The 1,153,433-nt window shown below is 36.8% G+C and overlaps 22 protein-coding genes, 1 long non-coding RNA gene and 18 other non-coding genes across 81 annotated transcripts; 22 read left to right on the forward strand and 19 right to left on the reverse strand.

Annotated features, from left to right (window-relative positions):
- The first annotated feature begins 2,524 nt into the window (after positions 1–2,524).
- On the forward strand, positions 2,525–31,433 carry LOC131425396 (serine/threonine-protein kinase OSR1). Of its 3 annotated transcripts, XM_058587264.1 has the most exons (3): positions 2,525–2,965; positions 20,228–20,266; positions 28,834–31,433. In XM_058587264.1, exon 3 carries the CDS (start codon positions 29,030–29,032, stop codon positions 30,608–30,610), a length of 1,581 nt encoding a protein of 526 aa, XP_058443247.1. In that variant the 5' UTR covers positions 2,525–2,965; positions 20,228–20,266; positions 28,834–29,029; the 3' UTR covers positions 30,611–31,433. The 3 variants fall into 3 exon arrangements, with proteins under 3 accessions (XP_058443247.1, XP_058443248.1, XP_058443246.1); XM_058587265.1 differs by lacking the exon at positions 20,228–20,266 and having other exon boundaries at positions 2,525–2,969; XM_058587263.1 differs by lacking the exon at positions 20,228–20,266.
- A 20,017-nt stretch (positions 31,434–51,450) lies between these two features.
- Positions 51,451–70,141, forward strand: LOC131427487 (uncharacterized). Its single transcript, XM_058590722.1, has 5 exons — positions 51,451–51,556; positions 51,813–51,934; positions 51,991–52,555; positions 69,481–69,803; positions 69,894–70,141. The coding sequence occupies exons 1-5, from the start codon at positions 51,451–51,453 to the stop codon at positions 70,026–70,028; spliced, it is 1,251 nt and encodes a 416-aa protein (XP_058446705.1). The 3' UTR covers positions 70,029–70,141.
- An 8,529-nt stretch (positions 70,142–78,670) lies between these two features.
- On the forward strand, positions 78,671–625,113 carry LOC131425397 (RING finger protein 17). Of its 5 annotated transcripts, none has more exons than XM_058587266.1 (10): positions 78,671–79,054; positions 79,115–79,770; positions 615,940–616,143; positions 616,224–616,865; positions 616,938–617,629; positions 617,704–618,197; positions 618,248–619,053; positions 619,136–619,561; positions 623,152–623,931; positions 623,989–625,113. In XM_058587266.1, exons 1-10 carry the CDS (start codon positions 78,949–78,951, stop codon positions 624,958–624,960), a joined length of 5,778 nt encoding a protein of 1,925 aa, XP_058443249.1. In that variant the 5' UTR covers positions 78,671–78,948; the 3' UTR covers positions 624,961–625,113. The 5 variants fall into 5 exon arrangements, with proteins under 5 accessions (XP_058443249.1, XP_058443250.1, XP_058443253.1 ...); XM_058587267.1 differs by lacking the exons at positions 78,671–79,054; positions 79,115–79,770 and adding exons at positions 151,082–151,241; positions 158,699–158,749; XM_058587270.1 differs by lacking the exons at positions 78,671–79,054; positions 79,115–79,770 and adding an exon at positions 404,693–404,773.
- Positions 79,962–290,582, reverse strand: LOC131425398 (uncharacterized). The gene is made up of 7 exons (XM_058587272.1): positions 290,409–290,582; positions 289,641–289,774; positions 92,406–92,770; positions 86,648–87,175; positions 84,989–86,590; positions 81,392–81,534; positions 79,962–81,331 (listed from the first exon to the last, which is right to left on the reverse strand). Exons 2-7 carry the CDS (start codon positions 289,660–289,662, stop codon positions 80,746–80,748), a joined length of 3,246 nt encoding a protein of 1,081 aa, XP_058443255.1. The 5' UTR covers positions 289,663–289,774; positions 290,409–290,582; the 3' UTR covers positions 79,962–80,745.
- On the reverse strand, positions 99,192–99,274 carry Trnal-cag (transfer RNA leucine (anticodon CAG)). The gene has a single exon. It is a non-coding gene; the product is annotated as a tRNA-Leu (tRNA).
- Positions 116,269–116,340, forward strand: Trnap-agg (transfer RNA proline (anticodon AGG)). Its single transcript has one exon. It is a non-coding gene; the product is annotated as a tRNA-Pro (tRNA).
- Trnat-ugu (transfer RNA threonine (anticodon UGU)) lies at positions 117,634–117,706 on the forward strand. The gene has a single exon. It is a non-coding gene; the product is annotated as a tRNA-Thr (tRNA).
- Positions 119,346–119,418, forward strand: Trnat-ugu (transfer RNA threonine (anticodon UGU)). The gene has a single exon. It is a non-coding gene; the product is annotated as a tRNA-Thr (tRNA).
- Positions 131,404–131,475, forward strand: Trnat-cgu (transfer RNA threonine (anticodon CGU)). The gene has a single exon. It is a non-coding gene; the product is annotated as a tRNA-Thr (tRNA).
- Trnas-cga (transfer RNA serine (anticodon CGA)) lies at positions 149,960–150,041 on the forward strand. Its single transcript has one exon. It is a non-coding gene; the product is annotated as a tRNA-Ser (tRNA).
- On the forward strand, positions 159,843–159,916 carry Trnai-aau (transfer RNA isoleucine (anticodon AAU)). Its single transcript has one exon. It is a non-coding gene; the product is annotated as a tRNA-Ile (tRNA).
- Positions 189,539–189,611, forward strand: Trnav-uac (transfer RNA valine (anticodon UAC)). The gene has a single exon. It is a non-coding gene; the product is annotated as a tRNA-Val (tRNA).
- On the forward strand, positions 214,258–214,330 carry Trnar-ucg (transfer RNA arginine (anticodon UCG)). Its single transcript has one exon. It is a non-coding gene; the product is annotated as a tRNA-Arg (tRNA).
- Positions 307,046–307,119, reverse strand: Trnai-aau (transfer RNA isoleucine (anticodon AAU)). The gene has a single exon. It is a non-coding gene; the product is annotated as a tRNA-Ile (tRNA).
- On the reverse strand, positions 312,358–312,431 carry Trnai-aau (transfer RNA isoleucine (anticodon AAU)). Its single transcript has one exon. It is a non-coding gene; the product is annotated as a tRNA-Ile (tRNA).
- Positions 313,082–313,153, forward strand: Trnap-cgg (transfer RNA proline (anticodon CGG)). The gene has a single exon. It is a non-coding gene; the product is annotated as a tRNA-Pro (tRNA).
- Positions 342,734–344,140, reverse strand: LOC131425401 (uncharacterized). Its single transcript, XR_009228987.1, has 3 exons — positions 343,986–344,140; positions 343,665–343,926; positions 342,734–343,606 (listed from the first exon to the last, which is right to left on the reverse strand). It is a non-coding gene; the product is annotated as an uncharacterized LOC131425401 (long non-coding RNA).
- LOC131425400 (uncharacterized) lies at positions 382,338–383,184 on the forward strand. Its single transcript, XM_058587274.1, has one exon. It carries the CDS (start codon positions 382,395–382,397, stop codon positions 382,728–382,730), a length of 336 nt encoding a protein of 111 aa, XP_058443257.1. The 5' UTR covers positions 382,338–382,394; the 3' UTR covers positions 382,731–383,184.
- Trnap-agg (transfer RNA proline (anticodon AGG)) lies at positions 414,998–415,069 on the reverse strand. Its single transcript has one exon. It is a non-coding gene; the product is annotated as a tRNA-Pro (tRNA).
- On the forward strand, positions 436,170–436,252 carry Trnal-cag (transfer RNA leucine (anticodon CAG)). The gene has a single exon. It is a non-coding gene; the product is annotated as a tRNA-Leu (tRNA).
- Trnal-cag (transfer RNA leucine (anticodon CAG)) lies at positions 475,354–475,436 on the forward strand. Its single transcript has one exon. It is a non-coding gene; the product is annotated as a tRNA-Leu (tRNA).
- Trnap-agg (transfer RNA proline (anticodon AGG)) lies at positions 476,444–476,515 on the forward strand. Its single transcript has one exon. It is a non-coding gene; the product is annotated as a tRNA-Pro (tRNA).
- LOC131425399 (uncharacterized) lies at positions 485,016–599,208 on the reverse strand. Its single transcript, XM_058587273.1, has 5 exons — positions 599,157–599,208; positions 598,104–598,476; positions 491,090–491,284; positions 486,456–486,566; positions 485,016–486,383 (listed from the first exon to the last, which is right to left on the reverse strand). The coding sequence occupies exons 2-5, from the start codon at positions 598,165–598,167 to the stop codon at positions 486,154–486,156; spliced, it is 600 nt and encodes a 199-aa protein (XP_058443256.1). The 5' UTR covers positions 598,168–598,476; positions 599,157–599,208; the 3' UTR covers positions 485,016–486,153.
- Positions 486,865–486,937, forward strand: Trnav-cac (transfer RNA valine (anticodon CAC)). Its single transcript has one exon. It is a non-coding gene; the product is annotated as a tRNA-Val (tRNA).
- On the reverse strand, positions 612,640–612,712 carry Trnar-ucg (transfer RNA arginine (anticodon UCG)). The gene has a single exon. It is a non-coding gene; the product is annotated as a tRNA-Arg (tRNA).
- A 5,632-nt stretch (positions 625,114–630,745) lies between the features above and the next one.
- On the reverse strand, positions 630,746–644,966 carry LOC131425402 (uncharacterized). 3 transcript variants are annotated; one of them, XM_058587276.1, is made up of 5 exons: positions 644,857–644,966; positions 639,867–642,516; positions 638,615–639,796; positions 634,574–634,821; positions 630,746–634,510 (listed from the first exon to the last, which is right to left on the reverse strand). In XM_058587276.1, the coding sequence occupies exons 2-5, from the start codon at positions 642,351–642,353 to the stop codon at positions 632,890–632,892; spliced, it is 5,538 nt and encodes a 1,845-aa protein (XP_058443259.1). In that variant the 5' UTR covers positions 642,354–642,516; positions 644,857–644,966; the 3' UTR covers positions 630,746–632,889. The 3 variants fall into 3 exon arrangements, with proteins under 3 accessions (XP_058443259.1, XP_058443260.1, XP_058443258.1); XM_058587277.1 differs by lacking the exon at positions 644,857–644,966 and adding an exon at positions 644,140–644,158; XM_058587275.1 differs by lacking the exon at positions 644,857–644,966 and adding an exon at positions 643,191–643,866.
- A 5,816-nt stretch (positions 644,967–650,782) lies between these two features.
- Positions 650,783–652,697, forward strand: LOC131425403 (cleavage stimulation factor subunit 2 tau variant). The gene is made up of 3 exons (XM_058587278.1): positions 650,783–650,989; positions 651,047–651,125; positions 651,182–652,697. Exons 1-3 carry the CDS (start codon positions 650,932–650,934, stop codon positions 652,278–652,280), a joined length of 1,236 nt encoding a protein of 411 aa, XP_058443261.1. The 5' UTR covers positions 650,783–650,931; the 3' UTR covers positions 652,281–652,697.
- A 10,390-nt stretch (positions 652,698–663,087) lies between these two features.
- On the reverse strand, positions 663,088–664,943 carry LOC131425405 (uncharacterized). Of its 2 annotated transcripts, none has more exons than XM_058587280.1 (3): positions 664,805–664,943; positions 664,560–664,707; positions 663,088–664,283 (listed from the first exon to the last, which is right to left on the reverse strand). In XM_058587280.1, the coding sequence occupies exon 3, from the start codon at positions 664,281–664,283 to the stop codon at positions 663,408–663,410; it is 876 nt and encodes a 291-aa protein (XP_058443263.1). In that variant the 5' UTR covers positions 664,560–664,707; positions 664,805–664,943; the 3' UTR covers positions 663,088–663,407. The 2 variants fall into 2 exon arrangements, with proteins under 2 accessions (XP_058443263.1, XP_058443262.1); XM_058587279.1 differs by having other exon boundaries at positions 664,560–664,760; positions 664,821–664,935.
- A 12,383-nt stretch (positions 664,944–677,326) lies between these two features.
- On the forward strand, positions 677,327–685,487 carry LOC131425406 (WD repeat-containing protein 44). Of its 2 annotated transcripts, XM_058587281.1 has the most exons (9): positions 677,327–677,583; positions 677,869–678,025; positions 678,702–678,791; positions 679,229–679,379; positions 679,449–679,715; positions 681,812–683,875; positions 683,939–684,153; positions 684,383–684,514; positions 684,600–685,487. In XM_058587281.1, exons 1-9 carry the CDS (start codon positions 677,480–677,482, stop codon positions 684,759–684,761), a joined length of 3,342 nt encoding a protein of 1,113 aa, XP_058443264.1. In that variant the 5' UTR covers positions 677,327–677,479; the 3' UTR covers positions 684,762–685,487. The 2 variants fall into 2 exon arrangements, with proteins under 2 accessions (XP_058443264.1, XP_058443266.1); XM_058587283.1 differs by lacking the exon at positions 678,702–678,791.
- Positions 685,488–688,556: 3,069 nt separating this feature from the next.
- LOC131425407 (beta-mannosidase-like) lies at positions 688,557–700,235 on the reverse strand. Of its 2 annotated transcripts, none has more exons than XM_058587285.1 (7): positions 700,076–700,235; positions 691,615–691,753; positions 691,236–691,540; positions 690,802–691,166; positions 690,345–690,733; positions 689,816–690,289; positions 688,557–689,740 (listed from the first exon to the last, which is right to left on the reverse strand). In XM_058587285.1, exons 2-7 carry the CDS (start codon positions 691,724–691,726, stop codon positions 688,662–688,664), a joined length of 2,724 nt encoding a protein of 907 aa, XP_058443268.1. In that variant the 5' UTR covers positions 691,727–691,753; positions 700,076–700,235; the 3' UTR covers positions 688,557–688,661. The 2 variants fall into 2 exon arrangements, with proteins under 2 accessions (XP_058443268.1, XP_058443267.1); XM_058587284.1 differs by having other exon boundaries at positions 700,094–700,234.
- A 4,181-nt stretch (positions 700,236–704,416) lies between these two features.
- On the reverse strand, positions 704,417–721,886 carry LOC131425408 (beta-mannosidase-like). 4 transcript variants are annotated; one of them, XM_058587287.1, is made up of 8 exons: positions 721,604–721,886; positions 712,093–712,168; positions 707,389–707,564; positions 707,017–707,330; positions 706,592–706,956; positions 706,139–706,527; positions 705,600–706,073; positions 704,417–705,532 (listed from the first exon to the last, which is right to left on the reverse strand). In XM_058587287.1, the coding sequence occupies exons 3-8, from the start codon at positions 707,522–707,524 to the stop codon at positions 704,454–704,456; spliced, it is 2,757 nt and encodes a 918-aa protein (XP_058443270.1). In that variant the 5' UTR covers positions 707,525–707,564; positions 712,093–712,168; positions 721,604–721,886; the 3' UTR covers positions 704,417–704,453. The 4 variants fall into 4 exon arrangements, with proteins under 4 accessions (XP_058443270.1, XP_058443269.1, XP_058443272.1 ...); XM_058587286.1 differs by lacking the exon at positions 712,093–712,168 and having other exon boundaries at positions 721,604–721,885; XM_058587289.1 differs by lacking the exon at positions 712,093–712,168 and having other exon boundaries at positions 707,026–707,330; positions 721,604–721,884.
- A 12,243-nt stretch (positions 721,887–734,129) lies between these two features.
- On the reverse strand, positions 734,130–793,231 carry LOC131425410 (progestin and adipoQ receptor family member 3). Of its 13 annotated transcripts, XR_009228988.1 has the most exons (8): positions 793,096–793,209; positions 778,565–779,048; positions 744,610–745,098; positions 744,397–744,549; positions 744,145–744,333; positions 743,580–743,751; positions 736,133–736,303; positions 734,130–734,602 (listed from the first exon to the last, which is right to left on the reverse strand). XR_009228988.1 is itself a non-coding variant. In XM_058587297.1 (7 exons), exons 2-7 carry the CDS (start codon positions 778,730–778,732, stop codon positions 736,233–736,235), a joined length of 1,242 nt encoding a protein of 413 aa, XP_058443280.1. In that variant the 5' UTR covers positions 778,733–778,805; positions 793,143–793,231; the 3' UTR covers positions 734,130–736,232. The 13 variants fall into 13 exon arrangements, 12 of the variants coding, with proteins under 12 accessions (XP_058443280.1, XP_058443279.1, XP_058443276.1 ...); XM_058587297.1 differs by having other exon boundaries at positions 734,130–736,303; positions 778,565–778,805; positions 793,143–793,231; XM_058587296.1 differs by having other exon boundaries at positions 734,130–736,303; positions 778,565–778,805; positions 793,096–793,226.
- A 9,891-nt stretch (positions 793,232–803,122) lies between these two features.
- On the reverse strand, positions 803,123–841,513 carry LOC131425412 (ubiquitin-conjugating enzyme E2-17 kDa). Of its 4 annotated transcripts, none has more exons than XM_058587304.1 (6): positions 841,379–841,513; positions 840,172–840,430; positions 833,887–833,950; positions 823,456–823,487; positions 804,339–804,522; positions 803,123–803,869 (listed from the first exon to the last, which is right to left on the reverse strand). In XM_058587304.1, exons 2-6 carry the CDS (start codon positions 840,193–840,195, stop codon positions 803,730–803,732), a joined length of 444 nt encoding a protein of 147 aa, XP_058443287.1. In that variant the 5' UTR covers positions 840,196–840,430; positions 841,379–841,513; the 3' UTR covers positions 803,123–803,729. The 4 variants fall into 4 exon arrangements, with proteins under 4 accessions (XP_058443287.1, XP_058443288.1, XP_058443289.1 ...); XM_058587305.1 differs by having other exon boundaries at positions 841,297–841,443; XM_058587306.1 differs by lacking the exon at positions 841,379–841,513 and adding an exon at positions 840,669–841,040.
- Positions 841,514–847,616: 6,103 nt separating this feature from the next.
- LOC131425413 (DNA primase large subunit) lies at positions 847,617–849,550 on the forward strand. The gene is made up of 2 exons (XM_058587307.1): positions 847,617–848,150; positions 848,205–849,550. Exons 1-2 carry the CDS (start codon positions 847,765–847,767, stop codon positions 849,508–849,510), a joined length of 1,692 nt encoding a protein of 563 aa, XP_058443290.1. The 5' UTR covers positions 847,617–847,764; the 3' UTR covers positions 849,511–849,550.
- Positions 849,551–849,839: 289 nt separating this feature from the next.
- On the reverse strand, positions 849,840–851,868 carry LOC131425414 (2',5'-phosphodiesterase 12). The gene is made up of 2 exons (XM_058587308.1): positions 850,663–851,868; positions 849,840–850,607 (listed from the first exon to the last, which is right to left on the reverse strand). The coding sequence occupies exons 1-2, from the start codon at positions 851,853–851,855 to the stop codon at positions 849,923–849,925; spliced, it is 1,878 nt and encodes a 625-aa protein (XP_058443291.1). The 5' UTR covers positions 851,856–851,868; the 3' UTR covers positions 849,840–849,922.
- A 3,056-nt stretch (positions 851,869–854,924) lies between these two features.
- Positions 854,925–920,620, forward strand: LOC131425415 (beta-1,4-mannosyltransferase egh). Of its 4 annotated transcripts, none has more exons than XM_058587309.1 (3): positions 854,925–855,542; positions 912,135–913,288; positions 918,720–920,620. In XM_058587309.1, exons 2-3 carry the CDS (start codon positions 912,485–912,487, stop codon positions 919,290–919,292), a joined length of 1,377 nt encoding a protein of 458 aa, XP_058443292.1. In that variant the 5' UTR covers positions 854,925–855,542; positions 912,135–912,484; the 3' UTR covers positions 919,293–920,620. The 4 variants fall into 4 exon arrangements, with proteins under 4 accessions (XP_058443292.1, XP_058443293.1, XP_058443294.1 ...); XM_058587310.1 differs by lacking the exon at positions 854,925–855,542 and adding an exon at positions 906,803–907,107; XM_058587311.1 differs by lacking the exon at positions 854,925–855,542 and adding an exon at positions 907,226–907,375.
- Positions 920,621–943,214: 22,594 nt separating this feature from the next.
- LOC131425417 (fl(2)d-associated complex component-like) lies at positions 943,215–954,506 on the reverse strand. Of its 4 annotated transcripts, XM_058587314.1 has the most exons (7): positions 954,372–954,500; positions 954,045–954,312; positions 952,376–953,996; positions 950,992–952,313; positions 945,010–945,327; positions 944,286–944,583; positions 943,215–944,207 (listed from the first exon to the last, which is right to left on the reverse strand). In XM_058587314.1, the coding sequence occupies exons 2-7, from the start codon at positions 954,213–954,215 to the stop codon at positions 943,489–943,491; spliced, it is 4,449 nt and encodes a 1,482-aa protein (XP_058443297.1). In that variant the 5' UTR covers positions 954,216–954,312; positions 954,372–954,500; the 3' UTR covers positions 943,215–943,488. The 4 variants fall into 4 exon arrangements, with proteins under 4 accessions (XP_058443297.1, XP_058443299.1, XP_058443296.1 ...); XM_058587316.1 differs by having other exon boundaries at positions 952,376–953,984; positions 954,045–954,506; XM_058587313.1 differs by having other exon boundaries at positions 954,045–954,506.
- Positions 954,507–964,059: 9,553 nt separating this feature from the next.
- LOC131440341 (RING-box protein 1A) lies at positions 964,060–965,240 on the forward strand. The gene is made up of 5 exons (XM_058611562.1): positions 964,060–964,186; positions 964,270–964,390; positions 964,453–964,480; positions 964,712–964,833; positions 964,901–965,240. The coding sequence occupies exons 2-5, from the start codon at positions 964,310–964,312 to the stop codon at positions 964,997–964,999; spliced, it is 330 nt and encodes a 109-aa protein (XP_058467545.1). The 5' UTR covers positions 964,060–964,186; positions 964,270–964,309; the 3' UTR covers positions 965,000–965,240.
- A 4,840-nt stretch (positions 965,241–970,080) lies between these two features.
- Positions 970,081–1,001,886, reverse strand: LOC131425418 (proton channel OtopLc-like). 4 transcript variants are annotated; one of them, XM_058587320.1, is made up of 6 exons: positions 1,001,625–1,001,886; positions 1,001,083–1,001,296; positions 972,143–972,601; positions 971,864–972,081; positions 971,414–971,803; positions 970,081–971,354 (listed from the first exon to the last, which is right to left on the reverse strand). In XM_058587320.1, the coding sequence occupies exons 2-6, from the start codon at positions 1,001,151–1,001,153 to the stop codon at positions 970,300–970,302; spliced, it is 2,193 nt and encodes a 730-aa protein (XP_058443303.1). In that variant the 5' UTR covers positions 1,001,154–1,001,296; positions 1,001,625–1,001,886; the 3' UTR covers positions 970,081–970,299. The 4 variants fall into 4 exon arrangements, with proteins under 4 accessions (XP_058443303.1, XP_058443302.1, XP_058443301.1 ...); XM_058587319.1 differs by having other exon boundaries at positions 1,001,083–1,001,886; XM_058587318.1 differs by lacking the exons at positions 1,001,083–1,001,296; positions 1,001,625–1,001,886 and adding an exon at positions 982,754–983,333.
- A 30,544-nt stretch (positions 1,001,887–1,032,430) lies between these two features.
- On the reverse strand, positions 1,032,431–1,056,913 carry LOC131425419 (proton channel OtopLc-like). 3 transcript variants are annotated; one of them, XM_058587322.1, is made up of 6 exons: positions 1,056,731–1,056,913; positions 1,046,883–1,047,230; positions 1,046,601–1,046,821; positions 1,046,107–1,046,250; positions 1,045,380–1,045,655; positions 1,032,431–1,033,709 (listed from the first exon to the last, which is right to left on the reverse strand). In XM_058587322.1, the coding sequence occupies exons 1-6, from the start codon at positions 1,056,844–1,056,846 to the stop codon at positions 1,032,685–1,032,687; spliced, it is 2,130 nt and encodes a 709-aa protein (XP_058443305.1). In that variant the 5' UTR covers positions 1,056,847–1,056,913; the 3' UTR covers positions 1,032,431–1,032,684. The 3 variants fall into 3 exon arrangements, with proteins under 3 accessions (XP_058443305.1, XP_058443306.1, XP_058443307.1); XM_058587323.1 differs by lacking the exon at positions 1,056,731–1,056,913 and adding an exon at positions 1,047,308–1,047,428; XM_058587324.1 differs by lacking the exon at positions 1,056,731–1,056,913 and adding an exon at positions 1,047,289–1,047,364.
- A 43,984-nt stretch (positions 1,056,914–1,100,897) lies between these two features.
- Positions 1,100,898–1,102,766, reverse strand: LOC131440343 (argininosuccinate synthase). The gene has a single exon (XM_058611576.1). The coding sequence runs from the start codon at positions 1,102,748–1,102,750 to the stop codon at positions 1,101,515–1,101,517; it is 1,236 nt and encodes a 411-aa protein (XP_058467559.1). The 5' UTR covers positions 1,102,751–1,102,766; the 3' UTR covers positions 1,100,898–1,101,514.
- Positions 1,102,767–1,153,433: the final 50,667 nt, after the last annotated feature.

Consider the following 1,153,433-nt stretch of genomic DNA (forward strand, 5'->3'; position numbering starts at 1 on the left):
AAATCTGTGTAAATTTTAAATTTGCAACAACATTTGGAAACAAGAAGCTCAATACCCAAGTAACCATTCGAATCCTTATGGCTTCGAGTATAATTTATAGGAGTGTTGTAATTGAATTTTCAATCACCACCTGTTTTATGACAACTATAATAAGTGTCTCTTTTGACAAGTAATATCATAGTTTTTAAAGCTTCTATAAAACCCTTTACCTAGACTAACAACTGGACAGAAAATAAAACAATTTGTACTAGAATAGAACCATGCAAATGCTCTTAATATTGCTTTCCAACATTTTCTTTAAAACATTATTGTCAGATAAATTCATTCATAAATCTAGTTTTGTGTGTGTGCGTGTTCATTGGATGACAGTTTCACTCAGAGCAAAGTTGAGGGTTCTAAATTACATTTATGACACATTTGTTTGTCTGGCATCTCTGTTCCAAACCCTAATTTTACCATTATACACGCAGAGGAATTGAGCTTGTTTAAAATAACAAAACAGTAAATTTTAAAATATGATTTCTGTTGGTTTCAAGCTAGAATATGATTGTTTTTAACCAATTTCTCCCTTCTACATCAACAATTATATCTATTTGATTTTAAAACAAATTATCATCCTGGCTAACGAAAAACTGGTTTGTTTCGGCAGATTTTATCGTTGAAATAAATCAGCCATTTATTACATGTCAACAAAAGTTGAGTTGAAGTTATTGGTAACGTATTTGTTGATTCAATCGTGTTTTACACATCAAGAAAAAATTGGATCTTTTTATCTCTGATCTTATTTGTGTAATTTATTAATGGAATTACCCGTATCAGTTTTCTGGTTTATAAGAAAAAAAACAGAGAATTTTTCTCTCGTGGATAATCAAAAAAGTTTGCACTTGTTTTAGAAGGAAAATTTTAGTGTTTCTTTCGTTGGATAATTCAAAATATTACTAAACTTGCATTACATTACATAGCACGTTTTTTAAAGAAAATATTTGATGCAGGAATTCTAGTTTGACCAGATTAATGGAGCACCGAATCATTAATAGTGACGTGTGAAAAATTTGATCGTCCCACGACAAAAGGGCCCAACAGCTATTGAAAGCAATTATAATTTTGAAATGGATAAAAATCGAAATAAAATTAGTTTAAAACATTGCCTTGAAAATTAATTTGAAAGAAATCTCTATTTAAGAATAATGACAAACAAAAATGTATGATTTCAACAAACAAAATCGTATGTTGAACATTAATTATTTTTGGTTTGAATCTTATCGTTCATTTCAACTGCCAAGTTTATAAATTCAAAGAACTAATAATATTATCTTTATCTAAAGCTAGTTTATTTTAAACTTATTTGAAAGTTAAATTTACCATGAAATTGTTTGTCAAGAAATTGACAGGAACGCGCAAGTAAAATATTTGTTATTTTTAACAAAATATTTCTTGAAACAAACTAATACACTGAGCAAAATCAAGCATCCCATTTTGTAGTTTCAAGCAACAATATTTGCAATTTCAAATCAGATTTTTATTTGTCACTATTTCAAAAAAAATAAATCGTTGCGGGAAACCAAAATTTAGTTATTTTTAGAATATTTTTCTCTGCGTGTATTTCATAGCATGAAATATGAAAACTCGAAACTGAAAATTAAAGTTTTTATTATGCGCTGTCGAGGCCGTTCATTTTTAATGAAAACTAACATTAGGGCTTACATTAGCCATATGGTCGAGAACGGTAAGTGGCTACGCTCGAATTCGGTTCTTCAGTGCTTAGAAGAGTTCTAATTGAACTGCTATTGCTACTTAGCAACTCAATTCAAACCGCTGATCAGACGCAAAGTTTACACTATTTATGTTGATGGCTCAAACTAATGATTGTCGTTGAAACCGAAACTGTATAGCGGCCCTTAAACGAGAATTATTAATGACATTTTTAATGAGTACTATAGTAACGACGTTCCAAATTTGTATAGCGGCTTTCTACACGAGAATTATTGTTGTCATTTTTAATGATGACTAAGTAATGATGTATTTCAAATTTGATAGAAAACTCGTCATTACTGCACCATACACGTTCATTAAAATATTATTTTTTAGTAATGACATTTTTAATGACTCGTGTAAGGGCCACTTATGGAAAAATCATCATTACTGCCCTTACACGATCATTAAAAATGATATTACTTTTTAGTAATGACCCATTCAATGATCGTGTAAGGAAAATGGATCTTTGACCAGAGACGAAGAAAATTAAGTGAGCTGACAAGTCATTCAAATGTATGCAAAATTAGGGCCATTAGATTCAGAAAATAAAATGGATTTCAAAACAACTTCTTTCATACCAGTTGAATTGATATAACTCAACACGAACTACATTTGAAAATCGAGATTAAGTTTGGAACGTAATAAATTTCAGGCCCATCGAGCAGTATTTCAGAAACTGAGTGCGTTCAATGCGCGCAAACTCCGGTTGCCGCGAGTGAGCTAACATCGCGCTCGCATCGTTCTTTTCTGACACGAGAAACGTCAATCGGCTTTGACTGACACCGCACGGGAACGAAAAAATAACAAAACGTCGTCAAGCAGCAGTGAGTAGGAAAAAAACAAGAAAAACACGAATCATCGTCATTATTCAGTGCCACGAAAAGCTGAGAAAATTGTGTGCTCTCGCAAACATCGAACTTTTTCTGCGGTTCGAAGAAACTACCAATCGCTATGAAATTTTCGTACCAATAGTTTTGCATCGGTCGCGAAAAGTCTGGAAAAATTCGGACTACGTGTTGAACGGGTTGTGATTTGGTGAAAAATAGTGGTTCACGTTGCTAAACACTGTGAAAATCCAGATATTTTAATCTAATCCACGTTCGGAACGGTATCGATTTCGCCAGAAGTGCTTCACCCATAAACCTGATTTGAAGGATTAGAAACCGTCCGGTGCCCGTCACAAGCCAAAAGTGGAACGGAATTAGTGCATGTAGGTACCTGTCCATTTGAAAAAATTACATAATTTATTAAGACTTCATCACTTGCTCCGTCTATTCCGGGTGATGAAATTAAGCGACATTGGGTGGAAAAAAAGCGGAATACATAAAACGGGAATGTTCTTACTGCCCCCTCAAAAGAATCCCATACAAGTTCTATACTAAATTTGTATGCATATCACCGGTTTCCACTGTGCCTCCTCTAGCCGTGTCCACTGTGGCGTCTCGCTGTGTATGGATGAAAAATGCTATCCCAGTCAAGATGCTAAAAAGTTTCAGAAAGATCTGCCAAACACACCAATTTGTAGCAGGTTTTGGAAACATATGTGGTTAGGTTTGCAGACACCTGTCAAAATGCATTTTAGAAACAGTCGTGTAGTGGGAAATACTGATAACACAAATATTTTTATTGTTGGCTGTCTACAAAGATCCTTCCACTTGAACGGATTTACAACCAAACACAAGAATGAACTCGATTCTCGTACCACTGTGACTTCAAACAGGCTGATCTACTGCTTATTGGTGCTCCCTTGGTGCTGATGAGCTAAATGCAGCGTGCTCCCGTCGATGCTCGATGGTCTTGTACAGGTCAATATTAGTGTCATTACTTGGCAATTTTGTTTTCTTGATCGAAATTGAAACTGCATTCTTCGATCGCTTCTGCTTCTTTTTCTCTAAGATGAGCTGTGCCTAGAAGACGGCTTCAACGTTACTTTGTTCGGCACGATGCTGGAACAGCCGCAGTGTCGAAATTTTGTTAACACCTTCGGGATCATGCACGATTTGTTGGGGATGTGAACCATTTCACGGATTATTATTACTTTTAGTTAAAATCTGACATTTAAGTACTTAATTATTTAGAGTTATTTTGCACTGTAAATTAATGAATAGAATTAAAAAAAAAATATTACACATTTTGAGGAAGTTTCATGCTTGACGGATAGTTTGAAAACTAATTACAAAGAAACTATGCAATCACAACCCGCTTGCGAGAAATTCTGACTGAAACCAGGTTGGATTCCGAAAGCTGTCAAAATAGTGCAGTCAAGATTGTGTCATTTTGTTTTGCTGTTTGGCTTCAGTTGATTTCCGTCAAAGAAGTTATTCCAACCAAAAGTTAATTCAGAAAAAATGAATGTCCCAAATTCAAAACCTAAATATGGTTCGGATGCATTTCAATGTTCTCTCGAGGTCCGAATTTTGACTAATCAAAAACAACATAATCGTCTCTCTGTTCTGGTAAAGCTACTTTCGGCACTGAATTAAACTTTCTGACAGCTCATTTACAACCATCATTGCGGAACCTTCTTAAGAAGATTAATTAATTTTCATCATGAAATACTTAACCTCATTTATTCAGACGATCAGTCAATTTCCGTCAACGGGATGTCACCGTCCGTCAAGATTGGTTTGATACATTCATTACATCCACACGTGTCGGACGTACAAAAGTTTCGTGACGAAGTTGTGTAAATTTCTCCAGTAGCATTGCACACAACTAAATTTGACATTCCACGATGGTGACGGTCCCCTTTTTGGAAACTACCCCAACAAAATCATAAAGCAGTTGGCGTTTCTCGTTTTTTCCTCTGTAATGTAAAATTATTCGTCATCTGAAAAGATGTTAAGAAATTTCCCCTAGCAATGCAGTAAAGAGCATGTATTTCCTGTCAACAACCCTGAATGTACAGACGCTTGTAACTGTATCAATGACTGTTTGCAATTTCTGAAAACCACCTGATGGAAAACGAACAAAAAATTCCATTGAGTTTGTTGGTACGCGATGGTGTCAAAAACACAGCTACTCATGAATAACAAACATAACAACTAGCAACAAAAACGAGTCATGCCAGTTCTATTCGGTATTGCTGTCTTATCTCTGCGTTTGTTCGTTCGCGTTGCCCATTCTGCAACAGGTGCAACGTCATGAGTACACAAACCCAGTCACCAATACCAATACCAACATCCACCGGCACCAACCACCATGTGGCACTTCTCTTATCACTAGACAAAAATGCCGCCCTGTAGCAATTTACGGGCTTCTTATTACTATTATGGTATTATTTGTTCGATAGAGTACCTACCGATCAATGAAACATGGACTCTAGGGATACTTCTAAGTTGTGATTTTACCAGATAACCATTGCCTCATCTCCTAAACTATCAATCCATGTAAATTTAAACCATTTGTGCGAGGTTATTTGGGGGTTTGATTATAAATATTAGTACTCTCTACATTTCATCTTATCAGTTCATACTACTAAAAAAAGTAAGATAAGGTTGTTTGACTGCGTTCAATTTTGGTCCGACAAAGGTCGTGCGCACAATTATGTGAGAATATTTTCAAACTCTATCTGAATATCTATTGCACAAGTCTGTAAATCCGAAAAAAAATGTCTGCAGGTTTTCAGTTCTCTATAATATATGAAACATCAAACTGGCTTTGCGAGAAAAACAAACGGCGTGGCCATTTCAAAAGTCTGCGAAAAACTCAATTTTGAAACATTTTCAACAAAAAATGTCTGCAGCACTCACATAAAATCTGCATACCTGGCATCTCTGCTCTCGCGAGAAAGCGATTACATGTCAAAATTATGAATGAAACCATGCGATGACGTTGGTAGACTGAAATCACTTCACACTTAGAATAAAATATATCTACTGCCAATGCTATGAATTTTAAGACTAACAAATTGAAGAATCCAAACAACTCTTTTGCGATCGCTGCGCTGCCCGAGTGGGGAGTTTTGAACTAAGCGATGGTGATAATTTTCAGATTTTGCTTGAAGATTCGAACAAAATGCAGGGTTTTTACCTTTTTTCATATATATATAATGGCGTTTTCGTTTTTAATTTGCACTACACCGGTGCAGTGCTACACTAAGGCATGAATAAACGAACAAAAATGACGAAAACATAAACAGTAACCATTGACTACAATAAACGATTCCATTGCACAGAGCTACACCAATCTTTTAATGAGTGCTACACCAGTGGTATCGGTGCAGAAAAAGTGTAGCACTGGTGTAGTGCAATTGGTAAAAACGAACGGTTTCAGTGCAGCTTTCGCTACACCAGTGTAGTGCAATTTAAAAACGAAAACGACATAAAAAATAGGTATAGAATTCGCTCAAACTTTCGAAAAATTTTCCGAGGCCCGGAGGGCCGAATGTCATATACCAATCGATTCAGCTCGACGAACTGAGCAAATGTCTGTGTGTGTGTGTGTGTGTGTGTGTGTGTGTGTGTGTGTATGTGTGTGTGTCTGTATGTGTGTTGTCAACTAAGAGGTCGAGATCTCAGAGATGGCTGGACCGATTTTGATCAAACTAGTCGCAAATGAAAGGTCTCCCCGTCACCCAGAACGCTATTGAATGGTTTTGAGATCGGATGTTTACTTTTTGAGTTATACGAAGTCTTATGTCAAAATTTTCAGTTTTTTGACAGTATCTGTCACATTTGACCTTGAAAACAGAATATGTTTCCAGACTTAGATTTCGCTCGGTAATACCTAACCAACAAGCCATAGATTGTTAAAATCCGTCCATTTTTAACGGAGATATCGATATTTTAGTGTAAGCCTTATTCCAGTAGAAGGAATTTTGAGCGCTGTATGAAAAAGCAATGCTTGGGAGCAACATGAAACACGATTTTTTATACTGTTACATATAATTGTTTCTAAGTACCAAAAAGACTGTGTACAGCATCCTTTTTTATGACAATTCGCCTCGGACCAATTTTAACACGGTTCATTTTTGGCAACATAGTCTTTCGAATATGGCATATGTAAACCAGATGATACCAGCATTATCGAGTTGGAAGTAATTCCATAATTATATTGATTTAAACTATTTACAGCAATAAATGCTGGAAGAACATGACTTCCATATACCATACGACTCAGTTCGTCGAGATCAGCAAATGCGTGTGTGACAAATAATTTCACTCAATTTTCTCGGAGATGGTTAAACCGTTTTCTACAAACTCAGATTCATATGAAAAGTCGTATACTCCCAAACAAGGTTCCTGAATTACGTTTGGATCCGACTTCTGATTGCGGAACCACAGGATGATATGTGAAACGAAATTAAAATAATGCAAATAATTTTTCTCGTAGATGGCTGAACCGATATAAGATTCAAATGAAATCTAAGAATCATCTATGATTCAAATGAGAGGACTTAAAATCCTATAAAACCTCTTACTTTTTAGTCAGATTCGACTTCTGGTTTAGAAAATGCAGGGTGATTAGTATAAAAATGTCCATTTCACATAAATTAATCAGGTTTATCGGGTTTGCAGATTTGGATAGTCGATTACCAAATAAATTTATTTTAGTTTGAGCGGTATTCGTTTTTGGATTCGGAATGTACCCTCAAATTTTAATTCGCACTACAATTTCTCAAAGATGTCTACACACTCCTCAGGTGAATTTAACTGATTTCGGCTACACCGATTTTAGAATTCCGTTTCCAGTATCGAATCGATTCTCAAAGCTCAATCATTTTCTCAAAAAAAGACCAAATCGAACTTCAAAAACAAATATTGCATGACTTAAGGACCCATACAAAATCGGTGAATTTTATCCGATTGTGGAATTACAGATGATGAGTTTATAAATTTCATGTAAATTGTTTGGCGTAATAATTTATGGCCATTCGAATCATTTTGGGCTATGCTAATTCCTGAATACCGGCTCTGGAAGTACCATAAATAATGACGAAAAACTCTGAAGTGGAACTTACTTCGACATCTCATGGAATGTTCAATCGATTGTCACACTCTAAGATTGAAATTCGATATGTTTTGCAGTTTCGGCATTACAGGGTAATGAGTGATTAAAATCTCAATTTGCCGTTTAAAACGACGATAATTAAAATAATGTCATGAGAACTAAAACACCGAAGAATATCCATGCAAAAACACATGCGTATTGATAAAAAAAAGGTATCATCTCACTGCTAGGTGGATTAATCACGTTTTTTTCTTATGAATCGAAAACTAACATACAAAAACGTGTGAAAATTTGGTAAAAAATCGATCATTAATGATTCAGTAACTTTCCGTGGTATGTTTGATTGATATTTATGGAGAAATCGTAACAAATTCGAAGAAGTGAGGTTGGGTTCTCTTTTCATATCTGGGAAAAGCTTTGTTTTTATGGTTGGATTTTGAGATTAAGGTGAAATGTACACGGAACGACCGAAATTAGCTCTGCGCCTAATTCGTATTACTGTTTTTGAATTAGTTGATTTTAACAACAAAATTTCCAAAATAACTATAAAATTAGTTAAAATTGAGAATTTATTTGCTGAAAAAACTCTTATTTTTAGAGAATGTGTTTAGTTGGCGAATATTCTGGACACAAACCAGCAATATTTCAATCCAACACGAAATTCTCATTGACAACTAATTTTGTTTTTAAAATCAGAAAATTTGTTTCTATTTATCCATCACCAGTTTTCGGTGAGAGAGTCGATTTCGCGAAATCGAATGAAGAAAACAGCGTTTTAGAAGAGAAATTTCTAAAAAAGTTTATGTTTCGTTTACGTCTTTTTATCCATTACAACATCGTATTTATACCTACCAATATAGAAAAGACAACCGCGACTGAAATTTTTTTCGGTAGTAGTGTGCCATCTAGTGGCTAGTAGTCATTACGGTGTTAGCGTTATTTCGGCGACAGAGCGCCATATAGCTGCAAATTGCAGAGACCAATTCAACCATTTATGTTGGTTGAAAACAACGTTTTATTTCTCTAATTCAACTGAAAAATTAGTTGAATGGATATGAAGTGTGCCTTAGCTAAGAAATGACAATTGGTGAATTCAACTAAAAAAATAGCCATTTCAATAAATATTTTATTATTATCAAGGAAATTAGAACTAAGAAATCTAAATTAGCAAAAGTAAGACTTTTTTAGTTGTCTCAAAAAATAACTAACTAAAATCAGAAAATCAACTAATTTTTTCGTCAAAATGCTGATATCGGTCTTTCCGTGTAGCGGAATGCGAAAATCGCGTTTTTGATCAATTATTCAAAAACTAGACCGATTTTCGAAAAACCAAAAACACTTAAGTTTTCGAAATCAAATTTATCATAACTAAGTATTATTAGAATTTTGAAATTTTGCTTTGCTGAGCCGTAATTGGTTTTTGAAACGTATAAACGGTCACTGTTCCGTCCCACGGGGATGATTTTAGAACTGAAAAGTAGTGTTTGTTGCAGAATTTCACAAAGAATCTGAAAATGCAACTCAAAATTATAAAATTCTATCTAAAACAACCGAAAATTGAAAAAGTTTACATAAACTTTCCTTTTTTATTGCTTGCGCGCTGCGGTTTCGTATTGAGGTGGTGTGAGAAATGCACGGTGGGCACGGTGGCATTATATCGTGAGCAAAAATTACATATCAAATAATGTCGCGAATTTATTCAGTATTGGGTTTTGTGTTGAAATAAAAACGAGTTGAATACAATAAAATGGGTATTGTAAGAAATCGTTTATTTTCTAAGTAGCTGTCATTTATAATGCTAATAATGTCCAATTCTGTTGAGTTCAATGCATTGATGTTGCTGAATCAATAAAGCTTGGCTGTGTAATATCGTAAAACAGGTATTATTTTAGATTGTAGATATAAATATAAAATATAAATTGGTTTTTAATTATTACGAATACAATGAATCAACGCTTGATTTTGCTTTCAAAATCGATTGAATAATAAGAAACTACGAAATAACTTTATATTCAATTTCGTGCCCCAAATATGTGCTCGAGAAGAGATTCACTAAATAATTTTAACTGCATGGTATGATGAACTATTAGTTATAATTGGAATGTATTCCAATAATGTAATCTAAGAAATTATTAAACTATTGATGATTTCTGGTACCAGAGGCTGTTTGGTCTTCGGTTCGTTATCGTTGAAACAGACATTTCTAGACTCATCATGCTATATAATTCCGAAAGTCGCTTCCGAAAAAAAGTTAATGGTGAATACTTTTACGTAAATTCTATCTCATCGGCGGGAAGGGCCTGGTGAACTACTGGCAAAGGTATCGAAAATACTTGAATGTTCTCTTGTCTTCAATCGTTCTTTTGAAAGAGAATCCATGCTTGCTACTAAACTCAGGCATATACATGGTTAGCAAGTTGGTCAATACATATACATATAACCTCATGTTAATCATTCATAATTACTCATGATTTATAGTTCTAGTGTAAGAGTAATCACTAACAATAACGATTGAATTAGCATATATTCAAAGTGTAAAGAATTCAAAAATCCATTACGTCCAGTCTTTTTTACAAGCCAATATAACGAGAGGTAACCCACTGCGCTCAATCATTGAAAAAAGTTCTTGTTTCTATGTGTCCGTTGTTCTTGGTACGCTTTGTGCGACGGTTCGTTCAACTGAAGCGGATAAAATTTTGCGCGCATTTTATGACGCTACATTTCACCTTAATTGATGAATCATGATCAAAAGTTTTATGACTAGTCTAAGGTTGAGGTTTTGCCATCTGCATACTTTCAAACTCAAGTAAATTGAAAAATTCGTCAAAAATTTTTCTAAATACCACACTGATTGGATTGTTCAATATGGCATGAACTTTTTGCTTACACACTAATATTAGTACAAATGCTATTAGGCTTTCTCACAGCTCACTTACAACCACAAATGCAAACATGCATTAAACACGATTCAGGCGATCAACCAACTTCAGTCGACCTCAAGATTAATTCATTTATTTAGCCGAATATTACTCACTTACCCGACATCAAAATGTTCCGTGAACTTGACGTTGTGTCCCTTCACATGAATTGAGCAAGTGACAGTTACTCTTTGTTCACTTTCTCTTCCGATTATTGTAACGTGATTATAGAATTTGTCGAAGGTTTCGGGTATCATTTTATACAAAGAGTTTAGTGTTGACATTTGTTGAACATTTGTTGACAGCAGTACCTCAAGGTACCAGTGATAAAACGTGAATTTTACCGAAAAAATCACTGGCCGGGATTTGAACAGCTGATGTCGGTAATCCAATTTAAGTGTGTAGATATTTATTGACCCGCACTTATTCTCAAATGGTAAATGAGCATTTTTTTGACTTTCGTTTTTGCTAACTTAAAACAATATTTTCCACTGTCATTAAAGCAGTTCGATTGCACAAACTTTTCAAAATCAAAATGAAAATTTATCCTGGCATCACTGAAGTGAACGACATGTCAGCAGTTTTCCAAAGAAGGGCGAATCTAACATTGATAGCAAATGGAGAAAAACATCGATGAATGTTGCGACTTTGGTTTCAAATCCTATTTAGAAATTATCGTATATTCTCAGATAAATTTTTGATTAGCCGATGAATTGTTGGTTTATCTTTAAAAGGCATGCAAATTTTACCACTTTCCTTCTATATCCACTGAAGAAATCAACATAAAAAGAGTTTCGGTCTTTTTCGATTTGTTTACTTTTGTGCTTCCAGTGTGAATTATGAAGTCACGCTCTTACGCAATTTTCGTGCAATTGGCTGTTTTCAGCGACTAAAACAAATCTGCGGGTAATTTTATCGTCTCGCTTACTATTTCCAGTGGTGGAAGGTTCAGAAACCATCTAGAATAAAGAAAAGATACAGTTATAAGATAGTTTATAGTTCTTTGTTTTATTGAGATTACGATTTTTATTCAATCCGAATTTTTAGACAAAGTTGTAGCATTTATTGGTAGGAGAGAGAAACTCGATCTGTTCACTCTTGTAAGATTCATCCTTCTTTGAAAAACAGCTGATGTGTTTTTTGTACTTATATTGTTGCGCGAAAAAAAAAATTCGCTGTCAAAATTTTAAGCGCAAGAGTTTAAAAATTCACAGCATTTGCAATAACATTTGAGAATAAAAACGATCTGCATTTTTGCAGATATCTAAAAATAACTCAAAGTTCAAGTTTTCTAAAAAGGTATGGTATAAACGAGCATTATTGTAAAATTCAGTGCCAAAATAAGACGCGCAAAATTCCAAACACATGAATTGAACACAGCGTTCGATCGATTTAGTGGGCTTACGACCAGAGCTAATGAAAATCATTTTATTGACTCAAAATAGAGGAAAATGACGAGAAATAAATGTCACTCTCAGCTCCGCTTGTAAATTATGGGAACAAGATCCATGTTCAGTAAACGACTTAAGAGGAACAGTAGTTTCAAAATTGCGCTCTTTCTTTCATTTACCCATTCAGTCATTTTCGGTTGTCAGTGAAAATCGTATCCCGATATTCAACCGAATCTTTGAGAATATTGATAATGACCAGTGCTTGGAAAATGAATGAACTCAATAAAAGTAAGCATCATTCATTCGCTTCATGGTTCATTAATGCACCAGCAGCTGAACCATTCGTCAGACACTTCTAGGCAGACGGAGTTGGTTCACATTGGTATGTATTAGTGAATCAAAGCTCTTCTGTACTTGGAAGGTAAGCGTATAGAAGTATTACTCGTTGCTCATTCTCTTTTGCATTAGTGAGCGAAGCAACGAGAGAGTATTGTCGGTTCTTCATCGTCGGCTGTGCATACATGAATCTCTTCATGTGGTTACTATAGTCCAACGAGTGAGCAGTGAAATCGTTTAGCACAGATGAAGCTTACTTCTTCTTCTTCACTCTGTTTGGCCATTGCTTACAGTTAAGATCTCATAAACATGAACATTAATCATAGCTACTGGTAGTAAAAAATGATGTGGAAAATCTATTCTACAGCAGTGTGAAACCTTCTAAATTTAATTTTTTTTATGCTTAAATACATTAATGATTTAAATTATTTTTACATTCGAATTCAACAGTATTCTTTGATGATGAATGGTTCACCAACGATAGTGTGCTTGAATCACTTATACTACCGAGGAATTGTTTGAACGAGTTGCCTATTTTTGAGAGAAAAGAGAATACTGCATACTATTTTTCAGGAAGGTTCAATACTATTAAACGTAATAGGGCACGCTCGTCGGCAAGTATGTATGGAATGGTTCGTTCTCCAATCTGTTTGCTCGTGTATATTTTCAGCATCGAAGCCGGTAACTCAGTCTGTTGGTATGAGTGCTATAGCTGCGCTGAACGCTTTTGTTGCTCGTCCCTCGCATTGATGAATGAATGGTGAAAGCACTGATAATGACAGAAAACGATTCACAATGATTTTTGTAGTTTTCGGTTTCCAAAAAGGTTCTGGAGTATAATTACTTCGATTTATCATATTTTAGACACTCTTTATAGTCTAAATCTGTGATTCAAGATTTTCAATATATAGATGGAAGAATGAGAATTGAAATTCTACTGATTCTCCCTGCAAACGTTAGTTTGGTTTCTTCTTGTCGTAGAGAAACGAGTGACATTGACAATTATACTCGCTTTTGTTTCAATTAGAGACGAAAATGCTTCGTCGTTGTGCATGTTGTTTAAGACGGTCAATTTGATATTTAAATAATGTGAAATATGCTTGCTATGGTTGACTGATTACCTATACATCTATATAATTCCTTGCCAAATCTTTAATACTCAGAAACATGGGAGTTGCTATGGACAATACGAGTAGTAAAAATTTGGCAATTCATTACAATACATTACAACTTTATGAGTTGACGAATCCGATCAGTTATTGTGAATATCATAAAATGCTATTATTTAATATTCTTATGAATTAAGAGTCAAACAGTCAAAACTAAGTAGATTCTAAGAAATTTGATTTTATTGTATCCTCTTATTTTTAATTTATGACAAACTTTACTATACGTTTCATATACGATGATTTACCAATTATGTTACGACACTTACCAAAAGGTACCCCTGGAAATACAAAAATACAAATATTTTGCGTTATAAATTGAGAATATTTAGTTTCATCTGATTTTTTACATGTTATACATAAAACGTCGCCATCATTTTAATATTTTATTATTTTATATTTTTCAAATTTTTGGCAAGATTCGACAAAACAGAATTTTCCTTTATGTTTGTTTACTTTTTTATAATAAAGAGGTATAGAATAGAATTTTTTTTTGTCGTGGTGTGGAAAAGCATGTCCGTTTTATTGGTATTCACGTCATCCAGTTATGTTTCTGACATTACCCAACCGTTTTTTTATTTGGTAAGCAGTTTTGATTGGAGAATAAATTCGTGATCTCTCATCAAACGACAAACGATTTTTATCTCTTGTTGAAAAACTGATCTGCCAGGTTTAGCCAGCTACCAATAGTTCTAACATTTTCGATCAGTAGTTATTCTGAATGTTTCGAGGAATCAATTCTTGTTGAGTGGTGTGTATGTACCCAATATAAGAATCAGGATCGAATCTAAATCTGAATTTCAGTGCAGTTGCGTGTTGACGCCAGGCTCAGAACTAGCTTCTAATCGGAGATATTAGGTTATTTCCTCAAAAAACTGTTCTCTACAAAAATAAGTTTACGCAAAATCTATGTTTATTTACCATAAGAACATTGTTGAACGGAAACGATTTCGTGAGCAAAACAAAAAAAAAAGAATTATCGTAAAATCTGTGAAACACAGATTAATCTGTGAATCTGGCATCTCTGCTTCAAATAAACGATTTGAGTTCTTGCGTTCGAGCTTGCATACAATTACCTATTGTGGTTTCTATGCCCGGTGAAGAATGAACGACGACCCTAGTGAAAAATGAATGGCCAATACGTTTCCTGATGAAAACAAAACAATATGTAAGAGCAATTCACACGTGGCATCAGGCGAATATCACCGGTATGGAACGGTTACGGTACTAAAGCATTAATTGTACGCAATTCTTATGGAGGCACACAACGTCAAGTTCACGAACATTTTGACGTCCTGTACGTGAGTAATAGCCGGTTTAAACAAATTATTAAATTAATCTTGACGTGGACCGAAGTTGATTAATCGTCTGAATCATGTTTAATGCTGCCGTTTCCTGATGAAAACAAACCAATCTCATTTGCATTTGTGGTTGAAAGTGAGCTGTCAGAAAGCCTAATATTTGTATCATGTCGTATTGCTTGATACCGAAACTGACAGTTACGATTTTTCCAATTTGAAATATTTGGTTCCACACGGAATTCATATCGCAACGTATTGTTCTATGTGTCCAGAAGCCCGAATAAAAGTGATAGTAAACTTATATCAAACTAATAGCTCATTTTACTATGGTTGCTTATTTAGGCATCACTTTATCATTGAAATAGCTAAATAATGCTTTAATTTGGTATTTTTGGTCTGCTCATGCGGTTGACAATTTTAAGTATTCTGTTTAGCTATTTCAGCTCCTCATTCAACCTCACCTAAGCTCTTTTGCTAGTCGGAAACAAGGGCATAATAAGGTATGCTTTAACTATTTTCTTCTGATCGGGAGGACTCCATTTAAGCTCCAAATGGACGAATATAGACAACTTTTCCGCACATGCTGCACTTCCCACATGATTACCATAGAAAGCAACACAATCAATCAATTTGCTACGTTCGTGTTTTCACAGGGAACCCCCATAATCAGTACCAAGTTTCGCCACATAAATTATCTCATAGTTAAACATGATAAATTATCAATCCACCGAACTAGTTAGGGAACATATTTTAGTTTATTGAATATATAAAATAAAAACTAGTCCAGCTTGGTGGATGGTGTGTTTAATATAAGTGCTGTATTAACGTAGGACTATTTGTATGTGTCATTATTGATAAGCAAATATGAGGAAAAAAACCGTTGGAGCCATTAAACATGAAACATAAATGTGAACCATTCCACTTTTGGATATTTATTCTACTGAGATTTTGACGAGAGATTACATTACAAAAAAAAATTGGATTTCGATGAGTTGAAAAAATCTATTTCGTCAAATTTTACACAGTTACTGAAAACCGTAAAAGTAATCAATAAAGCCCTCAGGTGTTGCATCCACATCATCACATTATGAAAAAAACGTTGTCCCACGTTAAAGTCACTAAAATTCCCTCTGGCTATCTCTATCATTACCGGCTTAAACCGATGCCAACCACTAGTCGGTGCGCGGTTCGCACAAACGCTACCAGGTTTGTTTATCTTATTACGAACTAGTCTGTCAACGAGTACACCGACGGCGGTAGTATGGTTAGGTGTAAACATTTGCATGCAAGAATGGTGCTCCGTGTGAGCTCCCTGAGCGTCTGCCGCCGGTCTGACTTTAAAACACTACTACTCTACCGCACGGGCAACGCGGAAAAAAGTTACGCAATACCGTCGAGCTGTGAAACGAGTTCATTTCTCTAGAGTCTTAATAGGAATATTTTAAGCAACACCAAGGTAGTTGGTACTAAACTGGTTACTGGTACGAAATGGCTTCTGTTTACGTTCAGGTTTACTTGCGATCCTTACTTGCTTACTCACCTAGGTTAGTGATTCTCCAACTCATTACGGTGTCGATTTCCGCAAAAGAAAACTGTTGTGCTTTCGACCGCACGCCAGACGCTTATTACACATAAAACCCCTAAATGATCACTATATGTTGAGGGCCAGCAAATTACTATTTCGTTCGGTCGCTCCGGTAAAATTGATTAAATTGTGATACTCAATTAATGTAAACATAACGTAAAAACCTGTGTTAATCCACCTAGTGGTGTCATGATGCCTACCTATCTCATGTTACTTAAGGGTTTACGAAAAAAAACTTTTCATAGAATCTTTAATTAAAAAAGTTAATTTTGATATAGAATAGTATAACCTTTTCAATTTGTAAACAGTTTTGAGCCAAATTCGCGCTTAAACGACGGTCTGAAAGTGCAAGCACTTATCACCTTGTAAACCTGGAACCATTAGTCAGATCCGCATAAAAGTTAGCTCCAGTTCCGTTTGATTGGCCATAAACTAACAAGGACCACACACTGGAATAGTTGACAGCACTGTTCCGAAGAGTTTTAATATTATTTGCATTGTCATTGTACCTTCCAATGTTATAATCGAAATTCGGATCCAGATGAATGAAACTCGAATGTAATTGAAGTTCTGAGAGATAAGTTTGGGAAAATCGTCCTCACCAACTCTGAGAAATTTTGAGTCTCGTTTTAGAGTTATTTCTCACTATTTCTGGTGCACAAGATACATACATACACACATACAGGCATTTACTGATTTCGACGAACTGTTTCGAAAATCCATTTTCACAGTGATTGGATTACCTTTCTATATGACAAAGAAAAAAAGACATTTCAATGAGTTAGTAGCTGTGTAGTGATCGTATATCTTAGTTTCATTAAAATGTTGTAAATTTACAGGATGGATGTTGTGAATCAAATTATTTTACCAATAGATCTATCACAATACACGTCATTTAAATGGTAGTAATTCCCTAGGACAGGACCTGACAATTCTCGGTTGATTTTCCAGAAGGCCGTAACAGCAAATGACAGTTTCTCTTTGTTTACTTTCTCTTCTATTAATTACCAAGCGGTTTACACGTTTATCACTTAACTCTTTGCATAGAATGATGCTCGGATCGTTCGACTTCCAAACAGAACTGTGAAATCCAAGAAAATCTTTTTAGATCACATCACAATAATCGAAAGAAAGAGTGAACAAAGAGAAACTGTCACTTGCTGTTACGGCCTTCTGGAAAATCAACCGAGAATTGTTAATCCACTTCTAGGACCAGTTTCGGACCAGCTCGTGATTGGTTGAAATTGACATAAGCAAGTACAAGTTGTTGAAATCAATATCACTGCAGGGTGGTAGAAAAAGTGTTGTTAGTATCGTCGGTAACAATGTAGCTTGATATTGGATATTTTATTTTTCGGATCATCTTTTCAAAATTATTAATTTCAATAGGATTTAAGTTCAATTGGTTTTTAAGTCCTGTCAATGTGAAAAGCATACGATTACATTTAACAATCACTGGATGATACAAAGAGAAAGCCTGAAATCACGAAGTGTGATATGGACGAGAATATTGATTATGTTGGTTGAGAATAGCACCGAATCTTTGGATACTTCTTTATGTTATTATTTTTCTCAAATAGAATATGTTGAATACTTTAGTTAATAAGGCTGCAAAAATTAATTATTCAAAATTGAGTGTTTTAGAAAAATTTTATTAAGCTGCTTCAACTAAACGTTTTCTTCAAAACAAACATCTGATCAAAATGAATCCAGAGCAATATTTTTGACCGATATAACATTTGTCTAAGTGTTTTCAAATGATAAATAATCGCATGATATAAGGGGAGGAAGTTTTCAGAATGAATAATTATCTCTACTAGACAGTGATCGCGAGGCATTTATTATTTACAGCAAAGAGCAACCGGAATAAGAAGAGAAATATTTTTCTAGAAAAAGAAGCCAGTTGTCTGGTCCTGTCCTAGGTAATTCCAAGCATTTAACCACTTTCTCAAACGACATCTAACGCAATAATTCTAATTGCATGCAATTGGGAAATTTTTCTATTCAATTCGAGACAAACGGTGTCTACCCAGTGAGTTTTGCCAACCGCGTTGGTCCGATTATCGAACCGATTGAGAATGATATCGGCGCGATCGTAGCGTTACTAATAATTCTGCACCATTAATCGGATCAACCCAAAAAAACTGTTTTAATCCATCTAGTGGTGTAATGATGCCTTTCTCATATCAATCATATTATCATACATAATACTGTGCTATTCTATTCAAAATGTTTCTCGTCAATTCATTAAAGAAACCAAGGAATTGTTTGTGCATTAACTAGTATAAACTTCAGAACGAAACACGAGAAAGAGAAGTGAGTTCCACTACTGTAGGAAATTCCGACACCAGAACCCGAGTAATCAAGTCATCAAGTAACAAGACGTACAAAACCCTACTAGTTTTTATTCAAATTTTGAATATTTTATACGCTTTTGACATCGTACATTAAACTACGGTTTAAATTTTTGTTGTATCCAACAACATGCAGAAATTTTTGGTATGACCTATTATCTCACACTAGGATTGGGAATATTGGGAAATTGGGGTCGAATTTCATATACCATTCGATTGAGCTCGACAAACTGAGTAAATGTATGTGTGTATGTGTTGTTCAATTTTCACCATCTTAGATTCAACTGAAAGGTGTTCAGATGCCATAAAAATATCCCGATTTTCATTCAGATCCAACTTCCAGTTACGGAAATAGAGTTCATAGAGTAAAAATGTCAATATCAAGAGTTTTTTTCATAAGTAACCACGTGATGATCATTACGGTTCTAACATTACAAGGTGATACGTTTTAAAAATGTCAAACCGTCATAGAAAATCGTGAAATATCTTCTAAGTTGTGCTCGAAACTGTTCCAATTTGTAGCTCATGTTGGTTAATGGCCATACGAACTATTTTTAGTTATACTGGACCTGTGGTTTATTTCAAACCGCCATTCCAACTGAAGGTGCAAAGAATTTGGGAAATTCTTTTAACTTGGGTTAAAAACTGTTTCAGTTTTATTTCATATTACCTGATGGTTTAATGATCCGAATTTCACTATACCGTTACCCAGCTTTCTGAGTCCGGGTTGGTGATTCAATGCATAGGGCGCTGATCTTACAAGTCAGTTGTCGCATGATCGAGCCACGACTTGGAAGCATTCTTAGTGTCAGTAAGATCGTGGTAAGGGTCATGCAATGATTATTCTTTACGCTAAGAATCGGCTGCGAAGTCTGTTGAAACAGAAAGACCGAATCCCACAAAAGGAATGTAATGTCAAGACTTTTAAATGGCTACAGTCGAATAACTTTTACAAAGATGGTAAAATTTTCGAAAAAAAAAATATGAAAATTATTTTTTTTTACTTAAGAGAACCAATCTTACAAAAAATGATCAGTTGGTAGGGAAAATAATCATCTATTTCGGGACAAAATCAAAACGGTGTTTTCTTGTAAATCGATTTGAAATGTTTCAAATAGATTTTTTTACATAGTAGAACTCGATAAGGGCTTTTTTAAAATGTTTCTGTAACAATTCGAATAGTTTTTAAAAAATTAAGAATACAACACACTTTTTCTTCAAATATAGATATTTGAAAAATGTTGATAAAAAAATATTAGCCCTTTTCAAAAGACATTCCAGATTCCAGAATTTTATATCGCGGATCCCTTTAGAACTTTTAGTTCTCCGCGGGCTCCTAAGTTCAAAATTAATTTTGTGCTCTGAAAATATATTTACACTCTATTTCTAAAATTATACTGTATCATTGGAAATTGACACACTTTTTTTTCTTTTTTTTTCTATATAAAAATCGGCACCTTGGACCGAAGTGTTTTACACTCATTTGTCTCGACACTTCAATTTTAAGCGTAAGTCTCTTCAAATCTTATTCAAATGGAATCATATTAAATTCTTTTGGTAATACGCTTAAATTCTACACACCAAACAACAGATAATGTTTAGCATTTAGTATTCAATTTGCTTGACGCTTGACGTCGAATTGTTATGCATGTGCATATGAACTGCTGAAAAAGCTTAGATTTTAACAGATTCATTCACTGAGGTCTCTTTTTACGCGAAGTATACGGACCGCGTAAAAAAAATCTGCGTAACTTCGGAAATTCCCGAAAAAAACCTCAAAATTAAAAAAAAATTTCGATGCCAAATATCTTAGAAATGCATGAAACATCCCGATCTGGTGTTTTTTTTTTAATCGACTTTGGGACTAAAAACCGCTTAACTTCAGAAAACCGCATAGGAAAAAAACGCAAAATGGAAGAAATTTATGTTTGATACCAAATGTCTTAGAAATGCATGAAACGTAACTGCGGAAATCTGCGTAAAAAATCGCGTAAAGAAAACGGATAAAAAAACCACGTAAAAAAGACCTCAGTGTGCCTAATTCTCATAATTTTCATGTGAGGTGCATAGGAATTTGAAATTGAAATGTCATCATTTAGATATTGGGTTCCTAATAATTTGCTGCATATAGTTTATGAAAGTTTATTCATTTACATATTTAATATTATTTTTTTTTTATTTTTTTATTTTTTTTTTTTAAATAACTATTTATTGGAATATGAGTTAAAATTAAATTATTAAGATTTAAATTGGGTGTTCAGCCACAAGTGGTGACTTTTCAGCCCTGTTAAATATATATATGATTTGGTTATTACCATGAAGACATCATTTGCTTCTGCAATTCTGAGATTTTTGTGTAGGGAAAATTCTAAACCTACTTGTATTGTGTAATGGGGAAAAGGAACTTATATACTAACTTACTAACTAATACAGAGAGCGAATCGATTCAATTGAAGATTGCATCGATTTTTGTCGGAATTTGCTTATAATATTATGTGACATTACATCTAATGGTTCTATATTTGTGAGTCTGTGTAACTCATTTGTACTAAACCAGGGAGGACGCTTCAGAATCATTTTCAGAATTTTATTCTGAATCCTTTGAAGCGTTTTCTTCCTGGTGGAACAACAGCTTGACCAAATTGGTACCGCATAAAGCATGGCTGGTCTGAAAATTTGTTTATAAATTAACAATTTGTTTTTTAGACAGAGCTTAGAATTTCTGTTTATAAGAGGATATAAACATTTAATATATTTATTACACTTTGCCTGGATTCCTTCAATGTGATCCTTGAAAGTGAGTTTTTTGTCATACGTTAAACCTAAGTATTTAGCTTGATCAGACCATGTCAATTCCAAGCCATTCAATTTGAGAATGTGATTATTGTTTGGTTTAAGAAAAGAAGCTCTTGGCTTGTGAGGAAAGATAATTAATTGCGTTTTTGCTGCATTTGGTTTAATTTTCCATTTTGACAGATAATCACTGAAAATATTTAAACTTCTTTGTAGGCGACTGCAGATCACTCTTAGATTTCTACCTGTGGCTAACAGACTTGTGTCGTCACAGAATAGCGATTTCTGACAACCAACGGGTAGATTTGGAAGATCAGAAGTGAAAATATTATACAAGATTGGAGCTACACTCGAACCCTGCGGAACACCGGCTCGTACGGGTAGCAATTCAGATTTACAATTCTGATAGCTAACCTGAAGAGTACGATCAGTTAAATAATTTTGAATCATTTTGATCAAATAAATAGGAAACTGGAAATCAGACATTTTTGCTATTAAACCTTTGTGCCAAACACTGTCGAATGCTTTTTCTATGTCTAGAAAAGCAACTCCAGTGGATAACCCAGAAGATTTATTTGATTTTATCATGTTCGTTACTCTGACAAGTTGATGAGTAGTTGAATGTTCATGACGAAATCCAAACTGCTCTGGTAAAAAAATTGAATTCTCATTTATATGAGTCATCATTCTTAACAAGATAATTTTTTCAAAAAGTTTACTGATAGAAGAAAGTAAACTAATTGGGCGATAACTTGATGTTTCTGCTGGGTTTTTATCAGGTTTTAGGATAGGAATTACTTTAGCGTTTTTCCATCTTTTTGGGAAGTAAGCTAATGAAAAACACTTGTTGAAAATTTTAACCAGGAGTCTCAAGGCAACATCGGGAAGATTTTTAATAAGAATATTAAAAATTCCATCATTACCAGGAGCCTTCATGTTTTTGAGTTTCCTAATAATTGATTTAATTTCATCAAAATTCGTCTCAATAATGTCATCGTGTGATAACACTTGGGTTGAAATATGATCATACTTCAGTGAGACTTCATTTTCAATAGGACTCACAACGTTCAAATTAAAATTGTGGACACTCTCGAACTGCTGAGCAAGTTTTTGAGCTTTTTCGCCATTTGTAAGAAGTATTTGATTTCCTTCCTTGAGAGCAGGAATAGGTTTCTGAGGTTTCTTAAGAACCTTAGAAAGTTTCCAGAAAGGTTTAGAATATGGTTTAATTTGTTCAACTTCTTTAGCGAAATTTTCATTTCGCAAAAGAGTAAATCTATGTTTAATTTCTTTTTGTAAATCCTTAACTATGTTTTTCATAGCAGGATCACGAGAACGTTGATATTGTCGTCGACGAACATTCTTCAACCGAATGAGCAGTTGAAGATTGTCATCGATGATAGGAGAATTTAATTTAGTTTGAGCTTTGGGAACTGAAAGATTTCTAGCTTCGATAATATAATGATTCAAATTATCAATTGCTGTGTCGATATCCGCAGAATTTTCTAAAATAGTTTCATGATCCACATGATTTTCAATGTGAGATCTGTAATCCAACCAATTTGCTCTATGATAGTTGAAAATAGAACTAATTGGATTAATTATAGCTTCGTTGGAAAGTCTGAATGTTACAGGAAGATGATCTGAGTCAAAATCAGCATGAGTAATCGGTTCACTACAAATGTGACTTTGATCTGTTAGAACCAGATCAATTGTAGACGGGTTTTTCACTGAAGAGAAACAAGTAGGATTACTGGGATGAAGAACTGTAAAGTAACCAGCTGAGAGTTGATTATGAAGTATTTTACCATTACTGTTATTTTGCCTACAATTCCACTGGACATGCTTAGCATTTAAGTCCCCTATTACGAAAAATTTCGATCGATATCTTGTAAGTTTTTGCAAATCGCCTTTAAAGAAATTTAATTGTTCGCCGGTGCATTGGAATGGCAAATATGCTCCAGCGATGAAATAAATTCCATGAATGGTTTCAACTTCGATTCTCAAGCTTTCAATAACTTTAGTATTGAAAGAAGGTAAAATTCGATGTTTAATTTGCCGTTGGACAAAAATGGCAACTCCACCACCAATTCCAGTAAACCTGTCAAATCGATGAACCACATAATGTGGATTACTTTTCAATTCTACATTTGGTTTAAGAAAAGTTTCTGTCACAATGGCAATATGAATTTTGTGAACTTTGAGAAAATTATAAAATTCATCTTCACTCGATTTCAAAGATCGAGCATTCCAATTTAAAATATTCAAATAATTATTTAACATCACTGTTAAATTTTAAATTCATTATAATATTATTTGCAAATTTCCATCCGATTTGAAATGCTTCAAAAAGTGATGAAGTCGAATTCATTTGGATGATCATTTGAAAAAGTTGATCTTGTAGGTAGATCATTTTATTTTCAGTTATATCGCCTAAATCGACTTCATTTAAAGAAGCGAATGGCATTGAAGGAATATTTGTAGGTAGACTGCCATTAGAAGAAGATGATTTGGCCGGTCTACCTATTAATAAATTGTTTTCGTTAGAAGAAGAACTGCAAGGCGGTCCTGTGTTTTGATTATTTACATTAGAAGAAATAGGAGATAGATTTCTACCTAATATACCAGCATAAGTGAAATTAGAAGAAGATGATGACGAGGTCGATCTACCTGTCAATAAATTGTTTTCGTTAGAAGACGAATTGGCAGGTGCCTTAGAAGAATTTTCAGGTATGTTCTGTAAATTTAAGGTCGTTGATTTGACTTGTTGTCTAAGCGAACGAGCGTTTAAAATTTTTTCCCTGACAGGACATTTCAAATAATTGGATTTATGATTTCCATTGCAATTTGAACATGAAAATTTATCAGTGGTTTCATTCATTGGACAAGCGTCTTTCGAATGCGATTTACCACAATTCAAACACCGTATATCCATATGACAATTTTTGGTTCCATGACCGAAGCCTTGGCAACGACGACATTGCGTTAAGTTTGCAATACGATTATGCCGTTTATAATGTTCCCAATGAATTTTAATGTGGGAAATGAAACGTACTTTTTCTAAAGTTTTCAAATTGTTTACATCACTTCGATTGAAGTGTATTAGGTAAAGTTCATGGGAAATTCCAGAGCGTGGTTTAGAAGTACCATTCACTCTTTTTTTCATAAGTATTACTTGGGAAGGGGCAAAACCAAGCAATTCTTTTAGTTCATTTTTAATTTCATCAATACTTTGATCATTTGATAATCCTTTCAAGACAGCCTTGAAGGGTCTGTCTGATTTTATATCATATGAATAAAATTTATGAAGTTTTTCGGACAAATATCGAATAAGACGTTCGTAATCTTCCAATCCATCCACCAAGACTCGACATTCTCCTCTTCGTCCGATTTGAAATGAGACTTTTACTTCCGGGAGAAAAGTAGAAAGCTCAGTACGGAATGCTTTGAAGTCGGAAATCATCACCGTCACTGGTGGCATAGATTGATGTTTCTTCCCAGAACGACAAGCGTCCATTTTGGGAATTTTTGAAGAATTTTCTTCTATGTCGCTACAATCGGATTCAGGAAGAATCTCGTAAATATTGTTAGACGGCATAGGATCAACGGTAGGGAAATCCGTCCGTTGTCTTTTATTTTTACATTCAGATTCTATAAGATCGTGAATGTTATTAGAAAAATGTTGAATAACGGATTGTGATTTATTCCGTATTGAATTATTTTTAGCCTTAGGCTTGTTGCCTTTCCGGTTGGACGCAGGCATTTTTGAAATTAATGAAATTTTAAATTAAATTAACTAGGCTAAATTAGTCTTCGATTAGACTCCTAGCTAGCCTTAAAAAAGGCTGATTAATTTCTTAGTCACTCTAATATCACTCTTTGTATCACTTAGTCACTCTAATATCACTCTTTGTATCACTTAGTCACTTAGTTAGTGATTCAGGTAGCCTTGAAAAAGACTGAAGCCTTGAATCAATGAAACTCTAGGTAGCCAGAAAAAAATTCCAGGAGCCAAGAGCTATACGCGTGCGGTGCGAACGACTGTTCAACACCGACTGTACATATTTAATATAATTTTATGATTTTAATGTCTTTTCGTTGTCACCGACTTACACCATCACCTTGAAAGAATTGGACGGTTTTGTTTATATTATCCTTCAAGTTCAAGTATCAACTGATAGTTTATCCTTTTCTGCTTATATTCATGCATGGCGAAAGAGGTGAAAATAAACAAAAAGAATCAGTCACTTGCTGGTACGATGTTTCGAAAAGGCACCGATAGCTTAATGAATATACTTACTGTGTTGATTTTCTAAGATATGTGATAGAAAACCAGACTCAATCACTTCCATGAAGATTCTTGCAGTCATTTTATTCGAAACTTTTTTATTCTATGCTTGACATTTAGCATTGTAGCCTGGCCCGTACCCAGGATCTCATTTCGGAAGGGGCCCACAGATAAAAATAAAATGTTACTGAAGATCGCTTAAGTACATAACTGTCGGTGCGCCTTTTACCGGCGTTTTTAACAGACACTTTAATCTATTCCACTGGAAGTATCATTATTACATTTCTTAACGGCTACTGTCATGCCATTTCAGTCGCACATGAGCGATTTCGGCCTTCAATTGCTTTATTAATACATGCTAATACTTGCATTGAGGTAGTCCTTCTAAAGTATACTATGACAATCCCAGAAAACCGACATCATGATATTTCCGACCCATTGAGTTTCCCTTCCAGGCACTCGTGCCGCTTGGAAGCATGACTTCAGTTCATTATCGGGTAATCATTTTGTTCTCTAGCGTATAGTAATGGATTCAGCCAAACATGTACTCGAAGAGCACTTGCGTTCGTCTTTTCAATTCTAAATAAGTATGTGCGGAATCCAGCGGCAAGATAAATTTGTCATCTGCAGAATCTTGCCCAACTATGGTAATCCCGCACACATTCTCTTCCGGTCATCCAGTACAATTCGGTGTTATTGTTTATTTTGCCCCGGATTAAACCTCCATTTTATTCAGTTTTGACACGTAACAGACATTTGTTTTTGTTTCTGTTTCTAATTTCAGGAGGGGCCAATGCTAGGTACGTGCCTGATTTTAGCAATTGTCGGGGAATATGAGGATTATTGAGAAAACATGTATACATCAATACAGCGACACTTCAAACTGACATGTTATGACATTGATCTATGTCATAAAGCTACATACTTTAATCCTATGTTCGAAGCATTCGATAACAACATATCCACACTTAAGGTCTGAGGCCAGTGTGTTTTAGGCTGTTTTAGAGGGCTTTTTTCATGCTTTCTTTCTGAGTTTCTCAGAAACGGTGACGAATATAAAAAAAACCCAACTGATAATCTCTTAGAAAATTAGTTAGATTATTCTATGAAAATTTCAGAATGATTCATTGACTTTAGCGGTCGGGAAAATCTTTTTTCTGAAGGAAGAATTGCATAGCTGAAAACGGCTACTTTCAACTTGTTCATTGAATATCTCGCCTTCGAAGGTATGCATCAAAAATCTATCCTGACAATGTCTAGATAATTTAATTTAGATGCGATTAGTGCATAAAAACACAAGTGTTGGCGCGATAAAAATGAAGTGAATGATATTTTTGTCAGGATAGATTTTTTATCCATGCTTTTGAAGGTGAGATATTCAATGAATAAGCTAAAAGACAGCGTTTTCAGTTATGCAATTATTCCTTCAGAAGAAAGACTTTCCCGACCGCTAAAGTCGATGAATCATTCTGAAATTTTCACAGAATAATCTAAACTAATTTTCTAAGAGATTGTCGGTTAGGTTTTTTGATATTCGTCACTGAACACACACCTACCTCAGAACTTAAAATTATAATGTACTGAGAAATGACACTGAGCCTTCTGACGACACACTTAACATTCATGCGCTAAACTTTTGAACCAAAATAGAAGCGTACTTAATATCCGAGTGAATCTAGAACTTGAAATATATTTAGAGAAACTCATTTTAGAAAAAGTGTCGATTTTTAGCAGTGTATACGAGTAAAACGCAGTTGGGGTTGCCAGTTTTTTTGTTTTGTTATAATTTCCAGATTTGAATTTTAAAACTGACATAAATTATGCATCTAGAATTCGAGCACTTCTGAACATGCCCTAAACTCTGAACATTTCTCGATGAACATTTGAAAAGGTCCTAAAATCAAATGACAGTTTCTTTTTGTTTACTTGCTCTATCAATTGTTGTGGCATTTTCAGCGTAGTTCTGGCCCGCAAATAATTCTCGGATATCACACTAAAGTTTAGTTTCGTCTGGGCAGCAAAGAGAAGGATGAGTTTCACTTCTAAATGTGGTACCGCAACTTTGCTTTGCATTCACACCCATAATACTAGTCATTAGTTGCATTCACACATCACAATCACATATAATGAAGCCCCCACAGCCGATAGTTCAAAACCTATATTTGTATGAATGAATCATCAGCTTCCAGCTACTGCTACTTACTGCTGCTGTATGTAGAAGTCATTACCCCCTCAAATCTTGATAGAAATGAAACGTCGTACATTCAGACTCAGACCGTTCTGGCTTCGATCCGGATGCCCCCAATACTAATGTGTGTATTCATTGGAATGCGCGCGTCGTGGGTTGTTCATTGACGAAAACGGTCACGCATGTTCATTAGTTCTAACACGCGAAAAAATTTGGCTCGATCGGGACCCGCCATCGTCAGTCAGGCCGCCGTCACGGTGGTAGCGAGAACGAGAGTGTAGTGAGCACGAGAGAAAGAAGAACCGAACATTGAGTGTCTGTGTTGTGTTTAATGGTTTTCTTTTTTCGTTAAATTTAATCGGTTTGCGCGGGGGGGCAGCAAGCTCGGTCTAATGATTTACCATAGCAGTACCAGTTCCGTGGATGGAAATTTATGTAGGCAAAGGTACCCTGCTAATTAAATGCTTCAAAAGAAATGTAAACACACGGGAAAGTTGTTTTTTTTTATTGTGCTGTTCTTTTCGCTCTCGTAATTCTCGCTCTCTACCTCTCTGTCGTCCCCGTCGAGGCCGCCGTCATCGCACGCGGACCATTTGCGTAACCGCACGCGCGCGCGAGTGGTTTTTTTTGGCCCGCAGAATAATTAAAGCGACTAAACAAATATGGAACATGTTGCTTATTTTTTGGTCGATATCAAACTGATTTTTGTTTTCTTCTTTCTCTCTTTCTTTTCCGCTCACTTGCTCGCTCACTCGCTCGCTCACTCTTCAATGGACCAAACACTTTTATCAACCATGGATGGCCAGAACGTCGTCGTCGTTGCAGCCGTTATCGTCATCAGCAGTAGTGACACTGCCTCGACGCTTGCGCACTCACGGAGAAGGCGGACTCACTCCTCAGCTTAGCTTAGTTCGGTTCAGTCGACCGTCGCGATCGCACCCAGACGGACGTGTGGTCTGTGTTTAGTAGTTTGCAAAGTCTAGCCTTTAGCCTTTGGCCGAAATGGCTGCCAACAACAGTGGAACGGTTTCGATGTCGGCATCGACTGCTAGTCTGGCGCCGGCACCGGCACCACCCACCAATACACCCTGGCCCAATAGCAAGGATGACTACGAGCTGCGGGAGGTGATAGGGGTGGGTGCCACAGCCGTAGTTCACGGTGCCTTTTGTCTGCCGCGTAGCGAAAAATGTGCCATCAAACGGATCAATCTGGAGAAATGGAATACATCGATGGACGAGCTGCTGAAGGAAATCCAGGCGATGAGCAGCTGCAACCACGAGAATGTGGTCACGTACCACACCAGTTTCGTGGTAAAGGAGGAACTGTGGCTTGTGTTGCGACTCCTGGAAGGTGGCAGTTTGCTGGACATCATTAAGCATCGGATGAAGTCCGTCAACTGTAAGCATGGGGTTTTCGACGAATCCACGATCGCCACCGTGCTGAAGGAGGTACTGAAAGGATTGGAATATTTTCATAGCAATGGCCAAATTCATCGTGATATCAAAGCAGGTAACATTTTGCTAGGAGACGATGGAACAGTACAGATCGCGGATTTCGGTGTCAGTGCGTGGCTGGCAACCGGACGAGATTTGTCACGGCAAAAGGTTCGACATACGTTCGTAGGCACACCGTGTTGGATGGCCCCGGAAGTTATGGAACAAGATCATGGCTATGACTTCAAAGCTGACATCTGGTCATTCGGCATTACGGCGATAGAGATGGCCACCGGTACCGCTCCCTACCACAAGTATCCACCGATGAAGGTGCTGATGTTGACTCTCCAGAACGATCCGCCTTCGATCGATACCGGTGCGGATGAAAAAGATCAGTACAAAGCCTACGGGAAAACGTTCCGCAAGATGATTGTCGAGTGTCTCCAGAAGGAACCATCGAAACGTCCCACAGCCAGTGAACTGCTGAAGCATGCCTTTTTTAAAAAAGCGAAAGACCGAAAATACCTTACCCAAACCCTACTGGCGACCGGTCCGTCGATGGCTACTCGGGTACATAAAGCTGCCAAGCGACAACCGGGTGCTTCCGGACGGTTACATCGAACCGTCACCGGTGAATGGGTGTGGTCATCCGAAGAGGAAGACAATGGTAAGCAATCTTCCGACTCGGACTCCGAGGAACGACCGATGAACCGTCTCGACCGAATGGATTCATCTGCATCGGAAACGGAAGAAACATCCGAGCATTCCGAAGCAACGGTAACAGCACCGACTGGATCGGAACGTACCACTACAGACGTTACCAACACCCTCGCCGGTCTCAGCATGGACGATCTACCGCCAATCAATCTAGTACTACGGATGCGTAACGCCAACCGTGAGCTGAACGACATCCGATTTGAGTTCGCCGTCGGTAAGGACTCGGCGGAAGGGATCGCCTCGGAACTAGTTGGAGCCGGGCTTGTCGATGGTCGCGATATCGTCGTTATGGCAGCCAACTTGCAGAAACTGATCGACAATCGAAGCACATTGAAAACGGTCACGTTTCAATTGAACTCCGGTTACGGATCCAGTGAGCAACCGGACGAGAAATCGCTTATCGGTTTCGCCCAGATTTCCATCACGGACTAACTTAAGTGACTGTGTGTTTGTTTGTTCGGGTGCATGTGAGTGGCAGTGAAAGTGCAGTTGTCCGCTTGCTGTGCGTGTGAATGCGCTGGTGCGTTCGTGAAAGCCAACAAAAGAAAACATTCTATTGGAAGATTTTCCTTGTGTTTCGATTTCTTACATAGTTTTAAAACGAAAAAAACAATAAACAATAGCAAGTTATTTAGGATTTAGTGATACCTATATATATATATAAATATTAGCGATGAGAAAAGTTAAACGGCATCAAAATATATCGCTTCGCTAACTCTAGTACTACGTTCGCCACCAGACGGATAGATTCGAAATAGACACCGAGGAGAGTGCTTTGACCGCTTTTCCCTGTAACGACAGCTGGCAGAATGTCAGGGGTCACCCGCATCGCATGCAGGCGCCAAAATTTTTTAGTGATACAGCACTAGCAGTAGCAGCCTTTCGAAAGCAACCTTTGAAAGTTATGAGAAAAAAAAAATGAACGAGAAAACATTCAAACCTGATCAAAACTAGTATGTTTTACTTAGACGACCAGCAGAGCAGAGAAGATAATTTATATTTTATCAGCGTTTAACTTTTACTAGAGTGAAGCATAGGCAACAAAGTTGTACCTTAGATAATATAAACAAGGATACCAACAGCGAGAACGGAGGGAAATCCCTCCTAGTAGTAACTGTTTTGAGCGATAGATATCGCCTGACCTCTCTTCTCGTTTTTGAAAACATTAGAAATCAATATAATAAACTATGCAGCTGAGAGGTACATATAAATTGAAACAGCAACAAATTAATAAAGCAACATCCACAATGATAAATGTTTGTTTGTTTGAAGAAGTTTTATCACCGTCGGAAATGCCCCCTCCGTACTCGGCGATTGGGTATATCTGTCCGATTGGCTAGTGTCGAGATTGGTTTGACTGTCCATAGACAAGAGTGGCATGCGAGAAAGTTTTCAGTTTTCAACTGCTCGTTCCATTCTCTCTCTCTCTCTCTATGTTTACATCGTACATCGGTTGCCACTGGGATGGGTAGCGAATTGAAGGAAGATAAAAAAAACCCACCCAGCACATTGACGCAGTTCGGCAGAAAGTTCATGAATATTTACGCCGAATAGCAACAAGCAGTAAGTAGACGGTGGACCGGTCAGATAGTAATATCTACCCGATGTGACGGTTGTTTTGCGGCCATTTGATGACAGGAAACTCTGGAATTTGGCGATGTGCTTCCTTTATGAAGATTTAATGCTAATTAAGTGTGTAGCGTGTCGCTATGAGCTGGAAAGATGGTGTGTATTTTAGAACTACGATCGCTGTGCCGGATAGTATTAAACAGTATTGTGAAATATAAAGATTACTCGAAATAAATCGCTCATGGTACAGAAATAGTTGCCAATTATAGAACCGTTAATTTTAATGGCAGTGTGCTATCTTTAATTGCTGCGATTCTCTCTCAGTCGTCCTTTTAAAGTTTACAATTTTAGCTAGAACGAAAATCACCTAATTGCGACAGCAAATCGCGCATTTACCATTAAAGTGATCATTATGGTCCGTGGTCACAAAAAAAATTAGCAGGAAACAATTCGACGTGAACATTTCAAAAGGGCCTTAAAAGAATTGACAGATTCTCCATGTTTACTTTCTCTTTCGATTATATCTGCGTTATTACGCAAATGTTCGTTACATGTATGATACTATTACAAAGCTGGAGATAATTTCTTTCATTCTATATGCAAATTTGGTAAGTGGACGTGAAAATTTAGGTGTTATTAACAGAAGAGAAAGTAAACAAAGAGAATCTCTCATTGGTTTATGTGCCCTTATGAAATGTTTACGTCGAATTGTTTACGCTTTTATTATTGGCCTCAGAGATTTGAAGTCTTCGGTACATTAGTTCTACTTAATAAACTGCGTTTTTCGACCATAGTGGTTTAAGGGGGGTCCTAAAACAAACTATGAATTAAAAAATTATTTCAAAATCTGGATGAGATAGAACACTGCATCCTTCCACAATAATTTAGTATAATCAATTTAAGGCAACTTTGTCGAAGATATTGGTTGTGTATCTTTAACCGTTTTTATATTAGAACGGTTAACATATCCTTAGTTAGGGTGCTTCTTAAAAAAACAGTTTTTATTCATTAACTTTTTCATTTGAATTTTCTCAATAAAGTAATGTTCTCAGAAATTCAGGAGCCTAAAAAGACGCAACTTTTAGTGGAAGAAGATTTTTTTAAACCACCTGGTTCAATAGTTATGTAAGATTTTAACAATAAAATACGCCTTTTTAAATAAGTTTCTAAAAATGAGGCAATGCGAAAAAAAATGTTTGATTGCATTTGATAGCTTGTACTTTTTTATACAATATGGAAAACAGTTATTTTTCTATCTCATTCAAATCAAAACTTCATGCAAGTATTTTTGTACGTTATCATATAACATCTAGCTTAGTAATATATTAAGGAGTGTTAGAAAAAGGAATTGATAGTGTATTTTCATAACAAATATTTAAAATCTTTTCTTTGGACATTTGTGGTACGTAACAGTTCGGTTGGAAAGTTCGTATCGTTTAATAGAAACACACATTTTTTTGCCAAAATTCGTTTTTATTATTCAACATAATTGCCATCAGAGGCGATACAGCGATTATAGCGATCTTCCAACTTTTCGATACCATTTTTGTAGTACGATTTGTCCTTTGCCTCAAAATAGGCCTCAGTTTCAGCGATTACCTCTCCATTGCTTCTAAATTTTTTACCAGCGAGCATTCTCTTGAGGTCTAAGAACATGAAAAAGTCACTGGGGGCCAAATCTGGAGAATACGGTGGATGAGGTAGCAATTCGAAGTTCAATTCGTTCAATTTCAGCATGGTTTTCATCGACTTGTGACATTGTGATTGTGAGCTCACGCGGCACCCATTTTGCACAAAGCTTTCTCATATCCAAATATTCGTGAATAATATGTCCAACACGTTCCTTTGATATCTTTAGGGTGTCAGCTATCTCGATCAACTTCACTTTACGGTCATTGAAAATCATTTTGTGGATTTTTTTCACGTTTTCATCGGTAACAGCCTTTTTTGGACGTCCACTGCGTTCATCGTCTTCGGTGCTCATATGATCAGTACGAAATTTTGCAAACCACTTACGAATTGTTGCTTCGCCCGGTGCAGAGTGTGGATAACACTCATCAAGCCATTTTTTGGTATCGGCGGCACTTTTTTTCATCAAAAAGTAGTGTTTCATCAACACACGAAATTCCTTTTTTTCCATTTTTTTTCACAATAACAAAAGTAGCTTTACTCAAAATGCAATATCTCACAAACTAATAATCAGACAGCTGTCAAATTTATACACGTATCTTTTGAAGGTTGGTACTAACTGAAAATGGTATGGATTTAATTTTAGTGGCGCCCTCTCATAGAAACGATACGAACTTTTCAGCCGATCTGTTATAGTAAGATGTACCTTTTAAACTTTTTATCTTTCTCATGAAGAAAGGTTTTACAATCACTGTGAAAACTGATTTCTGAACAGAGGTCCGTAAAGCCGAAAATCATATACCAATCAAAAGTGTTTGTGTTTGTCACATTTTTGCGCACGAATTTTTTTCGGAGATGGTTTAACTGATGTTTACAAACTCAGTTTCAATGGGGATCTCAGAGAAATCTCCTAATTTTCATTCAATGTATATGCAATTACATGGTGAAAAGCGTCAACAAATCAATTTCCTAGTGTTTCTTATAAGTGGTAATGCAAAGGAAGGGGATTTTCCTAAACTACTTAGCCGCTTTGGGTTTCACACGAACATAACATAATCACACACACTACGCTGAATGAACATCATTTGACAGATAACGGTGTTATTGTAAATTTAAGCATCGGTATATGTTCAACAAAAACTTGATTCATCATGAAGTTGTGATGTGATCTTGTAAAACTTAATTCGTTTCTTTTCACCGCATTCAATCTCAAACGAATGAACACGCTTTAACAATTCAGTAGTACTGTCACGTGTTTTTCTCGCGCAAAACGGAACTTTTAACGACTTTTTCGTAGTTGAGCCCATGGTATAAAAGCAGGGTTGATAACCATGTTAAAATTTACTTTTCTTTACGTTTCGTCTTAGACTCGTCAGTGCAGAGCAGTTCAACTTGAACTCCATAATGTAAATTTAAACAGTTCAACTTGAACCGTTAAGCAGACATAAAGTTAATGCTACTTGCAAAACACTTAATAATCGGCACCGAAGTGCCATGTCTTTGCTGACGCGCCGAACGGAAACGTGATTTTCGGCTAATACTGGCCGAATCAGGTATGGTCATTCGGTGTCAATTAATAAGTGTTTTGCAAATAGCATTAACTTTACGTCTGCATAGCGGTTCAAGTTGAACTGGTTAAGTTTGCATTAAGTAGTTCAATTTGAACTGTTCTGCACTGACGAGTCTAAGACGAAACGTAAGGAAAAGTGAAAACGGTTATGTGCCCTAAGCACAAACTTAGGTTAACCCCTAAATGACCTGTTCAAATAAAATATTCTTCACTATCATGCTATATGATAACGTACAAAAATACTTGCATGAAATTTTGATTTGAATGAGATAGAAAAATAACTGTTTTCCAATTTTTTCTCATATTATATAAAAAATTACAAGCTATCAAATGCAATCAAAATTTTTTTTCGGATTGCCCCATTTTTAGAAACTTACTTAAAAAGGCGTATTTTATTGTTAAAATCTTACATAACTATTGAACCAGGTAGTATAAAAAAAATCTTCTTCCACTAAAAGTTTCGTCTTTCTAGCCTCCTGAATTTCTTAGAACATTACTTTATTGAGAAAATTCAAATGAAAAAGTTATTGAATAAAAATTGTTTTTAAGAAGCACCCTAACTAAGGATATGTTAACCGTTCTAATATAAAAACGGTTAAAGATACACAACCAATATCTTCGACAAAGTTGCCTTAAATTGATTATTCTAAATTGTTGTGGAAGGATGCATTGTTCTATCTCATCCAGATTTTGAAATAATTTTTTAATTCATAGTTTGGTTTAGGACCACCCTAAAACCACTATGACCGAAAAACGCAGTTTATTAAGGGGAACTGAGGCCAATAATAAAAGTGTAAACAATTGTTTCCTGCTAATTTTGCTTCCTGGACCACTGTGCAATGTATGTAAACAATACACGACAATTTTTTAATAAATCTCCGAGTAGGATTAACACCTCTGATGCATTGCTCGCCCGGTAACAATTTTGTTTGAAGAAATATAGAGATCTTGCAATGGAAGATAGTTTCGTATTTAACGTTACAACCATACCATACAAAAATTGTAATTTAGTACCGAATGCTGGAAACGGATTCGAATGCTGATTGGTTAAATTAAATTGTTCGAGATTTATTTTGAATTGATTTGCTAGTTAAAGATCCAGAAGGTCAACGAAACAGATACGCATTGTTTTATCTGAGTTATCTCATCGCACTTGTATACGCAAAAAATCCTGTTTGTTAAAAAAAACAGAACGATTAGTTCAAACCAAAAAATAGTTGTTTCAAACCGAGATATCGCAGATTAAAATAAAATATGCTTATGGCAAGTGACCGGAAAAAAGTCGGGAATTTAGTTTCATCGGGAAAATGTCGAGAATTTTAGGCTACCGGGAAAAATATAACTAGCCCAAATATGAGTAACAGTTGTTAACATCATGATTTTTTTCAACAAATGAAAAGTAGGTGACTATACTATATATTCAGTAAAAGTGTTGAAACAACTTATTGTCCCATACAGGTGCTATGTTGAACAATCCATTAGAAATTGGGCCAATACCTCATATCTCGTCCAACTATTTCTAAGGGTTTAACAGCAGTTTTATATCCACTAGTAAGCATCAAAGCTTTCTTAGTTGTTATCAATAACAGCACAATGAAAGTTCATTTTGAAAAAGAAGCATAATTTGGAAAATTCTGTTGGATTTTTATTCAGTTTTAGAGTAAGTATTCAACACACTTGCAAAATTGATAGCAAAGCCTCTAGGTAACATCGGGAAAATTTTTAACAAAATTAATAAAAATTCTTAGGAGCCTCTATATTTTTTAGTTTGCTCATGATTACCCTTATACCATCATAATTTGTCTCAGCTCAGTAATGTCATCTTGAAACAATAATTGTGTTATGCCAGACCCTGTCAGCTTGGAACGAAATCAATCTTCAGTTCAGCAACGCCATTGTACGGCATCACATTCAACATATTGGGCCGTATGAATAAAATGTAGTGAAGTCTGTTGTTTGTAGTATCTTCTCAAAAACAAAGTCCACGGAGTATAACGCGGTTTGGTATGAATAAAAAACAAGTTCGAACATGTAGTTAATGGCTACTTCCGAATTTAAGCATTTACTGCATACCGCATCGACACAGAACCGGAAAAGCTGGCATAAGCATGCACAAAGCAAGAAACGTACTTACATCTGTAAAAATGCCACTTTTTTTAATTTCTGTACTTCACTTATTTAATATATATGAAAATAGCACCACCGCGCACAAACAGCTTATGTACATGCTCTAGAAGCACCGAATGAAAACAGCAACCGTCCTGTGCTCCTCTCGATAAATTGCACCAAACATAAGAACGAGTGCGAATAGCAGTGGGTGAAACCCTTTCGTTCGCACAGTTTATACTACTTTCTTTGTATACGGAATAAACATGTGTTTTTCGGTACCGAAAGTTATCCAAAGGACATCAGCTGCTACTCTATCTCGTTCACATTTCAATCAACCATATGTTGATTGACAGTTTTTTTTGCTTTTGTCCTGTTTCGCACGTTTCTGAACTCTGAGCTGAATTCAATTCTTTGTGATTTGAATTTTCCAATATTGACCATGAGTTTAACTCGTTGCAATGAACTGCATGTTGGCCATGGGTTCTACCCGTCGCAACAGTTTCTCTTATAATTATTCAATATTGACCATATCCTGCAATATACTTCATGTTGGTCATGGGCTTAACCCGACGCAACAGTTATTCTTTTTTTTTCTTTTAATATTGACCATGGACTAAACTCGGTTCAATGAACTTTATGTTGGCCATGAGCTTAACCCGACGCAACAATCTGTTTTCGTCGTGAATACGGCTTACTTTACTATGGGGCGCCTTTTCAAAATTTACCCTCTGAGAGAGTGATAAGTTTTTGATCGTGAATATACATGCCATCGGAAATATGATCACAATTTTATGATAAAATTTTCAGCTGTGTGACATAATCTCAAATAATTCAAAATTGAACTTTTCTGAAATGTTTGCTATAAAAGAGTATCAAAGAGGATAATTCATAAGGCGCGTTTGCCTTTTTCGTATTTTGAAAGCTCATAGCTCAATGATCTGTAGAAGGATTTATATAATCTAACTACCAATAGAATCGAAATTTTTCAACTTAAACGTGTATAGCAACAGCATTGAAGTATTTCAATAGTACACTATTGAAAAACCTGTCTCATTTGACCCATGTCAACACCAGCCAATCAGAGCGCGTTCTGAGGAAGAGAACAAAATATTTGCTGCTGTACAACATATCGTTCGAGAAAAATGTTCCGAACAGTGTTTACTATCGTAGTGAGTTCCACAATTTGGTCCTTCTGAAAGGCAGGAATGAATCCCATACAGCATCCTGATAGTTTCTTCAAATGAAATGCAAATCCGTAATGAAATAATCGAAATTAAAATTCTACATTTTCCTTTTTTTATAGCCGTTAGGACCGCCCATTAGTGAAAAAGCTACAAACGAAATCACGTAAAAAGAAACCTCTTAACAAAAATTGGATCAGTTTGGATTCTATCGCCACTGCGAGCAGATGCATTTTGTGTCGTTTGCAAAGCTACTTTCGCTTCCGACAAGAGCAATTACGTCACAGCTGCCAGTTGTTTGCATTGGTGGACAACGGTGAAGAGCATCACACAAAATCAGCCGTTCTAATGGCTCTAAAAGTTTTCTAAAGAACTATTAGGATTTGTTGTTCGCAAATCGAAGGTAAATATCCTCAGTTTAGTGCAAATCTAGAACAGTTTGATTAGATTTGTGCACTTTTCGCTGTGTGAAATTCACAGTAAACGAGATCAAGTGAAGCCCTCTTTGTTTTTGCGAAAAATGTGAAAAAGGGGAATGTTTGCATAATTCATACAATTAATCAACTAATTGATATTCGGAAGTGTTAAGGAATATGTCAGTTGTTTTCGTATTCACGACATCCAGTTATGTCTCTGACATTACCCATCCGCCTTTTTTTTTGTTTAATATTCAACATTGACCATGAGCTTTACTCGGTGCAATGTACTCCATGTTGGTTATTTGCTGGTTTTTGCTGATTATTTTTAATTTTATTTACCATGAGCTGAACTTGGCTTACTCATTGCGCACTTCTGGCAACACTTGAAAAAAAGCTTACCATCGTTCGTTCTTTTTCCGGCTTTCTCGTCGTTTGTAAATTGTCTTAATCATACTTACGATGAAAATGAATTTGAGATTCTCCAGTTCAGTTTATCATGGCAGGATCGCCACTTATATTCCAGACACTCGTTCGTGGCCTCTGACTCAACGCAAGCCACCGTTCTTCCGCACTGTCACCCACTGCTACACGCTAACCCAATCATACTCAATGTGGATATCACATAATGCAGGATACCACAGATATCTTGTTAATAGCGGCCCTTACACGAGTCATTAAAAATGTCATTACTAAAAAATAATATCATTTTAATGAACGTGTAATGCTGCACTAATGACGAGATTTCTTACAAATTTGAAATACATCATTACTTAGTCATCATTTAAAATGACATTTTTAATGCTCGTGTAAGGGCCGCTAATATGATGTCTTTGGTTATGCTCATGTTTCTGTGAGATGGCAATAGGACTCACAAATTCGGAAAAGTTAACGACTTTGATCTTATCCACCGTTTGCAGGAAGTATTTGAGTTCTTTCTTTGAGAGCTGAAACTGGTTTTTGAGGACCGGTATGTATAGAATCTTAAAAAGATTTAGAATATGGATTGATTTGTTCAGTGAATTTACCGTCCCAAAATTCAACGGTATTAACCGATCGAAGCGCCGTCTGCATATCTATGTCGGTATTATCAGATTTCTAGGAAATGTGTGAAAATTTACAAGTGTTATTCAGGCTGAAAATATGAAATTGGTCTGCAACAAACCCATACGCGAGTGTTTATTTTATTTTTTTATTGCAACTACGGGTGATCTACTTCAGCTCAGTTCACAAATATCCATCTCCCGTGACTCTTGTCAAACCCTGTCAGCTTGGCGCGAAATCAATCTTCAGTTCAGCAACGCCATCGCACGGCATCACATTCAACATATCATGTCAATTGTATGGGTGCGCAGTGCTGCTATTTTGGCGCGCACGAATTTGACATTTCTCTCCCCTACTTCTATGTACGAGATTCGATGCGGGCTCGCCTGAGGGTGCCATGTTCGCAAAAAAGGACGTTGCCAATGATTTGTTCGGGAGATGTGAGTGCTGGATATCTTGTTAATATGATGTCTTTGCTCTTGTGGAGTGCGCAGTAGTATATACGGCCTCAAGTAACAACAAGTGTTGGTTCCCTTCCTATTCCTTAGACGATCTACGTTCGGGCCTGGCCGGTGTCGGTAGTTCTGGGATTGCCAGGATGATTTTCCAGTCCCAGGTCTGATCATCTAGACATTCTCTGTACAATTTCAGCTAATCCCGTTCAGTAACGGAGTAGCAATCAGGGGTGGTCGCTCAAGCTCAAGCTGATAGGACATTGTTAAAATTTAGTTTTATGTTTTCCATCACGATCAGAGCGTGATTTTTCTCGGTTAATTTTTCAAAAGGGCGTATAAGCAAGTGACAGTTTCTCTTTGTTTACTTTCTCTTCTATTAATTTCCAAGCGGTTTCCACGTTTATCACTCAACTCTTTGACTGAAATGATACCCGAAACTTTCGACTTTCAAACTTAGTGATAAAAAAAATTCTTTTTAATCACATCACAATAATCGAAAGAGAGAGTGATTAAAGAGAAACTGTCATTTGCTTATACGCCCTTTGAAAAATTAACCGAGAAATCATCTGAAGGTATCGTTAATTGAACAGACTTGTTTGCAAGCTAATTACTACAATTCAAACAATGGCATATGATAAATTGTTGTATTATGGTCGAAGCCCTGACAATGACGATATTGTGTTAAGTTCGCTGTGCCATAATGTCGATCAAAATTTTCCCATTTTCCGCATTCACTTCCGAAAGGAACGCAGAGAGCTATGTACAAAATGCTTTGAAATTGCAGGCATAGATTGTTGTTGGTTTTCCAAAGTGGCGAGCGTCCATTTTTAGGGATTGTTGCTCATTATTGATTCATTTTCCACACAGATAACAGACATACAGACTCGAACTAAATTTTTCAAAATCCAGTGTATGGAATGTATCGAAAATAAGCTATCCACAAATTTTTCTGTCAAATTATGATTCAAACTAAAAATTGATCCTTTATTGTACGAGGTTAAACTTAAGCATAATGAAAACCGGATGAAATTAAGGTTATACCTTCATGAATTTTCGAACTTTTGATCGAACGCTCTTCATCAAGTTCCGGTCAAATGTTGCATCGCATTTTTTGGACGCTTGGGCCCAAATTTTTTTGAACTCCTGCATGTTCCCAGCTGCCTTACCAATCTTCTTTAAGACCCTCATCACGTTTGCCCAGTAACGTTCGATGGGTCGAAGCTAAGGGCAATTTGGTGGATTGATATTTTCCTCAACGAAATTTATACCCTTTTCCGCAAGCCAATTGAGAGTGGTTTTGGCATAGTGAGCCGACGCTAAATCCGGCCAAATCAGTGAATGTGTACTATGCTTCTTATATAAAGGCAGAAATCTCTTCTGGAGACATTCATATCGATAGATTTCTGCATTTATAGTTCCGGTAGTGTTAAAAATTGTTGACTTCAAACCACAGGAACATATTGCTTGCCATACCAGTACCTTTCGACCGAATTTCTCAACTTGAATGGACCTGTCCGCATCGCTCACATCCTCCCCAACGACGCCAGTAAAGTATTGTGGACCTGGAAGGGTTTTTGAGTCCTCCTTTACATAAGTCTCATCGTCCATCAAAACGCATGCATCCGGACACTGCATAAGACGCGAATCCAATTTCCGGGCCCTTGTTGCTGCTCGCTTCTTCTGTTCTTCACTTTGTTTCGGGATTTTCTGTTTTAGGTGATTTCGTCTCTTGATACGCTAGATCATTCCTTTGAATTCCAAACCAGTTCGCTAATTTACGCATAGTAATACCCTTCTCACTTAGTCATGTGTCCAGAACCTTAATTTTCATTTTCTTTCAAATATGCGACATTTTAAAAACGCAGAATTTCAACCACACAAACATGTGACAAACGAAAGCTGACAGTCAAACGCACAGCATGCTGTTATCTGAGCATAAAAAACCATCACAAATACATGCGTACAACAGAAAGCTTATTTTCGATACACTCCTTAAATTTCAAATTTGCTATACGTTGAAAACACTCACTAGTCTCGGGTTGGTGGTTCAATGCTTAGGGCACTGGTCTTACAAACCAGTTATCGTATGTTCGAGCTCCGACCTGGAAGGATTCATAGTATCAATAGGATCGTAGCACCAGCCATGCAATGGTTCTGTACACTCTGAATCGGCTGCGAAGTCTGTTGATACAGAAGGTCAAATTCCACTACAGGAATGTAATACCAAGGCTTTGATTTGCTTGGAAACACTACTGCCACCTACTCGACTATTCGCAGCGATCTTACAAAACGTTCCGGAACGATAACAAAATACTCCTTCCTGTTATAGAAATATTCTAACTACAACAATTTTAAACATTTGTCACACGATTTCTCTAAGTGTTAAAGGCAACTTTTTTCCATGTCGCATAAATCACACGAGAATTCGATCGGAATAAAACAAAAACAAACTTGTCCTTTTCACCAACAGCAAAACAATCTATCGTGAAGTGAATGTTACACCCAAAATTGTGGCTCAGTGGAAGCTGGATGCCGTGGTGACACCTCGTGTCGATCGTGAGAAATGCAATTGATTTCATTTGCACTAAACTTTTCAGGACATCAAATAAACTTTATCTAGCTTCCCAGGTAAATACTTAAGAAAGCGTTTGTGATCTTCGAATCTATCTACCAAGACTTGCCATGTTTGTATTCATCGGATTTGACATGCGACATTCACTTCCGGATGGAACGAAAAAAGCCGAATGCTGTGAAGTCGGAGAACATCACATTCATAGGAGGCATAGATGATTGTTTTTTCCCCCTGAAAAAAACAACAAGCGTACAACAGTTTGTGCACATTTGGGGGTTTTGATTACACAGTAACAGTGTTGTGCAAAAAGCACATTTTCCATTTTCTCCACGATTCGCTTTCGGCTCGTCAGCTTTGTCACGTTTTATTTTGAACTGCCATTGTTCTCTACCAGGTCAATATGAACAGCGCAGCACTGATGAGCCGATGGTAAAGAAAATCAAGGTTTTTTTCTAGTCGCTACAATCTGATTCTGTAAGGATTTCGTAAATGTTGTTAGAAGTAGTTGGTTTTACGGGAAGATAGTATTAATTTATTTATAACCTAAGGTATACGGATGATTTCGAATGTAAATTAGTAAATAGATGGGCATTTCTTGTGTAAATTACTTCAGTTAGTATGTTTGAACTAAATAAAGAAGGAGATAAAGGAAGAAAATATTGTCCAAACACACCGATCCACCGTCATTTCCAGCTAGCGGACCGGGTGTATCTCAGACACAAACAAGCGCGGATGAAAAAACTGTAAACAGGAATCGCGCAAAATAAATTCCTAAATTCACTGCAACCTGGGCTCGCCTCGGCAAGAAATAGCAAAATGACAGTTGCAGATCGTGATTTCCTCCCACATAACTAATTAGAACAGATTTTTTTTTCAATGCTCGTGTCAAACCAAATTTCAACCCGCAGCTGCGATACGGTTCATCAATAATGCAAGCATGTAGCGCGTCCATGTTCGTATCCCAGGACAGTATTCACTAATATGGTCCATCGACGTTGGAACGAATTTTAAATAGTGCCACGTCAAAAACCAAATCGAGCAAAAGACACAGCATATCCGCTGACGACTGGTTCTCTTTTAGATCCGCAGATGATCAAATGCCATCCATAGGACCATTTGCACCTCGATTTCACTCACCTCCACCATTAATTACCGTGCCGTAGTAGGCGCTTGGTACTGCACCGGTTGTTTGTAGTTCAATTAAGGAACTGAGTTGGTTTGTCATGCCGAAAAAAAAAATTTGGCAGCGTAAATAGCAACAAGGAAAAAGTGTTACGGTTGGTGTGTACTGTAGGCAAAGGATTTTCACTCCATTGTCATGGTCGAGCAGAGCTCGTCTCAAATTGTAAACAACCACGCGTCGCACAGACTATGTCGCACTGTTTACACGGCTCGGTTGTGTACCGAATGCAGGCGCCTGCTTTCCGGCACTGACGCAAATTCAACCACGATGACACTGTACAAACATGATTTAGCAAGGATTAATTCATAAACAAATATATTCCAAAAAATGCAGTTTCTATGACTTTCTAGGGAACATACAATAGCCATGAATCTTTATATATTTTTCGGTAATTTTTCTGACAGCCTTCGGAATGAAGAAACCGATAGATAAATAACGTGAAATTACGATTTCGCAGTCCATTTCTTCAACCGCACCGATCTGTTTGCTGAGAAGGAATTGCGTAAGCGGTGAAATAGCGTAAACCTTGCATCCCAGATGCAACCCATTATCCGAACCAGTACAAGACCAATGAGCGGGATATGACGGTACGATGATTTTGGTGCACAAGTAGACGCCTATATTTTTGGCAAAATTCACAAATGATTTAACCTTTCCGACTGCGAGGCCACTAAAACTGTCGGTGTATAATTTTTCATTTTCGCATCTTTGCTCGTTTCCATCTGCTCCACCCGTCAACCAGACGGACGAACAGACGAACTGTACACGGTCCTCTCGTAAAACTTGGGGGTGTGGTAGAAAACATTTTACAGCTTGTACTATTAACTTTTATTTAATTTTAATTAAGACTGTCCGACGGTGATTTACTGCGAAGAATATTGCAAACGAAAAGTGTTCGAAACATCTGCAAGTAGATTCCGACTGGGATTTCAATTCGAACGGAACACTCGAGCTAATGAATTCCATCTTGCTAATATGCTTTGATTTGATGTGCATCGGTTTTCAAGTGTAATTTTTGACATGTATATCTTAATCTTTTCGAAAACAAAAATGATTGATTATGATCAGATTAAAATTTGAGATAAAAATGTCCTCTGAAAAAGAAGGGATTAAGTGCTCACAGCTTCCTAATGCATGCCTCCCATTGATCTCGACCGGAGTCCATCGCTTTCGAAAAATCGGAGGAAACAAGCCAATGAAACTAGGATTGTTTGTGTAGGAACACAGAAATTTCAAAAGTTATAGACTCTTAGAAATTACCGATAATTTTGCAGTCGGTGTTGAACAGTCGTTCGCACCGCACGCGTATAGCTCTTGGCTCCTGGAATTTTTTTCTGGCTACCTAGAGTTTCATTGATTCAAGGCTTCAGTCTTTTTCAAGGCTACCTGAATCACTAACTAAGTGACTAAGTGATATTAGAGTGACTAAGTGATACAAAGAGTGATATTAGAGTGACTAAGAAATTAATCAGCCTTTTTTAAGGCTAGCTAGGAGTCTAATCGAAGACTAATTTAGCCTAGTTAATTTAATTTAAAATTTCATTAATTTCAAAAATGCCTGCGTCCAACCGGAAAGGCAACAAGCCTAAGGCTAAAAATAATTCAATACGGAATAAATCACAATCCGTTATTCAACATTTTTCTAATAACATTCACGATCTTATAGAATCTGAATGTAAAAATAAAAGACAACGGACGGATTTCCCTTCCGTTGATCCTATGCCGTCTAACAATATTTACGAGATTCTTCCTGAATCCGATTGTAGCGACATAGAAGAAAATTCTTCAAAAATTCCCAAAATGGACGCTTGTCGTTCTGGGAAGAAACATCAATCTATGCCACCAGTGACGGTGATGATTTCCGACTTCAAAGCATTCCGTACTGAGCTTTCTACTTTTCTCCCGGAAGTAAAAGTCTCATTTCAAATCGGACGAAGAGGAGAATGTCGAGTCTTGGTGGATGGATTGGAAGATTACGAACGTCTTATTCGATACTTGTCCGAAAAACTTCATAAATTTTATTCATATGATATAAAATCAGACAGACCCTTCAAGGCTGTCTTGAAAGGATTATCAAATGATCAAAGTATTGATGAAATTAAAAATGAAATAAAAGAATTGCTTGGTTTTGCCCCTTCCCAAGTAATACTTATGAAAAAAAGAGCGAATGGTACTTCTAAACCACTCTCTGGAATTTCCCATGAACTTTACCTAATACACTTCAATCGAAGTGATGTAAACAATTTGAAAACTTTAGAAAAAGTACGTTTCATTTCCCACATTAAAATTCATTGGGAACATTATAAACGGCATAATCGTATTGCAAACTTAACGCAATGTCGTCGTTGCCAAGGCTTCGGCCATGGAACCAAAAATTGTCATATGGATATACGGTGTTTGAATTGTGGTGAATCGCATTCGAAAGACGTTTGTCCAATGAATGAAACCACTGATAAATTTTCATGTTCAAATTGCAATGGAAATCATAAATCCAATTATTTGAAATGTCCTGTCAGGGAAAAAATTTTAAACGCTCGTTCGCTTAGACAACAAGTCAAATCAACGACCTTAAATTTACAGAACATACCTGAAAATTCTTCTAAGGCACCTGCCAATTCGTCTTCTAACGAAAACAATTTATTGACAGGTAGATCGACCTCGTCATCATCTTCTTCTAATGTCAGTTATGCTGGTATATTAGGTAGAAATCTATCTCCTATTTCTTCTAATGTAAATAATCAAAACACAGGACCGCCTTGCAGTTCTTCTTCTAACGAAAACAATTTATTAATAGGTAGACCGGCCAAATCATCTTCTTCTAATGGCAGTCTACCTACAAATATTCCTTCAATGCCATTCGCTTCTTTAAATGAAGTCGATTTAGGCGATATAACTGAAAATAAAATGATCTACCTACAAGATCAACTTTTTCAAATGATCATCCAAATGAATTCGACTTCATCACTTTTTGAAGCATTTCAAATCGGATGGAAATTTGCAAATAATATTATAATGAATTTAAAATTTAACAGTGATGTTAAATAATTATTTGAATATTTTAAATTGGAATGCTCGATCTTTGAAATCGAGTGAAGATGAATTTTATAATTTTCTCAAAGTTCACAAAATTCATATTGCCATTGTGACAGAAACTTTTCTTAAACCAAATGTAAAATTGAAAAGTAATCCACATTATGTGGTTCATCGATTTGACAGGTTTACTGGAATTGGTGGTGGAGTTGCCATTTTTGTCCAACGGCAAATTAAACATCGAATTTTACCTTCTTTCAATACTAAAGTTATTGAAAGCTTGGGAATCGAAGTTGAAACCATTCATGGAATTTATTTCATCGCTGGAGCATATTTGCCATTCCAATGCACCGGCGAACAATTAAATTTCTTTAAAGGCGATTTGCAAAAACTTACAAGATATCGATCGAAATTTTTCGTAATAGGGGACTTAAATGCTAAGCATGTCCAGTGGAATTGTAGGCAAAATAACAGTAATGGTAAAATACTTCATAATCAACTCTCAGCTGGTTACTTTACAGTTCTTCATCCCAGTAATCCTACTTGTTTCTCTTCCGTGAAAAACCCGTCTACAATTGATCTGGTTCTAACAGATCAAAGTCACATTTGTAGTGAACCGATTACTCATGCTGATTTTGACTCAGATCATCTTCCTGTAACATTCAGACTTTCCAACGAAGCTATAATTAATCCAATTAGTTCTATTTTCAACTATCATAGAGCTAATTGGTTGGATTACAGATCTCACATTGAAAATCATGTGGATCATGAAACTATTTTAGAAAATTCTGCGGACATCGACACAGCAATTGATAATTTGAATCATTATATTATCGAAGCTAGAAATCTTTCAGTTCCCAAAGCTCAAACTAAATTAAATTCTCCTATCATCGATGACAATCTTCAACTGCTCATTCGGTTGAAGAATGTTCGTCGACGACAATATCAACGTTCTCGTGATCCTGCTATGAAAAACATAGTTAAGGATTTACAAAAGGAAATTAAACATAGATTTACTCTTTTGCGAAATGAAAATTTCGCTAAAGAAGTTGAACAAATTAAACCATATTCTAAACCTTTCTGGAAACTTTCTAAGGTTCTTAAGAAACCTCAGAAACCAATTCCTGCTCTCAAGGAAGGAAATCAAATACTTCTTACAAATGGTGAAAAAGCTCAAAAGCTAGCTCAGCAGTTCGAGAGTGTCCACAATTTTAATTTAAACGTTGTGAGTCCTATTGAATATGAAGTCTCACTGAAGCATGATCATATTTCAACCCAAGTGTTATCACACGATGACATTATTGAGACGAATTTTGATGAAATTAAATCAATTATTAGGAAACTCAAAAACATGAAGGCTCCTGGTAATGATGGAATTTTTAATATTCTTATTAAAAATCTTCCCGATGTTGCCTTGAGACTCCTGGTTAAAATTTTCAACAAGTGTTTTTCATTAGCTTACTTCCCAAAAAGATGGAAAAACGCTAAAGTAATTCCTATCCTAAAACCTGATAAAAACCCAGCAGAAACATCAAGTTATCGCCCAATTAGCTTACTTTCTTCTATCAGTAAACTTTTTGAAAAAATTATCTTGTTAAGAATGATGACTCATATAAATGAGAATTCAATTTTTTTACCAGAGCAGTTTGGATTTCGTCATGAACATTCAACTACTCATCAACTTGTCAGAGTAACGAACATGATAAAATCAAATAAATCTTCTGGGTTATCCACTGGAGTTGCTCTTCTAGACATAGAAAAAGCATTCGACAGTGTTTGGCACAAAGGTTTAATAGCAAAAATGTCTGATTTCCAGTTTCCTATTTATTTGATCAAAATGATTCAAAATTATTTAACTGATCGTACTCTTCAGGTTAGCTATCAGAATTGTAAATCTGAATTGCTACCCGTACGAGCCGGTGTTCCGCAGGGTTCGAGTGTAGCTCCAATCTTGTATAATATTTTCACTTCTGATCTTCCAAATCTACCCGTTGGTTGTCAGAAATCGCTATTCTGTGACGACACAAGTCTGTTAGCCACAGGTAGAAATCTAAGAGTGATCTGCAGTCGCCTACAAAGAAGTTTAAATATTTTCAGTGATTATCTGTCAAAATGGAAAATTAAACCAAATGCAGCAAAAACGCAATTAATTATCTTTCCTCACAAGCCAAGAGCTTCTTTTCTTAAACCAAACAATAATCACATTCTCAAATTGAATGGCTTGGAATTGACATGGTCTGATCAAGCTAAATACTTAGGTTTAACGTATGACAAAAAGCTCACTTTCAAGGATCACATTGAAGGAATCCAGGCAAAGTGTAATAAATATATTAAATGTTTATATCCTCTTATAAACAGAAATTCTAAGCTCTGTCTAAAAAACAAATTGTTAATTTATAAACAAATTTTCAGACCAGCCATGCTTTATGCGGTACCAATTTGGTCAAGCTGTTGTTCCACCAGGAAGAAAACGCTTCAAAGGATTCAGAATAAAATTCTGAAAATGATTCTGAAGCGTCCTCCCTGGTTTAGTACAAATGAGTTACACAGACTCACAAATATAGAACCATTAGATGTAATGTCACATAATATTATAAGCAAATTCCGACAAAAATCGATGCAATCTTCAATTGAATCGATTCGCTCTCTGTATTAGTTAGTAAGTTAGTATATAAGTTCCTTTTCCCCATTACACAATACAAGTAGGTTTAGAATTTTCCCTACACAAAAATCTCAGAATTGCGGAAGCAAATGATGTCTTCATGGTAATAACCAAATCATATATATATAACAGGGCTGAAAAGTCACCACTTGTGGCTGAACACCCAATTTAAATCTTAATAATTTAATTTTAACTCATATTCCAATAAATAGTTATTTAAAAAAAAAAAAAAAAAAAAAACCGATAATTTTGCCGACATTCTGGCAGATTTTCAGAGTTTTTGAAGACATTACGAAAATGTTGCAGATATTGAAAATTGTCTTCAATTGGTTTGTTTGCATTTTCAAGTACACGTATTTAAATTGGAATGATCTAGTAGATGAAGCACGATCGGTGTTGAACAGTCGTTGACACGGGCACCGTACACGAATAGTTCTTTATTCCTGAAAAATTGTGAATTGTGCATGGTTTCATATCTTTACTTTCAGAATTGTAACGGTGCACCTATACTAAAGTACAACGTATTCAAAGTAAAGCCTTGGTATTTCATTCCTGTAGTGGAATTTGACCTTCTGTTTCAACAGATTTCGCAGCCAATTCAGAGTGCACAGAACCATTGCATGGCTGGTGCTACGATTCTACTAACACTACGAATCCGTCCAGGTCGGGGCTCGAACATACGACAACTGGTTTGTAAGACCAGCCCCCTATGTATTGAACCGCCAGCCCGGGACGACGAATTCACGACACACTTATTCTAACACACATATCAATATGACAGGGCAATAGATAATAGATAATAGACAGGGTAAAAAAATGGTTTTTGTATAGTGAATTTGAACACATATTCAATATAATTTGGGTAGTTACAATGTATTGATTGTAAAAACTGTTATATGAGCCTGAAAAAATTTGCAGTGTACAGTATGCGTCAGAATATTTTGAGACTCTCACTAATACTACCTTACCGCTCATGTCACTCAACCTAGTTTTACAAAATTTTACTCCAGGTGTCAGTTGTTGTTTACAAACAGATTGGTATATTTGAATTTGTTTTTAAGGAAATTTTTTTGAAAGTTGTACAATAAGGTTGACATCCCCAGATTACTTCACGCCCAGAAGTCAGTTTCAGATATCATGGTTCTTGTAAAATGTTCAAGGTGTACTGTATTTCATGTCAAGGCTTCAGTTGGACTCCCAACAATATCAATAAAACCTGAAAGTGATCGGAAGGGATCTGTGAGAACGCCAGAGCATGAGAAAAATGGCAAAGTAGACTAATGTATCAGAAACAACGGTAAGAAGAGTTGTGATGGTAATGGTGTTTGGATTGGTTACTTCCGATGGGCAACAAATGGACCCCGTTTTTATCCAAGAAGGCTTGAAAGTGAAAACAGATGTGTACTTAGGAATTCTCAAGAATCATGTTTTGCCTTGGATTACATCTACCTACGGCAAGGATGCAAATACTGTGTTCCAGCAAGACGGTGCCTCTGCCTATACGTCCGCGAAAACACAAATGTGGTTGAGAGACAACATGCCTCAATTCTAGTCCAAAGAGATGTGGCCACCTAGTTTGCCTGACTCAAATCGTCTGGAATTCAGTGTAATATTGAAGCACGTGTATGTGAACATCTTCACTCGAATTTGATCTCTCTACGGACCTCCATAACAAAGCATTGTGTAAAATGTCATCAGATTATATTGCCAAGGTCTGCGAAAGCTTCAGGCGTGGCCTAGAAGCGGTCATAAATGCAAATGGCTACGTGAAAATAGGGTGAGAAATATTCACATAACTATGATGTGATTATTTTTTTGAGTGTTCGACAAATTTATCCAGCAATTTTCGAGGATGGATGCAATCCCCATGATTGCGAATTACCAAATGCAGTTTCAAATCTTCGGTGTAGATCAGTTTGCATCCATTACCAAGCAGCAAGGCGGTATCGTTGAAAAAGGTGCGAACAAAAGGGGTCCCATATAACTACCTTGTGGAACTTCTAATTTGTTCGTAAATGGGGATGAAACTGAGGCTCCCAACTGAACTCGTAGGATTCTATCACATAAATAGGAACTGAACCCATCAATGAGCTTGTGTGATGCATCGGTGTACACTTCCTGGCATAAATTTCGTACAAAATTGGATTGGACCCTTGCTTGAAAACCAAAGCTCTAGACCCATCTTCTTGGCCCGTCGGATTGTTATTCCGAGAGTTTGTGGATTTGCCAAAAAACTCAAATCGTCGTTTGCTTCTCCCTCGCTCGGAGAGCTAAAAAATAATCCTGCTTCCGTGCGCTGTTTCGTGGACGGTGGAAACCTTCGGGTACCACCAGAGGCGAGTATTTTTGTATTAACTCAACTATCGCTTCACTAAATGATCCCGTGTTGCAGAGTGATGAACGAAATGAATATAAAATATGGGTATACTACCAGAACGTTCGTGGTTTAAGGACCAAAATCGACGAGCTTTTCCTGGCAGTGTGTGACTGCAACTATGATATCATCATTCTTACCGAGACCGGGCTCGACGATCGGATCAATTCCCAACAGTTATTTGGAAATGCATTCAACGTTTTCCGCTGCGACCGCAGCTTAGCAAACAGTGTCAAATCAAAATTTGGCGGTGTTTTAGTTGCTGTTTCTCAAAAATATGCCAGCACTGTTGTACAAACGGTGAATGGTCGTTGCCTCGAACAAGTGTGTGTATGTGCTACCGTGCGGGACCGAAAGATATTTCTGTGCGGTGTGTATATCCCTCCCGATAAAAGCCAGCAAGTTGGTGTGATCGATGAGCACATTTCTACTGTTTCGGAGCTGTGCAGCAAAAGTTCCGCAAGTGATATTGTTTTTGTGTGCGGTGATTTCTACCAGCCACGGATAACGTGGGGTCATGGATCAGACGAAACACAATCTCCTTCCTCTCTTCTACCCGCTGCCAGTACGACACTGATAGATGGTATGGATTATTTAAATTTATATCAAAGGAATCGCCATAAAAATCATCTCGGACGAACGCTCGATCTGATCTTCTGTTCGTTAGAGAGCCAATTGGTAGTTGATCGTTGTGTTGCCCCACTACTACCCGTGGACCTTCACCATTCGCCTTTAGCTGTTTCATTGCCCGTTGATTGTGAAAGCGTTTCATGTGATACCCAGCTTATTGTCGAATCAATGCCATTGAACTACCGAAAAATTGATTTTACTGCCTTTCAAGCATATTTGCAGGATGTTAATTGGTCTGTTTTGTATGAAATCGATAACGTGAATGAGATGTCTTCGCTATTCTGTGATGTTTTGTTTCAATGGCTCAGTTCTAATCTTCCATTAGCAAAACGACCCATTGCTACTTCTTGGACTACAGCGTACTTACGTAAACTCAAGCGGGATCGTAATGCCTGGCAACGCAAACATCGTCGTTTTCATAATGCTGAGACACAAAGAATGTTCAAATACTCCAGTGAAAGTTATCGTAAATTGAACGCGCGGCTATACAAAGATTATGTCATGCGAGTTCAAACTGACCTTCGACGGAACCCCAAGAAGTTCTGGACATTTGTCAACTCAAAGCGAAAATGTTCATCAATTCCTCCAAATGTTTGTCTCGATGGCGTGGAGTCTAACTCAACAATGGATTCGTGCGAGCTGTTCGCAACATTTTTCGCTTCGGTATTTGCTGAAAATACTGCTTCCGACGCCGAAGCTGATGTCGCTGCTAAGGACGTTCCTGAAAATTTAGTGCGTATGGATACGTTTATAATTACTCCTGAAATGATTATTGCCGCTGCGAAGAAACTGAAAAAATCGTATTCAGCAGGACCTGATGGAATACCCGCTGCAGTTTACACTAATTGTACAGCTGCTTTAGCTGAGCCTCTGTGCATTATTTTCAACAAATCTTTCGAGCAAGGCATTTTTCCTGAGATTTGGAAGCAATCCTTCATGCTCCCTGTATTCAAGAGTGGTGACCGTCGTAATGTAAGAAACTATCGAGGCATAACAAGTTTATCTGCTGCTTCAAAGCTTTTTGAAATAATTGTAAGCAATGAGATGCTCTTTCGCACTAAACATTATATCTCAACTGAACAACATGGGTTTATGCCTGGACACTCGGTCAGCACAAATCTATTAGTTTTCACTTCGACCTGCATTTCGCGTATGGAGGAAAAGGTACAAATCGATGCGGTATACACGGATCTAAAAGCAGCGTTTGACCGAATAGACCACCGAATACTCCTTCGAAAGATGTCGCGATTAGGTGGAACTCAAAAGTTCATTGATTGGTTATACTCTTACTTGTGTGGTAGAGTTTTACGAATAAAATTGGGCTCGAGCGTTTCATCTCAGTTTACGAATGTGTCAGGAGTACCTCAAGGCAGCAATATGGGTCCGCTTCTGTTCTCTTTGTTTTTCAATGATGCTATTTTGCTGCTCAGTAACGGCTGCAGATTAGTTTACGCTGATGATTTGAAATTGTACCATGTAATTCGATCTATTGACGACTGTGTCCGGCTCCAACAGCTCCTCGATACATTTGTTGCTTGGTGCAAAAGAAACTGGCTGATTATCAGTACTGCGAAATGTCAGGTCATAACGTTCCACCGAATACAGAATCCATTGCATTTTGATTATCAAATTGACGGACAAACGCTCCAAAGAGTTGATCATGTTAACGACCTTGGTGTTTTGTTGGATGCCAAACTTACATTCAACCTACATCGCGCATTCGTAACCGAATGTTCGAAGTGAGCACACGCGTTTTTTTAACAATCGACATCGGTAAGACGAAGGTGCCTATCACAGCAGAGGCTGTAGTATAGGCATTAAATAAAAGTGATAAAAAGTAGCATCCCCGCAAGTGAGTTCTGTCTGTGCACCGGTTTTGTATCGGTATCGACAGTAGACGCTATTGTGCTATCCTCGGGCAGCAGTTATTTCTATTGTTTGCTACCCGCATCGCAGCTGCCAAATCCTGAGTCAAGGTCACGCTGAAGCACAACGAAGGAGTGAAGGAGCAACTCACCTAACAGCTTACCGTGACATACTGTTAAGTATTTTCTCAAACTTTTTCTTTCAACTTTTACTATTCATATATTTTCTTTTCATTTTATTTCTTTCTTTCTCATTTCAAGTGCGGGAGACTTCTTTACTCCCGCACTTTAAATATGAATATTGATGACAGTGGGGGTGTCTCGGAGGAGGGCGAAGCTGAACGAATGAACGAAGAACATTTAGAGGCTGAGTTTGCTTCCGAGATGCCATCTACCCCTCCTATACCATCTCCCCCTCCGATACCATCTCCCTCTCCAATGCCATCTCCCTCTCCGATGCCTCCATCTCCCTCTAAGATATTGCCTGCTCGCCAAAAAGTTTACCAAGACGATGGCTCGGGGGGTCCGTGGGTGGTATACTTCCGGCCCAAATTAAAGTCTCTCAGAGTTTTAAATATTGCTCGGGACCTGGAAAAACATTACTCGGCAATAAAAACAATAGATAAGGTTTCGCCAAACAAGTTACGCGTTGTTGTGTCCGACCTGAAGCAAGCAAACGAGATTGCTACCAGCGAGTTGTTCACGAAGGAGTACCGCGTGTACGTCCCGTCTCATGTGGTGGAGATCGACGGTGTGGTCCGTGACGAAAGTCTGACAATCGAAGATCTGATGAAGGACGGGGTAGGCCGTTTCAAAAACCCCGACCTTCAACCAGTGAAAATTTTGGAGTGCAAGCAATTGCACTCCAAATCGATAGATGGTAAATTTTACCAATCGGACTCATTTCGCGTGACTTTTGCCGGATCTGCACTTCCAAATTATTTGGTAGTGAGTGGAGTTCGTCTACCTGTTCGGCTGTATGTACCGCGGGTAATGCATTGTACAAGCTGCAAACAGCTAGGTCATACGGCAACCTATTGTTGCAACAAACTGCGATGCGGCAAATGCGGAGAGGCCCATGAGGACGATCTCTGCAAAAGAGCAGTGGAAAAGTGTTGCTACTGCGGGGAGAATCCTCATGATCTTTCGGTGTGCCCTACGTACATACAGCGTGCGGAGAAATTGAAGCGATCCGTGAAAGAAAGTTCCAAACGTTCTTATGCGGAAATCTTAAAAAGAACCACTCCATCGACCCCTGAGAACCCGTTTGCAATCTTGCCAGTTGAAGAGGATACCTCTGACGACCCAGGCGAAGGACCTTCCTACATACAGGTTGAAGGAAGCAGGAAAAGACAAAATCTGGCTTCTCCCAAGCTTCCTCGTAAAGGCCTCAGACTGTCCTCTTCGTCACAAAAGAACCAAACGGAAACAAAAAGTGCTGACTCAAAACCGAAGCAAACACCTCCTGGGTTCAAAAAACTTAGCGATGATAAGGAGTACCCAGCACTTCCTGGGGCATCAAAAAACCCGAATGACCCCAAAGCACAACCAGAAAATCCAACAAACGCTGGATTATTGAAATTTTCTGATATCGTGGACTGGATATTAACAGCCTTCAATATTACTGATCCTCTGAAAAGCTTCCTAACTGCTCTACTGCCAACAGTAAGGACATTTTTAAAACAGTTGACTGAACAATGGCCCCTCCTTGCAGCGATCGTATCTTTTGATGGATAATTTACCACTGAGAATCGAAGATATGATCATTGTGCTTCAGTGGAATTGCAGAAGTATCATCCCAAAACTTGATTCTTTCAAACACTTAATACATACTCATAATTGCGATGTATTCTCCTTGAGTGAAACTTGGCTTACTTCTAACATCAACCTCGACTTCCATAATTTTAACATAATCCGCCTGGACCGAGAAGACTCTTATGGAGGGGTACTTTTAGGGATTAAAAAGTGCTATTCATTTTATCGTATTAACCTCCCCTCGACACCGGGAATTGAAGTTGTTGCTTGCCAAATTAATATTAAAGGCAAAGATCTATGTATAGCTTCTATCTACATTCCTCCCAGAGTCTCGATAGGGCATCGTCGGCTTGCAGACATCATAGAACTTCTTCCTTCACCGCGGCTGGTTTTAGGGGACTTTAACTCGCATGGTACAGGATGGGGCTGCTTATATGATGATAATCGTTCTTCGTTAATCCAAGATCTGTGTGACAACTTCAATTTGACAATTCTAAACACGGGAGAAATGACACGGAACCCTAGACCGCCAGCACAACCAAGTGCGCTGGATTTATCCCTTTGCTCGACTTCGCTACAGTTAGATTGCAAGTGGAAGGTAATCTGTGATCCTCACGGTAGCGATCACTTGCCGATCATAGTTTCTATCACCAACCGTGGAAGACCATCGGAAACAATCAATGTTTCGTACGATTTCACACGAAACATTGATTGGAAACGTTACACGAGCTCGATGTCTGAGAAACTAGAAACATCACAGGAGCTTCCTCCGGAGGAAGAGTATACATTTTTGGCTGACTTGATTCTTGACACCGCAATTCAAGCTCAGACGAAACGAGTACCTAGCGCGCAAACTAGTATGCGTTCTCCCAACCCATGGTGGGACAAAGAGTGCTCAGAGCTGAAAACGAAAAAAGCTTCAGCCTTCATCTCGTTTAGAAGGAACGGAACTCCAGATAATTATCGGAAATACGCGGCGTTAGAATTTCAAATGAAAAGTCTGATTAAAGCTAAGAAACGCGGTTACTGACGAAGGTTTGTTGACGGATTAACGAGAGAAACAGCAATGAGCACTCTTTGGAATACGGCCCGTCGCATGCGCAATCGAAATCACGCGAACGAAAGCGAGGAATATTCTAACCGCTGGATATTTGATTTCGCTAAGAAAGTATGTCCTGATTCTGTTCCGGAACAGAAGATATCCCGCGTCGCGACATTGAATACAAACGAAACACCGTTTTCGATGGTAGAGTTCTCACTTGCGCTCTTGTCGTGTAACAATAGAGCCCCGGGGTTAGACAGAATTAAATTCAACTTGTTGAAAAATCTGCCCGACTCTGCCAAAAGGCGCTTGTTGAATTTATTCAACAAGTTCCTCGAGGGTAATATTGTCCCACACGAATGGAGAGAAGTGAGAGTTATTACTATTCAAAAACCTGGAAAACCAGCCTCCGATCACAATTCGTATCGGCCGATTGCTATGCTTTCCTGTATTCGGAAATTGTTGGAGAAAATGATTCTCTTCCGTCTAGACAATTGGGTCGAAACAAATGGATTGCTTTCAGGTACACAATTTGGGTTCCGCAGGGGCAAAGGAACGAACGATTGTCTAGCGTTGCTCTCAACAGAAATTCAAATGGCATTTGCTCGTAAAGAACAAATGGCATCAGTTTTCCTCGACATCAAGGGGGCATTCGATTCAGTTTCCATTAACGTTCTATCTGAGAAGTTGCATCAGCATGGTCTTTCACCAGTTTTGAACAACTTTTTATATAATCTATTGTCCGAGAAACACATGCATTTTGAGCATGGTGATTTGACGACAAAGCGATTCAGTTACATGGGTCTTCCTCAGGGCTCATGCTTAAGCCCCCTTTTATACAACTTTTACGTAAATAACATTGATGAATGTATCAACACATTATGCACGCTAAGACAACTTGCCGACGACAGTGTTGTGTCTATTATAGGACCCAAAGCTGCCGATCTCCAAGGACCATTGCAAGATACCCTCGACAACTTGTCGACATGGGCTTTTCAAATGGGTATCGAGTTCTCTACGGAGAAAACTGAGCTGGTTGTATTTTCAAGGAAGCGAGAACCTGCGCAATTACAGCTTCAACTAGGGGGTGAAACCATAGCTCAGGTTTTCACATTTAAATATCTCGGGGTCTGGTTCGATTCCGAAGGTACCTGGGGATGTCACATTAGGTATTTGAAACGAAAATGCCTACAGAGAATCAATTTCCTTCGTACAATAACCGGAACTTGGTGGGGCTCTCACCCAGGAGACCTGATCAGGTTGTACAAAACGACGATATTGTCAGTAATGGAATATGGATGTTTCTGTTTCCGCTCCGCTACGAATATTCATTTCATTAAACTGGAAAGAATTCAGTATCGTTGTTTACGTATTGCCTTGGGTTGCATGCAATCAACCCATACGATGAGTCTTGAAGTGCTGGCGGGCGTCTTACCGTTGAAAAACAGGTTCTGGGATCTCTCATATCGACTGCTAATCCGATGCGACATTTTGAATCCGATGGTGATAGAAAACTTTGAAAAGCTCGTCGAGCTTAATTCACAAACCCGTTTTATGTCCTTGTATTTTGACTACATGGCTCAGAATATAAATCCTTCTTCGTTTGTTCCCAATCGTGTTCATTTTGTGGATACTTCTAATTCTACTGTGTTTTTCGACACATCCATGAAAGAAGAAATTCGTGGAATCCCGGATCCTGTACGCCCTCAAGAGATCCCAAAAATTTTTAATAATAAATTTAAAGAAGTCGACTGTAATAAAATGTTTTACACTGACGGATCATATCTAGACGGGTCCACTGGCTTCGGTATATTCAATGTAAATTTCACCGCTTCCTATAAACTCAGTGATCCAGCTTCAGTTTACGTCGCAGAACTAGCTGCAATTCAGTATACCCTTGAGATCATTGACACTCTGCCCACAGATCACTACTTCATTGTATCGGACAGTCTCAGTTCCATTGAGGCTCTCCGTTCAGTGAAGCCTGGAAAGCACTCACCGTATTTCCTGGGGAAAATACGGGAACAATTGAGTGCTTTGTCTGCAAAATCATACCAGATTACCTTGGTTTGGGTCCCCTCACATGTTTCCATACGGGGCAATGAGAGGGCGGACTCGTTAGCCAAGGTGGGCGCACTAGAAGGTGATATCTATGAAAGACCAATCTGCTTCAATGAATTTTTCAGTTGCTGTCGTCAGAAAACTCTAGCTAGCTGGCAGAATACATGGAATAGTGGAACTCTGGGACGATGGTTACACTCAATAATCCCACAGGTATCGACGAAAGCTTGGTTCCGGGGGTTAGACGTGAGCCGAGACTTTATTCGTGTAATGTCAAGGCTCATGTCTAATCATTATATGTTCAGCGCGCATCTCCGTCGTGTGGGGCTCGCTGAGAGTGGTGTCTGCGTTTGCGGTGAGGGTTATCATGACATCGAACATGTTGTTTGGACATGTGTCGAGTATTGTGATGCCAGGTCCCAACTCATAGGTTCCCTTCGGGCCCGAGGTATACCACCCTTCGTACCAGTCCGCGACGTCTTGGCAACTCGAAATCTTCCTTATATGACTCTCATCTATAACTTCTTGAAAACTATCAATGCTCAAATTTAGTGCTCTCCCTATCTCTTTCTCGTCTACAGCTCTACCGCACTCTTCTTTACGTTGCTGGAAGTATGGCCTGTGTAAACGATGCTTCGGAGCATGCACCTGCCTTGAACTCACTGAGTTGCTGGAAGCTACCCAAAAACGTCACATCAACGTCAGAACACACCAACGAAGCATCCCAATCCAGAATAATCTCTTCATTGCTACAAGCTGAAAAACATGAAGATTCATCGAACGCAAAATGTGTCTAAAAGATGTATGCCACAAACCAATGATGTATTCAAATTTCAATTCAATACTGTGTAGGTCCCACCCTCCTTATGTCCCCTTACTAACTGGGGAGTATGCCGCCCCGTAATACGGCATCCCTTTCTCTCTCCCTAACAACAAGACAATCGGCCACGTTAAGCTAAAGCAAATGAGCCTAATAAAAATTTTATTTGAAAAAAAAAACCTACATCGCTCAACTTTGATTTCAAAAGCAACACGGCAACTGGGTTTTATTGCCAAAATCGGACGTGTTTTCAAAGATCCCCATTGCTTGAAGGCATTATACTGTTCATTGGTTCGACCGCTACTTGAGAATGCTAGTTTAGTTTGGAGCCCGTATCAGATTGTTTGGAACTTACGGATTGAACGTGTTCACAAATAATTTGTCCGACTGGCTCTAAGAAATCTTCCCTGGCAAAACCCGCTTGACCTTCCACCGTACCCCGATCGCTGTCGTCTGATAGGTCTTGATTCATTGGAACGGCGCAGGAAAATTCAACAAGCTGTGTTTGTGGCAAAACTAATCAATGGCGATATCGACTCACCGCAACTTTTGTCTCTACTTGATTTCCGTGCCACGCAACGATTGCTGCGTTCTACTAGTCTACTTCAACCGAGCTATCATCGAACGACGTTCGGATTCCATGAACCGATAACTACATGTATAAGAACATTTTCCACTGTTGAAAATCTTTTCGATTTTAATGAACCGACACATTAGTTTATTCAGAAAGTGTTACAATCGAATATTTTATAACTTGACTGATATATTCATTAAGACTTATTATATTGTCAGATGAATAAATGGAATAAATAAATAAATAAATAAATCCATACTGATCGGTTGATCTTTGTACGAGAGAGAACAACAGAGCTAATAAATATTTCTAAGGGATTCATCAAAAAACTTTTGATTGAATTTTGAATAAAAACAAAAGAGTTCATTAGTACAAAAAATAGCAAAACATTTTCAATTTGTAAACAAAGTTGAGTCAGAATTAAGAGATTATTTTACGTTTTCGCATCCTTCCACTTAAACGACGATTTGAAAGTTCCATTCCTTATCACCTTGTAATTCCGGAACCGGATATTTGCATATGACCATAATACCTCACATTTGAATCTAAGTTAATGAAAATCGGCTTAGTCATGTCTGTGAAATCGAAGTGAGCTCCATATGGGAATATTATACAACTATTTCCCGTACTTCCGGAACCGGAAACTGGGGACCGGAATAATCAAAATAGATTCGAGTTTCCATAACCTAACAAGCCCCACACACTGGAATAGTTTTTAGCACTACCCGAAGAGTTTTTATGTTATTTGCATCGTCACTTTGAAAGACGTTATGAAAAATTTTCAACATTCATCACTAAATCATCAAAATAAAGAATCACTCTGATACCGCACCTCAATGAACCTGGAATACCCCGATCGAATGTGATAGATGACTAACCTGCACTAAACCTTATGCAATGGAACAATTTATTGGGATTGGTATCATCGTATCCGGATTTGGGATCGGAATAATTTATACTTGTATCCTATGCATATTTGCTGTTCCATTTCGGCATTAATCTTTACGATTGGCTACTTCTAAACAAATCTAAACCAAAGAAACGAAACATATCTCTTGGGACTCATTTTTGAATCTCGCTTATCAATCTGTTTTCTATTTACAGTTCCCACATATTACAGAACTGTATAGAAATAACTTTTTGAAAAACAACAACCAACAGATGCAGTCCTGAAACATACTCAATTTTAATTTCAATGACTAAGCAATATCATCTTACTTCTATCTATAAACGACTGACCAGTCATCTGACTCTACCAGTAATCGTGACACCACGAAGTAGATAACAATGAACAGTTTTTTTACTGAAGGATGATAGATTTATTATCAATGATTGCTGTTACGTCTTTTTACTCATCCACTGGTACTAGAAGAAGATGAGTAAAATCACCATCAGAACCCAAGTTGAACGCGCTGTCGGGACTCGGGTGTGTATATTTTCACTTCGAATGAAGGCCTGTCCGGTATATGTGAGATAAAAATAGCTGCAGAAATTTTAGACATTTGCATTTTGTTTTAATGCGCTTTGGTTTCAACTGTGCTGTCGCAACGATGATGATCATTCGAAAAGATAACATTAACTCCTTACTTTTTTTTATGGCGGAGGATCAAACAAATTGTTAATTTAAGGAAAATTTGATTGTTTCCGAACTAACGTCAAACACGACTCAGATGCCATCTCCGATGTTGTTAAAGTATCTATCATGGTTTGAGCGTTTAACTGGATTAGGCGCTGCCCTAGAAAGCACTAACAGGTGATGAGTGAGCAGTAGGGTGGGACAAAAATTGATATCAGCTCCACCAAACTTTTCGTGTTCCTTTTGGGTCCCATAAACATTATGCAAAATTTTAGCTCGATCGGAGAAACTATATTTTCGCGCCCGAGGTTTCAAGTTTGTATGAATTTAGTATGGAGAAATTCACTTTTAACAAAAAAAAACGGCTGGAGATCATCCTACGAAAATATTACTGAAAATATGCACTGATTTTTAGAGTTTATAGATTGATCTCCAGCCGATTTTTTTGTTAAAAGTGAATTTCTCCATACTAAATCCCATACAAACTTGAAACCTCGGGCGCGAAAATATAGTTTCTCCGATCGAGCTAAAATTTTGCATAATGTTTATGGGACCCAAAAGGAACACGAAAAGTTTGGTGGAGCGAGAAAATAAACCTTTTCATCCTTTTCCCATACAACCTTGTCCCACCCTAGTAAGCAGTCTTTCAACTCGTTGCACAGTGGGTCTAGACAGTTTCCCAGTTTATCAAAATAATATGAAAAGAATCTGAATGGGAACCGAAAACAGAAGGCGTGCGCGTCGGACGGAAAAATATTTCGTTTCCATTAGTTTTTCGAAAATTATCTATTGTTCGTAATCATAGAAAATGTAATAAATGAAGTCGGTTAAACGTCTGTGGCAAGTAGTGTAGAATTTTTACTCATTTTTCGTATAGAGAGGCGTGTTTCTCAAAAAACATTCCAAAACCTATGTTCTATTCATCTAGAGTCTGTTATTGGTAGTCTGAACATTGGCCCGGATCGACGGTTCAGACTATAAGGCGCAGATCTAACAAGTCTGATGTCGTATGTTTCAATCCTGACTTGGAAGGATTTTTGGTGTCCGAAGGATCGTAGCCCTGCAACAGTCCTGTACACTTATGAATCGGCTGCGAAGTCTGTTGACACAGAAGATCAAGTTTCGCATCGGAATGTAGTGCCATGACTTTACTTTTCTAGCGCTAAGTATTCCCTAAAAATACCGCTCGTGAAAAATTCTGGTAGCCGGCAGAAACCTGGCAAGATTTCGTCAACTGACAAAATTTTGCAGACGAAATTGCGTCATTATTTCACCACGGCACCTCTTGCAAATTCGCTCTTTTTTCATTTTTTCTGATCGCCTTCATTGGATATTTGTCAATCATGCATTTACATCCAAAAATAAAAACGAGTCTTGGACCCAGGTAAATGAGATGAAAGTATGGGTATATTGAGAGATGAAGCTTTGCATGTTTTTGGCCTTCATATATATTTCTTATGAAAAGAATACATAAAATCAAAGGCACTAAAAATGTAGAAACGATTCAAAACAGTTCTGCCAGTTTTGCATGGCAAGAATCCGGTAGAAGCGTTAATAACCGCTAGGCAAAATTATCAGCCGGAAATTTGTGTTGCCAGACTCTAGCAGAATGCCGGCGAAAAATTCTGACAGACATAGTCCGTCATCCATTTTACATACAACCCGCATAATCGAAATGACGGAATGAGCAATGAAATTTTTATTGGAATCGGAAGATGATGACTGCTCGTTTTTTGGTGCTTAATCTACCTGACATATTCGCTCATTTTATGAATGTGTTAGTGTAAAATTAAGCGACTTACCCCATTTCACCACAGACTAACAGACAGGACACTCTAATTGGATTCTTTAATCATCTTAACGGCCATTTCGAATATTCCTTTAGTTGGGACAGTACTCGCATATGTCATGAAGGCCCCCACGTCACCCTATTAAAACATCTGTCTGTCTTCTAGACTGTGTTCATTTTTCACATTTACCAACAGAGTTGCCATTCATACAGAATTTTATTTAATGTACTGATTTGTTTACGTCTATGCGAATTTCATGCAGGATATAGATTTAGGGTAACAACGGTATTTTGGCCACTTCATATATTTTTGCCACCTGTTCAACTTTATGGATTTAATCGATGGGCCAAAATAAAATCAATACTGAAGTGGACCAAAATACCTCTGTTACCCTAATACATAAATCCCAAACTAAATACATAAAGACTGTCCCAGAAAGTATGGACGCACTTTGATTTCGCTGTAAATAATTCACAAGTGTTAGATATTCAAATTTTATTCGATATACTGATAATATTAGACTACAACAACAGAATATTATTCTCAACATTTGCTACTTAGCCATTGTAGACTAGCTGGCGCACCTTCTTGCGAACGTTCCTCATTGAATTCCGTACAGACTTCTTGGCGACAAGTTATGACACCTTTTTCCAATCTTTTTGAATGGTTTCGGCTGCCGAGACATGTTTCCTAAGATGTGCCTTCGTTAATGCCCAAAATTCCTGAATTGGTCGAAAGGGGGGGGTGGGGGGTTAATTTGGTGGGTTCATGTCTTTTGGGACGAAAGTGACATTTTTGGTAGTATACCATTCTACCGTTGATTTCGAGTAGTGGCAAGAAGCAAGATCTGGCCAGAAGACAACAGGATCCTTGTGGCTTCGAATCATGGGTAGAAGTCGTTTTTGTAAAGATTCCTTGATGTATATTTCGCTGTTCATTGAAGTAGTGGTGATGAAGGGTTTCGAAATCTTACCGCAGCTACAAATTGCTCGTTAGACCATAGCTTTCGTACAAAATTTTTCGACTTCAATCGATGTCTCGGACTGGTTCCGGCAAGGATTTGTAATCGAGTTTCACGTAGGTTTCTTCGTCCATGATTATGCAGTTCAAATTTCCAGCAAGAATCCTATTGTACAGCTTTCGAACCCTCGGCCTGATCGATGCTTCTTGTTTCGGACTACGTTTTGGTTGTCTCTGCTTCTTATAGGTTCGAGGATTCAAACGTTCTTTGGCACGAAGAACATTTGACTTCGAAGTGCCCACTTTTTTGGCCACATCCCGAACTGGAACCTCCTTCTTTTGCTCGAAGGCCTTCAGTATCATTTGTCCAACTGAGGGTTAGCAGAACCTTTTTTCGACCCGTTTTCGGTTTATCCTCAAAGGTGTTATCCTCACCGAACTTCCTGATTGCATTTCGCGCGGCTTTTTCACTTACTCCTTCCATTTTTGCTATCTTTCTCAGTGACAGTCCACGTTCTGTGCACCATTTGTACACAATTTTTCGACGTTGTTCTGCTGAAAGTCCACAGATTTCGAAACAAACTAATGAAAACGAATAAATAACTGCACAAGTGGTTAAAGAAGAGTGTAAACAACAGGACGCAGCCATAAAAATTGACAGATTCTGAACCATTGCGAAATGGCAGCGGTTTTTGGTTGCGTCCATATTTTCTGGGACAGTCTTTAATTGTGCCTACTTCTCATCCTCCAACGCAATACAAAATCGAACCCGTTTTGTTACAATATTTACTTGCTTCTGGTCTATCGCCACTTTATTTCGGGTGAAAATTACCAACACGATCAAAAATAGATGAAGATCAAAACTGGCAGATCAAAAATAGATGAACAACGTTGAGAAAAATAAATGGTTACCTTCCAACATCGCTAAAGAAGTTAAATATATTATCAACGTAGTCCGATAATTTATTGTGACGATTCATTTTCAAATATTATGTTATAATCAGGCCATCCTGCAAGCAGCTGATCGGTGTTGACAAACGAGGGGGAACCAACTTGTAAAAAAACTTTCCCATAGCACAAGGGGTGTACAGATAGTAAATAGTTCGCGCAGTACAATATAGGTGGAACTAGTGCATCACGAAAAATTATTTTTATAAGAATTTACTCATGCTGTCATGTCTGTTAGTCTGTGAATTCACTACACGCAAGCTAGAGGAATGGATGATGCTGACTAAGGTAGGCCTATTTGTTAATTTCCAGCGAATTTCAATAGTTTACGCTGGAATTCTAAGAAGAACTTGTTATTTACTAGTTCTGTTCATCCGAAAAACTTGAAGATTTAAATTTATTCCGATATATAATGTTTTTATTTAAAAATAAACTAAAAATCAGCACGAAAACGTGCAAAATCGGGAAAGAATAAGAAGAAAACGAATTGACAATTTAGACCGCATCTTCTCACTCAATTCCGACAGATGTCCAAATCAACCGGCTGTAGGCGAAATTCATTTGGAATCGGTTGTGGCACTGGAGTTGGAATTAATTCGGAATTCATTTTGATTTCCACATGGAATTCCGAATGAAAACTTCTTGCCGATTCCACCAGGATTACGCTTTCTCAGAAAAAAAAACATCCAATGGAAGTCCATCGTTGCATATGATTCTGACATGAAATTATGCATTTTTTCGTGTAATATTACAACCTTTAGAGCGACACCAACACATTTGTGATAATACATACATGATCCAAAAGCATATATGGCATCCAAAAGCGTGAATGTAGACCGAAATATGGTAATTACGTTCTTTATGGTGGTCTCAGATGGCTGTGTACCATAAAATTCACGAAGTTTTAATTGAACACTGAATTTAAAAATATTCATAATGATTTGCCAAATAATACTAAGTATAGACGTCCTTTTGCACTGTCAAAACAACTCTCTGACAATAGAGTAATCCCTATTGAACAAAACAAACACCCTGTATATTAGAGTGCATCTGAGTTGTGACTTCTAATTTTTCAAACAATATGTTTGTTTTATTTTTTTAAATTTATAATTTCACTTCTAGGCAGATTGATGAAAACTACAATTATGTTAAATCACACTGTCTCCAGCAAAATTTCGTTTGAAGACATTAAAAAAACAAACAAAAATCCAAAATCTCCAATTCGGAAGCACCAGTACCGGGATAACTTCCCTTGTCGGGCAATTCGCAGTCGGGTAGACTACATATGACGTTGGATCAGACCGGGTTGTGTCGTGACGTTGCACTAATCCTCAACCGAAACCATTCGACATCGGTATCCTAGGGAATCGACATTCCCTAGAGAGAAGTGAAAACTGATTCGAATTGTATATGACATTAGGTTCAAAAGTCGAGTTTCACAATGGTTCTGATTCAATGAGCACGTGTGTAGTTCAATCAGAAATTGTAATTTCTTTTATGTGAATTTTACGATACCATAATTATTTAGGTCCCAATTGAAATATAAATGGTTGTTTCTTTGAACGATTTTTTTAATGAGGAACACTGCCTTCAGTCACATACCCAGAGGGGGGAGGTGGGGGGGAAGGGCCCTGACCCCTCCCGAAATCAAAACCATATAAGTATTTAGAATGTCTCAGATATGTGTTACAGAAATAACAAGACAGTAAACGTAATGAAATGTATTACAATATCAGTTCCAGTGGAAAAGTTTAAAGTGTATGTTAAAAACAGCCGTAAAAGTCACACCGAGAATTAGGTATATAAACAATCTTCAGTAACATTTTTGTTTTAATCTTTGGGCCCCAACCGAAATGAAATCCTGGGTACGGGCCTGACTGCCTTAGTTCTAAGATGTCCAGGGCAACATACATAAATGGTTGGTTGTAAATCTAGAAAGCAGTATGTAGAAAAAACTATAAAATTTACATGATATGTAAATCAATAATGATGTTAGTAATAACTTTAAAATATGCGAAATTGAAACTGTAAATTGATTTATATGGTGTAAATTGCAAAACAAATAGCTGTGGAATAATAAACTTGAATAAGATTAGAATATGTCCAAAGAGACAGTGGCAGTTTCACTTTGTTAACTTACTTTTTCATTTATTGCGGCATATTCCTGTATTTTCATTGTAAATAGATCGACATTTGATGATTTTAGTCATTATTCTACGTAAAGAGCTAGAGAGAAGGGTTGCCAGTAGTACCTTTAATATCGGAAGAAAAATAATAAACAAAGAAAAACTATTCTTTTCATTCAGCAATTTTTCAAATATTACAAGATTACAACAGTATTTTCACTGAGTATGGTATCTCTATTAAAAGTATGAATAAAAGTTCGATTGCCCGATAACGTTATGCTGGTTGCTTCGCGGTGATCACATAATCATTGGTCATAAATTGTACCTGATGAGAATTTATCCCTCGATTCGTCGCCGGTCGTTTACCACGATGTCACGTACGTTGGAAAGAAGGAGACGTGAAGCTATTCGATCGATGCAATTTACTATCTAAACTTGCAACGTGTTTTAGATGTTTGGCACAAAGTAAGTAATATTTGATGGTGTCATCACTGCACTTTCAATGTCTGAAAGTTTCGAATCGTGAGCTTGCCCTTCCGTTTTTTTCTTATGGAAGCTGTACCAAATCTGTTCTATTCAAAATACTCAAACGCGACTAAACAACGACGAAACAAAAATAAATCTACCGTACTCCTTGAAATCCTTTTATGTTACATTAACCGGCCATGGTCAATCGGTAGAACCAAATACCGGTGCACAAACACCGTTGGAAAATTAAATTATGTTCACAAAAATATTTCAGCATGAGTCCGATCGCTTCTTTCGGCTTTCAATAAAAAATCGCCAACTACATATTTGCAAGCAAAATCAACATCCCGCATCGATCTGAATTTGCAATCGCCACCACCAACTGTTGCTAGGCATGAAATCGTGACGAAGAGAATGAATGCACAGTGACACAAAACCAATCACTCTGCTCACGAGACTCCAGACGTCCAGCGGTCACATGTACGACAAAGGAAATTAGAAGCTTCTGCCAGTATGCGATTATAAACTGCCCTGATTAGTAGTTGAAATCGTGATGTCGTCGAATATTTCACGGATCGTTAGTTTCCATCCAGTCTGATTCACTGATGCGTTCACCCGACAATCCAGGGAGGCGCGAATGTGTGCAATTAATTGCACTGATTGATGCTGCCTGGTCTTCTTGGGAAATATATGCAATCAACTGCGAATTGCCCATTAATAATGTCATTATTGATGCTTCATTGATTTCACCGTCTCAGTTCTTTATTGACTTGTTGATCTACCATACATGGATGCTACGCTAGGAAGCCGAGTACAAATTTTCTTTCAAATTACTTTTTATAATTAAGTTACGGTACTCTCCTGTATGTCATTTTTGTTTTTCGCTTTGACAGTTCCAACAACAACAATGGCCGACTATTTCGAGGAGCTCGGCTGTGAACCGATCAGTACTGAGCAAACCGAACATCATCAGCTGATGTTGATGGTGCGGTTTTTGCAGCAGAACGGTTTCTTTTCCGATGATTTCAGCACGGATTCGCTACCACCGCCCGCATCCAAACAGCTGGTAGCAAACCTTCCGGAGAAGCAGATCTTCAAAGATGACGAACGCTGTACAATCTGCATCAAACCGAACGAAGAAGTGAATGAGATTTTTCTTGTATTACCGTGCAAGCACAATTTTCACAAGTCCTGCATTATGCCGTGGTTGGAAAAGGTAACCTAGTTTGACTTTGAATGAAATACTAAAAACTGTCACTTGAAATATTTTAATTTTAAATTTTTTTGTTTATTATTTTCTCAACAGACCAACAGCTGTCCATTGTGCCGGTATGAGTTGAAGACCGATGATGAAAGCTATGAAGAACAGAAAAAATTTCGCGAACGTGCTGCCCGCCGAGAGCAGGACATCGAAGAACTACACAATTCTATGTATGGTTAGCTATCATTAGAATTACATATTCAGGAAAATTTCGATCGTATTACTGCAATAGGTTTCTTTGATGGTGTTGGTAAAGAATCTATTTTGGAATTACACATTGAATATCTGTTTTATTGAACTAGTTGCTTTTTATCCGAAAAATTCCAAAGAGACTGATTGATATGATAATAAGGTAACGTTCCACCATTCATCTTTTATACTAAAATAAAAAATAGTGTAAGATCTATCCCTGTTCGAGGCATTGGCTCGAAGGGTAGGATTACTTATAATCTTAAATTGAAAAACAGTAAACCTAACGAACGAAATACAATGGGCCAAAAAATCACAATCGCAGTTCACTTCAAGCAATGTCGTATTCGAGTTTCGCTTCAAGAACCTGAAACAATGCTCAAGGAACAAATGCACCTTAATATAAGGCAGGTGCAATGGCTTCAACTGAATAAAACTAATGGTTCAATAAGCAGTGCAAAGCAATTGAACTCGTTAAAAGAACAACATGAAAAAAATTAAAACTTACAAACTAGTCGTGATTTTATGCGTAGAACAATATCACAGTGAAAAGGAATGTTTCCACCAAAACGGAATTATGGAAGATTACTCCCAAGTAACACATTTAGTTGCAGTAACCGATTCGCAACAAACAATATGACTACATTGTCGTCACAGTTTGTTAGGAATAAGCTTCCTCAACCAACAAAATGTGAAAACAGGTTTTACTAGGATTTTACCCGGTATTCTGAATAGCGCACGTTTATTGCGAATGCACTTAAAATGACTGTATCTTCTTATGTGACTTTTGGTCAGGACTCGTGACTTCTTTGTAAACCACTGGTTACTTAAAATTTTAAAAATATTTAAATAATCAAAATTGTAGAGTTGTACCTAAATCACTGTATCCTAATTGTGGCCGTGAGCCGGGGGTACTGAAGAAATCAAATTCGTGTTATGTATTAAAAAAATAAAACAAAAAAGACTAATAAACTGCACTGTGCAAGTCACCTACAACAATCAGCGACTACTATTAATGTCATTAGAATGCTGTTCTCTATTGTATGTCCTGCGAAAACCTGAACGATAGGCCTTCTATATCCAAGAACAATCAATCTACTTCTTAATCTGTCAACCCCAAATTTGCTGAGACAGAATAAAACATTAACGGTTCATTCATGTTACGTCTGCTTCCGCTAATTCCTGAAAAAAATATCAGAAAACGCCCTCTACCGTGTTCCCATCAACAACAGCCACGCCGAAGTAATGGACGAGGCTGTGAATAATGAACCATTACCTCTCCCCTTAACTCTTTATATAGCAACGAGAGCTGCCAACTATTCGACACTATAGAACCAAACACAAAAACAAACCTCTGTATGAAAACTGAATTGTCGATATTTTAAGAGATCATATCTGTTTTACTGTATCAAGTACAAAAGTCGGTATAAATACTTACAAATCGGTATAGTGGGCAGTGTTGAAACCAAGATCCAGTTAGCAAAAAAAATTTTGTTTTTAAAGTGCTATTCACACTAGGCCGTGACATATACGGAACAGGAATGGACCGGATCCCGTCCGGGTTACGCTTCAAATTTGTTTAATGCAGCTCCATGTGAATATTCTCACTAGACCGTGTCGTACACGTGTCTGTATCGACACACGTCCGAAGCACGGTCAAAGCATGCGTTGACTCAAAGTTCTTATTGGCAGGGACTGGAATTGTCACATGCTTCCATCCAAAGCTCCAAGACACAGCGAGAAAATCCACAAAAATCGTTAGCAATCTTCTTCCACATATCTTCTGTCGGTTTCGACATTGCATCGTCGATTTTTTTTTCGGTAATTACACGACATATCTCGTGAACAATCTGGTAGAGAGCCTCAAGTCTGTAACTAAATGCTATGGTTTTTTGCGTGTATCCTGTTGCTAAATAACTGAAATCATGAGACGAACACTAACTATAAGCCATCTCAATGATCGTTATACAATTTTTCTTGGAGTTTTCTGGACATTTACAAAGAAATTTTGTTAACAAATCAATAAAAATACCTTAAACAAACTGCCAGCCTCTCTCGGGAGTCACTGCTAATCGGAATGTAGTATCATGCTTTTTAAGACACGGATGATTTACTCAACAACGAGTTGAAACAGGCTTCTGACATTCGGAAATATTCCTTCGCCAAAGCTCGTGCATCCAGATATTCTTTCTTTTGTTTTTGTTTTTAAACTGCTGACTTCGCCATTTAGAGCAATTGCCATTATGGCCAATTCTTCGTTGGAAAAATGTGCCATTTTCGTGAGGAACAGAAGCACATCAAATGCAACGGTTGTGTATGTTACTAATAGCAACGGTAGCGATACGGAAAGTACACGGTATGATGAGAATTTATTACAAATAAATCCCGGCACGTTGCGGTCCCGTTCCGGATACGTCACGGCCTAGTGTGGATAGCGCTTAATCGTAACTACCCAAAACCAAAGACATCATATTAACAAGATATACAGCTCTCACATTTCCCGAACAAATCATTGGTAACATCCTTTTTTGCGAGCATGTCGCCCTCAGGTGAGTCCGCATTGGATCTCATACATAGAAATAGGGGAGAGAAATGTCAAATTCGTGCGCGCCAAAATAGCAGGGCTACGCTCCCATACAATTGACATGATATGTTGAATGTGATGTCGTGCGATGGCGTTGCTGAACTGAAGATTGATTTCGCTCCAAGCTGACAGGGTCTGCCAAAACGTATAACGTGAAGCTTTATTTGTGAAACAAACGAGATAAAATTCCGAGTTAATATTTCCTAAACTATGTTCGACAGCTGTATTTTTCAATCCGAAATTCGCATCCATAAGAACAATAGTTTTATAGAACAAGAAGTTTCTATGTATATTTAACGCTCCTTTGATTTTTTGGCATTAGTTGCAATCAGAGCTAATAAAAGTCATTTTCATTGACACAAAATTGACGAAAATGATGAGAAATTAATGTCACTATCAGCTTCGCTTGAAAACTATGAGAACGAAATCCATATCCAGTCAATGACATAAGCGGAATAGTAGTTTCAAAATTGTGTTCTTTCTTTCATTTGCCCTTCCAGCCATTTGCGGTTTTCAGTGAAAACCCTAGTATGCAGTGTCGGTATTCAACTGAAGCTTTGAGAATCGAAAATGACAGAAAAAGATTTCACAATGACTTTTACCTGTTGATGCTTGAATTTGTAGTAGTTTTGGTTTCCAAAAAGGTTCTGAGATGAAATTACTTCGATTTGTCTATTTTAGTCACTATTCATAGCCAAGCGTCACAGATTTTCAATACATCAATGAAATAATGAGAATTAAAGTTTTGCTTATGCTCCCTGCAGACGTTAGCTTGGGTTCGTATTGTCATAGAGGAAAGAATGACTTTGGCAATTATACTCTCTCATTTTTTCAATGAGACACGAAAATGCTTCGTCTCTCTTCGTTCGTTCTGGTGTCAATCATTTACGAATGAGACAGTAAAATATTGAAAATGAGATTGTTGGAATGGTTTCTTTCATTGAGAATGCGAGACAATTTTAAGCTCTGGTTGCAATGAACCTACTACCCGCTCACAACTACAAATGCACATTCGCCATTTTGAAATTAGTTTATTTCCATCACGAAACACATACCATCAAGCAGTTTCAGATACATTTCAAACGATAAGCTTCCGTCAACGTTAACGGAATTTCTATAGAGCTATACTTTTGTGGCAAATCATTGAAGAGAAAACTGCCTAGAATTCAAAACCACTGGGGTACTTCGTGATGAAAACAAACATATGAAGACGAACACGAGTAAAGGTCCTAAGCACAAATGAGAGTTTCTCTTTGTTTACTTTCTCTTTCGATTATTACGGTTCTGTCGGTAATCCCTCTCCCAAACTCTTTGCATAGAATAACGACTGAACCCATCGATTTTCGATCTGTAGTTAAGAAATTGTTGGAAAATACAGGAATATGCCGTAATAATTGAAAGAGTAAGTAAACAAAGAGAATCTGTCATTTGCACTTGGGACCTTTTCCAATGTTCATCGAGATATGTTATTCGACTAAAGTACGATTCACACGTTATGTCAGGTGATCGTTAAAATGGTTAAAATGTTAAAATGGCAATAGAAGGGAACTATTTGTAACATTTATTAACAGGCTGCATCAACCTTTAGAAACGTTTTTACGTTCGGAAAGTGTATACGTTTCAATAACTGCTTGAGTGTAGGTATTTAGCAATGAAAACAACCACATTTCAAAATGGCGACTTAGCATTTGTGGTTATAAATAAAATGTCAGAAAGCCTGATTATAACAAGAACTCTGATGTAAACAACAGTTTTATTCGAAACATTATCGTAAATTTCATACACGATCCGATGTTCGAATTTACGGAGGATTTCTTCAGAAAAGCAATGTGAGTTCGATCATCGGACGGATAGTGCACGAAAGCTTATGATTGCATTTCGATCAAGACCCACATCGGACCGATTGAACACCATATCGGACCGATCGTTGCGCTGCAATCGGGTCACCAATTGCAATTCTGCATTCTATACCCGTTCCCATCGTCGTGCCTCCTGCTTTGGTATCTAGTCACTCTTCTGCACTAGCGATACACAATTTCGTAAATCTTGTTCGAAACGCAACTCTCTTTGTTTACTTTCTTTTTCAATGATTACGGAATTCCTATATTTTTCAAGTATTTCTTCAGTGCTGATTAAAAGATGATGTAGTATATTATGTTAAATTATCATCTCGTTATCTACATCGAAAAATACAGGAATATTCCGTAATAATTGAAATAGAAAGAATCTGTCATTTGCATCTAGGACCAGGGTTTCGAACGGAGCTGATGAGTGACACAAAACATCTAACAGTCAAACCACATAAATGGCAGCAGTCGCAGATTGTACTTCGCCGTGACTGTAGCGCATGAAAACTGGCATGGGTCTCATGACTTTCTCTCTAGTGGACTCTAATCGGTAGCTATTCTACTCTCTTCAATCTGAGAATGGTTAGCTCCAATAGTTTCTCCTTCCAAACTTTCGAGAGACAGTCGCCAACAAAGCTCAACGTTGAAATTGATTGATTTTTATCTCAATATTTAAGACATAAATATCATGAAAACCTATTTATGCATGAGAATTACTTAACACTGCTCAAAACTTACATTGAACCGGTGTTGAAAACACTGTCATTCACACTCAAGTTATCGCCACAGATTAATCACAGATATGACAGTCTAGTTATGATAATGTCATGACATTTTCAGCTCGTGACATTCTCCAATTTTCGCTCCCTTGTTAACGACCTATTCTCGAAATTTTCGATCAAAACAATCACTTAGATATAGTGTCATATGATTTATCCACGACCCGCCAAACATTTTTCTTATAGGGTGTACTATAGAGATGGTCGGGTATCGGGTATTTTACCCGAAACCCGACCCGTACCCGTACCCGACGGGTTTTTGGTCGGGTACGGGTAAAAATTTTTATTTTCAATCGGGTACGGGTCGGGTACGGGTAAAAAAAATTTACTGCTTACTCGGGTACGGGTCGGGTCGGGTAAAAAAATGTACTACTCACTCGGGTACGGGTCGGGTACGGGTAAATTTTTTTTCCTGATCGATTACCCGACCATTTGTACTTCACATAAATATGTTTACACATTGACGAGAATTTTTTATTGCAAAACAGTTGTTCCGAAAAATAAACAATTTGATTCAAGGGGTTTTGACATTCGCGCCTAGAACCAGACCTAAAAACTGACATCTTTTTCAAGAGAAAAACATTTCTTTTCTTCATTTAAAAAAAAAACGATCAATCATAGTTACGCGAAAAGTTATGTGACTATTTTCCACCCTACTTTTTTATAGCATATTTAATAAGACACACTGCCTTAGCTCTAAGATGTTGCGGTCAGACCATACTTTTCACGTAGGTTTTAATGAACTGCCATTTTAAAGCTGTTTAATGCACAATCCAGTAAAAATTACTTGATTAATATATAAAATGTAGTGTAGTACTCATATCACATTCAGATACCAGAAAACTGCTATTTTAAATATTGGTTGGAGATTTTCAAAATTTACATATAAATCATTAGGATTCTAACCATAAAAACATGAACATTTATTTCAGAAAATCTGCATAGAAGCTCTTCTTATTCTTCACTTCTGGGTGGTGTCACCTCACTTGAAATGACACCGATTGATGGCACAGCAAGTTGAGCTATATTGCCAGTTCGATGTCAACATTTCATAAGGGCACATAAACCAATGATCTCCTTAATTTTCACGTGTACCTACAAAGTATTCGTGTAGAATGAAAGATAATATCTCCATGTTTCCAACATTACCAAATATGTAACGAACGTTTTTGTATAATAACGCAGATATAGTCGAAAGAGAAAGTAAACAAAGAAAATCTGTCAATTGTTTTTAGGCCCTTTTGAAATGTTGACGTCGAGTTAATTTACGTTTCTTTTCACTGAAAATCTCGATGCGTGACAGTCGCAAAAGTACGGGTGAAAATCTTTTCACGCGAAATGCTCAAATTTTCACCGTGTTCACTCGTTGAGGGTTCCAAGGGAGGTGGAACAGAAGTTCAATGGCTGTAAAAACCACCAGCTCCCGTTAACATCGTTGGTGTGGGTTTGTGAGGCTTACAAAACGGGCATATTTGACAGATTAATTTAAATCAAAATCATAATTCATTTTGCTTTGTAGTAAAAAAAATGTAACCAAAAAAAAATTTCTCACAAATGTTCAAACTACTTACACTTGAAGGACTCACAGTTCAACATTTTCAAAATTGAATTTTTCACACCGGGAATACACGTGAATTATTTGATGTTTGGTCAATTCACGTAAACGAACCGATGACACTCTATTAATTTTAGGGGATGTTCGTGATTTTTCAAGTGATTCTAATGTGAATTTTTATTTGTGTGTCAAGATAATGAGCACGCTTACTTGTGGTTCTAAAGAATTGGATCAAAAGTCGCACTGTTTCGTAAAAACCATACCTACCCAAAATTGAATACAACGGGTATTACGACATTTTGGATAAATATGCTTCTCGAAAAATTTGAGTAGATATTACTCCCTTTTGTTGACATTTGTAAATGAGTATAAAGTACCAAAGACATAGGAAATCTATTCATGCTTCACAGTGTATTTATATGTTTAAATGTAAACAAGCATTTTAATGTATTTTACTTACAAACTAGAGCCTGATACGCTCTATCTAGCTCGCTATATAAAACACTTTATTTTTTCCATCCTGAATTTTGGTAAACTTTTTACTACTCATTCGGGTCGGGTACGGGTACAGGTAATTTTTAATCGGGTACGGGTCGGGTACGGGTAAAATTTTTTATTTTTTATCGGGTACGGGTCGGGTACGGGTAATTTTTTTTTATTATTGATCGGGTACGGGTCGGGTACGGGTAATTTTTTAAATTTTTAATCGGGTACGGGTCGGGTACGGGTAATTTTTTTTGCTGATCACTCGGGTACGGGTCGGGTTCGGGTATAAGAATTTCTATACCCGACCATCTCTAGTGTACTAGGTATCAAAACATGATACCAGTGCTTCCAGAGTTTTTAAATTGGATAAATATTGAACAGTACATCATCGCATACCGGGTTGGCGGCTCAATGCATAGAGCACTGGTCTTACAAACCAGTTGTCGTATGTTCGAGCCCCGACCTGGAAGGATTCGCAGTGTCAGTAGGATCATAGCACCAGCCGTACAATGGCTCTGTACACTTTGAATTGGCTGCGAAGTCTGTTGAAACAGAAGGTCAAATTCCACTACAGGAATGTAATATCAAGACTTTTTATAGTATATCATCCAGACACTATTGAATTAATAAGAATTTTGTATGAGCTTTTGCTTCCTTCATAAGGCAATACTTGTGTCAACACAAATAATACATATTGTAATAGAAACTTCTTAAAACTGATACAAAATCGTAGAGAACTATGTATAGGGTTCATTAGTTCGTTTTTGGATCTCTTACAGGCGTCAATGGCTTTGTTAAGCACTCAAAACATGTCGTTTTCTCGGGTTACTACACCGATTTTCACATTGATATTAATTTTGTCTCTTTTAGAGGTCGCTATAGGAAAACCTTCTATCAACTAAAGCGGCCCTCATACGAGATAATATGTTTTTCAACGCAAAAAGTATTGAAAAAATGTTTGATCGTGTACGGGAAACTTCATCGGAATGACGAAAATATTGTCAAAATATCAAAACTGCTTATCAATTCAACAATACTTTCTCTCCAGAGAGGAGTTTGTTTAATATGTGCAATAAACTCTCCTCTAAATGTTTCAATATACAGTTGCAATATTATAGGATTTTTTCTCTTTTTTAACGAAGAATAAGGCGTCAAACTAAAAATCAATCAAGTAAATCGCGAAAGAAAAATTTAACAAAGAGAAACTGTCATTTGCAGTTAGGCATTTACTCCGCGATACTCCCACATCGTTTCTTAAAATTCAACGAAATTGAATAAGAAATATTTATATATAGAACGGCAACCCTGCGAAAAAGCGAATGTTTACAGAATGGTCGGTGCTGTCTGACATACGTCCTCTCTTTCCCTCTATTGCACAACGATCCGCAACATTCCGCTTGTTCCTTCTAGTTTGCCGGTAACCTTCGTGTTGTTTGAAACGTTTTTGTTTTTGCTGTTGGTTCAAACAAAGTATTTCGTGATTTCGAATATTCGTTTGTTTCGGGGACTAATCGGACGCCGGAATTTTCACGTTCCGAAGAAATTTTAACCTTATTGTTTGGGAATAATCGTACTGTGAAGTGAACTATCGATAGTTGTGAATTACAAACGGCGTGTTTTCGCGAGTGAAGAACGTAAACAAACCGAATAGGAAGGCGCAATGTCTTTCGAAAACGTGCAAAACCTACTCCGATCGGATCAAAGCTTGACCTGGCGAACGCCGCCGAAATGTCCTAAATGTCATCAGCTCTACACTTCCTGTTACGGTAAGACAGCGTTTCCTGAACATTGTGTACTGTTTTACTAACAATTTGCTATTGTTTCAGTTAAACAAGGCGTTTCTCGGCGTGCATTCATCCTGAAATGTGATCATTTAATGTGTGAACGATGCATTATGGATCAATGCCACGGTCCCAATCGTTCCGTGGTATGCCGCATTTGCAATATCAAAACAATTCTGGATCCAAAACGTCGGATGATGGATCAACTGCAGCACAGTTATCAAATGCTGGGATTCCTGTACCAGCGACAACATGAGGTCTCACGTCTGTCAGCCACTCTTCCAGATTCTTCCTCTTTCGATAATAACGCTGATCAAGATGACGAACCTGACAAAGAGTGCTTTGAGTGCAATCTATCCCGAACACGCCACTACTGTCAAGAATGCGACACACCGCTCTGTCGCGATTGCTTCGAGAAGATCCATCGTGTCGGAAAGGTACTTTCGAAGCACAAGTTTTGTTCGCTTACAGCCAAAAAGTGGATCCAGGAGGACACAAGCATCTGTGACGAACACAAACTAACGACGGTGCTGCTTTGCACCACCTGTGAGAAGCTGATTTGCACCGCTTGCCGAAAGGGCACCCATGCGGTGCACTTCTGCATCGAAGTGGTTGACATTAACAAGGAGGCTCAGCCACGGTTGAAGAAGTTATTGCTAGATCTACAGCAGGCGTACGCAATCAACGAGCAAGGAAAACAGGTGAGTTTTAATGAAATTGTGCCTGAAGATGCGTCCGCCACGGTGGTAGCATACATTCGGGCTGTAAAAAACTGCTCGAAATTTTGCAGAATTAAGTATCGAGTTGAGTGTGGTATTGGAAAATAGTTATGGATAGCCATAAACTTCGATTTTCCGGATCATTTCTGTTACTATAATGAATAGGAAAAAAATAGTTTTTGAATAATTCGTATTTATTATCCTTAAAAATGTACATTTTAGGTTATTTATTATATATCCAGTACATCATAACCGATATTAATATGGCTCGAGCACTGGTTGTTCTGCATACTACCTTGCCATACACTTGATTTCATAATTTGAAACCTCAGTCCCTTCCTGCTGTTTGTTGACTATATTATTTGCATAGAGCTTCAACAAAGTTCAGTTTATTTCGTTCAAACGTGAAATCTGTTATTCTAATCGCTTACACGCTGCCACGCATTCATTCAAAATTTATGTGCTAATCGTATAGAAATAAAGGTAACTGATTATCTCGGAGATTCTTTCTGTTGTCGTTCGATCGATTGATCTGCGTACTGCTGAACGCAACAGGTGGTAACGAATCTCTCTGCCATAATTTAAGAACGATTTGATACAGAGTAGAACAAATTGGTAAGCTTATGTAGAACGTTTGTGAGAAAAAACAAATGACTGCGAACGAAACGAAATTATTTCACTACCTAGGCTTCACACGGCTTCAACGCGCAAACTCCTATCATGGTGGTACATCAACTGTACTGTTATAATCTCAAAATCTTATTTTTTCTCATATAATTATGGTTGCTCTTCCCTAAAAACCTAGCTCAAAATCTCTGGATATGTGCAAATTCTCGTACTAGGAGAATTTTCCAGAAACCGATACAACCAGTTTAACTTAATTAAATAGCAGAAAAAAATCGAGTCTACTGAAAGCGCTATTCACAGAAAATCGTTGTTGTTCCGAAGGAATGACCACTACTTTCGTCGTTTCTCCACGTAACCGTGAGCTGGTGTTAGATGGCCACTGGTGCCGTCATGTTTCACCTCGATTCGAGCTTCTCGTTGGCTGTGTATGACCCCTGCACCGTAAGGTCGCATCGATTCTGGACTCTGAGGAGCCACATAGTGAGGCATGCCATCTATCACTACAGAACTCAATGCAGTGACGGAAGCTTTCTCGCTATCAATCGCGTCGTCTTCTGCTCCTGTCGAGCTGCTCGGAGCACTCGGCGCTGTCACCACTATGGGCAAACTGCCTCCGCCGGATTCCTCAGACAAATCATCTCCGGCTTTACCTGTTCGTTCGAAGTCCGCGTTTATGTCCTCCAGCGTTACGGGAGTTGAAACAGAAGCTGAACCGGCAGTGGTTTCAATGGAGTTTTCCGTGACGTACTGAATCGGATGCGGCTGATTTTGGTTGTAGCGATCGTCATTGTCCTCCAGTTTGTTGCCGTTCAGTTCGTCATTTTCATTTTCCAGTGACGGTTGGACTACCGGTTTTCCTTTGGCTCGCTGTTTCTTCATTTTGTCTTCCATTTCTTGAAACTTGATGGCAAGGTACCTACGGAAATAAAACTGTTTAGCGTACGATCTAGCGACGGATGTTACCTTTCAATGTTACTTATCGACTAGCGGTCCACTGTAATCCTCCGGGAACTTCGGAGTGAATGGCAGAATGTATTTGTACAGTCTCTCGTTTAGCACGTACAGCTGCGCGGTTGTCGAACACTTGACGTTAAACCACCAATCACAAGTCAGTGCAACCTGGAGATAAATGGGAAACGTTAGTTTATCAGAAGCTTTCGAAATTCACTCAAATCAAGCAAAAACTTAAATTACGGAAATTTAGTAGCAAAATATAGCGCGATATGCTCTAAACACACCGTTGGTACCGAGTTGTTTATAGAACGAGACAGATGGCGTTAAAAAGCGAGCTTCGTTCGACTACCAAAGCTGTCGTAGCACCAATGTTCTGGCATCAAGTGACAAAATGCGTGATTTGACAACAACCGATTTTCGCAAACTGAGGTACAAATAAAAGGTCTTGAAATTCTTTAAAAAGTCCCCGTTGAAGTTGATCCAAATCCGACTTCCGGTTCTAATATTGCAACGCGATAAGTGGAAAATTTTCAATTTCATGAGTATTTTTTCACATGTGATGGCAAAACGAGGTGCAATTTTTTTTATGAAACTTGCTGATAAATCCATCTAGTTGGCAGATCTTGTTAGTTGGTGAATATATAAACCTACTAGTCCCCGGTTTCCGGTTCCGAAATCATGGATATTAGTGGAGAGAAAAATTCACAAAACGGAATTCCCGTCGATTTCTCAGCAACGGTTAAACCGATTTTTACAAATCTTGATTCAAATTAAAGCTCTCATTGTCTTGAAAGATAGTGTGCAATTTCATCTAGATCCGACTTCTGATTCCGAAATTATAAGGCGATGAGTGTCAAAACTTTCAAACCGTCATTCAGAATGACGATGCAAAACCGGTACGTGTTGTTACGGAAGAAGAAAAAACACTGTCTTGCGAATGAAACACGCATCGTGCTTAAATTGATAATAATAACAAAAATAAAAATCCAATCACAATACATGTTTCATTATACTGCTTGAAAAGTATTACTAACAGGAACACAGGTTTTCGTTTGGTTTCGTTTTCGTTTAATTGACTCAATTAAATGTTTTTCACTGAACTTATTATGTTGGTTAATAAAATTTACAACACAGATAAATACGAAATTTTCAAAGCAGATTATAACTATTTGAACTTACAAAACCCGGCTATTTGATGTCCGCAAAAAATTTTACGACTCTGACGGTCTCCGAGTGGCTGCTCTGGAAATAGATTGTCAAAAAGTCCGTCGGAACTTGCATAGATTTCTAATGAAATGTTAATGAGAAAGACATCAATACACCACTAGATGAATAAAAACACGTTTTTGACTCTATATAGAAAAGTAGAAGAATTGCTGGAAAAACCGACTATCGTACGGAGCCTCGGAGACTCATAGTGTTAAATATAAATCGACTCAGCTCGACAAGATCGGAAAAATTTTGTGTGTGTACGTATGTGCACTTTGTAACGAATTTTTTAACACACAATTTTTTCAGAGATGACTTAGTAATGGGCCATTGATCAAGTTCGAAGATCAAACGACTGCGACTTCGGGTTCCGGAGATATGATGGTATAAGTGACCTCACCGACAAAACGCATTGTTTTTCTACCGCGCAAACTTCTCGGAGATGGCTAAACCGATTTTAACTAACCTTGTTCCATTTTAATGCTATCATTAGGCCATTAATCAAGTTCGACGATGGGGACGGCTCTATCGTGATGGGTAAGTCGATGCCTTTCACGCAGCCCGCCTGGGTTCGATTCCCAATCCCGCACATAGGGTCAGAAAGTTTTCCTGGCCCGAAGAGGTGAATGACCGACCACCTTAAGGTTAAAACCTCTATAATCGAAACAAACAAACAAACAACAAGTTCGAAGATCCAAATGGCTGTGACATTTGGTTCCGGAGATATGATTATAAGTGACCTAACCGACATAACACATTGTTTTTACCGCTCTTATATATAAAAGGGTGCCAATATTACCTCTAATTTCATGAAACGCAAGTGTTCAAAAGTTTAAGCACCTCTAAAAAAGTCCGCATGCAAAATTTGAGCTAAATCGGATATGGGTAAGAGGTGCTGCCGACGGTTAAGGTTTCAAAATTTTCGATTTTGAAAAATCACCATGGGGGGAGTACATGAAATTTTCGAAATTGAACTTTTTTCTATGCCAAAAGTCTTAAAATTGCATGAAACGTCGAGATTTAATGTTATCGAAAAACAACTTTTTTTAAAATATCGAATTTTGAGAAACCCAGAAAGTCGAATTAAAAAAAAAATTCGATATAACACTAAATCTCGACGTTTCATGCAGTTCTAAGATTTTTGGCATCAAAAAAATTATAATACTACCAAATTTCATCCGGATACGACTTCCGGTTCCGGAGTTACAAACCGATAGGTATAAAAATTCCGTTTCCAGCGGCGTGTTTTTATACATGACACGGAAAATTATGAACATGAACTTAGCTAGGCACCTCTCGTCGATGATAACGCAAATAGGTTAATAACTTGTTGCTAATTAGTGCCGGAAATTTTGAATTTGTTGCTCAATTTATTTTTTATTTTTTTGAGTACTTCGCTAAGTTCATATGAAGTTAGCGAAGCCCCTCTCCCAAAAATGTTCCAAAACATATCGAATCCCAGTAAATAATTTGTTGCTAATTTGTTGGCCAATTAGTTACGGTAATTTTGAATTACCACAAATTAGCCACAAAGTTTTCACTGGGCTTCGATTTGTTTTTAAGCATTGTTGGGAGAGAGGTTTCGCTAACTTTATATAAACTTAGCGAAGTACTAAAAAAAAAATTGAGCAACAAATTCAAAATTTACGTAACTAATTAGTAACAAACTATTCACTGGGCCTCGATTTGTGGGAATTCAAAATGATCGTAGCTAATTGGCAAAAAATTAGCAACAAATTATTCACTGGGCTTAAATTTATTTTAAAGCAAATTTGGCAAGGGGGCTTCGCTAATTTTATATTAACTTAGCGAAGTACTAAAAAAATTGAACAACAAATTCAAAATTACTATAATTATCATCTTGTGATTCTCTCTTGGTAAATTCCACACAGCAGGCAGCGAGATCATATACGACAATGTTGTATACAATGTAGAGGAATGTCGAGCCGCTCTCTGCCAAATTATCGGCAATCTTCAAACACTGGTTATTTATCAAGGGGAACGTGCAATTTGAGCCAATTTGTTCTGATTCCTGATTCAGTCGATGCTTCAAAGAAAATTATCTCTCCGTTATTGGCCGACGTTTCGAAGGAATCGGTTTTCATCTTCCGGGCAAAACGGTAGAGATAGTTATGCCAGGAAGGAAGCTAAGAAGTTTTAATTCTCGTATTGGAACTGGATATGAGAAATTTACGCGAAAAGAGATGTGTAGTGCATACTCATGTCGTGACACAGCGTTTGATACAACATGATTAGGAAGCATTATAAAATTGAATCATTTTTTTCGCATTGGGAACAGCGTAGACCGTAGACATCAGATCGATCCTATCCTATCAAAAGCCGAAATATCAATCAATAAAGCAGAACAAATTAATATCCGGAAACGTACACAAATCCAAAGAAAACTCACCTGACTGAAAATGGTTCCGTTGGGACACAGGAAGGAAGCCTTGCCGCCGTTCAGATCACAATAGTGCCACACCTGACAGTTGGTCTCCGGATCACCGAAGAAACCCTTGTAGCGTTGTTCCTTGCAGCTGAAGCTCGTTTCAGGAATTTTAGACAAATTCGGATAATCAACGCCAGGTCGTCCGGAATTCGGTCCGGGAGGTGATTTGCCCAGTTCCGGATGCAGCGGCATTACATGGCCAGTAGTTGTAGAATCATCGTAATCGTCATTTTCATCGTTCGGTTTACTCGGTCGGACTTCCGTTCGGTAGTCGTAGTCTTGGTCGGGGTATGTCTGCGAGGGTGGCTTGTGGATTTGCTGTGTGGCTTTTAAATTGTTAAGAATTTTGACCAGCGTTCGAATCGAGTTGTCGATGTTGTCTGGGGTTAACGTTTTTGGCAGGTGATTACTGTCCTGTAGTTTCTTAAGCAAATCGGCCAGTGAGGTCGAACCGGAAGCGCTAGCCGTTTCCAGGATGCTACTCGGGGTGACCGGTCGTGGTTTGTGATGTTGATAGACCGGCCGAGGCTTCAGATCTTGGGACGCTAGCACTAGTCTTGTGGTTTTCGAAGGATCAGAAGCGGGAATGTAGTTGGGCTGGGTCGACGAATAGTAACTCTGTTTGACGTAGGATTTGTAGTCGGAGTAGTGATCGTAGTAGCTTGGACTTGGAGAACGGATCTCCGACGGGTTGGTATTCTCAGTCAGATGTTGTCGCAAGGAGGGAGCTTTCGTGGAACCGCGACTGTGCTTGTGAGTTGGTTTCTGGCGAACGGAGAATTTGGGACGTACGGTTGTCGAATAGGACGACGGTGGAGCAGGGGTACTGCTGGGCTGGGTGTTGTATTTAATCGAACCAGGATGTGGACGAGGTGTTGAGTATTGCACTGGAAGTGGGATCGCGCGTGGAGTTGTGTAATCCAACTTAATCGGTATCGGGGCATGGTCAGGTGATTTCGGAACCGGTTTGTACTCATCCAAATCGTCGTGGTAGGTTGGTATGGGTTTCGGAGACGGCTTATACACTTCCGGTTCGTCGTGGTAGACAGGAATGGGCTTCGGAGAATGTTTGTAGAATTCGGGTCCTTCCAAGTAGCTTGATTTGAGTAAGTTGAGCTGTGATTTCGATGCTGGCTTATAAATTTCCTGCTCGTTGAGATAGATGGGTTTAGCAACAGTTACGGGTTTGGGAACCGGTTTGAAAACGTCGGGATCCTGCAGATAGCTCGGTTTTTCCTTGTAAGTTTCGTAGTGACTAGATCCCGAAGAGGGTCTAAGAGGTTTCTCGTGATAGTACAACTGGTTGGGTTCTGGAGAAGGTTTCACAAGTACGTAGGTAGACTTTGGATGGGTGTAAGTAGTTGGAGGTGGTGGTCTCGGATCTTGTCTTGTGTCTTCTTCTTCTTCGTCTTCGCTGTCATCACCAACCTGTGATTGTTGATGGCCGGCAGATGATGATGATGATGGACTGTTGTGGGTTATGGGCGTGAATTGACCAGGTAATTTATTTGATGGTAGAAACGGATTGATATGGTATTTTTCGTAGACGGCAGTTGGTTGATACTGAAATGGTAGAACAAAGTAGAAGTTAATCTATTCATCATACTTACAATTACTTACTTTCGAAGGGCTTCTGGTATCGTAGTTGGACGAAGCTGGTGTTACGACAATTAGGTTCAAACCAACTCCGGAGGAACTTCCCGAGCCGGGACCTTCGGATAAGGCAGTTGGTTTTGGTTTCGATGGCTGTATTTCAACGGCGTATAGCTTTGAGGGTGGTTGTGAATACTGCGGTAACTGAGCTCTGCTGCCGTACAGACCAGCTGAATTCTGCTCGCGAACTCCGGAGTACGACGGTGGTTGTGAGGACGGTTGCGGTGGAAGTTGCGGACGATGCGAGTATTCATATTTCCCCGGATAATTGTTTATCAGGACAGTCTTGATGGGTCCCGGGGAGTGTGAAGGACTTTGATAGCGCGATGGTTGATGATTCTGTGGTTGATAGGACTGATAGAGAAGTGGTGGATCACCACCAAGCCCTGTTCCGCTTTGTTGTGGTTGACGCTGGTGCTGCTGAAGTGACATGATTGGCAGTTTTGCGCTGGTATAATGATGCGGCTGAGATTGCTCCTGGGGACGGTGAGGTCGCTGCAAGTATGACACATTATTAAACACAGCCAAAATCGATTACAGTTACTAGTGGACAGGTAGTTTTTGTTTGTATTTAATTTAAGAAAAAAAATCAATCAACAACCAACCAACCAGTCGACCCCTTTTTCTAAAACTAAAATCAATTTTCAGACGAAATTACATCCGCCTCCCGTTGGTTTCGCAAAATCGTGTTATCAGCAGCACTTCCTTTGTGTGATTCAAGTATGTTTTTATGCTTCGCCGCGCCGATACCCTACTCGACAGCACTAATCTGAAGCAAATTAAAGACCTCTTGACGTTAATTAGACACCTGAGTGTGAATTACAATCCGCACATACATCCGCCACCCTACGGCGGGTGGAAATCAATGGCACTCTCACTTTTGGATACTGTGGTTGTCGAGTCTGCTTTGTTTGTACCCCGAGCGGTGCTGCTCAAGAGGACAGCTTCAAACTGTAAATTGCAATCAAACTCAAGCACACTTCCACTAGAAATGGGCTCCCCCACGTTTTGAAATCCAACACGATTTAGATGGAGCGAGGACTTAAATGGAGCTAATCGCAATCAGAATGAAACTGTACCGCTTATTTATCCTTCATAATCGGTACCACTTTTTGTCGGTTCCTTTAGTTGTACGATCTGGGTGGGATTCGAGTTTTATTGCTTGGTATTGGAGCCCAATAAGGAGAGGTTTTTAGTGGGTGGTCCCAATTAGTGATCAGTAGATTTATGATAGTTTCGGATTTGGCCCCTTAATAAATCATGCAATTGTGTAGTGCACTATAAAAAGGGTTGCCAGCTGAACAGCTCTGTTGTGCCGGCGAAAAACAATTGGACTTAAGACTTAAGAAAATAATGCTGATTTGGATAGATTTTACAATAAAGGTGATGAAAATTATTGACATGTCACGTTGCTCGAATATGTTTTGTAGAGGCAGGACAGCAAAAAGATCCTGTAAATAGTCCTGCCAATTGAAATAGTCCAAAAGTGGTGAAACACAACTTGGTACCCTCTCAGATTTGAATGAAACTCTCTAGACATGTCGACTTTGTCCCAAAATGTCACTTTGCATATTTTGTTTTTTTTTTCTAAAATTGATCTAGACTGTCTGAAAACGGCTAAACTTTTTTTTGCGAATGGTTACTATCAAAAAATGACAAATCCTGCAGAACAGTATTATCCTACTGATTTTTACAAAATCAGTTTAATTTTCCAATAAAAATACTCAAAACATTCCTTTTCGAGTCCTACACTCAAAAAAAAAATTATTTAAAAAACTTAAAATTTTAATTTTATATGGAAAACTCACTTTTGATTTTGATAAAATGTTGTCGCAAGATAGGTGATTTAGTTCCCTACGAACCGTCCACTCATTGCAAGAGTGACACTATTTCTTGCCCAAACTGATTTTTTTCATCCAGTGTCAATTCCCCTATATTTTCAGAAAGTATCAGTGATGAATAAGAAAAAGAGTTTAGTAAAAAAACTTGTTTCCCTTAAAAATATTCATATTAAAATATATGAAAGATTGGCAAGGGACATAATTATATGTTGTTGGAACCAAATTTCATTTAAATGAAGAAAGGTATTTTTATGTAATTTGACATCAAATTTTTATGATCGTTTTACCTTTTTGCCTTTCTCATATAGAAAATGAGGCCCGGAGTGCCGAGTGTCATATACCATTCGACTCAGTTCGTCGAGTACGCAAAATATCTGTATGTGTGTATGTATGTATGTAACATTTTTTTGCACTCACTTTTCTCGGAGATGGCTGAATCGATTTTCACAAACTTAGATTTAAATTAAAGGTCTTGTAACCCCACACAAAGTTTCTGAATTTTATTCGAATCCGACTTCCGGCTCCGGAATGACAGAGTCATATGTGCAAAAAAGTGAGAATAAGTGCACTTACTTTTCTCATAGACGGCTGAACCGATTCTTACAAACTTGTATTAAAATGAAAGGTACAATTGTCCTATACAAAGTTCCTGAATTTTATTTTGATCTGGCTTCCGGTTCCGGAGTTACAATGTAATTAGTGAAAAAAATCTTGTTTCAAATTACTTTCACATTTTTCTCAGAGATGGCGTGACCAAATTCAAAAAACTTAGATTCAAATACGGTTCCAGTATTATAGTGTGAGGGTTGTTAAAAATTAGAAGATTATAGACATAGATTAAAAAATGAATCCCAATCACGTTTTCGAACCAACTTCGGTTTCTAGATTCGGGTTCCTAGATTCTGGTTTCGGGAGTACCTATTTTCGTTTCCTCAGAGATGGCCTAACCGACGACTGTTTCACTCTGCAGGTTATACTAGTTTATGGACAAATCTGTGTGTGTGTGTGTGTGTGTGGGGGGGGGGGGGTTGTTGTCAACAAAGAGGTCGAGATCTCAGAGATGGCTGGACCGATTTTGATCGAACTAGTCGCAAATGAAAGGTCTCCCCGTCGCCCTGATCGCTATTGAATGGTTTCGAGATCGGATTTTTACTTTTTGAGTTATACGAGGTTGTATGTTAAAATTTTCAATATTTTTTTTACAATTTCTGTCACAATTGTCCTTGTAAATAAAATATGTTTGGAGATTTAGATTTTACACGATAATAGCTCTCCAACAAGCCATAGTTTGTTGAAATCCATTTATTTTTAACGGATATATCAATATTTTTGTGTAAGCGACTTTTCCCTCTATTTTAGCAGTACAAGTTTTGAGCGCTGTATGATAAAGCGATGCTTGGGGTTAACGTGAAACACGATTTTTAATACTGTTACATGCAATTGTTTCTAAGTACCAAAAATACTGTGTACAGCATCCTTTTTCATGACATTTTGCCTCAGATTGATTTCAGCACGGCTCGTTTTTGAGCAATTCCATGCGGAATCGGATGACTGTTGGCACGAACCCCTTTCGATTTGCATGAAACTTTGCATGTGTGTTCATTATAGCAAATGAAGTATTTTTCCCTGGTCTAGAGAGGGTTTTTTTTTACTCAAGACTAGTTTATGTTAAGGGCGTATGTGTTTTTAGCCACATTATTTTCAAACAATTGTAACTAGAAATCTGCAGCTTCTACAAAAAATATGTCTAAGAAGAAGTTGTAGGTAATCGATTCAATTTTCTAAAAAATATACACTGATAAAATATATCTTCCGATTTTTCATGAAATCATAACGAACATCATGCAAAATCATCCCTTTTAATAGCTCCAAATGTTATCTAAAGAACTATATAGATTGCGTCTTGGCCAATGGAAAATTAAAACCATAAGCTTTGTGCAATTGTCGCAGTGCCAAATTTGCAACAGTGTTTAGCATCGTTTATATCCAAACAGTGTTTAATATCTTGAAGAATTACACAATTTGGCCCTATCTGAATACCAGAAATTCATCCCGTACAGCATTTTTATAGTTTTTTTCACTGAAATATTCAAATCCGAAATGAAATAATCGACATCAAAATACTATATGCTGCTATTTAGAACCATAATAATATATTCAAATAATTAGGCGAAAGTTTACTTTCACTATACTGTATACGGCCCATTTTACAACCAGTTGTAGTTTGTAGTAGGACTTTCTGCTGATTTGCTATATAAAATGCATAGCACCGACTCAGAGGCTATTGATTTCAAATTTGGCTGCCGTCAACGTGTTGTCGAACTCAACTAGTCTCTCTCCATCACGAACGCCTTCATGGAAGGTTCTTTTCAGAAATACCATTATTTTATCATAAAGAACTATACTGGTTATTTCGTAATATTTGTGTGGGAGAATGTTTAATGTAACTAATCTGTACTTCAATTCAGGTACATCGTTTCAAATTCTAGTAGTAAAAAGGGGGAAAGCTTGCACAATTCACACAATCGATCAACTAATTGATATTAGGAGGTCTAAAGAGAGAGTGTCAATTGTATTCGTATTCACGACATCCAGTTATGTCTGACATTACACACCTCTTTTTTCTCGTAGATGGCTGAACCCGTCTAAGATTCAAATGAAAGGTCTTAAGATCCTGTAAAATATCTTGCTTCTTAGTCAGATTCGACTTCCGGCTTAGGAGATACAGGGTGATTAGTATAAAAATGTCCATTTCACATAAATTAATCGGGTTTGCTGACTTGGATAGTCGCCAACCAAATCAACTTATTTCAGGTTTACTCGATTCGGAAAGTACCCGAAAATTTAATTCGCGCTACGATTCCTCAAAGATACACTGATTTTCAAAAATGTTGAATCAACTGTAAAGCTCCTCAGGAGAATTGACCTGACTTCGGCTACACCGATTTTCGTATTCCAGTTCCGGTATCGAATCGTTTTTCAAAGCTCAGTCGTTTTCTCAAAACAGGCCAAATCGAATTTTATAAACAAAAATTCAAATTAAAAGACTTATGGTTCCGACTTCCGATTCTGAAATTACAGGGTGATGAGTTTATAAAATTCAAACCGTCATATAAGATGACAACACCAAAAAGCTTCTAAGTTGGAGCCAAAACTATTGCAATTTATTCGTCATAATAATGTATGGCCATACGAACCGTTTTTGGTTATGCTGGTTCCTGAATAACGGTTCTGGAAGTACCGTAAATAATGACGAAAAACTCTAAAGTGAAACTTCGACATCTCATGGAATGTTCAATCGTTTGTCACACGTTCAGATTCAAATTCAATCCGATTTGCAGTTCCGACATTACAGGGTAATGAATGATTAAAACCTCAAACTGCCGCTTAAAACGACGTTCATTAAAATAATGTCAAGAGAACTAAAACACCGAAGAATACTCATGCAAAAGCACATTCAGATTGATTAAAAAGGTATCAGGTATTGTAACGTACGACTGATTTTTCAAAAACGAGTTATAAATAAAAACGCGATGAGCGACACTTCAGAACAGAAAACTAATAAACGAAAATATTTGCTTTATGCTAAAAGCCAAGTTATGACAGCTAAATATTTAGCTTTATGCTACTAGCAAATCACCCAATGCCTTCTCTGCATCCTTCACAAAGAAAACGATAGCTACTAAACTGTCTAATTTTAACTGTGAATTAATTCTCGACATCATTCACAGAATCCCGCGAATACAAGAATTTCGTCGCATCAAATACTTCATCAACAGCTCCTCTCTACTTATGTCCCTGAAGAACCAAATTATAACGTACAAAACAATAGATAACTATCACCTACCAGTCGCGGCAATTGACAACTGACGAATGCTACTTACGATGGGCATATAATTGTACGCCTGATTGATTGGCAGACTAAAGTCACCGTTGGATGACGGAATGTAAAATGTCATGTACGGAATTAACCGTCGATTCCGGTCTGCCGTTTGATTACTGAGAAGCACTGCATTATCCACCCGGGAAGTAAGACGTGGCGGCGGTGGTCCTTTTGATCCTGTTCCGTGTCGGCCTCCTCCTCCTTCTCCTCCCACACCTCCTCGACCAAGGAAAGGCAATCGACCAGCTCCTTTCGGAGCAGCATAGCGCTGGAGACCGTAGCTACCGCCACCACCCCCATAATGGTGGTGATTGTTGTCCGGCGAAATGGATATGGAGTCCACTAACGCAATCACGGTGGTTAGCACTGAAAGTAAAACGAAACGAAAGGAGACGTTTATATATGAAAGTTATTCTAACTGAATTAAAAATGATCGTTCAATCCAAAACCAGGCGAAAGATTCGTCAGTCCCGATGTTGGGCAACAAACAAAACACAACTGAGTAAACTTTTACTCTGTTCAAAAACGGTGCGCTTAAACAAACTACTCGTGACTTGGGATTTTATTGTTCTGTCGGCGCTTAAATTTACAATATAATTGGGAGAGGGATTGGGGCGGTCGACGAAAGTTTGTGAACATTAAAACACGGACACTATTCATTCTCCTCAAACATTTGGGAAGCAGGAGCAGCGCCACTAGCAGTTAGCTTGGTTTCATGTATGTTTCATAAAACAAACTTTGAAACTAAACTTGCCGAACAATGTTGTGTGGCAGAGGAACTGCAGTCATTGGAAAGGGCAAAACTCACCCATTAGATATATGTATTCATATTAACTGTTGGTCAAAACGCTTTTGTTGTAAAACACTTTACGAAAGATACGAGTATTTTTCTAATTATGGCTTTGATGAGGAAAGTTAGGTTATCAGTACCGATTCATAGTAATATCGATCTCTGGTACTATATAATTTTATCACTAACTTAGAAGAAAAACAAAACCGAAATTCCACAACTAAAAAAATTTAAACTTCAACAAAAAAAGTAGAAAATCTAACGTCACCCAGGAGCAATAATTGCATTTTTCTAAACCTACTGGGAAACAAGATCTTCAACGAATGTGGAAGTCTTAAATTCCGACAAAAGAATCTGTCTACGCAAAGGCTATCGTTCATATCATACCAGCAATCGGCTAAACCTGACACTGAAACAAAACCCATTGGGTCATTCACCAAAACACTAGCTTGTAAGTTATATGGAGAGATTCTCTACGAAACGATTAGTTCCTGGGATTTGCAAAACTCTGGACAGCCGGATGCCAGAAGATCGGGTAAATCATTCATTTTGTCTTTTTGGCTATGCCTATAGAAAGGATATAGAATTACTGGATAAAAATCTTCTGTTGGGTTGTGGATCATGTTCGTTCGATTCCGGAGATTTGATCGTAAAAGTAATGTAATTGACAAACCACGCTTTTCTCTTACCGCTCATTTTTTCCGGAGATTAAAGAACCGATTTTAACAGCCTTAGACTCATTTGAAAGCTTCGATTAGATTATTGATCAGGTTCAAAGATCATATGACTAACACTTCCGGTTCTACTGATAATCGTATAAGTGACGTAACCGACAAAAATCGTTTTTTTCTAACCGCGCTTGTTTTTTTTTTTTTTCATTTTTAGCCAATAATTAAGCTCAAATGTATTATTGCTGATACATTCGGTTTCTGGAAGGTGACCGAATATATTTGCATATTTTTTGTAAACTACCAACTTGCATTTGTTTCAGTGAACTACCCGAATCAATCTGAATGGAAAAATAAGTTTTAATGAGACTATTTGAATGACAAAAGAAAGGCATTATCAAACCACTACGTGTATTGGGAATAGTTTTTTTTTTCGTTTGCTTTATGATAAATAAGCGTATCGACCGATTAAGTCTTTAATAGAACAAAAATTAAATGTATACTACATGGAATGAAAAGTCCCGGATCTCTCACATAGAAGACGTGAACAGTTTCGAACCATATATATTTTTTATTGAGAACAAACCTCTAAATGGCCCAATACCAAATTTCATGCCAATCTATCCACTAGTCTTTGAAGAACAGCTGATCGTGTTAAATTGAATGATTTGCGGTACGGATTGGTTCACCATCCCCCGTGTTCTCCAGACCTGGCTCCCAGCGACTATTATCTGTTTTCAAACCTGAAAAGGTTTCTTATTTTAAAAAAAAAGCTTAAGCTTGTTTTCAAAAAGCTTAGGTTTTTTATTTTTCAAAAAGCTTAAAAATGTTAGAGGACCGATGGGTTGAGTGTATCGCTCTAGATGGAGATTATACTGAAGAATAAAATTGTTTTCACGGTAAAAAATTGACTGTTTTCTTGGTTAGGCCCGGAACTTCTCATTCCATGTAGTAGTGCGCTGTAAAACCATATTGAAACCCGCTTTCAAACCAATATTTTCAATAGTCAAATGGTTATTCATTGCGAACTGAACGATATTTATTTGCCTTACGATCTTCTCCAGAAAATTATGAACACAAAACTAAGCATTAGGGGAAAGTATTATAAAGCGTCCCTACTGGTCAAAGCGTCCCCCTTTATTTTTTCCAGTATTCAAGACTTTTCTAAACAAAAGTTTTATCACTAACACTATCTTTTCGTAATATCTTTCTGCTATGCAAGTTTGGCAGTTGTCGTTTGCTGGAAAATGTGAAAAAAAACTGACAAAATCATAAGGCAGCTTTTCGATGTATAGTTTTGCTTCGACTAAACAAGCATTTTAACCGGACAAAACATCTAATGGTCGATTGCTACTTAGTAATTAACTTTTAGCAGTGCTAATGTCTTTATTTGCAGTATAAAAACCCAGAGAAACAAAGCCATTTCTTTGATATACGAGTTTTCTCATAACAGTCACTCTACGGATATTATGCCCCACCTTCGATTCAAGGTTATTTTAAAAATTTATAACGGTTACTGAAGCAAAATGTAGCTTTGGGAAAATCAAAAATGTTGATTTTTAATTGTATTTAATTTATTATGCAATTGATTTCTGATGCAAAGAATATCTTCTTTATCTGTTTTTCTTCTATATCGACATTTCAAGGGTCATATTGCACACTCATATCAATTTTGTCCTGAAAATTTTTTCTATGACATATTTAGCAAACTGAGAAGATTCGAATAGTCACCCTGAAAATAAATATAAATTTAATATTGCCTAACCATCAACTACAGCCCATGTAAAAAAGGTTATGTTTGCTACCACTAACATCAACACCAATACTAAAAACTATAAAAAAATAATACGAAATATTATCATAACGACGACAACAGCAACAAACAAAAACAACAGAGAAATTACAGAAAAAGTGACCGAATCGGGATCAATTTACTCCGGTTCGGCGGTCAAAGTTTAACAATTTTCAATTTTCAAAAATCACCAAGGACCCCGAAGGTGAAATCTCCGAGATCGTTTTTTTATGCCAAATGTCTTAGAATTACATGAAACATCAAGATCTAGTGTCATGTTGAATTTTTTTTTTTAAATCGACTGGCTTTTAGAATATTTTTGCGATTCGCAATCTTCATAGAATTGCATGAAACGTTAAAATTTAGTGTCATCTCGACAAAAAAAAATTTTTTCTGAAGAAATTGACACTGGGATCTCGTAATTTGGTAGCTTTCAGAAACCGAAAATTTTTTTAATTTCAAAAATTTGAATTGCATGAAAATGGAGATCTGTGTTATTCTGATAAAAAAAAATTTTTTGAACAAAATGGGTTGGGATTTAGAAAATTTTGGAGATTTCCGAAATCTAATTGTGTTATACCGAATGCCATTACAATTGCATGAAGCATTGAGATCTGATGTTATCTCGACGTTTCAGGCAATTCTACGTTATTTGGCTTCATAATTAAATGTTCGATATCGGAAACCTCGAAAATTTTCGAAAAGGAACTGAGAATCGGTATATCTGATTTTTTTTTGCTACAAAGACGTCCACAGTACAAGTATTATAAGGCTGTTTCAAAGAAATTCATTCATTTTTTCATCCTTATGTATTAAAAATACGATTTTTTCCTATTCATTACGTTTCGTTTTCGACTAGACAGTGCAGAGTAGTTCAAATTGAACTACTTACTGAAAAAACTTAAACAGTTCCATTTGAACCGCTAAGCAGACGTAAAGTTAACGCTATTTGCGAAACACTTTTATATTGTACCGGAGCGCAATGTCTTCTCTGATGTCCCAAGCGAAACGAATAGGCGACTGAACTGGCCGACCACAGATTTTGATTATTTAGGGGTTTGCACTCTGCTCTGCTCTGCACTGACGAGTCGAAGACGAAACGTAAAGAATGGTGAAATCGGTTATGTGCTCAAAGCACAAAAACGGCTTCTTGCCAAACCCCTAAATAACAATTTTTTTACTAATTACCCTGTGATTCCGGGATTCGAGGTCTGAAGACCTTTCATTTGAATTAAATTTCGAGAAATTTCAGTGCACATATTTTTTATGTGAGTCCGGAATCGGAATTCTCAAAGATAGCCTAATCGATGTTCACAAACTTGTTTCGTTTTTCATTTATTCCACTCGCTTGGTGCCAGTGTTTTGCCCTGAAAGTCAATCAATAAAACGGTTTTGTAAAGTTTGGTTTGCACTCTTACTGCTCGGAAAAGAAAACGGGTGATAAATAGTTGCCCGCGAAATGTCCCGAAAGTGCATTTTTGTTCGTGCAGTGCAAATCAACGAAACACAGTACACCTGTTTGGATTGCTCGACTGCACGAAAAAGGCACGAATCGAGCAAAACACTCCATACGAGAAAGTCATTGTTACAACAATAGATGGATTAAAAGGCAGTTTTCCATAATATAAAAGGTGATTTTTTTGCTGGTATCTTTTTGGCAACACTGTTTTTGACAGATCACGCGTGAATCGTGTCTTTTGTCATTGTCGAACCTGTTTAGCTAGATCTATAATTTCATCATAAATCGTCAATCATGAATGGGCGCTGGCAAAGTTAGTAGAAGATCCATTTTTTTATCGACAAATTGTGTTCAGTGACGAAGCTCATTTCTGGTTGAATAGATAAGTCAACAATCAAAATTGCCGCATCTGGAGTGAAGACTAGCCAGAAGCATTACAACACACCAAAAAAATTTGAATAATACAGGTGACTTAATTCCTCATACGATGTAATTCATAAAAACCTAATTTGTCAAATGACGGAAAATTTAATTTGTAATGAATTAATGTTAGATTAGCATAAATTTTACTGGTTTCGACTGTAACTTGCATTCTACTAGCAGGTGCGACTGTATGAATTTAAATGCACCTTTTACCAACCAAGCAGATGTATGCTTCTGTGGCTCAGTCGATTAACAGACGTACTTACTATCCAATGATTGTCGGTTCAAGCCGCGTCGGGGTTGCTATCAGTATTCTTCTTTTATTTCAACGAATTATGTCATGGAGTTTTAGACCCAATATTAAATGTTCTTCCACGTGAATTTGCGTGAACTGCGACGCTCCATTTATGTGCATCTTATAACATGTAAAATCACAGGGATTTTTTTATGTGTGAAGAGCTACCAATGAATCCCTAAAAAGTCACTGTTTGCTGTGGATTATGGGTCGGTGGCATTATGTCGTGAAATCAATATTTCATCAATTGTGTTTATTTTTGAAAATCAAATCCTATGCCTCTTATAAAAATCACCCTTTATTCTCTTCTGGAACTTTTCTCCTATTTAGTTCCGTTGAAATAAGGTCAGCCAAAGATTGTTGCAGATTGCACAATGTGGAATAACATGTAACTCCCAAACAAATTTCTCACAAAGATCATTCTACAACTTTAATTTGTTTTGATGAATACTAACTCTAAACTTTTTTTCTTTGTTTTTTTCATGTAAAAATGCACCCTTTTGTAGTGAGTAGACGAAATGTCACACTTTCAACCTTTTGACTATGACTAACACTCCAAAATCTTGCGATCTCTACTGGAGCTAATTTGAAAAATACACAACACAGTAAATTTGAAAAGTAAACCAAACCGTAGTGTAAAAAATGTGACATAATTTTATTATAGTAGAATTTGAACTCGGAACGCTTGATACATTCTCATAAGTACTTGAAGTGTCATATCACTGAATGGGAACCGCTTTGCCTAGTATCCGTTCACCGAATGGGTTATTTCATCGACACATATATGAAAGGCAGCTTCAAATTGATGCATTTTTTCATTGTGCATCAAATAAATCTGCACACCTACTTATTTCAAAGACATGTTTGTAGTTGTTAATAAGGCCTCGCAACGAGTCTAGCAACGAGTCAAAATTTTGCTCGCGCATCGTGAAAATTCAAACTATTCGCACTTTAACTCTCACCAATAAATTGCATACTTGTGTAAATAAATTGAAATGTGCAATTTAAATTTCTATTTATGTATACATAAAACGTAAACAAAAATACGAATTTTGTAAATCAAATATCAAGAAGATCATACATTTTTAAAGCACATTTTCTTACTACGAATTACCAGAAAAGAGTTTTTAGAATGGAAAGTCAAACTCTTTTGATAGTGATGTTATATTCTGAATTTTCAAAACAATAGACTTGAATCAAGGTTATTATTAATTTATTTATTTTTTGGATGATTCTAACACCGGTGCAACAGTTGATATAAATTCAATGTTTGCTTTATAAACAACCATTAAACAAACAAAATGAAAAACTTGCACATCTGATCTAAATGTTATATGGTCATAAATAAAATAGGAAATCCTGTCAGAAGTGGGATTCGAACCCACGCCTTCAGAGAAGACTACGACCTGAACGTAGCGCCTTAGACCGCTCGGCCATCCTGACTTTCTTCGTTCCGGTGTCCGAGAGTGCCTGGACGCGATCGCCGGTTTACGCACGGCGTAGAAGTCCGCTTTCTAACTCTATCGGACCACCTCCACCCAGTGGTCGTCGTTCTGTATCTCTCACAGAAGCGTAAAATTTCGACGCGGTGCCGGCCCACTCGCGCTTTTTCGCGTGCTGTGAGTTATGATTTGCAGCTTGAAGGAAAAGATAACTGATTTGAAACCATGCTACTTGCACGATATAAATAAACTAGACTGTACTAAGTTAGGCTATCGTTAATCTCGCACCAGTACCCGATCAGCAAGTAATTACAAGTTTAAAACAAAACACAGTTCGTAGGTTATTTTCCGTCGGATTCAAACTATGATTCATCTAACCGCAGAATGTTCGGCCATTTTTTCTCACTTTCTGGACTCCGGATGGTGCTTTTAAAATTGACTTGGAGGGGACTATTCGGAGGCGATAAGCGATAAGCGCTTTTCCCGACAAGTCGTCTCGGAACTGCCCTCGAAGATACGAAGATCCTGACATCCATGCTACAAAGTCATTCGATGTAGTTTTCAGGATCCTACAGAAGTCCCAGTATTTCGGCAATATCTCATTTGGTTTTCACAGTCATGGCTTGCGGCTTAATCAACTTTCGCTGCTGATCTGTGCAGTAATAAAGGGTGATTTTTTAAGAGCTTGAGAACTTTTTTAAACAATAAAACGCATAAAATTTGCAAAATCTCATCGGTTCTTTATTTTAAACGTTAGATTGGTACATGACATTTACTTTTTGAAGATAATTTCATTTAAATGTTGACCGCGGCTGCGTCTTAGGTGGTCCATTCGGAAAGTCCAATTTTGGGCAACTTTTTCGAGCATTTCGGCCGGAATAGCCCGAATTTCTTCGGAAATGTTGTCTTCCAAAGCTGTAATAGTTACTGGCTTATTTCTGTAGACTTTAGACTTGACGTAGCCCCACAAAAAATAGTCTAAAGGCGTCAAATCGCATGATCTTGGTGGCCAACTTACCGGTCCATTTCTTGAGATGAATTGTTCTCCGAAGTTTTCCCTCAAAATGGCCATAGAATCGCGAGCTGTGTGGCATGTAGCGCCATCTTGTTGAAACCACATGTCAACCAAGTTCAGTTCTTCCATTTTTGGCAACAAAAAGTTTGTTAGCATCGAACGATAGCGATCGCCATTCACTGTAACGTTGCGTCCAACAGCATCTTTGAAAAAATACGGTCCAATGATTCCACCAGCGTACAAACCACACCAAACAGTGCATTTTTCGGGATGCATGGGCAGTTCTTGAACGGCTTCTGGTTGCTCTTCACTCCAAATGCGGCAATTTTGCTTATTTACGTAGCCATTCAACCAGAAATGAGCCTCATCGCTGAACAAAATTTGTCGATAAAAAAGCGGATTTTCCGAATGGACCACCTAAGACGCAGCCGCGGTCAACATTTAAATGAAATTATCTTCAAAAAGTAAATGTCATGTACCAATCTAACGTTTAAAATAAAGAACCGATGAGATTTTGCAAATTTTATGCGTTTTATTGTTTAAAAAAGTTCTCAAGCTCTTAAAAAATCACCCTGTAGTTACGGCTTAAAATATGCTAATAATCTTATATTGATGTCACTCTTATTGTTATACTTCTTGGAGAACTATTCCTTATCTGTGAAAAAATTCAGATAGCTACAGGCGAATGCCATATGATAACACAATAAAAATGGGTCCTGTGTTCGTCGTGACCGTCACAATAAAGAAAAATGAGTTACTGAAGTGGATCTACTTTGGACAGCACAGTCAAAAAATAGGAAGGCTCTGTAATCACTGTGGAAAACGACTTTTGAGTGTGTGTGTGTGTGTGTGTGTGTGTGTGTGTGTGTGTGTGTGTGTGTGTGTGTGTGTGTGTGTGTGTGTGTGTGTGTGTGTGTGTGTGTGTGTGTGTGTGTGTGTGTGTGTGTGTGTGTGTGTAACAACTTTGTAACATCTTTCTGCACCTATTGTCAACAAACTTAGATGCAAATCAAAGGTCTTTTGATTCTATACAAATTATCTGAATTTTAGCCGGATCCGACTTCCAATTCTGGGCTGAATATGCTTTTCTCGGAGATGTTTTCAAAAAATTTGTTTCAAATGAAAAAGCGTATGATTCTTTAGAATTACAGGGAATTTCAGAATAACAAGTACAAACATTTCAATTTCGAAAGTATTTTTAAGTGGCCCTGCAAAAAGCAGCGGATTCTTCAAAATTGATCAGTTAAATATTCTAATTTACAAATCTTGATCTTGTCAACAAACTCATTTGGAAAATATCAGATCCTGGTTTCTTTTTTCGGGAGCACCGGAAATTGTTATTAAATCCTCCAAAATGGCACTTACTTCAATAAATCAAAGATGGTTCGATCGATTTTCACCAACCAATTGCTAAATAATTTTATCGAGATCCGACTTCCGATTCCGGATTTATAAGGTGAAGAATGTTAACCTCCATTTAGGTGACGATTGAGAAAAAACTTAGTAAATTGTGGCTTTACAGTGAGCTGTGTAACTTGGCTTGAAAACTTAAAAAGAATCTTTATACTAAACTGAGTAACTATCGTGAAGACATCAAACAACTCAGATCAACCGTCATAGCACATTAAAAGAAAGTCAAATCATATTACGACCACTAGCAGCAGTAGTGCTAGATATAATAAGGAAAGAGCCATTGTTCGAAACTTGTGACAATTTGCCTTTAATAACTTTTTCTACAAATGGATTGTAATGTGATCTTAAATGGTTTTCTTCCTCGTTGAATTCCGTACAAAAATAACACATGCACTGATTTTTCGGGTTTATAGATTGATCTCCAACCGATTTTTTTTGTTAAAATTCGAATCCCCATACTAAATTTCATACAAAATTTGAACCTCGGGTGCGAAAACATAGTTTCACTGATCGAGCTAAAATTTTGCATAGTTTTTTATGGAACCCAGAAAGAACACGGAACGTGTGGTGGAGCGATTATTACTTATCAAAAGATGCATTGATAATAGCTGTCATAAAACAGGTAGTCTTTGCTGAAATCAATTACAAACTCCTTATGAAATAGAATTGAAATCTAAAAGCCGCCATTGCACATTACAAGTAAGTTGACAATTTTCCCTTTAGAAAAATCCCAGAATTGTTCTCTTTGTTTACTTTCTCTTTCGATTATTGAGAAATATTCCTGCTTTTTTCGGTAATTTCTTCAGTGCAGATTAAAAGATAATTTATTATTATCGGTAAATAACTGGAGAAAAGGATTGCTAAGAGTACCGTAATTCAACTTCTACTACTGGAATAAGGGGAAAGGTCGTTTACACAAAAATATCGACAACTGCGTTGAAAATGGACGGATTTTAACAATCTATGGCTTGTTGAATATCTATTACTGGTGGAATCTAACTCTAGGAACATATTTTGTTTTCAAGGCCAATTGTGACAGATATTGTCAAAAAACTGAAAATTTTTGACATAAAACTTCGTAACACTAAAAAAAAGTAAACATCCGATCTCAAAAACATTCAATAGCGTTCAGAGTGACGGGGAGACCTTTCATTTGCGACTAGTTTGATCAAAATCGGTCCAGTCATCTCAGAGACTTCTTTGTTGGCAACCTTTGGGTCTCGGAAAATTTTACCAAAGTTGGAGCGAATTCTATACCTATTTTTTATATTTATAAAAACCTGTTTTAATCCACCTAGTGGTGTAATGATACCTTTCTCATATCTCATTGTCCATAAACAAGTATAATCTACAAAGTGAAACAGTACTCAGGTCGGTTATGCCATCTCTGAGGTAAGGAAAAGTGCTGTAATTCCTAAACCGGAATCTGGGAACCGGTATAAGCGAAGTTGGTTCGAAAAAATCGACTGGAATCCATTTTGGAGTCTATGGCTACAATCTTTGGTCGTTCATCAAAAACCTAAGAACAAGGAAAGCCAAAATACTTTGTGGCCGTCTACTAACAATGACTACCGATTGGAAAATTGTTGAGGTAAGTTTAAAAACTATTTACTTTTTATTTTCGGTGCTTCCGGAATCAGAAAATGAGAACCAGAATGTTGTCTATTGACAATGGCTACCGATTGGAATAGTTTTGAGGCAAATTAAGATTTTTTTTACGTGTTTGTTTCACCGCTTCAAGTGATCCAATTTTTAAAACACTTTACCATATAATTCCGGAACCGGAAGTCGGATCCGGATGAAATTTGGAAGTTTTATACGGGACAATGAGACCTTTAATTTGAATCTTAGTTTGTTGAAATCGGTCACGCCGCCTCTGAGAAAAGTAAGGAAGTGATTAGAAATATTTTTTTCGCTAATCACCCTGTAACTCCGGATCCGGAAGTCGGATCAATATAAAATTCAGGAACTTTGTATAGGACAATTATACTTTGCTTTTGAATCTAAGTTTGTGAGAATCGGTTTAGCCGTCTCTGAGAAAGTGTACTTTTTTTCATTTTTTTGCTCATATCACCCTGTAATTCCGAAACCAGAAGTTGGATTCGAATAAAATTCAGGAACTTTGTGTGGGGTTACAAGACCTTTCATTTTAATCTAAGTTCATGAAAATCGGTTCAGCCATCTCCGAGAAAAGTTGGTGCAAACACATGTTACATACATACATACACACACATAACACATGGATCAATAAGTCCCGAGACTAACAATGGAAACAACATTTTTTTGCAAAATTTTTTTTTATTCATCAACATAATCACCTTTTAGGGTGATACAATGGTTCCAACGTTTTTCCAATTTTTCAATACCATGTTTATAAAAAAAATTATCTTTCGCTTCAAAATAAGCTTCAGTTTCAGCGATGACCTCCTCATTTGAGCCAAATCTTTTTCCCTGGAGCATTTTTTTTAAGATCAGCAAAGAGCCAGTAGTCACTGGGGGCTAAATCTGGCGAGTATGGGGGGTGGGGAAGCAGATCAAAGCCCAATCATCGACTCGTTGCTGTTTTTGTTCCATCGAAAGCAATCGCGGCACCCACTTGGAAAAAACCTTTTTCATGCTCAATTTTTCATGAAGGATAGTAAATACACTTCCATATGATATCTGTGTCATCTCAGCAATCTCACGGAGCATCACTTTACGATCTTTCATTATAATTTTTGTCACTTCACTCACATTTTCCGGTGTAACGGCTTCCACAGGTCTACCAGAGCGTTCCGCGTCATTTGTGTCGGTACGACTACGTTTAAACTCGGCGAACCACCAACAAATCGTTGCTTTTGAAGGACAAGAGTCCGGATAACATTTTTCAATCCATTGTTTCGCTTGCATGGTGTTTTTACCCATTAAAAAACAATATTTTATCAAAACACGAAACTCGTTTTTTTTCCATTTTTTAAACAAACTACAAAACGACTTTACTCCAACCTCGATAACTCAGCTGTTTCTGATCGGATCGACTTAAAATTTTGACCCGTTTCAAGCAAAGGTTAGTACTCTAGAAAAACGTGGTTACTGGTTCACTACGAGCGCCATCTTTGCTTTAGTCTCGGGACTTATTGATCCATGTGTTACTCACACACATACACACATACAGACATTTTACGTACTCGAAGAACTGAGTCGAATGATATATGACACTCGGCTCTCCGGGCCTCGGTTCAAAAGACGGTTTTCACAGTGATTGCATAACCTTTCTAGATGAGAAAGGCAAAAAAGGTAAAAAGTTGATGGCATTTGAATTGCTACTTGGGTACCGAAACTCGAAAACAAACGGTGAACAGGTTAAACGTTAGTCACCAAAGCATTTCTGATCATCTACACGTCAAGGGAAAGATTCAGAGAAGAAGGAAAAATGGGTTGCTCATAAGCGGAATGATAGACAGCAGAGAAAGTGAAAACGGTGAGCGAAATGTTGGTGATAAATGTTTTACCCAGTGGCGTCTCGTGACTAAATTGCCTAGTTGTGCACTGCTTATGTGGTATGATAGCAGATGTAACAGTTCGTTGTAAGTGAAAACTAAAGATTGAGGAATGGAGATTAGCTTGTGTTTTTCAATACAATGATATAACAATATACTTGCGGATGAGATTTTTTACTAAACAAACAAATCTCAGAGCTGAGCTGAGTAATTCTTTCACTTCTTGAATCTGTGCAGTAACTCATGTGCACGGAAAAGACACTAACACAGCGACAACAGATACTTGAAATTTTATGTCTGATGTATATGAGATGCGTGTTAATACACGAATGTTCATCGAATAAATTCCAAAAAAATAATTGAATTTGGATGGGGTTGGGAACGCAGTTCATTCCTTCAATTCGACCGGTTGTGCAGTGCACGAGGTGCACATGAGGACGAGACGCCACTGTGTTTACCCGTTATGTTGTCAACTGAACATAGATTTCGTTTTCACAATTTGTAAACAAATTTTTTGTCCGTCATATTTGTCTGTTTTTTTTAGCAAAAATTATTGTTCGTCATTTTTGTCTGTTTCAAATAAAATAAAGTGACCTAATGCCTAATCAATACAAAGTATCAACATATCCCTAATTATTTAAAATCGCTATTCATAATACTAAAATCAGTTCTTGTTCGCATCTCATCGGACGTAGTTGAAAATTACTTACGTCGAGACGACAGAAACAAAAACAATACAGTGTAGTGAACAATAGAGTGTGCGAAATGGATGGCATTCGCTTCAGTTAACAACGAGGTGCATACCGTTGAGTGTGACAATATCAAATACAAAAACCCTGTGTACATGGGGGACATTGCCATAGAAGTATACGTGCATGACCTTCCCCCGCAGGCTAGCGATCAGTTCGTTCGGGACAATATGTCGCAGTACGGTGAAGTTCTTTTCATCGAAAGATAAGTATGGCGGAATTTTTCCCCCGGTATCCGGAATGGCGTGCGAGTGCAATTCCATCTTACATCATTTGTGGTCAAGGTGGGATACATCCGTGTAAAACACTGATTACCTATGACAATCAGCTGCTTACATGTCAGTTTTGTGAACAACCTGCACACTACGGTAAACCTTGCACTGAAACTGCGAAAAGAACATCTTCAACTAAAGATAGCAATTTACTTTCTAAAGTGCTCACAACATTTTTTTTTTCGGTTGTTTGTTGTCTTATTATTACTATGTCCTTCATTTCAGACTAGCTTTAACTCATAGTGCGCGTTTACGGGAAAGCCTATTGTCTGCATTTCATTTCATCCAGTTCCTCATCTACAAACTATTTTCGTTGCGGACTCTAGACTCTCCAATCTAGAATTTATTGTGCTGGTCTCCAACAATAGCTAAGTTTTGACATTCATTTTGCGTAATTTGCGGTTTAACTAACTATGGTTTTAATGAACCGTTTTCGAGTACACGGGTGAAAATCCATTGCCGGTACCATGATTAAAAATCATGAAAGCATGTCTATCATGAATAATAGGTCATGATTTCATGAGCAAAATTATTGGTATCATGCACAATAACACATCTTTCATGAAAATTTGCATGGTATCAATCATTTTGCTTATGAAATTTCATGTGTTGATTCACATGCACTTTGATTCTAGCCTGATGCCCTGGAGTTTCAACGAAGAAATTATGGCAGAACACCATTATCAAGACTAAACTTGGTTGGTGTTAAAAGAACCATTTCCTCCCGCGAATATGAAAACGTTTTGACAGGGGTTTAAATAAAATTAATTGAAAGTGTAGAAATGAAGCATTTTACATCAAGCTGATTTCCCCAAGTCAAACAATGCTAAAAGCTGAAAGACACAAATCCGTTGCTTCTCCAAATTTCCATCAATAGCCAAAAGCCGTAGTCCTTCTAGTCCTGTATGATGTACCTACCTAATCTACCGCAAATACGGCTACGAGCAGGAAGCAGGAGGATGGAAAACAGAACACGACCAACGACATACGAGTATTATTCGAAGCTTAGCTTGTCTGCGGTATTGATTTCAGCTATTATGATGGTCCTGGCAGCGGAAGAAAATGCTTCAGATGGATGGATTACCCTTCTGATGGTTACTGTCTAGTTTTGAAACTTGACTACAAAGAGAACCGGAGTGCAGTGCACGGAAATTGAAGAATTAGTAGTGTTATTTTATTACAATCGAGAAACATTCCGTTTTAACCGTTGATGATGATGATGCCACGTCGGTTCATTCCATTCATTCCTTCTGCCGTTCCTTGTTATACCGGTCCGTTAGCTGTCGGATTTGGCGGCCACGGATAGCCAACGGAGAACAGAAATCAAATGTGGCATATTTACACACTTAGGATACCCGCGTGATCTACGCGCTCCGGAAGCAAACACGGCGAGCGACGGAGACTGATTCTAGAATCCCGACTACCGTGTGGTACCTTCGGCCAATGTTTGTGTACCCAAATACGGCTGGAACGCGACAGCAGTTAATGTGCGGCAGCGGTTTCGCTAGCCAGAATACGGCTTTTATATCAATAATTCAACGTAGCTGGAGGATTCATTCTCAACTTGCGGGTCGCTTGTGTCCTGATGATGTATGTGATAGTAATGGCAAATTTTGTGCTGATTTATTGGAAGTGCTGTCACAGGCAAAGGCATGTACGTTTCTTGATAGGTTTTGAAAGAAAATCCTAAATCCTAAATTATTTCGCGCTCGGTGGCAAAGCAAAAAGTCGAACCAAACAGTCGAAACGCAGTCGTAGCGAATGTCGTCGAATGTCGGATGCCTGGAGTAAGACAACCAGGAAAAGGTTATACCATTAAAATCAACTTCAACGGCCATAATTCACCGGGACAAACAACTACCGCCGGACGCTTAGCAATGAATCTTGATTACCCCGGAAAATCCTTGCACGCGCAATGCATTGCCAGTGCATTGATTCGGACAGTGCCGGTAGCACAAATACTTAATTTTCCTGTCGAACTCTGACATGGTCACCGCGGTAATAACCGATTGGTGATGTATTTCATTATCGGACGTTTTTTTTTGTTGTTTTGCTCATTTTCAGTTTGTCCAACGATAATCAGGACGGATGTACGCAAGGAGTGGCTCAGCATTATCTTTCGTCTCTATCTGTATTTTCCTGCCCGAACCGAGCGAATTCATTTACCCGAACGCCAATGAATTATGAAGAAAATTATTTATGAATGCAAGTCCGATAAATAATGCAACGTTAATTATTTATACTCTCAGTGAATTCATTATAAATGGTTCATAATGGAAGTTTAATGAAAAGGATGCACCACGGTGCAACTGTGAGGTTGATTTTTATTTTCAAATTGAAAGAACAGATAACATTCTCAATGTGCGGTTAGTTCACTTTTTGTAGTTTAGTTGAAAAAGTGGGTGATGTTTTTTTTTTTTTAAATTTAGAAATCATCTAGTAAAAACATACCAAGCATTAATATCTCTCAATTTTTTGTTGTTTTGCAACTTGAATTTTTCACCATTTCATAACTCTTATTCAACACTTAAATTTGTAAGCTAAATAGCTTATAACCGAAAAATTACTACTTATTCTTATTTATATAACAATTCACGAGTTCTGAACCAATGAAATGTTTCGTCTTTCGATTCCGCAAGACGAAATTGAAATTTCCCATCGAAAAATATCCGAATATTTTGAACCGGATCCTAAATATGTGACCGAACGTTGTCATGATGAAAAAAAAACGATCTCCGATCTTATATTATGACTGTTTTACCTTCAATATCCGCTTCAGATGAATTGGTTGGGTACGATATAATGATTCTGTAATGCTTTGTTGACTAGGAAGCCGAAAATGATCCTTTCTACGTGAATTTTCCGTTTTATTTCGATTTGACCAGTTCACTATGCTTGTTGTAGACATTTTTTTTGCGTTTATGACTATCGTAGTAAAGTCACTATTCGCCACCACTGCCGATACGATGCATGAAAGACTACACAGTTCGAAAAAAATCTTGTAATTTTACATCTTGAAAGATGCACATAATTTTTTTCTCCATAAATACGTTTATTTCTTAAGGCAGTTTACATAAGTGTTATTACTTTTACATAAAATTCGTATCCTAATATAATTCTAAAATAGTTACAACGATTTAAATTTATTAAAACATATTCCTCTTATTACTTAAATATCATCTTAGGTAATTGGCCATTAATTATGGAATCTACTCGGAAATATTATTTGGACCAAACGATTAACTTCTATAAATTATAAAATAAGTTGTTATTTTCAGACATTTTGTTGATAATTTCATAAAGTATTTCGAGTTTGTTTGTATCATTACATAATTTCTATTCTAATTTAGCTATTGGTTGAACTCATGGTCGCAGCTGGAATCAGAACTAAGTCTTAAAAGGGGCCTTTATTGAATTGAAACTCGGACTACGGACGGATTCAAGGTAAACTATCCAATGTCCCAGTTCGAGACATTCTTGCTTGTCGTGACCTTCCATACATGAAACTTCTTTATCATTTCATAAAGATAATTGAAGTTTCAAACAAACAAACTCGAAATACTTTATGAAATTATCAACAAAATGTCTGAAAATAACAGCTTATTTTATAATTTATAGAAGTTAATCGTTTGGTCCAAATAATATTTCCGAGTAGATTCCATAATTAATGGCGAATTACCTAAGATGATATTTAAGTAATAAGAGGAATATATTTTAATAAATTTAAATCGTTGTAACTATTTTAGAATTATATTAGGATAAGAATTTTATGTAAAATTGATGCTACGGTGAAGAAAAACTTATGTAAACTGCCTTAAGAAATAAACGTATTTATGGGAAAAAAATTTATGTGCATCTTTCAAGATGTAAAATTACAAGATTTTTTACGAACTGTGTAGTCCTTCATGCATCGTATCGGCAGTGTTGGCGAATAGTGACTACTTTACTACGATAGTCATGGACGCAAAAAAATGTCAACAACAAGCATAGTGAACTGGTTAAATCGAAATAAAACGAACATTTAACGTAGAAAGGATCATTAACGTAGAAAGGATCATTTTCGGAATTTATTAGTTGAGACCTGACATCACAAACGACATGATCAAAATCTCGATAACCTTCGCCACAAGCACAATGATTAGTCTCGGAGAGCCCAATTCGAAGGAGATGTGCGTCTAACGTGTAGTGATTGGACATGAGTCTGGACATCATACGAATGAAATCCCTACTCACATCCAGTCCCCTGAACCATGCCTTTGTCGATATTTTCGGAATAATTGAGTGCATCCACCGACCCAGATCATCTTTATCCCAAGAAGCTTGCCAGCTGGCAAGTGTTCTTTGGCGAGACGAGCTATAGAATTCGTTGAAAGCAATCGGTCTCTCATAAATTTCACCTTCAATAGCACCACGTTTGGCTAAAATATCGGCTTTTTCATTGCCAGGAATGGAGCAATGAACCGGGACCCAGACTATAGTGATTAGATAATTATTGTTCAATATGTCGTTCAGGCACTGTTTTATTTTGCCCAGGAAAAACGGTTCCTTCTTGCCAGTCATGTTTGAGCGAATGGCTTCAGTTGCACTCAGACTATCTGTGAAGAGGAAATAATGGTTTGTAGATAATGTGACGATTACACTCAAACTATAATGAACTTCTGCTAACTTTGCTATATAAACAAATGCAGGTTCATGAAGCCTAAATGAAGCCGAAACATACCAAACCCAGTAGCCTCTTCAATTCGTGATCCGTCCGTGTAAAACATTGTCTCAGAGTCAATATGCCTGAACTTAATTGTAAATATTTTTGGGATTTCCATCGAGCGTAGGTGTTTCGGGATTCCACGCACTTCGCGCTCCATGGATGTGTCGAAAAATAAAGTTGAGTCAGGGACATTTAGGAGGCTGTCGCGGATAAGAATATATCTTGAAGGGTCGATTTCCTGTGACATATGGTTAAAATATACTGTCATGAATCTTGTTTGAGATTAAATCTCAACTAGCCTTTTGAAGTTACTAATAACCAGGGGATTCAGTACCTCACATCTTATTAGCAGTCGTGATGAAAGCTACCAAAAGCGATCTTTCAATGAAAGAACTCCCGCCAGAACTTCAAGACTCATTGTATGTGTCGAATGCATGCAGCCTAAGGCAATTCGCAAACAACGATACTGAATTCGCTCAAGTTGGATAATATGAGAGTTTGCAGCGGAACGAAAGCAAACGCATCCATATTCCATCACTGAAAGTATCGTTGTCTGATACAATTTTATTAGATCTTGAGGATGAGCACCCCACCAAGACCCTGTTATTTTTCGAAGAAAATTTACTCTTTGTTGGCATTTTGTTATCAGAAACCTAATGTGTCCTCCCCACGTGCATTTAGAATCGAACCACACCCCGAGGTATTTAAAAGTTAAAACCTGTTGGATCATTCTTCCCATCATATGGAGCTGAAGCTGCGCGGGATCATGCTTTCTTGAAAAGACCACTAACTCTGTTTTCTCCGCAGAGAATTCGATACCAAGATGAACAGCCCAAACGGACAAGTTATCTAAGGTATCTTGCAATGGTTTTTGCAGATCAATAGCTTTGGGTCCAGTAACTGAAACCACGTCATCATCTGCCAGTTGTCTTAGTATACATGGGGTTACTAGACAGCTGTCAATGTCATTCACGTAAAAATTATAGAGGAGCGGACTGAGACATGAGCCTTGCGGAAGGCCCATGTAACTCATTCTGAATGTTGCCAAATCGCCATGTGAAAAATACATGAATTTATCTGACAAAAGGTTGTGCAAATAATTATTTATAACCGCTGGAAGTTCATGTTGGTGCTTGTCTGAAAGAACATCAATGGAAACTGAATCAAATGCTCCTTTTATGTCCAAAAATACAGATGCCATTTGTTGTTTTTGAGCGAAGGCAATTTGGATGTCAGACGAAAGTAATGCAAGGCAATCATTCGTCCCTTTATTTCTACGGAAACCAGTATGTATGAGTATCTGACAACAAGCCGTTCGTCTCGACCCAAGTGTCGAGACGTCGTAGAATAATTTTTTCGAATGATTTTCTGATACAGGACAACATTGCAATGGGTCTATATAAGTTGTGATTGGAAGCTGGTTTACCCAGCTTTTGAATGGCGTAACTTTCACTTGCCTCCAGTCAGGTGGAACAATGTTTTGCTCAAGAAACTTGTTGAACAATTCCAACAAACGTCTTTTTCGAGGTCGGGCAGATTCTTCACCAAGTTGAATTTAATTCTGTCCAACCCAGGAGCGTTATTGTTACAAGACAAAAGTCCTATGGAAAATTCCATCATTGAAAAGGGGCTATTAATAAAACCAGTATTTGAAGGAGATTCCCGAGTAATGCTCTGCGTAGGAACAGAATCTGGGCAAACTTTCCTAGCAAAGTTAAATATCCATCGGTTTAAGTATTCCTCACTCTCATTGCCCACGTCACGATTCCTCGTTCGTCTGGCCGTGTTCCAAAGAGTTCTCATTGAGGTTTCTCTTGACAAATCTTCGAGATGATGATTGGTAAATGATCGATGATTGGTAAATGATCGCTACCATGTAAATCAGCAAATACTTTCCAGGTGCAATCTAATCGAATTGAAGTCGAGCGAAGAGATAAATCTAATGCACTCGGACGTGCAGGAGGTCTTGGAATCCGTGTCATGCTACCCATATATAATACCGTCATGCTAAAATTGTCACAAATGTTTTGTATTAAAGATGATATGTTATCATTGTAAACGGAACCCCACATAATACCGTGCGAATTGAAATCCCCCAGAATCAATCGGGGAGCAGGAAGGGCTTCAACCATTTCATTAGGCTGTCGCTGTCCAACTTGAGATGCACATAAATGGAGCGTCGTATTTCACACAAATTTATATTCAAGAACAGGTAAAATGGTGTGATTTGAAAATTACGTTCCTTGAAATCGAATGAAATATAAAAAAAAGGTAAAAACACAAGATCGAAAGCAGAAGCGCGACTTGCACCGAGCAACATTAGATCCCAAAACACCCCAGTTATTCAACTGAGTCTCAAAAGCACATATCTGCTTAAAGAGTAATTTATACATATCCAATCCATACGGAGCCTGTAAAATTCTGTACGAACGGAATATTGCGTCATTTGACAAATTTAGTAGTTATGAATTGTAGCGTTTGTAGAATTATGTCACTTTCCATGCCACTCAAGCAACATTTTGGACATCAGTACGAAACATCAGTCAGCTAGTATGGAACGCAATATTCCAACTTTTGAATGAGCCACATTGCATTCAGGCGCAAGTCAATTTCATGTTGTTTTCCGCGCAATTTCTCATTCTCAAAATAAAAAATACAACCGATTTATTCGTTTCCAAAAAAATAGAACCACCTATCAAAAGTAAATACTGCAGCATCAGCTAGAAAAGTTTAGCGTATAAAAGAAAAAAAACCGTTATGTCCGCAACAGAAGCTTACTAGACTCAAAATTTGCTTCTTCCGTTGGATTTCCTTTCAAAATATTCTTGATACTGTTGCAAATGCGGACTGGCACAGTGGACTTCGAAAAAGCAAAATGGTGTGAATATAAAAAATAGTTATGGAATTCGCTCAAACTTTGGAAAACTTTTTCGAGACTCGGGGGGGGGCGAGTTTCATACACCAATCGATTCAGCTCGACAAACTGAGCAAATGTCCGTGTGTGCAAAATAAAGAGGCGTGAATCTCTGAGATGATAATTTTGATCAAACTAGTTGCAAATGAACGGTCTTCCTGGAAGTACGTATGCTGTTGTTTTTGTCTTCTAATGATTACATCCGAGTTATACAAACTGTTATATTGAATGAAAAAAGTTACTAGGGTGGTCCTCATTTATATTTAAATCTGAAATCTAACTTGCTTAATTGAACTCAAACATGATTTTGTTGTGCAATGAAGTTGTAGAAAATTTTATTTTGAGCAACTTTGCTGAAAAAAGTAACTCTCTAGTTTTTAATTTGATCGAGTTACATAAATTTTCCCGAGTAAAAGTAGGGTGGCTCCTGAAAAATCACTTTTTTTTGTTCTAACTTTTTTGTGAAACGTTTTGCGCAAAAGTTGTCTTGAGAAGAGTTGTTGAATTAATCATTGCGCACAATTTTCTTCAACCAAGCTTTTCATATGAGCTACCAGTAAAAAGTTATGATTGTTTATTCATCAAAAACTAGTCAAGCTTCAAATATCAATATTCATTAGATGCCAGATCGATAAAAATGTATCCTATGCGGTTCCTGAAAAGGCATAATATGAGTAAAACTTTAAGAGAAAATTTGAAGGGTGTTATTTCTTTAACTTGTTTAAATTAGTTTTAAGAATACCTTAAAAAAAATTCAAAAACATTGCATAACTCTTAAACGCCTCAACGTATAAACATACTTCCTTCAGCAAAATAATAGTATCAAATTAGTTCTACAAGTGTTCCATACATTGTCCTTTTGAGAAATGAGACACACAAATACTACAGCCGAAAATAGATTTTTTGTAAGTCAAAGCACTTCCTGAAACCCAAGAAAATCATTAGTTTGTTAAAATGAGTAGAAAGTATTTATTCGACCCAACACTCATTGTGCGTCGTTTTCCGGTTTTTACAGGCTATTCAGTACACAAGTGGATGAGAAAGATGGGCCAGTGTCATAGGCGTCTTGGCACGATGTGGATAAAAACATTTGCATTTTACTAACTTGCACCAGCTTGTTGGAATGGTTGTCGAGATCATGAAAATTTCTGTTCATAGATTTATCATGGCCAACTAATTCAGAATAACCATATTACACAGTATCTCTTATCCTCAGTTGCTCAAACTCAATTGGAGTAGTTATTTTGGTAATGAATGAATTAAAATTGTTCGGTATTATATTTTCGGCTGTAGTTTTCGTGTGTCTCATTTCTCGAAAGGACAATGTATGGAACACTTGTAGAACTAATTTGATACTATTATTTTACTGAAGGAAGTATGTTGATACGTTAAGGCGCTTAAGAGTTGTGCAATGTTTTTGAATTTTTTGAAGGTATTTTTAAAACTAATTTAAATAAATTAAAGAAATAACACCCTTCCAATTTTCTCTTAAACATTTACTTATATTATACCCTTTCAGGAACCGCATAGGATACATTTTCATCGATCCGGCATCTAATGAATATTGATATTTGAAGCTTGACTAGTTTTTGATGAAAAAACAATCATAACTTTTTACTGGTAGCTCATATAAAAAAGCTTGGTTGAGCAAAATTGTGCGCAATGATTAGTTCAACAACTCTTCTCAAGACAACTTATCCGTAAAACGTTTCACAAAAAAGTTAGAACAAAAAAAGTGATTTATCAGGAGCCACCCTAATTTTATTCGGGAACATTTATGTAACTCGATCAAATGAAAAGCTAGAAAGGTACTTTTTCAGCAAAGTTGCTCAAAATAAAATTTTCTGCAACTTCATTGTACAACAAAATCATGTTTGAGTTCAATTAAGCAAGTTAGATTTCAGATTTCAATATAAATTAGGACCACCCTAGTAACTTTTTTCATCAAAAGGAGCGCCATTTGATTACAAACAACTTTTGTGAAGAAACCAACTACATAAAACTAATATTTAATAGTGAAAATATTTTTGTCACGCTAATTTCCCGTTTCGGACCACTGTGCATTGATGAATTGAATCCATAGCGAATGCTACTAGTATGTCATAAAAGTTTAATGGCAAAACTCAATGATGGTTTTTCGTTACTTCGATTTTAGAATAATTGGCAAAGTGCGAAATGTTATGTCACAAAAGTCAATCGCCTTCAGTAGATATTAACGGTGCTAATATTTTAAGTTTGACTGACCGTAAGTAGAAAAATGTTCGCAAGATAAGTCTTATCAACCACTATGACATGGTGTTCGGAAACATCCTCCAGCAAGTTTCAAATAAGTTATTATAATCTTATGTACTGATGAACAATGGTCGAATGTACTACTTGATAATTTTACACATTTAGTCGAATCTCAACATTTGTCCAGTGCACACTGGTGAAACCGAAACAGCATCGGGCTCGTTGGTCTAGGGGTATGATTTTCGCTTAGGGTGCGAGAGGTCCCGGGTTCAAATCCCGGACGAGCCCACAACGATAGTTTTTTACTGCTCATGGTGTGAGATGCTTGGAAAAAATGATCAGTTAATTTTTTTCATCCAATCGTTTAGTTCAAATGTGGAGTTTTTTTATAACTAACATAACTAATATATCTTTCAAAAAACTAGAACAAATTCATGAATGCAACCGCCAGAGACCCTTCACAATATTATTCACGATGCTGTGGCTCTGTCTCCGTGTCAGATCCCTTTAGATTCGCGTGCTTTGCAACCATCCATCGTACCACCAGTGTGGTTTCCGAAAATGGTTATTGCCACTGTTGTGTTGCAATAACCATTAAGCGATAATCATTATTATTATTTTATATGTCGAACCAAATCCGCGAAACTGTAAGAAAGACCGCATGTGTTTCTGGTTCAGGCCGCCCCCAACCACCGGCAGTCACGCGGAGAGGGTCAACCCTCGATGCCATTATTATCTACCGTTTCAACTGTTGAAAAGAAAGGGAAAAACAGCGCAAAAAAAGGTAAGCACGAGCAGTGCCCGAGAACAATTTAATTAATTCTGCCCGGATTGCCCCAGGCCAACACCAAACAAAAGTACCAGCAGAACGAACGGCGGGTGTCGTACACAAACAGCCCTCCGATCGTGCGGGTCCGGAATTTTTTTTTGCATTGTATCCAAATGCTGTCTACGACTTTGCTTCTCGTAATGTATTCATTCGTTACCACGTGGACCCCTTCGAAGAATGAGACCTATAGGTCTGTTTTCAATAGGAGGTCAACTCGATGCTGGCAGAGAGACCTGTGTTGTGAAAAGATCGAAGGCTGCCGCTACCGCCGCCGGTGTCGCACTGAAGACCACACGAGAACCCCTCATGGCTAAGGGATTCCGGTAGGATAATAGGCGGAGGAGATCTGCTGGCAGCTGGCAGGGTTCAGTCACACGATCTCTCAGCAATGGTGGCGGTGGAAGAGCAGTTAGGCAAAAACAAAATTGCAAACCGTACGCTACGCGTGTGAGACGGCTAAAGTCTTGCATGTACACATTTATTTGCTAATGATGGCATTAGTTAAAACTGGAAAAATGCTCCCCACGCAAATCAGTCTTTAGTCTTCAAACGAACGGCATATTGTGTTAAAATCGTGGAACTAAAACGAAGGTAGAATACCAGATGCTCTAATTGCCATTCTATACTAGCTACGGATGAGTCATTCGAACAACAACAGGCGCTAAAAGTTCCTTGGTTTTTAGGTTTCCTTGGTTAAAAGTGTTGGTGATTGCTAACGAATCGATCCATTCCTGTACGGTCTAATTTTATCCGCCTCTTTAGCTCAGATGGCAGAGCGCTGGTCTTGTAAACCAGCGGTCGTGAGTTCGATTCTCACAGGAGGCAGTGAATATTTTGCTGTTTGTTTTGCGATCCATCTATTTAATTCCAATTTCTCTAAAGAACTGAATCATGCATATATTTTGATTATAATAGCGAAAGGAGAGGGGGAGGTGTGATTGTTTTGGTGATTATAGCGAGGAGTAATGACTCTATCGTAACCCTGACAAAAGCCATTCCATTTGAATTCAAAAGTCATTTTTTGTATTTCTTGATTTGGTTTAAATGTTGCATAAGAATTTCCATAACCAAAAAGGACGATTCGCAAATTTAGCTCAATTACTCAAATTTAGCTTGACTTAGTTTTAAGAAGATTCTACGCAAAACCAAAAAGTGATAGCCTAATGGGTTTGTTATAACTATTGACATATATTGTTTTGTATATTTGCAGCTTCAATATTAGCTTATTTGTGCCTATGCTAAATATCGATAAATATTTTTTTTGAGAATTTGTAATACCTTGAAAATAACCGTTCAGTTTGTTGAGGTTGATGATAAAAGGTGTTGATCTCGTGTTCATCCAGCTCTTCATGACAGAAGTCATCCTGCGTTTTCTTCGAATGTGAAGAAACAGAAAAATTTCGATCGAAATCAATCTTTGGTAAAGCGAACGGTGCACAAAATAAATTCACAAACGGTTCAATTGCTGATGCGTACAGTAACTTTCTCTACGGCATTATCAGACTGCACAAAGTTTAATTAGGTGTACGAGTTTAGTTTCCATATTTTGAATTCATAACCGTATATAGAAAACATAGACGGAGTGCTACGCCCAGTGTTGGAAAAACCAAAATTTCGAAAATAGCGACTGAAATTTTTCACAAGTGATTTTTATACAAAAAGAGCATTGATCCGAAAACTCACTGCAGAAAAGTTCAGTACTGATTTTTTTGCAAACGCGATTCTCACTGAAACTGTTTTCACATGACAAAAAATTAGTTTTGAAAAGTTCACTTGCAAACATTCTGCTCGATGATATTTAAGAAAAAAGTTCGCATGTTGAATATATCTGATAAAAGTCACGAACAGAAAATTTTTGGGGAAAAAACTTTCATAGCCGTTATATCTCAACCCTTTGCAGAATACATGATGACTAAATTCGGCGATGGACAAAAATTGAACACCTTGAACATGTTCAGTATGTGTAGAGTGGTTGATGAATGAATCAATAGTGGTGATGTATTTGAAATTTATTCGACACTACCGTAGTAATATCATTAAAAAAACAACGATCATGTCATTAACAAAAACAGCAAGCGCTGTGATTAAAAATAGTTAGAATGATAATTAACATTAATAAAAACAATCACAAACCATGTTACGCAACTGATTAAACATCATTAGCTTGAATAACGTACGCAGAAGTAACAGGAGCACAGACCACCGCTATGCCAATTCAAACACTCCATTTAAACACTGTGCCTACTGTGTGCTTGAGACATGTTGACAAAGCTGCGCTCCTGTTACTTCTATGAATCAAATGTTTTCGGAAATAACTGCTCTAATTGCCATTCTATACTAGCTACGGATGAGTCATTCGAACAACAACAGGCGCTAAAAGTTCCTTGGTTTTTAGGTTTCCTTGGTTAAAAGTGTTGGTGATTGCTAACGAATCGATCCATTCCTGTACGGTCTAATTTTATCCGCCTCTTTAGCTCAGATGGCAGAGCGCTGGTCTTGTAAACCAGCGGTCGTGAGTTCGATTCTCACAGGAGGCAGTGAATATTTTGCTGTTTGTTTTGCGATCCATCTATTTAATTCCAATTTCTCTAAAGAACTGAATCATGCATATATTTTGATTATAATAGCGAAAGGAGAGGGGGAGGTGTGATTGTTTTGGTGATTATAGCGAGGAGTAATGACTCTATCGTAACCCTGAAAAAAGCCATTCCATTTGAATTCAAAAGTCATTTTTTGTATTTCTTGATTTGGTTTAAATGTTGCATAAGAATTTCCATAACCAAAAAGGACGATTCGCAAATTTAGCTCAATTACTCAAATTTAGCTTGACTTAGTTTTAAGAAGATTCTACGCAAAACCAAAAAGTGATAGCCTAATGGGTTTGTTATAACTATTGACATATATTGTTTTGTATATTTGCAGCTTCAATATTAGCTTATTTGTGCCTATGCTAAATATCGATAAATATTTTTTTTGAGAATTTGTAATACCTTGAAAATAACCGTTCAGTTTGTTGAGGTTGATGATAAAAGGTGTTGATCTCGTGTTCATCCAGCTCTTCATGACAGAAGTCATCCTGCGTTTTCTTCGAATGTGAAGAAACAGAAAAATTTCGATCGAAATCAATCTTTGGTAAAGCGAACGGTGCACAAAATAAATTCACAAACGGTTCAATTGCTGATGCGTACAGTAACTTTCTCTACGGCATTATCAGACTGCACAAAGTTTAATTAGGTGTACGAGTTTAGTTTCCATATTTTGAATTCATAACCGTATATAGAAAACATAGACGGAGTGCTACGCCCAGTGTTGGAAAAACCAAAATTTCGAAAATAGCGACTGAAATTTTTCACAAGTGATTTTTATACAAAAAGAGCATTGATCCGAAAACTCACTGCAGAAAAGTTCAGTACTGATTTTTTTGCAAACGCGATTCTCACTGAAACTGTTTTCACATGACAAAAAATTAGTTTTGAAAAGTTCACTTGCAAACATTCTGCTCGATGATATTTAAGAAAAAAGTTCGCATGTTGAATATATCTGATAAAAGTCACGAACAGAAAATTTTTGGGGAAAAAACTTTCATAGCCGTTATATCTCAACCTTTTGCAGAATACATGATGACTAAATTCGGCGATGGACAAAAATTGAACACCTTGAACATGTTCAGTATGTGTAGAGTGGTTGATGAATGAATCAATAGTGGTGATGTATTTGAAATTTATTCGACACTACCGTAGTAATATCATTAAAAAAACAACGATCATGTCATTAACAAAAACAGCAAGCGCTGTGATTAAAAATAGTTAGAATGATAATTAACATTAATAAAAACAATCACAAACCATGTTACGCAACTGATTAAACATCATTAGCTTGAATAACGTACGCAGAAGTAACAGGAGCACAGACCACCGCTATGCCAATTCAAACACTCCATTTAAACACTGTGCCTACTGTGTGCTTGAGACATGTTGACAAAGCTGCGCTCCTGTTACTTCTATGAATCAAATGTTTTCGGAAATAACTGAGGCTATATAAAAAACATATACGCTGTATGAAAAAAAAAGTTTTTTACTTTCTTTTGAAAATTCCGTTGGATGCTAATAAAAGTTAAAATTTAATTTTCTCAGAAAAAAAGTATTTGTGGTTTGTTTCATTATTCTGTATGTTGTAGATGACAACTGATGAAGTCTATTGCACTATAAGTAATTATGAAGAAATAATTTTGTAAAATTTTTGAAATAAATTTTTCAAATATTTTACGATCCGATTTTATTAAAATACGCAACTTGAACAGGTTATTCGGCGATATTTTGTTAAATACTAAGAAACGATTTTAAAGCAGTTAAAAAACTGAATATATAGATTGTCGATTTCGGATGTATTTTGTGAGAGCTTGTACGCACTCTTTTGAATATGGCTCTGTGGTTTATGCTTATGGTAATTGAAAACAAATTGCTGTCTCAGTTGCAGTGTCAAAGCGATTTCATTGATGAAGTTATGGACAGATTTGTTCGACGTGCAGCGTGTTACATCTGTCGTATTATTTGTGATTTATTTTACTATCTTTAAAGCTCGAAAATCACTTCACTCCTGTTTTACTTAGAAAAGCTGAACTAAATCATTTATATTTTTGTGTAAAAATCACTTTTGAATATTGTTCATTTATCTGTTGTTTGGTATTTCCATACTTTTTCGTAGTCACATAGGAAAAGAAAAAAATTTACTACTTATTACTTTCACTTTCACAGTCTGATTTGGCTAGTTTGATTGGACGTTCACGTTCCATAACTAGTCTTGTATCCATGTGTTCCGTTGCTCTTTTCAAGTCATCGTTTGATCCTTTGCCATGCCATGTTGCGAAAAAAATGCCATTAAAAAACTACATCATTTACACCTATATATTGATGTGTATAAAATCGACTTCTGAACAGTTTGTGTGAAACGTTATTCCTCTTCGGTTCGAAATTTAATTCAGATCTGAATACCGCATTTCATTTATTATCCAGAATCGGTTTATTTACATTTCGCGAACCGGATTTTTCGTCAACTTAAAATTTCATTTTAAGGTTTTGAAGGCATAATCATTTTCTCAGTCTGACCCTCTGTTCAAAAAGTATATTTATTTACGCGTTATACTATAACATCCATGCAGTGGCGTCTCGTCACAAAATTTTCGGGATGTGCACTGCTTATGTGGTATGAAATCAGATGCTATACTTGAAAACTAGAGACTGCTACTGTTTTTCAATATAATGAAATAACGATATGCTTTTGAATGAGAATTTTTTATTAATTTTTTTTTGTTATGATACAATAGAAGAATTCGGGACGCTGCACGTCGAACAAATCTATTTTAACTGCCATAAGCATAAGCCACTGAACCATCTCCTGCATAGGTGTGCATACAAGCTCTCACAGGGCCGAACGTGCCAGAGAGAACAACACATTTCAGAGCTGAGCTGAGTAATTCCTCCTCTTTTTGAATCTGTGCAGTAACTCATGTGCACGGAAAAGACACTAACACAGCGACAAAGGCGACCTGCAATTTTAAGTTGGATGTATATGAAATGTGTGTAAATTTACACACTTTCATAAATAGGGAATCGAAAAAATAATTTAAGGCGGATGCGAATGCAGTTAATTCCTTCAATTTGACCGGTTGTGCAGTGCACGAGGTGCAGGTGAGGACAAGACCCCACTGCATCCATGGATTATCTACTGTTCCAGTAAAATTTGCTTTAAAGTTAAAAAGACTCGAAAATGGAGTTGCATTAGGCAAAATTTTGCTGTGAACGAAAATTTTAAAAAATTGCCCTGTTTTGAAAAGCTGTAACTTTGTTGTCCCTTATTTTTCTATTATTGCAAAAAATTTTTTCAAAATGCGTTGTTTAGAAGAAAAAAATAAATGATTTTTGAGTTTAATTGTCGAATGGAAATTTATTTTCCAGTGTTTTATATTTTACATAGCCCTTATAATTACCCGGAACTTTGCTAAAGATATTAGATCAATCGGACCAATCGTTTCTGAAATATTTTTTTTTTGATTTTGCGGTGTTTTTGTTCAGTCCCTTTCTTAAATTTAGGCTGAGGCGTCTTTGATATATTAAACCATTTGTTTTTCACGGATGGAGTGGAGAGAGCAATCTGACTGAATCTCAAGATTTTCAAACGAGCGATTGTAAAATTGGAAAAATGCCCAAAAATAATTTCAGTTGTAACTTCTGTAAATTGACACCAATCAAATTAAAAACAGATGTGGATTTTAAGCTTAGATTAAAATAATTTTTTAAGAATTTTAAGAGCAGTTTTTTAGTTTGAATTTTTCTGTTATTTTTTCAATTATCAATAAAAGGATTTAATGTGGTTAAGTGCCTAATTTTCATCAAGAACTTGAATTCTTGAAAATAACTGAAAATGGTTTATTTGCTTGTTTGGGGAGCATGGATAAGCCGGAAGAGGATGAAATATGAAAATCTCTCTCTCCAGCAGGCATAAAACCTCCTTATCTTATGTATCAACAGATTACAGTGACCCAACAGTACATTTAGACTTAACACTAGCAATTGAAACTGACAATTAAAGGTAAACATCTAACCCTATAACTCTATAATTAATTGATGACACCAAGCATTACAGAGCACGATAGTGTTCTTACTTGAAAAGCGAGAGAGAAGTAATTGTTTTTGAGGGTGTAGTGAGAGAGCGTGAGCGAGTGACTGAGTTAAAACTGGTATGTAGATCTAATTAGTGATCGAAAAGATGGTGGAAGACGGAGGAAATGGAGGAAGGGACGAACGGGTTAGTTTCGGTGAGCGAATTTGATTAGTTCCAATGGAAATGATTTTATCGCATTTTGAGAGAGAGAGAGAGAGAGAGAGAGAGAGAGAGAGAGAGAGAGAGAGAGAGAGAGAGAGAGAGAGAGAGAGAGGAGAAAATCAAATCCCTGAGAGCAACTGTTAAATAAACGACACATACTAAAAACCGGTTCATTATATCCGTAGTTGGTTTTAGCACCAGGGATTCGTAAAAACGAAGACTGCGACGATTGGATGTCGAAATTGACCAATCGTAGGAGATCAGAGCATCAATATGTGATTGTATTAGATCAGCGATGATAACTCCTAAGTCCTTCACACACGATTAACGTTTAAGATCATTTTGTGAAAGATTGTAGTCATATCTAGTTATTGAGTACCTGTAGGAAAATGATATGACGCAACATTTAGAGGCGTTTAATACCATCCTTTCGGAGTCTTCGAGGTCTAGTTCTTTAATCAGATGGTAGCGTTTAAAGTCGTCCGCAAACGATAGTTTGAAACATTTCAGTAAGAAGTTCAGATCATTGAGATAGAGTAAAAATATAAACGGTTCTAAATGACTTCCTTGAGATACTCCAGAACTAACTGCAAACGGTGATGTTGTACAGTTTCCTATATTTACCGACATCTCACGACCGGTAAAATATGAATGCATCCAATCCAGTAAACTGCCACCAAAGCCAAGTCTGTCAAGTTTAGCAATTGTTATTTGATGATTCATTTTATCAAATGCCGCCAAAAAATCAGTGTAGATAGCGTCCACTTGTAGACTCGTTTGAATAGATCGGATGATAAAAGATGCGTAAGATACTAGGTTTGTGGATGTTAACCGCTTAGGCATAAATCCGTGTTGATTTTCAGATATATAGCTGTTGCACTTTTGAGTTATGAAGTCGAGAACGATGATTTAAGTTTTATGTTTTTTAATTTTTTTCAGAAGGTAGATTTTTTTGGAACACCTAATCGATTTTTTAACACATTGTTTTCGGAACCATTTTTTCTGTCAATAACAGTTTTCCAGTTACAACAATTTGAAGAAATGTTCCACTAAAAATACGCTCCCCTGTTTTACACATCAGTCTAAAGTCAAATTGGTCTATATATCCGTGTAAAATAAACGGCTTGTCTTACTGAAGGTGTGTGTGAAGTTGCATCAAAATCAGAGCAAGTCGATCATGATATTGCCACTTTCTCTGCTGTAAAGGGGTTAATACCTTCCGGCTTGAGAAAAGAAACCCAATCTTTCGCTTACTATAAGAAATGTAAATTATTTCAATGAATTAAAAAGCTTCGAATTGAACATGCTTTGTTGTGTTTGTAAAATTTGTTTTATCGTTTATGTGGAATATGGTAGATTATACGGTCCCACCACAAAACGCTTTTTATTTTGTAGTCTTCTGCGATGAGCATGATATCTAAAAAACTAATGAATCAATTATTTTCAAGTTTTTAGGTGTAGCTCCTAATTGCTATGGCAGGTTCGCGAGCGAAGGGTTTAGCGAAACAAAAATTGGCAAAGTTTTTTTTTCCTAAAAAATCAATATTTAATTATTAATTTTCCTTGGTGCCGATGAATCCGGTTGAGTTCTGAAAACGGTGTATGTTTTCGTTCTCTTTACGTTCTTCCTTACACGCTATACGAAATTGGACAAACCACGCTGTGTGTTTCGTTCGCGAAGGTGGTATTGTTTTCTTCTTCTATACAAGCACGGCTTGAAGTCGAATCTGGATGAAGTTGCCCAATATCCTTCAAGACAATGAGAGCTTTCATTTGAATCCGTGTCACTTTCATTGACCCGTTGCAAAGAAGTCGGAAGTTTTTGGAGGTTATCTTCACTATTCTCGGTGCTTTCGGAACCGGAAATCGGGTACTAGTAGGCCCAAAGTAGGTTTATATATCCACCGACTAACAAGATCTGCTAGCTGGATGAATTTACTAGTAAGTTTTATTAAAATTTGCACCTCATTTCGCCATCACTTGTGAAAAAAAACTGATGAAATTTAAAAATTTTCCCTAATCGCGCTGTTATACCGATCCGGATAAATTTGCACATATTACCTTGTAATTCCGGAAGTCGGATAGAGTTGAAATTTAATGGCAGACTATGGGACCATAAGACCTTTCATTTCTATCTAAGTTTATGAAAATCGGTTCAGCCATCTCTTAGAAATGTGAGTGCCTATGTTTTCATTTTTTTGGTGCATCACACCCTGTAATTTCGGAACCGGAAGTCGGGACGGGATAAAATGCTATAACAGCCTATGGACCCAGAAGTCCTTTTAGTTGAATTTGAGTTTGTGAATTTCGGTCCAACCATCTCTGAGAATATTGAGTGCCATTATTTGTCCACTATTTCCCGTACTTCCGGAACGGTAAATTTGGAACGCTTAACTATATAACATAAAACCGAAGTACTTGCAAAAGAACTAATAGAGTGTTTTTGATGTAAAAAAGTTTAACAAATCGATTCCATATAGTTTCAATGACAGCAGTTAACTCATTGTACCGTTTTACCCCATTTCTTTTCTAGTTATAATATTCAGTTGGAATATGATCTACAATCCAAAAGCAGATCCAATACGATCTATCAGTATTGATTCATATTACGTAGAAGACATCTGTGATTCAATTAAATACAATGCGAGTGACAGTACTATCCTGTTTAACCCGTTTTACCCAAATTTCTTTCATAAGTTGTATCTGTATATTAATTGCGGTAGATGAAAATCGTTTGATGTTACGATGAAAAACCTAAAAATAAGATTACAAATAGATTCGATGACCGCACGAATCATGTTGTACCGTTTTACCCCATGAAGCAGTTGTACACTCTAAGTGCGCATTGTTGTTGTGGTTCTTCAACACGATTGGAAACACGTGCCCATGTGTGCTTGGTGCCGGTGAATTCGGTTGTGTTTTGAAAACGGTATAAGTTTTCGTTCTACCGTACACACTATATGGATTTAAACAAAGTACGCTGTGTGTATCGTTCGCGAAGGCGGTATTGTTTCCTTCTTCCATACCAGCACGTACCAATGCGTTTATTTATTTTTGATTTTTACAAAATTTATAGGAAAAGATATGCCCAATACTATAAAAAAAAATTCTAAGCGGAACTCGATGGAACTTTTTTTAGGCCATTTCAAAGTTAGTTTCAGTTAATGAATTATAACAACCGCCTTAAAACTAGTTTTCTAATCATAACTTGTTTCAAGTTATTTTTTTACATATTTTGTATTTTGCATATTGGAATAATTGTGGAAAATATAAAATCCCATAATTTTGTAAAAGGTAATGCATAGGTTTATTCTTTTCTGAAAAAGTTATACATCATTTTACCTATTTTTACCTAGGAAACCTTGTACCGAAGCGAAATATGCAACTTAATGCAGCAAACTTTTACAATACTTATAGGAAAATATATTCCTAATCCAATTTATTTTCCAATGAGAATATCCTGAGTACTATTCGTGTGACTCATTTTCACTATGGCCGTGCTGAAACCATGCATGATTAAGAAACGGAGGGAGTCACGCGTCTGCTATTTCTGTAACTCACTTTTGCAGTGAGCGTAGAGATGGGCATTTCGTTCCTGAGCTATTCCAGTGAATCGAATTTTTAAAAAGAGCTGATAGCACACAGCTCTTTTCAAAAGAACCGCAGCTCACCAGTTCACCGCACTGGCAAGCAGGGATGCCAGGTTCACAGATTAATCTGTGTTCCACAGATTTTCAACCTTTTGCACATATTTAAAAAATGGCACAGATTTTCACAGATTTCAGAAAATGGTCACAGATTTACACAGATTCTGAAATCGATCACAGATTTTTGAAATTGATCACAGTTTAACACCAAAAATTATAGAGCGTTAGGAAATAGTGAGACCTTTTTTTTGATTACCAAAATGATTCCGATTAGTTATTATGGAAACGGGGAAACGTACACAGACAGGTTTTTGGCTTGATCACAGATTTTTTAAAAAATGACCTCACGTCCCTGCTGGTAAGGTGGAAACAGGCTACAAGCTGAACGGATTTTCGGCTCTTGAAGAGCGAGTTAAAAATGAGAAGAAATGTGTGCATGAGCTTTTGTTCGTTTTTCCAAATGTGTATTTATCCTTCTTTAACAGATTGAATGAGCCGTTGTCAATAAGAAATCTTACCTCTCACTCAGTAGGCTAAGGTACATTCAGGGATCCACTTTTGCAGATATTCTCAAATATGACAAAATAATAATTCGCAAACAAGTTAGTTCGCATAGCATTGTTCTTTGTGCATCAATGATTTCGATCATGCATATGAAGAAAAAACGGCCCTCAAAACAAACCTTCAGTTCAATTTAATTGAGCTGATGAGCTACACATTGAATCGATTCCCTTTAGTGAGCTGATCGGTTCGGAGCCGCTCACCGGTATGAGCTGCTTCGCCCATCTCTAAGTGAGCGTCGCACGATCAATATATCATCTTAAAAAACGTGTTGCTTCGCGATAACTTAATTTATTTACACGTTTAAAAATGAAATCTCTTCGTAAAGGTTTGTACTTTTGCAATACTTTTCCATATTTTGAAAGGAAAACATTTCTCCATTTTTTTAATATGTGTTGAGCTTTTGATAATTTTTCGGATTTTCAAATTTAAAACCCACTTTGAAAAGGCCTAAAAAAATTGCATCGAGTTCCACTTAGATTTTTTATAATATTGTTAATTGTCAAAAAGTAAACAAAATAAAAATCCCAACAATTTGCTTAAGTTTAGCGTGCAAGCATAAGCATGTTTATGCTTTTTTACGCGCACTTTGTAGTAGATACTTAGGTAATAGAGGTAGATTCTACGTAGATTAATCCAAAAAACTTGTTTTTTAAATGATGTGAATATATCTCAAAAAATAATGTTTCTACACTATTTATATCTTCAGCAAAAATACTTCAAATGTTTTTTTCTTCAAAATAAGATTGAGAAAAAAAAATTTCTTTAAAAAAATTATTTTTATTCGAAATTGGTGCTACCCTCTTAACAAAAATTAAAGTGCCACTTTCAAAAGAAGCGTAATATAATCTTGTAAAACTTCTTCGAAGACACGTTAGCTCTTAAAAATCAGTGAAAGTCAGTACAGACTTTTGACCGTCTTTTTCCAGTTTTGGACCACTGTGTGACGGTTTGAAAGTTTTGACACTCAGCGCCATATAATTTCGGAGCCAGAAGTAAGATCTGGATGAAATTGCACAGTATTTTAGGACAATGAGAGCTTTCATTTGATTTATGAAAATCGGTTTAACCGTTACAGAGAAGTCGGAAGTTTTTGGAGTTTTTCTTCACTAACAAGATTCAAGCGGTCATTGAATCTATTTGCAATCTTATTTTTAGGTCTTTCTTCGCGATATCAATCGATTTTCATCTACCGCAACCAGCCTGCTTTCAAAATACGAAACAAAGTTCACCCAGAGATACAACTTATGACATAAATTGGGGTAAAGAGGGTTAAACGGACTAGTACTGTCATTCCCATTATGTGTACATGGATCACTGAAGTTTTCTACGTAATATGGATCAATAACATAAAATTATAATTGTGGGAAAATTGGGGTAAAACGATGTAGTATGAAGCATGCGATCATGGAGACTATTTGTTTAATTATTTTTTGAGGTAATATGCGAAACATAGAACTGTCTTGTTTAACCATAATTGGTCCAAACACCAATCAGTAGAAATTTTTTACTGTAAATTCATGGAAGAAGATGACTTGGGGTAAAACAGAATACAGTTATTTGCGGTCAATCTTATTAAAAACAATCCATTTATCTAACTTATGAATATGTTATGGATATTTTCCGATAGGTCGAATTCATTTTTTTTTTCAGAGTTTTACAGTTAGTTTTCGAAGTAAGGTCAGAAAAAAGAGAAATTGAAGCAAAACTAACTATCATAAATCAATTCTAGGAAAAAATGTGTATAAGAAATACTAACTTTGAAAATATTTGTTTAGGATTTTATAAAATTATTGAGCAAAGTCGCGTTTTTGATCGTTTTTTCCCCACTGTGCACTGGGTTAGAGAATGTACGTTATAATTTTTATTTCATGTTCCCAATCTTTCAGTTTTTAAGCTGTTGTTGTTTTTTTTTCGTCTAAATTCTATTTATCCTGAAGCGTTAGTTGCATTTTTTTCCAATCCACCAAATTTCAAATAATGAGCCTCATCTGGCTCGTGTGATATTAATTAGATTGCTGTTTAAACAGAACACGGCCACGGCCGGACGAACAGAAAACTGTTCTCTCATTTCACGCTTCGATTGTCATAGCTGCTGCTGCTCTTGTTTGAATTCGAAACAAAAAGTTGGCCAGCCAGCTGAGAATGCAAAAATGTCGGAAATGTCGCTTCGAAAAAGAAACACAACAGCCGAAAACAATAGCCACACCGCGCACAGTTGATCGAAATGTAAAATTTAAAACACATTCGTATGAAACCATAATGACAATAAGCGGTATCGAATAGAGTAGGCACGGGCGAAAAAGTCACCCTCAATTGCGGATCTGACCCGAAAATCCGGAACAAAACCCACCACCGAACGGGGCGGATACGGAGGCGAGCTGAGCTGTTGTGGCAAAAGGAAAATCGGAGGACGTCGAGCAGGTGTATAAATCACATAATTAAATTATTTATGCTGACACGAGTTTACATGACATTTTTTTCATAATTCGTGTTCCACCAGTCAGTCGAGTGCAGTGACGGTGCAGGGCTAGCAAAAAAGGCTAATGTGTGTGTATGGGAATGAGTTTTAGTGTTGTTTTTTTCACCTTCTCGTGGTGGCGCCATTGTTGTTTAGTTTGCTAAAACCGGAACCATGAGAATTATTGCAGCTAGTTTATGTTTTATTAGTTGACACCCGTCGTTGACGTCGTTCCGTTCCTGTATGCGGCACTTTGAATTTGAAAACGTGAAGGAACAAAAGCTGCTTTTGTAAAATGCTAAACTGGTTTTTAATATAGATAATAATCGACCGTTTTAGACGGAGTGCTGGTCGGGTAAACTGTGGAAGGCACTAGCAAACGTGTGTGCGTTGTTTCGTTGCGAGAAAGTAAACTATCATAAACAAAAGCAAACATGCACATTTCCGTTGTAATTCGTTGCATCAAATGCATTTATTGCGGATATTTTAGATGCATTGCTGATGAGCGGTTTATTTGCCTTCCATAACAATAGCAAATCGCTGATTCCGGTCGTGATATGTTTTTTGATTATTCAAATAAATTCCGGAGTGTTTCGTTTTGCTATGCAGACGTGTCTAAAACGTTTCTAAAGTATATGTTTGGAAACGTGAATTTGGCATCACACTTCATGCTGCGAAGCTTAACTCAATTGGACGAATTCCACGATGTTTGACACATGCACAATCAACCAATCTGCGCCGATCAAGCCCTACCTGGCCATTGCCCGATTTATGGGTGTTCTAGCATTTCGCTAATTCAACCGCAAATAAATCAGTACTCAAACGATAAAATTAGATTTTCCAAACTTGTACACTGAGTGGAACCAAAACATTGAAACCTCCTTCCTTCACTACAGTTCAACAGCAGAGCCGCACCTATGAGATAGATAAATAGATAAATCATAGACGAATCTGGAGAAAACGGAAACGGACCGAGAATGCATAACGTAACGCTCCAATCGTTGTATTCTATGTACCCTTCACCCGTCCGCGCCTCTTTAGCTCAGTGGTAGAGCGCTGGTCTCGTAAACCAGCGGTCGTGAGTTCAATCCTCACAGGAGGCAGGCCAGAGGTGGGTCTCGCTATTTTTTTATAATGCCTAGGTCAGCTCTGCTTTGTTATACTAATTTTTCAAATTATATCTGTTATCTGAACTTCCTGAACCTAACCCTATTTAACTAACACCTATCAAAGAGATAGCAATTTTACGAAATTTACGCTGAGATGAAATGCATTCATAGTATGACGGTATGATCAAATTGGAAAATTACACTAATTTTGTTCTGTTGGCTTTAAGCAGAGTAGGGCAAAATGGGGTAAACTATGACGAACAACGCACTCTTTGCACAACAGTGGTTCAAAGCCCAACTTTACATTTCTATTTAATATCTTCAGCGAAGCTGTTGAGAATTAAAAGACTTATTTAATGTGATTATTCTCCTTAGAAGTGAGATTAAAAATATTTTTTTGCTGATTATGCTCGACGAAATAGTAGAAAATATAAACCGCCCTAAAAAAGAAAGAATTTCCTTTTGGATTCCCCTTATAAAAACCTATTTCGTTTTGATACTAACATAATAGTGACAGACAGATACCGGTATTTCGAATGCTATTTGCGTTCATCCTCAGTGTCTTAAAAGTCTGTAAATAAATAGTTTTTTCATAGTGGAATCTTTTTTAAGACGGTCTAGTTTCATTCCACTAACCGCTCGAAAACCAAACTTTGATAGTTTCAAACTAATTTGCAAAAAAAAATATAACCGTAATTCAAATAAAATTCAAAATAGTTGGTATTTTATAGTTCGTCATTGTATACATCGTTGATTTCGGCAGTCACCAAACATGGCAAAGTTAAAGATGTGTTTTACTATTTTTAACGCTCAAACTTTCGAAAACTTTTCCGAGGCTCGCAAGGCCGAGTTTCGTATACCAATCGATTCAGCTCGACAAACAACATAAAAAGGCGCGGATCTCCGAGTTGGCTGAACCGATTTTGATTAAACTAGTTCCAAATGAAAGGCTTACCTGGAAGTATGTACGCTATTGTTTTAGTTTTTGGATCTGTTGATTACTTTCCGAGTTAAACAAACTGTTATGTCAAAATTTGCAGTTTTGGCCTTTTTCAAATAGAAAGTTTATGCGATCATTGTGAAAACCGACTTTACACCCGATGCCGTGTGTCATATACCATTCGACACAGCCCGTCGAAATCACAAAATGTATGTATGTGTGTGTGTGTGTGTGTGTGTGTGTGTGTGTGTGTGTGTGTGTGTGTGTGTGTGTGTGTGTGTGTGTGTGTGTGTGTGTGTGTGTGTGTGTGTGTGTGTGTGTGTGTGTGTGTGTGTGTGTGTGTGTGTGACAAATAATGTCACTCGATTTTCTCAGAGATGGCTGAACCGATTTTCACAAACTCAGATTCAAATGAAAGATCTTATGGTCCTATAGTCTATTATGAAATTTTATCCCGATCCGTCTTCTGGTTCCGGAATTACAGGTGGGCATTTTTTCATAAATTGTGACTATTTTTTCCTTTTTTGATACATATCACTATCGAAAAAGGAAAAAAAATAGTCACAATTTATGAAAAAATGCCCCCTCAATTTTCTCGGAAATTTCTGGACGATTTTCACATCTTAAGAAGCAAATAAAAGGTCTTGAAATTATTTAAAAAGTCCCCGAAAAGTTGATTCAGAGCTGACTTATTCCGTTAGTTAGTGAATATATAAAACTACTTTGGGACTACTAGTCCCCGGTTTTCGCTGCCGGAACTTCGATTTCTTAGCAACGGTTAAACCGATTTTCACGAATCATGATTCAAATTAAAGCTCTCATTGCCTCGAAATACACTGTGCAATTTCATCCAGACCTGACTTCGTGAAAATGGTTTGAATGGCTACTGGTTTCAACAGGATGGTGCAACATGCCATACAGCTCGACCAAAAATCGATTTTTTACGACCAGACTTTTCTTTGTGGGGCTTTTTGAAATCCATGGTTTACGCTGATAAGCCAAGAACCATAGCTCAACTCAAAGACAAGATAAGACGCGAAACCGCCGCCATATCGATCCATACATTGACCAAAACGATAGAAAACACCGAAAAAAGGTCACATTTTATAGTCAAGACCAAAGTCCACCATGAGGAACTTTTTGTACTTGGGATCGAGTGAAGCGTGCCTGGCTGGGAAACAGTTCCGATTTTGTTCAGCACACTGCAAAATACCCGGAAAATGTAACTATATGGGAGTGTTTCTTAGAGTGATAAACGAAGAATTTGTCCTTTTATTGCCAAAGGTGCACTTTGTAACTGGAAAAATTGTGGTTTTAAAATAGAAATGCTGAAAGTATTTTGTGATATGAATTTTGATGTTCTGACATTGCAAATATTGCTAGGTAATTCCTTAACTAAGCCTAATATTCTCTGTTCGCATTTTTTATGACTTAACAATTATGACAACTTTTCGGATGCATTGAAAAAAAATGTAGAAAAAATAACCCTCCCAATGCGCAGTGATAATGCGAAAAGCAGCACACCGATGACGACTCACTAATCCGGTCCCTTCCCCGCTATTCCTGTCCAACTGAAACGAACATAAAATGCAAATGACAACGATGCCACGAATTGAATTGTTTCCTTCATGAATAGATTATCGAATTAGCCATTTTTCCGCACCAGAGTTTGACCGCAGTGGAGACAGCTATTCTTTCCGGAAAACTTCCCACCCCGGACCACCCATCGCATCGTTTTTCGTTGGGACACGATACAAGCAAAAAGTCTTCTTTTGTGTCAATCCCATTATCGGAGAGTGTGTTATCCTTTGCTTATTCCTTGGCTTTGTTAGCTGTAAAAATTTGCACTCTTTTCGGGTTGAGTGCAGATCTTTTTTATTCCCATCAAGAAAGAAAAATTCTAGCTTCTTGCACGCTAATAGGGTTGGGTAATAGTTTGTTTATTATTTCACGTCGTAAGGAATTTTAAATCTTATCTCAATATCAAACGATAGAAGAAATATCAAGCAATGATGCACGAATTTTGTGCAGTAATTGAAAGAAATAGCTGAGGAACAATGAAATGTTTTGCCATGGTTATTAGAAGACCTCAGTAAATATACGTCTTCAATTACAACAAGATGTTGTTTTCTTTGTCTGAGTCTTTCTTTTGTCTTATTCACTTTTCCACTATTTCCAAATATATCTAAATATATTCCGATATCGACTCTATTTTTTTCACAGCAGACAAGATCCGTCCATCCTCCACCTATTAAGGCTCGTACAATGCTTTTAAAAGTTAATTAACATAAAACTTTATGAATTTCACGCGAACAGTGCACCAGTTCCGTGCTGGGGGTGCATTTTCGCTACGGTTATCGCATACAGTTTTTTTCATATATTTGACGATGCACTTCGACTTTTCAGTATTTTTTGCACTATTAGCTAACTACTACGGTCCGAAGGGGATACTTTTGGGCTGTTTTAATTTCCATAACTTCTTTCTCCGCACGTTGTCCGCGATTTAGTAGAAATAAAGATGACGGAAAGATTTTTCGTGTTCAGCAGATTTAATGAAATTATTCAAGTGTGAAAGAAAATCTACAACACAATATGTAATTAATTGCCCCTGAGGTTGAATAGCTTTTGTCCTAACGAAAAGTGTTTCTTTCGCATCGCTGGACGATAATTTTTTTTTTCTACGAATAAAAGTTTTGCTCTAGAACGAAACAAGAATATGACGACGAGTTATTTTAACTACGCTGATGTCCTTCGGCTTGGTTGAGGTTTTTCGAACAAAGAAGTTCGTTTCAGCATAAATTAAGGTGATAAGACGTCGGGAAACGATTGTTCCTGATTTATTTTTTATCTTATGCTTGCAACATATCTCACGAATTCAGTCGTTGCTCTTTGTGAATACTCTGTGTTTGTAATTGTTGAGCATCACCATTTAGTGTTTATTTTACGTTCATATATTAGAACACACTAGTATTTCAATTTAACTCTATAGTCCCAAATAAATTATAGAAGAACTTATTAAAACAATGTTGTAGTAGTTAGAAGTTAGTTATGAAGCAGACTCATCGATAGCAATATGCCATCCTTGGGCGTGTAATAATCTAGAAATGCGAATAATATACTCAATGGAATCACACGGAACTATTCACACTATCAATTTCATTTAGTGTTGAGGAATTATACGACATTACACGACTTATTTTTTGCTATCTGGACCGAACATTTTCTCGGCCTTATTCATAATTTTTCATTCGTATATTTGGATTATTTTCGCTTCAAAATTTTGCAAGAAACGCTAAAAAAACATATCTCAGCCCTGAAGTAGAATTGACGAAATCGGTAATGTTTCTCAACCAAGCATGCTTCGTTCGCACCTTCACCCGAAAAATGCTATGTTCAGCAATTTAAGATCAAAATTTCAGTAAAATGAGATAACCACAAAGAACTCAAAATTCAAGTTCTCTCAAATGTTTGGTATGAACGAGCATTAAGGTGAAATTCAGTGGCAAACTAAGGCGCGCACAGTTTCAACCGCATGAATTGAACGAATCATCGCACAAAGCATATCGTTCCAAGCCGACACATAGAAATACGGAATATATTCAGTGATTGTGTGTAGTGGGCTTACGACACATTTTGTTCGCTAGTAAAGGCGCTAACTATGTGTAATTATAAACCATGAGTGTTTTCATTTGACTAATATAAGGGAGATACATTTGTGCATGCTGTTTAAAACGGCCGAATTACTTATTCAACTAATAACCAAAATGCTCTTAGTTTTATTTCAAAATTATCCATGAAATATCTGTCACAATTGACATGATAAAGCGATCTTTGGATACAAAGTTAAACACGGTTATTAAAACTGTTGTATGCGATTATTTCCAAGCAGACTACATACTGCACTCTTTTTCATGACATTTTACCACGTTTCGATTTTGGCACGGTTCGTTTTTGGCAACACAATCGTTCAAATTGCAGTATTTTCGAATTCTTCCCAGTTTTATAATCAGACCGACTCAAGTACTTACACCTATTATTGCAGTAAGAACAAAATATCATGCATTTGTTTTTACTTTCAATTTTGCAATGGTTTTTCGATATACAACTTTTTTCGTACGCTTCTTCAAAAAAAATATTATTAATAACCTAACAAAGCCTAACCAAAATTGTTTAATCGTATAAAAAAGAAAAGCAAAAAACTACAAGGCACTGCAAACGTTCATTCTGAATATTTAGGTAACAATTGTATTGTATTCCAAATAAACTTTAAAAAATCGGGTGGGTTATGACGGAGACATAACCGGATTGACGTGAATACAAATAACAATGGCTCGCTGAAACTCAAATTGTGCCCTAGCACGATATCAATAGATCAAATGTGGGCTATATAAAATATATATGGTAATAATAAGAGCAACTTCAGCAGCTAGGAGTTCTACATGGAAGATCTATAATAGAACAGAAACTGGAACAAACGTATACCCAGCAAGCCGTTCTAGTTTTATTTGTTCGACCAGTTCTTCTGTCAAATTTAAAACTGGTCTACGAAGCCGTTCTATTGTTTGTATATTTAAAACACGAGTAAAACACTGCTGGGACTGCCAGTTTTTCTTGTTATAAAATCCAGATTTAAATTTTGTAACCGACATAAATTAAGCATCTATCAGAATCAGAACAAATTGGCTCAAATGGCACGTTCCCCTTGATATTTGGAGATTTGTGCCTTGCCATCAATTTGTTTTTAACATCATTTTCCCGATATATAAGAGATAGGATTGAAAGGAAATGGTAAGGGTTGGACTAGGAGGATGGGAAAATTGACGACACAAAAACACATAAAAGCAGAAAGAAATTCTGCACCCCTAAGGGATGCCAAACAATCTGCTGAGGATCACATTTAGTGGAAGCAGAAGTAAATTCTGAACCTCTACGAGGTCCCGAACAGTCTGCTGTTAATAAAACCTCCAACCCCCGAGGGGATTTAGAGATCTTACAAAAGCGACACCATTCTGCACTCCCGGAAGAATGCAGAACGATTCGCAGTATGTACGAGCAGAAGTAAATTCGGTACCCCCTAGAGGATGCCAAACAATCTGCTAAACCCTATTTAAGGTGAATACAGAAGGGATTCATTCACTCCAGGAAGAACGATGAACCCTTCCGACTATAGCTCCTTACCACATTGGGTGAGAAACGAGAGAATATCCTTCAATTTTAGCTCCGCATACACAGTCTCAACCATGTATGGAAAACCAAAAACCCGGATACGTAACTGCGTCAATGCGGGACAGTTACATATCAGATGATATGAAGTACCATAATCGCATTCACACAAATCACACGAATAATACTCAGCACATTGAATAGTAGCAATGTGATAATTGAGTTTGCAATGTCCAGTCAGAGCTCTGACCAGAATACTGCAATGATGCTTGGAGAGATGCAGTAGACACTTTCACATTTTGAGATTTAAATCTGGTAGAAATGCTTTTGTCTGAGCGCAAGTTTGCAAGCTGCGAAAGTGGTAAAGCTGGTTCAGGACCAACGAAATCATTCGTTGCACCAGCTCTAGCCAACTCATCAGCCCATTCATTTCCAGTAATACCAGGATGGCCGGGTACCCATAAGAAGTAAACAGCATTTGAAATGCTGAGGTCTTAAATTTGAGTTCGACATGCGATCACTAGATTCGACCGTGAGTCATTCGAACTGAGTGCTTTTAAGGCTGCCTGACTGTCGGAACAAAAATAAATTCGTTTACCACAGATCCTCTGCTGAAGTGCCGATTGTACTCCACACAGAATCGCGTAGATTTCTGCTTGGAACACAGTACAGTATCTACCAAGTGAATGAGACTGTTCCAGCCTCATTTCACGACAGTAGACACCAGCACCAGCACGACCATTCAACAGAGAACCGTCCGTATAACAAACTATGTGTTCATCAAGTTGTCGTTCCAGACAACCAGACAACCATTCCTCACGAAGAGGATAGCTCACATGGAATGTTTTGAAAGGAAAACTGCATGTGAGAGTTAGGTCACTAGGAGCGAGTAAATACTCATCCCACGGGAGCATTTGAGACCACAAGCGAGTGTGGCTGGTAGCATAATCTAATGGGTTACTGTTCCAAAGCCCTGTAACCTTAAGACGGTATGCACAAGATAATGCTTCTTGTTTTAGGAACACATGAAGTGGTTTAATGCACAGTAGCGCCTCTAGAGCAGCAGTAGGAGTTGTCGTGAATGCACCTGTCATCGCCATTAGGACCATCCTATGGAGATGATTTAGCTTTGACTGAACTGTCGCGACTTCTCCTTTCTGCCACCATACAAGACATCCATATGCTAAAATTGGTCTAACAATAGTTGTGTAGATCCAATGAATATATCTGGGTTTGAGTCCCCATGATTTTCCAAAAGCTCGCCTGCATTGGCCGAAAGCCATGCAAGCTCTTTTAATCCTGAAATCAATGTGAGCGGACCAATTCAGTTTTGAGTCAAGAATAGCCCCGACGTATTTAACTTGATCGACCACAGTAACCTCTGAACCGAAGAACTGTAACGGACGAGCTCCTGTGATTATCCTACGATGAGTGAAAAGCACCATTGATGTTTTGCCCGGATTTACAGATAATCCAACCTGACAACACCATTGTTCAACAGATCGCAGGGCTTGTTGCATTAAATCAAAGAGAGTGTTAATGCTTAAACCGGTCATCAATATATGATAATCGTCGGCAAAACCATAAGTCGGAAATCCAAGGTTATTAAGTTTCCTTAACAAACCGTCAGCGATTAGGTTCCATAAAAGTGGGGATAGTACACCACCTTGAGGACACCCACAGACACTCAGCTTTTTAATCTCTGCTTGCCGAAGCGATGAACAAAGAAGTCGATTTCTAAGCATTGCGTGTATCCAATTTGTGATACTTGAAGGTATGCCATGACCACGGGCTGCTTCCAGAATTGAATTGAAAGACACGTTATCAAAGGCACCTTCAATATCTAGGAAAACTCCCAAGCAAGATTGCTTTATTGAGAAAGCCTTTTCAATGTTGTACACAACATCATGTAACAGGGTTGTAATGGACTTTCCACGCTGGTAAGCATGTTGCATTCCATGTAGCGGATGCACGCCCAGACTAACATTCCTGATATAGTGATCGACTATGCGTTCCACTGTTTTAAGAAGAAATGAGCTAAGACTGATAGGCCTGAAACTCTTCCCTTCCTCATAAGTGTCGCGACCGCCTTTGGGAATAAATTTGACAATTATTTCCTGCCAGGCTCTTGGAATATATCCTGTCGCAAGACTAAAAGTAAGTATTTTCTTCAAAACATGTTTGAAATGTTCATACCCTTTCTGCAGTAACACTGGGAAAACTCCATCCTTTCCAGGAGATTTGTACGGAGCAAAACTCTCCACTGCCCATTTGACCGATTCAATCGTCACAACGCTTCGAGCAAGGGCCCAAGAATCGTAACTACCTGAAAAAGTCTCGGGAAGAGCTGTCGGTGATGGATCCATACAACCTGGAAAGTGAGTGTTAAAAAGATAGTGAAGTACATCACCTTCATCAGACAAGTGTTCACCATCTGAAGTTCTTAAGAAACTGACATTAAAGTCCTTAGACTTCGAAAGTAACTTATTTAATCTACTAGCCTCGTTGAGACTAGAGACATTTGTGCAGAGGCTTTTCCAACCACTTCGCTCAGACGATCGAAGAGCATTTTTGTAAGCCCTTCGAGCCGACACCAATGCCTCCGACCCATCTCTGCGTCGGTGGTTCCAAGCTCTTCTGCATAGTTTCCTTAGTCTAGCTAGTTCAGCATTCCACCAAGGAGTTCCTCTAGTAGCTCGCACACTCCGAAGTGGACAAGCCTCTTCATATGCTGCAACTATGAGTGAATTTGTCTCGTCGACAACATTTTCCAAATCAATTGGGTTTCAATTGTTGGTTGGTACCCGTAAAATCTAATCGCCAAGCCCTCTTCATAGAGGTCCCAGTTTGTAGATTTGGGATTACGATATGTGATAATATCAAATTTAACGTTTGAATGATCAAAGAATATGTACCTATGATCAGACAACGAAGGTTCGAGCTCATCGGAGACGAGCCAATTCACCAACTCATGCGCAATTCTATCAGAGCAGAGAGTTACGTCCAAAACCTCCTCTCTTCCAGATCTCGCAAAAGTTGGACGGTTTCCTGCATTGACTATGTGCAGGTTTGTACTGCTCACAAATTCCATCATATCAGAGCCTCTCGAATTTATATCTGGGCTGCCCCAAATGATATGATGAGCATTTATGTCACTGCCGATTACAAGCGGTAAATCACTTTTGCAACAGTATGATACAACCTTTTTGAAGTCATCGCTTGGCGAAGGTTGGTTATGCGGCAAATATGCCGAACAATAGACATATTTTCTGTCTATGCCATCAATAGTCATATCATCTGTGACAGCACAAATATCCCGAGTTGTGAGCTCCGATATGAGAGAAACATCGAGAGCACTATTTGCAAGTATGCATGCTCGAGGCATTTCACGTGGATTAGTCATACCGGTCTTGTTGAAGGCAAAAAAGACTGGGTTTAACAATTTTCCAACGTAGAAGTTTCCCTTTTGGAAATATGGTTCTTGAACCAAAGCTATAGAAGCTTTACCTTCTAGCAGAAGTCTGGATAGATTTATAGTTGCTGTACGTTTATGCTGGAGATTGATTTGTGCCACTCTAACCATTATCAATTAGAGTAATGAACACCCCATCTCCAGCACTTATCGTACAACAACTAGAAGAAACCAAATATATTGGCTTATAATCGCCTATAGCGAACCATGTAAGGATTTTTTTTAAATGTTTTAATCATTTAAATCCCACGAGTTGCGAAGAAAGAAGTCGTCCACTGTGCCAGAGCTTCGCTTAACACAGTAAGCGAAAACCCCAAGATATTCCGTTCACGACTGCATTGTTTAACCTCCTGCAGCCATTCAGTCATCGGCACGGAAATACACCTTGACTTAGGAGATCCTATTTTTGTGGCCTTTTACGACATGGAACAGGAAACCAGTGGATCAATTCTTGGTAAAAAATAATTCCGCCGGATGCCACACGGCTTACCTGTTTGGTGGACTTATACCACCGGTACAGGTGGACCGTAGCGTTATTCTTAGCCGGTTGGGAAACCGCTACCGACACTACACGGCTATCTAGGCTGCTCAGAGAGGGAAGTTGACATTGATGGTCAACTTCCATGGATGGCCGAGCAGCCATAACTGGTCTACGATGCCGTTCTATTGTTTGTATATTTGAAACACGAGTAAAACACTGCTGGGACTGCCAGTTTTTCTTGTTATAAAATCCAGATTTAAATTTTGTAACTGACATAAATTATGCATCTAGAACAAGAACACTACTGAATATGCTCTAAGTCCAATATCACAAATGATAACATAAAACGAAAGTATAGGAAATATTAGGAATAATTCTTTACAATAACGCATGCGCTATTCAATTTAATAAACAATTAAACTAGAGTTACAAAGCAGTGGAAATATTCAGAGAAGAATATTATTCCTTGTATTTAGAACCTAGAATCGCGACCTCTACAATTAATATAATTTTAATCATGTTTTGCATTTTTATTGTCATCGCAATCGGTCGCTTCTTATACAGAACTTTGTAATTATTTTATAAGTCTAATATGATTAAAATGATCGCTTGGTGGATGTTAGCATCCGTCAGCTCTCATACATTAAAATTCGAAAAACTATACTTTTATTTCGAAATATACAGATTTTTATTTTTAATACTTGGCATCGCTGTCCCGGCTCCATATAAAAAGAGATTCAAAGATTTTATCGTTGATTCGAAACGACACCGTTACTAATATAAAGATGTGTTCCACATTAATACTATTATTTTCGCATTGCGTGTAAACGTTGCCCGTCGTAATTGAATGTGTTAATGACAGCGCAAACTTTTTCAACTTCCATTTTTAAGAATCCGGTACTTTTGGTTAGAAATAGAGCAAATTCAAACAAAGATTGCCATGACCTACGAGTGATCTGCATTCAGGCAGAACTGAGATCTCTCTTAGTGTGTCCACTCGATAAACTCTTCCGCAATTTGACTCATTGTAATTTCCAAATTAGATGAAACAATCGATCATAGACGGAAACAGTAGGTGCATTTGGAACTCACAATGAATTCCGTCTCAAATTCCGTTCGACTTAACTGAGCGGCGGTGTTTTCAAACACAGCGCTCCCATAAAGCTCTGACGACTTCCACTACTGCACATTAGCATCGCAAATCGCCGTTTAGAACGTTTTTTGCAAAAAGTTTCTTTGCACAATTCTATATCTCGCTTCATTCCTACAGGGTCAGTAGGCCTTTGGTGTGGTTTTGCCATTCGATGTTTTGCTCTTCCTCATGTCTTGCTTCGACAACCACTGCACAGAAAATATTGGGAAAAAGTTGAATATTCATCTTTTATACCGATACATTTGTACAGTAGCAGAGATTTTGTTTTTTTCCTCAGAATGCGTTCTGATTGACTGCTGCTGACATGGGTCAAATAGTACGTCATTGAAAAACTGTTTGTCTGTTTTCAATAACGTACTATTGAAACACTTCAATGTTGTTACAATACATGTTTAAGTTGGAAAAAGTCGAATTTATAAATCCTTCTACAAATCATTGAGCTATGAGCTTTCAAAATGCGAGAAAGGCAAACACGCGTCATGAGTTTTCCTCTTCGATACTCATTGATACCAAATATTTCAGAAAATTAAAATTTTGAATTATTTGAGATTATGTCATACAACTGAGAATTTTATCATAAATTTATGATCATATTTCCGATGGCATGTAGCAAAAATTATGTTGATTCGTTAGCTACAACAATAGATATTTACGATCAAAAAATTATTACTCGCCTAGAGGATTAATTTTGAAAAGGCGTAGTAAGTCGTATCACGACAAAAACTGAAACATTGCAGAAAACGCAGCGTGTTTTCTGTTGAAGCTGTTTGATTTTGATAAATAGAAATTTATTAATTTTTTTATCATTTAGAACTTTAAAACTCAATTGAAAACGATTGACACAATTGAACATTTATAGAATATTCAAATGCGGGATAGTAAAAAAAAGATATCATCTCACTACTAGATGGATTAAGAATGTTTTTGATATGAGCTTATTTGGTCTTGTTTTAGCGAAATCGCACTCAATAAGGAACGATACAAGTTTTTTATTTGCAGTCATTTGCAACTAAAAACATAAACAGAATTATCTAAAACCCGACAACGCTATCTTTTGAATAAAACTTTTTTTTTAAAGTATGGTAATTATAATCCCATTGCAGAAGTTATCTGTTCTGGTTTCACCTTTTTACTGGTTTTACGGATGTTTACTTTTTGAGTTATACGAAGTTCCATCTAACAATTTTCAGTTTGTTGGCAATATCTGTCATAATAGTCCTCGTAATCAAACTATGTGTTGAGACTTAGATCTCATTCAATAATAGCTATTAAAAAACAACATTACTTCCATTTTCAACGGAGATATCGATATTTTTGCTCAAGTCAGTTTTGTTCCTACACTAGTAGAAAGATAATGCGATGGTTGGGAGCAAAGTGAAATACGATTATGCAATGGTGTATGCAATTGTTTCTATTATTCATGACATTTTGCATCGTTTCGATTTTAGCTTGGTTTGGTTTCATTTTTATATCGAAATAAATTGTTTACAGCAATGGTATCGATATAAACTGTTTACTTCTTACACCAATATACCAATTGAATTAGTTCGTCGATTTCAGCAAATGTGTGTGGCAAAAAATTTCACTCAATTTTATCGGAGATGCCATAGCCGATTTTCTTCATATAAGATTCGAATGAGATGTTTTAGGATTCCCTAAATACTTCTTGTTTTCAATCAGATTCTACTTCTGGTTCCGGAGATACAGGGTTATTAGTGTTAAAATTTTAATTTCACGTATATCAATCGGGATTGCAGATTATAAAAGTCGATGACCAAATAAACTTATTTGTGTTTTACCAGTTTTCTGTTTTCGATCCTGGAAAATACCTCAAAAATTTATTTTGAATGCTTTACAATTTCTAAAAGATGACAACATGGATTTTCTAAAATTTCAAATCAAATAAAATGTTCTACAATCCCTTATGTGAATTTAACTGACTTCTGCTGCAAAGATTTCCGAATCCCGGTACCGAAAGCTTCGTGAATAGCTCAATCGTTTTCTCAAAGAAGACCACATCAAATTTCATAAACAAAAATACTAGTCATTCAATGATTCTGTACGCTAAGAATCATCTGCAAAGTCTTTTGAAACATAAAGGCCAAATTCTGGGAAAGGAATTTAATGCATAGGCTTTGCTTTTTGGTCCTTGAATTCCAGTTCAGGTAGTACCAGGCCCGTACCTAGGATTTTATTTCGGGAGGGACCAGCTGACTTCAGCAGATCCGGAAGCAAAGGAAAAAGCAGTGAAAAACCTGTTTTAATCCACCTAGTGGCGTAATGATGCCTTTCTCATTTACATATAATATTGTGGTATTCTATTCAAAAATTTTCTCTTCGATTTTTGAAAGAAACCAAGTGATTGTTTATGCATAACATACAGAATAAAACAGTGCTTTGATTGCGTAAGCCATCCTTAAGAGAACGACACTTCCGGCACCGGAACCCGAGAACCGGTACAATCGAAGTCGGTTCGTACGGCCACCAACTAACATGACACACAAACTCTTCTAGTACGCACCCTATAACTCAGGATTCGGAAGTCGAATCCGGATGAAATTCAGGAATTTCGTATAGGATCGGAAGACCTTTCATTTGAATCTAAGTTTGTGGAAATCGGTCAAACCATCGCTGAGAAAAGTGAGCGAGATCCATTTTGGTATATATGACCACTATTTCCGGTGCTTCCGGAACCGGATACCGGGAACCAGGATAGCCGGAATCGGTTTGTTTAGTTGCCTACTGATAATGACTATCGATTTGTGTAGTTTTGAGACCAGTTTAGAAATTTTTTTACGTTTTTTGTTTCGCCGGTTTAAGTGACGGTGTACAATATTGAACACACTTTACCCTATAATTCCGGAACCGGAAGTCGGTTCCGGATGAAATTCAGAAATTTCATATGGGACCGGAAGACCTTTCATTTGAATCTAAGTTTGTGGAAATCGGTCAAACCATCGCTGAGAAAAGTGAGTGAGATCCATTTTGGTATATATGACCACTATTTCCGGTATTTCCGGAACCGGATACCGGGAACCAGGATAGCCGGAATCGGTTTGTTTAGTTGCCTACTGATAATGACTATCAATTTGTGTAGTTTTGAGACCAGTTTAGAAATTTTTTTACGTTTTTTGTTTCGCCGGTTTAAGTGACGGTGTACAATATTGGACACACTTTACTCTATAATTCCGGAACCGGACGTCGGATCCGGATGAAATTCAGGAATTCCGTATGGCACCGGAAGACCTTTCATTTGAATCTAAGCTTGTGGAAATCGGTCAAACCATCGCTGAGAAAAGTGAGTGAGATCCATTTTGGTATATATGACCACTATTTTCGGTACTTCCGGAACCGGATACCGGGAACCAGGATAGCCGGAATCGGTTTGTTTAGTTGCCTACTGATAATGACTATCGATTTGTGTAGTTTTGAGACCAGTTTAGAATTTTTTTTACGTCTTTTGTTTCGCCGGTTTAAGTGACGATGTACAATATTGAACACACTTTACCCTATAATTCCGGTACCGGAAGTCGGATCCGGATGAAATTCAGGAATTCCGTATGGGACCGAAAGACCTTTCATTTGAATCTAAGTTTGTGGAAATCGGTCAAACCATCGCTGAGAAAAGTGAGTGAGATCCATTTTGGTATATATGACCACTATTTCCGGTACTTCCGGAACCGGATACCGGGAACCAGGGTAGCCGGAATCGGTTTGTTTAGTTGCCTACTGATAATGACTATCGATTTGTGTAATTTTGAGACCAGTTTAGAAAATTTTTAACGTTTTTTGTTTCGCCGGTTTAAGTGACGGTGTACAATATTGAACACACTTTACCCTATAATTCCGGAACCGGAAGTCGGTTCCGGATGAAATTCAGGAATTCCATATGGGACCGGAAGACCTTTCATTTGAATCTAAGTTTGTGGAAATCGGTCAAACCATCGCTGAGAAAAGTGTGTGAGATCCATTTTGGTATATATGACCACTATTTCCGGTACTTCCGGAACCGGATACCTGGAACCAGGGTAGCCGGAATCGGTTTGTTTAGTTGCCTACTGATAATGACTATCGATTTGTGTAATTTTGAGACCAGTTTAGAAAATTTTTTACGTTTTTTGTTTCGCCGGTTTAAGTGACGGTGTACAATATTGAACACACTTTACCCTATAATTCCGGAACCGGAAGTCGGTTCCGGATGAAATTCAGGAATTCCATATGGGACCGGAAGACCTTTCATTTGAATCTAAGTTTGTGGAAATCGGTCAAACCATCGCTGAGAAAAGTGAGTGAGATCCATTTTGGTATATATGACCACTATTTCCGGTACTTCCGGAACCGGATACCGGGAACCAGGATAGCCGGAATCGGTTTGTTTAGTTGCCTACTGATAATGACTATCGATTCGTGTAGTTTTGAGACCAGTTTAGAAAAATTTTTACGTGTTTTGTTTCGCCGGTTTATGTGACGGTGTACAATATTGAACACACTTTACCCTATAATTCCGGAACCGGAAGTCGGATCCGGATGAAATTCAGGAATTCCGTATGGGACCACGAGACCCTTCATTTGAATCCTAGTTTGTCAAAATCGGTTCAGCCATCTCCGAGAAAACCTAGTGAGATTATTTGACACATACACACACACACATACACACACACACACACACACACACACACACACACACACACACACACACACACACACACACACACACACACACACACACACACACACACACACACACAGACATTGCTCAGCTCGATGAACTGAGTCGAATGGTATATGACACTTGGCCCTCCGGGCCAATTTTCACTGGTCGGTTTTTCAAGTGATTGCATAACCTTTCTATATGAGAAAGGCAAAAACAGCGAAATGGAACTCATATTGATTTGTCTGGCATTGCTTGGCCTATTACATGAACTTATATTCAAATGTTATTATTCCATACGACATTCAATTTAATCGAAACCCAACTTCTGGTCCGGAAATACAGTGATGTGTGTTGAAACTTTCAAATCGTTAGATTTCCCTGAGAAGACTAGGCTGATTTTCATGATGATAGGATGGATTCAGATCAAAAGTTTCATCGTATAACAGAATTTTTAGTGCTCAAAATCACAAACTGTTATATACGTTTATAAGCTCGCGATCGAGAATGATACTCACGTTTTTAGCAGACAGAACTTTTCCATTTGGGAGTGTTATTAGTGAGCATTTGAATAAAATTGATGTCTGTGCCCAAGATCAGGTTACTATATTACAGTTTCATTACAGTTCAAGACTTTATAATAATGCGATAGACTTTGCAAGGTGATCCGATGTAGCTCCCTTACTGCGATTCGTGGAGAACGGAAAACATCTTACAAATTTGTAGTTTATATTAATTGCTGACCATACAAACTTACTTTGGCTATACTGGTTTCGGCTTTTTGTCCATTTCGGGTAATCATTCCTTTCTCTGGTGTATAACAATGGATCCAACCAAACATGTATTTGAAGTGAGCATGCGTTCTTCTTTTTAGTTTTAAATAAGTGCGGGATCCAGCGGCAGGATATCTTTTTCATTTCCAAAATCTTTCCGATAATCCAGTACAATGTTATGTATTATTATTATTGTCGTTTTTTGCCTTGATTTTAACCTCCATTTTATGTAGTTTTAAAACTGTCAGTGGTAATGCAATTTTGACCATCATGAAACTTCTAAAACCACTATCTCACAGAGTAATCTGCAGGATGAACACCCCTATAACATTCATTAAACTTTTTTTTGTTTTCATTTTTCATTTCGGGAGGAGCCCCTCTAGGTACGTGCCTGGGTAGTACCGTAAATAATGACCAAAAACCCTCACCAAAATGATCAAAAACCCAGTGGGACACAACGTGGACATCTCATGAAATTCTTAATCGATTTTCACACGTTTAGATTCACAGAATAAATTTTATGGTTTCATACAATTTTTCTTTTCAATCCGCCTTGCAATACCGAATTTACAGGATCATCCATGATTGAAATTTAAACAAAAATTTTAAACGATGATCATCAAAATAAGTTCATGAAACTTGAACACACCGAAGAATATTCAAGAGTTTTAGAGAATTATCCATCACTCCTCAGATTTTTTCCTTTTTTTCACGCATGTTCAACTTCAAACTTCCATCGGTTCAAATTTGTACACAATACGCTCTTGAAAATCAATTTACCTACTTCTCCATCCTGATTATGTTTCATCAAATTTGTTTTGTTGTTCGACCATGAAGAGTTTTCTCTAAAATCCAACTAATTCGTCAATGTTGATGATGAAGTACCGTGTTTTATGAGTCAAAACAAATATGTACGACAAAAAGACAACGGATTATTTTTGTTTGATGCTGAACTCACTGACTGACGAAACCAATATCAAACGGTGTCATTGACAGTTATAGCATTATAAACATCTTTCGTTTACATTATTCTACAAACAATTCTATAATTTATTAGTTGATAAAGCGATAACGATTAAACGTTTAGCATCAACTTAATTAATCGTACCGGACAAGGCGAGCAATCGTTTTCAAAGACCGAGATTTTTTCTCCCATCAGACTAAAATATTGACGTGAAGGTTAATTACGTGCTTCTTTTCTTAATGGCTGGTTGGCTACAGCCTAAAACCCCGTTGTCACACAGTTAGACTGCCAACTTGGTGAACTATGAACTACGCGGTTCGTTTGTTCGGTTAAAATTTTATTCCAATCCAATTTAATGTTGATTTATTCATGTTTCGGGTTGGCATGTCTGCAGAGGAACTTGTTGAAAAGCTACCATTACAGCTGGTTAACTCGAGATTCCGATCTTCCAATCGTGCTTGGGTTTTAAACCATGAAACCAATTATTCCGAGAATTTTAATGGTGTTTCTAAGTCCATTGTTTTCTCCAGCTGTGGCATTGTAAATCAATCACTGTAAAAGTGATGGTAATATTTTGACATCGATCACGATTTGTTTGAAAAGTTTCAAGTGTGCCTTCCGATCAGAGTGCAGTAGACACGATCGTCGCCATTGGAGGGAATGGATGTTCAGGATTCGTACTCTACTAGAGTGTTAGAACAACTGATAGAAATGGATTTATTTTCAATGCGGCTCAATAATGAAATTGAATAAAAATACGAACACATAAAAATTAAAACAAAGCTAATCAAACAAATATTTTTTTCATATTTGACATATCATGACCTATGATGTCAATAGAACTAACTGACTTTGGAAATATAATGCAAGAGATAGTTGTAGCAGTCGTGGCCGAGTGGTTAAGGCGTCTGACTCGAAATCAGATTCCCTCTGGGAGCGTAGGTTCGAATCCTACCGGCTGCGCAAGTTTTTTTTATGACCAGATCCAGCCGTACTAACTGACACAATGAAGTACGATTTAGACAATGCATCTTCTTCCGTCACCATTCACCGTCTAAATTAGTTGTATTCTTATGGACGTAAACGTCACGGTAACGGAACTAAAGCTAATTTTGATGGACGCTGACGTTAATCGACCATCTGAATCGTCCTACTTCAAAAACTAATTGTGTGTCAGTGATCTATAAGTCACAAACCAAATTGGTGGTACATAGAGAGATACTTAACTACGATAAGTACGGTTTTATGGGTGGTGAAACAGTACTAAAGTGGTGGCGACCATCAGCTCGCCACTCTCATTACACGCTTTATCGGTTTTCCCATGTTTATTTGTCTGGGGGTTTTTATCGTTTGTTTATCCGTTATTTTGTCTTACGCGCCATTCGCTTAGTGCAGCCTATACCTACCCCAAGCCCACAGGTGAATTGCGGGTTGGTCAACCGGGGACTGTGAAACCGACCGTTTATGGATTTTTGAGGTGAATATTTTCCGACAAGTCTGTCGTTTGTCTTGATTTTGCGTCCACCATGTGGTTGTTGTTGTTGTTGTTGACCTTCGGGAATTGTGCGGGCCATGGCAGCAAAACACTGGGGCAGTAGCGCTTATTAGCGGTGACACGCTCAAGTTCAGGGGAAGGCGGTTGTCTTTTGTATTATTGAGCATTATTTTCCCAGCATATACTGGTACCTGGTGCTTCGTGCGAAGCTTAGACACATTACTGACAGGTGATCTTGTCGTCAGTTGAAGTGAGATCTTTATTTCTGGGGATCTATTTAAACATGGAAAGTCATTGTCCATATAATTTACAATATCAAGTTTTTCCTTTTCATTGCACGGAATCATCAGTGATCTCTACTTGGAATTAGTTTCCACAAAACGTAGTATAGTAAAAATATATTGTGTTGGGAAACACACAAAATTGTAAATTTAAGAAAGTATGTTAATTAAAATTTATGCATTCCCAGACTTTAAATCAGGATTTTCTTTGGATCGAAATCAGGTTCGCAGCAGGTCGACATAATCGAAATCTGATTGTAGATGTATGAAGAATTATTTTTCATCGGCATGTACGAAAAGCTCGGCAAAACCGAGGCTATCAAAAGTATTGGTTGCATCGAAACCTTGAAACGCAAACATCGCGTTTCCAACAACAATTTTAAATTGGTAAGTATTTTATACCAGAAGAAAAAAGAATTAAATAAATAAAATTGGTTATGTGGAGTTGAGGTGTCAGATCACTTTGAAAAAAAAACGTCTCTTTGGGAATCCCAACCGTAAACCTAGTTGAATGCTATTAACTGCGAAAAATCTTACGTTTCAATGGTTTTGTTAAATTCATTCAACAAAGATAATTATAGTAAGACATGATCAGATGTAGAGATAGATGAGTAAAACCGTAAAGCTACGATCATCTTAGACAGTTTATCTGTCATAGTTTATCGACCACCGACAAGAAAAGAGTTGGAATCACTGGGAGTACGATGCGGTGCCTAAGTGTTGCCCTAGAAGAAGTCTAATCACAATGTGTATCAAACAACTTATAGAGAAGTGATTGATCGAAACTGCGTGATAGTGCAGCTGTGACAAGTGTGTGTTGATAAGTGAAAAGTGTTATTTATTGAATATTGCTGATTCGCGACACTAAAAAATGCTCAAGCGACGGAAACTGCGAATTTACGGCACAAAATTAAACGATGTCAAACGATCGAAGCGCCATCTGCATATCACTGTCGGTGTTATCAGATTTAGATGGAATGTGTAAAATTTACAAGTAAATTGTGTGATTCAAACTGAAAATCTATAATTGGTCTGCAGCAAACCCATCCACGAGTGTTTATTTTATTTTATTTTTTCAGTAGTGGTGTGTCATTTCGTGTTGTTTACAGCAATGCGAATAAAAGAAGCAGTATGCTGATGAGACCGTTCCTTAAAGATATTTCTTTTTATTTACAATCTTGTTATAGGGTAAGGGCTCCCTATTTCATCTCATTTGTAAGGACGTCGCCTTCAAACCTCGATTTAGCTACTAGAATCACTATAACTATTTCATATTACTGCTTCATTCGCCTTGCTCCACATTGAGATTTGATTCACATTCCTTGGAAATTAAAATAATGTTCATAAAACAGCAAAAAACACTTATGAAATGTTCACTACTCTGCTCCTAATTTCATCTCAATGGATTTTTATCCATCCTATCGTAGATCCTTTATTCATCCTATAAATTAGCAATGGCGACAGCAATTAAAACGAAATATTCCACTATTACACTCTCAGGTTCAAAATGTCAGAATTCTTCTTAAAAACGGCCTAATGCCAACTATGAAACAATATACGATATTTTTAGAACCAGTTTGAAAACATTTAAACGTTTTAAAAATTTTCAGTCGTTTCCGTTACCTTTCGCTTTAAATTTAAAATTTTACTGAAAAGTTAAATAGGTGAACTTTAAATAAAAACAAAACTGTGATTGTTACTATTTATTCATTAGCCCTTCTTAAAACAAAGTGTAGAGCCAGAGATGCCATTTATACAGATTTATATGTATTGTATAGATTTTTGCGTTCGCATACTGGTTTAAATCAAAGTACCGATTTTGTAAAGATTTCCTAAATTTAATACAGATTTGTACAGGTTCATAGAAAGAAAGAAGTAAAAAATTAGACTTTTCTCTCTGAGTATCTATTAGTATTTGATAGCGGTGATTCTTTCAAAGTTTATTAATCAACGGACAAATCACATGTTAAAGTGGAAATCTTTTATGTAGATAATTGATTATGAACTCTGACAAACATTTATATAAAAATTTGGAACCAATTTGAACTATTTGAAGCCAGATATTTTCATAGAATATGTATTACGTTGCATAGAAAGTCTGTATCTGGTCTATCTGTTTTCACTAATAAAATGATGTTAACAGATTTTATTAGTGAAAACAGATTTAACGTCATTTTATTAGTGAAAACAGATAGACCAGATATAGAGTTTCTATGCAACGTAATACATATTTTCTATGAAAATATCTGGCATCTCTGTGCACAGCCGATGAAACACACACACACTTCACAGCGTTATGTTGACGTATAGCGGAATGAAACCAGTGCTACTAGATTTGCCACAATGGTTATTTCATTAGTATTTAACATGCTCTTCCTGGTAATATTCGAAGCCAAAACAGTTTTATTGAAATATTAATATCAATAATATAATTAAACTAATGTCACGGATACCAAAAAACATGCTTTTTGATGAGATTTTGAAGAAGAAAAACAATTTTTGTTTTGTAACATTATGAGATAACTTGGCAACTTTGCGAAACCAAATGAGATGAAAACAAAGCGCAATCAAGTGAACTAAGTGAAAAACTTTTATCTCATATTTTTAAAGACTTTTATTGCTTGTCGGGTAGTTTTTGAAGTATTAAATCGTTAATTAAACAAGTAACAAGTGAACATTACTAATTATGAAGTCATCCAGCATTCAATGGTAGTGTAATTGTGCGAAAAAGTGATCATGTTTTGAGACGAATCAATTAGTAGATATTCAGAAACATGACGAACTGTAAATCTTGAGACGAAAATGTGTCCTAAATTGAAAAGTGAGTTTATTTGAAATGAAAAAAAAACGATAACCGAAGAACTTAAAACCATTTCTTTCAATAGGAAAGTGTGACAATAGCTTTTATAATCGTTTTAAAACATTTCACAGTTTGGTTCAGGTAGGTTTTAAAATATTATTCATGTTCAAAGTAATGAGGTGAATGGATGAGATGGAAATAGGAGCTCAGATGAAATAGGGAGCCGTTACCCTATTTCTTTTCTTTTCGGGGAACGTTTGATTTTTTTTTTCTTCGGATTAAACGATAAGTTTAAGATGCGCGCGTGAAGTTTATAATCAGATTTTTTTTTGCGACTGTGCTTAACAAGAACGTATGTATTTAGACTGCAAGAAGGATCCATTTGGTATTTTTTTAATTTTATCTTGGTTAGAGGGTAAATATCGACATTACTTCGTATCGCGTAAGACGTTGTTGTTCGATTGATAACGATCGAGTGATATCTTGCCAGTATTGCGGCAAGATATCACTCGATATAAATTTATAGTGAACCTTCCGACAGCCGGCTGTCCGGAGTTTCAGGAGTTTCGGAAGAAGTTTCGTATTTTAGTAGGAAGCAGCACATATTAATACAAACCGCGATATAATTACAACGTATTCTCGGTAGCCGGCTACCCAGAGTAATAAACACATAATAATATCATAAATAATAAGTAGATCACACTATCCATCAAGATAAATCCTAATCATTTCCTCGCCCCACAAACACCACTTAACATTCCTTCCCTTCCCATATTGACCTGCATTGGCGTGTCCATCTATGTTATTGATCAGTCCATGTTCTAAGTCAGTTTGGGTTGCACGTTTAGCATGATCTACGACTTCCCAAGTTGCTACTGGGTGGTTTCTACGTATGAGCAGACAGAACTTCGAAGAAATGCTACTGCTCATATCTCCATGCCTAACATAAATTGACACATATTTACGCAAATGTTCAAATGAAAGGCCCGAGTCCTATAAAACTCCCGATTATCATCCGAATCCGACTCCCGGATCTGGCAATGGGTGTTTAAAATTTTATACCGTCGTTTAAGCGGAATGCGCGCGTCGTGTTTTTGATAAATTATTCAAAAACTAAACAGAATTACGAAATATCAAAAACAATTATTTTTTTAATTGCATTTATCACAACTATGTATTCTCAGAATTTTGAAATGTTGGCTTTGTCGAGCTGTAATTGATTTCCGAAATGTATAAACATTCACTGTTCCGGGGATGATTTTAGAACTGAAAAATAGTGTCTGAAGCAAAATTGCACAAAGGTAACTCAAAATTATAAAGCTTTAGCCGAAATAACCGAAATTTTCAAAAGTTTTAAGTGAATTTTATAAACATTTTCTGTATTATTCACGCGCTGCTGTTTCGTATGGTGGTGGCGTGAGAAATGCACGGTGGGTTCGGTGGCGTTATTATGGTGAGCAAAAATTACATATAAAATAATGACACGAGTTTATGCAACATTGGGTTTTGTATTGAAATAATAACGAGTCGTTAAATAAGTCAATAAGTCTAAGTTTTTCAAGCCAACAAAACGTGTGGTAGGCCCACTGCGCTCAATCACTGAAAATATTCCTTGTTTCTATGTGTCGGTTTTGTCTGTTATACTTTGTGCGATGATTCGTTCAAATCAAGCGGTTAAAATTTTGCGCGCATTTTTTGAGACTACATTTCACCTTAAAGCGGTGAAGTAAAAATTATACCAACAATTTCTAAACTGAGCTAAAACGTATTCAAATCGGTAGTCCTTGTCAGTAGAAGGTTTAACCTTCTAAGGTGGGTGTATTATGACATAACTAAATGACGTGAATACGAATAAAATGTATCGTTCAGGTTTTTTTTATGTTTAGGAATCTGAATTCCTCTCCTGGAATCGAATTTTGGAACCGAATGGTAGAACCGAATTCTGAAACTCAATTTTGATTCCGAATTCTGATCCTGAACTCAGAAACTGAATTTAAAAACAATTCTGGACTATTGAACTGATCACTGAAGCTGTGTTATGGAACAGAAATTCGAGATAAGGTTTCTGATTGGACACTAAATTCTGCACCTGAATACAAGCACTAAACTCTTGACCTGGATTCTGGTTTGCAACTGATTTTTAGTTGCAGAACTTCGGTTCAGGATTCAATTTTCAAATTCGGTTTAAGAAATCAGCTCCGAAATTCTGTGCTAGAATCCAAATCAGGAATTCAGTTAAAAAATCTTCAGAATCGAGTTACTGAATTCAGTTACACTCCTAGAACTGTGGAACCAAATTTTAGAGCTGCATTCTGAGATAGTGTTCTGCTCTGTCCTTGTATTCCGGACGATTAACTGAAATTTAGATCTGAAATATGTAAATGAAAAAGAAAATATGTTCTTGAATTCTGAAACTGAATTTCAGAGCTGAACTTGGATTCTGTTCTGAACTGAATGCGTCATCTACGCAGGCTAGATTGAATGAAGCATCAAAATTTTACTTTGTTCATTGTTTCCAAAAGTTTGAGGACTCTAAATGTTTGAGTTGTTTATGGTTATCTCATACTGATGAAAGTTTTGTCATAAATTGCTGACCGTATTGATGATAGCATGGAGAATGAATTATGTTGATGCGTTTAGTACAACAGACGATATTCACATTTAAGTTCTACCCATTCTTCATTCTATGACGGTTTAAAATTAAAAAATAACTCATCATCTCACAAATTCCTGAACCGGTAGTCGGACTCGGATGAAATTCACCAAATTTGATATGGTACTATAAGTCTTTTTTTTTAATTTGAATTTATGACAACTGGTTTCGTCGTTTCTGAGGCAATGACGTGATTTCCATTTTGGAGTTTTTCTCCACTATTTCTGCTAACTGCGGTACTGAAAACCAGTTACCGGTATTACTGATATGAGTTTATTAGCCAATTCGGAGGATCTGCTACACATCACATGGTCACTTATGAAAAAATATTCTTAAAATCTACATTCGATCTTACACTAATCGTCCTGGAGATCCGGAACAGGAAATTGAATATGAATAAAAGTTAGGAATTTTTAATAGAGTCTTAAGTCCATTTATTTGAATTTAAGATGATGGAAACCGATGAGCTAATCTTGGAAAATAGTTAGTTAGTTAGTGATATTATTTTCATTTTCTAGATGCATATTACCCTGTAACTCCGAAATCAGAAGTCGGATCCAGATGAAACTCAGTAACTTTGTATGGGACGTATAAGACTTCATTTGAAATTTTTGAAAATAGGCTTAGCCATCTCTGAGAAAATTGAGTAACATTATTTGTCACTCACACACGCGCATCCATACACACACATTTTGCGATCTTAGCGAACTGATTCGAACTCGGCTTTCTGGCCTCGAATCAAAAGTTGGTTTTCACAATTTTTTCGAGTGTACATAATTTTAGCACATGATTTTAAAGATCATTACCTACTTTCTCTTATGGAAAAAATATTGAAAACCAGTGTAATTCTTAAAACACAAAAACGCTTGAAATTTTTATATATCACTTTATTATCGCAGAGAGCCCAAAATACTGCCAATGAAAAAATGCGTTTCAACTGTCAATGATAAAAATGAGATGAAGTTGAAACCAAATCTGGTGAGTATGGCGGATGAAGCAAAGATTCCCATCTGAGTTCAGATGTGATGTTTTTGCCCGCTGTCGCTGTGTGTGCTGTTCCAGGTTGGCGGTTCAATGCATAGGACGCTGGTCTTTTACAAGCCAGTTGTCGTATGTTCGAGCCCCGACCTGGAAGGATTCTTAGCGTCAGTGTAGGATCCATAGTACTAGCCATGCAATGATTCTGTACACTAAGAATCGGCTGCGAAGTCTGTTGAAACAGAAAGGCCCAAATTCCACAAAAGGAATTGTAATGCCAAGACTTTTTTTGCGCTGTGTGTGCGGGAGTAGTCGTGCTGCAAAATGTGTCTGGTCATCATTTGCAATAGGTTTGATTCAATTCCATCATTTGCTTTCGGTAGCGGTCAGTATTTATATTATTTAGAAAAGCCATTAGGATTAGCAGTTTTTCCCAGGTGAACGACCAACATGGTTAAAGCCGGGGTAAAATAAACGATATAAAAACAATCAAAAAAGGATTAGCAGTTGAAATCGATGGTTGGTCATGGTCAACCCATAATTTACTGGACCTAGGATTATCAAAATAAATTCATTTTTCATCTCCCGTTACAATCCGGTGTGGAAAACTCTTTGTTTTATACCTAGAAAGCAAAATTTTGCTCGACATTTATCGGTTTTTCTTCTATCTGTTATTCAGTTCATGAGGAACCCATTCCTTGAATCTTTTCCATGACGTTTAATCTCTTCAAGATATGTTTTTGAGTTTGGGTATTGTCGTCGTCAGATAATTCTTGCAATTCGGCATCTTAAATTTTTTCAAGTTGACCTGTGCGTCCACACGTGACCTGACTTTCCACACAAAAATCCCCACCCATAAACGAGCAGACATGTGCAGATGAGACCACCAAAAAATATTAAATATTGTTAGAAATTTAGTCCCTCTTCCGAAAAATGTTTTATTTTACAAAGGCTTACAGTAAGCACTCTCCAAGGCGAACCGCTACACTGGAATCACGGAAACAGTCGGAACGATATTTTTAAATCGCTATATCTTCGTTGGTACTAAACCGATTTGGATAATTTTGGCATATTTTTTGACTGTTTAAACTAATATAGACTAATACTGACTAGGATTTAGGCATTGGTCAATTTTGTAAAGTGAAAATGTTGGAAAAAGTAAAAATATTTACAAAAAATTATTGCTGTGTGAAAAAATTTAAAAATCCAGAAAATAAGAGGCCTCGACTAATGCGATTGATATAATTGGGGGATCCCGGCCTAAATATCGTGTGGCTTCTCCACGGTTTATTTTTTTAATTTTAATATGTTTTAATTTCGGAATTCCCTCCACGTTCACAAATTTTTATTCATAGCTTAGTATGGTTCAAGTAATAGACAATTTTTACATTAATTTCTTTTTTCTTCTTCCAGGTATGTGAGCTTCGATTTCATAACCACGCATATCATTATCAACAAAACAAGGTAAATGTTCGCATGTCTTCGAGCAAACTACGTCGTGCAGAAGAGTACTATGAAACGAAAAATCAATGACATTTGCCATAAACCTGAACAACTAACCAAACCGCAAAATTTCGGGAAAAAATGGCGTTACCACTTGCGAAAATCCACATCCACATCAATGGTAATTGCATTCCGAAAGGTGCCAGAAGCAACTTCCATTCCAGAATGGACGCGTTTTTATCCTACGCAATTGTTTTTTGCTCCTTCCATCCTGTCTGGCTATAGAAAACGATTCTGTTTTTAGTCGAAGGCTTTTGGAGCTTTCCGTGACATGTTTCTCTTATGTATCTTGATTGGTGACATTTTTTTTTTGAAAATACTTTTGAACCGGATTTTCGATTGAACTGTGACCGCTCGGATATGCACTGTTGCTTTTGGTCAACGCTCAACTCAAAAACTACTCCCACTCGGTTTATGAGTCGTGATACGCATAGTAATTGTCTAAAAAAATAACAATTTCATTTTTTGATCATATTTTGGAGGAATAATCAAATTATATTGATATTTCGCAGGATAGAAGTGGTACTACGATTCCTTTCTCCCTTAGTTTTACAGTTCAGAAACGTGTTGCGAGAGCACTTAATAAAGCCGTCTGGAACAATGTCCAATGAAAAATAAATCCGACCGGTCGATTTACACGTTAAGTTCATAAAACCGCAATTAACAGTCAATTCAGGAAATAAGGAAAATTTCGCACCCTTTCAAAAGCGGCAATAGATTACAAAGCACTGGTTCAGTAGAAAAAAAAATACATTCGTTGATAATTAAATACATTGCGATACAGTATATGTCCGCACATGTCAATACATTTTATTGCTTCTATTTATTCTTGCTATGTTGCACAATCCTGTGCTAGGATGAAACAAAACATCAATTTGAATGTATACGTTATAACTTTCCGTTTGATAATTTTGTTTTTCATAGAACATAGCATCCGAATAATGATGCTGAATTTCACTATAAGTGACTTACTCACATTGACAGTTGGCCCTTGAAACTTTCTTGTTTGAATGATCACAATCTAATCAGCTTTTTCAAACCGATTAGCCAAGATGGCTCCGTAGCTCAGTTGGTTAGAGCGTCGTGCTAATAACGCGAAGGTCGTGAGTTCGATCCTCTCTGGAGCCAAACTTTTTTTTGTTGAAGTACTTCAGTCAGTAATGAAGAATCACTTATGTCGTTTTCGTTTTTAAATTGCACTATACTGGTGTAGCAAAAGCCGTTCGTTTTTATCAACACCAGTGCTACACTTTTTCTGCACCGATACCACTGGTGTAGCACTCATATAAAGTTTGGTGTAGCTCTGTGCAATGGAATCGTTTATTGTAGTCAATGGTTACTGTTTATGTTTTCGTCATTTTTGTTCGTTTATTCATGCCTCAGTGTAGCACTGCACCGGTGTAGTGCAAATTAAAAACGAAAACGCCATTAATCGTGAAGGATGTAATAAAAATATCAAACTCATTCAGAGACAGGATTTACCCAATTGAATAAAGTTTATGTGTCAAATTTCATTACTGCATCAATGAATTATTCGATTCAGTGTATGTTGGATATTTATTTACATCGAATCTACCTCTATTGGCTAATTACCTATTGGTGTAAGCAATAAAATTTCATGATTTAATCAATTTTAACAGATTATATGTTTAATGCTTTTTGTGACAAAAATGTGTTTTTTTGGAAAGACCTATTGATGCTTGTTCTCAATAAAGATGTGAAAATAGATGGGATAAAACGCACTTCTTTATTACTATTTTTCTGCAGAATCATCATGAAATTTTGGTATGAAATTGTACATATCTAGAAAATTAGATAATTATTATCTGTTATTTTTTGTGTTCGTTCCATAATTTTCTTCAGTTATAAAAATGTCCTTGATTATGCAACCAGTGCATTTATACAAACAGTGTCAATCCTTCGATGATGTTTTTTCATTTCAATTAAATAATCTTCAGAGTTATAGTTTCAACTTGAATGGGGATACATTTATCAAAATGTCTGAGAAAAAGTTTTTAGGAATTCGTATACAGAATAATGTACAAGTTATCAAATAATTCATAATAGTAAATATTCGTTCATCTTGGAAGTTGTCCTTTCATGAAAAGACTACAACTTTTTTAAATTCTAAAGAAATTAGGATTTGGATTAGACGCCATTGTTTGGATGAATTTTGACCCGTTGAAGGCCGGCAGTGTTGGGCTAGTCGTAGCTGTCGGGGGGCTGGATTTACAAAAAATCTATTGACTAGCAGTACGATCGACGACTTTAATTCAAATCGTTTCAATATGAAGACCTCAATTGACATGTAGATACGTGTCAATTTAGGTCTTCTGAGACCGACCTATTTTACCATTAAAAATGACTCCTTACAGTTGATTTAACACAGTGCTGAAACATGTGTGACACATATTTGAATCATATAGTAGTACAAGTTAGTCATTTTACGAATTAGGGCTTGTTCGAGACAACATCTGGACACCCCTAAATGCGTATATCTCTGGAAATCTTTCGATACACGTTTGACAACAGTCAGGAAGGGGGCACTAAAACGAATCTCAGGAACCACCAAAAGGACGCGAAGAGGATGCAAATATTGCAGAAGAGACCAGATCTTTCGGTACGTATTGTGGCTAGAGAAAAAATATCGTGCATACTCCCAAGCATCGGTATCATTTTGGTATCAGACTTTGAGCAGCTTACCAGAATATCTTTATACTGCCATACAATGGAACGGTACAAAAGAGCACGACGAAAAAGGTCAAGTTTTCTGAAAATATTTGGTTTGGCAAGCAATATGCAGCTGTGGCCGAGCGAGCCAAATTTCATCACTACCGGAACGGAAAACAAAGAAAAATACCCCATTTTTACTATTTATACGCAGTCATAATGCTTTCTCGCTATTCTGGGCTGAATTGGCATATTGTCTCTGTGCCAAAGATGTTTCGGAATGGTTTAAAGCGAATAGAGTCCATGTTATACCGAAAGAAACGAATCCACCTAACTGCCCGGAGTGATAGAGGCCTCTGGTGAAGAGAGAACGTTCTCAATATAAACAACAAGCTACAACTAACCCTTCAAAACTATAAAAAGAAATCGAAAATCTTGGATAAAAGCAGCTAAATCAGTTGCAGACATGTTCAAAGTCATCTTCCGCTAGGTAATGTTAACGTGAGAAAGTTTACTTGCATAAATCGAACATCCTTGTTGCATACCTGTAATTGTGAAAAAAACAAAGAACACATTTAGAACAAGCTAGAATATGGTAGATTTCAGGATTTTATTGTTTATTGCTTATAAACTAATCTAATAGTAGCTTTCAAACGAGTCTAAGTCTTCCAAAATCTCCGAGAAACTTTGGTGCATTGTAAAATTTCAGTGCACTGAGATTTGTCAGTTACGTCACGTAAAAGATTACATCTCACGAACCGGAAATGCTCGTCAGAACCCTTCCAAATTTGATTGACATTGATAGCCTTCAAATAAGCCTAAGTTTATCGAAATTCGTTGAGTCATCTTCGAGAAAATACTGCTGATAAAAAATGTGCAGTTAGTCACTTATATCTTCGGAACCAGAAATCACAACCGTTTGATTTTCAAACTTTATCCACAATTCAATATTACACATAAAAAATATGAACTTTACATAACTACAATCGATACAATTCAGAACTCTTAACTTGTCAAATGACGCAATATTCCATTCGTACAAAATTGTACAGGCTTCGAGTGTAATTTATACTTGGCTACCTAGTGCCGTTGTATGGATTTATATGAATCAATCACTCATTATCTACATTACATCATTGTCGAGTTCTTCTATAAGCTTTCCAAAATTAGGTCGTTATCTACTCAAACTTTTACTTGATCGTAAAAAATGGGTAGCGTTCTTTGTTATGGCATAACACTTTGGGTAAACTTACATTTACCTAAATTTTGAGGTCGTCTCTCGTTACCTGAAATTGGGGTGATGCACTTTAATTGATTTTGGGTAGGTTTTGACCTAAAATTAGGTAGCGGCTGGTAAGAGTGTAGAAAGGTGCTTCTGAGGCTCAGTCGATTAAATGGCGTGCTTTGTGATTTGATGTTTCTTGGTTCAAGTCGCGCTGTTGCTATAGATCTTTTGTTAATTATTTCATCCGATTTCAAGCCATGTAATTTTCAAATCATACAATATTACATGTTTCTGAATATAAATTTGTGTGTTTGCTGCTCCATTTATGTGCATCTTATGAGATGTAAAATCACAAGATTATTTCGAACTGTGTGTAGCTTTCAAACTAGCCCAAGCTTGTTAAAATCGGCTCAGCCATATTCGAGAAAAAACAACGCGTTTGTCAGTTTATTTCACCTCTACCATTACACACTTAGAGAAAATACATCTCTATAGATGGGCATCAAAGAAGCGGTAAAAAAAACAACACGTTTTGTTGGTTACGTCACTTATACTATTATATCTTCTGAACCGGAACGTTAACGAGCATCGTTTCGAAGGTTTATTCCTTCATCGTCAGGGCATCTATAAATTTACATACATTAATTAGTCACAAAATAGTTTCACAAGTTACAATATACAGAATTTTACTAAAAATTCTATTTTTTATTTTTCGTCCAGTAGGGTGCAAAAAAATAACAAATGCGGAAACTACTAATCTACAGTGAAAAACATAAAATGAGATATACGAACACATTTGTTTATGTTATTTTAATTTGAAATAATTAATTTAGTCAAAACTTATACAACCACTTCCCACGCACATCGCTTCAGATTCAGTCTAATATATGTATGTAAATTTATAGTTATCCTGAAGATGGAGGAATAAACCTTGAAAATGTTGGCCGTTAATGTGAAATAAACATGTTAAAAGCAACAAATGGCCCGAAAAAGCCATCTTTCAATTCAATCAACAAAATCGGTCGTACCCATTTCTCAGTAAAATCAATCATTTTATTTTCGAACTCGAAATCCAAAATTCAATTGCAGCTTTCAAACGATCATAGACCTGTAGAAATCGGCTCTACCACAGTCCTAGGGTTGTTTGGACGCTTCTCATTTGATTGTTAATAACTTTTTCAAAAAACTCGCGAAACTCGGACAACCAGCCCTAACCTCCCCTACTCAAAAATAGAATTCAACAGACAAAAATTATCACTAAGAGTTCATTCTAAGTCGGACATTTTTGAAACTCCCAGGGAATAAACAAACACATTTTAGTTATATTTTAGCGAAGTTAGTTTATTCAATCTCCTCTGCTAAATTAGATGCCCGCATCTTAGAATTAATGCATAAGAGTTGTATTCCTTCGTTTTTCTTTTTTTTCTTGAACAGTTTTACCACACTGAATACGGTCGAATTGTTGAATTGTCCAACTGTTTCGTCCACATCCATAATTTTTTGTCAAAGCACTTCTTGCTAGTAAGCCATTTCGATAACCACCTGATAGGATGTGGTGAAAAACTACACTCTAAATTAGTTATTTTAATAAAAAAAACTACACTCTAAACTAGTTTTGATTAAAATTTGATAAATTTTTCTGTATTCAATATAAAGAAAAATTACACTCTGAACTAGTTTTATACAAAATTTCATCAATTTTATTCCATGTAATAGAAAGCCATACTAAAAAAACTGTTACATTTTCTTCGAGTACATTCTTTATTGTCGAAGACTCCAAATCAATCGGACTTTAAAGTAAGACTAGTTTCGATATGGTGAACCAGAGCTTAAAATTGTTACGCATTCTCAATGAAAGAATCCAATCCAACAGCCAGAAATTTAGTATTAGTATCAGTATTTTACTGTCTCATTCGTAAATGACCGACAACAGAACAAACGAAGAGAGACGAAGCAATTTCGTTTATCATTGAAAAAATGAGAGAAAATAATTGCCAACGTCACTCTTTCCTCTATGACAAGACGGAACCAAACAAACGTCTTCAGGGAGCATCAGCAGAATTTCAATTCTCATTCTTTCATTGATGTATTGAAAATCTGTGACGCTTGGCTACGAATAGTGACTGAAATATGACAAATCGAAGTAATTACATCCCAGAACCTCTTTGGAAACCAATACTACTACAAATTCGAGCACCAACAGGTAAAAGTTATTGTGAAACCTTTTTCTATCATTTTCGATTCTCACAGCTTCGGTTGAATATCGACACTGCGTACTATGGGATTTTCACTGAAAACTGCAAATGACTGAAAGGGCAAATGAAAGAAAAAACACAATTTTGAAATGGACATGAATTTCGTTCTCATAGTTTGCGAGCGAAGCTGAGAGTGACAGTAATTTCTCGTCATTTTCGTCTATTTTGAGTCAAAGAAAATGACTTTTCTTAGCTCTGTGGTGAACTATTGACGAAAATGGTGCTTTTCGGTCATGTAGAATACTTATGAAAAATTTCAGCCAAATAGTGATAAAATGTAAAACTCATAGTTCAATTTGAACTGCTATGCCACTGATGGGAGCAGGTCATTTCGCCGAAAGTCGTTTCGCCGAACGACATTTCGCCGAAAGGGTTTATTATTTTGTTTTTTTCTTAATCAATTCCAATTACGATATTGAGAGCAATGAATAATACGGTGAAATGACCCTTTCGGCGAAACGGCTTTTGGTGAAATGGTTTTTAGCGAAATAACCCTGATCCGCCACTGATATTGATGAAAAAAGCCGTAAGAAATGACTATTGATTCATATTATCACGTACTACTTTCTCCAAGCAGGTATCGAAATTTTGTCTCACGTTGATGCACGATCCCGACGACAAACAAATTTAGAAAGACACAAAACATGCATACCCAAGTAACGCATTCACGCTGTCTGTCTGGAGGCAACTTTGATTTTCACCAAACAATTTCTCCTGCTGCCAGGTAGCAAAATGACACACGGGTTCAAAAACATTCTATGGTGCGCAAACGGGGGGAACCCCGGTGATCCCCGGTGCATCCGAGTGTCGGGAGCAATGCTTTGATTGTTCCGCGCGATTCGGCAGCGCACAAATTGACGCTGATGAGGTTATTCCGTTGCTCCAGGATTCGACCGTGTGTGGCGGAACGTGTCGTTGTTGTCTTCCGGATTCGACGGGAACGAACCGAACGAGAACGTGTGCTTCTAGCCAACCCTTTTAGTATTTTTCCTCCATAGACAACGGAGAGAATAATCCAAATTTGGAGCCGATGTGATGCACCAGGGAGTTGCACGGTAGTATGTGTGTGTGTGTGTGTGTGTGTGTGTGTGTGTGTGTGTTTTTTTACCTCAATGCTCGGAATGCCTCTGCAACCTAAAACAATTGCTTTGATTCCGCTCCCGGCTTGCGTGTCCTTTTCTTCATACGAAACGGCAGAAACGGATGAATCAACTGGAACAAAACCCCAAATAAGACATCTTCAAACGTCTGGAACTATTCTAACAGCCATGTGCGTGTTCACTAACCGCATTTGTTGGTTTTCCCAGTAGGGTCGCGGATTTTACGAATCGGATGCTTCATTTGCATACATATCCACAAAAAGACAAGCATGTTCTTCATCGCTCCTCGGTTGCATCCGTTAGACACCGCAACACAATTGCGGACAATTGTAGAAGGATTCGGAATTGGCCCACAGCATTTACACAAACAAATCTTAGAGTGCAGTGTTCCGTTGCGAATGTGGTTAAGAGTGTATGTCTATGGCAACTATAAACATTCGGTTATAGACACTCTCATCTTCTTGCTCATCAACAATGCTTTAATCAAATACAGATGTGACACTCATCAGGATCACGTACGTAAAACAGAACCAGCTACTTTCTATAGATTGGAATTGGATTTGATTGAAGACACGAAGAATCTTGGCACTCGGGAACGAACTTATATATATATCCTTTCTAACCGTTCTCAGCTTTGCCAGCCCTCGTTCGCCAGCGGAATTAGATCAAATACCGATGGCGGTTGGGTAAAGTTGTTCTCATTGAAACAGTGAGGGTAAAACATCACCACCGATTGTCAGTGTCTTGTTTCGAAGCCCTCAATCGTTTTGCAGCACATGGACCGGTATTTCTTGTTTTCCTTCGATGCCGGCTCGGCGGCGGTGCTTTGAGCAGTCGTTACCAATGCCGGTGGTTTATGTGGATACCTGCAAATAGTTAGAGCGCACTAACCTGTCATACTTCTCCATCTCTCGCTTAACAAATTCCACCCTTCTCCGAAGCAAAAAAAACACATTAGACACACGAGCACAAAATGTTCCGTCAACACCAATTTGTTGCATTTAGCGTGAAAGTCATATAAAGCTTTTCTTTTTGTGCGTTTATTGATATAATAATTATATTCTTTATGGGGATAATCATTATTAAGTCATTATTTTTTACAGTAATAGCTCTATGAAATGCAATATCCTTGGGTTCTGGAAACGATGTGCATTTTCCGGGTGACGGAACGAAGAGGAAATAAATTTGCAATGTTGGGACGAGTAAAAAAATGAAAGTTTTGTTATACGTCAAAATTTACTTTTCACTATTTCATCAACATCATTTAACTTGACCTTTTTAATTCTTCTTATTTATAACGCATAATGAGAACTAGAGGAACCAAAAGATTTTCACGAACTTAGAAATGAAATTCCAAACCAAAGGCTTTATGATCGTATGCAGAGTTCCTAATTTTTTTTTCCGGATCCGACTTCCGGTTCCGGAGATACGGGGTATTATGCATGTAAAATCTCAAACCGTCGCATGGAGCAACAAAGTAAAATTGTCATTAAATTTCTAATTGGACTCAAACCCGCTAAGTCACGCCTTGGAATGGAATGGAAAGTCCCGTACCTCTCACAGAAAAGACGTGAATAGTCTCAAACCGTGTATATTTTTGGCCTAATGGCAAAAATCTATCCACTAGTGTTTGAATAACAGCTGATCGTGTCAATCGAGTTCTAGTTTTCATCAAGCTATGGAAAAAAGACGAGTTTCGTGTCCTGATTAAACAGCAACGGTGAAATTGAATGATTTGCTGTACGGATTGGTCCACCATCCCCCGTAGTCTCCAGACCTGGCCCCCAGCGACTATTATCTTTTCCCAAACTTGAAAGGGTTTCTCCAGGGAAAGAAATTTTCGTCGAATGCTGAGGTCATTGCAGAAACGGAAGTCAATTTTGAAGGCCTTGCTAATCTTGTTCGATGTGGAACACATCTTTATTTTCTATATAGGGGGGCAAAACTCAAAGAAAAATACACGTAGAAATGTGGTCAGGTTTTAAACACTTACAGCTCAGTCTATGTGGTATCAATTATCAATATTATTTCATTATTTGATTGGAAATATTTCTAAGTTTCGATTTGAATGCACCAAGCCACGTATTCTCAATTATATATGATTTTTGATTAGTAGCGAGCAGTGTCCTATTTTGTCTGCTAAAAATCTCCGGCATACCGGATTTCCATGCCCTAGACGACGGTTTTGAAGGAGTAGGCGATATATCAAAGGGAAAGCATCGCTCTGTTTGGTCAATCGATGCAAAAGCGAAGCTGTTGGAAGTACGTGAATCTATAAATAGAAGCGAAATTATAGCGAATGTTTCAGTCCTACGCGTAGCATGCTAGAGGTGGGTTGTTGCTAGACAACAAGACAAAAAGTGCCATAAAACGATTTGAAGCTTTAATTGGTATCTTGTGTCATGCAAGCTCGGATGAAATTATATTTATATTTATATAAGATGAACTTGATTGATAATGAGATAAAGTTTATCGCTTCAGCCGAAATCGCAGAAAGGTAGAGAAACAACGCTATAAAAATAACTGCTTGCATGCAAAACTTGAACACAAGCTTGGTCAAGAGAAGTTTAAATAACGAAATCCGTATCACAAGTATGTAAAAAGATATAATTGCATACATTTGGGATATGGGTGTAATTTCGGCGGCTATGAAACAAATACAAATCAAGACAAACAATGTTCGGTGTTGGTTCCTTATCAAGATCAATCTAAGCAGACTCTCGTGGACCGGTTGGCCAAGAAAGTTTTGATATTTTCGGTTACAAGTTTGACTACATCACATAAAATCTAATAAAGCTACCGCTTATTTGGCAGCCTTTTTGAGCTGATTTTATTTCTCTCTCATGTTTCGTTGCGTTACTACGGAACTGGAGCAGAACACAATGGCGCCGCCATCTTCACAAAAATAACATTCACTTCATTTTTATCGCGACAACATATATGTTTTTATGCACTAATCGCATCTAAATTAAATTATCTAGACATTGTCAGGATAGATTTTTGATCCATGCTTTTGAAGGCGAGATATTTAATGAACAAGTTGAATCATTCTAAAATTTCCACAGAATAATCTAAACTAATTTTCTAAAAGATTATCAGTCGGGTTTTTTGATATTCGTCACCGTTTCTGAGAAAATCAGATTTGAAGCGTGCAAATAGCCCTCTAAAACGCTCTAAAACACACTGGCCTCAGCCCTTAAGGGAAAAAAGTTGTTGAAATGAGCTTTTATCATAGTAGGATTTGCACATTTCGTATTGTTATCAAATCACGAGGTATATTTTTGTGAATGAGTTCTCGGAGGAACGGTTTGGCAGCTAGAGAATTAAGTTTACTTTTTTATTGATTCAAACCACTGTGCGCATCTCCACGAGTACCACTGGATAGGAGATGTATTAATAGGGTGGGAGAAGATCCGGGACATGTTTTGGTGCACAATGTGAAACAATTATGTTGATTTGGTAGTTTATCGTATAACTACCAAAATTCGTAAATCTTCAAACAGTCGGCTGTGAAGAGATCTGCCACATCATTCATTTGTAAATTTGTAAATTTTTCCATTATACTTTATACGAAAAATAAATTTATTATTCATAATGTATCGATGTTATGTTTAACGAAGGAATGGTTTTTTTCACTAAACAACAAAATTTTAAAAAATCTGGTAACTGAAATTGGGAAAGGATAAACATCTGCAATTGCCGCCTTTTACGACATGGACGCAGGAACCCAGTGAATCTATTCTTGGCTAAGTTTTTTTGTTACCGCATTCCACACGGCCTCTACACAGAAATTAATAATGAAATTTACATGACATGTAAATTAATATTAATATGGAATAGACATGGGTTGAATCGAAAGTTTGATTGAAAACCATCATCGATGCAAAGCTGTATCTTTCAATTAACGCATAGTTTTGCGATTAAATTTTATTGAAACGTGCAAAATTGTAAAGTAACTTTATGTTTAGTTGTCTGCTCCAAATATGTGCATGAAAATAGATGTTAATTCACATAATATTTTCATCTGTGTAGGTTGGTCCTGCCCTGAGATAGATAATAAGGACTATCATTCTCCCAGTGTATCCCAGCCCTTAAAACTTTTCCGTTTTATTCCAAGAGTATAAGAAGTATTATTTTGAACCACATCATAATATACAGGAATCTGAGTGATATGATAAAGGCATCATTACACCACAGGTTTTTACAAGTGAGCAAGCAAAATGAAGGGGAAGTCATAAAACTGGTTAGTAGATTAATCAAACAAACTCATTTCGGAAATTCCGGCTCCCAGCTTGCGATTCCAGAAATACCGCAAATAGTGATTGAAAACTCCAACAAAACGGAACAATCTTCAATTTCTTAGGGATAGTTAAACCGATTTTCACAAACTTATGGTCGAATGAAAGGTGTTGTAGTACAATAGGTTCCTAAGCAACTGTACCCTAAAACTATAGACTGTACTAATCCGTCTTCTGGTCCCAGATTTATAGTGATAAAGTTTAAAATTCTTCATTTTAAATGATATTGATATTGAATACGGAAAAATCCAATCTAATATGTGGGTCTTGTTATTTTATGGACTTGCAAATCTACTTGGTCTACTGGAAATAGTTTTCAAAAATTCTAAAATGGAGTTTCCATCAACTTCTCATAAAGCTTGACTCTTTTACTATCTAAATATACTGTTAGTTTCATAGTAACGTGCCTAGTTGTCGGACCTGTTGACAGTAGTTTGTTTTGAGATGTTCCTTTCTTCAGTGGTGAAAAATTTTCAGGATGCAAGATTTGGAAATTATTTTTGGATAACCACTTTGAAAATCTAACGTGATCGGATTCAAAAATCGCGAAATCGACGAACTTGGCTTAATCAAAGCACCGTCCAAAGAATTCGTCGGCAATAGTGTTGCTCTTTCCGGACCAGTAAGCAACTAAACAGGATACTGAAACAGAATCGAGTTGCCAAAAGACGTGACCGGAAGTGGAAGAATAGGGTTCTTACGAAATACGAAGGGTGCATCTCTCTGTACGATGTATCGTAAGTGTTCTATAAAATTCCTTAAACTGGTTGAGGTAATGTCTCTAGAAGGTTCAAATTCATTTTTGTCGATAAAATTGAAAGATGATCTGGTAATGTAAAGACTGTCCCAGAAAATATGGACGCAACCAAAAACCGCTGCCATTTCGCAATGGTTCAGAATCTGTCAATTTTTATGGCTGCGTCCTGTTGTTTACACTCTTCTCTAACCACTTGTGCAGTTGTTTATTCGTTTTCATTAGTTTGTTTCCAAATGCCTGGACTTTCAGCAAAACATCGTCGAAAAATTGTGTACAAATAGTGCACAGAATGCGGACTGTCACTGAGAAAGGTAGCAAAAATGGAAGGAGTAAGTGAAAAAGCCGTGCGAAATGCAATCAGGAAGTTCGGTGAGGATAACACTTTTGAGGATAAATCGGAAACGGGTCGAAAAAAGGTCCTGCTAACCCTCAGTTGGATAAACGTATACTGAAGGCGTTTGAGCAAAAGAAGTAGGTTGCAGTTCGGGATGTGGCCAAAAAAGTGGGCACTTCGAAGTCAAGTGTTCTTCGTGCTAAAGAACTTTTGAATCTTCGAACCTATAAGAAACAGAAACAACCAAAACGTAGTCCGAAACAAGAAGCATCGATCAGGCCGAGGGTTCGAAAGCTGTACAATACGATTCTTGCTGGGAATTTGAACTGCATAATCATGGACGACGAAACCTACGTGAAACTCGATTACAAATCCTTGCCGCGACCACAATGCGAGAAGGGCAGGTGTTAAACCAGTCCGAGACATCGATTGAAGCCAAAAAATTTGGTAAAAACGCTATGGTCTGGCAAGCAATTTGTAGCTGCGGTAAGATTTCGAAACCCTTCATCACCACTGCTTCAATGAACAGCGAAATATACATCAAGGAATGTTTACAAAAACGACTTCATGATTCGAAGCCACAAGGATCTTGTTGTCTTCTGGCCAGATCTTGCTTCTTGCTACTACTCGAAATCAACGGTAGAATGGTATACTACCAAAAATGTCACTTTCGTCCCAAAAGACATGAATCCACCAAATTGCCCACAACTTGAGGAATTTTAGGCATTAACGAAGGCACATCTTAGGAAACATGTCTCGGCAGCCGAAACCATTCAACAGTTCGAAAAAGATTGGAAAAAAGTGTCAAAACTTGTCGCCAAGAAGTCTGTACGAAAATTAATGAGGAACGTTCGCAAGAAGGTGCGCCAGCTAGTCTACAATGGCTAAGTAGCAAATGTTGAGAATAATATTCTGTTGTTGTAGTCTAATATTATCAGTATATCGAATAAAATTTGAATATCTAACACTTGTGAATTATTTACAGCGAAATCAAAGTGCGTCCATAATTTCTGGGACAGTCTTTATTTGCAGCTACGGATTAAACAAAGGGATGGATTTTTTCGAAAAACGATTCCGTCATTTGAGAAATGTTTGGAAATTGCCAAACACAAGCAGAATAAGAGTGAAAAGATGATTCGGGATGTGACAGCGATGGCGATACGATTGGTTATCCAAAAGCGGGTCAATAATATGATGAGTGGTTTTCGAAGAAAATAACCGTTTTTATTTTGATTTTTACTTATTACCGATGGTAATCGATACACCACTAGGAAGATTAAAACAGGATTTTAGTCTTGAAACAAAGCTACTGACAAGAACTTTCCGCACAATAGTAGTTATTCTAGCAAATATAAAGCAATAAGATTCTATTCGTTTTTTTTTTCTATACATGCCTAATGCAATTTGGAATCACTATAGCTTGGTTCATTTAATATCAGGACGAACTGCTAAATTTCACATTGCCCCTGGTAGTCAGATGTGGTTGTGCTTCAACAGTAGATTATTCGGGAGTCTAATCTCTTTCAACAGTAAAATGTTGTCACGATGAATATCAATCCAAATAAGTATATAAGGATCTAAAATATCAAACTTTTCTAACAAGTGTCCAAATGAGAAACAGTTTTGATAATTCAGAGGGGATTTAGAAACTAGCACGGATTTAAAAAAAGAAGGAATTCATTCACTCCAGAAAGAACGATGAACTCCTCTGACTATTGCCCCTTACCATATTGGGTGAGAAACGATAGAATATCTTTCAATTTTAGCTCACCATACACAGATTCAACCATGTTTGGAGAACCAAAAACCCGGATGCGTAGTTGCTTCAATTCGGGCCAGTTACATATCAAATGCTACAAAATACGCAATAACACTTACACAAATCACAAAAATAATACTCAGCACGCTGAATAATAGCCATGTGATGATTGAGTTTGCAATGTTCAGTCAGAGCTCTGACCAGATTCCTGCTTGGAAAATGCAATACAAACACTACACGACTATCTAGGCAGCTCAGAAAAAGAACATTGACATTGAAGATCAATTTCCATTGATGGCTGAGCAGCCCGGAAATTAGGTTGCTGATGTCAACAAATGTTTATTTGTGCTGATATATCAGTATAACGAGAAAGTTCGGTAGTTCAGCTGTGCTAAAATCTTCAAAAGTTGAAAAAAGTACCGACTGAAGTTTAGTGTGCATGTTCACTCACGTTGTAAATCTACCTGGATCAAGCTTTAGAATATCGAGTTCAATTATTCTGACTAAAGAATGCTAAAGAAATACCAAGTGCTGTATCCTCAAACAGCGGATAAATATTGTTCGTGAAATTTAATTAGAACAATAAAAAACACAAAAAGACAAAGAACAATAAAAAAGAAAAAAGACAGTTCCAACAAATGCACCGTCCGTAGAAACACTTTTGCAATGGTCGACTATCCCAACTACAAGCATCGAAACTGGAAAATTAAACATTGTAGAATGGCCACAACATGTTAATTTTTTTTTTCACGAAATACACAGGATGCATCCAATCAGCCGACAAAAAGGATGTGAATATGAAATTTGGACGCAAAAATTTGATATGATCATGTAAAGTGTTGTGATTAAAAAAATTCTGACTTAATAGGCGATTTGTAAATGTAGACAAAACACTCAAATATGCATTTCGAATGAGTCTATACAAGAAAGAGTACCTCTGTTCATTTAAACACACAAAGGTCTTGTGAAGTTTTGGCAATATTTGGCTAGTTACAGCCAATGGTCTACGACTACAGTCGATAGCAGAATCTTGAATCGCCCCGTAATTTCAGTTTGCAGTCTGGCCATCGTTTTTTAACTTGTCGCTCTTTTTAAATAAATGAGCAAAGATAAATCTTTTATACCAATTTCTGCCAAAAAAAACGTGCTTAATCTACCTAGCAGTGAGATGATACCTTTTTTTATCAATCCGCATGTGTTTTTTTCATGAATATTCTTTTCATGACATTATTTTAATGACCGTCGTTTTAAGCTGCAATTTGACATTTTAATCACTCATTACTCTATCTAAAAAGGTTACAATCGATTAAACGTTTCATGATATGTCGAAGTGAGTTCCACTTTAGAATTTACGGTAATTTAAGGTACTTCCAGAGCCGGTATTCAGGAACCAGCATAAACCAAACCGATTCGTATGGCCATATGACGAATAAATTGCAATAGTTTTGAGTCCAACTTTCAAGCTTTTCGGGATTATCATCTTCTATATCGGCTTGAATTTTAAAAATTCATCCTCCTGTAATTCCAAAATCGGAAGTCAGCATTGAATAAAATTAATTCATTTTGTGTGGGACTATAAGTTTATTTTAATTTGAATTTTTTTCTGAAATTCGATTTGGCTTTATTTGAGAAAACGATTGAGCTTTGAGAAACGATTCGATACTGGAGCCGGAATTCGAAAATCGGTGTAGCCGAAGTCAGACAAATTCACCTGATTAGTTTACATTTGTTTCAATATGTTTAAAAATCAGTATAGACATCTTTGAGAAATCGTAGTACGAGTTAAATTGTTGGGTGCCTTCCGAATCGAAAACTGAATACCACTAAAACTGAAATAAGTTTATTTGATTGTCGACTATTCAAATCAGCAAATCTTAGATGATTCTTAGATATCATTTGAATCTTAGATCGGTTCAGCCATCTACGAGGAAAATAAGTTACACAATTTTAATTTCGTTTCACATATCATCCTGTAGTTCCGGAACCAGAAGTCGGATCCAAACATAATTCAGGAACCTTTTTCAGGAGCATACGAATTTTCATATGAATCTGAGTTTGTAGAAAACGGTTGAGTCATCTTCGAAAATAAGGTAAAAATATGAGTGAAATTATTTGTCACATACGCATTTGCTGATCTCGACGAACTGATTCAAATGGTATATGGGTGTTTTGTTCTTCCAGCATTTATTGCTGTAAGCAGTTTAAATCAATATAGTTATGAAATTGTTCAGAATTCGGAAGTATTGCCATCTTTCCAATATGTCATATTCGAACGATTATGTTGCCAAAAACGAACCGTGCTAAAATTGGTCCGAGGCAAAATGTCATGAAAAATAATGCTGTTCACAGTCTTTTAGGTACTTAGAAACTATTGTATGTAACAGTATAAAAAATCGTGTTTTACGTTGCTGCCAAGCCTTTCTTTGCCATACAGCGCTCAGAACTTCTACTGCTAGAATATGGGGGAAAAGTCGCTTACACAAAAAATTCGATATCTCCGTTAAAAATGGACGGATTTTAACAATCTATGGCTTGTTGGATAGCTATTACCGTGCGGAATCTAAGTCTGAAAACATATTCTGTTTTCAAGGTCAATTGTGACAGATACTGTCAAAAAACTGAAAATTTTGACATAAAACTTCGTATAACTCAAAAAGTAAACATCCGATCTCAAAACCATTCAATAGCGTTCTGGGTGATGGGGAGACCTTTCATTTGCGACTAGTTTGATCAAAATCGGTCCAGCCATCTCTGAGATCTCGACCTCTTAGTTGACAACACACATACAGACACACACACATACACACACACACACACACACACACACACACACACAGACATTTGCTCAGTTCGTCGAGCTGAATCGATTGGTATATGACATTCGGCCCTCCGGGCCTCGGAAAATTTTTCGAAAGTTTGAGCGAATTCTATACCTATTTTTTATATATATAAAAAAAGGTAAAAAGAAGTGAATACATAAATTGACGTCACTTTCTAAATATTCCTAATCCGTTGATCATATATGCAATCCCCAACAAAATTGGCAATAATTTGTTCTGTGAAAATCGACTATGAAGTGTACAAAGAAATGTACTTTGACTTTGATGAGGTATTGCTATAGAAAATAGAGGCAACAAGAAAATCAGGTCTCGGCATAAATCATGGAAAGATACAGAAATGTTTCCGAATGCTCTATTATTAGTAATAATAGTGACTTACACACCCTACATTACATTTCAAGCCCTAGAGACACTTAGCGAGTAGATTACGGTATAATGCCGATTAGAAACGCTTTAGACGAACAATTGGAACAAACTTCAGAAGGAAAATGTCTATTGTTCTTCGTTCTCCATGGACATGGCATCGATTTGCTTAGTAGGTTAACGAGAAATGGTTTAACGTTAATGGGTTTCCGATCGAAAGGCGTTGCTGGTCGGTCTAAGTACTTGGTAATGGTGGCCACCAGGCGTAATTTTGTACAACATTTCTGGTCAGCAAATTGCACAAAGCTCCTTTTTGTGCTAATAATAACCGTGTCGTGCCACATCTTCCACACTGGGTAAATAAATACAATAACGATGATGATAGTGCTTATGGCAGAGTGGCACATCGTGGCTAACCGTAGCAAGTCCAAACTCTGCACCAGAGCCAATATGGTCATCATTCGATGGGTTCTGATTTTAATTCAATCTGTTTCCCATATTTCACCATTTGCATATTTGTGGATTCACGCCGAATTCCAGCTAAAACGATTGAACTGTAGAGCCATAGTTCGGGCGACCCCCGAAGAGCTTATTTACACTATCACACTTTGTCTGAAACCTAAATCTATCCCTCAGTCGAAGCCGTGGAACGTGAACTGGCTGACAATGAGTAAATGATTTGAAAACAGTATCGTATTGTGGCAAACCCACCCGGGTGTCGGTAGTGTGGAATGTGAAATTCGGTTCGGTTTCCGCAATCTACATTTCGTGCCAGAGACCTTCTTCTCCTGTCGCAGCACACCGAATGCAACGACTGCGTGCGGTTGATGGGTATGATCGTCCTGGCCAGCCGTTCGATCAGGTCCGAGTACAGAAGGATACCGATTGGAACAGTGCCTGCTCCAACCGCATCTGAATAGGGGAATCATTTTCAATAGATTGAAAAAGGTTTCAAAATAATATTAATATCTAGTTCTAGGTTTACAAATACATATGATTTGGCAAGCGATTCGCACTTGTTCTGATTACATGTTCAGATATTTTTAGGGTTTAATCTGCTGCACTAATTTGTAGATTCAAATATTTTGATCACTATTCTAAAGCCTTTCCGAGCTTGAATCTGGGGACTGGTATAATGGAACTCGGTTCGTTTATCCAGTTCAACTGCAAATTGAAGCAGTTATGAGCTCAATCGAGAAGAATTATTATGCTTTTAAATGATGGTATGAAATTTCAATCCCTCTCTACCCTCTATTCCGGATCAAAAACAAAAATTTGCTCCATTTGAATATAAGGATGTGAAAATCTGGTCAGCATTCTATGAGATGTCGAAGTGAATTGTATTTTGGAGTTCTGATCACTCTTTCCAGTACTTCCGGAAACGGAACCCAAAATGTTTTGTTTAGCTATCAACAAACATGACCTACACATTGAAATATAGTTGAGCCCAAATCTGAAGATTATTGACAGTATTTCGTATCGTCATCTTTCGAGTTTTTCAATTCCAGAACCAGAAGTCGGATCAAGATAAAACTTTACAGTCTTCTATGGGATTGTAAGACATTTCGTTTGAATCTAGCTTTATGAAAATCGACCTAGTCAAAGCTGATAAATCAGAATTTGTTTCATTTTAGTTTTTTTTATCTCAATTTCGGAACCGGAAACAAGGTACGAGTTACGAACTTTTTAAACGTGCTTTCGAGAAAAACGCATTTAATGTATATTGTCTTCGAAATCGAAGGGAACAATTTAGGAGCGCGTAGGGTACTACACTTTGGAAAAATAATATTTTTCTTTGTATTTTGTTATAATAAAAACATTTCAAGAATGTTTTGTCATATTTTCAAGTCAATCGTAACAGAACTCCTGGGCTTGTGCGCCTAAGTTCTTGCCTCTTCGCAGAATGAGATAAAAAAGATAAAAGCATGTAACTCCCAAAGTTTTGTTACGATAGGCTTGAAAATTTGACAAAATATCGTTGAAACGTTTTACTATGATTAATTACGAATGAAAAATAAATGATTTCTGAAAGTGTTAGACCCAAACCCGTCCTTAAGGGCTGAGGCCAATGTGTTTTAGAGTGATTTAGAGGGCTATTTTCACGCTTCAAATCTGATTTTCTCAGAAACGGTGACGAATATCAAAAAACCCAACTGACATTCTCTTAAAAAAATTTGTTTAGATTATTCTGTGAAAATTTCAGAATGATTCATTGACTTTAGCGGTCGGGAAATTTTTTTTCTGAAAGAAGAATTGCATAGCTGAAAACGCCGTCTTTCAACTTATTCATTGAATATCTTGTCTTCAAAAGCATGGATCAAAAATTTATCCTGACAATTTAGATGCGATTAGTGCATAAAAACATAGGTGTTGTCGCGATAAAAATGAAGTGAATTTTTGGGAAGGTAAGTCGATTTCTATGGCAGCGTCATTTTTTCTACCATAATTCCCTGGTAACGTAACGAAACATGAGAGAGAAATAAAAACGGCGTTACTTTACTGGATTTTATGTGATGTAGTCAAACTTGTAACCGAAAATATCAAAATTTCCTTGGCCACCCGGCCCATCGAGAGTCATTTTGCACATATGCGAGAGCACATGGAGAGAAATGTAATACGCAGAGCGAGCCACGTGGATATACGCGACCTACTGGCCTCAGCCCTTAAATTGACATTTCTATACTAATCACTCAATATCTCTCCGGTACCGAAAGTTGAATATGAATAAAAATCAGAAATTCTTTATGGAATCTCAATACCTTTTAATTTCATATACATTTAACCAGAAGTCAAATGTAAATGAAATTCAGAAACTTAGTATGGGATGATTAGACCTTTCTTTGAATCTAAGTGAGTGACATTATTTGTCACACACACGCAGACATTTTGCAATCTGGATGATCTGAATCGAATGGTAATGTTGTGTATTTTTTTCGAATTACGTATTAATTGTAAATAATAGATTTAAGATACTATATTCAAAGTGGTTGCCGTCGAAAGCTAGAATTGTTTCTTCCATATTTCTTCCAATTTTCCACATCTTCTAGTGAAGAGCTTACTCAGTAAGTGCCCGAAACATCGATGAAAGCAAATGATAGACTGAAAGGGTAAAGTCTAGGGAGTATGACGCGTGGGGCATGGTGCCCATCTGAGCTCTAAAAGGTGTTTGAGTATCTCGTAGATCCCACGTAGACTCTCGACGATCCCACAATTCCGGAGCGATCGGGTTTTGCAGTTGTTGGTGGCCAGAGCTGCTAAAGTGCAGAAATTTGGGATTCTCAAATTGATTTATTTTTCATCTTTTGTCATGATTCGAAGGACAAAACTCTTTGTTTCATACCAAGAAAGAAAAATTTTGTTTGACTTTTTCCACTGTCTATCTCAACTCATGAGGAATCCATTTTCCCACCTTCGGAATCTTTCCCTTGACGCATACACGATCAGAATCGGTTTGGCGGCTAACGTTTAATCTTTACACCATTTGTCTTCGATCAACAATTCGTATAATTCGGCATATTCGAATATTTTGGGTTGATCTGTTCGTTGTCGGGCTTTCACGCTGAAATTTCAACTTTCAAATCGTTGAAACTAACGTTTACAAATCGTGACCGATAGAGCATGTTTTCCGTAAGCTTTAACAAGAATTCAACAGCACTTTTTTTGCAAAACAAAGTAATGATTCAACAATTTCCGCAAATTCCCCTAACTTGACAACGATTTGAACTTCACTATATGTACATGATTCAAATGTTACTGAAAAATGATGGAATGATTTTAACGGCAAAGACATTTCTTTAAAAAAAATGACACACCTGGTATATTGGCAAAACAAACAACGGGATTACTTATGAACAACATCCTTTTACTTATATTACTGTTCGTCTTCAATCCATCAGCGCATTAGCAGTGTATGTTGCACTGCTACCGCCACCTAACTGTTCGACATACTACTGTAGGAAAAAAGTAGTAAGAGTTTTGAACTATATTGCACACGGAAACCTTATTCGTCGAATTTTTTTTTCTTGCTTGGTATGACTGTCAGTGACATCTGTGCCAAGTGACACGTCAAAATATTCATTAGTGTTTAGTATACGTCTGTCTTTCTGAAGTTTTAAAAGTGCAATCGGTGATTTTTGCAATGAGTAAAACGATTCAACAAAGAAGTTCTACTAAATTTTGTGTGCGGAGTCAAATTTCTGGTGTCGGATCGTTGGGGCCGGGGGGATTACTTTGAGGGAGACAAAATAGAATCTTAGTACCCATATAGAGGTTTTGGTAACGCCTGTACTCAGTGTGCATGACTAATGTATTATTTTAACGATTCGTCTTCGACTAATCAGTGCCCGATTTTTAAATTTTCACGTATTTTCAATGAAATAGTACAATCCAATAGTCTCATATTCGTTTCTTACTGTCTCATGCCTAAATGATCGCTTTCAAATAAACGAAGGAAGAGGAAGCATTTGTGTCTGTTGCTTCAATAAAAGAGAGTATCAATTCTAACGTTACTTGTTCTCCTACGACAAGGCGAAACCACAATATCGTCTGTAGGGTGATTCAGTTTCTTTTTCGATTGAATGAAAACCCATGAAGTTTGGGAATGAAGAGAGTCTAGAATAATTCAAAAGTTCATATAAAATACACCGCAACTCAAATGGAAAATCTGGGAAATTATGAAAACAGAACTTCGCAGCCATCCAATAACAATTAGAACAGAGCTGAAATTGAAAATATTTTTGGAAAAAATAAGAAAAGCACTGGGAAAGTCAGTTATTCAATTGATGTGTGTGTTTGATCTATTTAAAGCCCCACTGTCTGACAGTGGTTTACAGAAAAAAGATGTTTCCATATGTTTTGATTATACATCCAAATAATTTTAGTCCAGGACTCAGGGAAATTTTAAACTCAATCGGATTCCGATGACCCATTTCGTATACAGAGCAAATCATGTTCCGAGGACACCGTTCCATCGACCAGCCTCGCCTTAATGAAATGTTTGCATCAAATGGATTCAAACACTACAGAAAGACTTTCGATCCTAGTTTCGTATAAATAGTTACCATTTTCAGATCTTATCAATACTCCAGTTTGCATAGGGTCATAGTATGATATTGCACACAATTTTTTTTCCTACAGACGCTCCTACATAAAACACTAATAATAATTTTTATTATAATAGAAAAACTATGTATACCCGAACAGTTACTGTTACTCATAAGACGTATTGGTTAATTTACAAAATTTTACAAAAGGTTTCTATAAAATCAAGTTGAAAAAAGACTGGATGAATTAACATAAATTTAAGACCACATTAAGATGTTCAAACTTACATCAGCAGCATGATTCGAATATCCAGTCCAGAATAAATATGTGTGTGTGAACCATTTTTATCGAAAACACCCTTCAAGTACCAATTGAAGTAAATAACAGCTCTAAATTACTAACAGTTAGCAAACAGCTCGAATAATTGAATAGAAAACTTTGGGAAACACTTTTCTTGACAGCTTTTAGCAGGACGCAAAGTAAAGGCAGAACCAGAAAATGACGACTGACGAAATAAAAATTACGAAAAATGCCCGATTGAATACTATTCCGTTGCTTGTTCGACTGCCGACAGTCTGTATGGTTCCTAGGATTTAATTTCGTACGTAAATTACTAATCAATCTTTCCTCCAACAATCTAAAACCCATTCTATTCTCCTGATGGGTAACTATGTGTAAGATCTTATTGTGCCTGCCTCGCTGTCGATTTTACTAAATCAATGTTATAAAATCACACGGTTGATCGATTGAATCTCTATTTAGCTTTTAATTTGTTTTGTTTCTATAATAGACACGTTTTAACCTTAAGGTATTTTTCCTTTTCGAGCCAGAAAAACTTTCTGGTCTTATGGGCGGGGGTTGAGAATAGAACCCAGGCGGACTGCGCTGAAGGTATCGACTAACCCATCACGCTATACCCGTCCCCTGCTTTTCATTTAGATTATTCAGAACAGAGCAAAAATCTAGTTTCTTTTCGTTTCTATTTTACACTGTAAAATCACGTAAAATTATTGCAAAAGACCAAATGAAATAGATTTTTGCAGTTGTTTTTTTTTTGTAGAACAGTTTAGTAACCACTTTGGATGAGCTTATAAAAACTTTATGTCATAACGAAAAACTACAAGGGTGCCCTATAGGGCTGTTCGAACTGTTGACGTAGGACTACATAACTATTGTTAAAATCATTGTTAATTTTTGTTGTAAATATTATGCAGCAGTTTTTTTTGTGTTTCGCATAGATTTATTCGTATCTATGCAAAATACTTTCGAAAATAGTTTCTTGAGAATTTTTGATGCCATGAAAAGGACCATTTACTCTGTTGTTGTTGGGGATGAGAGGAACTAATAAAGATCATCAATCATTTTTCTGGAATGAAAATAATCGGCAGAATTCCAAGGAAAATGATTATCTATCAGGCGAGCGGCGCACAAAATAAATCCACTTGATGACTTGTACTGCAACTTTCTCCACGGCGTTAACGAGCCGCACAAAGTGCAAATCAATTTAATGCTGATCTGGATATGTGAAGGGGCTCTGTTTGAATGATCTAAACTACTCGAAATACAAAGTGAACTTATGTTTACAAAATTGTCTGTTAAGGAAAACCACAAAAATGACGTTGAAATCAAGGAAATCTAGACATTGATCGTTATTAATTGAAACATATAGCTTCATCTATTCGAATCCCTTGGTAGAACAATTTTCTATAGTAACTGTAATGATATCAAAAATCTATATACAACTGTTTGAGCTGTAAATGATCAAAATCTGAATACTCTTTCTACTATTTTTATTTCCGAATTTTGAGTTTTCATCTCTATATAGAAAACAAAAGCGGTCCCACGCCGAAAATAATATTACTCAGCAGTTGTCCAGAGTATTCAGTCCATTTCGGCCCTCTCTAAAAAGATATCCCGAAGAATAAAAAACACGCCATTCCTTGAAACAAACTCGAAAAAAAAACAATTTTAGTACCTTCAGACAGTCGGATCAAAGGATAGTTCACAACCAGTTTGTCGGTTTCCAACAGCTCATCTGTTTCGACGACTGGGAATCCCCGTTTTGGTCGATGGCAACCCCCGGCATACGTTTCTGACGTGTCGTTTCACCATAAACAGGCTTAGAAAGTCCCCAACCGGACGCGCCAAACACCGACCAAGGATGATGGTGTCGGTGGAAAAACTGAATGCACTCTTCCTCTTCCTGGACTGGACTAGTGCAAATCCGTAATACGTGCAGTACTGTCGGAATGCAAGCAGCCTCTTCGGATACCTTCTTCTGGTGCATTCCGCGCGAACAGGCGGATTTTGCAATAAACAAACAATAAACAAAAAGCCTACTGGAAAGTTAGGCCTGTAGGTTTTTTTGTGTGTGCGTGGTTCATGTCCTAGATAGAGCAAGCTGTTAGTGTTCTGCCTCGTGAGAGCACGTAATTGGCATATAAGGGTATATCCAAGGGGGTTATTAATTGTCACGAAATGCAACAACGCAATCAACAAATGCACACACCGATGCTCTATCATGGCTTCTCGTACCGAGCTGCAGTTGGGATTCCATTAGATCATTGGACAGGTACTAGATTGGTCTGAATGGAAATAAAATTATATCTCTTTGATTTCGTTTTACCATGTTGCAAACAGCCTCACCTGACAATCGGATTTTGAAATGATAGAATCTACAAGAACGTGGTACAGTTCCTGGACTTCTCACCTTAGATAACAACACTCCACTGGCCATTTACTTCCTTCAATCGTTATGTGTCGATGCCTAAGGGGAAGCCGTTCTATCAGCTTCCAAATAATCGAAAAATATTCACCGTTCCAGATCAATTGATTTCGGCTAGGATTTGTGGTTCGATACTGTGGCTTCACCGGACCGAGCATGAAAATTTATGCGCATCGACACACTTACATTCGCAACGTTATCGTAGTTATCTAGTCGAAGGGACGAACAACATGTGAATTCGGCAAATGTTTACAAATCCCGTAATTGTGCTTCCGCTCTCGATGAAACAATGGGGCTGGGGGGCAGAAGGATGAAGCATGGGCATGGTGGGTAAAGATAATTTTTGGTCTATTCGAGCGTTGATTGAGTTCGACTGTAGAAGGAGTTAAAATTTAACTCAAACAGTCATGCGATTTTGTAAACTTTGTTGTCATTCGTTTCGACAATCGATTTGGGGATGCAATGTTGACTACATCAATCAATGCAGTTTATGCCGATCAGGCTTTCGATGGATTACGATTGTGGATGCATGGATAATAGAATACAGGCTTAGGAAAGTATTAAAAAAAACAGGGATTGGTACTGATTTAATTTCTTGAACATGGCCCGATTGTTTTTTTTATTTGAGTAAGGAAAGCCCACCGGAATTAATATTATTTTTTAAATTTCTGTCAGTCAGAAAACCTCAGTTTTAAATCAACAAATTTTTAACTCAAAATTGATCAATAAATGACAATTGCCAGCAGAATTACATTAAACACAAAATTACGATTGTAAATCAACTCTACAGTTTACAGGTAAACTGATAGATGACTGTTGTTCTGGCAGAAGGTAATCTCGAAAGGGGAAAAGAACGAAAATTACCGAAAATTTGTGTCAAGATTCATCAATTGCAGAAGTCCGGGGACCATGGTCTCTTTAAAGATCTGTTGGATGTTCTTTGTCCATCAGTATTGCCACTACCTGCACTGATTGACAAACTTGAAAAACGTCAACAAATCGACGCTGTGTATTTTGATTTTTCAAAAGCATTCGACCGTGTTCCTCGTCGGTTTACTTGAGGCGAAGTGGATTCCCTGATTGATTAACCAATTGGATTCTATCGTATCTCTCGGGTCGTAATGCCTCCGTACGAATCGGATCTGTACTATCGGGTTAATTTCACGTTACCTTGGATGTACCCCAAGGGAGCCATCTTGGACCACTTCTTTTCGTATTATTCGTGAACGATCTTTTCAGTGAATTGTTATCATTTAAAGTAATGTATGCTAACGATCTCAAAATTTATCGCATCATTACAAGCCTTGTGGATCCCTGTAGATTGTTGGGCTCCGTATCACAATGTAGACATCGATCGGATCGAAAGGGTGTCGTCTTCGGTTCATCAGTGCATTAGCAGTTTATGTTGAACTGCTAACGCCACCTTACGGTTCAACATAAGCCGGTAAACAGACGTAAAGTTAATGCTTAAGTTCGTTCTCTCGGCACTTTAGGGAAGACATGATACTTCGGTGCAAAGAGTATTTTCTTCAAATAGCAGCTAACAGTGAGTCGTTAGCAGTTAACCATAAACTGCTAATGCACTGTTAAACCGAAGGCAAAGCGTAGAAAACTGTTACACAAAATAGTTTCGACACATTCAATGTCCATTTGATGGTGAGATGTCTGAAGGCTCGACTCAGCTCGTCGAGTATGCAAAATGTCTGTGTGTTTGTAACAAAAATGTAACTGATTTTCTCAAAGATGGTTGAACCCATTTCCACGCATTTATATTTAAACGAATGGTCTTATGGTCCTATAGTCTGCTGTTGAATTTTACTCGGATTGAACATACGGTTCGAGAGGTAAAATATACAAAAAAAATGAGAAGTTAAGGTAGCGCTTCCCCGTGGTCAGGTCGAAGCGAGACAACTCACTGCTTCCTCTTGCTTTGTCGCCGAATTTTCACCCTAAATTGCAAATTTCTCCAATACTAACCCGATTCACGAAAAATCAAAAACATACGATTGTAGATAAATTATTTTACTATGCATTTGGCGAAAAATATCAGTTAGAAAGCTTTTCTTTCGCGAGATTTCGTGCGAGTTTTGTTGAACATTTTGTTTTCTTTTTCCTTTTCTCGCTATAAACAACTCGCATATGTAGGGATGTGCTACGTTTTCAACAAAGCGTCAAAGCTAGTAACGATGAACATCATTACTGATTTCTGGTTCTACTGAAACATGAATAGAAATTATTTTACAAAGTAGTAACACTTACTTACATTTTCTATTCATCTATATTCAACGTTTACGCAGAGAGCGGACAACGAAAACAAAAGAAATGTTGTTAGCGGCGTCTACCGCATGTGGCATTTTGCACACCCCAATGCATGCGTTGACATTGTGTGCGTGCGAAAGAATAAGGAAAAACTCATTTATTTTTATAACCCGCACGAAATCTTTCGATAAAAACGTTTATCAGGCACAATTTATATACGAATCGATGGAAAAATTAATTATCTAGAATCGTATGTTCTTGGAATTTCCGTTTTCTTCCCCGTTTTCTCACAATTTTGGGTAAAGTGCGTGAAACCCTAGGATAGGCAGCGAACTCCCGTGACCACGGCGAAGCGCTACCTTAACTCGATTTCCTCAAAATCGCATAACCGATTTTCTTCAACTTAGGTTCAGCCTGTAGCCTTATAGCCTGATATTTAATTTCATTCTGATCCGACTTCCGGTTCAGAAGTAGCGGAGTGAAAAGTGCACTTGATTTCTCAAAGACCGCAAAACAAATTTTCACAAGCTTAGGTTTAAATGAAAGGTATTACTATTCCATAGAAACCTATCAAATTTCATCCGGATACAATTTTCGGTTCCGGAAATACGAGCTGATTAGTATAAAAAAAATTCATACATTACACTGAAAAATCGAACAAAATACTTTCAACTAGCCGTATAATTCTTCAATTGAACAGGTTTGGTTAATTGATGACCAAATACACTGATTTTGGGCAAGGATGGCTTTTATCGTATCAAAGAATGCTCTCTCTTCATTCTTTACACGAATGAATCAGTGCCATCAAAAGGAGACTAATATCATCGCAACAAACAAACACCCGGCATGGCTCATTTAACATAGAATAGACACCAGTGCGAGAGCGAATTTTTTTCGATGACATTTCTGAGAATCAAAGGTTAGCACGCTGCTGTGGGGATCCTCTCTGAAGCAACAAACGGTCGCTTATTCTCGTTTCGCGAATCGATTCTGTATGGGCAGTGGATAATTGCGATAGAATCATTTTACTATTGCCGCTTATTCTAACTATGTGCATATAACCTTTGTATAAGTTGTGTCTATGAAAATGTATGTGAATGCTCCACACAAGGGTTTTGAAATATTGCAACCTAGTATGAGAAACATCAAGTTGAACCATCGATTCGATTTTCTGCGATAATTGTCAACTTGCGATCCTCTCTTGGGAAATTCCACACAGCAACGATCATTATCAGACTGTATTTTTTTTCAAGGGCCGTGAAATACTCAGAGTATAAAGTGGAGCGAAGAAATGTAGAAAAATTCTCTCGCGGTTCATGCATTGAATGACTCGAGTTCTTATAGGATCTTCTACCGGATTGAAAATGTATACAATATAGAGAGCAATATAGCAGCTTCTGTCAAATTTTCGGCAATCACCAACACTGATTTTGGGTATATCGGATCATTGTTTCAGGTTCCGGAAGTGCCGTCATTCAGAGCGATAATGAAAAAAAAATGGAAATATTCTTCTAAACTTGGCTCCAAATTTCAGCAATGTCGGTGCCCAGTTCCGGAAATCCCTGAATTGGTTGCCAAAAATTGAAAAGCGGAACTCTCTTCATTTTCTCAGAGGTGGCTGAGTAGATTTTCGCAAATTTAGACTCAAATGATATGTTTTATGGTCTCATATACTGCTTTTGGCTTGTGTTCGGATGCGACTTCCGGTTCCGGAATAACAAAAATTTGCAAAATGCTAAATGTGTATACAATTTATACTGCCATGAATAGCGAAAATGCAAAAAAAAACGAAGAATTCCTTCTTGCTGAAACAAACTTTTTTATTCTTATTCAAGATTCAAATTTTAAAAAAAAAATTTAAGGATCTATTTGTAATATTTATTAAATTATGAGGCTTTGGTTGTTCGATCGATAGCATGTAGAATTCACAGAAAATAAAATGAAAATATTCATAGTTTCAAGTAATTGCCTTGAGGTAACCCTCGACTCTTCCGTGATGTTCTAGGCGCCGCTTCGGGGTAGAGTCACCGAAATCAAGCTTAGGTCTACTTTAAATTCTATACGTTAAAGTTGATTGCTTAGGCATGGCATAATGCTGACTTAATTATTATCATAATTATGTTGTAGTGTACAAGTTCCATGTGGCTTCATAAATAGATCTATCGAATTACGATGATTTTTATTTGGGTTGTGAATCAATTCGCGAATACCGCGTGCGCTTCCTCCATTGTCAAGAATAACCATGCTCGAGAGCATGTTTGTTTTTTTGGCATCTCGAAACAAGTAAAAATCTTGCGAAAAAGTGCAATTTTCAGATTTTTTATACAATCCATTTTGCGTAAATTGTTATTTTTTATTATCAGTTAAAGAAAACATTCCAAAATAGAGTAAGAATATTTTGCCAATCGAAGTAAGTTTTTCCCGAGATTATTGTGACGCTCTCTGTATTGCAATGATTGTTTTACTCGTTATTATTATTAAATGTCGAATTTTAACCAAAAGTTCGCGAAATGATCAACAGCCTTAATAATCAAATTCTTGTAAAATATTCACGACACTTCATGGGACGAACATGATAATGTATCATCAGTACAGGTATTCATTTGAAATTAAATTTAGTGTCAAACATTTCAACTGCTGTGATAAAGTACGATTTTTAAAACTCATCATTTACTAAAAGCACGAATTATTTTCTCAGATCAAGGAACCATTACTATCGCAACACAAATCAAAAGAATAACTAGAGTAAATCCCATTTGAAATCGATTTATCAACTTTATCGAATAAAACAATTCAAACGCCGCAATAAGCAAACTCCACTGTTTTCCTTTATGCAGTGTGTTTCTTACATTGCCTTCACACAGCTCAGGTTTATGAATTCCATTAACTACATTTATTTTCTAAAACAATGGTAAAAGAAGATATTCCGAATAATCAACGGTTATCTTGATACTCATGCTAGTAATAAATACAAGGTTAATGTTGAAAGGAAGGCAGAGATACTGCTGGTTACTTCAGGTTAGACGAACCTCAGTTGAAACATTTCAAGATTAGCATTACCATCTTTATTAGCTGATTCAAGATAGTAGTCTGTAGCGTTCAAAGACGACTGCCAATCATCGGGTTCCATAGTGTAGCGGTTATCACGTCTGCTTTACACGCAGAAGGTCTCCAGTTCGATCCTGGATGGAACCAAGTTCTTTTTTTTTGTGATAATAATTGTGATCCGCAATGGTTGAAGGAGTGATGTAATGAGTTTTGAAGAAGACCTTTTGATTTGGTCAGATTTTTTAATCAAGTGAGATAATTCGAGAATGTATGCTCGGTTTCACCATGAAATTTTGAAATGACTCCTCAAGATTGGATACCACTAAATCCAGTTGAAGTAGTTTTGACCATACCGGTGAGATCGTTCCAAGTTAAATAAATACTTTTTCAACATATGCTTTTTATAAACATTTTTTCATACATTCAGGGGTTTTTGGTTTGCATAAAAAAGTACGTATTCCGTTTCGATTTTTTCTCGTTTCGCCTTCGGCTCATCATTACTTAAAGCGGTTCAAATTGAACCGCCATCTCTGTCTAACAGCAGACTCAAAGTTCACACAATTTATATCATTCACGCTCGTTCAATGTTACTCTAAAGTGAGTACAATTTCACTCACTTTCGTTAAAAGTGGAACTACTCTATAGTGAGCAAAGCTTGTTTACTCACTTTTGAGTAAATATGGTATTTGTCAAATTCTGAGTAACATTTACTCAGTGCTACAAATGGTAAAATTAGCTCGAGTGAGTAAATATTACTCAATATCAAGCGAATTGAATAAGGGATTCGAATAAGGAATGCTTTGCTGACTTACTTCCAACGAATGAAGGAAGCCGTTACCTGTTCATCGCTCATTGGAAAGGATCCGTCTGCCTTCCTCCGTTCCACCTCCGACAGAGGGAAAAGTTCCGCCTTCCGACAAAGGGAAAAGTTCAGTGCACGTAAATTTTCACACAACGTTTTCAAAGCTCTGTGAGTAAAACTTGTTGTCAATTTAGAAACTGAGTCGAAGTTACTCATTCTTATAAATCAATATTACTCACTTTTTGACATTTGAACCAAATAAGCAAAAGTGAGTACAAATGACTCACTTGAGAGTAACATTGAATGAGCGTGTTCTTTAAGGATATTACACTAGATACCATATCCTACAACAAATGTAGTTCAAAAATTCAAATTGGCTCTATGCTAAAATCGTACCACACATAAGCAAAACAGTAATCAAGATGAAAAATTGTTAAAAATTTTATCACTTTTAAGTGATGGTTTAAATTAAAATGTTAATGTAAACCATACATTTCTGTATGGTTTACATTTTAATGTAAACCATACAGAAATGTAGAAAATGAGAAAACAATAAATTTCACACACATAGAAGCCATATCTATTTGATGTCTCGGGCGAAAACGAGTGACGAATGACTACTGGCCGCCGCAAAACATTTTGCTTGATTTCTTCGCGTCTGCTTAGCGGTTCAAATTGAACTGTTAGGCGGAGATGGCGGTTCAATCTGAACTGCTTTAAGCACTGATGAGCAGAAGGCGAAACGCGAAGAAATCGAATTTTTTTTTGTTATATATGATTTACAAAAATAATTGAGGAGATTTTCTCAATCGAACTTGTCGTGTTCAGTTGGTATCATTTCGAAATTTCTTTTGAATCATCAGTTAAATTATAATCTTCCCAATCAATTCTTTCACCATAGCTATAAACGACGGTATTGGTAGTATAAGTTGTGACAGTTTAAATTTATTCCTAGTGATACTCTCAAAATGAAATTTATCTGTGGAAAGTTTGTGCGCTACTACAGATTGTATTAAGGTAGGCATTGTAGATCTTTAATAGGAAATCTAAAATTTTACTTCAGATAACAAATATACAAGCTTATTAATTAACACATTTCGAGTTAAGTAATTCGATTCGTTAAATAATTACAAGTTAATAAATCACAGTCTTATCGTTTGCCAAGGTGGAATCGCTGACTCCATACTCGCCCAAAGTCTGATAAGTCGTAGCCCTTGCGTAAAGTAAGTGAATTTCATTTCGTAACCTTAACGCTTCCCTGTGAACGATGGAGATACGGGCAAATGGTAATGGTGGATACTATGCTGGTGAGATGTCCATTCTAAGTTGAAATGGTATCGTTATAATAAAAAAAAATGAATAAAATCTACACTTCTACACTTGAATCATTTACGTCATACAAAATTTATGTTTTTTATTCAGGTCCATGAATGCTATACATCAATAATCAACATTATAGCTCCTTTAACCATTGTTACTCCACGATGTGTCATGCTAATTTCAACGAATTGAGTTTTGGTTAAGATTTTAAGAATAGTGCGGTGAAAAATTATTGGTAAAATCTGTCAATCATCTTCGAAGATATTAATTTTGTTATATTCGTTTTTTGAGGTCGTTCGCTGGAGTGTATTTTGAATACATATTTTCATATAATTGTTAGGAACAATTCTATAGAAGCACAGGGTGTATTGTACAATTATTATCGGATGAAGTAACTAGCAACAATTTCGACATTTCATAAACTTTGAAGAAATTGGTTGACAAAACCATACAATAATTCAGCACTTACAAGTTCCTATCTCACATAATTCCACGAGTCTTCGAGAAAAAATAGTCAGAACTGTGCGCTAGTACAAAAATGAGAGAATGCGAATATGGTTGCGTTCTTAACCCCATCTATATCAAGATTGAATAAAAAATTTATTCAAATAGGTCAAAAGGTACGATTTATCGTTAACTTTCTAAAGCTACTATGTAAAACTGCTTTATTTCAATCGTTACAGAAAGTTCAAAGGCATAAGATAAAATTTATTCACTTCGAAATTTTATCAATCGAATTCTACTTTTTGTATCCTAGAAATTTACAATTTGTTTGGTCATATTTCGGAAACGGGATGTGCATCAATAAAGCAAAAGAATTAAGAAATTGCATATATTTGGAGGAAGCAATTGAATGGAAAGTTATCCTAAAGTTCTTCAAAAAACATAGAGTTTTTGAAATATACAGATTTTTGATTCAACTGATGTACGTTTGCTAGTCCTATCGATTTATTTGTCGTGTAAATTTCATTACTTTTTTCTGTGTAGGTAAGGTGGGAATGAAAAATGTATGATAAATTTATTTTCTTTAACCAAATTTAACTCCTGAATACCTGCACTTACACTCGATACACTTATTCTTATGTATTTACTTTCACTTTTTTAATCCCACCCGAAAAACAATTTTTCGACAGGCTGGAAAAATACTCCTCTGCGACGTCGATGGTCTCTCGATTAGGTAGTTCACGAAATGTATGCCATGACAACCTCAGAAAACCAATACCACGATCTTTCCAATCCATTAAACCTCCCTAGGTCGATTGTAACCTCGTGTGTCGGTTCCAGTTCAGGGTTCGAAAAAGAGACGAATACGACTCCAGACTGATTTTAAAGTAAAAGCAAAGTCCTGGCATTACATTCCTTGTGTGGAATTTGGTCTTTCTGTTTCAACAGACTTCGCAGCCGATTCTTAGTGTACAGAATTATTGCATGGCTAATACTACGGATCCTACTGACACTACGAATTCGTCCTGGTCGGGGCTTGAACATACGACAACTGGCTTGTAAGACCAGCGCCTTTAAAGTAAGGTGAATGTATTTTTGCATAAATTTTTTTTTCAGATCCTTGTTACTCAAAAAAGAAATAAGGTCGAAAAAAATCGATCGGGTTGTCTAAGAAAAACTATGAAAAAGTTGAATGCTTTTTAAAAAACTAGAAAATAGATCGAAAAATGGGAATGAGTATAGCGTGACGGGTAAGTCAATGCCTTTCGCGTAGCCCACCTGGGTTCGATTCTCAACCCCGCACAAAAGAAATGAATTTACTCATAGTGATCTCTCTTCCACAAGTAATCGTTCTCGAGATATTTTGACATAAAACTTGAAGAACTCAGTTTCAAATTTGAAGTTAAAAGAAATTTACCAGGTGTGCCAGGTAAAAATGCTGATTTTTTTTTATTTTGCAAGAGATGGCTCTGCAAGTTCACCGTCGAGGTACATTTAGATTAACGAGAGTTAAAAGTTAGTCGTCAAGCTATTTCTGATCGTCTATACGTCATTGGTAAAATGGGAAAATGGGTTCCTCATAGGCGGAATGATAGACAGAAGGAAGAGTGAAATAAGGCGAGTGAAATTTGTCTTTCTTAGCATGAGGCAAAGAATGTTCTGTGTCGGATCGCGACTATTGATGAGGTTGATCTCAACGGTAGAGAATGAGTCGACTCTGGGCAACAATCGACCTTACTTGCAAAATCTAACCGCTTCGGAAAGAAAGCGATGCGGTGCTTTTGTTGGAATCAAAGAAGTGTTTTGTACCATGAGGTTCTCAAATCAGAAGAAACAATAAATACTAAACACTTCCGACAGCAAATGATAAACTTGAGTCAAACATTGCTTGAAAAACCACCAGCTCCACAAGTCATGAGAAAATCAAATTGCAACACGACAACGTACCGTACGCAAAGCGAAAGCGATGAGAACTTTGGGCTCGCCCGTCATACTACCCAGACATGGCCCTTTACAACTATAATTTGTTTACATCGATGTCTTACGCACTTGCATAACAGAACTTTCTCAGATGTGGAAAATGCCTTCAGGACTGGATGACGATGGTTCAAAAGATTAACAATTGATTCGACGTGCTATTCGTGAGATGGTGGAAATATGAAATTCCGTGAAAAGAACCGCGCAACAAAACATCGTGACTTCGGAAATCCGCGTAAAACAATCGCAAATCTGGAGAAATTTATTTTGATGCCATATGCATAAGAAATGCATGAAACGGTGTAGTCTCAGAAAATAATGTTTGAAAAAATTCGACTTCGGAACTTTGAAATTTTGAAACTTACGATATCGAAAATTATTTTTGGAGCCAAATCTCTTGGAAATGCATGAAACGTCGAGATCTGATGAAGTTTAAAAGAAATGTTTTGATCAAAATCGACTTTAGGACCGCGTAACTCTATAAATGCGCATAGAAAAAAAATACAAAACATTTTTTTAATGCCATTTGTCTTAGCAATGCATGAAACATTTTCTAAGTGTCAGAGAGGTGACTTAAAAAAATTCCAGATAACACCAGACAAAGCAACAAAACTGTATAGCTTTGGAAATTCGCGTAGATACCGCATAGCTTCGGAAATCTGTGTAAAAAAAGACCTCAGTGTAATGCCTAATTTTCGAAGGCAACTACTTTGAATAAAGTACCTTGAACTTATTATTAACATTCCTTCGCATGTTACATACGACCTCCAGTGACAGCGAATGTTGAACTAATTTTCCTCTCTATTCCTCAATTGATCATCACTCAAATCTAGCTGAGTAGGAGTTGTATATTGAAATTGATTTTGTTTTGTGGTGCAGTGCCAACCAAAAGTTTTCAGTATAGACATTGTACTTAGGGTCAAACAAATAATTTTCAAAAAGTATTTATATTGTGTCTGCTTATCGGTTCTTGTTGAACCACGTGGTGGCATTAGCAGCTCAATATAAATAGTTAATGCTCTGATGAGTTGGAGGCGAAACGCAAAACAAAAGAAAAACAGTTATGTGCGCTTAGCACAAACCATTTCGCTTGAGACACCAAAAACCTACCAAAAGTGGTCGCTTAGGGACAATAACTTGAACTAACAGTACAGTGCCAAACACGAATTATTACAAATTTCAAATTGCCACTAACCAATTCTATACTTTTTTTTACTAATTTACGCATTCTGGAAGAGTTTTCAATGCATTAACACGGTTGCATAAAGAGGTACTAAACAATGCTTCAGCACACTTGCAATTCAAATATAACATCATTCCAAGTCAAGATAAATGATCTTGAAATCATCTTCCACCAAATAAATAAAAAATAATTCATATTAAATTAAAGCAGAAACCAAACGGAACTCGCATCTCAATTGCAATCCCGTGCTCGAAAATGGTCCAATCGTTTGTTCAAATAGCAAAGCTGTGCATCCTTGGGCAATACTCGTCATCATCTATCAGTCACGAGAGTAATCGCAACCTCATTTTTTTCCTTCTTCCACGATTAAATTGTAGGTAGCAGCACGTGATACTGAGCTTCCTTTTGCTTTGATATGTTGCACACAACGGAATTGATTGATGGATAAAACGATTGATTGATTGATTGCTTGGTTGGTTGGTTGGTTAGATGCCGAGATGAGTCGCCGTGAGGAATGACTAGGGAGGCTTAGGGAGAAAGGAAATCCGAACAACATAATAAGTTGATAGCAATCTCGCCTCGAATGGACTTGAAATCATCATCGCAGAATGGACGCGTCCACTCATTCAGCAATACCCACAATGGCGATTTTGATCCTCTTCGATGAATAAGTGGCTGCATTCGACCTATTAAATAACGCCTGGAGGATGAATGAAATTGACAGGTGCGGAATTTCTGACGTGTTGAAAATGTGCTACTGACATCCTAGTGGTGTTTCGTAAATCGGATGAATCAATGGTTAATTGTTGTTTTGTTCAGTGAGTGGATCCTTTTTTCCAATTTCAAGAGCAGAATTAAGCTTTCCATCCCCCGAAGGTCAACAGTTCATTATACTTTTGATTTCCTAGTCGCCCGGTGGCAAAACTGAAGTAATTATTTTCCGATGTGCCAGGAATTAGGTTGTTGAAAGCAATTATTTTCATCGAAGGCTGACAAATTTAATTGGTTCTGTTCCGAGCTAATTGAAATAGATTAAAACTAAATAAATCGCACTTTTCCCTGCCAATTATCATTCACATACTAGCCGGAGGGCCCCCAGCTCGGTTCGCACTAATGCAATAATAAATGTGAAAATCTCGACTGCGAGTTCGAGTACACCCGGGTAGGAAAAAGTTTGTGGCTTTTTCAAGAGCTGCAACGGTAATTGATGACTGACTCTTTTCAACACTATTGTAATCATTCGTTCGTTCGTTGGTGTTTCCACGGAGAAGGATGGGAACGAGAAGCTGGACCGGTTGAAACGGTTCGTTCCGAATGATTATTATAAATTGAATAAGCGATTATTAGTGGATTTTTCAAAACATGGATAAACATGTCATTATCTTTAAACCTGGGTGGTAAATGAAAAATCCGCTCGCTTCGCCGCATTTCTAGGGCTGCAGCCATCGGACGATGGTTTTGTGGGGGCCCGTTTTGGGTTTATTCACAGATTTATAGATAAGAATCGGTGTTGGCAAGCGGGTGGCAGTTGAGTTTTGTAATTACGAAAAATAGAGAGTGAAATTCATTCGCCGAAGGCGTTATGTAATGGTGTTTGTGAAATACAAATTTAACATAATAACCGGTTTGCGCGTTTTTCCATAACCTCTGACCAAACTGAAATGTCCTCTTTTAGCAACTCAATTTTGTTTGATTACATTGGGTACCAAATCGACTAGCTGACCAATGAAAGTACTTTAAACGCTTAAACTATATCCGGTACTATGTTTACTGACAATAAAAACCAGTTGGAGCATGTGCGGATTACAGAAGTGACAACGGCCTGCGGATTATCTACCATGTCATGCTGAAGCAATTTGAATATTTATTTGATGAACTGGGAAGAACCTTTGGCTGTTAGGTTAAATACCCCAAGGCAATCACTTCGAACCTTTTTCATGTTTACTCTATTTGAGTGATTGTCAATCATCAGCCGGAGATTTTAGATTATTCCATATTCCCTGCAGAAACAGTTGGATATATTTTTCAATTGGAGTGATTTCAATAGAATGGTATTAAACGCATCCAAATGATTTAAACTTACTTTTACGTGCAAACGCTCAACCGTTGTATCAACTACACTATCTCCCAAACCAAAAAATATCAAGCAAGAATTGGCCGTCAAGGACTTGGGAGTGCTGTCGGATTTCAAACTTAATTTCAAGGCACACTTCAAACATATTATATCAAAGGTTTTCTAGGGGCTTAGTTCCACAAAGGATTTTTAAAACATTTCGGCCGTTCTATTTATTGTTGAACACTCATCTGTCGCCTGAACTTCTAAGTTTTCTTTAACGCTACAAAGTTTTAAGATTTCATAAACCCTCCAAACTTATTGATCTTGATAATGGATAACACCGTTCGCTGAGATCTCTCTATTCTTAGATTAAAATGAATTTCTTGAATTGTTACGGATACTGAGTCTAGTTGTTCATTTTCATAATTTCCGATCTCATCGAATTCTGAAAGCACAATCCGCTCGCACTAATAACGTTTGCATTAAAAAAACGATTTTTTTCGGATGGTGATAAAAAACCTGTTTTAATCCACCTAGTGGTGCAATAATGCCTTTCTCATATCACTTTTACCATCATAAATATTGCTATCGAGTTCTAAAAACAACTGTTCATTGAATAGAAAAAGGAAAGTTTGTTCGAACGTAATCTAGAAAAATCTACGAATCAAAACATCCTATAGCTCCGGAACTGAAAGTATTTTCTACAACGAATTTAGGGATTCTTCACGAAACCATAAGCCTTTTCCTATAGAATAAGTTTGTGAGAATCGATTTGGTCATTTAGAAGAAAAGTAAGGTATATCCTTTTTGATCACTATATCCAATGCTTCCGAAAACTAATTTCGAGGACCGTCCTAGCTGAAGTTAGTTCGTATCACCAGCAACAAATATGACCGACAAATAAGAACGGTTTTGAATCTAATTGAAACAAAAATTTTCCATCTTTTGCTTCGTGGCTTTAGGTAGCGGTATAAAATTGTTAACGCCTAACCCAGTAGTTCCGGAATCGGAAGTCAGATCCAGATGAAAATCAGGAATTTATTTAAGACTACTTAAGCCTTGAAAATCTCATGAGAATCGGCCAAACCATCATTGAGAAAACAGTCAGAGTTTCATAGGTATTTAAACAGTATTTTAAACACTCCCGAAATCTGAATTCGGGAACCAGGACAGTCGGAATTGGTTTGGTAGACCGTCTATTAACAATGAACTTAACTATCGCTATCGTGAAAATTTTCCACTCTAGTACGTAAACCAAAGTAGTATTCTGGAAATTTTCTAAAATTTTTTAATAATTTTAGTACCTTTCGTTCGAATCTCAGTTTGTGAAAATCGGTCAAGCCATATCCGAGAAAATCGAGTACATATTTTATACTTAGTTTTCACTAATTACCCTATAACTCCGGAACCGGAAGTCAGATCCAAATGATGCTCAATAGCAGGCTATGGGACTATAAGACTTTTTATTTGAATCTAAGTTTGTGAAAATCGGTTCATCCATTCCGAGAAAAGTGAGTGCATATTTTTGTTGCATACATACACACACAGGCAGTTTATCGAACTAAATCGAATGGTATATAACATTCGGCCCTCGATTGAAAAGTCGGGTTTCACAGTGATTGCATAACCATGACATTCGACTCTTCGGGCTTCGGATAAAAAGTCGGTTTTCACAGTGATTGTATAACCTTTCTATATGATAAAGGCAAAAAGCTAAGACAGATAATTGCTTTGCGAGCGGCTTTCCGGTAGTGAACCGGAACATTCCCCATGGCGGACTTCGTCTTTATTCGTTTTATTTATCACTTCCTCCTGAGTTTTCGCCACGAAATTGTTGAAGTAGATCTTACGATTCAGGTTGGCCCAGAAATTCTCGATGAGACGCAGCTGGGAGACGTTAGGCGAGTTCACCGACTTGGATGCCACAGCGATATTCAGCCGCTCCATCTTCTCCAACGATCGCTTCGAGTGGTGGCCCGGAGCCAGATCCGGCCAGAGCACCGCGTCTTCGTCCTTATGGTATTTCTGATGAACGACGCAACTTCGTACGTACTATAAATTTCCCCGTTCACGGCCAGTCCGGAGCGATAGAAAAGTAGCTTTGACATCACTTCCTCGGTGATTTTCAAACACAACAGTTTGTAAAATGTATTTCCCCTCGGAGCTTACGATCACTACCGCCACATCGCGATTCGCTGGGGAAATCGAGTTGACCATCTTATTCAGCCGCTGCCGCTGTGTCATTACCTGCAGCCCCGAAGCCAGTGGACGCGACTTCCGCTTCCTTACATGTATGTTCATGTTCGTCAGGTACTTTTTCACTGTTTGGCCGATTGCACCCCGGCAAAGTGCACTCAACGATGTAGCCATTTTACCCTCGTTCTTTTTCATCTTCAGCTGCTTGGAAGTTCTTGTCGCTCGGGGTCGTAGGTCGTCCGGGATCTGGCTCTGATTGTTGTCTAATGGTGCCAATATGTTGTAGATCCCGAAACGGGCGCACCCGACGTCCACAAATATCCGTTTTGGACACTGCAGGGTGCCGTTCTTTAAACGCGCACACTTCTGAACGGAGTTGCTTCACTGGGTTTTCCATCACGGTTAGAGTTCGTTTAGTAGAGTTGTCAAATTTTGTCTGCTGACTAATGGATTACTACTATTAGTTCTGACTCTAACTGCGTCCAATAGCATAGAATAGATGTAATGATACAAACATACTCGAAATAGTTTATGAAACTATCAACAAAATGTATAAAAATAACAGCTTATAAATCGTTTGTTTCAAATAACATTCTTGAGTAGATTTAATTATTATACTTAATATGATATTAAAAAATTACAGGAATAAGTTTTATTTAATTGAAATCGTTGTGACTATATTAGAATTATATTAGGTTGAAAATTTTATGTAAAAGCGATGCAACAGTGGAGTCAAATTTATATAAACTGCCTTCAGAAATAAACGTATTCATGGGAAAAAATGGATTGGTTAGATTGATGCTGCATGGGTAGTTTCGTCAGTGTGGGTGAAGATAAACCCATGAAAAACTGGAAATTTTTATCCATTTTTTTTTCTATGCAAACGTTAATGGATATAACGTGTGTTCAGTGATGTTCCTGTTTTTTTTTTTTCACCAGTCTCGTAACACGGCGTGTTTCTAAACTCAATTGCAAGTAGATTTCCTAACCACCAAGGCTTAAGTGTTAAGGTTTAGCTATAGGATTCGTTTTAATACTCAGTAACAAGTCTACGATAACTGTTTATCTGTATCTGTTGGTATTCTGTTGATATTTTATTCTTGCTGAAGAAGGAGATTGTGGATTACAGCTTCAACAAGGTTTTCCATGTTCTCAAATGAAAAATCCTCCTAATAAACCTAGTGGGATGATCATTCTTTTTTCTTGTCAATCAAAAAATCGTATTATAACATACTATTTTTATTACGATAATTTCTGACAAAAAGAGTAAGAAAAATGCGATTTGTCACTTACGTCACGTAAACGATTATATCTCTGGAACCGGAAAGATCTGCCATTTGATCTTCGAACATAGTTAATGATCGAATAGCAGCTTTCAAATATGCCTAGAATTCTTGAAACCGCTTCAGCCACCTCCGAAAAAATTTAGGTATTATGTTGGTTACGCCACTTATACCGTTATATCTCCGGATCTGGAAGTGATCGCTAATTTATTTTCGAACTTTATTCACAATTTAAAAGTAGCTTTCAAACGAGTCTAAGCTTGTTGAAATCGCTCAGCCATCTCAGAGGAAATCGAGTGAGAGAGAAAAAAACGCCATTTGTCGCTTAGGTCACTAAATACGATTACATCTCCGGAACCGAAAGTATCTGCAATTTGATCCTCGAACTTGACCCAACAAATTAAGAGTAGCTTTCGAACGAGCCAAAAATTGTTAAAATCTTGATTTGAACTCGACTCACAACTCACGAGTAGTTTTCGTGGTGAGCCTAAGTTTGTTAAAATCGGTTCAGCCTTTACCGAGAAAATTGAGCGGGAAGAGAATCTTTTAAAGGTGTTGGTTCTGGGGTTCAGGAAATGGAAAATGTTATCCACTTTAGTCTACATACTTAGTCTTTAGAGGCTAGGGGAGAAGGTGGAAGATTAATGAATCTTTACAAGCGAAACAAAGGGACCAAAAACATCAAATTTGGATCTATATGGTTTATTGCAATCTCCGTGAAAGGTAACTTTGTTGAGCCATTTTTTAAATGAAACAACGAAAGTAAAGAACATCTCAGAAAGCAACCCGATTCAACAGGTCTTCTCACATGTGCACATGAGCATTTCCTTTCGTTCACCTGGTAAGGATTTTTAGGATTTATTCATATTTTCACTTCTACAATTTCATTTCATAAAGGTTGCAGTCTGTTTGCTCGTTGAATACTGCCAACAATTGTAAAGTAAAAACTATTTATGCCCATTTTCTCATTTTGACCCTCAGTGCGAAGAGCAATATTAGTTGTGCGCTTTGAAACACTAATCAATTCATTCGTCAATGGCTTATTTGCTGAGAAAATTCTTTTCGAAAAAATAAACAATAAAATTGATGAGCTTTGTTACAATGCATACTTTGTACCCCACTTTATACCGTTCAAAATTGCCATATATCAGAAGAAAAAAAAAACTACGAAGTAACAGATTATCTGCTCCTTCTGCAAAATTAGCTCTTAGGTTAACACAAGTCGAAAAACATTTGAAACCGCTCATAACGTGGAGTTTTTCAAGAAATTTTATAATTAAAGCGCTACAACTCGAAAACGGTAGCCTTTAGCAAAATTTAGTTGCAAACATTTTTGTTTTAAATTTGCGTTTTGAATTTCTTTCAAAATTTCAATATTTAACAACTTTCAGAAATCCACCTCAAAAAAAGGTTTAACTTTTTTTTCATCTTGGCGCACATGATAAAAAATTAAGAAACTTAGTTTTAAGTCTGAATCAGATGTGACGAGCATTATGATTCCATTACTTAGGATGTTCTGGTGGTCGACCTCGACCTCATTTGGCAACCAACGAGGGTTGAGTTTGGATCTGTCTCGGTCCCGTTTAGATTAACTGTGCGTAAAATTTCAACCGCATGGATTGAACGAATCAGTGGGCTACGACACGTTTTGTTCGCTAGTAAAACAATGAGTATTAGTATTAAAGATGACTTACACTTAACTATCGGGTGTCAATTGAAAAATCAAAACCAGCAGCGTAACCTTTTTCTGTAGTAGTTTAGAAAAGCTCAGTCATTTTTTTACGGATTTATATAATTTAATTACCAACGTCATTTTGGGTATTTTTTAGTATTTTAATAACACACAATTGAAAAATCGGTTTCGATCGAACAATTTTTTCACGAGCCAATTACAGCATGTCATAATGTAGTCATCCTCTTGATTCCTCTAACTCGGCCATCGTTGCTTCACACCTCGCATTTCATTCTGTAGTCGTTCTGCTTCGATCGGTATGGGGAGGCTTTGCGTCAATAGCGCACCGTTCTGTAAAGTGTGAACTGAGTAAAATTACATAGCAATCTATGGGACCATACAATCTTTTCTTCGAATCTAAATTTGTGAATATAAATTGAATTGTCTTCGGAAGAGAATTTGCAGTTTTTAATTACTATCGGTATGGTACTTTCGAAACCGAAAACCGGAAACCGATATGACCAAAACCGAATTTGGTTAGCAATCAACTAACAAGAACTACAAATTAGAAGATTTTTAAGTTTCATTTTGCATGGTCACACACTCTTGAAATTGAACCCTGTAACTCCGGAATCGAAAGTCGGTTCTGAATAAAATGCAGGACCTTTCTATGGAATCTGGATATTGTTTCAAATATCTGCATATGGGCATTTTGGAACGGGTTCGACTAGTAACTCCTAAATATTGATAATTTCTGCACTACTTAAACCAAAATGGCTGTAAATTCTTACAATATTGCTATTTTTAGAACGGGTATGACTAATATATGTCAAAATGATTTGGTCACAAGGTTAGGTTTTAATCAATTTTCAAATCCAAGATGGCGTCAATCTGGATTGTCAAGTAGGTTTTGGAACTTAATATTGTACAAATATTGGTTAATGTTACATGATTTTTTAAAGTAAATTGCTGGAAAAAAATCTGCATCTACTAGTTCCAGTTCCAAGTTTCCAATTTGTGTATGTTCCGTCTTAGACTCAACAGTGCATAGCAGTTCAAATTGAATGCTTAATACAAAACTCGGCGGCTCAATTTCAACCACTAAGCAGACGTAATTTTTTGTTTAGCACCAAAAAGCCATGTCTAATCTGACGTACCGAACGATAACGGATTTTCGACATTAACTATCCGATTTAGGTTTGGTCATTCATTTGGTTCTGCAAATAGCAGAAACTTTACGTCTGCTTAGTGGTTCAAATTGAACTGCCGAGTTTTGCATTAGGCAGTTCAATTTGAACTGCTATAAACTTATGAGTCTAAGACGAAACGTAAACAAAATTCAAAACGGTTGTGTCCGAAGCATAAAATTAGGCTAACCCTTGAATGTCCAAGTTTCCAGTTGATATCGTGCTTTATTAGTGTACAGTATCATTTTCCGCGAGCAAATGTTTTTCATTTCCATGTCAATTCGGTTATGTCTCTGACATTACCCACCCGCCTTTTTCTTCATTGTTTGCAATTTTCCAAAAGTAGCACATCTGAAATCACAATAACTAACAGTCTACTGAACCAAATATCATTATATTTTAACAGATATTGAACGCTAATGGAATTTTTAACTAGTGACGTCATCTGTCTGTCATATTGGGAACTTATTGACAGACGTTTTAAGTATTTGCTTATTAACGTTCGGGATATCAGTAAAGACATGGTGCTTCGACACAATTTTATAAATGTGTTTTTGAGTAGAACACCGAGTAGAACTGGTGTCTTTTTAGTGATTTTATTGAACTGATAAGGGGCATTAGAAGTTCAAAATGAAATGACATGCATTGACATGTCCAGGACAAAATGTAAAAAAAACGAAATATAAATAAAAGTTTTTTTACAAAAATCATTTTTTAATTATTTTATAAAATCAGTCAGCTCAAAAAGGAAGTTCTCTGTGTTCCATTTAAACTCGTGTCCCTTGGCTAAAGAAGCAGCCCTCGCACACAAGTCAAGGTTGAAATCAAATTAATAAAAGCAATCGGACGTGAGCAAAATTCATATCTCCGAAGGGAAGCCACCGTCGACACCATCACTGCTGACGAGTCCATATGGCTACAATCCTTTTTCCCATTTCTCCTGCAGATCAGGTAGCTACTATTTTTTAATGAATGACAACACACGACCCGGACCGGGAACGACAAAAAAAGCCCGTGCCGTGCAGGAACATAAATTCAATAAGCCAATCTATCCACATTTCTTTGCCGTAGCGCCAAACTTCACAGCTTTCATGTGCATTCCATTAGTCATTAGTCTTGGATTCGGCCCGCAATACGAAATCCTGAGAGAATCGACCTGTGGACGACGACCCCCTTGAACAAGGTTGGGAGAAATATGAAAAAAAAAAACGTAAACGAAATGGAATGAAAAGGCGAAGCACACTTCCATGTTTTATTCAAATATTTGATTTTTCAAAATGAAATTAATCAAACTGTAAAAAGGCGAAAAGCGAGCGAAATTTCGAGACGACTCCCACCCTTTCGCCACAGCAGGACCAGCAACTGGCGGAGAATCTTGCTGCCTGCCTCCAGGACCTGGTTGACCTGGTGCAGCACACGGACGGAGAAATCAGAAACTTATTAAACTAAAATTTGTATGCATGAGTTTGCATGCATTCGAAATTACAGCAGGGAATTGAAAATCCATGTTGTGACAAACCGGGAGGCACTTGTCGCCAGTCGGCATACAGTCGGCGGCAGAACAGAAAGCTTCAGAAAGGTAGCAGCGGTGTAGCACACAGAACTCCAGCCCGTGCTTTTGATGCCAAGATGCTATATATTTTTATTTGCTTCCCTCCTGCACTCCGTTTGCTTTTTTTCAGTTTCTTATGTCTGCTTGCTGTCATCATCATCATCATCATCATCCACACCCAAAAGAGGACAATTGCCGATGCACTCTGGGATGTTTAAATAACTGTTTGGGCTCTGGACGCGATCCCACATCTATTCGGAAGCGAAGGAAAATCGAGGAAGCGAAGGAAAATTTCTCGGTCAGGATTCTTATTGGGGACGGGAATGAACAGCATCCATTATTCGTTATTAGAAAGGCAATTGAACTATGGGAGAATGTTTTCGTTTGTATAATGAGAAGGCATAGGGGGTGGAGAGTTGAGTTTTTTCCTATTGACAAATCTCACGCTCAATGTGCTACGTTCGAGAGCCCGAATTTCTTCGAAGCTCTGATTCGGAGAGAATTGCGTCAAGGTGATGGTTTCTCATGTCATCAGTTAAATATTTTTTAAATAGATGTGATTAGAAGAGTGAGTTTGCATTTTATAAATTCGTCCCGCATTCATCGGATTGAAGATCGAAACCCTTTCAAAATATTAGGTGAACAAATAGTTGATGCAGGTCATCGTTAGCCATTATTTCGGTCTGTCTTTCTGGCAACGGATGATTTCATGACAAGGTATAAATCCAATTTTTGATTTCTCCATAGTAACACGATTGCTAGTTTGATAAAACTGCCATTGTATCATCGATTGAAACTAATGGTAGTCAGATGGAGCAATGTCTGAATAATACGGCGGGTAAATCTTCCACTTCAGTGTTTTCACTTTTGCGATTTTTTGGTCTAAATATCGTATTTTTCTCAGTTTTGCTGTCTACCCGGGGAAATGTCCAAACATTCTTCATAACTTTGGAATGTCTCAATGAACGTATTTTGCTCCGCCAGTTACGATTCGGTGTTGAAATCCTTTCCAATTTTCCCAAACACAGAAATGCCATTAAACTTCTCTTGATTTCAAGCCTTTTGCAATGGCTCTGTCAATTTCTGTTGCGTTTGGAACGTATCTTGATCGAGTAATGCTTCCTTTTTATTTAAAAAAAATCATTTCCATGTTCATTAGGGTGGGACAAAATTTTAATATCAGTTCCACCAAACTTTTTGTGGTACTTTTGGGTCCCATAAGAATTATGCAAAATTTTAGCTTGATCGGTGGAACTTTATTTTCGCGCCCGAAATTTAAAGTTTGTATGGGATTTAGTATGGAAAAACTGATTTTTAACAATTAAATCGGCTGGAGATCACCCTATAAACTCAAAAAATCAGTACATGTGTAATTTTCATAAGAAATTTAACTAAAAATAATATTTTCGAAGATCGCAAACCAATTCGGCATTTGTAGAAAAAGGTATTAAAGGAGAATCGATACCAACTCCAAACCATGGCGCATAATTCAATCTATCTGGCACCACTGCTGCTAGTGGTCGTAATGTGATGTGACTTTCTTTTAATGCTATAACGGTTGACCGGAGTTAACACATGACTAAAGGCCCGAGACTAAAGCAGAGATGGCGCTCGTAGTAAACCAGTAACCACGTCTTTCTAGAGTACTAACCTTTGCTTGAAACGGGTCAAAATTTTAAGTCGATCCGACCAGAAACAGCTGAGTTATCGAGGTTGGAGTAAAGTCGTTTTGTAGTTTGTTTAAAAAATGGAAAAAAAACCGAGTTTCGTGTTTTGATAAAACATTGTTTTTTAATGGGTAAAAACACCGTGCAAGCGAAACAATGGATTGAAAAATGTTATCCGGACTCTTGTCCATCAAAAGCAACGATTTGTCGGTGGTTCGCCGAGTTTAAACGTGGTCGAACCGACTCAAATGACGCGGAACGCTCGGGTAGACCTGTGGAAGCCGTTACACCAGAAAATGTAAGTGAAGTGACAAAAATTATAATGAAAGATCGTAAAGTGAAGCTCCGTGAGATTGCTGAGATGACAGAGATATCATATGGAAGTGTATTTACTATCCTTCATGAAAAATTGAGCATGAAAAAGGTTTTTTCCAAGTGGGTGCCGCGATTGCTTTCGATGGAACAAAAACAGCCTGCCACAAGTCGATGAAAACAATGGCGAAATTGAACGAATTGGGCTTTGATCTGCTTCCCCACCCCCCATACTCGCCAGATTTAGCCCTCAGTGACTACTGGCTCTTTTCTGATCTTAAAAAATGCTCCAGAGAAAAGGATTTGGCTCAATTGAGGAGGTCATCGGTGAAACTGAAGCGAAAGATAATTTTTTTTATAAACATGGTATTGAAAAATTGGAAAAACGTTGGAACCATTGTATCACCCTAAAAGGTGATTATGTTGATGAATAAAAAAAAAATTTGCAAAAAAAAATGTTGTTTCCATTGTTAGTCTCGGGACTTATTGATCCATGTGTTATTTGATGTCTTCGTGATAGTTACTCAGCTTAGTATGAAGCTTCTTTTTAAATGACAAACGTTACTGTAAAGGGACAAAAAATCATGTAAATTATTTGTGAGGCATACCACTTACTTTACTATGTGGTGCCTTTTCAAAATTTACCCAATACAAGAATAGGTAGAACTTAATCACACAGAAAAAATTTATGAATTTTACAGGTGACATAATTCTACAAACGATAAAATTCATAACTACTTAACTTCTCAAGCGACGCAATATTCCATTCGTACAGAAATTTACTGGTTTCGAGTATAATTTGCACTCGGTTAGCAAGTGAGACTGTATAAATTCATATGCACGATTTACCAGCCAAGCGGATATGTGCTTCTGTGGCTCAGTCGACTAACTGGTGAGCTTTGTGATCTGATGCTTTTTAGTTCAAGTCGCGTTGTTGCTGTCGATCTTTTGATTTTTATTCCATTCATTTTAAAGCCATGTAATTTTCAAAACACACAATTTTACATGTTCTGGAATTTGAATTTGTGTGAAATATGACGCTCCATTTATGTGCGTCTGATAAGATGTAAAATCACAAGAATTTTTCGAACTGTGCACGAATAATTTTTTCTGCATATTTTAGAAAATATGGCCAGCAATTTATATTAAATGTTTAGTAGTATAAGACAACTACAAATAACTTGAAATTGAAGTTTTCTTAAATGTTTGCACAAAGCATTTCGTGCAAAACCATAGAAATACGGAATATTTTCAGTGGTTAAGTGTAGTGGGCTTACAACTTATGTTTCGTAGCTAGTATGACATACGCTAACTATTATCAATTTATAATTAAAGTGTCAAGCCAAAACTTAAATTGTTCATTGCTACAGATGGCATGATGACAATACTTTTACTAGCTGATTCCAACTATGTATCATTTTAAAAGAGCTGAATAATATTCGAACAAGATCTTTTTTATATGGATTTACAAGTGGTTTGTAAGATGTTTACTAAAAATATCTAGTTTATAAGTACATAGTATATAAATGAATAACATTTTACCTTTTCTCATGACTGTTGAAGGAATTTAGGATACTTTTTGTCCACGCTTGGCGAGTGGATTATCGGTCCACACTACATTTTTAATTCTCGTGTGCACCGTCTTATAGTTACATAATTATAATTACTGTTACAATTCTGCAAGTGACGCATTGAAAATTTGCAAAATTCATACAACTAGTACCGTGCAATAATCCATATTCGGATGTGTGGAAAAATCATGCTAGATTTATTCGTATTCACGTCATCCAGTTATGTCTCTGACATTACCCTCTCGCCTTCCTTTTGATTGCTTAAAATAGCATCGTCCATATCTTCTAAACAGTATGATATAGAGAGTTTATGTCTTCGGAAAAGTTGTTTGATTAGAGTTTATCTAAATCATTATCGAAGGCATCAACAACCTATTTCTTTAAATTAAAAAGTTAGATTTTTTGTGCCTTTACATGACTTGTTTAGAACATGACTTGTCACTTAAAGAGAATATTCAGCTAAGAAACCTTCGTGGAGACATCAAACAACTCAGATAAACCGTTACAGCATGTTAAAAGAAAGTCAAATCATATTACGATCATTAGCAGTATTGGTGCTAGATATATTAAGGTAGCATGTCATATATGCCATATTTTTTCAGTTAGCTCAGTTCTAATGATATGAGTCTTGAAGTTCTGGCGGGAGTTCTTCCATTAAAAGATCGATTTTGGGAGCTTTCATCACGCCTGCTAATAAGATGTGATGTGCTGAATCCCATGGTAATTAATAATTTCGAACGACTAGTCGAGCTTCGATCTCAAACAAAATTCATGACAGTATATTTTAACCATATGTCACAGGAAATCAACCCTTCAAGATATATTCCTATCCGTGTCAGCCTCCTAAATGTACCTGACTCAACTTTATTTTTCGACACATCCATGCAGCGCGAAGTGCGTGGAATCCCGGACCACCTACGCTCTATGGAAATCCCAAAAATATTTTCAAGTAAGTTCAGGCATATTAACTCTGAGAAAATGTTTTACACGGACGGATCGCGAATGGAAGAAGCGACAGGGTTTGGTATGTTCAACAATAATGTTTCGGCCTCATTCAAGCTTCTAGAACCTGCATCTGTTTATATAGCAGAGTTAGCAGCAGTTCATTATAGCTTGAATGTAATCGTCACATTATCTCCAAACCATTATTTCCTCTTCACAGATAGTCTGAGTGCAATTGAAGCCATTCGCTCAAACGCTGCTGGCAAAAATGAACCGTTTTTCTTGGGTAAAATAAAACAGTGTCTGAACGACATATTGAATAATAATTATCTAATCACAATAGTTTGGGTTCCGGCTCATTGCTCCATTCCAGGCAATGAAAGAGCCGATATTTTAGCCAAACGTGGTGCTATTGAGGGTGAAATTTATGAGAGACCGATTGCTTTCAACGAATTCTATAGCGCGTCTCGCCAAAGAACACTTGCCAGCTGGCAAGCTTCTTGGGATAAAGATGATCTGGGTCGGTGGATGCACTCAATTATTCCTAAAATATCGACAAAGGCATGGTTCAGGGGACTGGATGTGAGTAGAGATTTCATTCGTGTGATGTCCAGACTCATGTCCAATCACTACACGTTAGATGCACATCTCCTTCGAATTGGACTTTCCGAGACTAATCATTGTGCTTGCGGCGAAGGTTACCGCGATATTGACCATGTTGTTTGGACATGCGTGGAGTTTCGTGATGTCAGATCTCAACTAATAAATTCCTTGCGTACCCAAGGTAGACTATCCAATGTCCCAGTTCGCGACATTCTTGCTTGTCGTGACCTTCCATACATGAAACTTCTTTATCATTTCATTAAATCCATTGGAGTTCCAATTTAAATTTTATTTTATGTTAAACTGTTTTCTCTTCCATGAGTTCAACCAATAGCCAACTATAGGATATTGAATATAAGTGGTGAACTGATACAAACAATCCTGAAATAGTTAAAAGATCATGTACAAAATAAATGTATTTTATTTAATGTAATTTAAAATAGCAACTCGCTTGATAAAAACAGTGTTTAGATTAACTAATGAGTACCAACATACTAATATGATATTCGAAATGTATTAGGTTTAAACTACTATGTATTGTGGATGCCACGGCGAAGAAAAACTTATGTATATTGCCTATGAAATAAACGTATTTATGAAAAAAAAAAAAAAAAGTACTAATGATAGTCGATACGGTCGAAAGCTTTGCTACAGTTGAGTCAAAGAGTTTCTATATGGTTTCCATTTAGAACGAAAGTGACCAGTTCTAGCAAATTTGTTGTGATTGAGTGACGCTTTAAAAATCCATGCTCTTTGTTTGCTACACATTTTTTTAGTTTGCAAAAAAATTTTTGTTTTAATTTTTTTTCAACAATATTGCATCTTGAACAAAAATAAACAATATTGCATTCATTTACTTTTACGTTTCGTTTTAGATTCATTAGTGCTGTAGCAGTTCATGTTGAATTTCTGGTGCACTTAACAGTTTAACATGAACTACTAAAATCAAATAAATGAACATAGTTTATGTGCACCTAAGTACAAAACGGTTAATAGTAACCAAAGCACCGATATGGATATTGCATTGCTTGCACCGTAGTTCAAATTCGGTCGCATTTTCGTTGGACTTGGTTACCATTTCAAATTGTTTTTATACTGTTGGGATAAATCTAAAATCAACACCTTCGTATTGAACTGCTCAATTTCGTTCGGAAAGAAATTCGAGTAAAACGATGTACGTATAGGCCGTATTTATTCTCTAACACAGGCATAGATTTCCATTGTTAATAATATGGGAATGAATGCAAGAATGTGTATAAATCAAACCTATTTTGAACACAAAACCATGTGAACACAGTTGCATGTGATATATGCATTCGTGGACTCCATAATTTCACTTATTTTTAACTAATAATGATCTTATTGTCTCATAGGCTGGTGTTAAATTTTATTTGGATCCGACTTTCGATGACGGAATTACATATTGCTTTGTTCGATTTCGTACACGATGTATAAAGAAAACGAAAACCGACACCAAAACTCGGTTTCGAAAACACAACAGATTCCATCGGCACCGAGAACACATGACCACGTCATTTCAACCGTATTCAAGAATCCAGAACTGCGGTGCAGGCACGAATATATGTTACTGGAATTTGATTTTGGTAGAACACGGTGCAGTGGTCGAGAAAAATCATAGCCACTTTGAGGGTAATGTGGCAGAAAGAATGATAGAATTTCAAACAATTGAAGGTCATTTGAGAAGACGTGCTTCAATTCGTTGAAATTCTTTCATTTAATGCTTCTCGATATATATGAAATTTCAACAGTCCGAACTCTTTGAAATTTACTTTGGCTGAACCAATTGAATTTCGATTCAAGTAACTATCTTATATCTCATTGAATGTGGTTGATTTTTATCCGGATCCGACTTCCGGTTTCGACAGTACAGGATGATGGAAGTTAAAAATTGTCCAACCGTCATATAACTGACGACACAAATAAATATGAAATTTTCAAAACAGATTTTTAAACTATTGGAACCTCTAGGTCTTGCTTATTGATGGCCGTTAAAACTCACTCACTAGGAGGATTAGAACAGTTATTTTTTTGTGTTTTTAATAGGGTATGTATCGGGTTCAGTTTGAAAAATTTACTTACCAACAATCTCTAACGAACACACATCTTGCAAACTCGACAAACAGGCACGAATGGTTTATGACACACGGTTTTCCGTACCTTCATTTTCACAGCGACTGTAACCTTTCTATAAGTAAGTTCGCGTCAAAAACCGCATTTAAAAATGGCTTTGCTTCGGAAACTTCCATTAAAAACCGCATAGCTTTGAAAATTCACAGAAATACCTACATGACTCGAAATATTTGGAGGATTTGTGTAGAGAATTCAAAAACTTTTATCACAAAAATTTGCATGGATACGTATAACTTCGAAAAATTGTACAAAATAATTTCGAGAGAATGTTTCATTCATCATGAAACAACTTACAGTAGATCTGTTTTCAAAAACAAAAGAATGAAAGCGTGAGTGGGTTGAAAAGGACAAAATTTGAAACCATATATAAAAATACTTTCATCTCTTTTCATGTAAATTCAGAAAAAAGCAAAAAGAAAGCATGCTTTGAGTGCTTCCAAAGATGAATTTAAACTAACTGAGATAAAATTTGAACTCATCATTCATCAGTAGAATATTCAAATTAGTATTTCTGTAAAAAAAATCGTATGAAAATTATATTGATTGCACATTTGCCATTCAATTTCTTAGGGATCAATCAATCAATCAAATAATTTCCAATTTGTTATGCAGTATTTGGACATTTCTTCTTAATTTCTAATCAAACTACTTGAGTTTAGTTTACTTTAAAAAATATGACGATTTGCGCTATTTTTTATAGTGCATTTCCTCATTCCCGAGTGGAAAAAATTGTTGTGTGCTTACGCGAACATTAATTAACACTGATTATGCGGATTTGGTAGAGACGGATTTTTAATGATATTCCAAACGTGCTCCCTGTTCGATGTACCAGTGTGTGGAGGGTCCCTTGGGGCCACATTGGTCGCCGAATACGGCAATCTTAATTCTCTGATATTGTAGCAATTAACTTGAGCTATATTTCATCGAACGAACCCATTAATTCACCACACGATCGATCGGAAGGTAAATATTATCTAACGACACACAAGCTCGGTGGTTTTGGTTTGAATGGAAAAATTTGCTTGTCTGGTTCGATGCATGCATCATCCGGAATAGTCGTGTGATTTTCACCAAAGTTAAGCCCATTAAATTAAGCCCTGAAACACGGATGACACCAGATTGCAAAGCGAAGTCGTACGGGATTTTGTCGGTTCGTGACCGGAGGCTCGTCTCGCAGTGTGGTCTAGTTTTAGGTTATATTCAGTGCTCATAGAATTGAACCGTTAGATAATAATTTGCGCTTTTTAGCTGTATCTTTGATCTGTCTAAGTCGAACGGAAATGGTTGTCGGGTTCTCTGCTTGAATTGTTTTTTTTTTTTGCATTCCCAGCAACTAATCTTCATAATATGAATTCTCAGCCAAATCCGAATTATTTGTACGCAGATTTATCTAGAATCTTCACACATAACACGTGCGGTGTTTTCCATCACATTATTTGTAGTCAAAAGAAAACGATAACAATAATTATTTTACGCTTCGATTTAAATTCTTCTCAACTCCGAGACACACAATTCCAGCTGCGAGAATCATCCGAGCCGATCCGAAGAACAAATTGAATTTTCTCAGCTCTGCTGTCGATCTATATTGCCTTCCCTTCCTAACCCGAGTAGCTTCACACACAACTCATGTGTCCCTATCATTTGTGTACCTTTGGAAACAGTTGTCACAAAAAAAGCTTCTCTGATGTAATGGGCATCGTAGTCAGAGTTAGCTACCTGCATACTATACTGTTCTCTTGTTTCCTTCCAAACGCTCCCACCACTAGCATCTCCAATAGACGGTGTGTATGTATGGATGGATGCATGTATGAACTCCGTTATGCAGTGGATCTAAAAATAAATCCGATTGCTTTCGGTCCAGTCATCTGTAACACCGGCCGTGTGGCCTAATGGAGAAGGCGTCGGACTTCGGATCCGAAGATTGCAGGTTCGAGTCCTGTCACGGTCGCTTAATTTTTTTTCAACGTAGCTTAGCAGAAAACTTCATGTCAATTGATAATATTTTATTCGTAACCTGCCTTTAATATTAGTAGCAAACTTTTTTTGACTCTTCGTTATAAGCGGCCCTCCTCACAATCAATCATTCTGTTTCAATGCAAACAAGTCATCGAGAATTGGTAGCAATGTTGGGTTGCTATAATTCAAATGTCATTTTAGTCATTCTAACCCGATTTCCTTAGTGGATGTTTGTACAGTGATATTTTTAATTAAGGTACTAGTTTACTTGTCTTGCTTTGCTAACCCAGAAACCGAGCGAACGCTTTCAGCGGATCTTAGGTTGATGATTTTAACTTTTGGATATTTCGATATTTATTCTTTATCGAGCAGTTAAATTTGACTAAAGCTTCGAACTATTTATAAATTCGATAGATAGTTATTTGGATTTATTTTGCAATGAAAATGAAATAATAACATGTTTGTAATACAGAAAGGAACTTCGAAAGTAATTTGCTTCTATTGACAATATATTCTTACTTACTGTTGATATAGTTTTTCGATGGATACCACAGGAATAAAAAACTCAGAAATGAACTGCTGAAAGTAAAAATCGAATAATTGCAACTAAATTTGGAAGATCAGTTTATGTATTTCAAAAGTCAAAAATCGGATAAAAACCGGACACGGATTTTTCAATACAAGAATCGTTTACAAACATCTTTTTTTTTGCAAGAAGCTGACAAAAACTTAACCAGCTCATTCAAAATAAATATTTTCATCGAGTTTTTTCATACAAAGTTTTCAACGACAGCCACTTTAGACGAGCCTTGTTTGTTACGGCAACCTGATCTATGCTGCGTTCCACAGTTAAAACATAATATACGCAAAAAGCGAATAAAAATGTATTTCAGTCAAAACTGGTTGAGTTTTTACCCGGTTTTTGCATTCAAAGTTTTTTTGTCCGGTTCTGGCAAAATAGAAGTTTTGAACGAATCTTGCATTAAAAAATCCGTGGCCGGTTTTTTTTCTCTCAACCTTTTTATCCAGTTTTTGCACGGGTTTTCCAAGTTAAGTGGCACTTATCCGATTATTGCTTTTAGTCGTTTCAAATGATTTAATCAAATGATCTTAAATCCAGCAGGGTTATTTTTGACGAAAAAAATAACCACTAAAATGTCAGATTTAATCAAAACTTTGAATTACTCGTAAAACTGTTCACAGTTTAAGTTGTCGGGGAAAACGCGAATCCTATATAAGTTTGTTGATCGAACCATGTTTTACGTTAAAGTTAATTAACGTAATTGAATGTTTTGAAATAGTTTGTTTTCTATACAGAAGTTAATTAAGTGACAATATTGTAGAATTTAACACCTATGTCATTGTGACAATACCTTCCTGAAATATTTATTTGTAAGCTACAGTTTTATCTTTCGAATACTGATCGATTTACAGCTGATAAGCTTTCAGATTGCTGATATAAAACTGGAAAAAAATCCCAGTGCCCAAATATGCTATTTTACTGTCAAACATGGTGGAATCTATTTGTCATATGCACTAGGTTACACTAGATTTCTTGTTTGCATAGTTAATAAAACAGATAAAAGTGGAACGAGAAATGATATAATTGATTTTTGCCTGACATTTGAACAGATGAGAACATTTGATAAAAAGGTAATCTAAAAAGATAATCTGTATAACACTTCTATTGCGTTTTATATCTACTATCAAAAACCAACAAGATATCAGAAAATATGCCCTTGGCATCGTAGAACTAATGTAGTGTGCCTTAATAAACATATCTTTAAAAAAGATAACGGAAAAGGCTAGGAAAATGAATTCGTAGAAGCGAAAATTTGTGAAGAAGTTACTATAGAGACGGAATTTGAGTCTGTATCTTTTCCTATGAATGTTTTTTACAGTGGCTGCAAGTAATTGATTCAGGAAGTATTGAAATTTAAATTAGACATTGTTCGTTATGCCTTGAAATTTTTTACTGCTAATTATCGAAAATATCGACATGAACATTTAAAATGGGTCTGAACGTCAATGACAGGTTTTAACGTTTACCTACTTAGTATTTGCAAAATGTTCACGGCGATATATAGTTTATTATAGCTCTGAATTTTCAAAACCTGGCCACCGTTTGTCCGTTTTATTTTCCAAATTTTGAATTAGCTCTTTTATAAAGACGTAGTCTTACGTCAAAATGAAAATAACTTTAACCTTTGAACAAGTCGTGTAATTATTTAAATGAGCAGGTCTGATTTCTAGACTCTGCTTAGTCAATAACCTAAAAACAATTATTTTGGGAATCGAGTATACAGGATCTCAGTTCCCGTTTTCGGAATGATCCCATAGAATGCTACAGAATTTCATTTGGACATCGTGAATGAAAGCAAAAATCTGTTCAAAATTGTTTCAATTCACAATCTATGTACTGAAAAGTGTGGAAAAAACTGAATTTACATCGTTTTCTCAGTCATGGCAAACAAGTTTTTATCCTTCAAACCTCTAGAATATTATGTACTGTACAAAATAGAGTTCTTCTTTGGGAAATTGAGCATTTCTCGATAATGTAATTTACACGTTATCAAATGTATTGCTTCGGTATTTTGCTTCTTCAATCATCATCATTGTATAATTATAATTATTATTCTGATTGTATTCTTTCATTTAATCGTCGTCTTTTTATGTCGTCCAAAAGCAGATCAATATTTTTTTCTCAACGCTCAAATAATCCGTGAAGTTCGAGTTGTGAGAATACTCTGATTTATTCATTTATTTATTTATTAGGCCGTAGTTTTCTCCTATCCGAGAAAATCGTTTTGCAAATTGATCTATTTGTTTGTTATTCTTTAATTTTTGTATTATTACTGCATGTGATTAAATATATTAAACGTTCTCGATAGCTGGCTACTGAGATAAATTAACACATATTCAGTCTAGAAGTAAGTTTCCAGTGTTTTTCCCCATAAATTTCTTGAAGTATTTAGTAATATTATACTTTTTCACTGCTTCCTGGCAAATTATAAATCTCGAAGCAAACACGAAAAACTTTCATCTGTATAACTCCAGAAAGAATACAAAATTCTCTCTTCCGAATTGAAATGTATTTCGGTAAGAGTGTTCTGCATTGATCGAATCAAATGGCTGTCGGATAGTACCATGTCTGGACTACAAGGCGGGAGCAGAGACTATTATCTGCTATTATTCAAATATTTATCATGCACTCGCTTGGCAGAACCGATTTTCACAAACAAATGAAAGGTCTCATGATTCCATAGACTGCTATTGAATTTTATCCCGATCTGACTTCCACTTCCGAAATTATAAGGTAATATGTGCAAATCTGTGAGAAAATGCACACTCAATTTTCTTGGAAATTTCCTAACCGATTTCTACAAACTAGGATGCAAATAAAGGGTCTTGGAATTCTTTGAATAGTTAATCCAGATACGATCTTCGGTTCCGGTATTACAGTGCGATAAGTGAAAAATTGTCATTTTAATGAGTATTTTTTCACAAGTGTATTTTTTCATTTATATACTCATCTATTTATCCACTCACTCATTGATTAAAACTTGATTTTTTTTATTCACATATTATTCCAAACACGTTACGAAAAGATGAGGAGGTTTTTGTGCCTTTTTGAGAGTGTACTGGTATAACAGTCAGCTCAAGGGGGCTTTTCCCTGCTCCAATAAATGGACATAAATTTTGTTGTAAATTATTTTAATTCTTTAGTTTTTAAATATTTTAAAGGGCCCCTTAAAAGGAATCGTACATTACGTCACTGGGTGCTCTTGCTTTGTAACAATAGTTTATTGCCTTCTTCGCTTGTAATACCCGTTAATTGAAATACCCTCAGCTTGTTAACATCGAGTTGTAGTCTTTTGTTTTGTTGTAAAGTTTTTAATTTTTTCCAAGCTGAGGTTTGTATATGTCCGTTACTAGGGGGCTCCGAACGTGAGCTCTTTGATGTGGGGGAGTGTGGAGGGCCATTAATAAAAGTGATGGCTATTGTGCAAATTTTTATGATACTTACTGGTAAATTCATCTAGTTGACAGACCTTGTTTTGTAGTGGATATATAAATCTACTAGTCCCCGATTTCCGCTTCCGAAAGCACGGAACTCACTTCGATTTCTCAGCAACGGTTAAAGAGATTTTCACAAATCATGATTCAAATTAAAGCTCTCATTGCCTTAAAAGATACTAAGCAAATTTCATCCAGATCCGACTTCCGGTTCCGAAGTCGATACGTGCTGGTATGGAAAAACAAAACACCACCGCCTTTCGAACGATGCACACAGCGTGCTTTGTTCAATTTTGTATAGCGTGCAGGGTTGTCACATTTAAATCTATATTAACTTGACATAACTAAATTACAAATTGAAAATGTTGTGGTAGTTAATACCCAAAAGTTTGATAACAAATTCTTATCCCTTAATTGCATAATTTTTCAAAAACAGCCGGAATTATTTTTTCTTCGATAGAACCCGGAAAAATACAAAAAAAATCCCCCGACGTAATTACCCCTTCAGGGATGAAAAAACTGTCTGTCCCATATATGGGACATTGTGCATTAAATTATTTGAAAATCACGAAAATCAAAAGTTTATTTTTTTAATTAATAGTATGGTAAATTACTAAACAACAAAAAAAAGTTATTTCATAAGTATAAAGCGCTCCTGTTTTTTTTTGAAAATAGCAGAAATCAGCTGTGTACGAAATACTCGTTTTGTGTCCGGTAGATGCCGCTAACTTCTCTCGATATGAAGGGAGTTCCATGAAATTGTTTTTGTGAGTTGAAGATGCGTCCCAAATATGGGACATCATGCAATCGGTGAAAAATATACATTACAACGCTTTGTAGAATTTTTTGGAATGTGTGTCCCATATTAGAAATAACCTTTTTTTAATCCACAATGTTTCATATATGTATTTAGGACTTCAAAATTAAAACTTAGAGAGTGTCTGGAAAACTGTAAAATTTTCAGTTCGCTTTTAATATGAATAGTATAGATTTGACATCTGTTGAAAACGGACACTGTAATGCATAGAGGAATGACTTCAAACAAGTATCGAAAGTCAAGGACGCATATCTCATATCTAGAATGATTGCAGTAGATAATTAAGTTCCTTAAAAGCTTTGAACAAATTAACAACAAATAGAATTATTGTTGGTATCCAAACCAATTTGATCGCCGAATGAAGTTCCATTGAGAGTCCATTCCGTAATCTGACTGAGACCGCTAAGCGGGAATAACTCGGGTAATTCGGTCTCCACCAATCGCATCTTCGGATTATGCAAGTTCAAATCGATACCCAAACCGCACAATGAAACACCGGTGCTCGCCATTCAATTACACACTTGATCGAAGCAATTCACTTCACTGTCAAAAGCCTCTTGGCGAGCTACGCGTCAAGTGGTCGTAATATCGTTGCCTACGGTTACCGTTGACCTGCGCTGGCCCTGGTGGATGAGTACAAACCATTCATTCGTAATGTATATATTTTTTTTCGGTTTTTTTTTCTGTTCTGTTTACCAATCGCCGCAGTGTATCAATGTCGAATAGATGTGCGAAAAAACAACAAACTTGTGCTCAAGTGTACTTTGATGTGAAATAGTGATTTTGGACAATCGCAACCGTCGTTTTTCGGTCATTAGCATGCCGAAACTTTGAAGCTAGTGAGAGGTCGTCAACGAATCGACGAGAACTACAGAATTTGAAACATAAACTTTACTACTTCCATGATTCTTTATTCTCAGTAATTCTAAACAGAAACATCTACCCAAGAAAGTAGAAACTTTTACACCAGAAGGTGAAGTGAAATTCATGCTTCGCACCAAACCCAGATCATCGACGGTACTTTCATTTTTTTTGTTGCCCAGCTTTCGGATCTAATAAAACTTTTTTTGAAGTGCCCCACCAGCATAAATACTTTCATCCGTTTGTCCAGATTACATTATAGTTATCACCAAAAGAGAGAAAGAAAGAGAAAGAGACCGCACGTTGCTGTTCAAATTTTTGCCCCACTTCGGAACTAAATGGACTGACGCGTGCGACCTCTCGGGCCAGGATCGGAATAATTTACCGACTCGCTTGTCCGGCGGATTACACTTGTCCGAGGGTTTACTCACGGTAGCCGGAACCCCCCCAAAGTGCTTATCGCTGATTATCAACCATTCTCATGCGTTCATTTAAGATCTTAATGGAGCACTACGCGGCCAGTTGCGTAGTCAATGTGGGTCAAGAGTAATGGTTTTGAACAGCCAATAATTGAATATACAACTAAGATACGGAATCAGCTACTAATCTCCTGATCAGATGTGCTTGAGTGCAATCTGTTAAGAAATGATATTCTTTGTGCGTCAGTATTGGAACCAACTGTAATGTTCTGATTTTTACTTCATTTATTTTATTTGGGGTAAAAGATCTTTAATTTTGAGAGAGTTACTCTGTACTTGCGTTGTGCTATCTGAGTATGTTACAAATTTTACCTTATTATTCTCATTTTTAGTGTATACAACTAACTATAGATCTAATTTATAGAAATTTAACAATGCGTAGGAAATGCGCATTACTTTTTCTAAGTAACCATAAATCGTCATAAAATCATTACTGAATGCAAAAAAAATCTTGCAAAGCCTCAGTGAATGCATTTTCTTTTGTAAAGGGAAGTAGTGAAATGGAAATTTTGTTTATGATTCTATGCGAATCAGAGCGTTTTTAAAGGGAAGCTAGCGAAAATTCTTCCATGACTTATGTCCCTAAGTTCTATCTGCTGTTAAATTGTAGGCAATAGAAAACGATTGGTCAAGAACTCCAATGTAACAAGTCACTATATTGACATGACATAAAACCACGATGAATTTACACTGCGTCTTTTGTGTAAACAAGACAGGAAAGAGGAAATCACCACATATGAATAAAAAGTATTTGATATTTTTTTTTAAATAGGAATCAACATATGATTATTCGTGTAATTTAAAAATTTAAACCGTGTTTTCGTCATTGTGTCCCAATCTTTATCAGCTGTTATTCCGACTTCAAGAGTTTGAAATTCCGCATATTTCAAATATTAGTGAAGAGTTAATATAGAGTGTCAGTTCCCATGTATATTGTTCCGTTCTAGATCAAGTATAAATAGATAGTGATTATTACAGTAATATTTTCAATTTTGGAAGTTATTTGTATAAGTGTTATGTTGTTTCTCTTCTCGAATAACAAACGATTTCTACGAAGCCAATTTTTACTTTTTACTTACCTCAAAAATACCACTGTTTAATTGGTAGGTCTATCTTTCTGTCAATAGGCTTATACATTTCGATGAATTTGTGAAAATCAGTTGTGTTCAATTAATGGAGTGTAAAAATGATGGCTATTTTCAAAAAATCCAAAACTCTAACTAGAAAATATGACTCAGTTGGAATAATTGTAATGAGTTAAAGAAAGAGTCAAAGGATATTTACTCTTGTCCAATACTGCCAGAATAAAATAAGCGAATCTAATAAGCATCAGCCTTGATACAATATAGAATATAGAGGCCTGAAATTATAATTCTGATTGCCATATTTTAGTTCACCCTTACTTAAATTGGTAGAACTGTTCTAAAATTTTCAGGAGAAGGTTAGAAAGTTAGAGTTCTATATCTGAGTAAAACTTGTTCATTGCTAACCCAAGTAATGCAAAGTCTTGGCATTACATTTTTTTTCGAAGAATTTGACCTTTCTGTTTCAACACTTGGTAACATGTGTATTATTTTCCATACGTATGTGAATATTTTTATTAATACTTGACAAATGTTTGGTTGTAAAGTCGTTTGTTGGAAATTATCCATTTTATAATTAACTTAAATATCTAAAGAGAAGATAATTTCAAGGGGAAAAAATCTAACCTTTTTATTCCCAGATTTATGCTAGGTGAACATAAAATCAATTTAAAGAAAAGAGTTTTCAGGGCTAAACCGAACACTTTTTGGAGATAGAAAAAAAAAACAAAATACAATATTTCTGGAATTAGACTATAGAGCTTCACACAAAAATTAAGAACGAATACAATGCGGTGTCAAACATCAAGATACCTAACCAACATTTCGTGAGATTGACATCTCAACTTCCAGCTAACTGACATCTGTCTATCAATCAAGTTTTTTGGTCTATCCCCAGTATCTCCTAATATTTTTTTGAGTTTTTGGGGAACCCCTAACTCTCTCACTCCTTCTCTGTACACGCGTCTGGTACAAGCGATAAGGTCAAACAAAATTATTTGGCTAAGATTAAATTATAGCGGAGTCTCCTCAAAAACCAAAAGTTCGGAGGTTAGCGAAACTTTGCTGTTTTAGCTTGAAATGAACGATTTTCTAAACCGGTTCGTGATAAATGGTAGGTAAAATTTTTGAGATCGCATTATTCGGCTGTGTTATAGGAATCAAGAGGATGACAACATTGTGGCATGATGTGATTGGCTCGTGAAAACATAGGTCGATTTTTAAATAGTGTACTATTGAAACGCTAAAATGACGTTGGTAATTTAATTATATAAATCCATCAGCAAATGCGACTAGTTTTTTTTTTCAATTGACACCTGACCCCGTATAGATAATAGTAAACCATTTCTAATGCCATGGTTCATGGTTTATAACCTGTTTTACTAGCGAACAAAACGTGTTATTAAGCCCACTGATTCGTTCAATTCATGCGGTTTAAATTTTTCGAGCCTTATTTTGGCACTGAATTTCACTTTAATGCTCGTTCATACCAAACGTTTTGGAAGATTTCAATTTTTAGTTATTTTTTAAGATATCTCATACTTCTGAAAATTTTATCATAAAATTACTGAACATATTTCTAGTTAACCTAAACGGTCCCGAGACAGACCTCAGCTCAACCCTCGTTGGTTGCCAAATGAGAACATCCTAAGTAATGGAATCATAATGCTCGTCACATCTGATTCAGATTTCGAACTAAGTTTCTTCATTTTTTTATCATTGTGTAATTAAACATTCATTCGAAATCTGAGACATAAGAATAAAATGTATTGCACTGTGGGCCAAGATGAAAAACAAAGTTAAATATGTTTTGAGGTGGATTTCTGAAAGTTGTTAAATATAGAAATTTAAAAAAAATTAAATTAAAAATCTTCCAGTTATGAGCGTCTTCGAATATTTTTCTACTTTTGTTTACCTAAGAGCTAATTTTCCAGAAGGAGCAGATAATCTGTTTATTCAAAGTTTGTATTTTTTATATGTAGCGACATAACAAAAACGCGTGGATTGTATTCAACGTTCTTTATTCAACTAACTTTTTATGTAGAAGAAGGAAACGGAAATGTATGAATGTATATTAGTAATATTCAATAAAAATTATTTTTTGACAGACGTGTTGCCAGATTCTTTGACGACTGAACAATATCGTTTATTTATACTCGGCTTTAATCTAGTTACGGTCGCTCGTCGGGTGTTCTTATTTCTTCTGTTATATGGCAATTATTCACCTATTTGCGTTATCATCGGCGAGAGGTTCATGCTCATGAGACTGAGACTAATCGAAAAAGACAAATCATACGAAAAAGTGATGCTGTTTTTCTAAAACAATATTTTTTTTTTGTCCGGACTAAATTTTTTTTCAGTGGTTTTTTTATCGAAAACTAAAACAAAGAATCCAATAGTTATAATCTTCTCAGAATCCAATGAAACTTAATTTTTGAGAATATTTTAGCTACTAAGTGAACACCAATCGAGAGTTCCTTTTGTTAATAGTTCGTAAATTAAATAAATTCTACATTGTTTTCTTGGTTGAAGCATGCTATTTTTTATTATTTCCATTCAAGGTAAACATTTTTTAATTCATTTTCTGAATTAGAGTAGTTTGTTACCTCTACCTTATAATATCAATAGTTCAGTTGATATATTCTCGTTGGGTTGTGTTTCCACAATCGTGAGCAACACTTATTTCTTTAGCTATTCATATGAATGTGCCACCAATAGCATCACAGAGACCTCATCCGAGGGACACATACTAGAAAAGTTTTTCTTATGTTTGTATTGTTCTGCTACTCCATCAGACATAAAACAAACTTTAGAAAAGTTTCATAAAATCTATTTATTTTTCGGTGAACAACTAAACAACTGTATCGCGAGTCATTCTAATTCTGATATGATAATGGAGCTGGTCCCTGTCAATATAGTCATAAGTTCCATAGTTTTATTAATTTTCTCAACGAGGTCCAGAACAAATTCTCCAGCAAGCAAAATAATGGTTTCCAAGTCACAGGGAACAGTGTACTGCCATTGTGCAACGATAATTTTGGATTTCGATAGAAAAACATTAATAAAAATAAGTTTGGACAAGAAAAAGTATTTTGAAGACAGATTTAGACTTTCACTGGTTCAGTTTTGCTTAAAAGACACTGAATGAAATATTTTCAATGTTGAGCTTGAAAACCCCATCTTGCTTGCAATGTTAGAACGGTTGGTAATGATCTATTTTGAGGATAAATTTCATGAAAATAGAAAATAATGTTTTTGTTTATAGTAAATCGACTTCAAATTTTTGAATCAATGTTTTTTTTTACATTTTATTAATTTGATTTTATGGATAATTTTATAATTCTTTGAAAAACACCTCTTAGGCACCATTTGGCTACGACAACGTACATTTGTTCTTTTTGATAATCAACCCTGAGTCGAATTGTTCTCTTAATCCGTGCAAAACAACCGATTTGCGACACTAAAGATGTGTGCAAAGTTTCATTCAAACTAAAGTAATTCGATCCTTATGTTGACACCTTTTCTGCTATTTATTCCTGAAAATGCTCATCTGTAGAGTGATAGAATAATTATGCAAATCGTAAAATACCAGTTTGTACAACACGAATCGCAAAAAGATAGTAACTTTGAAATTTAGGAGATTTAAAATTTATCATGCTTCCATTGAGCATAGTTGCCATTCGGATTTATGGCCTACGAACACGAATGGATGCTATCATGGGATTTATTTTGATAGTCCATTCAGTTTCCGCAATAACTTCCCAGAATAACAAATTTGTAGCTCCTAAATGACAGAAAATCTCGCATAATGATGCTGTTACAATCGGTTAGAATTTAAATTATCTGCCAGTTTTCCCCGGAAACCTGTGTTCCATTCCCGTCAAAGTGTCTTATTCTACCTCAAAAACTGGGTCGATGAGGTATAACCGTTCGGTTTGGAAATAAATTAACGGTTCCCTGCTAGTTCCAGTCGTCGCTTTGACAGAAATTAGACTTGTATAATAAGCACCATAATGGTTAAAAACAATTTTTTTTTCGCAGAACGATGATGGAAGAAGAAAGACAAGTGCCGGAGAAAAAATTAAAACCCACCGTTGGTCATTGCGTCGTCTTCCAACAACCAACCAGCGTTAGAAAGAGATTTTATAGATACTACCATAGTATCACTGTGGGTGGGAACGTGAAGTGCGGCTGACAGGTTCCCGCATTGTACACCGACAATGTGGCACTCACGGGCCAAAGATATGACGTCTGGAAACTGATGACCGAGAGAAACCGTGGCTTAGATCGCCGATCCACAACAGATAACTTGGTTGGATTTTTTTTCTCCACGTCAAGTCACTTCCGGATGACGGACGGACAGACGGACGGATAGGAATTGGGCCAGAGCGAAATAGATTATATCGCAAATCAAACCTGTTGTCCGACACATCGCACACTGATTGTTGGTCAGTCAGGCGGGGTTGATGAATTGGGAAAGGAAACAAGTTTTTTTTTGTGTATTGTGTGTTGATTTAGGAGTACGAAGATCTTATCTTGAAAGATGGCAAATTATGGAAAATAGGTCAGCAGTTGAGTGTACCGTTTATTGTTATTGACTATTATTTATCGGAATATGAATTTATTCTACATTGTTAAAATCTAAGTTAAGTTACAATTGTCAAAAGGACATCATTTGTTCCGCAATTCTGTGCTTTTTTTGAAGGGAAAATTGTAAACCTTCTTGTAATGTATAACGGGGGAAATGAACTTATAAATTAACTTACTAATTAAGACTAACAGAGAACCGATTTAATTTTAAATTGCATCGATTTTTGTCTAAATTTACCTATAACACTATGTGAGAGTACATCTAATAATTGAATATTTTTTAGTCTGTGTAATTCAGGAAAGACGTTTCAAAATCATTTTTAAAACTTTATTCCTTAATTTATTTCAAATTGGAAATTCGAATTTTTTGCTGGTAAATCTTTGTGCCAAACACTGCCGAATGTGTTTTTCAAAGGGTGATTTTTTTTTGCTTGTACCTTTTTGGTAACACTGTTTTTGACAGACCACGCGTGAATCGTGTCTTGTGTCATCGTCAAACTTGTTCAGTTTGGTCTATAATTTAAACAAGAATCGATTTACAACGTCTAACATTTGGTTAAATTGGGCGCTGGTAAAGTTGGATGAAGGTCGCCGAAGCTCATTTCTGCTTGAATGGATACGTCAACAAGCAAAATTGCCGCATCTGGAGTGAAGACCAGCCAGGAGCATTGCAAGAGCTACCAATGCATCCCAAAAAAGTCACTGTTTGATTTCGATTATGGGCCGGTGTTTTTGCCCAAAATGGAAAAATTGGACATGCCTGACATGTGGTTTTCACATCTCACACGGCACGCGAATCATTGACCAAATTAAGAGCCGCCTTTGGTGAACAGCTTATCTCACTTTTTAGCCCGGGTTGGTGGTTCAATGCATAGGACGCTGGTCTTACAAGCCAGTTGTCGTATGTTCGAGCCCCGACCTGAAAGGATTCTTAGTGTCAGTAGGATCCATAGTACTAGCCATGCAATGATTCTGTACGCTAAGAATCGGTTGCGAAGTCTGTTGAAACAGAAAGGCCAAATTCCACGAAAGGAATGTAATGCCAAGACTTTGCTTTCCCTAAGGAGTGTATCGAAAATAAGCTATCCACATACATTTGTGTTGTACGCATGTATTTGTGATGGTTTTTTATGATCAGATCACAGCATGCTATGCGTTTGGCTGTCAGCTTTCGTTTGTTTACTTGTTTGTGCGGTTGAAATTCTGCGTTTTCGAAATGTTGCGCATTGAAAAGGAAGTAAAAATTAAGGTTCTGGCATGGCTAAGTGAGAAGGGAATACTATGCGAAAATTGGCGAAGCGGTTTGGAATTCATCATGCCGGTGTTAAAACAATTGTAAGTTTGGGGAACACTTTTCTTTGGATGAGCTACCAGGAAGAGGCAGAAAACCCGGTTCTTCCAACCCGAAACTGGACCAGAAAGTGGTATCTCTAATCACGAAGAACAAATCAATTTCAATACGTGATTTGGCGGAATGATCCAGCGTATCAAGAGGCGAAATCACCAAAAGACCTACAAGAAGCAGAAAAACTCGAAAAAATGTGTAGAACAGAAGAAACAAGGGCCCGGAAATTGTATTAGCGTCTTTTGCAGTTTCCGGATGCATGCGTTTTGATGGACGATGAGACTTCTGTAAAAGAGGATTCAAAAACCCTTCCAGGTCCACAATACTTTACTGTCATCGTTGGGGAGGATGTGAGCGATGCGGACAGGCCGATTCAAGTGGAGAAATTCGGTCGAAAGGTACTGGTATGGCAAGTAATATGTTCCTTTTTTCAATTTTTAGTTTGAATAAAATATCGTTTTATATCAAAATTCGAAAGAAAAATTTGTGGATAGCTTATTTTCGATACACTCCTTATTCCTTTGATCCTTCTCTTTCCATCGGGAAAATGATGAGAAGCCACGGTAAGGCACAAATCTTCAAATAACTAGAGGAACGTGCCATTCGAACTAATTAGCTCTGATTCCTGATTTCAGGTCAGTGTCGGGTTCAGGAAAAAAATTGGTGATCTCGAATCGGATATGGGTAAAGATTTTCAGATTTTATCGCGTACGGGTTGGATTTAGGTTTGAAATTATTGTCGGGTTCGGAGCGAGTACGGGTACAGAATTTTTTTCTTGATCGGTTACGAGTCGGGTTCGGGTTTAAGAAATTTCATGCCCGATCATCTCTAGTATTCGTAAAGCGATGCCTCCAAAAACGTGTACTTCCAGTTCTAAGGTCACTCATGGATCCTGAACCTTTCTGGCCGGATTTAGCATCGTGCCATTACTCGAAAGATGTGTTGGAGTGTTACAAGGCTAATGAAGATAACTTCGTGTCGAAGAACTTCAATCCCCCAAATGCACTGGTACCGCGACCAATCACTAAAAAAAATCCACACGTTAACCTTATGTGAAAAAACACGTAGATTCCAAAAATGGCTTTGTCATCGGAGTTTACGTGATCTTCTTAACAACCAGCGGATCATGATTGAATATGAAATGAACCATATGTCAGAATTATTGCTGTTGTCACATATATTTTATGTGTCACACACTTACTTGAATTCATTTTGTCATGTTCATTTTGTGCTCGCAATATGGCGTCAGTTGAAAAACCTAGAACAAACAACATGGGCCAAATCCCTTTTGACCCTTCTACGGTATTTATCACAGTGATTTTAGGGTAAATAATTGCTCATTGATTTTATCGACAGCTATGAAGTCTAGCTAATTTTTATTATACTTTCAGATCTAATATTAGTACCAAGCAGAAGTATAATTTATAAGCGAATGTACAATTTAGTGAGTTTACTAAATGGTTCTGCGAACCCAATCCTCAACAACTTGTTTGCATGACCAATTGGCATTACGCGAATTCTGTGCTCCAAAAATACGAAATTGAAACACAATTCAATTTTGTTTTTTTTTCTACAGCGGAGTTCAAAAGGCAAAACCTCTAGATTGTGTTCCAGCACATCAATCACATCTTGAACTACTAGTTCCAGTTGAATGCATTCCATAAGGGGAACAATGTTTGCTTCAGTTTAGCTGCTCCGGAGAAAGGATTTAGAACAATGCATTTTTCGCAACCCGGGTAGAAGTGATTTGCAAACCAATACCAAATTCTGTCATTAAAATCAAACATCTCAATGGTAGAAATTAACATTATTTAGTTTGAAATAAGAGTTAAAATATCAAAAATCATAACAAAGCCTGCATGAGAAAATAACAACAAAATAAAAAATTCTGTCATTGTAATATCAAACCAAGAACAAAATATTTATAGAAGATGAATTTGTTCATTATTTTATATTCTAGCATTAAGAATAGAGTAATATCTTAAGTATTTCTCTTATCTGATTCTGATGCAGTTTATTAAATGGTATTTTATTTGAAGATAAAACTACTGGGTCAATTTACTTAATGAAATTGAAATAGCTCATCAATAACTAAATAAGATATTATAACTAATTTTGATGTTGAACAGATATTGTACAATGTCTTGATCCCTTGATGAAATATCACGAAAATATCAAGTATCACTCTGACAACACAGAGACATCAAGCCAAGATATGATGGTAAAATTTGTTATTATTTTGACCTTTGTTTGCTATTTACACCTACCCGGGAAGTGATTCAACAGAAACGAATTTAAAAGTAAAATTTTCAGAATATCTGCGTGCGAACAAAATTTATCGCAATGTTATGTCCAACAGACTATGTAATCTATTAGTTTTTAATACCAATATACATTATTAAGATTCAATATAGAACTTTATAGTAACAATTACATGAAAATAATGTAAAAGTAAGTTCAGATAAAATAAATTTTACAGTACAATTTAAATGAACTTTGTATAAATTTCACAAAAGTATTCTATAGAATCTACGAAAAAAGTGACGTAGATATTACGGGATACAAATGTGGACTAAGAGTTCATGAGTTCATTCTGTGCTATCTATACTTCACATAAGTATTACACGTATCTATTTGGTACAACATTCGTTAGGTAAGCCATGTGATTAACGATCTCACTAATGTGAACCGCACACGAAAAGGTACCAGTTGTTACATTTGTTTTTCGTTTGGTGCTGTATAATTACACCATTACAGCACTTTAATTACCATACCAATTTCGGTGCATTCCAAGGCGATAACAATCTTGCATTAATTTGGCTAGGCGTGAAAATGTTCATTCTATTGACAACCGGGGTCAACCCATTTCCTTCCGAGGTACGAGTTCCGAATTCGAACTCCACTGGCCCGTCGTAACATGTGATAATTACATAATTCGACCGTCCGAAATTACCAGTGCACCGCCGCTTCCCTTCTCACTGCAGCTACCAGAGGCGTTGCGCCGTGTCGAATGCCCTCTTTTACTTGGTCACCTAGAGAATAGGCCCCGGCCAGCTAGTCGTAATAAGTTCCGTGCGCGGCATCAAAATAAAGAAATTACGAATGTCTGGTAGCCAGATTGACTTTTATTTCTTTCTCGCAACTTGAACAAACTACATCAATTTGTTTCGCCGTCAGCCGCGTTCAGTTTGTTGGCTCGACATCAGTCGAGTGGTCTACGGAAGCGTGACCTCCTAGTCTATCATCGGATCGCCGCCGAACGGTGCGGGAAAGCTGCAAATTGCGCTTGAAAATGCAAATTTCCAAGATTTCCTCACTACCGCGCAAGATTCGATTTTGTTTGCTGTCCGCGTGCCACCTGTTACCATTCGTAGAAACGGGCAGGGGGTTTGTTGTTGCTCCTGACTCTGCGACGGTGGAACGTGCCAAGGTTCAAGAAAGTACATTTTAAAAACGTTCAGGTGCTCAACATGCGTGACGAATGTGCATTTTCTCGGCGCTACTACGTTTGTTCCCCGGTCGTCGGCTATCTTCGCACTCACAGGAAAAGAGGTTCCGCGATTGGACAGGAAAGTAAAAACAGGAAAATCATCAATCAATCTGTAAGTAGCAGAAACTTTACGTCTGCTTAGCGGTTCAAATTGAACTGCCGAGTTTAGCACTAAGCAGTTCAATTTGAACTGCTCTGCACTGATGAGTCAAAGACGAAACGTAAAAATAATGAAAACGGTTATGTGCCCTAGCACAAAATTTGGCTAACCCCTAAATGACCATACCTGCATCGGCCAGAAAAGTCGAAAACACGTTTTCGTTCGGCACGTCAGAAAAGATATTGCACTTCGTTGCAAAACAAAAAGTGTTCTGTAAGTAGCAGAAACTTTACGTCTGCTTAGCGGTTCAAATTGAACTGCCGAGTTTAGCACTAAGCAGTTCAATTTGAACTGCTCTGCACTGATGAGTCAAAGACGAAACGTAAAAATAATGAAAACGGTTATGTGCCCTAGCACAAAATTTGGCTAACCCCTAAATGACCATACCTGCATCGGCCAGAAAAGTCGAAAACACGTTTTCGTTCGGCACGTCAGAAAAGATATTGCACTTCGTTGCAAAACAAAAAGTGTTCTGTAAGTAGCAGAAACTTTACGTCTGCTTAGCGGTTCAAATTGAACTGCCGAGTTTAGCACTAAGCAGTTCAATTTGAACTGCTCTGCACTGATGAGTCAAAGACGAAACGTAAAAATAATAAAAAAAAAAAAAAATAATAAAGGAAAATCAAGTTGATTTACGAGTACGCCGAGGATGTGTTACGACGAGACGAGACTTGAACGAATTCCGCTGCAATATCTTAATCAACGGTTGCAGCTTTGCTATTTACAGGGCTTGCAATCTGGCAGAAATCAGACATGACCTCTGCCACATTCACGATTTCAGATGGTCGAAATGATCGTTTTGTTTCTCTGCGTTTTTTGTTTTTTTTTTGGCGCATAATTGTGAAGAATGAGAAGTAGCCGATCCATCAATGAATCCCGTCCCGTGATGGTGAAAGTGCACTTTGTGCCAATAATTCACCTTCAAAATATCATGCCTGATGAAGAAAGAAAAAAAACTTATGGGCTACTGTCAGTCAAAGCCACTTTCGATTACCCTTATATTTGCAACAGCAATCATTCATTTCGTTGAGGGGCAATTTTCTGATACTTTTTGAAATCGAAAAATTTTCAATTGGTTGGTGAGGTTGCATGCATTAGTTGGTAGCGGGATCCTAGGTCCTACCTATAAAAGAGAGATAGAGAAAGAAAAAAAGAGATCAGGTTAATTTTGTATATTTACATATGATTATTGGTTGATTTGAACAAGTAAATAATGCTTTGTTTTTCTTTATTTGCAGGTATTGTGCCATACGCTAAATTACGCAATAAGGTATTGTTACTATAATTGATCAACAAATTGCTTATTATTGATGAACGAGTGCATTATATATTTTTGTGTTTAGAACACATAACCATTTCTATTTACTTTACGTTTCGTCCTCGACTCGTCAGTACATAGCAGTTTATGTTAAACTGTTATGCCACATAGCAGTTCAGTGTAAACCGCTAAGCAGACGTAAAGTGCCTGCTACTAGCAATACACTTTCTTAGATTTGCACCGTAAAACTAGTTTAGAGTGTTGTGTTTACACGAACAAAATTTCGTCAGAATCTGTCAAGCGGTTGTCGAGATGGCTTTCAAGGCATGGTCGTACAATTCTGGCCAATCCCACAGGTAAATCCCAAATCAATTAGGAAGCAAAAATGTGAGATGTAAAATTGTTCAATGAGACCCAGACGACTCAGCGACTGTGTAAAACAGCAAAGAAACGCAACCTCGTAAACACAAGGAAGTCGAGAAATTATTTCAAGCGCAATTCGAACTATTCGATTCGGAACGTGACTAAGAAGATCAATTCTTTCGTCTGGTTTGACCAGCGATAAATCGGGATAGACTTTATGTCTTCAAGGCAAGGAAGACGTCTAACAGAACCAGTGAACAGAACACGTTGGTCAAAATTCTGTACCAGAAAGCTGTACCTCGAGTATTTTTTTTTCTTGGCATTACATTCCTGTTGTGGAATTTGGCCTTTCTGTTTCAACAGACTTCGAGGCCGATTCTTAGCGTACAGAAACATTGCATGGCTAGTACTATGAATCCTACTGACACTAAGAATCCTTCCAGGTCGGGGCTCGAACATACGACAACTGGCTTGTAAGACCAGCGTCCTATACATTGAATCGCCAACCCGGGACGTATCGCGAGTATATGTTACAGTAAAAATGCACAATAAGATGTATACCAAGATACTCCTGTGATCCGCCTGAGTTTTCATCCGCAATAAAAAAAATCGACAAATTTTTCCAAGTAGTGCTTAACGTGGCAGGCGATCTGAGGGTGTAGTAAATTATGCCAGCTGTACATAACGATCATCGGCCAAATATAAAAAGAAGAATGCCTCGGAAAGCGCGTATCGCCCTTCCTCCGGTCCCACAAAGGTGACACTCTATTTTGGTCGGAACTGGCATCATGCCACTAAGCAAAACCGATAATGGAGCAGTACGAAGTAAACGATTTTATTTTTGTGCCAAAGGAGGCAATAGATTCTAGGCTCTTCCGAAACGACAAGAATTTGAAGGAATAGTGGATGATGTGTACGAAATATTACGGATGTTTTGCACATGGTTTGATGGGTAGCGTTAAGTCCAAGGTGCGCGCATGTAGCCTAGGAGAGGAGGTTTGATAAACCAATTTTACAAAAAAAACATCGCTTATATATTTTTATTCATCCCCTAGGAGTGTTAAAAAATTCAAATCTAAATGCGTTTTCGTTAAAAAAATTTATTGAGTAAAGTTTTTTTTTGAAGTCATTCACAACACATATACAGCCCTAAAACATAATTGATAAAGATAACAGATTTTATAATATTCGACATATTTGAAAGCAAAATTTTGCCTTCAATACTACTTGTGTTAGAGAATGAAGGTACAAATATGCTGATTTTAGAGAGCAAAAATGCCGGAATAGAAGATGGTCTATGAGAAGCTCAGCAGATAATCTGGAAGAGGTCGCGTTGGCTTTAGGGAGACCTCGCACTCGCTGGTTTTGTGCAATTTCAGAGAACGCTCTCTACCAACTCGCCACACGATTCAATCAGTGCCATCAAAGAGAGACGGATTTCATCTCAGCAACAAAAAACCGGCATGGTTCATTTAACATAGAATGTACTCCAGTGCGAGAGCGAATTTCTCTCGATGACCCGTCTGAGCATCACGGGTTAGCACGCTGCTGTGGGGATTCTTTCTGAAGCAACAAACTGTCGTTTATTCTCGTTTTGCAATCCGGTTCTATAAGGGCAGTGGATAATTGCGATAGAATAATTTTACTATTGCCGCTTATTCTAACTCTGTACACATAACCTTTGTATAAGTTGTGTCTACGAAAATGTCTGTGAATGCTCCACACCAGCGTTTTGAAATATTGTAATCTAGTATGATAATCATCAAGTCGAATCATCGATTCGATTTTCTGCGATAATTGTCAACTTGAGATTCTCTCTTGGTAAATTCCACACAGCGCCGATCAATGCCAGACTGTATATATTTTGTTAAGGGCCGTGAAATACTCATAGTATGAAGTGGAGCGAAGAAATGTAGAGAAATTTCAGCGAGTTCTTGTAGCATCTTCTACCGGATTGAAAATGTAGTATACAATGTAGAGAAATATCGAGCAGCTTTCTGGAAAATTCACGGCAACACTGAGTGGAAGTACAAGTCTAGGAGCAAGTATCCTATAATTCGAATTAAAAAAACCTATTCCTAATCCACCTAGTGGTGTAATAATGCCTTTTCTCGTGTCATTCACACAGTATTAGTAGAACAATTTTTGTTTATTAGAATGAATTCTAACACGGAATTGATTCATATTGATTCGGGTAGATTACTAAAGGATGATTCACCTGACGAACCTGATCAATAATCGGTTTAGCCATCTCCAAGTGAGTTTAAGCGTGAAATAAGCGCGGTTTGTTGATTACTACAATTATACAATCATATCTCCGGAACCAGAAGTGTCAGCCGTTTTATCTTCGAACTTGATTCGTACTCCTATGGTAGCTTTCAAACGACCCTAAATTTGTTGAAATCGGTTCAGCCATCTTCGCGAAAAGTGAGTGTATAGAGAAACAAGGGGCGGTCTGTCGGTTACGTCACTTCTACCATTACATCTTCGGAACGGGAAGTGTCAGCCATTTGATTACAATTTTATCCACAGCTCAAAAGCAACATTTTTGCTGACAAAAAACCCTTCTTAATCCTCCTAGTGTTGTGGTAATGCCTTTATCTTGCCATTTAAATAGTCTCATTAAAACATTTGTAAGATTCTATCCTCGGCCATCAGTATTGTGAGCTTATCAAAGAATCTAATAGTAGCTTTCAAACGAGCCCAAGTCTTTCAAAAACGATTCTTTCATTTCCGAAAAATTTTGTTGCATTGAAAAACACTGGCATTTGTCGGTTACGTCACATGTAAGATTACATCTATCAAATCGGATATGTTCCCCTTAACCTTTGCAAATTTGATTGACATTGTTAGCTTTGAAATAAGCCAAAGTTTATCGAAAATCGTTGAATCATCTTCGAGAAAACTCAACCGATATGTGCGGTTTAGTCGGTTACGTCACTTATACTATCATATCTCCGGGATCAGAAGTGTCAGCCACTGTATCTTCGAATTTTATCCACAATTCAAGAGTAGCTTTGAAATGTGTGTTCAAATCGGCTCAGCCATCACTGAGAAAATCTAGCGATAAAGAACAACTTTCCGATCTCTTCGAGCAGCAAAATAGTATCTTCGACGAAATGACCCTAACCTCTTAAAACTCATTCGGTGAATTGACCTATCCGACAAATGTTTTTTTTTTTTGCAAAGTCGTAAACTGTCACGACGTCCTGTAGTGGGTAGCATATTGCTCAAGCTCAATCAAGCTTGTCTGGTGCTAGAAAAACTTATGAGTATTAGTGTCATGGAAATTTTTTAAATTTTTTCAATAAATAATTTCTGACACTAATTTGAGCTTATTTTTGACATCAGTTAATTCACATACTGGGCATCATTTCTCATACCAATCGCTTGACATTTGTGTTGCCTATTTGTATGAGAAGTGTGATTTTATTCCAAAAAATAATTTCTTAATACACTTCGTGGAATTTTCATAGATCTTGAAAATTCACCATAGCTTCCCCTATCATCTAAAAAAAAAATTTAGCCCTAATATCATCTCAAAAAAAAAAAATTCTTGACAAAAATCGACTTTCTGAGACTTGAGATTTTTTCTAAGTCCCATAAAGTCGTTTTTTTTCAAAAGATTTTTTTTTCGAGATGACACTTAATCTCGACTTTTCATGCACCCCTTACCCATATTCGATTTAGCTCAAATTTTGCATGGAGACTTTTTTCAAGGTGCTTAAACTTTTGAGCTCTACCGCTTTACGAAATTAGAGGTGATCTCAAAATATTGGTACCCTTATATACATTAGAGCGGTTAAAAACAATGTGTTTTGTCGATTACATCACTTATACCATCATATCTCCGGAACCAAAAGTCACAGCCAGAATTTGATTAATAGCCCAATAGTAGCTCCAAACGAGCCTAAGCTCGGTTTAGCCATGCGCAGTAAAAAAAATACAAGGATCAGTCCCATGGGGTTGTTCGAGCCATTGATGTGGAACAAGGCAACCAAAATTTCTAATGATCTACAATCAAACAGTTCAATCAATCGTCACACTTTTGAATCCGCAACTGCACGAGAGTCTGCTTAGATTGGTCTTGATTAGAAACCAACACCGAACATTGTTTGTTTTATAGCCGACGAAATAACACCAATATCCCAAATGTATGCAATTATATCTTTGTACATACTTGCGATACGATTTTGATATTTTAGCTTCTCTTCGTCAAACTTGTGTTCAAGTTTTGTATGCAAGCAGTTATTTTTATAGCGTTAAGTTTCTCTACCATTCTGAGATTTCGGTTGAAGCGATAAACTTTTTCTCATTATCAATCGAGTTCTTCTTACATAAATTAGAAATTAATCTTATACACTCAAAATTTACCCTGGGTAGTTGTCAATTTTTCAGGCGAAACGATATAACATGGAATTTCATTCGAGCTTGCATAACACAAGATCAGAGCATACCAATTAAACCTTCGTTTTATGGCAGTTTTTGTCTTGCTGTCTAGCAGCAACCTACCTCTAGCATGCTACGCGTAGGACTGAAACGTTGGTTATAATTTTGCTTCTATTTATAGATTCGCGTGCTTCCAACAGCTTCGCTTTTGCATCGATTGACCAATCAGAGCGATGCTTTCCCTTTGATATATCGTTTACTCCTTCAAAACTGTCGTCTATGGCAGGGAAATCCGATATGCCGGAGATTTTTAGCAGACAAAATAGGACACTGCTCGCTATTAATCAAATATCATTTATAATTGAAAATACGTGGCTTGGTACATTCAAATCGAATCGTAGAAATATTTCCAATCAAATAATAAAATAATATTAATAATTGATACAAAATATACTGAGCTGTAAGTGTTTAAAACCTGACCACATGTCTACCTGTATTTTTCCTTAAGTTTCTGATTTGCACCCCTATATAGAAAATAAAGATGTGTTCCACATAAAAAAAACAACGCGTTTTGTTGGTTACGTCACTTATACCATCATATCTCCGGAACCAGTAGTCGTCAGTTATTTCATTTTCGAATTCGTTCAATGGCCCATTACTAGCTCTCAAACGAACCTAAGCTTGTTAAAATCGGTTAAGCCATCTATGAGAAAATCGCGCGTTAAAAAAATCGTTAAAAGGTACACACATACATACACACACAGACATTTTCCGATCTCGTCGAGCTGAGTCGATTGGAATATAACACTATGGGTCTCCGAGACTCCTTTCGATAGTCGGTTTTCCAACAATTCTAATACCTTCTATAGAGAAAGGTAAAATATCTGCGCAGGCAAACGACAGGATTGAACGAATTGAACTGCTCTGCTACAAATGTAGAGGGGATAAGGAAGGTAAAGAAAACTGGCTTGGTACTCAGTACTAAGCAATGTAATCGTCAAGGATTCGTCCCGTTCGATGGTTTCAAATGATAAAGTTTTCCGAAACTTTCATTCATTCATTCAAATGTCAAACAGCTTCACTTCAAGTTTCCATACCAGGGGGGGGGCGTCGATAAACCGATTTTAATAAACCGACTCCGAGTACGCACTTTACAAGTCAAGCACACGAAAGTGGCTTCCTTCTGCTTCTGACACGCGACACATGGTGGTCCAACTTATCGTTCCACTGTGACAAAACCACCTGGGATAGGATGAGATGTAGAACAGGCAACTGTCAGGCAGCTAGCTTGCTTGTTGTTTCTATGGCAAATCTCAGTCGAGAAAATATGGTAAATGGGTTTGTTTGTTTTTTTTTTGTGATAAACTTCTTCTCTTCGGGGTGGGCTGCGATTTGAGAGAGCAGTTCGATGATATGGTTTTGATCTGGAATCGATGATTGTATCAACGGAAACGGAAATGATGACGGATATAATCATGTCTTCTCAGTAGACGTTGTTTGAGGTCGATATAGGTTAATGCTAGACCAATGATATGTTTGTTAGCAGTTATTCCCAGCGTTTGGGAGTTTTGGGAACCGTTTCCGAAGATAATTTAGTATCAAACAGGTCAATGACAGTTGGAGGAAAAATGTCGTACCGTGCCCAACAAATAACAGGTTGTTTCCAGAGATTTGGACATGAAATTCTAGTGCTATAACTAATTCATATTCGGAATCGACTCAAGTGAATGTACTAGCAATAAGAACATAGGTTCTACTCTGTTACTTGTTACGATGGGAACATATGTTTACCGTAGCATAGTTAGGAACTAGTTGCTGGTTGTACATGATAATAATGCAAATCAGGATCCGTTTTACGTTGGTGTTCAGTTGTGGCAAGAGACGAACTCAGAACCGGTAGTCTTGGAATTCTGGAACCAATAACCCAGCATGAGAACATGTTATAGAAATTATCTCTTGTGTGATTACGATAATCACAATAATAAACATCACAAGAAACGGAGCCCGGAATGGATCTGTCGGTACCGATGGATGGCCAGGAAAATAAACACATGCCGGCCACGTTCGACACTAAATTTACTTTCGTGGTCTCTTGTTTAGTAACGAATGAAATATTAAATAATAACTATGATAAAACGAAATCTGAAAGTGTTTTGACGCCCTCTACTAATGCTGCTGCTGCTGTTTCTACCGCCAAGGCAACACATCGAATGGAGGTGTTTTATTTGCACACACTCGTAGCGTTGGCAGTGGCAGGAAACCGACAGATTTTTCTCATCCATAACTCATTCCATGCATACTTTGCACTTTGGCCGATAGATAGTTCTCACGCTGTGGATTGGTTGCAAAAAAAAACTTGCCGTTGCTAGCGACCGTGCAGTTAGTTTTTGATGCATTGCATACATGGAAACTGCTATTAGCTTTCAGCGTAAAACAATTGCGTGGATGGAAGCTGGTAGAAGAATTTACTCTCGTCCGGGGCGGCATATCACGGTTACGGTATTAACGTTCCGTGCAATAATTCCGGAACATTTCCAATCTGGGTCCAGGTAAACTGGGGATTTTACTGTCGAACTTATGTCGTGCTTGATTGGCTCGATGGACAGTCATAACTTTGATCGAAATCAATTCATCTGCTGTTCAACTATAGGAAATCCGTAACTCAACGGTAATCAAGCTTCCCATCCCGTCCATCAAGCAAATCGTAAATTTGCAAATCATTTCCCCACGAATCCCACCGGTGACTATCCGCAAGTGAAAGATCGCAACCGCCTGCGTCTGTGTCTGATCAGTCGATGCGGACGATGATTACTGAGACTAGGAAGACCACAAGTCCAGTACCCGACGTCTTCTCTCATGTTTCGAACGGCGGAACTGAACGCGCATTCATTACTCCAAACACCGCCGCTGCTTTCTATGATTATCAACTAAATTGCATCCAACTAAACAACCAACCAACCAACCGGTAGCCACATCGGCACGATCAGATCACAATCGATTTGGTCTCATCGTCGGGCTAAGACCGAGCGGATCGTTATTATTATCCTCTAAAACCATAATTCAAATCCCATCAGGAAAACCGTGGGCACGCGCGCCCACATACCAACTGCAATCGGTGCAGCGGAAAAACCATTTCCAGTGCACCTGCGAATGATTAGTTGTTTACAGATTATAGTGTTCGATTATAATCTACGGTGATTTGGCAAGCGTTCGGTTTTCTTTCACTGAACCATGGAAAACATGATTTCCAGTATTTTGTTTTATTTAAAAGATATTTTTATTCAGGCCTATTTGGGGAAGAAGAGTTTCCATTTCCCTCCTGTGAGGATTGAGGGGCACTTTGTTCGTGGCTCGTCTCGTCATCCATTGCCGCAGCGGTGGTATTGTTGTTGATTTCCGTCTTGAGTTCGTTGCTAGTTGCTGTAGATGCGCCTTGTTGTACATTGGTTGCAGTTGCTGATTGGTTGGAGGGTAAGTTGTTAACCGCAGCTGGTGTACTTTGTTCTATAAGGGATACTGATGGTTTCGTTGAAGGAGATGCTTCATTGTTGTTGGTGGCTGTCACAGATGTACTGGGGTTGCTTGGGGTTGGTGCCAAGGAAGCACCGTTGTCCTTTGGTGTAGTTGTCTCCTTATCCAGTTTATCACATGGCTTACCGTAGTGAACAGCGAGAAAAAGAGTAAAAATTAACATGATGGGTTTCCATCGTGGTAGCGATGAATGGAGCGCTACTGAACGCCGCTTACAACCTAGGCTAAACAGCCAACACGCTGTGACTCTGGGCACATAAGCAATAGTTCGCACAAACCTTCCATTCCGATAATCAACTAGCCGTATAGAGATAAAGGAAAAAAACATCCATGCAGTGAAGAACTCATTGTGTGTGAGAATGCCGTCGCAAGTAGAAAGTGACAACTTCTGGTAACTTTTCTTTTACCGGTTCGGATAGTAAATGGTAAAAGACCTTTATCACTACTTTCCGACATACCAGAGACTTGGGTGATTCGCATTGTTCAGATGCCTAAGCCCAACTCCTCTGGTAGAAGGTAAAAGTTAAGTTACTAGAAGATTTCTGTTTGCTTAAATGACCCTCTGTCACGTCTCACTTTTCCGTTCTATATTTTCACATCCTTGCTCTCCCTTGAGTACTATCATTCTATAATTTTTATTGCCTGTTTCTACAAAAAAAAATGATCTCTGGCTAGGAGAATATCGCAAAAAGAAAAAAGAAATATTGACTACTAAACTTAGTCGTTAAAAAAGAAAAAGTAGTGAACAGCTTTTTGGCAATATTGACATGTGGCCATCTGATTGTCTTAGGTAACAAGTGATTTTCACGGGATTGTTGTATCCTAACCGAAAGTCATAAAAGAAGGTATAGGCGACGACATGACCAGGCACTCCGAAGAAAAATCTGAACAAAAAGTGTTCGTGAGTGATTGACCGCCAGTTACCATAAATATAGCGATTCCTCGATAATCATGAAAATAATCTTCTTGAACAACACTGTTTAAGTTGCTATGAATTGGTTACCAAGGAGCGCTATAATAAAAAAAAACAAATCATTTGAGAAAGTTGTGAAACTTTTATATAAATTTAAATTTTGTTTCAACGTTCTTTTTAGATTTGCACCGACCACAATGTACAATAACCAAATCTAGTACTAGAAGTAGTGTTGCGACAGAAAGGCGTCATCCCATATCAACCACAGCTACCCATCAGCTCTATCTGCAGTGTAGTCATCTAACTCATCCATGATGATGGTCTTTCTTTTTAGAAATATCCAGTCGAGTTTCCGAATCACATCACTTTTGCTTAACATACTGTCAACCAACCCGGAAGTTAGTGCCAGTCTTCACGAAATGAAAATGAGAATTCAATGTTAAATTGTATCCGACACTCTTCACATTCGACTACTTCAACAAGTTCCAGCAGCCTTACGGTAGACAGTCTGTTTTCTGTTTGAGACACAAATAATCAAATTATTTGAAGGAGACCTGTTTTCACTGAAGGCTTTCGATGTGCACTTCAAAACCTATAATTTCGAACAGATCTAATATACTGAGAAATTTGATTCCCGTGCTGTTCAAGTGCCTTTTATATTCATCAAAGTATACAGGCACTTTGCGAAGACCTTCACTGAGAGTAGAAGTAGAGGAGTTTCCAAAATATGACAGCGCATTGTTTCACAACATGTATGCTGATTAGCAACGAGGGTTGAACGATTTGGAACAAGTGGCGAATTGAAATGGTTTTACTTTCATATATGCTTTCAATACTAATTTCTGATAATCGGACTGATGAAAAGTTTCGCAATGACGGATTGAATGACTGCAAAACTTTAAAAACTCCATTTAAAAACTCAAAAAAAAAAACACCATTTAAAAATTCATTTACATAGCAGATAGTCATTATAGATCTAAATATGGTTACGTTGAACTATTTAACAAACATCCATGAATATTGAATTGTCTGGAAGTCATTTTTAATATGTTCGAGCACCAGCAAGCCTTAACGAAGACCTCTATCCGATTAAACTAAATGATAATTCCACTCGAGGCAGTTTGTTTTGTTTACATTTCTCAAGTCTTCAATATGCAGTAACCAAGGTTATGGTAACTGTTATTTAAAATCAATAATCTATCAACTTGTGTTGCCAGTTTCAATAGTTATTCAGGCGATTTCGTTTTGACATTACCAGTTTCTGAGGGGTTGTTAAATTTGCGATACATTTTCGATAGACGAGTGGCAGGTCGTGCCGTCGGTATAAGCCTCTTCAGGCGCATGCGTAACAAACGTACGCCATTTAGAATACCGAGAAAAAAGTTCTTCCACTTTTCTTTATCGATAGAGAGAATCTCTCTGTATTGGGACATAGTTTTGCGAATATAAGGATCGATGACGCTTGGGTAAGATCATGCACACGCACTTCTATAGCCAGTCACGTACCCAGAGGACTAGATGTAAGCAACATTATTTGTCTTATTGCATTGAAGTAAATGCACACGTTTAATGTCAAGATGCATTTGCTCTTTAAGCAAACTTTCAAGTTCTCGTATCGAAGGTCGAATTTTGCACTACCTGAAGTGAACAATAATTGTATTCTTTCGTACCGGCGGTAGCTTTTGTTCGTTTGGTTCACTCATTTCGAAATCGTTCTATTGTTCGCTACACAATACTGTACTTGGTGTCTTCCGTCCCGAACGTAAGCGGTTTTGTTTTATCGACTGACTTGGATGAGATGTGAAAGCGAACTGATTTCCAGCATTTTGTCTTCTTCCGTAGTCGAATGAAACGTAAAGTTTTTTTTAAATGACTATCAACAAATAAGTGAAAATAACAAGCATATTCACTGTGAAGTCAATATGAAGGATCTTTAGTTTTGACGTAGGACTACGTCTATGTTTATTATGCTCATCTGGGTGCATTTTCAAAATTTCACAACACGAAAGTGTAACGAAATAACTCAAAATTTGTTTTCTGAATAACTTTTTCCCTGTTTGCGTATTTTCTCTAACTTTTTCACGAAACGAATGGAAAAAGATGTAAGATTATTTGTAATACCACGTTTATTGCGAAAACATTGTTGAAATAGTGAAAAAATAGTTCCAAACACGAAACATCAAAATCAAACGAATAGTCCCTGTTGCATGTTTACTAGCTTTAGTCTACGATAATCCGTAGTCCGTGAACGGAGACACATCGGGTGCGCAGTGGAACTACACACGGCATTATTCCACTGGTGTGAATATTCATCCGTGAGCATATCTGCTACTGGACATTCGCAGTTTAGTTTCAAACAAAAGTGATTGCATCATCTAGCTTCTGGTCGTTTGCATCGGAGGAAAAGTAAACGAAAAGTGGACAAGGATGGGGAACATTATACAAAATCAGCCGTTCTGATGGCTCTAAATGTTATCTAAAGAACTATTAAGGTTACTTTCCCTGCAAATCAAAGGTAAAAATCATTAGTTTAGTGCAAATCTAGAATAATTCGATTAGATTCGTTCATTCACTCGAGAGAAAGGTTCCGAACAGTGTTGAAATATCGTAGAGAATTCTACAATTGAGCCCTTCTGAGTGCCATTTTGATAATTTTTTTCAATGATGTTTGTAAATCCAAAATGAAATAATCGACATCAAAATTTTATATTTTGCTATTTTTGTAGCCGTTGGGATCGCCCATTTGTGAAAACGCTACAAACGAAATTACGTAAAAAGAAATCTCCTAACCAAAATTGGTTTAGTTTGGAATTAGTCGGAAGTGCAAACAAATGTGTTGCGGTTCTTACGCAAAGCCAGTTTCGGTTCAAACAAGAACGATCTGCGTCATACAGCTTCTGGTCGTTTGCATCGGAGGAAAAGAAAACGAAAAGTGGACAACGATGAGGAACATGGGGGGTTATCTAAAGAGCTATTAATATTACTTTTCTTGCAAATCGATGGTAAAAATCGACTATTAATTTAATTTGATAGATTGTGCACTTTTCGCTGTGCGAAGACCAAACGGATGCAAATAAAGCCAGTATACGGCATATGAAAATACCACATTGTGAAAGCCTGAAATGAATCCCGCGATTACATCATTCAGCTGCTGGTCGTTTGCGTACGAGTAACAGAAAAATACTTTTTGTTTTTTTTTGTAGCCGTTAGAGCCGCTCTTTTCACTTTTGATCTATTATGTTAATTTTCCGTTCCGTTCGTAGTGCGGCTTTCGCTTCAAACAAATGCGAAAAATTTATCAAAGTATGAACACAACGGAGAGAATACAGATACAAATCGATATTTCTAAGAGCTGTAGAGCACGCATAAATTGATGTGTCTTCATGTGATCAGTGCGTACCGTACGGTATCTGGGGACGCAGCCTGCGCGGTGGCGTGCATGATCCCTATTGGACGGCTCATCTAGGAGGACGCGGAGTGCTACGATATGCGGAGGGACAGGAACGCCCGTAGGACTGCCAACGCAGCCTCCCTACGCGAGTGGCAAAGGAAATGGGACAGCTCAATCAAGGGCAGGTGGACACATTGGCTCATTCCAAGAGTCTCCGGATGGATCGATAGATCCCACGGCTAAGTAAACTTTGGCCTGACGCAGTTCCTCACAGGTCACGGTTGTTTTAGGTGGCTCCTCCACAGGTTCGGCCACGCGGCATCTCCTGCTTGTCCTGGCTGTCCAAATGAGCTTGAAACGGCAGAACACGTCCTGTTTGCCTGTCCCCGCTTTTCGACACAAAGGAATGGCTTACTGGATGTATGCGGCAGAGAAACTTCCTCCCAGATCGCGGGCATCTTGCAGCGGAATTGGAGCGCAGAACAACAGGCAGCCGCGACCGCCGGCCGCTAAAGAGGGATCAGCGAACAAACGACGGTTCGGGAGTTTTTCCGTTTTCGGGGAACTCTCCGTCGGTGTAGTCTAAATCCTCCGCTGGGGATTAGACGTGTAGATTGCGACGTAGCTCCGGTATGGATCGTCGGGGCGCCAGTGAACCGGAAGTCATCCTCCAACCGGAATCATTGGAGCGATCCAGGCATCCTGTCGATCGATCCGTTCACGGGTATCGGAAGCGACGGTTACGGGAGAACTTTCTTCGCCGGGGAACTCTTTGTCGGTGTAGGCTAGATCCTTCGCCGGGGACTAGCCGAGTAGAAGTCACAGCATCGAAGTCGTCGGGGCGCCAGTGAACTGGAAGCCACGCTCCAACCACAATCACAGGATCGACCTCGGCATCCTGCCGTTCGAACCGTTCACGGATTTCGGGAGCGTCGGTCCCGGGGAAACTTCCATCGTCGGGGAACTTTTTCGTCTTTGAAGGCTAGATCAATCGTCGAAGATTAGCCGAGTAGTTCGTGACGTAGACCAGCCCTGGGTCGTCGAGGCGCCAGTGAACCGGAAGCTAAGCTTCAACCGGAATCGCCGTACCGACCTTGACATCCTCCTGGTCGATCCCCTGTAGCGAAATGAGTGGCTCAAAATCGAGAGATAAATGGTCCAAAAGTAGGAGAGAACGACGCAGACGTCCATGACGATGCATAAGTCCGGGAAGGGTGCTTTGAGCACCGATAGCCTTCCACCCTGAAGTAATACCTAACGGTAGTTCCGGGGAGGTAGGGTTGGAGATCCAAGGTTTTTTAGTTGGTAGTTCCAATTATACAGTGGTAGTCCTGTGGAGTGTCCCACACTCTGTGCATAAATGCATTTCACCTTGTAAACAAAAGAGCCATAAATGATAGTGTTATAATCCGCAATTACGTTCAAATCAATTAGTTCCAAACCATTTTCAGTGTCTCTGCATAGGCTTTAAGCAAAGAGTTAATTGGATTTCCTCATATACATTAATTTGGTTTTATAAAATCGATGTTCAATCAGAACTTCTAACTTCATGGGTGCCACGACTCGGTGCGGAACTTTAGCGCTGTAGGGAATAACACATAAGCATGTGGCAGATTTACTTTTAAAAAGTGATCTGTCCCTTGTCGACAGCAGTCCTACGTCAATCTCGCGGTTATGTCCCTAACATTACCTACTACAAGTTTGTCCAACACTGCCAACTGCTGAATGATGACGATCTTATATGGATGAAACGACAATTCTTCCTTGACCGTTCGATGGAAAGAACGGTAAGAAATTTGAAGAGCAGCCGCATGGTTTTTACCCGAACGTGTGGGATTCTTCACAATCAAACTCGTACAACATTCTCAGGTGTCCGGATGTGGCCCGGTGGTTTTATTATGGTCACATAACCTGTTTTTGCGATTTTTTCATCCACAGCCTCACAGTAAAGACTGTCCCAGAAAGTATGGACGCACTTCGATTTCGCTGTAAATAATTCACAAGTGTTAGATATTCAAATTTTATTCGATATACTGATAATTAAGACTACAACAACAGAATATTATTCTCAACATTTGCTACTTAGCCATTGTAGACTAGCTGGCGCACCTTTTTGCGAACGTTCCTCCTTAATTTCCGTACAGACTTATTGGCGGCAAGTTTTGACACTTTTTTCCAATCTTTTTCGAACTGTTGAATGGTTTCGGTTGCCGAGACATGTTTTCTAAGATGTGCCTTCGTTAATGCCCAAAATTCCTCAATTGGTCGAAGTTGTGGGCAATTTGGTGGATTCATGTATTTTGGGACAAAAGTGACATTTTTGGTGGTATACCATTCTACCGTTGATTTCGAGTAGTGGCAAGAAGCAAGATCCGACCAGAAGACAACAGGATTCTTGTGGCTTCGAATCATAAGTAGAAGTTGTTTTTGTAAACATTCCTTGATGTATATTTCGCTGTTCATTGAAGCAGTGGTGATGAATGCTTTCGAAATCTTACCGCAGCTACAAATTGCTTGCCACACCATAGCTTTCTTACCAAATTTTTCGACTTCAGTCGATGTCTCAGACTGGTTTAACACTTGCCCTTCTCGCACCGTATAATATTGTGGTCCCGACAAAGATTTGTAATCGATTTTCACGTAAGTTTCGTCGTCCATGATTATGCAATTCAAATTTCCAGCAAGAATCGTATTGTACAGCTTTCGAACCCTCGGCCTGATCGATGCTCCTTGTTTCGGACTACGTTTTGGTTGTTTCTGTTTCTTATAGGTTCGAAGATTCAAACGTTCTTTAGCACGAAGAACATTTGACTTTGAAGTGCCCACTTTTTTGGCCACATCCCGAACTGAAACCTCCTTCTTTTGCTCGAACGCCTTCAGTATACGTTTATCCAACTGAGGGTTAGCAGGACCTTTTTTAAACCCGTTTTCGGTTTATCCTCAAAGGTGTTATCCTCACCGAACTTTCTGGCTGCATTTCGCACGGCTTTTTCACTTACTCCTTCCATTTTTGTTATCTTTCTCAGTGACAGTCCGCGTTCTGTGCACCATTTGTACACAATTTTTCGACGTTGTTCTGCTGAAAGTCCACGCATTTCGAAACAAACTAATGAAAACGAATAAACAACTGCACAAGTGGTTAGAGAAGAGTGTAAACAACAGGACGCAGCCATAAAAATTGACAGATTCTGAACCATTGTAAATGGCAACGGTTTTTGGTTGCGTCCACACTATCCGGGATAGTCTTTATTACACAGAAGCACCGGCATTTTCAGCCTTAATTCAAAATAGTTTTTTAAAACTCACGAATAGATGTAACTTACGACTAATTCTTCAATAAACGAGTTGTAAATAAAAAAGCGGCGAGTGACACTTCAGTGCTCCGTGATGAAAACTTACTTGACGAAAATAAATCCTCATTCTTCTACTTTTCGGTGCCGTGTTCGGTTTCTTCCTTCCTGTTTGTTTCCAGTGTAACTGGAGAATAAAATGTGTCAGCATTAGCTATTTTCACCAAATAACAATAATATATCGTATTTTGAAGATTTCTACGGACATGTTCGAATGCGACCGTTTACTTGAGATGCAGTAAACATTAAGGACGAAACTGTTGAATTCGATCATTTCATTATAAATAGGAGATAATTCCGCTTCGTAGTGTGACACTCTGACTGATCGTTCTTCCGCTTGTTCGTTTGCGTTTTTTTTTTGCTGTCAGGTTATGTGACAGGTTTCGATTTTCGCTATGAGTACTACTTTTTTTACACATCGGCTCTTGTTTTGAAGCTCTTACTGTAACCATTTGACCGAAACTTTGCCGGCGCAGACACTACACGATTAGCTGATTTCAAGCAAAGTTCTCGCGAAGCCACACTTCAATAATGATTTTTCAATGTCTTTCTAAATTCTCCTAATTCTGTCGGAATCATTGAAATTTTACCTTTTAATTGTTCATTTACATTACTCGAGTTGTTTCGATGTTTACAATCGATGTTGAATAAATTGTTTACCGGCACGATTATTGAGCCATCCATCGAACGCACAGATGATGAAAATTTAGTTGAAATTTTCATTGAAATCAGTGATACATATTATTGTGCATGATCGGAAACACCTACGCAAAGTCCATTTGAAATGCAATCAATGTTAACAACTGGGCAAAATCAACGCCGCCTGAAACATTGCGATTCTCAGTTCCAAACGTACGAAACAGTCTGCAGTCTGCGTGATCATAACTAATTTGCTAACGCGTTTAACACACACTCACATCGGACTAATCAACAAATTGCGCTCGGTGATGATTGAAATTGAAAAACATTATTAGACACATGTTCGACCGGCGGCAACATGACCAGCTCTTGGCTGGCCCAGTTTCGGCTATTTTCATCGAGTATCCCACATCCCCGCCACAGACAATAACGCTGAAAAGTGCGGGTGCATCGCGGCGCTCTTCAGCAATTGTAAAGCCGAACCCCGGTGCACCGCTCGTTATTACCTAATGTTGTGGTGGTGGCGGCAGCGGTGGTGGCGGTGGCAGGGTTTCTGTTTTCGTCTCCACGCTCGGTAGGAATCGAAAAACGAAATGCGCAAAGTTAGTTTTCATTAATAGATAGTGAATGTGGTGAACAACGAAAATTGAAATTAATTTGACTGATTATCTGCATGGAAATTCGGTTTGGGAAGATCTGTCCTTGGACCGTGACGGTTTGTCGACAGTGCTTCGAAAGGTAGTTTTTGACTGGTCGACTCTATTGCGTAGCTTGATGAAATTATAATTATTAGATGTTGCATTTTCAACCACTATAAACATTAAAATGTAAATGCAAGTTTAAATTAGCTTATTCGGAATCATGTTTCAATTGAGCGATCGTCACCGAAACAGGCTCTAACAAACTACTTTTGATTCCGCCTAGTCAACGGATACGAGACACGACATAGTTTTAAAAAGTTCAGAAACACACTACAGGGTTCATAACTTTTAATGTCCTTCCTGGTCGAGGCGAGTCCACTAACATTTCCCGGTTCCTTATCTGATTTTGCTTTTCATAATGTCTTTGTCATCTGGATAAGGTTTACGAAACATCCAACACAATAAGCACTGGATTCGTTACCGGCTTCGGCCGTCTCACCACAAACACAACTCGTTGTCGGCTTCCGTTTGATGACATTGAAAATTCTGAACGATGGGAACCGACAAACTGAGTTTGTTTCTTCTGTGGGTTGGGCTTATTACGGCAATTGAAGAGGTTCCGCGAAGCTTGAACATTTTTTGAAACCAGTGACCTTCATGTTTAACAGTTTACGACAGTTTGTAGGAACATACTGTCGAACGCAGGTGATTCTTTTTTTTTTTGTTTCAACAGTTGATTGTCGTTGACTGAATTGACTCTTCACAGTTTTTGAAAAATACTGGATGAAATAAAGATTGTACTTGAAAAAATGCAACACTTTCTATTGCTTGGGTAAAAAATGATATAATTTAGGGCAAAACTAATTTAGAAAAAAAAACTTCGGAATCTGTAAAGTGGTAAAGAGTTTCCGCAAAAAATTATGAGCCCGGTCGTGGAAATTCCAGGCCATTCTCACAAGTAGATCGCTAAATAATTGGGACCGTGTGAGGTAAAATCGATCAAGGAGATCCAGACGACACCGCGGCGAACCGGTAGCGGAGCAACAGCGAAAAACTGAAATCCTGTGAATGCAAGAATGATGAGATATTATTTTAAGCAGAATCCGAATCTTTCGATCCGTCTTGTTCGTCCAGCAGACAATAAAACGGGGCGGACTTTATATCTTCAAGTTAAGGATGAAAAATATCGACAAATTTGCCAAGAAGTACTTGGTGTGGCAGGCGACCTGTATATCCGGCAAATTCAGCATACCGTGCATAAAAAACCGACTCTATCAACGACCAAATATATAAAAACGAATGCCCCTAGAAGCGCTTGCTGCTGTTCCTCCGGTTTCACGAAGGTGACACTCAACTTTGGCTGGATCTAGCATCATGCCATGACACGAAACCGGTGATTTGTTTGGTATGAAGTCAACGATTTATTTTTGTGCTTAAAGAGGCACATTCGCCAAACTCGCAGAACATCACCCAACAGAAAAATTTTGGGCGATAATGAATGGAAAGCTCCGGAAAACACGAAAGGTCTTCAACAACGACAGGCATTTGAAAAAAGAGTGAATGAAACTGTGTCAGGAAAATGGTGGAACAGTACCGGCGCCGGCCAGGCCCGAACGTAGGTCGACTAAGGAATGGGAAGGGATGTTAGTGTTACTAGAGGCCGCATATACTACTGCGCACTTCACAAGTGTCACGAAAGAAGGATATTTGTTAGTATAAATTTCAGTAATGCATTCGCACGCTACTTAATATGTATCGGGTTTATAGTAGTATTCGCGCTCGACTTAGTATGTTCCGATTTCAAGATGCTCGGGTGTACCACAAAACTCGTTTTGTCTAAATTCTATTCAGCGGTAAATTTATTTTTCGTTAGGGTAAAGTATTATAATATGCCCCTTTTGAGAAAACATTGAGATTGCAATATGCCTGAGGAACATAATTTTCAATGATTCCGGTAAAAGGTATGAGAATTGATACAAACACATTTCCCAAAACTACCACATTCTCAGTTTTTCGCATGCCGTAGACATAATGTACCAGCAGCCGTATAATATGTCTCACTACAAATCAGTGATATGCCACACAACAAGAGACGTTATGTCCCACAACAATGATGCACTATGCCTCTTGAAATGTCGATATAGAAGAAAAGCAGCAGTAGGATTATTTCCTTAGGAAATTATTTACGTAATCAACTAATAGCACTCGGGAAACAACATTTTCGATCCTCCCAACGCTACATTTTGTTTTAATAATCGCATACTGCTGAATCGAGAGTGAGACATAAGGTCCGTAGAGTAACTGTTTTTAGAACATTCGTATATCAAAGAAACGGCTTTGTTTCTCTGCATGTTTATACCGTAGATAGAGTGCTAAAATTAGTTACTAAGTAGCAATCGATCATTAGACGTTTTATACGGATTAAGTGCTTATTTAGTCGAAGCAAAGCCTTACATCGAAAAGCTGACTAATGATATTTTCAGTTTTTTTAAAATATTTTTCAGCAAACAGACGACAAATCTGCCAAACTTGCATAGCAGAAAGATCCTACGAAAAGATAGTGTTAGTGATAAAACTTTTGTGTAGAAAAGTCTTGGTTGCTTAGAAAAAGGAAGGGTCGCGTTTTGGCCAGTAGGAGCGTTTTACAATACTTTCCCATACTACTATACTACACACACCTATCAAGTCGGGGTCCAAACATACGAAAACTGGTTTGTAAGACCAGCGCCAGTAACAAAAAAACACTTTGCTTCACATTGCAGAATGAGATACCTATATTAGAGAGTAACTGGATGCGTGAAAGTATATGCTACTGAGCAGACCGGTTTCCTTACTTGGTAAATTTCTTGTACTCTCAGTCTCAGTTAACACATGAACTAAGCATTCCATGACAATGCAATGAAATGAAGGGTTCGCTCTCGTTAGTACTGTACAATAATGAAAAACTTTTGCTACAAGACGCGAAGCAAGGTCTTACAGGCAATGTTTATGGTGTTTTTTCAGTGTAGGTTTACAGAAATCATTTTTGAACACAATGTTTACACTACAAGACCAATTTTGATCACATTTTAAAAAAACATTTCATACATTGTATATCATAAATTTTGCATTTGAGCCCATTTTCAAAACGATCAATTTCTTTCTTGGTAGTTTACACTGCGTATATAGCCTAGAACACTAAAAGCAATGTTCTTTAAATTTAAATTCATCTGTACTAAAAGTTATGAATCTAGTTTTCTCATAGGCATCTGCAATATGAGAACCATTCATCAAATGCTAACCTCATGGACGCACATATTCATGAACAAATGTACGAACGAAACAGCTTTCCTTGCTTGGGTTGCACTGTTAATTTTACCCGAAATACGAATGAGTGTGAACAGCACAGAGGGTAAAACACTTTTGTTAATATTCGTTGCTTCAATTTGCAAGCCCTGCTATAGATTGGCCAGCAACTAAAGACAATTTGAAAATTTTGAGCAAAACATGTCGAAGAAGTTATACGGTTTTTGCATCGTCCTTGTAAGTAAAGGATTGATATTTTATAAACACTTCATCCTGTATCTCCTGAGCCAGAAACCGGATTTTAACAAATTCAATAAAAACCTATGGGATCATAAGATCTTTCATTTGAGTCCAAGTTTAAGAAAACCAATTCACTAATCTCCGAGAAAAGTGAGTGCATATTGCACACATGTACAAAGAGAGAGAGAGAGAGAGAGAGAGGGGGGGGGGGGAGGGGGAGGGGGAGAGAAGAAATATTTTCTGACTTCAGCGGACTGAGTCGAATGATATATGATACTCGATTCAAAAATCAGTTTGTAGGAACGTCAATCAAGAGCAAATAAACAAATTTTTAAAGGGCGGGTAGGGTCCAGTGCAGTAAAACTTCATTCAATTCAATTGAAACTGAATGTAGAACACATTGACGATCTCTCTAATGCAGTAAACTTCACTCTCTGACACACACAATGTTTGCTGACGGCCCGACCGGGCAGCATTCAGTTCATCACTCGTTACTCTTCAATCGAGGCTCAGTTTAACCACCGTCAGTTGATCTGTTGAAGTAAAATATCTCTTTCAATAGTGTGGCCTTCAAATGAGGTACATGTAAACATTTGAATTGGTTCAAGATAACAGATGAAAGACAAACCAGATAGCTGAAATATCAATCACAAAATACACATAAATTAATTGTTTCCTCCTTCAGTTTTCATTTTTATTACTTTACTCCATTTATAATTCTATTCGTTCGAACTTGCTTACTACCAAGAGCGAAGGCAATGAAGGAGCTACACTCGAAACTTAGCAAACAAAACTTCAAATGACTGACGATGAATTCCGGGAGCTTCACTTGAAAATGGCAGCAAAAGTCAAATGAATTAGTAGGGATATTCTGACGGTCAGTGGCCATAAATCTCATTTTTATCTTATGTTATTCGATTGAAAATGAAATTTTACCGCACTGGTAGGGTCTAACACTTTTGAAAAATCTTTTTTTTTTTTGTTAGTATTTTTTTATAGTAAAACATATCAAAAATGTTTTGTCAAATATTCAAGCCTGTCGGAACAAAAGTCTGGAAGTTATGGGCGTTCATCTTTTCTTATCTCATACTAGGAAGAGACAAGAGCTCAGCGCAAAGACCCACGAGTTATGCTTGGATTGACTTGAAAATTTGACAAAACATTCTGTTTTATTACAAAGAAACTTAGGCTTTCCATGGAAAATCGCAGTTTAACATTAAAACAACTTTAAAAACTCTGTTTTAACACTCCAAATACCAAGCCTCAAAAAAAGTTGGAACGGTAACTTTGAGCTGTCATAGCTCAGCTGTTTTTCAACGAATCTCAATAAATGTTACACCCTCGAATTTTGTGAAGTTTGTAGATTGATTCCAATACTTTGTAGCAGACGATTGGCAAAGGAAAACCAATGAAAATTTGATTTTTCCCGTTCCAAGTTTTTTTCACGCGCCTAATATGCCCTATCTGCTTTCCAATTTTCTTTCCTTTGGCATAAACGTCGCATAGAAAATATTGAATACTTCAACTTTACCGAGTCATAACTTTGTTGTTAGTCAACCGATCTTCAAAATTTGTTCACCATTGGAAAGGTACTACTTCCACAAATACAATGCACTGAAAAAAACTAAAAATAGAGTTGTCTACCCAAAGTTATAATGAAAACTGTAGATAGATGACCTAAGAAAAGATGAGACTTTTTACTATGATCGTAAATATCTCGAAATTCGAAGCGATGACCTATATATTTTTATACATCATTCGATTGCTAGTCATACCAGCTACAATTTTTGCTCAACTACGTTTCCTGCACAATCAAAAGAAAACATTAAACAATCGATGATTTTATAAATATATATATGAATTTTTCATTTTTTTCACATGTTTTTATATAACTCAAAAATTAAAGTGATGACATGTACATTTTTTTGATTCAGAATATTGGAATCATTACCAGAAACAATGTATTGATGATCAAAATTATATATCCGTTCAAAGAATCTCAAGAAATTTGGTACAAATACAGAGAATTTCTATTATTGGGAAAATTTTGCCAAAAAAAACAAATCAAAACTTTGAAATATTATGACATATATTTTTTTATTATTCTAGTTGGAAATTTATTATGAACAAAATTTACAAAAAAAAACTGAAACTTGGATTTCACTGAAAATCTTAAAAATTTTGGTAAATACGCCTAAACTCTAAAAATAATAATGTTTTTGTATTGGACAAAAGATCTAAACAATTTTTATGCACAACCCAAACGGAATTGTTAACTACTAAAATTAGGTTTTTTTGTTCTAGGTTTTCCGTAAAATCTCAGAAAATCGGTAGAAGGTCGGAAATTTCAAAATTTCTGATATATATTGCGTATAACGTTTCTGCAAATCAAAGTGAAAATATTGGAATCCGTTTTGATTTCATCTGTTTCAAAGAGACGTAGAATTTGTTTCTATTAATAAAATAAATTTTGTGACAACATGAAAATTTTAAATTATTTCAATGGCTTTGTACAAAAAGAAATAGAACGTAAATTTATACGAATTCCATATACTAACCCATGGCCAAAGAAACCAACTAAAATTAAAAAAAAATATTGCTTGATTTTTGTTTTACGCCTCTCGCACCTGCAGGGATCACCTTAATAATAAGAGCCACCCTAATACCATGTACATCGACATATGGTTTATCTTCACTGATCATTTGTTTTGAAGACATCATAGCTCTAAAGTATAAGGTTAAGCCACAAAGCCCCCTAAATTGTGGATCCGGACCACTGTGCAATGCAATTTAACTCGGAAATTTTAAAATTTCCGATCTTTTATCTATTTTTTGAGATTCTACGGCAAACCTACAACAAAACCAGAAATTGAAGTAGTTATCAAATGCGTTTGTGTTGTGCATAAAAATTGTTTAGATCGTTTGTCCAATACAAAAATATTTTAAGAGTTAAGTTTTAGGTTATTTACTAAAAATTTTAAAATTTTCAGTGAAATCCAAGTTTTAGTTTTTTTTGTAAATTTTGTTTATATTAAATTTCCAATTAAAATAATACAAAAATATATGTCATAAAATTTAAAAGTTTTGATTTCATGTTGTTTGGCAAAATTTCCCAATAACACAAATTCCCTGTATTTGTACCAAATTTCTTGAGATTCTGTGAACGGATATATAGTTTTGATCATCAATACATTGTTTCTGGTAATGATTTCAATATTTTGAATCAAAAAAATGTACATGTCATCGCTTTAATTTTCGAGTTATATACAAAAATGTGAAAAAAATGAAAAATTCATATATATTTATAAATTCATCGATTTCTCAATGTTTTCTTCTGATTGTGTAGGAATGGTAATTGAGCGAAAATTGTAGCTGGTATCACTAGCAATCGAATGATGTATAAAAATATATAGGTCATCGCTTTGAATTTCGAGATATTTACGATCATAGTAAAAAGTCTCATCTTTTCTTAGGTCATCTATCTACAGTTTTCATTATAACTTTGGGTAGATAACCCTATTTTTCGTTTTTTTCTGTGCATTTTATTTCTGGAAGTATTACCTTTCCAATGGTGAACAAATTTTGAAGATCGGTTGACTAACAACAAAGTTATGACTCGGTAAAGTTGAAGTTCTCAATATCCGATTCGCGATGCAGGTGCCGCATGAATGCAGATAGGGCACGTTTTGAGCTCGAAAAAAAATTTGGAACGGGAAAAATCTGATTTTCATTAGTTTTTCCTAAAAGATTGTCAATAATGATATACTTAAAATAATCTACAAACTTCACAAAATTCGAGGGTGAAAAATTTATCGAAATTGGTCAAGTAACAACTGAGCTATGGTAGCTCAAAGTTACCGTTCCAACTTTTTTTGAGGCTTGGTGCTTCGCGTAACTTTTTTAGGCTTGGTATTAGGAGTGTTAAGTCACCTAGTGGTGATATGAACCCTTTTACATATCAATCAAACTCTCATATCCTGTGGTATTCTTCATAATTATTTTCTTCGATACTCAAACGAATAGCCGGAATCGGTCTGTTTGGCCGTTCACTGATAATGGCTGCAGGTTGTAGTAGTTTTAAGCCAGTGTTTACGTATTTTGTTTCGCTCCTTTAAGTGATGGTATAAAATATTTAACACACTTTATCCTATGATTCCGGAACCGGAAGTTGGATCCAAATAAAATTCAGAAATTTTGTATGCGACCATACCGTCATTCATTTGAATTTTAGTTTGTACAAATCGGTCACGCCATTTCTGAGAAAAGCGAGTAGGTAATTTGAAATTGGAATTTTCACACTAACCACTCTGTAATTCCGGAACCGGAAGTCGGATCAATTTGGAACACCATAAAACCTTTCATTTGAATCTGAGTTTGTGAAAATCGGTTCAGTAGTCTCCGAGAAAAGTTAGTACTCGTATTTTCTTTTTTTTTTTTTTTGTACATTTTACCCCATAATTCCGGAACCGAAAGTCAGATCGCAACAAAATTCAGAAATTTTTAATGGAACCACAAGACCTTCTATTTCAATCTAAGTTTGTGAAAATCGGTTCTGCCATTTCCGACAAGAGTTGGTGAACTTATTTTCATATTTTTTAATTTTACCCCTTAATTCTGGAACCGGAAGTCGGATTCAGATAAAATTCAAGAACTTTGAACGGGATCACAAGACCTTTCATTTGAAACTTAGCTTGTGAAATTCGGTTCAGCCATCTCCGAGAAAAGTTAGTGAAAAAAACATTTCATACGCACATACACACAGACATTTTGCATACTAGACGAACTGAGTCGAATTGCTCTCTCGGCTCTCCGGGCCTCAGCTCAAAAGTCGGTTTTTACAGTGATCGCATAACCTTTCTATAAGAGAAATGCAAAACATGGCTCTGTAAATGAATTTTTTATACCTATCAGTCTGTAATGTCGGAACCGGAAGTCTTCTCTGGTTGAAATTTGGTAGAGTTTATGGAGTTGTAAGACGTTTCATTTGAACCTAAGCTGGTGAAAATTGGTTGAGAGGTCTCTGAAATAATCGATTGCACGTTTTTAGCTCATTTTGCACATTTTACTCCGTAGCTCCCGAACTGAAAGTCCGATCCGGATAAAATTCAATAGCCAATAGGACCAAGAGACCATTTCATGCGGGCCTCGTTTTAAAAAGTTGATTTTCACAGTGATTCCATTACCTTTCTATATCTATATGAGAATGGCAAAACCATCAAAAATAAAAAAAATATCAAATAAAAACGTAGATGTCTAGAAACATATTTCCACACTTAGAAAAAATAGTGTAAATTTTTGTCTTCATAAATGCACAAAAACAGAAACGTCGTAATTTACTTAATTATACAATTCAAAATATGTAAAGATAAGTTATATCTTTAACTTCACAGTTCATTCAGCTGAAGTTTACATCGTTACAGACACAAACCTGATTTTTACATGTTAATAGATGTAATATTGTGTCATCACCGAAAAAATTACCGCATGCTTGAATTAACACAGAAAGAAAAGATGAATCTTACACAACATGTAAACCGATAGTACTATGAAATAGACATCAGTTGAAACGAAAATATAATTTAAAATCATGTTTGATGTAAAATTACATTGAGATTCATTTAGTTTTTCATTGAACAAGACTGTATATTAACAAACCGCTAAGTTTTGTAATGTAACTTTCCATTCAATTACCTGCTTCAAATATGTGCATGAAAATAAATGTAAATTCACAAAATATTTTTATCTGTGTACATTTCTTTCAAAAGTATGCTACCACTATCTTACTTGGATTTTTTGATTTCTGATAATTTTGCGCGGAGATACAGTGGACACTGTAAATGATTTCTAAAATTTCTAAAACGCGTCCTAGAAAATACTTCTTCACTGACTTATTTCTCTATATTTTTCCACGAAAAAGTTACAAAATGCAACGTTGCAAATATTCTTCGTATAACTAATGCATTCATCGATCTTCGCCGCGAATATGCCTCTATTACTTACGAGACGGGCGAACAACGTTGAACTATTCACTGCACGAAAGAGAGAAGGGTGAAAATGAATAAGCAATAATCGTAGAGAACCCAAATATACTAATACATTCTCCGCTGCTGGTATACATCGTGCATGTTCTTTTATACATTCGCTTGTCATTCGTTCATTTACTCTGCTCTTCGAATTGATTCGAATAGCGTCACTGCGATGATCGTTGGATTCCATTCTTCGCGAAGAATTTTTCATCTAATAAATTCATTATATCTCGTGAGGTAGCAGCAATGGGAGAGTGCTGGGATATGGTTCATCACATACACATAAGACTATGGTAATAATGCAGGGGAAAACGTCTTAATTTGCTTGTTTCACAGACAGCACGAACGATCATCGCGAATTAGGTTTTGACGATGATCGCTGTATGAATATTCGTTCCATATTTGCGTCATTCGGGAGTATGTTCAATGCGAATAACAACTGCAAGGAATAGATCTTCGTGGGAACAACGAAGTAGCGTCGGCTTCGTTCGCACCCGAATATACGGACAAGTCCGAATACCAGAACGATTATCGAACGAAGGTGAAGGGAAGCGAACGATGATCATTGGCGTTCGTTGCATTTTTGATATTCGAGCAACATTGCGAAATGTTGCTTGAATGATCCATTTCCATTGCACTGAATTTATTTTCTGGAACGATAGCCCTAAAAATTCTCGAAAATAATTTTTTTTCTCATCCATTAGGCCCTATCCCCCTTAAATTTTTACAAATGCATGAGATTTTTTCTGAATTGGATTCTTCATTACTACCAGATTGAAAAAATAGGCGATACAAGTTTGTCAATAAGTTCAAGTTTCTTGGAGCGCTTACTTCGTTAGTCGACGGTTGAAAAGATAATTTTCGACCGCTAGCAAGTGTTTCTACAGCCTTCGTAGCCCGCTAAAACTCGCTGAGAGTTCACACTATCCTGTACAACTGTAAAAACGTGGATGCTGAAGAAAATATGTTTTCGAAGTGAATTTGAACGAAAATTAACACGATCATTGATTAAGATCGAAACTTCCTAAGCCCGTGAAAGTAAGAATTTTTTGAAAACATTCGTTGATGTGAACATATTAGCTAATAGTTCATGTAGTTACGAAGATTTTGCTCTTCGAACCACAACTACTAATTGCACCTCAAATCAAGTACTTTTCAGAAAAATACAAAACGCTTCTAATTGTCCAGGGAAGGTCTCCGAGTGATTTGGTCTGAATGATGCGACAGAGACACTTTTTTTTGCAACACTTTGCAACAGCTAGTGGTTTTTTCAACTAGGGTTTTTTTCTAATAAATTTATTTTGACCACGAAATTAATTGATTGTACACTAGATCTCGTTTTTACTCTCTTCTTTGAGGGAGAGAGTATTCAGGAGTTAAAGGGGGGTATTGGTTCACTAGTCTCGTCGTCGTCCATTGATTCATCGGCGCAGTTGTTGGTAAAAGCATCGTTACGGGAACTCCCTGTTTTGAACCGGTGAAGAAGTATATTGATTGTCTTTGGAATTACATGTCCGCGTCGTCTGGAGAACGTTGGTCCAAAATTGAGTGTTCTAAAAATCTATAACTCGGTCAGTTTTGTTCTAACATTTTTCGATTTCGTTTGTATTTTGACACTTTTTCTACAAGTAGCATTCCGCGGTAACATCGACTCCGGTAAACTGTTCTCGATTATGCAGTACAGTTTCTCTTTCTCGAAGATGACGGCCAGCCAGCGATTGAATTGCGTCGTCTACGAACAATTGAATTCAATCGAGAAGCACTTTGTTCCGTTGGCGCTAGTTTTTAAATCACCGCACAATAAAAAATCACCGCCGCATTAACACTAATTAAAATTCCCCGAATAACACCATCGCCTCACAAGAAACGAAAAAGAAAAACCCACCACCGATTCGATGATCTTAAGTGACCCGTGTCATGTTCGGTGCAGTTTTTGTTTCCCGCTTCTTTGATGCGGACAATTCAGCCATTCGTGCGTACCAGGCGTCGATTTTTCAACGTGGACCTCTCATTATATGGGCCTTAGTAGCAGTAGTGACGCTGCAACCTTTCACCGCGACGATCGAATTTTGGACTTGAAGTTACTACGGCAGTCAATCGAGATTGTTACGGTTTCTAATTTGTGTGTAAGCCGTAATGAACAAATTTGGACTTGACGTTCAAGGGATTCCGCCGAGGCGGTGGGCCATCAATTAGGACCGAATGTCAATCAAAAAATAAAAACTTGCGACCTACTTTTGCTTCGGTCTCAAGGTTTTTCCTGCTGGCTGTTGCATAAACTGGCGTGAAATATGATACACATCGAATCGAATCGATTCGAGTGTAGTTAAGTAATCGTGATACTTAGGAATGCACTTGTGAGGAAATTTAGATCTGTCGGACAGTGATTCGAATCAATGTGGCGTAGTTCTAAAATATTCTTAAGAACTTGCTTCAAACATTGAACTTTTTTCCTGACTTCAACTAACCTTATTAAATTTCAATATTACTGAAGTACTTCTAGAGAAACAACCGACTTAATCCGTTTCATCTGGTTTCCCATGATGACTTCCCTATTTTGGGTAATTAAAGACCCAATCACGATGAAAAAAAAATTTCCTCTACCTTTTTGTTTGTTTTTCATGCTCGCAGATTTTGCTGCAAGTTATCCGGCTTATGCCTGCTTTAATCGGTGCACTTCACAATTTCAAGTTTACCCACCAAAGAAAAGACCCCATGATTTCCTATGACTACAGCCAATTTATTATGACCTAACCTAACAGCAGGCGGTTCATGTGGGCCCAGACCGTGGCAGTGTTAAGGCATTGAGGGTTGGAAGGCAATAAAGGGGAGAGATCGAGTGTGTATTTTTTTCTCAGACCGCCGTATTAGCCGTGCCAAGATAACCGCGCATTATCGCATATGCATTCAGGGGAGGCCTGATTTTAGTCGGCTGCCAGAAGGAAGCAAAAGTTTGTTTGTTTACTTTTCACGAGCAAACGCGAGTGAAGCATTAAAAGGCGATGGAATTGGTGCCAATCACGTGGATGGGATGGGAGCTGCTAAGTGTTGAATCAAGTTAAAATTCAAAGTCGACGAGATTTTGTTTTGGCTTAATAAATCATATCTTGCCCACTCTAGGAGCTAGTAACAGCACCTATTCGTGTCCATTGTTTATTTTTTTTTTGAGGTTGATAGATCTGTTAGAGGAATACTTGATCGATGAATATTATAATAAATTATAAGACAAAAAACCCTTCTTAATCCACCTAGTGGTGTGATAATGCCTTTCTCTTCTTTCATAACAGTCTCATGAAAATATGTTTCACACTTTTATTAAATAAATTTGGATACTAATTTTTACACCAATTGATTCAGATTGATTCGAGTAGTTCACAAAAGTATGCTTCAGTGTTTATGTCACACAGTCAGCATCATTTTTCCAAACTAGTGCTTGACATTTGCGTTGCCTATTTGTAAAGGGTGATTTTTTAAGAGCTTGAGAACTTTTTTAAACAATAAAACGCATAAAATTTGCAAAATCTCATCGGTTCTTTATTTTAAACGTTAGATTGGTACATGACATTTACTTTTTGAAGATAATTTCATTTAAATGTTGACCGCGGCTGCGTCTTAGGTGGTCCATTCGGAAAATCCGCTTTTTTATCGACAAATTTTGTTCAGCGATGAGGCTCATTTCTGGTTGAATGGCTACGTAAATAAGCAAAATTGCCGCATTTGGAGTGAAGAGCAACCAGAAGCCGTTCAAGAACTGCCCATGCATCCCGAAAAATGCACTGTTTGGTGTGGTTTGTACGCTGGTGGAATCATTGGACCGTATTTTTTCAAAGATGCTGTTGGACGCAACGTTACAGTGAATGGCGATCGCTATCGTTCGATGCTAACAAACTTTTTGTTGCCAAAAATGGAAGAACTGAACTTGGTTGACATGTGGTTTCAACAAGATGGCGCTACATGCCACACAGCTCGCGATTCTATGGCCATTTTGAGGGAAAACTTCGGAGAACAATTCATCTCAAGAAATGGACCGGTAAGTTGGCCACCAAGGTCATGCGATTTGACGCCTTTAGACTATTTTTTGTGGGGCTACGTCAAGTCTAAAGTCTACAGAAATAAGCCAGTAACTATTCCAGCTTTGGAAGACAACATTTCCGAAGAAATTCGGGCTATTCCGGCCGAAATGCTCGAAAAAGTTGCCCAAAATTGGACTTTCCGAATGGACCACCTAAGACGCAGCCGCGGTCAACATTTAAATGAAATTATCTTCAAAAAGTAAATGTCATGTACCAATCTAACGTTTAAAATAAAGAACCGATGAGATTTTGCAAATTTTATGCGTTTTATTGTTTAAAAAAGTTCTCAAGCTCTTAAAAAATCACCCTTTATGAGAACAGTGATGCTAATCTAAAAAAAGCCTTCTTAGTCCACTTAGTGAAATTTTCATATATCTTGAAAAATCACCATAGGGGGGAGTACATGAAATTTTCGAAATCGAAAAAAAATTTTTGATGCCAAAAGGTTTAGAATTGCATGAAACGTCGAGATTTAGTGTCATCTCGAAAAAAAAATTTTTTTGAAAAAATCGACTTTTTGGGACTTAGAAAAAATATGAAAGTAGCTTTAAAACGAGCCCAAGTTTGTTAAAATCGGATCAGCCATCTCTGAGAAAATTGAGCGCGTTCAAATACAACGCTTTTTGTCGGTTACGTCACTTATACAATCCTATCTCCGGAACCAAAAGTCACAGCCAGGCTTCCCAAATGTACCGCCGCGCGACATTATTATTGAGGCTGTCTTGCCACTCTTTCCATGACAGCCTTGTGATAGGTTTCATCACGACAGCCCTTAGACAAATAGTTCTGTACAGCCAACGTTGCCGTCATTCACTTCGTTCGACAGTTCATTCCATCTCAAGACATTTTGTCATGGTCCAGGACAGCCGAAGAAGCATGAAGTTCTCGCTATTGCGACAGTAAACTTCGGGTATCAGTCACTGCGTTGTTTCTGTCGAGAGCAAAATATTACTCTCCCTTGACCAGGTCTGCGACAGTAGCCGGTGCGGTTCAAATTTGTTGCTCTTGGTTTGCTATGAAGATTCGAGGCAAGCATGTGGGTTTTAGTTTTGCCTTTGGTGATTGCTTTGCGCAGCGGTTGATCATTGCGCATAGCAATCACCGTTGGTAGGGCATTGATAACAATATAATTGATAATTAATAATATACGAAACGGATTGAAGAACGGACTTTGGTTTTAATGAATAGTTAATTTTTATATTTTGGTCGATCTTCTATGAATCGATCGATCAATGGAATTCTATAGAAAGAAAAGTTTGTTTTCAAGAAATTATATTCATAATTAAAGATCTGAGTTCGGCGTGCTCGTTTCAGGCAGTTTACGTTCGGTTTGTCGGCTGTAGCATTCATAGTGTAGGCGCGTACTGAAGTGCGTGGAGCATTATTTCCATCCTCTTTATCTCTTCCTTCAGGATATCAAAGGCGCGATCGTTTCTTATACAAAAGTGTATAAGTCAATTGAATCAGATTTTAGATGTAAACGGTGAATGAATGTTTGTAGCAAAAGATATATTCAAATTGAAGATTCTGTATTCGATACTAGTTAGCGTGATTCTGAATAGCATTCAACTTTGCAGTCGACTTGTACGTCTACGGGACTATTGCATGGTCAGTGCTGCAATACTACGGACACTAAGAATCTTTCCAAGTCAGAACTGAAACATACAAAATCTGGCTCGTTAAGTTCGTTATATGTACATTGAACCACCAATCGAATAAAAACCTTGAGTGCAAAATTTGGAGTCGGAATTAGCAATGCAAAAATCATTTAGGAACTTATTTGCAGGTACCGTACAACAAAGCTTTGAATGCAAAAACTGAATGAAAAATTCCGGTTCTTCCAAAAAACATGTTTCCAAGTGTGGAATGCAGCATGGTTGCCCGTAACAGATTCGAATGTTTATTTCGGTTTATTTAAAAAAAAAGTTTTAGTTCACCAAGTTATTTAATAATGTCTTTCTTGAGTAATATGGTCTCAAGCTTTCCAGACATATCAAGTTATCTTCTATATATGAACAGTATAGTGTTTCTATTAACTTGGAATATATTCCAAAATACATATGTGCTGATAATCTGGAATTCATTTTCTTCCTGTTATGCATTGAATTATCTTATCTCTAGAAACGGCATATTAACTATTATATTATTTTGGTCATAGCTACCAGAAGTTCGCGACTTTTACACACGTTGAAACTGTCACATGTTCGACGTTTGGAAGCATTGGGAAAATCGAAAAGACTCCCATCCAGAAATTTCGGAAGTTGCTTTAACCCTCATGACTGTGCCTGCAACGCAAGTTTCTGTTGAAAGAGCGTTTAGCGCTCTGGCGTTAGTATTGTCGTCAGCTTGGACAAAATTGTCCGTACAAAACCTGTCGAACATTTTAATAGTAAAATTAAACCATGACCTACTCCATCATATTATTCCACACATGTACAATTGGAAAGACTACAAATCGATGGGAAAAAATGAATAAAAAATTATTTTCATTAATTTAGAGCTAAAATCTTATCATTTACGGTTTCAAAATCACTATAGATTCATCGTATTGAATTTCATTGCCGGTTCTGGTTGGGAAATTTGGGGAGTACGATTACCTATAAAATACACTTATATTTCCAAAAATGGTAAGTAACAAAAACTACCTAAACATGAATTCAAGCTCAATTTGGTTTTGAAGAATCTTATATCTGTCATTGGAATTATAAAAATTTCATAGTGTCTCTATACATAGATTTTGATTTTGTCATAAAAAAAGGTTTTGAAATTACTTGAAAATCCGACTAGTGAAAGTTGACATTCGACTAAGATAAGCTAAGCAATTCCTCCGTGTGTATGTATGTGTATTGTATGTGTCAAACAACGTCACTCAATTTCTCAGGCATGACTGCACCTATTGAATTTAATTCGGATCCGACTTCCGCAGTTACAAATCTAAGAATGTCGAAAATTTTCTACCGTCTAATTGTCTAAGTAGCTTGTGTCCGCATTTAAAAAAATTAAACGTTTGGAACTTTAAATATTGTAAATGAATAGTGAAACATTCTGAGAGCCGAGTTCATTGCATATATTTAGCAGTTTTCTTTCTGAAAAGAAATTATGTTAAAAAAAATGAAAAATGATATATTGAAAAATTTAGGTGTGATTCCCCGGTGAACGACCACAATTAAGTTTGAAAGCTATTTGTATAGTAATAATAATAATAATAATAATGGTCGTCAAATGGTGAGATAACTAAGTCCTCACAAGTCCCTATCTCATGCCTCCCCGAGCGTCTATGATGACATTTGGTCAATAGAACGGCGTCGACTGGGTGCTATCGCCTTCTGCGTTAGTAGCAGAATGAGAGGGTGCGAAACGGCTTGCAGGTTGAAGCCCATCCTAAAGTGCAGTGTTTATCATAGTATATTACAACATATAATTCTGTTGTTTATTACATCATGTATTATTATTATTATTATTATTATTATTATTATTATTATTATTATTATTATTATTATTATTATTATTATTGTTATTATTATTATTATTATTATTGTTTTTATTATTATTATTATTATTATTATTATTATTATTATTATTATTATTATTATTATTATTATTATTAGAAGAGCGTAACTTACACTGCGACATTAACTGTTATATTGTATCATAGCATATTATTTCACATATTATCGTCTTACACTATTTTATGTTATTATATACTATGTTGTATAGTATTATACTGCATTGCATTATATCATATTATATTGTATTATATTATATTATATTTTATTATATTATATTGTATTCTATTATATTATGTTATATTGTATTGCATTATGTTGTATTATATTATATTATATTATAGGCTTTATTATGAGTAGTACTACGTACCTCTGCGCAAAATATAAATTTGTTTTCCTTATAAGTTATCATTTTTAAAGTAAATTTTAACTAAATATCAAGGTCGTCACAAGGTGAGCTTGGTGCTCACTGGTTCCTGTTTCATGCCTACACGTGTATCTGTGGTGACAATTGGTCGATGGAATGCGTTGATGGCAGAATGAGAGGATGAGAAATGACATATAAATTGAAGTAATATAATATCATAGCATATCGCAACATATCATTTTATTCATGCTATTATTTATTATATAATTCATTGTACTAAATTATGTTGTTTTTTATTATTATTTTCATTATTATATTTATTGTTATTATTATTAATTTGTCATCAATAATAATAACATATATTATTTTTATAGATGTGGATATTATTATTGTTATTAGAAGAGAAATATTCTACTTCCTGCAGTATTGCGAAGATAGAAGAGCATAACTGACACTCTACATTAACTGTTATTTTATATATTGATTTATAATATATTATATTGTATGACATTGTATTATATTATATTAAATTAAAATATATTATACTATATTATGTTATATTATATTATTTTGTAGTATTTAAGTATTATTATTATTATTATTAGTATTATTATTATTATTATTATTATTATTATTATTATTATTATTATTATTATTATTATTATTATTATTATTATTATTATTTTTATTACTATTAATATTATTAATAATATTATTAATAGTATTTCTATTGTTTCTATAAGTATTATTTTTATGATTATTATTATTATTATTACTATTGTTACCATTATTATAATCTTTATCATTATCAGCTACATTTTCATTTCCATACTAAACATTTCACTTTACACATATATTATTAAATTGTATCATATTATATTACGTCATATTTTGTGGTATTATATTATATTACATTGTACTATATTATACTATATTATGGTACAATGTTTGGTATTGTTTTATATAGTATTGTAATACATTTTTTTAATACACAATTATAAGTGTATTATATTGCATTGTGATGTATTACATTTTTATATTTTATGCATAATAATATTTTGTAATATTCAGTGTCGTATAGTGACCAAACTATATTATAATATATTATGGTATATTTTACTATATTATGTCACATAACATTATGATACTATTATATTCATCATAAAATATTATAGTAGACTATAATACACTGTACCATACGATTTTGCACCGTTTTATACTATATTGTGTTTTATTGTATTATACTGCCGGAAATTATATTTAAGTGTATTATGTTACATTATATAATACTATGCTCAAGTACATTGTAAGGGAAGAGGGATGGGAGTGCATCAGGGTATCTTACAAGTGAATGACTGGATGAAGGAGTGAAATGTCAACCCGATTCACAGGGGAAAGCTGTGTGTTTTCCCCAGAAGGTCTGAAATGAGTAAGACGCACCCTTCTAACAAACAAACCATCAGGCAGGTTTAAGCTGGTACAGCGAATTCTTTTATTATATGGCCGGATGTTATTGCTGGAAGGCGCCGGGTCCTCAAAACCCATTTTGGCCTTCTTAACAGCAGTAATATGAAAGTTATCTGATAATCAAATTCGGATCTACTGTAAGTCTACCTGCATCCACTGGTAATGCCTTGAACTGATGGTGGCTTCACACATACATACATACATAATAATAATAATAATAATAATAATAATAATAATAATAATAATAATAATAATAATAATAATAATAATAATAATAATAATAATAATAATAATAATAATAATAATAATAATAATAATAATAATAATAATAATAATAATAATAATAATAATAATAATAATAATAATAATAATAATAATAATAATAATAATAATGATAATAATAATAATAATAATAATAATAATAATAATAATAATAATAATAATAATAATAATACTCAGCACGTTGAATAGTAGCTATGTGATAATTGAGTTTGCAATGTCCAGTCAGAGCTCTGGCCAGAATACTGCAATGATGCTTGGAAAAATACAGTAGACACTTTGACATTTTCAGATTTAAATCTGGTAGAAATGCTTTTGTCTGAGCGCAAGTTTGCAAGCTGCGCCAGTAGCTGGCATGTTTGGATGCAGCCCAAGAACGAATCTTGTGCTTTATCCAACTAGTTGAAAGTGGTAAAGCTGGTTCAGGACCAACGAAATCATTCGTTAATAATAATAATAATAATAATAATAATAATAATAATAATAATAATAATAATAATAATAATAATAATAATAATAATAATAATAATAATAATAATAATAATAATAATAATAATAATAATAATAATAATAATAATAATAATAATAATAATAATAATAATAATAATAATAATAATATTGTGACTGTCATTTCCGATCCTAAAAAATTCATTGGTTTAGTTATCCTAGGAGAAACAGAAAAATCAAAACGTCGTTATTCAGAATAAGGGTGCATAAGATATTTTCGAAGTATTATCAATGAATGCTAGTGTATCTGTTTCTTTAGGAATAAGAAGTAAGCACTAAGGATGAATACTTCAGTAATTCAGATATATGAGCCGTTACACAAAACTCTGTGTTTATCTTTTAATATTCGTTAGTTATTAAAATTCATTGCCTTCGCCGACAGTATATATAAATCTAAAACAATTTCTTTATTTCACAATGGTAATGTAATGAAACCCTAAAATTTCCTGCAAAGGTAATCCCAACAACGCAATCGTATGTACTAGTACCGTTTCATTGAGGCAACCGAAATAGTGCGAGCGCACTATGAACCACAGCTCGTCTCCAGAAACAGCCGGTTTATTGCTTCAAGAGACATTGATGAGACAGCCGGCTTGCGACAGCCCTTCGTAACAGTAATTCCCTAAAAATCAAAGGATGTCTTCGATTTTCTAAGGCTGTCCCCGTAACATTTTATGCGAATGAGCGAACAGAAAGAAACAGGATACAAACAGCCCGTTCGGTTTGACTACTCTCCGGATAGAATACTCTCATCAAACTGGTGAGTAGAAACTGTCTCAGTGACAGCATTCATTTAGGCATGCGAGCGCTGTTGCCATTACAGTTCGGCATATGCTTCACACATATTGTAGACTGGGCTTTCGACTTTGCACTCAGACAGTTCATGCTATCTCGTGGCGGATGTCATTGAAAAGCAGTACTGCTGGGAAGCCTGGTCACAGCCATTTGATCTTCGAACTTGATCAATGGTCCGATAGTAGCTTTCAAACGAGCTAAAGTTTGTTAAAATCGGTTCAGCCATCTCTGAGAAAATTGAGCGCGTTCAAATACAACGCTTTTTGTCGGTTACGTCACTTATAGAATCATATCTCCGGTACCAAAAGTCACAGCCATTTGATCTTCGAACTTGATCAATGGCCCGACAGTAGCTTTCAAACAAGCCCAAGTTTGTTCAAATCGGTTCAGCCATCTCTGAGAAAATTGAGCGCGTTCAAATATCTTTGAAAAGTGCACACACACATACACACACACACACACACACACACACACACACACACACACACACACACACACACACACACACACACACACACACACACACACACACACACACACAGACAGACATTTTCCTATCTCGACGAACTGAGTCGAATGGTATATAACACTATGGGTCTCCGAGGCTCCGTTCGAAAGTCGATTTTTCCAGCAATTCTAATACCTTCCTATAGAGGAAGCCAAAACTGTTTTCCCTCGCTTTCGCTTTCAAACGTCATCGATTTCGCCCTACGATGTATGGAACTTAAGTTTAATTTTCATGAAGACAACAGGAGCAATTGTTCATAGAAACGAAGAAGGCACTGATATGACAATATGCAGGTTGGCAAGTAACCGGAAAAATCTTGAAAACCGGGAAAAACCGGGAATTTGGTTTCACCGAGAAAAACCGGGAAAAAGTCGGGAATTTTAGTGCAAATCCGGGAAAAAAATTACTAACCCTATTCTTAGAAACGAGTTTTAGCATCATGATTTTCCTGATCCAATAAGTGAAAATTTGAAGACAATATTCAATTCTGTATTTGAGTGAGAAGTTCAGTAAAAGTTTTGAATTGTATCGTATTGTCCCACACAGGTTTTATGGCGCACAATCCATTGGAGATGGAGGCAACATCCCATGTTTCATTTAACGATGTTTATTTAAGAATAATAGTTCTCCATTCTTCTCAATAGAAATGGAAGTAATTGAATTCTTTGAGGATGTTTATAAATTAGTTGCGTTTTTAGGAATGTTTACTGGTTTGAGGACTCTGGTTGAAGTAACATACACTCGTGACCTTTGATAACGTATACAAAAGAGAATGATTATTGGTAGAAATACATGCGAAAAGCACTGACTATTATTGAATCTGTAATCGCGCCTATTTAAAAAAACATCATTCCACAAAATTCTTTGCAAATTTTTGAAATTTGTGAGTTTTATGAAGCCCAAAAAAATTAAAGATGGGCGAACGTTTCAGCAAATGGTCGAGATGGCCGAATTTTCACCTTGATAAAACTAAGATTTACTAGAAGACGGTTCTAGCCAATGTTTCCTTCTGTGGACAAAATTTCGATTTTATGCATTTCGATTTTATGCTTTTTGATCTCGAGTGATACAAGTTGCTATTTCAACATTTTGCACTCAAGGATATTGATGTCAGATGGAAGATATCGTATTCTTCAATAATATGGTAACAAATTTTGTGTATGATAAAAATCGAATTCTTAAAGCAAAATTTACACGACATGCTTATGAAGCGAAGTCTGGCAATAAAAGAAACGAAGAAGTTCTGGGATTCCATTCGTGGTGATAAGAAAGTGTTCTAATAGTTTGTTGGTTCCACTATCCAACATTTTCAATTGTTCTTTGCGTTCTGGAATTTTTCCTGAAATATGGAAGAAATTCTATGTGAACAAGGGTATAGTATCCAACTACCGTGGAATTATTGGTTTGTGCGCTGCATCGAAGCTGTTTGAAATTATAGTTCTTAGATTTTATAACACATAGTTGCTCTGACTACATATCAGAGACTCAGCTTGGATCCATGCCAAAGCATTCAACTTCCCCTGCTGCGTTCGACGAAATCAATCATCACATAACGATCTCCAAGTTAAGTAGACTGGGATTAAACGTATTTTTTTTTAATTGGCTTCGATCATATCTAACTGGTAATGAAATGATCGTGAAAATAGGAGCCTGTACAACCTCATCATGTGCTGTTACATCTGGAGTTTCTCAAGGAAGTCACCTTGGACCGTTCATAATTTTATTGTATCTCAACGATCTAAATTTGTCGATCAAGTGTATGAAACTATCGTTCGCCGATGACTTTCGTATTTCATATTTCAAAATGGTTTAAATGCCACTAAATGCTCCGTCGTCTCTTTTTGTAGCAAAAAGTGTTATTTGGAAATCGTTCCTCATGTTGTTGTCTCATTTGATTCAGTTGCTATAGAAGCACTAGATTCAAGTAAATGTATCGTTTGGATGATTGTAATGTATTGATGCAAAAGATGAGGAGGTTTTATGCCTGCTGGAGAACAAGTTTGACAGAAACCACCTTCAGTGGGCTTTTCCCTGATCCAAATAAAAGAATAAAAGATGAGGAGGAAATGAAAGACATTAAGAGTAAAACCCGACAACAGAAGAAGGCGCTATTATAATTTAAACTGAATTTAAAAAGAGTGAATCAGAACATCCTGACGTGGTCTACCTTAAAATTCTTCTTACCAAGATGGAGCAAAAAGATGTCGAAGCAAAAAAAAAATATCTTCGATGAAATCTGTTTAACTTCTTTCAAAATCACAATTGTAAGCATTTTTATTTTTACTGTAACATTTTTCGTACATCAGAGAATATTAATTAAGGATCAAGAGTAAACCAAGTTAACTTGTTTTAGTTATTTGTGTATTACATACATTTTATTCAGTACGTATGTCATAGATTGATATATGCAGTGCAACGAGTTTATTAAAGTGACTTGCAGGATTGAGTTTCAAACAATCTTTTTTTAGGCCATCGTCCAAGTACCATGTGCGCGGGTGGTTTTAGGAAATTTTTGATGGAAATTTTGAAAAATTTGACAAAACCAAAAACATACAGACCTTTGAAATACTTTTATCTATCTACAGGGTAAAAGAGGCAGGAAAATTCGGAGGATTTACCGAGTCTTATCAAAAATAGCACTGAAAAAATGAGCTTTTTTTGTAATTTTTCACAATTATTTGAAAAAATAATTCGATGGAATGATATTTTTTTTTTCAAAAAAACCTTATGCTGGCATCAAGGATCACATTTGGAAACATTTTTGGAAAACCTTTTCACGCTTTTCATGGAAAATCAACGAATTTCATATAACCGATTTCGTGGAAATTTTTGAAATTCGTGGATTTTCTATGAAAAGCGTTAAAAAGGTTTTCCAAAAATGTGTCCGAATGTAATCTTTGTATCCATCATAAGGTTTATTTGAAAAAAAAAATTTATGTCATCGCATTATTTTTCCAGATAATTGTAAAAGATCACAAAAACACTCATTTTTCTGAGCTATTTTTGATAAGATTCGGAAAATCCTCCGAATTTTCCAGCCATTTTCACCCTGTAGATAGATAAAAATATTCCAAAGGTCTGTATGTTTTTGGTTTTCTCAAATTTTTCAAAATTTCCATCGAAAATTTCCTAAAACCACCCGCGCGCATGGTACTTGGACGATGGCCTTAACAATAATTTATTCTCAAATGAATGTTAAGCCTGACATTTTGGTTGAAATATCAGTTTTGATCAATTTTTCACCAACGTTTGATGCAAAATTGCTTACATTTTATGAATGTAGATTTTAATTCTCTAATAAAAAAGTTAGCAACACTGCTTCAATGCATTTGTGTTAGATTGCGCTACACAAAATTAACAAAACTAAATATTTTCTGTTACAATAGCAGTTCTCCGGAAAAATAAATAGTTTCACGATAACCTTTGATACCCATTGCCTTTCGCGTGTTAAATTTAAAGTTCCTATTTTGCGGGTTTACTTATAGAAAGTACGTAAATCGTTATATCCCAATAATTTCCGCAAGAGGGAATCAATATAGGAATGACTAATCAAATTTGTTAGTTGAAGTAAGCTGAAACTGAAATATTTTTTCTCGAGCAGTTTTAAGGAAAACGGAAGAGTTTTAGAGATTTTCGCTTTTCTTGAAATGCAATTTTAAGCACAATGAAATGATTGGTTTATTTTTCAATCATATGGAAGATTTATTGATTAAAATCAGGAAAAAAAAGCGCAGGAGTTTGTTTCTACGCACACATTGGAAACAGTCTTACTCCTTAAGTATGTTCTAAAAACCGGGAATTTTTTATCTCGTGCACCGGGAAAACCGGGAAAAAACGGGATACTGAAATCGGCAATTTACTTGCCACCCTTAATATGTGACAATGGATGAAATATGGATTCATCATTTCACTCCGGAATCAAAACGATCGTCACCTGAGTGGACAGCAACTGGTGAACCTCGTCCAAAGCGCCCGAAAGCACAACAATGGCCTCGGTATTTTGGAGTGTGCGTGATGTAATATTTATCGACTATTTTGAAAAAGGAAATACCATAGACAGTGAATATAATATAGCGTTCTGAAGGCTGAAAATACAAAGAAACGACCGTATATGGCAAAGAAAATAATTGTTTCATCAAGACAACCCACCGTGTCAATCAAAACAATGACTAAACTACATGTTTTGAATTTTCACCATCCACCGCATTCGCCAGATTTGGCTCCCAACGACTACTGGCTGTTCGCAGACCTGAAAAAACTGCTCGCTGGTAAGAAATTTCGCACGAATAAAGAGGTTATCGCTGAAACTGAGGCCCACTTTGAGGCAAAAGATAAATCGTTCTACAAAAGTGGCATTGAAATGTTAGAGCGGCGCTGGAATGATTGCGTTGCTCTTGATGGAGATTACGTTGACGATCAAAATTAGTTTTAAACCAAACAAATCGTGTACTCTTTGTTAGGTCCGGGACTTTTTTTTGTTATGTGCAAGTTTAAACATATAACCGTTTTTCTTTACTTTTCGAAAATGTAAATCGTATATACGATTTAGAGAATTGAGAAGAGCGATGGCTGACATTTGGCTTTCGGAATAAGTTTATTTAGACTCATGTGACACTGGAAGGATTGCATTAAATAATCACATTAGTCGAGCTGATATATGTTTTTTCAGCTTAGTGCTTATAGACTCATTTGTTCCGAAAACTTGAGCTATTTCCGAACTTGCAAATCGCTTGCCAAACCAGCAGAATCGAATTTTTTTATTATTAAACTATTTATCTATTTATCTTTTAAACTTATGTTAGCAGGGCACCAGAAAAACGAACCAATATGAGCTCAGGTTTTGCCAATGAAAAGTTTCAAATTCAAAGTTGTTTTACATTACTATTAAGTTTCTCACAAATAAATCCCGGCTTTTAGTTACTTTTATTGAAATTTTCGCATTTGACTGATATTAGCATTCTTTCTTCCTAAGCCGGTCAAAGTATACAGAAACGAATTATTTTTTTCACGTGCCCACGAATCTGTTATAATTTAGTCTATTGCTTCGCCAAACAATCCACCTCAGTTGAGTTAGATTCGGAGAAGGTCCTACACTAAAGCGTGGCAGTAAATATTGCAACCTATTCAAATATAGCGACTGGTAACAGAAACACACGAGAGCGTAATGAATTCATTGGTGCCGCAATTATTTGATTTACTCGAGCCTCCGCAACGATGATGAATGAGCTGCTGCTGCTGCTGTTCCACCTCCGCGCGACGAATTGCTGTCTCCGTCGCTGGTCGAACTCGAGTAGTAGAGAAAAAAATTCTTAGCAAACTTGCTCAAATTGAAAACCGAAATTGGTTTCCACATGTCTCCTCGTTCCCAACTGTCGGCCGCAGTATGCGCATTATAAGGGGTAATGTTGAAATTGAACGCGCACCTGATTGTAAGAGATGCGAGAGCCAGCCCCGGGGTCCGTCTATGGCACCAAGCAGTTGCTGGCGATTTCGCTGCGATGCCCGCCACGGTAGGCTTTCACAAACCGGCGGACGATCAATTAGCCGAAAGCGATTGCGGTTGCCGGCCACTACGACGGCAGTGCCTAATCTGAAAGGTAACCAAAATAGTTTTCTAGTAACAGTGGAGGTCTATTATTTAATTACCCGTGCTCTTGATCTCCTCAACGAGAAGTGCACTGTCATGCCCGTGTGAAACATGGTTCCTAGGCACGTGTTATTGTTAGAGGCGGAAATCTGGGTCTCGCGGTTTGAAGAATTAAATTTGATATTCAAGTTGTTTTTCCTGTTTGTTTACGAGCACGGCGAAGGAAGGTTACACATAACGACGAGTCGCCATAGATGATGACCCCAAGTCACCCCAAATGCAAACCGAAGCTTTCACCCAAATGCAAGTTAAGTTTTCCGATCTTGTTAAAATTTCTAAATAATTATATTTGGAAATAATCTTATGACATCGATCGTAGAAAATATCGATATACAATTTGCGTTAGTTATGAATAAATTGATGGAAATAAATTGCAGAATTTCGTTTCCGGTATTGCAAGGTGATGAGTGTTTAAAGTTATATATGCCAAATGCATTGGCTAGTCCAATTTGTAGGTCCTGTAAGTTGATCGCCATACGAACCGATTTCGACTTTACAGGTCCCCGGGATTCGGTTCCGGAGGTAATGGTCAATAACTATGGAATGAAACTCATTCCATTCTCTTGTTTTCCTTGAAGAGACAAATGAATTTTTTTATGGAATGAAACTCATTTCATTCTCTTGTTTTCCTTGAAGAGACAAATGAATTTTTTTAAGAATATTACAGCGTTATATATGAAAGTTTTAGTGATGTGAGAAAGTTATCACAGTACCAAATGAGCTTCTCTGATCCTATAAGCGAGTAACCACAAAGCTAAAACCCCTCTAAAAATAGTTTAGAGTGTTATGTTGAAAATGATTATCGAAATTTCTTACTAACAAGAAGTGATTCGAAAAAAATTAGGATGCGATCGTTATAAATACAAACCAGTCCCACAAGTGGATTTCGGAACAGCTGGGAATCGACAACTCGACCGTGTCTCGTGTTCTAGAAACGTGCGTTCAAGAAACCACCAGATGATTCAGTGGCCAGCTAGCAACGTTTTTTCTTTCCGTTTCTGCTAAGAAATCCACCCCGTGAAACGGAAGAGAAATCGGAACCATTCAGTTCGGGACGTGGCCTAGTAGATAAATTTGTCCGTCTTATTCGTTCAGACCAAGCTAACCAAACCGATAAACAGAATACGGAGGCCAAATCCAGCACCAGGAAACGAGTGGTTGGTGCAGCCGAAATGCATCATAATAGACAACGAGACGTACATTCAAGAAGACGTAGATCCCCGTCCTAAAGTTTTTCGTGAGATCTTTGACAAATTTTATCTAGATGTACTTGATGTGACAGGCGATCTGTGAGTGTGGCAAATGCAGTAAGCCGTTCTCAACAACTGGCACCAAAAACTGAAAAAAATATATAAAGAAGAATGCCTCCAGAAGCACCTGATGCCTTTTCCCGTGTCCAATGAAGGCGGTACTCTATTTTGGCTGGATTTGACATAGTGACACGAAGTCAACGATGTTTTTTGTGCCAAAGTAGAAAAAATCCGTCATTTTCGCCTAATAGAAAAAGGGAAAACTCCGGAAAAAACGTCTTTCAAAATGACAACGATTTGAAAAAAAGATTGGATAAAAGTGTGTTCGAAAAATGGCGAAAGTGTTGATAAGATTTTTAATGGGTAGCATTGCATTGAATATGCCAACCTTAACAAATAAAATTCCCATTATTTGTTTATTTACTAACTGTGACTTTTCAAAATTATTCGACCTAAAATGAAGTTTTGGTGGTCAATTTTGTCTGACGCATTTTATTTTTTGAGTACAGTTTTAAAAAGTAGTTTACAAATGGTCGTCAAAAGGGAGTGCTCGCAAGTTCCTATCTCATGTCACCCCGTGTGTCAATGCTGACATCTGGTCGTTCGACTAGGTGCAATCGCCTTCTGCGTCAGTAGCAAAATGAGAGGATGCGAATTGGTTATTCATTACATTCATTTGAAATACGAAAATCATGGAAAATTCTTTCAAGTAGGTCAAGTATTTCGCCTAGTAAGATTAAAAATTTTATTTATTTATACAAAACTGAAGAACATAAACTAAATTCGCGTCGATTGCCTACCAATTACAAGGGATCGAAAGTCTTACTGTAATGTTTGAATCTATTTGATATAAACATTTCATTTAGGCGGGGCTGGTCGATGAAACGGTGACCTCAGAACACGATTTTCTCATTATACGAAATGGGTTGTCGGAATTCGATTGAGTCAACAACTCCCTGAGTCCTGGACAAAAGTTATTTGCATGTATAAACAAAACACATGGAAATATCATTTTTCTGAAAACCGCTGCCAGGCAGTGGAGCTTGGGATATGTTAAACTATGTTAATATACTGTTTTGTTACAAATCCAATGATAGTGAGTAAAGCCATATGTCCATAAATTATGGGTTATGGGCTATTTGAATTGGTAATTGTTCCGTTCATTCAATTATACTCACAATGTGTACTTTTGAAGTCAAATATGCAATTTCTTAAACCAGAATCCAACCAGTACCTGAGGATAATTTTTTTTCAAAAATCTGTACCCGATAAAAAATAAAAATCTAGCCGTATCCAACCCGAACCCAACTTTTTCCTGGTCCCGAACTTGACACGAGCAAATTTTTAAACCCGAACTCGACTCGACCCGAATCCGATAAACATTTTTTCGGAGCGGGAACTCGACCAGCTCCCATCAGCTTCGAATTTGGACCGCGTTTCGGATGCACTTGTAGAAGTTTGTGACGAAAAACACTGGGAGTTCAACAGCAAGCAATTTCCAAACACCTACGAACCATGCCGGTAAGACAGAAATGAGTGATTTTGCTCTACGACAATACATCATCGGACAAGTCGAACAGCGTTCGCAACACGCTGGGTAATCTGCAGTATAAAGTGCTTAACCATGCAGCTTACTCACCAGACCTGGCCCAATCCAACTAGTCGTTTTTGCCTCGTTGGGCTACGCGCTTTCTGGACAGTGCTTCGATTCAGTGCAGCGGTTCAACACCAAATGCAGTCAATTCCACTAGATATCAACATATTGCCAGAAAATTGGAGAAAGGATACGATGGAAAATACTTAGACAAAAAATAAAATGTTTCATTAATTTATTAGTGGTAGGCCATGTAATTCACAAAATGCTTTCGATTGCGTGTAGCTTAAAAAATAAATCTAAAAACTGTAACCGGGTTCAAAAATTAATTTTTGTTTTCTTATCAAAATCGTTGTCTCTAATTCATTTTGAAAATACCAGTTTTAATTCACCTTGTGATGTAATGATGCCTTTTTCATATCAATAATACTATCATATATAATACGGCTATATTCTCAAAATTATTTTCTTCGATTCTTGAAAGAATAATGTTGATGCTGGAGAGAGAGAGAGAGAGAGAGAGAGAGAGAGAGAGATTGCCAAATTTCATCTCCATCGGGCTTTTCCCTGCTCCCAAAATAAACAAATAATAATTGAAATCGGTTTGTTTGACCGACTACTGATCAAAAATTATCAATTGGAGTAGATTTGAAGTCGATTTAGAAATTTTTTGATCATTTAGGGGTTAGCCAAATTTTGTGCTAGGGCATATAACCGTTTTTATTATTTTTACGTTTCGTCTTTGACTCATCAGTGCAGAGCAGTTCAAATTGAACTGCTTAGTGCTAAACTCGGCAGTTCAATTTGAACCGCTAAGCAGACGTAAAGTTTAAGCTACTCACAGAACACTTTTTGTTTTGCAACGGAGTGCAATGTCTTTTCTGACGTGCCGTATGAAAACGTGTTTTCGACTATTTCTGGCCGATGCAGGTTTGGTCATTTAGGGGTTAGCCAAATTTGGTGCATAAAAATTGTTTAGATCTTTTGTGCAATACAAAAATTTAATTATTTCCAGAGTTTAGGTGTATTTACCAGAATTTTAAGACTGTCAGTGAAACAATTAGAATTCCCTTTGGGGGCAGATTTTACATGCTTATCCTGCTATAGCCTTTATCGAAATTGGTCAAGTAACAACTGAACTATGATAACTAAAAGTAACCGTTCCAACTTTTTTTGAGGCTTGGTGCTCCGCGTAACTTCAAAATCTTAACACGCAGTTTCCGGTCGACAGTTCCACTCCGACGATTCTTCAGGCTTCCGAACCGAATCCGTTTGATATGGCGCCATACAGTATTTCTGGGCAATTTCAGCTGTTTAGCTAGCCTAGATGCAGACCACAATGGATTTTCCAAATAACTATGCAAAATTTGTCCCTTCTTTCGGCTTCCATGTTGATTGTTTACAAAGTACAGTCGATTTTCGAAATGTCAAAAATCATACGTGAGGCTGACAAAATTCCCGACACGTGGGCATCAAGAACTTCCAAATGCGTCCACCAGGAGCGCCACAATATGAGCAAAAGTTTGTTCCAATTGCTTGTTGCGACTAATTGCTGAGAGGAATTTTTTCTAAAGCTTGAACGAATTCTGTACCTTTTTTATATTTATAAAAAAGTAGAAATTGAGAACGGATTGTCCGTGTCAAATTATTTCACCCTTGTTTGACTGTATTACTGAAACATGAAAGCTTTACTGTTCTAACATATTTACGCTCAATGCCTATCGTCTAAAGGTGAGGTAATTAAATGCTCGTAAATTCTTATCGCATGCCGCTCTCATGTGTAATAATATAATGACATTTGGCAGAAGTAATGATATAATGACATATTCTTAGTAAAATATCGGATTGTCCAACAGACTTTCAAAGTATTCGAAATACTTGCTTCGCAGAAGTACATTTCATTATGAAACACTTATGTGTGAAATGATGAAACGAAGTGGGTATGATTGCAGAAGATGAAATTCAATATTTCTCGAGCACTCGTATTATACTCCCCAACATCATCAACCATCGTCGAAAGCACCGATTTGCTGGCATCATATACCACCCGAAAATAGCTGCTAGTTCCCATGTCCCAACGAAGTGAGAAAATCGCACGTTCCGCCCATCCTCCATCATCCTTGCACAAACAAACAGACATAATCGCAAAGTGGTTTTATGGTCGCATTGGAAACCGTCTGCCGAAAAGAGCTCCACAGTCTGCTGATTTTCACAGCTCTTAATATTAGTTCCACCCGGATCGCTAATAACGCATCAGATTTAAAATTAAATCGACTGTTCCATCGCACTGTAGTAGTAGTACAACAACAACAAGACTGCAGCATTAGCAGCAATGGTGCGAACCTGAAATGGGTGGTATTATCCGGCCACCAGAAGCAGCAACAGTCGCGACCGGCGGGGCTCACCGCCAATGACTTGTACATACATAACTAAATAGGCGATTAGCGTTCAACGGAATTATGCACCCAGTTCTTTAGCTAATTCATGGCCATTTGTTGTCGGTCGCTTATCTTTGGTATGAAAGAAATAACATCTCGCATTTTTTTTCGGTTCATGTTTAGTTTACTGCTAAATTAGTTCACTGTTAAAAAGATCGCAAAAGAAAACAAGTGAATAGGTGTTTACTTTTTTCATTCCTAACTAGACAAACGAAACGAAAAAGAAAACACCATAAACAAACTAGAAATCCAAGTTTTAATAGAAAAAAAACTTGGCCCGCAATTATTCCCGCTTCGACATTCGATCTGATCGATTTGTTCCAGTTTCACCGATCGATTGCTCGGTAATCGTTTGGTTTCGCCGGGAGCAGCTTTTACATTCGGCCGCCGTTGGTTTCCAAGTTCCGGAGACCTGTGGTTAGGAGCCTCAAAATAAAAGCCAAATACCCTGAGCCGGATACAATCTAATGAAAAACGCTACTGCGCGCTATCATCTCATCTACGATTGTTGTTTGTTGAACGATCGATTGATCGCATCAGAAAATAGCGGTCGGAAGGTTTTCTAGCCAGGCCGGAAGGAAAGAAAGGAACCGGCCACCAGCGTCTGCTGTGCCGCGAATTTATTAACACTTTACTAATCGAAATTTATTTCTCTCTGTTTCTTTGCAGGTAAGCGCCAACTTTTTTTCGTTGTTGTTGTTGTGATGCAAACATTGGACACACCAGCCGGGCCAGGCAGCCTTTTATTTTAATGCACACAACACTGCCAACATAACAAACGGTGATTCAATGGTAAATTCCACAATGGTTTGATTTGCAGAAAAGTTTTACTTTTGACGGTGGCATGCGCGATAAGCGGCAGATAAAAATAGTGCTCTTTTCAATCACGTATTTCGTTTGTTGCGTTGTCCGGCGGATCTGTGACCGGTTCGTTACGGGAACTGTGGCAAATGCCAGCGTAATACAAATCGATTATTGCAAATGCGATGCACAGAAAATTGGTTGCGTTGATAGTGATACCGCGACGGGGGTCACGAAGAAAAAAATGTTGTTCATTTTTCGGATCTTTTTCTTGAAGTGAGGCAAATGATAATTGCTTTCGTTTTTTATTTTTTTTAAATCTCAATATTGAAAAAGGTAGTGAAATAAAATGTGTGAAAAATTATTCTGAAGATCCAGATCGAGATCGGCAAGCTTCGATAACTTCAGCTATAACCTCTTCATTCGTGTGAAATTTCTCACCGGCGAGCCAGTAGTCGCTGGGAGCCAAATCTGGAGAATAAGGTGGATGTAGGAGCAAGTTCAATTTATGTAGTTTTGCCATTGTTTCTGATTGACTTGTGACACGGGGCGCTGTCTCGATGGAACACATTTTTTTCTCTTTGCCATATGCGGTCGTTTCTTTGCAATTTCAGCCTTCATAACGCTAGTGAATATTCACTGTCAACGGTATTTCCTTTCTCAAGATAATCGATAAATATTACACCACGCACATTCCAAAATACCGAGGCTTTGTTCGAGGTTCACCAGTTGCTGTCTTCTCAGATGACGATCATTTTGATTCCAAAGTGAAGTGGTGAATCCATGTTTCATCCATTGTCACATATCGACGGAAACATTTCGGTTTGTTACGTTTAAACATGACCAAATACTGCTCAGAATCATCAACATGTTCTAGTTTTTGATCAACAGTGAGCAAACGCGGAACAAAGCACTTTGAACAGAGCTTTCGCATAGTCAAATGATCATGCAATATAAAGCCAACATGCTCTTTTGACATCTTTACGATGTCAGCTAACTCACGCAACTTCACTTTTCGATCATTCAAAACGATTCTGTGGATTTTTTATGTTTCCTGGTGTTACTACCTCACACCGGCGGTCCACTGCGTTCTGCATAATCGGTGTCTCTACGACCATGTTTGAAATCAGCAAACCAACGTTCTATTGTTGTTTCTGATGGAGCAGAGTCTCCATAACACTTTTTAAGCCATTGCTTCGCTTGAACGGTATTTTTTCCCATTAAGAAGCAGTGTAAAATTTAAACCCGGAATTTTGTTGATCCATTGTTCTGAATATGACAAAAGTTGCGTCACTCTTAGCACAATAATTCACAAACTAATGAATAGAATATCATGAAATTTTAACAGCTGTCTTTTAAAAGTTTGTATTAACTGAAAAAAGGTGACTGCAATAAAACTAGAGCCATATATGTGTTAGGTCCGGGACCTATCAGCCCATGCCCGATCAGATGGTAATAACAGAATTGTAACACCAGTTGTTTATTTAAGAAATATTTTGTAACGAATTTTGAAATATTTTTGGCTGGTAAGCTGTTAAAATAACAAAAATCATAACAAAACAGACTCTAGCGGGAACAAAATCGTATCAGATTTTGAAACGTTTGTATCACAATCATTATTGAATTTGATATAACTACAGAAGTCCGAGAGCAGAAATTTATAACAATCGTTGTAATAAACTAGATAGCAAATTTAACACATAAAAACTATATCACAGCCAACTTTTAGCATCGTTTCAATCCAAAATTGTTGAATGATTTTTTTTATTAAATGAATATTATATTAAGTGATCTGGTTTCTTCTTTTAGTTCTTTGAAATTCTGATCATTATATTTCGATTAATGAGCTTTATCATGAGTCTTACAAATTAAAATAAAACATCATAACTGATTTTGTTGTTATATTGTTATCATAAGTTTTCACTTTCAACTATTTTCATTTGTTAAATATCTCAAAATAACACGAATTGTTATACATATCAACTGTTGTTATACTTGTGTTATGAATTTGTTATGTGCGTCTGATCGGGTGTGTTATATCCCAGATTTACAATATGACCTACCGGGCATTTGCAATTTTATGTATCGTATCGTAAACATTCCGAAAAGTAGTACCGGATGCAATAAAATATGAGCCATTTAATATATGGACACAAAAAACTGATTAAAAATTACGAACAAATTATTCCGATTTGGTTTTGGTGACTCCACTGTAGTGCTCAATCAGACCAAAATCTTATCTGTCCATTCTGTATGAAAAAAATGCTTTTTTCCTGCTTGCACATTCGTCAATCACTTGTCTTGTTTGTCTAGAAACTCTTGCCAGGTCTCAAGCTTTTTTCCAGATTTTCGGTAAAACGGATTCTAGTTTATTAGGGGCCATAACCAATGACTTTATCACTTTTATTGTTGAAAAGTTTCGTATAAATTGAGAATGTTAAATTTTGGAAAACGATTTTTTTCTTTCAGTGCGGGATTTCGGCTGGACCCATTTCTTGTAAATTAGTACTCGGAGTTGGCAGCACCCTCTCAGATTTCAATGAATCTTTCTAAACATGTAGACTTGGTCACAAAAATTGACTTTGCATACTTTGTTTTTCCAAAATGTATCTAAACAGAATTTTGAGCAGTGCCAAACTTTTTTTTATCTTTTTTTTCGAATAGCTATAGTCGAAAAATGGCACATCCTACAAAATGATCATTATTTTTATGTGCCCTAGCACAAAATAAGGTTAATCTCTAAATTACAAAAATGTGTTGAATGAGTAATTTTCACAAAATAATCAAATTTTTTAATACAAATATTGAAAAATCTCCCAATCAACTCCTATACTGATGAAAATCGTTCTAAAAATGTGAAATCGACTGAAAACACCCGTTCATATTGCAATATGTAGGGATGGGCGTGTTTAAGGGAATAACGTTTTATTTAACTAAAACTTATTCTTATCCAGTACCAATACTTTTTTGCAAATATACCTTTTGCAAGTATCTAAAAACTAGTGATAGACTATTCTGTTAAATCTCACATATTAGGTTTCATTGGATTCTTGGATAATTATGAATCTCAGTTTAGTTTTCGATTGAAATACACTAAGATCTCTTTTTACGCGTTTGTTTTTCACGCGGTATTTTTACACTCGGTTTTTTCACACGGATTCCGGAAATAATGCGGTTTTTATTTGTACCATATTTGAAATTGGCGCTGTTTTTAGACACGGCGGGTACCACTGCATCTCCACGAGTATCACGGGAGAGGAATTGTGTTAATTTTTAATTTATTTTTAATTTATTTTCATTTCGATTGTAATTTGTTTTAGTTCAAGGAAAAATATTACTGCTATTTTTGGCCTTTGGCCTTGAGTACAAGATGTGCTTTTTTCGGCGTTTTCCATCGTTTTAGCCAATATATCGGTCGATATGGCGGCGATTTCACGTCGTATGTTGTCTTTGAGTGGAGCTGCGGATCTTGGCTTATCAGTGTATACCTTGGATTTCAAATAGCCCAACAAAGAAAAGTCTAGTGGCATGAAATCATGTGATCTAGGGGGCCAGTCAATATCACTGTTTTTCGATATGACTCGTCCGGGGAACAATGGTCGTAACAAATCGATTGTTAGCCGAGCTGTATGGCATGTTGCACCGTCCTGTTGAAACCAGTAGCCATTCAAACCATTTTCACGAAAAATCATGATGGAGATGAATTTTCTGATATGTTGATTTTTCTCCAAAAATTCTGAAGTTCCAACGCGGTATGTCGATCTGACAATTCTGTCAGAAGTTATTGGATTGCCCGATGCTTTCACTTTATTATTAATATTATAATAATAATATTCTTATTAATATCTTCCAAGGTAGTTGCATATATTGATTAGTACCTTCCAGTTGCCGATCGATGTAAAAAATATGCACTCAATTTGTTCAAGTATACCTAGGCCGATTTTCATCAACTTAGAAGATTCGTTTTTCTTGGGCAAAATAAAACAATGCCTGAACGACATATTAAATAATAATTATCAAATCACTATAGTCTTGGTCCCGGCTCATTGCTCCATTCCAGGCAATGGAAGAGCCGATATTTTAGCCAAACGTGGTGCTATTGAGGGTGAAATTTATGAGCGATCGATTGCTTTCAACGAATTCTATAGCGCGTCTCGCCTAAGAACACTTACCAGCTGGAAAGCTTCTTGGGATAGAGATGATCTAGGTCGATAGATGCCACTCAATTATTCCTAAAATATCGACAAAGGCATGGTTGAAGGGGCTGGATGTAAGTAGGGATTTCATTCGTGTGATGTCCAGACTCATGTCCAATCACTACACGTTATATGCACATCTCCTTCGAATTGGACTTTCCGAGACTAATCATTGTGCTTGTGGCTAAGGCTATCGAGATATTGATCATGTCGTTTGGACATGCGTGGAGTATCGTGATGTCAGATCTCAACTAATAAATTCTTTGCGTACTCAAAGTAGACTATCCAATGTCCCAGTTCGAGACATTATTGCTTGTCGTGACCTTCCTTGCATGAAACTTCTTTATCATTTCATTAAATCCATTGGAGTTCCAATTTAATAATTGACCCTTTTAAGACTTAGTTCTGACTCCAACTGCGGCCATTAGTTCATCCAATAGCTAAATTTGAATAGAAAAGATGAAATGATACAAACAAACTCGAAATAGTTTATAAAATTATTTTAACGGTTAATCGTTTGGTTCAAATAATATTCTTGAGAAGATTTTATAATAAATGACGAAATACCTAATAGACGATATTTATCGATATCTAAAAAATAAGAGGAATATGTTTTATTAAATTAAAATCGTTCCGACTATATTGAAATTATATTAGGATAAGAATTCTATGTAGAAATGATTCTACGGCGAAGAAGAACTTGTAAACTGCCTTAAAAAATAAACGTATTTATGAAAAAAATACTTAAAAGTTGAAATGAATTATGATCTCATGAAAAATAAATATATTTAATTAGGATCACAAAATCATGATAATGTACAAAAATTTTTCTCGAAGATGGGTCAAGTGAGTTTCCCAAACTTCGATTCACATGAAAGATCTCACGGTCCTATAGGTAGCTATAGAATTTGATCCCTACCCGCTCCAGTAGTAAAGGATGTTGTTGTCTTCATAACCACCCCTGGTTAGTTTGGAGGGTTCATATATTTTGGTCCAACATTGATTATGTTGGCTTTATACCACTCCGACACCCTTCGGACGTACTGGCAAGACGCTAAATCACGCCAAAACTGAATTGATCCCTTGTGCTTCCTTATGAATGGCAAGAAACGTTTCTTGGGGTGCAGTTCCGCATCGTTTTTCCGGAGTGATGAAGGAAGCGCTTATTTCCCCAGAACATCCTTGTGAACACAAAACTTATTCTTAACAACGTCTGGGAAGATGACTACAGTGATTCATTTTGTCATCCATGACGATTCCACGTGATTTAGTGAGTCATTTCGTGTAAAATAACCGAGCGCGGGTTTTCGCAGTGATGTTTGACCATTCTCTTCGGTTTAGGGTTTTTTACACGTTGTAAACCATGTGCACTTCAGGACTTTCTGCACTAAACCGACTGACATTTTGGACTTTCTAGCGAGATCTTGAACTAACAATTTTTTTACGGTTCTTGAACGGCTGTACCACTTTACTGGTCATTTTACTATCCATTGCATCACTTTTACGACCATTACATAGCTTCCTTCGAACACTCAGGCACTTCTTGAAGGTCATTATTACACAGCACACAGCTGAATTTGCAATTTCATGATCTGAATCGAAGCCTGTTTGAGTAGTCAATTCACTACAAATGTGCTAGAACCAGGTTAATTGTAGAAGTAGTTCTCGTAGAATATAAACTAGTTGGGCTATTTGGAAATAAAACAGGCATTCTGCATTTTTTGATAATTTTTCTGGTTACTCCACAAGAGATGCTTAGCATGTGCATATCGTTTATTGACTAGCCGGTAGCAAAGTTTTATCCTGGCGTGGCAACTGGACGGTTTTGCTAAATATTAGGTATATGTACAGGTAAAGATTTTAAAAGGACATTATCAATAATTAGATTCATGGTTTCCATCACAATCACAGCATGAACATTTATCTGAGAGTTTCGTTCATTGAACCGACTTGTTTGCAAGCAAATTACCACAATTTTTTTACAGCGTTTGCAAATATAATAATTTGTTTTACCGTTTATAATTTTAGAATCGAACTGAAATTCCACTTTTACTTGCTGAAGGAATGACGAAAGCTCAGTACGAAATGCATTGAAATTGCAGCCATAGATTGTTTTTCAGAGCGACAAGCGTCTATTTTAGGAATTTTAGAAGACTTTTTCTGTGTTTCTAAAATTCGTTTTGTATATCGTATATGTTGTTAGATCGAATCAATTTTCTGGAAGGGACTTTTTTCCTTATGGATTAATTTTAAACCTTAGGTACAACGGAAAATAATAAAAACAGTCTCGTGCGCTCAGCCTAGATGACTAAAATAATGCGTTTTTCTTTTCCTATATGCACTTATAATAATGAATATTTCCTTTTTATATATCGAGAACTACGTGGAAAGAACGATTTTTTGACATGGCATTTCTTTTCGAAGTATCAATTAAAGGATTATTTAAAAAATACTCAACAGATGCGACTTAGGCCTGTTCTAAAAACTGGAAATTTTCATCTCGCCAATCGGGAAAAACCGGAAAATCCTATCCACTTGCTACCCTGCTTTTTTCGAAACCTCTTATTTGAGAAACATTTGATTTCTGTACATTCTGGAAGCACTTGAAACACTGTAAAACTTTTTTTTGATTAATTTGGAATTGTGGTACAACATTATAATCAAGATTAACAATAAATGATTAATACAATTTTGAAATATTTCATATAAAATTCATCCATTTGATATCAAGTTGGGCAAGAATTCTTTCCAAAAGATTAAAAATTTGTTTTGTATCCTTAACTGAAAAGTTGAAGCTTACGAGCTCAATCTCTCGAATCTTTGTTCGAAAGTGGCTTTTCTCGCATTCTCTATTATTCATTCTAAAGTCCATTTTATTCGGAATACGATTCAAATTCGAAACTGTTGTAAATTTACTTTGAAAAGAGGTTCTCGTGCTTTGAAATTCATGAAGATCAACAACAAGCTTACCGTTCGTTCTTAAAATGGATGAAATAATAATCTCACCTATAAACACTGTCGCAAACATCGTCACCTGTAAGTCCAGTCCGTTGACGCACTGTCCTCTTTTTCACTGCAGCTTTCACTATTCCGAGATGTCAACAACAAACTGCACACCTAGATATCCCGATTCACTACAACTAACAAACAAACAAACACCTAATTAAATATCTTTGCTAGCAATAACCATTCATTCCTTTGACGGATACTTAATCAACCGAACAAACCGCAACCCACACAAAAGTGATTGATTTAATGATCGCGGAGTGATTATTCCGTAAACACTTCGGCACACACCGTCTCGCGCGCTACCATTCACAATTTCCTGTCTCGCACTTAGCACGATGCACGGCTACACAATTCAACACTTCTCGATGGACGTGGTGAGATAGATCCCTTCTGCAACTTCAGCGTGCCGAACTCGAATGGCGGAAGATTGCTCCACGCATCCTCAATTCTTGCCACTGCGCGCCACAACTTGGTAACTTAGTTTCGCACGCACTTGCAAATACGAGAGTGCTGCGCACAGAGGCTGCAACAGCAGATAAAAAAAAATCCACAAGAAATAACTGCAACCTTACACACCATCAATCCACCGACCCGTATGGGAAGACCTTGATTCCGACAGCCACAGCTACGACCGCGATCAGGCGCACTTTTGTAGTGCAGTAGCGCGCAATTGCGCAAAAATCATTTCTGTCCGGTGCCGTGGACCGACCAAAACACTGATCTGGACTTAGACTCAGGAAATATAAAAACACAAACAATACCAACCGGTAGAAACGAAGCGAAACTTCCCGGACAAGTTCTGACTCGATCGTTGTAACCCGAACCTCTTCTGGTCACCGTTTGTGACTTACTGCCCGGCCCGGAATGGCTAAAGCCTTTCGATGCCTATCGGACGCCTCGAGGTGACTCTCGGAGTGAGGCTCGATGCGATGCGACCACGCTGTCTTTGCCAAAACACTCGAACATAATTCCGCCGAACAACGTCAGATCGCCGCTTGTTTCGCGAGAGAGAGAAAAAGATAGAGAGCGAGTGGTCGCGATCGAGGAGCTCAGCTGCAGGTTCGCAGTTAACGGTACACCTCTCGCTGTTTGTGGGTTTTGTGTTGGGCTCTGGTTCAGCAGGTCTGCCGGCTTCTCCAGCAGCAGCAGCAGCTGTTGGATCGAGCGGCACTGATCTTGTTTCTTCCGGAGAAAAAAAAACGTATGTGGGGGAGGCTGCAGTTTTTTGCCTTTCAAGAGTGAGAGTGGTTTCGGTGGATATAAAAAAAAAAGCTTCGTTAGATTGACGTGCGGAAGAATTGCACGCGATGACAGGTGAAGTGGAATGCGTCCGCATCTTCGGAGTGGAGCTGGATCGGTAATATTCTTTCAATTGAAGGCTGGAGCTGGAGTGTGTGCGAACACCAGCATAGCAGCATGGAAGAAGTCATTATTACGGGAGATGGTTATTATGAAACTGCTGGCATTGAAAATGTTTGTTATTCTTTTTTTTTATTTAGGTATAATGGTCGGAGTTCCCTACACGATGACGGGAAGTTTGTGGTTAGAGCAATAACCACATAGACGTCAGGAAAAGTTGTTGCAGAAAGCGGATCAAAGTATGTTATTATACAGTTAATTATCTTCCAGCATGACTCGGACTAGCGGCTGTGCATGGATTTTCGCTGGCCCTGTGACTGAAATTTTTAAAAACCGGTTGCAAAAATACCGCACGCTTCCGAGTCGGCCCAACATTCGTTCGCCTCTTGGCACCGATTTATTTTTTTTTTTGTTTTATTCTCGAGCGAACTTTTTCCCGCTGACAGTGTTTTGTACCTATTTAGGGAGAAAAAGATTCCCGTTACGTAGTCTGTATTTTAATCAACTTTTCGAAATCGATTCGATATTTCAGTATCCAGCGTCGAGCGTTCTACTTTAAAAGTCATGTTATTTTGAATTGCAAATCGAAAGCTTCATTAATTTGTTCGTGCTTGCGTCAGGTTGTGTTTAGAGATGTATTTTTTAATTTTAATAAACAAATAAGTCGATGAATTGACAAAAAATTATCGAGTAATTAAAGGGTGTTTTCTTAAGAGCTTGCTGGTTTGGAATTTAAATTAAACAAATACCAAATTATGAAAAAGACAATTTTTTTTTCATTCGGTGTGTAATTTCTTGGTATTTAACATATTAATATAATTTCGGGTATAAGACCGTCACGACTATTTTTCAAAAAAGTCATTCTGGAGGTCCAATCTTTTTAAGCATTTCAATGCGTATTTCAGCAATGACACGTTGAATATTGGTTTCCAAAGCATCAATCGTTGCAGGTTTATCCACCTAAACCAATGACTTTACGTTTTCCCACAAAAAATAATCGAGTGGCGTCAAATCACACTAACGCGGAGGCCAATTCACTTGTCTATTTCCATAATGTTGCCGTTGAAATGTTCTTTCAATAAGTCGACTGTTTCGACCGCAGTATGACAAGTGGCACCATCCTGTTGAAACCACATTTCGTACGCATCCATATTTGAAGATTTGGCCCCAAACATTCATTGATCATGGTTCTGTATCGATTTCCTTTCACGGTAACCCATCGTCCTTCCTCATGTTTAAAGAATTAAGGAACGATGATTCCACCAGCCCATAGACCACACCAAACAGTACATTTATCGGTATGCATCGGTGACTCTTGAACAGTGTGTTGATTATCTTTGCTCCAAATGTGGCAATTTTACTTGTTGACGTATCCATTCAACCTAAAATACGACTCATCACTGAAGAGAATTATGCGCTTTAAACAGTTTTAACTGAAATCTGATGATTTTCCAAACAATACTGAGTACAGACGTTACTTTACACTGTCAAAATAGCTTTCAGACAATAGAATAATCTCTATTGAAAAAGCAAACCTACTCAAAAACACTAGTTATAAGCTATTAGCAGTAGAAAAAGTAATTGAAATATTTGATCAATAAGAATAAATTATTCCGAAGTGGTATAAAGAAACTTGGCGATCAATGTGGTGTTTTGCCTATCTCATAGAGAAAGGCTATGCAATCCTTGTAAAACCCAAAATTTCAACCGAGACCCGGAGAGTTTTTCCGGAGATTATTCAACTGATTTTCGCAAACTTAATATCAAATTTTTTTAAACTGTATCATTTTTTTACTTATTGTAGTTATTGATTTAATATTATTGTCCGGGAAAATGTGCGAAAACTTTCAACCGACACTGTATTTGTATTACTTTGTTGCATCACAACGAATACGGTAACCATTATTTAACATTAATTCCATTATCATGGAAATTATTATTTAACTTTGTCTTGTAGTCTGTCATTGTCACATTTTGTTACGGTGACCAGTTGGCGACCAAAAACCGTCAATGCGAACACGTCGTAAGAGTTAGATTACCGAAAAATTACGTCGGAACTTATTGTAACTTAGTATTATGAGATGTGAATGCGTAACATTATTTTGACTTCATTGTCACTATCATAAAACGACTTACTTCGACATGTATGTCATGCGACCATTATGCAGCATCTGTTTCATTTTATTTTTTAAGAACAAGTTACAGGTGCTACTTGGGATGCTATAAAACACAGTAAGCTTATCTCGAGACTTACTAAAAATATCCGCTGTGTATCCCACTGAATCCGAACCAAAAACATGAACGCAAGCGTGCTTAGGAAGCGTGTTTAACCATGCTGACGCGAAATCGAATAGAGTTTTGGTTAACTGTTGATAAAAACTGGACAAATTTTTCGCAAAAGAGAATAGAATTAATGTCCGGCAATGGACTGACGCCAGTACGAATGCATCGTAGAGACTCAAATTTTCGAAAAGAAATCATCAAAAGAGAGTAATACATATTATAAAATCCGGTGAATTCCGAAACCACTGTAAAGCGATTTCACCTGAAGAGGTTTTGTTTATTTTTGTTTTTGCATAACAATGCGCTAGCACACAAAAAAATCACAATCACACATAGGTTGAAGGCTGTTTCACCGAAAAATATTTGCCTGATAGATACACCTAAGTAAATGCTTTGATGCTTAGTAGCTAATGAAGTCAACAAGTTTTCTTGAGAACTCCGTTCTGAGGATCAATAATCAAGCATTATTAAAGAGAGTAGTCTTTTAGGATAAAACGCAGGGAAATGAATTTATTTGTTATTTTAAATATGCGATTATCACGAAGTACAAGTGTAAGTCAACAAAGCGGGCGTTAACGCTATCGTCTTTCGTTTGTCTTTATTTTAAATCAATTCGAATTACGATATTAAGACGGTTGGAGGATTCGGGGAATTACCCTTTCGTCGAAATGACTTTCGGCGAAACGGTTTCGGCGAAATGACCTTGACTCCTCGATTTGGTTCACTGAGACTATATTCTGTTTCCAAATTCCTAAAATATTAAAAAAAAAGTTCAGCTTACGTGAGTTGCATCAAATTAGAAGAGATGTATTTTAACACAATATCTGGTACATCACTTTCCCGACGGGAATAAAAAGTTTGGAAAATCGCTGAAATAAGTTTATCAACCGAAAATGAAAAAGAAAAAAATTATAAACGTTTTTCACTTTTTATTGATGTGCTAAATCTTCAAATAACTACCGTTTTGTTGAATTTGAAGGTAATCCGTTTCCCGTACATCCAATCGATACCAGAATCTACTTCTTATGCGTATTACTTTGGATAATATTATTTGTATCACGTAATAATTTTTCTAATATTAAAGAATGCTAGTCATAAAAAAATACTTCCTAAGATTATTAAGCAATACCGTGGGTAAAGAGTGTATCGAAAATAAACTATCCACATACATTTATGTTGTACGCATGTATTTGTGATGTTTTTTATCACAGTATGCTGTGCGTTTGGCTGTCAGCTTCCGTTTGTTTACTTGTTTGTGCGGTTGAAATTCTGCGTTTTCAAAATGTTGCGTATTGAAAAGGAAGTGAAAATTAAGGTTCTGGACACATGGCTAAGTGAGAAGGGTATTACTGTGCGAAAATTGGCGAAGCGGTATCTCTAATCATGAAGAACAAATCAATGTCAATGCGTAATTTGGCCAAAAAATCAGGAACGAGTGTCGGAATGATCCAGCGTATCAAGAGGCGAAATCACCTGAAGACCTAAAAGAAGCAGAAAATCTCGGAACAAGGTGTAGAACAGAAGAAACGAGCAGCAACAAGGGCCCGGAAATTTTTTTACGTCTTTTGCAGTGTCCGGATGCATGCGTTTTGATGGACGATGAGACTTATGTAAAGGAGGACTCAAAAATCCATCCAGGTCCACAATACTTTACTGTCATCATTGGGGAGGATGTGAATGATGCGGACAGGTTGGTTACAAGTGGAGAAATTCGGTCGAAATGTACTGGTATGGCAAGCAATAAGTTCCTATGGTTTGAAGTCAACCGTTTTTACACTACCGGAACTATAAATGCAGAAATCTATCGATCTGAGTGTCTCCAGAAGAGATTTCTGCTTTTATATAAGAAGCATAGTACACCTCCACTGTTTTGCTCGGATTTAGCGTCGGCTCTCTCAATTGGCTTGCGGATAAGGGTATAAACTTCGTTGAGAAAAATATCAATCCACCAAATTGCCCTCAGCTTCGACCCATCGAACGTTACTGGGCAATCGGGAAGAGGGTCTTCAAGAAGACTGGTAAGGCAGCTTGGAACATGCAGGAATTGGAAAAAATTTGGGCTCAAGCGTCCAAAAATGCGATGCAACACTTGTCCGGAACTTGATGAAGAGCATTCGATCAAAAGTTCGAAAATTCGTGAAGAAATAACTTAAATTTTATCCGGATTTCATTATGCTAAAGTTTAACCTCGTACAATAAAGGATCAATTTTTAGTTTGAACAAAATCTCGATTTTCATCATAATTTGAAAGAAAAATTTGTAGATAGCTCATTTTCGATACACTCCTTAGTCCAAACCGCACCGCGTACATCACATATCTCACAACAAAGTGAATTTTAGTATTATGCGCATCAACTTTATCTACTCAATATATTCTCTAAAGTATTCCTAGTATTAAATGAAAAAATACAGACCATGAAACGTACACCACGTTCTACGTAAAAAATGGGTACTGCTAGAGTAACGAAAGAAATATTTTAACTATGACGTTCACTACTCATTGATTAGTGCGGTTAGTTACAAATGCTTGATTTTTAGATCAATCTTCTAACAAATCGATTAACATGAAAAGTAGCAGAAATTTTACCACTAATATTAAATTAACACCATACGAATTCTGATAAAATTAGGCTTTTAACGCAAAATAAATATTTTGTATAGAAACATTGACCAAAAAGACATCTTTCAATAAATGATAAAAATACATTTAATTGAAAACTGTATATACTAAGGTTATCAATCGAAAACAATACAATAACCATTGCATTTTTTACTAAAATTGGATCAAAGCTATAAATTCCTTCCAAAGTTTTGACATTTTATTATAGTCCCTATTATAGCCCCTGAAGAAGATAATAAATTTTCGAAACGTTGGAAAAGTTTTTTAAACTTCGTTTCAAATTTAGATAAAACTTGCTCGCTGGAAACATAAAATCCATTATTCAATGTTTCGTACAATCTGTCGCTCCTGTCTTTCTCAAGTTTGCTGGGGATTCCAGTCTTCTCATTGGCCTATTCTTTTTCAGTCCTGGAATAACTCTCATATTTCATTTAGCTTCAATGAGTGTACAATGTAACTTCTTAATCTGCCATATCAGTGCGATCGTATTAGAAATACCTAGTATATTTTTAAAAGTATAGTGACAGAAGCATGCGACACATGGCTCAAGAGTGATAAAGCAACCAAATTAGTTATCAAACCTAGACTAATAGCGTTGCATGTTACTTTCATATGAACAAACACTGGATTCGGCTACCAGTTGTGGTATATTATCAGGACCAAGCCTTGCCCGGCTACTAAATTAAAAAATCCGGGCGTTTGGTTAGGAAGTCCGTATAGTTCAGGCCTTATCGAAACTTCGATTATCTCTGCTATGTTGTTAACATTTGTTACTACAGACCTGCCTATCCGAGCTGCATCTACAACATCAACAATCTCTGGAAGAAATTATTCGAAACCAAAATTAAACTGTTGAATAAGTCGAACCAATTTTTATGATATATGTTCTATCGGCTTAACTTATGATACATAATCCTGCCATGCGAAAAATTCCGCCTCTTTCCTTAATTGATTACCATTTTTAAAACCCTATAACTCGCAACGGAATGCACCAAACAAAACACAAAAGAAGAATTTGTTCAGTGCAAAATATCACGCTGACAACATATACAAAGTCTAAATAGAAAATTGGTTAATCAATACCTTTACGAGAAGCATTCTGTTAAATTTAATAGCTAGTTAGCGTGATAAAACTAACCGTTGGCTATCGCATATTATTGCGCGCCTGCAAGCTACACGTCGTCTATTTTAATCGATTTCTATCTCGATTTGATCGATTTTACTCATTTCAATCACTTCTAGCGGCACTCTTGCTCGTGAGTGCCACAGTGGTTCTCTTTCGTCCCGCTACCAAGTTCTCTGGCACATCGATCTTATGTGAAGCAAAAACATTCTCTTCTCTACCGGCAGCATCTCAAGCAAGCTCGTTTTCTCACGTCGTCGGTAAACTTTTTGTTGGCGAACCGTATTCATTTTTTGTATCGTGTTCCGCGTTGTTTACCTTTTCCCTGCTCACAGCTCAGCGCACGGCATATGTTGGTTGACGAGAAGCGGGAAACTCCGATCGCCTACTGCTTTTCGTTAGACGAGCCTATTTTTTTGTGCCCTAAGCGTTTAATCGTATTAATATGAATAATAGCCGTATGTGAGAACATTCCACTCACTCTCAGGATCGCAGATGGTGAGATGTTTGTTTTTTTAGTACTGTCTACCTACTCGCAGCTAGCGCACCGGTTGTTGTGGTAGGTCAAGACTCCAAACAACTTACTGCCGGGGTACCCTTTTTTGGCTAAACTGGAGCCACTTGGCTTGTTCACCGAGACTTCTTTGTTGGTTGAAACTCGAAATATCACCATTATGGGTGCATGTTTTATGATGATCGGGGTCGGTAACTATTTGTGGGTGTTTTTTTTCATGATCATATCTTTTGTTGGTAGCATCCATTCAATGTGCTTCATACCTTTTCCGTAGTTCGTCTAGAAGAGCCAAGAGCCAGTGACCTAAAAAAGTTGCACTCCTATTAAATGCATTGCTTCGGTGCAGTTGTGCAATTGGAAAATGCTTTCCCAAACGACGCATCTGAGCTGGTGCATAATCATAGTTGTGTTGGCTATGTGATACGCAACCAGGAGGCACGATCACCTTTCCATGGGAGGTTCAGTTTATTACGAACCGTAGGAGTGAGTGTGCGACCAGAGGCAAATGAAATTGAAAGTTGAAGATTTCAACTTACTGGTTTTACGAAAACCTGAAAACTAAGAGGAAAAGTTGTTGCCGGCTGACCAGTGCACCACAGAAAAAAACAGTGCTTAGCTGAATGCCAATGATGGGGAAAGTCTATCAGCAGGATTCGCGTTCTTCGTTTTCTGATAGACAGGCTTGTATGTAGGCTTACTCCAAACAGCTTTATTGGTTTCACCCAACTTTAAGATAACGACCAGTTTCTTTTAATTTTATTTCAATTTATTTTATTTTATTTTTTTAAATCTTACAACCAACTTTATAATCCAAATGAACGGATTTGTCAGTTTATAGTATTCAGACACGAAGAAAATGTCGAAAAGGCGACTGAAACACTACCATTTTTTCCTTTTATACTTCGATTATTAAAGATTATACAATATATTGCTTGAAGTCCATTTTTTTCAGCGTGGTTTTGTTAGATCAAGTCAATTTTGCACCAAGCCAGTATCGTACTAACCTGTATCATTACTGCTACATGACAGTGGTGCAATTGACTACTATTCCTTCATTATAAAAAGGGAATCGATAATAATGCACCGACTGCTTCTCGATAATATAAGACTGCAAATCTAAACGGTGTATTATTATCAACGCCCTTTTTACAATGAAGAAATAGTAGTCAATTGCACTACTGTCATGTAACAATAATGATACAGGTTAGACCGGTCCTAGCTTGGTGCAAAATTAACTTGATCTAACAAAACCACGCTAAAAAAATTGGAAGCAACATATTGTATAATCTTTCCTATGTAAAGGGTGATTTTTTAAGAGCTTGAGAACTTTTTTAAACAATAAAACGCATAAAATTTGCAAAATCTCATCGGTTCTTTATTTTAAACGTTAGATTGGTACATGACATTTACTTTTTGAAGATAATTTCATTTAAATGTTGACCGCGGCTGCGTCTTAGGTGGTCCATTCGGAAAATCCGCTTTTTTATCGACAAATTTTGTTCAGCGATGAGGCTCATTTCTGGTTGGATGGCTACGTAAATAAGCAAAGTTGCCGCATTTGGAGTGAAGAGCAACCAGAAGCCGTTCAAGAACTGCCCATGCATCCCGAAAAATGCACTGTTTGGTGTGGTTTGTACGCTGGTGGAATCATTGGACCGTATTTTTTCAAAGATGCTGTTGGACGCAACGTTACAGTGAATGGCGATCGCTATCGTTCGATGCTAACAAACTTTTTGTTGCCAAAAATGGAAGAACTGAACTTGGTTGACATGTGGTTTCAACAAGATGGCGCTACATGCCACACAGCTCGCGATTCTATGGCCATTTTGAGGGAAAACTTCGGAGAACAATTCATCTCAAGAAATGGACCGGTAAGTTGGCCACCAAGATCATGCGATTTGACGCCTTTAGATTATTTTTGTGGGGCTACGTCAAGTCTAAAGTCTACAGAAATAAGCCAGTAACTATTCCAGCTTTGGAAGACAACATTTCCGAAGAAATTCGGGCTATTCCGGCCGAAATGCTCGAAAAAGTTGCCCAAAATTGGACTTTCCGAATGGACCACCTAAGACGCAGCCGCGGTCAACATTTAAATGAAATTATCTTCAAAAAGTAAATGTCATGTACCAATCTAACGTTTAAAATAAAGAACCGATGAGATTTTGCAAATTTTATGCGTTTTATTGTTTAAAAAAGTTCTCAAGCTCTTAAAAAATCACCCTTTATAAAAGGAAAAAATGGTAGTTCTTAACAAACTGCTGTAGAGAAAACCGAATGACCGTAAATATTCCAAAATGTTCTATTATTTCATTCACTCACAAACGTTCTATTATTGAATTCGACTACAGGATCTAATAAACCATTTATAGACGAGAATCATGTATTAAAGACTTGGGAGTTATCCTGGTTTCGAAAATAAATTACATGCAGCACATTGAATATACTATCAATAAAGTCTCGATGCTGTTAGGATTCATCTTTCGAGTAACGAAAGACATAAAAAATATCCATTGCCAGAAAGCATTATATTGTACTTTGGTCCGTTTTACACTAGAATATGTAGCTGTTGTTTGGTCACCCTACTATCAAAACGACATTCAACGCATAGAAGAGAGATCCCCTAAATCTTTCAAGTGACGAAGATCGTTGTAAGCTCATGGATCTTTATCTACTGTCCGTTCGTATAAATGTGTTCAAGGCAGGTTTCCTTGCTGATCTTCTCCAATTGATTGCTCGAAGCTGCTAGTTTTTGATATTCGTCGTCGTTGTGTTCGAGCTCATCATTTTCTACGCATTCCTTCCGCTAGAACCAACTATGGTCACGAGTCATTTGTGAGTATGAGTCGACTGTTTAATAGCTGCTCATGTCATGTTCATATGATATTATCAGGAAATAGTTTTCTCGAACACTATCTATTTCAAAATATATCGTTAATTCTAAGATTTAGCTATTTCGTTATAGTATTCAATAACATAAAATTTATCATTTGGATATTCTGTAATTTTTTGGTACAAAAGATGAGGAAGTTTTATGCCTACTGGAGACATAATGACATATTGATAATAATTTATCTCCAGTGGGCTTTTCCCTGCTTCAAAAATAAAGACATAAAGTCGGTTCGATACTGATTCTTGCTTTCTGAGAGTGCTTTTCTTAAATGCGAATGTACACATTGACGAGTGAAGATCTTATGAAAACCGCGAACTTATGTATACGAAACTGTCGTCTCTGCTAAGGAAAACCATGATAATGATATTGAAAACAGGTGAACTTTGACATTGTTCGTTATGAATTGTAGTTTGTCTAACCAATAATTATCGAAAGTACATCATTTTATCTACTTGAATCGATGCGTAAAACATTCTGGCGAAGGGGTTGCCATTGAGATTTGACTGTAATTAAACTTCATGGCGCCCGAGGCACAGCTGAACAGGCTCGGTTCTTCTATTCATTCAAGTTTATTCTTCGTGTGTTTCACTTTTAGGATAGTTTAATTGATAAAACGATTTCCCCGGATAGGAGCTACCTAACCGGTTCGAGTCCCGTCTATGCGGTAGCTTTTTCTCGGCTTTCATTTCATAGTTCTATTCACATGTCATTTTTCTAAACTGCTTTACTTTTTTACTGACGAAACTTGAAACTAGCTCTACGTCCTAACAAGACTAAAACAAATCGTACCCGTACCACTATTTGTACGCTTTTGGTTTCCGTATTTTGAAAATTCAGTTTTTGAGTTTCACGCACTTAAAACAAGTATCCTGATTAATAGGACATCGTGTGAACAACAAGATGACTTTTAATATTTTTAGTTTATAAATTTTTTTGTTCTTCTCCTCCAACTTGTAACTACAGATAATTCAAAATTTTCTGAGGGAGACGGGATCGGGATTATCTTGAGTATACACTAAAGTCTATCTTTTATCCTTTTAAGCAGTTTTCCATGCAAATTTTCAAGGTTATGCGTTTTTTTGCGATTTTTTTTAACTATGCGAACATTCATGCGAATTTTTAAAGTTATGCGGTTTTTTTGTTTCGTCTTAGAAATGAACGAAACATTCTTAAACTCTATTGAACCCAGCAAAACAACATTCGCTTTAAAAGAAAATAAATTCAATTTAATATCATTTTAAAATTAATTTTATTGTTTGTTATGACGTGAGCCTAGTTTGACTATTAAGGGCTGAGACCAGTAGGTCGCGTAAAACCACGTGGCTCGCTGTGCGTATTTCATTTCTCTCCATGCTCTCTCGCAAATGTGCAAAATGACTCTCGATGTGGCCGACTGGCCAAGAAAGTTTTGATATTTTCGGGTACAAGTTTGACTACATCACATAAAATCTAAGAAAGCTGCCGCTTGTTTGGCAGCCTTCTTGAATCGATTTTATTTCTCTCTCATGTTTCGTTACGTTACCAGGGAACTAAAATGGCGCCGACATAGAATTCGACTCACCTTCCAAAACTTACACTTCATTTTCATCGCGACAACATATATGTTTTTATGCACTAATCGCATCTAAATTAAATTATCTAGACATTGTCAGGATAGATTTTTTATCCATGCTCTTAAAGGCGAGTTATTCAATGAACAAGTTGAAAGTCAAACAATCATTCTGAAATTTTCACAGAATAATCTAAACTATCTGGATTTTTTATATTCGTCGCCGTTTCTGAGAAAATCAGATTTGAAGCGTGAAAATATCCCTTTAAAACGCCCTAAAACACACTGGCCTCAGCCCTTAAGGTGAAATGTAGTTCCGGCCATAACTGGTCATCCCTAAGTACACGATTTTTCAGGCCGATTTCAAAAGTTATACGGGCTTAGAAATGCATGAATCTTCGAGGTCTAGTGTTATCTCAAAAAAAAATTATATTCGAATTTAAAAAAAATGTTTTTTCAAGATAACACCAAATCTCGACATTTCACGAATTTCCTAAACATTAGAAAAATGTTTCCCCTTAGTTTTGCGGATTTTTAAAAAAATGTTCACAAGTTTTTTAGGCCAATTTTCAAAGTTATGAGGTTTTTGCCTTTCTCATTAAAAAGGCTATGCAATCACTGTGAAAACCGACTTTTTAATCGAATGTCATATACAATTCGATTCACTTCGACAAACTGTGTGTGTGTGCGTGTGTGTGTGTGTGTGTGTGTGTGTGTGTGTGTGTGTGTGTGTGTGTGTGTGTGTGTGTGTGTGTGTGTGTGTGTGTGTGTGTGTAAGTGTGCGTGTGACACATATATTTTGTGTGTTTGTGTTACAAAATAAATTTTACAAACTACGATTCAAATGAAAGTTCTTAAAATTCCCTAAAAAAAATTTAGAACATTTTATCCGGATCCGACTTCCGTTTCCAGAGCTGAATTGTGTAAAGTGGAAAACTACCAATTTCATGAGTATTTTTCCACAAACGATGGTCAAATATAGTTACAAATCCCATAAAACTGTCTGATAAATTCTTTTAGTTTGCAAAAGTTGTTAGTTTGTGATCATATAAACATATTTCTGCACTACTGGTCCTCCCTTTTCCTGTTCCGGAAGCTCGAAAAGTAGTGAAGAAAAACTACAAAAGTAGAACTCACTTCGATTTCTCAGAGACACTCGAGCCGATTATCACAAATCTTGGTTTAAATTAAAACTCACATTGTCTCAAAAGCTCAAATTTCATCCGGATCCGACTTCTGGTTCCGCAGTTACAGGGTGATGAGTGTCAAAGCATTCAAACTGGCATATAGAATTTGCAATACAATACCGTGTAATGTGGAAAAAGAAAACACAACACGAACGATGCGTGCTTCGTTCTATTTCGTACACGCTATGAAGAAAACGAAACGGTTATGAATGTCTGCTACTGGCTTTTGACTTTGGTAAAAACAGTGCTGCGGTTGATAAAAATATTAGTTATTTTATAATAAGTGCGATCGCAAGAATAAAAGAATGTCAATGAATTGAAATTTATTTGAAAAAATAATGCCGTGCCGGTGATGTAGTGATGTCAATAATAATAATAATAATAATAATAATAATAATAATAATAATAATAATAATAATAATAATAATAATAATAATAATAATAATCCTACTACATGTTTTTGCTGCTGGTTCATGCTGTTTAGCTCGACTTACATATGTAAAAGTAACAGAAACGCAGGTTCGCTTCGTTTGTTAGATTCCGTTTAATTGGTTCAATCGAAATAGAGCATGAAATAGAAAGTCTAGGTTTAACTAAGCTCAAAACTGTTCCAATTTGTAGCTGGCAAACGAACCAACTTCGGCTATTCCGGTCATCTGTATCCGATTTCGAAAGTATTGGAAACAATGATCATAAACTGCAAAAAGGATGCACTCACTTTTCTTACAGATTCGATTTTCACGAACTTATAGTTTCAAAAGAAACGTCTTACGGATTCATACGGAATTCCTAAATTGTTATTACTTCCGGTTCCGGAACTAGAGAGCAAACAAAATTTGTATATTTGGTTAGATTAAGTCTGAACAAACTTTCCTATTTCTATTCAATGAACAGTTGTTTTTCAGAATTTCACAGTAATATTTATGATGTTATGAGTAATATGAGAATGGCATCATTACACCACTAGGTGGATTAAAACAGGTTTGATGTGAATTCTCAGTTATGCGAATTTTCAAAGATCAGCAGATTCATTGTTTTGTTTTAGAAAGGCACGAAACTCTGAGATCTTGATTTTTTCGACATTGCTCCAAATTTTGACGTTTCATGAATTCTTAACAAATCTAGTAACAAAAAAACTTCCATAGTTTTTTTTTATGCGAATTTGCAAAGTTATTCGGTTTTTCATGTGAACTTTCGAAGTCATGCGGATTTCAATGTGATTTTTAGACGGCACAGGAGAAAAAGGATTTGAGTTCATTTCTATAACATGAAAATGTCCAACAAACTGTTTGCACAACTTTCTTTTTTAGATTTTTCAAAAAAAAAAATTATCTACCTTTAAAAAAATGAATGCTATTTATCACCTTAAACTGATTGATAGAAATCAACTTCCTGTTAAATAATGTTGGTAGCCGGCTACCAGAGATGTCTATCTCCTCTGTGTGACGAAGAGCAAGCAAAATTTTTCCCCTCGCACTGACAACTTCAACGAGAGCTATTCTCTTTCACATTTATACACCACTGTTGTGTAAGTGTGCACGCATCATGAGTGCGTTTGTTTATTTCCTTTTACCTCTTCCACTGAATCGCACCAAAGTGCTAGAGCATTAGCTAATAAATTCTCTGAGGTGGATGCAGATACTTTCACAGAGGTGTACACGCCGGTGAGCACTCTGCTGTATGGTTTTCGTAGATGAAGCGTGGACACGCAAAATCAGCAAAATTAAACAATTTATCGTAAAATTTTCGGTTTTCCTTGCAAATTTTTCATAGCAAGGCCAGATCTACTCTCTATTAATTAAAGTTCACAGAAGTGTTCGCTCACAATCACGCGCCAGTGGTCACTTGGGTGTATTTAGACAAGAGCGCGTGTGAGCGATTCATGCGAAGAGAATGTGTTTCACTCGCGCCAGCTGCTTTAACCACAAGCACACACTCAAATGCTGTCTATTCGACACTGAGAAGAAGTGCGCTTTTCTCTTTGTGCGGTGCTTCGTTTTTTTCATCCTCGGTGTGGCAGAAATCTGACTCTAGCGTTTATCACTCTGGTGAAATGCCATCTCTGCCGGCTACACAGATCAAGCAATTTAGCAAAGTTGGAATAATAGAAAATCGAGTCGTGTGCGAAATAGTATAATGTTTTCCTAGTGCTTTATTAAACTGATTTAATGAATAATCAATTGACATGACCATTATCATTCAAATAAAACTTTTGGAACATTTCAACCTGTCGCATTGTATATTTTCATATAGATGTTTCTCTGATTACAATGTTAGGATATCCGTTAGCGGTCTGTATGTAAATATAACACTGTCATAATCAGGCATTAGGCCGTGCTTACTGGTTACCGGTTACCGTCTGAAGTAGATCTGCATTTGGTCGTAATTTTGACGGAGTACCGGGAGTACACGCACCATCTAGACTATTACTAAGTGTCTCTTCGTTCAACAAGCACTTTTCCAATACACTATCAGTCTTATTTTTCCATAAATTGCTCTCAAGTTTTGTAGTTTTCATATAATTAATCTATTGTCGGGTTATCGTTTTAGTATTGCTTCAATTTAAATCGTCCTTAGTATTACTCGATAGTCGACTACACAGACCACCCGATACAGCCAATCAATCTATATTTTTCTTATGTAATATATGGCGGAAATAATCAAAAACAAAGACGCGTGCTCGACGTGTACTATCTTTTGTTTAGTAACTCTGGAAATGATAAAACATGTAGACATTCATTGCACTCAACGTCTTTTATCTTACGTTTAGGTTTTAATTGACAGGTAAATTAAGTTCAAAACAAATGAAAACAGTGAATCAATGTATTTCTAAATCCACCTGTTCCATTAGTCAAAGTGAGATTTGCTATCTCTAGTCAATTCATTGACTTGAAGGGTAAGACAAAAATTGATGCACTCGCTTCGATTTTTCGCGTGCCTCTTACGGCAGTATTGTACATTTGTCGAACTAACTTTTCTAGGATATATTATCCGATTTATCACAATGCGTCAATTGCAAGTTAAGTAATCCACAAAATAACATCGATGCTCTACTAATGAAATGACTATTGGTACGATAACCCTACATAATTTACACCATTGTTGATAAAATATTTTTCAAAAATATCAAATAATTCAGCTAGTTATAATTTGTCAGGTTCGCTCGAATGAACCGTTTCTCAAAGATATTCTGGTTAAAAAAATGCAATTCTTCCAAGTTCTTAATAGCCTGTGTTTTCCTTAGATCAAGTAATAACCGATTAATGAAAAATCGAACGTATTTCATGCGATCTGTTTACGTACGATCCACTTCGGTTCAAGGTTTGGTGAACGTTCCCATAAGTTCTAGTAAAGTTACTTGCAGTTTTCTTGTAGAACATTATGATTTATTCCGGTGGTAACAGCAGCGTTGCTGCACCAATCGATTCCTAGTTAAACAGAAACTTGTATCCGCGTACAGCAAACTTTACAATCCATTCCCCGTTACTACAAATCAAACTCCAGGAGTCCCACTTAACAACATTGACATTCACTTTCGATTTCTACATTTTGCGTTTGCTTCTTTTTTGTTTGCTTTGTTCGTTCGTGGTGCACTTGTTCGATTGTAAATGATGAATTGCATGGCAATGGCAAGTGCTGTCATGGGGGCGTTTGTCACCAAGTTTGTTCCGTACCTAACATGGCATGAGTCAAAAATGCGTTTGATTGTCTGTTTTGTAAGTTGTGCTCTTTGAAAAACCTACAGAATTTTGTATTTTAGTATTTTTTTAATTGTGCAAGTTAAATTCGACTTTGAAGTGTTTCATCATTAAAAAAAATAATTAGTCATAATTAATATGAAACACAAGTATTTATTGAAAATAAGTCTAAAAAAGAATGGCTCCAGAGAGGATCGAACTCACGACCTTCGCGTTATTAGCACGACGCTCTAACCAACTGAGCTATGGAGCCATGTTGATCTCGAGGATCTAAAAAGCTATCATGTTCGCAAGCATTTAACCAAAAAATCGCATTGTCTGAATAGTACCAGGAGATCAGCAAATTTAGAATAGAACGCATTCTTGAGGAAGAGTTGACAATCACGACTTCGACGCGCTTCCTCAGGTTCCTAATGAACTATAAGCAGCCCTTACACGAGACAATATTATTGTCAATACAAGGAGTATTGACAATACTTTTGATCGTGTAATGGAAACTTCATTGGATTGACGAAAATATGGTCAAAAAATCAAAACTGCTCATCAATCCGACAATACTTTTTCTCCAGAGAGGAAACTGTCAAATATGTACAATGGACTCTTCTCTCAATGTTTCAATGTTCAGTTGCAATATTTGAAGCTTCAAACGCTTAATTATTTCGAAAAATGCGGACTCAAGTTACCAAGTCAATTGGATTGACGGTATTGACAATAATTTGGATTGACAATAATATTGTCACGTGTAAGGGCTGCTATAAATTTCACCAACTTTGTTGCTTCGTCACATGTGAGAATTCAAAAAATGGAATATTTTATTTTGTTTCAGCTGTTTTGACTCGAAGTGAGAGTGCCGCAAATGTAAATATGTCACAATTCATAACGTCGTTTTCGCTTGATGCCAAACATAACGTTGTTGAACTAAAAAGCGAGTCAGTTTCGAGAACCTGGTTTTTATACCAGGGTTGCTGAAGCCCGAGTTGCTAAACGCGAATCGAACACAGTTTCGTGAAAAGTGTTTGTTTGATAAAACTACCCTGGGTCAGTTTCAGTTTTCTAAAGCGAAAACGACATAAAGTTTTGATTCGTCAAATGAATTTGTAACCCTCCTCGACTACGACTACTAAATTCAAATTTTGTTGTTCGTTTTTACAGTTTTGATATGTATTCTTACACAAAAAATGTAAAATTATTCCATTTTACCAACTTCGGTAAAACATTCACCAGTTATCGGTAATTCACACGATAGCTGTGCTGAAAAGTTGTTTCCTTTTTAGTAGCGCATTTTGTAAACAATGAAGTGTCATCGCATCTGTACTATTCAGTAAAAATTTCACCGGTTTTCAGAAGTAGGTAAATCAACACGGAAAAATGTGTAAACAGTGCTGAGCTTCAGTGACTTTCTTCTGAAAGTCTCTTTTCGGGGAAAAGAAAGTCTGTTAAATCGCGCCATTTTGTTATTTAAAAAAACTTTGAGTACTTTTCGGTGTTTTATATACATCAAACTTCAGTATTAAGTGATTAAGCAGTCAATAAATTTTGACAGTTCATTGTTGCGATAATTTTTTTCAAATCATTCAGTAAAATGAACTTTTACTTAACTGTTTACTGACTGTTCAGCTGTTCGGAAGTCAGTAAAATTATTGCCGACTACAGTAAAAAATCATAGCGTGTATGGAACAGATGAGGGTAAATGTTTTTTTCTCCTTTTTCTCAACAAACCTGCAATGATTATTGCTATTTCCAAAAGATTAGTAAGGATGGACTTCATTCGTCTAGGTAATCTGAAATAAACGGAAATTCATATGAGACTAATATGCAAGTAGTAGGGGTAGAGCAGTTCAGCAGGAGTGCTTCCTAATTTTCTCGACAGTGATCAATTTAACAAGTTAATTATTTTATATATTGAACGACGCTACTGTTTTACCGTCTATTGGCGAGTTATACCGATGCTTTATATGAAGCGAATGTATAAAATTCAATTCAGAGCTCCTGATACCTTCAAGACAAAATAAATTATATGTTAGAAAAAAATAAAAGATGAAGTGTGAAGATTCAACTGTGGAAAATTTTCAACACATCATGATACGTAAGAAACTACGAACTGTAAATCAACCCAATTGCAATAATGTGTCATCCATGATGCTCAGCTATGTCTCGTTCAGAAGACATACAGTTACACGATTTTTTTTCTAAGTTTGTAAAAAATGCTACTATATGGTGGTTCTTGTTTTTCGATCTATCTATAACATATTTGTAAAGAAAACTAAACTAAACATATTTTTATTTCTATTCTATCTATATTTGTGCTTAAACGACGAAAACGAGTTTTCTAAAAATGTGTTAAACATAAGATAAACAAATAAATTGATTTTGACTGGTCTTTTGAATATTTATGTTTTAGGAATCCCGATAATCATAGCAAATAGTAAATAAATACGTTTGATTGAAATTAGGATCGTTCAAATGTTCGTTAATTGTAAAACACTTTCAACAGTCTAAAATCTCCTAAAAATTGTGTTATGATTTGCTTGGGACAAGCTTTCTGTTATATTTCTAAATAGCAGGGGAATACTTGAAACGGTAACAGCTAGAGTCCGCCTCTGCTGTGGTCGACTTTAGAAAGTCGTAGCTCAACCGGTTGAGTGAAATAAACAACTGTACCAGTATAAATGAAACACTTAAACATCAGATTGAATTATCGTAAAGGTTGATTATGGTTATAGTAAACCGTGACCAAATAACGGAAGTTTGTAGTAGCGCTGGGGTAGAAATCTACCCCACGAGAGTGTTCTAGAGCTAAATGTCTAAAATTTCTTTGAAATTGTCTTTTACAGATTCTACTGGTCCGTTTTCTTTTGGTATGCCTTACTAGAAAGATTATGCAATCACTGTTAAAACCGACTTTAGAACACAGGCCACAAACTTAGATTCAAATTCAAATTTTAAAAAGGAGAAAAAACGTAAAAAAATCTAAATCGGCCTCAAAACTACTCTCATTAATAGTTTTCATCAGTAGACGGCCAAACAAATCGATTTCGGTTATTTTTTCAAGAATCAAAGAAAAAGAATACCACAGTACATTATATATGATAGTATGATTAATATGAGAAAGCATCATTACACCACTAGGTGGATTAAAACAAGTTTTTTTTTAACTTTTAGCTATCAAACATGATCAATTGACAATAAAAAATGCATAATGTTTCAAATTTTTATTTCACGCTGAAGTATTTTTTATGCGAGGTATACGTAACACATAACCTCGAAATTTCGAATTAAAAAATCACATTACTGAAAATTTACATAATAACGCATAATCCACGTCGTACATTTTTTTAATGCCAGTTGTCTCAGAAATCCGGGAATCGTTGGAATATGGTATGATATAAAATAAATTAAAATTCGACTCTGGAACTCGAAAATACCAGATCTCTACGTTTAAAGTTGATTGAAGACACTTGGCATAAAAAAAAATCAGGTTCGATTTCAAATGTAAATTCCAAGCTTATCAATACAAAAAAATTAGGCCTTTAGGCCCAAAGTCAGTATTTTTGAAATACCATTTTTTCCTGATAGCACAAATTCTCGAAGATACATGCATTTCTTAGAGATTGGAGATCAAAAACATGTTCGAAACAAATTCGCATAGAAAAAACTCGTATTTTTCTTCCGTTCATTTGAACAGAGATAGCCGATCTCACTCTAACCAATGGTTCTTAGTATTTTAGATGAATGGTGAAATTGAGATGATTAAGTGTACCGGTATCTGGTCAAGAGGGTATCTAATTCATAAAGCCATGAGACGATACCTTTCTAAACTTTTTGAAATTTTCGTAAATTAATATATTTTTTTAATTAATAATAATTTTCATTGACGGATTTTAATATGATGTGTCCATAGATCTCATGTTACCACAATAAAATATTTCCAACTGAATCCATACAGATATTTAAATTCTGCCTTATTGCATCCTTCATACTTATTATTTGTAACTAGTGGAGGATTTTTCTTTGGTTTCCCTACAGCTTTAATTAACACGAAACATTGGAACTAGATAGAAATTACTCAAAGGTAAAACATCGCTGCTGTTAGTTATATATTGAATACTATATTTTTGCGTATGTTTTTGAACATTTTTAAAAGTAAAATGTTTTGTTTATTGTAAATAGAGAAATTTAATACGATTACTGTATACAGTATAGAAAGTTGTTTCAAAATTCACAGCATGCTATAAAAAATGTAGAATTTTTTCAAACCTATATATTTCTCGATCATTTATAAGTTGTACGAAATTCTGTTCCTCGATCAATTGTAGTTGTAGACAGTTACAATCGATCTATCTATAAAGATAAGTCATAGTCTGAAAATTCCGACACATTTCTAGTATACCTTGATGATACCATGGCATAATTGAACAATTATGTTGCCAAAAACATGCAAAGTGGTACTATACACAATTTCTTAAGTAATTTGAAATAATTACGTAGAACAACATTGAAATTGTGTCTAATTTAGCTTTCAAATATTGCAATATCATGCAAATTAGTAGATGTTTCGGAAGGCTGGATGACCATTCATTTGAGATAGTCGTTCGGTCGAAATCGGTTCAGCCATTTCTGAGATGGAAAAAATCCTACTGACTTAAATAGCTAAACACTAAGTCATTAAGTCAGTCTATTATTGCTATTTCGGTAAATTGTGCTGAAAACCTGGAACGGACGGAGCACACAAAAACAAATTTTCACATATTTGTATTCATAGAGTAAATTTATTTATGAGTGATTTTCACTATTACAAATAAATCTATTATTCTGATCAGAGTATTATCGATATTTTTCACAAAACTACTTGAAAAATGGAATGACACCTCAAAGATCCAATATATTACAGGATTCACCAAAATTCAATAGTTCTTATACGTGGGACTAAGCTGACGAAACCCCTTCAATAAATATAATGTTCTACAGATTGGTGTACGAGTTCGAGTTAAGCCCTAATTACTCATCAAATCAAACTTACCGTGTATGTACAATTGTACATACTATCTCTTCTTTTATATCATTCCACGTCAATTTTAAAATCGTAAATAGGTTACAATAGATTTAAAAATAATGTTTGCAAAAGAAAAGTTTTCACTGAATTGGTGAAATGAAAAAGTAATATTAGTAATCATAATCAGTATATTTTCTAAGTGAAATAATGGCCTGCAAAGTGATGTTACTATTAATACCGAGCTTTTCGGATAATCTATCATACATAAAATGTCCTTGCTTAGCAGTTATTTTAGACTCCAGCATGTGAGCAAGTAAACATTGTATTCAATTGAGAAGAACACACTTAGGTGAAGATATCGATGTAGATTTTGCATATACTTCAAAAAGCAAGTCTCGATTAGTTTATGCTTTCAATGAAAATAGTGAAACGGTGATTTTTGTTGTGAAATATTAAAACCTGTCTATTAAGAGTGAAATGGATGCATAAAAAAATAACTGGCTCCAGAGAGGATCGAACTCACGACCTTCGCGTTATTAGCACGACGCTCTAACCAACTGAGCTATGGAGCCGTTGTTTCGTCTCAGGGAACTAAAAGCTAACATATTACTTTTCGGCGTACAAAGAATTCCCATTTCATGTGGATACTATTTTCAGTAATTGATTAATTTCATCGGCATAACCGCTCATGCCTCATTAGCCGTCACACGAAGCAATTTTCAATTCTTTGCGCTCGCCAGCAGCTCTCACTGCGGCAGCCACTGTGTCTTCAACGAAAGCTCAACCCCCTTTCGGTGTGTGATATAGCGTCTGCTAGTTAGTTACACTGAGCTTCCAGGAGCAGCAGCAGCAGCAGCAAGCAAAACCCGAAATCACTTCCCCCTTTTTCCGAAATAGCACTTTTTACAATCCCGTCCGTCAGCTGTTCACTAAGGCAAACGCCACACCCCTGAAGTGTGGCTTCTTCCTCTTCGATTCCGTTTGCTGTCGGGATGGACGGTCTTTCTCGTAGTTCGGCGAACCACGTCATGGCTGTGCGCATGCGTTGCCTACATTCAGTTCGGGTTGTTTGTGTTGTTTTGCTTCATTCGGGTTATGTGGGAACGGCGCTCGGTTATGTGTGTGAGAATGTGTTCCATAGTGAGAAATAGTTTTATTTTCAGCTCGAGAGAAGGAGAAATACAGTGCTCTTGTGTAGCATTTGTGGACGCACTACACAAGCGGCTCGTTGGTCTAGGGGTATGATTCTCGCTTCGGGTGCGAGAGGTCCCGGGTTCAATTCCCGGACGAGCCCGAGTGTGTTCTTTTTTTTGCATTTATTTCTAAACGTTTTTAATTTTAAAATGAACCTAACACGAGTCAAACACTATTGTTTTATGCTCGATATGTTTGCAATACTATTGATGATCGGGTGAAAAATATTTCCAATTGAAGTGAAACCAAAATCCAGCTGATGGGTTTCCTTTGTCTGATGATTTTCTATTGATCATGTAATAAGTAACGTTGTAATAAGGAGAAAATGGCATGTTGTAAATTGTCCATAATTCATGCGAGTTGTGTGGGCTCCCTTTTGTGTCTATAATTTATGCAAGTTGTGTGGACTCCTTGGAATTTTACAACTGAACCAATATATTCAATTTAAATGGCAAAATTTACCGTCACTTCGTACTCTGTATCGTTACTCAAATGGCTGTAGGATTTTTTTATATTTCTTCGCCTTATAATTCTGAAGTTTTTATGAAATTTTATAACAGTATTGAATCATGAGACCTTTTATTGGAATCTAATGTCGTTTTTGTTTTTAAATTGCACTACACCGGTGTAACGAAAGCTGCACTTAAACCGTTCGTTTTCACCAATTGCACTACACCAGTGCTACACTTTTTCTACACCGATACCACTGGTGTAGCATTCATCAAAAGTTTAGTGTAGCTCTGTGCAATGGAATCGTTTATGTAGTCAATGGTTACTGTTTATGTTTTCGTCATTTTTGTTCGTTTATTCATGCCTCAGTGTATCACTGCACCGGTGTAGTGCAAGTTAAAAACGAAAACGCCATAAGTTAGTGAAAAGTTTCATTTGTGAGTTTTCAATAACTTTTTCCAGTAGTCCCTGGGACCGGAAACCGAGAACCGGTATTGCCAAAATGAGTTTGTTTGGCCTTAAACAATCAAGATCTTTAAATTAGAACAATTTTCTAACAAATTTCTAAGTATCCACTTCTTCTTGGCGCTTGAGAAAATAACGGTTCCAACCCACCTAGTGGTGCTATGATGCCTTTATGATGATTGCCACTCAGTTTGATGCCATATTCATTTGAGATTTTTTGACTATTATTTCCGGTATCGGAATAGCCAAGTAAATTTGTATGGCCATAAGCTAATCAGACATATATATTACACTGAGTTTTTTTTATGCGGTCTTTTTTATGCGAATTTTCAGAGTTATGCGAAGTTCCAGAGTTATGCGGTTTTTATGCGAATTTTCAGAGTTATGCGGTTTCCCTTCTGCGTTTTTTTTTATTCGAAGTTTCAGAGTTATGCGGTTTTTTTATGCGAGTTTGCAGAGTTATGCGGTTTTTTTATGCGGTACGTAAATTCGCATAAAAAAGACTTAGTGTAAATCAGTTTCAAAGATTTTTCTTCGTTTTAAATTATGGCTTCAGATTTTTTAAACTTTCTACCTCATAATTTTGGAGCCAGAAGACGGATTCCTTAAAAATTAAATAATAATCTATGAAACTTTGAAACCCTTGAGTTTTTTGAGTTTTTGTTCATCACTTTTGGTACTTAAGGAATTGTAAACTGGTGACCGGTATAGTCAAAGTCTTTTCGTTAAACCATTAACTAGCAAGGTTGAAATAGTATCTAACACTATTTCGCAGAGTTTTTACATTTGGTATCTCCTTAGAGAAAGTTTGATATTTTTGAAATTTTTCACCCTTTGACTCCCGAACCGGAAGATAAAGATTCGTAGTATCCTATATGACTTTTTATTTGAGTCTTAGTGTGTGGAGATCGGTTCAACCATTCTTGAGAAACCAAAATGAGCTCCATTTTTTACCATTATTTTCGGAATTGGAAACTCGGAAGTGTTATAGCCAAAATCGTTTCGTTTCACTATCAACTAATAATATTGACATACTGAAAAGTGCTGCCCGGCGGTTAGGTTTTGAAAATTTTCGATCTTGAAAAATCACCTTACGGGGGATTATATAAGATTTCCGAAAACGATTTTTTCTTTAATACTGAAAGTCTTAGAATTTCATGAAACGTCGAGATTTAGTTTCATAAAAAAATTTTTTTTCTGTATTGACATCCTGGGATTGTGTGATTTTTCCTAATTCCTAGAAAGTCGATTTATTTCCTAAATTCGACTTTTTTTTTAATGGAAAACACGATCACTGAAGGATTCAAAGTCATTTTTTTATGTATGAAGTATGAAATAGGGAGATGAAACATCAGTAGAAATATGGCTTTTCGATACAAAAGGTGTTCTTTGAATAGCATTAATTTTACGCCTGCTTAGTAGCTCATGTTTTTTTGTTTGGTTTCCAATCTGAAGACTTGAGATTAAGCTCAATGTAAGTTTGAATACAGACACAGTCCACCGTACAGTTTACGAAAACCAATTGATTCATGATCCTATTTTTACCATACATTACAGCGTGGCTTCAAGACAAGTTGAGAAATTCCCGCCGACAGAAGTTGTCCAATTAAACGTGAACATGAAGGTTTTCGCCGTTCGAAGTCATCTGTTTGGACCGCTCGTAGCACTGTAACAATTTTGCTTATTATATTTGGTTAGGTGCATGCATGTTCGACGGGGGCTGACGAGATTTCGCAGCTCGATCACTTCAAGGTTGAAAGGATTTCGGTACCTTTCTACCTATCATCAGAAAACTTTCAGCACATCATTATTGCAAATCGATTGCTACGATTTTCCTACAGTGTTAAGAAACTCTGACGCGTGTGGAACTGTATGTCGGCTGCTGGTGGAGAGAACTGTGTGTGTTGTTTTTTTTTCAAACACCTCCTACTCATGTGCGAACGACTCCATCCATGCTGGCGAACGATTCAGAAGCGAGAAAATCGAAACTGAATTGCGCGTGTTAGGAATCTGGTTGTTTATTGTGTAATTCAATATTGGACGGTCTTATGCGCTGTTGCTTTTACCTGTACTCGGCTGGAAGTTTGTGCATAGATTTTTGCAATGCATCCATCAGTCCCTCAGTGCACTGAATGAAGGGGGAGTGAATGCACGGCAGCTCGGAACGATTGTGTTAGAATCATTGGAATGAATTTTCCCCGTGTCTTCAATTTAGATTGATCAAAGAAATAGTAAAGTAATTTTTGAACCGTCAACGGCATGGTTGTAACGCGCCGACCGAGTGTGGTTAGTAGTTATTAATTTGTAACTTGCCTCGAAGTTGATAATTGCAGTTGAGTTGGTTGGTTGCTCACTCGGAAGATAAACGCTCACAGTAAAAGGTCTTTTCATTGCCTATGAAAAATGCAAGTCTGGTATTTTACCTTGGAATTACATTTCGATGTAGATCTTGACATTCTGTTTTTGCAGCCAATTCCTACTCTACGTGATAATTACAGGCCTAGCGCTATGATTATATTGACACTAAAAATCCGTCTAGTGTTTCTAATAAACATGTAATTTAAAAATTCTTGCTAGCAACAAACAAAAAAGTAGGTGGGTAATGTCAGCGCCATAACCGGAGTGACGTAAATGCAGTTAGAAGTAGTTATTAAAATGTTTCATTGCGAACCAATATCAACCGTAATTCTGTTAAACTTTATCATCACAAGATTGGCTTGTTACTATTTGGATGAATTTGGCTTAAAACTGTACATTTAGTTTCAATCAGAAGGAATCAGAGGTGAGAGAAATTCCCAAATTTCATCTCCAATGGGCTTTTCCCTGCTCATCAAAATAAAATAAAATAAAGAAAAAAAAAACTTCAAAAAAAAATATTGTATCTCAGAAACAGTTTGTACGATTGATTGACTGATTCTGGCTTCGGCAATATTTTAGGACTATATGGAAAACTAAACACAGTAAAGCCTTCGGCTAATCAGTGATAGAGTAGTTCAAATCGAACTGACCTCGCAGTTCAATTCAAGGCGGCACTCTATTAAACGGTAGGGAATATGATCCATTTCCATTATTTTACTGTACAGAAACCGGAGCAGGTAGAAAATTGCTTTTGAAGCATCTGTCGATGTACGTTTGAGAATAATAAAAAAAAACTGTCTTCACTATTATCGGTGTTTTCGGAAGCGGAAAGCGGACTAGTAGACCCAAAGTAGTTTTATATATTCACTTACTAACAAGATCTGCCAATTAGATGAATTTAGGAGCAAATTCTTTAAACAACTTTAAACTATTCACCTCGTTTCGCCATCGCTTGTGAAAAAAATACTCATGAAATCGAAAATTTTCACTAATCGCACTGTAGTACCTGAACCGGAAGTCAAATCCGAATCAACTTTTCGGAGACATTTTAAAGAATTTTATGACCTTTCATTTGCTTCTTAGTTTGTGAAAATCGGTTGAGAAATTTCCGAGAAAATTGAATTAGCATGTTTTCATAAGTTTGCACATATTACCTCGTAATTCCGGAACCGGAAGTCGGATCGAAATGAAATTCAGGAAAATTTTATGAGGCTATAAGACCTTTCATTTAAATGAAAATCGGTTCAGCAATCACTGAGAAACGTGTGTGACTGTTTTGTTGCTTTTTTTTGGTGCATATCACCCTGTAATTCCGGAACCGGAAGTCGGATCGGGATAAAATTTAATAGCAGTCTATGGGACTGTGAGACCTTTTATTTGAATCTGAGTTTGTAAAATCGGTTCAGTAATTCCTGAGAAAATTGAGTGAAATTATTTGTCATTCACACACACACACACACACACACACACACACACACACACACACACACACACACACACACACACACACACACACACACACACACACACACACACACACACACACACACACACACACACACGCACACACACACCCACACATTTTGTGATCTCGACAAACTGAGTCGAATGGTATATGACACTCTGCCCTACGGGCCTCGGTTGTAAAGTCGGTTTTCACAGCGATTGCATAATCTTTCTATGTATATGAGAAAGGCAATATTAAAGCTATTCAAAATGGCGAACATATCGGACATCTCCCGAGACTGACTTCCCGTTTACATAATATCATTCGAGGTTGAACCCTGATTCATCAAAATAATGTATCAAATTGATCAGGATACTTCCCTAGGCTTTGGATGATGAGCTACAGGGTGCGTACCCCCGCTTGGTGGATGGGGGTGGGAGTCAATTTACACTTCGCGTATTTACAAAGTCTGACCATACCGAGATCGATCGTTAGCTTATAAATTTAAAAGATGAAAATTATTGTGTTGTCTGAATCGATCACGGAGTGGACAGGACTAATAATGCTTGAAATTGACAATAGGTCATTAGGTGGTTTCGAGCATTATTATGCCTGGAATTGGTCACCAATTTGAATTATTTTGATCCAGTTGGGATGAATATTAATATATCATATTCGTCCTGAGCTTGGTGAATTTAATTCTAAAAGGAGGACTATTGTTATCAGGAATAGGAGTAAATTGATATCCTATGAACCGTTTAAGAACTTTCAAACCTTTCCGATCCGGCTCGGTATCGGTAATGTTTACAAATTGCAATGATGACGAAACTGATTAATCAAGTGTGAATACACTCTCATATCGGGAAAGGTTTGAATGTACTTAGATTTCTCAAACTTGGACACAGATGTCACCTTCTAACTAAGAGTGTGAGATGTGTGTTTCTGGAAGAGAGCGGTTCACGTGGACCATTTCATCCAATCACACCTAGTATTTCTTCACGAAATACATGTAGTTCTTGTTTCCTGGATGCGTGCTCAACACTAGAAGGCCCAACACTTAGTTTAGACCTAGACTGCTCAAAGGCAGTCAGAATGATGGAAAGAGAGAAAGTCAATAATATAAACTGTGACAGAATAAATAAAAGCTAGTGCAGTATTCCTAAGTGCATATATCGTTAAATAAAGAATTAAAAAAGTTCACAGAATTTCACGCGGTCCTTCCATTGTTTACATATTGTGACTTTCCTGGGCAATCTAGTGTTAAATGCGCATCCTTACATTATATAATTTAACAAGCTTACTAACACCTAATTTTCTTTTATTCTTATCACGAGAAAATATCAAAATAAAAGATTATAGACAAAAACGATATGGATATACTAGGATGCTACAGGAATACCAAAAGGAAATTGAAAACAAATCAAGAGCCCCAGTGAAACGACGAAACATTGGTATGTTATTGTAATAAATCTTTTGATGACATATTAACTTTTGGTAAGTCACAATATTTCTATTTTTATTATTACTTTTATTATTATCATTATTATTATTGTTGTTGTTATTGTAATATTATAAATATTTATTTCTTTATTCTTGATAAATTATCACATTGAGATATTAACAGGTTTCTCCGGCATAATAAAAAAGCGATGCAATGGGGAAAAGGAAATGTAACGTAACTTCGACAAAGATAGAATTAATCAGAGCAGATTAGAATGGATAGTGTTAGTAGATCAAACATATCTACATCTGTTTAGGAACTTTAAAGTAATAATCGTTTGTACCGCTTCAGACATATAAGACTATTTAGGAAAGCAGGGACAAGACCGAAGCGGATACAATGCGAAATTTGCAAAGTTTCATCGACGAGGACATTTAAGACACAGAAGCAGCTGGTAGGATGACAAAATACGAATACGACAGAGACGCACGACTCAATGATTGACTGGTTACAGGGTGAAGCACACACTTCCTGCTCAAGTGACAAATTCTCTGGCGAACTTGCAATAGAAGATACTCGTATCTTTCGTTGCAAATTGATAGCCGCAAAGGAATCTGTCGCTTGGGTTACATGCTGGAGGATTTCCTCCTTCGTTACTAGTGTTCATTTGGGCACCATAGCCTAGTTCGTCTGGTATGGAAAGTGTGGATCGTTGTAACCACCCCCCTCGGCCAGAGCAGCCCATAAAGGGAAAAAAAAAAAAAAAAAAAAAAATTGATCAGGATACTTGTCTCAAGTGCGTGATCCTCAGATACTATGTGAATGTTCAATACTTAACTACTTTTAATATGCACGAAAAATTTTGTTTTAATATTTTAATTTTAATAAAACCAATAAGAATACACCTTGTTTTTCTTGCACATATGTTTGTATGTTATATGCACATATTATTTGTTTAGTTTTTTTTCATCTGTGTTTTAACGGCTGAAAAAAGGTTTCTGGATGAAGCTTTGATAATCAATGAACTAATGAACTGAGAATTTTCAATAAAAAAGATGTACGACAAAGTTTTGCTAAATGCTATTTTAAAGTTTTGAAATAAAATTTCCTGAAAATATCCAACTCTATTGTTTCTGAACGTTTGTCTAATCCTGTTAAATCAGGAGTAAAGTTTCCAGAAAGAGTAGCCGATTTTTTACTTCTATAGTGGTATTAATTCTGTGGTATGGTAATTGTTTATTGTATAAGGTTGGGTAAAATAATACATTGTAACAAATGTTATAAGTAGTAACAAATGCTATGATTAGTGATTTTAAATCTTTTGAAAACAAAAATCGTTCGCAAGGACAAAACTAAATAGGACTATTCGCCAATTAAGGCAGTTCGTTTCGCCAATCACAAACATCTCGACACGAATGGCGAATTCTATTGCTGAGATGATTTCCTTCAGCAAATACTAGCTCTGCATTTTGTCCATTTTTAATTAATGACTAACGGGAAAACAGATTGGTAGTAAACTGTCGAAAAGGCAGAAATTTAAATTTGAGAAAAAATTACCTCAAAGACCATTCGAACCCAATGTGTTTCTCATGCAGTGTAGTTTGATTGACAAAATTACATAATCGGAAAAGTAACGGCCGTCTATGTGGTATTTTTCGCTCTACTGGATAAACAATAGTGCTTCGCCTTAACAAACAAAACAAATCGTTAAGTCGGATCCAATACTTTTTGTAAGATTTCGGTAGCATTTTAATAATAGTATATATGATAAACATTTAGAAAGGTGAACATGTCGAAATACTTGCCAAGTGAAGGGCATTTGCGGGAAGCGTTGATTCATTAATTTGTTTTCAAAAAGGTTCTGCTGAATCCCATCAAATCTCGTTGAAGCTAACTAAGAAAATTCTATATCGGTAGCGACTTGGTAACGTTGGTTTGAACTATTTAAATAAGTGAATTTCAGTGTAAAAGACAAAGAACAGGTCAACCCAAAAAAAGTGATGAAGCCCATTTGCAAGGTTGTTGAACGAAGGTAATACCCAAATTCAAAAACAAATCGCAGGGTTAAATGTTAGTCTTCAAAACATTTTTTGATTGTCTACATGCCAAGGCGAAGATTCAGATGGTGGGAAACTGAGTTCCCGGTGAGCTGAATAATAGCGGAAAAGGTGGAATATACTTTTTCAGCATGAAACAGAGGTTTTCCTGCACCGGATCTTGATAGGAGATAGGAAATGGATTTATTCGAAGAATCTCAAGCACAAAAAATCATGGGTTGATCCTAGCCAACCATCGACATCAAATGCTAAACCTAATCGCTACAGAAAGAAAACGGTGCTCAAATGCTCTCAAAGCGAGGAAACTGTAAATACCGATCGCTACCGACAGAAAATGTTGGAATTGAATCAAGCATTACTCGACAAATGACCAGGTTACCATAATACATAAGACATGAGAAAGTCATTTGCAGTACAACAAAGTTCCAAAAGCGGTCAAATGGGAACTTGTGCCCTATCCGCCACACTTCCCAGGCTTGGTTCCTTCCGACTATCATTTGTTTTCATTGATGTCTCACGCGTTTGCTGAGTAGCCATTTAATAGTTATGAAGATGTAGGGAAAATGGTTTTACGATTAGATCGCTTCTGAAAGATGAATAACTACGCATAACATGCATAACTACGTAGGTAAAACATTTTGTATTTCTTTTTGAAAAAAATCCCGTATTATTAGCTGGCGAACCTGGCACCCCTCCGAAGGCTTACACAAAAAGGTTTCACGATGAAAATTCGTCAAAATGAGTTTTGACGAATTTTTTTCCAACGTGATGTGAAAAAACTGCACTCCGCTTAATTTTACATACTGATTACACTTACTGTTTGATTTTTATATTTACTTTCCAAATTGAAAATTTGAAAACGGTATCGAAGCAAGAGGAGCAACGCGAAAACTATTTGTTGCCGAAATTATTGAATGTGGGCAAATAAAATGTCAACTGCCGACAGTACTGAATCTGGAGGCATGCTAATGGAAAGAACAAAAGTGGTAGTAATTTTCATACACATTAAACTGTCGAAGTAACCAAAGAAATATCTCGTTTGGCAGGCCATTTGTTTTTGTAGCTTGAAGAGCGACAATTACATAGCAACCGAGACCATTAACCCGAAAATGGTATGCAGTAATACAAAAGATAAGACAAGTAAGACAAAAAAAACTCTGTTGGCTTTTCTCAAGTAATCGCGCTGTTTTGGTCCGATTTGGCATCTTTCCATAACGGAAAAATTAGAAGTAGGTAATGTCAGAGAAATAACCGCGAGATTGAAGTAGGAATGCTATCGACGTTCTTTTCTCCAGAATGTCGTTTCACCGACAGTCGGTTGATCAGAAAGTCGTTTCATCAGAAAATCGTTTCACCAGAAAATCTTTTCACCAGAAATTCTTTTCTCCAGAAAGTCGTTTCGCCAGAAAGCCGTTTCACCTTCAGTCGCTCCACTAGAAAGTCGTTTCATCGGAAAGTCGTGTCACCAGAAATTCTTTTCTCCAGAAAATCGGGTGCAGATCATTTAAAAAATCACATTTATTTTGGTACATTGTTCTTCTAATAAATCATCCATTTCAAGTAAAATCTCCTTAATTCTTTGTAAAATACTTTGGATCCTGAAAAGAACCGAAGGTTATCATTTCTCCAACTTTCAACACAATTGATAATTGTTTTCACGAGCAAAATTATGAACAAAATGGTTGTCTCTCGTTTGGCGAGCGGAGCACAAAGTAAATCTGCCACTTGCTTGTGTGCCCTTCCCTACAGCGCTAACGGTCCGCACCGAGTCGTGGCACATAATCTGATTGAAAATTGATTTTATAAAATCAAATTAATGTATATGAGGAAATCCAATCAACTCTTTACTTGGTTCTATGTGGAGACACTGAAAATGGTTATGAACTAAATTATTTGACCATAATGGCGGATTATAACGGAATCATTTATGGCCCTTAGAAATGTTGATTTGTATTATTTACGGTGTGTTCATACTTTGATGAACTTTCCGCACTCGTTTTAAGCGAAAGTCGCGCTGCGAACGATGCACATATTAGATCAAAAGTTCAAAAGAGCAGTTCTAACGGCTACGAAAATACCAATGTCTAGAATTTTAAGGTTGACTACTTCATTTCGGTCTATCATTTTTCAATTTTTGGGCCGATTTTATGAATTTTTTCTGTTACTCGCACGCAAACGACCAGCAACGGAATGATGTAATCGCGGGAATTCATTTCAGGCTTTTAGAAGTTGGTATTTTCTACGATATTGAACGCTGTTCGGACAATTTTTCTTGAATGCGAAGCTGCCAAATGTTGACTTTATTTGCAATCGTTTGGTGGGAATTTCGCTCTGCGAAAATTGCACAAAGGTAATCGAATTGCTCTAGATTTGCACTAAACTGATTATTTTTACCTTCGATTTGCAAAGATGTAATCTGCAGAGCATTTCAGCGGCGGATTTCGTTAAATGTTCTTCATCGTTGTCCACTTTTCGTTGTATTTTTCTCCAATGCAAACGATCAGCAGCTGGATGACGCAATCGCTCTTGTTCAAAGCGAAGTTCACGCTGTGCCCGTCCAACAGTAGATATGCTCACAGAAGAACTAGTTGTTGTTTTTCTGCGTTTAGGCTTAGGAAACGGAACTTCATATCCGCCATTGACTGAAGCACCAGTTGAATGATGTCGGGTGTAGTCTCGATGTATTTCCGTTCATGGATTATCATAGACTGAAGTTAGCAAACGTCCAACAGGGTCTATTAGATAGATTCGGTGGTTTTGATGTTTCGTGTTTGGACCTATTTTGTCAATATTTAAATAATGTTCACGGGATAAACGGGGTATTAACAACAATCTTACATCGTCTCCCTTCGTTGCATGAAAGCTTTAAAATACTCCAACAGGGGAAAAGTCATTAAGAAATCAAATCTGGAGCAGAGTTGCCATTTTAAAATATGTGTTTCAACTTGAAAAATCTGTGTATCATCTGTGTTGCATATTTTGGATCATAATCTGTGAAAATCTGTGAAAAACATTTGGAAAATGTGCCAGTTTTATGAAAAATTCATAAAAATCTGTGAATTCTGATAAAATTTGTGTTCTGTGACATTGAAGAATCTGTGTGGCAAAATAGGCAAACAAATCTTTGGTTTTACAGAAAAATCTGTGAGTTACCATTCTGATCTGGAGTAATTTCGTTTCAATATCGTGTTGTGAAATTTTGAAAATGCAGGTGAGCATAGTGAAGAAAGACGTAGTCCTACGTCAAAAAAACAAAATGGAGTGGTATACCGTGAACTCTGACTTGTTAGCGTTGATTAAATGTAACGAGCTCGCATGTGCGTTTTGACACTTGCATTCTGGTAGCAACCTAAGGTTGCTGTCAGAGTGCAACCGTCATGACGCTTGCGAGCTAATACCATTTGATCAAAGCAAACCTGTCAGAGTAAATACGATGCGGTAACAGTACAACGCATTGAATCGCATCGCTTTGCGCCGCCTTCAGCGCTCACTCTGACATCAACCTAAGGGTGCTGCCAGAGTGCACGCGTCTCGCGAAGCGTCAAGACGCACAGATAAGCCAGATGCATTTGGTCAAAGTAAACCTGTCAGATTGAGCGCGATGCGATAGCAACCTGAACCAAAATGGCCTTCCAAGCACAGTTGAATTCCCAAAGAGACTGTCCTACATTTAATGGATGGAGTCAAACAAATATTCGTATTCGTTAAAAAGAAAGAGTAATGAATATATTGTCATTATTCAGCGTTAGTTTGCAGATTATTACTGTAGTTGTTGCGTGATTTAATTGGAATTAGCACCATGTCGTTATTCGTTTGTTGAAGTAGTTTGTCTTATGTCGTCCGAAGTAAAAAAATAATTATTTCTTTTGCAAAAGTACTCATCAAATTATAGTTCATGCAAACGTCTGTCAATTGTGCTGTCATTCTATTTCAATGGAACCCACTACTAACACATACCGTAGATGGAAAAGTAGATCATTCGATCGGATGGATTGCCGCTGACTCGACACGAAATCAGCGCACATTCTAACCGGATCAAACGGCTTTGATCTATTCTTACCTCGATCCAATTTCCATTCAGTTCACCGCAAACGGGTCAATACTTAATTGCACTTCAAAACCGATCAAAGGAATGGATTAGAAGCTGTTTTGTGTATTGAATTGAGGCGCACGACTTCGACTCTCTCTCTCTCTCGCTCGCTCATTCCATCCTACGAGTGACCACTGCAACCGATTATTCGACGAGTTACACTTACACTTCTGGCCAAGGTCGTGGTGCGACTGAAGACAGTTGTTGGCGCACGCCGGCTGCCCACGATGTTGAACCTGGCAGTGTAGAATGCGCGATGTGAACCGAATAGCTTAATTAAAGCGCGCACTGAAAAGAAAAACAATCGTGAGCCAAGCCGTTACTCTCGGGTGAACTCTCGGAGCATTTCGGTGGCGGCCGCAGATCTTGGCATTTTGATGTTCTGCATGTACGCGGTGTGGTGGAATAAATTTGGTTTTGGTGGAGATTTCCGCTTACCTCTCGGGGAGTGTCAGCACGCGAGCGGAACTGCACCTAAGAGCGCGCGTGTAATTAAGTTGTATCGGTGGCTTCGCCCGTTTGCGCTGGGAATGTTCTCCGCCCGGTGAACAATAGTCCGGAAGACACACGATGCAAAAGTTTTTTTTTCGGAACGCTAAACACCTTAGTCAGATGCTTCCAGTGAGTCTGCTAGTAGTAGACGAATTACAGATTCATCCAGAATACGAGTGGTACATAATGGGATTATTGATAGAGGGATTTCCAATATGAGATATGAGTCGGTTTCCCATGGGTCAACATTCACACGAACCTAAAAATTGACCTCTACTATTCAACAAGTTGTTATTTAAAATTTACAAAAATATGTATAAGTGGTAATACGTATACCAACATGTTAAAAGAATGTCCTATTACAATTAGTTAACAGAAGTTGTTTAATTTTGATGAGAAAATAATGTCCCATTTATTCACTCAACCGACCGCAAAGATCAATTCGCACGATGTCTATCCAACAAAAGAAATTACAAGAAAATTGCATCTATTACCGGTAATAAAGCAAAATGAACGGCTCATTGATTTGTGTCCAACACTCAATCAAACAAAGAGCTTCGCTTTCATGGTAGTTTTTATTAGCTGCAGTATATCTACCGTTTTAATATGCCGACGAAAAGAGAAAAAGCTTCAAATCGCCAATAACTCGCCATATTTACTTCCGAATAATCTATAGTAGGAAGTTTTCATACCAAGCTTAGATCATGGAATAATAGGCAAAATTACTGCGACATTAAAATCTTTCATAATCATGGTGATTGCTACTTTGTGTTGCCTTCGAATAGTCCAACTCGGTTTTCTTCGAATAGTCCAACTTGGTAAGGAGTATTTGTTTGTATTTATTTTTGATGTTTTTTATGGTCAGATCACAGCATGCTGTGCGTTTGGCTGTCAGCTTTCGTTTCTTTACTCGTTTGTGCGGTTGAAATTCTGCGTTTTCAAAATGTCACGTATTGAAAAGGAAGTGAAAATTGAGGTTCTGGGCACATGGCTAAGTAAGAAAGGTATTACTATGCGAAAATTGTCGAAGCGGTTTGGAATTCATCATGCTAGAGTTGAAACCATCATTAACAAGTTTGGGAAACGTTATTCTTTGGATGAGCTATGTTATTTCAAACCCCTCGTCGAAGCTGAACACCTATGAAATAGAGATATGTCAAAAAACAGGATAGCAAGTGAAATCAAGCGGAAGCAAATTCTAAAGGTGGAACTTATAAGAGCAGTTCGTATTAAAAATAGACTTCAGTAAAAAGTTAGATTAAAATTCTATTATTGTAACTTGGTGATCTCACATGAACTCTTAAAACTAATCTTAGCACGCAGTTATATTGGCTTAACTTAAGTATGCATCAATTACAAAACTTTAACCTGAATTCATTATGAACTATGAATTAAATTGTAATAGGTATCAAGTGAACTGTAACACCCTGACGCCACACTATAAGGCATTTAAACATATATATTTATATACTTATCGGATAAAAGGTAATATATAACTGAATACGAATATTTGAGTAGCTCAAACCTAACCTAATTATAGTTGCTCTACGTGGAATAGAAGGCAACAATACGCTACACCTGCTAAAGGCACTAAACGTAAGATTGATAAACATTTGGTATATCTGTACTGAAATCAATAATTTTAGGAATTTTATAATCCTCGCTCATAAAGATTATTAAATCGGAAAAGCCGCCTTTTATTACCACATTATAAAATTCGTTTAATTTCTAAACGATCGAGCTTACAAAAATGCCGGCCAAGAAAAACGGAAAGATGGAGAAGCCAGCCCTGCTACCATCGAATGTGAGTTGCAATAAATGCAACTCTCCAGACAACAGCAAGATGGTTCAGTGCGACGATTGCAACGAATGGTATCACTATGATTGTGTACACGTAGACGATGAGATTGCTAACCACGACTGGTCCTGTGACGAATGCGTAACGAAAAAGACCAAGCCAATAAGATCATCGACACCAGTTTCCCCTAACAAGCGGGAACCTACGGTCACTATAGTAGACGATTCAATCATGCTCGCGCAAAAAACGACCACATCTGATGCTGGAAGCACAAACGTACCGTCAAACGCAAATGCGGAAAAAGCAGAAAATGAAAAACTCCGACAAGAAATACAACAGCTACGCTACATGTTTAGTGTACAGCGGAAAGAGTTTGATCATCACGTAAAGTTATTAGAAGAGCAAAAAAATACATCGATTAAGCAGCAGCAATTAACATTCGAAGAGCTATGGACCCAACGCGAGAACCAGTTCAAAAAAAAGGTTGTACCCCTAAAACCGAATCCTGACTGCATGTCCGCTCCTAAGGCAACAACTTCACAGGAAAGTGCGAAATCTAATGTATCTTCAAAACGTTCTTCTAAGTACTGGCGCCTATGTGCTCTAAAAGAGAAGCAAGCACTAGAGATGAAGCACCTTGAAGAACAACTGGCTCTAAGAGAAGAATCTGGCAGCGAAAATGAATTCGCCGAAGACGAGAAAAATTCCTATGAACAAAAGGTTGAAAGTTGGTTAACAAACAATCAATCTCACGTTGATACACCAGTAGCATCAACAAGCTATTGTACAGATGTACTCTCTGTCACCTCGAATAAACAGTTCAGCAGTACCAATAGATCAGCCGTCAAATCTTCAAAGCAAATCTGTTCGCTTACAAAGGATCAACTAGCAGCACGTCAAGCCATATCGAAAGATTTACCGACCTTCTCAGGGCATCCCGAGGACTGGCCCTTATTCGTGGCTACTTTCGATACTAGCACCGCAATGTGTGGATATAGTAACGAAGAGAATATGTTTCGTTTAAGACGATGTTTGCGAGATAAAGCCCTTGATGCCACGCGAAGCTTATTATTACACCCAGCTAATGTCGAAAGTGTTATTTCTACACTTAGAACATTGTTTGGGAGGCTAAACCTCATAATTGGAGCAATGATCCAGAAAATTAGAGATTTGCCACCACCAAAAATTGAAAAGCTTAACACCATGATTAATTACGGTGTGTCAGTCCAAAACTTATGTGCAACTATACAGGCCTGTGAGCTTGACGACTATTACTACAATGTAACATTACTTCAAGAACTAGAAGAAAAACTCCCACCTACAATTAAGCTTAACTGGGCATTGGTTCGCAAATCCTTGAAACGCGTTAAATTAACCGATTTCAATGACTGGTTAAAAACTATCGTTGAAGCGGCATGCGAAGTCACAACGCCGGATATGAATGACGGATACATCGCTAAATCGGAAAAAAAGAAAAACGAAGGTTTTCTCAATGTACATTCGGAGAGTTTTCCGGAGAACACGAACGAACCAGTAGCCATAGCATGTGTAGTATGCAAAAAAGAATGCGAAACTGTAGACAATTGTAAACGATTCCTGGATATGAACGTTGATATGCGATGGAAGGTGTTAAGAGCATGCAAACTTTGCCGTCGATGCTTAAAAAGGTACTTCACGTCATGCGACGCCAATGATCCGTGCGGACAAAATGGTTGTACGTTCCTTCACCATAAATTATTGCATAACGATAACAAGCACAAAGGCACAAATTTCACGCCATCATCTTCAGCTGCACATATTGAACATTGTAATATCCACCGTAGCGGTGTAGGATCCGTTTTCTTTCGCTATGTCCCCGTAATTATACATGGGATGGGTAAAACGATCTCTACATATGCCTTCTTAGATGATGGGTCATCATCCACATTAATGGAACAAAAACTCTACGACGAACTAGGATTAGACGGTACCTCTCAGCCACTTTGCCTAAATTGGACTAGTGGAATCAATAGGTACGAAAGGAATTCGGTGAAATTTTCTGCTGATATATCAAGCACGCACAACCCACACAAACGATATCGTTTATCTGATGTACATACAGTAGCAGAGCTCAAATTACCAGAACAAACAATGTCAATCGAGAACCTAACACAAATATATTCACATCTGAAAGACCTTCCATTAGAATCATACTCCAAAATTGCGCCAAAAATACTAATAGGAATGAACAATTGTCGCCTCGGACATGTGTTGGACAGTAAAGAAGGCAGTGAAAATGAACCATCGGCCGCTAAGACCCGACTAGGGTGGATAGTATACGGCCCATGTTCCAGCGCATTATGTCGAAATACAGATGGTAATACCCTCCAACATTCGTATCATATTTGTGCATGCAATCGGCGGGACGATGACTATCTCCACTCTTCTGTCAAAGAATATTTTGAGCTAGAAAGTATGGGCATCGTTTCACCCCAGAAAATATTGCGATCGAAAAATGGTGAACGTGCAAGGCAGCTTCTTGAACATTGCACCACCCTAAAAAACGGGAGATATGAGAGCGGACTTTTGTGGAGATACGATCATGTCCAGCTACCAAACTCTAAAGTAATGGCACTCACTAGAACTAAATGTCTCGAGAAACGAATGATGCGAGAACCAGAACTCGCTCGTGCACTCAAATCGCTAATTACTGATTACGAGAAAAAGGGTTACATACGAAAACTAACCTCTGAAGAACTGAAAATACGTCGCAGCCGAGTTTGGTACCTACCAGTTTTTCCAATTATAAACCCGAACAAACCCGGTAAAATCCGGATTGTCTGGGATGCCGCGGCTGAAGTTCGCGGAATATCTCTGAACTCACAGCTTTTGAAAGGCCCAGATCTATTAAACTCTTTGGTTTCGGTATTATATAAATTTCGAGAATACAAAATTGCAATAACAGGAGATATTCGTGAAATGTTTCATCAAGTATTGATGAATGAAAACGACCAGCATTGCCAAAGATTTTTGTGGCCCGCCGACGATGCCGGAAAAGAACCACAAGAGTACATGATGAAAGTACTGAGCTTTGGAGCAACTTGTTCACCAGCAACAACTGAATACTGCATGAACCTTAATGCACAGCGATTTATTAACGATCTCCCAGAAGCAGTTGAAGCAATTTCGAAACAGCACTATGTAGATGATATGTTGGCGAGCGTAGAGCAAGATGAACAGGCAGTTAAACTGGCCAGAGACGTTCATTATATTCACTCCCAAGCAGGCTTCGAAATTAGGAATTGGCACTCAAACTCCGACTACGTTCGAAAACAACTGAGCGCCGAAGGCTGCAACGAAACGAGACTCAGTCTACACTCAGAAACTACTCTCGAAAAGATACTAGGAATGTGGTGGGATATGAAATCAGATTGCTTTATATTTAAGCTCTCGCCACGGCACGATGATCAACTTCTCACGGGACAAAAAAATCCTACGAAACGCGAGCTTCTTCGAACGTTAATGACAATCTTCGACCCATTGGGATTGATTGCCAACTTCCTTATGTTCCTAAAAGTGCTTCTACAAGAGGTATGGCGATCGGGTATCGGATGGGACGAAACAATAAGCGGAAATCTGTTAGATAAATGGAATATATGGCTCCGAGTTCTCCCAGACGTTCAAAATGTTACTGTGCCTAGATGTTATCGTAAAGTTACTTCTGCATCCGATGCTACCACGAATATTGAGCTTCACACCTTTGTAGATGCGAGCGAAAAAGGCTACGCTGCGGTGTCATATTTTAGATTCGAAGAGGGTGATGAAATAGAATGCGCATTCGCAGGAGCGAAAACTCGAGTGGCGCCAATTAAATTTGTAACTATACCACGACTCGAACTACAGGCAGCCGTTTTGGGATCACGGCTGGCTAAAAGTATTGCGGAGCATCACAAACGACCGATCAGAAAACGATACTACTACACAGACTCAAAAGATGTTATGCATTGGCTGAACTCTGACCATCGTAGATACAGCCAATTTGTGGCCACTCGCGTCAGTGAGATACTCGATACTACTACTACAAATGAATGGCACTGGATTTCGACAAAGCTTAACGTGGCCGACGAAGGCACGAAGTGGCAAAAGCTTCCTGATCTCTCACCAAGTGGTCGCTGGTTCAAGAGTCCAGACTTTATGTGGACGGCTAAAGTAAATTGGCCACTGCAAAGTTCCAGCTTTGGATCGACGAACGAAGAGCTTCGTCCTAGTATTCTTTACCACATGATTCACGCCCCAGTAATTGCGTGGGAACGTTTCTCGAACTGGAATCGACTGTTGCGCTCGGTAGCATGGATGCAGAGATATATCATGAATCTTCAACGAAAGGTAAAAAGTGAGCAACTTCAGTACGGACTCTTATCAAATGATGAACTAATGAGAGCCGAGATGTGTATTTATCGCTTAGCTCAAGAAGAAATATTCTCCGATGATTATAGATCTATTTCCCTCTCTGCACAAACCGTGGAAAAAAAACAATGTGTGCAAAAGGGTGCATTACGTGAATTACGTCCTGTAGTGGATGAATATAAAGTTTTGCGTATTCCTGGTAGAATAGACGAATGCAATCTAGTCGGCGAATTTGTAAAGCGACCAATACTTTTACCTAGACAGCACTATGTCACAGACCTAATAATACATGCCTTCCACAGACTTTTCCATCATCAAAATCATCAAACCGTTCTAAACGAACTGAAACAGAAATACCATATTCCCAAAGTACGTATACAGTACGATCGCGTGAGACGGAATTGCCAGCTGTGCAAAATACGCAATGCAAGACCACAGCCACCAATGATGGGTAATCTTCCGGTAGCTAGGTTAGCAGCCTACGTTCGACCGTTTTCGTATGTAGGGATAGATTATTTTGGACCATATCAAGTACTAATAGGTCGACGAGTAGAGAAACTATGGGGTGTATTAATAACTTGTCTCACCGTGCGTGCTATCCACATCGAAATTGCTCATACTCTTACGACGGATTCCTGTATTCTGGCTATTCGAAATTTTATGTCGAGAAGAGGGGTGCCACTCGAAATTTATAGTGATCGTGGGACGAACTTCATCGGTGCCGATCGAGAGCTCAAAGAAATTTTGAAAACAATTGACCAGAATAGAATGGTAGAAACCTTCACGACATGTGCAACGCGCTGGAGATTCAATCCACCAGCCTCCCCACATATGGGAGGAAGTTGGGAACGGCTCGTTCAGTCAGTCAAAAGAGGGCTTGCGCAAATTAAACCGCAGAGACTACCGACGGATGAGTTACTGAGAAACATGCTGCTGGAAATCGAATCGGTTATAAATTCTAGACCATTAACATACGTTGCTGCCGACAATGAAGCCGCTCCCGTTCTAACACCAAACCATTTTCTCTTGGGATCCTCAAACGGCATGAAACCGTTTACATTATACGACGACAGCGCAAACGCTCTACGCAAAACATGGAAGATGTCTCAAGTTTACGCGAACATATTCTGGAAGCGCTGGCTTACAGAATATCTTCCCACCATCACACGACGAACAAAATGGTTCCAGCCAGTTAAACCTATTCAGACCGGCGACATCGTTATTATTGTTGACCCGGATCTACCGAGAAACTGCTGGCCGAAGGGCAAAGTAGTATCCGTTTCACAATCAAAAGACGGACAAGTACGAAGTGCAACGGTTCAAACCGCTGGAGGAATGATGGTACGACCCGCAGTAAAGATTGCTGTCCTAGACGTCGGAACACTTTAGAGTAGACTGGGTGTAAAACCTCAGTATACTGGGGGGGAGTGTTATTTCAAACCCCTCGTCGAAGCTGAACACCTATGAAATAGAGATATGTCAAAAAACAGGATAGCAAGTGAAATCAAGCGGAAGCAAATTCTAAAGGTGGAACTTATAAGAGCAGTTCGTATTAAAAATAGACTTCAGTAAAAAGTTAGATTAAAATTCTATTATTGTAACTTGGTGATCTCACATGAACTCTTAAAACTAATCTTAGCACGCAGTTATATTGGCTTAACTTAAGTATGCATCAATTACAAAACTTTAACCTGAATTCATTATGAACTATGAATTAAATTGTAATAGGTATCAAGTGAACTGTAACACCCTGACGCCACACTATAAGGCATTTAAACATATATATTTATATACTTATCGGATAAAAGGTAATATATAACTGAATACGAATATTTGAGTAGCTCAAACCTAACCTAATTATAGTTGCTCTACGTGGAATAGAAGGCAACAATACGCTACACCTGCTAAAGGCACTAAACGTAAGATTGATAAACATTTGGTATATCTGTACTGAAATCAATAATTTTAGGAATTTTATAATCCTCGCTCATAAAGATTATTAAATCGGAAAAGCCGCCTTTTATTACCACAAGCTACCAGGAAGAGGCAGAAAACCCGGTTCTTTCAAGCCGAAACTGGTCCAGAAAGTGTTTTCTCTAATCATGAAGAACAAATCAATGTCAACACGTAATTTGGCAAAACAAGCAGGAACGAGTGTTGGAATGATCGAGCGTATCAAAAGGCGAAATCGCCTGACTACCCACAAGAAGCAGAAAATCTCGAAACAAAGTGTAGAACAGAAGAAGCGAGCAGCAACAAGGGCCCGGAAATTGTATTCGCGTCTTTTGCAGTGTCCTGATGCTTGCGTTTTTATGGATGATGAGGCTTATGTAAAGGAAGACTCAAAAACCCGTCCAGGGCCACAATACTTTACTGTCGTCGTTGGGGAGGATGTGAGCGATGCGGACAGGTCGATTCAAGTGGAGAAATTCGGTCGAAAGGTACTGGTATGGCAAGCAATATGTTCCTGTGGTTTGAAGTCAACCATTTTTTACACTACCGAAACTATAAATGCAGAAATCTATCGATCTGAGTGTCTCCAGAAGTAATTGCTGCCTTTATATAAGAACTCCACTGTTTTGGCCGGATTTAGCGTCGGCGTACTATGCTAAAACCACTCTCAATTGGCTTGCGGAAAAGGGTATAAATTTCGTTGAGAAAAATATCAATCCACCAAATTGCCCTCAGCTTCGACCCATCGAACGTTACTGGTCAATCGTGAAGAGGGTCTTCAAGAAGACTGGTAAGGCAGCTGGGAACATGAGTTCAAAAAATTTGGGCTCAAGCGTCCAAAAAATGCGCTTGTCCGGAACTTGATGAAGAGCGTTCGATCAAAATTTCGAAAATTCGTGAAGTTTAACTTCGTACATTAAAGGATTAGTTTTTAGTTTGAATAAAATATCGTTTTTTATCATAATTTGAAACTTTTGGATAGCTTATTATAATTTGAAACTTTTGGATAGCTTATTTTCGATGCACTCCTTACTTTCCACCTACAATCGATCTGATCGTGATTTATTAAAATAGTTTTATTTACTAATATCTATGCAATAAATAAATTTCCATCTAGCAAAAGAGTTTGAATATCTAAAATTATTACCCGCATTAGCAGAGTAATGTTAAATTGAACAGTGACAGTGACTAATTCGATAATGTATTTGAACGAGCTTTGAGAAACGATTCGATACTGGAGCCGGAATTCTAAAATCGGTATGGTCGAAGTCAAATAAATTCACCTGAGTAGCTGTATAGTTTACATTTGTTTCAAAATATTTGAAAACCAGTGTAGACATCTTTGAGAAATCATAGCACGAATTAAATTCTTAGGTGCCTTCTGAATCGATTCGAATACCACTAAAACTAAAGAATCTGCTAACCCGATAAACCTGATTAATTTATGTGAAATAGACATTTTTATACTAATCACCCTGTATCTCCGAAACCGGAAGTTGGATCTGACTGAAGAGCAAGATGTTTTATAGAATCTTGAAACTTTTCATTTGAATCTTAGATCGGTTCAGCCATTTACGAGAAGAATGAGTTACACAATTTTGATTTCGTTTCACATATCATCCTGTAGTTCCGGAACCCGAGGTCGGAACCAAATATAATGCAGGAACTTTGCTTGGGAGCATACGACTTTTCGTATGAATCTGAAATTGTAGAAAAGAAATTTTCCGAGAAAATTGAGTGAAATTATTTGTCACACACGCATTTACTGATCTCGACGAACTGATTAGATTGGTATATGGCTGTTATGTTCTTCCAGCATTAATTGCTGTAAGAAGATTAAATCAATATAATTATGAAATTGCTTTCAACTCGAAAATTTTGCCATCATTTGGTTTACATATGGCATATTCGAACGATTATGTTGCCAGAAACGAACCGTGCTAAAATCGGTCCGAGGCTAAATGTCATGAAAAAGGATGTTGTACACAGTCTTTTTGGTACTTAGAAACAATTGTGTGTAAAAGTATTAAAAAATCGTGTTTCACGTTGCTCCCAAGCATTGCTTTGTCATACAGCGCTCAAAACTCCTACTGCTGGAATAGGGGAAAAAGTTGTTGACACAAAAATTTCGATGTCTCCGTTAAAAATGGCCGGATTTCAACAATCTATGGCTTGTTGGATAGCTATTACCGTGCGGAATCTAAGTCTGAAAATATATTCTGTTTTCAAGGTCAATTGTGACAGATACTGAAAATTTTGACATAAAACTTCGTATAACTCAAAAAGTAAACATCCGATCTCAAAACCATTCAACAGCGTTTTGGGTGACGGGGAGACCTTTCATTTGCGACTAGTTTGATCAAAATCGGTCCAGCCATCTCTGAGATCTCGACCTCTTAGTTGACAACACACATACAGACACACACCCACAAGGACATTTGCTCAGTTCGTCGGTCTGAATCGTTTGGTATATAACACTCGGCCCTCCGGCGACCTCGGAAAAAATTTCTAAAGTTTGAGCGAATTCTATACCTATTTTTTATACGAGGTCTGCCTAAAAAGTTCCCGGAATTTTTTAATTGCGCGCGTCTGGAGAGTCCGGTGGTCAAATTTTTTTTTATTGTGTTGGTACATATGTCCCTAATGTATGGTGAAATATTCAGCTGTATTCATTGTTTACATTCTGTCTTGTAGTGGCTGGTGTAGACGTGTTTTTTTGAGCTCGGCGATTTTTGTTAGTTTAAACAATGGAAGAATTGAAGAGTCAAAGAATTTGTATTAAATTTTGCGTGAAAAATGAAATATAGTGTAACCAAGTGTGCGAAATGTTACAGAGAGCCTACGGTGAGTCTGCTATGAAAAAAAAAGTGGCATATCAATTGGCTCATGCCATCATATTTTTTGGATAAAAACAAGACTTTAATCATGCCCCAACCTCCTTATTCACCAGATATCGCTCCGTGTGATTTTTTCCTGTTCCCAAAGTTGAAGAGACCCATGAAAGGACAGCGTTTTTCTTCGATTGAAGAGATAAAGGCAGAATCGCTGAGAGTGCTACAGAGCATTACAAAAAGTGACTATCAGGGGTGTTTCGAAGACGCTGGCATAAGTGTATTATATCTAGGGGGGATTACTTTGAAGGGGACCATATAGATGTAGACGAATAAATAAATATTTTTTTAGAAAAATGAGAATTCCGGGTACTTTTTGAATAGACCTCGTATATATAAAAAAGGTAAAACGGTAAATGAGTTTGCACATTTTATAATAATAACAATAATAATAATAATAATAATAATAATAATAATAATAATAATAATAATAATAATAATAATAATAATAATAATAATAATAATAATAATAATAATAATAATAATAATAATAATAATAATAATAATAATAATAATAACAATAATATTACTATTATTAATATTATCATTATTATTATTTTTTATAAATACAAAATTCGAACTTTACATGCATTTTCCTAAAAGATTCACGAAAACTCTTGAAACTTTTGAAGGGGCTGCCAAAATTTGCTCAGAATTTATCCAACATAAATGGAAATTATATAACCGATGAAACGTATAACAATAGCAAAACAGATTATTGTACCAAATTGAATCATTATTTTATCATTCAAATACTAAATTAATAGTAAAAAAACAATGATAGTAAAACGAATTATTATTTTGGTATAAGTTTGCTATTATCGGGTTATCATTTTTAGTTGTTTCAATTAAAATTCAAGATCTTCGTGTTGACGAAATTCTAGAAGGTATTTTTAAATTTATTTGCACTGGTTTTCTAGAATAGTAACTTATCAACGGATTAGAGATTTGGTTTCGGAGATATAACGGTATAAGTGACATAACCGACAAAAAGTGTTGATTTTAAACTCTCGATTTTCTCAGAGATGGTTCAGTAAATTCTAGCACACCTAGTCTAATTTGAAAGCTGCTATTGAATTGTAGATCAAGTTCAAATATCAAGGGTTCTGGGATTTCTGGTTCTGAAGATATCATAGTATAAATTACGTAACCGACTATCCGCACATTTTTCATTGGCTAAACGAATTTCGATGAACTCATGCTTATTTAAAAGTTAACAATGTCATTCAAATGTGGAAGGGTTATGGCGAGCATTGTTAATGTCATACCTGGCTTCTATCTTTTCGGTCATTCGCCGGTTATAACGAGCATTTTCGGTTCGAAAGATGTAATCTTACATGTGACGTAACCGACAAATCCCAGTTTTCACATTTTTTTTGGAAATGAAAGAATCGATTTCGAAAGACTTGTTTAAAAGCTACTATTAAATTATTTGATAAGCTCACAAGACCAAAGCCGACGATAGAATCTTACAAAAGTTTGGAAGAGATTATTTAAATGACATAAGAGAAAGGCTTTATCAAACCATTAGGTGGATTAAGAAGTGTTTTTTTGTTTTACTGAAATATAGAGAAAAATATTCAAAGTTTGGTAGTCGGAAGGGGTCAAGTCTGACGAATACCGCTGATGGGGTAGTATATCCCAGTCAAGTGCTTTGATTATATACTGAAGAGGTTTTTCTTCGTGTTCAGGTGCATTGTCATGCAACTAAATTATTTTACCTTGTATTTTGGCTCATTTTGGTCATTTTTCGAACAATTCATAGTTGAAATTGAACATTTGTTGTCTGTAGCGATTAGTATTAACAGTTCCATCAAGTTTTAGAAGCTCATGGTACATCAAACTTTCCACCAAACACAAAGCATTGCGTTCCTGCTGAATCGATCTGGTTAGAAGTCAATGTTGATGGTTGTTCCATATTAACCCATCATTTTTTCCGTTTAGGATTCTTAAAATAAACCATAATTATTTTTTTCATCATTCAGGGGCTAGAATAATTTTGTGCTTGGGGCGCATAACCGTTTTGAATTTTGTTCACGTTTCGTCTTAGACTTAGAGACGGTCTTTTAAAGTCGAAAATCCGATTTCATTCGGCACGTGAGTTTAGACATGGGACTTCAGTGCTAAACAAAAAGTGTTCTGCAAATAACAGAAACTTTATGTCTGCTTAGCGGTTCAAATTGAACTGCCGAGTTTTACATTAGGCAGATCAATTTAAACTGGTATGCACTGATGAGTCTAAGACGAAACGTAAACAAAATTAATTTTTCATCGTCAGTAACAATTCGATGCAAAACTAATTTTCCTTCCTAACGTTGAAGCAAAATTTAGTAAGTGTTTTTTTCGGTTTTCCATTGCATTCATGTGGCGCTCATTTTCCACATAGTTTTTGAACAATCAGAAATTCTTCGTTATGCAAAATCTTCATCCAATATTGCTTGCAATTCGCTTGAAGTTGTTTGTTTAATGACTTGATGTATATTAAATATATTTGGCAGAACGAAACAAAAACAATATTAAGGCTCGTTCATACCAAATGTTCATTACTGACACCTGGTAGTGCAAATAAGTTCAATACTAATACGGGACTGTGTATAAATATTAATATCACTGAACGCAATTATGAATGAAGGCGGGCTGACGTGAGACAAAATACAAGAATCGTGTTATGGACTGTTTCTCGTTTGATTGGCAACTGCTAATTTATTTATTTCAATTGAAAGAAATATCGGGATTAATTATTTTTTTGCGAATTATTTGTGGTTTTAGATATATCTCCGACCTTCAAATATATGATTGGTTTATAACTCGAATGAGAAGAATTTTAATAAACATTATTGCTTCCCGGGTGAGGTGAGCGGTACACAACATAAATTAACAAAAAAAAGTTCACTGATGGTGTATACGCAAGTTAGTTTAATTTGTACTCCACTTGAAGGGTACAGATCTGGCATCCGAGGTAAACGCAATTAACAGTGTTGGACATCAAAGAACATGCACGATTATTTTTATTCGTATTCACGTCAACAGGTTATGTCTTTGACATTAGCCGCTCTATTTTTGTATCTGGTATAAAACACAGCAGAGTAAAAACGAACAAACCAACATTACTTGCAGCAGACGCGAACATGCGTAGAAATTCGATGAACCACACTAATATTTTTCCCATTACTGCTTACTATCTGTCCGAATAAGTTCTTTTATCACTGCACTCCGAGTGATCGGTTTTGGCGGTCTTCTGACAACAGAGTGTTCAGGAAACTCTACTTTTGGTGAAGTTTTGTAGCGATAGAAAAAACAAAAGTGACAGATTAAAATCGAACGAAAAAAGCGAAATTTTTGGCATTGACAATATTACGGTGTCAGGCACTAAACGTTTCCATAAGCAGAAAACTATTGACTGGAAAGCCATTGAAGATAACGAATCGGCAATTGTATTAGAAGACATTCGATGCAACTAAATCGGACACTGAAAATTTCCTAATTTGGCAAGCGATTTTCAGCTGTAGATGGAAAACTTTGAATTTATCTACTCGAAGCTTTGGTTAATTTTGACAATGACGAGAATTTCTTCATTGGAGTTTTGACAAAAGGGAAGGGTGTTCTCAATTTAGCACGATTATAAAATATTAGGTAATTGTTTGGTGGGAGCTGAAAAGTACTAGAAAGATGACTGACATGAAGAAATAGTGGAATGAAGAAACTTATTAATTTAAGAGTGTTTAAAAGAGGATGCCAGATATAAAAAATGCGTCATTTTATCAAGGACATATCTGATCAAAATGTTTAAATTAAGATGGGTTTGCGCTTAGAAATCTTCTTGCAGCGCGAACCTCTCAGCCGGCGAAAGTAACGATTTCCGCAGACATTATTTACTGTACGCGCTGGTAGGCACATGAATACTGAATCTAAACAGCTTCTGAAAAGCTGCACTAGTGGTGTTCGAATAGATATTCACAAAATTCTACGTGCTACGACTTGTCGATTTCGAAACATAAGCGTAAGGCCCTTAATTTTCAACATCAACATCAACAGACTTTATGTGTCTACTATGATAAAATTTTCAAGGCCTGTCTCGAGCCAAATGCAATGGTCCGAAAATCATAAACTTGTGCCGGCATGGCAAGCTTCGTTTTATTTTTATGAAACTTGAAGTAAACTTTCAACGACAAGCAACATCAAACCAAAGATAAATAATAAAGACATGTATGTGCCTACAAAAATTTAAAAAAAATCTGGTTCGTACCCGGTACTTTCTAAAATGACCGCACTCACCGCTTGGGGGAGCGCGAGAGTTATTGTGTTGTAAACAGTTCAAGTTGAAGTGTGCCATGAGTGAAACGAAATCAAATGTCAACAATTCACTCATTTCGATACTGTGTATCGCGTTACTGTGTAATCTCCGTTTCAATATTTGAACTTCCTAAGGTAATCGAATTTGACAAATAAAAGCAATTACCAACTACATTTGATCTGTATATCCTTAGCTGCTTCCAGATTGGCATATTTGGTAAACGTTCAGGACGGCGCTTGACGACAATGGTAAGGTCTTCAATCTGCTGCCCAACGACATTGACTGGCCAGTTAGGTAAAGTTTTTAGCTAAATGAATTATGGAAAAACACCAAGTTCGCTTTCTGAAGGTAGCTGATTTGGTCATAGGGTGAAATATCGAGACAAGGTACTATACAAGATCGTAAAAGGGATTTGATGATCAACATTGTTTAGTTTAGGAAAAATGAGAGAGAAAAATGCACGAAGAAAGTTCAGTTAAGACTTCGAGTAAACTACGGGGCTCACTGGCTCTTTTTTTTGAGATCATCGACGAAGAGAAATCCGAATCTCCAAATGGAATGAAAATATGCAGCTCGAAGCAAATGTTCAAAGTTCTCTTTGATTATATTCACAATGATGCGAATTCTGTGATATACGGACTGCTCATGTTGTAACGACATAGGTGGTCACCAACAGAGCCTATGGAACCACCATGAAACGAACTAATTCTCTTAACTCCGAAAATATTCCTCTCATAGCAGATGGAAAACTTTTGAATACAAATCTGGACTTTTTTTTATAAATAAAGTATATAGACTAGAATTAAACAATTTTTTTCGATCCGAAACTAACATCCAAACTAAAACAATTTTATTAATTAGAAAAAAAAAAAAAGAAAGCTTATTTTGACATGCGGATCTGGTCCTTCGGCTGTCAACAGTCGGGCAAACGGCTGACGGCGATGACTTCATCAGAACCGAAATCAGAACGAAATTCAGGCGGACACAGTTGTATCATTTGAGGCGTGTCCCTTGTTGCATGAGGCAGCCAGGCACTAGAATGCCTACCATGCTGACATTTTAATGTCTCTCCTTACGTCGCACTCGAATCAAGTTCTGAAGTCAAAGTCTGCTGTTAAAATTATAGAATCAAAATGTTTGTCGGGTGAGAAGAAACTTTCAATAAATATCATATCACACTTTACGAACCTCTTGCAACAATTATATGGATCGAAAAGTTGAACAATTGACCGAAAAACATAAGCTACGGTTTTCCATTCCAGAAGCATTTCATAAGAACGAGGTTTGCTTATTTCTTTGAAATATTCGTACCATTGATTAACATTTTCCACATAATTTATGTAATCTGCTCTGACTTTTTCGTGGTACATGGCAGAATGTCACAAACCTGGAAGTTGAATCATAAACAAATATATAGACTAGACACTGGTGATCTTTTTTTGATGCACATCACGGTCCTCCGTAAAACTGGCAACAATGACGTTAAACTGGCACCGCTGCTGAGTTCCTATACTTACAATTCACATGTCAAACTATTTGAACACTATTTCAAATTGCATGTATAAGGTCAGCAAATACCTGGCGATGATGAAAGTGTTTGTATTTATGCTGTTCAATTGGATAATTGTGTTAATCTGCATGGGAGTAGCAAATTCGGCTGTTTAACGACAAGTTTTCCTTCTTCGTTTGGCATTTTGCATTTAGAAAAACTTCGATCTTTTTCATACAACGCATTTGCCACTACGACCAGGTAGTAGCTAGGCCATGATATCCGGATAACTTTCTGAGAGCAGCTCAACTGAACGAGGAAAACCAAGGCTTTTCCTGATGAAGAAGGTATTCTTCAAGTGATCATTCGAACATTACATGTATGATGTGAGAGCGACAACAGTAAATAACATACTATACGGCAAATTTTGATAAACGGAAGTTGATTCAAATTCAGTTTTTTAACATCTACTACATACTATACTGAATCTTAGTTTTTTCGCAAGCTGAAGATTTTCATACAAAGTGCAACAATTTAATTGAAGTGCAGCCATGTTCACAAAAGTATTCTGCGGAGAAATTTGGCAATCGAATAAACTATAATAACCATTGTAGATATTTATATGAATCTTTGGAAAGAGATTGCGAATAACTAAGAGTTAGAAAACAAAAGCTGATATAAATACATTTCACCCCTTTCGATTATTAACATACTATTCTAAACAACAAATCAAAAATGCTGCTTTTGTATACAGATATGCCATGTTCAAGATCGGTCATATTTGATCATTTCGGTATGGTGTGAAATAGACCCAATACATTTTGTTCATCGCATCAATTTTGTATTTTTTTATTGGTAATAATATTAATAATAAGACCACTGGAGGCAATATACAAAACATCGGAGCTAGATCGTACTAGAAGCCGCAGCGATGAAGACGAACTGTAATATATATTTTAATTAACAAAAGAAACTAACATTAATATTAATAAAAACTTACTACTGATGAAATTGATTTAAATATTTCCATATTATTAGTCATGTGCAGAGCCGCGGGAAACATCTCCTACGCCTCTGAGGATAAGGCAAATGGACCGTGGCCCGATACATTGGACTTACACTTAGTCACGTTCGTAAATGACCATATCTTCCTGCAACCTGATGTGTTCTAGAGCATCTTGTCGGTTTGAAAAATTATGTATTTTCATGAAAACACGCAACCCCCATTCATAAATCAGAACTGAGCTAAAAAATTCGCTATGCTGAAAAAAATTGTTTAAATCTAGCTATCAAATCCATCTTAAACAAGTTCTTAACCTACCATTCCAAATTCTTGTTCTGGAAGCAGTTTTTGTTCCAGATAAATAATCATTCTTAACTTATGATTCTCGTCTAAGATATTGGATAGTTCATTCCAACTCGTTAATTCCATTATTTTGGAAAGGTATCTACCGTATTTTTTGTACTTAATAAAAATGTGCCGCAGTTCATTCTCAAAATCAGTGAACGTACTTAAAATGTATTCAAGAGATAAGTGAAGACAATCTCTGAAAAAAATCCTCATTATATTCAAGAAATTGTTTTTAAGAATAACCCAATCACCTTTGCTCGGCCCGAATCGTATTTCGCGGTGGGAATTTAGCTACAAAATTTTCCAGCATTGTCACACATTTTTCCATCTCGATTTGTTCATAATCCTTTTCAACGAGTTTTGGAGCATTTTCACATGATGAGCTAGGACCACCAATAAGTTCCTTTGTACTACTTGGGATTACAACGTCATTTTTTTCTGTATTTTGAATTGGCTGGACTGAATCAGATTCTTGATTTAGCCGGGTTCGTTTTATTTTATAATTTGTTCGCCTATATTTTTCCATCTTGCCTGTTTTATTAACCTGTTGCTTGCTTTCAATACCCATCCTGCGGGCTTTTCCATTCTTTTTCAAACTGGTGTTGCGATTTTTCTTGTTGATTTTGTTTTTTATTTTCAAAAGTTGTCCTTTAATTAGAGTGTTTATAAGGCAGTCAGTAAATCTTTCGAAACAAGTGGGGCAAATATACGACTCATAGTCACAGTAATCAACATATTCAGTTAATCTGTTCTTCACTCCTGATCTACTTTCGGTAAAAAAATTGTAGAATTTTTCTTTGAAAGCTATTAATAGAAGGGTACCGATCTCAATTGCTGCATTATTAGGATATTTGAATCCGTTTGCATGAAGATGATGTTTCAATCTACAGAACGAATAACGATTTTGCAGGATCTGCAATACTCCGTGTTTCAGAACCATTCGTTCACGACACCTTCTATGTTTTAGTTTTGTCACTGCATATCCAACAACATATACGAGAGCATTCATCTCGGCTATATTTGGAAATTGGACTTTATCAAAATCTATTGATTGAAAATAACGCAATGAACAATTTTCCGTATCGATTGCCAGTGGATCTTGTTCCGACTCTTTTACGTTATCAACTAAAGTAACAATCTCATCATATTCACAGTTCGTATTTGTAGTAGCATCCAAACATCTAGCAACACTACTGTATTTTAAAGCAGCTGCAAATTGGTAGCAGTTTGGTGTATCATTGAACCCACAACTGCGTCGAATACTTGAAAACTCATTTTCCAACGCATCTTGACAAATGAAATTGGTTCGAATGAAGGGTACCCCATATTTGGTATTCAGAATAGTCCATAGCTCTCGGATCGCTTGTATATTATGTACATATCCACTCAAACATGGAGGATGCCGTTGTATTGATGTTAACGAATCATTCGCTTCCTGTACTGCCTGAAATATCGAATGAATAAATGCCAAACAAAAAATTGTTCACACTATATTACAACAGAAGGATCAAAACAAGTCGCTGGAACGAACATCATGGTCTTGAAAATGTCCTCCATGTTGTTTAAGAACTCCCAATGATTGCTATTTCCTTTAATTGAGGCTCTCAACGGCTGCAAACATTGTGGTATTATCAAAACATGGAAATCAAGTGCTTCGTGTATGTACTGATTCAGATAGACAGATTCGTTATAGATTTATTTTAGAGATTATGCGTGTAAAAATTTTATGGGGAATCATTGTGTAATATATTTTTATCGACGATGTTTATAAAACTAAATTCAATTTTCTTGCTGTAATTGCGATCAGCTTACAACATGAAGAATTACAAATACTTGCCTTGAGTTTATCTGATTCATTACGTGAATTGAATACGTCAAACAAGTTGTCGAAAATTTCAATAAATTCGGCGGTATCATTTGCTTCAGCTCTCAGATTCTCTAACTGTACATGCAATTTTATAGCGTTTGCGGTTGTTCTGCTCAAAGTACGAGTAGCATTTTTTACACTCATTTTTGAAAACGGTGGCAAGAAAACAGCTTTTCTAGTTAACTTTGGAACCAACCGAGGTACGTTTTGTACATCTAGAGAGAATAGTTCGCGTATATATCGGAAAGAAGCAATCTTATTCTTATAAAGAACGTTTTTGGAGAATAGATTATTTCGCATTGATTTAATCAAATGCGGACTGTCATAAAATAGCACTACTGGATTTCCATCAACAAAAAACATTGGGTTTTTTGTATTCACCCCTAACACCTCTGCCGTTTGAATATTGGTTGCGTGTTGGTCCATTATAACTGTGATTGGAATGAAACCTGCAGTTGATAGATGTTTTACAGCTTCAACGATTACTCTAGCTTGACAACTACTGCCAAGTGTTGAATTAGCTAGAAAATAACCAAAAACCTGGAATATTTTAAAAACACACTTTGAATTATATTTTCGGAGTTATTAACAAACTCACCTGCTTGTATTTTGAGCATACCCCTCTAGCCATAATAGTGATGGCTTCATTTGCCAAATTAAAGATGTTGTTGTTTTCGAATGTTTTTACCTCTCCGTCATCAGGCAGACCATGGAATCGATCTGTCTTTGCATGATATTCTAGAGTAGGTTTTACTGACATACCATCGATTAGAATAGAAACTATTCTGTCAACCGTACTCATAGATTTCGCAGACACAGCCATTCGTCTTAAAATTTGTTCATTAAATCCTGGTGTTAGCCCAATATTCTGTTGCCACCTTGACACTGTTCGAGGATTTGGTAGACAAATGACTTCCGCCAGCCGTAATGATTTATATCCTGTTGCAGATCTTATCTTTTGTCGTGTTGCTAGGGGTTTGATATGATGGTAACGCCTAGCATATTTGTTCTTCATTGAGTTTTCGATTGATTCCAATAAAATAGGATTTTGTTGTACATATCTCAACACATTCATTTCATATTTCGTAAACTTCTGTTTCGCCTTCAATTGTGTCCGTAGCTCATGAATTTTATGATTTTTAGAAACCAGCGAATTTTTTCGTCTCTTACACAAAAGGCGAAGGCTTCTAAGCTGTTTCTTTTCGCATCTCAATGCTGTTTGAAGTCTAGAAACTTTAATTTTTTCTTCTTCATATAAGTGATGCAGCGAAAAGTTCGTCGTATCTGAATCTGTAAAAGTTCATGTTTTGAAGTAAATAGCAGAAAATAGATTCAAACGTGATTGGAAAATTTTACTGATTGCATTCAAACGTGATTGGAACGTTTCACTGATTGCACAGACGCAAATCTTAAATTCCAATCAAAATGTGCTATTATTAACATAACACTCGTCCAATCATAATCCAACAAAGGGTGTAGCTGGGTTTGCATATAAAAGCTGTCCCAAACATAAATTAAATTAATATAAACTATAAAAATGTTCAAACTTTTCGAGTTGTTTTTATTCGTACTTATAATTTTGGTACCACTCTAGATTGTACATTAATAATAAATCATTTATGAGTACATTACGCTGTATTATTCTCACATTTAAAAAAAAGTGGATCAGTATTATATCAGACTTTCAAAATATTAAATCAATCGAAAAACCATGCGTCTCCATCAAATTATCATAAGATGGAGACGCATGGTATTTAATTAGGAAATCATACACATCATCATACATACTCGCCTTCAAAACTAAATACGATGCGTTTCCATCTACAACTTAAGTTCAGGTCTTGGGTATTGAAGTAATTAATAATAATGAAAGAAATTCATTCCTGATGTTATTTACACACATTTTTTTTTCATTTTACATTTATTGTATTCAAATCAAATAAATCAACCAATACATTGTAGTCAACACTGTATCTCACATTTTTGCTATATTTAGTGAAAGCTCTGAAAAACATTAAAAATATAGTTCTTTTGCAGAAAAAAGTATTCTCAGATATCTAACGCAAAATCAAGAAAAATTAGAAGCCAAGCGAAATCCAAATAAACTGTTCGTCGACGTTCTGTATCCCATGCTATGAATAGCCAAGTGGCCTGAAATTGCTCAACAAGACAATTAAACTCAAACGGCTTAAGCCATTGAAGACGCACATTGAAATATGAGGGAGGAAATTATATGGTCTGGTGCAGTTTTTCATGAGGTGGTGTAGGAAGCCTCGTGAAAATCGACGGGAAAATTATGACAGTTTCTAACTTCAACTTTTTGCGGGATAATGTGAAGGTTTCGTTGATCCAGGCGAGACTATAATATAAATTCGGCTTTCAGCAGAACAGCGAGAATTTTGGATCGATTTTAAAAAGAACAGGCTTTACTAATGAAGACTAGTAGCTACTAACAGTTCTAAGAAATAATATGAAACCAGATAGAAATCTAACATTTCTAACTAAAGCCTTGTTCGAAAGATCGCTCAACCAGCGGGTGATAGATTAATGTCATAAGTGTAGAAGATTATGTGATGTATTTGGACTAAAATCAATCCGTTGTTAACATTCGTTAACATTACTCACGTTACAGAATGGCTATTGACGGGTAGACATGAAAAATATTTCCCCAAAGAGAGTATTGCAACATGACTGCATTTTTTCGTCCTTCGGTACACATGTTCATAAACTAATTTTGTTCGATCCGCTTTGATTCTCTTTAAATTCTGGTCGGAGTACGTACGTATATGTACGATGCATGATTGCATGATTCTTTTTCGTTGTTTCAATCTCCAAGGCAAGCACAAGAGATGCATAAACCACTAGTATTAAATACTCTGCGTTTCCTTCTAAGAAAACTTCAGTGAAGACGCGAGGTTGTTTGTTAATTTTTGTCTTTATAGTATCCTAATCTCCAAGGCACAATGTGTTTATGAATCCTCCATTATTTCAGACGGATGGTAACTCAAATAAAAACTATAATTTAGAAAGTTCATGCCGAATCATACCTGTTTGGAAGTCTGAAAAATGCGACTGATTAATCATATTCCAGAATCGAATTAAAAAATAAATGGTATGTAATGCTTTGACGGACTCAGTAAAATTGTTTTGAAACTTGAACTAAATCGTTACATACCAGTCACCTTGTTAGATCCAAACTCGGTAGGGATAGCGTCTGGTTTCAAGCTACATTGGATTGAATATATTAATAATTAATTCAAATAATAATAATACTATTACCCTTTTGCAGTATTCGATTGATCATTGAAAAATGAAGGCATGAAATGCCTCGAACATATCCGCCGATGCTTCATGTTTGAGTTTTTTCCTTCCGCTTCGTCGAATCCACAAAATCGAATCCATTCTTCAAGACTAGGAAAAAGCGCATTTTAAATATTATTCAAATACTAAAGAATACAAGAATATAAAAAAAATAAAGTATATTACCGTTCGGTTTCCTTTGGGAATTGGAACAAAGAAACAGTCGGAGATTTTCTTCGACAGTTTTTCAGCACGCAAAGCTTCCCCATCTTTCAAAACAAACAATTTGTTACCATTAGCGACAACGATAACATTTGTTTATTTTCACTCACGGCATACTCCCAATCGAAATGATGTCAATGCAATCATTCTTGCGCGCCACCAAGTGGTGAGTGCAGTCATTTTATAAGGTACCGAAAGAACTCTACAATGAATCGAAATTATTTCAGTTTTTCTTCGGCAGTCTCATGTCTTATTATTTGTCTTTGGTTGAATCCTGAGCCTTCCGATGTTCTTCAGCGCTAAAGAGACTGATTGTATGTAGCTTTACTACAAACGGAAAAAGGATGTATTCAAACTTTCATTTAACTGCTATAATGCGCATCGGATGTAAATCGTCCGCTTGTGGTTAATGTAAATAAACGCAAAATGAACTTTAAATAATTGAAATAAAATATAAAATCTCAATGTTTACCAATAAGTTAACGAATCGAAAGAGTTCTCACGGTTTGACATTTGCATTATGAATATGATGATGGGAACTCAGCAGTGCAACCAATTTATCACCATTGGTGCCAGTTTCACGGAGGACCGTAGATGTGTGCCAAAAAAAGATCGTGACTGTCATGTCTGGAAATTCGTTTGTGATCAAACTTTCCTACGTTTTCCGTTTATTAAAGGAGAAAGTGATATTGTGATGTGGGTATCTTAAAGCAACAACACCAAGATTCATTAGTTCTAACATCTACGGTCTGCTAGGAAGAATTCCGGACGAAATAGTTGAACGTCTTACCGTTGCATTTGAGCAGCAACGCACATACGAATCAGCAATTTTATGAGGCTAGGAGTCTGTATTCATAAATCAATGATAAGAATTTAGTAAAATCCTAGCTAGCATCATGTGGCTCAGTGATGCGAATTGAAGCAGGGCAATCATTAACTCGGTTGATGTAGTGCCCAACCCAGACAACACGTGCTGGATGTGCGTAACATGCTTCGCACTGGTTGGTAGTTCCGCCACCCCGGCAGTAGCAGCAGCAGAATTCCGATTAGTGATTTCCGATTTCCGTACGGCAGCAACAAGAAGGAAACAATTAGTTTTAAATTGGGTTGTAAATTTGGATCGATGGGGAGCCTCCCGGTGTACGGAAGGAATAACTCGATGGGTGGCGCTTCTAGACGACCCAGTGTGTGGTTTTAAACCTGCCCGGCAGGAAACTGTTGTCGAGTTGAGATGGGACAGATATGCCTCTCTCTCTCTCTCTCTCGCTCTCTCTGCTGAATGCCGACGGAAGGTTTTAATGATACGGGTAGGAATATAACCTTCGCTAATATTTGTGGACTTGAGATTTATGCAATCTTCTATTTTACAATCGGAGACCAGTCCCTCTGATTGTTTTATCATGAATATTTCTTGTTGCTACTAGTCTTAAGGTATTAACATTCGATTCGAACATCTTGTTTAGTCATGAAGAGAATCAAATATACTTCAAGTCCGATTACAAACCTAGAATTGCATGATTCCATCCATGTGTCGATCTAAATATGAACAAACTATACTTACACCAGTCATCAAGCATAGGCATATTCTCCTTATCGCCCTTTCACAATGTAAAAGTAATGCTTATGTCGGCTGTTATTAGGTTCGCTACTCTGCGTAACCGATCGACACGAAAACAGGAGCGTCTCTATTTACGGGCACATTGGGCTTGTTTAAAGGGCTTCCGGAACGATCATTCATAGTACGATATGAAAACTACATCTTTCGAACATCGTTTATTTTCGAATATCAGGAAACAGATTCAAAGTTACCAATATTTGAAAATCGCGAGCTTCAAAATATGCAATACCCGAAGTTACTTACATAGTATCGAAATACGTATCCTTTGTTACACCAAATGATGACAACAAATTTTAATTGTGAATAAATTCGACTAACTGCTCTAGCTAAAAATTACTCCCCATACATAGTTCAATCTGTAATTGCTAAAATTGAAGTATATTCTATCATTTCTCACCTACTGCAGTAAGTAGCTATAATCAGAGGCAAGGGTGCGAAAATTTGACATTTTTTTATACTGTTGTCAAGCATAAGACAGTCACTGACAACGATACGCGCAGCTGCTACGTTAAACAGTAGCCAACACGAAATGACACGAGAGCTTGGCGCAATCATGAGAGCCACGAAAAAGAAGGAGGTTTCAGTTCGCGATGTAGCCAAAAAAGTGGGCACTTCGAAGTCAAATGTTCTTCGTGCTAAATAACGTTTGAATATTCGAACCTATAAGAAGTAGAAACAATCAAAACGTAGTCCGAAACAAGAAGCATCGATCAGGCCGAGGCACAGTGGTTCGAATCAATAAAAACGTGGACATAAATCAGTAGCTGCCAAACCGTTCTTTTAATGCATATAGTTGCTTTTAAGAAATTATTTACAATTATATACCGCGTAATTTGATTCTGTCTCTAATTGTTCATGGCCTACTTTGACAAAAAATATAACCATAATTTTTTTTTCTGAAGAGATAGATTTTTTTTTCTTCTTCAGAACTATTGAAAATAATTTACTTTGTCAAATATACCAAAAGTCTAGGTCGCACCGTTTCGGATATGCAAAGTGTTTTTATGGCAACCCCCTTAAAATCAGTTTTTTATCCGCAACTTGTTTCGAGTTATTTTTTATGCTTACTTTCTTTGGAATAATCGAAGAAATAAAAAATCCCATATTTTTGTTGAAGGTAGTGCATAGGTTTGTTGTTTCCTGGCAAAGTTATACAACATTTTACCTTTTTTTACCTATGATAAAACCTTACACCGAAGCGAAATATGCAACTTTATGCAGCTGATTTTTACAAAATTTATAGGAAAAGATATGCCCAATACTACAAAAATAAAACTAAATGGAACTCGATGGAACTTTTTTTAGGCCTTTTTCAAAGTTAGTTTTAGTTATTGAATTATGACAACCCTCTTAAAACTAGTTTTCTAATCATAACTTGTTTCAAGTTATTTTTTAATCCTTACTTTGTTTGGAATAGTTGTAGAAAATATAAAATCCCATAATTTTGTAGAAGTTAATGCATAGGTTTATTCTTTTCTGGAAAAGTTATACATCATTTTATCTATTTTTACCTGGGAAACCTTACAATACTTATAGGAAAATATATTCCTAATCCAATTTATTTTCCAATGAGAATATCCTGAGTACTATTCGTGTGACTCATTTCCACTGAAACCATGAATGGTTAGGAAACGGAGGGCGTCACGCGTCTTCTATTCCTGTAACTCACTTTTGCACTTTCGCTCCTGAGCTATTCCAGTGAATCGAATCTTTAAAGTGACTTGATAGCTCCCAGCTCTATTTAAAAGAACCGCAGCTCACCAGTTCACCGCACTGGTAAGCAGGGATGCCATGTTCACAGATTAATTTGTGTTTCACAGATTTTCAACCTTTTGCACAGATTAAAAAAAAAATTTTCAAAGATTTCTGAAAATGGTCACAGATTTACACAGATTCTGAAATCGATCACAGATTTTTAAAATTGATCACAGTTTAGCACCAAAAATTACAGAGCGGTAAGAAATAGTGAGTCCTTATAAATGAAGAGAAATGTTTGCATGAGCTCTTGTCAGTTCTTCAAAATGTGCATCTATCCTTCTTTAACAGATTGCATGATTGTCAATAAGAAATCTTACCTCTCATTCAGTAGGCTAAGGTACATTCAGGGATGTCACTTTTGCAGATATTCTCAAATGTGACATAATAATAATTCGCAGACAAGTTAGTTCGCATAGAATTGTTCTTTGTGCATCATTTCGATCATGCATATGAAAGAGAAACGGAGTAAGAAAAACGGCGCTCAAAACAAACCTTCAGTTCAATCTAAATGAGCTGATGAGCTGATACATTTCATCGATTCCCTTTAGCTCCGCTCACCGGTATGAGCTGTTTTGCACATCTCTAAGTGAGCGTCGCACGATCAACATATCTTGTTGCTTCGCGTTAACTCAATTTATTTACACGTTTAAAAATAAAATCTCTTCGTAAAGGTTAGTACTTTTACAATACTTTTTCATATTTTGTTTGGAAAACTTTTTTTCCATTTTTATAATATGCTTTGAACTTTTGATAATTTTTCGGATTTTCAATATTTAAAACTAACTTTGAAAAGGCCTAAACAATTGCATCGAGTTCCACTTAGATTTTTTCTAATATTGTTAATTGTCAAAAAGTAAACAGAACAAAAATCACAGCAATTTGCTTAAGTTGCGCGTGCAAGCATGAGCTTCCTTGTTTATGCGTGTTTACGCGCACTTTGTAGTAGATACTTAGGTAATAGAGGGAGATTCTACGTAGATAAATCCAAAAATCTTTACCTCAAAAAATAATTTTTTATATTATTTATATCTTCGGCAAAAATACTTCAAATGTTTTTTTCTTCAAAATGAGATAGAAAAGAAACAGTTATTTTTATTCGAAATTGGTACTACCACCTTTAACAAAAATTAAGGTGCAACTTTCAAAAGAAACGTAATATAATCTTGTAAAATTTCTTCTAAGACACGTTACCTCTTGAAAATCAGAGAAAGTCAGTACGGACCTTTGATCGTCTTTTTCCAGTTTTGGACCACTGTGCGAAGGTTCGAAAGCTGTACAATACGATTTTTGCTGGAAATTTGAACTGCATAATCATGGACGACGAAACCTACGTGAAACTCGATTACAAATCATTGCCGGGACCACAATATTATACGGTGCGAGAAGGGCAAGTGTTAAACCATTCCGAGACATCGATTGAAGTCGAAAAATTTGGTAAGAAAGTTATGGTCTGGCAAGCAATTTGTAGCTGCGGTAAGATTTCGAAACCCTTTATCACCACTGCTTCAATGAACAACGAAATATACATCAAGGAATGTTTACAAAAACGACTTCTACCCATGATTCGAAGCCACAAGGATCCTGTTGTCTTCTGGCCAGATCTTGCTTCTTGCCACTACTCGAAATCAACTGTAGAATGGTATTATGTACGGAATTTAATGAGGAACGTTCGCAAGAAGGTGCGCCAGCTAGTCTACAATGGCTAAATAGCAAATGTTGAGAATAATATTCTGTTGTTGTAGTCTAATATTATCAGTGTATCGAATAAAATTTGAATATCTAACACTTGTGAATTATATACAGCGAAATCAAATACTTTCTGGGACAGTCTTTAAATTCTGGGTAATTCGGATAATCCATTTTTAAGAGAAAAAATCGATCTTGCTGGCAGCATACTCCCAATAACCACCTCGGAGTAGTGGCAGTTGGTTAAACCACCCCAAAAGATGACTTTCCCCATATTCTTACGGATGAACAACGACAATACACGCTTTTCAGTTATTCTTCGATGTAGACTTGGGATGTCATCAACAAGGATATGACGAATTGTTCCGTTTGTGGTCTACAACTGCAAATCGCTTGAAGAGAAGAAAATTTTAAAAATGATTTCCTCTTAATAGAAATGTTTTCTTCTCAACAAATTCAGCAGCTGAGCTCCGGTCAGAGTATTTCTTGAAGAAAAAGAAAAGTGGAAAGAAATTTCGCCTGTTTTCTCAATTTGGAACTCCCGTCAAATTCAAGAAGAAATTTTTTGACACTGGAAAAGGAATAAAGAAAATTGTTTTTTCTACTACTTTTTTGCCAGAGAAATTCTGAACGACAATTTTTTTTAGTGATACAATTCAACAAATTTATTTTAAAAAAAAATTACCTAGGAACGAAAGTATTAAACTAATTTTGACGGATGCTGACGTCCGGTGATTGTGACGGAAGTAGACGGAATGTCTGAAACGTACATAATTACTGCAGCAGACAGGTATCTGTTGGGAGAATTTGTACACATTTCCTGTTTTGGGTCACATCTTTTTTTTGGTTGACTACCGAACTCGAAATAGATCCGATTGTTCGCCAACACGACCTTTTTTGAACAAACTTTATTTGTATTCGTATTTGTATTTTTAGTTATAAGGAAAAGAAAATCTTAAAATATTCTTCTCTTTGCAAAATTATCTTTTCTTTTATACGAAAAGTGAAAAAATCAAGCGAACCGAAGCGAGCAAAGAAAGAATGCGGTTTAACGATTTTAATTAAAATTTTCTTGGCTATGGTACAACCATTTCTTTTGTAGATTTGTACAAATAGTGAATTCTTTTCGTGAAAATGTTGCAGAGAAATTTATTTTCTTTTTCTTCGCCGGGTATAAATAAACGCTATAATTTTTTTTCTTCTAATGTCAAAAAAAGTTCTACTTAAATTTAGGAATAAGAATACCAAATTAGGAACACAGGCGAATTTTCTTTACAATGATCTTTTCATTCAAGAAATTTTAGGCCGGTATTCGGCTGTAAGTGTGCACAAAATTTTTTCTTCAAAGTTTCATTTGACGTTATTCCTACTTTGATGACGTCATCTACTTTGATGAAACTTACATCAATAGTTCTGTAAAGAAGTGTAAACCACTGTCGAAGATAATGCCAAGGCTTAACACACCACAGTCCAACAATTACAATGCCAAAAAGGAACCGTGCTAAAAAATCGAGTCAAAATACCATACTGAAGAGTACTGTATTTAATCTTTCGACCACTATTGAAAACTGTGTCTAATTTTGATTGCAAGCTTCATTTCAACGTAATTCGTTCAAACCCCCTATTTTCGGGATATGGCGGAAGAATCGAATACACAAAACTGTCTATATCTAGTTGTAGTCAAAATCGATCCAACCATCCACGCCTCTTTATATTGTACATGCATTCAGGGCCTCGGAAAAGTTTTCCTAAGTTTGAACGAATTCTAAATCTAATTCTTATATTTATAAATAAAGTGAAAAGGTTAGAATACTCGTACGTAAGTTTTGTACAAATCCACACATGTTACATGTTTCTGATTAGGCATTCGGTATGTATTTGTCGTTGAAAACGTGTAGAATAATCTACAGGGTATTCTACATGTCCCCTCTGCGGATTTAACATTTTAACTTCATAGTGATCGTCTAGATCTAGACTACGTACGAATAAGTTTTGAAGGCTATCCCATACTAAAGTAAGAAAGATGATCGTCTAATTAAGTCTAGTATTGCAATTTCATTTCTAATGTAATGTCTTACTCTGTTTAACAAAGATTCATAAACGCGAAAAGAGTTAATATTATGAGTCATCTGCTTCTCACAGCAATACTAATCCCTTTTTCAAAACTTTCTCAAAGTTACACAAATCATGTCAAATCTTTACACTTTAGGTAGCTGGTATCAGGAGCTTCGATTGAACGGCCCTGCATTTTTCAATCTACTCCTGCTGGTTGTAGTTTATGAAAGTGCAATCCAACTGAATTACCATTGTTGATATCTATTCGAGATAGTTAGCCAAGAACCACGCTTATTTGCTTCGCGTTAGTATCTGCTAGTCCGATCTCGACCGTGTAGGCAAAGGTACAATCGAAACTTATTATTAAACGTGCTTTCCTCCGATACCCAGGACTTGTTAATCGAAATTTCCATATCGCTCCGGTCTCTAGTGAAACCCGTTGCGATTCCGCTCCGGCAGTCACTTCTAGAGGCATACCGCGTATTCTGAAGCCATGAGTAGATTCCAAATGTCACGCCACAAATTACAATCTACGCCACGCCACACAGATCAGAATGGCTGCCGTTCGAACAGGCACACTTACTTGGCGACAGCTAACATGCCACGGCTGCTCGGCCAAGCTGCTAGACGACGACATTCAACACGAGACCATAGTCTAGCGATGATAAGAAGGAACGGTTCCTGGGAAAAGGTTATTCGACTCGACTAGCGACCGTGTTGCGAAATTACTCTCTGTGGTAATTAAATTCGCTGCCTGTTGCTAAGAATATTTACGTCGTTTCCTTCTGATTGATTTGGGGTTTGGCATGGGAATTTGATCATCAGAATGTTCTAGTTGAAAATTATTCAGAATAGTGTGTCAATTTATTACAATATGACCAAAACAGTAAGGGAATATAACAGAATTTTAGTTTCTTAGATGTTTCGAGGATTTATCATACTAATGTTAACAATGCCATATTTGACGGCCTGAACAAAAATTCACAATATTTATTTCTATTTCAGAATACTATGGTAGATTCTGTTTTGCTTACTTATAATTTATAAGCCGTTAGTGTATGTTGGCAATCTGTGTTGGTAAACTATACTTCTTCTTGTGGTTCAAATTTACTTTCAATATACTTAACCCCTTAATGCACAAGGGAAATATGTTTCCCCTCTATAAAATCGTTATAGATTCTTCAACTACTATTAAATCGATGTTTTTTACTGAATGTTAAAGAAAACTTATTTCCTAGGCGACAAATGTGTTTCTGAACGAATAAGTAAAAAGAACTATCAATCTTTATTGCACTAAAAAAGTTTGTGCAAAATGACGTATAGAAAATAGAACACATAATAAATGTGTTATGTGCAACGTCCACAAGTACATGAAATCGTTTCGTAAAATGTCATAACTATCTATTTATTTCACTATCCTGATAATGAAAGCAATCAAAGCAATGAATTAAATTACTATATAATGAACCCAACTCTTCCTTTATTTATTTCTAAGAATCATAGGGAGAAATATTTCCCATGAAATTATAGGAAACTGATGCACCCTGCTATGTTTTTCTGGTGATATTCTCTTAATTTACACGCCCAATAGCTAAAATGTTGTCTTGTACTGACATATTTCGTCCTGCACATCTTATGGTCGTGAAAGGGTTAACAATAATCATTCGCAAAATCATAAAGTTACTATTTACTTATCCATTTTGTCTATATAGATCAAGCAGCAGATACCTAAAATTCGAATAATAATATAGTGGAAGCTAATAAACTTCAGGAAGGTAAATTTCGACTCGCCAAATTTTTGCACATTTGTTGATCAAATTAGTCTTTGGGTCTTTGGGTGTTCCACGATTCATCTACGCATCATTAGCAGTTCAAATTGAAACACCACTGCCACCTAGCAGTTGCAGGAGATTTGTAGTGGAATTCACCATTTGAATAAATTTGTTCTAGTTTTATTTTCGACCCATCATTCTAATTTTAACTGTTTATTATTTAATTTTTAATCTTTATTTTTCATCTTACTCTCTTTCATGTTTTACATTTACACTTATCTTTTCACTTTTGAAATTTAACTTTCCGTTGTTCTTTTTACGTTCTTCTATCGTTTTTACCGTTTTCAGTGTAAACCTTTCTAATTTCACAGTTTTTTTCAAACTTTTATTTATTCACTTTTCGCTTTTCGAGTCTTCCTTTCACTTTTGTTTTCTTTTTTCGAATATCTTGTATCACTCCTTCTTTGTTACATTTTTTTCTAGCGAGTAGTAACTTCCCTCTCACGATTTATCCTCAACTCTTCTCGCCTTGATTCTTTTTCCATTTTTACTTTTTATGTTTTACTGCTATTGTACTTGTCAATTCTCACTTTGAATTTTCATTTTTCGTTATTTACTGTAAACTAATTACTTTTCATTTATCACTTATCTCTGGTAACTTTTCGCTAGATACTTGTTACATTTTACTTATTTCTTTTTTTTGTTTTGCTAATCTTTTTCCATTTGTTTACCATTCTATATTACAATGTCAGTTCTTACATTTTTTTATTTTACATTTTACTTATTCAATCTCTACGTTTTATTCTTCAATTTACATGTAACACGTTTAATTTTATACTTGTATGTCACGACCTGGTAGGATTCTTAATGGCATTAGGACCGTAATACCAGCCATGGTGCAATGGTTGTGTACGCTATTGATCAGCTGTAAAGTCTGCGCAAACAGAAAACCAAATTCCACCGAAGGAATGAAATGCCACGGCTTTGCTTAAAATCGCTTTTCATGTTGCATTACTATCATCTCGCACTTATTTATCTTTTTTTTTCTTTTCACTTTTCACTATTTACTTATCATTTCTTATGTTTTTATTTATGTTTCTTTTACTTTTCACTTTTCACTCTAATTTTTCACTTTTGGCTATTTGTTATGTACGTTTAATTTTTACTAATTATTTTTCATTTTTCATTCGTCACTTCACACGTTATACTGCGCAGTTTCCACTATTTCCTTTACACTCTTCATTTTTACTTCTCTTTTTCTATTTTCCTTTTCTTTTCTCGCTTTTCACTTTGCAGCTGTCACTTTCAACTTATTATACGAACTATTAACCCCTAATTCGTAACATTTGATAATTTTTCATTTGCCTAAATTTAATTCATTTAGCTTCATTTAAAAATCGGTGGTTTTGTACTTACTCCAAATTTTGCTTGTTGTAGTCACTCACATTACTTTTTGCCTTTCTCTATAGAAAGGTAATTGAATTACCGGAGAAACCGACTTTTAAACAGAACTCCAGACACCCATTGTGTTGTATACCATTCGACTCAGCTCGGTGAGATCGGAAAATGTATCTGTGTGTATGTGTATAAGTGACGTAACCGACAAAACGCGTTTTTTACCGCTCAATTTTCTCAGAGATGCTCGAATGGACATAAAGAGAACCAAGGCACGTTTGAAAGCTACTATTAGAGCATTGATCTAGATCGAAGATCAAATGGCTGTCACTTCTGGCTCCAGAGATATAATGGATGATGATCGAAAGTCAAACGCTTGCCACTTGCGATGCTGAAGATTTAATAGTATAAATGGCGTAACCGACTAACCGCACATTTTTCATCGGCTGAATTTTCTGAGGAATGACTCAACGAGTTTCTCTAAACTTAGGCTTTTTTGAAATAAAAAGCTAACAGTGTCATCCAAATCCGGATGGGTTATGGGGAACATTTCCGGTTCGAGAGATGTAATCTTATATGTGAACTGAATACTAATGACCGAGGATAAAATCTTACAAATGTTTTATTCACACCATTATGTGGAATAAGAATAGAGTTTTTATAAGCTAGTTGCAGATTGATTGGCTTAACTTAGAACTCCATCGCTTTTATTGATATCTTGAATAATTAGTTTTTGATTTTTTTTCTTTCAGGTAAGCAGGACAATTCATCAAGTACGACGTATGTGAGTAACTTTTTTAAAAGTCATACTGTTTTCTAATCACATTATCAATGAGCCGGAACAAAAAGTAAAAAGATCGAAAAACGAGTTTGTGTAAGCAAATAAAAAAATCTTGCAGTTACAAACTTCGAATGTGGATTTGCTTATCGGCGTTTCAGTTAGTTCTGGATTGAAATGACTATTTTTGTTTTGAAAGTCTTACGTTTCGCCACCCTTGGTTCGCGTCTTCTTCAGGAGAACTGTATTTAACTATTACACGTTACAAAATGTACAATTACAATGGGCTTAGATAAATAAGTTCGCCAAAAACGTTGTTGAATAAAAAATATTCAATTTGACCCAGGAACCGAAAAACAGAAAAGTCGATTTTCCAACAAAAAGAAAAGTGGGTAATGTTAGAAACATAACCGAATCATGATAATACGAATAAAATGGATGGTTCAATTTCTTTGACGTTAAAGAATCTGAACTCTGGACTTGGAATTCTGGAGCTGAATTTGGAACCGAATACTGAAACTCAATTTTGGTGTTATATTCTAGAACTGAATAATAAATATATATAGTAGAACTGATCACTGAATCTGTGTTCTGGAACTGAATTCGAGACAAGGATTCTGGTTCGGGACTGAACACCGAAATCTGGACCAGGCTGCTGATTTCCAGCACAATTCCGGTCCAGGATTTAGTTTTCAAATTCGGATCCAGAACTCAGCTCCGAAACTCAGTTCTAGAGTCTTGATCCGGAATAAAGTTCGAAAATTTTCAGAATACTGAATCAATTAAATTTCTAGGATTCTGGAACTGAATTATGAATCTAGATCCGAATTCCGGTCCTGAATTTTGGTCTGTGGTTCAGAACTCAGTTTCAGAATTCTGGTTCTAGAATCAAGTTCTGTAATTCGGTTCCAGTTCTAGAGCTCTGGAACTCGATTCTGGCCCTGGATTCTGGACGAGGTATTGACTTTTAGAGCTGGATTTAGAAAAAAATAATCTGGTCTTGGATTCTAAAACTTAATTAGAACTGAACTCTAGAAATAAATTCAGGAGCTGGATTCTGATCTGAGCTTAACTAGTTAACTACACAATGAATGTTGTATCAAATTATGATCTTCTTCACTTATCAAATATATTAAATAACTTTAATTTCGAGTTATTTGTGGCCATTTCGTACTACTGGAAATTATATACCGGAACGGCTGATCTTATCTCCGATGACTAAGAGAAAAAATATGTTTATACGTTAAATAAAACAAGAGATATTTACGATCACAAACTTATCATTTAAACATATGATAAACAGTGAAGCAAGACGCGATTACGTCAAAAAGAACCGAGAAACAAAATGGGATAATTTTCTAATTAGAATTTATTATAATGTAAATCTTCACTAAACTGATTATATTCACTTCCGATTTGCATATATCAACAGATAGGTAATTCTAATAGTTCTTTAGATAACATTTGCTGTCATTAGAAGGGTTGATTTTGTGTAATGTTCCCCGTCGTTGGTCACAATTCGTTGTATTTTACTCTATTGCAAACGACTAGCAGCAGGAAGACGCAATAGCTCTTGTTTGAAGCGAAACTGACTCTGCGAACGCCTCGCAGCAGAGTTGCTCACAGTGCCGATTGATTCCATACTGAACCAATTTTGGGTTAAAAGTTTTCTTTTTACGTGATTTCTTCTGTAGCTTTTTCACAAATAGGTAATCCAAACGGTTGATCTACGATAACAAACACTGGATTTGCTCGCACTCGTTTAATGCGAATTTCGCACTGCTAAAAGTGCACAAAAATAATCAAATTATTCTAGATTTACACAAAATAGATGATTTTTATCTCCGATTTGCAGAAGTAAACCTTTATAGTTCATTAGATAACATTTAAAACCATTAGAAGGGCTGATTTTGTGTAATATTCACCATCGTTGTACAAGAAAGGCACCATGAGTTTTCTTCTTTGATATTCGTTGATACCAAATATTATCCAGGAAACTTAAATTTTGAATTATTTGTTATTATTTTTTTCCATAAATACGTTTATTTCTTAAGGTAATTTACATAAGTTTTTCTTCGCCATAGCATCACTTTTACATAGAATTCATATCCTAATATAATACTAATATAGTCACAACGATTTGAGTTTAATAAAACATATTCCTCTTATTTTTTTAAATTTCATCCGATTAACTGCTATAAATTATGAAATAAGCTGAAATGTTTATACATTTTGTTATTGATTTCATAACCTATTTCGAGTTTGTTTTTATCAGCACATCATTTTTATTAAAAGTTTAGCTATTGGATGAACTAATGGACGCAGTAGGAGTCAGAACTAAGACTCAAAATGGTCAATTATTAAATTGAAACTTCAATTGTCTTTATGAAATGATAAAGTTTCATGTAAGAAAGGTCACGACAAGCAAGAATGTCTCGAACTGGGACATTGGATGGTCTACCTTGGGTACGCAAAGAATTTATAAGTTGAGATCTGACATCACGATACTCCACGCATGTCCAAACGACATGATCAATATCGCGATAAGCTTCGCCACAAGCACAATGATTAGTCTCGGAAAGTCCAATTCGAAGAAGGTGTGCATCTAACGTGTAGTGATTGGACATGAGTCTGGACATCACACGAAGTCCCTACTCACATCCAGTCCTCTGAACCATGTTTTTGTCGACATTTAAGGGATAATTGAGTGTATCCACCGACCCAGATAATCTTTGTCCCAAGAAGCTTGATATCATAAATTTCACATTCAATAGCACCACGTTTGGCTAAACTATCGGCTCTTTCATTACCTGGAATGGAGCAATGAACCAAACTATTGTGATATGATAATTATTACTCAATATGTCGTTCAGTCACTGTTTTCTTTTGTCCAAGAAAAACAGTTCATTTTTGCCAACAGCGTTTAAACGAATGACCTCAATTGCGCTCAGACTATCTGTGAAGAGAAAATAATGGTTTGGAGATAATGTGTCGATTACACTCAAACTATAATGAACTTCTGCTAACTTTGCTATATAAACAAATGCAGGTTCTTGAAGCCTAAATGAAGCCGAAACATTATTGTTGAATCTACCAAACCCAGTAGCCTCTTCAATTCGTGATCCGTCCGTGTAAAACATTGTCTCAGAGTCAATATGCCTGAACTTACTTGTAAATATTTTTGGGATTTCCATCGAGCGTAGGTGTTTCGGGATTCCACGCACTTCGCGCTGCATGGATGTGTCGAAAAATAAAGTTGAGTCAGGGACATTTAGGAGGCTGACACGGATAGGAATATATCTTGAAGGGTCGATTTCCTGTGACATATGGTTAAAATATACTGTCATGAATCTTGTTTGAACAAACAAGTGTTGAGATCCAAGTGTAGAGACGTCGAAGAATAATTTTTTCGAACAATTTTCTGATGAGTTGTGATTGGAAGCTAGTTTCCCCGGCTTTTGAATGGCAAAACCTTTACTTGCCTCCAGTCAGGTGGAACAATAATTTGCTCAAAAAATTTGTTGAACAATTCCAACAAACGTCTTTTTGCGAGGTCGGACAGATTCTTCACCAAGTTGAATTTAATTCTGTCCAACCCAGGAGCGTTATTGTTACAAGACGTGAGTGCTATGGAAAATTCCATCATTGAAAAAGGGCTATCAATGGAACCATTATTTGGAGCAAACTTTCGAATAATGCTCTGCGTAGGAACAGAATCTGGACAAACTTTCCTCGCAAAATCAAATATCCATCGGTTCGAGTATTCCTCACTTTCATTTCCTACGTTACGATTCCTCATTTGTCTGGCCGTATTCCAAAGAGCGCTCAGTGAGGTTTCTCTTGACAAACCTTCGACAAAATGCCTCCAATAGTTGCATTTCTTGGTTTCTAGAATCAAAAATTTTTCGAAATTCTGAGGAGTTCCTCCTGCTCGTTTTAAAAACGTCTTGAAAGCATTTTGTTTCGCGAGTTTAGCATCTGAGCACTCTTTGTCCCATCTCGGGTTTGGAGGCCTTCTGTTGAACGATGGACCAAGAAATCATTTGGTTTGGGCTAGTTCCTCTAGAATCGAACAAACGGGAAAGTCATATTCTTCAAGTGGGGAGCTCATATTTGTAATTATGTCATACATCTGAAAATGTTATCATAAATTGATGATCATATTTTCAATGGCGTGTAGCAAAAATTATGTTGATACGTTAGATACAACAATAGATATTTACGATCAAAAACTCATCACTCTCTCAGAGAGTAAATTTTGAAAAGGCACCCCATAGTTAAGTAAGTCATATTCACGACAAAAATAGTTAATAGTTTCAATCATAGAACTCAGGGTTTATTATATATGCACAATTCCCATCCGTATTTTTCTCAAACAACAAATTTGATATTCATGTCTTATGTCGAAATGTTGCTTATGTATGCGGAATGGTTGTAATACGGTATAATAATCACGACCATAGTCTACTGATGCATTAAATACTGCACCAATCAACACGAAAATTGTAGTTGCGAAAAACAAACAAAAGTTTCGTATATTTTGCATTCCAAACTCATCAATCTCAGTTCCCGTCCGGAGCATCTGTTCGAAATGACAAAGGAGATTTGTTTACTTGTGGTTCCGTCCCGAAACTTTTCCACTGAATTGATCTAGTTATTGTCGCCGCTAGTTTGATAACACTAGGCGGGACGAAGCATCGACGTTCACCGAAGAAATGCAAAGCAAAGCAACTCTGCACCAAAATCTATTTCCATATGAAAGCATAATGAAGCACGTCCTTACCACCGAAACAAGTGCTTCATCTGTGGATGCCGCAGTGCTGTGTGAATCTATAGAACGAACGTATTAGATTGTGCACGGTGTTGTCATGTCATTGTCGCCATTGTTCTTACCAAAAGAAGGCGGAGAGGCGCGTTTTTCCGACTGCTGCTGCTGCGGCAAAGGTAAAAACAGACACAAACTGGAGGGACTTGCTCTAATGATAATTCGCAAATGATGCATCTTTCTACGACTAAAGGAGGATCCCGAAATCATAGCGGCATGGATGCGATATTCCACCGTCACCGACGAAGCTACATCAAACGAGAAGCCCCGCATCGATTCCCGTGATAAACACCTCAAGCAAATGACCGAGAGCCCAGATCCAACAATCGGATACGAGTTCGATTCGATCAGACAGGAGAAATAACAAAATCATTTGTCTGCCATCCGGAAGGCATACCGACGAACACTGCCTGCGCCGTTCCGTTCCCTGATCCTACTAGCTAGGGTGAAGGCCTCTGACAACAAATAGTAAGGTGAACAAATGTAAGCAGAAGAAGAACCCACGACCGTCATTAACAGCTAGTATTAGTAGTAGCAGCAGCAGCAAGCAAAGGCTTTTCGTCGACTTTGTGGTTGGTCAGACTTCACTCCGGGCAACGGACGAGGTTATCGAATTGAACAAACCAAATCTAATCTACACCCGGGCAGAGAAATGCCATGGACGCCAGGACGGTTCGAAGTGTTTTTCTCCGATTTACCGATGGTGGAAAAGACGGAATGATAACATTACCAACTATCGTTCGAGTTTGTACTGCTCGAAAAAGGGGGAATTGAGACTGGACATGGACACGGAAAAAGTTGCGTGCTCGGAAAAGTGGTTGGTATGGTGTGTGACAAAAAATGCCCCCCCTTTCTTCCAGTGTGTTTTCAATACTGGGTCGAATTTGTTCGATTTTCTGCTATTCGTGTCGTGCAAATGCGATAATACAGGGTCCGGCACTCGAAGTGTAACCAATTAAAAAGGCCATAAATTCAGTTTGGAAAATTACTTTTACTTAATTCAAAGTACAAAATGTGTAAAACTAATACAAAATTCAGAATCAATTCACTTTTGCTCGATATGACCACCTTTTGCCTTGACTTGATGACTTGAGAGAGCGAAGGAGTTGCTTCGTTTGGCCGAAAGCGGTCAATTTCCGAACATTGTATTTTCTGACGAGAAAATTTTTCCAATTGAGCAATTCGTAAACTCTCAAAACGATAGGGTTTACTTGACCGACCGTTCATACGAGAATTTGAGTCATCGATTGGCCACCAGGAGGCAGCATCCGCAACAGATAATGGTTTGGGCCGCTGTAACCGCAGATGGGCGCTCTCCAATCGTTTTCATCGAGCCTGGCGTCAAGGTAAATGCGACATATTATCGGGAAAGTATTCTGGAGGTTGCTTTGAAGCCGTGGGCAGACAAACATTTCGGTGACAGACCATGGACGTTTCAGCAGGACTCGGCACCGTCTCACAAAGCTCGAGTGAACCAAGAATGGCTGAAAAACAACGTTCCGAACTTCATCACGTCCACACAGTGGCTCTCGAATTCAACAGATGCTAATCCAATGGATTATTCTCTTTGGGCCATTTTGGAGAGCAAAGTCCGAACTAAAAGATACACCAGTCTCGAGGCGCTGAAAAAAGTTATTGTCCGCGAGTGGGCCAAAATACCTGCAAGTCACATTCGGCCAAACGAAGCAACTCCTTCGCTCTCTCAAGTCATCAAGTCAAGGCAAAAGGTGGTCATATCGGGCAAAAGTGAATTGATTCTGAATTTTGTATTATTTTTACACATTTTGTACTTTGAATTAAGTAAAAGTAATTTTCCAAACTGAATTTATGGCCTTTTTAATTGGTTACACTTCGAGTGCCGGACCCTGTAGGTTTGCACTCACATGCCTGGTGTATGTCGTCGGGGTCCACGCCAACTTCACGTGGCACATTGGCACCAAGGCGGGAATCGTTCTCTAATCGTTACACATGTTGATGATGGAGGTTTACCGGATGGCACAGACAGAGTACAGAGCAGTCCAGAGGATTCAATTGTCAATTTCCTTGGCCGCAGAGTGAACGATATGTCCGCTCCAGAGATGCAACCTTTCGGTGGGTACCGCCGTCCCGCATGAACTCACACTTTTCGGAACAAGTGTCGGAAAATGGATCGGTTGTAAGTTTCTCCGGCGGATCGGTTGGTGGTCCGACTTGAGGGATGGGGTGTCGATTTCAAATAATGAATAGCTTTCCTGTACCGATCGAAGGCCGTGGTACGATTGCGGAAGTCTTTTGGGCCCGTCGGTAGATCGAGGCCATTTGTGAACGTAGGCCATTTCACTGTTTTTCTCGGTTGTTTGGGAAGAAGGGTATCGCTGCGATTTCAGCGGGAGGCATGTGCATGGGAACAATACAAATATGGTGTTGGACAGACAAAAAAAAAGCGGAGCTCGGTTAATGATTGTTCCACTTATGAAGGAATTGAAGGCAGCACCATAAATCTTTTTCGCGCTCGCAAAATTACCTTAATTGCGTCACAATCCACTGTCGGAACCCGGCAGATTCGATGAATGCCGTACTGTAAGAAATTGTGTTTATGTAGGGCTTCATTTACGAGATCAGTGTTTGCATCGTGTTTTTATGTCTGCCGAGCGACTCTTCTGCACTTGTGACATAACTGTTAATTACTCGATGCAAAGTGATACGATGTGTGTTTTACTATTAACAGGAGCTAATCAGAAGTGAAGGTAGTCGCTTATTGAAGTCCGTGGATCTTTGTGCAAAATTGTTTTTTTTTCAATCTATATTGGTTTTTCTATAATTTGACGTCAAACCAAGCAGGTAGATATATTTAATATCATTTGCTATCAACGACTGGTGTTTTATTCATTTTTTAAGACGTAGAGCCGTCTGAACTAGTTTTAAATATGATCAGTATCTAACGGGGAAACAGACTGAAAAATTGACATGCCAATGCAACTATGTAATGAAAACCGTGAAAATGTGAAACTCCTAACCGGGGAGATTGTTTTGCCAATTAAACTACTCTGCATATGAAAACACAAGGGAAAGTTCAATTGACTAGAAGTACCAAACATGCTCTGCTGTACTTGGTTACCAAAGCATTCACTCACGGTCCTATATCTATGGAAACAAATTCAACAGAAAACAAACACACATCGCATTACAAGTTTAGTTCAGCGGAGCAGAATAATAATTTGGAAGCAGTTAAAAAAGTCTACTGGAGCTGAAATCCACAATCTCTCTAGCAGGCATAAAACCTTTCAATCTTTTATAACAATGTTGCGAAACTGCGTTTGTTTGATCAGAAAATAACATAACTTAGAAATTGGAACGGTTTTACGTCAAATTTAGGAAAACAATCACTTTTATTGCATCGTCATTCTAAATGACGGTATGCAATTTTAAACACACTTCACCTGTACCCTTTTACCTGAGCCTTTTACTTGAGCCTAAGTTTGTGAAAATTTGTAAAGGCATTTCTGAGAAAACGGAGTAAGTTCGGCTCAAGTGGCACGTTACCCTAGTTATTTGGAGATTTCCGCCTTGCCTGTCCATCTCCTCAATTTCTTGATGGGAAGGGAACGATAAAAGGAACATGGAAGGGAATTGTGAAGTGGGTGAGGTGGGAAAACAGCACAAAACATAAAGAAACAAATTGTTCTGCATCCCTGAAAGGATGCTGAAAGATCTGCAGGTGCCAAAATGCACAGTTAATAAAACGCCCAACCCCCGAGAGGATCTAGAGATTTTACAAAAGCGACACCATTCTGCATTCTCGGAAGAATGCAAAACGATTCGCAGTATGTACGAGCAGAAGTAAATTCGGCACCCTATAAAGGATGTTAAACAATCTCCTAAAAACTATTTAAGGTCAATACAGAAAGGATTCATTCACTCCAGGAAAAACGATGAACCTCTCTGACTATAGCTCCTTACCATATTGGGTGAGAAACGATATAATATCCTTTAATTTTAGCTCCGCATACACAGATTCAACCATGTATGGAGAACCAAAAACCCGGATAGGTAGTTGCGTCAATGCGGGACAGTTACATGAAGTACCGTTATCGCATTCACACGAATGATACTCAGCACGCTGAATAGTAGCCATGTGATAATTTAGCAATAGACACTTTGACATTTTCAGATTTAAATCTGGTAAAAATGCTTTTGTCTAAGCGTAAGTTTGCAAACTGGGTCAGTAGCTGGCATGTTTGGATGCAGCCCAAGAACGAATTTTGTGATTTATCCAACTAGTTGAAAGTGGTAAAGCTGGTTCAGGACCAACGAAATCATTCGTTGCACCAGCTCTAGCCAACTCATCAGCCCATTCATTTCCAGTAGTACCAGAATGGTACCCATAAGAAGTAAACAGCATTTGAAAAACTGATGTCTTCAATTTGAGTTCGACATGCGATCACTAGATTCGATTCGTGAATCATCCGAACCGAGTGCTTGTAAAGATGCCTGACTGTCGGAACAAAAATAAATTCGTTTACCACAGATTCTCTGCTGAAGTGCCGATTGTATTCCGCAACGAATCGCGTAGATTTCTGCTTGGAACATAGTACAGTAAATGTAAATGAGACTGCTCTAGCCTCATTTCACAACAGTAGACACCAGCACGACCGTCCGTATAACCATTCCTCACGAATAGGATAGCTCACATTGACTGTTTTGAAAGGAAAACTGCATGTGAGAGTTAGGTCACTAGGAGCGAGTAAATACTCATCCCAGGTAACCATTTGAGACCACAAGCGAGTGTGGCTAGTAGCATAGTCTATAGGGTTACTGTTCCAAAGCCCTGTAACCTTAAGACGAAATGCACAAGATAATGCTTCTTGTTTTAGGAACACATGTAACGCCTCTAGAGCAGCAGTGGGAGTTGTCGTGAATGCTCCTGACATCGCCATTAGGACCATCCTTTGAAGATGATTTAGCTTTGACTGAACTGTCGCAACTTCTCCTGCCACCATACAAGACATCCATATGCTAAAATTGGTCTAACAACAGTTGCGTAGATCCAATGAATGTATCTGGGTTTTATTTCCCATGATTTTCCAAGTGAGTATTGATGCGGTTGTATGCGGTTAAATGAAATACCTTATTCCGTGAAATTATTGAACACTTCAAAGCGTTAGAAGGCAATATAAATTGCAAAAATATATCTTACTATGCCAAAATTTTTCTATATTTTTCTTGTGTGTGTTTAACCTATCCCAAGCCTCACCATCTGGCAACGGTTTACAGAAAAGGATGTTTTCATGTGTTTTGTTTATACCTGCAAATAATTTTAATCCAGGACTCAGGGAGATGTTAGGTCAATCGAATTCCGATGACCCATTTCGTATACAGAGCAAATCGTGTTCCGAGGTCATCGTTCCAACAACCAGCCCCGTCTAAATGAAATGTTTGCATCAAATGGTTTCAAAACTTACGAAAGACTTTCGATTACTTGCAATTGGCAAGCAATCGACGCGTGATTTGGTTAATGTTCTTCAGTTTGTTATGAATAATAAACATTTTCTAATCTTACTAATATTCGAGTTTGTATTGATTGTTTCATTTCGTACCTGCAGTCTCCCGGACCAGCCAAATACACCATTGGAACATATTATGGTATTGCACACTTCTGATTATTTCTGTTAAAGACTTATATCACGTATTTTGCTTTATGCGTCAAAATATATAAGGATGATATGCAAAATGTTAACTTATGAATTTATTAAAAAGATGGGTTTTTGGTCAAGTGTTGCTTTACAACGGTTCAAAGGAATAGGTGCCCTGAAGTTGAAAGGATATTCCTTCGAAACGTCGGCCTTTAACGTAAAATAAATATTTTGTAAAGCAACACTTGACCAAAAAGCCATCATTTTAATAAATTACAACAAAGTGGTCGTACCGTCTTGATAATTAATTTATGAATTGCAAGGAATGCTGCAGACGGTGTTTGCATGAAAACAAGTTGACAATTTAAAGTCATATTAAGCAATAGAACGTCAAGGGAAAATACTTGACCTATTTGAAGGATTTTCATTGATTTTGATTCTGATTTGGGGGTCTGATTCAGCTACCAAAAAAGAAGGCGATTCATATTTTATATTTAAGTTTCGTAAGTTTTCGTTTTTAGGGGCATTGCACTGCGCTCAGCGATGTGTGTCTTAATTTTTCTCGAATGGGCTCAAATCTTGGTACATCCTACTGGAACAATTTTGCTTTTTGTCTTTCTCATATAGAATAGTGATTGTATACACTGCAAAAACTGACTTTTGAACCGAGGCCCGGAGGGCCAAATGTCATATATCAGGTGTACAACTTTGCTTCCACCGTTTTCCGATAGGTGGCTGTACCGGCTGAGGCTGATCAAAATACATAGATGATAATGCCTTTAAAGTGAGTGTGTACAGTGCCTAACGAATTGTCATCGCCGTTTCAGTGACAGTTGTTCTTGTTTTTGTATTATTCACGCTCGAAAATGTCTGTTTATGTGCCCAATTCTCGCCATTTGCGGGAATTTTTACTTTTCTGTTACAATTCGAAAAAAAATGCAGCTGAAGCGTATCGAATACTCTCAGAAACTTACGGTGATGCTGCTCTGAGTAAAAGAACGTGTCGGGAGTGGTTTCAACGTTTTGAAAATGGTGATTTCGATGTCGAAGACAAACATGGTGGTGGAAGAGAAAAAACCTTCAAAGACGAACAACTAGAAGCATTGCTTGATGAAGATTCGTGCCAAACCCAAGAAAAGCTTGCCGAATCGTTGAGACTGAGTCAGAAAGCCATTTCAAAACGTCTCAAGGCCCTGGGTATGATTCAGAATGAAGGAAACTGGGTGCCGTACGAGTTGAAACCGAGTGACATCGAGCGCCGTCTGTTTGTATGTGAGCAACTGCTTCAAAGACAAAATCGTAAGGTTTTAACATCGAATCGTAACCGGTGATGAAAAGTGGGTTTGATACGGTAATCCTAGACGCAGAAAACCATGGGGAAAGCCCGGGCATGCTACTTCGTCGAAGGCAAAACCGAATATTTACGGCGCCAAGGATATGATTTGTATTTGGTGGGATCAGCTGGGTGTGATTTACTACGAGCTCTTAAAACCGGGTGAAACCATCCCAGGAGATCGCTACCGAACGCAACTGATGCGCCTTAGTCGCACGCTAAAAGAAAAGCGGCCACAATATCAAGAGCGACATGACAAAGTCATCCTCCAACACGACAATGCTCGGCCTCACGTCGCAAAAGTGGTCAAAAAGTACCTGGAAACGCTGAAATGGGAAGTCTTGCCTCACCCGCCGTACTCCCCAGATGTCGCCCCTTTTGACTTCCACCTATTCCGTTCGATGGTACACAGCCTGGCAGATCAACATTTTCATTCCTTCGAAGAGTTGGAAAAATGGATTGCTTCATGGAAAGCGTCAAAAGAGGACTCCTTTTTTCGAGCCGGGATCCGAAAATTTCCGGAAAGATGGGAGAAAGCGACGGACAATACTTTGAATAATACATCTGTAAGCACTTTTTCGCAATAAAGCTTTTAATTTTGGAAAAAACGGCGGAAACAAAGTTATATATCATTCGACTCAGACTCAGACTCAGCAAAGTTATGATATCATTCGACTCAGCTCGACGAACTGAGCAAATGTCTGTGCGTGTGTGTGTGTGTGTGTGTGTGTGTGTATGTGTGTGTGTGTGTGTGTGTGTGTGTGTGTGTGTGTGTGTGTGTGTGTGTGTGTGTGTGTGTGTGTGTGTGTGTGTGTGTGTGTGTGTGTGTGTGTGTGTGTGTGTGTGTGTGTGTGTGTGTGTGTGTGTTGTGTGTGTGTGTGTGTGTGTGTGTGTGTGTGTGTGTGTGTGTGTGTGTGTGTGTGTGTGTGCGTGTGCGTGTGTGTGTGTGCGTGACAAATATTGTCACTCACTTTTCTCGAAGATGGCTTGACCGATTTTAACAAACTTAGATTCAAATGAAAGGTCTCATAGCCCCATACAAAGTTCCTGAATTTCATTTTGATCCGACTTCCGGTTCCGTAGCTACAGGGTGATATGTACAAAAAATGTGAACAAAATGTCACTCACTTTTTTTCGAGATAGCTGAACCGATTTTCACAAACTTAGATTAAAATGAAAGGTCTCATAGCCCCATGCAAAGTTCCTGAATTTCATTAGCATCCGACCTTCGGTTCCGGAATTACAGGGGATATGCACCAAAAAGGGGGAAATAATGTGAAAAAATGTCACTCACTTTTCTCGGAGATGGCTTATCCGATTTCCACAAACTTAGATTCAAATGAAAGATCTCATGGTCCCATACATAGTTCCTAAATTTCATTTGAATCCGATTTCCGGTTCCGGAATTACAGGGTGATATGCACCAAATATGTGAAAATAATGTCACTCACTTTTCTTGGAGATTACTAAACCGATTTTCACAATCTTAGATTTAAATGAAAGGTCTCATAGTCGCTTACAAAATTCCGGAATATGATTTGGATCCGACTTTCGCTTCCGGAATTACAGGGTGATATGCACCAAAAATGGGAAAATAATGCATTAAAAATGTGAAAATAACGTCACTCACTTTTCTCGGAGATGGCTAAATCGATTTTCACAAACTTAGATTTAAATGAAAGGTCTCACGGTCCTATACGAAGTTCCTGAATATCATTTGGATCCAAATTCTGATTCCGGAAATACAGAGTGAAATGCATAAAAAATGTGAAAGTTATACATAAAAAATGTGATAAGAGTCATTCACATTACTCTGGGATGGTTAAACGGATTTTAACAAACTTTGATTCAAATGAAAGGTCTTATGGTCCCATACAAAGCTCCGAAATATCATGCGGATCCGACTTCCGGTTCAGTAATTACAGGGTTATATATACCAGAAATGTGAAAATAATGTCACTCGTTTTTTAGATTAGCATAACTGTTCTCATACAAATAGGCAACGCAAATGTCAAGCACTAGTTTGGAAAAATGATGCTGACTGTGTGACATAAAGACTGAAGTATGCTTTTGTGAACTACTTTAATCAATCTGAATCAATTGGTGTCAAAATTAGTGTAAGAAATTATTTAATAAAAGTATGAAATATATTTTCATGAGACTGTTATGAAAGTAGAGAAAGGCATTATCACACCACTAGGTGGATTAAGAAGGGTTTTTTTGATACAATCACATTACTGATTACAAGGTACTCTTCCAATTTTTTTGCGTTGACTAATTCTACATCATTTCTAAGAGAATAAGTCTCGAGGAACGCAACCGAGAAGCTGGTAGAAAATAGGCAAAGATTTTTTAAATGTTTATTTGGCAGTAAGGACAGTGACTTTACGCCTGTTTAACGATTTACGTTGAACTGCCAGGAGGCGTAACAGCTGAACATACATTGTTATGCACTGACGACGAGTCGAAGGTGAAACGTGAAGCTAATGCGATTTTTTCAAACATTTTTTTATGTCAAACTTGTTATTGAAATCAACACGTGATGTTTTTACAGATGAAGAAGCCACAGCTTCTGGTGCCCAATTGGAACAATCCGGCCAAAGGCATTTCATTCATTAACTGTACAATGTTCCGGATAGCTAGTTCCAACTCAGTATGTTAGAAGGATAGTGATTAACATTTACGAACCGTTTCCAAAATGTATCGCAGAGACTGCGCCCGGAAAAACGCAGATGCTCGATAGTTAGTTCAGATTGAAAGTCGTCAATGATTGAAATAATTTTCGAAAATTGCGTACTTACCATGAGTGTGAATTCAAACATATCCCGTGAATAATTTTGAGTATACTTTTGCTGGAACAGAATCTAGCTCGCAATCTTCGATGGCTTACGTGTTATTATTTTTATTAGTAGGGCTATTGTATGAATAGTCATCTTATTAGTAGAGTCGCAATATTATTTTTCCGATTACTCGATTTCCGATCAACGAATTATGATAAAAACAGGCTTCTACTCTAAGAAGCAATACCGCAAAAAATAGTTTGAAAATTGCTCAATACTGCTGTTATAGCGACGCGAACACTCAAAGGGAGTGCACCTGCTTTTATCTTACCATTAAAGTCAATCTATCGAACAGAGACAGCAAATCTAACTTTAGCTACTGGAGCCCCTACTATATTTGTCTCTTTTTATCGCAGTCAACAAAAGTTTCGGTTCCTTTCCGGAACAATAAAATCCTTCGATAAATTTTCATCCATTGATAGTACATTATCAGTGGTTGAAAACAGAAACATAAGTCCGTCTCCGAAACTAGCTCCTCACTTCAGTAGGTTTACGTCAACCAGCTCTGAAAGATGTCACACTATCCAAATCAGCAGGGACATTTATCGAGCGGGCGGCAGGTGCCGAAAAATGAACGCGAGATTCCTCAGCGCGGTGATCCTCATCGACCACAGGGAAACACTGGACAGCTTCTACCTCCGGGTGCAGTGCTTCCACCGGGGTACCGTCCACCACCACATATGAGACCACCGGAGCCGGTTTATCAGGATGCTACACATTATACATTATACGATCCGCCACCACCAAACCAGGGAGGTTCACAACGAGGAAACCGTTAGGAGAAAAACTAATGTGTTGTGATATTATTGAGGCCTTTTGTTAACTAAATTAGGTATCCTTTAAAAACAGTGTTGGAATGTTTTGATTTAGTCAGTTCAAATATAAAGTTCAGAAATATTCTAAAAAAAACCGTCATCAATTTTACGTTTCATCTCGGACTAATCAGTGCAAGATAAACTGTCAAGCAAACGTAAAGTTAATGCTATTTGTATTATTGTCTTGTGTTCATATATTGGTTTTCAAATATCTTTTTTTGAAATCGTTTCCAGTTTATCTATTGTCAGATAAGCAATGTTCTTAGAAATCGTTGTGAAATGTGTCAATTTCCTGATAACATGTTATCAATGAGAGGACTCAAATTAAATGCGCAGAAATATATTCGCTGTATGAATCGGTGGTAGTGTGAACCTGCTTAGATTCAGATGGCAGCCTATAGGGTTGCCCGAACTATTGACGTGGGACTACAAACCTATTATCAAAATCAATTTCAATAGAACTAATCAACAAGGATGGCTTTTATCGTATCAAAGAACGCTCACCAGCAACTCTTCACACGATTCAATCAGTGTCATCAAAGAGAGACCGATATCATCGCAACAACAAAAACCCGGCATGACTCATTTAACATAGAATAGACACCAGTGCGAGAGCGAATTTCTCTCGATGACATTTCTGTGAATCAAAGGTTAGCACGCTACTGTGGGGATCCTCTCTGAAGCAACAAACGGTCGCTTATTCTCGTTTCGCGATCCGATTCTGCATGGGTCGTGGATAATTGCGATAGAATCATTTTACTATTGCCGCTTATTCTAACTATGTGTATATAACCTTTGTATAAGTTGTGTCTATGAAAATGTCTGTGAATGCTCCACACAAGGGTTTTGAAATATTGCAGCCTAGTATGAGAATCGTCAAGTCGAATCATCGAGTAGATAATTGTCAACTTGCGATTCTCTCTTGGGAAATTCCATACAGCAACGATCATTATCAGACTGTAATTTTTTTAAGGGTCGTGAAATGCTCAGAGTATGAAGTGGAGCGAAGAAATGTAGAAAAATTATCTCGCGGTTCATGCATTGAGAGACTCGAGTTCTTATAGCATCTTCTACCGGATTGAAAATGTTGTATACAATATAGATAGCAATATAGCAGCTTCTGTCAAATTTTCGGCAATCATCAACATTGCTAATCAATGTTAATGTTTTTGACTAATATTTGGCAGCTCTTTTGAGATATATTTGTTTCTTTATATGCGGAATATTTCTACTGTCAGCTGCCGTTCCCAGTCGAACTGTCCCATATACATAGTAAATCTCATAGGAGATGGGACAATTATGCGTATAACATCATTGTTGGTTTAGGTTCCGCGGAATCGCGTAGCGGAATCGCTACACCAAAAAATTTCGATAATGAAATCAGGAATGTTTTAGACAAAGTCAGGAAGGTTCACAATTTTCATGAAATTGTTTGAAAATGTGTTTTGCCTTTCTCATATAGAAAGGTTATGCAATCACTGTGAAAACTGACATTTGAACCGAGGCCCGTAGGGCCGAGTGTCATATACCATTCGACTCAGTTCGTCGTGTACGCAAAATGTCTGTATGTGTGTGTATGTGCGTATGTGTGTATGTTACGTTTTTTTGCACTAACTTTTCTCGGAGATGGCTGAACCGATTTTCACAAACTTAGATTCTAATGAAAGGTCTTGTGGTCCCATACAAAATTTCTGAATATTATTTGATTCCGACTTCCGGTTCCGGAATTATGGGGTACAATGTGCAAAAAATTGTGAAAATAAGTGCACTAACTTTTCTCAGAGATGGCTGAACCGATTTTCACAAACTTTGATTCAAATGAAAGGTCTTGAGGTCCCATAAAAAATTCCTGAATATTATTTGGATTCGACTTCCGGTTCGGGAGTTATAAGGTAAAATGTGCCAAAAAAAAATGTGTTCTAACTTTTCTCAGTTTTTATCAGTAGACGGAGAAACAAACCGATTTCGGTTATTCTTTTAAGAATCGAAGAAAATTATTTTGAAGAATAGCACAGTATTATATACGATAGTATGATTGATATGAGAAAGGCATCATTACACCACTAGGTGGATTAAAACAGGTTTTTTGCATTAAAAACTACTTAAAAAATTCGAAACATGTTTTGTCATATTTTCGATTCATTAAACATTTCTAGTAACAAATGAATAAATAATGTTTTGGACACGTTGATGTGCTTCAGTTTCATATATTTCATAAATATGGAAAACCATAATATTTTAGTTTTTCTAAGAAAAATAACAATAAACAATGCGTCTCTATTAAAGTTACCATCTAATATGGCTTCAGTGGAACCGCATGGTTGATTGTTAATTTTTTTTTCGAAATTACCTATTCTTAATTCAGCTAGTGGTGTGATGATGTCTGTCTCTTTCATCGAAACAATCTTATTGAAATATTGTCTACCTTTTTAATAAGATAATTATTACTGACACTTATTTCGACTCATTTTGACACCAATTTGTTCAGATTGATTCTTATGTCATATATTTTGAAACATTTCTCGGACCAAAAGTATTAACAATAATATATTAGGAAGTAGGTCACTACTTGAAATATTTTTACGGATGAAAAAATTATATTTTGTCTATTACGTCACTTTATCGATTATATCTTCAAAACTAGAAATGTGTGCCGTATGATATTCGAAATCGATCCTTAGCCCAATTTAAGTCTTGAACGACCTTAAAATTTTTGATATCGGTTAACCCAAGACACAAGACATAAGTTTTGATGCGGTAACGAGTTTTGACGTTAGCGTCACTTTTGCCATTATACCACTGGAACCGTAAGTGACAGCCATTCGAACTTAAGCTCTGTTGAATTGCATGTTTCATATTCAATATTCCAAGAACGGTTACTTCTATGTGAAAGCTAATTATAAGCAAATTTAATGTTCTTGAGCAATGAAAAAGTTGCACCTCAAGTAGAGTTTGAGCTTTTAGCGGTTTATGTTAAACTGCTATAAAAACTGTTATGCACTCACGAGTCGAAGAGGAAATGTAAAGAAAATTATATAAAATAATAGAATAATATTTCATTGTTTGAATAACAAACCACTTAATTTTGTCAGAGATGGCTGAACCGATTTTCACAAACTTAAGTTCAAACGAAAGGTCTTATGGTCCCATAGCTTTGCTAATGAATTTAATCTTTATCCGACATCCGGTTCCGGAATTACAAGGTGTTATGTGCAAATCTATGAGAACATGCGCACTCATTTTTCTCGGAAATTTCTTCACCGATGTTTACAAACTAAGATGCAAATGAAAGGACTTGAATGTCTACAAAAAGTCCCCGAAAAGTTGATCCAGATCCGACTTCCGGTTCCGGTATTACACCGCGATAAGTGAAAATTTTCATGAGTATTTTTTTACAAGTGATGGCGAAACGAGGTGCAAATTTTTATAAAACTTACTGGTAAATTCATCTAAGTGGCAGACCTTGTTAGTTAGTGAATGTATAAATCTACTTTGGGATTACTTGTGCCCAGTTTCCGCTTCCGAACGCACCCGTAATAGTGAAAAAAAGCTCCAAAAAATGGAACTCACTTTGATTTCTCAGCAACGGTTTAACCGATTTTCACAATTCGTAGTTCAAATTAAAGCTCTCTTTGTCTTTAAATATACTGTTCAATTTCATCCAGATTCGACTTCCGGTTCCAAAATTATAATGATGCAAAACCGGTACGCATCGGTACGTGCTGGTACGGAAGAAGAAAATGCCACCGCCTGGCACGTGGTTTGTTGAATTTTGTATAGCGTTCAGGGTTACCACATTTAAATCTATATTAACTTGACATAACTGTTTATAAATTGAAAAGGTTATGGTAGTTTATACCCAAAGAAAGTTTTTGATTTTATTCAAGTTCAGAATCTTCTAGCGATGTTTTTGAAAATATAAGTAATATGAGAAACGCATGATTGCACCACTAGGTGGATTGAAAAGGTTTTTTAATTTAATTTAAATTTTGAGTTAGTTTTGTATTTCTTGAAGAATTGTTGGACTTTTTTCTTGGTGTGTAATTTTTCAAGTGTTCGTTTGATTTTTTAGAACTTCCTCCAAGACTCCATTTTTGTTCAATTAATATTTTTCGATTCACAGTGATTACAAGAAAAACGGTACAATTCTACATAATTCTGAGTTCTTTAAATTACATATCTTACAGTATCTCGAGAACCGCCACGGCTAGAGGAAAGATTAAATTTTTTTAATCATTTCTAGTGTTTTCATAATTTTTCATCAGAAACTTGAAGTTTTACCATTACTTTCAAATTGTTTTTAGCGGTAATTTCGATTTAAAAAGGCACCAATCTAGTTAACATCAGAAGTTGGTTATTATCACAAATTAGTTTAATATTGTTGGTGTTTCGTTTCGGGTTTCAACTCGTCACAGCATAACAGTTCATGCTGAACGGTTTTTTCGCCTAGTAGTTCTACATAAACCGCTAAACAGACTTTGGGTTCTAAGTAAACATAAGCATTAAGCAATAACACTAAGCAGGTATTAAAAAGCATAAATGTCATATTGTATCCTGGGTTGCCATGGGCATTGCTTTGTAATTGCTTAAAATTAGGATGATTTAAATAATTGATGCTGGATTTGGATCGCGGTGAGTAATTCTGGGTGATGCATTCTGCATTATTCACAAGCAAGCCCTGGTATTTCAATTCGAAACCAATGATTGGGTGCTTCATAAGTCTGGACAAGATCCCTGCATCAAATATTTTTTGTGATGTTATGCCATTTTCAAGAATATGATTAATTATCAATACATACGCTTGAATTGTTGAACCTCCCCTAGGAATTGAAAGAACTTATACTAAAAAAACGGGCACAAACTTTTTACGCGGCTCTGGTTTATTCACGTGGGAAAAAATTGCTCTGGTTTATATGAAATAAAACTAATACGGTTAATTTAATTTCAAGAATTAATATTAGTTGTGTCATTACACAAATAAGATCTTAGATAAATTGAACCAAATTTTGCCTTGATATAAATGTACAGCAGGATTGAATCAACATGGACTTTTCCGATAACATCAACTCAATTTTGGTTGACAGGTAATAAATAGTTAGTTCATTTCCACAATAAAATCAGCCGAAACAAATGTTTTTTTTTCGTGTGACAAGAAAAAAAATTTAGATTCAAATCGAACAGAAAACATTATTTATTTTGAAGGGATAGTTCAAAACAATCATATTCCAGCTAAAAATCATCATAATTCAAATGTTTATACTTACAGTTATTTCGAACATGCTCCATTTCTCTACGTGCTGCTGGTGAAGCACAACTTTAGAAAAACAAAATGAAATGAAATTATCATTTTTTTTTGTTTAACCGCCCCTAACTACTACCTAATACTACTCTACTGAGAAAAAGAGATTTAAATTAAACATATTTCACTGTACAGCAGTTTACTTGCAGTTATTAAAGCTGTTTTCGGTCTTACCATTTTTACATTCGCACACTGTGTTTTATAACATTTCTTGTACCGAAATCAAGCGATTAATCTCTTCATTATTACAGCACTTTTTGTAGCTATATATCAGCATTACAGTAGCATGTTGAACCAATGAACATGTTTCGGAATACACTGGCCGTTTCAGATGGTGGTCATTTGGGACCTAATCTATTTTTGTACTAGGGTACAGAGCCAATTTAGTTAGCTTTACGTCTCGTCTTCGACTCGTCAGTGCATAACAGTTTATGTCGAACTGCTATGCCACCTAGTAGCTCAGCATCAACTGCTTAGTGATTTAAGGTGAACTGCTAGGCGGCATGACAGTTCGAACATACCCATGCGGTACCAAACTCCTCTAAATAAGTTTATTATTGGTTTAGAGTGTTTAATCTTGGTCATATTTTTTTTTCAATTAACGATTTCCGAGTTACAATAATTTGAAAAAAGTGTCAGCAAAATATGCATTCGTTCTTTTTAAAAAATCAATCTGGAATCGAATCGGTCTCTCACGTAGAATATTTTATATACCAAGTTTCTTAGATTAAACGTCTTGATGTCATGCTTCGGTAATTCGGAGGATAGTGATTAACATTTACGAACCATTTCAAAGTGTCGCTAAGATAGCAGCGGAAGAATCGCACATGGTCAAAAATTAATACATAACGGAAGATACGGAAAAAAATTCAGAATTGGAGGTTTGCTTCCATTGCGCACTTACCATAAGTGTGAGTTGAAAGATATGCCGTGAACAACTTTGAGTATGCTTTGGCTGAACCAGAATCTAGCTCGCAGTCTTCAATGGCTCACGTATTATTAATAGTATTCGACTCATTGTTTTCGCAGTCAACTGAACTAACAAAAAAATCACCCATATCATTTGGTATCTATGAAAAACAATAAATCCCTTCGATAAAAGTTCATCCATTGGTAGTATCTTATCAGTGGCTATAAATGGAAGCTAAACAACGTCTCAGGAAGTAACTCCCCTCAGTTGGTTTACATCAACCCGCACCGAAAGATGTCTTACTATCCAAATCACCAGGGACACTTCCCGCACGGTCAGCAGCTGCCGCACAACCCACACGAGGGCCCGATTTCACACACCGTCTTCCCACCGGACATGAACCCCAATTATCCCCATCGACCACTGGGGAACGCTGGGCACTTCCTGCCCCCGGGAGGTGTTCATCCGCCAGGGCACTATCCACCGCCACATCTGATGCCACCGTCGCTAGATTGTCCCCACTATCCGCCTCACTATCCACCGGGACACTATCCGCCGTACTATCCACCGCACCAACAGGCGGTTGCCTACGGAGGTGCACAGCAAGGAAACCCTGAGGAGAAAAAATAATGTGGTGTGAAATTAACGGTGTCTAATTTGTGAAATTTGTTGGTGAACAAGGTACTTTTTGTGGACGAAATTGTGTGGGTTTTTTGAAATTATGTGTGTCGAAATGTTATCTAAATCCATTTAGAAAGTTCCAGAACATTTTGGAGCAACGATATCTATCTTCGATTTCTATTTATTTCTAAAATCCTTTCTAGTTTAGTAGTAGACAAGTGATGACTAAGAAAAATGATTACAAATATACCGATTTCCTGATAACACGTTATCAGTGAGAGGTTTTGAAATACAGTACACACAACGAAATCTACACGTCTTGTAAATCAGTGATGAAGTGAACAGTGAATCATTGCAAATCACCATGGGTGTAAAATTGAATTGTGATGCATTGATTTTTCAATTAGTAAGACTGTAATTTTGAGTTCAAGTTTAAAACTGAAATATAAAGATTTTTTTTCAATATTTGTTTTTTAAGGTACAATGTTAGAGTGTAAATTTGCAGGTGACGCAATATCACTTACGAAACAATTTATATGAACGTAATTCGTAAAATGACTGAATTTTACTGGAATGATTTGCATACACCTATGTCCAACCTACTCCTCTTTTCGAGCAAACGTGTAAACTTACACGCTTCAGTATTTATAAATATACTAGCTGACCCGTCGAACTTCGTTTCGTCTGAAATTATGTTTTTGAATCTATCTTTTCGAACAGCAGAACTGTCAAACGTTATTATTTCACTGATTACTTGGCCTACAATAAACGAATTACGACAAATTCATATTTAACATATTAACCTCGGCCCAAAGGTCATCAAAAATAATTGTGAACATGTTAAAAGCTTTTGTTACGCAAAAATGAAACAAATGCACCGATCGACATCTCATCCGTTGAGTCAGTGCATTGAACAGAGATGGTAGGTCTCTCTCAAACTAATGGTTTCGACATGAAGCGTGGAGCAGAATTGATCAGGATAAATACATTAAATTGATGATTCTGCAAATTTCCAAAAGCTGCCTTCGCGACTTGTTTGTCATTGCAAGTTAAGGCTTAATTGTAGACTGAAGACGTTTAAAAATTTAATAGTAAATCCTTGGGATTATCGGATAAAATTGTTTGGAGCGATTTTCCACCAACTGCTTCACCGCTAGTCTGATGATATTACTTAGTCGTGTTTGATGAATGTTCGTAGCATGACAATTACAGGATTAATTTTCAATTAACAATTTACCAATAAAATTAAACATTCTTCTGTCCATTCTTGTGTCCATTAACTTTTACATGAACACTGAATTCGTTTAATGATTGTATCAATAGTTGTCTCATTAGTCGAGTCACCACATCATTTTGCTTAGTACTCGATCTACAATTAACGAATGGTTGAGTTCGGTCCTGTTGAACCATATCAGACAAAATTATATGAAAAATGTGCAATTTTTCTGTTCTGGCGGAGTGAACATGAGGAGTGACTATACCAGTATTCTTCTTATCGTTCAAGCCAATGAATAAAACGTTTCTCCTCCACATTTACATTTGGTAATTGGTCAAGTAATGCAATGTTCTGAAAATGGAATGATTTGGCTTAAGCAGTTTACAAATGTAATGAATAGCATCCTAAGCAGTCCGCTTTGAAGTAACCCATCCTTGAAAATGTACCCGACTAAATGAACTGTAGCATGCTAAATGAAAAAATCTCTATATTTTACCTCATTATTTCAACAGCAGAATCCTATCTTTGATTCGTATGATAAATCGTTCTATAATTTGATTTATTCCAATCAAGCCCTCGATGGCCAACATTATTCATCTAACTGTTTACATGGCATACAATTAATCTACTGGTAAACGATATCAGAATGTTTTATCCTGCTTACGGTATAGCAAGAACAGTCATATGCGTTCCACGATTAAGTCATTTGGCAAGCAATAATTTTGGTATCCAATTAAGCAAGTGGCTCGAAATGATGGATCGCATGGATCAAACATGCAAGTCTCCACCCAAAACTGCTCGTTGCGCGCCAAACGATTTCCCAATGATCTAGTATTCTTTTCTTCAACAGCGAAATACTGAGCATTTTGTTACGCGCCAAACATCAATCAATCTAGCAATCATTGGCGACTTTTTCAGTGGAAAATTCCATTGTCCATACAAAATAACTTTATTGGTTTTTCCCACTTTTCCGGTAAGTTTTCCTAATTTTTTTGATGTACGAACCCGGTGGGGGTAAAAACTGATCAAACAAAAAAAAGCATCTCAATCCGTCCATCCGTTTTTACGTGATGCGATTACAAAGAATGATCTCTGCATTTTTATATATATAGATGTCAGAATACAATATGCTTGTGTTCGGTCAACTGTAAAAATCCATTTTCCAGCACCTTTCTTTCAGAAACACTAAGGGCGCGTTGGTCCTCTGCAAACATAGTCCAGGTCTTGTGGCCATAGAGTATCGTTGTCGTCGGTTACCAGTAGGCTCAAATAGACGAACTCGTCAACCATCTCAGTATCGTTGCCGTCTATCAATATTCGTGTTTGGAGGTATAGTGTTTCTTCTTCAGAGCCCCTTCCTTTCGTGTATTTTGTTTTCGACACGCTTATAGTCAGTGCGATACGTCTAGCTTCGACTTTCAGTCCGATGTATGTTTTCATCATCTTCTCAAGGTTACGTGTCACAATATCTACGTCGTCAGCCAAGCCGAAAAGCTATACGGACTTTTTAAATATCGTACCACTAGAGTCGATCCTCATTCTTCGAATTTCACCTTCCAAAACAATATTAAATAAGAGGCAAGGCAGTCCTTCACATTGCCGAAGCCCTCTATTAGCTATACGAAAACAAAGGGCCTGCTGTTCTTCTCACCTAATGGGACTAATCTCCATTACGATGGCAATCTTTGGTAGAAGATTCCTAAATGATCTCGTGGAACGTATACCCAAGTAACAATTTTTGTTACGCTAGCTTGTTTGTGACTAGTTTGCAACCAGATATTTGAGTGATTGTTACTAACATCTAACCAGTTGCATGACTCAAAAAGCGCAGTTTCTACTAGTTTTTAAATCGGCTAAAAATAAGTTGTCGTTACGTTGTAATGCCATACTGAAATAACTTATCTTTTCATAACTTGAAAATAACTTGTTTTCAAGTAAACTAGTTGAAACTTAGTCACCAGCGACATTATAAACATTGAATGAATCCAGAATACTTTTCTATCATCAATAAAAAGCAGAAGAGTACTTTAAATCACAAGCTTGATACAAGGTACAAATTTCACAACGATTTTAAAACTGTCGAGCGGAATGAAATTTTACTCAACTGTTTTTTATGCGCCTTCAATCAAAATCTATTTATAAAGATATAAAAAATAAACAACAAAATAATGCTATGTTCAGAATGCTCAAAATTATTCCAAGTAGTGTGATTTCTCATCATTTTAAATTCATATATCATGAGAATTATAGAATTATCACAATCGATGTTCAATTCCTATATTATTTTCTTCGTGTTTATGACAGTGCATAGACCAAAAATGACTATTCTGCCTTTCACAATTTTCGGCAAAAAGTAGTTTTGAAAAAAGTAATATCCTGGTTTTATTTATGTTTCATACACTTCTTGAGACTCCATATTGTGTTCGCCATATTCAAGCCAACAAAGATTGTTTTGTTTGCATTTTCGTTATCATAACGTTGGGAAAACCTACCGATAACTATCTGAATCAATGAAGAAATTATATGTTATAATCTTATAATATTTAAGTTATTACTACATCAATTCACAGTAACGATTTACATATACGCTTACGTATTTATAATGGTTCCGCAACAGAAAATAAACCTTTTTTCAACTAGCAGCTAAAAGCATAGTTGTGATTAAAGATATGTTAGAATCAAGTAACGATAACTTACAAATGATAGTTAGTTCAATGTTTACGTTATAAAGAAACACTGCTGTCACCTTGTTTTAACCAGTATAACATAAAAAACATGTTCGTGCTCTTGTCGCAACACAGTTGGTTTAAGCGGTATCAAAACTAGTTACGGGTTGCTACTATTGAAGTCAAATAAACTTATTTTCAACTAGTAGCTAGAAGCATTGTTGTGATTAAAGATATGTTTGGATTAAGTAACGATAGCTTATAAATTGTATTTTATTCAATACGACACAAAGATGTTATTATTAGAAAGCTAAATAACTATTTCGTAACTAGTTATGTTATGATGAAACATTGCTGTCACCATGTTTTAACCAGTATAACATAAAAAACATATTCGTGCTCTTGTTGCAACATAGTTTAGACTTTGCCGTATTAGAACTAGTTGCGGATTGCTACTTGGGTAGGGGATCAGGGTAATTTCGCCGAAAACCGTTTCGTCAAGTCAATTCACCGAAAGGGTTATTTCGCTGATTGTCATTTCGCCGAAAGGGTCATTTCGCCGAATGTCATTTTGCCGAAGGCCATTTCGCCGAAAGGGTCATTTCACTGAATGATAATGTTTACTCCCGTTTTGTTGAACTACAATCGTACTTCTGAAATAATTCAGAAAGACTTAAATGATTCAATAATTTTCTTTTTTTTTCATAATCTTCCGAACGAAATTTCCAATAAAACTTGTTGACTTTATTAGAGTACACTGGGGTCTCTTTTTACGCGGTTTTTTATCCGGTTTCTTTTTACGCGGATTTCCGAAGTTACGCGGTTTTTTTTACGCGGATTTCCGAAGTTACACGTTTTTTTACGCGGATTTCCAAAATTACGCGGTTTTTTTTCGGCATCAAAAATTTTTTTTCGATTTTGAAGGACTCAAAATTTTTCTATGTCCCAAAGTAGATTTTTGCAAAAAAAAATTTTTTGAGATTACACCAGATCTGGACGTTTCATGCATTTCTAAGATATTTGGCATAATTTTTTTTTCTTTAGTTTGGAGGTTTTTTTTACGCGGATTTCCGAAGTTACGCGGTTTTTTTTACGCGGATTTTCGAAGTTATGCAGATTTCCGAAGTTACGCAGATTTCCGAAGTTACGCGGTTTTTTTTGCGCGGTATTTTTTACGCGGTACGTATCCCCCGTGAAAAAGAGACCTCAGTTTATCTACTTGGTAATTGTTTGTAGTATTTCCCGATAACTGAGTGCAAATGAAAAACATATCGAATGCGTTGTGCTCGTGTGCTATCCGACCTCGCTACTGCTCGTTCGCGTTCCGACCTAACTGAAGTAAAGAAACCTACCTTTGAATAGACCGGGCAAACGAGACGGTTACTGGTTTGTATACAAGAGGCCGCCGCTTCAGATGGTGAAATGACCTCTTCGGCGAAACGACGTTCGGCAAAATAACCCATTCGGCGAAATGATTTTGCTCCTTTTTTAACACGAAGTACCACAGAACCACGTAGCCACTTTTTAATCCTTCATACAGTGGCTTATTCATCGTAGTACATTGACTCCATTGGTGAAGTACCTTTTCAACATGTTTCGATAGTAAAGGTAGGTTGATTGTTTCGTATGTGATAAGAACAGCGCTTGTTTCACCACCTCTGTAAATCGCTTGCCAGATTAAGTACTTTTTTGCGAATTCCGATAATTTTTTTTCTTTCGATAAACTTCCGAAACAACGGTATTTGGTAAGCAACATCGTGTAAAGTTTTGTGAAAAATGATTAATGGAGAGTAGCGTTTATGTCCCTTAGCACAAAAATTGCTCAATCCTTTGACGCAATCTTTCGAGTACTTGGCGGTAGTAGACTTGATTTACGGTTTGCCTCGACGGAAACTCAGTCAGTCCGCTCCTCGACTGGTCTAACGCTCCGCGACTAATCTTTCAAACTCAAACGCCTCTCCTTAAACTCTGTATGCTTTCGAAATTCCTGGACAACGTATGGTTCCAAAGCTGTTTCACCCAACCTTGCAGAAATAGAAAAAACATCCTGACAATTTTTGGTTTTTAATTTTGATTTCCGATTTATTCCGACCTAAAGCATTTATCAAAATTTCGAGGCACATTCTTGACTTCCTCTATTGAAAGGATATAAAATTGCTGGAGACTGACTTTTGATCAGAGCCTCGGAGACCCTACTGATATATGCCATTTGACCTACCACGAAAATATCGGAAAATGACTGTGGGCATGCATGTGTGTGTACTTTTCAAAGATTTTTCTTCTCTCAAGAGAGATGGTTGAACCAATTTCAACAGCAAAATTGATCAATTTCTAAGATCAAACGGCAAACATTTCCGATTGCAGATATATTATGATATAAGTACCAACAAACCACACTTTTTTCACCGGTCTTATTTTTTCCGAGGTTGTTCAACGATTTTAGATAAACTTAGGTTTATTTAAAAGCAGTGTTGCCGAAACTTTGACAGAAGCGGCTATATTGCTATCTATATTGTATACAACATTTCTGTATGAAATGTTCAAAACGACGAATGTAACAATGAGAGATTCTCTTTGTTTACTTTCTTTTTGGATTATTACGGTACTCTTAGCAATCCTTCACTCCAATTATTTACCGATAATAACAACTAAAGCTATTATCTTTTAATTCGCACTGAAGAAAATACCGAAAAAAGTAGGAATGTTTCGCAATAATCGAAGGAGAAAGTAAACAAAAAGAATCTTTCACTGTTACATTCGTCGTTTTGAACATTTCATACAGATTTTCAATCCGGTAGAAAATGCTACAAGAAATCGTGTCTCTCAATGCATGAACCGTGAGAGAATTTTCCTACATTCCTTCGTTCCACTTCATACTCTGAGTATTTCACGGCCCTAAAAAAATTTACAGTCTGATAATGATCGTTACTTACCTTACCTAACAGCTATAGGCCTTGGGTGTCCTTGGCTGTATCAAGCATACGTCTCCACATAACTCGGTCCATGGCTGCTCGTCGCCAGCCACTCAAGGCACCTTGCTCGCTGCGCTCCTCTTCTTCTTCTTGTACCAGTCGGATTAGATTCAAGAACCATTTTGACTGGGCTGTCGTCCGACATTCTTATGACATGCCCAGCCCAAGGTAGACGTCCGATTTTAGCTGTCCGTACGATAGGTGGTTTCTCCTAGCAGCTGTTGCAATTCGTGATTCATACGCCGTCTCCACGTTCCGTCTCCCATCTGCACTCCGCCATAGGTGGTCCTCAGTACCTTTCTTTCGAAAACACTGAGGGCGCGTTGGTCCTCTGCCAGCATAGTCCAGATCTCGTGGCCTTAGAGAACAACCGGTCTAATGAGCGTTTTTTAGATGGTCAATTTCGTGCGGTGGCGTACTTTTCTCGATCGAAGGATTTTCCTGAGTCTAAAGTACGCACGATTCCCTGCCAAAATACGTCAATGAATTTCTATGCTGGTGTCATTATCGGCGGTCACCAGTGAGCCCAAACACACGAACTCGTCAACCACCTCGATATCGTCACCGTCTATCAATATTCGTGGTGGGAGGCGTAGTGTTTCTTCTCTAGAGCCTCTTCCTCTCATGTATTTTGTTTTTGACGCATTTATGGCCAGTCCGATACGCCTAGCGTCAGCTTTCAGTCCGATGTAGGTTTCCGTCATCTTCTCAATATCAATATCGTCAGCGAAGCCAAAACATTGTACGGACTTTCGGAAGATCGTGCCACTAGTGTCGATCCTCGCTCTTCGAATCACACCTTCCAGGGCAATATTGAACAAGAAACAAGAAAGACGATCACCGGCCCTTGATCTTCAATACGCACATTCTATCACTGATTGGCTGCCACCCAATCACGCGCTGGTGCATTTTGCCCAACACTACAAATCCCGTTCCTAGAACGTTGGTTGTGCCACAGCTCTGGTAGAAGGTAGCCGCTCGATGCCCACTTTTCCACACCTTCTGTCCCGTCCAACAAAGTTCCTGCAGTGCTACAACATCAAAGCCGCGGATTTGAAGCTCATCGTGCAGCATTCGGTCGTATCCTGGGAAGCCAAGCGATTTGCAGTTCCATGTGCCAAGCTTCCAATCGTAGTCCTTTGTTCGTTGCGTAGGTCTTTGCCGATTATTCCGAGTCGTATTTCCTTCTTGATCGTACGTAACATATGTTTTCCGGGCGGCTTGTTAGGCCTGCACCAACCTCCTGTCTCGCCGGAGGGCCACCGTGTCAGCACTGTTTAAAGTCCCACACTGACACAAGGACGGTAATCAGCCGCTCCTAACATGAAGAACAGACGCTGTTACGAGCCGCCCCAACATGGGGAACAGACGCTCGGGTAGGCTCGCTCTCTGTAAAGAGAAGGAAAGCCCCCCCCCCCCCCTTCCCTGTCAGCATACGACCAAGGTCCCACCGGGGTTGGTTAGCCGATCTTTCCAATGGTTGCTCGTACCCCAGCCGGCACCGCGGGGAGGTAGGGATAGGAGTTACTGGACAAGAGGCTAAGAACCACATTGGGGCCTGAATTGCGCATTGTCCAGTCGTTTACCAACCGGTAATAATAAAATGATTCTATCTAGCCATGCCGGGTTTTTGTTTTTGCGATGTATCCGTATCTCTTTGATGGCACTGATTGAATCGTGTGAAGAGTTGCTAGCGAGCGTTCTTTGATACGATAAAAGCCATCCTTGTTTAAAAGCTATTATGAGGTCATTGATCAAGTTCAGAAGGGTTTTGGTGAACATTCCAAGTTCGGGAGATTTTTTAGATGCCGTAACCTAAAAATCGGTGTTTTTAGTACGCAAAATTTTATCCAAGATGCCTGAAACAATTTCGTTAATCTTTGATACGTTTGAAAGGTAGTAGTACTGAGCGCACCATAGTTTGAGTAAGATTCTACAGATAAAAAAGATATCCGCTGGATGCCACAGATGCTTGCTCAGGACTAAAAGACGAACGCGAGCACACTTCAGAAGCATGTTTGGCTATGCTGATGAGTTCAAGGTTCAGTTGAACTTTTGTTGTAGGTTGAAACCTGGATCAATTATTACACGCCAGAGTGTGTGTTTTATACTTTCTGAACCTGACATCGAGAGCCACCGCAATTTTTACATGGATCATTGTGCTCTCATCAACCAACATACTCTGTAAAATAGATGAATATTTCTTCAGTGGTTCTTCGTTTTAGATTCACTGATTGATAACATCGGGTAACATAGAGTATACAAAAACGGTCATGTGGCCTATGCTCAAAAATTGGTTAACCCCTAAATAACTATGCATTATTCTGTTTTTTCCGGAACCAGAAGTCGGAATTTAATAGAAATCTATGATTCTATATGAAACCATTCTTGTTAAAATCGTCTTAGTTCTCTTTGAAAAATCTTCGTGAGCTCTGCTTTAAAGTTTTTGAACGCAACTTATAAGATTTGTTTGAAAAATATTCAGCAAATTTTTCCAACCAGAAGAGCTCACTGAATAGTTTCAAAGTATTCGCACCTTCTTACGCTGTCACTAGTTTTTATAATACTGCGTTTTTTAAGTACGTTGTAATCCGTTCCAATTCAGTTAGTATGTTTGTGAATAACAATTACAGTACATTGTGACAGTACCATCAATGAGCACGTTTATATACGAAATTAATCCAAAGCGATCGCAGTCACCCGCAGTCCTTGAACTTCGCCATCTTCCGCGTATCTGATCCCGGCACAACCAAAACCGCTGAAGTGAAACACGCTTAGGCGGTTTTACTTTCGAATGAACTAAAAATTGCGCCCAGTTTCTACTCGCTGCAGTTATTTAAACGCACCTCTGACCGACGATTGGATGGCGGTTGCCAGAAGACTAGCGGCTCAAAGAAACCGACCAGATATCGATCGTGCTGGGTGTGTTGGAACTCGCTCAAACCATTACCTCGGGCTCGTAATGCGTGTTTGAACTTGACCGTATCCTCAGGAGGCCGATAATATTTTTGATCACGGGCTGGGTGGATGACCGGTACCTGGAGAATACAATTTCGTAAAACTTTTACCAACTCAATGAACAATTATCCTCTACGTCAGTTACCAACATATCTTTACTTTCTGCTCCGCGGATCAAAATGCCATATGCAAAACTTGCAACTATCCGCAGTTGTGCAAGTTATCAACCACTGTGTCCAATTTGTGCAACGTCTGAAACACCGACGGACGACGACGGACCTTCGAAGATCGGATAGAAGCAAAAGCGATGCTAGAATGAGGCAAGTGTTCGTTAAAAAAACACGTACCTATTATACAATAAACCAACACTTAACAGGTCGTCAAGTATTCTTAAACGGGCAGTTGCAAAGAATTAATCCAATTTGTTTGTGCCGTTTTTTCCCTCCCGAGCTCGGTACTTCATTGCTAGTGTAGCTTCAAAGTACTTATACTGTGGCGTATGAAATTACCCTTTAATCAGTGTTGCTAGACCTATTTGGAAAAGGATTTTTTTTGCAAACTTTCCCTACCTGCTCTGCTCAGTCCATAATTTCTATCAGTACAACATATAATTTATTTTACCCCGGCTTTAACCTTTTTGTCGTTCACCGGGGAAACAACAATATTCTCAATAATTATAATAGTTAGGTAAGTGTACAAAAGTTAAATTCGATTGGGAGAGTACAATGATATTCTCTCAACCGAATTTAACTTTTGTAGACTTATCTAACTCATAATATTTACTTATCCTATGATTCGTATAATGTTATCATTTACTACAGACTTTTCGATCAAATGGTGGGTAGGGTCTAACACTTTTGAAAAATCTTTTTTTGATTCTGTATTTATCAGTTATCATCTCTTATCTCATACTGCGAAGAGACAAAGGCTCGGTGCCAAGTTTCTGAGAAAGACAGATAAGGATATGGATACGAAGCCGAAGACAACAAAGTTGCTTCAGGGTATGTATTTTATGAGATGTTTCTCTCGAAAACGCGATTTTATAGTCCGTGCTCATCGTCGCTTAAAAATATCTAAGTAAAGACTGTCCCAGAAATTATGGACGCACTTTGATTTCGCTGTAAATAATTCACAAGTGTTAGATATTCAAATTTTATTCGATATACTGATAATATTAGACTACAACAACAGAATATTATTCTCAACATTTGCTACTTAGCCATTGTAGACTAGCTGGCGCACCTTCTTGCGAACGTTCCTCATTAAATTCCGTACAGACTTCTTGGCGACAAGTTTTGACACTTTTTTCCAATCTTGTTCGAACTGTTGAAAGGTTTCGGCTGCCGAGACATGTTTCCTAAGATGTGCCTTCGTTAATACCCAAAATTCCTCAATTGGTCGAAGTTGTGGGCAATTTGGTGGATTCATGTCTTTTAGGACGAAAGTGACATTTTTGGTAGTATACCATTCTACCGTTGTTTTCGAGTAGTGGTTAGAAGCAAGATCTGGCCAGAAGATAACAGGATCCTTGTGGCTTCGAATCATGGGTAGAAGTCGTTTTTGTAAACATTCCTTGATGTATATTTCGCTGTTCATTGAAGCAGTGGTGATGAAGGGTTTCGAAATCTTACCGCAGCTACAAATTGCTTGCCAGACCATAACATTCTTACATAATTTTTCGACTTCAATCGATGTCTCGGACTGGTTTAAAACTTGCCCTTCTCGCACCGTATAATATTGTGGTCCCGGCAAGGATTTGTAATCGAGTTTCACGTAGGTTTCATCGTCCATGATTATGCAGTTCAAATTTCCAGCAAGAATCGTATTGTACAGCTTTCGAACCCTCGGCCTGATCGATGCTTCTTGTTTCGGACTACGTTTTGGTTGTTTCTGCTTCTTATAGGTTCGAAGATTCAAACGTTCTTTAGCACAAAGAACATTTGACTTCGAAGTGCCCACTTTTTTGACCACATCCCGAACTGAAACCTCCTTCTTTTGCTCGAACGCCTTCAGTATACGTTTATCCAACTGAGGGTTAGCAGGACCTTTTTTCGACCCGTTTTCGGTTTATCCTCAAAGGTGTTATCCTCACCGAACTTCCTGATTGCATTTCGCACCGCTCTTTTTTCCTGCTATTATTGCTATCTTTCTCAGTGACAGTCCGCGTTCTGTGCACTATTTGTACACGATTTTTCGACGTTGTTGCTGAAAGTCCACGCATTTCGAAACAAACTAATGAAAACGAATAAACAACTGCACAAGTGGTTAGAGAAGAGTGTAAACAACAGGACGCAGCCATAAAAATTGACAGATTTTGAACCATTGCGAAATGGCAGTGGTTTTTGGTTGTGTCCACACTTTCTGGGACAGTCTTTAATTTTTTTTAAATTTTGTACTTTCACTTTTTCTGCTTATAAAATACCCAGTCCTAACGCTTTCTATTTTTTTCTTTGAGAAGGTTTTACAGCTACAAAATGGTGTCTTTTTTCGCAAAAAAATTTTAGTTGTGACTTCTAACAATCACCAAAGGTTCTAGAATTTGTGTCATTATTCCTTTCTCTTTCATCGAAACAGTCTCATTAAAATATGTTTTGCCTTTTTATTAAGATAATTTCTGATACTGATTTAGACTTTTTTTTGACATCAATTTATTCAGATTGAATCGAGTAGTTAACAAAAGCATGCTTCAGCGTTTGTGTCACACATTTCGTTACTTTTCTAAAACCAAGCGTATCACCAATCCAATTCTTCCGAAATCGGATTCAGATAAACGGAATAGCCGAAGTTGGTTCGCTTGCTACCAACAAATATGACCTACAAATTGGAACAGTTTTGAGCGTAGTTAAACCTATACTTACTATCTCATGCTCTATTTCGATTACACCAATTAAACGAAATCTAACAAACGAAACGAACCTGCGTTTCTGTTACTTCTGCATATGTAAGTCAAGCTAAACAGCGTGAATCAGCAGCATAAAACATGTAGTAAGATTATTAACATCACTACACAACGTGTACGAAATAGAACAAAGCACGCTTTGTTCGTTTTGTGTTTTCTTCTGTAGCTTTAAAGACAGTATGAACTTTAATTCAAACCAAGATTTGTGAAAATCGATTCAAGCATCGCAGAGAAATCGAAGTGAATTTAGTTTTAGGAGTTTTTCTTCTCCACTTTCGGTGCTCTCGGAACAGGAAAAGAGGGGAGCAGTAGTGCCGAATTATGTTTTCATGCCTGCAAATTAGAAGAATTTATCAGACAGTTTTATGGAATTTGTACCTGTTTTTAACCATCATTCGTGGAAAAATACTAATAAAATTGGTGATTTTCCACTTATCACGCTTTAGTTCCGGATCCAGATAAAATGTTCTACAAATTTTCAAGACCTTTCATTTGAATCTTAGTTTGCGAAAATCGGTTGAGTTGTTCCACAGATAATTGAGTGTAAACTTTTTCTCAAATTTTCACATATTACCATATAACTCCGGAACCGGAAGCCACATTCAAATGAAATTCAATAGCAAACTATGGGAACATAATACCTTTTATTTGAATCTTAGTTTGTGAAAATCGGTTCAGCCATCTCTGAAAAAAGTGAGTGCATATTTTTTCGTTTTTTTGGTACATATCATCCTATATCTCCGGAACCGGAAGTCGGATCGGAATGAAATTCAATAGCAGGCTATGGGATTATGAGACCTTTCATTTGAATCTTTGTTTGTGAAAATCGGTTCAGCCATCTCTGAGAAAAGAGAGTGCATATTTTTGTTACATACACACACACACACACACACACACACACAGACATTTGCTCAGTTCGTCGAATGGTATGAGTTATATGAGTAAGACATAAAAAAACAATAGGTGGATTAAAACAGATTTTGTATACCAATATTGAGTCGAAGGTTCACTCAATTCCATTTTTAGAATTGCACTCAAGTAGCAGACAAAATTTCGGCAACACTGGTTTCAATGTCCAACGAGGTGTATAGCACTCGGGCTTCTGTTTCACTATGACGAGCTGTCGATTGTGATGAAAAATGAAGCGACCAGTTGCGAGTTGAATGAAAAAAAAATCCAACCTAATTGAAATTTAATTGAAATATGAGAATGCATCTTGCTTCGGCAAGAAGTGAAAAGATAGCCCCGACCGTTTCACAGTTCGTTCGACAGTAGAGTCGATGGATTTATTACATCATCCATCGACGACGTCACTTGGGAGATGTAGTTCTTCGATGTGTTACTGGTTACTTAGGTTAGAAATTGCAATCACGTCCAGTCGGTGGTAAGGTCTCACTGGTCGAAACAAAGCACCCACAGTAATAGCACCTACACCGTATACGGTCTAATTTACCTCCGAAATGCGTCGACCAGCAATAACCTAATTACTAGCCTTGTCGGCTGTCCTTTGCGGTCTTGACTGTGTGTGGTCCATCGCAACCAGCTAGGTTCACATGAAATCGAAATCTATTCATATATAACCACGGTGCCATAATTACTAACTTTGATCAGCTACCACGTAATTATTCCTACATATGGCCAGTAATTTCCTGAGGACCAACCAAGCGCATAGGAGAAAAAAATGGCACCCACCTAGACCTCGACATTTACGACAAAGGCTCCACCTTTGGTGTGTAGTGTAGTAATTTCACTAACGCCTGTTCAGTTCTAATATGATTAACATGTCACACAAATACACCTCGGGTTCTCGCGGATCGTGCATACATAAGTACCTCTGTCCAAGGTTTTGCCAATTTTTTTTTCAGCTGAAAAAATGAAACTGCAATTTGGTTTTCGATCGAGCACGCAAATGACAGCTACTAGAGCTCCAAGGTAGTTGTGCTCGTTACGGTGGTTGGACAATGATTGCTTTCAGCTACTGGTAAAGTTGATGCGACATTCCAGAAGGACATAACTCGATTAAAATCGCCGTGTTCGATGGTGACAATTTAATTGTTCATGTTTATTCAATGATGTTTTCGTTTTTGTTTTTCATGCTCACGCCGAGTCAATCAAGAATCATCCATGCGTAGAGCATTTTGATGGATTGCACCCAACCTATACCGAATTAACATAATTTATTAATACCTTGGACAGTAACAATACATTGAAAATACATATTATCTTTTTGTGACACACAGCAGGTTCATGAAATATTGTTAAATTGGTTTCAAAAACGTTGTCAAAACTGTCCTTCGTTATGCTTCATAATGTTAATTTTTATAAAGGCCGTTTTACCTTTTTTACCTTTTTTTTATATATATAAAAAATAGGTATAGAATTCACTCAAACTTTCGAAAATTTTTCCGAGGCCCGGAGGGCCGAATGTCATATACCAATCGATTCAGCTCGACGAACTGAGCAAATGTCTGTGTGTGTGTGTGTGTGTGTGTGTGTGTGTGTGTGTGTGTGTGTGTGTGTGTGTGTGTGTGAGTATGTGTGTGTGTCTGTATGTGTGTTGTCAACTAAGAGGTCGAGATCTCAGAGATGGCTGAACCGATTTTGATCAAACTAGTCGCAAATGAAAGGTCTCCCCGTCACCCAGAACGCTATTGAATGGTTTTGGGATTGGATGTTTACTTTTTGAGTTATACGAAGTTTTATGTCAAAATTTTCAGTTTTTTTACGTTATCTGTCACATTTGACCTTGAAAACAGAATATGTTTCCAGACTTAGATTTCGCTCGGTAATACCTATCCAACAAGCCATAGATTGTTAAAATCCGTCCATTTTTAACGGAGATATCGATATTTTTGTGTAAGCCTTATTCCAGTAGAAGGAATTTTTAGCGCTGTATGAAAAAGCAATGCTTGGGAGCAACATGAAACACGATTTTTTATACCGTTACATATAATTGTTTCTAAGTACCAAAAAGACTGTGTACAGCATCCTATTTTATGACAATTTGCCTCGGACCAATTTTAGCACGGTTCATTTTTGGCAACATAATCTTTCGAATATGGCAGATGTGAACCAGATGATACCAGCATTATCGAGTTGGAAGTAATTCCATAATTATATTGATTTAAACTATTTACAGCAATAAATGCTGGAAGAACATGACTTCCATATACCATACGACTCAGTTCGTCGAGATCAGCAAATGCGTGTGTGACAAATAATTTCACTCAATTTTCTCGAAGATGGTTAAACCGTTTTCTACAAACTCAGATTCATATGAAAAGTCGTATACTCCCAAACAAGGTTCCTGAATTACGTTTGGATCCGACTTCTGATTGCGGAACCACAGGATGATATGTGAAACGAAATTAAAATAATGCAATTAATTTTTCTCGTAGATGGCTGAACCGATCTAAGATTCAAATGAAATCTAAGAATCATCTATGATTCAAATGAGAGGTCTTAAAATCCTATAAAACCCTTTACTTTTTAGTCAGATCCGACTTCTGGTTTAGAAAATGCAGGGTAATTAGTATAAAAATGTCCATTTCACATAAATTAATCAGGTTTATCGTTTGCAGATTTGGATAGTCGATTACCAAATAAATTTATTTCAGTTTGAGCGGTATTCGTTTTTGGGTTCGGAATGTACTCCCAAATTTTAATTCGCACTACAATTTCTCAAAGATGTCTACACACTGCTCAGGTGAATTTAACTGATTTCGGCTACACCGATTTTAGAATTCCGGTTTCAGTATCGAATCGTTTCTCAAAGCTCAATCATTTTCTCAAAAAGGCCAAATCTAACTTCAAAAACAAAAATTCTGATTGAAGGACTCAAGGTCCCATATAAAATTGGTGAATTTTATCCGATTCTGGAATTACCTGAATTTCTGAATACCGGCTCTGAAAGTACCATAAATAATGACGAAAAACTCTAAAGTGGAACTTACTTCGACATCTCATGGAATGTTCAATCGAATGTCACACGTTAGGATTCAAATTTGATCCGATTTGCAGCTTCGACATTACAGGGTTATGAGTGATTAAAATCTCAATTTGCCTTTTAAAACGACGATAACTAAAAAAATGTCATGAGAACTAAAAAACACCTGAAAATATCCATGCAAAAAACACATGCGGATTGATAAAAAAGGTATCATCTCACTGCTAGGTGGATTAATTTCGTTTTTATATATATAAAAAATAGGTATAGAATTCGCTCAAACTTTCGAAAAATTTTCCGAGGCCCGGAGGGCCGAATGTCATATACCAATCGATTCAGCTCGACGAACTGAGCAAATGTCTCTCTGTGTGTGTGTGTGTGTGTGTGTGTGTGTGTGTGTATGTGTGTGTGTCTGTATGTGTGTTGTCAACTAAGAGGTCGAGATCTCAGAGATGGCTGGACCGATTTTGATCAAACTAGTCGCAAATGAAAGGTCTCCCCGTCACCCAGAACGCTATTGAATGGTTTTGAGATCGGATGTTTACTTTTTGAGTTATACGAAGTTTTATGTCAAAATTTTCAGTTTTTTGACAGTATCTGTCACATTTGACCTTGAAAACAGAATATGTTTCCAGACTTAGATTTCGCTCGGTAATACCTATCCAACAAGCCATAGATTGTTAAAATCCGTCCATTTTTAACGGAGATATCGATATTTTTGTGTAAGCTTTATTCCAGTAGAAGGAATTTTGAGCGCTGTATGAAAAAGCAATGCTTGGGAGCAACATGAAACACGATTTTTTATACTGTTACATATAATTGTTTCTAAGTACCAAAAAGACTCACTCAATTTCACTCAATTTTCTCGGAGATGGTTAAACCGTTTTCTACAAACTCAGATTCATATGAAAAGTCGTATGCTCCCAAACAAGGTTTATGAATTACGTTTGGATCCGACTTCTGATTGCGGAACCACAGGATGATATGTGAAACGAAATTAAAATAATGCAATTAATTTTTCTCGTAGATGGCTGAACCGATTTAAGATTCAAATGAAATCTAAGAATCATCTATGATTCAAATGAGAGGTCTTAAAATTCTATAAAACCTCTTACTTTTTAGTCAGATCCGACTTCTGGTTTAGGAGATACAGGGTGATTAGTATAAAAATGTCCATTTCACATAAATTAATCAGGTTTATCGGGTTTGCAGATTTGGATAGTCGATTACCAAATAAATTTATTTCAGTTTGAGCGGTATTCGTTTTTGGATTCGGAATGTACCCCCAAATTTTAATTCGCACTACAATTTCTCAAAGATGTCTACACACTGCTCAGGTGAATTTAACTGATTTCGGCTACACCGATTTTAGAATTCCGGCTACACCGATTTTAGAATCGATTCTCAAAGCTCAATCATTTTCTCAAAAAAGACCAAATCGAACTTCAAAACAAATATTACAGGACTTAAGGTCCCAACAAAATTGGTGAATTTTATCCGATTCTGGAATTACAGATGATGAGTTTATAAATTTCATGTAAATATTTTGGCGTAATAATTTATGGCCATTCGAATCATTTTGGGCTATGCTAATTCCTGAATACCGGCTCTGAAAGTACCATAAATAATGACGAAAAACTCTAAAGTGGAACTTACTTCGACATCTCATGGAATGTTCAATCGATTGTCGCACGCTAAGATTGAAATTCGATATGTTTTGCAGTTTCGGCATTACAGGGTAATGAGTGATTAAAATCTCAATTTGCCGTTTAAAACGACGATAATTAAAATAATGTCATGAGAACTAAAACACCTAAGAATATCCATGCAAAAACACATGCGTATTGATAAAAAAAGGTATCATCTCACTGCTAGGTGGATTAATCACGTTTTTTTGTTAAAGCGATCGCAAAAATCATTTTTCTAATACCGTTTTCGTTTTTGAACCTAGACGCGGGCTACTCTGACTCCGAGTAAAACGAACACGTGGTACGCGCCCTAAACAACAACTCATGAAAAAAAGATAAAATAAACAAACTCGGCTGGATGCGTGGTGCGACCCGAGAAAATTTTCAGAGCGAAACTACGCCGATTGGAGTCAGATCTAGAGCGGCCTCAGGTTGCTAAAACAAACATATCAAACGTTGTTTGGGCGACTCTGGGTCAGCTTTCGGGCTGCTCTGATCAATAAACGAAAACGGTATAAATAATACTATGTTCACACTATGAGTTAAAACATGTTATAACTCCGATTTCATGTTTTAAGCGAAATAACATGTTTTACTTTTGCGTTATTTCATATTCATAAACGTCACATTAAAACATGTTTTCCCGAAATAACATGATATAATTGTCAGTAAAGCACAACCCTGCTAGCATTTTGCTTTACTTTTCGGCTATGTCAATTGACAAGCTGCTCAACAACAGCAGTTTTCCATCAAAGTACCCATGAAATCATAATAAAACAAAACTGAAAACTGGTACCAACGTTGCCAGGTATACCGATTTCTCGGTATTTATACAGATTTTTGACCTCTATATCACAATACAGATATGTTCTCCCAAAATACCGATAATTCACGGATCACACAGATAAGTACCGATTTTGGTTTTTAGCTTGAATAGACATAAGAAAATGTTTTCGTGGGACCTTTTTTTTGGCTCACCTTTTCTACTACTTATGTAGAAGAGATATTGATACCGATATGATACAGATAGATTTTTGCGCCGACTACATATTTTTGGAAAAATGACCTGGCAACGCAGATAGGTACAATCATTTTTCTTAGTGTGAACAGTGCGGTTTTAACTTTATATTACTATCGTTAAAACATGTTATAACCTTTATGAATAATTCTTATCTTTGGAACCAACTTTTCTTTTTATAAGGTCATATGATAGATTCATAGTTTTGGTTTTAATTAATAATATAGAGAAAATGGCATACTGTGATTTTGTTTAAAGTTCGATCCACTTAATATTGGAATAAACAGTTTATTTTCTTATAGCACTCCTATCGTCCGGCTCCGTTGAGGAAACTGACTTCTGAACTGTCCTGGTCAAAGTTGTGTACAATTCAATGAGATTTGACAAAAACTCACTCGCGGTTGGTGAACTTGACGACATTGCAAACATCATCGGATTCAATCCAGATACAGTCTGTTACATACTTTTGAATATTGTTTTATTAGATCAACAACTTGCATACAAATATACAGAATTGAATTTATTGAGATTCAATAAAATTGTAACAGATGGAAGCCGAAAGAAGGAAATTAATGTTACACATCCACAACCCATTGCGGTCGGGTTTTAACATAATTGAATACATTCGTTGATTGGTGTCACTCCAACAAGATGGTATTAAACGCCTTTAAATGCTCCGTCATATCATTTTCCCGCAGGCACTCAGTAATAAGGTATGACTACAATCTTTCGCAAAATGTTCTTAAGCGTGAATCGTTCGTGAAAGATTTAGGAGTTATTCTTGATGATAAACTTAATTTTAAGAATCACATTGACTACGTGATTTCGAAGGCATCGAAACTCTTAGGCTTCATATTACGAATTACCAAAAATTTCGCTAACATACATATTCCAGTCATATTCCGTCGGCGGCACTCCTTCGAAACCTGTAAATCATTAAGATTAACATTATTGGCATCAAGTTTCCTTACGATGTAGGTCGAAAGCCGGATTGTGGCCAAAAGTCCATTTGCAACCCAACCCGGAAAGTGAAAACGATGAACTGATAACGGGTCCAGCTTCTCGTTCAAGCCAACACTCATACACGCATCCACCACTGATTCACTCATATGTTTTGCTACCTTCTTGCTACGGAGAAGGAAATCTTACTAATTCTACTGATTGCAAGAAGAACTTCTCCCATTTCTCACTTTTCAAATCTTCAAGTGATAAATCTCGGGAGAACGAGCTGATGAAAAGATTTATTAAAATAGCTTACTCCTCCTCCTCTTCCTCCTTCTCCTCCGACCGAAGGAGGCGATAGAAATGGTGGGTCCAGAGCAGGTTCCGTAAAATCTATCTTACCATCATTGCACTACTTGCTAAGTCACTCCATCCAGCACTTGGGCAGCTTTGGGTTGCTGGGACGACTCGGGTGCAAAACGTACTGCATTGGAAACAGTTGTGCCCGGTGCACGGCATGTAAGATTGCCATTGGTCTATAAATATACTGTGACCAGATAAGGCGAAAAACGGAGTGTGTGAAGGGAGAGGATAGGGAAAGGAAGTTAGTCCAAAGTCATTAGGGAATTTACCAACGAAAGGCACCGATTGCATCAGTTGGCGTGCGGAAGCTGACCTACCGCACCGGATTGGTATTTCTGAGTCAAGTTGTTTGGTTGGCCACTTGTTGAACTTTGACTTATTGACTTAATATTTGTCTTCATTCGAAGAGATTGATGAACAAACTTGACATTGATGCTGTTTTCACTGGTAGGACGTATTTGTTTGTCGGTCGATACGTCTTGGTTTCAGCAAAGAAATGATACATGCTAGAGTAAAGCTGTTGTGTGTTTGCATTTGCCAATTATCATCGAGTATTCATTCAAACACTTTTCAAAAACTTTGCTTGAATATTTCGTCCAAATAAAAATTCATTTCAAAATTGAGCACAAAAACTATTATGAACAGCAGACAGTTTCGTAGTGTATAACAAATATTTAACTGAAATAATTAAAATGACGCACATCTCATTTAATTATTTATATTCTAATCAACAGATTAACTATATTTTCATTTTCTTTGCGCGACTCGCCAAAGAACACTTGCCAGCTGGCAAGCTCCTTGGGATAGAGAGGATCTGGGACGGTGGATGCACTCAATTATTCTTAAAATATCGACAAAGGCATGGTTCAGGGGACTGGATGTGAGTAGGGATTTCATTCGTGTGATGTCCAGATTCATGTCCAATCACTACACGTTAGATGCACACCTTCTTCGAATTGGACTTTCCGAAACTAATCATTGTGCTTGTGGCGAAGGTTATCGCGATATTGATCATGTCGTTTGGACATGCGTGGAGTTGTCAGATCTCAACTATTAAATTCATTCGTATCCGAGCAGTCGTCCGCGATACACTTGTTGTTTTTTCGCTCCGTATCGGGACGGTATCGATTACAAAACCTCGAGTGCGAAGGTGTTTCCCTAGCAAGGGCTGGAGGAAACATTTTTTTGTTCTCTTAGATCCAGTGGTTGATCGAGTGATAAACACCGGCAGCAGACAGTGGTATACACACTTGCTTGCGACCATTTCTACCTGTCGCTTCAATAGCATCGGCACCAGCAGTGAGTGACTGGATCATCAAGGTCACGCGAGAGAAATAATCCAAGCAAAGGACCAACTCACCCATCAGCTCAACAAACCATACCGGTGAAGTAGTTTTTTCATTTTATATTTCAACTTTTTTCCTACTTCTCACTATCCTATCTATTTTTTCTATTTTCCTTGATAGTGTGGGAGACTTTGTTTCTCCTGCACAGAAAATATGTCTTCCGATGAGGGGAACCTCGGGGAAGATGATGATAAACCTAGAGATGAGGAACGTTTGGATGAATATCCTGATAGTGATACATCTGAAATGGATATCCCCGCTCCCCCTCTGGGAAAACCACCAATCCGTCAGAAGGTCTATCAGGATGACGGATCGGATGGCCCGTGGGTAGTTTACTTCCGGCCCATAGCTAAATCCCTCAGAGTCCTCAATATTTCTCGAGATCTGACTAAACACTACTCGGCAGTAAAACACATAGACAAAGTATCTCCGAACAAACTGCGCGTTGTCGTGACTGATCTAAAACAAGCAAACGACATTGCTACCAATGAGATTTTCACGAGGGAATATCGCGTCTACGTACCTTCTCGGATGGTGGAGATCGACGGTGTGGTCCACGAAGAAAGTTTAACTGTCGAAGATCTGATGAAGGATGGGATTGGCCGCTTCAAAAATCCCGACCTTCAACCAGTGAAGATATTGGAGTGCAAGCAATTGCACTCTAAATCGACACAAGATGGAAAGTATCATCCATCAAACTCTTTTCGTGTGACCTTCGCCGGTTCTGCACTTCCGAATTACGTTGTAGTGGGAGGGGTTCGTCTACCTGTTCGGTTGTATGTACCGAAAGTAATGCACTGCTCAAACTGCAAACAGATGGGACATACGGCTCAAGTCTGTTGTAACAAACCACGATGTGGTAAATGTGGTGAGGGACACAGAGATGACTCCTGCAGGAAGTCAATCGAAAAGTGTATTTACTGTGGTGAGAATCCGCATGCTCTTTTTGAGTGCTCTAAATATAAACAACGCGAGGAAAAGCTCAAGCGAACCGTGAAGGAGCACTCCAAACGATCTTACGCGGAAATCCTCAAACGAGCTACTCCACATATCTCTGACAACCCATTCGCTTTTTTGTCGACTGACGCTGATGTTTTAAATGACCCCGACGAAGGACCTTCTTCTGTTCAGCTAGGAACAAACAGGAAACGACCAATTATGTCCTCTCCTAAGCTTCCTCGCAAAGGTCTTAAAATACTAGAAACTAAAATATTAAAACGGAACCAAAACAACAATGTCACAGAGCCGAAGCCAATACCTCCTGGATTTCGAAAATCGAATTACAACCAGGAATTTCCAGCACTTCCAGGGACACTAAAAAACCCAAGTGATCCCAAAACACAACCAGAAAACCCGACAAACGTTGGATTACTGAAACTCTCTGATATCGTGGACTGGATATTAACAGCATTCAATATAACTGATCCTCTTAAAAGTATTCTAACGGCTTTATTACCAACAGTAAGAACATTTTTAAAACAGTTGACTGAACAATGGCCCCTCCTTACAGCGATCGTATCTATCGATGGCTGAAATACCTACAGAAATCGAGAATATGATCACTATACTCCAGTGGAATTGCAGAAGTATCATCCCAAAATTAGATTCTTTCAAATTTTTGATAAATTCGCGTAACTGCGACGTATTTTCATTGTGTGAAACATGGCTCACTTCAAATATAAACTTTGACTTCCACAATTTCAACATTATACGCCTGGATCGAGGAGACTCCTATGGAGGGGTTCTTTTAGGGATCAAAAAGTGCTATTCATTTTATCGAATTAACCTCCCCTTGATCCCGGGCATTGAAGTTGTTGCTTGCCAAATCAGAATTAGAGGCAAAGATCTTTGTATAGCTTCTATCTACATACCTCCCAGAGTCTCGATAGGGCATCGACGACTTGCAGACATCATGGAGCTTCTTCCCACTCCGCGGTTAGTTTTAGGAGACTTTAACTCGCATGGTACGGGGTGGGGCTGCCTATATGATGATAACCGTTCTTCGTTAATTTATGATCTGTGCGACAACTTCAATATGACAATTTTAAATACGGGTGAAATGACACGCAATCCAAGACCGCCAGCCCGCTCTAGTGCGCTGGACTTATCCCTTTGCTCGACATCACTACAGCTAGATTGCAAGTGGAAGGTAATCCCTGATCCCCACGGTAGTGATCACTTGCCGATTTTGGTTTCAATATCCACTGGTGCACAAACACCGACATCAGTCGATATGACATATGATCTCACGAAAAACATCGACTGGAATTCCTACTCGATCGCGGTATCCCAAGCTCTTGAAACGAAACAACCAGATTCGCTTGAAGAAGAATACAAATCCCTAGCTGACTTGATCCTCAACGCCGCGATTCAAGCCCAGACCAAACGAGTACCCAAAACTACAATCACTACGCGACCTTCAACCCCATGGTGGGATAAAGAGTGCTCGGAAATATATAAAACAAAATCATCCGCGTATAAAAAATTCGGGAACAGTGGCAAGCGCGAAGACTACGAAAAATATGCATCATTAGAAAAGACCATGAAAAATCTGATTAAAGCAAAAAAAAAGGTTACTGGCGTCGGTTCGTCAATGGCCTATCTAGGGAAACATCGATGACCACTCTGTGGAATACAGCCCGTCGTATGAGAAATGCAACCACTAATAACGAATCCGTAGAATATTCAAATCGCTGGATATTTGACTTCGCCAAGAAAGTTTGCCCGGATTTTGTTCGGGAATCGAATACCTATCGCGTCGCGTCCTCTCTATACACTGAAAACGATACCCCCTTTACGATGACGGAGTTCTCTCTTGCCCTCTTATCGTGCAACAACAATGCCCCCGGGCGTGATAAAATTAAATTCAATTTGCTTAAAAATCTTCCCAATATCGCGAAAAAACGTCTGTTGAACTTGTTCAACAAGTTCGTCGAACAGAACTTTGTTCCTCAAGACTGGAGACAAGTGAGGGTTATCGCTATTCAGAAACCGGACAAACCAGCCTCCAACCACAACTCGTATCGGCCGATTGCAATGCTTTCCTGTATTCGGAAACTGCTGGAAAAAATGATTCTGTTTCGTCTCGATGAATGGATGGAAACAAGTGGCTTGCTTTCAGATACACAATTTGGCTTCCGTAAAGGCAAAGGAACGAACGATTGCCTTGCGCTGCTTTCTACAGAAATTCAAATGGCATTCGCTCACAAGAAGCAAATGGCATCAGTATTCTTGGACATAAAGGGGGCTTTTGATTCAGTTTCCATAAAAATTCTCTCGGAGAAGCTGCACAAGCATGGTCTTTCCCCACTTTTCAACAATTTTTTGCACAACTTATTATCGGAAAAGCACATGTTTTTTACACATGAAGACTTGACGACCTCACGAATTAGTTACATGGGCCTTCCCCAGGGCTCATGCCTCAGCCCCCTTCTTTATAACTTTTACGTCAATGACATCGATGAATGTCTTGAAAATTCTTGCACGTTAAGGCAACTTGCAGATGATGGCGTGGTGTCTATTATAGGATCCAAGTCTACCGACCTGCAAGGACCATTACAAACTACCTTAGACACTTTGTCTACATGGGCTCTAAAGCTGGGTATCGAATTCTCCACGGAGAAAACTGAGTTGGTAGTATTTTCCAGGAAGCGTGAACCTGCACAACTACAGCTTCAACTAATGGGTCAAACCATAGCTCAGGCCTTCACATTCAAATACCTCGGAGTCTGGTTCGATTCCAAAGGTACCTGGGGATGTCACATTAGGTATCTGAAACGAAAATGCCAAAAAAGAATCAACTTTCTACGTACAGTGACCGGGACTTGGTGGGGAGCTCACCCAACAGATCTTATAAGGCTGTACCAAACAACGATATTGTCAGTGATGGAGTATGGATGTTTCTGTTTCCGTTCAGCCGCGAAAATACACTTTATCAAGCTGGAGAGAGTCCAGTATCGTTGCTTGCGTATAGCCTTGGGTTGTATGCAGTCGACTCATACGGGGAGTCTCGAGGTACTGGCGGGAATTCTCCCGTTGAAAAACCGTTTGTGGGATCTCTCATATCGACAACTCATTCGATGTAGCGTCTTAAACCCGTTGGTTATCGATAACTTTGAACGGCTAGTCGAGCTTAATTCTCAGACCCGATTTATGACATTGTACTTTGATTTCATGTCACGTAACAATAATTCTTCTTCCTACAATCCTCACAGTGTTCGTTTCTATGATACTTCTAATTCTACGGTGTTTTTCGACACATCCATGAAAGAAGATATTTATGGAATCCCGGATCACGTATGCCCTCAAGTGATCCCAAATATTTTTAATGACAAATTTAGAGAAGTCGACTGTAATAAAATGTTTTACACTGACGGATCACATCTCGACGGGTCCACTGGCTTCGGTATTTTTAATGAAAATTTCACCGCCTCCTATAAACTCAGTGATCCGGCTTCAGTTTACGTCGCAGAACTAGCTGCAATTCAGTATACCCTTGAGATCATTGAAACTTTGCCCACAGACCACTACTTCATTGTATCGGACAGTCTCAGCTCTATCGAGGCTCTTCGCTCAGTGAAGCCTGGAAAGTACTCGCCGTATTTCCTGGGGAAAATACGGGAACAACTGAGTGCTTTATCTGAAAAATCATACCGGATTACCTTGGTTTGGGTCCCATCACATTGTTCCGTAAGGGGTAATGAGATGGCGGACTCACTGGCCAAGGTGGGCGCATTACAAGGTGAAACCTATGAAAGACCAATCTGCTTCAATGAATTTTTCAGTCGTTCTCGTCAAGAGGCACTCGTCAGCTGGCAAACCTCCTGGAATGATGGATATCTAGGACGGTGGTTACATTCCATTATACCGCAGGTATCGACGAAAGCTTGGTTCCGAGGGTTGGATGTGAACCGGGACTTTATTCGCACAATGTCAAGACTTATGTCCAACCACTCTTTGCTCAAAGCGCATCTTCATCGTGTTGGCCTTAGTGAGAGTAATCTTTGCGTTTGCGGAGACGGTTATCATGACATCGAGCATGTTGTTTGGGTGTGCTCCGAGTATTGCGACGTCAGACTCCAGCTAATTGATTCCCTTCGGGCCCAAGGTAGACCACCTTATGTTCCAGTCCGTGACGTTTTGGCAACCAGAGATCTCCTTTACATGACCTACCTCTATAACTTCCTCAAAGCTATAAACGTGCAAATCTAGTTCCCTCTCTTTCTCTTTCTTTCTTCTACAGTGGTCCTACCCCAAACGAACTAAACACTGGTCAAGCTGAATTGCTGGAAACCATCCATAAATGACACACCAACATCAAAGTACACCAACAAAGCATCCGAGTTTAGTATAGTCTCTTCCTCGTTACAATCTGGAGAACGTCGAGAACCCGGAAATGCAAAGTGTGTTTAAAAGATGCAAGCTATTAATGAATGATTTGTAATATCAAAATATGTTCAAAATCAATACAGTATAGGTCCCACCCTCCTGACACTCCTTTACTAACTCTAGGGGAGCAGGTCGCCCCATAATACGGCTTCCACTTTTTTCCACCTAACAACAAGACAATCGGCCACGTTAAGCTAACGCAAATGAGCCCAATAAAAATTTTATTATAAAAAAAAAAAAAAACAACGTCAATGACTCCACCAAAAGCAGCGCAGAAAATAAATCATCAAACCACACCCTTTGAAAAAAAAAAAAAAAACTATTAAATTCCTTGCGTACCCAAGGTAGACTATCCAATGTCCCAATTCGAGACATTCTTGCTTGTCGTGACCTTTCTTACATGAAACTTCTTTACCATTTCATAAAGACAATTGAAGTTTCAATTTAATAATTTACCCTTTTGAGGATTAGTTCTGATTCCTACTGCGTCCATTAGTTCATCCAATAACAAAATTTTAATAAAAATGATGTGCAAATAATGTTCTTAAGTAGATTTAATAATAAATAACGAAATACCTAATATGATATTTAAAAAATAAGAAGAATATAGAAAATAAGCTATCCACAATTTTTTTTTTCAAATTATGATAAAAGACAATATTTTATTCAAACTAAAAATTGATCCTTTAGTGTACGAGGTTAAACTTGAGCATAATGAAAACCGGATAAAATTTAAGTTATTCCTTCATAAATTTTCGAACTTTTGATTGAACGCTCTTCATCAAGTTCCGGACAAGTGTTCCATCGCATTTTTTGGACGCTTGAGCCCAAGTTTTTTTGAATTCCTGCATGTTTCCAGCTGCCTTACCAGTCTTCTTGAAGACCCTCTTCACGATTGCCCAGTAACGTTCGATGGGTCGAAGCTGAGGGTAAATTGGTGGTTTGATATTTTTCTCAACGAAATTTATACTCTTTTCCGCAAGCCAATTGAGAGTGATTTTGGCATAGTGAGCCGACGCTAAATCCGGCCAAAACAGTGGAGGTGTACTATGCTTCTTATATAAATGCAGCAATCACTTCTGGAGACACTCAGATCGATAGATTTCTGCATTTATAGTTCCGGTAGTGTAAAAAATGGTTGACTTCAAACCACGGGAATATATTGCTTGCCATACCAGTACCTTTCGACCGAATATCTCCACTTAAATCGACCTGTCCGCATCGCTCACATCCTCCATAACGACGACAGTTAAGTATTGTGGACCTGGAAGGGTTTTTGAGTCATAAGTCTCATCGTCCATCAAAAGGCATGCATCCGGACACTGCAAAAGACGCGAATACAATTTCCGGGCCCTTGTTGCTGCTCGCTTCTTCTGTTCTACACTTTGTTTTGAGATTTTCTGCTTTTTGTAGGTCTTCAGGTGATCTCGCCTCTTGATACACTGGATCATTCCGACACTGTTTTCGTTTTTTTTGCCAAATCACGTATTGACATTGATTTGTTCTTCATGATTAGAGATACCACTTTCTGGTCAAGTTTCGGGGTGGGAGAACCGCGTTTTCTGCCTCATCCTGGTAGGTCATCCAAAGAATAGTGTTTCTTGAACTTATTAATGATGGTTTTAATACTGGCATGATGAATTCCTAACCGCTTCGCCACTTTTCGCATAGTAATACCCTTCTCACTTAGCCATGTGTCCAGATCCTTAATTTTCAATTCCTTTTCAATACGCGACATTTTGAAAACGCAGAATTTCAACCGCACAAACAAGTAAACAAACGAAAGCTGATAGCCAAACGCATAGCATGCTGTGATCTGAGCATAAAAAACCATCACAAATACATGCGTACAACACAAGTGTATGCGGCTAGCTTATTTTCGATACACTCCTTAGAGCTGGTGTATCTTGTTCTAAATTGGTTTTGTTGATGAGAGTCCTTCATTACTGTTGATGACTGTTTCAGAAGTACTTGGGTTGCTTGGGGCCGGTGTAGAAAGAGTACCCTTGTCCATGGGTGTGAATGACTTCTTGTGCAATTTCTCGCAAGACTTACCGCAGTGGAGAGATTTTCATCAAGATTGATATGTGACCAGCTGATGGTCGTAGGTGACCAGCGATTTATATGAAATCATTGTGCCCTGATCGCATGCCACATAAGACGGAATTGGAAGCGCATTCGTAACATACGTACGCAAATTCGGCAAGTTCTAAGGAGGGTAGTGACTGTTATTAAATGTAGGAAAAACATGAAACCAACTTATTTTATGTGGTACCAAAACCCCTAAATAACTACGATCTGTTGACGAATACCGTCACGTAGTTTCGTTTTCTGTCGGTACGTTAGTAAAGACATGGCACTTCGGTGCAAAAAATGTTTTAAAAATAGTATTAAGTAATCTATAAGTGTCGCTATCGACACTACTTTGATCAGCTGTTTATGTTGAACCGTTAGGTGGTGTTAGTAGTTCAACATAAACTGCTGATGCACTAATGAGATAAAGGCGAAACGTAAAAAGTGTAAAAAGAAAAAAAAGGGAAAAAATGAAGCCAATATTTCAGCAACTGGAATAATTATTGGAAATTTCGTAGTGATATTCTATGATCACACTTTCCTCTAGAATCCCCACAATTCCTTTCCCCAATGTTTCACATTTTTAACTAATTTACTACAATTTGGAGCTCCAATAAAACGAAGCGAGTCAACCTGTCCCACATACATTTGAGCAGGTAAGCACAAGTAAGCACGAACAATTTTCCTAGGAAAGAATTTTCTCGTACTGCGACATGGTTTTCCGAACATATTCATCGTTTGCGGATAAGTGTAGATCATGCAAATGTATTTCTAAATTACAATCCTTCACACAAACTCTTGTAATTGATGTCCTGCTATAGAAGTGAACGTGGATAACACTATTCGTTTTATTTAGTTGCAGTTTTTACCTATCTCTACAGAAAAATAATAGAATTGCTGGAGAAATCGAGAAATTTTGATCGCAGCTCCGAAGACCCATAGTGTTATATATCATTTGACTCAGATCGACAAGATCGGAAAACGTGTGTGTATGTGTGCACCTATCGACTATATTTTAAACTGCACAATTGTTGAACCGATTTCAACAAGCTTCGGCTCGCTACTATTGAATCATTAATCGAAGATCAAATGGCTGTCACTATAATAGTGTAAGTGACGCAATAAAGTCAACACCAAAATTAACTTACTAACGTACTAACTTACTAACTTACTAACTTATTAACCTACCAACTTACTAACTTATTAATTTACCAACCTATTGACTATTCAATTACTAAATCTAATTAAGGTGCGGGTAAGGTCTTTTGTTTCTTTTTTCTTTGTGTTTTCTCATAGCCAAACATTTCAAGAATGTTTTTTTTTAATTTTTAGGACTCTGGAAGTTATGGGCTATCTTTTTTACTGCGAAAAGGCAAGAACTAGGTGCACAGACTCAACAGCTCTGCTTCGATTGATTTGAAAATTTGACAAAACATTCTTAAAATTAATATTTTTACGTTTCGTCATCAGCGCAATGCAGTTCAAATTGAACTGTTTAATACAAAAGTTCGGCAGTTCAATTTGAACCGCTAAGCAGACGTAAGCTATTTGCAGAACAGTTCTTTTATTTGCAACGGAGTGCATTGTCTTTACTGACGTGCCGGACGAAAACGTGTTTCCGCCTTTTTATGGCCGATGCAAATTTGGTCACATTTAGGGGTTAGTCAAATTTTGTGCTAGAGCTCTTAACCGTTTTTAATTTTTCTACGTTTCGTCTTTGACTCAGTTCAGCATTGAACAGTTCAATTTGAGCTGCTCAGCATTGATGAGTCAAAGACGCAACGTAAAAATATTAAAAACGGTTATGTACCCTAGCACCAAATTTACTAATCCCTAAATGGTTCTTGAAATGTTTTGTTATAACAAAATACAAAGGAAAAATATAATTTTTTGAAAGTCCCGTCCCGTCCCCCTGTTTCCTTCGATTTTTTGTACAATAAAGTTTCGATTTTAGAGACAATAAACTTTAAACTCGAAAGCACGTTTAAAAAGTCCGTGTCCATTTCATTCAAAAACTTCTGCACCATTTTTCTTTCAAATTGTGTACTCGCTTTCTATATATAAAATACCCAACAGTTACTAAATGGCGGATGTTTTCGAGAAAAATCGCAATTTTGGTTTTAATCGGTCACTTTAAATTTTAAAAATATATAACCAAAACGTTCTAGACTCCAGAAAAACATCTACTTTAACTATGTTGCTCTGATTTTTGGACTTCGGATAATTCTTAGCAGTGGACACCGTAAATCATGATTTCTAAAACGCGTCTTCGAAAAACTTTTTCACCGACTTATTTCTCAACATTTTTCCACGAAAAATTACAAAATATTGTTCGAATAAAGCTGTGTATAATGCAAAACATTTAAATTTATTATTTTGAACGATAGTTTCGCGAAGGTGGAGTTTTTTTCATCCGTTAGACTACTCAATAACCTGGTTTTAAACCATCCAGTAAATCCCATTCAACTTCAAAATTTGATTAATCAGGAAACTTGCAAACCAAAACAAAAGCTGAAGCTTTATAAAAACCAAATATGATTTGATACCCTCACACTTCACATTTTATTTTCATGTTGCTTTAAATCGCCTAATTTATCATTTGTAGTTAATATGTTTTGTCTCTTCTGTGAAAAAAATATAACTCTATTATATTATATATAACAGCTAATATTATTCGACCAAAACAAAGTACTTCAACCAGTCGCAACCGGTATTCTTTTCTGTTGAATGGAAATTAGAGTTTTTTTCTCTGCAAAAAGGAAACGATGGTTTGTATACAAACCGCCAAAAAACATACTTGTGGGCTCGTCCGGGATTTGAACCCGGGACCTCTCGCACCCTAAGCGAAAATCATACCCCTAGACCAACGAGCCCGTTGAATGACCGCGCCGTCGATGGTGTGGTCATTGGTAGGAAGCGATTTTTGGATATTTTTTCTTTTCGCGTTCGCATAAGTCGGTTGCGTTGGCATGACAGCGTTGCCTGTGTCGTTTTACTCGATTGCTCGTGTGGTTGCTGCTTCGGTGGAAGAAAGAGAAAACCACCTATCACCGAGTAAATTGATGCGTTCTCTGTAGTCAGTTGAAGATGATGAGGAATAATAAAAATCGCACCATGGAATTCAATATTAATGTTTCTGGTTATGCTGACGCAATATAAATGTTCGACACGACAGTGGCTCGAGACAACAGAATGTTAGACTATGAATCGTGGGCTTACTTAACTTCCCGGTCAAACTGGAGCCCTGTTTCTGAATCATGAGCATTTGATACGATTTCATGGTGTGCGAGCAGGCAAATGGAACCGAACAAATAAATGCGATTAATAGATCTAGCAAATTAGATTAGGGAATTTCAGCAATGACGTGAATCGAACATATGGTTTGAATTTTACATTGAAAGTATTCAGTTTAAGACGTAACAAAATAAACGGATGTTGTCTACAAATGTACAATTTTCCTACCGTCTACAGTCTTATTCCAGTTTGTCTTTTGATCAATTCAGTCCTATTAACTGCAATAAGAGCTTTGTAAAGCGTCATCGTCACGAAAACCCGGTCAATGCCAATGAATGAAACAATACTAATCACGCCTTCACTTCCTGCTCCTAATAGATCAATCATGAACATGCCCCAAGCTTAGTTACTTCATTTTTTAACTCAAACCGTGCGTCCATTGTCCGCAATATTATCTCAATGAAATCCGGACTATTTCTGTCCGAACCAAACCGGGAGCCTTGCAGTAACATTGCATCAGCTAATTCATTGCCTTAACTGCAGGGCGGCTGTAGTGGTTGCTGCTGCACTGGTACATTTGTTCGAGTTTCCCCGAAGGCGCTTTATCTTTTCAATTACTTCGAACCCGTCGGTAAATGTAAGCATGTCAACGGAATGAAATTAAAGCCTCCAATACCCACAAACCCTTTGTGTATGCCATTTCCAGTTGGATTCTATAACTACACACTAATCTATCATCATCATCATCACGACACCCCGTCTGGCTACCGTCGAATAGTTTATGACCAGTGACTAAGACCTGGGTTGGACTTTGTTGGATTAATAACTTCTACAGATTTGCTCGACCGCACTCGAAGAGGTTGAGGGATACTTCCATGTGTACTGGATTTTATCGATGATTCGCCTTTTCACTTTCATGAAACATGATTCACTTATTATAAGGATTCGCCGTTTGTTTTTTACGCGCTCCCAGTGATTGGCTCTGTTGATGTTTACGCAGTAGAGGTAATTAAATCAGGAACGACTAGCTCGAATTTGGGTGAAACTTTGCACTTGTCTTCAGAATGGCAAACATTCAACTTTTCACAGATAGAGTGAATGATTCGACTCAAGACTGATTTTTGAAAATGGCGAATTATATCGTCGTAATTCGAAAACTTTTACTTATAAAAGTGAATGGAGTACAGTGAGAAGTCGGGTAAAGAGCAAATGTCACTTTCTGGGTAAAGTAACAAAGTATAGTTGTCATGCAATACTAACATCGATTTGTACCGATCGTAAACAAATCTTTTTCGTATAACGACTCGTGCAGACGTATTTTTGTGCTCTTTGGAATTTATTAAAGTTTCAAGTGATATTAAAATTTCGTTTTAAAGATTTTTCCACATGATTATTTTTACTGTTTTTGATTAGAAGTACGCTAAAAGCATCCTTTAAGGAACGCGAAAGTACTTCTTGTAATACATACAATGTCAAAATATGACGCTCAAATGTGTGTGAGTGGTGGGGTTGTGGGAATTTTTGTATGAGGTAAAGTTGAGAATCTGAAATACTGTTCAAATCAGCCTATAATAATTAAACTGCTGCTCGTGTTAGAACAGCGTGAAACTTCCAGTTCTGAAATAATCTCGAAAAAAGTCGGAAATCCGCGTAGAAAAATAACCGCAAAACTGAAGAATTTTTTTTATGCCGAATGTCTTAGAAATGCATGAAATGTTGAGATCTGGTGTAATCCAGAAACAAAAATTTAAATCGAAAATTTTCTAAGTGTAAGAGAGTTGACTTTAAAAAATTCGGTATAACATTGGCTCGCAACGCATGTCTAAGACAAAACAAGAAAACCTGAAACGTCACTTCGGAAATCTGCGTAACAAAACCGCGTAGCTTCCGAAACCCGCGTAAAAAAATCCGTATAAAGAACCGCGTAAAATTACAATGTACTGCAGTTTCGGTTTCAGAGCTCAGTTTTAGATTCCAAGTTTCAAAGTTTGAGACTCAAGGTTAAGAATGCAGTTCCAGAATTCAGATGCAAAATTCAATTCCAAAATCAGAATTCATTTTTTGATCCAGAATTTGGAATTTAGCAGTGGCGTCTCGTCCTCATATGCATCTCGTGCACTACACAACCGGTAAAATTCAGTGGAATTGTTTTTTTAAGATTCTCAATTTATTCGATGAAAGCAGATTGGATGATACCGAATATAAAATTATGAGCGATTTTATCCACAGCAATTCCAGTTAGTTCTATGTTCGATGGGTTTAGAATTCAGTTCCATATCCAAAGCTCAGTTCTAGTATCAAAGTTCTGCATTCAATTCCAGAATCCAGGTCCAGAATTCAGTTTCAGGATCCAGTTCAGTATTCAATTTCCAGAACCCAAGGCCAGAATTCAATTCCAGAATCCAGAGTCGGAATTCAGTTCCAGGCTCAGAATTTAGTTCCAAGATTCATAACTCAGGTCCCGAATCAAGCTGCAGGATTCAATTCCAGATTCAGAACTCAGTTCCAGAATCCCAGAAACAAGCTACAGAATCTTGGTCCAGAATCCAACAATGCGCGTTCGAGGAATATGACATCAGCACTATGAAAGAAACATCGTAATAGTGATTTTATTCATCAGTTCATTTCAGAACCAGTAAACTTATTCAAAAGAGCTACTGCGATATTTATTCCCGTTGCAGGTTATGTATTGGCTCGTCAGTCTTATCTAATAAATAACTCCTATATTTTCTTTTCTTTAAAAGTTTCGGACCTTATCGGACCATTCTCAAAGACACAGTCTTAATAAGTTTTCGCTAAACTTATAGTGGTCATAATACATCTACAATGTGTTTTGCGAACGTTCAAACCATTAGTCGCAATTCTAACCGAAACGTTAGTAGAAGTGAAACTATAGGAGTTCTTCATTATATAAGACTGACAAGCCAATACATACTCTACAAATATTTGAAGCTGGCGATAGTGATATTATATTTCCGCTGCAACAAGGGAATTTCAGTAATACAAAAACTACAGTAAATCAGTGATTCAAAGGGGCTGAGCTCTACTATGAAGTTGATAGAACCTCTCATATTTCTTCGAAAAGAACCTGCCTAAATTATGCGAGAAAAAAAAACTTGAAGTAGGTAATGTCAGTGACATAACCGTGAGATTGACGCGGGACTACTGACGAGTTGAATAAAAAGACGGGTGAGTAATGTCACAGTCATAACTGGAGGACGTGAATACGAATACAAATGACAATCGTTCGTATTAGTTGATTGTGTGAATTTTTATTGCTACGCTTCCAGAATTGTGACGGTGCAGTTAAACTAAAGATTGACTCATGAGCGACAAATATTTTCTACTACACAATTAAATAACGCCGAACAAATGATAGTAAAAAATAGCTACATATTGAATTTTTGTGTAAATTATTTTATCAGTCGCTGTTTTTTTTTTATTATGGCCGGTATCATTATTCGTGAAATAGCCGATGGCCGATATGATGGAGAGAGTGTGCCAAAATTGGACCTTGCTCATGGGCCATCAAAGTGTTTGAGTTTTTTTTAAACTCAAATCCTATGCCTCACCCTGTATAAGCTAATATTTTGGCACGCTATTTGAATTGATGTATGGAAGCGATCAATAAGTTTGGACCACTCAAAGATCAACTGAATGGCGAATCTCTCCAGTACATTTTGGCGGTAAAATTTAACTTCAAGGATGTTCGGATGGGAATCGCAGTAAGCGAGAAAGTAGTTCTCTTAAAAAATCATCCTTTAGTTTCACTCTTTTGACGTAGATGGCAGTCTACGCACTGGATGTGTCTCAGTTCATGGATTAACTTAGACCGAAGCTAGCAAGCGTCCAACAAGGGTAGATTTATAGGTTAGGTTGATTTTTATGTTTGGTGTCTATTTTCACTATTTAAACAAGATTTACGCAATAAACGTGATATTCCCAACAATCTTACACTTTCTTCCATTGGTTTAGAGAAGGAATTGAAGAATACATCGAAACAGGGAAACAGTTATTAAGACATCAAATCTGGAAACAAAAAGACATAGTCCTACGCCAAGAAAATACCTAAAATAGATCTATTGAGTCCCTGCTTCCATGTCGATAGAGGCGACCATTGCAGGAGTCTCTTTTTTCCTTCGGTAATCGGTGTTTTTTCAACATTGCACAGCTTGTTTTTCTATTCTACAAAATTATCTTCTCATTTAACAAACTTTTTTTTTCAAAAGTATTTTTTTATAAAAATTATGCACAATTATTTTTTATCTAGCTACTGAGAAAAGTTGGATTTGATAATTTTTCCTTCTTCAATGTGGTTTATAGTACTTTAAGATTATAAATTGAATAATATAATTCAAACCAACTAATATAACGAACTCACCGGTTTTCGTGGTGAGTAGTAATAATATAGTTGAAATAATCAATAAGTGAGACGCATTGACCTTTGTGTAGTGTCATAAAATGATTTGATATAACGTATAGAATAATTAATCTACGTACTTTAACTATAATGCATCATCAGTTTTATCAAAGTCCTATTCAATTGTTAATACTGTAGTGAGTTTCGATTAGAAATATTTTGGGAAGATTCTATTCGTTCCTCGATAGCATTTAAAGTTTCACTTCAGTTACTACGAATAAGAACTGTGATTCAAGACTGGATTTCAGTATCTGGAATTCAAGATTCCTGGATTTCAGTATCCGACATTGTTGACACATTCACTCGGGAAGTCCATGAGTTTTGTGATTCTTCCGAACATCTTGAAACCGGAAAATACTAAGTCGCGCGAATACTACTATTACTAAAATTTATATCGATTCGTATAAATAAACCTATATTAATAATATATCGATTCGTCAAGAAGACAATGCTGCGTGTTTTGTTGGATTAGAAGCTGCTGAAACCGAGTGAAAAAGATTGAAAATCAATACTTCAAATAACAAATTATTGATTCCGGCCAAGCAATTCAGTTGCATCGATTAGAATACGGCCCCAGACAGAGGGGGTAAAATATAGGTGTTTGTGAGAAACACTCGACCGTCTCACACACAGAAACAGAATGCAAATGAAGGAGCTCGGATGGGAAGTGGTATCACATGCGGCTTACTCGCCAGACTTAGCCCCCTTAAATTATCACCTATTTGTGTCGATGGGATACAGCACTCAGTGAGAAGCACTTCCATAACTTTAAAAAAAAAAGTCAAACGAGATTGATGACTCCAAGAATTATTTATGAATCCACAAATTTCCTTTAAGATGGGAAAAATTTTGAGTTAGTTAATACCATGAATGAAGAAATTTTTAATTTTTCTTTTCAAATAAGCGTTTGACATTGTGTTTTTTCCGCTTACTAATTATACATTAGGTATATATAACTGCTATCAATTTCGTGGAAACTCAGCACGCTCGTGTCATACGTGTACATATTTTTAAAAATTGCAAGTAAACACGAGCCATCGATCTCTCTAGGCGCCAAACGAGTAAGTACAACGATATACCGTAGTAACAACAATCGAATGACAACATCAGAGTTCCTGTTTACAAGCGGTGAATCGCTTATCTCATCAGGCTATCATTTGCCTCATGGTTTTAGCATAAACTCGTGGAAGCGTCGCAAATGCACTGGATCTTCCATAGATATCACCACCGTGTGGAATTTTTCCAATTTTTGTTTTTTTTTATTGTGACTCATATTTCTTTTACTCAAAAGAACATGCCGTTCGGTTTGGTCACCGTAGCTGCATTTACGGTCGTCACTCATTCTGAAATATGCTTCTTAGCCGCTTTCGTCGCGAAAAGACATGAGTTGCATATCGCATATCTTCACCGTCGGCCGGGAGAGAGTGTGATTGCAGGGCAATAAAGAAAGAGAATGGGCACTTTCGTTTTTTTTCGAGCTTTTTTTTTCTTCTAATTTACTCTGTGGCAGTGCCGAGTGCTACATGCCACCGCGCTCGGTCGTTGTGTCAAGCAGTTGTTGGTTCGCTTACCTAATGATCGAATTATAACCGTCCGGGAGCTCGGATCGAAGCATTGCTTTCTTTCGACCGACCACTCGCACTGCACCTGCAACTGATCGGTTTGAGTATGTAGGATGCAAACGAATGAGCACAGCCACCTATTTATTCCGTTACTTATTCGTGGACATGATTGAACAAAGCTCAAGAAATCAAAAAGAAAACATGCAAGCTTGCTTGCATGTGATTACGGGTGTGGAGACACACAACCGCGCATAATTACTGGGTTGCCTCTGTTCAAGTGATATCTCGGGTAGCCCTCGATCGGTGGAAACTGTACAAAATGGACTTCCGATGTTACCACGCTGGAAATTGAGTTGACGAAAGAAATCGTTTTACTTTTGTTGCTCGTTAATTTTTGTATCACACTTTAAGCCGACTATTCGTATCTTTCTCCGGTGCCTTCATTTACCTCATCGTCCCTCCTTTTTTAATTACGTTTACAGTGATTTGGGTATGTTGATAACAAAGAAAGTTACACATCTGTTCCTCTCATAGAAACAGGAAGCATTGAAAAATAGTAAGTCGAAAAATAGCTCATCGTCGACGTTGAAGTACAACTACATCAGACAATTCCGTCTTATGTGACATTTGATCAGCACGGGAGATATCCTTGTTAATCGTTTGTAACCTACGAGTACCTGATAACTACGTGTCAATCCAAACTACGAGAAAAAAGTCATATTTAATCAAAAACAATAATAACTGTTCAGCACCATCATCAAACGAATCCAGTTCTTCTGGTCTAACAAAAAATGATGAAATCACCAAACAACCTTCATCTGCTCAAGCATCGAATGCAACCATTGTGCAAAAAGGCTAACTCACCACATCGACTCCAACTAGAGAAGGGGGAATTCGTTCGCTAACGGTTCAAAAGAACTAGTTCTTTTGAAAGAATGAACGAGCTATAGTTCTTTTTTCGAGAACGGTAGGTCCTCAGTTCAAAGTCGAGGGATCTTTCTTTTGTTTTTTTTTTAGTTCGCTCAACCTTTTTTCAAGAACGGTACTAATAAGAAAGTTTCATCACGAAACCTCAGTTCTGCTTCGAGGGACCTTTATTTGCTCGCTTAAGCTTACAAAACTAAATTTTGGTTTAGTCTTTGAACAAACAAACCAACGATGAACAGAACGAACGAACGGCTCTGGAGAACTAGTTCTTTCAACAGAACTTTGCATCACTCAACGGTTCTTTGAAATGAACTGTTTTGCCCATCTCTAACTCCAACGTTCCAAAACGACGACTCCGACCAACGAACGACAACGACCAACTCTTACTGGATAGGAATTGGAGCACCTCTTCTCTGAGAAACCGAGTAACAAAATGATTTCTTCAAGAAATGAAAAGCGGGTGAGTAATGTCACTGTCATAACTGGAGGGCGTGCAAGCGAATAAAAATGACAATTGGTCGTATTAGTTGATTGTGTGAGTTTCGCAACTTTTACTGCTTCGCTTTCAGAATTGTTACGGTGCATTTAAACTAAAAATTGAATTATTGGCGACAAACATTTTTCTACCACACAATCAAATAACGCGGAACAAATAAGAGTATATAAATAACATACTGTAAACATGCAGAATTCTGATGTCGTTTGTTTAGTTTCGGATTTGCATATTTCAGTAAAAGAAACAATCATAATGTTTCATGGGACTCATTTCTGGTATTCAGTAGAGCCAAATTGTGGAATTCTCTACAATATTAAACACTGTTCGGAGCATTTTTCACGAGCGCGAGGCAGTCAAATACTGGCTTTATTCGCACTCGTTTGGTGCGAATTTTGCACAGCGAAAAGTGCTCAAAACTAATCAAATTATTCTAGATTCTAGATAGCACTTAGTTGGTAATTTTTTTCTTCGATTTGCAAAAAGTACATGTATAGTATTTTAGATAACATTAGAAGGCTGATTTTGCATAATGCTCCCCATTTTGTATTGTAAGGAGTGTATCGAAAAAAAACTATCCACTTACATTTATGTTGTACGCATGTATTTGTGATGGTTTTTATGCTCAGATCACAGCATACTGTGCGTTTGGCTGTCAGCTTTCGTTTGTTTACTTGTTTGTGCGGTTGAAATTCTGCGTTTTCAAAATGTCGCGTATTGAAAAGGAAGTGAAAATTAAGGTTCTGGACACATGGCTAAGGGGGTGAGAAGGGTATTACTATGCGAAAATTCGCGAAGTGGTTTGGAATTCATCATGCCATTATGCCATAATTAATAAGTTTGGAGAACACTATTCTTTGGATGAGCCACCAGGAAGAGACAGAAAACCCGGATCTTCCAACCCGCAACTGGACCAGAAAGTGGTATCTCTAATCATAAAGAACAAATCAACGTCAATACGTTATTTGGCCAAAAAAGCAGGATCTAGTGTCGTAATGATCCAGCGTATCAAGAGGCGAAATCACCTGAAGACCCATAAGAAGCAGAAAATCTCGAAACGAAGTGTAGAACAGAAGAAGCGAGCAGCAACAAGGGCCCGGAAATTGTATTCGCGTCTTTTGCAGTGTCCGGATGCATGCGTTTTAATGGATGATGAGACTTATGTAAAGGATGACTCAAAAACCCTTCCAGGGCCACAATACTTTACTGTCGTCGTTGGGGAGGATGTGAGCGATGCGGACAGGTCGATTCAAGTGGAGAAATTCGGTCGAAAAGTATGGCAAGCAATATGTTCCTGTGGTTTGAAGTCAACCATTTTTTACACTACCGGAACAATAAAGGCAGAAATCTATCGATTAGAGTGTCTCCAGAAGAGATTGTTGCCTTTATATAAGAAGCATAGTACACCTCCACTTTTCCACGGATTTAGCGTCGGCTCACTATGCCAAAACCACTCTCAATTGGCTTGCGAAAAAGGGTATAAATTTCGTTGAGAAAAATATCAATCCACCAAATTGCCCTCAGCTTCGACCCATCGAACGTTACTGGGCAATCGTGAAGAGGGTCTTCAAGAAGACTGGTAAGACAGTTGGGAACATGCAGAAGTTCAAAAAAATTTGCGATGCAACACTTGTCCGGAACTTGATTAGGAGCGTTCGATCAAAAGTTTGAAAATTCGTGAAAGAATAACTTAAATTTCATCCGGTTTTCATTATGCTCAAGTTTAACCTCTTTCAATAAAGCATCAATTTTTAGTTTGAATAAAATATCGTTTTTTATTATAATTGGGAAGAAAAATTTGTGAATAGCTTATTTTTGATAGACTCCTTATTTTGCTCCAATGCAAACGATCAGCAGCAGGATGAAGCAATCGCTCTTGTTTGAAGCAAAACTGGCTCTGTAAACGATCAACAGTAGAGCTATTCACAGTGCCGATTGATTCCATACTGAACCAATTTTAATCAAGGGCCTTCTTTTTACGTGGTTTCATTTGTAGCTTTTTCACCAATGGTCGGTCCCAACGGCCACAAAAATAGCAACATATAAAATTTTGGTCCGATTATTTATTTTCGGATTTGCATATTTCAGTGAAAGAAAATGAAATTAAAATACTGTACGGGATTTATTTCTGACATTCAGAAGAGCCAAATTGTGGAACTCTCTACGATATTAAACATTGTTCGGAGCATTTTCCTCAAACGCGAAACATTCAAATGCTGGCTTTATTTGCACTCGTTTGGGGCGAATTTCGCGGTGCGAAAAGTGCACAAAGTAAATCTAACTATTCTAGATTTGCACTAAATTGATAATTTTCATCTTCGATATGCAAAGAAGCAATTTTTATAGTTCTTTAAATAATATTTTTAGCCATTAGAAAGGCTGATTTAGCATAATGTTCCCAATCGTTATCCACTTTGTCTTTTAATTCGCACTAATGCAAACGACCATTAGCAGGATGATAATCGATCTTCTTTGAAACGAAACTGTTCCTACTGAACTGAATTCGTGATACTTGAACAGGAACTGAACTCTGGACCTGAACCAACCGGAATGATCGACTTACTTTACTTTCTGCTCAGTCAACTGCAAGTTGCAACTGCAAATAGATCAAGGTATAACCTTTTGTATCCACCCAGGTACGAGAAAGGCGTTATGAGTTTTCTTCTTTGATAAGTACTAGTTGACAGGCATGTCCAAACACTGCACTGCACTGCGTGCTTCATATAACCACCGCCACCGCGTGTATTGAGAATGCCATTGCGTGCCAGTGCACAAAGAGAAACACGAAACGCAATATCCTAAGCCACGGTGCTCGTGGCGCTGTTTTATTTTCGGCACTGGTGTTTCAAGCTTCGGCATACACCGAAACCGCGTATTTTCAGTTTCGTTAAACACCGGAGCCGAGTGTTTTCAATTTCGCGAAGGCACCGAAGAGCACCCATGCGTTGGTTATACTGTCAATCAATTGAATTCAATCAGACGCGTATTGATGAAAAAAGAATTAATCATTCAAACGCATTTTTCGTCATACCGTGGCGCTATAGGTGCTTATAGTACAAGCAACGTATGTGGCAAAATCGGAAACACTCGGCTTCGGTGTTTGCCGAAGTCAGGAACACTCGACTTCAGTGCTGCCCGAAAATCCAAGCACCGGTGTTTGACAATTACACGACCACCGCTACGAGTGCTTTTTCTACTGCGTTCGGTGTGTGTTTTTCAACACGGGCACGAAGCGTAGCATTCAATACTCCTGGTGGTGTGCTCACGAGTGAAGGTGAGTACCGTGCAGAACGGATCCGTGTTTTTGCCATGCCTGCTAGTTGATACCAAACATTTCAGAGAAGTTTAATTTCGAATTATTTGAGATTATGTCATACAACTGAAAATTTTTTCGAAAGTCATTATATTTCCGATGACATGTAGCAAAAATTATGTTGATACGTTAGATACAAAAAGAGATATTTTTGCCATTAAAAATTTATCACTCTCTTAGAGGGTAAATGTCGGAAAGGTGCTCCATAGTAAAGTAAGTTGAATCCACGATCAAAAACAAATACCTTTAGCTAAAGAGAAAGATAGATATGCTCCCTTTGTTCAATTCATTGGTCCCTTGAATACGATAGTAATGGGCTTATTCGATTAGATATTTTCTTTACTAATACTCACACATGGATTAAAAAGTTCCAGGACTGAAACACAGATGGCGGTTTCGACTAAATTTTCCTGAGTACAAATCTTCATACTTACATGTCAAAATTTCTTGACGTCCTAATGTTTGGCCCATGAGCTTTAGTGATTTAAGTGACGCTAGTCAAGATGCAATAATAGCATCCCTGGGAAGACTATAAGCCGCTTCATTATTTTTATTTTTTTCATGATCCCTTGGTCCACTTTCCACTGTGAAGCTCGGATTTCAGTATTCAATATGTTGTTTTAATTCGGTTAGCTTGTTCACATTAGAATAATCAACTATTGAAATCAATTCCTTAGATTGATTCTTCTGCATATGGACTACGCGATTGAGTCCAACACTACCATAAAACGGCGGATAGATAATGAACCGTCTCAGAATGAACAACCTCTCTTCAGGTGTAGGAAACCAATTATCTACCCATTATAGTTCTCAATTCAATAGACAAAATATTTGCTAGAATGAATGGGGATTGTCTCTTGACTGAAAATCAAACACAACGAGCAGCACAACGAACGACGTGCATTCAAAATATAATTATAGTAATTACAAGCAACAATAATCTTCTAATCATAGGATTTCGCATTAAAATTAATCGCGAAACGGTTGCCGTTGCGGCGGCTCGAGCGTGAAATAGAATTGCGCTTCCAAACCACCTGGTCCGTCAGCTGGATTCCATGTGCTGGTCATATCATCAGGATGATCAGAAATAGTTGAATGGTCGTCGTTGTTTTTATTTGGTGTGTTTTGTTGGTGTTCCAATCACGCCTTGCAAGTACCTACAATAAAGACATTAGCACCTCCTTCTTGTCCGGCGGACAACGTGCAGAGCCCGGTGGTTTTGCCGGGTTCAGTGTGTATTGTTTCTGGAGAATGCAAAGCAAATAACTAGCAGGCGTACATCCTAACAACCCAGGTGGAATAATGCGGAATTGATGATGAATCGCGGCTATTGTGCTAAATTGAGTGGATAATTATATGAGAGTCGGTGTCCCGCATAAATAATACTTGGCTTGGGGTATCCCAGGATGTTCGACTGCCTTCCATTCGATTGAAGTAGGAAAGCGATGGAAATGATTACGATTACGACTGAGGAGGAAATGCTTGATCAAAATTAATTGAAGATTTTTTTGTGTGAAATCTGGAGTATAAGTCGGAACATTGTGTTCAAGGGATTGAAAACATACTTTCCTATGTAAACATGAGGCATGTTCTGTACGTTGTGCAGGTAGAAAATATAAGAATAAATTTTCGAAGACTTTGCGAAGCTCGAGTATTTGACGATGAAAATGTTCGTCTAATGAGACTCGCGAATTTACCTGTTTTGTAATATCGAACTCAACAAGTAATAATCGGACGGCGCAATATTTATGGAATATGAGGGGATGGAGTAAGCTTTTTCAAGCGCTAAACAGGTAGGTTTTGACAGGGAGTGATTCCAGAAATGAATAGCAAGTCATCAGACTTCACGTAGTCTGTTATGAATAAAACCTCGTACAGATTTTAAATGTGACAAGCCATTCATTATTCACAGATGTGAAGACCAATCCTGATTTTTGAAAAAAGGCAGGTTTTTTCGAAATGTTGTAGATCAAAAACTGTAAATTGTACACAAATCATCTTCAAGAGGAAGTTGTCAATTGGAAACTCTAAAACAAATATCCACTAAAAAACCTGTTTTAATCCATTTAGAGGTGTAATGATGTCTTTCTCATATTACTTATATTTTCATGGATATCCTTAAGGATTTTGTCTCGAAATTTCATTCCAAACTTGAATAAAAACTAAAAAGTTTATAACTAGCTTAAATATAATAAACAAATGAATAAATAAAACAACACATAGACTGAAAAGTCCCGGGCCTAACACATAGATGGTGCTAGTTTTATTGCAGTCACCTTTTTTGCAGTTAATACTAAACTTTAGAAGACAGCTGTTACAATTTCATGATATTCTATTCATTAGTTTGTGAGTTATTGTGCTAAAAGTGACGCTACTTTTGTTATTTTCAGAACAAAAGATCAAAACCAATGTCGTGTTTTAATTTTATACTGCTGCTTGATGGGAAAAAATACCGTTCAAGCGAACCAATGCACAGTGGGGAAAAAACGATCAAAAACGCGACTTTGCTTAATAATTTCATAAAAACATAAGCAAATATTTTCAAAATGAGTATTTCTTATGCAAATTTTTCTGTAGAATCGATTTATGATAGTTAGAAGATCCGCAAAATTCACTATCATGCCCGTTTTGCTCCAATTCCTCTTTTTTCTTACTTTACTTTGAAAACTAACTGTGAAACTCAGGAAAAAATTCAATTCAACCAATCGGAAGGTATTCCTGACATGCTCATAAGTTAGATAAATGGATTGTTTTTAATAAGATTGACCGTAAACAACTGTATTCTGTTTTACCCCCAGTCATCTTCTTCCATGAATTTACAGAAAAAAATGTTCTACTGATCGGTGTTTGGACCAATTTTGGTTCAACAAGACAGTTCTATGTTTCGCATATTACCTCAAATAATAATTCACAGATAGTGTTCATGATCGCATGCTACGTGCTACATCGTTTTACCCCAATTTTCCCACTAATATAATTTTATTTTGAATTCAGATTTAAAATCCCGAAGCAGATCCAATATGACCTACCAATATTGGTTCATATTACGTGCAAAACATCTGTTATCCAATTCAACACAAAGGAAAGACAGAACTAGCCTCTTTAACCCGTTTTACCCCAATTTATTTTATAAGTCGTATTTCTGGTTAAACTTTCTTTCGCATACCGAAAGCAGGCTGATTGCGGTTGATGAAAAATTGGGGTAAAACGGTATAACAAGATTCGTGCGGTTATTGAATTAATTTGTAATACTATTTTCAGGTCTTTCTTCGTAATATCAATCGATTTTCATCAACCGCAATCAGCCTGCTTTCGGTATGCGAAAGAAAGTTTAACCAGAAATACGACTTATGAAATAAATTGGGGTAAAACGGTATAGCAAGATTCGTGCGGTCATTGAATTCATTTGTAATCCTATTTTTAGGGCTTTCTTTGTAATATCTATCGATTTTCATCAACCGTAATCAGCCTGCTTTCGGTATGCGAAAGAAAGTTTAACCAGAAATACGACTTATGAAATAAATTGGGGTAAAACGGTATAGCAAGATTCGTGCGGTCATTGAATTAATTTGTAATCCTATTTTTAGGGCTTTCTTTGTAATATCTATCGATTTTCATCAACCGTAATCAGCCTGCTTTCGGTATGCGAAAGAAAGTTTAACCAGAAATACGACTTATGAAATAAATTGGGGTAAAACGGTATAGCAAGATTCGTGCGGTCATTGAATTCATTTGTAATCCTATTTTCAGGTCTTTCTTCGTAATATCAATCGATTTTCTTCAACCGCAATCAGCCTGCTTTCGGTATGCGAGAGAAAGTTTAACCAGAAATACGACTTTTGATATAAATTGGGGTAAAACGGGTTAAACGGACTAGTACTGTTATTCCCATTGTGTTTTATTGGATCACAGATATTTTGCACGTATTATGAATCAATATTGATAGATCGCATTGGATCTGCTTTTGGATTGTAGATCATAATTCAACTGAATAGTATAACTAGAAAAGAAATGGGGTAAAACGGTGCAACGAGTTTTCTGCTGTCAATAAAACTATATGCAATCGATTTGTTAGACTTTTTTACATCGGAAACTCTCTATTCGCTCTTCTGCAAGTTCTTCGGTTTCATGTTATATAGTTAAGCTTGAATACAATGCAGTATCAAAAAGGAACTTGGGGTAAAATGAACATGATAGCGTTTCGTGCGGTCCTTCTAAATACATGGAATCGATTTTACTGACCATTTTACACCAAAAAAGTGCTTTGTGGTCAGCTGTATCATGCCTCCAAAAAAATCGTCGCGTTTTTGGTCCATTTTTCCCCACTGTGCAATGGCTTGAAATGTGTAATGGTGACTTCGCTCCATCAGACACAACAATATGATTTGACTATGAGAAAGCTCTGTTACAAGTGGGTGTCGCGTTTGCTCACTGACGACCAAAAACGTGAACGTGTTGATGATTCTGAGCAGTGTTTGGCCGCGTTTAAACAAACCGGAATTTTTGCGTCGATATGTGTCAATGGATGAAACAGGGATTCATCACTTCACTCCGGAAGCAAAACAATCGTCATCTGAGTGGACAACAACTGGTAAACCTCGTCCAAAGCACCCGAAAGTACAACAATCGGCTGGAAAGGTTGTGGCCTCGTTATTTTGGGATGTGCGTGGTATAATATTTATCGAATATTTTGAGAAAGGAAATGCCGTTGACGATATTGACGCATATGGCAAAGGAAATAATTTTATTTCATTAATACAACGCACCGTGTCCCACGTCAATCAAAACAATGGCAAAACTACATGAATTGAACTTCTAAACGCTCGTACATTCACCGTATTCGCCAGATTTGGCTCCCGGCGACTACAGGCTGTTCGTTTACTTGGAAAAAAATGCTTGTCGGTAAGAAATTTCGCACGAATGAAGAGATTATCGTTGAAACTGAGGCCTATTTTGAGGCAAAAGATAAATCGTTTTACAAAAATGGTGTTGAAATGTTAGAGCGGCGATGGAACGATTGCGTTGCTCTTGATGGAAGTTACGTTGATGAATAAAGTTAATATTGAACCAAAAAATCGTGTTCTCTTTTCTAGGCCCGAGACTTTTCAGCCCATGTGCTAAAATCGGTAACTCCATCTCTAAGCAAAAAGGAGTGACATTAGTCAAACACACGTACATGCATTGCTCATCTCGACGAACTGAATTTGATGGTCGATTTTATGAGATATGAGCCATATGAGAAAGGCAAAAAACGGGCGTTCTGTCGGTTACGTCACTTATGCCATTATATCTCCAGAGCCAGAAGTGTCGTTCAGTTAAACTTCGAACTTGATCAATGACCCAATAGTAAATGGCCCTAAGTATATTGAAATCGGTTCAGCCATGCCCGAGGAAATTGAACGGAAAGAAGAACATGCATTTTGTCGATTACGTCACTTATTAAATTATATCTCAGGAACCCAAGAGACAGCCATTTGAACTCCGAACTTGAGTAATGATTCGATAGTAGCTTTCAAACGAGCTTGAGCTGGTTGAAATCGGTTTGGGTAAAAAATGTTGAATGCGTTTTCCAGAAGCTTGGAAATAAAAAAGTTAAAAAAGCTTCTCTCTTTTTTTGGCAACACTTTTATTGAAACCAACATTTGACTATTTATTTTGTATTTGTGTTAAGACACTAATAACTGTCTCGAACTTTCCTTTTCAGCTTGCCGTTTTTCTTTAAATCGTTGTAACTCGACTACTATTAATTCTACAAAAAATATTGTCTAAGTAGAAATAGTCCGAAATCAAGTAGTCGCAAAAGAAAAAAAATTTACACCTAAAAATGTTGAATTGAAAAATTAGTCGAATTTTTTAAAATTTTATTTTGAACTTGTTAAAGTTTGTTATTTGACGTTAATTTTATTAGTATCTTTTTGTATATGAAAAAGTTACAGCTAGAAAATTTATAACAAAAAGCTGTTATTTAAATACTAGAACATGAAGATTGAAATTAACAAACTTACTCATAGTCACGTTTCGCTTAGAAGTAACCGTTCGCGAGATATGAGGACATGAAATTCGAAGAACTCGGGTTTACGTTTGGCAGTAGTTCCAAACGAAAAATACATTTACCACCAATCTAAGTATTTCGAATAATATTTCTTGAGAACGCTTACTTCTAGGAAAACAGTTTCTATGAGCAAGTGTATTGCTTTGGATCATATTCTAGTATTTAAATGACTTTTTCATCAAAAACTTGATTTGCAAATGCCTTCCAATTGTTTCAGCTGTAGCATCCCTATTTTCAACTGTAGCATCCCTAGACATTGATCAAACTAGCGTCAAATATAGGTTTTAATAACAGTTACAAAATGCAATTTGGGGAAAATAGAAAGATGCGTTGTTATTTTTATTTGGTTTTGAAAAAGTGTTCAAATTATTCTCCATTGTATATAATTTTCGGTATACATAGTTTTCGAATTACAACGATTTAAAGATAAACGGGACAATTCAACAAAAAACTGATTTATTTGAATTACAATATCTCGAGAACGGTGATAGTTTTCTTAAATTGTTTTATCTGCAAATTCTTCATTTTCAACTAATCAAATTGACGTCAAATGCTGTTTTTAACAACAGGGATAAAAGTATGTTTAAAGTGTCCCATTGATTTCCTAAAACTTCGACTACAATCATTCCCCAATGTACAAATAACATTTTTTCGATTAAAAATGTATGCGAAAAAATGTATTCGCTCTTCTTGAGTCGAGTCGGTGTCTTAATCCAAGAAAAAAAAATGATTTGCGACATTGCTGACGTGTAAAAAGTTCCAGTTCAAAGTTAAAATAACTGTTTTTTAAGCAAAGAAAGTCAACAGATGACATTTTTCCGTACAATTTCTGGAGCTGTCGTTGCGCTTCTTTTGACAACTTTTGTATACGAATGGGAGATGTGAATCAACTCTTTCCGCAAATAACGATTGTCACAGAATTTAGCATTTTCACTATAGCAAAAATTGCAAAAATACACAATGCCTAAGATTGGTTTATGATATTGGGAGTACAGAATAACTCGGTCCGTTTTCGAAAGATGGTTCTGGCTGTTATGAATATTGAATAGTAACAGCTGATGTCGAGTCAAACGTAAGAGGAACTTGCAGTATCATTGGAAGTGACTCAACAAACAGTTTGAGTCGATAAGAACGGCTGGAATACAAGCAAAGACATGATACAGTTATTCTTCTGCATGACAACGCTCCGTTTCATGCCGCAAAAGTCGTGACAAAATATTTAAAAACGCTCAAGTGGGACATTTTGCCGCATCCGCCGTATTATCTTGACATTGCTCCTTCTGATTACTGGTTGTTCCGACGGATGCAGCACGATCTGGCAGATAATCGATTTACTTCTTTTGTAGAAATCGAAAATTGGCTTCAAACTTGGATCACCGCAAAAGACGAAACATTTTTTCGAGATGAAATTCGAAAATCGTCTAAGAGATGAGAAAAAGTACACAGGGGTCTTTTTTACGCTGTTTTCTATGTGGTTTCTTTTTACGCGGATTTCCGAAGTTACGCGGTTTTTTTTCGTTTTGTCTTAGAAATGCATGAAACTTCGAGATCTGGTGCTATCCTGAATTTTTTTTAAGTCAATCCTTTAACACAGAAAATTTTCGATTAAAAAAAAGGTTCTGATTACACCAGATCTCGACGTTTCATGCATTTCTAAGACATTCGTCATAAAAAAACCGATTATGGAAATCTCAAAATTTTTCAAGTCCCAAAGTCGATTTTCACTTAAAAAATTCTTTTTGGAGATTACACCAGATCTGAACGTTTCATGCATTTCTAAGATATTTGGCATCAACAAAAAATTTTTCTTTAGTTTTGAGGTTTTTTTACGTGGATTTCCGAAGTTACGCGATTTTTTACGCGAATCTCCGAAGTTACGTGGTTTTTTTACGCAGATTTCCGAAGTTACACGGTTTTTTACGCGGTAGGTGTCCCCCGCGTAAAAAGAGACCTCAGTGTAGTAACTAACGATGGACGATACTTTGATTAATCTTTAAAATCTTTATATTTTGAATTAAATGCATTTTTAAACCCAAAAAACGGACCGCATTAATTTACACTCCCAATGTTTTGAATAAGTCTATGTAGTCTAGCTGGTATTGCTGAACCTCGATGTAGACTAGCTGGTCTACTGAAGAACAGGCTTATTTCCAGACTCATATAGAAAATAACTCCACAGTGGTCGGCAATTGAATTGATACGTAGAAATGAGCAGAAAAATTGTTCAAAACAAAAATATTTTATTTCAAAGCTATTCAATTTCACCAAAAACAGATAACTTTTTCAAAACTAATTTGTTCGCACTTTGAGTTGAACCACTTACCGTTGACGATCGATTAAACAGACATTTTATCTCGGCTTCCGCTAAATGTCGCTTCTGGAATATTTTAGAGCAGACTACTACAGACAGCCCCTGTGATCTCGAAATGAACCTAGGAAAATAGTCAGCTTTTCAGAGTTTGAGTTGCTTCGTTCTGTGAACTTTCATCGAGTTCTGTTGGAAAACCCTAAACTTTGGAACCAAAATGATGACGTGCGCAAGGGTCGACGACGTACAGCAAGATTCCGATATGTGTTTTGGTAGATTTTCACACCATCAGGAACATCACGGATGATTCTGCCCCAAACCATCATCAATACTGGTTTCTATTGTCTGGTAGTCGTCTTCTAGTCGGCATATGTTCGGGATTTTTTTGGCTACCATACTGTACCATTAAAATGATTCACGAACTGATGTACGGTGAAGAGTTTCTCGTCGGAGAACAGGATAATCCTTCAAAACTCCGCCCGCGGCCGTCCTTAGCAGTACCATCGTTTCTTGTTTCTTTCTGCCTCACCGAAAGATCTTGAATTCTCTGGATCTTGTTGGGCTTGGTCTTAAGATAATCTCTCTGAATCCAACGGAGACTTCTATTTGAAATGTTGAGATCATTCGCCAATTTAGTGGCACTAAGTTGAATATTTCTCCTAATATTTAACTCACACAAACAGCACACAAACAATGACCTTTTCCAACCTGAAACAAGACCCAGGAAAATACTCGATTACTGACATCCAAAACGCAATGTACGAGGGGTCGTCCAATCCAGTTTCGCGGGCAACGTAATATTGACTGGTGAAGTAATGTAGCAGTTTAATTGCCGGACCTGTTGAATAAATAATTTAAATTATGTATATTAATGCTAATTTAAAGACTGGCTTCAAGCTCTCCTTCCTGAAATTATCGGACACCGGTTGAGATCAAACAACACCTGAACGAATTGCGCTCTTTATTATCAAAGAGCTGGGGGTGAGACGAAAACAAAAATAACAACAAACTGAAAAATCTGATACGCAGCAGATGCTGGTAACAGTTAGCACAGGAGAAAACATTCACTTCCTGATTGATTTTCTTAGACATGGATGCCCACCCGTGGAACCTGTTGAAGCGAATAAAGTTTTTTTTGCTGTTAAGGTTCGGGCTAGTGTTGGTCGTTGTTGGGTGCGAATGGATGCACCTAGTTTTTATTCCATATTTTCCGACACCGTCCCTAACTCGCCATCCAATAACCTCTTACCCTTGGATGGCGTTCGGTCAGGCGGAAGTCAATTGAACCAGCGTGGTGGAAAATCTGTTTTGATTGCCAATCAAAAGAAAAGCTTGTTTTTCTTGACTCCTGCCGACTAGACCTGCCAGCTTGGAACTCGGAAGTGCAAAGGGAAGAAGTTTTTCATTGAAAATCACGTTTTGTTATTAATCAAAAGCTGCGTGCATTTCAGTTGTTGTTTGCCATACTGACGTACTTTTTTTTCTTCTTGCTTTCTTTACAGGTAAGACTTACTGAGTGGGCGAACTCGTCGTAAGAGAATTCTAGCGAGTAGTAAGTAGAAAGTCATATTGATTCAGAATAGATATATCCTTCCACCGGTTAGAATGTAGTTCACGTGTTCAGATGAAAATCGGTGAGTAAAAGCATGAAAACGGTCAGAAGAGTCAGGATGGCCGAGTGGTCTAAGGCGCTACGTTCAGGTCGTAGTCTTCTCTGAAGGCGTGGGTTCGAATCCCACTTCTGACAATACTTATTTTGTGGAATTCATTCGATACCAAAGATTCACATAATTTTCACAAACTCTCTCTAAGCTTCAAACTCACTCGACTTAAAAGTGGTGTGTGTTTTAATTACAGACTGTTTTAATTATAGAACAAAATGTGAAATGGTGTTTCGCACAAAGTTCGTTAAGGGGCGGGGCGGGGAGGACATTATATGTAAATACTTTTTGGAAGCATTCATTTTTGTTTCGCGTCGGTTTCGATTCAGAAAATTCAACTACTTCAAATATACCCATTTAAGTATTTTCCTGTTCCCAAACTCTGATAAATAATTCAGATGCCTAGCTCGGCTTCATAATTTTTTTTCAGTTTAAAAGTTCAAAAACCCAGTGTTAGCTTCGGAAATAAAATACTTACTATGTAGAAACTAAATAATATCATAACCAGTTCATGATTTTTGCCTTGTTGTTTTTTAATTCTTTTTCGATAAAAAAAATTGCTGGAATCGCTGGAATTGCAAATTTGAAAAATAGGCAAACACTATCTAGGATTCTAAAGATATTTTTAGGAAGTTAGAACCTTCAGTTACTAATATAACATCGCCAAGTGCGTTCAAGAAGTATTCATAACAATATTTATAGTAAAAAATTTTTTTTGCAGACTTCCGTTTCCGTTAGTAAATAGAGATTGCTGTTCACTCCAAGCGCCACCGGTGATTTGTTTGCTATGTTTGATGCCTGTTATTAAGGTCGTATTATGGTCGTACGTGAAGTCCACAACAGATTGGTATTTCCGAAAAGACTTTATGAAAATTTCTAACGCTGATCCATATCTACGGATTTCTGCTTTCTTTGCGGATTTACTTCTTAGAACTTATGTATTTTGGTTTATTTCTTTCTTTTAAATTAAAGAAAAATATTTTTCCCTGGTTTTTCTTATCATAAATCTACTAATATCTACTTTTTGACAAACTGAATTTACCACTTAGAAATATGTAGTACATGACGAACGATTTTCTTATACTGTATTTTCCGGGTATATTTCGGGTATAGTATCTAAGGGCTTACGCTGAAAGAAAGTTCAAGACTCCAGTATGCAGTAAGACCCGTCGATAATTCAATTCATTTTTGAAGTAATACTTTCGAATCAAGTTAAATGTGGAAAATCCCATAACAAATCATCGAGATACAAGCGATTAGATCCGAAAAATCTATCGCCGATAGTTCTGGATTGGCCTGCTAGTTCACGTAGCAAGCGAACGCGGTGTGTAGCAGACGGAAAAAGACATCCACACACACACACACACACACACACACACACACACACACACACACACACACACACACACACACACACACACACACACACACACACACACACACACACACACACACACACACACACACACACACACACACACACACACACACACACACACACACACACACACACACACACACACACACACACACACACACACACACACACACACACACACACACACACACACACACACACACACACACACACACACACACAAACGCAACTATCAAGCGAGCGATTCAATATAACTCAGTTCTGACATCCACTCACTACACAAGCTACATGTTTCCTTTTATAGATTCCTCTTTCTGCCAAATTTCATACTACGCAGAATGATGCGGTATTTTTTTATGCATGACGCAAAGGCTTCCAACAGCAAACGATGCAGAGTCTACTAGATGAAATTATAGATATACACGGTCGAAACCGTCGTCCGTGCACGAAAAATCAAAGAATGACATCATTTTCGTCCGCTGTGATTGACTAATGAAACTATAGGTCAATTCAAACCAATTTTTTAATGGTGTACTATTGAAATACTGAAATCACGTTTCCATAAAAGTTCAAGTTAAAAGTTTTCGAATCGATTGGTAGTTAAATGATATGAATCCATCCACAGGTCACTGAGCTATTGGCGTTCAAAATTATAACAAACAAAAATTAGAGGGTTGTATGCAAGACACGACCGATCACGATTACATTAAAAATGAAATAATTCTAAGGTACCCATAATAAATACAAAAATAAAGATGATGATGAATGCACTAAAAGTCACAAATTACAAACTTGATCTACTTTTAGTGTTCACATTTTTAGCGAATGATCAAAATGATAATTAGATTCTTTCAGAACAATTGATTCTACTCTATTTTGATGCCTTCAACAAATTTTTACATTTGAAAATTTTTGCCAATTATGATGATTTCAAAGTTACTTGAAGATCAATTTTGGATACGAACAACCTCAATATATAAATCTGGTCAAATGAAACGATGTTATATCATCATAATTTTCAAAGACAGAGAACGTACAATTTTAATCAGTTTATAAACGGCGATTAGAGAAGATTTTAAATATTTTGATCGAAAAATGTGAATGTGAAAAATTTGCTTAACCGTCAACCAATAAACTCAGTAATAGTGTAATTTTAATGATCCTTCGTTAAAAAGCATCGATAATCATCGGAAAGTGTCTGGAAATATAATGGCAGCAATACAAGGAAGAAAATATGTGACACAGTCCGCAGAACATATTTTGTTACTTTAATTGATTTTCACTTTTGCATATTAAGGAACCAATGCATACGCAACCAAATTCCTTAATTTTGTTCATATTGTAACTTGATTTTATTAATACATGAACGAACATTGTCATTGTTACAACGCATGTAGTGATAAGACACTTGTTGTTTTGATGTAAATGATAATTTAACTGAAACTGGCGGTAACCCGAGTTTAGTAAGGAAGGAAACTGGCGGTAACCTAAGTTTAGTTAAATGATACATGTAAAATCGCAGATCACACAGAAAGAAATAATGAAATTTACACGAGATGTAAATCAATAGTAACATGGAATATACATGGGTTGAATCGAAATTCTGATTGAAAACCTTCATCGATGCAAAACTAAATTAAATTGCATTGAATTTTCAATGAATAAAACTGTATCTTCTAATTAACGTTTATTTTGCGATTAAATTGTATTGAAACGTACAGAATTGTAAAGTAATTTTATGTTTAATTACCTGCTCCAAATATGTGCATGAAAATATATGTAAATTCACAAAATATTTTTATCTGTGTCTTGAGTTTATCTCTAATACTCTATTTTATTGCATCTGATATTTCTATACATGTGAGTCTGTGAAACTTATTTGTATTAAGTTCCAAATCTTTTGAAGCGTTTTCTTCCTGGTGAGACAACAGCTTGTTCAAATCGATACTGCATAACGATTTGCATTCCATTGTCTTTGCTACACTTAGTCTGGATCCCTTCTATAAGATTCTTGGAAGCAAGATTAGACCAAAATATTATGATTTATAAGACTGAATCAATTTCTAGCTATTCAATTAGGTTACACGATTATAATAATAGGGTCTGAGGGGTTATGCTGAGAGATAGTTTTTTTGTATTTAGCCACATTTAATGAAAAAGAATTATCTATTATTATCATCATAACACAACTTTATACTGAATTTATTTGCGCGCCACCGTGTTGTTCGTATGTACATGGAAATTGCAGTATGCAAACTACCCGTTGACAAATTAAAACATTTTTAAACTTTTTCGAAACAAGTTAAATGAGGAAAATTTATCAAAAAATCACAGAGATACAAGCGCATCAAATTAGGTTCGAAAAATCTATCGCCGATAATTCTAAGTTGGCCTGCTAGTTACCGGGGAATCAAGATAAACCATGGGTAAACTAAAGCAGAAATGTATTCGAGCATATATTTATAGATTCCCTTTTGTGCTATAGTTCATACTGCGCAAATCGGACGAGAGTTTGACATCATTCACTGAGACTGTCATTGGCTCGTGAAAACATAGGTCAATTCAATCCAATGCAATTGAAATACTTAAATGACGTTACCGCATAAGTTTAAGTTAAATGTTTTCGAATCGATTGGTAGTTAAAGTATATAAATTCATCAACAAATGACTGAGTTCTAAGCATTCAAAATTATGACAGAAAAAGGTTACGCGGTTATTTTTGCATTTTTTTTAATTGACACCCAGCCTCGTACAGTAAGTTAGCAAAAGCGACAATCCAACGAGCGAACGTATATACAATCTAGTCATCACATCACTGGACGAGCTACTTGTTTCATTCACAATCAAGCATCAACTGAAATCAAGAAATGATTTGCAGAGTATATGTATGAATTCCTCTTCGAAATACGCAGAATGATGCGGTATTTGTATGCATGACGCAAAGCCTCCTATGCCGAACAAGAAAATGACGTCAATTTGGTCAGCTGGGATTGGTGGATGAAAACATAGATCAATTCTAACCATTTTTTCAATAGTATGTTATTGAAATACTGAAACGACGTTGCCATATATGTTCAAGCTAAAAGTTTCCGAATCGATTGGTTGTTAAATTATATCAATCCATCAACAAATGACTGAGTTATTAACGTCAAAATTACGACGAAAAAAGGTTTTTGAAACTTTTAATTGACACTCGGCCCCGTATAGCGAAGAGTAAGGCATTTTAATGCTAAAAACTTTCATTAAGACAATTACACTTCGAATTGCTTCCTTATCCACCATGTAGTCCAAATCTGACTCCCAGTGACTACTAGCTATTCGCTGAAACGAATTCTTCTATAAGCATAACTTCGAGAAGTTAGCGAGAAGCGTTGAAATTATTGTATTGCTCTTAAAGCAGATTGCATTGATGAATAAAATCGATTTTTGTCAAAAAATGGTTTTCTTAGCTAGTCATACGACTTAACGAGTGAAGTTGTTTCCATCTTTGTTGCTTTTCCAGGCGTTGGGTCTGTGTTTGGATGGAGCTGACGCACATTGTTTACATTCGATGCAGATGATGGATGTTTTTTTTGTCGTTGTTGTTGTTAGGCCAAAATACAGGGGTTGCTCGAAGCTGATGTAGAGGAAGTACCGCTATCCTTAGGTGGAGATGTTTTCTTGCTCAGTTTCTTTTAAGGCTAACTATAGTGAAGAGGTTTTACAGGTAGTCAACTGATGGTCGTAAATGACAAGTGATTTACACAGAATTCTTGTGTCCTGACCGAAAGCCACAAGATTGTGGCTGAGGCTTCTTAATACGCATTGGTAATAAACCTACGCCATCTAAGATATCGAGGGAAAAGTTTTGACGTGAACACGTAATACTTTACTATGAGGCGCTTTTTCAAAATTCGAATTCTTGATCTAGATTTCAAAACAAAATTTTTCAACTGTATTTTGAGCCTGTTCTATATTTCGAAGTTAAATCAATTGTTAACATTAGATAAATTCTGTAAATCGATTCTTTTTAGAACCATTCAAATATTCCCAAAGGATTATGCGATGCGAAGTTTTTCTCTACTGAATATGTAAATCCACAAAAAAATTGTTATGTTTTACTCTCATTTGCTCCGTGTTATTTAATTGTATGGTAAAATAAGTTTGTCGTAAATAAGTCGTACTTCAGTATAGATGAACCGTTACATTTCTGGAATCGAACCAGTAAATGTTGTCAAATTCACACATTCAACTGATACTAACGATTATCTATATTCGGAAGTGTGAAAAAAGAATGTCAGTTTAATTCGTACTCTTTTTCGACTTTTGATTTCGATGGAAAAAATGAGTGTCACGGGTTCTCGAATATACAAATCGTTAGCGTTTGAGGGCACTTCAAATACATCCATGTTAATAGTATCATCTTCCATATATAGGGCGTATTTTTAAAGCTTGCTGATATGAAATTTAAATAAAACACATGCAAAATTATGAAATGGCGATTTTTTTGTTATTTGGTAGATAATTTCTTGGCATTTAACATTTGAATATGATTTCGTCCATATGGCCGCCACGACTATTTTTCACAAAGTTCATTCTGGAGGTCCAATTTTTGACCACTTTTCAAGTATTTGAGGAGCAATGACACGTTGAATATTGGTTTCCAAAATATCAACCGTTGCTGATATCCCCACAAAAAATAATCGAGTGGCGTCAGATCACATGAACGCGGAGGCCAATTCACCGAAATAATGTTGTCGTTTAAATGTTCTTTCAATAAGTCGATCGTTTCGGTCGCAGTATGACAAGTGGCACCATCCTGTCCACATTTTGTCCACATCCATATCTTGAAGATAAGGCAACACAAATTCATGGTTCATTACTATTCACAGTAACGCGTCGTCCTTTCTCATTTTTGAAGAAATAAGGACCGATGATTCCACCAGCTTATAAACCGCACCAAACATTATCTTTGTTCCAAATACGGTAATTTTTCTTGTTGACGTATGCATTCAACCAAAAATGCGCCTCATAACTGAAGAGAATTTTGCTCTAAAAACAGTTTTAATTGAACACTGATTTTGAAAACAAATTTCCACGATTTGGAAGCGTTGTTCTGGAGTTAACCTATTCATGATGATGATTTGCCAAACAATACTGAGTAGAGACGCCACTTTACACTTTCAACACAACTGCCAGACAATAGAGTAATCCCTATTGAAAAAAAATAAACCTCCTTGAAAAACATCCATAACATTGGTTTATTGTACCTGATATGTTTTAGCTGAAGAAAACGCACCGAGCTATGTTTGCTTCGTAGGCAAAGTTTCAATTTCTTGTAACGATGGCCGAATGTGAATCCATCTTAAGTTAACAGTGACGCTTTTTTTCGTATTGGCGGCGGCACCTTTCGTTCTTTTATTTGGTACACTTATTTCGAAATCGTCTCATTGTTCACATACTGTATTATTCTTATTTTATGGACTGTCTTGGACGGGGTATGAAAGCAAACTGAAGGTTGTTTATGGCCCTTTGAAGAAAAATGTAGTAAACTCGAACTTTTTTTTCTAATTCTGGACCTCTGTTGGTTAACCTGAGCGGCCATTTTGTTCCACCACTTCTTCATCTTTGTCGCAGTTTGAGTAACCTTTCTACTCTTCTTCAACTTCTGTTTGATAATTGTCAATTGTTTCTCAATTGGGCATTAAATGGATTCCGTCTTCTAGATATCACTGTAGCACTTCTCCGCAGTACACTGAAGTCTTTTTTTATGCGAATTTACGTACCGCTTAAAAAATCCGCATAACTCTGGAAATTTGCATAAAAGAAAACCGCATAACTTTGAAACTTCGCATAAAAAAACCGCAGAAAGGAAACCGCATAACTCTGAAAATACGCATAAAAAAACCGCATAACTCTGAAACTTCGCATAAAAAAACCGCATAACTCTGAAGATTCGCATAAAAAAAATCGCGTAAAAAACCGCATAAAAAGACCGCATAAAAAAAGACCTCAGTGTACTGATAAATAACCAAATCAGGTCCAATGCGGGCTGTAATGTACCGAAAAATACAATATTTCTGACACTTCTTCTTGTATATTAGGAAATACATAGACTTGTTTGTCTCGAAAAACTGGGTTTTTCGTCCGCAGCTGCGTACGTGTCGTCATCCATAAGGATGCATTCTTCGTATTTGATAAGAAACACACTATACAACTTCCGGGTTCGTCTTTTGGCGCCTAAAATTTTAGTGTCCTTCTTCCATCGAATGTATCTTTTTCGAAACAATATGAATTGTAACGACATTTGCGACACTGAAAGAGAAAATATTTCGGGACAAGTTGCTGTCAAACCAGATGCAGATCCGACAACTAGAAGCGTCACAAATAAAATAAACAGTGTGTCCAGATATTGAATGACTTAAGCTCTAGTGCATCTCGTTTGTATCAAAATCGGAATTAGCCTTTTCTAGTTTACACAGTCTGATCATTTTCCGAACCTAAACATGCACCATTCAGTCAATCCGGTACTTTAAACAGTTCCTTTTCAGACCATCATACAAGATTTCCGAAGCGTACACTCACATAATTTGCACCGTCTAATCCTTTTGTGGGGGAATGCTAGAAAAATGATGAATGCCTCTGTGAAGTGGAGAATGTTTTCCTGTCAAAACGGATTCATCGCTCTTTGCGTTTGGTCGGTGTGTGATGCTTTCGCAAACGCTTCGGGGTGTTGTTTTTAACAGCTTGCAGAAGAGATTTCCCTACACCGCGCTCCGGTCCGGTTGTGTTTGGTTCATTCTTTCGAAGCAGCCTGGTTGCGATGCGGATGGATGTTAGTTTTTCCAACCCGCTCATGCAAGACACCACCACCACCACGGCCAACAGTTTGGCCGCATGAATTTCTCGTTGCCTGACAAGATCCCGTCACACCGCATGTCAGTTTGTCAGCATCAGCACCGTTCAGTGCCCTATGCTCAAGTTGCATCAATTTGTTTCGGGACGAGGATGAGCAGGTGGTGGTAGGTCAGTTCTGGGATCACGGATAACACAAAGAAGATAAGCTCCCATACCTTCTCGAATCGTTTTCCAACCGGGGAAATGCGGTTGCAGCAGCACATGCCAGTTTTCAGTTTTCCAACCTTCCGCCTGGAAATCTTCGGTCTCCGCGGTCAGGCGGAGAAAAGCGATGAAACGAAAACACGGTTTAGAAAACTAGCAGCATCAACGTCAGCACAAGTGATGATGATGATGATGATGATGATGCTTATTGAAACGTTTTTCCGCTCACACACTTGATATACAGGGTGATTTTTTAAGAGCTTGAGAACTTTTTTAAACAATAAAACGCATAAAATTTGCAAAATCTCATCGGTTCTTTATTTTAAACGTTAGATTGGTACATGACATTTACTTTTTGAAGATAATTTCATTTAAATGTTGACCGCGGCTGCGTCTTAGGTGGTCCATTCGGAAAGTCCAATTTTGGGCAACTTTTTCGAGCATTTCGGCCGGAATAGCCCGAATTTCTTCGGAAATGTTGTCTTCCAAAGCTGGAATAGTTACTGGCTTATTTCTGTAGACTTTAGACTTGACGTAGCCCCACAAAAAATAGTCTAAAGGCGTTAAATCGCATGATCTTGGTGGCCAACTTACCGGTCCATTTCTTGAGATGAATTGTTCTCCGAAGTTTTCCCTCAAAATGGCCATAGAATCGCGAGCTGTGTGGCATGTAGCGCCATCTTGTTGAAACCACATGTCAACCAAGTTCAGTTCTTCCATTTTTGGCAACAAAAAGTTTGTTAGCATCGAACGATAGCGATCGCCATTCACTGTAACGTTGCGTCCAACAGCATCTTTGAAAAAATACGGTCCAATGATTCCACCAGCGTACAAACCACACCAAACAGTGCATTTTTCGGGATGCATGGGCAGTTCTTGAACGGCTTCTGGTTGCTCTTCACTCCAAATGCGGCAATTTTGCTTATTTACGTAGCCATTCAACCAGAAATGAGCCTCATCGCTGAACAAAATTTGTCGATAAAAAAGCGGATTTTCTGCCAACTTTTCTAGGGCCCATTCACTGATTTGCAAGCGTTGCTCGTTAGTAAGTCTATTCATGATGAAATGTCAGAGCATACTGAGCAAATAATAATGCATGAAAATCATAACCTCAAAAAATCTGAGCAAATACTAATGCATGAAAATCCTAACCTCAAAAAAATCACCTTTTATGTGGCCGGAATATACATGAACTTTTGGCCTCCGATACCGGACTGTAGTCACAATTTAGTTTGTTTGCTGGATAAAATTAATATTACTCGAAATGAACCGCTCAAGCATAACAATGCGGATTTCATCGCATTAAGTGAAACTTATTTTTATTGTCCCTTCGTGTATCCATGAAGCAACTATTCTAAGGTCAGTAAGTTTTATCAATAACTTTATGACAGGATTATTTCTGTTCACGATCAAATTTTAATCCGCCATTTTCATCACCGTCAATTTACCAGATTACAGGGTTCGTTCACGCTGCCACAACACCTAAAACTTACTGCAAAAATTTACCTAACCTACCCTTCCGTGGCTTCCTCAGTCCCAAAGTCGCCGTCTCCAAAAGCAGTCAAACATTCGAAATCTCGACCAGTCCCGCCCGGTCATGCCGAGACTATTTTGGCCTGCCTGAGTTGCCCTCAGCCAAGCCGCACTCGCATATTTGTGGTTTAGAAGTTAGCCGCTTTCTCTCCGCATCGCAGTCGGTCGGTGGTCCGGCCAGAACTGGGTAACGCAAATTTTCGGGAAATATCCGTTTTCTCTTAAAAACAACCACCTCGGGCCCAGGTCGGTGCATTGAGTAGTGGCAAACAGCACAGTTCACGAAGTGATTCTGATTGTTTATGATGTGCTGTTGGAATATCGAAGCCATAGAATTTCTGCTCCCGGTAGAAGAGCGAAGGTGCCTGCCTTTGTATGGTATTTTCACACACGCACACATGATTTTTATTCTATCCGAGCTGGAGGAAGAGCCAAGGGTTAGAGTTCGGGATCGAGATTTTCGACGTCGGATGAAGGTTGGCTGATGTAGCATCGGTCGGCATCATTGGTTAGTAGTTCAGAGGTGAAAGTTTTACGATTTCCTGCTGGCACTGGCACTGGTTGCAAGTCACTAGATTAGATGGAAATAGTACTGGTGGAGGTGAAGGTGGAACAGAACCGAACAGAGAATGCAGAAAATTTCAATGCGCACCATCATCGGAGGAATGCCAACGTTGCAAAGGTTGAGGGATCCAGATTCCGAACAAAGTTGATATTATTTTCAAATCATTGATTTCTAATTGGTGGTGGCACTTTGGCAGATACGACGGGCTGAATAAAAGACGAATGTTTGTGGGCTCGAGGCTTTCCGGTGAAGTTTTCCTTTGTACGGTTGTACGGAATTTGATTGAACTTTGCATCAGCACACCGGGATGCTGATTCTTGGATTGGTTTGTGGTTGGAGTAAAATGCGATTTTCCCTGAAACCATAAGCAATTTTAGTAATTAAACTTTCCAAACTATAAACCTGGTTCCACTTTGCAGAATTTGCATCTGGAAGGTACACTTGCACAACATTTCACTAGAACAGATTTCTGCTGCCATGATCATTAGCTGCCCGTTACTCATTATGTGTCACAAACGGAACCGATTTATGTTCGTTGGTAAAAAGACCGCGACTTTTTCACTGCGGCAACGGTTTGTTTTTATGGTCAGCAACAGTTTTACCTTTGATTTTTTCCACCCCCACCCGGATAAAATTATTTCTCGTCATGGAGCGTTTTTTTTGTTGTTGTTGCGTTCTTTTCCTTCATTCTGCATCAAAGCATTAGCAGCCAGAGGAAAGCACGTCCATCGCTGCTGGCGAAAAATGGAAAGGAAAAAAAAAGTTGTTCACAACTCACACGAACACATGAATAGGAAGTGGAAAATCTCTGCATTTGATTGCACATTTATTGAAATAGATTAATTTTCCACCGGTGCACCGTCGCGCGTTGACGTGGTCGGCGTCCTTCCCGGCTTCTACGTGTCCAGCCAGGACGAGCGATGGGATGGGTTCCGTATGGTTGCCCGAGGTAAGTTTTCTATCCCAACTCTGAAATAGTGATGAAATCAGCAGTAAAAAAAGCCTGATGAAAGGCTATCATCAGCAAGGATTTTTTTTAACTCGATTCCATATCGCAGTCGAAGTTGTGCGGTGGAAATTCTGGTTTTATCTTTTCAACAAATTGATACAACGTATTCAGGATGCTTTCGAAAACAAATGGCAGGGGGCACTAGTTGACAAGCTAACCGTTAGAAAATAGATGCTGTTCGTTTATTTTCACAACACCGAACCGAAGTTGAGTGTCATAAATAAAAGCAAAATATAGATAAACTCAACATTTTACTGTGCATAATTCACATTCACAAACTAGTATATCTCCATCCACAAGTTCTCCATGTTATCGAGGCCACTTCCAATGGCAATCAGTTTTTATTGTCATCAATGGTATAAATGAAATATGTTGACTCCACCACGATAAATTTGTTGCACAGTTCCTTTCACCTTCCACCAGGATTCTGGTACTGCTTAAAATTATTATTTGTTCGAGCAAGGATGTATCACCCTGGTCGAAACGTCTGCGAAGATTTTGCATTTTCACTAAAGGCTGACTAAATGTACAGTTTAAACGAACATGGAATCAGAGCGCCGCTCCACCGCTTCTTCGAAATCGTTGCATTGAAATTGCCCGACATTTTTCAATTAGTCGAAATTCCGGGTAATTTGGAGGATTCTTTAGTTTAGGAACTGAATCGATCTTGTTGGCAGTAATCCACTCTAGAATACCGTTTGAGTAGTGGCAACTAGCCAAATCGACCCAAAAGATGACTTTACCCCGAAGCTTGCGGATGAATGAAAATACACTGGGGTCTTTTTCTACGCGGTTTCTTCTTACGCGGATTTCCGAAGCAACGCGGTTTTTTCACGCGGATTTCTCAAGTTACACAGTTTTCTTGTTTTGTCTTAGAAATGCATGAAACTTCGAGTTCGGATGCTATCCCGATTTTTTTTTAAGTCAACTCTTAGGCACGTAGAAAAATTTCGATTTAAAAAAAATGTTCAGATTCATGTTCAGCTACTTTTGACTTGAAATGATGTGGTAGTCCTTTCTCTAATTCTTTAGATGCTTTCGCTATTTCAGCGACGTGCTCTTTGAAACAGATGTCTAGAGTTCTCTTTGTTTGTCCAATATATATTTTATCACAATGAGAACACGAGATTTTGTATACCCCAATTTTTTTCAAATTATCCGTAGGATCTTTTGTAGAACCTAGTAAATTTTTCAATTGACAGTTCATGCTGCTGAATACTAAATCTAAACCAAATTTATTTAGTTTTGATTTCAAAGGATGTGCAATTTTTGGATTGAAGTCCACCGATACTCTTTTTAAATTTTCCAATGGGGGAGGCAGAGTTGTAAGTGATTGTTTTTTCAACAATCTTAATTTTTTGTCGAGGATTGTTTGGATTGAACGCTCCGGATCCATTGAGGTTTCCAATTTCGAAAATAAAGTTGTTCTCTTTTATTGCAGCATCTCTCTTAAGGGGTAAGGTCGGCATTCTGTGAATCATATGGTGGAAAGTTGCCATTTTGTGTTGGTGGGGATGATTAGAAGTATTTGGTATGACCCGATCTGTGTTGGTTGGCTTCCTGTATATCTCGAAATTTAAGGTTTTTTCCTCTCTGATAATGAGGATATTTAAGAAAGGTAAACTGTTGTCTTTCTCCTCCTCATATGTGAATTTAAATTTTTTATGTAAGTTATTAATCATTTGTAAGAAAGTTGATAAATCATTGCGTTTGATGATACAGAATATATCATCAACGTATCTCCACCAGCGATTAGGTAATAATCCCTGGTTTTTCAAAAGTTCTACAAGATTTGCCATAAACAATTCGCATAAAAACGGGGAGAGCGGATTACCCATTGGTGTCCCTTGTAACTGTTTATAAAATCCACCTCCGAATTTGAAGTAATTTACGTCCATACAAAGCCGAGTTAGGTTCAGATATGACCTTACTTTGCTTTTTCATGAACTGTTACTATGTTGTTGAAGTAACCAATCTTCCAATAGCTTGAACTTGACCTTCACCGGGACACTTGGGAATAAGGCGGTTACATCGAATGATACCATTATTTCGTCTTCTTCGATTTCACCAGAGTTTTGAAGTTGAGTCGTAAATTCTTGTGTGTTGAGGGCTGATCTACTGGAAAAATTGTTTGGCATAGAATTCAGATTACAAAAGATCTCGACGTTTCATACATTTCTAAGACCTTCGGCATCGAAAAAAAAATCGATTTAGGAAGTCTCAAAATTTGGCTAAGTCTAAGTTTTTTCTATTACACCAGATCTGGACGCATTTCTAAGACATTTGGCATAAAAAAATATTTTTTCTTCGTTTTGCGTTTTTTTTTTTCTACGCGGATTTTCAACGTTACGTGGTCTTAAGTCCCAAAGATTACACCAGATCTGGACGTTTCATTCATTTCTAATATATTTGGCATTCAAAAAAATTATCCTCTATTTTTGAGGTTTGTTTTTTTACGCGGATTTCCGAAGCAACGCAGTTTTTTTACGCGAAATTCCGAAGTTACGCGGGTCCTCAGTGTACACGCTTTGTCAGGAAAGCTGCTAAACATCGAGGTTGACTGGTGTTTTTCGTAGGAGAGACCGAAGCTTTGTGGAAATTGAAAAAAAAGGTGGGTGGATAATGTCACAGACATAACCGGAGGACGTGAATACGAATAAAACTAACATGCTTGTTTCACACTTTCGAACACACCGTAACCTTCATCTACGAACTAAACGAGGGTTCGTAAATCGTGTAATGGATGTGAAAACCATATCTTTCATTGGATATTTTCGAAACGAATGTGAAGAGTAAGTGCAAGAAAATTATATTTGAGGTCGTTTTAAAATCCAAAATGGCGGCGTGCGGTATATTGATATTCCTTAAAAACCCTTACAATTTGGATATTTTCGAAACGGATTTGATGTGTAGGTACCGATGTTTGAGGTCGATCCGAAATCGAAGATGGCAACTTCCTGTTTATTGATTATTTATGAGTAAGGGTTTTCAAGAAATGTCGATATACCGGAAGACACCACATTGAATTTAGAAACGAGCTCAATCAATGGTATCCTATCTATTTCGAAAATACCCTTATTTTATGGGGAGGGGGGAAGAGGTAAGGAATAAACAGTTTCGGAAAATCGTTTTTTTTTTACATTTTCTTGTAGTTTAACATAGACATTGGCCCGCATCGAGCCGGGTCGGGTGTATGATGGTTTTGTGTGTGCCCAAATTTCCCAGTTGACTTTTTGAGAAAAAATATTTAAACGGGTTTTTCTGAAAACCAATTTTTCGAAGTCCGTGAAAATCTACTGAATTGATTCTTTTCAAACTTGGAACATATTTTCTTGGTATAAAATGTCTCCCCCCATGTATTTGAAATTTTTTCATTTTCATATTATGGTAGATTTTCACCTCAAAATTGGCGGAAATTTAGCGTAAGATCGCGTTTTTTTCTGTTTAAATATGCCACGAACTGTTAAAAAAAATCAAAATAGTAACTTGAGAACGACGGAGAGGGGAGAAATAACTCGAACTTCAAGTAAATTTGAGAACAATTTTGATTTCAGATAATTCTACGTCGAGTTATCGTGTTCACCGCGCAACGTGATTCTCAAAAGAGGTTTTGGGTAATGCTCTGTTGCCGCCTTATTTTTCAATATTAATATACGGAAATCAAACTAAATATTCTTGAAATAATGCTTTATAATGTACAAAAAAGATTGAGTAAATTTGCTTAAGCTGTTTCTCCGTGAAAAATTACAAAAAAAAAAGTGTATTTTGATTCAAATTATCCCTTACTCCCCCCTTAAGGGTTTTCAAGGAATAATGGTAATTCGAATTCAAAACGACATCAAACATCGTTTTCCGGCATCTGTTCATTAAGCCCCTTCCAAAAATACCCATATTGTAAAGGTTTTCAAGCAACATCGATAAACCGGAAGTCGCCAGTTTGGATTTCGGAACAACCTCAAACATTGTTTTCTTGCATTTACTCATCAAATCCGTTCCAAAAGTCGCCATCTTGGATATCGAAACGACTCCAAACATAATTTTTTGGCTTCTAACAATCAAATCTAAATCTGAAAATGCCAATATTGTAAAGATTTCCAAGGAATTTCGATAAACCGAAAGTCACCATCTTGGATTTCGGAAGAAACTCAAATATCGTTTTCTGATATCTACTCACCATATCCGTTCCGAAAATTTTCTGAAAATAAACCGGAAGTCGCCATCTTAGATTTCGAAACAACCTCAAACATTGTTTTCCGGTACCTACACATCAAATCTGTTTCGAAAATATCTATATTGCAAGTGTTTTCAAGAAATATCAATAAACCGAAAGTCGCGATCTTGGATTACCATCATTTGCCTTATACATTATTTTTCGGAATCTACTCTATAAACCCGTTCCAAAAATGCTCACATTGTATTGTTTTTTTTTGCATTCGTAAAAAAAGATTATGTTATTTGGGATGTGGTTCGTAAAAAAGAGTTACGTAAAAAGAGGTAACGTAAAAAAGTGTTTGTAAACGGAGGGTTGGGTGTATCGATAGTTGATTTATGCATACTTATTGATGACAAACATATTCTACCTCACAAATGTCGTAAAACAAATGAGAGTAAAAAACGTGCTTATCAGTCCGCATGTGTGTTTTGCATGAATATTTTTCGGTGTTTTTAGTTATAATTGTTATAAATGACAGTTTAAAATTTCAATCACTCATTACCCTGCAAGTCATATCGAAAGAAGAATTTTGTTTTCATAAATACCTTTATTTCATAAGGCCATATACATAAGTTTTTCTTCGTCGTAGCATCCACAATACATAGTACTTTAAAACTAATACATTTAAAATATCATATTAGTATGTCGAACTTCATCAGTTAATCTAAACAATGTTTTTATCAAGCGATTTGGTGTTAAAAATTCCATTAAATAAAAAAACATTTATTTTGTACATGATTTTATAACTATTTCAGGTTTGTTTGCATCAGCAAAAAAAAATGTTTGAAAGCATAAAATTATCCCTTTGAATCTAAGGAATGTATCGAAAATAAGCTATCCACATTTTTTTTTTCAAATTAAGATAAAAAACGATATTTTATTCCAACTAAAAACTTATCCTTTATTGTACGAGGTTGAACTTGAGCATAATGAAATTGAGCCAATTGAGAGTGGTTTTGGCATAGTGAGCCGACGCTAAATCCGGCCGAAACAGTGAATGTGTACTATGCTTCTTATATAAAGGCAGCAATCTCTTCTGAAGACACTCAGGTCGATAGATTTCTGCATTTATTGTTCCGGTAGTGTAAAAAATGGTTGACCTTAAACCACAGGAACATATTGCTTGCCATACCAGTACCTTTCGACCGAATTTCTCCACTTGAATCGACCTGTCCGCATCACTCACATCCTCCATAACGACGACAGTTGAGTATTGTGGACCTGGAAGGGTTTTTGAGTCCTCCTTTACATAAGTCTCATCATCCATCAAAAGGCATGCATCCGGGCATTGCAAATGACTCGCTTCTTCTGTTCTACACTTTGTTTCGAGGTTTTCTGCTTCTTGTAGGTCTTCAGGTGATTTCGCCTCTTATACGCTAGATAATTCCGACGTTCGTTCCTGCTTTTTTGGTCAAATCACGTATTGACATTGATTTGTTCTTCATGATTAGAGATACCACTTGTTGGTCCAGTTTCGGGTTGGAAGAACCGGGTTTTCTGCCTGTTTCTGGTAGCTCATCCAAAGAATAGTGTTCCCCAAACTTTTTAATGATGGTTTTAACACTGGAATGATGAATTCCAAACCGTTTCGCCAATTTTCGCATAGTAATACTCTTCTCACTTAGCCATGTGTCCAGAACCTTAATTTTCACTTCCTTTTCAATACGCGACATTTTGAAAACGCAGAATTTCAACCGCACAAACAAGTAAACAAACGAAAGCTGACAGCCAAACGAACAGTATGCTGTGATCTGAGCATAAAAAACCATCACAAATACATGCGTACAACACAAATGTATGTGGATAGCTTATTTTCGATACACTCCTTAAATGGGTGACAATAGATGAGGCATTCCATGAGATGTCGAAATGAGTTCCACTTTAAAGTTTTTGGTCATTATTTATGGTACTTCCAGCACTGGTATTTAGGAACTAGCTTAACCCAATTATGAGTTAATATGACGAATAAATTGAAATAGTGTTTAGCCCAACATTGAAAATCATTTGATATCGTCATCTTCAATAACGGTTTGTATTTTAAAAACTCATCACCCTGCTGCTCTATTCCCGATACTTTCGGAACCGGAATTCGAAAATTGGTGTAGCCGAAGTCAGTTAAATTCACCTAAGGGATTGTACACAATTTCATTTGGTTCGAAATTTCTGAAAATCAGTGTAGCCATCTTTGAGATCATAGTCCGCTACAAATAAAAAATTTTGGGTACCTTTCGGGATCGAAAACCGAATACCGGTAACACTGAAATAAATTTATTTGGTCATCGCCTATCAAAATCAGCAAACCCGATAAACTTGATGAATTTATGTGAAATTGGAATTTAATACTAATCACTTCGTATTTCCTGAAGTCGGATCTGATAAAAAAATAATAAGTTTTCGTGGGATCTTAGGACCTTTCATTTGAATCTAAGATGGAAAAAATCGGTTCAGCCATCTACGAGAAAAATGAATGACATTATTTTAATTTCGTTACACATATCAACCTATATTTCCGAAAACAGAAGTCGAATCCAAATGAAATTTAGGAACCTTGTTTGGGAGCATAGGACTTTTTTCTCCGAGAAAAAGAGTGAAATTTTTTTGTCACACCCACATTTGCTGACTAACTGATTCGAATGGTATATAGTTGTAAAAACTTATGTTCTTCCAGCAATTACTGTTGTAAACAAATTGAATCAACATAAATATGAAATTATTTTGAAATCAAAAGTACTGCCGTCTTCCTAATACAAATGCAATAGTCGAACGATTATGTTGCCAAAAACGAAATGTCATGAAAAAGGGTGATGTACGTGGTTTTTGAGGCAGGGCCGGTGAATGAGATGGGTACGGTGGGTAGTACTATCCACCCGAAAATTCCAAAGGTGGGTAATTACCCACCTAAAGTTTCAAGTGAAAAACAATGGTAACATTAGTATTGTTTATACAATGATGAAATATTTCTTCTTAAAGGGAAAGTCCAGCACTCAGCAATGAGTTGAGAAGTGTTACTCGCATAATCGGATTCATTGAAAACAAAGATTTCTGTCATCCGGATGAACGCAAAATCAAAGCCCGTGAGATTAGGTGTGCTGAGATGGTTAGCACATCAACAGAATATGCTTGTTCGATCTTACGCGAAAATCTGGGCATCAAAATGGTCTTTACCAAATGGATCCAGAGAGCTGTTCGGCACTGCTTAGTCGCAATAGAAAAGATTTCTTGAGTTGGCATGAAACAATGAACGAAACATGGGTCCAAAATTTTTCGGCGGGGTCATATCCGCATTCAGGCGGAGAAAGTCATCCGAAAACGCAACGAAAGTTCTTCGATTCTCGAGTATAATTAACCAAATTGAACGAATTGGGCACCGATCTGTCTCCTCACTCACCATATTCTCAATAACCGAACCTCCAGCAACCACTTGTCCTTTTCTGATCTGAAAAAGATACTCCCGAGAAAAATTGTTGGCTCGAATGAGAGAGTCGTCGTTGCAACTGAATCCTATTTTGAAACCATGGACAATTCATCCAATAACTAAGGTATCTCAAAGTTAGAAAATAAAACTAGAACGATTGCATTGCATTTAAAGGTGATTATGTTGATTAATAAAAATAAAACTTTGCACATGAATTGTGATGTTCCTAGTTAGTTCCTGGACTTTTAATAATAATACGGTAATATCGAACCGCACAGAGTGCAAGTCGATTCGATACTGAGTCTTGATTTGTGTGAGTGATTTTCTTAAATGCGAGCGCGCTCATTGGAAAGCAGAAATCTTCTGGAAACCGTGAACTTGTGTATACGAATCTGTCGTATCTGTTAGCGGAAACCATGACAATGGTTTAGGGAACAACGAACATTAGACATGGTTCCTTATTAATTGAAGTTTCTATATCCATATAATATCAATACCAATGCATTTCCAAGTGGTCCCATACGTAATTCCTGAATTTCATCCGGATCCGGAAATATAGGGTAAAGTGTATTAAAAATTTTATATCATCACTGAAAAGGGCGAAAAACCGTAAAAAGTTTTCTAAATCGACCTCAAATCTTCTCCAATTGACAGTTTTTATCAGTAGACGGTCAAACAAACCTATTTCGGTTATTCTTTTAAGAATCGAAGAGAATTATTTTTAAGAATATAACAGTATAATATAAGATAGTATAATTGATATGAGAAAGGCATCATTACACCACTAGGTAGATTAAAACAGGTTTTTTATTTTTATTTTTACGTTTCGCATTCAGCTCATCAGTGCATTAGCAGATTATGTTGATCTGCTAATGCCACGTCGCGGATCAACATAATCCGGACTTATGCTAGCTCAAATGAACCTTGTCACGTCTCAGCTTACTGTTGTATATCTTCACATCCTTACTCTACCTTGAGTACTAGCATTCTATAATTTTTAATTCATTTATTATTTCGAGTTGCAATAAAAATATTCTTATTATACAAGTTCTTCGTTATTTCCATGTTTTCTTAAATTAAAAAATAACGTAACTAACGTAAAAGTAACTTATATATCGGTGGGCTTAGTGTTTGTGGAACGATTGACGTAAAAATTAACACATGTCATCTGAAGGTTGCTACTTTCGAAAAATAAGGTTTGTTTGACATCACAAATGTCATCTTTGAGTCAGTCCCGGGACTCTTTAAACAATGTGTTATGTGATTTGTTTCGTGCGCCACTCGATACGCACGAGACACATTCTGATCGAAAATCAGCTGTTTCTTCGTATTCGAGAAAATTCTCGGTGGTTTCGATAATGGGTTGGCGGTTCAATGCATAGGGCGCTGGTCTTACAAGCCAGTTGTCGTATGTTCGAGTCTCCCCCCGACCTGGAAGGATTCTCATGGCGTTTTGCATTGAAAAATACTGGTGCCAGAGTTGCCAGTTTATTTTTTCAAAAATCTGTCTCTGATTCAAAAATTTATCTAGATTTGTTTGGATCTACTATATAGGGGAAAGTGTTATAAAGCGCTCCTGCTGGCCAAAACGCCCTGCTTCCTTTTTTAATTAATCAAGACTTTTCTAAACAAAAGTTTTATCTCTAATGTTATTTTTTCGTAAGATCTGTCTGGTATGCAAGTTTGGCAGTTGTGGTTTGCTGGAAAATATGAAAAAACTAATAATATCATTAGATAGCTTTTCGATGTAAGGTTTTGCTTCGACTAAACAAGCATTTTAATCGTGTAAAACGTCTAATGGCTGGTTGCAACTTAGTAATTAACTTTCAGCAGTGCTAATGTCTCTATCTACAGTATAAATATCTAGAGAAACAAAGCCATTTCTTTGATATACGAATTTTCTCATAACAATCACTCTATGGACATTATGCCCCACCTTCGATTCAACAGTATGCTTCGAGTTAAAATATTGTTTAAAAGATTTATAATGGTTATTAAAACAAAAAGGAGCGTTGGGAGGATAAAAAATATTGGTTTCCAATTGTAATTGATTGATTATGCAATTGATTTCTGATGCAAAGAATATCTTCTTTATCTGCTTTTCTTCTATACCGACATTTCAAGGGGCATATTGCATCATTGTTGTGGAGCATACCACTGATTTGTTGTGAGGCATATTATACGGTTGCTGGGGCATTATGTCAACGGCAAGCGAAAAAACTGAGAATGTGGTCGTTTTGGAAAATGTGTTTGTATCAATCAATTCTAATCACTTCTTCCGAAATCATTGAAAATTATGTTCCTCTGACGTATTGCAAAGAAATACATACATTCTCGAAGCAAATATATCAGTACATTTAGAAATATCTCAATGTTTTCTTAAGGGGGGCATATTATAACACTTTACCCTACAAAGAAATTTTGACCGTGCTTCATTTTCAGCGAGCAAAAAAAAAGGTCTCACCACCTATCGTATAGAGGCCAAAACCCATAAAGAACTGGGAAATCTGACAAAATCTGGGAAAATCTGGCAAAAGATCTGGTTAGTTAGAGTGTCTGACGAAGCGAGGAAAATCTGGCGAGAACGCCAACAGAAATGTAATACCAAGGCATTACTTTTGGATTGTGAAGTACTGGATGAACGAATTTAGCACCTTCCATCAGTGATTTTGAAACTAGTTATGTAGTCCTACGTCAACAACTCGAACAACCCCACAGTAGTTTTAGGTCGTGTTCGATCTTTAAATGCGCAATGCGTTTCAAGACAAAATACCAAAAACGCTTCAGATTTCGAATTTTCGCGTCTCATGCAAAGTTACACTAAAACAAAATCAAAAATCGACCTTTCCCTTTTAAAGGATAAATATAATTTTTACTTATACAATATTACTTCGAAATGGTGGGTCGTTCCCCCCGGTACGAAAAATTACCCACCTGGGATTAACATGTTTCACCGGCCCTGCTTTGAGGTGCTTAGAAACAATTGCATACAACACTATTGTAAATCGTGTTTCATTTTGCTCTCAAACATCGCTTTTATCGAGGTGCGCAAAAACACTTCTTCTTCTGGTATAGGGGAAAAAGTCGCTTATGCAAAATATCGATATCTCCGAAAAAATTAACGGATTCCAACAATCTACGACTTGTTGGATAGCAATTATGGAGTGGAATCTAAGTCTCAAAACATATTTTGTTTAAACGGTCAATTGTGACAGATATTGTCAAAAATGAAAACTTTGACATAAACCTTTGTATAACTCGAAAGTTAAACATGTGATATTAAAAACATTCAATAGCGTTCAGGCCGACAAGAAGACCTTCTATTTTCGACTAGTTTGATCAAAATCGGTCCAGTCATTCCTGAAATCTCGACCTATTTGTTAACATAACACATACAGACACAGAGACACATACACATACGGACATTTGCTCAGTTTGTCGAGCTCATTCTTTTCGTATATGAAACTTAGTCCTCGGAAAATTTCTCTAAAGTTTGATCGAATCATATACCTATTTTTTATATTTATAAAAGAAAGTAAGAGGTAAAATTGCATATATATTAAAAAGGCAAATTCGCAAAAATAAGTCGCACAAAACAAATCGTTTAAAACAATCGCATAAAAAGAGATTTGAATGTATAACATTACTTATATTTGTTTCCACATCCGAGGAAAATCATGACAAGGGATTAAATAGTAATTTGAAGGGATAAAAAGGATTTTTTTGTTCCCTCAAATTTATGCTAGGTGCACATAACCACATAACCACAGAGTTAAATGGCAACAAAACAAACAAAAAATAGAACTCCGACACATTCATATCTGCACAATATTCTCAGTAAAATCAGTAAAAAAGTAAAATGCCAAGTCAGGCCAAACTAAAAGAGTAGATGTGAACCAGTCACTTTCCATCACGGCAACGCTCGGCCAACTTTAGTCACAAACTGTTCGGATAGTAGTGGATGAGAAACTCAGTCCCAACAAACTCGGATTGGCAATATCTGACTACCATTTGATTCGATCGACGCAGAATGTTCTCATTCAGTGAAAAGAATCAAACATTCCCATTCCCTTTTTTTGGTTGGGAATAAAATATATAACCAATTTCTCACTCTAATGAGATAAATTTTGGAAAAACCCAAAAGTGTTGCGATGGAAACTTATAGGAAATATTACAGTTAAGCTATTATGGCGCGTCAAGAAAATTCTTTTGAGTCAAGCTAATTTTCAGTTAATTAAATTTTTCGTTGTTGAGGGTACTTGCATTTCAAGTAAACTCTCCAATGCTGAGACCGACCGTTTTGAATGAGAAGAAAACTGATGAGAAGAACCCACCCCGGACTCGAGCGGTGTGATAATGATTGTATCCGTTTCCGTAGCCGTCGATGGGAACTCAGGTATGCATGGAAAACACAAAACCAAGCAGGTGTGACTTCCACGATCCGGTTTTGATTAATATTATTGTGTTTGCCATGTGTTCCTAAAGAAGTTAATTAGAAAAGTTCTGCCACGCTCATCAGCGGGCGCCGTCATTCACCCGGTTGGCAGCGACTGGCGAAAGGCAAATTTTTATATTCAATGAATCTAGTTGTGAAGTTGCAACATATTCCCATGAAAAGTTTTCGCATCTAGGTGAGGTTGCACGGAGAGGAAAGTATGCTGCTTTTTTCACAATTTTGTTAGGTGTAAATTTCTATATTTGAATTGTTCGTAAAGTTTTGTGAAAAGTACAGGAAAAGTTGAAGGGAAATTTTCTTAGTGTTCCCTGAATTTGATAATAATCTAGTTCAACTAAAAAAAACGGTACAATACGAGCAGTTCATAATTTTTCCTCGTGTACAGACAGCTACGTTGATGACATTCATACTGTGTGGTTTAAGTTCATAATTAGGTTCATGCATCTCGGGGACAACCGCACGGGAAAAGATGAAAAAGCTGTAGTACGAATGCGTAGGTCGAAAAGACCCTTGGGACAACAATAGCAAAAATCATGCTTGGCCCCATATGCAATTCACGACTGTAATGAGATGATGCCGGTACGCAAATGAGAGCTTCATGTGCAGCACTGTACTGAAATGAGTTTTACGAGATGCAGTTCTGCAGAAGCGTTTGATGTGTCAGTCGATTCTGGGTGAACAGGGACAGTTCAGGACATATCACGACATCAATAAATACTTGATAGTCTAAAACAATTTTGGGCATAATTGAAAAATACTCAAGTTTTAGAAATAACTTTAATTTTACAATTTCTTCGTTGGACTCTTAGTATCAGGTGTTGGAATTAAGTCGCACCCAAGTAGAAAATATTGTTCTGATATTGTATTTCGAAAATCGTGACTGAAATTTTTCACAAGTGATTTTCAGATAAAAAAAATCATCGATCAAAAAACTAGCTGAAGAAAAACTCTCTACTGATTCTTTGCAAATGCGATTCTCACTAAAACTGATATCACATGGCATTTTTCAAATGTTCACTAGCGAACATTCTCCTCGATGATTTTTGGGAAATAAATTTTCATAGCCGTCATATCTCAACCCTTAGCAGAATGCATGATGGATAAATTCACGGATGATCAAAACTGAACCTTTCAGTGCGCGAAACGTGATTGAAATGAAAAAAAAGCTGAATTTTTAGCTCTCGCAAATTCATGAATATTGCAGTGGAATTCTGAAAACAACTGTTCATTAAATAGTATGGCGCTTTAGGTGGCGGTACCGAATTTTTAACGCTTAACCCAGTAGTTCCGGAAACAGAAATCGGATCCAGATGAAATTCAGTAACATTATATGGAACTATAAGTCCTTCCTACTTGAACCTCAGTTCGTGAAAATCGGTCAAACCATCTCTGAGAAACAGACTAAGTTTTATTTTGCTGTTTTCGAACACTGTTTTCGGTGCTTCCGGAATCAGAAATCGGGAACCAGGATAATCGGAATTAATTTGATAGGCCGTCCACTAACAATGACTAACGATTGGTCACTAACAATGACTAACGATAACGTGGCCGGGTGTCTATTAAAAATTAGAGAACTAGCCGCGTTGGATTTTTGTCATAATTTTGAACTTTAATAACTCAGTGATCTGTGGATGGATTTGTATAATTTAACCACCAATCGATTCGGAAACTTTCAACTTAAATTTGTATGGTATCGTTATTTCAGTATTTCGATAGTACACCATTGAAAAATTGGTTGGAACTGACCTATGTTTTCATTCGCCAATCACAGTGGACCGAAATGATGTCATTCCTTGGCCGACGATAGCCTCTGCTTCGTTTATCATAGGGAGGCTTTGCGTCATGCATAAAAAATACCGCATCATTCCGCGTAGTATGAAATTTGACACAAAGAGGAATCTATAAATATATGCCATTTTACCATTTCAGTCGCTGCTGGTTGCCTGTAAAGGAAACACATATCTTTTGTAGTGAGTGAATGTCAGATCTAATTTAAAACCTTCTCGTCGAACCCATTCTAAAATACACATATGTAGAGATTTGAACCTTTCCATACGAGAAGAGAAAAAATCCCGTGAAAAAATATTTTATTCTGAATATTGTTTATACGTAGAGACAAATTCATTGATATCACTACACCACCGCACCGGCCCGGTATTACTGCACTCCCGGCTGTAAAATTACATATACATCGCGAAGCACGAAATTCCGATGCTTGTTTTCTTTTCAAATAAATTTTAATTCATTGTTTTTCTTTTATTCTTTCGGTCGAACTAATCATAAAATACTTAATATTTTTCCCCATCGCAGCGCCGTGTTTTGCCAAAATCGTATACCAGTAGCAAACATTCGTAACCGTTTCGTTTTCTTTCTAGTAATCACAAACAAAGCGAAGTTGTATGCATCGTTCGTAAAGGCGTGTTGTGTTGCGTACCGGTTTTGTATTGTCATTTTATATGGCGGACACTCGTCGTTCTGTAATTGCGGAACCGGATGAAATTCTACAGTAGCTTTGGAGACAATGCGAGCTTTAATTCAAATTAGGATTTGTGAAAATCGGTTCAAATATCGCTATTAAATAGAAGTGAGTTCTACTTTTGGAAATTTTTTTAACAGGAAATGGGAGCCCACAAACTAACATGTTCTGCAAACTAGAAGAATTTATCAGCCAGCTTTATGGGATTTGTACCTGTTATTACCATCATTTGTGAAAAAATACTCCTGAAATTGAAAATTTTCCACTTTTCGCACGTTAGTTCGAAAACCGAAAGACGAATTCGGATGAAATGTTCCAGATTTAAAAAAAAAACTATAAAACCTCTTCATTTGAATCTTAGTTTGTGCAAATCGGTTACGCCATTTCCGAGATAATTGCATACTCATTTTTTCTTGATTTCCACATATTGCCCTGTAACTCCGGAACCGAAGGTCGGATCCAATTGAACTTCAATATCAGGCTATGAGATTGTAAGACTTTTCATTTGAATCTGAGTTTGTTAAAATCGATTCAGTCATCTCTAAAAAAGCTCATTTGAATCTTAGTTTGTGCAAATCGGTTACGCCATTTCCGAGATAATTGCATACTCATTTTTTCTTGATTTCCACATATTGCCCTGTAACTCCGGAACCGAAGGTCGGATCCAATTCGTTTCATTTGAATCTAAGTTTATGAAAAACAACGGTTCAGCTATCTCTAAAAAAAAGTAGTGCATATTATTTCCATTCTGTTGGTGCATATCACCTCATATCTCCGGAACCGGAAGTTGGATCTGAATGAAATTCAATAGAAGGCTATGGGACAAGTAGACCATCTCCGAAAAAAGTGAGTGCATATACATATACAAACTCAGCATCGAAATATCATCGGACACTCTTCTCCCTTTCGATTGTCTCTTCAGTGACATTTCTGTAGGTGGAAATTCGTCATCAAAGTTTCGCTGACTCAAAAATTCACTTGTGAACAACGAGCCTCAGAATTTTGTGTATGCTTGTTTCTTGAAAGAAATGTCGGAAGTGATTTTTTCAGTCACTGAGTTGCTTTTAGAAAATCTACCGTGCGCAGGAAGGGAGAGGGGAGAGGGTTATCGTGGTTTCAACCTTCCCAAGGAGGATTTTCTATCGTTAAGTTCCATGAACAATAGAGTACTTATTATATAAAAATTCAAATAACTTGACAATTCATAACTCGTTCTCAAAATTTGTTTTACAGTGTCAATATTGTGGATGACCGGAAATTTTCAGATAGAGACAAAAAAACCAGTCGACGTTTGACTATTTCCTCAAATGTTTGTAAATTATATTCTCGAAATTGGATTGTTTGTATATTATATTCTCGAAATTTTCGAAACATTGGGTCTTACGTTGTCATGAAGTAAAATGACTTTGTTGTGACGGTTGCTTTTCGTGCAATGCTCTGTTCGAACGCATCATCTGTCCCTTGGAAACGTCACCAGTGTTGGTTTCATCCAGCTGGAGCAGCTCATAATAATTAACTTGAAAAGCACCAAAGGGATTGAACGGAAATTTTCTGGTATTTTCTCCCTTGGTGCTTTTGGAGAATTGATGACTATCGAATTTCATAAACCAGCCAAATCGAAAAAATATAATCTGACGTTTCATGCATTTATAAAGATCTGTCTTTAAAGCTATTTGGTCGATTTCGTAAATTTTATATCCCTCCTTTGGTAATAGTTCATATCCCTTCTTTGGTAATTTCCCGATATCGGAAAACATTGACTACCACCATTCGGGTCCCCTTTCTACGATCCAATTTGACTCAAATTTCATTTTTTGAGGCTCCAAAGCTTTCGGTCACTACAGGTTTGTGAAATTCAATGGTCGATAGATTAGGATTTACTGGTTCATTTTTTGTTGGTTCCTGTCATTTCTAACCGATCGTAAAATGCCCGTGAAAAACAGAGATTGTGTACCAGTACCATTTACTGTCCACTCTAGAGTTCCTCAAGGCAACCATTTAGAACCGTTCGTATTTTTACTCTATCTCAACGATTTTAACTGTTCAATATATTGTCTCAAAGGACAAAAGGGAAATAGATGCGCAATCGCATCGAACTTTAGCGTCACTATAACAGATGTATTGCACATTTAACACATCACTCAATAAGTCGTGTGACTAGCTAAGATAAACACTTTTTTTCCAAAAATTCATTTTTTTAATAAACGTAATCTCCTTCAAGAGCAACCCGATCAGATGGTAATAGCAGAATTATAACAACTGAAATAATTTATTTCAGAAATATTTTGCAACAAATTTTTTAATATTTTCGGCTGGTAAGGTGTTAAAATAACAAAAATCATAACAAAAAAGACTCTAGAGGGAACAAAATCGTAACAGATTTTGAAAAGTTTGTATCACAATTATTATTGAATTTGATATAACTACAGAAGTCCGAAAGTAGAAATTTATAACAATAGTTGTAATAAATTAGATAACAAATTTAACACAGAAAAACTATATTACAGCCAGCTTTTAGCATCGTTTCAATCCAAAATTGTTGAATGATTTCTTTCATTAAATGAGTAATTTATTTAGTGATCTAGTTTCTTCTTTTAGTTCTTTGAAATTCTGATCATTATATTTCGATATGAAGCAACGGAAGCACTCATTTTTCCAATTAATGAACATTATCATGAGTCTTGCAAATGAAAATAAAACATCATACTTGTTTTTGTTATTATATTGTTATCATAAGTTTTATTGTTCAACTGTTTTCATTTGTGAAATATCTCAAAATAGCACTAATTATTATACATATCAACTGTTGATATACTTGTGTTATGATTTTCTTATGTGCATCTGATCGAGAATATAATCATTTCTTCAATCATTTTTCCTCAAAATTGGTGAGGAAACAATTCGAAGTGTAATTCGTTCAGTTTAAACCATCGTTGTCATCGACTTGTGAATCGGTGTATTGTCTTGGTGATACAGTTTTGTTTTCTTTGACATATCAGATCGGTCATTTAGGGGTTAGCCAAATTTTGTGCTAGGGCACATAACTGTTTTTATTACTTTTTTACGTTTCGTCTTTGACTCATCAGTGCAGAGCAGTTTAAATTGAACTGCTTAGTGCTAAACTCGGCAGTTCAATTTGAACCGCTAAGCAGACGTAAAGTTTCTGCTACTTACAGAACACTTTTTGTTTTGCGACGGAGTGCAATGTCTTTTCTGACGTGCCGAACGAAAACGTGTTTTCGACTATCTCTGGCCGATGCAGGTTTGGTCATTTAGGGGTTAGTCAAATTTTGTGCTAGGGTACATAACCGTTTTTATTTTTTAGTAGCAGAAATTTTACGTCTGCTTAGCGGTTCAAATTGAACTGCCGAGTTTAGCACTAAGCAGTTCAATTTGAACTGCTCTGCACTGATGAGTCAAAAACGAAACGTAAAAAATAATATCAGCTCGGTTTCTTTGATTTTCAAACGATCGAAAAACGCTATGTAGTATTCGCTATTGATTGTTTTTCCTTTCTCAAGATAGTTGATGAAGATTATACCATGTGCATCCCAATATACTGTCTCAGCTGTCTGTTATGGCTTTGGACGTTTCGTACGTGGTCCGACTACAGTCTACTGAGATGATGATCGTTTGGATTCTTTTCGGCCTCAGCTATCTCACTCAATTTCTAGATTTTTTTATGGTTTTTGGAGTAACCACCTCAATTTGACGACCAGAACGTTCACCATTATCGGTTTCTGAACGACCACGTTTAAATTCAGGTAACCAATGACAAATGCTTCCTTTCGATGGAGCAAAGTCCGAATTACACCTTCAAAGTCAGTTCAGTATTTTTTTCATAAAGAAGCAACGGTACATTAACACTCGGAAATGTTTTAAATCCATTGTTTTTGAAATGACAAATGTAGCTTCACTTTCCCTGACTAATCGAATTGTCATGAAATTTCACACATATGGTCTTTTGCAAGTTGGTACTTCATAAACACCATATGGATTTGACAATGCTAGCGCCATCTGTGTGTCAGTTTCACGACTTATTGAGAGGTGTGTTATTTTTCTTTTTCGTTGATTGTGAACCGAGTAATATGCAAATTAGTGTGTTGATGTTTCGAGTGAAGAGGTTGATGATAGCCGCCATTTTGAACTCCTGTATTGGAAAATAATAAATAAATTTGACAATTTAAGCAGGAAGTTCTTGTGCCGATTCGTTCTCCAACAAAAAAATGTCTAATTCGGATGTATTTTCAACCAAATCTGAAGCACCTCCCCTTAAATGACCAATCAGAACGTCATTTGTCAAAATCAGTTACCTCGAACCAGATTGTGTTGTGAGCAATAAGAATTTTTCAAAATGAGCCAATTTACACAGCAATTGCGGCTCCCGCATTTAACGTGCTAATTTAAGGAATTACAAACCTTTCTTTGCTTTGGTGTCTATTTCTTTTTTTTTCGGCGACCGAATTCCGCTGCTGCCGTAATGCATTTGATTGCTGCAATGGAGAAAGTGCCCGTCCGTCCGTCCGTCCGTCAACCGATGGAACGTCGTCCGTCGCTGCACTTCTCTATGATGTTTGAGTCCACTTGTCTTTATCGATGCAGTCGTTTTTCTTTCTTTATTTTCTTCTTTCTTTGTGAATAGACTCAACTTTCGGTGCATTTTGACATATTCCCAATTTCGTTGTTCTCGTTGGCATGACTCACTTTCGTTCGTGTTAAAAAAATTCACCCTCATTAGACTAATTTCCTAGCGCTGTTTTCTCCGCTGGGAAAACCCATCTTCCGAAGTGAAATGCTAATTCTCGTTTGCTCTTGCTTTTTTTCTTCTTCTTTTTCTTCTTCTTTCACTGCATAATGTTTCATTCCCTGAGAGTGATAAAAAGTGATTTCGTCATATTTCTTTTTCTACTGTTGGATCTTGACAGGTTCTCTTTGTTCAGGAAAGTTCCATCAGTATTTTTTCGAGTCGATTGAGAGGTTCTAAATTTTATTTCCAAACACACTTTCGTCCTAATGCAGTGATTTAATTCGATTCCAAAACTCGAGCAATAGACATGGGCCATCAGGGACGAGAATCTCAATTAAAGAAATCTACCGAATGTTGGTGTTGGAGGTCGGGGAAAATCGGAACTGAAAAGTGTATTCTATCTAATTCGATCGCCTGATGCTGCTGACAAGCGAACGGAAGAGTTAGTGGTCGGCAGTCTGTTCCTCCGGAATTGTGATTGGAAAAATATTATTTAAACATTTTCTTTCGTCTGCTTCCCTGCGGGGACCTTCTGGCCGAAAGAGAATAAGAAGAAGAGCCTCTTCGGTTTGAACCAGTGATTGAACAATAACACAATCTCAAGTAAAGTGTGAATGAAGCTGCCACGCTGTCCAGGAACCAATCGAATGTGCTCGGAATAAATAAGTTCAATAAACTTAAAGTGCGAAATCTTGTTGTAGTTAGACAACGGTTTCCAGTCATGAGGGATGACCGTAGGTTTTCCTCTATGCGGCCGTCCGATCATCTGCATTAACGTAATTATTTTGATTGCAAGTATTTGCTTGTATTATTTTCATTTGTTACGACCGGTGCAATTCTGGTCGGATACATCTGTCTGGAACACAGAATACGAATCCCTGTTGAATTGGATGCTTGAAATCGAAGACAACAAAACAAGTTCAATGTGAAGGGTTAGAAATTTGATTGATTACAGAAAACGCACCAAATACTTCCCGTTACTCGTCGAAAAATCTTTCGAGTTTCGCAGTTTTTTTAGTTTTCCAACTGCATTCTGTTTCTGAAATAAATAGAAAAGTTTGCAAAACCTTTACTAACTGTTCAGTAGGAGACTCAAATTATGAATCACCCTATAATCCAGCAGTAATTATTTGAAATAATATTTTTTAATCATAAACACAATAAAACTAAACTTGTTGTTAATTTACAGAGAACATGTAAGCCATACCGAATGTATAATGCTGTGATATTTTTTAAAGTAATATTTCTTTTACTCTTGAACGAAAACGAAAAAGTTTACTTGAGAATCATCTAGTATAACTAACGCTCGTATATTTTTGTTTTTTGATAAAAACAGTACATTTGGCGTAAGAATCAAGAAAACACAGTACATCGACTTTGAATAAAAAGTGCATTTTACGGTATGCATTTTTCTAAAAATAGTGAATAAAAAACAAAAGCAAATAAATTCGATCTGCATCTTACGAGGGAAACAGATTGAAAAAATGACATGCGAATACAACTATGTAATGAAAACCAAGAGAAAACCACCGAAGAGACGGAACTCGAACACGTCGTTAGCTAATATCCGTGTGAATCGTTTTGCCAATTAAACTGTCCTGCATGTGAAACACCCGAACAAACAGTCTAATTGAACAAAAGAACCGAACATGTTCAGTTGTCCTCGGGCGCCACGGTGTTCATTTGTAGTCATTTCTCTATAGCAACCTCTCCGCCAGTTGTTTTAGCCCTGCATTAGTCGTGTGTTTTCGTGTGTTTCCCATGCAGGGTAGCTTAATTGGCTAAACGATATCCCCGGATATGAGCCTAGCTACGGGTTCGGATCCCGTCTCTGCGGTAGTGTTTTTGCGGTTTTCATAACACGGTTGTATTCGTATATCATTTTTCAAATCGGTTTTTCTCGTTAGATACTGATCAAATGTTAAACTAGTTCAATACGGCTCTACGCCTTAAAAAGACAAATCGTCAAAAGCAAATAATTATCAAATGATTTATATTCAGATTCTCTTTTTTTTATTTCCCTTTTAGGGCGTTTTTAAGTTCGACAAAAACTAAAAAAATGCACGAATTATTCATCAAACATTTTTTGACAAGCGTATAATTGTTCTTGGTTGAGACATTTTTCTTTTTTTTCAATCATCAAAATTTCGCTAAATTGTTGTGACGCTCTCTGAACAGGAATGAATAATGAAAAAAATCACATTTGCTACGTGTTGTCACTGTTCACTTTTCTGACGTTTTGTACTACCACAAATAAAAATTCGATGCGTTAAAGATTTAAAATTCTGTATTAATTTTTAGTGTAAAAAATACAGTACATTTCAGTGTAAAAATACAGTACAAATTGAAATACAGTACATTTAAGGGGATTACACCACTGTAGACAAAAAGAAAAGGACTTTTCAGGGAATTATTATTTCGGGATCCAAAAAATGGAGTATTCCGAATTTTGTATAAAGCACTTTTTAATATGCATATTTAAGTACAAAAAAATTATCAGTTTTAAAAATTGAAAAACAAAATGGCGGCTTGGTGGCATTTCCGCGAAAGTGCTGTATTTTTGACGGCCGGAAACATAAGTCAAGTAAATCTTTACCAATCGATTCAAAAATTTTACAAAATATTCTCGATAGTTATCTCCACAGAGGTACGTAGAGGTTTTTGAAAATTGTGAAAGAATATTGTGCAGTTGTGCGAACACCATATTTGACAAAACAACAAAGTTTCATTCGTTTTGTGTTTTTTTTTTTCAAACGGAATTTTCGAGTTATGCGGTTTTATAATGCGATTTTTGAAAGTTCTGCGGTTTTTTTTTTCACACAAATTTGCGGTTTCATGCGATTTTTTAAAGCGGTTCATCCCGAAGTTGATATTCATAAAAAAAAAACATAATACCAGATCTCCAAGTTTCATGGATTTTTTTTCCTTACTTTTGCAATTTTTTATGGATTTTTCGAAATTATGTGATTTTTAGTGCGATTTTCCAAAGTTAGTCCCAAAGCTAATATTTTATAAAAGCAAAATTTAAGACCAGATCTCAACGTTTCATGAATTTTATTTCTTTTGTGTTGCGTCTTTTCAATAGGAATTTTCGAAGTTATGCGGTTTTTTAAAGCGATATTTTTCAAAGTTATGCGGTTTTTAATGCCATTCTTTTCTCCCCCGTTTGAAAAGGACTTGAATGTCTGTTAATAGATCTTGCTAGTGTCCTGGATTTCCTTATTTATCCACTTAACACCAAACTTATGTTCAAGTTTTGCTGGCATGCAATTATAATAACATCATCAAGTTTCGCTTACGCAATTCGATTTTTTGTATGCATTCCTAGAATTTTCGAAGTTATGCATTTTTTTTTGAAAATATCACCGAAATCTCGATGTTTCTAAGACATCTGACGAACCCGGTGAACGATCGCAACTGTGTTAAAGCCGGGTATAAAAAAATAATTAAAAAAAAGACATCTGACATCATTTATTTTTCACTTTTTTTTTGTCAATTTTTGTATTAATGCGATTTTTGTTAAAATTTCGGTTTTTGCGTAGTTGAAATTGATTTTGATTTAATTTTTAAAATTTCTTTTATTTTTTACGTTTCGTCTTTGACTCATGAGTGCAGAGCAGTTCAAATTGAACTGCTTAGTGCTAAACTCGGCAGTTCAATTTAAACCGCTAAGCAGACGTAAAGTTTCTGCTATTTACAGAACACTTTTTGTTTTGCAACGGAGTGCAATGTCTTTTCTGAAGTGCCGAACGAAAACGTGTTTTCGACTATTTCTGGTCGATGCAGGTTTGGTTATTTAGGGGTTAGTCATATTTTGTGCTAGGGCACATAACCGTTTTTATTATTTTTACGTTTCATCTTTGACTCATCACTCATTATTTTTAGTTTTTTCGTTCAACTATTCCAAAATATCGTCTTTTTGCATCTAAAAAGTCACGTCTAAGGCTTAAGGCCGGTTTCCTCCCAAATTGTGTTTTTTTTTCAATATTGTTCGAACAATATTTAAAAATTATACTTTTTTCAGATAAAAGTACATATATTAACTTCACAAAAAAACAATTCTTTTTATTTTTTCAATATGGTGGATTTGAAAACAGCAACTCGAACTTGTTCGATTTTTTGGTGAGTGTCACCATATTTTCGAAACCAATTATCGAAAAACAAGCAGCAAAACAGTTCCATATTCTGCATGGAATTGGCTACGGTCGGAACTAGAATGAAAAAATTTAACCGGGAAAAAACAAAATGGTGACCATTTTTCGATTTTTGACAATTTTCCGGAACTTTATATTGTTAATAACTTTTTTAAATGACAATGAATATTTTTGGTTGTAGTTCCGACCATGGAGAAACATCAAACGAGTAAAATGCGTTCTGGTTCGTGTTGATACGTGCAATAGTTTTAGAATACGAGTGACACCCTGTTGAAAAATATTAGTTTCGAGAAAAAGTCGCACAATGTTTTTATTCGCGACTAACTATGCCTGGTCGCACATCGTCTCTCCCCCTTTTCTACCAACTTCTCGGTTGCGTGTATCCTCGAAAATAATTCTATATCATTTCTTCAAATATTTTCTAGCAAATTACGGAACATTTTTTTTAATTTTTTGAAATTTTTTTTGGATTCTCGCATTCTCAATGAAATAACTCAATCCAACAGTATCATATTCGTTTTTAAGCGTCTCATTCGTAAATGATCGTCTCTAAAACAAACGAATGGAGACGAAACATTTTCGTCTCTCATTGCAACAAAAGAGAGTATCAATGTCAAAGTCACTCGTCCTCTACGACTAGAAGAAACCAGAATAACGTCTGCAGGGAAAATCAGTCGAATTTCAATTCTCATTCATTCATCAATATAATGCAAATTTGGGATGTTTGGCTATAGAGAGTGTCTAAAATATAATGACCCTTATTATCGGTATCACTACACGGTGAAAATCGAGTGAAGTGAGTTTAGGTCCTCAGTACGGAAGTCGCTTCAAAGGCAAAAGTAATTATTTGGATGAACTTGATGTCATAATAAACATCACGCCACCAACATTTTGTTAAAACAATTCGTTTTTTCCACCACAGTGATCACTTCACTATACGTGATACTGGTAATAGGTGGAGACAAGTGAAGTGACATGTAAGTGAAGTGAATGTGAAAGTGGAAGTGAGAACGGTAATAAGGTCCAATATATCGAAGTAATTACACCCCAGAACCTCTTTAAAAATTGACACTACTACAGATTCGAACACCAACAAATCATTTTCTGTTATTATCGATTTTCGAAGCTTCAGTTCACAGCATACGATATTCACTAAAAACCAAAAGTGTCTGGAAGGGTAAATGAAAGGGTTTCTCAAAAGTCTTCGTTCGATAACGAGTAAAGCTGCTCATTGAAACGTTTTAAAATATCCTCGTCGCTTGTCCTCCATTTCTATAGCGATTCGTCAGCAATGCTATAAATGAAAATTTTTCGGTAAGATAATTTTAGGTACTTTTACTGCTTTAATCGCTTTTGATAACTTAAAATTAATTCTTAACTAAGTTTCGATTGTCTATTGCAAATCGTCTGTAATAATTTGTAATTTGCGAAAAATTTTCCAAACCTCCTTTCGATGGATGATACAGATTTTGATGCTTATTTAAACTTCAGAAATATCCGGGAGTCGGTATTGTTGGTTCACCAGCTACTATTTTCGAAAGAATGTTTCAGTCCACCTGTTAATGCAATGATGTCTGTCACATAAATATGACTTTTATTATAGGATCCTTTGGAAAATTCTATTTAACTCATTAAACAGTTATTTAAAGTTTATATAATATTCTTGATATCACAGAATAATTGAATAACATTTTCATGAATTCGTGTATTGCAGATTAAATGTGAGTCTGCAATATAAAAATTTGTTGTTTCCAAACTTTAAACGCGTTTTAAACCATTTTGTTAGGGTAGATTTTAAAAAATTTTCAGAATGTCTTGAAGTTTTTACTGACTGATAGCTGAAAGTTTTATTATTATTAATATTATTATTATTATCATACTACCATTTCATTTTTTTGTTTTAGATAACTGATTCGAGCCGAATCATGCCTACAATTCGATATTTCAATTTGATGCGACAACTTCCAACGCTCTTAATGACTATAAGCCTTCGAATCACACGATTGGGAAAATTTGCTAGTATATTAAAAGCGCCAACCTTCCAAATAACATCAAACTTATTCTACTTTTTGAATTACTTCACCTAACAGAATTTCCAAAAAAAAAAGCGTTCGAAATACCACTTTCACACAAGTGAACTCCTTGAACAGTAATTTTAAATTAATATGACTCAGTTACGGGCATCAAAAACCAAAGGCGTCAATAGCAAGCAAATATTTTCAGATTTTACTCTTTTGCGTTGTGTTACGAATGTGGCAAATAGAACTTCAGTCAATTACCAATCGTCAAGGCCTACTAACCGAATCAGTTGTGTCACTTTATTACGATGCTACCCTTTTGTTGCGTCGAGAATCAAAATTAATTTAATAGGAATTGTCTATCCAAAACTTTAGAATCCTAAATCGGACATTTAAAAAAATCAATGCTCCATATACTACCATTGAAATCTTAGTTTGGGTACTGACTAAAATGAGAACTTTAGTTTGGATCCTATTTCATTTGAATCAAAGCTTATGGGAATCGGCCCTTCCATGACCAGTAAAATTAGGAGTACATTTTTACTCTTTCACTCACACATATACCCATGCACATTCAATATTTTTCGGATCTCAACAAACCGAATAGAATTGGATATAATACCTTGCCCTCCGTCTCCGGATTTCAGTATTAAAAATAGGAGAAATTGTCGGATTTGAAGAAATGCGAGAACCGATCCATGCTGTGTAGTGAATCGTTCAATTTATAATTATTTCCGAGCATGTTTTAACTTCACTTTACGCACTTCAGGATAAACTTTGATTTTCAGGAACATATTTTCTTTGTCAATGTCAATCCCGTTATTGAAATTTTGAGGAAAGTTCCTAGGAAAAATATTTGCACTTATTTTATGCTTTATTTCCAATGAGAAATGGAATGTATAGGAACATAACGAGAAAAAGATAAAGATATACCACAATTTTAATCTAATCCGTTTTAATCACTAATCAACTTTTAAATTAAATGGTCTTATAATCAAATATGTTTACGTTTCGTCTTTGACTCATCAGTGCATAGCAGTAAAAAATATTTTATCGGTTTTTTTGTTCTTAAAACATGAAAAAAAATTCTTTTCAAATTGTATCAAACAAAGGTGTTTGCTTTGTGATTAGCTTTGAGTGTCAAATATTTCAAGCATGTTAATATTTCTGTGAAATGAACGAATGTTTTGAAGATGATTTGATAAATTCTATATTGGGGAACTTTACTAAAAGTTGCAATTGAATGTCTAAAATTCGAATTCTCATTTTTATGAATTGATTCCAACTTTTATTGGATAAATGTAAATCGAAATTTTCCCATCCATTTTGAAACAGATAGTCTTTTGTAATGATTAAAAAATGAATAAAGTTGGCCTAAAAACAGGTGACAGAGAGTCAAAGTAAGCGTTCCCTTAACTACGCTCTTCTTAAAACCTTTTTTCGCACGTAGACACCGCTTTTGCAGACCAGATCACATATTAAAATTTTAAAACGAGGATCAAAAATATTTTGTTTTTATCAATGGTTGATTTCAGATGATTTAATAGTGGTATATGCACGAGGTTCCTAATTGAACTCACAATTGTTATATAAACTTTCGTTCAATAAGCTGCTTTTTTCATTTGAAAATGTAGTTTATCTATTACAGAAGAACCGTAAAAATTTTTTGTTGTGAAAAACAAAAATCAGAACATTGAAATAATAATAATCATCCGTTAAGTGATTTCACAACTGCCAAATCATTTATCAAAATCAAATGCACATCCCTAGAACACACACCATCGGCTTCTCATCCCATTCCACAGAGACAGAAATAAACTTGCTAGTGCTATTTTTAGCTCATGCAGCATTTTTCTTTTTTCCTACATTTGCGAGAGAATTAACGAGTACCTACATGTGCAGCTCAATTTTGTACCCGCGTGAAAAGATGCCCAGAAACAAATCATCTAATAAATATAAATAAATTTCAAAATTATGCTTCCGATAAAACATAAAGAATTACTTCGTTGGTTGCAGCAAATCACAATTGAGACTTTCTGAATAGTCGTAGTGAATAATAAAGGGCTAGAACATATCAAGCAGTGACTGTAACATCTCTCAATGCACATTAAAAATAATGAGAAATCATATTTATGAAGACGTTGCCACTGAAGTATGATGTTAAGATCTCTGTAACAGACAAGTCAGGATGGCCGAGTGGTCTAAGGCGCTACGTTCAGGTCGTAGTCTTCTCTGAAGGCGTGGGTTCGAATCCCACTTCTGACAATGTATTTTTTATCTTGCATCATGATCAAATTTTTTAATACTTTAGTAAGAATACTATTGTAACAAGAAGACTCCGTGTCTATTGACGGATTATTAGTGAAGCTCATCAAGCTGATAAAAATCACTATTTTAATTCAGATATTAAAGATGCTTTGCTTTTAGTTTACAAATCATAGACTCAAAGGGTAAGAACAAAATGTTCGCTTCGTTGAATAAGAATGATATTACTAGAACTGGGAGATTTTGGAACAGATTTCAACGCTATCTGATGATTGTAGACTGAATAATCTGTAAAATAATGTGATGAAATCGAATGTTTAGCTCTTTTTTGGCACAGAAACCCTATACTAACTCGAATTTTAGATTCTAATTCCAACTGTAATAACAACACGTCTACAATATAGTGTTCTTCTGTCGATTATCAAATCAAAGCACATGTAAATGGCTGTGAATGTCGGTTATAAATTGTCATTTCATTGTAGATGTGTTCAATTTAAGAGGTGGCTAAATTCTTGAACGAAAGTTGATTGTGATATTCCAGGCGCATCCTATTTTCGATTGTTCATGAGTATAGAGTAAGCAGTTATCGATGCAAATTTAACGCTGTACAATAAGCCTGGCTAGCTTGTATCAACTTTACAGGTATAAGACATGTCAGTACTAGCAAATCATAAATAATATCGCCGTAAGATAGACATTTAAAGCAAAGTAATACGCCTGTAAGTCGACCATTCGCATAGATTAGTGTAGTAATAGACTTCCATTATTTTGTTTACATCCCACCACCACGTAGCATAGCGGGCTTTGGCGGCATGGAACTATACCAACACTATAAAATAGTAGGAGAAAAACGAGAACAGTAAAAATGAGAGAATCTCGCTGATGCTCCTCAGATTGAATTTGCTACTCTGCGCATGCGTTGTTATAAATATATAGTATCATAGTGTATGACAGTAAACTTTGCTCTCGCCAAATTCGTTGTGCTATTTTGATCTGTTCTCTCAACGGGCTCGTTGGTCTAGGGGTATGATTTTCGCTTAGGGTGCGAGAGGTCCCGGGTTCAAATCCCGGACGAGCCCACACTTGATTTTTTTTTGTCTTTTTGCTTCGTCAATTGGTTGTAAATTGCCGTAATGCCGCTAAATCAGTACTAGATAGAAATAGTGCGAGAACTTTTTTTGCGAAATAAAAATACATAATTTTTGGTAGATTGGATTGCCAAATTGTTTATCAAATGGGTTATTTGATTCACGATAGCTTACAGATTATCGTGAATGTAAGAGTTGTAGAGTCGTCTAATGAATCTTGAAACCGGTACACAACCTTTAAGGTGCCGAGGAATGAACTGTTGTTCAAAGTTTAGAACACTTACAAGTAGATTTTTTTGGCCACATGGTTTTTCATTGTAAAAAAATGTTGAGAGACCGAGACGTTCAAAAGTTGGCGAGTGTTCAGCGCGAACTTCTGCCAAAAACACATTCCGGAGGAGGGACTATAACTCTGAAAATTTTTGATATAATTTAATAATTCAACTTTTGACTTTACTCTTCAGTTGTACTACCAACAAAATGTGTTTAATTTTTCAACTACAATTTACCTAAAACCCTGAGAAAGGACCAACCTGAGTACCCTTTTAACCCCCACTTTTGTAGAATATATAACTATTCAACCCAAGTGTAAACTTTGCCAAACTCCATACGCACTTACACTTATAAATCTTTTATTTTAAAGTTACAATTTTCTTTAGATTTATTTGAATCGTCTAGCAATATACATGAATATTTTTATCAACTGTTCATTGTCAACAATTCATCTAATACGCTTGTAAAGAACAATCTGGATATAAACATCATAAGATGTTACTATGAATTATCTACTTCAACTAATCGGGACTAACATGAAAAACAACATTTATGGTGCAAAATAATATTTTTCATCAACTTCCAAGTGCAATACAATCGTTCCGCCGTTTTTCTAACTTGACATGCTTTTAGAGTTATTTGTTTTTATTTTTTTTAAATAGACTTCAATTGGAGCAATAACTTTCTCGTTCGAGCCTAATCATTTTCCGCTGGAACATCTTTTTGAGGCTTTTGAGGCAAATAGCCAGTAGTCGCTTTTGAGGCACACGACCAGTATTCGCTGAGGGCAACATCAGGAGAATGTGGTGCAGATAGAAGCTAAGTTCGTTCAATTTGGCCATTGTTTTCGACTTGTGGCACGGTCCATTGTCTTGGTGAAAGATGTTTTTTTTATATTAAATGTTTATATCCTCTTATAAACAGAAATTCTAAGCTCTGTCTAAAAAACAAATTGTTAATTTATAAACAAATTTTCAGACCAGCCATGCTTTATGCGGTACCAATTTGGTCAAGCTGTTGTTCCACCAGGAAGAAAACGCTTCAAAGGATTCAGAATAAAATTCTGAAAATGATTCTGAAGCGTCCTCCCTGGTTTAGTACAAATGAGTTACACAGACTCACAAATATAGAACCATTAGATGTAATGTCACATAATATTATAAGTAAATTCCGACAAAAATCGATGCAATCTTCAATTGAATCGATTCGCTCTCTGTATTAGTTAGTAAGTTAGTATATAAGTTCCTTTTCCCCATTACACAATACAAGTAGGTTTAGAATTTTCCCTACACAAAAATCTCAGAATTGCGGAAGCAAATGATGTCTTCATGGTAATAACCAAATCATATATATATTTAACAGGGCTGAAAAGTCACCACTTGTGGCTGAACACCCAATTTAAATCTTAATAATTTAATTTTAACTCATATTCCAATAAATAGTTATTTAAAAAAAAAAAAAAAAAAAAAAAAGATGTTTTTTTTTTCTTTGTTTGCCGCTTTTTAAGATTTTGCACTTTATATGCATGAAAAGTTCAATAAAATAGTCACTATTGATGGTTTTTCTCTTTTCAAGACAGTCGATACATCGAGCATCCAAGAAAAAACAGATGCCCTGATTTTTTCAGCTGCATGTTTCGTTTTCCGATTATTCGGACCTGCCACCACTTCGCTAACTGATTCGAATCCGGAGTAAAATTATGGATCCATGTTTTGTCTACTGTCACATACAGATGCAAGAAATTCATTTTTTGGTCCTAAAATAGTGCTAAGTAGCGCGTTCACCGGACGCGACATTCTTTGGGAAAAGTCTTTTTTCATGTCAAGATTTTCGTGTAAAATCATCAAAATACCTTTCAGTTGATGTGCTAATCATCTAAGCAATCTTACGAACTTTGATTTTGCTATCATCTATCTCGATTTTCAAAACTTGCTTTATATTTTCCGGATTTATGGAATTCAGCATGATCACATTTAAAATCATAATATCTTCGGCTAATTGTTGTTTTTGATGGAACAGAGTGCGGGTAACTCATGGTAAGCAATTGTTGGGCAATGTTTCATTCGTTTTATTCCGTTTTTCACAAATGTAAAAGTGACGTCAATCATACGTCAGTAGATTTTTTTGTTTGTGATCCGATTGACGTGAAAATTTTACACATGTCAAATCTAGAAAATTTTATAATGATAGTTTGACATTACAAACGTAATTTCTGCGTCAGTCCCAGAATTTTTTAACGATGTGTCTAAAGTTTTTTGATGTGGAACACATCTTTATTTTGTATATAGGGGTGCAAATTAGAAACTCAAGCAAAAATACACGTAGAAATGTGGTCAGGTTTTAAATACTTACAGCTCAGTATATTTTGTATCAATTATTAATATTATTTCATTATTTGATTGGAAATATTTCTACGATTCGATTTGAATGTATCAAGCCACATATTTTCAATTATAACTTATTTAAATTTTGATTAGTAGCGAGCAGTGTCCTATTTTGTCTGCTAAAAATCTCCGGCATATTGGATTTCCCTTCCATAAACGACGGTTTTGAAGGAGTAAGCGATATATCAAAGAAAAAGCATCGCTCTGATTGGTCAATCGATGCGAAAGCGAAGCAAATCTATAAATAGAAGCAAAATTAAAGCTAACGTTTCAGTCCTACGCGTAGCATGCTAGAGGTAGGTTGTAGCTAGATAGCAAGACAAAAAGTGCCATAAAACGATTTGAAGCTTTAATTGGTATGCTCTGATCTTGTGTCATGCAAGTTCGGATGAAATTCCATGTAATGTCGTTTCGCCTGAGAAATTGACATCTACCCCAGGGTAAATTTTGAGTGCTTAAGGTTAATTTCTAATTTATATAAGATGAACTCGATTGATAATGATAAAAAGTTTATCGCTTCAACCGGAATAGTAGAATGGTAGAGAAACTTAACGCTATAAAAATAATTTCTTGCATACAAAACTTGAACACAAGCTTAGCGAAGAAAAGCTTTAATATCAAAATCGTATCGCAGGTATGTACAAAGATATAATTGCATACATTTGGGATATTGGTGTAATTTCGTCGGCTATAAAACAAACAATGTTCAGTGTTGGTTCCTAATCAAGATCAATCTAGGCAGATTCTCGTGCAATTGCGGAAAAGTGTAACGATTTATTGAACTGTTTGATTGTAGATCATTAGATATTTTGGTTGCCTTGTTCCACATCAATGGCTCGAACAACCCCATGGGGCTGATCCTTGTAGTTTTTTTTATCAAATTTATCTGGCTGCTCTGTTCAGTATGTAATACTATAATAAACAAAAATATTTGTAACAAGCCACAATTTCAATTTGGCATTTGGATTGGAGTTGGTATTAGCATGCAAATCATTGAGATTTTTTGTTGGCATAGAACCTCGTCTTTGTTTTTTCTTTAACACCTACCATCACTAACATCACCGAATTAAACGGTGTTTTTAGGGTATACAAAAATCTTTAGGAGTTATTAACGAAAGTATATTTCAAATAGATATAAATAAGTAGTATATATGTGGGACACAGAAGAAAGCCGGCCGCCTAAATATACCAAACAAACATTAACAGATAAAATGATACCCGAAACTTTCAACTTTCAAACAAAATAAAATGAAAGTAAACAAAGAGAAACTATCACTTGCTCTTACGGCCTTCTGAAAAATCAACCGAGAGTTGTGATCTTCTCCGCCGACCAGTTTCAACAACCCCTTTAAATCTTTGGTAATTTGTTGGTTTAATGATGATAATAGTTTCATACTTCAAATTAAATTTGTTATGGATGGTGAGCAAGGTTTATTCAATGAAGTTTATAACAAATTCAATTTTAATGTGTCTTAGAATTTACCTCAAGGTAAACGTAATTCAGGATGTAATTTAACAACTACCAAAAAAAAGTCTTCAAGTCATTATCTTATGCTCTACTGGAGATGAGCTCACTATAATATTCCTATAACTGCGAAAAAACCCTGATTATAAGATATTTCATATCCAACAAACATTTGACTTTTAACAAGACTTTAACGAATTCTATTTTTATTTTTCAGGTAATTTTCGAAATTTCACCAATGAAAAATGATAATCTGTAGGTAGGTTAAACAAGTAGGAGAGAAACTCGATGCGCACAATTGGAACGACTCTGGGTCCAAAGTATGTATATTCTAAATCAACTTAATAACTAAAACAGTATTTCAATAACGAACTGCATTTTAATGGCGAAACGTGCATTTGTATTTCTGTATGTACACCTATTTCTGTAAAAACAACAGTCTGTTCTCTTTAATGATAATCATCGGAATGTTATTTAAAATATGCATAAGATAATTTTCAAACATTACAGCAAATTTTCAGATTATTTGATCAAATTGATATTTTGATGAACCTGAAAAAATAAATTTTCCAATATGGCAAAAAGGGTTCATACAACGCAATGATTTATATTATCTAAACTAGCTGAATTACCCGGCGTCGCTCAAAAATGTTTCTTGAAGGCAAGGCCGCAGAAAATTCTAGAAATTGTTCTGCCTATTGAAATACTCTGCAGGTAGAGAAACTTAGACGGCAGTCCGATTGAACTATACTCCGTACATGTTCAGATTGCGCACGGCCAGTGTCCCATCTCGAATCTCACAATAATCACAATTTTCACGGTATCCTCGTCATATCGGGTCAGGTTTATGTTGATATGTTTTATGGACGCCTTTTCAAAGTTTACCTTCAGAGAGAGTTATAAGTTTTTGATCGTGAACATCTCTTGTTGTATCTAACGTATCAGCATAATTTTTATTACATGCTATCTAAAATTTGATCATAATTTTATGATAAAAATTTTAGTTGTATAACTTAATATCAAATAATTCAAAACTACAATTTTCTGAAATGTTTTGTATCAACCAGCATTAAAGAGTAAAACTCATGACACGTGTTTGCCTTTCTCGTTTTTTGAAAGCTCATAGCTCAGTGATATGTAGATCACTTGGCACCAAGGATGGCTTTTATCGTATCAAAGAACGTTCAATGGCAACTCTTTAATGATTGAATCAGTGCCATCAAAGAGAGACGGAAATCATCGCAACAACAAAAACCCGGCATGGCTCATTTAACATAGAATCGACACCAGTGCGAGAGTGAATTTCTCTCGATGACATTTCTGAGAATCAAAGGTTAGCACGCTGCTGTGGGGAACCTCTTTGAAGCAACAAACGGTCGTTTATTCTCGTTTCGCGATCCGATTCTATACAGGCAGTTGATAATAGCGATAGAATCATTTTACTATTGCCGCTTATTCTAACTATGTGCATATAACCTTTGTATAAGTTGTGTCTATGAAAATGTATGTGAACGCTCCACACAAGGGTTTTGAAATATTGCAACCTAGTATGAGAATCATCAAGTTGAATCATCGACTCGATTTTCTGCGATAATTGTCAACTTGCGATTCTCTCTCGGGAAATTCCACACAGCAACAATCATTATCAGACTGTAAATTTTTTAAGGGCGTGAAATACTCTGAGTATTAACTGGAGCGAAGAAATGTAGCAAAATTCTCTCACGGTTCATGCATTGAGAGACTCGAGTTCATGTAGCATCTTCTGCCGGATTGAAAATGTTGTATACAATATAGATAGCAATATAGCAGCTTCTGTCAAATTTTCGGCAATCACCAACACTGCTTGGCACTAGCCAATCAGAACGCGTTCTGAGGAAAAGATCAAGATATCTGCAGTTGTATAACTGCATCGGTATAAAAGATAAACACTCCACTTTTTCTCATCATTTTCTCAGTAACGGTTGTCGAAGCGAGACATACGGGAGATCAACATCTAAGACCTCACACTTTTGAGATGAAGTGAGCGCCGAAAAGAAGAATTGTGCCGAAGAACAGTCGCACCCGCAGCAAAACCACACCAAAAGCTTGATCATAGTTGTGGGAGATTTCAATATAGTTGCCTCAAAACAAGATAATATTAAATTCATTGATTTCATGGGCAAGTATATGAAGTTGAATATGACATCTACTCCTTTACAAGCTACTACGCTTGGATGCACATGCATTGATCCCGTATTTACTAGAAATATCAATGTAGAAACTCGTAGATATATTTCATACCTTTCATATCATAGGCCTATTGTATCATTGATCAACCCAGAGAATTAAGTATTCTACATTGGAAGATTATAAACGGTTTCGAACGCTATACCTACGCCAATCATATCAGTATCTCATTCCCGGACAACAAGTCAGCTTGGAAATAGATGACGGAAATCAGTGACATCCATCGGAATTCGAATTCAACTCGTCACTCTCCAACACAAACGCCTCCATAAAAGGTTTTTTTTAGAACCGCAATTATTTCATTATAAAGAACTATAAAAATTACTACGTAATATTTAATTGAATGTCAGAATGTTTGATATAACTTATCCGTCGTTTAGTGTAGATGCATCGTTTCATATTGTAATAGTGAAGAAGAGGAATGCTTGCACAATTCACACTATCAATCAACTAACTGGTATTCGGAAGTGTGAAGGAAGCGTGCCGATTTTGTTCGTATTAACGACATCCAGTTATGTCTCTAACATTACCCACTCTTCTTTTTAACCCCAGGCATTCTGTTTTTCTAGGACGGCCCGGGCATTTTTTAAAGTATATGAATTAACAGGACTAAACTAGTCTTGGAGAGACTACCAGTTTGAAGAAGTCTAAGGAAAGACCTATTTCCAGATAGCCTTAAAAAAGATTGGTTTAGTGGTAGTCATGAAAATATAAAATAATGAATTGAGTTAATAGTCTTAAAAATATCCGAAAACATTTTTACAGTTAGTCTTTAAAAAGTTTGTCAGATAAATAGCATTTAAAGCTGAATTAGGCAGCCTTGAAAAAGACTCTTAAAATCGAAGCAACTCTAGTCAGATTTTTTTTTGAGCGAGTCAAGAGCTATTCGTGTGTGGGGCTGTACTATTCTAAACCTTTTGATCGAAAATGAATCAGCTGGGAAAGAAATAACACGATTTGAAGTTACTGATTATTGCGAAAATGATCAATTAAGTTATTTTCATACGAAAAATCATAAGAGTCGAACTGAAATGTGTATTAAGTTCAGTGCGGTAAAATTTAATTTTCAATCCATTAATATCAGATGAAAATGAAATTAATGGCTACTGACTGTCAGCATATCGGTACAAATTCATTTGACATTTTCTCCCATTTTCAAGTGAAGCTCCCAGAATTCATCGTCAGTTGAATAATCGTTCCTAATTATTTGAAGTTTTGTTTGCTCAGTTTCAAATGACAAGTAGTCTAGCTGCTTCATTGTCTTCGCTGTTGGTAGTAAGCAAGCTCGATTGAATAGAATTACAAAAGGAGTAAAGTATTGAAAATGAAAACTGAAGAAGTAAAATATTAATTTATGTGTATTCTGTAATTGATATTTCTGCTATCTGGTTTGTCTTTCATCTATTATCTCGAACCAATTCGAATGTTTACATGAGCCTCATGTGAAGGCCGCTCTCACACTATCGAAAGAGATATTTGGTTACTTGAACTGAGCTTTGATTTGAAGAGAATCGTTTGAAGAACCGAATGCTGCCCGATCGGTGCGTCAGCGAACGTTGTGTGTGTCAGAGTGTAAAGCTTACTGCAGTAGAGATATCGGCCCTTATTACCGGTGTCACTACACGGTGAAAATCAAGTGAAGTGACTGTGACCCTTATTATGGGTATCACTTCACGGTGGAAATCAAGTGAAGTGAATGTAGGTCCTTATTACGAAAGTCGCTTTAGAGTCAAAAGTAAATACTTGGATGATCTCGATGTCATTATTACCATCACGCCACCAACATTTTGTTGAAAAAATTAGTTTTTTCCACTACAGTGATCACTTCACTATGCGTGATATTGGTAATAGGTAAAATAAAGTGAAGTGACATGTAAGTGAAGTGAATGTGAAAGTGGAAGTGAGAACGGTAATAAGGGCCATCGTCAGTGTGTTTCACTTTCGGTTTCAATTGAATTGAATGAAGTTTTACTACACTGATTAAAGATTATAAACTTGAATTTTTTAACAGCTTTTTTTTTTTGCTAAAAAGAATTCGTCTTAACGTAAAAAGTCATCATCAATGTTGGCTAAACTAACCTCTTAATGTCTGAACGGCATAAGAACTGGAAGGTATTTCGGATTTCTTGACATTCCAAACATGTTTAAATATAATTTTTATTGGACATATTCTTACAAGATATTTCCATGCACTCTGAAAACCCTCAATCTCACCGCGATCATTATAACGTTTCTGGTTTCCTGTTAGCAAATATTGTCAGTTTGTTGTCGTTTGAATTAAATTCTCATCGATTTCTCCTAATTTTTGTTTGTACAGTTCCGAGGTAATTATGCAATGCTTGGCAATTTTCGATATTTTCCTTCAAACTTTCTTAGCGCAATCCAAAGCTTGTTAACATAAGTTACAAAAGCCTATCTATTTACATTTATCGTAGATACGTCGAGACAACCGTTAAGTAGTCTCAACTTTATGTGAATGCGCCTTCCCTCGATCAGTTTGAGGGAATGGTCACTTTTTGTTCTGGAGATTTATTCAAGAGTTACAAAAATCGGAATCCCCAAACGTTGATGGTTAGATTGTCCCTACAGCAGCAACACGAGCAGTAATTTATGCTCTGTTCCTCACAACATATGTTTGCTCGACACACACATAGAATTCTTTCAAACGGGTTCACTTATAAGTACTCATAACATTCTTCATACGTTCAAACTTTCCGGCGTTCAGGTTGTATCGTAGTTGTTTGAAAATTAGTTTCATTTACAGTTTCCGACTTTCGCTCGGAACGGGAGAAGGAAGAGGCAGTATTAGGTTTGGGGGAAAGTAGGGAAAATTTCATATTTGCTTTGATTTAATTTAAATTCAAATGTGATGCCCTTCTGCTCACCGTTGAGCGAAGGTACGTAGAGAATACTGCTATGTGTTGTACTGGAGAAAAAACTTTTCAGTTGAACACCGAAAAAGTGATTCAACTCTCGGAACTTGGATTTGCACAACATACGTATCTAGACCTTCCCATCTTAACGTGGTTTAAAATATTTAATATAAAACAATTGTATGAAATGCTTCCGCACTCGCCTCTCGCTCATTATGCCTCTGGTGACATTCTGGGAAAGTTGAATTGGTTGAGTTTGGACAAGAAAAAAGCCACGCTTGCTTGATGATATGGGGAAAACTTCACTCGATTCGCATTCACTCGTTCCACATAAAAAACTGGTCTTCCGGTCTTGCACAAGGATACCGGAAAAAACAGCCGGATAGCGGTGGTGTGTTCTCTAGAACCTCATTTGAGAAAAATATCCTCCACCAGCTGCTTCGTTATGACTCGATGTTTCCGCGTTGGATTCACCTTCGGACGCTGGTAGAGCCTAGCATTGATGGCATATAATCGCGGAGACAGATCGCAGCGGACATTAAACCACCAGTCGCACACGAATACCGCTTGAGAAAATTGTGTCCCATTCGGACAGAGGAACGTTGCCTGCCGGCCGTCGATGTCGCAGTAGTGCCAACCTAAAACAGGAAACGAACATGCATTTCAAAACGACGATGCTTGTCGATGTATCTGAAATTTATCATATTTACCTTGACATCTTGTTTCCATGTCCGCGAAAAATCCCGGATAGTCTTGTTCATCGCAGTAGAAGTTGGTGTACGGCACAGCAGCCAGAATGGGATAATCCGTTCCCGGACGACCTGAAAGATGTAAATGCGGTTATGAGATACATAAATACACTTTCGAACCAAATCAGTGTTTGGTTGTTTGTTCAAACAATAATTGAGGTACAATCAAATGATGAAATAAAAATATCGAACACAATTCACTTGTCAAAAAACTAGCTGAGAATCCTTCATGTTATTTGTTTCTATTATTAGGTTGGAATGATAAGCGACTTATTTGCTACAGCCTGTACACTCACACACAAATCATTCAAATCATCTCGAATCATCCCTCGCAGAGCCTATTCATGTATTGTTCACCCTTACTCATCAAGTTTTCGTAGTGTAGTGGTTATCACGTCTGCTTCACACGCAGAAGGTCCCCGGTTCGAACCCGGGCGGAAACAGTTTCTTTTTTTTTCGGGTTGAGGTGAACTTTTATAGTTGGTTTTCTTTCTGGATCTCGCGTTAGTTGGCGGTTTTTGATTATTATTTTGTCAATTTCCTCCTCAGTTTTGATGTATTTTACAATTTAATTTTCAAACACCATCGACCGAACGTGCTGCTCATTTTTTCGTTGATTGATATTTATTTCCATGCATTGTCCACCGCCATAATTTGTCTACAAGGTGTCGATGTCGATGTCGATGTTTGGTCATCGTAGAAAGGGCTGTTTTGGATAAAAAATGAGGCTCTACTTTCATTTGTGTAGCTATGCACCGTTTTGCATTGGCGTGTCCGGATGCAGTTTTGGTGCCCATTAGGAGATGAATAAATAATGTCACTACCTGGTGTGAGCTTTCGCTAATGGACATAGAACGGGATTTTTCGGTATTCCATTGTCTTTTATGTTTCATTTTTGGATCAACGCTTCTATGTAGTCTTTTGGTGTGTGAAAGGTTCCGGTAATGTAAAAAGTAGGGTGCGTTTTGTGGTTCATCGATGAGTGAATTTAAATGTATTACTATCGTATGCGAATAACAGTAGGATGTATATCGTTAGTGAAAATCAGGACTTGGAGTTGTCTGGGATGTCATGATGATGGACTAGGATATTTATGGATTTTGATTATATTTGCATTGCTAGGAAAATTTTCGAGGAAATAAAAAATGTTATTTATACTATTTTTACGAGCGACATTTTATTAGTTGGTTCTGAAAAAAATTATTGCCTTTCTCTATAGAAATAGAAATATATATAGTGATGCTAGAAAAAATTACATAGTCTTAGCACGGAGATCTCACACACAGTTAAACCTTAATTTTGAGCTCGGCGAAAAAAGATGCCGTAAATGAATGGCGAAGCGATATTTTACTGGAATTCCGGCAAAGATTGCTTTTTCCAAAATACTGGGTTTATTATTTCAGATTTTTTGGCAAATCAAAATGGTGTACGGTTTTGTGAATTACCATGTTTACCTGAAATTGGTCGTTTTACCGAAAGAAAACTATGAAATGAAAGTGCTTTACAAGAATTTTTTTCTTCTGAAAATTTTTTTTTTATATGTTGAATTCAATAAATCTATGGCAACGAGTTTGAACTGGAGTGTTTATTCTATATTCGAAACTTCTTTTAAGTAATTGATTAAAATGTCGGCAGTAATTCACATGCAAGAACACCGATAATTTCGGTAATTTCTTTCCAAAAGCGACGAAGACGACTGAAAAACTCAGCAGTTTTAATGTTTGCCGAGCTCTCAAATTTTGTCGAGATTTAAGAAAAAATCCAAGTATGTAGTGTTATATACCATTCGATTAAAATTGACGAGATCGTTACTTCTGATTCTGGAGATATAATGGTATTAGTGACGTAACCTAAAGGAAGCTATATTTCCTTCCAGCTCAATTTTTTCGGATATGACTGAACCGATTTCAATAAACTTTGGTTCGTTTGAGAGCTACTATTGGATCAAGGCACAGTGGTCCCAATCATGTAAAACCACGCGTTTTTTTTTATTTGCGTTTCAGGGGTTAATTTTGGAGCTTTCATGTCTTCAGAAGAATTTCTGTTTGAAATAGTCCGCTTCTTTTAATATAATCAAAGTTGTCATTAATACACCTACAAGTGAGTTGAAAAAAATATTTTGCATGCAATACGAGATAGGGTGTTTATATATTTGGAAAAGTTGTAGATCATATTGAAACAAAAAAAACATGCCGAAGACATGAATACTTTAAAATGCATTGGTGTCGAGATATGATGCATTGTTTATTGGACACCTCCAAGATCAAGTTTTTCCATCATAACTTTTTCAATGAATTTTTAGAATTTTCGTATGTTTTACAATTATATACCAATTATCAAAATGCATATTTTTTATAATTGGTGTATATTGTAAAATTCACAAACTAAAAAGTTTTTAAACAATTTAATTACAAAATACTACATATTCACTTATCAATATCTCGAAAATGTGGAACCAATTTTAACAAAGTTTGAAAGAATGATCAAAACACTATTAGAAAAATTAGTAGTTACAACTTAAATTCACTTAAATTGATATGAAAACACACTTTTTAAAAAGCATGTTCTAACATTACCTAATAAGTATGTATCTCGACACCAATGCATTTTAAAGTGTTCATGTCTTCGGCATGTTTTCTTGTTTCAATACGATCTACAACTTTTCCAAAGACTTAAATACTCTATCTCGTATCGTATGCAAACTAATTTTTTTAACTCACTTGTAGGGACAACTTTGATTATATTAAAAGAAGAGGACTATTTCATACAGAAATTCTTCTGAAGACATGAAAGCTTCAAAATTAAACCCTGAAACGCAAATAAAAAAACGCGTGTTTTGAAATGTTTGGGACCACTGTGCATTGGTCGAATTCGAAGCTCAAATGGCGGATATTTTCGGTTCCGGTCATATTGTGGTATAAGTGACGTAACCAACTATTTTTTTTCTATTGGCTCAATTTTCTCGGCGACGGCCGAACGAATTTTCATAAAGTTAGGCTTATTTGAAAGCTACTATGAACTAATTGATCAAGGTAAAAATGTTAAGGTATTTCCATTTCGGGAAGTGATAAAGCGAGAAATCGCGGTTCTTTTCAATACACTAAAGTTTCTTGGTAAGGCCCGAATCGATTTTGAAAAACGTGTTTGTAAGCTACTAAACGGTGATTTTTTGCTGGTATCTTTTTGTCAACACTATTTTTGACAGATCACGCGTGAATCGTGTCTTGTGTCATTGTCAAACTTGCTCAATTTGGTCTATTCTTTAATCGTAAATCGTCGTTTGGTCTATAATTTAATCATGATGCGCCTATTTATCGAAAAATTGTGGTCAGCGACGATGCTCATTTCTGGTTGAATAGATACGTCAACAAGCAAATTTGTCGCATCTGGAGTGAAGACCAGCCAGAAGCATTGCAAGAACTACCTCACTGTTTGGTGGGGATTTTGGTACGTTGGCATTATTCGTGAAATACCGGCCGATATGTGTGTGCCAAGAGACGTTGTGTGTGTCAGAGTGTGAAGTTTACTGCAGTAGAGAGATCGTCAGTGTGCTTCACATTCAGTTTCAATGGAATTGAATGAAGTTTTACTACACTGACTACTTCATACTAGGGGAGACCGTGGTGAAAATGGCCACCTTTGGTCTTGTGCAGAAAATAGTGCGGAAGATCATATTTTCTCTCGGAATGCTATACACTGTTCGTTACAAATGGCGTGCAATTTGGCTCGGAATGCACCAAACTCAAAATCGAAAATTTCAAAATAGGTGGGGCGAAATTGGTCAGTTTGACTCAGGAAACAATAAGACATGACCAAATATTGTGCATAAATAAAATTTTTTGGCCTTATTTATATCTTACAACTGTCTCGTACATTAAAAATATCATTTCATCTTGAAATTACTGATTTTTTTAAAATAAATATGAAAAATGATGAGAAAAAAATATGTGAAATAAAATGGAACTGTCTCTCACCAAAGATAAAATGAATAAAAAAAACATGTCATTCATTTACTTTAAATTATATTTCAACCAAAGATCAGGCTTGTGTTGTGTAAGCCTAAATTATTAAACTAGTAGCACGTTTTAAATTCAATTGTGCACGCAAATTTGATAAACTGGTTACCCTGAACATATAAATTCGACCGAATTAGTAGGTGCAGCTCGATCATGAGTGTTGGTGTCCTACACTGCAATGGGAAACAAGGTATCACACCACCAAAGCTATCCACTGGGAGCTACACCTATTTTTTAAAATCTCTTCAGGTTTAAGATTATACATGACCTTGTTTTATTATTTATATACGAGATAAAAATACTAACTACTCTTGTGATAGAGTATATTGATCCTATAAAATAAACTAAATATTTTTTTTTTCAGAACAAGATCTAGGACTCCATAACATTTACTTATATGACTTAAAAATTATCTTGAATTGTATACAGTCTGCATTTTCGTGATATTGGGCATAAATCTATGGCATACGTACTAAATAAAAACTACGCAAAACACAAATTACTTACACCAGTATAATACTTGGTTTACATTTGATCCTTAACGATCAGAAGTAATCTTAGAATGTGCTATCTACTTACCGGGGATTGATTTTCCCAGCTCCAGGTACTCCTGCACGGACGGACTGAGGAAACCGGGCGGTATTACCGGAGAATCATCCGTTTGCGACTCCCCGTGGTCCAAGTTTTGGCTTGGTTCGGCATCAACCCGCGTAGGCAGCACCGACACTCGTGGTTTGCGACCACGTTTTATCCGCACATTGTCCTCGCGGCCATCTGCAAAAATAAAGTGAACAGAACAAAAAAATTAATTGATCATTCGTAGTGAATCCTCAGCCCTCCCATTCCCATGACCTTTCTTTTGCGCAACAGTTTTTTAATGTCATCGTTTGGTTTTCTTTCCTTCTACAAATATCAAAACAGTCGATGACTTGTTCAGATACAGGCACATCGTTGCGCATCTTCTTTTATCTTTCTTGGCCATGAGAGATCAGAGGGGTTAGGATGCGAGAAATGCTAATTTGGACAAAGCCACATTCCATATTTCACTAGTGGTTGGATCTTTGGATGATAAAAAAAAACTACGCGAAGGTTTCATCCCATCGATTTTGATGCCCCGTTCGGTTCAGTAAGAAATTACCTTGTCAAAGTTGTTTATTTTGTTTTGTTTTTACCAATGTGAATGTGAAATGGGTCAATGAGCTGTCATGAAGGAGAAGCGGTTGTGTTATGTTTTTTTTTAAATTTATAACATTTGGTAGAATGTGTTAATCATTAAAATATCAACTAAGAACCATGAAAGTTAATAGGCATATAAACTTTGACTGAAAATTTGCTAACAACATCGCTAATTTTGGGTCTAAGAAATCTGCAGTACCCTAAGCGGTAAAGCTAATCTTCAGTATCAATGATCTGAAGATATGCAAGTTTTTTCTCAACCTTTTTTTTGACATTCAATATAATTCAAGATTCTTGAGAGAATATAAGGTTTACCAGGTGTGCCAGGTAATAATGCGAGATTTTTTCAAGAGATGTCTCTGTAAGCAGGAAGTAGTAGGCTTTGCGTTATTTTTTTGCTGTTACATCAAGTTCCAAAAACCTTTTCCGTTTTGTCAATTTCAACTTACATTCGTCGAAATTTTTCTAAGCTTCTAAATCCACTTAGAAAATTTTTTATTTAAAAACAGTTTTTTTATCTCACCAGATCTTGACGTTTCATGCATTTCTAAGACATTTGGCGTCAAAAAAAAGTCATTTCACGATTTTTTTTCTACATGGATTTTCGAAGTTACGCGGTCTCAAATTCTCTAGGTCCCAAAGTCGATTTTAAAAAAAATTCTTGAGATTACACCAGATCTGGATGTTTCATGCATTTCTAAGGCATTTGGTATCAAACAAAAATTGCGTTTTTTTCTACGTGGATTTCTTAAATCTAAAATTCCCAGTAGATTTTCCAAAAAAAAAATTTTTTTTGAGATTACACCAAATGTCAACATTTCATGCAGCCAAGACATTCGGCATCAAGAAACATCAATTTCGGAAATCTGACATTTTTTTCAAGCCACAAAGTTGATTTTTTTTCAAACATATTTTTCTTGGGTTTACACAAGATGTGGACTTTTCGTGCATTTTAAATATATTTAGCATCAAAAAATTTGAACTGCTATGCACTGATGAGTAAAAGAAGAATGAAAACATATCAAAAAATAGTTTTGCGGTTTTTGTTATGGAATTGCTGAAGTTACGCGTTTTTTTTTAGCGGTACGTATCCCCCGCGTAAAAAGAGACCTTAGTAATACCATAACACAAAAACAAATGCTGGAGCAGTTAAACGTTAGTCGCTGTGCCATTTTTTTTCATCTACATGTCATGGAGAGGATTCAGAAGGTGGAAAATAGGTTCCGAGCTGAATGATAGAAGCAGGCAAAGTGAGAAACGGTGAGCGTAATTTTGCTTTCTCGGCATTAACGGGAGATGCTAAATGGATTTTTTTGAGAATACCAAGAGCAGAAAATCGTGGTTCGAGCCTGTCCAACCATTAGCGTCAACCTAATCACTTTGAATACGTCGCTCTACATTCGAAAAGAATACGACGCTCTACATCAAAAGGTATTCTATACTACCAGCTCTTCAAATCAGAAGAAACTGTAAATACGAATAGCTACCGATAGCAAATGACACAGCAAAAGCGGTCAGAAACATCACTTTTGAACTGAGATGGGAACTTTTGCCCGACCGGCAACACACCTCAGACTTGGCCCCTTCCGACTAGCATTTGTTTCCTTCGATTGTTCCATTAAAATAATTCACGTCATTTTATTGATCTAGCACACATATGGTTCAGAGAAATTTCAAAAATTAACAGTAGAAAAAGTATCAAAATCAGAAAAGACTTTTTTTCAATTTGATCGAAACTTGGCACACGTTTTTAGAAATCATTCCGTGCAAAGGATGGAGAGACTGATTCGATTCAAGACTGATTTTTAAAAAGGGGGTTCTTCAAATCGTGCTAACTCGGAAACTGTAAATATTATCAAAAAGGTGCCAAGAAGAAGTTTTAGGAAATCGATTCGGAACTCTTAAGAAAATATACACTGCAAAAAAAGTTTCATATTTTTTCTAGAATTAAACAACCAATCAAGAACCTGAAATTATGAAAATAGACGCTCTTTAGGATTTTTTTTAAATAATTTTTTCTAAACCTTAACTTGAAACCCATATTTTGGTGAAAATTGTAATAATTTGATAAATGACGAAGTTACTGTTGAAACAATTTACCAACATTTGCGAAAGTTCAGCTTTTTTTTATTTAATAAAAACTAGTTATTTAGACACTTGAATATAATTCTACAGATTGAAAGAAATGAATTTGTTCATAACGACATTTCTTTTAGAAGCAATCGTTCTCGAAATATTCAGACTTGAAAGTAAAAAATCTCGGATTTTTTTCTGATTTGCGTTGTTTAAAAAAATCAAGCGTCACTATATCCACAATATAAAAGAAAAATAAAATAAGGGTGATCTAGTGTTCTAAACCTTTTCGTTATATGCAATGTACCAAAGTCTTATTTAATTTAACAGAACACGCGATCGGAGACCTGGGAGCTTTGAAGCGTAAGGCTGATTTGAATACCACCTTAACACGTCGCCTGGTAGATGAAAATCATGTTAGCCAATTTCGATAAACGTAATCTTACTGAAAAACATTCAGAACTACTTTTCGAGGAATGATCAGGTAACAATTCATCCGTTTGAAATGTTTTATAGCGAATTAGAAGAGCTAAATCATTTATTATAGAGAAACAAAAGAATTAAGCTACTGCGATTAGAGTGTTTATTTCACACTTTTTTTAAAGGTAGAATTCAAATCCAGAAAGCAGTATTTATGTCAAACGCAGTTACCTCACAGTAAGGAAAATTTTTGCTAGCCTGTTTAAATTTTAATTTATGTATAACATAATAACTCTATAATAAATGATTTAGTTCTTATGATTCTCTACCAAACATTTCAAACGGATGAATTGTTGCCTGATCGTTGTCGGAAAAAAAAATTTTTTTTTAATTTTTTTATCGAGATCCCATGATTCGAAATTGGCTAACATTATTTTCATCTGTCAGGTAAAAAGCCAAGGTGGTATTTAAATCAGTCTTACGATACAAAGCTCCCATCTTTCCGATTACATGTTCTGTTAAACTGAATAATACTTTGGTATATTGCGTATAAGGAGAAGGTTTAAAACACTTAAGAAAAATCATATTTTACTCATTTGGGGTTTTATGCCTGGCAGTGACGAAATAGTACAGATTTTTTTTAATATTGTGGAATTTAATGGAATTCATTTTCTTTTAAAGCGACGCTTGACTTGTTTTGTTTAAAGGGCCCAAATCAACAAGATCCCGAATTTTTTCTTACTTTCACGTCTAAATATCTCGAGAATGGCTACTTCTTGGGGAAAGGTCGTTTTTGAGCAAATTTATTTCTTTTAATCTGTTGAATTGTATTTTGGTGTCTAAATGACTATTTTTTATCATAAATTTGATGATTATTGGTAAATTGTTTCGCCGTAACTTCGTCATTTTTCAATTCTAACCAAATTTGTCTCGGGTTGGCGGTTCAATGCATAGGGCACTGGTCTTACAAACCAGTTGTCGTATGTTCGAGCCCCGACCTGGAAGGATTCGTAGTGTCAGTAGGATCGTAGCACCAGCCATGCAATGGTTTCTGTACACTCCGAATCGGGTTGAAACAGAAGGTCAAATTCCACTACAGGAATGTAATACCAAGGCTTTGCCCAAAATGTGGGCTTCAAGTTGAGGTTTAAATTAAAATTATTTAAAAAACGTGTTAAATCCACCTTTTTTTATTAATCCGCATGTGTTTTTTGCATGAATATTCTTCGGTGTTAAAGTTTTCATGACATTTTTTTAATGACCGTAGCTTTAAGCGACAATTTGAGATTTTAATCATTCATTACTCTGTAATGTCGAAACTGCAAATCGGATCGAATTTGAATCTAGAAGTGTGATAATCGATCAAACATGCCATGATATGTAAGTTCCACTTTAGAGTTTACGGTAATTTAAGGTACTTCCAGAGCCGGTATTCAGGAACCAGCATAATCCAAACCGATTCGCATGGCTATATGACGCATAAATTACAACAGTTTTGAGTCCAACTTTGAAGCTTTTCGGGATTGTCATCTTCTATATCGGTTTGAATTTTAAAAATTCATCATCATGTAATTCGAGAACCGGAAGTCATAATTGGATAAAATAATTAATTTTTGCATGTATGTATAAAATTAATTAATTTTTTTTTATATAAGTTTGTTTAAGTTTGAATTTTTGTTTCTGAAATTTGATTAGGCTTTCTTTGAGAAAACGATTGAGCTTTGAGAAACGATTCGATACTGGAACCGGAATTCGAAATTCGGTGTAGCCGAAGTCAGACAAATTCACCTGAGTAGCTGTATAGTTTACATTTGTTTCAAAATATTTTAAAATCAGTGAAGACATCTTTGAGAAATCATAGCACGAATTAAATTTTTAGGTGCCTTCTGAATCGACAACTGAATACCACTAAAACTGAAAAAAGTTAATTTTTTTATCGACTATCCAAATCTGCTTACCCGATAAACCTGATTAATTTATGTGGAATAGACATTTTCATACCAATCACCCTATATCCCCGAAACCGGAAGTTAGATCTGACTGAAAAGCAAAATGTTTTATAGAATCTTGAAACTTTTCATTTGAATCTTAGATGATTCTTAGATTTCATTTGAATCTTAGATCGGTTCAGCCGAATCAGTTCAGAGAAGAATGAGTTACACAATTTTGATTTCGTTTCACATATCATCCTGTAGTTCCGGAACCAGAGGTCGGAACCAAACATAATGCAGGAACTTTGTTTGGGAGCATACGATTTTTCGTATGAATCTGAATTTGTAGGAAAGAAATTTTCCGAGAAAATTGAGTGAAATTATTTGTCACACACGCATTTGCTGATCTCGACGAACTGATTCGAATGGTATATGGATGTTATGTTCTTCCAGCATTTATTGCTGTAAGTAGTTTAAAACAATATAATTAAAAAAAAATCTGCCATCATCTGGTTTATATATTTCATATTCGAACGATTATGTTGCCAAAAACGAGCCGTGCTAAAATCGGTCCGAGGCAAATTGTCATGAAAAAGGATGCTGTGCACAGTCTTTTTGGTACTTAGAAACAATTGTATGTAACAGAATAGAAAATCGTGTTTTCCGTTGCTCCCAAGCATTGCTTTGTCATACAGCGCTCAAAACTCCTACTGCTGGAATAGGGGGAAAAGTCGTTTACACAAAAATTTTCTGAGATCTCGACCTCTTAGTTGACAACACACATACAGACACACACACATACACACACACACACAGACATTTGCTCAGTTCGTCGAGCTGAATCGATTGGTATATGTCATTCGGCCCTCCGGAAAAATTTTCGAAAGTTTGAGCGAATTCTATACCTATTTTTTATATATATAAAAAAGGTAAAAAAAGGCGTTTTTTTTAATTCTAGTTTTTCGATTAGTTTTCTATCTTTTTGTAAAGCATTCAACTTATTTTACGGTGTTTATTTATTTAAGTGTACCCGATCGATTTCCTACAACTTCTTCCTGGAGACCATTTTTGTACAATTTACAGTTTTCGATTTATCACGATTTGAAGAAAGTGCATGAAAAAAAACATACGCCCTTTTTAAAAATCAGTCTTGAGGCGAATTAATCTCTCCATTCGTGCAAAACAAATGGTTTGCCGTTCAAAAAATGTGTGCCAAGTTTCCGTCAAGTTCTGATTCTGATCGATTCTGATTCTGTTACTTTTTCTGCTGTTAATTTCTGGAATTGTTCTCCTTTCTTTTATGAAATGATGCCTTCAAACTTCGGTCTGTACTGCAATTATTTTGAATGCTACCCCCTACTTGAGGAAACATATTAGAACTGGTTGTGAGTACATTTTGTGAAAATCATCGTATCTGGTGAAAATTGTGATTTGTTTTTGACGTACGACTACGACATTCTTTACTATGCTCACCTGGGTGCATTTTATGCGTTTTTTGTTTTCTTAATAACTTTTTGCATGTTTGAGTATTTTCTCTAAGTCTTTTACGAAACAAACGGAAAAAGATGTAGGATTGTTGTTAATACCACGTTTAGTCGAAAATCATCAGTTTAGTGCAAATCTAGAATAATTTGATTAGCTGTGTGCGAATTTTGCTGTGCGAAACTCGTACCAAACGAGCGCAAATAAAGCTGGCATTTGGCTGCTTCGCGTTCGGGAAAAATGTTCGAAAAGTTTTCAATATCGTAGAGAATTCCACAATTTGGCCCTTCTGAAAGCCGGAAATGAATCCTGTATAACATTTTCATAGTTTCTTTCACTCAAATATTGAGATGTATGGAATATGTATATACATATATGACTACGCTTGTACGACTTGTGTTACGATTATATTTATGTAATGGTTTATTTTAGGTCAAGACTCAAACTTGTCAATGTCTTTGACAGGCGGAATACAAACGTAACCATCCGTAACAAAATAGTCCTTTCCTAAACTCTAAGGCCACTAACGGTCCTTCTAAGGACTCCAAAAGTAACTTAAAGAAATTATTTTGGAAACAGTCTTGAACTGCCACTGTAATTCCTAGAGTACAAACGCAATCTTTCGAAACTGAATGGTCCTTTTCAAGTCCTAAACGGTCAAACGGTATACAATCAGTTAATATCTATACACATCTATACTTACAGTCCTATGTCAATCTCGCGGCTATGTCTCTGACATTCCCTGCACCAAGTTTTATTCATAAAACTTTTATATCGGTTTATTCGCGCTTCGGCTTAACAAAAAACAAAATTTAACAAAATAAAGAATTTTTTTATTGCTGGATCTCGTTGTCATCTTCTTTCTTGCTGAAAAAGGCGTTTTAATTGCTATCCGGCGAATGAAGAAGGAACAGTGGTTCGCTATTCACGCTTCCGTCCATTGGTTCGGTGTCACTGTTGTTGGCGGAATCATCGTCCAAGCGTTGGGTGCGTTGTTAGCTGCAGCTGGCGCACTTTTTCCTACATAGGGTAAAACTGGTTTTGTTGAGGAGCAAGCTTCATTGCTGCTTATGGCTGTCTCCGATGTACTGTTTTTTTTGGGTTAATGTTGTCCTTTGGTGCAGTTTTTCACATGGCTTACCATAGTGAACAGAGTTTTGGCAATATTGACATGTGGCCATCTGATTGTCATAGGTAACAAGTGATTTGCACGGAACCCTTGTAGCTTGGCCGAGATTCACATAAGAAGGTATAGCCTTCTTCAAGCGCATGCGTAGCAAACGTACGCCATTTAGAATATCGGAGAAAAAGTTCTTCCACTTTTCTTTTTCGATGGAAATAATCTCTCCGTACTACAACATAGTTTTGCGAATATAGGAATCGCAGACGCTTAAGGGTAGATCATGAACACGCACATCTATAGCACTATCTTCCATATGTTGTAATTGATGTTTTCATGCTCCACATAGTGCACGTTGTTATCGTCTTTAGCGAATTGAATTGTGTCCAACTCTTTATAAAACTGGATAATAACAACATTATTTGTCTTGTTGCATTGAAGAAAATGCACACATTTAATATCAAGATGCATTTGCTTCTCAAGGCCATCGTCCAGATACCATGCGCGCGGGTGGTTTAAGGATATTTTCGATGGAAATTTAGAAAAATTTGCCAATACCAACATACATACAGACCTTTGAAAAGCTTTTATTTAACTTCAGGGCAAAAATGGTTGAAAAATTCGGAGGGTTTTCCAAGTCTTATCAAAAATTGCTTTGAAAAATGAGTGTTTTTGTGATCTTTCACAATTATCTGGAAAAATAATACGATGAGATAAATTTTTTTTTCAAATAAACCGTATTATGGCTACAAACATTACATTCGGACACATTTTTGGAAAACTTTTTCACGCTTCTCATAGAAAATCAACGAATTTCAAAAATTTCAACGAAATCGGTTTTATGAAATTCGTTGATTTTCCATGAAAAGCGTGAAAAAGTTTTCCAACACCGTGAATTAAAAAATTAGGTAACAAAACTAAAACCACGATTATGTTTTAAATTGTGGGAAATGAAATTGAAGACCTTTTTAAATTCTAAGTAAAACCAAAATTTATCTGATCAAAAATCATCTATTTCAAAATTCATTATAATATCTACAATAAATGTGTGATATGAAAAGATAATACTGACTATTTTTATTTACAGTGAATTTAAAAATTTGCTTATTTCCACCCCTGATTATTATGAATAAAAAAAATTCATACCATCGAATAATTTTTTCAAATAATTGTGAAAGATCACAAAAAAACTCATTTTTTTAGAGCTATTTTTGATAAGACTCGGAAAATCCTCCGAATCTTTCAGCCATTTTTGCCCTGCAGATAAATAAAAGCTTTTCAAAGGTCTGTTTTTTTTTGGATTTGACAATTTTTTCAAAATTTCCATCGAAAATTTCCTTAAACCACCCGCGCGCATGATACTTGGACGATGGCCTTAAGGGGGATTTAAATGATGAAAAAAACATAATGTTTGCGATTTTTTTCAGAACTATCGTTCAACAAAATAAACTCAAACATTGTGCATGATACAAAGCATCATTCGAACAACATCTTTTCGTGGAAAAATATTGAGAAATAAGTCGGTGAAGAGGTATTTTTGAGAACGCTTCTTAAATATCATGATTTACGGTGTTCACTGTATTTCAGCGCAGAATAATCAGAAGTCAACAAAGCAAAGCAGCATAGATAAAGTAGATGTTTTTATAGACCCCAACGTTTCTGTTTGATTTTTTATAATTTTTTTTTAATTTTTGTGGTTGTAAAGCCAAAACTAGGATTATTTACGAAAAAATGCGCCATTTTGTAGTTGTAAAACCTCCCCAAAGTAACAAACAACAAAAAATAAAACGTTGGGGTCTGGTATTTTACATGCAGTAGTTTCTGAATGACGATGGACACGGACTTTCAAAACCTGCTTTCGAGAAAAACACGTTTCAAGTTTTTTGTCTATAAAATCGAAGGAAACAATTTATTACTCAAGGGAGCCCGTTGGGTCTAACATTCTCAAAAATCCATATTTGTATTTTGTTATAATGAAATAATTCAAAAATGTTTTGTCAAGTTTTTAAGTCAATCGAAGCAGAAATCTTGGGCCTGTGTGACAAGCTCTTTCTTCTTCTTATTATGAGATAAGCAAAGATAAAGGCCCATAACTTGCTTAGTTTAGTTCCGATAGGCTAGAAAATTTCACAGAATATTCTTGAAATGTTTTACCATAAGAAAATACAAAGTAAAAAATAAATGATTTTTCAAAAGAGTTAAACACTACCTGCCCCTTACGAAAACCTTCAAGTTCTTGTATCAAAGGTCGAATTTTGCACTGCCTGAAGTCAACAATAATTGTATTGTTTCGTAGTGGCGGCGGTAGCTTTTGTTCGCATTGGTCACTCATTTAGAGATCGTTCTATTGTTCACTAGACTATACTGCACTTGGTTTCTTTCGTCCCGAAGCGGTAAGCGGTTTTGTTTTATCGACTGATTTGGATGAGATGTGAAAGCGAACTGACAATGTATATTGACAAAAGCATATCGAAAATAAATTTGATTTGGACAATTTGCAAATTTAGTCAATGCCCACTGCCATCACTTTCGTGTGGCTCATCTCGTTTCTCGAGTGTTCGGATTTTAGGCATGAGTGATGTTCATGCTTTCAGGGATCATTCCAAATCCAATATCTTCTGCCCAAATTCGCGAGTATTAGTCATGGTTCACCACCACTTTTTTTTTTTCATATTTTCATACTTGTAGTCATTTTCAATTGAGTGTAAATAAATATAATGATCAAATGGTGAGCTTGCCGGAGATGTTAAACGCACGACATCAATCGGATGTCGTGAGATTAGGAATCGAAACATCGCTTGGTTCCCATTGCAAGGTGCTGAACACAACCTGATTCACACAGTTGACGTGACAGCATGGGATATACGTATATAATAATGTGTGCTAATTTCTGCAAATTAAGCCTTCATCATAGTTTGTAGCTCTACCACGAATTATTGGTATGAACCCTTTGCACTTGAAACATTTGATGCATCTCCGATTTGAGGCTATGGAAATTGCAACAGCAAGAGTTGTAATTAATCAGACTCGGCCAGGAGTGTGATGAAAGCGTAGACATAGAGAAGCATAGATCTCGCTCATTAAGCGAGAAAGATGTACTAAGATGTAATAGATGTTGGTTTGGTCAGTATAGTCTTTTTTGTATGCAGACGCTGTCGTAAATTTCAGAAGGATTTCATTTATTCGATTTTTTTTTGTACATAAACTCAGAACCTTGTCTTGGTATAAGCCTGTAAGCATTGTTTCGGTGGTCTACCAGCATTCAAAAAAAAAAGATCATTAACTTCATGAAACGAAATCAGTTTAATGAGTCACCGGATCGAACAATCGACTCAAAGTGTATGTCCATTCAGCACGACTCACAGCAGGTTTATTCTCATCAATCAAATAAGAGCAAATCAGAAAAAAACGCAACGATTTACAAATTGCTTTCAGCGGATTTGACGTTCTGAAGAAAAATGGGAGGGGTTTTAATGAAGTTGGAGTCCTACCAGTTCAAACCACAGAACCGTTTTGAACGGAACTGAACGTACATCGACTGGTCCGTATGCCACTGGGGGTAAGTAAAAGGTCCAAGGTTATAGCGCAGTGGAGATGCAGCGATCGGTGAGGAGGTACATGCTTTATGACGTCACCGCTCCCCGCTCGTTAATGTTACCTTGCCTGAAACAGTCAGCTCCCCGGTATATGTACATGCATGCATATAACGGAGGACGGAAGGGCACGACTAGCTGCTCGTCGTTGTATAGTCGCAGTCATGGGACTTGGGTGGCGTGTGAACCTCGTGGTCTTGTGGTAGATCACGAACTTTTATGCTTGATGAATTCTGTTTTTTTTTGTGTGTGCTCAGCTCCAGCTCGGTTGGGCCTGCTCATGAATGATCGTTTTTTTTTTCCTCTGCGTCGCATACAACGACCCGGTGCCGTTTGTACTATCTGAAAATTGTTAATCGGTAGGTGTTTACATTCGATGAATGGGTTTGCCTGCCTGTAGCTTTAGTTTTGCACTGCAATACCACCATTGACTGCGGTAAATGTGACCGGGCCAACGTTGGAATTGTACCCACGTTCAAGCTTCAATTTAAATTCAAAAGAAAGACCGAATCGAATGTTGTTATGGTCCGAAACTGGTGTACCCTATGGATCACCCTATATCGAAATAAATATTGTTTAGAACTAATACTTCTAAGTTCTTAATATCACTACATAGAACAGACCCTTGCAACAAATCCATTATATATATTTTTATATATATTTTAGTTTGTTATTCTTTTGATTTATATATTCACAATAGTGAAAAGTTGAAAACAATCTTTGAATTGTTCTATTTTTCGGAAACCTCATATTAACACATATTAATGAATCCGTTTATTGCTGACCATCAAAACATTCTCGTACATATGCAAAGTTGGTATAGAATTAACCTGAAGTTAACGGCTCCAGCAACCCACCGTTAGGAGGCGTATGTATTATTACCTATTTTACTATTCGTTGATATACCTGTCACAAACACAATGCCACACGGTTACCTTATATCGATATTCAGAACACCATAAACAACAACAACTGCTCACAAACACACCTGATCTAGAACTTTTTCTACTCTATTTGCGGTCGGTGTCCTCCCGCAAGTTTAACGCATTTGTCAACCTCACGAGATTGTCTCGGAGAGTAAGGGAGGGTAAAATCAAGAGTTGATATTTTTCGATATCAAACTTAAACGTTTAGTTTGAGTGCTGTTGTTTTTACTAAATTATGTGATATGCGATAAAAAAATGAAGAAATGTGCATTAAGTTTCAACTGAGAATAAAAAGAGTTGAAATAGATACGAACGGACGGGTCCCGAACGGAAGTTGGTTTGAGGTTTGGAATATGGGGCCCAAATACATCCCGAATTCTCTCCCCGGAATGTTCGGTCTTCTCGGCATCTATGCATGTATCAGGGCCATTCCCCCGGGATCCGAGGTTGTGATCTTCTCGGACTTCCTGGCGGCTCGCGGCCATGACCAGGAACGCCGTTCGGGGGCGGTATATGAAATTTTCGAAATAGAAAAAATAATTTTGATGCCAAAAGGCTTAGAATTGCATGAAAAGTCCAGATTTAGTGTCATCTCAAAAAAATTTTTTTTTGAAAAAATCAACTTTCTGGGATATTCTGGGAATTTTGATATTTTTTCTAAGTCCCAAGTTTTAAAAGTTTCGGCATAAAAAAAAATCGATTTTGGAAATTTCATGGTGCTTTTTCAAGGTCGAAAATTTTCAAACCTTAACCGCCGGGCAGCACCTTTTACGCATGTCCGATTTAGCTCAAATTTTGCATGAAGACATTTTTCGAGGTGCTTAAACTTTCGAGCGCTAGCGCTTTACGAAATTAGAAGTGATCCCAAAATATTGGCACTCTTATATGTATAAGAGCGGTAAAAATCAACGCGTTTTGTCGGTTACGTCACTTATACCATCATATCTCCGGAACAAAAAGTCACAGCCGTTTGATCTTTGAACTTGATCAATGGCCCGACAGTAGCATAGGTTTGTACAAATCGGTTCAGTCATCTCTGAAAAAATTGAGCGCGTATAAATATCTTCGAAAAGTGCACACACATACATTTTCCGATCTCGTCGAACTGAGTCGAATGGTATATAACACTATGGGTCTCCGAGGCTCCGTTCAAAAGTCGGTTTTTCCAGCAATTTTAATACCTTTCTATAGGGAAAGGCAAAAGTTCTTGTAAAGTATCCTTGATCCCTTTTTCTCCAGATGCGGGTCAATGTTTTTTTTCTGAAGTTTGATGTACTCGCGTGGTGTTTAGTACATACTTTGGCCTACATGACATAGCATGCTGAGCAAGGTCGGGACACTCCCACAGCGATCGATTGAAAAGTCTTTTTGCGACATTTACGCGTGGGACAAATCACGAATACGCTGTCACTTAATCATGGTGCAACAGTCAAACAAAGTAAATCGTTTTCTTTTATAAATAGCCTACCATGGTATGAATTATAGCTTACGAGCATGCATAAAAAAACAAGGTTTTTTTTATGAATAGGTGAAACGGGATTTATATTTGTACTATGGTGTAAACATTGTCAGGAATAACACTAACCTCATCTTGATTTGTAAACTGTATTTGACGTTATCATATTTGACGTAGGGCACATTGTCATAATCGTATGTGAATTGCAATTGTTAATGCAAATAGTGTCTGATTTCTAAATTCATTCAGGAGGGTAGAGTCTAACACTTTTGAAAAATCATTTTCTTATAGTAAAACATTTAGGCAATGTTTTGTCAAATTTTCAAGCCTATCTGAACAAAACTCTGGAAATTATTGGCCTTTATCTTTTCTTATCTCATATTGCGTAGAGGCAAGAACTCGGTGCGCAGGCTCAAGTGTTCTGCTTCGACTTGAAAGCTTAACAAAACAAAATGTTTTATTATAACAATATTAAAAAAAAAAAGATTTTTCGAACGTGTTAGGCTCTACCTGCGCCCTAGAAAAATAAATAGTTTCCTTCAATTTCATAGACAAACTTTACACGAGGTTTTCTCGAAAGAACTTTTTAAAAGTCCGTGTCCATCACCATATAAAAACTACTTCGCCAATTTTCAAATTTTGCACACACTTTCTACATATAAAATACCCAACTTCAACGTTTTTCTTTTTGTTTTATTGCTACTTTGGGGTAATTTTACAGCATCGACATGGCGGATTCTTTCATGGAAATTCGCAGTTTCAATTTTAAACAACCACCAAGAATTTAAAAAAATCAAAGAAATATCAAATAAAAACGTAGGGGTCGAGACAAACAACTGGACACCGCAAATCATGTTTTTTTAAACGCGTCCTCGAAAATACTTCTTCACCGGTATAATCCTCAATGTTTTTCCACGAAAAAATACTAACTGTTGCTCGAATGATGCTTTGTTTTATGCAAAATATTTGAATTCATTTTTTGAAACGATAAGTCCAATTTGATTTATTTACTCATCAATGATTTGAAATCCAGTTCGCTTTCACATCTCATCCAAATCAGTCGCTAAAACAAAACCGCTTACGTTCGGGACGGAAGAAACCAAGTACAGTATTGTGTAGTGAACAATAGAACGATCTCGAAATGAGTGAACCAAACGAACAAAAGCTACCCTACCGCCACTGCGAAAGAATACAATTATTGTTGACTTCAGGCTAGGCAAAATTCGACCTTCGATACGAGAACTTGAAGGTGTGCTTAAGGAGCAAATGGATCTTGACATTAAACGTGTGCATTTACCTCAATGCAATAAGACAAATAATGTTGTTTACATCCAGTTCTATAAAGAGTTGGATGCTATTAAATTCACAAAAGACAATAACAATGTGCACTATGTGAAGCACGAAAGTACAACATTCCGGTATATATGGAAGATAGTGCTATAAAAGTGCGTGTGCATGATCTTCCCTCAAGCGTCATCGATCCTTATATTCGCAAAACTATGTCCCAATACGGAGAGATTCACTCTATTGAAAAAGAAAAGTGGATGAACTTTTTCCCCGGTATTCTAAATGGCGTACGTTTGTTACGCATGCGCTTGAAAAGGCCTATACCTTCTTATGTGACCATCAGTATCCCCTATATAACAAAGTACACCAACTGCAGTTAACAACACATCCAACGCCTGTGAAAGAAGTAACGATTGTTCCGTCAATAACAGTGATGCCGAACCAATGGACGGGAGCGTGAATAGTGAACCACTGCTCCCCCTTTGTTCGCTAGATAACAGCGAAAGCGCCTATCCTCCAAAGAAAAAAATACTAGATCCAGCAAAGAATTTTTTTTTATTGTAAAACGGAAGCATTAAGCTTAAGTGCAAAAGAGCCAAATAAAAAAAACTCACAAAAATTGTTGAACTATTGTTTATTGACTTCTTCGCTGTTGTGATAGCTTACCAAATCGGAGCAAAATTTTACAGGTCCATTGTGAACTTCAATGTATGGAAGAATGCGCTTTGTCAAGCACATCTGCTTACATATTTGGGAATCCATCGTTTTGGAGCATTAGGCTTTAAACTTGCACCTGGACTGACTCCACGAACCATCGTCATCTCGAATTTTTGTCCGCTGCTCGTAATCCATCTTCACGAACGTTTTGTCGTCCATGAGGATGCATCTATCGTATTTCGAAAGTATCCCATTGTACAATTTCCGAGCACGTGCTCTAATCATTAGATAACACATGGGCTGAAACGTTCCGGTCCTAACACATAGATGGTGCTAGTTTTATTGCAGTCATTTTTTTTAGTTTATGTTAACCTTTAAAAGATAGCTGTTAAAATTGCATGATATTGTATTAATTAGTGTGTGAGTTATTGTGCTAAGAGTGACACTACTGTTGTTATTTTCAGAACAATGGATCAAAAACAATTTCGTGTTTTAATTTTACACTGCTTCTTGATAGGAAAAAATACCGTTCAAGCGTAGCTATGGCTCGAAAAGTGTTATGCAGATTCCACTCCATCAGAAACATCAATAAAACGTTTGTTTGCTGACTTCAAACGTGACTGTAGAGACACCAATGATGCAGAACGCAGTGGACGTTCAAATGAGGCCAGAAAACATAAAAAAATACGTAAAATTGTTTTGAATGATCGAACAATGAAGTTGTGTGAGTTAGCTGACATCGCAAAGATACCAAAAGAATATGTGACAATGGATGAAACATGGAATCATCACTTCATTCCGGAATCAAAACGATCGCCATCTGAGTGGACAGCAACTGGTGAACCTCGTCCAAAGCGGCTGGAAAGGTTATGACCTCGGTATTATGGGTTGTGCGTGGTGTGATATTTATCGACTATCTTGAGCAAGGAAATACCATTACCAGTGAATATTATATAGCGTTATTGGAGCATTATGAAGGCTGAAATTACCAAAAAATGATCGCGAATGGCAAAGAAAAAAAATTGTTTCATCAAGACAGCGAACCGTGTCACAAGTCAATCACAACAATGGCAAAACTACATAAATTGAACTTCGAATTGTTCCCACATCCGCCGTATTCACCAGATTTGGCTCCCAGCGACTACTGGCTGTTCGCAGACTTGAAAAATATGTTCGCCGATAAGAAATTATTGCTGAAACTGAGGCCTATTGTGAGGCAAAAGATAAATCGTTCTACAAAAGTGGTATTGAAAGGTTAGAGCGGCGCTGGAATGATTGCGTTGCTCTTGATGGAGATTACGTTGATGAATAAAATTGAAACTCAAAATTAAACCAAAAAATCGTGTTCTCTTTGTTAGGCCCGAACTTTTCAGCCCATATGTTACTGTTTTAATGCCTTGATTGATAAATAAACTAAGCGCAAAATCCTTTTACCAGACCAAATCTTTCAGACTGTTTTTCGGCTGGCAAGAATTTTTTGGCGATATCGAAATCCGGCAGCTTTGAGTTTACTGTAATCGTATTACATATTCAATCATTCCCTTCTCTTAAACTTCCAGTCTTTCCTTGTAACACTCGATGTGCTATAGAGGGTTACCTATCATTCCTTTCATTTTTTTCTTAAGTAATCTACTAGACAAGATCATTTTCTAGTATAAATCAGTTCGCGTAATGTTGAAGAAATTAGATTGTCATATAATTTTTGGCAAGCATTCACTGGTATGAAATGTACGTTATCTAAAAGCTTTTTATATGTTAAGCATTCCCATCACTAACATTTTAAAAATTAAAAAAAGAATACGATAGCTAATGTTAAACTGAACGAACTTTCCAATTAAACATCATCATCATAATCAGATAATCGAACGGATTAATGGGCATCTATCGAGCGCCATTATACCCCACATAGGTGGTAATTTAATTCCTGCAAACCTTGTAAAGAGCCCACCGACACGATTACATACAGTACAGGTAGATAGAGTGCAGGCGTCACCGGTGGCATGCGCGAAGGTGATCTGGCTTCTACCCTCTAGGCTAGACTAGACTCGATGAATGATGATGCGATCGGATGATGTTTGTTGTTGTAGAATGGTTACATTAATCATTGAACATTCTAGATACAATCATTTTGTAACAAAAGTTAGGAACCAACAAAACAATTACATAGTAAAATGTGCATAATCAGCGCCCTAATTCTTCGATTTAAAGTTTGCCGATAGAACGGTTCATATTTAAATACCACGAAATCTTCGATTTATAACAAATTCGACAATTTTTAAAACCTTCGAGTTTTATTTTGTGAAATGTATTGTTTGAATTTCATACTTGAGTAAGATGTAATTTGGGTGATGAGTTTGGATTAAAGAGACTTTACCCATAAGACTGACAGGAATTCGAATAAGTATAAAAATAACTGAATATTATGATAGTATCAATTTTTTTATGTACAATGCCGAGTAGCAATTTTTTGCATGAGCAGTTAGGTATTGACGCTATTAGAAATGAGTACCGAACTAGCGTGTGACCGTCGACGTTTCGTGTAGATGATGATGATGCCCGTAAATCGTTGACGAGTCGGTCCTGAAGACGGTTTCGACCGGACACACCAGCCGGCGGCGGCATGCTGCGAGGTTGAACGAAAACCGGACACCACCGCCCACTCGTCGTCGTCCGGAGGCTCGCTGTCAGGCAGTCGTCTGTCTGAGTGAACATGATGAAACACCGGAAGGTTCGGTCAGTCGGTTGACATATTTGGAAGCACGACTGGAAGGATTCATTAAACATTACACAAAACGATTTTGCCATCAGCAGCCGGCCGCATGGGATGGCAGAACGATGACGTGTCTGTGGTTGCTAAATAAACGACGGAACGAAGGCCCTCTTCTGCCAGAGCTTCGTCGATGAGAGAGGAAGAAGCTGTGTTTGCGCGTCGACTGCATGAAGTGACCGGTTTTTGTTGGTTGTAAATATGGTAACATGTGTGTGACGATACGATGGTAGACCGCACACACTTTAGCCGGAGCGAATGATGTTCCAATTTGAAAGGATTCGATGGTTCTAAACGCGGCATCGTTTCAATTTTGGCAATAGCTAGAAGAAGAATCATTCGTCCTTTGTCAGCATGTGTGAATGTTCTGGTTTTGCTTGTGAGGATGTTCTGGTTTTGGGTTCTGAGACAAGATGTATCGTGAAATTTTGAGGAATAAACTGGCTTTTCCGAGCGGAAAAAGTGATTTGCACTTCAGCTAGCGAGCCGAGAAGAATGTGTTTCCTCTTTCGGTAGATCAACATAATGCCAGCTTTTAGTAGGAAATTAGAGAATTAGCCAACCGGTCAGTTCACTAAACCGTAAATAAAGAACTACAAAACGGACAGGATTCGACGGTCTATTTTTTTGTTTATATTCCTAGATAAAACGTAGATAAGCTGTGAAATAATATTAATTTTTGGTGTATTATTGGTTTATAAATGTTTGTAAAACAGTTGAAAACCGATTTCTGCCCGGAATGTTATTTTTTGTTCGCTTTGGTGTTGTATTACACTGATGGAAATAAGGAAATTAGATTATTATTATTATTATTATTTTTAGTTTGAATTGAACTCCTTAATGCAAAACTCGGCAGTTAAGTTTGAACCGCTACGCAGACGTAAAGTTTCTGCTATTTGCAGAACACTTGTTTGTTTTGCATCGAAATGCAATACTGACGTGCCGAACGAAAACGTGTTTTCGACTATTTTTGGCCGATGCTATGCACTGATGAGTCAAAGACGAAACGTAAACATATTGAAAACGGTTATGTGCCCTAGCACATTTGGCTAAACCCTGAATGATCTTTGTTTTTGTTTGTTCGGCCGAATTGCAATGTTAGATGAAAATAATTCATGTCTCGGATGGTGTGAAAGTAATACGTCGTCTAATAAATCTGACAGGCAGATGGCGTTACTAACTAATAATACCTCTAGCGTTCAATCTGTCGAGCGTGTTAGGCATTGTGCTTTCAGTGACGCTACTTTTGGAAAATTAGACATATTGAAGGAGAACTTCGTATGTTGACCGTAAAGATATCAAAAGGAAATGTATTCACAATTTTGCTTGAGCAATTGAATATGAAAAAAAGATCAAAATAAACTTATCGTTACGACGGCTCCATGGATTGAAAATCGGTATGCTACCATATCCACCATATACTCCAGTTTTAGTCCCCAGCGAATATTTTCTGCTCAAAGATTAAAGAAAAAGGAACTCGCTGGAAATATATTCGCATCGAATGATAAGGTCATCACTGATATTTAAGCTTTTTTGGAGCCAAGGAGAAATTGTGGTATAAACCCAGGTAACCAGTAAGCACTAATAATGGCATCAAAATAGCCTTTTATGAGCACCAAAAATGCTTACAGCTCTATATCAGCAATCTGACAGCTCACCTGTTGTAAATCAATCAGAATTCAGTTTTCAGAATGCACACCAGTCATACATAAGCATTATCTATGAATAGCCGTATATGTTGCCAAAGTTGACCTTTATTCATTCTCAAGTGCGATTGAAATGCCAATTAGTGATTATTTGCTATCATTATGCGGCAATAGTACGTGCTTATTGGTTACCGGGGAAGTACTATAAAAGTACACCGTGATGCAAACTGTATTGATCTTTAAGCAGAATACATTTATGAATAAATTAATTAGGGCGAATTATTCGACCAGAAATCTGTATCAGAATTCTAATTAAATTGTAGCTCATATTTACTTAACGAGAAATTCCAAAATCTTATTCCTAGAAAGAATACCTTTTTTCCCAAATTTTATTCTTTTAATATATTGTTTCTTATTTTTATTATATTCAAATTTTGCGTGGAGTAAAAGTATTTTTCGGAAAAATCTCTTTTTCATGATCTTGTCACTTGTCGAACAGTTAAAGCCTGTATCAATTCAATGAGGTAGAAACAGGTGGGGCAAACATAACTCTTTTGTGTTAGTGAAATTATCTTTGCTTCAGCAAACCACATAAAGTTAAAAGTCAGGTGTTTGCTTTCGTCACACCGTTCGAACTAGTTGGCATTGAATCAAAGCATTTTTATTTTCCATGCATGTCGTCATACGGAACTATTTACAATGTTTTTGTTACCAACGCAAGCAAGCCATTTCTATATGAGTAATAATGTGTGAATTGCACGAGACGGAAGCAACACTCATTCTACGAAAAACAACTCAAGGAGCGACCGACAAACATCTGCTTTTTCCTTGACCACTTTTTTCGTATGGTAAATTACTAAAATAAACCTAAAAATAAAATTAAGAATCTTGATTTCGTGCAACATTTTAACCAGTTATTACAATCATAAGTTGGCGTTGATTTCATTAGTGTCTTTTTCAAAACTGAAGAAATTACAGCTGAAACAATTTATTGCTCATGAAAAAAAGTCTGTACTGTATAGTATGATCTACAAATCAATATCAAAAGAAGAAGAATTTATAGTAGATATTCAGAAATCATTTAGGGGGTTTTGATACCAGTTTGTGCATCTTACTTTTTCAATTTGTTTTAAGTTATGTATTTTTTTCTCTTCTCATATAGAAAGGCTATTCAGTCACTGTGAAAACCTACCGGCTGAGTTTCATATACCATTCGACTCAGTTCGTCGAGTACGCAAAATGTCTGTCTGTGTCTGTGTATGTATGTATGTATGGAACAAATATCCACACAAACTTTGACTCAAATGAAAGATCTATCGATCCCATACCCTGCTATTTAATTTCACCCGGATCGAAGGTCAGGTTCGTGAGTAACGAGGTTTTTATCTGAATGCAAAAAAAAGAAAAAAAGTTTCTCGATTTTCTTAAAGACCGCCTAATCGATTTTCTTCAACTTAGATTCAAATGAAATGTAGTTTATAGGCTCATAGCTTGCTATTGAATTTCAACCTGATCCGACTTTCGTTGACTTCCGGAGTAACGGGGTAAAATGTGTAAAAAAAGTGCATTCGATTATCTCAAAAATCGCTCAACCAATGTTCACAAGCTTAGGTTCAAGGTTTTACAATCCTATAGAACTCTATCAAATTTTATCCGGAAACGATTCCATTCTTGAAGTGCGACATGACACTGAAAAATCGAGCAAATTACTTTCAAATAGCCGTATAATTCTCAAATTGAACAGGTTTGGTTAGTTGATGACCAAATACATTGTTTTTGGGTATACTGGATCTTCGTTCCTGGTTCTAAAAGTACAAAAAAACACTTTTTCGCCTTTTCCGGCCATTCGACTACAAAACTAACTCTCAGCTCTAACGGCTACAAAACTAACATCGTGTAGAATTTTGAGGTTAATTACTTCAATTCGAATTATCATTTTTTCATTTTTCGGGCCGATTCGAAGTGTGTTTTTTCTGTTGCCACTTTTCGGAGAATTTTTACTCGTACGCAAACGACCAGCAACGTAATGATGTAATCGCGGGCTCATTTCAGGCCTTCATAAAGTGATATTTTCTGCGATATTGAACGCTGGCATTTTTCTTGAATGCGAAACAGCCAAATGCTTGCTTTATTTGCACTCGTTTGAAGCGAATTTCGCACTGCGAAAAGTGCACAAAGCTAATCAAATTATTCTAGATTTGCACTAAACTGATGATTTCTACCTTCGATTTTCAAAGAAAGTAATCTTAATAGATAACATTTATAGACATTAGAAGGGCTTTTTTTGTATAGTGTTTCCCATCGTTGTCCACTTTTTGATTTGTTTCTCTCAAATGCAAACGATTCAACCCACTCGCTGGATGACGCAATCGCTCTTGTTTGAAGCAAAACTCACACTGCGAATGTTCAACAGCAGATATGCTCACAAAAGAACTAGTTATTGTTTTTCTGTGTTTAGGCTTGAGGAACGGAACCTCATATTCGTTATTGACTGAATCACCAGTTGAATAATACCGGATGTCTTTATATTGTCTTGACGTAGATGGAGGCCTGCGCACTCGATGTGTTTCCTTTCATGGATTATCATAGACTGAAGCTAGCAAACGTGCACCAGACTCTATTTACAGATTCGATTAATATTAATGTTTCGTGTTTGGACCTATTTTTTCACTCTAAATGATGTTTTCGTTGTAAACGTGGCATTAACAACAATCCTACATCCTTTTCCATTCGTTTCGTGAAAGAATTAGAGTGAATACTCAAACAAGGAAAAAGGTTGATAAGAAATCAAATCTGGAGTAATTTCGTTAAACTTTCGTGTTGTAAAATTTTGAAAATGCACCCATAATTCCGGATCTGAAAATCGGATCCGGATGAAATTCCGGAATTCCGTATTGGTATACGAGATCTTTTATTTGAATTTAAGTTTGTCAAAATCGGATCAGCCAACTCTGAGAAAACCGAGTGAGATTATTTGACACATACACCCACATACTCAGCTCGACGAACTGAGCCGAATGGTATATGGCACTTGGTCCTACGGGCTAATTTTCATTATTCGATTTTTAAATGATTGCATGATGATGAGAAAGGCAAAAAAGAAACAAAATCTTCTAAATTTGGCTCCAAATTGTTTCAGTTTGTAGGTTGTATTAGTTACTGGTCAAACGAACCGATTTCAGCTATGCCGGTTTCTAGCTCCCGATTCCGGAAGTCCCGGAAATAGTGGTCAACAGCTCAAAAACGAAACTCTTCATTATCTCAGGAACGGCTGAGTAGATTCTCACAAAATTAGACTCAAAAGAATGGTATTATGGTCTCATATAATGCTTTTGACTTTTAAGGAGTGTATCGAAAAGTAGTTAGCAACATTGATTATTGACTAAAAAAGCGAAAAAAACATATTTTGGTATCAGTTTTCGATATATCGTAGAATAATTACATTTTTATGCATTTCACTGGTTATGTTGAAGAAAATCCTAGTTTCTGTGAAACGCTTACACTTTGGACTTGACATTCTTCATTAAATTCTGCACAGTTACTTTTGTGACTTTCCTGGTGGCAGCTGTCCAGTTTTTTTTTAACTCCTGCATGTTTTGGGACACTGTACCATCCTTCCGAAAGTGCCGCTTGACAATTGCCCAATAACTTTCAATTGGTCGAAGATCCGAGCAGTTCGGTGGGTTGATGTCCTTTTCCACGAATTGTACATTATTTTTTGACAACCACTGTAGAACTGAGTTGGCGTAGTGGGCTGAAGCCAAATCCGGCCAGAAGAGAGGAGGAGCCTTATGCTTTCTGTACAGTGGCAGCATTCTCTTCTTCAAACATTCTTCCTCGTACACCTTGGCGTTAATTGTGCCCTTCGTGAAGAAAATCGACGACCGCAAACCACAGGTACAAGTTGCTTGTCAGACCAACACCTCCTGCCCAAACTTTTCCATCGCCACCGTGGTGTCAGCGTCGTCCAGGTACACCGATTTCGTATAATATTGCGGTCCGGGCAGCGCTCGAGAGTCTTCCTTGGCGTAGGTTTCGTAGTCGATCAGGATGCATCCGTTTTTATTCTGTAGAATCCGGTTATACATTTTTCGCGCTCTTGTTTTGGCCTGAACTTGTTGTACCAGGGACTTTTTCGGCACCCTCTGTTTCTTGTACTTTTTCAGAGAGCTCCGAACTCCGTTGAATAATCCCGATGCTGGTGTTGAACTGCTTGGCCAAATCCCGCGTCGACGCCGATGGGTTTTTCCTGATGTACTCAACCACTTTTAGGTCCGGGCCGGGCTAGCTAGGACCCGTTTTCCTACCGGATCGGGGCAAATCCTTCATGGAAATGGTCTTACCGAACTTCTCGATAGTATTTTTGACACTGGTGTGGTGCACTTTCACCCGTTTTGCAATTTCGTTGTACGTGACACCACTTACTGAGCACCTGAGATTTTTTTTTTCGCGTTTCCGGATCAATTCGACTCATCATTGAAACGATAAACCGTACCGAAACCAATCGATTGCGCAGCTGTTATTGACATGTAAACAAACATGTTACCGCAAAACACGCTGCAAAAAATAAGCCATTTCAGAGTAATAACTGTTTGAATGTTGCTAACTACTTATCGATACACTCCTTATTCGGATGCGACTTCCGGTTCCGGAACAACAGGGTGAAGTACGTTTAAAACTTATACCTTAATGTAGAGCAAAAATGTAAAATAAAACGAGGAATTCCTATAAAATTTACTCAAAACTTGTATAAACTGGTAAGATTATTCTAGTGTGTGCTCAAACAAACTTTTTTCGCTCTTATTCAAGATTCAAATAATTTTTTTTTTAAGATTCTCTTGGTAATATTCATGAAAACATGAGTTATATGAGAAAGGTATCAATACACAACTAGATGTATTAACACTAGATTGCCCAAGTTAGTCATTTTGACGATTCCAATTAGAGAAACAATATGTACACAATGACACTATTGCCTAAAATTCTGTGGCTTTTTGTAGAACATAACTTGTTATATGAAATAATATAAAACTTATGGCAAATTTCAAAATTAATTTATTTACATATTAGTCTGTTCTATCATAGTTGTTTTTAACATTCTTTATATCAGTCATTTTGACAGCTTTTGAGCAATTTGGGTATGTAGTACATTCCCGGCTTTCTAGTGTTAAAACAAGTTTCTTGAATGTACAGCGCAAATCAAACGTAGTAAAAATTTCAATTAAAAAAATATGCTTGAAGTATTAACCGATTTTAATGGTGAGGATTTCTATGCACCCTTACTTGTGGCTACCAAAAATTGGGTCAAAAGTCACCCAAATAGAATACACATATTGACAGTGATTCTCGCTTAGAGCATCGGTATCCGGAGTATCCGCGTGGTATCATTCTTTTTAATTTATACATCATAAGTTCATATAAAACAGATATAAGACCAGCAAGTAATTTGCGTATAAAGCAGATAGAAGACTTAGGTGAAAAAATTGGGGTAAAACGGTATAGCAAGATTCGTGCGGTCATTTAATTAATTTGTAATCCTATTTTTAGGGCTTTTTTCGTAATATCAATTGATTTTCATCAACCGCAATCAGCCTGCTTTCGGTATGCGAAAGAAAGTTTAACCAGAAATACGACTTATGAAATAAATTGGGGTAAAACGGGTTAAATAGGCTAGTACTGTCTTTCCTTTGTGTTGAATTGGATAACAGATGTTTTGCACGTAATATGAACCAATATTGGTAGGTCATATTGGATCTGCTTCGGGATTTTAAATCTGAATTCAACATAAAATTATATTAGTGGGAAAATTGGGGTAAAACGATGTAGCACGTAGCATGCGATCATGAACATCATCTGTGAATTATTATTCGAGGTTATATGCGAAACATAGAACTGTCTTGTTGAACCAAAATTGGTCCAAACACCGATCAGTAAAACATTTTTTTCTGTAAATTCATGGAAAAAGATGACTGGGGGTAAAACAGAATACAGTTGTTTGCGGTCAATCTTATTAAAAACAATCCATTCATCTAACTTATGAGCATGTCAGGAATACCTTCCGATTGGTTGAATTGAATTTTTTCCTGAGTTTCACAGTTAGTTTTCAAAGTAAAGTCAGAAAAAAGAGGAATTGGAGCAAAACGGGCATAATAGTGAATTTTGCGGATCTTCTAACTATCATAAATCGATTCTACAGAAAAATTTGCATAAGAAATACTCATTTTGAAAATATTTGCTTATGTTTTTATGAAATTATTAAGCAAAGTCGCGTTTTTGATCGTTTTTTCCCCACTGTGCGCTGGTAGATATTGATGGACCTAAAATGTGTTTTAACTACTTCGAAACGCTTGGACTATTAATCAAGCCTAGAGAGATCGCAATCTAAGTGGTGTCGTTCCGAAACACGTGGATTAGAATGCGCACGTGTATCCGTTCAAAATATACGCAAGTGATGTTAAGACGACTTGAACGATTTCAACACACATAATATTAGCCAGATTCGAAGATGAGAGCAACCACGCGTGAAAAAAAATGCGTATAATTTTTTTTATCACGACCTTGTTTGTTACGTTCCCGGCTCCGGAGTTTCTAGCTGTCACTGTAGTACCAACACCAATCGCGAGTTGTTTAGCTAGCGGTTTGAAGTACGGTTTTAACCGAGTAGAAGGTCAAACAACCCTCGGCTACTGTCGGTGTCCGATGGGGTCAATCGCACCCACTGTTTTGTTATGTTATATCTCGTTATCCCTTCTATACTGGAAACTACTTCCTCCTATACGACTGAACATACACGTCTGTACCGTACGGTAAAGGTGCTCATGGAGAGAACGTTGGTTGAGTAGGGAAGTAGAACACTTCCGTAAGCAAGTTTCATGTCAGGTACGAAATGAGAATTGCGTCCGGGAAGATGTTTTATGGCGGCGATTTTTGAATTAATGTAATCAATAAGCGATGACGGCAGTTTGTCTTCGGGCAAACCTGTATTCGGAGATCATCAAAGATGTGGTTCCGGGATCACCGTTGAGAAGATTCACTATTGCTAAATGTCAAGCTCATCTTTTTGGGGGGTTATGAAACAAGATGAGTCTACTGATCAGCTTGATCCATCGGACATTTTCCCTGACAGTATGCGGAATTCAATGGTGGGATTTTAAAAGCGAAACCTTGAAAATTAATCAACACTGAAATCGTTCGTCAAAACATAATTCGTCCTATCATCGAAGGAACATTCGAACTCAGCAGTCATAAATAGAAACCCAATCACTGTTTAAGTCTAATGATATTCAACGATTTCCAACAGAGCTAACGATCGTATGAATCAATCATTGTTGTGTGCGGTGACTGCACTAATAAAATCCTAATAGTCAAATCGTCAAAGGTAATAAAATAACAAAATAAATACGAAACCGTAAAAGGCCAGTTCCTCAACGCAACGCAGATTCGATCCTGAGCAACCCTGCATGTGTGTACCTTAGCAACTGAGTAACTAATGACGACGGAAATAAAACTAGAACAACGACCAATCTCACATAGCCCCCCAGTGCACACCGATCTCTAAGCTGCCATGAATGCCCACGATGAACGCGAGCATTCACTGAAGAAGGAAGAAGATGCCTTCTTCGTGGCCAACCATGAAAATGAGTACTATGTTCGGCACTAATTGAGCACTAATTGGGATCTATGTGGGTTGTAAATCACTCCGAAAGAGCGCGTCAATGTTTGGCGTAGCAGTGCCTATTTCGCGCTCTTGGTTGCGATCAGCCAATCGAACTCGATCATGTATGCAGAAGGCGCCGTTTGAGTGTCGCTTCCAAAACGAGCATTGACAGATGATCATCGCCGGTTGTGCCATGGTGTCCGTCATGTCACTTGGATGACGGACCGGTTGGCTAGCTGTTGGCTGCAGCATCATCGTGACATTGAAATATCCATACCGATTGAGTGCAAAAGAAGAAGGGAAACCTCGTTTGCTGACGATGCCACCGCGGTGTCCTAGAGTTCACCGAATGCGGGAAGCAAACAATTTCAACTAGGTAACTACAATGTGTTCACGGCAGATGGTTTCTGTTTTAGGTTACGAACTTTGTCACGGTGAATTCGACAGGACATTGATGGGATAACGGTAACATAACAGTATTGCTATTGTGCAGAAGCATTAGTCAAGATAATCAAGTAAATATGACATGGGATGTGCTGAGATATTTTCTAAAGTAATTGAAAATTTGGCATCTCAAACTGTAGAATGCTCCGTTTATTTTATGAAGACTATACTCTCCTGAAATCCTACCACACATTAATAAATAATAAACCAGTGATCTGATAATCAATACACAAATGATTCACAGAAACACCCCCAGCGGGCAAAAGTTAAGCAATTAATCTATCAAGGCTTGATTTATTAAGTACTCAATAGTTTCACATAGCACATCAGTCGTTTTTACGGAGATACTGGCTAACAGTTTAGCCACATGCATTTTACACTAAAAAATCAAAGATGGGTGGACGTTTCAGCAATTGGTCGAGCTGGCTGAATTGGTGAAATTTCACCTTGAAAAAACCAAAACTTATTAGAAGGCGGTTCTAGCAAATGTTTTTTTTTTAGTGGACGAAATTTCGATTTTATGCTCTTCGATCTCGAGTGATACAAATTGCTATTTTAACAGTGCTGTTACCAGGAATTACAAAAACTTTTCGATATATGTGATTGCGTTTCCCAATTCCAATTTCGATTTCCGAAATAAGATTTTCGCACTCAAAGATATTGATATCTGATGGAAGATATCGACTCAGTGAAAACATATTCAATAATGCAAAGAACGTAATAAATGAAATGCTATTCCTCAATAATCTGGTCTCAAATTTTGTGTATGATAAAAATCGCATTCATAAAGCAAAATTTGAACGACAGGCTTGTATCGAAGCTGTTTGAAATTATAGTTCTGCATTTCATAACACATAGTTGCTCTGACTACATGTCTGATACCCAGAATGGATTCATGCCAAAGCGTTCAACTTCCCCAAATTTAGTAACCTACACTCACTTCATCATGCATTCTTTACAATCACGACTACAAGTAGATTCTATCTACACTGATTTCTCCGCTGCGTTCGACAATATCAATTATCACATAACAATCTCAAAGCTAAGTAGACTGGGATTGAACGGATCATTTATGAATTGGCTGATCATGAAATGATAGTAAAAATAGAAGCCTGCACAACCTCACCATTTGCTGTTACCTCTGAAGTTCCTCAAGGAAGTCAACTTTGACCGTTCATAATTTTACTGTATCTCAACGATCTTAATTTTTCGATCAAGTGTATGAAACTATCGTTCGCCGATGACTTTCATATTTCATATTTCAAAATGGTTTTAAATGACACTAAATGCTCCGTCATCTCTTTTAGTCGCAAAAAGTCTGTACTCAAGCGGATCATTTATGAATTGGCTGATCATGAAATGATAGTAAAAATAGAAGCCTGCACAACCTCACCATTTGCTGTTACCTCTGAAGTTCCTCAAGGAAGTCAACTTTGACCGTTCATAATTTTACTGTATCTCAACGATCTTAATTTTTCGATCAAGTGTATGAAACTATCGTTCGCCGATGACTTTCATATTTCATATTTCAAAAAGGTTTTAAATGACACTAAATGCTCCGTCATCTCTTTTAGTCGCAAAAAGTCTGTACTCAAGCTCGACTATAATATACCACAAACTGTTCTCGAACGCGCATAGTCTATTAAACAAGTGTTCTTTTGGATTCCAAATAATATTTTAATGAGCACATTGTCATGTTCATTTAGCACAGCCCGGTAGCCATGTGGTATCAAACCACCTAAATGATGAAAAAATGTTTTAATTTTATTAATATTATATTCAACCGATAAACTTGTCCCAGCGATTTTCCAACTTTATCATCCCTTCCAAGAAGTAAGTTTCCGGATAGAAAAAAAGTCTATTTTCAATGTGTTGTTTGATACGGATAGTTTAAAATTTGGTTGAAACAGTTATTTTGAGTGATAGTGCAGATGTGGCAAGTATGTGTTTAGTAGTGAGAGTGCTATTTAGGCCGTGGACCATCGCGCGAATCATTTTGGCTTTTGGTTGAAGTTTGACAGTCGAGCAGTTATTTCCTATCGAGTAGTTAAATTTAACTGTGACTGCGGCCCATTTCAAAGTTTGATGGATTGAAAGTTGTTTGGGTTCATTTTGCACTGAAAATAAAATGATATCAGGTGGTTTATCAATTGCAATACAGCGAACGCAAGATAAACTAACTTCGTTTGACAATGTATTGAATGTTTTTATAGTGGCATTTTCTTTGGCTGAAAATATGAAAAGAAATTACATATAGTCTGCAAAATTCTTCGTGGCGTCGATGATCTTCGAAGCCGTTCATTAATGAGCGATCTACCGTAAATAGGAAACAGATAATGGTTAGAGGAAGATAAATCGGGCATATAAAATTGATGAGGAAAGAATTGTTGATTTTAGTCTACTACTTTACTCTGGTGTGCTGGCGCATTGTCTTACAAAGAAACTATTCTAATGAGACAAAAAAAAACAGATTTAAACGTAAAGTATTCCATGACAATGTTCCAGATGTCTTCCTAGGCCGCCCCGAAGCCCTAGTGTCAGCTTTAGTTCATTATCGATCAAACGACACCAAAAGTCTGCTTCGGCATGACCAAACACGCTTGTAAAATGCGCTTGCGCGAAAAATTTTGCTTATTTGCCTGAATATGAATGCACTTCAAGTCACAAAAATCTGTTTTCTTTGTAATTGCAGTGATAAGGGCTTTCGCAGGCTTAGAAGTCACAATTTCTAGAGTTCATCATCCAAATTAAGTACTGATCATAAGATTGATGTTTATATTTTAAAACAAAGCTGCTGGTTTCCCTTGGATCAACTGTAACAAAAACCGGCTTTTATAATTCTAACATTTTTATGAGTCACTTGAAGTTATGATTCCGGTTTCAATGAAAATTAATTTCAATTTTGCAATTTAGGTCTTTACATTAAAAGGAAGAGAATTTAGTTTTTCTGAAACTACTTAATGTGGCTTTGAGGTTTTTTTGATTATGCATCTAAATTATAAAAATTGATATTCAACATGAAAACTTTGAATTCGCGGAAAATTTTGCCATTGATTCATTTTATAACACATGGACATAGACTGAGAAAGCTGCATTCATCCGATAAAAAAGAGTAGAACTTTACAAAATTTCATTGACTTACAATCCGCTAGCTTGAAATAACAAATTTTCAGGAATATCATTTTTACCTTAGCTTGAGATGTTACTTTCGCTGATTCGCAAGGAGAGGTGTTCTCTTTGGATTTGATACTTTATCAATTTATAAAGTAATTTGTTAAACAATATCTTTCAAGTTTCAATAATCCTAGTATATTGTATTGTTCTTAAATTCGACAAATCTCGATGCGTATTATACTTCATTTTCACTGCATTCTATACATTTTTTCACACTTTTCAAGATTTCAAGAAAATCTTCAATTTTCAAATCTATCAAAAATTCTATGTCAGGTTTTGCGTGCATTTCTCTTGTCGTTCATATAAAATTTTAGGTTAATTTTTTAAGTATATTCAATAAGTTGTGGAAAGATTTAAACGATACGCAAAAGTGTACTTAAACACTTACCTCGGTTACATTTCCATCATCAAGAAAACACTGCGACTGAACAAGAGTTCAGTTTCTCGGTTGCGACACTTATTCGATTAAATCTCTGGATCCGGAAGTGCTCACCATGACCAATTTACACTTGATCCGTGGTTACACTATATATTTCAAACGTGCCGTAAAATTGTATAAATCGGTTGAGTCATCAGTGAGACATGTGACTTGTCGGTTACGTCTCTTATGCGAACCATTTGACCGTGATCTGTGACCATATCATAGCTTTCAAACGAGCCAAAGTCGTATATGGTCTTTGAATTGATCAGGTTTACCTTGGATTTCAAATAGCCCCACAAAAAAATCTGGTGGCGTCAAATCGGATAATTCCGGCAGTCAGTTAAAATCGTCGTTTTTCGATTTGACTGGTCCGGGAAACAATAGCCGTAAAAAAATCGATTATTTGTCGAGTCGTATGGCATGTTGCACCGTCCTATTGTAACCAGAAGTTATTCAAACCAGTTTCACGAACAATGAACATCATCAAATCATTAAGCATGGCTCTAATAACGATTGCCATTGACAGGTTTCGTTGCTCCATCATCATCTTGGAAAAAGTAGAGACCAATCTGCTTATCCGCACAAACACCATACCAAACTGTAACCTTTTGATCCTATTGATTTTTTAGCGTGAATAGTTCAAATAATAACCTACATCAAACAATAGGGGGTCGATTCCTAGACCTCGTCGACTCCCATAGTCAGTTTAAGTTTACATCGACCCCCGCAACAAGGTTTTCGACCCCGAAGGGGTCTATATCGACCACTTTGGGAACTCCTGGTATAGAGGTTGTTCCTTAATTAATTGAAGGTTTTTAGTGGCATTGAACCGACAATTTTGCTTATCCATTTAATATTTTGCATCCGTTTAACGTGAAATGTGCTTCGTCTGAAACTTGATTTTTCAGCGCGTTCTTTTAATGTATACTGTTTCATGGTAAAATTGTCTTGGAATGACGCTTCCAACGCGGTATGTCATTAGTCGATCTGACAAGTGACAACGAGCCAAATCCTACCAAAACTTTATAGAACCCTCTTTTTCTTTTACGAATGGTAGTGTGTGATTTTTCAGGTACTCTCTTTTGTAGAGTTTTGAGTTCATAGACTAATTTGAAATTACATGCAGTAACGAATTTATATATTTTGAGGATATTTCCTCCGACTGTCACCACAAAGTTTTTCCCGTTAGTAAAAAATCCATCTTCAGTTACATATCGTCTTTCATAAGTATAATTTTGTTTGCATTCTTTCTATAGAACAACTGAGCTTGTGTTTTGGTTTTAATTAGGTAACGTTATTGAAACGATCTTAGACTAATCGAGTTTTCTAAACATTCCGAAATATAGTTTACCTCCTACATAGTACGTAGGAGATTCATTTGAAATATTTCGGAACAACTCAAAAATTTTCCTCAATCGCCTGATTTGAGAATATTCCATCAACGGCACTGGTAAACAGCAATTTATGAAAAATATCTACATTTGGGATATTTCAAATATTCTATTATATCGTTTTTTTTTATTATTATATCGTTTAATTCAAATATTCTAATATCACAATTCCGAAGAACCGAAGCAGCCTAACTTTTCTGAAAAGACACTTTGTCTGATGTTGATCTTATCTCAAAAAATGTGCCAATAGTGGTTTTTATCCGATGCCTTTCTCACATAACTTATATTGTCATAAAGATTACTGTGATATTCTTAAAAAAACATTTGAATTTTTATTCAAGAAGGTTTGTTCCGGCGAAAAGTAGTATAGCCTACACATTCAAACAATTTTAAGCCAAATTTAGTAGGATTTTTTCCTTTTTTGTATCGTCGGCCTGAATGACGGTTTAAACATTTATACACATTTCTCTTTGTAACTCCGGTAGCGGAAATCGAATCTGTATAAGAATAAAAAACACCCTGAGTCAATAACGTTTTATTTGATCCTGAATCGGTGAAATCGGTTCTGCTATCTCTGAGAAAATGAAGTAAATTCCATTTTGGAGTTTCTGACCGGTACTTCTGGACCTGAGAAGCGGCATAGTCGAAGTTAGCTCATTTGAGACAAATTCAGTAGATTTTTCCTTTTGTTCGCATCGTGGCTCTAAATGATGGTTTGATAATTGAAACGCATCTCACCCTGTAACTCCGGAACCGAAAGTCGGTTCCGGATGAATATCACTAGCTGTGTTTGGCACCATAAGACCTTGGATTTCCATCTCTAAAAAAATGAAGTGAATTTCGTTTTCGAATTTTTGACTAGTATTTCCGGTACTTTCGAAACCGGGAACTGCAATCCGATATATCTGAAATCAATTTTTTTGGACACGAACTATCATGACTTACACAATAAAATTAAAGACTAGTTCGAAGGATTTTAATAATTTTTTTTTAATCATGTAATTCCGGGAGCGGAAGGCGTATCCAAATAATTAGATAGCGTTCTATGGGATTGTAAGGCCTTTTATTTGAATATATGTTTGTTTAAATCCGTGTGGACCATCTCTGAGAAAATTGAGTGTATATTTTTTGCAGTTTTTGCACATAACGCTTTGTTATTCCGAAACTGGAAGTCGGTTTCGGATAAAATTCATTAGCGTTCTATGAGAAAGTGAGGCCTTTCATTTTGATCTAAATTTGTAAAGGTCAGTTCAGCCATCTCTGAGAAAGTTATGTGCATAATTTTGCACATACACACACAAACATTTTGTGATGTCGACGAACTGATTCGAATGGTACACACGGCCCTCCGAATGTGCAAATAGATGAAAAATTGCATTGTAGTTATATACAAAATTTCACGAACATACAAAATAAGTTCCTTTTCCGACAATCAATACTTATTATAATTCTATACACTCTTAGCGTGAATCATTGAAATTTGGAAAGTTTTACTTAAAAAACAAACTAGTAATATCAAATGTTTCTCGTGTGTCCGAATTTTGGTGTGTACACTAAATGAAAGTGAAATTACTGCATTCTGTATCACAAAACCATCTCGAATGTTGGCTTAATGCGATAGTGTGACGAAAATGACAGCTACCATTCCAAATAACACCGTTCAGATCAGGCCGTTTTTTTTTGCATGATTAAAAGCATGTTCTCGACAGAGCATGTTCACAGCTTAATGACCGACTGGAAACGATTCGAGTAGAACCGAAATGCAGCACTTTTTTTTCTTCTCTTCACTCACAATAACAAGGTTTCTTCTATCTGCAATAATCACTCGTGTACAATCTAATTCATCCCACTCACGCCACAACCGCCGTTCCCAGCAGCTGAGCCAGATCTAGCAAACAGACAAAAGTGCCAGTAAATACTCGCACTTCCAAGGCAAGGTAATCATCATCGATCGGCACTTGTTCTGAAACGGAGCTCGACGGATAAAAAGTCACCCGTGTCGCTCTCGGTACTCCTTCACGGATGTTCGGAACAAGTGGATCTCGCGAAGCTGTGTGACTGTGTCAAGAAATAGACGAACCGCTAATCTGAGCCGGATTTAGCAGAATTTGAAAGGCGAAAGGAATGATCATTTTTTATGGTCCAACTGCGGGGGATGGTTTTCGATGATGGATGATAGCCGCTGCCGAAGATGATGTTGCGATGACGGCGACGACAATGAGCCACAGAATTGATCGTAAAAATTTGTTTTATTGCAACTTGTTCAAATGATAATTTCTGATGTCGTCGATTTTAATCCAAATGTTATTTTGTGTGAAAATTTTTGCTAAACCATTTGTCAAAAATGTTTCGACAATCGTTTATTTTTGCTTCATTCCATCTTTCGACACAGAACAAAACGAATTGGGTTTGGAAAAAAAATCAAGGATGTCCATGACCGACAGTACCTTTGTGATATACCGCACTGAGATCGTTCTCGAATCGTTAAAGTCAACCAATGTAAACACGTGCGATATTTCTTAGTTTGGAAAGAATCACCTAATTATATTAAATATGAAACACAAGCGCCAATCAATAAGAAAAGGTTAAACTTGCCAACAGAACGGAACCCCTGACTATGTGGTTATGCGGGCTCAAGCTAATTTGCATTAATTTACAGCTTCACGGAGCTCCGGTAAAAAAAATGGAGCATACTGACAGCGAAATAGTTTAGTAATAACGGTCTTTTTGTTTGAAACCATGTAATAAAATAATTAATCCATAATTATGGTTGTACTTCGGTACCAGCTTCACTTCTTTACCTCCCAATAAGCCTCCTCGGGGGTAAGAAAAAAAATCGAAGCTACTCCTCCTAACCTAGTCACTGGTGAGTCTTTTGTTGTTCATGAATAAACAGACGGTTCAGTTTGTTCACGTCCAAATCGCCCGTCCTATGCCTATACGTAGGTTCATATTACTGGTACCTAGTTGGAAGAACCGGCGGTTGTTTAGGGCACGAGCCTGTGGAAAATGTTATATCGCTCGTAAACGCTCGGTAACGTTCGATACTTACTTGACCATGATCTTTAGGCAGAACGTCGAAGTATCATCAAGAGACGGTAGAGATCCGAACCTGGTATCATTCTTATAAAAGTACGATGTTAGGATAAAACTACCGCCAGCTGTGTCTCACTAAATGTTACTCTCTATTAAAAAAAGTTAAAATAACAGATGCTATTGTTGTTATATGCACAGTACAAAAAAAAATATGTGTCTCGATAAATACCATGTAAGGAATGTTGAAAATTGTCTTAAAATTTTTAGCTCTGTTTATACTCACATATCAGCTCCATGTGGAAAATTGATATAAAAATGTTTAACTGTTTGCCTTTCTCATGTAGAATGGCCACTGTGAAAACCGACTTTTGAACGTAGGTCAGTTTCACTCACCACTCACCAGTCAGTTTTCAGGTTCTCAGAGATGGCGTGACCGATTTTCACAAACTCGGCTTCAAATGAAAGTTTTTATGGTCCCATAGATCGCTATTGAATTTTATTCCGATCCGACTTCTGGTTCCGGAATCACAAAGCAATATGTGCAAATCTATGATAAAATGGGCACTTAACTTCCTCGGAAATTTCTCATCCGATTTTTACAAACTAAGATACTAACAAAAGGTCTTGAAATTCTTTAAAAAGTCCCCGAAAAAATGATCCAGATCCGACTTTCGGTTCCGGTATTACAGCACGATAAGTGGAAAATTTTCAATTTCATGAGTATTTTTTCAAAAGTGATGGCGAAACGAGGTGCGATTTTTTTTATAAAACTCACTAATAAACTCAACTAGTTGACATACCTTGTTAGTTAGTGAATGTATAAATCTGCTTTGAGACTACTAGTCCCCGGTGTCCGCTTCCAAATAATAGTGAAGAAAAGCTCCAAAAAACGGAACTCACTTCGAATTTTCAGCACAAATTAAACCGATTTTTACAAATCATGATTCAAATTAGAGCTCTCGTCTCAAAAGATACTGTGAAATTTCATCCAGATCCGACTTCCGGTTCCGAAATTATATGGCGATAAGTATCAAAACTTTCAAACTGTCATACAAAATGATGCAAAACCGGTACGCATCGGTACGTGCTGGTACGGAAGGAGAAAACACCACCCCCTAACACATCGCGTACATAGCGTGCGGCAACCAACATTTAAATTTATATTAACTTGACATAGCTGTTCACAAATTGAAAAGGTTATGGTAGTCTATGCCCAAAGAAAGTCGTTGATTTTATTCAAGTTTGCTACAGAACTACAGAGCTACTTTTGCTAAAAATATTTATAATAATCGCTACACCACGCATATTTCAATGCCATTTCAATGTATTTTGTACAGTACACTGCGGACTTCTTGTGGGTTCTTATTGGGCAATTTTTTATGCCGATTTCCGACACTACGCGTGTTTTATACACAGACATCGTAAGTTACGCGGTATTTTACACGAATTTCCGAAGTTACGCGGCCGTCTCGGCGAAAACCATTTCGCCGAATGGATTATTTTGCCAAAAGGGTTGTTTAACCAAATTTATTGTTTAACATAATTAATTGTACAGAATATAAATATCGCTCAATACGACCGTAGGAGTATTTTTGTGTTGTATTCGAATCTATCGGTATCTTAAATAGTAACAACTATTCCACTGCTCGACGTCTCGATTACTGGTTTTGAACTTTACCAAGGGAAATATTCCAAAATTGTAGGGGAAAGTAGGAAATCTTTCGGATCCCGGAACCTATAAAACTTTGTCAAGGGACGGGTAGAGTCTAACAGATCGGCTGAAAAGTTCGTATCGTTTCTATGAGAGGGCGCCACTAGAATTAAATCCATACCATTTTCAGTTAGTACCAACCTTCAAAAGATACGTGTATAAATTTGACAGCTGTCTGATTATTAGTTTGTGAGATATTGCATTTTGAGTGAAACTATCTTTGTTATTGTGGAAAAAAGGGAAAAAAGGAATTTCGTGTGTTGATGAAACACTACTTTTTGATGAAAAAAAGTGCCGCCGATACCAAAAAACGGCTTGATGAGTGTTATCCAGCCTCTGCACCGGGCGAAGCAACAATTCGTAAGTGGTTTGCAAAGCACCGAAGACGATGAACGCAGTGGACGTCCAAAAGAGGCTGTTACGGATGAAAACGTGAAAAAAATCCACAAAATGATTTTCAATGACCGTAAAGTGAAGTTGATCGAGATAGCTGACACCCTAAAGATATCAAAGAAACGTGTTGGACATATTATTCACGAATATTTGGATATGAGAAAGCTTTGTGCAAAATGGGTGCCGCGTGAACTCACAATCACAATGTCACAAGTCGATGAAAACCATGCTGAAATTGAACGAATTGGGCTTCGAATTGCTCCCTCATCCACCGTATTCTCCAGATTTGGCCCCCAGTGACTTTTTCCTGTTCTCAGACCTCAAGAGAATGCCCGCTGGTAAAAAATTTAGAAGCAATGAAGAGGTAATCGCTGAAACTGAGGCCTATTTTGAGGCAAAGGACAAATCGTACTACAAAAATGGTATCGAAAAGTTGGAAGATCGCTATAATCGCTGTATCGCCTCTGATGGCAATTATGTTGAATAATAAAAACGAATTTTGGCAAAAAATGTGTGTTTCTATTAAACGATACGAACTTTTCAGCCGAACTGTTACCACTTTTGAAAAATCATCTATTTTTTCTTTGTATTTGTATTTTCTTATACTAAAACATTTCAAGAATGTTTTGTCAAATTTGTGAGCCTATCGGAACAAAACTATAGGACTTCTGATAATTCTGCGTTGAGATACAGTGGTCATCTCAAATCACGACTTATAAAACGCGTCCTCGACAATACTTCTTCACCGACTTATTTCTCAATATTCATTCACGAAAAAATTACAGAATTGTTCGAATGATGCTTTGTATTATTTGAAATATTTTTTTGAAAGATAGCTAAAAAAATCGCAAAAATTGTGTTTTTTCTCATTCGTTAGAACCGAAGTTAAAAATAATCTACGAAATGACTGCTGTTGCGCTCTAAATGAGACTGATTTTGATTGCCTATTTTAATGTTCTGCTTTTTGATTTTATATTCGTTTTCTAATTTGGGGCTCCACAATTTGTTAAATGATTGACACGACACCCGGTGAACGACCACGATAGGTTAAAGCCGGGTATAAATAAATGATATACAATACAATGATTGACACATGTGAACAATTATATTATTTTTTCACTTACTTAGTGTACATACAAATTACCTGTAATAGAAAAGTAAAAGAAAGTATTAGTTAAAATAATAAAACTAGTAAAAGTTTATTGAAATATGAAAGAGACGAAATCTTTTGAATAACAGTATGAATCTGTTAGATGTTTAAGATTCTGATATGGTATATATGAAATTTCATGATAGATGTTGCCAGAATAATACTAATTTCAGTCCCCCTTCTATAGTCTGTTGTTTTGTCTAGTTTTTGCCTGTCCTTTTTATGACAAATGCCGAATACATTTCATCATCATGAATCATGGAACCTACGTTACATTAGATTACTAATCATAGCCAAGATTTTCATATTATAAGAGACTCGTCACGAAGAGAATTACAAAAAAATCAGACCCATTACCCATGACGTAAAACAAAGCATGGCGTATTTTTGTGAGTAAAAATTTCATAACACATCGATTAACATTTAAATGTGAGCTTTCTGTCTACTTTGATGATAAATTCAGTTAAATTCGCTATGGAATTACTGTCATGACATATTTTTACATGTTCTGAGATGTAAATTTAGATCAATTGCGATGCTCTTTTTATGTTCTTCTATCGAAACGTAAAATTGCATGACTTTTTCGTGCTGTGTGGTTTTCCAAACGAGACACTTTCCCGCATTCTTTTCTACCCTCTGGTTACGTACCAAAATTATACGTTCCGATGTAGATACCCCTCAAATTACTTATATTCATTCTTTTACATGTCAATTTATGTGAATGTTGACGCTTCTTTTATATACATTTCTTGAGCTATAATGATCATGTAACTGATCTGTTTGTTCTGTGTATAATTAAAGAGCTGCGATATGTGATTTAGTTGTTAAAGCAATTCAACGAACCATTCTTTTATTGACCAACTTTCCATGTAGAACAAGTACTCAACCTTCACTACCATCGGTTGAAGAAGCAGCAGCACTCGTCCAAGGTGAATCGTACCTATTAAGGTCCTCGGGCACAAAGTTGTCATCGTCACCATTGCCATCATCTTCATCATCATCATCATCATCTGCATCATCGTTTTCATCCGTAATCGAGAGAAAAAAGTACCATGACATGCTACAAATTGACAAACATAAATTTACATCTCGTTACGTATTGCTCGCCATGTTGGCTGGTTCCGAAGACAAACCGAGACAAGCACGCGTAGAAGACTTTTGACTTACATGCATAGAAAAAAGCAAGCATGCCAGTGGAAAATGAAGTTGATACAGGTTGCCCCTGTCAACACCATAACCAACGTTCTGACGGATGTTTCCAAACCGTGTTTCGATGTGTATTCGAGAACACGGTGAAAAATAATGGTTTTACCTTTGAACTAATTTTGATTCACTTTAACAACTGTTTCTTGGATTTTTCTCCCTGTGGCTTACTTGGGAACGAATCGCAATCAACAAGAAAAACATTTTCGCTGTGCGCTAGATTGCGGATGATTCTTGACAGCTTTTTTGCCGTCTTTTCATTCTGCTGCTCGGTTACAGGTTACTACTCGTGACTTGTTCTTCCAGAGGCCTATACCTACGAACGATCAGTATTGGATATGAAACAGCACGAGCAATCACCTTGAATGGATGTAAAGTAATTCCACGAACGGAACTTATCACATGTTGATGGAACAGTATTTTGGTTTGCTCGTGTAGAATTCTTCTGCCGCAAGCAATAAGTCTACTCGCAGCTGCATCTGACTGAGGAGACGAAGCGAATCGGATCGTTACCTGATTGCGGGATTCACGAGACGAGAACGTATCAGCATTAGGAGGCTTTTTGTTGGAATGGGAATTGCGTGACTTTTAGTTTATCTTAGAGAGTAAAGTTTTGCAATAATAACACGTTTTTTTTTCATTTTGTATTACAGGTAAGCCGACTAAATCCATACATTCTAAGACTGTTTTCAACCAACCGTAAGTTCACTCCACGATTATGTTTAATTATTCTTAAACGATAATAAATTTCGCTCATTATTTCCGAAATACTGGCTCCGTTTAACCAACGTTATTTGAGAGTAAAATTCAATATTTAATCAGCATAGAACCTTGCATACTTGTATTAGTTTAAGCACATTGTCGTGCATACAGCGGTTCTCTGGACTGTTAGTTCGAAGCAAATGCAACGTTGCAAATCGCTCCTGTACGCATTTGACATAGTTAATATTTATATTCGCCAAACTTTTCCTCCAAGAAACGATTTGGTTAATATTTGATCATTACCTACAGTATGAGAAATTGGAGGTTATCTTGTGTTGTTTATGTACCGAACCATTTGACGAAAACATTGTCGTAAAAGAGAAAGAGTTTGTTCGGAAATCCAAACGTATAAGGTGAAACATATAGAATTACGAAACTTCAACATATATCAATTGAGTTCTTTTTGCATACAGAAATAAAAGGATCAACTTTTCACAAGCTGCACTAAATACTTTTATGTATTTAGGGGGTTTCTGGATTTTGCAGCAAAGCACATGTTTTGTTGTAACTTTTTTTGCCTTTCGCCTTCGGCTCGTCAGTGCTTAAAGCAGTTCAAATTGAACTGCCATCTCCGCCTAGCAGTTCAATTTAAACCGCTAAACAGACGCAAAGCTTACACTACTTATGTAACACTTTTTGAATACTACACCGAGGTGCAATTTATTTTCTGACGTCTAGGGTGTAAACGAGTGACGACACAGAGTTTGAACATTTAGGAGTATTTTGGTTTGTGCAAAAAAGCACATATTTAAATTTATTGAAATTGGCATGCTAGGCGGAGATGGCAGTTCAATTTGAACTGCTTTAAGCACTCACAAGCCGAACGCAAAACGCAAAGAAAGTACTTTTGTGTATCCACAGTAACCTCTGGATCAAATGACTTGGGCTATGAAGACACATCGGAATATTGATTGAACTAATATTGAAAAAGTGAGGTATTAAATATAGGATATAAATGCTCTGAATTGTATTACGGACTTTAAGAATTTAACACCTAAACGCTCGGATAGGGATTTTCAACTAATTTATTTTTTCAAAAATTCATAACTCTTGATACAGTTGATCAATTTTGATGCGTCCAGTGTCAAAAAAAACAGATTATCTTCTAGTCCATGCTGACTCATTCGGTAGCGGTCCAAAAACAGTTATTCCAGATCACGTTGAGGTATGTCTGTTCTGTCGTTCTGGCCCTCCCCCACGACCTCAATACACTTGTGTCAACGTTTTTTTTCCAAACTTCGAGACAGTTGTTAAATTCAATTTCCGGAATAGCCTAATTCAATGCGAGTAGTGATTCACGTTTGATGTCTTTACTTGACTCAAAACAGTTTCCCTGGAGCGGTCATGTGAGTTTACTGAATAGGCAGAAGTCACACGGAGCTAAATCAGGTGAATACAGTGGTTGCGGAACGATATTGCTTGACTTTTTGGCGAAAAAATTACGAAGAATCAATGAGTGATTTTTGAAACAATAGCCCAAATGATCTTTCAAAGTGTTTTTTTTATCCTTCCGTTATTACAACGATCTCAGTAAGGTCTCTGACTGTTAATCGTCGATTCTCGAGCATTAAATCCTTGATTTTATTTACGTGTTCATCATCAGTTGATGTTGATGGTCGTCCTGGGCGAGGTTCGTCGTCAACGCGTTCTCGGCCCTCTTTGAATAACTTGTGCCAATCAAAAACACTTGCTCGCGACATATAATTATCACCGAAGTCCTTTTTAAACATTCTGAACGTTTCTGCACCAGAAATTTGATTCCACAAACAACATTTAATGGAACTTCTTTGTTGAATAATGTCACTCATTAGAATCGCCGATTTCACTTTTATTACTTCAGCAAAACAGACGTATAATAAACACTATTGAATATTTTGACGTGACACTTTGCACAGATGTCACTGACAGTCATACCAACCTAGAAAAAAAAATATTTCGTCGAATAAGGTTTCCTCGCGAAATATAATTCAAAAGTCTTACCCGTTCGGCCTTTTGGCTACCTGGGCAGCCATGGCCACCAGACGGCTACCAAAATTGATGCCAGCCATATTTTGCCCGTTGACAGCGTTTAGTCAGCCGCCTGGCAGCCATGCCCATGCGGGTATTACTTTTTACCACAGTAGTATTCCGATTAGGATGTAACTTTGTTTCACCTTCAGTATTTTCGCTTCAGAAAGGAAACTGTCAAATATGTGCATGTTACTGTTATCTGTTTCAAGGTTCAATTGCAATACTAAAGACGTCAAAAGCTTGATTTTGTTTTAAATGCGAAAGGAAGATACCATGCTAATTAAATTGACGTTATTGGCAGTAATGTTTGTTCGTTTAAGGGCAGCTTATCATTTCAATTTGGTGCATGAAGGAATACAATGTATATCTTGATCCTCTTTGTACAAAGTATGCTGCAAACTGTTATGTTAATTGATCACAATAACCACTGTAGAAAATGTAGCATAAACTTTTAATTTTCACTCCAACCACTAAATCTAAAAAACAGTCAGAACGATATTTTCAAATGACTGTATCGTCGTTGAGACTGAACCGATTTGGTTAATTTAGCTATCAGTGAGTTTTTTGGAATGTTAAGATTAATGTAGACTAATACTGACTTGGGATTAAGCATTGATTAATTTTGTAGAACTGAAAATGTCGGAGCAAGTACCCAGTATGTAACCGATTTTCACAAGCTCAGATTAAAATGAAAGGTCTCTCGGTCCCATTACCTGCAGTTGAATTTCACCCGGATCGTACTTCCGGTTCGAGAGTAACGGGACAAATATGCAAAAAAGTGCACTCGGTTTTCTCAAAGACCGCTCAACCGATTTTCACAAGCTCAAACTTTATATGAAAAGTCTTACAATCCTACATAAACCTACCGAATTTCGTCCAGATACGAATTTTGGTTCCGAAACCACAGGCTGATAAGTATAAAAAATTCATTTTTAGGAGCGTGTTTTTATACATGACACGAAAAAAATCAAGCCAAGTACAACCAAATAGCCGCAAAATTCTTAAATTATATCAATTAAGGTAGCGCTTCGCCGTGGTCAGGTGAAGTTCGCTGCCTATCCCGGGGTTTCACGCACTTTACCCAAAATTGCGAGAAAACGGGGCAGAAAACGGGACAGAAAACGGAAATTTCAAGAAAATACGATTCTAGATAATTAGTTTTTCTATAGATTCGTATATAAATTGTACCTGATATTAGTTTTTATCGAAAGATTTCGTGCGAGTTGTAAAAATAAATGAGTTTTTCTTTCGCACGCACGAGTTGTCAATAGCGAGAAAAGGAAAAAAAAAACAACATGTTTAACAAACCCGCACGAAATCTCGCGAAAGATATGCTTTCTAGCTGATATTTTTCGCCAAATGCATAGTAAAATCATTTATCTACAATCAATTTTTCAATTTTCGTGAATCGGGTTAGTATTGGAAGGAAGCATTGAGTTGTCTCGCTTCGACCTGACCACGGCGAAGCGCTACCTTAATAAGGTATACCGGATCATCCTTCCTGGTTTTGGAAGTATCGGGAAAGTGGTCGTGAGATACAAACCACTACAACTTCTGAGAAACAGGTACACAGAAAGAAAAGATGAAACTTACACGACATGTAAACCAATCGTACTATTAAACAAACATCAGTTGAAACGAAAATCTGATTTAAAACTGATTCTGTATATTTACAAATCGCTTAGTTTTGTAATGTAACATTCCATTCAATTACATGTTCCAAATATGTACATGAAAATAAATGTAAATTCACAAAATATTTTTATCTGTGTAGACCGATCTTCGCCAACTCAGGGTCTACGTCTATAAAATTATAGTGCTTTTGACTTTTGTTCGGATCTGATTTCCTGTTCCGGAAAAACTGGGTGAGATGTGCTTAAAGTTTTAGTCGTCGTTTTGAGCGAAAATGCTAAAAACGAAAATTCTATTTCTATTGACTTGTGTCAAAAATGTTAAAAGTTAAAAAGGTTATGTTACTTTATGCCCAAACAAACAATTACAATTAAAGTGCAAAAAATAATTGCGAAAGGTTATTTAGCACCAATCGCGAATCCAAATAAAGCATCAACAGCAATGCCAAAAAGTGTACGAACATAATAATCGCTATGCTCACCGATTTTCGGGCAGTAGATTAAGTCCAATGGTTTGTTGCAGAAATAAATGTCAGAATTACACACTAACCGCAATCATATTTAAATACCGCACTGGTGAGGGCCAAGCATTCTGCATTTTTGCCAATTGGCAGCCTAGACCCTTACTGTTTTTGATTTGTCTCCAGTGGCCATATTTCGCGGCGAGTTAGGATGTTCAAGAAATAAAAAGGCCCTGATGCATCGCTCGGCACAATTCATGGCCAATAACGCACAAGAGGTGCTATTCAATGTGCTTACACTTTTCAAACTATGGCAATCACCTTAAGCGAGGGGGTCCGAAGATGAATGCTATGGGATGCCTTAATTGAAAAACGATCTACAAGAGTAACGCGGGCACAGTGGACTGCGGGATGGGATCATTGTGTTCCGTTCGCGTGATGCATCTTACCTTTTTCTGCTGGTTCTGTGGTTCTTCCCAAAATAGGAACTAGGCAAAGTGCGAACAGAAAAAATAAAAACTGTGACCCATAGAGGATAGCGACAAAGACATTTAGATCTTGAAATCCGACCAAAGTCGTGATGACATTGTCAGGAGTGATGGGAAAAAATTGCCCAGTTCGTGTTGGTGAATGTTTCGTTTGGACAATCCACGGGGCTCCAAGAATAGAAGGGGCGATCCCTTCGGGATTGTTTGGCCTTTGGTTGCCAATATCACGCACGATTTGAACGAATCTATTTTCAAGTCCCGAGTTGATGTTGATGAATCACCCATCGGACACAATGCTCACAATGTGGTTAAGGGTTTCCATTACGGGTGACAAAATCGGTATGCCTTTCAAAACTGATCGAGCAGAAACCATCACAATGTCAGAATAATTTCCGAGTCAATCAATTTCGGTCGTCCAATTACTACTGGACTGGTTCTTTCTCTTACCACGAACACATTAACCTGTGGGGAAACTCCGTTTTTAATGCATTTCTAATTATGACAGATCATGAGTGCCAAATTGAGCAATTGTTCCGTCCGCTGCAGAAGGCGGCTGCCGGGACCGGCAGCCAATCACGGTCTTGTTATTCTGAGCTCGGCAGCAACTAGATCTACATAGCGTTCAACGAATGGTAGAGCAAATCTTACCCAATTACCCAGGGGCTAAACGTGACACAAGACCGACCCAATAACAAAACGCAAGTTCTGGGCCGTTATTTCGCAACCGTAAAATGAAACTGGTCCAATTGGTGCTAGACACAAATCTGGCCAGTCAGTCGAGAACATTGTTTCGCCGGAGCGGCCAAAAAACGCGAGGAAACCAATGGGGCCACACGGGTGCGTGCCAAATCTATTAAGAAGTGAACATATAGACGTTTCAGTTCCAATTTTATGTGGAGCAATAATCGAACAACATACGAACGAGAGTGGTGAATAGGTTAGGTTAAGTGCCGTTCCATTTGTACAGGATCCAGGCACTCCAAGCTAACCGAGTGGTACGTGGTAGCATAAATACAACACAATACACATTTCGAACCGAGTAACAACACGCCTTCCCGTAATCGAACGGTCCAGATCAGGGACAAACCCCATGAGTTCGTTGTTGTTGTTGTCGTCGTTGTAAGCACTGCCGCCGTTTACGAGGCCGTTGGAGGTGCTTTTTAGTGGTCAGTCTTTGCGGTACGTTAATGAGAGTGAAATGACTGGCAAACACCTATCGTTTTGCGGTGTAACACGCAGACACGAAGTCAGCGTTAGGGTCATCTGATTTTTAGGAACACTGAATTGATGTGTGGTGCAATGGTTGACTGGGTTCTGAAAAACAAAAACTTTAATGTTTTAATTCAGTGGTTTAAAATCATAATAGTTTTCCGCGAACCCTCTCGTTTAAAATTTATTTTGTGTGGTGGAAATACATTTACACTTTTTTTGAAAAATTACATAGTATCATCGGAAAGTGATACACAAGTTTGCGAAAACGACAACACTAACATTATGTTGCTCTAAAACTGTTATTGCATTGAATTTGAGGCAACACAACAATTAGTACTGCTAGAAACAATTGGTGGCATGAAAAAGTTTTTCGTGAAACTTCCCGGATCCACTATAGCTATTTTTATCCATAGATGAGTGCAAAACCAAATCAAATTGTTTGACAGGAATTGCATATGTTGTAGAGTGACAGTATATCTCATATTTTAAAACAATCAATTGAGTAATCTATTTTCTCAAAGTGTATCATACAAATGATATAATATGAGTATTGGCACATTTATTTTGAGTCACAATAACATAATTATATCCCATTTTTCACATTTTGATGTGATGCTGTTTCTATGAGGTCAAAGCGAAACTATTTTTCTTTATACACTAAAACCTCAATTTACGCAAACTAAATTTCCGCGACTTTTCTACGCGTTTTATTTGAAATTACGCGATTTTCCATTGTTTTTTTGCATGATGAAAGACATTTTTATTTATACGTATACAAAACAATTCAACATGCTTCAGTAAATTGAATTTTATGAAATGTACATTATGGAATTGTTTGGTTTCATACACTCTTAAAAAATGAAATTTACGCTTGACGTAAATTCAAACATGCCCTAATTTCTTCGGTGATGACACAATATTACATCTACTAACATGTAAAAATAAACTTCGCGTCTATATCGATGTAAGCTTAAGCTACATTAACTGTGAAGTTACTTATATGACTTATCTTTACATGTTTTGAATCGTGAATGTAAGTGAATCGCGACGCTCCATTTATGTGCATCTATAAAGATGTAAACTTTCCTTAGTGGGTAGTTAAGATTGGGGGCATCCATGCAAAACTTACATAGTAACTGGATATTATATTTCGGAGCTGTGCTGTAATATACAAAACTACAATATAGTTAAACTTTAATATTATTTTCATAGATAATCGAGTTTGAAATTTTGTCGCTTGTCTTGGATTACAAAACATCTTATTTTTATGGCTATGCTCGCGAAGAAGTATAATATCTCGCGATACTCTTTCTATTAGTAATTTCCACGTTGGAGTAGAATCTCCAATCCTAGCCCTGTTTGCTGCAAGGAAAGCCTGCAAACAGGTAGTAGTTGCTGGTAGGATATTTTGGGATTTCTCTTCATAGTCATAAAACATATTCAATATTGATTATAACTAATCAACATTGATCTTTTATTTTTCGTTAATTTTACTTTTTATACTTAAGGTCTTTTCTCCTATTCTTGCTTATTCTCTAGTTTACATATTCATATGGCGGTAGGGAAAGTAATAGTACATAAGCGTTAGCCAATCACGTTGCTCGCGAGGCCATGTTTTAAGACTGAGGGACAGCGCGAGAGTAGAGTGTGAGAATCAGAAATGAGTATTTTGACGTGCGTTTAATTTGTTCTAAAGAGCGAGTGAGTGCCTGTCGTGAGTGTACGGGCGTACTTGACCCAGATCGTTGAGTTACTGTCGTACGGTACTTTGTCTGTTATGATTTGAATAGCGTGTTTGGTAGGAGCCCAAACCATTGTATCTCTTTCATGTCCGTATTTATTTTGTTTTGTCGAAAAGGTTGTTTACAAGTGGTAAGTGATACATGCTTTCAGAGATGTTTGAAAAGTGTCAGCGTTTTAGGTTGTCTGTTTAATTTCAATGAGCGGGTATAGTTCTGGATGTTTTTAAATGTTTCGATAAGGGTGGTCTTTGATGCGTGGCAACGTTATCTTAGATTGCGCGACGTGGAGTAGTCATGTTACTCTATCATGCGATTCGCCATGGTAGTGAGCGACTTGTGGCAAGGTGCACTGTTTTCTGTTTTATGTACAGGGTCCGGCACTCGAAGTGTAACCAATTAAAAAGGCCATAAATTCAGTTTGGAAAATTACTTTTACTTAATTCAAAGTACAAAATGTGTAAAAATAATACAAAATTCAGAATCAATTCACTTTTGCTCGATATGACCACCTTTTGCCTTGACTTGATGACTTGAGAGAGCGAAGGAGTTGCTTCGTTTGGCCGAAAGCGGTAATTTTCGAACATTGTATTTTCTGACGAGAAAATTTTTCCAATTGAGCAATTCGTAAACTCTCAAAACGATAGGATTTACTTGACCGACCGTTCATACGAGAATTTGATTCATCGATTGGCTACCAGGAGGCAGCACCCGCAACAGATAATGGTTTGGGCCGCTGTAACCGCAGATGGGCGCTCTCCAATCGTTTTCATCGAGCCTGGCGTCAAGGTAAATGCGACATATTATCGGGAAAGTATTCTGGAGGTTGCTTTGAAGCCGTGGCAGACAAACATTTCGGTGGCAGACCATGGACGTTTCAGCAGGACTCGGCACCGTCTCACAAAGCTCGAGTGAACCAAGAATGGCTGAAAAACAACGTTCCGAACTTCATCACGTCCACACAATGGCTCTCGAATTCACCAGATGCGAATTCAATGGATTATTCTCTTTGGGCCATTTTGGAGAGCAAAGTCCGAACTAAAAGATACACCAGTCTCGAGGCGCTGAAAAAAATTATTGTCCGCGAGTGGGCCAAAATACCTGCAAGTCACATTCGGCCAAACGAAGCAACTCCTTCGCTCTCTCAAGTCATCAAGTCAAGGCAAAAGGTGGTCATATCGAGCAAAAGTGAATTGATTCTGAATTTGGTATTATTTTTACACATTTTGTACTTTGAATTAAGTAAAAGTAATTTTCTAAACTGAATTTATGGCCTTTTTAATTGGTTACACTTCGAGTGCCGGACCCTGTACAATCGATTTTTCATCGTTTTTTGTTCTTCAAACGCATTGGCTAATGTAACATTCGCTCTTGATGGTCTCAACTATTTTACCTATTTCAAAGTATTTGATGAATAAATTGCCATGGACATAATCTTACCGGTTTTCTTTTGCATTTTTGGCCACTCTGGACAGTTCTCACCGACTAAAGTCAATTCGCCTGACGACCGCTTTGACTCCGGTAGGTAATAATGGATCCATGTTTCGTCCATTGTCATATATCGACGTAAAAAAATCCGGTTTATTTCGGCGAAACAGTTTCAAACAGCGCTGGGAATCAACGACACGTTGTCATTTTCGGTCCACCGTGAGCAAACCCAGCGGTGCTCGCTTCATCATAGATAAATGCTCTTGCAAAATAGAGCACACAATGCCATATAATAACTTTAAGATGATTTTACGTAATTTTGATATTCGGCTTTCAAAAACTATTTAGTGGACTTTTCTAACGGTTTCCGGTGTAATTACCTGATTTGACCGTCCGGGACGATTAGCATATTGAGTGTCAGCACGAGCACGTATGAATTCAGCATAAAAATGGTTGTTTTTGATAGAGGATAGTCCTCGTAGTACTTTTCAAGTCATTGTTATACTGGCACTGTGTTTTTTTATCAAATAGCAATGATAAAAAACTCACGAAATCTTCCCACTTAAATTACTGTACCTCGTGGGTCAAACATCCTCGTGGGTCATGCCTTAAAATTTAAACAGATATCTTTCGAAGTTTATGAACAATAATTACGGAAATTTTATTAGCAAAGTCATCTATGTATGTTCCGGGATTTATTGATCCTGGTGTTATTTATATTCGACGAGCATTATTGATTCTTACCAAATTCAATCAAACTTCGTACACAGATCGCATTCTTGTCAACATTTTTCGTTGACACTTTTTACGTCATAAACCTCTTTGTGACTCTTTTATCTTTATGGTTTTATTTTTTGGATGTTTGTATTGTAGTTAAGGCTTGTTTGCGAAATAATCTGTACAACCCTAAATACGTATATCTCGTATGTAAATACTTCTTCAACGTGTGAAATGTTTCGCAGACTGATGAACTTGTGTCTGTTCATTTAATTTGAATTTAATTTTAGTGATACTACAAGCTTTTATATCGAAGATGGCGTCGAAAAAAGAGCAAGAGCGAAAAGCAATCGTGTGCGATTGCAATAAAAATCCGGTTCTGTTAGTAAGAAATCTTGCATAAAAGCTAAGCGATAAACAAAATATGACGGCTAAAATCCGGGCTCGTAAGTTGCATTGCGAATATTTGACAAGAGTTTCCTTCATGCTAATGGACGATGAAACTTATGTGCTGGAAGACTTTAAGTAGATTCACGGAATGTTTTTTGAATCTGCCATGTAACGGAATTGCGTAGAGAAGTATTTCCGGACGACTAAAAAGGCTAAGTTTCCTAAAAAGTATTTAGTTTGGCAGGCAATATGCAGCTGTGCTCGAGCAAGCCAAAGCTTCATTACCACTGGAAAGATAAACAACCAAATGTATTGCGAATAATACCTAAAGAAGCGATTGTTACTATTCCTATGCAGTCGTGACGCTCACTCGCTGTTATGGCTGGATTTAGCATCTTCTCACTACGCCAAAGATCAAGCTAGAGCCGTTAGTAGACTTATTTGAACACTTTCACTGTTTTGTACCATTAGATTATATTATATTAATTTTATTTAACCTCACTGCACCTTCAAAAAAGCCACTGAACTTTCACAAAAGTATAACTAACGTTATTATACAGATACGCATATTTGTTATCGTTCATTTCAAATATCTATATAGGCCATACTTTACTGTAGCTTCAGCATATACACAATCTTCAATCAATTACAATTTTTATCTAGTGGATTTTTTTAATGATACTTTGTAATTAAAGTGCATAATAAATGTATATATGTCATAACACTTGTACAATTCAATGTCTTACATTATGTCCATTTTTTATTCCACGATTCTCTTGCATTTGAGTAGAATATTACGACAGTCAACAGTAACTCACGCCGGAGATTCAATGTTGGATACCAGCGCTCCCCTGCAGGTATCACATCTGTCTAGGTTTATTTGTTTTGACCTCTGTATCTATTCTATGTCAACGAAGTTTACAGATCTTAGCGAGCAGAACCATTACATGAATAGTGCTAAGATCATATCAACTCTAGAAAAAATTCACTGAACAACACTATAATTTTTATTTATTTATTCGTAACAGGGAAAATCCCACTGAAGTGAGTATCTGTCAAACTTGCTCTTCAATAGGAATAAAACAACCTCATCTTTTGCATCAACATATTGCAATCATCCGAATGATACATTTTCCTTAAACATAAAGTAACGTCATTTTAGTGCTTCTATAGTAACTAACTAATTAGGCAGTAACTATCGAAACTATTAAAACAGTTGTTGAATATGCTGACTGTTGTCACAACCCCATTCGATTTGCATGAAACTTTGCATGTGTGTTCGATATAGCAAATGAAGTATTTTTCACTGGTCTATGTGGGCTTATGTGTTTTTAGTCACATTATTTTCAACAACAATTATAACTAGAAATCAATAGCTTCTACAAAAAATACGTCTAAGAAGTTTTAGGTAATCAATTGAACTTTCTGAGAAAATATACACTGAAATAAAAATTTTCCGATTTTTCGTAAACTCAAAAATAAAATTTATTTTTCCAAATTCTCAATTATTTTACCGTACGATTTTTTTAAATTTTATATCACAAAAAACGTCAAGTTACAAGGAAACCAATAAATGTTTTAGAAAGTTTATAAAGTTTCCGAGGTAAAACGAATTTTCGAAAAACGATGTTCTTATAGGAATAAATGTATCTGAGCAATAAAGTATTATTCTCCAAACTACGTTCAAGGAAAAAGCTCATAGGGGGCTACTTCCTAAATGCTGCCATTTTCGAGATATATGAGGAACTAAATCATGCCCTTTTTCATCTGGGTTCTCCATCGCCAAATTTATTATTTTTGTAATTCTCATGAAATTTTTAAATAAATTATTCTTTGATATCAAGACGACACGAGCACCTGATTTCGAGACATTTTGAAAACATTATCGAAAAAAATTACTGGTTTATAAAAATACACACCTTTATAAATTAGGTGCGGTTTACCACACAGAAAGAAAAGATGAAACTTACACGACATGTAAACCAATTGTACTATTAAACAGACATCAGTTGAATCGAAAATCTGATTTAAAACCACGATTGATGTAAAATTACATTGAAATGCATTTAGTTTTTCATCGAACAAGGCTGTATATTTACAAATCGCTTAGTTTTGTAATGTAACATTCCATTCAATTACCTGCTCCAAATATGTGCATGAAAATAAATGTAAATTCACAAAATATTTTTATCTGTGCATAAGCTATACCAGATAGAAGATATAATTTGCGAAAAATAATAAGACAATTGTCATTTTGCAAACCAACTCTATTATCTCCCATCGGTACCTATACTCATTATAGTTTTCATGTTTTGAATGTCTTAATAATAATAGACCATTAACCTTCCGGAATTGGTTGACTCACTATCGGGAGCCAGGATCTGGCGGAATGCAATATTTGGGCTGATTAAACGAAATCTGATTCTTTCTCATCCGAAATGTGGTGGTAAAGGTCGTATTCTTACGTTCAAAAAGTGAAGAAAGTGACTGGTGAAGCGAAGGCCTGTCAAGGAAATAAAAACCTCAAACAAGAACGAAAAATAAGATACCGGTTCAAAACAAGAGCGCAAATGCTGTACGAAAAATTGCTGATAGAATTTGACAACGTGATGATTAGTTAGAATGCGTTACAACGTAGCGATGTCGACGATCATTTCAAGGTTAAACAATTCTCTTTGTTCTCTAGGAAGTACATGGTTTGACAGGTTATTTGTAATTGCGGTTTTAAGAGCGATATCTTTAAAATTACAGATACGATTAAACAAAATTGGTTGGAATTGAGTTTTGTGGTAATTTTGTTGCCATTCGACAATTCTGTGCCTGTCGATTGCAAGTTCCAACAAGACGCGCATCTTTCCGAACATTAGTTGATCGAGCTTATAAGGAAAGGTAGACAGGTCAAAGCAGTGTAGATTGGATTAGCAACGTAGTTTACATGGTATTTTTGAACAATCAGTCCCGTGGAAGTAGTGCCGTCATAGTATGCTGATATAGATCTCAAATCTAGGTTCAATACGCTATTCACCTCCGAGGAACCTGTAAGCTAATGTAACTTAGAAGATTTCACTACACAGAACAAATAAATAAATTGAAACGACATGTGAACCAAAAGTAATATAAAATATACATCGTTTGAATGAAAACTTCAATTCAAAACCACCATTGATGAAAACTGAATTGGAATGCATTGAATTTTCAAACATGTGTTAAACCAGTCCGAGACATCGATTGAAGTCGAAAAATTTGGTAAAAACGCTATGGTCTGGCAAGCAATTTGTAGCTGCGGTAAGATTTCGAAACTCTTCATCACCACTGCTTCAATGAACAGCAAAATATATATCAAGGAATGTATACAAAAACGACTTCTACCCATGATTCGAAACCACAAGAATCCTGTTGTCTTCTGGCCAGATCTTGCTTCTTGCCACTACTCGAAATCAACGGCAGAATGGTATACTACCAAAAATGTGACATTCGTCCCAAAAGACATGAATCCACCAAATTGCCCACAACTTCGACCAATTGAGGAATTTTTTGCATTAACGAAGGCACATCTTAGGAAACATGTCTCGGCAGCCGAAACCATTCAACAGTTCGAAAAAGATTGGAAAAAAGTGTCAAAACTTGTCGCCAAGAAGTCAGCACGGAATTTAATGAGGAACGTTCGCAAGAAGGTGCGCCAGCTAGTCTACAATGGCTAAGTAGCAGAAGTTGAGAATAATATTCTGTTGTTGTAGTCTAATATTATCAGTATATTGAATATAATTTGAATATCTAACACTTGTAAATTATTAATTGCGAAATCAAAGTGCGTTCATACTTTCTGGGACAGTCTTTACTTTAATCAGTTTGAAAAACAAATTAAGGCTTCAAAAATAAAGATCTATGAAGCAGTATTATTTTCAAATTCGTGTTTCAAAAATGTGCATGAAAATTTCCACACCGTTTTCATGTGTGTGTGTGTGTTAGAAACTGGTCACCTTGGATTTGAAACTATGATTTCTAATATTAATTTCCTTCTTGTGTGATCCACCATTCTTCTAATTTTCGCACGGAAATAAGGGAGCCCCCCGAATACTCTACTGTTTCGACATGATGCAGGTAAAATACAGAATATTTTTAGTATTATTATTTCGGTACATTGCAGTGCTATCCGTTCACAAGTAAAACAAAATGTAACACTCGTTGCGTCTACTGGTTCAAAATGTAAGAACGAAAATGTGGCTTTGACAAGTGTAGTGGGGCTTATTCGATGCCAAAATGTGCACCATTCTAGAAGTATAGCAGCACACGTCTGGCTGGCGTCTTGTTTTTTTATCGTCTCCGTTCGCATTAGATTCGGGTCACTTGAAGAAAGGAACCTCGCGGGGTTGATCCGGTCGCCGTTCGAAGAGACTGCCAAGAGCTGGTGAAGGTTAGGAGATCACCTGTGAAAGTAAGGTTTCTAACGCATGAAATAAAGTGCAAATCATGATTCGATCTTGTGTTTTTTTTTGGTTTGTAAATTTTGTATCTAGGTCCGATTATTGCTACGGCCATGATATGGTGCCAAGGTCAGCAGTTACTTCAAATTGTCTACAAACATGGGAAGGGTTTGAAGTAACCTTTGCTGACAAAGATCGTACTTCTTTACGATCGGCGGAGATTATCGGGTCGAAGAGCCAGCCAGCATTTGAACTTTTCATCGATGTTCACTCCACCTAGATTTGCGAATGTCAACACAGGCATGAAGTATATAGGCTGAAAAAAAGGCGTGTGCTTGCCACATGCAGACCTAAAGTCTAGCAACAACAATCGTCAATCACGGACACTGCACTCCTTCAGAAGTTCTACCATACAAACGCCTGATCTGTTCGTGAAACGTGGTGATTGTTGCTGTTGCACGATCCAAATCTGATCTTATTACCATCGACTAAAACTACAGGCTTTGTAATTCACTGCCTGCAGTACGCTTGTTTGCATGTTTTTCGAACCGGGATATAGCAATTATTGATCGAATTCAACCGTAGATTGCCTGTAAGATCCGTTGATAGTTCTGAAATTGCTGTCATTTAAGGTCTGTACTTACAGCAGAGTTCAAATTGAAAGACTTTTCCTCTGGCAACCGGTTTTGAATTTGGCTCTTAATTGTATGTTTTCAGGTATCACCTCCATCGCCATTTACTCCGCCCGCGTCGTTGCGATTTCGACTCCAGATTGGCCGCTCAGTTCGTTTCTAGATTTCTTACGTACATACAAATCAGCACAATACAAAGGTGTTAAATGCAGGGCAATTCAATCTAAATATTTTTATTGGCGCTCGTGACGAAGGCGGAGGGAACGAGAGGTGAATATTTGATTTTTCAGGGGAACTCAAAACACCGACGAAAATGAGGTATAATTTACATTGAATGGTAGAAGGTATAAAAGAGATGTCTAACATAAGATTGCTCTATGATTACGTTTTGTAAAGTAGCAAAGCTGCTGCCGAAGGCAATTTAGCTTGGGTGAAACTGATTTGAACGCCAACACAGCTCACTATTAGTGCGATGTCATAAATTGGCGTTTCAATGAAATATTGTGCTCTATCAAATATAAGCAAACAGAACGATTTGACTTGTGTTTTTTATAATACGCAAAGCATGTTATAATGTTAATAATAGTGCACGGTGAATGTTTTCTAGAAAATGCTGGACATTTTGTGATATGCTTGGCTATGTTCAAAACAATTTTCGACTGGCTTGAAACGAAGAACTTGGCTGATTTCGAAAACAAAAAGTTTAATTTGGCGTGAACAACTTTAAAGAGCAGAAACTCGCAATTGAAGAATTATAGCTGCAAAAAGAAATGGAGATGAATAAAGATTGGAAATTCGAAAGCGGAGAAATCAATCAGAAACCTATTTTAAACGACCTAGTGATGTAATGTCATTCTCATAATGGCCAATATGAGTATTTGATGCAAATTTATTTTCAGATTTTTCGACACTATTTCCAGTACCAGAATGGTCATGGGCAATTTCATACGAAATCGAAGGTCGAGTTTTTTGTATTTTTGATTTGTCTCAAATTTTGCATATGTATTCTTTATGATCAAAAGAGACAATTTGAATCATAAGTTTGCCATTTATACTCTAGACTTACTTTTGAGAAGGGACTAATCAAACATTCCTTGAAAATTTTCAATAATATGTACCCAGAAACGGAGGGTCCGATCGATTTGGTATCTTCTGCAATTTTTTAGGTAGCACTATGTGAAAAAATTAGTGCTGTTGAAAAATTTATCTTGTTTTTTTTTTTATTTCCAAAAATAATATTGGCATTTTTGATTTTTTATTATTTTGATATGTTGTACCTGACGTTCAAAATAAAACGCTGCCCAATTTTTAGAACGAAGAAAAAATATTTGAATTAGTTACACATCTTCAAAATAATGTAAATTATTGAAAATCAAGAAAATTGCTTATTTTTATATATTTTTCAACAAAATTTTATGAAAGAGTGCTAGATTTCCAATGAAGAAGAATCTATTTTAAATTTTGCTATTTGTTACCGTTCTCGAGATACAGCGAATTCAATAAAAAATCGTAAAATTTTTATATTTGCAACGATTTTTGAATGGTTATTTAAATTTTACCCAAAGTTTTTTTTACACGGACTTTCAAAGTTACGCAGTTTTTTTTACACGGATTACCGAAGTTACGCGATTTTTTTCACGCGAATTTTCAAAGTTCTCCGATTTTCTTGTTTTGTTTTAGAAGATCTGGTTATCCCGATTTTTTTAAAGTCAACTCTCTAACACTTTCACACACTGACTTTAATTTTTTTTCAAATAAATAAGTTTTTTGATTACACCAGTTTTGCAGTTTTTTTTTCTACGCGGATTTCTGAAGTTATGTGGTCTCAAATTCTCTAAGTCATTTTTTAAGTCAATTTTTTTTAATTTCACCACCACCAACGTTGATCATGCATCCAGACTTATACCGTTTTCGTTTATTGATCAGAGCAGCCCGAGAGCTGTCTAGAGTTACCCAAACAACTTTTGATGTGTTTGTTTCAGAAACCTGGGGTCACTCTAGATCGGACTCCAATCACGTCTGAAAATTTTCTCCGGTCGCACCACGCATCCATGCGAGTTTGTTTATTTTTTCTTTTTTATATGAGTTGTTATTTAGAGCGCGTACAACGTGTTCGTTTAACTCGGAGTCATAGTCGCCCGCATGTAGGTTCAAAAACGAAAAAATTATTAGAAAAATTGACATAAAAAATATTGTTTTCAGTTTGGCGATTTTTTGCTACGTGTATTTTTGAAGCTACTTTTTCGACTTTGGGACTAGAGAGACCGCCTCTAGTCCCAAAGTCGAAAAAATAGCAAAAACTTTTACGTTTACACCAGATCTGAACGTTTCCTTCAGATATTCGACATAAAAAAATCATTAGTTTTGCGTTTTTTTACGTGAATCACCGAAGTTACGCGGTTTTTACGCGGATTTCTAAAGTTATGCGGTTTTTTTCGGTTTTTACACAACCACGTTGGCTAGGCATTGGTCGGCTAGTTTCATCATCCTCGTAAAATTGCATAAAAGTGTCCCTAATATTTTCATCTAGTTAACTGGCTGCCCTCGATCCAAGAGTAGAATGCACACCACTCTCATGCGATCATATTTTTTTTTCGGCTGTCCATGACTTAGGCAATACAGTTAAGAATTAAAATTGTTCAGCCCTTGTCGTACCTTCATTGGAAAGCTTTACTTTGAGCTGCTCAATTATTTCATACAATTCGTTAATTCTTTCTTCATCAAAAAACTTCTTCTGTTGCAATGAAATATTGTGCTCTGTCACACTTCTTTGTTTAGACCAAACATATGTCTTCTATTGCTTTTTTTTATCTCCTGATATTTCTCCATAATATATTTAACATAACTAATTTTTGTTTTGTCAATTGGGACGACGGCAATAGTCGAGAATGATTCATTGAAAATATTAATATTAACTTTTTGGATGTATTCTGGAACGTTTGAGAGCGTTGTCTTTATTGATGTTGCTGACGTCGCTTCTAATGTTTCCTGACAGAGAACAATCATGTTGGAGTTTGTTGAGTCTATGTGTGTTGTTGTTGGTGTTTGTATTGTTTCCTGACTCTGAACATCCATACAAGCATGTTCCTCTTCACTACTCGATAAATTATCGCTACTAGATAGAGCAATTCGTTTATTCAACTCAAAACGACATGAATCGCAAATTTGAATTTTTTTGTTAGGCAGATTTTTTTCAACAAATCCTAGTTAAGCTATTTTGGTAATATTATTTCCCGTGAGATTTCGGCAATTTTTGAACCAATTTTTAGAAAACACGTTCACGCAATCGCTGTAGAAGAAGCTATTCATTTTGTACTGCATTCTTCAATTCTCAGTTATTTCTTATTTTATTATTCCTGTTTATTCGCAATACCAGATTGTTTTATATACAAACATGAGTACCTTCAACAACCAATAGGAACATTTTTGTAATTTTGAATTTTAAGTGTTATTTTTATTATACAAAATCAGCAAATCAATTTTCAACAGTATTATATATTCTATGTAATTACCTAAACCATTTCAGAAAACACCAAATCGATCGGACCCACCGTTTCTGGGATATATATTATTGAAAATTTTCAAGGGATTATTTCTTAGTCCCTTCTCAAAGTAAGGCTAGAGTTAAAATGGCAAACTTATGATGCAAATTGTTTCGTCTGGTCATAAATAACGCTTATGCAAAATTTGAGCCAAATAAAAATAATACAAAATTTAAATTTAAAACAAAAATCTTATTCGCGATCAAATTACTCTCATGTAAATTTGTATAGCCATCAGCTAACAAGACCAATACGTTGGATCAGTTTCAACGATTTTTACGTATTTTGCATCGTCATTTTAAATTAATACTGGAAATTTTGAACACTCTCCGCCCTGTAATTCCGGAACTAGAAGTCGGATCTGGATAACATTACGTAGCAACCTAAGAGGCCGTGAGTTTTAACCCAAGTTTTAGAAAATTAGTTTCATTATCCCACAGAAATTGAAGTGAGTTCCGCTTTTTTTTGAGTTCTTAGCCATCGGGGTTCGGTGTTGCCAAATCGATTTGTTTGACCATCAACTGATAAGATCTATATATTGAAATAGTGCGGTCAAGATCAATTAAAAATTCCAAACCGCTGTATCTCAAGAACGGTAGTATATAGCAAAATTTTTATCAGCATCTTTTTAGCGTTAAATAAAATTTTTTATGGATTTAAAAAATTACATTATTCTGAAAATATTTAACATCTTCCAATATTATTTCTTTATTCTAAAAATTTTACAGAATTTTATTTTGTACTTCAGCTACAACATATCAGAATATAAAAACAAATCAAAAATACGAATTTCAACGGGTATAGCGTGATGGGTTAGTCGATGCCTTCACGCAGTCAGAATTGTTTACATAGTCCTAAAACATTAAAGAAGATACCAAATCGATCGGACCCACCGTTTCTGGGATATATATTATTGAACGTTTTCAAGGGATTATTCCTTAGTCCCAGTTTGAATTTTTTAACTCTCTAAACTTATCTATGTAACCTGAAATCGGATCCGGATATAAATTTACAGCAGTCCAAATTTGCAAAAATCGATTCTGCGGTGTCTGACAAAATCGAAAGCACTTTTTTGCATTATTTTGCGCATTTTTCTCCGTTAATCTGGATCCGGAAGTTGGACTAGGATAAAATTCCATAACATGCTATGGGATGATAGGACCTTTCATTTGAATCATAGTATGAGACAATTTTTTCCGGGGGTTTCCGAGAAAATCCGTTTTTTTATTTTTTTTTCAAAATTTTCTGGAACCAGAAGTCGGGTGCGACTAAAATTCAATAGTACGCAATGGGATTACGAGACCTCTAAGAGAATCGAGTGCACGTTTGTGTTACATTCATACATACATACATGAAAATGATACGGATGAGTTATCAATGAGACGGATTCTGGTGTGTTTTCTGTCAAATAATTCAATCCAATACTTTTTTCATTGAATCTTATGCTCAGGTTTGATGTTCTCAATGTTTGAAAGTTTGTTTAAGTTTTTTCTCTACGTTTCGTCTTGTTCAATATTGGTATCGAGAACGAATTCCTGATCTCATTTTCGCTTAGGTCACAAAGCCACTACTCCTATGTTTGATGAGTCGCCGTGCTTTCGTCAAGTAGATGAAGCAAGTAGTAGTCGTTTTGTTTAATAGCATACTATTTTCATGAATAATATATATAATATTGAAATGATCATATAAGTTGGAATGTTATAAATTGTAAAACAACCATCAGTCAATCAGCTCCAGGATAGGTATTTATATTCTCTATTAAGCGTTCACTAGCAAAAGAAAACGTTGAAGTACATGAGTAATGAGTACGAAAAATTGAAAAAAATCGAAAATCAGTTGAAAAGTTTTTAGGTAAAACGTTCACCGATTCTTCAAAAAACTGTATCCGCGTTTAAAATTTTGCTCGCCACGCGCACGCCGAATCATTAAACTTCATCTATTACGATTTCGAAGATTACTTAGAATAAAAAAACCAGTGATTTTTATAGCAATAAATTTCCGAAAGCTTACTTGGTGCCCGTTTTTGAAATTAGTTTTGTGATAACTAAAACGATCGCTAGGTAATTCGCATTACGCGTTTTGCAATCTTCAATGCGCTTTCATAAAAAACACACCGCAACCATATATTGAATTTATATGAACTCATCGCCATGTAATAATAAAGCCATTCAGATCAGCGGGTGGCCCTTCGGGTAGTATGGCGCAAGGAGCCCTAATTATGTTTCCACTAATTGTAAATTTATTCAATGTGGCAGCTTCTTTTGCTTTTTGCCTTTCAGATAAAAAACGCACTGGATATCTGTTTGGTTTTATTGCCGATCGTCGTTGGAACGGTTGCATAATGAGCAGTATATCCTTTCGCGATGCTGGATGCTGCATTTGAATTTCTAATTATTGAGTATGTGAAGGATGTTGTTCCACCAGCATTTCGACACAGATGCGGTCAGTATATCGGTATTATTGAGGGGGCAATTCGAGCCATGAGATCATTCACGCGGTTTCAGTAAATTACAAACTAACCAGGCCGGCGTCGAAAGCCAACAACTTATTCCAAAATAAGGTTCATTCAGACACGGCTCTTAAGACTTTTCCACTTGGTGTTCGGCTTCGGCGTTGGAGTCATATGTAACAAACAGGTAATTGCAAGAAGATTAAAGTTACCTCTAAACGGTGCTCGATTAGCTATAAAATTAAAATCTACACGAAATTGTTGGTTGTTTAAAATGATTAAAATCTGATTCAATCCATCGCAAAAGGCCGTCGGGGTAGTTGCTTATTAATGACTTCTAATAATATAACAATAATTACTCATGCAGATAATTCGGACGGATACAGGTTAAACGGTTTATAAACTAATTACACACCTCTCACATGTTCGATTTAGATATTTCTATTATGGCTAATTAGGTCAATACAGAATGTTTTGTTTTAGGTAACAATTAAATATGTTGTTTAAATCCAATATATCTAGTCAGAAGCTTGTTGTTTGTTTGTCCACACTAAGCTGTTTCAGTTCACGTAATGATTTATTACAATTTGAAATCCATTATTTCTACGTTAATCTTCAAAACGTTATTCAACATTTATCGAGTTGTTCGATTTGGATCAAATATGTACAAATTTGTTCTACAGTTTATCGCTTTTTTACGGTAGCTTCATAATGTTTCTCTCATCGGAAAACTCTTGTAATTTATTTTTAAGTACTTTCTTGATGCAACCTTTTTATCATTAATAAAATTTGGCTACCCAAATCTTGCCATGCAAAAAATGTAATCGTTCGGTTCCAAATCCGGAGTATACGGTGGATGCAAACCAAACTTCTCTACCAAGACTTCAAAGTTTCTTAGTTAGGGCGTTGTCCTGGTAGAATTCGACACTTCTTCTGTTGGTTAATTCTAAAGGTTACTGGTCAGTTGCTCGTTTAAAGCTAGCACTCCAACTTTGGACAATAGAGATCAGGATTTGTTGGTCATATGGAATCTCATAATAAAAGCTCACTCTCCAGTCCAAGAAAATGCATCGCAGATACCACCTGGCCGTTAGTCCTGGTTTGATCAAAGTTTGAGTCGATTCGCCGTGGTTTGACTACGATCGTTAGCGCAATGTTTGACACATATCACATTCCCCATCACCATTCTTTCAAGGAATGGGTCAACGATGGTGCGCAGATGGTAATGCATTAACCCGGCCTTCTTAAATCATGTATTTGTGAAGTAAGCAATTTCTAAACACACATGTCTTCTACTCATTGTATCTTTCTTTCTTTTTTTTCGATTATAATGAGGTTTAAAATTTGTCAAGTAGTCCACTATATGCTAACCGAAATTTGATCGAATTTCGTTGAAAGTTAAACGTATTTGCCTCTTACAATAGGTGTATAAAAAAGTTCGTGTCGCTTTCTAACGAAGCGTAACTTGATTTTCATTCTAGTGATTGACCTTTCCAAATATGCGTTTGAAAAGCTCACAGTTCACACAAATGGGAAGTTCTACCCCACCCGCTGTATAACCCAGACATTGCTCCTTCTGATTGCTATTTATTCTGTCATTCGGAGGTTTGGAACCTCTTGGGTTCCGGTTTGTGCTAAAGTGAACATGACCAGTTTGAATCATTTACATTTCGCATTCAGCTCATCAGTGCATTAGCAGATTATGTTGATCTACTAATGCCACCTCGCGGACCAACATAATCCGCTTCTGGTCGATGCAGCACTTCTTCAATTATGATGAAGTCAAAACATGAATCGATTCACGGATAGCGGCCAAACTGGTCGAAATTTAAAAACCCTTAATCCGCCTAGTGGTGTGATAATACTTTTCTCTTGCTATTTAAATAGTCTCGTTGAAATATTTGTTTGATTCTTTCCTAGGATATTAGTATTGTGAGCTTATCAAATAACGAAATCTCTGAGAAATTGTGTTGCATCGGCTAAACCTTTTCTGAGAAAATTGAGGGGTAAAAATACAACGCGTTTTGTCTCTTTAGTCACTTATACCATTATATCTACGGCACCGGAAATGCCAGTCATTTGATCCTTTCACTTGATCTACAAATCCAATAAGAAATAAATAAATAAATAAATCAATAGTAGCTTTAAAAAGTGCCTGATTTGAAAAAATCGGCTAAGCAATCTCGGAGATAATTGAGCTGTTAAAATACAACGCGTTTAGTCGGTTATGTCACTTCTACCATTATATCTACGGAGCTGCCAGTTATTTGATCTTTGCACTTGATCAAGCGAGCTTAGGTTTGTTAAAATCGACTCAGCCATCTCTGAGAAAATTTAGCGATAAATTACGAGTTTTGTCACTTACGTCACTTATACCATAATATCTCAGGAACAGAAAGTAACAGCCTTTTGATCTTCGAACTTGAGTCATAACTCAATAGTGGCTTTCAAACGAGCCCAGGCTTGTTGAAATCGGTTCGGCCATCTCTGAGAAAATGGATCAGTGAAAAAACAACGCACTTCGTCGGTCACATCACTTATACTATTATATCTCCAGCACCAGAAGTGATAGCCATTCGATCTTGAAACTTGATCAATGATCCAAAAGTAGCTTTCAAACGAACCAAAGCTTGTTGGAATCGGTTCAGCCATCTCCGAGAAAAATGCGCGGTCATTTTTTTTTTGGAAAACATAAACACACAGACATTTTCCGATCTCACCGAGCTGAGTCGAATGGTGTATAACACGATGGGTCTCGGAGGCTCCATTCGAAAGTCAGTTTTTCCAGCAATTCTATTACCCTTCCATAAAAAAGGGCAAAAAAGAGTCCAGAGGTTAGAGTCATTTCGCCAAAAGGATCATTTCGTCGAAAGCCATTTCGCTGATTTCTTCAACTGTCATAATATCGTAATTGGAATTAATTCAAGATAATGGCAAATGAAAGATGATAGTGTTTACGCCCGTTTTGCTGATTTACAATCGCACTTCTGGAATATCTTATATTTAAAATAACGGATAAAGTCATTTTCCTGTCTTTAATTTTTTTTGGATTCTGAATTCGCATAAATTGTGCTTATGCGATTCAGAATAATCCGAGTTCGTATCCCGTGGCATATTCTGGTTCGAATATGAATTCATACCTATATGCAGAAAGATATCCCGACATATGTCCTGTGTGAAAATCGGTAGCCATCCAGTCGCTTCATTACGTACAGTTTCAATAGTACCTTCCATTTACGAGAATCCATCATCGGCAGTTGGATTAACGTCAATTTGCACAACAATTTTCCTCCCGATCCATTTGCCGTCCATCCGAAGCGGCAGTTCACAATCAGATGAGAAATCAGTGCAGAATTATAAATCTACCTGTTTCGATTCTTCGCACGTAGAATTTATTGGGTCAATAATTGGTAAATATTCATAATTTTAATGACGAGCCGTCCCCGGGTCTCCGTCTCCGGTCGGATCGAAACCCGGTACTTGGCGGACGTGTTATTATTCCGAAAGGTTTGTCTTTTTTTTTCGAGCTAGATGGCATAGAGGGGTGCTATAGAGTTGCTTCAAGGGATTAGCGGGAGCTATTTGCGAACCGCCATGTTTCCAGTGATTCGCTGGTTGGATAATGGCAATCATAATAATAATAATAATAACAATAATCACAAAGTGGATAGTACGGATTTTGACCGGTTAGTGCTTTCTGGTTGGAAAACGTGAGATGCTTACGAATTTCGTGTCGGTGGATTTTAATGGGGTCAGAATCAGTTCTATAAATATGTCTCAATTTAATGTTTAAAAAAACGGGTAGTTATTGAATGATGTTTTCAATTTACAATATCTAAAATCGTTAGTTAACATTATATTTGAAAAAATATCAATCTTACAATTGTTTGCATTCGAAAAATTTTTTCTGGTCAAGTCTTTATAATATTGCACACAAATTATTCAATGATTTCATTATACAAATATATCATATTTTGTTCTATGAATTATTCATATACGATCCTCCCATCAATACGGTTCGGATCTTGGTCATATTTTGCAGTACACATCCTCAATGACTTTGTCGACGTTGAAAAAAAATAGAATAATTACAATTAAAAGTGAAACCAAATTTTTTTGGCTGATATACGAAACCTGATCAGTAATAATTCCATGGATTTATATTTTTAAATATTGTAAAGTGTATCCCCATATTGAAAACAAATATTTCAATGCCCCTCGTTAAAATGAACCCGATCCCCTATATTCAATAAAATTATCTAATTTATTGTCGATTTGATTTTGTAGCATTGGAAGAGACCTTTATAAATGTGGATAAACTCGGATAGGATGTGATTCAAAATGGCATTGAAAAATACCCATTTTAAAGTACGATTTTGAAATAGGGTAAAGAATAAAAAAATACAACGCTGAATATTAGAATGGTGATTATTTGTGGAGTATTCTCTGGATGGAGGGTGCCACAGGGGCGAGACTGAGAATTTATCTATGTAGCGACCGTGCAAGGTTGAAAATGTACGGAGATTCTATTCAATTAGGTTGAGTTTAACCCACATTCAGAGTAATTGAACTGGCAAAAAGATTTATTCAGATTAAATCGGAGAATTGTATTTCATTTTGCAAATTTTCGTATCTGCTATTTTATTTTTACAATTTTCGTTGGGTACTGACTGAAGATATGCATTTTTAATAATGTCGATCCAAGCATATGCCACAGAAGCCAATCGAAGCATAACGATTCTTCCTATGACTGGGCCATCTTAAGAATGGTCCCGTGTCGCACCTATTTATGAGTAGGCATTTCTCTAATCATTATATCTTATTATATCTTAAAAAGTGGTGAAGTGATATTATGTACATTCGAAGTCAAACTTGAAATTTCTTACTCGTTTGTTTGAGGGGGCGTTTGTTCGTGGTTCGTCTCGTCATCCATTGCCGTGGTATTGTTGTTGATTTCGTTGCTAGTTGCTGTAAATGCGCTTTGTTGTACATTGTTTGCAGTTGCTGGTTGGTTGGATGGTAAGCTGTTAACTGCAGCTGGTGTACTTTGTTCTATAGGGGTTACGTTGGATGGTTTCGTTGAAGGGGATATTTCCCTGTTGTTGGTGACTGTCACAGGTGTACTGGGGTTGCTTGGGGTTGATGTGAAGGAAGCACCGTTGTTCTTTGGTATAGTTGTCTCCTTGTCCGGTTTATCACATGACTTACCGTAGTGAACAGCTTTTTGGCAATATTGACATGTGGCCATCTGATTGTCATAGGTAACAAGTGATTTGCACGGTATTCTTGTATCCTGACCGAATGTCACATAAGAAGGTATAGGCCTCCTCAAGCGCATGCGTAACAAACGAACGCCATTTAGAATACCGGGGAAAAATTCTTCCACTTTTCTTTTTCGATAGAGAGAATCTCCCCGTATTGGGACATAATATGGCGAATATAAGGATCGATGACGCTTGAGGGAAGATCATGCACACGCACTTCTATAGCACTATCTTCCATATATACTGGAATGTTGTACTTGATATTTTCATGCTCCACATAGTGCACATTACTATTGTCTTTAGCGAATTGAATTGCATCCAACTCTTTATAGAACTAGATATAAACAACATTGTTGGTCTTATTGCATTGAAGTAAATGCACACGTTTGATGTCAAGATGCATATGCTCCCTAAGCAAACCTTCAAGTTTTCGTATCGAAGGTCGAATTTTCCACTGTCTGAAGTCAACAATAATTGTATTCTTTCGTACCGGCGGTAGCTTTTGTTCGTTTGGTTCACTCATTTTCGAGGTCTATTGTTCACTACACAATACTGTACTTGGTTTCTTCTGTCCCCAACGTAAGCGGTTTTGTTTTATTGACTGACTTGGATGAGATGTAAACCCGAACTGAGCTTTGCTATTTTATCTGAATATATTATTCAACTTTTTGCATTTTTGTTTAAATTTTGTGTTCTTTGTGCTATTTGTGCTATAAGTGTTTTAGGCGATATTTGTGCTATTTGTGTTCTTGTGCGATTTGTGGTATTTGTGCTGTTCGTGCTACTTTGCTGTTGTGCAACTTCTTATGTTTATGCTATTTGATTTATTTGCGGCTTTTGTGTTTTTTGTGGTAATTTGATGTTTATTCTGTTTGTGTTGTTTGTGTCGTTTGTGCTATTTTTGTTTTTGTACTACTTGTGTTTTTGTGATATTTGTGTTATTTGAACTGTTTGTGCTATTTGCTTTGTTTGTACTAATTGGGTAATTTGGGCTGTTTGTATCATTTATTCCAATTGTTATAAGTTCTTTTTTCTCTATTTGTGTCATTCAATTTGTTCTAATTTTTATATGTATCCATGTTGTTCTATTTGTTTTAAGTTGTTCTATTTATTTTATTTGTTCTATTTGTTCTATTCGTTTTATTAGTTTTATTTTTTCTATTTATTTTATTTGATCTATTTGTTCTATTTGTTCTATTTGTTATATTGGTTCTATTTGTTCTATTTGTTCTATTGGTTCTATTTGTTCTATTTGTTCTATTTGTTCTATTTGTTCTATTTGTTCTATTTGTTCTATTTGTTCTATTTGTTCTATTTGTTCTATTTGTTCTATTTGTTCTATTTGTTCTATTTGTTCTATTTGTTCTATTTGTTCTATTTGTTCTATTTTTTCTATTTGTTCTATTTGTTCTATTTGTTCTATTTGTTCTATTTGTTCTATTTGTTCTATTTGTTCTATTTGTTCTATTTGTTCTATTTGTTCTATTTGTTCTATTTGTTCTATTTGTTCTATTTGTTCTATTTGTTCTATTTGTTCTATTTGTTCTATTTGTTCTATTTGTTCTATTTGTTCTATTTGTTCTATTTGTTCTATTTGTTCTATTTGTTCTATTTGTTCTATTTGTTCTATTTGTTCTATTTGTTCTATTTGTTCTATTTGTTCTATTTGTTCTATTTGTTCTATTTGTTCTATTTGTTCTATTTGTTCTATTTGTTCTATTTGTTCTATTTGTTCTATTTGTTCTATTTGTTCTATTTGTTCTATTTGTTCTATTTGTTCTATTTGTTCTATTTGTTCTATTTGTTCTATTTGTTCTATTTGTTCTATTTGTTCTATTTGTTCTATTTGTTCTATTTGTTCTATTTGTTTTATTTGTTTTATTTGTTTTATTTGTTCTATTTGTTCTATTTGTTCTATTTGTTCTATTTGTTCTATTTGTTCTATTTGTTCTATTTGTTTTATTTGTTCTGTTTGTTCTATTTATTCTATTTGTTCTATTTGTACATTTGTTCTATTTGTTCTATTTGTTCTATTTGTTCTATTTGTTCTATTCGTTCTATTTGTTCTATTTATTATATTTGTTCTATTTGTTCTATACGTTCTATTTGTTCTATTTGTTCTATTTTTGTGTTTGTGCTATTTATACTCTTTGTGTTTTTGGGTCAACGGGAATCGAAAAAATGTTCGATTTCGGATGTCACAAATTTATGCTAGGTTCCCGAGAGGAAATTTTTTCAAACAAATTTTTGACGAGAATAACACCAAATCTCGATGTTTCATGATATTTTACACGGTCTCTTTTTGTGAGGTACGTATCCCCCGCGTAAAAAAGACTTTAGTGCATTTGATAAGTTCACAATTCTCGTGGAGAACACTATTTGTGTCGAAGATAAAATCACACCAAGATATCGATTAAGAAAAGGTTTTATAGTGTTGTAGTTTCCTTTGTTTTGGATATTTTTGCTAACAACGTATTTGCGTTACTTTTGTTCATTTTCGCCAATGTTGTTATTTTGAGATTTGTAATTGTATTTCCATAGTTTTTTAATATATTTTTGATATATTTTTCTTTCTTTATATTCAGTTCAGTGCAAGCAGCATTTGCCAGGGATTTGGAAACTTTGTGAATATTATTTCTATTTGCGCTCATTTTTGCGATTGTTTTGATGTTAATTTTGTAGAAAATGTTCTTCGAAAAGCGTTTTATTTCCATCATCGTTCTAAAATTGTGACACAAAAAATATACAATAAGTTCAGTGTACCAATATCAAGCTTCTAATACCAATAATTTTAGGCCTAGGTCGTGATCGGTCATCCATTAACAATTTCCTAGCTGCAAGGTTGTTTCCTAACTTCAAACCAAAGCGTTTTTTAAGGCATTATGTTCAATTTTGTGATTAGTGTGCGGTTGAACAAATAAGTTTTGTTACAACAGAGTACAACGTCTTCAATCGTTTGTCTCCTTTTATGTGATTGAACTCTATTTCACGCCGTTCGAAAATACCGGCAAAAGATGATGTTGCATTTTCGGTTGACCTTTTACAGCAATTTAAATCTTCCGATGTTTGAATTAGATCCCTATCTGACAGTTTGTTGTGGGTTGAGGAATGAATATAACCGTATAATTGATACCTACCCATTTTCGTTTATTTACAGGTACGAGGCAACATTGATTCTCTTGACACCTTGAGTGGGTGAGTGAGTATATAACCGAAAACTAGGAGTTTGATGTTAGAAAAGGGCAGCACATAGTTCATCATCATTAGTGTCCAATCTTTCATGAGACAAAAATATCCAGCGTTCGCCAGAGACGAAGTCGGTTAGCTATAGGTTATCCAGTCAGCAGATCTACCGAGCGGTAACAGATGCAATTATCTACCAAATAACGTAACGACTACTGTCGTTCAGGCGTATTGCGAAATAACCGCGGAGAGAAAACCGCGTTGGTTCGTGTGAACTTTTGAAACGTTTAGCGCTAAATGTCTACCGCAAAAATTAAGCCGTAAGTTGCAATCACCGATGTCAAAGGGGACCTCTCGTATAAAATCATACATTCGTCAATGCTTAAGGACGGCAATCAATCACACCCAAAGTCGTGATTTGTCAAGATTAGCGTTGAAGCTTTTCCGTGTATCATAGCTAGGAAGAGCAGCCTGGAATTCCTATGTGGAATTCGATCGTGATGAGAGCGAACTAATCTTCGGAATGGAGCATTATTGTCATAAAAACTTGTAACATCTTTTTGTTGAAGTTGTTGTTGCCCAAGAATTTAAATAATTAAATGCTTTGATGCTCAAACTTGAAGTTGTAGAAGATTCGTTAATTCACTTCAGTTGTCTCATTAAATTATGAAACGAATAATGACTACAACACAAAAAGCAAATTGTAATTACTGTATGTGATTTGCAACAAACTCTATACCAATATTATATTTAATTTGAGCAATTTGAATGCTTTCTCTCGTCAAACCAGAAACACAGAAAAACAAATTTATGTTTGTTGATTCAAATGGAGAGGGCTAAAGTGTTATGCATCTACCATCCAATTCGATGGCAGCCCCGAACACCTGATTACTTGAACAGAGTAACATTTGTAACTTCTATTCGAACAATGTACTCCCTCATAATTGTATTTTAACGTTGCTATGCAGGCAATCTAACTCAACACGAATTTTACCTGACGCGCCTTCAAAGTTTCATTATTGGCACATTTTCTAGGATGACGATTATGCTATAAGAGACTCATATATTTTCAATTATTGAGTGGAATTTTAGGATCTTTTACAAACACTGTACAAATTTATTTTCTTTTTTTTTTGTGGAACTAATTTTTTAAGATGACGTTGATTATAATTTAGATTCGGAATTTGGTTCGGTTCGGTTGAGGTTGTTCTGAATGCTAGAGGAATGAATCAACAGGCTACAAAATGCTGTTTCTCATCCTAATATCACATTTTTCAATATGGTTATTCGAAAATAATCACATCTCCTTACATATTGGAATCGGAACAGATAATTTTCATTGATTCAAACCTTATACTGGGTGCTGCAGAAAGAATTTTCCTCATACGAAAATTTACTTTTCGCTTGATGAAATGATTTCGTAAATTATTTGGAAAGTTTCTTTTTTTCTTGCATTTTGACAATTCTCACCTAGTGAAACACATCGTTAGATCGCCCTTAAATGCTAGCGTGAATTTTGCAACGCGACGTTTACTAACACTATTAAATTTTTATGTTCTGTGGGATTTTATTCCCTACATGGCAAAGTTAAGCTTGCAACGTCAGTATAATCGAAGTACACAATAATACACGAGATTAAATACAGCACAGAACTTTCTCTGTCTATAAGATTTAACCTGGAGCGGAACATTATGCCTAAAGCCGTTTCACCGAATGTATCTTTTCGCAGAGAGGATAACTTTTTAACCAAATATGGTAGAAAAAATTATCAAGAAAGTTGTTTGATTTTATTTTCCTGTAAACGATTCACTAAATTTGAGATAATTTGTTTACTAACTTTCTGAGTACTACAGAAGTATTTATTTCTAGTTGCTTCAATTTAACCTTGTAGATACAACGCATAGTGGTCCCAATTGAGGATGTCGATCGATTAATCTAATAATAGATTTATAATTTATTTATATTAGTTTGAAAGTAATATTTGAATATTTAACTAATCGAATAATCCGAAAAAACTCAACACTAATAATCAAATAATTAATCGAATAATTTTTTTTTTATTTTTTTATTTTTTTTTAAATAACTATTCATTGGAATATGAGTTAAAATTAAATTATTAAGATTTAAATTGGGTGTTCAGCCACAAGTGGTGACTTTTCAGCCCTGTTATATATATATATATATATATATATATATATATATATATATATATATATATATATATATATATATATATATATATATATATATATATATATATATATATATATATATATATATATATATATATATATATATATATATATATATATATATATATATATATATATATATATATATATATATATATATATATATATATATATATGATTTGGTTATTACCATGAAGACATTATTTGCTTCCGCAATTCTGAGATTATTGTGTAGGGAAAATTCTAAACCTACTTGTTTTGTGTAATGGGGAAAAGGAACTTATATACTAACTTACTAACTAATACAGAGAGCGAATCGATTCAATTGAAGATTGCATCGATTTTTGTCGGAATTTGCTTATAATATTATGTGACATTACATCTAATGGTTCTATATTTGTGAGTCTGTGTAACTCATTTGTGCTAAACCAGGGAGGACGCTTCAAAATCATTTTCAGAATTTTATTCTGAATCCTTTGAAGCGTTTTCTTCCTGGTGGAACAACAACTTGACCAAATTGGTACCGCATAAAGCATGGCTGGTCTGAAAATTTGTTTATAAATTAACAGTTTGTTTTTTAGACAGAGCTTAGAATTTCTGTTTATAAGAGGATATAAACATTTAATATATTTATTACACTTTGCCTGGATTCCTTCAATGTGATCCTTGAAAGTGAGTTTTTTGTCATACGTTAAACCTAAGTATTTAGCTTGATCAGACCATGTCAATTCCAAGCCATTCAATTTAAGAATGTGATTATTGTTTGGTTTAAGAAAAGAAGCTCTTGGCTTGTGAGGAAAGATAATTAATTGCGTTTTTGCTGCATTTGGTTTAATTTTCCATTTTGACAGATAATCACTGAAAATATTTAAACTTCTTTGTAGGCGACTGCAGATCACTCTTAGATTTCTACCTGTGGCTAACAGACTTGTGTCGTCACAGAATAGCGATTTCTGACAACCAACGGGTAGATTTGGAAGATCAGAAGTGAAAATATTATACAAGATTGGAGCTACACTCGAACCCTGCGGAACACCGGCTCGTACGGGTAGCATTTCAGATTTACAATTCTGATAGCTAACCTGAAGAGTACGATCAGTTAAATAATTTTGAATCATTTTGATCAAATAAATAGGAAACTGGAAATCGGACATTTTTGCTATTAAACCTTTGTGCCAAACACTGTCGAATGCTTTTTCTATGTCTAGAAGAGCAACTCCAGTGGATAACCCAGAAGATTTATTTGATTTTAGCATGTTCGTTACTCTGACAAGCTGATGAGTAGTTGAATGTTCATGACGAAATCCAAACTGCTCTGGTAAAAGATTGAATTCTCATTTATATGAGTCATCATTCTCAACAAGATAGTTTTTTTTCAAAAAGTTTACTGATAGAAGAAAGTAAGCTAATTGGGCGATAACTTGATGTTTCTGCTGGGTTTTTATCAGGTTTTAGGATAGGAATTACTTTAGCGTTTTTCCATCTTTTTGGGAAGTAAGCTAATGAAAAACACTTGTTGAAAATTTTAACCAGGAGTTTCAAGGCAACATCGGGAAGATTTTTAATAAGAATATTAAAAATTCCATCATTACCAGGAGCCTTCATGTTTTTGAGTTTCCTAATAATTGATTTAATTTCATCAAAATTCGTCTCAATAATGTCATCGTGTGATAACACTTTGGTTGAAATATGATCATATTTCAGTGAAACTTCATTTTCAATAGGACTCACAACGTTTAAATTAAAATTGTGAACACTCTCGAACTGCTGAGCAAGTTTTTGAGCTTTTTCACCATTTGTAAGAAGTATTTGATTTCCTTCCTTGAGAGCAGGAATTGGTTTCTGAGGTTTCTTAAGAACCTTAGAAAGTTTCCAGAAAGGTTTAGAATATGGTTTAATTTGTTCAACTTCTTTAGCGAAATTTTCATTTCGCAAAAGAGTAAATCTATGTTTAATTTCTTTTTGTAAATCCTTAACTATGTTTTTCATAGCAGGATCACGAGAACGTTGATATTGTCGTCGACGAACATTCTTCAACCGAATGAGCAGTTGAAGATTGTCATCGATGATAGGAGAATTTAATTTAGTTTGAGCTTTGGGAACTGAAAGATTTCTAGCTTCGATAATATAATGATTCAAATTGTCAATTGCTGTGTCGATGTCCGCAGAATTTTCTAAAATAGTTTCATGATCCACATGATTTTCAATGTGAGATCTGTAATCCAACCAATTAGCTCTATGATAGTTGAAAATAGAACTAATTGGATTAATTATAGCTTCGTTGGAAAATCTGAAAGTTACTGGAAGATGATCTGAGTCAAAGTCAGCATGAGTAATCGGTTCACTACAAATGTGACTTTGATCTGTTAGAACCAGATCAATTGTAGACGGGTTTTTCACGGAAGAGAAACAAGTAGGATTACTGGGATGAAGAACTGTGAAGTAACCAGCTGAGAGTTGATTATGAAGTATTTTACCATTACTGTTATTTTGCCTACAATTCCACTGGACATGCTTAGCATTTAAGTCCCCTATTACGAAAAATTTCGATCGATATCTTGTAAGTTTTTGCAAATCGCCTTTAAAGAAATTTAATTGTTCGCCGGTGCATTGGAATGGCAAATATGCTCCAGCGATGAAATAAATTCCATGAATGGTTTCAACTTCGATTCCCAAGCTTTCAATAACTTTAGTATTGAAAGAAGGTAAAATTCGATGTTTAATTTGCCGTTGGACAAAAATGGCAACTCCACCACCCATTCCAGTAAACCTGTCAAATCGATGAACCACATAATGTGGATTACTTTTCAATTTTACATTTGGTTTAAGAAAAGTTTCTGTCACAATGGCAATATGAATTTTGTGAACTTTGAGAAAATTATAAAATTCATCTTCACTCGATTTCAAAGATCGAGCATTCCAATTTAAAATATTCAAATAATTATTTAACATCACTGTTAAATTTTAAATTCATTATAATATTATTTGCAAATTTCCATCCGATTTGAAATGCTTCAAAAAGTGATGAAGTTGAATTCATTTGGATGATCATTTGAAAAAGTTGATCTTGTAGGTAGATCATTTTATTTTCAGTTATATCGCCTAAATCGACTTCATTTAAAGAAGCGAATGGCATTGAAGGAATATTTGTAGGTAGACTGCCATTAGAAGAAGATGATTTGGCCGGTCTACCTATTAATAAATTGTTTTCGTTAGAAGAAGAACTGCAAGGCGGTCCTGTGTTTTGATTATTTACATTAGAAGAAATAGGTGATAGATTTCTACCTAATATACCAGCATAACTGACATTAGAAGAAGATGATGACGAGGTCGATCTACCTGTCAATAAATTGTTTTCGTTAGAAGACGAATTGGCAGGCGTACCTGTTTTTTGTTTCGAAGAAATCAGTGCCGAATTAGGCGTGGCATTTGTAACGGTTTTCTGATTTTCAGGTATGTTCTGTAAATTTAAGGTCGTTGATTTGACTTGTTGTCGAAGCGAACGAGCGTTTAAAATTTTTTCCCTGACAGGACATTTCAAATAATTGGATTTATGATTTCCATTGCAATTTGAACATGAAAATTTATCAGTGGTTTCATTCGTTGGACAATCGTCTTTCGAATGCGATTTACCACAATTCAAACACCGTATATCCATATGACAATTTTTGGTTCCATGACCGAAGCCTTGGCAACGACGACATTGCGTTAAGTTTGCAATACGATTATGCCGTTTATAATGTTCCCAATGAATTTTAATGTGGGAAATGAAACGTACCTTTTCTAAAGTTTTCAAATTGTTTACATCACTTCGATTGAAGTGTATTAGGTAAAGTTCATGGGAAATTCCAGAGCGTGGTTTAGAAGTACCATTCGCTCTTTTTTTCATAAGTATTACTTGGGAAGGGGCAAAACCAAGCAATTCTTTTAGTTCATTTTTAATTTCATCAATACTTTGATCATTTGATAATCCTTTCAAGACAGCCTTGAAGGGTCTGTCTGATTTTATATCATATGAATAAAATTTATGAAGTTTCTCGGACAAATATCGAATAAGACGTTCGTAATCTTCCAATCCATCCACCAAGACTCGACATTCTCGTCCGATTTGAAATGAGACTTTTACTGCCGGGAGAAAAGTAGAAAGCTCAGTACGGAATGCTTTGAAGTCGGAAATCATCACCGTCACTGGTGGCATAGATTGATGTTTCTTCCCAGAACGACAAGCGTCCATTTTGGGAATTTTTGAAGAATTTTCTTCTATGTCGCTACAATCGGATTCAGGAAGAATCTCGTAAATATTGTTAGACGGCATAGAATCAACGGAAGGGAAATCCGTCCGTTGTCTTTTATTTTTACATTCAGATTCTATAAGATCGTGAATGTTATTAGAAAAATGTTGAATAACGGATTGTGATTTATTCCGTATTGAATTATTTTTAGCCTTAGGCTTGTTGCCTTTCCGGTTGGACGCAGGCATTTTTGAAATTATTGAAATTTTAAATTAAATTAACTAGGCTAAATTAGTCTTCGATTAGACTCCTAGCTAGCCTTAAAAAAGGCTGATTAATTTCTTAGTCACTCTAATATCACTCTTTGTATCACTTAGTCACTCTAATATCACTCTTTGTATCACTTAGTCACTTAGTTAGTGATTCAGGTAGCCTTGAAAAAGACTGAAGCCTTGAATCAATGAAACTCTAGGTAGCCAGAAAAAAATTCCAGGAGCCAAGAGCTATACGCGTGCGGTGCGAACGACTGTTCAACACCGACTGAATCGAATAATTTTATATTACACTCGATTATAGAATAATCAAGTAATTCTAAAAATTCGACATCCCTAGTCTCAATCATATCAAAATGTGCATTTTTTGGACTTCAGAGGTTGATTTTGGATCTCCAATCTCTTCAGAATAATTTCCTTTTAGAGCAGTCGTACGATATAATCAAATTTGTCATTAATCCACCTAGAAGTGAGTTAGAAAAATATTTTGCAGACATTGCGTGATAGAAAATTCGTGCACGGAGAACTCCCAGATCACAAAATTACAATATTACAATTGTTGTTTCACGCCCTTGTTGTTTCAACTAAAATATTGTTGATTTATCTAATGAATCCATTGATTTTTGTTATAATTATTCAGGTGAACAAAATTGTTGTTTTCGAATGCTGTCAGTTAACTGAGAACGAAGACAGCAAAACGCAAAACAAAAATCCTGTTCCCTACACCAGAATAGTTTCATGCTGAAAATTTTAAATGACAGTTGCCGTTTCATGTAAGTGAAAGTATACAGAAGAACACAAGAATTAAATGCACAACAAGTTGTCCATGTACTGAATAGATATTACTACAGTATAAAAGCTTTAATTCAATCTGCGAGTAATGTATTTTCGGACAGTTCATGTCAATCGCATTAAAAACGCTTAACGCTTAAAAATTGCTGCCAAAGTGAAGTGATAGTATTTGTATTTTCTCGAAAGTGCATCTCTTACATTAGGCTTATTAGCAACATTATTGTAGACTAAATTGGAAATGCTCTTCCAGCGAACCATTCTGTAAGTGGATTAAAGAATTTTACTGGTATTAAAGCTAGAAGCAACTGCTTTGGCAAAATTTCGTTGTTCAAATTGTTTCAAACCGTAATGTAGTGTTTCGAACCAAAATATCGTAGATTCAAACAAAATATGCTTAACTGAAACTAGAGCTTAGTCAATCAAATGGTCAATTGGTTCAAAAATAAACTATGGTCACAATATCAACAAAAATATTCATTGGAATTACCCGGAGTTTTTTTTCTTTTGAAATGTTTTTTCTGCGTGTTCCATTTTTAAGAAAAAACTTTTCAAAAAAAATCAACCAACTACAGTTTCTAGGCTCCCGAATGTAAATTTTATTCAATTACATTTCATTGCGACATATTCCGAAGAGACTACTAATGGAAAAAAATATTTATTGCAACAGGCGTTCTACGTTCAAATAACTGGATAATTGGTTGAAACAACTGATACATTTTTTTGCTTCCATGCATATATGGATCACTGATCATTAGGAAGAAGTTTCTCCTATCAGTTTTTCTTTACAATGTCTTTTATAAAACGAACTCTGGAAATTGATGTTTTTAACACTCATGTAACTCCAGAATCGGATTCTACAACGGTGAAAATCGGTCAGTCATGTTTAAGAAAAGTGATTGCCCATTTTGTTCCTTTTTTGCGCATATCACTCAGTAATTCAGAGTGTTGAATCCGGATAAAATTCTAGAGCAGGTTATGAGAGTACAAGACTTCCATTTCAGTCAGAGTTTTTGAAAATCCGAGCAAATAAATGTGTTCATTTCATTTTTTTTGTTTTGTTACTCCGTAATCGGAAACCGGATCCGGACAAAACTCAATAGTAGACCAAAAGTCCTCTCGTGGTTTAGCCTTTCCCGATAAAATTGACTGCATATTTTTGTCACATACACACACATACACAAACGGACATTTTTTTACGCGGATTTCCGAAGTTACCCGTTTTTTTACGTGTATTTTCGAGCTTATCCGATTTTCTTGTTTTATCTTAGAAATGCACGAAACGTTGAGATCTGGTGCTATCCCGATATTTAACTCTTTTTAAAGTCAACTCTAACAATTTTTTTAGATTCCTCAGTGTTGCGATTTTTTTCTACGCGGATTTCCGAAGTTACGCGGTCTCAAATCCCAAAGTCCCAAAGTTGTTTTTCTGTTTTCTTGTTTTTCTTTTAAAAAAATTGTTTCGCGATTACACCATATCTAAACCTTTCATGAATTTCTAAGACATTTGCTACCAATAAAAAAGTTTAAATCTCAAAATGTTTCCTAGTTGATTCAGAAAAAAAAATTTCAGGGTTACACCAGATCTTGACGTTTCATGCATTCTAAGCTATTATGCATAAAAAAAAAATCGTTAGTTTTGCGTTTTTTACGCGATTTTCCAAAGTTCCGCGGATTTCTGAAATTACGAAGTTTTTTTGTGCGGTTTTTTACGCTGTACGTAAAAAGAGACCTCAATTCCAAAACTTGCATTATTGTACCAACCGATTAAATTCTTGCTGTCCGATCTCGCTGCTGCGCGTTAATCTTTGAGCAAACATAGACGAGTTGGAGATGGCAATAGTCTCTCATGAGATAAATCCAAGTTTACAATTGTCATCAATTGCCAGAGAAAATGTTTTGTGTTTGGCAAGACCAGAGTCACGTGGTTTATTTTGATTTATTCAACCTTGGTAAACGGTCAATATAAAAGGCTCTCAACAATGATGGAACAGTTTGACGTGGACGTTTCTGAGATATCTGGCATAAAAAAATTTCGTTTTCAGAAATTCGAACGGAAAAGGCCTGAGTATTATTAGGCAAAATAAACGCCTCCTACGCAGGTCTCCTCGAATTATTTCTCAACCCTTACACACGAAGGTAAAAGACTTCAGAAACAGTACACACGAAGGTAAAAGACTTCAGTGTTGGGAAAATCAATGATCAGAGTTCATTTCACTATCACTCGGAAAAAAAATCAGTTCAAGAGATTTTCTAAAAAAAAACTAAATGACTGAAAAAATCACTTTCGATATTTTCATTCATGAAACAAGCATCCACAAAACTCTGAGCATCGAAGTTCACAAGTGATTTTTTTTTATCAGCGAAACTTGATGACGAATTTTCACCCAAAGAAATATCGCTAAAAAGATAATCGAGAGGGAAGGGAGAAGAGTGATACTTCGATGCTATATTTCCACTACACTTCAGTTCGATACCAAAGTGATTCGTGCAATTATTATATTTTCATCAATAAAAAATTCTCTACTGAATAAATTCGCAACTGAGAAATAAAGACTGCAATATTTTCGATGCACGTAGGGTGGTTAATATGATCATACATATTTTTGCCACATTCCAAATAGTGATTATAGCGACGAATGTTTTTTTTTAATTCTGCTGGCTGATTACACTGCACTATTTAGATTAAACCCAACAAAACGCTATTTAGCATGAATTTGATTCATATAAGTAACAGGAGCGCAGCATGATAACATGCTTCGTGATCGGTTTTATTATCATTACAACAAAAAAGCACTTGCTGCTTTCATTAATGATGTAGTGCCGAATAAATTTCAAATACATCACTACTATTGATCCACTTATCAACCACCCTACATTGAATATTTTCAGAAAGGTTCATTTTTTGTTCATCGGTGAATTTATTCATCATATATTCTGCAAAGTGTTGAGATACAACGGCTATGAAAATTCATTTCCCACAAATCTTCTGTTCGAGAATCATATCAGATATATTCAATGTGCGAACTTTTTTCTTAAATATAATCCAGCAGAATGTTCGCTAGTGAACTTTTCACAACTGATTATTTTGCCATGCGAAATCAGTTTCAGTGAACGTTGCCAAAAAATTAGTACTAAACTTTTCTGCAGTGAGTTTTATGATCGATGATTTTTTGTCTATCCTTGAAAAGACAACTGAAATCTTCATTAAATAAAGGCCTTATAAACTCTAATAGAATGTCAGTACACATTCTCATCAAATCGCCCACACAAAATCAACCCGTAAGCGAGATCATCACCCAGCGCATGCAAAAGACCGTACGGAACGGTTTGTATCAATCTCCATCCGCCAGCCCCCGGTGTCGAATCTTCGTTGTATAGAACACATCGAAGTTTTTGTTGAATCTCGTGGTTGAATTTTTCTATGGCGCTAAAAGACAGCGTAGCCATTTTTCCCATGGAAAATCAATTGTACTGGCTTTTGAAGCGCATGGCTTATAGCGATACCAGTCGGGACGTGGAACCATCATACATATTATAGTCTTTCATTGCCGCAGCATATGAAGGTGCCAGACTGGTGGAGGTGCTTCCGCAAGCCACAAGCAGTGCAAAGGCGTGATTCAGAAGCGATGGGAAAAGGTCAATTCAGTATGACCTTACCTGTGTGTAATGTAAGAACTGAAGCATCATAACTTAAAACTATTCCGCATCCACGAAGAAAACCTAAAATAAAAGGTTTGTATTTGAATGCCTGGAATGTATTAATAATGTTTTTTTTTCAACTGACCGCTACTTCATTCCGTAATCAGAAAAAAATAATTATCATCTAGCCATCATCAATCTGTACTGTAGTGAAAAAAGTTGAGGTTGAAATTAAATAAATCATCGCCTGACACAGACTGACATCGCAACCGATAATGTGGCACCACACAATTACCAATGGTAGAAACGTGAACCGCCAGAGTTCACAACCCCCGTTTTTTTTAATTGGAATGGGGAATTAAAAGCGACTTGCTTGGGTTCGGATGAGATCCAATTTGAATTGTTCCTCAAATAAAATGTCGCAAAATACTCCGACAAATCGACGCATAACTGGTGGCTTCGTCATAACCAAAAATCACCTCCAGCCGTACAAATGACGGGTGCCAAGCGGTTGAGGTGACAGTTTCAATTGAATATTAACCGGCGGTATTTATGCGCTGATGTTATCCTGACATGCCCTCTGATAATAGCAGCTCGCGAATGCGAAATTAAACTGAACGCGGTAAAATATTCGGACGTGGCCAAGCCAGTAGCCGGTTCTAATTAGGATCCGATCGTCATCGTGCCATCGAGGCATACAGTTCGAATTTCAGCAGAGACCATCATTGGGAAGAAGCTCTGGTAAGCCGTGACCCAATGTAGTCAAGCGTAGGTTTTGCAGAAACATTCACGTTAGATGAGACACGCAGTTCAATGGCAGAGACAGGATTCGTTTGACATGGAACTCGCGGTTAACCGATCTTTTAGAGGCTATTCAAAATACACAGTGAAACGTGAGTTTAATCATAAAAAAAAATATTCCGCAACCGCTGAAAGTAGATTGATTCAAATGCGACGTTTTATCATCGACGTTAGTTCAATCAATCCTAATCGGTCTCGATGTTTTTCATCAGATGGAAAACTGTTTAGCTTGTTTCCCGTGCGTTTTCCTACGGACACAAGAGGAGCCTAAATCGCCAAATATGTAGGTCTATGGCGTAATCTGCGTCATCTCGGTGTCCGGGACCAGTATTCTGTGATTGCCCGGGCAGGCCTTGGACGATTCACTCGCGATATCCGCGGTTTGCAAATAACGCCTGGTAATCATATTGTATAAACATTTCCCTCTTATTATATTAATTTGCATGTTTGATACGATTTCGCGTCATTATTGGCTGGCAGCAATGGTACAATAACAAGCGAGTGACAGTTTCGGATTGAATTCGACCCGTCGTTTATCTGTCATTTATCGATGCTGTGATTGTTGCTGGAGGTGCTGCTGCTGCTGCTGCCGCCGTTGTTGCGATTGGGATTATTTTCAATTCATCACAATTACAAAATTCAAACGCTTTTGAAATGGTAATTTGTCTCCACTGCGCGCTGAATCACGATGTATGGTGCATGCAATGGATGACAAATTTCGGGACGACGCGTTGCTGGTAAATTGTTCCGAAACGTGTGCTAGTTTGACTCTAGTTGCGACAAGTTTGCCGCGGAAGTGACGGTTTCTGTTTGGTAAATATTTTGCGGGAAAAAAATACCATAATCGGAACTGTGTTGTGTGTTTGGATCGTGCCTCATCATCGGAGTCATTTATTGATTCAATGTGATGGATTTGGAGCGTTTTTACCGCCAACACATACTAATGTTGGCATTTGTCGTTTTACTACTTAGCCTCTTGCGGAAAAAAATGATAACTGGCAGGGAACATGATGTTTAAAACACGGCCAACAGAGGAATTAAAACAAATATTTTTATTCATTGTTCACCAGAAATTGAAAAATAATCAAAATAGTTCCATCGACAAAATTCGGGGAGCGGGTCATTTTGCCGAAAAAGTCATTTCGTCTAAAGGGTTAATTCGCCGAAAGGCCCATTTCACCGAAAGCGTAACTTCGAATACATAACATAATTCATTAGAAAACTGCAAATTCTGGTTATTCATAAAAATATCTATTCGTTTTCATATCTCCTAGATAATTGATGTGGCCGAGTCACATAACCGAAGCCAAGATGGCTCGGCGGCACAAAGTCGGAATAACCATAATCATTTGTCTTTATTTTAAAATCGATATATTTAAGCGATATTAAGACTAATGAAGAACTCAGCGAAATTACCCTTTCGGCGAAATGACATTCGTTGTTTGGTTCTTTCAGTGAGATTGCATTCGGCGAAACAGCTTTCGGCGAAACGGTTTTCGACGAAATAACCCTGATCCAAAAATTTGTATTATTTTCGTGTAATCCGGGTTGGGTGCTCAAAAACAAGATGCAGGCCTCGAGAGACTTAGTGTCAGTAAAGTTATGGGATTCTTAGTGACACATCTACGTGCCATCTACGCCAAGACAGTGAAACTACACCCGGCTTTATTCAACTGGGGCTTCAGTCAACGGCGAATATGATGCTTCGTTCCTCAAGCCCAAACGCAGAAAAACTACAATTAGTTTTTCTGTGAGCATATCTGCTGTTGGACATTCGCCAGTGTGAGTTTCGTTTCAAACAAAAGTGATTGCATCATCTTGCTGGTAGTCGTTTGCATTGGAGAAAAAGAACACGAAAAGTGGACAACGATGGAGAACATTATACAAAATCAGCCGTTCTAATGGCTTTAAATTTTATCTAAATTGGGATATGGGAGAGAATTTCACAATATGGCGCATTTAGGGACAAGAAATGAATGACAGTTTCATATCGACAATTTTTCATGAAGCAATTTTCCAAAAAAAGTTTTGAAAACCTAATATGGGCGGAACTTGAAGCAGTTAGTTTGAAATATATAAGAAATGTAGCTAATCGTGTTGTTTTATCTTTCTATAAGACGGGTGAAAGCTTGAACATGTTTCAATACATGCAGGTAAAATACGACGCGGAAAAGATCATTTGCATAATTGGTCAAGGTCCGCCATGTCAATTGCGGAGCGCGTTAAGCGTCACAAAAAATACAAACATAATCTTTTAAAGCCATATGGTCCTTTTCAATACTACAAATTTTAAACGGTCAAACGGTATCAAATCAATTGCTATCTATACACATGTCGAATGCAGTCCTACGTTAATCTCTCGGTTATGTCTCTGAGATTACCTACTTTTTAACAAAAGGACAAGGTCCGTTACGGAATGTAGCACGTTTTACTATTGATGTATGTTTACTTAACAACATGGCCGACTGTTTTGAGTCATGTAATATAGAAACGTAAATATAAGTACTAAACCCACCCAGATAACCAGAAATCGTATCAGGTAGAAAAAAATTACATTTTCTAAAATCCATTTGAGTTTTCGCATATGACAACTTATTATGATAAATGACACAAACACGTAAATTAACTCACTTCATACGTGACATGATACGAATTTTGGCAAGATTATGTGATAATTATAATAGCGATAAACATTGTAATTAATTGTATTGTTGTTTGACCAACTGGTTTTCGTAGCGGATCAGCGATTTACATGGATACATTGTTTTCTGTCCGAAGACCACTTGAGAAGGAACCGATTTCTTTAAGCGTATATACAAGACATGTGGAGCTTTCGGATAATGTGGTAAACGAGATTTACACTTTTCTTTTGATGCAAAAAAATGTTACTGCGACTAGCATCTTTGACTGTGAACATCTATCGTAAATTTCGACACTCGTTGGTAATATCCACGTACTTAGATTCAAATGAAAATTCTGATGAATTTTATTCTAATTTGACATCAGATTTCAAATTACAGAATAATAAATGAAATAGAATCTCATAACTTGACTTGACTTAGACTTGGATTTAAATGAAAAGTCGTATGATCACGTCGGAATCCTATTGAACTTAATCCGCATCCTGTTAATCGTCTTTCTCCATAGCTCGATGAAAACTAGAACTCGTCTGACTCGATCAGCTGTTATTCAAAAACTAGTGGAGAGATTGTAAAGAAATTTTGTATTGGGCCATCTACAGGCTTGTTCTCAACAAAAATAAACACGGTTCGAAACTATTCACGTCTTTTCTGTGTGATGCCCGGGACTTTTCATTCCACGTAATACTGACAACGATTTCTCATAGAGGAAGATGGGATAAAACGTACCCCCGAGGCATAATGCACTTTTTGCTTTCCTCAAAAGTTACCAATTTTTTCACTGAAATTTTAATGAAATTGAAAGCCCGCCATAAGAACAGATTACTATGAAATTTTGGTAGCGACGGTTCAATCATATCTGGAAAAATTAAAAAAAAAACAATTATGTCTCTGTTATAAGTAATTTTTGATGTTCCATAGTAATTTTCTAGGGCGAGGAAGACGATTTTAATTATGTAACCAGTGAACTTCTTTGCCAATCATTCGGGTTTCTAAAATTAGTTCTAATACAGACGATGTGTTTGCAATTTTCCACTGTTTGCAATTTTCCACGTCAAATTTATCGTCTCATATTTTTGGGAGCAAACTGACCCGAATTGTGTGAGGCAAAATGCTTCGCTTAAAAAAATTATCCATAAGTTATCAATTTAATGAATAATAGTGAACAATTTTTCACCTGGCAAATATTTCGTCAACGAAAAGTCTAAAGCTTTCTTTAAATAAGAAGAAGAAGAAGCTTTATGAGGGTGCATATTGCCCCGTTGTCATGAGCTTTAATCCGTTGTTTTGATAGATGTTTACCCGTTGTTTAAGATCATGTTCAGATAATCGTCACTTCCCGTAATTTGAAATGTATATTTTTCATGTTTTCCACGATCGGGCGTCATGCCCCGCATAAGGAGTGTATCGAAAAGTAGTTAGCAACATTGATTATTGAATAAAAAAGCGAAAAAAAAACATATTTTGACATCAGCATTCGATATATTATAGAAAAATAACATTTTTCTGCATTTCACTGATTATATTGAAGAAAATCCTAGTTTCTGTGAAACGCTCGCACTTTGGACTTGACATTCTTCATTAAATTCTGCACAGTTACTTTTGTGGAAAGCTGTGGTAGCTGTCCAATTTTTTTAACTCCTGCATGTTTTGGGACACTGTACCTTCCTTCCGAAAGTGCCGCTACCTTTCAATTGGCCGAAGATCCGGGCAATTCGGTGGGTTGATGTCCTTTTCCACGAATTGTACATTATTTTTTGACAACCACTGTAGAACGGAGTTGGCGTAGTGGGCTGAAGCCAAATCCGGCCAGAAGAGAGGAGGAGCTTTCTGTACAGTGACAGCATTCTCTTCTTCAAACATTCTTCCTCGTATACCTTGGCGTTAATTGTGCCCTTCGTGAAGAAAATTCACGACCACAAACTACAGGTACAAATTGCTTGCCAGACCTTCTGCCCAAACTTTTCCATCGCCACCGTGGTGTCAGCGTCGTCCAGGTCCTGGTACACCGATTTCGTATAATATTGCGGTCCGGGCAGCGCTCGAGAGTCTTCCTTGGCGTAGGTTTCGTCGTCGATCAGGATGCATCCGTTTTTATTCTGTAGAATTCGGTTAAACAGTTTTCGCGCTCTTGTTTTGGCCTGAACTGGCTGTACTAGTGACTTTTTCGGCACCTTCTGTTTTTGTACGTTTTCAGGGAGTTCCGAACTTTGATCCGTTGAATCATCCCGATGCTGGTGTTGAACTGCTTGGCCAAATCCCGCGTCGACGCCGATGGGTTTTTCCTGATGTACTCAACCACTTTTAAATCCCGGCCGGGCTGGCTGGGACCCGTTTTCCTACCGGATCGGGGCAAATCCTTTATGGAAAGGGTCTTACCGAACTTCTCGATAATATTTTTGACACTGGTGTGGTGCACTTTGACCCGTTTTGCAATTTCGTTGTACGTGACACCACTTTCTGACCACCAAGTGTGCAGAATTTTCTTTCGCATTTCCGGATCAATTCGACTCATCATTGAAACGATTAACCGTACCGAAACCAATCGATTGCGCAGCTGTTTTTGACATGTAAACAAACATGTCACCGCAAAACACGCTGCAAAAAATTAAGCCATTTCAGAGTAATAACTGTTTGAATGTTGCTAACTTCTTATCGATACACTCCTTATATTTCAACAGACAATCTTTAAGGGTTTTGGAAAATAAGATATTTCATGTATTTTTCAATGCATGCAGTGAGTATTTGTACGAAATTTTGAGAAATAATGATTAAGGAAGATAGTCATGAATGAAACACTTCCGTGTTATTCTCTATAGTTAAGATATAGCTACATTTCCTTAAATAATAATGAGGAAGGCATCAATTTCAACTGAACTGATTTACACTGCCTTTGGATCGTTTGAAAGCTAATATTGGCTCATTGATCTAGTTTGAAAATCGAATGGCAGGCATTTCAGACATGTATTAGTGACAACTCATTTATTTTTGTATATAACTAAACCGATTTCGACAATTTTATGCTTGTTTGAAAACTACTATGGGACCATTGATCAAGTTCATAAGGCTCATGACGAACATTCCTGCTTCCGAAGATATAATCGTAGTAGTGACGTAACCGACAAAACGGCACATTTTTTTATTTTTTTTCCAGAGAAATAATCGTATAAGTGACTTAACAAACAAAGCTTGTGGCTCAATGATTGCTCAACCGGCTTAAAAATCTTTAGCTCTCTCAGAAAGTACAGTCTGTGGTGTATTTAGTACAAATAATTTAAAAAGGGACACTTCCGGTTCCGTAGATATACCAATAAAGGACGCAACCGAAAAACTGCACTATATTCTATCCACACAATTTTCTCGAAGATGGATCGATCTATTTCGACATACTTAGGGTGAAACAGCAAAGGGTCAATGATGAAGATCAAATCTATTATTGCTCGTACTTCCGCTATCGGTAATGTTATCAAATGAGTGACGTAAGTACAATTTACCAAGAGGTACCCCTGAAAATACAAAAAAATACGAATATTTTGCGTTATAAATTGAAAGTATTTGGTTTCATTTGATGTTTTAACATGTTATACGTCGGTCGTCGCCATCATTGTACTCATGAAAAATGCAATTATTCCCAATTTTTGGTTAAATTCGACATAAATGTATTTCTACTATGTTTGTTTATCTTTTTTACAATAAATCTATTTATTCGTATTTTTCTCATCCAGTTATGTCTCTGATATTACCCACCCATATTTTTTTCAATCGCGGTAATCTCAAGGATGATCAACTTGCTAAGTTTAACTAGGGAATTCCAAAATCGCGTCATCTGTTTTCAAGAAAAGATAAGCTTGCTATCTTTGATACTTTGCCATAAAATGTCAGTTGTTAAAGATATCCAAGAGGCGAAGAGATACAATAAATCTGTATCAAATGTATTTACCGGGTGAACGATAGAATGGGTCATATGAACAAATTTACGAGGTGGGCGAATGTTGTAGGTTCGATATGGCAAGTTCAGCCACTGAGGTGTATTTTTTCGCAAATTTTAACTTTCGCAATTTCAATCGTTTATCTATTTTGAATATAAACTATAAGCTGTTGACAGCTTCACGTCATAGCAACAAAAACATTTTTTTTTTCGATTGGTTAGCTGAATTTCAAAGCAGATTATTTTCTAAAATTTTAAAACTGATTATAAGACCACGTATACATTCATTAAATGAAAACGTCATCAGAATTCACGGGACTTGTACTTTTGCTTGTTGGATTTTTTGGTTTCCTATGTTGTACCAAGGATTTTTTTTAATAACTTATGCTTTTTCTTTAACATGTATTTTATGCATTACGAGCTCATTCGTATCATCATTTTGTGAATCCTAATCATCGATCGGCGTATGTCTAGAGAATGAGATAGTAAAGAGGATGAAATTCTTTTGTTCATATTCATGGCTTCGATTTTCTAGGCCTGCCTTCATCGTCTCACTTGAAAACTAAATTATCTACTAAATATTTATCATATTAAAGTTTCCTTAATAAGGAAATTTATAATTGGGTAACAATCCACGAAGGTAGGGAAATTGGTGCTGAAAAATTATCACAACAGATTTTAATTGTTTTACAATCCAATCATTTGATAAATTACGTATTTATAAACTGCGTCATAGATGGCAATAATTTCATGTAAAATTTCCTTATTTTTGCTGTGTAGATAAATTGACAATCAAAATCCCGAATTCGAGCAATTACTGTTTGCCGATCTACACAGAGCCGGCAAAACTGAGATAAGCCAGTAGCAAGAAATCTATTTACTGCTTCGATTTTCAAACTTCATCATGTAGTAAACACTACAGTTTGTAGTATGTTCGAAAGTTATTGTGCTTGTAAAGCTTCTTCGAAGTAGGATTTATTTGTCAGTATTATTATCGCACCCACCATACTTCCTAAATTTTGTCCGTCGGACTATCACCTTTTTGTATCAATGGATACTCGAAGAAGTCAAAAAATGACTCGTCGAATGTTTTTCTTCGAAAGAAAATTACTTTTTTAGGATGATATCCATAGTTTTCCTGGAATATAGGCGAAATGTACAGAATCCAAAGGTCAAAATTTACCAAATCGGAAAGACGAAATGGAATATAAAACAGGAAAGCTATCGAATTACAAAACGACCGGTATCAAATATATTTTTAGTTTTTCTTTGTACCAGTTACGGTGGGTACTGATATCTTATTCAGCAAGAGTAAAGTTGTAAAAAAATTATACAAACAAAATGAAAGATACCGTATGACCTTTTAGTTGCCCGGAGACTAATTTACGATGCATTTTTACGAAGGTGCTAAGGCGCAAATATGTTATGCAAACTTATGGCAGAATCATTTGAAAATGATCTCTGACGTGAGCAGCACGCTAGTTTTGGCGTACGGCCGTTAGCCCCAGTGCGGTACAGGAAAGGGGTGTGTGCACTTTGTCCGCCGTCATGTGTTATTATGACCACCTCATAAGTCTGTACGACTGTATCATTACCTACTACCTTCTACTCTATATCTGTGAATCGAGTGCCGCGTGAGGCCGGGACCACGCCGCAGTTGTTGGCTGTTAACACACAAAGCACCCTCTTTAAATCTCGAGTGACAACAAGCTTGTTGTTGCAATTTTTAGTGTTGCAAGATATGTTATTAGCAGTTTCTTTCTCCAAATGAAAGTGAGATCTGGTTTCAGAAAGAGTCGGCGACGAAATTATGGGTTCCCTCCGATTGCACTAATTCAAGTCTTTTGTGTAGACTTTGTCAGTCAGTCTTGGTTGGGTTGGTTCCTTCGGCGTATCAAGATGAGTTGGGATTGGAATGACCCCAAGCTAAGTAAACTCACCTTCAATTATACCACTGATGATTGGCATAACTCGAAGATGATGAAAATGTTTCACAATTTATTTTCTCATCTCTAATTAAAGAATAGCCTTCCATAAGTCAAATTAGCCATTGCAAAAGCATCCTAGTCTTAGAAAGCACTTTTCAAATTTGCTGAACCGTGTCCGCAAGTTGATGCCGGCTTTAGGTGCACATCAGAGGGCATGTTAAGAGTTGTTTTAGCAATCGATAAACACTTCTGGCTGCTCGACAAACCGCAGCTAAGCTCAGCTTTATGGAGATGCATCGAAATGCTTAGTATTTGCAACCTTTTGCAATTGCCAATGTGTCAAGCTGTGTTTTTATCCTGCCTTCGCGTCGTCCAATGACTTACTGACTAAGTGCATGACTGCCTAACTGACTGACTGACTGACTAACTCTTGGTCTGCTAAAGCATCGAAACCATCGTCATTATTCCACGACTTTCGTATTTGGAAAAGATCGCACTCCACTGGCCGGCGTGCACTGGATGGATGACTCTCAAACAGAAGCTTGTTCAGGGTAATGGAGTTGCGATGGGTTGATGGAATGCGTTGATGTCGGCATGCCAGTAACTGAGTATGATTATAATTGTATTTTTATTATTACCTCCCATTCGGTCACAAATTAACATATTTAAAGGTTTCGTACACCTAGGCATTTTTATTACACTTCACATTCATACTCTTTGCATGGGCATGCCGAAAGAAGTGAAAAAGGCAAAAAGAGTTTGATCCGTGAAAGGGTCATGAAGCGGGGGTGATTGGTGTTGGATGAGCAACGATTTATACACAGAGATGGATTCAATTTATTTTAAAATGTTATGGGAGAGTTTTCTAACTAATATGCTAGTTCTGCAGAGCAATGTTTTTTTGTGCGTCAAAAGAAAACGATCCTATTAGTGATCATCCAAAACTCAGCACTAAAATTAATATAATATTAGTTTGGTCCTAATTACAGCCCTTGGAAGAGGTGATCTTGGCTCCATATAATTAATATTACTTGCAAACGGAGACATGCTAAAATTGACAGGAAGGAATGATATACCATCAGCATGGAAGTATCGCTAATTCAGGTCATAAATCGGGTTATTAACTTCATATACTTATATAAGTCTTTATAAGATATTTTTTATTTTGCACATAACGGATTTTAAATTGTGGTAAGTTAATTTTAAGCTTCTCGTACCCCCCAAATACCATGTCATTTAAAAAATCGTTCGAGAAAATCTTGCCCAGGTCGAATCTTCATTTGAGAACACTAACTTACTTATTTGAAAATCTGCACAACTAACTACATAATAAACAAAATCATGATTTTTTAAAATTTGTTCGCAAACTAAAATTAATTTACTGATGTTATCAGAAGCTTATTTCTCCGAAAGCTGTTTCGCTGAAACCCAGCGGCGGTCTTTTGCATACAAAGCTGAAAGCGTTTCGTTTTCTTGACTAACTTGAAGTATGGTATTTTGTTTCGAACGACATCACCCGAACGATATGTTCTGTTTGCTCAAGCATTTAAAAATTCAAATGAAGGATTATCAGTCAACAAAACAGGCCGTTGTAATTTCGAAGTTTAAAATCGATTTAAATAAGATTTTAAGATACATAGATAGATGACTAACAAAAATGATCATCTTTCGTTGAAATGAACATCATTGGATTCATTGAACACGCTCCTCTATCAAATTTTTTTTAAAAAAACAATCAACTTCAGTTCGCTTCCACACCTCATCCAAGTCAGTCGATAAAACAAAACCGCTTACGTTCGGGACGGAAGAAACCAAGTGCAGTATTGTGTAGTTAACAATAGAACGATCTCGAAATGAGTTAATCAAACGAACAAAAGTTACCGCCACTACGAAAGAATACAATAATTGTTGACTTCAGGCTGGGCAAAATTCGACCTTCGATACGAGAACTTGAAGGTTTGCTTAAGGAGCAAATGGATCTTGACATTAAACGTGTGCATTTACCTCAATACAATAAGACAAATAATGTTGTTTACATCCAATTTTATAAAGAGTTGGATGCTATTCAATTCGCAAAAGACAATAACAATGTGCACTATGTGGAGCACGAAATTATTAAGTACAACATTCCAGTATATATGGAAGATAGTGCTATAGAAGGCGTGTGCATGATCTTCCCTCGAGCGTCATCGATCCTTATATTCACAAAACCATCTCACAATACGGAGAGATTCACTCTATTGAAAAAGAAAAGTGGAAGAACTTTTTCCCCGGTATTCTAAATAGCGTACGTTTGTTACGCATGCGCTTGAAGAGGCCTATACCTTCTTATGTGACTTTCGGTCAGGATACAAAAATGTGACTTTAAGTCAGGATACAAAATGTAAGCCAATCGGCCACGTACGCGAGAAGGCATGAATAGAAATTTTTTATTTAAAAAAAACAATCAACTTCATAAGCTTCCTGCACACCGCTGAATAGTAAACAGTTGTGTGAATTGGAAAAGGGTTACTACTACACAAACCTTCTAACACACAAATAAATAAGGCGAGACAAATGAGTGTTATCAAAATTCGTCCGCAGAACTGCACACGGTGCAAATTAAATGTACAATGGAAGAAAATATCACATTTATCGATTTTAGGTTCTTGAGGCATGCGTAAAGTTAATGCTTTTTTTAATACACTGATGAGCACCGGAATGTTTCGTTCTTTCGGCACGCCATGAAAAACATTGCACTTCGGTGCAATTAAGTGTCAAGTGCACTTTGTACAAATTGGTTACCAACCATGTACGAAAACCTCTGAATGTTTGTAAAAAAAGGAAAGCCACATATGAGTGAAATATGTATGCAAAAGAGTTTTCGATAGGGTACATTTTTATAGAATTAGAGCGTCTCGAAGAACTTTGAGTGCGTTTTTTAAACCAACTACAAGAATAGGGGTTAGATCAACCCCTGAACTGATGATTTCAAATTTATTAAAATTTATGAATTATACCTAATTAGAGAGAAATCTGTAAAAAAGGAGCTACGTTTTGAACATTTTTTTTACCTTTTCAAATTCATTCTGAAAGGTCAATTTCGTACCAATAGATCATTGGATTTCTCTCTAATTAGGTATAATTTATGAATTATAATAAATTTGAAATCATCAGTTCACCACAAGAGACTGAAGACTTGAAATTCTAAGACGATGTTTCGCATGCAGAGGCACCATTTTGCAATAGAATTTCAGTTTATACAATGTATTTGTTTGTCCTTTGATACTAACATCAATGTAATTTGCCGATGCACTGATGAGTTGAAGACGAAACGTAAAACTATATAAAAAAACATCAACACTTACATAAATAATAAACAAATTTGACAATCAAAACTGAAAGTTGTTGAATTGATTCCATGTTGGACATATTAGAATGCATGAATGTAAAACTTTCGTTTTATACGCGTCAAGTTGTGCAATGCTTGAGAGCAAAATATGAATACTAGATTATTAATAAAATCGTTTTGTGTGGAAGTTTTAATGAGCCTACTTTATCCATGTGCTTCTCTATTTCGTACCACATACTCAATTAGGTATAGCTGTCTGCATACTTATTTTCTTTTCCCGGTATATAAATTGAACCACTATACAGCCGCATTATATTTTCCAATGTTTCTATTTAGCCCCGGTTTCAACAGTGAGTCAAAACCACTTCGTCGAATAATGTAATTATCTAAAATCATATTTGCAATTGATTTCAAAAACAAGAAATTAAAGGTATCAACATGACTGAGATACTTTTACTGTTTACCGATCGTAAGCGAAAAACTTACTAATGCGTCTTCGCTGCATTGCTTTTATTCGTGGGCTGCTGCCTAACTAAGGCATAGAAACCTATTGTCCTTCTAACGACAGTTCGACAAGTAGATAGCGCTGTAGTTCAAAATACATAGAAATATTTATTCTCCAGTGAATTATCATTTATTTGTGGTTGAAATTCGAATGATCAAAGAATATTCTTCTAGAATAGAGGAAAAATATTGTTTTCTTTTAATCAGAATTTCAATCAATTTCACTTAATGTTTCGTTTAAAGATAATTATCTCATTTTTTCGCATTCGGAATGGCCTACAGATTGACAGATTGGTGATTTTTCTTTTTGTCTCTGTACTGAAATAATAGGTCTGGTCGTTTATTCCACACAGTAGTCGTTTAAACCTTTAATTTCGATTAAGAAAATTGATAACATAACCTCGCTTTGCATCAATATCTATATATAGTTCAGTATTAAATAAGTTGAAGATTTACTTTACACTTAAAAGTTTTACGAATGCAAAAGTTTTACCCATTCCAAAAGATTGTTTAAGGAAATATTGCATTGGTTGTAATTATTCCCGCAATTCATACTGGATTCTTATACTTACACATAATCGTTTTCTTGATTCATAAAATAAAACATAGAAAGCGCTGAGTTGTTTTGAGTTTTGCGTTTGAAAGACAACATCTTTACACTAGAATTTTAGTTTCAGTGTCATGAATGAGGTTGATAAATAACTTTAAAAAACCATGCTCTGCATTACATTTTTTTAGTTATATAATAAATTCGTCGAAACAGGCTTCCGTGTAATGACTTTAGACTAAGTCATTCATTCCAAAATTCATTATAATATCTTCAATAAATATGTGATATGAAAAGATAATACTGACATTTTTTTACTGTGAATCAAAAAATTTGTTTATTTCCACCCCTGGTTTATTCCCTTTTGAACAATATGAGTTAATATGGGTACTGTTACCTAACCTGAAGTCTCTCTTTTGATAGTAAAAAAAAAAGATTATTATGAATATAACATTACGAACCGTGACGCATGACTTGGTCACGCTGAATCACTTCGAGTTGAAAAATATATTACCTATTGACACATTCATAAACATTTGTTGGGTCATCGGTTCCACAATCTGCGAGGCGATCTGATTGATTGATTGATTGGCATTGTCAGGGCGAACCAAGCCCTAGGGGACCAGGGCGTGTACGATTTCGGCGGTTGGCATTTGCGATTTTTGCGCCATTGTTGCTACTAGCAGCTCAAGACTCAACATTGTCAATTACTTTCACGCGTTTTCGTCTAAGTCTAAGACATGCAGCGCTCGCTAAGGCAGTCTCAGTCGCGGTGGTCAGTGTGGAAGGAGTTCAGTAGTTCTCAAAGTGTTTTTTCACCGCACGGCCACCAGATCATGTCCCGCTTTGAGCACAGCAGTCGCCTGATCTGCACAAAAGGTGCTCGGAAGGGGCCGAATTGGCGCACCGGGGTGGATGCTGAATTCAGCACCTCGTTCTTTTCCAAGTAAGTCGTACCTATTAATAATCATAGGAGGTTGTCGTCAGTTCTACAATATGGATAATTGAAATTTCACATTCGTTTGGTCGATTTAATTGAATGTTTGAATAATTTGGTGTATTTTAAATATTTTCCAACAACTCGTTCGGTTGTCGAGGCAATTCACAACATACTTGCATCAGTAGTTAAACTACGTATAATTATATGAATAAGGAATTGGTCTCTCATCTACATCCACTTTCGACTATTGGAACTATTGCATGATTGAATAGTTTTTTTTTTTCAATTATAGAGGCTTTAACATTAATGCCATTCACCTCTTCGGGCCAGAAAAACTTTCTGACCCTATGTGCGGGGTTGGGAATCGAACCCAGGTGGGCTGCGTGAAAAGCATCGACTTACCCATCACGCTACACCCGTTCCCAATGATTGAATAGTGATTTCATTTGTGAATATATTTTCTCATTATTATCTATTCATATAGTTGAAAGTACCTGCTTTTTTTTCTTTTACAAAGCTTCTCAAAATAGTCTGATTGAAATCTGAAAATTATTTATCCTTTTTATTGTATCTTCAATAAAAAATAACAGTCTTTATGATAGCTAGGAATAACAAGTTCAATTCAAGACTCGTACGCCAAAGGTTTGTATTCCATATCAAGTCAAAGATATTTTCTTTCTCGATATTTTATTTTTTCATATAAAAGTTAGAATATTATACAAGACATAGTGGATCCTCTAAGCTCTAGTTTTTGGTAAGTCGTCGATCAAAGATTTTTAGTATGGATTTTCAAAGTTTTATCACTTTGAAGCACGTCTATGCAGCGATTGAAAGTACAGAAAAAATACTTGTACCAATTATATATGTATAAATGTAGTTAGAAGCCTCCATCAGCTTTAACAGTGCATGCTTGTATGCAGATGAAATTCAGAAAATTTGTGAAGGACCATTGATTTAAATCTAAGTTTGTACAAATCGGTCACGCCATCTAGTATACATATTTTGAATTTTTTGCACATTTTACCCCGTAACTCCGAAACTGGAAGTCATATGCCTCACATCACAGAGAACAGACATCCAAGTAGAGATTTCAATTTGGGTAAGAAATTTAACGATTGTTTCAAAAGGCGATAATCCAGTAACAATTCTCCTGTAGAGGGCTCTTCGAATAGCCCAGTAATATCTTATGAGCTCTTGCGTTCGAGCTTTCATACAATGGTAATTCATGCGTGCAAAGTCGTACGCAACGGTGATTTTTAACGGATTTTTGCTTGTATGCATTACACTGCACTTTGAAAAAGTTTGTACTAGCTTGGAAAAAGTTTGTACTAGCTGTTCTCTGTGCTCACATGAAGCGATTTTTGTGTTTGATTTAAAAAGACCAGATGCTGACAAATAAGAGTAATAATGACTAAAATCAACGATGTTTGACTCCAATTTCTTCCCCATTCACCTTATGCACCTGAAAGGATTCTCTCGGATTATCATCTGTTGTACCTGTTATACCTACAAAAGGTGGCTCATCAATATCAGTAATATGTTTGCAAAATATTACTTCAGAAAAAAATACTTTCCGATCAAAAAGTTGGAAAATTGCTGGAAAAATGTATCAACCTGAAAGGAAATTGAATAAAATAGAAAAAAGTCTCTTTTTATTTCTCCCATGAGAATTACTCCTCACCCTATCTCACCATAAAGAATTTGTTATTAACAGTTTGATCCCTTTCCTAAAGTACGAGTATATTAAAATAGTACATAGAGTCTTCTGTGGCGTACTATTATTCATTATTTGTTATCTTAAGGGCTGAGGACAGTACCGTAAAGTGGTAGGTTTTTTGCTATTTTCCTGTTTCAAATTTAATTTTTCTTGGAAACGGTGCAGAATATAGAAAAACCCACCTGACAATGTCTTCGAAATTTAGTTGAGAATATTCTGTGAAATTTTCAGAATGATTCATTAAGTTAAGCGGTCGTGTTGTATTTTTTCTGACTGAAGAACTGCTGAAAATTGGAACGCTCGGAAATGCATACCTCTACTTGTTCATCGAATATTTCGGCTTTGAAGGCTTGTATCATAAATCTATCGTGACAAAGTCTAGATAATTTAGTTTAGATGCGATTAGTATATAAAAACATATATGTTATCGCGATAAAAATAAAGTCTTGTATTTTTCTGTGAAACAAAGTCAGTTTCAATGCATCCGTCATTTTTTTCGCTTTGGTTTCCTGATAGCATTCTGAAAAAGGAGACGTTTCATTGTATATAAACAATTTTTTTGTTTCGCATTCAATTTTTGTGAAAGTTGAATATTTTTTCATTGTTCATTGGAATCCATGTAATGTCCAACCCATACGATAGATTTATGTGATAAAACTTCTCATCAAAATAATAAAATGTATGCTGGCAACCCGGTACAGTTTGCTCATATACGAGAGAGTACAAGAGAAATACGATGCGCAAAGGGAATTGAGCGAGCCACGTGGTCGATTCAAAACTCAACACGCGGCCCTCTGTCCTCAGACCTTAAATGTGATGTAAAAAAATGTATAGAGTATATAATCAAAAATATGTTGTATTGTAAGTTAAATGCATCATCTGAGCAAATTTTAAATCAGTTTTTTAAAGGAAAAATCCAATAACCCAAGGTAGGATAACATAGTAGTAATACTACTCAATTATTTATTATTTTTGTGTGGAATATAAATAGTTTCTTTGAAATTTCATAATTTGTCACTCAATGAAGATTCCTCTTCATACGAGGTGGCAAAAGAAATAATGTTTTGTATAAATACACCAATTATTTTTGTACGATTATTTTCTTGTACAAGATAAATTCGAAAAATAAAGACCTTTTTGTCATAAAGAAATCATTACTATTTGAAATAGGTTCATCTTTATATTTAGTTTCCTACAAGTCTACTTTACTTTTCTTCATAATCGCTATTACCTTCTAAGTATTTTTTCGTGCCGTTGACTCAATCTACTTAACTAATTTGCATAGAATCTCACCGCCTGCGATTTGAACCAGTAGATTGACCCGTTCCCAACTAATAAACAGTAGTGTGTCCAGCGTGAGGAACCAGGGTTCCAATCTTCAACCAATGATCAGATCGCAATGTTTGGTCCACCACTCCGCTCTTCGTCGAGTGAACATTAATTCGTCCATTTTTAACCAAATCACCACACCACATTGTCTAACCTTTCCTTCACTTATCACAATAGATTCTTAAAAAACGGCATGACTTTTGATCGATTTCAGCAGTCGAGCAACAAAAAATTACTATAGGACGATCCCTACATCTCGTAGGAGTAACAATTATCGCGGACATTGTTTACTGTGCGCACAGATAGATAAATGATTGCTGAATCGAAACATCATCTGAAAGAGCTACATGAGTAGTGCGCAAACAGACCAAACTTAAACATGTTGTGATTTATCGATTTGGAAATATGAACGAATGGCTCTTACTATTCGAATATGCCTTCATGCGGAATGAAAGCTATCGATAATCGGAAGAATACTGCTTTATCACAAAATCGCCCGAAATTTTGTGTTCAAATTCTCAGTTCATTTTGGTTCAGTAACTTTGAAACCGTTATTGATTTATCTAAGTTGTTTTATATATCTACGCAAAATATATTTTACCGTCACAATATTTTATTTAATGCTGTTGTTACTTGTAGTTATTTAAATAAAAGATTAAAATTTTTGAATTCACATGATAATTATGAACGGACATTTATTTTTCAGACAGTTTAAAAATTTTCAAGCAGTTTTGCTAGCAGATTTTTGACTGTTTTTAATATTCCGCTTACACTATTTTCAAATGCAATGTTTGTCGGTGAGATCAATGTTAAAAATTCTCTCTGGATCACATTTGAAGCAATAACACCAGGAATCATAGTCGCTATATCAATCTTTGCGACAAAAACCCAAAATTACACTCATATATGAAAGAAACGTTTCGCTTAAATTACACAAGAACAAAAGATAAAATAGTTCATAATATCATGATTGTGATTATTATTCATGCTACATTTTTATAACATAAACGCAATCCATGTTATCGAAGTCATGATCAATTATGCTAACTTTTAAAACCGAATCGTTTACCCGTTGCATCCGTACATAACACATAAAATGAATGTCACACCTTCTACCTACACACCTAGAAAAAATCGCGCAAATTCACGTCTTCTGAGACCGACATACACTCTTACCAGCCGCTACCTAATTTTGGGTCAAAACCTACCCAAAATTTTAGGTAACGAGTGATGAGCTCAAAATTTAGGTAAATGCAACTTTACCCGAAATGTTACGCCATAACAACCCATTTTTTGCGATCAAGTCAAAGTTTGAGTAGATAACGACCTAATTTTGGGTAGTCTGCTTTAACAGTAATGTATGTTCGACACATATGTAAATCATTCTTGTAAAATTAAGTCATTTTACGAATAATGTTCTTATGATTTGAGGCATGTGCGGATTTACGCCACCGGAAAATTTAAGAATTTTTTACTGTGTAGTGATTGAAATGTGAAATTAACATTGGAAATATGGTGAAATCAGGACCGATATGCCTCGATGTGGACGGAATAATATGTTGCTCTTTTTCAGTCTGGTTTGGTGGGGGGGGGGAGTCAAGGGTGACTTACAAAGTGCCTCAGATAACGGAAAAATATTATAAAAACTTAGCTAAACGTTAAAAATATATATGATATCTTCGAAAAATAAAGCAAATAATTGAAGCTGAAGAATCTTGCAATATTTTTTTTACCTAGTTAGGGGTTCGTAAAAACAAGCAACCTGGATAGATTGGTACTAAATGTCAATCATTTTCTAAAATTTTTAAAATAAAAAAATACATAGACTCAATACCAAACCCTTTCTCCTCGTCGTACACTACCAATAAGGTCTACGTGGTCTATGAATGACCTCTTACTATACTGTTTGGGTTATTCTTCGAATTTTAAAGTCCCAATTGAATAAAGTTATGATAAAAATTCTGATTTGACAAAAACATCTTTCATAATGAAATGTTCTTACTGTAAGGCGAAGGATTGCCTCGCATACAGATTACAGGTGCGCGGCATAGTTCACGGTGGCACCAAGTGAGTTGACATTTGCGGTTGCCTCGAAGGGCGTAGATAATTTTCCGTTACTATACCTTCCATAAAACCGGCCGAGTTTGTGCGTCTGCACCGCACTCCAAGGATGATGGTTGGCACTGGCTGTGTTTAGAAAATTGTGTCATTACCGATGTAGGATGTAAATCAGTGTCAATAATCATTGTTCATTGATCGCATCCACTCTGTGTATGAAAATGGCACCATTCAATGAAATTGAAACGAGATTGAAATGGTCCAAAAGTCGGTGGCAACCGGTAGCTACCAAACAATGGATGTGACTGCATCACTTACCATTGACTTACGAAGGCTTCAACAGGTTGCTGACGAACAAAGTCGATCGAGTGTTTCTGATACTGTCAAAATATGGCTAAAACTCGTTTAAAAAAGGAAACAATTAAACCGAGGCACGTTGTCATTCGTTATTGATGAAAAAGTGTCTTTTCAGTAATTATGACATTTATCTACCAAAACGAGCATTTCGGTCATAATTTCAAGATAGCTGACGAATAGCAATCGTCGATCATTCAATTGAAAACGCCTGACATCTTCGACTGATGCGGATCTTGTTTTTATCTTGATCTTGAGATAGAGGAAGTCGGATACTTAACAACGACAAAAATCTCACGCTTGGAGCAGACAGGATTGAATTGATCACACTGGTAAATACTACATTGGAATATTTTGCGTGCAATTTTTATGTATATATTTTTTAACCTAAGCTGGGTTGATTATCATAACAATAGCTTGAGAAAATGAAGAATGTTTAATAGGTTTAAGAATTTTCAATGCATTGCCTTGATCCTCACGAACATACTAAGAGATTAATCTTTTGGTCTAATTGTTTCTTGTTAAGTATTTTAATACTACATGTTGTTGTTGAAGATACCGTTTCCGAGTGAATTTGGTATAAACTAAATATGTGTAAAAATCCGCATACTTAATGAAATTCTCACGGTTTTGGAACTTGGTCTTTATAGCGAACGCATCAAATGAAACACTCAAATACTTTAACAAGACCGCGATTCGTCGATGAAAACGAATGAAAACCGGTAGGAATTAGTAAGTCTGGTTTGTGCCAAATGATTTAGAACTTTCCAGTAGAATACTTCCCACGTGTCCATTCTGAATTCTAATCTTTTCTCATGCAGCGAATAATTCAAATTGATATTCTGTAACTACATAATGCCTCGACGGTTTTCTGTCATACCCAGCGTGCAAACTTGTGTATATTTTTAGATTGTTCCATTTTCATGTTGTTCAATTAATCTACCGGACTTCTGAACTCGTTCGCAATCAACAACGTCCAATTGTTCGATAAGATTGCTTTAGTTTGTGAATCGTATTTCTCCAGAAATATTGGAAAATTCACATATTTGATTTCTCTTTCAGTTTTCTATATTCCTTATTAATTTCGTTCAAAGTTATCTTTCTTGAAACACAGAACGCTTTTAAACAGTTGAAAAGGCTGGATTGTTTAATTCCAAAATATTTGTTTTTCAATATATATCTCCTTCGTTTTCCGAGCTTGGGATATACGAAAGCAAAGCAAAGTCTTGGTATTACATTCCTTTTGTGGAATTTGATTGTAATGTTTCAACAGACTTCGCAGCCGATTATTTTTTCAATACATTTATTTTGTATGGCTCAGGACTAAACTAGACTAAACGAGTCGGGTTATCTCATATATTTTATGTATAAATGAAATCGCTACTGTATTTTTCGTGCTGGGTCTCTTCGATACTTTTTACCATCCAACGAGGCTTGCGGAGCTATTGGTCAACTGGTCGCGCATTCGTCCATTAATTCATTTTCGCGGCTGCTGTTTTCGTCGTTGTTGTAGGGGAGATCGGGACTAGTCCGGACACGGGATTAAACCGGACAGATTAAATATCTTTTAAACCAGCAATTATTTCGATCCAAGAATTGACTTTGTAAACGCGTTTTCAAATGACATCAGTTAGCTGGGTGACACTAAGTCAATTCAGTTTGGCGTCAATCGTGTTTGTGTCAAAAAGTGTTATGTCATTTATCAGAAAACTCACTGCAGAAAAGTTCAGTACAGATTTTTTGCCAACGCAATTCTCACTGAAACTGATTCGCATGGCAAAAAATCAGTTGTGAAAAGTTCACTAGCGACCATTCTGCTCGATGATATTCAAGAAAAAGGTTCGCACATTGAATATATCTGATATGATTCTCGTACAGAAGATTTTTGGGAAATGAATTTCCATACCCTTTGCAGAAGAGAGGATGAATGAAATCGCGTGTCTGAGAGCCGATCTGTCAGAACTTAAATTCTCTTGAAATCGCTATCGAGTATCTCGTTTGACAGCCACTTTCACCGTATCGATTACAGTTAACGAAGATTTTAGTCAGTCTGTCAAGGCCATTTGACATGACTGACAAATTGCAACTCTGATCTCAAAGCATGTTATGCAGCTGATTAAAATATATTAGTCATGCCATACCATTTAGCTTGAACAACGTACGCAGAAGTAACAGGAACGCAGACTACTGCTATGCCGATTCAAACGCGCCATTCGAACACTGCGCCTACTGTTTATTCGTGACTCTATGACTTCTATGAATCAAATGAATCAAATTCATGCTAAATAGCGTTCTATTCGGTTTAATCTGAATAGTACAGTATAATCCGCCAGCTGGAAAAACAGTCTTTCGTCGCTATAATCAGTATTTGGAATGTTGCAAAAATATGTTTGTTCATATTAACCACCCTACGTGCAGTATATTGCAGTCATCATTTCTCAGTTACGCTTCTGTTGCGAAATTATTCAGTAGAGATTTTTTTATTGATGAAAATATAATAATTAAATTTTTCACGAATCACTTCGGTGTCGAACTAAAGCGTAGTGGAAATTTCGCTGACTCAAAAAATCACTTGTGAACTTCGAGGTTTAGAGTTCTGTGGATGCTTGTTTCATAAATGAAAATATCGGAAGTAGTTTTTTCAGTCACTGAGCTTCAGATCATGATTTTCGCAACACTACTTGGGTGTATATGTGTTATCTGATTTCTCGGTAGATTTTTGAAGTGGGTAGGTTTTTTACAGTGCTGGCATGTGGCCAGTTGGTTCTTGTGATCAGCGATTTGTAATTAACCGCCACACCTGAGTATACTGCCCCCTTCCTTTATAGGAATTCATTATTTTTCAACAGTAACACTATCATTTCGTAGGATCTTCCTGCTATGCGAGTTTAATCGGATTTTTTTAACAGCTGTAGTACTAAAACTTAGTCTTATTACATAACAATATGATCACAAATGAGTAGTGCTTTGAACAATCCATTTTTCTGGATCGGTAAAAGATGTAAATATTATCTGTGTTTATGCCAAACATTTGAGCTCCACCTAAAAGAATAATATACCAAATGAAGACAGTATCTCCTTTGTCCGAGTATTTCATTCATTATTCCATTAATAGAAGTAGACATAAAACACTGTCAATCATTCTTGTAAAATTCGATCATTAGACGAAATACATTTCTGTCCTGTAGATTTTCGTTACCTGTAAATTCAATCATTTTTTACTGTGTAAAGGCTGTTAACAAGCTCACAAATATTTCATCTATTTTTTTTAACGAAATAAATTAAAAAAGTCTGCATGATTTTAATTTTTGTATCAGAGTAGAGGTCATATTGAAGTGTGTAGTACGTTATTAAACAAACACAGAGTAAAAAAAATTTTCAAATTAACACGACTACCGTATCAAACTGCGAAAGCAGGTTGAATCAATATAAATGATGGAAGAGTGTGATGTAAATGTCAGAGACGAAAGTGACCACCTGCAGAGTAAATGTCGTATATCATGCAAACAAACTACTAGCTGTGCGATTCTGTGAAGCAGTGGTCCACTTGATTAGGTACTTCTCAATGATAATATTTTTCATTATGCTGTTGATTTTCTGTAAGTGAATGAAATCCATGCTTGTGTGTTAAAGAAGATAACTTGTTCAGTAGTTTCAGGATATCTCTTAACCATCATCATATGACTAAAACAACAAAAAGGAAAGGATTTAATAAGTAGATCGCATCTCCTTTAGATCAAAGCATTGTATTCGAACTGTCACATTGACACAGTGAGAATTGTGCATACTTTTTCATAAAATTAGAATATTTGGATCTGACATCGTTCAAGTTGTCGCAAAGTTGTTTTTGACGTACAGAGAAGCCCAGTTCTACACTGGTGGTGATTTACGGCTAAATTTTATATTCAAGTAATCTTGTTTTAACATTACTAGTATTGTGCACTTAGTTTTCTGTGTATAGGTTTTAATATACAGCAATTCCATGAGAAACTGATATACGATCTCTTAGAATTTCGTAATATTTGGAAGGAATCGTTCTCCATCGAAAAATATTTTTTAATTTGTCATTAGGGTGACCACTTCCTTGTTAGGGTAAATAATAAAATCGATTATTTCGACTTTCTTCAAAAAATGCATTTTTCTTTTAAATCATAACTTATGAATCACTCGGCTGATTCTTCTTTTTGGATATGTTGTCATAAAATGCCCATAGTTTTTAAGAAAAATATGCGAATATTGTAAATTGTATTGTAAAGTTGAAGCTTTGTGTTTAAAAAAGTCCATTGTATAATTTTTTAACGGTTTTCATGGTTTGCGACCAATGGGCAATATGTCATTTTATTTTTTTCTGAAAACTGAAACATTTTTACATAACATATTAAAAAATTTGCGAATTATGTTTTTTTTATTTGAGTTTTTGAGAGAAAACTTTAAACTTTTAAAAAAATTTAACTCGAAAACGAAAAAACATGCATCGCCAATTTTTGGATATGTTATGTAAAAATGTTTCATCTTTCAGAAAAAAATACAATAAATGACATAGTGTACATTGGTCACAAACCATGAAAACTGTTTAAAAGTTATACAATTGACTTTTTCGAACACAAAACTTCAAATTTTCAATATTGGCATATTTTTCCTAAAAATTATACGCTTTTATTGACAACAACCATAAATTAGAATAATCGGCCGAGTGGGTAAAAATAATGCCATGTTATCCTGTTAAACTTCAAGTCGAATTTTTGGTATCAGAAACAAATGGCTCAAAAGATTGCGCAAAAAATTCTTTTTTGTTTAAACAGTAATTTTACTCTATTATTAATTAAATCTCCAACTTTTCCATTTTTTTCACCCGAATCACCATATTAAAATATCGTTTATATCATAACGAATTTGATTGACAACTGCATGATCGATTGCAGACGAGAGTCGCGTAATATTCACCTATAATTAGCAGATATCCAAATACGATGATCAGCACGGCAAGGGACGATCGATGATAAAGCATTTTTTGCGTGTTGATGCCGTCTCTTCGAGCTTTTCACTGGTTCAATCAAGATTCGCTTACACGCGAACAGTGACGAAGCCGTGCTGAAAGTCCTAGAAGGCTCCTACGGACACGGGCAGATGTATTGAACTCGCGGTCTGCCGATGGTAATGCTGCTGGTGATAATTATGAAGTCACTGTGTTTTTGTTATCTCTTGATTTTTTTTTGCTCAAGGAATGTACAACTTTTAATGGGCACTCACGACACACTTTTAAACGGCACTATCATACCATACGTAGAAAAAAAACATAACACTTTGTATGCATTTGCTAGACAAAAAAGAAAAGGAATAAGATGGTAAATATAAGATGATATTTCACTGCACGACACTAAATGACATAAAAAAAGAAGATCCTCTTCAGCCAGTTTGAGTTGTTATTGTTGCTGATGTTGTTGAAATAATACACCGACGATCTTTCTCCTTGACTAAACCCGTGGCTCCCACTCTTTGTAAATACTAAAAGCAGCCGGTCTCCTCTTCGTTGATTTATGAGCCCGTCAATGCTTGGGTTAGCAACCCTCTCTTCACAGGAGAATACCTGTAAATTGATTAAACGATTGCGCCAACGCTGCGCACATGCTTCTCTGCCTTGATACCAACACCGAAGAGACTATTTCGAAATCGCTTGGAGAACTTTAACACCGGTGCGGCAGGAGTTATGTAAAATAAATGGTAATCTTCACTGCCTGAAGATGAGCCACGATCACGCTAAAAAATAAACTACCGACTGCAATCGCGATGCTTCGATCGTTTCCTCAATGCAGAAAAGCTACTGTTGCAAAAATCATTAAAAGTCAAAGTTGAATGCTTTCACCGTTTTTCTTTTTCTTATTTGTTTTTCTTTCAACACATCAGCTGGTCCCGAAGACTGGTCTGTTTGCTCATCCCCGAATGGGATATTTGTTTACGGCACTCCGAAACGGCAAAGACAGACGATAGACAACGAACCTTTTTTTCACGCAGAACGTCTTAATCCGAGCAATCGACGCATACTGACTGAATTGAAATACCGCAAACGGCTTGCAGCAAAGTCAACACCGAAAAAAAACCCTACTGCAAAGTATCTCCCCTTCTGCTTCGTTTAGTTGCGCGAGACGATCACGCGAGAGATTCGTTCAATATCCCAACTCCTTAACGTCGCAGCACTATCCGTGGCACGAGATCGTGTTGGGACTGAGAGCCTGCTATTGCCTCTCTGGGGAGTCCGCAGTTGGTTTCCTTCTGAACACTCAATTCCATTATGTAGATGTCACACGAATTGTTCTACGCGAATTGACGGAACTGAAAACGGAGATTTGTTTGACTAAAAAGCTACATGTTCTGAACTCTCCGTAACTGATTTAAATGGCAAAATCATGAAGGTAATAATGAATATTGTCAAAATAAATAAAGAATATTGCTTCTAGAACAGGTTTACTCTAATACCGAAACCTGTTTACGTTGTTTAAACTGTTGTAATCCTAGTTTGAAAACTTTCAGATAAAATGTTTAATTTTTTAATAATTTTTTTTCGTTCAAATACTATCAATGCACTTGAATTTTGTAATATATCTGTTAGTTAACTAACGAATGATTAATTTGTCACATTTTACTGACCCATTCTCGTTCTCTACAAAATTAAGTGAAGGTAATTTTTCCAACATTTTCAAAAATTTTAAATATTCAAACTAAAACTGGGACCAATAAGTCCGAGGTCTGACAGACACATTTCGTCGCTAAATAAAAATTCTTCTAGCGTTCAATGAAGACATCCTTCAGATGTCATCTGTCAAAATTTCATGTCATTCGGTTTTGCAGTTTGTTATTCATTGTGCTTTCCGTGACGCTGCTTTTGGCAAACTAGAAACAATGATGAGAAAGCATGAATTTTGTGTGTTGGTCAAACATTATTTTGTAATGAAAAAAAATCTGTGAAAGCAAAGAAATGTCTTGATAAGCATTATCCGGGGTTAGCTCTAAGCCAATCTATCATCATCGACTGGTATTGTGAAGATAAAGAAAGGAAAGGTGTTTTCACAATTTCGCATGAAATCTCGAATATGAAAAAAAAATTAAAGTTTGTGCCGTGTCACAATTCGATCGTTACGATGACTAAATTATATGCATTGATTGAAATTTGCATTGCTACCACATCCACTATATTCGCTGGATTTAATTCCCAGTGACTATTTTTTGTTATCAGATTCACAAAAGCGGCTTGATGGAAAGAGATTTCCATCAAATGATTTGGTTATCGCTGAAACTGAGACGTTTTTGAAGATATGGAAAAACTTTAGTATGAAATTGGTGTATAAATCAATAGTTGGGGTTTGAGCGGTTAGTGGAATGAAACTGAACCCTTTTTGGAAAAAAATGAAAGTTTCCTTAAATTCCACTACGAAGAATTTTTAACTATTTCGTTATAATACTAACGTAACAATTGTGTCGTTCAAGACCAACTTTCTGTTGATACTTAATGGAATAGAATCCATTTCTGTTATTGCCGTACATAGTATAGATCATTGAGTAATAGATAACGTAATTCCAACGGTAAAAGTAAACAGTGTAATTCATAGTAACACATGGGCTAAAAAGTCCCGGCATATAGATACACATAGATGGCGCTAGTTTTATTGCAGTCACCTTTTTTGTGGTGAGTGACGCTACTTTTGTTATTTTCAGAACAATGGATCCATTTCGTGTTTTAATTTTACACTGCTTCTTGATGGGAAAAATTACCGTTCAAGCAAAGCAATGACTTGCAAAGTGTTACGGAGACTGTGATCCATCAGAAACAACAATATAATTTGACAATGAAAAAGCGCTGTTTAAAGTGGGTGCCGCGTTTGCTCACTGCTCACTAGAACGTGTTGATGATTCTGAGCAGTGTTTGGCCATGTTTAAACGTAACAAACCGAAATTTTTCCGTCGATATGTGACAATGGATGAAACATGAATTCAGCACTTCACTCCGGAAGCAAAACTATCGTCATCTGAGTGGACAACAATTGGTGAACCCCGTCCAAAGTGGCTGGAAAGGTTATAGCCTTGGTATTTTGGGATGTGCGTGGTGTGATATTTATCGACTATCTTGAGAAAGGAAATACCATTTACAGTTAATATTATTGGAGCGTAAATTACAAAGAAACGACCGCATATGACAAAGAACAATTTTTTTTTCATCAAGACAACGCACCGTGCCACAAGTCAATCAAAATAATGGCAAAACTACATGAATTGAACTTCGAATTGCTCTCACATCTACCGTATTCGCCAGATTTGGCTCCCAACGACTACTGGCTTTTCGCAGAACTGAAAAAAATGCTCGCCGGTAAGAAATTTCGCACGAATGAAGAGGTTTTCGCTGAGACTGAGGCCTCTTTTATGGAAAAAGATAAATCGTTCAACAAAAGTGGTATTGAAATGTTAGAGCGGCGCTGGAATAATTGCGTTGCTCTTGATGGAGATAGTTATTTTGAACCAAAAAAATCGTGTTCTCTTTGTTAGGCCCGGGACTTTTCAGCTCATGTGTTATAACGTAGAATCAGTCGAATTGTTCACGACAAAATCTGAACACCCCTACACGCGTTTATCTTTGGAAATATTTCACCAACGAGTCAAACATTTCGCAGACTGATGAACGTATGTCTGTTCATTGTGTAAAATCAATTTTTGGTGATAGCACAAGCTTTTAGATCGATGATGACGTCAGAACAAAAGCAACTGTGAAATGCGGATCTGTCAGTAAGAACACTTGCATAAAAACTTGGTTTTCATGCAGGCACTGCCATAACGTTCTTAAATCTTTTGATACACGTTTGATAACTGCCAAGAAGACTAGGAGCGGAACAAAAACGAATTTCAGAAACGCCCAGATGGACACGAAGGCGAAGCAAATATTGCAGAAAAGATCAGATCTTTCGGTGCGTACTAGAGCTAGAAAAATAAAAATGTCTCCAACTTTCGTGCATACTTTCAAGCACCGCACAGTGGTTCAAAACCGCAATTTCACGCTCTTAATTTATAACTTATAGGAACGTGGTTTTTGAGGTACAGTATCTTCAGCAAAATTTATTTATTTATTTCGTCAAGCAAATGTGGAGTACATATAAATGGTTTACAATGTTTACTTAGATACTACGCATTATTTCTACGACTAAGCTGTAATTTCATTTCATTTTTGGACATACTAAGGTCAATGCATTATACGATTGATTGGGCTATATTTTGCATAATTTGTTCTAGTGTTTCTTTCTAAAAATAATTTCCTGGTTCGTAATTGACGGCTAGGTGTATAAAAATTTAGTTGCGATAATAAAGAAGGTGATTGAATGCGTTGAGAAATAATGTCGCTGATAAAATACAGCATTGCAAGGTCGCGGCGTTCTTTAAGTGTTTGAATATTGATGAGCATGCAGCGTGCTTCATATGATGGTAGAGGATAAAGGAAGATTTCCATGCTTTAGGAAAAGTACATTTATTAAGTGATAAGTTAAAAAGTAGTTGTAGTGGTAGTGTAAATTCTTCAGCAAGATTTTCTTTAAATATTGGTGGTATACTGTCAGGTCCAGGCCCTTTCGAGGCGTCTAAGTTTTTCAGTGATGTCGAAATGTCATGTTCTGATAGATAGTTTACATAAATGGAGTTGGAAAATGCAGGTATGAAAGAGAAATATTCACGGTCACGGTCAGTTTCTGAATAAGATGTATATACTTCTTGAAAAAAATTCGTAAATTGATTGCAGATTTCTGTACTATTTTTCCCTACATGTTCGTCGAGATGCATTTGAGATGGAAAATTGTTGCTTTTTAGTTTAGTTTTTGTGGAGTTAAAAAAGTTCTTAGGACAAGTCTTTATTCGTTTTCAATTTTGCGGTTATATTATTCATGTGCTGTGTTAATGGCTATTTTGAGTTGATTGCATAGGTTTGAGTAATTTTGAAGATGAGCATCACTTTTTTCTTGTTTGTAAGTTTTGTGTGCTTTTTGTTTCCTATTTTTCAAATGTTTTAGTTGTGAATTGAACCATACAGATAATTTGCTGTTATGATTTTTTCTTCTTCTTTTTATAGGCAAAGTTTCGGTTAATATCTTGTTTATAATGTGATAGAATTTGTTTACTTCGACGATCAAAAACTACACAACCTTCTCAAACATACTATGCTGCTATCATTACAATTTAATGAAATAGAGTCATTTTTCATGTATTTTTTACAAAATTTCAACTTGTCTATCATCAAAAGGCGCAGTAAAATGCAGATGAGATTATTTACATATTAAACTACTTCAAAAGAACTTTCATACCGTGGTTGAATTATTCGTCTGCGATCGTCTACAGGCGAGATATGTTCTTTTGAAATATTCTTGTCCTTGGCATTTGCAATGATAAGGTTCACTTCATGTCAGATCAGATTTCAGTATATATTCATTATGCCACCAAAATATGATTTTTTTATCATTGAAGAGAGGGGGGGGGGGGGGCTGTAGGTGTCAAAAAATCAAAATTCAAAATGATTTTCCAAAAGTGTTAGACCCTACCCGTCCCTTAACCATAATCAATCCGTACGATAATTTTATCTGAAGGTTAGTCTTTCATTTACACTGGTGCATTATTTTTATTTTACTCAACCCGTTGTACTCCACGAGAGCGCTTACGTTAGTGTTTTGTTGGGAGCGAAAAATACGAAAATTATATTATACCTTTATTGTCAGCAAAATATCTAAACATAGTAAACGAGAAAAATGTAGAGGACATTGTTAACTACAACATTGCTGGACTATAGCAATGTCTATCTTGTATGTAGAAGTAATCATTTAGTAAAAAATACAAGATACATTCCTTACACTGGAATATGTTATAATCATTATACCATACTACACCAATGTTTTATAGCTTGCTAGACATTAATATTTTTCACGTTTCGTCTTTGACTCATCAGTACAGAGCAGTTCAAATTGAAATGCTTAATGCTAAACTCGGCCGTTCAATTTGAACTGCTCCGTACTCATGAGTCAAAGACGAAACGAAAACAAATATTAAAAACGTTTATTCGCCCTTGCACAAAATTTGGCTAATCCCTAAATGAATAATAAAAATAATTCAAGACACGATTTCTCATCCTCTGCAACTCACCTTTCCATCTTTTGCATGCGTAATATATTTTTGTTGCTCGCAAATAAATCGGAACACAGTTTTTAACTGATTAGGGAAACATTGACCATTTTACCAAAAACAGTTTCAAAACCTTCACAATGCCACAAACATATCCAAAATCGGTTGTGAAATACAAGAGTTATAGTAAAATGAAGGCAAAAAGGGAATTTTGGTGCATTTCGGGACTTGTTTTACAAAAAAAACTATATTTCATAGAAAAATTTACAAAACTCAAATATTATTATGGAGATTTATTTGTGATGGGTTTTGAAATAAAACTTTACCGTTTATTTGTAAATACGATGAAATTCAGTCATTTTAGAGCGTAGCCATAAAGAAAAAGTCACGAGAGCGAGCGAGAGGTTAAGAACCTTAGACAGTTTCCAGAAAGGTTTGAAATATGGTTAAACTTGTTCAATTTCTAAAGTGAAATTTTCATTTCGCCGAAAAATAGACCTATGTTTAATTTCTTTTTGTAAATCCTTAACTATGGATTTCATAGCAGGATCGCGAGAACGTTGATTTTGTCTTCGACGAACCTTTTTTCAAACTAATCAGCAACTGAAGATTGTCATCGATTATAGGAGAACTGAGTTTAGTTTGAGCTTTGGGGACTGCAAAATGCTTAGCTTCAATCATGTAATGATTCAAGTGGTCTATTGCTGTTTATATATCTGCGGAATTTTCTAAAACAATTTCTTCATTCATAAGCTTTTCGATGGTTGATCTGTATTCAACCCAATCATAGAGCTAGATAGTTGAATATAGAACTTATTGGTTAATTAATTGCTTCATTGAAAATTCTGAAAGTAACAGAAAGATGATCTGAGTCAAAGTTTGCATGAGTAATCAGTTCACTACGAATGTGACTTTGAACTGTTATAACCAGAACTGTTATATTATATTATCAATTGTAGGAACAAGTTGGACTGTTGGGAGATAGGACTGAAAAATAATCATCAGAAAGTTGATTATGAAGTTTTCTTTCATTCTTATCATTTTTCCCAAAATTCTACTTTGTTCTGCATTTAGGTCCCCTATTATGAAACATTTAGATCGAAATCTTATAAATTTTTACAAATCCCTTTAAAAGCAAATTTATTTGTTCACCAGCGCATTGGAATGGCAAATATGCTCCAACGATAAAATAGATTCCATAAGATGTTTCTATTTCGTTTCGCAAGCTTTCAATAAATTAAGTATTTAATAAAAGGGTAAAATTCGATGTTTGATTTGCCGTTGGATAAAAATAGAACTACACCCTCACCACAACCTATAACCGTACGAGAAATAACATGAAAGGAAAAACATAATTTACCAGATTAGGCTATTTTTAAAAGCTCGAAGGAATAAGAAAAAATTTTCTTGAAAAATTAAGAATAAATATAAATACTTTGTTGAACGAAGTGTAGTAAAACAGTGTTCTGATAGCCGAAAGTAGAAAAAGAGGAGCTCCAGCAATTGTGTCCTTTTACGACATGGATTTGTTCTTGGCTACAGATCGACGTCGTCGTCAGGTTCCACACGGCCTCGAAGTAGGTCCGGAGAAAGATGAAAGGTACTAACAATCTCATATTGGACCCCAGCCCCTTCTAAAAAAAGTGCAATTATATTCCATATAAATACCCTCTAACAAATTCTGATCAATGTCTTAAGAACAATTTACGTATTGCAGAATAGATATTTTGGTCGGTCATACTTTATTTGGTAACCAAGTATTCAGAATAACATCCAGAAAATAATTTTTATGCGTCCTGTCTGATTCAGTACAAATGAATTGCACAAACTCGCTTATATAAACCAATTTCTACGATTTACCCTTTGCGTAGTTACAAAGAATGTTGTTAATACTCTTCTTTTCAATTTACAAACATTACATTGTAACTATCTTTTTCTACAATAATCAATGAACTGTTGAAGTAAAATTTGCCATCACATGAGTGCACGAGTCTCTTCATTTGAAAGGGCTTCAGTATTCAGAAACTTTCCTAATAATTCGTTTATCTGATACGAGCCCTTATACCAGTTTCCCTGTATGAAGCCATTCATTCGTTCAATCTGCCCGATGTTTGTGCCCATTTCACTACTTATGTAAGTCGGTATGCAATGCTTAGAAACTGAGCAAAACGTTCCTACAGCAACAACAACAACGCGCGCTTATTTACACTGCCAAGGGATTCGTGTTGCAGTCACTCTCCAAGCTATCATTCCCACATACTGCCCGAGCATGGAGACATCTATTACAGAGCATAAAAGATCACCGATTGAGCCTGGTTTGTGATCGTCCCAGTCATTCGGTGGGTACTCATTTCAACCACCAACCAGCCTTCAGACCCTTTGGGCCTGGGTTAAACATAGCACAACTCGCCTAGAGAATGTTGTCAATGCTTAGAATGGAGTCTTTTTGATACGGAAAAGTCAACGTTGGGATTTGTGCTCAGGCTTCGAGATCGCAGCGGTGTGTCTGTGAGAATGTAAATCATTCAACGGCGAGTTTGCCTTTCAACAAACGACGGTAGGTCGTGATACTATTTGGTTTATAAGTGCGCGCGAAGCCTTGCGATTTCAACTGTTGTTTCTGGGATATTTTTGTTCGCCGTCGTTCTTTTTTTTTGTAGCTTTTATGATCGAGTACTGCTGCGCCGATGGACTCCGAACTGAACGCTTATTGATTCCTTTAAGAAGCCAGACAATCAACCGAGCCGTTTGGTGGAAGAGATCACCTTTCCCGAACCTTGGCTTTCAAGAGGTTCCCTAACACCTTCGCTGCACGAATCAAATATAAAAAGGTCAAGGTATGCAGCATCCGACATTATGGCGTAATGCGAAGATTAGAACATTGAAAAGATCTGAAAGCTTGACTAAATTGCTATGCTGGTGTGCAAAATGTATTAGAATAAACTTTTGTAATATGATTGACATTTATTTTTCCTCATGTCGACTTGAAGGCTGGATAAATATGAAGTCTATCGCAGAACATTGAATTAGATGAGTCATTTCATGATTTTCGCTTCGAGTATTTGTCATCATAGTTATGTAATTCAACCATATCAAAAACTTCGCTAAATGTATGTAACATAAATTTAAAACTTAACACTGATTCGGTACAATCACATTTGACGATATTCTCATATTAGATGAATCATAGATTGTTAAACGTCTAAAAAAACATTCCTATACCACCTGGGAATTTCGTCTGTCATTAATTTAGATTCGCACGTGTGCATTCTTCGAGTGTTTTGAATCGTTTGTCACTGTCCAATCATTTTGTCATTCTATTTGTCTATCTGGAGTCATACATTATATATGCTGGAATTTAATGTCAAAACTTGTCACAGGGCGAACATTGTTAGTATGGAGTGGATATAATTTGTACTCATCCATGCAGCTACTGCATGGACGAATAATTAAACAGTAAAGGAATAGTGCAATAATAAGAACATTACATTTCTTAGACCTGTGCGGTTGACTTTTTTGAACCTATATCTCATATCTCATCGTTAAACACTTAGCGACTGATTTACAAGCTGGTTTCATATGCTTTTGACAGGATCAATAAACAAACAATGCTTGCAATGTTAGACTTGATTTTGATGGGTAGAAGCAGCCTGACAATTCTATTTTACTCTTAGAGTATCACAGCGATGGCGAATTTATTTAGGGTGGGCCATTTAAAATGAAAGCATCGGGAAACCCAATAATTTTTGACAGAATTGTCAGATCAACTAATGACATACTGTCACCCAGTCAGATCATGTCGAGATGGCTTCTTATGATTCGTAATGGTTTCTAAGCGTAAGTCGTGAACCAGAAAACAACGAAGTACAATCTAGTATCACCATAAAATAGTTCAATGGAACAAAATTTGCAGGGGAAAGTTGAGTGGAACAAAATTTGCAGGGGGAAGTAGGAAATTTCGAACCTTTGGGTTACTCCAATCATTAGTCTTATCTGTCACTATCCGACATTGATCTTCTGCCATCGTATTATTTCTGCTTCATCACATTTTTTCATTACAGTCGAGTTGTCGAGTTTGTGCTTTGTGCAATAATCAAATAATTTTTGTGCTCCCAAAAATTTTTTTGTGATTTAAAAACCAAAGTAAAACAAAATAAAATTCACAATCTAAAAAAATTGTTTGCATGACATTTGGTTCTTTGATTCATGGGCGGCTATTTTGTAGAACATAGCTTTGGAGGAATGGCGAACAACTAGGTATTTTTATGCTATGTATTTCTTGTGCTCCTAAATATTTTGTCGTGCGAAATAATAATAAATTATTGACAAAACAATTGTTTCGTGATTAGTGTCAAGCTTTTTATAATTCTTTGTTTGGTAATTTATCGCCAATATGCCGTGTTATGTTGGAAAACGTGATCAATCGGAAACTATTTTTCATTAAAATCTTTTGATTTTTCATTACGAAGTCATAAATGAACGTTTAACATGACTATTTGTTCAAATTGGCTCAATTTTTCACAGTGGTGCGTTTTTATGTGGTAAATGATGGCTTGACCTCGCAGAAAAGTTCGTAATGGGTTAGATCTAGAGATGGGCAATTCGTTCTCGAATGGTTCAGAAGATTTAGTTCTTGTAGAAGAATCAGTGGATAGAAGTTCTTTATTAAAAAACGGTAATTATCAAAAGAAATAGAGGTTATTGAATTTTATAAGAGAGTATATTGCTCAACTGCATTTTTCGAAAGGGTCACAGTTTTTATGAATAAAGTTTATTTTGTATATGGGGCATTCCACACAAAATAAGCCACCCAAAATTTTTTAGTTCATCTATTTTTTTCGGTAAAGAACTCGAAAATATTCGACACGTATTTTTTATTTCAATATGGTACGTGGAATTTTCGAAATAAAATTTTTTGAAATTTCGCGTTTTCAAAAAAGAGCCTTTTTTCAGCAGCCTATACTGAAAAATCTAATAAAGATACAAAAATTTTCCTTAGCTTTCAAATAAGCAATTCCATAAAACAACCTTCACAGTTAATTTCATGAAAAAAGTTAAAAATACATAAACAAATAAAAATATTTCAAACTTGGGCCCTATTTTTCTCTTTTTTTTTTAGTTGAAAAAAGACGTCTTAGGGATTTAACTCAATCTTGGCAAAGTTTCAGAGTGGAAAGAATAATACTTTCGGAGCAGTGAATTTTTCAATCACGACCCGCAGGCGCGGAGTTTATTAAAAATCATGAATATTCATATTTTACAGAAACAAGAATTTTCACCTGAAATAATAATTAAAGTCAAACAATTTTACACGGTGCACACAAAACATCGAATTTCTCAAGAAGGAAAGAAGAAACCCGACGCAACGAATGTTTTTGATTTTTGAACTCATTTTTACACCGCGATCTTATCTGAAACATTGCTGACAATAAACTGTCAGAGTTAGGATTCGATCAGTGGCGCAACATGTATCGACAAGTTAAGCCCGTATTCGAGCGAGTTGCGCTGCGGTACACTCCGCTCCTGCGAGTCGTGATTGAAAAATTCACTGCTCTGAAAGTATTAATCTTTCCACTCTGAAACTTTGCCAAGATTGAATTAAATTCCTAATGCTTCTTTTTTCAACTAAAAAAAGAAAAAAAATAAGTCCCAAGTTTGAATTTTTTTATTTGTTTATTAATTTTTAACTTTTTTTATGAAATTAACTTTAAAGGTTGATTTATGAAATTGCTTATTTGAAAGCTGAGGAAAAGACGCACATTTCAAGTCTTGGACAAATTTTTGTATCTTTATTAGATTGTACAGTATAGGCTGTTGAGAAAAGGCTCTTATTTGTAAACGCGAAACTTCAAAAAATCATATCTCGAAAATTCCACGTACCATATTGAAATAAAAAAATAATTGTCGAACATTTTCGAGTTCTTTACCGAAAAAAATAGTTAGATGAAAGAAAAATTGGGTGGCTGATTTTGCGCCCATATATTCGCGGCCTTTGAAATAGTTTATAAAAGTTTTATGCAAAAAAGTCATTGCACTTATTACTATTGAACATGTTTGGAAACTTTGCTATCATATTGGAAATTTTCTTAGAAACGAACGAACAGTTCAAGAGGACTAGTTCTTTCGATAGAAATATCAAGTTCTGAACGATTCTTTGAAACGTACTGTTTTGTCCATCTCTAGTTAGATTCCACTATAAACAGAACATGAAATCGAAGCGAAGAAAAATCAATTTAAAAAATGTGCAAATTCCTAAAAACTAACTTAGTATATATTTTTAGAAACTGAATTACCTAGAACTGTCTTGAAACTATTACAATTTATAGGTTGGATTTGCCTTAAGTTGAAAGCCGTATAAACTTTTTTCGGCAATAGCCGTTCCGTAAACACATAAATAGGCGATCAATTTTTTTTATTGGTTACTTAGGTACTTCACTTTTCGTCTTCCATTCGCCATAAGTTTCTACTACGTGCAGAGCAGTTTTTTTTAAATTTAGTTCTGAAATGCAATGTCCTAACTGATGTGCCGAATGGGTGAATCTAGCATAGATTACTCATTTGAATGGAAATAAAAATTTACCTCACTACAAAGATAAAAATGTTTTGTGAATTTACATCAGTTTTCATGCACATATTTTGGATCTGGAAATTGAATGGAAAGTTACTTTACAGTTCTTCATTTTTCAATATATATTGAAAGCAAAACAAAGCGTTTTTTTAAATATCCAATCCAGTTAATTGAAAAATAATACATTCCAATTTAATTTTACATCGTTCATGGTTTTTATTCAGATATTCGATTTAACTGATATCTATTTATTAGTACTATTGATTTAGATGCCGTGTAAAATTAATTTTTTTTCTCTGTAGGTGGACAATTAGAAATAATTAGAAATATTATAACGCATCCACTTTTCGTAAGCAGTGACCGCATTATGTCAGGATTGATTTTCATGTAGTAGTAGCTTCAATTGCACGTCTTCAATTTTTTCCGATCTTCACAGAAAGAAAAGATGAAACTTACACGACATGTAAACCAATTGTACTATTAAACAGACATCAGTTGAATCGAAAATCTGATTTAAAACCACGATTGATGTAAAATTACATTGAAATGCATTTAGTTTTTCATCGAACAAGGCTGTATATTTACAAATCGCTTAGTTTTGTAATGTAACATCCCATTCAATTACCTGCTCCAAATATGTGCATGAAAATAAATGTAAATTCACAAAATATTTTTATCTGTGTTTTGTAGTGCTCCATGCAACACTATTTTCAAGTCGTTCGAATCATGTTAATTTGCCAATATATAAACTACGTATACTCTACGGTTGCGTTCGCGAAAGAACTTTCTCATCTTTTTTCGCAAAATTGCTTCCATGTCACAATTAGTCAAGAATTGAAATGCACAAATCTTCAGATAATTATGTTCCGATTCCTGAATACTTTTCCTTCTCCTTTGCAGTATCTTATATTTGAAATTAAGTTAGGATCAGTCCATCCATCTCTAGGAATAGAGATATTAGATCCTTTTGACCACACAAAAAGGAATAATGAAATTTACAGAACATGTAAATCAATAGTGACATGGAACAGACATGGGTTGAATCAAAAGTTTGATTGAAAACCATCATCGATGCAAAATTAAATTGGATTGCATTAAACTTTCATTGAATAGAATTTTATCTTTCAATTGGCGCTTACTTTCGAAATTAAATTATATTGAAACCTACATACCTAGAAACTTTATGTTTAACTGCCTACTATAAATATGTGCATGAAAATAGATATAAATTCACAAAATATTTTTATCCCTGCACTGCCTGATTTTCTTAGCCCCAAGTATCAAGGAACTATAATTTATGTCAGTTTTAAAATTTAAATCTGGAAAATATAACAAGAAACACTGGCAGCTGCTGGTGTTTTACTAGTGTTTCAAAAATACAAAAAAAAATAGAACGGCAGCGTATACCAGTTTTAAATTTTACAGTAGAGCTGTTCGAATAAATAAACTAGAACGGCTGGCTGGGGATACGTTTGTTTCAGTTTTAGTTCTATTATAGATCGCCCATATAAAACTTCCAGTTGCTGAATTTGCTCTTAGTATTTGTTCATGTATTGACGGCATGTTGACAAATGTATGCCTTTTTGACATCTGATTTTTATTTTAATGTTCAAATTTGTTATTTCATATCAACAAAAAGTAATAAATCTATTTTCTCACATCCATCAAATACAATATATGGAACAGATTTATTTGGTGTCAACTATGATAAAAAGTTTCAATCTTACTTAATATGTAATAATAAAATTATCAAAAGAAAAAAAAATTATTCATCGACCGTGACAGGACTCGAACCTGCAATCTTCGGATCCGAAGTCCGACGCCTTCTCCATTAGGCCACACGGCCAATTCGATGGTGGGGATAGCAGAATGTACTATTTGAATCACTTTCTGAATGTATAATGATACATCACTTAAGCGTAATGAAGTAGCGGAAGTGTATTTCATCGTAGGTATTCAACACACAAGTAAAAAGAAGGCGCAGGCACATAAACGACTTCCAGTCGTCATAAGATTATACGGAGAAAAGTGGGCTACCTTCCACTAACGGGATTTATGTATGTCCATCGTTATTCCACTAACGTTTGATCGGTTATTTGTATGCATGTGTTGTGTGTATGTGCAAAAATGCGTCTTCCTCAACTGATAAAATGAGTTGTTCGGTGCTCTTCTACTGCTTTCGAAGTTACCGATATTATATGTGTGTGCGCGCATCGCATTCTAAAAATAGAACGTTGAGGGGAAAACGACCCATTCGAATGCGGCTGCTGTCTTTACTGACAATTCAATGAATACAATCAGAGGTTGGAAATTTACGTTGCCGTTGAGCGGTTGCTGATCGGTTAGAAGATTATTGTTGAATTGAAAAAGTTGTTATTGTATGGATTTGATTATTATTATTTGATGATTCGTAAAATATTAGATTAGATCTTTGATGTTATATTATTGTAATTACACTTGTACACTTCCAATCGAGTATACGTACCCCTTGGTTTCCTCGTCGTTTCGTTTTGTAAACAATTGAACAAGCGGCGTCATTTGTCATCCAGTCGGCTCTTAGTGGCAGCAATATTTTAATTTATACCTCCAATTGCACATAATTAATAAACAAAATTGTATTTTAGTTATATTATCTATATATTCGGAATAGAAATCAAAAAGGTATGTTGTTGAAATAGATACTTTGAGCAGATACAACATGTATCATTCAAATAATTGTACCGGTTATTAAGGTGAATTTTATTAGCAACTTTTTCATTTACTGAGTCGACGTAGTACCGACTACACTTGCGCAAGTTTTAGAAACCGTATCATTATTTCTTTATCTACATCAGTGTGGCAAAATTCCGGCACTAAATTTCGATGCGGAAATTTCGCAGCCGGTATAGGACAAATAGCATGCATAGAGTAGCACCGGTGTAGAAACAGAAAAAAGTGGAAAATTAAGTTAGTCAACGTTCAAAACAGTAATTAGATTCTCAAATATAATGTGTAATCTATACACGTTTCATGAGTGTATCCTGTGAGTAGCGTTAAAAAAGTATATACAAATTCTTATGTTGTTTCACTTGGATCAAATCTAATCCAGTTTCTACCCTAAATGCTGTCTAACCATTTGAAGTTAGTTTTTAGCTTAATTCCTTTATCGGATTTGCCCATATCTCCATTGTTTGGTGAAAATTGTTTGTTAGTAGATACTACTTTGAAACAATCCCAGGTTTCTCGAGCGGGAAACGACATTATTTCTTGACTTCAAAAGTGCTAAATTCTGTATTAGCAGAAACATGGTTCAAGGAAATAACAAATGAAATCGTTCGTGAAGTCTTTCAAAACCTACATTAATTTATTATTTTTATTTTTTTTATTTTTACGTTTCGTCTTTGAAGTGACTAAATTTGGCTAACCCCTAAACTGCCCATACTTGCATATCAGTCCCATATGGAAAATCGGTAAATCAAGAAAAAGACGATTAAAATTTTATTTTCGAATTTTTTGATTTATTGTGCTACCTAATGCTAAATCTTGGTATTATTACATGTAATATCGGTAATACACCTGTGCAATTCCAATATTGAAACCAACGAAATTTTTGAAATTTGCACTGATTGGGACTGGTATTCGGGTACTTTGCATATGGGACAGATATGTGTTGATACTTTTTTTTCACATTTCACTGAACAAATCCTCAACTTTTATTGCAATTTCTGAGAGTATATTGAAGATAGATTGCATTCCACAAGCTAACTCAATATTGGCGAAAATCGATATGGGACTGATATGCGAGTATAGGCAGTAAATGACTAACTTAATTTGATTAATGGCCGAAACTTTATAAAAGTGAATGGATTTGCAACAGTTCAAAGTAAAATAGTATATACAGACGATATTTAACTAAATGATCGTTGAAATCTAAAGATAGATCAATTCTTCGTGTAGACGGTGTATCGTAAATATGTCATTTTGTGTCATCACATGCAGAAATATGTACACCGGACCAAAATTTATCAGACTGAGCAAAACACTTCCGTTACTCTATCCCAGATCTTCTCCACATCCCTTCTAACTCATCTCCTATTCTGTGATACTCGTGGAGATGCAGTGCTGCACCCGCGGTCTCTAGAAACGACTATCGGACTAACATTTCTTGCCTTCCTCAGTAGTACAGACTTTGGTCGTGGTCGGCGTCCTTATTGACCATTTAAAAAATGTTTTGAGTGAGTGAGACTGCAGAGTGATAATGATTAGAAACACCCCAGTCTTATTTTCTTGGTTTGTTGTGCAATGTCAATGTCAACTTCAGCCCTCAGAAGCTCAGCTTTTAGTAAAAAGTGTAACCAATCTCTTTGTCTTTGTGATTATGATTCTATGATAAGTAGAAGTGAGTTATAGTTTATTGTTCGTATGAAGACGTGTGATTCGAGTTACGATTGTATTCATATAGGCTGGCTCATGAAGTCTTTCCATCATAACTGTATGATATTGAACGCCATGTCGAAATATTCGACCAAATTGAAGGATTTGTACTAATTTTCGTATTTCAAATGGGTGATTACATACAAACCAATTCGCTCCCTCTCAATCTGCTACTAACGCAGAAGGCGATTGCACCCACTCGACAACGTTCTATTAATAAAATGTCATCATAGACACACGGGGATACATGAGATAGGAACTTGAGAGCACTTAGTTTTCTCATCTTCGTATCCCGAATGATGATTAATGATTAATGATCGTCGGCAAAACGGGATGTAACATGTATGGTTTTTTGGGTTCCAGAACATTCTGAGAAAAAAGTTTTTGGTTTTTCCTATTTTCTAGAGTGTATTTTCCGGGGAAACAGTACATTTTGAAAAGTGCCTCTGAGAAGTAATATGATATAAACAGGTGGTGCAGATCACATGGCTTGTTTACATTGGTTAACAAAACTAAGTAAACAGTTAAAAATACCTCATTGACTGAAATGTTCTTATGTTGCTTTAGTAATGTTGAACAATTTTGGAATTGCATTTATCCCTTTTCGTAAACCATTGGAACCAATCATCTAGAACACATTTTCTTATCTCTGTATTCCAGAACACTGAGCGCATACTGGAGAAGCAGAAGGAGTACACCAACCAAGTCCTAACCGAGATCACCGATTATTTTTTCTCTCTTCACAACGTGCTTCAATCCGTAGAACAAGAACTATTAATCTCGGTGAAGAATAGTTTTCTAAAACTGAACACGGAAGCTACAACAGTCCAAAGAGAACTCCATGCTTCAGGTCGACATTTGAAAGTGAGATTTCTGACGATGTTTTCAAAACAAATTGAATGAAATATCTCCAATAATTAATGTTTCCTTTACCTCATTTACAGCGTTCCATAGAGCAATTCAAAACATTCCAAGTAGCAGTACCACGACAAACACTGCTGACGGATCTGATCAAAGATATGAAGAAGATGCTGCACACCGCACCGGTCACAGCTAAGTTTCAAGAACCGGACGAAAATCCTTTCCGTTTTCGAGAACGTGAACCTTTTCGTAAAGAAGTGCGTAACTTTTTCGAGCTCAACTACAAACCAAACAGTTACCAATGCAAGCTCGTTCCCTACTATCAACCTGACGCCTTTCCTGTGCTGGAAACTATAAATTCACCCGAACCTATACAGGAGTCACGAATTGAGTCACCTATCTATGAAAGTAGACGCGGTGCTATATCTAGAGTAGGTGCTGTATCTACCCCTCCGGTGAAACAGCAAATCAATAGATCAGTATTCTCATCGGATGATACCCTGAAGGATGATCCATCTAGTAAACACAATTCAAGTTCAAAAACACCTGAATCGAGCCGGATCCAGCGGGACTCTTTGATAGTCGAATCTGGAAAGAGTGCAGAAGGTCGTATCAAATCATCCAAAAATAAGCGAAAAAATAAAAAAGGTTCAAATTCACGCCGCACTCCCCCGAAGGATGAAAAACCCACACAACCCAACACTAAGCAGACGGTGGTATCTAAGGTTTGGATAGAACACCACATCAAAATGGTACATTTTTATTCAAATCAAACTTTTTATTTTAATTTTATCCAGGCACGTTCTGAAGGTCCTGATTTGGTAATGATTACCAGTCCGGTACAGCAATCATCTCGTCATAGCACTGGCGGAGGTAACCGCAATCCATATCCAAAGCACGATGTGTCCAAACGAAGTCAGGTTGGTCGATTGAGATCACATGGTTCTACTAGTTCCGCTCCAAGCGACTCTAACCAACGAGGTTCCCCGATTTCACCTGCTGAACCTGTCCGTGAGAAGCTCAAACCGGTTCTTGAAATTAATCCCATCAATCCGGACAACGCATCGTTCATCAAATTCAGCCAGAAGGTCAACGTGACGTGTGTACTGAGCCCGAACAAATTCTACGTGCAGAATCAAACCTTCAAGTCGATCGTGAACGAATTGTGCCAGGATGATGGTGCAACTGCCGAGGAACCGGAAGACATCAATGTTGGTTCGCTTTATCTGGCACAACCAACATCCGAAAGCAATTGGTACCGGGCAAGGATACTCAGTCGGGCCAAGCATGGTAAAAAGTATGAAGTTTTCTTTGTCGACTATGGTCGTACGGAGGAGATTTCTAGGGGACAGATTCGTGTTCTAAGTGCCGATCTGGAGGGCTTTGCTTCAGGAGCGAGCGAGTGCACTCTCTACGATCTGGTGCCGGCCGATGGAAGCGATAAGTGGAGTGCTGAGGCAAGACAAATTATGATTGATTTTATCGAAAAGTGAGTTTCCCTGGTGTAGAATTTTTGTTGAAATGCATGTCTACATTTTTGTTGTTGTTTTTATTAATTTCTAGCAAACAAATGATTATGTACCTGGTGCAGCATGACGAAAACAATAAGGATGAACCAATGCACGTCGATCTAATTTCCCAAACCATCGATAGCCCGAAGTCCCTACGCCATGCATTGTTGTATCTAAATCTGGCAAAACGTGATCCGAAGTCAGCGAAACGAACCAGCGATTCCTTACGCAAAATTGATCAACTAGAGAAAGTGATACTGAAGTGGATCTCGGAATACAAGCGAACTATAATACCGCGAGAGCTGGAAAAGGATGATGTTTTTAAGGCAAAAATAACATGTAGCATGTCGCCTAGCGAGTTCTACATTTGTAAAAATGCTTGGTTGGAAAAGTACAACCGTATGCAGCAAGAATTAAACGAATATTGTACCAAAGATGCCATGGTCGCCTTTTCACCGCACGTTGCTATGGTTTGTGCATTTGCCGAGAAGGATGCTGAGGAGACAGTAATTTGGCGGCGTGGTCGAGTGCTAAAATTAGGAGAAGGTGAGTGCTATCATTTGGCTTAGAATCCTATTCATTTATAAATTTTACAGCTCATTGCGAGATAGTCTCGGTCGATACTGGACATCGTTTATTGATTCCCTGGCAAGACATCCGTTATATACCGAAACAGTTTTGTACTCAGGCTGAGTTTGTGGTATGCTGCAAACTATTGCACATTCAACCTTTCAAGCAATACAACTACCGTTGGACGGATGAAGCAATAGCAGATTTCAATCGATTGGCCAACAGTAATTCAGTCTTCCAGATTATCGTAGATAATCGAGACGTCGATCTTTCCTATGATGTGGTGTTGTATATAGTCAGGAAACGGTACGATACCTGCGTGAATGCATTGATGGTTAAGAACGGGTTCGCTGTTTCTACCGGTTCCGAAAGTATCGTAGTGGAACGGGCCAAGGATGTCCCGGAAGAAGACATTGTAGCGGCTTGCGATAGTGCAAGTGTTAAAACAACGGGAAGTAAAAGCTCGACATCCGAAAAACGAAAGACAAGAGTTCGGGTCGAGATATTGCGAGTTGTTTCGCCGGGTGAATTTTACATAAGCCTAGTCAAAAACGCTAGTGGTGTTTCACAAATGCAAGAAGAGATTCAAAACCGGATGGACGACAAAATGGACGATGGAGACGATAAGAAGGAATGGAAGGTAGGAGAGTTGTGTTTGGTGTTCCCAACGTTGATGCTTCCCGGCACCGATGGAATATCTTGCGAATGGTATCGTGCCCGGGTGATAGAAATTGTGGATGACAGCAACTATACTGTATTTCTGATTGATAAGGCCTATACCATGAATGCTCACTATTCTAACATGAGTGCAATCCCGGACGATTTGAAGCAGGTGAATAGTTGTTTATTTTCTTCAAAAAAAAACCTTGGTTTTAACGCCATTCAATTTTATGACTTTTTCCTTTGTATTCCAGGTTCACCCTGCTGCCATACGCTGCTTTCTGGCTTGCATTGGCCCAACGGGCAATAACGAGGCATGGTCGTCGTCTGTGATCGATGCATTCAAAGTAGCAATCGACAAATTCGAATGCTTCGCGATCTCCCTCCACGGCAGAAGTGTCAACGATTCGCTGCCCGTCATTCTCTGGGGAATGATTGCCGAAAGTGCGAAAGCGCTCTCTCCTCAACTATTTCAGTATGCCAACATCAATAATAATCTGGTTCAGTACGGTTACGTACATCTGAAGGAAAAATTCATGCCTCTATCTGCAGCCAGTTCAGTGGAGGAAGAACTTTTGCGGCACTATCAAGCTTTTGATCAGTTCTTTCAAGCGTTGGATGTCGATATGGAGGAACCCCTGGTCGAACCGAGCTATTCGGGTTCTTGCGATACATATCAGGTATGTAGTTTCACAAAACGTTACATTTTTAGTCATTTGGCATTTAGTTTCCGAATTTAGAAGAAATGAGCATATTTAAAGGAATACTAGTTTAGCGACTATGTTCTCGATCATCGATCTTGTTGTTGCATCCGAACCAATTACTAGTATATTATATATTATTTAAAACAAAATGCTTACATAATGAAATGAGCGGGTTTACTAGAAATCACATTTTTTCCTAAATTTAATTTTTGTATTTTATGGAACGGCTTTTGCATTTATTTATTTATTTATTTAGGTATAATCAACAGACACAATATGGTCCTAATGATAATTTCTACTAATATATAAAAAATTACCAAGTATCCTATTGCGTGATAGATTGAAGTAGAGTCCGAATGATACGCGATTGAATAATCTCTGCAAGCCAATAATAGCATTGTGAGTACCGTAGTTAGTTCGTCGTAAACGAAGTCGAAGAAACACACTGTTGCTAAGTGCACGGGGTCGGACGTTGATATTAATTTCGCGGAGCAATGCAGGGCAGTCAAATTGGTCAAAACATCTGATATCAATAAAGCACGTGCAACATCTCGACGAACTTGTAGTGTATCGAGACCGATTAGTAATCCGCGACTTTCGTAGCTTGGTAGTTGGTGAGGATTGTTCCACGGTAAGCGCCGTAGAGCGAAGCGAATGAATCTGTATCTATAAGATATGACTCCAGCCATCAAAAAATGTTAGAGCCGAATCCAAGTCTTTCCAATTTAGCAATTGTTATATTGTGGTTTATTATATCGAAAAAAAAACTTATAAAACCGATACACTGAAGAAGGATGTAAGTAACATTCCGAAATACGCGTATCTGTATTGTAACGTTTGTTATGCTTCATTAAAGTATAGTGACTTTGTGAAAGTGTAATAACGTGACAGTGAAATAGTGGAATTAAATGGTACAGAAAAAGTGAAACTGTTGATTACATAACTCTTAAACGCCTTAACGTATCAACATACTTCTTTCAGCAAAATAATAGTATCAAAATAGTTCTACAAGTGTTCCATTCCAGTGTACATTGTCCTTTCGAGAAATAAGACACACAAAACCTACAGCCGAAAATAGATTGCAGAACAATTTCAATTAATTTATTACCAAAATAACTACATCAATTGAGTTTGTGCAACTGAGAATTAGAGATACTGTGTAATATGGTTATTTCGAACTAATTGGTCATGATAAATCTATGAACAGAAATTTCCATGATCTCGACAATCATTGGTGCAAGTTAGTAAAATGCAAATATTTTTATCCACATCGTGTCGAGTCGCCTATGACACTGGCCCTTCTTTCTCATCCACTTGTGTACTGAATAGCCTGTAAAAACCGGAAAACGGCGCACAATGAGTTTTGGTCCGAATAAATACATTCTACTCATTTTAACAAACTAATCTAAATGAGGACCACCCTAGTAACATTTTTCATCAAAACGAGCACCATTTGATTACAAACAACTTTTGTGAAGACACGAACTACAAAAAACTAATATTTAATTGTGAAAATATTTTTGTCACGCTAATCTCCCGTTTCGGACCACTGTGCATTCGGTGCGACAGCGAAGGTTGTGTGTTAGAATGTGAAGTTTACTGCAGTAGAGTGATCGTCAATGTGTACACACATTCAGTTTCAATTTAATTGAATGAAGTTTTACAGCACTGATCCTGACACATGGCCTCAAGGAGTCCTCTTTTGTGAGTTTGAGGACAACCGAAAGCAGGATGTCTGGTGTCCGCCTATCAATGTCTCCCCGCCTACTGCAGATAAAAATGACCGTGGTACGCCTGTGAGTATGGACCAACAAGAAATACCTGGATCGTCTTTTACCTCTTGACAACAATGAGCTTGTAAGAAATCATACTGGGACACACTGTTATCGGCATTTTGGAAGCTCCTGAGCCCTTCACCACAGTCGAGCCACTGCAGCCAGTATACTCCAGCTGTCCTGGTCCTGTGTGTGGGTGTGATGAAGGAGTCTTCCAAATATTTCACCACGTCAAGTATTGTTTCTCTTTGCATGCAAGTCGTGATCTTGCTCGTGCTTGTAGATGTCAACCCCTCGTTGGAAACCATTTGCCATTCAGCACCATTGATGCGCGTGATACATCGATAGATGTTGTACTGGAACGCAACATAGTTAGCATCATGTCAACCCCCGATGCGTTCCGCATAGTCGAGCCATGGCAGCCAGCGATCGTCAGCCGTCACGGTTCTGTGCGCGGAAACGAAAAGGCTAGCACTGATCCCCGTTGCCAGTCTTCCATCGCAAGTCCGATCAAGTAACTCAATCCCAAAACTATCGGAGGCGGAGTGCTCGTTTCGGTACATAGACGTTTCGAAGCGCAGTTAATCGAATGTACGCCTGGAAGTCTTGTCGAGCAATTTGTTAATATCTACTATTACATTCGAATACTTTCTGGAAGGATAACCGATAGTCAAGACGACGTATGTTGGTGTTCTTCTCGATGAGCAACTGGTATTCAAGTAACACATCAACTATATTGTTTCTGAAGTTTCTCGCAAGTTAAGATTTGTAATGAGGATTGGTGAACATTTTACAGACGTATATTGCTAAAAGCCTCTGTACTGCTAACTTGTTCGTAAAAGCGTGCTCATAGAATCGAATCGATACAACGCAGATTGGTTCGCTTCGCTCTTCGGCGGTTACCGTGGAACAATCCTCATCAACTACCAAGCTACGAAAGTCGCGGGTTACTTATCGGTCTCGATACACTACAAGTTCGTCGAGATGTTGCACGTGCTTTATTGATATCAGATGTTTTGACCAATTTGACTGCCCTGCATTGCTCCGCGAAATTAATATCAACGTCCGACCCCGTGCTCTTCGCAACAGTGCATTTCTTCGACTTTTTTTACGACGAACTAACTACGGTACTAACAATGCTATTATTGGCTTGCAGAGATCATTCAATCGCGTATCATTAGAACTCTACTTCAATCTATCACGCAGTAGGATGCTTGAAATTTTTTTGTATAATACTAGAAATTATCGTTAGGGCCATATTGTGTCTGTTGAATATATCTAAATAAATAAGTATCATGACAACTAATTGAGCTGTTTAATAGAAAATAGCTGTCATCAAAATTTTGATTGTTATGTTCTACAGCAATCGCAATAACAATCGAATGAAGTGGATTCTTTTAGTTTTTTTTACATACAACGTATAAAGATAAGCTGGTTCATGTTTAGTCTGTAGGAGCCGTGTCGAATAAAATAATAAAACAAAAAGAATCGGTTTCATCAATTCGTAAACACTCATCAATTGATCACCGTATTTAACGATTCGATTTAAAGTAATTCAGAACACTTTTTTGGTAAATCCCGATCTGAACAGTTTTAGATGCTGTTCAACACGATTAAGCCATTTTAAAGGTTTTAAATTTTTTAGATGATTTAAATAGAAAGATCATTTGATTTACTCGAATTTATCCGAAAAAATAGTCAAATAATTTGCCAAATGACACTCAATGAACAACGTGAATAAACATAGTTTTTACCAACGAATTTAATAACAATATTCTCTTCTTGAATCAGGATGATCTCACAGATGAACCGACTCCGATCGATCGTTGGCTACCGGCGAAACCAATCGATAAGACCATTTTCGTGGGTGTGCCCACGTACGTAGACAACAATGGCGTCATCTATCTACACGACATGGAGAAGGAATCGATCCTGACGGCACTGAAGAAGGTGATTAATGGCAAGTTTGAGGGTAGCCAACAGCTGCCAAGTGACAAATTTTATTCCAATGGCGAACCTTGTCTGGCCAAGTTTCACATTGACGATCAGTTCTATCGGGCCCTGATTCGCAAGGCCATCAGTCCTTGTCGCTATAAGGTCCAGTTTGTGGACTACGGGAATATTGAAGAATGTGACGTACAAGATCTGCGGAAGAATGTTATTTGCGGACGTGTTCCGATATTGGTCAATAAATATCGGTTGACCGATGTTGCGCCGAAGGATGCGGACGTGGTATGGAAAACGGATGTACTGGACACGATGCACTCCTTGATCGTTGGCAAACAGTGCCAAGTTCGAGTGGATACGGATATGGACACCGATGCTGCTGGAGTAGTGCCATGCTATCTGAAAGTAACCGGAGTCGTCTCAGTCGATGTATCCGAATATCTGCTAAATCAAAAGTTAGTTGTGAAGAAACATGCTGTGTTTGAGGAGAAAGTAGATCAACTGTATGATCCCTATATGAATCTATTTGGTAGCAAAAAGCGAGATACATCGCCGAAGAGTGGACGATTGCGTATTGCGGCAAATTTTGGGCAGGACCCTGGAAGCGATAGTGAAAGCGCAGATGTAATGTTTTTCATTTCTGATTGATTATGCAATATCTAATTGTTCCTTTTTTTTCAGCGAGTTCCTTCGAATGATTTCCGCGGTCGTTTCACTAGACAAGAACTGGACGATCTATTCGAGCACGTAGCGAATGAACAAAGCCGTGCGGCCGATTGTGACGAAGACGATGGCGAGGATTCCATAGAAAATGGAGTTGACCTGAATAAGGTGCAGTATTTCTATAGCTTCGGCGATGTTAAGCAGGAACTTGACTCGGATATGGAAGATGGTGAAGTAGTCGATACGGACAAAACAAATGACGAAGCCGGCGGTTGTCCCGAGACTGATGGATCTTCGAATGTTTCATTCAATCCTAATGAATTCGATACATCGACACAGATTGATCCACCGCTAGAATTGACTCGTCCTACATTACACGGATTCCCACAATTCCAGCTGGACGAATCGATCACTGGATTCTACTGCGAGGTCACAAACCTCATTAATCCTTTTAATTTATTTGTATTTCCACAAATGGAAGATCACATCCAGCGAATGAAGGAAATGATGGCGAAAATTCAATGCTATGTTCGTAAACACCGAAAGTGTTCCGACATTGAGGAGAATATGTCGTGTCTTGCTTTGTTCAAGCAGGACAACTTCTGGTATCGGGGCATCATTGAAAAATACTTCCCCGACCGAGCAGAAGTATTAATTTTTTATGTTGATTACCTTAACAAGGAGACAATCAGTGTTCGTGATATCCTCAAGTGTCCGGTTAGCCTACGGCGTGTTCCGCTGCGAAATGTGCAGGTGCAGCTCCACGCGATTCGAGGGAATCCACGAATGCGAGAGTCCGATATAATGATGAAGCTGGTCGAGCTAATCGAGGGCAAGCGGATTTATGCCAAGGTGGCCAGCCATTCACCCACCCTCGAGGTCGAACTGTACACAGATTCGAAGTGTACCAATTTGATCTATCACAAGATGATAAAGGAAAAGTTCTTTCTAGTGGCAGACGATGGTCGTTCACGGCAGCGAGTAAACTAGGTTGCAGTTTTACGTATGTAATTTATGAATTTACCTATACCTAGCAAGCGTTAGTTGTTACAATAAGGGGATGTTACTTACCATTTCCATGTTCTGAATTTGAATCAGCGAATGTTTTCAAGCGCTACATGAATTAAAGAATTGAAATATTAATATGTTGTCTTTTTTTTTCTCATTCGAAAATTTCCGTATCAAAAGAGAAGGTAAGATCCATACGGTACTCCAAGCAAATGTATTTACGTTTTACATATCCAAACATTTTGAGTATGCTGTAGAAACTCAATCGAAGCGAATACATGTTGACTTAAACATGGCGCATGAATACCTTAACATGTTTTTGCCTTACATTTATCACATGTACCACAAGGTATAATACCAAGATTTTGAATTGCGATAATTATATCTTTATTTAATTTTTGTGGTATTCAGCTACCTACTATGAACCCCACTGGATACTTGTAATTTGATTTACATAATTCTGCTAAGCGGCTTTTGTGCAACTGATCGTTTCGTAAAACTCGTCAGATTTCGGTAAAATAAATTCCACTTCCCGAATAATTGGTTATTTCTCATGCTTACCGAAAGCTTTCGTCAAAAAAAGCAGCGAAATCAAATCAGTGTGTTGGAAACAAGTTGGGAACCAAGGAAATGGTTTTTTATTCAAGTTTAATTCTTTAAGTTCAATACACTTATTCTAACGATTTTATAACTTTTTAATACCGGATGAGAAATAATTTTTCGGGAGTTTCGCAAAGTACTTCTCGTTGAATTTGACCCATCCTTAGAGATTGGTGAACAATGAGTAGTCGGGCGCAATAAAAATATGCCCAACACGTTGTGCTGCCCATATCTTGCACATTACATTACATAAGTTAGAAACCAACGAAAGCAAGAGTTGGCAGTACACGTGTCAAAGCAAACCGTGTTAGGCATAATTTTCCCTGCGTCAAGAAAAGTACGCAATTCTGCTGGCGTCATCTTCCAGTCTGATGTATATTTTCGACAACGCTTTAAAGTTACGCGCCATTATGAAGGGCAACAGAGGTATTTTGGACACTTCATATATTTTAGCTAAATATAAATTACCTATAGTGGAAAATTTTTTTAAAGATAGTACAACATTTGGTAGATATTTTCACAAAAAAAAATAATTTATTCAAATATGGCAGTCAGTCGATACCAACGGATGACGAAAAATTAAGAGGAAAATCAGTTTTCGCAATCATTTTTCAAAAGATATTACATTTAAAAAACGACGTGTTTTATGTGTGTGTAATGAAGTAGGCCAATAATTACTGAAGTAGGCCAATAATTAGTTATTTGAAGTAAGTAACTATGAAAATAAAAGCAAAACAATTTTGTTTAATTAACAAGTACGACATGTCCAAAATACATACCATATTTTAAGAAAAAATGCGTTTTCGCAATAAGACTTTTGATATTGTGTAAGATGACTGATTGTCAACAACAATGTTACAGAGCTCGATATTCGGAATTGGTTCATGATTTCTGAATGGTACTCGTTTCGTATTTAGCCAAATGCCCACGAGTAACGATGGCATTGTATGACGGTGCGTTATCGTGGTGCAAATGTCCATGTATCAAGCTGAATATTTGATTGAATATCAATAACAAGTGATTGAAAGCGCCATAGGGTGATGATTCCGGGAACTTTTTGATCAAGGTAGTAAGTTTTCGACCAAGGTCTTTCAAAAAGTAATATAACAGTTATGTATACTTGTGCTGCAAATGGAATCCATCAGTTTTTTTTTCAATGTTTAACGTCACCAGAAAGGCCACTTAGATCAGGAATAAGACGTTTTAAACATCGGAGTCCAGCTGTTTTTACTTCACGTTGTACATTGTAATATCATATAGCGATAACTTTTTGCATTTAAGTTGACAGATTGAAGAATTGAGCTTTGAGCAAACTAATTTGAATTTGAATTAAAGATGACATTGTTCTATTGATAGCTAGAATAGCTTTACAATCTAGCTATAGGTTAATTTCAAAGTGACCTATTTAACTTATGTTAAGCGAAAAGTACATTTTGAAAAGTGGCCGAAAATGTAGTTGATCCATATTTGCTCAGACCAAAATATATTTTCGTCATGGCCCAAAATACAATTGGGGTGGCGATAATAAACAAAAAAAAACATGATATTTGGAATCGACAATTATAAACACAATCTCGATAGTATTATGTCACAACATGCTTCATATCGTAGAAAAGATGTGTATTAGTAATCTCTGTATGAAATTGGACCATATTGTATTGAATTAAAACATTAATTTCACAATATTGTGCAACTGCTTCCTAAAGTGGACCAAAATACCTGTTTTACCTTAGATCTCGTCAGCGAAAACAAGAATTATTATTATTTCGAATTAGCATTGATTGCTTGGCAGGAGAGTTGGCATCACTGGGAGTACGATGCAGTGCCTTTTGTGGAATTTGACCTTTCTGTTTCAACAGACTTCGCAGCCGATTCTTAGCGTACAGAATCATTGCATGGCTAGTACTATGGATCCTACTGACACTAAGAATTCTTTCAGATCGGGGCTCGAACATACGACAACTGGCTTGTGAGACCAGCGTCCTATGCATTGAATCGCCAACCCGGGACGCCAGTATTGGCCTAGAAAAAGTCTAATTACAATGTGTATCAAACAACCTATAGTGAAGTGATTGATCGGAACAGTTGTTTTGAGTGATATTGCAGCTGTGACAAGTGAAAAGTGTTATTTATTGAATATTGCTGATTCGCGAAACTAAAAAATGCTCAAGTGGCGGAATCTGCGAATTTACCAACCAAAATTTAACGATATCAACCGATCGAAGCGCCATCTGCATAACATTGTCGGTGTTATCAGATTTAGATGAAATGTGTGAAAATTTTCAAGTCAATCGTGTGATTCAAGCTGAAAGCCTACACTCAGAAAACTATTATGGTAACAGTTACTATATAGAGGGCCAACGTGATCATGCGAGTGTAGTAGTTTTCAGCCGACTATTAAATCAGATGATTTCAACAATAGTCAAGTTCATGTTTACTATAAATGGTATCGGCTCTAGAATAGTAATATTGAACAGTATATTGTATGAATAACTAATACAATTGAGATGGTTAGGCTAACCATGACCGAATCTTTATTTACATAGTAGTTTTCGCTATAACCAGTGCCATGGTATTTTTGACATTTCACTTCTAGTTATTTCGAAACTAAAGGCAGTGGTTGATTCAACAATGCTGAAGATCAGCAAAACATGAGCTAATGTTAAAAAATTGTATGAATTTGAATTCTAGAACAAGAACAACAAAATAGTTTCATTGAATTCTATTTTATTTTTGCATCAAATCAAATGATTATGTGCCTGGTGAAATATTGATTATCAACGTAAACACGGAGCAGCAATGCTTGGTTGCAACTGTTGATCCCAGGCTCTGTTCGGTGAAGTTTTTCCAGAAGCAGGAATGGGCAGCATGGAAGAAATTAATAGTCAAGTCCAGATGCAAACCTCAATACCCACCTGTCATATATTGTTATTTTTTCCGTTGGATTCGAGCGATTTGAATCCAGGAATCGGATGATGTTCGTCGTTTTCATCAATCGCTTGATGTTGTTTCTACAGCGACCGATAACGAATAATAAAAATTATACAGGACGTCGAGTTCACTAGAAAACAGCCGTTACCGGTAAAATTGTTGAAATATTTAATTTCATCGACGGAAACTAGTAAGGCTACAAAATTTACTCACCTGCAAGATCTTCCAAATTGCACAATATAAGTAACAATATACATTTTTTGCAAATCAATCACAGATGTGTTACGAAATTGTCTTGCTGTATTGACAATAACAAAGTACATCCGTTTATTGACAATTTGTATAGTCAGCACAAATGAAAAACATAGTCGGTTAAAAAACACTATACGATAATGTTCTTACTACATACATTCTGTTGATATGGACTACATGAATAGTGTTTTCAAACTTCATAATTTCTTTTAAACCATGTATCTATTTATGGTAACATTATTATATTGTGAACATATTTACATGGTAGCAATAACTATTTCGCTTCTCATATATATCAAGGCTCGAGACCAATTTCACCTTATTAGAAATTGTGCTTTTAACTATTTGTTCTTATATTTGAGATGACTACCATTGTCAGGATGACCATGCCAGAAAAGTCATAAATACAAATAGTTTAGTCAAGTCGTAGTCTTTGTTGTCTAGTAATTTATACAATACAGATGGTGAATAGTCATATAGCATGATTGTTGCTACTATTTAAACGTATAGTTGAAATGACAATGGAAAACAGGCTACGGTTACTATGGTATTTTGCTCAGTGTAGAATTGGCCTGCAGCAAAGACATCATATTAACAAGATATCCAGCTCTCACATTTCCCGAACAAATCATTGGCAACATCCTTTTTTTGCGAGCATGTCGCCCCCAGACGAGCCCGCATTGAATCTTATACATAGAAGTAGGGGAGAATAATATCAAATTCGTGCGCGCCAAAATAGCAGGGTTGCGCACCCATACAATTGACATGATATGTTGAATTTGATGCCGTGCGATGGCGTTGCTGAACTGAAGATTGACTTCGCTCCAAGCTGACAGGGTCTGCCTGCAGCAAACCCATCCGCAAGTGTTTATCTTATTTTATTTTTTCAGTAGTGGTGTGTCATCTCGCGATATCGACATTACTTCGTATCGCGTAAGACAGAACAAAAAAAAAAACAAAACACAATGAACTAAATGAATGAATTGATTTCGAAATTTCGTATTTTAGTAGAAAGCACATATTAATATAAAACGCGATAAAATTGCTACGTATTCTCGGTAGCCGCCTACCGAGAGCAATAACCACATAATAATGTTATAAGTAATAAGTAGATATCTACCAAGATAAATATTGATCATTTGCTCGCCCCACTAGCAGCACTTCTTTCCTGTGACACTTGTGGTAATGCAGAGAATTCCTCGGTCATTAGTAGCAACAATTGTTGCTAACATTCCTTCCCTTCCTGCATGGGCGTAACCATCTACGTTATTGATTAGTCCATGTTCTGAGTCAGTTTAGGTTGCACGTTGAGCATGACCCACGACTCCCCAAGTATCATGCATTTGGTTCAATGTGCAATTTCACCTGGTTTCAGATCAATCACGGGAAACGCACGGGCGGTCAACTAAGCTAAGCGATTTAGCACCGATTGATTGGCAATGTTTCGTACTAAGATGCCATACAAAATTTAGCCCTTTCTCAGAAACGAGCGCAGATATTTGAAGATATGTCAAGGTATCGCTGGATGTGGAGAGAGGAAAAAGAACGAAACAGTTTCCAATGAAGTTATTTGGAAACGCATACGTAGGATAACAAAGTATACATCCTAGACCAAGCGTAATAATTAAGTGTAGTAGTCTTTTTATTGAACTTTAAATAACAAAGCAAAACAGATAGATCTGGCCGCACTGAATCTACCAACGTAACGCCATTACACTATTATGAGATTCTAGTTCCGGTCGAGAGAGTATGAGAGAGTGTGCGTGAGAGCTTGGAAACAAGTGTAGCATGATCGGAAAATCACTAAGAAGCCAGACCGGCATTGTATTGTTAATCAGCAACGCGTGCAGACGGGAAAAATCCCGCTCCAATAAAAGTACTTGGAAAGAATAGCATCGTGTTTTATTCTGCTACATAAGATATGGAAAATCAGAAACACTGCGGTTCCAAACTATGAAAGCTGTCATCAAGCTATTGAAATAAGTTTCCTCTGTTTATTACCTTTAATTCGATAATCACCGTGATTTATTTTGAATGTATTCATCATGCTCTAATTATGATTTTTTATTTCTCTCCAAAATGAACAGAAAATGTTGACTCCAAACTTTCTTTTTAATATGCACTTTTGTTATTTTTCTTTACTAAAACGTACTTCTCTTTCTTGTTGTTTAGTAATTGTATTACCGCCAAATCATTTTATTTTTCTTCTAAAATTTGTCGTCCAGTACTATCTGAATATTTTGTGGTTGCTCAATTTTTTCTTAAGAAGCGTCGATTGGGTTTTGGAATTTTTTATCCATCATTTCATTTCGAAGCTCAAAATTTAAGTTGTTTTTCTGCTTACCGTGGATATCACGTCATAATCGGTTATTTCCATTGCCGAAAAGTAATGGTGTTCACGTCCTACGGCTTCGCTTTGTTTTGTTTTCAATACTTCGTACTCCGAGTTTTGAGTAAAGCATAATTATTAAACGCTACCATAGTTTATAGTGTTACTGCAAAGTAATGTTTATTTTGTTTATTCTGCGGTTTACTTACACTCAGTAATTACGCATTATTTCAGTTTGTGTGTTTCAAATGGTTTTTATTGATGTAGGTGTTGCTATTTTATTACATTCGATACTATAATTACGACGAAAAATATGAACTTCAATGAATGAGGCAAATTGGTGAGAAAAGTGATTCTTATGAGACGATCAGTCAACGCTCGTTGGGTGGGAATCCGCAAATGAACCCGCTATCCCATTTCTTCTTAAATTTGCTTACATCCCGAAGAATGCTGCGGATTTTTTATGTGGATGTATGAAGGTTATGTGCAAATAGGTGAGCAATTTCAGCAGAGTACAATTGAACTAAGGACGCTCTTAACAAACTAAAAAATAAGGAGAAAATATCATCTCAAAACAATATATGCATGTATTTACAGTTTGCCGCAGACATTTTGTCGGGAGTAGGATGAAAAGAAAATAATCACGAGGAACGACTGTCTTCGAATTGGCAATTAGTTTAAATAGTGTACCTAGGAAAGAAAATTTTAAAACAGTTCCCTAACTATTGCACTTAAAATTATTACATTATTACTTTTGTTATCCTTCGTCTAACTTCACTTATCCTAACTTATCTTTATACTAATAATTCATGTATGCTTTTCATGTTAGATTGTAGGTTGTTAGTTAAAATGTTTTAACCAGAGCATTTCTATGGGACGATTTCATGCGTCCATTTACGGAGTTAGACAGTGATTGGCATACTAACCACTGTGAGTTTGGCGAAGCTCAAATCAGTCCCAGTAGTTTTACAAATAATTGGACTATTCTCTCATGGTTTTCGGTTAATGATTCAGTTCTTTGTAATGTTTGGGGGCTTGACACGCAAGCCTAATTCTGGGGCTATTTGAAGTACGATAAAATAATCGAATATCTAAAAAATAAATAAAATTAAGAGCTAGTTTTTGTCTACTATATTTCAGTTTCATAGTTTTTGTTTTGATTCTTGACATTATAGAAAGCTACCACAAATTTTGACTTACTGCCATACCTAAAGAAAAGTCGCCTCAATGTTTAGATATTGATGTTCATAATAATCAAGCTGTCACGGAGTAGTGGAATTAACTGACCCGATCGTGACTCAAAGCAAAACTGAATGTTTATGTTTTTTTTTCGAAGACCACATATTTCTCGAAACAAGTGCATTGATATCAAAGTCTACCCAATTATGAAAATTTTCTTTCACTTTTGGTGAATTAACTGAAGTGTCGGTTTGTTTCACAATTGGAATCACAATTCTTATGAATCTTTCTTGAACCGGCAATGACACAATGGTGAACATCATCTGAAACTGTATATTGGTCGCAAATTGTATGGTTTCAAAAACGATCGAAACGTGAGAATTATTTAATGCAATGAGAATTTGTTAAACAAACTATAAAGCATTCATATAACATAATACATTCTGAAAATAACATTATTGAGCACAACAGACAGTCAAAATTTCCGGGTTTGCCTTCGTAGTACGGTTTTGTGACAGTTTACTCTATGCCAGGAACTGATACCTGATCACTGAAAATTAAACAAAGTCAAAAATTTCTTTAGCCTTGATGAAACAACTCCTTCGTCGTCCGTCTTTCTCTTAACCCTCTGCAGTCAGTGGATCTCGTGCATGGTGGATCTTGATGTGTTTGTTGTGATTCGTTTTGGTCGACGAAGTTTTGCCACAAATGTTGCAGGAAAACGGTCGCTCACCGGTGTGAATCCGCTTGTGCTCTGTAAGATAGTACTTGCGGTGGAATTTACGCCCACAAATCTCGCACGTGTAGTTTTTATCCGTTTCATGCTCTCGCGTGTGTCGAATCCAGTTGTATTTCCGGATAAACTGACACCCGCAGTGGTTGCATGTGTACGGTCGAATGGATTTGTGGGCATTCATGTGAGTGATGTAGTCCGCCTCCCGAACGAACCCGCTTGAACACATATTACACTGAAAGGGTTTGAGAGTCGGATTTGCGTGTGTCCATTTGTGCTGCTTCAAATTCCAATTGGTACTGAAGAGTTTGTTACAAATGGTACACGAATATGCCATCCGCTCTTCGGTATGCGTTTCCATGTGACGCTTCATGCTCGTCTTGATGTACGGCTGATTACAGATCGTGCACGTTTCAGTTTCTATTTCTAGTTTCACATATTTCTCAGTGTGGGATAATCGAATGTGTCTGGTCAGACTATTTTTGTGAATGAACTTCTCCCGGCAGAAGGGGCAACTTTTAGGCCTGTTTTCATGAATTTCTTTATGCCATTCCATTTTAGCCTTAGATTGGAAGACCTCACCGCAGTGACACACAAAATCTTTCTTCGAAGGTATCTTGTTCAGGTGATGTCGATTACGATGTTGAGCTAAGTTCGAGAACCGCCGGAAATGCTGATCGCAGTCGGGACATTTGATAGGAGCCTTTCCGGTGTGCACTCGCATATGCTCAATCAACTTTTGCTTAATCACGAATTTCTTTCCACACAACCGGCACTGATGGTCTTTTATTCCCAAATGTCGCTTTATGTGAAGGGCAAAATTTGGCCAATGCCGGAAACTTCTACCACATGTATAGCATTCGGCAGGGTGAGTCATCAAATGAGCATTAAATAATTTGAATCTATCAAACTCTTGCTTGCACGTACCACAAACGTACGTTCGTTTCCGGCGAACTTCTCCGCTAACAGGAACGTTGCTACTATTGGTAAGCATTCCACTTGGTCCTGGCATTTCACTCCCTGCTATTCCTTCCTCTTGCTTCTGTTCCAGTTCCTGCTTCAGTGAACTATAGCTCATTAGCATTGGTTGGGGTTCTAACTTGATCTTCTTATTCAATACTGCTGTGCTCGATCCTTCTCCCGGACCGGAGAAGAAACCTAATGCCGACCCAGATGTGACTGTTGACGATACACCAGATACGCCAGACACAGCGATATGACCCAGTGCATCACCCTTGCCATCTATGTTATGCTCTGACAGCATATGAGTGCGTCGTTGCTTCAGTGATGCGAATGATTTTGGACATTCGGTACACCGATAAGTACGATTTTTTGCTAGCTTCCGATTGCATTCATCGTGTAACACACCGGAGGAACCAGTTCCCAAACCATGATAGCTCGTTCCACTGTTACCAGCACCGTAATCCAGGAGAATCTTCGATTTGTCATCCACTTGATCATCGCCATTGTCACCGCCATGTCGTTGTGACTCGTGCGGTGGGAATTGACTGCAGAATTGGATAATATACTGTAAGTCTACAGACAGTTATAATCAAATCACAAATACTCACAAATTAATTCCTCCATGAGACGGATGGTAGATCTGATGATATGGGTGATGTGATATACCTCGGTCCTGGTGTACTCCGGAGGCAGTACTGGTACCGGGCAGCCCTCCTGTACTGTTGTTATTGCTACTGTTACTGCTGTTGTTATGACTATTGCAGTTGTTGCGATTGCTCAGATTCCAGCACTCCTGTGCCGTTGAAAGATCGTACGAACTTGGATAGATAGGGATATTCTCATGAACCGGATACAACTTCATAGAAGAGAAGAAAAAGATTAAAAATGAAATTTTTTTTCGGAACTTAAGGATTCTACAAAAGGCTCAGGAATTAAAGCAACGATTGGAAATGACATATTCGTTGCGTTGCGATTCGGAGTTCGTGGATCGTATTATTGACATCAGAAAGAGTAGTATTCGTCCTTCAGTAGACGAAATTGAAATCGTGCACCGCGACTTCGGCAAGTCGCACAACAAAACCTCACATACCATGGCTCGACCGAAGAAATAAAGTGAGATGGACTGGGGATCAACTAAAATGTGAACTTAACTGACCGTGCACGGACAGATCAAATATCAAGTTCTTTCCTAACCGGAAGTCTTCTGCGTTGTATATCATAACATCCTCAGTAGTTCAGTTGGCAGAGCGATTTCACCGGATTGAAGAAGTTTGCGGACGGATTTATAACTGTCTCTGAATGCTTATGAGTTGTTGGATTTCATTATTATAATTTCATCAGTCATAATTTCAGACCGTATTTTTTATTGGGTAATGGAGAAAAGTTCTGCATTAGGTGTGTTTTCTTGTGACGTATGTGGACAACAGTGAACTGAACTTGAACTATCGAATCTGGATCTGAATTCTTGAATGGATTCTTTATTCGAATATGGATTCTAAACTTGAAGCAGAATTCAGTACTTATATTCTGAACATGGATCTGGATTCTAGATCTGTAGTTAGATTGTGAATCTGAACTTCTGGATTCTGGACCTGGAGTCTGCGCCAGAATTCTGTTTTATGAATTTCTGACAAAGCTTCCGAAACTGAACTTTGAACCTATTTTGCACTTGAACTGTGAGCCTGAATTGGATTCAGGACCTGAGTTCTCTAGGATTCCTCAATTCTAAACTTGAAACTTGGAGTTGGATATTCAACAAGGTTTCTGGATCTGAATACTGAATCTGTACATGGTTTTTGAACCAGAATTCCGACAGAGATTCTGAGTCTGAGGCAGAAATTTACACTTAGATACTTGGTATGGATTTCGATTTTAGACCTGAACCTGATTTCTTGGCTTGAACTCTCGATGAAGATTTCGGGTTTAGATCTGGAGCAGGATTCAGGATTTCAAACAAGATTTTTACTAAAAAAAAAATTGACAGAGATACTGGGAATGCACCAGAATCGTGAGCCTGGAACTTGATCCTGATTGTGGATTCTGAACCTTAAGCTGTATTCAGAAACAGTCTGGACTTGGATTCTGGGCCAAAATTTTGAAGCATGATTAAGGACCTGGTTCCTGGATCTAAGTTCTGGACCTGCATTCTGATCTTGGACCCTGATTCTGTATTCTGATACTGATACAGAATTCTTCACTTGGATTCTGAATCTGGACCTGGATTCTGTACTATAATTGGAGCTCATAACCTGGACCTTAATTAAGTAACTTGACCTAACCTCTGAACATGAATTTGTCTGCACTCAGATTACATTCTTAATTCTGAACTTAAAATCAGGAGCTCTCGTCGTACATGGAGTGTGTCGGCAGTTGATGTGGATTATTCCAAGGTAATCGTCGAAGAACAAAACGTACGAATCTACGTTGTATAGATTCTATTCTATGAGCTCCATTGAGGTAAAGAGGGTTCCAGACTACTGAGCAATATTCCAAAGTAGAACGAACGAGTGTACAGTATAGTCTTCAGGCAATAAATATCATTGAAGTGCTTAGCCATTCTAAATATGAATCCCAAACAGCGTGAAGCTTTAGCAACAATGTAGTTAATGTGCTGTTTGAATGATAACTGCTCATCGAGAAAGACACCAAGATCTTCGACGCATGTCGATCTACTAATCATGAATCCTTCAAGATAATATTCGAATCTGAACAGTAACTTTTTCCTTGTGAACGTAATGATTGAGCACTTTTCGGGATTCACTATCATATGATTGGTTTTGCACCAATTCGCAAAGATTTCCAATTGCGGTTGAAGGAATGCCGCACCTGAGCTGCGGATGGTATTATAGATCTTAAGGTCATCAACGAAAGAAACTCATGATCCATCCAGACAAAGATTTACATCATTGAAGTACAGTAAGAAAATCAAAGGGCCAAGATGACTCCCCTGTGGAATTCCAGACGTTGCGACAAATTCTTCGGAAACACAATCATCAATTTTGATAGTAAGATGTCGATTGCTGAGATATGATTGTATCCATTGAATGACGTTTGCACCAAAGCCGAGTCGATTTAATTTTGCTATTGTGATGTCATGATTGATTTTATCGAAAGCAGAAGAGAGATCTGTATAGATAACGTCCGTCTGCAACCCGTCTGACATTGCATTTGTTATGTAAGATGTGAAATGTGGGAATGTTATATCTGGAAAAGAATTCTAGGAAATCGTTTTCTGGGGAATATTATTCAAAAAATATCACACTAAATAAGGGCTGAACCTGTAACTGTGGTATGTTCCCGGTCGAATAGTTTATCGGTAGGACATCCTTCGTCGAGGAAGCCTTCTTCAGTGTCTAGGTCCACCATCGGGGCACAATTCTAGCACACCGTAAAGGGAGACTCCGAGAGAACTTGCACCACCGAAAACCTCTCCATTGGTGTAGGGTTAATCTTAGATACAGACTGAGACCATGATGTGCATGAGCACAGGCTTCCACTGAAGTAGTCGCTCTATGTGTTCTCTGGAGATCGAGAAGAGAAACGAGTAAGAAGTGAGAGGCGCATAAAAAGACTAACGCGGAGAGAGTCCACACAGTGCCATCTCACTACAGACCAGGCTTTTGAAGCATTTTCAGCCATAATAAAAAACAATTTCCGATCTTGTCGAACTGAGTAAAATGGTACATAACACTAGAGGGTCATCGCAACTCCAATCAAATGCCGGTATTTCAGCGATGCTATATATTTTCTATAGGGATAATTATTAGTAGCACTATTATTGACCATGTTAACTAGGTAAACATCGCGCGAGAACGTGTAAGGCCATATTCCGCAGGCCACCAGCAGTAACTTATTCTCGAAAAAGTATTCCACTGTCGAGCGTCAGAATGGCGAAATGTTAGATATTGGAAATAACTTTCTTATCTAGACACGCGCAGTCATCAGCTCAACCGCTGCAATGGATGGACGGAAGAAGTGATATGTCTATGTACAAAATGAAATCTTTATCGATTTCTATCACCAAGCAAAATTAAGCTGGCATTACATTCTTTTCGAGGAATTTTGTCACAAAAGTTTCAACAGACTTCGCCGCAGCCGATTCTTTGTGTACAGAATCATTACACAGCTGGTAACTACGATTTTATTGACACTAAGAATCCTTCCAAGTCGGAACTGGAACATAAGACAACTTTCACTTATAAGACCAGCGCTCTATCCATTGAATCACCCATCTAACTAATGTCTATAACCAATAGTTGACAATTAGGCGGGATTAGTCAATACAAGTAAATTGCCCTGCTATATTAAGGGGTTTTGAGGCACTTCGAGGTGATTATAACGGTAAGGTTATGGACTTTCATATATACTGTTTATGGTTGCTCCTGTGAACAAATTAGTTCTCTGGTGAACGTCTGAATAGTTAAAACCGGGGTAAAATAAACGATATCACATCTAACTTATGAGATTTCCAAACTAAAAACGCTTACCGACAGACATATGGAATACAACAATCCACGGTGGATCGTAATTTTTCGAGAAAAACGAATGCATTCGAATCAGGGATCATGGGTGCGAGGTGCGGTTGTTGCTATCCATACAACAGTTAAATATCTGTAAATTAGAAACTAAAAATATTGTTATGCACTCACTCTGTTCCATGAAAGCTCCATGTCGCCGTTACTCTCCTGCTCGGATATTTCACCCTTGGCGGGCATTTTTTCGTCAGTTCTAATGTTCAAACTCTCCGCCGACGGGGCGCGGTCTAGGCTAGTATCGATGCGACTTGCTAGGCTAGCGCTAGCACACGTTGCACTACTACCAGCAGCACTGTTAGAGTTGGTTTTATTGCTGCACATATCAAGATCCATATAGGAGTTTTGATCATCGAACGGTGTGTACTGGGGGCTGAATTTCTGCACCCACGACAGTGGTATTTGTTCCTGTGGCAAACCATAGCTCGAAACCGGAACGTAGTCATCGTATTCAACACTATATTCTAAGAAAGTGGGGCCTGCGATCTCGGAACGAGCATTACCATTACCACTGCCACTGCGACTGTGAGCATTATTCAGTGCGCTCGATGGTCCAGCCTCGAGAAGATCCTTTTGATCTTTCTGATATTCACACGCAGTAGACGAAGTGACAGTTGCAGACGGTTCGATTTTGGCAACCTTATAATCTACCTTTCTTCCACTGACAGTAGCGCTAGCTACAAGCTCATCAATAGCTCTTTTATCAATTTTTTCCACTTTTTCAATTTTAATACAACTTTTCAGTATAGAATCCGACTGTTTAGAATCTTGAGAGGATGGTAAAGCGGAAATTCCGGGCTGGTCGGGCTGATGTGAGCTGCTATAATTCGACAGAGAATAACCGTCGATTTCGTTCGTGACACACACTCTCTCGTCATTTTCTAGTTTCGGTTTAGTTTCGCTACCATCGTTGCTACAGTCTGAACTCTGAGCTACCACCTCATGGGCAGCGACTGCATCACTCGTTTCGGATTTCGGTTGACTGTCCGAGGTCGCAGCCACTTCGTCGTCGATGAAAGTGATTTTATAGCACTCAATCTCCTCACTGGTAGTACTCGGACCTAGTTGTGCTGTTTCATGGGACGACGACGACGACGACATTCCCTTTTGTTTACTATCACAGTCATCGTAGTTGGTCAAGTTCGATGGTGGTCCACTGCTGCTAGATTTGGTGAAAATGATCGTCTCGGAAAGCGGAGTATCCTTCTCGACCTTGGTGGTTATCAACGTCGTTGTTGTTATAGTCTCTGTAGCTATATCTGTTGCTGATTCACCAATGAATGACGAACTAAGTGAGAACTGAGAAATGGGAATATACCGAGGTGAATTTGACCAAGCTGGTTTAGCATTTCTTTTTTTGTAAACTTACCTGAGATTGCACAAACTTGCTGGAAAATTTATTCTCATCCTCTTCGGTCGGGTGTCTTGGCGATGAAGATAATGACGAAATGTCACCATCTCTGGGTTTGATAGCGAGTTTTGAAGATGCAGCCTCAGGTTGCATTGGCTGATGGAATGGCTCAGCATCGTATTCGCTACGTTCAACCTTCGGTGTAATCATCGGAACAGGGATTTCGTCCGTTTGAAGAGATGGAATAAGAGGCGGTGTTTCCGGAGGTACTGGAGGAAGTGGTGTTTTCAGTTTCACGGTAAGTTTTTTCGGTTGCTTGTTAAAGAGTGGCCCTGTTGAATAGGCATGCGCCTGTTGCGCTGGTACCTTTTTAGGCGGTGTCGACAAAACACTTGGTTTACTATTAGTATCTTCGGATGTGCTCTCAAACGATGTCTCCGTGTTTGCTGACGCAATAGTTTGCGCTGGCGAAGATTCGAGAGTAGCTTGCATCAGTGGAGATGGTGCCGAAGAAGCTACTACCGGTGATGTGTGGGGTGTCATACGGATGACACTGGTAATAACGGAAGGAGTAGGTGTCGTACGTAGAGCCGAATCTGTGGGAGAAGCGCACGACTCTATCGTTTCTTGATTCACTGTATCATTCTCCGCATTGGATGCTTTCACTTCCATTGAACCGATATAACATTCTTCGTCTTCATCAGGGTGAATGTCTTCCTCGTCTTCGTTGATAATTTCAATGTCATTTACATTAGTGAGATCAATCGGTGGCATATTACTTCCGGAATTTATGATAAGCTCATTTTGACAATTGTTGTTGACTACAGCCGTTGGTTTCACCCCTGCAATGCAGTTTGTGTTCAGACCGTCAACACTGACGGAGTTTCCACCACTCCCAACAACATTTGCGGCTTTGCTTTTACAGTTCAAGTTGAGGATGATATCTTTAATGCCTTGAGATAAATCAGTGGTAACTTTAACGTTACTCAGTACTTTCAAACCACTGGCTGGTTTCCGTTTGGCTGCGTTAGAGCTGTTTGATGAATGGCCCGAACCCGAGGCAGAAGCTTCGACGATGAAATTGAACTTGTTGCAGTTTCTACCATTTCCGATACTACCGATCAGCATCGGCTTTGGCATATCTTTAAAGTTGAGCCGATTCCTGTTATCATTGAAAGAACCATCATCATCCTCAACTATTTCTATCGTGTTCGGTTGTTGTGACTGCACTTTGTTCTCGTATTCATTTGTATATGGCTCTTCTTCATCGATTTCCATCTCATATTCTTCGGTTTCTTCTTCCTGTTCGTCATTTTTAGGTTGACTTTGATCAATATCATCATCGTCCACCGATTGCGATTCTTTTTTTGCTGTGGAATCATCAATTTGCACAACCGTCGGTGGTGATTTGATGATTTTCTCAATCACCATAAAGTCTCCTTCGTCGTTTTCGGTATATTCAACGATTTTCTTGGGATTCTCGGTAACTAGGAAATTTCCATCATCTTTTTCTGTGTACTGAGCCTGAAGAAAATTATGAGCCCTGAAGCTAGATGTTGATGCTTGAAATTGTTGATGCTGCTGGTGAATCCCAATCGAAGATTGACTCAGCATCGAAGGCGGTGGCGGAGGTGGCTGCGCTTGATAGAATTGATGTTGTTGGGATATTGTAATGGTCGGCGCTGTCGGTATCGTATGCTGCTTTGCTGGCGGAGTGCTAACATAGAATGATGGCGGTAGATGATGGATTTGTTTCTGTTCATACTTGGAGCCATACTCCGTTATTGATGATTGTTGCAGTTGCGTTCCGGTAGATATTGTAGAGGATATGGCTGTACTGTAAGGTGGGGGTGGCCCCGAATAACGTTCGTTTGTGTACCGTGGATAAAGAGAAGGGGCAAGCTGACGGCGAACTGTGATGGATGCTGTTTTGCTTTCGTTGGAAACTCCTCGGTCAGATTCAATGTACATTCCTTTGCCACTAACTGGCCCTGCAGTGTATGTAGCTGTTGATATATTGTTACTTCCCCCGCCAGGATTACCACTACCGGAGGCCATTTGCTGAAGAAATTTGGTGCTACAACTTTTGACGATCATAACATTGTTCAGCGGATAACCGACATCCGAGGTCTTCACAACAGTTATCGCAGTGGGAACGGCATTCGTAACGATCGGCGCAGGTGGTGGTGGAGGCGGTGGTGCAGGAACCGGCTGTTGCATGGATTCATATCCACTGGAATGGTACATAAGTGCATTCGGTGGTGTGTGAGAGCGTGAACTACACGCTGGCATCGGAGTCAATTCCAACGCAGTCTGAGTGTTGGCCGCTGAAACTACCGAAACTACCGGAGCCGGTTGTGCTGCATATGGTGCCGCTGTATTCTTCGTAGCCATCGCAACCAAAGCTTTGATGACTTTATCCGTTGGATGCGTCTCCAGATGTTCCTCCAGGCTCATGTCAGCCCGGAGATAAAGCGTGCAAACGGGACACTCCACGGAACCCATTTTGACTTGTGTTCTGCTGTGCTTCAGCGACAGTTTCTCTGCGCACGAAAGAGTGAGCTGTTGCTCAGGAACCAACACGCGAATGCTCTAACGCTCGTTCTGAAAACTGCGCAAGAAATTGAACTCACGAGTTAGAACGACTATCGGTGGCTGCGATGGACTCCTGCAAGTAACAAAAGAGTTTTGTAGTAGAGACAACACATATTGGTCTTTATTAGATAAAAATCAAATCAGTAGTAAATGCCATTCGAGTCAGATCGTCGAGAAGAATGTGTATAGATGACAACACACAAATTACACAATTATACAAGCTTCAAACAAGCAAACATTTTATGTTTCGTTGTTTCTTTATTGTTAATATGCTCTTTGAAAAACGACTGTTAAAAACGACAGATTCTCAGTTTTGATACGTAGACAAAGAATGCCTTCCATTTTTTTGGATTAACCTTTGTGAAATGCAAGTACATGTCTGTTCCTAAAACCAAATTATAGAAACAGTGGTTCGAAAATCCGTTTGGGTCAATTATATTGTAAAAGATCGATTTTGTTAAAGGTTGAACATAAATTAAATAGGCGTGTATGATTAGTGACGGATGCTCAGATTTGGTATAGTAGTTTTAGATTGACAAATATTTGTTTTGTTACCCTGACAAAAGTCTGAGTATTTTATTGCTATTGATTGCATTCGCGTACGTTGCCACTATCCAACACCAATGACAAACAATTAGTACGTCTCATAGCAGTAAAATCATATTGCAACTCTGTAAACACAGCGTATCATCCAACAACGTACGTTATCAATACAATCAGTAATACGAAAAGAAAGCACACGCATACATTTTTCCCTTTCACTTGGTTGACAGCCGCAATGCTAGTGGTGGTAACAACTGCTGTAGTAATCAATATCTTGAAAATGGTTTCTATCATTTTCAAAGCTAGCTGGTTTGCCGAAATCTTCGACCTTTCATTTTCCGTATTCCTCTCAAATTAGTTCACTGCCACTATAATCCGTTAAAATCGGTTCAACTTCTCCATAATACCAGGTATCAGACGATTCAAATCACAGAAGCCTCTCAAAAGGCTGTATTTCTCGACGACGTCGATTGAACTAATGTAGAATAAGACCTGTTTCGGTGTGTACAGCCTTAATTTAGAGCAAGGAGAGTATTTCTGAAATCATGGTGAGCATCTTTTATTCAGGCACTGATTTTACTCATTTTCTCAAATAGCAAGGACTAGACAAATATTTACTGAATATATTGTCCTCGCGATTTCCGAGTTTGTTGTGTCATAAACACATTCTTTGGGACAGAACTTTTATCGCTGTCAAACGAATATCCTCCTATTATCATTTATGAAAGATCAATTTTTGTGCCTGAGTGGGAGATTACACCCTTTTTAATTTACACCATTCACTATTCTTGCGTAAATATCAAGTTCTCCAAATTGAAATGTATACTTTTATGTTACACTTTATCATAAATCACCAGCATGTTAGTGGTTTGTTTTTTTAGGTGATAGACTAATAAACGTCACATTTTTAGTGGCTTTCCGTTGCTGTTTTATACAATCATCGACATTTCAAATCAATTTCTGAGCTTTCAACATATCAGCTTCATTCGCAGTTTGAATAAATACAACAGCACCAAATGACGGTGCCTCGAATCTCGCACAAATGTAAGCTTTTCCTTTGATGGGAGTAAGCTTCGATACCTACACTGTTCTCTTACTTGCGCACTACCATAACCAATAAATTCCATCTTTGTGTATCTTATGTCGATTTTACCTTCAAGGGTAGAAGTCGATACGCATCACAATCCGTATTCCCAATCGGGAAGATCTGCATCTTGTGAAGATGACTATCAACTATAGCACTTTTTTACGATTATTAGATCTGTCGGGTTTTCTACTAATAGACTTGTCTGAATGTTTGAATCAACCAGTAGTTAATGTTACTGCCTTATTGTTGAAGGGTTAGATCATTTCGGGGAACTATTTTTTTATCGATAAATAAACGTCACTAATCCTATCACCCATGTAACGTTATCACACTTTCTGAGTTACAAAACAAGTGTTTCGTCGTTTTCGAATTGTACGACTCATGCTACATGAGGGGTGAAGTAACTTGGAGCGGAACAGTTCTTTGATGGAAGCGCTGCAAGCTTTTCGGTCGAACATTGCTCGCGTATCACATCGATTCGCCATTAGACTCGACCGTCTCAGTTATTCTTCCGAAAAACATCAACACAGCAGCAGACAGCAAACCAAAAGCACTACCTAACACTTACACTTCCGAAACAAGATTCACTCACACAATTCACGACAAGCATCCGAATGGATCAAACGTAGGGGAGTAGGAAAAAAAAAAAAGAAGTGAAAAAATGTCAGTCAGGGCAGCAATTGACCCGTTTGGAAAAAGTCACTTTTCAAGCCTAAATCACATATTTTCATTCGAAAAAACAGTAACAATCCGACTACTATCTATTCAACTATACTTACGCACCATTTTTAAGCAATTAGAAAGAATTTAATCACTAAAACGCAAGGAATTTTCGTCAGCCATTAATGTGCGAGAGAAACCAACAATTAGACATATTTTTATTATTGACCGTGTTGCCTGATACAATAGAATAAAATTTTCTTGGTTGTCTCATCGGTTACGGTATTCGCGTAGTGGTCGAATCAGATTACACCGCCAAGCACATAAGCGTCAATATATTTTTCATCAAACAACAATCCCTTCCCTTTTAGAAAAAAACGTTCAACGGTGGTCCTTCGTTAGTCCATTACGTTGGATCATTGGTCCAATGAACGTCCAATCAATCGTTCAACGGGAGGCCAACACGGGACCTTCGTTTGCCGATTTTGAAACAGACCTTTTAACCGAATGCCATTTTTTTTTCGTTCAATAAACCCGGCAGGTCCATTGTTGAGCCATCTTTAATATGAGGAGTTGGAGCCCCGTTAGACTAGTTTTACTACACACTTATTTTCGGATTTTCAGTTCGGCAATATTTTTACTGGAAAATTCGTTATTTTTATCAAAATTACCGATTAGTCTGCTGTTTTTATGAAAATTGACGTATTCAGCATATTTTGTTACTGAAATTCAGCTCTTCAAAAACATTTACTGAAAATTTGGCACTTATCTACCGAACTGTCTTCACTTTGAAATTATTCGGTAAATTTAATAGAAATCGTGCTGATCGATCAGTAATTTATCGATTTTTAGCGAATTGTTCGGTAAAGAGTACACTGAAATTAAAATCTTATTTATATTCATTAGATTTGTCATATGAATCATATGCAGAATATAATTCATAGAAATTATATGGAAACTTATAATCTTTATTTAATGTGTACGTCAAATCTAAATGGACGTTATCATAAAGAAAGTTATAAAAATATCCCATATTATTTATATGGAAATCCGATGAAAGTCGTGAATAGTTGTGTCCTCGATATTTATCAACTGCTCCAGACCATTTTTTCAGGAAGTTCCTCATCTCAATGTAATTTTAAATCGCTGACAAGACAGCTCATCCAACTTCGTTCAAGAATATGCGTTAACGGACCATGAAATATATATCCGGTACATTTCATTACTCTATCTGTCTAGTAAGATTCATTTTTTTTATTTTCAGTCTCAGGATCTCACTTCTCTTTCGCAAATATCATGAGGTGCTCCCTTACCGAATGGAATACTAGTAAAGCTTGAATCCTCAAAGAAAAGTAGTAGTTGGCAATTATCTGCTATTCGTATGACCTCCATTGAAAGTTATATATATATATATATATATATATATATATATATATATATATATATATATATATATATATATATATATATATATATATATATATATATATATATATATATATATATATATATATATATATATATATATATATATAAATAAATAAATTTTATAAAACTAGTCATATGGTATATATGAACCTATCTAAATAAATTCGAAGTGAATATAATATGCGCTTCATAAATTGTTCCAATGTATGTTGTGCGGATATCTAGTAATGGTTATAAGACGCGCCAATAAATTTGACTCAGACTGGAAATTACATTCGTTATATGGAAATCCTATAAAAATAACGTTAAGAAGAGTTTTATATTTCATGAGATTATCTCATATATTTGACATGATGTTGAACACATCTTGTAACTATTATTGGAAATACTAATAGTGCAAAATCATTAGAATATCATATAATGTGAAAAAGAAAATTTAGCTCAGTGTACCGAATCAATTTGTAAAACGCAAGCACATAGCACGCCATATTGGTTTTTGTATACTGTGATCGAAGTGAGTTTATAGAAACTACCAGAACACTGGCGATAATTCGTAAGTATAATCCTTCTCGTGGCGCTAAAAGAACAAAGGATGCAGATACAGAAAAAATAAACCCGTTAAACGGTATAATTCAGTGGTTAAATGTAAATAACTGTATTTTTTGTTTTTTTTTTTAATTCCGTCTTGGTAATACCATAACAAAGAACGAATATAATATTAGTATTAATTAATTACGCTATTATATCTGTGAATTTATATGTGTTATTCCAGGTTGATAACCCGTTTCCTGAGGTTAATTCCTATATCCCGATACTACTTTACAAAGCTGAAGGAAGAGCTATTATTTGGCGCGATCTTAAAATTCCAGTAGAGGGAGATATTCTGTACTGCTTCGGATTGCTGTGCCAGTGTTTTGAAGTATTCAACTGTAAAAGCCATCCTGCAGATAAACTGTTTTATTTGTTCATTATGAACACTTTATATGGTATTGGAACTCTTACTACAACGGGTGAAAACTTTCGCCGAAGCTATGAGATGAAAGAAAATTAATGTTTTTTAAATCAAAAATAAAACGATTAAGATTTTTTTTTCGAAATTTCAAATGAAATAAATTAACCATTCAAAATTAATTTTCTGTTGCACTGAACTGTAAAAATTACTGATTCAATCAGTGGGTTTAACCGCTGGGTCGGTAACATTTCAACGTAAAACAAATGCTGACTAAACAGCAATATTTATTGAATCCTCATCAACATTTGCTGACCAGTACAGTTAAAAATGACAATTCGAACAAACTTCAGTTTTACTGAACGTTCGTCAATTAATAAATTACTGAACAGATTACCATACGTTCAGCTGTGTAAAAGTCGGTAAAATATTGCTGAAGTCGGTAAAGAAAACTAAATGTGTAGACAATTTCCGAAGTTTTTTCAACTTATTTTTTAAATTAACACTACATACCTGTACAATACTTCTACTTTACGTAGAATAACAACACTTCTTCTTTCTATATGAAGGTAACACCTAATTTTCACATTATTTTTGCAAGAGAAAAACAATAACAAACCGTTCCAGCAAACTGAACGAATATTTCGTGCAGTATGTTGTTCAACAAGTGCTCAACGACCAACAAAATAGAACCGCATGCTAAGAGGGTATGTTTTCATCATTTTTTATCGTTTATTCATGCCACCCTCTTAGAAATAACGTTCAACGGTGGTCCTTCGTTGGTCCAATACGTTGGATCATTGGTCCAAAGAACGTCCAATCAATCGTTCAACGGGAGGCCAACACGGGACCTTCGTTTGCCGATTTTGAAACAGACCGTTGAACCGAATGCCATTTTTTTCGTTCAACAAACCCGGCAGACAGAGGTCCATTGTTGATCCATTTTTTATATGAGAAGTTGGAGCCCCGTTGGACTAGTTTTATTGGAGAATTTCTGAAGTTTATTCCACTTGTTTTTTCTTAAACTAACACTACATACCTGCACAATACTTCTATTTCACGTAGAATAGCCACAAATTTTCTTTCTACATGAAGGTAACACGTAATTTTCACACTATTTTTGCAAGAGAAATAACAACAACAAACCGTTCCAGCAAACTGAACGAATATTTTGTGCAGTATGTCGTTCAAGAAGCGCTCAACGACCAACAAAATAGAAGCGCCTGCTGAGAGGGCATGGTGTAGCACTGCACCGGTGTAGTGCAGTTCAAACACGGAAACGACATTAGAGAAAACGGTTTGAATATGTTAGGCGTTGAGCGTTTGTTGAACGGCATACTGGACGAAATACTCGTTCAGTTTGTTGGAACGCTTGGTTGTTGTTTTTTCCTACAAAATAATGTGAAAATTGACTGTTTTCTCCATATAAAATAAAAGTGTTTGTTGTTGTACCCTGAGTAGAAATATTCTAAAGATATGCAGTGGCGTACCGATGAAATTTGGCCCCAGGGGCAAAATTAGAGATTTGCCTCCCCCATCATTGGTTTAGTGAGCAAGAAAAACTGACTTCCATCTCGGAAAGATGCCTTGGGTGAGCCAACAAAAAAACAGGTCTCAAGGATTAGTTTGCCGCCCCCCTAAAAACGTTGCGCTCCGGGCGAGTGCCCCCTTTGACCTTCTATGCAAATCGGTAATTATAACCATTAGTATAGTGCAAATCTAGGATAATTTGATTAGCTTTGTGTAAAATTCGCAACAGTGTTTAATATCGTTTTTATCCAAACAGTGTTTAATATCTTATGTCGTTTTTGCTTGAGAAACCTAGAACTGTCTCAGGGTAGTTTCATCAAACAAACACTTATCACGAAACTGTGTTGGGTTCGCATCTAGCAACGGGGGTTTGAGCATCTAATATAAAAATTAGATTCGAAACTGACGCGATTTTCAGTTCAACAACGTTGAAACTAGACTCGAAACTGGCTTCAAACATACGGTTTGACAGCAGTTAGGGTGAAAGCTGGGTTAGTTTTGGCATCAAGCAAAAACTACATTAGAGAATTACATAATTTGAAAGTTTTTTTCACTGAAATATTCAAATCTAGAATGAAACAGACCGTTGAACCGAATGCCATTTTTTTCGTTCAACAAACCTGGCAGATAGAGGTCCATTGTTGAGCCATTTTTAACATGAGAAGTTGGAGCCCCGTTGGACTAGTTTTACTGCAGAATTTCTGGAGTTTTCTCCACTTATTTGTTTAAACTAACAATACATACCTGCACAATACTTCTACTTCACGTAGAATAACAACAAATGTTCTTTCTATGTAAAGGTAACACTAAATTTTCACACTATTTTTGCAAGAGAAAAAAAACAACAAACCGTTCCAGCAAATTGAACGAATATGTCGTTCAACAAGCGCTCAAAACCCAACAAAATTGAACGGCCTGCTGAGAGGGTCATCATTGACATTTTAGCGGTACTGTTTGCAAACAACTTAAAATGAATTCGAGGAGTATATCTCAAACAATCATTTTTACACTTCGCAACTAGCCACTTTTATCTAATAAATCTCTATCACAAACTGAATCGTCAACAAATGGTTTTGAACACTTTGTAGGTAAGATGGACCATTAACCACAGACTAACAGACAGGACACTCAAATTAGATTCTTCAATCATTTTAACGGTCATTTCGAATATTCCTTTATTTGGGACAGTACTCACATGTGTCATGATGGCGCCACGTTACCCTATCAAAAACATCCTGTCTGTCATCTAGACTGTGTTTATTTTTTTCATTTACCAACAGAGTTGCCATTCATACAGAATTACCTATAATGTATTGATTTGTATACGTCCATGTGAATTTCATGCAGGATACAGATTTAATACATATTGCCAAAATTATATACATAATTGTGCCTACTTCTCATCCTCCAACGCAAGACAAAATCGAACCCGTTTTGTTACAATATTTACTTGCTTCTGGTCTGCCGCAACTTAATTTCGGGTGATAACTACCAACACAATAAAAAATAGTCTAGATGAACAACGTTGAGTCAAATAAATGGTTACCTTCCAACATCGCGAAAAAGTTAAATATATTATCAACGTAATCCAATAATTTATTGTGACGATTCATTTTCAAATATTTTGATGAAATCAGGCATCACTGCAAGCAGCTGATCGGTGTTGACAAACGAGGGGAAACCAACTAGTAAAAAAACTTTTACATAACACAAGGGGTGTACAAATAGTAAATAGTTCGCGCAGTACAATATAGGTGGAGCTAGTGCATAACGAAAAATTTTTTTTATAAGAATTTACTCATACTGTCATGTCTGTTAGTCTGTGCATTAACGGCCTCTTCTGTCTGTCAACAGACAAATAAAAAAACAGTACTGCTGAACTTCACAATGTGTTCATCCGATTGCTGTTAGCAGTGACGGTAAAAAGAATGGGGCTATTTTGCCTGGCAATTTAGACAGCAGTCAGATTGCAGCCAGTCTTCAGTCGATTGCCAGAATTCCGCACAAGCGAGTGACTACTTTCTCAGTGGGTACAACTTTCTAGTACCGCAATTTAACGGAGGTTAACATTTTTATATGTAGGGGCGTTTTGAGTAATACGAAAATTTTACGCAAGAAAATTTTTATGTGTAAATTATTGAAATCGGTGCAGCTTGCGGCTAATTCTGTCGATTCTATGCTGAAGGTTTTGCATTAATTGTGGAAGACTCTCATATTCGGAAAATTGTAGACGTTTACGCTGATAGCAATTTTAATTTTATTACAACTTGTAAAACTAAACTCAACCAACAATGATGGGCGATAAAAGCGATCAAAGTATCATGGATAAATCCATGCGTTCGGTATTTGGTAAGTATGCTTGATACACACTATCTAAATGAAAAAAACTAATTTATGTTTTGTTAGTCGGAAACATTCCGTATGAGGCCACTGAGGAAAAATTGAAGGATATCTTTAGCGAAGTTGGTCCCGTTATTTCTCTTAAGTAAAAAAGTTCAAGCAAAACATACGAAAATGCAACTAATCGAATTTAATTCCTAGACTCGTATTCGATCGTGAAAGCGGCAAACCGAAAGGTTACGGATTCTGTGAGTATAAAGATCAAGAAACGGCACTCAGTGCTATGCGAAATCTAAACGGTTACGAAATAGGCGGACGTGCCTTACGCGTCGATAATGCCTGTACGGAAAAGTCACGCATGGAAATGGCTGCTTTGCTCCAAGGACCGCAAGTAGATAATCCATACGGTGATCCATGCGATCCCTCACAGGCCCCGGAAGTTATAACGAAAACGGTAGTATCACTTCCGCCGGAGCAAATGTATGAATTGATGAAGCAAATGAAAAATTGCATTCAAAATAATCCTATGGAAGCGAGAGACATGTTACTAAAGAACCCGCAGTTGGCATACGCCCTTCTTCAAGCACAAGTAGTTATGAGAATTGTTGATCCTGCAACAGCAGTAACTTTTCTCCACAAACCAAACCAGATGCCACCACTTTTAACAAATGATGCAACGAACATATCCCCTTCACAGCATTCTCCGGCACCACTGCCAGTTCCGGCTCCAATGCCAGTCCCCCCAGTAGGAGGATCTACATCCTTTGGGGCCAGTATCGGCCATGACATTGATTTGAGAAATGTAGATCCTCGTTTGGGTCGTCAGATAAACTTGGACCAAGACATGCGTTCTTTGCCAGCATCTGGACCAGTTGGTGGTGTACCCCAATCGATGGATAACATTGGTAGTGGTTTTAATCAACGTGGAGTACCTCCACCGCGTCCAATTGGTCCGCAACAACAACAACCGCCACCAAATCAATTTCCAGTGGATCCACGTCAGCGTCCAGTTGATCCTCGTCAAGGCCCGAAAGATCCACGGCAACAACCCACTGGTTCTGTTGGTCAAGGAGGAAGGCCGGGACAATCGGTTCCACCTCCAACGTCGGCTGCTGCAGCCAGTGCTGCTGCCGCAGCATCTTCCAATGGAATTCCAAACGATGCTTCCGACCAAGAGAAGGCAGCACTCATAATGCAAGTTTTGCAGCTGTCAGACGAGCAAATCGCCATGCTGCCACCAGAGCAACGCACTAGCATATTGGTACTAAAAGAGCAGATCGCTAAGAGTACCCAGCGGTAAATGGGATAATTTTACCATCTCTAGGAGCACGTTCAAGAGTGTTCTAGTTCTAGATGCATAATTCATCAGTTATAAAATTTGAATCTGGAAGTTATAATAAATAAAAAAAATTGACAAAATCAGTTGCGTGCCTCAGATGTTAAAAATTTACAACCGAATCGAAATATCCCCTGATCATAGGAAAGACCTGATCAAGTCGAGACATCGGGAAACATGTTTAAATATGCGCCTCCTACAACCATGTTTGTAAATATAAAACACTACAAGCATTAACTTTATCCAAATTAATTTACTGTAAAATTGTTGGTCAAGAAATTGGCAGAAACGCACAATGATATTTGTTATTTTTATCAAAATATTGCTTGAAGTAAATTAATCCACTGCGAAAAATTAGTCATCAGTTTCAAGCAACAATATTTGCAATGTCAAACCATTTTTCTTTTGTCACTATTTCAATAAAATAAATTGTGTGAAACCCAAATTTGATTATTTTTGCAAATTTTTCTTTGCGTGTACCACATATAATATGTATAATAGAAATTGAACAATGGTGCAAAATTATTTTCGGAAGAAAAGTTTCAAACCCTAAATGTCACGATTTGTCCTAATCTCCCCTATTATATTTATTTTCATAAAAACGATAAGAAACATATTTTAGAGCAAAGGAAGTGTTTTTTAAATCAAAAATTAGAGAAAGAAGAAGATGAGAAACATAATTTGGAGCAAAGCAGAAGCGCTTTTTAAATCAGGAATAAAACTTGAACAGGACATGAAAACAGAGGCATTGAATGTAATTATTTTTATGTGCTACTAGAAATAGGTAACAAAAAGAGGTTTGACGAGAGGGCTTCTTCAGTTGCGTTGTCCAATCAAATACAGGTCATCGGACGTGTGCTCGCTATCGCTTCTGTCTCAATTAATTCTGTTGAAAAAATCCTTTGTTCAGATTTCAAACGACCAGAAGATAAGAAAAAGGCACAAATCTCCAAATATCAAGGGGAACGTGCCATTTGAGCCAATTTGTTCTGAAGGAGCAAATGCATCTTGACATTAAACGTGTGAATTTACTCCAATGCAATAAGATAAATAATGTTGTTTACATCCAGTTTTATAAAGAGTTGGATGCAATTCAATTCGCAAAAGACAATAACAATGTGCACTATGTGGAACACGAGAACATTAAGTACAACATTCCATGGATGATAGTGCTATAGAACTGCGTGTGCATGATCTTCACTCAAGCGTCACCGATTGTTATATTCGCAAAACTATGTCCCAATACGGAGAGATTCTCTCTATCGTAAAAGAAAAATGGAAGAATTTTTTCCCCGATATTCTAAATTGCGTACGTTTATTACGCATACACTTGAAAAAGCCTGAGCCTTCTTATATGATTTTCGGTCAAGATACAAGAATTCCGTGCAAATCACTTGTTACCTATGACAATCAGATGGCCACATGTCAATATTGCCAAAAAGCTGTTCACTACGGTAAGCCATGTGATAAACTGGACAAGAAGACAACCACACCAAAGGACAACGGTGCTTCCTTCACACCAACCCCAAGCAACCCCAATACACCTGGAACAGCCACCAACAACAATGAAGCATCCCCTTCAACGAAACCATCAGTATCCCCTATAAGGGCATATTCAGGAGTTTTCTAGTTCTAGATGTATAAATTATGTCAGTTTTAAAATTTAAATCTAGAAATTTTAACAAAATAAACTGGCAGCCCCAGCAGCGTTTTATCTGTGTTTCAAATATAGAAAAAATAGAACGGCAATGTATTTTTTTTTTCATAAATACGTTTATTTCATAGGCAATATACATAAGTTTTTCTTCGCCGTGGCATCCACAATACATAGTAGTTTAAACCTAATACATTTCGAATATCATATTAGTATGTTGGTACTCATTAGTTAATCTAAACACTGTTTTTATCAAGCGAGTTGCTATTTTAATTACATTAAATAAAATACATTTATTTTGTACATGATCTTATAACTATTTCAGGATTGTTTGTATCAGTTCACCACTTATATTCAATATCCTATAGTTGGCTATTGGTTGAACTCATGGAAGAGAAAACAGTTTAACATAAAATAAAATTTAAATTGGAACTCCAATGGATTTAATGAAATGATAAAGAAGTTTCATGTATGGAAGGTCACGACAAGCAAGAATGTCGCGAACTGGGACATTGGATAGTCTACCTTGGGTACGCAAGGAATTTATTAGTTGAGATCTGACATCACGAAACTCCACGCATGTCCAAACAACATGGTCAATATCGCGGTAACCTTCGCCGCAAGCACAATGATTAGTCTCGGAAAGTCCAATTCGAAGGAGATGTGCATCTAACGTGTAGTGATTGGACATGAGTCTGGACATCACACGAATGAAATCTCTACTCACATCCAGTCCCCTGAACCATGCCTTTGTCGATATTTTAGGAATAATTGAGTGCATCCACCGACCCAGATCATCTTTATCCCAAGAAGCTTGCCAGCTGGCAAGTGTTCTTTGGCGAGACGCGCCATAGAATTCGTTGAAAGCAATCGGTCTCTCATAAATTTCACCCTCAATAGCACCACGTTTGGCTAAAATATCGGCTCTTTCATTGCCTGGAATGGAGCAATGAGCCGGAACCCAAACTATTGTGATTAGATAATTATTATTCAATATGTCGTTCAGACACTGTTCTATTTTACCCAAGAAAAACGGTTCATTTTTGCCAGCAGCGTTTGAGCGAATGGCTTCAATTGCACTCAGACTATCTGTGAAGAGGAAATAATGGTTTGGAGATAATGTGACGATTACATTCAAGCTATAATGAACTGCTGCTAACTCTGCTATATAAACAGATGCAGGTTCTTGAAGCTTGAATGAGGCCGAAACATTATTGTTGAACATACCAAACCCTGTCGCTTCTTCCATTCGCGATCCGTCCGTGTAAAACATTTTCTCAGAGTTAATATGCCTGAACTTACTTGAAAATATTTTTGGGATTTCCATAGAGCGTAGGTGGTCCGGGATTCCACGCACTTCGCGCTGCATGGATGTGTCGAAAAATAAAGTTGAGTCAGGTACATTTAGGAGGCTGACACGGATAGGAATATATCTTGAAGGGTTGATTTCCTGTGACATATGGTTAAAATATACTGTCATGAATTTTGTTTGAGATCGAAGCTCGACTAGTCGTTCGAAATTATTAATTACCATGGGATTCAGCACATCACATCTTATTAGCAGGCGTGATGAAAGCTCCCAAAATCGATCTTTTAATGGAAGAACTCCCGCCAGAACTTCAAGACTCATTGTATGTGTCGAATGCATGCAGCCTAAAGCAATTCGCAAACAACGGTACTGAATTCGCTCAAGTTTGATAATATGAGAATTTGCAGCGGAACGAAAACAAACGCATCCATATTCCATCACTGAAAGTATCGTTGTCTGATACAATTTTATTAGATCTTGCGGATGAGCACCCCACCAAGACCCTGTTATTGTTCGAAGAAAATTTACTCTTTGTTGGCATTTCGTTATCAGATACCTAATGTGTCCTCCCCACGTGCATTTGGAATCAAACCACACCCCGAGGTATTTGAAAGTCAAAACCTGTTCGATTATTCTTCCCATCATATGAAGCTGAAGTTGCGCGGGATCATGCTTTTTTGAAAAGACGACCAGCTCTGTTTTCTCCGCAGAGAATTCGATACCAAGATGAACAGCCCAAACGGACAATTTATCTAAGGTATCTTGCAATGGTTTTTGCAGATCAATAGCTTTGGATCCAGTAACTGAAACCACGCCATCATCTGCCAATTGTCTTAGTGTACATGGGGTTACTAGACAGCTGTCAATGTCATTCACGTAAAAATTATAGAGGAGCGGACTGAGGCATGAGCCTTGCGGGAGACCCATGTAGCTAATTCTGATTGTTGCCAAATCGCCATGTGAAAAATGCATGCGTTTCTCTGACAAAAGGTTGTGCAAATAATTATTTATAACCGCTGGGAGTCCATGTTGGTGGAGCTTGTCTGAAAGAACATCAATGGAAACTGAATCAAATGCTCCTTTAATGTCTAAAAATACAGATGCCATTTGTTGCTTTTGAGCGAAGGCAATTTGGATGTCAGACGAAAGTAATGCAAGGCAATCATTCGTCCCTTTATTTCTACGGAAGCCAAACTGAGTATCTGACAACAAACCGTTCGTCTCGACCCAAGTGTCGAGACGTCGTAGAATAATTTTTTCGAACAATTTTCTGATGCAGGACAACATCGCAATGGGTCTATATGAGTTGTGATTGGAAGCTGGTTTCCCCGGCTTTTGAATGGCGATAACTTTCACTTGTCTCCAGTCAGGTGGAACAATATTTTGCTCAAGAAACTTGTTGAACAATTCCAACAAACGTCTTTTTGCGAGGTCGGGCAGATTCTTCACCAAGTTGAATTTAATTCTGTCCAATCCAGGAGCGTTATTGTTACAAGACATGAGTGCTATGGAAAATTCCATCATTGAAAAGGGGCTATCAATGGAATCATCATTTGAAGAAGACTCCCTAACAATGCTATGCGTAGGAACGGAATCTGGACAAACTTTCCTCGCAAAATCAAATATCCATCGATTCGAGTACTCCTCACTCTCATTTCCTACGTTACGATTCCTCATTCGTCTGGCCGTATTCCAAAGAGTGCTCATTGAGGTTTCTCTTGACAAACCTTCCACAAAATGTCTCCAATAGCTGCATTTCTTAACCCGAAGTATGTTCTTGTACTTGGTTTCTAAAACCAAGAATTTTTCAAAATTCTGAGGAGTTCCTCCTCCTCGTTTTAAAAACGTCTTGAAAGCATTTTGTTTCGCGTGTTTAGCATCTGAGCACTCTTTGTCCCACCAAGGATTTGGAGGTCTTCTGTTAGACGATGGACCAAGAAATCGTTTGGTTTGGGCTTGTTCTGCGGCCTCCAGAATCGAACAAACGAGGAAGTCATATTCTTCAAGTGGGGGAAGCTCTTCCATTGAAGTTAAGACACTTGAAATATTACTTTGGTATTTAATCCAGTCAATATTTTTTGTCAAATCATATGGAATATTAACTGAATTAGCAATGCCTTTGTTACTGCTAATTGAGATGATGATTGGTAAATGATCGCTACCATGTAAATCAGGAAATACTTTCCAGGTGCAATCTAGTCGAATTGAAGTCGAACAAAGAGATAAATCTAATGCACTTGGACGTGCAGGAGGTCTTGGGATCCGTGTCATGCTACCCATATTTAGTACCGTCATGCTAAAATTGTCGCAAATATTATATATTAGAGATGATCTGCTATCATTGTAAACGGAACCCCACATCATTCCGTGCGAATTGAAATCTCCTAAAATCAAACGTGGAGCAGGAAGGGCTTCGACAATTTCATTAAGCTGTCGTTGTCCAACTTGAGCTCTTGGAGGAATATATACCGAAGCAATGCAAATGTCCTTTCCTTTAATGTTTATTTGACAAGCAACAACTTCTATACTAGAAGTCGAAGGAATGTTTAATCTATAAAAGGAATAACATTTCTTAATTCCTAAAAGCACTCCACCATACGGGGAGTCTCTGTCGAGACGTATAATGTTAAAGTCATTAAAATTTAAGGCTATGTTTGATGTAAGCCATGTTTCGCACAAAGCAAATACATCACATTTTTGACTATGCAACAAAACTTTAAATGAATCAAGTTTTGGCATGATGCTTCGACAATTCCACTGCAGGACAGTGATTGAATCATTTGCGGCGGATGATAAATTATCCATCAAATGATACAAAACCTGAAAGAGCTGGCCATTGAGCTGATAACTGTTTCAAAAAAGTTCTAGCTATTGGAAGGAATGCTGTTATGATGGTCTTTAGAGGTTCAGAAATATTGAATGCAGCGAAAATCCATTCTACAATTTCCGAAAATTTCAGTAATCCTGTTGGTGAATGTGAAATGGAGCCCACTGGATTATTGTCTTTTCTTGAGCTAGTTCCTGGATTGGTTTGTGAATTTGACAAACCAGGAGGCACAGTTTTTGGTTTTAAATTTGGCTTTTTAGCTTTAACACGGGGATCTTTTTTTGAAGGTATAATTTTAGGTGTCTTTTTTGGTATTTTGTGGTTTGTTAATCTCCTCTTAACAGACCCTTGAGGAGTGACAAACGAGGTATCTTCACTATTTCCGTCAGAGTCAGATTCCTCTGGCTCCGCAAGATTTGAAAAACCGTTTTCGGTTTCCAAAGGGGAGACATGTATGACCGTTTTGAGCATTTCTGCATATGTGCGCTTAGACCGTGCTTTTAAAGAAAGCTTCATTTTGTCTTTACGCAACTTAAATGCAGCGCACACTGAAAGATCATCATGAGGGCTTTCCCCACAATAAACACATTTTTCAACATCTTTATCGCAAAGATTATCCTTATGAGGCCCTTGACATTTGATACATTTGGACTTATTACTACAGTAAGTAGCTGTATGTCCGAATTTTTTACAGTTCGTGCAATTCATAACATGCGGTACGAAAAGCCGAACAGGAAGACGAATTTTATCGATATAGACATGGCTAGGCAATGCAGATCCGGCAAATGTTACTCGAAACGAATCTGAGGGACGATAAGACTTTTTTCCATCGACAATAGATGCTGAGTACAATTGTTTGCACTCGAGTATCTTAACTCCCTCAAGCATGGAGTTTTTAAAACGGCCAACTCCATTTTTAAGTAAATCATCTGCTGTCAGACTTGCTTCAGTCACAACACCGTCAATTTCTACCTCCTTCGATGGAATGTAAACTCGATATTCAATAGCAAATAATTTACAGGTTACAATATCGTTTGCCTGTTTCAAGTCGTTAACTACAACTCGAATTTTATCTCTATTAACCTTACAGATTTCTTTAACTTCAGAGAAATGTGATGTCAAATCCTTTGTAATTTGCATCAAGTTTAAAATCTTTTCTTTTTTTCGAAGATAGACTATCCATGGCCCAGTGGTACCCTGTGGATAATGTTTAGCCCTCGGAGTATTTAAACTTTTACTAGTATCCGGAATCGGATTCGGATGATCTTCCATGAGATCATCCATTACATTAAATTTTTTTTGTAAATTAATAATACCAAAATAAAAACTTATGTTTAGTAAAATTTCAGATATAAGAAATAAAAAATAAATTAAATTAAATCTACCTTGTAGCTGATGTCTCTGTTCCTTTATCGTGAAGAACGACGTGAAGCTCTTCCAACGATTTCCAATTGGCAGTCTTTTGCTGTTTCCAATTGGCAGTCTTCTGTCGTTTACTGCTATCTCAGTTGCTCTGCCGTCGTTGTGAACACCACTGCACTTGCTGTACCTGACCCCAGGTACAGTGCTTTTGCTCTTGGTGGCGATCAAATGCGATGCTTGCAGTGTAGCACCTCGCGATATATGCCGTCTCTTTTGATCCTACGCAGCGTACAAATTCTGGTACCTGGTAGATCAGCACTGGGTTGCTTTAGCACCTCTGTGCCTTTGCACCCCTTCGTCTTCGCACCTTTATGCGATGGCACCTCTGTGACTCGTCACTTCTATGCTCTCGCACCTCTGTGTCTCTACACCTCTGTGCGTATGAACGGGATGGCCTTCGTTGCTAGCTTTCCAGTCGGGAAACGCCCCGAATATTGCGTTTGCTATGGGCAGTTTAACTACCTGAAGCTTAGAATTGTCTCGGTAGCAGCCGTTAACTCACGAGCCAGTACAATCGAAACACAACCTCTTCGCTTGAATGGTTTTTACTGAATGAGAACGGCAATGTATACCAGTTTTAAAATTGACAGTAGAACTCGTAGAGCCGGTCGAATAAATAAAACTAAAACGGATTGCTGGGGATACGTTTGTTGTATTTACATTATAGATCACCCATATGAATCTTGCAGCTGCTGAATTTGCTCTAAACAAAGTACACCAGCTGCAGTTAACATCTTACCCTCCAACCAACCAGCAACTGCAACCAATGTACAACAAGGCGTATCTACAGCAACTCTCAACGGGCCCAAGACTACGATCAACAAGGAATGGAAACTCATCTCCCCCTAGAAAAAGGGTGACAACGAGATCCAATAGCAAAAACAAAAAATTTTAAGTAACAAAAATGTAAGCACATCGGCCACGTAAAGCTTTTGCGCAAAAAGGCCAGAATAAAAATTTTATTATAAAAAAAAAACTGAAAGAACATACGAGGCGCTGCCATGTCCCATCCATATGGGGAGCGTACGGTGGATTAAACTTCCATTGCGTTGCCGCGTTAGTGAATGTTTCTGCTAACGAACTATTGATTCCTTCGATTTGTTTAAATTCTCGATTCGCTTCTTGAAAGTTGTTTCTTCGCTCGGAGTATGTTTCCATTGGAGTACCACGACGCATAATGGATCTTCGAATAGTCATGTTACATGATTCAGTGATTAGATTATAGGTTACTTCCAAGTGAATACTTGCGCGGTCAAACAGGTAAAGAGCACTACCCATCGTTTTGCATTGTTGCGCCCGATCCAAACAGTAAGAGGTCCAACATAGTCTAGTCTAATTACTGTTTCGTCATGAAATTTACGGTAGAACCAATAAATGAGAAGAATGTTATTGCTTTTGCCTTTCTCATAGAGGAAGGTTATACAATCACTGTGAAAACCGACTTTTCAACCGAGATCAGGAGGGCCGAATGTCATATACCATTCGATTCAACTCGACGAACTGAGCAAATGTTTGTTTACGTATGTGCGTGAGTGATAAAAATTGTACTTAAATTTTTATTTAAATTTTAGTTTTAGTTATCGATGGTTCGAGAATTTTGGAAATTCTTTTAAATTGGGATTAAGACTGCTGTAGTTTATAGTTCATATTTTCTGATGGTTTAATGATAATAAAATTCGATCTTCTGTATCTGAAATAGTCGTAAAAATCTTCACAATTCTTCTCACTTCATTTTTTTTAAATATGGTTGATCGGTTTTCACTAATTTAAATTCAAATGTAGTGTTTAAGTGGTAGTATTGTGCAAAAGAAGTTTTCAAAACTGATTTCTAAACTTTTGAAATTTTAGTATTTTTTACAAGTGATAATGAATAATATAAGAATGGCATCATCACACCACTAGGTGGATTAAACAGGTTTTTAATGACGTTTTTCATGGAAAAACACTCGTGGCGTGGATTGCTCTGCTTTAGCACTTTTGAGCAGAAATGGCAATGAAACACCGTCAGAATATTACATTTCTGCTCGAAAGTGCAAAATCAGAGCAGTCCACGCCACTATTGTTTTTCAATGAAAAATGGCATAAAAGAATGAGTGAACTGAAGTTATTTATAAATGAATGATAGTTCTCTATTTGAAATGCATGAAACGTCGAGATCTGGTGTAATCAGGGAATTTTTTTTTGAAAAAATCGACTTTGAGATTACCGAAATCGATTTTTTTATCCATGGCTTAGCAGAAAACAACGAGATCTGGTGTAATCTAAAAAAAATTGAAAAAAACGGATATTTTCCAAGTTTCAGAGAATTGACTTAGAAAAATTTCGGGATAACATCGAATCTCGACATTTCATGCATTACTAAGACATAACAAGAGAATCGCCCAAATTCAGAAATCCGCGCAAAAAATAAAACGCATTACTGCGGAAATCCGTGAAAAAATTGTTCGATAAACCGCATAAAAATCGCGTGACATAAGACCTCAGTGTAACTAGTTCTTTCGTTTGTACTGTTACGTTCTGAATGGTTTTGCCCATCTCTAGTATATTGAGGTCAGAGATCCATCTTCTCGTAAATAAAATCTGGTCCCTTGAACCAGTGAATTTCCTTCCGAAACTCAAGAAAATATTATATTAAGAAAACTCTCACTTTAAAAATTTATGTCAAGTATAAAATGAATGACTTTCAACAAACTACTTTAAATCCAAAACATTTTCATACATATGGAAGTTTCCATACGCATGGAAATTTATCAACATGTTTTGAAGCAGCTGTCCGACCAGTAAACTGCCCATACTCGCATATCAGTCCCATATCGATTTTCGCCGATATTGAGTTAGCTTGAGGAATGAAATCTATCCTCAATATACTCTCAGAAATTGCAATAAAAGTTAAGGGTTTGATCAGTAAAATGTGAAAAAAATATCAACGCATATCTGTACCTTGCATATGGGATCATATCAGTCCCATTTAGTGCAAATTTCAACAATTTCGTTTGTTGCAATATTGGAACAGCAAATATGGTAGTATACATACTGTTGCGCTCCATCTGTCTACAGCTTTTACCTTTTTGACAGATCTTACCTATGGCATTATTAGTACTCTGTAATTCGAGCGAGTGATACTTTTGTACGGAAAACGCGATAGAATTACATAACGAAGAATAATCGAAATACAAAACAGGGATACCTACGACTTTTCCGTAGAGTAATGGTGCATGGTGCATACAGAGCCTGCTATCTGGCAGCAAACGTTCGCAAGGTTGTCCTGATGCTCAAGGAATATTTTCGATAGAGTTCTAGTCAATAGTAATCATTAATTATTTAATTTAGAAAGATACAGGCAATGAAAAATCCTGCAAGTAGGAACATGTGTTTTCCTTATTTCTAGAATTCGGGGGATATTTAGTATAAATTAAAAAATGGATTTTTGGGTTTTCGCTTAATAAAACATTGTATTGAATTACTTATGACAAACAAAAGAACTTTTTTCGGAATGTTATAGTTACTATCGAAATTTTTCAGTTCAACACTAGTTTATAATAATATTGACAAACCATGCTGGAAGTATTTATCCGTTGAAAGGCTTTGGATAATAGCTTTATTTCATAAACATGTTTGAGGTATTATATTTTCATATAACTAATTCATTTATTCGTGTTTTGGTTTCACAAAAAATCAGTCTGTTAGAACAAGTTTACTTGAGTATCTTTTTGTTTCGATAATTTGAATGGGTGATAAATATGAGAAGATATAAAATGAAAATATCAATGGGAACAGATAGACTAGAGTAAGCTAAGGTAGAACACATGCATGATGAATAATTTAACCAACAAAGTGATGCCTGTCATATTATTATCATCCTCACCGGTGTTTGACACCTCACCAATTGTTAAGAAAATCGAAACCTTTGCTGGTCCCCAGTAAACTGTTTAATTCATCAAAATTTTTATCATCATCTTCTACAGAGGACGACGGAGCTAATTGGAGGCTATCGCTTCGGGAGCTATGTCTGAACAGATTGACTTTGTCATCATCAAATCCGATATTTTCAAGAGATTGTCCGTCCATTTCATCACTGCCCATTGAGACTGTGGCTAAAACAGGACCAGCTTGACTGCATATAAAATTAGCTAAGAAATTATCTGTAGGATCGCTAGGTTTGGTTTCTTCAATCGGTATGCTTCTGTCATAAGACATATTATTGTCTTTAATTATAGTTTTTGTCGAACTTACTGATACAGATGAAGTAGTTGGTTTGGGAGACCTCATTTTTTCTAATTTATTTGCGAGATCAAACCTACGCTCGGTAGATTTTTCTTGTTCCATTGGGAACAAATTCAAATTTATTTGGCTTTTAGTTTTATGAGAAAATGGTGCGGAATGCTCATCACGGAATAACCCGATCGAGTCGTCATGGATAACTTTACGTCCTGTCTTCAAGTATTGAAATGTGTGCAGCGCTTTTCCATCATATAAATTTACCTTGCGATCATCGCTATTATCATCACATCCGTCTATTATGTTTTGGAAAGAATCAGACGATGTCGAAAAGTTATCAAAATACTTCAATGTTAGCTCTGGTTTGATTAATGTCTCGTTGATTATTTCAATTTGCTCTTCCTGACTTAAATCATCCCAAATGTGTTCATAAGTTGCCTTAATGTCTTCAATATCTAGCGTAATCTTCTTAGACAAACTATTTAGGTTGGCAAAATATTCTTCCACGAAGGCACGATTGCGCAATTTATTCTCCATCTACAATAGAACACAGAAGCATTATTAGATTATAAGTATTGAAATTTATCTAATTCTAATTTATTGGTATACAACATATTGATTACATTATGAATGTTGAGCATTACGTCAACAATGTTTCCAAAATGAACATTGTAATCATCGACCTATTTTTTATGCGACAACGCCCTTGCGTAAAGCATAAATAAGCACGAAGGTAAACTTAACAAAACCCAATGTTTGCGTGTAAGTTCACCGATCCATGTCGGAAAAACCGAATCGAGAAATTTTTCATACCTGCCCCTTCCACACTACAACCGATTAGGCAATTAAAGTTGTAGCAAATGATGCACTACTGATGAATGACCGTAATTCACTTTTGTCGTCTTTCTCCTCGGAAAATTGATCTCTCTGCAGACATGGAGCACAAATCGATGTTATTCAACTGTATACATCAGTATAATTACAGCGAAGAGAAAAAAATATTTATTGTAGACTCTGAAATAAAATTCGGATATTAGGAAATAACATTGTCTACTTACATTAATTGCAAATTACCGCAGAGTGAGAATGTTGATTGTGATTCGAATAATAAGCGAGCATTCCTGAAAACAAATAAGCAGTATATGCAAACACTATACAGACGATCTGATGATGAAAATGGCCATCACAGGAAAAGCGACAAGCTGTCAAGTCTAGGGCTACCAGGTGGAGAAATATTGGCTTAAGCAACGTGTCCCGCATAGCGTTTTGGCTACCTGGGCAGCCATGGCCACCAGACGGCTACCAAAATTGATTCAGTGACGGTTGTCAAATCCTATTTGACAAAACAATGTCGCCTGTATCTAAGTTAGCCGAGCGTTTTCATCTTCTCACCTTCGCTGAAAATGTCAAAGATATCAATGTGGAAAAATCCTGGTGGATACGGTTGTATCGTTTGAGTTGTATAACTGCCAGCGGTGAGGCAGTCGGTCACCAGAATGTCTGCCAGCTATATTTTTCCAGCTGGCAGCGTTTAGTCAGCCGTCTGGCAGCCATGCGTATGCGGGGTACATTACCCGCATTGGCTTGGCATCCAGACGGCTGGCTAACGGCTGCCAGCGGGCAAAATATGGCTGGCAGCCTTTCTGGTGTCCGGCTGCCTCAACGCTGCCAGATATACAACTCAAACGATACAACCGTTTCCACCAGGATTTTGTCTTATCGGTTCTGAGGGAGACATGGTTGCCAGGTGTTTGTCAAACTGCTGGCAGCCAGAGTGAAGATAACCGCAAGAAAACCGTTTTATTTTCCTTCTGCTTCTTCCCTGTTTATTAGGATTTTGTATTCAATTTCGAATCTTTACTCATCGTAAACTTATATATTTACTTTACATTATTTTTATTCTTTAAATTTAATTTTAGTATTAAATTAAATCACTCAGGTAGAGTGAGTTGCGCGAAATCGTTCCGAAGTAGGTTTGACATTCCTCCAACAGTAACCGCTCATCGGCAGTCGGGATTATTAGTGTGATCACCTCGGCTTGGTTCTTCGATCCTGGAAGTGATAATCTGATCTGCCTTGAGATGTTTTCGGGTCGATTCACGTAATCCCGGTGTAACCTAATCTTTTGTGTCCTGCTAAGCATTTAATCGCTAGACATAACAGTTTCTGGGATGGTCGGACGTGCCCCCGTTAAGCATGTGCGAACAGGTATGTTGCGTTGAACCGTCGAAAAAGTATCCAAATCTAGTGACGAAAGCAAATCACCTGAGTGACAAATCATGATAATTTCAACATCGAGTACTGTCGCTTTTGTTTTCTTTACTATCGAACGGGCTTCTGAAAAAAACTATTTCAATAAATAAATACCCATTAGCCAACAATAACAAACAATACAGAAGATAATATATCACCTTGTTAGAGTTCGATTTGATTGGTAAATATGTACGTGTTTCTTTTTTGACGGAGGATTTTTGCTGATGAACAAAGTTTTGGGAATCACATCACCCGTTTACAGCACGGCCGGTCTCGAAGTATAGTCGAAGAGTTTCGAATTCCAGATACGCGTATTTTTTAAACTTGAACCTTTACTGTACATAGCATCAGGGTAGCACAAGACTCTAATAGTGCTTTATTGACTGGAATCAAGTTAGTTAGGTTATTCCGATCGATTGTGAAATTTCCATTCTGTATTTCATGCGAATAATGTATTTCTATAAAAGTAAATATGGAACAAATTACAAAGTGAAAATTTCATATTCTACCGCAATATTCTGAATGGAAATAGAAATTCCACATCCAATCGAATGTATAATTGAAATTAACTAATCCATTTTTCATCAACCGCAATCTGACATTTTCAGCGAAGATGAAAAAATAAAAACTCTTGGCTAACTAAGATACAGGCGACTATGTTTAGCAAATTAGAGTTGACAGCCGTCACTGAATCGGTCCTGGCAGCCTTTTGGTGCCCATGGCTGCCCAGGTAGCCAAAACGCCATGCGGGTAGATCTAGACCATATCAGCTCTTTTTCAACGAAGGGCGAATCTTACAAAAGTAAACAAATCGAGTTTCTCTCACCTACCAGTATATGCTTCAAAGCTCTACAATTTTGCCTAAAAATTCGGATTCTATAAACATCTCAATCTTAGTAATACAAAGAACTATAATGGGCGAAACTGTCATTCCATTTGTTTACGTAAGTTTCACCCTCCGTGTTCCATGTCAACAAACAGGGTGATGGCGATAAGCGAGAAATCTGCTCAGCTTTCACCCTGACAGGGTCCCTTAGATTAGCTGCTAATATCATTTCCGCTCTAGGTTTGCTAATGCCAGTCACCAGCTCGGCACAGCTTCTCGCTTTCGGCCTAAGACAAATCCGCGGGTAATTCTATCGTCTCATTTGTTATTTCCAGTAGTAAAAAGTTCGAAAACCATCAGTTGAATTTAATTCAACGGGAAATTCTGAAATTATGATTCACGCCTGGAAACGTATGGAGGACGCTTGATCCAGTTATTCAGAGAGAATATAAACATATTTCAATACTTTCAGTGAGTCTGTTTACTTCATTGTATATATAGATTTTAGATTAAGTTCTAGAATTCGTTCTGAATATTTTTTAATAGTGAATAGTATATGAATTGATTTCTGGATTACTTACGTTTAGTTCCCTTATTATAATTCAATTCAATCTGTAGATCATGAGCAGGGAGCGTAGAATACACTTTTAATAGCTGGGACTAAGTACTTTAGGTTACCTAGTATTTAAATTTGTTTAGCATTAAAGGCCATCGTCCAAGCAAATACAAATAATAATACCCCCAAGGGGCAAATCACTCTAAACTTTGTCTGAACTCAAACAAGTTTTACCGGGAGTAAAAAAATTTAGCAGGGATCTCGCTGGATTAGAATGGGATTAGAGAAGTTTAGCCGAGATCTGGAAAAGCATTATTTTGACATAAGAAGCTGTAAACGTGGAAACAGAGATGCCAGATATTTTCATAGAAAATCTGTATTGCTTTGTATAAAAATCTGTATTAATCTGTATTCACTAATGAATGGAAATTTCGGAAATAAAATTATGTTTAAAGATGTTATTCCATTAGATTATTGTTATAGAATGGCAGATGCAAGGAGCTTTCCTTTATATCGTAAGTCCTTGCCGCACTGACAAGAACATTCAACGACGAAATTTAATTGTTTTTGTTATTAACCACAATTGTATTGTAAATCCATATACTTTTTTCGTTTGAAAATGATGACTTGGAATTCAAACATGGAATTCAAACGCCCAATACGCAACGTCAAGTCAGGTCATACAACTTTTCAGTCTGACAATAAAGTTTCATGACGCCATGACTTCCTTGAACATCATTCAAATTGGTTTCAAATTATGAAATCTGTACTCTGTATTAAATCTGTATGCGCATGTAAAAATTTGTATAAATGGCATTTTTGCGTGGGAGTTCGAATGACAGATACACTTCAAACAAGATTAGGCAAAATTAGGTTGGATTAGTTTTAAATTACCCAAACTTATCTAGACTAGTTGGGATTAAATAAGATTAGAAAAAATTATTTTGAAATGACATGAGTTTATTAGTATGAGATTGTCTAGAGTTTAGAGTGATTTGCCCCTTGAATACCCCTAAGTCCCATACAAACGAACTGCAAATGTTTGGTTCACAGCCTGAACAAGTAAGCCTAGCAAATTACTCCCTTTCATTGTGATAGTTTGAAAATGTGGAAGGAGATCGTTTCTGGCAACGCTTTATGCTAGTTGCTACGGTGCAAAACAAACTTGTTTGTTTATGTTTATCGTTGCTGTATTAAACTGCAACAATCAGTCTAAATATCACCGGTACTAGCACAAAAGATGAAAATGAACACAAACACCCACGAATCTACAAATATCAATACAGTTAGTAGTATATTCATGGTGGCTTAATCATTCTAGATTATTGTTTAACTTACATTTCGCTTGTGATCTTGATTATTAGATAAAAACTGTTTGTTTATTTATTTTTCACTATAATAAACAGTAACTATGGTAAACTTGTTCTTACCCTTCTTGATTATCAGATAAAAACTGTTTGTTTATTTATTTTTCACTATAATAAACAGTAACTATGGTAAACTTGTTCTTACCCTTCAGTGTTGCTAGTTTTATAGAAAACTCGTTAAAGTACATTGTCACTCTGACAGTGTATCATGACAGTGTACCGCACGATGCAAAATTGTAATTTGTATTTGATCCAAGTACCATGCACGCGGGTGGTTTTAGGAAATTTGCGGTGGATGATTTGATAAATTTGCCAAAACCAAAAACATACAGACCTAAAAATTCGGAGGATTTTCCGAGTTTTAACAAAAATAGCTCTAAAAAATTAGTGTTTTTGTGATCTTTCACAATTTTTACACACATTCAAACTGAAGCGGATTTTCTTCAGTTCATTGCAAAATTGATCTTATTCTGTGGAAAACTTAGAAAACTTTACAAAACTAACATTATTTCGTTCATAAATTGAATTAGCATCGTTGCGAAATAATTTGTATTTCATTTAGTACTTCCAAATCATCCAAACACAACGACATCGGTTATATGAAATTAGTTGATTTTCCATGAAAAGCATGGAAAGCTTTTCCAAAAATGTATCTAAATGGAATCCTTGTAGCCAGAAAAGGTTTATTCGAAAAAAAAGTTACCATATTATCGCATTATTTTTCCAAATAATTGCGAAAGATTACAAGAACACTTATTTTTCAGAGCTTTTTTTTATAACACTCGGAACATCCTCCGAATTTTTCAGCCATTTTTATCCAGCAGATAGATAAAAGGTTTTTCAAAGATCTGCATGTTTTTGCTTTAGGCAAACTTTTCAAAATTTCCATCGCAAGTTTCCTAAAACCACACGCGCGTATGGTACTTGGACGATGGCCTGTAGCATGATAATATTGATCCGACTAACCCAAACGAAACACTTTCCCACATTCCAGCATTCACACGATCTCTAACCAATCCTTCTCTGATCACAGATCATAAACCAAAACCGAACATGCACTAAAATCCCAAACACCAATCCTAACATCCTTTATCCTTCAAGTAAAATGCATCCAAATTTGTAACAGGTCGTAAAAACACTTGACGGTCGTTACATTTCCCAAGAGCCAACCATTTGGTTCACATTAAGTTCCCATGCTAGCCGGCCGTGTTGCAACATATGCTGCACACGGCGAGCTAAGCAAGCTTCTCACACTATCCGCTAATGCGACATTTCTTTCCCTTGCAAAATGCGCTATAGGTTCATTCGCCTTCTTTTGCATTGATGCACCAATCGGTATTCTCTCTCTTTTCCCTCTCTCCCGCTAACATTTATTTAACGAAAGTATTGTAACTGGCTCCTCCCACCTTTATGTACATCGTAGAACAGGTTAGCTTAAGTTTAAAACATTTGAATAAAAGCAATCTCTTCGAAAACAAACCCTACAAGATAAGTAATACCAAGTAGACGCCTTCTCCATTGGACTTGAAACTTAGTAGTACTGGTTTACTTAACTTAGTAGAACTTAGTAGAACAGGCCTTAAGGGAGGGGTAGAGTCTAAATGATGAAAAAATCATCATTTTTGCCATTTTGTTTTCAAAATTATCGTTCAACAAAATAAATTCAAATGTTTTCATGTTAATAAGCATCATTCGAACACCATTTTGTGATTTTTCGTTGAAAAATATTGAGAAATAAGTCGGTGAAGATGTATTTTTGAGGACACTTCTTAAAAATCATCCACCCAAGGTTGCTGATCCTATCAATGAAACATTACTCGTGAACTATTCACTTCACCGGCGATGCTCTACCCGTGCGGCGAGCAGTTTGTATATATTCCGTGTCTGCTTTATTCATTCTTTCCTTCCACTCAGAGAATTGAACCGCTTGGCAAAGCAAGCAAGCATCATACATGCACTTTGTTGGCTCGCAGTGAGTTCGTTTCGAAGCGTTTAGGTAGAAAGCTATTCAGTGGTGCTGATGACTCGCGTTGAGTCGAATTTTCTACTCACGGTGATTCGTTCTCTGTGATGTATGGCGGTACAACTGAATGACTGCCCAGGATAAAATTTTATTCCTAAATGAAGCTTATAAGAAAGATGTCGAATCTTTTTGAATTGTCTTCACTGCACATTTCTTCGGTGTTTGCTATACTTCAATCGTGATTTGTAGCGTTAGGGACAACTTTGATACCTGCCAGAATATGTTATTGATTAATCATCAAACTGTAAAGGGTTATTAATGGAGCGTTTTTGTGTGTCGTAAATATGTAACTTTCACTCCTATTCCGTAGTTCTATAATAAATTCATTTTGTGTTTCGATCGAGTTCGACTTTTCCAAACAAATTATACCTCATTCGAAATGCCAAATTGGTATTTTTCATTCGGTCGAATGTAGGGTTGTTTATTATGCCTGAGAAGTAATAGCACAGACTAACAGACATGACAGTATGAGTAAATTCTTATAAAAAATAATTTTTCGTGATGCACTAGTTCCACCTATATTATACTGCGCGAACTATTTACTATCGGTACACCCCTTGTGTTATGTAAAAGTTAATTTACTAGTTGGTTCCCCCTCGTTTGTCAACACCGATCAGCTGCTTGCAGGGATGCCTGATTGCATCATAATATTTGGAAATGAATCGTCACAGTAAATTATTATATTACGTTAATAATATATTAAACTTTTTAGCGATGTTGGAAGGTAACCATTTATTTTTCTCAACATTGTTCATCTAGACTATTTTTTTATTGTGTTGGTAATTTTCACCCGAAATTAAGTAGCGGCAGATCAGAAGCAAGTAAATATTGCCACTAAACGGGTTCGATTTTGTATTGCGTTGAAGGATGAGAGGTAGGCACAATTTTGTATATAGTTTTGGCAATATGTATTAAATCTGTATCCTGCATGAAATTCGCATACAAATGCAAATACATATCAATACATTACAGGTAATTCTGTATAAATGGCAACTCTGTTGGTAAATGAAAAAAATAAACACAGACTAGATGACAGACAGGATGTTTTTGATAGGGTAACGTGACGCCATCATGACACATGTGAGTACTGTCCCAAATAAAGGAATATTCGAAATGACAGTTAAAATGATTGAAGAATCTAATTTGAGTGTCCTGTCTGTTAGTCTGTGGTAATAGTCCCAAGTTTTTGTCAATTATTATTGTTTCTCATGATCGTGAAACTATTTATAAACCGATTACAAAGCCATTCGACGATCGTTTCCTTAATAATTATAAACATATGTGATGATTGCTTTTAATTTCATGTTAATCATTCATAATAAACTAATAGTATTTGTATTGACTTCGAGACAAGTTGTGTCGAACCAAGTCAACTACCAAAAAAGTTGAGACCAACTTTGATGATAAACACTATCAGTTCGTACAAATACTAGAAGAACCATAAACACCAAATAATTCCGTCACATTCAATATACAGGGCGTTAGAGCTACAATATGATATAAACTAAAACCGAAATAGAACTTCTATAATTTTGTAAAAGGCACTAATTTGGAGGCCAACATAAGATTTTACTGAAGAATGATATTTCTATTATTATCAAAAACAAACAAACTCTCTACAGTTACTTGTTGGAAACTGTGCCATGGATAATCGTGCAATGAAGACCTTCCGCAGTTTCCAATAACGAAATAAATATCTAAAAATCAAGTATCGTACAATCAAACACAACAAAATGATCTGTCTCGTGACATTAGTGACGTTAAATAAAGTGGAATTAAATGCATTTTTTTTTTCTTGATCCTATATTCTCCTACTATCTCCTGATTATGTGATAACAGAATTATATTTCATTTGGACTCTTTGTATGTGATCCTTGAAGTATTCACGTAAAAATTTTTTTGCTCAACACAGTTTTAAGGTAAATAATACAATGAGTAGTTTCAAAACTGAATGTGTGATATGAGTAACAAAAATTCTAAATCGCACTATCTGACAAATCGATAAACCACGCGGATTGTGTTATTTTTCAAATTGAAATCGTTTCCTCTGTAATATGAATATTGTAAAATGTTATGAAATTGAATTTACAATTTCTTCTAGCGGATGTTCTTTTTTAAAAAAAAGCTAAACCGATCACTTCGGGAGTCAATTGTAGAACATTTTATTTTCAATACATTTTTGACAGCAATATCAGATTGTAATCTTAATTTGATTTCAGCTCATCAATTTCTCAACTGATATCACATTACGTTATTATTTTGCTGTTTGCTTTTGGAAGAAAAACTTACGAGGCAATAGTTTTGTGAAACTCCAAAAATGATAATATTAAATGCAAAAATTTAATGAATGCATTAAAATAGGACTAAGTTAATAAGGCGATACAAAAATGCAAAAGTAAATTTCAATGGAACATCTATTCCTCCAATTTTATGTTGCGTTTTACAAAATGCTTCGACATCCTGTGGCAGTTGGCCGGAACCACAACCGTGATTCTCAATTTAAAAGTCTTAATTTCCTGATCGTAGTACAGTTATTCTAATCGATAATTTGCGTAGATGTATGGTAAAAGATGCAGAATGAGTATTTAGTTAGTAATGACTATTTCTTTGTTAGCCATTCTTCTTAATTGCTTTGATTTTTGCAGAGCAAGCAGTTACATGGCGTCTCAGTAGGTTCAAACGTTGTGGAAAACCCTGCACTCCTATTACTTCTATAAATCAAATCTATGCGAAGAAGCGTTAAATTGTGTTTAATATAATAAAAACATGAGAAAATAAATCATCCCTGGAATTAAAAGATTAGACTTGCCTCTATAATCAATATTCAGAATATATTTTTGTCACTCTATTTGCATTGCATATTGATTTTGCGTATTGGACTTGATCATTCATAATCATATGTGATTTTAAAAAATATCACTGTAGATATTTCAGTCCATTTTCAAAATCATAAATAAAATAAATATCAAACCAACCCGAAAGAGAATCAAAAGTGTTGCTACAGTTATATGTGAAAATAATTCCTTTTATTTTATTTCTTATATAAGCCATATAAACTGCAAAATTTTCACTTTACAAAAGTGATTGCCCTCAGGTGATTAAACCACAGACTAACAGACATGACAGTATGAGTAAGTTCTTATAAAAATAATTTTTCGTGATGCACTAGTTCCACCTATATTGTACTGCGCGAACTATTTACTATCTGTACACCCCTTGTGTTATGTAAAAGTTTTTTTACTAGTTGGTTTCCCCTCGTTTGTCAACACCGATCAGCTGCTTGCAGGGATGCCTGATTTCATCAAAATATTTGAAAATGAATCGTCACAATAAACTATTGGATTACGTTGATAATATATTTAACTTTTTCGCGATGTTGGAAGGTAACCATTTATTTGACTCAACGTTGTTCATCTAGACTATTTTTTACTGTGTTGGTAGTTTTCACCCGAAATTAAGTGGCGACAGACCAGAAGCAAGTAAATATTGTAACAAAACGGGTTCGATTTTGTATTGCGTTGTAGGATGAGAAGTAATTGTGCCTATATAGTTTTGGAATTATGTATTAAATCTGTATCCTGCATGAAATTCGTATGGATGTATACACATCAATACATTACAGGTAATTCTGTATGAATGGCAACTCTGTTGGTAAATGAAAAAAATAAACACAGTCTACATGACAGACAGGATGTTTTTGATAGGGTAACGTGGCGCCATCATGACACATGTGAGTACTGTCCCAAATAAAGGAATATTCGAAATGACCGTTAAAATGATTGAAGAATCTAATTTGAGTGTCCTGTCTGTTAGTCTGTGATTAAACTCCAGCTTTTTTAAAATCTATCTGCCATTACTTGCCGCAAAATTTCAACAGCACGGAGTACGAACGTGAGAATAGTATTCGGTGAAATCTGAATAAACTGTTTCATTAGTTTTATTGCAGTAGGAAGTACATTATATGTACATTAGTATACGATTTTAAATGACGTTTTGAAGTGGACTATCAGTTTTATTTATCAGTTTAATTTTTATCCAACCCAATCGTTTCGCCATCTTCCAATAATAAGTAATGATGTTACGTTTAAAGTTTTCCAAGCTAATTTGTGATGTTCAACGCACACTTTTTATCTACGAGACAAATAAACTAAGCAAAATAAAAAATTGCTTCCATCGCATCGCTAATTTTTGTCTTCAATTTTTTTCGTACACTTGCATTCATGATTGCTGGCATTTTGACTCGCAGTGAGTCAATAATTGACTCAATGTAAGCGCTATTCGTGCCTGATGATACCTGCTCTTGAAATGGTAGAGAATGGCTCACGGCGGAATAGCAACAAGCATGTAAAAGCAAGATCTCTTCTCTCTTGCGAGTCGCTCAGGCAGTCACATATTATACCATGTTCACATTAGCGCTTATATCACTTGATATACCGAGATGATATGCATATCACGTGGAAGTGTTCACATATGATCGAAATGATATCGTTTGACAATCAAGTTGACATATTGAATGTTCCCATTAGGAGTAAGATCAATAATATTGCTTTTCTCTCCTACAATTCAATCAATAATAGAAGTCTTGCATTTAATGTTTTTCGAACGCCAGTATTCGTTGAAAAATTCGAAATTATAATGATTGTTCAATGTCACCCTCAAAGTGACGTTCATAAATGAGTGCGTTCAATGCCATTATCCGTGTTGCTAGTTGCGATTTTTGACAACTCGACATGATATCGTACATGATATCCCGGATATCATGCCAAAATGGTGATACGCGTTGACATAAAATTGTATGGGATATCAAGTGATATCACACATGATATCATCGGATATCAAGTATATCCGTATATCACTTGATATCAGCGCTAATGTGAACATACTATTAAGCATAGCTTTTGCCTCGTCCGGCATTACATGCTTTGCTGTCTCCGTTCTTGAATCGTTCGCAGGCGATGAACGTTAATGAGTTGCGTGAGGCGAATTTCAGCAACCCTGATTTGTGGTGTCCACTGTATCTTAGCGCGGACCAATCAGAAGTGAACAAATCAAAGCGACATAGTTAGAGCGACGACACGACCAGGCACTCCGAAGAAAAATCAGCATTAAAACTGTTCGCTAACGATTCACCGCCAGTTACCACAGATCTAGCGACCCCTTGTAAATGATAAAAATAATCTTCTCGAGCAACACTGTTTCAGTTGCTATGGACTAGTTACCAAGGAACCCAAAAACAAATAAACATGTTTTGAAAGCAGTGGAATAGTACTATTAGTGTTAAACTTGGTCCAAATTAAGCAGAAATGCATTTAAATGAACTCGATTTTCGGAATTGTATCGAAACTATGGATGAAACCAACGAACGAGGACAATTATCTGCTTCCAGCGATTCATCCGTACACTTCAACTGCTAGCTTTTCTGGGCAGTAGGATTCGGTGTAATATGCCGGTGTCAAAATTGTTTTGTGTCGGTTGATTGCGCAGCAGTGGAAACAGTATTTCACCTTATTGCCACTATTCGAGGATTACTAGTGGAATTCCACAAAGAAATCATTTTACCGTACGTTATGCAGGTACCGCAGATCACTAGCCTCGCTCAGCTCGTTGTCGGTCATTTCCATGTCTTCCTTCTCACACAACGGTTTCAAGTCAAGACCTGAATTTTGCTTTATAAAAGACATAACTCATACTTCTCAATTTTTACATTCCGCTCGAGTCAAGTAAATCCATTGAAATGTTCCGTAATATAATAACCGATCTGAAATTTATTTTGTTTACATTCATCTTGCCTTCGATATGCAGTAACCAAGGTTATGGTGACTGTTATTCAAAATCAATAAATATATCAACTTGTGCTGCCAGTTTAAAAAAATTCACTAGCGTTTCCGATTTGACATTTCCAGTTACTGAGGGGTAGTTAAATTTACGATACAGTTTTGATAGACGAGTGGCAGGTCGTGTCGTCCGTTAGAGTAAAAGTTTTTCTAGACCCCAACGTCTCTGTTTTTTTCCCTGCTATGGAAGTTGATTCCTGAAACCGACGCATTCTTTTTTGGTGGCCCTATTGTCAACAACATGTTAAGCTACGTTCATACCAATCAAACCACACTGGTATCAAAAGTTAATTTCTTCAAACCCAATATAAATATAACTCTGGTCTAGTATTCTGTATAAAACAAGTAATTTGACCTCTTTTTGACTAAGAAAAATAAACTGTGGTTTTTTATAGTTTGATTATATTCCATTGAAATCGTTTCCTTATGTTGGGGCAATCACATGAAGAAAAATGTGAACGTGTGAAGACTGCCTAAACACAGCATTTGACAGCGAACTCGAACCAAAGAACCAAAATTTTCGGCTTCGAGCCAATTGTATGCATATGACAATCGTGCCACCGGGGTAGACAAAACATGTCGAACTATCGTTTGAAGGCCAACTTATGTCAACTGTTTTTCGGCCAAATAGGCGTACACCGTTTATAGTATAAACTTAATTTTTCTGGGTTTTTCTGGTGCGTGTACTTGTATCTGATTGACATAAAAACTGTCAAGCTTTCAATGACATTCACTCTTCAATTTTTTCACTCACTACAGTTTTTCAGTGAACAAATACTCGATAATATAGGATATTCGGATATTTTTTGGATTAAAACATGTAAAATTGTTTCTTTCGAGTGTAACGTTAGCAACGGACAAAGTTGTAATAAATATGGCTAGTGCAAGCGAGAGCTCGGATGAGTTTTTCGATGCAGAAGATGACAACGCCAACAATATACTCCGTAATTCCATAAGCACCATCCCTGCTGGCAGCAAGTGAGTAATGAATAGTTCAATAATATAACATGATATCACTGCATTTAAATACCCACACAAAAAATATTTGTATAAGAAAAACAAATTCGTCGGTCGATCTATAATTGTTTCGAACCAATACGCATTCGTTATATATTGATATGATACAATAAATGGACATGTAATTTTTGTGCCTGTTTCATTTATGATGGAAAACAATGTAGCTAACGTAGAACAAAAATCACAAGTAGTCAACACAAGACTCAGTAATGTTTTGCTTTGTTTTCTTGGTTAATCTTATTTCAGAAAGCGATCATTGAAATTGCACACCGAGGAAGAAGTGAAATATGTTGACTCAACCGGAAAGTCGACTGGTGAACTCAGTAGCAATTCGAGTCAACAGTTGCCGTCTCAGATGCTTTTGCAACATAAAGAGGAATATAAGTTTGTCGAACCAAAAACGGTAGGATCTTTAAATTTTCTTTCAAATAATTCCGTTTTTTTTTTCAATTTGCATGTTCACGTCTATATTAGTTTTGATTGCGAAAAAATAATGATGTGTATGTGCAAAAAATGCTTATTTTTATAAGCTGTCAGGTCTCTCGACGGTTTATTTGTGCTCAAATAGGAATTGCCAATAGATGCGAGAGCTACTGTGAACAAGAACAAAAGCTTCTATTATACTGTATATCATACTCCAGAATTGTGTTCGAAAGTTATTTTACAAGCAACGGACAGTACTAGCTTGTGTTGCATGATTAACTGCTTTAAAAATGCTTCTTGAGTTTTGTAAGCCTGTCTAGTTTTTTTGTGTTTTATTTTTGACTTGTCAGAAATATCTTTGTAAGTGCTATTTTAGTGCTTAGTCGCACTTAAATTTATTCAAATCTTGGCACATATGGTGTAATTAATAATGTAATGAAACGATATACTCGTGGATTTAATTGTTAATTAAACTAAAAGAAATTGATTGTCTTGGTTAAAAATCCATAACACATTATTCTCATAAAAGCACAATTATTCACTTTTTTGCAATCAATATACTTGGATTTTGTCTATAGTTTCGGGGTTTTTAAATGTTAACTGTTGGAAAAATAAAACATTTATTGTATACAAAAAAAAACTTCTTTTATTTGTAGTTTGGTAGACAGCGATTTCGTGAACTGCGTCAATGCATGCAAAATGACGAAGACGAGAATCCTGGAAATACCCTAACACCTGACTCACAGGTATTGTAATGATATATTTGTTAATATCATGATGTCATTTCAAATGTTCCTCTAAAACTAACCCGTTACAACTCGTACTGAGCGAGGCAGGTTGAACTACTTCAGATACTAGATCTTTTCAATATTTTTTTTTAAAGTACACACCACAAAGCAACGCTGATGCTAATACCGGTGACAATTTTGGCAGTAGTAGTTTCTCTTTTTAATAAAAAAAATGAATAGAACGCATGAAGCATGAAGTTTCAATCTATCTTTTGCGCGCGTTCGCTATTGTGTCCAACTAATGTATTTTTACGGCTCAGGCTGATTTGTATGAGTTCAGCGCTGCTACTAATCGCTCTTTTATTTCGGGCTCGTACATTGAAGTAGACTTCTAGTTTAATGTATCTCTTCATAACAACAAATATTTATTGAATTTCATTTTTCGAATATTACAGAACAGTTCAGTTGAAGGAGTTTATTCTTCGACTACACGGACGTCGCACCCTTTCCGGGTAATTGAAGGGGATGCACTGAGCATTCAAAGCATGACATCACTAGGTCGCGTAGGAAGAATTTTGGCTGGTAGTGCGAGTGTTGATGCCAGTGGTGAGTTTCCATAATAATTCATAACAATTTTATTTGTCATGAAACATGCATTGCATTTTGATTTCACAGTGCTAAGCACAGGCAAGGAGTCGTTATATGTTGCAGTTTCTACGTCATCTGCGCCACAGTCTCTGATTGCGGTGCCGTCATCTTCTTCTCGAGATACGCAACTAAGCGGGAGCTCTTCCATTCCGTCGAGCACAGGTGTTCCCAGTACGGAATGCATAAGCACAAATAAATACGGTTCCAACGAAGAAGGCGAAATGCACCAAGAGAACACTGCTTCTAGTGATAATGTTAGTGATTATCGCATTAATATGAATGTGCCTCTTCAAGGTAATGTGTTTATGTTTACTATTTCATTGATTCAAACCATTTCATATTTTCATCCTTTTATAATTCAAAGTAAGACTGATGACATGAAAAACAAAACTTATTCAAATTGATAAGGAAAAAAACGATGCCGTATCTTCAAAATAGAATAAACAAGATATTCACGTATTTGGTATTACGTTTGCCTTAAAAAAATGGACTGTATTGTATGTTGATGGAAAAAAGCTATTGATAAAGTTCCAATGGAAGGTATTTATTTAAGCAAAATTCTACGCCCTTGCAAGCGGCCTTCCGGTAGTTAACCGAAACATTCGTTATTGCGGACGAAAACTACTATATAAATACTACTATAAATTTCACCGTTCACGGCCAGTCCGGAGCGAAAAAAGAGCGGTTTTGACATCTCCTTCTCGTTGATTGTCAGCCGCAAAAGCACCTTCTTGGGGAACTTGGTGAGTGAAATGAGCTTCACCTCGTAGCTCGCTTCCTGTGTGGAAAATCCAGGTGACAATCATATTCAGTTGCTGCCGCTGTACCATGCCATGCAGTTCCGAAGCCAGTGGAAGCGACTTCCGCTTTCTGACATGCATGTTCATGTTCGCCAAGTACTTGTTCGCAGTTTGACCGGTTCCAGGCCAAGCACACGCAGCGATGTACCCACTTCTCCCTCGGTCTTCCTCTTAAGCCTCCTTTGTAGCTTCTTGTCGTTCAAGGTCGTTGACCATCTGGAATCGGGCTTTCTTTCGATGCAAATTTTTTTGTACAATAGTGCCAAGATGTTGTATATGCCGGAACGGACGTATCCGGCGTTCAAAAAGTGCCGCATGATGTCCGTTTCCGATGCGGCGGAGTACCGTTCTTTTAACGCGCACATTTATGAATGGAGTTGCTTCACTGTTTTTGCCATCACGATTAGAATTTGATTCATAGAGCTGTCAAATTTTGTATGCTGACTCATGAGTTACTATTATTGGTACTGCATGGATAGTTTCGTCGATGTGGGTGAAAGTAAACACATGAAAAATCGGCAATTTTTTGCCATTTTTTAAAATTAATACAAAGTTATTGATTAATCGATATATTCACGAATACGGTTTTCCAGATAAACTGATGTAGTTGGTCAAAGCAACGATGTGTTACTTCCGAGGATCTGGGATGCCCTCGAGTCCCAGGCAAGGTGACTCTCTTGTCTCTTGTTCAATATTTCTTTGAAGGTATAATTAGAAGAGCGTGGATCAACACGACTGGTACGATACAGCTTTTCGATTCCGCTGACTACATCGATTTCGTGACATGTAACTTTGAGTAGATGATGGAAACATACAGCGGACTGACAGCTGAAGCTAACCATCAATATGTATGTCCATTCAATCCCGCATCATTAACTGGCACATCTGTCAGTTCAATCGGTAAATGAATATGAAAATTTTGCTGGGACGAGCTCCGTCTCGGAGTTGATTTTTCGAAAATTTTTATTATTTCATAGTCTTTTCGTAGTCTGTTTTTTGTTCAATAGCGATAGAAAATTTTACGATGCTCATGACAGCTTAATTTAGTTAATTCGATTCATGTTTGATAAATCTTTCCCTTAAATATCTACAAAATTATTCAACGCACTGCTCTGGTCAGTCGCTTTCCTCCTTGTTGGAGAAACTTGTTTTTCATCACCTCGACCTTACTAGTGGAGTTTTTTTTATGAAGATCCGATTCCAATCCTTTCACGCTTACCTGTAACGATTTTTGTTCAGCCACAGATCGGTGATGGGACTGCGTGCCTATGATATTTTTTCCATTCTGCCATGACCAGTTAATGCCCTATAACATATTTATAATTTAGCTGTCAGTACAAGCTAACATCTTAAGGGCTACTAGAAGGATGAAAATGCAGAAGGCCTAGGAATTTAATAGATGAACTTGCAAAACGCTCAAATGGTTCAATATAAAACGAGTTTCGTTCTGTATTTTCCGATCATAGTTAACTTAAAATGGAAGTTTGGTTCTGAAATAATCCTAGAGTCTTTGATTTATAACAAGAAGATCGTATTATTGTTTTAAATGATGTCGTATAGTACTCATGTCAACAAATAACTTCTTTCCAGAACCAGATGTCATAGCTAGTACAAAGCTCGCGCACTCCAAAACAACCGATAGTTTAACCTGTTCCGGTCCAATTGCTCCACCGAGACGGAAAAAGAAGACTCGAAAATTATCAAGTAGTTCTTCCGAACAGTTCAACATGAATGAAGGTCTTAAACTTCCTCCGGCTGACAATTCTTCCTGCGAGCTCACAGTGAAATTACCATCTGCGCAATCATGTACTACAGGCCGTAGTTCAGAGTATTCAACAAACAGTGCACCAGCTGAAACCACTAGGGTTCCCCCGAGTCCGGCGACATTGGAATCGATCACTCGTGAAATCGAAAGTTCCTTCAAAGATGCCGCGAATGCGTTTTCCAACGGAAGTTCTACAATCAGCGGTTTACACGAGAACAATAGTGAAACTCGTAAGCCGTTGCTTGGTTCAACGGGACGGATATCAAATTCTTTGGGAAATTCTTCGATTTCTGTTAATTCGAAACCTAGTCCATCGAATAGTGTGAAAAGTAATTCGGCACCAGCAAGGGTTAGTTCTATCGATCCCACACAAGGTTTAAACATCTATAAAGCAACCAAGGGACAGTACGTTGTGAAACCAACGGATGGTGCATTTAATAAGGCTCAAGGACCGTCTAGAGAGGAAATCGAGCGTGTAGAAAAAATAAGACAAGAAATTATGGGAAATACAGCAGTTACGCGGGCTAGTCTGTCGGGCACTGGGACGAATAGTTTGGGTAGCGGTACCAGATATAGTTCATCACTTGCTAAACATATGAATTTGAAGGAACGGCGAAAATCGGCAGGAGATGAAGATTTGTTTAAACAACTTAACATCTATGTAAAAACCAGAACAGACTCTGGAAAACAATTGACGGATATGGAGATTTTGGAACAAATTCCAGTCAAAAACTTGGATACTGGAGAAAATTTCCCACTATCAGCGGTAGAAGAAAAGTTACCACAATGTATCAACCCATTGTCACTGCACATAATGAGATTAACTAGTCATATCCCGGAATCAGATGAAGAATCTGTTGGTCCACCACCGGGCTCAGAAGCTCCTCCAGGATATGAGGAAGACCTCGAAATCGAAGAAGAAGGTGGTCGATTGAAAAGAAAAACTGCCAAAATAAAAAGATTTTTCCGTTCAACTGCAAAGAAAACAGTAGATAAGGCTAAATCGATTGCTTCTGAGGTATCTCATGCTAGACACAAGGAAGACGTTGCAGATATAGAGGATGTTATGAATCCTGAGCAAAATATCAAAATAAAAGCATCAAGTACCAATAAAGGCCCATATGAGTTTACCAAGCTTCAACATGTTCAGGATTTGTCTGGAGAACACACTGGAGCGGTGTGGTGCATGAAATTCAGTTCTTGTGGTCGTCTTTTGGCCACCGCTGGGCAAGATCGTCTTCTTCGGATTTGGGTTTTGAAAGATGCTTTCCCCTTCTTTCAGGATATGCGCACAAAGTATAACGCAGCTGATCAGAAATCTTCACCAACACCATCGCAGGAATCACTAGTCTCACATCACTCAGCGGAAGAAGCTATAGCCCTAGCAATGGCCGCTGAAAATTCTCCTGGTCCGTTCATGCCGAAATCTTTTTGCACTTATTCTGGCCACACCTCCGATCTGTTGGACGTATCCTGGTCTAAGAATTACTTCATTTTATCTAGCTCGATGGACAAAACTGTGCGACTGTGGCATATTTCTCGTAGGGAGTGCCTGTGCTGTTTCCAACATATCGATTTTGTTACAGCCATTGCGTTCCATCCTAGAGATGATCGATACTTTCTCAGTGGCAGTTTGGATGGAAAATTGAGATTATGGAATATTCCTGACAAAAAGGTTGCACTATGGAACGAGGTAGACGGACAAACGAAATTGATAACGGCCGCCAACTTCTGTCAGAATGGAAAATTTGCCGTTGTAGGATCATATGACGGACGATGTTTGTTCTACAATACCGATCAGTTGAAGTATCACACTCAGATTCATGTTCGATCTACGAGAGGAAAAAATGCGATTGGTAGAAAAATAAGTGGAATAGAACCGATGCCTGGTAAGTACATTAAAAAAACTGTTAACGACGTTGTTGAGATAATTCAAATAATACTTTCCACAGGCGAAGATAAAATTTTAGTTACATCGAATGACAGTCGAATCCGATTGTATGATCTGAGGGATCTTAATCTGAGTTGCAAGTATAAGGGCTACCTAAATGTTTCGTCGCAAATCAAAGCATCTTTTTCGAATGATGGCAAGTACATCATTTCCGGTTCAGAAAATCAGACGATATACATTTGGAAAACACATCACGACTACACGAAGTTAAGTTCGGTAAGTAAGATAATTACAACAGCTGACTAATTGTTAGGATTTCGTTGACTTCAAGAAATTGCTTTTTGCAGTATGATTTTCAAAGTAGGAATAGTTTAAAAAAACATAGATTCAAACATAACGATTACAAAATGACTTCAAAACTGACTAACTATTCAATATTACATTATTGTGCTTCGCTCTTAGTAGATATTGCATATTTGAACACTTATGTCTTTTTAAATTTTAGGTTAGACGAGATCGCAGTGATTTCTGGGAAGGGATCAAGGCACACAATGCCACAGTCACATGTGCTATATTTGCACCACACCCAGAGGCCATTATCAAACCAGACCTCGATGACGAAATTAATGCGGATAATGTGAGTTTTTTTTTGCATCTTGTCAGCATGACAATTTATAAATGTGTTAATTTTTATTTTTCGATTTATTTTTTGCCTACCGCAGATCTCCATCACTCAGCCAGCCGATCCGTTGGTGGAGCAGCGGAAAAAGGGTTGTGGTGGTTACGTACTGATTAGTGCAGATTTTAATGGTTGTATAAAAGTTTTCATCAATAAGACAAAACCTAAGCATAGTAGCTTGCCATATACAGCCATACTCGATTAATGGTCAGATGTGATTGGTGATAAAGTTCGGAATAGCATCAAAGCTGCACTACTACAGTAGAAACAAAGTTATTTTGTTATAAACAATGTAATCCAGATGATAGAGCGAAAGTCAAAGGCAGCACTGTCATACGAGTTTCGTTATATAACTTTCGCAAAGAAATATTGGTTTATCAGAAGATCACGTGACACCAACATTAGGTTACAAATTTGTCCGTTCAACATGGAAAGCCGCATTTCAGGTAATGACGAAAAATCAAATTAGGAAGTGCAGTATAGATTGTTGTTTGTATAGAGATCAATGATTTAACTAATCTTGATAGAATTTTGGTGTATTGGTTTCGTACTATGGATTCAAGTTACTATAGATTGCATAAAAGAACAAAAAAAATCTACAGCATTTTTAATCTTCCCATGTCTAATCTCATAGAAATTGCCTGCGCACACTTATATATGTTAGTTTTTCCTTAGATTATATCTTTCCACTTTTGGTATTATTGCAATTTATACATTGATGTTATTTAGGGTTCCTCGATTAAAAAAATACTAATTCGTTGTATGTCCGTGACAAATAACTATTTTCCGTGAGGATAGGGCAATCGAAGTGTGTTTTTTATTGTAATCTAGAAAGTACTGCTGCTAAGAATACTATAGTGCTGTTGTTGAAAGGTGTAGTTTATAACAAAAGGTTACCTAATTTATTATTGTATATATATAGCGATTTTGACGCTGATGTTTTGAAGCGCAATTGAAAGATTGAGAAATTCCATACTGTTCGTTATTTGCGTAAGGTTAGTATTGCCTTCGTCCAGTGGCTTGTCGTCCTTATGTGTGCACTGCACAACCAGTCAAATTAACTGCATTTCAATCCGCATTCAATCATTTTTTAGATTCTTCATTTATGCGATGAAATTAGGTCGGATGGTACCGACCGAATAAAATATAATGAGCGATTTTGTCTACAGCACAATATGCACAAATTCACCATAAGCTGCTTGCGTAGATTCAAGAAGACAAGCAATTACTTTTGTTCTGTTTGTCACTTTTGGCTTTTCTGAGAACTTGTATACGCACCTTCGAGAGACGCTTCAGTGACTTATGTTCATGGCAGTTGAAAACAAATTGCTGTCTCAGTTGCAACGTCGAAGCGGTTTTATTGATGATGCTATTGACAGATTTGCTGGATGTGCTGAGCACCGAATTCTTCTATTGCATCGATGATGCGAAATAAGTTTAATAAAAGAAACCCCATCCAAAAGTGTATTGTTATTTCATTGTGTTGAAAAACACAAGCGAATATCCATTCCTCAATCTGTCAAAAAACAGTTAATTCGTACGAACGAAAATTCTCATTCTAGTTTACAGACGAATACACTGAGGTCTCTTTTTACGCGGGGGATACGTACCGCGTAAAAAAACCGCACAAAAAAAACTGCGTAACTTCGGAAATCCGCGTAAAAAAACGCCTAACTTCGGAAACTCGTGTAAAAAAACCGCGCAACTTCGGAAATCCGCGTAAAAAAACCTCAAAACTTAAGAAAAAAAATTTATGCCAAATATCTTAGAAATACATGTACGTCGATCGATTCGAAATATTCCGATCGAATGTGCAATTTCCATTCTGCATTCCGTTCGAGTTGGGTATGAACTCGAATATCATTCGTTCGAGTTGTTCAGTTTTCGAGCATTACTCGTTCGACTTGCGCACGTATTACTTCTGTTCGGTTTAGAATCGTTCTAATCTGTTTATACAATTGTGACGGTTTCGTTTACTAAGAAATGAATAATATAAAAAGAACGTGTAAGTAGTGTTGACAGCTTTGATGGTTGGTGTTCGAAATTTCAAATGTTCCCGAACGAGAGTCGATCGAATCGTACAAGTCGAATGGAATAAAGAATAGAAAATTTGAACATGAACGAATCTGTAGATTCGTTCGTATCACAAAACCGTCGGAATGCAGAATCGGGATGAATATTTCCCGATGGTAAGAAGGTGATCGATTTAGTTTTCTGTGTGATGGTAAGATGATCTCCAGGTGGCCTAGTGGATATCCTCGCGGGGGAAGAAGGTACTTCGGACTACCATTCCACGAGAGGCTGCAAAGTTTTCGCTTTATTGGTTGTTGTCGTTTGATGCCGCGTACAGGATGTGTAACCCGATCACTGGACTGTACATTGCCTTCCGGCTAAACTGACCGTCCATGTCACCGATTACGAGTTTCACTTGTCACCATGGGCAGCTATCGTAGGTTCGTTTCAGCTGTGCGTGGAATGCTTTCTTCTCTTTATCGGAACGCGCTAATGCATCTCTCCCGAAACTATGAAGCCGGTTCCTAGTACACTAGATGCATCACCACCAGAAGCCCACTTTTCTATACCTTCTCTCCCGTCCAACAAAATTCTTACAGTGCTACGACATCGAATTTGCGTGCAGCACACATAACCGAAGCCAAGATGGCTCGGCGGCCGAGGCGACGCCGAATGAATTGGCCGCCGACCCGCCGTCGGAAGCGGCGGCCTCTTGCATACAAACCTGTAACCGCCTCGTTCGTCCGGTCTACTCAAAGCTAGGTTTCTTTGCTTTAGTTAGGTCCGAACGAGCGGGAGCGAGGCCGGACAGCACACGAATCAAACCGATGTGGCGAAGCCGCATTAGATATTTTTCACTTAATAAACGGAAAATACCACATACATTTGCTTGGTAGATACACCTATGCAATTGCTTTGATGCTTAGTGACTAATAGCAAAGACATCATATTAACAAGATATCCAGCTCTGACATTTCCCGATCAAATCATTGGCAACATCTTTTTTTGCGAGCATGTCGCCCTCTGGTGAGTCCGCATCGAATCTCATACATAGAAGTAGGGGAGAGAAATGTCAAATTCGTGCGCGCCAAAATAGCAGGGCTGCGCACCCATACAATTGACATGATATGTTGAATGTGATGCCGTGCGATGGCGTTGCTGAACTGAAGATTGATTTCGCTCCAAGCTGACAGGGTCTGCTAATAGTCAACAAGTTTCCTTGGGAACTCCGTCCTGTGGTTCATGAATCAATCTTTATTTCAGAGTTCAAGAATCAATCTTTATTCAAGAAGTACAAATGTAGGTAAAAAACGGGCGTTAACGTATTATCATTCATTTGTGTTTATTTTAAATCAATTCCAATTATAATATTAAGACAATTGCAGGAATCAGCGAGATGACCCTTTCGGCGAAATGACTTTCGGCGAAACGGCTTTCGGCGAAATGGCTTTCGGCGAAATGACCCTGATCCATTAAGATCTACCTACGGTAGGGTTATCGCGGTTAACGCGAGAGGCGGTAGCATCCAGTCTTTGCCGGACGTACGTGAAGGTATGAAGTTTGGTCGTCAAATGGAAAGATACAAAAAAGCAAAGTCTTGGCATTACATTCCTTTTGTTTTTTGGCCTTTCTGTTTCAACAGTTTTCGCAGCCGATTCTTAGCGTACTACGATCCTACTGACATAATGGACTACTGGTAATGGAAAGATACACATCCTCAAATAATCAGTGAAACGTGTCACTAGGATTCACTTGGTTTTTTCTTTCGATTATAGACTATCTTTTAGTTACTTGTATCTCCAGTTAGAAATATTTTCTCAAACAATATACGGCTAGGGAAACTGAACAGGTAGAATGCGTGTTATCTATCGCGCGTGGTCCGCTGTAGCTATCTGAACTTATTCTAGAATTGGATAAATAAATGCATAATAATTATATTGTAAAAGGTGAAAATAAAATAATCATTTGATTGTTTGGCAATGCTTTCAAAATGCAATAATTTATTCAAATAACTGTTATGTAATGTGTATTACATCCTCAAACAATAATAACAAAGTCCGAGTAGAGTTCAGGCTTAGATGGTCAGTACTTATTATGAATTTCCATGTAAGTATTGGTTGATTGTAATTACATCGATATCGGTAGATTTTAGTTCAGACTTACATGTATCATCAAGGCACTCTAAATTTATTACGGTCGATGGTGTGAACTGAATGAAACCGTTGTTCGAGAAATGACATCTATTTAGAGTATGAATTTCCGGTTTCAAATCCATGTATAAAAATAATACTGGTGATGTTACGTCTACCTTCAGACTATAACGTACAATATTAGTTTCCAAGCTGCATTCCTTTGTCGTAATTGTAATTTCAACAACTGGTTCTGGTATATGTTCTGTATTTTTGATTTTATCAAGAAGTACAAAATTATCTGATAATTTTGTTCCGTTATGTGAATGAAGCTGGAGCATTAAAATATGATTCTTGGGATCTAACTCGAGTTGATTGAAGTATTCGTAGATGCCATACGGGTCCGCTTTGACAACAGTATTTTCTGGAACGCTGATTGATTCAAAGACTAAAGAATGAACCGGCGTGAAAGAGTACCAATTGTAAATATCAACGCTAACAGTCCAATTTTCCTCGATGCCCAAAGTATCTCGTATCATATATAGATCTAACATTCTCATAGGATTAATACTACCGACAACATGATTTTCGGTAAACACTTGCTTCATCCAGTAGTGCAGAATTTTATACTTTCCACCATACTCTATACTAGACCAAGACGGTGCAATCCAAACGTCATTGAGCTGCCAGTATAGAGCCCCCATAGTACCCTGTTCTACCCGCTTACATCGATATAATTCAGTTTCTGTTTTTACAATCATTGCTTGTGATATTTGGCTAAGATATATGAGGTTACGCCAATAGTTTGTAGAATTCACTGTCGGCATTGGCAGATTCATTTCGATCATCACTAAGATCGGATCGTTTCCCAGGGGACTATGTTGGCGGTGGTCGATAAGATCCGTTAATTCCTCAGTGTCGTGATATTGAACAGGCCAGCTACTAAACGCCGGAAAGGATTGGTATCCGTATTCGGATATGAATCGACCACCAGAATATGTACTCGGATCCCAGCCATCAGTTATGTAGTTGTAATAGTGAACTAAATTAGTGCAACGGTAGGTTAATTAAATTTATATGTTCAATGAATTCAGAATTCAAATTTGTACAGGCTTACCGTCTCCATATCGTGAATCTTGTGGATTCGCTGCAATATGACCTTCTGCAGTTGATCGATCACCATTCGAAGGGGACGATATTAATACAGTTCGCCATTTGTCTACCTTTTGGATTTCTAATTGGACTACGTTTACATACAATTTTATATAATCTTGTATGTAAGCCTCTTCATCAAAAGCTGTTCCGTACCAGTTTTGTCGCAGTGCTACTTCATTCTCGTTGTTGGTTGCCCAAAGAGCTACACTTGGATGATGTTGAATGCGTCGCACATTCTGGTGTACTTCGTTAGCAACATTTATTAGGAACTCATCATTCGCAGGATACATGGCGCATGCGAACATTAGATCGTGCCATATAAGAATTCCTAGCTCGTCCGCTAGTTGATAGAAGAAGTCACTCTCGTATACACCTCCTCCCCAAACGCGAAGCATGTTCATGTTTGTATCATGCACAGCATTCAGTAAATATTGCACTGAAATTAATAGAATGTTTAAAATCTACAGTGTAAAAATCTAGTCTTCCATTACCATAGTCATCGTCATACGATCTTTCTGGCAATATAGAAGACGGTATCCAATTTGATCCTTTCATGAATATAGGAATGCCATTAATTAGAAAATAAAACAACAATCCATCATATGTTGGTTCTTGTATAAGTTCTATGCTACGAAAACCTATGCGAACAGTTTTCTCAACTGCCGATTCTTGTTTGTAAGATGCTGGGTCTTCAGTTGTAATCTGGTCCTCCCATTTTACACATAAACTGTACAATATCTGTGGACCATGGCCGTTTGGCCACCACAATTGAACAGATTCCTTTGGTATAGTTAAAATGGCTTCTATGAACATTTCACCATTTTCGTTACTCGTCTTATCAATTACTATCGTTTTATTTTCACTATTTGTTTGCAATTCTCTGTAAAAAACAAATTGCCATCTGAACTTCATAAACTATTCGTTTTGTGAAACATGTCCGATACTTACAATAATTCAAAACTGATTTTCCCTTGTATTCGCTTGCTCGAAATACCTGTTTCAAGGTATGATCCTATCAAAATTCTCCAATCACCACCTTCTTCAGTCAACGAGAATGTAACGTCTCTTATTTCAACGGAACGGTAATAATCTATTTGCACTGGCTTCCATATTCCCATTGATGGTGCAGCTAATCCCCAGTCCCATGAAAAACTGGCCTGCATTTTTCTTATCATATTAACATGGCATTCTCCGTTGTACGTTTCGGGAGGACATTCGGGGACCACTTTCAAATGAGCGTATTCGTCGGCTAGTTTCGCTGCTTCCACGACAGGTGACCGAAGCGAAACACGAAGGATTGATGGACTTGGGCACTGAAATCATTATAGATTGTTATCATAAGACTTTTCATAATGGTTTTTTTAGGATAGGTAAATACTCACCTTTCCTTGTAGAGAGGATTTGATATCAAACCGATATCGAACAAACATATTGCTCGTCTCACCTAATAGTTCTTCGTTGATGTAAACATTGGAGAAGGTATCCACTCCATGAAGAGTTAATAAGACGTGTGTATAACTAAGAGCCAGAACGTCACACGGAACATCAATTGAGTAAGTCCAGTTGTCTTTTGCGATCCATCTTGTCGATAGGTCATTTTTGGCATCGTAAATTGATTCAATGATAGAAGCCTGTTCCAGAGCAGTGTATATACCCGATGGTAAGTGCACATTTGCCAACTTTATAGCTAACATCAGAAGTGTTTGGAAAATGCAATGTTATTGTAAAAAGATTTATAGAACTTTAGAAAGCTGTACATACTTTCGTTGGAGTTTTCAATGTACCACGGTCCATTTAAATCAAGTTTCTCTGAGTACAATGGAATCACTTGGATCGATATAATTGTGATAAAATACACCGTGAATTTGGTCATAGTAGGCGTTTAACCAAATGAAAATTACTGTTGGTGGACAATAGAAGTAAACATAGCATTATCATAAGTGACAAGATTTAAAAAGATGGAAGTTCAAAGTACAAATTTCTGTGTAACCAGGAGAACGTGTCACTCGAGCCAATTTGACCAACATCTAACAATTGAAAGTGATACTAATGCGATGTGTCCATATTCAAAGCCGCATATGACACAATCGATCAGCTTTAGCACAAAACTGATTCCCTTTGGACAGTGGCGTACTGAGGAAATTTGGTGCCCGGGGCAAAATAAGAGATTTGCCGCCCCCATCGTTGGTTTAGCGAGCAAAATAAAAAAAATCTAAACAAAAAAATCGAGCAAGAAAAAAAGGTAAACTCCATCTGCGGCAAGCAAAAAAAAGTCCCAAGGATTAGTTTGTCGCCTCCCTAAAAACTATTTGTGAAAATCGCTCAAGCCATCTCTGAGAAAAATGAGTGACATTATTTGACACATACTCACACACATACATACATACATACACACATGTATTGTTCAGTTCGATGAATTGTGTTGAATGGTATAGGACACTTTCTATATGAGAAAGGCAATAAGTATACTTTTATATAATAGAATCGTTATTATTATTTTGTGATAATACTAACAAGTGGGTACAGTGATAATACTAACAAGTGAGAAAAAGAGAATATTAAGGATGCCTAAAACAATACATGGTTCCATCTGTAAATGACGGTTTATCTATATTAGCTTTTGTTGTAATTATTTTAGTGTAATTCTTTGTTTTCTAAAATTTCTTCTTATAAGATAAAACGATGGTGACCTTGGCTAATAATTTCTTATCATTTTCATATACAGATTTTCAATGCAGAATTTTGATCTCCCGATACAGACTTGCAGATTTTTCTCCTGCAAAATATTGATTTTAATTTGGCAACTTTGCACGTTATACGAAATTGAACAAAGCACGCTGTGTGCTACCGGTTTTACATTGTTATTGTGTATGACGGTTTGAAAATTTTTACACTCATCGCCATATAATATCGGTACCGGAAGTCGGATATGGATGAAATTTCACAGTATTTTTTTAAACAATGAGAGCTTTAATTTGAATAATGAACTGTGAAAACCGATTGAGGCGTTGCTGAGAAATCGAAAAGAGTTCCGTTTTTGGAAATCTCTGTACTATGTGGTATCGGAAGCGGAAACAGGGAACTAGTAGTCATGCAGTTGGTATATGTATTGATTAACTAACAAGATCTCTAAACTAGATGAATTTACCAGCAAGTTTTTTGAAAATTTGCACCTCGTTTCGCCTTCGCTTGTGAAAAAATACTCCTGAAATTGACAATTTTCCGCTTATTGCGCTGTAATACCAGAACCGGGAGTCAGCCCTGGATCAACTTTTCGGGGACTTATTTCAGGACCTTTTAGTTGCGTTTAATTTGTGTAAATTGGTTGAGAGTTTCCGAGAAAATTGAGTGCGCATTTTCTCTAAGATTTGCACATATTACCTTGTAATTCCGGAAACGGAAGTCGGATAAAGATGAAATTCAATAGCAAACTAGGGGACTATAAGAGCTTTTATTTGAATCTGAGCTTGTGAAAATTGGTTCAGATATCTATAAAAAATCTACCAAGTGGTGTGACGATGCCTTTCCTATTGCTATTTTATGCGAAAGTGGAATGATCTTTTTGAAGATTTCGATTGCTATTTTCTGATCCAGAGAGCGGAACGGTTGAAACCGAGGTTAGTTTGTATATAAATTAACTAACTGAACCTATAGATTGAAATTCGTCATCTAACACTCGATGTGGATAGACGAATAACCTACTACGACTAATTTCGATTTTGTTTTATTTTTTATTCGCAGTTGTCTACCTACCCAAGCTATGGGTAAAAACCGCCATAGATCCGAGAAGGATCCAAAGGATGCTAAGCGTCTGAAGCCAAGTGATGTACAGGTAAACGACCGTTTGCTGAGTAAAAACCAATATGCTGATCTGCCAGTAGATGTCGAAGAGGAACTGCAGAAGAAGGAAAAAATGCCGCCTTTCTACCTGAAGGGCTTCCCACCAACTCTACGCTCGGATTTCAACACACTGATCAGCAAAGGACTACAGGCAACAATCCGTTTATGTACTGAAGGCTACAAAATAACTGTTCCGGCTTTGAACCACTACAAAGGAGTGGAATGCTATCTGAAGCAGACAAAAGCGGAATACTTCACACACGATATTGCCGCCAACAAACCTATGAAGGTTGTACTTCGAGGACTACCCGACATGATGGAAGCCGAACTAAAGCAGGCACTGTCGCAGGCTGGACTAAAGCCTTTGATGGTATTTAAAATGAAGCGACATAATACGGACAAAAAGTTCAGAGATCAACTGTACCTGATTCATCTGGAGAAGGGCTCCATCACCATGAGTCAACTGAAAACGATTAAATCGTTATTTCACATAATCATCGAATGGCAAAAGTATAAACCGGTACATCGGGATGTCACACAGTGCACGAACTGTTTGAACTACGGCCATGGAGCGAGGAATTGCCACATGAAAAGTCGGTGCGGGAAATGTGCCGAACCACACAATACCAACGATTGCCTACTAGATGACATCGCTGTGAAATGTGTGAACTGTGATGGCGACCATCCATCTACTAGCAAATCGTGTCCCAAACGTGCTGAGTTCACAAAAATTCGACAACAGGCATCCCGTAAACAATCAACGCGCAAGAATGTTCCACAGAAGGATGAAGTTAATTTCCCACGGCTCCCACCGAAGAGGGATATTCCGAATTTGCCGCCACTTCCTCGCAGCAATCCAAAGACTTCAGCCGCTGGATCTCAAAAAGTATCTTCCTCAAGAATCCCTCCTGGATGGGGCAATAATCAACCACAAGCAAAGGATGACTCTTATGATTTATTCTCTGCTGAACAACTGATCGTCATTCTTGAAACAATGACAACAAAACTACGAAACTGCAGAACGCGGTTAAATCAAATCAACGCCTTAGGCAAATTCATCATCGAATATGCAATATAATGAGTTGGTTATAGTAAATTGGAATGCTTGCTCACTCAGGAGCAAAACTGCTGAATTGTCCGACTTTCTTCAAGAGAAGAATGCCGATATTGCTATTTTAACTGAAACTCATCTTAAACCTGAAATTTCTATTTTTATTTCCAATTACAGGATTCACAGGCTCGACAGGACAACTAGCAGAGGAGGGGGAGTTGCCATTACCGTTAAACGATCCATTCAGCACAGGCTTCTGTCAGCCTTTAAATTGCAACTCATAGAAGCCATTGGAATTGAGATTACAACGACGATGGGACCCATCATCATCATTGCAGCGTACTGCCCCAAACAAACCAATCTTCGAGATGGTACGTGTGCATCATTGAAGCGAGATCTGGCTATGCTCACTCGACGACAGAACAAATTCATCATTGCTGGGGACCTGAACGCACGGCATGAGCTGTGGGGAAACAGAAGACAGAATCGAAACGGATTCGTACTTGCCGAAGATTACGAAGCTGGACAATACAACATCTTCGCTCCGGATCAACCAACGCGATTTTCCAGATCGGGAGTTCATTCAATTTTGGATATATTCATCAGCAACATCGCCATAGACAGCTCTCCGGTTGTTTTCAACGAGCTCTCTTCCGACCACTTTCCAGTAATATTGACGTTGGGATCTTCACCAGAAACAGTGCCTATTCAACCTCGGAGGAACTATTATCGCACCGATTGGGTCCAATTTCAACATATCGCCGACCAACTTATTCATATCGATTTGCCACTTGATTCCCCGATGGAAATCGATGCAGCCCTATCTTCCTTCCAGCATTCAATCACAGTCGCTCGTGATAGGACGGTTCCAGTACAACATATGCCGAGTTCCTCTCTTCAAATCGACAGTGTCACCAAGAAACTCATCCGACTTCGGAATATCTACCGGAGGCAGTATCAACGAACTGGCATTCTAGATAGGAAGACTACTTATAACAACTTAACTAGGATAATCCAGGAAAGGATATCTGAGCTTCGCAACAGGAACTTCCAGCAAAAGCTTCGAGAAATTCTCCCACATTCAAAGCCCTTCTGGTCCTTAACGAAGGTGCTTAAGAAAAAACCGAAGCCTATTCCTCCTCTGATGTCACCCCAGGACGCAGCTGAAGGAATACCTTTAATCACACCAGTAGAGAAGGCAAATGCGCTAGGCCAGCAGTTTGTGTGTTCTCACAATTTAGGACTTAACATTGTTAGTCCATATGAAAGAGCCGTTGCTGATAGCGTAGCTGAGGTTGACCAATCAGACAGCTTGGTTCCTGAGGAAAGTAGAGTCACTGCGAATGAGCTGATGGCTTTTGTGAAAAAATCCAAAAATATGAAGGCCCCCGGTTTCGACAACACATTCAACATTGAGCTGAAACATTTGAGTATTCGCTCATTTGTCTTCTTAGCTAAAATTTTTAACAGGTGCTGGGAGCTTGGTTACTTCCCTTCAATGTGGAAGTTAGCTAAAGTTATCCCAGTTTTGAAACCGGGGAAAGATCCTTCCTTTTCCAAGAGCTATCGGCCCATCAGCTTACTCTCTGCCCTATCCAAGCTGTTTGAAAAGTCAATACAAAGGCGAATTCTTGCTTTCGCAGATGAACAGGATATATTTCTGGAAGAACAGTTTGGGTTCCGGAAAGGAAGATCCACCATCCACCAACTCACAAGGGTTAACAACGTCATCCAGCAAAACAAATCAGTGTCCAAAACGACTGCCATGGCAATATTGGATATTGAAAAGGCATTCGATAATGTGTGGCACGATGGACTGGTGTTCAAACTGCATCGGTATAATTTTCCCATGTATCTTATTAAAATTATCAAAAATTATCTTGCAGATAGAGCATTCCAGGTTTCTCTGAATAATGCACTTTCAGAAAGATTTACTATTCCTGCTGGTGTACCCCAGGGAAGTATCCTAGGTCCCATTCTATACAACATTTTCACATCAGACATCCCACCTCTTCCAGGTGGTGGTGTTCTGTCACAATTTGCTGATGATACTGCCATTCTTTACAAAGGTCGTGTCATTAATGCTCTGAAGAATAAACTACAGACAGGTCTGGACGCTTTAACGGAATATTTTACAAGCTGGAAAATTGTGATCAATGCAGCAAAAACTCAGGTCATCTTGTTTCCACATTCAAGATCTCCAAAACTTGTTCCATCAGACGAATGCAGAATACGATTCGGTGATGAGGTCATTCAATGGTCCGATGAAGTTATCTATCTAGGACTCACCTTTGACAGACATCTGATATTCAGGTCACATGTTGACAAAATCGTTCAAAAATGCAGCATACTCATTAGGTCTCTGTATCCGCTGATTTGTAGAACATCTAAACTATGCCTGAAGAATCAGATGGCTGTCTATAAACAAATCATCTACCCCGCAATTGAATACGCAGTCCCTGTTTGGCGGGGCTGTGCACGAACACACAAACTTAGGCTTCAGCGCATTCAAAGTAAGATCTTAAAGATGATTCTAAATCTACCCCCTTGGACAAGAACTAGTGAAGTACATGAGATGGCCTCACTGGATATACTAGAACAAAAATTCGAACAATACTGCACGAAATTTGAAGAGAGGTGCTCAATCTCTGAAATACAAATAATTCAAAATTTGTACGTATTAGGTTAAGGATAGTTATAAGTAGGTAGACATTTTATAAATAATTAAAATAAATATTATGATTAAACATTAGTATGTAAAACAAGAGTAACTAAAACACCTAATATTAATAACGAATCGTATGAACAACAAAGATGAAAGGCCAAAGGGTCAAAACACTTGTACTGTAAAATGTTGATGTAATACACAAAAATAAGATTAATAAACAGATATTTATGCAAAATACCTATAGATTGAAACAGATTTGTAGATTTTCAACGTTTATTTGCTTCACTACTTCGAATAACAATTGGAATTTTTTAATAATTCGTTTATTTGACCTCGGTTTTAATCGTTTGGTAATTCGCCAAATTTAGTACTCATCATCCTATAAGTCCGAACCGGAAAACGGATCCGCATAATATTCGACAATAACCTATAAAATCGTGTTGCCACTATTTAAACTTAAGTATTCCGAAACCGAGAACTGATATAACCGAAAAAAGTTTGTGCGGCCATCAACTAATATTCATATCCCATACGATCCATTGAAAAATGTTCGGTCAGTAATCGTGAACCCGGAAGCGCAGTAATAATATAATTTTATTGACCCTTCGTTAATAAGCGTCGACTAGCTCCGCAAAATGCCATTGAAACAACACAAGTTAGAAAAGAAGCAAACTTATGTTTACATTCCACACATACGCATGGCTGCCAGATGGCTGACTAAACGCTGCCAGCTGGAAAAATACCGACTGCCTCACCGCTGCCAGAAATACAACTCAAACGATACAACCGTATCCACCAGGATTTTTCCACATTGAAATCTTTGACATTTTCAGCGAAGGTGAGAAGATGAAAACGCTCGGTTAACTTGGATACAGGCGACTTTGTTTTGTCAAATTGGATTTGACAACCGTCACTGAATCAATTTTGGTAGCCTTCTGGTGGCCATGGCTGCCCAGGTAGCCAAAACGCTATGCGGGATTTTTTGCTTTAATTGATTTTTTGCTTTAATTGACTGTAATGCTTCGTTGCTTTAATTGACTTTAATGACTTCTAAATTATAAGCAATAATTTTAAGTAATTTTAACTTTCTTATTTTCTTATCACTGTATAAGAAGTAAAATTGTTAATACTGTTCATATTGTAACTTTCACTTGCTTTCTATAATCTGGTCTGGGTGTGTGATTTCAGATTTTTGTCATGGAGCTCTAGGATCTTTCATTTTAATCACTGTGTGAAAATTGATTCAAACAGCTCAGAGAAAATGGAGAGCATTTTTTCCTATTTTTGCACGCAATTTCGAAACCGGAAAACGCTTCTGGATGAAAATCAATAGATGCCTATGGAACTATAAGATCAATATTCTGTTCTGTGAGCGCATTTTTCATTTTTGTGTGTACATTAGGGTGTACAAAAGTCATTTAAATTTTTTTTTGTTTGTATAAAATAACATCGTCTACATCTTCAAAACTATATGAGATAGAGAGTTTACGTTTTCGGTAAAGTTATTGGATTTGAGTTTAAATAAATCTATTTCTTCACATTAAGAAGTTAGTTACATTACAACCCCATCTTTGAATCTAACGAAAGGATACGAAAATGGAATTTAGACTTATGTCCACTGTTTAATGTTGAATTTGATAGTGCGATTGTTGTGACGAGTGATCTTGCGAGAGTCGTTTGAAGTTTAATGTTTTGCTGCAATTGCAAAACGCAATTTTAAAACGGTGTTAGAGGAATACTTCGTATTAAACTGGAATGTGGAATTGAAGCTAACGGACCGAACTGGCTTTCTAAAATAAAACACGGCAGAGGATGATACTTTAAGGAAGAAGTACTACGCCATCCATTGCGATTATCAATAGTCGGTGCTACGATCCTATTGAATACTAAAAATTCTTTCATGTTGTGGCTCGAACATACAAATACTGGCTTGTAAGACGAGCGTGTAGTGAGTTGCCAACTCAGACCAGGTCACACCGTATCCGGCGAAGTGAAAATTAAAGACTCAGTCAATTCGAGTTGCAATAGATGTTAGACGATAATTCAAAGAAAATAGTGCTTGAAACTTATCCAGTAGCCATCGAAAGAGGGAAGCACAACGAGCAAGGTTTATTACTCAAGGTGAGTTGAAGAAGTTCCAGAGAAGAAGTTCCCCGATTCTGCAATCCGACGAATTTGTGATACGAACGAATCTACACTTTCGTTCGAGTTAGAAGTTTGCATTCTTCATTCCGTTCGACTTGTATGATTCGATCGACTCTCGTTCGGGAACACTTGAAATTTCGAACACTAACCATCAAAGCAACACTACTAACACGAACTATATTATTTATATTATTCATTTCTTAGTAAACGAAACCGTCACAATTGTATAAACAAATTAGAACGATTCTAAACCGAACAGAAGTAATACGTGCGCAAGTCGATCGAGTAATGTTCGAAAATTGAACAACTCGAACGAATGATATTCGAGTTCATACGTAACTCGAACGGAATGTAAAATGGAAATTGCACATTCGATCGAAATATTTTGAATCGATCGACGTACAGAATAGGAATGAAAGGCTTCGAAGGTGTAGACAGATTGACCACTACAGATCTCCAGAAAATAATGAAAAAAACAATCTACTAAAACACTATATTGACAGTCAATGAAATCTTACTACAATCAATTTATATACCACAAATTCTTTCAGGCGAGTATAAATCGCCACAGGATGTTAGTAACGATTGAACTTGTACCTTTTACCAAGGCAGTTGAGTTCGAACTGATGGTCTGCGACAATGATGAAAATAATCTGTTTTGTTTTTTTTTGCCTCATTATTCGTCAATCTTATCTTATGTCTATTGTGAGTAGCTTTGATTTGATTTTCATAGTTCGAGATTCAAAGAATGTTTTTTTTCTGAATAACTGATATCTACGGCTCAGATGCACCAAGATAAATTAAATTCGTTTAATGCTCATATCTCGACTATGAAGGATAGTGTTTTTGTCAGTGATGCTTACCTGTGTACGTAACTCAAATACTCTTCTACAGAGAACAGACATCCAAGAAGTGATTTCAAGGCGTGTAAACAATTTTACGGCTGTTTGACAAAGTGATCACCAAGAAGCAATTCTTCTGAAGAGGCTGTAAAATTGAAAGGCATATTGCAGTGATACAGACAATGGTCATGTCCGACCGCGCAGACGTACTTAGGAAGGGAACGAATATTAGTTCGAATCGTTCTGCTTCGGCAACATTGCGAAAGGATTTCAAGTTGATACAATCTACACAGACTTGAAGGCAGCTTTTGATCGAATTAATCATGACATTGCATTAAAAAAATTTGCCAAGCTCGGATTCCCCCCAGATTTTGTTGTTGGCTCGAATCTTATCTCAAAGACCGCACCGTTCAAGTGAAAATTGGCGACGCACTTTCAGACGATTTCTGTAATTGTTCCGGCGTACCCCAAGGTAGTAATCTTGGGGTCATTTTGTTCGCTTTATTCTTTAATGATGTAACATCGATCTTTACTGGAAGTTGTAAGTTGTTATATGCTGATGATTTGAAAATATTTGTTGTAGTTGAAAGTCTAGCGGATTGCTATCTGCTTCAATCGCTATTATCTCGATTTATCGAGTGGTGTACCGATAACCACAAGACAGTGAACAACGAAAAATGTGTTGTGATTTCATTCCATCAAAAAACAAGCCGTGAGGTGTTCACCTTCAACTACGCCATCGGAAATCGTGTATTAGATAGAGTTGAATGTGTTAAAGATCTCGGTATATTACTTGATTCAAAACTCTCTTTTCGAAACCATCAGTCTATGATAGTAGAAAAAGTCAACAGACAACTAGGTTTTATGTTTAAAATTGCCAGAGGATTTGATGACCCACTTTGTCTTCGATCATTATACTATGCACTTGTTCGCTCGCATTTGGAGTCTTCAGTTGTGATTTGGGCACCATATCATCAGAACTGGATTAACAGGATCGAAAGAGTGCAACGCAAATTTGTTTGGAATGCCCTAAGATGATTACGTTGGACGAACCCATTGAACTTGCCTCCATATGAATCACGCTGCCGATTATTAAGTCTGAATACGCTCGAGAAAAGAAGGAAGATTGTAAAGGCTGTATTTGCAGCGAAAATATTAACATCTGAAATTGACAGTCCAAATCTTTTGGCGCAGTTGAATGCTAGTGTTCAAGCTCGTTCTCTTCGTACTAGACCGGGGTTCTTTCATCGGCCTATAGAAAGATCGGAGTTCCAAAGAAATTCCCCGAGTTCTTTCATTTATTAGAGTTCAACGAACCTGCCAGACTTTTCCACAATCGGCTGATACAGGAAATGCGATGAAATCCATGACGGTCCAACTCTTTATATACACACCTGTACTGTGGACAAATTATTAGGCTAATTATTTTATCATTTGTTTTTCAATGTAATTTGTATCTGACTGGTTTAGAATTGTCTTTGAAATGTGAGTTTAAAAAAAAACAGGTTATGTGCCTATTTGAGAATGGTACATTGTACCCAAACTCAAACGGGTTTTTCCCTGTCAATAGTTATTAGAAAAATCATTAAGACATAAGTCGGATGATGAAACACAAAATAAAATAAACGAAATAAACGAATTGAAGACTGTCCCAGAAAGTATGGACGCATCCAAAAACCGCTGCCATTTCGCAATGGTTCAGAATCTGTCAATTTTTATGGCTGCGTTCTGTTGTTTACACTCTTCTCTAAACACTTGTGCAGTTGTTTATTCGTTTTCATTAGTTTGTTTCGAAATGCGTGGACTTTCAGCAAAACAACGTCGAAAAATTGTGTACAAAAGGAGTAAGTGAAAGAGCTGTGCGAAATGCAATCAGGAAGTTCGGTGAGGATAACACCTCTGAGGATAAACCGAAAACGGGACAAAAAAAGGTCCTGCTAACCCTCAGTTGGATAAACATATACTAAAGGCGTTCATGCAAAAAGAAGGAGGTTTCAGTTCGGGATGTGGCCAAAAAAGTGGGCACTTCGAAATCAAATGTTCTTCGTGCTAAAGAACGTTTGAATCTTCGAAACTTTAAGAAGCAGAAACAACCAAAACGTAGTCCGAAACAAGAAGCATCGATCAGGCCGAGGGTTCGAAAGCTGTACAATACGATTCTTGCTGGAAATTTGAACTGCATAATCATGAACGACGAAACCTACGTGAAACTCGATTACAAATCCTTGCCGGAACCACAATATTACACGGTGCGAGAAGGGCAAGTGTTAAACCAATCTGAGACATCGATTGAAGTCGAAAACTTTGGTAAGAAAGCTATGGTCTGGCAAGCAATTTGTAGCTGCGGTAAGATTTCGAAACCCTTCATCACCACTGCTTCAATGAACAGCGAAATATACATCAAGGAATGTGTTCGCAACAGCGAAGCGTCAACCTATCATTCATAACAAGCAAAGCGTCAACCTTTCATTCGCCACAGCGAAGCGTCAACCTTTCATTCAGTTCACTCATACATCAACGCATCAATAAGGAACGTTCGGAAATGGTCCATTCAGTGGAGGGAAATGCCGCGTCTCGCGCCCGTTAACTACACAAAGCAACAAATAGCAATACCATCACTCCCACTCATTCTCCCACTGCAGCCAATGGGAAGCCAGGATACATCAGACAATGCAACCGATTCAGCTATAAATACACATTTTCAATAGATGTAAAATCAGAATTTTTTTAACCTTCGAATATAAAACATTAAAAGCAAAAGTAAGTGAACTAATCATTCATCCGAACAATTCTTCTGGTGCTTTCGAACGGTCTACAGCCAGGACACAAGTGACTACCGGTGGAAACGCTCTTGGCCAGAGCGGTTTTGTCTTCCGCTTGCTTTCGATTTCTTCCAGTGACCTTTCTTCGATCGATATTGTTTTAATGCTTCAGTACAGTCGTTGCATCCCCTGCAAAGAGTTCTTCGATATAATTCAGATGCACTTTACTGAAAGTTATTAAACAAATCGTTCGCCGTCCTCCCTGTGGTGCTCCAAGAGATGCAAGTATTCCAGTAGGTATCAGTTGAGTATTTGCTTTCATCAAACGTTGGCGCAAGCCAACAGAATGTTTACAAAAACGACTTCTACCCATGATTCGAAGCCACAAGGATCCTGTTGTCTTCTGGCCAGATCTTGCTTCTTGCCACTACTCGAAATCAACGGCAGAATGGTATACTACCAATAATGTCACTTTCGTCCTAAAAGACATGAATCCACCAAATTGCCCACAACTTCGACCAATTGAGGAATTTTGGGCATTAACGAAGGCACATCTTAGGAAACATGTCTCGGCAGCCGAAACCATTCAACAGTTCGAACAAGATTGGAAAAAAGTGTCAAAACTTGTCTGTACGGAATTTAATGAGGAACGTTCGAAAGAAGGTGCGCCAGCTAGTCTACAATGGCTAAGTAGCAAATAGCAAATTGAATATCTGTTGTTGTATCAGTTGTTGTAGTCTAATATTATCAGTATATTGAATAAAATTTGAATATCTAAAACTTGTGAATTATTTACAGCGAAATCAAAGAGCGTCCATTCTTTATGTTGTAAATAGGCACCCACAAAACTTTTATGTTTCCACGTGCAACAGAAGACGTTTTGATTCCATTAACGTTTATACATACACAACAGCTCGGGGCTTACGAACCAATTTTTAATTATTCGAATGAAATTCGATTTCTACTAGTGAGACAAATGGTGAAGCTTAATTAATGAAGGGCATGGTTATTCTATATTGACAACGTATAAACAAGTGGTACAGATCTCGAGGTCTGCTTGAGTTTGTTATCAAAATTTCGTAAACAATTCAGTATGATGACGACGTTGGCTTTTCAAGCAGACTTCATTTCACTAACACATTAGTTTTGAGTCATCCTCACCTATTTCTACATCATTGATCAAATATTGCTATACTGATTATTCAGAAATGTTATACAACTGAAGAAGATTTTGATAAAAAAACGCATTTTATATAATGTTAATTTTTTTTATTGCTCACTCACGAATGCAATTAAATTTCCTGTCGTGACATTACTTGGTTCACCGTTAACGGGGTTATATCACTACTTAATAGTTTAGATTTACAACCAATGTCAACACATTGCATGTGAACGGTTTGTATAGGTGTAAACTGCAGGAAGCCATTTTTGGAAAACTGACATTGCTTAAGGGCGCTATTTTCCGGCGTTAATTCCAGATACACGAAAACTGCTGGGCAATCGATTGTCACTTCTAGGCTAATACGTACAATGTTGGACACTTTGTTACAGTTAACACTAACAATATTCAATCTTAGGGACACATTCGAAATACTATCGGCGTTTCTGATTTTATCAAGAAAAACAAAGTTTTCCGCAATTTTCTTTTTGGAACGGTAAAGATCAATACGCAGTAAGTGATCCTTTGCTAATCGATTGTTCTGCCTTAAGCGATCATAAATATCGAATGTGTCTACTTTGACTACAGTATTTTCCGGAACTACAATTGAATCGTAGGCTATGAGATCAACTGGTACAAATTTGTCCCATCGATGAACCTTGACTTCGATAGACCAATGCTCGCTAGGTCCCAATGTGTCACGAATTAGGTAAAGCTCTAATTTTTTAAGTGCATTTATATACGCTACCACGTGGTTTTGAGCAAACACCTCACTCAACCAGTAGTGCAAAATTTTGAACTTGCCACCATACTCTATACTGGACCACGACGGAGATATCCAAACATCGTTTAGTTGCCAGTAAAGTGCACCCATTGTGCCTTGTTCGACTCGTTTCGAACGATACACCTCAGTTTCAGTTTTAACAATCATTGCCTGTGACACCTGACTAAGGTAGATAACGTCGCGCCAATAGCTTGAAGAATTAACTGACGGCATTGGTAGATTTTTCTCGATCATTTGAAGGATGGGTACGTTTCCCAGAGGACTGTGTTGTCGATGTTTTATCAAGTCCGATAGCTGCGGAATGCTGAGATCGCGCACTGGCCAGCTAGTAAATGCCGGGAAGGACTGGAAACCGTATTCAGAAATGAATCGTCCTCCTCTGTAGATGATTGGATTCCACCCATCCATCACGTAATTGTAGTAGTGTACTAAAGGGAAAAGTAAAATACAAAGGAAAGAACATCATACGGAAAAACTTTACTGTATAAAACTTACCATCTCCATATCGTGGATCTTGAGGGTTCTGGGCAATGTAATCTTCTTTCACGGATAAAATTCCATTTGAAGGTGACGATATTACTATCGGTCTCCATTTGTCTACTTTGGAAATCTCCGCTTGGATCAATTCCACGTACAATTTTTTGTAGTCTTGTATGTATGCTTCTTCGTTCGGATTCGTATTATACCAATTTTGTCTCAATGCTACTTCGTTTTCGTTGTTGGTTGCCCAAATAGCTACACTAGGATGATGTTGAATTCGCCTAACATTTTGGTTTACTTCTATTGCCACATTTGCTAGAAACTCTTCGTTTGCAGGATACATTGAACAAGCGAACATTAAGTCGTGCCATAGCAGAATTCCCAGTTCATCGGCCAGTTGGTAGAAATAATCGCTTTCGTATACTCCCCCACCCCAAACTCGGAGCATATTCATATTCGCATCGTGAGCAGCATACAGTAAGAATTTAACTGTTAATAGAAAGAATTTTGACAATTAACCTTGTTAGAACACACTCAAAACTTTAAAGATATACCATAATTTTCATCATATGAACTCTCCGGAAGTACGGATGATGGTATCCAGTTCGATCCTTTCATAAATATGGGTATACCATTTATTACAAAGTAAAACATCAATCCGTCAGTAGTTTCTTCCTGGCTTAGTTTGATATTGCGGAAACCTATCCGAATCACTTTCTCGGCAATCAGTGTTTCACGATCGTGAACTTTAATACTGTTGACTAAATTGTCTTCCCATTTGACGTACAAGTTGTAGAGCTTCTGTGTACCGTAACCATTCGGCCACCAAAGTTTGACAAATTCTTTAGGAATTGTCAAAATATTCTCTATCAATAGTTCTCCCGAATCGCTACTGGTTCTATTAACTGAAACTATTTGTTCTTCTAGATTTAGCTCCACTTCACTGTAAGTAGATGAGAATGAAAACGTAAGTCAATATGCTACTTCGCTTGCCAAACACAACTTACAATATTTTGAAAGTTAACGTCCCAATGACATTTTTACGTGTGGTGCCCGTTTCCAAATAAACTCCCACCAGAGCCTTCCAGTGCGTTTCCTCGTCAGTCAAAGAGAATGTTATATCTCTGATTTTAATGGAATTGTAAAATTCAAGTCGCACGGGCTTCCATATTCCCATCGATGGTGCCGCCAGTCCCCAATCCCAGGCGAAGCTAGCTTGCATTTTCCTGATCAAATTGACATGACATTCTCCATTGTACACCGGTGGTGGACATTCGGGAACTATTTTCCGACGTTGATAGCTCGTTGACAGAGATTTTGCTTCTGTTATTGGCGATCGAATTGTTATGGCAAGACGCGAGAAATTTTTGCTCTATAATAACATGGATGAGATTAAGATATCGCAATTTAGGATCATTGTTAATAGTGTCACCTTACCTACCTCGTTCCTAAGTTTTTGTTTCACGTTAAACCGATAACGGACAAACATGTTTTCAGTTTCACCTATGAGTTCACCGTTTAGAAAAACTTCAGCAAACGTATCAACACCATGCAATGTTAGTATAACATTCGTATAATTCAGTTCCTCCTGGTTACACGGTATATCAAGCGAGAAAGTCCAGTTATCCCTAGCGATCCATTTCGTTGTTATGTCGTTTTTCAGATCTAGAATCGATTCAATGATCAGCCCCTGTTCCAGAGCAGTATACACCCCGGAAGGCAATGTTAAATTATCCAGTTTAAGCGCTGGAAATAAAGAATAGTAATAAAATTTTAACAAGTAATGATGGCAAAGATAACTTACTTCCATTTTCGTTTTCCAGACGCCAAAACTGGCTAAGATCTCTTTCACCGGATTTTTTGGACGTAACATTCTGATTAAGCATAATCGTAATGAACAGTAGTATAACGAAGAGAAGAAATTTCAGTGTGTCCAACATGTTTCGTTACTGAGCTTGGTGAGTAGAATTGATACATTTGCTGAAGGGAAAAACGTTTGAATTGATATTTTTTCGAGACTGCGAAAGGCGGAAACGACTGATAACGCGAAATCGCAGTTTCGCTATGTGCTCTGAACTTGGTATCGAAGTCAATAACGTAGACCGCATGATGGATATATCTATGTCGCAACCCGATTAGAAGTTCGAGGTATATCTTTCCCGGATAGTAGTGATTTGCATACCAATAACAAATTTTAAAACAAATTATTAAAACCAAATATTTCAGTGGTAACTATTAACATTAGTTAGTTTAAACTTAAAGCCTGCATGACAAAATAGCAACAAAATATAAAATTCTGTCACAAAATATTTATAAAAGATGAGTTTTTCGGTTATTTGATATTCTAGCATTCGAATAGAATAAGTTTTTATCTTATTTGATTCTGATGCAGTTCATTCAATAGTATTTTATTTAATAACTACTGGACCAACAGAACTCAATGAAATTGGAATAACTGATCTATAACGAAGTAAAATATAATAACTAATTTTGATGCTAAACAGATATTGTAAATATGATTTCATGATTTTTAGATGAAATATCACGAAAATATCAAGTATCGCTATGACAGCATAGAAACTTCAAGACAAGATATGATGGTAGAATTTGGTATTATTTTGAACTTTGTTTGTTATTAAAATTGACCCGGGTTACGGAACAGATAGTTGAAAAATTGTTACAGATCGTCAAAAAGTGACTACCAGGAGCAACCACAAACATTAAAATTTGGTTTCAAATCAATGACCCTGTTCTCCTTTTTTTATTTTCAGTGTTACACTTATAATTTCAGTTGTTTTAGTGCACGTGATAAAGTCGAAAAAAGTACTGTTACTCTCATCACGACACATTTGTTTTTATTTAAACTTGTCAAAATCTTATGTCAACTGGCCCGTCGGAATATGATTTAACATTTTGCAAGCCATTGAGAAAAAGGGATATTATTTGGCTCGAGTGGAGTCAGTTAGATGACACTGAATTTCTAACATTCATGAGCATTTCCAGAAATAAATAGCAGATAAACTGGCAGGATCGACTTTCTCCCAATCGGATGAATCAATGTACACATCTTCAGTATGGCAATCTCTTCTTCCTGATAAAGGAACCTTTTCAACTTAATATTAATTTTTAGAATGTCAAAATTTAAAACCGTAACTAACCACTTCAAACATCGTTTTCCGTCATCTACTCATCAATCCTTTTCCGAAAATATCCACATTGTAAGGATGTTTAGGGAATATCGATAAACCGGAAGACGTCATCTTGGATTTCCGAACCATTTCAAACATCGTTTTTCGTCAACTACTCATCAATCCCGTTCCGAAAATACCCACATTGTAAAGGTTTTTAAGGAATATCGACAAACCGGAAGTCGCCATCTTGGATTTCAGAACTACTTCAAACATCATTTTCCGTCATCTGCGCATCAATCCTTCTTCGAAAATACCCACATTGTAAGGGTTTTTTAGGAATATCGACAAACCGGAAGTCGCCATCTTGGATTTCCGAACCACTCCAAACATCGTTTTCCGCCATCTACTCATCAATTCCGTTCCGAAAATACCCATATTGTAAGGGTTTTTAAGGAATATAGTCAAACCGGAAGTCGCCATTTTGGATTTCCGAACCACTTCAAACATCGTTTTCCGTCATCTACTCATCAATCCCGTTCCGAAAATACCCATATTGTAAGGGTTTTTAAGCAATATAGATAAACCGGAAGTCGCCATCTTGGATTTCCGAACCACTTCAAACATCGTTTTCCGTCATCTACTCATCAATCCCGTTCCGAAAATACCCATATTGTAGTAATTTCCATGGAACCGGAAATTGTTTTCATTGAATGCAAAAACCTCTTTTTACGAAGTTGGTTCGTAAAAAAAGTTTACGTTATTTGGGATTTGGTTCGTAAAAAAAGATTACGTTATTTGGGATTTGGTTCGTAAAAAGAGTTACGTAAAAAGAGGTAACGTAAAAAAAGTGTTCGTAAACGGAGATTTGGGTGTAGTGTTTTGTGTAGGAGCGTCTAAAGGAGCAAGAGAACGAATGTATTTCTGTGATGTTTGAATCCATTTAATGCAAGTATTGCAGTCAGGCGGTGAGCTCGGAAAACGAAGAAGCCATTAGTTATATGAGGAATCTGGCCCGTACACAAGATTTACCATTGGGGGATTTTCATGGAATTTTGAATTATAAAAAGGGAACGACAAATGTTGATTTGATGTTTAAAATAAGGTCATTTCAAATTTGATGTTTAAAATAAGGTCATCAAATTGAGTTAAATGGTAAATCCTAGAATTACTTGCTTTACTAGTGGGATGTTTTTTTTATAGGTAATTCTGTTCCATAGGTTTTCGAAATTTAACCAATCTGTTCCTTTTTAGGCTCTCGATGAGCCGGCTGTGGGCCTGTGAGGAATCGATGTTGTGAGACCAGTTTTGAACGTGTGCATTTTAGTGCTATCGCATTTATATGATGATTTGACATTTTCAACTCCCATGGCCATATAACTGCGGAACCGGAAAATTGATTCCAGATAAAAGTCAATATCAGTCTGAAGGTCTGTAGAGCTTTCTATTTAAATCTAAGCTTGTGAAAATCAAGTCTGCTATCTCTGAGATATCAATGTAAGTCCCATTCCGAAGTTTTTTTTATCTACTACTGTGTATTCTAGAGTGTATTTGCTCCTTAAGTAACAAGCTCGGTGAACTTGAAGAATTCTATGGTGTTTGTCCCTCTACACATTTTCAATATATTTTGTAATTCCAGAACCGGAAGTAGGATCTAGACAGAATAAAAATTTTTTAGAGGTCGTTGGAGGTTTTAATCCACCTAGTGGTGTAATTATGCATTTGTAATGTTTTTAAAATTTTATCTGAAAGAAAGCCAGAAAGAGAAAGTGCGCGAGCATGCCATAGTTGGTCAAGATTCTGCAGATAAGAAACATATTATGGCGCTGGAGCTTGCACATTCTTATTAAGGACCTAAAAGACGAACACAAGCGCACTTCACATACATGTTTGGCTGAAGTAAGTTTGTATAGTCATAAACTAATATGACTTACAGATTTAGAAGATGTTTACGTTCGGAGTAAGGAGGGAGCTATTTCAGACCAACTCTCAAAAATCTATCGCTTTTCTTGTGGGTTGTTGTACTCTATAAATGGACATTTAAAATTTTCAGACATATGAGACAGAAATGACATGACAGTAAACGTTAAGAACTGTTATATAATAACCTGATCTTGGATATAGTCACCGAATTTATTTAAATATTTATTAATGATTCTGACCATGTTTATTGTTTCAAGAAACATCACATTGCACTGGTACGCAGTATTCCTGAATATGGAGTTACAATTTGGGCTCATGTTCACATCGGCCTTGGCTGAATTGTCTTAAATTGCCATGTTACGAGAATCGTTGTGTCTACACCGACCTACCGACTCTGCAAAAAAATTGTGTATTTGTTCAACTTCAATAGAAGTCAATGAAGAAACATAAACGTGTATAACTGTGTGAGACTCAAAATTGTGTATTTTTTTAACTTTGAATCCACTCTATCCATTCTGTCATTTGTGATAATCGGCCTAGTTATCTCAAGTAAATCTACAAGTGCGTTTTGTTTTGCAATTTTGGCCGCTACGCTAATTTTTATAAAAACCAACTAACAAAACCTGAAATCAAAACAGGATTGATTCGAGTGAACAAAAGTTTTCTGTTTTTCTTGCATCGTTAATACTCAATACTCTGGATCTCGTAGGATCTCGATGAAATTAAATGTCATACGAGCTAATAACACCTTTCAAGCAATATCTGAGAAATCGGTGTGAGTTCCATTCCGACGCTTTTGATCGGTTTTCCCGGTACTTTCGGAACTGATAAAGTTAACTGCCCCCTCTCGAAACGAAATCCTAGATACGGGCCTGATCGTTTGGGTAGGTTGAACGAATTTTGTGGGGTCTGTTAGCCTAGTTATAAAATTAGCGCTTTGACATTCGTGAAATACTCATTTTTTTTAAAAATAATTTGAACTTGTTCTAATATTGATGATTATAAGGAGAATATACCAGAGAAATAAGTGATAAGAATAATTTAAAATTAACAAATAGAAATAAGAGATTAGAAACATTTTAAGTTGGAAATTATTGATCAAATATCTCATGAGTTGAATGCTATCAAAGCAAATTAGTTCCTGAAAGGATTAGAGTCTATTCGCACTATGCCGGGATGGCCGATCCGGGACGGGCGAATAGACTTTTATTCATAGATTGACTCAACCCCGACCAAAACTAGTCCATTAGTATGGAATCTGCTGTAGATGTAGACCTCCCTGAAGACGACAGACCTATTCTAAGTACGAACCGATTTAAAGAAGCGTCAAGGTTTTAAACGCTGCATTGGAGCAGGAGAAAAATGGAAACAAACATAAGCGTATACAAATACTGTCGAAGCTACATCAAAGAAATTAAAAAGAATAAAAATTAAGGAGTGGAATTTGTTTTACGTACCTACATATTACAAATGGTGTACGCCAACCGAAAGCAATACTCGGCTAACCAGCCCCGACCTCCCCTTCATCTGAAACTGGATTCCGAAACGGGAAAGCAGAAATAAGTTTCTATATACATCAATCACCATTTTAAATTAAGGTTTGAAATTTTTACCACTCATTGTAAAAATGTTACAATACTAGAACTTGCTGTCAGATCCGTATACAAATTAACAGTCACATATAGGACTAGAAGATCTTCTAATTAAATTTAAGTTTAAGATCACCAATCTTAAGCAATCTGTGAAATGGAGGCAGTTCCGTTTTGGAAAACTTGAACACTTTTTCTGGAAATTCTCGAATAGGGATCTGGGGACCGAGATAGCTAAATCGGATCGTTTTGTTATCATTAACAAACTACAAATTGGAACAGACTTTGACACAGCTTCACCCAAAATACCAGAACCGAAAGTCGGATAGAGGTTTGACAACCACCTATGGAACTAGAGAGACCTCTCGGCCCTTACTACCGTTTTCACTTCCACCTTCACTTCATTCACATATCATTTCACTCGATTTAACTTATTATCAGTATTACACACGGTGTAGTGATCACTGTTGTGGAAAGTGATTTTTCCCAAAAAAACGTTGGTGATGTTATAATGTTCATAATATTATTACACTCATCCAAGTTATTACTTTTTTCTCTTAGCCAACTTCCGTAATAAAGGTCGGCATTCACTTCACTTGCTTTTCACTATGTAATAATTCCGGCAAAAGCGACTTTCATTTGAGCTTAAGTTGGTGAAAATGTATGAGTAACAGTGTTGGGAAAAAATCTAAATTTCGAAAATCGTGACTTGAATATTGTACTCAGTAGTAACAGGAGCGCAGGTTATCGCTTCGCCACTTTAAATGCGCTAGGAGCAGACGCAGCGCTTGAGTGTTTCAGTCATGGTGATAATGCTGCGCTCCTGTTACTTCTATGAATCAAATTCAATTTATGTAAATAGTTGTTTTATTGGGATTAATCTAACTAGTGCAGTGTAATCAGCCAGATGGAATTCAAACAGTCTTCTGTCGCTATAATCACTGTTTGGAGTGTGGAAAAAAATATTGTTGTTCATATTAACCACCCCACGTGCATCGAGAATTTTGCAGTCATTATTGAAGAATCCAACCAACTCTTTTGCGATCTGCCCGAGTGGCGAGCTTTGAACTAAGCGATGGTGATAATTTTCAAATTTTGCTTGAAGATTCGAACAAAATGCAGAGTTTTTATTTTTTTTTCGTATGAATCGAATACTAATATACAAAAACGTATGAAAATTTGGTAATGATTAATGATTCAGTAACTTTCCGTGGTATGTTTGATTGATATTTATGGAGAAATCGTAACATAAAATACCAAATTAGAAGTAGTAAGGTTAGGTACTGTTTTCATATTCTTTGTTTTTTTGGGTTGGATTTTGAGATTAATTGATAAATTATGATCAAAAGTTTTATGACTAGTCTATTTACTCATGTTTTATCATCTGAATCAAATCTGTATGTGAACTGAAAATTTCAAATTTCATCCGAGATTGTCAAGAGTATAGGGCAATTTGAAATCATATGTTTGATGACAACACGTGAATAATCGTTTTTCTTACCCATATTTGTAAGGTTTTGCCTTCTGCATTCTTTCAAACTCAAGTAAATTGAAAAATTCATCAAAAATTTTCCCAAATACAAGGGATATGTCAAAACAATCACCATAACGCTATCTCGTGGTGACCACGCTGATTGGATTGTAAAATTTCTCAGTTGCAATTCAGTTGCGAATTTATTCAGTAGAGATTTTATTATTGCTGAAAACATAATAACTAAATTTTGCACGAACTGAAGCGTAAAGGAAATTCAGCATCGAAATATCATCGAAGACCCTTTTTCCTTTCAATTATCTCTTTAGCGATATTTCTGTGAGTGAAAATTCATCATTAAGTATCGTTGACACAAAAAAACACTTCTGAACTTCGAGGTTTTGAGTTTTCCGGATGTTTGTTTCATGATTGAGTATCTCGGAAGTGATTTTTTCAGTCACTGAGTCTGGTTATAAAATCTCTTGTATTGTTTTTCTCACGAGTGATATTGAAATGAACTTTTTCTGATCATGATTTTCCCAACACTGGTGAGTGAGTGACATTTTAGAGTTTTGAATCACTATTGCTGGTATTTCCGGAACTCGCGGATCGGTATAACTGAATTGAGTTTTTGGACCATCAACCTATTCTACAAACCCAGAAAATTTATTAACCGATTTCAAGAAATCCACTTCTCGTCGCAACACCTTATAACAAAAATCTCTATAAATTGCAATTTTTACATTAATGACTTTATAATCGAAATTAAATGCCAGTAATAAGTTCTATCATTTAAATCCTGTAATTCCAGAACCGGAAGTCGGGTTAAGCCATAAAAACTGTCATTAGAATCTAAGTTTGTTTAAATCGTTTCAGTCATCTGGAAGGAGTGCATCTTTTTGAAACATTTCGCACATATCATCGTGCCCAGCCCACCTCCGACAAGCACATAAATTTTGCCATCTCGACTGACTGGCTGGGTCGAATGATATGACTCTCGTCCTTTCGGGTTTCAGTTCAAAAGTTGATTTTCACAGTGATTGCATAGCCTTTCTATATGACAAAGACAAAACTAGTTTTGACAACAGATTGTTCTCATTCAGTAAAAACCATTCAAGCGAAGAGGTTGTGTTTCGATTGTACTGGCTCGTGAGTTAACGGCTGCTACCGAGACAATTCTAAGCTTCAGGTAGTTAAACTGCCCATAGCAAACGCAATATTCGGGGCGTTTCCCGACTGGAAAGCTAGCAACGAAGGCCATCCCGTTCATACGCACAGAGGTGTAGAGACACAGAGGTGCGAGAGCATAGAAGTGACGAGTCACAGAGGTGCCATCGCATAAAGGTGCGAAGACGAAGGGGTGCAAAGGCACAGAGGTGCTAAAGCAACCCAGTGCTGATCTACCAGGTACCAGAATTTGTACGCTGCGTAGGATCAAAAGAGACGGCATATATCGCGAGGTGCTACACTGCAAGCATCGCATTTGATCGCCACCAAGAGCAAAAGCACTGTACCTGGGGTCAGGTACAGCAAGTGCAGTGGTGTTCACAACGACGGCAGAGCAACTGAGATAGCAGTAAACGACAGAAGACTGCCAATTGGAAACAGCAAAAGACTGCCAATTGGAAATCGTTGGAAGAGCTTCACGTCGTTCTTCACGATAAAGGAACAGAGACATCAGCTACAAGGTAGATTTAATTTAATTTATTTTTTATTTCTTATATCTGAAATTTTACTAAACATAAGTTTTTATTTTGGTATTATTAATTTACAAAAAAAATTTAATGTAATGGATGATCTCATGGAAGATCATCCGAATCCGATTCCGGATACTAGTAAAAGTTTAAATACTCCGAGGGCTAAACATTATCCACAGGGTACCACTGGGCCATGGATAGTCTATCTTCGAAAAAAAGAAAAGATTTTAAACTTGATGCAAATTACAAAGGATTTGACATCACATTTCTCTGAAGTTAAAGAAATCTGTAAGGTTAATAGAGATAAAATTCGAGTTGTAGTTAACGACTTGAAACAGGCAAACGATATTGTAACCTGTAAATTATTTGCTATTGAATATCGAGTTTACATTCCATCGAAGGAGGTAGAAATTGACGGTGTTGTGACTGAAGCAAGTCTGACAGCAGATGATTTACTTAAAAATGGAGTTGGCCGTTTTAAAAACTCCATGCTTGAGGGAGTTAAGATACTCGAGTGCAAACAATTGTACTCAGCATCTATTGTCGATGGAAAAAAGTCTTATCGTCCCTCAGATTCGTTTCGCGTAACATTTGCCGGATCTGCATTGCCTAGCCATGTCTATATCGATAAAATTCGTCTTCCTGTTCGGCTTTTCGTACCGCATGTTATGAATTGCACGAACTGTAAAAAATTCGGACATACAGCTACTTACTGTAGTAATAAGTCCAAATGTATCAAATGTCAAGGGCCTCATAAGGATAATCTTTGCGATAAAGATGTTGAAAAATGTGTTTATTGTGGGGAAAGCCCTCATGATGATCTTTCAGTGTGCGCTGCATTTAAGCTGCGTAAAGACAAAATGAAGCTTTCTTTAAAAGCACGGTCTAAGCGCACATATGCAGAAATGCTCAAAACGGTCATACATGTCTCCCCTTTGGAAACCGAAAACGGTTTTTCAAATCTTGCGGAGCCAGAGGAATCTGACTCTGACGGAAATAGTGAAGATACCTCGTTTGTCACTCCTCAAGGGTCTGTTAAGAGGAGATTAACAAACCACAAAATACCAAAAAAGACACCTAAAATTATACCTTCAAAAAAAGATCCCCGTGTTAAAGCTAAAAAGCCAAATTTAAAACCAAAAACTGTGCCTCCTGGTTTGTCAAATTCACAAACCAATCCAGGAACTAGCTCAAGAAAAGACAATAATCCAGTGGGCTCCATTTCACATTCACCAACAGGATTACTGAAATTTTCGGAAATTGTAGAATGGATTTTCGCTGCATTCAATATTTCTGAACCTCTAAAGACCATCATAACAGCATTCCTTCCAATAGCTAGAACTTTTTTGAAACAGTTATCAGCTCAATGGCCAGCTCTTTCAGGTTTTGTATCATTTGATGGATAATTTATCATCCGCCGCAAATGATTCAATCACTGTCCTGCAGTGGAATTGTCGAAGCATCATGCCAAAACTTGATTCATTTAAAGTTTTGTTGCATAGTCAAAAATGTGATGTATTTGCTTTGTGCGAAACATGGCTTACATCAAACATAGCCTTAAATTTTAATGACTTTAACATTATACGTCTCGACAGAGACTCCCCGTATGGTGGAGTGCTTTTAGGAATTAAGAAATGTTATTCCTTTTATAGATTAAACATTCCTTCGACTTCTAGTATAGAAGTTGTTGCTTGTCAAATAAACATTAAAGGAAAGGACATTTGCATTGCTTCGGTATATATTCCTCCAAGAGCTCAAGTTGGACAACGACAGCTTAATGAAATTGTCGAAGCCCTTCCTGCTCCACGTTTGATTTTAGGAGATTTCAATTCGCACGGAATGATGTGGGGTTCCGTTTACAATGATAGCAGATCATCTCTAATATATAATATTTGCGACAATTTTAGCATGACGGTACTAAATATGGGTAGCATGACACGGATCCCAAGACCTCCTGCACGTCCAAGTGCATTAGATTTATCTCTTTGTTCGACTTCAATTCGACTAGATTGCACCTGGAAAGTATTTCCTGATTTACATGGTAGCGATCATTTACCAATCATCATCTCAATTAGCAGTAACAAAGGCATTGCTAATTCAGTTAATATTCCATATGATTTGACAAAAAATATTGACTGGATTAAATACCAAAGTAATATTTCAAGTGTCTTAACTTCAATGGAAGAGCTTCCCCCACTTGAAGAATATGACTTCCTCGTTTGTTCGATTCTGGAGGCCGCAGAACAAGCCCAAACCAAACGATTTCTTGGTCCATCGTCTAACAGAAGACCTCCAAATCCTTGGTGGGACAAAGAGTGCTCAGATGCTAAACACGCGAAACAAAATGCTTTCAAGACGTTTTTAAAACGAGGAGGAGGAACTCCTCAGAATTTTGAAAAATTCTTGGTTTTAGAAACCAAGTACAAGAACATACTTCGGGTTAAGAAATGCAGCTATTGGAGACATTTTGTGGAAGGTTTGTCAAGAGAAACCTCAATGAGCACTCTTTGGAATACGGCCAGACGAATGAGGAATCGTAACGTAGGAAATGAGAGTGAGGAGTACTCGAATCGATGGATATTTGATTTTGCGAGGAAAGTTTGTCCAGATTCCGTTCCTACGCATAGCATTGTTAGGGAGTCTTCTTCAAATGATGATTCCATTGATAGCCCCTTTTCAATGATGGAATTTTCCATAGCACTCATGTCTTGTAACAATAACGCTCCTGGATTGGACAGAATTAAATTCAACTTGGTGAAGAATCTGCCCGACCTCGCAAAAAGACGTTTGTTGGAATTGTTCAACAAGTTTCTTGAGCAAAATATTGTTCCACCTGACTGGAGACAAGTGAAAGTTATCGCCATTCAAAAGCCGGGGAAACCAGCTTCCAATCACAACTCATATAGACCCATCGCGATGTTGTCCTGCATCAGAAAATTGTTCGAAAAAATTATTCTACGACGTCTCGACACTTGGGTCGAGACGAACGGTTTGTTGTCAGATACTCAGTTTGGCTTCCGTAGAAATAAAGGGACGAATGATTGCCTTGCATTACTTTCGTCTGACATCCAAATTGCCTTCGCTCAAAAGCAACAAATGGCATCTGTATTTTTAGACATTAAAGGAGCATTTGATTCAGTTTCCATTGATGTTCTTTCAGACAAGCTCCACCAACATGGACTCCCAGCGGTTATAAATAATTATTTGCACAACCTTTTGTCAGAGAAACGCATGCATTTTTCACATGGCGATTTGGCAACAATCAGAATTAGCTACATGGGTCTCCCGCAAGGCTCATGCCTCAGTCCGCTCCTCTATAATTTTTACGTGAATGACATTGACAGCTGTCTAGTAACCCCATGTACACTAAGACAATTGGCAGATGATGGCGTGGTTTCAGTTACTGGATCCAAAGCTATTGATCTGCAAAAACCATTGCAAGATACCTTAGATAAATTGTCCGTTTGGGCTGTTCATCTTGGTATCGAATTCTCTGCGGAGAAAACAGAGCTGGTCGTCTTTTCAAAAAAGCATGATCCCGCGCAACTTCAGCTTCATATGATGGGAAGAATAATCGAACAGGTTTTGACTTTCAAATACCTCGGGGTGTGGTTTGATTCCAAATGCACGTGGGGAGGACACATTAGGTATCTGATAACGAAATGCCAACAAAGAGTAAATTTTCTTCGAACAATAACAGGGTCTTGGTGGGGTGCTCATCCGCAAGATCTAATAAAATTGTATCAGACAACGATACTTTCAGTGATGGAATATGGATGCGTTTGTTTTCGTTCCGCTGCAAATTCTCATATTATCAAACTTGAGCGAATTCAGTACCGTTGTTTGCGAATTGCTTTAGGCTGCATGCATTCGACACATACAATGAGTCTTGAAGTTCTGGCGGGAGTTCTTCCATTAAAAGATCGATTTTGGGAGCTTTCATCACGCCTGCTAATAAGATGTGATGTGCTGAATCCCATGGTAATTAATAATTTCGAACGACTAGTCGAGCTTCGATCTCAAACAAAATTCATGACAGTATATTTTAACCATATGTCACAGGAAATCAACCCTTCAAGATATATTCCTATCCGTGTCAGCCTCCTAAATGTACCTGACTCAACTTTATTTTTCGACACATCCATGCAGCGCGAAGTGCGTGGAATCCCGGACCACCTACGCTCTATGGAAATCCCAAAAATATTTTCAAGTAAGTTCAGGCATATTAACTCTGAGAAAATGTTTTACACGGACGGATCGCGAATGGAAGAAGCGACAGGGTTTGGTATGTTCAACAATAATGTTTCGGCCTCATTCAAGCTTCAAGAACCTGCATCTGTTTATATAGCAGAGTTAGCAGCAGTTCATTATAGCTTGAATGTAATCGTCACATTATCTCCAAACCATTATTTCCTCTTCACAGATAGTCTGAGTGCAATTGAAGCCATTCGCTCAAACGCTGCTGGCAAAAATGAACCGTTTTTCTTGGGTAAAATAAAACAGTGTCTGAACGACATATTGAATAATAATTATCTAATCACAATAGTTTGGGTTCCGGCTCATTGCTCCATTCCAGGCAATGAAAGAGCCGATATTTTAGCCAAACGTGGTGCTATTGAGGGTGAAATTTATGAGAGACCGATTGCTTTCAACGAATTCTATAGCGCGTCTCGCCAAAGAACACTTGCCAGCTGGCAAGCTTCTTGGGATAAAGATGATCTGGGTCGGTGGATGCACTCAATTATTCCTAAAATATCGACAAAGGCATGGTTCAGGGGACTGGATGTGAGTAGAGATTTCATTCGTGTGATGTCCAGACTCATGTCCAATCACTACACGTTAGATGCACATCTCCTTCGAATTGGACTTTCCGAGACTAATCATTGTGCTTGCGGCGAAGGTTACCGCGATATTGACCATGTTGTTTGGACATGCGTGGAGTTTCGTGATGTCAGATCTCAACTAATAAATTCCTTGCGTACCCAAGGTAGACTATCCAATGTCCCAGTTCGCGACATTCTTGCTTGTCGTGACCTTCCATACATGAAACTTCTTTATCATTTCATTAAATCCATTGGAGTTCCAATTTAAATTTTATTTTATGTTAAACTGTTTTCTCTTCCATGAGTTCAACCAATAGCCAACTATAGGATATTGAATATAAGTGGTGAACTGATACAAACAATCCTGAAATAGTTATAAGATCATGTACAAAATAAATGTATTTTATTTAATGTAATTAAAATAGCAACTCGCTTGATAAAAACAGTGTTTAGATTAACTAATGAGTACCAACATACTAATATGATATTCGAAATGTATTAGGTTTAAACTACTATGTATTGTGGATGCCACGGCGAAGAAAAACTTATGTATATTGCCTATGAAATAAACGTATTTATGAAAAAAAAAAAAAAACAGATTGTTCTGGAAGCTCTGCTTTTTCAGTGATAAAACTTTTGTAACAATTCCAATTTCAACAAAATCCATCCAACTTAAACCAACCTTTTCTTTTCGTACCAGCAAGCAGCCAAACCGGTAATAGAAACAGAGCTTATTGGCCAAAACACTAGCTGAGAAGTTATACAGAAGAACAGTAATGGAATAGTTGTTTCAAATTTTAACCAAGCAAATTCAGATAATCGACTCAAATTTTAGCTGTATTACAATCGCGGGTGGTTCCGTGTGATAAAAGTACAGTTAATTTTTCGTCGAATGCTGCATCCTAGTCGGAGCTCAATCAGAAGCTACATTTAAACTCACAAACTGTCGATCACGGTATGGTCTGATTGGATTGAGGTTCCTTACTTTGTAAGAAGTGTGAGTTGAATTTCACTCCCTTCCGTTACACACGTTCATCCTTAGAAGTTCACGGTAAGAAGCATTCTAATTAAAGCTTTTAGATTTCTTGAACCTTTTTCAGTTATCACTCCACTTATTTGCCTCACGGAGAAAGTATGCTTCCATATGTGTAAAATAGATATGCGCTGTGTTGTTTTAATTAAAGGTAATTTATATTCACAATTGTTTGATTCGTTGATTAACGCAACACCCTTGATGCTAGTTCGCGCTTGCTTGAAATATTCATCACATTATTATCACACAAGGGAAGTGTGTGCGCGCGTTATCTCATTTTCACCATTATACGGAACATTTTCATTGCCGTAAATCCAAATTGAACAATAATCAATGCATTTATTGTAATGCTCACCATTAACTGCAATAACTTTGTATTGGTGACAGATTTCAAATTCATTTAAACTTAGCAAAACATTTTATAACTTGATAACCTTTCAACTGTTTGTTTTTGCATCTACTTTTGCACGGAAAACTTAGGAGTACTGAACATGTTTACTTGTAAGTCACCACTAAGAATGTGAGTGAGCTTTGCTTCCGAATTGTCCCAGTGTCGAGTACAAACTAAAGCACCATTGACGAAAACACACAACGCACTACTTTCATTTTTTCTCTTTATCACGATGAAACTGATTCTTGTAGTGCTTCCAAACAGTATTTGCACTGAAGTGAGGTATGAACTGTATTTTGCATTTTTTTGTATAAGGCTTCTTTACTGTTCATGATCGCGTATATGATCTAGTCGCAATGTTGGTCTATTTTACTTTTTTTCCAGCTCAAATAACAATGCAAACAATGACAATAATTTTATTTGATTTTTGCAAATAGATATTTTCCTACAAAAAAGGTAATCATATTCGCTGAAAATATGTTCCTAATTCAAAATATCAAAAGTAGATCTCCAAAGAACGCTATTATACAATCAATTATGTATTGCAATGATATGCTCTGATGTCTACTTAATGCAACAATTGGGACAAATTTGTATTTATGCACGGTACATGAATGCTTCCAGTACAGGGGTCGTTCAAAAACCACGTAGACAACAACTTCATACTTTTTAAATATTTCACATACTTTTCTTTCAGGATGATCGTAACTTTTCTGCGCTTCAATGTCCAGGTTTGCGGTTCAATGCATAGAGAGCAGTGAGGTTTGAGTCCCCTCGAACCATTATCAATCGATTTCAAGCACAATTTTGCATAAGAAACACTTACTTTGAATATATTTTCTTGAATTGCTCTGAATTAACAATGTTATTGATGTCCTTTTCTCGCACTGTGCAATGTTTTGGGTCCCGACTCACGCTTGAAAAGTAATCAGAAATATCTTTCTTCAGTATACTATTCTTTAGAAAATTCATATTTTTATTATCAATACTCACCTTTATTATTAATGGCTCAGAACTACATACCTAGAAAAAATGTGTAAATTTACGTCTTCTGTGACCGAAAAAACTAACTTATTTATACAGCTGATATAACACATATTTAATGCATTCTGATATATTTTTAAGTGTTGAAACATGTAACATTACACTTGCAAAACTCAGTTATTTTACGAATTACGTTCTTATCTAATGAGTCATATGTGGATTTCTGTCAGTTGTAAATTTCATAATTTTTTGTTGTGTAGAACAAAGTCAGATATGGTTTGATGACACTTGGATAGGATTCAAATTTTAACTCTTTTGGATCCTTCGTCGATTTTGGTTTGAATTATCTTTTTTTCCTCAACCTACACGAGAGTTTACGCTTTTTTGATTGACCCCTAGGTTTATATTATTTCAACTTTGGTGACTTTACATTTTGTGAATAATGCGTGGGTAGATTATCGGATCATGACAGATTATGCCTCAGGACTCTTACACTATACGACGTTCTAATTTAAAAATTGAATACGTCATCCAATAATAATAAAAAAGACATGGGCTGGTTCCATTATTGGATTATAATAGTGCGTTGACCGTTTTATTGTATGCAGTAATCATCTGGTCATTGCAATGCATTGTTTTGTTGGTGTACGAAGCGATGAACACAATTTAAGGCCAGGTGATGTGATGTGATGTGATGTGAAGTGAAGCCACCATCAGTTCAAGTACTTACCAGTGGATGCGGGTAGACTTACAGTAGCCCCGATATGACTCATCCATTCACCTTCTTACTATAGCTGTTACCGAAAAGCGAACAAAAAGGGTTGGGCGGATACGTAAGTAGAGTCACGTATTCCGCGGGAATAAAAGATGCTCTTCCAACCATAATATCCAGTGCATGGATGAAGCATATCGCTATACATGTTTGAACCTGCCTGATGGTTTGTTTGAGAAGGGCGCGTCAGACTCATTTCAAACCTTCAGAAGGAAACAAGTTTCCTTCAAGTGACTTGGGCTGGCTATCCACAATCCCTCATCCAGTCATCAATTCGTCCGATGCCCTGGTGCTCCCTCCCCTTTACGCCCCCGTGCAAAATGTTTTATATTGATAAATACAATGAAACATAGTGTAATGAAATTAATATAACATAAAATGATATAATAGATTACAAAATAATATAATATAACATAATATAATATAATATATTTTAATAGTGGGGTGCTCACCCAGGAGACTTGATCAGGCTGTACCAAACAACGATATTGTCCGTGATGGAATACGGATGCTTTTGCTTCCGATCCGCGGCGAACACCCATTTCATCAAGCTGGAAAGAATTCAGTATCGTTGCTTGCGTATTGCCTTAGGTTGCATGCAGTCGACTCATACGATGAGTCTCGAAGTGCTGGCGGGCGTTATACCACTTAAAAACCGATTCTGGGATCTCTCATATCGATTGCTGATTCGATGCAATGTCTTGAATCCGACGGTGATTGAAAACTTCGAAAGGCTTGTCGAGCTCAATTCTCAGACCCGTTTTATGTCCTTATATTTTGATTACATGGCTCAGAATATTAATCCTTCTTCGTTTGTTTCCAACCGTGCGCATTTCTTGGATACTTCTGATTCTGCTGTGTTTTTCGACACATCCATGAGAGAAGAGATTCGTGGGATTCCGGATCACGTACGCCCTCAAGTGATCCCTAATATTTTTTATTATAAATTCAGAGCAGTTGACTGTGAAAGGATGTTTTACTCTGATGGGTCAAATCTCAACGGATCAACAGGCTTTGGTATCTTCAATAAAAACATCACCGCTTCGTACAAACTCAGTGATCCGGCTTCAGTCTACGTCGCAGAATTAGCTGCTATTCAGTACACCCTCGAGATCATTGAAACCTTGCCCAAAGACCATTACTTCATTGTCACGGATAGTTTAAGTTCAATAGAAGCTCTCCGTTCAATGAAGCCAGGAAAGTATCCCCCATATTTTCTGGGGAAAATACGGGAACACTTGAGAACTTTATCTGGTCGGTCTTATTTAATATCCTTAGTCTGGGTCCCATCACATTGTTCCATTCCAGGCAATGAACAGGCAGACTCATTGGCTAAGGTGGGTGCATTAGAAGGTGAAATTTATGAAAGACCAATCTGCTTCAATGAATTTTTTAGCATTTCTCGTCAGAGGACACTCGAAAGTTGGCAAACTTCATGGAGCAATGACGAACTGGGACGATGGTTATACTCCATTGTTCCCAAAATATCGACGAAACCTTGGTTCAGGGGGATGAACGTGAGTCGCGATTTCATTCGTGTGATGTCTCGACTCATGTCAAACCACTACACATTCAACGCACATCTCCGGCGTATTGAGCTCACGGAGAGCGGTCTCTGCACCTGTGGCGAGGGTTATCAGGACATCGAGCATGTCGTGTGGTCGTGCGTAGAGTATCGTGACGCCAGGTCGAAGCTACTGGAATCCCTTAGGGCCCGAGGTAGACCACCTGAGGTTCCGGTCCGAGATGTGATGGCGAGTCGGGATAGTTCATATATGTTTCTCATATATCAGTACCTTAAACACATTAATATCCAAGTGTAATCTGATATACCTCGCTCAGAAAGTATAATCTCCACCTACAGGTTCGACACTAACATCCGCCCGATTCTCTCGATCCCCGTCCCTGTCCACCATCTTCATTGGAACTAACAAGATCTTTTTTTTTTTTTTGTCACTAACTATTCGTTCCCCCTTTCTCCGTCTCTTCACCATTTCGATGGCAACTAACTAGATCTTTGTAGTTTTCTGACATTTTGTTTCCATACCCCCTTTTTACCTCGGTTTCCACAATATTTACTTTTTTCTTTTTTCATTCTCTTCCGTAACATCACCATCACCGCCTACGGTTCTACGCTCCAGTCGATGACCAGCATGCGGGCCACCCGCCGGGCCTTCGTAGCCTGGGGGTGTTTCCCGCGGACCCACACGAACCGAAAGGAAACGGCCTTAGATAGCGCCATCTGGAAGACCCATGCCACATACAATGGATTCTAGAAAATCAAAGACGACATAATCTAATGATATTATTCTAGTTTTAAGTTAGTCGTTAATTAGGATTAGAAAATACCCTTGGCATCTTAGAGCGTAAGCAGTGTGCCTAAAAATATATTATATTATTGAATAAAAAAAAAAAAATCTAAAAAAAAAAAAAAAAAAAAATATATTTTAATTAATTATAATATAATACAATGTCATACAATATAATATAATATATTACAAAACATGATATAAAATAACAGTTAATGTAGAGTGTCAGTTATGCTCTTCTATCTTCGCAATACTGCAGGAAGTAGAATATTTCTCTTCTAATAACAATAATAATATATACATCTATAAAAATAATATATGTTATTATTATTGATGACAAATTAATAATAATAACAATAAATATAATTATGAAAATAACAATAAAAAACAATATAATATAGTACAATGAATTATATAATAAATAATAGAATAAATAAAATGATATGTTGCGATATGCTATGATATTATATTACTTGAATTTATATGTCATTTCTCATCCTCTCATTCTGCCATCAACGCATTCCATCGACCAATTGTCACCACAGATACACGTGTAGGCATGAAACAGGAACCAGTGAGGACCAAGCTCACCTTGTGACGACCTTGATATTTAGTAGAAAGTTACTTTAAAAATGATAACTTATAAGGAAAACAAATGTATATTTTGCGCAGAGGTACGTAGTACTACTCATAATAAACTCTATAATATAATATAATATAATAAAATATAATATAATATAATACAATATGATATGATATAATGCAATGCAGTATAATACCATACAACATGTTATATAATAACATAAAATAGTGTAAGACGATAATATATGAAATAATATGCTATGATACAATATAACAGTTGATGTCGTAATGTAAGTTACGCTCTTCTAATAATAATAAAAATAATAATAATAATAATAATAATAATAATAATAATCATAATAATTAAAATAATAATAATAATACATGATGTAATAAACAACAGAATTATATGTTGTAATATACTATGATAAACACTGCATTTTAGGATGGGCTTCAACCTACAAGCCATTTCGCACCCTCTCATTCTGCTACTAACGCAGAAGGCGATAGCACCCAGTCGACGCCGTTTTATTGACCAAATGTCATCATAGACGCTCGGGGAGGCATGAGATAGGGACTTGTGAGGACTTAGTTATCTCACCATTTGACGACCATGAACACAATTTAAGGCCAGGTTCCTCCAAAACACCATATATGACACTTCATAAAGTTTTATTTTTACTTTTTCAATATGACGGGTTTGCAAATAGCTGCTCAAACTCGTTCTAGATTTGTTGGTGGGTGTTATCACAGGAAACAGATATACATGTTCGAAAAAGAACTGTGTGTAAAATTTGCTTAATCAGCGTGTCGAATACTAACAGATCGATCGACACTATTTTGGGTACAGCTTTCACATCACGGCTCTATTTACGGTGGCACATTCACTTCACCTAAAATTTTTGTTTTATTGTTGGTTAAAATATCAAGTTCATTTTTGTTTCATTTCGATTGAAATCATGTTTGATTTAAACGACATCGAAATAAATTTGAACACTTCTTACACGATTTCCCTAAGTATAAGGAAAAATGTGTAAGAAGTGTTCAAATTGTTGTAGTTGGAACATTTCTATTACAGACAGGAGAATTTTGTTATCGTTCCGGAACGTTTTGAAAGCTCGCGACGAACAGCCGAGTAGGTGGCAGTAGTGTTTCCAACGTATAAGGGCATATTCAGGAGTGTTCTAGTTCTAGATGCATAATTTATATCAGTTTTGCAAATTTAAATCTATCAATTATAACAAAATAAACTGGCAGCCCCAGCAGCGTTGTATCTGTGTTTCAAATATGGAAAAAATAGAACGGCAGCGTATACCAGTTTTAAATTTGACAGTAGAACTGTTCGAATAAATAAAACTAAAACGGTTTGCTGGGGATACATTTGTTTTATACCGTTTTCTTTTATTGATCAGAGCAGCCCGAGAGCTGACCCAGAGTCGCCAAAACAACTTTTGATGAGTTTGTTTTAGCAACCTGGGGTCGCTCTAGATCGGACTCCAATCGCGTAGTTTCGCTCTGAAAATTTTCTCGGGTCGCACCACGCATCCATGCGAGTTTGTTTATTTTTTTCTTTTTTATATGAGTTGTTGTTTAGGGCGCGTACCACGTGTTCGTTTTACTCGGAGTCAGAGTCGCCCGTGTGTAGGTTCTAAAACCGAAAACGGTATTAGTTTCAGTTACATTATAGACCACCCATATGAATCTTACAACTACTGAATTTGCTCTAACAAATCTGAAATTTTCATAAGATTTGGAAAAAAAAAGTTCGAGTCTGTTTATCTGTTATCTGTAGTGTCATTTCTTGTAAACCAATCATCGGAAAGCAAATGAAAAATTTTCGTCGAGAAAAAACAAATTGGCGACCATTTTCCGATTTTCGACTCATTTACACTTTCAACTGTTAATAACTTTTTTAAATTACAGTAAATATTTTTTGTTGTAGTTCCGACCATAGAGATACATCTAACGAGTAAGTTGGTTCACGGTTTCGAGAAAAAAAACGAAGACCGTGCCTGGGCGCGCACCGTCCCCCCTTTTTCTACAAACATCTTGGTCGCGCATACCTTCGGGACTAGTTCTATATCATTTCTAAGAGTATTTTCTAGCCATTTAAAAAAAATCTGAATGTTTTGAAAATTGTTTGGAGGAATTTGGCCTTGATGAACAAATAATGCTAATTTGATACCAGGGATTTATTTGTTTTCAGTTTGACGGTTAGATGTCGCCAGGAATATGTAGGGCCGACCAGAGCTTGTTGGCCGAGTTTTGCTTTTGGAATTGCTGTACTCATTTTAGTTAGACTTAAAAAAAAGGTTTGCGCTGTCATGAAGTTACAACCGTTGAGCACATATCGACGTGAACATTTCATAAGGGCACATAAACCAATGAGAGATTCTCTTTGTTTACTTTCTCTTCTGTTAATAACACCTTAATTTTCACGTTCACTTACCAAATTTGCATATAGAATGAAAGAAAATATCTCTAGCTTTGTAATAGTATCATACATGTAACGAACAATTGCGTAATAACGCAGATATAATCGAAAGAGAAAGTAAACAAAGAGAATCTGCCAATTGTTTTAAGGCCCTTTTGAAATGTTCACGTCGATATGTAAATCTTACCATTTATGAAGAACAAGTTATTAATAATTAAATGCGGAACAACACCGGCCAACCAACCCCACGACTGCGGTAGTTTGACAGAATTGGATAAAATTCATAAAACACATCAAGTTCATTAAACATAATGTAATGTTTTAACCCATGGAAGATTTTTCAATATTAAGTTCCATGAACAATAGAGTCCTTATTATATAAAAGCGCCTTTTCCAACGGTAGGATCATCCTTGGCTTGGGTTCGTCTGTGAAATGACTACAACGTCGCTTTATATTCGTTGAGAAAAACAATGAGACAGTTTTTCCAAAATCTATTTCCAACAAGAATTTTTCGTAATTTGCCCTATTGAGGAAAAATTTAATAATTGACTTGTTTCATTTTATTCGTATTTACGTCATCTAGTTATGTCACTGATATTACCTACCCGCCCTTCTTACCCGGCGAAATCTGAACTGACATAAACTTTTATTGTTTCTGTCTGTCCATTCCGTAATTGAATGCGTACAGTTATTGATTATTAGATTACGGCCGATTATGTTTGAATTGTAGCTGTATATTGTACCACCTGCATCAAGTTGAAGCATTGAATGAAACTCTAAATCCGTATTAGAGTAATTGCATGGGATAGAGGTTCGAAAGGACAACGAAATAAGCTATATTATTGGATTAGAAACGGTGCATTGACCGTTTTGTTTCATACGTTTCAATCAGATATTTGAGCCAGTTTTAAAAAGAAACGTTGAAAAAAATCCTCAAGTACGTACAGTCAAGATATTAAAGTCGATGCGATAAAATGTGATTCTCAGTTAGTGACGTTTTAAAACTGTTTTCAACTTCAGGGATATCCAGATTTGTGCCTTATGTGCATACATAAAGATAATGTTACTGTACCAATACGCTATGATGAGTTCTTATTTATTTACAATACCAAATGGAAAACAAACAAAATTGGTCTTAAATATCTTTACCGGGCAAATGATAGGAAAAATCTATGATTGGTCAAAGTCTCATGGTCGCAGTAATACACGTTTGACGTTCTCGTCAAAACGCTCGCCTGAGTTGCATGGTAGCACTGTGGGTCTCCGAGGCTCGGTTCAAAGGTCAGAGTTTCCAGCAATTCTATTATCTCTTTATAAAGAAAGGAAAAAACTGTATTTGACGGAAATTTATGATGTATTGTTCCCATAATGTTGAGCAAATATTAATCACTAGATCACTAATGACTTTGTCTTTACTTTTAATTTTATACTCGTCGCCAGTTTTTATATATCTATAAAACTTTAAAAGGGTTTTCGGATTACTAATAAACACGCGTACAAGTTTAGAGATACAAAAAACGAATTAGCCTGCTCATCGTTGTCGAACGCTTTATTCGCACGAATCGAACGCGCTCTCAATTTAGCATTGAGAAAGAGTTCCTCCTCTCAGTCTGGTATGCACCATTTAATTGGTCATTTCAATAACATGAGAGACGTGGTGTTATCTAACCAAATTTAGCTGAAATTATACAGGGACTACGGAACACTCATGTTTGTAGAGCTTTGATAGACTCATTCGCAACAAAACTTATTATTTTTTGTCAGTAGGTGCAAAACGTTTGCCGAATAATAAATTTTCTAGTAAACTTTTCCCCGAGAAGCTCCCAGAGTCCTTCTTCAGATTTTACATTTTAACGATCGTAAGTTTCAATACGACACTCACTGTAATCCATTCAAACAGTAGTTATTCGCTCACAGAACCGTTTGAGGGCACTGCGTACCTACAATATAGCCGTTTTCAAATCAAATCACGCTGAATATACATCTGTTTGAAATTTCATCCAGATCGGAGCTCTAGATTTCAAATTATACCCATAATTATTATTCCCGTATGAGCCCAGGCATCCAAAATTTTCATATTAACTATTAAGAAACTCTTTCTATACTTTAAAGCGTGGATAATTACTACTAGTACTACTAGTATTACTACTAGTAGTGGTTTTGTTCAGCAGATGAAAAAAATATCCTGCTGCTGAGTGCTGTACAAAAAAGACGAACACGAGCACACTTCGGAAGCATTTTTGGCTATGGTGATTAGATTCGGTTGGACTTTTGGTGCCGATTAGAGATGGGCAATTCGTTCGCGAACGGTTCAGATGAACTAGTTCTTTTGAAAGAATGAATGAGCAGTAGTTCTTTTTTCGAGAACGGTAGTTCTATAATAAGAAAGCTGCATCACGACAGCTCAGTTCTAATTCGTGGGACCTGTTTTTTTTTTTGCTCGCCTAACCTAACAATACTACCCAAGAAACCACGACGCATTATAACTTTACTTTAATTCAGCTTTAACAATTCGCGTGAAATTTGAATAAATGCAGCGGAGTTACACATGTTTTTACAATGCTATTATAAAGCTGAGAAGGGCGATTATTAGACTCTTATAGGATTATTACTCTAAAAGTTATTATTAAAGTTTCGTTGCTCCAAAATATAGCATCGAATGTCGATATACAACACGGCAGAAGGTTGTTGTAAAAAAATGCTCAGTTACATTTTGAATGCAAATTTAATGCACATTTATTTAAAGTATGTAGGATTAGTGTAATTATACATTAACAATGTAAAAATAGAGTTGTAAATGTGAGTGATATAATGCATATGGTTACTTGGGTAAGTTCTCGTTTAGTCTTTGAACAAACAAACCAACTATGAAAAGAGCGAACGAACGGCTCTGAAGAACTAGTTCTTTCAATAGAACTTTGCATCATTGAACGGTTCTTTGAAATGAACTGTTTTGCCCATCGCTAGTGCCGATTGAAAACTGCTGACGAAACCTAGGAATGGGGGATGGTATGGTCTTTGGGAATGTCATAGTATTTTTTTTATGAACTACCTCGAAAAAGTCAAAACACCATCGACAGCAAGTATTAGTGTGCATTATTGGAGCGATTGAAAACCGAGAAAATATTGTTTAAGAGACTGTGCGCCAATACATAAGAGGATCGTGAGTTCCATTTTGGAGTTCTGACCGCTACTTCCGGAACCGGAAACCGCCGAAGTAATGTAATGTATGGCCATGAACTAATATGAATTACAAATTGGAATAGTTTTGATACATCTACGATTGAGGAATACTTTTTATGTTTCTAATGCGTCAAAACAAGGGAGCAACCTCGGACCACTCCTTCTCATGCTATTTGTGAATAACCTATGCAATGAACTGTCGTCAATTGATGTAGTGTATGCAAATGATCTCTAAAAATTATCCCATCATCACAAGCCTTGTGCACTGTGGTTCTCTACAAATGCACACTCTGAGACGGTCTTATACATATGTGCGATCAGAACGGTATTCACTTTGTTTTTGTTACTGTGAAAACCTATGTAGTTTTAGGATTCATCAAACGAAGTACTCAAAATTTCAACGATGTGTATTTTCTCTATAATGTTTACATTACACTTGTTCACAGTATTCTGGTGTTCTTGAATACGGCTCTCATCAACTAACATGTTTCGTAATATAAATGAGTATTTCTTTAGTGGCTCTTTGTTTTCCATTTACAGACTGATAACATCGATTGATCTAATGCTATTGGAAAAAATAATTTTAATTTTCTGGATATATTATTGAGGAGAGCGGACTTCAATTCATTGCACACAATGTGGTCATATAAATTCCATAGAGATTTGTTATAAGCATTTCAATAGTGAACATCTTAGTTTGAATTGAAAATATTGTTAAGCATAAATGTGTAATGTGTAAAAGACAATAAGTTTACATAGACATAAATGACACTTGGAAATTTGGAACACTCTTTATTCTGTTCCGAAACTAGAAGTCGGATTCGGTTGAACAACAAAGCATAGAAATCTATGAAACCTCAAGATCTCTCAGTTTAATGCGTTCGTTAATTTATAAAAATCGTCCTAGTCATCTCTGACAAATCTATGTAAGCTCAATTTTGGAGTATTAGACCGCTACTAAGAAGATTTTCCGAATTGCCATTTTTAATACTCGTCATCCTGTATTTCCAGGTCCGGAAGTTGGATCTCGATGAAATGAAATTGAATATAAGAGTAGAAAAAATAGAACGTATTTGTTCTTTTTTACATTGTCACTTATAATAACACATTCTTGAAATTGGAGATTAAAATATTCGTCACTCTATAATTCCACAACAGGACGTTGAATCCGGATTATGGGACAATGTGACAAGAGAAATTAAAAAAATCGATCTCTTCCCGTTAACACATAGAACTTCTTTCTTCAATCTCCATATTCCCATCCAAAATGTATGACTATTTAGATTTCATTCCACTAACTGCTCAAAAAAGTAATTTTTGATGTGACTATTTATTTACATTGCAAATTACATTCTTTGCGATTGCGGTAACTCATTCTAACTGATTTTTAATCTTGATTCTGCACTCACCTTCCCAACAAACAAAAAGCATTAGAGGCACATATAGAACTAGATACATAAAGAACCATCAGTTAGATGTTTTATTTTTCATTTGTGGGCCCCTCCCGAAACGAAATCCTGAGTACGAGCCTGGTGAATTTAGCATGATGTTTTCGTAGAATTCGTCGTCGATATTGTGGTCAATGAAAATCGCTCCTAGATTGAGAATCAAACTTACGATAGCAGTCTTGTATGAGATGTTAACTGCATTGACAAGGATAAAGAGAATGGATAAATTTGACAAAGAAAAAGAGAATGAAAGAAAAGATTCACAACAACTCAGATTTAGGCCGCAGTAGTCTATGAAAAGCATGCGGGTCACCCGCCGGGTATTCGTAGCCTGGGGGTGTTCCCCGCAGTCCCACACGGCCCGAAGAATGTGGCCAACATGGATACTTACCAACGTGTTACATTCAATACGCCGGCCGGTGTCGATCGCCAGCTATAGGCTGGATCTGACAAAGTCGACCACTGCGACCCCAATACGACATTATCTAACTATACTATCCTAGTTTTAAGTTAGTTGTTAATTAAAACTAGAAAAATTCCTTGGAATCTTAGAAAAAATTATATAATTGAATAAAAAAAATCTCAGTAAAGAGTACTTATTTCATGGGTATTTTTATTATTTTCTGTGTGTATATAATAGAAGTTCTTTCATAAAGTGATTCTCATTTCTATCTGTCCTTGAAAATATTGTGATATATTTATCATAGAGATAATAACAGTAGTATAGTAAATCAAGGTCTCGAATATTACTGTCATCAGAATAAAATAGGAACACCCTTTTAAAGTTTAACAATAGTTTTTCTTTATTAATTCAATATTACTTGCAATTGAATACCTAGAATGTAATTGAGCTCTTTTGTCGGGATTATTAGAGAGATTCAGCTTAAATCACACGTTGTACTGCAAATTGATAAAAATTTAACTATTTGTCGATTCCTACATAACTGTCTAGGTTTGTGCGGCATTGTAAGCTTGGAATAGTTGAGCAACAATCTACTATTCTATGCAACTAGAACAGGGTAGTCAAAAAATTGTGTTGATAACAATTTCTACTGAAACATTTGCATAATTCTACGGATTATCTAATAATGACTAAAACTGGACAAGTGAACAATTGTCTTGATCCTTTTGTAATCTGTCTCTTTCACTTGTCCACGGTAGCGAACCTGGTGTATCTTTCGCATCTGGTCAGGTGTATTGGACCCCAGCAGAGCAGCCATGAGTCATTCTGAATTCAACATATTTCATACCTAGAAAAGGGGTTGTTTTTTGTATGGATCATTCGAGAGTTCGACTATTGCGGAATGTGAGCAGTTAAAGCGTCAATGAATAAAGAACAATGACTTTGAATGGAGTAAATGTTGTCTATTCTAATTTCGTTATATAAACGAAGGCAGTGACAGCACAGAGCGTAGATGTTGAAGTCAAGTGATCAATGAGTGTAAGTAATTCAGTTGCAAACAAAAATCATCGCTACCCAACGCTATGATTAGTTGGTACAATCTGTAACCGTTCGCAGGTAAATGTACGTGGAATGTTAAAATTTGATAATTTTCACAGTTTTCATTTATAATCAGTCTAAATAATAAATAAGGACACTACGACAGAACGGTGTCAAGAGTTTCCTAACAATTACGTCACATTTTCGTTACAATAAGACCTGTGATCTTCTTTCCATAGATTTTATTTCCGATGATTCCCAAGGTATAAGCCAAATAAATCGTCCCTCGAAACATTTAATAATGTTCTTATTTTAATTATAAAGGGTGATTTTTTAAGAGCTTGAGAACTTTTTTAAACAATAAAACGCATAAAATTTGCAAAATCTCATCGGTTCTTTATTTTAAACGTTAGATTGGTACATGACATTTACTTTTTGAAGATAATTTCATTTAAATGTTGACCGCGGCTGCGTCTTAGGTGGTCCATTCGGAAAGTCCAATTTTGGGCAACTTTTTCGAGCATTTCGGCCGGAATAGCCCGAATTTCTTCGGAAATGTTGTCTTCCAAAGCTGGAATAGTTACTGGCTTATTTCTGTAGACTTTAGACTTGACGTAGCCCCACAAAAAATAGTCTAAAGGCGTCAAATCGCATGATCTTGGTGGCCAACTTACCGGTCCATTTCTTGAGATGAATTGTTCTCCGAAGTTTTCCCTCAAAATGGCCATAGAATCGCGAGCTGTGTGGCATGCAGCGCCATCTTGTTGAAACCACATGTCTACCAAGTTCAGTTCTTCCATTTTTGGCAACAAAAAGTTTGTTAGCATCGAACGATAGCGATCGCCATTCACTGTAACGTTGCGTCCAACAGCATCTTTGAAAAAATACGGTCCAATGATTCCACCAGCGTACAAACCACACCAAACACTGCATTTTTCGGGATGCATGGGCAGTTCTTGAACGGCTTCTGGTTGCTCTTCACTCCAAATGCGGCAATTTTGCTTATTTACGTAGCCATTCAACCAGAAATGAGCCTCATCGCTGAACAAAATTTGTCGATAAAAAAGCGGATTTTCCGAATGGACCACCTAAGACGCAGCCGCGGTCAACATTTAAATGAAATTATCTTCAAAAAGTAAATGTCATGTACCAATCTAACGTTTAAAATAAAGAACCGATGAGATTTTGCAAATTTTATGCGTTTTATTGTTTAAAAAAGTTCTCAAGCTCTTAAAAAATCACCCTTTACCATATAACAAATGTTACAATATTATTGTCCTGTAATACTTCCACAACCCGAACAAACACCGAAACGAAAATCATGCAATCTTATCAGTACCCGAATTTAAATGATAATCGCTCCTATTGTTTGATTAATTGGGTTTGCAATGTATCATGAAAATAGGGTAAATTATCGTATACGCTTCGTTATGACTTAGTTACAAACGGTAACATTTATCTCTATCTTCCACACATCCGTTATCAATCATGAAAAATGCAAAGGCCAAACCTGTGGAAAAGAAAGGAAGTGTGTATCGGTTTCAGCGAAAATCATGAATAATTGTTATTATTATTATTGGAAAATTAAGCCCTATGGTAAATACTATAAGTTTTTGGAATAATACAAAATAGAAACCAAATACACCAACTACTAATTACAGTTTTCAACATTTAGATTTATATCTCGAATTCTATTTAACTAAATCAAACGGGAATTGTAGCAAATTGAATGTCAACAGCATAGGTTAAGCCATGGCAGGGATAACGTATAGGGAATGGATACAGTGAAGCATAATTAATTGGAGCATAAGTTTAAATATTTTCTACCTGTTTTTTATAAAATTATTAACATGCATTTTTGATGATCTGTTGTGATAAGTGAATTAAAAAGCTGTACATACACGGAATCGCAAAACTACCTAATTTTGAATACTTTTCACCGGGAGCGGGTCATATCGCCGAAAGCCATTTCGCCGAAAGTCGTTTCGCCGAATGCCATTTCGCCGAATAGGTCATTTCGTCGAAAGTCGTTTCGCCGAAAGGGTCATCTCGCCGAAAGGGTAATTTTGCCGAAAGGGTAATTTCGCTGTGAGGGACATATCTCCTGCATGTTATGTCTCCTGTATAACTGATGTGGCGCAGCCACATAACCGAAGCCAAGACGGCTTGGCGGCACGCCAGCTGAGTCGGCCGCCAACCCGCCGTCGAAAGCGGCGGCCTCTTGCATACAAACCTGTACCCGCCTCGTTTGCCCGGTCTACTCAAAGCTAGGTTTCTTTGCTTTAGTTAGGTCCAAACGAACGGTAGCGAGGTCGGAGAGCACATGAACCAAAGCGATGTGGCGTAGCCGCATTAGTATTTTTTCATTTTCACATAATAAACAGAAAATACCACCTACATTTGCCTGGTAGATACACCTATGCAATTGCTTTGATGCTTACTAGCTAATAGTCAACAAGTTTTCATGGGAACTACTTTCTGAGGTTCACGAATCAATCTTTATTCAAGAGTACAACAATCAATCATTATTCAAGAAGTACAATGGTAGATTAACAAAACGGGCGTTAACGCTATCATCTTTCGTTTGTCTTTAATTTAAATCAATTCTAATTACGATTTCAAGACGATTTAAGGATTCGGCGAAATGACCCTTTCGGCGATATGACATTCGGCGAAATAAACCTTTCGGCGAAATGACTTTTGGCGAAACGGCTTTCGGCGAAATGACCCTGATCCCTTTTCACCTAACTTCGGCGTTACGTTCAATAGCCTAATTTCAGGTAGAGTGATTCTAAGTAGTTTCCATGAAACACTTCGAAAATATACTGAAAAGTGAGTTATATCTACTCACTAGTAAGTTATATTTACTTAACTGTTGAATCGTATTGACTAAATTTCAGGTCCAATGTGTTTTACTAATTTTTAACTTTTTGAACGAACCCCTTGCTGTTGGATGGATTTGCTCCTTTTGTTTTGACAACAATGGATAGAATGAAAGAAAAAAATAAAAACAACTCAAAATTAAGTAAAAAGAAATCAAACAATAGGTAGTTTTTATTTTCCGTGTAGAGTTTGCTTGAAGCACTTGAAGTTTCATTGTAATTGTACCTCTATTTGAAGTCAGGTATTGGTACCAAGCATGGCTCGAAATTTTTATTGCAGGGCTACTATGTGGTGTTTTAGGGTATGTACGTTCGAGTGTTGTCAACAATGGAATAAAGCTTTGTATTCAACAGTCGTAACTAGATGCTATTCGATGGATGGTCGACATAGTTTATATCCACATCCGAATACTAGGAGCTCAATATGGCGATGTTTTATGCATTATGGAGATTAACTTATCGTTTAAGTGTTTGAACAGAATAATTTCAATTTTACCCTAGTGATTATGGAGATGTTTTTTTTTTAATTTTATCCTAGTGATAATGGAGATGTTTTTTGTATGAGCAGGTATTCAGTTTCAGTGTCTTGTAAGACGGGGAACATGAAATTATTACAACACTTCAGAAGGAAACCACTCTCAAGTGTTTGTCTGCTTTTAAACATGATTAGTTAAAAAATATCAGAAGAGATTGTACAGGATTATGTGGGATATTTTCGGATTTGATCAGTCTTTTTATTAGTCCAGAGTTTAGAGTGGTAATATTTATAATTAGCATTAACTTTCCCTCAACACCCCTCATCATGTGAATTCCGTAGTTGTGTGGTATATTGTAATATTTTGTACGCTCGTCCACAAGATCAAGACAAAAGCTGTATTACATGCATACAAGGTTCAAATTTTTCCAAACGGCTATGAAAAGTAAAAGTTAAATTTCAGTCGCAACAGACACCACTAAAGGTCTATTCAAACTATTCCAGCCCGGGTTAGTGCCGGCACACGTTTTATTACGCGTATTTACACTTGTCCTGCAACGTTTCATGTCGGTACTGAGCCGGACAAGTGTAAATATACGTCTTGAAACATGTGGAATGGTATTCCGTAAAAGGAATTGTGTCGACTCTGATCAAAACCGGAAAGGTTTGAATTAATAGACCAGAGTTTGGCTGTGAATCGGAAGTGTTTGAAGTGAAACAAATCAAAATGCATACTACCAACAAATGGACAAGAAGGTGGTAGCCATTATTGAGTAAAATCCCAATATTTCTGTGCAAAATGTGGCTCGCAAGGCTGGGATGTCAAACTCATACGCACATTCCCGGAAAAGTGTTTTATTTGGCATATCATATGTAGTTGTGGTCGAAAGTCTAGAAGTTTCATTTCTACTGTCACTATCAATGTGTACGATGTGTACGAGAATGAACGTCTGCGGAAGCGTTTGCTACCATTTATCAGAAGCCACGAATCTCCAATTCTGTTTTGATCTGATTTGGCCTCTTGTCACTATACAAAAACCATCCTGGAACGGTATAAGGTACAAACGGAAACTCTTCGAAAATGAGAAGGAAGCAAATGGAACTGATGATTTCAAGAGAAGATGGAGAAGTGTCACCAGGTTCAGCTTCTCATGTGAGGTGGAAATGAGACCCTGGATTTCGTTTCGGGTGGAACCCTCAGATAAAAAATAATGTTACTGGAGATTGCTTATGTGCATAATTTTCGGTGCGCCTTTTGCCGGCGTTTTTAAACAGACAATTCAATCTATTACACTGGAACTATTATTATTAAGTAGGGTTAAGTATTGTGACTGTAACCGAGAGAAGGTTATTGTATTACATTTCTTAACGTTTATTGTCATGTCATTTCAGTCGCACATGTCTAAGACCTTCTAAATGTCCACTTCCTGAGTACCGAGTCCGAGATAGTTTCCTTACTTCGATTCGTGAAGAACGGAAAACATCTTCTAAATTTGTAAGTCATATTAGTTGATGACCATGCGAACTTATTTTGGCTATACAGGTTTCGGTATCAGGTTCCGAAAGTAGTGGTCTAAAATTCCAAAACGACTCACTTTTACAGAGATCGGTTTTTAATAGTTCCATTATATTGCACGCTAAAACTTACATTGAAGTTGTCTTTCAAAAGTATACTATGACAATCCCAGAAAACCGGAATCATGATCTTTCCGACACATTGAGCCTCCTTTCCAGGCATTCGTGCCGCTTCGAAACACTACTTCAATCCATTCTCGGGTAATCATTTTGTTCTCTGGCGTATAACAATGGATCCAACGAAACATGTACTCGAAGTGTACGTGCGCTCATTTTTTTAGTCCTAAACAAGTATGTGCGGGATCCAGCGCCAGAATAACTTTCTCATCTGCAGTCTTGCCAACTATTATAAACTCGCGCACTTTCTCCTTTAAGTCATCCAATACAGTTTAGTGTCTTTTTATTATTGTCGTTTATTTTGCCCCGGATTTAACCTTCATGTTATTTAATGTTGACACTGTTCGCTTCGCATCAAATATTTGTTTTTGTCTCTGTTTCTGATTTCGGTAGGAGCCTCCCTCTGGAAACGTGCCAGGACGAAGTGATTAAGAAATGCCAAGATAGACTGGATAGTACCAAGTATATAAACATAATGACATAGGGCATGTAGCGTGGAAGTCGTGAGAGAAGATGTAAAATTGATATTTAGTAGGAGAGATCATCGATTGAGTGATATTGGCAATCATCTACAGTTTTGTACCGAAGGCGTCACATTGACATGCCCCATCTCCCGTTGTTAAACTTTCAAATACTACAAAATTGATAATTTTCGTCGATTTGTTCAACTCCATGAAGTGTCAAAACTTATTGAGTTCCAATGAAGCGCTGTATCTCCCATCATTAGATTTCTGAAAGCTAACAAATTGATATTTTTCACTTTCACGCGTATAGAAAATCACAATTCTCGAAAACTACAAAATAGTACATTTTCATCGATTTGAACCCACCCAAATACATCCAAAGACAAAACTTATTGATTTGCAAGTCTTAATGGCACGTCCCATCACCCATTTTTTAATTCCTGAAAGCTACAAAATTTATAATTTTCATGAATTTTAACACCCCTTTGTATATAAAAATCGTAGCATTAGCCGTCATTCTGTACGTTGAGGCTGCGGAGTCTGTCGAAAAAAAGGCCAAATTTCACAACAGGAATGTAACACCAGGATTTGAAACTTATTGATACACAAATCCCATTGTCTCGACTTATCACCCATAATTTTTTTTTGTTAGATGCGTAATTTTCTGTTGTCACTAATTACCACACCCATCGATGGTATAGAAACAAAACCAACGATTTTGAAAGTACATCAATTGGTAATTATGATCATGTTCGTGAAAGATTTTTACCTCAATGATGAAAACAGATCAAATCATCCATTGAATGATCTTCCAGGAATCAAGAAAAACTGTAATGAAAAATCACAATCGAAAAAAAAAGTTCAGTGCTAATTTTGGTAGATGTGATTCAATGATCACTTATCAACTGATCTTGAAAAAATAAAATTAGCAGTGATCTTTATTTAAAAAGATCACAAGCGATTTTTTTTGGTTGTGACTGCGATTAGACGATTTTTCGGTTAAGGTTTTCCCAGCCCATTGTGCCGTATGAATAAAATGTAGTAAAGTCTGTTGTTTGTAGTATCTTCTCAAAAACAAAGTCCACAGAGTATAACGCGGTTTGGTATGAATAAAAAACAAGTTCGAACACATAGATAAGAATATTTTGTGATTTTACATTTATTTTCATGCACATATTTGGAGCAGGCAATTGAATGGAAATTTACATTACAAAACGAAGCGGTTTGTAATTACACAGTCTTGTTCAATGAAAAACGAAATGAATTTTAATATAATTTTAAATCAATCATGGTTTTAAATCAGATTTTCGTTTCAACTGATGTCTATTTCATAGTACTATCGGTTTACATGTCGTGTAAGTTTCATCTTTTCTTTCTGTGCATGTAGTTAATGCTACTTCCGAATTTAAGCATTTACTGCATACCGTATCGACACAGATCCGGAAAAGCTGGCATAAGCATGCACAAAGCAAGAAACGTACTGACATCTGTAAAAATGCCACTTTTTTATTTTTGTACTTCACTTTATCAGCAAACACACGAGTAGCAACCTCTAGAGCTACCTACCGAAAACTTGTAGTAAATACTACAGTTTGTAGCATGTTTTGACAGAAACGTGATCCACACGTAGCATTTACTACCGAAATTCAAGCATGCTACGTTTTATTCATACGGCCATTGTTTCGATTCTAATGCCATTGCGTGGTACAGATCGCTATAAATGCGAATTGTGAAGAAAATTTTAATGATCTAATGCACGCGTGAATGTGTCGGTGTGATTACTGGGTGTAATTTTGTAAGGTGAACATTAGTGGAAAAATGTGGAAATAATGTGTCTAGCTTGGAACAGATACTTCATGCTCGTCAGAGATGGTCATAAGGGTACTTTATAGAGGAGGGAGCGTACCAAGTGTTTTTAAACGGGGAGGGGGGTAACGACAAAATTAATCTAATTTGACGAGAATCGATACTGTTTGAAGACCATAGATACATTTGTGAGTTCACTAAGAAAAGGGAAGTTAAATGTAAATTTTTTTTGACGAAAAACGACACTTCTTGACTAATTTAGATATTACTTTCAGGGGGGTATAAGTATTCTTAGCAAAGTAAGGTAACATTGATATGAATTGATTGAGAAATCATATAATCAATGTGTGTTTTTATGTAAATTAAGAATACTGTCCCTCCAAGGTGATGGAAATAAATTTACGACAACATTTGTATTAACTGAATCGTTATTCTATAGTACGAATACAGTTACGATGATAAACAGCCTTTCGTTATCAAATAATCATTATCAGATGGAAATCTGGAGTCGTTAACAATGATGTCATAAGAATTTTCATAACGAGGATGGAATAGCAAGTGTTTAAAAAGAAGGAAGGCCTGAGATGTTGTTAACTGGATGTGACGAGGGATGTTAATTCGAGTACGTTACAAGCACATGCACTTTTTGGAACTCAGAGGTTACAAAAAAAGGTATTTAAAGAGATAAATGGGTTTCAAATGTTATGATTATTGTGAGATTTGAGATGGGACACTGGCCGTGCGCAGTCTGAACATGTACGGAGTTCTTGCAGCCTTTCCTTCTCGAAACGTTTCCGAGCAACGCAAGGTAATTCAGCTATTATCACAATAAACGTGACTGCGGCTCGTAAACATTCTTCTTCAGTATACAAAAATAGCTATATACACTGAATCCATTGAGAAGTAATCCTCAAAATCTACAACAGGATTGGTTATGTACAAACAGTTAATCAACAATGTAGCTCTAGTTTTTTCTAGATTAGAGAAAAAAGGTGATGTTTTTCTTTGGTATACAGGAGCAGTTTTCTACCAGGTTAGTTATCCACGCAAACAGTTATGATCTAATGTACATAAAGGGCCGTTTAGTAGAAAAACACTCAAACATCGATATAACAGACATAATATACATGATTTAGTGACTGCGTATGAAAGTGTGAAAATAAATACTCTATTGATGTGTTACTCTAATCCATTATAAATTTTGTTAACCCTTTGGGAACAATCAAAAGCTATTAAAAAAAGTCGTGGTAAAAATGGACACCAAACAAGTTTTTATAATCACGCTTTTACACTTGTTCCTTATTCAAAAGTGCTAGAAGCATGTACAAAAGACGAGACTTTTTATTCTGGTTCTACACCGTTCTGCATTTGTACATGATCCCTAATGCTTGACAAATACAGACATTGAAGCATGATGGTATGAACAAAAGCGTCGTGCATTTACTGAGCTTTCAGAAAACAACTTACCACTATTGTGCCAGTAATAGAGAGCTGCTAGCACGAATATGTGCCACCAGTTGTGTGAATGGCCAATATAGTCTACTTTACCAACGAACCATCGTTCCGGAATCCTTGTGACGTAGATCAAGAAGGCCGTACCTGTCAACAGGTACATCATCATCACGCGTGGAATGAAGAGCTACGACCAAAAAAAAAGAACACGTTATCAATGTAAGGTCGCTATCCGCATTCGGGCGTGATGTGATCGAAAAGTGAAAAATTCGAAGCGAATGTGCGAAACGCGTTGAATGTTCAATATTCCGTGTGTCAATGAGCTTGACATTAGATTTCAAGTGGAAACTTATGTAACAAAGTAATACGCAGCACGTTTATAACACATGTGATTTTCGAATTTCTTTTTCAATGTCACCGGTTCATAAAATTGGACGGTGGTCTACAGCTGCTGTCTATTGCCTATCGCATGAAGTACGGCAGACGCCCCGCTGCTTACTTAATAGTTTTTTCACATACAACCGTTGAATGGAGCTTCGAACAACATGATCGAGCGTTGGTAAATAGGCACGCTACTCACCTTGACCATGGTACTTTCTGCACCACCCATTACGATGTACCAATGAAGTGTTGGAACCACGCCGTATGCCGCCCACGCAACGAAGGCCATCATTTTGACGTTGGAGTTTATTTTCAGTCGGGGGATTTGTAGAACCATTGCCAGCGTAAATATTACACCGATCGTAATAATGTAAAAGTTGCGTAGTTCCTGAGTACAGTGGTGTTTAGATAAATTTTGTTTATTTATAGTACCATAATCTCCCCAACTTACCTCGTTGCACCAGAAGGCGTAATAAATGCCACTGATAAAGATGGCCAGCAACGAAAGCGCAATACCGAACAGATCGTATGCCAGGAAACATTCATAGCTTGACTCCGATTTACAGGAGAAAGTATGATATATGGAAGACAGTATCATGCATACCTAAAACGATTAGAATTAGATAGTGATTAATTTGTACATTTCAAAATTCCGTTTGCTAACCTGGAAGCAAACAAGCAGGGAACCGACGATTAATTTATCAACCATACTCGCATGCATCTCCAGCAGTACTATATCCGAGTAGGCCAGTCCGATGAACAGGAACAAACCAAAAACATGGCTCCATATGTTGATGGTTTCGTTAGTCCACCAGAAAATACTCTCGAGGCAGAGTTTGGTGGACAAAATTGTTCGGTAGCCCTTTCGAATGAATGGGTTGAATTGCAGGTGTTTTGGTGCGTCATCGTAACTAAGCAACTGTCGTTGCTTGTAGTACGAGGCGTCCTGTTTGCTGCAAACTAGTTCCGCTGGACTGTTGCTTCGGTTAACCTCAGAACACGAACCATTACCTAGTTGACACGGGTGTTTGGTACAGCATTCGCAATTTCCACTCAATCTCTGACTGAATACAGTTTTCGATGAAGTGGCGCATGTTATTGGATTTTTGTCGTTGCCCTCAAATGTGGTAGTAAATTCTTCTTGGCTGATGTTCTGCAAACAAAAGGAAAAAAATCATGAATTTAAAAACGTTTGCGAGATTACGGTAATTTTTAGATTGACTTTTTCAATTACTAATTATATTCAATAGTTGCACTATGTTCACTATAATAACAATTTTTACTAACATGCTGCAGTAATCTGGTTCAGATCTTCTTATTTACTTTGCTTCGACATTACTATGTTTTTTAATAACAGCTAGCAATGTTCCTATCATAACCGTTTTGCCTTTCTCATATAGAAAGGTTATGCAATCACTGTGAAAACCGACTTTTTAACCGAGGTCCGGAGGGTCGAGTGTCATATACCATTCGACTCAGTTCGTCGATTACGCAAAATGTCTGTGTGTGTATGTTAGATATTCAAATTTTATTTGATATACTGATAATATTAGATTACAACAACAGAATATTATTCTCAACATTTGCTACTTAGCCATTGTAGACTAGCTGGCGCACCTTCTTGCGAACTTCCCTCATTGAATTCCGTACAGACTTTTGACACTGTTTTCCAATCTTTTTCGAACTGTTGAATGGTTCGGCTCCCGAGACATGTTTCCTAAGATGTGCCTTCGTGATGAAGGGTTTCGAAATCTTACCGCAGCTACAAATTGCTTGCCAGACCATAGCTTTCCTACCAAATTTTTCGACTTTAATCGATGTCTCGGACTGGTTTAACACTTGCCCTTCTCGCACCGTATAATATTGTGGTTCCGGTAAGGATTTGTAATCGAGTTTCACGTAGGTTTCGTCGTTCATGATTATGCAGTTCAAATTTCCAGCAAGAATCGTATTGTACAGCTTTCGAACCCTCGGCCTGATCGATGCTTCTTGTTTCGGACTACGTTTTGGTTGTTTCTGCTCCTTAAAGTTTCGAAGATTCAAACGTTCTTTAGCACGAAGAACATTTGACTTCGAAGTGCCCACTTTTTTGGCCACATCCCGAACTGAAACCTCCTTCTTTTGCATGAACGCCTTCAGTATACGTTTATCCAACTGAGGGTTAGCAGGACCTTTTTTTGACACGTTTTCGGTTTATGCTCAGAGGTGTTATCCTCACCAAACTTCCTGATTGCATTTCGCACGGCTTTTTCACCTATTCCTTCCATTTTTGCTATCTTTCTCAGTAACAGTTCGCGTTCTGTGCACCATTTGTACACAGTTTTCGACGTTGTTCTGCTGAAAGTCCACTCATTTCGAAACAAATCAATGAAAACGAATAAACAACTGCACAAGTGGTTAGAGAAGAGTGTAAACAACAGGACGCAGCCATAAAAATTGACAGATTCTGAACCATTGCGAAATGGAAACGGTTTTTGGGTGCGTCCATACTTTCTGGGACAGTCTATAGTGTCAAGGCTGTTGAACTGAAACTCGGGGCAGTTCCAAACTGAGCTCTCATATCGGGTTTGCTTACACCCCCGTTGGTTAGTGCGAGCTTAATTCAGTTTCGTGAAAATTTGTCCTGTACTGGTCCCAGGTTCTTCAAGCGACTTATGAGCCGAAGACAAAACGTAAAAATTAAGAAAAAATATGTTGTATGGACTTTGCATAAATTTTAACTGCTTTTTATGCAAACTCAGAAACAATATGAATATAAACTGCTAATGTACTGATGAGTCAAAGACGGAACGTGAAAATGTCATGAGATTACTTTACTACTAATGACTAGAACCCAAGATAGAAAAGATAGAAACAATTTTCAACACGAAAAAAAACTCTCTTTACTCGACCTAGTGGTGTTTTAATGTGTTTCTCTTGTGATTCATGCACACGGAAAGAAATCCGTTACTGATGTCATGATTATAAAATCATGAAGCTAATATTTTTTTTTCTCATGAAACCATGAGCAAAAAGTCTTCTCCCATGAAAATTAATCACGGTCCAAAAATACGTTACTTTAGGAATGTATTTCTGTCAAAGCTCGTAACTCCAATTTTCTACCCGGATATCACTTTAAACCCTCTGCCTCAAATGATATGATGGATTGCTTAATAGATTAAAGCACAAAGCAGACATCGAAAAGCAAGAAGTACTGAAAATGTTTACATAAAGCTCATGCTAATGAACCGAAAATTTACATTATTAGAGACTAAACACGTTACATTTTGTATAAATATATCTGAATGTATTCTAACATATTTTTGAATAATATTCCGAGAGCTAGCGTAAACCGAAAAATAAATTCGACTGTGTTTTTGGAACCATCTAACGGAAATAAGAAAAAAAAATTTCAACCACTTTGAAAAATTTGTTTCATAGATGTAACAACACAAGCTGATTGATTCACCTGAATATTTTAAATGAGACGATTTTGCAAATGATGTTTCGAAGAAAAAAAAAAAGCAAAATCATTCCGCGGTATTTGCAAGAATTCGACATAGAGTTTGTTTTTAAGAGGGTTGATTCACTCGTGTGTTTTCTTGCAGTTCGTTTGAGTGATTAAATTCTGAAACAAATAATCAAAACTGAAGCAATGAAGGCAAGTGAACACGTTATTTTAGGCGTCGTCGTGTTTCAAAAACATAATATTTTAATTGTTAATGATTCTGATTAGAAGAAATTTGTCGTGCTTTTCACTGTTTGGCTCTTCAAACGTATTCCATTTAATTCATATTTAAAATTTTCATGTTTTGAAACATAACGCCTGAATTTATGTTACAAAGATTACCATCGTAGCAGAAACACGCCTGAAGTTATACCCATCAACGTCAAATGCGTTACGCTTAAATTTCAGCGAAATCAGTCCAAATGGATCATGATCCGAGAACTTTTAACCATGGTGTATTATCATAACATGAAAATATACTCTTTTCCTCAAATCATGACTCGTTTTGCTCATTTCTAGAATCGGAATTTTGCCCGTGCAGTCTCATTAAAACATATTTATTTTCCTTAATATAATTTCTGGCACGAACATGGTCTCATTTTTGACACACAACTCAGATTGATTTGGATAATTCACAATTCGTCGCATATTCGACAACATTAATCCAAAGTTTCAGTATTAATTCATTTGAACTAGATTATTGGTCACTTTCTGAAATTTATTTGTTAGATATGCCATTTATACGATTGAACCTAAAGTGTTAGCCATATGGTTTTTCAAACTTGATCCACAATTGTTGAATTTCCATATCCGAGAGAGTTGAGCGGAAAAATAGTGTGTTTTTCGGTTACGTTACTTATACCATTATATCTCCGACACCACAGCAAATCAATCTTCAAACTGATAGTAGCTAGTAACCTAGGATTGTCTCGGGTCGGCGGTTCAATGCGTACGGCACTGGTCTTACAAGCCAATTGCCGTATGTTTGAGCCTCGATCTGAAAAGAATCTTAGTGTCAGCATGATCGTAGCACTAGCCATACAATGGTTCTGTGCGGTAAGAATCGGCGGCGAAGTCGGTTGAAACAGAAGATCAAGCTTCACAGAAGGGATGTAACACTATGCAATTGCTTTGCTTTGGATTGTTGAAATCAGTTCAGCCATATCCGATATAATTGAACGGAGAAAAAAAGTTGCTTTTGTCGATTCCATCACATCTACAATTATATCATCGGTACTAGAAGCGAGAGCCATATGATCTTCGAACTTGATCCACAGCCCAATAGTGTCTTTCAAACAGGCTAAAACTTGTTGAAATCGGTTCTGTCATCTCCGAGAAAATTGAGCGTAAAGCGGAAAGTGCGTTTTGTCGGTTAGCTCACTTATACCATTATATCTCCGGAACCAGAAGTGACACAAACTAACTAACTACAAACTTGATCAATGACCAATAGTTGCTTTCAAATGACCTCCGAAAAAATTGAGCGTTGAAAAATATCTATGAACGGTAACCTCATACACATACTCATACATGTTATCCGATCTTGTCGAGCTGAGCCAATCGGTATATAATACTATGGTTCCGTTCTAAAAATGTATTTCCAGCATTTTAAAATACTTTCTAAAGAGATAGGAAAAAACTGTTCGTTTAATTTCAGTTTTTGCAATGACTGAGCGGAAACATATATTGGAGAAGCCAAATGAATGAAAAACTAACAGAAAAGATGAATTTTTGGAAAAAGATACGTTCAAAGACAGGACTCGAACCTGCGTTCTTATGCATTCCGTGCATACGCGCTACCATTTCGCCACTCTGAATCTTGTTTTAGTCACTCTAAAACGCCAAACAGACACAATAGCGCGTACATCGAACATGGTCTACATCCTGGCCGTCACCCGACCGATACCTTACATCCAAACATCTTCTCTGTCCGTCAAACACTAGTCTTCTCGCTTTATACCTATTTCTCCGATCAAGCATTGAGTAGGAGAGTGTATTTATAATCGCTTGTCACCTTCTTTAATGGTGCCAGTCGCTGGCTGGACATCAAACAACTAAATAATAAATCGTTAAAAACAATTGCGGTTTGATTTTCCGTAACAATCTGCTTCTGGTAGGAAAGGGCAGACAATCAATACTACCTTCATAGGGCTCTGTCGCTGACGATGTTCTAAAAATGTATTTCCAGCATTTTAAAATACTTTCTAAAGAGATAGGAAAAAACTGTTCGTTTAAGTTATCTCGTTGATTTTTCTATGACAAATGGTTCAATATGAAAAAAACTGTTTCATCCACCTAGTGGTGTTATGATGCCTTTCTCATATAACTCTTGTTTTCATAATTATGTTCCGGGTTGGCGGTTCAATGCATAGGGCACTGGTCTTACAAACCAGTTGTCGTATGTTCGAGCCCTGACCTGGAAGGATTAGTAGTGTCAGTAGAATCATAGCACACGGAACCACCCGCAATCCCATTTCAACCAGAATATTAGTTGATTTTCTGAATTCGATTGGTTAAAATTTGGTACAACTAATCGATTGTTGTTTTAACTAAACTGTCATTTTTGTTTTTCGATTAGCAGAAACGATGGTTGAAACAACTAATTTGACTGTTTGAAAAAAAAAATGCTGTCGATTAGTGAGGACACATACCTTTCAATTTCAACAAATATTTAAGTTGAAATAACTGGTGTTGTTATTGAAACAAAATTCTGTTAGTTGAAAAATAAATCGGTTTTATTTGTTTTAGACATTGCAAATAATTGAATCAACTCGAACAATGTTATTGATTGGCGAAAATAATCAAAATATACTTACTGATACACGTCATGATCTATTTGAAATAAGTTCGGTATGTTGAGATTCATGAAATAAATATCGTTGTTAAAATATAAACAGTATTTTATATTGACATGTAATATCATTAGGGCTGGGAAAACCACCGATCACTGCTGATTTCAAGTGATCTTAACCAAGGAATAAATTATCATTACGAAATCAGAACTGATCTGATCTCTAAGTGATTTTGATTTTTGTATGATCATGATCATGTCAAATCGAGATCAGTAAAGATCTAAATTCTAAAAAAATACTTCTGATTCGATCGGAAATGATTGATGTAGAAAAACATTTTTAATTGGCAAAAGTGCACGGAGGGGCGAGTAAATTAGCGAAATTATTAAATTTACCTAAAATCAGTATTGAAAGATGATGCCTTCGAACGGTTGAACTAAAGTTATTCACTGACAGTTTTAGTCAATTTATATGAGCTTGGGTGCATCAACCGCTGGGAATTGGTATTTTGCGACGGCAATTCTATCGCGCCATTCAATCGCAGCGCGTTCTGTGTGTTTGAAACCCTTCGCTCCTGTTACTTTTATAAATAAACTTCATGTCAAAAAGCGTTTTATTGCTAATGCATGAACATCATCATCGGCATCAAACAGCTGGAAGTAAAACAGTCTGCTGGATGTAAATCAATGATCGAATTTGAAGCATAAAATTTTTGCGCATACCTGAAAGATTACGAGATGATCATTCATTAACATTTTCTAATTTGTCACCAAATCTTTTTCATCTTAAACAAGGTTAACTTTATCACAACACCGCTGTTAGATAAACACTTGTTATCATAAATTTCTCAAATCGAATGAACACAATTTTACCAAACGCTTTAATCATCGATGTTGTTTTCATTGACATTTTGAAGCGACGCGAATAGATTTCAACTAAAAAAGTTGTTGATTTTGCATTGCGATTATTGTTTTGCTTTCAACTGTCTCCGGCATTTGACAGCATTCGAAACAACATATTTTTCAACTATGCAAATGAATATATGCAAATCAAAAACCATATTGGTTGAATCAAAAAGAAATTAGTTAAATCAACTATCGCAAAAATCAAAAACTGCGATATCGCAATTTTATGATCGAAGGGTTCTCCGTGCACCAGCCATGCAATGGTTCTGTACACTCTGAATCTGCTGCGAAGTCTGTTGTGAAACTGAAGGCCAAATTCAACTTCAGGAATGTAATACCAAGGCTTTGCTTTTTCATAATTATTACTAAGGAATTATTCAAAAAACTATTATTTAAATCTTGGAAAAAAAGTTTGTTTGAGCATCCTCTAGTATAGCCTTTACAATTTATAAAAAGTTTTGAACCAAATTTATAGAAGTTCTTCGTTTTCTTTTGCATTGTCGCTGCACACTTCATCCTGGTGTTTCGGAACCGAAATCCGAACAAAAGTCAATAGCAGTCTACGAGGCCATAAATCCTTTCATTTGAGTCTAAATTTGTGAAAATCTTCTCAGCCGCCTCTGAGAATTTGAAAAGAGCTCCGTTTTTGAGATCACTATTTCCGGTACTTTTGGCATCGGGAGCTGGTAACCGGTATAGCTGAAATTGGTTCGTTTGACCAGCAGCTAGTATAACCTATAAATTGAAACAATTGTAGTCAAGTTTAGAAGAATTTTTACGTGTTTTGCATTATCGCTCCAAATTTTGCATTATCGTCAATGACAGCTTGCAATTTCATACACAATTCATCCTGTATTTCCATAACCGGAAGCCGAATCGGGATAAAATTCTAAATCAACCTAAGGAAACATAATGCTTTTCATTAAAATCTGAGTTTGCGATCAGTCTAGCCCAGGGCTCGGGAACCTTTTGAGCCGAAAGAAAAAATTTTTAAGTGCCACCAAATAATTATTGTTTGCGTTTTCGCTTGTTGCATTAGTTTTATTGCGCTTTCGCTTGTTGCATAGCCCATTCGAGTTCTGAGTGCAACTGCTGTTGAATGTATGGCACAAATCTCCAAATCACCAGAGGAACGCCACTTGAGCCAATTTGTCATGATTCAATTTGGGGATGAAGCTGGTTTAGTTTCAGTTATCTTCAAGCGAAGGCGATATTTTATTCTACTGATTAAAGTTAACCTGACACACTTTGATAAGTTTTTGACGAAAACTTTCGGTAAATATGTGAAAAAAATTATTATTTTACGGATATTTTTTCAGACCGATTAGTTGATCACACATTGTTTAAAAGAATTTATTAAAATAATTTTCAAGTTGTTCGGTAAATCTGGATAGTCAGCGAGTGCGGTAAAAATACAGTATGAAACGTATAATCAAATTACATTTATCGAATTTCAGTAAATTTGATAATAATTTAATAATCAATTTCTTTCCATTCAATTTTTCTTACAAAAATAAAAATCATTATCAACCATGCGTTTCCATTGAAGCTCTATTAGAAGAAAACGCATAGTGCTTAGTTCTAGTAGGTATGTACTTTGCGTTTCTATCTAATACAACTTTAATGGAGACGCATGATTGATTGTTAATGTTTTCCAGAAACACAAATAGTGAGCTTTTCCGCATAAAAAAAATAGAACCGAAGCACTACAACGTGTCTTAAAATTATTCATTTATTTATTACTAGAAAAATCAGAAATGTATCAAAATCATGTTTAAAAAAAACATGTTTCAACAATTTTTAAGTATTTTCAATACAAGAAATACATCTTCAAAAAAAATTGAAAAATCGCAAACCTTCCTGACAAAGCCTGAAATATCACTGAGATTTATCAAATCTTTCGCACTTGCATCAAAAATAAAATAAAGATAAAATCAATAGATCCGTCAATATGACAGATAAAGGGTTGAAATTGTGGGAAAAGTATCACCAGTTCAAGCTCTTTCAAAGATGGTATAATGATGTGAATTTCCTTAGGAGAAGATTCCATATGCTTACCCGGCTATAACCTTTGAACATTGTGAGATTAGTGAGAACCAGTTGAAAAGTCTATAATGTCAAAAGCATATTCCGGGAATGTGTCTGGATTTCATTTAAAATTTTCATCTGTCCATATATTTTTTATTGCAATTTTTTGCTCTGGAGTGGAGAAAGTGAGGCGACATATATAAAAAAATCGAAAACTCTTTGAATTTTCGATCGAGTACATAATCAATAACAATTAAATTCACCAAAGCATCTTCCGACACAACAATCAAATGTTGAATGATAAAGTAAAATGAAATGGGTTTATGTCAAACTACGTATGGACCAACGTATTATTTGCGCAAAAATTAATAATATTTGGCTCTAAAAGCATATCAGTTCCTGTCATAAAGCGTATACGGTTTTAATCATATCCGGCATATGCATTTTGCCGCGTTCTGATAAATTAGTTGTTTAGCGAACATTATTCAGTCTAGCAGTTATCTTGTTGTCACCGGCCTGGACAACTTGCGTACGTGTCGCGACTCTCGAATCTTTGCTCGTGATAGGAAGTGTGATAAATACGCCTAAAGAACACGCTATAGCCGGTGTGTTGCTTGAAACCTGTCTAACCAGATGAATTAGAAAACATATGTTTTTTGAGCACGAACAGGAACCCAAAACAATGAAAGAACTGATCGGAAGGTCATTGAAAATATCTCAAATTGCGAATTTATTTAATGTAACGCTATCCATTCGCGAGCCTTTCAGAAAGACTAGCTCTTTTGAGTGTATGTTGTTGTTTAAATTATTTGAAGTGATTCTCAGTTCTTTTTAAACCAAATCGATTTTGTATTTGTCTCACAAGAGTGTGATATTCGGGATGGTTTACAATAATTCTGTGTTTCTTTTTTAGCTTGACGCAAAGTTACAACTCGTTTTTATTTCATCTACACTAATCTCAATTTTCATATCTTTGCTCTATAAATACGTCTGATTGGTATACTTTGAAATACTTTTTTGTAGACTCTCAAATGTTCGTACTATTTAACGAATAAAAAAAAAAACACATGAGTACCAAGAATGGTATCCAAATTAAAAATGATCGAAGGATAAAAATAAAAAACCGCTGCCTCAATTTTTTAAAAAACTTTTTTTATTGTATAATATAATTTAACCGGCTTTAACCTAGTTACAGTCGTTCGCCGGATAAATAATATAAGTTCAAAGGCTCATTGCTTAAGCTCTAAGATGTCGAGGGCATTTTTAAACTTATACAATTAGAAATCACAAAATGACAAGAATTATGAATTAAGTTTGGAACTATCAATATTTTAAAAATTCGACGTCCGGTGTATAGATAATTCCGGAGTTTCACAAAATATAGTTATAAAGTTTAGAAGTAAAAATTTTGTATGATTCTAGAAACTTTAATTCGTGAATATATTACATTGAAATATAGAAATTAAAAGGCTAAAACCATCAAACTAAATCATGTTGAAATATGAAAACTTGTAAATTTCATGAATTCTTATTATTTCATAAATAATTGTATAGTTAGGTAACAGTGTAATTTGACGATTTTGAAATCAGCTTTCTTCACGTTTCGCCTTTGGCTCATCAGTGTTTAAAGCGGTTCAAATTGAACGGTCATCTCCGCCTAACATTTCAATTTGAACCGCTAATCAAACGCAAAGTTTACACTATTTATGTAACGACTTTTTGGATATTGCACCGAGACGCAATATCCTTTCTGATGGGTACAACGAAAACGAGATTTTAAAAAGTTGTGCTTTTCTTCAGTTTTCATGTATTAGAACCAGGTCCGTCTCTGAATTGCTCAGGCTAATTAAAATTAACTTGAACATTGAACTTGAACTACTTTTCTAAGCCTCTATAAAAGTTTAGTTTTTTTTATCATTCCGTAGCGAAATTACAGACTGAAAAATGACTGATAAAAGTAGCGCAATTTTGCATGAGTCATGAATATGAAAACAATGTTTGAAAAGTGGGTGCCAATTGGTCGTTTTAATGGCTAAATTCTATGAATTGAAATTCGAATTCCAGCCGCATCCACCATGTCCCCAGGTTTAACTCAGGGCGACAACATTTTGTTCTCAGTTTTAAAAAAGCTTGCTTGAGGCTCATCGCTGATACAGCGAAGCGGTTATTGAGGCAGAAGAAAAGGTATTGTATAAAAAGGTATGTTGGAACGGCATTGGAACAAATGTGTTGCTGTTCAAGGAGCTCGATAAATAAATGTTGTTGTTATATTTCTGAGACGACGTATTATGATGAAACACCATTCAGATTAAACGGATGTCTAAACATGTGGTTCACATTCACGGAAACACTAATCAAACCGTTTCCCAAAAAATCTGATCTTCCTTTTGTTCTTCTACTGGAGTGATATGTTTTTGTGTATGTATTTCCGCTTTCATTTCATTTCTTAGTAATTGAAATGATACGTTTTTTTCGTTTTGCCTTTCTAATATACCATAGTATTATATATGAGAAAGGCATCAGTACACCACTAGGTGGATTGAAATAGGATTTTATAATTTGTTATTTTTATCATTTAAATTCTAGGCTATCTTTTCGTTGAGTTCAGTAATGATAAAAGCTAAACTGCAATCATGGCGACTTAAGTCCTACCAATATCAAGTGCAAACAACTCATCCGATAAAAAGCTAATTTTCAACAATATGAAACAAAATAGTGACTATTCGGAATAGAAAGAATATGAAAACTATTGCGTCATCATGAAGAGCGGAAAAGTGAGACGGGGCGAGTAGTGATGTCTTTTTTTCAATTGGAACAGAAAATAAATATGTAAAAATAATCGCTTTTTATTATTTTCCGTTGAAATCAGGAGAAATAATGCGTAATTGGCAAATTTCTGGAAAAATAATGTACAATTTGGAGTTTTGTTAGAAATTTATCCGTAGATCCTTAGAAAATACAGAAATCCATAGATCTTCGAAAAAACCGTAGGATTGGCAACGCTGGTGGCGAGGGACATATGAGCAGAGTTGCCATCTTATTTTTTCAAAAATCTGTCTCTGTCTCAAACATTTATCGGTATTTATCTGTGTCTAACTATGTACAAGGAAATTTTGACAGGATTTTAAGTAAGCAAAAAAAAGTCTTCTCGCCTGTCGTCTAATTTAGACCAAAACCGTAAAGATCTGGTGAGATCTGCAAAATCTGATGAAAATTGCAAAATTTGGTAAAAGATCTGGTTAGTTAAAGCGTCTGTCAAAGCGAGAAAAATCTGGACATTGGTAACGCTGCATATGAGTTATAAGAAGACTTTTAGTAAAAATAAACATTTGTCTTCTAGTAAAGGTAAAGTTACGAGAAATTATCCCAAACTACTTGCGATGGCTTCTCACGTATTGAGGTTCATTATACCGTTATTTTCCATCTCTTTGTAGTAACAATCGATTACATTGATAATCGTTGAGTTTAGTATTCTTCAATTATATTGACTACTCCGTGAAGGTTGTGTAATTTTCAGCCGCATAGATATTTCATTTTTGTAATTTCAGTAATTGAATTATTTTTTAGTTTTTAGACGTTTGAAGACGCTGAATTGTAAGTGATATTGGAAGATGATACTTCTAGGCAAAACCGACTGGCAACAATGTTGAATATTGCACAACAAACAATTTCGGACCATTTAAAAGCTATGAAAAAGGGGGAAAAAATAAGTGCCACATGGATTGAATGAAAGACAGCTGAAAACCCAAAAAAAAAACACTTGCTTTTGCACCAAAGACACTAAAGAAAATAAATTTTGTATCGAATTGTTACTGGCGATGAAAAATTGATTTATTCTAAGAATTCTAAAGGGAAAAGATAGGTCTCATTCGGGACAACCATCAATATCGACTGCAAAACCTGATCGATGTTTGGTGGGATCATAAAGATGTGATGTATCACGAGTTTCTAAAATTTAGTGAAACTGTTAATATGAATCGCAACAAATGATCAATTTGAACCATGAATTGATCAAAATGCTACCAGAATGAGCCAGAAAATGCGCAAGTAATTTTGTTATACGACAATGCATCTGTACATAAAGCAAGCACTTGGCTGGGATCAGCAACCTCACCCATCGTATTCATCAGAATTGACCCCTTCCGGTTATCATTTGTTTTCATCGATGGGCTACGCATTATCTGTACAACACTTCAATTCCTACGAAGAAGTAAAAAATTTGACGTCTGATTGGTTTGCTTCAAAAGACGATCATTTCTAGTCAAAATGTGTAGAAAGTATTGATTAATTTATTTTTCGATGTTCTTTTTAACAAAACAAAAACTTGAGGCTGGTATATGTTCTACTTAAATTAATTGATGTACATGGAAAAGTTAGTTGAAGAGTAGCTGTTCTTGTTGTCGAATATTTTCAATGTTTCAATGTACTCGACATTTGACAAAAAATATTGTCAAACGCAACCAGTAACGCAAATTACATATTTTGCAAGATAACGTATGGTCAAACACCATCTTTTAATGCTGTATTTCAAAATATTCTAGAGAATGAAGATTTAAAGTATTCATCATCAGCTTTCGAAAGATCGTACCGCTCTTGTCAAAGTTCGCTTTTTCAGTCACACCTTCTAAAGCAATATCGAATAGTCGACAAGAGGGTCCATCACCTCGCTGCTACATTGCTTTTAATAGGAACAAAGCAAGCTGTTCACGAAGATATAAATGAAATAGGTCGATTTGATGACATGAGAGTAACGAACCAGAGAGTGAGAGAGTGTCAGCAGCTTCTTCAAATAAGTACAGCAGCACTTACCCTAGATCATATCTTTGTAGTAAACCTTCACTAAGAAACAAAAGTTCAATTTCACCACAATTTACCGGTGCAGCGTCACTGAGTTTGTTCATTGCCAATCGAATGTTTACTACGAAACCGGTTACCACCCCGCATAGCGTGTCGTAGTGACAGTCGGTGAATGCATGCAAAACAACAAGTCTTGCGACATCATCTTCTCGTGACATGATCAGACTATCTGCAGGTAAGGCTCAGTCAGTGTGGTGCCGACAAATAAACGATTTTCGCCTGGGTAACATAGGCCGACTACTGCTGACTGTCGCAAATGTTATGTAAGCAGTAATGACCAACTTTCAAGCCCCGCGGGGCAATATTGAAGAATGTTCAAACAGATATAGAAGAAATAATCTTTCGCAATAAGTATTTAGCACCGTGCTGTTGCACTGTGTTTACTATTTTCCTTCGGATGAAATCTGATTGAATTCGGTTTGTTTTCAGCGAAGCGGAGTAAATTATTCATTTTCAGATGTGAAATGTTGTTGGTTCATATAAATTGTGTGTAGCGTTAGCGTACGATTTGCGAAAAAAAAAGAATAATTAGATCAGCTTTTGGTTAGTTCTCGTTCATTTACTATCCACTATATGTTTTTAATATGATGTAGGCAAGGGAATTTAGTATAGTGTACTTTTACCGGTTCGAACAGAAAGCCTTATAGTTACACAAGGCTTCATTATTAAAGTAAACCTAGATTTCTCATCGTACGGAGACACTATGCGTTCTTAACGGGTGTACTTTTTCCAATTCTTACTGTGGTTAACTGAAAAACGTTCCTTATCATCCTTATAGTGAGATTAGTGTACAAAGTTGCATGTAAGCGAAACTTTCTTGCAGAATACCAAAACTGAAGTTGGACTACGTATGTTTAAGGTTCAGAAGTATCTAAATCGTCACGAGAAACAGAATACGGTTGCAATACGGAACCTGTACGACAAGAAGTGATAGAAGCCAAACACTGCTTCGTAATGAAGGCGGACTTCTACCAGATTCCAGTGAGCCTGTATGTTACTGCCAACGATAAGTATAATATTGTCGAGCACCTCCGAGCACAGAACATGTCGAGGTTCAACAAAAAGTTCTTGATTTGGCAAGCGATTTGTGTTTGCGAAACGCGAAGTAAACCTTTCGCAAGCACTATGCGTAAACAAGTGTATTGAAAAAGTGTCTCCAAAAGTTCCTGGAGGCTTACGACGGACCGACGATCTTCTTGACCGAAGAAACGGGTGTACTTTTTCCAATTCTTACTGTGGTTAACTGAAAAACGTTCCTTATAATCCTTATAGTGAGATTAGTGTACAAAGTTGCATGTAAGCGAAACTTTCTTGCAGGATACCAAAACTGAAGTAGGACTACGTACGTTTAAGTTTCAGAAGTATCTAAATCGTCACGAGAAACAGAATACGGTTGCAATACGGAACCTGTACGACAAGAAGTGATAGAAGCCAAACACTGCTTCATAATGAAGGCGGACTTCTACCAGATTCCAGTGAGCCTGTATGTTACTGCCAACGATAAGTATAATGTTGTCGAGCACCTCCGAGCACAGAACATGTCGAGGTTCAACAAGAAGTTCTTGATTTGGCAAGCGATTTGTGTTTGCGAAACGCGAAGTAAACCTTTCGCAAGCACCATGCGTAAACAAGTGTATTGAAAAAGTGTCTCCAAAAAGTCCTGAAGGCTTACGACGGACCGACGATCTTCTTGACCGATTGGACATTATGCCACTACATAAAGGACGTGCTAGAGTGGTAAAGGGCGAATGATGTGAATCTCAAGCCGAAAGATCTGATCCACTTGAACACTTCGAAGCTGCACCCAGGAAAAAAATAATTGTGAATGAGCACCTTCTAAACCAAGGGTAGCAGGGAAGAATGTAAAAAAGAAATGAAGAAAGCATGTGTTAATACACACAAAGAAAAACAGTCAATTTCAAGGTCGTGCAGAGACTTACGGTTGGAGTTAAGGCCAAAGTTTGCGCATTCAGATATAAAGGTGAAATAATTTAAATGAGTGATGCTAAAACTAATTTCATTGTATCTTTTTACTCCCTGAGAATTTGGTGATAGAAACGGTAACGGTACACGATATATACATCAAAGCAAATGCCAATACAGAAGTTTTACATGGGGAAAAATAAATTTCATGTGGATGATCGTATCGAAAAGAAGCAATCAATTCGAATCGAAATACTTAATTTATTTAGGTTATTCACACCCATGAAAAGCGAATTGAATCGTCGTTTTTCTCATTACTATTTTACGTGAATGCAAAAGAAAACCCTTTTTGGAGTTTTTGATAACTATTTAGATTTTTTTCGCAGAACTACTAAGAACTGGTATAGCCGTAAACGTAGAACTGCACACCTTGAGAAATCGTGTATATTTACGTCTTCTGAGACTAAGTCAAAAATAACTCATTCCGACGTCAATATTTCAAAAGGGCCTAAAAACAATTGAGTTTCTCTTTGTTCACTTTCTCTTTCGATTATATTTGCGTTCTCTACATGTTTGGTACTGTTAGAAACATGGGAATATTGTCTTCAACCGTTGCTAAACACATTTTTTCGATAAAATAGTTAATTTTCCTCCAACTTTGCCAGCATGTTCATGATTAAATTATAGACAAAACAAGGGTTCATGACGAAATGTGATCTGTCAAAAACAATGTTGCCAAAAAGATACCAGCAAAAAATCACCCTTAATTTTATACATTCTGATGTATTGTTAAGTACTAGAATATGTAACTTTACATGTCTGCATAAAAAACTGGTTATGTTTGACACATATTTAAAACATTCTTGTCAAATTCAGTTATTTTACGAAACCAGTTCTTATGAATTGAGCCATACGTGGATTTGCGTCACCTGTAAAATTCACAATTTTTGCTATATTCTAAACCGAAATTCGTTTAGCTACCAAAAAATGTGCATACGCTAAACTGACTTGGCGTCGCAACAATTTCAAAAGTCTGTAAAGTTTGACCGAAAGTCTGCGAAAAACTTGATTTTCAAAAGTCAGCAAAGGTCTGCACAACAAAAAATGTCTGCAGCACTATGTCCGAAATCTGCAGTTTACAGACAAATCTGCACACGGAACGACCGAAATTAGCTCTACGCCTAATTCGTATTACTGTTTTAGAATTAGTTGATTTTAACAACAAAATTTCCAAAATAACTATGAAATTAGTTAAAATTGAGAATTTACTTTGCTGAAAAATACTCTTATTTTTAGAGAATGAGTTTAGTTGGCGAATATCCTGGACACAAACCAGCAATATTTCAATCCAACACTAAATTCTTATTGACAACTAATTTTGATATAAAAATCAAAAAAATTGTTTCTATTTATCCATCACCATCATTACTGAAGGACAGCACAAAGAAAACAAAAATGAAATTGGTTTTATTAACAAGTTAACTCATGAGAAGTGTCAAAGCAAAACAATCCATTAAAAAGCTAAAAAGTCTTGTTGAAACTGTTTGCAAATTGTTTTGATGTTTTTCGCATGTGTTACACTATATCCATATATAAATTTCTAAGCCGATATGTAAAAATGTCGTAAACTGTTAATGGAAAGTGTATTTATCCAAAATGTGTGCGCATTTGAAGCGATTGTGCGTAATAATGTTTCTACGCGGAACAGTGTAGTGAATTTCGAATGTTGCACTCTAATTATATATGTCAAATGTTTTTTTGTATCTTTCAACCTTCCGGGCTGCGCCGTCCGGTGTACTACTTGTATTCGATTTTTGTTTTCCGAGTGCTCAAAGTTTTCAGTAAGAGAGTCGATTTCGGGAAGTCAAATGAAGAAAACTGCGATTTAAAAGAAAATTTTTCAAAAAGTAGTTTATGTTTCATTTATGTACTTTTCTCCAATACAACATCGTATTTATACCTGCCAATATAGAAAAGACAACCGCGACTGAATTTTTTTTCGGTAGTAGTGTGCCATCTAGTGGCTAGTAGACATTACGGTGTTAACGTTCTTTCGGTGACAGAGCGCCATATAGCTGAAAATTGCAGAAACCAATTCAACCATTTATGTTGGTTTAAAACAACGTTTTATTTCTCTAATTCAACTAAAAAATTAGTTGAATGGAAATGAAGTGTGCCGTAGCTAAGAAATGACAGCACGTTTAATTGTCGAATTCAACTAAAAATAGCCATTTCAACAAATATTTGATTATTATTAAAAGTATTAGAATTAAAAAATCTACATTAGCATTAGCATTTAGTTGTCTCAAAAAATAACTAACTAAAATCAGAAAATCAACTAATTTTTTCGCCAAAATGCTGATTGCGGTCTTTCCGTGGCAGATCTGGCATCTCTACTTGTAGCTGCTTCAATGCTACATCATAAATCTTGCATTAAAACTCCACGAAAGCCTGCTGACCCCAACTATAAGAGTATATTCCTGCCAGGTGAACCATTCTTCATTCAGGTTTATAAAACAAAGTGAAAAGTCGCCATAAACCTGCGTTCAATCTCCGAATTCAAGAAAATTTTGAAGCCAGCTTTACGATCAAAATTTAATTTTTTCCGATGGAATGAATTCCGCTATGAATAAAATGTCATTTTGATAATATTTTTCTTGAATTTATGTGTGTCATGTCGGCTTTGATTGCAATCAGTAAGAATATATTAGATTTTAATCAATAGTTTGAGGCTTTTTCCGAACGTAAAAACGTCATGCGCTTTTATTTTTATGATTTGTTGTTTTATTTTTAGTCCAGTTGTTAGTCTGAGTAAAGGCTTATTATAGTTGTCATGAAACAGGTAGTGATTGAAAAATCAATCACAAAACTCCTATAAATTATAATCAGAACCACAAGGCATTCGAGGTAAGATTTTTAATTTAATTCTAAGTTAGCGAAAATTGACTCAGCCGTTATTTGTCGAATGGTACACTATTATGCAAAAGTGGATCCACTACAGTGGGTTATGTACAAGGCCATCACTTATACCGTTATATCTTCGATCGCTTATACCGCTATGTTTCTTCGAAAGGTACACACACAAAAATACAATGGTACATAACATTAGGAGTTCTGTTAAGAAGTCAGTTTTTTAGCAATTTTATTACCTTTCTATAGAAAAAGTCAAAACATATTTTTTTCCAAGTGGATCCAATCTTTTGCATAGTTAGTGTTTTTTACACTCGGTCTTTCGAAGCTCGGTTGAAAAATCGGTTTTCACTGTGATTGCATAGTCTTTCTATAAAAGAAAGACAAAAACACTCTTTTTGCGGGGATTAAGCTTCATACCACTATACTACAAACGTAAGACAGATTCGGTGCATTTTGTCTCCAAGAACATGAGTTTCCTGAGTCTCCAGGAACAAGAGTGCTCTGAACTACGTTTACTCGTAACTATGATAAAGCGGGTACTGAAGAGAAAGTACAGGAAGCAAATGAATTGCTTAGGAAGTTGATGAAAATAACTAAATGATACGGAATCAGAAAGTATAAGCTTCTATGGATGGCGTGAAGCTTTCACCGAGTAGCCTCCAATACATATTTCAAATGTAAGCAAATTCGGTTGTTATCTGTTAAATGTTAAAAATGCTGAAATTTTATAGTAAACTTACTAAGTTGCAGATCGTAAAATATTGGTCATCCAGCAATTTTAGCTAATAATTGAGGTATTTGAATTATGGTAAATTTTTTAGGTCGCCGTATTGATCCCTCAGTTATATGTAGATCAGAATTCATGTATAAAAATCTCTGATTTTTTTTTGTAGTATTAAGAATGTCGGTCATAATGCAAAAATTTAACCGTGCAAAAAACCAAAAATTTTTTGCTAACTTAACCTTAAAACTAAACTACTATTAACCTGCGATCAACTTTCCATCTATTGTAATAAAAGAAAAAAAAAGTTGTCTAAACAATTTGAAGATTGGTTTGTAAAATTTGCTATCGCACTCTGTAAAACAAGAGAATGCGCATAGACTTGCACACCCGTCTGCAATCATGGATCCGATAGTAGGTTGTCAAATGTGGAAACTAATAGCCTCAGTACTGCTAAAAAATTTCACAGATTTTTTATATAGTAACTATCCTGTATGCGATTGTTTTATTCATACATTTGCTCAAATGTAATCGAAAATCGGGATTTCACAATTTCGATTTGTATGGGAAATGAGACGTCGGAATTTGATCGACCTGAATCATGATACATATGAATTGTTTGGGACTCTCAAGTGGATAAACATACGCGAACAATGTCTGTCTAAATCAAGTATCTGCATCCTCTCTAGCAATAAACTATGTAACTTTATATACGTTAATCACACGTTTCAAAACAGTTCGGATGAAAATATTGACGATGTATCAGCATTTGTGCCATAAAGCTGGTATCACTCTCACTCACTTCTCCCTCAACTAACCTTCTTCTTCCATCTTCATATCCACTTTTCTCTTCTATCTCGCCTTTCAAGGAAGCTGCTCTGTAATGCTGTAATATTGTGTCATCAACTAGTTATAGGGTTAGTAGTTTAGTTTTACCTGTTAGTTTTAAATTGTTAGTTTTAAACGTAAATGTATCTGTTGGATCATTGTAATCTGTTGATACAAAAGATGAGGAGGTTTTATGCCTGCTGGAGAGAGAGAGAGATTACTATATTTCATCTCCATCGGGCTTTTCCCTGCTCCCCAAAATAAATAAATAAATAAATAAACATTGCGAGCACATTGAATAAGATAGGATCGTTAGCATAATTGTTAAACATTATTCTGCGATATATAATATTCTTACTTTGTTAGTTATCAAGTATATAGTTTACAGCTGATATCTATTGCATTTAGGATTGCCATTGCCAAGGAAATACGTACATTATTATAATTCTCGTTTGGTAGCATCTTTCAATAATCAATCAAGCAGCTATAACTCAACTTCAGTCTGCACTTTTGTATTGAATTCAATCCGTAAGTCCTATTCTTATCGAATAAACATCAATTCACATGTGTCAGCATTAGTGAAAACAATGTTCATGGGTGCAGAAAATCACTTTTGCGGCAACAACGATTCCATTTCGAAAGTGACTATCACACACCAATCACTACAAATTTCTGTATCGCTCAGCTCCGTGGTTAGCCGGTGGCTTATTTATTGTAAGTAGCTTCAACTGTGCTGCTGCTACTCATGTACACCAGTATAATTACTTAACCTTCCGGTGGTTGCTCGACACGCTGTTCTAGCGATTTCTTTCGGGGTCACTATTTCAATGAGCGTTATTGTTTAAATTCTATGTTCTGCACTGTTAGCAACTTTTTTTCGCGACTCGTTTCCCTCGTTAACTTGGAAATATATGGTTGCGTACAAAACAACGGAACGGCGTGACGCCACCTGTCCCCGGAAGGTGTGTACGGATTTCTATAGTGCTTCCACGTTTGAAGCCAGTAACACTACACTTGACTGATCGACCTGCGCAGGACGTGTGATAGAAAATATCCTGCTCACACCTATCCCTGCCACCGAGAACAAGGTATGGGTTGCAGGTCGATACACCATAAAACGCGAACAAAGACTGAGGCTATCGAGAAGTTAACTTCTCGTGGTTTGCCTCCCCGCTCACTGGCTTAACACAGCACATATGCCTTGAACGGCGTGAATTTCTCGCTCTACCATGCGCCCCCTAAAGCTTGCCAATTCGCATGTACCTGTCTGCTATATATTGGAAGGCGCAATCGAGTAGCCTTGGAAGAAAAAAATTGCTGTTTTGTGCATTTGTCTCTTCGCGACGCCTTGAGGGTAGCATGTGCAGTATTCCACGGTACACTGTTGAGAACTAAGCCACTTGGTGGTATCGGACATATCTATCATAATTGTAACCCTCGGAAATAATAGATACAATGGTTTAAGTCTTTAATACAGCACGTCTCATATCTCCAGGCTACGAAAATGTAACGTGTTTTTGAACTGAATTGTTGTTCACTTATTGTATTGCAAAGCGCAAACAGAATTCATTCAAAATTCTTTTCCATCAACCAAACCGATCTACATTGAAATTTAGTGGCTTACAGCTTTCACCTTCGCAGATGTTTACCACAATATTGTGACTATCGCGTTCCAACTTCACAGGATGGATCACAGGTGAAACATTTGAATGTTTATTTCTCCAGTTTTTCTCGATACTCAATTTAGTGTATCGGATGAAAATTGCTTTTAAGAAGCAAGACTGTACGCAAGTGTATGGGTAATGTAAACAATTTGTGCGTAAAAACTAGTTCCATCGCGTTTTCCCAGATCATATATGAAATTAAACAATCATGTAGGGTAACGGTACTTCTATTCATCTCCGTTCCACCATTCATCTAATGTTCTAAAACCTCATTGTCTCAAAAAATTAGGATGTTAATGAGTGACTTCACTTCTTATTTTCGTGTCGTAAGAACAGCAGTGTTACACTCGTCGACGATTAACAATTATCTCGAAACCAGCAAATGCGTTTGCCGAAATTTCGAAATATGTGTTCGCTTTTGCCGAAATTCGGCTAAACAACTGTCATTTACGGTTTACATTTTCGCTTGACACAACGCAGTTATTTTCTGACGAAATATTTCGGAGAAAATTTCCGGTGGTCAGTAAGAATCTACGATCTATCCAGTAAGCATAATATCTACAAATTATTGTTGATTGTTTATATAGAAAGCTCCTACCAGATCCTGCTTTCACTGTTATTATAGGATATATCAAATAACTTCAACGCCATGTCAACAAACATATCCTACAATCGGTGTTTTGTCCGAAGTACATATTTTATATTTGTACGTTCTCAAAACATAAGCAATGTAATTTATAATTTTTACATGTTTGTACGAAAATAAAATGAAATCTTGATCCTCAATTGAATGTTCAAATAAAAACAAACGAATTCTTCATTTATTTTCAATTGCTGAAAGCTCAGTAATTAATAAATTTCACTTCGTTGCTTTTGTCGAACAGTCAGTAAAGGTTATGCCGAACAGACAGTAAACTTTTTTCTGATAACTTCGGTAATAACTGACGTTTGTCAAATTTCACATTGCCGAGACCCCGCATTTATATCTTTTACCGAAATGATTACCGAGTACTCGGTGGTGCAAATTTCGGCAATTATTTTGCCGAGATTCAGCGAAAAAATATTAGTGTGTATGTTATGATGAGCTTAAGGAAATAAGGTAATAAAATCTGAATATAGAATTAGGGCTATTTTTCATTAAACATAGTCGAATTTGATATTCACACCAAAAAGACCAACATTACATTTGTTTGAGAATAAATAATTTGAAAATTTATTCTGAGTACGTAACCTCGATAGGTAGCACAACACATATAATAGGTCAAATTTAGAAATAGCCAGCACACGTCTAAAATAAATTACCCATTTATGTGGGCTATTCGTCTCATTATCGACAAAACTGGGAAAACTCATTGAATGAGTATTTTTTTCACAAAAATGGGTGAAGCAAATGTGTGTCAAAAATTGGGTGGTTCATTACCCTGTTTTATATGATGAAACGAACAAAGAAAGGGTAGAAACAGAGAATGGCTAGGATGTGTATTTTTGGATTGTTTAAGAATATCAAAATGAATGAAAGTTATTTGGAAAAAAATATTAAACTAGTGAACTCCTGAAACAAGAAGTAAACATAATAAATCGAACGTTAAACTAAAATGATATTAGAGCTTACTCAAACTGGACAAATAGGCAACCTATACACTCGGCTATGCACTAATTCTGATGATTTATTTTATAAAACCCGTTCTCTCGCTTCCAATTAACGTCGAAAACGGTTATTTCTGATACTCATAATTGAGTATTTTATTTTAACCGTATAGGTAGGTGACACAAAGGTCAATAACTCTCCGATCTGATCAACAGATGGCGTCACTTCCGATTTCACTTGCACGGAACGACCGAAATTAGCTCTGCGCCTAATTCGTATTACTGTTTTTGAATTAGTTGATTTTAACAACAAAATTTCCAAAATAACTATAAAATTAGGTAAAATTTAGAATTTACTGCGCTGAAAAAAACTCTTATTTTTAGAGAAGGTGTTTAGTTGGCGAATATTCTGGACACAAACCAGCAATATTTCAATCCAACACGAAATTCTCATTGACAACTAATTTCGTTATTAAAATCAGAAACTTTGATTCTATTTATCTATCACCGTCATTACTGAAGGACAGCAGTGTCAAAGCAAAACAATCCATTAAAAAGCTCAAAGGGACAGTCTTGTTGAAACTGCTCGCAAATTGTTTAGATGTTTTTCGCATGTGTTACGATATATCCCTATATAAATTTCTAAACCGATATGTAAAAATGACGTAAACTGTTAGTGGAAAGTGTATTTATTCAGAATTTGTGCGCAGTTGAAGCGATTGTGGGTAATAATGTTTTTACGCGAAACAGTGAAGTGAGTTTCGAATGTTGCACTCTAATTGTACACGTCAAATGATGTTTTTTTTGTATATTCTCATTCCGGGCTACGCCGTCCGGTGTACTACTTGTATTCGGTTTTTGTTTTCCGAGTGCTCAAAGTTTTCAGTGAGAGAGTCGATTTCGCGAAGTCGAATGAAGAAAACAGCGATTTAGAAGTAAAATTTTTCAAAAAGAAGTTTATGTTTCGCTTATGTCTTTTTCTCCAATACAACATCGTATTTATACCTGCAAATATAGAAAAGATAACCGTGACTGAAATTTTTTTCGGTAGTAGTGTGCCATCTAGTTGCTAGTAGCCATTACGGTGTTAACGAGCGCCATATAGCTGCTGATTGCAGAAACCAGTTCAACCATTTATGTTGGTTGAAAACAACGTTTTATTTCTCTAATTCAACTAAAAAATTAGTTGAATGGATATGAAGCGTGCCTTAGCTAAGAAATGACAGCACGTTTAATTGGTGAATTCAACTAAAAAAATAGCCATTTCAACAAATATTTTATTATTATTATGAATTATGAATGAATTATGAATTATGAAAACAACGTTATGAATTATGAATTATGAAAACAACGTTTTATTTCTCTAATTCAACTAAAAAATTAGTTGAATGGATATGAAGCGTGCCTTAGCTAAGAAATGACAGCACGTTTAATTGGTGAATTCAACTAAAAAAATAGCCATTTCAACAAATATTTTATTATTATTAAGAGAATTAGAATTAAAAAATCTAAATCAGCAAAAGTAAGATTTTTTTAGTTGTCTCAAAAAATAACTAACTAAAATCAGAAAATCAACTAATTTTTTCGCCAAAATGCTAATTTCGGTCTTTCCGTGTGTCAAATCTTTTACAGTAACCAAAACTTCGGGTACAAGAACGTGGTTTGGCTTGATCAGCTTGTAAACTTTATGAATAGCATTCTAAGTAGCTCAGTTTTGTCTATTGCGCATAGAAAAGCTATGCAATCACTGTCAAAATCGCCTTTTCAACCGAGGAACGATTCAACTCGACAAACTGAGCAAATGTCTGCTGTGTGTGTCTGTATGTGTCTTATGGTCGGCTGTTGAATTTCATTCCGATCCGACTTGCGATTCTAAAACTACAGGGTGATACACACAAAAAATGGAAAAAGATTAGCGCTAAATTTTCTCAGAGATGGCTGAATCAATTTTCATAAACTTAGATTAAAATAAAAAGTTGTTGAAACCTTGCTATTGAATTTCATCTGGATACGACTTCCAATTACGGAGTTACAGGGTGAAAAATGTGCACTCAATTTTCTCAGAGCTATACCGAAAATTATGACTGAAACGTTTAATGAAGCCTAACATACTATTTGCTTTATTGATAATTGTACTAAAATGTTCCACGAAAGTAAGTTTTGAATCTAAAATTATGCCTAGGCCTCTAATAATTTTACATTTTTCTACAGATTGGTTTCCTAAATATATGTAATTAGAGGGAGACATGATTTTACTACTAAACGTTACTGAACTACATTTCTTAGCGTTTAGTTGGAGTAAGCTTTTATTGCACCAAATGTTGAATACGTTAATTTCATATTGAAATACTTCAGCATCCACAGCATTTTTTTTCAGTCATATTATTTGTACTGGGCTTGTATAGAGCTGGTGTAAAAGGAGTTCCATCGTCTTTGGGTCGGGATGTCTTTCTATTCATTTTCTCACACGGCTTTACATAATGAGAGGTTTACTTGACAGTATTGACATGTGGCTTGCTGATTTCGGTACGTGATCAGCGTTTTACATGGATACCTTCCATTGTTAACGAAAGTCACATGCGAGGCACATGCGTAAGACACACAAATTTTTCTCTGAACGAAGATACTTTATCCATATTGAAACATACTTTATTGAACAACCCAATAACTGAACAATGTGTATCTTGTACCTGTTTTCAAAAGATTCAAATTTCGGTCTACGTAGTTCATGAATAGTCCCTTATACTCGACATAATGCACGTCATTGTTGTTAACTGTAACTTTAATTGCTTCTCACTAAGAGGAATACTATTACTTGAATCTCGAGAACTTTTTTCTGGATGATATTAATTTGCTTGTTAAGCAAAGCTTCTTTTTCTTGTGCCACACGATAAATACGGAACCCATTGAAATAAAAAAAAAATTGACTTTGGTCGCCTAATCGCCAGTGCCGGGACCTTTTGATCGTTAGGTTTACTCATCTGCTGGTTTTTAAGACTGACGGTTCGGATTGGTAATAAATAAAACAATGGATGTTACCTGGAGTAACTTAAAAATATAAATTAGAGGCACGTCGATTGCAGACCATCGAAAATAATTCGAATCCATTTGATACAAGCATTGCATTGAGGCGGGGCTGGTCGATAGAACGATGACCTCGGAGCACGATATTTGTAACGGGTCATCAGAATTCGATTGGGCTAACACGTAACTGAGTCCAGGATTAAAGTTATTATTTCTTCAAACTGCTGCCAGACTGTGAGGCTTCGATTACGTTTAACACACACATCTAGCATGACGTAGAAGTACAAGATTTGTTCGTATCGTGCATTCTTTTGGTAATAGTGGTCTTGGAGCCGAACTAAAATTTTCGGCTCCGATAACTCCCTAATCCGTTAATTGTTCTGAGTTGGATAAGTTCGTACGTAACATTCAGTGAAATTTCGGTAGACATTCGATGAGTGCATCACGTCACTCATTCATTTACCACTATATTAACTAATGTCGTTTTCGCTTGATGCCAAATCTAACCCCGTTTCCACCCTAACTGCTGTCAAACCGTTTTTTTTGTAACTTGTTTCGAACCTAGTTTCAATGTTGTTGAATTGAAAATCGAGTCAGTTTCGAGCCTGGTTTTTATAGCAGGTTTTGAAAGTGCGCACCCAACACAGTTTCGTGAAAAGTGTTTGTTTGACGAAACTACCCTGGGTCAGTTTCAGTTTTCTCAAACGAAAACGACATAAGGTACACTGTCTTAACTCTAAAATGTCGAGAGCATACATCACCCTACCAAAAACCAAAAATCAAAACTACCGATGGTGTTAGCTTTTTTACAGTCACAGCTGAATATTTCCACGAATTGGTACCGAGTAAATGAGTTCATCGCTTCGAAATGTTCAATCAAACCAAACACAAACTATTCTTGAACGAGAATCGATCGTTGAAGCACGTGGATTACATAATTATCGTAGCCCCTCATTACTTGAGTTCGTCTTTCGTGTGACGAAGTGTTTTAACAAAATACATTGCCTAAAAGCACTTTATTGTGCTCTGGTCCATTATACACTCGAATATAAAAATCATACAATATATTTTTTTCGTTTCGCGCTTCGCTAACTTCCATGGAGAGATCCTCAAAATTCTTTGAGCTGCTCATAATAGTATTGGATATTTGCTTCCTTCGATCACTGTAGCTTTAGTTTGTGCCTGCTGCAAGCAGAAAAAGTTTTATGCTTTTTGGAGACAAAGTTGAAAGTTTTATAATAGCTTATTTTTTACCTACTTCAAAAATAAATGAGATAAATAAATTGTAGATCGAGTAATGAACTAAAAAATTTGAGGTTAGTGAGTTAGCTATTGGTACAATTACCCTATTTCATAAACATTGGCGTTCTTGCCAATTTCCGACAGATGCGTTAAAAAAAACCTGATCAATGTGATCCCCAATATCGTTTCCCCAACTACGTTTCAATCATTTTTGGTGACCTTCAGCATTGTGGCGAAATAGACGAGTGAGCTCTACTACAATGTACTCAGCAGACACAGCGAAAAGAAACGAATCGCGCAGCGCTTTTTTCGTTTGCTCCAAGAAAGAGTTTGTGCTCTTTTTGGTCATTCACCCAGACGTTATTGATTTGACAGACTTGGCTCACCGTTATTTGGATTGTCTGTGAATCTGAGAGAGCTGATTATTATGTTGACCTTGGTGCACGAACCTCGGGTGTTGCAAAATATTATGTACAAAACTAGCTTTACCCACTCCATCGAACAGAGGAGTGTTTCCAGCAGAAATGCGTAAATAATCCGTTCAGCTTTATTGTAACTGTAAACGCCGCGAGTTGTGCACCAACTCGTGACCGTGTGCGAAGCACGGAGATGATGATGATGACTGTGATGAGTTTAATGACTCTCCGGGTTTTGTATACAGAATTGGATAGTAGAAGGACATTCGATTTCCGCTTCTCTATATTTTCAGTTATCAATAATTTATTGAGTTTCGCCGAATTCGTACAATGACTAAAAATATTCGGATTAGAGTATGCCACTGCTACTTCCAATTTGAAAAAGTTTAATCATCAAAGCGCATGCCTAATCAGAGATTAATTGAAGCACTGTGATTGTTCAAATTCGCTTCTGTCATGAAGTGAAAATCAATAGAGCAATGTAATGAGTATAGAAATTTAAATTTCCACTAGCTAAACTGTTGATGGATTGAGTATGAATTGAACCTTTCAGAGTTCGTCTGTTAACCTTGAATGTTTGGTAGCCAGTTTTATTATTTAGCATGAAGTTGTTGTTTCAACGTGAATCAGTATAGAGTGCCGTTACAAATGGGATGCATTGAATATAATTAAGAGAAACACATCTTGAGCTTGAGCAACCACCCCACAACAAAAGTTGCAGAAACTTTACGTCTGCTTAGCGGTTCAAATTGAACTGCCGAGTTTAGCACTAAGAAGTTCAATTTGAACTGTTCTGCACTGATGAGTCAAAGACGAAACGTAAAAATAATAAAAACGGTTATGTGCCCTAGCACAAAATTTGGCTAACCCAAATTGTAATTTGAAACCAATTTGAACTGATATTCAAGGAAGTATTGAAATCATGAAACTTTACTATCAAACTGAGAGTTGTTTGGCCTGACTTGACGTTGCATATTGGGCGTTGAAATTCCATGTCAAATTATAAAGTCAACAAATTCAAACTAGATAAATATACGGAATTACAATTCAATTTTGGATAAAAAAATTTGAAAAATATTATGAAATTTCGTCGTGGAATATTCTTGTGAGCACGCCAATGACTGATTGAAACAACCACAATCTATTGGAATAATATCTTTTAGCATCATTTTGTTTATTTAGGGGTTAGCCTATGTTTGTGCTTAGGGCACATAACCGTTTTTACTGTTCTTTACGTTTCGTCTTAGACTCGTCAGTGCAGAGCAGTTCAAATTGAACTGCTTAGTGCAAACTTAAACAGTTCAATTAGAACCGCTAAGCAGACGTAAAGTTAATGCTATTTGCAAAACACTTATATATTTGTTACCGAAGTACCACGTCTTTCATGACGTGCCGAACGAAAACGTTATTTTCGGCTCAATCTGGCCGATGCAGGTATGGTCATTTAGAGGTTAGCCTATGTTTGAGCTCATGTTGTTGTAAGAATTTCATTTTATTAGTGAATATAGATTAATACAGATTTTTTATATAAAGCAATATCTAGGGGGAGATGAGTTTCCATTTTCATCCAACGAGGATCGGAGGTCACTTCGTCCGCGGCTTATCTCATCATCCATTGCTTCATGGTCGGTGTTGTGTGTGATTTCCGTTTTCTTATCGTTTTCCTTGTTGATCGTAGTCTTGGACTCGTTGAGAACTGCTGTAGATGCGCCTTGTTGTACATTGGTTGCCTGTTGCCTGTTGGTTGCAGGGTAAGATGTTAACTGCAGCTGGTGTACTTTGTTATATAGGGGATACTAATGGTTTCGTTGAAGGGAATACTTCATTGTTGTTGGTGGCTGTCACAGATGTACTGGGGTTGCTTGGGGTTGGTGTGAAGGAAGCGCCGTTGTCCTTTGGTGTGGTTGTCTCCTTGTCCAGTTTATCACATGGCTTACCGTAGTGAACAGCTTTTTGGCAATATTGACATGTGGCCATCTGATTGTCATAGGTAACAAATGATTTGCACGGAATTCTTGTATCCTGACCCAAAGTTACATAAGAAGGTAAAGGCGTAACAAACGTACGCCATTTAGAATACCGGAGAAAAAGTTCTTCCACTTTTCTTTTTCGATAGAGAGAATCTCTCCGTATTGCGACATAGTTTTGCGAATATAAGAATCGGTGGCGCTTGAGAGAAGATTATGCACACGCACTTCTATAGCACTATCTTCCTCATATACTGGAATATTGTACTTAATGTTGTCGTGCTCCACATAGTGCACATTGTTATTGTCTTTTGCGAATTGAATAGCATCCAACTCTTTATAAAACTGGATGTAAACAACATTATTCGTCTTATTGCATTGAAGTAAATGTACACGTTTAATGTCAAGATGCATCTGCTCTTTAAGCAAACCTTCAAGTTCTCGTATCGAAGGTCGAATTTTGCACTGCCTGAAGTCAACAACAATTGTATTCTTTCGTGTCGGCGTTAGCTTTTGTTCGTTTCGTTCACTCATTTCGAGGTCGTTCTATTGTTCACTACACAATACTGTACTTGGTTTCTTCCGTCCCGAACGTAAGCGCTTTTGTTATATCGACTTACTTGAATGAGATGTGAAAGCGAACTGAAACTCCACAGTTGATTTAGCTGAAACTTACATCGATACAGACGCAAAATTTATGTTTACATGTTAGTAGATGTAATATTGTGTTATCACCGAAGAAATTACAGCATATTTCATTTTTTCTAAGAATGCAGAGCGAACAATTCAAACAATCTACGATAAAAAATCATGACTTACTTACTTACTTTAATGGTGCACATTCCGTCTTCGGAACATGACCGAACGAATTGTAGCTTTCCAGGATACTCGATCTTGAGTCGCCGTTCTCCAGTCGCTTTGTACTCCCGCTGCACGTGCATCCTCTTCGATTGCGCACAGCCAGCGAGTGCGAGATCCACCCCGCAGTCGAAGACCTCTCCCAGGTTCTCTGCTGAACATCACGTAGGCCATTCTATCTTCCGGCATTCTTGCTACATGTCCAGCCCACTGTAGTCTGCCGTATTTTATAAACCTTCCAATGTCCGCATCTTTGTATACTTGGTACAGCTCATGATTCATGCGTCTGCGCCATTCTCTTCTTTGCCGCCGAGTATTGAGCGCAGGATTTTTCTCTCAAAGACGCCGAGTACTCGAACATCTGTTTCCTTCAACGACCATGCTTCGTGGCCGTATAAGACAACAGGTAGTATCATCGACTTGTATAGAGCAAGTATTGTGCGTGTTTGCAAGCTGCGAGACCTAGCTGGTTACGGAGCCCGTAGAAAACCCTGTTAGCAGCTGCAACACGCATTTTTATCTCGCGGCTAATATCATTATCGCATGTCACTAGTGTTCCAAGATATATGAACTCGTTAACAACCTCGTATTGTACCCCATCATTCTCCACCTCGGGTCCTACACCGTTTGGGCTGTCTCGTTCTCTACCAGCCACCATGCCACTTAGTCTTGGTAGAGCTTATCGTAAACCCTATTCTCGCAGCTTCTTTCTTGAAGGGCACAAAAGCCTCTTCCACAGCTCTACGATCCACACCAATAATATCAATGTCGTCCGCAAAACCAAGAAGCATGTGAGACTTATTGATGATGGTTCCGTTTCTTTGCACGCCGGATCTTCGTATGGTACCTTCGAGCGCTATATTGAACAACATATTTGAGAGCGTGTCGCCCTGCTTCAATCCATCTAACGTCACGAAAGCATCGGATGTCGTATCAGCTATCTTGACGCTTGATTTCGATCCATCGAGCGTCGCACGAATCAGTCTAATTAGCTTTGTCGGAAAGCCATGTTCTAACATGATCTACCACAATTCGTAATGTTTCACTGAGTTGTACTCCCGAAACGTATCGAGAATTTATCGCAAGGTGAATATCTTGTTCGTCGTTGAACGTTCTTCTCGAAAACCGCATTGGTATTCGCCGACAAAGGATTCCGCCAATGGACGCAGTCTGCTGAACACAACTCTAGAAAGTACATTGTAGGCGGTATTGAGGAGTATTTTTACAATCAATGACCCTTTTTGTAGATAGGGCATATGATATCATCCAGCCAGTCCGAAGGCATTTCCTCTCCTTCCCAGATCATTCAAATTACTTGGTGGAGTGCGTAGTACAGTTGCTCCCTTTCGATTTTGAGAAGTTCAGCCGAAAAAATCAAGACTGTTGAAAAAAAAAATCACTTGCGACATTAACTTAACCAACAGAAATTTTAAAGAGAATTTCAGTAGATTTCAACCTAGATGTTGCACATCCGCTCAGAAATTTTGTTTGGATTTGGTTTTCAGCCATCAGTAAAACAATTGTCTCACGGTTTACTTTGGTTATTGCACGAAAATTAGAAATTTTTGGGTCGACTCTTTCACAATAACTTATTGGTTTACCTAAAATACAACAGATAGTGTTTTGGAACACCAAGTGGTAGTAATCTACACAATTCGAGAGTCGCGATGAGTATCAAAACATGGCCGTGTTTGGGGCTCAAAACGCAAGAGGCTCAACGTAATCGGTGTACTTTCAAATTGCTGGTGCTAACATACCGGTGTCATATGGCTGTTTTCAGCAGTAAGAACTATCAACTAAAAACTGTACTAGGATCTACAAAAGACTATACAGATATTTTTAGAAAATCCGGAATATATCAAATCTCGTGTTCTCATTGCGAGAAAAAATATATTACACAGACCAAGCGGACTTTGGAAATTCGGTTCAAAGAGCACACCGCAGAAATAGCGAAAGCCTCGAAAGAATTTGAATAGGGTTTATCATACCATTTCAAATCAAAAGTATCAAAATCATGATATATCATGATCAAAAGATGATATATTGTACAACAAATATTCCTACGCATGATATATAAATAATCATACACTCCAAAAAGATTTGAATTTTACAGGTGACTTAATCCCTTATACGGTGTAATTCATAAAGACCTAATTTGTCAAATAACGGAAAATTTTATTTCTAATGACTTAATGTCAGATTAGCTTGAATTTTACTGATTTCGACTGTAACTTGCGTTCTGCTAGCAGGTGCGACTGTATGAATTTAAAAGCACCTTCTGCATGCTTCTGTGGTTCAGTCGATTAACAGACGTACTTGCGATCAAATGATTTTCGGTTCAATTCGCGGCGGTTACTATCAGTGTTCTCTTTTTTATTTCAATGAATTTCGTGTCATGGAGTTTTAAACATAATATTAAATGTTCTTCCACGCAAATTTACGTGAACTGCGACGCTCCATTTATGTGCATCTAATAAGATGTAAAATCACAGGGTTTTTTAAGTGTGTAGGAAGTACATAAACAGTTACTAGCTGTCAGTAACCAAGTTACCTGAATTAATCTACTTACACTACTTTAAAAGAAACAGCACAGCAAACTTTCTTCAAAAGACTCCTAAACTGATACACTGACGATGAGTGCAAATTGCATTCGAAATACTAGTATCTGTCTGTCACTATTAAGTTAGTATTATAACAAAATAGTCAAAATTCTTTAAATTTTATCTTTACTTTTTGGTTTACCGTTAGACGCTGATTTGAGATTTTGATTTTGCCTCTTTTGCATCTTATGGGGTACGTATGTGTTAGTTCAATTTGTTCAACTCCCATAACGAAATTTTCATTCCATTATAGAGTAAGACTGTGCTTAATTTATTTTATTAGGAAAATTGAGTTTAGTTTGAGCTCGATAATGGCACAGTTAATGGCACTTTCAATAGCGTGATAAACTTTAAATTGAGGTTATTAGGGATAATATTTCCACGATCATAGCGATTTTTTTTCAAATAATCACAAAAACGTTATACGCATACGCATTCCTGCTTCAGTGCACTGTGTAGCTAGACTTTGAGCCTATACACTCTAGTGAGATCCATTTAAATAAGCACACTGCTAACTTCCTGAGAAAATAAGTAAGTAAACACAGATTGCATTTGTTGATTGAAACCGACAGTATGATTAAATACATGTGCAAACTCCAACGGGCTCCACTGTATACAAGCTATAATGGTACTGAATTTAGCAATTCCCAGTGCACAAAAATCATCAAACCTAATACGTAAAAAGATTAATTACCTTAAGGTTAAATGGTCTATAACAAAACGACTAAAAATCCATTCATCGAGGCAATGCAATGCTAGATTAGTTATAGTTAATAATGCAGGAGAATTTTCATTTCAAAAACTTACCTTTCGACTTCTGGAAAATCGTTGGTAACACGTAGCAGCGGTTGTAGTGGTCGTGAGAATCGTTGAGGCCACCATACCGCCGGTGCTCAAGTTTTCGTCAATCGCCATTGCAGCAGAACCAGCTGCTGTTAGTAGTTCCGTTTGCAGTAACTTGTTGAGTTCATCCATTCTTATTCAATTATTTATTTTGCATTTATCACATTATGTATATCACGTTTAATTAAACTCTTTGATAGACTATCTGTATGAACGAAATCTGACTTTTACTAAGCAGGAAGTGCTGTCACTTTTCTTTTGCGATTTATTGTCTCTGCTCTGAGTGATCATGTAAAGCTAGCGGCGGGTTTCACTGTGCAAGCGAAACTTTCGATAAACATTTTGACGCGATATCTGTTCAGGCACTGGCACCGTTTTCCGTGGGTTGTTGTGAATTGAAAGGAAAACAAATTGCCATGTGCTGCGCGACCCCGTGCCAAACGAATAGCTTCAACGAAAGTGTGCGGTTGTCAAGAAACTCAGTAGTAGGCATAAAGGAATTGTTCGTGCGAGTCATTTTGAGTCCTCTCGTGGCAATTTCCATGATTGAATATTGAAATCTGCTGAGTCTGAGTGACACTCAAATCAAACATTACCGGGTACACTCCAGTACATCAGAGCAACATCCGGGGTTTACCGTTATACATACGTAATTGATTAGACTAAGTCATAATCTTTTCGATAAGAATAGTTATATAATATAAGGAACAGATTTCGGTAGCTGATAGAAACTGCTCGCGATGGGCATTTTGATAAAGAACATGTCTTGTTGATTGTCTTATTTTGCAAACCGGAATAGCGTTGAAAACAGGTCACTTCAAGAATCGGGTTCACGGTCGCTAATTCTTTTAGCATAGAGACAGGCAACGCAGCGGCGCGCAGTTCGACGTACTTTCTTTTTCTAAATTAAAGTCTGACAAATTGAATGGCAAATAGCCATGAGGACTCATTTCATTAAATTAGCACTTTACTTTTAGCCACACTGTCCGAGCACGTGAATTAATATCAACACTCGTTTTATGTTTGCTTCTCGAGCGCCACGAGCATGAGATCGCATTTATACATCCACAAATGGTGTTCTAAGTAAACCACCGACAAGCGTCATAGGGTAAACGGACCGTTGTTCATTTCACCTCCACGATTTGTCACATATATTGAAACTTAATTATGAACAAATTCGGTTCAGTTTTTATTCATACTAGTATTACATTGTAGAGATGAAAACAGTTTTTTTTTTCAATGAACCGTTTAAGGCTCGATAGTTCTTTCGAAAGAAATAACTCTTCTGAACCGTTCATTCGTTCTTCAGAAATACCAAATCATGCGAATGCAAATAATTATATTTTACTAGCTGAATTAGTTGTCCTGTTTAGTGAAATACTCTGATGATAGTAAAACATAACTTAAACCCGATTGAACAATACTCAGTTCATGTTCAGATTGCGAATGATCAGTGTCCCATCTCAGATTTCACAATAATCATAATGTTCATAGTATTCTCGACAAATTGGGTCAGTTTTATATTTGAACCTTTTTGTTAGAAACATTTAAAACATACTATGAATAACGTTTAGTTCATACAAATGTTGTAAACTTATTTCCCAAGTAGCAAATGTCACTTATTGAAATTTCAAGAGGTTCTACAACTGTTTTAGAATTGTTTTTTTATGTTAGACATGTTCAAAAAAATTTTAAATATACTAAAATCGGTTGTGCAACTTATACCTGTTAAGTTTCACGATAATACCGAAAAAATCACTATAGAACAATTTTTTAGTATATCTAAAACAATTGTGCAGCAAATCACCAACTTTCCCACGTTGCACTAGTAGTTATAGAAGCTCTGCCAAAATTTTCACATCGTCATGTAAAAACGAAGTAACTAAAACAATTGTTCAATTTATTAGAAATTTTCCAAATGGCTGTCATATTGTATTGTATCGGACTCAATATATGTCGAAATGGCTCTATATCTCTTGTGAAGATAAAATAGTGGTATTATGCTCTCCGCAAGGCTAAAACTGATAAGCCGAACTGAAAACCTCGCAGTAAAAACTATTTTGCTGCAGAGTCCGCATTGTCTTGACTGCCTTATGAAATTTCAGGTCAGTGTGTGCAGATTTCTTCATTAAAAAAAAAACAATTCGAAACTTGCAAATAAGTTGTACCAGATTTATCTGCTTGAAATAAACGCAAAACTTTCGGATATGAAAACATTATCATAAAAGTTTCAGAAATACAGCATTACATACGCAATGGAAACAAAAATCAATCAGATAATTTGTATTCGGTTTTCATCTCGCGAAAAATATGAACAGACCTGACATCACTTTTTAAAAATATTGAACAAAAAGTTAGGTTCATCATCAGGGCCGGTGAAAGAGGTGGGTACGGTGGGTAGCACTACCCACCCGAAAATTCCAAAGGTGGGTAGTTACCCACCTGAAATTTCGAACAAAAAGCAATGGAAATATTAGCATTATTCATAATAATAAGAATATTTTTATTGTAATTCGGAATAATAAATAAAATCAAAATTATACAATGCTAGTTCTCAAGGTAGAGCAAGGATGTATGTTAAAGATATTCCGCAGAAAGGTGAGACGAGACAGGGGGTAATTTGAGCAGGCAGAAATCTTTTAGTAACTTAACTTTTCCCTTCCAGAAAAGGAGCCGAGCTTAAGCATCTCCTCAATGCGAATCACTCGGGTCTCTGAGATACTGGAAAATACTGATAAAGGTCTTTTACTCTTTACATTCCGAACCGACAAAAGAAGAATGTAGTAGCAAGTAGAAAGTAACAACTTTTGGTAGCTTTGCGGGAATAGTAAATAGTAGAAGACCTTCATCAGAATTTTCCGGCAGATGTTTAAGGTCGACTCCTCTTGTAAAAAGTGAAAGTTAAGTTATTAAAAGATTTCTGCATGATGAAATGAACCTTGTCACATCTCACCTTCTATATCTTCACACGAAGAAAATCACTCAAAATCTTTTGACGTAGGACTACGTTTTTGTCGTGAATACGACTTACTTTACTATGGGGCGCCTTGCATACCGAAGATCGTCGATACATTTCAGGCCAGGCCATTGCAATTGTCTCGTACTGAAATTTCGAGAAGAATATGATATCTTCGAACTTCATAGCTTCAATAAAAATAAACTACAGCAAATTAAAAAGGAATTGTCTCAAGTTTGGAATATATAGTTGTAGAATAGTAGCTGTTTAATGTAACTAATCTGTACTTTAATGTAGGTGCATCGCTTCAAACTCTATTAGTGAAAAATGAGAAAGCTTGCACAATTCATACAATCAATCGACTAACTGATATTCGGAAAAGTGATGGGAGCGTGCCATTTTTTTCGTATTCACGACATTCAGTTATGTCTCTGACATTACCCACCCGCATTTTTTTATTCAATAATATAATATAATTTTAAGGCACACTACTTAAGCTCTAAGATGCCAAGGGTATTTTCTAATCTTAATTAACGATTAACTTAAAACTAGAATAGTATCATTATGTTATGTCGTATCGGGGTCGCGGATTTTCGAAAATTCAGCTTTATGGTAGCGATCAGCAGTGGCCGGTGAATTGAATATAGCATTAGAGTCTTCCAGATGGCGTTGGTAAATATTTATGTTGGCCGCATCATTCAGTCCGTGTGGGTCCGCGGGAAAAATCATCAGGCTACAAAGACTCGGCGGGTGGCCCGCAGCCTGGTCATCGACTGGAGCGGTTCTCCGTTGTCGGTGATGATGGTGTTACTGAAGAGAATGAAAGAGAAGTAAATATTGTGGAAAACGAGGTAAAAAGGGGATGTGGGAACAGCATGTCTAAATACGACAGAGATCTAATTAGTTTACATCGAGATGGTGAAGAGACGGGGGAAAGGAGAACGAAAAAGTTAGTGACAAAAAACAAAGACCTTGTTAGTTCCAATAAAGATGGTAGACAGGGACGGGGATCGAGAGAATCGGGCGGACGAATACGTTTTTGCTTTCTATACCGGTGTGCAAATTCAAAATACTGAGTACCGTACAAACAGTGTTCAGGTTTCGAACATCTATATCTCAGCAATTTTTAATTTATTTTCCATATCATTTCATAAACTGCATTAAAAATATTTCTACACATCGATTGGAGTACATGAATATATATATATATATATATATATATATATATATATATATATATATATATATATATATATATATATATATATATATATATATATATATATATATATATACATATATATATATATATATATATATATATATATATATATATATATATATATATATATATATATATATATATATATATATATATATATATATATATATATAGACATATATATATATATATATATATATATATATATATATATATATATATATATATATATATATATATATATATATATATATATATATATATATCTATAAAATCATATTTCAGATAATTGGTGATCGAAACTTCAGTTAGTAACGAAAATCTTTGTTCGTCTAACAAATACATACAAGTTCACGGTTTCCATTGAATTTCTGCGTTTCAATGAGTGTGTCGCTTTTAAGAAAATCACTCTTACAAACCATGATTCTATATCGACTAAACTTGAACTCTGTGTGGTTCAGAAAAGAAGTAAACGTTGCTAACACATCGTTCAAACAGTCCAGGAACTAACCAGAAAACATAATTTCGTGTGCAGGCATATTTTTTATTCATCAACATTATCATCTTCAAATGACATACAATCGTTCTAGCACTTTTCATAATTTATCAATACCATCCTTATAGAATGATTTGTCACTGGTCTAAACATCGGCTTCCTTTGCGGCGATGACTGTCTTATTCAAGCCAAAAAAATTTCGCTGGCGTGTCTTTTTCTAATCCGCAAAGGACAAGCAATCGCTGGGGCTAGGTAATTGTGAACAAGGTGGATGAGGAAACAGATCGCAACCCAATTCGTTTAATTTTTTCATTGTTTTCATTGACTAATGGCACTGTGCATTGTCTTGGTTAACGGTGAATCACTTTTGATGGTACTTTCCCGGTTCAAGGTAGTCGATGTTAATTATACCTCGAACATCTAAAAAACTTTTGCCATGATTGTTCCAGCTACCTGTTAAGTTTTCAGATGGCTTTCCCAATCTGAATGCTGGTATGACTCCGGATAAAAATAGTGGATCCATGTTTCGTCCACTGTTCCATACCAACGCATTCCATTTTATTGCGGCAGACTTTTGTTGATTATGAGCGGCAGTGTTCGAGATCCGTTTGGTGAAGATTTTTTATGCTCAGATTTTCGTACAAGATCGTAAAAGAACTTCCAGTTCATGTGCTAACGATCTCAACATATCTAATCTCACGACCTTTGATTTTGCGTTCATACATCAAGATTATCAGAACTTGCTTAAGTTTTTCCGGTTGACTGCTTCATTTAGCCAAGTACAAAATCAGAATACCACAAATCTCAATTTTTAATGGATCCTAGCGGGAGAACATTTCTCAAGCTATAGCTGGGCTTGCGCGTTTTTTCCTTTCAAAAAGCAATGTTTTAGCAACACACGGAATTCGTTATTTCCATTTTTCATAAATAAAATTAGTAACGTTACTTATATGTCGATAGATTCAGTGTTCGTGGTGCTATTGATGTTAAATGTTCTTTGAAGGTTGGTACTTTGAATTGAAAACAAATATTGGCAGTGATTTTGAAACCAGGTTAAACCTTAGATGCGATATTTTGTTTTAAAACTTAGTACCGCAAACTCCTCAAACTTCTAATTTACGCGTTTCATGAAAAGTTTTATAGAATCAATATTTTATTAAAAAAACGACTGCACTTTTTAGGGATAAATATCATTTCCATTAGAATAGAGAAATACTTCGAAATAGTGGGTCGTTCTCCGCAGTATGAAAAATTACCCACCTGGATTTAACATGTTTCACCGGCCCTGTTCATCATAGTTACTCTCATAGTTATATATTACCGCTTGAGCAACTTGTTTTTGCAACTAAAGCACATGGGCTCACCGAAATAATACCTACAGTGCGTATCACAAATGTCGGATTCACTAAGATGAATGACTAAACTGTATTGTTGTTTAAGTCAACTAGTTTGATAAAAATAAAAACAAAAATTTCTCTTTTCAATAATTACATGTTTATATTTCCATTTATTTAGGAAAAATAAATCATTACGTTGGGTGAACCATTTTCTTTTTAACACACTGTTACCCTCGATGCCATATTGGAAAATATTGAAGAACAATCCATTTCAAGATTTTTCAGATTAAATGAAACATCAATATGATTAAAATCGTCTGAAAAGGTGTATGAATGTTTGATAACTTCAAATTTCAAATACTCTCCCGATCATATTGATTGAAAAGAAAATTTCAGTCGTACGAAGACATGTTTCACCATAAAAATGCAGTTCGTTGTCGATTTTCTATTTACTAAAACATAAAAAATCAATTCTACAATATGTAGTATTACCATTCATTTATGTACAATATATTTTTAAAGTTCCATGTTTGTGTTACGGGCAGTTGCATTGAAAATCAAATGTGAAACTTATTCATTAGAAATTATGTTTGATATGTTTTTGTAAACATCAATTCAATTCTTGTTTACATTACGTAGTAGTTCCCATGAGTTTCGCTGATTTAATTGCAGCATTTGTAATCGAGTCGATGCATAAGTTTTTGTATTAGTTGCACAATAATTGTGAATGAATGTTCGTAACAACGGAAGAACTTGAAGATATGTTGCACAACACAGAAAAATTGCGCTTTTTCCATAACACAACAGTTACTACAATAGTAATATGAACTAATTTGATGAATTGCACAATCTGTAGAAAAATAAAGAACAGCAACTTAACGTGCTACTTGGGTTCCATCACCTTGAGTCGACAGTTTTTGTCAATTTTCATAAAAAAAGGACATTGATTGTATGATTTCGTCAATTCAGATCAATGTTGAGAATGATGATTTTCCCTCCCTCTTGCGAATATTTTTGTGATCCTCACTTAGTTGCTAGAAATATACTGTACTCGTGAAGAAGTACCAATTTTTCGTAAAACCCGATCAATTTTTCCTTACACTTTCCATGTTCGGGGCACTTACTCCACTCTCTCATCCTCAAAATAACCTTATAATATATTTTGAATTAACTTCCTTTTTGTCAGTGAACTTACTACAGATCTCCTCCAAGATGGCCATGTGAGTAGTATAGAAAAAATCTGTGTTTTTCAAAAAATATCGATTCCCTCCTTTGGTACATGTGCCAAACTTGGTGGCGAGTCGTTTAGTTGTTTCGTAGTTATCTAAGATATGGAAAATGTTTGCATGGTCTTCAAAAATGATCGATTCTTGTCAAATTTTATAATTTTTTTCATGCCAGAAGTATCTGTGCCAAGTTTGGTGGCAATCCTCTCAGTAGTTTTGGAATTATGCTGTTTTAAACATCACACCCCCCTTTTAAAAGCACTTGCTACATCCACCCCCCGTATAGTCATATCTACGGTATGCAAAATGTTTCTATGGTTTTCAAAACGTATCGATTCTTGCCAAGTTATATGAATTTTTCCATGACCCCTCCTTGTTTATAACACTTACTACGCTTCCACCCTTATAAAAATACTCCTTAAACCATCTCTGAAATGCAAGTAGTACCTGTGCCAAGTTTGGTGGCAATCCGTTCAGTAGTTCCGAAGTTATGGCGTTAAAAACATACAAACTTACATTCATTTGTATATATAACACATGGATCAATAAGTCCCGAGACTAAAGCAGAGATGGCGCTCGTAGTAAACCAGTAACCACGTCTTTCTAGAGTACTAACCTTTGCTTGAAACGGGTCAAAATTTTAAGTCGATCCGACCAGAAACAGCTGAGTCATCGAGGTTAGAGTAAAGTCGTTTTGTAGTTTGTTTAAAAAATGGAAACACCGGAAAATGTGAGTGAAGTGACAAAAATTATAATGAAAGATCGTAAAGTGAAGCTCCGTGAGATTGCTGAGATGACACAGATATCATATGGAAATGTATTTACTATCCTTCATGAAAAATTGAGCATGAAAAAGGTTTTTTCCAAGTGGGTGCCGCGATTGCTTTCGATGGAACAAAATGCACCCTTGTGGCAGGGTTGTCGATGAAAACAATGGCGAAATTGAACGAGTTGGGCTTTGATCTGCTTCCCCACCCCCCATACTCGCCAGATTTAGCCCCCAGTGACTACTGGCTCTTTGCTGATCTTAAAAAAATGCTCCAGGGAAAAAGATTTGGCTCAAATGAGGAGGTCATCGCTGAAACTGAAGCTTATTTTGAAGCGAAAGATAAATTTTTTATAAACATGGTATTGAAAAATTGGAAAAACGTTGGAACCATTGTATCACCCTAAAAGGTGATTATGTTGATGAATAAAAAAAATGTTGTTTCCATTGTTAGTCTCGGGACTTATTGATCCATGTGTTATATAGGTTGGCAACGATTTTAGTATTGAATGCAGTGACTCTTTTGCATGTATTTAAAGTAGTAATCGTTCACTTCTATGAACTCGTTAATGGTCGTTTATATATGAAATTTCTACCGCATTCTTGAAAACTGTGGCCATTCCGAAATACACAGTTATCAATCAATTTTCTTATTTATTTTTTTAATGATTAGTGAACTATCGTTCCGCTCATTCTTCCGGAAGAATTAATCCTATTAACTATTACATTGTGCTTATGTACTTACAAATATTGCTCCTAAATACGATTTATTCATAAGACCCAAGGCATCTTAGAGCTGATGTGTGAATTTCGACTCAAATTACATCTTAACCTGTTGAATGGTGGTTCGACTTGGGAAATGGCCATAGGCACAATTGCCCTATTGTTGTCAAGAATTGTCTCCACTTTCATAACACAAGAAACACTATCAATTTATTTCAGCTGTTTTCAAAGAAAGGCGAATCTAACATTGACAGTAAATGGAGAAAAACATCGATGAATGTTTCGACTTTGGTTTCAAATCGTATTCAGAAATTATCGTATATTCTCAGATCAAGTTATGATTGGCCGATAAATTGTTAATTTATCTTCAAAAGGCATGCAAATTTTACCACTTTCCTTCTATATCCACTGAATAAATGAACATAAAAAGAGTTGTGCCCTTTTTTTCGATTTTTACTTTTATGCTTCCTGTGTTATTAAGTTATAAAGATACGCCTTTGCGCATTTTCCGTGAAATTGACAAATCTGCGGGTAATTCTATCGTCTCATTTACTATTTCTAGTAGTAAAAGGTTCGGAAACCTCGTCTAGTAGTAAAAGGTTCGGAAGAAAATAAATAGTTTCGCCCTTTCTTACTAGCAATTGAAGTATCGCCCTGTTTGTTGGCATGGAACACGGAGAGCGAAACTTACGTAAACAAATGGAATGACAGTTTCGCCCTTTAAAGTTCTTTGCATTACTAAGATTGAGATTTTTGTTGAATCCAAATTTTTAGGCAAAATTGTAGGGTTTTGAAGCATTTATTGTTAGGAGAGAGAAACTCGATTGGTTTACTTTTGTAAGATTTGTCCTTCTTTCAAAAACAGCTGACACAGCATTGCTGAAATAATCAATGTGTAAGAAAAATCATATTGTTAAATAGCGGCAAAATTCAAGTGTCGATTTAAAAAAAAATCAAATAATGCTTCATGCCAAACACTTGCTTCATTTGCTAGACTTAACAACTTTTCAACTTGGTCATTAGGTTGCATATTATTATATATGCAGTCATCATGCAGACGGCATACTCCGAAGAGACGAGGTGTGATGTAAGTTGTTGGCATTTTTCGCTTTTTTGACGTGAATACGTTTTACTTTTTTTACGTCGTGAATATTTCCTGTTGTTCGAAACATCAATGTTAGGCAATTTTAATTTTAAAGCCACAATTTTGGGAAAAAATTTCAAAAGGGATCTGCAAAAGATCTGTGACTACAAGAAATCACCTTTCACGTTGAGTGAATAAAAACTCTTCAGCACTATTTGACTGGTCCTTCGTATTCGGGAGAAATTACATCACCATTTCTAATAATTCAGTTTGCTCAACACGATAGGAAATGCTTCGAATTTTAGTAGGATGATATCAACTCTGTTCAACATCGAAGACATTTAATATACAATTTGTACTGAATTGGTACAGTTTGCGGTTCGCAAGCGCTCCTCGAATCCGTACTGTCGATAGCAAGGCGAATGGGCAAGGCACTCATACTACATTCATTGATTTCATGATCAAGCTACTACACTTGAATATGATATGATATCATGTTTAATAAGAACATCATATTAGAATGTTGTTGATATATTTCGTACTTTTCATATGACCAAAGCAAAACCTTGGTATTATATTTCTTTTGTGGAATTTGATCTTCTGTTCCAACAGACTTCTCGTCTGATTTATAGCGCACAGATTCATTGCATGACTGATGCTATAGCCCTACTGACACTAAGAATCATTCCAGGTCGGGACTCGAACATACGATAACTGGCTTGTGAGACCAGCGTTCTATGCATTGATCCGTCAACCCGAGCTATTACAGGCTTATTCTATTTCTGGTAAATCCAAAGGTTTATTTTTTACTGCGAACGTTACTTGGTAAATTAGAATCGATAAAAAATTTATAAATCATTTCCGTATCGTACTCACGGACAATAGGTTAGCTTTGAAATAGAAATCCACTCGTCATCCTTTAACAACGACGTCAAGTTGAATGGGGCTTTACAGAACAACCATTATTATACTGGAATTTAATGAACAAAGATATGCGATTTCTCCAATTAGATCCACAGATTATACAATTACTGTGAAAAGTTACTTTTGAACCGAAGCCTAAAGAACCCAGTGTCCAAATCTAAACACTTCCAAAGAGATCAAAAAATGTCGGTGTGTGTAACAAAAATATGCGTCTTACATTCAATGGAAAGATCTAACGTTGCCACGGAAAATTTTTGATTTTCATTGGAATCTGACTTCCGATTTCGGAGCTACAGGGTTAAATGAACAAACGAATGGGAAATTTGTGCACTCACTCTTATCGGAGATAATGAGCAAATTATGACGAACATAGATTAATACGAATCTATAGAAAAAATCGGAAGTGCCGGAAATAGTGGTGAAATACGCACTCCGTATTCTCATAAATGACCGAACCAATTTTCACATATGTAGATTCAAAGAAAAGGTCTTATGGTCTGATAGCCTGCTATCAGGACCGCCGAGAGAAAGTTTGGTCCCGGAGGGACTGCAATATTACGGGCCCCTAAACATGAGAATTAAAAACTAATGTGAGCATGAGAATATCATCAAATCAAGAGATTTTTAAATTTAAACATTTATTTTAACAAAATAATACGCAAGCCAAATTTGTTTCGATTTTTGATGTTTTAATCTGTAATGATGAATGAAAAACAATTTTGAAACTCCAAATTTCCAGGCCTCCTGAAAAAGTCCGCGCCCGGGGGGATTCCTGTCTTTCCCCTTCCCCTCTTGGAGGCCTTTTCTGCTATTGAATTTCAATTGGATTCGATTTCCGGTTCTGGAGTTATATGGTAATATGTGAAAATTAGGTATGAAATGTGCACTCAATTTTCTTGTAAATGGCTTAACCGATTTTCATAAACTGAGATTCAAACGAAATGTTTTAGAATTATTAAAAACTTTTTAGAACATTACAACTAACATAAAACAGACTGATAAATTCTTCTAGTTTGCAATTCTCATTAATTTGAGGACATATAAACTTGATTCGGAAGCACTGAAGGTAGTGACGGAAAACTCCAAAAGTAAAACTCACTTCTATTTCTCAGCGATGCTTAAACCGATTTTCACAAATCTTGATTTAAATTGAAGCTCATATTGTTTCAAAAACTACTGTGAAATCTCATCCAGATCTGATTTTCGGTTCTGCAATTACAGGGCGATGATCTTCAAAGCTTTTGAACCGCCTTACAAAATGACGATACAAAACCAGTACGCACCGGTACGAGCTGGCACGAAAGAAGAAAACACAACTCGCCTTCACAAACAATTCACACAGCGGGCTTTGTTCAATTTCGTACACGCTATAAAGAAAACGAAAACCAACACCTAAGCTGATTACTTACTCACTTTCCTCAGCTAGAGCGTTACCGATTTTCAATTCCATACAAAGCTTTAGAATTTCATCCGACCACAACTTTTGGTTCCGGAATTCCGGGGTGAGCAGTATTGAAAAATGTATAGCGTCGCTTTGAGCGGCAAAATCAAAAATATGGAAAAATTGTAAACTGGGCTCGGAACTATTCCAACCGTTAGTCATTGTTAGAACACGGCCTAGCAAACTAATTCCGGCTGTCCTGGTTACCGATTTTCGATTCCGAAAACATCGAAACTCAGACTATTTTCTCAGGGATGGTTCGATTTTCATGAACTTAGGTTTAAATAGAAGTTGTTATAATCCCAAATAAAATTCCTGATTTTCATCTGGAACCGACTTCCGGTTCCGGAACTACTGGGTTTAAGTTAAAGCGACGGAGCAAAAGAGCAAAACGACGACGAAGCAATCGAAGATTTTAAAAAAACCCTTCTTAATCCACCTAGTTGTGTGATAATGCCTTTCTTTTCTTGCAAAACAGTCTCATTAAAATATTTTTTATCTTTTTAATAAATAATTTCTGACTCTAGTTTGGGCTCATTTTTGACACCAATTAATTCAAGTAGTTCACAAAAGCATGCTTCAGTGTTTATGTCACATACTCGGTATCATTTCTCAAACCAAACGCTACAATCGAATGAGCTCGCGGAGTCTACAAACATGCCCTGAATGTTATCTACTTGCGATAATGTACTAAAAATAATGATTTTTATCTAAGATGGTCACGATACTGACCAAGAAAGCAAATATATTTGGGCTTGCTAACCGGAACTCTTCAAGCTCAAAATAGTGAAACGTATAGTTCAGTGCTGTATCAAGGACAACAGATTGGGTTTATATTAGTTTCATGAAAGATACTCAAAGCATATCAGCGTAGGAAGCCAACTGCAATTCTACTACTTGGTGTTGTTACCAACGATGAAAAATGCTTTTTGACAAATTTACTCAATCTTGGATATTTCTAGCCACTGGCGGTTCGATTGACAAAGTGTTTTCGATTCATGTTACGAAATAAACGTGATCATGGTCGAATAGGAAAAAGCGCTATGCTTAGTATCGCCTTTTCTATTCATTGTTACGTCAGATCGAGATTAGAAAACTAGGTGTTTGTGGGTGCGCTCAAGGTAGTAAGTTATGGAACCTTGTCGTCGATGGAAACTCTCAATGTTCTTGACTTTTCTACTTATGCATTGAGCGATGAGTCTTACATTTTCGTAGCCGATATTTCCATTGTTATTCTTGTTTAATTAAATATAGAGTAACGGCTCCAGTAGTCATCTCATATACGAAAACCATTAGTTAGAATGAGATCTGCTGTCTCTGTCCGACATATTGACATTAAGGATAAAATGAAAATAGAGGCACTTGCTTCGAGTTTTCGCGTCGCTGTAACAGCAGTATTGAACAGTTTTCGAACTATCTCTTCTGTGGTATCTGATTTGATCACAATTGGTCGATTGAAGAGTGATCGGTAGAACAATATTCCGGCTCTACTAATGAAATGAACATTGGTACAATAGTCCAACATCGATGTAAAGACTCATACAACTAACAATATTTGGCACTTCCGCAAAGAATCTGTGGAACTGAAACATGTTCAATTGAAACATGTTCACGACAAATAATTCTGGGTCGAATTTGGTAATTGGATCAAGGGCACAAGCCAGGAGGGTAGGCTGGCCTACAATCAGTTCTGCCATTATAGTCTGGTTGAATGAAATACAAAGACTCGATTTTGGCAATTCCTTTATGCCAATGTTTATCAGAAGTAAAAGCACTTTTTAGTTACCTCTTTAATTAATGGTCATTTCAAACATGTTTCTTAGAAATAATTAATGCGAGTGACATACACTTAGACAACACCGACAGGCACTCTAAAATTGTTGTCAAACTTTCACAGACCAGAAGAGAATATAATTACTCTCCATTTCTCTGTGATGCAGTTCAATTTGCTGCACTATAAATATCGCAAGTTTTCTCTGCTGTGGCACTGCGGCACACACTCGGCCGCGGGGATAGTCAAGGAACGCGCATCACATGGTCGGCACTCAACACATTCAAATGCGAATCACTTTTTATAACCGGGAATTAAATTGCCACTAAAAGCTATTGAAAAACCCTCAGGAGCAAAGATCATATCTTGAAATTTTGCTTTGTAAGCAGTGAGTTTAGGTGCACATCCACCAAGCTAAGTGTTTTAATAACTATTAGCAAACAAACACAAAGTTCCTACTTTCCAACATCTTGCTAGCTCCTATGAGCAATTTCACGATGCTCTCTATTAATTTTGTCACGGAACACATCCATTCACAGCTCTATTAACCTGGATATATTTTGAAGATGCATCTCGAAATAATCACTTATGTTCACCTGCACAAAATTGAGGACACAACTCGCAACGCACCGCGACTCTGCCGGGTTGCTGCTAAGGACCGAACCTTGCGCAGCCCGAAGAGAAACTATTTACGCTAGCACACCGTTGCCAATCGACCTTACTGAAAGTAAAATTTCTCGGGAGCGAGAGAAAATTGCACAGACGCCGCCAGAGAACCGGAGAAATTTAACATAGTTATGTTTATGTTATTGCGGAACCACCGCTTCGAAGAAATTCGTCTGCAGTAACTATCGGCTTGATGCTATAACTGTTCATCACATAATTAATCTCACCTATTACAGTAATAATAGCCGATTGATCTTCAAACCTCTGCAATCCCTTTAATAGTGTAGTTTTTATTTTCTTTGATTTATCTCAATCCCAGATTTGTTTCAATTCTGATATTATTCGTTCACCAAAAAAAAAGCTTATAAACCAAGAGCCAAATAGTTCCTTCCAAGTCTATAGATCAGTTCAAATTATTTCCCTTGAAATATTTCGAGAGAACTAATGTACATCATATTAAACCAACCACATAATTATCAGTTGCATAACTCGCACCTGCAGACTAGAGCTCATCATCGAACCTGTTTATTTATTCTTCATAAATGATTAATGCCGAGAGAGCAATCATATATGTCTAGGTTTATGATTTTTAACAGGTTTATCTATAGCTTGTTTCTATTACCGAGCCGTAGTAGATATTTACCAAACAAACCAGAGCAAATTGTAATTCGCTTTCGATGAAATGACTCTTTCGATAAAAAACGACCATCGGAAAAATGATTTGCTACTAAATGACTCTGATCCAATGATTCAATCTACCTTTTAATATAACAAAGTTTTCTTCATATACTCACACATTTGATATGGTTTTGACGTTTTACGAATTCTCGATCTAAACCCGAATCCGACATAATTCTGTTAGGTTCGAACCCTTAACCCGATTATCTCTAGCGGTCAAGTCAATGCATTTTCATCAGTATAGGGTGATGTTAGTGCACTTTGTACTATCGGAAATACACAAAAAATGTTTGGTAAACTTTTCGATTCATCATGATGTTGGTTATATGAGCACGGGAAGAGCAAATGCAGCAAAGGAATATTATTGTAAAATGGAAATCTCAATTTCTCATTCAATCTGTCAAGAATTGAGAAAAGAATTTTCAACATTTCAATTAACCCGACTCAGATGGTGTATCCTGTATAACTTCGTACTCCAGTCTCATGGTAAAGTCAACAAAAATGAATTTCTGGAAATAAATTTTTGATGCAAATGCTAACCTGAATATGAGGCCTGATTTCTCAATGTCGATGCTAGTTTCTGGAACTAAGTTCTGAACATGAACTCGGGAACTGAATTTTGAAGCTGAATTCAACTTAATTTTGGATTGTTGACCTGATCACAGAACCTGTACTGTGAAAATGAATTCAAGTTCAGGATTCTGGTTCAACACTGAACTAAGCAGCTGAATTCTTGCACTGAACTATATTCTGGATCACATCTGAATTTTGATTAGAAAATTCCGGTTTCGATTTTGCACACACTAATCTTCGTTCGATGATTTTTTCACCTTTTGACGAGTTTGGAACAGCTGAACTACCGAATATTCTCATTCTACTGATATATCAGCACAAACTAATATTTTTTGACAGCAGCACCTAAAAGTGATAAAACGTTTAAAACTACGTACCGAGATTTGAACAGCTGAGGTCGATAATCCAAATTAAGTATGGAATTAATACAGATACACAAGTGGCAATGAGATACAATGGTTCTCAAACGATGGGAATGAAAATGATGTTTTTTCGAAAAGTAAATTAAATGAACAATTTAATGGGAAAGAGATAGTTGGCATGATCACGTTCAGCCTCTGATGTGTATTTTTCGCAAAGTTGTACTTCCGCATTTTTTCGATTTTATTTTTCCTTAAGTAAAACTAAACTGATGAAAAAAAATTCTGACTGAGCTAACTGAATTCCGCAGTTAAATTTGTTTTCAACAAACATATACTTTAATGTATATACTGTATTTCTATAATTGTAAGCAGAAACTTAATTTAAACCTAATTAGGGTTTACACGATGACGACACAAATGAACTGCCGATGAATGAAGTTCATCTTTGACAGATGCCGTGTGTTTGTTTTGTTTTTGTTCACAATTGGATACGGTTTGTTTTTGAGATTGATTATATAAAAGTGACTAGTTGCAAAATGTACAGATGATTGTATAAGATGTGTTCCTCGATTTTGTTTAAACTTGTTTGTAAACAGTACCGCTGAACTGTCAAGGATGGATTCTTGTTCATTTGTGACGTCACGATAAAAAATCTAATTAGGCTTTACACAATTAGGTTTTGCACGATGACGACACAAATGAACCAAACCTAATTAGGTTTTACACGAACATGACATAACCTCACAAAATGAACGGAATGAACTTTTTTGACAGCCGCCGTGCGTTTGTTTACACTTTAAAAGTTCATCAGAGGTTCATCGTTTGAATTTAAAAATTGGAAGTCACACTAAACAGATTTATACAAATATCGCTTCTTGATGCTGAAACGCATACAGGGCAATCTTTTTAGTTCTTTTCACTGTGTAACACGTTTTCAATAGGCACTTTTTCGTCATTTTTCAACTTTTAAATTGCAGTTGCAAAAAAAATCGAACACACAGCAGCTGTCAAGGATAAACTTCATTCATCGGCAGTTAATTTGTGTCGTCATCGTGCAAAACCTAATAAACCACTGGCGGCAGTCAAAAAAAGTTCAATCTATTCATTTTGTGAGGTTATGTCATGTTCGTGTAAAACCTAAAACCTAGGCTTCACATGACGACAGCCGGTGAATCAAGTTCATCTTTGTCGTCTATTGGTGGTTTGTGTAACCTGGAACACTGTGGCGTGAGATGAAATATTATGGTAGAAAATGAAATGATTTAGAATGAACATGTGAGCAAACCATTAGGTTTTGGCAGATGACTTCAGAAATGAGCTCGTGATGAATAAAGTGCATGTTTGAAATTCACAGCTACCTGACGTTGTCTCTTATTAAAAAATGGTTACTGTTCGTGTTTAATATTTCGAAACATAAAATTAATATACTTACGTTTAATTGCTAATGACTATGTACGTATCATGTACGCAAATGTAACGCTGTATTGTTACTAATTATGAAATACCTGTACATATTTCCCCAAAAATATTATAAGAGTCGTAGTAATCCTTTTCTAAAATCTACCGCTTAATTTTTAGTCTTGTGTGGATTACGAGTTGAGGACATGCTAAACTTACACTCATGCTTCAGACAAAAGATAACGGTAAATTACGACGCGGAATTTTTTAATGTATGACACATGTAAATGTATTCGTAAGACAACTAATTTTGACAGACGCTATCTAACCCATTATGAAATTGAAATTTCATGTGAAAAAATACCTACCTTTTTATCATTTAGGGGTTAGCCAAATTTTGTGCTAGGGCACATAACCGTTTTTATTATTTTTACGTTTCGTCTTTGACTCATCAGCGCAGAGCAGTTCAAATTGAACTGCTTAGTGCTCGGCAGTTCAATTTGAACCGCTAAGCAGACGTAAAGTTTCTGCTATTCACAGAACACTTTTTGTTTTGCAACGGCGTGCGGTCTTTTCTGACGTGCCGAACGAAAACATGTTTTCGACTATTTCTGGCCGATGCAGGTTTGGTCATTTAGGGGTTAGCCAAATTTTGTGCTAGGGCACATAACCAAAACTGCATCGGTCAGAAATAGTCGAAAACACGTTTTCGTTCGGCACGTCAGAAAAGACATTGCACTCCGTTGCAAAACAAAAAGTGTTCTGTAAATAGCAGTTCAATTTGAACTGCTCTGCACTGATGAGTCAAAGACAAAAATACCTTTTTATGTTTAACAGTACACAATTTTGTTACCCAACACCAAAATATCGGTAGTAAAACTATAGTTTCAATTTCTTTGTGTTTCAAAATCGTTGTCAATTTGTAGAGATTTTATATTACTACAGTTAATAGATATTCACCCCTAATCTGTATTTAGATCGAATAGGAATATTTCGTTTGAATGTAAAAATTTGCATTCCGTTTGAATGTAAAAATTTGCATTTCCGTCATGCGATATACAGAATGCTAACCCGATCAGAAGAAAATAGTTAATGCATACCCTATTATTTTCTTTTCGCCGACTACTAAAAGAGCTTAAAATGTATTCTAATTATCTTTGATGGAACACGATTGACGATTTCGAAAAGTATATTTCTATTACTGATGGATATGGAATGAATAACAGAATAAAAGAACACGATTAATAATTAGGTTAAAACAGGGGGTAAATAAACGATATAAATCAAAATCAACACGATTAAAAACTATTTCAATAAAATTGTACAGTTTGTTCAATCTAGAATTTTAAAGTATATACTTCAAAATTTTAGTTTTTCTTACATTTCTGCTAAATTCACTGAAAATTTCTAAAACTTCTCTAGAAAACTATTTAAAATGGTTTAAATTTATTTTGGTGCTCATGAAAGGCTATTTTAATGCCACTATTAGTGCCTGGTTACCTGGGATTGGTCTTATACCTACATAAATTATATTATCTCTAAATTGCGGAATAATAGCAAAGCAAGCTATTATACCAAATTGAAGCATTATTTTGCAATTTTAATCACAAAATAATGCCTAAATAAGCGATGATAGTAAAATGAACTATTATCTTGATATAAGTTTGATTAATTTAATTTTCGTCATAGGATCGAAATATTCAGATACAATCTAAATACAGAATACTTTATTCCCCAATGAGAAAGCGTTTAGATCTTGTTGGGCGTTGAGCGTTTGTTGAACAACATACTGTACGAAATATTCGTTCAGTTTGTTGGAACCGTTTTTTTGTTGTTTTGTTTCTTACAAAAAATAGTGCAAAAATGGGGTTCTTTTTTCATCTAAAAGGAAAATGTGTTGTTATTCTACGCGAGATAGAAGTATTTTACAGGTATGTAGTGTGCTTCCGACAAAAATCGATGCAATCTTCAATTGAATCGATTCGCTCTCTGTATTAGTTAGTAAGTTAGTATATAAGTTCCTTTTCCTTATTACACAATACAAGTAGGTTTACAATTTTCCCTACACAAAAATCAAATCATGTATATAATAGAGCTGAAAAGTCACCATTTGTGGCTGAACACCCTATTTAAATCTTAATAATTTAATTTTAACTCATATTCCAATAAATAGAATAAAAAATAAGGTATGTGGTGTTGGAAGAAAACCTTCCGAAATTCTTTAGTAAAACTAGTCCAACGGGGCTCCAACTCCTCGTATTGAAAATGGCTTAACAATTTTTTGTTGAACAAAAAATGGCGTTCGGTTCTATGGTCTGTTTCAAATTGGGCCAATGAAGATGCACTAAATAATCGACCTCCCGTTGGACGATTTATTGCACATTCATCGGACCAACGGTTCAACTTATTGGAGGACTTCCATTGGACGTTTGTTTTCTAAAAGGATCGGTTCACACTGAAGAACACCTGGGTTATAAAGGGCGAACAACACGAAACTTTTACACGCATAGGAAAAAAAACTAACTGTAACTGTGCTTTTTCGCATGGAATAAATACCAAAAGTGTTTGCTTCGTAGACTTCATGCTGACATCACTCATAGAAAAAATGAAACTTATGCTTGAAGTAAATTCAGGCATGTCGTAATTTCTTCGCTGATGACACAAAATTACATTTATTAACATGTGAACATAAATTTTGTGTCTGTATCGATGTACATGCTTTGAATTGTGAATGTAAGTGATTCGCGACGCTCCTTTTATGTGCATCTATAAAAATGTAAATTTTATAAAGTGTGCTTTTAGAAAAATGTAAGTTTAGTTTCTTTTTTACTCAACTTAGATATGTTTTTTCTCCATTGGATATTTTCGTATTAAATTGTCGTACATGTTATGTGTCACATAATTTTCAAATGACTTTTATTTATGTGACGAATGCATGTGGAAAAATTCACTTAGCGAATTGTGATTCAATTGAAATTTATATGTAACACAATGTAACATTTGAGTGAAATTCGTATAGAATCTGGTATCATAACTATTTCTTACCACTGTTTATTTGAATGTCGAATGAATGTAGCATTAGGTCACCAAACGGTAAGATAACTTATTCTTGTTAAGGTTCGTATCGACCATAAATAAATGCTACCATGATTAAATCACTCCAATTCTTGTGATTAACCATATGCGAAACGAAAGAATGCCAGTTTAATTTCGAACGATACGTGTATGCGAACACCATTCGTACGAAAGAAAAGTCCCAATCTCGTTTACAGACGAATATACGAAATGCCGTTGCGTTAATGTTGCGAATCAACCGTTCGAATATACTAAAAATAGTTTAACCGATTTCCAACTAATTTCTTTTCCAATGTAAAGGTGATTTGCAATCAAATGATAAATTTGTTGTTTTAATAAAACAGCTCGCTAGAGAAAAAAAAAACGACCATTTTACTATCACTGCTAATTTAACGCATCAAATTTTACCATATCTATTAGGTACTTTATGGATAATACACCATTGGTAACCATGCTTTATTTCATATTAAATGCATGATTTTATTTTTATTTTGCACGAAGTTTGATTTCAAAATAAGTGAATGAATGAATAAAATTGATCTTGAATTGGCTATTTATTATGTAGCATTCGTCAGTTCTTTGATGCTTGGAATCGCGTTCGAAAACATTGGAGTGAAAACAACCCACTCAACAAGCGATTATATTTTGTTGGTAGTTTGTAAAACGGCCTACTGCACTAAATAATCGTTCAGTTTGCAGAAAAATGTTTCAAACAAACTGATATCTTTTGAATTTCCGCTCAACGATTGCGAAAAAAACTGGGGTGGAATCATGTAAGGTGATAAGTGACTATCACCTCCTGGTGATAAAGAGGTGATCACCAGAATGTTTGGAATCACCGAAGGTAATCACTTTTACTATCACCATCACCGGAGAACGATCCGTTAAATAATTTTGTGTATAGTTTTCATTCACTTTACGATTATCGCATTTCACAGAGCTTTCAAATGCTAGTTCCATTTTGGAAATTTTACCCACCGGTACTACGAATATCCACTATGATTACCAGCAACTAATTGTCCAAAAATATTGCCGTATTTAGTTCAACTCACAAGAAGAAAATTAAGAACGCAGTTTAATCTTTTTTACTCGTTCAGTTGAACGAGACTGATATGTCGCTCACTAAGTCACGGCCATCTAATTCTACTGAAAATGTTAGCATAGAATTTTTATGTTGTTACGTTATGTGCAACAGGAGATGTCTACATTCATAAACTTACCACTTTTCCAGGAAGCAATTTATCTTTGACTCTACGAATACCCCAATGATATTCCTTCAAATAATAATTACAACACAAATGGATTTAATTGATAAATACTACCGTTCATTCTATGAATTCTTTAAACTATATAAACTAAGTTTTCATTTTGGTATTTAATTTTAGCACAATATCAGCACGAATTTTATTTAAAAATTATCCTCTCTGACCAATATTGGTAGGTTATGTTTATATCATTGGCTTAAAATTCACCTAACGGACAATAATTTATAAAGCCACTTCTCAAAAAATCAAATCACTACTAAAAGTGATAATTAAATTGCTATCACCTTCATTTTGACATGAAGATGATTAAATCGTGGTGACTATCACCTTACGTAATGCCAACGTTTGATAGTGATGTTAGCCTTTCAGCAGTGGTGACAGAACTTGATGAACTCATTTGAAATTCATCAAAAATCCTTCAAATAGGTAAAGTATCGAAAGTCTTACTGTACCGTTTGAATCAATTCGATTCAAATATTCACCTCGATTCTGCAATCCGACAGATTTATGATACGAACGAATCTACACTTTCGTTCGAGTTCGAATTTTGCATTCTTTATTCCGTTCGACTTGTTTGATTCGATCGACTCTCGTTCGGGAACACTTGAAATTTCGAACACTAACCATCAAAGCTGTCAACACTACTTACACTATTTATATGATTCATTTCTTAGTGAACGAAACCGTCATACTTGTATGAACAAATTAAACAAATTAAGCGATTCTAAACCGAACAGAAGTAATACGTACGCAAGTCGATCGAGTAATGTTCGATAATTGAACAACTCGAAAGAATGATGTTCGAGTTCATACCCAACTCGAACGGAATGCAGTATGGAAATTGCACATTCGTTCGGAATATTTCGAATCGATCGACGTACATAATAGGGGTGAATATTAGATGAAAATGAAATATCAGCATATCGATACAAGTTCATTTGACATTTGCTGCCATTTTCAAGTGAATCACCCAGAATTCATCATCAGTTGAATATTCGTACCCAGTCATTTGAAGTTTTGTTTGCTCGGGTTCAAGTGCCAAGTAGTCTAGCTGCTTCATTGTCTTCACTGTTGGTAATGAGAATGTTCGAACGAGTAGACTTATAAATGGAGTAAAGTATTAAAAATGAAAACTGAAGGAGGAAACTATTAATTTATGTGTATTCTGTAATTGATATCTCAGCTATCTGGTTTGTATTTCACCTACTATCTCGAACCAATTCGAATGTTTACATGAACCTCATTTGAAGGCGGCTCTCACTCGGCTATTGAAAGAGATATTTTGTTATTTCAAGAGATTAAATGACGGTGGTTAAACTGAGCTTTGATTTGAATTGAATAGATTGAAGAACCGAATGCTGCCCGTTCGGTACGTCAGCGAACTTTGTGTGTGTCAGAGTGTGAAGCTTACTGCAGTAGAGAGAACGTCAGTGTGTTTCGCATTACTTTTCAATTGAATTGAATGAAGTTTCACTGCACTGATTGCATCAAAAGCACTTATTGTAATCAGAATAACGTTAACAAATAGCCAATGTTTACTTTGAAACAAGAATAAAGCAATGCCGTAACCCTTTCATGATTGTTTTGGTGTTAAAGTAGAAGGAAGTCGAAAATAAAATGTATAAATGAGTTGAATGAACATTGATGTTGAATTGTATGAACTTTGATTTTTTGTTTTCCACGTTTTAGCTGTTTTGAGGAGAATTCTGAGAAACAAATAATACACGTTCCTTCTGGTTTTTGTATCTTTCTTGTTTCGCTTTACTTCCAGTAATATTTTCATGTGTTTAGTAATAAGATAGCAGTAATAGTAATAATTAATCTAATTAAAAAAGTCTAATAAAAATTAATTATAAGGTTTTCTTGTATGTTTTTCTTTCTTTACTTCAATTTCACACGTGTTTTTGCTTCAAACTGTAACTGTTCTACATTCATTAAGTTCTGATCGCGATTCTCACTATCTCAGTATCTTGTATCTCCCTTCTGCTTTCCAAATGCTGCGCCTTAGGAAATTTCAAAATTTGCAGCACTCGTCTCCAATGTATGAAGAGTATAGGTAGATTTCTCTAAACGAACATAAAATACAATTTTTTCCGATGTAAGATTTCTTGCTGACTATTATGTTATTTTATGACTTCACATTTTTTTGTTACAAAAGAGAAAGCGTTCGGAAATATCGGACAATAAGATTTCCTCATAAATTTGACGCATGAAGAAAACATCACACCAGAAAAGAAAAGAAAAAACAATCGATTCCATTGCCTAGGGCAAGGCGCCAAAAACTAGCTAGATCGAGCAAAGCAAATCGACTAACAAATAGAATTCACAAATCAATGGGTGGCAAGCTGAAGCAAGCAAAACTAAAAATGATAGTGAATAGAAAGAGTAGAAACTAGAGAACGAATAATACCCCACGGAACGTGACGCACTTTGAGCTCCTAGGAGGTACAGCCAACTTATGTCTCTTTCACTATTGTACACAGACGGAGAAAGGGGTTCTACAGGAATTGTTCAAGAAATCAACGCGCACAATTGCCGTCGAAACGATCATTTCAGTGATTATTGTTTTTTTTACGAGTAATCAATAGATTTATTTACTGTTTTTCTTTTGTTTTCAGCTTTTTCCTGCAGTAGCGGTTCATGATCTTGTTCTTGTTGTTATCCAGCTGATTATCATGACATTGATCTGTTGGTGTGTATGTTAATAAATAATAGTAAACGTATCGTTTGCATATTGTTTTTGTTTTTGCTGCTGATCATCTCCTCGGTACTTGCGTCCATCCAGCCAATAATCGGTGCGTGGATGTTTACCGTCACAGGGACGAGTACGGTGACGACGATGATGACGACGACAACGACGGTAGGAAACAGGGGATTGACAACGAAAACTCTGGTTAATTGTAATCGAAATAGAGGGAGTCACAATGTCACTGTTGCTTTCAGAAATTCCATCACCGTCTTCAGTGGCAGCGATGACCACTTCTGCATTATCCTCGGTATCATCATTGCGAATATGTGGCAACGGGTGGAGCAGTAGTAGAAGGAGTAGAACAAGGAGAAAATCGGATACAAGTGGGTGTTGCTTTCTGTTGTTGTGGTTACTGTTGGTTCTCTGGTTGCTGTTGTTGTTGTTTTTGTTGATTTCTAGGTTATTTTCTGGAACGCATCACATAGCATACTTTCTTGTCCACTCCCGCGCAAGCTCATTGTATTTTTCCCGATCGGTTTTGTATATTCTAGCAATCTCTGGTACGAGTGGATCGTCTGGATTAGGATCACATAGCAGAGAGCAAATTGATAACAACACTGGAACGAAACGAGAAAATTAATATTAGTGCCGCGCACAAATACCTTGAAATATTAGGAATTTGAACAAATATGTTCACTAGCGATGTGGTGAATTGTTGTTCTGTGAGGCTTTACTAGGTGCAATCGCTGATAAGACTGGTAATCAACTAATTGAATGTAGATTCAAATATTTGAGCCTCTATGAGAATAAATGACATTCAAAGGTATACAATTAAAGTGTTAGAAAAAAGCCTTTCAACAAATAACACAGTGCGTTTATTGTAATGTGTTATGTAAAAATGGCACCAAAACGATAAAGTTTAGTATTTGACATATATAATTCCTTTACTTTTTCGACAGTATAATCTACATTAACTTGCGTTGAACTGAACAGCATTTGGTGCTCTATACTCATGATTGACAGTGTTACCAGCGATTACTTATTTTGAAAGAAAGTGAATTATTTAACGATTCCATTGCCACTTACCTTTCGATATAGTTAATGCAGGTGACCATTGAGATCGTAAAATGTCGAGGCAAATCGAACCATTACTGTTTATGTTAGGGTGATATATGCGTGTTGTAAAAGCCACTTTGGGTGGTTTGAATGGGTAATCTGTGGGGAAATGTATGGTTAAGAAGAATACACCTCCTTGGTACGGACTGTCTGGCTGCAGTGGTTTTAACAGCATCGATGGCAATCAGGCAGGCAGGCAGGCAAGCAGACAGCAAAATCATCGACAGTGTGGTTGGTTGGTAAGCGAAACCGGTCGCATGAAAGAGAAGAAAAAATAGATTTGTAGAGATTTAAAAATAAATTTGGACGAAGTGATTAGAAAGGAAGACCAGCACACGATTTGTTTACTAAATTTACTAATCCTTCAAATAGAAGTTAGAAAATCATCTTTACAGCGAATATCTTCAGTTCGAACTTTAAATGCAACACCTGCGGAAGAACCGCGCTTTGACACCTGTCCCTGTGCTAGTACAATTTATTTTAAAGTTACTTGAATGCACTGTGTGAGCAGGTAAACGACCAATTTATTTTTGGGTCCCAGTAGATTTGTGAGGGAAGAATTATTAACTATATTTTTCATACATATAGTCGCATCACAGCTTGCTTCATTGCTTTAGGGTGTTGAATCCGTTTTTGTCATGCTATAGTTGCTGCTCCTCCCATTGTTATCTGTTGAAGCAATGGCTGTTACTTCAGTTACTAAACTAAGCTCATGGGGGAGCAAACATTTTTTCTGCACTTGTCAGTGCACTGTTTGCCTGATCATAATTGCTAGATTTTCTGACAAATGTATATGTGTGTTCGTATTCTTTTTATCACTGGACAAGTATTCTTGAATACCTTTATTTTATTTTATTATTATTGCTTGAAACAATTGAACTGGAATTATTCATGCTGCAACATTTAATTGTATATCGTCTTTGGAAGACTTCTCGCGCAAACTACTAAAGCGACCGTATAAAGATGAAAATTTAGAGTAATTTGAAAGACAAAATGGTTTCCCCGGATAGGAAAGTTGTGGGTTCACGTTCCGTCTATTTGGTCGATTTTTAGGCAAACTTTATTTACACTATTCCCTTCATCAGTTTTATTTGTCTATTTTCAAACTCACATTGATCATCGTTTGAGTCAATGTACATCAGGTCTCGTCTGCTACAACCAACGTCGCAACGAACAGTACAAGCAGCTACAGACAAGATGAGAAAACAAAAAAGAATCCTAACGGTTCTACGGACACCAACTACTGCAACGTTTAAGAAATTGATGCAGATATGATCAGTCAACCCGCAACTGTCGGTAAATTGAATGGTAAAAAGAACGAAAAAGGACAACAAAAACGATTTGGTTTGTTAAATCTAATGTCAAACCACATATGCACCATCAAATTATTAAAAGTTTTGGAGGCTAACCTTTGCCATTCAAGCTACTAAGTTGAGTGAAAAGAAACCTAGTTAGGAATGAAGAACAAACATGTACCATATTTCATTCAATGTAGTTTTCCTTTTTAATACCGATACACTTTTTTCGGCAATTTTCCAACTATTTGATTCCGTTCGAATTCATTTTTCGGTAGATCTACAAAATACTCCTCCGCCTTGTCAATGACTTCCTTGCGCGCGCAGATTTTGTTGTTGTCGATGAACCGTCTTCTGAGGTTTGTTAACAGATAACAGTGCGAGGGTGCCTTATCGAGAGAATAAGGATGGGGAGCAATGATTCCGATGCTCGTTATTGCTGGTGAATTGTGTTGTAAAAATCCAATGTTCGCTTAACGTAAGGCCATTCCACTGCGATTTCAGTCTTCAATGACATTCCAATACTCGCTGTTGATAAATTTTCAGCTAGTCCATGGAAAGTATGTCATGAGATTAGAAACTGACGCCATTATCTTTCCGGAACCAAGTTACCAAGCGACACCAAATACAACCCGGTACCGCATCAAAATATCCAAACGGGCTTCCAAAGTGCGCTCGCGTTCGTGGTTTTTGCTCTGAGTCAGTATGTGCGGCTGCTACGCCCAAAAAGACAAGTGTGCTCAGTAGCAATCCTTGTAACACCTGCTAACTCGCGTACCTTCACTTTCCAAATGACCAACACCATTTCATGTATTTTTCCACACTCTCCAGTGTAACCGAATTGGAGAAGTTGTTGCAGCGGACTTCATTTGCAGGTGATTTTCATGTACTTTAGAACTCTCCGAACTTATATTTCACGTCTTAATCTGAATCAACCCTATCTTCATAAAATTTTTCTGATTTTTTGCCTTTCTCATACAGAAAGGCTATACAATCGCTGTGAAAACCGACTTCACAACCGAGACCCGTTTCATATACCATTCGACTCACAAAATGTCTGTGTGTGTATGTGACAAATAATTTCACTCATTTTTCTCAGAGATGGCTGAACGGATTTTCACAAACTTAGATTCAAATGAAAGAACTTATGGCCTCAAACAATTTTCTTGAATTTCATTTGGAACCAATTCCGGTTCCGGAATTACAAGGAAATATGTGCAAAATTGATCAAAAATGCGCTCTCAATTTTTGTCGGAAATTGCTTAACCGATTTTCACAAACTAAGATGCAAATAAAAGTTCTTAAAATTCTTTAAAAAGTCCCCGAAAAGTTGATCCAAATCCGACTTCCGGTTCCGGTATTACAGCACGATTAGTGAAAATTTTCAATTTCATGAGTATTTTTTCACAAGCGGTGGGGAAACGAGATACACCTTTTTATAAAACTTACTGCTAAATTCACCTAGTTGGCAGATCTTGTTATTTAGTGAATGTATTAAACGGTTAAGCCGATTTTCACGAATCATGATTCAAATTAAAACTGTCATTGCCTTTAAATATACTGTGCAATTTCATCCTGATTCGACTTTTGGTTCCGAAATTATAGGACGATGAGTGTCAAAATATTCAAATCGTCATTCAAAATGACGATGCAAAACTGGTACGCGTTAGTACGTGCGACTTTGCTCCGTTCGCAGCGTGCTTTGTTCAAATTTGTATAGCGTGCAGGGTTGCCACATTCAAATTTATATTTTTCAGGTGGAAAAATGTAATTTTCTAATTATTTTGTTCAATCTTTAACTACTTATTAGTGTTATCACAAGATCATGATATCGATGCTTTTCTATAAAGGACACTTATTGCCTTTCACTTGAAAAATTAACTAGTGAGAATTGGCCCAGAGAGCGAAGTGTTCTATATCATTCGACACAGTTCATAGAGCTGAGCAATGTATGTGGGTGAATGTGTCAAATGTCACTTATAAAATAAAAAATCTCGTAGTCCCATTTCATTCTATCACTCGCTGGGTAAAGTTACTCGAGATGTTTGTTTCATTTTTATTTTCATTTTATGAAAGTCAATTGTTTCGAGTATACCTTACGCTTTTATTTTGACGTAGGACTTCTAATCCCCTATATAGAAAACAAAGAAGTCCTACGTCAAAATAAAAGCGTAAGGTAGACTCGAAACAATTGACTTTCATAAAATGAAAATAAAAATGAAACAAACATATCGAGTAACTTTACCCAGCGAGTGATAGAATGAAATATAATCAGTGGATGTGTTGTAGTGGTTTTAGGTCAACCAAAAGGGTATGATACTAATTAATCTCCTTATAGAAAATAAAGAATTTGAAATACGGAATATATAACTGTACAAACAGTGATCAGGTTTTGAATATTTACAGCTCAACCGATTTCAATTAGATTTTTGTTATCGGATTGCAACTGGCATCTACTGGAAATACTACACATCGATTCGATTATATAAAACTATATATATATTTTAGATAATTGTCGAAAATTCAATGAATAATGAACAATGGCTCCACTAAACAAAGACGAAAGATTTGTAAACAAAAGTTGATGATTTTAATAGGAATTCCACTCTTCGGTCTGTGTGTTTTCATTTAAGTGAACCTCCACAAAACAAGGTTCAGTATCGAAACGGTTTGCATCCTTTGCGGTTTATTAATGCACCTTGCCTCTCTTTGCGATTCATTTTGTGCGCTGTTCGCCTCGGAATTCCACTGTTTCGTCGGTGTCGAGCAAAACGCAGGATGACCTTGATCATGAAGCGTTGGAGCATCGTGTTCAACTGTTTCCATCATCAATACCAGCAGGCGCATACTCAGAAATTTTTTTTCGGGAGAGGAAAGGTTGTAGATCATGTTAATCAATTTCCATACGTATGGAAATATGTACATTACTACTTGAAAATTGTTTGTTTATAAAGTCGTTTGTTGGAAAATATTTATGTTCACCCTCATTCTTGTTTACGTCTGTATCGACCATACGACGAACGGATACTTTCGAACGAATACGAATAAACCATTCTTGTTTTCACTCTAATGAATTCGAACGCGACTCGTTTGCTACAAAATATTTAAATATCAATAAATTTCGTCAAATAAATGCTAAGCCATGATTAAATCACTTTAATTCATGTTATTAAGCATATGCGAAACACTAGAATGTATGCCAGTTTAGTTACGAACGATACGTGTATTCGAACATCATTCGTACGAATGAAAATTCCCATTCTTGTTTACGGACGAATAGAAGAAATGCCGTGGTTTGGATTCGTCAGTTTAATGTTGCGAATCAACCGTTCGAATACATTGAAAACAGTTTAACCGATTTCCAACAATCGATGTGGAACGCATCTTTGTTCTCTATATAGAGGTGCAAATTAGAAATTCAAGGGTGTGCAGTGCCCTATTTTGTCAGCTAAAAATCTCCGGCATACCGGATTTCCCTAACGTAGACGACGGTTTTAAACAGCCCGGTGGCAACAATAAGGCGCTCTAGCCAGTGCTATCGTAACCAATATCTCGGTCCTTTGGGGGTTTCAAAGCTAGCAAGTCACTGAGACCAAAGTAAACAAAATGAAGAAAAATACAACACATCATCGATGGTGAAAGTCAGTATTACAACTTGCCACCGCACGTTCCATAACGATATCACATTTATAATCAAACATATAAAAATCAACTTTGTTTCAATAAATCACAGGTATTTAGCATCAACAAACTTTTATTTATGTTTACATACTTCTGCGTTGTTTTCGTCTCTGCGGAAAAGATGATGGTCATAAGAACATGGTGGCCCAGCAGGGACTTGGTTTTGAAGGAGTAAGCGAAATATCAATGGGAAAGCATTGCTCTGATTGGTCAATCGATGCAAAAGTGAAGCTGTTAGAAGCACACGAATCTATAAATATAAGCGAAATTATAGCTAGCGTTCCAGTCCTACGTGTAGTATGAAGAAGGTAGGTTGTTTGAGGGCTTAAGATTATTTTTCTAATTTATATAAGATGAACTCGATTAATAATGAGAAAAAGTTTATAGCTTCAACCGAAATCGCATAATGGTAGTAATGATAGAGATACTTAACGCTATAAAAAAAACTGCGTGCATACAAAACTTGAACACAAGGTTGGTGTAGAGAAGCTTAAATATCGCAATCCGTATCGCAAGTATGTACGAAGATATAATTGCATACATTTGGGATATTGATGTAATTTCGTCGGTTACAAAACAAATATAAATCAAGACAAACAGAGTCTATATTCTGGGTTCGCGTGTTCGGTGTTGGTTCCTAATAAAGATCAATTTAAAAAAATCAAAATTGCACGAGAGTCTGCCAATTGCGAATTCAAAAGTGAATTGAACTGTCAGATTGAAAATGTCGATCATTAGCAATTTTGGTTGCCTTGTTCCACATCAATGACCCGAACAACCCCATGGGGCTGATCTTTGTAGTTTTTTCGAATGTTTGCAATCAAACGATAAATTTGTTTTCTGAATAAAACATTTAGAGAGTATAGCAGTATAGTAAAATACTTGTTTTTTTTTTCTGGTGAGCTTTCGAATATTATTTGTTGTGTTCGTCGAATAGTCTAAACGGACGTAAGCAAGCATGATGATACAAAATCAGCGAAAAAAACCAAGTCGAATAACAAATGATAACAAACATTTTTCATTACAACTTAAGTCTGTACCAGAACTGATAGTTTAAAGTTGGATGGGCGTTATTCATATGCATGTACGATGTTCAAAAGTGTGATTGATTCTAACGTAAACGGGAATACGAATTTCATATACTTTCGAACGTATCGCTTACTCAAATATTTAAAGAAAAAAGTTTTCATAATATAGGAGAGACTGGGGCTCAGCCGGACATTTTGGAAAATGAAAAAATCATCGATTACAACTTTCATCTACATCTTGGTATCGAATTCTCTGCGGAGAAAACAAAGTTAGTCGTCTTTTCAAGAAAGCATGATCCCGCGCAGCTTCAGCTCCATATGATGGGAAGAATGATCCAACAGGTTTTAACTTTTAAATACCTCGGGGTGTGGTTTGATTCCAAATGCACGTGGGGAGGACACATTAGGTATCTGATAACGAAATGCCAACGAAGAGTAAATTTTCTTCGAACAATAACAGGATCTTGGTGGAGTTCTCATCCGCAAGATCTAATAAAATTGTATCAAACAACGATACTTTCAGTGATGGAATATGGATGCGTTTGTTTTCGTTCCGCTGCAAACTCTCATATTATCAAACTTGAGCGAATTTAGTACCGTTGTTTGCGAATTGCCTTAGGCTGCATGCATTCGACACATACAATGAGTCTTGAAGTGCTGGCGGGAGTTCTTCCATTAAAAGATCGATTTTGGGAGCTTTCATCACGCCTGCTAATAAGATGTGAGGTGCTTAATCCCATGGTAATTAATAATTTCGAACGACTAGTCGAGCTTCGATCTCAAACAAAATTCATGACAGTATATTTTAACCACATGTCACAGGAAATCAACCCATCAAGATATATTCCTATCCGTGTCAGCATCCCTGACTCAACTTTATTTTTCGATACATCCATGCAGCGCGAAGTGCGTGGAATCCCGGATCATCTACGCTCGACGGAAATCCCAAAAATATTTTCAAGTAAGTTCAGGCATATTGACTCTGAGAAAATGTTTTACACGGACGGATCGCGAATTGAAGAAGCGACAGGGTTTGGTATGTTCAACAATAATGTTTCGGCCTCATTTAGACTTCAAGAACCTGCATCTGTTTATATAGCAGAGCTAGCAGCAGTTCATTATAGTTTGAGTGTAATCGTCACATTATCTCCAAACCATTATTTCCTCTTCACAGATAGTCTGAGTGCAATTGAAGCCATTCGCTCAAACATGACTGGCAAGACTGAACCGTTTTTCCTGGGCAAAATAAAACAGTGCCTGAACGACATATTGAACAATAATTATCTAATCACTATAGTCTGGGTCCCGGCTCATTGCTCCATTCCTGGCAATGAAAGAGCCGATATTTTAGCCAAACGTGGTGCTATTGAGGGTGAAATTTATGAGCGACCGATTGCTTTCAACGAATTCTATAGCTCGTCTCGCCAAAGAACGCCAGCTGGCAAGCTTCTTGGGATAGAGATGATCTGGGTCGGTGGATGCACTCAATTATTCCGAAAATATCGACAAAGGCATGGTTCAGGGGACTGGATGTGAGTAGGGATTTCATTCGTGTGATGTCCAGACTCATGTCCAATCACTACACGTTAGATGCACATCTCCTTCGAATTGGGCTCTCCGAGACTAATCATTGTGCTTGCGGAGAAGGTTATCGGGATATTGATCATGTCGTTTGGACATGCGTGGAGTATCGTGATGTCAGATCTCAACTAATAAATTTTTTGCGTACCCAAGGTAGGCTATCCAATGTCCCAGTTCGAGACATTCTTGCTTGTTGTGACCTTTCATACATGAAACTTATTTATCATTTCATAAAGAAAATTGGAGTTTCAATTTAATAAAGACCCCTTTTAAGACTTAGTTCTGATCCCAGCTGCGTCCATGAGTTCAACCAATAGCTAAATTAGAATAAAAATTATGTAATGATACAAACAAACTCGAAACAGTTTATGAAATTATCAACAAAATGTCTGAAAATAACAGCTTATTTTATAATTTATAGAAGTTAATCGTTTGGTTCAAATAATATTTCCGAGTAGATTTCATAATTAATGACGAGTTACCTAAGATGATATTTAAGCTATAAGAGAATATGTTTTAATAAATTCAAAACGTTGTGACTATGTTAGAATTAAATTAGGATAAGAATATTATGTAAAAGTGATGCTACGGCGAAGAAAAACTTATGTAAACTGCCTTAAGAAATAAACGTATTTATGAAAAAAAAAACTTTCATCTATGTTTCCAAATTTGTGATTTGGAAAAATATGCATCAGTTTTCGTGCCAAGTCGCGCAGAGGTGACCAACGTAAAATATTTCTGGAAATTTTCGGGGCGAAACGGACTATAAAGCTAGACAGAAAAGTGAAGAACGAATGCAATGGAGTGCCATATCTCGAGATACCCTAATGAGCGCAAAGAAAATGAAGTCATGTTCGAATGGATTCTCGATTGGTTCAACCTTTCGTGAGACATAATCCTTCTCGTCGAAAATATAGTTGCTGTCTCGAAACTTGACGCCCTCCTCCAGAAAAATTTACGCTGAAACTGATTTTAGAGTTATTATTGATGGCTATTTGATTGTTTTGCTACATATACTGAACGTTTTGCTTCAATTTTTTTTTGTAAATCTATTTCAAATAACTGGTTAAAAATAGAATAGAAATACAGATATCAATACTTAACTATTATACAAAAATTCGTTAAGAGTTCCAAAACGAAAATTAAGTGTCCGGATGAGCCTCACTTTTTTGTCCGGTTTAACCCCGCACAGACAATCACTGGATTTAACACGAAATAAACTGTGCGCAGAAATCAAACATTTTAAAAAATTAGAAAATGTAAAGATAAATCAGTAAACAATGTACACCCTTTGACATGAAGACGATTGACGCCAAGCTGAATTCAGTCAGCGTCATCCAGCTAGCCAGGGGTGCGAAAATTTGACATTTTTTTATACTGTTGCCAAGCGTAAGACAGTCACTGCCAACGATATGCGCAGCTGCTACGTTCAACAGTAGCCAACTCGCAATGACACGAGAGCTTGGCGCAATCATTAGAGCCACGACACACGACAGCAATATTGAGAGCAGTTAATTTTGTCGCACTCTCTCACAGCAGTCAAAGCCACAGCGTTCGCTTTGTGGTAGTGTAGGTACATACTGGATAAGTAGCTGCTTTGTTCACTTTTGGTCACGGGTTTCGAGAATGTCACGAGCTCAAAATGTCATGACATTTTCATAACGGGACTGTTATATCCGCTGTGATTGATCTGTGGCGATAAATTTAATGCGAACGGCGGTGTTTTTATTATCGGTTCAATTTCAGTTTTGAAAAAATTCAATCACAAAGCTTGTTCATGCAGATGTTTCAAAAATATTACAATTATTTACACAAATTTCATACACGAAGTATCAGGAGCGCAGCTTTTGCCTTTCTAATATGACGCAAAGGCAAGAAATCTTACAGCAGAGAGAATAAGTTTTGCGATCCTATTACTTCTACAATTCTTGTTCATGCTAAACGGGCTTCAATTGTTTGATCGAAAAAGTGCATCCCAATTCTGGAAGTCAAAGCATTTACTTTGCTTTTCTCACTGAACCGCTTCCTTCCAACGGGAGTGCAGAGAAACAAAACACGTAAGGATACACAAAAAAAACCGTCTGCATTGGAAAGCAAGACTTTCTTGTGCATGTCCCCATACACCTCATGAGAATCGACATAAAACGAATTTCAAAGTTAAGCCTTGTTGGCGACTGCCTCTCGAAAGTTGTTGAATTTGGAAGGAGCTACTGTTTATTGTGGCTAGCCATTCTCAGATTGAAAAGATTCGAACAGCTATCGATGAGAGCAAACGGCGACATTCACGAGAAAAAATGTCATGAGACCTATGACATTTTTCATCTCCTGCAGTCGTGGCGAAGTACAATCGGCGACTGCTGTCATTTGCGCAGTTTGAATGTCTGCTGTTTCGTGTCATTCTCCAGTACCGTTTGCAACCCTGCAGCTAGCTGCTGTCTGTCTGTCACATGAAAGCGCGTTTACAAAGTCAAAGTCAATTATAAGATATTAAAGCTTTCCGGTTAATCCCGGTCTCCTTTAATAATTTTTTGAATTTCAGGAAGCGGGTTTTGAACACAACAAAAAACTCTGCCCAAATATTCAAAACAAATTTCAGCAGTAATTTTGACGATAGTTATGTAGTTATGTAGTGCGACTGTCACTTGTAGTTTTTACGAATCCGCGACATCTGTTAACGAATTTCATTATGAGTGGTAGAATTTGTTCAAAATTATACATAAGCCATCAAAAGCTAAAAAAGCTGCCGACGTTCGAATCTAATCTGCTCAGATTTCGTCATTATGAATTTAATTTGCACAGTTCGAAAAATTCTTGTGATTTTTCATCTTATCAGATGCACATAAATGAATCGTCATATTTCACACAAATTTTTATTTTAAAAAATGTAAAAATTGTGATTTGAAAATTACATGGCTTTAAAAACGAATGGAATAAAAATCAACAACAACAACGCGCTTTGAACCGAAAAACATTAGATCACCAAGCACACCAGTTAGTCGACTGAGCCACAGAAGCACATATCTGCTTGGCTGGTAAATCGTGCATATAAATTCATACAGTCTCACTTGCTAACTGAGTGCAAATTACACTCGGAACCAATAAATTTCTGTACGAATGGAATATTGCGTCATTTGAGATGTTAAGTAGTTATGAATTGTATCGTTTGTAGAATTATGTCACCTGTACAATCCATAATTTTATTCTGTTTGGTGTTGGTTAGCTCTACCGGTCCGCGTCCTTATGTAGATAATGTTTTCTAATATATGATGTTATGAAGGCTTCGATTTCATGAATAATGCTGTTTTCAACCCACATTTCATATTGTCTGTAAAGCATTTTGATGCCGCCATTGTAGAAGCAAAGCAAAGCCTGCACGCAGGATCTGTTACCATATCGCGTGTAAATATCATTCGAGCTGTAAGTAATAACTATTTGTTTTTGCAGGTCAAATAAGCTTTGCATCATGTTAAACGTTGATCATCGATTAACGATTCAATCCAGTAATTTCTTCCGAACATAATGTTTCACTATCGTAGAAACAAAGCAAAGAGATTAAATATATGTATAAAGAACAGTACTTCCGACAGCCGACAACAAATACTAGAAAGCTTTCTAGGGAACCGGCTGCCCAGAGCAATAAAAATGATAATATTAAAACACTTACTAACAGACTACCCCTTCCTGCGAAGCAAGTGGGAATACAGAATATTTCTCGAATTGTGGTAGTAAAATGCTTCCAACTAACAATTAATCTAATAATTTCATATGTTTCTGCTTACAGTCGATGTTTTTCGAAAAAAAACCTATCAAATTGATATAGTTTGCTTCATTATGATTGTGCATTTCTATCGATGTCGCACATTTTGTTGAATAACTTAAGGCAAGTTTCAAACCAAATAAGTGTCATTTACGGGAAGCGTTGTTTCTATGCTTCAATGTGAAGAAAAGTGCGGTTGAGGAAAATTGTTTTTTTCCTGGAAACTACGGAATTATTTTGGTGGATCGGTGTGCCGGTGCTTCAAACGATTCAAAAGGTCAACTTTTTTTGCAGGTCGAAATAATTGAAGCCTTTGCTGAACGAACAGCGGTGTCAGATGCACGAAATACTTGCTGCCATCATGAGTGTGACACAAAAAACCATTTCCCTGCACATAATAGCTTTCGGATTGATTCAAACGGTTGGGTTCCTATGGAGTTGAAGTCGGGCGGCGTCGTTGCACAAAAACTAGTCGTTCTGTCATTCTCAAATAAAAATGTTAAGCAATCACTGTGAAAATAGTTTTTTTGCCGGAATCAGTTCGTCGAAATCGCAAATGTCCATGAGCGCCATGTGACAAAAATGAACCCTTGGCTTTTTTCAAAAACGACAAAACCGATTTCCACATACTCAGATTCATATGAAAGATCTTATGATCCAGTAGAATGTTACAGAATTTCATTCGTGTTTGAAATTTGACACCGTCATTCCAAGTGACGATACAGAAAATGTAAAAAAACTTCTAGATTTATTTCAAACCATTTCAAGTCACAGGTTATGTTAATTGATGGCTTAACGAACCGACTTCGGCTATACCGGTACTTCAGTTCCCGGTTCCGGAAGTACCGAAAATTGTTATCAAAAACTCCCATAGTTTTCTCAGAAATGACTGAATCGATTTGCACGAACGAATTTCATATGGAAGACCTAATAGTCCCAAAGGTTGTTACTCAATTTCATCCAGATCCGACTACCGGTTCCGGAATAATACCGTTGTGAGTGTTAACAATTTCAAACCTTTGTTTAAGAGGAAAAGGCCAAAAACTAAAAAAAAACTTCAAAATAAGGTTGGAAACTTCTCTAATTTGTAAGTCTTATAAGTTAAGACCCAAACAAAATTTCATATTCTACATGAGTTATGTATCAATATCTTTCACCAGGTAAATTATAACAGGGTTTTGCATTGTATTATCAACAAATCGATGAGTTGTATTTCGAACCAAAAATCAGAAGCTTTAAATCTGTTTACAATAAAGTTAACCCGAAATGTAATTGATTAAAAGGGGCACTCTATGAAACGACCTGGGAAAGGTGAATTTTTGGTTGTTTCAATCTAAAAACAAAACAACAAAGTTTTAATGTCAAACTTCTATTACTTTCGGAGATATAGGGTAAGTGTAGCTTTAATTATGTAAGCTCCACCACTCATTTTATACACAAAATAAAGGTTAGAGTGAGATCTTGGATACGTTTTCCTGAAACAACGTTTTGGGGCTTCATTCAAACGACAAAGAACCCAATTAACATAAACAAAAAAACATTACTCATTTTCAAAGTTATTGAACACCGAATTATATAAACCTCTAAAATGAACATTTTTTGCCTTTCTCATAAAAAAAGGTTATACAATCACTGTGAAAATCGACTTTTGAACGGAGGGCCGAGTGTCATATACCATTCGAATCAGTTCGTCGAGATCACAAAATGTCTGCGTGTGTATGTGACAAATAATGTCACTCAATTTTCTCAGATTGCGGAATCGATTTTCACAAACCTAAATTCAAATGAAAAGTCTTGCGGTCCTATACAAATTGAATGAATTTCATTTGGATCCGACTTCCGGTTCTGGATATGCAGGTTGATATGCACCGAAATTGTGAAAATAATGTTACTCACTTTTCTTGAAGATGGCTGAACCGATTTACACAAACTTAGATTGAAATGAAAAGTCCTTTGGTCCCATAGATCGCTATCGAATTTTATTCCAATCCGACTTTCGGTTCCGAAATTACTGGGTGATATGCACCAAAAAATGAAAATAAAGGTCACTCAATTTTCTCAGAGACGGCGTGACCGATTTTCAAAAACTCTGATTCAAATTAAATGTCTTATGGTCCCATAGATCGCTATTGAATTTTATTCCGATCCGACTTCCGGTTCCGCAATTACTGGGTGATATGAACCAAAAAAAAATGAAAATAAATGTCACTCAGAGATCGCTATTGAATTTTATCTTTGTCCGACTTCCGGTTCCGGAATTACAAGGCAATATGTGGAAATCTATGAGAAAATGTGCATTCAATTTTCTCGGAAATTTCTCAACCGATTTTTACAAATTAAGATGCAAATGAAAGGTCTTGAGATTTTTCAAAAAGTACTCGAAAAGTTGATCCAGATCCGACTTCCGGTCCCGGTGTTACAGTGAGATGAACAAAAAATTTTAATTTCATGAGAATTTTTTCACAAGCGATGGCGAAACGAGGTGCACATTTTTATAAAATTTACTGGTAAATACATCAAGTTGGTAGATCTTGTTAGTTGGTGGATATATAAATCTGTTTAGGGACGACAGGTGCCCGGTTTCCGCTTCCGAACGCACCGGTAATAGTGAAGAAAAGCTCAAGAAAACGGAACTCACTTCGATTTCTCAGCAACGGTTGAACCAATTTTCACAAATCATGATTCAAATTAAAGCTCTAAGTGTCTTAAAAGATACTGTGCAATTTTATCCAGATCCGACTTCCGGTTCCGAAAGTATAGGGCAAATAATATAAAAACTTTCAAACTGTTTTACAAAATGATGCAAAATCGGTACGCATCGGTACGTGCTGGTTCGGAAGAAGGATAAAAAGTACCAGCCTAGCACACAGCGTACTTTGTCCAATTTTGTATAGCGGTGAGGGTTGCCACATTTGAATCTTTATTAACTTGACATAACTGTTCCCAAATTGAAATGGTGATGATAGTTTATACCGAAGAAAGTTTTTGATTTTATTCATGTTTCAAAAAAAAAGAAACTTGACAGAATCTTCTAGTGATGTTTTTGAAAATGTAAGTAATATGAGAAAGGGATAATTACACCACTAGGTGGATTAAAAAAGATTTTTTTCATATATTTCTAAAGTTTCGTCTTTCGTCTGTCTTTTTTCTTGCAATGATAACACGAGATTTGATATATTCCGGATTTTATTGAATTTCCTGTATGATCTTTTGTCGATCTTAATACAGTTTCCAATTGACAGTTCTTACTACTGAAAACCAAATCCAAACAACACTTTTCCAGTGTGGATTAGAGCGGATGTGCAATATCTGGGTTGAAATCTATTGAAATTCTCTTTAAATTTTCTGTTGGTTTGGTTAATGTCATAAGTGATTGATTCAACAGTATTAATTTTTTATAGAAGATTGTTTGAATTTATCCCTTTTGATAACCATTAATCTTTTTAATATCGAAGATGATTTTTTTTCTTTAATTGCAGCATCCTGTCTGAGGGGTAAGGTGAGTATTCTATGAATCATATGATGGAAGGCCGCCAACAAAGCTTTTGGCTTCCCTCACGTTAAGAAAGTCTAAGAAATGAAAACTATTATCTTTTTCTGTTTCACAAGTGAATTTAATGTTTTTATGGAAATTGTGAATAATTTCCAAAAAACTTCCAATCATGTAGAAAATGTCATCAACGTATCTCCACCAGCGATTAGGTAATAATCCCTGTTTTTCTAAAATTTCTTCAAGATTTACCATGAACAACTCGCATAAAAACGGGGACAGGGGGTTACCCATCCGCGCACCTTGCAATTGTTTATAAAATTCACCTCTAAATTTGAAGTAGTTTACATCCATACAAAGGCAAGATAGGTTTAGGTAAGCTCTCACTTTGCTTTTCCATAAACTGTTGCCATGTTTTTGAAGTAACCAATCTTCTAATAAAGTCTTTTACAGGTACGCTTGGGAATAAAGCGGTTACATCGAAGAAGGTTATTATTTCCTCTTCTTAAATTTCACCTGAGTTCTGAAGTTGATTAGCTGATTAGAACTCTTGCGTATTGTGTACTGATGGACTGCATTTTTTGCCATAGTTTTAAGATCTTTTCTAAACTTTTCTAAATTGTGGTATATTTATGAGTTTTTGCTGTAATATATAGGCGAAAATGAATCATATGAGAAAGGCATCATTACACCACTAGGTGGATTGAAAGAGTTTTTATTAACATGTTGCTAAATATTTAAAATTCATAGTTCTTAAATTAACGGACTCAAGACAAGTCTGCTGAATAATTTGATATATCATTTGTAACACAAATCTGCTCGCGATGCAACTAAGATGTCCGGGCAACCTTTTGGATTATTCAATGAATCAAGTGCATGAATGACTTGAAGACTAAAAGCTAAAAGTGCGAAAAAAAAATCCATGTGCCGAAACACATGCATTATGGACAATGTCGACCAATGCGATTCAATGGATGACGAAAGATCCAAGGCTCGTCCTTGCCCCAAATTTTACAATAATTCTGTTGGTTTATTAACTGCACATATGACTGTTGCGAAGCAGATAATTGGTCAGAAGGTGCCTAATTCTTCTTTTTACCTTTTTTTATATATATAAAAAATAGGTATAGAATTCGCTCAAACTTTCGAAAAATTTTCCGAGGCCCGGAGGGCCGAATGTCATATACCAATCGATTCAGCTCGACGAACTGAGCAAATGTCTGTGTGTGTGGGTGTGTGTATGTGTGTGTGTGTCTGTATGTGTGTTGTCAACTAAGAGGTCGAGATCTCAGAGATGGCTGGACCGATTTTGATCAAACTAGTCGCAAATGAAAGGTCTCCCCGTCACCCAGAACGCTATTGAATGGTTTTGAGATCGGATGTTTACATTTTGGGGTAAAAGAAGTTTTATGTCAAAATTTTCAGTTTTTTGACAGTATCAATTGTCACAATTGACCTTGAAAACAGAATATGTTTTCAGACTTAGATTCCGCACGGTAATAGCTATCCAACAAGCCATAGATTGTTAAAATCCGTCCATTTTTAACGGAGATATCGAATTTTTTGTGTAAGCGACTTTTCCCCCATATTCCAGCAGTAGAAGTTCTGAGCGCTGTATGGCAAAGAAAGGCTTGGGAGCAACGTAAAACACGATTTTTTATACTGTTACATACAACAGTTTCTAAGTACCAAAAAGACTGTGAACAGCATTATTTTTCATGACAATTTGCCTCGGACCAATTTTAGCACGGTTCGTTTTTGGCAACATAATCGTTCGAATATGACATATTGGAAAGATGGCAGTACTTCCGAATTCTGAACAATTTCATAATTATATTGATTAAAACTGCTTACAGCAATAAATGCTGGAAGAACAAAACACCCATATACCATTTGAATCAGTTCGTCGAGATCAGCAAATGCGTATGTGACAAATAATTTCACTCAATTTTTTACCTTATTTTCGAAGATGACTCAACCGTTTTCTACAAACTCAGATTCATATGAAAATTCGTATGCTCCTAAACAAGGTTCCTGAATTATGTTTTGATCCGACTTCTGATTCCGGAACTATAGGATGATATGTGAAACTAAATTAAAATTGTGTAACTCATTTTCCTCGTTGATGGCTGAACCGATCTAAGATTCAAATGATATCTAAGAATCATCTAAGATTTGCTGATTTGAATAGTCGACAACCAAATAAACTTATTTCAGTTTTAGTGGTATTCAGTTTTCGATTCGGAAGGCACCCAACAATTTAACTCGTACTACGATTTCTCAAAGATGTCTATACTGATTTTTAAACATATTGAAACAAATGTAAACTAATCAGGTGAATTTATCTGACTTCGGCTACACCGATTTTCGAATTCCGGCTCCAGTATCGAATCGTTTCTCAAAGCTCAATCGTTTTCTCAAATAAAGCCAAATCGAATTTCAGAAAAAAATTCAAATTAAAATAAACTTATAGTTCCACACAAAATTAATTAATTTTATTCAATGCTGACTTCCGATTCTGGAATTACAGGAGGATGAATTTTTAAAATTCAAACCGATATCGAAGATGATAATCCCGAAAAGCTTGAAAGTTGGACTCAAAACTATTGCAATTTATTCGTCATATGGCCATACGAATCGGTTTGGTTTATGCTGGTTCCTGAATACCGGCTCTGGAAGTACCTTAAATTACCGTAAATTCTAAAGTTGAACTCACTTCGACATATCATGAAAAGTTTAATCGATTGTAACCTTTTTAGATAGAGTAATGAGTGATTAAAATGTCAAATTGCAGCTTAAAACGACGGTCATTAAAATAATGCCATGAAAACCGAAGAATATTCATAAAAAAAACACATGCGGATTGATAAAAAAAAGGTATCATCTCACTGATAGGTGGATTAAGCACGTTTTTTATTTATACATTCACGAAGAAAATAAAAGCACGTTATTTTTTCTCATTCATAGAAAGCCTTGAATTCTATGTACTCTTTCTATGGAATCAATAAAAAACGACATAACACATATTCAAAATAATACCAACAAAATGGAAATGTTGGGAATGTTAGGGAAATTGGGATGTTAGATAAGTCGGCACGCACGGCAAAGTCTCGGCATTACATCCCTTTTGTGGAATTTGGCCTTTCTGTATCAACAGACTTCGCAGCCGATTCTTAGTGTACAGAATCATTGCATGGCTAGTACTATGGATCCTACTGACACTAAGAATCCTTCCAGGCTCGAACATACGACAACTGGCTTGAAAGACCAGCGTCCTATGCATTGAACCGCCAACCTGGGACACGCACGGCGAACGACGCATAAAATGAGTCCGCAGAAAGTCCACTTGCTGATGTGCACAGCAACCTTTTTCAAGGACATTAATGAACCGCAGTTAGTTCATAAAATCAAAAATTTCGGAAAAAATACTTGATTTTTTCCAAACTGACGATTTTCCTTATGGGACTGTAATGAAAAAAATATCAGCGTAGTCCTACGTCAACACAATGGTTAGTGATAGCTAGTAAGTTCACAAAGACCAGTGTTCGAAATTTAATGGAAGGTTCCGAATTAGAAGTACGGGGGAATTCTATCGAAGTTAACACTCTGACTAGTTTGTACGGTTCTGCAATATTCTGTAATAATAATTTAGTTTATTAAATTGGTTGTATTTTTCAAAGTTTTTGCAGTTAGTATTTTACTCCATAACACATCATGTGCTCCCATTTGAATAACGAACAGATCGCGAACCGCTTTCGAATCAATCCAAATACAAATCGGTCATTCGAAACTTGTTGTCACCATCGATCGTCATTTGCCACAGTTGCCGGTTGGCCACCCGCCAAATCGGAAATTGAGCTGAACTTAAAGGGAAAGCTAGACAAGCGATGTAACCGAAAGTCTTACCTAACTAACTGTTGGTAACCGACTTATTTTTGTTTGATTTTGTTTTTTTTTGTGTGGTTGTAATAAGGAAGTAAACATTGAGCTTCCTGTTCAGCAACGAGTCCTAGTTGAATTCAAGTTCAATTATATTGAACGTTGCGTGTACTGCACGGTCGTCGTCAGAGTCAATACACACATTTTGCTACAGGCACAGCTTCTGGCTAAATATAACGCATTAAAAAAACAAATCGGAAATGTTGGCTTTCATTTACAATCATTCAGTATCGCATTAGATTATGAATAGAATACACGAGGCGGGAGAAATGACGCAGCGGTGGTGACGGCGTCAAAAAAATCGATGTTCACTTACCGGTCCCATGATTGTTGCCTGCCAGTGAAATACTGTAAAGGAAAAAAAACGGAACTGTTTTAGTTTGTATTACATTATGTATGTATATTTTGACATATTAGTGAAGAGAAACAAAAGCAGTACGTATGCGAACAGGACATAATTTATTGATATTCATTAAGGCGTCATCACAAATTACGTCACGACGAATTTTGATAAACTTAAGTAGGGTAGTGTCTTGAAATATTTTTTTATAACAAAATACAAAGAATATACATGATTTTTCGAAAGTGTTAGACCCTACGCGTCTCCAGGGAAAACAAATTATTTCCATCGATTTTCTCGAAAGCACGTCTTAGAAGTCCGTGTCCATCGTCATTTGAAAACTACTGCATAAATTGATTTCAAATTTTGCACAAACTTTCTAGGTATGAAATTCGCAATCCCAACAACCTTTCCTTTTCTTGGTGGATTTTTCCATGAAAAATCGCAGTTTTAATTTGAAAAACCACAAAAAAATCATTAAAAAAAAAACAAATATAAACGTAGGTCCCTAGAAAACATCTTATACAACTATGTTATTTGGATTTTTGGACTTCTGATAATTTTATGTTGAGATACAGTGGACACCGCAAATCATGGCTTCTAAAAAGCATCTTCAAAAATATGTTTTTCCCACAACAAAATTTCAAAATGTTTTTCGAATGATGCTTTGTATGACGCAAACGAAATATTAATTTCGTTTTTGCAATGACTGACTGGAAACATATATTGGAGAAGCCAAATATATGTTGAAACTCACAGAAAAGATGATTTTTAGGGAAAAGATACGCTCAGAGACAGAAATCGAACCTGCGTTCTTGTGCATTCCGTCCATGCGCGCTACCATTTCGCCACCCTAAGCCTTGTGATAGACACAGCTCTAACACACGACTAGGTATGGTAAAGCGTACATCGAACATGGTCTAAATCCTAGCCGCCCCACGACCGGTATCCCATATCCTAACATCTTCTCTGTTCATCAGACAACAAACACTAGTCTTCTCGCTCTATACTACGCGTCTCTTCGCATGAATCAAGCCAAAGCCACAATTTATACGGTAGAGTGATGAGGTTTTACACGAACAGAACCAAATCTAACGTAATGATGAGCTGGACGGACGGCGTTATCAATGATTTGTTCATCCCAATGTGAATGCGTGTGATTAGGTTTTACATCATGACGACACTAATGGGTGTTTTGTTTACCCTCGAATACCGCGGAACGACATAAAATAACGACATAGGAATAACATGGAATAGAATGGAATGAACAAGTAAACAAACCAAACACTGATAGCTGGTAAATAAATGTTCATCCTACCAATTAAGTGAGTTTGTGTGTGTGTGTGTGTGTGTGTGTGTGTGTGTGTGTGTGTGTGTGTGTGTGTGTGTGTGTGTGTGTGTGTGTGTGTGTGTGTGTGTGTGTGTGTGTGTGTGTGTGTGTGTGTGTGTGTGTGTGTGTGTGTAAAGTCTAATTAGATTTTTCACCGTCACTGCCAATACTAGCCATGCAATAATTCTATAAACTATGAATTGGCTGCGAAGTCTTTTGAAACAGAAAGGCCAAATTCTACAAAAGGAATTCAATGCCAAGACTTTGCTTTTTTTATTTTGCCAACCTCGATTCATACACGTACAGAAGGTAAAGGCAGTACTTCTGAACTGTCAAGAATGAGCGCTCGTGACGTCAACATAAAAAAACCTGTTTTAATCCACCTAGTGGTGTAATGATGCCTTTCTCATATCAATCAAACTATCATATATAATACTGTGGTATTCTTCAAAATTATTTTTCTTCGATTCTTAAAAGAATAATCGAAATAGATTTGTTTGACCGTCTACTGATAAAAACTATCAATTGGAAAAGATTTGAGGTCGATTTAGAAAACTTTTTTCGGTTTATCGCTCTTTTCAGTGATGGTATAAAATTTTTAACACACTTTACCCTATATTTCCGGATCCGGAAGTCGGATCCGGATGAAATTCAGGAATTACGTATGGGACCACAGGACCTTTCATTTGAACCTAAGTTTGTGAAAATCGGTCGCGCCATCTATGAGAAAAGTTAGAACACATATTTTCATTTTTTTGCACATTTTACCCCATAAAGTTAGTGCAAAAAACGTTACATACACAAATACGCACACACACACACACACACACACACACACACACACACACACACACACACACACACACACACACACACACACAGACATTTTGCGTACTCGACGAACTGAGTCGAATGGTATATGACACTCGGCCCTCCGGGCCTCGGTTCAAACGTTCAAACGGTTTTCACAGTGATATGAAATATGAGAAAGGCGAAAAAAAATTTTTCTTCGATTCTTAAAAGAATAACCGAAATCGGTTTGTTTGACCGTCTACTGATAAAAACAATCAAATTGGAAAAGATTTGAGGTCGATTTAGAAAATTTTTTAAGGTTTTTCCCCATTTTCAGTGATGGTGTACAATTTTTAACACACTTTACCCTATATTTCCGGATCCGGAAGTCGGGTCCGCATGAAATTCAGGAATAACGCATGGGACCACAGGACCTTTCATTTGAATCTAAGTTTGTGAAAATCGATCGCGCCATCTATGAGAAAAGTTAAAACAAATATTTTCTTTTTTTTGCACATTTTACCCCATAACTCTCGAACCGGAAGTCGGATCTAAATAATATTCAGAAATTTTGTATGGGACCTCAAGACGTTTCATTTGAATCTAAGTTTGTGAAAATCGGATCAGCCATCTCTGAGAAAAGTTAGTGCACTTATTTTCACAATTTTTTGCACATTTTACCCCATAATTCCGGAACCGGAAGTCGGATCCAAATAATATTCAGGAATTTTGTATGGGACCACAAGACCTTTCATTTGAATCTAAGTTTGTGAAAGTCGGTTCAGCCATCTCCGAGAAAAGTTAGTGCAAAAAAACGTTACATACACACATACGCACATACACACACACATACACACACACACACACACACACACACACACACACACACACACACACACACACACACACACACACACACACACACATACACATACAGATATTTTGCGTACTCGACGAACTGAGTCGAATGGTATATGACACTCGGCCCTCCGGGCCTCGGTTCAAAAGTCGGTTTTCACAGTGATTGCATAACCTTTCTATATGAGAAAGGCAAAACAGTTTCAAACCACTTGATGGTGGTAATGACGCCTTTCTCATATCAATCATATTCTCATTGAGGTAGCGCTTCGCCGTGGTCAGGTCGAAGAGAGAAAACTCAATGCTTCCTCTTGCTTTGTCGCCGAAATTTCACCCTAAATGGCAAATTTCTCCAATACTAACCCGATTCAGGAAAAAAATGATTTTACTATGAATTTGGCGAACAATATCAGTTAGAAATAATTTCGTTCGCAAGATTACGTGCGATTTTTATTTAAACATTTTATTTTCTTGTGTGTTGACATTGTGAGTGTGCGAAAGAATAAGGAAAAACTCATTTATTTTTACAACTCGCACAAAATCTTTCGATAGAAACGTTTATCAGGCACAATTTATATTCGAATCAATAGAATAATTAATTATCTAGAATCGTATGATCTTGGAACTTCCGTTTTCTTCCCCGTTCTCTCGCAATTTTGCGTGAAACCCCGGGATAGGCAGCGAACTTCACCTGACCACGGCGAACGCTACCTTAATATTTTACTAAGGGAAAATATTTTTGATCGAGTCTTGAACAAAACCAGAAAAGTCTCTTTGAGTATTAATTAGCATACCATACAAAGTCTATTTAGGCACTAGTTAGCATAACCTACAAATTGAAATTTTGAACACATTTCAGCCTGTAGTACCAAGTGTGCAAGTTTAAGACGCCGTATTGTTGTCAACAAATGGCACATAAAATCTAAATTTGTTAATTGGCTCACCTCTTCAAAATGTCATATTTGTTTACTTTGTTTCGCCCTAGAAACATACTTCTATTTCGTGTTAACTATGTCGAATTTTGAGCCAAATAAATAGCTTTGACGGCATGTAATGATTCTTCTTGTTCAAGATGAATCTTATGGCGATATTTCTTCAACCGTCAAAAACTTATGAACGTTGGTTTTAACGTTTCAAAAAAACAGGCTACTTCAATGTTATGACAGTTCTCAATATTATGGGTATGATGAGTTTAGTTGTAAGACAGTGTGGTCAGCCCAACTTGCTATAATTAAGTTCGTGAGATAAGCTTTCCGAATACATAACGTAAGTTTCAAACAAAATTAGTTCAAAAATAAAGTTTCCATCTCGAACCGTACAGTTAACCGGATTATTGAAATAAAGAAGTGTTGTGCTCAGTAGTGGCTCTCTGTTTCCGCTTACAATTGGCATTTGACGGTGTTATTCGTTCGTTGCCGTGTGTTATATTCAAGTATTAATCCGTTGGAAACCACGATCCTGACCTAACAAATATTAACAAAAAAACGCAAAAATCGACGAAGAAGTTTGAAAATGACAAATTAAATACTATAATATAAATAAATACAGCAGATAACGACGAAGAAGATGAATATCACTCAGTAAGCCATTTCCGATCACCTGAGAGCCATGAGAAATTCGAAAAGGTTGGTAAATGGGTTCCACACAAACTTAGTGAACAACAAAGGGATGTACGAAATGCTTCTTTTACGCTAACGTTTGCATTCATTAGACCCGGGTTAGCGATTCAATGCATAGGGCGCTGGTCTTACAAGCCAGTGTTCGTATGGTCGAACCTCGACCTGGAAGGATTATTAGTGTTAGTAGGATCGTAGTACTAACCATGCAATGATTCTGTATCGCTGCGGCTGCGAAGTCTGTTGAAACAGGAAGACCAAATTCCATACAAGGAATGTAAGGCCAGGACTTTCCTTATATTAAAAAAAAATGGACAAAAATTGACGATTTTTCATGGGTGCACTTTCACCCGCACTGACGAAACTACCCATGCAACATCACCCATATTAACGCATGAGTCAGCAGACAAAATTTGACAGCTCTATCAGTCGAACTCTAACCGTGATGGCAAAAACCGTGAAGCAACTCCGTTCAGAAGTGTGTGAGTACAAAGAACGGCACCCCGCCGCACCGAAAACGGATATCGTGCGGCTTTTTGTGGTCGCTGGATATGCCCGTTCCAGCATCTACAACGTCTTGTACTATTAGACAACAATCAAAGCATTGTGAGAAAGCCCGGTTCCGAAGCTCCAGAGAAAGCTTAAGAGGAAGACCGAGGGAAAAGTGACTACATCGCTGCGTGCACTTGGCCGGCAATGCCGCAGCGGTAGCGAGTGAATAATTTCGATTTTCCCGGCGAATTGAGACCTATCTCACCCTGGATGGCAGGGCACTTTGTATTTCACTTTCCCCACGAATGAAGTGAGCTCCGAGGTGGAATTCATTTCACACACCAGAAGTTAGGTCGTTCATTATGAAATACCATAAGGGCGAAGATGCGGCATTCTGGCCGTATCGGTCGAAACGATCGTTGGAGCGGCCGAATATCGATGTGGTATCCTAATCGGCGAACCCGCCCAACGTCCACATCGAGAATTTTCAACCAAAAGCGCAACATCTACTCCAACAATTTCGTTGTGAAAACTGAGGAGGACTTGATAAATAAAACGAAGAAAGAAACTACCTTTTTTTCTTCATCACCCGAAAAAGTCCATTTTTTTAACGCAAACGTTACGATGGAAAGAGTTTTTTGCATCAGATTGTAACTGGTGACGAAAAATCGATATATTCTGAAAATCCGTAACGCACAAAATCATAGGCATCGCAAGGACAATCATCCATGTCGAATGCCAAATCGAATCGTGTTGGAAAGAAACACAATATTAGAAGGGATAATAGTGTACTACGAGCTTCATCAACCCGGTCAATAAATGAACAACGCACTAATCTAAAAGCGAGAGACCTATTCGACTTCACTGACGACGTTGATATTGTGACACGTAACACACGTGTATTGAAAAGATGATGGAAACATACATTGGACTGAAAACCGAAGCTACGCGTATCGGCCTGGCTCGCGTATTTAGGCTCACTGGTGATGATACCAGCAGAGAAATTCATAGGCGCATTTTAGCAGTAAATCATGCGTACCTTTGGGGTCATAAAACCCTTCGATCGAGTCAAGTAAACCAGTTGTTCTCTATGGCCACGAGACCTGGACTATGTTGGCAGAGGATCGGCGCGTTCGTGTATTCGAAAGTGCTGCGGTGGATCATCTATGACGGAGTGCAGATGGAAGACAGAACGTAAAGATGAACCACAAATTGACAAAGCTGCTAGGAGAACCACCCATCGTAAGGACAGCTAAAATTGGATGGCTACGATGGGTTGGGCAGCTCATTAGGATGCCGGACGACAGTCTAGTGAAAATGGTATTGGAATCGGATCCGTCTGGGACCAGAAAAAGAGGAGTGCTGTGAGCAAGGTGTATCGATCAAGTGGAAGATGATCCACAAAGTATCCATGCCTTGAGTGGCTGTCGGCGAGCAGCTATGAACCGAGTTTTGATGGAGACATATGCTTGATACATCAAAGAAGACCCCAGGACTATAGCTACTAGGTAAGGTAGGTAAGTATTAATCGAAAAATCGATCAGAATTAACTCAAAGACACGGATAAGTCATTCTGCAGATGAATTTGCTGCAGAAGAAGGTTTAATAAACAAATTCTACGCTTGATTTACGAATCTGGCTCAATGAATTGATGCCAATGAAACGTGAAGATTTCTTTTGACATGGTATCCATCAAGTGCCAAAGAGATGGACGCAATGTGTTGGAAGCGAGAGCCAATACTTTATTTGGCATCGTGCTTGAATGCTAGAAATTTTCAACCTGTGCACCTGGTAAGTTCGGAACCCGATATCGAACCGGCATAAAAGTCAATTGCAATTTCTGTGACCAAATCACAATCCTTTTGTGGAATTTGGCCGATTCATAGCGCAGCAACTAACATATCCTACAAATTGGAACAGTTTGGTGTCAAATTTGGATGATTGTGATTCTTTGTATATAGAAAGGATATATAATTTATAGAGCAACCGATTTTCAAAAGCACGTTGGAAAGTTTATATTGGGTTAGGGATCAAGTTTGAAGATGACATTTTCGGTTCTATACGTTCAATTTTCTGGGAGCTGTGGATCAAGTTCGAAAATTAAATGGCTGACATTACCGACATTACAGAGCTATATTCGTAGAAGTAATGTAACCGACAAACCATCAGTGATGCAATCAATATGAATGATTCTCAATGAAAAAATAAGTTTTAAGGTGACTGTTTGAATGGCAAGAGAAAGGTTTTATCACACCACTAGGTGAATATTGAGAAGAGTTCTTTTTTCATCGTCGTTCTGAATTTCAAAAACACTTCACCGAAAGTCGGATTCGGATAAAATTCAATAGCACAGTTCGCTTGCACATCTCATCCAAGTCAGTCGATGAAACAAAACCGCTTACGTTCGGGACGGAAGAAACCAAGTACAGTATTGTGTAATGAACAATGGAACGATCTAGATATGAGTGAACCAAACGAACAAAAGCTACCGCCGCTACGAAAGAATACAATTATTGTTGACTTCAGGCAGTGCAAAATTCGACCTTCGATACAAGAACTTGAAGGTTTGCTTAAGGAGCAAATGCATCTTGACATCAAACGTGTGCATTTACTTCAATGCAATAAGACAAATATTGTTGTTTACATCCAGTGTTATAAAGAGTGGGATGCTATTCAATTCGCAAAACACAATAATAATGTGCACTATGTGGAGCACGAAAACATTAAGTACAACATTCCAGTATATATGGAAGATAGTGCTATAGAAGTGCGTGTGCATGATCTTCCCTCAACCGTCATCGATCCTTATATTTGCAAAACGATGTCCCAATACGGAGAGATTCTCTCTATCGAAAAAGAAAAGTGGAAGAACTTTTTCTCCGGTTATCTAAATGGCGTACGTTTGGTACGCATGTGCTTGAAGAGGTCTATACCTTCTTATGTGACTTTCGGTCAGGATACAAGAATCCCGTGCAAATCACTTGTTACCTATGACAATCAGATGGCCACATGCCAATATTGCCAAAAAGCTGTTCACTACGGAAGCTATGTGATAAACTGGACAAGGAGACAACTACACCAAATGACACCAGTGCTTCCTTCATACCTACCCCAAGCAACCTCAGTACACCTGTGACAGTCACCAACAACAATGAAGCATCCCATTTCAACGAAACCATCAGTATTCCCTATAGAACAAAGTACACCAGCTGCAATTAACAACTTACCCTCCAACCAACCAGCAACTGCAACCAATGTAAAACAAGGCGCATCTACAGCAACTAGCTACGAACTCAAGACTGCGAACAATAGGGAAAACGAAAAGAAGACGGAAATCAACAACAATACCACCGATGCGACAATGGATGACGGGACGAGTTACGAACAAAGTGCCCCTCAATCCTCGCAGGAGGGAAATGGTAGCTTCTTTTCTCCTAGAAAAAGGGTGACAACGAGATCCAATACAAAAAAAATTAAAAATCAGCTCTATCAGCCACGTAAAACTTGTACGCAAATTGGCCTGAATAAAAATATCTTTTAAATAAAAAAAAATCAATAGCATCCTATGGGCAGGGCCGCCGAGAGAGGAGATGGAAAGGGAGGAATCCCCCGGGCCCGGAATTTCGAAATGTTTTTTATCCCATTTTTCATAACCACACAAAATATAAAAAATGGAAACAAATTTGACTTGATTTGATATTCCCATGCTCAATGTTTTTCAATAATCATGTTCAAGGGCCCGTAATATTGCAGTTCCGTCGGGCCCAAATTTTCTCTCGGCGGCTCTGCCTATGGGTTCATAAAACCTTTTATTTGGATCTAAGTTTTTATCGACGTGAACATTCCATAAGGTCACATAAACCAATGAAAGTTTCTCTTGGTTTACTTTTTCTTCTGTTAATAACTGCTTAATTTTCTCGTTTACTTATAAAATATTCGTGTGTAATGAATGACAATATTTCCAGATATGTAACGAGCATTTGTATAATAACGCGGATATAGTCGAAACAAAAATTAAACAAAGAGAATCTGTCAATTGCTTTCAGGCCCGTTTTGAAATGTTTACACCGATATCTGAGAAAATTGAGTACATATTTTTTGGAAATTCTTTGCATCTGTAATTTTGGAACCGAAAGTCGGATCCGGATAACATTCAATAGGGTTAATAGAACCTTTTTTATGAATCTCAGCTGGTGAAAATAGGTTCAGCTATCTCCGAAAAAGAATGAGTGCATATTTTCGTCATATACACACATACATATACGAGATTTGTTCAAAAAGTATCCCAAGTTTTGAGCTTTCGCGTGTTCGATTTTCGTCTATCCCAAAAAAAGATTGATCGAATAATGTGAATTAAATGTACTGTGACTAACAACTTAAAGTGCGCAAAAAAAAAAAAAAACTTGAAGTGCGCAGATGCATTCAAAATGTTGACTGTTGCGCACGGCGAAGCTACTTTGGACAAAATGGTGGTACAAAATGTTTAGAAAAGGCCGAGAAGATGTGAGCAACGAAGAACGTTCCGGACGCCCGTGAACCGTCAAGATGAAAACAATGATAGAGTAAAGAAACTAGTATTGGCCAATCGTCGAATCACCATCAGAGAAGTTGCTGAGGACCAACATGTATCGATAAGCTCGTGCCATTAGATTAATGCCAATAGTTTGAGCATGAGACCGGTCGCCGCGAAATTCGTACCACTATTGCTCAATTTCGATTAAAAACAGCATAGCATTAACTTTGCTTAGGAGTTATTGGATTCTGTCCGTAACGACCCAAAATTGTTCAGAAAAATCATGGGTTATTTGTTATGACGTAGAGCCCAAAACCCAACCATCCTAATGGAAACTCCCATCCCATCCATTTTTATTTTGGGATAGACTAAAATCGACGAAAAGCTTGAACACGTTCACGAACAATAGCTGTCAAAAACTGACTTGACATTCGAAATGGCCGGAATTATCAACATATGTGAGGGTCATAACGTCACCAAAAGATATAAAATCGAACATACATAGCTGGCAAAAATTCAAAATTCGCTATACTTTTTAACAAACCTCGTTATGTACGAGAAATTTTTAAACTTCGTTGAACTGATTGCTTCGTTTCAATCCGAAATTTGAACACGGATACAGGTTGATTCAATTTAATATTACTTGTCACGTGAACCAAGAATTTCTTAGTTATTTTGTATTGAATGTGAAATTATTTCCAGGATGAAAATTTGCTCCACTCGAATTCGGATTCTTAATTTCAAACACAGTTTAGATGTGTGTTACGCATTGACTAGTTGGAAGTATACATGAATATAGTACTTACGATCATCTCCTACTGGTCCGGCACTGCATTGTGCAGGTGGATCTCTCCCCAGGTCTTGTAGTTCCTACGGATAATCGAGATACAAAATATGATTAATTTTCACTTAAATAGAAAAATTTTCTGTAGAAGTAATATTTTAGAAGAACTCAACAGGGAATATTGAATAAAAAACAACAACAATAAATGTTTATATCTGCTAGCTTGAATAAAATAATCTGGTGACAGCAGCAGAAAAGATGCTATGGGCCCAAAATACGTCTACAATCCCGCCTTATGACCCAAACTTTAAAACCTGAGTTGCAAAAGGGATAAATAATCATATTTTGTGAACCGCTAAATGTTCATACATATATGACAGTTGCAATATTCTTAGCTTCGGTTTAAATTTTTATGTTTCGCTGAGGGGTGAAGGGTTGAATGCACATGATTTATATTTATAATGTATGAACGAAGTCAGTACAGACATATCTTGTAGTAGCTCATTACAGCTGTTTTTCAAAGAAGGGCGAATCTCACATTGACACCAAATGGAGAAAAACATCGATGAATGTTTCGACTTTGGTTTCAAGTCGTATTTAGAAAGTATCGATATTTTTTATTAGTCGATGAATTGTTGGTTTATCTTTAAAAGGCATGCAAGTTTTACCACTTTCCTTGTATATCTACTGAATAAATCAACATAAAAAGTGTTTCGACCTTTTTCGATTTGTTTACTTTTATGCTTTCTGTGTGAATTATGAAGTTAAGCTCTTGGGCTTTTTTCGTCGAATTGGCTGGTTTCCGCAACTATGACAAATCTGCAGGAAATTTTGTAGTCTCGAGCCGGTATAGAAAGGTTATCGGTGTCCTTTGGTGTAGGTGATCTTTTTTTTTTTGGGAAGTTTTTTTTGACAGTACTGGCAAGTGATTGATTGATTGATGATTCTCATATATGATCAGCGAATTGATTTGAAATTTCCAGTGAGTGGATCTCTCCAAATGAATACGTAATACACGAATACCGTTTCATATACCAGGGAAAAAATCCAAATGTTTTTGAACAAAGCTATTGTTTATGCTCGGGGAAGGCCTCAACTGACCTCAACTTATACACCGGTATGTTCTATTTGACATCGTTACGCAAAGGACTGTATTTTCTGCAACGAATTTTGCTACCTCCGTTTAATTTTTTGCTATGAACTGTATGCATATTATCAGATTCGTTCAACTGCAGCATTTATACCATGTTCATGTCGAGACACATTTTTTGGTCCTAGAAGTTTCCAATTTCGCTCATTGAAATTAGATTACTAAACTTTCTGAAGTCAACAATTGACCTTGATTGTACAACCAGTGCTTTTTGTCGTTTAGGTTTGCTATTGTCGAAATAGTTTTATTTGTTTGCTACGCTGTACTCTACTTTGTTTCTGTTACCGAAATTGTAGCGGCACGTCTGTTTGGATCAAGGCACACAAGCGAACTGTTCCATATTTGCTGAATTCTTGGTACATACATTTATTTATTTCTTTATTTACAATCAACAGACACAATTTGGTCCTAATAATTCCTAATAATATTCAGAAAATTTGTTCGTATTTAGCTTAGTGACACATTAAAATCATTCCCAGATGAAACACGGTTTAACGACCTCTGTAAATTCGAAGAAAAGAACTGTTGCTGGGTCGTACATTGAGTCGCTCATACAAGTTTTAAGATTCTCATACAAGTTTTAAGATTCTCATACAAGTTTCACGGTAATCCTAACTAAGCAACTAATATAACCTAAAAACTGAGTTTCGAACTAAATTTAGAATTCTTCTGTATTTTTGCATTTTCGCTGATGTGCTGACATTTCAAATGACATCAACTTATGAGACCATGAAAACTTTCATTTGAAATTCAGTTTGTAAAAATTGACCGTTTCTGAGAAAGGTTACTTTTTCCGGTACTTCCGGAACCGGGAACTAATATATACCCGACATCAATGTAATCAAACGAGTTCTAGGACTAGTTTGAAGTATTTCGCTCAAGATTGGGTTCTATAAACAAATTTCTTTTAAACCTAAGCTTGCTAAAATTGATCGGACGGTCTCCAAGAAAGTCGAGTGCACTTTTGTAATTTTTTTAACATTTTATCTCATTACTCCGAAACCGAATGTCGGATTCTGATAAAATTGCAAAGCTTGCTATAAGTGAAATCGGCCTTTCATTTGAATCTAAGTTCAAGAAAATTAGTTTGGCGGTCTCTGAAAAAATTGAATATACATTTTTTCCATTTTTTTCGCTTTTGACCCCGTTATTGTTGAACCGGAAGCTCGATCCGGATAAAACACAATAGCAGACTATGGGACCAGGAGACCTTTCATTTCAATCTAAGTTTGTAAAAATAGGTCCAGCTATTTCCAAGAAAATCGAGTGAATCTTTGTTACTCTGCTTTATCCATCTAATAGTGTGATAATACTCTTTCTTGCCATCCAAACAGTCTCATTAAAATATATTTTTTCATTGACATTTTTGACACGGATTTGGACTAATTTTTGATACAAATTCCTTCAGATAGAATCGGGTAGTTCAGTGCAAGTGCATTAGATCATTGGTCTCTTTAGGAAAAAATGTACGGATAGAAAAATGTGATCTGTCGGTTAAGTCACTTATATTTTTATACTTCAGAAAATGTTAGCCAAGTGTTAGTTAACCCAATAGAAAACTTTCAAACAAGCCTAACACTGTTGAAATCAGTTGTTCAGTCATCTTCGAGAAAATTAAGCGGGTAGATAGAACGAAAAAACCTGTTTTAATCCACCTAGTGGTGTAATGATGCCTTTCTCATATTACTCATTACATCATAAATATTATTGTGCAATTCTTCCGGAACCGGATTCAGATGACCGGAATATCCGAAGTTAGTTCGTTTGCCAGTAACAAAAAAGACCTCTAAATTGGAAGTTTTGAACCTATTTAAACCTAGACGTACTATTTGATGCTCTATTTCGATTAAACCAACTAAACGAAATCGAACAAACGAAGCAAACCCCCGTTTCTGTTACTTTTGCATATGTAAGTCAGCTAAACAGCATCAATCATGACGCTCATCGCCCAATAACTGCGGAACCGGATGAAATTTCACAGTAACTTTTGTGACAATGTGAGCTTTAGTTTAAACCAAGATTAGTGAAAATCGGTTCAAGCATCACTAAGAAATCGACATCAGTTCTCTTTTTTTGGAGTTTTTCTTCACTACTTTCGGTGCTTCCTGAACCGGAAGAGGGGGGACTAGTAGTACCGAATTAAGTTTATATGCCCAAAAACAAGTTCTGCAAACTAGAAGAATTTATTAGTCAGTTTTAGTTAGTTAGTTAAAAATTGGTAATTTTCCACTTATCACGCTTTAGTTCAAGAACCGGAAGTTGAATTGAATAAAATGTTCTATAAATTTCTAGGAAACTATAAGACCTTCCATTTGAATCTTAATGGTAAACGACATTTGGCTCTACGGGACTCGGTTAAAAGGTCGATTTTCACAGTGATTGCATAGCCTTTCTATATGAGAAAGGCAAAAAGAACTTACATTTTTCGATTTCGTCGAGCTGAGTCGAATAGTATATAGGGACGACTGAGAATCCGATCAAAAGTCGGGGTTTTCAACAAGCCCTAAAAGCGTAAAGTCAATTTCTATTTTTTTGTATTGATATGCTACCTTGATCAAAAAGTTTCCGGAATCACCAACGAGAGGCACTCTCAGTCACCCAAATAGATTTTTCAGCTTTACCTTTTACCTTTACCTTCAAATTTTCAGCTTTACCTTTTACCTTTACCTTTAGCTTTACTAATTTTTACCTAGACAATTGTAGAAGTTACGCTGTGCTGAGGTACATCTGCGATTGTGCGTGTCCTCGATTTTGTACAATTTTCAAAATGGAATTGAATTTGCAATGAGTTTGCATTAAATTTTGCGTTAAAAACGGTTTCAATGGTGCGACGATATTGCAAATGATAGAAGAGTGTTCCGGTAACGATACTCTCAAGAAAACAGTCGTCTATCAGTGGCACGAACGTTTTAGAAGTGGTCGGGAGTCTTTGATTGATGGTGAGAGAAGTGGTAGGCCATCGACATCGAAAACCGACGAAAACATCAACAAAATTAAAGAATGGATGACCGTAGACCATAAACTGATTATTAAAGTGATGGCAGAACAGTCTAGAGACGTTTGCGCGAAACAATTCGCCGAAAAAGACCAAATTTGTGAGCAAACAATTTGTGGATCGTGCACCACGATAACGCACCGTCACACAATGCCATCGTTATCCGTGAACATTTGGCTAAAAAACGAAACGACTACCATTCAGCAACCACCGAATTCACCTGATTTGGCCCCCTGCTACTTTTTACTATACGGTCGACAGAAGAAACCGCTCCGTGGAATGTGTTTCAGCACCCCAGATGAGATTTTGGAAGAATCACCTGATGCCCATGCCGAAAACTGAATATAAAAAACCGTTTCGAGGATTGGATCAAGCGTATGTTGCAGTCGATGGAAAGTACATTGAAGAGTCTTATATTTTTAATTTTCTGAATAAATTCCTGGAACTTTTTGATCGAGGTAGTAAGTTAGTGATACATTAGAGATTCATCCACTCCAGGAAGAACGATTAACTCCTCTGACTATTGCTCCTTACCATATTTGGTGAGAAACGATAGAATATAATATTGTTCAATTTTAGCTCACCATTCACAAACATAATCATGACAAAATGTAAACAAAGCGAATTTAGAATTGCCTTTTAGGCTTATTTGAAAAGTTTACGTCGATATGTTGCTCAAACTGACAGCGTTTGATACCAGTTAGAGATCCAAGTAAAACGGAAAACGGGTTTGAATAAACAATGGTTCAGCTTTTGGTGCCCGTGTTTGGAGTTTTTCGAAAGTATTGTGTAATAATGACTAATCGAAGCATTATTTTTTATGTTTATAAATATGCATTAATAATTGATAAAAAATGATCATTGCTTACTGTCCAATGGTTCCATCAAATATTACAAATGATAAACCAAAGGTTGCTTAGCGAATTCAACTATTTACTTTAAAACTACTTAAGATTTAAGACAACTAAGCTATGATTGTGGGTCAACAAAAATTATCTTTCTAATCCAAGACCCTGAAATTAAAAACATGAGGTTAAATGTAATGTCAAATGTTTCGATCCACAGCCAAATTTCATCCACAGACAGATTTCGATACAGAATATTCCCCAATTACTACCATATTACAGATGATACACAATATTCCCCAATTACTACTAATTACTATCAAATTTTGTCGAAATCTGAAATAAAAAGTAAACTAGAATTTTGACACCGAATAGGAAATTATTATTTGTCGCATTCATCAGACCATTGTTTATATTGCAAAGTACGAATTTGACTGTAATTTAGCCATTATTTTAATGTAGATAATAGTTCTAACAACACTCTTAATCGGTCACAATGAACGTAAGTCAATTAAAATGTCCGCCTGGTGATTAGTCATTTACTGGTAGCATTGTTGTTTATTAAAGCACAAAATAAAAGCAACATATTTCAATCATTGCCACAGCCAGCAATCGATGGTCAATTTTGTGCAGCGATTCAGATTGGTGCAAATTGAAATAGTTAGTTGATGTTATATCAAAATTCTCCAAAACTTACTCGGGTTGAAAAATGGTGAATCATTCCTCAAGTTTTATTAAACCAGTGGTCTAAAGAAAATTGCATTAATACATTTAAGATTACTGTCCTATGCCACGTTTTCTGCAAGGGCAATACAAGGGATCTGCAATTTTCAGCGAATCTATATGGTCGTTCCATAGTCGAGCAAAACAGTGCTCTTCAAAAAGTTTAGATGGTTTCATAAGACATGTCGTTAAAATAGATTAAAATAAGTCTTTTCTTGAACCATCACGAAGCTCTGGCAGCTCTGACGACCACAAACACATCGTAACCGAACACATACACTGGACTATTTTCCTGCTGATGGTATAATCGCGAAGCGAGAGCCCCGTTATTGAAGGTTTTCTTCTACGGTATCTACACAGAGCAGAGTATCTAAAATTGCACAATCTTCATATCTGCAGTACTTCTGCACTTTTTTTGGAAATATCTAGACCAATACGACAGGGCGCGCACTGATAAACTCGTTGGTTTCATACAAAACCTTGAGAAAACAGCAGGACTTTTCAGGCTAGAACCTGCATGTTAATGGAAACACCCAACCTTAACCCCATTCACACGGATGACGGAAGTACGGGGTATGTTGGATTTGGACTCACCTTGTTAATTCTTTTTAACGCCATCTATTCTGCGATGTGCTGTGGCCTCTAGGCTCTAAGTTTTTCCGCAAAGAACGAAACTAACTGGCTCTCCCGCTGCCAACTATGAGAAATCGCAGCCCGCTGTTCCTTGCTCGATCGAAAAAAAGTCCGTCTGCTTCTTCGCTAACTTATTTTCCCCCTATTGACTTTTGCGTTACTCACGCACACATACGCACGGAATTCACAAAGGGGAGTTGAAAAAAGAACCGAAAGAAAACTGAAACGAGAAAACGAATGTGGCCGTGCAGGGATTCGGTGCTAAGCTATTAACTGTCGGACAGAAAACAAGCGATTTAGCATGAATCCCGTATCCGAACCGGGAACTTATCCTATCGAAAAACTAAGCGACACCGAATTAATACGAATAAACTACACGAACGCGAACCGATTCGTTTTTCCGGTGAAAAAATATTTCTTTGAAAACGGTATAAACTAGACTGTCGAAGTGATATTACAAGATGGCTACGGTTTTTCCTCTTCCCTGTTTCAATCGTTTTGCAAGCACGGCTCAATGACGATTCTGTTCCATCAATTTTGTGACTCGCCCAGTCGCCCTAGCACTGTCAGTTTGATGGGAAAACGATAAAAGTATATGTCACCACTGACGATTAACTCGCGAGAAGACAAAATAAACTTGAGTGACCACGGAAGTCAAGTTGGCGATCGTGCAAAGGCAACGACACTAAATTCAATGCATTGCTATATGGGTCTCACTCTCACGTAACTCTTTCCCAATGAGCTAACATATTTCCTCGAATATACTAGTTGTTGCCAGTTTTCATTTCATGCAGGTATTTTTATCTACCGTGACGACACGGCCTTAGACCTCGATAATCGTTCAATAAAACATTGAAGGAAACAAATTGGCTATTTTTGAACAAATTGTTTGCACAATGAAAAATTAGACACGTCTAAGAATACCGGCAGCACTGAAAAACTACATAAAATCTCAACACAAGTTAATCAACCATTTTGCCAGTTTCACTGAATTGGCACATTTCTCTTCATGTACTGAAGGCTCTTATCGCCCAGTGTATGGGTTCTCTGAAAGCGAAATTAGCAACAAAGAGGAAAATCCGTAACCTGAGCAAGAGTTTTCATAGCACTACTTTCACACTACAATTCTCTTCAGTTGAATAGTCTTCATAACACGAATAATTTCCACCTGAAATTCCGTCCGTATCGCACCGAATCGACAGACAGTAGTTTTGCGAAAATTTCCTTCACACAACACCTTCTGACCACGATTTATAGAATGAGTCCCTGCTCAAGAAAGTTTGCAGCACTCACACTGAGAATCAGTCAACCGAGAGCCGAAGCCACATTTCGTTAAGAGCCCAGTGAGTATGGAAATACTGATCGTTACTTTGAATTTGTCGAAAAGCTACACGCTAAATTAAGTTAACTTAAAGAAAATGAATACTTAAATAATAAGTAATTTCAAGTAAATCGTCTTCCAGATCAGTTTATCCAGATAATGTAGGCCACCATCAGTTAAAAATAAATTTCGGAACAATGCCGAGAATTTTCGGCTACTCGTGTTTTTATTTAAAATTTCATATGAAATTCAGTATGCGAAATGTGAATAAATGCGGAATCCAGTGCAACAACCGATTCCAAATAAATTTCGCCTCCAACTGATTGTTTCGGAAATCGGTCGGAATTTAGAGAGAGATCGGACTGATTGTCAATACATTTTCTTCATTTTCTCTGATTTTGCTAGAGGAAATTTTTGCTAAGCTTTAAATAGATAAACCTATACCTTCAAGTATTTCGGATGTATAGAACTAGTAAATGATCTGACCGTCCAAGAATTGAAGCATAAACAGTAAAAATTTTATTTTGACCGTTATTTTCGGAACTTTTGGAACTGGGAACCTATATATGTTCCCAGTTTCAAAAGTTCCGGAAATAATGGTCAAAAACTCCGAATAAAAAGGAACTTATTTTGTTTTCTCGATGAAATGGTCTTATGGTTCAATAAGAATTGTTAAGAATCACATGGTGAAGAGTGCCATTCATTTGACTACTATCTGTTGGCAGCCAGCATTGCCGTCAATTGGTTTCGTTACTTTCGGCACGTCAGAATAGACATTGCACAATTAGTGTAGAATAAGTGCGTTGTAAGTAGTAACGACATTACATCTGCTTAACGGATTATGTTGATCTGCGAGGTGGCATTAGTAGATCAACATAATCTGCAAATGCACTGATGAGCTGAATGCGAAATGTAAATAATACCTGACAGTGTTATTTACGAGCTAAGTGAATTTCAAAATAAGACGATGATGAACCTATAGAAATCCTAAAGATTCAAGGAAAGGTGCTCAGAGCAGTGTTTTTAACTGACAACCAAGGTTACGTTTGGCCTATGTCCACATAGGATTGGCTGTCAATGGGAAAATAAATGGCTGACAACTATTCTGGTGCTCGGCAGCAGAGTTGCCAGGTTGTTTTTTAAAAAATCTGTCAAAACTCAAAAATTTATCTGGATTTGTCTGGGTCTACTATATAGAAGGAAATTTTTCCCGGGCTTCATTTTCAGTGAACAAAAAAAAAAGGTCTCCCCACCTATCGTATGCAGGCCAAAACCGTAAAGATCTAGTAAGATCTGACTTAATCTAGGAAAGTCTGGGAAAATTTGGGAAATCTGGCAAAAGATCTGATTAGTTTGAGTGTCTGGCGAAACGAGGAAAATCTGGCAACCTGGCAACGCTGCTCGGCAGCCTTACCTCATATACCTCAATTGAGACAACCTTATTTAGATTTCGTCTCATCGTTGTTATGTTATCGTACTTTGATTCTATTATTCGCACATAGTCAAGATGTTGAGTTATTCTCTTAATGTTATATTATACACTACAATGTAAACCGAGGGGGACGACAGATCTGTTTTTTTTTCAAATAAAATACAAAAAGTCAATGGAAAGCGAAAAAAACTACATCTATCCAAACATCTAGATCGATCCGTTTGAAAGCTTTGTTGTTAACCAGCTAAAATCCAAGAAAAGACGATCGATCCATATTCAACCGCTACTATGTGTAGCAAAGAGAATGAAAGTGTACATAATCGTATGCAGCGTGAAAAAGCCTAATCGAAGCGAAGTGCAGTTTTCTAGTGTCGTCCCCCTCGATGTAAACTTGTTTTTCCTTGCCGTATAATTTAACACTTGCATTGGAGAACTGTCTGCCAGGAGTTGGACAATTGTTTTAACCCCTTGGCTGCCTGTTGTACTGAAGTTTACAGCATCGTTATATCAAGCTTTAAAGTGAATAGAAAAAAATCGTCTGGTAGATTAAAAGCAATTACAGATTCATAAGGGAATATTCTCGAGTGACAAGAGTTATTTGTTTGTTCGCTAAAAGCATCAACAAATATGTATCTGTCAAAGATGACTGAAATTTTAGACTGGACGATTTACAATTTTAGTATTGTATATTATTTTTATAGTTGATATTGATAATGTTTCGGTGAAGCACGAAATTTTGAAGACAAAGACGTCGATTAATACAAAGTATCATTGTATAATTTTTTTGGTAATAAAAACATTGTCATTTAACGGTCAATTTAAAAAAAATATTTTTCTGGTTTGTGGTCACGAAGGGATTGAAGGGATTGAATATGCCATTTAAAATACAATATTAAACGATTTGAAATTCTTTGGTATGACGCTTTACTGGCTTTGAAACTAGTGTCCTTGTTATAATAAGAGTCCCGCGAAGATAAAATTCGTTTATCGTGTGTCAGCCACAGCACGATGTTTTTCAGTTTTTGCAATGACTGAGCGGAAATATATATTGGAGAAGCCAAGTGAAAGAAAAACTAACGGAAAAGATGAATTTTTGGAAAAAGATACGCTCAGAGACAGGACTCGAACCTGCGTTCTTATGCATTCCGTGCATACGCGCTACCATTTCGCCACTCTGATCTTGTTTTAGCCACTCCAAAACTCGAAACAGACATAGTAGCAACGTACATCGAACATGGTCTACATCCTGGCCGTCACCCGACCGATACCTTACATCCAAACATCTTCTCTGTCCATCAAACACTAAGAACGCAGGTTCGAGTCCTGTCTGCATGAGAACGCAGGTTCGAGTCCTGTCTCTGAGCGTATCTTTTTCCAAAAATTCATCTTTTCCGTTAGTTTTTCTGTCACGATGTTTTTGTTATTTGCTTTGGTAAACTGGGTACAAGATGGATGCCATGACCGATTCAATGACTTTTGTCAAAGCCACATAAAACATTCGCCCGTCGTCTAGTAACTCGCGCATTTCCACCGACTGTCGTTGCTACACAAAAAAAATGTTGGCAGCGCATTTTATTTTTTGCAAGAAACAGGTCAGTTAATTACTAATATAGATGTTAAAGTATCAACTTGATGCCTAATAGTAAGTAAATAAAGAATTAAGAGTAAAATTTAATTGTTATTTTTTGATCCGAAATCAATTTCCGGAACATACACAAAAATATCAACGAAAAAATAAGAAGAAGAACAAACATTTTGACATGCGATTCTGTTCACATTGGCTGCCAGCAGTATGGCGAACAGATGGCAGCCATGTCTCCTTCAGAACCAATGAGACAAAATCTTGGTGGATACGGTTATATAGATTGAAACGAGGGAGACGACAGATCCGGATAATGCCAAGAAAAACTTGAAAAGTCAATTGAAACTAATCAAATTGCATGTAATAATCATTAATACATCAACATCGAACTGACGACACGACCTGCCACTCGTCTATCGAAACTGTATCGCCAATTTAACTACCCCTCAGTAACTGATAATGTCAAAACGAAATCGCCTGAAAAACTATTGAAACTGGGAACACAAGTTAACTGATTATTTATTTTAAATAACAGTTACCATAACCTTGGTTACTGCATATTGAAGACTTAGAAAATGTAAACAAAACAAACTGCTTCGAGTGGAATAATTATCATTTAGTTTAATCGGATAGAGGTCTTCGTTAAGGCTTGCTGGAGTTCGAACATATTAAAAATGACTTCCAGACAATTCAATATTTATGGATGTTTGTTAAAAAGTTTATCGTAACCATACTTAGATCTATAATGACTATCTGCTATGTAAATGAGTTTTTAAATGGTGTTAAGTTTTGCAGTCATTCTATCCGTCATTGCGAAACTTTTTATCAGTCCGATCAGCAGAATTTAGTATCGAAAGCATATTTGTTCTTTTATAATGTCTTTCTAAAGTAAAACCATTTCAGTTCGCCACTTGTTCCAAATCGTTCAGCCCTCGTTGCTAATTAGCATACATGTTGTGAAAAAATGCGCTGTCATATTTTGGAAACTTATCTACTTCTACTCTCAGTGATTTGAGGTCTTCGCTAAGAGCGTGTATACTTTGATGAATATGAAAGACACTTGAACAGCACGGGAATCAAATTTCTCAGGATATTAGATATGATCGAAATTATAGGTTTTGAAATGCACATCGAAAGCCTCCAGTAAAAACAGGTCTTCTTCAAATAATTAGATTGTTTATGTCTCAAACAAAAAACAGACTGTAACCAAATACAAATATTTGTATTTGATGTAACTACGGTCTATCGTAAGGCGGCTGGAACTTGTTGAAGTAGTCGAATGTGAAGAGTGTAGGATACAATTTAACAATGAAGTCTCAATTTCGTTTCGTGAAGACTGGTACTAACTTCCGGGTTGGTTGACATTATATTAAGCAAAAGTGATGTGTTTCGGAAACTCGACTGGATATTTCTAAAAAGAAAGACCGTCATCATGGATGAGTTAGATGACTACAGATAGAGCTAGAGATGACTGCAGATAGAGCTAATGGGTAGCTGTGGATGATATAGGATGATGCCTTTCTGTCGCAACACTACTTCTAGTACTAGATTTGGTTATTGTACTATTGTGGTCGGCGCAAATCTAAAAAGAACGTTGTAACAAAATTTGAATTTATAGAAAAGTTCTCTTTCTCAAATGATTTGTTTATTTATTATAGCGCTCCTTGGTAACTATTTCATAGCAACTCAAACAGTGTTGCTCAAGAAGATTATTTTCATGATTATCGAGGGGTCGCTATATTTATGGTAACTGGTGGTAAATCACTCACGAACACTTTTTGTTCAGATTTTCCTTCGGAGTGCCTGGTCGTGTCGTCGATCGAACCATCAAAAACCCAACAAAAGACGATCGATCCATAACCATCCGTTACTATGATCAGTAAATATGAAAAAGTAGCTACAAGAATATGCACAACCGAAATAAACGATTAATCCTGTTGGATCAGGAATAAAGTTTTTAAGTGTCGTCCCCCTCGGGTTGAAATGCATGTCTGGCAGCGGTGAGGTAGCCGGGCATTTCGGATTGAATCTTACACCATAGGAATAATAAAAATCACATTTTTGATTCAGTATACACGCTCCTCGAAATCATTTCTCTCAAATTTCATTTAACATTAATTCCTTGGGTATCATATTTTAGCATTTTTTTTGCCTGTTTTTTGTTTTTTTTTGTTTCACTTTCGCGCGACTTTTATTATATCAGGGACTCTACTAGAAACCTAAGACAATACCTGACATCTGGGGGGGCTGCTTTTGTTCCAAAATGGACCAGTTTCTGATTGGCTGATTTTGATGTTGCCACCTGCACATTGTGAAAAGAAAAAACTTTTGCAGGGTACGCGAGCAATGATGCCAAGTATAAAGAAAATCAGAAAACAAATTTATTAAAATGTATAATTTTAGCTCACCAATGAAAATGAAAATTTTCGGAGAATGTTTAACTTTTTTTTCAATCTCATTGGTAATAAATGTATATAGTGGTAGGACTGTGTAATTAAAATAGGCATCAAGCCGTTTTTCTTTTTAGTGAATTAAAGTGTAACCAAAAAAGATTTGTTAAATTAGTGTAAACTCGAAAGTGTGTTTAGTTTTACGAGAAGATTGAACTGTTGTGTTCCACACTGTGGTCGCATTAAGCATTTCTATCCAAACCTGACTTTTTCCGGTTTCCAAAAGATCCGATAATACGTCAACAATGGATTCGATTTTTCGTTCAACATGAGATATTTCGTGTTTTGTCATCAAAGCTCAATTAATTGTTTTTAAGCATTAATATATAATAAAGAAATGCATTCACCAAAACATGTTTTATGTTTATTTCAAATCAAAAACCTAAAGTCTAAAAATTTAAATGTAATATATTTTTCCTAGCATAGTTATTAAAAAAATCTGTGAATATGGCTACACTGTAGTCGATACGTTGGTATTTATTCCACAGGGCGAAAATGACGAGAAGGATGATTCGGAAGGAAGAATAAGAAGCCAGTTGTCAGGTCTTGTCTTAGCTAGAAACTATCGTTTTTATTTTTACCTAATTTCCAGATGCAAAAGTTAATCGTGCATGAAGAAAATGTCATTTGACGGAATCATTTTATTCAAAATATTTCTTTCAATTTTCGCGCCAAATCAGTATTAAATAGAAGATACAAAAAATTGTGTTGTAATTATTGTAAGTCTCATTGCCAGAAAAAAAGGTCACTGTTAATACTATATTCGAAAATGGATTTTTCACGTCGTAGTCGTTTACGACCGGAAATTCATTCCAATCTAGATTCCGTACTGGAATGGCTCATTCCTCATAACGTATCTCTGTACGTAATCCCACCGATGGTCGATCTGACCATTCTTGAGTTCGAATCTCTAGCATTAGAACGTTTGAAGGTTTTACGAATTTTGGAGCAGGCAACTCTTAAAAATCTTAAGCCGATGTCGGAAGAAGGACGCGAATATGTTATGAACGAGTTAAACAGCGAAGGTCTGAAACACTACGTCAGGCTTTGTCAAGGAAATCATTCCAAGGAACAAGATATTTCCGCTAGAAGGAAAGATTATTTATCTCACTTCATTCTAAGGTTTGCTTACTGCCGGTCGGAAGAACTAAGAAGGTATTTTGCTGAAGTTGTTTTATTTTTTAATCGATTAATTGAATTACTTTATAGATGGTTTATCGCGCGAGAAATGGAGTTGTTTCGTCTTAAGTTTGCTGGCCTTTCATCACAGGACGTTAAAGATTTCGTTCAAAAATACGAGATGAGTTATATGCCACTAACCCCAGAACAAAAGGATGAAATAAAGGATGGACTGTACGAAAGTACAGTTTATCAAAGCATTGTTCAGATCGAAGCAATGGATTTCTATCAAGTACGCTTCACAGATGTACTGGATTTGGTTCGTGGACGGAAGTGTTATTTGAAGGGAGGTTTTGCGTATGTTGGTGCTGCCGATTTCATTTCAATTATCGCGAATAAACATTTGCAATATATAGAAGACGGCTTACAAGCTCATCTTCGGTTGTTGCCTGAATTGGAGAACGATGAGCGATTCTCGATTTTGATTAAAAACCTCCATACTTCGTATACAGGAAAGGATTATACTGTATCAAAAGCTGGATCTGTACCAATTGAAAGTTTAGATCAACTGTCGAAAAAATCATTCCCGCTTTGTATGCGGTACTGTCATGATACCTTGAAGGCCAAACATCATCTGAAACATGGAGGGCGAATCCAGTACGGATTGTTCTTGAAAGGTATTGGAGTGACTATGGATGATTCTTTGCGTTTCTGGAGAGAAGAATTCACACGTGGGACAATTCCTTTGGAGAAGTTCGAGAAAGAATATGCCTACAACATACGATTTAACTACGGAAAGGAAGGTTCGCGAATCAATTATACACCGTACTCTTGCATGAAAATCATCAGTTCGAGCGTTGGTCCCCAGGACACACACGGTTGTCCGTTCAAAATATGGGATCCGTCTGTTATTAAAACCCAGTTATCTTCTTATGGTTTAAGCGTTGCACATGCGGACGAAGTTGCTAGTTATGTCAGCAAAGGACACTATCAGTTAGCATGTGGGAAGTATTATGAAATAGTGCATCAAAACAAACTGGATGAAGGAATCAATCATCCGAATCAGTACTTTGATCTCAGTCAGATCACAATGGGAGCGCGGGCTCCGAAAGTAAAATCGACGGGTGGCAACCGTAGAACGGTAAACAGCGCCAGTCAAGATGCTTCGAACGTTGTGCGTGGGCAAGATACGAGTGTATTGAACGCTGATGACGACGTCGAACTCTGGGAGTTGATGGAGAATAACGAGAAAGATGTCAACGAATGCGACAAACCAGGAAGTTTAACTCTGAGCAATGAGTCAAAATTACCAATAAAAACAGATTCTCACCAGACAAGTGAATGGGGCGACGACGACGACGATGATTTCGATGTTAGCCATGTGAATATAGATTAAGGTTTGTTCAATTTTTCATTACAAGTTAGATTACCTATCATGACTCGATAAATCAACTTTGAAAGAATGCCAACATTGCCTGCGATGACATGATTTTCTGTAAACAGGATGTCCTCTGTTCGAGTCCGCATTGAATCTCATGTAACAAGTATGTGAGAATGTTGTCGAACTTGATTGCACGAAAGACACAACGTTGCACTCTCGTGAGTGGAACATTCGTCATCATAATATGTTTAATGGGACGCCGTGCGAAAACGTTACTAAATGGACTAGAAAAATTATTTCGAAGAAGTTTTCAATAACTTTATCCAAACAGAAAGCTACATGAATTTTTGATTGAAATTGTATTCTATTGTACACTATTATACATTGATCATATCAGAAATATTGCTTAACAATAGTGACGTGATCATCACGACTTCTGTGCCCATTCGAAGCTGGCCACCAGTGCAATGTGATCGGAAGGAAACACGGGCGACGGGATTGCATCGTACGCCATGAGTTCTTCCTCGCTTGGCAGCGGAACGACGTCATTTACTCGCAACGAATCACATTGGTAGTAGATGTAATCGATGCATGCTTGAAAACCAACGGTGTAATTCGTGAATTTTGGGCACCCGCAAGCCGATTGAAACATGAAAGGTTGCGCTAATGTGACTCCACGAACAGCTTCTTCTTCGTTACTCTGCCAGTCGGCCAATTCATCTCCGACGAAACGTTCCGTCATCAATCGAAACATGCCACACTCGGGCGTGCTGTTAAAATCTCCGCAAAATATAATTGCAAAATGAGCTCTGTCCAGTTGCAGTTCGCGTTCGAATCGTTCGTAGATATCGCGCACATAGAGCATAGAAAAGCCACCCTGTAACAGTCGAATATGATCAGCGTCAGGATGAAAGTAAAAGTGAGTGTTGGCCACGAGCAGGTGCTTGAGCGGATTCTGTCGACACCTTAACAATGTCACACTAACAGCTGTCGAACGTTCTTTGATTCGAGCTGCAAGCTTTTCGTTTGTTTTGATTTGATTCCATAAATCCTGGAACGTTTCCAAAGTTTCTAAACATTCTCCAATTGTGATTCCTTGTGAATCCAATGCTCTGTAAAACAAAGTATATATTTTTCCATCTTAAACTTATACAACATTACACTTACTCAAAACGGTTTACATCGAAAAATGTAGCTAATCCTTCCGCAGTGTTTCCTTTCGCTTTGAAAAAACCCTCAAAGCTTTTCATTCGCAGAACCGGTTGTAGGTCCATATTAAAGACTTTTTTATCGACCTCTTGAAGACAGATAATGTCCGCATTGTACCCCAAAAGTTCCTTGATAAAGAGTTGTTTCCTATAGTCTATATGGAGCGCATAGTTCGAGCAGTATCCGAACAATTCGTTCCTACTATAGTCACTGTCTGCGTACAGGTCTGCCAGGATATTGTAGGTAACAACTCGAAACTGAAACTGATTGGCAAGCTTATTTTGAGTGAACAAGTGACGAACTTCAAAAGGACATTGACCAGGACCCGCCTCTATTTCACCGTTAGAGATAACTTCTGATGACGCTCCTGTTTCTTGTAACGTTTTCGGTATACAGACGAACTTCAAGTGATAACCAACGTCGTTAGACGTGACTAGATGCGAGAATCCTTCTCCTATCAGTTGCCACTCGATTTGTTCTGCGTTTTTTGACTTAGGCATCTTACCGCGATACCACTGGAAACTTGAATGCTCTTTTTCAGCAAATAACAGTTCTAGCTTTGAAGGGTAGACATAAAATCCTGCTAGAATTGAGTGCGGCAGGTTGATTGCCTGCACAGTTGGCGAATTAAAGTTTATTAGAAAATTGTTTTCTAGCACCTTCAATAATATTTCCTTGTTATTTCTGATTCGATTGAGAAGTTCTGAAAATGGCATATCCTTGACATCCTGTTTATTTTCAGTGTCGAAAAACCGTACGATGACTTCTTCGGGTATATCAGTCTTTATTGGTTCCTCTGTGGTTACCTTTTGAGGTTTTTTCTTTCTGTTGGTCCGTTTTTTTACTTCCTTTTCAATATTAGCTCGCATCCGGTCGGCACTGGCATCAATATTTTCAGTAACATTGCGGCAAAAGTTGAAAATCTTGTTGATTTTGTACTTCTCGTTGATCAAATGAAAACTAATGGAACACTGTTCCTCATTCGGAAGCTGTCGGAAGTAAGCAACATTCATGTTGTACCGATGACGAAGGGCAAAATTAGATAAATATTTCAACGAGTTGAAATGTGGCTTATTTGGTAGAATCAAATTATTAATTATTACAAAAGAGCAACTTTGATTCCTAAAGCAAGGCACAAGAGAAAGAAGCATTTTCTCTATTTGACAGTTTTATATTGACGTTATTGTCAATGTTTATTTTCGTTAATCATAATGTACACGGAACAAGAAAACTACTGAACTTTGAATACTTTTTTATCAAGTTTCGGAGGTCCGTCCAATTAGAGTGTCTAAAATCTAACATTGATAGTGAATAGAGAAAAACAGCGTTGGATTTTTTGGCTTTGGTTTCAAATATTATATAGGAATAGTCGTTTATTTTCCGATCCATGTTTGAAGAGTCGATTAATTTGTTGATTAATTTTTAAAACACATGCAAAAACCACTTCGCTAGTTGCTAAACTTGTTAAAAAAATGGACCCTGTCAGCTTAATGACAAATCAGTCTTTCAATTCAAATTACTTGTTTTATAGAGAATACTAGACTAGTGTTATATTTATATTGGGTTTGAAGAAACAAACTTTTGACAACAGTGTGGTTTGATTGTATGGTATGAACGTAGCTTAACATATTGTTGACAACGCCACCAAAACAAAATGCGTCGGTTTCAGAAACCAACTTCCATAGCAGGGGGTGGTAATGTGAGAGCTGAATATCTTGGTAATATGATGTCTGCAGCAGGTTAGCAGATTTGATTTGAGATCTCCAAAAATCAGTAGCTTTCATTTTAGAAGAAGGATTCAAAACAAAGACAAATCAAAGGCATGGAACATATAGTTTATCTATTTTTTTCTAGCGATTAGGTAGCAAATGTAAAGAGTGAGTGTATCTAACCGCGAGTGAAAAAATTGACCTGTCAGGAAGATGTCGAGCTTGACTTGATTTCTCCCAGGGTCCAATAGTAGGAACTAATCAATCTAATTAAAAAAACTCGAAGCACAAGGTTTCACAATTTTATCAGAAAACGTATTCAACCGTTTTTTTTTTCACGCGATATATGGCTTTAATCTTGCTTAAACGTTTTACCATAAAATGTATAGGTAGTTAAGTCTAAAGTTCGCTTCGGTATTTTGTATGCAGGCGGACCCTGTCAGCTTGGAGCGAAATCAATTTTTAGTTCAGCAACGCCATCGCACGGCATCACATTCAACATATCATGTCAATTGTATGGGTGCGCAGCCTTGCTATTTTGGCGCGCACGAATTTGACATTTCTCTCCCCTACTTCTATGTATGATATTCGTTGCGGACTCACCTGAGGGCGACATGCTCGCAAAAAAGGATGTTGCCAATGATTTGTTCGGGGAATGTGAGAGCTGGATATCTTGTTAATATGATGTCTTTGATGCAGAGCAACGTGTTGACAAGTACATTTTTTTTGTAATCTCGCGTTTTGGAACATAATTTTGTAGACTCTTTTCTAGACTATATTTATTGTCGAAGTTATTTAATTACAAAAAAGTTGTCAGGTCGTACATGGCCTGTGTGTTCAGTTCAAACTAACAAATGAATCTAATCTCATCGTTACCGAAACAAAACTAGAAGCGCAAAAAAGGTTGTGCGATATTGCCACGTCATTACACTCTAACTATTTTCTGGTGCATTTCGAAATAATATAACACAAAATGCTACAATTTGTAAGTTATTTCGTAACATTTGTATTATTTTGTGCTTTAAAAAACGGAACAATGTATTATTAAGCTTATTGCAAGAATAAACAACCTAGTGAACACTTGTAGATGTCGCTGCAATCGCAATTATTTTGGAAGTCGTATTCCGATTATGTAATTTTTTTGTTTTGCTTTGTACACAAAATAATCGCGATTGTTTTGTTAAAACCAACAAAACGATTAGCTGCCCTTCAAATCAACAAATAGCTGTTTCAAACCGAGATATAGATTCGTACAAAATGTGCTTGTTTTAAACTCGATCATGATTGTTCTCAAACTCATTTATTGAATCAAATCTGACTTATTGTCACTATAATAATAAGACCCATCAAAACTTAAAAATGTTTCTTATTCTTCATAATAAAAAAAATATTTTTTAGTCACATCGTAATCAAGCAGTGAAAGGAGAAACGAAGATAATGTCAATTGCTTCTGCAATCCATGAGCGTTCTGACGAGTGAAATGTCCAGAGAATTTTAGAAATCGGTAAAGGACCGATGTTAGTAGGGTGACAAAATGATCAAAATTTATCACTCATAAGCCGATCACGATTAAGAAAAGGAAATTAATTATGAAAACACCAAATCGCGAGTAAGTCTAAAAAGTTATTCATATTTTTGTTCTGACGTGAAGTAGTTGTCAGTGTGGTTTCTTCCAACCAAAAACGTATTTGAAAAATCAAAATGATTGGAATTGCGAAAGTAAACATTTGCCTAAGAATACATCCCAGAGTTTGAAATCGAACCAACCAACTATTTCCACCCATAAAATTGTTGATTTTAATTTGCAATAATTATGGTTTCGGCTTTACCGCTCTGTTAAATAAGAACGGCTGTTATATAGTGCCTGACGTTTCGACCACTGGTTATGACCTTTTTCAAGGAAAACTGTAAGTTTATTGGTTATGAAAGATATTACAAAAACATTAAAACTGTGTGCCAACTCACTCTCATCGTTTCTCGTCTAAAAATCGTAAGTGATTTCAATCACATTTGCTCTCTTATCGTTCATCCATCAGAGAAGCTGTTTAAGATTTATTGTAGATTTTCTAGGAGGGGAAGGGGGGGGGTACCTTTCTTGGAACCGAAAACAGACAGTAGCGGCTTGTGGTCAGTCAGTGTGAAATGATGTCCTAGCAAACTGCCTTGTGGAACTTTGTTACTGCATAGACTAGTTGAATTACGATTATATATCAAATCATAATGAAAATCATGCATTTCACACATTAACAATTCTGTATAAAATGTTCAAAACGACGAATGTAACAATGAGAGGTTCTCTTTGTTTTCTTTCTCGATTCTTATTTCATGGACTCAGGTTAACCCACGCAGTCCCTCGGATCAGTCATATATTTAGTATTGGGTGGTTTGTATCGAATGTCAATGAACAGTGTAGCCAGTTACGAAAAACTGTAAATGTGTTTGTGAGAGCTTTAGTATGAAACATTCAGAAATGAATGGATAGCAAGCGTAGCAAGAAAAACGATTAGCAGTAGGAGTTTTTCCCCCGTTGCCTACTGCTGTTTTTGACGGTGAGTGCGTCGTACGAAAATCGCGAGTTGCAATTTGGAAGCGATCGCGTCGCTTCGCTTTCCTAGTACAACCAACGAAATAATTTTTGAGATTAGGCGTTAATCTCGTCGAAAACATTAAAACGACTAGTTATTTTTTGGTACGCTACTGCACTTGTGATTTTCTCGCAAGAGGAGCACCCACCGAAATCGTGCCGTGAAAAGTGATAATCTTTAAGAAACAAGAAAAGCAAATTTTTATCGATCGATTTCTCTGCTGCTGCCGTTGACGTGAATCTGTCAACGTAAAAAAAGTGGAAAAATAAAAACGGGAGGGGTTCAGTGATTGCGTTTTCGAAGGAATTCCTTTGATTTACTGAAGTTTTCATCTGCAGCAAAAACAGTGATTGGGCGAATGCAAACCCGTGGGAAAAATTAAGTGCTACATTTAAAAGCAAGCATACTTCCGGAAGCATCTTGGCCTATCGGCTTCGGAATATGGAAACCTAAATCGACGCTGAAAGTATTTTTCGAGGACCGGCGAACTAGTGAGCTTCTCATTTTGTACAGTTCCGCCTGCCGTGGGGGTACGTGTTCGACGGTAAGTACCTAGCAAAATCCGACCATGGAATTTTGATAATTAAAAAATACTGAAAGAAACAATCAGGTTGAATTATTGATAAGAATGATTCAGGGTATTTTTTGAAGTAATCGAACACTCACATTTACTTTGTACCTGTACTTTGTGATCGTGATCGTTTGAATTTTCACTAACCGACCATTGGGGGAAATAATTGTATCCAAAAAGTGAAAATAAACAAAAATAAGTTTTTGATCATAAGACGGTTTACAATTTAACATTGTAATAAAATAGTTTTTTTTCTTAATATTTATTACTAGTCTGCAAAGCACAAGCGTTTCAATAACTCCAGTATCAAATTTATTGCAATAAACCAATACACATGGAACATCAAAAAGGTAGATAAAGAAATGGTCGATGAACACGTGTCGTTTTTATAGGCCGTATGAGATTATCCGTTCCCAGTTTCATCGTTTATTGATTTCAACATAAACGTTCGTGTTTTGTGTAAAAATACTCGAGCAGAAGTAAGCAAAGTTTACTTTCTCTGTAATTGGTGCATCCGCCCAGCAACAAAGAGTCCTAGCGATTATTAGTCGATTACTTTCTCTTTCAGGTGCAATCGCAGGCAAATGCTCTACGTGATCATCATTCGGTGTTCAGAACTCTGCTAGGGTCTAAAAATAGATCCCACTGATTGTACACGGGCAAATAATTCGATCACGGTCATCATCCAACTCGGTACAAGCAGTTTATTTAGAATGCGTGTTCGTTGTTTGATTACATGGGATTCTCTGTAAGAATCTGTCCCGTGTACGGTAATCGCGTCAAGATTCAATCCATTGTTTTAAAAGATGGGACAAATATCTATAGATATTAATATGGAAATTTGAACAAAAATGTTTAAATTCAAAGTAGAGACTATTGTCTATCACCCGGTGAACGACCAAAATTAGGTAAAAACCGGGTCTAAATAAAAGATTAAAGTTTGTCTATCAATAAAACCATGAGGTTATTAAATTTTCTGCTTTATTCTGAAAGTTCACGATTGACAGAACAGGGGTTAGACGCATGATACCCGGAATCTATTGTCTAAAAACATCAAAATATCTCTACCCGGTGAACGATGGGAAAACTATGGTGTGATGATTGTGTATAGCTGTTAATGTTGTGTCATAATATTTTTAGTTTTAAGCAAAACTATTCATCCGGGAGCAAAAGTATTGTTTTTATGTAGTTACTGTCTGTTTTTTCTTATGAATGAATGTTGCATTTACGACAGTTTATGTGGAATAGAAGTTTCTCGTTTGGTTAGTATTCTAAAAACGTCCGAGAGCTCCACAGTAAATTGCAGTCAGTTTCCTTGTAAGGTTGTATATGCACGTCTGATTCGAATATGCAAATTAACTTACCGTATGTGAACAGGTTTCCAAGCGCTGAGAGTCTAGTCAATGAGTTGCTGCTAGACCGTGATGCCCATCCAAGCACGCAAAGCACGAAGTTACCTTGGGCGTTCCGGAGATGGTTTCGATTTTGCGACAGCAATTGTGCAGCTAGAATTGCCTTGCCTTAGTTATTATTGATCGGAAATATTGATTAGGGATAAACAACGTCATTGCGATCGTCAGAAGCTCCAGGATTTGGTGAATCTATTTCGACATTTTGTACACAAGCTAAACAACATTGTCAACAATTATTTATGAACGAAAATAATTAAAGTGAAACCTTTTTTTTCGACCGACGCATTTACGAACCAAAGTTGACATTTACTATATAATCCGTCAGAGGATATGCATTATTGGTTTGCGTGCACTGTCGTCGCCGGGTGGATGTTTCACCGGGCTGGCAACGATAGGGCGCTCCAGCAAGTGATATCGTAGCCAACATCTGGGGCATTTGGTGGGCAATCAGAGCGCTCAGAGTACGGTAAACAAACATTCGAGCATTTCAAATCGAGTAAAATCTTAATTGCCTTATCGTAGTGATGATATTCTGATCGATAATTTGCGGGGAAGTGCTGTTAAGGGTACTGAATAAACAAGTAGTTTGTAATATCCAATTTTTTGTTAGCCATTCTTCTTCATTGTTTTGGTTTTTGCAGAATGATGCTGGCCACAGTTTCATGACGTCATAGCAGGGGGCTGGTTTCACCCCGTGTACTCCTGGTTGATTTACATCACGCACGGCGGCGCTTCAATGGACCGGTCGATTATGTCAATTTTGGTGTGTGCATACTTTCTCTCGATTTTCTTCGGTTGAGTCACCTGCCATTTATTTGTCGATTTCTTGCTGGCGGTGAAGAAAAATCGTGTCTGAATCACATTCATTGCCGGTCAGTGAGCTAACGCCGCAGTGGTTCATTTTTTTGCAAGCCAATTCGGATAAATGCGCCGCTACTACAGACAACTAAATTGGATTAGTTGGTTGTGTGTTTTGCTAGCTCGCACGAATTGACGCTACATGCAATATTTTGCCTCGAATTTCTCAAGGTATACATTAATTATAGAAGTGTTGAGAAATGTTGACGGGTCGAGTAAGTCGGCCATACTGAGTCGAACGATGTTTTCTTGGCATACCTATGGATAAATTTGGTTTTGTTTCCGGTCGTCGACACTCGGAATTTTCAAATTTAATTGGCAATGTTGCTCTTCCTGTTGGTACTATTTTGAGATCCTTGAAAGTACGCAGTATTAATATTTCGTGCGGATGCCCAACGAACCGGCTAAATGCTAGACTTTTTTGACAAAAACAAACTGTTCTAATTCGTCTCAGTACTGACATTTTTCTGGGGTCTGAAATGCATTTATTCCAAAATAAAACAAAATTAAAGATTAATCAAAGTATCGTCCATCGTTAGTTACTACTCTTTCCCACCTTTCAGGCAATTTTCGAATTCCATTTCGAAAAGATGTCTCGTCTTTTGAGGTGATCCAAGTTTGAAGCCAATTTTCGATTTTTGCGAAAAAAGTAAACCGATGACCTGCCAGATCGTGCTGCATCCGTCGGAACAACCAGTAATCAGAAGGAGCAATGTCAGGAGAATACGGCGGGTGCGGCGAAATGTCCCACTTGAGTGTTTCCAAATATTTTTTCACAACTTTTGCGACATGAGGCCGAACGTTGTCATGCAGGAGACAAACTTTATGTCACAACCACTTTTTGGACCAATGGCAACAATTGACCGGGCACCGAACCTGTTGCCTTTGAATCAGCTGCTCGCAAGTGAAAAATCGCCTTTCAATGTCTCTCGGTTTCAGTTCATAAGACATCAAACTGCCTTGCTGTTGAATCATTTCCATGGATTTTAATCGTACACAAACTGTTTGTTGATTCTGCTGGCTCTTCTTGCGTTTGACTCGGATCTTCATCGAGTAATGTCTCCAACTGTTTGTCTTCGAAATTTTTTTGGTTGTCTAAGAGTGAGACACTGAAATCTACGTTCTTGAAACGTCGAAGCCATATCCTACATGATTTATCAGTTGGAGGATATGCATTATTCACGTAGATTATAACCATAAACATTCGCAAGCATTTGATGCGCTTCAGCTGCACCTTTCTTCCAATTAAAACAGAAAACTAACACAGTGAAAACCAAGGTTTTTTCGCAAAAAAAATCGAAGCAATTTGAACTGTATATTAATGACAGCCGCCTAACCTCTGGAAATTATCGACATAACACCCAGAGCCTGCTTTTGAAAACGGACCGAACAACTCAGTCTATTTTGTATCAATTATTAATATTATTTCATCATTTGGTTGGAAATTTTTCTAAGTTTCGATTTGAATATATCAAGCCACGTATTTTCAATCATAAATTATTGAAATTTTGATTAGCAGCGAGCAGTGTCCTATTTTGTCTGCTAAAAATCTCCGGCATACCGGATTCTCTGTCATAGACGACGGTTTTGAAGGAGTAAGCGATATATCAAAGGAAAAGCATCGCTCTGATTAGTCAATCGATGCAAAAGCGAAGCTGTTGGAAGCACGCGAATCTATAAATAGAAGCGAAATTATACCTAACGTTTCAGTCCTACGCGTAGTATGCTAGAGATAGGTTGTTGCTAGACAGCAACACAAAAAGTGCCCTAAAACGATTTGAAGCTTTAATTGGTATGCTCTGATCTTGTGTCATGCAAACTCGGATGGAATTTCATGTTATGTCGTTTCGCCTGAGAAATTGACAACTACCCCAGGATAAATTTTGAGTGGTTAAGAATAATTTCTAATCCATATAAGATGAACAAGATTGACAATGGGAAAAAGTTAAACCGAAATCGCAGAATGGTAGAGAAACTTAACGCTATAAAAATTATTGCTTGCATACAAAACTTGAACACGAGCTTGGCGAAGAGACGCTTAAATATCGAAATCCGTACCGCAAGTATGTACAAAGATATAGTTGCATACATTTGGGATATTGGGGTAATTTCGTCAGCTATAAAACAAATACAAATCAAGACAATGTTCGCTGTTGGTTCATTATCAAGATCAATCTAAGCAGACTCTCGTGCAATTGCGGATTCAAAAGTGTGACGATTAATTGAATTGTTTGATTGTAGATCATTAGAAATTGTTGTTGCCTTGTTCCACATCAATGGCTCGAACAACCCCATGGGGCTGATCCTTGTAGTTTTTTAAATAGCTTCGAATTCTAGACATGGCTCTGGATTCCGAACCTGAATTTTGGATTTGGACCTAATTTTCAAACCTGGATTTGAATTCTTGAATTCTTGGATTTCCGAACTAAGCTCTGTACCTGGATTATAGATCTGCATTTTTAATCAAGATTCTGAACATGAATCCTGGACCTAGATTTCGTCATGAATTTTATTGTTTTGTTTTCTCAACCTTAATTTTGTATACTTTGGAAATCTATTTACACTTGTTGGAAACTCAAATGAGAACTGCCACCCTCTGTTTATAGTTCCGCCCGGAATTATTTGCTGTCATCGAGTTGATGTTAATGACTATTCATTCGAACTTGGCCGTTATTGCCGATAGTTCAGACGACGAAACATGATGATTCATTGGCAATTGAATGTATGTATGTATGTATGTGTGAAGCCACCATCAGTTCAAGGCATTACAAGTGGATACAGGTAGACTTACAGTAGATCCGAATTTGATTGTCAGATAACTTTCATATTACTGCTGTTAAGAAGGCCAAAATGGGCTTTGAGGACCCGGCGCCTTCCAGCAATAACATCCGGCCATATAATAAAAGAATTCGCTGTACCAGCTTAAACCTGCCTGATGGTTTGTTTGTTAGAAGGGTGCGTCTTACTCATTTCAGACCTTCTGGGGAAAACACACAGCTTTCCCCTGTGAATCGGGTTGACATTTCACTCCTTCATCCAGTCATTCACTTGTAAGATACCCTGATGCACTCCCATCCCTCTTCCCTTACGTATAAAACGGTGCAAAATCGTATGGTACAGTGTATTATAGTCTACTATAATATTTTATGATGAATATAATAGTATCATAATGTTATGTGACCCAATATAGTAAAATATTATTATGCATAAAATATAAAAATGTAATACATCACAATGCAATATAATACACTTATAATTGTGTATTAAAAAAATGCATTACAATACTATATAAAACAATACCAAACATTGTACCATAATATAGTATAATATAGTACAATGTAACATAATATAATACCACAAAATATGACGTAACATAATATGATACAATTTAATAATATATGTGTAAAGTGAAATGTTTAGTATGGAAATGAAAATGTAGCTGATAATGATAAAGATTATAATAATGGTATCAGGAATCAGGAATCAGAACAAATTGGCTCAAATGGCACGTTCTCCTTGATATTTGGAGATTTGTGCCTTGCCATCAATTTGTTTTTAGCATCATTTTCCCGATATATAAGAGGGAAGGATTGAAAGGAAATGGTAAGGGTTGGACTAGGAGGATGGGAAAAATTGACGACACAAAAACACATAAAAGCAGAAGTAAATTCTGCACCCCTAAGGGATGCCGAACAATCTGCTGAGGATCACATTTAGTGGAAGCAGAAGTAAATTCTGAACCTCTACGAGGTCCCGAACAGTCCGCTGTTAATAAAACCTCCAACCCCCGAGAGGATTTGAAGATCTTACAAAAGCGACACCATTCTGCACTCCCGGAAGAATGCAAAACGATTCGCAGTATGTACGAGCAGAAGTAAATTCGGCACCCCCTAAAAGATGCCAAACAATCTGCTAAACCTTATTTAAGGTAAATACAGAAGGGATTCATTCACTCCAGGAAGAACGATGAACCCTTCTGACTATAGCTCCTTACCACATTGGGTAAGAAACGAGAGAATATCCTTCAATTTTAGCTCCGCATACACAGACTCAACCATGTATGGAGAACCAAAAACCCGGATACGTAGCTGCGTCAATGCGGGACAGTTACATATCAGATGATATGAAGTACCATAATCGCATTCACACAAATCACACGAATAATACTCAGCACGTTGAATAGTAGCCATGTGATAATTGAGTTTGCAATGTCCAGTCAGAGCTCTGACCAGAATACTGCAATGATGCTTGGAGAAATGCAGTAGACACTTTGACATTTTCAGATTTAAATCTGGTAGATATGCTTTTGTCTGAGCGCAAGTTTGCAAGCTGCGCCAGTAGCTGGCATGTTTGGATACAGCCCAAGAACGAATCTTGTGCTTTATCCAACTAGTTGAAAGTGGTAAAGCTGGTTCAGGACCAACGAAATCATTCGTTGCACCAGCTCTAGCCAACTCATCAGCCCATTCATTTCCAGTAATACCAGAATGGCCGGGTACCCATAAGAAGTAAACAGCATTTGAAATGCTGAGGTCTTCAATTTGAGTTCGACATGCGATCACTAGATTCGACCGTGAGTCATTCGAACTGAGTGCTTTTAAGGCTGCCTGACTGTCGGAACAAAAATAAATTCGCTTACCACAGATCCTCTGCTGAAGTGCCGATTGTACTCCACACAGAATCGCGTAGATTTCTGCTTGAAACACAGTACAGTATCTACCAAGTGAATGAGACTGCTCCAGCCTCATTTCACGACAGTAGACACCAGCACCAGCACGACCATTCAACAGAGAACCGTCCGTATAACAAACTATGTGTTCATCAAGTTGTCGTTCCAGACAACCAGACAACCATTCCTCACGAAGAGGATAGCTCACATGGAATGTTTTGAAAGGAAAACTGCATGTGAGAGTTAGGTCACTAGGAGCGAGTAAATACTCATCCCATGTAACCATTTGAGACCACAAGCGAGTGTGGCTGGTAGCATAATCTAATGGGTTACTGTTCCAAAGCCCTGTAACCTTAAGACGATATGCACAAGATAATGCTTCTTGTTTTAGGAACACATGTAGTGGTTTAATGCACAGTAGCGCCTCTAGAGCAGCAGTAGGAGTTGTCGTGAATGCTCCTGTCATCGCCATTAGGACCATCCTTTGGAGATGATTTAGCTTTGACTGAACTGTCGCGACTTCTCCTTTCTGCCACCATACAAGACATCCATATGCTAAAATTGGTCTAACAATAGTTGTGTAGATCCAATGAATATATCTGGGTTTGAGTCCCCATGATTTTCCAAAAGCTCGTCTACATTGGCCGAAAGCCATGCAAGCTCTTTTAATTCTGAAGTCAATGTGAGCAGACCAATTCAGTTTTGAGTCAAGAATAACCCCGACGTATTTAACTTGTTCGACCACAGTGACCTCTGAACCAAAGAACTGCAACGGACGAGCTCCTGTGATTATCCTACGATGAGTGAAAAGCACCATTGATGTTTTGCCCGGATTTACAGATAATCCAACCTGACAACACCATTGTTCAACAGATCGCAGGGCTTGCTGCATTAAATCAAAGAGAGTGTTAATGCTTATACCGGTCATCAATATATGATAATCGTCGGCAAAACCATAAGTCGGAAATCCAAGGTTATTAAGTTTCCTTAACAAACCATCAGCGACAAGGTTCCATAAAAGTGGGGATAGTACACCACCTTGAGGACACCCACAGACACTTAGCTTTCTAATCTCTGCTTGCCGAAGCGATGAACAAAGAAGTCGATTGCTAAGCATTGCGTGTATCCAATTTGTGATACTTGAAGGTATGCCATGACCACGGGCTGCTTCCAGAATTGAATTGAAAGACACGTTATCAAAGGCACCTTCAATATCTAGGAAAACTCCCAAGCAGGATTGCTTTTGTGAGAAAGCTTTTTCAATGTTGTACACAACATCATGTAACAGGGTTGTAGTGGACTTTCCACGCTGGTAAGCATGTTGCATTCCATGTAGCGGATGCAGGCCCAAACTAACATTTCTGATATAGTGATCGACTATGCGTTCCACTGTTTTAAGAAGAAATGAGCTTAGACTGATAGGCCTGAAACTCTTCGCTTCCTCATAAGTGTCGCGACCGCCTTTGGGAATAAATTTGACAATTATTTCCTGCCAGGCTCTTGGAATATATCCTGTCGCAAGACTAAAAGTAAGTATTTTCTTCAAAACATGTTTGAAATGTTCATACCCTTTCTGCAGTAACACTGGGAAAACTCCATCCTTTCCAGGAGACTTGTACGGAGCAAAACTCTCAACTGCCCATTTGACCGATTCAATCGTCACAACGCTTCGAGCAAGGGCCCAAGAATCGTAACTACCTGAAAAAGTCTCGGGAAGAGCTGTCGGTGATGGATCCATACATCCTGGAAAGTGAGTGTTAAAAAGATAGTGAAGTACATCACCTTCATCAGACAAGTGTTCACCATCTGAAGTTCTTAAGAAACTGACATTAAAGTCCTTAGACTTCGAAAGTAACTTATTTAATCTGCTAGCCTCGTTGAGACTAGAGACATTTGTGCAGAGGCTTTTCCAACCACTTCGCTCAGACGATCGAAGAGCATTTTTGTAAGCCCTTCGAGCCAACACGAATGCCTCCGACCCATTTCTGCGACGGTGGTTCCAAGCTCTTCTGCATAGTTTCCTTAGTCTAGCAAGTTCAGCATTCCACCAAGGAGTTCCTCTAGTAGCTCGCACAATCCGAAGTGGACAAGCCTCTTCATATGCTGCAACTATGAGTGAGTTTGTCTCGTCGACAACATTTTCCAAATCAATTGGGGTTTCAATTGTTGGTTGGTACCCGTAAAATCTAGTCGCCAAGCCCTCTTCATAGAGGTCCCAGTTTGTAGATTTGGGATTACGATATGTGATAATATCAAATTTAACGTTTGAATGATCAAAGAATATGTACTTATGATCAGACAACGAAGGTTCGAGCTCATCGGAGACGAGCCAATTCACCAACTCATGCGCAATTCTATCAGAGCAGAGAGTTACGTCCAAAACCTCCTCTCTGCCAGATCTCGCAAAAGTTGGACGGTTTCCTGCATTGACTATGTGCAGGTTTGTACTGCTCACAAATTCCATCATATCAGAGCCTCTCGAATTTATATCTGTGCTGCCCCAAATGATATGGTGAGCATTTATGTCACTGCCGATTACAAGCGGTAAATCACTTTTGCAGCAGTATGATACAACCTTTTTGAAGTCATCGCTTGGCGAAGGTTGGTTATGCGGCAAATATGCCGAACAATAGACATATTTCCTGTCTATGCCATCAGTAGTCATACCAACTGTGACAGCACAAATATCCCGAGTTGTGAGCTCCGATATGAGAGAGACATCGAGAGCACTATTTGCAAGTATGCATGCTCGAGGCATTTCACGTGGATTAGTCATTCCGGTCTTGTTAAAGGCAACAAAGACTGGGTTTAACAATTTTCCAACGTAGAAGTTTCCCTTTTGGAAATATGGTTCTTGAACCAAAGCTAAAGAAGCTTTACCTTCTTGCAGAAGTCTGGATAGATTCATAGTTGCTGTACGTTTATGCTGGAGATTGATTTGTGCTACTCTAACCATTATCAATTAAAGTAACGAACACTCCACCTCCAGCACTTACCGTACAACAACTACAAGAAACCAAATATATTGGCTTATAATCGCCTATAGCGAACCATGTAAGGATTTTTTTAAATGTTTTAATCATTTAAATCCCACGAGTTGCGAAGAAAGAAGTCGTCCACTGTGCCAGAGCTTCGCTTAACACAGTAAGGGAAAATCCCAAGATATTCCGTTCACGACTGCATTGTTTAACCTCCTGCAGCCATTCAGCCATCGGCACGGAAATACACCTTGACTTAGGAGTTCCTATTTTTTGTGGCCTTTTACGACATGGAACAGGAAACCAGTGGATCAATTCTTGGTAAAAAATAATTCCGCCGGATGCCACACGGCTTACCTGTTTGGTGGACTTATACCACCGGTACAGGTGGACCGTAGCGTTATTCTTAGCCAGTTGGGAAACCGCTACCGACACTACACGGCTATCTAGGCTGCTCAGAGAGGGAAATTGAAAGTAAAGTGAAATGTTTAGTATGGAAATGAAAATGTAGCTGATAATGATAAAGATTATAATAATGGTAACAATAGTAATAATAATAATAATAATAATCATAAAAATAATACTAATAGAAACAATAGAAATACTAATAATAATAATAATACTTAAATACTACAAAATAATATAATATAACATAATATAGTATAATATATTTTAATTTAATATAATATAATACAATGTCATACAATATAATATATTATAAATCAATATATAAAATAACAGTTAATGTAGAGTGTCAGTTATGCTCTTCTATCTTCGCAATACTGCAGGAAGTAGAATTTTCCTCTTCTAATAACAATAATAATATCCACATCTATAAAAATAATATATGTAATTATTTTTGATGACAAATTAATAATACTAACAATAAATATAATAATAAAAATAATAATAATAAACAACATAATATAGTACAATGAATTATATAATAAATAATAGAATGAATAAAATGATATGTTGCGATATGCTATGATATTATATTACTTCAATTTATATGTCATTTCTCATCCTCTCATTCTGCCATCAACGCATTCCATCGACCAATTGTCACCACAGACACACATGTAGGCATAAAACAGGAACCAGTGAGGACCAAGCTCACCTTGTGACGACCTTGATATTTAGTTAAAATTTACTTTAAAAATGATAACTTATAAGGAAAACAAATTTATATTTTGTGCAGAGGTACGTAGTACTACTCATAATAAACCCTATAATATAATATAATATAATATAATATAATATAATATAATACAACATAATGCAATACAATATAAAACAATATATTAGAATACAATATAATATAGTAAAATATAATATAATACCATATAATATGATATAATGCAATGCAGTATAATACCATACAACATAGTATATAATAACATAAAATAGTGTAAGACGATAATATGTGAAATAATATGCTATGATACAATATAACAGTTAATGTCGTAGTGTAAGTCACGCTCTTCTAATAATAATAATAATAATAATAATAATAATAATAATAATAATATTAATAATAATACATGATGTAATAAACAACAGAATTATATGTTGTAATATACTATGATAAACACTGCACTTTAGGATGGGCTTCAACCTACAAGCCATTTCGCACCCTCTCATTCTGCTACTAACGCAGAAGGCGATAGCACCCAGTCGACGCCGTTCTATTGACCAAATGTCATCATAGACGCTCGGGGAGGCATGAGATAAGGACTTGTGAGGACTTAGTTATCTCACCATTTGACGACCTACGAAACAGGATGGTTCATTGGCAATTGAACAAGACAAACTTCGAATGACGGTTATTAAATTGACGATGAATTCAGTGAGTCTCATTTGACTATTACAACAATAGTCAATTGAATAAGAAGAAAAATTGAATGGCGTTCATTTTCATAAAATAATTTAATTTGAAAATAGAATTTAACCGAGTTGGTCATGCGTATTTTTCTCATGGTACTGATAATTTTATCATAAATTGCTGAACATATTTCCTAGATCATAGATCAAAAGTGATGCTGTTATGTTAAGTACTAACAAAAACTAATTTTGAAAAGGTTCCCAACGGTAAAGTAAGCCTTATTCACGTCAAGAATAGGCCTAGATGACACCTGGTCACAATTACTTAACACAAAGCTTTATTTCAATTATCACCATCCAAATATTTGTAATAGTATCTTATTCAATTGAAATCGAATGTGTGCACACACTGATGATCATTTTACTGCAGTAAACTTTACATTCTAACACACAACCTTCGCTGTCGCACCGAGTGGGCATCATCCCGTCCTTCATTTGTTTCTCTTTCTACCGAAGCTCAGTTTAACCACCGTTAATTTATCTCATGAAGTAACAAAATTTATTGATTAAGAGAGCGGCCTTCAAGTGAGGTTCATGTAAACATTCGAATTGGTTCAAGATAATGGATGAAAGGTAAACCCGTCATGATAACTGAAATATCAATTACAAAATAATCATGAATTAATTGTTCCCTCTTTCAGTTTTAATTTTTATTATTTCGAAACACATCTCAATACATTTCAAACAGTCGAAATTATTGATTTTATGTTTGCTGATGATTCAAACGTGTTTTAGTGAAAATTCTGACATGTAGCCTTGCGACAGGATATATTCAAAAAGCGTGGCGAGAAATAATTTTTAAATTTATTTCTAACGGTGGCCGTGAAACTTATGAGGAATCTGAGGGTTTTAGACCCATAAGTCACAGCTCTTGTCTCCTCAAGACTTTAGAACGCTTAGTCGATCACTTTGTAAGGGACGGTAGCTTGCGCGAGCATCCGCTTCATAAACGCATACCATCGTGGAAAATCCACTATCACCTTACTACATACATAATATCGAAAAAGTTTTTTCACAAAAACAGTCTTACTTGGGAGTTTTCTTAAATATATGTAGAAGGCGCATTTGACAACGTGTCTTTCGATTCAATTCTAGGTCGTGGAGTACCTACATCTATAATAAATTGGATCCACACAACGCTTGGAAATCGACTATTATCTTCATCATTGGGACAGGCAGAGTTGAGAAGACAAAGTGTTTGTGGTTGTCCCCAAGGTGGTGTGCTCTCGCCATTGTTATGGAACCTCGTTGCAGATTGCTTGTTTTTTTTTATAAACACTTTATTGGAATTTAAGAAAACTAAATGATCTTGGCTTTCCGACTTACATATCATATATTGATCACGAGTATTTGTATCAATACTCTGTTTGACTTAATCAAGCAAGCTATTTGTACTGTTGAACAATGGTGTCTTCAAATCGGGTTAATCAGTTAATCCAAACAAAACGTCAATGGTACTCTTCACTCATCGTAGGATTACGAACGGATTCCGTCCACTGAGGCTATTTGGTTCTGATGTTGTGGCAAGGGATCAAGTATGTAGGGGTAATTCTTGACTCAAAACTGAATTGGTCTAGTCACATTGATTTCAGAATAAAGAAAGCTTGCATGACTTTCGGTCAATGCAGACGGACTATTGGTAACATATGGGGATTTAAACCTAAATACATCTATTGGATCTATACAACTATCGTTCGTCAGTTCGGTTTTACATCTCATCCAAGTCAGTCGATAAAACAAAACCGCTTACGTTGGAAACAGAAGAAACCAAGTACAGTATTGTGTAGTGAACAACAGACCTCGAAAATGAGTGAACCAAACGAACAAAAGCTACCGCCGACACGAAAGAATACAATTGTTGTTGACTTCAGGCAGTGCAAAATTCGACCTTCGATACGAGAACTTGAAGGTTTGCTTAAGGAGCAAATGCAGCTGGACATTAAACGTGTGCATTTACTTCAATGCAATAAGACGAATAATGTTGTTTACATCCAGTTTTATAAAGAGTTGGATGCAATTCAATTCGCAAAAGACAACAACAATGTGCACTATGTGGAGCACGAGAACATTAGGTACAACATTCCAGTATATATGGATGATAGTGCTATAGAAGTGCGTGGGCATGATCTTCACTCAAGCGTCACCAATTCGTATATTCGCAAAACTATGTCCCAATACGGAGAGATTCTCTCTATCGAAAAAGAAAAGTGGAAGAATTTTTTCCCCGGTATTCTAAATGGCGTACGTTTATTACGCATACACTTGAAGAGGCCTATACCTTCTTATGTGATTTTCGGTCAAGATGCAAGAATTCCGTGCAAATCACTTGTTACCTATGATAAACAGATGGCCACATGTCAATATTGTCAAAAAGCTGTTCACTACGGTAAGCCATGTGATAAACTGGACAAGGAGACAACTATACCAAAGGACAACGGTGCTTCCTTCACACCAACCCAAAGCAACCCCAGTACACCTGTAACAGTCACCAACAACAATGAAGCATCCCCTTCAACGAAACCATCCAACGTATCCCCTATAGAACAAAGTGCATTAGCTGCAGTGAACAACTTACCATCCAACCAACCAGCAACTGCAAACAATGTACAACAAGGCTCATCTCCAGCAACTAGCAATGAAACCAACAACAATACCATCGATGTGGGAATGGATAACGAGACGAACCACGAACGAAGTGCCCCTCAATCCTCGCAGGAGGGAAATGCAAGCTCCTCTCCCCCTAGAAAAAGGGTGACAACGAGATCCAACTCAAAAAAAAAAATTATTTAAAAAATCGGCTCAATCGGCCACGTAATGCTCGTACGCAAATAGGCCTGAATAAAAAATATCTTTTAAATAAAAAAAACTATCGTTCGTCCAATTTGGCCTTATGAATGTCTGTATGGTGACAGAAAGGGAAGGTTGCTTTAATCCAGACAAAGCTAAATCATTTTCAAAGGATGGTTTTGATGGCAATGACTGGAGCTTTCACGACTACTGCTACTGCTGCTTTAGAGGCACTTTTGAACATCCCACCATTAAACATATTTCTCAAGCAAGAAGCAATGTTTACTACATATCGTATTCACACTACGGAATTCTGGAATAGAAATCCTATAGACCGTGAAATTAGTCACACCCTGCTGTGGCCTAAACTAATAAATATATATATTCTCGCTCCTAGTGATCTTACGCTTTCATGCAAAAAAAAACTTCTAAAACTTTCAGCGTCACATTTCCTCACCGTGGAGAATGGCTGTCTGGCTGGATGGAGCGACAACTTGAAGAATATATAACTTGTTACACTGACGGTTCTTTAATGGACGGTCAAGCCGGTACAGGTAGAACAATCTCACTCACTGGTTGGTTTCTGCACCGTGTTTCAAGCTGAACTCTTTGCGATTATCTGTGGAGTACAGGCAGCTCTCCAACGGGGTGTCTGTGGCAAACGAATCTATTTCTGCTCGGACAGCCAGGCAGCTCTAAAAGCACTTGGTGCAAATGAAACCAGATCTAGTCTTGTAATCGCTCGTGGAACTCAAATTGAAAAACACAGCACATTAAATGCTGTATACCTCTTATGGGTACCCGATCATTCCGGTATTACTGGAAATGAATTGGCTAGAACTGGAGCAGAGACCAGTTTTGTCGGTCGTGATCCAGCCTTACCATTACCAATAAGCTGGATAAAACACAAGATTCGATTTTGGGCAGTGTCAATGCATCAATGCATGCCAGTCATTGGCGAAATCTAGAAAGTTGTGCCCAAACAAAGGTATTTTTACCAGATCTAAATTTGAAAAGATATAAAAATCTTTTACATTTCTCTAAGCAGAATTGCAGTATTCTAGTCAGAGCACTGACTGGGTATTGTAAACTAAACTACCACATGGCTACTATTCAGCGTGCTGAATATTATCCGCGTGACCTTCGTTAATCCGATTACGGAACTTCATATAATTTGATATGCAACTACCCAGCATTAACGCAACTGCGCATGCGAATTTTTGACTTCCCGTACATGGATGAACAAAATTTCAGGAAACTGAAGCTAAGGGATATCCTACAATTCCTTGTCCCATTTTGTTCTGATCCTAATCCTGATGGTTCAAGATAATGGATGAAAGGTAAACCAGTCATGATAATTGAAATATCAATCACAAAATAAACATAAACTAATTGTTCCCTCTTTCAGTTTTCATTTTTAATATTTCGAAACACATCTCAATACATTTTTCCAACAGTCGAAATTATTGATTTTATGTTTGCTGATGATAATTGAAAACTCACATTTTAACCGCCACCCTCTATTCATAATTATGGCCGAAGAAAGTTTTGTGTTATCGAGTCGATGTCTATGCCTGTTCATTCGTACTACCTCACTACCCACAGTGAAGACAAGGAAGACAATGAACCAGGTAGACTACTTGGCACTACGAACTGAGCCAACAAAACTTCAAGTGACTAGCTATGGTTATTCAATTGACGATGAATTCTAGGAGCTTCGGCAACAGAAGTAAAATGAATGAGAAGGGATAATAATATTCAATTGAAATGAAGTTTTACCGCACTGCTAGATGTACTCCTAATTAATTCCCGGTTTCTTCCGGTAGATGGCATTCTATTTTTTGTGTTACTGTTACTGGTAAAACAAAGATATCATTTCATGTTTTTGTATTGCCTTTTGGTGTAACCAACAGATTGTTTTGTGAGAGGGCCTTTCTGCGCCCGGCCGGTGAACACACATTGAAGAGCGCAATTCCCATAGAAACCGTAAGCTAATGTATACAAAACTGTAGTCAATGCTAGGGGATGTCATGATAATGGCTTCGAAAACACGAAACATTATAAATTGCTCGTTATTAATTCGTATTTCTATCATTATTTATTTGAAATATATGGTTTTATCTACTAGAATCGCTACCAAGATTTTTTTCCAAACAGTAGGTGTAATGATATCGAAATTCTATTTAATCCGGTTCGATCCAAAATGATCCCACCTAGTTTAGCTTGCCAAAGTCATATCTGTCATTAATGCTAAAAGAAAAGTATTAGAACATTTCCATCGTCGTGTATATTTGCACTCATATATTTTTTTCTAAATAAACAGAGACTCCGACTAAGGCTGATTTACTAAAATGGTTGATGTACAAATTATATTAATTTTGCGCATCAATAGATCATCGCACGTAGATGTTCCAACCACTTCTGAGTGCGGGTCGAGGTATGGTACGGATCCGCATCTTGCTGAAATTCAGTATTTGGTTGCGGACCGAATTTTTCTTTGATTCACAGAAACACTTACTTAAAACAAATACCGATATGGATCTCCGTGATTACCTTGTCGCCATCTGGTAGGAACATCTGATCAATCATTTTACCATCGGAAGTCACCAATACAAACATCATAACGGATGTTTGGTCAAATACACACTTTTATGCTCTTGGAATTGGATACGAGGGAACATGCCCTCGTCGTTGAACGGGGTTACCGGATTTTTCGTTTTTTTTCGTTGCTCCGTACCGGTACTTATGTGAGTTTTTTCGTGTTCTCGACTTTTTCCCGCGATCTTTCTTTACGATCTTCTGTGTCGTATAGTCGAAATTATCAACTTCACAGTCGTCCAAATTATCAACTCCACAGTACAAAAATCATCACTTTTCTTTAAAAAAAATGACGTCTAGGCGACCGTCAATTATGGATGTCGGTTCTGTTGAGATTTTCCCCGAAAAAGTTATCTCTTGGGTTTACAATACTGGAAGAGTGTTGCAATAACGTTGCTCTCCTCGTGACCGTATTGTTCTCATTCAAGTAGGTGCTTATGAATTATGTCCACTGTTGGACATTCACCGGCAGCGATTTATGTCAATATACATTCTGAAGATCTGAGAATACAAACGTCCGATTATATTGAATTTCCATTCTCAAGCCCATCTTATCTGCTAAACCTTACTGACTATTCATTTTCGAATCGCCTATAGATGGACCCATCATGAGATCTGTACTCTGTTTTAAAGTACTTTACTCATATTCTTAGTGCCTACAATTTCAAGTGACACCACTCGATATAATTGTTTCATACGGACGATGTCTGTATTATTTAATTGACGCCTCTGTTCAGAGCGTGCAATGCATTTCGTTGCATTTGATGCCATAGGAAAATATTTTTATCATCGCAGAATCTACTGCTGTGGGTGTTAGTTGTTAATTTTATCTCAAAATTTTCCTTGAAGTGGGTGTACAATTTACAACACAGAGCACCGTCAAGAAAATTGTTACAATTGTTACTATAATAGATTTTGCTTTTAATGTAATATTTGGAATCCGAATTACAACAATTGAAGTAATACAATTTGAATATACCACCATGTGACGTGCCATGAATGGGGTGGCACCCTTCCAAAAACTTCACGCTTAACCACTTAGCGCAACTTTATTATTGCATTCGTCACAAGTGGGTATTATCTGTGTTGTTTCAGTTTTTGTCGTTCCGAGTTTGGTGTTTTCTAGCCCTCGACAGACGAGACCGTGTTGAAACTGCCAGCATCAGTGAATCACCAAATCTAATAACAATAAACCCCCCATCCATTAATGGACACTGTGTTAGAAGGTACGCTGGTATAGCTGGGATTCTATATAGCAGAAAAAAGTTAGCAAACAAGAATCGAGTTGCTTCACAGTTTGTGTGATTTGAATTGTTGGGATTTTATTCCGCAGCAGCAATGCTTTGAATAATTTTGTCAAATCACGTTTCCCATCACTAATTTAAATTCTGCTGACAAGTTTTATCAAGTTTTCGGATTTATTTATTTGTTATGTTTGATGTAATATTGACTACCAGCACACTGTAGGTAATGATCGAGTTTATCATTCTGATAAATGTTGTAAAATTGTGATTCGTCTTTGATTCATCAGTGCTTAACGGTTCAAAATCAACTGCTACTGAAACTTAGCAGTTCAACCTGAACTACTAATCGAACGCCAAGTTTACTATACTCATATAATAGTTCAAGACACTTGCATCGAAATAAATTAACGAACTTCTGCTCATTAAACAGTTAGTAGTCATTTAGAGATTTTGTTTGCTAAATCATTTCGCACGATCGGCAGTGAGCAATACACCTGTGATGTTTATGTCGTTCCATCGAATATGCGATAATTCCAAGTGAACGTTTTGCGAGTAGCTAAACGTAATAAGAGACGTTGAACGGATTTAATTTACTCACTTCGTTATTGTAGTTTGAATTCCCAAGTTAATAGTAGCATTCTTAGACTGATCACGACAGAAAGCAGCATACCGATTTAAAGTTATTGATCATTTCACATATGCATCACACAGGGTGACATACGATCCAAAGAAACCAGGAAAAGTATATTTTGTTTATTTGTCAACAGCTACACATCAGTTGTATAATACCAACCAATCAGCTATCAAAATGAACAAGCTATCAGTCGCTCTGGTGACGATCATCATTAGATTAAAGCCTGCGTGAAAAAAATATAATACTCAATGTTGAAAAAAAAAATTGCATGTGATTTTCAGACAAAAAAAATCATCGATCAGAAAATTCGCTAAAGAAAAGATCACTGCCGATTTTTTGCAAAAACGATTTTCATTCAAACTCACATCTCACATGGTAAAAAATCAGTTGTGAAAAGTTCACTAGCGAACATTCGCCTCGATGATATATCAGATATGATTCTCGAAGAGAAGATTTTTGGAAAATGAATTTTCATAACCATTATATCTCAACCTTCTGCAGAATACATAATGAATACAGTTGCCAAAGAACGAAAACTGGGTCTTTCTGAAAATGTTCAGTGCACGTAGGATTTTTGAAAGGAAAAAACATCTAAATTTTTAGCTCTTGCAATTTGATGCTCTGTTAATAAGTGGATCAATAGTGGTGATGTATTTGAAATTTATTCAGCAATACCGTGATGGTGGAATAATATCATTAATAAAGACAGCAAGTGCTGTGATTAATACTAGTTATTTTGATAATAAAAACATTAATATATAACCAATCACATATGTTATGCAGCTAATTAAAAAATATTACCCAATATAGTTTGAGTATCATACGCAGAAGTAATAGGAGCGCAGGCTATCGGTACACTAACTCAAACGCGGAATTCGAATGCTGCGCCTGCTGTGTGTTTGAGACATACAAAACTCTGCGCTTCTGCTACTTTTATAAATCAAATTCATCTTAAATAGCGCTTTACTGGGTTTAACTTGAATAGTGCAGTGGATTCGTCGATATAACCACTATTTGGAATGTGAAAAAAATATTGGTGTTGTTCATATTGACCTGTATCAAAAATATCGCAGTCATTGTATCTCAGTAGCGAATTTATTCAGTAGACATGTTTTCTATTGATGAAAATATAGTAATTAAATCTTGCACGAATCACTTCGGTGTCGAACTGAAGCGGATATTCAGCACCGAAACATCATCGGAGGCTCTTCTCCTTTTCGATTATCTCTTTAGCGATAGTTCTGAGGGTGAACATTCGTCATCAAGTTTCGCTGACACAAAAAATCACTAGTGAACGTCGAGGTTCAGAGTTTTGTGTACTTCCGCGTCCAAAATTACAGGATAAATTTTCGGAAACAAATCTATCCGTAGAATCAGTTACCAATTTGATTCAATCTGGCCAAATTCAGTAAATTGCTGTGCTAAAGAATGAAAATTTTATACCTCTTGTGACAGAATACAATTTAATTGTCTTCACAAGGAGAACGATGGGGAAGAAAATTGGTCATTTACCGGGTATAGGTATTGTAAATGTTTGCTTGCGATACACCTATCAGCATTTAGTCATTGCATAGTTGATGTTACGCGATTTCGCAGTTTGATAAATCCCAGGTAATGCTTGTGATAATATGAGTAATACTGCACCTAAAACTAAGCTAACTTTTTTTTAGTTAATGGTCAGACAAACCAAATTATATCTGTTTTCAGTTTCCGGATCTGGAGGTACCGCATATTGTGACTCAACATTCTAAAACGTAGCTCACTTCATTTTCTCAAAGATGGCAAAACCGATTTTTACAAACTTAGCTTCAAATAAACGGTTTTCTGCTTCCATAGAGTACTATTGATTTTAATCCGGATCCTACATCCTCGAGTCTGCAATTACAAAACGTGTTTGAAGTTTTACATCATGAATTTGATTTAAAATTGTTTCATTTTGTAGATTATGCTTGTTGGTACCTCCCTTGTTTTTATTCACGAGTCAAAGAAATGTATTAGGAAAATCCTCCAGCAGTATACATTAGAATATGAGGAAGGTATCATTACATCACTAGCCAAACCTTGGTATCACATTCTTTTTGTGGAATTTTACCTTCTTTTGCAACAAACATCTTCGTCGGTTCTGTTGCTACGATCCTACTGACACTGAGAATCCTTTCAGGTCGAACAAACTCGAGTGGCTTGTAAGATTAGTGCCCTATGCATTGAACCACTTACCCAGGATCATTCCATCATTAGGGGTTTAAGACTAATTTCATTAATAACATTAGATTTTCACACGAAACGTCCAACTTAAAGTTTGAAACGCGGGAAATGTTTCCATACATTAAAGTTTCGATTTCATTATCATAAGGGGCTGTCCATAAAAGACGTCACGCCGCATGGGGGAGGGGGGTGTTTCATAAAACGTGACCTTTTGTGACAGGGGGAAGGGAGGGAGGTTTTTGGAATGTGACGTCCAATATTTTCAATGAGCGCATTTTTGAAATACCTAATTTTATTACTGCTTTGCCCTATTCCCTGAAAAAATATCCACAATAAACGTTTACATTCTATAGGAAAACGTGTATTTGTTGATGTAAAAGCTTCTTCGTGTAAATTCGGAAATGAATGATGCAGGAAATCATTTCTGTTGTGATCAGCAAAAGTGCACGGAGGAGCGAGTAAATTAGCGAAATTAATAAATTTTGCCTAATATGAGTAAAAAAGAAAAAGATGCCTTCAAACGGTTTAACTTAAGTTATGCACTGACAATTTTTTCAGTAATTTGATTTTTTTAGCATTGATAACAGTATATCATAAGAATTTCTCGTATCTGATTCTGATGCAGTTTATTCAATTGTACTCCATTTGAAAAAGGGCGGGAGATCAACGATTTCAGACGTAGATCATGTCATGTCTTATCTTGATCATATGTGATTTTCCTCCACCAACATCAAAGCTTATCGAATCATCCCATGATTGAACTTACATAAATCAGGAATCATTTTAGCTCAAAATCACTACCCATTGTGTGACGGAAGATCAGTTCCGATATTGATCGATGTGATTTAAAATTCACTGATCAACTGATCATGAAAAGATTCTCCGGCAGTGATCTAGTTTTGATGAGGTTTTGGTCTTTATTTTCTCAGCCCTGTCAGGTCTTTGCTTCTGTGACAATTTGTGACAAAGGGGGGATGGGGAGTCAAAAATCTTCAAAAAAAGCGTGACGTCTTTTATGGACAGCCCCTAAAGCCTGAAGCATTGATTCTCAAACTGTTTCCTACAGCCCACTAGCGCACGACAACACATGGTATGGTCTTCCTTGCGCTGCTACAGTAATAAAATCTTTCCGTTATGCTTCAGCTTCAGAATACGGATCGGCTTATGTAAACAGACAGGATCAGTATATCGCCTTGGCTGACTAAACGGCACGATGCAGTAGGGGAACAAATGCACATGAAAGAGAAACAGGCAGAAAAATTATGAAAAATCAGATGCGCGCGCAGGCATTGCTAAGGACACGAGTAGGCCGGAAGGTTTTTTCGATTCATAATGATAAGAGAAATTTTCATTCCACGCAGAAAAATCTTACCCGTTTCGGCTATTTAGAGTACAGGAAGGAAGATATTGTTTGTTCCAGTCCTAACTTCTTGGTGTCAGTAGTATTTTGCTTTGTCGCCGATTTGGCCGGAAACGCTACACAGTGATGTCTATATAAAAGATGAAAAACTCCTTAATATTCGATAACCGCTTGCTTAATAGCTTCCCATCAATATATTTAGATCAACTAATATATTTCCATGTGGATATTTTATAAAACAATATTCGATGCACCAAAAGTGAGACAATGCAAGGGCAAAAATTTCGATTCTAGAAAAAAGCAAAACGAGACATGATTTAAGGGAAAGAGTATTTTTTCATGTTATGGTAATATACTATGATTAAAAGTTCCCGGATTATGTTCCATTTGGGCTGATTTCACTAAAATTGAAGCGTAATCCACTTTACATTGATGGGTATAACTTCAGGCGTGTTTCTGCTGCGATGGCGATCTTGGCAACATAAATTCATTTTAAATGTTTTAAAATATGAAGATTTCAAATGACGTGATGAACATATTTTTACGCGATTTCAAATGCTATGCATTCGAATAGAATAACAGTGAAAAGCATTGCGAAAAACATTTTAATTTTTAACTAACATATTGCATCTTGAAAAACGACTACGCTTAAAATACTCGCGTTCATTGCTCCGGTTTTGTTTATGTGTTTGAGAACTCACTTAAACGAACTTCGTGAGAAAACACGTGTGAATCGAACCTCATAAAACAAACTTTATGTCGAAATCTTGCAAATGTCGTGGGATATATTCATTTCTTTCAAAAAATCGTTTAAAAAATTGTCAACAACAACCAAATTAAATATATATAGGAATACATTCAGATAGATTAATACATATAGTAACGTTGATTTTTGTCAAATGAAACGTGTGACCGTGCCTAGTCTTTTACGATGTCAATTCTCTGTAAATTGTCAACATGAAGGTCAATTATCTATCAGCCGGTAAATGAAACACACACAATTTTTTTTATTATGAAATGAATATGCCTTAGGATCAAGTAAATATTTTAAGAAGTTCTTGTTTTTCAATATCTACTTTTTGCCTTATCATTAATCTATTAAGTAATCAATCGAATCACTGGAGGCAGAAAGTTCATAGTGTTACGTTACGAGTTACGAGTTTTGAATGACGGTAACGCATTTTCTGACCATCATTAATTTTCATAGGAGAAGACTTATTTCTCATGCTTTGAATTCTTTTGATCATAACATGATGAACAATTAGCATGACTTCAAGAGAAGTTAAAATGATTGGTTTCGTGATTTTTTAATCATGACAGCAGTAACGGATTTCTTTCCGTATGTCTTCCCAATCGATAGTAATATAAATATTATTATTAATAATTATAGAAAGCTGATTTCATCGTTTTCAGAGTAGAATTGCCTAAAATATTCTTCGTGAAGTAAGGTATGGTAGTCTAAAAATGTATCTGTGGTTTGGCATAAAATTGCTAAGTCTTCAATCTATATATATAAAAATGGATGTAAGTTTGTATGTTTGTAACGCGATAACTTCGGAACTACTGAACGGATTGCCACCAAACTTGGCGCAAGTACTTCTTGTATTTCAGAGATGGTTTAGGAAGTATATTTAAATGGGAGGGATCGTAGCAAGTGTCAAAAACAAGGGGGGGTCATGGAAAAATTCATATAACTTGACAAGAATCGATACGTTTTGATGACCGTAGAACCATTTTGCATACCTTAGATATGACTATATGGGGGTACTTCTTGCTCTTCTGAGATGATCATAAGGATATTTTAATGGGGGAGGGAGCGTAGTAAATGTTCTTAACAGTGGGAGGTCATGAAAAAATTGTCTAATTTGACAAGAATCGATACTTTTTTAAGACCATAGAAACATTTTGCATATATTAGATATGATTATATGGGGGGGTGGATGTATCAAGTGCCTTTAAAAAGAGGGGTGTAATGTTTGTAATGGCATAACTTCACAACTACTTAACGGATTGCTATCAAACCTGGTACATGAACTTCTTGCTCTTCAGAGATGATTATAAGAATATTTCCATGGGGGGAGGGAGCGTGGGAAGTGTCCTTAACAAAGGTGGTCATTAAAAATATTATCTAATTTTACGAGAATCGGTACCTTTTGAAGACACATTTTGCACAACTTAGATAAGATTATAAGGATATTCTGTGGGGAGAGGGTGTAGTAAGTGCCTCTAAAAAAGGAGTGTAATGTTTGTAACGGCATAACTTCGGAACTATTGCACGAATTGCTATAAAATTTGGTACAGTTATTTCTTGCTCTTCAGAAATAGTCATAAAGGTATTATTATCAGTGCGGTAAAATTTCATTTTCGATCGAATAATATAAGATGAAAATGAAATTTATGGCCGCCGACCGTCAGCGTATCCCTACTAATTCATTTGACTTTTGCTGCCATTTTCAAGTGAAGCTCTCAGAATTCATCGTCAGTTGAATAATCGTACCTAGTCATTTGAAGTTTTGCTTGCTCAGTTTCAAGTGCCAAGTAGTATAGCTGCTTCATTGTCTTCGCTCTTGGTCAGGGTTTGGAATATTCATTCACCGGTGAATGAATATATAGTTTCCATTGCATTGCAACAATTCCACCACTCACAAGGAGGACGCCTTTCCAGCCAAAAAGAACCCCACAAACAAAACGCTAGTGGAAGCAAATATATTCCATATATGCACAGATGGTACAGTGTTCTGGTGTTAGAGTCTTCATGAAGCACAGAAGCCGTGAATATAATTTTCTCACTCGTTGGTCTGAGCGTCGTTCTTCTCACAAAATATTTTACTGCAAGCTAACAATCTTCATGGATCTAGGAAGTGATGAAGATTATATATTCAGTTTTCGCTAACAGACTGATGACTGGCTCTCCGAGCGCGAACGGATGTTATTGATGATTTTATGCCACGAAAACTGTTGCATATCACTTATTTAATTCATGTTAAGTTAATCGAGGGTGAGAATTCTTAGTTATATTTGAATATTATTAACAGAAGTAGCAGGAGTGCAGCAATTAGCAATGGCGATCTGGTGATCTCCTCAAATATTGCAAACAAACAAACGCTTCGTTTGCTGGGTGTTATAGAGAAACTTGCTCCTGCACTCTTGTTACTTCTGTAAATCAAGTTCCTGCTGAATGCGATTCTACAGTTAAGAGCCAGTCATCAGTGTTAGCGAAAACTGAATATATAATCTTCGTCACTTTCTAGCCCCGTGAATATTGAGAAACCGTGAGAAGAAGAAACAGTAGTAGGGGTGAATATTGTCTGCTCTCTTCCATTCTCGTGCATGGACAGCCATTCCAATAAAGCAACAAGGCTCACGTTTCTTTAAAAGCGACATGGTTCATAAAGCAGGTATATTCATGAATACCATACGCCGTGGAGCATGTATACTCATCTTCACTGCTTCATTCATCCAAACCCTGCTCCTGGTAGTAAGCAGATTCGAACGAATAGAATTATAAATGGTGTAAAGTATTAAAAATGAAAACTGAAGGAGGAAACAATTAATTTATGTGTATTCTGTGAATGATATTTCAGCTATCTGGTTTGTCTTTCATCTATTATCTTGAATCAATTCGAATGTTTACATGAACCTCATTTGAGGGCCGCTCTCACACTATTGAAAGAGATATTTGGCTACTTCAAGAGATCAACGGACGGTAATTAAACTGAGCCTCGATTGAAGAGAAACGAGTGATGATCTGAATGCTGCTCCTTCGGGCCGTCAGCAAACATTATGCGTGTTAGAGAGTGAAGTTTACTGCAGTGGAGAGATCGTCAATGTGTTCCACATTCAGTTTCAATTGAATTGAATTAAGTTTTACTGCACTGATTATTATAGGGGAGGAAGCGTAGCAAGTATCATTAACAGGAGGGGCCATGAAAAAAATTCAAAAATTTGACAAGAATCGATAATTTTTGAAGATCATGCAAACATTTTCCATACCTTAGATATGATAGATATGGGGAGTGGATGCAGCAAGTGCATTTAAAAAGGGGGATGTAACGGCATAGCTCCGACACTACTGAACAGATTGCTATCACTATTGGCATAGCAGCTTTTTGCTCTTCAGAGATAGTTGTAAGGGTATTTTTATGGGGGAGAGAGCGTAGCAACTATCCTTAACAGGGGTCATGAAAAAAATTATTTAATTTGACGAGAATCGATACTCTTTGAAGACCATAGATACTTTTTGCGCAGCTTAGGATATTCGTGTGGGGTGGATGTAGTACGTATCTCTAGAAAGGAGATGTAAAGTTTGTAACGGTGCAACTCCGGAACTACTGAACGGATTGCTATCAAATTTGGCACAAATTGATTATAGGACATTTTCAGGGAAGAAAGTGTGTAGGAAGTGTCCTTAACATGGGAAGAGAGGGTCAATGACGAAATTTGAAGAGAATCGGTATTTAGACTAGAAGGAGGGTTTTTGAAAATAAATTTTAATCTCCCAATTTTTTTAAAACAAGAGAGTGGCAAGAATTTCAAGGCTTCAATTTTTCTTTAAATAATTTCCAAAGATCTGGTTCCATTTTGCGGGGAATTCAAAGAACTAAAGGAAAATAATCTTTGTCTGCCTATGAACGTGAGTGTATTTAAGTCTCAGCATAACTAAAAAATAACTAAACGAATCGCCACCAACTTTGGCACATGTACCAAAGGTGGGAATCGATATTTTTTGAAAAGCACAAATACTTTCTACACTACCCAGGGTAATCATGAAGGAGATCTGTAGTAAGTTCACTGACAAAAAGGAAGTTAAATAAAAATAGATTATAAGGTTTTTTTAATGGTGAGAGAGTGGAGTAAGTGCCCCGAACATGGAATTGATCGGGTTTTACGAAAAATTGGTACTTCTTTACGAGTACAGTATATTTCTAGCAAATAAGTGAGGTTCACAAAAATATTCACAAGAGTGAGGGGGAATAAGAATTCTCAACATTGATCTGAATTGACGAAATCATATAATCAATGTGCATTTTATTATGTAAATTGAAAAAAAACTGTCGACTCAAGGTAATGGAAATAAGTTTACAACAACATTTGTATTAACTGAATCGTTATTCCATAAGTTTTCCTCACCGATGAACGGCCAAAATGGTTAAAGCCTTGGTAAAATATAAATTATATAAAAATGTTATTCTATAGTACGAATGTAGTTATGATGTTAAACAACCTTTCATTATAAAATAATCATTATCAGATGGAAAATTTTGAACAATTCATGATGTCATAAAATTTTTATACAGAGGAGGGAGTAGCAAGTGTTCGTATCCATGGAAGCCAAAGGTATTGTAGATCGAATGTGACGAGGAAGTACGAAAATACGTTACAAGCATATATACATATGAAACTCGGAGGTTACTAAGAAGGTATTTATAGAGAGAAAGATGTTTTAAATGTTTCTAACTAAAGGATTCAAATATAAAACTGACCCAATTTGTCGAGAATACCATGAAAATTATTATTATTGTGAGATCTGAGATGGGGCACTGATCATTCGCAATCTGAACATGAGCGGAGTATTGTTCGATCGGGTTTCCGTCTAAGTTATGATTCACTAGAAGAGTATTTCACTAAGCAGGACAACTTCGAGAATTTTTTTCGGCCTTCCCTTCACGAAACATTTCCGAGCAACGCCGGGTAACTCAGCTAGTCTGTTTATAATAGCGTCAAATTGATGTGCGAAAGTGTAAAAATTTCTAATATATCAAATAGTTGCCAAAACTTAACACAAAAATCTATGAAATATAAAATATTAACAATTTTCTTGGAATCCGTTTAACACTGATATTGTTTATATTGGTAACATGAAATGAATGTTCAACCCAAAAATAAACACTGTTTCTCAAATTCCCGATAAGAGAGACTTCTAGAATCAATTTCAATATTTTGTTATTTAGGTGAATGCGTCAAATACAAATGCTGAGTAGAGTAGAAAATATGGCAAATTTTGTTATTAAGACCAAATGTCTTAATGGTAGAAATAACCATTATTTTGTTTGATAAAAGTGTTAAAATAAACTAGCAAAAATCATATCAAAGCCTGCATGAAAAAAAGCAACAAAATATCAAATTCTGCCATTGTAATAACAATCCAAGACCAAAATATATATAAAAAATCAATTTTACACTTATTTGATATTCTAGCTTTCGAAATTGAATAATATCTACATTTCAAATTTTCATAAGTTATTTTTATACAAAAAATCACAAAACTCACTACAGAAAAGTTCAGTACTGATTTTTTGACAACGCGACTCTCACTGAAACTGATTTTACATGACAAAAAAATCAGTTGTGAAAAGTTCACTAGCGAACATTCTGCTTGATGATATTTAAGAAAAAAGTTCGCACTTTGAGTATATCTGATACGATTCTCGAACAGAAGATTTTTGGGAAATGAATTTTCATAGCCATTGTATCGCAATCCTTTGTACAATACATTATGAATAAATTCACCGATGAACAAAAAATGAACCTTTCTGAAAATATTCAGCGTGCGTAGGTTGGATCAATAGTGCAGATGCATTCAAAATTTATTCGGCACTTCATCATTAATAAAAGCAGCAGGTGCTGTGATTAATAATAGTTGTAATGATAATAATACAAACAATCACAAAGCATGTTAAGCAGCTGATTAAAAAATATTAGTCATGCCATACCATTTAGCTTGAATAACGTACGCAGAAGTAACAGGAGCGCAGACTACCGCTATGCCAATTCAAACGCGCCATTCAAACACTGCGTCTACTGTGTGTTCGAGACTTGCTGACGATGCTGCGCTACTGTTACTTCTATGAATCAAATTCATGCTAAATAACATTTTATTGGGTTTAATCTAAATAGTTCAGTGTAATCATCCAGCTGGAATGAAAACAGCCTTTCGTTGCTATAATCACTATTTGGAATGTGGCAAAAATTTGTTTGTTCATATTAATCACCCTACGTGCACCGGAAATATTGCAGTCACTATGTTAGTTCTCAGTTGCGAATTTATTCAGTAGAGATGTTCTTATTAAAGAAAATATAATAATTAAATCTTGCACACCGGTATCGATCCTTTTTCGGTGACAGGAAATTGTAATGCGAATTGAATTTGAATGAGAGACCTTGATATAGACAATTGGTCATTAGGTGGTTTTAAGCTAACTCCACGAGATACCACCGATTCATCAATATGCTCCGCGCAACAAGCATACGATAGATCCCGATCGAACTTTTCTTCACCTTGAAGCCTAGAAGACTAGAAGTTCTACACGCAAATGATGAAACTTGTGATGATTTCGCTCGGAAAACTATACTACACCGATAAAAATGCACAAATATGGTGATGTTATGTTGTTGATATGTCTAAGCTTTCAATATGACACATGAGATCTGACATTCCATCACAAAATATACTGATGGCGGCATCTTTGGTCAAATGTTTGAAAACCTTCGAAAATTAACGAATGTTAACTAATGATGATTAGCACAAATCGATGCTTGTAATAGGCAAGCGTGTTTTTTTTCGTTTGTTCTATGTATTTGTAGCTTCCCCTGAATAATCATGACTGTTAGGTATCGAAATAATCGAAACTGATGATCATATGAATGTTAGTTTGATTATGATGACAATACAAGGGCGTCCGGAGCATACTCATTCGGCGGAACCGTTAAACCTTGAATCAGAATCTGCTCGTCCGCTCTAGTCCGCAGAAATACAGGATTTCTATTTTAAAATTTTGCTTTTGCTTATGGTTATAATAACTTTAAACATTTTTCTTCATGATCACAAATCATTCTAAAAACATTGTCCTTTTGAACTGCACTCTTTCATGAATTGTGAATTCAATATGTGAAAAATTTAAAACGATGCCGAATTATTGCAAAATTGCATTATGGAGTGTCGTGAAACAAAGGATCTACTGTTGGAGTATCAGTCTTTTGTTTTGAAAATTACAAACGATTCGAAGTGTGAAAAAATGAAAAATACCCAAAAGTATTTTCTTTGTTCCGTCGTAACAACTGTCTCTGAATATATCATCCATTGATGATATAGCGGCTCCGCTTGATATGGGATCCGTTAACTACGGCACCTTACTGACGGTCCTATTCAAATCACCAAACAGTCTTTTATGCGCACGGAATCTTACATATAATAAAACCAGTTAATGTTTGAGTTAAAATTAACATCTTGCGACGAGCTCTGCCTTTCTGTCGATGTATTGTAGTACGGTAAGGGCAGTATAGGTAAGAACAGCTGTGCCCATGCAGAGATGGATGGTTTCTTAGTGGGAGACGAACAGGCGATCCGAAATGGCGTGGTGTTGATCTTTGATCCCCGTCGCCGCCACCACTCTTCGGGCTTGGTTGGTTCTTGGTGAAACTAATAGAGTTACATTTTCTCGACACGGAGGTCAAGTTCAAACGTTCAACTGATGCGGGTGATAATTAATGTTTGTGGTATGCTTAGGTGTTTCCATGTGAACAATATTGTTGCCCTAGTTATCACGAACAAGTGTTTGTTATTTTTTTTTTTTCGTCGGTGTGTTGTAGTTTTCGCATTCGATGTCAAATGGTAGTTTAAAGCGCACTAATTCTATATATAGACAGATCGCGACAATGCTTAATTGACACCCCAAGACCTCCGGCACGCCCAAGTGCATTAGATCTATCTCTTTGCTCAACATCAATTCGACTAGATTGCACCTGGAAAATACTGCCTGATTTACACGGTAGCGATCATTTACCAATCATCATCTCAATTAGCAGTAGCAATTGCATTGCTACTTCCGCTAGTATTCCATATGATTTGACAAAAAATATCGACTGGATTAAATACCAAAGTAGTATCTCTAGTATTTTGAATTCAATGGAAGAGCTCCCTCCACTTGAAGAATATGACTTCCTCATTTGTTCGATTCTGGAGGCAGCAGAACAATCCCAAACTAAACGCTTTCCTGGGCCAACGACTAACAGAAGGCCTCCCAACCCCTGGTGGGACAAAGAGTGCTCAGAGGCTAAACTCGCAAAACAAAATGCTTGCAAGACGTTTCTAAAACGGGGAGGAGGAACTCCTCAGAATTTTGAAAAACTTATGGTTTTAGAAACCAAGTACAAGAGCATACTTCGAGCCAAAAAATGTAGCTATTGGAGACATTTTGTCGAAGGTTTGTCAAGAGATACCTCAATGAGCACTCTTTGGAACACGGCCAGACGAATGAGGAATCGTAACGTGGGCAATGAGAGTGATGAATACTCGAACCGATGGATATTTGACTTTGCTAGGAAAGTTTGCCCAGATTCTGTTCCTACGCAGAGCATTATACGGGAATCTCCTCCAAATAATGGTTTTATTAATAACCCATTTTCAATGATGGAATTTTCTATAGCACTCTTGTCTTGTAACAATAACGCTCCAGGGTTGGACAGAATTAAATTCAACTTGGTGAAGAATCTGCCCAACCTCGCAAAAAGACGTTTGTTGGAATTGTTCAACAAGTTTCTTGAGCAAAATATTGTTCCACCTGACTGGAGACAAGTGAAAGTTATCGCCATTCAAAAACCGGGGAAACCAGCTTCCAATCACAACTCATATAGACCCATTGCGATGTTGTCCTGCATCAGAAAATTGTTCGAAAAAATTATTCTACGACGTCTCGACACTTGGGTCGAGACGAACGGTTTGTTGTCAGATACTCAGTTTGGCTTCCGTAGAAATAAAGGGACGAATGATTGCCTTGCATTACTTTCGTCTGACATCCAAATTGCCTTCGCTCAAAAGCAACAAATGGCATCTGTATTTTTAGACATTAAAGGAGCATTTGATTCAGTTTCCATTGATGTTCTTTCAGACAAGCTTCACCAAAATGGACTCCCAGCGGTTATAAATAATTATTTGCACAACCTTTTGTCAGAGAAACACATGCATTTTTCACATGGCGATTTGGCAACACTCAGAAATAGTTACATGGGTCTCCCGCAAGGCTCATGCCTCAGTCCGCTCCTCTATAATTTTTACGTAAATGACATTGACAGCTGTCTAGTAACCCCATGTACACTAAGACAATTGGCAGATGATGGCGTGGTTTCAGTTACTGGACCCAAAGCTATTGATCTGCATAAACCATTGCAAGATACCTTAGATAACTTGTCCGATTGGGCTGTTCATCTTGGTATCGAATTCTCTGCGGAGAAAACAGAGTTAGTCGTCTTTTCAAGAAAGCATGATCCCGTGCAGCTTCAGCTCCATATGATGGGAAGAATGATCCAACAGGTTTTAACTTTTAAATACCTCGGGGTGTGGTTCGATTCCAAATGCACGTGGGGAGGACACATTAGGTTTCTGATAACAAAATGCCAACAAAGAGTAAATTTTCTTCGAACAATAACAGGATCTTGGTGGGGTGCTCATCCGGAAGATCTAATAAAATTGTATCAGACAACGATACTTTCAGTGATGGAATATGGATGCGTTTGCTTTCGTTCCGCTGCAAACTCTCATATTATCAAACTGGAGCGAATTCAGTATCGTTGTTTGCGAATTGCTTTAGGGTGCATGCATTCGACACATACAATGAGTCTTGAAGTTCTGGCGGGAGTTCTTCCATTAAAAGATCGATTTTGGGAGCTTTCATCACGCCTGCTAATAAGATGTGAGGTGCTGAATCCCATGGTAATTAATAATTTCGAACGACTAGTCGAGCTTCGATCTCAAACAAAATTCATGACATTATATTTTAACCATATGTCACAGGAAATCAACCCTTCAAGATATATTCCTATCCGTGTCAGCCTCCTAAATGTCCCTGACTCAACTTTATTTTTCGATACATCCATGCAGCGCGAAGTGCGTGGAATCCCGGATCATCTACGTTCGACGGAAATCCCAAAAATATTTTCAAGTAAGTTCAGGCATATTGACTCTGAGAAAATGTTTTACACGGACGGATCGCGAATTGAAGAAGCGACAGGGTTTGGTATGTTCAACAATAATGTTTCGGCCTCATTTAGGCTTCAAGAACCTGCATCTGTTTATATAGCAGAGCTAGCAGCAGTTCATTATAGTTTGAGTGTAATCGTCACATTAATTCCAAACCATTATTTCCTCTTCACAGATAGTCTGAGTGCAATTGAAGCCATTCGCTCAAACATGACTGGCAAGACTGAACCGTTTTTCCTGGGCAAAATAAAACAGTGCCTGAACGACATATTGAACGATAATTATCTAATCACTATAGTCTGGGTCCCGGCTCATTGCTCCATTCCTGGCAATGAAAGAGCCGATATTTTAGCCAAACGTGGTGCTATTGAGGGTGAAATTTATGAGAGACCAATTGCTTTCAACGAATTCTATAGCTCGTCTCGCCAAAGAACACTTGCCAGCTGGCAAGCTTCTTGGGATAAAGATGATCTGGGTCGGTGGATGCACTCAATTATTCCGAAAATATCGACAAAGGCATGGTTCAGGGGACTGGATGTGAGTAGAGATTTCATTCGTGTGATGTCCAGACTCATGTCCAATCACTACACGTTAGATGCACATCTCCTTCGAATTGGGCTCTCCGAGACTAATCATTGTGCTTGTGGCGAAGGTTATCAAGATATTGATCATGTCGTTTGGACATGCGTGGAGTATCGTGATGTCAGATCTCAACTAATAAATTCTTTGCGTACCCAAGGTAGACTATCCAATATCCCAGTTCGAGACATTCTTGCTTGTCGTGACCTTTCATACATGAAACTTATTTATCATTTCATAAAGAAAACTGGAGTTTCAATTTAATAAAGGCCCCTTTTAAGACTTAGTTCTGATCCCTGCTGCGTCCATGAGTTCAACCAATAGCTAAATTAGAATAAAAATAATGTAATGATACAAACAAACTCGAAACAGTTTATGAAATTATTAACAAAATGTCTGAAAATAACAGCTTATTTTATAATTTATAGAAGTTAATCGTTTGGTTCAAATAATATTTCCGAGTAGATTTCATAATTAATGACGAGTTACCTAAGATGATATTTAAGTAATAAGAGAATATGTTTTAATAAATGCAAAACGTTGTGACTATGTTAGAATCAATTTAGGATAAGAATATTATGTAAAAGTGATGCTACGGCGAAGAAAAACTTATGTAAACTGCCTTATGAAATAAACGTATTCATGAAAAAAAAAATGCTTAATTGACACGACAAATTGATATGACAAATAATAATAGAACACAACAGGCGAGTTTTGTTTTAGCTTTGAATCAGTGGATTAAATTCCTTTTTGCCACATATTTGTCTGGACACAATCAGAAATTAGCTTTTATTATAGATTGATCGAATCAGTGTATGTTTTGTCATTTCGCACATAAGTGAAAAGAATCTTCACTTCGTTCGACAGTGAAATTTCGAATGAACCCACGAAAACATACCAAATCTGATAACACGTCGGTCAATACGTTCCCGGTCTGACAGACAGATGGCGTTACTATTTGAAAATGCCTCTAGTGTTAAAAAACAGTATTGGCTTTCAAACGCAAAACTCAAATCAACTCCGCGCCTTCTTTGTTTCACTTTGTAGACCAATAAAACGATGATGGTAACAAATTATCACATAGAGCAATATAGGAATCGAGTATGAAATGCGGAAATAGTTACTAACATAGTAATTTTTCCTTAAACAAACCTACAGAATAGGTAAAACTTTTGCATTTATTCAACTTTTGCATAAAAAGTAAACCTTTAATTTCTTCAGTACTAAACTATATTTAGATACTGATGCTAAGTGAGGTTATATCATCAAGTTTCGTCATCGAAATTAAAGGTTTAAACAACTACTGGGTGGAATAATCGGCCAGACCAATTATTTCAGAGCGGTTTCAACAAGTAAAGTCATTATTATCAATCTGTAGGTCATTCAAAAAAACTTAGATCTATTCTCGAGTGGAATATAAAAAATATTGGTGGAAATTCTAATTGATATAAATCAATGTTTTTCCCTAATTACAACAGAATATTCTTCGATTATTCGAATTTCAACTACAAATAAATAAAAATTCACTGGAGAATAAACATTCCTATGTATTTTGACATCTCCATTCGTAAACATCATCGTTTGTACAACAACCCCATCTACATGTCGAACTGTCGTTAGAAGGCCAATAATTTTCGTGACATTCGATTTATTTGGGTGTTAGTTATTTTGCTCTCTGTTTTGATAAGCTGTTTCTTAATGAGAAAAAAAACTGCAATCAAAGAAATTACTTGAGAAGCATTATCCGGGCCCTTCATAAAGTAAATAATCAACCAGTATGCTGAGTTTGAATGTGGTCTTGCAAATATCGATGTACCACGTCTCAAAAGTTCTTTTTTTTTAATAAATACGTTTATTTCATAGGCAATATAAATAAGTTTTTCTTCGCCGTGGCATCCACAATACATAGTACTTTAAACCTAACACATTTCGAATATCATATTAGTATGTCGGAAATCATTAGTTAATCTAAACACTGTTGTTATCAAGCGATTTGCTATTATAACTCCCATTTACTTTGTACATGATCTTATTACTATTTCAGGTTTGTTTGTATCAGTTCATCACTTTTATTCAATATAAGATAGCTGGCTATTGGTTGAACTCGTGGAAGAGAAAGGAGTCTAACATAAAATAAAATTTAAATTGGAACTCTAATGGACTTAATGAAATGGTAAAGAAGTTTTATGTAAGGAAGGTCACGACAAGTAAGAGTGTTACGAACTGGGACTTTGAATAGTCTACCTTAGGTACGCAAAGAATTTATTAGTTGAAATCTGACATCACGATACTCCACGCATGTCCAAACGACATGATCAATATTGCGATAACCTTCGCCACAAGCACAATGATTAGTCTCGGAAAGTCCAATTCAAAGGCGATGTGCATCTAACGTGTAGTGATTGGACATGAGTCTGGCCATCACACGAATGAAGTCCCTACACACATCTAGTCCCCTGAATCATGCCTTTGTCGATATTTTAGGAATAATTGAGTGTATCCACCGACCCAGATCATTTTTATCCCAAAAAACTTGCCAGCTGGCAAGTGTTCTTTGGCGAGACGCGCTATAGAATTCGTTGAAAGCAATTGGTCGCTCATGAATGTCACCCTCAATAGCAGCACATTTGGCCAAAATATCGGCTCTCTCATTGCCTGAAATGGAGCAATGAGCCGGGACCCAAACTATTGTGATTTGATAATTTTTATTCAATATGACGTTCAGGCACTGTTTTATTTTGCCCAAGAAGAATGATTTATTTTTGCCATCAGCGTTTGCGCGAATGGCTTCAATTGCACTAAGAATATCTGTGAAGAGAAAATAATGGTTTGGAGACAGTGTGACGATTACACTCTAGCTATAATCAACTGCTGCTAACTCTGCTATATAAACAGATGCAGGTTCTTAAAGCCTAAATGAGACCGAAACTTTATTGTTGAACATACCAAACCAAGTAGCCTCTTCAATTCGTTATCCGTCTATGTAAAACATTTTCTCAGAGTCAATATGCCTGAACTTACTTGAAAATATTTTTGGGATTTCCATCGAGCGAAGGATCCGAAGGATGTTCCGGGATCCACGCACATCGCGCTGCATGGATGTGTCGAAAAATAACGTTGAGTTAGGGACATTTATGAGGCTGACACGGATAGGGATGTATCTTGAAGGGTTGATTTCCTGTGCCATATGGCTAAAATATACTGTCATGAATCTTATTTGAAATTGAAGCTAACTTTTCGAAGTTATTATAACCTAGGGGATTCAGTACCTCACATCTTATTAGCAGTCGTGATGAAAGCTCTTAAAAGCGATTTTTCAATGGAAGAGCTCCCGCCAGAACTTCAAGACTCATTGTATGTGTGGAATGCATGCCGCCTAAGGCAATTCGCAAACAACGGAACTGAATTCGCTCTAATAATATGGGAGTTTGCAGCGGAACGAAAACAAACGCATCCATATTACATCACTGAAAGTATCGTTGTCTGATACAATTTTATTAGATCTTCCGGGTGAGCACCCCACCAAGATCTTGTTATTGTTCGAAGAAAATTTACTCTTTGTTGGTATTTTGTTATCAGATACCTAATGTGTCCTCCCCACGTGCATTTGGAATCAAACCACACCCCGAGGTATTTGAAAGTCAAAACCTGCGCGATAATTCTTCCCATCATATGAAGCTAAAGCTGCGTGGGATCATGCTTTCTTGAAAAGACGTCCAGCCCGAAATAGTTCATTCCATCGTAATGAAAAATCAAAAATTTCAGTTGCTGCCGATAGCTGATATCATAATGATATCAAAAGAAAGTGTGTTCACAATTGTGCATGAGCACTTGACTATTAAAAAAACCTTTTCTAAATTCACCTAGTGGTGGATTAATGCCTTTCTTTTATCATTCAAACAGTCACACTGAAACTTTTTTTTTCGTTAGAATAATTTCTGATACGAATTTAGGCTGATTTTCAACACAAATTCATTCAGATTGTTTCGGTTAGTTCAGGAAAGCGTGACACAACATTTACGTCGGATATTCGACAGCATTCTCGAAACTAAAAGTATCAGAAATAATACATTTGAACTTGATCATTGGTAATTTTCTAAAAAAAGTGCGGATTGACAAAGAGGGGTTTTGTCGGTTACGCCATTTATACTAATATATCGCCGGAAATGACAGCAAATTGATCTTCGAACTCAATAGCAGCTTTTAAACGAACCTAAGCTTGTTAAAATCGGGTCAGCCATTTCCGAGAAAATTGTGCGGAGAGATAAATCTTTAAAAAGGTGCACATGCAAAGACATTTTTCGACCTCGGCGAACTGAGTCGAATGGTATATAACAAGAGGGGTCTCCGGAGATGCGATCCAAACTTGATTTCTCCAGTAATTCTCTTACCTTTCTATAGAGAATTTTCTCGCAGCGGTCGATCATTACGATGGCTAAATTCCAATTACTACCACATACATCATATCCGCCAGATTTGGCTCCCGGCAATTGCACTGAATATATTGCAACGATTTAGTATTCCTTCCTTCGACGGCCAAAGACTTATGCAACTCTTTATGTGCCAAATACCTATCGATGATCTAGCAAGGGTCAATTTTGAAAAGGAGCCCCATAGGAAAGTAAGACGTATTCGTGTCAAAAATGAATTTGATTTCCGTCAGAAATAAATCTGGTAGCACGAAAATACATTCTCATTTTTGCAGCACAGAATTCCCGGAAATTCCTCAAGTTTTTATCTTTTATGCAATTTTCTAAGGTTGTTTTAGGCTATTTTTATGCAGAGTGTTTCAACCGCACAACAAAGACTTAAACTAGGTATAAAACTGATCACAAACAATTTTTACATGACCAACAAACAAACATGGGTGGATATTCAAATAACCGAACACAATACATGCTGACACCGCTTGGCACTAAAACGTCAGCACCGTTAATTCTAAAGAATGTGTAAACAACGTCACACTTTCATAGTGAAGCCGTGTTAGCATAACGATTTCTTTCCGCACTACTCCGATCTTCCGAATGCCATTCGGAATCGCCCATAGTAAACAAGAACCGTGCGGAATCGCTATTCCGGGAGCAACATATGATTGTGAATTGCTTTTTCTTTATTTTAAACATGCTTGTCTCAGCGTTTGTACGACCACACAGCAGTTTTATTTATGCTACGCGCAACAGTAGACGAACTTTTGTCCCACGTTTACGATTTGTCTTGAGTGCTATTACTGCAATTTTATTATCAATTGTCTTATGTTCATAGGGAACGCTACAGAACATGGGACAGTTATGCGTAGAGCGGTACTGTCTAGCTTTGCTAATTTTAATCCGAGAATAACCACACCGGCCGGAACTGCGCGGTCCCAATTATACTCACTGATAAGCTGTCTGGAACGAGTGCTGAAATGCTTATTGCGAGATGACATATGAATGTATACCCGTTAGTCATCAGTTAGTCATCTTTTCACTCGTTCCAGCTCCTTTATTCATTCCACAATCAGTTTAGTTGATTGTTTTAAATTTACATTCGACCAAATCACCTATAATCGGAATCGATATATTTACTTATGCTGTGAGCAATAAGATAATAACTGAACTAATGCACCAAAGCAAATACTCGTACTTCAGCACAAATCCAAAAATCAATAAAAAACGGATTAAAGTTGAACGAGATATTAAATAGTAAGAATAGAGTATACATAGAGAATAACACATGGCTCGACACCAATAAATTTTCAAATTCCAGAACAAATTGGCTCAACTGAGGCGTTCCCCTGGCTAATTTGAGATTTATATCTTACTATGGCTTCCTATCATGTAAGATGGGAAGACAGCCCAAAATGAATAGAAACAAATTGATCTGCATCCCCGAAAGGGCGTTGAAAAAATTCCAACCTTTTTAGAAGACTTGTACGTAGCAAAGCTCCTAGCTGCCTATTCATACTTCACTGTACTTCGAGTGAGTGTTCAAAAACCGTTACTATATGTGTCTTAAGAAGAACTGTCAGTGATGATTCCATACATCCTGGAAAGTTAGTATTAAAAACAGTTGAGAACATCACCTTCACCAGGTGATGTTTTTAAGAAATCGGCATGAAAGTATGTGAAAAAAGATTTTCCAACTAACTCGCTTTCTAGATGGTATCCGTAAAATCTAGTCACTTTTTCATATGGATCCCTGTTTGTAAATTTAGGATTACGATATGTTACAGTATGAAATGTAACGTTCAAATGTTAAAAAAAACTTGTGATCAAATAATGAAGGTTAGAGCTCGGCAGAGACAAGCCAATTTGTAAACTAATTCTGTCGGAGAAGAAATTTACTTCCAAAACCTCTTTGAGACCTTGCAAAAGGGACGATTACCTGCATTGGCTATGTGCAGGTTTGTACTTGATCGTGTTAAAACTGAATTCACATGTAGGCTAAAATAAAACCCTTAAATGCTATCGTAGAACGAATAAAAACTTTCTAAATGAAATTTTTCCATACCGACTACAGTGAAAATAATTCTAATTTATCCTCGATTAACTTAAAGTTACCAGTTATGAAATGATCAAACATATTCAAAATGTTCCTGTTATTTTATTAACATACCGCAAAAGCGGTATATTTTTTTATTTGTTTATTTGGGAGCAGGAAAAAGCCGAGATAAGAGATTTTGTGTGTGAAAAATAACTTAACTGATTTCTACAAAGTTAGACTCATATGAACAGTCGTATGCTCTCAAATAAGGTTTCTGAATTTCATGTGGATCCGACTTCTGGTTCCGGAGCTACAGCATGATATATGTAATGAAATTAAAACAATGTCACTCATTTTGCTAGTAGATGGCTGAACCGATTTCGTCCATCTGATATTCAAATGAAAGGTCTTAAGGTACCATAAAAAACTGCTTATTTTTTAATCAGATCCAACTTTCGGTTCATGAGATATATGGCGATTAGTGTAAAAATTTCATAGAAATCGTCGGGTTCACAGATTTTGCGAGTCGACGACCAAATAAACTTATTTCCATTTTACCAGTATTCGGTTTTCGATCTCGGCAGGCACCCAAACATTTTATGTGGAACGCCTTACGATTTCTCTAAGATGGCTACACTGATTTTCAAAATTCCGAATCTAATGAAATGGTTAACAATCGATTAGGCGAATTTAACTGACTTCGTCTACACCGATTTCCGAATTCCGTTTCCGAAAATATCGGGAATAGAGAAGCTAAAAGTGGTGGTGAATTTTATCAAATTCCGACTTCCAATTTTGAAATTACAGGGTGATGAGTTTTTAAAATTCAAACCGTCATAGAAGAAAAAAACTATTTCAATTTATTCGTCATCGACATACGAACTATTTTTGGTAATGCTGGTCTCTGAATACCGTTCCTGGAAGCACCATAAATAGTGACAAAAACTTTAAAGATGAATTCGATTGTAGATTGGTAAACGTTTATATTGAAAGACATAATTTTAAGGTTTCACAATTTCTATCTTCGATTCGTCCTGCAGCTCCAAAATTTAAATTACAATTTAATTAAAATAATTTCATGAAAACTAAACACAACAAAAAATATTCACGGGAAAAACATATGCTGATTGATAAAAAAAAGGTATCATCTCACTGCTAGGTGGATTAGGCACGTTTTTCGGTTAATACTAACCTTTAAAAGACAGCTGTTAATATTTCATGATATTCTATTCATTCGTTTGTGAGTTAATGTGCTAAGAGTAACTGTTTTTTGATGGAAAAAATACCGTTCAAGTAAAGCAATTGCTTGAAAAGTGTTATGGAGACTCCGCTCCTTCAGAAACAACAATAAAATGTTGATTTGCTATCTTCAAACGTGGTCGTAGAAACACCGATGATGCAGAACGCAGTGGACGTCCAAATGAGCTGACATCGTAAAGATATCAAAAGAACGTGTTGGCTTTATATTGCAGGAGCATTTGACTTTGAGAAAGCTCTGTTCAAAATGGGTGTCGCGTTTGCTCACTGTTGACCAAAAACGAGAACATGTTGATGATTCTAAGCAGTGTTTGGCCATGTTTAAACGTAACAAACCGGAATTTTATCGTCGATATGTGACAATGGATGAAACATGGTCTCATCACTTCACTCCGGAATCAAAACGATCGTCATCTGAGTGGACAGCAACTGGTAAACCTCCTCAAAAGTTCTGTATTTTGGGATGTGCGTGATTTAATATTTATCGACTTTATTGAGAAAGGAAATACCATACAGTAAGTATTATATAGCGTTGTTGAATTTGTTTCATCAAGACAAAGCACCGTGTCACAAGTCAACCAAAACAATGAAAAAACTACATGAATTGAGCTTCGAATTGCTCCCACATCCACCGTATTCGCCACATTTGGCTCCCAGCGACTACTAGTTGTTTGCAGACCAGGAAAAATGTTCGCGGAGGAGAAATTTCTCACGAATGAAGAGGTTATGGCTGAAACTAAAAGTGGTATTGAAATGTTAGAGCGGCGCTGGAATGATTGCGTTGCTCTTGCTGGAGATTACGTTGATGAATATAGTTAAATTTGAACAAAAAAATCTTGCTCATTTTGTTAGGCCCGGGACTTTTCAGACCGTTACTGGAAAGGGCGCGAAATCTGCTCATCTTTTCGTATCAATAGATAAAATATGATCCAAATGATTGTGCTAAACTATTAACGCCTGATGTAAAGTACCGAACATAACCGCAACTACTGTCCAATTATTTTCTAATCGAGGAGCCAGTTAATAATTGGTCTCCAATATTGACGCCTCCTCCACCAACGTATATACCGGTGAATATACGTGTAACGTAACCCGGTAATCACCGGTCAGTTGACTGTGCCCTTTATATATAGCGTTTATCGTTGAGTACAATAGCCACGTAGCAGTATTAGAACGTATCAATAAAGCACAGCATTCGTGTTATCTTGTTTGATGCCTTTATTTCTATCTTCTGGGTTTTACTAAACCCAGCACGGTTTGAGTGTTTAATGAGTCTCATCAGTCTACTAATGACGTTGTGACCGGTTATGAATTGTAATATAAGGTTTAGATTGAATTCGTCAGTGATGTAATCTTTCTCATTAGTTCAGGTTAGTAAACAGAAAATATCTGACAAATGTGTTGCCTAATTAACCATCATAAATTTTATTTGTTTGTCATGTTAGTTTAGAGAATAGAATCATTTGTTGTTTTGTAAGTATTGAGAGAAGTCTGACTTACTGGTTAAAATCTGCTCCGCGCTATAAAGTTTAACTGGTTTCCATTACACTGAATCAGCAGCTAAAATAATGGAAAAAAAGTTTGACATAACCGAGGCCGGCAATCAATAGACTTGATTGTGCTATCAGTGCTCGATTACAGTTGAACCGAAATGAGTCAATCCAGCTTGAATTGCTTTTGGTATACGTGACTATTTCCATCATGCGGGATTTGTCCTTAACTTGCACAGTCAGCACGGAAAGTTTAACAGCTTTTCAAACTCTAACTCTAATTGGTTTATCATTCAAATGTGTGAACTTCGACCATGCAAACGTTCTCTGGAGCGAGCGAGGTAATCCGAAATCATGCCTTGACAACATCTCTAAATTTAGCTCCGGTTTGATATATTACTAAACGACCCCATGTACTGTATTTGATTGTCCTCATTGTATGCATTGTTACTGTGCAACGGGGGACTGATATTTGATAATTTCCCATTGAAAACAAAAATATACATACATCACTCACTCCGCACCGACCGGCACCGATGAGTCACGCGTCTTCTTAGCTACGGGCACGTAATCGGCTAGTACTGGGAAACATAATAAAAAAATCAACAACTTGTGACTGTGTGATCGCTATATTCAGATCGGGGCTATCGCCGGCTGATGTACAATGAAGCGGTCGATTTTCAAGTTTAAGGCAATCGGACGGCGAGAATCAGAATTGAAATTTGATAATAGAACCGGCGTCCCTCTGCACAGTGAACGAGTGGTGAGTGTTTTAAAGCATAGTGTAATTTTATTTCAATGTATCTTCAGGAAAGTTATTGAAAGTCGACCTCGCAGATGGATTGTTCGAAACAAAGGCTTCGAATTGTAAACATGTATCATCGCGTTATAGGGTGTTCCAATGAGTCCAAGCACGATTCGAAAATAACAGTACGACCTTAATTTTTGAGCAAATTAAATTTTTATTTCGTTGTTCCGTTCTCTATTATACTCTACGACAGGTCGACGTGACATTTACGAGATCTATTGAATTCTTTGCTAAGGAGCGGACGATTTTGGTTACTTTTCTGGTCTTTTTAAAAGTTGTGATGGAATTCGCTGCCTTGGCATGTTTACGCGAATATGTTTTTGTCTGGGCCCAAAAAGTGGCGACAATTCGGAGGCCACATCTTTGTGAGTACGAATTCGACTCCGTTGGCTTTGTACTAAGGTACCGTGTTCTTTGCGCAATGCACTGATGCCAAATGCAACCAAATCAGTACTGGATTATGATGTTTTCGCACCATGAGTAGTAGGCGCTGCTGCAACCATTCTGGATCGTAAACATCCGCTGTCATCGTATCTGTTATTACAATTGAATTCGAAAGTATTCCACATTCACAAATTGCTTGCCTTTTTGTCGATTTTATCATGATATAATTTGTATAACTTGTGGGCTGTTAGTTCAATAAATTCGGCTTGTTTTTCAATTCCTTTTATTTTTGTCTGGTTTTTTGAAAATCCTCAATCCATTTCGAAGCACCCTTTTGTTTAAAGAAAACTTGAACAGTTTTCTGGTCCATGTTTTGGTTCACAGAGCATGACTTACGTCCAGACTGTTCCTTGTTCTGAAAGGTAAATTCCGCACCATACTTTCGGGTAAATTGCGGTTTATTAGCATAGAACGGAGACTTCAGTAGTGTAATGTTGCCTTTATCATATTACTCATACTATCATAAATATTACTGTAGAGTTCCAAAAACAACAGTTCATTGAATAGAAACAGGAAAGTTTGTTCGAACGTAATCCAGCAAAATCTACAACTCAAAGCACCCTACCGGAGTTCCGGAATCGAAAGTATTATCCATAACGAATCCATTGTTAGACCTTATCCTTTGAATCTATAAATTTGTGAAAATCGATTAGGCCATTTGAAGAAAAGTGAGTGAGATCCCCCCCCCCCCCCCCCTTCACTTCGTCGTTTTAGGTGGCGCTATAAAATTTAAATCATTTAACCATCTTTGAGAAAATAGTCGTTCGGGTGAAATTCTAAAGCTTTTTATGGGACTATAGGGCCTTTTTTTATTAAAAAGATATTTTTTATTCAGCCCTATTTGCGTACAAGCTTTACGTGGCCGATTGAGCCAATTTTTTAAATAATTTTTTTTTGAGTTGGATCTCGCTGTCACCCTTTCTCTAGGGGGAGAGGAGTTTCCATTTCCCTCCTGCGAGGATTGAGGGGCACTTCATTCGTGGTTCGTCTCGTCATCCATTGCCGCATCAATGGTATTGTTGTCGATTTCCGTCTTCTTTTCGTTGCTAGTTGCTGTAGATGCATCTTGTTGTACATTGGCTGCAGTTGCTGGTTGGTTGGAGGATAAGTTGTTAACTGCAGCTGGTGTACTCTGTTCTATAGGGGATACTGATGGATTCGTTGAAGGGGATGCTTCACTGTTGTTGGTGACTGTCACAGGTGTACTGGGGTTGCTTGGGGTTGGTGTGAAGGAAGCACCGTTGTCCTTTGGTGTAGTTGTCTCCTTGTCCAGTTTATCACATGGCTTACCGTAGTGAACAGCTTTCTGGCAATATTGACATGTGGCTATCTGGTTGTCATAAGTAACAAGTGATTTGCACGGAATTCTTGTATCTTGACCGAAAATCACATAAGAAGGTATAGGCCTCTTCAAGTGTATGCGTAATAAACGTACGCCAATTAGAATAGCGGGGAAAAAATTCTTCCATTTTTCTTTTTCGATAGAGAGAATCTCTCCGTATTGGGACATAATTTTGCGAATATAAGAATCGGTGACGCTTGAGTGAAGATCATGCACACGAACTTCTATAGCACTATCATCCATATATACTGGAATGTTGTACTTAATGTTCTCGTGATGTGAACAACATTATTCGTCTTATTACATTGAAGTAAATGCACACGTTTAATGTCAAGATGCATTTGCTTCTTAAGCAAACCTTCAAGTTCTCGTATCGAAGGTCGAATTTTGCACTGGTAGCTTTTGTTCGTTTGGTTCACTCATGTCGAGGTCGTTCTATTATTCACTACACAATACTGTAGTTGGTTTCTTCTGTCCCGAACGTAAGTGGTTTTGTTTTATCGACTGACTTGGATGAGATGTAAAACCGAACTGACTATAAGGTCCTTTGATTTGAACCTAAGTTCGGGAAAATCGGTCACACTATATCTGGGGAAAGTGAGTAAGTAGTCAGCTTCGGTGTTGGGTTTCGTTTTCCTTATAGTGTGTACGAAAGTGATATTTCTCAGTAGCTTTTGAGTCAATATGAGCTTCAATTCTATTCAAGATTTTCAAGAATCGGTTGAAGCATCGCTGAGAAATCGAAGTGAGTTCTACTTTTGGAGTTGCTCTTAACCACTTTCGGTGCTTCCGGATCAGAAAATGGGGGACCAGTGTTGCCGAATTAAATTTATATGCTCATAAACTAACAAGTTCTGCAAACCAGAAAAAATATCAGTCAGTTTTATGGGATTTATACCTGATTTAGCCGTCGTTTATGGAAAAATATTCATAAAATTGAAGGTTTTCTACTTATCCTGCTCTAGTTTCGAAACCGGAAGTCGGATCCGGATTTAATGTTCTAGATATGTTTGAACAACTCCAATACCTTTTGTTCAAGTCTTAGTTCGTGGTAATCGGTAAAGTCATTTCCGAGAAAATTGAGTGCACACTTTTTCCTTAATTTTCACATATTACCTTTGCGGGAAAGAACCAAACTTTCCAACCTTTATTTAGTGGTCTGGTTATCCAAGTAACAAGTTTGTTCTATTTCCACTTCTTGCCTTTCTCATATGAAAAGGATATGCAATCACAGTGAAGGTCGAGGGTCATATACCATCCGAACCATTTCGTCGAGATCACAAAATTACTGTGTGTGTCTGTATAGGTGTTCATGTGCAAAAAAATGCATCTGATTTTTTCGGGGAAGGCTGAGTCGATTTTTACATGCTCATAGAACGCTTTAAAATCCGGATCCGACCTCAGGTTCCGGAATTGCAGGATGATAAATGAAAACAATTGCAAAAATATGCGGAACTGACTTTTTGTCCCCAAAATGGATTTTCGCAAGCTTAGGCTCTAATGAAAGGTCTCACGGGCTATTGAATCTGGCTCCGGAATTACAGGGTGAAGTGCGCTTAAAATTTCAAATCATCAGTTTGAGCAAAGTTGCCAAATACGAATAAATTCTTCTAAATCTGGCTCAAAACTGTTTCAAATTGTACTTTATGTTTGTTGCTAGCCAAACGAATCGATTTCGTTTACTTTTCGATACTGATTCTTAGTTGTCTGTCCGGAAGTACCAGAAATCATGTTAAAAAATTCCAAAAGCGAAACTGATTTCATTCCTATTTTTATTCAAGATTCAATGAAAATATATAAAAATATAGGTAATATGAAAAAGGTATCATCACAGCACTAGGTGGTTTAGAACAGGTTTTATGATTACGTTTCGTCTTAGACTCATCGGTGTATTAGCATCGAACTAATAGTTCGACTTAGTAATCCAGCTTTAAACCTTAAGGTCTGAGGACAGACGGTCGCATGTTGAGTTTTAAATCGACCACGTGGCTCGCTCAATTCCCTTTGCGCATCGTATTTCTCTTGTACTCTCTCGTATATGAGCAAACTGTACCGGGTTGCCAGCATTCATTTTATTATTTTGATGAGAAGTTTTATCACATTAATCTATCGTATGGATTGGACATAACATGGATTCCAATGAACAATGAAAAAATATTCAACTTTCACAAAGATTGAATGTGTGTGTGTTTGGCAGCCTTGTCGAGCCAATTTTATTTCTCTCTCATTTTTCAGAATGCTATCAGGAAACCAAAGCGAAAAAATGGCGGATGCATTGAAACTGACTTTGTTTCACAGAAAAATACAAGACTTTATTTTTATCGAGATAACATATATGTTTATATGTACTAATCGCATCTCAACTAAATTATCTAGACTTTGTCATGGTAGATTTATGATACAAGCCTTCAAAGCCGAGATATTTGATGAACAAGTAGAGGGTATGCATTTCCGAGCGTTCCAATTTTCAGCAGTTCTTCAGTCAAAAAAAAAATACAACACGACCGCTAAATTCAATGATTCATTCTGAAAATTTCACAGAATATTCTCAACTAAATTTCGAAGACATTGTCAGGTGGGTTTTTTATATTCTGCACCGTTTCCAAAAAAATTCAATTTGAAACGGAAAAATAGCAAAAAAACCTACCACTTTACACTACTGTCCTCAGCCCTTAATGTAGGTTTCTGGAATAAACCTTTTGGAGTTTTGGTGAATCTAGAAAACCTTGAAAATTCCAAAGTATCTGCACTCGAATTGATGAATTTTTAAAATATTGTATTCTTTCTTTCCGTTTCCTAGCTGCTATACCAATTAAAAAAAACTTTACATTAGTTTGAACTTTCGATTTAATGAATATCGGTCATAAGGACTGTAGTCGAACAAAAATGCAACACTTTCTTTTATGCATAACTTTATATCGTATGGGTAGAAACTGATGAAATTTGAGAAAAAATTAGTTTAGAATGTAACATGAAAAAAATTAAAATTAAGTGCGCTGTTGTGGAAAATCCAGATCACAGGTGGATCGTTAAACTGTTGGGAATCGACTATTTGACTATTGTCCTGTGTGGTAAAACCGTCCAAGAAAATCCATATGAATCCGCGGTGAGCTGGCAAGCGAAACAAAAGCGAAGAAATGCAAGGATGCTCCCGAGAAATCTCGGAAGAAGAAGGGCTATTAATTTGCTAAGAAGTCTTGGTGTTGCAGGTGATCTGTAGGTGCGTTAAATTCAGCAAGTCGTACATAATGATCGGTACCATTCTGTGCCTGTTGTCCATACTCTGGTCTCGCGAAGGTGACACTCTGTTTTGGAGGAATCTGGCATCGTGCCATTGCCCGAAGCATACGAAGATGGCACAGAATTTGATGGGCAGTGCTAAGTCCTAGGCGCCGGCATTTACATTAGGTGAGCAGGTTGAATAAACCAACTTTGCAAAAGGTTAGCCAACAGGTGCGCAAATAATCCATGAGAGTTTAATCAAATATCCGACTTAAAATAAATCTTTGGTGATTATCATCTGTTGCATTTTTTTTCGTGTGCAGTCCTTAACAACAGAGATAACTTTTGCTTTCTGTTATTACATAATGCGTAATACATAATTCTCAAAATTTATCTCAATGCAGCAACCGGATAAAATTATCCTATCTGATTTCGCTATCACTGATTTCTGATGTAAGCTACAGCTTCCGACAACGGCTCACCGACGAAACTTGTATCGTGTATGTATCATTTAAAAGTAAATAAGTTGTTTCAAATAATATTTATACTCAGTTGGAACTCGGAAAACATTTTTTGAGTTGAAAAAATATACTTTAAGCACATTTCACACAAAAATAATCGAATTGGACGGATTGACGTTCGGTGAAGTATCTTTCGGGGAATGACATTCAACGCTTTTGGAGAAATAACGCAATGTCGTATGGGGATGCTTAAACAGAAGCGATTGTAATAGAAGGGAGAATGATTTTGTTGAATAAATTTTAATCGAACGAAAAATGAAAAAAAGTATTGGAATAGTAACTAAATTTATTCTACCAAAGAAATCGAATGTCTGGATTTTTTCAAGTCTATCCGAAAAAACTGAGCAAATCAAGTAATTTTATTTTCAGATTTTAGTCGATACCCAAAACGACAGAGTATTTTGTCAATGGATTCTCAGTGTTTACCTCGGGAACTGATCAAACGGCACGCAAGAAACAATAGACTCAGAAAACAAGGTTATGATTTTCTTCATGCATATTTGGAATATATTTGACATAATCCATCTTGTTGTTTTTCCTAGCGAATCTGCTTCAGATTCATGCAGTGAATCTTTACAGCCAGATCAGGAAAATGATTAGAAGCCGAATTCTATTGTTGTGAACTCCAAGTTTGTATGTATTTTTTGGAAATCTACCATTGCTTTGGAAGTCTACCATGACTAAATTAGTCGAGGCCGTACCAGTTTCAGTAAGTTTATAAATCTTAATTTCTCGAGTTTTCGACGGGATGTTTTAAAAACAATTATCGTAACCAATCTGGAACAATCACTAATCGACTTATCAGAGCAAAACTCTGAGCATATATAGGAAATACCAAAAGTCTCCTTTTAAAGTGTTACATATTTTTTCCGTCTCGCTAGTTGAGCGATATAAGGTTAACCTCTTAAAATTGACCAGATATTTATCACTAGGATTTATTCTCAGTGAAAAGGTAGATGTTCTTTGTTGAAGAGGAAAATATCAATAATTTTCAAGCATTCATCGACTAGGCAGCTAGTAAAGAACTAGAAATTCTCAATCCCAATAAGAATTTTTGATCGTCAATATTAGGTCATGAAGAAAAAATAAATATAGCACAGATTTATCTGTTTTTCTTTCAATGAAAACATTGCAAAAATGAAGACACTCGTCATACGTAACACACAATTCGCTTGAGAGTTATTTCGAATACAATTGACTACTCAGAGTAAGTAAATTTAAAAAGATACAAGTAAACTGCAAGCGCTAAAATTTGAGATTTTGTTTCCCATCTGTATAAAAAAAGAATAAATTAAATCAGAATTATTTCTAGTGGTTCTGTATTTGTGTTGGACACACCAGACGAGTTTGTTTGCATTGTTCGTTTTTCTTATAATGCACCGTAGAATCTTTGCCGGGTGCAAGTGATAATGAGCCAACAGCTGATAACGGCAACTGCTGCTGCTGTTGGCTTGCTTTCATATACTAACAGAGCGGCATTATCGGAATTTATTCAGTACTCGTCGTATCGTTGGTCAGGGTTGACACAATTGCCGCGAAGCTGATTGGATGTCACACCAGGAGGGCACTCACACGTTGTACCGAGTGTACGTCGTCGCCGGTTGCATTCAAACCCGCCTGGTTCTGCCGTGAATGTCAATACTACCAGGTCTTACTGGGGTAGATGCAAAATACACTACCATCTAGTAGAGAAGGTCACCAGCATCAACCAACCGCCAGTTTTCCCGCTGCGGACCGGCGTGTGCTGCGAATCACCGACGCCGCCAACGAAAACCGACGGCATCGCATTGCATAACCGAAAGTGGGCAGGTAGGCGCGTGCGCGAGCATTGCAGGCATTTTTTATTTGCTATCGTGTTTCTTTGTGTGTCGCCGGTTGGTCGCTTTCCTCCACGACTTGACCAGCACAGGACCTTGTTCGTTGATGGCACTTGATGACACTAGTGACGAAAAATAGTGTATACTGGAAAGTGAAACTGTTCGATTTTCTCGGTAGTGTTCTTTCCGATTGTGGCCATCCGATCAATTTGTGTTTATCGAAAGCGCGCAATTCTATGTTTGAGTAGGATCGAGATAATGTACGTGTAAACAATCAGCTGATTTGTTTCGTAAAAAAAGTCAAGTCGTGGTATTAGTAAATATTGGCGCATTTTTATCTTCACGCAAACAACTGATCGTTAGGCTTTTGTTATCGCCGAATAAGATTAGCAAAATTTTCCTGGAATCGTTGGTTGTAGTTTCACGAAAGTACATAATCAAAACATTACGTCTTTAAGATATAAAATTTCACAATTCCAATAAGGTGTGATAACTGTAATATACTTAACCGTTGTAGTACGATGCATGAACTTCAATGCGTAGGAATTTTACATGATTATGACATGAAAAACAGTGCAGTATGACATTACATTTCATATACATGGTATTGCTTATAGTGCCTGATCTAGTTAATAAAAATACAACTCCAAGGGTTATTACATTCGAGCGGACCGTTTTGTGTGAACAGAAGTGATAGAAACATTTACAATATAGTATAAAATCTGTTTTAATCCACCTAGTGGTGTAATGCTGCCTTTCTCATATCAAAGGAAAGTTTGTTCGAACTTAATCTAGCAAAGTCTACGAATCAAAACAGTTCCGTAATCGAAAGTATTTTCCAACACGAATCCATGGTAAGACCTTATTCCTGGAATCTATAAGTTTGTGAAAATCGATTGGACCATCATAAAGAAAAGTGAGTGAGATCCTTTTGGCAGTTTTTGACCGCTATTTCCAATACTTTCGAAATCCAATTTCGGGGACCGAAATAGCCGAAGTTGGTTCCTATGACTAGTAACAAATATGACCCACAAATTGGAACAGTATTGAACCTAGCAAAAAGGAATTTCCCCCTTCTGCTTCTTCGCTTAGATGACGGTATAGAATTTTTAACGATTAACCGTCTCTAAGAAAATAGTCTGAGTTTCATTTTGGAGTACTTCATTACTATTTTCGGTGCTTCCAAAATCGGAAATCGGTAGCCAGGATAGTCGGAATCAATTTTATAGGCCGTCTACTAACCATCACTAACGGTTGGAATCAGCGGCGTCTTGTCGTCAAGTGCACCCCGTGTACTGCACAACCAGTCCAATTGAAGGAATTAACTGCATCACCATCTGCTTTCAATTATTTTTTAGAGTTTGGGTACCGAATATAAAATAATGAGCTATTTTGTCTACAGCACTATAAACACAAATTCACCGTAAATGCTTGCTGGACAATACAGCCAAAAGATCTTTTCGTATCGCACTGCCGTAGCCAATACGTAGCCATCTCATGTACACCCAACATAAAATTTCAAATATCTCTTGTCGCTGTGCTTGTGTTTTTTCCGTGCACATGAGCTACTGCACAGATTCAAGAAGAGAACTCAGCTCTGAGATTTGTTGTTCTCAGTCACGTTTTGCTCTGTGAGAACTAGTATGCACACTTTAGTGGCTTATGTTTATGGCAGTTGAAAACAAATTGCTGTCTCAGTTGCAACGTTGAAGAGCTTTTATAGATGAAGTTTTTGATAGACATACTCGACATGCAGAGTGCCTAATTCTTCTACTGTATCGATGATACGAAATACGTTTATTAAAAAGGTCCAATTCAAGTACTTCGTTATTACATTCTATTGAAAAACACAAACGAATATCCATTCCTCTATCTTTAATTTTCACTTACAACGAACTGTTACATCTGATATCATAATGCATAAGCAGTGCACAACCCGTGAATTTCGTCACTAGACGCCTCTGGTTAGAATAGTTTAGAGTCCAGTTCAATATAAATTTGTTAACATTCTTCACCCTTCAATTCCGGAACCAAAAATTGTATCCGGATGAAATTATAAAGTTTTGTATGGGACCATGAGGCCTTTGCTTGAACCTAAGTTTGTGAAAATCGGTCACGCTATATCTGAGAAAAGTGAGTAAGTAATCAGTAATGTTGTTTTTTTTTTCTTCCGTACCAACACGTACCGTTGCATTGTATCGTCATTTTATATGGCGGTTTGGAAGCATTGACACTCATCCCTGTAATTCGGGATCGGAAGTCGAATCCGGATGAAATTTAACAGTTGTGAGACAATATGAGCTATAATTTAAATCAAGATTTGTGAGAATCACTTCAAGCATCGCTTAGAAATCGATTTGAGTTCCACTTTTGAAGCTGTTCTTCACCTTTTTCGGTGCTTCCGAAACAGGAAGTGAGGGACCAGTACTGCCGAATTAAGTTTATATGCTCACAAACTGAAAAGTTCTACATACTAGGAGAATTTATCAGTTAGTTTTATTGGATTCATACATGCTTTTGCCATCGTTTGTGGAAAAATACTCATGAAATTGAACATTTTCCACTTATCGCGCTCTAGTTCCGAAATCAAAAGTAGGATCTGGATGAAATGTTCTAGAAATTTTTGAATAACTTCAATACCTTTCGTTTGAGTCTTTGTGGAAATCGATTGAGCCATTTCCGAGAAAATCTAGAGCACACCTTTTCCTTAATTTTTACCCATAACTCCGGAACCGAAGACGGATTCAAATGAAATTCAACAGCAGGCTTTCAAAACCATAAGACCTTTCATTTGAATCTAAGTTTGTGAAAATCGGTTTAGCCATATTTAAGCGAGTGCACATTTTTTCATTTATTGGTGAATATTACCCTATATCTCCGGAACCGGAAGTCGGATCGGGATGCAATTCAATAGCAGACTATAGGATCATAATAACTTTCATTTGAATCTAAGTTTGTGAAAATCCGTTCAGCCATCTTCGAGAAAAGTTGGTGCATATTTTTGTTACATACATACACACATACAGACAGGCAGACACACACAGACATTTTCTCAGTTCGATGAGCTGAATCGAATGGGATATAACATTCGGCCCTCCGAGCATTGGTTAAAATGTTCGTTTTCACAGTGATTGCATAGCATTTATACATGGGAATAGCGAAAAAGAGACCTTTCATTTGAATCTAAGTTTGTGAAAATCAGTACAGCTATTTCCGAGAAAATCGAGTACTCATTTTTGTTACTTACACACAAAGATACACACACACAGTCACACGACGAACTGAGTCGAATGGTATATGAAACTCGGCCTTCCGGGCTTCGGTTCAAAAGCTGGTTTTCACCGCAATTACATTAACAATAACAAAAATATGAAAACAAATTTTCACAAACTAAGATTCAAATGAAAGGTCTCCTGGTCCTATGAGCTGCTATTGAGTTTTACCCAGATCGGACTTCCGGTTCGGGAGTAACGGGGTAAAATGTGCAAAAAAATGAAGAAAAAGTGCAGTCGATTTTCTCAGAGACTGCTCAATTTATTCTCTTCAACAAAGATGCATATTAAAGGTCTTATGGTCCCATAGGTTGCTATTGAATTTCATCCGGGTACGACTTCCGGTTTGAAAGTTACGGGGTAAAATGTGCAAAATGAACCATAAACGTTTATTCGATTTTTCGGAGGCCGGTCATCCAACTTTCACCAGCGTAAGTTCAAATGAAAGGTTTTATAAACCCATATAATCCTACCAAATTTCTTCCGGATTCGACTTCCGGTTCCGGAATACAAACTGATATGGATAAAAATTTCATTTTCAAGGCATATTTTTATACATAACACGAAAAAAATACAAATACATTCAAATAGCCGTATAATTCTCGAATTTGACAGATTTGATTAGTTGATGACGAAATACATTGATTTTGGGTATACCGAATCTTCGTTTCAGATTCCGGAAGTAAGAAAAAAAGTGATCGTGAACTCCAAGCCGAAAATCACTATGATTTCTTAAAAGCGGATGAACCGATTTTTACAAACTCAGATTCAAATGAAAGGTCTTGTATTCCCATACCAAATTCCTGAATATTATTTGGATCCGACATCCGGTTCCGGAAATATAGGGAAAAATGTGCAAAAAATTTTTAAAATAAGAGCACCAACTTTTATCAGTGATAGGTGAACTGATTTTCGCAAGCTTAGATTCAAATGAGAGGTTTTGTGATCCTATACAACAACATTCCTGAATTTTGTTTGGATTGGAGTTCTGGTTCCGGAGTTATGGGGTAAAAGTGTCACAAAAAATGGAAATAGCGCACTGGCGTGGCCGATTTTTACAAACTAAAATTCAAATGGATGGTCTTATGATTATATACAAAACTTCCGAATGCCATTTGGATCCGACTTCCGGTTTCGGAATTATAGAGTAAAGTGTGTTAAAACTTGTATACCATCACTTAAAGGGGTGAAACAAATAACTTTAAAAAATCTAAATTATCATCAAAACTGCTTAAATCAGTAGTCCATATCAGTAGACGACCAAACAAAGCAATTCCGGTTATTCCTTCAAGGATCGAAGAAAATTATTTTTAAGATTACCACAGTATATAATAGAATGATTGATATGAGAAAGGCACATTACACCACTAGGTGGATTAGAACAGGTTATCTTTGATGAGTCGAAGATGAAATAGTCATGTGCATTTAGCTCAAATCGGTACTCATACGATACCAAAACCCCTAAATGACTTTTAGTCAATGTTTTATGCGGGAATATGCAATAAGTATTAAGCTACGGTTAATACAAATAATATTATGGTGATTCAGCTGTATCAAGGCTTTGTTTGTTATCTTTATTGAAGGTATTCCACAATAGAATGTGACGGAATTGGATGATTATTACGGTTGATATCCTCAAGTGGTATGAGTTTTTGCAATCAGTGTGTCGTAGTTTTATTTGATCATGTCCTTATCAGTTGATTTCACCCGCACTGGATTAAATATTTGCTTTTATTTTTCTTTACAGGTGAAACCCTGCGAGATACGACGAATCTAAACCGAGGGCAATCATTCGGGACTGTTACGAAGCGATCTCCAGTATGACCAGTCACCATGCTCCACCGGAAACGTAGTTCATCTGAAGTGACTGCGTTCAAAATCAAAGTTCTGCTTGGGGAACTCCATGTGTAATCAATTGTAGATAGAATGGAAAGCTAATAGTTTAAGATCAAAGTGACTAGAACTGATAGGTGGTGATACCCAAGAACGAAAAAATAAATCTCAGAGAAGCTGCTCCCTGTAAGATCCAGTTAAGTCTAAAAAGTGCGATAATTAGGCGACATAGTGATAACACTCGTTACCGAATACAATTTTAAAATGCTGAACTCCATTTCCAAACATCTTATGCATTGCGCGTTACTCTTCACACTGCTGATTGTGTTCGAAGTTTTCTCCGGTGGTATTAAGGTTAATGAAAATAGCTTCGTTTCGATCGATCCCTGGGAGGAATATGGCACAATACCAACGCTGCTGCTCTACACATTGCGCATGCTGACGTTTCTCACCTTACCACAAGTACTGTTCAACTTTTTCGGCTTGGTATTTTATAATGCCTTCCCAGAAAAGGTAGTGCTGAAAGGATCACCACTGCTGGCACCTTTTATCTGTATTAGGGTAGTAACTAGAGGTGACTACCCGGATCTAGTCAAATCGAATGTTATGCGTAACATGAACACATGTCTAGACACAGGCCTAGAGAACTTCCTCATTGAAGTTGTTACCGATAAAGCCGTCAACCTGCCGAAACACCGACGAACCCGGGAAATCGTTGTCCCCAAAGACTACAAAACCAAAACGGGTGCAATGTTCAAATCGCGCGCTTTGCAGTACTGCCTGGAAGACACGGTGAATGTACTTAACAATAACGACTGGGTGGTACATTTGGACGAGGAAACTTTGCTTACGGAAAACAGCGTGCGTGGCATCATCAACTTTGTGCTGGATGGGAAACATCCCTTCGGGCAGGGCTTGATTACCTATGCCAACGAGAATGTAGTCAACTGGCTAACGACGCTGGCGGACAGTTTTCGTGTATCGGATGATATGGGGAAGCTGCGGTTACAGTTCAAAATGTTCCACAAACCGTTCTTCAGTTGGAAGGGGAGCTACGTAGTCACTCAGGTAATGATTGATAATTTTTTACAGCAAGGTACAATTCAAAAGTTCCAGGACTTTCAAGCAGCGCGGCTTCTAGTGTCACCATCTGTCTGAAATTTTTATCCGTCATCTGTCTGAAATGTGTATCCTCCAGTGTTGGCATATAAAATTTTCATGACATTTGGACGTATAGGAAGCTGAGATATCGCGCTAAATGTGAATTCGCTTGGTTTCGGGCTCATATTAATTTTCGTCGTCAGTCACTATCGGATACAAAAAGTTTGGGTCCATCTCGGCCTCTTTAAAGTGTCTTGAAAGTTGAATTCTGAGATCTTTTCCGTGTTGTTTCAAAGTGTGTGGAACAAATCGAGCACACACCTTTCTGAGACCTAAATTATCAGTCAAAATGCGATAAATCGACGCTGCGGATATTGATATTTCCGATTCCATATATTTAAGCGATGATTGCGGCTCTTTTTAATGGATTTTTGGCCGGTCCGAACGTTCGTCGTCTTCAAAGTCCTCCCGTTCCTCTTGAAAACGTTTGACCCACCTCTTGAATACGGTTACGAGATAGGCAATCGCCGCCATAAACTTGTTTCATGATTTGATGAGTTTCGGTAAAAGTTTTACCAAGTTTAAAACAAATCTGAATGTTGACTCTTTGTTTGATGATCATTTTCCGACCGACATTACGAATGTACTGTCACATTTAGCTTTTTTTGCATAAATATCTGTTTATTAATCTTATTTTTGTGTATTACATCAACGTTTTACAGTACAAGTGTTTTGACCCTTTGACCTTTCATCTTTGTTGTTCATACGATTCGTTATTAATAATTGGTGTTTTAGTTACTCTTGTTTTACATAATAATGTTTAATCATAATATTTATTTTAATTATTAATAAAATATCTACCTACTTATAACTATCTCTAACTTAATACGTACAAATTTTGAATTATTCGTATTACAGAGATTGAGCACCTCTCTTCAAATTTCGTGCAGTATTATTCGAATTTGTCACATTTAGCGCGATATCTCAGCTTTTATATGTCCAAATGTCATGAAAATGTTATACGACAAATTTATTTTTGTTGCTAGTTTACTTATTTCAATAGTTCGGGTAATAGAAATAACGTAATTTCGTTTATGTGATGCTGCAATATTAACACCAGTATTAGTTCGAAAAAAATGCGTAATAATTTACACTAAAAGGCATATCTCTGCCCGCAAAGTTATAATTTTCCTGTTATCTAAATCTACCAGCTTGCTAATCGACCTTCGTTGATCTGCGCGCATATTGTTTGCTAGGTGCGACTTCGATAAGATAATTTTCAGAAGGTTCATTCATACTTTTCTTGCTAATTATTAAAGAAATTCTATCGTGGCATTCATGTGTTCTACAACTGTTAATGTTATAGTACACTGGATCAAAAGTTTTGCAAAAAAATCAGAGCAACGCCAGTACACTGGGGTCTTTTTCTACGCGAATTTATGAAGTAACGCGTTTTACCTTTTTATATATATGTGAAAAATAGGTATAGAATTAGATTCCGCACGGTAATAGCTATCCAACAAGCCATAGATTGTTAAAATCCGTCCATTTTTAACGGAGATTTCGCAATTTTTGTGTAAGCGACTTTTTCCCCCTATTCCAGCAGTAGAAGTTTTGAGTGCTGTATGGCAAATAAATGCTTGGGAGCAGCAATGTAAAACACGATTTTTATACTGTTACATACAATTGTTTCTAAGTGCCAAAAAGACTGTGTACAGCATCCTTTTTCATCACATTTTACCTCGGACCGATTTTAGCACGGTTCGTTTTGGCAACATAATCGTTCGAATATGACATATATAAATCAGATGATGGCATCATTTTTCGAGATGAAAGCAATTCCATAATTATATTGTTTTAAACTACTTAGAGCAATAAATGCTGGAAGAACATAACACCCATATACCATTCGAATCAGTTCGTCGAGATCAGCTAATGCGTGTGTGATAATAATTTCAAAATAAATAATTTCACTCAATTTTTTTCGGAGATGACTCAACCGTTTTCTTCAAACTCAGATCCATATGAAAAGTCGTATGCTTCCAAACAAGGTTCCTGCATTATGTTTGGTTCCAACCTCTGGTTCCGGAACTACAGGATGATATGTGAAACGAAATTGAAATTGTGTAACTCATTTTTCTCGTAGATGGCTGAACCGATCTAAGATTCAAATGAAATCTAAGAATCATCTAAGGTTCAAATGAAAGGTTTTAAGATTCTATAAAACATCTTGTTTTTCAATCAAATCCAACTTCCGGTTTCGGATATACAGGGTTATTAGTATAAAAATGTCTATTACACATAAATTAATCAGGTTTATCGGGTTAGCAGGTTTGGATAGTTATAACCAAATAAACTCATTTCAGTTTTAGTGATATTCAGTTTTCGATTCGGAAGGCACCAAAAATTTAATTCGTACTACGATTTCTCAAAGATGTTTATACTGATTTTCAAACATTTTGGAACAAATGTAAACTATACAGCTACTCATGTAAATTTATCTGACTTCGGCTACACCGATTTTCGAATTCCGGTTTCAGTATCGAATCGTTTCTCAAAGTTCAATCGTTTTCTCAAAAAAGCCAAATCGAATTTCAGAAACAAAAATTAAATATTAAATAAACGGGGCTACCACGTTTGGCATAAAGCCGTTTGGCATAATACCGTTTGGCATAACGACATTTGGCATAATGGTTATTTGGCATAATGGTTATTTGGCATAATGGTCATTTGGCATAACAGTCATTTGGCATAACAGATGAACATGCTGCTTAATAGAAATTGTTCTAATTTACTGCAATTTTGAAAGGTCTAATGCGGCTACGCCTCATCGTTTTTAATGACCTGCTGTCCGACCTCGCTGCCGCTCGTTCGGACTTAACTAAGGGATAGCTCCTAGCTTTGGGTAATCCGGGCAAACGCCCGCAACTAGACAGACGTGATTTCTGAGGGGGCGCTGCGCCCCCGGAGTGGCCGGCGCTTCCGACGGCGGGTCGCCGGCGCACTCGCGACCTTCGGCCGTCTCGACCTGAATCATCTATGACGAACAGAATATTGTGCTAGCACTAAGTGAGTTGCTTGTATAAAATGATAGTGTGCTATTTACTACAGAATTTTAAATATAAAAAGAAATGTAATAATGCTATTTCACCTAATATTATTGAACTATTTGGACCGAATATAAAATTCACGTATTTCGTTCGAGTTTTCTTTGCACAACATAACTCGATCGAAACGCAAACGAAAATTTACAAATTAAATTATTATTATGACAAATGGCATTATGCCAAATGACCATTATGCCAAAAGACCATTATGCCAAATAACCGTTATGCCAAATAACCATTATGCCAAATAGCGTTATGCCAAACGGTATTATGCCAAATGACCTTATGCCTAACGGGCCGCCCCCAAATAAACTTATAGTCCCATACAAAATTAATGAATTTTATCCAATTCTGACTTCCGACTTTGGGTTATGCTGGTTCCTGAATACCGGCTCTGGAAGTACCTTAAATTACCGTAAACTCCAAAGTGGAACTTACTTCGACATATCATGGAATTTTCAATCGATTGTCACACTTTTAGATTCAAATTTGATCCGATTTGCAGTTTCGACATTACAGAGTAAAGAGTGATTAAAATCTCAAATTGTCGCTTAAAACGACGGTCATTAAAATAATGTCATGAAAACTGAAAAACCGAATAATATTCATTCAAACAACACATGCGGATTGATAAAAAAGGTATCATCTCACTGCTAGGTGGATTAATGACGTTTTTTTATATCAATTTTGGAAATTACGTGTTTTTTATGCGAATTTTCAAAGTTATGCGGTTTTATTGTTTTGTCTTAGAGATGCATGAAACGTCGAGATCTTGTGTTATCCCGAATTTGATTTTTAGGTCAACTCTCTGACATATGGTAATTTAAAGGGGGAAGAAAAACTACAAGGATCAGCCCCAAGGGTTGTTCGAGCCATTGATGTGGAACAAGGCAACCAAAATTTCTAATGATCTACAATCAAACAGTTCAATCAATCGTCACATTTTTGAATCCTCAATTGTACAGTCTGCTTAGATTGATCTTGATTAAGGACCAACACTGAACATTGTTTGTTATATTTTATATATATATATATATATATATATATATATATATATATATATATATATATATATATATATATATATATATATATATTTTTTTTTTTTTTTTTTTTTTGATATTTAAGCTTCTCCTCGTCAAGCTTGTGTTCAAGTTTTGTATGCAAGCAGTTATTTTTATAGTATTAAATTTCTCTACCATTCTGCGATTTCGGTTGAAGCGATAAACTTTTTCTCATTATCAATCGAGTTCATCTTATTTAAATTAGAAATTATTCTTAAGCACTCAAAATTTACCTTGGGTAGTAGTCAATTTCTCAGGCGAAACGACATAACACGGAATTTAATCCGAGCTTGCATGACACAAGATCAGAGCATACCAATTAAAGTATCAAATCGTTTTATGGCACTTTTTGTCTTGCTGTCTAGCATGCTACGCGTAGGACTGAAACGTTAACTATAATTTCGCTTTTATTCATAGATTCGCGTGCTTCCAACAGCTTCGCTTTTGAATCGATTGACCAATCAGAGCGATGCTTTCTCTTTGATATATCGCTTACTCCTTCAAAACCGTCGTCTATGACAGGGAAATCCGATATGCCGGAGATTCTTAGCAGACAAAATAGGACACTGTTCGCTACTAATTAAAATTTCAATCATTTATAATTGAAAATACGTGACTTGATACATTCAAATCGAATTTAAATATTTCCTTTCAAATAATGAAATAATATTAATAATTGATGCAAAATATACTAAGCTGTAAGTGTTTAAAACCTGACCATATTTCTGCGTGTATTATTCCTTTAGTTTCTGATTTGCACCCCTATATAGAAAATAAAGATGTGTTCCACATCAGAAAAAAACTTTTCGTTTACCCCTAAATTTAGGCTAGGTGCTTTTATTTTATGTTTCGTCTTTGACGTCATCAGTGCGTAGCAGTTTATGTTGAGTCGTCAGATTGCGCTAGCTGTTCACCATAAACTGCGATGCACCGATGAGTCAAAAACGAAACGTAAAATCAAAATCTCAGACATATATTTTTGAGATTACACCAGATCTCAACTTTTCATGCATTTCTAAGACATTTGGCATAAAACAACAACAAAATTTCGTCCCAAAGTCAAGTTTTTTTAAAAAAAATTTCCTTCGAGGTAACATCTGATCAGATGTTTCATAAATTTTTGAAAACATGGGGTAGCAAAATTTTTTTTCTATAGTTTTAATTTAATAATTATCTAACAAAATCGTTAACTGATCACCATTGTTTGCTTTTTGTGTACATTTCCAGGTCCACGCTGAAAAGGAGGTTTCGTTTGACAACGGCATCGATGGATCGGTCGCCGAGGATTGCTTCTTTGCGATGCGTGCCTTCGCCAAGGGGTACACGTTCAATTTCATCGAGGGCGAAATGTACGAGAAGTCCCCTTTCACGCTGTTGGATTTTTTGCAGCAGCGGAAACGTTGGCTCCAGGGAATCCTGCTGGTGGTTCATTCGAACACGATCCCAGTTCGAAACAAGTTGCTGCTCTGCATCAGCGTGTACTCCTGGGTCACGATGCCGCTGTCCACTTCGAACATGATCTTCGCCGGTTTGTATCCGATTCCGTGCCCGAATTTGGTGGACTTTTTGTGTGCATTCATTGCCGGGTTCAACATCTACATGTACGTGTTCGGTGTGATCAAATCGTTTTCACTGTACCGGTTCGGAGTGGTCAAGTTTCTGGCTTGCGTCCTGGGGGCCCTATGCACCATTCCTATTAATGTGATCATTGAGAACGTGGCCGTTATCTGGGGCCTTGTCGGTAAAAAGCACAAGTTCTATGTAGTGCAGAAGGACGTGCGAGCACTCGTGACCGTTTAACGGGGTTCGAACTTTCGGTTTGTGTGGGTTCAACCCGTATTTCTGGTCAGGTTTTAGGGAAGGCCACGGTCGTGGAACTACTTTATACACTATCTGACGATAGACTTTAGCTGTATTATTATTATTATTATTAATTGCGAGAATTTAGTTTTTTCGATGAGAGGTAAGTTTAGCGAGTTAACTGTTGTTAATGTACATTTTATAGGGATCAGTTTTTTTTTCTGAGTAATCGGGAAAGTGGAATTTTGCGTATCATTTTGCAGATGATCTTCATAGAGAATGACAAGTATATGTTATACGTGCGACTGAGTTTGCGTTTTCAATTTTTTTCTTTAGAAGACTAGGATATCGAATGTGTGGGCAATTGCGATACATATAAAGCTACAAAGTTTATTGAGATTTGCATTGTTTGTTATTTATTTTTTGTGATTATTTCGTATAAAGCTGTTTATCGTAATGCTTTCACATATACAACTACAATATTTGGGAACTGTGTTCTCTTTCGTGTATAATTATTGACCAGCAAACCATTGGCATTTTACCCATCAACAATATCTTTAAAATCCCCGAGATAACAAAATTGTCGTAATTTGATTACACTCTTAAAAGTAAAATCACATTATTTCACATATTAGAAAAAATACACACAAACATAGATCTACCTAAGATGAAGTTCAAGGCAAAGTCTCATTAATTTTTGGAAATTTTTCTAGGTTCACATAAGTGGTTTCAGTATTCGTTCATGCTCTGCGGTTAAGAAAAAAAAGTTAAAATTCCGCTTGTTGGATACTGATTTGAAATCGTATCATATTTCACGAAACTACTCATTTATTAGAACCTGTAGTCAAATAAACTGCACCATAAGGAGCAGGTGAGCGAAGCGCAAAGTAAATTACTCACAATAAAAAGAAATTGAGAAGAGAAACAACCATCCACGTCCATACACGTTGTTCACAACCTATTTGAAATTAGTGATGGTATCTATAAAATATCGATAAGTATAAAAATGAAAAGAACAAAAAATTCAAAAAGTAAGCAGTATAAAATTTAGCAAATAATTATTGTCGTACCATTGGTTAATGAAAGTAAACTCTTTAGAACAAAATAAAAAGAATGAAACATACGCTAGAAGTTATTTCCAAATGTTCTAGGATGCTTAAGGATTGTTTCTATTTTTTCTATAGGAACAACCAATTTGATATAAACAAAAACTTGAGAAGCAGTCATGATGAGCAAACAAGCAAAACACAAAAGTAATGCATGAACTACCTGTAATGGAATTTCTGAAAAATATTAATAAAATCAATGCGATTCAACAATTATGCGAATACATCAATTTTCAATGAAGTGGAACAAAAAGAAAGTAGCCCAAGATTTTATACTAGCACAATTCTTAGCACCTTGGCTTGATGACATAATCTTTTCCGACAACGTTTTGCCTATCGTGGACTTTCGCTGGTACGTCCTTATTTTTTGCACAAAAAAAAAATCTGAAAATGATATGTTTAAAAGTGTAGCAAAAAACGTTGTTTTATACGTTTTCTAAATTTGACATTTTTAACGTTTTATTTGATGCGGGTGCGACCAATTAATGTTGTTTCAAATAAAGAGGTGGCTTTTTGGTCAATTGGGTTCTCGTCAAAACATTTATTTTTCGTTAAAGGCCAACGTTTCGAAGGTATGCACTATGCTCAATCGAAGTCGATGTGCGTGGGAAGTGCTTGTTGTAGAGTAGCCGTTTTTCAACCAACCATTATAAATGTTACACCATACTTGACGAAAAATATTTGTAGTCTTTTTTGCCCTGAAGAAGAAGGTATAACCTTCGAAACGTTGGCTTTTAACGAAAAAAAAATGTTTTGACGAGAAACCAATTGACCGAAAAGACACCTCTTTATTTGAAATGACATTTTTAACTATATGATATTTTGATATATTTTCCTTATTATGAAGTTTTAAATTTTGTATTTAGCGTCGGTAGCCAGACTGACCTTTGGAGAAGACACTTTCTTCGCGTCCAATGGTCCAGAATGAAGAGAACACGAGTCGTCTTCGTTAGCGACCGGCTTACCGGCTCAATTTGAATCATGAGAGCAGAGAAAAAAGCAAGAGAGAATCGAGCCGATATCACTCCTCATAAGAAAACCGTAGTAACTCGTAGTAAGTAATATGTATGAAGGAATAATAATACCGAGTGAATAATAATTTGTACATGCATATTAATTAAGTATGCATACAACACTTATAATCATCAATATTAGCGTAACATCTAAGTTCAATCAGAAAAAAGTTAGCATTTCACGAATACACTAAATTTACAACTCGGCCAATCGACCCCGCACAAAACTCGGCCAACCTACCCTAAAGGATGTGTCCGAGAACAATCACAATTTACACTGACAGAAATTAGAGAACACTGGAAACCATCATACCATTTCTTAGGGTTTTGAATGCCCTTTCTAGCGGTATAATGCTTTTGAAATTTAGATGATAATTGGGGAGAAGAAGCACCACGAATATTGATAGACGGTGACGATATCAAGGTGGTTGACGAGTTCGTGTATTTGGGCTCACTGGTGACCGTCGATAATGACACCAGCAGAGAAATTCAGAGACGTATTTTGGCAGGGAATCGTGCGTACTTTGGACTCAGAAAAGCATTTCGATCGGGAAAACTACGCCACCGCACGAAATTGACCATTGCTGCTTGGTTATGGATGCAAGCTGATCTACGCCGACGATTTGAAGCTGTACTTAGTAATTCGTAATTATGAGGACTGCGTCCATCTTCAAGAACTACTAGATGAATTTGTCGCATGGTGTCGACGAAACCATCTTGTGATCAGCATTGCCAAATGTCAAGTAATTACATTTCACCGAATACTTCTTCCATTAATCTTCGACTACAAAATTGATGGACAAACACTTACAAGAGTTGACCGTGTTAACGACCTTGGTGTTGTAATGGATGCAAAACTCACACTTAATCAGTATCGTTCTGCTTTAATATCTAAGCAACGAAACAACTCGGATTCGTAGCTAAAATCAGCAGAGATTTCAAGGATCCACATTGTTTGAAGGCGTTATACTGTTTCTTAGTGCGACCATTGCTGGAAAATACCAGTTTGGCATGGAGTCCACATCAACTCGTTTGGAACTTGCCGATTGAGCGTGTTCAGAAAAGATTTATTCGGCTTGCTTTAAGAGACCTTCCCTGGCGAAATCCCTTGGATCTGCCACCGTACCCTGATCGATGTCGCCTGTTAGGTCTTGACACCCTGGAACGACGAAGAAAGATTCAACAAGCTGCGTTTGTGGCAAAGATTATCAACGGCGAAATCGACTCTCCAAAGATCCTGGGGTGGAATCATGTAAGGTGATTATCACCAAGTGATTATCACTTTTGAAAATTTGGAATCATGTAAGGTGATAATCACCAAGTTCTGTCACCACTGCTGAGAGGCTAACATCACTATCAAACGTTGGCATTACGTAAGGTGATAGTCACCGCGATTTAATCACCTTCATGTCAAAATGGAGGTGATAGCAATTTAGTTATCACTTTCAGTAGTGATTTGATTTTTTGAGAAGTGGCTTTATAAATTATTGTCCGTTAGGTGAATTTCAAGCCACTGATATAAAAAACCTACCAATATTGGTCGGAGAGGATAATTTTTTAATAAAATTCGTACTGATATTGTGTCAGAATGAAATACCAAAATGAAAAGTAACTTAGTTTATATAGTTTAAAGAATTCATAGAATGAACGGTAGTATTTATCAATTAAATCAATTCATTTATGTAATAATTATTATTTGTAGGAATATCATTGGAGTATTCGTAAAGTCAAAGATAAATTGCTTTCTGGAAAAGTGATAAGTTTATGAATGTAGACATCTCCTGTTGCACATAACGTAACATAAAAAAATCTTTGCTAACATTTTCAGTAGAATTAGATGGCCGTGACTTAGTAAGCGACATATCAGTCTCGTTCAACTGAACGAGTAAAAAAGATTAAACTGCGTTCTTAATTTTCTTCTTGTGAGTTGAACTAAATAAGGGAATATTTTTGGACAATTAGTTGCTGCTAATCATAGTGGATATTCGTAGTACCGGTGGGTAAAATTTCCAAAATGGAGGTAGCATTTGAAAGCTCTGTGAAATGCCATAATCGTAAAGTGAATGAAAACTATACAAGAAATTATTTAACGGATCTTTCTCATTCGAGAGGAATGCCATCCGTTGTGAAACATCAAGAAGATCTAACAATTCGTGTCATTTCAAAGCTAGCAAATTTATCCCAAAGAATTGACTGTGACATTGATTTCCATTGAAAAATAAAAATCGGCGCTAAATTAAACAAACAAGTGATTTTTTTTATTTGTTTGTGCGCAGGTAATTTTTTCTTACCACATTCATATTTTACTCCTGAAAAATTGACGTTTCTTGACAGGTGATAAATGGAGTGAAGTTGGCTCAATCACCGGTGATGGTGATAGTAAAAGTGATCACCTTCGGTGATTCCAAACATTCTGGTGATCACCTCGTTATCACCAGGAGGTGATAGTCACTTATCACCTTACATGATTCCACCCCTGTCTCTCATCGACTTCCGGGTTTCACAACGAACTCTACGATCAACAGGTTTGCTACAACGAAGATTTCATCGGACATCGTTTGGAGCCAACGAACCTATTGCAGCGTGTGTTCGAACTTTCTCACTAGTTGAAAATGTATTCGATTTTGGTGAATCATCGCATAAGTTTGTTCAGAAAGTATCGCAATTCTCGATTTTATAACTTGATCTTATATTCATTAAGACTTTTATTGTCAGATGGAACAAGCAAACAAATAAACAAATCCACAAAACGCTCATTATACCGGTTGTTCCACGAGTATGGCCACGAGACCTGGACTATGTTGGCAGAGGACCAACGCGCCCTCAGTGTTTTCGATAGAAAGGTACTGAGGACCATCTATGACGGAGTGCAGATGGTAGACGGAACGTGGAGACGGCGTATGAATCACGAATTGCAACAGCTGCTAGGAGAACCACCCATCATACGGACAGCTAAAATCGGGCGTCTACGATGGGCTGGACATGTCCTCTTTGAATCTTGTACATACAAGTAGGTGAGAGCGCGTCAAAATAGTAGCACGGCGTACCCATAGAATTGACATGATATGCTCAATGTTATGCCGTGCGATGGCGTAGCTGAACTGAGAACTGATTTCTCTGAGTCTGAGGATAAGTAGGGTCTCCCCATGAAACCTCCGAATAATTTCCGCGGCCTCCGAATAATTCCTGTGTGTGAACTTTATCACTGTTAGAAACATGTAAAACATTTCGCAACTCATCAATCTGTAATTCTGGAACCGGAGATCGGATCGAGATAATAGTTAGGGCATGTTTATAGTACTGTAAAACTTTTCATTTGAATCTACGTTTGTGAAAATCGGATCTACCATCTTTGAGAAATCGAAGTGAGCTCCATTTTAGTGTTTTTGACCGCTGCTTCCGGGACCGGAATAACTGAAGTGAGTTGGTTGGCCATTTTCTAGTAAGAAATCACAATTACAAATTGAAGAAATTTTTAAGAAAATTGCTACTCTTCACTTGTTCCCTTCTGAAAAAAAACACTAAAACACACATGAAATAAAGTGTCTTTGACCTGTCATTTAAATCTAAGTTTATGAAGATCAATTCAGCCCTAAGACATGACCTGAAAACTGGGAGGGTAGGTTTTGTTCTAGTTTTATGTCAAAATGTACCAGTTTCTGATAACTGCGTCCAAACAACAAAGAAAACGAAAGTTCCTTGCTGGTTCATAGGCAGCGTTGCAAATTATAAGGGAAATCAAGGGCGTGTCGAATAAAATACGTACTTTCAATTCGTTATTAGGTGCTTACGTTCCAAAGTAAATTTATAATTTATAGTAATTTTATTATAGTTTCTATTACTATGTAATTCCAGTGTTCCCAGTATAGAACGGATTTACTTTTGCATTGCTATTGCTTAAGTGATTACACCTGAACCGAATCGAAACGGTGTGAAAAGTGCTTAAGTGCATTTTCACTCAGAAAATAAGCAAGCAGTAATTGATTATCAACTGCGAACAAGAAATTGCAGTTTAAAAATGCCATTAAAATTACTGATAATCGCTGTATACCATTTTGCAAAGCTAATCGGGAAATGTTATGTACTTGTCATTACGACTGTGTGTTAGCTTATTGCAATTGGAATTCATTTCGAAAACACACGTGTTTCATTTAAACATTGGTTCTGGATGATAACCGCGCGAAGAAAATTGATCTGATACACTCACGTCGATAATCCGATGTTTCCCGTATCTACCATGAAGGATGTTCCCAAGCGGCTCAAAATAAAAACGGTCTTCAAAACTGTTGTGTACTTCAAATTAGAGTGCCTATAACCAGAGTGACGATATCTCATCCGTAATGCTGGCAACAATTAAAAACATTCCATTAGCTTTACATTGAATTGACAGGTCGTTTGCTCGTTTGGAACTGATAGCTGTCATTCCAAACGAACAGCTGTCGCCACTCTGATTATAGTCACTCTACTTCAAATGTAAACTACAAGTTATGAATCTTTTCTGCTTACTGGCTGCACGGTCTTTAGTGACGATATATCGAAATTATAAGGTGGAATAAAGAAAACGAGCTAAGCTCGTTCAGTTGTATTTGATCCTTACTCTAGAGCGTTTGCCTTCTATCTAATCACCGAAAGTTTCCCAATAGTATTCTGTTCTAGAACTATTAAGGTTCATATTATTACTGAACGGTTAATTAAGATGAGATTTATTTTGGCAAAACAATCATTATTTTATTAGAACATTACAAAAACAAGCATCGTACAGGAACTTTAAACCAATAAGTACACTGAAAATTATTTTCTGGTAGATCTGTTAACAGAACTCTGTTTCGAATTACTATTCCGATAAATCGTAAGATTCACAAGTATTTTCATCAATCGAACAAAAAAGTGTTTAAAAGTAACATAAAACGTTTCGAAATGCATAGTAGTTTTAAGCATATTTGATATTTATGCTGATTTAATTGATTTAATAAGAATAGTGACTTTTTAAAACAACTACAACACTTCTGTTAATTCGGCTATATTATATTACTCTAGTTTTATATTTCACCATGAGTATGGTAAAATTAAAATATGAAAATGAATATTTGACGGTTGTATTTTTTATTTTTTTGCGGTTAAACGAACGATGCAGATATGTAAAAAATTACTAATTTATTGTATTATTTACCATTCATGCTCATGTTTTTGTCATTTACTTTATTTCATTTATTGTTAAATTAAACGAAGGTCAATTTTTTCCTGCCAAAACTTTTGTTCAATTTTACCATAGCTATAGTAAAATCAAAGATAAACGCTATTTTGTAGAAAATTGTTTAGATTTTCCCGTCGTGTTAATTTTTTTTGCTCCTTAAAATCAAAATTATGAGCGTTTTTGACAATACAAGAAAAGTGAATGTTATCATTGATGGTTTGATTGTTAACTCGGATAACATAGAAAGTGAGCGTTCAAATAACAATATTTTATAACAATTTTCACTTTTATCAATTGCAATAATTATTTGCAGAAGAGGAATAGATTCAGAATTGCTAAAATTGATATATGGGGTTTGAGTTCGTCCTTTTATGCAAGTTCTATTGATGAACCTCCAATACATGTGTATAATGTAAATCTAAATCAATAGTAAAATTAACTTTCTTCGTTGTTTCGATAAATTCAAAACGTTCTCAGCTGGAAATCTTGGGTAATTTATGTTTAATTTAAACCTCTGAAATACTGAGGTACCGAGGTCTATCAAAGATTATCGTTGATAAATTTACCCGTAAACTGATGATCTGTATATGTTTTTACACCAGCTCACTCACGATAAGCTGCAGAGAATAGTACTTAAAATTGTCTTTTCGTTTGCACTGAATCAGTTATCGATAAATACAGGTATGTTCCGTGATAGTTGAAAGAGAATGTAAACAAAGAGAATTTGTCATTTGTACATTGGTCATAATGAAAATTCTATACTGAATCATGATTATTGAAAATTTGTGGATGTCCTCTTCGCCAATGACCACAAGTTATATCCTGTATAAAATATTGTTAAACATGTTTAATCTAATATTAGTAACTGTCATTTTGATTGCGTTTCAAGAATAATTAAAACAACACAAGCGATAGGGGAAAGGTGGGTAATAGTGCGCGGTACATATTAATGCGCATCTCATTGTGAGCTCCTGTTAATGTTTACCAATATTTACTTACAATAAATATACATAGAGATTTGATCCAAATAACTTTATTCGGCTGCATTTAAAATTTCTTATTAATTTTATATCATTACGACAGACGAAAATATAAAATCTGTCATTAGAAAATAAGGTTTATCTTTATTTCTAATAGAATCACGTTTTTATGGTTTCATAACAGCTTTTCGACCCAAACGAAGTTATCATCGAGTGTTACGGAAAATTCGAGTACTACGGAAAATTCATTGTGCGCATAATTCTGTACCACTGCGCACTATTACCTTACCTTGCGCACTATTAAGAACAAAACACGATTATTTTGTGGCTTTCATGCTCGTAAGCAACATAATGATCGTAATCTTTCATTTGAGGATATTGAAAAACAAGGTTTTATGTTTCCTTATACGTGTTTGTGATCTTGATAAAAGTAATATTTTATTTGTAATACTTCAAAATGCTTAGATACGCACTAATCGTTCTCTCCCCTAATACTCAAATTTTTGTTTTTTACCGTGATGTCCGAAAACAGTCGACGTTGTTTTTGTTGTTCAGTATTGTCGCTGCAGCACTATTCTGCAATTCACTGGACAGTACAGCGCAGCGACGTTACCGAACTGCCATTTCCCATTCATCAACTATGAAGTTTTCCGAACGGATCGTAGTTCCAGCAACAGTACGAAGAGTACTGGTGGCGGCGTACTTGTTGGTGTTCATCGTCGTCTAAAAGCACAACTAATCCAATGTACCAGTGGTAGTTGCGTTGAACAGGTATGGGTACAAATTAAGTTGGCTAGTTATTCAACTTTTTTCTGTGCGGTTTATTTTCCGCCGGACCGTACTCGTGACCTGCCGTTGATCGATGCCCATCTTTTGTCCCTCGAAGAGATATGCTCTTACGCTTGTCCTGTCGACGAAATATTAATCGTTGGGGATTTTAATTTTCCCAATCTAAAATGGCAACCAGCTTCGAACGGCTTTCTTTTCGCGGATCCTTCGCAGTCATCTTTTCATGCTGGCAGTATCAGTTTGCTTGATCGTTACAGCACAAATCTGATGCGCCAATTCAACCACGTGACGAATGAAAACAATAAAATACTGGATCTTTGTTTTTCGAGTAAATCCGATTCCGCTCCCAAGATTGCTGCTGCACCCGTTCCTATGGTGAAATATGTAAAGCACCATCCTCCTTTATGCCTTGAGATAGAAGCTTCTCGGCAGTATCATAGCTCCAATGTGGATGGAACCGTCAGATATGATTATAAAAAAGCAGACTATAGAAAAATTATCGACTTTTTGTCGAATATTGATTGGAGTGAAGTTCTCGACAAAGACGACGCAAATCTTGCTGTTCAAACTTTTTCCAATATTTTGACGTATGCTATAGATCATTATGTGCCGAAACGACTAAGTAATGCTTTCAGACAAGATCCATGGCAAACTACTGAATTGAAACGATTAAAATCATCTAAAAGATCTGCGTTAAAAAAATATTCCAAGCATGGCGGGTATGCACTGCGCGCAAACTACGTACACATCAACTCTTTATATAAAAGGACAGCAAAACGTTGCTACGCACGTTACCTTCGGAATGTTCAGAACAAATTGAAGTCCGATCCTAAATCTTTTTGGAAGTACGTAAACGACCAACGAAAAGAATCGAATTTGCCTTCGTCGATGGTATATGGGATAAGTGTTGGAACTAATCTAGATGAAATTTGTCAACTGTTTTCCGAAAAGTTTTCCAGCGTTTTCTCCAATGAAGTGTTGTCACCGAACCAAATCGCCCAAGCAGCAATGAACGTTCCAGTATCACATCAGTTGTTGGATACTATCAGTGTTGACGAAGATTCAGTAAAAATGGCTATCGCCAAAATGAAATCTTCGAGCTCTTTTGGACCCGATGGTATTCCTGCAATCTATGTGAAAAAAAGCTCCATCGGTTTAATTTCACCTATCTGCCAAATGTTTCGTTTATCGCTAACATCTGGGATCTTCCCTGATTACTGGAAGTTTTCATACATGTTTCCAGTTCATAAAAAAGGAGACAAAAAAGACATCGACAACTACCGTGGAATTACGTCGCTCAGTGCTATTCCAAAGCTTTTCGAAATTGTTTATTGTTTATTGCAGAAACACAACATGGGTTTATGCCGAAACGGTCCACGACTACCAATCTCTTGACCTTCACGACGTTTGTGACGAATGCTATATCCTGCGGTTTACAAACTGATGTTATCTACACGGACCTTTCCGCTGCCTTTGACAAAATTAACCACGCCATTACTGTTGCTAAGTTAGACAGATTGGGATGTGGTTCTAACATGCTGCGTTGGTTTTCCTCATACCTTAATAATCGCCGATTAGCAATCAAGATAAATGACGCTGTATCCAAAGAGTTCATCGCTTCTTCTGGGATTCCACAAGGCAGCCATCTCGGACCTCTGATCTTCCTCCTGTATTTTAACGATGTGAATCTTTCTCTAAATTGTCCACGTTTATCTTCCGCTGATGATCTCAAGCTATTCCAAATAGTTCGAAGTAACGAGGATGCTGTTTTCCTCGAACACCAACTTAAAATTTTTTCAAAGTGGTGTGAGGTAAGTCGAATGGCTTTGAACATTGATAAATGCTCAATCATCACGTTCACACGCAAAAAAAATCCTATAAGATACAACTACTGCCTTGATGAAGTAGTGATCAACAGAACCACGTGCGTTAAGGATCTCGGTGTAATTCTAGACGAGCAATTGTCTTTCAAGCAGCATATCAACTTTATTGTAGCAAAGGCATCTCGTAGTTTAGGATTTGTAATGAGAATAGCAAAACATTTCACAGACATTTACTGTTTAAAGTCTCTATATTGCTCACTCATTCGTACAACGCTCGAGTACTGCTCTACGATATGGAACCCATATTACCTTAACGGCTCCTACCGAATAGAATCAATACAGCGCAGATTCGTCCGTTTTGCTCTTCGACAGCTACCTTGGAATAACCCCAACGAGTTGCCTAGCTACGAAAGCCGTGGATTATTGATTGGACTCGACACCCTTGGCATTCGACGTAATTTGTCCCGTGCTATGTTGATCGCCGACATGTTGAACAACAAAATAGACTGCCCTGCACTCCTCAGCGAAATTTCTTTAAATGTACGCAGTAGAGCTCTTCGGAATAACGTCTTTCTTCGATTGCCTCTTAGCCGTACGAATTATGGATATAACGGTGCTATTATTGGTCTACAGCGAACTTTCAATGCAGTATCTGCCGGACTCGATTTTCACATTACGCGTAGCAGAATTCAAACAAATTTTTTAAACATACTTAGAAATAGGAATAGTTTTTAATCATTGGGACTACACATTGTCTGATTACATGTAAATAAATAAATAAATAAATAAATCAACTGATAGAACCAGGTTACTTTATACATATTTTGTTGTCTTGTTTATGAATCATGTGCCTCAACATACATGTCTTGACTATCGGAGCACATAACGATGGAATATCACTTTCCGTATGCGCTTTAAGTTGATAATGTATGTTCAGGAGTCACTGAACGTTACAAGGGAGTGAATTTTCGTACAATTATGAGCGAATAATATATCGCATGACTGTCTACTTACCCACGATGTAAAATACCTGGTGATCACGTTTTTCTATGTGTTAGTGCGGTTGTCATTTTATTTTGGAATAACAGAGAGACGTGAAGAAGAAAAACATAAACAAATGACGTTTCGGGAGTTGCTTTTATGAAAATATTTAGAGTTGATTCTGTTTGCGAAAATATTGACAGTGAAATGCGGTGTTTTGTTCCGGGATGTTTCAATCGTTTTCATCACCTGCATTTGAAATGCCACCAACAGCACAATCACTCCATTATCCATAATAACTGTAATAGATACCACAGTGCGATCCGCGAAATCCTTCCTCCAACGAAATGAACAGAATCGGATGTGTGTAAAATTTTCTATATTTCGACGTTACCTTGCAAGCCCTTGAAGATAAAATGTCCAGATTTTCAATAAGTGCCAAAGATTCGCAAGGCTGCGCGACAACTGGAGTAACTTAGAAGTGAAATCCCGATCTGAACTGGTCGTTTGTTTATGTTTACATGCTTGAATCCCGGCGCGCCATACTTAATTTCGTGAGAAAATTACCAACACAACCAAACCTGTCTTACTACGCCACCAGTGTATTTTACGTCGTGCTACTTACCATTGGTGCACAGTGAACTTCGCCAAAGCAACATAATCAGGCGAGAAAGATGTCTCTTCCGATTTTTTCTGCATGCACAATATGTAGACAGTCATGCGATATATTAATCGCTCATAATTGTACGGAAATTTACTCCCTTGTAACGTTCAGTGTTAAGCCCATTAGCGGCCCTTACACGAGCATTATTTTTGTCATTTTTAATGATGACTAAGTAATGATGTATTTCAAATTTGATAGAAATCTCGTCATTACTGCACCATACACGTTCATTAAAATGATATTATTTTTTAGTGATGACATTTTAATGACTCGTGTAAGGGCCGCTATTGACTCCTGAACATACATTATCAACTTAAAGCGCGTACGGAAAGTGATATTCCATCGTTATGTTCTCCGACAGTGGAGGCAAGACAATGTATTCATTTATGTTGAGGCACATAATTCAAAAACAAGACAACAAAATATGTATAAAGTAACATGGTTCCAGCATTTGATGAATAGGAAATGGCAGTTCAACTGACGTCGCTGCGCTGGACTGTCCAGAGAATTGCAGATTAGTGCTGCAGAGACAATACCATTGGTGTACAGTGAACTTCGCCGGAATAACAGAATCAGGCGAGAGAAACATCGCTTCCGATTTTTTTCTGCACGCCCAATACTCATCAAGCTCGTGTGCTTTCAAGAGCAGGGTGTCGTACCCATTATAGGTGGTCCAAAAAGTTTGAACTTTTTTCGACACGAAAAGCGTTCTTTTTATCAATCTAATGTCGTTTTCGTTTTCAAATTGCACTACACTGGTGTAGCGAAAGCTGCACTGAAACCGTTCGTTTTTACCAATTGCACTACACCAGTGCTACACTTTTTCTGCACCGATACCACTGCACAGTGGTCCGGATCCGCAATTTAGGGGGACAAAAACATTTGTGGCTTAGCCTTATACTTTAGAGCTATGATGTCTTCGGAACAAATGATCAGTGAAAGAGCCATATGTTGAAGCATATGGTATTAGGGTGGTTCTAATTATTAGGGTGATCCAAAAATTATTTTCCGTATGTGTTGAGATAGAGAACTGCATCCTTCGGCAAAATTGTAGGAAAACTTATATCAAGCAACTTTGCCGAAAACACTATTGTAGTATCTCTAACGGTTTTAGTGTTACAGCTATTTTAATAGATCAACTTAGGGTGTTCCTAAAAAATCAGTTTTATTGCTCTAGCTTTCTTAATATTCACTTCTCGATTTTGGTGTCTTTGAATATCTTTTAGAGTTTGTTGAAACCAATTTTTTCATGACTAGCGCATTCAGGTAGCGTTTTCTGAACCGAAGTTATGAGCAAAACTAGTTCAAAAACAGATCATTTTTAAACTGCTATATCTAACATTGGAGCAAACGGAAAAAAAATCGGTTTCTTTCATTTGATAGAAAATACTTTCGAGCATGTTTATAGAAAAAATGGCGGAGGAGATATTTTTAAAAAAATTTTAAATTGTGTTCAAACATTGGGTTTTTTCATTGAAAAATGCTCTTTCCTGTAAGACATTTATTAGCTATACATATTAAAATAAGGTATTGCTGTCTTCTAGCGTGTTAAAATTAAAAATGTTAATTCAGCTGCATAATCGGGAAGATGGAGTACAGTCACGTTGGTTGTTACACTATTCGATAATGCTATTACAGGATCAGACGTTAAAAGAAATCGTTTGAATACATCCTCTAGATTCACTAAACGATTGAAGTTCTGCGGATGGAACTGCTTATACTTGCGAATTGATTTATTTCGAATCTCTTGCGCTTCCTTACTGTACATTATTTGCTATCTGTTTGGTTCCCTTGCGATTGATTGTTGAGCAAGAAGGCTGGATAATCTGGAACAACAATTATCCTTCATCTGTTTCCCTCTGCTGCCCAGAATAATAATCTTTCAAAAGGAAAACACGGAACTAACAGCAGGCAGTGGACAAAGTAAATGTAGAAATTGCAGACCTTTTCCCACAGTACTGAGGAAAGTATTTGTATCAACGAAGCTAGTGTTCTGCCTGAACGATACGAAAGTGTTAAACGACATAACAGGCATACACTCCCAAGCTTGGTACATATGCAAGCGCTCAGGAAAAGCTCTGAATTTTTCAAGAACTGAAACAAATGAGAATAATCCAAACAAATATCAATTGGGAATTTCGCCTCTACACGCAATGATTCGATCTATGGAACTTTGGCTAAAAGTGAGTTATTGTTTGCATATTGAGAAATGGCGCGTGTCCCGACAAAATCAGCATGTCAAGGAGGAAGAGACAAACATACTAACGGCAGAGATGGCATTTCACCAGAGTGATACACGCTAGAGTCAGATTTTTGCCACATCGAGGATGAAAAAAACGAAGCACCGCACAAAGAGGAAAGCGCACTTCTTCTCAGTGTCGAATAGACAGCATTTGAGTGTGTGCTTGTGGTTAAAGCAGCTGGCGCGAATGAAACACATTCTCTTCGCATGAATCGCTCACACGCGCTCTCGTCTAAATACACCCAAGTGACCACTGGCGCGTGATTGTGAGCGAACACTTCTGTGAACTTCAATTAATAGAGAGTAGATCTGGCCTTGCTATGAAAAATTTGCAAGGAAAACCGAAAATTTTACGATAAATTGTTTTATTTTGCTGATTTTGCGTGTCCACGCTTCATCTACGAAAACCATACAGCAGAGTGCTCACCGGCGTGTACACCTCTGTGAAAGTATCTGCATCCACCTCGGAGAATTTATTAGCTAATGCTCTAGCACTTTGGTGCGATTCAGTGGAAGAGGTAAAAGGAAATAAACAAACGCACTCATGATGCGTGCACACTTCACACAACAGTGGTGTATAAATGTGAAAGAGAAGAGCTCTCGTTGAAGTTGTCAGTGCGAGGGGAGAAATTTTGCTTGCTCTTCGTCACACAGAGGAGATAGACATCTCTGACTAACGGCATTAAAAGAGCAGCTAGGGTTACGTATTAGCAAAGACATCATATTAACAATATATCCAGCTCGCACATTTCCAGAACAAATCATTGGAAACATCCTTTTTCGCGAGCATGGTGCCCTCAGGTGAGTCCGCATCGAATCTCGTACATAGAAGTAGGGAAGAGAAATGTCAAATTCTTGCGCGCAAAAATAGCAGCACTGCGCACCCACACAATTGACATGATATGTTGAATGTGATGCGTTCCTATACTGAAGATTGATTTCGCTCCAAGCTGACAGGGTCTAGCATTGGTGAACCATTACCTGGAGGAGGCAACTCGAATGATGGTATCTGGGCCCGTAGATTTTTCAAAGAATATAACACAGTAGCGCAAATCATCGAGTTAAATGGAAATATACTTGAACGGTTTTTTATAATCTTAACGTTGATAAACAGCAATGTGAAGATTTCGGTACCTGCTTTCCAGGAGTTTACTGAACAAACAAGAATTCGTTTTGTGGAGCTGTATGGATGGTATGCTCTGTTGCCAACCGTGCATAAACTTCTGGTGCATGGGACTGCAACTATAAAACATGCTTTGCTTCCTATTGGTATGTACAGTAAGGAAGCGCAAGAGAGTTAGTGAATCTAGAGAATGTTTTCAAACGATTTCTTTTAACGCCTGATCCTGCAATAGCATTATCGAATAGAGTAACAACCAACGTGAGTGTACTCCATCTTCCCGATTATGCAGCTGAATTAACATTTTTAATTTTAACACGCTAGAAGACAGCAATACCTTATTTTAATATGTATAGCTAATAAATGTCTTACATGAAAGAGCATTTTTCAATGAAAAAACCCAATGTTTGAACACAATTTAAAAAATTTAAAAAAATATCTCCTCCGCCATTTTTTCTATAAACATGCTCGAAAGTATTTTCTATCAAATGAAAGAAACCGATTTTTTTTTCGTTTGCTCCAATGTTAGATATAGCAGTTTAAAAATGATCTGTTTTTGAACTAGTTTTGCTCATAACTTCGGTTCAGAAAACGCTACCTGAATGCGCTAGTCATGAAAAAATAGGTTTCAACAAACTCTAAAAGATATTCAAAGACACCAAAATCGAGAAGTGAATATTAAGAAAGCTAGAGCAATAAAACTGATTTTTTTAGGAACACCCTAAGTTGATCTATTAAAATAGCTGTAACACTAAAACCGTTAGAGATACTACAATAGTGTTTTCGGCAAAGTTGCTTGATATAAGTTTTCCAACAATTTTGCCGAAGGATGCAGTCCTCTATCTCAACACATACGGAAATAATTTTAGGATCACCCTGTTTATGTTTTCGTCATTTTTGTTCGTTTATTCATGCCTCAGTGTAGCACTGTACCGGTGTAGTGCAAATTAAAAACGGAAACGCCATAACATTGCTTACAAGACAGATTTTCCTGGGACATTGGAGAGATCAGGGAACATTTGTCAGGACATTCGTTCTTGTAAATTTGTCCGTTTATGATGTCAGATTTGATGAAAGTTTGATTCATTTTGTAATATTCACAAATTTCATATCAGACGCATTTTTACAGCTTTTTCTTTCCATACGTTGTCATGAGGAGCGAACCTAGATTTCATGACATGTCTGTCATGTCGTTTTACTAGGATGCAGAATAGCTACTTTTCATCGAAACTGCGAGGACCCCTTATGTTACATACCATTCGACTCAGCTCGACGAGATCAGAAAATGTATGTGTGTGTAAGGATTGGTGCATGTCAATGGTTTGAAAAATAGGGAAAATCAGACATTGTTCTTTACTACTTGAAGTTTCTACCAATGATATCGAAAATCTGTTTAAATCGGTTAAGCTGTAGACAGTGTTGGTGATTGCCGAAAATTTCACAGAAGCTGCTATATTGCTATCTATATTGTATACAACATTTTCAATCCGGTAGAAGATGCTACAAGAACTCGAGTCTCTCAATGCATAAACCGCGAGAGAATTTTTCTACATTCCTTCGCTCCACTTCATACTCTGAGTATTCTCGGCCCTTAAAAAAATTGCAGTCTGACAATGATCGCCGCTGTGTGGAATATACCAAGCTTTAAAGTTTTCAAAATTTGTGCATCTGTACCTCAATGCATTCGACGAACCCAAGATATTTTTTCGTTTGGTAAATGAAAAGACACTTACTGAAAATTGTAGTAACTGATGTTTTTTAATACTCTGATGTTAATCCCCTTTATTTTATATTTCGATCGAATCGGATGTTGTCGAACGAACGGAAATGTACAATGTACAGAATGGCAAATTTCGTATTCGATCGAAGCAATCCGATTCGAACGAAATACAGAATCGGGGTGAATGTTATTTTTAAGGCTTCGAAAACAGCCGTTTGAGAGTGAAAATCTGAAAATAATCGAATATTATATCAATCATTATCGTAATGTAATTAATATTAATTCTCCGATGTGCATTTTCTTCGAATGCGAAAAATCAGCTGGTGAATGTTGGTACAATAATTTGCACAAGCTCGGTGCATATGACGCACAATGTTGATCCACCGAATAGCATAAACTGGCTGTAGAGATCCAATGTGGTACAAATTAAAAACATCCGAAATGATCGTAATTTTTCTCTTAAAAATAATAGAAGAGGCATTAAATATTGGTAAAGAAACGATTCGTTTCATTCCTCACGAAGATTTGAGTTAAATACAGGTTTGTACAAAGTTTGTCCCGCACACACTAACGGAGGAGCAGAAATCACATTCGTCATCTAACACTCGATGTGGATAGACGAATAACCTACTACGACTAATTTCGATTTTGTTTTATTTTTTATTCGCAGTTGTCTACCTACCCAAGCTATGGGTAAAAACCGCCATAGATCCGAGAAGGATCCAAAGGATGCTAAGCGTCTGAAGCCAAGTGATGTACAGGTAAACGACCGTTTGCTGAGTAAAAACCAATATGCTGATCTGCCAGTAGATGTCGAAGAGGAACTGCAGAAGAAGGAAAAAATGCCGCCTTTCTACCTGAAGGGCTTCCCACCAACTCTACGCTCGGATTTCAACACACTGATCAGCAAAGGACTACAGGCAACAATCCGTTTATGTACTGAAGGCTACAAAATAACTGTTCCGGCTTTGAACCACTACAAAGGAGTGGAATGCTATCTGAAGCAGACAAAAGCGGAATACTTCACACACGATATTGCCGCCAACAAACCTATGAAGGTTGTACTTCGAGGACTACCCGACATGATGGAAGCCGAACTAAAGCAGGCACTGTCGGAGGCTGGACTAAAGCCTTTGATGGTGTTCAAAATGAAGCGACATAATACGGACAAAAAGTTTAGAGATCAACTGTACCTGATTCATCTGGAGAAGGGCTCCATCACCATGAGTCAACTGAAAACGATTAAATCGTTATTTCACATAATCATCGAATGGCAAAAGTATAAACCGGTACATCGGGATGTCACACAGTGCACGAACTGTTTGAACTACGGCCATGGAGCGAGGAATTGCCACATGAAAAGTCGGTGCGGGAAATGTGCCGAACCACACAATACCAACGATTGCCTACTAGATGACATCGCTGTGAAATGTGTGAACTGTGATGGCGACCATCCATCTACTAGCAAATCGTGTCCCAAACGTGCTGAGTTCACAAAAATTCGACAACAGGCGTCCCGTAAACAATCAACGCGCAAGAATGTTCCACAGAAGGATGAAGTTAATTTCCCACGGCTCCCACCGAAGAGGGATATTCCGAATTTGCCGCCACTTCCTCGCAGCAATCCAAAGACTTCAGCCGCTGGATCTCAAAAAGAATTTTCCTCAAGAATCCCTCCTGGATGGGGCAATAATCAACCTCAAGCAAAGGATGACTCTTATGATTTATTCTCTGCTGAACAACTGATCGTCATTTTTGAAACAATGACAACAAAACTACGAAACTGCAGAACGCGGTTAGATCAAATCAACGCCTTAGGCAAATTCATCATCGAATATGCAATATAATGAGTTGGTTATAGTAAATTGGAATGCTTGCTCACTCAGGAGCAAAACTGCTGAATTGTCCGACTTTCTTCAAGAGAAGAATGCCGATATTGCTATTTTAACTGAAACTCATCTTAAACCTGAAATTTCTATTTTTATTTCCAATTACAGGATTCACAGGCTCGACAGGACAACTAGCAGAGGAGGGGGAGTTGCCATTGCCGTTAAACGATCCATTCAGCACAGGCTTCTGTCAGCCTTTAAATTGCAACTCATAGAAGCCATCGGAATTGAGATTACAACGACGATGGGACCCATCATCATCATTGCAGCGTACTGCCCCAAACAAACCAATCTTCGAGATGGTACGTGTGCATCATTGAAGCGAGATCTGGCTATGCTCACTCGACGACAGAACAAATTCATCATTGCTGGGGACCTGAACGCACGGCATGAGCTGTGGGGAAACAGAAGACAGAATCGAAACGGATTCGTACTTGCCGAAGATTACGAAGCTGGACAATACAACATCTTCGCTCCGGATCAACCAACGCGACTTTCCAGATCGGGAGTTCATTCCATTTTGGATATATTCATCAGCAACATCGCCATAGACAGCTCTCCGGTTGTTTTCAACGAGCTCTCTTCCGACCACTTTCCAGTAATATTGACGTTGGGATCTTCACCAGAAACAGTGCCTATTCAACCTCGGAGGAACTATTATCGCACCGATTGGGTCCAATTTCAACATATCGCCGACCAACTTATTCATATCGATTTGCCACTTGATTCCCCGATGGAAATCGATGCAGCCCTATCTTCCTTCCAGCATTCAATCACAGTCGCTCGTGATAGGACGGTTCCAGTACAACATATGCCGAGTTCCTCTCTTCAAATCGACAGTGTCACCAAGAAACTCATCCGACTTCGGAATATCTACCGGAGGCAGTATCAACGAACTGGCATTCTAGATAGGAAGACTACTTATAACAACTTAACTAGGATAATCCAGGAAAGGATATCTGAGCTTCGCAACAGGAACTTCCAGCAAAAGCTTCGAGAAATTCTCCCACATTCAAAGCCCTTCTGGTCCTTAACGAAGGTGCTTAAGAAAAAACCGAAGCCTATTCCTCCTCTGATGTCACCCCAGGACGCAGCTGAAGGAATACCTTTAATCACACCAGTAGAGAAGGCAAATGCGCTAGGCCAGCAGTTTGTGTGTTCTCACAATTTAGGACTTAACATTGTTAGTCCATATGAAAGAGCCGTTGCTGATAGCGTAGCTGAGGTTGACCAATCAGACAGCTTGGTTCCTGAGGAAAGTAGAGTCACTGCGAATGAGCTGATGGCTTTTGTGAAAAAATCCAAAAATATGAAGGCCCCCGGTTTCGACAACACATTCAACATTGAGCTGAAACATTTGAGTATTCGCTCATTTGTCTTCTTAGCTAAAATTTTTAACAGGTGCTGGGAGCTTGGTTACTTCCCTTCAATGTGGAAGTTAGCTAAAGTTATCCCAGTTTTGAAACCGGGGAAAGATCCTTCCTTTTCCAAGAGCTATCGGCCCATCAGCTTACTCTCTGCCCTATCCAAGCTGTTTGAAAAGTCAATACAAAGGCGAATTCTTGCTTTTGCAGATGAACAGGATATATTTCTGGAAGAACAGTTTGGGTTCCGGAAAGGAAGATCCACCATCCACCAACTCACAAGGGTTAACAACGTCATCCAGCAAAACAAATCAGTGTCCAAAACGACTGCCATGGCAATATTGGATATTGAAAAGGCATTCGATAATGTGTGGCACGATGGACTGGTGTTCAAACTGCATCGGTATAATTTTCCCATGTATCTTATTAAAATTATCAAAAATTATCTTGCAGATAGAGCATTCCAGGTTTCTCTGAATAATGCACTTTCAGAAAGATTTACTATTCCTGCTGGTGTACCCCAGGGAAGTATCCTAGGTCCCATTCTATACAACATTTTCACATCAGACATCCCACCTCTTCCAGGTGGTGGTGTTCTGTCACAATTTGCTGATGATACTGCCATTCTTTACAAAGGTCGTGTCATTAATGCTCTGAAGAATAAACTACAGACAGGTCTGGACGCTTTAACGGAATATTTTACAAGCTGGAAAATTGTGATCAATGCAGCAAAAACTCAGGTCATCTTGTTTCCACATTCAAGATCTCCAAAACTTGTTCCATCAGACGAATGCAGAATACGATTCGGTGATGAGGTCATTCAATGGTCCGATGAAGTTATCTATCTAGGACTCACCTTTGACAGACATCTGATATTCAGGTCACATGTTGACAAAATCGTTCAAAAATGCAGCATACTCATTAGGTCTCTGTATCCGCTGATTTGTAGAACATCTAAACTATGCCTGAAGAATCAGATGGCTGTCTATAAACAAATCATCTACCCCGCAATTGAATACGCAGTCCCTGTTTGGCTGGGCTGTGCACGAACACACAAACTTAGGCTTCAGCGCATTCAAAGTAAGATCTTAAAGATGATTCTAAATCTACCCCCTTGGACAAGAACTAGTGAAGTACATGAGATGGCCTCACTGGATATACTAGAACAAAAATTCGAACAATACTGCACGAAATTTGAAGAGAGGTGCTCAATCTCTGAAATACAAATAATTCAAAATTTGTACGTATTAGGTTAAGGATAGTTATAAGTAGGTAGACATTTTATAAATAATTAAAATAAATATTATGATTAAACATTAGTATGTAAAACAAGAGTAACTAAAACACCTAATATTAATAACGAATCGTATGAACAACAAAGATGAAAGGCCAAAGGGTCAAAACACTTGTACTGTAAAATGTTGATGTAATACACAAAAATAAGATTAATAAACAGATATTTATGCAAAAAAAAAGCAGAAATCACATCACCAGAAATGATCCAAACTTGCTGAAATCAATTGTTACTAGCGACGAATCTTGGTACTTACATTGCTCTTTTTCTTACCTATAGACAGAAACTAAGCGCCAAAGTTTGGAATGGTAATCAAATAACTCACAAGCAAAAAAAACGCGAAAATTTTCAATAATTAAAACTATGCAAAGAGATTAATAATTAAAACTATACAAAGAGTTCGTTCTAACTGGTCACTGGCACATTCTGAATCGAAGTTTTGAAACATTTAATGACCAGAATCCCTCGTACTCGACCCGAATAGCGGCCCTTACACGAGTCATTAAAAATGTCATTACTAAAAAATAATATCATTTTAATGAACGTGTAATGGTGCACTAATGACGAGATTTCTAACAAATTTGAAATAGATCATTACTTAGTCATCATTTAAAAAGACATTTTTAATGCTCGTGTAAGGGCCGCTAATGACATTCCAAATTTGTATTGAGAACTAATCATTATTGTCCGTGTAAAGGCCGCTACAAATCAATCATCAGTTTGTTCGTCAGTTTTTGACCCGAAGTCAAGTCTGTGTGTTGAATCGTATTCAGCTGATTTGACGCCGTGTGACTTTTCCTTGTTTCCAAAGTTGAAGTTGAAAGGATGCTTTTTGAAAGAAGTTGAGATCATCAACCCAGTTGTCCTGGGTTGGCGGTTCAAAGCATAGGGCGCTGGTCTTACAAACCAGTTCTCGTATGTTCGAGCCCCGACCTAGAAGGATTCGTAGTGTCAGTAGAATCGTAGCACTAGCCATGCAACGGTTCTGTACACTCTGAATCGGCTGCGAAGTCTGTTGAAACAGAAGGTCAAATTCCACTACAGGAATGTAATACCAAGGTTTTGGCTTGAGATCATCAAAACGGCTTCGACACGAGCATTGGAGGCCATTCCACGAAATGAGCTGGAGCACACATTTGAATCACTATTGAGTCGCTGTAAGAAAAGTATGAAATTGAAGGGAGAATACTTAGAGTGACAAATTAGAAAAACACAAGAAATCTTGTTTATTTTGCGATTTATGGAATCGGTCTTGATACTGAATGGACGCATTGTGTAAAACATTCAGATGTTTAAGAAGAAAATTTCGTTTTATATATCGTACAAGATAAAAAATAGAGCCTTAATGTGAACCTTGGGAAACACCTGAAGTGACATTTATGGATTTGGTGTACGAGTTTTGATAGAGTACAATTTGTTTACGATCTGTTGGCCATTCCAAAAGATTTTGTGTAATGCCATATTTTAAAATTTCGGATAGCCTCTTCGACGAAGAGGCGAGGCAGTCAATGACATCCATATGCATGGAAATCTGGAATAATTTCGTATCGCCACGGGTGAAATTTTTGAAATGGCTCAGGTTAAAATAGTACAGAAAAAGCTAGTCCTACATCAAAACAGAACACTCATCGTGGAATCCTTTTTGTTCTTATGATTCACGAACGAACCAATATATAACAAATTATATAGCAACTAGGAGTATGCTTCAAGATGGATTGTGATAACGTACTGAAACAGCATATCTTTGTTGGATGACCTAATTTTAATCACTTTATTTTTGATCTAGATATTATAATCCGATACACAAGGGAGAAGACAATTGTCGCAAAGACGATATAATGTCAATTTAATAAATTGGTGAAAAGCAAATAAAATAGCATATTTTTTCAAATGCCTTGCTAGTGTCCACCTATGTCTGAAGGGGAAACATTCAATAACGTATGTATAGGACAGCAGCTTAAATTCTAGAAACTTTCATCGATCGTAGGCTAAAATCATGACAATTTCAGTGAAATTACTACTGCACCTCTATCTTCTTCGTTTGCATCGTAGATTGAAAAAGTTTCATTACTGTCTCGTGCAATTCTGGGTTAGTGGGGATCGATTGATGTTCGGTAATGCGCTCATTGCATTCCTGCGGTGGAAAGCCGCATAACTGGCGTCGAATCTCCAGATCCCGGCGAGCACTCAACGCACGACTATGTGATCCCGAGGATCGCAATATGAGATTGCGACGTGCCTGTGCACGATTGCGCATGGCTACGTGAACGGATGCTACGGGATGAAGAATTTTATCGATTCCAGCTAGATTCGCTTCCTGCTCACTGGTCTCACTGGTCGGAGTTGGTTCCTCACTTTTAATGATAGACTGTTTTTGTTCTAGTTCTTCTTGTGCCTCTTGTTCTTCTTCGTCCAAAACTTCCTTTTTGATTTTTATTCCATTGAAGAGTTGTTCTTCCTGTTCTTTCTTTACAGCGGCTACTTTCTGTTGTTCGGCAGCAGCGGCAGCCGCTTTGAACTCCTCAATCTCTTCGCGTAACTTTTCCTTGGACTCTGTAAGAACACGCTGTGCGTATGCTTCCCCAGCAAGTCGCACAGATATTCCAATGTCCAATAGAATGTGGTGAGCCTTCCAACGGTTGCGTGCCGACACGGGAATTGTCTGTTCGGGTTTTAATTTGGCACGTGTTTCGTGAGCTAAGCTAGCCCAGTCTACACCTAAAGCATCTCCAAGACCTGTTAAACGAAAAATAGGTGTTAGTTGTTTTTCTTTTTGTTTGCCGTAAACTACATCCGCTTTTATCAAGAACTCACCTTTAACTTTGTTCTCTTCCTCCAGTTCACCATCGGAAATTTCTTCAAAGTCTAGATCCATCTCTTCCTTCAATTCCTTGTTGGCGTGAAGTTTACCTGCTTCTTTGGCGTCCTTCGGATCGTGATCGGATATGGCCGAAGCTCCGGTTTCTTCTTGATGATTGCCACCCGATGGATGCTGTTGTGATTCGCTCGTTGAGACATTCTCCAAACTATTGCCTTGGCTAAGGAGAGCGTCGTGGTCAGTCGATGGCTGCTTGTCATCACTCAGTGATTCGTTCAATTGACTTGTCACGTCCTAGACGGAGAAAATCGAGAATCATTGAACGTTATTTGCGGTATTGGTATTGAATGAAAACGTAAAAAGCGTGCTAGGAAGATTAAATTGCAATGAATCAAATACAGGATAACATAAAGAATATATTATAGAAATTAGGAGAACTGTTCAAAAAGATAATAAAAATGATTTGTTGCTGAATTCGACCGTGTTCAGTTTTTTGCCGTTGAACGCTCTACCATCGTTCAAGGTTTGATATTTTTGTCCAGGAAATGCAATTTTATTTGCGTTTTTTTTACTATCGATCAGCCGGGATATTTCAATTGACAATTCGACATAAATCTATGAAACTTAAAAGGAATACAAGCCAAGCAGCTGAAAACGTACTCAAATCAAACAACCACACAACGTCAAACCGATATCAACGCAAAGAAAAAGAGTACATACGATCGGAAAGGACGGTTTATTGCCATCATCCATGCTGGCATAAAAGTCGGGTGGAAATCCCGCACCTGGACCACCGATACAACCATCGTATGATTTGTACCGAGCTTTAGATAAAAAAGGACGTCTGGGGAGAGGCCGCGAAGATTGTTGTTGGTTCTGTTGAAATTGATGCGAATTGTGCTGCAGGACCTGTGATGAAATCGTCGCCGACGATGAGGTGCCGAGAGATGTCGCCGTACTGGACAGCGGTACCGATGCGGAAACATCCGATGAACCAACCGTACCCGGCTGAGTCGGGGAATTGTTCAGGTCGTCATCCTAATCCAAGCAGCGTGGTGCGAAATATAACATTTTAATGAAACTGATTGGTACCGATGAAAGCTGATTCGTGAAATCTCAAAGAAAGTTGAATTTGCTCAACTCAAAGTAAAACTTTTGTTCATCGACAAAACTGCTAAAAGTGAACTGTAAATTGCGAACCATATCATGAATTGTTTAAGAAAAGAACTGGAGATATTGTACCATTAGGCACCTGTGCATTGGTAGAGTCGACATGTTATTTGGCCGATTACTCGACTTCAAATCAATGAATTGTGATAAAATCAGAAACAATATCTTTATTTCGGCTCTAAGAAGCAATATCACAGAAAAAATAGTTTGAAAATTGCACATTACTGCTATAATAGTAATGCGAAAGCTCGAAGTGAATGCTCCTATTTTCATCTTACCCTTATAGTAAACAGCGACAGCACATTAATTAAAGTGAGCTAATGGTTTTCGTATATGAGATGACTACTGGAGCTAAGATGAGTGGGGGTACTGTTACCTTACGTTAGAAGATTTTGATATCTTTTTCTACTAAAAAGAGTGTGACGAATCACAACAGAAGAGTGACGAATCACAACAGAAACGTAAATGAAGCGTATGATCTGGAAACTTTAATGATATCGTTCAATTGAGGTCATTAATTAGACCCGAATTACTACTTTTCGAGGCATTCGAATCGGTCTTTTCATCATATCCAATCTCTTTTTCTCATTGTGAAAGACTTGGTACGAGCAACTTAAGTGAAGATCCATGGGTTTTAGGTGGTACATACACAAGGAAATGGATTCCTGAGCGCCCATTTCAAGGTTAAAGACAGATCAAAACTATTATATCGATTTTGATTGACTCTTTTCGGCAAACATTAACTGAGAGAAGCGAAAGATATGAAAAGAAAAGACGGATAGGTATTCTAGATTGAATCAGTTATAAATTTAAAACGGAAAAGCTAGCCTAGGCAGGCTCATATAAGCATGATCAGAAGAAAGAATTGAATTCTATTTTGTCTTGTACTCGAGGGGGTCGAACACTAAAGTGCAATTCTTCACTACATTGTGCTAATGACACTGGTCTGTTCTTTCTTCTGATCATGCTTGTCAAGAAGAACCAATCAAAATCGATATAGTAGACATTATGCGGTAATTCAAAAGCAAATCAAAGATCAAAATTATGTTCGATTGCGTTCTGGTGACAACAGTTGAGGTGCTATGTTTCAGTAGTATTATTAAAGGCTGGTAGGATAATGACAGCGACATAACCGTATGATGTGAATACGAAAAAGAAGGATCGTTCAAGGTCTTTAACACTGACTTCGAATATGAAAGAGTATTTGGACCTGAACTTACTCTCAGTGATGGCATTTCACTAAAGTAATACACTAGTGCGTAAGTTTTATTTTTACACTGCGGATACATTTGGTGTGCTGCACACAAAGAGGAAAGTGCACTTCTTCTCAGTGTCCATTAGACAGACTTTGAGTGTGTGTGCTTGTGTTGAACGAAGCTGGTGCGAGAGAACCACATTCTCTTCGCATGAATCGTTCTCACGTGCTCTCGCCTAAATACATCCAAATGGAGACGGACATCTCTGCTTACCATATTACTGGTCCAATCGAGAGTTCATATCGAGATCCAGCATCTGGTCCTACCATACAACTGGATCTGTACTTGAAACTGGATCCGTAATATGAAGCGGAGAGATGAGCATCAGTGTTGAAAAAAAAAACAAAATTTCAAAAATCGCGAAAATTTTTTGCAAGTTATTTTCAGACAAAAATCATCAGAAAAGTCACTGAAGAAATGTTTACTACAGGTTTTTTTTGCAAATACAATTTCCACTGAAACTTGACAAAACATCAGTTGAGAAAAGTTCACTAACGAAGATTCTCCTCGATGATATTTAAGAAAAAAGTTTCGCGCATTGAATATATCTGATATGTATCTCGAACAGAAGATTTTTAAGAAATGAATTTTCATAGCCGTTGTTTTGCAATCCTTTGCAGAATGCATGAATTCAAGACCTGGATTCAGGAACTGAGTTTCGAACCTGGAATTTAAAACTGAATTTTGAAATCGAATTATGACCTTGAATTTTGAATCTAAATTCTACAACTGAATTTTGTAATTGAATTTTCGTGCTACATTCTGGACATGGTTTCTACAAACGAACTCTCAATTTGAGCTATAGAATTGATTTCTCGATTCTGGAACTGTATTCTGAATCTGGTATCAGGAACTGAATATATGAATTTCTTCGCATCATCTGGAAAGCCATCTCGGACCGTTAATATTTTTACTGTATTTCAATGATGTCAGTTTTTCTCTGGATAGTCCTAGCTCATCGTTTGCTGATGATGTCAAGATTTACTACATTATCTATTACTTTATTAGCCTTTTTTTCAGCGACAATTGACAATATTCGACACTTCAGCAGAGAATCTGAGATAATCAGTCAGTTTGAATGATTCACGATCGAATCTAGTGATCGTATGTCGAACTCAAATCAAACACCTCGTCATTCCAAATGTTGTTTACATCTTATGAATTCTCAATCATTTTGATATTACTGGAAATGAATGGGTTGATGAGTTAGCTTTATCTTTGTCAACCAATTGATTCGTTCTTGGGCTGCATCCAAATATGCCAGCTACTGGCGATGCTTACCAACTCGCGCTCAGACAAAAGCAATTTTGGCAGATTTGGATCTGAAGATGTCAAATGTTTACTGTATTTACCAAACATAATTGCAGTATTCTGGTCAGAGTTCAACTATGACATGACTATTATTCAGCGTGCTGAATATTATTCGTGTGATTTGTGTGTAATTATGTGATTATCCCGCATTAACGCAACTACGCGTCCGGGTTTTTTTCCATATACGGTTGAATCTGTGTATGGAGAATTAAAATTGAAGGATATTCTATCGTTTCTCACTCAATGTAAGGAACTATAGTCAGAGGGGTTCATCGTTCTTCCTGTAATAATTGTTTTCTTTATGTATTGACCCTAAATGGTTTTAGCTGATTGTTTGGCATCATTTCTCTCTCGTTCTGAATACTTCTATGAGTCCAGAATGAAGTCGCTTTTGTAACATCTCTAAATCCTCTCGGGAGTTAACGGTTTTCTTAAATGCTCCAAATAACCAGAGGAACGTGCCACTTGAGCCAGTTAGTTATGATTCCTGAGACCTGGATTCTAAAACTGAATTCTGGAATTGTTCTAGAGTTCAGTTCCGGAATTAGGCTCAAAGATTCAATTTAGTTAAGAATTCAGGTCCAGGTCCAGGATCTGGATCAGTATTACGATAGATCCAAATTCAAGACCAGAATCTCGGCCTGGACCAGTAATATGGCAAATCTAGATCCAGATCCATGGATAGATTCTGCCCTAAAATCTGAATTTGGACCTAAACAAAAATTCTGGAACTAAATCTGGGGTGGTATCATGTAAGATGATCATCACCAAGTTCTGTCACCACTGCTGAAAGGCTAACATCACTATCAAACGTTGGCATTACGTAAGGTGATAGTCACCACGATTTAATCACCTTCATGTCAAAATGGACTTACACTTTCATATGTGATTCCTCCTAATATCAACGGTATACGCCACATTCATATTTTACTGCTGAAAAATTGACGTTTCTTGACAGGTGATTAATGGAGTGAAATTGGTTCAATCACCTGTGATGGTGATAGTAAAAGTGATCACCTTCGTTGATTCCAAACATTCTGGTGATCACCTCTTTATTACCAGGAGGTGATAGTCATTTATCATCTTACATGGTTCCACCCCTGGGTTTTGAAATTGGCTCCGGGCCTGGTTGGTGGAACTGCATTTTAGAAATTAATTTTAGATCTGGTTTCATGAACTGAATCCTGATCCTGGATTCTAGAAATAATATTTGGAATCGAATTCTGATCTTGAGTGCCAGCCTAGTTTCAGGACCTGATCTAGATACATGAATTTTATATCTGAACTGAGATTCTGAACCTGAATTCTGAAATTAAATTTTAAATTTTTGGGACTAAATTCTAGCACTGAACTCTGCACCTAAATTTTTGATATTATTTCTGAAACTAGAATCAGGAACTGAAATCCGGATTCTGGAACTGAATTCTGAACTTGATTTCTACGCCGAACACTGAATGAAAATTTTGGAATTCACTTTTTGAATTGAATTCTGCAACTAAACTGTCCACCTGAACTCGGGATTTGAAATAAGAACCTTGATACTGAATCTTGAATCTGGGGTGGCATTTTGCAAACAATTGGAGTTGAATTTTTGACCTGTTTTCTAGACCTGGATTCTGGAACTGAATATAGGTCCTAGGATCTGGAAATGCATCCTTAACCCGAATTCTAAAAAAATAATCTGAATTCTGGAATAAAGTTACAGAATCCAGGTTCAGAATTCAGTTTCAAAACTGAGCTCTGGAATTCAGTTCAGTTCAGATTCAGAACCTAAGTCGTGGTCCTGGATTCCGCGGAACTGAATCATGAGTTTGCATTCTGAACTTCGGAGTCTGAATTCTGCACCTGAATTCTAGAACTGATTATTGGAATCGAATTCTGGAACTGAAATTTGAACCTGAGTTCTGGTACTGAATTCTGAATCTAAATTCTACACCTAGTTCTGGATTGATATAAGAATTTAATTTTTGAACTGAATTCAGGATATGGATTCTGCAACTGAACTCTAAACCTGATCTCCCTTTCATACCTACCCACTAGATAAAGTGACAAATTTCGTTAACTGCATCAAAACCATCGTCCGAACCCGAGAAAGGCAAACACGCGTCATGTATTTTCGTATATATAACGGTACTCCCGTCGTACAAAACGAACGAACGTCGAAATTTCGAACAGTATAGAGATTTAAAATATCATAATCAATATTCAGTTGATTCTGCGCAATCGAAGAAAATGCTATTTACATTGTTGAACATAGAACAGATCAAAATAATTGGTTCTTTTAAGGACCAGTTAATCAATCCCAAAAAAACTGATAGCGATATTTTATAATCTTGCAGGTTTATTATTTACTTTTGTTTGTTTTATTATCGACTTTAACCGTTTATGATCAGTCTCCGCTTTGTATTTTTCATATTACTGGCTTTTACCTTTTCTGATCAATCCACCGTTTTAAATAACATTTGTTCATGCATAACATGAATTTGATTTTTCAAGTGATTTAGCTTCTACTCAACAGCTTGAACAATTATTTACTTTTTATGTTCGTTTTCTGCTGATTTAAACGATATTTGTTTGTCAACCAGCCTGCGAGACCAGAGCCTTATACTCTGAACCACCGGCTAGGGTTATCTTTCCAGAGCCACGATTGTCAACAAACTAATAGGATTATCTATATTTAAAAGCGTGAAGGAAACCTCTCGAATTTGTTCATATCCCCGTCAATCCGACTCTCATTACTCGGACATTACCCATCAACCTGTTTTTTAGACTAAAACAAGATATAATCCGAATTACGTTTAGTTTTGTTCCGATTATAGAGATTTCAATATGTTTTCGAGACAGATAAACTGTATGCGGTTTGGAGTCGAATCCCCAGGTAGGTTGCGTGAAAGATAATTTCTTCACAAAACTGTTACTCATCATAAAACCCGTAACTAAAAAGAATCCCACACAATGAACCTACCTCTTCCCTTGTCAGAATGTCGTCCAGGTCGTCACTAATTTCACTGAGGTTATCCTCATCCAATGCTAAATCAGCAGCTGTTGTTTCGGGAGCCTTTTCTAGACTGGGCGACACAAATGGAGCTGCTTCCGCATCAGCATCAGAAGCAGTAGCCGAGACATTAGTCACTGCCGTAGTCGTCGTCGTCGTTGTCGTCGAAACCGCTGCCGGAGTAACTGAGACAGTAGGAGGGGGTGCGACAGTCTCCAATTCATCATCCCATTCAGCAACAGCAGCAACTGGTGCAACGGTATCCGCTAATTTGCCGATGCTAGACGATGCCGGTTGACCGGATGTTTCGGATGGTTTGGGTGACAATTTCACCACTTCTGAGCGGTGAGTGAGAATTTCTCGATTTTCATTTCCCGACTGTTGCATCGACGTACTTGGACCAGACGGTTGGTGCTGATTTCCCGATCCAGTTGATTGCGGTTGGTGTTGTTGATGCGGAACGCTTAGATTTTGCTGAGTACGATTAATACTATATTTGCTTTGATTTCCGAAACGGCTCGGTCCGATCCCAATGTGTGTTTTACGCCCAGCGTTGAATATCGGTTGATGAACAGGATGATGACGTCGGAACATCCCACGATCGTTTCCAGCATTGGGTGCTTCGCCAAGTCTTCCTGCTAATTTATGCCGTGGGACAAAGTCCATCTCTTCCTTAGGTTTTGCATGCCAATTAGAGCCTTGATTTTGCTCAGGATGACTCTGTTGCCAACGTCGACCTCCACCATGGACGTGTGTGTGTGCTGACGGTCCAACCGCAGCAAGATCGTCATGCTCCCATTGGCGTTCCTGTTGATACTTCCATTCACCGCGTTCTTTTTCTTTGGCCCAACCGTCTGCTTCTTTCCAATGACCATCGTCCCAGCTTCGAGATGTTCCCTGGTACGGTTCCTGGCTATGGCTGTGACTATGCGATGCCTGAATGTGGTCCCGATCCCATTCTCTAGCGTGATCATCTCCTCGTCTGTCGAAACCACGCTGAATTGGGCCGCGATCCGGTTCACGTTCACGATCCCGTTCCCACTCTCTTTCGTGCTCTCGACGTGGCAGAGGATCATCAGGATATTCGGTCCGGCTGTAATCATGGACACGGCGGTCTTTCTCTATGAAACTACGTGGCTCCGGGTCCCGATAATCACGGACTTCTCGCACTGAAATCGGTGGTGGCACATGACGCTCGAAAGGACTATCTCGTGATCGTGCACCTCTAACTATAGGCGTAACGTATTCTCTCTCACGGGAACGACTACGCCGTTCATGATGCTCAATGTACCCTACATAAAAAGAATGTCAATTTATTAGTTTCCATTTCCACAGCAACTCAACAACTACATACCTCTTTCGACAACCCCTCGATCATATGACCGGTCTCGAGGAACAAGTCTGTCACGGCTTCTCGGCGAGTTCGGTGTTCGACTACGGTCATGATCAATTTTACCAGGCGATCTAGCAGCTGCTAATGCTCTCGCTCGTTCCGCCGGGCGGGGTAGTAAACGTTCTACCGGACGGTGTCTATCAGGTTTCTCTAATCCACCATCCCCATCTTTCTCAACAGCTCGACGTGGTTTCTCCTTGGCAGCGGCTAATCTTTCACGTTCCCGTTGTCGCTCCTGACAACGCGCCAAAGCTTCCTCACGTTCCTTATTTCTGGCGAGTTCTCGTTCTTGTCGCTCTCGCCGTTCGCGATCCTCATGTCTTCTTCTATCATCCAGTCGTTCCGGAGAACGCTCAGTGCGCCTTATAACTGCAGGTTGTTTACGATAACGCAACGGTTCAGGTGATTTCTTTACCATCTCCCGGCCGCGGGATGAAGTTGATACCGCTGCCGGTGAAATTCGCGATCGTGGAGAACGGGATCGAATGTGTGTTCGAGGAGAACGACTCTTTACATGCTCTCGTTCCCTTTCACGCTCACGAAGACGCAATCGTTCTTTTTCCCTCTCCCGTTCCTTCTCGCGAAGAGCTAATTCTCGTTCCTTTTCACGAACACGTTCGCGAGCATCAACAACGGCTGCATGTTTTTCCTTTTTCAAAGCAACTACTTTCTTCACCATATACTTAGCAGATGTTTTTCCGCCGGGAGATACCTCACGACCTATCTTGCGTAAGTGACTGGTACCACCGGGACTTGTCACCTTTTTAACACGAATCTTGGTAGTCAAATGAGTTCCAGCTTTTTTGGTCAGAATGCGTTTTGTTCCGTCGGTAGATACTTTCTTTGTATGCTTTTTAATAACTTTTTTACCTCCATCTGAACTAGAACTAGAATCCCGCCGTTGACGTATGACTCTTTTCTTGACTCGGCGAGAATCCCGGCTAGAGCTGCTGGAACTGGAGCTCGAGTCAGAATCAGAAGAATCCGAACCACTGCTACTGGAACTATCCGAACTAGAAGACGATCGGCGGGGTACCGGTACTTTTCGGATTTTTTTGACCACCACCGTCTCCTTGGTGGACTTTTGTTTCATCGCCGATGACATATGACGATGGTGGTGGTGGTGGCTACTTCCACCTCCGCTGGCATCCATCTCCAGCTTTAGTTCGTGTTGCAGTTCTTTGCGTTTGCGCTCTAGGATGTCTTGATCAGCATTCTCCAGAGTGGATTGATCCCAACCCCCTCCTGCGCTGGCAGGTGGAACGGAAATATTGTTTCCACTACTACCACCACCACCTCCTCCACGATCGCTGGCAGTTGAAGTGTTATGACCACCACTGCGTTCCGTTTCGTGCTTGTTCGATACGGGCCCTGGCGGCGGAACAGGATTGACTCCGCCGATAGTTTCACCTCGACTGACAATCGCCTTTCCAAGCTTTGCAGCTAACTGAGCTTCAATTAATCGGGCGTGAGCTGATACACTTTCGGGAACGATTTTTGGTGGTAATACTGGTGTTTCTGGTTCGTCACAACCCACAATGCGTTTTACTATTTCCTCCTTGTTGATTCCCTGGAAATAATTCTAGAAAATGATAATCAATTTCAAATTATTTTACAAACACATTCCTACCGATTCCTGTTCTTGATGCTGCTTTCCGGGTCCGATTATTCCCGAGGATGATGCCGGAAGAGGAAATTTTTTTGTTCCGAGACGCTGGAACACGCTAGGGCGATCCTTTGGAAGTACCTTTTTGTTTGGGTTGAGCTCGAGTGTAATTTTACGCTTTACAGGTGTAGACATCTTATTTTCGACGCCCGTCGTAATAAAACACACATATTTTGCACTTCTCTTGCCGAAGGGAAGAAACGTGAAAAAATAAACGAAAAGTAAACGCGTACTACAGCAGCGTTTTTAGACCTTTTATACTTGTTTTTTAAAGTTGTTCGCAACAAATACCTAGTACTTTTGCTTTACAACAAATACCTAGCACTTTTTGCTAAACCTTTAAACACTCAGATGTGCTATATTTTAGAAAAACTTCAGCAAAATCTATTGATGCTAACCGATCGATGCCACGAAATTTTCTTTTTGACATTTCGGTTACACCGCTATCGTAGGGTGACCGTTTTTTAATTACAGGAGACAGATTACACTGAAAAGAATAATGCTTTGAGAGTAAGGAGAAAGTGTACATGTTTCGGAGCAGCCAAGTATTAAAATAATTGCATTTGTTGGAAAAAGCTATCAAACACAAAAATTGAAAAATCGATATTTATCTGTATGAAAAATTGATTATTTCATTTCATCTTGCTGCAGTTGGTGGGGCAATAAGAACGAAAGTTAGTTTATGCAGGTGGCACACGTGGAGAAATTGAGCTTGTTTAAAATAACAAAACAGTGAGTAGATTTTAAAATATGATTTATGTTGATTTCAAGCTACAATATGATTGTTTTGAACCAATTTCTCACCTCTACATCAACAATTATATCTATTTGATTTAAAGACAAATTCTCATCCTGGCTAACGAAAAACTGGTTTGTATCGGCAGATTTTATCGTTGAATAAATCAGCCATTTATTACATGTCAACAAAACTTGAGTTGAAGTTATTGGCAACGTATACGTTGATTCAATCGTGTTTTACATTTATATCAAGAAAAAAATTGGTTCTTTTTATCTATGATCTTATTTGTGTAATTACTTATAATGTCCGAAACAATAATTATCTGGAAAGAACTTTTCGGGTGTTTCGGTAGTTGTTAAATAAAACATGTTGTTTGCTTGAAGTCCAATCGAAGAAGAGACCAGCCCTTTCTCAGACCATACCTTCATTTTTTATTTACAGGTAGTCATTGTCATAAAAACACTAATTGATTGTTACATAATATCTAGATAAATAGTTCATAGTAAAGCGCAGTTGCACTGAAAGAATTTAATATTCTGAACGCTGATACAACATGACTAATAAGTTTATGTAATGACAGCAATAAGTTTATTGTTTCAATTGTCCGTATCAGTTTTGTTTCTTTTAAACCAGAGAATTTTTCTCCTGTGGATAATCAAAAAAGTTTTCATGTATTTCATTCGTTTCTTTGGGGTCTTCTAACTGTTCAAGTGGATATATGGATAATTCAAAATATTACTAAACTTGCATTACATTACATAACACGTTTTTTACAGAAAATATTTGATGAAGGAATTCTATCTTGACCAGATTAATGGAATGCCGAATCATTGATTGTAACATGTGAAAAATTTGATCGTCCCACGACAAAAGGGCCTAACTGTTATTGAAAGCAACAAATTGAAAATGGATAAAAATCGCAATAAAATTAGTTAAAAAATAATCTTGAAAATAAGTTTTAAAAAAATCTTTTTCAAGAATAGTGACAAACAAAAATGTATGATTTTAACAAACAATGCTGCCGTTCAACAATTATTATTTTTCTCATGTTTCAACAGCATGCATTCCACTTTCACTGTATTTCGAGGTGGCTGAAAACCCGACAGGTATGTCCTTTGGATAATAGAGAATGGGAGTTCCAGAAGTATGGGCATTAGATTCCGCTGTATGAAAATTATATTACTTCACCCGCGAAAGGTTCTCAGTTCGGAGTTGGACAATACATAAGCTGGCAGTATATTTTGTTGCTGAAAACCCCCATCTGTGAGACAAATGACTCATTTTAACAGAATATATTCATCAATTCATTGAAACGTGTGTTGCTGCCTTATTTCGAACGATAGGCTCTTTACAAAATTCTGATTTCCTAAATCCCAATAAAATTAGAAACGTATTAAATTGAATTTTAGTACATTCCGAAAATCCGTTTCAAATTGATTTAGGTAGTCGGTCTGATAAAGTTTGGTTGTTTTTGAAAATTTAATTGTAAAACAACAGATTTTCGGAGCAGTTGCATATTTATTTTATGTGAAATGATCACTATTGTCTTGTATTAAAAGATGTCTGTTTGACCCTGCGTTGATCTATAAAGTCTACATTTGCATTCTGTGTCGCGATCGATTTTGAGCTCATAGTGGTCTAATAAACGTTTTGTAGATGACCAAATCCGTGCGGTGGCGTACTTTACTCGATCGAAGAGTTTATCAGAGTCCAAAGTACGCACGATTAAAAAAACGTCTCGTTATCGACAGTCACCAGTGAACCCAAATACAACAACTCGTCAATCATCTCAATATCGTCATCGTCAATCAATATTCGTGATGGAAAGCGTAGTGTTTCTTCTTTGGAGCCTTTTTCTCTCATGCATTTTGTTCTCGACGCATTTATAGCCCATTCGATGAGCCTAGCTTCGGCTTTTAGTCCGATGTATGTTTCCATCATCATCTCGAAGTTTCGTGTCACAATATAAATGTAGACAGCGGAGATGAAAAGTTGTACTGTCTTTCGGAAGATCGTATCGAAATTTACGACTCAGACCAAGTCTAATGGTCATCTTCGTCTCATCAAAAAGTGACCGTTTTCACCGCATCGCTTCGTTTTGATTTTGCGAAGTCATAACACAAAGATTTGGTTATGTTCTAGTACAAAATATGGATAGTTCCTAAATGACCATCTGAATCGACCAGTATTAGCCGAAACTTGTTTTCGAGTGGCACGTCAGGAAAACCTTCGGTGTTTGTTACAAGTGTGTTGCAAATAGTAACAACTTTACTTTATACTTGTTTGTTAAAGTTGTTCGCAACAAATACCTAGTACGAAGCACTTTTTGCTAAACTTTTAAACACTCAGATGTGCTATATTTTAGAAAAACTTCAGCAAAATCTATTGATGCTAACCGATCGATGCCACGAAATTTTCTTTTTGACATTTCGGTTACACCGCTATCGTGGGGTGACCGTTTTTTTAATTACAGGAGACAGATTACACTGAAAAGAATAATGCTTTGAGAGTAAGGAGAAAGTGTACATGTTTCGGAGCAGCCAAGTATTAAAAAAATTGCATTTGTTGGAAAAAGCTATCAAACACAAAAATTGAAAAATCGATATTTATCTGTATGAAAAATTGATTATTTCATTTCATCTTGCTGCAGTTGGTGGGGCAATAAGAACGAAAGTTAGTTTATGCAGGTGGCACACGTGGAGAAATTGAGCTTGTTTAAAATAACAAAACAGTGAGTAGATTTTAAAATATGATTTATGTTGATTTCAAGCTACAATATGATTGTTTTGAACCAATTTCTCACCTCTACATCAACAATTATATCTATTTGATTTAAAGACAAATTCTCATCCTGGCTAACGAAAAACTGGTTTGTATCGGCAGATTTTATCGTTGAATAAATCAGCCATTTATTACATGTCAACAAAACTTGAATTGAAGTTATTGGCAACGTATACGTTGATTCAATCGTGTTTTACATTTATATCAAGAAATAAATTTGTTCTTTTTATCTATGATCTTATTTGTGTAAATACTTATAATGTCCGAAACAATAATTATCTGGAAAGAACTTTTCGGGTGTTTCGGTAGTTGTTAAATAAAACATGTTGTTTGCTTGAAGTTCAATCGAAGAAGAGACCAGCCCTTTCTCAGACCATACCTTCATCTTTTATTTACTGGTAGTCATTGTCATAAAAACACTAATTGATTGTTACATAATATCTAGATAAATAGTTCATAGTAAAGCGCAGTTGCACTGAAAGAATTTAATATTCTGAACGCTGATACAACATGACTAATAAGTTTATGTAATGACAGCAATAAGTTTATTGTTTCAATTGTCCGTATCAGTTTTGTTTCTTTTAAACCAGAGAATTTTTCTCCTGTGGATAATCAAAAAAGTTTTCATGTATTTCATTCGTTTCTTTGGGGTCTTCTAACTGTTCAAGTGGATATATGGATAATTCAAAATATTACTAAACTTGCATTACATTACATAACACGTTTTTTACAGAAAATATTTGATGAAGGAATTCTATCTTGACCAGATTAATGGAATGCCGAATCATTGATTGTAACATGTGAAAAATTTGATCGTCCCACGACAAAAGGGCCTAACTGTTATTGAAAGCAACAAATTGAAAATGGATAAAAATCGCAATAAAATTAGTTAAAAAATAACCTTGAAAATAAGTTTAAAAAAAATCTTTTTTAAGAATAGTGACAAACAAAAATGTATGATTTTAACAAACAATGCTGAAATACTAATTAGTAGGTTGAAATACTAATTATTTTAGGTTTGAATCTTATGATTCATTTCAATTGCCAAGTTTATAAATTCAAAAAGACTAATAATATTACCTTTATCTAAAGCTAGATTCACACGTGGATTGGACCATGGGATGGTATTTTGAGAGAATCGAGTACAAAAGTCGGTGTAAATATCGATAAATCGGTGTTCAAAGAACTTACCCTCTTAGAAAACAACGCCCAACGGTGATCCTTTGTTGGTCTGATACGTTGGATCGTTGGTCCAATGAACGTCCAATCAATCGTTTATCGGGAGGCCAACACGGGTCCTTCGTTTGCCCATTTTGAAACAGACTGTTGAACCGACGACACGACCTGTCACTCGTTTATGAAACTGCATCGAAAATTTGACTACCCCCCGGTAACTGGCAATGTCAGATCGAAAACGGTAGCTAAAATATTTAAACTGGCAGCACAAGTTGATATATTATTGATTTTGAATAACAGTTACCATAACCTTTTTTTTTTTTTCATAAATACGTTTATTTCTTAAGGCAGTTTACATAAGTTTTTCTTCGCCGTAGCATCACTTTTACATAATATTCTTATCCTAATTTAATTCTAACATAGTCACAACGTTTTGAATTTATTAAAACATATTCTCTTATAGCTTAAATATCATCTTAGGTAACTCGTCATTAATTATGAAATCTACTCGGAAATATTATTAGAACCAAACGATTACCTTCTATAAATTATAAAATAAGCTGTTTTTTTTACATTTTGTTGATAATTTCATAAACTGTTTCGAGTTTGTTTGTATCATTACATAATTTTTATTCTAATTTAGCTATTGGTTGAACTCATGGACGCAGCTGGGATCAGAACTTCAAAGGGGCCTTTATTAAATTGGAACTCCAATTTTCTTTATGAAATGATTAATAAGTTTCATGTATGAAAGGTCACGACAAGCAAGAATGTCTCGAACTGGGATATTGGATAGTCTACCTTGGGTACGCAAAGAATTTATTAGTTGAGATCTGACATCACGATACTCCACGCATGTCCAAACGACATGATCAATATCCCGATAAACTTCTCCAGGGGAAAGCACAATGATTAGTCTCGGAGAGCCCAATTCGAAGGAGATGTGCATCTAACGTGTAGTGATTGGACATGAGTCTGGACATCACACGAATGAAATCCTTACTCACATCCAGTCCCCTGAACCATGCCTTTGTCGATATATTCGGAATAATTGAGTGCATCCACCGACCCAGATCATCTCTATCCCAAGAAGCTTGCCAGCTGGCAAGTGTTCTTTGGCGAGACGAGCTATAGAATTCGTTGAAAGCAATCGGTCGCTCATAAATTTCACCCTCAATAGCACCACGTTTGGCTAAAATATCGGCTCTTTCATTGCCAGGAATGGAGCAATGAGCCGGGACCCAGACTATAGTGATTAGATAATTATTGTTCAATATGTCGTTCAGGCACTGTTTTATTTTGCCCAGGAAAAACGGTTCAGTCTTGCCAGTCATGTTTGAGCGAATGGCTTCAATTGCACTCAGACTATCTGTGAAGAGGAAATAATGGTTTGGAGATAATGTGACGATTACACTCAAACTATACTGAACTGCTGCTAGCTCTGCTATATAAACAGATGCAGGTTCTTGAAGCCTAAATGAGGCCGAAACATTATTGTTGAACATACCAAACCCTGTCGCTTCTTCAATTCGCGATCCGTCCGTGTAAAACATTTTCTCAGAGTCAATATGCCTGAACTTACTTGAAAATATTTTTGGGATTTCCGTCGAGCGTAGGTGATCCGGGATTCCACGCACTTCGCGCTGCATGGATGTGTCGAAAAATAAAGTTGAGTCAGGGACATTTAGGAGGCTGACATGGATAGGAATATATCTTGAAGGGTTGATTTCCTGTGACATATGGTTAAAATATACTGTCATGAATTTTGTTTGAGATCGAAGCTCGACTAGTCGTTCGAAATTATTAATTACCATGGGATTCAGCACCTCACATCTTATTAGCAGGCGTGATGAAAGCTCCCAAAATCGATCTTTTAATGGAAGAACTCCCGCCAGAACTTCAAGACTCATTGTATGTGTTGAATGCATGCAGCCTAAGGCAATTCGCAAACAACGGTACTGAATTCGCTCAAGTTTGATAATATTAGAGTTTGCAGCGGAACGAAAACAAACGCATCCATATTCCATCACTGAAAGTATCGTTGTTTGATACAATTTTATTAGATCTTGCGGATGAGCACCCCACCAAGATCCTGTTATTGTTCGAAGAAAATTTACTCTTTGTTGGCATTTCGTTATCAGATACCTAATGTGTCCTCCCCACTTGCATTTGGAATCGAACCACACCCCGAGGTATTTAAAAGTTAAAACCTGTTGGATCAAAGTTACCATAACCTTGGTGACTGCATATTGAAGGGTGGATGATAATCAAAATAAACTGCAGATCGGTTATTTAATTACGGAAAATTTCAATGGATTTATCGACAGCCTCGAGAGGAAGATTCTCTTCTCACGATAAGTAAAAACTAAGAGGGATTCAGCCAAAGATTGAAATGCGAATGAAAACAGTTGTTTTAGGTTTTGACTATATCAGTTATTGAAGTCTTTTATAAAGCGGTTTCTACTGTTTGCCAAAGAGAAGTAAGTATTGTATAGCTTAATATTTCTTTTCCAATAACTGCAATTCGTTTCAGCCAGGTTCAACATTTCGACAGTAGCGGACATTATGACGCATAACCTACTGCTGAGGTAGAACCGTCATGTGATAACAGCTCCGCGCAAACCGTCGAGAAAGATATGAATATGTTCTACAACGAGCTGAGTGAGACCAAGCGACTTGGAAGTGCGATGCAGTCCCTACATAATACATAATACTGCACCTTAGCGAGTTTTTCGTTACTGGAGGAAATTTTTGTTTTTGGCTAGTGAACTAGTGAATTGTCTTCGACGGAGTATTCTACAGAAACTACTGAAGAGTGCCAAATAATATTGGGCGCATGCAGTTTGGTGAGCATTCGCCATCCCAACATCACGCTATCATCCAATCAATAAATGCATATTTATGATGTTTCATCAATTGTTTCGTTTAAATCGAGTTCATTTCAATACATCTCTGCTTTGTTATCAAAAAATCCGTCGTTAACACAAAAATTAACACTAATGGAACGATTCCATCGCTTTCTCAAAGTGTTTGTTTATTTATTTTGGGGCTACTTGGTAACTAGATCGTTGCAACTTAAGCAGTGTTGCTCGAGAATTATTTTTATTATTAACAAGGGGTCCCTATATTTGTGGTAACTGGCGGTCAATCGTTAACGGACAATTTTAATGCTGATTTTTCTTCGGAGTGCCTGGTCGTGTCGTCGGTTGAACCAAATGCCATTTTTATCGTTCAACAAAACCGGCAGACATAGGTCCATTGTTGAGTCATTTTTAATATGAGGAGTTGGAGCCCCGTGGACTAGTTTCACTGGAGAATTTCCGAAATTTTTAATACCTATTTTTTAAACTTACATTACATACCTGTACAATAATTCTGCTTCACGTAGAATTACAACACATTATTTTTCTATAGGTAAAACCTAATTTTCACACTATTTTACAAGAGAAAAAACAATTACAAACCGTTCCAGAGAACTGAACGATTATTTCGAACAGTATGTCGTTCAACAAACGCTCAACGACCAACAAAATTTAATCGCTTGCTGAGTGGGTATGCTGGTTTGAAATTCAGCCCGCATAATTTAAAATGTTAAGGGCATATTCAGGAGTGTTCTAGTTCTAGATGCAAAATTTATGTCAGTTTTAAAATTTAAATCTAGAAATTATAACAAAATAAACTGGCAGCCCTAGCAGCGTTTTATCTGTGTTTCAAATATAGAAAAAATAGAACGGTAATGTATTCCAGTTTTAAATTTGACAGTAGAACTGGTCGAAAAAATAAAACTAAAACGGATTGCTGGGGATACGTTTGTTTCAGTTTCATTTACATTATAGACCACCCATATGAATCTTGCAGCTGCTGAGTTTGCTCTAAGCAGTAGTATTTGTACAATGGTAACCGCATGTGTCTGTTGTTGATATAACTATAAACATGGTTTTTGTTCCCCTACAGAACAATGGTCACACAATATACAATTTCGTTGCATTTATAGATTGAAATATGTAAAAGCTTTGGATTACAACAAAACTTCAAAAATATTAAACAGGGTAACAAACGGGACAATGAACTATTAAAGTTTGTGTTTTTCATTTTCCAACAAGCGAACCAAATGTAAAATATTACATGAAGGAAAATATATGCTTGCCTCAATTTCACAGTCATTGAATTAATAAAACTTTACTGACCAATAACCAAGTTTATTCCATTTACATTAATCGATAGAGTGGAACTAGATATAAAATGGATCAAAACATTTACAACATTTTTTGTATTCTTTTTTCATTGTCGATAAAAAATGTAGTATGTTCAAATTACAAATGGTAAGTTCTTTGTCGAAAAATATTTACTATACTGCGAATAGCTGAAGAGGCAAGGTCTATCCATAAAGGAAATTGATAATAATTCGATTACTCCAAAAACCATTTTTGACATCGCTATATTCGAATCTTGAACTTCATCAATAAAACAGCTGATTCCTTCCAAACGTATGACACATATAAAGTAACTATACATGTACAATCATTTTACATTTTTACAGGTTGAACAATTATTTGTCATGTACGATACATTTTCATATTAAATGCATGATAATCAGGGCTTGTATTGAGAATCCTCAAACGAACTAAGCAACAAACAAACATCCGCTGTGAATACTTTGCTTGACATTACTGAATGAGAGACCTATAGTAGAGAGAAACTGGATGCGTGAGAGTATATGCTACCGAACAGACCAGTTTTCTTGCTTGGTAAATTGCCTGTGCCCTCAGTCTCAATTAACATATGTATTAAGCAATCTATGGCAACGCAATGTAATGAATGATTCGCTCTTGTTGGTACTGTACGAGAATGAAGAATTTTACTTCACGGTTTGCTACAAGACGCGAAGCAAGGTCATACAGGCAATGTCAACGGTGTTTTTCAGTGTAGGTTTACAGAAATCATTTTTTAGCCAAATGTTTGCACTTCAAGACCAAAATTTGATCACATTTCAAAAATATTTGAATCATTGTCTAGCATAAATTCTGCATTTGAGCCTATTTTCAACACGATCAAATTGTTTTTTTTTGAGTTTACACTGTGCATATATCATTGAAACTCTAAAAGTAATGTTCTTTAAATAAATATTCATCGGAACTAAAAGTTATTAATCTATTTTGCTCATAGGCATCCTCAATATGAGAACCATTTATCAAATGCTAACCTCGAAAAGCGTAAGTTCAGCACGTCCATATGTCTTGAATATTGCAGGATTTTTTCTCGCTGTGTACTTTTTATGAACTGAATATTAGCGAAAAAAATTCGTAGGGTTGGCATCGCTGCGTGTTGCGGCTGTCATTTTTCGTTGTCAGTGAAAGAAGGTTGGCATTCGACGGAATACGGAAGGCTTTGTCACGGTTACTTGAAATACGTAAGTTTTCGGCATTGAAGCATGCACAGCTTGCTCAAATTTTATTCCGCTTGTCATGTTTATGTATATTTCTGATCCTACAGGTACTAGTTTTTGTCCAGAAAATAGAAACAAATCAACAAAATGGAGATTGATGAGGAAGAGTTCGAGCAGCCAACCTCCAGCAGCAGTCGCGGAGAGCGGAAACGATTCGAAGTGAAAAAAGTATGGACCATTGTTAAAAGTTCTGGTAGCTGTTTAACTTTTCTTGTTATTAATCTTTTCAGTGGAATGCCGTCGCTTTGTGGGCCTGGGGTAAGATTTTTTAAAAGATATTTTACTCATTAAAAACAATTGATCTGATATCAACATTGATCATTTGTTCATTGTTCTGAAATTCGTTGTATTCTAAATATAGAGTAGGTCAACATTGATCCTTGAAACATCTACATGTTCAATTTTTTATAAACTACACTTAAATGTAGTCTTATTGATTTTTCTATTTTTCTTAACGATATTTCATGTATTTATAATATGTTTCTACAGATATTGTGGTAGATAATTGCGCTATTTGTCGTAATCACATCATGGACTTGTGCATCGAGTGCCAGGCCAATCAAGCCTCGGCAACCAGCGAGGAGTGCACCGTCGCCTGGGGTGTATGCAATGTAAGTCTAGAATTGCGTATAATGAAACAGCCGTTCAACAATTATTATTTTTCTCATGTTTCAACAGCATGCATTCCACTTTCACTGTATTTCGAGGTGGCTGAAAACCCGACAGGTATGTCCTTTGGATAATAGAGAATGGGAGTTCCAGAAGTATGGGCATTAGATTCCGCTGTATGAAAATTATATTACTTCACCCGCGAAAGGTTCTCAGTTCGGAGTTGGACAATACATAAGCTGGCAGTATATTTTGTTGCTGAAAACCCCCATCTGTGAGACAAATGACTCATTTTAACAGAATATATTCATCAATTCATTGAAACGTGTGTTGCTGCCTTATTTCGAACGATAGGCTCTTTACAAAATTCTGATTTCCTAAATCCCAATAAAATTAGAAACGTATTAAATTGAATTTTAGTACATTCCGAAAATCCGTTTCAAATTGATTTAGGTAGTCGGTCTGATAAAGTTTGGTTGTTTTTGAAAATTTAATTGTAAAACAACAGATTTTCGGAGCAGTTGCATATTTATTTTATGTGAAATGATCACTATTTTTGTATTAAAAAATGTCTGTTTGACCCTGCGTTGATCTATAAAGTCTACATTTTGCATTCTGTGTCGCGATCGATTTTGAGCTCATAGTGGTCTAATAAACGTTTTGTAGATGACCAAATCCGTGCGGTGGCGTACTTTACTCGATCGAAGAGTTTATCAGAGTCCAAAGTACGCACGATTAAAAAAACGTCTCGTTATCGACAGTCACCAGTGAACCCAAATACAACAACTCGTCAATCATCTCAATATCGTCATCGTCAATCAATATTCGTGATGGAAAGCGTAGTGTTTCTTCTTTGGAGCCTTTTTCTCTCATGCATTTTGTTCTCGACGCATTTATAGCCCATTCGATGAGCCTAGCTTCGGCTTTTAGTCCGATGTATGTTTCCATCATCATCTCGAAGTTTCGTGTCACAATATCAATGTAGACAGCGGAGATGAAAAGTTGTACTGTCTTTCGGAAGATCGTATCGAAATTTACGACTCAGACCAAGTCTAATGGTCATCTTCGTCTCATCAAAAAGTGACCGTTTTCACCGCATCGCTTCGTTTTGATTTTGCGAAGTCATAACACAAAGATTTGGTTATGTTCTAGTACAAAATATGGATAGTTCCTAAATGACCATCTGAATCGACCAGTATTAGCCGAAACTTGTTTTCGAGTGGCACGTCAGGAAAACCTTCGGTGTTTGTTACAAGTGTGTTGCAAATAGTAACAACTTTACGTCTGCTTAGCGGTTCAAATTGAACTGTTTAAGTTTGCACTAAGCAGTTAAATTTGAACTGCTCGGCACAGACAAGTCTAAGACAAAGATTTTTGTTTGTTTGTGTTTTTTATTATGAAAACCACTACTACCATTCGATTCAGCGCATCTAATTTAGCTAAAACCAATTATCGAATATGATTTGTCCCTGGGAATATATCAAACAACCCAACAATTCTGGAACTTAAACTTTAGTTTTGACTTAAACTTTAGTTTTAAAAACTTTAGTTTTGACGAAAAAATCGACACTTTCGCACTCACCGACTACTGAGATGACAATTGTGCTGTCGGGGTTGTTAAGATCCCCTTCAAACCTAAGATCAGATAGGACCACTCGCGTTTCAATTTTGGAGCCAGGCATCGGGACCCATTTTGAAACTTTCATCGTGGCACTGTTTTCCCTACCACAAGCCCATTCTCATCGTATTTGCCGTGTTGGCATTTTGATTAGGGAAAGTGGTCAAATGAAATCGAAATCAGAATAATCATTTTAACGTTCATCGTAGGATCCTAGCCAGGTTTGTTACAAACTATAGTATTGTCGCGCGTAAGGGCCGCTTATTATTATTTAAATTAGAGTGCCTATAACCAGAGTGACGACATCTCATCCGTAATGCTGGCAACAATTAAAAACATTCCATTAGCTTTACATTGATTCGACAGGTCGTTTGCTCGTTTGGAACTGGTAGCTGTCATTTCAAATGAACAGCTGTCGTCACTCTGATTATAGTCACTCTAATTTAAATTATGCAATAGAATGATTCATTCATAGAAAGTAAAAGAAATTGGCTACACTGCCAGCGTCCTCAAACGTGTATAATCAATTCTTGACAATACTTCGGCATATCGCATAAAAGCAAGAAATACTATAATAAGAAGCCAGTTCACTAATGTTTTCTTAGCTTCAAACCAAGCAAATGGAAAATAGAGAATAGTAATTAGGTTTTTTACCATCACTGCTAACCTCAATCGAATGAACACATTTTGACAATCCAGCAGTACTGTTTGTAAACAGATATTTTTTTGTTAACAATTTGGATGAAACCATTTACGGTCCATATCGCCAAAATAGAATTTTAAAACATTTGTTCACGATTGGATACGGTTTGTTTTTGAGATTTATCAAATAAAAGTGACTAGTTGCAAAGTGTAAAGATGATTGTTTAAGACGTGTTCTTTGATTTTTGTTTAAGCTTGTTTATAAACAGTACCGCTGAACTGTCAAGGATGAATGCTTGTTCATTTGTGACGTCACGATAAAAAATCTAATAATAAAAAACACGCATCCAAAGAATAGCTCCTCCCAACTTGTGTTTTGAGCTACGCCACTGAACTGATCAGCAAAATGAGCTTACACGGAATTAAAAAAAAAACTCTTATCATCTACTTACACAGAATAATTCACGCGTTTTTTTTATAACGGTCAATAAGCCATTCATCAACATTCACTTTGAAGAGTATTTTAGAATCTAAGCCAATACCTGACAACTGAGGGGCTGCTTTTGTTCCAATTTTGGACCAGTTTCTGATTGGCTGATTTGAATGTTGCTACCCGCACGTTGTGAAAAGTAAAAACTTTTGCAGGGTACGCGAGCAATGATGTCAAGTATAGAGAAAATCAGAAAACAAGGTAATTGAATTTATAATCTTAGCACACCAAGGAAAATGAAAATTTTTAGAGAGTTCATCGTTTTTTCAATCTCATCTGTAATGAATATATATAAAGATTGTCCCAGAAAGTATGGACGCAACCAAAAATCGCTGTCATTTCGCAATGGTTCAGAAACTTTCAATTTTTATGGCTGCGTCCAGTGGTTTACACTCTTCTCTAACCACTTGTGCAGTTGTTTATTCGTTTTCATTAGCGTGTTTCGAAATGCGTGGACTTTCAGCAGAACAACGTCGAAAAATTATGTACAAATGGTGCACAGAACGCGGACTGTCACTGAGAAAGATAGCAAAAATGGAAGAAGTAAGTCGTGCGAAATGCAACCAGGTAGTTCAGTGAGGATAACACCTTTGAGGATAAACCGAAAACGGGTCGAAAAAAGGTCCTGCTAACCCTCAGTTTGATAAACGTATACTGAAGGTGTTCGAGCAAAAGAACTAAGTTTCAGTTCGGGATGTGTCCAAAAAAGTGGGCACTTCGAAGTCAAATGTTCTTCGTGCTAAAGAACGTTTGAATCTTCGAACCTATAAGAAGCAGAAACAACCAAAACGTAGTACGAAACAAGAAGCATCGATCAGGCCGAGAGTTCGAAAGCTGTACAATACGATTCTTGCTTGATATTTGAACTGCATAATCATGAACGACCAAACCTACGTGAAACTCGATTACAAATCCTTGCCGGGACCACAATATTATACGGTGCGAGAAGGGCAAGTGTTAAACCAGTCCGAGACATCGATTGAAGTCGACAAAATTGGTAAGAAAGCTATGGTCTGGCAAGCAATTTGTAGCTGTGGTAAGATTTCGAAACTTCATCACCACTGCTTCAATGAACAGCGAAATAAACATCAAGGAATGTTTACAAAAACGACTTCTACCCATGATTCGAAGCCACAAGGATCCTGTTGTCTTCTGACCACATCTTGCTTCTTGCCACTACTCGAAATCAACGGTAGAATTGTATACTACCAAAAAAGTCACTTTCGTCCCAAAAGACATGAATCCACCAAATTACCTACAACTTCGACCAATTGAGGAATTTTGGGCATTAACGAAGGCACATCTTAGGAAACATGTCTAGGCAGCCGAAACCATTCAACAGTTCGAAAAAGATTGGAAAAAAGTGCCAAAACTTGTCGCCAAGAAGTCTGTACGGAATTAAATGAGGAACGTTCGCAAGAAGGTGCGCCTGCTAGTCTACAATGGCTAAGTAGCAAATGTTGAGAATAATATTCTGTTGTTGTAGTCTAATACTATCAGTATATCGAATAAAATATGAATATCTAACACTTGTGAATTATTTACAGCGAAAGACCGAGCTATTATAAGATTAATATTTGTTTCTCTGCATAAAAAGTTATTAAAAAATCTGTAAATGTGGCAACAGTGTAACCGATACGTAAACAGGCAGTTGATATTTACTCAACAGGACGAAGAAGAAGAGAAGGGTGACTTGGAAGGAAGAATAAGAAGCCAGTTGTCAGGTCTTGTCTTAGTTTCGTATGGCACTCGCTGAGAGTAAGTTTTCTCTTTCGTCTGGTGTTAAATTTAATACTCTATTTTTTATAACTCGCCTGCAATTTCTTTCGAAAGTGGAAGTTGACAGGTTGCTTATTGGTTGTTAACAAAAAAAAACGCGTGAATTAATATTGATTTTATGGGAAATTTTGAAAAATCATGCAGTAAATTTTTGATACACTAATTTTTGACTAGAGCTTTCCAATGACCGATGAACAGGTAGCGGCTTCCTTCATTCGTTGGATAGAAGTAAGTCAGTATTTGTTTAAAGCAAAGTATTCCTTATTCGAATCCCTTATTCAATTCAAATGATATTGAGTAATGTTAACTCACTCGAGCTAATTTTACCATTTGTATCACTGAGTAAATTTTACTCAGAATTTGACAAATACCATATTTACTCGAAAGTGAGTAAACAAGCCTTACTCACTATAGAGTAGTTCCAATATTAACGAAAGTGAGTGAAATTGTACTCACTTTAGAGTAACATTGAACGAGCGTGTGTGTTGACAAAAGGGGGGGGGGGGGGGGGGGGGGGGGAACCAGTTAGTAAAAAACGTTTACATAACACAAGGGGTGTACCGATAGTAAATAGTTCGCGCAGTTTAATATAGGTGGAGTTAGTGCCCCACGAAAATTTATTTTTATAAGAATTTAGAGTGTGATGTTTGTTAGGCTGTGATGATAACTCACACAAACATACACACACATGGGTAATGGGATCAATGAAAGACATTCATGTTTGTTTTATAACAAATTCTTATTGGTTTTATGTTTACTAATCTCCAATACACACATCACTGGTTGCTTAATACTGTCATACAAAATAAGTAATTGCTGTCCATCATTTGTGTTCAGATTCTGATGAGTTCCAACAGACTTAGAGAATCTCTTTTGTATATACATCACACCACAGTGTTTCTCTTACACATAAAAAGACGTTTTTTGAGTATATCCAGGCTAATGGTGATCTGTGTTTTTGACCTTGTAGGTAGATTTCCATACTTCGAAAAGGCAAATGGTTGAATGAAAACGGTAAAAAATTGCCAACGGCATCGAGACATGCGTTATTACGGTCCAAGCCCAGGTACCGAAAAACTCCAGATGCGTGGGCCTGAAGCTCGCTCGGCCTTTGACCAACGTATTGATGAACCACATAGCCATATTGGCCACGAGAAGAAAGGTAACAATTTCGCGTCCCGGTTTGCTCCGGTTCTGCTGAGCACCTCGACACTTTCTCCAGACGGCGTTGAGGATGAACAGAGTTTGCATGGACGTTTGTACCAAGCTGAATATTTCCGCAATCAATCCTTCCCGTGCTCCGATAACTCCTTGCTTTATGGAAAAATAGCTGCCGATTATACTAAACATTCCGTACACGTATACACCTGTTTGAGCAAGAACCAGAAGTGTACAATCCAGGCTGACCGATCCTGCGTGTGGATCGTTACTCTTCTTGCAGAATTTTAAATCTCTCATTCTGATCATTGCTGCCACTACTCCAGCAGCTGTCACCGAATAAAGCATCGTTTCGGCGATCGTTACTTCCTGAAGAGCAAAATACTCGTAGCCTGGTTCATCATGAAGTACAAAGTACATAATCAAACAGATGATCGTTAGAACGGTGATTATAATTCCGCCAAACATTCCACGATGAGCACGGGAACAGTCTACGGAGAAATGATGTGCACTTTTGGTACTATTGGTGCTATGAATTTTATGCGAGTTTCGACGGGTTCGATCAATCTCTGCAATGGTCTTGACTTTTTTCCACATCTCATACAGAATTACGGCACAAATCAGTGAATATTCAATGGTGCATGGAAACAGGAAAGGGGAGGCATTTTGGACCAACGATCCCATGATGTTAGTTCGTTGGCAGTCTATGTATTCTACAGTGTCTTGGGTTGCTCGCTTGACAATCGTGTGGTTGTAGTTGTTTGAATCTTTTAAAAACGATGTATTCGTCACGGATGGAGTTAGTGTTGTACTGGCAACCTCAACCAGGGTAGGAACTGCAAAAATATTTAACATTTGGTAGGATAGCGATGCAATATATTGAACTTCAACTTACGGATTTTGCCATGTTCGGCCAAGTGAGCCAAATGATGAATCTCGTGTTTCGTCTCTTCAACCAACACGTACAACCACTCGCAGAGATTCGTTGCAACCATGTGCATCAACCCGAAGCGTGCAAATACCTTATGACGGGCCATATCTAGCTCCGAGGTATTCAGGAAGATGAACTGCATCTGCACTATGGAAAGGATCATCCGAGCTGCTGGTGTCACAACGATAAATACACTGGAACACCCTTCAGTTGTTCGCAGTTCGAAGTATTGGCCAACCTCGAGACCTGAGTAAACCATGGTTCCAATGCCGAAAGCGATCGCACCTACCCGCAGGTAGAAGCTTCCAAAGTGAGGCACTCGCTTCTTTATCGGATAGTTATTGGTTTTCTCATCTATAAGAATGAGCTAGAGTTAATACGAGTACATCTAAAAAAAACTCATAAACAACTTACGATATGTTTTGATCAACGTCATAACCGCTCTTCGTCGCATGTTGGATGCATAGACAAAAATAACAAACGAGATACTAGTTACGTAGAGGTAAAGATAAAAACCTTGGTAAACATTAGCCGGTATTTGTGATGACAAGATCTCTGTCACTGGCAACGCGATCCCGAGAATCACAATGACCTTGGCGTACAACGCCGATAGAGCTGTACTTAGTGCATCGCTGAAAATGAGAATTCTTAGTTTAACCGACTGTTCATAGCCATTTTGGTACTGTTACCTACTCTCCAATTCGTCTGTTTTTCCGACGAGACTCTATCGCTAGTTCACTCTGGGCTCCGGAACCATGTGGAATCTGGCTCAGCGACGCTTTGCTGCCCATGTTGGACTCGCTATCGTGTGTCTGGTTAACACTTTTACTTCTCCGTGGGAGCCATGCCAAGGACCCCCGCCGCAGTGCAGTCATAATTGCCGATGGTCTGTGTGTAGATAGGATGTCCTGCATAATCACCGAAGATCTTCGTGGTGCGGCACCATTTGTGTGGGTTGTGGTAGTGGGTTTTCTGGTTGGTGATGTATCTTCCGGGATTTGATCGAGAATTGTGGCCGAACCGTGGTGGCTATATTTTACTGGCATTGCTGCAATGGAAGCCGCTTTCGTTAGCAATTGACCAGAATCGTCATCGGTTCTCAGAACTGGAAGGTAATTGTGAAGATCTTTGGAGTCAGAGCCGATCTGTTCGCTGAAATACATTGAGGAAACATACATTATTTAACGTTATTTGATCAATATGATTTTCAAGAATTACAACTGGAAAAGGTTTATATTGTCTTAAATTAAACACTATCCACATCAGAATTCCGAATGCGGATTTACTGTAAATTTGGGTGTAAAATTTCAGCAGCCATGTAAGTCTGAAGACAGAATTGGTTTGAATTAGTTGGCCACGAATTTTTTTCGAACTAAAAGCTTGGTACGAAGGGAACTTTGCAAGACTTAACTTAGCGAACTTCTAAGATGCTCCTAAAGTACATTGTTAATCTTTTCAGTATTTATGAAGTTCGCTCGGAACTTTTCCTGTAATGTTAAGTTATTCAAAGTTCTTCATTTACTTTTAAGCAGTAAGAAAGTTGATTATTTTAGATACTGTGGAACTTTTGGTTGCTGGAGTTTCGTAGATCCCTTTGATTCTATTCCAAAGTTCTAAGCTTAAAAAAGATACGCTTACTCTTGTTTACAAGTAGTGCTGCTTTTTTTTTCTTTGCTTAGTAAAACAGTTCATGTTTTGTGCTCACAAACAGAGGTTAGACTCTGTTTCGGTCCCTCTTTCTAAGTTTTTGGCTATAGCGTACCCGAAGCAGGTATAAAAGTTGAGCTTTCCGGTTTTTCTGATAGATGACGTTCTGTGTAACACATGGGATGAAAAGTCCCGGGCCTAACACATAGATGGCGTTAGTTTTATTGCAGTCAACTATTTTTCAGTTATTATTAACCTCTAAGAGATAGCTGTTAAAACTTCATGATATACTATTCATTAGTTTGTGAGTTATCGTGCTAAGAGTGATGCTACTTTTGTTGTTTTCAGAATAATGGACCAAAAACAATTTCGTTTTTTAATTTTACACTGCTTTTTGATGGGAAAAAATACCGTTCAAGCGAAGTAATTGCTTGAAAAGTGTTATGGTTTCCTTCAATTTTATTTTTGCTTTTCTTATAGAGAATAACTAATTTTAAATTTGACAGAAGAACTGGTCAAACAAATAAAACTAGAACGGCTTGCTGGGGATACGTTTGTTCCAGTTTCTGTTCTATTATAGATCATCTGTATAGAACTTCTAGCTGCTGAATTTGCTCTTATGGTCCCATAGTTTGCTATTGGCATATTGTCGCAAAACTGAAATGTAGAGGCGCTGCTTGTTTAGAGATGATACTTTCAGCAAGAGCTGTCAAATCGGTAGGAAAATTTCTAATTACTACACCTTTTCAACGATTTCTTATGAAAACTGGCAAATTTATTTGAAAAATCATAGTAGAAATTGAAGAAAAAGTTTTTACTCTGAGGTGGTAATGTTGATCTTAGTTCATTGTGCGAAATCTACCGTTTATTTAGAATAGAGTATTAAACTTTGTTTGATACCATTTTTCAAATGCCTGGAAATAACAAATAAAGTATCCAAAATAAATAGTACTCGATCGCTATACATTCTAGTACTCGAGAAATTACAATACACTGGTTTTTGTTTAAAAAAATGTTGATCCGAAACAACCTAACCTTACCCAATTTCACACATTTCTGAAGATTTTCCATATTTAATCGTAGTTTACGCTAAAAAAGTAGTAGTAATCACTTTGAATTCGATTTTCTTCTACTCCGAGTGTACTTTTATTGCTGATATCTATTTGTACGATTGAATAAATGATAAAAATGTTGCAAATCACTACTGCCGATATGAAAATTTCCGAAAGAATCCTCCTTTTCTTGGTGTCATTTTTCTTTGGCAGGTGTCGCTACCGGTAAATCAGCTTTGCGACAATGTGCCAATTGAATTTTAGCCGGATCGAACTTTCGGTTCGGGAGTAACGGGGTGAAAAGTGCAAAACATGATAAAAGTACATTCGATTTTCTAAAAGACGCTTAACCGGTTTTTTTCAACTCAGATGCAAATGAGAGGTCCTATAGTTCCGTAACCATCCAGATCTGACTTCCGGTTCCAGGGTAAAATGTGCAAAAAATAAAAAAATGCACTCGATTTTCTCAAGAACCATTCATCCAATTTTAATAAGCTAAGATTCAAATGAAAGGTCTTATAATCCCATACAACCCTATCGAATTTCGGTTTCGGAATTACAGGTCGATAAGTAAAAACATTTAATTTTCAAGAGCGTGTATTTATACATGACACTGAAAAATCAGGCCAAATACATTCAACTAGACGTATGATTCTTCAATTGAACAGACTTGATTAGTTGATGACCAAATTCATTGATTTTTGGTATACAGGATCTTTGATCCCGGTTCCGGAATTAACGGAGAAGTGATCGTGTACTCCAAACCGGAAATCACTTCAATTTCTTCGGTACGGCTGAACCGATTTCCACAAACTTAGGTTCAAATGAAAAGTATTATGTCCCCATAAGTAGGTGTAGAATGTTGTCCGGATTCGACCTCCGGTTCTAGAAATACAGGGTTTTGTGTGTGTATGAAATTACAACCCGTCATTTTGAGTAATAATGCAAAAAAGGAAACATATTCTAAGACTGGTTCAAAATTGTTTCAAAGTAGTATTGTTTCGGAAATAGTAATCGACAACTCAAAAACGGAACCCGTTTTCATTTTCTCAGAGACGACTGAGTAGATTTTCACAAATTCAGAGTCAAATGAAAGGTTTTACAGTCTCATAGACTGCTATTGATTGACTGCCTTCTTGAGCTAGTTTTAAATTTGATCAGTATCTAACGAGAAAAAACATGTGTTTTCATATGCTGGGTAGAAATCATCGCAACAACAAAAAACCGACATGGTACATTTAACCAAAGACATCATATTAACAAGATATCCAGCTCTCACATTTCCCGAACAAATCTTTGGCAACACCCTTTTTAGTGAGCAAGGCGCCCTCAGGCGAGTTCGCATCGAATCTCGTACATAGAAGTAGGGGAGAGAAATGTCAAATTCGTGCGCGCCAAAATAGTAACACTGCGCACCCATACAATTAACATGATATATTAAATGTGATGCCGTGCGATGGCGTTGCTGAACTGAAGATTGATTTCACTCCAAGCTGACAGGGTCTGATTTAACATAGAATAGACACCAGAGCGAGGGCGAATTTCTCTCGGTGAACCGTCGGAGAATCAACGGCTAGCACGCTGCTGTGGGGATTCTCTCTGAAGCAACAAACGGTCGCTTATTCTCGTTTCGCGATCCGATTCTGTATGGGATGTGGATAATTGCGATAGAATCATTTTACTATTGCCGCTTATTCTAACTATGTGCATATAACCTTTGTATAATTTGTGTCTATGAAAATGTATGTGAATGCTCCACACAAGGGTTTTGAAATATTGCAACCTAGTATTAGAATCATCAAGTCGAATCATCGATTCGATTTTCTGCGATAATTGTCAACTTGCGATTCTCTCTTGGTAAATTCCACACAGCGGCGATCATTATCAGACTGAAATTTTTTTTAAGGGCCATGAAATACTCAGAGTATGAAGTGGAGCGAAGAAATGTAGAAAAATTCTCTCGAGGTTCATGCATTGAGAGACTCGAATTCTTGTAGCATCGTCTACCGGATTGAAAATGTTGTATACAATATAGATAAAAATCGAGCAGCTTCTGTCAAATTTTCAGCAATCATCAACACTGCTGACAGGACCGGATAAAGGCATAGGCGATGTAGGCGATCGCAGGATCGAAAGTGCGCCGAGATTCAGAAATTTGGAAAACGTTTTTTTCCTTTTCTTGAAACGCATGGAATGTAGACGTTAAGAACTCAAACCATAAAGGATCATTTATATGATTTATGACCCTTTGCGGAACGATCAATGGAACGGCTGAATGCAAAAGTCGGATAAGTGCAGCTCAGTTTAAATTATTTTGAATGCAAAAACCGGATAAAAACATTGAGAGAAAAAAGCAGGGTACGGATTTTGCAATACAAGAATCTTTTAAAATCATCGTTTATACACGAATCGGACAAAAAACTTTGCATGCAAAAACCGGGCAAAAACTAACCGGTTATTCCAAAATAACTTTAAATGCTAAAACCGGATGAAAATATTTATTTTAGATGGACCGATTAGGTTTTTGTGCGATTATTGCAAAAAGATGTTTTTAAACGATTCTTGCATTACAAAATCTGGTCTGGTGTCTGGTTTTTGTTTTTTATGTTTTTATCCAGTTTTTGCATTCAAATATACGGGCTTCCCAAACTAAGTTGCATTTATCCGAGTTTTGCATTCACCGTCCAATTAGATATAGATTGCGGATGATTCACAACAACATTTGCCTACATCAAAAATGAACCTTGGATCGGTGCTGCATACTGAAGCAGTGCATAAAGTTTTATGCAAATCGGAGCAATTCGATTCTGGTTTCGCTAGCTTTTCTTCAGTTCATTTTTGAAATTGCTCTGTTACGATTCGAGAGAAGGATTTAGGTGAACACTTTCTAAAACAGAGTCTTATCGTTTTCATCATTTTTACACAAATGTGAAGTTTTTTTTGGTAGAAAATTAAGATCCGACGGTACGATAAGATTGTGATGGAATAATAAATGATGTTCAAATGATACAGCACGGAGACAGTATTGTACTAAAACAATCATCTTCACGTGTGCCTGATAAACAGAAGCTGTTATCTGGTTGGTGTGCGGATGTTTTTATTGCAAGGAAAAACACCGACTTTATTATTGCTAAATAATGCCCATAAAGGCTAAAAATACCAAAAAAATATGTACGTTGTGTCATCCACATCAAATAGAGCCAACTTAGCGGTTTTAATTGGTATGACCAAATTTTCTATAGTAGGTACATACAGAACGGAAACTTTTATGATTAGTTAAAAATAACATATCAGAGATCCTCAACATAGTCAGTCACGTGACACCAAACAATCATCACTTCGAAACTATTTTGAACTTCACAAACAATCGTGCCCATAGAACTGTTTTTGGAAGTTTCGCTAACATTCACAATAACATTACCTAGTAAACTGTCAACAAGGAAAATGCTTAGTCTATAAAGTACTGTCCTAATCCTATCACGAACCAAAAGACTACTGAATATGGCCTAAATATCTACTTATTCTCAAAGCAATAATAATTGTATTGGTGAAGACAACACATTCGTTCGTCATCCTAATCTAAATGACTCAATTCGCTGTTATCAAATGCAACATTTCGGTGTCCAATTCTACGTACAGTACGATAGGACAACAGTAGGGTAAAAATAGCAATGGTTGCATATCAGAATAATAAAAAAATAAATGGTTTTGCAGATTGATAAGCAATTGGTAGATATAAACTTAAAGAATGCTACTTTTTTGGTTGATCATCATATACAAATCTGTTTAGAGAGTTCCTTTTTTCGGTGTATTCAACAATTGAAAAACTTTACTGCATACGGGTCTTTCAGCACAAAAAAAAATATATGTACGTCATTGACGCATAGTGCTGTCTGTTTGCTGCTACCTCAGGTGATAATTGGTGGACTGCCTTTTTATATTGTTGATAACATAGTATCGTAGCTTTACTTCACCGGTTCTCACCAGTATGACAAAATTCGAGACTGATTCCGAATGATTGAAGAGTAATAACCAGACAGAAGTATTGGGAAATTTGCAAATTCTTAAAAAAAGGACTTTTCGTCCATGGCCCTGAGAGTTGATAAAGGCAAGCAGGAAACCTGATTACATTAAATCGTGTCTTGCTCGAAAACAATTGGATGCTGTAAAGTGTGAAATTTTACGATTAATAATGAACCTTAACAGGATTTGGCTCCGACTTACAAAGCGATGCAAATCCAACATTTTCCATCTACTGATTTTTTTAGAAATACTCAGTAATCATCTCGGCGAAAGATAAAATTGCGGAATCTCGGCAATTTTAAATTTGACAAACGTCAGATATTACCGAAATTGTCAGCAAAAAGTTTACTGTCTGTTCGGCATAACCTTTAGTGAATGTTCGATAAAAGCTACGTAGTGAAATTTATGAATTACTGAGCCATCAGTAATTGAAAGTAAACAAAGAACTCATTTTTTTAATTGTAAATATTGAATTTGGGATCTCATTTTTTTCGTTTAAAAAACTATACATGACATTACTTATGTTTCGGCGACGTACATTTATAAATTATGCAATTCGGACTAAACGTTGAATGTCGAATATGTTGGTTGACATGTCGTTGAAGTCCGTCGACATATCCTATAATAACTCCCCGACATTGAAAGCAGGATCTGGACGGAGCTTCCTATAAATAATCAATAATAATTTGTAGTTATTATACTTACTAGATAGATCGTAGATTTCTTTTGAACTAATTCCATGTTTTTTTCAAATGACCACCGAAAATGATCCCCAAAAAAATTCGTCAGAAAATAACTGCCTAGTGCCAAGCGAAAATGTAAAATGTAAATGACAGTTGTCTAGCCGAATTTCGGCAAAACTAACACATGTTCCGTAATTTCGGCAAACGCATTTGATGATTTCGGCATAATTGTAAATTACCGATGAGTTCAGCACAAGATATTGCAAAGGCTCGATGAAAGGATGCACTTTCCCAAAAAATCTGTTAATCTACTAAACGAATCTCGGATAACATAATATTGGTGTCTCGGCGTTTTACTTAACCGAACATGAGAATTGGTTTTAAGTGTGTAGATTAGATTAACAAATGTCGGATTTCGAACTATCAAAAAAAAATTTGCAGGAAGCTTTCCTTTTTTGCTTTCATTTGGGAAAAGGCAGCTAGAAATAATTGTATGTTGTGTAGTACACTCTGCCATCGTAAAAGCTTGCGTTTACTGGTTTTTTGAAATGGAAGATGAAAAAGCGTGAAGAAGAATTAGACTATTGATTGGACAAATCCAAAAGCAAATGAAGTTCATAAAATCATTAGAAATTACTCAGTTCACTTTTTCTTTGCGTCATAAAACAATAACAAAGTTTGAAAACAAAGCTTTTTTTTTAATTGCCCACCACACTCCCCCACACCAAAAAGCTCAACAAGGAGCCCCCTGGTAATGGACGCAACTAATCTCAGTTCATTAACACTGGCAAAATTTTAATACTAACAAAAAAAAACAAGAAGAACTGAGATTAAAACAATTTATTCTAAGATGTGCAATTAATTAATTTATTGGTGTGGAATCCCAGAGGAAATGAGTTTCCTTTTAAGGGATCCACGTTTAATATCTAAAATTGAATAATATAATATTGTTGACGTTTAACTTACATTGATATACAGATAGATTACGATTGCTTAAATTTTACGCTTATTGTATAAAAATTTCATTCAAGACAGTATTTCCAGCTGTTTCATGGGGCACAGAGTGGTACATTTGGGGTGAAGCCAGAGAGAAAGCGACAAGCGAAGCGATTACTGACTGATCGCATCGCACTCACTCTGACATACATGTCATTTTTCTGCTGAACTTGAGTGGACGGAGCTCTGCCGCGCGACTTCGTGCGATCTGTCAAGTTTCGCATCGCTTCACTTCGTGTCGCGTGTCGCGTTCACTCTGGCTTCGCGATGCGTAACGCGAAAGCTTTCCGATGAGAAATAGTAGCGAGTGTCAAAATGACAGTAGTAACAAAACAATATAATTTAATTATATTCCTATTAATTGAAAGCAACATTCTGTAGCTCTATCCGAAGTTGTAGCTGTTTTTACAAAATGCAAATCTTTCTCACGCGACAATGTTTTTTTCTCCAGTAGTTTCAACTTTTAAAGCTCTATTTCCAGTAGTAGTGCCGATTGGTTATTCTATTCGGAGTTTTCTTCCACTTTCTTGATGAGAGGCGGAATAGAAGAGCAACTTGGCTAGTTCGAATATTTCAATCTGTTCAAATGTTATTTCAAATGACCCTTTTTCGACGGTATCAATCATGTCGTTGTCGTTGTACTTTATATTCCTCGAAGATTTTTATGGATATGTTTGATGGCGTGAAGTGTCTGTTGAAATAAAGCCAGCTTCTTAGTATTTTCAACTAAACATTTATAGAAAATGTATAAACTTTTTCCATCGAGATAACTCGAAATATTCTCAAAACTCATTGCACTTTCATTGACCGCACATGCCAGTATTTTTTAATATTTTCTAAATCTCTTTCCAACACTTGCACATTCCGTTAAAACTGGTCCGATTAGAGCTTTGATATCAATAAAAGTACGTGCACGTGCTGCTTCGTTGTTTGTCGCACCGAAATCGCTTGTCACTACGCAACGTCTCGTGTTTACTCTGAAACACATGTTGATTTTTTGCTGTAAACAAATGAACGAAATACAGAACTTTAACGGTCGCATCGCATCGCGTCGCGTCGCGTGTCGCGCCCACTCTGGCTTCACCCTTAGGCTCACAGTATATTACATGTTTTTTATAGCGGCACAATATAGTTAGTGTTAAGCGACTTTCTCGTTGGAAGGAAACTATTTATTTCTCTAGGGCGTTCGATAAACCATATTTTTACTTTGTATTTTGTTATAATAAAACATTTCAACATTTCATGAATGTTTTGTCAAATTTTCAAGTCAGTTGAAGCATAACTCTTGGGCCTGTGCGCTGAGCTCTTGTCTTTTCGTAGTATAGGATAAGAATAGATAAGGGCCCATAACTTCCAGAGTTTTGATCCGAATAGCTATTCTTACAAAATATTCTTGAAATGTTTTATTATAAGAAAATACGAAGAAAAAAAAAGACTTTTCAAAGATGCCATACATGCCATAGAATATTTCCTGAATTTCGTGTAGAACCGACTTCGGCTATAACCACAGATAACAGATATACAGGCTCACATATGAACTGTGTGTAAAATTTTCTCAATCAGCGTGGCGAAGAATTGCAAATGTCACCACGATCGACACGAGATGCCACCACGATTTGGGTGCTGCTTTCACTTAGCCACAATTTCGGATGCAACATTCACTTCACGCATAGATTTTAGTTTTGCTGTTGGTTAATTAAAATGACAAGTTTATTTTTGTTTTATTCCAATGTTGGGGAAAAATCAAAATTTCGAAAATCGCGACTGAACATTTTCGCAAGTGATTTTTAGACAAAAAATTCATCGATCAGAAAACAACAATGAAGAAAAGATTAGTACTATTTTTTTTTGCAAACGCGGATTTAACTGAAACTGATCTCACATGGCAAAAGCAGTTTTTAAAAGTTCACTAGCGAACATTCTCCTCGATGATATTTAAGAAAACAGTTCGCACATTGAATATATCTGATATGCTTCTCGAACAGAAGGTTTTTTGGAAATGAATTTGCATAACCATTATGAAGGTTGAGAAACCCTTTGCAGAATACATGATGAAGAAAACTCGCAGATGAACAAAAACTGAACCTCTAATGTTCATGTAAATGTTCAGTGCGCGTAGGGCGGTTGATAAGTGGATCAATAATGGCGATGTTTTCGAAATTTATTTAGCAAAACCTCGGTGGTGGAGTAATATCATCAATAAGAGCAACGAATGCTGTTATTAATAATAGTTATAATTATAATAAAAACATGAAGAAAAATCTGTTTTAATCCACCTAGTGGTGTAATGATGCCTTTCTCATATTTCACATATTCTCACAATTCCAAGAGCGAACTATCAACAATGAATATAAACATAGTTTTAGTTTAGTTTCCATGGTGACCTTGTTCTACGAAGGAGCACTCATAAATATATTTACACAACATTTAATATTCACCATGAACTTTTCTGTGTTTTGAAATGATGGAACTGTCATAATACAGTATATTTATATATATTTATGTTTGGAGGAAGATCCCACTTTTTAGATAGTCCTATTCTCAAATGTTAACAGACCACCATCGTATTCAATGTACTGAACCGTTCGTTTCAACTTACCGTATAAGTTTAAGGTTCATAAAAGGATACATTTATTATCCGAATGAAGTTATGCTGTTGACTTCTGTATACGAGCGATACATTTAATCAGGCACAAATCAACTTTACAAGTCTGCTATCGTCTCCTGACTGTATATGATAGTTTCGTAAGATTCACTCCTAGTTCGAAGATTTATTTCAGTGGCACGCTAATTGACCGTTTATCACCTTTCTAACGAGCCGTAGACGGTGCATACGTCCAGTGAATCGATCAATTTGTCGATGTTCACAATCTCGAAAGATTCAAATTAAATATATCAATTACCGTGAACTATTTGTTTGCAGCCGGCGATCATCATTAGCGTCGTCGGCTCCCAAGGACCACGTGATTGCCGGTGGCTCAGATGGCGGGGTTTTATTGCGTGTGAAATCTGTGCGCATTGGGATACTGGAACTACTAGGACTAGATAGCACTCGAACTGGTATCACCACACTGGTTTCTGACGGTTCGGCTAAAATCTCCGAAGCGGTCATAGTAGCTGAGAAGCTATTAGTATACTGAGCGAGAAAGAGATAAAACAACTGGCTTTTATAAGTCACCGATTGCGAATGGTTCCATATGCAGTGTAAGATTGTAGCGTTTGTATTCGCTGGATGTAGAGATGTTTAGGAAAAACGGAGCTTGGCGAATTTTCCGATAAGAATATCTTATCAAATGGTATGATTAAGTGGAACCGATCGATACCGATTTCATTATGCGTGCTCCGGAAACTTTGACTGGTGCATCTTACCTGGTAAATACAGGTCGCTTCACTTTGTTTTGGTTTGAGGACGATGACTGATGTGTGAAAATTCTGAGATTAGAGTAGCGCAGTGATAAGGCTTCCTAGGGGTTTTTTCACTATTGTTCCGCATAAGTCAATGAATCTTTCTTAGATTTTTACATAATAAACAAAACTAATGTTTAGTACATTGTCAGATATTTTGACGTGAATACGTTAATTTCTGCTGTTAATTTTTAATGACATCGGGAATATAGTCATCAGCAAGACCCGGCTGATAGTATGGGTAGTTGTACTCACTCGAAACCCACTCGGAATCCTAAAGTTTTCCAATTTTTCGCGAAAAATGTTGTACACTTTGTATACTGTCGAGTCGCATCGTGCCAATTGTTGAAGGCATGTAGGGCAACGGCTCCCTGTTCCATCCCATCGTAAGGACGTTACCTCAAAAACCCGATTTAGCCACTAAAATCACTATAACTATTTCATATCTCTGTTTCCATCGCCTTGTTCCACATTGAGAATTGATTCACATTTCTTGAAAATTAAACTAATATTCCACTACTCTGTTCCTAATTTCATCTCAATGGATTATTATTCATCCTATCGTTGGTTCTATATTCGTCTTATTAATTAGTATTGGCGATAGCAATCAAAATAAAATATTTCACTATTACACTCTCAGGTTCAAAATGTCAATATTCTTCTTAACAGGGACTACTGCCAACTGTGAGGCAAAACACAATATTCGTTTTTTTTAGAACGGCCAATAAACTATCCATCAACATTCACTTTGAAGAGTAATTTCGAATGACTCGGCACTCGCTGAGAGTAAGTCATAATAGTAAACGGCAGAGAATAGTTTTCTCTTTCGTCTGGTGTTAAATTTAATACTCTATCTTTCATAGCTCGCTTGCAATTTCTTTCGAAAGTGGAATTTGACAGGTTGCTTATTGGCCGTTCTCAAAAAAAAAAAAAAAAAAACGCCTGAAATCTTCCATATGGTTTAAAAATAAACCGATCAGTTCATTCTGCTTAAAATTGAAATTCAAGAATCCTGCTTTTTTCAGTTTCAGCTTACTTCCACTAACACATTTGATTAGCAACAAATCCATTCCTATATGGATTTCCTCTTGCAGAAATTATAGCGATATTAGGACTTCCGTACCTTCTATAAGTAAACCCACAAAATAGGAACCTTTAATTTAACACGCGAAAGGCAATGGATATGTAATGTTGTCGTAAAACTATTTATTTTACCGGAAAACAGCTTTTGTAACAGAAAATACTTAGTTTTGTTTATTTTGTGTAGCGTAATCTTATACAAATGTATTGAAGCAGTGTTGTTAACTTTTTTATTAGGGAATAAAAATCTACATTCATAAAACGAAAGCAATTTTTCATCAAACGTTGGTGAAAAATTGATCAAAACTTATATTTTATATAAAAAGTCAGACTTAACATAAATACAAATAATAATACCCCTAAGTCCCATACAAACGAACCGCCAATGTTTGGTTCACTGCCTTGTATTCTTGTATTCTTGATTATCAGATAAAACTGTTTATTTATTTTTCACTATAATAATCAGTAACTATGGTGAACTTGTTCTTACCTTTCAGTGTTGCTAGTTTAATAGAAAACTCGTTAAAGTACATTGTCACTCTGACAGTGTATGTTATCATGACAGTGTACCGCACGATGAAAAATGTGTCCTTGAAAATTTGTCGAAGCGTTCCGTATTATAATTTGTATTTGTTTACAATCATTTGAGAATAAATTATTGTTCAAAAAGATTGTTTAAAACTCAATAGTGCAAGCCACTTTGATAAACTAGTTGCACTGCATATATGAATACATAGATCTATGACATACGTACCGAATAAAACGTACGTAATACACAAATTACTAACACAAGTTAACTTGGTTTACTCTTGATCCTTAATCGTTGATTAAACAAGTGGAAAGTGAAAATTACTATTTATGAAGTCATTCAACATTCAATAGTGGTGTAATTATGTGAAATAGTGATCATGTTTTGAGACGAATCGATTAGTAAATTTTCTGAAACGTAACGAACTGTAAAACTTGAGACGAAAATGTTTCTTAAATTGAAAAGTGAGTTTATTTTAAATGGAAGAAACGACCACATAAGGATTTAAAACCATTTTGTCCAGTGGGAAAGTGTGACAACAGCTTAAATATAGATTTCACAGTTTGGTTCAGGTACGTTAAAAGATATGATTCATGTTCAAAGTTATGAGATGAAGAGATGAGATGGAAATAGGAGCTAAGATGAAATAGGGAGCCGTTACCCTAAATGTAATGAAAAATAATACAATGCCTGGAGAACAGTTGAGAAAATCGTTAAACTGTTTATGAAAATCTATAACACTTAAGCTTTGAGCCAATTATTTTAACTTTTAGTTCAAATTTGACAGTCGAGCAGTTATTTTGTCGTTATCAAAAATAACCTCGCTTGAGAGCACGGTTATTTTTGACAGTTCGATAATTGTTTTTCAACACTGAAACAAATCTTGACAGAACAATTTCTGAGTTTTAGTAAGAATTACTTCTGTGTAATTTCTTTTTATGCTTTCAGTCAAAAAATACCCCAATAAAAAGTTTCAGTATATTGTCAAATGAAGTAAGTTTTTCTTGAAGTTCTTCTTACGCTCTTTATATTGCAATTATTATACCACTGGCTATCATTTTATTTTAAGTGCAAAATAAACCAAAACAACTTTCCATCCATCAAACTTTGAATTGGGTCGTAGTTTTAGTTGAATTTAACTACAATCGATTCCCCGCCTTAACGGAAATGATTTTTACTTGGTTTATAAGTTCATAACACAGACAAACAGACGAGGAAGTCACTCATTTACTCATCACTAACACACTCGTTCCCCCGTCAAAAACACCCAGACTGTATTCCCGACTGATTTTATTTTTTTATTTATCCACAGAGTTGCCATTTACTCAGATTTATCCGTAATGTTAGGATTTCGTACATAATCTGGATATAATAAATACATATAATGCAAGTAATTACTGACATATCAGCACAAATAAACATTTGTTGATAGCAGTACCCTTAAAGTAACACTGTGATGAAATGTTATTTTTACTGAAAAAATCAGCTATCGAAGATAGAACAGCTGAAATCGGTAATCCAATTTAAGTGTGTACGCAGCATCATAGTTGGCCGATGTTTTTAGATTAAAATTTAACATATTTTACTACTCTCAAATATATTCGGAATGGTTTAAAGTAATCTACACACAATTGGTGAAGTTTTTTTTCTTAACCGTTCTGTGGACACGAAAATCGACAGCGCTGTATCAGCGTAAAGCATCTGGGAATTATGATTGCATGGAAACGTTCCAGTGCGTATTTCACTGGAATATGCTGATTGAAATTTTCGATCGCGTTGAGATATTAAGCAAAGGTTTGTAAGGTCTAATCTTTGACTCATCGAATCGGATGAGAAAAAATTCAGGCAGTTTCCGACGTTCTTAACGCTTTACGCAATCGCGTGAATTTGATGAAATTTGGAACAAGAGCGTTCAAGCTGTTACTGACCTTGAATTAAGCGAGCCACAAATTCCGCGTCGTCGAGAAATTTCAAATACTTTCGTAAAACCGGGTCAGTTTTTTCTTCGTTTCCTTATGCTAGGATCATTTAAAACAACTTTCTCTCTATATATAACCTCTAAGTACCAAGAAGTATATGTGCTCGTAACGTACTTGAATTAACGTTCCTCGTCAAATCCGATCTACAATACCTTAGGTTTCCATCATATATAATATATCAATATGAATGAGTCTTGCGATTCACGAGGGACATCACAGTAAAGTGTGGTGGCAGAAAAGGTTATTAATACACTACAAATTTTTTAATGCACATATGACAGCTTCCCCAATCAGTACACTGAATCAAACAGCCCCAAATATATGGAATATTCCTCGATGTACACTGCACGAAAAAATAAGGTATAAATTCGGTTTAGAATTGCAATCTGATACTAACTCGGAAGAGAACACATTGTCATAGAAAAATTTCTTTTTATAAAAACGCAGAACTAAACAAATTAATCTTAATGATAATTTCAGAATTTTGCCAACATTTCCGAATTTAGTGTTACAATTTCTTGATTTGAAAAATTAATCCATTTGTATTCATGTTTACTGTGATAATGATTACGTTTCCAGTGATATCAATACACAATATCAGGTTGTTTAATAAATAAATAAATAAATGCTTCAAAACAAAATCATTTAGTATATAAATAATTGAAGTATCATACTATTTATTAACATTTTGTCGTGAATACGACTTACTTTACTATGGGGCGCCTTTTCAAAATTTACCCTCTGAGAGAGTGATAAGTTTTTGATCGTGAATATCTCCTGTTATATCTAACGAATCAACATAATTCTTGCTACATGCCATCGGAAATATGATCACAATTTTATGATAAAACTTTCAGTTGTGTGACATATTCTTAAATAGTTAACAATTAAACTTTTCTGAAATGTTTGGTATAAACGAGTATCAAAGAAGATAATTCATAAGGCGCGTTTGCCTTTCTCGTATTTTGAAAGCTCATAGCTCAGTGTTCTGTAGAAGGATTTATATAATCTAACTACCAATAGAATCGAAAATCTTCAACTCGAACGTGTATTACAACAATATTGAAGTTTTTCAATAGTACACTATTGAAAAACCTGTTTGATTTAACCCATGACAGCACCAGCCAATCAGAACGCGAGATGTCTGTATCTATACAAGAGCATCCATATAAAAGTTGAATGGTTCATTTTTTCTACCATTTGCTGAGCAACTCTTCCCGAAACAAAACACACGACAGCAACATCGAGGACCTGTCGTCTCATTGTTTCCCGATATGAATGCACGAGACACCGTCAGCACAATGACACCGAAAAAGGCAGCCAAAAAGTCCAGCAAGGCCCATTGCCGAAACAAGACACACACGAGAACCATCTCAGATCTCAATATTTCCTACCAAAAGATTCATCAAGATGGGAGTTAAAATAATTTGCACCGTCACTAACACATTCAATTACGAACGGCAATGCGAAAGCGAAAGTGATGATTTTGAACACATCTTTATACTAGTATACAAATATGCCGTGCGAAACAGAGTTGCCACAGATCAATATGTATTTTTGTCGCGATTACTTTAGTATGCGGCCGAAAACAAAAATTGTTAGAACAAATGTTTCCACTTGATTTGTGCATTCTACTTTCCAGGCGTATCAGAACTGGCTAAACTTAAAGCAATTCTAAATATTTCTTTATCACAGTGATGTGGTCATCCTGAAAAGGACGGGGTTTTCAACGGATGGCCAGCTGCAGATTTTTTTTTTTCATAAATACGTTTATTTCTTAAGGCAGTTTACATAAGTTTTTCTTCGCCGTAGCATCACTTTTACATAATATTCTTATCCTAATTTAATTCTAACATAGTCACAACGTTTTGAATTTATTAAAACATATTCTCTTATAGCTTAAATATCATCTTAGGTAACTCGTCATAAATTATGAAATCTACTCGGAAATATTATTTGAACCAAACGATTACCTTCTATAAATTATAAAATAAGCTGTTTTTTTTGACATTTTGTTGATAATTTCATAAACTGTTTCGAGTTTGTTTGTATCATTACATAACTTTTATTCTAATTTAGCTATTGGTTGATCTCATGGACGCAGCTGGGATCAGAGCTAAGTCTTAAAAGGGGCCTTTATTAAATTGAAACTCCAATTTTCTTTACGAAATGATAAATAAGTTTCATGTATGAAAGGTCACGACAAGCAAGAATGTCTCGAACTGGGATATTGGATAGTCTACCTTGGGTACGCAAAGAATTTATTAGTTGAGATCTGACATCACGATACTCCACGCATGTCCAAACGACATGATCAATATCCCGATAACCTTCTCCGCAAGCACAATGATTAGTCTCGGAGAGCCCAATTCGAAGGAGATGTGCATCTAACGTGTAGTGATTGGACATGAGTCTGGACATCACACGAATGAAATCCCTACTCACATCCAGTCCCCTGAACCATGCCTTTGTCGATATATTCGGAATAATTGAGTGCATCCACCGACCCAGATCATCTCTATCCCAAGAAGCTTGCCAGCTGGCAAGTGTTCTTTGGCGAGACGAGCTATAGAATTCGTTGAAAGCAATCGGTCGCTCATAAATTTCACCCTCAATAGCACCACGTTTGGCTAAAATATCGGCTCTTTCATTGCCAGGAATGGAGCAGTGAGCCGGGACCCAGACTATAGTGATTAGATAATTATTGTTCAATATGTCGTTCAGGCACTGTTTTATTTTGCCCAGGAAAAACGGTTCAGTCTTGCCAGTCATGTTTGAGCGAATGGCTTCAATTGCACTCAGACTATCTGTGAAGAGGAAATAATGGTTTGGAGATAATGTGACGATTACACTCAAACTATAATGAACTGCTGCTAGCTCTGCTATATAAACAGATGCAGGTTCTTGAAGCCTAAATGAGGCCGAAACATTATTGTTGAACATACCAAACCCTGTCGCTTCTTCAATTCGCGATCCGTCCGTGGAAAACATTTTCTCAGAGTCAATATGCCTGAACTTACTTGAAAATATTTTTGGGATTTCCGTCGAGCGTAGGTGATCCGGGATTCCACGCACTTCGCGCTGCATGGATGTGTCGAAAAATAAAGTTGAGTCAGGGACATTTAGGAGGCTGACATGGATAGGAATATATCTTGAAGGGTTGATTTCCTGTGACATATGGTTAAAATATACTGTCATGAATTTTGTTTGAGATCGAAGCTCGACTAGTCGTTCGAAATTATTAATTACCATGGGATTCAGCACCTCACATCTTATTAGCAGGCGTGATGAAAGCTCCCAAAATCGATCTTTTAATGGAAGAACTCCCGCCAGAACTTCAAGACTCATTGTATGTGTTGAATGCATGCAGCCTAAGGCAATTCGCAAACAACGGTACTGAATTCGCTCAAGTTTGATAATATGAGAGTTTGCAGCGGAACGAAAACAAACGCATCCATATTCCATCACTGAAAGTATCGTTGTTTGATACAATTTTATTAGATCTTGCGGATGAGCACCCCATCAAGATCCTGTTATTGTTCGAAGAAAATTTACTCTTTGTTGGCATTTCGTTATCAGATACCTAATGTGTCCTCCCCACGTGCATTTGGAATCGAACCACACCCCGAGGTATTTAAAAGTTAAAACCTGTTGGATCATTCTTCCCATCACATGGAGCTGAAGCTGCGCGGGATCATGCTTTCTTGAAAAGACGACTAACTCTGTTTTCTCCGCAGAGAATTCGATACCAAGATGAACAGCCCAAACGGACAAGCTATCTAAGGTATCTTGCAATGGTTTATGCAGATCAATAGCTTTGGGTCCAGTAACTGAAACCACGCCATCATCTGCCAATTGTCTTAGTGTACATGGGGTTACAAGACAGCTGTCAATGTCATTCACGTAAAAATTATAAAGGAGCGGACTGAGGCATGAGTCTTGCGGTAGACCCATGTAGCTAATTCTGAATGTTGTCAAATCGCCATATGAAAAATGCATGCGTTTCTCTGACAAAAGGTTGTGCAAATAATTATTTATAACCGCTGGGAGTCCATGTTGGTGGAGCTTGTCTGAAAGAACATCAATGGAAACTGAATCAAATGCTCCTTTAATGTCTAAAAATACAGATGCCATTTGTTGCTTTTGAGCGAAGGCAATTTGGATGTCAGACGAAAGTAATGCAAGGCAATCATTCGTCCCTTTATTTCTACGGAAGCCAAACTGAGTATCTGACAACAAACCGTTCGTCTCGACCCAAGTTTCGAGACGTCGTAGAATAATTTTTTCGAACAATTTTCTGATGCAGGACAACATCGCAATGGGTCTATATGAGTTGTGATTGGAAGCTGGTTTCCCCGGCTTTTGAATGGCGATAACTTTCACTTGTCTCCAGTCAGGTGGAACAATATTTTGCTCAAGAAACTTGTTGAACAATTCCAACAAACGTCTTTTTGCGAGGTCGGGCAGATTCTTCACCAAGTTGAATTTAATTCTGTCCAACCCAGGAGCGTTATTGTTACAAGACAAGAGTGCTATAGAAAATTCCATCATTGAAAATGGGTTATTAATAAAACCATTATTTGGAGGAGATTCCCTTATAATGCTCTGCGTAGGAACAGAATCTGGGCAAACTTTCCTAGCAAAGTCAAATATCCATCGGTTCGAGTATTCATCACTCTCATTGCCCACGTTACGATTCCTCATTCGTCTGGCCGTGTTCCAAAGAGTGCTCATTGAGGTTTCTCTTGACATTTTTTGGCTCGAAGTATGCTCTTGTACTTGGTTTCTAAAGCCATAAGTTTTTCAAAATTCTGAGGAGTTCCTCCTCCCCGTTTTAGAAACGTCTTGCAAGCATTTTGTTTTGCGAGTTTAGCCTCTGAGCACTCTTTGTCCCACCAGGGGTTGGGAGGCCTTCTGTTAGTCGTTGGCCCAGGAAAGCGTTTAGTTTGGGATTGTTCTGCTGCCTCCAGAATCGAACAAATGAGGAAGTCATATTCTTCAAGTGGAGGGAGCTCTTCCATTGAATTCAAAATACTAGAGATACTACTTTGGTATTTAATCCAGTCGATATTTTTTGTCAAATCATATGGAATACTAGCTGAAGTAGCAATGCAATTGCTATTGCTAATTGAGATGATGATTGGTAAATGATCGCTACCGTGTAAATCAGGCAATATTTTCCAGGTGCAATCTAGTCGAATTGATGTTGAGCAAAGAGATAGATCTAATGCACTTGGGCGTGCAGGAGGTCTTGGGATCCGTGTCATGCTACCCATATTTAATACCGTCATGCTAAAATTGTCACAAATGTTTTGTATTAAAGATGATCTGCTATCATTGTAAACGGAACCCCACATCATTCCGTGCGAATTTAAATCCCCCAGAATCAATCGTGGAGCAGGAAGGGCTTCAACCATTTCATTAAGCTGTCGCTGTCCAACTTGTGCTTTTGGAGGAATATAAACCGAAGCTATGCAAATATCTTTGCCTTTAATGTTTATTTGGCAAGCAATAACTTCTATACTAGAAGTTGAAGGGATGTTTAATCTATAAAAGGAATAGCATTTCTTAATTCCCAAAAGCACTCCACCATACGGAGAGTCTCTATCGAGACGTATAATGTTAAAATCATTAAAATTTAAAGCTATGTTTGAAGTAAGCCATGTTTCGCATAAAGCAAATACATCACATTTTTGGCTATGCAATAAAATTTTAAATGAATCAAGTTTTGGCATGATACTTCGACAATTCCACTGCAGGACAGTGATTGTATCATTTGCGGCGGGTGATAAATTATCCATCAAAAGATACAAAACCTGAGACAATTGGCCATTGAGCTGATAACTGCTTCAAAAAATTTCTAGCTATTGGAAGGAATGCCATTATGAGGGTCTTTAAGGGTTCAGATATATTGAATGCTGAGAAAATCCATTCAACAATTTCCGAAAACTTCATTAATCCTGTTGGTGGCTGTGAAATAGAGCCCACAGGATTATTACCTTTTTCTGTGCTAGATCCTGGATTGGTTTGTGAATTTGACAAACCAGGAGGCACAGTCTTTGGTTTTGACTTTTTTTGTTTAACACGGGGATCTTTTTTTGAAGATGAAATTTTAGGTGTCTTTTTTGGTAATTTGGAAGAAGACTTCTTTCTCTTAACTGACCCTTGGGTAGTGATAAACGAATTACCTTCACTATTTTCGTCAGAGTCAGAGTCCTCTGGTTCCTCTAGATTTGAAAACCCGTTTTCGGTTTCCAAAGGGGGGACATCAATGACCGTTTTAAGCATTTCTGCATATGTGCGCTTAGACCGTGCTTTTAAAGAAAGCTTAATTTTGTCTTTGTGTACTTTAAATGCAGTGCATACTGAAATATCCTCATGAGGACTTTCTCCACAATAAATACATTTTTCAATATCCTTGTTGCAATCATTATCTTTATGAGGCCCTTCACACTTAATACATTTTGGTTTATTACTACAGTAAGTAGCTGTGTGGCCGAATTTTTTGCAGTTCGTACAATTCATTACATTTGGAACAAAAAGCCGAACAGGGAGGCGAATTTTATCGACATAGACATGGGACGGCAACGCAGACCCGGCAAATGTCACTCGAAACGAGTCTGATGGGCGATAAACTTTCTTTCCCTCTTCATGAACTACTGAGTACAGTTGTTTGCACTCCAGTATTTTCACACCCTCAAGCATAGAGTTCTTGAAACGACCAACACCATGCTTGAGTAAATCATCTACCGAAAGACTCGCTTCGGAAACAACACCGTCAATTTCGACATCTTTGGAGGGTATGTAAACTTTATACTCTTTATTGAAATGTTCCGAAGAGACAATATCATTCGCGTGTTTCAAATTATTTACCACAACACGAATTTTATCGTTATTTACTTTTATGATCTCTTTGATTGAAGAGTATCGTGATGTCAAACCTTTATTAATTTGTAAAATGTTTAATGGCTTTGATATACGTCTAAAAAAGACTATCCAAGGCCCAGAAGAGCTCTCCTGATATTTTTTCGTTCGTGGGGGTATCGGATTCATGCTAGGATTTACGTCCATGGATTCATCCATCACATTAAAATTTTTAATCAAACTTTAAATAAAAAATGAAACCAAGACTACACAGTACTCAATCAAAAGGAAAAGAAAAAACTTCTACCTTGAAATTGTTGTCTATCTCCGTTGCACTGCCGTGTAGATTCTCGTTGCTCTAGATGTTCTTGTTGGATGCTGATTGTTGGATGTGATGCTACTGCTACCTGACATCCAGCACCACTCGAATTCCGATTTGCTTTCGTCTTCGCCAGCTGTAACCAGCGCAGGTCACCGGTGTATACCTGCGTGTTGTATGGCAGTGGAAAGACCGAGTTGTCTTGTCTCCTTCTTCCTAGTGCTCCGCACCGATATGCTTCTGCACCGAAGTGCCTTCGTACCGGTGTGCCTTTGCACTCTCCTGCTTCTATGTGCCTTTGCACTCTTCCTCTTCGATGTGCCTTTGCACTCTCCTGCTCAGCACTTGTGGCTGTATATTGCGGCCTGGGTAGAGTTTGGGAAACGCCCTTTGTTGTTTCCTTCACCAGCTTGGCCCAGCACTAGGGCTCTCTTATGCAGCACGACTATACGTTTTAACGGCTGCTGCCAACAGGTCTCTACCTGTAGTTCAACCGTTGTCGTATTTAACGCGTGTAAACTAACCAGCGTTGTTAAACTGTACGCTTCTATACACAACCTTCTCGGTTGAACGGCTATTACTGAATGACCAGCTGCAGATGGCGAGGGATGATTTTCGTTTTCGTTGTCATGGGCAGCGTTACCGGCCAATTCCAACCCCTCGGCAACCAAGTACTCCATCACTGCCGCCAGATAGACCGATGCACCAGCACTGACACGCTCGGCGTAGTTACCCTTCCGAGGCAAACGATGGATTCTGCCGCCAACTGGGCACTTCAGACCAGCACGGTTTAAGCGGGACTTTGCCTTGCCCTTAACTGTTCCTCCTGTGTGCGTGTTTCTGCGTAAAAATTCCACAATACGCAGTTAACAGCTCGACGACCAATTCAGTACTGGCTGCCGCTCTGCTAACTTTCTCTTTTATATCGTTTCACTGTTTCCCGTTCTGCGTATAGGAAAGGAATTCTAACAAAGGGGAAGTCCGTCCACCGCTACCACTAGCACGTATAAAAGGAAATGTGATGTGAGAAATAGCGTCATTTAAGTTAAAGCAGCTACGTACGAGACACCGTCAGAACGATGGCTCCGAAAACAGGTAGAAAAGCAGATTTGTACCATTACTAACACATTCAATTACGAACGGCAATGCGAAAGCGAATGTTGAACACATCTTTATACTAGTATGGGGTCGTGTGAAAATATGCCTTGCGAAACAGGGTTGCCATATATACAGATTAATCTGTATTATCATTTTTATTATTATTATTATTATCATTATTATTATTATTATTAGAATCACTCTTGCATACCGAAGATCGTAGATACATTTCAGACCAGGCCATTGCAATTGTCTCGTACTGGAATTTCGAGAAGAATCAGATATCTTCGAGCTTCATAGCTTCAATAAAAATAAACTACAAATTTGTTGTACCTAGCTTCCTATATTAGCAAATTAAAAAGGAATTGTTTCAAGTTTGGAATATATAGTTGCAGAGTAGTAGCTGTTTAATGTAACTAATCTGTACTTTAATGTAGGTGCATCGCTTCAAACTCTATTAGTGAAAAAGAGGAAAGCTTGCACAATTCATACAATCAATCAACTAACTGATATTCGGAAAAGTGATGGGAGCGTGTCAGTTTTTTCGTATTCACGACATCCAGTTATGTCTCTGACATTACTCACCCGCCTTTTTTTTCAGTACTAAACAAATTTCCTATTTGTCGAATTTTGGAATGGTTCGTCTGTTAAGTAAATTACAACTACTTTCTAGAAAATAAATATCAAAAATTACAAATTTTGACAAAAAGTTTAAACTATTCGCAAAAAATTTCACAGCAAGGGGCAGATCGTTTAATATATGCACTTTTAATTTATAGACAATTTACAAAAATGACAATTTTCTTTTACATTTTAACTTTCCCTGAATAAATGTTAATGTGTAGTTAATTTAAATGCTATGTCATGAACGCAATGAAAAAATATCGCATCCAAAGAAACTTGTGATACACCACTCATTTCATTTTTATGTTTTTTATATATTCTGTATATCAGAAGTGATCTGCCAAAGATCGTCCTCACAGGTTTCGTGAAAATAAGCGTTTCAAAACTATTCATAACATTCAGGAGCAAAGTTGAATACTACTTTATAACTTGGAAATGAAGACGATAGGTCTGAAAGCATGATTCTCTTTATACCAACCCCTCACAAATACTCTTGAGACCATATTTGAGTTTCACAAAAAGTTTGTACGGTCTTTAAAAATTATCGATTCTCGTCACGTTAGATAAATTTTTCCATGACCACCAGCCCCATCATATTTGTTAAGGACATTTGCTACACGGTCTCCTCCTTAAAAAATGTTCTTGGGTTCATCCCTGAAGAGCAAGAAATAACCATCCATTTAAGGACACTTGCTACGCTCCCGCCCTCATAAAAATATCCTTATGATCATCTCTGAAGAGGAAAATATATATGTGCCATGTTTGATAGGTATTCGTTCATTAGTTTCGGAGTTATGCCGTTACCAACATTACACTCCCCTTTTTAAAGGCACTTGCTACATTCAACCCCCATATAATCATATCTATGGCATGCAAAATGTTTCAATGGGGTTAAAAAAGTATCAATTCTCGTCAAATATATTATTTTTTTCATAACCTTCCCATGTTAATGACGCTTATGACCATCTTTGAAGAGCAAGAAGTTTCTGTGCCAGGTTTGGTGGCAATTCGTACAGTAGTACCGGAGTTATGCCGTTACAAACATACAAACTTACATCCTTCTTCAACACATGTATGTATGTATGTATGTATGTATGTATGTATGTGTGAAGCCACCATCAGTTCAAGGCATTACCAGTGGATGCAGGTAGACTTACAGTAGATCCGAATTTGATTATCAGATAACTTTCACATTACTGCTGTTAAGAAGGCCAAAATGGGCTTTGAGGACCCGGCGCCTTCCAGCAATAACATCCGGCCATATAATAAAAGAATTCGCTGTACCAGCTTAAACCTGCCTGATGGTTTGTTTGTTAGAAGGGTGCGTCTTACTCATTTCAGACCTTCTGGGGAAAACACACAGCTTTCCCCTGTGAATCGGGTTGACATTTCACTCCTTCATCCAGTCATTCATTTGTAAGATACCCTGATGCATTCCCATCCCTCTTCCCTTACAATGTACTTGAGCATAGTATTATATAATGTAGCATAATACACTTTAATATAATTTCCGGCAGTATAATACAATAAAACACAATATAGTATAAAACGGTGAAAAATCGTATGGTACAGTGTATTATAGTCTACTATAATATTTTATTATGAATATAATAGTATCATAATGTTATATGACATAATATAGTAAAATATACCATAATATATTATAATATAGTTTGGTCACTATACGACACTGAATATAATAAAATATTATTATGCATAAAATATAAAAATTTAATACATCACAATGCAATATAATACACTTATAATTGTGTATTAAAAAAAATGTATTACAATACTATATAAAACAATACCAACCATTGTACCATAATATAGTATAATATAGTACAATGTAATATTATATAATACCACAAAATATGACGTAATATAATATGATACAATTTAATAACATATGTGTAAAGTGAAATGTGTAGTAGGGAAATGAAAATGTAGCTGATAATGATAAAGATTATAATAATGGTAACAATAGTAATAATAATAATAATAATAATAATAATAATACTAATAATAATAATAATAATAATACTTAAATACTACAAAATAATATAATATAACATAATATAGTATAATATATTTTAATTTAATATAATATAATACAATGTCATACAATATAATATATTATAAATCAATATATAAAATAACAGTTAATGTAGAGTGTCAGTTATGCTCTTCTATCTTCGCAATACTGAATATTTCTCTTCTAATAACAATAATAATATCCACATCTATAAAAATAATATATGTTATTATTATTGATGACAAATTAATAATAATAACAATAAATATAATAATGAAAATAATAATAAAAAACAAAATAATATAGTACTATGAATTATATAATAAATAATAGAATGAATAAAATGATATGTTGCGATATGCTATGATATTATATAACTTCAATTTATATGTCATTTCTCATCCTCTCATTCTGCCATCAACGCCTTCCATAGACCATTTGTCATTACAGATACACGTATAGGCATGAAACAGGAACCAGTGAGAACCAAGCTCACCTTGTGACGACCTTGATATTGAGTTGAAATTTACTTTAAAAATGATAACTTTTAAGGAAAACAAATTTATATTTTGCGCAGAGGACGTAGTATTACTCATAATAAAGCCTATAATATAATATAATATAATATAATATAATACAACATAATGCAATACAATAGAACATAATATAATAGAATACAATGTAATATAATAAAATATAATATAATATAATACAATATAATATGATATAATGCAATGCAGTATAATACCATACAGCATAGTATATAATAACATAAAATAGTGTAAGACGATAATATGTGAAATAATATGCTATGATACAATATAACAGTTAATGTCGCAGTGTAAGTTACGCTGTAATAAACAACAGAATTATATGTTGTAATATACTATGATAAACACTGCACTTTTGGATGGGCTTCAACCTACAAGCCATTTCGCACCCTCTCATTCTGCTACTAACGCAGAAGGCGATAGCACCCAGTCGACGCCGTTCTATTGACCAAATGTCATCATAGACGCTCGGGGAGGCATGAGATAGGGACTTGTGAGGACTTAGTTATCTCACCATTTGACGACCCAAACTTACATCCTTCTTCAACACATGAGCTGAAAAGCCCGAGCCTTACACATAGATGGCGCTAGTTTTAATGCAGTCACCTTTTTTCAGGTAATGCTAACTTTCAAAGACAGCTGTTGACATTTCATGATATTCTATTCAACACGAGAACGTGTTGATGATTCTGAGCAGTGTTTGGCCATGTTTAAACGTAACAAACCGGATTTTTGCGTCGATATGTGACAATGGATGAAACATGGGTTCATCACTTCATTTCGGAATCAAAACGATTGTCATCTGAGTGGACAGCAACTGGTGAACCTCGTCCAAAGCGCCCGAAAGCTCAACAATCGGCTGGAAAAGTTATGGTCTCGATATTTTGGAATGTGTGTGGTGTAATAATTATCGACTATCTTGAGAAAGGACATACTATTATCAGTGAATATTATATAGCGTTATTGGAGCGTTTGAAGACTGAAATTGCAAAGAAACAATCGCATACGGCAAAGAAAAAAAATTTATTTCATCAAGACGACGCACCGTGTCGCAAGTCAATCAAAACAATGGCAAAACGACATGAATTGAACTTCGAATTGCTCCCACATCCACCGTATTCGCCAGATTTGGCTCCCAGCTACTACTGGCTGTTCGCAGACCTGAAAAAAATGCTCTCCGGTGAGAATTTTCGCCCGAATGAAGAGGTTATCGCTGAAACTGAGGCTTATTTTGAGGCAAAAGATAAATCGTTCTACAAAAGTGGTATTGGAATGTTGGAGCGTCGCAGGAATGGTTGCGTTACTCTTGATGGAAATGGAAAACACTCTGGTGTGTAAAAAGTAAACAAAGAGAATCTGTCATTTGCACCTAGAACCTAATCTAATGTTCATCGAAAAATAATATAAGCACAGCGCTTTACGCAACCCCATCGTTCACCGGTGAACCAAAGTTATCATACTGGATATATTTGGCATGCCCGCATAGAGTGCCGCACTGCACACCAACCAGAGCGGTTGGCGAGACGAATTTCAACCATTTTTAATGCGAATATTATGCCTCATAAGATCTCTATTCAATTTCTAACTATTACATTAGGTTACCGTTTCGACCACCGTTTCGCAAGTAAATGAGTATGCGCACGACCCCGTCGACAAATCAATCCATTTTAAGCGTACAATATTGAAACAATACTTTTACGACTAAATTTAAATGTGACAAATCACTCAACAAATCACTGAGATACAAGCGCTTCAAATTAGGTCCGAAAAATCTATCGCCGATAGTTCTAAATTGACTTTCTAGTTACCGGAGTATCATATCAACAGATGATTGGTATTCAATATACTCAAGCGAATACAGTAGACGGAAAATGGCATTCATTCACAGCACCAAACCGACTATCCAGTGAGCGAATGGATGCAACCCAGTTCTGTTATCCACTTACTAGATAAGCTACCTATTTCATTAGCAGGCAGCTATCCACAAAAGTGAAAATGGAAAAATGGCATATATTTATAGATTTCCTTTTGTGCGAAGGTTCATACGATGCAGAAGGGAGTGATGTTTCTTCTTGCATGACGTAAATTCTCCCTATACCGATCGAAGCAGAGCTGCTACTGAATGAAATTCGAGGTGTAAAGCAACGATCGAAACCGTCGGCCGTGCGAGAGAAATCAAACGGATGACATCGTGATGGCACGCTGTGATTGGCTCGTAAAAATATAGGTCGATTCAAAGTAATTTTTCAATAGTATGCTATTGAAATACTGAAACGACGTTGTCATACATGTTTAAGTTAAATGTTTCCGAATCGATTGTTTGTTAAATTATATCAATCCATTAACAAATTGACGGAGTTATTAGTGTTCAAGATTATGACAGAAAAAGGTTACGCGTTTATTACTTTTGAATTTTTTATTTGAATCTTGGTCCCGTATAGCGAAGAGTAAGGCATTTTTAATACCAAAAGTAAAATTTTGAGCTTTGTACATTACACTGTTGAGTATTTTAATGATATATGATAGCTAATCTGGTTCAACTTTGACTAATGTACCGTGAAAATTACGACCATGATCGTTAGTAGAATAGACTACTTGTAATTATTCCGTACGGCTACCGATTATCGAAGCCTGTCGAAGTAGAAGGTTACAACGCAGTGCAACTTCTCAAAAGTGATGCATGCAATGACTAAATGCCTACATCTTTAATTTACTATGATGCTATAGACATATGCGGCTGATCATTACCTGAAGGTCACCGAATTCTTCTTAAGATTCTTGCTGCTGCCACCATAACCGTTTCCATTGCCGTTACTCATATCCAAGTCCGATTGTGATCCCGCCGTTGATTCGTTTGCTCACCTGAATATTTCAAAGACTTCCTGCTGAACCAGTGGTCAACTGTTTTTTTTATTTTATTGACCTCACAGATTTCACGGCATCCAAACACTACATAATAAACCTAAACCATAAACTATGATATTTTACCTCAACTAGATAGAACTCTACTGAACAGATGAGGACGCGGCCGCTGATAGATAGCGGAACCCGCCATCTGTGCTGGCCTTGATACTATCAAAGGTATCAATAAATTAGGACGAGTTGAGACAGTATTGATCGGCAATAAAATCCGAGTTGGAAAATGGTAGGAAACAATATTAACCTTTAGTTAATGTGAAACTAGATCGGAGCGACTTCTCGAAAGCATTCGATCAACGATTCAATGACACACACGTTTTGGGTTATTATTTCTCGGAAATCGTTGCTCAAAAAATAATAATTTTCTTAACCTAAAATGACTTCATGGCGCAGGTCACATTCATAACTTCCTGTCGTATTGGTTTGATATCGATCTGAGTCTAATTGCAAAAATCAATTGAGGCTATGAGTATTTGGTTATCACTTTCTTGTTGTACACTGATCAATTTGATTGAACCACCGTCACATTTGATCATGAAATCTATTATAGAAGGTGTGTCTGAGATTCACGTTTTATTTGTGATGCTGCACCCGCCGAGAATCCTCGATCGAGCTGCGTTGTTGAACCCGAGACGACCGGTGTGGAACTGCTGAACCAAGCTGATGGCAGCACAAAATGCGTGCCGAGAAGCGCGTCACAGCACTACAAAAAAAAAGGTTGTTTAAAACTTACCCTGCCGGCAGCCGATGACGGGCAGAATAAGCTAGGTCTCGGTGAGAGGAACCGGTGTGGAAGTAAATACGACACGCTGAAGGCGGTCTACAACAACCCAATGTTTGCCGATAGATTTGAGATAAACGGGCAATACGTTAATCTGTGTTTGAAGCCGTAACGGGTTACAGGGACTTTTTGATTCACGAACATTGACAAATTTCGTACTGTCTGTGAGGCTGTATATAGGTATCAAAACATTTACCCATCGAGACGAGAAACGCAACCATCATTTATGTTTTAGGTGCATGCGCGCGTGTTCTTAATTGCTAGGTGTGCCGAGTTTCGTTGGAAGTTGTTCCATCAGGGTGTGTCTTAACTACCCGTTTGGATGATGTTAACTGCTTTTGATTTTTTTTTGACTTAGCAAGGAATTTTACGTATCCAAAATTTTAATACTACTATCATTGCATTTATCATCTCTCCCTACGTTTCAAAAACACTGAATGCCGAAAAATGGGGGACACCCTACTGTGTACGCGACGGTAAGACCCGAGCAAAACTCGATCGCGCGTGATCGACCGTTTCGGATCTACTGACAAGGGTCATGGGATCATGAGTCACGTGCGATGTAGTTGTTGCCATTTTGGACAATGTGCAGTGGAAACATGCAAAGGGCACCAGCTTATCTAGAAAGTATCTCATTTAATCTATGGTACTGCCTTAGTTTGGAATTTTTCAGTAGGCGAAATACGGGAAAGAGACTAAACTGTATAATGAGTAGATTATCGAACACGATAAAAAAATTAATTGAAATTTATTTTACTCTCTACTATAAGATTACGAAGCATATCTTCAACGAACATTAATTGACACTTGACATGTACACACTAAGATTTAATTCCTTTGTTCGGTGATAATTTTGACGAGGAAGTTCGGTAATCTATAGAATTGACCGATATTTTGGTACATAAGTTTTCTTTTACAATAATTATGCAAACTTTTACCGGACGATCAGTCTTACGTAAATTTTCATTGCAGAATTCTTGTAAATAGATATACAATTCATACGGTAAATCTGAATAGTCGCCGAGTACGGTAAAAACCATACTGTCCGTATGGTAAAATTATCTTCCAATAACCGAACTTCTGTGAAAACTGATTGTCATGAAACTAACTGTCAAACAGTTTTTAGTAAGTGTCTTTTTATGACCCAACCGAAATAAATCTTGAAGAGTTCATCGAATGGATTGAGGTACAGGTGCAAGAGTTTTTAAAACAATAGAACCACTAAAAGCTTTTTGTTTACTTATAGACAGAAAATAATTTTGTATAACTTGTCCACTTGCTGCCTACACAAATCGTTCGAGGGTAATTTCTGGTGGAGTCGACGGATTGTGCAGTGTTTTGGAAGGCGCTCATAATTCCGGTCAGCAAGAACATTTGACCCTTTTTTTGTGGAATAAACCATAGCCACAACAGGTTGGAATTTCCTTCATTCATTTTTGTGAAACTGCCGAACAATCAGTTAGATCCAATTGGTTTACAGTTAACGGTAGTTTGTTTGACAGTTCAGCAATTACCGAACGATCGGTAATCAATTTAATTACCGAACTGATTACCAAAGGTTCAGCTGTTGAAAATTCGGTAAAATATTACCGAATTCTGCGAAATTTTCTAAGTGTGTACGATCGAGAGTTCTAGGTAGACAATGTCATAAACAAAGGTGAATCGTTTCAGTTAGGATGATATAAAGATACCATGGATTCCCGATCATCAAGACGTAGCAAGTTTATAAAAAAGGCTGTTTTCGTGTCAAGCACTGATATAAATCTGGAGTTGCATTATGTATCTCGATTTGACTAACATTTTATCGAATCGACTATGTTTCGTATTATGGTTTTCGATTCAAAGTCAATCATCGAGCTTCGTTCGACTTCACTCGAAGAAGTAGGGGAAGATGGGGTAAAACGCACCCCTGAGGCATAATGCACCTTTTGCTTTTCTCAAAAGTTACCAATTTTTTTCACTGAAATTTTAATGAAACTGAAAGTCTGCCATAACAACAGATAACTATAAAATTTCGGTAGCGATGGTTCAATCATATCTGGAAAACTTTAAAAAAACCAATTATGTCTCTGTTATAAATATTTTTTTATGTTCGTTCCATAGTAATTTTCTAGGGTGAGGAAGACGATTTTAATTTTGTAACCAGTGAACTTCTTTGCCAATCATTCGGGTTTCTAAAATTAGTTCTAATACAGACGATGTATTTCCAATTTTATAGAAAAATCGTCAAGTTTATCGTCTCATATTATTGGGGGCAAAACGACCCGAATTGTGTGAGGCAAAATGTTCAAGAATTCGCTTACAACAATTATCCATAAGTTATCAATTTAATGAATGATAATGAACAATCTCCCACCTGGCAAATATTTCGTCAACGAAAAGTCTAAAGCTTTCTTTAAAGAAGAAGAAGAAGAAGTTTTATGAGGGTGCATATTGCCCCGTGGTCGTCATGAGCTTTAGTCCGTTGTTTTGATGGATGTTTACCCGTTGTTTAAGATCATCCTGCCTCTATGTTCAGATAATCGTCACTTCGCGTAATTTAGAATGTATATTTTTCATGTTTTCCACGATCGGGCGTCATGCCCCGCATATATTTCAATAGACAATTTTTAAGGGGTTTAGAAAATAAAATATTTCATGTATTTTTCAATGTATTCAGCGAGTATTTGTACGTACTTTTGAGAAATAATGATTACGGAAGACAGTCATGCATGAAACTCTTCCGTGTTATTCTCTATAGTTAAGATATAGCTACATTTCCTTAGGGGGTGCATTTTACCCCATCTACCCCTATTAGATTGTTGAGAAGTTTTGGCATTTTGAAACCAAAACAATCGAGCTCATGACAGACTGAACTCGATAAGAAATGGTCGAAAGCTTCATTACTATCGACTTCGAATTTTCAAATGCATTTCTTTTTATTTTGAAGGTAGTTATCGATAGTATCATAGATTTTCATGAACATATTTTTTTCCTCATAAATACGTTTATTTCATAGGCAATATACATAAGTTTTTTTTTCGCCGGGGCATCCACACACCTAATACATTTCGAATATCATATTAGTATATTGGTACTCATTAGTTAATCTAAACACTGTTCTTATCAAGCGAGTTGCTATTTTAAATTACATTAAACATACTTCATTTATTTTGTACATGATCTTATAACTATTTCAGGTTTGTTTGTATCAGTTCATCACTTTTATTCAATATCATATAGTTGGCTATTGGTTGAACTCATGGAAGAGAAAACAGTCTAACATAAAATAAAATTTAAATTGGAACTCCAATGGATTTAATGAAACGATAAAGAAGTTTCATGTATGTATGGTCACGACAAGCGAGAATGTCGCGAACTGGGACATTGGATAGTCTTCCTTGAGTACGCAAGGAATTTATTAGTTGAGATCTGACATCACGATACTCCACGCATGTCCAAACGACATGATCAATATCGCGATAACCTTCGCCACAAGCACAATGATTAGTTTCGGAAAGTACAATTCGAAGGCGATGTGCATCTAACTTGTAGTGATTGGACATGAGTCTGAACATCACACGACTCACATCCAGTCCCCTGAACCATGCCTTAGTCGATATTTTAGAAATAATTGAGTTCACCCTCAATAGCACCACGTTTGGCTAAAATATCGGCTCTTTCATTGCCTGGAATGGAGCAATGAGCCGGGACCCAAACTATTGTGATTTGATAATTATTGTTCAATATGTCGTTCAGGCACTGTTTTATTTTGCCCAAGAAAAACGATTCATTTTTGCCAACAGCGTTTGAACGAATGACTTCAATTGCACTCAGACTATCTGTGATGAGAAAATAATGGTTTGGAGATAATGTGACGATTACACTCAAACTATAATGAACTGCTGCTAACTCTGCTATATAAACAGATGCAGATTCTTGAAGCCTAAATGAAGCCGAATCATTATTGTTGAATATACCAAACCCAGTAGCCTCTTCAATTCGTGATCGGTCCGTGAAAAACATTTTCTCAGAGTCAATATGCCTGAACATACTTGAAATTATTTTTGGGATTTCCATCTGAACATATTATTATTGATAATCTTTATTCTAATGCATTGTTTTATATATCATGATATATCTTGTGCGTTTGGTTTATGATAAACGAGTCGGACTGTTAAAAATTCATATCAATTGAAAGAGACATGGTATTTAATTAATATAACACAAGTCAAAACTAAACTATGTTTAGTAACTGTAGTTTGTAATTAAATTTCTGGAACCGGTGGACGGAAAACGTTACTCAAACAGATTGTGGGAAGAAGCGAAGGAAAGTGGGAGATATTGAAACAGATTTCCTAATGCAAAAAGTTGAAAATAGTAAAAAAGTTGATTGATTCAACAGTTCAACTTCATTTGATTTGATGATGTCACCACTTGTGGCTGAACCCCCAATTTAAATCTTAAAAATTTAATTTTAACTCATATTCCAATAAATAGTTATTTAAAAAAAAAAGAATGGGCCGCACCTGGCATCCTAGAGTTAAAGCAATAGCTCCTAATAAATATATTCAGCAATTCCATGAAAAACTGATATACGATCTTTCAGAATTACGTAACATTTGGGAGCATCGTTCTTCATGGAAAAATATTAGACCCGTATTTTTTTATTTTGTCATTAGGGTGACCATTTCCTTGTTAGGGTGGATAAAAAAATCGATCATTTTCGAGTTTCTTCGTAAAATACATTTTTTTTTAAATCGTAACTTTTGAACCACTAAACCGATTCTGCTAATTTTTGGATATGTTGTCAATAAATGCCTATAGTTTTTAGGAAAAGTATGCGAATATTGTAAAGTTGAATTTTTTTGTTTGAAAAAATCAATTGTATTACTTTTTAACGGTTTTCATGATTTGCGAACAATGTCATTTTATATTTTCTTCTAAAAGCTGAAACATTTAACATTTTACATAACATATCCAAAACTTAGCGAAATATATTTTTTTTGAGTGATGATTTTTTAAAAATTTCCATTTTTCGTAGTTTTCGTGTTTTTCGATTTTCTTTAAAAAAGATGTAATTTTTAACTTTTGAACCACCCGACCATAAGAAATATCTTTACGATATTTTCCGAAGATTCAACAAAAAAATAAACATAAATAAACATGTGCCAGATGACCTCAAAACCGTCGTCCGAGTGCAAAAAGGCAACCAATCGTGATAAGTTTTCCACGTAGTTCCCAAAAGTTTGAGAAGACACAAATCTCCGAATAACTAGGGGAACGTGCCACTTGAGCCAATTAGTTCTGATTCCTGATTCTGATTAATACAACTCGATATATTCACGATAAAGTTCTACTCATTCTTCCATAGAGCGAATTTTGAAAAGGAGCCTCATAGAAAAGTGGGACGTATTCACGTTAACATTATCTATCCTGTGAGTTTTCATTCGTTTGATTTTTCAATCCGTTTTTCCGCTTAGGTATTGCAAATAACTGAACTCAGTCAAACTTACGCTCGTTTGAAAGCCACTATTACACCATTGAATTACTGTCACTTCCGGTTCCGGACATATAATGGTATAAGTGACGTAAACGACTAAGCGCACATTTTTCATCGGCTGATATATCTCGAAGATGACTAAACAAATTTTGATAAACTTAGAGTTATGTGAAAGCTAACAATGCCAATTAAATTTGGAAGGGTTATGGCGAACGTTTTCGTTTCGAGAGATGTAATGTTATATTTAATTTCCCGGATATGAAAGAATCGATTTCGAAAAACTGACTCGTTTGAAAGCTACTATTAGATTATTTGATAAGCTCATACTAATACTAATACTAATGTCCGATGATAAAATCTGTGTGTGTGTGTGTGTTTTTTTACAAGGTGAAATACCTTATGTACTTTCCCAGCTCACGCGCTCAGTAGTTGTCAAGCTACCGCTATTGTGAACCAGCGAGTGGGACTGGCTGAACCTTATCCACTAAAACACCTTGGACATCTTGCCTCGATCCCGGAACTAAGCTAAGCTCAATCCTTCGGGGGAGGCTGTGCTCATGCACTTCTTCGTTTGGGAGAAAATGAGCTCCTGCGTTTCTCTCTTTATCCATCTCTATCCACCTTGGGCGTCTCGACGACCCAATGCCGCTACGTCGCGCCATACTACTCGACTGATCCCCGACGAAGGTTCTAGCCTACACCGACGGAGAGTTTCCCCTTTTACGCCACGCGGGACACCCGAAGGAGTTCCGAGGTCGGCTCCGCGATTCCGGTTGGAGCATGGCTTCCGGTTCGCTGATGCCCCGACGACTCGAATCGGTCTACTCGACTAGTCCCCGGTGATGGATCTAGCCTACACCGACAGAGAGTTCCCCGACGCTGGAAGTTCTCTCGAAACCGACGTTTTCGATACCCGTATACGACCCGACCGAAAGGATGCCAAGGTCGGTCCAGTGGTTCCGGTTGGGAGATGGCGCCCGGTTCTACGACGATCCTTACGATGCTATGATATGGTCTATTCATCTTGTCCCCGACAACGGATCAAGACTACACCGACGAGGGAAGTTCTCTCGATCAGACGCTTACTCGCTGATCCCTTCTCCATATTCGCTGCAACTCCGAGAGTATCTGTGTTACCACTTTGTTTACTGCATTCCACGTGCTTTCTTTACGACACATTTCCTCAGATATATTATCCACCCTTAGGGCAGGCATTTCCCTACGTACTTCCGCAAACCGGGGACAATCGAAAATCACAACACTTCCGTTTTGTGGTGAGCTATTTGTAGCTTGACTCCGTTCATCCAGCCCTCAATCGTGCTTATCGTCTCTGTCACCGAGGCCTCTACTTCTTCGAGAGACTCGCCCATCATCGTTAACGATATGTCGTCCGCGAAGCTCAAGATTTTCACTTTCCTGGGAAGCTGCTGTGTCAAGACCCCATTGTACATAGCGTTCCAGAGAGTCGGACCGAGAATGGATCCCTAAGGGACGCCCGCCGTCACTCGCACTGACCTCTGTCCTTCGTTCGTATCGTACACCAGAATTCTATTGTGGAAATAGCTCTTTAGGATTCGGCAAACATAATCTGGGACCCGCATTCGGTGTAGTGCTGTGGCGATGGCCTCCCAGCTGGCACTGTTGAAAGCATTCTTCACGTCCACTGTAACCACGGCGCAGTATCGGTCACCTCTTCGCTTCTGTTTGGACGCCTTCTCAGCGCTCTCAAGCACTGTCCGGATTGCATCAATCGTCGACACTCCTTGACAAAAACCGAACTGCATGTTCGACAATCCTCGTTCGCCTTCAGTGCATTTCATCAACCTGTTGAGAATAATTCTTTCCAGGAGTTTCCCAAGTGTGTCCAGCAGGCAAATAGGTCTATACGAGGCAGGATTACCCGGTGGTTTACCTGGCTTCGGCAGCAACACCAGCTTCTGGATCTTCCACATGGCTGGGAAGTTGCCTTCGTTCAAGCACTTCTGTAACACAGTTCGGAACATGTCTGGATACGCCAGAACCGCGGTTTTCAACGCCACGTTTAGTATCCCATCCGGACCTGGAGCTTTCTTGGCTTTCAGTCGCTTTGTGGCTTGTGTAAGCTCTTCGTTAGAAATTTGCCGATCAACAGAGTCGGCTTCTTCTTCGCCATACGGTGTTGGTGGCCAAGTAGTCGGGTCGTGCTTCGGGAAGAGACACTCCACGATCTCTTTCAACTTGTTCGGGCACATTTCAGCTACGGTGGACGGACCCTTAATTTTCGCCACCACAACTCGATACGCGTCCCCCCAGGGATTGGCGTCTGCTTCTCGACACAGTCTCTTGTAGCAATTTGATTTGCTACGCTTAATCTCCCGTTTGAAAGCGGACCTGGCTCCCGAAAAGCCGACTTGCGTTCCTCTATTTCTGTTTCTGTCCTTGCTCTCTGGGCCCGCCTCCTGGCTCTGAGGCAAGCAGCTCGTAACGTACTGAGCGTCTCGTTCCACCAGTAAGCTGGGCGGCGGCTATTCATTGGTTCCGATTTTCGCAGCATTGTGGTGTCGCAAGCCATCACCATTCTTCTTTTCAGTTCGGTCGCATCGATATTATCGACGCCGCCGTCCGGTCGAAGTGCCTCAATAAAGAGGTCCTTGTTAAAGGTTTTCGTCTTCCACTTTCGCCCATCGGTAATCCTTCTCCGTGTCGCCACTGGGATTCGTTGGCCGATGCGATAGTGTATCGCTTGGTGATCGCTATGAGTGTATTCCTCGCTCACTTTCCAATTCATGTTTGCTGCCAGATTAGGACTGCAGAACGTGACGTCGATGATCGACTCTCTACCGTCTTTCCGAAATGTACTAACGGAGCCTTCATTACACAATCGTACTTCTAACTTTGCTAAAGCTTCCTGCAGGATGTATCCTCTTGCATTGGTTACTCTGCTGCCCCATTCCATCGCCCAGGCATTGAAGTCTCCTCCTATGACTACTGGTTGTCGTCCGATTAGCTTATTGGTCAACTGTTCCAGCACCTGGCTAAACTGCTCCACTGTCCACCTCGGAGGGGTATAGCAACTGCATACAAAGACGCCGTTAATCTTAGCAATCACGAAGCCTTCACTTGCGCTCTCAACCACTTCCTGTATAGGGAATCTTCCCATGACGTGTATCGCGGCCATTCCTGTTCTATCTGACACCCAGTTGCCGTTATCAGGAACTTGGAACTTGGTACGGCTCTGAGATTATCGCAACATCGCACTTCGTTTCTGTCATTGACTGCCATAACAGTTGCTGTGCAACTCACAATGATTCAGATTTATCTGGGTTATCTCCATTACTGTTGGCTACTGGAAGCTACCAGTCTGATGATCATCTCCCTCCTACGAAGTGCAAAGCATACACTTCGGTTTTTGCGTGCAGTCTCTCGCAACATGACCCATCCCTCCACATTTTGGATCTGTCGGGGCCTTTACAAGCTCCTGCTCGATGTCCAAAGTCCAAACACTTGAAGCATCTTTCCGCTCTCTTTTCCACTTGCGGTACAGCTCTCAGTAGACACTGCAACCATCCGATCGTTAATTTACCTACCTCCAATGCCTTGTTAGCAGCAATTGTTGGTAGACGAATCAACGCGGTCTATGTGCCACTATGTTATATGCTTTCCTTAGACAGATCATAATTTGCACGTCGCCCAGGTTGCACTGTGTCTTGAGTGCACCGCTTAGCTCCTCTGCTGAGGTGACCTCATCTAGGTCCTTGCATATAATCATCGTTTCCGGGCATAAATCTTTCACTTCCGCTCCTTCACCCAACGATTTAGCCAAGAGCTCCTTCATGGTCGAGCTGTCGACCGTAGGGTCCTTTTTCAACTCGAAAAGCATTTCTCATTTTTGCGTGCGCCTTGCTCTCACCACGTTCTCACCGAGATTCTTCAGCTCCAGGTCCTCTCTGACCTTCTTGAGGATTGCTGCGTACGTCATAGTCTCGTTAGCCTTGACGAGAACTGCGCCCCCTTTTGGTGTCCTTTGACGAGGCACAGACTTTTCTTTCTCCTTCTGCTCCAATTTTTTCCGCTCCTTTCGCTTTTGCTGACTTTTTTTTTCTCTGTTTTCCGGCCAGCAACAGAATTCCATCCTTCCTTTTGCTCAGCCGCCTCCTCAGCGGAGTCCTCGTCTAGGCGTATAGGTCTCTTGGAACCGCCTGGTCTCTCGTCTCCTGAGGATGTTCTTGGCCTCTTTGGAGTAATGGAAACAGAGACATTATCCACCCCAGCAACCACCTCTTTCCCTTGTTTCGTTGAGCTCACCGAAGCTGCACTGGTGCCTCCCTGCTTCAGAGATCTCGTGATAGCGGCAACTTTAGCGGATGTTAATGTAAGTTCCGCTGTGTTTGCTCGTTCTACTATCGTTTCGAACTCTTTGACGGCCAATACTACCGCCCTTCCGAATACAGTGGACCATCTCTTTAATTTCTTTGTGGATGTTGTTCCTTGCGTTTACGAAACTATGGAGCTCATCCACTAAACTTTTCGCTTCTAGTACTCTCGGCTTCTGCATTGTTTTGTTCAACACATCTGTGTGTGTGTGTGTGTGTGTGTGTGTGTGTGTGTGTGTGTGTGTGTGTGTGTGTGTGTGTTTTTTTTGTAATAGGAGGTGAAATCGCCGGATCATCAAGCTATCTCCACATAGCTCTGTATGTAGACAGGATAGCTCGGTATGTGGGAGTCGAACCCACTAAAACACCCCCTTTTCTCCATGCCCTTATCCTCCCGGGACCACCATATAGTATTACTTCGGGAGGGGGCTGCGATCTTGCGCATCTACTCTAGCTCACATTTTTGCTCAGTGATATTCACTGTTTATCCTTATTCGGGCTCTCGTTCCTCATTCTTGACCGTTTCGTTGCTCTTCTCGCCATTTCCGTTGAAGCCATGACATTATATGCATCACCCCTCTGTTGACCGCCTTCCACATCTCTTCGTTGCCGCACATTCTTTCCACTATGTTGTCGACGCAAATGTCCTCTCCGACTACTAGACGCATTTCATTTTGCTCTTCCATAAATCGGGGACAATCAAAGATCACATGTTCCGGTGTCTTTTCGACGTTTACACAGCTCGGGCAAAGCGGTGACTCTGCGTGCCCAAATCTATGCAGGTACTTCCTGAAACATCCGTGACCAGATAGGAACTGTGTCAGGTGGAAGTTGATCTCTCCATGTTTTCTCTCTAGCCACGTGGACACGTTGGGGATGAGCCGATATGTCCATCTTCCGTTCACTCCATTGTCCCACTCTTGTTGCCACTTTCTCAGCGATTCTGCTCTAGCAGTTTTACGGATGCCCCGCAGGCCTCTTTGCCGGTAGCACTCGCAATCCTCTTCCACCACTATTCCAATTGGGATCATGCCGGCGATTACGTTTACCGCTTCTAGCGATATGGTTCTGTAAGCGCTTGCCACTCTCATGCTTATTACTCGATACGTGCCGTTAAGCCGCTTCTGGTTTCTTTTTGTCTTGAGCGCCGACGCCCAGACTGGTCCGCCATACCTCATTATTGACGTAGTCACACTGGCCAGGAGCCTCTTCTTACTGCTGTTTATCACCGAGTTGTTCGGCATGATTCTAAGCAAAGCTTTGAACGATCTCGCCGCCTTCTCGCACACATAATCTACGTGGCCGTTAAAGCTCAGCCGGTCATCAATCATCACCCCTAGATGCTTTACCTCACGCTTTGAGTTGACAATATGTTCCCCGACCGTAATTTTTAGTTGTTGTACAACTTTCCGGTTGCTAATCATCACCACTTCGGTTTTATGGTGCGCTAACGTTAACTTTTTTTCTCGCATCCAATCTTCCACCAAGTTTATCGTCTCTGTGACAAGAACTTCGACCTCCTCTTTTGATTCACCCACGATTACTAGCACCACATCATCCGCAAAACCGACCAGTTTTGCGCCTCTGGGAAGGTTCAGCTTTAGAACTCCATCGTACATCGCGTTCCAGAGCGTCGGGCCAAGAATAGATCCCTGAGGAACGCCTGCTGTGACTGTTCTTCTTTCCTCTCCTCTCTCAGTTTCGTAGATAAGAGTCCGGTTTTGAAAGTAGCTCTTCAAAATTCGGCAAAGATATTCCGGTACTTTTATTTTGTGTAACGAGTTGGCTATGGCTTCCCAGCTTGCACTGTTGAAGGCATTCTTTACGTCCAAGGTGACGACGGCGCAGTAGCGATTACCCCGTCTCTGCTGTTTCTGTGCAGCTTTTACCACCGCGTGAATGGCATCCACTGTCGACCTGCCACTTCGGAAACCGAACTGCATGTCTGAAAGACCGTTATCACTCTCGGTATATTTCGTGAGCCTGTTCAGGATTACTTTCTCTAGTAGTTTACCAACTGTGTCCAACAGGCATATAGGTCTATATGCCGACGGATCTCCGGGGGGTTTTCCCGGCTTCGGTAGCAGCACCAGCTTCTGTCGCTTCCAGTTGTCGGGGAAGTTTCCTCCATCTATACATCTCTGCATCGTGGTCCTAAACATATCCGGGTTTTCCAAGATTGCTGTTTTCAGAGCCAGGTTTGGGATACCGTCGAGCCCTGGAGCTTTCCTTACCTTCATTGCTTTTGCCACCGAGATTAGCTCGTCATTAGTGATCCGAGATTCTTCGTCATAATCCCCGTCCACTTCGTATGGTGTGGGCGGCCATGTGGATGATTCATGCTGCGGGAACAGACCGTCAATGATGGCCTTCATCTTCTTTGGGCACCTTTCACGGGGTACAGCTGGGCCTTTTAATTTTGCCATAGCCACTCTGTAAGCATCTCCCCAGGGGTTGGCTTCTATACAGAGCTCGTCGATGCAGGCTTTCTTGCTGGATCTGATTGCTTTATTTAGCGCGGCTCTTGCCGTTCTGTACAGTTCTCTTCTTTCCACTTTTTCTTCGTCGGTTCGTGCCCTCTGGCTTCTCCTCCTGGATCGAAGACAGCTGGCCCGTAGTTCTGCTATGGACGTATTCCACCAGTACACCGGACGACGGCCATTTCTTGGTTTCGTTTTCCTCGGCATGGTTATATCGCAGGCTTGTGTTAGTACTGCTATCAGCTCTTCCGCGCTCAGATCCAACGGATTTTGCTCAAAACGAAGTGCCTCGACGAACACGTCTTTATCGAAGTTTTCCGTTCTCCACCTTCGCTCGCTCCACTGCCTTTCACGTGGCTCCACCAGTCTCCTGTTCCCGACACGATACTGGATTGCTTGATGATCACTGTGGGTATATTCCTCGCTTACTCTCCAGTTCATGTTTCGCACTATTCCAGGACTAGAGAAGGTGACATCTACAATCGACTCTCGGCCCTCTTTTCGATATGTGCTAGTAGTGCCTTCGTTGGCAGGGTCTACGTTAAGCTTTGCTAGAGCTTCCAATAGGCTGCGTCTCCTCATGTTGGTGTAACGACTGCCCCACTCCACCGCCCAAGCGTTGAAGTCACCGGCGATGACAACTGGTCTTCGGTCAATGAGCTTTTCCGTTAGCTTATCCAGCATGTGGTTAAACTGCTCTATCGTCCATCGTGGAGGTGCGTAACAGCTACAGATGTAGACGCCGTTGATTTTGGCGATTACAAAACCTTCTTCCGCACAGTGCACTATTTCTTGGATGGGGTATCTGCCCACTGTCCATATAGCCGCTGATTTAGCTTTATCAGCTATCCAGTTCCCATCCCCAGCTGGAACTCGATATGGCTCTGATATAATAGCGATATCGCTCTTCATTTCCGACACGGATTGCCTCAGCAATTGCTGTGCTGTGACACAATGGTTGAGGTTGATTTGTGTTACCTCCATTGTGGTTTGGCTGCTGCTGCTTTCTTAAAGGCCGGACATCTCAGTCCTCCGGTCACATGATTGTTATCGTTTTCATTCGCGCATATAAGGCATTTCGGTGGTTTCGAGCAGCCCCGTGCCTTGTGGCCCTCTTCACCACATCTTCTGCACAGCTTAGTCCTATCGGGTCCCTTGCAGTTTCTTGCCACATGGCCAAATCCCTGGCATTTGAAACACACCTCCGGTTGCTGATGGATGCTCAACGGGCAAATTGCCCAGCCGACTCTGATTTTTCCGATCTCCAGTGCCTTATTGGCTGCTTCAACTGGTAGTTTTATGACTGCCACCTGCATTCCAAGTATTCCTCTTCCTAGGCGAACATTAAACTCAGCATCAGCCATTTGACATGCCTCTTTCAGGGCATTTTTAACCTCTTCCTCGGTAGTGATTTCATCCAGATTTTCACACTGGAGGGTCGCTTCTGCGGTCATGGCTTTTACTTCGGCCTTGTTTCCCACAAATTTCTGGATAATATCTTTATAGTATGAGCTCTTGTTCTTCGAGTTTTTTTTCAGCTCAAAGATCATGTCTTCCGTTCGGGTGCGTCTGATTTTGTACACGTCCGTACCAAGCTCCTTCAATTCTGGAGCAAGTCTTATGGTTCGCAGAATCTCAAGATAATCCTCCGCGCTTGTCTTCACGATGAGTGCTCCGCCCTTCTTCCTAAACCTCTTATCTCCAGGAGGCTTCCTTTTGCTGTCCCGCGTTTTAGTCTCGTCCTTTCGACCCCCAACCACTTGCCAGGGAGTTTTTGGAGTACCGTTGTTGGTAGCCCCTTCAACCTCTTCATCTCTTTGACCTACATCGATGCGTCTTCCCAGGGTATCTCTCTGTTTCTTGGACGCCCCTGGTTTTTCTTCGCCCGGTGAAGATCTGACCCTCTTGGGTGTCGAGGCCTGTGTGTTGGCCGTACCCGCTAGCTTTCCTCGACCTCCTTTTTGGTGCTTTTCTGAGGTCGTACTGGGTTTTGTCTGAAGGGTCACTGCTGCTGCTGCGGCAATCTTGGCCGCTGCCAGTTCAGTTTCTGCAGATTCAGCTCTTTGCATTTCTCTTTTGAGCTCTTTAGTGGCTGAACCAATAGCTCCGCGGATCTTGACCACCATCTCCTTAATGTCTTTGTGAACGTTATGTCTCTTATCAATATAATAATAGAGATCGTCCACAAGTCTTTTCGCCACTTCCACTCTCGAGGAATTCGGCAGTGCACTCCACGCCGTTTGCTGCTGTGTTTGCTCCTGCTGTTGTTGCTGCAGCTTCGAGCACTCGCGGTTGGGTTGGTCTCTCTCTAACTTCTCTTGCTCTTGTTGTTCCCGCTTCTGTTTTTTCTGCTCTTCTTGGATCGTCGGTGGTGATCTGGGTAGACCTTTTTGGGCGAATGGATTCGCTAAACTCTCTCCCTTGTTGAGATTTCCTACTTCCATGCTGTTGGGTCCCCTCTCCAAGCCGCTATCCTCCCCCGTCGTAAGTAGTCGCCTTCATGATCTCATGGTGATGTTTGCCAGCAGTGACGCCATGCTAGGGTTGACCCGGTCCCTTATGGGGAACAGGGTTCAGAGCCAGACCAGCGCGAGTCAGGACAACGTCAACTGAGCCTACTTCCACCGACTAAGGTGGCGGGTTTGGAACGTACTTGGAGGCCTGCCAAGGTTTTAACGGGACGGAGGCAATCGTACCATTAGCCCACTCGCCGTTTCCGGAAGGTGTCATCCGTCCTTACTGGGGGAGTAGAATAGTACGGTTGTCAGCTCTCTGACATAGTGTCTGGGCATGCTTCGTATTCGTGTCCATGTTCGTGTGCAGCCAGTTTTCCATAATCAGGGTCTCACTGGCATCAACCCTGATGCGCCTAATGGCGCTCCAGTCTTTGGGCTTGTGCGCTTAGAGCGGCACACGATCGCTTTGGTAGGACTTGCTTGCGGATACATGTAGCTTTTTTTAGGGGTACAGCAGAACCCACTGCCAAACCCCACCACATCCTTTACAAGCCCTACAACTCGCAGTTGCCGGGGGAGGGGTCGTCAAGCCCTTGGACATAGTCCCTGCTGCCCCCGTGTGTGTGTGTGTGTGTGTGTGTGTGTGTGTGTGTGTGTGTGTGTGTGTGTGTGTGTGTGTGTGTGTGTGTGTGTGTGTGTGTGTGTGTGTGTGTGTGTGTGTGTGTGTGTGTGTGTGTGTGTGTGTGTGTGTGTGTGTGTGTGTGTGTGTGTGTGTGTGTGTGTGTGTGTGTGTGTGTGTGTGTGTGTGTGTGTGTGTGTGTGTGTGTGTGTGTGTGTGTGTGTGTGTGTGTTTGTGTGTGTGTTCGTGAAGCTTGCTTGCCTGGGCCTATTTTGATCGGACTGGTTGTAAATGAAACGTCTTTTTTGTCACCCAGAAAGCTAGTGTTTTCATTCTTTGATCCGTTTTTTTAATTTTTGAGTTATTAAAAGTTTTATGTCAAAATTTGCTGTTTGCCAATGTCTGTCTCAATTGACATCAAAAACAAAGTGGATTCCAAAATTTTGCTACCTTGTTATAATACCTTTCAAACAAGCCATAGTTTGTTGAAATCCGTCTATTTTCAACGGAAATATTGACATTATTGTGAAAGTGACTTTTAAAAGATTTACAAAATTAGTGAATATTATCCGATTCCGACTTCCGATTAAGGCCTGATGGTAGTGGGTCGCGTATAGATTTTGAAGCGACCACGTGGCTCCCTCATTTCCCTTTGCGTCTCTGTGTTTAGGAACCTTGTTGAGTCAACTTTGTTTCTTTCCTCTCCTCTCTTCGAACGCTACCAGGAAATAAAGGCGATTAAAGTGGCGGACGCATTAAAACTGACTGTGTTTCACAAAAAAATATAAGATTTAATTTTTGTCGCGAAAACATATATGTTTTTATGTACTAATTGTAGATGTAGATTTACGATATACGCCTTCAAAATCAAGATAGTCGATGAGCAAGTAGAAGTATGCTATTCCAAGCGTTACAATTTTCAGCAGTTCTTCAGTCAGAAACGTGTAAATGAGAGGTAATCTCAATGCATCATTCTGAAAATTTCACAGAGTATTCTCAACTAAATTTCTAAGACATTGTGGGTGGTTTTTTCGATATTCATCACCGTTTTCAAAAAAATTGAATTTGAAACGGGAAAAAAATAAAAAACTTACGTCTTAAACGTCTATTCTTAGCCCTTAAGAAATTACAGGATGATGAGTTTTTGAAACTCAAATCTTCATCTATTCAAATTTACTCGTCATAAGAATTCATCTCCATTCAAACCGTTTTGGGTTGAGTTGGTCCCTGAACACCGGGCTTTGAAGTACCGTAAATAATGACTTGATGTATCGTGGAATGTTCAACCGATTGCGTTTAAATTCAAAGGAATAATTTTATGGTTTCATACAATTTCTCTTTTGGATCCGACTTGCATTTCCAAAATTACTGGGTTCAAACTGTCATTTAAAACGACGGTCAATAAAATAATTCCATGAAAACTTCAAATACTGAAGGATATTTATGTAATCTTTGAATTACTGCGCGAAATATTGATAAAACTCAACTCAATATTCCAATATGTCAACATATTAAAAATCATAAAATCTGCACTAAATGGGACTGATATGCGTGGACTTTGTATATGGGGAAGACGGAAGTTGATATTTTATTGCAATTCCTTAAGGTATATTAAGGATAGACTTTATTCATCAAGCGAGTATAGGTAGTGTGTAGGTCATGTGCATTTACACTGGCTTACGTGATTCTCGATGTGCAATTAACGGGCTGACCGGTCAACTTCAACTTACCTGATGATGACATTAAAAACTCTCACGGGTATAATTTTGTTCGAGCAGTACCTCTTATATTGATGGCTGTAACGAGCGCAGAATTTGACATTTGAAACTGATTATTAAACTAAGTAATAATTATAGGCATGTAAAGCGTTCTCTTAATTTTCAGCCAGAATGGAATTCGGTTTCGAGATTACTGCCAAAGGGTAAGGATGCATGTTTTGGTCTTTTGGTTCTGTTGAACTAATCTCAAAATTTATAATTTAGTTAGTTACGATATAAAGTAATATTTTCTCCACTGAATGAAAATAAGAATTGGTTTACTCATTCGTAGGGACTGAACCGTGTAATTGTGCGTGGTATCGTTCAGTTTACTATTCATGAGATACTGCAGGAGACAACACAGCGGGATGAAGAAATCGATCCGAGTGCATTGAGTAGGTATCATTGCGAATTAAATTTATCGGTGCACGAGAGGTGTGCATGTGTCCCACGAAGCCGCAAGTTGAGTGCACAAAATTATGTTTTATTCATTGGCTCACGCTCACAAGTGGTGTGTTTACTTTTTAAATGACCGTATCATTCCGGCGGGTTTGCGAAATGGCGGGTAGATAATGAAAATATGCTCGACATTTTTTTTGTAGTATGCATACATTGAGGCGTACCAGGCTCGGTTGCGGTTGCTGCAGCTTTTAGCCGTAGGTGGTTGGATTGGAAGCTATATAATATTGATGGTTATTAATTGTGCATTGTAATTATTGCCGACGATCATTTTGAGGACATTGCCGGGTAGAAATCTTGGTAAAAAAGTGCTGAAGGGGCCCAAAGTTTATCCCCGTATATTCTCAATCAACATAAAGCAATCAAAATGAAAAAAAAATCAGTGCTTATCATACTGACTCAATTGACGTAAACATTTTAAATTGTTTAAATCCACACTTAATTTACAGCACTAGCTCAATCACTCAAGAACTCAGCTTATCAGTTTTCCATTTTTTTGCATAATTTGCCATCAACGAGTTATTCGGCGGCCTTTTATTCGTTATTAATCATATTGAATCACTTCGCTCATATATAAGAGGTTATTTTCAACATACCAAATCTGTACGTCAATAAAAAAATGACGAGTCACAAGTTAAGATCAATGAACAGCCGACGGCGAGTTAGCCAATGTTTACCTACAGTACAATAAAATAATTACGTCGATTATCTTGTATAAAGCGGTTGTTCGCGAATCAATATCGGTTAACGTGTGCTTGTAATCGATTTACTGGAGGACCATTACCATTCAATTTTTCGTAGTCCGAATAACAAGGACTGTGCAAATTATATTGCTTGATTACTTAATGTTGCATTATTGCAGATGCACCCTGCGAATCGTTTGTCAGTCGATACGAGTTAGCGTACTTACGTCCGAAGATTAATATTGATAACAACGAGATATTCTTTAGATTATTTGATACATAGTTCGTTTGATTACCCGATAACAGCGTTTTAAACAGGCGGTTTGACTGTCTGCTGAATTCAGACGTTAGGATGTTTTGATAATTTCGGTGAAACGTATAAAGCGATTCTTACATTCCGTTTATTCAAAAGAAATTGAATTTTCTAACAGACACTTGAAGGGTACTATTTCTACTTGATGCACTTTTCTCATTATTCATTGAAAAACCAGCATTCCACTTATTTTGAAGATATGTGCAGTATCATCCCTATTGTTTATAGATTACGCTAAACTTAATAGAAGAAGTCAAAGGAAAAACCGGCCCGGCGATTTGCTTTCGCAAAAAAGGAATCTAGAGTTTAGTGCACTCATTTATTAAGTATAAATTGAACATAAAATAGAAACATGATTTGATTTTTTCAATAAAAAGTATGACTAATTTTCGATCGTAACATCCTTTATAACGTCACACTTATGTGTCACCATCATTGCTGTTGTGTTTTGTTTTATTTAAAAGATATTTTTATTCAGGCCTATTTGCGTACAAGCTCGACGAGACCGATTGAGCCGATTTTTTAAATATTTTTTTTTGTATTAGATCTCGTTGTCACCCTTTAGGGGGGGAGGAGCTTCCATTTCCCTCGTGACTCGTCTCGTCATCCATTGCTGCATCGGTGGTATTGTTGATGATTTCCGTCTTCTTTTCGTTTTCCTTATTGTTCGCAGTCTTGAGTTCGTTGTTAGTTGCTGTAGATGCGCCTTGTTGTACATTGGTTGCAGTTGCTGGTTGGTTGGAGAGTAAGTTGTTAACTGCAGCTGGTGTACTTTGTTCTATTGGGGATACGTTGGATGGTTTCGTTGAAGGGGATGCTTCATTGTTGTTGGTGACTGTCACAGGTGTACTGGGGTTGCTTGGGGTTGTTGTGAAGGAAGCACCGTTGTCCTTTGGTATAGTTGTCTCCTTGCCCGGTTTATCACATGGCTTACCGTAGTGAACAGCTTTTTGGCAATATTGACATGTGGCCATCAGATTGTCATAGGTAACAAATGATTTGCACGGGATTCTTGTATCCTGACCGAATGTCACATAAGAAGGTATAGGCCTCCTCAAGCGCATGCGTAACAAACGTACGCCATCTAGAATACCGGGAAAAAAATTCTTCCACTTTTCTTTTTCGATAGAGAGAATCTCTCCGTATTGGGACATAGTTTTGCGAATATATGAATCGGTGACGCTTGAGGGAAGATCATGCACACGCACTTCTATAGTACTATCTTCCATATATACTGGAATGTTGTACTTAATGTTCTCGTGCTCCACATAGTGCACATTGTTATTGTCTTTTGCGAATTGAATTGCATCCAACTCTTTATAAAACTGGATGTAAACAACATTATTTGTCTTATTGCATTGAAGTAAGTGCACACGTTTAATGTCAAGATGCATTTGCTCCTTAAGCAAACCTTCAAGTTCTCGTATCGAAGGTCGAATTTTGCACTGCCTGAAGTCAACAACAATTGTATTCTTTCGTGTCGGCGGTAGCTTTTGTTCGTTTGGTTCACTCATTTTCGAGGTCTGTTGCTCACTACACAATACTGTACTTGGTTTCTTCTGTTTCCAACGTAAGCGGTTTTGTTTTATCGACTGACTTGGATGAGATGTGAATTGTTAGAAATTGTTAGAACTTCTGGATTAGCTATACCATTCGAGCTATCTTAGAATCGATGTCTCAACAGTTACTCCATTGAACAATGTGTCATATTTAGGTGATGAATACGCAAAAAATAACGAAATTTAAACGACTCATTAATTAATAGTAATATAAAAAAGACATCAGTTGAATGAGAAATTTGATTGAAAAACAATAATCGATTTAAAACTGAATTGGATTGCATTGATTTGGCAAAGAATAAGAGTGTATTCGTAAATTAACGCTAAGCAGACGTAAAGTTAATGCTATTTGCAACACACTTGTAAAAAGCACCGAAGTGCTAAGTCTTCCCTGACGTGACGAAAATATAGTTTGTAAAGTTTTGATTTCGATGTAGGGCATCTGAGTGTAAAATTAAAACTAGAACTTCTCCAATTATTAGTATCATCTGAGATGTGCATCATTAAATTTCTAGTTCAACGGAAGAGAAACAGAACTTCTCTGATTGGAGTAGGTTTGCACGTTCTGGTCCATACTTTTGGGAATCTAATTGCTTAAATCTTTTTGGGCTTCTCTTTGCTTCAATTTGTTTTTGACTGGGAATTGACCTAATGTCTTAACAAAAATAGATGGTTAATGGATTTCATTGTTGATTTCTTTTTTTATATAAAGGATACAGAATTACTGGAAAATCTGATTTTCAATCGGAACCCTTAGTGTAATATATTATCGGTCACGGTAAGACGATATCGAAAAATATCTGTGTATCAATAATTATATTTTTCACTCAATTTTCATGGAGATGGATGAATCGCTTTCAACAATCTTTAATTCATTTGGAAGTTACTTTTAGGTCATTGATCAAGTTCTAAGATCAGACACTTCCGGTCTCGAAGACTTTCCGACTGCACTTTTGTCGCGAATACCTTGTACAATAATGGGTAGAACTTAATCGTGAATATCTTTTGTTGTATTTAAGATAGCAACACAATTTCTTCTTCATACCGATATGTTCAGCAATTTATGATAAAGTCTTTAGTAGTATGAGATAACCACAAAGAACTCGAAATTGTAGTTTTCTAAAATGTTTGGTATGAACAAGCATTAAGGTGAAATTCAGTGTCAAAATAAGGCGCGCAGAATTCCAAACACAAGAATTGAATGCACAAAGCGTATCGTGCAAAACCGTCACATAGAAATACAGAATATTTTCAGTGATTGAGTGCTGTGGGCTTACGGCACGTTTTGTTCACTAGTAAAACAGACACTAACTATGGATCGTTATAAGCCATGAGTATTTTTAATTGACTAATATGAGTGAGACATACTTGTGTACCTTGTTTAAGACGGTAAATTTAGCCATTCAAATTATAACCAAGATGTTACAGAACAGAATCTTTGTCATGAGCTGTGTACTGTCCATTCGAATGATCACCTGTACATCTATGCAATTCCTTAAAAACTTTTTAATACTCAAATACAGTTCCCCATAGATAATACGAGTAGTAAGAATTTTGCTATTCATAACAATACTCTACAACTTTATGAGTTGACGTACCCGATCTTCAAACAGTCAAAACCGAATAGATTTCCGAATTTTTTTTGTGTCCTCTTATTTTTAATTTATGACTTATACATTGCTATATGTATTAGATACAACAATTTATCAAATATGTTTGACGGTTTCCAAAAGGTATTCCTAAAAATACGAATACGTTATAAATTGAAAATATTTGGTTTTATTTGATTTTGTACATGTTATACGTCGATTATCGCCATCATTTTACTGATAATACAATAAATTTAACCATAGCAATCATGAAAAATGTAATAATTTCAAATTTTACATTATTTATGATAATAGGTATAGAATTCGCTCAAACTAAAGACAATTTTTCCGAAGTGTGGAAAAGTTTGTCAGTTTTATTCGTATTCACGTCATCCAGCTATGTCTCTGACATTACTCACCCGTTTTAAGGTGGAACACATCTTTATTTTCTATATAGGGGTGCAAATCAGAAACTGAAGCAAAAATACACGTAGAAATGTGGTCAGGTTTTAAACACCTACAGCTCAGTTTATTTTGTGTCAATTATTAACATTACATCATCATTCGATTGGAAATATTTCTAAGTTTTGATTTGAATGTATCAAGCCACGTATTTTCAATTATAAATGATTGAAATTTTAATTAGTAGAGAGCAGTGTCCTATTTTGTCTGCTAAAAATCTCCGGCATAACGGATTTCCCTGCCATAGACGACGGTTTTGAAAGAGTGAGCGATATATCAAAGGGAAAGTCTCGCTCTGATTGGTCATTCGATGAAAAAGCGAAGATGTTGGAAGCACGCGAATCTATAAATAGAAGCGAAATTATAGCTAACGTTTCAGTCCTACGCGTAGCATGCTAGAGGTAGGGTAGCAGGAAATCGATCGGGTATTTAAACAAACAGTACGCTGAAAACACGCATCCGAGATATTATTTTCGATACATTTCATTTTAAACCTGTTATTGAAACCACCAAATTGACGCCAATTCGACTTCTGTGTTGAAAGTTGAAGGAATTGTAACCTTCGGTTCTTTTCAGAATTCAAAGCATTTTACGAAGATCCAATGAGATTTTACTTGAAATGGATAAGTTCTACGTCAATCTCGCGGTTATGTCCCTAACATTACCTACTACAAGTTTTTTAATGAGACTATTTAAATGACAAGAGAAAGGCATTCTTACACCACTAGGTTGATTAGGAAAGGTTGGTTTTTGTTTTGATTTGGTAATCATTTGCATACTGTGCGTGCAGTGCGTGCTGTGAAAATCACACTGTAGTAAGATTATTGAGTGCAAAATGCACTTCAGTTGCTGAATTTCAAGGCTTTTGTCGAGTTCATGGACTTAAGGTTGTTAGTTGGGAAACGAGTAGACAATGATGTCGTGATTTCAGAAAAGTTTGTCATATCCCGTGATGTGTGAAAATCTTCACTGAACATTTTTCTTCAGCTTGATGAAGGATTCAGGTAGAAAATTGGATATCCGAAAAGCACGGTTAAGTTATAAAATTAGTCATGAAAAAAATACATTATGATTCAACAAATTGAACACCTGTATTCAATTCGGCACTTCTTAATAGAATTGAATTCAGCTCAATAATTTGCAATAAGCTTATTTGATTTATTTATGATATCTGTGATTTGTAGTTAATTTTCGGTTCAAGTGTCAACATCGGTGGTTTTACGTAGAAAAATCGACTGTAATCGAGCGATTGTAAATTTCAGTTTGGGATTATTTTTTTATCGTATCGGCTATCTCGAGGCGGTAGATTAAGTTGAGATTGCACGTTTTCGTCCGATACGGAAACTGTCTAAGTCCGATCGACTTCTGAATTAGCAAATCACAGTCGATTGGGTTGCCGTGATTGGTGTTGGTTCAAGATTAGTAAGTAGATGATTTATGGATATGTTTTACATGATTGCTCATGATTAGAAGTTGACTAGGCAACGAATCAAAAAGCCGACCATAGCGATTTCAATGGACAGGTTTTACTTCGTGGATTGGATGTAGTTAATTTCAGATGAAACGTACCAGATTGCAGGAAATCAACCCAATTCAAACCGTTTCCATCAACTGAGTTTATGACAATTTAAAACATTCAATTTGTCCACTACGCCACTTCGGTGTGAATGAAATTAATTCAACATATTTTCTAAGTTAACGTTCACTATTTTTGCCTGACTGAAAGCAGTAGTTAGGAACAGCGTGCAATTAAAGATACTACTCGTTTCAATTTTACGCTCATAAAAAAAGCCACGTTCAACATAAATCAAACAGGTCTCCGCGTACCTGAGTCGTACCTGGCGCCCTCGGTAGGCGATATAATGATACAGATTTGGACGCACGTTGACGTGTTAAACGTAGGATTGTTTAGCTAGTCTGAGCGAAATATCGTAAAGCGTGATGAACTTAAGTGTGACTTTAACGTATCTGGCGCTTTGTATGCTCACAGATAGTTTTTTTTTCACCATACACGATAGTAAGCGGAATGTGAATGTGTTTGTTGTAGAGCGCCGTCATACCAAATGTAGAACGAAGAGCGTCGATTCAAAATGCACTATAGGAATGTTCTTATGTTATTGCCTTTTTCTATTCTGTATTCATCTGATAGTAGTCAGTGCAATGCAACTGCAAATTCCAATATGTTATGTTATCGTCAGCCACAGTAACATACTTAAAAATAATTAAACAGTTATAAGTTACAACGTATAAAGTCAAGTTAGGGTGCTTTTAATTCAGACATTCATAGTTCTTGAAAAAGAATTTTGAATTTCGAATTAGCGAACTTCAAAAGTAACTTAATCAAATGATTGGAAGTTCTTAACTGACTAAAAGTTCTCATGGCGACCGTGACAGTACTCGAACCTGTAATCTTTGGAAACCAAATCCAAACCAAACCAAACCACCATATGAACAAGTCAAACAGATAGTTCCTGTGCAAAAGTTATCACGCATTCGTTAAACAGAGTTTCTGCACAACAAACACAACAAAAAAATATGAAATTTACAGGTGACGTAAATGCACATATGCCTGAGATCATATAAACATAATAAAATGACTGGATTTTACTTAAAGCTTCAGCAAACTGTGAAAATAGAGACTTTGGAGACTCTCGTCTTGTCTCTATTTGTCAACATCTCCTAATGCCCTAGTCCCTATTTAAATTCATTTTTCCGTCCACTTAACAGTTGTATAATACTTATCGAAATTCTCTGGGGAAATTGAGGTTTTGATTTTTTGTTTCGGTAAAACCCATGTTGCCATGGTACTGTTGAAATGCATTTTGATCGGAGTGATATCGAGCCAAAAATAGTTGAGTTCTTATTTGGGCATTTATGAATCATTTTCGATAATAATGCATTATTTTTCGACATTTTTTGCAGAGTTCCGAATTCATAGGCTCATGTGTAACGTTTTCCCGTATTTTATCCGCAGCTTCAAACTGCTTTCCAGACAAAATTTCATGGAAGCATAAATTTGATATAGTTTGTAACGTTTTACTGTATTATGAGGCATCGTTTCAAAAATTTTCATGAGGGAGAATCGCGAATATCTTGAATTGTACCAAAGCTAACAGCATCAATTTTTCTCCATGCTATTGAGTATATGATCAGTAGTTTATGAAAAATTTTTGAGCAGTGTGAGATAACAACAAATAACTAAAACGATAAATTTTCTTAAACATTTGGAATCATGGAGCAAAACTCATCATATTTACTTGCCTTTCTTATACACCAAAACCTCAATTTACGCTCCTTATATATGTATATATGTATACATATTGGCACGTCTGTGTGCATATATATGTATATGTTTATACATATTCCTAAACACATTATTTTCACCAATCTATGAATGTATAAAGATATACACATATATGCATATGTTCATGCATATATGAATACATATTGCGCGTAAATTGAGGTTTTGGTGTACTCATACGACGGTTTTTATGTAAACAATATAATACAGTTAGATTTCACATCTCATCCAAATCAGTCGATAAAACAAAACCGCTTACGTTCGGGACGAAAGAAACCAAGTACAGTATTGTGTAGTGAACAATAGAACGATCTCGAAAATAAGTGAACCAAATGAACAAAAGCTACTGCCGATACGAAAGAATACAATTATTGTTGACTTCAGGCAGTGCAAATTTCGACCTTTGATACGAGAACTTGAAGGTTTGCTTAAGGAGCAAATGCATCTTGACATTAAACGTGTGCATTTACTTCAATGCAATAAGACAAATAATGTTGTTTACATCCAGTTTTATAAAGAGTTGGATGCAATTCAATTCATAAAAGACAATAATAATGTGCATTATGTTGAGCACGAGAACATTAAGTACAACATTCCAGTATATATGGAAGATAGTACTATAGAAGTGCGTGTGCATGATCTTCCCTCAAGCGTCATCGATCCTTATATTCGTAAAACTATGTCCCAATACGGAGAGATTCTCTCTATCGAAAAAGAAAAGTAGAAGAACTTTCTCCCCGGTATTCTAAATGGCGTACGTTTGTCACGCATTCACTTGAAAAGGCCTATACCTTCTTATGTAACTTTCGGTCATACAAGAATCCCGTGCAAATCACTTGTTACCTATGACAATCAGATGTCCACATGTCAATATTGCCAAAAAGCTGTTCATTACGGTAAGCCATGTGATAAACTGGACAAGGAGACAACCACACCAAAGGACAACGGTGCTTCCTTCACACCAACCCCAGTACACCTGTGACAGTCACCAACAACAATGAAGTATCCCCTTCAACGAAACCATCCAACGTATCCCCAATAGAACAAAGTACACCAGCTGCAGTTAACAGCTTACCATCCAACCAACCAGCACCTGCAAACAATGTACAACAAGGCGTCTCCCCCTAGAAAAAGAGTGACAACGAGATCCAATACAAAAAAAATTTAGCTAAATACTCAGCTCAATCGGCCACGTAATGCTTGTACGCAAATAGGCCTGAATAAAAATACCTTTTATAAAAACAAAACAATATTATAATTATTATAGAAGAAAAACTTCTATAAAAATTCAATCATTTCAACTTATACGTTACACGTTAGACGAGCTATTTTCCATAATCAGTCGATAGCAGGACAGCAGCATTGTTATCCGTCAAGGAAAAGATGAAATTTTTGGTGCCTCTGTGATTTATGGAGCAACTGAAAACCGCTAACCATGCCAAGTGACTGAAAAGTGTATCCTGCATTTGTCAACTGGTTCTTCAGAGGGACACACGTTCAAATCTTTTCAATGGCGATTGTGGCTTGTTGGAAGATCTGCTTAGTGCACGATCGCACCGAGCCAGAGGCAATTGTTTCGATCGGCAATCAGACGGTAATGTCGTTGGATCCGCCTTAATGACTGTGAAGGTTTGATGACGTAAATGCTTAAAGTGAGCCGAAGAGAGCCATTCAGTCATGTTTCTGACATTGCCCATACGTTCAACCCTGTTGAGTTCAGATCCAGATTCAACTGCAGACCCGGAACTGAATCTGAACCAGTGATATAATAATCTCAAATACATGTCCAGATCCACGTATAGGTTCTACTTCTGGTTTCTGAACCTAGATTTGGGCTTTGACTTTGGGTTTGGGTCTAGATATTAAACCTGTACCTCGATTGTGAACCTGGACTTTGGATTTGGACCTGGATTCTGGACTTGAATTCCGGACCTGGATTCTGGCCCTTGATTTTAGGCCAGAACTTGGATTTTGTACCTATATTCTGGATTTGAATTCTAGAACTGGCTTCTGGATGTGGATTCTGGAAATCGAATTTTGACCAAACCTGAATTTAAAAAATTGAATTTCTAATTTCTATTGAATTCTATTTAAAACTGGAAATTAATTTTGCGCTTGGATTGGAATCCTAGACCAGAATTTCGAACCTGGATTCTTAATCAGAATTCTGGACCTAGGCCAAGATATTGATTTTAAGCCTAGATTTGAGTTCTATACTTGAATTCTGGACCTGGATTCTGAGTCATGATCTTAAAATTTTTTTTGACCTGAATTCTGGACCTGAACCTGGATTCTGAGCCTAGTCATGGACTTTGGATTTAGACCTAGATTCTGAACTAAATTTCTGACCTAAACATTGAATTTGGATTTGGACCTGGATTCTGGACTCGGATTTGTGGTCCTGGATATTGATTCTGATCTGGATTCTTAATTCTGAATTCAGCCCTTGATTTTTTATTTGACCTACATTCTTGAATCTTGAAATCTTGAATTCAGGACCCGCATTCTGCCCATGGACATTAATTTTTGGCCGGATTTTCAATCCTCGACCAGAATTCTGGGCCCGGACCTAGACATTGTTTTTGGACTTGGATCTGAAATCTACACCTGGATTCTAGATCTAAATCGGAACCTTCATTCTAGACCTTACGAGAATGTCGAAACTGGAATCTGGACCGATTTCCAGACTTAAATATTGATTTTGGACCAGAATTCTGTTCCTGTACATTAATTTTGGACTTAGTCCTAGATTTTTATTTTACCTATAATTTCAATTTGAACTCAAACCTGCATTTACCCATGAACCTGGATATTAATTTTTGACTTCATCTGAATCCTAGACCTAAATTTCGGAAGTGGAATTCGGGGCCTGTACGTAGATATTGTCTTTAGACCTGGATCTGAATTTTGAACCTGGATTCTGGAACTAGGCATTGAATTTGGACCTTTTATTCTGGGCATAAATTGTGCGTCTTAGTTCTAGACAAAGAATTTATACCTGAATCTGAGCATTGGTTGACTTGACCTGAACATTGATTTTGAACCTGGACCTGGATTCTGAAGCTGAATTCTGGACCTGGATATTGATAATGGACCGGGGTTCTGAAATTATACTTGATTTTTGACTTGATCTGGATTATGGACCTGTACCTAGATTCTGAATCGAGCAAAGGAATTAGAATTTCAGGACCTGGATTATGGATACTAGTCCCGGACTTTAATTTCAGACCTGGCCCTGAATTCTGAATCTTTATTCCGTGCCTTGAACTGAAAAATATTTACAGGGTTCGGCACTCGAAGTGTAACCAATTAAAAAGGCCATAAATTCAGTTTGGAAAATTACTTTTACTTAATTCAAAGTACAAAATGTGTAAAAATAATACAAAATTCAGAATCAATTCACTTTTGCTCGATATGACCACCTTTTGCCTTGACTTGATGACTTGAGAGAGCGAAGGAGTTGCTTCGTTTGGCCGAAAGCGGTCAATTTCCGAACATTGTATTTTCTGACGAGAAAATTTTTCCAATTGAGCAATTCGTAAACTCTCAAAACGATAGGGTTTACCGTTCATACGAGAATTTGAGTCATCGATTGGCCACCAGGTACTTTCAGAGCTGGTATTCAGGAGCTAGCATAACCCAAAATGATTCGTATGGCCATAAATTAACTCGCCAGACAATTTACATCTTCTATATCTGTATGAATTTTAAAATCTCATCATCCTGTAATTCCAGAATTGGATAAAAATAATCAATTTTGTACGGGACCAAAAGTCCTTTAATTTGAATTTCTCATTTCAATCATAGATGGTTCTTAGATTACATTTGAATATTAGATCGGTTCAGCCATCTACGAGAAAAATGAGTTGCATTATTTTAACTTCGTTTCACATATCATTCTGTGGTTCCGCAATCAGAAGTCGAATCCAAACGTAATTCAGGAACTTTGTTTGGGAGGATACTACTTTTCATATGAATCTGAGTTTGTAGAAAACGGTTTGGCCATCTCCGAAAAAATTGAGTGAAATTATTTGTCACACACGCATTTGCAGATCTTCTGCTTGTTCTTCCAGCATTTATTACTGTAAGTAGTTTAAATCAAAATAATTATGGAATTACTTTCAACTTGAAAATGTTGCCATCATTTAGTTTACATGTCATACTCGAATGATTATGTTGCCAAAAACGAACCATGCTAAAATTTTCTGAAGTTTGAGCGAATTCTATACCTATTTTTTATATATATAAAAAAAGGTAAAATAACGAAAATTTGAGAAAATTGATGAAATCTTCATTGGAATCGATAGAACGGTCAATATAGTTTAGTGTTTTCATGCAAATAGATGGCCCATGCGCAAGGTTCAATTTTGGTACACTCTCTCCAACATATCGGACGGTATTTCACGAATAATGCCTCCGGCCCATAATCCACACCAAACAGTGACTATTTGGTATCTCTTGCAATGCTTCTGGCTGATCTTCACTCCAGATGCGACAATTTTGCTTGTTGACGTATCCATTCAAGCAGAAATGAGCTTCGTCGCTGAACACAATTTTTCGATAAACAAGTGGATTTTCTTCCAACTTTGCCAGCGTCCATTCATGATTAAATTATAGATCAACCGGCGACTCATGACCAGACTGAACAAGTTTGACATTGACACAAGACACGATTCACGCGTGATGTGTTTAAAACACACGTGACGTACACGTATAATAAATGGTGACGTACACTCAATCCGTAGGACTTTGCTGAACTTGATAAGAAACGTGAATCCGGTAAAATTGAATTCGGCTCAACTGTAATTTCACAACGATTTTTAAATTTTAATAAAAAGGCAACACATTCAGAGTGGAGTAGTTTATTCTTTTGATTTGCTTACCGAAATGTACATCTACATACAAAATCTTACCCCCCTCTACATACAAAATTTTACCCTGGAAAGCGGACAAGGCGTAATGGTTAATGATTAATTACCTTGCACATAATCTACCTTCAACTGTTTCAGAAAAGTTTAAACTGTCTGACTCTAGATGCGTATTACTATAAACCATTATAATCGAAACGAAAATAATCTTAACCTATAAATCACATGTTTTCGTTATAAATTACTGCCTACTATGTTAGTTTCATTCAATTAATTACTGCGCTCATATCGCACTTTGTAGGTGTTCTTCCATATCTCGAAAAGGCAAATGGTCGAATGGAACCTGTAGAAGATGGCCAGCGGCATCGAGAGATGCGTAATAATCGTCCATGCCCAGACACCGTAGAAGTTCATCAAAGTCGGACGAAAACTGCCGTTAGTTTTGATCAGCGTATTGATGAACCAAATCGACATGTTGGCAATTAGTAAAAATGTGATAATTTCTCGACCCGGCTTGGAACGGTTCTGTTTGGCACCTTTGCAGCGACGCCACCACGTGTTCATGATAAACAGAGTCTGCAGCGAGGTTTGCGTAAACGAAATGAACTCTGCCAGCAGGGAATAAACGGTGGCATACTCGGAGACGCCGATGGAGAAAAATGTCCCGATGATGCTGAACATGGTGTAGATGTAGATACCGACCTGTGCGAGAATTAACAGCGTGCAGTCCAAGCTGATACCAGCGTCACCTTTTTTCTGGGAGAATTTTAGATCCCTCATTCGGACCATAGCCCAAACCACGGCAACTGCCGTTATGCTGTAGATGATGATTTCGCTGATTGTAACCTCGATAGTGGCCACTTTTTTATAGTATCTTTCTTTCTGCAGTACAAAGTACATAATCAGTACTATGATGGTTAGTACAATGATCAGAATCCCACCGAACATCCCCCGCTGGGCATTTGAACAGTCGACGGATAACAGGTGGCCACTTTTTCCGGTTAGACTTTTCCGGGAGTTTCTCCGTGATCCGTTTGCCCCCCGACCGCTCTGTCGCACTTTCTTCCACATTTCGAACAGAATGACAGCACAGATTAGTGAATACTCAATCGTACAGGGGAACAGGAACGGGGCCGCATTCTGAACCAATGACCCCATTATGTTGGTCCGGCGACATTCAAAGCCGTATATGACGGCACTGGACGAAATGTCTCGATCGGTCGAATAGTGTTGTGAAAGCTGGCTCTCATTCACCTCGATGGCTACACCGCTGCGATTGTTGATAACGTCGTTACCTGCAATTAAAAGTGAGTGAGATGGGCAATAATTTTCCATCAATTAGGAATTTTTTTGTGTGTTAGGGATCGCGTGTCGGTGTGTGACAGTTTACAATGAAGTCTAGATGAAAGGAAGAAGCATGGCACTGATAGAAAACACTGACACTCGAATGGTATTTTAGATTCGTTTGAAGACAATCATGAAATTTTTTGGCTGAAGACTGAACAATCTATCGAATACTGCATTTTTCCATAACAATATTCCAGCATCCTGCTTGTACTCGGATTTTCGCCCATTATAAATAAAAAATGAAGATATTGGTGGATGCACATTGCTGTTGGCGAATGATAAAATCGACAATTAGATTCTATCATGATAATTGATTCTACTCTATTTTAACTCATATAACCAATTTTGAAAAATATTTTTTAACTGGAAGTAAATTATGATGATTTCAAAGTTACTTGAAAGATCAATTTTAGAAACGAAAAACCTGAACCTGGACAAATGAAACGATTTATTATTAAAATGAAGTAAGAGAACGTACAAACTTATTCATTTTATAAACAGAGGATCGATTCATGAGAAGTTTTCATTTATTTTGATCGAAAACTTTTGAATCAGTAACCGTGAACCAGTAAACTCAGTAATACTGTAATTTTATTGATCCTTCGTTTAAAAGCGTCGATAATCTTTGGAAAGTGTCGGTAAATACTGTGGCAACAATACAAGGAATAAAACATATGAAACAGCCAGCACAAAATATTGTGTTACTGGAAAAACCAACTTTCGAACGGAGCCTCGGAGACCCACAGTGTTATATACCATTCAACTCAGTTCGACGAGATCGGAAAATGTCTGTGTGTGTGCACTTTTCGAAGATATTTGAACGCGCTCAATTTTCTCAGAGATGGCTGAACCGATTTTAACAAACTTGGGCTTGTTTGAAAGCGACTGTCGCGCCATTGATCAAGTTCGAAGATCAAATGGCTGTGACTTTTGGTTCCGGAGATATGATTGTATAAGTGACGTAACCGACAAAAAGCGTTGTATTTGAACGCGCTCAATTTTCTCAGAGATGGCTGAACCGATTTCAACAAACTTGGGCTCGTTTGAAAGCTACTGTCGGGCCATTGATCAAGTTCGAAGATCAAATGGCTGTGACTTTTGGTTCCGGAGATATGATTGTATAAGTGACGTAACCGACAAAAAGCGTTGTATTTGAACGCGTTCAATTTTCTCAGAGATGGCTGAACCGATTTTAACAAACTTGGGCTCGTTTGAAAGCTACTGTCGGGCCATTGATCAAGTTCGAAGATCAAATGGTTGTGACTTTTGGTTCAAGATATATGATGGTATAAGGGGCTGTTCATAAAAGACGTCACGCTTTTTTTGACGATTTTTGACTCCCCATCCCCCCTTTGTCACAAATTGTCACAGAAGCAAAGACGCCACACCCCCCCCCCCCCCCCCCTATGTCACATGTCACGAATTCAAAAAAAAATTAAATTCATCTCAATATATTCTCAATATGTATGACAAACCATACAAATATGAGGGAAAAATCGATTTATTACATGCTGTCATTAGATTAAAAAATATCCCTAACAAAATCATCGGAATTATTTTATAATATCAATTATATAAATTAACAAAAGTATTTGGTTGGAATTGATGAAACATTTAAATCATCTGTTTTATTCCCCCTAGGGGTACACAGATATACTATTGTTTTAGGTAAAGAGTAATATTTCCTTAGTGTAGCATACAGGGCTGAGAAAATAAAAAAAATAAAGACCTCATCAAAACGAGATCACTGCCGAAGAATCTTTTAAATCACATCGATCAATATCGGTACTGATCTTCCGTCACACAATGGGTAGTGATTTTGAGTTAAAATGATTCTTGATTTATGTAAGTTCAATCATTGGATGATTCGATAAGCTTTGATGTTGGTGGAGGAAAATCTCATATGATGAAGATAAGACATGACATGATCTACGTCAGAAATCGTTGATCTCCCGCCTTTTTTTCAAATGGAGTACAATTGTATAAACTGCGTTAGAATTAGATAAGAGAAATTCTTATGATATACTATTATCAATGCTAGAAAATCAAATTACTGAAAAAATTGTCAGTGCATAACTTAAGTTAAACCGTTTGAAGGCATCATTTTCTTTTTTACTCATATTAGGCAAAATTTATTAGCTGATCACAACAGAAATTTTTAGGCACTTTAGCTGATCACAACAGAAATAATATCCTGCATCATTCATTTCCGAATTTACAATAAGAAGCTTTTACATCAACAAATACACGTTTTTCTATAGAATGTAAACGTTTATTGTGGAGATTTTTTCAGGAAACAGGGCAAAGCAGTAATATAATTAGGTATTTCAAAAATGCGCTCATTGAAAATATTAGACGTCACATTTCAAAAACCTCCCCCCCTTCCCCGTGTCACAAAATGTCACGCTTTATGAAACACCCCCCTCCTCCTTGCGGCGTGACGTCTTTTATGGACAGCCCCTAAGTGACGTAACCGACAAAACACGTTGATTTTTACCGCTCTTGTATATATAAGGATGCCAAAATTTTGGGATCACCTCTATTTTCGTTAAGTTCTAGTGCTCAAAAGTTTAAGCACCTCGAAAAAAGCCTTCATGCAAAATTTGACCTAAATCGGACATGCTTAAGGGGTGCTGCCCGGTGGTAAAGGTTTGACAATTTTCGATCTTGAAAAAGCACCATAGGGGGGAGTACATGAAATTTCTAAAATCGAAAATTTTTTTTGATGCCGAAACTCTTAAAACTGCATGAAACATCGAAATTTAGTGTCACCTCAAAAAAAAATTTTTTTGAAAAAATCAACTTTCTGGGACTTTTTTCTAAGTCCCAAAAAGTCGACTTTTTCAAAAAAAATTGTTTTCGAGATGACACTAAATCTCGACGTTTCATGCAATTCTAAGTCTTTTGGCATCAAAAATTTTTTTTCGATTTCGAAAATTTCATATACTCCCCCCTATGGTGATTTTCCAAGATATATGAAAATTCCACTAAGTGGACTAAGAAGGCTTTTTTTAGATTAGCATCACTGATTACAAATAGGCAACGCAAATTTCAAGCACTAGTTTGTAAAAATGATGCTGACTGTGTGACATAAACACTGAAGCATGCTTTTGTGAACTACTCGAATCAATCTAAATCAATTGGTGTCAAAATTAGTATCCAAAATTATTTAATAAAAGTATGAAACATATTTTCATGAGACTGTTATGAAAGAAAAGACTAGGTGGATTAAGAAGGGTTTTTATTTATTATCATCGGACATTAATGTCTAAATGATATTAGTGGGGAAAAGACTGTATTTGAAAACATGAAAAATGAACAATAATTCAAAAATCTGTTTTAAATAATCTAGAGGTGTATCTCGTATTACTCATATTCTCCAATTAAGTTACTGTGGCAATCTTTAAAATACCTTTCTTGAATAAAACAAAACATACCTCATCAGAAACAGTCCTTATTGTATACCGCTTACAGCTAATACCTCAGAAACAAAGTACAGTATAGTGATGTGAACAGTAAGACGATTCGGAATGAGCAAATCTAACGCACAAAGTAAGGTAGTAATTCCGCGACCAAAGTCAATTGTTATTAACTTTTATAAAAAAAGTTCTTAAATTAGGATTTGAGTCTTCGTTCCCATAACTGTTCGAAATTTTCAGCGGTTCATATTCCAATTATTCCGGTTTCAAGTATATTTTGATTACTATTTCTGGTACTTTAGGGACCGAATTCTTGTTTCCGATACAGCCAAAGTCCTGGAGGACCGTTCATTTGAATCTAAGTGTGCGCAAATTGTTCAAGCCATCATGATGGTTAAAAAAAAATTCAAAACGCCATTTAGAGCGACGATGCAAAAACGTCAAAACTGATCCAATTTGCAGGCCATGTTAGTTACTGACTAATCAAACCGATTTTGGTCTTATCAGTTCTTAGATTCTGGTTCCGAAAGTACCGGAAATAGTAGTTGAAACTACAAAAATAGGAACTATGATATGAAAGCTTGACTGATACAAAATTTCATCCGGATCCTACTTTTGGTTCAGAAATTACTGAGAATTACTTCCAAATTGCGCACTGTCATTAAGAGCCACGATTCAAGTAACGTAAAACAAATCTAAATTGAGCTCGAAACTGGCCGATTCAGATGGTCATTAAGGGATTAATCAATTTTCTGTGTTAGGACAATTGCAATGTTCAATTGGTGGATGATGAGAATTTGAGGATGAAATATACATTGGAATGATTTATGCTACGCTCCTTAGCTACAATTTGTGAGGAACAAATTTAATAAATTTACAAAGTATTTCGAAAACTACACATAACATAAAAGTTAGTATTCAATATATATTCAAAAATTGAAATTTTTGCTTTTATTATATAGAAAGGCTATGAAATCACTGTGAAAACCGACTTTTGAACGGAGGCCCGGAAGTCACAAAATGTCTGTGTGTGAATGTGTGGGGATGTATGTATGTCTGTGTGTATGTGACAAATAATGTCGCTCGATTTTTTCAGAGATGGCTGAATCGATTTCACAAACTCAGAAAGGTTCAAATGAAAGGTCTTATGGTCCCATATACCACTATTGAATTTCATACAGATCCGACTTCAGGTTCCGGAATTACATGGCAATATGAGCAAATCTATGAAAAAGTGCGCACTTAATTTTTCTTGGAAATTTCAGAACCGATTTTCACAAACTAAGATGCAAATAAAAAGACTTGAAATTCTTTAAAAAGTCCCCGAAAAGCTGATCCAGATCAGGCTTCCGGTTCCGATACTACAGCGCGATTAGTGAAAAGTTTTCAATTTCATGGGTATTTTTTCAAAAGTGATGGTGAAACGAGGTGCGAAATTTTATAAAACTTACTGGTAAATTCTTCTAGTTGGCAGACCTTGTTAGTTAGTGAATATATAAGTCTACTTTGGGACTACTAGTCCCCGGTTTCCGGTTCCGAACGCACCGGAGCTTACTCACTTCGATTTCTCAACAACGGTTAAACCGATTTCCACAAATCATGATTCAAATTAAAGCTGTCAGTGTCTTAAAAGATACTGTGCAATTTCATCCAGATCCGACTTCCGGTTCCGAAATTATAGCGCGATGAGTATCCGAATTTTCAAACTGTCATACAAAATGATGCAATACCGGTATGTGCTGGCACGGAAGAAGAAAACGCCACCGTCTAGCACAAAGCGTGCTTTGTTCTGTTTTGTATGGCGTGTAAGGTTGCCACATTTAAATTTATATTGACTTAACATAATTGTTTGCAAGTTGAAAAGGCTATGGTAGTTTATACCAAAAGAAGGTTTTTGATTTTATTCAAGTTTTGAAAAAAAATCTTAAGAGAATCTTCTAGTGATGTTTTTGAAAACATAAGTAATATGAGAAAGGCATCATTACACCACTAGATAGATTGAAAAAGGTTTTTCTCTTGATAAATGTGTTTTTTTATGTAACATGAATAAATTATCAATTATAAGTTTTTGTAATATGTTCACTGTTCATCAAACTTCTCGGGACGTTTAAAAAAAATCTTGCGCAAACAAACTTCATCTGAGTCATAATGAAATATATGAATCACGGATGGAAAAATATAGGATGCAGCGAAGCAGAAATGAAAAATCCTGGATTCACTGGTTATTGAAATTATTTCAATTTGTTAACATGTACTGTATTAAAACGTTGTTTGAAAACTAAATGAACTTTTTGAAATTTATTAACATAATCTTTAAAATTCAATTGAAAACGATCGACATTATTCAATACAAAAAGTTATCATATCACGTTAAATACTGAAACATTCCTTTTAAGATTCAGGTTCCCTTTTAACTCACAACTTTCAAAATAGGTGGTATGAAATGAAACGTAAAACAAATAGCTCAAAATAAAATGGTGGACAGTCTAAAACTGTTGAGCCAGCTTCCGAGCTATTTCTTTGTTCGTGAGCAATATAAATAAGGAGCTGGAGTCTACCTTTTTTCGTTAGTTTGTGCAGTGGATGTTTTAAAAGATGGCGGCTTTCGGTTTATTGATATTCTTTGAAAACCCATATTAAAAAAATATCGCCAAACCGGAGGTCGCCATCTTGGATTTCGAAACAACCTTAAGCATTGTTTTTTGTATCCAATCATCAAATCTGTTCCAAAAATATCACAGTTATAAGAGTATTGTAACGACCTTAAACATCGTTTTCCGGATTCTACTCTTTAGAACCCGTTCCAAAAATACCCATATTGTGGTGGTTTTCATGGAATACCAATTACCCAGAAATCGTGTTAAATTTAGGCAAAATACTTTTCATACGAAGCAGGTTTGTAAAAAATGTTAACGTTATTTGGAATTTGGTTCGTAAAAAGAGTTACGTAAAAAGAGGTAACGTGAAAAAGTGTACGTAAACGAAGGTTTGGGTGTATTATCATCGACGAACAATGAGCAGCTGGAGAATGACGTTGTTGATAAGAGTATTGAATTTAGTTTGATCTTTGGGAACTGGTGGATTACTTGTCTTAATGACGTAATAAAAGAATTATGTAATGTTTTATATCGTCTTTTGCTGTATTAATGTCAGCAGATTTTTTCAAACCAATTCTATGATTCACAGTGTTTTCGAAGTGAGATCTGTATTCTAACCAATTAGCACTATGATAGTTGAATATAGAACTAATTGAATTAATCATTTCTTCTTTAGGAATTCTGGATTGGATGATGATCTGAATCAAAGTCTGCCTTAGTAATCAGTTCAATAAAAATGTGACTTTGATCTGTTAGAACCATATCGATTGTAGAAGGGGTTTTCACAGGAGAAAAACAAATTAGCCTTTTTTTAAGAGAAATAATTAGCATTTCGAAACCAGTATCCAATTATTTCAATATCCAATCTTTCGATAACTATAGTATTGAAAGAAGGTTAAATTCGACGTTCGCTATTGATTTAGAAATGTTTTGGACACTTTTTGGTCCGAAACGGGAAATCAGCGAGAAAAAAAATTTTGCTATTAAATGTTCAGTTTTTGCAATGACTGAGTGGAAACATATATTGGAGAAGCTAAATGAATGAGAAACTCACAGATTTTTTGGAAAAAGATACGCTCAGAGAGGGGGCTCAAACCTGCGATCTTATGCATTCCGTGCATACGCGCTACCATTTCGTAACCCTAAGCCTTGTGATAGACACAGTTCTAAAACACGACTAAGGAATGATATAGCGTACATCGAACATGGTGTACATCCTAGCCGTCTCACAACCGGTACTATATATCCAAACATCTGCTCAGTTCATAAACTTACAGAAAAGATATTTTTTTTTTGGAAAAAGATACGCTCAGAGACAGGACTCGAACCACTCAGTCATTGCAAAAACTGAACTTAGTTATGGCGACTTTACGTCAAACCAACTAAAAATTAATAAATCGTATCAAATATTGTTGTTGTTTGTATTCAACTGGCGCATCTTTTGATGTTAATGACCATTAGGATGGTCCATGTTTGGATTAAAATCTGAATTCTAATTTTTTAAATTTAAATTAAAAACTATTGCACTTCACAGAAAAGCTGTAGGAAATTTTATTTTGAGCAGCTTTGCTGAAAAAACTATCTTCCTACTTCCTCGTAGTAAAAGTAGGGTGGCGCTCAAAAAGCTCCTTTTTGTTCTAACTTTTTTGTGAACAGTTTTACGAGAATTTTTTAATATTATCGGGTGTAGTTTTCTTGTTTATCATTTTTCAAAAACATGATGTATGAGTAACTTATGGGACCCATTAGGAACCATCGTTTTGCTGAAGGTAGTATGTTGCTACGTTTTGGCGTTTAAGAGTTTTTATGAGTTTTTCGATTTTTTGTAAGGCAATTTGAATACTCATTTAAATTAATTAAAAAAATAACACCCTCCCAAATTTCTCTCCGATCTTTCCTCTTTTAATGACCTTTCAGAACCCGTATGATATTAGTTTTTATCGATCTGGCATCTGTTGAATATTTATATTAGAAGGTGGATTAGTTTTTGACGAAAAAACAATCATAACGTTTGAATGGTAGCTTAAGCATAGTTGAGCAAAATTGTGTGCAATAATTAACGCGATAGATCGACGTAAGACGATTTTCTCCTAAACAAAAAAAGGTGCTTTTTTGAGAGCCTCCCTACATTTACTCCGAAAAATTGATGTAACTCGATCAAAAGAAGAGGTAGGAAGATGATTTTTTCAGAAAAGTTACTCAAAAACAATTTCCTACAACTTTGCTGTGAAGTGCAATAGTTTTTAATTTCTTTTAAAGTTAGAATTCAGATTTAAATCCAAACATGGATCACCCCAATGATCTTTTATATCAAAAAATGTGTCAGTTGAATACAAACAACTTTTGTGAAGACAAAAAATAATATTTAATAGCGAAAATATTTTTGTCTCACTAATTTCCCGTTTCGGACCACTGTGAATTTTGCTTCAGAAATGGTTTTGTTTCAGAAATGTTTCGGTCACAATAACAATATGAACATCTATTATAAAGAACGAGTATTCGATGAATGCCTTTGAATGTTTAAAGTGGCTAAGAAAAAAAAATAGAAATTTAAAACATTGAATATCATTGTTAAATTTAAAATAACTACACATGCTCGTGTAGGAAAATAATTTTTCTCCTCTGTTACGTTTTTGACAGATGAAAGAAACACACTCACACATTTGAAGAATGTTCGTATTAGTTACATTATTACCTGCAGTACAAACATAAAGCTTGCTTCATTTAGAATTGGAACAAACTTTTGCTCATATTGTGGCGCTCCTGGTGGACGGATTTGGAAGTTCCTGGCGCCCACGTGTCGGGAATTTTGTCCGCTTCACGTATGATTTTTGACATTCCGCAAATCGACTGTACTTTGTAAACAATCAACATGGAAGCCGAAAGAAGGGAAAAAATTGTACACAGTTATTTGGAAAATCCATTGTGGTCTGCATCTAGGCTAGCTAAACAGCTGAAATTGCCCTGAAATACCGTATGGCGCGTTATCAAACGGTATAAGGAAACATTGACGACGATTCGGAAGCCTCAAGCCAATAGTCGGAGTGGAATTGTCGACCGGAAACTGCGTGGTAAGATTTTGAAGACGATTAAGAGGAATCTTAATCTGTCGGATTGTGATTTGGCCAGAAAATTCGGTTCTGCCCATAGTACCGTGAAGAGAACTCGACTCCGGGAAGGAATCAAGTCGTATCGAGCTAGCAAACAGCCAAATCGGACCATAAAACACAATAGTGTGGTTAAAATTCGTGCTTGGAAACTATATGACCGGGTGCTGACCAAGTTCGACGGGTGTCTTCTGATGGACGATGAAACCTATGTCAAAGCTGACTTCGGGCAAATCCCAGGTCAAAGATTTTACTTGGCAACGGCTCGGGGGGATGTTCCAGTCAAATTTAAATTTGTTTTTGCCGACAAATTTGCAAGAAAATTTATGATTTGGCAGGACATTTGCAGCTGTGGCAAAAAACGAAAGTTTTCGTTACATCGGAGCTATACCAAAAAGAGTATCTCCAAAAACGAATTTTGCCGTTCATTCGATCCCACGACCATCCCGTAATGTTTTGGCCAGTTTGGCAAGTCATTACAGCAAAGTCGTTCAAGAATGGTATGCAGAGAAAGGAGTCCAGTTTGTTCCGAAAAACCTTATCCGCCCAACTGCCTTCAGTTCCGCCTTATTGAGAAATACTGGGCAATTATGAAGAGGAGACTCAAGACAAATGGAAAGTTTGTCAAAGGCATCAATCAGATGACGACCTGGTGGAATAAGATAGCTAAAACGATGGACGAAGAAAGTGTGCGCCGTCTAATGAGCCGTTTTACAGGAAAAATTCGAGAATTCCTTCGAAACCGTGACGAATAATTTTATCCGTATTTTTTCTTAATAGTATGAAGAAAACGCTACATTTGTATAAAAAAGATCTAGAATTCAATAACAAATAACTGAAATACAGGCAATTGTCTTTGTTCCAATTCTATCTGAAGCAAGCTTTATGTAGCATTAGATGGAGAGGAATTTACCTTTGTATGCTTAAGAAAAAATGAATGCCTTAGAAAAAGTAGGTATTGTAGAACATTTATTTGATTGAATTTTAGGTATTTTCTGCAAATTTAATTATATTGAATTGGTTTTTTGTTGTCCAATCGAACGAGAATTTATTTTTTGGTCAAAAATTGTGCTTCAGAAGCATCGAAAAAGATAAACCTAAAATTTTAAATTCAATGTCTGACAGAAGCAGAGGGTTAATAAGAATAGCGTTGTGAGGTGGCGACGGAAACTTTCAGGTTAGAGCAGAGATGCCAGATCTGCAGATTTGTCTGTAAATCTACAAAGTTTTTCGCAGACTTTTGAAATCTTTTTTTTTTTAATTATTTTTTGCTCGTCAAGTTAGTTTAGCGTATCTTACTTTATAGAGAAATGGCTGACTGCAGACTGTTTTTTCGGATTAACTGACTTTTACAACCCTGTCTGCAGATATTTGAAATTTTTACCTGTCATCTCTGGGTTAGAGTCTGGTATATGCGGAAACTTTTTCGCAAAACTAACATTTGCACTGATTCATTCGTCAGTCTTTTTCCAATCTGTTTCTCTCGGTAGCTACTAATAAATACTTGAAAACAAATTCAGGACTGTCCCATGTCTGAATCAAGGATTAAACAGCTCAACAGAATTATCAAAAAATTAAGATTAGCTGCGACGATATGAACCTAATAGTCTATATTAGATTTCACAAAATGACGAATGGATTCGTGATGAATAATGTTCTTGTTTGACACCTATGACTATACTCAATTCAACGCACTCAAATGGGAATGAACACGTAAATAAAACACTAGTAGCAGTAAAACCACGTTCACTTCACTTATTTTGTGAGGTTGTGTCAGGTTAGATTTTACACGAACACGACATAACCTCACACAATGAGCTCGACGAACGTAATTTTTGTCAGCTATCAGTGATTGATTAGTGACTTGATAGCTGTCAAATATGCGTTGGAATCATAACCTCATAAAGGGAACAAGTAAAATAAAAATTTGTACCAAAATTAAGTTCTGGATTAATATTTAGTGTAATGATTGAATGAGGCAATGACTCTATATTCCATAGGTTGTAATTAAAATAATCTTGAATAGAATCTAACCTACAAATCATGCCCTCAGACGATTTTCTAGTAGAGAGAATTCATTATGTAATAACAGGGATCAACCAACTAAGTGTAATGAATTTGATCATGTCTGAGTCGGTGATTCAGAGCTTTGAACCCCGACCTGGATGAAATCTTAAAATCAATAGGATCGTAGAACTAATTTTGCAATTGTTAAGAATTTATGGCGAAGCCTGTTGGCACTGACTGCCAATTTGTGTTATATGTAGTAATCAAGGCTCATGGCTCGAAGAGAAACTTAAAGGATTTGACCATGTAATGCGAGTATGATGAAATTATATTCAACTATATGAAGTAGTGGGGGTCTGAGCAGTATATAAAATATGTTGGCATGAGATAAGCATATGCATGACCATGATTTTGTACAAAATCACCGACAGTTGACAGCGTGTTTCCCACCGTGCCTCGGCCGGCACTGTGTGCAGCAGGAGACTTACCTGTAAATGCTGCTGTACTGGCCAGCGCCACACCGCCATGCATTCCCCCGTGGGCAATGTGCACAATCTCGTGCTTGGCTTCTTCGATAATCACGTACAACCACTCGCAGACGTTTGTGGCCAGCATGTGCATCAGGCCGAAGCGGGATACGAACTTGTGGCGCTCCATGTGGAACAGACCGCTGGTGAAGAAAATAAACTGCATCTGGACCAGACACAGGCATATCCGGGCGGCCGGAATTAATGCAATTAGAACATTTTGACATCTTTCATCGCCTGTATTTGGTAGGAACCAGAGTGCATACAGATTCAGCATTAGTGAATGGATATTTTCAATATTTGTGGTAATACATTTAGGGTGTTGGTCCGTGCTCTGCCTTCTTTTACATTCAACAGAAAAATGTTATGTAAATTAAAAATAAATGTATATTTAACTATTGGTTCACGTTATTTTCGACAACATAAAGACTCTATAAATTCCAATTATGAGTTTTAATTACTGCCAAACTATCCGAATATCTAGTGAACCCTCACTTTCAATTTGTATCGTTGTTAAATGTTAAAAGTACACAGGAGCACGACCATGACCCAGGATATCAGGCCGAACGACGGCTTTTAGAAGGACACTGAATGGACCGTTCCACTCTCGAGGGAGAATCGAATGAAGTCAGTTCGAAATTCGATTTTGACAGGTTGTGGTTGCGGTAGAGGCTAATATTTGACTTACGTTTCAGTTCAAAGTACTGACCGAACTCCAGCCCGGAGTGCACCATACTGCCGATCCCAAAGGCAATTGCCCCGGCACGCAGATAGAACGATCCGAACCGAGTTTGGCTGGGCTTTAGCAGATCCGGAACTGTGTTGGGATGTTCTGTAATTTGGTAGAATAATGTTTTTTGTGATTTTCAGTTAGTTTATGTCAAGTTCTGTCAAGTGGGGAATGGTTTGATTGATGTGTCTTTGGAAGCCTGATGTAATATTGCGATTGAAATGATTACTGAATTTCGGTATCTTTGAATTGTGCGTGTGCACTGTTGCCAGAGTAACATTTCTGGGTTTGATGATTATTATGACATTTAAATTTCGACTATCGGTGATTAAATCAATTGTTAAAAGAAATTATAAGTTTCTGGAATTGTTAAACATGCTTTGTTATGTATTCAGATATGCAAAATGAAATATTTCAGTTAGCGGAAGCTAGCCAGCTCTCAACGTACTTACGGTACTGTTCCAGAATGACTTTCAGCTGAGTTTTCGCCCGCATTCGGACGATGTACAAAAACCCTATGAAGACCACACTGACAAAGTACAGATAGAGATAGAAACCCTGGTAGAATTCTTGTGCTGCACGGTCCGTTACAACGTCCGTGATGGGGAATGCAATACCGAGTACGATGAGCAATTTGGCGTACAAGGCAGAGATGGCAGTGCTGATCTGGTCCCTTGAAAATACGGTAAGCTTAATAAATCATCCACTGTTTACTTCCCAATTTGGTAACCTACTCGGCAATCGCTCGGTTTTTGCTGCGTGACTGATTGATAATCGGTGACTCTGGGTGATCTTCCTTTTTATTTAACGACAGCCGGCTGCCGTGACGGTGCAGGAAATCTATCATCTGTTTCTTAAACACACTAAACGACTGTCTCGGTTGACCATTGAACAGTGAAGGCCGTCGGGAGCCAGTGTCGTGTACATCCTCACTGTAGATACTGTTCCCGGTGTGACGTCGACTTTCTGATTTGTACACGAAGCTGGTGTTGGGTGTGAGCATTTTTGGTGAACGTGAACTGCCTATATCTGGTGCTGGTTTTGTCACTATCACTTGAAATTCCGGTGTTGCCATTTGTTCACTGAAGAAAAACAAAATGTTCAAATTGATTTGGAAACATGAACAGCAATAACATTTACAAGAAGAAAAAAAAGTTACATTCTCTGATGAAACCTCATTCGCTCGATGTCACTTTCCATCGAGGACATCGAGCTAGAACTGGCCGAACTCTGCTTATCAAGGACGGGTTTTGTCATGTTTCGGTCCCGTATCGATGCAAGTAACATTTACAACTTCTGACAGGGTCTGATTTGTGACTGCTTCTACGGTAAGCCGCGCATAGCTTATCGGGGTGGTAATATTGATTCATTAGAGGTGCAAATCGCAATGCTAACAGCTTGTCAAAACAGCAGCCTTTGGTATCGATTCGGAATCGCTCACTGTGCACCCGGAGCAGCATGGATTTTAAATCTTTTTACTTTATCGCAGTCGCGTACCGCTGAGAAAATTATCATCAGTCGCAATATTATCCACTCGCAAAGTTTACCGATCGTTTGAATAATTAAGCTATATTTGACGGATGTGGTTCTAAAGTAGGTTGTTGTTTTAGAAAAATTATAGCTAATTTGTTTCAATAAAGGGAATGATTCATATCACGTCACCTAAAGTTGGTTTTTAGTTTTAGAATTTATTAAACAATTCGGAGATCGATTTTTTAAAGGGGTTAGATATTCAAAAATTAGTTGATAAAGTTAGTTGGACTAAGCGCATTTTTCGGTTTAGAATTTAGAGACCATTGCTTCGAGCAAGTCCATCTCAAAGAAATAGCTTTTTCTTTTCTATTCTATCATTTTGCTATCGCCATGTTGGTGTGAATTAATATGATTTATTTTAAATATTTTTGAACCTTTTTTATTGTACGTTGTTACATTTTTTTTAGTGGAGGTTTGTTCTTATTGTTATCCAGTGAAAGTGGAGGAGCTGGTAATTTCAAGATATTTTTGTTGCTATTACCGGAAACGACATTGTGTGCTTTTATCTTTAATTATAGCCATGCCTTGTTGTTCTGTGCTTACATGGCTTAGTCGGCAATGAAGCCGTTTTATTGCACGTATTAGAGATGGTTTGATTACGGGTGTTGGAGTGCTCCGTAACTCGACCAGTGCTGGTCAGAATGGGATTAGGATTTTTTTTTCGTTTTTGGGTTTAGTAAGCAAAGCTTTGGTATTACATTCCTGTAGTGGAATTTGACCTTTTGTTTCAACAGGCTTCGCAGCCGATTCAGAGTGTGCAGAACCATTACATGGCTTGTGCTACGATTTTACTGACACTACGAATCCTTCCAGGTCGGGGCTTGAACATACGACATACGAAGTATTTATAGCGAAATTGCTGAATGGAGAAATTGATGCTCCTGAAATTCTCTCGCAAATATGTATTAATGTCCCTCCAAGAACGCTAAGAGTGCGGAATTTCTTGCGACTCGACTTACGAAGAACGGAATATGGCCAGAACGAACCGATTAGGGCAATGTGCAATGTTTTCAATAGTGTGTACGACCTTTTTGACTTTTGTGTATCTAGTGTTGTTTTCAAGAATAGGCTTAAGAGACTCGGATAGAATATAAGTAGAACTTAATTATTTTTTAGCACTGGACAATGTTTGTATTCGTTAGGCTAATGTTTTTGAATTGTAACTATGTAAACAAATATGTAAAATGTTAAAAAGATGATGGGTTTTTACGCGCATTTGATGAATTTCAAATGGGCTTTTCCCACTCCACCAAAAACTCCATTGAGATCAATCCAGGTCAGATGGAAAGAAATAGATAAATAAATAAATAAATAAATAAATAAATAAATAAATACATAAATAAATAAATAAACAAATAAATAAACTGGTTTGTAAGATCTGTGCCCTATGCATTGAACCGCCAACCCGGGTACTTCGGGTTTAGTACGGGTGTTTATAAATTTGTTAAAGTATCAACGCAAAAGTACATGTTCAACATTATGAGTTACCATTTTATCAAAGATAATGGTTATAAAAACACGTCCCAAAAAAATTAATAAAAAAAGCAAAAATAAACAAACTTGTATGGATATCGTGGTGCAACCCGTGAAAATTACGAAACTACGCGATTGGGCCATGTTTAAGAGAGTTCTAATTCTAGATACAAATTTTATGTCAGTTTTTAAATTTGGTTCTGGAATTTATAACAAAAAAATGGCATCTGAAAGGCGTTTTACTTGTGTTTCAGCTATAGAACAAATAGAATGGTAGCGTATACCAGTTTATCTAACAAGATAATAAACTTTTTTGCCAAACATAATAAATTGCTTTTCAAAATGCTACTTCGAACGGATTGCTAATATCCCTCAAAAATTGACGGTGGCGAAGCAACTTAATTTTTTCTTACCGGCGGTACCGTCATGTCTTTTCTTTTGCAGATTATTTTGCATACATAATACCTTCTTTGCTCTTACGTAAAAATTTGTTCAAAAGTTTTGCTTAATTTTATTACTAGAAGGACTGCTTTCAGAATTTCTGTCGTAAAAATGTTGAAGTGAAAATTATATTTTCTTTCTGTTCATATGCCAAAAAATGCCTTCTTGAACTTGTCGGTATTTCCAGATTAAGAAAATGGGCGAAATCTCGTTGCAATTTTCTTTTCATCGGAATCGTAATTCGGTTGCAGGTTAATGAAACCAGGCGCTGTGTAACTGATTTCATCCAGGTGTGGAGTGAATAAGTGGTGGCGGTAAGTTGGTGATAAGTTGGCGTGGAGAGGAAGGTTGGTTGTTTAAGAAAAGTTATAACGCATTTCTAAGCTCCAAGGAACTCCACACCCAAACATTTTCAGTATACTCCCAATAGGGCTTCCGCAGCTCCTAACTCAAACAAACAAATTTGTTTTAACGACTTTGGGTCAGCCGTCGGGCTGCTCTGAATAAAAACGAATACGATTACGAAAAACGAATACGGTATTAGTTCTATAGCACCTAGTGGAAAGCATACCAAAGCATCCTGAAGGTTGAAGAAGAAGACACTGTGACCTTTCCAAATATGAGTTGGGAAGCTTCTGTCATACAGTTTCAGATTCAATACGTGTCATTTAGCTGAAACGTAAACAACAATAATTTTGTTACTATGATAATGTCTAATTTTGTGACGAATGAAGTGTTATTGAGGGGAGTTCTTTTTCATTATTTCAGTATGAAGAAGACAACTGCCGAAAGTCATCGTATTTTGGTAAAAGTATTTGGTGAGCATGCTATAGCTAAGCGGATGTGTCGGAAGTGGTTTGAAAGGTTTCGATTTGGAATAACGAAAAGGAACGCCAAGATGAAGAATTTGGGGAATTGCTCGATCAAGACCCGTCGCAAATGCAGGATTTACTGGGAGTTACTCAGACAGCCGTTTACCAACATTCAAAACCAATCCCGGGTAGAAGTGATTTGCAAACCAATAACAAATTCTATTATTAAAACCAAACATCTCAATGGTACAAGTGTAATGTGTTATCCCTCGCTCAGAAAGTATAAACTCCACCTACAGCTTCGACACTAACATCCGCCCGATTCTCTCGATCCCCGTCCCTGTCCACCATCTTCATTGGAACTAACAAGATCTTTTTTTGTCACTAACTTTTTCGTTACCCCTTCCCTGTCTCTTCACCATCTCGATGGCAACTAATTAGATCTTTATCGTTTTCAAACATTTTGTTCCCACATCCCCTTTTTACCCCGTTTCCACAATATTTACTTTTTTTTTTCATTCTCTTCCGTAACATCACCATCATCGTCCACGGAAGGCCGCCCCAGTCGAAAACCAGCACGCGGGCCACCCGCCGGGCCTTCGTAGCCTGGGGGTGTTTCCCGCGGACCCACACGGACCGAATGATGCGGCCAACATGGATCTTCGCCAACGGCATATGGAAGACCCTCATGCAATATTCAATTCACCGGCCACTACCGATCGCTTCTCGAGAATCCGCTACGCTACATTACATAATGATACTATTTTAGTTTTAAGTTACTCGTAATTAAGATTAGTAAATACCCTTGGCATCTTAGAGCTTAAGCAGTGTGCCTTAAAATTATATTATAATATTGAATAAAAAAAAAATCTCAATGGTAGAAATAAACATTATTTTGTTTGAAATAAGTGTTAAAATATCAAAAATCCTAACAAAGTCGGCATGGGAAAATAGCTACAAAATATAAAATTCTGTCATTGTGATATCGAACCAAGAGCTAAATATTTATAGAAGACGAATTATCCATTTATTTTATATTCTTGCATTAAGAATAGAATAATATCAAAGTATTTCTCTTATATGATTCTGATGCAGTTTATTCAATAGTATTTTGTTTGAAGATAGAACTACTAGATCAGTTTACTCAATGAAATTGGAATAATTTATAAATAACGACATAAGATATGATAACTAAGTTCGATGCTAAACAGATATTGTACAATTTCTTGATTCTTTGGATGAAATATCAAGAAAAAATCAAGTATCGGTATGACAGCACAAAAACATCAAGCCAAGATGTGATGGTAAAATTTGTTATTATTTTGATCTTTGTTTGCTATTTATACCTACCCGGGATGAGAATGACCCGAAAGATAGACAATTTGGTTCCGTATGAATTGTATCAAAGAGACGTCCAACGCCGTTTCTTCATGTTTCTTCGAATTGCAAAAAAAGAAAAGGTTTTTTTTTGCATTGAATTGTTACTAACCATGATAGTGGGTCTATCACGATAATCCATAACGAATATTCATGGCCTTAAGGGTTCACTCTGTATATGTTGGAATCAACTGGGTGTGATGAATTATGAGCTGCTGCAACCGAGTGAAAGAATTACGGGGAAGTTCTACCGTTAACAATTGATGCGTTTGAGCCGAGCAATGCAAGAAAAGCGGCCACAATCCACCGACAAACACGACAACGTAATTTTACAACATGGCTATGCTTGCCCACATTATGCACAGCCGGGGAAAACATACTTAGAAACACACAAATGCGAAGTCTTATTCCACCCTCAGTGTAGCCCAGGCATTGCTCTTTCGATTACTATTTGTTCCGGTCGATGCAGCGTGGCCTGACTGACATTTTATTGCAATTATTTTTGCCAACAAGGTTTTAAATTTAAATGAAAAAAAAGCACGAACTTTTTTGACGTAGGACGTCTTTGCTTACTTTACTCACCTGGATTTTATTATTTTCCAAATTTCAAAACACAAAAATGTAACGAAATTACTCCAGATTTGATTTCTTAATAATTTTTTTCCTGTTAAAGAATGTTCTCTAATTCTTTCACGAAACGAATGGAAAAAGACGTAAGATTGTTCATTACGAAAACAATCTTTAAATATAAAAAATAGGTCCCATCACGAAATATCAAAATCAATCGAATCTATAAATAGATCCTGTTGCACGTTTGCTAGCTTCAGTCTATGAAAATCTATGATCGGAGACACATCGAGTGCGCAGACCGCCATCTACGCCAATAAATTGGAACCACACCCGGCATTATTCAACTGGTGCTTCAGTCAATGGCTAATATGAGGTTTCATTCCTCAAGCCCAAACGCAGAAAAACAACAACTAGTAATTCTGTGAGAATATTTACTGTTGGACATTCGCAGTGTAAGTTTTGCTTTAAACAAGAGCGATTGCGTCAACCAGCTGGTGGTCGTTTGTATTGGAGAAAAAGAAAACGAAAAGTAGACAACGATGGGGAACATTCTTATCAACCGTTTTATGGCTCTAAATGTTATCTAAAGAACTATTAAGATAGCTTCTTTGCAATTCGAAGATAAAACTCATCAGTTTAGTGCAAATCTAGAACAATTTTATTGGCTTTGCGCACTTTCCGCTGAGCGAAGTTTGCACCAAACGATTGCAAATTAAGCCAGCATTTGGTTGCATCGCATTCGAGAAAAATGCTGCGAACTGCGTTCAATGTCGTAGAAAGTACCACCTTCTGAAAGCCTGAATATCAGAATAAGCGTCGTCGCTAATACATGCAAAGTCCAACTTCATGAGTGCCACGACTCGGTGCGGAATGTTAGCGCCGTAGGGAAGGGCACACAAGTATGTGGCAGATTTACTTTGTGCACCGTTCGCCAAACGAGAGACAATCGATTTGTTTGGAATTTTGCTCGTGGAAATAATTGTCAACTGTGTTGAAAGTCGGAGAAGTGGTAATCTTCGGTTCTTTTCAGAATCAAAACCATCGTACAAAGAACTAATAGGATTTTACTTGAAATGGATGATTTATTAGTAGAACAATGTACCAAAATAAATGTGCTTTTTTAAAGTGATCTGCCTGTTGTCAACAGCAGTTTTTCGTTTATCTCGCGGCTATGTCGGCTAGTTTTATACCTTCAATAGTGTAGTGTGAATTTACTTTTATTTTAACCAAATTTATTTTTTATTATTCTTATTGGAACGGAATACTCCTCATATATATATATATATATATATATATATATATATATATATATATATATATATATATATATATATATATATATATATATATATATATATATATATATATATATATATATATATATATATATATATATATATATATATATATATATATATCATATATAATCAGTTACAATACTTACAAATAACACATGGATCAATTAATCCCGAGACTAAAGCAGAGATGGCGCTCGTAGTAAACCAGTAACCACGTCTTTCTAGAGTACTAACCTTTGCTTGAAACGGGTCAAAATTTTAAGTTGATCCGACCAGAAACAGCTGAGTTATCGAGGTTGGAGTAAAGTCGTTTTGTAGTTTGTTTAAAAAATGGAAAAACCGAGTTTCGTGTTTTGATCAAACATTGTTTTTCAATGGATAAAAACACCTTGCAAGCGAAACAATGGATTGAAAAATGTTATCCGGACTCTTGTCCATCAAAAGCAACGATTTGTCGGTGGTTCGCCGAGTTTAAACGTGGTCGTACCGACACAAATGACGCGGAACGCTCGGGTAGACCTGTCGAAGAAAAAAAACGCTGGAACCATTGTAAAAGGTGATTATGTTGATGAATAAAAAAAAATTTGCAAAAAAAATGTTGTTTCCATTGTTAGTCTCGGGACTTATTGATCCATGTGTTATAAAAAAATTGTTAAAAACTGTTAATTGTGAATTAATATTGGATTCTATGGATATATAATAATTTTTTTCTAAAATTAAATTTTGTAATTTTTCATATTTTACATAGCTACACACCAAATTTCTCGTTTGTGATTATTATTTTCTCTGAACGATGTGTATAATATATTCAATTTACAGTCATATACCAACGAACTACTGGATTTTAGCGAATCCTGTTAAAATATTGCAGAATACTTGTTTTAATTTCACTGGTATAGTTTGTAAAGTTTTCAATATTATTACTTTTTTCCGATTCAATAATTGTTTTCCCAATTTCAGTGAATCAATTTCATGTCCAAAAAAAAAATACAATTCACAACATTTTTGACCACTGTTTTCAATACTTCCGATACCGGATTTCGAGGACCGGAATAGCCAAAGTGGGTTCGTTAAATCGGTCAAACCATCTCTGAGAAAGTCTATTGTCCCATTTTGACGAATTTAAACATAATTTTCGGTCCTTCCGAAATCTGGAACCAGGATAGCCCAAACGATCACGCTCTATCTACGGATAGTGAGTAAGTAATCAGAAATTAAAATGTTTATACACACAGACATTTTGCGTACTCAACGATCCGATTCGAATGGTATACGACACTCGGCCATTCGGGCCTCGGTGCAAAGATCACTTCATTAACATTCTTTTGTTCTTATGGTTGCGCTTATCGTAAAATAGCTAAGATTTTCCTTAACCGCAGCACCGTGTTTTACGAAAATCACGCGATTGGTCATGTGTTTTCGGTGCTGATGGACTCGGTTGTGTTTTTAAACCCAAGCTTCGAAAACCACTTCTTTATAGCGTATATGAAACTGAACAAAGCACGCTGTTCGCATCGTTTATAAAGGCGTGTTTTGTTTTCATTTTCCGTACCCGCACGTACGGGTTTTGTATTGTCATTTTAGATGACGGTTTGAATGTTTTGACACTCATCGCCCTGTAATTGTGGAATCGGAACTTGGATGAAATTTTACAGTAGCTTTGGGGACAATTGTGAGCCTCAATTCGAATCCATATTCGTAAAAATAGGTTCAAGTAACGCTAAGAAATCGAATTGATCTTCACTTAGAGAGTTTTTTCTTCTTTACCTTCGGTGCTTCAGGAACAGGAAACTCGAGACCAGTAGTTCCGAATATGTTTAAATACCTACAAACAAAAAAGCTCGGTAAACTGGAAGAATTAATCAGCAGTTTTATGGGATTGGTACCTTTTTCTGACCATCGTTTGTTGAAAAAATAATCACGAAACTAAAAATTTTTCACTTATAGCGCTTTAGTTCTGGAACCGGTAGCCGGATTCAGACTAGATGTTCTAAAATTTTTTAAAGGACTATAAGACCTTTCATTTGAATCTTAGTCTGTGAAAATCGGTTCAGCCGTTTCCGAGAAAATTTAGTGCACATTTTTTCCTTAATTTTCACATATTACCTTGTAATTCCGGAACCGGAAGTCGAATCCAAATGAAATTCAATAGCAGACTATGGGACTAAAAGACCATTCATCTGAATTTATGTTTTGTGAAAATCGGATCAGCCATCTCGAAAACAAGTGAGTGCATGTTTTCGTGATTTTTTTGTACATATCACTTTGTATCTTCGAAACCGTATGTCAGATCAGAATGAAATTCAATAGCACCCTGCTATGGGACGATAAGTTCTAAAAAAATCAAAAATCCATTTATTTTTAAAAGACTATTATGTCCTCATTTTTACCTAGAAAGCAATAAACTCTAGCTTCCAAATGAGCCTAAGACTGTTCTTCAATTTTTGAGAAAATTGAGCGTATAAAAAATGTATGATTTGTCGGTTGCGTTACTTCTATTGTACTTCTACGATAATATCTCCGGAACCGAAAGTGTCAGTCATGTGATCTTCGAACTTGATGCACAACTCAATAGTAATTTAAGTTTGTTTTTATCGATTCAACAATCTTCGAGGAAATTGAGCGGATAGATAGAACGTGAAAAGGAACACATACACACAGGCATTTTTTAAAAATCCTTTTACACTAGAGGTCTCCGAAGCTTCGATCAAAATTGGTTTCTCCAGCAGTTGTATTACCTTTCTATAGTGAAAAGTAAAATGGATGAAAAACAATAGAAAAATTATTTAAAAAATATCTGTTTCAAGATAATCAATTTCAAAGTTTTGCTTCTGAAATAATATTAAAATACTACTGTTTATGAGATAAATGTTTTTGGTAATTTCCAAGGAATTTTTGCCTAGGCGCTTTTCTCTTGATCTTCGAATTCAAATGGAATTGCACTATAATTTGTATTTCAAGTCTTTTTCAGGTTTATCTTAAACCTCAATCACACAGTGCTGTCAAAGTGACATAACAACATTTTGCATTAATTCATGTGCGATATCATGCCGATAGTATAGTTTAACAAAACCTTACCTAGCGGGAATCGCTTCTTCCACGAGTGTTTTAAGGCGTTCACGTTCCTTTCTAGGCTTGGCACCATGCACTTCATCCGTTTCGTCTTCGCTGACACACACAAAGTTTTCCCCCATATTGACACGAGATTTATATTTTGATTCTGGAATACAAGAGTTTAGCCAAACCAACGCTCAGCAGCCCAATCGCACCGGAGTAGAATATCGCGCCGACTGAGGATAGTGACTGGCCGCTTCAATGCATAATTCTCGCCGTTTATGGTTCTCGAAAATAAAACGATAGACAAATATTGCGATCATTTTGCGACTATCTTTGAGCACCCGAAGGAAAAGAAGAGCAGCAGTAAGTCCAGCCATAAAAAGTTTGGTAGATAATATAGCAGTCGGTACGTCTGACGCTTCGAGGTTACCATTCCTTTGATAGAGAATTAGTGAGTCTCTGAACACCAGTTGGGCGAGGGGCGAAAATCCAAGATATTAGAAAATAGAAAACAAATGGGAAACGTTTACTACTCGATTCTGGTAATAATGTTATGTGTTTATGAACTGCTAGTTGTAAACTACTTTAAATAGTTGCTAATGATCCCAGCATGCCATCGGAAACAAGTGATAATTGGGACATTTAATTGGTGGAAGCTAGTATTTCTCCTACAGTTATTTAGTGTTATTAGTAATATTTGGAACGAAAAAACTCGGATTCGCGAGTGGTGATGGGAGATGATGACTGGAATTTGAAAATGTTTATGAAATTTTATGTTTGATTTTTAAGTTTATTGATACTTTGTAGCAGACAAAAATTTTCCAAAATGTTACCGTCCGATCAAATTAGTAGTCTGTGAGTTTTAAGTCAATAGTCATGGCTGTAAAGTAGGTGTTATAGATTTATGTCTCGCAGATTTCGCAGATAACACAGACGCTACTAATAAACACACTGACTCAGCTCTTGATGTCGCGAACTCGTCTTTCATTCATTGTTTGGCGATTGTAGACAATCTGGTTTAGTGTGGAAAAGTTCTCGGACATGCATCAGTCGAACCCACCGACTGGATTATTTTATTATTTTGTGAATTACTCGACTTTTAATCAATGAATTGTGATGAAATCAATTTGACTGAATCCTGTTTCAAATTTGTGAGATATGTTAGTTTCTGGCTAAAAGTACCAACTTCAGCTATATCGGTTTCCAGTCTCAGTACCGAAAATAGTGGTCAAAAACTTACGGAACTCACTCATTTTTCTCTGAGATAGTTGAACTGATTTTCACAAACTCAAACTCAAATGAAAGGTTTACTAGCACATTAGATTGCTATTGATCTATTGATTCTTATTCGGATTCGACTTCCGGTTCTGGAACTTGAGAGTGTAGTGTATTTAAGATTCCAAAGTGTCACTTAGAGCGAAACTGCATAAAACTGGAAAATTCTTTTTAATTTGCTATCATAATTTTCAAATTTTAAAGGTTATGTTAGTTTACATCCAAATAAACTTTCTTATTTTTATTCAAGTTTGCAATATTTATTTTTGACAGAATCCTCTAGTGGTATTTATAGAACTAAAGGTAATATGAGAAAGGCATCATTAGACCACTATGTGGGTTAAATTTTCTGTATAAAGGGTACGGAACGAAAACTAAAATCGTACATACAGTGATCAGGTTTTGAACATCTACAGCTAAACCAATTTCAAACAGATTTTTTCTATCATTACATTCATTAGTTATTTTCTAAAAAATATTTCGCGTGGACAAAAATAAGTTCTTGGGGAACACAGAACTGCTGCCTAAAAGCTCAAATCAAATCTTTAGCAGTGATTCTAAGAAAACACAGTTAAATTTTGGTTGTTGAACTTACATCAATTTTAATGTACATGTTTAAAAAAGGCAATTGAAATGAAAGCTTTTTTACAGTTCATATTTCAATATACTTTGAAAGCAAAAATAAGTGTTTTTTTAAATATACAGTCTTGGTCATTGGAAAGTTAACGAATTTCGATTGATTTTACATCGATCATGGTTTCAAATCAGATTTTCGATTCAACTGATGTCTATTGCATAGTACTATTGATTTACATGTCATTTTCAATTATTTTTTCCGTGTAGTTGTGTAGTCCTACGTCAACACGTTCGAGCAACTGTGTTTTGTAATTTATATGGCTGTGTCTTGTAGTTTCCCCCATTTTGCTTTCAAAGATTTCCACTCACTTCACTTGGTAGACAGCAGATTTGGTAGACAGCAGATACAATAACAGTTCGGCTGAAAAGTTTCTATCGTTTAATAGAAACACACATTTTTTTGCCAAAATTCGTTTTTATTATTCAACATAATTGCCATCAGAGGCGATACAGCGATTATAGTGATCTTCCAACTTTTCGATACCATTTTTGTAGTACGATTTGTCCTTTGCCTCAAAATAGGCCTCAGTTTCAGCGATTACCTCTTTATTGCTTCTAAATGTTTTACCAGCGAGCATTCTCTTGAGGTCTGAGAACAGGAAAAAGTCGTTGGCGACCAAATCTGGAGAATACGGTGGATGAGGGAGCAATTCGAAGCCCAATTCGTTCAATTTCAGCATGGTTTGTCGTTGTTGTTTTTGATCGATTGTGAGATCACGCGGCACCCATTTTGCACAAAGCTTTCTCATATCCAAATATTCGTGAATAATATGTCCAACACGTTCCTTTGATATCTTTAGGGTGTCAGCTATCTCGATCAACTTCACTTTACGGTCATTGAAAATCATTTTGTGGATTTTTTTCACGTTTTCATCGGTAACAGCCTCTTTTGGACGTCCACTGCGTTCATCGTCTTCGGTGCTTATATGACCAGTACGAAATTTTGCATACCACTTACGAATTGTTGTTTCGCCCGGTGCAGAGTCTGGATAACACTCATCAAGCCATTTTTTGGTATCGGCGGCACTTTTTTTCATAAAAAAGTAGTGTTTCATCAACACACGAAATTCCTTTTTTTCCATTTTTTTCACAATAACAAAAGTAGCTTCACTCAAAATGCAATATCTCACAAACTAATAATCAGACAGCTGTCAAATTTATACACGTATCTTTTGAAGGTTGGTACTAACTGAAAATGGTATGGATTTAATTCTAGTGACGCCCTCTCATAGAAACGATACGTACTTTTCAGCCGATCTGTTAATATATCAAAAACTGGAAATCGTCAAAATAAAGTCTTTGAACGAAACTGCTGTCTCCAACAAACATTAAGTTAAACCTGTAGTTAAACGATAATAACTTCGTCATTTGTTGATGGATTGATAGAATTTAACAACGAATCGATTCGGAAACACTTAACTTACGCATGTATGGCAACGTCGTTTCAGTATTTCATTAGCATAGCACTGGAAAATTGGTTTTAATCGACCTAAGTTTTCACGAACCAATCACAGCATGCCATGGTGATGTCATCCTTTTGATTTCTCTTGCGCGGCCGACGGTTTCGATTTTTTTTTTTTTTTTTTTTTTTAATAACAATTTATTGGAATATGAGTTAAAATTAAATTATTAAGATTTAAATTGGGTGTTCAGCCACAAGTGGTGACTTTTCAGCCCTGTTATATATATATGATTTGGTTATTACCATGAAGACATCATTTGCTTCCGCAATTCTTAGATTTTTGTGTAGGGAAAATTCTAAACCTACTTGTATTGTGTAATGGGGAAAAGGAACTTATATACTAACTTACTAACTAATACAGAGAGCGAATCGATTCAATTGAAGATTGCATCGATTTTTGTCGGAATTTGCTTATAATATTATGTGACATTACATCTAATGGTTCTATATTTGTGAGTCTGTGTAACTCATTTGTACTAAACCAGGGAGGACGCTTCAGAATCATTTTCAGAATTTTATTCTGAATCCTTTGAAGCGTTTTCTTCCTGGTGGAACAACAGCTTGACCAAATTGGTACCGCATAAAGCATGGCTGGTCTGAAAATTTGTTTATAAATTAACAATTTGTTTTTTAGACAGAGCTTAGAATTTCTGTTTATAAGAGGATATAAACATTTAATATATTTATTACACTTTGCCTGGATTCCTTCAATGTGATCCTTGAAAGTGAGTTTTTTGTCATACGTTAAACCTAAGTATTTAGCTTGATCAGACCATGTCAATTCCAAGCCATTCAATTTGAGAATGTGATTATTGTTTGGTTTTAGAAAAGAAGCTCTTGGCTTGTGAGGAAAGATAATTAATTGCGTTTTTGCTGCATTTGGTTTAATTTTCCATTTTGACAGATAATCACTGAAAATATTTAAACTTCTTTGTAGGCGACTGCAGATCACTCTTAGATTTCTACCTGTGGCTAACAGACTTGTGTCGTCACAGAATAGCGATTTCTGACAACCAACGGGTAGATTTGGAAGATCAGAAGTGAAAATATTATACAAGATTGGAGCTACACTCGAACCCTGCGGAACACCGGCTCGTACGGGTAGCAATTCAGATTTACAATTCTGATAGCTAACCTGAAGAGTACGATCAGTTAAATAATTTTGAATCATTTTGATCAAATAAATAGGAAACTGGAAATCAGACATTTTTGCTATTAAACCTTTGTGCCAAACACTATCGAATGCTTTTTCTATGTCTAGAAGAGCAACTCCAGTGGATAACCCAGAAGATTTGTTTGCTTTTATCATGTTCGTAACTCTTACAAGTTGATGAGTAGTTGAATGTTCATGACGAAATCCAAACTGCTCTGGTAAAAAAATTGAATTCTCATTTATATGAGTCATCATTCTTAACAAGATAATTTTTTCAAAAAGTTTACTGATAGAAGAAAGTAAGCTAATTGGGCGATAACTTGATGTTTCTGCTGGGTTTTTATCAGGTTTTAGGATAGGAATTACTTTAGCGTTTTTCCATCTTTTTGGGAAGTAAGCTAATGAAAAACACTTGTTGAAAATTTTAACCAGGAGTCTCAAGGCAACATCGGGAAGATTTTTAATAAGAATATTAAAAATTCCATCATTACCAGGAGCCTTCATGTTTTTGAGTTTCCTAATAATTGATTTAATTTCATCAAAATTCGTCTCAATAATGTCATCGTGTGATAACACTTGGGTTGAAATATGATCATACTTCAGTGAGACTTCATTTTCAATAGGACTCACAACGTTTAAATTAAAATTGTGGACACTCTCGAACTGCTGAGCAAGTTTTTGAGCTTTTTCACCATTTGTAAGAAGTATTTGATTTCCTTCCTTGAGAGCAGGAATTGGTTTCTGAGGTTTCTTAAGGACCTTAGAAAGTTTCCAGAAAGGTTTAGAATATGGTTTAATTTGTTTAACTTCTTTAGCGAAATTTTCATTTCGCAAAAGAGTAAATCTATGTTTAATTTCTTTTTGTAAATCCTTAACTATGTTTTTCATAGCAGGGTCACGAGAACGTTGATATTGTCGTCGACGAACATTCTTCAACCGAATGAGCAGTTGAAGATTGTCATCGATGATAGGAGAATTAAATTTAGTTTGAGCTTTGGGAACTGAAAGATTTCTAGCTTCGATAATATAATGATTCAAATTATCAATTGCTGTGTCGATGTCCGCAGAATTTTCTAAAATAGTTTCATGATCCACATGATTTTCAATGTGAGATCTGTAATCCAACCAATTAGCTCTATGATAGTTGAAAATAGAACTAATTGGATTAATTATAGCTTCGTTGGAAAGTCTGAATGTTACCGGAAGATGATCTGAGTCAAAATCAGCATGAGTAATCGGTTCACTACAAATGTGACTTTGATCTGTTAGAACCAGATCAATTGTAGACGGGTTTTTCACTGAAGAGAATCAAGTAGGATTACTGGGATGAAGAACTGTAAAGTAACCAGCTGAGAGTTGATTATGAAGTATTTTACCATTACTGTTATTTTGCCTACAATTCCACTGGACATGCTTAGCATTTAAGTCCCCTATTACGAAAAATTTCGATCGATATCTTGTAAGTTTTTGCAAATCGCCTTTAAAGAAATTTAATTGTTCGCCGGTGCATTGGAATGGCAAATATGCTCCAGCGATGAAATAAATTCCATGAATGGTTTCAACTTCGATTCCCAAGCTTTCAATAACTTTAGTATTGAAAGAAGGTAAAATTCGATGTTTAATTTGCCGTTGGACAAAAATGGCAACTCCACCACCAATTCCAGTAAACCTGTCAAATCGATGAACCACATAATGTGGATTACTTTTCAATTTTACATTTGGTTTAAGAAAAGTTTCTGTCACAATGGCAATATGAATTTTGTGAACTTTGAGAAAATTATAAAATTCATCTTCACTCGATTTCAAAGATCGAGCATTCCAATTTAAAATATTCAAATAATTATTTAACATCACTGTTAAATTTTAAATTCATTATAATATTATTTGCAAATTTCCATCCGATTTGAAATGCTTCAAAAAGTGATGAAGTCGAATTCATTTGGATGATCATTTGAAAAAGTTGATCTTGTAGGTAGATCATTTTATTTTCAGTTATATCGCCTAAATCGACTTCATTTAAAGAAGCGAATGGCATTGAAGGAATATTTGTAGGTAGACTGCCATTAGAAGAAGATGATTTGGCCGGTCTACCTATTAATAAATTGTTTTCGTTAGAAGAAGAACTGCAAGGCGGTCCTGTGTTTTGATTATTTACATTAGAAGAAATAGGAGATAGATTTCTACCTAATATACCAGCATAACTGACATTAGAAGAAGATGATGACGAGGTCGATCTACCTGTCAATAAATTGTTTTCGTTAGAATACGAATTGGCAGGTGCCTTAGAAGAATTTTCAGGTATATTCTGTAAATTTAAGGTCGTTGATTTGACTTGTTGTCTAAGCGAACGAGCGTTTAAAATTTTTTCCCTGACAGGACATTTCAAATAATTGGATTTATGATTTCCATTGCAATTTGAACATGAAAATTTATCAGTGGTTTCATTCATTGGACAAACGTCTTTCGAATGCGATTTACCACAATTCAAACACCGTATATCCATATGACAATTTTTGGTTCCATGACCGAAGCCTTGGCAACGACGACATTGCGTTAAGTTAGCAATACGATTATGCCGTTTATAATGTTCCCAATGAATTTTAATGTGGGAAATGAAACGTACTTTTTCTAAAGTTTTCAAATTGTTTACATCACTTCGATTGAAGTGTATTAGGTAAAGTTCATGGGAAATTCCAGAGCGTGGTTTAGAAGTACCATTCGCTCTTTTTTTCATAAGTATTACTTGGGAAGGGGCAAAACCAAGCAATTCTTTTAGTTCATTTTTAATTTCATCAATACTTTGATCATTTGATAATCCTTTCAAGACAGCCTTGAAGGGTCTGTCTGATTTTATATCATATGAATAAAATTTATGAAGTTTTTCGGACAAATATCGAATAAGACGTTCGTAAACTTCCAATCCATCCACCAAGACTCGACATTCTCCTCTTCGTCCGATTTGAAATGAGACTTTTACTTCCGGGAGAAAAGTAGAAAGCTCAGTACGGAATGCTTTGAAGTCGGAAATCATCACCGTCACTGGTGGCATAGATTGTTGTTTCTTCCCAGAACGACAAGCGTCCATTTTGGGAATTTTTGAAGAATTTTCTTCTATGTCGCTACAATCGGATTCAGGAAGAATCTCGTAAATATTGTTAGACGGCATAGGATCAACGGAAGGGAAATCCGTCCGTTGTCTTTTATTTTTACATTCAGATTCTATAAGATCGTGAATGTTATTAGAAAAATGTTGAATAACGGATTGTGATTTATTCCGTATTGAACCATTTTTAGCCTTAGGCTTGTTGCCTTTCCGGTTGGACGCAGGCATTTTTGAAATTAATGAAATTTTAAATTAAATTAACTAGGCTAAATTAGTCTTCGATTAGACTCCTAGCTAGCCTTAAAAAAGGCTGATTAATTTCTTAGTCACTCTAATATCACTCTTTGTATCACTTAGTCACTCTAATATCACTCTTTGTATCACTTAGTCACTTAGTTAGTGATTCAGGTAGCCTTGAAAAAGACTGAAGCCTTGAATCAATGAAACTCTAGGTAGCCAGAAAAAATTCCAGGAGCCAAGAGCTATACGCGTGCGGTGCGAACGACTGTTCAACACCGACTGTGAATCTTTATTGTTATTGATTGGGTTTCGATTGTTTGCTTTTCACCTCGTATTACATGTAGTAGCAATTCTGCTTTGATCGGTACAGGAAGGATTTACGTCTTGCAGAAAAAAGTATCACTCAATTCTGCACTCTATGAATCTTCGCACAAATCGGAATCTAAAAATAGAGTGTGGGTCAAATAAGACCTACCAATGGTGAATACCGATAACTCGAAATAATGAATCATTATGAATAATTTTTTGCATACATGAATGTCCCTGAAATATGGAAATTATGTATAGGATATAACATCTGACAAACGTCTTCCATTTTGCTGCACACTTCATTTTTTAAAATTTACATTTATTTTCATGCACATATTTGGACCAGCGAATTGAATATAAAGTTACATCACAGGTTTTGTCTTTCTTTTATAGAAAGGCTATGCAATCGCTGTGAAAGCCGACTTTACAACGTCATATACCATTCGACTCAGTTCGTCGAGATCACAAAATGTTTGTGTGTATATGTAACAAATAATGTCACTAAATTTTCTCAGAGATGGCTGAACCGATTTTCACAAACTCAGATTCAAATGAAAGGTCTTATGGATCCATACAATTTTCCTGAATTTGATTTGGATTTGTTTTCCGCACTCAATTTTCTCGGCAATTTCTTAACCAATAAAAAAAATAAAAGTTTTTGGAATTCTTTAAAATAGAAGTTTTTGGAATTCTTTAAAAAGTTCCCGAAAAGATGATCCAGATCCAGATTTCTATTAAACTTACTGCTAATTTCATGCATTTGGAAGATTTCCGTTTCCAAAAACACCGATAATAGTAAAGAAAAGCTCCAAAAACGGAACTCACTTCGATTTCTCAACAATGGTTAAACCGATTTTCACGAATCATGATTCGAATTAAAGCTCTCAGTGTCTTAAAATATACTGTTAAATTTCATTCTGATTTCCGGTTCCGGTTCCGAAATTAAAGGGCGACGAGTGTTCAAACCTTCAAATCGTCATTCAAAACTACGATGCAAAACTGGTACGCGTCGGTACGTGCGTTACGGAAGAAGAAAACACCACCGGCTTTGATCCGTTCGCAGCGTGCTTTGTTCAATTTGATATAGCGTGCAGGGTGACCACATTTAAATCTATATTTTTCTGGTGAAAAATATGTAAATTTTGAAATCTTCCATTCAATTCGTATCTGCTTGTTAGTATTATCACAGAATCATGATAACGATGCTTTTCTATAAATGTACACTTATTACTTACTTATTAGTTACTTACTAAACGAACCGACTTCGACTATACTGGTTTCCAGTTCCCGGTTCCAGAAGTCCCGGAAATAGTGGTCAAAAACTCTACTGACTCACTTAATTTTTTCAAAAATGATTTGATTAATTTCCACAACTCATCAAATCTGATTATGTTTTAAAACATTCACTACATAAACTTTTTTTACGATTAAATTCCAAATGAACGTGAAGTTTTTTACGAACTAAGTCGATTTACGAACCCCCGTTTAGTTCGTAAATGAAGGCTTCCGTGTCTATGCAAATTAATAAGTTTATACCAGGGTGTCAAGTGACCGGGAAAATGTCGGGAATTTGGTTTCACCGGGAAAACCGGGATAAAGCCAGAAATTTTAGTGAAAACCCAGGAAAGTGTTACTAGCTAGAATATGAGTAACAATTGTTAGCAGCATTTTTTATTCATCAAGTGAAAAGTGATCCAATTTTGCGTTTGATTCATGGTTCAAAATGCTTTCGATTAGGGATCTGTATCCTAGCCGATTAATTCTAAGGTAATATAATATATAACTAATTCAATTCAAACTAATTCAATTTCTTAATTTGACATCATGAATGTTATTGGTAGACGAGCTGAATCAAAGTCAGTTCACTACGAATGTGACATTGATCTTCTAGAACAAGATCAATTTAAGAAGGATTTCTCATAGAAGATACATCAGTTGGGCTATTAGGAAATAAAACTGGCTTAAAGCCTGATTACTGAATTTAGAATCCTATTAGGAACAAAATGGATCGATATCTTGTGCGTTTTTGCAGCTATCATTTGATTTATTTGCTCATTTTTTATTTGCTGCTTTTCAAAAATGTGATGACCTATTGTTTATTGACTAACAGACGCATTAGAAAAAGTTGGTGTTTTAGAAGAGCCAGTCGTGGTAACCTAATGGTTTTACTAAATTTTAGGTATATGAACATCTAATTAAATATAATTTAAGTTTAAATTGAATTTTGTTGCATGAGAGTTCAAAATTTTTGTCTGATGGGACATTGTTAATAATAGGTTTTATAGATTCCAATTTGTTGTACCATGGTCAAAGGACTGACAATGTAGATATTGTGTTAGGTTCATGGGATATCTGTTGAAAGCCTGAATTGAAGGAATATTAAAAAAATAAACAGAGGCGATTCTAGCGTATTCCAAAAACCGGGAATTTTTTTCTCGCATACCGGGAAAACTCGGGAAATTGAAATCGGCAATTTACTAGCCATTCTGATTTTACGTTCCCTCAATCCCGACCAAAGCACAAGGTGGGGTAACAACTTTTCCTGCAAACAAAAATTATAGTATCATGGAAGCAAATGATTTCTCAATGGTCCTAACTAAATCCAGTAGATAATGGAATTGAAAAGTCGTCAGTCATTTAAGAATTTCTGGAAAGGGTAGATGAAATCATTATGAAAAAATTGACTAGAAGAAGTTTTTAATTAAGAACATCCACCAAAAAAGTTAAAAAGTTTGTATTTAGAACTTTTTTTCATTTTCAATGTCATCGTGCTCAGTCGTATCTTCAACTTTTGGATGTTTACAAACTTGTCTGAAAAAAAAATCAACAACAAAGTCTACATGGATAGAGTGTGAAAGCAATCCGGGGAACTATTTTTCTTTTAATTTTATTACGTGACGTATTGAGTGCTAATCAATAATTTTGTGGCAGAGATTAGCGTAAGCGTGTTGACTCGTAAACTCGAAAAATAACAAGGTGAATGTCCCGAAATGTGGTCAATTATAATGTTTTTTTTTTGTTTTCGGCTCATAATCTGCGTTCGCACCAAATGTAGCATTAGGAGCTGAGGATTGAAAAATATACTTTTTGCATATTATTCTTTGAATTCCAATTAATGTTATACCGTTTGATTGATCACGACGATCCGTAAACATTTCTCAGTATGTGAGCACTTTTCATTAGGACTGATGAATCAAAGATGTCTAAAAATAGTCCAGTTGACAAAAGTGCTCAATGCGAAGCTTTCTGGTTTAAACCGAAAATCATAATTTATTGTAAAAATACAAACGCGCGATCTTGCTAGTTCAAACAATGGAAATATTTTTAGACAGCTTTTCTCGCCACGGACTTTTACAACAAAGCAACTTCTTTTCAACCATCTTTAGTTCAATAACTGTCAATTTGGTTGAACTATTTTGTGCTCTCAATCTCGATAATGCACTTTCGCACTCTGATGGTTGATCGGGGAACCGCAGAAGCAGCGAAATGGTATCGCGTTTGGGTGTTGTGTCCTGTCGTAATTTACCACTATAGAACAGGCAGTGGTTAATATGCTTCATCAACGTCATCATCACTGGTTGTCACGTGTCCAACTTTGGCGTCACGGGATGGACTCGCTTGCACACGGAGTATGTTCCGCTGCACTGCGAGGGCGACTTGCCGCGATTTATATCAAAGCCATCGCGGCGCTGGTTGTCAGAATGCTGGCAGATGCAGGCATATGTGAGCGATGAAGTAAATTGAATAAATTGCTAATAAAATTATGGTAATTATATGAAATAATTATAAACAGTAGCGGTTTGCTAGCAGAATGTGAGCTGGGGATTCAACGGACAATGGAAGGAGTCACCAAAGAGCTTCTGGCTTTGGTTCGCCACTGTTTATCAGTAGGTTTTAATTTTTTTTTTACTGAAACTGGTGGTTGGCGTTTCCCGTATCCGGTGCGAAGTACAAATAATTGCGTTATAACCAAAAGAAAACTAGATCGGAACTTTCGGAAATATATATCATTTTCGATAGACAATATAGCATAATTAACAAAAATAAAACAAAGAAAAACGAATCTTGGCAAATGTGTCAAAATTATTGTTAGCAAAACTGCAAAAAACTTAGCAAAAATAGCAAAAAGATAACAAAAATAGCAATAATAAACAAATATAAAAACAAACAGTATCGTATATTTTTTATGTTCGGTAGCGAACATAAAAAACAATGACACATAATAATTACACCAAACGACAGTCAAACGAATCCCAAACTACTGTCAAGTTGGTCGACGTCACTTACTCTTACTCTTTCAGTCGTAGACCACGCGGGTCTCTGCTGTATACGATGTCAATCCTAAGTAAAAATCGGGAGATACCAAAGTGATGATAAGAGAATAAAATGATGACACGGTAGAGCATGAAATAACTCGTCGTTTAATAATCACTTATCTGTAGCAAATTCTATCACCGTCACTCACGCTTCAGATATGGTTGGATGTAAGGTTCGGGATGATCGAAAATTTATTCGTAGCTGCCAAACTTAATTTTTTTGCTCTTTCCATAGTCTACTGAATAAAGATCCGTGATGTGGGATGAATCATTGTGTTCAAATAAATAATTTAGAGTCAATATTCCAATGCATTCTGAGAAAAGTTAAGTTATGATAATGAGATTACGTTCCTGGTGCCTGGACTGAGTAATGAATTCTTACTTGATTGCTCGTTTTAGAGTAATCTATCAAAATGACCGTGACTTTATAAATGCAATTGAACTTTTGTCGTGAATACGACTTTCTTTACCCTCTGAGAGATTGATAAGTTTTTGATCGTGAATTTATTATAACATTTTCAGTTGTATGACTTAATCACGAATAATTCAAAATTAAAGTTTTCTGAAATGTTCGATAACAACAAGTATTAAAGAAGAAAACTAATGACGCCTTTCTCGTACCTGGGTAGGTATAAAAGGTTAACACTCAGTTTCTGCATCAAGAATTCAGATCAGTATTAAACCAATCCGCACAGGAAGCAGTTCTGCTGCGGGACGTTTGCAGTGCCAGTTTTGCTTTAACCAATAATGATTGCGTCATCCTGTTGGTGGTCGTTTTCATGCGAGAAAAATGCAACGAAAAGTGGATAACGATGGGCAACATTATACAAAATCAGCCTGGCTCTAAATATTATCTAATGAAAGATTACTTCTTTGCAAATCGGAGATAAAAATCATTAGCTTAATGTAAATCTAGAATAATTTGATTTGTTTTGTGCACTTCTGTAGTGCGAAACTCCCACAAAACGAGTGCAAATAAAGCCAGCAGTTTAATATGGTAGAGAATTTCACAATTTGGCCCTTCTGAAAACCAGAAATGAATCTCGTGCAGCATTTTGATAGTATCTGTCACTGAAATATGCAAATCCGAAATGAAACAATCGACATCAAAATTCTGTTATGTTGCTATTTTCGTGGACGTTGGCACCGCCCATTTGTGAAAAAGCCTTCATCATAATTACTTCAGCGTTGAATCAATTAGCGAGTTTCGCTGCATACAATAGCGGTTGCATCATCCTGCATCTGGTCGTTTGCAAATAACAGAATACAACGAAAAGTGGACAACGAAGGAGAACATTATACAAAATCAGCTCTCCTAATGGCTCTAAATGTTATCTAAGTGAGTATTTGAATTATTTATCTGTTATATATGCATGCAAATCGGAAGTAAAAATAATCAGTTTAGTGAAGGTTTACAGTCTGATAGATTCTATGTAGAAAATTCGTATACTTTTCTCGTTTTTTTACTGGATTTTTTGTGTATTGGTTTGAATGCATTTAGTTAACTTCAGGGTGCGCAAGTAGTGTCAGATATTTTATTGTTCATTACATCTGCTTTAAATTTAGAGGGAATTTTTCGTAAAATATTGAACAAAGAAGTCTTTTGACGTATCTGGCTTCCTTTTTTCTGAACATTCTTTAGTAATAGTGGACAGCATAAAAAAATATCGGATTTTTTCGCAGTTTGCTTGTGCAGCTTTACTTGAAACATCATTGTAGAAAATCGTAGATATATTTCATATTTTTCATATCATAGGCCTATTGTATCATTGATCAACCCAGTGAATTAATGTTTTCTTCGCTGTAATCAGTAACGCATCCACGGACAACAGGTCAACCTGGAAATAGATGACGGAAGTCAGCAGAATCCATCGATATCCATCGAATTCAACCCGTCACTCCTCCAATACGAACACCTTAATTAACAGATTCGTTTTAGAACCACCATTATTTCATTATAAAGAGCTATACAAATTATATCAAATTATTTAATTGTGTGTCAGAATGTTTGATGTAACTTATCCGTACTTTAGTGTAGGTGTGTCGTTTCAAATTTTAGTAGTCCATCAACTAACAGATATTGGGAAATGTGATGGAAGCGTACCAGTTTTATTCGTATTCAGGTCACCCAGTTAGGTCTCAGATATTACCCACCCACCTTTTCTTCGCGCTCCGTTTTATCGAAGATGGCTGAGCCGATTTCTACAAACTTGGTCTCTTTTCAAAGCTGCCGTTCGAAGATCAAATTGGTGTGATTTCTAGTTCCGGGGATGTGATAGTAAAAGTGACGTAACCGATAAAAGCGTTGATTTTCTGATGTTCAATTTTCTCAGAGATGGCTGAACCGATTTCAACAAACACAGGTTCGTAAATTTACACTTGGCGTAAATACAAGCCATAATTTCATGGGTGACGACACAATATTACATCCATTAACATGTAATCATAATTGTTTGTGCCTGTATTGATGTAAACTTCAGCTAAATTAACTATGTGAAGTTAATGATCTTACTCTTCGTTTCATAGTTTGAATTGTAAATTTAAGTGAATTACGACGCTTCTTTTTATGTGCTTTTATAAAGACGTATATTTACACGATATTTTCTAAGTATGTACTTTTAAGGTGAGATGAATCGGAGTGCGCGCGTCGCGTATCAATTATTCAATAACTAGACAGAATTTCGAAAAACCAAAAAAACTTAAGTTTTCGTAGTTAAATTCATCACAACTAAGTACACATACAATTTAGAAATTTTCCTTTGCCGAGCCGTAATTGGTTTTTGAAATGTATAAACGGTCACTGTTCCGAACCACGGGGATGGTTTTAGAACTGAATAATAGTGTTTGAAACAAAATTCCACAAATAATCTGAAAAGGTAACTTAAAATTATAAAACTTTACCTGAAATAACCGAAGTTTGAAAGAGTTTTAAGTGAATTTCATAAACTTTTCATCATTTTCTATTTTGCTTGCGCGCTTCTGTTTGATGTGGTGTTGGCATGAGGAATGCACAGTGGGTTCGGTGGGTTTTATTCCGCGAGAAAAAAAATACATATAAAACGAACACGACACGAAGATTTTGCATTAAATTTTGTGTAGAACTAAAATCGAGTTGCATACAATAAAATAAGTATTATAAAAATCCGTTGATTTTCAAAGCTAACTAACGTGCTAGTAAATTTCCACTCTGTTTAGCTCAAAACACTGATGTTGCTTTGTTGTGTAATATAATATAATAGATATTACTTTAGAAAACATAATATAATAACTTTTCGTTTGAGTGTTTGAACAGAACGATTTTACAAGGATAAAATTTTTATTATTACCAGTTAAATCTGTTATAAGTATATCACGTCACTATACAAATTCAATATGTATTTCACAACACTATAAACCATGTATAATGAACGTCACATCACATATACGTATTTCGAATACAATTTATGTTCATCTTCAGTGTATTAGCGGTTTTTTTAATTGAAACCGCTAATACACTGAAGATGAATATAAATTGTATTCGAAATACGTATATGTGATGTGACGTTCATTAAACATGATTTATAGTGTTGTGAGATACATAGTGAATTTGTATAGTGACGTGATATACTTATAACAGAATTAAATGGTAATAATAAAAAATTTATCCTTATTATAAAATAGATATTACTTCGTCGAAAAATATTGAGAAATAAGTCGGCGAAGAGGAATTTTCGAGAACGCTTCGTAAAATTCATGATTTGCGGTGTCCACTGTATCTCAGCGCAGACTAATAAGAAGTGAACAAATAAACGAAGCATAGTTAGAGTAGAAGTTTTTCTAGACCCCAACGTTTCTGTTTGAATTTTTTTAAATTTTTAAATTTTTGGTGGTTGTTCAAAGTGAAAACTATGACTTTTCTCGAAAAAAACCGCCATTTTGTAGCTGTAAAACCTCCCCAAAGTAACAAACAACGAAAAGGAAAACGATGGGGTCTGGTCTTTTATATGTTGAAAGTGTGTGCAGAATTTGAACAAAATTGGGGCAGTAGTTTTTTAATGATGATGGACACGGACTTTCAAAACCTGCTTTCGAGGAAAACGCGTTTGAAGGTTTTAGTCCATAAAATAAATGGAAACAATTAATTACTCCAGGGAACCCGCAGGGTCTAATATATTCAAAAAATCATATTTTTTCTTTTATAGTTTATTATAACGGAACATTTCAAGAATGTTTTGTCAAGTTTTGAAGTCAATCGAAGTAAAAATCTTGGGCCTGTGCGCCGAGCTCTTGCTTCTTCGTAGAATGAGATAGCCATAGATGAAGGTCCATAACTTCCAGAGTTTCGTTCCAATAGGCTTGAAAATTTCACAGACAATTCTTTAAATGTTTTACTATAAGAAAATACTTGAATATTTTCTTGTTTTCAATCGATCTTTAGAAGGAGAATCTATGTTTGCCACTATACTCAGGCATATACTTAGTTAGCATGTTATTCAATACATATACATATAACCTCATGTTAGTCTATTATGAATACTAATGGTTAATAGTTCTAATTTAATAGTAATCATTATCAGTAAAGGTAAAATTAGGATATATTCAAATTGTGGAATATTCCAAAATCCATTACGAATTAGAGTTTCTTCCACAAGCCACCAATACGTGTGGTAAGCCCACCACGCTCAATCACTGAACATATTTTTGATATTTATGTGTCGGTTATGCCTGTTATGCTTTGTGCGACGATTCGTTCTACTCAAGTGGGTAAAATTTTGCGCGCATTTTTTTTGGGACTACATTTCACCTTAAGCCGTTGATTAAGTTCGAAGACCAAATCTCTGTTACTTCTGGTTCCGGAGATATGCTGGTACAAGTGACGTAACCGACAAAACGCACTACTTAAATCAGCATACGAAATAGAATGCATTGTTTTTCTTCACTTAAGGGGGGGGGGGGTCTAAACGATGAAAAATATCATCATTTTTGAGTATTTTTTCAGAATTATCGTGCAACAAAATAAGTTCAAACTTTTTGCATGATAAAAAGCATCATTCGAACAACATTTTGTAATTTCATCGTGGAAAAATATTGAGAAATAAGTCCGTGAAGAGGTATTTTTGAAAACGCTTCTTAAAAATCATGATTTGCAGTGTCCACTGTATCTCAGCGCAGACTGATAAGAAGTCAACAAATCAAAGCAGCATAGATAGAGTAGATGTTTTTCTAGACCCCAACGTTTCTGTTTGATTTTTTTTTAATATTTTGAATTTTTGGTGGTTGTTCAAATGAAATGAAATTGTGAAATTCAACTCATTATGGAATTTCACACATAGTCGTTTAAAGTCATATGGAATATGGAAATGACATTAATAGCGCTATCTTATAATGACTAATATGTAAGGCAGTAATCACAGAACAAACTGCTTCTTAATTCACCTAGTAATGTGATAATACCACTTCTCTTGTCTTTCAAACATGTTTTGTTCATTTAACAAATTCAGGTAGAATCAATATTTTTCAGATTAATTCGGATAATTCTTCATAGTGCGCTCACGTTTACGTCGCTTATTCGTTAAAATTTTCGGAACCGGCAACCAGCTTCGGCATAGTTGGGTTTGTTTCAAAGCTCTGCAATGGGGCCGATAATCAGATTCAAATATATTATTTCAGTTACTTTAAGTATTATCGGCCCCATTGCTGAGCTTTGAAACAAACCCAAGTATGGAGAAATTGGTTGATGTTCGATAAGAAAACATTATTGCCAGATGTATTACAACTGTCATTACTAACATATGTTGAAATTTTATAGCCAAAAAGTTTATTTCTATTGATTAGTATTATTAATGTTTTTTTTATTAAATAGGAACAAAGGTCATATTCTTTAAAGACCCTCATAATGGCATTCCTTCCAATAGCTAGAAATTTTTTGAAGCAGTTATCAGCTCAATGGCCAATTGTCTCAGGTTTTGTATCTTTTGATGGATAATTTATCACCCGCCGCAAATGATACAATCACTGTCCTGCAGTGGAATTGTCGAAGCATCATGCCAAAACTTGATTCATTTAAAATTTTATTGCATAGTCAAAAATGTGATGTATTTGCTTTATGCGAAACATGGCTTACTTCAAACATAGCTTTAAATTTTAATGATTTTAACATTATACGTCTCGATAGAGACTCTCCGTATGGTGGAGTGCTTTTGGGAATTAAGAAATGCTGTTCCTTTTATAGATTAAACATTCCTTCAACTTCTAGTATAGAAGTTGTTGCTTGCCAAATAAACATTAAAGGCAAAGATATTTGCATAGCTTCGGTTTATATTCCTCCAAAAGCACAAGTTGGACAGCGACAGCTTAATGAAATGGTTGAAGCCCTTCCTGCTCCACGATTGATTCTGGGGGATTTAAATTCGCACGGAATGATGTGGGGTTCCGTTTACAATGATAGCAGATCATCTTTAATACAAAACATTTGTGACAATTTTAGCATGACGGTATTAAATATGGGTAGCATGACACGGATCCCAAGACCTCCTGCACGCCCAAGTGCATTAGATCTATCTCTTTGCTCAACATCAATTCGACTAGATTGCACCTGGAAAATATTGCCTGATTTACACGGTAGCGATCATTTACCAATCATCATCTCAATTAGCAATAGCAATTGCATTGCTACTTCAGCTAGTATTCCATATGATTTGACAAAAAATATCGACTGGATTAAATACCAAAGTAGTATCTCTAGTATTTTGAATTCAATGGAAGAGCTCCCTCCACTTGAAGAATATGACTTCCTCATTTGTTCGATTCTGGAGGCAGCAGAACAATCCCAAACTAAACGCTTTCCTGGGCCAACGACTAACAGAAGGCCTCCCAACCCCTGGTGGGACAAAGAGTGCTCAGAGGCTAAACTCGCAAAACAAAATGCTTGCAAGACGTTTCTAAAACGGGGAGGAGGAACTCCTCAGAATTTTGAAAAACTTATGGCTTTAGAAACCAAGTACAAGAGCATACTTCGAGCCAAAAAATGTAGCTATTGGAGACATTTTGTCGAAGGTTTGTCAAGAGAAACCTCAATGAGCACTCTTTGGAACACGGCCAGACGAATGAGGAATCGTAACGTGGGCAATGAGAGTGATGAATACTCGAACCGATGGATATTTGACTTTGCTAGGAAAGTTTGCCCAGATTCTGTTCCTACGCAGAGCATTATACGGGAATCTCCTCCAAATAATGGTTTTATTAATAACCCATTTTCAATGATGGAATTTTCTATAGCACTCTTGTCTTGTAACAATAACGCCCCTGGGTTGGACAGAATTAAATTCAACTTGGTGAAGAATCTGCCCGACCTCGCAAAAAGACGTTTGTTGGAATTGTTCAACAAGTTTCTTGAGCAAAATATTGTTCCACCTGACTGGAGACAAGTGAAAGTTATCGCCATTCAAAAGCCGGGGAAACCAGCTTCCAATCACAACTCATATAGACCCATTGCGATGTTGTCCTGCATCAGAAAATTGTTCGAAAAAATTATTCTACGACGTCTCGACACTTGGGTCGAGACGAACGGTTTGTTGTCAGATACTCAGTTTGGCTTCCGTAGAAATAAAGGGACGAATGATTGCCTTGCATTACTTTCGTCTGACATCCAAATTGCCTTCGCTCAAAAGCAACAAATGGCATCTGTATTTTTAGACATTAAAGGAGCATTTGATTCAGTTTCCATTGATGTTCTTTCAGACAAGCTCCACCAACATGGACTTCCAGCGGTTATAAATAATTATTTGCACAACCTTTTGTCAGAGAAGTGCATATATTTTTCACATGGCGATTTGGCAACATTCAGAATTAGCTACATGGGTCTCCCGCAAGGCTCATGCCTCAGTCCGCTCCTCTATAATTTTTACGTGAATGACATTGACAGCTGTCTAGTAACCCCATGTACACTAAGACAATTGGCAGATGATGGCGTGGTTTCAGTTACTGGGCCCAAAGCTATTGATCTGCATAAACCATTGCAAGATACCTTAGATAACTTGTCCGTTTGGGCTGTTCATCTTGGTATCGAATTCTCTGCGGAGAAAACAGAGTTAGTCGTCTTTTCAAGAAAGCATGATCCCGCGCAGCTTCAGCTCCATATGATGGGAAGAATGATCCAACAGGTTTTAACTTTTAAATACCTCGGGGTGTGGTTCGATTCCAAATGCACGTGGGGAGGACACATTAGGTATCTGATAACGAAATGCCAACAAAGAGTAAATTTTCTTCGAACAATAACAGGATCTTGGTGGGGTTCTCATCCGCAAGATCTAATGAAATTGTATCAAACAACGATACTTTCAGTGATGGAATATGGATGCGTTTGTTTTCGTTCCGCTGCAAACTCTCATATTATCAAACTTGAGCGAATTCAGTACCGTTGTTTGCGAATTGCCTTAGGCTGCATGCATTCGACACATACAATGAGTCTTGAAGTTCTGGCGGGAGTTCTTCCATTAAAAGATCGATTTTGGGAGCTTTCATCACGCCTGTTAATAAGATGTGAGGTGCTGAATCCCATGGTAATTAATAATTTCGAACGACTAGTCGAGCTTCGATCTCAAACAAAATTTATGACAGTATATTTTAACCATATGTCACAGGAAATCAACCCTTCAAGATATATTCCTATCCGTGTCAGCATCCTAAGTGCCCCTGACTCAACTTTATTTTTCGATACATCCATGCAGCGTGAAGTGCGTGGAATCCCGGATCATCTACGCTCGACGGAAATCCCAAAAATATTTTCAAGTAAGTTCAGGCATATTGACTCTGAGAAAATGTTTTATACGGACGGATCGCGAATTGAAGAAGCGACAGGGTTTGGTATGTTCAACAATAATGTTTCGGCCTCATTTAGGCTTCAAGAACCTGCATCTGTTTATATAGCAGAGCTAGCAGCAGTTCATTATAGTTTGAGTGTAATCGTCACATTATCTCCAAACCATTATTTCCTCTTCACAGATAGTCTGAGTGCAATTGAAGCCATTCGCTCAAACGCTGCTGGCAAAAATGAACCGTTTTTCCTGGGCAAAATAAAACAGTGCCTGAACGACATATTGAACAATAATTATCTAATCACTATAGTCTGGGTCCCGGCTCATTGCTCCATTCCTGGCAATGAAAGAGCCGATATTTTAGCCAAACGTGGTGCTATTGAGGGTGAAATTTATGAGCGACCGATTGCTTTCAACGAATTCTATAGCTCGTCTCGCCAAAGAACACTTGCCAGCTGGCAAGCATCTTGGGATAGAGATGATCTGGGTCGGTGGATGCACTCAATTATTCCGAAAATATCGACAAAGGCATGGTTCAGGGGACTGGATGTGAGTAGGGATTTCATTCGTGTGATGTCCAGACTCATGTCCAATCACTACACGTTAGATGCACATCTCCTTCGAATTGGGCTCTCCGAGACTAATCATTGTGCTTGCGGAGAAGGTTATCGGGATATTGATCATGTCGTTTGGACATGCGTGGAGTATCGTGATGTCAGATCTCAACTAATAAATTCTTTGCGTACCCAAGGTAGACTATCCAATATCCCAGTTCGAGACATTCTTGCTTGTCGTGACCTTTCATACATGAAACTTATTTATCATTTCATAAAGAAAATTGGAGTTTCAATTTAATAAAGGCCCCTTTTAAGACTTAGTTCTGATCCCAGCTGCGTCCATGAGTTCAACCAATAGCTAAATTAGAATAAAAATTATGTAATGATACAAACAAACTCGAAACAGTTTATGAAATTATCAACAAAATGTCTGAAAATAACAGCTTATTTTATAATTTATAGAAGTTAATCGTTTGGTTCAAATAATATTTCCGAGTAGATTTCATAATTAATGACGAGTTACCTTAGATGATATTTAAGCTATAAGAGAATATGTTTTAATAAATTCAAAACGTTGTGACTATGTTAGAATTAAATTAGGATAAGAATATTATGTAAAAGTGATGCTACGGCGAAGAAAAACTTATGTAAACTGCCTTAAGAAATAAACGTATTTATGGAAAAAAAAAGGTCATATTCTGGAATCAATCATTTGTGTGTCCATCCCTAGCCGATTTCGGTCACCGTGACCGTATTGAATCTTTCCGAGGTTCAACACCTGGGGAAATACCCACATAAAAAGCATAACCATACATGCATGCAGCGGCAGTTGGGTCACCGTGGACTAACCTCCTGCATAAAAGTTACTATATGGTAATAGAAAATTTTCCGCTTAATAAAATTAGTTCAAAGTCAAATCAAGCGCGAATCGTTCCGATCCGTGAATGAACTAAACGGTTGTAGTAATGGTCGTGTACTGGCAGTAAGTGATGAGACTTCTGAAACAACTGACTCGTGTTTGCTGAATGGTGGACCTATGTAATATTATGCATCGATTCAAGTCATTCCAAATAGCATGTTCATGGAACATTGGACGGTTTTATAACTTATTAGAGCGAACACGGGTTGACCTGAACGCGCTAAATAAATATTCATGGCTGTACATTGTACGAGCTAATAACAAATTTGAGCACTAGCGACTGAAAGTGAAAGATAAGGTAGTAATTGAAATTAACTTTTGAGTGTATTAGAAATGTTGGTTTTCTCAAAGCTAGCACTAAAAAATAATGACTTGGCCGGTACACCCAAACCTCCGTTTACGTAAACTTTTTTACGTTACCTCTTTTTACGTAACTCTTTTTACGACAAAAATCCCCAATAACGTAATCTTTTTTTACGTGGAAAATTCCAAATAACGTAAACTTTTTTAACGAACCTACTTCGTAAAAAGAGGTTTTTGCATACAATGAAAATCGTTTCCGGCTCATTTATATTCCATGGAAATTACTACAATATGGGTATTTTCGGAACGGGTTTGATGAGTAGATGTCGGAAAACGATGTTTGAGGATGTTCTGAATTCCAAGATGGCGATTTCCGGTTTTTTTATATTCCTTAAAAACCCTTACAATATGGGTATTCCAAATAACGTAAACTTTTTTTACGTTTAAAATTCCAAATAACGTAAACTTTTTTTACGTTGAAAATTCCAAGTAACGTAAACTTTTTTTACGTCATAATTCGATTAACGTAGTCCCGATTATTACGTAAAAGGAGGTTTGGGTGTAGTAGTTACAGAGTTCGTAAGAAATAGTATTTTAGGGCTCATGACTATTGCATGAAATGCAGGATGTCCTATAAAAATATGTAGTCCTAAAACTGTACTGAATGATCACAAGCAGTGTTGGTGATTGCCGAAAATTTGACAGAAGCTGCTATATTGCTATCTATATTGTATACAACATTTTCAATCCGGTAGAAGATGCTACAAGTACTCGATTCTCTCAATGCATGAACCGTGAGAGAATTGTGTGTGGAATTTACCAAGAAAGAATCGCAAGTTGACAATTACCGCAGAAAATCGAATCGATGATTCAACTTGATGAATCTCATACTAGGTTGCAATATTTCCAAACCCTTGTGTGGAGCATTCACAGACATTTTCATAGACACAACTTATACAAAGATTATATGCACATAGTTAGAATAAGCGGCAGTAGTAAAATGATTCTATCGCAATTATCAACTGCCTGTATAGAATCGGATCACGAAACGAGAATAAGCGACCGATTGTTGCTTCAGAGAGGATCCCCACAGCAGCGTGCAAACCTTTGATTCTCAGAAATGTCATCGAGAGAAATTCGCTCTCGCACTGGTGTCGATTCTATGTTAAATGAGCCATGCCAGGTTTTGTTGTTGCGATGATTTCCGTTTCTCTTTGATGGCACTGATTCAATCGTTGAAGAGTTGCCAGTGAACGTTCTTTGATACGATAAAAGCCATCCTTGATCACAAGAATTGGATACGAGTTCGAAAATCAAAGCAAAAAGTCTTCAACGCAAAAATCTTCATTCTTGAAACTTCGAAACTTTGATTATGATAAATGATTTATCAGTTGTAGCATTATCACCATAAACATTCACAAGTATTTGATGCGCTTCAGCTGCACTTTTCTTTCAATTAAAACAGAAAACTAAAACTTCCCGCAAATGCAGCTTAGTTAATACAAAATTGCTCTTAATTAACACACTCGAAGCAATATGAACTGAATATGATTGAAAGAATCTATCGACATCAGCTGTTACTGTTCAATATTCATAACAGCCAGAGCCATCTTTTGAAAACGGACGGAACTAATTTGTATTTCCAATATTTATTTTACAACATGCTTGTATAAATAAGTTTTTTTTTTATTTTCCAGTAAATCTTAGATTTTATTGTAAAAACCTGGTTGCATATTTTTCAATCACAGTATTAAGTATTCAACTAGAACTACACAAATTTCTGACAGATAGAAAATTCCGGACCACAAAAATGTGTCGTCTTTTGAGTTCAAAAAGGAGTTGTGACAATTTACAATTTCCCCTGACTGTAGTAAACACACATTTCGGTAAGAGCGTTCTACATCAATCGACTCAGTGGTATGGCGAATTACTATTTTTCGGCTAGAGATCTGCTCGACTCAGAATTAACTTTTAAAAAGAACGAATACTTTTTTGTATGCACCTTTTTCAAAATGTTCTAGCTCGGAAACAAATGACCAAGAGGATGTTGTAGAAAATTTATTGAACGCTTATATAAATTTATCCTGTGGGTTGGTTTCTGATAGTGCTGGCATGTGGCCAGTTGATTCACGTATGTGATTAGCGATTTAAATTGGAAGCTTCCGCTTTCGATAATTGAGTAAGAAGGAATTGATCGCTCCATAATAATTGATCTGCTTCAAGTGTTTTCGTATATAACAATAGTTTAAGTTTGGAGGATGATCTTCACGCGCATCAATGGAGCTGTCTTCAGAATAAAACGCTTAGCAAAAAATGATTTAATTTACGGGTACTTACAGGTATGACACAATTTATAAGAACGTAATTTGTAAAATGACTGAGTTTTACAAGAAAGAATTACACATTGTCAAATTTATTCCACCTTTTGTATCATATCAAAATGCATTAAATATGTGTTTGATCTACTGTAAAAATGAATCATTTTTGACTGGTCTTAGAAGATGAAGATTTAAACGGTTTTTTTTCTAGAAGTGCGTGTATGTTATACGAGTTTTGGTTACTTATGTATGTAGCCTAAAAATGAAAACAGTATCATATTTGATCGAACATGGTTTCATCGTGTTTTTCAAACTATTCCCGTAGATGATCAATGCGCTTTTGCATACGCTTGAACCAATTTTCATAACATTTTTATCACACTTCATGAGGTACCCCCCAAACAGAGCCATCAAAGAGAGACGGATATCATCGCAGCAACAAAAAACCGGCATGGTTCATTTAACATAGGTGTCTACCAGTGCGAAAGCGAATTTCTCTCGATGATCTGTCTGAGAATCGAAGGTTAACACGCTGTTGTGGAGATTCTCTCTGAAGCAACAAACGGTCGCTTATTCTCGTTTCGCGATACGATTCTGTATGGGCAGTGGATAATTGCGATAGAGTCATTTTACTACTGCCGCTTATTCTAACTATGTGCATATAACCTTTGTATAAGTTCTGTCTATGAAAATGTCTGTGATTAACACACTCGAATACTCCACACAAGAGTTTTGAAATATTGCAACCTAGTATGAGAATCATCAAGTCGAATCATCGATTCGATTTTCTGCGATAATTGTCAACTTGCGATTCACTCTTGGTAAATTCCACACAGCACCAATCATTATCAGACTGTAATTTTTTTAAGGGCCCTGAAATACTCAGAGTATGAAGTGCAGCGAAGAAATGAAGAAAAATTCTCTCGCGGTTCATGAATTGAGAGACTCGAGTTCTTATAGCATCTTCTACCGTATTGAAAATGTTATATGCAATATTGATAAATATCGAGCAGCTTCTGTCAAATTTTCGGCAATCACCAACACTGTCTTCAGGAATGTTGAATCGTTTTCCGTGCAGTTTATTCTTCATGGATTGGAACAAATAGAAGTCTTTAGAAGCCAAGTCAGGACTATACGGCGGGTGACCCATCAATTGGAAGTTTTGATTCAATTCCATCTTTTGCAAAAGTGAAATTTTCAGCTCACTGTAAACAAAACAAATATCGCTCAAATGACAAAGATGGTAATGGTTAAAAATGTCAAATTTTATGATGGAAACGTCAATCCACCGGGCAACAATTAGTTTTGCCAAGGTTAAGTACAACCAAGTAACAACCTACGAATTTGACATAGTTATCCTCAAAGCAGTAAACTTCATTTCCGCCACAAAATTAACCGCTTCAATTTCGTGTTCCTCCAGAAAGTGAATGTATATTGCATTATCCCATTTGTTCAACTGCAGCTCTTGTATCTTGTTTATGTCAAGATTTATTTTATTTCATGAAAAAAAAAAGAGTTTTGTTGGAGATTTATTTTGAAACGAACAGAAAGTTTCGACTTTCCCTATGAAAATAAAATCAAATTCGAAATAGTTCACTTCGCTAATAATCAATAAAATACTATTATACCACATCTTAGTGTGCAAACACTTGCGGCATTTCCAAAAACCTGCCTAACTTTGTCACCCTCCAGACTACAGGGGGGAGGTCTTGATCAAATTTCGCTCTGCCACTCCTCTTCGTGATACTTAAAATCTAATGGGTGCTGCATCCTCATTATATTGCTTTCCATTCCTTCCTGATGAAATTGCGAGAGTGCCTTCAGCTCGTATCCTCGATGACAACCAGTCTGCCAGTCAGTCAGTCAGTCAAAAGCGGAAGTCAGCTCCGGAGACATGTTCCATACCTATTTTGCAAGACACAGAGCGGCTCTCGTCCAACATGCGTACGTGGGTGGGGATGTCCTGTGATACGGTTGCTCCTATTGATAGAGCAACTTGGCTGACATGCTTGCTGTTGAAACATAGGGGAACATTGTCACTGCCAATGGCTAGGGTAGACTGACTGAGGTGTAACAGACATTGTTTGTTTGTCATTCAAAAGTTTCGCCGAACGAACTTCCCACAATTGGTACCTGCCTTAAGACAACCGTGCTCTGAACAGCCAATTGGGGTTGGATACTGTTTTTGCTGTCACATTCATCACCTCTGCGAGTGGTGATCACTGGAGTGAGAGTTGTGTTATTTATTATTTATAAATAAATTATCAGTTTATTGAGTTTAACATTGTTTGAAAGAGATATTTCTCTTCCTGGTGCAAAGATGCAAGGCGAACAGTTTAAAATTCTGAAAATCACATTAAAACAGGAAGCATTAAACTACGGAGTTGAGGCAGGTAGAATGACGATAGCAGCTGCTACTGTCAATTTTGGAAAATATGTACTACACAGTTCAATAGATGTTGAGTTCATTGGGATTAGGTTCAGCAATACCATTTGAAGCAATTCGTGGGGGTGTTGATTTTAATGTAAATTGGGTGTTCTTGTCTCTTAAATGTATTACTCCGAAGTAAACGATTTTATAGAGTTCGATCTGTCATAATTTCCTAACACATATTTCACAAGTTTCATCCCTAAAACATGTTTGGACCTAATTACAGAATTAGGTGAATAAAACAAAACATTGAGCCGTTTTTTTAACTATAATTTATGTCCCACCTTTGGAATCCGAAAACGGTTTTAAAATCTGGCGGAACCAGAGGAATCTGACTCTTACGGAATTAGTGAAGATACCTCGTTTGGGTCTGTTAAGAGGAGATTAACAAACCACAAAATACCAAAAAAGACACCTAAAATTACACCTTCAAAAAAAGATCCCCGTGTTAAATCTAAAAAGCCAAATTTAAAACCAAAAACTGTGCCTCCTGGTTTGTCAAATTCACAAACCAATCCAGGAACTAGCACAAGAAAAGACAATAATGCAAAGGGCTCCGTTTCACAGCCACCATAAGGATTACTGAAGTTTTCGGAAATTGTAGAATGGATTTTCGCAGCATTCAATATTTCTGAACCTCTAAAGACTATCATAACGGCATTCCTTCCAATAGCTAGAACTTTTTTGAAACAGTTATCAGCTCAATGGCCAGTTCTTTCAGGTTTTGTATCATTTGATGGATAATTTATCATCCTCCGCAAATGATTCAATCACTGTTCTGCAGTGGAATTGTCGAATCATCATGCCAAAACTTGATTCATTTAAAGTTTTGTTGCATAGTCAAAAATGTGATGTATTTGCTTTATGCGAAACATGGCTTACATCAAACAAAGCCTTAAATTTTAATGACTTTAACATTATACGTCTCGATAGAGATTCTCCGTATGGTGGAGTGCTTTTAGGAATTAAGAAATGTTATTCCTTTTATAGATTAAACATTCCTTCGACTTCTAGTATAGAAGTTGTTGCTTGTCAAATAAACATTAAAGGAAAGGACATTTGCATTGCTTCGGTATATATTCCTCCAAGAGCTCAAGTTGGAAAACGACAGCTTAATGAAATTGTCGAAGCCCTTCCTGCTCCACGTTTGATTTTAGGAGATTTCAATTCGCACGGAATGATGTGGGGTTCCGTTTACAATGATAGCAGATCATCTCTAATATATAATATTTGCGACAATTTTAGCATGACGGTACTAAATATGGGTAGCATGACACGGATTCCAAGACCTCCTGCACGTCCAAGTGCATTAGATTTATCTCTTTGCTCGACTTCAATTCGACTAGATTGCACCTGGAAAGTATTTCCTGATTTACACGGTAGCGATCATTTACCAATCATCATCTCAATTAGCTGTAACAAATGTATTGCTAATTCAGTTAATATTCCATATGATTTGACAAAAAATATTGACTGGATTAAATTCCAAAGTAATATGTCAAGTATTTTAAATTCCATGGAAGAGCTTCCCCCACTTGAGGAATATGACCTCGTTTGTTCGATACTGGAGGCCGCTGAACAAGCACAAACCAAACGATTTCTTGGCCCATCGTCTAACAGAAGACCTCCAAATCCTTGGTGGGATAAAGAGTGCTTAGATGCTAAACACGCGAAACAAAATGCTTTCAAGACGTTTTTAAAACGAGGGGGAGGAACTCCTCAGAATTTTGAAAAATTCTTGGTTTTAGAAACCAAGTACAAGAACATACTTCGGGTCAAGAAATGCAGCTCTTGGAGATATTTTGTGGAAGGTTTGTCAAGAGAAACCTCAATGAGCACTCTTTGGAATACGGCCAGACGAATGAGGACTCGTAACGTAGGAAATGAGAGTGAGGAGTACTCGAATCGATGGATATGTGATTTGGCGAGGAAAGTTTGTCCAGATTCTGTTCCTACGCATAGCATTATTAGGGAGTCTTCTTCAAATGATGATGGTCCCGCCTCATACCCCTACAAAGGTGTGAGCTGGACGATTTATCTAAATGATAATAAATATTGCATCACATATTTTAACCAGTTAACTAAATATAAAACGATCTGGTTAATCCAGCAGGTATACATTCTCCTTCTAAAGTACAACTGAGAACAAGAAAACATTCAAATATTTCCGATTTACTATCCAGGGTCATTCAAGAAAATTTCCAACCCGGGAAGATCCTTGAACAAATCAGGAATCGAACCCGATATCTTTGTCAGTATCAGACAGTAATTCACCTGGCCCCTCCCGCCGGACCAGTTCATCGCTACACACATCAGCTACGATGGAGTAACGAGACTGCGGATGAGCAGAGCCAAGCCCAATTCCATCAACAACTTCCGATCCCTATTATTTCCGAAATATAATCAATAAATAATTCATCAAATCTTACAAAGTTAAGATTCGATCTCGACACGTAGAATGCTAAAGCTCTCAAAAATAAAAGAGAACATATCCAGTTTCAGTCATATTCAATTTCCAGATTGCCTCTACCTGCTTTGCGCGCGCGAGGCTCATACTTTTGTAGACAACTCATTTTTTTTTAACTAAACAAATTATTAAAAATCCATCATCATCATACAGAACATAACAACCTAATGCGTCTTACTTGAAAAAAAAAAACAAAAATAAAATAAATACAATCTTCGTCATTTTACACAGTTTTCGAAAAAATCAAATTGCACTAATTCATTAAAGATCTAATTACAAAATAGATTTTATGTGTGAAATACACAATTTTTTGAACTCCCTCAATGTTGCAGCCCGCTTGATTCGTCCTGGCATCGAATTGAAAAAACTAATCCCTTTGTACAATAACGAGTTCTGGGATCTGGCTGACAAAAAGCTTGCCCCTTTTCAATGATGGAATTTTCCATAGCATTCATGTCTTGTAACAATAACGCTCCTGGGTTGGACAGAATTAAATTCAATTTAGTGAAGAATCAGCCCGACCTAGCAAAAAGACGTTTGTTGGAATTGTTCAACAAGTTTCTTGAGCAAAATATTGTTCCACCTGACTGGAGACAAGTGAAAGTTATCGCCATTCAAAAGCCGGGGAAACCAGCTTCCAATCACAACTCATATAGACCTATTGCAATGTTGTCCTGCATCAGAAAATTGTTCGAAAAAATTATTCTTCGACGTCTCGACACTTGGGTCGAGACGAAAGGTTTGTTATCAGATACTCAATTTGGCTTCCGGAGAAATAAAGGGACGAATGATTGCCTTGCATTGCTTTCGTCTGACATCCAAATTGGCTTCGCTCAAAAACAACAAATGGCCTCTGTATTTTTAGACATTAAAGGAGCATTTGATTCAGTTTCCATTGATGTTCTTTCAGACAAGCTCCAGCAACATGGACTTCCAGCGGTTATAAATAATTATTTGCACAACCTTTTGTCAGAGAAGTGCATGTATTTTTCACATGGCGATTTGGCAACATTCAGAATTAGATACATGGGTCTCCCGCAAGGCTCATGCCTCAGTCCGCTCCTGTATAATTTCTATGTAAACGACATTGACAGCTGTCTCGTAACCCCATGTACACTAATATCGTTTTCGTTTTTGAACCTAGACGCGAGCTACTCTGACTCCGAGTAAAACGAACAACAACTCATGAAAAAAAGATAAAATAAACAAACTCGGCTGGATGCGTGGTGCGACCCGAGAAAATTTTCAGAGCGAAACTACGCGATTGGAGTCCGATCTAGAGCGACCTCAGGTTGCTAAAACAAACATATCGAACGTTGTTTGGGCGACTCTGGGTCAGCTTTCGGGCTGCTCTGATCAATAAACGAAAACGGTATAAGGCAATTGGCAGATGATGGCGTGGTTTCAGTTACTGGATCCAAAGCTATTGATCTGCAAAAACCATTGCAAGATACCTTAGATAAATTGTCCGTTTGGGCTGTTCATCTGGGTATCGAATTCTCTGCGGAGAAAACAGAGCTGGTCGTCTTTTCAAGAAAGCATGATCCTGCGCAACTTCAGCTTCATATGATGGGAAGAATGATCCAACAGGTTTTGACTTTCAAATACCTCGGGGTGTGGTTTGATTCCAAATGCACGTGGAGAGGACACATTAGGTATGTTGGGAACCAGCCGAATACCTTCCTTCTGGTTTCGATAGCGGCTTGAATATTGGGATGGCCAATTCCAACATCGATTGGTAATCTCGTTAATGCCTTGCAGTATTTCTCCGGACAATCACTCGGGAATAACCATGCATGCATGCATAATAAAAAACTCGCGCTTTACTGACTTAACATATTTATAAAAAAAGAACACAGTTATTTTAGACTTATTTCATACGAGTATAACTACGATTATATTTTATTCTTAATTCTAACAAGTTAAAATGCGTACGGGCCTTGCGCCCTTTCTTGCTAAGGATCCAATTTCGACTGACTCTAGATCGTATTTTGGGCAATCACCAGGCTAGAATCCAGACTCCGATCGTGCAATAGATGGGTTGATGGGATCTCACTCTCTCGTCATTGTTATCATTGTGTTGAAGATGCTAGTAGTAAATGCCAATGATGCTTCACGTTGTATATAGCTGGATCAGGTAGTTATAGATGCTGTGCAGATACTGTATCGACTATTGATGGCCAGGGATGTAGTCTGGGGTGATCCTTGTTGTAACGAACAAGGTATCTGATAACAAAATGCCAACAAAGAGTAAATTTTCTTCGAACGATAACAGGGTCTTGGTGGGGTGCTCATCCGCAAGATCTAATGAAATTGTATCAGACAACGATACTTTCAGTGATGGAATATGGATGCGTTTGCTTTCGTTCCGCTGCAAATTCTCATATTATCAAACTGGAGCGAATTCAGTATCGTTTGCGAATTGCTTTAGGCTGCATGCATTCGACACATACAATGAGTCTTGAAGTTCTGGTGGGAGTTCTTCCATTGAAGGATCGTTTTTGGGAGCTTTCGTCGCGACTGCTAATAAGATGCGAGGTACTGAATCCCCTAGTTATTAATAACTTCGAAAGGTTAGTTGAGCTTCAATCTTAAACAAGATTCATGACTGTATATTTTAACCATATGTCACAGGAAATCAACCCTTCAAGATATATTCCTATCCGTGTCAGCCTCCTAAATGTTCCTGACTCAACTTTATTTTTCGACACATCCATGCAGCGCGAAGTTCGTGGAATCCCGGATCACCTACGCTCTATGGAAATCCCAAAAATATTTTCACGTAAGTTCAGGCATATTGACTCTGAGAAAATGTTTTACACGGACGGATCGCGAATTGAAAAAGCGACAGGGTTTGGTATGTTCAACAATAATGTTTCGGCCTCATTCAAGCTTCAAGAACCTGCATCTGTTTATATAGCAGAGTTAGCAGCAGTTCATTATAGCTTGAATGTAATCGTCACATTATCTCCAAACCATTATTTCCTCTTCACAGATAGTCTGAGTGCAATTGAAGCTATTCGCTCAAACGCTGCTGGCAAAAATGAACCGTTTTTCTTGGGCAAAATAAAACAGTGTCTGAACGACATATTGAATAATAATTATCAAATCACAATAGTCTGGGTCCCGGCTCATTGCTCCATTCCAGGCAATGAAAGAGCCGATAGTTTTGCCAAACGTGGTGCTATTGAAGGTGAAATTTATGAGCGACCGATTGCTTTCAACGAATTTTATAGCGCGAGTCGCCAAAGAATACTTGCCAGCTGGACAACCTTCTTGGGATAGAGATGATCAAGGTCGGTGGATGCACTCAATTATTCCTAAAATATCGACAAAGGCATGGTTCAAGGGGCTGGATGTGAGTAGGGACTTCATTCGTTTGATGTCCAGACTCATGTCCAATCACTACACCTTAGATGCACATCTCCTTCGAATTGGAATTTCCGAAACTAATCATTGTGCTTGTGGCAAAGGCTATCGCGATATTGATCATGTCGTTTGGACATGCGTGGAGTATCGTGATGTCAGATCTCAACTAATAAATTCCCTGCGTACCCAAGGTAGACTATCCAATGTCCCAATTCGAGACATTCTTGCTTCTCGTGACCTTTCTTACATGAAACTTCTTTATCATTTCATAAAGACAATTGAAGTTTCAATTTAATAATTGACCCTTTTGAGGGTTAGTTCTGACTCCTACTGCGTCCATTAGTTCATCCAATAGCAAAATTTTAATAAAAATGATGCGCTGGTACAAACAAACTCAAAATAGGTTACGAAATCAACAACAAAATGTATAAAAATTTAAGCTTATCTTATAATTTATAGCAGTTAATCGCTTGGTTCAAATAATGTTCTTAAGTAGATTTAATAATAAATAACGAAATAGCTAATATGATATTTAAAATATAAGAGGAATATGTTTTATTAAACTCAATACGCTGTGACTATATTAGTATTATATTAGGTTAAGAATTCTGTGTAAAAGTAATGATACGGCGAAGAAAAACTTATGTAAATTGCCTTAAGAAATTAACGTATTTATGAAAAAAAAATTGAGCCGTTTTCAACTTTTGATGTCGATTCAGATATCTCCGTAATTTTGGCGCATTCAGAAAAACTGCGAATTGTCGGTTACGTTGACCTCATAGTAGCTTTCAAACAGACTTAAGTTCATCGAAATTCGTTGAGTCGAGAAAATTAAGCGTTGGTTTGCGTTTTGTCGAATACGTCACTTATACCAGTATATTTTCGGAATCATGAGTGACGACCATTTGAACTTCGGATTTGATCAATGACCCAATAGTAGCTTTCAAACAAGCCAAAGCCATCAGTCATCTCCGAGCAAAGAGAGCATTAAGAAAAATGGTACACAAACACATACATATTCCGATTTCGTCGAATTGAGTCGAAAGATATATAACGCTAGGAGGCTCCGATCGAAATTCTGGTTTTCCAGCAAGTTCTGTAGAGAGAAGGGCAAAACTATCTATTCCATACGGATTACGGTTTACAGTCTATGAAAATTTTTACATTGAGTCCGTCTAGTAAACACCCTGTTCAATGAGTTATTCAAATTGGAAGTAGAATTACTTATCAATTTTATTGATTAATTTTGGCTAATATTGACTAGAAGGAAGCGAATCATAGGACGTTAATACAGTGTGACATTTTGCAGGTATTTTTTTGGTAACACTATTTTTGACAGATCGCGCATGAATCGTGTCTTGTGTCATTGTTAAACTTGTTCAGTTTGGTCTATAATTTAATCATGACTCGACTTACAACGTCTAACATTTGGTGAATTTTCGCTGATAAAGTAGGAGGAAGATCCACTTTTTATTGGAAAAATTGTGTTCAGCGACGAAGCTCATTTCTAGTAAATGGATACGTCAACAAGCAAAATTGCCGCATCTGAACTAAAGATCAGCCAGAAGCATTGCCAAAACTACCAATGCATCCGAAAAAAGTCACTATTTAGTGTGGATTATGAGCCGGTGGCATCATCGGGCAGTATTTCTTCATACACGGAACCCCTAGCGGTCGTGAAACAACCAAAATATTAGTTGTTTTTTTTTGAATTTGATTGGTTAAAATTTGGTACAACTAATCGATTGTTGTTTTTTCTGAACTGTCATTTTGGTTTTTCGATCAACAGAAACGATGGTTGAAATAACAAAATTTTTGGTTGAAAAAAAGATGCTGTCAGTTAGTTATGATCAAGGCACACACCTTTCAATTTCAATAAAGATTTTAGTTACAACAACCGAACTTGTTTTTGATTTAACAGTTCTGTGAGTTGAAAAACAAATCGGTTTTAGTCATTTCAATTTAAGCAAAATTATTGATTTTGAATGATAATAAAATATTCCTTATTGATATACGTTCTGATTTTTTAAATGGAAATTCTGTATGTTAAGATATTAACTTCCACAGCCCTTGTTCTATATTAAATGAATTATTCATTAAAACCATTTTAATTTTTGTTTTTATTATACTGCCTTTTAGTAGTGCTTGTGTCAACGAAACTTTCTAATTGTGACCACTATATTACTTACGAACAAAAAGTCGAACCGAATGCACTGATTTTTATTTTTTGAGCCATTGCAACTTACAGTTTCAACAGATTAACACATGGATCAATAAGTCCCGAGACTAAAGCAGAGATGGCGCTCGTAGAAAATCAGTAACCACGTCTTTCTAGAGTACTAACCTTTGCTTGAAACGGGTCAAAATTTTAAGTCGATCCGACTAGAAACAGCTGAGTTATCGAGGTTGGAGTAAAGTCGTTTTGTAGTTTGTTTAAAAAATGGAAAAAACCAAGTTTCGTGTTTTGAGAAAACATTGTTTTTAATGGGTAAAAACACCGTGCAAACGAAACAATGGATTGAAAAATGTTATCCGGACTCTTGTCCATCAAAAGCAACGATTTGTCGGAGGTTCGCCTAGTTTAAAGGTGGTCGTACCGACACAAATGACGCGGAACGCTCGGGTAGACCTGTGCAAGCCGTTACACCGGAAAATGTGAGTGAAGTGACAAAAATTATAATGAAAGATCGTAAAGTGAAGCTCCGTGAGATTGCTGAGATGACACAGATATCATATGGAAGTGTATTTACTATCCTTCATGAAAAATTGAGCAAGAAAAAGGTTTTTTTCCAAGTGGGTGCCGCGATTGCTTTCGATGGAACAAAAACACCCTGCCACAAGTCGATGAAAACAATGGCGAAATTGAACGAATTGGGCTTCGATCTACTTCTCCACCCCCCATACTGATCTTAAAAAAATGCTCCAGGGAAAAAGATTTGGCTCAAATGAGGAGGTCATCGCTGAAACTGAAGCTTATTTTGAAGCGAAAGATAAATTTTTTTATAAACATGGTATTGAAAAATTGGAAAAACGTTGGAACCATTGTATCACCCTAAAAGGTGATTATGTTGATGAATAAAAATAAATTTTGCAAAAAATATGTTGTTTCCATTGTTAGTCTCGGGACTTATTGATCCATGTGTTATATGAATGAATAATAAACATTTTCAATTTAATCACTGCTATGATTATGATAAACATCAATTTACTATCATTCAAAATTTACTCTTCACGAGTTTTACAAACGTATAATAATCTTTTTTTTTTTATATCGTTTATTTATACCCGGCTTTAACCTAATTTTGGTCGTTCGCCGGTATAATAATCGAATTTCGTTTGCATGAAAATGTTTAAGAAACGCGTTAGAAATCCAACTAAAGTAGGTTGATTTTCCATTGCGATTTTTGTTTTGCTTTGTGCTGTTTTTGACATTAGACAGCATTAAAAACAACATATTTTTCAACTACTTCAATATGTGCAAATCAAATAGCAAATTGGTTGAATCAACTAATTATTAGTTAAAACATTAGTTTTCCGTGTAGGTGACTATGGGCTGAACTTTACAGAGAATGATGAGCGCTACGATTGAAGATTTTTTTGCCCAAAATGGAAGAGTTGGATATGCCTGAAATGTGATTTCAACAAAACGGTGCCACATCCCACACGGCACGCGAAACAATGACCAAATTGAGAGCCGCCATCGGTGAACAGTGTGATTTAACGCCTTAGGACTATTCCTTGTGAGGCCATGTTACGGCTCGTGTCTACAAGGATAAACCAGCAACAATGGACGCACTGCTAGACAACATTGAATCATTTATTCGTGAAATACCGGCCGATATGTTGTTGCTTAAAATCATCTTCAAACATTAAATTATATTGATCGTTCTATCGACTCCAATAGAGATTTCATCAATATTCTCAAAGTTTTTGAGTTTTTTTGAATATTAAATCCTTTACCTCTTAAAAAACCAGCCTTTAGATGGATAGCTTTCTAATACCGAATCAATTAAATACTTGAGATAGAAAAGATAAATTAAAGGGTGTGATCCGGAAGTACCCGAACTTTTCCCGCTTCACAGCTCCCAAGCGTCGGAATGATATGCTGGGTGTATGTGTATTTCTCTGAGGTGTCGGTACCGATTTTTACAGTAATACTTTAAGGACAACATTTCTTTAGAATTTTACAATTCCATAAAAACTATTGAATTTATTAGACAGTTGTATAAACTGTTTCCGTTTTCTGCAGTACAGACATCCAAATAAGCCCACCATATTAAAACTAGTGATGACACTTATGAAGATTTATCTCTGAATTTACAGATTTCTGATTAACACTACATATAAAGGGTGTTTTAATACACTTTGCTGATTTGAAATTTAAATAAAACACATGCCAAATTCTGAAATAATCAAGTTTTTTAATTTGGTGAATAATTTTTTCTCATTTCTTTTAACATTTAAATATGATTTTGAACATATGGCCGTCACGACTATTTTTTACATTCTGGAGGTCCAATTTCCGACCACTTTTTCAAGCATTTGATGACATATTTCAGCAATGACACGTGGAATATTGGCTTCCAAAGCATCAATCGTTGCTGATTTATCCACATAAACCAATGACTTGAAGTCGTATTCTCATAAAATAATCGAATTTACACACGCATAAAATAATCAAATTACACGAGCGCGGTAGCCAATTCGACGTTCCATTTCTCCAAACAATGTTGTCGTTTAAATGTTCTTTCAATAACTCTATTTTTTCGGCCGCAGTAAGACAAGTGGCACCATTCTGTTGAAACCATATTTCGTCCACATTCATTTTTTGAAGATTTTGCAACAAAATTAATTCTTGAATGGCGTGAGGGTTATCTTTGCACCATACCGTAGTAATTTTCCTCGTTGATGTATCCATTCAACCAAAAATACTCTTCATCAATGAAGAGCATTTTGCGCTATAAACAGTTTTAATTGAACACTGATTTTGAAAATAAATTTCCACGATTTGGAGTAGAGGAGTAACTTTACACTTTCAACACAACTATTGAAAAAGATCGTCCGGTTTTCACTGGTTCGCACACTGGCGTAGTAGGCCAGGTAAATTCTGCTTGCTTGCGGATGACTTTTCCTATCCGTCCCGCAGTAAAGATGCCGGAATGTCGATCGATTAATCAAGATAATCGATTTATAACCCTAATAATCAATTAAAATGCCATCGATTAGTATTATTTTCGATTATTGTATATTCGAGTAATTAAAAGAATCTGACATCTCTTCCTGCCAGGGTTGCTAAATTTAAGGGGCGGGTAGGGTCTAACACTTTTAAACAATCATTTAGTTTTTTCTTTGTATTTTCTTATAGTAAAGCATTTCAAGAATATTCTGCGCAATTTTCAAACCTATTGGAACAGAATTCAGCAAGTTATGGGCCTTTATATTTGCTTATCTCATACTGTGAAGAAATAAGACCTCGGCAAAACATTCTTGAAATGTTTCATTATAACAAAAGACAAAAGAAAAAACAAATATGATTTTTTGAATATGTAATAAATTGTTTCCTTCGATTTTATAGATAACAAACTTGAAACGCGTTTTTCTCGATAGCAGATATTGAAAATCCGAGTCCAGCGTCATTCAAAAACTACTGTTCCAATGTTTTTCAAATTTTTCACATACTTTCTACATATGAAAAACCCTTCTTAATCCACCTAGTGGTGTGATAATGCCTTTCTCTTGCTTCAAAGCAGTCTCATGAATTTTTTATCATTTTATAAAAAAATTTCTGATACAAATTTTGGCTCATTCTTGACACCAACTAATTCAGATTGATTCGAGTTGTTCACAAAAGCATGCTTCAGGTTTATGTCACATACTCGGTATCGTTTTTCGCTTGGCATTTACGTTGCCTATTTATATGAGAAGAGTGATGCCAATCTAAAAAAACCCTTCTTAGGTACATGAAATTTCCGAAATCGAAAAAAAAAAATTTGATACCAAAAGGTTTAGAATAGCATGAAACGTCGAGATTTTGTGTCATCACGAAAAAAATTTTTTTTTGAAAAAATCGACTTTTTGGGACTATGGGGATATTTTGGGAATATCAAAATTCCCAGAAAGTTGATTTTTCCAAAAAAAAATTTTTGAGGTGACACTAAACCTCGACGTTCCATGCAGTTTTGAGACTTTTGGCATCAAAAAAGTTTTCGATTTTGGAAATTTCATATACTCCTCCCTATGGTGCTTTTCCAATTTAGCTCAAATTTTGCATGAGGGCTTTTTTCGAGGTGCTTAAACTTTTGAGCACTAGAGCTTTACGAAAATAGAGGTGATCCCAAAATTTTGGCACCCTTACATATATAGAGCGGTAAAAATCAACGTGTTTTGTCGGTTACGTCATTTATACCATCATATCTCCGGCACCAGAAGTCACAATCATTTGATCTTCGAACTTGATCAATGGCTCGATAGTAGCTTTCAAACAAGCCTAAGTTTGTTAAAATCGGTTCAGCCATCTCTGAGAAAATTGAGCGATAAAAATATTTTCGTAAAGTGCACACACACACACATACACACACAGACATTACCCGATCTCGTTGAACTGAGTCGAATGGTATATAACACCATGGGTCTCCGAGGCTCCGTTCAAAAGTCGGTTTTTCCAGCAATTCCAATACCTTTCTATAGAGAAAGCAAAACCAGACCGCAACGTTTTCCTTTTCGTTGTTTGTTACGTTGGGGAGGTTTTACAGCTACAAAATGGTGAATTTTTTCGTGAAGAATCGTAGTTTTGACTTTAAACAACCACCAAAAATTCAATAAAATTTCAAAAATATCAAACAGAAACGTTGGGGTCTAGAAAAACATTTATTCTATTTATTCTGCTTTGATTTGTTGACTTTTGATTAGTCTGCGCTGAGATACAGTAGACACCGCAAATCATGATTTTTAAGAATCGTTTTCAAAAATACCCCTTCACCGACTTATTTATCAATATTTTTCAACGAAAAAATCACAAAATGTTGTTCGAATGATGCTTTGTATTATGTAAAACGTTTGAGTTTATTTTGTTAAACGATAGTTCTTGGTCCCAAATTCATCTGAAAAAAAATATCTGTACAATACAGAATAATCTGTATATTTAGCAACCCTGGATCCCACACCAGAACTACGGATTGATTCAATACTGAAGCAATATTTGTGAAGAGTTTTCTTTTAACGTGATTTCGTTTGCATTTTTGTCGAATGGGCAATCCTATCAGTTACATAAAAGCAACATACAGAATTTTGATGCTGATTATTACATTTCTGATTTGCATAATTCAACGAAAGAATATCATAATGCTATACGGGACTCATTTTTGGCTTTCAGTTGAGTCGATTAGTGGGATTTTCTCCAAAAATAATCGATAAAAATCGTGATAATCACAACAATCTTAAAACCTTTTGCGTCGGATTAGTGAAAAAAATTGAAAAAAATTCCAAAATAGGGAAAATATTATTAAGAAATCAAATCTGGAGCAATCTCATATCAATCATACGAATATATGTAAAACTGTGGTAGTCTTCAAAATAATTTTCTTCGATTCTTGAAAGAATAACTGGAATCGGATTGTTTGGCCGTCTCCTGATAATGACTACCGATTGGAGTAGTTTTGAGGCCGGTTTAGAATTTTTTTTACGTTTTTTGTTTTGCCCCTTTAAGTGATGGTATTTAACCCATTTTACTCTATAATTCCGAAAACGGAAGTCGGATCCGGATGAGATTTGGAAGTTTTGTATGGGACTATAAGATCATTCATTTGAATTTAAGTTTGTAAAGATCGATCAAGCTATCTATGAAAAAAGTGAGTGAAATCTTTGAAATTGGAATTTTTATACTAATCATCCTATAATTCCGGAACAGGAAGTCGGATCCGGATTAAATTCAGAAGTTTAGTAAACGAATTTAAGGCCGTTCATTTGAATCTAAGTTTGTAAAAATTGGTCACGCCATCTCTGAGAAAAGTTAATACACATATTTTTTTTGCATTTTACCCCATAACTCCCGAACCGGAAGTCGGATCAAAACAAAATTCAGGAATTTAGTATGGGACCTTTCATTGGAGTTTAAGTTTGTGAAAATCGGTTTAGCCATCTCCGGGAAAAGTTAGTGTAAAAAACGTTACATACTAACTAAGAACTTCGGTTTTGAGGGATAGTTGAAGCAGTTTCCACAAACTTAGATTCCAATCAAAGGTTCTATGACTCCTTATATTGCAATATGAAATTTCCGACGGATCTGACTTCCGGAGTTTTAGAATAAAGAGTGCTAACAAAATTCGTCTTAGAGAGATGATGCAAAAAACTTTTAGAATTTTCTAAATAAAAGGTGATTTTTTTGAGGTTAGGATTTTCATGCATTAGTATTTGCTCAGATTTTTTGAGGTTATGATTTTCATGCATTATTATTTGCTCAGTATGCTTTGACATTTCATCATGAATAGACTTACTAACGAGCAACGCTTGCAAATCATTGAATTTTATTACCAAAATCAGTGTTCGGTTTCCGCTTTTTTATCGACAAATTTTGTTCAGCGATGAGGCTCATTTCTGGTTGAATGGCTACGTAAATAAGCAAAATTGCCGCATTTGGAGTGAAGAGCAACCAGAAGCCGTTCAAGAACTGCCCATGCATCCCGAAAAATGCCCTGTTTGGTGTGGTTTGTACGCTGGTGGAATCATTGGACCGTATTTTTTCAAAGATGCTGTTGGACGCAACGTTACAGTGAATGGCGATCGCTATCGTTCGATGCTAACAAACTTTTTGTTGCCAAAAATGGAAGAACTGAACTTGGTAGACATGTGGTTTCAACAAGATGGCGCTACATGCCACACAGCTCGCGATTCTATGGCCATTTTGAGGGAAAACTTCGGAGAACAATTCATCTCAAGAAATGGACCGGTAAGTTGGCCACCAAGATCATGCGATTTGACGCCTTTAGACTATTTTTTGTGGGGCTACGTCAAGTCTAAAGTCTACAGAAATAAGCCAGTAACTATTCCAGCTTTGGAAGACAACATTTCCGAAGAAATTCGGGCTATTCCGGCCGAAATGCTCGAAAAAGTTGCCCAAAATTGGACTTTCCGAATGGACCACCTAAGACGCAGCCGCGGTCAACATTTAAATGAAATTATCTTCAAAAAGTAAATGTCATGTACCAATCTAACGTTTAAAATAAAGAACCGATGAGATTTTGCAAATTTTATGCGTTTTATTGTTTAAAAAAGTTCTCAAGCTCTTAAAAAATCACCCTTTATAACAAGGCCAATTTGTAGGTTATATTGGTTGAAGGCAGTACGAATCGATTCTGGATTCGGGAATAGCTCAGCTAGTGCAATTCACTACGTTTTCTAAGAGATAGCTGACATGGTCTGCAAACTGTTTCAATATGTACTAAACTGATTCAATTTGAAGACTATGCTAGTTGTTTCTAAAACACACTTTTGTTCTCTTTTAAAAGTGAATTAAAAGTTTTTTAAAGAAAGCCATAGAAAAATGTATACGAAAGCCATCGTTACGAGTGCTGTAAAACTTCATTTAATTCAATAGAAATCGAATGTGAGCACACACTGACGATCACTCTACGACAGTAAACTTTGCATTCAAACACACAACCTTCGCTGTCGCACCGAATGGACATCATCCCGTCCTTCATTCGTTTCTCTTTCTACCGAAGCTTTACCACCGTCAGTTTATCTCTTGAAGTAACAAAATATCTCTTACAATTGAACCAGTCATGATAACTGAAATGGCAATTACAAAATAAACATGAATGAAATGTTCCCTCTTTCGGTTTTCATTTTTAATATTTCGGAACACATCTCAATACATTTCAAACAATCGAAATAACCCATTTTAATTTTCTGGTGATAATTGAAAACTCAAACCGAACCGTCACCCTCTGTTTATCATTATGGTCGAATAGAGTTTTGGTTATCGAGTTGATGTTTATGCCTATTCATTCACACTTGCTCACTACCCACAGTGAAGACAAGAAAGACAATGAAACAGATAGACTACTTGGTACTACAAACTGAGCAAGCAAAACTTCAAGTGACTAGCTATGGTTATTCATTTGACGATGAATTCTGGCCGCTTCGGCAACAAAGTAAAATGAATGAGAAAAGATATGCTGACCATAAAATTCCTTTTCATCAGTTTTACCGCACTGATCGTTACACAACTAGATGAATAAAATTAGTTTTTTCATTCGCTTTTGAATTTCCACACTTTTAGGCGAATTATTGGTATTATTAATGTATCGTAGTTATCGGCTATGTCATCGAGAAATACAATGGAACATGCTCTAACTCTTTTATGTTTAGTTATTGACATTTCATCTGTAGACGATAATTTTCTCAACCGGAATTGTCATCTTGGAATTGCTGGGGACACTTCGAACACAAGCAATTAGAAAAGCAGTTTAAAATTAATCTACACTGAACGGCCCATCGGACTGTGAAAGCACGAAGCATGAAAAATATACTCTATCTACCGGCGGAAATGTAAATTACCGCCCAATCTCGATTTATTTGATGTACTTTTGGTTCTACTCTACCGTTACTTCGTTCACGCCACGCAAAACGGGCTCGTTGGACTACTTGAAATTGGTTTTTGTGTAGCATCGGTAAGCATTGCAGCACTACGTATGACCAGTCTGTCCAGTGACTTCCAGCAAAAGGGTCTGGACACTACACGCCTCTTAAACGGCTGCCGTCCTTTGGACGGGGACCAACAACACAGTCATTGCATGCGATGGAACGATGGAAATAAAAACTCTCCTGGGGCGGAGTACAGGCAGGACAGTGCCAACATTGAACGCTGAAGGACAAGAGTGCCCGGAGGCTTGTTCAAACTGATGGGAGGTTCCGGACTAGTGCCAATATGTGTGAGGGGGTGATGTGGATAAAATGTTGTTTTTTTTCGCCGATGTACAGCCTTCGTATTCGTCGATGTTCGGTTGAAAAACCCTTTGTAAAGAGCCTCAATGATAGGGCGATTTTGTTTGCATTACGCAAGCAAGAGCAAAGTCAAGTAATCTATTTTATTTTTGAAGATAGTTCACCGGTTTATTGCGTAGTATGAGCTAGTTCAATAGAGTTGTCACTTTTATTTGGTATTAGCACTCCCGAATACTCGGTGATGTTCCTTCAATCTCATTGCATTAACCTCAATAAAGCCACTAGCAGCATACGGCGACAGAGTTCCATGAACATCCATCGAAGCCAATTCCTGATTGTATACGCTTGTGATAGATTCCCTGGAGATGGCAATTGCATGTCCTTTGTATACTTCTAGGACTACTTTTCCAGCCACGTTCCGTTGAGATGCAACAAGACAAGATCGAACATATTCCGCTTCTGGCGAGTACCAAAATCCATTATACACATAATCAGCCATTTTGAGTGCCAGGAATGATTTGACTCGGAATATCTCCCGATCTAAGCAATACACTTCCAAATCTTTGTGAGCCACATACAGTATTGAAGCACCGGGGGTTTCATAAACTCCTCGTGATTTTAGACCGAGGAATCGATTCTCTACCAAATCGATTCGTCCAACGCCATGTTCTCCTCCAATTTTATTCAAAAACGTCAGGATATCGAATGGTTCCTCCATAGTTTTTCCACTAATCAGCTCTGTCACTCGTATCGGGATTCCTTCCTTGAACACAATTTCCACTGTAGTCGGACTATCCGAACCCTTCAAAGGAGACGTTGTCATTTGGAACAATTCTTCGGGGGCGGCCACCGATGGATCCTCCAAAATGCCAGACTCATAGCTAATATGCATAATATTTGCATCCATCGACCAGGGAGATTTTGGTGTGGCACTTACTGGAATACCGTTCTTTTTGGCGTATTCTAACAAATCCTGACGACCTTGGAAACGTTCACAGAACTCTGGTAGACGCCAGGGAGCGATCACTTTGATTTTCGGGCTCAATGCGTAACAGCTGAGCTCAAACCTGATTTGGTCGTTTCCTTTTCCGGTGGCACCATGGGAAATGATCGTACAGCCTTTTTGGGCAGCAGATTCTATCAGGCCAATTGATATGCAAGGCCTCGCTAGTGACGTACCCAGCAGATACCGGTCCTCGTAGATTAATCCCATCTGAAGCGCCGGCCAAACGAACTTTTCCACAAACGTTTCTTTCATATCCTTGATGATCACATCTTTGGCACCGATACGAAGGGCCTTTTCCCGTGCCGCCGTGAAGTCTTCCTCCTGACCAACGTCAGCCATGAAGCAGATCACTTCGTAACCTTTTTCCAGTAACCATTTCAGAATACAGCTTGTGTCAAGGCCTCCAGAGTAGGCAAGCAGAATTTTTTCCTGAGACATACTGAACTTTGCGCCGGTCGACGTTTCAGATGAAACTGAACGGGATCGAATTGTTGAAATGCTTATGATGTAATTTGGCAGACGCTGATCGGTAGGTATTCGGGTTATCAAATAACATTGATAACATTGCATTTATTTACTAATGAGCTTAGACAGCCGCACTCGGAGGAAACTGCTGAAACTCTAAGGTGATTGGGTTATCGTTGCGTCAACACAAAGTGTAATTTGTGCGATTAAAGCAAAAGTTATGTTATATTCCAATCAGAGCTGCTAAATGTCACTATCAACGAGCTACTTTGCCCGACGAAGATTGGAAAGTTTATGTCACTGGACTGCTGCCAACCAGGCTCTACCAATCATCATATATTTAGTGTCTGAGAGCCGATCTGTCATAACTTGAATTTTCTTGAAATTACACTCACCAGGACGCTCATTGATTGCCGATGCGATTGATATTATCTTCAGTTATCCTGTCACTGCTTGATTACGATGTGACTAAATATTAATCAAGCAGCATAAACATTGAATTAAATTTATGTGCACCAATAAACTCCGAAATCCGATGACTTTTTACAAAGAACAATTAACTTTATCAATTTATGTTTATGTTAGTACTCTCATGGAATTTTTTTACTTCAACAGGGAATAGGAGAATGAGAGAGAGAACAAAATGCGTCACCTGTCTTTGACTGAGTATACTTCTACTTGGTCATTGAACTATCGAGTATCTCATTTGACAGACACTTTGGCCGTACTGATTACAGTTGACGATGATTTTAGTCAGTCTGTCAAGGTCATTTGACATGACTGACAATTTACAGCTCTGATTCCAATACATTGCTTTCGAACAGTCGAGACTATTTACTGTTGCCATAAACACATCGACGATGGAAAATTATTGTTTTGGCTTTCTTTTGTTTTTAATAACACTTTGCGGGTGGACTTCATTCATTTGATATTAGTTGACTTCATTTGCCTATAGAGGCACTTTGAACAGCCTAGCAATCGCTTATCGGCTCTTGCCTTCGATATTGCATACAATGGTAATTCATGCGTGCAAAATTGTATGGTGATTTTGAACGAATTTTCGTTCGTGTGCCTTACACAGTTTTAGAGGTGTAGACGTCTTACTTTACTATCGTTTTGATCGTGAGCAGTGCCGTAGTGAGCTATTCTGGCACTCGAGGCGAACTGAAACATATTCGCCCCTGCCAAACACCATGAAAATGAACATATATTATTCTATTTTTTCAAAGGCTATTCTAAGTAACATTTTTACTTTTAGTAAATACAGTCTTGAGTGTTATATCATAAAGAATCTAGGTAACAAACAAAAAATCTACCAATATCAGGAATGTAAGAGAAATTGTAAAATATTATTTAGTTATAAGAAATTATTTTTATACGTAATAAAAATAAAACGAAACATATAAGGAGTGTATCGAAAATAAGCTATATAAGCTACATTTGTATTGTACGCATGTATTTGTGATGGTTTTTTATGCTCAAATCACAGAATACTATTAGTTTGGCTGTTAGCTTTCGTTTGTTTATTTGTTTGTGCGGTTGAAGTTCTGCGTTTTCAGAATATCGCGTATTGTAAAGGAAGTGAAAATTAGGGTTCTGGATACATGGCTAAGTGAGAAGGGTACTACTATGCGAAAATTGGCGAAGCGGTTTGGAATTCATCATGCCATTGTTCAAACCATCATTTATAAGTTTGGGGAACACTATTCTTTGGATGAGCTACCAGGAAGAGGCAGAAGACCCGGTTCTTTCAACCCGACCAGAAATTTCTAGTGGCTAGTAGTCATTACAGCGTTAACGTTTTTTAGGTGACAGTGTGTCATATAGCTGCAGATTGCAGAATCCAATTCAACCATTAATGTTGGTTGAAAACAACATTTTAATCTTCTAATTCAACTAAAAAATTTTTTGAATGGGAATTGTGTGTCTTAGCTAAAAAAATGACAGCGTTGGTAAATTCAACTAAAAAAAATAGCCATTTCAACTAATAATTTATTATTATTATTAATGGAATGAGAATTAAAAAATCTAAATTAGCAAAAGTAAGATTTTTTTTGTGTCAAAAAAATTACTAACTAAAATAAGAAAATCAACTAACTCTTTCGCCAAAATGCTGATCTCGGCCTTTCCGTGAAATATTTACGAAATTACATTAATGGTAGAGGTCACGATTCTAGGTTCTAGATACAAGCGATGATTTATTCATAGAATATTTACAATGATTTTGTGAAACAACTCTAGTTCAAATCTTTATTATTTTGGATAGCGCATGCGGTATTAATAAAAATTTATTTTCAATTATTTTCTATATTTTCCTTGTGTGTTATCATCCGGACCCAATTTTAACCTGCTTTGTCGTTAACCGGATTCGATATCGTGCTTTAAAAGGCCACAGTTTTTTTTCAGCAAGCCGATGTTATTCGTATTCACGTCAATCTGGTTATGTCTCTGACATTACTCACCCGCTTTTTGTTGACGTGAATATTCCTACTTCATTATAGGGTACCTTTCCAAAATTCGCCCTATGATGAATAGGTAGAACTTAATCGTGAGTATCTTGAGTTGTACTAAACGATAACACATAATTGCTTCTCCATGTCATCAAAAATATTATCGGCAATTTTGAACAGTGTGTAACAACCATAAACAACACAAAAATTGAGTTAACTTAAACTTTTGGAAACAATGAGGAAAATTTATTGCGTTTGCTTGCCTTTTACACATCCTTACGAGACGGTTTTGAAATAGCCAGGCACATATCAGTTCCGATGTTCAACTGGACCATCGTCGAAATCAAATAGAATTTATTTTCGGAATTCAGCTTCAAAATTTGGTTCCAGAGTACAGATTAAGAATTCAAAACTAAGAATCTGGAATTGCATTCTAGTTCTGGAACTAGATTTTAAAACCTCATTCAAAAGGTAATTTTTCAAGAGGTACAGAATTTGATTTAACAAAAACATAGAAAATTTGAGAAAATTGGTGAAATCTTTTTTGGAATCGATAGAGCGATCAATATAATTTAATATTTGAAGATGATTTCATGAAAACCACGGCTGGGCTTTCGATGGCCCATGCGCAAGGTTCAACTTTGGTACACTTTCTCCAACAGATCGGTCACGAATAATGCCACCGGTCTATAATCCACACCAAACAGTGCCGTATCCATTCTACCAGAAATGAGCTTCGTTGTTGAACACAATTTTTCGATAAAAAAGTAGATCTTCTTCCAACTTCATCAGCGCCCATTCATAATTAAATTATAGACCAAACTGAACAAGTTTGACAATGACGCAAGACACGGTTCACGCGTGATCTGTCAAGCACAGTGTTGCCAAAAAGATACCAGCAAAAAAGTCACCCTTTACTTCCTCAATTTATTTGAATCCAGATTTCTGGTTCAGAAATTCGCTATCAAAAATTCTGGAACAAAAGTCAAGACATGAATTTTAGAATAACCAGAATTTAAAACATGACTTCAGTTTTAGAATTTCTTTCCAGATTTCAGGTTCAGAATGCAGAACCTAGGTTCTGGAACTTAGTTTAGGTTCGGAATTCAAGTTCAGAATGAAGTTCAAGAACTAAATCTAGAATTTGGATTCTGAAAATGAGATCAGTTACAGAACTCTATAACTAAATTCATGAACTGAATTGATTATCTGGATTCCGAACCTAATTTTGCAACAGAACTCAGAGCCTGTTACAGGCTATGAATTAAGTTCTTGTATTCAGTTTTAGTTCCTGAATCCTAGTCCAGAATTCAGGTTCTGATGCAGATAAGTAAATGATGGCAAAAAGTATTTCTTAGTTGTAAACATCGGATTCGGTTGGGTTCCATAAAAATATACCCAAAAACTGTGCAGTTTTTCTCCAGTGACTTTATTCACACAGAAAGAAAAGATGAAACTTACACGACATGTAAACCGATAGTACTATGAAATAGATATCAGTTGAAACTAAAATTTTTAGTGATGTAAAATTACATTAAAATTCATTTAGTTTTTCATTGAACAAGACTGTATATTTACAAACCGCTTCGTTTTGTAATGTAAATTTCCATTCAATTGCCTGCTCCAAATATGTGCATGAAAATAAATGTAAAATCACAAAATATTCTGTGTATCTGTGTATTTGCACTTTCAAATTCGAAATTTATCGTGGGCGACCAAGGCCTACGTCAAAAATGCTTCCTCTGTCATCAAATTCAGAGCTTCGCTAGAGTTTATATATAGAATTCAGACCACAGACAAAAAAAAACAACAAAAATTTTGTACAATTTGTTTGTGAGATCTAAATTTTAACCTGGGTTATTTGAATAGAAACAATAAACACTAAGGAATCATTTTTAGTCGCTTAAAAAACATACACAGTCACAGAAACATGCACTGCCAATGGCCCCTAACTTTAAAATACATTTCCATTGAACAGTCACCATATTCTTTCTGTCCAATCACCGTTCAACTAATCGGTGCCCGGTACGCCTGATGGCAATTCAATTTCTGCACAGGAAATGAGCATCCGTAGTGTACAATTTGCCACAAAATCGTATTGGTTCCGTTTTATCTACGAGGATTGGTTAAAACCGTGGTAACAAATTTGTAGCTCAGCTTTTATATGTGACTGAAGGGTGGACTAATTAAATACCATTTTCTTTGACATACCCTCATTATTTTATTGATCTATTACGCTCTCTATTATATTGTACCCCAAACAGATATTTTCGAATACAGTTCATCCTACAGAAAATAAAGCGAAAATAAACTTCATTACTCTCACTGTTTTTGCATTGTTTGACTACAAATTTCACAATTTAACATAAAATAATGCAACAAACTAACACTGAACATCATTGTTTTCGGGAAATAAAACATTGATAATAATTATAACTTATTTTTGTAATCAAACATTACACTAGAAAATTAGATACGGTAAATTAACGGACGCAATAGTGAGCAATCCAAGGATGCAGTATAAAGTGTTTGAATTTTGAATCATGATATAACATCGCACTTGTGCAGAAATCGAAAACGCATTTCATACCCATTTTGGAGACGCATTAGATCGAAAAAAACATTCGATTTTTTCGGAGATGACTGAATCACAAACTTACTTTTTACACAAGGGACTGTCCATAAAAGACGTCACGCCGCAAGAGGGAGAGGGGTGTTTCATAAAACATGACCTTTTGTGACAGGGTGAAGGGGGGAGGTTTTTGGAATGTGACATCCAATATTTTCAATGAGCGCATTTTTGAAATACCTAATTCTATTACTGCTTTGCCCTATTTCCTGAAAAAATCTTCACAATAAACGTTTACATTCTATAGGAAACCGTGTATTTGTTGATGTAAAAGCTTCTTCTTGTAAATTCGGAAATGAATGATGCAGCAAATCATTTCTGTTGTGATCAACAAAAGTGCACGGAGGAGCGAGTAAATTAGCGAAATTAATTAATTTTGCTCATATGAGTAAAAAAGAAAAATATGCCTTCAACCGGTTTAACTTAAGTTATGCACTGACAATATTTTCAGTAATTTGATTATCTAGCATTGATAATAGTACATCATAAGAATTTCTCTTATATGATTCTGATGCAGTTTATTCAATTGTACTCCATTTCAAAAAGGGCGGGAGATCAACGATTTCAGACGTAGATCATGTCATGTCTTATCTTGATCATATGTGATTTAACTCCACCAACATCAAAGCTTATCGAATCATCCAATGATTGAACTTATATAAATCAAGAATCATTTTAGCTCAAAATCACTACCCATTGTGTGACGGAAGATCAGTACCGATATTGATCGATGTGATTTAAAATTCACTGATCAACTGATCTTGAAAAGATTCTTCGGCAGTGATCTCGTTTTGATGAGGTCTTTATTTTCTTTATTTTCTCAGCCCTGTATGCTACACTAAGGAAATATTATTCTTTACCTAAAACAATAATATATCTGTGTACCCCTAGGAGGAATAAAACAGATGATTTAAATGTTTCATCAATTCCAACCAAATACTTTTGTTAATTTATATAATTGATAGGGGGACGGGTGTAGCGTAATGGGTAAGTCGATGCCTTTCACGCAACCCACCTGGGTTCGATTCCCAACCCCGCACATAGGGTCAGAAAGTTTTTCTGGCCCGAAGAGGCGAATGACCTTAAGGTTAAAACCTCTATAATCGAAAGAAAAAAAAATATAATTGATATTAATAAAATAATTCCGATGATTTTGTAGTTTGTAGGATATTTTTTAATCTAATGACAGCATGTAATAAATCGATTTTTCCCTCATATTTGTATGGTTTGTCATACATATTGAGAATGTATTGAGATGAATTTTGTTTATTTTGAATTCGTGACATGTGACATAGGGGTGGAGTTTCTTTGCTTCTGTGACAATTTTGTCAAAGGGGGGATGGGGAGTCAAAAATCGTCAAAAAAAAAGCGTGACGTCTTTTATGGACAGCCCCCAAAGTTTATGTTAAAAAGAATAATTCCAAGAATGTGTTGTCAGGGTAAAGTGTTATAATTGTGGACACATTTCTTAGCGTATCGATATATGTTCTTCGAGAATGTGGATATTTCATTGCATTAAGACTGAGAAACATTCTGGTTCTGGAAGAAGTGTTGAAAATTGATTGATAATGACATATTTTTCAAAACGACCACATTCTCTGTTTTGTCGTTTGCCTTAGACATAACAGCCTAGCACTCAGCTTAGCATAAATGGAGAGACCTCTTCAAATCAAGAAACGAAAAGGGCGTATTAATATTTGCGTGCACTGTCCTCAAACCGTGTTAAATCGGAAACTGTAAATTGTACAAAAATGGTGTCCAAGAAAAAGTTGTAGGAAATCGATTGGACACTGATAAATAAATATTTCCTGTAAGAAAAAGTTGAATACTTTTTCAAAAATTAGACAACCAATCGAAAAACTAAAATTAAAAAAAAAACGTTTATATTATTTAAAATAATTTTATTTTCAACCTTAACTTAAAACCCAAATTATGGTTCAAATTTGGTTAGTGTGAATTTATAGATGACGAAATTTCAGCTTAAACAATTTACTAACAATTACAAAACCTCGAGTTTTTGGTAGAAAAATAGTCATTTTGATGCCAGAATATAATTCTACACATTAAAAGAAATAGATTTACTCAGGATTTCCTTTCTCCTAGAAGCAGTCGTTAACGAGATATTTAGACATGGAAGTCAGAAAATTAGAGTAGGTAATGCCAGAGACATAGCCACGAGATTCGAGATGTTGATTTGATACTGTTTGACCGTTTGAGATTTTGTAGTGCTGAAAAGGACCATTCGGTTTCGGAAGATTGCGTTTGTATTCTAGGAATTAGAGCGGCAGTTTAAGACAGTATTCTAAATAAGTTCTTTACGTTACTGCACGTTGAAGCCCTAACAAGGATTGTTAGCGGTTTCGGAGTCATAAAATGAAAATGAATTAAATTGATCGTTAGGTTTCTTTGATGTCAATGAATATGAATTCTGGAACCGAATTTTTTAACTGAATTCTGGGACTCAGTTTTTGATGCTAGATACTAGAACTGAATTCTATTCCTGCACTCGGCAAACGGCATTCCCGAAATGAATTCTAGAACGGATCACTGTGTTTTGGATCTGAATTCGGAACCTGAATCCTAGCACTGAACTCTGGACCTAGATAGTTTCCAGAATTCAGCTCAGAAAACCAGATCCGATGTTTAGTTCAAAAATCTTTAGAAACTAGTTGCTGAATTCAGTTACACTTCTAGAATTGTGGAGTTGAATTTTGGAATCAAATTATAGACCTAAATTTGGGTTTAGAATTGTGAATTCTGTACCTGATCTCTGGAATGGAATTTAAAACTAAATTCAGGAGATAGAACTATATTTTGAATCTGTTCTTGTATTTCAGTCTGAAGTTCCAGAACTTCAGTGTCAGATCTCTGAACCTGAATTCTAAAACTAAATTCTAAATCTGAATTCTAGAAAGGAATATTATGACAGAAATCTTGTCTAGCCTCCATTTCAATTCCAGTATTAAACTAGAATTGAGATCCAAGTCGAGAATATTACATCTATTAACATGTAACGGCTCCCTATTTCATCTGAGCTCCTATTTCCATCTCATCCCTTCACCTCATTACTTTGAACATGAATAATATTTTACAACTTACCAGAACCAAACTGTGAAATGTTTTAAAATGCTGTATGTTTTCATAATTAGTAATGTTCACTTGCCACTTGTTTAATTAACGATTTAAAACTTCAAAAATTACCCGACAAACAATAAAAGTCTTTAAAAATATGAGATGAAAGTTTTTCACTTAGTTCACTTGATTGCGTTTTGTTTTCATCTCATTTGGTTTCGCAAAGTTGCCAAGTTATCTCATATTGTTACAAAAAATAAATTGTTTTTCTTCTTCAAATTATTATCTAAAAGTATGTTTTTGGTATCCGTGACATTATTTTAATTATATTATTGATATCAATATTTAAATAAAACTGTTTTGGCTTCGAATATTACCAGAAAGAGCGTGTTAAATAGTAATGAAATAACCATTCTGCAAATCTAGTAGCACTGGTTTCATTCCGCTATACGTCAACATAACGCTGTGAAGTGTGTGTGTTTCATCGGCTGTGCACAGAGATGCCAGATATTTTCATAGAAAATATGTATTACGTTGCATAGAAAGTCTATATCTGCTCTATCTGTTTTCACTAATAAAATGATGTTAATCATAATCAATTATCTGCATAAAAGATTTATGCATTTTAACATGTGATTTGTCCGTTGATTAATAAACTTTTAAAGAATCACTGCAATCAAATACTAATAGATACTCAGAGAGAAAAGTCTAATTTTTTACTTCTCACTTTCTATGAATCTGTAGAAATCTGTATTAAATTAAGGAAATCTGTATAAAACCTGTACTTTGATTTAAATCAGTATGCGAACGCAAACATCTATACAATACTGATAAATCTGTATAAATGGCATCTTTGGCTCTACACTTTGTTTTAAGAAGGGCTAATGAATAAATAGTAACAATTACATTTTAGTTTTTGTTTAAAGTTCACCAAATTAACTTTACAGTAAAATTTTAAATTTGAAGCAAAAGGTAACGGAAACGACCGAAAAATTTTTAAACGTTGAAATGATTTCAAACTGGTTCTAAAAATATCGTATGTTGTCATTAGGCCGTTTTTAAGAAGAATCCAGACATTTTGAACCTGACAGTGTAATAGTGGAATATTTTGTTTTGATTGTTGTCGCTATTGCTAATTTATAGGATGAATAAAGAATCAACGATAGGATAAAGATCCATTGAGATGGAATTAGGAGCAGAGTAGTGAACACATCATAAGTGTTTTTAGCTGTTTTATGAATATTTGTTAAATTTTCAAGAAATGTGAATCAATTCTCCATGTGGAGCACGGCGAATGAAGCAGTAATATGAAATAGTTATAGTGATTTTAGTGGCTAAATCGGGGTTTGAAGGCGTAGTCCTTACAAATGAGATGAAATAGGGAGCCCTTACCCTACTTTTCTTTACGTTTCGTCTTAGACTCGTGCAGAGCAGTTCAAATTGAACTGCTTAGTGCAAACTTAAACAGTTCAATTTGAACCGCTAAGCAGACGTAATGTTAATGCTATTGTCGAAAACGTAAAGTTAATGACGTGTCGAACGAAAAAAGAAAAAGACGTTTTCGTTCGGCTCGTCAGAAAAGACATGGCACTTCGGTGCCAATTGAAAAAGTGTTTTGCAAATAGCATTAACTTTACGTCTGCTTAGCGGTTCAAATTGAACTGTTTAAGTCTGCCTTAAGCAGTTCAATTTGATAAGACGAAACGTAAAGAAAAGTAAAAACGGTTATGTGCCCAAAGCACAAACTTAGGATAACCTCTAAATTATGTAATAATAGATTTTGTGTCTGTATTGATGTAAACTGCAGCTAAATTAACAGTGAAGTTAAATGACTAAATCAACACGATTTTTTCTAAGTGTGGTCTAAGGACTAGAATCAAAATCCTGGTCTCAGACCTAAATTTCGGCTCAGAAATCCTGGCTTAGAATCAAGTTCTGAAAATCGGCTTTTAACTTCAGAATTCTGGTACTCGATTCAGACTTTGGATTTTGGACGAGAAACTGAATTTTAGATCTGGATTCCGGAATTGAAAAAATCTTATCTTGGATTCTGAAAATGAATTTCAGAACTGAAATCTAGAATTGGATTCTGGACCTGGATTCAGTCTGAACTGAACGAGCCAACCTTTTCATCTTCTTAACTTATAAAGCATTTAAGGAAAAGTTTACTTCGAGCTATTTAAGGTGTTCATACTACTTAGCATTCTATCACAAATTGCTAATTATATCTCCGATGACGTGGAGAAAAATTATATTGATACGTTGAACAAAACACGAGATGTTCACGATCTAAAACTTATCACTCTCCCGGAGAACAAATTTTGAAAAGGTGTCTCATAGTAAAGTAAGACGTATTCACGTCACAAGGAAGACGTATACGTTAAAAAACTTTTTTATTCGATATCATACGAAAATTTTTCTTCAATTCAATGCAGATGTAATGAACAATAAACTATCTGGCACAACTTACACACTCTGAAGTCAACGAAACGCACTCAAATCGACATACAAAAAATCCAATTGAAAAAGAGCCGAGACAAAATGCGAGATTTTTCTAATAAGAATCTATCAGGTGTACAACTTTGCTTCCGCCATTTTCCGATAGGTGCCTGTACCGGCTGAGGCTGGTTAAAATACATATATTTTTTATTTATTTTTTTTTTTTAACTATTTATTGGAATATGAGTTAAAATTAAATTATTAAGATTTAAATTGGGTGTTCAGCCACAAGTGGTGACTTTTCAGCCCTGTTATATATATATGATTTGGTTATTACCATGAAGACATCATTTGCTTCCGCAATTCTGAGATTTTTGTGTAGGGAAAATTCTAAACCTACTTGTATTGTGTAATGGGGAAAAGGAACTTATATACTAACTTACTAACTAATACAGAGAGCGAATCGATTCAATTGAAGATTGCATCGATTTTTGTCGGAATTTGCTTATAATATTATGTGACATTACATCTAATGGTTCTATATTTGTGAGTCTGTGTAACTCATTTGTACTAAACCAGGGAGGACGCTTCAGAATCATTTTCAGAATTTTATTCTGAATCCTTTGAAGCGTTTTCTTCCTGGTGGAACAACAGCTTGACCAAATTGGTACCGCATAAAGCATGGCTGGTCTGAAAATTTGTTTATAAATTAACAATTTGTTTTTTAGACAGAGCTTAGAATTTCTGTTTATAAGAGGATATAAACATTTAATATATTTATTACACTTTGCCTGGATTCCTTCAATGTGATCCTTGAAAGTGAGTTTTTTGTCATACGTTAAACCTAAGTATTTAGCTTGATCAGACCATGTCAATTCCAAGCCATTCAATTTGAGAATGTGATTATTGTTTGGTTTTAGAAAAGAAGCTCTTGGCTTGTGAGGAAAGATAATTAATTGCGTTTTTGCTGCATTTGGTTTAATTTTCCATTTTGACAGATAATCACTGAAAATATTTAAACTTCTTTGTAGGCGACTGCAGATCACTCTTAGATTTCTACCTGTGGCTAACAGACTTGTGTCGTCACAGAATAGCGATTTCTGACAACCAACGGGTAGATTTGGAAGATCAGAAGTGAAAATATTATACAAGATTGGAGCTACACTCGAACCCTGCGGAACACCGGCTCGTACGGGTAGCAATTCAGATTTACAATTCTGATAGCTAACCTGAAGAGTACGATCAGTTAAATAATTTTGAATCATTTTGATCAAATAAATAGGAAACTGGAAATCAGACATTTTTGCTATTAAACCTTTGTGCCAAACACTGTCGAATGCTTTTTCTATGTCTAGAAAAGCAACTCCAGTGGATAACCCAGAAGATTTATTTGATTTTATCATGTTCGTTACTCTGACAAGTTGATGGGTAGTTGAATGTTCATGACGAAATCCAAACTGCTCTGGTAAAAAAATTGAATTCTCATTTATATGAGTCATCATTCTTAACAAGATAATTTTTTCAAAAAGTTTACTGATAGAAGAAAGTAAACTAATTGGGCGATAACTTGATGTTTCTGCTGGGTTTTTATCAGGTTTTAGGATAGGAATTACTTTAGCGTTTTTCCATCTTTTTGGGAAGTAAGCTAATGAAAAACACTTGTTGAAAATTTTAACCAGGAGTCTCAAGGCAACATCGGGAAGATTTTTAATAAGAATATTAAAAATTCCATCATTACCAGGAGCCTTCATGTTTTTGAGTTTCCTAATAATTGATTTAATTTCATCAAAGTTCGTCTCAATAATGTCATCGTGTGATAACACTTGGGTTGAAATATGATCATACTTCAGTGAGACTTCATTTTCAATAGGACTCACAACGTTTAAATTAAAATTGTGGACACTCTCGAACTGCTGAGCAAGTTTTTGAGCTTTTTCACCATTTGTAAGAAGTATTTGATTTCCTTCCTTGAGAGCAGGAATTGGTTTCTGAGGTTTCTTAAGAACCTTAGAAAGTTTCCAGAAAGGTTTAGAATATGGTTTAATTTGTTCAACTTCTTTAGCGAAATTTTCATTTCGCAAAAGAGTAAATCTATGTTTAATTTCTTTTTGTAAATCCTTAACTATGTTTTTCATAGCAGGATCACGAGAACGTTGATATTGTCGTCGACGAACATTCTTCAACCGAATGAGCAGTTGAAGATTGTCATCGATGATAGGAGAATTTAATTTAGTTTGAGCTTTGGGAACTGAAAGATTTCTAGCTTCGATAATATAATGATTCAAATTATCAATTGCTGTGTCGATATCCGCAGAATTTTCTAAAATAGTTTCATGATCCACATGATTTTCAATGTGAGATCTGTAATCCAACCAATTAGCTCTATGATAGTTGAAAATAGAACTAATTGGATTAATTATAGCTTCGTTGGAAAGTCTGAATGTTACAGGAAGATGATCTGAGTCAAAATCAGCATGAGTAATCGGTTCACTACAAATGTGACTTTGATCTGTTAGAACCAGATCAATTGTAGACGGGTTTTTCACGGAAGAGAAACAAGTCGGATTACTGGGATGAAGAACTGTGAAGTAACCCGCTGAGAGTTGATTATGAAGTATTTTACCATTACTGTTATTTTGCCTACAATTCCATTGGACATGCTTAGCATTTAAGTCCCCTATTACGAAAAATTTCGATCGATATCTTGTAAGTTTTTGCAAATCGCCTTTAAAGAAATTTAATTGTTCGCCGGTGCATTGGAATGGCAAATATGCTCCAGCGATGAAATAAATTCCATGAATGGTTTCAACTTCGATTCCCAAGCTTTCAATAACTTTAGTATTGAAAGAAGGTAAAATTCGATGTTTAATTTGCCGTTGGACAAAAATGGCAACTCCACCACCAATTCCAGTAAACCTGTCAAATCGATGAACCACATAATGTGGATTACTTTTCAATTTTACATTTGGTTTAAGAAAAGTTTCTGTCACAATGGCAATATGAATTTTGTGAACTTTGAGAAAATTATAAAATTCATCTTCACTCGATTTCAAAGATCGAGCATTCCAATTTAAAATATTCAAATAATTATTTAACATCACTGTTAAATTTTAAATTCATTATAATATTATTTGCAAATTTCCATCCGATTTGAAATGCTTCAAAAAGTGATGAAGTCGAATTCATTTGGATGATCATTTGAAAAAGTTGATCTTGTAGGTAGATCATTTTATTTTCAGTTATATCGCCTAAATCGACTTCATTTAAAGAAGCGAATGGCATTGAAGGAATATTTGTAGGTAGACTGCCATTAGAAGAAGATGATTTGGCCGGTCTACCTATTAATAAATTGTTTTCGTTAGAAGAAGAACTGCAAGGCGGTCCTGTGTTTTGATTATTTACATTAGAAGAAATAGGAGATAGATTTCTACCTAATATACCAGCATAACTGACATTAGAAGAAGATGATGACGAGGTCGATCTACCTGTCAATAAATTGTTTTCGTTAGAAGACGAATTGGCAGGTGCCTTAGAATAATTTTCAGGTATATTCTGTAAATTTAAGGTCGTTGATTTGACTTGTTGTCTAAGCGAACGAGCGTTTAAAATTTTTTCCCTGACAGGACATTTCAAATAATTGGATTTATGATTTCCATTGCAATTTGAACATGAAAATTTATCAGTGGTTTCATTCATTGGACAAACGTCTTTCGAATGCGATTTACCACAATTCAAACACCGTATATCCATATGACAATTTTTGGTTCCATGACCGAAGCCTTGGCAACGACGACATTGCGTTAAGTTAGCAATACGATTATGCCGTTTATAATGTTCCCAATGAATTTTAATGTGGGAAATGAAACGTACTTTTTCTAAAGTTTTCAAATTGTTTACATCACTTCGATTGAAGTGTATTAGGTAAAGTTCATGGGAAATTCCAGAGCGTGGTTTAGAAGTACCATTCGCTCTTTTTTTCATAAGTATTACTTGGGAAGGGGCAAAACCAAGCAATTCTTTTAGTTCATTTTTAATTTCATCAATACTTTAATCATTTGATAATCCTTTCAAGACAGCCTTGAAGGGTCTGTCTGATTTTATATCATATGAATAAAATTTATGAAGTTTTTCGGACAAATATCGAATAAGACGTTCGTAATCTTCCAATCCATCCACCAAGACTCGACATTCTCCTCTTCGTCCGATTTGAAATGAGACTTTTACTTCCGGGAGAAAAGTAGAAAGCTCAGTACGGAATGCTTTGAAGTCGGAAATCATCACCGTCACTGGTGGCATAGATTGATGTTTCTTCCCAGAACGACAAGCGTCCATTTTGGGAATTTTTGAAGAATTTTCTTCTATGTCGCTACAATCGGATTCAGGAAGAATCTCGTAAATATTGTTAGACGGCATAGGATCAACGGAAGGGAAATCCGTCCGTTGTCTTTTATTTTTACATTCAGATTCTATAAGATCGTGAATGTTATTAGAAAAATGTTGAATAAAGGATTGTGATTTATTCCGTATTGAATTATTTTTAGCCTTAGGCTTGTTGCCTTTCCGGTTGGACGCAGGCATTTTTGAAATTAATGAAATTTTAAATTAAATTAACTAGGCTAAATTAGTCTTCGATTAGACTCCTAGCTAGCCTTAAAAAAGGCTGATTAATTTCTTAGTCGCTCTAATATCACTCTTTGTATCACTTAGTCACTCTAATATCACTCTTTGTATCACTTAGTCACTTAGTTAGTGATTCAGGTAGCCTTGAAAAAGACTGAAGCCTTGAATCAATGAAACTCTAGGTAGCCAGAAAAAAATTCCAGGAGCCAAGAGCTATACGCGTGCGGTGCGAACGACTGTTCAACACCGACTGATAAAATACATAGATGATAATGCCTTTAAAGTGAGTATGTACAGTGCCTAACGAATTGTCATCGCCGTTTCAGTGACAGTTGTTCTTGTTTTCGTATTATTCACGCTCGAAAATGTCTGTTTATGTGCCCAATTCTCGCCATTGGCGGGAAGTTTTACTTTTCTGTTACAATTTGAAAAAAAATGCAACTGAAGCGCATCGAATGCTCTCAGAAACTTACGGTGATGCTGCTCTGAGTAAAAGAACGTGTCGGGAATGGTTCCAACGTTTTAAAAATGGTGATTTCGATGTCGAAGACAAACATGATGGTGGAAGAGAAAAAACCTTCAAAGATGAATAACAATTTACTACGAGTTCTTAAAACCGGGTGAAACCATCACAGGAGATCGCTACCGAACGCAACTGATGCGCCTTAGTCGCGCGCTAAAAGAAAAGCGGCCACAGTATCAAGAGCGATAAGAGTCGCAAAAGTAATCAAAAAGTACCTGGAAATGCTGAAATGGGAAGTCTTGCCCCACCCGTCGTATTCCCCAGATGTCGCCCCTTCTGACTTCCACCTATTCCATTCGATGGCACACGGCCTGGCAAATCAACATTTTCAATCCTTCGAAGAGTTCGAAAAATGGATTGCTTCATGGATAGCGGCAAAAAAGGACTTCTTTTTTCGAGCCGGGATCCGAAAATTTCCGAAAAGATGGGAGAAAGTTGTCGCTAGCGACGGACAATACTTTGAATAATACATCTGTAAGCACTTTTTCGCAATTAAGCTTTAAATTTTGGAAAAAACGGCGGAAGCAAAGTTGTACACCTAATATCATAGTGTAAATTTTCACTAAACTGATGATTTCACTTCCGATTTTCATATTTCAACAGACAAGTGATTCTAATAATTCTTTATATAATATTTAGAACCCTGAGAAAGAGCGATTTTGTAGAATATTCCCCATAATTGCTCATTTTTCGTTGTACTTTGTTCCGATGCAAACGACCAGCAGCTGGATGACGTTATCACTCTTGTTTGAAGCGAAACTCGCATTGCGACCGACCCACAGTAGAACTGCTTCTTATGCGAATCGATTCAAAACGAAAGCAATTTTGGTGAAGAGTTTTTTACGTGATCTCGTTTGTGACTTTTTCATACATGGGCGATCCTAACGGCCACAAAAATAGCAACATACAGAATTTTATTGTTGATTATTTCATTTCGAATTTGCAACTAAATAATTGCTGTACGGGATTCATTTCTGGCTTTCAGAAGGGCCAAATTATGAAATTCTGTACGACATTAAAAACTTTTCGGAGTCTTTTTCTCGAACACGAAATAGTCAAATACTGGGTTGTTTCCCACTCGTTTGGTGCGAATTTCGCACTGCGAAAAGTACACAAAGCTAAACAAATTATTCTACATTTGCACTTAACTGATGATTTTTACCTCTGATTAGCAAACGAGTAATCTTTATAGCTCTTTAGACAACATTTGGAGCCATTAGAAGGGCTAGTTTTGTATGATCCCCATTGTCCTCTTTTTGTTATATTTTACTTCAATGCAAACGACCTGCAGTTGGATGACGCAATCGCTATTGTTTGAAGCAAAACTTGTATTACGAACGACCGCAGCAGAACTGCTTTCTGTGCGGATTGATTCAGTACTGAACTGAATTCTTGATACTGGAACTGGAACTGAGCTCTGGACCTGAACCAACCGGAATGATGTAGTTACTTTATTTCCTGCTCAGTCTACTGCGCAGGCTACAACCTACCGCAGTAGGTGACATAGAAATGAAATTTTACTTACTACATCAAAACCGTCGGCTCGGGTACGAGAAAGGTGTCATGAGTTTTCTCCTTTGAAACTTGTTGATGCCAAACATTTCAGAAAACTTTAATTTTGAATTATTTACAACTGAAAACGTTATCATAAATTGATGATCATATTTCCGATGGCGTGAAGTAAACATTATGTTGATATGTTAGATACAACAAGAAATATTTACGATCAAAAACTTAGCACTCCTCCAGAGGGTAAATTTTGAGAAGGCAAAAGAATGTCGTATTCACTACAAAAAGGGATGATTACGTTTGTATTTCAGGAAGAAGGGCGTCAGTCAAGGTCATTTGTACAGTTGAACCTAGAAGAAATCATTACATAAATATAATCGTAGCATAAATCATACAATCGCTCATTTATTTCAATGCTTCGTACATCTCAATATTTAAGTGGAAGAAAGTATCAAAATGCAGTACGGGATTCATTTCCGCTAATCAAAAGGGTCAAAGTGTGGAATTCTCTACGATATTAAACACATTTTTCGAACATTTTTCTCGATCGCGTTGCAGTCAAATGTTAGCTTTATTTGCGTCCGTTTGACAAAAAGTGCACAAAGCTAATCAAATTATTCTAGATTAGCACTATACTGATGGTATTTACTCGCGATTCGCAAAGAAAGTTTCCTTAATAGTTAACTTTAGATAACATTTAGAGCCATTAGAGCGGCTGATTTTGCATAATGTTTCCCATCGTTGTCCACTTTTCGTTTCCTTTTCCTCCAATGCAAACGACCCGAAGTTGGATGATGCAATCACTTTTGTTTGAAGTGAAACTCACACTGCGAATGTCCAACATCAGATATGCTATAATTAGAGAAAGTACTCAAACAGGGAAAATGTTAAGAAAACAAATCTGGAGTAATTTTGTTATACTTTCGTGTAGTGAAATTTTGAAAATGCACCCCAGAGTAAAAAAACGTAGTCCTACGTCAAAAATGATAAGTTTCTAAATATCTATTTTGCTTCCGTGCACAATCATAAAACTTAAGAGCAGCAATATATGGATTGAGAATCGGTCACAGGAATATGAACATTTTCTTCATGGTGGGATTGGAAGTCATGACGAATAAGAATTAAATTTTATTTTAGATGATTGCAAAGATTGCTTTTGATAGCACTATGCACGAAGTTTATTTGAAGGTGCGTTGAAAAACAGAGGGCTTAGATTGAGCTTTTCACACTCTGTTCGATGGATTGGTTGAAAAGGTAAGATCAAAATTGGTGTAGTTATAACAACAGCATTGTGCATTTGTCCAATTTTTCTATGATATTGCATTTGACTCAATGACAATTTATTGACTGAAAATCAAGTAATCCGCAAAATAACACGATGACTCCACTATTAAGATGGCTATTGGTACAATAGCCCTAGTTGGGCATCCACCATCTGTTAACTCTTTTCGGGTTTTGAAGGTGGTGAGATTCTGGAAAGAATACAAAAAGAAATAATAACGGTGAACTGACCTCCGCGTTCGTGTGATTTCGATTATTTTTTGTGGGGATACGTAAAGTAATTGGTTTATGTGAATAAATCAGCAATGATTGCTGCTTTGGAAACCAATATTCAACGTGTCATTGCTGAAATACTCTCTCAAATGCTTAAAAAGGGGGCGAACATTGGACCTCCAGAATGACCTTTGTGGGAAATCGTCGTGGCGGTCATATGCCCGAAAACATATTTAAATGTTAAATGTCTAGAAATTATCTACCAAATGAAGAAAACAATTGACCATTTCATAATTTGGCATGTGTTTTATTTAAATTTCAAATCAGCAAGCACTTAAAAAATATATTTAATCCAGCGATATATTTTAGTCACATCAAATGAATGTAACTGATATACAACAATGAAAAACTAGTAAAATCTTTCCCAATTCCCTATGTGTGTGTGGATTACATCCAAAGCCCGAAACTTCCCGTCAACATTTATGGATTTGTGTATTTCTTCTATTGGTTTTCAGCAGCAAAGTGTAACAAAGAACAAATGAAACAGAACCACCTATGATACTGGTGGAAATTTAGACCACCGTAAATTTAATTTTCCCCCGTTTGTTTGCACTGAGGCTTACGGTTTAATGCACCGTCCGCTTCGGATAGTACCAGAGATTACAGCCAAACAACCAGACTGGTATCGGTTGACGATTATTGTCCTTCGCGAGGATGCGCTCCGCGGTGAATCCATAGCCACGGGATGAAATCGATGGTGGGGGGAAACGGTTTAAAGTGGTTAACCGTTTTCGTATAAGTTTATTGCTCACGATAATTGACCAGGAATAATTAATAGACTCGGTGTACATAACACCAATCCGTTTTGAGTTCCTAAATAGCTTCTAGAAAAACCTGTGACGGTTGTTAAATAATTCATATTCAAAATAATAAATTTTAAACGTTACGAGTATTTCGCATACATTAATGTGTTCAAATACAATGGAAATCGTAAGCAGATTGTGAAAATTAGAAAAAAATGCATTAAACAGCTCTAAGGAGTTGTTCGAACTGCTAACGTAGAAACACACAACTATCATCAAAATCACTGCTGAAATTTGTTATTAATGTTTCGGAAGCAGTTTTTTGTATTAACTGATTTGTATCTAGGTACAAACAGTGGTTAGGTATAGAAACCGATTTTCGATTGCATTGAACCTACACTCAGGTAAAATAATCTTTGAAAGTCATAAGAACTAGGGGAACGTGCCACTTGAGCCAATTAGTTCTGATTCCTGATGAGGGAAGTTCTTCAAGACCACTTGTTAAAAGCAATATTTGCATACTGAAAACTGGTCACATAATATATATTTTCCCAAATATATACAAATTAAAACTTCTTTTTTCACATTACGCACTATTGATGAAATACATAAAGCGAATAATTTTACATATATATATATATATATATATATATATATATATATATATATATATATATATATATATATATATATATATATATATATATATATATATATATATATATATAAATATATATATATATATATATATATATATATATATATATATATATATATATATATATATATATATATATATATATATATATATATATATATATATATATATATACATATATATATATATATATATATATATATATATATATATATATATATATATATATATATATTATATATATATATATATATATATATATATATATATATATATATATAACAATCAAGCAAAATATAACGTTGTTTATGAAAATTTCTACCTCTTCATGGAATTGATTTCTACTTAGTTCATAGATCCTAGTCATATGAATATATATGGCCATATGCGGCTGTTGTTTACTTTCCAGTGTTTCGGCCTTTGGTGAAGGTTGTTTCCATGAAAAACTGAAAATTGTTTACTGTTAAATTAACATAAACATGAAGCGTTGAATAAGTTATACAATGTAAAACTCGCTAAAGTCTATCCCCGGCGAATGATATTTAATGATTACATCCAGGGTGAAATATAATACTATTAATAATAATAAAGTCTATCGTTTATAGTCAAAATGTCTAACGAGACAAAGTCTGGTCAATTTTGGAACATGCTCAAAACTAATACATAACATTACACTCTTACACATATATTATGAGAAATTAGTTTGATAAACTCTTACTATTAACTGCATAACAAATATTTTGTTTGAATGAATCACGTTCAGTGCCACAGCTACCTAAGTTGACGATAATTCTGAACTGAAGCTTTCATCTAGGTGATTAATATGATATGAGCTTAAATTACGTTTTCGTGATAAGCTGAACAAAGTGATGTGTTAAGTTGTATTAGTATTACTCAATGTCTTATTTCTTATTGTATTTGATAGATTTGACAGAACATATTTGATGTTGAGGCCTTGTACATCGGTGCGATGATTATGGCAATGCTGCAGATCGGAAAGATCGATTCATTAGCAGTTAATAAGATATCTGTCCGAAATCGATCGATTCCACTTCTAACTCTTTGGGCTGCTGCTTTCGAAGCTTCTGGAAGCGATAATTGAAAACCAATGGGGTGGATAGAGCTTCAGTCAATCTCCTATCGTCAAGACCTTCGAATCGAAGCAATTTGGCGCATATTTTTCTTAGATTTCTCACCTTTCGTGTTGATTATCAAACGAGTATTTTTAGTCGACCCAAATCTCCGAATTTCGTTGGATTTTAATGAAATACAATAGCAGTTATTATGCTCCCCCTTACACCATTTTTCATTTGAATATAAGTTAGTTAAAATTGGTCCGGTTTTCTCCGTGAAGTCAATGTGAGTTTTAAGAGAGATTTTCAACCGGAGACTGAACAAGCTGCAATTTTCGAATTTTCAAAGATAGTACAAAATAATTTTTTTTCAAAAAATTGTAGCTGGCATCAAATGCAGTCTATTGTGCATAAAACGCATAGGACATCGCATTGCACTCAAACTAAGCACGATACAATTTGAAGTTCTCGATGATTTCTGCTATGACAATAATAGACGTATTTTGGTCAGAGCTTTTGTTGGATAATTGTTGTAATTGGAGAATTTGTCATTTCGTTTTGTAAGAGATAACGTAAACGTTCTTTTAACTAAACGTTTTCCTCGGAAAATAGTGTAGCCGAATTTGCATATAAAACCTTCCCCCAAACAGAAATAAAATTGATATAAGCTGTTAGGAAGGGTTTGTATTAAAGATGATTTTCCCAAAATTTCAACCCTTTAACTGCCACATATGTGAAATTAGGGTGGTTCTTTTGATTTTCATTTTATTCAAATTATCTCTTCAGCATAATAATTGAAACAAATCAGAAATATTTTAGGAATTATGGGAAACTTTTCTAATTTTTTTCAGAATTTTTCAAAATGTATTTCATGTTAAAAAAAATTTTCGAAATTTTTTTATTGCAGCTTACAATGTTAATACCACTCTAATTTTACATTAAATATAAATCATTTATGAGTTCATTACTCTGTATTTTTCAGATTTTTAAAAAATGAGAAGGATATAATATCATTCGAAAAATCATGCATCTCCATAGAAGTTCTAATATCATTTACCAGTTTATGAATTGTATTCAATGGAGTCAGATGAATAGTATTGGTCATCGCGGACTCGAGTTTAACAAATCAGAAAATTTTTGAATGAATCAATGAAAAGATTGTGCTGTAAAAACGCTAAGGTCAAACCTATGTAGCGAATATCAAAAATGCAACGAACGCCAATGATCATCGTTCGCTTTCCTTCGCCTTTGTTCGATAATCGCTCTGATATTTGGACTTTTCCGTATATTCCGGTGCGAACGAAGCCGACGCTGCTTCGTTGCTCGCACGAAGATCTATTCCATGCAGTTGTTATTCGCATTGAACATACCCTCGAATAACTTAACGCGAATATGGAACGAATATTCATGCAGCGATCATCATCAAAAGTCAAAACCTAATTCGCGATGATCGTTCGTGCTGTCTTTGAAACAAGCAAACTAAGACGTTTCCCCCTGCATTAGTACCATAGTATTATGTGTGTGTGTGATGAACCATATCCCAGCACTCCTCCATTACTGCGACCTCACGAGATATGATGAATTTATTAGATGAAGAATGCTTCGATAAGAATGGAAACCAACGATCATTGCAGTGACGCTATTCGAACCAATTCGAAGAGTAAAGTAAATGAACGAATGACAAACGAATGTATAAAACGAATACGCACGATGTATACCAGAAGCGAAGAATGTATTAGTAGATTCGGGTTCTCTACGATTATTGCTTATTCATTTTCACCCTCCTCTCTTTCGTGCAGTGAATAGTTCAACGTTGTTCGAGACGGGCATGAGTATAGACAGGATATTCGCATCGAGGATGGGTGAATGAATTAGTTACACAAAGAATATGTGCAACATAGGAACAAACTAAGTTCCTTGAATTTTGCTGATTAGACTAATGTTCAAAATGATTACCATAAGGAATGTTATGTATAAAGTGGTAAGATCAACATCAAATTAAAATTTAAGCGTCGTCTCTTCAAGCAACAAAAAGTTCCACAGTACCTGAAAAATATCCCTTTTTATTAGAGCTATAGAAAAACGCGTGGCACTTTTTAGCAACTTGACGGCACAGAAAAATATCTGAGAAAGCTTTCTCGCTGCTTAAAAGCTGTACAAGGAACTGCTTCCAAGTTTGTTCTGTTTCGTTGGGTGAACATTCAAGTATGAGTAATTCCATAAAAACGGACTGTTCAGAATACTTTGTATGCTTCTTAAGTCAAACTTTTTTTTTGCGAAATTTTGGTTACTTGGGCTAAATACAAATTGTAAATATATTCTACTCTATCGAATGAACAACTCTAGAAAAGAAACTCTTCAACAAATTGTTAAATTTATCAATACAAATATCTTTAAGAGAGGTATTTTATTGATTACCGGAAGCAAGAATCACATCTGGAAGAGAAAACGTCTATTATGTCAAAGCCATAAGAGAGGGATCTCTGTTCAGTGCTTAACAGAAGGATTTCACGTCATCACAATAATTTGTGATGATATTTCTAATTGGGCTACAACGAATGTGTGTCGAATTCCGTTGATTGTGGGTTAAGTAATCAGAAAAATAATGGAGAGAAAACATAAATTCGAACAAATAATCTTTAATCGAGACGAAGTTCGACGGGTCAGCTAGTTTTAAAATAATTTTTGAATTTGTCATACGAATTCGCATTCAGAAGTCATATGAAAACATAGCCTTTGTTGGAAGCGTACTTGAAATATTTATCACAGGAAAGAAAGAGATACAGTTTCCTTTAGCTGAAGAAATTAGTAAGTCTTATTGAGAAGAAAATTAACTTAAATATACTATGGCGTTTGTTCCTGCATAAGAATGGTCACGAATCGTACTGTTTGTGGTTATGTGCACTCGACATTTATCAGCTGCTTCAGACAGTTCTGCTGAAATTTCCCTATCTTTTTATAATCGCTTATAAAGCTTATCGTCAGCTTATTCAACTTTCAGCAAGGATATGTTTTGACGGATCATAAGATAGCTATGAGTTTTGTGTCATTACTCGATTTCTGTCTCACTAGTGAGATGATTTGAATTTTTATTTTGCTGCCTCGGGACTACACTTCTCCACCGCAAATATCAGGAGGTGATCTCTCACGGGGTTATCCACTAATATAGCTCGGATCCTGAAAGAACAGGGTGATGATTTTCTATTCCTGGATTATTTGGTTCGTCTGGTAACATCGAATAACAGAAAAAAGTAAGTGTAGTTGGCGTGTTAAAATTAAATTATTCGAATGAAACCGCTTTATACAATATAAGCAACAACAATAAATTCTGATTTTGACATCACATTTCTCTGAAGTTAAAGAAATATGTAAAGTTAATAGAGATAAAATTCGAGTTGTTGTCAATGACTTGAAACAGGCGAACGAAATTGTAACCTGTAAATTATTTTCTGTTGAATATCGAGTTTACATTCCATCGAAGGAGGTGGAAATTGACGGTGTCGTGACTGAAGCAAGTCTGACGGCCGATGATTTACTTAAAAATGGAGTTGGTCGTTTTAAAAACTCCATGCTTGAGGGAGTTAAGATACTCGAGTGCAAGCAATTGTACTCAGCATCTATTGTCGATGGAAAAAAGTCGTATCGTCCCTCAGATTCGTTTCGTGTAACATTTGCCGGATCTGCGTTGCCTAGCCATGTCTATATCGATAAAATTCGTCTTCCTGTTCGGCTTTTCGTACCGCATGTTATGAATTGCACGAACTGTAAAAAATTCGGGCATACAGCTACTTACTGTAGTAATAAGTCCAAATGTATCAAATGTCAAGGGCCTCATAAGGATAATCTTTGCGATAAAAATGTTGAAAAATGTGTTTATTGTGGGGAGAGACCTCATGATGATCTTTCAGTATGCGCTGCATTTAAGTTGCGTAAAGACAAAATGAAGCTTTCTTTAAAAGCACGGTCTAAGCGCACATATGCAGAAATGCTTAAAACGGTCATACATGTCTCCCCCTTGGAAACCGAAAACGGTTTTTCAAATCTTATGGAGCCAGAGGAATCTGACTCCGACGGAAATAGTGAAGTTACCTCGTTTGTCACTCCTCAAGGGTCTGTTAAGAGGAGATTAACAAACCACAAAATACCTAAAAAGACACCTAAAATTACATCTTCAAAAAAAGATCCCCGTGTTAAAGCTAAAAAGCCAAATTTAAAACCAAAAACTGTGCCTCCTGGTTTGTCAAATTCACAAACCAATCCAGAAACTAGCTCAAGGAAAGACAATAATCCAGTGGGCTCCGTTTCACATTCACCAACAGGATTACTTAAGTTTTCGGAAATTGTAGAATGGATTTTCGCAGCATTCAATATTTCTGAACCTCTAAAGACTATCATAACGGCATTCCTTCCAATAGCTAGAACTTTTTTGAAACAGTTATCAGCTCAATGGCCAGTTCTTTCAGGTTTTGTATCATTTGATGGATAATTTATCATCCGCCGCAAATGATTCAATCACTGTCCTGCAGTGGAATTGTCGAAGCATCATGCCAAAACTTGATTCATTTAAAGTTTTGTTGCATAGTCAAAAATGTGATGTATTTACTTTGTGCGAAACATGGCTTACATCAAACATAGCCTTAAGTTTTAATGACTTCAACATTATACGTCTCGATAGAGACTCTCCGTATGGTGGAGTGCTTTTAGGAATTAAGAAATGTTATTCCTTTTATAGATTAAATATTCCTTCGACTTCTAGTATAGAAGTTGTTGCTTGTCAAATAAACATTAAAGGAAAGGACATTTGCATTGCTTCAGTATATATTCCTCCAAGAGCTCAAGTTGGACAACGACAGCTTAATGAAATTGTCGAAGCCCTTCCTGCTCCACGTTTGATTTTAGGAGATTTCAATTCGCACGGAATGATGTGGGGTTCCGTTTACAATGATAGCAGATCATCCTTAATATATAATATTTGCGACAATTTTAGCATGACGGTACTAAATATGGGTAGCATGACACGGATCCCAAGACCTCCTGCACGTCCAAGTGCATTAGATTTATCTCTTTGCTCGACTTCAATTCGACTAGATTGCACCTGGAAAGTATTTCCTGATTTACACGGTAGCGATCATTTACCAATCATCATCTCAATTAGCAGTAACAAAGGCATTGCTAATTCAGTTAATATTCCATATGATTTGACAAAAAATATTGACTGGATTAAATACCAAAGTAATATTTCAAGTGCCTTAACTTCAATGGAAGAGCTCCCCCCACTTGAAGAATATGACTTCCTCGTTTGTTCGATTCTGGAGGCCGCAGAACAAGCCCAAACCAAACGATTTCTTGGTCCATCGTCTAACAGAAGGCCTCCAAACCCTTGGTGGGACAAAGAGTGCTCAGATGCTAAGCACGCGAAACAAAATGCCTTCAAGATGTTTTTAAAACGAGGAGGAGGAACTCCTCAGAATTTTGAAAAATTCTTGACTTTAGAAACCAAGTACAAGAGCATACTTCGGGCCAAGAAATGTAGCTATTGGAGACATTTTGTCGAAGGTTTGTCAAGAGAAACCTCAATGAGCACTCTTTGGAATACGGCCAGACGAATGAGGAATCGTAACGTAGGAAATGAGAGTGAGGAATACTCGAACCGATGGATATTTGATTTTGCGAGGAAAGTTTGTCCAGATTCTGTTCCTACGCATAGCATTATTAGGGAATCTTTTTCAAATAATGGTTCCATTGATAGCCCCTTTTCTATGATGGAATTTTCCATAGCACTCATGTCTTGTAACAATAACGCTCCTGGGTTGGACAGAATTAAATTCAACTTGGTGAAGAATCTGCCCGACCTCGCAAAAAGACGTTTGTTGGAATTGTTCAACAAGCTTCTTGAGCAAAATATTGTTCCACCTGACTGGAGGCAAGTGAAAGTTATCGCCATTCAAAAGCCGGGGAAACCAGCTTCCAATCACAACTCATATAGACCCATCGCGATGTTGTCCTGCATCAGAAAATTGTTCGAAAAAATTATTCTACGACGTCTCGACACTTGGGTCGAGACGAACGGTTTGTTGTCAGATACTCAGTTTGGCTTCCGTAGAAATAAAGGGACGAATGATTGCCTTGCATTACTTTCGTCTGACATCCAAATTGCCTTCGCTCAAAAGCAACAAATGGCATCTGTATTTTTAGACATTAAAGGAGCATTTGATTCAGTTTCCATTGATGTTCTTTCAGACAAGCTTCACCAACATGGACTCCCAGCGGTTATAAATAATTATTTGCACAACCTTTTGTCAGAGAAACGCATGCATTTTTCACATGGCGATTTGGTAACATTCAGAATTAGCTACATGGGTCTACCGCAAGGCTCTTGCCTCAGTCCGCTCCTCTATAATTTTTACGTAAATGACATTGACAGCTGTCTAGTATCCCCATGTACACTAAGACAATTGGCAGATGATGGCGTAGTTTCAGTTACTGGACCCAAAGCTATTGATCTGCATAAACCATTGCAAGATACCTTAGATAACTTGTCCGATTGGGCTGTTCATCTTGGTATCGAATTCTCTGCGGAGAAAACAGAGTTAGTCGTCTTTTCAAGAAAGCATGATCCCGCGCAGCTTCAGCTCCATATGATGGGAAGAATGATCCAACAGGTTTTGACTTTCAAATACCTCGGGGTGTGGTTTGATTCCAAATGCACGTGGGGAGGACACATTAGGTTTCTGATAACAAAATGCCAACAAAGAGTAAATTTTCTTCGAACAATAACCGGATCTTGGTGGGGTGCTCATCCGGAAGATCTAATAAAATTGTATCAGACAACGATACTTTCAGTGATGGAATATGGATGCGTTTGCTTTCGTTCCGCTGCAAACTCTCATATTATCAAATTAGAGCGAATTCAATATCGTTGTTTGCGAATTGCTTTAGGCTGCATGCATTCGACACATACAATGAGTCTTGAAGTTCTGGCGGGAGTTCTTCCATTGAAGGATCGTTTTTGGGATCTTTCGTCGCGACTGCTAATAAGATGCGAGGTGCTGAATCCCCTAGTTATTAATAACTTCGAAAGGCTAGTTGAGCTTCAATCTCAAACAAGATTCATGACTGTATATTTTAACCATATGTCACAGGAAATCAACCCTTCAAGATATATTCCTATCCGTGTCAGCCTCCTAAATGTCCCTGACTCAACTTTATTTTTCGACACATCCATGCAGCGCGAAGTGCGTGGAATTCCGGAACACCTACGCTCGTTGGAAATCCCAAAAATATTTACAAGTAAGTTCAGGCATATCGACTCTGAGAAAATGTTTTACACGGACGGATCGCGAATTGAAGAAGCGACAGGGTTTGGTATGTTCAACAATAATGTTTCGGTCTCCTTTAGGCTTCAAGAACCTGCATCTGTTTATATAGCAGAGTTAGCAGCAGTTCATTATAGTTTGAGTATAATCGTCACATTATCTCCAAACCATTATTTTCTTTTCACAGATAGTCTGAGTGCAATTGAAGCCATTCGCTCAAAGGCTGCTGGCAAAAATGAACCTTTTTTCTTGGGCAAAATAAAACAGTGCCTGAACGTCATATTGAATAATAATTATCAAATCACAATAGTTTGGGTTCCGGCTCATTGCTCCATTCCAGGCAATGAAAGAGCCGATATTTTAGCCAAACGTGGTGCTATTGAGGGTGAAATTTATGAGAGACCAATTGCTTTCAATGAATTCTATAGCGCGTCTCGCCAAAGAACACTTGCCAGCTGGCAAGCTTCTTGGGATAAAGATGATCTGGGTCGGTGGATGCACTCAATTATTCCTAAAATATCGACAAAGGCATGGTTCAGGGGACTGGATGTGAGTAGAGATTTCATTCGTGTGATGTCCAGACTCATGTCCAATCACTACACGTTAGATGCACATCTCCTTCGAATTGGACTTTCCGAGACTAATCATTGTGCTTGTGGCGAAGGTTACCGCGATATTGACCATGTTGTTTGGACATGCGTGGAGTATCGTGATGTCAGATCTCAACTAATAAATTCCTTGCGTACCCAAGGTAGACTATCCAATGTCCCAGTTCGCGACATTCTTGCTTGTCGTGACGTTCCTTACATGAAACTTCTTTATTATTTCATTAAGTCCATTGGAGTTCCAATTTAAATTTTATTTTATGTTAGATTGTTTTCTCTTCCATGAGCTCAACCAATAGCCAGCTATCTTATATTAAATAAAAGTGATGAACTGATACAAACAAACCTGAAATAGTTATAAGATCATGTACAAAATAAATGTATTTCATTTAATGTAATTTATAATAGCAACTCGCTTGATAAAAACAGTGTTTAGATTAACTAATGAATACCAACATACTAATAGGATATTCGAAATGTATTAGGTTTAAAGTACTATGTATTGTAGATGCCACGGCGAAGAAAAACTTATGTATATTGCCTATGAAATAAACGTATTTATGAAAAAAAAAAAATAAATTCTGATAAAAATACAAACATTTTTTATTGTAGCTTTTGATTCTCATAAAATAGTAAGCCCATTATTTTTAAAATGGAACGTGTTCGCTTCACTTGTTTAATTGACTAGTAATCATTCGATCTTTATATTGCTGGTATATAGAACTAGAACGATTCCCATTAAACGTAATACTTCTATGAACCTATTTGTATAAATTCGGATTGAATACAATATGCACTTTAAAAACAACACCAATGCATGTTGTGTGATAATCTAAATGTGATTATAAGGTGCGCTAATAAAATCGATTAAACTTTCATTTGCTTTATGAAAATCTTGTAAAAATAACTTTATGTTTCATATGATTATTTTAAAAATATATTAAATACACGGATAAAAATTCATTACCGGTAAAGTGTTATGGGAGATGAGTTATAGCTTATGATATGAATCATATCACTCATGCAGTCATCAGTAATAGGCTGCTTTTTGATAATGTTTCATGATTTTTATGATTTACGAATCATGGCACCGAATGAATAATGCCAATAGTATAAAAACATTCGAATATCTTATAATGTGAAAATGATAATTCAGCTCAGTGTGTAAATGGAAGTTTTGGTGTACCATGTTTGCAACATTATAGATTTTGTAGTGCTGAAAGTCCTTTTCATTGTCCTAATTTGGTTTCCAAAGATTGCGTATACTAAGAAGTAGGGCGACGATGCAAAAGACTTTTCTTTACGTTTCGCCTTAGACTCGTCAGTGCAGAGCAGTATAAATTGAACTGCTTAGTGCAAACTTAAACAGTTCAATTCGAACCCCTAAGCAGACGTAAAGTTAATGCTATTTGCAAATCACTGTTTCATTTGGCACCGAACTGAATTTGAACTGCTCTGCACTGACGAGTCTAAGACGAAAGATAAGTAAAAACGGTTATGTGCCTATAGCACAAACTTAGGATAACCCCTAAATGATTTAAAAGAGTTTTCTAAATAAGTGCTTTACATTATTTTCGGGGTTCTGAAAAGGACATTTAGTGAACCGTCTTAAAAAAAGAATGATAGGTTCCTTTTGGATTCCACCATGAAAAAAATATTTCATTGTGATACTAACGTAATAGTGAACAACCAGACACCGGTAATTCGAACGCTATTTGCTTTAATCATCAGTGTTTTATAAGTCTGTTGAAGAAAATTTGCTGTGCTGTGTCTATTATATTAATGTAGGTAGATCAATTCACGCAGTACCTGTTTATGTACTTCCTATGCTTGTTTGTTTTTTATGTGTAGGTAGCAACTTAAAGAGCCAGGAATATTTGTTGCCTTGGTTTTGATTCAATAAAGAACATGGATTGTTTTTTTTATTTCTAAACTTCCCGCAACGTCTAATTCCCATGGGCTAGAAATGTTCTGCTATTTTTTAGAAGCTTTCGTTATGTCTTCGATATGCTCTTTGAACGGAATTTCCCAAGTCCTTTTCGTCTGTCCAAAATATTTTTTCTCGCCATGAGAACACGAGATTTGATGTATTCCGGATGTTCTCAAATTTTATGCATGATCTTTCGTATATCCTAATACAGTTTTCAATTGATAGTTCTTACTACTGAAAACCAGATCCAAACCAAACTTTTCCAGTTTGGATTTGAGCGGATGTGCAATATCTGCAAATCTACTGAAATTATCTTTAAATTTTCTTTTGGTTTTAATGTCGTAAGTTATTGTTTTTTCAATAATCTTAATTTGTCATCAAAGATTGTTTGATTTGATCGATAACCATTGAGCTTGTTCAATGCGGTATCTGTTTTTTTTTTCATAGCGGAAATAGTTTTTTCATAGTAGACTCCAAAAGGAACCTATCATTCTTTTTAAGACGGATTAGTTTCATTCTACTAACCGCTCAAAACCAAACTTTGACCTTTAGTGGCTTTGAAGTCCTGGAGAAGACTACTTAGTTATGGTTTTACGTTTGTATTCGTTTGTATTCCAGGAAGTAGGGCGCCATTCAAAATTATTTGCAAGTTTGAGCTTTGATGAACGTACCACAAGTACAATCGTTCATATGTTTCAATATATCATACATTTTAATATTAGAGTGAAAGAAACTATCAAAATGCTGCACGGGATTCATTTCTGGAATTTATAAGGGTCAAATTGTGGAATTCTCTACAATATTAAACACTGTTCGGAACATTTTTCTCTTAATGCGATGCAGTCACATGTTAGCATTATTCGCACTCGTTTGGTGCGAATTTCGTACAGCTTATTCTAGATTTGCACTAAACTTGTGATTTTTATCTTTGATTTTCATAGGAGCGTTCTTATGCATTTCGTGCATACGCGTTACCATTTCGCCACCCTAAGCTTGTGATAGACACAGCTCTAACACACTATTAGGCATGATATTGCGTACATCGCACATGGTCTACGTCCTAGCCGCCTCAATGTTTTCGCAACGAACGTGGTACTAACAACAATCTTACATCTTAAAAAAAAATACTCAAACAGGGAAAAAGTTATTAAGAAATCAAATCTGGAGTAATTTCGATACACTTTCGTGTTGTGAAATTTTGAAATTGCACCCAGGTTAGTATAGTAAAAAAGACGTAGTCCTATGTCAAAAAATTCTCGCGAATTTTAAAACTACTTGCACTTTAAGGACTTACTGTTCGCCATTTTCCAAATCGAATTTTTGCACAACGGAAATTCACGTGAATTGTTTAACGATTTATTGATTTATTCATGTTCTATTCATTTTAGGGGATGTTCGCATAACATCCATTTTCGTCACGTAAAATATTCAATTTGACATTTGAAACCAGCTTACGTGATTTTTCAAATATAACAAACGTGAATTTTCATTTGAATGTACCAATGCGGTGGATGTTGAAGAATATTACTTTCATATAAAAGAAACGGCAATGTTTTCGCTAACCATCTTCAACTTGCAGAATAAGGTGACGAGAGTCATGTGTCAGAGAAGTGAGATTGGTCGAGTCACCTCACTCGACAGAAGAAGGCCCCGTGTGTTTGAGAGTCGGCTGATGTAGACTATTTGGTAGCATCAAAATGCCGTGTTCAGGAATAAAATTTTCGCAACGGGCTGGCTCGGATTAGGCAATATGAGGACATACTTATTCCCGAACTAGAAGATTGGACAAGCTAAATGAGTTCCGTTCATAAATATTATTCCAACGATATTTGAGCGTGCATTCGTTTTCGTTTTATACAGCTACAACACATGCATTAGGAGTTTTTTCTGGCAGAATCGACGATGGCATTATCCTTGCAGTATGCAGGTTTCGTCGACAACGAACTGATATTGTATCAATTGAAAGCCCGTTCATCGCGAAACCCGATTCAAACAAGGTGGTATTAACTTCGGCTTTGGCTGTACCTGGAATACAACATAAAAAGTAGTAATAAATTTAAGTTACCATTGTTGTACTAGCCTTCCCCCCTTTCCGTCGTTTCGAGTGGTGTCCTGTCCATCATATTCATCTCCATCGGTTGCCGTCGCATCGATGAATGTTCTGCGGCAGTATGTAAAGGAATCTAGGTTCGTCCGGTTGAAAGTTTGTCGACCGTCGGGGCGAAACCGTCTTCTAATTAAAACTTCACTAATTAAAGTCCCACTGCATAACAACCGACAAGTTGATTCGAGTCCGCGAGTTGGTTCACACACACAAATCGTGGGTTCTAATGGAGAACTAAGGCAAGGTATTAATCAAGTTGCAATATGGAAACATAAATATCGAGGTGAGATCGATTGACTGGCCTTATTGCCATCCCGCAGAGTTGTATTCCAAGTAAATGAGCACTGGTTACGGGTTGAACGAGGGCACTCGAAACGGGATGCTAATTATTTTGTTTGCTAGAAAGTTGCACTAATCAGCATCCACCCGGTCGGTCTTTTCGAAGAAACAACTACTTGACGTTTGAAATCTATTCATTACAAGCACTCTAGTTCCGTTTTGAAGTTTGTTTTTTTTCCTACATCCAAGATGCTGTGTTTTCGCTTGGTTTGTGCAGATTACGAACCCGCAATTGTGCTGTTTTCATTTTCTTAAGCTGATTTTCTTGGATGAGATGCGACTGAACAGGAGAAGAGCTCATTCATTCTGCTTCATCAATTTTCTTAACTTCATAGCCAAGTGCCAGAAAACTTATTTTGTTTGTGATAATGGGTCGAACCGGTATTTGTGTAAGCTTTACAAGATTTACTATAGTTACTAGAAGTGTTGTTAGACTAAAGTACTGTGTAATAATTAGTCTTGTAAAAGTTTGAACTGTTTTCTGCTGCTTGAAACACAAACACTGGTCTAAGTGATAATTCAAGTAGTTGAGAATTATGATCCAAGCTTTTGAAAGATGCCATCAAAGGGCATTCCGAGCTTTTGCATTCAAGTGAAAGACGACCATCTCGGATCTCGGAAAAGTTAAACAGTCAAATTCCGGAGGTAATCGCACAAACAAACAAACGGACAAACATGCGAAAAAAGAAAATCAATAGTGCCGAATGCTCACACGAAAGACACTGGCATCTTCATTCCACAGCACAAAAGCCGATGCCGGTACGGTGAAGTTGAGAATAAATTTATGAAACAAATAAAACGACCCGGCAGTGAGGCAAAACTATAAAACAGGATCATTCAAATCGAAATCCTGTATGCAAAAGATATTCGGCTGCTGTCGAAGTAGGCGAACGTCTGCTACCTGCAGCACAGGTCGGATGATACCGGAAAATAAGTCTGGGAAAAGTTCTTAGCAGGCGGGGAGAAAATATTCTAAGAAGCAATGGGAAAACAATGTTTCCGATTTATGTGTGCACATGGCTGTGTGTGTGTGGGAGCTGCTGTTTTTTATCATTCTATTCGTAATCATATTTGCGGAATGGGGAAACGGCATTGACTGGGAAGGAATAGTTCTTCGGTGAATCGGAACTGGAACTGATGGAAAGGTTTTTGTTTCACTTCTGTGGGAGCCGTAGTAGTAGGTGATATCTGGAAGTGCGGGAATGCTGACGTTTGCACATCTTGTCCTACCAGAGATTATTTGATGTTGGATTTTGCTATGAAACGACCGAAATATAAACGAAAATACATTACACACGCATACTGGTGATTTCATTGCTTTACAGCTTAGTCGGGATTGTGTGAGACAATTGTATTTTTTTTAGACAATGGGAAAATCTTTTGAACTATGCTTAAAACTATCAAAAGTGTAGCCAGATATTAATTTTCGCTATCTTAATATTAAAGTCCGTGATTATATTTTGTGCAGTAGATGTTAAATGTAGTGTAATGTTAATATTAAATAATGCCATTATAGCTTGATCATAATTCATCAAAATGTTGAACAAACAGATAACTGATATACCTTACCGAAACAAAACTAGTCAACCTATTTCACTATGGGTTCCCTATTTATAAAAAAATACAGAGCTGGGTACGAGACACGACTGATCACGATGACTTTCAAAATGTAATGTTTTAACATTCATCCATCAATAAATTTAAAATTGAAACTATTGCAGGATCTGCCCGTTCTAAAAACACTCGAAATAATATGAGCTGGAGCAAAATCATCAAACCGGGAACAACCATTTTGGATTTTAGAAGCTTCAAGATACTATTCCTTATCTTATACATGCTGTCATAAGATTAAAAAATATCCCTAAAACTACAAAATCAGCGGAATTATTTTATTAATATAAATTATATAAATTAACAAAAGTATTTGGTTGGAATTGATGAAACATTTAAATCATCTGTTTTATTCCTCCTAGGGGTACACAGATATATAATTGTTTTAGGTAAATAATAATATTTCCTTAGTGTAGCATACAGGGCTGAGAAAATAAAGACCAAAACCTCATCAAAACTAGATCACTGCCGGAGAATCTTTTCATGATCAGTTGATCAGTGAATTTTAAATCACATCGATCAATATCGGAACTGATCTTCCGTCACACAATGGGTAGTGATTTTGAGCTAAAATGATTCTTGATTTATGTAAGTTCAATCATTGGATGATTCGATAAGCTTTGATGTTGGTGGAGGAAAATCACATATGATCAAGATAAGACATGACACGATCTACGTCTGAAATCGTTGATCTCCCGCCATTTTTCAAATGGAGTACAATTGAATAAACTGCATCAGAATCAGATAAGAGAAATTCTTATGATATACTATTATCAATGCTAGAAAATCAAATTACAAAAAAAATTGTTAGTGCATTACTTAAGTTAAGGCGTTTGAAGGCATCTTTTTCTTATTTACTCATTAGGCAAAATTTATTAATTTCGCTAATTAACTCGCTCCTCCGTGCACTTTTGCTGATCACAACAGAAATGATTTGCTGCATCATTCATTTCCGAATTTACAAGAAGAAGCTTTTACATCAACATATACACGTTTTCCTATAGAATGTAAACGTTTATTGTGGAGATTTTTTCAGGAAATAGGGCAAAGCAGTAATATAATTAGGTATTTCGAAAATGCACTCATTGAAAATATTGGACGTCACATTCCAAAAACCTTCCCCCCTTCCCCCTGTCACAAAAGGTCACGTTTTATGAAACCCCCTTCTCCCCCTTGCGGCGTGACGTCTTTTATGGACAGCCCCTCAAGAAATACCTATAATAACATAACATATAACTCATGTTTTCATAAATATTGCTATGGGATTCTTCAAAAAACTTTTCTTTGAATATTGAATAAGAACAAAAAAGTTTGTTAGGGCATACATTAACCTAACCTTTCCAATTTTTTGACACAAGTTAATAAGAATTCTTCGTGTTTTTACATTTTCGCTCTGGGTGACGGGTTAAAATTTTTAACACTTCGCACCCTGTTGTTCCGGATCTGGAAGTGAAATCTGAACAAAGGCCAATTGTTCTAGACTTTTTATTTGAGTCTAAATTTGTGAAAACCCACTCAGCTTTTTCGGAGAAAACGAAGAGAGTTTCGTTTTTGAGCTATAAGTTGAAACAGTTTTGAACCAAATTTGGAAGAATTTTGGGCGTGTTTTTGCATTTTTGTTCTATATGACAGGTGGCAATTTCATACTACTCTGTATTTCCGGAACCCGAAGCCAGATCTGGATAAAATCTGGATATCAACTTATAGAAACATAATACTTTTCATTTAAATCTTAGTTTGCGAAGATCGGTCTGGCGGTTTCTGAGAAATTGGAGCGATCTCCGGTTTGGAGAGCGAAATGTGCTCCTGAAAATTTTATTTTTATACTTATCAGCCTGTGATTCCGGAACCGAAAGTCGTATCCGGATGAAATTCGGTAGGGTTATATCGGACCTAAGCTTATGAAAATTGGATGGGCGATCACTGAGAAAATCGAGTGCACTGTTTCAGTTCGTTTCGCATGTTTTACCCCGTAACTCCGGAACCGAAAGTTGGATCTAGATGAAATTCAATATGGGACTACAAAGCCTTTTATTTGAATCTAAGTTGAATAAAATCGGTTGAGCGGTCTGTGCGAAAATTGAGTGCACTTATTTTTTGCACATTTTGACCCGTTACTCCCGAACCGGAAGCCCGATCCGGATAAAAATCAGTACAAACCAATGGGACCAGAAGGTATTCCATTTGAATTTAAGTCGGTCCAGCCATCTCCGAGGAAATCGAGTGCGCATTTTTGTTGCATACAAACAGAGTCATGTTGCATACTCGACGAATAAAGGCGAATGACATTTGTTCAAAAGTCGGTTTTCACAGTGATTACATAACCTTTCTATATAAGAAAGACAAAAACGAGTAGTTTGAGTATTTTGACATCAAATTTTTATACTAACGATTCTTAATGTCAGAAACTGGAATGCAATTTCGAAGTGGATACATTTTGGTTTGTATGTGCACGCCTAAAAAAAATTGTAAAAATTTACGTCTTTATAGAGAAAAAGCTTATTTTAATATGTCTTTCTCATATCAATCATACTATCATATATAATATTGTGGTTTTTTTTCAAAACAATTTTTTTCGATTCTTGAAAGAATAACCGAAATCAGTCTGTTTGACCGTTTACTGATAAAAAATATCATTTGGAGAATATTTGAGGTCGATTTAGAAATTTTTTCACTGTTTTTCGCCCTTTTCAGTGATGGTTTAAAGTTTTCAACACACTTTACCCTATATTTCCGGATCCGGAAGTCGTTTCCGGATGAAATTCAGGAATTCCATATGGGGTCGCAGGACCTTTCATTTGAACCTAAGTTTGTGAAAATCGGTCGCGCCATCTATGAGAAAAGTTAGAAAACATATTTTCATTTTTTTTTGCACAATTTAACCCCATAACTCCGTAACCGGAAGTCAGATCATAATGAAATTCAGGAATTTAGTATGGGACCTAACACGTTTTCATTTGAATCTAAGTTTGTGAAAATCGGTTATGCCATCTCCGAAAAAAGTTGATGCAATTATTTTCATAATTTTTTGCACATTTTACCCCATAATTCCGGAGCCGGAAGTCGGATCCAAATAATTTTCAGGAATTTTGACCACAAGGCCTTTCATTTAAATCTAAGCTTGGTAAAATCGGTTCAGCCATCTCCGAGAAAAGGTAGTGCAAAAACTTCACATTCACACATACACACACATAGAGAGAGATAGAGAGAGAGACATTTTGCGTACTCGACTAACTGAGTCGAATGATATATGAAACTATGAAATAAATCATCTGATTTTAAAATAAATCATCATGAATTTGGTTGATTGAAAAATAAGAGAAAATTGTAACAATCAAAAAGAAAGAATTTACTAAATTAAAATCATCGCCAAATATATCCGATTCTCATAAACAAGCTGATTTTTTTTTGCAAAAATTGTTTGATCATTAATTTGTGCATTTTTCCAGTGAATATTAATCTAAAAATTACCTTAAAATAGAAAAATTCTAGAAAGCTTGTATTGGGTGATGTTAGAGACATAACCGCAAGATTTACGTAGAACTGCTGTCGGCAAGGGGCAGATCATTTTAAAAATGCACATTAATTTATTTTGTTCTACTAATAGATTATTCATTTCAAGTAAAATCTCATTAGATCATTGTAAAACGCTTTGGATTTAGGAAAGAACCGAAGGTTACCATGTTGACAATTATTTCCACGAGCAAAATTCTGAACAAATCTGCTGCCTCTCGTTTGGCGAAGGGCGCACAAAGTAAATCTGCCACATGCTTGTGTGCCCTTCCCTCTAGCGCTAACGTTCCGCACCGAGTCGTGGCACCCATGATTGGATTTGTGACGACACGTATTCCGATTGAAAATAGATTTTATAAAACTAAATTAATGTATATGAGGAAACCCATTTAACTCTTTGTTTCATTTTAGGCTTTCAGAAGGTGGTATTTTTTACGATATTGATATGTCGTAAATAATAAAATAAAATATTAAAACACGTAGTAAACGTAAAATATTCAAACAGGGAAAAAGTTATTAAGAAATCAAATGTGGAATAATTTCGTTTCGCTCAGGTGACAATAGTAATCTTGTAATAGTAAGTTTCTTAATCCGCATAGAAACATGAAATATACTTAGAACAACACTTTTTAAACAAATTTGGATTTTTAACGGTGTTAAGAAATTCATTCCTTTCGCAGCACTATTTTTCAGGAGAAATAAAATACAAATTAATCTGTATATGGGACAACCCTGTTTCGCACGACATATTTCAGAACAACACCCATTCTAGTATAAAGATATGTTAGTGACGGCGCAAACTTTTTCAACTTCGATTTTGATGAATCTGATGCAGGGGCTGGGGACCATTAGGAGATTGAAAGTACCTATTATCTTTTTCCGAACAGGACCTGCCTAGATGCCGTGTGGAATCCGGCGGAAAAAAAATTAATCAAGAATAGATCCACTGGGTTCCTGCTTCCATGTCGTAAAAGGCGACAATTGCAGGAGTTTCGTTTTTACTTTAGTTATCAGATTTTTTTCTACGTTTCACATTTGATTACTAAATTATCTCTTCATTCAATAAAGAGTTTTGTTCAAACATATTTCTCATCATTTTACGACAATATGATCTCTCATCTATTTCCATCTAGCAGCTGAGTTTTATCCGTTTTTTTCCTTCCATGCTATTACTTATTTTTAAACAGTATAAATTGAATGTTAAAAATCAACTGCCGCGATGATCCGTTAATACTACACTTTCAAGAACATAGATCGGTGTGTTAAGAATGCTGCTCCGATAGATTTGAAGTAAATACATAAATAATTTAATTAACCAATTTTCGCGGTAAATTATATAGTGAAAATAGTAAACAAGCCAGACTCGCGTGAAGTCTGTTGAGCTTTTTTTAGTGATTTCAAATATTTTTATATAATTTTCAGAATAACTAATTAATAAACATTAATTGCTAAATTGAGCTTTCGGGTGGTTTCAATATGTCGCAACAATTAAACAACTATTTTGTCAAAATCCTATTCACTCGTTTATATTGTAGCAGGCAGTTTCATTTGGAACAAGATTAAGGAAATTTTTATTCGTTCCACGATAGCTGTGAATCAATACATTCTGGGACTTCAATAATTCAAGTCAAGTCAAGGGAAGTCTGTGAGTTTAGTGGTGCTTCCGAGCATCTTGAAACCAGGGTAAGGGCTCCCTATTCCATCTCAGCTCCAATTTCCATCTCATTCCTTCACCTCATAACTTTAAACATTAATCATATCTTTAAACGTACCTGAACAAAACTGTGGAACGTTTTAAAACATTTATTCTAGGTTTTGCAACACTTTCCAATTGAACAAAATAGTTAAAAAACCTTCAACGATCGCTTTTTTCATTCAAAATAAACTCACTTATAGATGCAGGAACCACTTTCGTCTGAAGTGGTTCATCATGTTTCTGAATATTTACTAATCGATTCGTCTCAAACCATGATCACTATTTCACATAATTACACCACTATTCAATGTTGGATGACTTTAAAGTTAGTAATGTTCACTTTCGACTTGTTTATTCAACGATTAAAGACTTCTGAAATTACCTGTTAAGCAATAAAAGCAATGAAAAATATGAGATGAAAATTTGCACTTAATTTACTTGATTGCGCTTTGTTTTCATTTCATTTCGTATCGCAATGTTGCCAAATTTTCTCATAATGTTAAATAAAAAAAAATATTTTTTCTTCTTTAAATTATCATCAACAAGTATTTTTTGGTATCCGAGACATTAGTTTAATTATCTCATTGATATTTATATATAAATAAACCTGTTTCGGATTCTAATATTACCAAATAGAGCGTGTTAAATACTAATCAAATAACCATTGTGGCAAATCTAGTAGCACTGGTTCCTTTCCGCTATACGTCACAATAACACTGTTGAATGTGTGTGTTTCATCGGCTGTGCACAGTGATGCCAGATATTTTCATAGAAAATATGTATCTGCTTTATCTGTTTTCACTAATAAAATGAATCAAATTCAAATTCAAATCAAATTCAAATTGGTTCTAAATTTTAATATAAATGTTTATCAGTGTTCATCATCCAACTTTTGCATAAAAGATTTCCATTTTAACATGTGATTTGTCCGTTGATTAATAAACTTTTAAAAAAGTACTGTAATCAAACACTAATAGATACTCAGAGAGAACAGTCTAACATTTTGCTTCTCACTTTTTATGAACCTTTACAAATTTGTATTAAATTTAGAAAATCTGTAATCTGATTTAACGAACGCGAACGCAAAATTCTATACAATACAGATAATTGGCATCTCTGTTTCTACATGTTGTTTTTAGAAAGGCTAATGCCTGAACAGTAACAATTCTTTTTTTGATTTTTTAAGTTCTCCAAATTAACTGCAGAGTAAAATTTTAAATTTGAAACGAAAGGTAATAAAAACGATCCAACAAATTTTAAACGTCGAAATGATTCCTAACTGTTTTTTTTAAATATCGTGAGTTGTGTCATAGTTGGCATTAGGCCCTTTTTAGGGAAAATTCTGACATTTTGAACCTGAGAGTGTAATAGTGCAATATTTTGGTTTTGATTGCTGTCGCCATTGCTAATTTATGGGATGAATAAAGGACCAACGATAGGATGAATACAAAATCTTTGAGATGAAATTAGGAACACAGTAGTGAACATATCAGAAGTGTTTTTAGTAGATTTTTTAATTATTATTTTAATTTCCAAGGAATGTAAAACAATTCCTAATGTGGAGCAAGGCAAATTAAGAAGAAATATGAAAACATCGTAGTGATTTTGATGGCTAAATCAGGTACTGATCAATGAATTCTGGGGTTTCCAGAAGATATGCATTGAAGGATGGTTTACCAGTCCCAGGTCTGATCATCTAGATATTCTCTGTACAATTTCAGTTAATCCCGATCAGTAACGAAGTAGCAACCAGGGGTGGTAACGCCGAGCTGAGTCGAATAGCAAATAACACTATGGATCTCAAAGGCTCCGTTCGAAAGTCACTTTATTCAACAATTCTATTACCTTTCCATAAAGAAAGGGAAAAACTCCAAATCAAAAAATCATAACCTGGAGGAAGCGGAAAATCTGCCCAGGTCTGACACATACACTTTAATTTTCTGTGAAAAGATTTCTCTGCTCACGCAGTCTAGTACCAACATCCTGCTCCTGGCTAATAACAACAGAACAAGTGCAATTTTTTGTCCGTCTACGCACATAAATATCCTCAGAAAACAAATAAAGATACCGACTAAGAGAAAGTGTGAGTGTGTGTGTTTGTGCGCCTTCTGTGGATGCAAAAGTAAAAACGCGCTTACCTACCGGTAAGAAATCCGCTTTGGTGGCGGATTGGATCGTATGTTGGGCCGGAGGAAAACAATAATAACGTCATAGCACCGAGCACACGTAGCGAGAGATTCCGGTATAACCCGGGCGGCTAGCCACGGTCAACATGCGGAGGGTTATCACCGCCCATGGCTTGGAGTGCAGCTCTTATAAATTGTTGTGGTATTTACTGTATAGGCAGGCAGGGCATAACGCCAGAAGAAGCCGACCACAATTGAAACACTAACGGGGGGCGGTCGAAAGTCATAACTATCTTGGCCGGTGGAGAGGTTGAACCTAGCGAAAAAGCTTCAAATTAAAAACATAATTTATTTAACTTTATCTCTGAGGTAGAGTGGAGCGTTTGGGAAATTGTGGACTTTATTATTGCCGATGAAGAAACCGGCGCTGTCTGAGATATGAATGAATGAACGAGGGAAATGGTTTTTACCGTATAATGCTCGACTAACTTGTAGCTTTATCTTTTCATTCTTTATTTAACTGTATATTAGAGATTCTTTTCCATTAATCGGCTAGGTTTGGGTGTAATACATTCCGATGTGGAACTTGACCTTCTGTTAACATGGTTCCCGCCCGACAAAACGACATTTGACTAATCGAAGGTTTGACAAGAAAAACAAAAACTAGAAATGTAAAACTACAGTTTTAAAAAGGAAACTGTACTTGTGGTCATTAATAAACACTCCATATATTATATGAAACTAATCAAAATAATAGAAATTCTAATGGGAATAATTAAAACATCAATAACAATGCTCTTTGCTTGCATTATCCTGGTGTTGAACAGAATTGACTACACACAAAACAACACACCGGACGTCTCTGTTTCCTCGCAACCGAAAATGTCTCGAAATAAATTTTTCCGAAGAGTGTTGGTATCTCGTCACTCACCGGTGTGAAATGAATGCATCAATGCAGGCGCTACTCATAGTTTCATATCTTTACTGTCGGTGCTGCCTTCACTGAAGCTGCTGTCTCATTATTTTCGGTGCGCTCTGGTTCGGGAACGGGACGACGGCTTTTCAGCTCGCGTTATCAACACCGGAGCTGTCTTTCCAGAGCTGAATGTCTTTTCCGCTAGCTGTCCGGTTTTTACCGTTTCTACACGTTCTACCGAATGGAGCGCCAAGTTGAGCGAGAGACAAGCGAGTCGAGGGGTGGGTTGTACGAAATGAAAGCTTAACTGTCGCTCTTTGCCGTTTACCCGGTTGTCTCCCGTACCGGAAGTGACTGGGAGGAGAAGTTGGCCATATGTTCTGGGTGATTGTGAATGCATTCATCGTAGTTTCAATCACGGCGGGGGTGCAACTCGCAAAACTGCACGAACGACTGCACGGTGAAGGTGCGAAACAACGGTCCGATTCCGGCCCATTTCTAGTCATCATCTAGCAGTCATTGTCATTCGCCGTTCATATCTTCGGTTCTGACGGTGCGGTGAGGCTTCGGTTCGGTAAACGAGGTATTTGGCAAGCTAATTCGTAAGCGAAAGCGACCGAGCCCGATTTTGGTAAGATACTGTCGGCTGTCCATCTCAGTACGGTGCGTTGACATTTCAAGGATCCAATGACCGGTAGTGCGGTCATAGTCTAGCTTCGGAGGTGTTGTGCTGGCTGAGATGATAGAAGATTGAATTTCCTTGACTGTCATATATTTTGATAGGCGATGCTGATGGTGATGGTGAATCAGGACTATCGTTAACACTTAAGTCCTGATATGATTCAGATGAATTCGATTGATTCTGTACAGGTTAATTTGTTGGGTTTTCAGAATTGTGTGTATGTTTTGGATGATAATCAATATAATTCAAAAATGTTTGATATTACGCGATATTACATTCACTTCATTTACATGTGACTTCACTTGATTTTACTTATTACCAGTATCACGCATAGTGAAGTGATCACTGTGGTGGAAAAAACTATTTTTTTCAACAAAATGTTGGTGGCGTGATGTTCATAATGACATCAAGTTCATCCAAGTAATTACTTTTGTCTCTGAAGCGACTTCCGTAATAAGGACCTAAATTCACTTCACTCGATTTTCACTGTGAAGTGATACCGATAGTAAGGGCCATTATGTTGGTTTGACTTTGCAGTTTGAAATATACTGACTTATAAGGTTTGTATAATTTTAGGTTGTTAAAAAAAATTGGGGTACACAAACTAAGTGTTTGGGTTAAAAATAACCAACAAAATGGTGATAGAAACTACCGCTTTTTTTTATTCAACAAAAAAAAATTGAGAATGACGGCTTTGTGATGTCATTGAACTGCACCTACGTTAGTTTTACACGCAAAGACCGAAATCAGCATTTTGGCGAAAAAATTAGTTGATTTACTGATTTTATCAGGTGTACAACTTTGCTTCCGCCGTTTTTTTTTTCAAAATTAAAAGCTTTATTGCGAAATAGTGCTTACAGATGTATTATTCAAAGTATTGTCCGGTGGAAGTCAGAAGGGGCGACAGCTGATGAATACGGCGGGTTGGGTAAGACTTCCCATTTCAGCGTTTCCAGGTACTTTTTGACCACTTTTGCTTCATGAGGCCGAGCATTGTTGTGTTGGAGGATGACTTTGCCATGTCGCTGATACTGTGGCCGCTTTTCTTTTAGCGCGCGACTAAGGCGCATCAGTTGCGTTCGGTAGCGATCTCCTGTGATGGTTTCATTCGGTTTTAAGAGCTCGTAGTAAATCACACCGAGCTGATCCCACCATATACAAATCATAACCTTGGGGCCGTGAATATTCGGTTTTGCCTCCGACGAAGTAGTATGCCCGGGCTTTCCCCATGATTTTCTGCGTTTAGGATTATCGTATCGAACCCACTTTTCATCACCGGTTACGATTCGATGTAAAAACCCCTTACGATTTTGTCTTTGAAGCAGTTGCTCACATGCACTCGATGTCCCTCGGTTTCAACTCGTACGGTACCCAGTTTCCTTCTCTCTGAATTATGCCCAGGGCCTTGATACGTTTTGAAATAGCTCTTTTGGGTTTGGCACGAATTTTCATCAAGCAATGCTTCTAGTTGTTCATCTTTGAAGGTTTTTTTTCTATTCCACCACCATGTTTGTCTTCGACATCGAAATCACCATTTTTAAAAGTTTGAAACCACTTCCGACACGTTCTTTTACTCAGAGCAGCATCACCGTAAGTTTCTGAGAGCATTCGATGCGCTTCAGCTGCATTTTTTTCGAATTATAACAGAAAAGTATAACTTCCCGCAAATGGCGAGAATTGGGCACATAAACAGACATTTTCGAGCGTGAATAATACGAAAACAAGAACAACTGTCACTGAAACGGCGATGACAATTCGTTAGGTACTGTACACACTCACTTCAAAGGCATTATCATCTATGTATTTTACCCAGCCTCAGCCGGTACAGCCATCTATCGGAAAATGGCGGATGCAAAGTTGTACACCTGATAGTTATTTTTTTAGGACATCTAAAAAAAATCTTAATATTGCTAATTTGGATTTGTTAACTTTTATTTCTTTATAAATGCTAGAACCAGTTGCCAGTTAAAAAGGCAATTTTGTTAGCTAAATTCACCAATTCAACGTGCTGTCATTTCTTAGCAAAGACACAATCCATTTCTATTCAACTAATTTTTTAGTTGACTTAGCAAAATTAAATATTGTTTTCAACAAGTATGAATGGTTGAAATCAACAGAAGGTATTCCTTAATTCAATAATATTTTAATATTTTTATATAATATAATATTTCTACTGATAGTAGCTAAATTAAAATATTGATCTTAAAAACCACATTTAATAATTCGTGTAATTTTGCTCTATTTCAACTAGGTATTAGAAATCAATTATAATTTCCAACAATGCTGACAAAATTTCTCAGTATATATCTCCGAATTACAAAAATCCCATGTTTAAATGAACGCACTTGTCCATAGCCATATATTTGCAGCTGTCATCGAAAAATGGTTCATACTTAACGCTCGGATATTTTTTTTTCTCGAGATACAGTACGTTTTACAGAAAAAACCAAAAAATACAGTACATCGGCTTAAAAAAAACAGTACGTTTTACAGTACACATTTTATATAAAAATGATGAATAAAACAAAAGAAAACTATTATCTGATGATATTTTTTTATCATATCAATGTTTTTTTTTATTTCTCAGTGGAAATAAAATAAATATTTCAGTTAAAATACAAATAACAAAACATACGAAACATGAAATAATCATCAATTGTATAAATTTGTATCGTTTCAATCGCCTTCGACTTCGATCTTTCTGCAGTTGCCGTCTCGTATTTCTCTTTTGATGAAATTTGACGAAGCAGTCCATGTTTTGTTTTGAGGTAATTGTAGAATTCAACGCATTCGTACTTTAAATTGCACTTCACAATTAGTATCGCCTCCAGTGTACCCACTTCCAAGTAAGTCTTATCTGTGGTCCAAGTTTTATTGACTGCAGAAAATATGCGTTCCACTGATGCTGATGTTCCTGGTAAGCATAAAATATACTCAACTATGATAACACATGGATCAATAAGTCCCGAGACTAAAGCAGAGATGGCGCTCGTAGTAAACCAGTAACCACGTCTTTCTAGAGTACTAACCTTAACCAGAAACAGCTGAGTTATCGAGGTAGGAGTAAAGTCGTTTTGTATTTTGTTTACCCCCCATACTCGCCAGATTTAGCCCCCAGTGACTACTGGCTCTTTTCTGATCTTAGAAAAATGCTCCAGGGAAAAAAGATTTGGCTCAAATGAGGAGGTCATCGCTGAAACTGAAGCTTATTTTGAAGCGAAAGATAATTTTTTTCATAAACATGGTATTGAAAAATTGGAAAAACGTTGGAACCATTGTATCACCCTAAAAGGTGATTATGTTGATGAATCAAAAAAATTTTGCAAAAAAAATGTTGTTTCCATTGTTAGTCTCGGGACTTATTGATCCATGTGTTAGCAATGTCTTTGTACTTGCAATCTGCACGTTTGAGATGGTTGAATTTTTCCACCCAACGATTCACAATTGAAACGTTGCCATTTCTCCATTTTGTGATATTTTCATGACAAAAAGGAGAGCGACAAATTTGTTGACATTTACATTCGTTCTGTACTATCGTCTCACAAAAAAGTGCCGAGCTATAAATGACAGATTCTCTTTATTTATTTGGAGATCGATTTAATCTCAAGCAAAATCCTTAATCTTTCGAATATTATTAGAAACTGAGAAAATTTCTATAAAAGCGCAGCAATAATTGAATAAGAACATTAATAAAGAGAGGCTCGCATTTGCAGACATGCCCTTCTGTTGTGGAACGATCGAATTCACCGTTCGCTGTGTGCAGAGATGCCAGAATCACAGATTAATCCCTGGCTGTTTGCATGTATTTTTATTCGCTATGCGATTGTGATATGCGTTGACATAAAATTGTATGGGACATTCTCAAGTATCAAGTATATCCGCATATCACTTGATATCAGGTATTATTTTTATTTTATTACTACGGAACATAAACTATTTTCGTTATACCAAAATTCGAAGCGTCAAAGGAATAAATTTATGTATTTATTTTTTTTCTGTTTGAAAAAAAAACAGTGTTTTTGAAAGGCAAAATACAGTACAAGCAAAAATACAGTACATTTTGGAGTGAAATACAGTACGATACTGTAAAATACAGTACGGATCCGAGCCTTATTCATACTGTAACGACTACTAGCCACTAGATGGCAAACCACTGCCGAAAAAATTTTGCATTTGACATTGTTCTTACTATTTTGGCAGATATAAATACGATAGCGACTTCCCGTGCTGTATTTACGGAAAAGACATAAGCGAAATCACAATTTTTTTTCATTTTTATTGTACGACAGTGACTCTCTCACTGAAAACTTGTTGCACTCCGAATGCAAAAACCAAATACAAATAGTACTCCGGACGGCGTAGCCCGAGCGAAAATAACAAGGAGCTACAGAGAAAGGTAACCGGCCACTACGCAAACTGTGATGGATTTTATTTTCTATGTGGAAAAAACACTTTCCACGGCATTCTTAGATATAGGTTGAAAAATTTTAATATGTAGGGCAACGGCTCCCTATTTTATCTGAGCTCCTATTTCCATCTCATCCCTTCACCTCATAACTTTGAACATGAATAATATTTTACAACCTACCGGAAGCAAACTGTAAAATGTTTTAAAATGATTTGAAAAGCTATTGTCACACTTTCCTATTGAAAGAAATGGTTTTAAATTCTTCGGTGATCGTTTTTTTCATATAAAATAAACTCACTTTTCAATTTAGGACACATTTTCGTCTCAAGATTTACAGTTCGTCATGTTTCTGAATATCTACTAATCGATTCGTCTCAAAACATGATCACTATTTCGCACAATTACTCTACCATTGAATGTTGGATGACTCCATAATTAGTTATGTTCACTTGCCACTTGTTTAGTTAACGATTAAAAACTTCAAAAATTACCCGACCAGCAATAAAAGTCTTCAAAAATATGAGATGAAAGTTTTTCACTTCGTTCACTTGATTGCACTTTGTTTTCATCTCATTTGATTTCGCAAAGTTGCCAAGTTATCTCATAATGTTACAAAACAAAAATTGTTTATCTTCTTCAAATTATCATCAAAAAGTATGTTTTTGGTATCCGTGACATTAGTTAATTATATTATTGATATTAATATTTCAATAAAACTGTTTCAGCTTCGAATATTACCAGAAAGAACGTGTTAAATACTAATGAAATAACCATTGTGGCAAATCTAGTAACACTGGTTTTATTCCGCTATACGCCAACATAACGCTGTGAAGTGTGTGTGTATTTCATCGGCTGTGCACAGAGATGCCAGATATTTTCATAGAAAATATGTATTACTTTGCATAGAAAGTCTATATCTGTTCTATCTGTTTTCACTAATAAAATGATGTTAAAAGATAGCTCTTTAGATCTCCGAAAGTCATTGCCCCATTAATTAGATAATTCAACGAGTAAATTTTTTACCAATAATAATGTGGAAAAATCCTGGTGGATACGGTTGTATCGTTTGAGTTGTATATCTGGCAGCGGTGAGACAGTCGGTCACCAGAATGTCTGCCAGCCATATTTTTCCAGCTGGCAGTTTAGTCAGCCATCTGGCAGCCATGCGTATGCGGGTGAGAGTGTAATAGTGGAATATTTTGTTTTGATTGCTGTCGCCATTGCTTATTTATAGGATGAATAAAAGATCAACGATAGGATGGATAAAAATCCATTGAGATGAAATTAGGAGCAGAGTAGTGAAAACATCATTAGTGTTTTTAGCTGTTTTATAAATATTAGTTGAATTTTCAAAAAATGTGAATCAATTCTCAACGTGGAGCAAGGCGAATGAAGTAGTAGTATGAAATAGTTACAGTGATTTTAGTGGCAAAATCGAGGTTCGATGGCGACGTCCTTACAAATGAGATGAAATAGGAAGCCCTTACCCTATATATCATAACACATGTAAAAAAACATCGATACAAGTTGCAAGCAGTTTCAACTAGACTACCATTTTTAGCTTTTGAATGAATTGTGTTGCTTTGACACTTCTCATGAGTTTTTGACTAATAAACTGTTTAATTTCAATTTTACTTTCCGTATCGACCGATTGCTATGCTTTTCTGTATCCGAAAATTCTTCGAAAAAATTATTCTCTATTGTCTTTCTAATCTTAATTAACGACAAACCTTAAACCAGAATAGTATCATTAGGTAATGTCGTATCGGGGTTGCGGATTCTTGAAAATCCAGGCGTTCGGCAGTGGTCAGTGAATTGAATAGGGGAGACCGGGGTTAGTTGGCCGAGTTTCGCTTTCGGAATTTCTGTACGCTTACTGGTTAGACATTTTTAAACGATTTGCTCTGTCATGAAGATACACATTTTGAGCACATGTGTGATTTTTTTCATTCCTGTATGAAAATCAGAAAAATAGTTATTAACAATAAAATGCGGAGAAAAAAATCGGTCAACCAACCCCAGAGCCGGGGTAGGTTGGCCGAGTTTTAAAAAATATATGAAACAATTGTATCAATAAACGTTTTCAGTAGTTAAAAAAAGTATGTATGCATCATTTTCATCATGTAAGTATGTGAAAAAA

The sequence above is a fragment of the Malaya genurostris genome, chromosome 1, assembly GCF_030247185.1.
Source record: "Malaya genurostris strain Urasoe2022 chromosome 1, Malgen_1.1, whole genome shotgun sequence".
Classification (NCBI taxonomy): Eukaryota; Metazoa; Arthropoda; class Insecta; order Diptera; family Culicidae; genus Malaya; species Malaya genurostris.

Coding starts and splice junctions, on each gene's coding strand:
- LOC131427487 (XM_058590722.1), top strand. CDS start 51,451: ATGGATGCAATCCCCATGATTGCGAATTACCAAATGCAGTTTCAAATC. Junction 51,935..51,990: donor ACCTTCGGGTACCACCAGAG/GCGAGTATTTTT, acceptor CCCGTGTTGCAG/AGTGATGAACGAAATGAATA. Junction 69,804..69,893: donor TTATGCCGTGGTTGGAAAAG/GTAACCTAGTTT, acceptor TTTTCTCAACAG/ACCAACAGCTGTCCATTGTG.
- LOC131440341 (XM_058611562.1), top strand. CDS start 964,310: ATGGAGATTGATGAGGAAGAGTTCGAGCAGCCAACCTCCAGCAGCAGT. Junction 964,391..964,452: donor AACGATTCGAAGTGAAAAAA/GTATGGACCATT, acceptor TAATCTTTTCAG/TGGAATGCCGTCGCTTTGTG. Junction 964,481..964,711: donor CGTCGCTTTGTGGGCCTGGG/GTAAGATTTTTT, acceptor ATGTTTCTACAG/ATATTGTGGTAGATAATTGC.
- LOC131425396 (XM_058587265.1), top strand. CDS start 29,030: ATGGCTGCCAACAACAGTGGAACGGTTTCGATGTCGGCATCGACTGCT.
- LOC131425399 (XM_058587273.1), bottom strand. CDS start 598,167: ATGCTTTATCATCGATCGTCCCTTGCCGTGCTGATCATCGTATTTGGA. Junction 491,285..598,103: donor TGGATATCTGCTAATTATAG/GTGAATATTACG, acceptor TTATTTTTGCAG/ATGGCCGCGAGGACAATGTG. Junction 486,567..491,089: donor GCTGGGAAAATCAATCCCCG/GTAAGTAGATAG, acceptor TACATCTTTCAG/GTCGTCCGGGAACGGATTAT.
- LOC131425407 (XM_058587285.1), bottom strand. CDS start 691,726: ATGACCAAATTCACGGTGTATTTTATCACAATTATATCGATCCAAGTG. Junction 691,167..691,235: donor AATCCTCTCTACAAGGAAAG/GTGAGTATTTAC, acceptor TAATGATTTCAG/TGCCCAAGTCCATCAATCCT. Junction 689,741..689,815: donor AGATTCACGATATGGAGACG/GTAAGCCTGTAC, acceptor GCACTAATTTAG/TTCACTATTACAACTACATA.
- LOC131425417 (XM_058587313.1), bottom strand. CDS start 954,215: ATGTCTACACCTGTAAAGCGTAAAATTACACTCGAGCTCAACCCAAAC. Junction 945,328..950,991: donor ACATTCTGACAAGGGAAGAG/GTAGGTTCATTG, acceptor TGCTTGGATTAG/GATGACGACCTGAACAATTC. Junction 944,208..944,285: donor GGAAGAGAACAAAGTTAAAG/GTGAGTTCTTGA, acceptor TTCGTTTAACAG/GTCTTGGAGATGCTTTAGGT.
- LOC131425410 (XM_058587297.1), bottom strand. CDS start 778,732: ATGGATGAACTCAACAAGTTACTGCAAACGGAACTACTAACAGCAGCT. Junction 744,550..744,609: donor CCCTGCTTGTTTGCTTCCAG/GTTAGCAAACGG, acceptor TAATCGTTTTAG/GTATGCATGATACTGTCTTC. Junction 743,752..744,144: donor CAGAAAGTACCATGGTCAAG/GTGAGTAGCGTG, acceptor TTTTGGTCGTAG/CTCTTCATTCCACGCGTGAT.
- LOC131425419 (XM_058587322.1), bottom strand. CDS start 1,056,846: ATGGGGGAAAACTTTGTGTGTGTCAGCGAAGACGAAACGGATGAAGTG. Junction 1,046,251..1,046,600: donor AGTCATTCTGGAACAGTACC/GTAAGTACGTTG, acceptor ACCAAATTACAG/AACATCCCAACACAGTTCCG. Junction 1,033,710..1,045,379: donor CAGTACAGCAGCATTTACAG/GTAAGTCTCCTG, acceptor TTTTAATTGCAG/GTAACGACGTTATCAACAAT.
- LOC131425412 (XM_058587304.1), bottom strand. CDS start 840,195: ATGGCGTTAAAAAGAATTAACAAG. Junction 833,951..840,171: donor CGTTAAAAAGAATTAACAAG/GTGAGTCCAAAT, acceptor GATTATCCGTAG/GAACTACAAGACCTGGGGAG. Junction 823,488..833,886: donor CGGACCAGTAGGAGATGATC/GTAAGTACTATA, acceptor TTTCCTTTACAG/TATTTCACTGGCAGGCAACA.
- LOC131425402 (XM_058587276.1), bottom strand. CDS start 642,353: ATGGGTTCCGTGGAGTGTCCCGTTTGCACGCTTTATCTCCGGGCTGAC. Junction 639,797..639,866: donor GCAAGTTTGTGCAATCTCAG/GTAAGTTTACAA, acceptor CCCATTTCTCAG/TTCTCACTTAGTTCGTCATT. Junction 634,822..638,614: donor TGGAGCTTTCATGGAACAGA/GTGAGTGCATAA, acceptor TCTTCTATGAAG/TTGTATCCGGTTCATGAGAA.
- LOC131425418 (XM_058587318.1), bottom strand. CDS start 982,962: ATGACCGCTTCGGAGATTTTAGCCGAACCGTCAGAAACCAGTGTGGTG. Junction 972,082..972,142: donor AAAAACAGACGAATTGGAGA/GTAGGTAACAGT, acceptor TCTCATTTTCAG/CGATGCACTAAGTACAGCTC. Junction 971,355..971,413: donor GGCCGAACATGGCAAAATCC/GTAAGTTGAAGT, acceptor ATATTTTTGCAG/TTCCTACCCTGGTTGAGGTT.
- LOC131425405 (XM_058587280.1), bottom strand. CDS start 664,283: ATGGAGAATAAATTGCGCAATCGTGCCTTCGTGGAAGAATATTTTGCC.
- LOC131425397 (XM_058587266.1), top strand. CDS start 78,949: ATGTCTTTCGAAAACGTGCAAAACCTACTCCGATCGGATCAAAGCTTG. Junction 619,054..619,135: donor TCCCGGACGATTTGAAGCAG/GTGAATAGTTGT, acceptor TTTGTATTCCAG/GTTCACCCTGCTGCCATACG. Junction 623,932..623,988: donor GCGATAGTGAAAGCGCAGAT/GTAATGTTTTTC, acceptor CTTTTTTTTCAG/CGAGTTCCTTCGAATGATTT.
- LOC131425398 (XM_058587272.1), bottom strand. CDS start 289,662: ATGTTTGCGACAGTGTTTATAG. Junction 81,535..84,988: donor ACGGAACCATTTTCAGTCAG/GTGAGTTTTCTT, acceptor ATTTATCTCCAG/GTTGCACTGACTTGTGATTG. Junction 81,332..81,391: donor AGTGGACCGCTAGTCGATAA/GTAACATTGAAA, acceptor TTATTTCCGTAG/GTACCTTGCCATCAAGTTTC.
- LOC131440343 (XM_058611576.1), bottom strand. CDS start 1,102,750: ATGTCTCAGGAAAAAATTCTGCTTGCCTACTCTGGAGGCCTTGACACA.
- LOC131425408 (XM_058587287.1), bottom strand. CDS start 707,524: ATGTTGGACACACTGAAATTTCTTCTCTTCGTTATACTACTGTTCATT. Junction 707,331..707,388: donor TCTGGAAAACGAAAATGGAA/GTAAGTTATCTT, acceptor CTTTATTTCCAG/CGCTTAAACTGGATAATTTA. Junction 705,533..705,599: donor AGATCCACGATATGGAGATG/GTAAGTTTTATA, acceptor TTTTCCCTTTAG/TACACTACTACAATTACGTG.
- LOC131425413 (XM_058587307.1), top strand. CDS start 847,765: ATGGATTTTTCACGTCGTAGTCGTTTACGACCGGAAATTCATTCCAAT. Junction 848,151..848,204: donor CGGTCGGAAGAACTAAGAAG/GTATTTTGCTGA, acceptor ATTACTTTATAG/ATGGTTTATCGCGCGAGAAA.
- LOC131425400 (XM_058587274.1), top strand. CDS start 382,395: ATGTCTTACTATCCAAATCACCAGGGACACTTCCCGCACGGTCAGCAG.
- LOC131425415 (XM_058587309.1), top strand. CDS start 912,485: ATGCTGAACTCCATTTCCAAACATCTTATGCATTGCGCGTTACTCTTC. Junction 913,289..918,719: donor GGAGCTACGTAGTCACTCAG/GTAATGATTGAT, acceptor GTACATTTCCAG/GTCCACGCTGAAAAGGAGGT.
- LOC131425406 (XM_058587281.1), top strand. CDS start 677,480: ATGGCTAGTGCAAGCGAGAGCTCGGATGAGTTTTTCGATGCAGAAGAT. Junction 678,792..679,228: donor CCCTAACACCTGACTCACAG/GTATTGTAATGA, acceptor CGAATATTACAG/AACAGTTCAGTTGAAGGAGT. Junction 684,515..684,599: donor ACGAAATTAATGCGGATAAT/GTGAGTTTTTTT, acceptor TGCCTACCGCAG/ATCTCCATCACTCAGCCAGC.
- LOC131425414 (XM_058587308.1), bottom strand. CDS start 851,855: ATGCTTCTTTCTCTTGTGCCTTGCTTTAGGAATCAAAGTTGCTCTTTT. Junction 850,608..850,662: donor TTCGATGTAAACCGTTTTGA/GTAAGTGTAATG, acceptor TTTGTTTTACAG/AGCATTGGATTCACAAGGAA.
- LOC131425403 (XM_058587278.1), top strand. CDS start 650,932: ATGATGGGCGATAAAAGCGATCAAAGTATCATGGATAAATCCATGCGT. Junction 650,990..651,046: donor ATCCATGCGTTCGGTATTTG/GTAAGTATGCTT, acceptor ATGTTTTGTTAG/TCGGAAACATTCCGTATGAG. Junction 651,126..651,181: donor GGTCCCGTTATTTCTCTTAA/GTAAAAAAGTTC, acceptor TTTAATTCCTAG/ACTCGTATTCGATCGTGAAA.